We start from the raw sequence: 1,153,433 nt of genomic DNA, 5'->3' as shown, positions 1-1,153,433 counted from the left end.
AATAACAGAACAGAGAGCCCAGAAATAGACCCACATAAATATAGTTACCTGGTTTTTGGCAAAGGAGCAAAGACAATACAATGGAACAAAGTTAGTGTCTTCAACAAATGACACTGGAACAACTGGGCATTCACAGGCAAAAGAGTGAATCTAAACACAATGTGTATATCCTTCAGAAAAATTAACGCAAAATGGATCACAGACCTTAATGTAAAATGCAAAATTATAAAAATTGTAGAAGGTAACATAGAGAAAATCTAGATGACCTTGGGTATGGTAGTGACTTTTTAGATAAAACACCAAAGGAATAATCCATGAGAGAAATAATTGATAAGCTGGACTTCACTAAAATTAAAAACTTCTGGGGTGCCTGAGTGGCTTAGTCTGTTAAGCTTCTGCCTTCTGCTCAGTCCATGATCTTGGGGTCCTGGGATTGAGCCCCATGTCAGGCTCCTTGTTCTTCAGGGAGTCTGCTTGTCCCTCTCCCTCTGCCCCTCCCCCACTCATGGTCTATCTCTCTCACCCACCTTCTCTAGCTCTCAAATAAATAAATAAATAAATAAATAAATAAATAAATAAAATCTTTTTTAAAAAATTAAAAACTTCTGGGGGTACCTGGGTAGCTCAGTCAGTTAAGCATCCAACTCTTGATTTTGGTTCAGGTCATGATCTCAGGGTTCTGGTATAGAGCCCCATGTCAGGCTTCTTTCTCAGCGGGGAGTCTGCTTGGGATTCTCCCTCATCTTCTCCCTCTGCCCTTCCACCCATGCTCTCTCTCTCAAATAAGTAAATAAATAAAAATAAATAAATTAAAAACTTCTGCTCTTGCAATGTTTAAAAGAATGAGAAAAAGCACAGTCTAGGAGAAATTATTTGCAGAAGAATCATCTGATAAAGGACTGTTACCCAAAATATACAAAATCTTTTTAAAAACTCATCAGTAAGAAAGTAAACAACACAATTAAAAAATGGGCCAAAGACTTCAACAGACACTTTACCAATGAAGATATACAGATGACAAGCAGATGGAAAGATGCGCCACATAGTATGTCATCAAGGAAATGAAAATTAAAATAGCATTGAGCTACCTATTAGAATAGCCAAAATCCAGAACACTGACAGCAAATGCTGGTGAGGATACGGAGCAATAGGAACTCCCATTCATTATTGGTGGGAATGCAAAATGACATAGCCACTTTGGAAGACAGTTTGGCAACTTTCCTATAAACTAAACATACTCTTATCATATGATCCAGCAATCATGCTCCTTGGTATTTACTCAGAGAAGTTGAAAACTAATGTCCACACAAAAACCTGCACATAGATGTTCATAGCAGCTTCACTCATAATTGCCAAAACCTGAGAGCAAGCAAAATATCTTTCTGTAGATGAATAGATTAATAAACTGTGGTACATGCAATCGAATATTATTTAGTGCTAAAAAGAAATGAGCTATCAAGCCATGAAAAGACAAAAACGAAGTATAAAGGCATATTGCCAAGTGAAAAAAGTCAATCCAAAAAGACTACGTACTATAGAATTTCAACTATATTTCCAATCTGGAAAACCAAAAACTATGGACACAGTAAAAAGAACATTGGTTGGGAGTGGGGGAGAAGGATGAACAGATGGAGCACAGAGGATTTTTAGAATAGTGAAACTACTCTGTATGATACTATAATGGTGGATACATGCCATTATACAGTTGTCCAAACCATAAAATATTCAACAGCCAGAATGAACTTTAATGTAATCTATGAATTTGGGTGATTGTGATGTGTTACTGTAGGTTCATCACTTGTAACAATTGTACCATTCTGGCAGGGGATGTTGATAATGAGGGAGGCTATGCATGCATGGGGGCAAAAGGTGTATGGGAAATTTTTGTACTTTCCTCTTAAGTTTGCTGTGACCCTTAAACTGATCAAAAAGTAAAGTCTTAGTTATAATTTTTAAAAAGAAAAAATAAAGATATTTCAAAAATTACTTTTTTCACTTTCAACTAACATTTCAAAAAAAATTTTTCTTAACAAATATATTTATAATGACTGCTCTTTAGAGAAGTCAACATTTATATTTTTTTATTTTCTTATTCTTGAAACCTCAAATTATGGAAATGTTGTAGAGTTTATGTGATAGTGGAAAAAAATATACTTTGTACCTGTTTTCAGAAACTCTGTTACATGTGCACATTAATCATTTTGGGATGATTTATAATTCTGCATTCATGCTGGCCAATTTTATTAGTGTTTAGCTTGGCGGAATAGAAGAAAATCTGCTTTCTATTTCACCTCTGTAAAAAGAAGAGTTAGATTTGTGCTAACTTACATAAAGACTGTACATCTGCTTTGCTCCTAATCTCAGGCACTTCCATATTCATCTTTCTTCCACATTCTCCCTCTGCAGCACCCTCTATAAAATCTCTTGGTCTAGGTCTGTTCAAGTTATACCTTCAGATTGTCTTCCAACCTGTTCAGTCTTCAATATCCACAACAGGAACATTTCACCTTCACCATATGGATCTTGTCACGACCATTTCCTGCTTTATTACTTAGTCTTCAGTGATGACTTCAAATAATTTTACTATTGAGACTGCCTATCTGTGTGCTTTCCAACCACTACACTGCCGCCATCAGGCTAACCCCCTGCACAGACCCAAAAGCTGACTTCTTTGGCCAATGACACATTAATGACCCTTTATCACTTTCCAATATGGCCACATTCCTTCAGTCTGCAAAACAAACACCCTTCATCTTGGTAGGTGTTTAGTCCTACACATTCAGAAAGCTTTCTCAACTTCGTCCCCTCCAAAAATATGTCCTCAAACTTTTCAAAATCATCAATAACACATTTGTTTGATTTTGTCTTTCCTATTCACTACTACTCTGGCCTCTCTAAGGGCCAGGTTCACATTCAGTATTCCTAAATTCCTCGTATCTAATAAGGTCCATCAGCCTGAGCACTAAATAACTCTACTCAGATTTACAATATTGATTTGGTCATACTATTTTGAATTTCTTTTTCATGTAGTTACTACCGAGATAGAATTTTAGAGATCTCCTCCTCATTTCCATTGTTCAAAATTCTACCATTTTCTGCTCAGGCTTCTGCTCAGTAGCAAATAATTTGGTGAAAATTCCATCTCTCTGCTATATATTTGCCTACGTACAATGATTCAACCTTGAGACAAATCTGGCTATCCATGCTGTGCACCATTTGTTTAGATTCAGTCCTTTGGTCCCTTTCTTATAGGAAGTTCATGTGAATAATCAAAGATCGGTCTAGCCTCAACTCAAAACGTTATAAGTTATAATAAAATTGCTGGCCAAGTTACTGACTTTAAGTGGTTCAGGCTACTTTAAAACATATGGATGAAGAGTAAAACATCAATCTTCCTCATATTTAGTCTACACCAGAAAAAAGATTGAGATTTTAACCAAGAATTTTTATATTCTTTACAGATATTCCTGTGGCTATAGACACAACTATATATGGAGATTTAAAGTTTCCAATAGCATATTGAATATAAAGCTTTCCTTTTCTTACATTCCTTTATTCCCTATTTCATCTTGCAAAAATCTGGGATAAGAACTTTTGCTCTGTGGCTATCGAAGAAGATGGTTCCTATAGTCTTGTAGAATGGGTAAGAGGGCCACAGATTTTAGTGTATCGATTTAGAGTTTAGACTTTGAAGTCACATATGGGCTAAAGTCCTGATTGTCAATCAACCCTGAGCCCAGGGCAAGTTACTTAGCATCTTTATACTTCAGTTTGCTGATCTGTTAAATAAAGAGAACACTAGTACCTACCTCACAAGGTTTTGTAAGTATTAAATGAGATAATGGGTATAAAGCATGTAACTTGGTGCTTAGATAAACCAATGATTACTAATGCAAATTACTATTATTATCATCACTACCATTATTTTATATGCACTACATATTCAAATCTCAGTGAAGCTCTAAGTAAAACATGATTGGGGTGGGGGGGGGATCAAGGAACTATGAAAACTTGACTATTGCATTGAAAGAAAACCCAACCAAATAAATAACTTATTTCTGCAAAATAAAGAGAGGAAGCTTGATACATCCTCATTAGGTAGGGTGATCATATAATTTATCATTCTAATTGAGACCATTTAGAGAGTGAAGGGGGCACGGTTAGTAATCACTCCAGGACAAAAACATTAACAAAGACCATCCCAGGCTGAATCAGGATTTAGGGTCACCATTTTGTTTTCACACTCTGATTTCCTCTGATTTCTGATATTCTAAGATGAAAGAGACAGAGAAAAAACCCAGCCCTACAGCTTTGGGATTTCTATGCCATAAATCCTCAAAATCCCTAACTATTACAAAAAAAGTTGTTGAAGCCAAAAAAATTAACAAGATACTGCTAAACATCTAGAAACACAAAATGAAATTCAAAATGAAATTGAAAATGAAATTCAAACTTGTGGAAAGGATGCAAATTTTAACATCAAAACCTGGGTCAAGTTCTAGCCCTGCATTTAAATCTGCATGTAACTGTGCAAGTCAAAATCTCTAAGCCTTTGTTTACCCCTCTGCAAGTGGGAAAAATGATAATAATGATAATAATAATAATATCTACCCAATCACTGTTATATACAAACAGTTGCATTATACACTATAAAGCAACAAACAACTTTTAATTGAATTAGTTATCTTGGGAATTTCTTGAAGATTCTATCGATTCTCTTCCTTTGATAAAAGAAGAGAGAAGAACAGGAAGCTTGTTTACTAAATTCAGGAACTATAAGGATAATAACAATGCCAAATTCTCTACCTTGCACTGATGATTGTTGAACGGATCCTAGAACCTCTTAGCTATTTTTTTTTTTTTGAGAGAGAGAGAGAGAGAGTGGGGGGGGAGGGGCAGAAGGAAAGGGAGAGAATCCCAAGCAGACTCCCACGGAGTGTGGAGCTCAACACAGGGCTCAATCCCACAACCCAGAAATCGAGACCTGAGCCAAAACCAAGAGTTAAAGGCCCAACTGACTGAGCCACCCAGGAGTCCCTCTTAGTTATTATTAAAACTTTATGCCTGGGGCGCTTGGGTGGCTCAGTCGTTAAGCATCTGCCTTCGGCTCAGGGCGTGATCCCGGCGTTATGGGATCGAGCTCCACATCAGGCTTCTCCACTGGGAGCCTGCTTCTTCCTCTCCCACTCCCCCTGCTTGTATTCCCTCTCTCACTGGTTGTCTCTCTCTCTCTCTGTCAAATAAATAAATAAAATCTTTGAAAAAAAAAAAACTTTATGCCTTTAACAAAATGTCAAGATTGAGTCAAATATTATGGCCTCGCATTTTGTTTTTAAAAAGCTGGTCTTAAAAATAATTAAACCAATAACAAACCCTGTTATAAGAGGTTAGGTTTTAAGTGGTTAATTCAATCAGAACCTGTGGCTAGGTTACGGAGGACTAGATAAAAGTGTTTCCCGTGCCCCTAATTGTTCCAACTCTGTGGTTTTCAATTCAACCAAGCATTTGAATTATCTGAGTTCTTAAACACCAAAGATGCCTTCCCCAGATAACTAAATCCTAATCTCTGAGGTAGGGGGCCTAGGTTTGGTGTTTCGTGAAATCTTCGGTGATTCTGATAGGCAGCTGGGGTTGGTGCCCTAGTTCAGTGGCCAGATGTGGAAGAGGACACCTCAAGACACCCTTTCACCTGTATACCCTTCAAGGCATTGCTGTTTAATCCCCTCCCCCACCACATACTTTTCTCTAACCCCCAGGCCTTGAATCCCAGAGCCTTAAACTTTTCTTTGTCTTTACTTTTTTACTAATCAAATCCCACTGAAAAGGTCACTGATAAATCCACTCACATCAAAAGGTAACTGTAGATTAATCTCCCTAATGGTGTTTACATTTCAACAATGAACTTAACTTCAAGGTAAAGAAAGAATGCAGTGAGGGTGGGAATAGAGACGTTAGGCCAATATGTCAGGAAGTGATTTTTGAACATTTTATGGAGCTTTGCAGTATTCCAGAAATCATATCAGGGATGTGATACTTCATCTACTTGTGTCTAAACCTGTAAAGTTGATGGGTATTAGTTCATGAATAAAACAGATAGTACAACTCAATAAATATTTCCCAGACAATGTTAGGTGTTTTCACATGGTATCTTCAATCCCATAATCCTGATGGGAAGTTAGGAATTGTTATCCCCATTTTACATAGGAGAAAATGATGCTATCAGTTCAAATGTTGTAGCGACACCAGTAAGTCCCCACAACTGCCCTTGGTAGGAAAAGCCTCTGTGGTGACATGGTAAGCATCACATTCAGGGTCATCCAGGTACACTGGATAATGGATTGGTTCGATATTTGAGAGAAAATATCATCCATCCACCCAGGTAATAGTCATGCCAAACAAGTCAGCTGGAATCTTGGCATATTGATCATTTTTAAAGATAACCCAGTGAGTGGAAAATGAGTGGAAATAATTTGTAAGATGGTAAATGTGTTCTTATTTTTTAAGGCTGATTTAAAGTTTTGTATTTGGACACTTGATACCTGTTACTAAAAAATTAGACTTTAAAATTGAATGTGCCATAAGATGAACCACATTTGGGTGTTAGATGATATTGTAAGATTAATGTGTACACATATGGACAGAAATGGCTAGACAGAATTCTTTTGAGGGAAGAAAGGAGAAAAGGAGACACGAGAAAGGAAGAGGTATGAAAAAAAGATTACCCGTGGAGCAAGAAATATGAAGTTTCTCACATTACACATTCCCTTTATCCCAGATAGATCAAAGATAAGTGTTGAGAAGAGGAAATAACTTGAGTCTTGTTCCTGGTAGGGAAAAAGAGGCCAGACTGCCTCCATGGTAGATTGAGAGACATAGCTTGAGCTGTACAAGGAGAGAGGAAAAAGAAGGTATAGAAAATGAGAATATTTAAGAGGTCAATTTAAATAGATAGGAGCTGAGGGTATGGCAAGTCAACAGAGTTTTGAAATAAGCAGGAAGAACAGTTTCAAATTGTATAAAGATACAGAAAGGCAGCAAAGCTGATGTCATATTGATTTGCCACTGAGGATGAGGTGGTAGCTGCAGCTAGATAGGGAATCACAGAGCAAGTGATGACAGAAATCACAGTGATTTATCACAAAGCAAATGGCCTTAGGAAAGACCAGATGAGAACCAGACATCAGAGAGGATGCTGGAACGAACAAATGGCAGAAGGCCAGGGCAAACATGTATAGTCTGGGTGGCAGTTGAACCTTCGGTGACCACACACGATCTTTCCATGGGGGCAAAACATAAGCCTGATGCTCTCAAAAGTCGATTAAGTTTTTTGTACCAAAGGAAAAAAGCAAACGTTACCCAATAGGCAAACAATGCTGAGAGTTCACTTCCTCTGACTCTATAGTTAAGCCACTCAGGATAACATCACTCTATGGCCAGGCACTGAAGTCAGGAAGTAGTTTATTTTTGCTGAAACTGAAGGGGAAGTTAGAGAGAAAAACAGCTGCGACCTGATCAATTCAAGAAAAGCAGGTACAAATAAAGAGAGCCGGCTCAGATTTGCTGGAAGCTAAATTTTGCGTGTGCTTGTGCGTGCAAACATACACGAGAGAGAGAAACCACAGTATTACTCATCTGTATTTGGTACGAAAGACAAAAACTGAATTTGGAATTAAGGTTTTCTGGGTCAGAGGGCAAAGTTAGCTCTAGGAGTCAATGGGGTCATGAGTGTGAGATCGCTTGAAAAACCCAAGGAAAATAGATCAAATCACTGGTTTCTCCATATAGGAGTAGGTGACTGAGGATGAGGAGGGAGAGAGGCCAGAGTTGGAAGAGGAGGGGGGAAAGTAGGGAAAGGGAGGGCATTTTGAGAAGGAAGGAGGGAATGGGGACAAAAGGAGAAAAAGCTGCTGTTTCAAATCAATACTTTTCAAAGAGGATGTCCTTTCCCCAGGGATACTCCGAGGGAGTCATAGGACCAGAGCTGCAACCTCCCTAACATCTGTTAAGCAAGGGCAGTTTTAGATTTGCAAGAAAACATCTTCTTCTGCATCACCCGCTTCCTTTTTTTTTTTTTGGAAACCATAAGGCCGATTTCCTGCCCACCCTACATTCTGTGCCTTTCCCACCTTCTCCTGAGCACTTTCCTCCCTTCTTCAGTGTCAAGCAAAGCAAAGACCATCACCTGCTTCCCCTCCCAACAGATGAATTATTCTCCCACGCTTTTATTTTGATAGCAAAGTGGTTCAAGCTATGTTTGAGGGCTGTGGAAACCCTCAAAGGGATTACAGAATGAAAAAGTTTTGAGAACCATGCTCTAAATAAAGAATTGGAGACAAAAACCTGTCATAATGAAAAATTAAACTAAACTGCTTCAAATAAAGCAAAAGCAACCAATGCCTTGGTGAGCAAGGAGAGAAATTCATATAACATGGAACTGGCAATGACACAGCTTCCTTCCAATATCTAAGCCTCTTTCTTCCTGGTATGTGTTAAGGACATACAAGAGATCATTTACAGCCATGCTATCATAACATGCAAAGTCAGAAAATAGAAGCCCAAGTACAAGTTTATTTCTAAATTTAAATCTATTGTCAGTAACTTCTACCATAAACAAACCCATGTGAATGAATGGTTCTGGTAACCCATAGTGCAGTCGACTACAAACCCAGGCCTTTCCCTATTGTGAGGTCTTTGAAGTTTGTCTTTTTCAAATAATCAATATAGTATGTTGTTTAAGAGCCCAACGAGGGGTAAAAAAACCCATCGTTATGTATTGGTTATGTGACCTTGGCACAGTTAGTCATTCTCTCCGAGAATTAGTTAATTTGTTTAGTGGATGTAATAATACCCACATCACAGACATGACATGAGGATTAAGATTTAAAAAATAGTTATTTGTGAGTGCTTTCTATATGTTTCAGGTATGATATTAATTATTTTACCTGCATTATCTCATTCACTGTCTACAACTACCCTCTAAATAATTGGATGGATGGATGGATGGATGGATGGATGGATGGATGGATGGATGCATGAATGGATAGAATTATCAGTTCCCACTTTAGAGATGAGAAACTGAGACCTAGGTTAAATAATTTGCACAAGGCCTTATGTTTATTAGAGGGAGACCAGGATTCTGACTCCAAAATCTTTGCTCTGAATTGTCCTATAACTGTATTTTACTGTTACTTGTATCCTACACTTCAAGTCTCTCTTTATTCTTCCCCAATCCTGAAAATCCTACCAGGTGATACTTACCCCTAACCCAAGCACTCAGGATTTTCAGATTCTTTTTCTTTCTCTTCCCAAATTTGTTCTGATTAAAACAACACCTGAAAATCCTTCTTATTCAACCTAGCAACTAATGATGGGACCAAAGCAATGTGCCCAGCACTGGGATAGAAGCTGGAGAGATGGACTAAAACATAGTTCCTACCCTCAAATGATTCACAAGTAATAAATCAGGCCTGAAGAACTGATCCCACCTCTCCAAACCTTCACAGCCCCATGATCCCACTCAGTGAGAAGCAGAATTGACATTCAAAACCAGGCTTTCTGAATCCAAAATCTTCCTCTGTCCCAGCAGCTATACTTCCACTGATGACCATGACTTTCTAGTGTATGTTTCCTTCTAACTGAATGGGATCATGGGCAAATTGATTAACCTCTCTAAGTGTCATTCCTCTGTCTTTGTAAAATGAATGCTATAATACTTTTGTCACATGGTTGTTCCCAAAATTAAGTAAAATGATTATATAAAATACCTAGACACATAAGTAGCCAATAAATGATAGCTGTTATCACTATTATTTGCAGTGTGGAAATCACTAATCAAACTTTTGAAAAGAGATTTAAGATAAACCTGTTACTTTTGTCCTCATTGCAAGGCCTTCTACCTACATGCTTTCTCTTCATTTTTATATCACATTTTTTTTAAAACCCATGATGGGCAACTAACCTCTGTATTCTGATGCTGCCAGAATGTTTTTCTGCTTAGTGGACTTTAATTATTACTGAATTACATTAGGATTCCATGGGATTACTTATTATAGCCACACAGTGCCAAAATGAGTCACCATGATTAAATCTATTAGAATGGCTACCAAGGAAACTATGTATGAATTTCCATCCTGTAAAGTATTCGGTCACATGAAATCAACTTCCAATGAGTAACATGAGTAATATCTCAGGGATTTTATGGCATCATAGATAGTGAATAAGTAGTTTTACATATCAAATAGTGTAGTGACAATATTGATGTAGGTCCTATAAAGTATTTATTTTAAATGATTTAAGGTTAAAATAAAGATATAATATTTTTATATATCTTTAATCATTCAATCCTATCTTTCCACTTCAGGGAAGCATAGAACAAATAACTAAAATTCATTGATGTAACATATGATCATGTAGTACCATATTGTTATCCCTAAGTTATATTTGGTTAAAAATTGCTATTTAGCCTTGTACTCTATGCAGCCAACATAGAGTACCAAATTTACCATGCATTTCTATGAGAAAAGGCACTGAAATAATGAACAAAGTTTTTTTTCCCCTCTTTCTATTATTGAATGGTTTCTTGGAAAGTCACCTTTAAAACGTATAAATGTATTCTACAGGTCTGTTTTAAAGTTAGCATATAAATTAATATTTGCATTGATGGCTTCAGATCTCGGGACTCCGAAAAAAGCAGTAATAAAAATAAAACTAGCATGATGCTGTGTATTGCTTGATTCCGTAAATATGCAAAAAGTATCTTCACATTTCAATAATATTGTAACTGGGTTTGTGCTGATATGATAGCATCATACTTTATTCATGTCGGGTTGGATTCCCTGATTTTTGGTCCCAATTTGCCTCCACTGCACAATGATATGATTTCTCCTGAATCAGAGGAGGGGCTGGGAGCATCTAGAGGTAGAATGAGAGGGATTGGAAGGTATTAAAAACAAACTTCATGGGAAATTAAGATTTATGGGGTTAAATGCTGGTGGAAGCATTCTATAATTTTATTCAATCCAAAAAATGTATAACTTCAATGTACTATATGTAGGAGCTACCATTCTGTGAAGTAGGTCAACATCAGGCAAACCCCTGAGTATTGTGGTTTACTTTTTTTGTGTTCCTGGAGCAGCCCTCCTCCCAAAATTTACAGAACAGCACAAATATAAATTAAAAATTTTCATACTTTCATGACTTCAGTTGGCTCTATGTACCATTTACTCCATTTTTTTCAAATTCACATGTGGATGTTTACCTAGCTGAAGGCACTGAGCTTATTTTGTGTAATTATGAAATATTATTTCTTGAAATGTCATTAATATAATTTGTGTAATGTCACACCTGATTTATATTATTTGTGAATGTGAAGGATATTTTTTACATTGTTTTAAAGGTGTGAAAAACTGAGGTTAAGCTTTCACTGGTGTTAAGTGAGCCAATGGCATCCGAAAGACCAGAAATCTCTCCTTTAATCCCTCCACTTTGTCCCTAACATGGGGAAAGGCTTCAGTCATTTTCAGGTTCCTTCCTTTTCTCTCCAATTCCCATTTGTGAATTGGACACACTTCTATCCTTATCTTTCTTGCACCTTCTGCATTCCCATTAAATTTCAAAGTGGAATACAGTATGGAAACATACTAATAGTCTGGGGGCAGAAGTTATGCTAATGGCGAGTGGATATATTGGGCATGTCGTCATGCCCAGTAATTTCTCTCTCTAGTCTCCCATGTACTTTCTTTCATTCTGCTGAAGCAAATCTCTTTGAGGGAAACCCTAGGCCTCAGGATGAAGAGCCTAAGTTTTCCCATTGGAGAGATTGCCCTAGAGACTCAGAGCCACCCTATTGACCTTTTTCCTTCTCTTTAAAACAAAGGTAATATAGTTATGTGGTTCCTGGGTGGCTCAGTCAGCTAAGTGCCAGGCTTGGTTTGGGCTTAGGTCTTGATCTCAGGATCGTGAGATCAAGCCTGAGGATTGGGCTCACACTCAGTGCGGAGTTTCTTAAGACTCTTTCTTCCTCTCCCTCTGCCCCTTTCCCCTCTCTCTAAAATAAATAAATAAATCCTTAAAAAATGTATACTTATTCACAGCACTCTTACAAGGACTAAATGCACTAAATACCATAGCTAAGCAGCAAAACAGAAACAAACAAACCCCGTCAGCACTCATAGTAAGAACTACGGTGCACTTGTTAATTGCTTCATGGCTGTTATTCTCATCCACACACCAAACCCTCCCCTCACCCCACCTGAGCCACCTGCTCTCCCTCACAGAAATTCTCTCCCCTTACAGGTCTCTCCGTGGCATTGCTCCTTCAACACACTGGGGGCAAATACTATGATGTACAAGGCATCATTTCGAGAACTTCAGGAAATGCAGCTATGTATGGAAACTTTCTCTAAATAGTCAAGAGAGTAAGTCCACCTTTGCCAGGTCTCAGACCATGTGCTCTCTGAGTGTCAGCAAGTCACTTCATTTCCTGAGACTGATTCCACATATTTACATGGATGGTAACACTATCTTTGTTTTAACCTCTTTTCTATTTCATTTGAGTATTACATAAATCAGACTACTTACATTATGAGAATAGATTTTCGAAACTATAATAATTAAGTTATGAAATGTTTGGTATAAATGTAAAAAAGAATCTCAACTGATGAATCTGGGAGAATTTCACCCTTTCTATAGGAATATGCAGTCCATGCTTCTTTAATTTCACCCTTCTATTCAAATTCCAATTCTTACTCTGTACAGGGCTTTTGAAGAACTGACTCTGCCTCACAATGTGGGACAATCTTTCCCTCCTTTTATCACCTCATTAATGTCTAACGAGGTGAAGAGGAAAAAAAGGGCCATGTGTTGGCTTCTAAATTTATTCCATATACATTGTGGAAACAGTGATTTAAAACCAGTATGAAGACGGGCTTGCAACGTAGTTATTTTCTAAACTTCTTTGAAGAATAGGGCTTCTTGGAGTAAAATTTGAGTTTCATCCCTTGTATGTAATTATATTTTCCTTCTTATTTAACCTACGTGTTCAAACGTCAGGCTCCGGTTTGCATCTAAATCCAACCCTGGGCTCAGTCCATGCAGACTGGTTGGATTAGGTAAACTGAAGTCCCATCAAGATAAAGTTGCCCTGAGGGGCACAAAAGGGCATTACAGAGAATCAGGTAAACTGTGAATGGAGTCTTCTGTGTGAAATAAATTAACTATAAAAGGCCCCCAGGTGACTTTTCCTATCTTCCAAGAATTAACAACGTTTCATTGTTATTGAATAAACTTGTGGGATTTTTTTTTTTTAATGACAGAATAAATGTTACATATACACTATATAATTCATTCCATCCTAGCAGGAAATGGCCTTCAATTTTCTCTGGGGAACTGTGCAAACATCTGGATAATCTTGAAATCTTTTAATATGAAAGAGTTGTAATTACCCCCAAACTTACTACTTCCCACATTTATTTCTTCTTTTTCAATGATTAGAAATGTCTTTCTTTCTCAGTGAGGATTTAAAGATTAGTTATGAAGGAATTACTTTGTGATGTGTCTTCCACAAAGGACACAGTTCTCAGTCTCATCCCATGAAAATTCACAGAAAGTTTATTTTTGCCATTTTTCTTCGAGGCAGCCAAATCTCCTAATTTTACAGATGTTCATTTTTTTTTTAATTTGCCAACATAGTTTCTTTTGGTTTTGAATGTTGTGCTAAAATGACTTTCTAATGTAATGAGTAGTATTACATGGTTGCTTATATTTAGCTCTACATTCTCATTCATCACTACCCTATGGAAGAATTTTGACAAGCAATGTACAAATGTGACATGGGTACAAAAGCATATCTCAGAGGTCTGGAATCTCTGGGTGAATGCCATGCTCACTACAGTGCTGCATAACTCTGGAGGAGAATTTCCAGTAAGTTACATGGGGTATGAATCTAGCTTTGACATTTTACTCTGGAATACTTTTTTGCTTCATAGAAAGCAATAGGAGTCCTTTTCTCTCACTTTTTAAATATATTCCTTCTCCTTTTATGTGTTCTTAAGTGTTGGTTCTTTATTCTTTCCTCAACTCTTATTTTTTTTTTTTGTAGTTTTTAGTTGGCAAAATGTTAACTAATCTCAAGTACTTTTCTTTCTTCCACTCCTCTCTTACTATATCTGAGCATTTTTGTTTCGCTTGTTTGTTTTGTCTCTTTATTCTCTTTATTAACAGTACACCTGAGCTATATTATTTCCCTGTGTAGCCTACGTTTGAATTCCTTTACTTTCTTTGTGTTGGTTTTAGTGTTCTCTGTTGAATCATGAGGACCCTGAAAGGAGAGGAAAAGCTGAGTGGTCCAACTGGTTGCTGAGTCACCAAACTTCATTTTGTTAAGAAGGCATTTTTTGAACTTTGACAAGTCTCGTAATCTTTTTGGACCTCAGATTCTTGATCTGAAATAATAAGTTATGTATGCTGTCAATTGGTTCAGTATGGAGTGGTTATTTCTTCTTAAGTATTTGAAGGTGTAATTTGTATTGAATACTTACTAGCTTAGAATAATAAATATTTAATGATCCCTACCACATGCCTGGCACCATGAGGCATGGTGGGGGCAAAAAAAATGAATTGGGATTCGTTCCTCAGGGATTGTTTTGAAAAACAAGCTTATATAGAAGAATAGTTTCAGTAGACCGTGGCAAAGGCTTTATATTACAAGTATCTAACTCTTTACTAGTAATTGTTGTTAAAAATGATTAAAGAAGACAGTTTAGGTGATACAAACAATCTTTATTTAATACATCACAAAAACAGATAGTTTCCATTCAGAGAACCGCAAAATGGGGTGGAAGGCAAAAAGCTCTTACAGGATAAAGAATAAGGAACAAGAAAGAGAAAAGTAGAAAATATCTGATTGGCTGGGCCACATAGTCAACCTTGTTTGGAGTGAGAAGGCCCCAAGTTGGCTTAGTGTTTGGGGGACTGGCTGACTACTTATTGCAGCTCTGATCAAAACGACCATTTCCAGGGACAGAAAAGTCATCTAAGTTTCAGTTTGCTCCTGGGACACCTCCAGGCAGGAATGGCTCCATCTTGGGCGTAGAAAGTGATTTCAATAGCGTTAATTATGTTTTTTATCACTATGTTATTTTTTAAATATTTTCTATTGAAATAATGGTAAACTAGAGAGGAGAAATAAATTTCTGGTATAATCTAGTCTTTCTGGATCCAAGCAGAATTATCCAAACAACATCAAACAAATGTTACCCAATTAATATCAGTCATTATATCCATATCTTAAAAAATTATTCCTTCTGTAATAAATATTCATTTTTGTCTCATTTTAATCTACACATTTCCTGTTTTAAATGCAGAGAAAGGAAGAATTAACATTTATTGAACACTTACCAAGTTCTGAGTATAATACAAAGTGCTTTGAAAGCATTATTTCAATAAACAACCAGAACAACTCTCCAAAGTAGGTTTTGTTAACTCTAAGGATATGGGAAGTCAGACTAAGAGATCAGGTGATTTGCCCAAGGTCACCCACCCAGAAAATGTTAGTCAATAGTCATACCCAGGTTCCCTCACTCCAAAGCCCATGCTATTTCTGCTATACCACATTTCTACCCCAAATGAAAATCACAGAATAGAAGTTCAAATAGCCCTTTAAAGATATATGGGATTCTAGTGGCCTCTGAACCTAACTACCTCATCCTATGGATGAAAAAAATAAGGCCTGGAGAGTTTATTATTTTTTTTAAAGATTTTATTTAATATTTGACAGAGAGAGAGAGCATAAGCAGGGGAGGAGGCAGAGGGAGGAGTAGGTCCCCACTGAGCAAGGAGCCCGATGTGGGGCTCAATCCCAAGACCCCAGGATCATGACCTGAGCCAAAGGCAGATGCTTAACTGGCTGAGCCACCCAGGCAACCAAGGCCTGGAGAGTTTAAATGACCTGCTAGAATTCATTCTGCTACTCTATTGGAGTAGACACCATTTTTTTCTGTAAAATAAGTCCATGTTCTAGAACATTCTAAAAATAAAGGAATAAAAAAATAAAAATAAAAATAAAGAAATGAATTCCCTCCTGCAGAAAATGTTTAAAATAGAAATGTGATGATTAAAAATATTATAGAAGCATTTTTTTATAGGGATGGAAGTTTGGATTTGAAGACCCAAAACTTCCTTCCATCTCTCCAATTCTTTAAAGATATATAATTAAAGACACTTTTCCATTATCTTCTCTCCAATTAAAAATAAATGACTAAGTGGAAATACAGTGCACCAAAATTTGTGGAATGAATCAAAAGCAGTTCTAAGAGGGAGGTTTGTAGCAATAAGTGCCTACCTCAGGAAATGAGAAAAGTCTCACATAACCTAACTTTACACCTCAAGGACTTGAAAAAGAACAAAGCCCATAAAAATTAGTAGAAGAAAGAAAATAACAAAGACTATAGCAGAAATAAATAGAGACTAAAAAGACAATATAGATAAATGAAACTAAGAACTGGTTCTTTGAAAAGTCAGATAAAATTGACAAGATTTTAGCTAGACTTAACAAGAAATAAAAGAGAAGGTGAGAACTCAAATAAAATCAGAAATGGAAAAGATGTTACATCTCCCTGCTTATATTATCCTTCTGTTGTTAAATGCTGTCAACTTTACCCATTAGAACCCTTGGCGTATTAATCATCATTATTTTAAATTCATGCTCTTGTAATTGCAACATCTTTGCCATATCTGAGTCCAGTTCTGATGTCTGCTCTTTCTCTTCCAACTGTGTTTTTTGCCTTTTAGTATATCTTGCAATTTTTTTCTTGATAGCTGGGCATGATATATTGGGTAAAAGAACTGATATAAACAGTTCTTTAGTAATGTAGTGGTAGGGTATAGGTGGAAGGAAATTATTTTCTACTCCTATGATGAGGTCTCAGTCTTTTAGTGAGCCAGTGCTTCTGGACTGTGACGTTCACATGTGTATCTTAATCCCCCCATCTTCTCATTCCCCTTAGGTGGGAAAAGATGGCTAGGCTTGGGTGAGCTGGGTATTTCCCTTCACAAGGAAGGTTAGAGGGGGCTAGAGTTGGATATTTCCTTTCCTTCACATGGAAACTAGAGTCAGCAGGAGTTGAGTATTTCCCTTCTCCCAAGTTAATTAGGCTCTGATTAAACTCCATCAGGTTGGGTTCTCATTAACTAGTTTCTCCTGGGAACAGACCTTTTAAGAAGAACATAATTCTCTGGTATATTTCAAAATGGCTCCTTTCTCTGCTCTCTGCCAGAAGCACAGGGGATTTATCGCCAATATTTACTCTGAGAACCTGGTAGACACATCCAGGAGGTAGAACTCAAGAGCGGACAGGCCTTTCCCTACCACCATGACTGTGTCCCCTTGGGTTTTTAACATTCAGAGTTGTTCACACTGAAATTCCAGCAATTCATCAATTACAGTCCAGGTCTCCCTACCCTGGCACTGGTTCCTGAGAGGTTTCAGCTTGTGAGCTTCTGCACTAGTAAGTTGTAATTCTTTGTATTTGCCTATCAGTCACACCAATTTTGGGGGGCAGCAGTTTGCCTTGTGTTCTCACCTCTCTTAGGGATTCTAAGAAGGATTGTTGAATTATCAGTTTGTTCAGCTTTTTACTTGTTAGGACAGAGTGGTAACTTCCAAGCTTTTCACATGCTGGACCAGAAACTGGAAGTCTCAGATCTTTAATTTTTGATAATTTTGATAACTTTTCATGTTCTAGGTTTTCTCAGAGCTCACTTTGTAGTCTAACCTTACAGCAGAATATAGGGTCAACGCTGAAAGGTAAGGACAATTCTTTCTCAATGTCTCTTTCACTAGTTCTCAGTCTCTCCCTCTCGCCTTCTCCTTCTCCCACTCTCTTTTCCTTCTCCCTCTGAGTCTTCCTTTCCCTCCTCTTTCCTTTATCTCATTCACATACACACACAGAGTTAAAATAGCCAGGGTCTTGTCCTTAGGTAATCCATAATTAAGTTTATTAAAGTAATAGAAAAAAATTGTAAGCATGGCAGTGATATGCCAGGCACTGGGTTTTCCCATATTCTATCCCAATATTCAATTTACTTCTTGTACACAGAGTCCTTTGTTTTGTACAATTAGTTTCTGACCTATTTCCCTTCAAACAAATATCCTTTTAAAATTTAAATATAGAAATAGTGTAAGAAAATATTTATGTACTGTATGGCGACTAACATAATATAATAAAAAATATTATAAAAAATATTTCTTTAATATAAATTGATAAACATCAGTTATTCAATTATTTAGTTATTATTTTAATCTTGTATTGTAAAGTATAAGTTAGTATCAAATTGAATAGATGATTCCAGTGCCATTATATTGATTTTTATCATCAGATTCCAGGATTATGGATGGGAGGAGAGATAGATGTGAAATATTTTCTCTTCAATTTTTAATCAATAAGCAATTGATAATTAGCACAGATAAAGTAAAAAAAATCAGCTTTTACTTGATTAGTTTTATTTTTTAAATGTTTGTTGGATTTCATGCTCACTGTGAATCATTCAAACATAATAGAAGTGTGTTAAATAAAAGCACAATTTCACTCCTTGTATGCCCCTACTCCCCACTGTTCAAGGATACCACTAATAATAGTTTAATTGCCACACTTCTAGGCATTTTTGGTTTTACATACACACACACAGAAACAGGATCATATACATAATATTCTTCAATTTGCTTTTATCCACTCAATGCTACTGAAAAATTTTTATACAACTACATTCAAATCTGTCTCATTTATTTTAATGTTTAGCTAGTATTCCATCTTATAGATGTGCCATAATTTATTTAACCATTCTCTGGTTGATAAACATTTAGTCTGTTTTCAATTTTTCACCATTACAAATAATGTTGCAATAAACATCCTTATATATAAATTATTATGACATGTTTATTTTCACCATTCCCCTAAAAAAATCTGACAAACCCACAATCTCAAACTAAACAAACACTTCATTGTCTATTTCCAAGTTTAAACTGCAGAGTACACAGTTGGGCAATGTCCTACAAGGGAACAAAACACACAGCGTGCACCTTAATACAGTGGGCTACAGATGACTTGAAGACCCTGAAGATCAATGGATCTTAATATGCTCTCAACAAGGAAAGAGCCCATTTAGATACAGGCTGAGATCCACAGTTCATGTTTATAAAGGGAGGGAATAAATGGGAGGAGAAAAATGAATATCTCAAAGGGTAGTGCCTGAAATATCAAACACACCAAAGGGCATCCGAGGTAAGATTCAGGGGGAAAAAAAAGCAGAAAACAAACTCTGACACTTCCCAAGCACTTACAGGAAGCAAAGGTCAAAACTCATATAAGTTTACTGACTTCTTAGGGCTTACGCACCCTCAAAATTGCTGTAGTCATCCCTTGTCATGAGTTTTCAACTACTGCAGTAGACTCTAATAGCAAGTGCCATATACAAAAGTAGCAATGAGAAATGTCCCATTCAAGTTAACACTTTGATCACAGAATACTCGATCTCCTAGCACCACTGCATTTCTGACATATGTTGGAAACTTCACCCCCAACTTTGTTTCCCCTCCCTCCAATGCCATATCTTATTTAATATGACAGTTCAGCTACAATTTTTGAGCAACTGTAATGTGCCCAGTACTATGCTAAGTATCTTTCAGACATTATCTCATCGAACTTTCACAGTGCTATGAAATTAATGCAATTATTAGTTTCATTATGCACAGTCAAAGAGATCAATGCTAATAAGTGGCAGAACCAAGGCTTCAATCCAGGTAGACATGCTCTAAAACCCATGTGTATCACTACAGGATATCATCTATTATTTTCTCAATGTTTAAGGAAGAAATCTTCAGATTGGAGTGATAGAACCCTGTTAATACATAATGGTGTGAGAGTAGAACTATCTTAGTTGATTGTCAGAAACAAAGTATTCGTGAAGAGGCCTTAAAGTCCAAAGTAAAGAGAAGAATTAGCCCTTCAAAATGTGTTTGAGATCTTTCCAAAAGTTCTAAAGGAATACCAAATAAGATTGTTGAATCAAATTTGAAACCTTTGAGAAATCATAGAGAATGAAATAAATACATGATAATAGAAAACAGACAAAGATTTGATATTCAAAGAGGAGAAGGAAGATTTTGAAAATTTCTATCTAGGCATATTTAGCAAAGATGAGCAGAATTCCAGGGCTGATTATCAAAAGCATTTCTTACATGAAAACAAAGCAAAAATCTCTAGACAGATCTACAGGTTTAAAAGGGGAAATTCTTTTTCTTTCTTTTTTTTCTTTCTTTTTCCGTATTTGTTTGTTTGTTTGTGATGGACCAATTTACCTGGACATTGCTGAAGTCCCTACCATTTTGCAGAAAAATCTTTAGTAAAAGCTTTCATGATGGAGGTATACAAGACAGAAAACCACAAGGCCAGTGATACACAGTTTGCTAAAAGTCTAATCATTTCAACCATCAAACTGAAGATTGTTGGTTAATTGTTCAAATATGTCCAAAATTAACATTTCTATTAATAAGTTGTAGTAAATACAGTAGGTAGCAGATTCAGGATTTAAATGTTTAAGCAGGATGTCCTGGCTTAAATCTAGAAAGATATAATTTAATGTAGATAATAAAAGTAAAATATCGGAGACAGTTTATTTCCCCAAGTAACTTTGGATAATACCTCTTAATGACATGATTGAGCATTTCTGATACTATCTGAAAAACAGGACAAACAAAACAAAGTTCTATCATGAAGTTTAATTAAATAGCTAACATTACATTGGGCATGTATAAAGCCTTAAGTAGATAGTACATAAAGATACAGAACAGTTGGGCAATCTCAAGCTGCATGACTCAGTCACCTTACGGCATCCAATATTTCATTTCTTTCCTAGGCTGGTCTTCTCTACTTTTTTTTTTTTTAAAGATTTTATTTATTTATTTGACAGAGATAGAGACAGCCAGCGAGAGAGGGAACACAAGCAGGGGGAGTGGGAGAGGAAGAAGCAGGCTCCCAGAGGAGGAGCCTGACGTGGGGCTCGATCCCATAACGCCGGGATCACGCCCTGAGCCGAAGGCAGACGCTTAACCGCTGTGCCACCCAGGCGCCCCTGGTCTTCTCTACTTTTTAGCTCATACTTCCTTCTTTCTTCATTAACCTACTTCGCTGAAAACCTAGTGTAAATATGGACTTCACTCTCACACAAAATTGCTAGCTGTAATGTTTGGAGCAGACCATGTTCATGTCAACCTAATAGCCATTTTCCCGCTTTTCATGTTATAGGTCCCCAGTTTGCCCTGGGTCCCATTTAACTCAGATAAACTGTGAAGGGCCCATAGTCAATTATAGAGTTTCGTCTTCTTTGTCTGTGATTGGTTTGAGGAAAGGACATGTAATCCAGTTTGGGCCAATAAGACTTGGATACATTGATCCATTCATTCCACAAATATTTGCCCACTACATGGCAGACGCTAGGTCCTGGGGAAATAGTGGACAAAGCAGAAACATCTCTGCCCACATGGGTCTCAGGTTTTAACTGGAGAAGAGACAAAATTAATAGAAAATATTTTTGGGAGAAGATTCTTCACTTTTAATATGTTTTTTAATGCCAAGGGAAGAAATTGTTCTTTATCTTTCTCTGGAATTGATGAATAAGATATGATGCTTAGAGCTTTAGCAGTGTGAAGAGGAGCTAGCCAACCTGGCTAATACAGCAGTGTAGAGAAATGGAAAGAACCACCACTGAGTTGCTAAACTAATCAACCTGGCCACCATAATGTTTAAACCACTTACTTGTATTTGAGTTTCCTATTACATTCTGTTACATTCTAATTCTAGTATATTCTAACTGATATGATATAGTATACAGGTTTGGTTGAAAAGATTTCAGAGAAATCTATCTGATCTCTGCCCATTTTTTACAGGTAAAATTGACTAGGAAATCCATCACCTCCTTGGTAATTGATGACATTAAACAAAACAAAACAAAAATGAATCTATGCTCCATTTTCCTTATACATTGGCCATGGAGGAAGAAAAATATATATAGAATGAAAACACACAGACAACCAGCCCACTAAGATAAGAATATACATCCTTGAAAAATATGCTTCAGTATAGGTCTAGATTGCTGTTGTCCAGCACTGAAGCAGTAGGTATTTATCATCACAGAAAGATTAAGGGTACTTTGAGGCTTTCCTTATCCATGTTCTTGTTGTAACTATGACTTATCCATAATCATAACCAATCTAGCTATGTGATATATACTTAATCTTTCGAAGATGTTTTGGAGATTCTAATTTGAAGTCTTAATTAAAATTATTTAATCATGAGAATATTAGATGAGGGAAAACATTCATTTTTATACAGATAAAGACATGGACAACATAGCTAACAGGTATTTCCAAAAACTGGTGAGAAGGAACTATGTTATTTTCCAAAATGTTGAGCTGAAAAGGCTAAAAGCAGGGATGTGCTTTCTATGATTACAGAGGGAAAAATTCCTTCACAGAGACAGAAAAGGAGTAACTTAATAGATAATTATTGAATATTTGGGCATCTACAGTACTGTGATGTATGTTTATGGGTTCTTTTCACACAAAGGTATAGTCATTATCTTTCAAAAACTTACGTTTCTGCCGATGATAGGAGAGATAAGTCAGTCTCTGTGTATCTATCTATTATCTATCTATCTATCTATCTATCTATCTATCTATCTATCTATATCTATCATCTATCATCTTATCTTTCCTCTCCCTCTCACCCTTCCTTCCTTTCTTTCCTTCCACCCACTCTTTTTTCAGCAAACCATGAGTGCCTTTTATTGAGCAGATATTGTGTGCAGTATGTGAATAAGACAGATAAGACAGAATTTTTGCCCTGAAGAAGCTTACTATACTCCAAGAAAAGAAAAGATACATTTAAAGTTCCATGTATTTGCCTGATGAATGTTATTGGGTAAACAGTGAATGCTACGGAAGTCCAAAGTGCAGAGGGGGAGTCCTATGAGCAGAATTCAGGCGGAGATACATAAGGAAAAATGTGGTTTTTGAATTGGATTTAATGTGATGAGAATATGAAGGGGAAAGGAAGAATGACGAAAGCTGGGGGAAATGTAGAACAGAAGTACTCATGTACAGACATATGTATGATACTCTAATAGCAGTGAATAGCTTGCTTTGTTGAAGATCTGTGTTTCCTGTGGAAGAGTCATAAGAGTTAAGTTTGGAAGAGTAGAGTAGGGTCATGTAATAGAAGACTTTGAAGGGCAGGCTAATTCTTGGTAAAAAGGTATAGGCAATAGGGAGCTTATAATTTAAGCAGGGCAAGAAATATAGAACAGAACCTAAGAAGAATTGTCTGTCACTGCTGTAGGAAACAGAAAACAAAACTTGTTTCCTTACTGGACTGTGATGTTTGAGGTGAAATAAGGTTTCTGAAGAAGAGTAAATAATTGTAGGCCAAAGTACCTGTGATATTGTAATTTAAAACTCTTGGAATTTCCTGTGATGAGAATGATAAAGATGTCTTTTGTTGTATTAATGAAGTGACTTTTAGGAAGCACCCAAGGATGGGCGCTGGTTGCCAGTGAAACCAACCTTGTGATTAGAGGGTTAGAACTTTCAGCCCTGCTTGACCCCCTCCCCCAGAAGAGAGGTCCAATCCCCATGGCCAGTAATTTAATCAATCATGCCTATGTAATGAAGCCTCCATAAAACCCCCAAAGGACAGAGTTTGGAGAGCTTCCGCATTTGTGAACTCATAGAGCCATTGAGAGAGTGATGTGCTGGGAGAGCATGGAAGCTCTGCCCTTTTGTCCACACCTTGGCCTATGCATCTCTTCCATCTGGCAATTCCTGAGTTATATCCTTTTTAAAAAAAAAATTTTTTTTAAAGATTTTATTTATTAATTTGACAGAGAGAGATAGCCAGCGAGAGAGGGAACACAAGCAGGGGGAGTGGGAGGAAGAAGCAGGCCCCTAGCGGAGGAGCCTGATGTGGGGCTTGATCCCAGAACACCGGGATAACTCCCTGAGCCAAAGGCAGACGCTTAAGGACTGCGCAACCCAGGCACCCCCTGAGTTATATCCTTTTATAATAAGCCAGTAATCACAATCTAGTAAGTAAGATGTTTGTTTGAGTTCTGTGAGCCCCTCTAGCTAACTAACCAAACCCAAGGAGGAGGTTATTGAAACCTCTTAAACCTTAGTCAGAAGCACAGGTGACAGCCAGGAGTTACAACTGTGTCTGAAGGTGGGGGACGGGAGCATCTTATGGCACTGAGCTCTTAACCTGTGAGATCTGATGCCATTTCTAGGTAGATTGTATCAGAATTTAGTTAGTTGGAAAAAAACACATATTGCAACTGGAGTCAGATTTGTAGTACCACAATGAAAACAGGAAGAATTAGGTATTTATACAGTTTACAGAATCTGAGATTCCCATAATGGTGAATAGCAATATGAATATTATTAACTGTTGAAGTTTGATTATAGCATGGATAAGAGCAGGAAATAATTTAAGCAACAGAATCACCAATTGCATTATTACTTCAAAAAAGTGAAGTTTTGAATTTCAAAACTATAACCAAAATGTTAGTTTAAAAATACATACTCTAGGGGCGCCTGGGTGGCACAGCGGTTGAGCGTCTGCCTTCGGCTCAGGGCGTGATCCCGGCGATCTGGGATCGAGCCCCACATCAGGCTCTTCTGCTATGAGCCTGCTTCTTCCTCTCCCACTCCCCCTGCTTGTGTTCCCTCTCTCGCTGGCTGTCTCTATCTCTGTCGAATAAATAAATAAAATCTTTAAAAAAAAATACATACTCTAACAGACTCATTACATTAAATTGTTTCAAAATTTATTTTAAATGATAATTTTGATGATAAAAATTCTATTAATGAATTGAGCAATCTCCTAGAAAACCTTTTATTAATCCAGTCACATCCTATAATCACTAGAAAAGCTTGGGAATGTTAATAAGAGAAGGAATGTTTTAACGAAATGGAGTACCCTAACACAAAGCTACCCAGATTGTGCTGCTCAAGAGTCTCAATGAGGAAATGCTAAATATTGTCAAAGGTCTCTCCAAAGCCAAAGCCCCGGGGCATAACACACTCCTCCAAGAATTATGTTCTAAATTAGCTAGTGTTCTCCTCGATCGTTTATTAGAACTTTGTAACCAGAACTTGAAATTAAAAACCATCCATATTACACACTCTGTCAATATTTTATGCATTATATTAAGAAGGAAGAACTGCTACATTTTAAATTTCTTTTTGGCTCTCTGCCTCCAAAAACACCAGTTTGGGAGGTATGACTCAGATTCTCACCTGGCAGGTAAAATACAAAATGTTCTCTTTTCACTCGTAAAGACAAGCCTGGACTCAGGCCAGGAAGAATCTCTCCTGCTAATGTATGGCCATTCATTGATAATATTTTAAACACTGGTCTTTTTATTGAAATAACTAATTAAAAAATTTAGTGAAAATGAGTACTTACATCGGTTAAGCTTACTTAAGTGACTTTCTTCAACTTGGAATCTGATGTGAAAGTTTTCTCAACTGCCAATAATTTTATCTCAAAGGAAAGCTAGAGATAGAAAGCGATGGCATGCTAAAATTTCCAAAGGTAAAAGAGTATACATATTATAGAGGTAAGGAGATTGAGAAGCACTCACAAATGACTATAACAATATTCCTCCAAAGTCTCCTTCCAAAGTGTGTAATTATTACACCCATGCAAATTAATAGAATGATGTTCTTTTTACACCCTGCCATGTTTCCCCTCTAATGTGCTTACATCTGGGTCAAGCAGAGGGATATTCAGGTAGAATTAACAATTAGCAAAGCTTTGATATGATGCAAGTTCAAACCTACAAAATAATCTGCTGTGAAAGGAGGGATGGGAGAGCAGTTTATCTGTTCTCTGATCTGGCCGCTCCACCCCTTGCAAATTGCGCACAAGAATATGTAGTATGCACTGACCCTCCTGTGTTGTTTCTTCTCATTCCTTGTTTCCTTCCGGCATAAATGGGTTTATAGGACCCTTCATTTAATTTTGGAGTGTGATTTCAAGCTCATTCATCATTGTTACCTCTTCATGTGTCAGTGTTAGGCACCACCTAATAAAACTGAATATAGTAACTCAAGGATAGATGTAGCACATATTATAGGACAAAGTAAGACTACAGTCTTACATAGAGAGTATACCAAATATTTTCAATATCCTCTGCTTTTTTTAGAAGTGGTTATGTTGTCATCATGTTGTTTATTGTTTTTTCAAACTCTACAACTACCAGGTCTTAGGGGATTTTTAGGTCCTATGAAATTTAAGGCAAGTTTTAAAAGGAAAAATTTTCAGATAGAAGTTAAGGACATGGAAGACATTTACTTATAGATAGACATGAAATTTAATTCAAATCACTTTTTGTTTTAACATCTTTAAGATCATGACAGATCGCCCTTAAGCTCAAACAAGAGCAGTTCTCAGAGACCTCCACCCAAAAGACTATTGAACAATGTCCATAATGCTATTAAAAAAGGAACTAAGAACAAATGAACCTCCAATCTAGATATCTGCCTGTTGTATTTAATGAGGGGTATCACAATACTCTGTATTGGGAACATGTGAGATGGCTGAAGAGTGAGAGTAAACCAGAGGCATAGCTGTGAAGCTAGGAAGGAAAAAAACAAAATGAAACAAAATTTTCCAAGAACAATAGGCACATATAATCTCTTCAAAAAAGAACCATCGGATAAATAAAAACGTGTATATTTTTTTCAAAAATCAATATTTGACATCTATTTAATCATTTATTTGAGCCCCATCAGAAAAAAAGGTAATACTTATTCCAGCAAACCAATTTAGCTTTTTTACCTTCTTGTAGGCATTATAATTATTCCCTGTACACATTGCCTTTAGTATGTCAAGAAAAAGTCTTTAATATCCTCATTTTAAAAGATCTACATCATTGCTCTTGCTCCCTAGGATGCTGTCATTTTCATATATCCATCATTAAATGAGCACCGTGCCCCCATTTCCTTTTTCATTTTCAAAGGAAGACTGGACTGGGCTTTATTAGCATTTTAAATCTATCTTTCTAAAAGGAAAAAGATACCAAAAATCAACGAAACTTTTCCCTGTGATATTAAAAATCACTAGGTGGTCTTAAATTTCCTGCCTTTATATGCTGCTTTCATGTCAGGAACTGGAGATCTATTTTGAGTTGGCTTTTACCCAAAGAACTTTAGTTGGCTCAAACTTGAACAAGTGCAAACTGTGGTTTCTTTAAAAAAAAAATCTTTTTGTAACACTTCTACCTGACACTTTAAAAAAATTATTCAAATTACTATTCAAAGACACAAAATAAACAAAAGTAGTATGTTGTTTTATTTATACATAAAAAAGGGTTGCGATTGAAAAATTTATTTATAATCACACAAAGTAGCCAAGGTGAATAAACCAAATTGGGAGATTAATTAAATAGATCCTTCAGTTAGAAAAATGATGACCAAAATGGGAAACTAAAAGATCGTTCTATATGGCAGACGAGTTGGTTTCATCTAGTTCACCACAGATAACTTAATGTCAGCTAGCTGTCATACAAATGGGTAGTCCATGACACCAGTAGGCTCTAAGTAAAAATGATGACAGCTTACAAACCCCTTCATTGTCTCTGGAAAAACTCAAAGCACAAATCTTACTAGGTCATTAGCTTCAAGTCTACATGAAGGTTTCTTTTCATTATCATCTACACAAGATTCAAGAACACTGGTACAATTATCTTTCTGATGCAAAACCCTATACTTCATGGAAACCACTCCTACTAATATATACAGACTTTGTTAGACTTGATATGGTGATTTAAATGCTAATTCCCTTTATTTGTATGTGTCACTTATACAAGGGAGTTTTCTACTATCAGATAAAAGAGTATAATAACAAGTCTAACAGTTCATTTGCTCTAAAATTACTGTAGCTTAAGCTGAGTGTGGTTTAACCTATTATGATAAATTTTATTGTTGTTCTTAATAGTCCTCTTTGGGAGCAAGCTAAGAAAACTGTACCTTTTACAATCCTATATTTATAAACAAAAGTCTTTGTTATCAGGTGTTAAATGTATTCCTATCCAAAATAAATAAATAAATAAATAAATAAATAAATAAATAAATAAATAAAATCTGCTTTTGAAAATCTGCCTAACATTAAAATAAAAAAAAAAGAAAATCTGTCTAAAAATAGATCTCCTAAAAGAAAATAATCTACCTATAATCACCTATCTATAGTACATATTCCTACTATATGAATTTTTGTTTAGATTGAAATTCTTGCTTAAAGGATATCTTATCTAAAATTCAATAATAGATAATACTAGATAATGAAAATAGGTACTGAATTTATCCAAACCTGGGTTTGGGTCCCATCTTTTGTCACTTACTAATGCTGTGACTTTAAGAGATTTCAATTAGACTTCAGTTTTATCTTGTGAAAATAAAGATAATAATCTCTTTCTTGGCAGGTTCTTAAGATTACTCTAACACCAATTGCAGGGCTTGGTCATAGGCAGTTTAGCATAACAATTAAGATCACAAAATCTAGAAATAGGCTGCCTGGGTTCAAATCCCAGATGTGCCATTTTTAGGTTGTAACCTTGGACAAGTTATTTGAATTCTCTTTGTTTCTCCTCACCTGAAAAATGGTATTACGGACAGTACCTACCTCATCAGGCTGTTATGAGGATTGCTGAATAATGCATGTTGATCATTAAATTATACACTTGGGATAGTGCCCAGTACAAAATAGAGAATATACAAATATTAGCTGCTACTGTAAAACAATCTAATAAATGATAGCTCTTGTGATGATGAAAAAGAAGAGGGAACCCAGAAGAGGTAGAATGAGAGGAGAAACAGATGGCTTCATTCCAAGGTAGATAATAATGATCCAAAAACATTATCAAGCTTAATTAGTTATTTCATGGCTAATATTTTATTTTTTTAAAAGATTTTATTTTTTTATTTGTCAGAGAGAAAGAGAGAGCACAAGCAGGGGGAGTGGCAGGCAGAGGGAGAAGCAGGCTCCCCTTGGAACAAGGAGCCCATTGTGGGACTTGATCCCAGGGCTCTGGGATCATGACCTGAGCCGAAGGCAGATGCTTACCCGACTGAGCCACCCAGGCATCTCAATGGTTAATATTTTAGATTCCTAAATGGGATGCATACTTTTAACACTACTATCCATGTTTAATAAACCAATGCTCTATCTAGTGCTTTAATTCAGATTTAACTCAAATGTATAAATCAACTTAGATTTTAGTCATTTGTGTTTAAAGTTGGATTGGCTTTTACACAAAATTTAAAAACATCCTGACTCTTCCAAAATTATGAAAGCTGTACTCTTCTTGCATAACCAATAATCCATGAAATCTCAGAAAATGTTATTGACTTTACAAGTGAGATAAGCAAGGTAGTAAGATCTAATGGTTTCAGGAAGACTATGAAATAGCAAAAAGCAAGCTAAATGGGTATTTCTTTAACTGGAAACTTTTTTCTTCCAGTATATCTTTGATAACTATTTCATTCCCAATTGTTTGTTCTCTCTTCCAAAGATTATCCATTAGCTGAAGGTTGGCTTTTTTATTTGTTATCTTGACCTCATCATTTTCATTTCTTTGCATAAAAATATGCATTGGGGGAACTTCTCAATTTCCTCTGCATCCCACTGGTTTGATTTTTCTCAGCATCAATTCTGCATTTATTAGACTCTGGTGTGGATTTTAATTTAGTTGTTACTTTCTAATGACCTGTTTAATACATTATTTCTCTGCAAATGTTTCCAAAAACTGAATACTGCTTTATTCTTTCTTTAAAAATACTATTACTTGAATTCTAAAGAAAAATTTTGTCTTATAGAAGTTTGAGATATGAGAGATAAAAACATCCTATCATTTACCAAACAAATTTGAGCCCCTATTATATGATAGACAATGGGATTTAAAGACAAATGAGATATGTTCCCAACTCCAAGGAGCTTAGAGTAAAGGTGATGATAATGATAATAAAACTAACATATTTAAGGTGCATGTCTAGGTACCAGGCACTACACCACACAGTTTAGATGTGTTATCTAATCTAATCTTCATAATAGTATGAAAGAGGTAACGATATACTGATTTTAGAGTAAAGAAACAAAAGCTAAAAGAGGTCAAGTAACTTGCTCAAAGTTATTTAGACCCAGGACTCCAAAATCTATGTCCATGTCATTTTCTATAATTTGTCCTAGTTTCCTTTCACTAAGGTAAAACCAACACATGGCATAAAAGCAATTGTATTTAAATAAAATAATGGTTCAATGAGACTGGTTATATCTACCATTTGCCAATCAATTTCATTTATTATAGGTTGAACTTGATAACAGAAAAAAAATCAATATTAGATTCAATTATGCATATGTAAATGTATACATATTTATATGTTTACAGATAGATGGTTTAGGAGAAAATATTACGAATTTATTAAAATAATACAAATATACAGCCTAGTTTCTCTGCTGTTCAAACCAGCTTTCCTGAAAAATTCCCTTAATTTTCTTCTATTTCCATTTATGCAGTTCTAGTAGTACTTGCAATTTCTATAGAATTAAGGTCTACAACCTCTAGGGACTCTTATTTTTATAAGTACCACAACCAATGGTTTCCTTTACCAAGGGAACAAAACCAACTTTTAAATTCATTCCCTTGGAGCAAGGGTCTTTCTCTGTAAAAGACCAGATAGCAAATATCTTGGGCTTTGTGAACCATTTGGCCTTTGTGAACTCTGCCACTGTAGTGCAAAAGAAGCCATAGACAGTATGTAAGTAAATGAGCATAATTGCATTCATTTTTTTTTCAAATTTTTATTTAAATTCTTGTTAGTTAACATACAGTATAATATTGGTTTCAGGAGTAGAATTTAGTGATTTATCACTTACATATAACACCCAGTGCTCATCATAACAAGTGTTCTCCTTAATACCCTTTACCCATCTAGCCCATCTCCCATCCATCTCCCTCCATCAACCCTCAGTTCTCTATTTTTCAGAGTCTCTTATGGTTCGTCTCCCTCTATCTCTCTTTTTTTTGCCTTCCCATATGTTCATCTGTTTTGTTTTTTAAATTCCACATATGAGTGTAATCATATGACATTTGTCTTTCTCTGACTGACTTATTTTGCTTAGCTTAGTATACTCTAGCTCATCCATGTCACTGAAAATGGCAAGATTTCATTCTTTTTGATGGCTGAGTAATATTCCTGCGTGTGTGTGTGTGTGTGTGTGTGTGTGTGTGTACGTGTGTGTGCATATTGCATCTTTATCCATTTATCAGTCAATAGACATTTGGGCTCTTTCCATAATTTGGCTATTGTCGATAATGCTGCTATAAACATCAGGGTGCATGTACCCCTTCAAATCTGTATTTTCGTATCCTTTGGGTGAAAAGTGCAATTGCTGGGTCATAGTAGCATGACTGCATTCAAAATGAACTATAATTATGGACACTAACATTTGAAATATTATGTAATTTTTACATGTCAGAACATTCTTCTTTTGATTTTCTCAATCATTTAAAAATATAAAAACCATTTTTAGTTCATGATTTCCTTTTTAGCATTTATCATGTTTATAGATAAATAATTGTTTTTTGTAATTGTTTGAATAATTAGACCATAAGTTCCATGAGGACAGGGATCAGGTCTGTCATTTTTATTAGTCTGTTTTTGTGTTTTCCAGTCCAACTCATGAATTCTGTATTTTGACCCTTTTGTCATTTTGCCCCAATTTGTTTTGAGGAAATTTATTTATTTTTGCCTCATTTAAAAACAACAACAACAACAAACTATTCATTATATTATATTAACCTAAGTACATTAATTCTCCCTTTGTGTTTTTCATCCCCTTGGAACTTCTTTAAGTTACTGCTTTACATCACAAAAATTCTTCATTCCTGGGTATGGAATAAAGATGACCACAGACTCTATAAGAAAGGGAGAGAAGTTTAAGGGCAAAGCCATCAGCACTCATTACTAATGATAAGCATGGGAGCTTCAAATGTCACTGGAAACAAATGCATGAAAGGGAAGCTGTTGGGTGTAAATCTTTACTCTTACAGTCCCCAAGAAGTTTTTGGGAAATACTATCAAAGTTTTACTATACTAAAAAAAGTATTTGTAAGCATTATTAGCCAAAAGCCAATGATTACGTAGTTTAAAGACAAAAATGAACTTAATCCCCTACAACTCCAAAATGGAAAAGACATTGCAAGGGAATGAAAATTTGATAATGGAATTATATGCACCTCCCCCACCCTGAAAAAACAAAAAAACAAAAACGACGGTTGAAGCATCAACAGAAGAAGTGCATGTGCAGGGGCTGAGAGACATGAATATTACGAAATGGACAATCTCACCAAATTAAATGTAATGTTCTGAAATACCCTTTCTCTATCTATTAGCTCTAATTCAGTAACCTTCAAGAAGGAAATAGAACTGCAAGAGAAAACTCCAATTAAGTCTCTGAGCCTAAGGCATATTCAAGCCTTAGTGATCTGACTGGAATGGCTTTATAATTCAAAGGTAATCTGGTGATGTCAATCAGTTCTCTCTCATCATCCTGCATTTTTCCTCCATCAAAAAAAGGAAAGAAAAATGCCTGAATGTGATACAGCTCTAACAAAGAAACATCTAACACAGAGGAAATGCTATTTCCCCTTTGACACACTGTTGTTAACCAACAAAGGGCCAACTGGAGAGGCAGGTGTTTCCTGGGGAATAAGATAGTTCAGTGAGGGCATTCTCAGAGATTTAAACAGGAGGATGACTGAAACTAGAGGCATGTGTTTTTGGTTTTGTTTTGTTTTCTTTCTTTTATTCACTGAAGAGACCCAGAAAGAGTGGTATTCCTTCAAATCTTTCTTGTCCAGCTTTCAATGAAAGTAAAAGGTATCTTGGTTCACTCTTGTTTCCCACAGTCCTTTGGGATGCAGAAATGTGTGTGTAGAGGATCAAACTTTTATGAAGCCACTCTGTGAAGCGTCAGACAGATCTTTGAAAAGATGGAAAGATAACCCTCTTAGCTGAGGTTTTTTGATGAGTATGCTTCATCTCAATCCAGGTTGCAGTCAGTCAAAGATAAGAGTACACCCGGTCTTCTTCAATAGGTAGACTTTGCTTGAGATCAGTTTTCTTGCTGGCAGGGAAATAAGCTACAATCATGGTGTGCTTATGAATATGAATTTGTTTCTATTAAATCACACTTCATTAAGGTATCTCTTTCTGTTTTGCTTTTTAAGTTGCAACTCGGTTTTTCCCATCACACTCTTGGTCCGTGCCTTTCAGCATGGGGATGAAGAGAAAAGGACTATTCCCCTCTGACTGGACAGTGAGCATATGACCCTGCATGTCCACATTAGAGTATCTGGGCCTTCCCAGCATTTTGGTTCCAGCAATCAGGAAGATGCTGCATAGTAGACACAATGCTGGTGAAAAGCTTCATTCTTCTTCCTGATAAACCACTCCCTCCAAGGTTTACTTCCTCCAGGCAAGGCCTGGAAAAACCACACAGCAAGACATTTCTCTCTTTGAAAATGTTTCATTAATCAATCAGACAGGCTTAAAGAGAAACAAATCAATCTAGCGCCCACTCTTTTGGACATTTTTGGATGTTAAAATAGGAACTTTGGCACTGATTTCTGAGTTTTCTGAGTGTTAAAAGATATTTTTTAAATTGTAAGGCTTTATTAACTTTTTCATGTAAATCAGAAAAATGCTTCCTTGTTTTGAACTTTGAAAAGTGGACCAATATGTTTTCTATAACAATGTTACCACGTTCCAAGACATAGATTTAATATCATACAACCTCAACATCCAAGACGAACTGATCTCTTAGAATATAACTATAGTTGACCCTTGAACAGCATGGATGTGAACTGCGCTGGTCCACTTAAACACAATCTTTTTTCAGTAAATATAGTGCAGTACTGTAAATGTATTTTCTGGTCCTTATGACTTCCTTAATAACATTTTCTTTTCTGTAGCCTACTTTATTTTATTTATTTATTTATTTATTTATTTATTTATTTATTTATTTAGATTTTATTCATTTATCTGACAGAGAGAAAGCTCAGGCAGGAGGAGTGGCAGGCAGAGGCAGAGGCAGGCTCCCCGCAGAGAAAAGAGCCTGATGTGGGGCTTGGGCTCAATCCTAGGACCCTGGGATCATGACCTAAGCCGAAGGTAGATGCTTAACTTACTGAGCCACCCAAGGCACCCTGCAGCTTACTTTATTATAAGAAAACAGTATATAATACATATCACATACAAAATATGTGTTAATCAACCATTTATGTTATCAGGCGATTAGTAGTTAAATTTGGGGGGAGTCAAAAGTTATATGCAGATTTTTTACTGCATGGGGTGTCAGCACATTGTTCAAGGGTCAGCTGTATAATAATTGTGGTATTTTCCATAATGACATTAAAAATAAATCCAAACTGATATGGATTTAATTAATCCAGTAGTTGCTGAGATATGAGTTGATGTTTATCTTTACACTATCTCTTGAAAAAGGGCTAACTAAGCAAATTACTATGGCATGGGCAAACCCATAAGGAGACTGCTTACCTAAGTGAATCCTTTTATATACAACTTCTTTAATTGCGACAGATCAGCTGGCTGTTTTGATATATTACTTCCAAATCATTTGTGTTTTTTAGTGTAAAGCTTCCCTTACATAATACTTGGTTAGCACACTATTAGTAATTGTGAGAACTTGAATAATTTAATTTCTTGGGAAAAAGGAATTCAGATGATGATTGTTTGTGATAATTAGAGCCAAAAGACTCAGTTTAAATCCTTGGGCAAGTGCATTTACCGATGCTCGCTTTCATGATCTGAAAAAAATATATAATACTTTTTTTTTATAGTATCACTGTGAGGATTAAACCAGATGAAAATCAAGCATCTGCCAGAGTGCCTAGAAGATGGTAAGTTCCAAATTAATACGTTTTGAATATAAGCACTAACTAAATCAGATTTTCTTTTTTCCAAATATTATAATAACTTAAGGAATTTTGTTCTAACAATATAGAAAATGTCTTTTACTCTCAGCCCTTAAGAGTTCCTTTAGAAATGATTTCTTATTTTAAGATATCCCTTTAAAAAATTCTATAGCGCTCTTTTAAAATATGATTTTTTAATAGAGATGGTTTTTTGTTGTCATTGTTATAAACACTACTTCAAGACTCTTGTGACCATGGGGGTTTCAGAGTGAATACTCTAACTCCATTACCTATGTATTTACAATCCAGAAACAAGAAGCATGCTGCTTTTGGGATTCCTGGGGTGGGAAGAAGAGCAATGAAAAGATGGAAGGGGATTCATTCCAGATGTCCACAAATCCCAAATACTACTCACCACAGCCTTTTTAGAAATGTTTTCTTTAGTTTGAAGTGAATGGCCTTTTCAATTTGAACTATTAAACGTGGGATTCTTGAAAGCCTTGGTTTAACTGAATTAAGAATATTCCTTTCATAGAGGTATACTTCTAACATCTTAATTAATATAATGATAGTTCTTTGGGTAGGAATAGAGAATTTTAATTATTTTAATCACCAAGTGGGGGTTATAAATTTCCAAACCATAGAATAAGGTAAAAAAAGGGGGGGGGGGAGGACATGGAGCACAACATTCTCATTTGTCCGTATGAAAAAACACAGACCTAGAAAAGTTTACCACCTTGTCAGACATCTAATGGAAGTTTCACTTCTAGAATTTATATCTATTGACTAGTCTCTAAAGATTGTTTTAAAAGAACCATGTTTCTTCTATGAGTGTAGTTACTTGAAGACTTAGCTCTTAAGAATAGCTACATGAAAAGTAGGGCTCTGTCCTTTTGTCAAAAGGACACTATTAAAAATTGATTTGGATTCTGGTTTTATACGTGATGGCAGAGGCAAGTGAAACCAAAAAAGTAAAGATTAAATAAATAGTACAAACATAAAACCAGGAAGAAAAAGCCCAGTTTGCATGGACATTTTATTAAGTTTTAAGACAAGTGTTTAAATTTATGAAGAGAAAGTCACCCTTTATGATTAGTCAGGGATGCGGAAAGCAGGGAGTGAATGTGAAGTGCTTGGTGGAAAACATAAAACAATCCCCTTTGCAACCAACCAACAAAACAGCTCAGACTTCTTTTTTTGTTTGCCTGTTTTGGAATATTTTAGCTACCTACTTTCAATTTTGGGATACCTAGCCAATGTCCACATTACAAATTGAGAGTCAGAAATAAAATCTCCTGAGAAAAACAAAATATTTCAAAGAACCTGTACAGGATGCGGCTGGTTGACCAGCATGCACACCAAACCCATAATCTCCCTCAATTTGTTTGTTGGAGTGCTGGAAAGAATTCCATATTCAAGGAAGGCATCTAAGTCCCCTTGGCGTAAGCAATGAAATAACAAAGAAGAGAAGCACTATTTCTGTTTTAATTTTAAAATACAGCTAGGGCACAGCTCAAGAGCTCATTTTGGGAAACCGTAATATATAACTCTAGGATCTTAATATAGATTACCCTTGGGTTGATGTTTGGGGCCTGTTAAATGCTACATTATTATTCATTTTATATGAAATGTCTTCTCATAGTTGCTTCAATAGTCACTAAGCCATTATACCTAATCTTTGATCATTTCCACAAACCTCGCCGAAAATTTTGTCCCAGAAATTCAAGAATCTCTATAAAGCTTCCTTAGATGTGAATCCTTGCCAATTACTTTCTGTTCATGTGGACTGCCAAGAGTAAATTTCATATTAGGTTGCTTTCTAAGATGCTTAATAGTATGTGTGTGTGTGTGTGTGTGTGTGTGTGTGTTTGTATGTATATGTGTGTGTGTGAGAGAGAGAGAGAGAGAAAGAGGGGGGAAGTGGGGCCCTAAGCACAACTAACTGCTGCATAAAATTCCAAGAGACCTACTAGGTTTCCAAATATTCCCATTTCTGAAACCGATTAATACATTTCATAGTCATTATCCTCAAAAAGCAAGGAGATTGACACAGTGAAGTGTTAGGGCTCTAAAAATTATGATCCAAAGTAGCTTTGCAAAAAATGTACTTTTAATAATTCAACCCAAACTCCTGCTATTCATAGATTTCCTCTATTGTGTGAAAAAGTAGCTCTGTCCAGTTGTAAGTTAGTAAGAGCACTGTATAGGCAAATGCAAGGGTCGCAGTCAGTGTGGCCTAAAAGGCAAAAGACAGCCCCAATTTTACACTGCACTTTTTCTTTTCACATCATTCCAGAAAGTAAAATAACCTAAATAATATCAGGATGAACTGAAGAGGCAGAAGGGCTCTTCTGAAATCAAAAGCCACACTTAACCTGAACAGCCTAATACTAAACAATGTGCTATTTGGGACCACCCCCCCCCCCAAAAAAAGTTATCCCACTTTGGCAGAGGAAAGTAGCTAGCATGAATGTCAAATGTGCTGAAATTCTTAAATCAATATTAAAATTCTCCTAGATAGCTCTTTAAAAATCTTTGACTTCTGACATGGAAGCTAAGTTGTTGGAATATGTGCCTGGTTCTCAATGGCTTCTCTTTCTTCACTATCAGAACAATGAGATTCTTTGCCCATATTCAAGTTTGAATATTGACCTTTTGCTACAGGACAGACCAGACTACTCTAAACCAACAGAAGGAGATGAATACATCTCCATCAAGATCTGGTACTGACCAATTTACCTCAAACACTGCGCTTTCCTTGGATCACCTCCTGCCCAACAGAATCAGGCTTAAAATATGCTTTGTACAAAACAGACACCCTTGCCCAAAGCTGGATTTGTAACCAAGAAATAAAACCTCTTCCTTCCAGATAGCAAAGCCAGGCAGCTTAGTTCATGCCATTAATATCTTTCTTATGCAAAGAAAAGTATGAACTCATTAGTAATGAATTACAACATTAACTTCCCTATTTCAATTCCAATTTCAACAGAACTACAATTACCAAGGAATTATCGAAACTAAGAGAGAAAAGGGGAGGTTTAAAATCATCTATAAATATATTATCAAGAGGGCAAAAAGTGAACAAAGGAAAAAATAAACTAAAAGGGGAAACACAAGGAAACATGAAATATGGACTAAAGTATGTAGAAAAATGTATAAAGGAAGAAGTAGGATTCTAACTTGAGCCTGTAGGATCTTTGAAACATTAGTGTTGATCATGGTCTCTATACCTGCAACCTTTCTCTTAAAAAAGAAACAACTCTCAGCCACAGTCAAGTTCTTTAGAAAACCTAAAAACAAACAAACAAACAAAAAGCAAAACAAACAAACAAAAAACCCTAAAGGAGTCTCTCATAGCCCGCTTTTCAAACTTGGAAAGATACTAATTATCTGACTACTCTCCAAGAAGAAAAGACCTATTCATTTTCCCATTTCCTGAACCTAGGAGACCACCTGGCTTAGAGTAGGCTCTATATACTTGCTTGGGAGGTGAACTCAACTAAGCAGTTGGCATGGAGACCAGCTCTTCACCCACAGAGCATAACAGCCTGAGTCCCCATCCAGCCTGGGGGACAGAGGCATGTCGGAGGACAGGTATGCACCACTGTTAGTACCAGGATTGTTAGGGCTAGCTATTGCAACATCGGAAGTATTAGGGCTCACTTGGCTGGTGCCAATAACAATACCAGTGCTTACCAAATATGTTATAAAATAAATATAACTTTACAGGTCTCACAGATTTCTTTGTGTCTGCAACTCTAAACCTGCTCCCAATCCCCAAACTCCAGAAACCAAGTTAGCTCGTCCTCTGGAGATGATAATAGGATTGGGCATCAAGGGTATGCATTTGTGAGTGGGGTAGGAGGGCAGGTGAGAACTCGGGCCTTAATGCATTCCTTGTATATTTTCAATAGAAGCCTGTGTTGGGAGCACAGTTGTGAGAGAACTGTCCTCTGTAAAAGAGGGGTAATGTTTACCTCAAACTACCCTTTTTTTCACTTCCTTGAGATATAACACAGATTGCCTGTAACCATAGCAATCAGTTCAGCTGTGAGCACCCTCATTTATTCAAGTCACAGAGGCAGTATAGGAGAGGAAACACTATTACAAATAGGAACAGTAAGATTTAATTTCAGATGCCACAATATGATTGGTTTGGTATTGGATTCTTGACCATATGAAGCACATTACGTTTTCTGGGCTTCACCTGCTCTCTCCTGATCCTCCAGAGTAATATTAATTTCAATTTCTTCCAGAAATAATGATTAACTTGTTTCCAGGACTATCTTGAGAGTGAAATAAAAATTTGGAAAACCATATTTTCAGCAATGTGCTATGTGCAAGAGAGCTGAGATAAATGGCCGAAGACCATAAAGCAATGTCAGTGCACACTTTTTTTTTTTACACTTTTGATGTGGGTTTTTTCAGGACAGTGTCCAACTTCCCTTGGTTAAGTAATAATGGATGTGCTCCATATTTATTGCTTCTTCTTCCTGTTTTAGTCTCTTTACATCCCTGGAATAATAATAATAAAAATCTTACAGAGGCAGCTCTGCCCTATCTTAGAAGTAGAGTTATAGCAAAAATAGTCTTGATTTTTAAGGTAGTTATTTGTGACTCATTAATTAAACTAAACTTCAGCAATTCCAAGGTTGGTTCATTGCATCCTGGTATTTCCACAGATAAAAATCAATTAATGTATGTCAAAGTTATATAGATATCAAACACTGGGATGAAGAAAGGAAATGACAACATCATTTTGTCATCTAAAGACAAGCTTTGCCACTTTCTCAGCCTTCACTTAGGTGTGGAGCTCCTACCATGTGCGAACCATGTGAGACAGAAAGGTTTGCAGATGGCTACCCCAAATTCTACTACGGATAAAGCAATGAGAAACCTATAAGAATGACACAAAGATCTTAATTTCAAAACCCTTCAGCCTAGAAGGAGAAAACTCAGTGAGAACCATGAGAAAATATTTTATCAAAACAAAGACTTTGGAAATAACCCATTTAATCAGAAAATTATAAAAGTTGCTACTTCTAGCTTAGTGATAATTGAATCAATTTGATTCAATTGTCTAAAATTTTCATTGCAGAATTTGAAGCTTCATAAAGCTATAATTTGAAGACTACTTCATGTCCCTACATCTCCGCTCATTGATCATACTTTTAATTCAGAGACAATTTGAAAATGAGAAATAATTTCTTAAATGTATTGAATGTGTGGTTTTTTTTGTTTGTTTGTTTTTGTTTTTTTAATTTCCTTTCGGCCCTCTTCCTCCCACTAAAACTACTTTTCTCAAATTTCTTGTCCCAGGCTGCAACTGAGCACCAGCCAATCCCAGTTGTGTGGTTTGTAAGGTCTTGGAAGAAAACAGATTCGGGATAATTTTGTCCCATGACCACCTGAAAAGAAGAGAGAGATTTCAGAGTAACAGTTAGAGCCAGCTAAGATTTGTTGTACTCCTAATCATGAGAAACCATCACTATTTTTAAATAATGGTGTGTAGAGGACTGATTGCTATTTCTTAAAGCTGAAATTTACTATTGCAAAACTTTCTTGCTAATACTGGTTATCAACCACTTATCAAAAAATTAATCCCTTTAACTTTCGGTAAACCCAAACCAGCCAGGACTATTACTCACTTGTTAATCCACAAGTGATTTTCCCAGTGTCAAAGAAACTTGTTTTTTCCTACTAGGCATTCCCTGGTGGTAATTATTTTAATGTCCAAGTTTGTATATGCTAACCACTGTTTAATAGCTATTTCTGTAACCTGAATTCTTCCAGGCCCCCTTCCTATGTAAAGTCTTAGTAACATTTCTGTCCAAACTACAGCAGCTCTTTGCTCCCATTTTCATAACTGTTGGGCTGCAGCACTCACTAAACTTATCTTCCAGTTATTTCAAGGTCCATGCCAAGGACATGCATGGTTTCCAGAGCCACAGTCTTTGGAGTACCAGAACCACTGGCAAGTGTCCCCTCCGCACTTCTATCCATGGAGAGTGGAGCAAGACTATATTCTAACAGTATCTCCTGAAGGGATCCCAGCCCACCAGTCCTGAAAGTCAGACACAGATGGCCAGTTGGTGTGTGTGTGTGTGTGTGTGTGTGTGTGTGTGCATGTAAACTATATGTACATATATATAAATACATGTAGGTGTACACATGCACATATACCTTAGGCATATAATAGGCTCATATTATGTATGCCAAGTCCTGTATATAACAAAGCAGTGATTGAGTATGGTAATTTTAAAAATGAATAGCTTCAGATGAAAATATACTCATGGCCAAAATTGTTAATTAGGCTCATTGTTGCCTTTAACCGAGGGCCTGAGTAAGGCCATCATCTATGGTTATGAGCAAATGCTTAAGAATAGTGTAGCTACAAACATTTGCTCCTCTGGATTGACAGACAAAGTCTAGAACAAATTATCTACTAAATGTTCAGAAATAACATTTATGCAAAGAATGAATTCATTTTAACAAATACTTGTAGAATACCTATTACTTATAAAGCACTAAGGACACAAAAGGGATTAAAGCAACAGGTCAGCCCTGAAAGAATATGAAATTTGCACTCAGAGCTGGGTTCAAGCTCTAGTTCTGCCCATTACTAGATCTATGACCTTGAGAATCCTCAAGACCGTTCTCAAGAGGCACGAGTATGACAATGTACATTGAACTCTTGGCCTTCAGCACAGTGTCACACAGATATTTGTTGTGTATTCATTCATAAAAAAACATTTTTTGAGTACCTACTATATGTTAGGATTACCTCAAGTAATAGGGTTACAGCAGTAGATAAGAAAGATATCCTATTTCATCATGCCTGTATTACTGTGGACTCAACCAGGCCAAAGGAAATGTCTTCTGCTCTGTGCCACTCTGAAAGATCTTATACAAATATAAATGTGTACTTTTTGAATTTCAAAAAAGTAGTTTAAATCAAGCTAATATCTTAATCTATGTATCCCCATTTCCTCCCTGCTGGAGAAAAGATGAGTTGGCACCTTCACAATTGATTTAACTGACCTCATCCCTCATGCTGTTCTTTACTCTTTCTCAATTGTTTTTGTTTCTGTTTTTTGAGGTTTTGTTTTGTTTTAGTTTTTGTTTTTTTTTTGTCCTTGCATGTCATTGGTGTTCCCTCCTTCCACACGTGTTTGTATAGACAAATATGAACGCTCAGTTTCTGGGTTTGGGGTGTGTGTGTGTATGTCTATGTATACGAAGGAGGGAGGGAAGGAAGGGAGAGAAGGGGAGGATGAGGAGAGAGCTTGAATATAGGAGGGAGCCTGTGAAAATAATGGTCAAAGTCCATTTTTCCAAAATGTTTATATTCAGAATTATCTATATTCATTTTTTTTCTCATCTTGTGTTCCAGTAGCTCATGTCAATACTTAAATCCCCCTTTTGAAAAATTTTGAGGTAAAAACAGAGCATGAGATGTACCCTCTCAAGAGATTCTTTTTTTTTTTTTAAAGATTTTATTTATTTACTTGACAGTGATAGAGACAGCCAGCGAGAGAGGGAACACAAGCAGGGGGAGTGGGAGAGGAAGAAGCAGGCTCATAGCAGAGGAGCCTGATGTGGGGCTCGATCCCAGAACGCCGGGATCACGCCCTGAGCCGAAGGCAGACGCTTAACGACTGAGCCACCCAGGCGCCCCAAGAGATTCTTTTTTTACAATGGGATTTACAGAAAATTTGTGAAGATGGTAGAGTTCCCATATATCCCACACCCAGTTTCCCTTATTATGAATATCTTATATTCGTATGGCACATTTATTACAATTAGTGAATCAGTATTAATAACCAAAGTCCATACTTCATTCAGATTTTCTCAGTTTTTCGCAAATGTCCTTTTTCTATTCCAGGATCTCATTATATTTTGTTGTCATGTCTCTTTAGACTCTTCTTGGCTGTGATAGTTTCTCGGACTTCCCTTGATTTTGATGATCTTGACATTTTTGAGGGGAACAATGGTCAGGTATTTTGTAGCATGGATTGGAATTTGTCTGAGTTTTTTCTCCTGATTAGGTTGGGGTTTGAGGAGGAAGACAATAGAGATAAAGTATCATTCTCATCACATTATATCTAGGGTACATACTATCAATATGATGTAACTGTTGATGTTAAACCTGGGTGAGATACAATGAGCTCTTTGTTTTTAACAGAAATTTTTACCAAGGATTATATTATTCCCAAAATCACTCGAAAGAGATTGTCAGGCAATCTCAAAATAACCTTTTATTTTCTCCAAAAATTTATTCATTCTTTAATTTTCTCTAGGGAAGTATATTAAATATATATCAGTCAATGCCAGGCACTGGAGATATAGGCATAAATAAGACTTATCCCTACTTTCACGAGTTTGGGTCTAGATTAGTGCAAGAAAGAGACCTATAAAACCATAAATAATGCCTGATCTTACCACTTCTATTCTACATAGTACAGGAAGCCTTTGCCAGAGCAACTAGGAAAAAAAGAAATAAAAGATATCCATATTGGAAAGGAAGAAGTGAAATTATCTCTGTTCACAGATAATATGCTCTTAAAAACCTTAAAGATTTTACCCCCCCAAAAAAACCCTTAGAAATAATAAACAAATTTAGCAAAGTTTCAGGATACAAAATGAACACTCAAAATTCAGTTGTATTCTTTATACTAATAATGAACATTCCCAGGGAAGTAATAAAATAATTTCTTTTACAACAGCATCAAAAAGAATGAAATACTCTGAAATAAACTTAGCCAAGGAGGCAAAAGGCTTGTACACTGAAGACTACAAAGCATTATTGAAAGAAATTAAAGAAGATACACATAAATGGAAAGATATACCTTGTTCATAGATTAGAAAACTTAATACTGTCAAAATGTCAGTACTTTTTTTATCAGTCTGGTAGGGCTACCATAATAAAATATCACAGACTGGGTGACTTAAGCAATGGAAATTAATTTTTTCAGTTCCAGTTCTAGAGACTGGAAGCCCAAGATCAAGGTGTGGGAAAGTTTGGTTTCTCCTGAGGCCTCTCTCCATGCCTTGCAGATGGTCACCTTTTTGCTGTGTCCTCAAACAACGTTTCTTCTCTGCACATGCATTCCTGGGGTCTCTTCTTCTTCTTATAGGGACACTAGTCATACTGGATTAGAGCTCCACCCTTATGACCTCGTTTGTCCTTAATTACCTCCTGAAAGCCCTTACTCCAAATTTGGTAGGGCTTCAATATATGAACTTCGGGGAGACACAATTCTGTCCATTATACTACCCAAAGTGATTTACACGTTCAGCGAAATCCCTAACTAAATGCCGCTGGCATTTCCTGCAGAAATAGAAAAATCCATCTTAAAATTCGTATGCAATCTCATACGCAATCCTCAAATAGCCGAACAATGTTGAAGAAAAATAAAGTTTAAGATTTCACAGGTCTTGATTTAAAAACATATTATAAAGCTACAATAATCAAAGCAGTGTGGTACTGGCATAAAGACAGACATATAAACCAATAGAATAGGATATAAATCTCAGAAATAAACCTTTATATATATGGTCAAATGAACTTTGACAAGGGTGCCAAGGCAACTCAATGGGAAAGGACAGTATCTTCAACAAATTCATTTTCTTGTTTGTTAGGAAATCGGATATCCACATGCCAAAGAGTGAAGTTGAATCCTTACCTTACTCCATATACAAAAAATAACTCAAAATGAATTGAAGACCTAAACATAAGACCTTAAACTATAAAAACTCCTAGAAGAAAACACAGAGAAAAAGCTTCAAGACATAGAATTTTGCAGTGATCTCTGGATGTTTTACCAGCAACACAGACAACACAATAAAAAGTAGACAAATGGGACTGCATCTAAATTAAAACTTCTGTGTACCAAACGATACAATCAACAATAAGAGGAGCCAATCTATTGAATGGGAGAAAATATTTGTAAATCATAAATCTGATAATGAGTTAATATTCAGATCATATAAAGAAATTTTACAAATCAACAACAAAAAAAACCCGATTCAAAAATGGAAAAAGAACTTGAATAGACATTTCTCCAAAGATGATACAAAAATAGTGAACAAGCTATGAGAAGGTTCCCAACATAACTATCAGAGATATGCAAATCAAAGGGACAAAAATCATATTACTCACACTCATTAGGATACCTACAGTTAAAAAGAAAACCAGAAATAACAAGTGTTGGTGAGGATGTGGAGAATCAGAAGACTTGTGCACTGTTGGTAGGAAGGTAAAAAGGTGCAACTTCTATGGAAAACAATATGATGGTTCCTTAAGAACTTGAAAATATAATTACCATATGATTCAGCAATTCATTTCCATGTATATGTCCAAAAGAATGGAAAGCAGGGTCTGGAAAAGGTATTTCTATACCCATGTTCAAGTAGCATTATTCACAATAGCCAAGAGGCAGAAGCAACCCAAGTGTCAGTCAATGAATGAATAGATAAATGAAATGTGATCTATCCATACAATGGTATATTATTCAGCCTTAAAAAGGAAGCAAATCCTGTCATAGGCTACGTCATCAATGAGCCTTGAAGACATTATGCTAAGTAACATAACCAGTCACACACACAAAAACACTGCACGATTCCATTTATATGATGCATTAAAAGTAGTCATGTTCATAGAAACAAAAAGTAGAATGGTGGTGGTGAGTGATGGGAGGAGTGGGAAATGAGCATTGCTTGATGGGTGCAAAATATCAGATTTGCTAGATGAAAATGTCTGAAGATTTGTTGTCCAATAATGTGATTGAACTTAACACTACTAAACAGTATACTTTAAAATGGTTAAAACAGTAAGTTTTATGTTATGTATTATTTGCCACAATTTAAAATTTATATATATAAATATATAAATTTATACACACACATATATGCCTACACATACATATACATATACGTACACATATACATCCAAGGGGTTAAGGGAAACTGTTTAAGGGATAAAAGGAACCTAAAGTAGGCACAGCAATTTTTCAAGAAAAAGAATCTCCTTCCTAGACAAAGTGACTCATGATCTGGTTTGAAGGATAACTAGGATTCTGCCAAGCAGACAAGGAAGGAAGGAGATCCCAGGAAAAGTGGACAGCATGTGCGAAGCAAGTCTGTGTTCATCATAAGTAGTTTGGTTTTAGAGAAGTGGCAGGAAGGAGGATAGAGTAGTGGGCAGAGGCATTGTCAACAGCTTGGCCATTGCTCTTTCAGGCTGCTAGAGTGAAAGTACTGAAAGGCAAAGGCAGGCTTCTGGCAGGCTCCACCCCTAGCACAAGGGTGATCAACTGTACAAGTTGTATCCCGCTCCCCCCTACCCCCCGGCCACCACGGTAGGGAAACAAGACACTGTAACACCACATACATGGCCAAGATCTGTGCTGAAACTCTGGTATGCTCTCTCTCTCTCTCTATCTCTCTCAATCTCACACATATGCTGCTACTCATTTCCTGAGAGCTGCCAGCCCACATAGGTAAGACCAGGTTTGAAGAATGTGTCTCTTTCTATAGCTTGGCAGTGAATGAGGGAACATCAGCTTTGGCTCAGGAATGCAGCAGCCTACTTTACTGTTATCAGAAAGTGTTCTTGTGGTTACACTATTTCTGCTTATCAATGGCCCTTGAGAACACAGAGTCAGCATCCAATGGACCCAGAAAAGCATCTTTGTTAGATGCCTGGAAACTTGCCTGATTTTGGAGGGAAGTGCCATTCCTCAGAAAAGGCCGGTGTTCCCAGCTCATAAGGATACTCTAGCTTAAGAATCTGCCCCATGGATTTCATACCCAGAGAAATGATCCCCTAGTCTCTATGAACGGGAATTGATACTAGAAGGACCTTTTCCTAGGACCCTACTAGCTCTGAATAAGACATAGCTGGGGCCCCTGGTTGAGCTTCCAACTCTTGGTTTTGGCTCAGGTCATGATCTCAGGGTTGTGAGATCAAGCCCCACCACACACACATACCTCCAGCTCTGGGCTCAGTGGGAAGTCTGCTGGAGATTCTCTCTCTCTCCCTCTCTCTCTGCCCTTCTCTCCCACTCTTGCACACTCTCTTTCTCAATAAAATAAATAAATCTTAAAAAAATAGTCAATTAAGCCTGCACATTTTGTTAGAGGATTAAAAATCCATTATATTCTTTATGTTGTCCCTCATCCCAACATATCTCTTTGTCTCCAGATCCTCTGTCTGGCATAAAAGTCCTTTCAGAATCAGGATAGTGCCCCATCTCTAAGCTCATCTCTCATCGTTGACCCCTTGGCATTTGCCACTCCTAAACTACAGACCAGATGTTCAGCAATCAGGCCATGTTCTTGCTCATCACCCTGCCTTTCCACAAACTGGTATCTCTACTTGGATTCCTTTCCTTATAGGATTTTTCTGCCTACCTTGGTCTGGATAACTCCAGATCTGCCTACAACGTATTTTGGAATCCTGAGATGGTTATCCTTCATTCATGCTAGCCTAGCCTCTTAGGCTTCCTATATATGACATACATAATAAGTGTATTGCTATTGTCTACATCTCTCATTTGACTAATAGGATAATCTCTTACTCTGGAAACTTATGGTTTCATTTTGCATGTAGCAGCTTAGCTGTGCTTCTGCATTGCCATGGTACGTAGACCTTCATCCTTAGGCTTAGTACCCTATGATAGCAAGATAATTACCGTACTTTGAGGAATCATGAATCACGTCCTTATTTCAGTGTCTCAAGTAGGAAGGAAGAAGGCACCAGGTAGAAGGAAGCTACTTTTCTTTTTTAATTAGAAAAGGGGGAAAATGCCCCTCAGAACTCCTTTTATGCTTCATTGGCCAGAGCTTGTCATATAGACATCTTTAAAACTTTTTACCCGTGCTTACTTGTCTATTCTGAATAGGACAATGAATGACGCTCCAACCTTATACATGCAAAAGATGGGCTTAGCTTCATAGAACCCCATGCATATAAAGCCTTATTTATACAACATAGATTGGAAACTTTCCTTATGGGCTAATCAGTTGCATTTGATATGTGTTTGGAAGTTTGGCATAAACTTAGTGATAGGTTTGAGGAAAAAAAAAGAGAGAACTACCATAATTATTGTATTCATTAGCCACAGATTTAGAAAATATTTGTTTCAGGCATTTTGTGAGTGATTCTCTTCTTTGAAGATATTTGCTCTCAGATTGCATGTCAAGTCATCTCCACCAAGGACAGAAAGGATATGGTCAGATGTGATTCTTATATATTTCTTTTATCCTTGTCTCTATTGAAATGATATCACCTAACCCTAAGGTAGATCTAGGCTGCTTAACTCAGAAGATTAGGGCACTGGATAAAGATAGCATCATGAGCTAGATATCCTTCAAATCAATGCACACCACTCTCTGATAGCTAAGAGAAACTAATGACACCTGTACTAGCTTATTTCCATTTCCACTATCCTTAACCCATCTGCCATGGATGTTTTGAGAGAAGAACATTTTCGGGGGGCACTTGGGTGGCTCAGTTGGTTAAGCATTTAACTTTGGCTCAGGTCATGATCCTGGAATCCTGGGATCCAGGCCTGCATGGGGCTCTCTGCTCATCAGGGGAGCCTGCTTCTCCCTCTCCCTCTCCCTCTGCCCCTGCTTGTGTGCTCTCTCTCGCTCGCTAGCACTATCTCTCAAATAGATAAATAAAATCTTTATTTTATTTAAAATTTAAAAAGAAATTTAAAGAGAAAGAACATTTTTTGTTCCTTGGGCTAAAAATTTTCACAAGGTTGGATAGGAGTCAAAATTTGAGTGTGCCAGAAGTCAAGGACTGGGAAGTACAGGGCTCTAGGACTTGCTCTCTTGGAAAGAACACAAACACTTGTCTCTAGATTTGCTTCCTCCCTGTATGGTAAAATAGAATCAGGCCCTGTCTTCACTGAAAAATAAATGCCCTCTTCTCTACTCCATTTCCCCTCAGAAGCCAAGTGGGAACCAGAGAAAGGCAGAAGGAAAAAAAGGAGAAAACTTGGATGGTTTCTGGCTTCAGCAAGAGTTTGGAGGTTCCTCGTAAAACCCAGCTTAGATCCCCAAGAAAATGCACAAATCTGTGTGGGCAAAGACACAGATATTAATAAAGCATTCATGTCCGCCAGACATGTTCTTCGATGCATACATATCCCTCAGAGTTCTTTCAGGGCAGTGTGGGAGGCCAAGGACTGGCTTTGGAAGTTCCTAGACCACCTAACTAATTACCGTTTCTTTTTCCACCACTTATGCTCAACTGCCTCCTCCCCCAAGGCCAGGCATTGTGCAATGTACACCCTGGATTATAAAAGGGAAAGGTCACATAGCACTCTGATTTCAAGAAGCCTGTACAGATAATGCAGCAAGAAGAACACAGCTTAGCAACTCACAGATCTGAGCTTGAATCTCAGCACACCTACATTATTCTGTGAATTTAGGTAATTTATTTAGCTTCTCTGAGCCTCAGTGTCCTTACTTAGTAACACTCACTTCAGGAAGTTATTATGAGGATTAAATGTATAAATGATGTAATTAATAGTTTATAAAATGTGCCAGATATCTAATGTATGTTTGACAACTGTTTATCTCCCAAGCGAACATTACTACTGGAAAACTAACACAAAACTCTATTGATGACAGGTCAATAGTAAGATACTCTTATGAAAAGACATTTATTTTGTTACATAAACCACAGGAAAAGGTGTAGACAATGAACTTGTGTTTCTAGGCCAGTTATGTCACCATAATATAAATTAATTGAAACAGAAAAATTAGATTAACGAGTATTTATTATCTTTATTTCAGGATTTTGAAAAGTAGCAGGTTTAGGGGCTGACCATATTTGAAAGACTCTAGAATAGCACAGGATTGATTAAAGGTCTGTCACCACAGATTGGATGTGTTGATTTCGCTTCCCCAAAGGTATCCACATAGCAACTTGGCAGTACATAAATATTCTAAAAATTCTAACAGTTTTTACAGAAAATAATAATTGTACTCTTACCTAAAATGTTGGGTACCATTTTCATTTTAAAGTCTCATAATGCTTTTATAAGCTAATAATTTTGTTCATTCCAATCCTGTCATGGTGAATTTGAAAGAAGGGCACAACAAATAGGTACTTAACTAAAGTAGGTGCTTTCTCTGTTGGTTTTATAAATCCAAACCTATTGATTGAAAGGTTATAATACAGAATTGGGAACTTAAGGAAACTGCTCTCAATGATACTGTAATCACAGCTCATTTTTCGGATCCATCTATTAGAGTTAATTAAGGTCATGCCCCACACTAAAATCTCTCTTGTTTTAAAAAAAGATTTTATTTATTTATTTGACAGAGGTAGAGACAGCCAGCGAGAGGGGGAACACAAGCAGGGGGATTGGGAGAGGAAGAAGCAGGCTCCCAGTAGAAGAGCCTGACGTGGGGCTCGATCCCAGAACGCGGGGATCACGCTCTGAGCCAAAGGCAGACGCTTAACGACTGAGCCACCCAGGCACCCCTAAAATCTCTTGTATCCTGTGCAGCACTTGTCAGAATGCCTTGTATATAGTTGGTGCCCAATGAATGTTTACCATATTGCACTGAGCTGATCATCCATCTTATTCACTAGACTTGTCTTCGAATAACTTATGCTTTTTTCCTTTTTTTTTTCCCAAAAATTAAGTCCACCCACGTAAGAAAAAGGCAGAAGGATGTTGTGGCAAAAATATTATCCTGGAAAACAGATCTTGTTTCTGGTCCTAGCTTTCTGTGACTTTGGACAAATCGCTTGAACTTTCTAGATCAAGTTTCTCTATAATGAGGACGCTAGAGAAGATGAATGTGTCAGACTGTAAGGACCAGGCACACTGACATTCAAAGCAATGTGGGTGGAACTTGTGCAAGATTAGATACTTGCAAAGAGACAGTATAACAATGGTTTTGAATAATTTTGGAATTATTGGGTTAAGTGCTATTATTCCATTAAGTGCTATCATTCCTGTCCCAAAGAAAATAATGCGTAGTTTTTCTGGTATGTTTAGAGGTTTGTTGTTGTTGTTGTTGTTTTGTTTTAAGTCGTATTACTTTAGAGTTATATGCCATATAGGCATTAGGATACAATTCAAGAGAGTAAATGTCAACAAAGTTCTGAAGTTGCTTGGCATTTTATCAATCATTATTTAGAGTTTCGTCTTTTACTTTTTTTCTTAATGTATTTGGCCAGGAACACAGACATTTGTGTGACTTAATGAGAAAGAAATAGAGGAAGTTTAATCTAATGCTCTTTCAACCTTATCCACTCAATGCTTACCTTGTGACAGACCCTGACGATCTTAATGAATTCCCAAGGTTACTAAAGAACTTGGAATATCTTAGATTCCTACCAGGTGATTACAGAGGTTCACACTTTGCCAAGTCATATGCAGTGGCAAAAGTGTAAGTTTACTTTATCTACATTTCATGTCCCACTTGGCATTTTCTATAAATGTTTCTTTAATAGTCACGCAAAGCCCTCAGTAGGTAATTCCCCACCAGAATGGTTGTTAGATAAGTGACCATGTAGCAATGTATATGTCATCTCAGATCCACCTCAGATCCCAAGTTTATATAATACACTCTCCAGCAGCTGGTACATAGTTTTTAAAATGTGGCCATTACATTGTAGGGGGTTTTGTTTTGTTTTGTTTGTTTCTTAACACTGCACATAAGTGCACTTCCCTTCTCCCCTTGTAACGTATGGGATAAATGGAATTCTTAACTCACACAGATCTTACTGTAGACCCAATGAATGGCACGGATCCGACACAAACACCCACACACTTCCCTTGTTACAGATCCGTACTAAAGACCAGAAGTTGGCCATGGCTATGCTGAATATATACTTCTGTTGGATTTCCATGGAATTTGGTTTCATTAGATTGTATGTTAAGTTAAATATGTTTTTAAAAAAGAAAAAGTTTTAATTTTTTGGGTGAGTCTGGGAGGTTTCAGAGGGGGAGCTGAGCTGCCACGTTAATGTCCCAACCCCAGAGAGAAGCTTCTCAAACCACCTCAAAGCAGCCGAGCCCCAGCTTGCTCTGGATCACTGTGGAGCAGAACCAATTTTTAAATGTCTTCATCTGGTCCCTCCTACTTTCATGGTTGCTCTGGGGGTGGTGAGAATCAGGACGCACTGAAAGCTGCTGGGACATCTGACTCTTTATTTTCTTGGCTCTACGAGTCTTAACTCTGCACCAGTCCTCCCAACTACGCAGAATTTCACTTTTAAGAGCAGAGGCAAAAGGAGACACGCAGAGAGGGACAGGAGTGTTCACTGCTATGTAGTGAGAGGGAAGAAGAGGCACAACACATTCCCCACAGCGCCACTGGGGGCTCTGCTAATCAATGCTGCTTCTCCTGTAGTCTCTAAGCTGGACTTCTCCTCCACAACATGATATAAGGAAAAGTGCTCTTAAGAAGAAACTGATTTTAAGTATCCTTACATTTATAAAAATTCTTCTTACTTCTCTCTTGGGTTTCATGGATAGACATGGGGTTTGAAGGTCGGAAGGGCTGTGTGGAGAGAGATAACGGTCTCAAATATCTAGAAATGAGTTACATAATTAGACCAGCTCTTTGTTGCTCCAAAGGAAACACCAACATACATGGCAGAAGTCATGGGGCAAGTTGGCTTCCATATAAGAACTTGCTATCAGTATCCTGAATCACACTGAACTACCAGGAGTAATATCCAGCCTCTGGAGATATTCAGGCAAGTTCTGGATCATCACTTGGTGTAGAAATTATGTAGAAGATTCCATGAGAAGGGAAGTGTGGCATTGAGGAAGAACATTTCTCCCTCCTCTCGCTGCATTCCCATCTCTGCCCATAGAGAAGAGAATATATGTCTGGTTTTCAGCTCCTTCTGCTGCCTTATGGAAGGAGTCCATTCCAATCTGATTGGACGAAAGTTGGCATCTTTGGCACCACATTTAACAGAGGGTAGTGTTGCTGCATCTTGAGAAGAAATGGGCACATCCCGCTTCCTTCATTGCCTTCCTATATCCACTGAAAGCAAGTCTTTCCCACTTGTTCTGTAATTCTTGCTTTACATATCAGAGGGCCAGAGACTTGCTCCCCTTCTCTTGGCACACAGGGAGTCAGGACTACCAGTGGGGTACATAGCCTACAACAGCTTGAAATGAGCCATCAGTGGGTAGGGGACTCTCTTGCTATCTTTTCCCTTTTCTCCTGGCACAGGTAGGTGCAACAGATTAGACTCTGTCATATTGCAGGGATGAGATCCTTGGGATTTAAAATTTCCTTAAGAGGTAGTTAGAAGCCTCATCTAGGCTTCCAGTGTTAAACTGTATTCTCAAATCTTTTAACAAAATCCAATAGTAAGGATGTTTCTGTTTGCCTAACCACTAACCAAGTTAGTTTTTTCTTTTCCACTTAGCTATTATTTTTACATGTACTATCAAACCCTCCCCTAAAAACCCAACCAAACCCACAGGTACAGTGTAACATTACCACAGAGTGGTCTAAGCAGAACATAGGTTTTCCGTAACCATTACTAAAGCAGAAGCAAAATCTTTAAAGTGTATACATTTTTATCCCTAGAAGATAATACAGGCTTTTTCATTGCAAATGGTGAGATAGAATATATGGAAATTTGAGAATCATTGTACTATTTATAATGTCCTTTAGCCCTTGGGCCCTAAGATTCAGTAAAATATGGTATTTTCTACTTAGCCTAACACCCTCTCAATTCAATCATCACCTATTCAATTTAAAAATACAACTAAAATTTCTGCAGATTCACAGTGCTGTTGTTGACTTGATTTTATCTGTTGGTGCCTTCTACCTACTTAACCAATCAATAAGAATTCTTTAGAACCTACTGTAGAAAGTATAAATTCCAAATAATATCCAGGAACAAGCCATCAACACACCAATTACACTCGCTTTGGTAAATACAGCTGTCTGCAGTTGCCATGTGTTACAAATAAACACAAACCAGATACTCTTCATACCTTCTAACAGAAAGTTCTTCCTTACCTGAAGAAAATTGTTCCTATAAAAACCCGTTTCTCAAGTACATTTCTTGTGGTGTGTCTGATACCAGTACAATCAGGAAGTAATGAAAATGTTCCCTGAAAACCCAGTTTTCACTGAGCTTTGCCGGCCAATGAGAATGAAAATTAACTCAAATAAATTTTGCAATGCCAGCCAAACCCCTGAAACTTGTCAGCACTTCACCAGCTAAGTCGGTTATGCTTTTTCAGTAGTACCTTATCCTGAAATGACCTGATGGAAAAGCCAGTGTCAGATGACGCATGACATCAAGTGTTCAATGAGAAATCTGCTGGCATGGTATTCCATTTGACGCCACAAACTCCTTAGCTTTCCACAGTACTCAGTGAGAACTGAGTACCTTTACAATCTCCAGCAGAACATATGTGACTGAAATTTAAATCCTTAGGGAAATAACTCTCAGTGGCATTCACAGATTTGCTTTTGGATTAGAAAATAGTAGATCCCTAATTGAAGTACCTTTTATTTCCCATAAAGAGTATTTTTGACATTAATTTCACTTATACCTGATGGTCAATTTACATTTTATTCTGTTATGGAAGACACACAAAAGGGTCTATATTTGATTCAAAAATAACACTGAAAGTGTTTAACTTTTCTCTTTCTCTCAACAAACAATTAACTCAGTATTTTTACCTGCTCTGACTTTTTAAATGTGATATGTTATAGCACCTTGATTTATTGCTGGGTATATGTAAAGGTTATGTTGGCATTTACATTATAAAGTCATGTTTTTGTGGGTTTGTAAATAAGTCATAAAAAATAATTCTGGCTGAAACTTGGAATGCCAGGTTTCTACCCTGAAACACAAGTTTGTTCCTAGATGTGTTTCACACACACACACACACACACACACACACACGTGTGCGTGTGCACATGCGTGCAGGCACACATAGCACTCAACAACTACTGTCTTGTAAAATGCATTCATTCAATATGCTACTTGATGAAAATAAATTGAAAGAAAGTAAAGGCTATGAGGTGAAATCTAACATAGCTCTCATCTAACTGTAGCCACTTGTATACTAAAATGTATTTTGGTAGATTTGAAACCTAATTTAATAACAAAAGAATTGATTGTCTAATTTTCACATAAAGGACAGAAAGATGAAGTAATACTTCCCCCTAAAATATCTCCTCATTAAGCAGAAACGTTTGCAGCTTTCTTTTACACTGTAGAGTAGATATTCTCTGACTGTCTCTGCTGATGTTATCTAATGTCCTTGAACACATTTATTACAATTCATCATCTACATAGCAACAGGGCCATTCTCATAAACCAGACTGGCGCTGGATCTGGTAAGTCATTAAGCAAACATATTCCTGTGTCATACAAGGCTTTTGGCCCATTGCTACCTGTATAAGGGAAAGAGGATTTCTGATACACAGACTTCTTCCTAAGACACGTCACCTTCAGTTCACATCTTACCGATGCTTTAATTATTTGGCTACTTTCAGATACTGAAACATACTGGAATAAATTTTCTATGATTCTCTTTAAAATTACTTTATTTTTCATCTGTATGGTCATGATATCTATCAACAAATAGAAACAGAATTATTTTCCCTAAGACATAAAAAAATTAAGAATTAGGGGGAAAATCTGAGACAACATAAACACCAGAGTTTTATCGAACTGACAAGCCTGAAAAATCCCTCAATTATCACTTAATCATAGAACTTCACATAACCAAACAGGCCTCACTCAAGAAAGAAAACAAGGAATTGAATGGGAAATAGCTGTTGAAGTGCATGTATTGGATTTAGTTGGTGACGAAAGCTATAGCCCGGAGGGTAAGAGCTATAAGGACTCAGGCGCTAGGTCGCCTGGTTCAAATCCCAACTCAAGCACTTGCACTAGTCACATGACTTTGGACTAGTCACTCAACATCTCTGAGCTTCAGCTTTCTCATCTGGAAAGTGGGTAAATAGTATCTGTGTTGCAGGGAAGTTTTACAGCTTAAATGAATTAATAAATGAGAAATCCTTTCAGTGCCTAGTACATCATAAGTGCTATATAAGTGTTAACTGTGATGATGATGAGGTTAATGATGAGACCAAACTCAGAAGAAAATTTCTGTAGGAAAGAAGTAACATTGCTTTGTATTAAAATCAGATATTATCCCCCAGTCCCAGTTCTTCACATTTAAGAAATTTTAACAAATAGAAATCCTATATACTCAGGAGAAAATGCAGAAGAACAAAGGCAATATTAGCTTACTTGTTACGACTGTAATAAGACTACTTGAAGAAATATACCAAATTGTGCAGGGTTTGACACTGACCCTTGATTAGCTCTACTTAAGAAAATAATGTATCACATGTGTTTTGCATATGAAAATAAGGAAGAACAAATTTGTTTTCACTTCTGATGTTGCTTAAAGGAGTAGATAAAACTAAGATTTTAGGGGTGCCTGGGTGGCTCAGTCGCTTAAACATTCGACTCCTGATTTCGGCTCAGGTCATGGTATCAGGGTCATGAGATTGAGCCCCACATGGGACTCCACGCTGGGTGTGGAGCCTGCTTAAGATTCTCTCTCTCCTTCTCCCTCTGCCCTTTGTCCCCTCCCTAAAACAACAATAACAACAACAGCAACAACAACTAAGATCTTAGCTTTCCTCAAAAATGAGGAGCTGGTTTCATGACAGGGGAAAAGAAAAGAGAAAGACTGAGGTTATTCTATCCCCAGGTTTGAATAGTATCATAGTTAACCCTGGAAAATGGAGACAACTACCCTCCCTTCTCTGGGCATGGAGAAAGCAGGAAGCTGAGACTGCACAGTTCAGTGAATTCAGGATGACTTTGGTGCCATTCAACCTAGAAGCAGGTAGAGGGATTATATATCACCTCTCTCTTTACCCTAATGGTTTGGTCTGGTACCAAAGTCAGGAGGAAGGCAAGATACCAAATAATCCAAGTGAAGAGTTCCTGCTGAATTAAAACCCTTTTCTTTTCACAAGTTGAAGAGTAACATAAAGATACAATTTAACTGATCCCCCTGCATTCTCCGCTGCCAGCAATGGAGCTTCCTGGACACAGAAAGACAAATCTTACCCCACTACCCTCTCATATTTTCCCATCAGTTCAGAGTCCTGTCAATCCAAACGGAACTAGATGCTGTCAGTAACCACCAAAAGAAGTTTTGCTATGACCATTTCAAACAGAACTCCTTCCAGGGAGGAGACCAGTGGTAGATGTTTATCTTACAGAATTACGGCTGTACTATGGGTCACTCCACCTCTAAAACTGAGCCCTGTGTATGTGAGGCCACTTGAGTATACCCCCAAAGTTCAATGAACCATGCTGAACAAAAGCAATGGCAAAAAGAGGCAGCCTGTGTTCTTCTCTGTGCAATTCCTAAGCTTGTTGTGTTAAAAACTAAATCTGTGGTTGTTTTTCTCATTCCAACCCCTTATTCATTTTCACTGCATATTTTAGGGATTAAAGTTTTCAGTTCTCTTCCTTTTCTGCTGTCTTATTAGAGAATAAGAGAATTATGTTTAAAAAATATTAAAATTTAAAAACCCAGTTTGAGGCTAGGATACAGCAATGAAATAAGTTTCTACTCATAGAGAAGAATTAAGATGCTCCACTCCATTTCTTTAAATATCAGAGGCACCTAATGCCTGAGAATCAGCCTTCTCCTTCTTGTTTCTCCAGCTGATGTGAGGTCTGTAATAGCAAGCTCTTCTATTTCATTCCAGCACAAAATGACACCAGTTGGTCAATGTATCCATGAAGCTTTTTCTGGAGAGAATGTTCTATTTAGAGAATGTTCTCTATTTTGAGTTCATTTGACTCTATAATGGTAATATTAGGAGAAGGCAGATGCACTAGAAATTTGGCTCCACTTTAGATGCTCTGACGACCAGCATCAGTATCACTTTTGTGCCTTCTAGGTACAGAGAATCTCGGGTCATGCACCAAAACTTTTAAATCAGAATGTGCATTTAACAAAAACTGAGGTGGATATTAAACCTTGGGAAGCACTGGTTGAAATAGTCAAAAGTTCTACTAAAATACATAACAGGCAGTCTCCTAATGATGGTTTAAGCAACACATCAAGATCATTTTAATGCAATTTAACTCAAAAATTTTTTGATGGCTTCCCCCTTTTTTGTAATATGAGGTTAGTCTATAATAATGGTAATTAGTTTGAAGATGTTTTAATGATTTTGATAGCCACGATATACAATTTCCACTGAATATGTAAACTCAGAATTTTAAGCATTTACTTGCAAATAAATTATAATTAGTTTTGAGCATTATTGATGGAAAAACTGAAATCTGCAGATAATTCTTAATTTGGAAATCTTTCATCCTTCGTCCAAAATTTGTATATACATTACATATTGTTAATAATTGAGGTAAATGTCATGTTATATTGCAAAATTAACTAGTAAATATGAACTTTTAGACAACTTCATTTTAAAAATACTTTTATTTGAGTACAGTTGACACACAATGTTAATTAATTTCAGGTACACAACATAGTTATTCAACATCTCTATAAATTATGCTATGCTCACCTCAAGTAGAGTACCATCTGTCACCATATAATGCTATTACAGTATCATTGTCTATATTCCCTATGCTGTGTCTTCTATTCCCATATTCTATAGCTGGGAGCCTGTATCTCCCACTGCTCTTCACCCATTTTGCCCCTCCCCACACACCCTTCCCTCTGGCAACCATCAGTTTGTTATCTGAATTTATAGGTGTGATTCTGCTTATTCTTTGATTCTCCATTTGTTTTATTTTTTAGATTCCATATATGACTAATGTCATACTGTTTCATATCATTGCTTTTCTCAATCTGACTTATTTGACTTAGCATAATACCCTCTAGGTCTATCCATGTAGTCACAAATGGCACCATCTCATTATTTTTTATAATATAATAATATTTATAATATTCGATTGTATATATAAACCACATCTTTTCCATTCATCTATCAATGAACGCTTAGGTTTTTTCCATATCTTGAATATTGTTAATAATGCTGCAGTAACCATAGGGATGCATGTATCTTTTCAAATTAGTGATTTCATTTTTCAGGGGGGATTGGTACTCAATAGTGGAATTATTGGACCATATGGTATTTCTATTTTCAATTCTTTGAGGAATCTTCATACTGTTTTCTGCTGTGACTGTACCAATTTACATTCCCATCAACAGAGCATAAGAGTTCCTTTTATTCCACATCCTTGCCAACACTTGTTAGTTCTTGTCTTTCTTATTCTGACAGATGTAAGGTGATATCTCATTGTGGTTTTGATTTGCATTTCCCTGATGATTAGTGATGTTGAGCATCTTTTCACGTGTCTGTTGGCCATCTGTATGTCTTCTTTGAAGAAATGTCTTTTCAGGTCCCCTGTCCATTTTTTAATTGGATTGTTTGCTTTCTTTGATGTTGAGTTGTGTAACTTCTTTATAGATTTTGGGTATTAGCCCCCTATCAGATACATCATTTGCAAATACCTTCTCCAGTTACATAGGTTACCTTTTTATTTTGTTGATGGTTTCCTTCCTCATGCAAAAGCTTTTTATTTTGGTGTAGTACCGATAGTTTGCTTTTGCTTTTGTTTCCCTTGCCTTAGGAGACATATCTAGAAAAATGTTGCTATGGCCAATGTCAAAGAAATTATTGCCTTTGGTCTCCTCTAGGATTTTTATGGTTTCCAGTTTCACATTTGTGTCTTTAATCCACTTTGAGTTTATTTTTGTGTATCATATTAGAAAGTGGTATGTTTCATTCTTTTGCATGTAGCTGTCCAGTTTTCCCCGCACCATTTGTTGAAGAGACTGTCTTTTCCTCATTGTATATTATTACATTCTTTGTCATATATTAACTCCCCATATAAGTATGAGTTCGCTTCTGGGTTCTCTGTTCTGTTCCATTGATCTATGTGTCTATTTTTGTGCCAGTACCATACCGTTTTAATTACCATAGCTTTGTAGGATATCTTGAAATCTAGAGTTCTGATACCTCCAGTTTTGTTCTTTCTCAGGATTGCTTTGGCTATTCGAAGTGTTTCATGGTTCCATATAAATTTTAAGATTCTTTGTTCTAGTTCTGAGAAAAAAAAGCTGTTGGTGTTTTGATAGGAGTTGCATTGAATCTGTAGATTGCTTTGGGTAATATGGACATTTTAATAGTATTAATTCTTTTAATCCGTGACATGGAATATCTTTCCATTTGTTTGTGTCATCTTCAGTTTCTTTCATCAGTGTTTCATAGTTTCCACAGTAAGTCTTTCACCTCCTTGGTTATGTGTATTCCTAGGTACTTTATTCTTTCTGGTACAATAGTAAGTGGAATTGTTTCTTCATTTACCTTCCTGCTACTTTGTTATTACTGTATAGAAACGCTACAGGTTTCTGGGTATTAATTTTTTTCCTGAAACTTTACTGAATTCACTATTAGTTTTAGTAGTTTTTTGGTGGAGTCCTTAGAGTTTTCTATGTATCTGCAAATAGTGACAGTTTAATTTCTTTATCAACACGGATTCCTCTTATTTCTTTTTGTTGTCTTATTGCTGTGGCTTAGGCTTCCAGTACCATGTTGAATAAAAGCAATTAGAGTGGGCATCTTTGTCTTGTTCCTGATCTCTAATTAGAGGGAAAGCTCTCAGTTTTTCACCATCGAGTATTGTGTTAACTGTGGGTTTTTCACATACGACCTTTATTATGTTAAGGTGTGTTCCCTCTATACCCACTTTCTTGAGCATTTTAATCATGAATGATTATTCAATTTTGTCAAATATTTTTTTCTGCATTTATTGAGATTATCATATAGTTTTTTTTTAAGATTTTATTTATTTATTTATTTATTTATTTATTTATTTATTTGACAGAGAGAGAGAGACAGCCAGCAAGAGAGGGAATACAAGTAGGGGGAGTGGGAGAGGAAGAAGCAGGCTCCCAGCAGAGGAGCCCGATGTGGGGCTTGATCCCAGGACTCTGGGATCACGCCCTGAGTCGAAGGCAGACACTTAATGACTGAGCCACTCAGGCGCCCCATATCATATAGTTTTTATCCTTTGTTTTGTTGATGTGCTGTATCACATTGACTAATCTGCTAATATTGAACCATCCTTACATCCCCAAAACAAATCACACTTGATTGTGATGAATGATCATTTTAATATATTGTTGAATGTGATTTGCTCATGTTTTGTTGAGGATTTTTTTCATCTATGTTCATCAAGGATATTGACCTATAGTTTTCTTTTTTGTGGTGTCTTTGTCTGATTTTTCATCACAGGGTAATGCTAGTATTGTAGAATATATTTGGAAGCTTACTTTTCTATTCTATTCTCTGGTATAGTTTGAGGAGCATAGGTATTAAGTCTTTTTTAAGTGGTTGATAGAATTCACCTGTGAATCTTTCTGGTCCTGGACTTTTATTTTTGGGTAGTTTCTTTATTATTGATTCATATTCATTACTAGTAATTGGTCTCTTCAGATTTTCTATTTCTTTCTGATTCGGTTTTAGAAGGTTTTATGTTTCTAGGAATTTATCCATTTCTTCTAGGTTGTCCAATTTGTTGGCATAAAATTTTTCACTGTATTCTCATAATCTTTTGTATTTCTGTGGTGTCAGTTGTTACTTCTCTCCCATATCTGATTTAATTCATTTGGGCCCTCTCTCTTTTTTTCCCTTCTTTTTTCCTTGATGAGTCTGGCTAAGAGTTTATGAATTTTATTTTTTCAAAGAATCAGCTCTTGGGTTCACTGATCTTTTCTATTGTTTTTTAGTCTCTATGTCATTTTTTTTTTACTCTGATTTTTATTATTTCCTTCCTTCTGCTCACCTTGAGCTTTATTTGTTCTTCTTTTTCTAATTCCTTTATTTGTAAGGTTAGATTGTTTATTTGAACTTTTTCTTGTTTCTTGAGGTAGTTCTATATTGCTATATATTTCCCTCTTAGAACTGCTTTTGCTGTGTCCCAAAGATTTTGGACCATTGTGTTTTCATTTTCAATTGTCTCCATGTCTTTTTAATTTCTTTTTTGGTATCTTCATTGACCCACGGGTTGTTTAATATCATGTTGTTTAGCATCCACATGTTTGTGTTCTTTCCTATTTTTTTCCTTGTGATTAATTTCTAGTTTCATACCATTTTGGTCAGAAAGGTGCACAGTATAATTTCAGTCTTCTTAAATTTTTCGAGACTTGTTTTATGGCCTAACACATGATCTATTCCGGAGAATGTTCCAAGTGCACTTGGAAAGAGTGTGTATTCTGTTGTTTTGGGATGGAATGTTCTGTATATATTTGTTATATCCATCTGGTCTAATGTGTCATTCAAAGACACTGTTTCCTTATTGATTTTCTGTCCACATGATCTATCCATTGTTGTAAGTGGAGTGTTAAAGTCCCCCACTACTATTGTATTACTGTAAATTTCTCCTTTTGTGTCATTTAACATTTATTTTATGTATTTAGATGCTCCAGTGGTGGGTGCATAGATATTTATATTGTTATATACTCTTGTTGGATTGATCCTTTTATCATTATGTAATGCCTTTCTTTGTCTCTTGTTACAGTCTTTGTTTTAAGTCTATTTTGTCTGATCTAAGTATTGCTGTCCTGGCTATTTTTTCACTTCCATTTGCATGGTGAATGTTTTTCCATCCCTTCACTTTCAGACTGTAGGTATCTTTAGATATGAAGTAAGTCTCTTGTAGGCAGGTTATAGCTCACTTTCTTTGTGATTGATGAGTTTCTGTAGTGTTATGTTTGGCTTTCTTTATTTTTATTTATCTATTATGAGTTTCTGTAGTGTTATGTTTCACTTTCTTTATTTTTTATGTATCTATTATAGGTTTTGGGTTTGGGTTATAAACCATGAGCTTCATGTATAACATCCTAGGTATATAGCAGTCTATATTAAGTTAATGGTTATTTAAGTTCAAACACATTCTAAAAAAAAACCCTTCACTTTTTAAAACTCCCTCCTCCACCTTTTATGTAAATGCTGTCATAATTTGCATTTTTTATTTATAATTTTCTTATGTCTAATTATGGCCTTTTTTTCCACTTAAAGAAGTCCTTTTAACATTTCTCATAAGGCTTTAGTGGTGACAAACACTTTTAAATTTTGTTAGTCTAGGAAACTCTTTATCTCTCCTTCAATTCTGAATGATAACCTTGCTGAGTAGAGTATTTTTGGTTGTAGTTTTTTTTTTTTTCTTTTCTTTCTGTACTTTGAATATTTCATGCCATTTTCTTCTGGCCTGCAGTTTCTGTTGAAAAATCAGCTGATAGCCTTATAGTGTTTTTCTGGTACATAACTTTTTGCTTCTCTCTTGATGCTTTTAAAATTCTCCCTTTATCTTTAACATCTGACATTTTAATTATTATGTGTTGTGGTGTGGAACTCCTTGAGTTTATACTGTTTAAAGCACTCTGTGCTTCTTGAAACTGGATGTCTGTTTCCTTCCCTGAGTTCGGCTATTGTTTCTTCAAATAAGGTTTTTGTCCCTTTCTCTCCTTTTTCTAGGATCCCTATTATATATATGTTTATTCTCTTGATGTCATCCAAGAAATTGCTTAACATATCCTCATTTGTTTTTACTCTTTCCTCTTTTGCTGTTCAGCTTAGGTGCTTTCTGTTACCCTGTCTTCCAGATTGCTGTTTTGTTTTTCTGTATCCGCTAATCTGTTAATTGCCTCTAGTGTATTTTTCATTTCAGTTATTAAATTCTTCAACTCTGGTTGGTTCTTTTTTATATTTTCTATCGCTTTATTGAAAATCTTACTGAGTTCTTTCATCTCTCCAGCTTGGTAAGCATCCTTATGATCATTTTAAAATTCTTTATCAGGCATATTGGTTATCTCCATTCATTTAGTTCTTTTTCTGAGGTTTTTGTCTTGTTATTTCTTTTGGGCTGTGCTAGGTTAGCCGGAGCTGAAGTGGATGTGGGCCAGGGTGGCTTTGAGGCTCTCTGCTCAGAGGGTGCCCTGGCAGGACAGCCGAACCTGAAGTAGGTGCAAGCCAAGTGGTCCCAGGGCTCTATGTACAGAGGACACCAAGGAAGATAGTGAAAGCCAAAATGGGTGTAAGCAGGGGTATCCCAGGGCTCTCTGCACAGAGAGTGCCCTGTGAGGGTGGCAGGAGCTGAGGCAAGGTTCAGGCCAGGATGTCCTGGGGCTCTGTGTAGCAGATGCTCTTTGCAGGACAGCTGAAGCTGAAGTGGATGCAAGCTGGGATGTCTCAAGGTGCTCGAGGCGGGGATGCCCTGGCAGGGCAACTGGAGCTGAGGCAGTGTGCATGCCAGGAAGGTCCTGTGCTCTGTGCACAGAGGGCACCCTGGGAGAATAGCCACAGTGGGTGTAAATTGGGGTGTTGCAGGACTCTCCACACAGAGAGTTTCCTAGAGGAGTGGCTGGAGCCAAGGCAGGGTACAAGCCAGGAGGTCCTGGGGGCACTCCACACAGGCAGCTCCCTGGGAGGACAGCTAAAGCTGAAGTAGGAGCTGGTGTGGTCCCTGGGCTCTCTACACAAAATGTGCCTTGGCAGGACAGTCAAGCTGAAGTGGGTATAAGTGGGGATATTTCAGGGTGCTCAGCACAGGGGGTACTATAGCTGGACACTGGGAGCTGAGGCCAGCATGGTGGGGTGTTCCAGGGTGCTCTGCACAGGGGGTACCCTGGCAGGGTGGCTGTAACTGAAGCTGGCATAGGCCGGGGATTCTCAGGATGCTCTATGCAGGGAGCGTCCTGACAGAGCAGCTAGATCTGAAGCAGGTATCAGCCAGGAGGTACCAGAATGCTCTGTGCCAGGGATACTGTAGCAACCAACTCAAGTCAAAGTGGTATGGGCCTGGAGTGTTCTGGTGTGCTTTGTGCCTGTGTCACCTTGGTACAAAGGCTGGAGCTATAGCAAGTGCTGACCAGGATGTCCTGGTGTGCACCACCCTGTGGTCTCCTTGGTGGGATGCCTGGGGCTGGTGTGGGCCAGGGACCTGGGGCTTACTGAAACAGCAGGCAAGTTAGGGGACCCAGATCCCTCACTGGCCTGCACTTTCAAAGTAGATGGGAGCATAGGCCATGTCCACCAGCCCCTCCCACCCAGAGAGAGCTCCCCCACTGTTTGGCAGAGTTCTAGGGCTGGATCTTTTATAAACTAGCTGCTCTTTTAAACTGGGTTTTTTGTTTTTTGTTTTTTCTTTTTTCTGTGCCCAAGGACAAATGAATCTGTTCCTGGTTCCTCAGTACTATAGCTCCCCACTGCAGTTCACAGTGTTGAAGGTGGGGGTTCCCTTGTTACCCTGTCTCTGTCTCTTTTGCCATTCTCTCTATCTTTTGTTTTGTTGTTCAGAAGCTGTTCAGTCTGCCAGCAGTTCTTCAGGAGGAATTGCTCTATAAATAGGTATAATTTGGTGTGTTCATAGAGGAGGTGAGTTCAGCATCTTCTTATGTCACCATCTTGGACCAGAGCCAATTACATTATTTCTATAAGCCATACACACACACACACACACACACACACGTATATAAAATTTATATTATATACATAATATGTATATGTATGTACATAAATATATATATTTTATACATATAAAATTATATATGTATATGTATAATTTTATAGGTATATAAATTATATACATATAAATTAATATATATAAATAAAATACTATATGGCTTTATTCTATTTTTTTCAAATTTTGATTTTTCACTCATTCAAAAATGTGCTAGGATTGTTCAGGGCATGGGAGATCCGGTAGTCACCAACAGAGACAAGAGCTTTTTCTACTCTACAGGAAGGGAGATAGGCAATTGATAAAAATATCAAAGGTACCATGTATTAGATATTATACATGCTATAAAGACAATGAAACAGGAGGTGGTATGAGGATAGCTGGAGAAGGAGGGGTTTGTGATTTTAAACAAGTGCTCCAGGAAGGCTCCAGGATACAGGTGTCATTTCATCAAAGACTCCAAGGAGATGAGGCCCTGGTCTTGAGGATATCCAAGCAAGGGAACAACAAGTGGGATGGTTTGAGCCAGGAGGGTGTCTGATGTATTCCAGAACCAGTGAGGAGGTCAACAGGGTGGAGTGAGCAAGAACCAGAGTAGGAGTTGACATTAGAGGGATAATGGAGTGACGGGAAAATCAAGTAGAGTCTGATAGGCCATTGGAGTAAGATGGAAAGATATTGGAGTGATATAATCTTATGTTTGAAAAGCATTAGCTTGTCATCTGGCTGAGAGCATGTGTACCTCCAAATAGAGGGACAAGACAACTACAAGGCATACCTTGTCTACCCCCTCTCTCCAACAACATCTTGACCACCACCGCTTCCCAGCCACAGATGCCTTTATTATCATTATTTCTTCTAATCAGTATGCACAGAATTGCAGATTTGGAGTGAACCAAGTCAAGATAATATAATCATCTCATTTTAGAGATTAGCAAACTGGGGCCTAGAAATTGATGTGTTTTGTTCAAGGTTACAAACCAAGTGTATGGCCCAGGCAGAACTGGAAATTTTGTGACTTCTATTCTCATGAAAGGGCTTAGTGTAGAATAGTTGAAAGGCAAGGGCTTTGGCCAGACAACCCAGCATTTTAGCTGGGTCATAGTATAACTCCCTAGCCTTGGAGAAGTTACATAAACTCCCTAAGTATCAGTACACTGAAAGTAAGAGTGTCTACCTATAGGACTGTTGGTGGTTAACTATATGTGAAGGAAAACAATAAAGTGTTTAGCGGTAGTTTGTACTCAAAATAGGGGAGTTTCATCTTCTTTCCCACTATCACAGCATCACTGTGTGAAAGCTACTAGAGGTCAAGCTTGTACAGTTTCAGTCTGCTGTTTAGCCCACTACACAGTGCAGTGCTTATGAACGGTACAATGTTATCAGACAATTCTTACAAAGATTTAAATAGAAAAATCACAATCACAGTTTTAGCTACTTTGCTCATAATCCATTATACCTTTATAAGAAGAGGCAGTTGAGAAAGACAGACACTATTGATTGACTTTATTTGTTAGATTATACTTCTATATGAGAGAATTATGAATTATAATAATTATATAATTATAGTAGCTACCATTGAGTTAACTCCTACTATATGTAAAACACTGTACTAGGTACTTTATACACATATTAAATCATTTATGCTCCCAATAATAGCTTATAGGTAGGTGTAAAATATGCTCATTTGACAGATGGAAAAACTGAGGCCCACAAAGGTGAAATCACCCATGATGCATGTTTACAGCAATAGTACATGGCAAAGGTGGGAATGGAGACCAACTGTGTCATCCACAGAAATCTTTCTCTCAAGAGGCTCCATGAGTATAAGAGTAGCTTTATCAAGCATACATACAAAATAGCTAATAATTTCCACTTATTGAATGCCCAGTGTATCAGGCACTGTATTTTTCAGTTTAATTAACTATCCTATTTAATTTTCACAGAAATGGTTATTATTTTCCCATTTTACAATCAAGGAAACAGGCTCAGCAAAGGATGAATTTGCCAAAAGTCACACTGTTCCATGAAACAAAACCAGGATTTGAACCTCTCTGAAACCAATGCCTGGGTTTGGCTATATAAGAAGTAGGACAAGATCTCTGATAGCCATCTAACCAACTATTCTGCCTATGATAGAGGCTCCAGAGACACCTCAGAGGACAACTGCATCTTCTCGGATATTATTTTCAAATGTTACTTTTATCCCAATTTTCTCAGTAGCCATTTAAAGATCAGGTATTAATGAAGAAATAGCTTCAGCAACATTCCAGAGAATGTTCTTAACATTTTTACAGTGGTGGTAATTTAACAAACTTTAGAGCAAAGAACATTGGTCAGATATTTGTCCATCAGCCCTTCTCACTTTTATTTTCTTTATGGAAAGTTTGAATCTTTATTTGAATATGATACATTATCAGACTCAGCTTAAGTAGTTCCCCAGATTGGATCAGCTCCATCAGGATTCCAGGCTCTGGTCCATGTAGCTAGCCCAAGCTGCCACCATCGTTGCTTCATCTCAGAATCTCATCTCTGCTACCATGGTGGCAGCCACAGTGGTTCTTGGAATCATGTTTAACCTGAGTGGACCTACGAAGGCTCTGACTCCTCCAACATTTCCAGGCTCAAATGATGCACCACACTGTGGTATGTGGAATCTGTTTACTTAGTGATTATAGGGAGCGGTGGGACAAAGTCCAGAAGTATTAATTCCTCATGGGGTGAACTTTAACCAATGAGAAAAGAAAGAAAGGGCGAGTAAAGTCCTTTCCCTTTTCCCTCTAAGATGAGGTCTGTCAAATAGTCGAAGAGCCATTCTGACCTTCCTCCTATTTTGGTAAAGTTTTATTGAAACATAGACATGCTCATCTATTTACTTATTGTCTATGACAACTCTCATGCTATAACAATGGAGTTAAGTAATTGTGAACGAGACCATATGCCCTACATAGTCTAAATATTTATTGTTTGGACTTTTACAGATAAATTCTGTGGACCCCTGCCCTAAAGGGGCAACTCTGATGCAGGGCCTGTTTGGAAAACTGTGTGCAGAACCAAGCAATCAGCTGTATTTCTTGTGAAGCTGTGGCCAGCTTGGTTATATATCCTTTTGTATGTGCGTTCCCTCTTTCCCTGCCTCACTTTCCTTGCCTCAGACCTGCTGCTCTGAGATTCTACCTATCAATAAAACCTGAGCAAGTGAGCTTAGTCACAGACTCCATTTTCTAAAGAACCAGTGATAAAGAGAGGTACAGATCGAAGACCCAGATTCATAAATTTTGTTCTTCTTTGATGTACTGATTCCTTCATAAATTGTGTTAATCCATCAAAAAAGAAAATAATCAGTTTCTAGTTCTTCTGTGTTAGCTTCAAGTAGTTTCACAAAGCCATTATACATGTAAGTTCTCTGGTGAGGATATACTGAAACTTTAGACCAATTTTACTCATATTGTGTATCTTTAGGAGTGGTTTTGCAATCTAGGATTCCTTTTTTTTTTTTAAGGTTTATTTATTTATTCCAGGGGGGGCACAAGTCAGAGGAGGGGTATAGGGAGAGAATCTTCAAGCAGACTCCCCATTGACCGTGGAACCTGAGGCAGGGCTTGATCTCTCGACTCATGAGATCACGACCTGAGTGGAAACCAAGAGTCAGATGCTTAACTGACTGACCACCAGGTGCCCCAGGATTCCTCTTGGCTTTGTGTCATTTTAGTCGGCAGTACACGATTAAGAGTCATTAGTGTTTTCCAAGGTCATATTTAATAAGTATTATGGACAGCAACCTGTATCTATCATGGCTCAATGTCCTCACTTCTCCTTTGTATTTGATTCCCCAGTAACTAACTTTACTCACTATAGTAAGTTTCTCTATTTTTATCTGCTATATTTTTCTGATCAATTGTAAAGATTTAACTTATACGTTCTATTAAACCACAAATAGAACACTCATTTTAAGCCTAAAGAAAAGCATTAGATACTGAGGCTGATAAGAAATGAAGCACATGTTATAGACAGCAGGGGTATGGCCAAGAAGTCTTCAAAAATGCATATTGTGGCTGGTACTGTCTTTCCGCACAATCTGCTTGCTAAGAGTACCCTTTGAGGAAGGAATAGTATGAAAGGTAACATCAACTTGAATTTGATCAAAGTTGTCAGTCTTCATAAAACCAAAGATGAAAGAGAGAAATGCTATAGGCTTACCACAAATTTAGCCTAGATCTTCTGTCCTCCCCTCTCTGCATCTCTGGTTAAGATGATCTAGACCAGATCTAGTCAGAGAATGAGTGACTGACCCTATGAAGAACCATTTGTTGAGCCCCCTTGCATACTGCCAATGTCATCTGGAACTTTCTCAATGAAGTTTGATCTTTAGAGATCATCTTGGAACATAACTGTGGAACGGGAATTGCCTTGATTCCTTCTTCAGGTTTTCCTCCTAGCTCTTAAGCCAAATGAATGATCTGCCATCTAATTGTTGGGAAAACAACTTAACAGCTATGCCACTTTGTTATCAGTTCAATGTTTTTAGTTGTAGATGACCCCAGAAGGAATCATGATCAGACTTTGGAAATCAACACTGAAATGGAATGGTAGTGGTTACACAGAAATCAGGGACTGTACTTCACTTTACAGTGACCGCATTCTTCCCAGCCTTCTCAACTTCTGCCTTTCATGCTTACGGAAATTCATTTGCAAGTTTGGGAAGTGAAACGAAATCCAAACTTCACTGAAATGCTTTAATGCTTTGATTTAGCCATAAAACTTTCTCTTTCAGTTAAAGCCTATTTAAATATCCATAGCAACTCTGCTCTGAGGAGAGAAACTAATTCACAGATCACTGCTTTTGCTTGCATTTAGGTACCAGCCTTGAAGAAGCCATAACATTTTAGTTAATAAATTAAAACATTCCTTTGGTGTTGCTATCAATGCTATACATCTGCTTCAGTTACAAAAGCAAACTAGCAATAATTATTTAAAACATTAGAAAAAATCTGTAAATGTATAATGCATTTGGAACCAAATGTAAGCCCTTAAAATGCCATTAACTTTGTTCTGTGTGATTACAATCCAGTAAAGATCAAATAAGATTTTGCAAAATATATGTATATATATTTACAATTGGCTTTCCTCATGTTTATGTACAGTCTAGAGAAATAAAAACCCATAAAGATCAAGCAAGAAAAATCAAGTGCCTATTTTAATTTTACTATTGTAAAAATTACTTACCATTTTGGTTCTTCAACTTTAGAATCATCTTTTAGGAGTCTACTTTAGGACATGAGCACCCAGACTATTACAGATAAAATATTCTTATGGTTTCCAGGTAGAATTATTTTTATCAAAACATTTCAATAAATATTAATATAATCACAACTATCTTCTTCAAGCTAAACAAAACATACAAAACAAAACAAATAAACAAAAACCCTAGTTACAAATCTTCCTGGACTTCATTGTAAACCCACTTATTTACGTGACTCTAAACCTTTTCCAGGGTATCCAAATCTGTTGTAAGTTTTATAAATAGTACCCTCATTAAAATAAGTATTAAATGTATCAGAGAAAATTTTATTATTCCAATTAAGAACTTACTATTAATTTTTAAATTTCCTAAAGCAACTTGATTGTGATAGCTATAGATATTTATGCAATTAGTAAGAACACTTTATAAAGGATCTTAAAAGACATATCGTTTTACCTGTAACGCTAACTCCTTTTATTTGGAAAAAAAAATGTCCATAGTATTGGGTCACAGCAATCTTTTTTTTTAAATGAAGTGTAGTTAACATACAATATTGTATTAGTTTCAGTTCTCTTTTTAGTTTTTTTGAGGAACCTTCACATTATTTTCCACAGTGGCTACACCATTTTGCATTCCCACCAACAGTGCACAAGGTTTCCGATCTTTCCACATCCTCATCAGTACCCATTATTTCTTGTCTTTTTTGATAATAGCCATTCTGACAGATGTAAGGTGATATCTCACTGTGGTTTTGATTTGCATTTCCCTGATGATTAGTGATGTTGAGCATCTTTTCATGTTCCTGTTGGTCATTCTGTATATTTTCTTTGGAGAAATGTCTATTCAGATCCTCTGCCCATTTTTTAACTGGATTATAGGGCTTTTTGTTTTATATTGAAGTGTGCGAGTTCTTTGAATATTTTGGATATTAACCTCTTATTGGTATATTATTTACAAAAATCTTCTCCCATTCAGTAGGTTGCCTTTTTCTTTTGTTGATGGTTTTATTCACTGTGCAAATGTTGTTTTTAGTTTGATGTAGTCCCATTTATTCATTTTTGCTTTTGTTGCTCTTGTCTCAGGAGACAGATCAAAAACAAAAAAAATTGTTTAAACCAATGTCCAAGAGCTTACTACCTGTTATATTCTAGGAGTTTTATGGTTTCCTGTCTATATTTAGTTTTCTATACATTTTGAATTTTTTTGTATGGTATAAGAAACTTGCTCCCCTGTCAAAGACTAATTGACTGTATATATATAAGTTTATTTCTAAACTGTCTATTCTGTTTCATTGATCTACATGTCTGTTTTTGTGGCAGTTCCATACTGTTTTGATTACTATAGCTTTGTAGTATAGTTTGAAGTCAGGGAATACCATACTTCCTGCTTTCTTCTTCATTCTCAAGATTACTTTGGCTTTTCAGGGTCTTGTAATTCCATAAAATTTTAAGATTTTTCTAGTTCTATGAAAAATGCCATTGGTATTTTGATAGGGATTGCTCTGAATCCATGGATTGCTTTGGGTAGTACAGACATATTAACACTATTCTTCAAATCCAGGAGCACAGTGTATCTTTCCATTTATTTGTGTAGTCTTCAGTTTCTTTCATCAATGCTATATAGTTTTCAGAGAATGGGTCCTTCATCTCCTTGGTTAAATTTACTCCTAGGTATTTTATTTTTTGATGCAATTGTGAGTGGGATTATTTTCTTAATTTCTCTTCCTGATAGTTCATTAGTAGCATATAGAAATGCAATAGATTAATGTGTCCTGTAACTTTATTGAATTCATTATTTCAATAAATTCAATAAATATTTTTTGGTGGAGTCTTTAGGGTTTTCTATATATAGTATCATGTCATCTACAAATAGTAACAGTTTTACTTCTTTTCCAATTTGAATAACTTTTATTTCTTTTTCTTGCCTGATTGCTCTGGCTAGGATATCCAATACTGTGTTGAATAAAAGTGGGCATCCTTGTCTTGTTCTTGATCTTAGAGAAAAGCTTTCAGCTTTTTGCCATTGAGTACGATGTTAGATGTGGGGTTTTCATATATGACCTTTATTAGGTTGAGGTATGTTCCCTCTATATCCACTTTGTCAAGTGTTTTTATCATGATCGGTTGTTGAATTTTGCCAAATGCTTTTTCTACATCTATCGAGATGCTCTTATGATTGTTATCTTTCTTTTTGTTAATGTGGTATATCACATGGATTGATTTGTAGATATTCAACCATTCTTGTATATCTGGATTAAATCCCACTTTATCATGGTGTATGATCCTTTAAATGTATTGTTGAATTTGGTTTGCTAATATTTTGTCGAGTATTTTTGCATCAAGGTTTATCAGGGATATTGGCCAGTAATTCGTGTGTGTGTGTGTGTGTGTGTGTGTGTGTGTGTGTGTCTTTGTCTGGTTTTGGTATTATGTAATTATGACATCATAGAATGAGTTTGGAAGCTTTCTTTCCTGTTCAATTTCTTGGAATAGCTTGAGAGAGATAGGTACGAACTCTTATTTAAATGTTTGTTGGAGGGGCACCTGGGTGGCTCAGTCAGTTAAGTGACTGCCTTCAGCTTGGGTCATGATCCCAGGGTCTTGGGCTCGAGCCCCCCGTTGGGCTATCTATTCAGCAGGAGCCTGCTTCTCCCTCTCCCTGTTGCTCCCCCTGTTTGTACTCTCTTTCTCTCTCTGTCAAATAAAGAAATAAAATCTTTTAAAAAATGTTTGTTGGAATTCACCAGTGAAACTGCCTGGTCCTAAATGTTTATTTGTTGGGAGTTCTAAAATTTCTTCTTCTTTTTTTTTTTTTAAAAAGATTAATTTATTTATTTCAGAGAGAGAGAGTGCATGAGTGGGGGAAAGTGCAGAGGGAATCTCAAGCAGACTCCCCACTGAGCGTGGAGACTAGCACAGGGCTCAGTCTCATGACCCATGAGCTCATAACCTGAGCCGAAATTAAGAGTTGGATGCTTAACCAACTGAGCCACCCAGTTGTCCTGAGAGTTTTCAAGTTTCTGATTCGATTTCATTACTGGTAATTGGTCTGTTCAAATTTTCTGCTTTTTCCTGATTCTTTTTGGAAAATTGTGTTTCTAGGAGTTTATCTATTTCTTCCATGTTGTCCCAGTTGTTTGTTGTAGTCCCTCACTATCCTTTGTATTCTGTGGTATCCAGTATAACTTATCTTCTTTCATTTCTGATTTTATTTATTTGGGCCCTCTCTCTTTTTTTCTTGATGAGACTGGCTAGAAGTTTATTAATTTTATTTATCTTTTGAAAGAACTTTTAGTTTCATTGATTTTTTCTAGTTTTGTTTGTTTCAGTTTATATTCAATTTATTATTTCTTCTATTCACTTTGGGCTTTGTTTGTTCTTTTTCTCATTCCCTTAAGTGTAATATTAGATTGTTCATTTGATATTTTTCTTGCTTCCAGAGGTAGTCCTGTATTGTTATAAACTGCCCTCTTGGAACTGCTTTTTCTGTGTCTCATAAATTTTGGGACATTCTGTTTCTATTTTCATTTGTTTCAAGGTTTTTTTTTTTTTTTTCCTTTGATTTCTTCATTGACCCTATGGTTATTTAGTAGCATGTTTTTAGCCTCCATTATTTGTGGTAATTTTTAGTTTTTTTTTCTTGTAACTAATTCCTAGTTTCATATTTTTGTGGTTGAAAAATATGCTTGACATAATTTCAATTTTCTTAAATTGATTGAGGCTTGTTTTGTGGCCTAACATATGATCAATACTAAAGAATGTTCCATGTGCATTTGAAAAGAATGTATATTCTACTATATTTCAATGAAATGCTCTGTATATGTCTATTAAGTCCATTTGGTTTAATGTATGATTTAAGGTCAATGTTTTTGCTTGTTGACTTTCTGTCCAGATGACTATCCGTTGATGTAAGGGGGGGTGTTAAAGTCCCCTACTATTGTTGTATTATTGTCATTTTCTCCCTTTATGCCTGTTAATATTTACCTGATGTATTAGGTGCCCCTATTTGTTGTGTGCATGGATATGTGCAAGTATTATATCCTCTTGGATTGATTCCTTGATCATTATGTAATCACGTCTTTTTTCTCTTGTTATAGTTTTTGTTTTAAAGACTAATTTCTGTGATATATGTACTGCCAACCCAGTTTTCTTTTGTTTCTATTTGCATGGATAACTTTTTCCATCCTTTAACTTTCAGTCTGTGTGTGTCATTAAATCTGAAGTCAGTCTCTTGTAAGCAGCACATACATTTATCTTTTAATACAGTCATCCTATGCCTTCTGATTAGAACATTTAGTCCATTTACATTTAAAGCAATTATTGGTAGATATGCACTTATTGCCATTTTAATAATTGCTTTCTGGTTGTTTTTGTATTTGTTCTCTGTTCTTTTCTTCTCTCGCTCCCTTCCCTTGTGATTTGTTTACTTTCCTTAGTGTTATGTTTGTATTCCTTTCTGCTTATTTTGTGTGTATCAGTTCACAAAAAAGATGCTGGTTTTTGTTTGTGATGACTATGATGTTCATATATAATACTCTATGTATATAGCAATTGTAAGTTAATGGTCACATAAGTTTGAAAATATTCTAAAGCACTACAATTTTACTCTCCTCCCTCCACATTTTATGTATTTGATGTCATGTATTATCTCTTTTTTATTTTGTGTATCTCTTAACTAATTATTTTAGATATTGTTGACTTTACTGCTTTCATCTTTTAACTTTCATACTAGCTTTATATGTGATTAATTAATTACCTTTACTATATGTTTGCTATTGGTGGGATTTTTTTTTTCATAATTTTCTTATTTCTAGTTTTAGTCTTTTCTGCTCAAAGAAGTCCCTTTAACACATCTTCTAATGGTGGTTTAATGGTGATGGACTCCTTTAACTTTTGTTTGTCTGGGGAAACTGTATCTATCCTTCAATTCTGAATGATAACCTTGCAAGGTAGAGTATTCTTGTTATTGTTGTTTGTTTGTTTGTTTGTTTAATTTCCTTTAAGCACTTTGAATATATCTTCCTACTTTCTTCTGGCCTGCAAAATTTCTGGTAAGGAATCTGCTGATAGCCTTATGCAATTTTTCTTATTTACAACAATTTGTATTTCTCTTAGTGCTTTAAAGATTGCTTCTTTATCTTCAATGTTTAATATTTAATTATTGTGTGTCTTGGTGTGGACCTCTTTGAGTTCATGTTTCCTGGTGTTCTTTATGCTTCTGTGACCTGGTAGTCCCTTTTTTCCCCTAGGTGAGGGAAGTTTTCAGGTATTATTTATTCAAATAATTTTTCTGCTCTCTTCTCTCTCTCTCTCTCTCTCTCTCTCTCTCTCTCTTCTCTTTCTGGGACTCCTAAAATGTGATTTTTAATATGCTTGATGTGTCCCACAGATTCCTTAACCTATCTTCATTTTTTATTCTTTTTTTTCTATTCATTTGGATGATTTCTACTACTCTGTCCTTCAGATTGCTCATCTGTTCTTCTGCTTCCTTAATCTGCTCGATTCCTCCTACTGTATTTTTTATAGCTCTAATTTTTTTGTGTGTGTATTTTCTATCTCTGTTGAAGTTCCCTCTCTGTTCATCCATTATTCTGAGTTTGATGAGCATCATTATGACCATTATTTTGAACTCTGTATCTGGTAGATTGCTTATCTCCATTTTATTTAGTTGTTATTGTTCCCCTCCCCCCCCCCGAGGTTTTGCCTTGTTCTTTCATTTGGAACATAGTCCTCTGTATCTTCATTTTACCTAACTCTGTTGTTGTTTTTTCCTATGTATTACATAGATCAGTTATGGCTCCTGGTCTTGAAGTATTGGCTTTAAAAAGTGTCCTGGGGGACTTTGTACTGCAAACTCTCCCTGGTCACCTAAGCCACTTGCCCCAGAAGCGACCCTTGTGGGAGCTGCATGCACCCTGCTGTTATTTCTGGGTCATGATTGTTGTGGACTTGCTGTTGTGAAGGGCTGTCTCCTTCTATGGCTGTCTGTGAAGTCTGGCCATGAATTTTATGGGAATACTGGTAAGCAGGGCTGGCCCATGGCCTGTCTGACTGAGAGGCTTAGACATGACTGTTGCAGGCACTGGTGTGCAGGTTGGCCCCCAGTGCATCTGGCTGCAGGACCTGGCTGCAATGGCTCTGGGCTCACTTTTGGGCAAGGTAGGCTTCCAGCATGGCTTGCTGTGAGGTCCAGATATCGCTATTATGGATATTTTAATGTGGAGGTCTGGCCCCAGGGCAGGGCTGTAATAGAGAGGTTTCAGTGCCAGCCAAGTGTGCCCATTGAAAGTGGCAGAGCTGGGGAAGCTACTTGGGAAGAGCTCTAATGCTGGCCAATGCAACCTGTTGGGAAGGTTGGGGTAGCAGACGACTTGGGAGAAAATCCTGGTGGGGTAGATGGGTTCAGTGGGGTAAGTCCACAGGAGAGAGCCAGGGTGGGGCAAGTGGTGTTAGCACAGTAGATAGCAAGTGTCATAAATGGCACCTACCAGACCAGCTAGGTAGAAAGGAAGTGACAAAAAAATAATGCCCACTAGTGTTTTTGTCCCCAGAGAACATTCCAACAGATCCCTGCCCCTCCAGCAACCATTGACTAAACTAGTCAATGGTTCCCCTTCAAACGTAACCCAGGTGCCTTTTAAACTGCTGCCTCTGCCCTGGGACTTTGAGCAAGTGAGATTATACACATGTTTTTTAAGAAAGGAGTCTTGGTTTCCTACTGCCTTTCTGCTCTCCCAGACATAAGCCCTATCAGTTTTTAAAGCTAGACACTGGGGGGGGGGGGCTCCTTTTCCCAGTAAAGGTCCCCTAGGCTGTAGAGCTCAAATTAGGGCTCAAGCCTTCATTCCTTAGGGAAAGACACTATGGCTGTAATTTCCCTCCATCTGTGAGTCCTGATCAAACCACATCTCTGCCTCTCCTCCCCATCTCAATATGGCTTTTTCTTTGTGTTCTTAGTTGTGTATGATCTGTTTTGCTAGTCTTCAGTTTGTTCTCAGAGATGTTATATATGTAGCTATAGATTCTCTGTGGGAGAAAGTAAGCTCAGGATCTCTCTACTCTGCCATCTGTGGCAATTTCTAGTATTTTACAATGTTTTATTTCAACTGTGAGAGCTTTTTAAGGAGATCAGATCCCCAAGAATCTCAGAGAAGTGGTCCCACTCTGTTATTTTGCCCTATGCATTAAGATAAGCTGCGTCTTGTCAACATGGTAATTCTGGAGTTCAAGTATTTCATTCTTTAAACCCTATTTCAATAGGCCTAAACTACTGAAGTGTTTCTGCTTAGGCTATAAACTCTGCTTCCTGCAGGGGATAGCAGTGGAACCATGTTCACTCTTCAGCATCATGATATTGTGTTTCAACCTGTGAAGGAACCCTTCTACTTTGAAAATTAGAAAGTCAAGTGTGGTTGGCATATTTGACTAACCATATTTTTTGGCTTGCTGGTCCATGAGAAGGGTGAATTAAGTGTGTATTGCTGCTCTTTTTTCCCTGATCTTTTTCATCAAATAATCCAAGCGGTATCCAATCTGAACTCTTGACCCAGACACCTGAAATTTAAAGGAATCTCTCATTGGTTGTTTAGTTCAGAGTTTCTCATACTTTGTGTAGAAAGAAGCTACATTGAAATATCTGAAGAAAGTGGAAGGCAATAAAGACCCCAGTGATGGGGAGATATTCATGCTCTCCCTCTTCTTAATTGAAATGCTTCTTTTCTTTGCTTAGGTACGTTGAATACCCATCTACCTCCAAAGCCTTGAGAGATTTATCACGATAGGTATATTCAGTTAGGCAACATGGTAGGCTCTCAGCATTCACAGATTTAATATCCATGGTTTCACCAACACTGACTAACCTTGAAGAATTTGAATTGAACATGCTGAAAGCTTACTAACCTCATCATCCACAGCTAACTAAGATCAGTTATTTTTTACTTTTACCATGTACACAGTAAAATTCATGAGGTGATATAAATCTTTGCTCATGAAAAAAATAGACCTTAAACAAGAGGGAATTGCTACTGATAGAGGGAGAAATGAAACAAAATGTGAAACACTCTAAGAAAGTTATGGGTCTTAGAATGTAAAAAGTTTCATGGGGAAAATAATTTGTTATTGTATATTCATAAATTTGAATATTTACAAAGCCTTGAGATGGCTCTCTCTTGAATTTAAAGTCTGTTGTAAATTTAGGTGTTTTTTTTAAAGTAACCATAATATTAAATTACAAGCAAACTACTTGTAAGACCGAAAATTTAAGAAACCAAGCATAACCAATTCAGTCACCAAGTCAGCAAAGAGAATAAGTCACAAAAATAAATGTTTAATGCAAAACCACATAGAGATGGAATATCAATTTAGTCTTCATTCAGCATTGGCTTGATTTTCACTCACCGCAAAGTTTTGGAATCTTGTGTGTTAATACAGGTGAAGAGAACAGATTTTGGGTGTTTTCCATCAAAGAAATCTCATGTACATTTTGATGTATTTTTAGCTACATTTATAGGACTTAAAACCATTTACAAGTGAAAGAAATAGCCAGCATAAAATCATCTCACAATCTGACTCATTTATTTTCTTTGGCTGGAATGGTTACTGAGTGTCTTATATTTTTTGTATACTACCAAAGAGAAACTGTCTCTAGATATAGGTTGTATATGATTATAGCAATGGTATGTCTCAGTTCTGAAAGGTTCTGCAGACAATTACAATGGAAAACAGAGTAGAGAAATTCTTTGGAGAATTGAGAATATTTCATTACTCTCTGGAGTGCAGTCACAGCTGGCCAATATAAACCTTTTTGTGAAGCGGCACCCATCTGGCCTTTATAGACAGGCACTAAACTTCCTATAAGCAGTGTCATCCATCTGGCTTTTATGAATGTATGATGTACTGAGTTCAACTCAGATGATAACATCTGTCTCGATAGATAAGCCAAAGCGATTCTATAAAGATAAATCTACATATCTCTATGAATTACATAATGGAGTGACATGGCTGATAAAAGTAATTGGTGGCACTACTGCTTCATCTCCCCCCGCCACCATCTATAGTTATTTCAGTGTCTTCCCTTAGTCTTCACAAATGCTTCAGAAAATACATATTACTTTATGGTTCTGTGTGTGTGTGTGTGTGTGTGTGTGTGTGTGTATGCTGTGTGTAAATTCAACCTGTATGATTTTTTCACCTGTTCAATGATGGCTTAATTGTGTCTAGCTTTAAAAAATCAAACAAATAAACAAAATAAAATCTTGTAATGAAAGGAGGTTAACTTTCCAAAGCCTATGTTATTTTTCATCAATCTCTCTGTAAATACACAATGTTGAAGAACCTGTTTGGCATGTAGTAGTGAGGTTCCCTTCATTAACTTGTACACTATACATGGTGTCAAGAATCTAAATCTTTTCAATTTATTTTATTTTTTTTTAATTTTATTTATTTATGTGACAGAGAGACAGCCAGAGAGAGAGGGAACACAAGCAGGGGGAGTGGGAGAGGAAGAAGCAGGCTCCCAGTGGAGGAGCCCGATGTGGGACTCGATCCCGGAACGCCGGGATCACGCCCTGAGCCGACTGCACTACCCAGGCGCCCCAATCTTTTCAATTTATATGCCCAAACACCTGAAAAATTTATCAAAGAACATGCTCATTTCCAGAGCAAGAAGCGATTAGTCATATTAAACATTCCAGACATGGAATGAAACAGAACACTTTAGAAATTATAAAGTAAACACACAAGAACAAATTCTTATCACTCCAATAGTTTAATTGCAGGACATCAGAGCTTTCGTTAGATATAATATGCAGTGTTTGTTTTAGTAACTAAACCAAAGGTTTTGCACTTAACAGAACTTCATTGTTACATAAGATTAACCATTTGTTAAAGTACTGAATTGGATTCTTTTATAACCCTCTTGAGTCAGTGTCAAAATAGACTTTCTTGGGTAGCCTTCAGTTTTCCCACATGGAAACACACTGACCCCAAGATACGAAAATGAAGCATTAGTAACAACAAGCAGAAAACACTATCTGATAGACAACAATGCAATGCACCCTTGAGTCCCTGTTCCAAACCTGGAACCAGTGAGAGTTGTTCTGGATGTACTGACATGAATAATATATTGCACTCCCTGATTTTCTTCTCCAGAATACATGTGTGTTGATCACAAAATTCTACTTTTGACTTAGGATACCCAAGCAATTACTTCTTAATACTTTCTACAATCACTTATTTATCTTCTCCCAGCTATTTATTTTACTAAAAGGAGTGTCCCTATCTAGACTATGCTAGGCTATTATACTCTGCTAGCTCTCTCAGAAGCATTTCTTGTAACTAAAATAATGATAAGGAAAGACTTACTTCCTAAAGTTATTCCTTTGGTTACCACTGAGTCAGGGGTAGATATCAACCATATCTAAGGTTTAGAGAACAACAGAAAGAAGAAGGGTCCTGCCCTTCCTCCTGCACAGTCATTGTCTGGGAGAGTCATTGTCACTTGTTTAAGATCCATTTAGGGAAACCGTTGCCTTGCCCCGTTACCCTGGTGTCTTCTAACACCACTGGTGAAGTAGGTGGAGAATCATTTCCCAAGTACATTAAATATTTCTAAATTACTCTAATGGTCTATTAATTCACTTCTACTAAGCAATAATACATGTTGCATAAGTTAAATACACACAAAAACACAAACTCACACATACATACACACACTAACCACAATTTATTTTAAATACTAAATTCTCATTCTGTACAAGTGAAAATATTTTCCAAGCTCAAACCAAAGAATTAAAAAGGAGGATAATATGGTCTACTTTCAGAGGCAAAAAAAAGGGGGAGTATCTCTTCTTATTATCACACAAATTTCTCTGTGATTTTTGGAAAATGAATTAAAATTTCAAAGGAGTCTCATTATCTGTAAAAATCACAATATTTCAGGTAAGATACAATTTTTAATACCTTAAAAAACTGCCATGAAGAGGATATGGATTTTAGTTACACAGTCAAATTAGCTGTGGAAAGAGCTTTGAACTTGGATTCTAGGACTAGGACTTGGGTTCTAAACTTGCTTTTTCAGCTTATGAGTTGACTGACTTTAGTCAAGTTATTTTACCTCTCAAATTTTTACGTAATGGGAATAATAATTATAATACATAATGGTTGTGAAAATTAAATGAAATGATGCATATGAATAAGCCAAGAATAATGGCAGGCACATATCAGATGCTCAGTAAATAGTAGTACCTTTATTCCTTTATCTGGGGTTTTACACTCTTTAGATTGTAAAGGTTGTAAAGCCTTCTAAAAGCAAAGGATAAAAGGCAGTCTAGACCCAATATTTAAAATAGAAGTTAATTTCAAAATATCACAATGGGAACTGAAATTGTCGCAGATTTACTATTATAAAAACAATAATGAGTGTAGAGAAGGAGGACAAAGTGCACTCATTTCAGGTTTGGAAGATTTCAACAAAGGAACCCACCATTTTGTATATTATGACCATAGAGAATAAGGAGCCTCCTTTTTACTTAGTGGTGTAGCTCAAGGTAGGTCTGAATTCCCCAACAATGGAAGGCAGATTTCTCCCCAAAGAAAGAACTATCTCTATACCTTGAATTTTCTGATATGAAATTCTGATAGGAATGCTAGGCTGAGCCTAAACAACAGAATCAACTCATTAATTTATTTCCCAAGTTATCTTTCATCAAACCAAGGTAATTTTCATATTAAGAAGGCCACAGACAAATGATCACTTAGTATACCTAACACTTTGAAAGAGTCGTCTAAAATAAACTGATGAGTTTATTTTGCCAGGCAAGTCCCATAGTTCTTCCATTTTGGAAAAAGAAAGGATGCTGCTGCAGATCAAGTCTCTGTGAAACAGACTCAGAGGACTGAGGTTTGTGTGCAAAAAGTTTACTGGAGAGTATCCTTGGCATTAACACCTATAGGATGGTAAACAAAGTACCACTGGGTAGAGGGAAGGTAAGTCCCACAACATCCTCAGCCAATCTCATGAGGGGCTCTAAAGCTAGGAATGTACACAGCCAACTTGTAGGAAATTGGGAAAAGGAGCCTACCTTTATATCCTTCTTATTAACCATTAGATTCAAGTTCCCCTGGGAAGTAGGTATGACCCAATTATTAAGGAAATAGGAATTTTAGCTTTGTAAGATAAAGCTCATATACTCTGAGCTTTATACTTCCGTACTTCCAGAAACTGGTGGGATAAGAAATTCAGTCCCAGGAAGGGAATCAGGCTGTTTCTGAGACTTTATTTGGCATTCCTCATTATGATTGTTCTTACCCACAGGCATAGACTTCAATCCCAATGTGGAATTTCTTCCTGCTATATTCAATTGTATTTTGTGGGACTGGGGAAATAATCAGTGGGTGGGTCTCTGCACTCCTTGAGTCAAACCTGAGCCAAGACTTTATTATCTATTTCCCATAGCCTCTGTGTCCAATGTTCCTCAAAATGTTTGGGTCTTTCCCTTTCTCGGTGTATGGTTGTTAAATAAGTGTCCATAGGTTCCTTCGCAGAATTGCTAGGGGAATTATGACCATATTCACTTGCCATGATCTTGTTGTGTCCTTCCTTCTGAGGATCTAGTCTCTCTTATTATAAATGTGTTATGGATCAGTAAACTGGCTCAAATCCAGAAAAGGGGTAAGAGATTTTGACATTTTATTGGGATGTTGCCTAGCATATTGACAATTTACTCTAGATTTATTTTAATTGTGTAGATTGAGCAACGTCTTTGCTGGATTCCCATCTAACTTGTCCATAGAGATACCATGTTCTATTAACCATCTCCAGAGCCCTCTGCATCTCAGGTCTTCCAGCTCCCACCCTAGCTTTGCTGCTCATTACAGTAAATATGCCCAACTGGCTTTTGACATTTAATAATTAGCCTTTGTTATTTTGGGATCCTGTCAATCCCTGATACTGTTAAGGCAACTCCTACCATCAACTCTGATCTATGAAGCACAGTCACCATGGAGCTTTTCTGTGATGTTGCTGCCTCTTCCCAAACCTGCTTTAATAAATGGAGTGTCCTCGGGACTTTTTTTTTTTTTTAAAGAGAGAGAGAGAGAGCGTAAGAGTTGGGGAGGGGGTGAGAACAAGAGTGAAAAAGAGAATCTTAAGCAGTCTCCTCACACAGTCCAGACCCCAAAGTAGGGCTTGATCTCACAACACTGAGATCATGACCTGAGCCAAAATTAAGAGTTGGATGCTTAACTGATTGAGCCACTCAGGTGCCTGGAAGATTTTTAAGTAATCTCCACACCCAACATGGGGCTCAAACTCAAAACCCTGAGATCAGAGTCACATGCTATACTGACTAAGCCATCCAGGTGCCCCGCCCCTCTCTTTTTTAAGTCTGGGACTTTCTTTAGAATTAGTTATCAGGGGGGTTTTCCAGCCTTATGTAGTACGTCTACTGCATGAGTCTTTTGATCCCTTCTTCACTGTCACACAGTGTGTGGAATTCCACTTCACTTAATGTGAACCATCATTTTCCTCAAGCTTTTAACAGTGATTTCCAACTGTTTGATAGCATCAACTCTTAAGGTCCTTTAACTTGGGAGAGTTTCCCATACTGATAAATTCTTCTTTGGGCAACTTTTCCCCTGTCTTTGGACAACAAACTGATTACATTTTAGAAAATTGGGGAGCAACCAAGAAACAGGACACTGTGCTATCAGAAAATTCCCCAAAATTAGATGATTATTTATAAAATAGATTAGAATTTTTAAGATAAAACAGTTCTGTAAGCAAAGCATTTATTATTTATGAATCTAATATTATCTCAAGGAGATGGGTGAGATGAAGGAGAAAAAAATATATAATTGCTTTATACTTTTCTTTCTTTGATTTTACTATCTTCAGATATTTTTCTCTTTCTTCCATTTAATAGGACAAGAGAGAGAATCTGGTCCTATAACAGTTTGTAGAGGGAATAACTAATACGTATAACCACTTGGTCAATACCAGTCTGTGGATATCTTTTAGGGTACAATTTCCAAAAGAATCTGCCTCAATAAAATATAAGAAGGAATAGTGGAAAATGTGATTATCTGAATTGAAAAACATGTTCCTGAATTTTCTAAGCATAAAAAAGTGGTCATATTCATAGAGGCAAATCTGCATTGACACTGCCTGAGCGAGTCATTCATAACTGCAATTACTCCTTTAATGCCATCCTGAATATTTCAGCATTTTTTCTCTTGATGCCAGCTGCCTCTACTGCCCCAAAGCACTGCCAATCTTTCCCATATGCTAGAATGTGAATATGGTGACCAAAAGAAAAAAAAAAGTTCCATTTTCTAAAGACCAACAGTATCAAAAATGAGTCCTTCTGAACTTGCTGAGTAAACTAGATAGTTTCTCTTTGAGCAAAGTGACTGCACTTAGCAGCCTAAGCCACTAGAGCTGAATTGACCTCTTGGATACATATTTATTAATGCATATCCAAAGCAAATTAGATTTCCTTTGTCACTTAGATCATGGAGAGGTCCTTTTCTTTCCCTTTAACCTTGAGACAGGTAAACACAGCTGGGGCTGGGGACTTTCTGCATATTGAGAGAAATTTTGAAATATTTGATAAGAACAATATATTCCTGCTCATTACTTGTTTGTTTTTTCTTTTATTTCACTTGATATTTTGAAAAATTTGATCTATGTGCTTTTGGATCATTTATACTTAGACTATTAAAGAATGTTTTATAAGATCTATTTGCCATCCAAAAGCTTTAGAGGTGTTTCTTTCCTCTTCAAGCTCTTTATTAAAACATACACACAAAGGAAATTATGATATGCCAAGTATAAATAAGCACAGACACCAAATGTTTCAAGTGCACTTGGAAATATGACTGTGAATTTAGAGTAAAATTTCATCCTCGGTTTGTGTTAAAGACGTGCTTTCATCCACTCCTGCCCCATCCTTCCAATGGCTTTTTAACATGATTGCTGCTTTTTATCATGGACCCTTTCCAGCTTCGAATGCTCCCCCCATAGATGGTTCCAATTTTGTTTTTTGGGTTGCTACACTCTCTTCCCCAAAGAATGGGGGTTTTCCCCATTTCCCTTAGGTTTCCTTTCTTGCCTTTTCTCTTTTCTTCTTCTATTTTTTTCACATGCTTCCTTTCTTATGACTTAGGTCTTAGAAGAGCTACTCAGACCATTTGGGTTTTGGATCCTAGATTTATAAATGGTTTCAGGAGGAAAGGGAAAGGGAAGCTTCATAAAACTGATGGGACTAGAGTGTAACCTCAGCTCTTAGTGGCAAGACAAAGTACTGCGGCTTCTAGATTCAGCCCTAAAGGTGGGTAAATAGTTGTCTTTGTCCCTTTCCAGAGAAGAAACTTCTTCTGCAGTAGTCTTTCTACTATGTATGTGTCTAAAAGGGGATCCATCCAATTCAATGAACACCCAATTCTACAAAATGCAGCCCAAATTTTACTTTAATTTCTCTTCTCAGGTTGACTATTAATCCTTTGAAAACCTTATCAAGAGCATATCATAAGTATCTCAGTTCAAACCACCACTAACATTCACCTGTACAACCACAGAAGCTTCTTAGCTGTGAGCCCACAGCCTCTCCCTGCTGCTTCCATTCCTCATTCTATTCAGCAGTTAGAGTATGTTTTTCAGAATGCAAGTTTGATCACCTCATTCGCTTCTCCCTCATAAAACATACCAAGTCTTGTAATAGTTCTCAGAATAAAGACCAAGTTCCAGCCCATTCTTGCTTCACTGTGCCATCACCTACACACGATACGGCTGTTCATTCCCCAGTTCCCCGTGCTCCCCACACTTCAGGCCTCTGCACTGTGGCACCCCCTTTGAGTACACTACATTTCCCCACCTGCCACTCTCACTCCTATCTTCTTCCTCCACTCCTTACCCGGTCAGCCCTTACTCATCCTTCAGCTCTCAACGCAGGCATTATTTCCTAAGAGGAATTTTAGTTTCTCTGTTAAATGTTCTTACTGTGCAATATTCCATTACTTCAGAGTTCTTATCTCAGTTTTAATTATACATTCTTGTGATTTAAATCACCATTGCATCACCAGTATAGGGCCTAACACATAAGTCTCACTCAGTAATTATTCATTGGATGAATAAATGACTTCACAGATAACCACTTATTACAACATACCCTCACATACCTTATTTTTCACCAGCTATTATTATCTGTATACTGAACTAGATATGGGGCTATGGATTCTGTAGACTGCATTTTAACTCGTATCTTGATGATGGTCTTTAAATAATGGACACCAATGTTTTCCTTTTGGTCTCATTCACAGCATTGCTAAAATGACATCCAGAAATTAAAACTGTTTCTGTGAGAAAGTGCTTGAGAAGAGGATGAAATGACAAGGTACAGATTGGGAGAAAATATTTACAAACAACATATCTGACAAAGGACTATATCTAGAATATACAAAGTAGTCTCAGAATTCAACAGTAAAAAAAGCGAAAGTCCAGTTAGAAAATGGGCAAAAGACATGAACAGACATTTCCTGAAAATGGTATACAGATGGCAAATAAGCAAAAGTAAAGACCTTCAATATCATTAGCCACTAGAGAAATGCAAATTAATGCCACAAGATATCACCATACACCTATAAAAATAGCTAAAATTAAAAAAAAAGTTGACAAAACTAAATGCTGGCAAAGATATGGAGAAACTGGAAACACAGGATCACTTGTACATGGCTGGTGGGATATAAAAATGGTATGCCACTCTGGAAAACACTTTGGCAGTTTCTATAAAAACTGAGCATGCATCCCAGTACATACAACCCAGTAACTATAAACTACTAGGTTTTTATTCCATCCTTCAGCTCTCAACTCAGGCATTAATTCCTCAGAGAAAATGTAAACTTATGTTCATAAAAGTCCTGTATATAAATGGTCATAGCAACTTTATTTGCTACTAGCCAAAACTAGCATCAGCCCAGGTGTTCTTCAATAAATGAATGGCTAACCAAACTTTTGCACATAATATACTGTGGGATCAACTCAGAAAAGGAAAGGAATGAATTCTTGGTATATAACAATTGACATGAATCCCCAGGAAATTATACTGAGTGAAAAAAAAAAACAAGTCTCAAAAGGTCTTATTTCATTTATATAACATTTTTGGAAGTAACAGAATTTTAGAAGTGGAGGATAGATTAATGGTTGCCAGGAGTTAGGGATGGGGCATGAAGAGGAAAGCGGGAGGTAGGTGTGGTTATAAAAGGCAACAGGAGTCAATATCTTGACTGCGGTGGTTGATAACACAAACTTACACAGGTGACAAAATTGTATAGAACTTATACACACAAGTGCAAATGAAACTGAGGAAATCAATAAGATCAAGTGGATTGTATCAATATTCAAATTTCGATTGTGATATTATACTTTAGTTTTACAAAATGTCAGCCCTGGAGGAAGTTGGGCAAAGTATACAAGAGATATCTCTGTATTATTTCTTACAATTGCATTTATAATTTATCTCCACAAAATTTTCAATTAAAAATTATATCCAGAGGGGCGCCTGGGTGTCTCAGTCAGTTAAGCGTCTGACTCTTGATTTCAGCTCAGGTCATAATCTCAGGGTTGTGGGATCAAGTCTCTTGTTGGGCTCTACACTCAGCAGGGAGTTTTTCTTCTCTCTCTCTCTCCTTCTCCTTCTACTCCTCCCCACGTTCATGTATGCTCTCTCTCTCTCTCTCTAAAATAAATAAATAAATCTTTAAAAAATGATATCTAGAGATTTTTAGCATTTTACTTGTTTCATCAACAGATGAAAAACTCTATACACAATTCACTGGTATGCACTGGAGACCCAGTGAATCCAAGGTAGGACACACCGCCAGCTGTTGTGGAATATATATTTCTTTTTTTTTAAAGATTTTATTTATTTATTTGACAGAGATAGAGACAGCCAGCGAGAGAGGGAACACGAGCAGGGGGAGTGGGAGAGGAAGAAGTAGGCTCACAGCGGAGGAGCCTGATGTGGGGCTCGATCCCATAACGCCGGGATCACGCCCTGAGTTGAAGGCAGACGCTTAACCACTGTGCCACCCAGGCACCCCGGAATATATATTTCTTGTGCAATGATGGAGAGTGAACTGGCTTTCAGAAGCTGGTTTCATGCCTAGTGGTTTGGACTTAAGGGTAGGTGAGAGTGCCCCTAGCACACTCTGGAGCAGGTTTTACAGCTTTGTGACTTCAAATATAGGGAAAAGTCAATCTAGCATTTATGGTGGGGATAGGGCAGGACTTCCAATGTCAAAGAAAATAGTAGCTGGAAGAAAAGCGAATCTGAGGTAAGAATCCTGGAGGTGAGTTGGGTCTCCACAAACCTGTGCAACAGAGGACGTAGGAAGGGAGAATGTGTTGATTTATACTTATGACTAGATGGTAAGGCAGATGGAAATGTCACCTACCCGTATCTCCATTTGAAGGCAAGCTCATCTGCTGCAGATGTGTGTATGTCTGTATATATGTGTGTATGTGGGGGTGTATGTAAATTTATAATTTACATAATAGTAATCTGTATCTGTTTTGGCTTTGCTAACTGTCTTAACATTTTCATAAAGTGGTTGCAGCTGTTGACGTTACAGTTCAGAATTTCCTCCCCTCAATTAAATGCGGGATGGTGGGGCTTAATTATACTACAGGGAGTTTTAATAAGGTATCACCAAAATTATCATGAGATCTCATTAGATTTACCACAAAACTTTGACTATCTGTGATAACACTTTCACAAGCTAGATTCTAGATTAATGCTCAAGGAAATTCTGAGATTTTACCAGATAGTAAATCAGCAATGAAGTAGCCACAGTAAATTACTGGGAAATGATTGATATTTTCTTTCCAGATGTAGTTACATGAAGTGAAATTTAATGGTATGTTTTAAGAGAGGCAAAAATAATGCATGCTGCAAAAAAGCTGAAAACAAGGCTGAGACCATCCAAAATGATGCAGAGAAAACATGCTAATTAGCAACTCTCTAACGATATCTCACTGAAGTGCTCTCTGAAAGCTGCACCTTTTTTTCACAGAGCATCTGTAGCCCTGTGGGTAGAGACTGTCGAAATGAGGTTAAGGAAGTTGGCAATGGGCACACGATGATTATGATGTCATATCCATAAATATTAAATAATAATAATAAAACACTAAAGCAGTAGGATTGATATACACAAAGCCAGGACAGGATTTGATTTCTCAAGAGCCAAATGAGAGCCAGCTGGGAAAAATGCCCAGCCCCAGAGAAAAAGACAATAGTGAAAAGAGTGTACTGTTATACTGAGAGAGGCTTTGCAAGTCACACCATATATTCACAGCAGAAGAATCAGGTCACTTCAGGAAGGAGGCCTGTGATGAACCTCCGAGAACCTAACCTAGGAAATGGATTTAATAACTGTTGCCTGTAACCCTGGTGGATGCTTCAAGCTCTCTCTGTAATGAACCTAGCACGTATCCAGTAGTACATCCTGTCCCAAGGAGCCAAGAGTCCATTACTTAACCTACAGCACATGTTGCATGAAAACCTGCTTTTGTTTTCACCAGGGAACCTCTGCCAACTTCCTTTAATTGACCTGGATTATAGTGCCGACCTTAGAAGAATCTAAGCAGTCCGAAGGCCCATGTTTCTCTTCAAAGATTATCCAAAATTCACAGATAGAAACAGGGTCCAGCTAGATTTATCAAGCATCCAGTTATCACGTTAGACTTGTGGCTTTGTTACATCTTAGACTTTTTTATGGCTCTGATCACATTTCCTTGGCTTGAAACTGCCAATTTCAGGATGATTTTTTCTTCATTTTTTCTTCCCTGTCTTCACACCCATAACTTCATTTGACTGTTTGCTTTGTTTTTCTTCTACAAATCTAACCTGATGTGGATTTATCCACAGACAGGCGGAAGCTTAATAAAATTTGTTTTGTTGGGGTATTATCACTCAGTGACAACTATCATGGTCTTCTGCATTATTTGTACTTTTCTTTTCTAACTCATGCACATGCACACCAGTGCACAGATTTACAAGCTCACAGACGTGGCATACAGTCAGGGGGACACACACACACATGCACACACACAAGAATACATACATTTAGGGTTTCTTCATGAAAGAAGAAATATAATGTTTTTGCTCTTTGACTTGCCACTAATTTAGACATTCACTTTTATAATTTTGGTCCTGGGACTTGTAGCAGTAATAAAATACTGCTATAGAATATTTCTGGAAGCATGATTCCACCATTTTACCCATAGCTAAGGAAATTGTGTTTTTTTCCCCCAGGTCCAGTAGTAATCTTCAGTTTTTGTCAGTCCCCATGATTCTCAGTCTCAGTATCTCAGAGAATTCCAGGTTCTTGTGCGTTAGGGAGCACACAGGGCTTTATCCTAAAAGTAGCTATTGCTCTTATTTATATATTAGCATTAAAGCTCCTTGGATTTTTCCTTTTTATTTTTTTTAAGATGTTATTTATTTATTTGACAGAGAGAGAGACAGGCAGTGAGAGAGAGAACACAACCAGGGGGAGTGGGAGAGGAAGAAGCAGGCTCCTAGCAGAGGAGCCTGATGCGGGGCTCAGTCCCAGAATGCCGGGATCACGCCCTGAGCCAAAGGCAGATGCTTAACGACTGAGCCACCCAGGTGCCCCAGATTTTTCTTTTTGATATTGTTTAAATAGTTGTAGCATGCAAATGGCCAATACCATATGCTTTCTTTAAAGCAGGTATTCATGGGACAAAAATTTAGGAAAAGATGCAGTAAAAGGGAGGTTAGAAAGACCAAAGAGAAACAGTGACAGTTTTGTTGAAAACCAGCCCCATGCTTCATGAGAGTTGAGACACACTGACATTTGGCTTCTAATTTCTCCATCAATTTGGACTGTGTTTTTGTGAAAATGAGATAATGTATGTGAAAGTACCTAGCCAAATTCTCGGGACATGGCAGACACCCAATAAATATAAGTTTTTACTACTATATTAAGCATCTTCTTGTCACAAGTAAAATTTACCCAGTAAAGTTACAGCTCAGTTGAGCCAATAAGGGTGACATACTTGAAGCTGAGAACACACACTTGATATTACCAAAATCCTAAACCTCACTTTCATTCAAGAATATCAAAAATCATTGAATCCAATTCTGAAAAACCTGATAATTCCTATTTCCCATCTCTAACTCTTCCTAAGCTATCATTCCAAATGGAGCCAGGCAAATTTCCAAGTTATTCCATTTTATTTGTCCCATGTTATCTTCCAGTTGAGACTAATTATCATTAAATTAATCCCATATATGATAATCTCTTAATAAGTATAAATTTATAGGGCATCTTAGCAAAGGAAAGTAGCAATTATGCTTACCTGGAAACAAAATTCTATTTTGGAAAATATGTGGGTATTGTTCAGGGTTTGTATATACCATTCATTGGCTACTGACAGGTGCGGTGACAATACTGTGTCTCTGGTGTCATCATTGGTAGAATGGCAATAATCACCCATCTTTGAGAGGTTCTGGGCAGCAACTGTTTGGGATGCTGTTATACAGTGAGCGGCAAATACAATAAAAATGGAACCTAAGACTCTTAACGCCTAGTCCATGCTGATTCATATGCTCTAACAGTTTATTTAACACCTAGAGTATCTGGTAATGCTATAATAAAGTTATTTAGCAATGCCATTGAGAGGTCTTGGATATTTTATTTATTATATTTTTATATTTTTTACATTCTTATTTTTTTATTCCTTATGCTACGTTAGAAATTTTGTCTTGATAAATCAAATCTCTATTCTATTTAATTCTGGTGTATTTTAGGGTCATTCTTTTACGTCTGTCTCTAGATATAGTTGTTTGTATAGATTCAGTAACTGTTATACAAAATTTTAAATACATGTAAAATATATAAAGAACTATAGCCCCAACTCATCATTTTTAAAAATTTTCCAAAAAAATAAATAAGTAAAAATTTTCCACAATGCTTTGAAGGAGGCATTTTTCATTTTTCCATTGATTCATTCAACTTTCAGCCAAACTAGTCTTAAGTGACTCATTATCTAGAGATAATGGGAAAAAGAACTAACCCTGCTAATCACTATGGAAAGAAAAATAAAAATGACATTTCCAAAAACTTACAAAGGTGCACACAAAATCCATGGGAAGTACTTCAGGCACTACCTATGTGGTTTTTTTGTATGGCACCAATTCTGTACATAAAATATACTACATTGGGTAAAACATTTATTTTAAAATTAAGTAAATTGAGTCCCCAATATCTTATACAATGTGTTCAAAAAAATTATATCTGTGGCTAAGAAAAAAAATTCCATCTCTCAGTCCAGACACCCAGCCCCATCCATTATAGGAGGCCTCGTAACTTTTAAGCATCCCCTGGAACATTTAGGTCATAAGATCAGTCTCTGCCTTGTTCACAATGATTTGAAGTCATTAGCAGCTAATGATTATTTGTGTTGAACAAGAGTCCAATCATGCCACAAGCTGTCATAGTTGGTACTAATTAACAGCCTTGGTAGCAGCAGCAAGTTCAGAAATTGAATAATCTTACCAAGTGTCTCATTGGTAGGAAGTTTCCTTTTCCATCCCTCTCCCTGTTCTAGCAAGAAAGCACTGATGTCTGGAAGACTGGTCACTGTGAAGTTTCAATACATCTCCAGTCATTTTTATAAGACAAGGACAAATACAAAAGTATATATAAGAGAAAGAAGAGTCAGGTTGTTGCTCCTAATATTTAAAAGTATGATCAAGGAAATATTATCCAAGAATAATTGAATGCTTGGTTTAATCAAAAGCAGATTAAATATGTCACTGGAAGCACAGCTCCAAAATCAAGTTATTAATAGGTAGTGCAAGCAATAATAATAATGTACATTGATGTTTACAGTAGGGCCATGCCCTGTAGGTGAATCAATAAGTAAAAATGAAAGCCCCTGTATAAATTAGAAGTGCTAACATTTCCATGAATAATAAATAATTGATTCCTATGACTCTATAGAGAAAACAATTTACTTGAAGAATTTTATCTCTTATTCCAATTTATAACTCTTCTTGACATTTTGTTCTGATATTCAAAATCATGTCAGAGCAAATGAGCTATTATAGGAAAAGTTGTATTAATTTTACCCGTTGATATAAGCAAAACATATTGCTTTTGATTTTTATGAATAGGTAATTTTGTTTTTCATAAATACATAATGAACTCTGGGGTTTTTTTCCCCATGAATGGAAAGGGGCTTTTGAATACATAAAATATAGCTACAAGGATGCCAATCTTTTTTTGTTTATATCTGTTCAGCCAACACATTTGAAATGTTCTGAAGCTGATTTTTCTTTTTACATGTAACAAAGTCTGTCACCAGCACAATGTTGACAAGATTCACAACTGACCCATTCTTTATATTACAAGTCTTGAACCTCAACCCAAGCATCAAAAAAAGTTTGTGATTAATATCAGATTTGAAACATTTTTGTAGAAGCAAATTGCATTTAGCAGTAGGAAATATCCTTTCTTGCCCCTGTAATCATACCAGTCTAAAATGAATAGAATAAGAGAGAAACTATTTGTACATTTGTATGATACTATTATTTGTATTATTTTAACATCATTTTAGACCTTTTCTTGGTTCAGTCTTAGAAAGGTCGAAATGGTACTTCCATTGTACTCTATCAGGGTGAGATAATCTTATGCTTATGCATCTATGACATTGAGCTTTTGGGGGAGTGAGGAAAAATGGTATTTTTCAAGAAGTCTTTCTCTATCTGGTTATTCCATTCTTATTCCATTCAATCAAACAAAAAAGGCTTTTTGTAGCAAACTGTTTCAGGATGAAATGTGATTTGGTCATTTAGATAAATTTCCAAAAGTTACATAAGAAATGAGATATAATTATATATTATACAATTATATTAAATATTTGAAACTTGAAATATAATTATATAATTGAAATCAGCTAAGAGAGTAAATCTTAAATGTTCTTATAAAAAAAAAAGGAGTTGTTGAGCATATACCTGGCAGTCAAATGATACACTTATCATAGCCTTACTTTGTTTGGAGTTGAATATTCGTCACTAAGTTTTTGTGATAACTTATTGGTAAAAGTACAGTTTCTCTTATTTCAATACAAGGTAAATACTGAAAGGAGTCAATCCATATTCTCCACTGAAGTTCAATTAGGTGAATAGAGTTTGTTTTTCTCAGTGTATGTATCAAAAAGCATCCTATTAGATAATGACTTCTTAATGACACTACTCACAGGCAGAAAAATAATGTTTGGGAATTTAGGTTTTTGGATCTATGACTTAGCCACTCATCCATTAGGAAAAAAATAAAACTGACATTGAATGCTTTTTGGGTGTCAAGTACTGTGCTTAGTGATGGAAAAGAACAAATGAAAGAACGTAAATGCTCTAGGGAGCTCAGTTCAGAGGAAGAGATGGTAAAATAAACCAGTAATTACCAGTCAGTGGGACTTTCGCTATGATAGAAAGCTAAGTAATATTCAAATGATATTCGCTACAACTAGAGTTTATACTGAAGTGCCTAACATAGGCATTTAATTTTAAGTAGAGCTCAGAAGAAAGTTTATTAGTTCTTAAATATGCTAAAGTGATCTTTTCTAGTTACCTCTTTTATTTCCTCACATAAGTACTGGTGTACATGGCATTCATAGTTATCTGGTGCACAAAGTATTTCTTGGCCAAACTTTATGTCTGCTAAATCCAGTGAAACATCCATTCCCTGGCACATAGTGGGTACCTGGAGAGTATGCAGTTATCCATGAAAGGTATGGCATTGTTTAAAGCTTTAGGCCTCATGAGCACCATAATTCATATAAGCCCTAAGAAAGACTGAATAAACAGAAATATCAGTAAGATCAACCCCATCACAAAATTATGCATAGGATTCACATAGAAACATACACTGTATCTTTCAAACATGGACAGCACCCAATTCACAGAATTGTTTGAAGGATTACAAGGCACCCCGGTGTTGCCTATATGGTTGGTACTGTCTAAGTATTCATTAAGTGAGTGAGTTAATGAACGAATGAATGAGAAAATATATGGAAATCACTGTAAACTTTGAAACATTGTCTGTGCAAGCTATTGCTCTTTTAGATGATGGTTTTTAAGCCTTAATAATTTCTAGATATCTTTTTTCCCCCAACCCTCCTTTAAAAAAAATGTTATCTAATTGCTTTCCTGTACTATCAAAAGAACAGTATTCATCCCCTTCGTGGAAGGTGAGAAACAAATGTCTTTATCTGACAGAAAAGTACTCCATATTTCCATCAGTCTAACAACCAAGTCCATTAACCTAAAACAAAATGATTCTGCCCAGATGTCCCGTGATACTAAAATATGAAATAGAGGAGAACTACATAAGGTACCAGGTTTAGGAAGAAAATTAACAAATTCTTTAGGTTTCAAATTCCAAGGCATATGTTATGGAAGATGAAGTTCAGGGTATGACATAAAATGGACCCTCCTTCATTTCTTGTACATAAATCAGGATTTAACAAATACAGTTATGACTTAGAGATAACTGGCCACTCAAACCCTGAACTCATTTATCATTCAGCTTTTTTCTAACAGCCATGCACTCAAGCATGAAGCCAAATGGGTATGATATTCATAACTGATCTCTGGAAATGCTGAATCCAGACTAAAATCAACCCAGAAGACAACCAGATCAGAATCAAAAGAATCTCCTTCTTGGAAATAGCGCGCTAATTTGAAGCCAGTACTAGTCAGTTAACAAGGACAGTTATCATGAGAGCTTATTTTATCATCTGTAGCTGCTTTTGAGTATTCAAATACAAATGGTCTTATTTTTGTTCTGATTTGGTGGCTAGCTTTATAAATGTGCCAGAGGTTTATTTGACTGGTCATATTATCTAAATGTAAAATAATGGTACAGTCCTGGCAAACACCTTATTAAGTGAAAGATAGATACTCTCACATACGCTTTTGAAGAGAACAAATACCTTTTTCTTCCCTTAGGGATTCTGCCTACGGGTCCCAATTATTTTAAGTATTATACTCCAGCCTTTTTCACAAATGTTACCATTTTACTGGTAAGATATTCCCTTCAGATCTCTGGAGTATAAAAAAATACTCTGAAAATTATAAATTCTTCTGCCTTCACAGAGAAACTGAATCCCTCAGTTACTGATAGCAACAGAAAGTCACTCAGAACTCTTTCTGAGTATCAAAGTTAGAGAGCTTGAAACAAAGAAATAAATAGCATACCTAAAGGCTAAGATAGATCCAAGGGAGCATGGTTCATGGAATCCCACTGAAAATCAGAGAACTCTTTTCAAGCTCAAAGTGCCTAGTCTTGTTCTACTAATTAGTAATAAATAAAACACCTAGAGGCTCCCCAAGCATGAGATGACCGTATCTGATTGGGTTACTCTAAATTAGCATTGATGATGAGTCCTTGCCACTAAAGGACAATGGGGGCTTTTGATTGTATTTTGTTCCATAATTGTATCATTCACTTTCTCATTCATTTAGCAGCATTGGTTAGTATCCTCTGGATACAGTATTTTACTGGGAGCTGTTTTAACATAATAAGGCAATCCATCTTCTCTTGTAAACCCTAAGAGATTAGTGATATGACTATAAGGCTCCCAAAAGCAGGCTTGGCAAATTACCATGATCTTGAGTCAAAGTGAAAGATTTCTTTGGTGTGTCCAACCAATGCAAACTTTTTCTAACTTCAAACAAAAGACATCAAAATTTTAATTACACATGGAAATCATAGCAAATTCTATATTTTATATATTTTATCTAGGCTTTTGGAATTGTTAGCAGATAGTTGTTCTGAACACTATTTGTCAATTTTTATTTCTGTTTCTACCAGTTATTTCCACTTTTAAAATTTGCCACTTATCTCCATTTCTCTGGACTGTTTTTCACAACATATTTGATCAATCTTTTCAAAGAACCATGTTTCCTTTTTATACCTTTTCTATTACTGTTTTTGCTGTTTTTCGTTTGATTGATTTCTTCCCTTAACTATTGTTTCTTTCATTTTTGTAGTGATTTTAACCCATGTACACTTACTGTAATTACTATTATATCAGGTCTTATTTCTGCCATCTTAGTTTATATTTTATTTTATAATAATTTTACTTTACTTTTTCTATTTTATTACTTTCTACTGACTAAACCAAGCGTTCTTCTGCTATTTTAATAGTTATACATCCTATTTTTATTCTTCTGGTGAACACAACTTACATAAAACTCATGAAGTTTTATTCCCCCTACTTCTGCTAAAGTTTATAAATATCTGTGTTTTAGCTATGAACAAGATTAAAATTTCTACAAGCTCACACCTCCCTGTGACCTACCCTTCATACCATACTTCTCCGCTGTCTCTGATAGTATCTAGAATTTTATTTTTAGATCATTATGGCTATACAGTTTTAATAATTTTTTATAGAAATGAACTCATCCTTATTTTCCATATCTTATCACTTCCAGGTTCATTTTTCTTCATTTTAGAGTACACTTTCTAAGGATTCTTTTAAAAAGTGTCCCTATGAGGTGAACAACCTGACACCTTATACGTCTGAGGATATGTTTATTTCATCTTAATATTTAAACAATAGTTTATTTTGCCATAGAATTCTAATATTTAAAATATTTTTCCTTCAAAATATTGCTCAGTTGTCTACTTCTTTCCAATATTCCTGTTAAGAAGTCTAATATCTATGAATTTTATTACTTTAAAAGTAATCTTCTGTGTTTCTCTGGAAACTTACAGAAATTTTTCTTTGTATTTTCTGGTATAAAAGTTCACTATAGTATGTAGGGTTTAATTTTTTTCTCATCTATTCCATTTAGTATTCTCTGTACCCTTTCTATCTGTAGTTTTATGACTTGCTTTATTTCTAGGGAAATAATGGTCATTATATTTCAATGTGACTCCTCACCAATTTGAACTTTTAAATGAGTCCCACTATCAGAAGGTCAAAGACCATGGCCCAGGAAAAAGATAGTTTTACATAAAATTTTAGTATAGAAATGGGGTCTTTGTGCTGCTAACGTACGAAGACAAATGTCACAAGATATGGAGATATCATTAATTTTTCTTCCCTGCAGACAAAGCACTTGCACCTAATGAGGTGTTACTGAACTTGATACTTCTCTGCTTTGAAAACCTTTCTGCCTTTATCAGCACTTCCTTCCAGTGAGATCAGATGTTCCAACAAATCAACCTCAAATGCTGAATTCACTTACATGATGTGACATAAATTATGAACATTGTCTCCTACATTTACATGTAGATATATGAAATCCTTTGTATTCACCAAAACTAACATACTGAAGCTAGGGTATTTCCAAATAATCATATTAGTATAATTAGTCAATTGGAAGAACTGCTGGAAGTAGTAAAAGGGAAATCAAATTACTATTCTATATACAGTTTGTAAAAGTACCAAGAAGTCAGATTCTCTTGTCTTGTTTCAAATAAATTTCATGGTTAAAATAAAATTTAATGGAAATTCTATTTTGGACTTTCTCACATGGAATATCTGGGGTCTTCCATCTCTGTGCAAGCCAAATATTTCACAAATATCAGGACATCAATAAATGATTGCTGAGAAAAACTGAATCTATTAACCTAGTAGATAAATTATTAGAAATTAGAGATTTGGAGATGCTTAACAATATCACCTTTTTTATATATATTCCTTAATTTGCATACATCAAAACATTAGTCTCAGGCCACCACAGGAAATTGTTGGCTATTATGTTGTGGCTTTATGGGTTATCTTCCTTTTGTTCTAAACTGGATAGAAGGAAATACAGTGACAAGTGACCCCCATAAACCTCTGGGTGATAGGATCCAGTGGGCTGGAAGAAGTTGTCTAACCCTGAACATGGTCACATCCAATCCTAAAACCTTTCACTAAGTCTCGGTCCCTCTTTGAACTAAATCCAAATTTTTATACATTTTACATTTTCTTTAAAAACATATAAGTATCTACCATGCAGCAGACACTGTCTGGTATACTAATAATTAAGGACTGGATATAACACCATCAGATGTGAATGTTCAGGGTTACTTGGGGGGAAAAATGTTTATCAGAAAGGCAGCCTACAGTCCAAGTGCAGAGCCGCTCACTGTCAACTGTAGGAAAACTCAAACCCTAATACATTTCTAGGGTCCCCAAGACTCCCAATAGCATGCCGCAGCAGTACTATGGACATCATTTTAATAGATTGATTCTGCCTCAAACAACTCTGAAGGTATTAGACTACAAAAATAATCTCCTAATTTCTTATCAAGTTTGTCTACAAAACTTGAGTGTCTCAACCATAAATGATAAATGGCTCTTAATTCCAAAAATTCATTCTCTGTGGTCTTTCCAAAATGTCTTCTTAGTTTGTTTTTCAAACATATGCTTTGTTTGATAGTAGTTGTCCTACAACCAAAAATAATGGAAAGTCCAGGGTATCATGACCCCTTGATAGTGACCCAATGTATCCAAACACACTGACTGAAAACAGTTACCCAAAATGCCCTCCTGCCTTCTACTATTAAATAGACCCCAAAAGGTTCTTATCTGTTTGTAGTCATTTCCAAGAGAGATAATTTCATCCCCTCCTGTTTCACTTAGCCCACAACAGTAACACCCCTAAATACATAGAAGTCAAGCAATATTACCTCAAGGGCTTCTCAACTTGTGAGGTTTCCCACCACCTATCCACCCTGCCCAACTCCACTAGGGAAAAGAGAACTATCAACAATGGAAAATAAATGCCAAAGATCTTTGGTCTGGCTTCCAGTTTTGCTCTTTCACAAAAGCAGATTAGAGTGAAAAGAGAATCATGGGACATGAAACAGCCTCTTGGAGGGTATGAGGTGACTGATCTATGTAAGCCAGGTGTGACTTTGAGCCAGGTACTAATCGTCCTTGGCCTCAGCTTCCTCATATGTAAAATCAAGGGTTAGAGTATAAGTGATCATTAAGTTCCCTTCCAGTTCTAAAATTCTAGGATTTTAAGTAAAACATTGGTTATCTCTCTTGTAAGATTCCCTGGCTATTAACAGACTCATTTACTAAATGACATTTTAATTTTGGCTCCGAGTGTCAGAAATTTTACATGCTCAACAAATGGTACACTAGCTAAATGCTTTAGGTCTGATCATAAATTGCCAGAAGTCAGTTATAGCCCTGAGTCTGTGATGAGAAGACTGGGGATTTATAATTGAAACAGACAGCAAGGCTTCTGGAGTGCCACTGGGGGAAAGGAGTCTATTCCAAAATGAAACAGGCATTACTGGGTTTCTCAGAAAAATATCCCAAGTCACAGTGGCCAACCTATTAGGAACTCTACTCACTCTTGCCAATTTTTCCAGTGACTGCTTTGTGTTATCTTGGTCTAAAAAATAGGACTGTATTTTCTTTCTTTCTTTTCTTTTTTTTTTTTTTTAACCAAGAGAAAACAAGATGCATTTGGTCACCAAAAGCAACCCTTTCAGAGAGGGCAATTTAGAATGTGGTGGAAAGCAAATGCCTGCCTGTTAAAGCCACAGGTATTCCCTCACTTGCCAGTCTCCGTTATTCCAGAAACAGCTGCTCTGAAGGTTGGCTGAGGTCTTGTTTAGAGAATCAATTAGCCAAAGAAGTTTGGGCCAGTGAAGAATGTCACTCAAGTATAGAAAGATTTGGAAAACACTTCTACTTTTGTGTTTCCTGCAAGAAAACTTATTCTGTTCTGCACTACTAATATACCATGTAACTTAACAAAGAAATGAATCAATCTAAAATGGGTTTCATGGATGACCTTCTTAGCAAAGAAAATGCTGACCAAACCAAAACTTGAGCCTAATGACAAGCAACAGTCCACAGAGTTACAGAAATACATCATGCTCCTCAAGATGGTATTTTTTTAAATTTTATTTTATTTCTACTTCTTTTAAAAGAATGAAATGTTTAAAAGTTCTAATGACAACATAGGTGTTTAATTCACCTAAGTATTTTTTCATGCAGTAGAAATATTATATACATGTATAATACAGGCATTATTCAGAATGTCTCCTTGATAAGGTTAACTCATATAGAAAACATATGTTTAACTATGAGGGAAAGAACATGACTCATTCCAGTTTCAAAATACTTGATTCTACACCTTTATCATCATAATTTTTTATCATCCTCCTCATTTATAGGAAAACAATGAAATATATTTAAATGTGTGTGATATGATTATATTGGCAACTATGTGAAGGAAAGATTGGAGATAGTCGCATATAAGTTACAAATAACGATGGAGAGGTTATTCTAACAATCCAAGGAAAAATCATGAGAGACTGAGTAAAGTTGTTGATAGTAGGAATATGTCATATATGGTGATTACTGATTTTTAAAACAACATTTTATTTCTATGTTGCCTAGCTCCTTTTTTCAATAGGAATAGCTGTCTCTAAATATATTTTATATTACAATAATTATTAAACAAGTTTGGGATTACACTTTTTTTAAAGATTTTATTTATTTTGAGAGAGAGTGTGCGTGTTTGCACAAGAGGGTTAGGGGCAGAGGGAGAGAGAGAGAGAATCTCAAGAAGACTCCCCACTGAGCACAGAGCAGGGGGCTCAAGGTCATGATCCTGAGATCACGACCTGAGGTGAAACCAAGAGTTGGAGCCTTAGCTGACTGAGTCACTCAGGCACCGGGAGGATTACACTTCTTGTGGTAACTAAAGCCATGTCACTGAGGAGATCATCCAAGGAATAAATGTAAGTAGAGAAGACCAGATAAGGGAAAGGAATGGAAAAGAAGAGAAACGAAGAAAGGAAGAAAGGAGGGGAGGGGAGAGAGAAGGGAAGAGGCATGATGGTGTAACAAATAATTGAGCACTTAAAATTCTAGGTGATGGAATATTTATCAGAGGAAAATAAAACATTCCCTGCCTTCTTGGAACTTTTATTCTGTGTCTAAATAAGCAAAATATGTAGTATGTCATGTGTTCATAAGTACTTTGGAGAAAAAGTAAACACAGGAAAATAAGCTAGGGAATGTGGAGGTGGTTGCGATTTCAGACATGATGGAGAAAAAAGGCTCTCTGAGAAGCTCATTTGATGGAAGTGAGGGAGTGATGACCAGGGAAAAGGTGGGCCAGGCAGAAGAAACAGCAAGTGCAGAAATCCTGAGCATGCAGCAAGAAGACAAGCGTGACTAGAGGGAGATAAAAGAGCAGTAAGAAATGAGGTTGCCAGATCATGTTGGCTCTTACAGGCCTATAAGGACTTTGGATTTTGCTCTAAGTATGTCAGAGAGCCAACAGACAGTTTTCAGAGGAATAATGTGATCCAACTAACTTTTTAACACCATCACTCTGGCTGCCATATTGAGAACAGACCATGGGAAGGCAAGAGTGAAGCAGAGAGGCTATCGTCAGGAGACAATTGCAATAATCCAAGTGAAAGAGGACTGCAGCAGGGGAACTGGTGAGATATGGTTACGTTTTGAAAAGATTTTTAAGATGGAGCCACCAGGAATTGCTGAATGGCTTTAAAGTTGACTGTGAGAAGGAGGAGTTGAAGATGAGATTTTGGCCTGAGTCTGAGATGAGGAGGAATATTTGAGCAACAGGCTTTCAGTGTAAGATCAGGGGGAGTTTGGGAGAGGACAGAGGTCTGGTGGACACATTAGATATCCTATTAGGTATCCATTAAGGATGTTGAATGGGCAGCTGGAACTGGGAGTCTTAGAAGAAGCAAGCCTGAGACGACAAATTTGAGAGTTATCATCATACAGAGGGTAACTCAAGCAATGAGACTGAGCTCATGATCTACAGGGAGAATGTAGCCAGAGAAAGAGGCAAGTGAGCTCCAAGCACTCCAACATGAAGGTATCTGATGGATGGCGGGGAATTGGCACAAACCCCCGAGAAGGAGCAGGCAGAGGAGCACCCTGAAGAGCGTGTCCTAGAAGCTAAGCCAAGAACTTCAAAAAGGAGGGAGTGGTCACTTTTGTCAAATGGGAAATCAAGTCATATAAGGCCTGAATGTGTGGCCCCTGAAACTCAGTTTTGGTAGAGTGGATTTGGTGCAGGAGAAAGGTGGGTTAGAGAGGATTTGAGGGAGACTGGAGTAGAGAAATCAGATCCAAGTAGAATGGATAAGCTTTTCAAGGAGTTTTGTTGTAAAGGTTTGTAGCTAAAGGAAGCAATGAGATCAATAATTTAATCGGATTTGTTTATGTCCTTGTCATAGTTCTTTCATGATCTCCTTGTTCTTTTTCTATTATTTCTGTCAATCTTCTGTTTCTCAAGATGAAATAACCAAAATAATGTTCAGCATCCCAAGTGTTGATATATTAAGGCTTTATTTAGATTTGTTCTGCTTATTCTTCCTTTAAAAGATTAGGCAATGGTCAGAAAATCTAAATCTCTTTTGGAGGATAAATAACATTCATCCTTAAAACTGCATAATTTGTTCTAATTTTAATGGGTTAATTCTAAAAACTAAATGGTTATTTTTTTAATCCATATGACAAATACTGATTTTTTAGACACTATGGAGTCAGCACACAGATTTATTGGGAAGATATCTTTTCCTTAAGAAGTCTGTGGTATATTAGCGAAGGCAAGACATGCACCTAAATGATTATGATATAAATACATAAATGTTATCAACGTGGAAATCCCCAAAAGCCAGGTTAATTTGATTTTGTTCTCATCACTACAGTGAGAGCCAGAATGGTCAAGCTATTTAACACTGCTTTCCATTCCCCTGATCCCCTTTCTTCCTTTTTTCACCTCAATAAATCAAATGCCATGAAATTTTTTATAAACTAAGGGATTTGGGGAGTGGTGTATATTTAGATCTGAGTAATGCCCTCCCAAGGGAGGAATAGGATTGAGTGCTCACACTGACCAAGAGAGAGGGGCTGTTGTAACAGGTACCTGGGAGGTTTCTGGCCAGAGGAGACAGGACTTAAGAGAGTGTACACAGGAACTTTGGAGTCCTTTCCTGGCTTCATTTCCCAACCATCCATCTTTCCACAAACCTTTCTGGGTGCAGAAGTCCTATTTTCCACCACTGAAATCGAGTTTTTGTAATACAAGTTCTGAAGTGGTACTGGTTACACCAATAATCTGATGGTATTTATTTAATTTTAAAATGTACATCAAGTTGGAAATTACCGTGAGTTAACTTTCCAGTAAGGAATTGTGGGCTGATTGCATACATGATACCAGGGAATAGCTGCAGAAGACTACAGGAGCTTTATAAAGTCAATACAGTGCTATCAATAATAGATCTTATAAATATCAACAATAAAGATATTTTCATATAGTGTATATCATAGTAAGTCTCTTTTCAGCAAAGAAGCTGATCTATGTATCTTTATGAAAAAGGTGGAGGGCACCTCAGTGAGTTAAGCATCTGTCTTTGGCTCAGGTCATGCCCCCGGAGTCCTGGGATGGCTCCAGGGGTCAGGCGCCCTGCTCAGCAGGGAGTCTGCTTCTCCCTCTACAACCCCCTTCCCGCCCTGGGCTTGTGCCCTTGCTCTCTCTCTCAAATATTTAAATAAAATATTTTTTAAGCTGGAATATTCAGGAAGACCACTATAGTACCACTGGCTTGAAGTTTGAAATGAAACAAATTTCCATTTTACAGAATTAATTATTTTTGCAATTAATTATTAAATAATGTGAGGGCAGAAATCTCCCTACTAAATCCCCTACTCTATGGACTTGGCTTTCCTTATTAACTGGCGTAGATTTTATAATATACACTTAAGAAAACCTCTCTAGTGACTAAGACTTTAAAATAGTAAGAAAAACTCATCATTTGTTCTAAATTTTAGTGGGTCTTAACAAATAGCAACCTCTGAGTAATGAGACTGTCTCTTTGCCTTAGGAACTTACCCCAGGTCTAAAGATAATGGTATCTATCCTCAAATCACATTTACTTACCCACACTAAAGATCTTATGTCTGATTACTAACCTATACATCTAGAAGCCAAGACGCTGGTTACCCTTGAAGTAGGGGAGACATGATGACAAGCACCAAGGTGACTTCTGATATACACATTATGTTTTTTGATTTGGGTGTTGATTCCACAGGTGTGTTCGACTTGATATGTGTTGTTCCTCTCTCTGTGTGTATATGTATGTGTGGATAATGTTTCAATAAACAGTTGAAAACCAACTATATCAGATGCTTAAATTCTGAACATCAGTAGTGTTGTTGCAGTTTAAGTAAAAAGTCTTATGCCAGTGGAATTTGCACTTTGCATTTTATATCAAATTAAGATGAAGAGTCTATCAGTCAGGGTTCTACCTGAGAAGAGACAAAATCAGGGATATATATATATATATATATATATATATAATTTATTTCATTCGTATATATGAATATTTGTATATATTCGTATATGTAAAGAGATTTATTTCAAGGAATTGTCTTATGAAATTGTGGGGTTTGGTTGGTCAGAGTTCAAAATTTGTAGGGAAAACCTGCAGGCTGGAACTCTTAGGTAGAAGCTGGCACTGCAGACCCCACAATGAAAGGGAGAAACCTCTGTTTTGCCTGTAAACCTTTCTAGCAATTGAATGAGGCCTATGCACATTATCAAGGATAGTCTTCCTTACCTAAAGTCAACTGATTGCAGATGTTAACTACTTCTACCAAGTAACTTCAGAGCAGCACCTAGATTAGTATGTGATTGAAAATGTGGGTAATATAGCCTACTCAGTTTGACACATAAAACTATCCGTCGTAATGGGTTATGTGAGGATTATAGGTTCTAGTTAAAACTCCTCATTTGGTCCAGGCTATGTTGTCTCACTGGGAGTTTTGCAAAGAGGACTATATAAAATAACCGGTTACGGATGAGAGGAAACTTTGTATGTGGTGTGCACAAACTCAGTACTTTCTACGCCTCCTTCAGCGCGACCCTTGAGGAAGAAATTCTTCATCCTTATTGTCTTCTCAGAAATGAATTACATTTAGAAAGGCTGAAGAAATCTGTTCATTCGTTTGGAGCGATAATAGCATTCCAACAAGCAAAACGTGTTTTTTTACCAGCTTCGAAATTTGCCAGAATTTATGTGTATGCAAAAAATTAAAGGAGTTTGAATTTTAAAATTTCAAACTTGGCACATGTATTTCTCAAGTGAGGCATGTGGGTTTTGCAAGTTTGCGGGGGTAGGGAGGGGGAGAGCAGGGATTCGTTTGGGAATGAATGTTACCAGTAAGAAAAGAATGGAAGGTTCTGATTAGGTCGTCGGCATTCAGGGATATAGCAATATACTCTTCCTCGTGGTTTTTCGAGATTGATCCCAAGCAATATGAAGGAGAGACATCCTTTGGTACAGCCCCTATCAATGATGCATTCCGTCCCCAAATCCCTGCAATGTCGAGGGTACCATCAAAGAGCCTACTCTTTTCTCTCTCATTGCTTATCAGCTTTATGTTGTGTTAACTATTCTCTGAGCTGATAATAGTAACGAAAGCTTTTAACTACTGAGCAGATAGTGTGTCAGAAACTGTTCAAAACACTTCATGTATTTACTCAAAGAACGCTCTCAACAACTATGAAAAACGTACTCTTATTTTCCCTGTTATTTAATTAGGGAAACTGAGGACAGAGAAGGAAAGTAATGTGTTTCAAGTCACATGGTTACTAAGTAGCCAGCCAAGCCAGATTCAAACTCAAGCAGCTGGACCTCAAAGACTAACTCTGAACCACTACTCTAATCCCCTGGTATCTACAAGAATGAGCTGACACTCAGGCACAAGCCGAAAAGTTGTTATTCTCAAACCCATTCAACTGTTAAAGTATTTTTTTTTTTTACCAGCAGAGTTAAAATAGAATCTCTGTCAGATATTAGCACACCTAAAATTTAAACTTGGCAACGAAACCCATTCAAACTAAGGTGCTGAATGGACACTAGTTAATAATATCTACCAATCAGATGTGGGGCTGACTTGTTTTCAGTTTTGAATGTGTAGCGCTTCATGTGACAAACACAATTTGCAGTGTTTAAGTCTTTCGTTTGGACTTCTGCCTCAGGGGAGCTTACCTAGGATTGCCACTGGGTAAATAATTATCAGTTTCTTTATTCCAAAATACTTTGAGGTAAATAAGTAGGGTTTTTTTTTCTAATCTATTAATTTTTATTGGTTTATAAAAAAAACTGTAGGATAAGATTCAATGAAAGAGAATTCATAACTTGCTTTTGGTAAAATTCCATTTTCTCCAATATTTTGTCTCTAAACCAACAAAAAGAGCAGTGATAATATCTTTTCAGAGGCAAAATTGGTGTGGATTTTTTTCCTCTTAGTAGAACTTTAGACTCTGAAGAAGTATTTTAGTATGCTTATTTAAAGAACAGCTAGATTTACTGCCAAATAGCTCTTCATGAAAGACATATGTAAATACAGCAGAGTAAACGAGATAATTCTATTTCATTTGAAAAACACTTTCTTAATTATGTGAACTTGTTTGAAAGAATATGAAATGCTCTGTATTTAGTTCTGTAAGAAGTTTGGCTGTGATATTTATGATGTAATCATAGCCAGGAGTTGAAAATTATATTAATATTGAATGCAAAACTATTTTCTTTTCTCTCTTCTTGTATTTTTAATAAAGGAAAATGCTAATTAAAAAAGTGATTGCAAAAAATATCCTCTCTGGCACTAAGTACTGCCATTTAGCTTTATTTTATTTGTAATGTGTCAGAATTTACATTTGCAACGTTCTAGTCTCCAAACTATTATGTTTAAAAAAATTGAATTAAATATGTTCTTTTATCAAAGGTATCATTAAAATGCACAAAAGGCTAGTCTTATTTACATCTTAAGGTAGTCCACCAGAACATTTCTGCCCCAATGCAGTTTCCAACAAATATCTAATATTTTGTTTCTCATCATTCCAGATATGAAACTGGCAATATGGAAGCAAGTTCATATCAACTATCTAGTTCAAATCTTAAGACTCTGAAATAATTTGAAAGATGATACTATCTATGAGCCTATGACTAAGTGACTAAGTGCCTTGCCCCAAATCCTACTGTTAATGAGTAAAATCCGTTCAAGGATATTAATTTCCTGCCTTCCAAAGCTAAGCTCTTTCTCACTCCGTTATGCTGCCAACACAGCTCTGATTTAAATACTGATCTCTCTGGTTAATTTCTCTCCTGTCCTTGGCCTTAGCAACAACATACCACAATCCAACTAGTTTAGGCAATACATGCATACTAAACATTCACCTTATATTATCCTTGGAAACATTTTGTTACTGTCATTCCACTAAAGTTAAAGAGATCATTGCCTGTGTAGAAAATTGTATCTATGAAATCACTAATAAAATTCCAAAATTGAATTCATTATCACTCAATAACACAGCCCCAACAAGCCAGTTTATTCCAGTGGATGTCACACTCATTGACCCTGTAACATTAACCAAATGCATGAGAGTCTCCCTGGATTCCTCCCATTCCCTTGCCCTCTATTCCAATCACAAAGTCTTTCATTTTCACTCCAGGATATTACCCTTTTCCTGTCTGGGTGACTGCCATGGCTTCCTATGTGCTCTTCCCATCAAGAGTTTCCTCCTGCTCCAATCAAATTATTGCCAAAGAGATCTTTCTGTCTCACTGTGTTACACAGCAGCTTCGAACATTTCAACACCTCCTTCAAGATAAAGTTAAATCTCACAGGCAGGTATAGGTAGTGAAGCAACTCTGACCTCCTCAGCCTTGTCTCCTTCCACTCTTCTCCACACAGTCCATCATTCAACCTATTTCAGTCCAAGGGCTCTCCTGCCTATTGACCTACACACATGTTCTCTTTCTGAGAACACAGTCCTCACCCTTAGCACAGGAAAATATGTGACATTGCAACAGTAATAGTTTGAATATTCATCAGTGCTCCTATCAGCTTTTTACTAGGATTTAAGAGAATCCCCCCTTCTGCTCACCTCTCTCTCACATTGGTCCTTCTTACTTGTCTTCTATTATCGAACAATTTCAGTAATGTGTAACAATTTTCAGATTGTAAGTGAATGGGCAATGTCACATGGAGATATGATGTCAGAACAAGGAGAGGACAGAGATAGTAAAAACTCTAAGGGCAGTTGGGGGATTGGTTTTAGATACAGTGTATCTAAAAGAAGAAGAAATATATAATGCCTCAAGTTATTCAGGAAAAAAATCATCTTCCACAAACCTGGCAAAAAATGGTAGGAGATTCTTCTCTAGTCCAGTAGAGTTGATGCTACCTGAATTAGCACAGTCTTCCAAAACCAGGTTCATAGTTGTGCACATCATCTGAATACTAGCTTAAGATCTAACAGGAGAGATCTAAACACAACCAGCTAAGCGGTTTAATGACAAACACTGGGCTTGAATTAATCTCTTTTATTCAAGAATGAGTAACTATAAATTAATTAATTAGTTATTATTTATTTATTTATTTATAAAGTAGGCTCCACACCCAATGTGGAGCCCAAAGCAGGGTTTGAACTCATAACCCTCAGATCAAGACCTGAGCTGAGAGCAGGGGTTGGCTTCTTAACCTATTGAGCCAACAGGAACCCCTCAAATGGGTAACTATAAATTTAAATTAATAGGAAATTTGAAAGGGTTCTACATAAGCTAGGAGGAAGAGATACACTCCAAGTACAGAAGATTTAGTTATAAGAAAGTATCGCTTCATGTTATCAGAAATCTCCTGAAATCTTGCAGTCTATTAAATTAAAGAAACAAATGAAATAATGACATTACATAGAAATAAAACTGAGCAAGACTAAAATGCAGAATAGAGAGGAAGTCCAGGGCTAGCTAAGCTTTTAGTTGTATGAAATAATGGAATAATGTGACAAAATTAGCATTTCAATAGAATTAAAATCTATGTTAAATTCAGTATAAAGAGTACAGAAAAATCAAATCAGTGATAAGGTGTACAAACCTGAAGAGATGACATACAATGCAGTGAATTCAAAACAAAAATTCCAAGGAAAAACAATACATTAAAACAGAAGAAAAAGTCAAGGATATAATTGTAGAAAACCTTTTGAAACTGCAGTGTAAACACAGAGTATGTGGGATTGCTGTTACTCTACACACTGCAGGAAATTTTACTGAAAGGGTGCCAATTACTTAAGCTTTCTTGAAGAAAATTTTGCATGACCAAAATGAGAAACAATCTATAGGCAGAAAAAAAGTATGCTAAGTAAAATTTTAAAAAAATAGGAAATTCTCAGATATATACTCAGGGACACAAAATGTCAAAAACGATGGAGTAATGAATCATTGTATATGTATCAAAATAGTTGTTTTACATAAAAAAAAACAAAATGATAATCTAATATACTCAATAAGTCAAATACCAAAGATTGTTCTTTAGGATAAAATAAGCAGTATTCTAGAGCCATCTGAATAATAAATCAAAATTAAGAATTATACTAAAAATTAACATCTCCAGATATTTTTAAGGAAAACCTTATCTCCCTAAAGACCTAACCCCAGCTAAAATGCAAGTTGTATACTAACAACAAAAAGAGAGCTTTAGATACGTATGTATTTGTGTTTATGTTCATGTATGTGTTTGTGTATGAGCTAATAAAGAACATTATTCATGGACTCTTGTCTAATCTGAATCCACTAAGAAGAGAACCCAAACAAAACCTCTAGAATATAGAATATGTTATCTACTAGGTCAAGATAGTGTCTTGAAACCAGTTAAACAATGTTAAAATTAAATAACTGTTGCTAATATAGCTATGGAGATGAATACAAATGTCATAAACATTTAGAATAGGAATATAATGCCAATTCGAAACAACTTTGTAACAGTATTTTAGGAAGAAACCCCAGATTAAATTGTTTCGACAAATTGAGTCATTTGGAAAATAATGTTGTTCAAAAACAATACATTCTCACCAAAGTCAAATTAAGAACTAAATATAATGTTTCAAATGTTTTAAAATCTGCAATAATCAAAACAGTGTAGAGTCACAGAATCAAACCAAATGAGGGAAATAGAAAAAATGCCCACAAATAGGTTAAGTACTAGCATACTTAAGAATTCAGTGTGGGATAAGACAGTGCTTTAAATCAGGGGAGGAAGAACAATTTATTTAATAAGTAAAGCAGGAGGGGCGCCTGGGTGGCACAGCAGTTAGGCATCTGCCTTCGGCTCAGGGCATGATCCCGGCGTTGTGGGATCGAGCCCCACATCAGGCTCCTCCGCTATGAGCCTGCTTCATCCTCTCCCACTCCCCCTGCTTGTGTTCCCTCTCTCGCTGGCTGTCTCTATCTCTGTCGAATAAATAAATAAAATCTTTAAAATAAATAAATAAATAAATAAAGCAGGAAAAAAATGGATCACCCCCCCAAGATATGCCCTTGGATGCATTACAGATTGGACAAAGATTTATATTGAAGTAATGAAACAAAATGTTTTATAAGAAACTCTAGGGGAACAATGACACAAATTTAGTGCAGATAAAGCTTTCTAGGCATGCTATCAATGCATCCAGGCAAAAAAATATTTAGGAAAATATTGATATATTTATCACATATATATTTAAAATATATATATTTCTACTAATTAAAGCCATATTAAAACTGGAGAAAAATACTTTAAACATAAGTGACAAGTAAATGTTTAATATTCTTTATATATATATAAAAAGTTCTTAGAAATCAAGAAGAAGACAAAAACTTCTACGTAAAAAATGGCAAAAATTATTATAAGAAACCTATTAAAATATGTGATTTGTAAATTTAAAAAATAAGGAGATAACACTTTTTACTTAACAGATTGTCAAAGATTGTGTTCATTTATAATATCTCAAGTTAACAAAGTTGTAAAGAAATAAGGTCTTTGTACACTATTGGTAGAATTATAAATTAATCTATCTTTTCTGGGGCAAAGTTTCCTTTAGCCCCTTATGAACATGTACTCCTTTGACCCAGAAATTTCACTATCAGAATTAATCCTAGAATAATCATAAACATGTGAAGGTTATACATCTATAAGCATAATATAAAGTGATCTAACACTTATCCATCAGATATTGTTTGCAACTTTAAATACCTATGCCCTGTAGTAATATTTGCACTTAAGTTGGAATTAAAAATGTTTTAAATATGGCATCCCCTACATGTTATTTGTTAGTCATTGAAAGCTATGCTTATGCAAGTAGCCTTGGAAAGTCTTCAGGAGAATGTGCATGAAGAGAGACAAGGAAACTTCAAATGAATGGGTTTGGCAAATAAGAAAAAAGATGGAGGATTTGTTGAATAAACAGGAAAAAGTAGGCAGCAACAAATCTGGTACTATTTCTCCATCTCTGCGTATTAGAACTGTCCTTTTTTTTCTGTCATCAAGAAGTAGAGAGAATCATGATAAGTTCAGTGTAGTGAGTGTCTCTTGCCCACCCTGGTCTAAAGCCATTTATCCATATCTCCCCCAGAACAAATGACTATGCGAGCATAGTGCTGTTCAGAAAGTTTGAGTCTGTCCAAGAAGAAAACATTCACATTTTTCCATATCAAAACAACACAAAGTAAAAATTTTGAAACATATCTTGTCCACAGGGTCAAGGTATGGTAAAAGTGGCTAGAAATACACTGGATTTTGTATTTGAATGATGCACTTAATGGTCTTCTTTTTTAAGAACCTGGTTGTCAAAAGTACTCATACTGCTCCGTCTCATTCAAATCAGTAAGCACTTTGAGTTGTTACTCTTCCTTGACTGCAAGTTTAGACCTAACAGGAATCATTCATTATTATATTAGACATTAGTCATTCTCCTGAGACTCCTACATCTGAAAAATTCCATATGAGTCTGGATAAGAGATAAGCTGGATTCCCTTTAGAGAAATGGATTGTCTCACCATGCTACAACATTATTCTAGCTCATGGGAAACTAGGAATCAAAGGTGAAATATACCTGGGTGAAATATATATTTTCCAGATAATAGGAGATAAAAAACAAAAACACAGAACCCTAATATTAACTTCTCTAAAAGATGTTTCCAAGGCAACATGGACTCTTTCAAACAAGGTGAATGATAAGGGGCAGTAATTTGTGTCCACTACAAAAGGGCATTATACTAGAATCATTTTAGTTTTAGGAGAGAAAATGTAACTGCTTTTGAATATGCCATCTGAGCATTTATGAGATACATTAAAAGGTACCAATTTCAAGGAAGGTCTTGGAGGAAAAGAAGTCTCTTCAGCTGACCAGACTCTACTAGAAGGAGATTCATTACCTACCCAGGAAATCCAGTGGTTCAATTTGTGGCTAGCTCATAGGAGAATCACAGAAGAAATTCTTAAGATTTGTGGTCAAAGCCATTACTTTTACCTCAATTGTCTCTATTTACAACTAAACATGTGACCATGGGACCTGAAACTTCACATTATGAATTTCATAACCCACTCATCTATAATGTCAAATGTACTCCCAAGTGCTCCATTGTCAAATGGAAATTGATATACAGAACTGGACCTGATAAAGTTCTGAAGGCACAAGTGAGGCTTGATACTACAATTTTATCCCTCTATTCTTGTCTAAGGTATCATGCAAAGTTGCCAATGATCAATTGACTGAAAGAGGGTGGGGTGGGGAATCTTGGATTTCAGAAGGCCCTACACAAAATCAGTCATTCTCAAAATATAACTTTCCACTCATGAAATTCTGGGTGCTGTTGATTTGGTTGTCTCAGTAACCAAAGCAGTAGTGCTTATTATCAGAAGACGCAGCCATGGAATCATTAATTGGTAAATTGACAATACCACCCCCCCAGGCTCTTCAGGCCACTACGTGAACAAACAATAAAGGGGATTATGGTGTTGACTTTTGAGATTGATTCTGTCAAAGGGAATTAGAATTGCTGCTACACAATTAGGAAAGTAAGAAATATTGAAGGTTCTAAAAGAACGTCCTGGGGTGCTTCCTGGTTCTGACTTATTCACTGATGAATTTCATTGGGAGGCCACAGCATTCATGTAGGAAAGATAACCAAAGCCTTAGATTCCCCAAAAATGACAGTTTGGGACACTACATCAGGTAAGGCACCTTGACATTTGAGGCTAAATTGTTTAAAAAGATACATAAAATGAGTAGTAGAAAAGTTGTAATTACCAACATAAGCCTCATGACCATTACAAAGAGAAGACCATTAACAACTTCTTGTGTTTTAGTTTCTCAGGCTTATATATTTCACTTCTCTCTTCTCATTTATCTTTCCTTCCACCATTTTTGTATAACGTGTTGGTACTAAACAGCTTTCCAGTTTGGCTTTTAGGATTACAATGGATTATGAGTAAACTAGAAGAAAAATGGATTTTTTTCAGGATGCAATAATGAACGAAATTTTGTGTGGTTCCCCTTTGGGGAGGAGGTGGATGCATTTTGGACACATGAAGGTTGTTAGTTGCATTAAGTTGTGCACTGTTCTCAGTGAAAAACCCGACCTATCTCCCAAGATAGAAACTAAAATTGCCAAATTCTCAGTTTTCCCTTCCATTTGGAGAGTATGTGCCTACACCAAAGGCTCTACAAGTCACACTCATTACCCCCAGACTAAGAGGCAGTACCAGATAGAAGCAGAGACCAAGAGAATCCTTCACAGTCATGAAACAAGAAGGGTTCTCAGGGCACTTGGGGCAGTGGTGCCAGCAGGACCAGTGAGTGCTGTAGGTGTGGAATTAGCATTTAAGGTTTTGAGATGGCTTCATTTTCCTCATGGGACAATTTCTATAATATTATTTGGATGTTTTCTGCTGCTGTTTATACTCCAAAGAGCTATATAATACATCGTTTCTCCATTTCCTAATATCCTTTTGTTTTGTTTTTCGGGTTTTTTTTTACTTTTTATTTTGAAGTAATTTTGGGTCTGTTACCTTTTAAGAAAATCCCTTTTCCATTTAAATCAGCAAGAAAAGGCTTCTGTGGCTTGCAATTAAGAATCCCAACTATACAGTTTTACAGTTCAACACAGGATTGTTAATTACAAATAATTAGGAATTAATTAAATATCCAAAATTTGGCATTTTATTTATACCACAGAATGCTGGAAATCATTTTAAAATGTTATAGGATAAAATGTAATGGCAGAATAAAGTGTTCATGATATACTGACTAGTAGAGAACATTGCAACCTTGAGTCCTGGGTCACAGGTTTTTATAACTTTATAACTCACATATCTATCTGTTTATCTATCTTCTAATCTATCCTGTGTTCATTATCTCTCACTGTATAACAAATTACTCCAAACTAAGCAGCTTAAAATGATAATCATTTTTATTCTCTCCCAAATTTCTTTGAGTCAGGGATCTGAGACTAGCTCAGCTGGGTGGTTCTGTCTCAGCATCTCTCATGAGGCTGCAGTCAAGCTTTTGGCCAGGACTGCAATCTCTGAAGACTCAACTGGGACTAAAAGATCCGCTTCTAAGCTCAGGAGGATTGCAAGATGCTTTATTTCCTCACCGTGTGGTCCTCCCTGTAGGACTGTTCACAACCTTGCTTCCCCTATAGAGAGTGGGGAGAGAAAGAGGGAGAGATCAAAGGAGACAGAGAGAGAGGAAGGGAGGGAGGGAACTTGAGATAGATGCACAGTCTTTTATAATCTTACATTAGAAGTGATGTTCTACCACTAGAAGGAAGTCACTAAGTCCAGCCCAAATTCAAGGGGAGGGTAATTAAGCTTCTCCTTACTGGAGGAATGTCAAAAGACCTATAGATACATCTCTAAAACTACCAGGTACACATGTATATACAGATACAAACATTTAAATACGTAAAAATATTGCATAATAAATACACCCAGAAAATTACATGGTATAGAATATCATGTATATTATAAAAATTGTTCCGTAATTATTAATGTTTATATGTATGTATGTGTATGCATGTACAAGTACTGCCAGTGCCAACTTCCTGCCTGACAACTTCTGATGAATTACAGCAAGGCTCAAACGTCCCCCAGCAAAGGGGTGTTTTTTTAATTGTGCCTACAGCTGAGTTGCACACATAGACTATAGGAGATGGAGGGAGGATAGTAGGAAGGACAGATCTGGGGCAGAAACTATGGGATCCCTGGAAAAAATCCTAAGGAAGAAAAGGAGCTCAGTAAAGCAAACTGAACTGAGCTCCCAGAAGACAAAAAGTAGTGGTTCTGGACACTGGAGCATGGCAGCTTCTACTGCATCCAGCCGCCAGGTTCTCTGGAGGGATATGGCCTTTCAGGTTCACCCATCCCCATACAGCTGCTACCAGTAGATGAGTGAGCAACAGAAGTGAAATAATTAGCATTCTAATGTGAGGAATGCCCATAAATAACTGGAAAGGGTGGGCATAGGAGAGAGAACTTTGGAGCAGAAGACTGATGTATTCTATAGCTAGTGAGATTTGCATATTCATATTATTATGACTTCATTTCTATCTAAAGGCTGTTTGGTAGGCTCAGACTGAATAAATACCAAAAAGTTAATATTAATTTGACTTTCTTTTTTGCTAATCTGTATCTTCTAACCTTTCTATAGTTAACATGTTTGCTAGTAATAAAAAACAAGTTTTTAAAATACTTCTTCAAATATGAAGACAGATCAAAATATAATAGAAAGTGAAAATAGGGTACAAAACTATATACAGTAGGGATCCCATTCATTTTTATGATGATGTATGATAATGCAAAGTATTAATGAGATTAAATATGTTTATATATGCATATATACACATATACATTGATATAACTATCTCTATATCCATATAGTTATCTATAACTATACAGGGGGAGAAAACCTACCAGGAAACATGCCAAAAGGAAGGTGGTTCTTATCTGTGGAATTACAAATGATGCTGTTGTCTTTTTGGTACTTTTCTGTATTTTCCAAAATTCTTTAATGAGTATACATTACTGTTAATAATCAAAGAGAAAAAAACTAACGTTTTAAACAATTAAAAAGAGAAATAAATTATGACATTTTCATGAGGTGCAATAATATTAATTATTAGTATTTCATTTCTGAAGAAATGTAATGACATGATAAATGCGCATGATATAATCGTCAGTAAAAAAAAAAAGTTGAAAAGCGCAACATAAGGAATATGAAATCAACCCTGTATCTGTATATATATACACACACACACACAGACACACACACACACACGTGTGTGTCTGTGTGTGTGTGTGTATATATATATATAAAAACAGGAATTTGAATAGGACTCTTCCTGTTGTCTTAGAATTTTGGCTGAAGCCCCAAAACTGAGAACAATGAGTTATAAATAACCGCACATTCTAAAGAGAGATGCTAGACACATCCACGGAGGATTCAGTGAAGAGAAAAGAGCTGGTCCAGCAACTATCAACCTCTACCACCACCTCTAACCAACTTAAGTGAAGTTTAAAGTTCAAAAGTGGATTCAAGAGGGCCCTTAAGAGAGAAGAGTAGTCAAACTCACAGAAAGTACAGTGGCATTTTCTCTTCCCTTCAAACCCTCCCTCAAATGCTCCAAAAAGAAACATCCATGAGGAGTAGGGTATCTAGAAGAAAGACTGGCATCACTCATTAGCCCTAAACTGTTGCTGCAAAAGACTGAAATAAAGTGAGAATCTTGACAGAGCTTGATGTATGTCTCTCGTAATTTCAGGACCCTGGAGACTTCTTCTCAATCTGAAAGCAAGCAATGGGCTGGAGTCATCTGAGTTAGCAAAATAAGGACAAAAGATGGTTATAAGGAACATCTTGTGCTTCAACCATGTAGCAAGGTAAGGATGCATAAGATTCTTGAGAGCTAAGTGGTATGATGGATGTGACCCTAAATGAAAACTAGGAGAAAACATGAAAAGCATGTTAAGGAGTCAGAGAAATGTCTGTATGAGGGAGCAGCACAGCACAGAGCTGTGTGTGTGTGTGTGTGTGTGTGTTTGTGCGCGTGCACACACGCGCACGCACTTACATGTGCAAACTGTCCCTAAAGAACTAGAAATCCATCTCATTTGTGTAAATATTTGGACTCTTTCCAAAACAGAGGACATAGCTGACAAATAGTATTAGTCAACAGGGAACTAAAATAGTACTAGTCATCTAAGACTTCTCTTTTCCTCTAATTTCCCGTTCCTTGTGTGAACACTAGGGAATCCAACAGCAGGGTGAGGGTTGATAATATCATGCTCACCTTCCACATTGCAGGTCCTTCAGCCACAGAAAGTCAGAAATAGGCTGAGTGGAAGGGAGAAGCTTTGATTTGGATGAGAAATTAAAGTTGTTTTTTGGGTTTTTTTAAGATTTTATTTATTTATTTATTTGAGGGAGAAGGTGCAGAGGGTGCCCACATGCATGAGTTGGAGGAGGAGTAGGGGAAGGGAGGGGGGAAGGGGGAAAGAATTTCATGCAGGCTTGAGGCTGAGTGCAAAGACCACCTCAGGGCTGTTTCACGCCCCTGAGATCATGACCTGAGTGGAAACTAAGAGTCAGACGCTTAACCAACTGAGCCACCCAGGCTCCCCAGAGAAATTAAAGTTTTGATTTAGATATTACTAGGATTTTAGGACCTGAAAGTGAATCTTATTTTCCAAACAGAAACACACTATAATAATTAAAACTTATACATAAATACATGGTCTAGCAAAAATCTCCTTGCATTCTTTTAATATTTTTTTAACAAAATGGGATGTGTGTGTACACATGTGTATGTGTATTGAGTAATAGATAGATGGACAGTTGACAAATAGGTAGAAAAACAGGTAAAGGTATACAGGCATTGACACATAGATCTCCATACCTTCAAAATAATAATTTGAAAGCAATATGTCAAAACTTTAACAATGGTTCTCTGTAAGAGATAAGAATGCGAGATACCGTTTTTCAGCTATCCTGTCCATCCTTATCTTTTCCTGTATTTTGCATTAACATTATGTATGAATTTTATACACAGAATAAAATGTTATCTAAAAAATTCTGATTGGGGGGCATTGTACTGTTCTATTAAAGTCCACTAGACTGAAAGTGGAAGAAGTGCTTTTGAAAAAGATTGTCAAAAAAAGGATGCCAAATATAATCTGAACCTAAACCATACATTTAACACAGACCAGGAGTATTTTAAATGCTTCCTAATGATTAAATGATCTGTACAGAAGCAGGGATGATTAAACAGCCATCACTCTCAGTAAGAAAAATTGTTTTTGCAAACATAGAATCTGCATCATAAATATTTGCATCTCAATTTATTTAATATTCCCACTTTATTCTGATATTGGCTGACTTGACTTTTAAAGTTGTAGTTCATCCAGTTCCAGAAAAAAAGCTTACATACCACATTCTATCCTCAAATTTACTTTGATCACTCTTGTGCTAATCAACGTATTTAATTACCATACCCACCACCCTTCATGTTTCTGTCCATAGAGATTCCCTTGTTGACCTGCTTTGTGCTGCTTCTGAGAAAAGGCTTTCTCTTTAAGGGGAAAAAAGGGGGGGAAATGTAGTAGAAAGAGCTATAGACTCGAGAGGCAGGAAGTTGCCCTTGATATATCAGAAATGAAATAAGAGCTAAACTGTTTGACCTCTCTTGTTCTCAGTTTCTTTATCTGAGTCCTGTTTCATTCTTTCACACATTATTCCCTTGAAATACTGTATTAAGAGAATTACCCAGACATGCGTTTCTACTTGCTAAGCTTTCAATTGCCTCCATTTTATGGAGGCTGTTCCTTGGTGGACCTCCTTCTTTCTTAGACTTTTAGAGTAAAATTCAGTGCTGCCTTTCTGGCTGTACTTACCACAGGTGCTGGAATTTCCACAGCAGGTTGAAAATTTAGGTCTTCCTGAGTCAGTAGCCTTTTCTCTCTGGTCTTTGTCTGCATTCCATATACTCATCTGTGTCCCAACACATTGTTAGACCCACTGCACCCTGGCAGAGTTCTTCATTGGGGCACAGAAGGGGATGTCAGTTCAAGTTTCACAAATGGAATCAATATGAAGTTGAATCTTTCAGCAGTGACTAGTAGAATTGTAATTGGTACACAAGTTTCATCAGTTTGTTTTCTCCACACATAAAAGAAGAAATCTTTTCCCTCCTGTAATGTCAAATGATTGACCTAAAACATTTTCCTTCAGGGGCGCCTGGGTGGCGCAGTCGTTAAGCGTCTGCCTTCGGCTCAGGGCGTGATCCCAGCGTTCTGGGATCGAGCCCCACATCAGGCTCCTCCGCTAGGAGCCTGCTTCTTCCTCTCCCACTCCCCCTGCTTGTGTTCCCTCTCTCGCTGGCTGTCTATGTCAAATTAATAAATAAAATCTTAAAAAATAAAATAAAATAAAACATTTTCCTTCAGAGGATATAATATTAACTTTTTAAAATTCCTTTACCTCTCTTTCAATGTAAATTAGACACAGTTTTACTGGGGATTATTATTCCCCAATTTAAGTTTGCATTTTCTCTCAGGTGAAAACCTTGACTTCCTGGGACATTAATGGTGTTCAAAAATGAGATCCATCATTCCTATTCATGTGACAAACATTTGCTTCCACCAAGTAGTAAAAGCATGATAGGTATTCCAATGGCTACAAGTAAATCATCGGATTCCTTGAGCAGGGATCATTGAGGTTTCTTATTCCTAACCTGATGAGCACATCACAGGTATTAAGTGAAGAGCATTTGTCCCTTCAGGAGGATCTTCAGAGCTAGCAGAATGTAAAACATTCTAGAGAAAGCTCCTGTACTCATCTTTACCTATTTTTTCTCTTCTAATTTTCAAGCTCTTTAGGATTATCTCAAATGATATAGAAATTCACTATCTTATTCTCGAACTTCACTGTCTGAAAGAATTGTATTTAAAACTAAACAAATGGCATTGTAAGAACCTGTGTATCTATAAAGAGTGAAACGACTGTCCACATAATATAAATACACCTTTTTTGGTAGCAATAACTACCATTTTATACTGCTTTTAACCTGAAAAACTATGTCATGTGTATATTTAATTCCTAATGATCAACCAGGCTTTCCTTTAAAATGGACACTTTAAATGCTGTATGACTTACTCACGATACAAGATACAAGAATAGATACAAGAACATTTGAGCAGGAATAACCCCAAACTAGAAATAAAGATTCTTGGATCTTGATAATCATTTTAAAGTTGCATAGGCTATAATTTTTAAATACATTCAAATAATACAAAAGTATGTAGCTTACAAAGTAAATATTATCTCATGTTCTCTGCTGCCTCTTCCCACTGTCTCTCCCATAGACCCTTCCTGAAAGGGCATCAATGTAAATTTTGTCCATGTTTAGTGTGTGCTTTTATACACAAAATATATATGTGTATGACAAATATATTTTTATTTTTATAAAGAAAATCATTCCATACACATTATTTTGGAAAAAATATCTTTTTTGCTTAAAATATGTCAAATATGTCTCATATGTATTTCCTATTTTTTTAACCGTGGCAGAATATTCATATATAAAGATGATATTTAACCATTTCATTATTGATTTATATTTATGCTTATCTCAATTATTCTTGTTTACAAACTCTGCTTCAGTGAACATCTCAGTACATAAGTCTATACCTAAGTACACAGAAATTGAAATTTGGTTCAAGTGTTGAGCTCATTTTAAAAATTTGATAGATTTCCAAAGGCCCACCAAAGAGATTTAACCAATTTATATTCCCACAACAGTATATTTAGAGTTATCATTTCCCCACAAATTCACCAAAACTGGATATTATCGATCATCAATCCTTTTGCTTTTTTCTAAATTTATATATATATATTCCTTCAAATATATATATATATAAAATTTCACAATTGACTTAATTTTATTTCCTTGATTTTCACAACAGTTAGTATCATTCCAAATGTTTATGCATTTATTTGTGTTTCATATGCTTTTCCCTTCTCTTTATTGGATGATTCATTTCTTATTGACTTATAGATGGTTTTTTATACTCTTTGTTAAACACACATATATACATATTTTTTGTTAAAAGGGGAATTTTTATACATATACACATCTTTTTATTCTAGCCTACTGCTTACCTTTTTGTGTGTTTATTTGTTTTTGTTTTATTTTGGTTTTGTTCACTGGCATAGGGAACCCAAAGTGGCAAGGTGATAGTTGTAGCCCCCGTTAGGTGGAATCCATGGCAGAACAGTTCCCACCCTGGGAGCTAGGATCTCTAATCCAGCAAAAACTAAGATTGTGGGGATGGAAAGATCCGCCTTAGTGAAAGAGAGCATATGTTTTTTGATCTATGCTTACATTTCCTTGCCACTATGTCTTCATGGCCCCATTGCACAGCCCTGGGATGACTCAGTAAGAACCTAAATGACATTCATTGTCTACCTGGTTGTCAAGAGCTTTGTATGAGATTGCTATTCTCTGGTAGGTATTGATACATAATAAAAGATCTGCATGCATCATGTTCATTCCAAATAGTCTATGTATATACATTTCTGCTAAATATCCTTATATCGTGTCTTTGCATGTTCCTTCTAAGTATTATTTGATCATATTATTTCCCACTGCTCAGGAGTCAGTATATATCCTTCCCTCAGGCCACATCTTTTACAACATGGAATGAATAACTAAGTGTATTGCTCTTAACTCTGCCCAATGGGAAGATTTATCTTAAACGCTTTCCTTCAGGGTCAAACTTGAGTGGGGCTTTCATAGATCAGCAGTTTCCTTGCGGCTAGCACCAACATATTCTACCAAACTTTTTTGTGAACCAGGCCCAAGTTCTTTTTCTGTCTGTCAGGGAGTCCCCAAGTGATGGCATAGATATGTGTTGAAAGAAAGTGTCCTACAGAACAGGCAAATGAGCCTAGGCTACCTGTCTATGTAATTTACTCAGGTGTTCTAGACTGACTTCAGTCCAGTCCTGAATGTATCCCTTCCATTATATAATGGTTTGCTGTCAGACCTACCCTGCCTTATGACTTGGTAGGTCTGATAATAGCCCATGATCATCAGCTTTGTTTCACAGTCACTTGTGTTCCAAGTGATAAGGACTAAATTTTATTTGTGACCAGCATCATGCTATTTTTCCAAATAAGGAATTGTTCTCTGCTACAAAAGATAGGGCTTTGCTCCAGAATCCTAAGTAAACCTACTGCTTGCCTTTTAAATTTATCTTTTAACATTCTTGGGTTTTTTGTTTTGTTTTGTTTTATTGGTTTATAATACTCGCATATCTTGATTTTTCTTCCTTTTTATATTCTAGATTTTCTGCCTTGTTTAGGAAGGCATTCCTCAAGTAAACAAGAATGGTGCCTTTATCATATATTAAATTCTTATATATACATGAATCCATTTCAAGGTTATACTAGAGTCCCATTGGTCTTTTCACCTCTTTTTGCATCAGTGGTACTATATATATATATATATATATATTATACAGAAAGTTTTGTATATTATTTCTATAATACTGTATAAATTATATTATATATTGTATAATATAAATAAATATTATAAAAGATAAACTTAATACAATTTATGTATGATTTATATATATATAATTTTTTAATTTATTAAATTGAACAGGATTTCTCATCCAATATGGAGTACTACCAGTTGTAGTGAAAATTTTTGTCTTGTGCTTATCTATAATGTGAACATTTCTAGTATTTTGCCATTAGGTAATTTCTGTGCTTAAGGTCTTTTACAAATACCCTATATTTAGTTAAGGGATTTTCTCTTTATTTCTATCTTTCTAAGAGATTCTTTATTTCTATCTTTCTAAGAGATTTTATTGGGATCTCTGATAAAAATAGGAATTTTTCAGTATCTATTGAGTGATATTCCCCCTCCACTTCTAATTTATTGGAAAAATGAGTCACACTAGTACCTTTCCTAACGTTGACCCATACTTGCAAACTTAAAAAAAAAATTATTTGGTCATGGTGTGTGATGATTTTACACTGCTGTTTCAATTTGCTGTTATTTTATTTAAGACTTTTGCATTTATATCCATAAATGAAACTTCCCTTAGTTATTATTTTTAGGTTATCCTTTTTCTGGAATCAATAGCAGGATTTTGCCATTCTGTAGAATGAGTTGAAAAGCTAACCAATTCTAAGCCCTGGAATGGATAAACTACATAGTAATTATCTGTTCCTGAAAGATTTGGTAAAACCTTTACATTTCCCTTCTTATATCCATAAAATTAATCAGTTGCAGAAATGAGAATCATGTTAATACCTCAGTGGTGTGACAAAAAAAATCAATGTCATAGAAATTGCTCTCATCAATTTATTTTGTTTTCAGTGGGGAAATTTACATACATCAATATAAAGCACAAACAGCTATCATGTTATGTTTCAAAAATGTCTCATGTTGCCAGGACCACCCAATGCATTATGACATGAAGCACAACTGTGACAGCATTTTTTCTGGGATTTTATCCAGTCCATGCAATTATCAACAATATACAGGGAAGGTATTTAACCTGGAGACTTTAAAAGGATAACAAAATAAATTGTAGAATAATGGAACTTGAAACATATACTGAAAACTGTAATATTTACTCTGCATTTAATTTAAGCACATAAAACAGATATTAGTTAGTTTATGCTATTTACCATCCAATCCCACCTAAGGAGTGACAAAAATCATTAATCAGGTGTGATTCAATGTTATATCTTAGATCTCAGATATTTATAAACAAACCCCCTGGCTGCGTAATTTCTGAAATTAACTATTTACTCATTAGGTTAGTTAGGATAATGTTCAGATGTGAATAACAGAAACATAAAATGACAGTGGTTTAAACAAGTCAGAAGTTTATTTGTCTCTCAGATAAGAGTTCAGAGCCAACCGTTACAGAGAGACAGTGAGGCAGCCCTGTTCCACAATGTCCTCAAGGATCCAAACTCCTAACTTTCCACTGTGCCATCCTTTGGGCATGGTCTTCACTCATGGTCTGAGATGGAATTGCAGCCATTACATATATTCTAAGCAACAAGTTAAGGGAAGGGGTTAAGAGGGCTCAATAAGTACATGCCAGTTGTCTCATATCAAAGAGTCCTGGAAGCTGTCACAGGGTATTTCCACTTACAGCCCATTGAATATAATTATATTTCATATTTCATTACAAAGGCAGCTGGCCATTATACTTTATTATTCTAGGAAGCCATGTATTTAGCTAAATACTCTATTGTAACGGGAGAAAAAGGAGATTTTGAGAGAAAACTAACCATTTCTGCCACTACCATTTCACACACACACACACACACACACACACACACACACGTAGTCTTCTTTTGCATTTCCTGATCTCTCTTTCATGAATGTAAGCTCCTGGTGATGAATGCTCCTGCCCAAAGAGTAGAGATAGATCAGTACAAATTAATCAGTGCTGGTGGAGAAAACAGCTTAAAAAGCATGACTTACTGCCAGTGGGTCAGTGTTGTTATACTGATAGATAAAAAATAGAATATTCCTTGAATGGAGAAATTGAACCCTAGTCTTTCAATCAGCCAATATATTCTGGGCACCAGTAACATGATCCTGTTTCGGTGCCACGTGTGTTACATCAAAGTGTTTTAGGCATTATAATAGAGTTAGAAAGGTGACACATACAATAAAATGTTACACACCCTTATAATTATTCATAACAAAGTAAGAGATGTGACAAGTCTCCATACGATTAAGTAATACACTAATAGTATAGATAAGAATGGAGATTTCTGCTTCAGATATTACGGCAGCTAGGAAGTTAGAGGGTCTGATTATCCTTATGAAAACAACTAAATGTACTAGATTAAACACAAAAATATCATATCAAAAGCAGCTATGATATGACAAAATAGTAACTTATTGCAATCAGAAGCATAATGAAAAAAATGAATCCAAAGGGTAAGCAGATGACTAATGCAACTTTTTATTTGGGGGCATTTTCTAAACCTAGAAACTTGAACTTCATTTTCATAGACTCATGGAATAATGGGGATTAAAAATAAAACACCAGGCTAACCCAAGTTAGGAAGTTGATAAGAGACACTTCCCAACTAATAATGTGAGACTCCAGGTAGCCACAAACTTAATGAGAGTGGATCAGAGGTAAGCCCATCCCTCTTTTTCTACCTCCAGGAGGCTACAAGGAAATTTGCCTTGGTATTAAGGAAAGCAAAGAGGATAAACCTTCACTGAAAAGTTGTAATCCAGCCTTTCTATAGATTTGTAGCTCAAATTCATATCACTTGTGTGGACCAAAAAACACCAGAGTATAAATTTACTTTAAGATGGTCCCAGACAGTTCCCTCAGGTACATGACAGAAACAAACAAAAATACTTTCTGGATTTTTAGAGGAATTCATCTTCATCCAGAGACTACACAATTCCCACAAATAATTTCCCAAAGAAAATAAGCAACTAAAAATTAATATTTACAATGTACACACCAAATAAAGGCATTATTAGAACAACAACAATAACAAAAAGCCAAAGCAGAGATTTCAGATATTTGATTCATAAGCCCTTAGTTATAAAATGCCTATTAAAGAAAAGACTTAACATATAAGATATCTGTGGACACTATAAAAATGACCCAGCAGGTATGAGAAAGAATAAAAGAGATACTCTATAAATAAATAAATATATATTCAGATTTATGAATTCTACTGATGTGACTGTGAGCAGATTAAAAACAGCTTTTGAAAAGAAAACTAACCAGAAGATTGATCAGAAGAAACTATCTACAATGCAATACGAAGAAATGAAGAAATGGGGTGAAAAGATTGAGAGTAGAGTTAGCATGCTCACATATTTTTATCAAAGCCCCAGATGGAGGAGAGAGAACAAGGCAGGGACAATATTTGGAAAAACAGTGGCAGAAAATATTCTGGGAATGATAAGAGACATCATCCACAGACTGCAGAAGAAATGTCATATTACAATAAAGCAGCACACCACCAAATACAAAGATATGATGTTAAAAGAAGCCAGAGAACAGTTTTCTCTCAATGGAACAACAGACTGACATCTGACTTTCTAACAGCTTCAATGAAACCAAAAGACAGTGGAATGACACTTTCATTGGGCTGCAAGAAGTGACTATCAGTATAGATTTCTATATATGAAGAAAATATAATTTTTAAAAGGGAGAAATAATAATGTTTTTCTTATAAGCAAAAATTGAGAAAGCTTTCCACTAAGAGATATTCATTAAGAAAATCCTAGGAGATATTCTTCAGGTATATGGAAAGTGATCCCAAATGGAAAGTCTGAGATACAAGCAAGAATATAGAGCAAAGACATTAGTATTTGAGTTGCTCAGTCAGTTAAGCATCTGCCTTTGGCTCAGGTCATGATCCCAGGCTCCCTGCTAAGTTCTTCCTAATCTGCTGCTCCTCCTGCTTATGCTCTCTCACTTTCTCTCTGTCAAATAAATAAATAATATCTTAAAAAAATAAATTAGTTTTGAGTAAATCTAAATGAATTTTGACAGTATTAAACAAAAGATAGTAATGATATGTTGTGGAATAGAATTAAAATATCTAGCAAAATAATACATATCAAGAAGAGAGTAAATGGCATTAAAAATCTTTAAGATTTCTACTATCTAGGAGAAAGGTAAAGGTACTATATGACATTAGACTTTGATGTGTTAAATATTCACATTATAATTTCTAGGGAAACCACTAAAAGAAAAAACATAATATACAACTTCCAAAATAGTAGAAGGGAATACTGGAATAATAAAAAATAATCAACCCTAAAAAGGCAAGAAAGGAGAGGAAAGACAGGACAGTTTGAAATGTTAGCAATTACATTAAATCTAAATGTACCATAGGTTCCAGTTAAAGGACAAACAATTTTAGAATACATTTTTAAAATTAGAATTTGCTTATTAATTATAAGAGATACAACATGAAAAAAATAGAAAAGTTGAAAATGAAAGCATGGGTAAAAATATATCATAAAATACTAATGAAGGCAAAGTTGGTATATTCATCTGTTATCTTCCCAAATATTGCCTCTGCCTCATTCTCTTTCTCCTTTCCCCTAAGAGCTCTGATTTTAAAAATAAATGTAGATATGTATATGATAGCGAAACAAACAAAAGAGAAATATATAGAAGGTTTGAACAAAATGGATAAAAATAGAGGACTCCCCTTTCTACCTATATGCATTTATATTATATCAAATTTAAAAATAAGTGTATCTTTAATTAAAAGAACTGTCACTAACTACTCTAGGACTTACTTTTTCCAAGAAATTTTTAGCTCTCTCCTCTAACAGAGAGCAGAAGAGATGTTATCATTGATGTTTTATAGGTGCAAGAATAAGCTGCAAGACCCCCATGCCAGATGTAAAACACACCTAGCTTCATGAGTGACAGCAATGGCAAAGCCTTGAGGTACACAAGAATTGGGGAGCAGCTCTAAAGGTCTGTGGAGTTTGGACTGGACTCACTAAAGTTAGACCTACAACCAGGCAAATCTCATAAATATGTGTTGACATCCTTGGAAATTTTTGGAAGTCTTTGAGAAAAAGAACTCAAGGAAAGAAACGTCTTGGTTTAAGAAAACATATATTAGGATTCATCAAGGTTTGGCTAAATATGTTAATGAAATAACATCTGTGCTCACCAGCTGGTAGTGTCTTCACCAACTTCCCTAGAATGTATTTGGAGAAATCCCAAATTGTAAAACTTAAAACTATGGAGTGAAATGTGGCTCAGTCTGCTTGAGCAATTCAGGTGAAATATGTTTGATTTCATTTGTAATTGGGATAAATGTTTGCAATAGTAAATTTAATGCATTTCAAGTTTTTTTCCCTTAAAACATATTCCACTTATGTCCTCTCACCTCCAAGCTGGAACAATGAAGCTGGTGTCTGAAAAGCAAAAGCACAGGTTAGGATTCTGCAGGCAGAGTGAGGAACAGGTACTCTACTCTGAGAGGGCAGCAAGGGATGACATAGGAAGGACATTAAGGATAATGTATAATTTCAAGGGCTTCTAACACATGGCCAGCAGGACTAGAAAGAAATAGAGCCACAAATATAAAAACAATAGACTAGCGTTATCATTTTTTAAAAATATTTATTTATTTATTTGGGAGAGGGGGCATGGGGAAGGGGCAGAGGGAGAGAATATCCAAACAAACCCCCACTGAGTGTGGAGCCTGATGCAAGGCTCCGTCCCACGAGCTATGAGATCAGGACCTGAGCTGAATCCAAGAATCGGACACTTAACCGACTGAGCCGCCCAGGCACCCCAAGTGCCATCATTTTTTACCTGGACTTTGTTAAGCCATTAGGCTTTCATCCTAAGAGAACCATTGCAGAAAGTGAGATTCATCCCTACCCCAATTTCAACCAGACCAATGGTCCATTTTTATGGGATTTTATTTACAGTAAGTTTTGCACTGCCTTTTAAATGATTGTTTTAAATTTTAAAACCACTTATAAAAAGTAAATAGGCCCAGGTCATTTTTTAATTGCCCCACTGACCATGGAACCTAAAAAACATTGCATTGAACCCTCAACACCACCATTGTTTAGACCCTAGAAAATGTAATCCCCCACAACTCTGATTTCAGAAAAATGTCAGTGCTCTTACTATGTGCTAGAGCCCTTGCAGATATTTTACATGCATACTTGCAGCCAATACTCATAATAGCCTTTGGGTATTGGTACCATTTTCATACTCAATTTATAGATAATAAAACTCAGGCTAAGAGTGTTTTGAAAATCATCTAAGGTAAAAAAAAATAGTAAATATCAGCCATAAATATGGTCCAGATTCTCTTCCTTCAAAGTTCATGTTCTTAACATATTCACAGTACTTGAAAGCAATTAATAGTTGGTTTATCACACTTGAAGCATCTGGGTTACAGAAAAATTGTATCTATCTTGTCATTTATATCAGATCATGAACATAAATCTCACTGAAAGACGACAATATTGTGGCGCCAAAAAATAAATTGGGTCAAAAAAATAAAAATAAAAATCTTCACCAAAATTTTAGGTTGCTTACTAGCATTACTAGTTTGTGTGGTTTGGTGTTTTTTTTTTTTAATGGAGTCTTATGCAGTGACTATTTTTCCTTTAAATTAGTTTTTTTTTTCTTTTTTAAATTTCCCAAACACTAAAAGAAAGCTAACAATCTGAAAAAGAAAAAAAAAATCAAAAGAATGGAAGAAAGAAAACTGAAGAGAACACCAAATGAAAACTCAGCAGGGAACACGCACAGTGTTTTATTGTTTTCTGAGGGAAAAGGGAGGGTCTTCAAAATGCTAATATTGGTACAGCTTTCTGACTCATCCCTTTATCCCCCACAGCACCTGGCATATTGCTTTGCATATGTACATAATCAATATTTAAATGAATGGATGGATGCATATGAAGCTCCGAGTTCCAAAATTCTCCCCCTCAAATCTAACACCATACATTCACTATTTTTTTAAAACCCAATCACAATGAAATCAAAAACAGGATTTGAGCCTATTAAGGACATAAATTGAAGTTTAACACAACAAATACCACATCCTTATGTGGACATGTAGTTTGCTTTTAAATGCTATTCCTGTTATCCATAACAAACTACCCCGAACTTGGTGGCTTAAAACAACAGTTTTTCATTTTCCTTCGTGGTTCTGTAGGTTGACTCGGTCTAACTCAGGGCTTCTTAGGTGGTATCCAGTAGTCCCTGGGGCTAGAGTCATTTGAGGCCTTAACTGGGCTGGATATCCAAGGTGGCTCATTCTCATGGCTGCCTGTGGATAATGGCCACCACCTGGAGCTCAGCTGGAACTGTCAACCAGAGCTCCTCTACATGGCGTCTCCATATTTCTGGGAGTTCTCCCAACAAGGCAAATTGATTTTGAGAGGAAACATCCCAAGAGATCAACAAAGAAGATATGAAACTTCTTATAACCTAGGCTTGGAGGCTACAGAACATCACTCCTGCTCCATTTTTTTGGTCACAGTAGTCACTTAGGCTAGCCCAGATTCAAGGAGATGGAAATTAGATTCCATCCCTTGATATGAGGAAGAGTTTACAGGTGCAGAGAAGGAAGAAACTGGTGGTGGCCATCATGGAGACTATCCATCACAAATGCCTAAGACAGAATTTTTAAAAGGTTAGATGTGAACTACTTCATCTGGGAGTTGTATTGTATTAAAACTCATTAAGAAGTCCTTTGTGCATAATTATGAACTAAATATTTGCAAGGGGAAAAAGATGTATTTGAGCTGTACACAGCTTTTCCAAAAAAAACATGAAATTTCAAGCCAACTCCATTTATTTAAATAATTCATCAAAATATAGAAGTTTCTATGGTTAATAAAATTTCAAATGAGTATACTTTAGTTACTTCTAAGAAAACGCATGAAACAATGCCATGATTATCTCCTAGTACTAAATTTTGTGTCTTCTGAATGACAATCTTGTACATTATGAAAAGTTAAATAAATTCTTGCCATTTCTCCTGGATCTTAGTGGGAAAAAAAGTAAAGAATGGTTTGCATTGTCCTGGTAATGTATTCAACAATTAACCACAAGGAGAAAAGGGTGACACATTTTTATTGCCCACAATTTGTCACAATCTCTTTGTTTTGCATGTTAATTTAATCTTCATAATACCCAAAAAAGGTAGATATGATTGACTCCATTTTGCAAATAAAGAAACTGAAGTACTTCAAGGTTTAGAACCCTACCCAAGTTAATGGAAGGAATAATGTTAGGGCCCTGAATTTTTTTCTTACACTATCTTGTCTCATGAGGCAAAGTGAATGTGTATGTATTACAAACTCTCCATAAAGAGGTACTTCGGCAATAATATATACCAATATAAAGGAGAAAAAAATTAAAAGTGAAAATGTATTTACACTGTAATTTATACTGGTTCATCATATATGTGAAAAGTAAAAAAGAAATACCTATATTCATATAGAAATTCTAGAAAGATTGCTTCACCTTCAGTGATTTGGGGAATATAGTAATTCAAACTGGTGAGGAAAGACATAAAACAAATTTCTTTATAGGCATATATTTGATGATGTGGTCATTCTATACTTCTATAAAATATACTAAAAGAATATTACAGGTAACATTGTTTTATATTATTTGCCTTTATGACTAAGCCTTGATGTAAACTGGTAAAATAAATAATGCAGTGGATGAATCCGAAGTAAGATTTGCACTTTTTTTTTTAAGTCAAGCAAGGTTTAGAGCAATACCCTCACTTTTCTGGAAAAGAGAAGGATTAAATAAATGTAGAGCTTTCAGCAAAAGCCTAAAACCAAAGAAGACAAAAGCATTAAATCAGAGTCTGAAAGATAGATGTATTGTATTATTTAAATATTAGCACAGATGCACTCTTGAATATGAAACATTAAAATTTAAGTTGTTTATCTCTCAGACAGATTTAATTTAATATCATGCAAGGCAAATAGACCTTTACTTATTCTGGTAAAGTAGTGCTGAATCAATTGTAGCCACTGCCTGTTAAAAGAGAAAAAACACAGCAGTAATTATTTGCATGTATCTGAAGAACAAAGAAGACTTTAAATATTTGTGAACAGTTTTTAATTTCTTGTGATTATAACCTAAAAATATATAGGTCCTTTGGGTCTTTGCTATGATAGACCGATATCTTCCAGAATAGGTAATGATAACTGACTTGGCACTCAAGGTCAAATAATCCTATTTTGTTTCACACAATCTGTCTCAATAGCAATGTTGTGTTTAGTAAATATTTTCTTAATAGTAGGATTATATTTCATGATATCTAATCCATAATCACATTTGCAATGCCTGACATAGATCTCTCTCAGTAGATATCTTGGGAAGAATTGAATGTTTCCTTTTCGTGCCATAGGGGGGCCCACATTAAATCATGTCAAAAGCTTCCTAACAATTTCTGGATGCTTTGTACATTGTACATATCCATATAACCCCTAGGCCATATCAACGTAGGTAATTTATACAAATACTTTGGCTGTTTTGAGTCACTAGATGAATCAAATCCTTCAAAACAAATTAGCTCATTTATAAACAATGCAGCCTTACAGATGATTTTAATATTGCCATTTCCCTTAACAACTTGCCTCTTACTGCAACTATTTATAAGGTTTTTCCTGGACAGTTGGCTTGCAGATAAAATCACAAAGATGTAGAAGAATACCTCCACTTTCTTCCTATGTTTAAAACTAATGCAGCTCTATCTGGTTGTCATGTTTTACGAGCGGTTGGTTTGAGAAACGAGTCTTGTCTTTACCATAAATCTCTTATCTCAGTCTGTGTTCAAGGCTCAGGCCTGCAGCAAAGAATGATGTCTAATGCAGAGTGTCACCATCTCTAAAATTGGCGTCATTTAAAGGTTTGCCCACACCCTCTGTGAGATAAGAGATTGACAGTGTCAAATTCGTAGATAACCATTAAGGTAGTAATCCCCAAACACTACATTTCTAAGCAACCTCTATTAAAGTAGGGCGGCATTTGCTATACTTCAGCCAATCTGCCTAATCAAATGTCCTGCCCCTAACAGTACTCAACAAACAGGTATTTAGGAGGAAGAAACCAAATTTTCTTTAAAAAAAAATCTTAAAAAAAATAATCTAGCATAGGATAAAGCACTACATGGAAATGACTCTCAATCCTAATTCCCACAGACAATAAACCCATATTCAGAAGCATTAAATAATCTTTCTCTTCTATCTCCACTGACCAGGCTACAAGTGCCTAGTGGTGATCATAAAATTTTCCAGCACTTTTGAAAACCCAGACACAATAATTGCCTCAATAAATCTCACTCAAGTCATACAGCTTGCTCTCCAAGAACATTTCTCTTTCTTTTTAAATCCACTTTTGCTTTCTAAAAGATATTCTGAGCTACAGGATGTGGTTTCTCAGGTTAATAGGGTGCCAATCCACTCTTCAGTGTAGCTCATGTCTTCTTCACATGAACCCCAATGTTCACAAATTTTTCTTAAAGGGTATTAATTAGTCAATTCCATATGCTCTTATTCACATTCTGTGAATGGATGCTGGTGACAATGAAAATAATCTCAGAAGAAACTGTGGATAGATACTCTTTGGCTTTGACCTTGGGACTCCACTAAAGTGTTCTAGGTTACAGGTGACTAAAAGTACCTAAAGTTGAAGAGGAACATGTTGCTCAAAATGTTGACTGCCAATTTCAAATATTGAAGAGACATTTAAGATTTCTACTCAGGAGCACCTGGCTGGCTCAGTCAGTTAAGTGTCCAACTCTGGATTTCAGCTCAGGTCATGATCTCAGGGTCCTGGGATCAAGCCCCATGTTGGGCTCCACATTCAGCAGGGAGTCTGCTAGAGATTCTCTCTCTCCCTCTGCCTCTGCCTCCCTCCTCAAATAAATAAATAAATCTTAAAAAAAAAAAAAAAAAAAGATTTCTACTCACAGGGCACCTGGCTGCCTGAGTCAGTGCAGCATACGATTCTCCATCTCAGGGCCCTTTGACACCCCCCCCCCTTTGGGTACAGAGATCACTTTTTTAAAAAAAGATTTTTACTCAAAATGTTTTCCTTTCACTATCTGGTAATATCCCTACCACACTGTACAGAAAGCTTTGTAATGACTGTCTCACCTATCCTAGCGCAATATTCTATTCAAGATATCTATTCAGTTAGTTTTAATTGAGTTTAATCATGGGCATTAACAACATCCTACAGGGAACCCAAATTATTCAAGAAGACGCCTAAAAATTAAACTATTTAATGATAAAACTAAGCAATGTTTAGCACATTTTGTTTTCAAATGCCAGAATAATCTCCTGAAAGTATTTCACTAAACTTTACCATTTATGGATTTTTCAAAGCATTAGTAAAAATAACAGAAAAACTACTGGTGGTGTGGTTTATATGATATTGATGTATTTGTATATTTATTCTATTCATCATTAGGAGATGTTTTAATAGAAATAAGATAGTGACACTGAGTGGGATTAAAATCCCACCTTCTCCACTAACTAGAATATTTACTAGTGTTTATTAAAATAATAATACCTTGTATCAGGGTTATAAGATTAAATGAGAAGTGTATGAAAAGCCCCTAGTAAAATGCCTAGCACATAGTAGATCTCAGTGAATATTTATTGTCCTATACTTAACCAAATGTGAAGATGAAAGAAATATTAGGCAGAGATTCATCATCCCATCGAGGTGATGAGCCCAAGGTTTTAGAGAGCTTGCCCAGTTTTATAAACCAAAAAATTTGCACCATGTGGGATTTTCTAAAAGCATTTTTACCATATAGTAAGATAGAGGTGGGGATACACCCCATTCATTCATCTGGGAGAAATATCTTTAGATTTATATCACTCTGAGAAACATATTAAAATTTCATATTTCTTTCTGAAGTCTTATTCCTAACCAAGTTAGTGAACCTGTCATCTGTATATAAAGACTCACTTTCAAGGAGAATGAAAAATGGTTCTCTTCTATAATCAGGGACTCACCTCTGTATCCTCCCTAGTAACATCAGCCGTTGTGACTCTGGCTCCCTAGCAACCATGTCTTTCTATATCAGACAGCTTTATCTGAAACAATCTTCACTGGAGAAAAGGAAGTAGAAAGAGTCCACATAAAAATAAAAATAAAACATGAAATGTCCATGAGGATAAGTGCAGTCAGCTCTTACTTATGATGCTAAATAATTTTCTTTGTATAATTTTAATAAAAAAATAAAGTTAAAAGCCTATAGATTTGTCAGAGAGCTGAATATGTATGTATTTTATCAGGTGAGAACTTTGTTCCACATGTTACGCTAAAAGAACAGTAATATAAGAAAGAACAGTTCTGTCCAAGCTAGAAAGTTAGAAAAAACAACATACCAAATATTTCATGAGAGTTTTGTGTTACTAAACACAATTTTGATGCACAGTCTGTACTTTGAGTCTTTCTGTCCTGCAGCCTCCGGGCAAGCTAATTTCTATATTGAGTTGGTTCTCAGAGCCAAAGGTCTGACAGAACATAGGAAAGTTTAAGCAAACAGTTCACTTTATTTGAAACGGATTTACTACTGTCATCAGGAACACCATGTCCCTCATGGCCTCATTTTATGGCCCTTGCACCTGATGGGCTGGTTCATGACAAACTCATTCCTCGTCAGTGCCCATTACCTGCCTAAGCCTTCCCCACGGGCCTTCCATGCAACCTCCATGCAGGATCTCACTTTGAATCCAGTATTCTCTCAGCCAAAAGCAGTGATCACAAATAGCCAGACTTCATTTTCTGATCACCAACAGAGTGACTGATGTTCATATCTGAATGAAAAAGATACCCCAAAAAATCATACTTTACAGAAATAATTGATATTCTAAACCAGGAAATATTTCATATGCTTATTAAGCAAATATATCATATGTATCATATATTATGCTTTAAAATCGTATTCCACACAAAAAGATATGATATCTTAGGAAAATATTTTTTAAATAAAAGCAATAAGAATAATAATAATAATGTGTTTACAAATATATAGCATCTTAAACTTTTAAAACTATTATTATCCCCATGTTAAAAACAATGAAACTAAGATTTGTTCAATGTCACATAATAAATTAGTGACAGGACAGAACAATAACCAACTTCCCCTATATATAAGCTCAGGACACTGAGGCAAATTTTGGGTCTCTTTGAATTAGCATAGAGCAGAGCAGAAATCCCTCTTGATGGTGCCTAAGTCTTTCCAGGTCCCAGATCAGTCCCGTGTCAGTTCATGTTCTTTCTTCCCTTTCAGGCCGATGATTTGCTCCCAAATCATAGAAAAAGGAAGAAAGACTATGCTGATTTAAATATTTGGCTTTGTAGATCTACTTGCAAGGGGAGGAGAACAACATAACCATAAGATATATGGAACTAAACAAAATATTTAACTACGGACCCAACAATCTAGACAACGCTTAGTTACTCAACACTTCTTAACTTCTAGGCACTTTTCTAGACACTTGGAAAATAAAAGAAAGAGAACAGACAACAATCTCTTCCCTCATGGAGGATACATTCTAGGAAGAGGTGATGAACAATAATTTATAAATATAATATTAGGGGAATATTAGATCATGATAAATCCAAGGGGATAAAAATAGGGCAAGGTAGGGAGTTTGGGAATACTGGATAGTGGATGGGAGCAGGGTGTTCAGGGTATAGAACAATGGACCATGCACAGTCCCCTCCTCAAGAGAATTTAGTAGAATCTAATGAGGGACAGAGTAACATATTATCTTTTTAAAACTAAATGTTTTTTAATTTACATAATAAAATTGACTATATATTGACATTAAAAAAGAAATGATCTCCCTGTAAGCTGAGTTGAAGACTTTAAAGAAGTGAAGGAGTATGTGGTCATTGCTCTTATTGAAGTCACTTCACCTCCATATAGCTACAGAATCTTTTCCTCTGGTGTCACTTGGAGAACTTCCCTACTCAGATCTCCCTCATCTCCATTTCAGTCTTTGCCCCAAACCAAGTATCTGACAGTCCCACAGCACAAAAACCCTCTCACAACATCTCTAGATTTTAGGCTTCTACGGTATTAGATCCATATAAAATAGCTTATAAAATCAGAATCTGTTGGAGAGTATACACACGCACACACACACACACATATACTGTATATATACGAAGCTGACCCTTGAACAGCACAGGGATTAGGGGCACAGACTCCTGCACAGTCAAAAATCCAAATATAACTTTTGACGACCCCAAAACTTAACTACTGTTAACTAGCCCACTGTTGACCAGAAGCCTAACTGATAACATGAATAGTCAATTAAAACATATTTTGTATGTTATATGTATTACATACTGTATTCTTACAAGAAAGCAAGCTAGAGAAAAGAAAATGTTATTTAAGAAAATCTTAAGGAAGAGAAAATACATTTACAATAGAGTATTGTATTTATTGAAAAAAATCTGTGTGTAAGTGGACCCATGCGGTTCAGACTCATGTTGTTCAAGGATCAACTGTACATACACACACACACACACACATTTATTTCTTAGTATCTTTTCAGTTCCTTAGTATCTTCCTCGTCTACACACATTATTAGAAACTCAGTAAATGTTGATAATCTATTCATTGCCCCTAAGTATGTCTGAAATTCAACTTAACTATTGAGATATTTGGGATAATTTATCCCCATTTCACTTTTCTCCACAGGAAAATGACCAAAATACTTAAGGTGTTTGGAAGAGAATAATTTTAGATTATTTTAAAAACTATTTCTAGGTCCGTTCTTCAATAACCATAAACGAATTTTTAAAAGATAAAAAATTCAATAAGAAGAGAAAATTCCATTGGCTTCATATCTATAGCAGAACTCAATCAGATTACTTATATTTTGTCAAGATTTCTACTTAACATTTTATGATTCATTTAAAACGTCATGTAAATTGTAGAGTATTGCTGAGCCAAGCCAGACTTGATCTGTTAGCATTTTATTATCTCTGACAAACCCTAATTTCGTTTGTTTTCATTTCTGTAGTTTGAACTAATGTAAAAAAAAAATGAATTGCATGTAAACTATGATTAAAAATTTGTTATCAAAGAGTTACTATCATTTTGCTTTAAGCCTGTTTATTGGAGTGTAATCCCATCCTCTTAACTTTCAAGGAAAAGAAGCAAGTATCTCAGTTAATTACTGTTTCATTGCTAGTACCCCAGAGCAAGCACAGTTAAAGTGTTCAATGTTGCAAAGTAATTGGCAAGAACATATAAATTTGCACTAACAACTTAAGCTAATTGGGAAAATGGAAATAAATACAAGAATTCAGTGATTATCTGGCGCTGAGATAAAAAGAGTGGCTGACAGTGAACACAATCCAAGAACACAAGTTCAACTAAACTTGTAACAGTTACGAGACACTTTAATTGGGATTTCAAAGGAAATAATGTGCTCAGATGGCCTGTATTTAATCACTGTGCGCATATACCTGAGAGGAAAGTATCTGTTTCAACAAAGGGCCACCGCAAGTATCAATTTTTTATGTCTTCACTTCCTCTAAAATACACACTAGTAAAACAGAGGAATCTCTTTGTGAATGCAGAAAGATGCCTCAAAACATTATGTGTCACACAAATTGAAAACCTGTCAGTGTTGCATTGAAAAAAAAAAAAGAAAAAAAGAAAGAAAGAAAAAAAACCCACTATGCAACCCATCACCTGAGTGATGTGCATTATAAGAAGATATTGCTACTGAGGTGATAATCAAATGTGCTTATGCCAACCAAAGGGCAAAACACCATAGATCACTGGCATTCCTCAAAATGTTATCACAAATTATTATTATTATTATTGTTTTTTTAGGTTAGTTGCCTCAAGTCATTGAACAGAACACATACTCTCCAGAACACAGGGGTTTTTTGGGGGAGGGGGAGGTGATTTTCTTCCTTGCAAATTTCAGCCACGGCAAATCTTTTTTTTTTTTTTTTTTTTAAGTTGCTGGTTGAAACCTTTGAGGTGGAGTCTAGTAATCAACTGAAACAGATGCTGTGCAGTAAGGGAAGGAGGGTGCAGTGAGGCAGTAAGTGTTTACAGGGTAAACACCACATCAGGGTGGTAGGTACACCCTGCCCATTTGGAGGTAGCTCTGTGGTACCATTGTACATGAGACAAATGGAGCAGAGAATTCACACACACTGCCAATATCTTAACTTTATATCTTCCTTACTTAAATACATGTCAATAATATACTTATCCCAGCTCTCAATTCCATCCCCAAAGCCTTTACTTCTCTCCCCATTCCCAGTGATGTGCTAGAGCTGGCTCATATGAGAGACGATGGTGGCTGTTAAGTCTTCAGGATCTGGTCCCTACTCTGTTTCCAGGCTCATCTTCCATGGCTTACCCACCTCCTCAGTGTTCCCTATGTCCCTGTCACAGCAGGCTGCTCCCATTCCTAGATCCTTCCCATGCTTATGTGACTGCTTTCTTCCAAGAACAACCCTGACTAATAGCTACTCATCCAAGTCCCAGTTCAGCTGCCATCCCCTCCCTGAAGTCCCTCCAGCTTCTACTCATAAGGAATGGTTTGGTTAGGAGAGAGATGCTTGAAAAAGCCAGTGTTGCCACTTACTAGGGATATAACTCCTGTTCATGGGATGACCCCTGTTTTGTCATTTGTAAAATGAGAATAGTAACATGTGTTTATTACTGTCAGCTGCCTTCCAAAGTTATCAGTAAAATTAAAACTTTAACACAGTGCCTGGCACAAAGTAAATATCCATACACTGCTGTGATTATTAATACTACCTGATCTTTTAGAACTCTTTGTCACAGTTCTATAATAGTGTTTATCAGATCATATAATAAATGCTCAGTTGTCAGTTTCCTCAGCTACACATGCTCTGCTCAGCTTTGGGTCTCTAGTGACCAGAAGGAGCCTGACACATAGTATGTGATCAATACAGGTACTTTATTAATGTGTGAACAGTAAAACAACCACCCACTGGTCATATTTAATGCACTTCATAATAGTGTGTTTTAAAATATTCTCGGGGCGCCTGGGTGGCACAGCAGTTAAGCGTCTGCCTTTGGCTCAGGGCATGATCCTGGAGTTCTGGGATCGAGCCCCACGTCAGGCTCTTCCTCTATGAGCCTGCTTCTTCCTCTCCCACTCCCCCTGCTTGTGTTCCCTCTCTCGCTGGCTGTCTCTATCTCTGTCGAATAAATAAATAAAATCTTTAATAAATAAATAAATAAATACATACATACAATATTCTCAGTTGACCCATTCAAATATGGCTCTTTCTTATCATATGGATGAAATGAAAATAGAAGAGTATAGTTCCATAGCACAGTGGTTCAGAAATCAGTGGTGCCCATTACTTCTGGAAGTAGAGGTGAAGGAATTTCCGAGAATAGGAAAGTATAAATACAAAGGTACAAGAGAAGGTACAAGGAAGGTACAAAAGAGGGTCTGTCTTGGGGGAAACTGAGTTTCACTGAATGTTGAGTCCCTCAGCCAGAGCATGTGGTAAAGTGTGCATAGAAGAGGAGGTCACAGTCCAAATTTATAAGCAGAAGGGAACAAAACATCACAGAAGAATCTGCTGATGCAACAAAGAGCATAACTGTCAGTAGAGAGTTGAAGGTAGAAAGCAGCCCAATTGTTTTAAACATTAAAAGAAACAAAGGAAATTATATCATCTATAAAGCAAAATCAAGGCAAGCAGATTTAAAAGGCAACCAAACAAGGGTGCAAAATGTGTAATCAGCACAAAAAATCTTAGTGTATGGATTTAAGAACAGTCTGGGCACAGGTAAGGGAAGAATTAAAGGACAGATGTGAGAAAGAGAATGGCCTAACCCATCCCCAGGATCCCTGAACTCAATGATCATGGCACAAACTCAATACTTAGAAGGCACTTGGATACCCAAGGTACTGAAAGCAAAGTAAATATGTAATAAATTCTTCAGGCAGACTGTTTCTAACACCATGTATTACTATATATTCAGCAGCTACCAAGTTATTTATTTTATCTTGGAAAGAACTATATGAATGATTCTCAATACATTTTCTATGAGACAGTTCTCCATATTTTGCCTAATATTAAAAATAATATATACCACAGTGGTATATAATGATTACAGAAATTATTTCAGAATCAAGGGAGGGTTCATGGTTGAGGCAGAACCTCCCCTCAAAATACCATACACTGAACATAATGTGGAAACTTTGGTCCGCCATACAAGTCATCTCTAACTCTGATTTATAGTTTAAATTATGATTATAGTTTTATAGCTTCATTAATAGTTAAATAATGATTACATGTAAACCTGGCCTTTCCTACTGGAGCAATTTTCAAACATACATGCTAAAAGAAGGATTTTCATTTATCTTTTTAGACAACTAATAAACTTGGGGAGTAATCATGAAGTGGCATCTGTGATTTTCTTCACTAGTAAGCAGGAAGGAAAGTCTGTGGGTAGTCATTCAGTCTTTCCATGTAGGAGGTTGAGATTCCAGACTAATTTCCTGGCTGCAGACCAAAGCTGTGTACACAACCTGTGGATGGTGGTACCAGTTCTCTAACTAAAACATGCTGAGAGTAGCTCCAGGAGTAGCGTACCCTTCAGGAGCAACTTTTTGGGAACATAGAATGAAACAAAATGCCAAAATGGCAAAGATAGACACAGAAAGATCCCATCTCAAAGGTAACAATGAAGGAGGGTCTGATTCCAGTCATTTTCCCACAGATATCAGAAACGCATTTCCTATGAATGTGATGTTAGAACAGACATTTTATATCATCTAACATCAGATGGAAAAGAAAGTACAGGGAAATGCTCTCCAAGACTAAATATGGTGAAATAGTAACAATAATAGCTCCTTGCATTTAGGGAGCATGGTTCCATTTTATCTTCTCTACTTCACTGTGGAGAGGTGGGGCTTCTTAATTGTCATCATTTTACAGAGAAAGCAGCTGAGAAAACTAGTGGTTAAGAGACACGCCTCAAGTTGCCGAATGAACGGACCTAATAGCTTCTTTTCGTCTCACCATTAATGCTGTTGTTTTGAAATAGCCCTTGGTGTTAGGGAGGACTGCAGGCATAGGAAGAAAACACACCTTTGTAAGAATGTTCTCAGCGAGAATCATGATAGTCTCATTCTCTCTGTGTCCAGAACTGCATCACCATCTTTCTACCAGTGTCTGCCATCCATCAAGCTGCTCAACCTTGACCTCTCCTTCTCCCTCTCTTCCAATCTAGCACCAAATCTTAGCAAGCCTACCTCCTAAATGCTTCTCAATACTTCATCCCATCCCCCTGCCACCATCACAGCTAGACCTCCATTATCTCCTGCCTGGATTACAGGTGCCCACCCTGCAGACTTGCCCTCTCCAATCTATTCCTTCCTTTGTGGTGACGATAATTTTTGTAAAACAACATCTGGTCAAGACGGCAGCCTGCCACATCCCCTTCAATTGTTTTTCAATGACCTCGGTGTGATATGTAGTCCAACTTCTGAAATGGCTTAAAAGGTCTTTTTAATCTGGCCCTAGTTTCTATTCAGTCTCATCTTGCATGCCTGCCATTTTATTTCATCCGTCCCACTGTGCCTTCATCCTTCAGAGCCCTGTCCATGCTGTTCCTGCTACCATGAGCACTCTCCGTTTCCTTACCAGCAACCGTCTATTCGCACCTCAAATCTCTTAGCTGTCGTTTTCCCTAGGAAACCTTGTCACAGTGTATGTGCCTGTGTTCCCCACCTGACTGTATATACTGTGAGGGTGGAGTACATGTCTGACTTATTCACTTCTGAAACTCCAGGGTCTTGCAGTGCCCACGAAATATTTTTTCTTTATGTAGTTTTAACTTCTATGAAAATATAAAATAGTTACAAAAACATGTCCAAATTGTAAGTAAAAATCTCAATAAATTTTCACAAATTGAACGTACTCTGTATGCAGCACCCAGATGAAGAAATAGAACATTGCATGCTCACCGGAAGTCCCCCATGGTGCCCCTTCCAGTCCATACATCCCCATGGGTAATGACAATCCTGCTTTCTAATAGCATTGATTAATTTTGTATTTGGTTTTACTTTTCATAAATTATATAGTACATTGCTTTTATGTATGGATTCTTGTTCAACATTATGTTAGATTCATCTACGGTGTTGCATGTGGTTATAGATCATTCATTTTCATTACACTAGTGTCCAATAAATATTTATTAAATGAAGATAATGAAATGATAATCACAAAAATCCAGAAGAGGAAATAAATCTCTACATGTTATGGAATGAAGGAAATGGACCAACTCATCTTCAACCTGAGTATCCTAAAATCACAGGAGATATACCATTTGGTTCAATGTGTCCCACCACTCTCCTCAATCTCATAATAGTAAATTGAAACATCAGCAGCAATGGGACCAATCTCTTTTTCTTTTGGTTTATTTTAAGGTGTGTCACCTCCATAATCAGAATCGCAGAGCCAGGTGCAAAGGGCAGCATTTAAATTATAGGACGATGACTGGAACACAACCTTCCTGGATATTAAAGCCAGCAATACAGACATTAAATACTGAGTGACTTCCTGCTTTTTGTGCTTTACAGTATCCCTTTTCATATGCCAAATGGTCTGTGAATTCCATCTGTCAGGACTTAGGGATGTACAAGACAAGGAAAAATAGCAGCAAATTAGAACGTAATAGAAAGGGGGCAGAACACAGAGACAGAGGGTGGATGTGTGAAAGCATCAGGTGGGTATCTCAGAAGCATTGCCGTGGCTCTTAACTCTGGCTTCAAATGAAAATCACTTGGAGAAAATACTGGTGGTTAGCTCAAACCCAGACCAGTTATTTCAGGATCCCTGTGGGTGGGGTTCTGGCATCAGTACTTTTTCAAAGCTTCCCAGGTGGTTCTCACATGCAACCAGGTTTGAGAACCACTGGTTAAAAACAAGGACCAGAATGAAACAATAAACAGACACACCTGCAGTTGTTCTCAAACTTTATTATGGGGAAAATGTCACCTGGAGAGCTTGTTTAAATTGTAGATTCTCTCAAACCCACTCCACACAACCCCCAGAAGACAGATTCAGTTGGTCTGATGAACTCTAGGAATCCACCTTTGAAACAAGCTCCCAGTGATCCCGAGGCAGGAGAAGTCCTGGGGAAGAAATGGCTGAGGAGAACGAAGGAGCAGAGAGGTGGAGCCGATGATGACTTCCTCGCCTTTCTCCAGAGTGAGTGCACTAAAACTGAGTCCCGAAAGAGGTAAAAGATTTTTTTCTCTAAAATGAAGTTTGGTGTAGGATAACAGAAAATATTGGTACTTATTAAAATTTCGTTTACCTTTAGATTTAGATCTTTCTGAAAGTATTTGAATATTATTGAGTGGGCTCCAGTTATATCTTCACCTTCCCTTACCCAGTAGCAAACCCACCATGCTGGTTTGGAGAGAACATACTATTTGAACAGGAGAGCTGTGTAACCATGAGTGTGCTTTTATATGATGACTATCTGATACTTAAGCATCCTTTAAAATTAAGAAAGCCAGTAGGACAGGACTTGATTTGAATGACCAAATAGGGAGGATGCATTAAATGGACTGTGAAGTTCCTTTCATTATAAGAAATGAAGAATTCAATTCAGGAACATCAGGGATTTTTCCCCTTAACACCTGTTAAATCATCTTTGGTATTAGATCATCTGCTTCTACATTCCAAGAGATTGAAATGTAAAATGTACTACAGAAAGCAACTATGACACAAGATATAGTCAACAAAATTTAAGTGAAGGGTACATCCTTGAGCATGCTCAGGAATTCCCCAGGCCATATCAATCTAGACCTGTGGATGAATCAGATTGCCTACAACTGTGTGACCTTCAGTATGTTGTTTGACCTTTCTGGACCATACTTTCCTTGCTTGTAAAATTAAGCTGCTAATGATAGCTCCATTTACTGAGTTTCTGTGTATTAGCACTTTTGTGTATACCTTTCTTTATACAGTAACTCTATGAGATATTATTATCCCATTGCATAGATTAGGAAATTGAGACTCCAAGAAGTTAGGTAACTAACCAAATGTCAAGCTCCTAAGTGGCAGAACAAGAAACAAGTTTCACTATCCTTGAAGTTCCTAGAGTTTAGGGCCCATGTCTTGCTCACCATTGTACCCCTTGGGTCTAGCACATCTAGTACAGTGCCTGACACAGAGCAGGAGTTCAGTAAACACTTCTTAAGTCAGTGAGTCAAACTAGCTCTAGAACCATGTTCTCTATACCACCAATTATTTTATTATATATGCATTAGTAAGTGGACACTGGTATTACTATCCCAAAACAAATTTTATAACTCAAGATTGGGAACACTTGAAAAGTTCACTATTTTGTTTCAGGGGAGTTGAGAGGAGAATTTGCAGAGCTGTTGGGTGGCAGGTTTCCACAGTAACCAGAGAACAGGCCAGGACAGAGTCTGGTGTACTCCCCACCGTCTTACTTTCATGATGTTTAAGGCCAGTTACCTCAGTTTCTTTATCTGTGAGAGCCAATGTCAATCCAATGATCCCTGTGGTTCATTCAAATGCAAACTTCTATTGCACACACTTTTTTTTATTATTTTAATAAAAAGGCCATCTACCACCCTAATTTTAAATATCCTCCAACATTCACTTACCTAGGGGAAAATCCAACTATCTAATTTGCACAGGACTGTCTGTAAATGGAGTTGACTATTCAGACCTTTTGCATATCGTATTTATTCAAGGATCTGCAGCCTTCTGAGCTCTATCTTTAGTCTGTAGGTATTCTCCTTTTCAGGTGACAAGGAGGGACAAATAAAATATTATATTCAGAGTGAGCAAAATAATTCCATTTCACTCAACACTCCTTGAGTTTTCTTTTACCAAGATCAGCCTGTATAACATTTAGAAAACTATAGAAAACTCTATGCAAATAAGAGCTGTGTTAGATAGATATCATGTTGAGGAAATAGAAAGGACGAATGAGTCAAAAATTATTCTAGATTTAGAATGTTACCTTTAACAGTTATGGTCATGGGGCCATAATTCTTTTTTTTTTTTAAGATTTAAAGACAAAGCGGGGGGCGGGGGGAGGGAGAAAATCTCAACCAAACTGAACATGGAGCATGATGTGGGGCTCTGTCTCACAACCCTGAGACCATGACCTGAGCCAAAACCAAAATCAGATGCCTAACCAACTGAGCAACCAGGCATCCCAGATAATTCTTAGACCAGCCAGATACATAGGAATGTGAATCTGGAGATGCCTACAAACTACCTAGAAGAAGGAGTAGGAAACCAAACTTAGGTCAGAGGTAACTCCTTTGCAATCTGATTTCAAGAGGTGGCAAGTACTTCTCTATCATCTATTCTATTATAGCCTGTTCTTTATAATTCCCCTTCTCTCAGCCTTTTAGTTAATCTGCATTGTATTCCTACTATGAGGGTAATGTGGTGTAGAAAAAAAAGCAATGAAAGGGGATTTAACTTTTTTTGAGAGGGGGACACACATACAAAGTCTCAAGTGCCATAAAATAATGCTGATACTAAAATCTCAGACTTGGGAAACAGACAAATCTGGCTTGTAATTCTAGCTTTCCTAGCTGTGCAAACCCGGGCAAGGCATTTAATGTCTCTGAGTTAGTGTCTTTCCATCTGGAATAAATAAACGATGATGTTGATGATACCTGCTTAATAAACCTGCTATAATGACTGAGATGGTATGTGTAAAAAAGGTTATGGGACTGATTATATATTTGATCTTTTAAAAAATGACAGCTGTATGGGGTGATGAGAGGGGAGGAAGTAATCCATTTTAACTGGTGTTGTGGTATAGACTTCCTAGGTTCTTAACAGATGCAACTGCCCTTGATACCAAAAAGCACTCCTTCCTACTTAAAACTTGGTTTTGCTGATATTACAATAGACTGATTCATTGTTTATGTCTTGTTCTTACTGCAAAGCCCTCTGGTTTTTTGCTGACTCCTCTCCCCATCTCCCTCCCCAGGTTCTAGTCCTGGAGTCCTGACTCTCTTGCCTTGACCTTATTCCCTTTCATGGGTTAACTGCCACATCTGTGCTGCTGACCCCCTCATCTCTATCTTCTGAGCTGAATGTACCTCCAAACTAGAAGTGCAGAGCACACAAATGCCAGATGCAGCAAGACTTATAAGGTGCTCCAGGGAACAAGGTGCTGGGATCAAAAGAGAACTTTTGAGCTCTTCTCGAGCACAGGCCTTTTTTGCTCAGGTCTACTTCACATGTCAGCCCATTCACTGGGCTTAGGGGAGCACTGCCATGGAAATCTTCCCAAAGCACTGCTTTTATTAGGTTTTGTTCCCACTACAAGGTTTCCCTATTACCTTGTATCTCAAATACAGAAGTGCAGGGCCCACTTCTGTGTATTCCGCCATCTCCCCAAAGCTACTCTCACCAGTCCATCTCCTTGCTGACAAATTTGGTAGCATGTTTATTCCAAGATAATAGCACATGTAAAAGTGCCTAGCACCTGGTCAGGCACATAAAAAGTGTTCAAGAACCACTCATATATCAACCCCGACTTGATTGTTAGGGACTACAAGGAGCAGTTTTGTAAGTTGTGTGACCATACATATGCACGTGGGTCAGTTTTTGTCATTTCCCTGTGCAACTCCACATGTTCACTACTTCCTTCCCACAGAGGCCCTGAGAAGGAGCCCTCTTTGCAGGCAAGACTTGGGACTTCACAGTGCAAAAATCTCTAGACACAGCCTACCTTAAGAGCCAGAGGAGAAAACAACTGTAGCTAGGTTGTAGGTCAGGATGTAAGATATTTATAGAGTGTTACATACTGCCTGAATCAAAACTCATGAGGAGAACAAGCAATATTCTAAACAGTGACTTGCTTCTTTCTGTAGAAACAAAGTATGTTTTACTATTGTTCAGTTAAATCTAGGCTTTTTGGTGGGAAGGACAGTGAGATTTATACTTCCCTAAGAATTATACCTTCTCAAATTGCAAATACGAAGACCTAACTGGCTCCAGAGAGGGAGAATTCATCCTTTCACTGATTCAACAAATGTTTATTGAAATCATGCTATAGCCACAGAGCATAGCATAGTCTCCCACCCAAAACTAATTACCTGGAGGTATTCATGAATAAATATATGGTTATTGTGTGATATCTATTGTTTGACCTACCAAACTCTGTTCTGAGCATGTCATTACCTAATTTTCTCTCCTATTATATTGAAATATATTATAATCTGATATTGTAATATAATACTATATTGTTATATAATAGTACCACGTAACATGTTGATGGCAGAGATCATATCTCACTGGTCTGTGTATCCCTGTCAGCACAATGTTGATGCAGAATAGGTTCTTCATGACATTTTATTCATGAAGTGAATGAGAGTATGCAGGCAAGAACACCATTCAGCAAATTGTTGCACTAAATCAAGTGAGATAGGAGGGCTGGAATGGAGGTTATAGCATTGGGAATGAACACAAAAGACATTGCAGAAATAGGTTAGGACCTGGAACATTTTCCAAAATGATCATGAAAAGGCACAATCTTAGGGCGCCTGGGTGGCACAGTCATTAAGCGTCTGCCTTTGGCTTAGGGCGTGATCCCGGCGTTCTGGGATCGAGCCCCACATCAGGCTCCTCTGCTAGGAACCTGCTTCTTCCTCTCCCACTCCCCCCACTTGTGTTCCCTCTCTCACTGGCTGTCTCTCTCTGTCAAATAAATAAATAGAATCTTTAAAAAAAGAAAAGAAAAGAAAAAGCACAATCTTGTTCCTCCTTCCTGAATTACAGGCACCATAGTAAATAATGATTTAGGCTTCCTGGTCTGTGTATCTAACAAAGAAAACATGGATAGGGATAATGTTGTAGCCAGTACAGGAAATCTTTTATTCATTTGCCTTGGGTATGGATGCTTAGGTGCGCACTGCACACACAAGTGTGCACACACACATACACACACACACACACCCATTCTTAAATTCTGGTTTTACTGCCAACTAAGAAACAAAATACGAGAAAAACAGACCAAAAGACAAACAAACAATGGGAGCCAAAAGAAGCAAACGGATAGCAAGTTTCTCAAAGCAAATGAGTCCTTAAGAAATAGTTGCGATTAATAAAACATGCTTACAGACAGTTATAATATAGTCACTGATCTAATCTCTTCACCACCAGAAAAGAAAAAGACTGGATTATCATCAATGGTGGAAAAAATGTTATTAGAATGGCTAATATCCAACACATTGAAAGGCTGACAAGGATGTAGAGCAACAGGAACTCTCATTTATTGCTAGCGAGAATGCAAAATGGCACAGCAACTTTGGAAGACAGTCTGACAGTTTCTTGCAGAACAATACACTCTTACCACATCATCCAGCAATTGCATTCCTTGGTATTTATGCAAATGAGTAAAAATTGTGTGGCCACACAAATGTTTATAGCAGCTTTATTGAAAAGTACCAAAAGTTGAAAACAACCAAGAAGTCCTTCAATATGTGAATGAATATTGGTATATCTATACGAGAGAATATTATTCAGCAATTTGAAAAATTAACTTCAAGCCACAAAAAAAAATATGGAGGAAACTTAAATGCATATTACTAAGTAAAAGAAGCCAATCTGAAAAAGGCTGTATAATTCCAACTATATAACACTCTGACAAGGCAAACTATGAGGACAGTAAAAGACCAGGAGTTGCCAGGAGGAGGGAAGGATAAATAGGTGGGACACAGGAATGTATTTTTAAAGCACTGAGACAGTTCTCTATGATAATACAACTACTACAAATGTGCATTGTGTGTTAGTATATATTTGTCAAAATACATAAAATGTACAACACAAAGAGTGAACGCTAAGCTCTGGACTTTATTTAATAATGTATCACTATTTGCTTATCATCTTTATCAAAGGTACAACATTAAAATAAAATGTTAATAATAAAGGAAACTGTGGGCTGGGTAGACAGGGGATATATAAAAATTCTGCTTAATTTTTCTGTAAACCTAAAACTGTTCTAAAAAATAAAGTCCATTAAATCTTTTTTTAAAAGACAAGCAGAATAAGTTCTATACTATAGCACACTTTGTCCAAACACTACTTTAAACTGTTAGCAAACTATCAATCAAATATTGGTTTCATAGGTGAGGTGTGAGATAAAACCCCAAAGGGAGTGTACACAGTGAGGCCAGCTCAGTGGTTTGCAATAGCAGAAAGAAGCTCCTACCTCTAAGCTGAAAAGACAAAGGGGAAGACACATGACAGCCAGAGGCTGGGGCAGAGAGAAAGCTGGAACCCAGTGGCCCATAGGACGTGAGGTGGCAGAGAAGGCACTGACACTGACATAAGTGATACCTGGGGAAGGAAGACCATGCTTCTCCCTTCCACTCACCCCAGTCTCTTGTAAGTACTGCTTATTAGCTAACCAAGCTATAATGGGAGGTGGGCAATGGGACAGCAGTGACCTGCTGCCCTATAGCACAGACCAGAAGGAGAGAAGGGAGAGGTCTGGAGCACTCTGACCCCAAACTAACATACCATCAGAAAAGAAAAAATAAAAATTATGATAATTGTAATAAAACAAGGATGTTAGCCAAGTGAATTAACCTGGTTTTTAAAATATATTAACCTTGAAAGCATATTACAAAAAGAAGATAGATACAAAATAGATATGACCAAAATTCAAAAAGTAGCAATAGTCATTTACTAGGAAGACTATCGCTTCTGCTCAGTTCCCATGACATTTCTTGTATTATCTGCTCCCCACCAACTCTCAGCCCTAGGAAGGTTAACTTCACTACATGATATCTGAGCCAACCAGATTCTCTCTCCTGGGATAGGGCAACCAGAGAGACTAGCTGAAGCCCTTATATCTATTAAAAGGAGAAGGGAAATGAGGAGGTATCTGATTTTCTAGCTCCCAGTGAAAAATCATGAGATGCAACCCTTCATTCATGCTAGCTTGAATGGGTTTCTATTTTTGCTAATACACACCATCCCTAAGATCATCAGCTATAAAAGTAGTTATTTCAAACTTTCAAATTGAAGTTTTTCCTTTATGATTCCTGTGATATCACATGAAAAGGACATTTTATTATGATTTGGTATTGAACACACCCAAAGAAACTCTCACAGTGCCCATGGTACATATTTGTACTGGATACAGAATAATGGAGATTGGACGTTGGTTGCAATTGAAACAATGAGCTCAGAAGAACATAATGAGGTAATAGTTAAGGTTACCAGCTGTCTCACAATCAACAAAAACATCTTCTAAGCTAGTTATAAGGGAAAATACAGATATAAGGAAGATGTCCAATCTGAAAGAGGAAAAGTAGAAGATATTCAAAGGCAATTAAAAAAAATCAAAGAAGCACTATATCAGTCTTTCTCCATCATACCAGGGCTATTTATAATAAGTATAAATATGTTTAATATGTATAAATATATTATAAACAATTTATAATTAATTCAACAGGAGCTTTCTCCCCACATTTTTCTATTCTACTTTTCTTAAAATATTTTTCTCCTTCATCTACAAAGAAATTCTAGAGTCAAGGTGGAATAACTGAGCCCTCAGCACCTGTCAGTACCAATAGAGAGTTTTCGCACATATACATATGCATATGCATAAAGAAGTGTATGTTCCAGAAATTTAAGCATATTGACTAAAGTCTTAAAAGGGTTTTCATTTTATTTCTTTTGGGAATAGAATATGGCCCTACTTATTTGCATACTTCTATTTAATATTAAATTCTCCATAGCCATAAAATGGCAAACTATATATACATTGCAGCAAGATACATTGTATTTTACTTTTGATAGTTTCTAGAACTATTTAAAACAGTGGATGCACCATTGACAAATCACACATACACACACAGTGGATTCCGCACAATTATTGAAAAGTTCACCATCCATTGCTGTTTGAGTTTGATAAACTGACTAGAATTAATAAGTCACATTAGGAGAAATCCTGTTCTCAATAAGTGGCTCTCTTGCGCAGTGGTTTCCAAATGCGGGTGATCAGAATTCTACCTAATAGGTCTGAAAAGAGCCTGGTTAGGGACTACTGGCTCAGAGTATCTTCTAGCCGTAGGCTAATTAATGACAACCCTGTTAAATCAGGAAGTTCTACAGAATTATCAGAATATATCGAGTGCTACAAAAATAAAGTTTAAACAATAGCTTCATTCTCTTCCTGACTACAAAGATGTTTTAAGTAACTTATCCTTTCTAGAGTGCTGTTTATAAACTAGAAGAGCTTGTACTTAGGTTGACAGACCTAGAGATCATCTGTCTGCTCATTTTATAGGTGAAGGAATAAAGTTCTAGAGACTTTTGAAATGAACAACTGTTTTGAGTATCAAGCTGATCATAATGTACCCTAAAACTTAGCGTCTTCAAATATGTACGAGTCTGTTTTCATCTAAAAGAAGGAATGTTCTTTACATCCAGTGAAAATCAGCCATAGAACCTCCACCTCTTATTAAATTTAAGATCTGTTATGGGATGAGTATACATTAATAGGAAAGATCTCCTTTTTTATCCCCCTGTTATATAGAAAGTTCCTAAAAGAACCCTTGTAAAAGTATTATTCTTTTAAAAACTATATTGCTTTGATCAATCAGATTATACATTTATCACTTTCTTTTTGCAAACAGAAGAAAAACATCCAATTAGAATTGTTCTTTCTGGAAGATCTTAATAGAGAAGTTTTGGAGTTGAAGACTCTTTTTTATACTATCTGGATTGCATTTTTACATAACGCTATTTTTAGAATAGCATAGTATTCTATAGTCTGTCAGGTATTTAAATCATCTTTCAACAGATGTCATTTTAAAAGTCATAATTTTGTATACATTATCTATCTGATCCCCCCTACACAAAAAAAAACCTTTGAAGTAGGATGATATTTTAATCTTCAGATTTGCAGATGAGCAAACTGGAATTTCACAAAGCTAAAGTAACTTAGACCGAGAGACTTTCAGAAACGAATAAATCATCAAAGCCTACATCAGAATCACTTGGGGGAAGGGACAATTAAATTCAGATTCCTAGGCAATGACCCCAACATTTCTGAACCACAATCTTGGGAGCAGAACCCAGGAACCACTGAGATAATCTAATCATTTTAACTGTTTTCTAAATCCTAGGATTCTGCAGGGACAGTTCAGAAGCTGCTATAGGAGTGAAGAGAAAGCTTAATGAGTATCCCAACTCAGCCTTAAGTCTTATAGGTAATAGGGTTCCATTTACAATTTCATTTGAAAGAAAATAGAATGAGTGTTCTGCTGTTTAAAAAGAAAAAAAAAAAGCACCTGCATTTTTCAGATGAAGAACCCAGTCCCATTAAGGTCCAAGGTCAAACAGCTTGTCAGGACAAAACCAGGTTCTGACACTTTGATGCTTGTTCCAGGGTTTTTTCCATTACACCACAGTGAATTTCGCTGCTATAGAGATGTTCCTGGGCCAGAGCCTCTACTATTGCAGAAGAAGATTTACAAGTACCAGATACATTCATATAAATACAAAATTAGTAGTTCAATGGTGCTTTTTTCAAACTGTAATATTATGGTTTCCACATGAACCACTTGGCTAATCAGACAGACTATAGGAACTTAAAAACGGGTAGACTAGGACTTGATGGTTTGAATCCCTGACCTCCACTGCTCCAGAAGGAGCTTGGCCTCCTGTATCTCTCCATTTGTCCTATTTCCCTTGTAGCTCTATGTTTTTGAAAGCACAGAGTGGAGGGGTCAGGACCTTTTCTTCTTAGTCTCCTGCATTCATTTCCTACAGCCTGTTTGTAACAACATGACCCATTAGTTCCAGCTGCACGGTTACAATTACACCAGGGACGAGTACAGTGTTCAGGCCGCTGCTTCCTGGGGCTTCAAATCTAGGCAACTGAAAATAGTTAGCTAGAAGGAGGAAGTCCCAAGGAAATATCTGCTAATAGTCAGTGAATGGAGGAAACTCTGGCTTCAAAGATCATCTGATAAGCCCCACCAAATATTTCTATCTTCGTATATATGCATTGTTCAAATAGAACAAACATTTGACATTTTGAATTTCTTGTTCCTTAAAAAAAAAAAAGCAAAAAAAAAAAAAAAAAAAAGCACACATTGTCTACCCCACCCCAACACCAATGAAACTGTAAATAGAAACTCCTTAGATGTTGTGATGAGTAGCAACTGGGTATTTTGAGATTCATGCAATATGTCTGGATTATATAAAAGCACTGTAATAATATCCACCTAAAAGATTCATAATAAATACATTTGGGAAGTATTTTAGACAGTTGTACACATATATACTGTCACTTTTGACACCTTGGAGAATTCCAGTGAGGTCCCCAATAATTATAATTTATGATGACAAAATGGACATGGTAATGTATATGTATCCTCTTGTCATTCATGGTTAAACATGTACATAAGTAAATATTTGTCCTAGAGACATAATAAACTCTATATGTCCTCCATCAGCCCTTGAAATCTAGCTAGCCATAGCTGGTACTATATGTCCTCACTGGCACCTACCTAAAACCAAGTGCATCAAAGTGGACATCACTGCAACCTGTTGGTGGTTATGTTCTGTTCCCGATGAATAAGGTGGAAATGAACAGTTGCAATGTACAGGGAAGTCAGAGAGATTGCAATAACCTAGTACACACTGAACTCAGGAGGGAGCTGAGGCTTCACATAAATAAAAGAATCTGTTAGAAGGGAGAAAGGAGCCAAAACAGACACCCAGAAAGAAGCTAAGACTGTATGAATGAGATCAAGAAAGAGCAGTTCAGTTCTCAATGAGTTTCCTCTTCTGGTTCCGGACCACATGTGTCCTCCCAATAAGCCTCCATTGCTTGGGTTGTTAGAGCAGTTCTCTGTTCCTTTCAGTTAAAGCAAAAATGCCTAACTAAATATTCAGCAAGAAAAAGGAAATAGCAGAAAATATTTAATTTGTGTTTTATTTCAGAAAGAACCTTTAATTTGAAAACTCCTGACTTTACAGCATTCAAATGATCCACCTAAATACAAGTTTGTGGGTGTGGCTCTGTTATTGTATGTATTTGTGATGTTCTTAAAAGAAAAAATGGTGCTAGCTGATACAAGAAAATTGGGGCTATGTTTATTGGTACTTTCAATTAATACATTAAAAATTAAATGGCCTAACATTTTTAAATTATTCAACTATTTTATGATTTTATTCCAATTAAATGAAGAATTTAATTTAAAGAAAGTTACCAATTCAGCAAGTTGAGAGTTAAACGAAAGCTAAGAAGTTTGTGAGTTTTTACTATTTTTTTCTTCTATAACTTTCTACTAATCTGATGTATCTCAAAAGAGTCTGCCCAAATTTTTCAAAATAAAATTACCTCTGGTCTTCAACCATGCTTTTTTCAAGCATGGATAATTTAAATCTGAAAGAGATTGTTTTAGAAGGCTTTGAACAACCGAAAGGAATGGCTTATAATGAAAATTACTTTCTCCTTCTTACACAGCATTGTATTGTAATATGGAATTCTTACATACTCAAATGCGGCTATTTCCTCATATACTCCTACACAAAATAGACTCTAAATAGGAGCCATTATGGTTCCAGGGACTGAGCACAGGAACAGGAGTCTGCTTCTAACATGTTATATGACCTGGACCATAGTCACCAAATCCACCTAGTTCTATGTTTATTTCTCTGAAAAACATGAAACTAGACTAAATCACTTACCCTTTATGACATTAGAGTGATACTTGCCTTTTTTTCCTGAAATTTTCTGGAAGTTTATTTAGAGATGGAAGTGACATTACATATATTGTGTAGAGTAGCTAAGTTTTGTAATTAATTGCATTCATTTTCTGTAACATGAGCATGTTAGGTGAAACCTACCTGGAGAACCACCAGAAAATGGTCCTTTATTAAGTAAGGACTACTTTACTAAATGATCTCTAAGATCACTTCCTGCACATAAATTTTATGATTCTAATTCCAAATAGACTAGGTGCATTGTTGCTGTCCCTAACAAGTGATACATGAGGTAGACATTAGAGTTTTGATCCACTGAATGTTACAGCAAAGATTTTCCATAGCTGATAAGATGGCAAATAGCATGGCTGATGGCTCTCCCACCTGATCTTAAACCTAGAGAGTTACCAACATACAATATGAATGAGGTGGAGCATAGAGAGTTGGTAATGATAAAACAGAAGTAGTTGTAGATATTCAAGTAGTCATTTAGTTCAGGAAGAAATAGGATACAGAAACTTAAAAATGAATAAGAAAAATAAATTTAGGGGAAGCCCTAGTAGGAGTAATCTCCTAAAGAATAAAATTGAAAGTATAACTGAAGTTTAAAAAAAATGCAATGGATAGGAGACAAGAAAGGAAGTTTAAAAAGAAGCAAACATAGAAAATACAAAATAACATGGAAGAACTTATATTTTAGCAATGACTATAATAAATACAAATTATTTAAATTCACAGATCAAAAGACTTTAGATTGGACTAAAAATATAATGCCCAGTAATGCATCCAATATGGGAGGCATACTCAGCAGGGTGATATGAAAAGGTTGAAATAATAGAATGGTTAGGGGGTGGGGAATGCATCAAATAAAAATGTAAGATATAAACTGAACTTTGTTTCAGCTCCAACATGCAATGTCCTGTCCTCACAAGAACAGAAAGCTGAACAAACAGAAAATCAATGACTTTTCTTGAACAAATGAGAGATCTAAGTTTGCAGGGCAAATTGCTGCCTCAAAATCTAGAGAAAAAGATAAACCCAGAGTGTCAAAGACAAGATCTACTCACCTGGAATTGAAGTTGCTGAGACCTCAAACTAGTTGGACATATGCATGGCAATTCTGATGAATTGTTGGAGTCCCAGTGTATACTAGTTTAAGAATGAAAAAAATATTAGGGCCATATGGTCTTTATCTCCAGGAACCCTACCAGGTTCTTAAGATAAAGACCCAAAAAAGATCCCCTTGTGGCTCTAACTGGGAGAGGAGAAAAGTAATCCTTGGTATGTATGCACAGAGCCTTCTCTATTTAAAATAAAAGCCTACTCTCTAGGAAGAAATACTTTACCAGAGCCTGTGCAATAGTTGTGGGGAGAAGGATGTCTCTCTCATTTCAACCCCCTCTAGTCTTCCTGTCTCACTTAAGGAGAGGGTTGCAGAGCTAAACAAGAAGACATGCTGTGAAGGTCACAAAAGACTCTGGCTTACCAAAAGGCTGAGACTTAACTGGAATATTATAAAACACTCTCTCACTCCCATATCTTATGACCATACCAATCTGGTTCCAGTATGAAAATAAAGCTGAAAGAGCTGCCAGAAACAGACTCTCTCTGAAGGAGAATACTCAAGTAAACCAAAATTAAAGAAAGGAGACAAAAAAAAAAAATCAAGATACTAAAGAGATTCAAAGCCTCTGACACCTATAGCTACAGAATACATTAAACAAATCCCAACTCTTAGCAGATGAGCATACATTCTTAAACTGGAGGCCTACTTTCCTAGGTTTCTATAATTGGTTACAACATGTCTAGCTTCCAACAACAACAACAAAATTATAAGGCATATCAAAAAACAAAATAAAACAAAGCAAAAAAACAGTCCAAAACAAAAAAATAGTCCGAAGAGACAAGCAATTTTTAAAACAAGACTGAGATATGACACAGATTTTGGAATTATCTGAAGAGCATTTAAATTATGTCTAATATGTAAAGGGCTCTAATGGAAAAAGTAAAAAACATACAAGAACAGATGGATAACGCAAATAGAGCAAAAAATCAAAAGTAAATGCTAGAGGTTGGAAACACCATATAACAAATGAAGAATGCTCTTATTGGACCCATCAACAGACTGGACACAGCCAAGGGAAGAATCAGTAAGCTTAAACATATGTCAATAGACACTCTACAAACTGAAATGCAAAAGAATGTGTGTGTGTGTGTGTGTGTGTGTGTGTGTGTGCATGTGTGTGTGTGTGTATTATAAATTTATTTATTTGAGAGAGAGAGCATAGAGGGAAAGGGAAAAGCAGGCTCCCCACTGAGTTTAAACATATGTCAATAGACACTCTACAAACTGAAATGCAAAATACTAATATATATATATAATGTGTGTGTGTGTATGTGTGTGTGTGTATTATAAATTTATTTACTTGAGAGAGAGCATAGAGGGAAAGGGAGAAGCAGGCTCCCCACTGAGCAGGGAGCCCGAAGTGGGGCTTGATCCCAGGACCCTGGGATCATGACCTGAGCCAAAGGCAGACACTTAGCCAACTGAGCCACCCAGGTGCCTCCTAATATATATATTACATATATATACATATATATATATATATATATATATGCCCCCTAATATATATATATATTTAAAAAAAACAGAATATCCAAGAACTTTAGAAAATTTTTGAAAGTTGAATTACAAGAAAGAGAACAAAAACAGAGTACAAGAAATATTTGAAGCAATAATGGCTGAGAACTTTCTAAAATTACTGACAGACACCAAACCATATACCTAAGATACTCAGAAAACACAAAATAAGTACCAAAAAATAAAAATAAAAACATACCTGTACATAGCATATTCAATTACCAAATACCAAAGACAGAAAAAATCTTGAAAGAAGCCAAATTGGAAAAAAAACATGTTGTTTATTGAGCAATAAGGATAAGAATTACAGCAGACTTCTTGCCAGAAATCATGCAAGCAAGAAGAGATTGAAGCAAAGTATTTAAAATGTTGGGGGAAAAAAAAAGTCCACCAATCTAGGATTCTATATTCAGTGAAATTGTCCTTCAGAAGTGAAGGAGAATTTAAGAGTTTTTCAAAGATTGAGGGACTTCATTGCCAGCATAGCTGTCTTGCAAGAAATGTTCAAAAATTTTTTTCAAGCTGGAAGAAGCCTGGATTTATATACATAAAAGTCATCAGGGAAGAAATAAAGGTATGATAAGATATTTTTTATTTTTCTTCTTAATCTGAAAATAACTGTTTAAAGTAATAATAGCAACAATATGTTGAGTGATTACAGCATATATAAAAGTGAAATGGATGATTGCAATGACAAAGGACAACAAAAGGTAAAGAAATACTCTGTTATGAGAAACTTGTATTACACATGGAGCAAAATAATTTTATTTGAAGGTGGATTTACATTTGTTAAAAATGTATATTATAAATTCTAGGCAACCACTAAAAACAATTTTTTAAGTATAATATATAAGCTGAGAGAAGATAAAATGTAACCATATAAAATGCTCAATTAAAACTAGAAAAAAGTCTGACAACAAATATAAAACAGTTACAAACATAGTTTATATTAAATATATCAATAATCACTTTAAATATGCATGGTCAAATTATACCAATTAAACGACAGAGACTATCAGAGTGGAAAAATAAGACCCAACTCTAATGCCTACAAGAAACCCACTTTAAATATAAAAGTAAATTAATAGCAAAGAGAGAAAGAAAATTAATCAAAAGAAAGCTGGAGTAGCTATATAAATTTCAGACAAGGCAGACTTCAAAACAAGGAAACTTATCGGAGATAAAGAACAGAACTATGTAATAGAAAAAAATTAATACTCCAAAAAGACATAACAATCCTAAACATGTATGCGCCTAAACACAAAATGTCAAAGTATGTGAGATAAAGATTGATAGACCTGAAAGGTGAAATAGACAGTGCACAATTATAGCTGGAGAGGTCAACACCTCCCTCTCAATTGATAGATCAAGCAGGCAGAAAATCAATAAAGATATAGTTGACTTGAACAGCACTATCAATCAAGTTGATCTGACATTTATACTTTACTCCATCCAACATCAGAAGATTACACATTCCTCTAAAACTTCCATGAAACACCAAGATAAGCCACATTCTGGCCATAAAATACAACTTAACAAATTTTAAAGAATAGAAATCATATAAGGTACAGTCTCAGTCCACAATGGAATTAAACTAAAAATCAAGGAAAGATAACTGGAAGAACTCAAATATATGGAAATTAAACAACATACTTCAAAATAACACTTGGGGGGCGCCTGGGTGGCACAGTCATTAAGTGTCTGCCTTCGGCTCAGGGTGTGATCCCGGCGTTGTGGGATCGAGCCCCACATCAGGCTCCTCCGCTATGAGCCTGCTTCTTCCTCTCCCACTCCCCCTGCTTGTGTTCCCTCTCTCGCTGGCTGTCTCTATCTCTTCAAATAAATAAAAATAAAATCTTTAAAAAAAATAACACTTGGGTTAAAAAAAAGGAAAACCCTCTCATGAGAAAATTTTAAATATTTCAAACTAAATGAAAATACGAGTTTTATAAAAATGTGTGGAATGCAATAAATGTAGTGCTTAGAGAAAATGTACAGTATTAAAAGCATATTTTTTTAACGAAGAAAGATTTAAAATCAATAACCTAAGCTTTCATCATAGGAAAATAGAGAACATTTAAATTTAAAGCAAACAGAAGAAAAGAAATGATAAAAACTGGAGCAGAATTCTATAAAATTGAAGACAGGAAAACAATGAAGAAAATCAATAAATTCAAAAACTGATTTGTTGAAAAAAATCAATGAAATTAATAAACCTCTGGCCAAGCTAACCAACAAAAGAGAGAAGATACAAATTACCAATATCCAAAATGAAAGAGGGATCATCAGTACTGATCCTATCATCATAGGAAGGATAATAAGGAATACTATAACTCCATGACCATCAATCTGATGATTTAGATGAAATGGACCAATTTCTCCAAAGACACAAATAACCAAAACCCACACAAGAAGAAATAGGTAGCTTGAATAGCCCTGTATATATCAAATACTTTTAATTAATATTTAATCATCTTCCAAAGAAGAAAATACTTGGCCCAGATGATTTCACTGGTGAATTTTACCAAACATTAAGGAAGAAATGATATCAATTCTCCACAATCTTTTCCAGAAGATAAAGGCAGAGGGAATAGTTCCTAATTCATTCTATGAGGCCAGCATTACCCTACTACCAAAACCAGATAGATACATTAAAAGAAAGGCAAACAACAGACCAATACCTTTCATAAACATGGATGCAAAAATCCTTAACAAAATATTACCAAACTGAACCCAAAAAATGTATACAAATATTTACACACCACAAACTGTATTTATTCCAGGTATGCAAGGCTGTTTCCACTTTTAAAAATCAACCAATGTAATCTACTACATCAACAGATTAAAGAAGAACAAGTATATGATCATAACAGAAATCCCACAAATATACTATGATGAAAATTTTCAGCAAGGAAGAATAGAGGAAAATATCCTCGATTTGATAAAGAATATCTCTAAAACACCTACAGCTAACATGACAGTTGATGATGGGAAACTGAATCCTTTCCTCCTGAGGTAAGAAGCAAAGCATGGGTGTTCTCTTTTCCACTCCTTTTCAACATTGTACTAGAACTCTTAGCTAGAGTGATAAAATAAGGGGAAAAAAGCCATATCAACTGGAAATGGAAGAAATAAAACTGTCTCTCTTCACAGATGATGTGATTGTCTATATAGAAAATTCTGAAAATTAGTAAAAAGAAAAATCTGAAATAAGAGAGTACAGCAAAGACACAGGATACATGGTTAATATAAAAAGGGTCTACTGTTTTCCTATATACTACCAATGAACAACTGGGATTTGGGATTTTTAAAATATATTTATAATAGCACCCAACAAATTGAAATACTTAGGTATAAATCTAACAAAATATGTGTAGAAATTGTATATGGAAAATATGGAAAACTACAAAATGCAAACCTACCAATAAAAAGTAATCAAAAAAGACCTTTAAAAAGGCAAGATACTCTGTGTTCATGGATTTGAAGACTCATTATTAAGATTTCATTTCTTCACAATTTGATTTAGTGCAATCCTAATTAATTCTAAATTTATAAGGCAATTCTCAAATTTATAAGGCAAGACAAAAAATGGCAAGTGGTGAGAGATTTCTCACTGTGAGAGTGAGAGGTTACATGTAAGCAAGGGGGCATTCTAGAATGATCATGTGGTAATTCATTAGAACTGAAGACATCCATCTGATCTCATATTTAGCTAAATATATATACAGATGGTAACATACATATGGAACATTTATAGATATATGTGTACATGGTTAGTCTACACATATATTTCCTTGTTCTGTCAGCTGAGAGGGCCAAGAAGCAATGATACCCATTAGCAACAAGAGGGCACGTGATGTGATGAGCACTGTGTGTTATATGCAACTGATGAATTATTGAACTCTACATCTGAAACTAATGATGTACTAAATGTTGGCTAACTGAATTTAAACTTTAAAAAAAATCTAGCACCAAAACTTTGGTTTCTAATACAATTCTCCAGTAAAAAAAAAAAACAAAAAACAAAAAAAACAGAGTTCCTTGAAGACACTCTCCCTTCCCATGTGGTCCTCTGCACTATTCCTTATGATCCACATATATGTGAAACCATACAATAATTGTCTTTCTCTGCTTGACTTATTTTACTTAGCATAATCCCCTCCAGTTCCATCTATGTTGATGCAAATGTTGGGTCCATTCTCTTACACCATAAACAAAGATAAACTCAAAATGGGTGAAAGACCTAAATGTGAGACAGGAATCCATCAAAATCCTAGAGCAGAACATAGGCAGTAATCTCTTCGACACTGGCCACAGTGGCTTCTTTTAAGACGTGTCTCTAAAGGCAAGGGAAACAAAGGCAAAAATGAACTTTTGGGAATTTACCAAGATAAAAAGCTTCTGCACAGCAAAGGAAACAGTCAACAAAACTAAGAGGCAACCCACGGAGTGGGAGAAGCTATTTGCAAATGACATTATGGATAAAGGGCTGGTATCCAAGATCTATAAAGAAATTCTCAAACTCAACACCCAAAAAACAAATAATCCAGTCAATAAATGGGCTTTTTTAAAAAAAACTGCAATGAAAAGATATGTCAAAGATATACAGGAGTTAAACCATATGATAATTATACCATATGCTGGCTAACTGAACATAGAAAAGCAAAAGAAAGAAAAAGTTGCTACAAGGCTCAATCTTAAATGTTTTCACCACACACACACACACACACACACACACACACACACACAAAAGATATATAAGAACTAACTGAAGAGTACCCAATGGTCAATGTTAGACCAATTTTAGTAACAAAGTAGTAATGGATTATAACACACAGTACAAATATCCTTGAGTCCATACAGATGTAAATAAATAGTTGAATAAATAAATGGAGAGAATAGACAAGTCTCCCACACAGAAGAACTCCAAATAATATATGATGATACTCCACACTTAAGGAAGTATAATAACTCTCTACTCCTTAAATGTGGGTTGTGCATGACGACTTTCGTCCAAAGATTATGGTATGGAAAGGGAAAGAGGAAAATAGGAACTTCACAGTGGAGAAACTAATGATCAATCATTATTGATAGGTTATACCCTTGATATGAAGTGATGAGAATGGCACTTTACCTCTATGTCTTCTACTCAAAAAGACATTACTCAAGTCTAATCTTTCAAAACATCAAGCAGATCCCAACTGAGCAACATTCTATATACTATATAACCAGTAATCATCAAAACTGTCAAGGTCATCCAAAATAAGAAAAGTCTAAGAAACTGTCACAACCAAGAAGAGACTAAGGGACATGGTGACTAAATTTGGATGAGATCCTTGATCAGCAAAAGGACATTAGGTAAGAACAGAGGAAATCTGAATGAAGTATTGACTTTCTTTAATAATAATGTATCAATATTGGTTCATTAATTGTGAAAAACATACCATACTAATATAAGATGTTAATGATAGAAGAAACTGTGTGTGGGGGTGTATGGGAACTTTTTTTACTTTCTTCACAATAATTCTATAGATATAAAGCTTTTCTAAAATGAAAAAAAATGTTTTAAAAAGATGTAAGTTGGAATAGCAATTTTAATATCAGACAAAATAAAACTCAATACCAAAAGCAATCATAAAAGACTGGGAGGGGACATTATATGCTGATAACAATATATCAAAGGCATAAATGAAACAAAGAACATAGCTTCATATTATATAAAGCAAAAATTGATAGAACTGACATCTAGAAAAAAAATTAATCAACAACTATAGCTATATATTTTACCAAAACCTCTCAGAAATTCTTGCAGTTAGCCTGAAGAAAGTTAAACAGAGGCAGGGGATATCATAATTAATGAATAACAGAATTAATAATTATAAATAACAATTTAGAATTTTAGTTTAAACTAAATGATGGACTGAAAGAAAAAAGTTATGGTAGCTCAATAGATACCATAAAAGTATTTGATAAAGTTCAACACACTAATATTTTAATCTCATAAACAAAAAATAGAAGTTAACTTTCTTTATTTGGAAAAGACAATACACCAAAAGCCTTCAGCAACTCTCATTTTTTTTTCCCACAAAGTAACTTTAGATACATCCATTTAAACAAGATAAAGATGCTCGCTTTGCCTCTCCTTAGCATGGTATCTCATAACCCTGGCCAATTCAACAAGTAAAGGAAAAGGGGTCGTAAGAAGTGAAGGGAAAAATAGCAAGCTGTCATTATTTACAAATGATATGATATACAACATTAAAATAAACTCTTGATTTCAACAAATGATGCTGAGAAAACTGGATGTCCACATGCACAAGAATAAAGTTGGAATCTTACCTGATAACATATACAAAAATTAATTCAAAATGGATCAAAGACCTAAATGTAAGAGCTAAAACTATAAATACTTTAGAAGTCAACATAGGACAAAAGTTTCAAGAGATTCAATTTGGCAATGATTTCTCCAACATGACACAGGCAACAACAACAACAACAACAACAAAAGACAAAAAAAATAGACAAATTGGACTTCCTGAAAATTTAAGGCTTCTGTGCATCAAAAGATACCATCAACAGATTAAAAGAACAACCTACAGTATGGGAGAAAATATTTGCAATCATATATCTTATAATGGATTAATATCCAGAAAAAGGAGAATTCCTAAAATTCAACAAAAAGAGCAAACAACTCAATTCAAAAACGGGCAAGGGACTTGAATAGACATTTCTCCAAAGAAGATATGCAAATAGGCAATAATCACATGAAAAGATGTTCAACATTACTAATCATTAGCAAAATGCAAATCAAAATCACAATGAGACACCACCTCACACCTGTTAAAATGGCTGCTATTAAAAAAAAAACAAAAAACAGAAAAATGTTGGCAAGGATGTGGAGAAATTAGAACCCCTGTACACTGTTGGTAGGAATGTAAAATCATGCAGCTGCTATGGAAAACAGTATGATGATGTCTCAAAAAATTAAAAATAGAATTAGCATATGATCCAGCAATTCTACTTCTGGGTATATAACCACAAAAATTGAAAACAGAGTCTCAAAGAGACTTTTATACCCATGTTCATAGCAACATTATTCTCAGTAGCCAAGAGATAGAAACAACAAATGTCCATCAATAGATGTATGAATAAAAAATGTGAGAGAGATATATATTTTACATTTTTTATTCATACATATATGTCCCACCATATTCCAACATTTATAAGTTTATATATAAACTTAGTCACAAAAGTCACAAAAGAACAAGTACTATATGTTTCCATTTATATGAGATACCCAAAACAATCAAATCAATAGAGACAGAGAATAGAATGGTGGTTGCCAGGAGTTGGGAGAAGGGGAGGAATAGGAAGTTATTCTTTCATGGGTACAGAGTTTCAGTTTTGCAAGATGAAGAGTTCAAGATGGTGGTGATCATTGTTTAATGATATTTATGATATTTAATAACACTGAACTGTGCACTTAAAAATGGTTGATAGTAAATTTTATATTTATTTTACCACAATAAAAAATTTTAATTATAAAATAAATACAAACAAAATACCACATGAACTAATAATTCAGCGCCATTACAAGATAATGATCAACTTATAAATGTGAAAAATGTTCTTCTATACCTTTAAACAAACTACAAAATAAAATAGAAAATTAGAAAACCTTTATAATAGCAACAAAAACAATGAAGCATTTGGGAATTATCCTAATATAGGACGAAACAGATCTTTACAGAGAAAATGTTGAAACTCTTTAAAGGATAAAAAATGAGGAGAACTAAATAAATATAAAAAACAATGTAACATTATAAAGATATCAAATCTGTAAGGAATTTTTCTTGAATTCAATGCAATGCTAATAAACATACCAGTAGAAATTTTTTAACACTTTACAAACATTCTAATACTACATGGAAGAATAAAGGTTCGTAAATAGTTGTCAATTTTTGTTTTGTATTTGTTTTGCATTTTTATAAATTTTTTACACTATGAAAATATCTTTATTTTTTCTGACTATGTAAATCATATTCACTAAAAAATCATAACTACATATTAAAATGTGAGGAAGTCACCTGGGATTTCACCATCATATGATAACCACATTTAACATTCTAAATATCCATTGTTGCATTCCTTATGCATACATATACATACATAATTTTATGGAGATGAGATCATCGCATACATTCTCTCTTTATCGTGGATATCTTTTCTCCACTTTCATCCCTAATTCCATGTAGCCATGCTAACATTCTATTTTTCTCCATAATCATATATTCTGTACATATACATATATGTGTTCTAACTCATTCTCAGGACTGTAGAATATTACATAGTGTTTGAGCCATAATTCAGTTATATTCATCTCATTAGTACATCTTTACTTCCCATTTTTAGTGAATATATACAGTGCTGCATTAAAGGTCCTTGTGAGTAAAATGTTCATATAGACTTGTACTTTTATGGGAAAGATTTGTACTTACATTTCTGTAATGGAGAGATTTCTGGGAATAGAAGTATTGAATAGAAAAGAATATGTATTTTTAATATCCATAAATATTGCCATATTCCCTTCCCAAAATGCTATATATTTTAACATCCTTACCACTAATATGTATCACATTATTCTTTTCTCTCTGTCTCTGTCCAATGAATATAAAGTTTTATCTCATTGTTTCTTTAATGTGGATTTCTCTTTTTTAAATTTTTGCATCTTTTCATATTAGTTAGCTATTTAAATTTTTTCTTTTCTGAATTACCTATTCATATCTTATGTCCATTTTTAACTGAGTTGTTCATCTCTGAATAATACAGAAATTAATACTTTGAGTTACAAATGTGTTTCTTTCCATTGTTGCCTATTGATCTTTTATGGAATGTTTTGCCATACAAAGGTTTTAAATTTTTATGTAGTCAATTATTTCTATCTCCTATTTTATAGCCTCTAGATTTCCAGTTTTGCTAGGAAGATCTGAATAATGCATCTGTTGTGCATTTATTCTCATAGATTTTTGAAGTTTTTTTTAAAATTATTTCTATGCCCTTTTTCTTCTGGGATTAATTTTTTTATGATCTGGTATATTTTTCTTTCTGAATAGCTAGTTGGCCAGTAGGCCGATTTTGAAAAAAGAAAAAGAGCAGGGACTTAACCTCTCAGATATTAAGGTATGCCACAAGCTATAGTAATTTGAAGTAGTGTGGTATCGGTACAAAAACAAATATTAATGAAACAGAATAGAGAGTTCAAAAGAGGCTAATATTTATATGTGAATTGCTATGTCATAACGTTGACACCAAAAATAAGTGAGAAAAGATGAAAGATGGCTTATTTAGTAGATGGTCTTGAAAAAATTTGTTTACATGCAGAAAGACAAAATGAAAAGCAAAGTTTATTTCAAATGGATTAAGGACTTCAGTGTGAAAGTTAAAATGATAAAGCAAATAGAAAAAAAAAAAAGTAAGGGAATATCTTGGTGCCTAGAAAGCAAAATATACATATACACAAACATATATATATGTGCATGTATATATTTCTATATATGTAAATGTACATAGAAAGTTGGGTATTATCAAGTTTTGAAAAGAATGTAGACAAGTAAGAGCTTTTACGCAGAACTGATAGGAGCGGTAAGTGGTAAGACCTTTCTGGAAAACAGTCTGACTATATGTAGTGAAATTATGAACTTTCATATTTTAACCTTACTAAATTAGGAATATCCCAAAGAAACCCATGCAAGTCCTACCAAAAAACAAAACCAAAACCAAAACAAAACAAAACAACCAACATGTACAAGCAAGAAGTTTGGTACTGCTTTATGTATCACTAGAAAAATAGATAAATAGAAAAATAGTGGGTAGATATAATGGAATGTTACAAAGCAATTGGAAATAATGTACTGGATATACAGGACCCAATATGGATAGTCCTTAAAAATATGATGTTGCATGAAAAGAATTTTAGAAAACAGAATGAGACTAGTAACACAATACCAGTTACAAACAGCTTAAGTGTACATATATAGGGTATATGCACAACCATAGGTCAAAAAATATATATTTTACATATACAAGAACATATATTGAAAGTATTAGATTGGTTGTCCATGGAGTGAAAAGAATGGAGATTAGGGATAAAGTAGAAAATGAAGTAAAACTGAAGAGGCACCTTGCTTAGAAGAATGTGATGGTGTACCATACACTGAGTTGTACAGTTATTCAATTTTGTATTTGAGATCAACAACAAAAACAAAAACAAATGAAAAAGAAAGATAAGTCTAAAAATCCCCTCATTTTTCAACTCTGGAAACTGAGACCCTGAGAGATTAAGGTCCCTGCCCTTGTCATATAGCTAATTAATGTCCATTCCAAGGCAGACCCGGATATACAGACCACTTCGCCCCATTACATCCTTTACATAAGATTTAAGCAATATATATACAACCAGAGCATAAAAGTTGTCAGGAGTCCAATATACTGTAAAATGTACCTACCACATATTTTAAGAAATCAACTTAACTATAGCATAGAGAATCATTTTGAGATAGTAGACGTCTTGGGTTTTGTCAGCCAGCCTCTTTTTCTTTGGAGATTTGCACCTCCCCAGGTCCATATGTTTCTGGTGGGATTGTCAATCCCTGGAACCCCTTCATAATCATCAACACCAGGATGGGTACTTGATCCAAACTAATCCAATTATACCTTCTCCCAAGAAGTTGTATCTTAGAGCACAGGGACTAATTTGGGTGATGGCCCAACCAAAGGAGAGAGAGCCCTGAATTCCTGCTCTTCAGATGGCAGAAGCAGATGTTCTGGTCTTTCTCAAAGTCTGCTGGTTCAGCTCTTTCTTAAATTGTGTGGGCTGCTCAGCTTCCCCCAAAATATTTTTGTTGACTAAATTAGTCTGTGTTGTTTTCTGTTAGCTTGTCTAAAAGTAATATGTTAACTGCAATAAATTTTAAATATTTAATAAACATTTTCATGATGCTCTGGAATTGAATGGGCCATGGAGGGGGGTGATTCGTATGGCCCATGTTTCTTTAAATAGATTTCCAGGAAATTTTTTTTTAAAGATTGTCATTCTGTAGCAAACAGAGAAATTCAAATCCATTCCACTGATGAGTCATTCCAAAAGAGACATTTTAGTATCTTAATGTTTAGAGGCACTTTCAGCATGTTGAGTGTTAGAAGACCTGGAATCACTTGAATATAAACCTCTCTGACATTGTTCTTTCTTTGCTCTCTCCCTTCATTACCACCTCTCCCACCTCCCTCCTCATTGGAAGGAAAATATAAATCACAGTAGACAGCCTGGTGGTGATGTGCAGACAGGGGATACAATATTTATTGGATGACTGTATATTTCCTTGGGTATTTTTTTAAACACAGTTTCATTTTCCACTATCGAATCACTGCCCATGTGGAGTCTGCCATAGAATGAATGAAGTAGTGAATAAACATATTAAGTAAAATGCTGCTATAACTTCACAGAACATTAATCATAACAGCTCAAATACATATGCTGCTTGTGTTCCATGGAACTCCAAATATTTCACATATTATCTCAGTTCACAAGAGCCCCATGAGATAGGTAGATAACCTTTGGTATGCAGCGCCTTTTCCCTGGATGTCTAGAACATTCTGTGCACTCTTTCTCCTTCTTTTTCCTTAAACTTCTGAGGGAGCAAGAAGACAAGGATCAGCGTCTTTGCTTTACAGGAATAAAAACAGATGTTCACGAGAGACAATGATTTGTCTGCTGTCAAACTACAATTTGGCAACAGAAGCAGATGTTATGGGGCTCAAAGATGTCCCATAAAACTCACCACAAGGAAATGAAAAATAATATGCTTAGATCAAAAGGAATAAAAAGTGAGAGAGAACAGAGGAAGAAAGGGATGGTCACCTCAGCCTGGCTTCCCACCATTCTTTCATCAGTGTTCTTGCACCACGGTTTCAGAGTACAGAGGAGCCACTGTCATTCCGAACATAAATTTCACTCCACTGGGAAAGGAAAATGTTGATAAATACAGTGGTCCAAGATCTGGGTGGGGGGTGATGTCTAAGTCCATTTCCATTATTCCACACATTCTTTAGCAATCACATCACTTCTGGATCTCATTTTCCACCATTTAGATTATATATATTTCACATGTAAAGACTTCCTCTAAAATTTGTGATTTCTGACTGGAATTTAGAAAGACAGAATTGGTGGGGATAAACTGGGACAAATTCCTTTCAGCTTGTGGACAATTTCTCTGTGTCAAAATGATCTGATATTGATGACAGATGAACTGAGAAATCAAAATATGTTTTCCTTCACCTTAAATGACAAGAAGTTTGAAGTTAAATGAATTGTCCAGGTATAGTAAACCACTCATATCAAATATCTGGAAGCATTTTCCCTCTACTTCCTCTGCTTCTTTGTAATTGTCTCCATTCTGCCCTATCCCTACATATCTCACTTTGTACCTACTATATTTTTAGCAATAAGGAGGTATGAGTTTGGGTGTTTTTTAAATTAGTTTTGCTAACATTTGAGGGTAAGGGGAAAATAATTATAGAGAATACAAACAAAAAGATAATCTTATTGCTTCAGATAAGTGATTGAACTACCTTCACAAAACAAACTAGAAAAATTCTCTTGGAAGCCAAGATAAGGTCATGTTTCCAGAAGTGAAGCCATTTGACCTCGTTTCCTTTATTTCTCCTCACACTGGATAAGTATAAGAAGAAGGAAGGGTGAGGGAAGGGAAAAATGCCAGATTGTGCAATTGCCCTGAAAGGTAAATCGGTACTGATTTTAGGTTTGTGTGTTTTAACGAAAGGCAGGAGAAGCTGACCATGCCTTCCTGCGATGAAGATGACTGCCAGTCTCCACTATGTTCTCCCTGTTGACTGTGGTTTGTCAATATAATCGTGAAATACTTGAAACCACAAGCGCCCTCAGTTGGAGCAACAAATATTACTTGTTTTCTTAAGATCTTTGTCAAGATATTTTTCTTGCATGAAAATTTGAATTTTTTTTCCAGAGGACAATAGAGCTCAGATATCACTCTTTTTAAACTCTGTTTTTTAAACAACTTCTCTTAATCTTCCAAGCAGTTACTCCAAACCATGAACTAACTTTTGTACCAACTAGCTTCACACACAGTTAATAAAGAGAAGCTAATGATTTAGAGATTTCTGTGAAATGTTTTTGCGCTAGAACACCATATGTATTTATATGGTTTCTTTATCCTTATACCAACAAATATCTTAGCAAGGCAGAGATTTAAAAAAAAAAAAAAAGGAGCTGCCCATAACAAAAGCAAAACAAACTTTGTGTGTATCTGAAAAAACTCCTGAATGAGAAAAATGGGCACTTGTCAAATGTAATATGGAAGTTATTTGGTGAATCACATACCTATTTCTACTACAGAAACACATTATGTGGAATAGTTTGTGCTAGAACCGGAAGGGAGCCTCTCTAAATAAAAATGGAGCAATAAAGAACATTTCCTTCTAGCCAGCTAACGTGTCTCTAAATGCATTTCTACCTGGTTTTGTCTATAGAAAAAAGAGGATGTTTTTAACTTAGCAACCAAGCAACAAATGTACTATAACTAGTTATATAAAACCTTGTTTGTATGGACTTTGGATCAGCAACTGAAACTAGAGAAATTAGACAAATTTGGAAATTGTAATATTTTCAAGGAAATTAGGTTTCGACTATGTAAAGCATATATATGTTGCTCCACCCAGATCTCTTCAGATCCCTTCTACCATTTCTACCACCCCACCTTCATCCCCCACACCTACTTCTTCGGATTCTGATGGCCAAGGTCAGACTCTCCTCAGAGGCCTACTTTGCCTATATAATTAGAAGGAAGTTCCAGAAATGTATTCACCTTTTCCCCTACTCTCCGCAGCCCTTAGCAAATGACTAGCTGATGCTGAACAAGACGGTCCCGGTTTTTGCCTACTGTAAGAAACTCAGAAGTGCACCTAATACTTCAGAGCCACACTTTGGGCTCAGTCTGAGGCCAAGAAAGACATTGCTTGAAATCCTACCTTTGCATGACTTGCCCAACTTCCCAATCCCTTGCCAACTTCTCCGAAAAAGTACCTCCTTAAAAAATCACTTGGCCACAAATCCTTCTCTCTGAGCCTGGTTCTAGAGAAACTAACCCAAGACAGTAGCTCAAACCACTAATTAAACAACACCATCTCCATTTCATACTCATCTATAATTAGTAGTGTGTATGTATATGTAATGTTCAAAAACAGAATTTTCTCTGAATTAGTTTCTATTAATCAACTAGAATTCCATAGTCTGCTAATTACCTTCATAAACCTCTCCTTCAAAGAGAATACAAAAAGAAACATCACACTGTTGAACATGAATATCACGTTGAAAATTAGAAGAGTACAAATTAGCAGAGATTTAAAAATCCTATTTAGATTTATAGCAGTTTTGAAGATTCTTTACTGAAAAAAACTTAAGTCAAATTCCTTTCAAGTGATATATATTTTTAAATGGTCTGTAGTATTTAGGCCCTTGAAAGAAATGTACTACTTTCAAATTAATATAGCAGTGGATCAGCTAATAGGACTTAATTTTGATAGAGGTCAGCTAATAGGACTTAATTTTGATAGAGGATAAACTATGAAAATGTTGGGGAGAAAGTCATGAAAAACAAGGAGCATTTTTTAAAATAAGTAGTAAATGTTTTTTAACTGACTTCCAACTCATTATAATCTTTCTGAATCCAACCTAAACCTTTGCTTCAGAACCTTAATAGCCTTTAGTGGGAAAATCGAATTAACTTTTGAATTTAACTTGCAAAGGTCAAAAGGAACATACTTCTGATGACATAGGAAATTAAATGTGTGCTATTTCATCTTCCATTGTTTAATGCATAATACCTCGTTTATTTGGAAATGATGAGGGAAAAAACCTTTCCATGCAGAATAATGCCTACTTTTTAATTAGGAAAATATGATCATGTTTCTTTTAGATTAATTTTGTGCCCAGTTTTTGAAAACCAGAGAAATGCCCACATCTAATATGGGTTACATATTGAATTGTAAGTGATGCTGTATAGGGCAAAGGTAAACTGAAGAACAGAAACAGCCTGTGTCCCTCAGGTAAATCCATCCATCCATCCATCCATCCATCCATCCATCCATCCATCCATTCCACAAATATTGACTGAGTGCCTAATATATGTCAAACACATATGTGTTCCTGCCCCCAAATGGAACTTAGTCTAGAAATGTTCCTTCTCAGTTCTTTATCCTCTTTGACTTTGCAGTGTTTCACACTGTTGACCAATGTATTCCTCTTAAAATTACCCTCTCTTTGAAGTCTAGAGAGACTCTGAACCTCTGAAATAGTCATCCTTTCTGATTTCCTCTAGTTTCCTGGTCTCCTTCTGTTCCTTTCTTTTGTTCATCACCAAATGTTGATTTTCTCCAAGAGTTAGTTCATCTCTGGCTGTTTTCTTGGCTTCATCTATCCCCTGCAAGCTGATGACACCAGGTAGACATTCCTAATCTAAACTAATCTATACTCTGGTTGCATATTTTCAACTGTCCACCTCACTGCTCCGCTTGGATAACCCAGATACCTCAAACTTAAGGTGACCTCCTTCCACTCACCGAAAAACAAGCAGAGGAGAATTTTCCTTCCCTGTCTTCCTAAGCCCCATAAAATGCTGTATCTTTAATGATAAAACCTAGCTGCCTTAGATCAGGAAACCTCTTGTCCAGACCACTTTAATGTCTTTACCTGGTCTTTTGCTCTCTAATCTCTCTTCCCATCTCTCTGTCAAGTCACAATTCATATAATACCAGTTTTCAGTTTTCAGTTATAGATCAGATTTGAACCACGTTAATCTTCACTTTAAAATCTTTATAGCTGCTTGTAATTACAGCATAAAATCAAAACTTCTAATTATGGTACACAGCGAGCTTCCAATATCATCTCAATCTGCTTTTTTAGATTTATCTCCACCCATCCCTATCATACATTCAGCAGTGCTGGGCTAGTATTGTTTCCTAAAATCACAGACATCATCAAGCCTCTGTTTTCACATGTATAGTTCTCTGTACCTGAAATTCTACCCACACTACTTCAAATCTGATTCATGCATATAACTAAGAACATCTCAAAAATAGATACTGACTTTTATTCATTTTTGTACCATCAGAACATAGCCATGTGCTTGGATTCTCATGGATGTTCAATTTATCTTGGATTTGAAACACTTTACAATGTGATTCTCAGTTTCCTATTCTGTCTCATCTCCAGCCTTTCACCCAATTCAACCAATTTTCTAGTCATATAAACTATTCATCATGACTGAACATATCATGTTCTTTCATGCAGTGGGCTCTTTGTTAAAATCCTATTCATCTTCCAAGAATCAACTCAATCTAGACACTTTAGATGCACATTTTCATTTGTTCTATGAAGTTTTCTCTCTTTTCTCTCCAGACACAGACAGGTAGAATCATTTACCTTCCTTTTCAATAAGTATTCATAATCTAATACTTACCAAGTTAAATTTCATATGTATGTCTTGGTCTCTCCTACTGAATCATGAGATATTTATCTTATTTATACCTCCTGCGCCAAGCATCATGCCAAGTAACCAGTAAACATATAAAGTCTTAAACTGAATTAAATTGAATTGAAAAGTAGACCAGATTACTTGGGATGCAGGATTCTCATAGCACATGGTCCACAATTTTAGCTGACCCTCACAGCCTCAGACCCTCCTTAGATTCTGAGTCATCTTTATAAGGACAACAATAATTACAACAGCTTTGGCCCAACACTTGGTAGGCTCTGGCATTCCATAAAACTGGCAACTACAACCTAAAGTTCTAATGACATGCCCCTAAGACTTGCCCTGAATCCTGTGACTGCCATGGTTCATGGTTCCCTAACATGTAGTCACCCTGGCTGTTCTGTCTGGGAGGTAGCACTTAGGACCCCATTTGCCCAAGGAAAGACAGACAGATCTCATGGAACCACTGATTTTTCATTGTCCTTCCCCCAACAAATACCACCGTATAGAGCCTATTTGTTTTATTTTTTTTAATTCTTAATTTTATTTTATTTAATTTTTATTTTTTTGATGCTCCCCTTCTTTTTTTTTTATAATTTTTATTTTGTTATATTAGTCACCATACGGTACATCCCCATTTTTTGATGCAATGTTCCATGATTCATTATTTGTGTATAGCACCCAGTGTCCATGCGATATGTGCCCTCCTTAATACCCATCACTGGCCTATCCCAATCCCCCACCCCCCTCCCCTCTGAAGCCCTCAGTTTGTTTCGCAGAGTCCACAGTCTCTCATGGTTCATTCCCCCTTCTGTTTACCCTCCCTTCATTCTTCCTTTCCTTCTCCTACCGATCTTCCTATTCCTTATGTTCCATAAATGAGTGAAACCATATGATAATTGTCTTTCTCTGCTTGACTTATTTCACTTAGCATAATCTCCTCCAGTCCCGTCCATGTTGCTGCAAATGTTATGTAAGCTATTTGTTTTAAAACTCAGCCAGGTATGGGAAGACCAGCTTTCTATGGGGGACTTTTTATATGACATAGATGAAATTGGAGGGCACTGAAGTTACTCTGACCCAAAATCTTCCCCAAAAGGGAAAATATCACTCCACCATTTCTTATCTACCTGTTGACATACCCTACCATCTCCATGGAGTATGTTCTTTCATTAGGAAAAGGGGTCATGAGTCTATTAGATAAACTTACTGGACAGCCATGCCATCAGCCAATCAAATAGAAAGAAAGGCATCAGAGTCAAGTTTGAAGGAAAAATAGGCTCTATCTACCTCAGGGTCAGAAAGTGATTGGTAGGAAATCCCTCTGAATAGTTTTGTTACCAGAAGTCTATGTGATGAGGTCAGATCAAGGAACAGAAAGAAATAGCACTTCAAGAGAAAAGCATTTCAGATGTGATACCATCATAGACAAAAGCCATGAAATAGATGAGTGATAGGTAAACTGGGCATATTGTTGTGGCCATTCCATTCCTACATAATACCTTCAAGAATCACAATTATCTTTGTCTTCTGTAATTAATTATTTAGATAAGATCTTGTTTCCAGGGAGGATCTTATGACCCAAAGACACTTTTAGCAAAGTGCAACCAATAAGAAATGAATCCCAACTGTTTAATTTGGCAGAGAACTTACATTTCTAATCTCATTATGTATTCATTCTGTCAGCAAGCATTTATCATACACTGTATGTGTGGCACTGTTCTGGGTGGTGGAGGGGTACAACGGTAAAAAAAAGCAGACAAACATGTTGGTCTTCAGAGAGTTTATATTCTAGTTTTACAATAATTTGAGATTCACATGCAAATAATATACAAGAACTTTCTTTTTATATCTTTTTAAAACAAGAAGTATTTATAAATAAGTAGGATTAAGGATGACATTCAGATAGTTACAATATTATGCATCTTTAAAGAGAAAATATGGATTCTTAGATTGATCAATAAATTGGCCTTTTAAAAAGATGTCAGGCAAATGTGACATGTCCTGTTTTTATTTTGCCTTATAATTTTTGGCTTACATATGTTTGAACCACTTAAAAATATTGTTTGAAGTACAAAGATAAAAGATAAAGTGGATGTAAGAGACATAAGGTGTATACCACTATAAGCAGAACTTTTTCCTGCTGCTCTACAAATTCAGTCTTATATGAACCGAAAGCTGAAACTTGTCTTTGAGTTTGTTTTACAATATATAAGGAATTTTTACCTCACCAGATAGGTTCCAAATATTGACAATTGAACATATATAAGAAGACTTCTCTCACTCTGTTGGGAGTTCTTAATTCAGGAAATACAAACATGATACATAAGTTTCTTCTGAGGCTAGAGGAAATTATCCAACACACAATTAAAGGAAAGAATACAATGCTCCAGGGAAAAGGAAATGTCAAGATGTCAAAATCTCCTTCAAATAGAATCTTACGGACAAAGCCTAGATATGCTGAAGAGATTGAAAGAGGATTTGGGTATGGCTCCAGTTTTTAACAGATATTTTTCTCTGAAGTAGAGAACTCAAGCTTATGAAATAAGTTAGTAGATAATAAAAATTGTAAGTAAAATCAAATCAGTGAAATTTAATCTACATTAGCAATGACATTTAATAAATGTAGCTTAGTTTTGATTCTACTAATCCAGAATTTAAGATAATTGCATGAAGAATAGACTAAAGCTTAACTTTTTTGGTAATTTAGGGTTAAAGAGCTTCTAGGTCAATAGTTCTTAATCTTCAGTGTTCATAGGAATCACTTGGGGGTGTTGTTAAATGCAGGTTCTGATTCAGTAGCTTTAAGATTGGGCCCTGAGATTCTGCATTTCTAGCAAGCTCCCTGTTGATGCTTATGCTAGCGGGGCACAAATATACTTTGAGTTGCAAGGACCTGAGAAAATCAGTATAAACCAGATTGCAGGGGGAATGATAAATAAACGAAAAACACACTTTCACAATATCCTTGGAGGAAAAAAATGATTACTTACAAATGAACCTTTGTTTCATTAAAACAATTGTGGTAGGAGTTCTACTTGGCAACATCTTGTAAACAGCTAATTGGAGTTAATCCACATTGTTAAAAAATGAAAAATAATGATTTCTTTAAAAGTTCTTTACCTTGCCAATTTTTCATTCTAGTTTCATTCATTTATAGTGCCTTCATTTTAGTTAATGAACAACTAAAAGCCAAAGAAAATAATATCATTATCCATCTTTAATTCTCCTTGGGTTCATTTTCCCAACATGAGATCTCCCCCATTTACTTACTTCCTCACTTACTCAGAAAACAGAGAGAGAGAGAGAGAAATGCTGCTAAGAGAAAGTCCTGAAGAGACAAATTAAGAATAGATCCTAAGGTGTGCCTCCCCTATCCCCCGTACTCCCACCCTTGGTAAGATTAAAAAAATAAGATTTTTTAAGACAAATGTTATTGTATAAAACCCAATATAAAAAATAATACACTAAAAGTTCCAAATTGGCATTTTAATGGGCTACTACCATGGCTGTCAACAGCTTAGGTTGTCCAAAAGCCTTTGCTCTACCTTAGTGTCTGCCATATCGCTAAGCTAAGGAAATTAAGAAGTAATGGTGCTTGCACTTTCCTATTTCTAGGAAATGCTAAAGAAACATAGACTCTAGAGGATATCTGCCTTTAGATACCAATGATTATCTGGTTTTCTGTGGCAAATAAATAGCCCCTTCACTACATGAAAACAGAAACCAAGGGCAGAAAGACAGACATGGAGATGCAGTTCAAGGAGTATACAGAAAGATATGTGGTGTGCAACAAGAGAGTGTCCAGAAAAGAAACAAGAGATAGAAAGATGAGGAAAAGGAGAGAAGTGCAGAAATGCATCATTAAAGCAGCAGAAAAGAAAGCACAGAAATAAGGACACTTTGAGAAGGTGGAAGAAAACTAGTTGTAGCTGTATAAGCTGCTTACATTTGTGCATGAAAAAGGAGGGTCCTCAAGCTCCATCGAACATACATAATACCAGTACCATCCAACATGGCAGAAGGATTCCCAAGCTCAAGCATATGATCCAAGTGGAAAGTACTTTCCTATTTCAGAGATGCATGGCTTAAACAATCAAATAATAATTTACTTCCTTGTGTCTTTTTCCATGCTCACTAAGCAAGTTTTCTTTTATGTATAGGGGAAAAAATAAACCAATCTAACAAAAGAAGCAATAACTTGACATTTGTATTTCTCATTATAAATTAATAAATTGGCACCAATGGAAAAAGAAAGAGGTGAGGAGGGGTGGAAAAGGGAGAGAGAGAACCCAGTGCTACACCACAGCTTTTGCTATCCCTCTTGGGAAAAACTAGGACATAGAAACCAGAATCCATCAAACAGAGTTTTGCCTTGGTAGATCCAACTTCATAAAGTGGAAACTAAAATGAATGCTAGATAAGGAGATCAGAAGTCAAAAGAAACCTACTGGCCATTAGAGTTAGAGGAATTTGAATAGGGACAAAAATGGGGAAAAATAGATATCAAAATTGAGAAGGCAAAGAGAATGGTGATTCAAGAATAGAAAACATAACATAAAGCAAGCTGTAAATATGGATGTATTCCAGAACATTCTTTTTATGTGGGTCTCAATGAGATTTGAAGGGCTCAAATGAACCTGAAGGGAAAATCCAGACCTAACACTTAAGGGGTCTTCTATTCCCAGCCTAGGGAATATCAAGACAGGATATGCAGACCTACTTCCAGATGGCAGGTATAGCCGTTTTCTTGCACATGTGGAGGAACTGATCAGTGGGTCCCCAGCCTAATGTAGCTCTCCATCACCCCTGGCTCTAGTCTAAGCCCTAGCTCTGCTGGAAAGAACACAGGGAACCATGTAAAAGTAGATCTGGCAGAAGAGACAACAGCTCTCTGAAGTTGCTTTAATAAGTCACATGTTCTAACGCATGAGACCATTGTTGCATTTAGAAAGGTGGGGTCTGACTCAAATAAAAGAGAGGAAGCATTCAGGGCTATTAAGAGTTTCCTTGAGTCATGCTCTTCTCTGAAATGGACTTTCCAAGAATTATGCTGTGGGTAAGAAAAGAAGGTGCTGCAGTCAGCCTAGGCTTAAGTTGGATAAGTCACACTGCTACTGACTACTCCATTCTCTAGTAAGGGGCATTCTAGACCTACGTTTCTTAAAGAGAGAAAGAAAAAAAATTTAAAAATTACCTTAGCCCTTGGCAAATGAGAACTGGTGAGAGTTCCTGTAAGACACTCGGTGCTTTTTTTTTTTTTCCTCAGCAGTTCTTCCTGGCCAGTAGGAATCCACACCTGAAGCCATCAGTTTCTTCTAACCCTCCACCCTCTCATTAAGATACAATCCTATGCTTTGACTGATCTTTGTACCTCTTGTTAGTGACTAATGTTCTGTGATGAGCTGAAAATATGGGTCCTACTCAGCCCTGAAAGAGACATTCCCTGGAAATGCACTAAAATAAAATACTCATGTAAGCACAATGTTCTTATAAATCTCAGTATTTATGTCTTTAATACTCACCAAGTTATTTTATACCAAAAACAACACTTGATCTTCCTCTACAAGCACAAATGGCAAAGTCAACAATAAGAACCATACAGTGGTCTCAAGAGGAAAATTGCAAAAAGAAATGAGAACTCTGCTCCACAGAGATTTTCCTAAATAGAAGAATGAAAACAAAGAAGTTTTTCTTTAGTTGGCCTTTGCCCGTCTCACTTTGTCTAAGCCCTCTTCCTGTGATACCCACTCCTGCCATACTCCATCCTTCTACCTATATCTTGATTGCCTAGAAAACATGCACACTGCTGGACCAGTTCAATTTGGATAGAACTTCCTCAGGCACTGTCCTGGCTACATCCAGGGCATGGGGTAACAGCAAGATAGAAATCAACATAACTGTCTGGAAACAAAATTCTGATGAAGCAAACTATCCTTGCCTCAACAAAGCTATTCTATGCTGCAGAAATCAGAATCATGTTTACCCTTTGGTGAGCAGTTAGAAATTGTTTCCATGAGTATGTTCGGTTTGTGAAAACCCACTGAGCTATATACTTACTTTTATGTACTTTTCTGCATGTGTAACATATCAAGAAAATGACACAGTGCAAGAGATTGAAGAGGTTCAGAAGAATGCAAAACGTAAACAACATAGCCTGGATATTTTAAGAAAAGTTATTCCCCCCAAAAAAGAAGAATGACATCTAACAGTATTATCAACACAAATCCCTTGTAAATATTTTCACAAATATTTTACAAAATATATTTTCCCTTACTAGGAATTACCTTTTAAAAAGATTCTCCCCAGGCCAACATTGGCTTTCAATGTTATGGGTCTGCAAGATGTATGTAGGAAAGGAGCTGAAGAATATCTCTAGCACTGTCCTGAGAAGAGAACAAGCATTGCTAAACCAGGCATCATGGTTGGAGGTCACTAGTTGATTGGATTATCCAACCAATTCTTGTTCTTGTTCAGATTCCTATAGCAAGTCAGCCACAGAGACAGCAGAACTTAGGTTTATTGCTCTGTTACTAAAGTTCCAATTTTACATATATCTCTGGAATCCCAACCTTTTTTCAGTATGAGGACATTTGCTAATCTAAAAAGGTTTATCAAACTCTCATATAATAGTAACTGTGCAAACAGTGTTTGCAGTAACTTCCCAAGGGGTCATGGTCCCCAGGCTAGGACACAAACTAATCCTCCCACAAAAGTACTTCTACCAAAGCACTGTCTAGCACTGGAACATGCTCCCCCACTGGGGATACCTTTCTCTAGGCCAATCCAATCTGTGGGCAATTGCCTGCTTTATCCATGAATAAGAACATATGCAACTTCTACTCTATGTTAACTATAATCAACGGGGTTGTATTGATGCAATGAACAAAATGTTATTTCTGTCACAATTTTTTTTTATTTTTTAAATTAAGGTATAATTGACATAAAACATATTAGGTTCAGATGTACAACATAATAATGCAATGTTTGTATATATTGGGAAATGGTCACCACAGTAAGTCTAGTTAATATCTATCACCACATATAGTTACAGATTTTTTTCTTCTGATGAGAACTTCTAAGACTTACTCTTAGTAACTTTCAAGTACAATATTAACTTTAGTCATCACTCTGTACATACCACCTCACTCTTGTTAGAATGGCAATTACCAAACAGACAAATGTTGGCAAGGATGTGGGGAAAAAAAGGACCCTCGTGCACAGCTGGTGAGAATGTAAATTGATGTAGTCACTATGGAAAACAGTATGGAGTATCTTCAAAAAAATAAAAATAGAAATACCATACAATCAGGTAATTATACTGCTGGGTATTTACCCTAAGAAGATGAAAACACTAATCCAAAAAGGTATATGCACCCTTATGTTCACTGTAGCATTATTTACAATAGCAAAGGTATTGAAACAACCCATATATTCATCAATAGATGAATGGATAAAGAAGATGTAATACACACACACACACACACACACACACACACACACACACTGGAATATTAGCCATAAAAAAGAATGAGCGCTTGCCATTTGCAACAACATGAATGGATCTAGAGGGTATTATGTTAAGTGAAATAAGTCAGACAGAGAAAAACAAATACTACATGATTTCACTTACATGTGAAATTTAAAAAACAAATGGGTAAACATATGGAAAGAAGAAACAGACCCATAAATACAGAAAAGAAACTGGTGGTTGCCAAAGGGGACGTGGGTAGGGGTATGGGCAAAATGGGCTGAAGGGGAGTGGGAGATACAGGCTTCCAGTTATGGAATAAATAAGTCACAGTGATAAAAGGTACAGCATAGGGAATATAATCAATTGTATTGTATTAACATTCATTGTATGGTGACAGATGATAGCTACATTTCTGGTGAGTATAGCATGATGTATAAACTTGTTCAATCACTATGTTATACACCTGAAACTAATGTAACACTGTGTGTCAGCTCTAAGTCAATTCTTAAAAAATTATGTAAACAACAAAATTAAGTAGCATAGAAAGAAAATGATCAATAAGTCACTTCATGGAAATACTCAAAAAAGAAGAAGCAAAGTATGGTAAATAGAAACAAAAATGATACAACAGAAGTAATTTCAAATATATTGGTACTCATAATAAATAGATCCAGATGGGTTATATTCATTAGTATATAAAATTTAACCAAAAAAAAAATCCATGAACTCAAAAAGATATATTCATGCCCATGTTCAAGTTTTGTAGCATTATTAACAGCCAAGGTATGGAAACAATCCAAGTGTCCAATGATGGATGAATAAATGAAAGAAATTGTGGAGATATATATATATATATATATATATTATTCAACCATAAAAAAGAATGAAAACTTATCATTTGCAAAATTATGGATGGACCTTGAGGACATTTAACTAAGTGAAATAAGTCAGAGGAATAAATACCATACGATCTCAATTGTATGTGGAATCTAAGACAAAACAAAACAGAGCAAGTTCGTCAATACAGAGAACAGATTGGTGGTTGCCAGAGATAGGGGGTTAGGGGGTGGTCAAAATTGGTGAAAAGAGGCAAAAGTTACAGAATGATCTTTTTGTGCATTCTCAGAGAAGTCTTCAAAGAGATTTGTTATAAATTTGAAATCACTTGAACAATCACTATTCTGGCAGTATTTTAACTCAAGAATTTGAGCAGGTGTTATGTATTAGTCTTATCTCCATTGACACTAAACATACTTCATAATACCTGTTGATTTAATGGGATTTGTTAATTCTAAGAATCACAAATCACTAATGGAGAATCACAAATCACTAATGGAGAAAAATTCACACATATTGAAAAGCAATTTTTAAATATTTATAAATACATAAGGTTTCAAAATTCACCATTAATCTGTTTACTAAAATTAAAATCTATTTTTCCCTAACAAATAAAAATTCTTTGTAGCTATTTTACATAATTCATTTTTCTTTTCCTTAATCTTTCTCCTCCAAATGGAAATATTATAGCTTATATATTTCACATAGACATTTCAAATGTGAATTTTCCATTCAGACAAAATCTTGTCCTTCCGTTTTGGGAGAATATCTTGGTGTCTAGTTTATGCCATTATTTGAAAGATACCTAAAACTTTCTGTTGTGTTAATCATCAGTTCCTTGGCAGTCGTGAAAGAAACATTCACGAAAACTTCATGTCCAGCATTTAAATATACCTGAGTTCCTTTTTTCTTCTACTTCATTCTTCTACACTTGACAAGGAGAAAACATCAACTGCTCTCCCAGAGCAACCTTGGAAAAATATATAAGAAATCAACATCAGTTTTAGATCAGTTCTTAAAATGATGCCTACACATAAATTGAAGTCATTCACCATCTAGATGAGGAAAAAGGAAGAAATAAAAATGTCTTATTTCAATTTCTTGAGTTCTCTTTTTTCCCTTCTTCTTCTTCTTTTTTTTTTTTTTTTACTTCAGTCATAACCACACTATTTAGTTAGAAGCACCTCCACCTAATACCCTCACCCGGAATAGAACTTGCCCAGGTAGGAATGATATACTAAAGCCAGACTGGAAAAGCAAGGGGAAAGATGAAATCTGCCATCTTCTATCTTTGAGCAACAGAAAGAGAAGAAAACAGTACCCAGGCAAATTTACAGAACACTTGGGAAAAAAACAAAATGTGGCATTCTATTCACATGAAAAGTTATTTAATGCCTAGTAATCCCCACCCTGAAGCACCGAATTCCTTTTTCTCCAACTACTTTAGTCATCATTCTTTTGGTGCAATAATTATGAATGAAAGTTTCTTCATATTACCAAAAGATGGTTTTTTCCTTTTTTCTGCTAAAGCATATCAGCTAATTCAATTGATGAAAGCAAAATTATGCTTTTGCTTTTTGTCCATGTCACACAGTGGTTGTCAACCAGAGACAGTTTTGTCCCCCAAGGGACATCTGGCAATATCTACAATTATTTTTGATTGTTACAACTTGGGGGTGGAGTGGAGACAGCTACTGGCATGTAGTGGGTGGGGGCCAAGAGCTGCTAAATACCCTCCAATATACAGCGCAGCCCCCTACTGCCCCTAACCACCTCAAAAAAGAATTTTGGGCCACTCTCATTTTTCTGTTCATATATCTACCTAAGGAAAGTGTGGGTTACTTACAGCATACCCTAAGACCCAGATTAGTAAAAATACTTGTAGTAGACATGGAGATTTAATGTCCAAATCACCAAAGGGCCTCTAGTTGCTAGATTTTCAAGGTTTGCCTCAGCAGCAAATACCTTCCTCAGCAAAGCAATGCCCTTCCAGAGGTGGTCCAATGACTGATTACAGCAAGGATATAAAGGCCTGACCATTTCAGGATCCCATGGGACAATTCTGATGGAATAGATAAACTCCAGAGCTCCAGTAGGATGTCTGGCCAGTAATACAGTTCAACTTCTCCCTCTGCCCAGTGCCATTTCCTGCCAAAGATGTTGACCCAGAATATACTTCACTCAATGTATCCTTCACTCCAATCTCTGACTCAGCATCTGCTCCTGGAGACCCCAACCTGGGACAAGATAGAAGACTTCAAGAAAAAGCTTCTGGTGGGAAAAAATATGTTCCCCTATGGCTCCATGTAGAATATACCCAGAAGAGTTTTGTGGAGCCCACAGAACCCTTTGAGAAGAGTGCTAAGGGAAGAAGACAGTGGACACGAGCTCCATCTTAAAGCGTAAAGAACTGTGCTACAATAGCAAGTTGGAAATGTTCCTGAGACATTGAACATGGCTTGTTCAAAAGAAAAAATAAAAATGATGTAATTGTTACAACTCTAAAAACCTTCTGGTCACCAACAAAAGACTTCCTCTGAAGTAAATTGTGAGATTTAAAAACAAAACAATGTGGTATTTTGTCAGTGAAAAAGAAAAGACAGGAGTGAACCAGTAGGAAGAAGCTGAGAATCCCAGCACCCTGAGGTTCTAGGTTGCCCTTCCTTACCTTTCCCCACCCAGACTGAGACATCTCTGGTGACAAATCCACATTATAAGAGGAAAGAGTACAACCAGAGGTCTTTGCTTTGATTGGTGGTAGGTTCAGAAACTCTGGTGGGAATTCAAGTTAACGAGGGTCACAGCCTGGGGCACACCCTTCAGTGCCTTACAAGGGAGTGAAATTATGAACCAACAGGCCATTAACCATGGCTATTTTTAGCAGTGAGTCACCTCAACATAGCAGAACCATAAAAGTTCAAATTTCAGAAGTGATTTTCATCTGTGAGAAATAAAAGCTTAAGTATACTTTTGTCAGGAGAGGGTGGGCTGCAGAAACTATTTAAAAGTTATTTGAAACTAAATGAAGACTTTGCACATGGTGGTATGCAAAGAATAATGTTTTATGGGTCATTATAACTTGTGTTCTTATGGAAACTCATTTCTTAAACACTGTATTTTTCTATATCTTTGGTTTAGCAGATAGGCTTTTATTTTTGACAGATAACTACAGCTTTTACAATGCAGAACACTTCTGAAAATTGTGTTTTAAATGAATCTTCATAAAAATAAGCATAAGCTTTTGTATTTGTCAGTTAGAAAATATTTAATGTCGGTGAGATATTCGGTAAATGAGCAGGTAAAGATGAAAAGAAATATACATGGATGTTTATTAAGCAATGTCAAGCGCGCAAAGCAGAGAAAAGTAGAGACCCTTTGGAATGCTGTTTCTTACACCCATCACCAAAGAAAGTCTTGTAAATAAGCATCAATCCAAGAATCCAAATGTCCAAATGTCTTAAGCAGTTTACAGTCAACACAGCCATAGTTGTAACCATAAACTCAGCATTGTGGGGCTCATGGTCCAATTGGGATGACTTTTTTTGGAACATGACTGACCTTACAGTGTCACAGGTACACAAAGGCAGCCTTGTAGAGACCTGCACCTCTCCAGCCCAGGACAATCAGTGTGGGAGTCCAGTTGGAAAGAAGAGATGTGTGAAGAAGATGGACTGCCATCATAGAACCTAGATCCCACTGGAAAGGGAACAAGCAGAGGAAAAGAGAAGGAAACAAAGAAACTTAATGCTAGAGATAGTGGGGAACCAGGTAGTCATCTTAGAAAGATAACGAAGAGGAAGTTTTCATTAAAGGAATGAAACTGCCAGATATGACAGCCTTTGAAAAAGAAAGTCAGACATTTTCTATCAGGGAGTTTGAAATCCATGGCTATGTCACATGAAATTAGGTCTCTCCCATATAGATATAGATACAGATACATAGATATAGATAGATCTGCATAGATGTTTGCTACCTGAAATCTTACTAAGTTTTCCATGGTTTCTAAGGATGCTCAGTATTTTTTGGGTAAATGACAAAACAAGCAGAGACTGGCCTCTCATTATGAATTTTTACTTTTCTATATTCTGTTCTTGGTGGTAAAAGTAGAAAAGGATTTAGGAGATGCCATGTTAACATTTGCATTAATTCACACTTTCTTTGGAAGTTTAATCCTATCAGTCAGGAAATGCAAAACTTAAGGTTCTTCCATTTATGTAAATGTGCATGCCTTTAATTGGCTGCATTTTTAATTACTAAGGAGCAATTATTATTTTATTGTTCCATTTTTACAAAATAGCATGATCAGTTTCCTTTGTAGCACCTAATTGTCATGTAGCTCATGGATTTTGAGCTCAGACTGGCTACATTACCATTGCTCAATGCAGAATACTGTTTAAAAGAGTGTACATTTTGCACATCCAAAATGACATGCATGCACAATGATTTCACAACTTACAATGCTAAATGAAGTTATAGAGCAATTGGAGAAAGCAGATTGGTAAGCCAGAAATCTAAAGCTTTTATAAATGCATGAATGTAGTCTCCAATTTATCTGCATCCCAGACCTCTCCGTCTTCCACTATTTCCCTCTCCTTTGGGGATCTCAATGATCATTATCATCTCCACCAGAGAATATGCAAGTGAAAACACAAAAGCATGAAATTCAAATCAGTGTGTTGCTTTTTAGTAGACCCTTAGAAAGTTTTGTGGAGAAAAAGTCAAAACTAATAGCTAAACTGAGGTTTGGAGAATATGTTAGATGTTCTTCATTCATGCTCTCCCTCACTTGCACATTAGCACAGATAATTGAAAGTTTTCTTCATGTATCATAGCACACTAAGCAATGCTGTCATTTTAAGTCAAGACCACGGGAAGAGAACAAGATTTTAAATTACTACAGGAGGAACTATTACAGAAGTAAACTAAATTACTTCAAGGAAGCCAAAAGAAGTAGTTACCCGAAGAAGTTATGGAATCTTCCCCTTGAAGATTTTGAAAAGTCAAGTAAACAACTCCTTCAGTGAAGACCTGCTTGGAGACAGAGAAAGCAAACTATTTTGCTAACAACCTATGCTCTATAGTTTTATATTCTCTCGCTTTTAAAATGTGCAAACTATGGAGTATTTGACAAGGGGAAATTAGGCTTGGCTTAACTAATGATACACAATTCAATGACTCTCCAATCTTCCCCAAACTCTGACTACACAAATTGTTGATTGTGTTACCTTTAAAATTCAAAGTATAGTGACCCTAATCTCCCCCTGCACGGAATAGTAATAGTATCTCCCAGGCCCATACACATATACAAATTACAAAGGATTCCCAGGTTGTTTTATTCTGGTTTGTGAAGCAGACACATTCTGTGCAGATCTCCACAACTGGTGATCCCAGAGAGCCTGGCCTCCTGAATTTGGTTCTCTTGGATTCCTTTAACAGTAACTGATAGAACCTGAATACACTGCAGAAATGGCCCTGTCCCCAGAGCCATGCTCACTGTTTGCATGTCTACTATGGAAAAGTTCTGTCCATTAACCTAGAGTTTAGTGGTTCCCCTCCCACAAGGACAAAGGAAATTTAAAAAGAACTTCTTGGGCCCCAAACATTAACTGGTTTTATAGCTCTTAGTGATTTGGTCTTTGAATCTGTAAGAGAATTATTATTCTTACATCATGAAAACTAAGCTTTAAATCAAGTTGCATAAGAAACTTTAGTATCTGCATATTGAGGTGGGAATATTTAGGCTCACCAACTTCCCTCTAGTTCCTTGTTACTTGGCCACATGCTGCATGCTACATGACCGCATGATAAACCATTACCATTAATAACCAGCTTATACATTGAGGGAAATTATGGTGGCCCAATTCAATATTCTTAACTAAACAAACATTCGCTGAATACCCATTGCTAGTGCCTATTTCATGTGAACATGACAAGGTACCTGCTGTGCTTTGCTAGAGGAAATACAAGACACTTGACTATGATTATGCCACTTCAGGGATTAGGAAGGTTTTCTAGAGGAAGTGACATCAAAATCAAGACCTGAAAGAAGATCGGGAAATTATCAGGTAGAAAAAGGAAACAGGTACATTTTGGGGATAGAAAATAGCTTGTGCAAAGGATTATACACACAGAAGACCATGTTGGGCTCAAGGAACATTACATGATTCTGTATAGCAGGGGCAGGAGAGCAGCGAGACATCACTAAAGGGGTGAGCAGGAGCCAGATCATAAAGGATCTTGGATGCCATGCTAAGGAACTGGGACTTCATCTTAAAGGGGCTACAGAAAATCGTGAACTGGTTTTAAATAGGGAGTAACACAATCCAGTTTGTGCTTTAGACAATCATTCTAAAATCAGTTGAGAAGAATGAAGCTGGAGGCCCTCAGAAAAGATAAAACAACATAATGTTGGATTGTAAAAAACAGTATAATTCCCTGAAGCAGGAAGAATTTGAGCTGGTCCTGGGATTGGAAAAAGGCTATAAAGGACTAATAGAACAACATGAGTAAGGTTAAGAAGACAGGAAAATGCAAAGATCGAGTGTATAAAGAGCAGAAATTTAACGACTGGGCCAAAATGGGAGCCTTGAGGACTGTGGTACATGGTGAGGCTACAAGAGTAACTGAGGATGAATCCAGACTTCAGTTTGCACACTGACTGGTTCTATTCTGATAGATATGCAGACCTCCCTGCAGAGTCTTGGCATGATCCAGTTTTAGAATAATTCAAGGAGTGAAGCAAATATTCGTTTGCATGACTGTATTGATCTGTGAGCTTTTCAAAGGTAGAGATCACCTCTCATTCATACGTGAATTTCTAGGACCTTACACCATATACATTTGGCAGGTGCTCAGTAAATATTTACTGGTTGGTTGGTTAGAAGATGATTAGATGAATGGATAGATGGATGAATAAATAGATGAATCATTACACCTCAGGGATAAATGAGCATTGGGTGAAATAATTTATCAGAACAAGTAAAAAACCTAGGAATAAGCAGATAATCTAAGAACCCTATAAAATAGGCAGTGGGAACCCTCATCATGCCCTGTAGGAGCTAAAAGAGAAAATAAACCTTCTTGTCTCTAATAAGTTCTACATCTTGGTCTTCAACACTGTTTTCAGTATTTCTCCCTGAAATCTGCCATGTGAAATACCTATTGAGACACTGTTTCCTTCAAAACTATCTTCCAAAGCTTGAACTTTTACAGCTGTGGGTTCCCATTTTCCCTGAGGAATAGGACGAAGGACATCCCTTCCTTGGGATCATTTGCAAAACCCCAAAGATAGAGATAAAAGCACGGTGTTTTTAGGACAACCATGTATTATTTTTCCCAGAATTCAACACCCCTTCTACACCTAAAATAAAATAAAACTCTTAGAACCAGTTTCTTAATTAGAAAGAATAAGTTGTTTCCTTGATTAATTGCACATAGCAGAAAAAAGACTACGTAGGAGGTAATAATTTATGGTAGCAATTTGAGGTGGTTTTGTCATAAACTTTCCATGGTTTCATATTGTAGATTTTGGAAAACATAGTACTTTGTCAAAAAGGGAGGGGGGTGGAGGAAGTAAAATAAATATTTAAGCCCAGAGAGATCATTCCAACAAATGTTCATTCTTAGATCATCTGTTCTTCATTTCATGATATACATTATAAACAACAGCCTCACTCCAACTCTCACATTGCTGCATACTTTAAAATTCAGCAAATATGTTAGTGCACATATATAATGTATTGTTGTAGTTTGCATTCACAGATAACACTACTAATGGAGTTGTTTGCCATATATATGGATAAGGTTAAAAATCTCAGAGGGAGACTAACAGTCTTGCCACATGGGCAGACACATAGGAGGACTGTCCTATTTTTGTAGCTCTGGAGACCATTTTAGAACAAATCATTTCTTATGACTCTGTCTCTTTGCTCAATGGATTACTGATGTCTTTGCTCTAAAAGAGCTACATGGATTTACTCACTGCCAAGTGGGTCTTTTGGCTGCTGCTATACCCGGAATATCTTAACTATATAGCAAAGCTTTAAATTATATTTCAGGATGTCGAGTTAACATTTCTTCTGGAACCTGCAGTCTCCTGCTTCAGTTTCCCAAACAGCTGCTCAACTTTTTCTGTCTTTTGGTAGGGAAGCAATATGGCGTCAGCGTTAGCAAATACTTGTCCATGATTAAAAGGTTTTGTCTTTGTTTTTTTGTATTTTAAGACTTTTTAAAATTTATTTTTATTTTAGAGCAGCATTACATTCACAGCAAAACTGAGTGGAAAGGACAGAGATTTCCCATATACTTCCTCCCCCCACATATGGATAGCCTCCTCCACTATCAACACCCTCCAACAGAGTGGTATATTTGTTATGACTAATGAATCTAAACTGACATATCATTATTACCCAAAGTCCATGGTTTATATTAAGGTCCACTCTCAGTGTTGTACATTCTGTGGGTTTATTTATTTATTTTTTTATATATAATAATTTTTTATTATGACAAATATATAATGACATGTACCCACCATTATAGCATCAGACCATGGATTAGTTTTACAGTTTACAGAAAATCAAGCAAGGAAAACAAAAATCTACACATACAAAATTGTGTTTCAAAAAGCTAAATTTTATTCAATTTAAAGGACTAAATATTATTCTAAATTCATGTCCTTGCTACTTATTTTTTCAATAAAATATACTTACTTCAAAATAATAATGGCAAAATGGAAATAATAGTACTTACTGCAAGAGATTGTATGAGGATTAAGCAGGATAATCCATGTTGGCACAGTGCCTGGTTAATGGCAAATTATTAAAAAATGCTAAGTATGATCATTATTATTGTTACTATTCACTACTTCTTGTTGGTTTTATTTTTTAATTGCTGTTGCTCTTTTCTAAAGGAAAATATTGCTTTTTAATCACCTAACTTCAAATAAGGAAAAGTTTGGAACAATTATGCTAGATCTTCCTTCTTTGTTTAAAAATACACATAAAAGGGGCGCCTGGGTGGCACAGCGGTTAAGCGTCTGCCTTCGGCTCAGGGCGTGATCCTGGCGTTCTGGGATCGAGCCCCACATCAGGCTCTTCCGCCATGAGCCTGCTTCTTCCTCTCCCACTCCCCCTGCTTGTGTTCCCTCTCTCTCTGGCTGTCTATATCTCTGTCGAATAAATAAATAAAATCTTTAAAAAAAAATAAAAATAAAAATAAATTAAAAAAATAAAAATACACATAAAAAATAAAAATAAACATAAAATAATATCCAAACTTCCAGAAATGACTAGTGGAGATCTGAAGAATACTACTCAAGAAATCTGTGGCCAAGCATTGGCCTTCTGATTACATTGGCTGTGTGACTATAATCACTTAAGCTCTCTGTGGCTGATGTCCTCACTGAATGAGGTTAACGTGAGAATATCTTGGAGTGCCAACATGTTGCGATCAGAGCATTCTTATTAAAATTAAATGCATTTAAAAATAAAGCATTTAGACAATGCCTAGCATACACTGTGTATACACGATGTAAGTGTTAGCTATTACTGTTATTTCTGTTGCAGGTTCCATATGAACAGTCAGTATTTAATGTTTCAATCTTCTGTGATGATAGAGTCAATTCATTCTAGGTGCTACCTCTTGGTGAAAACATTCTATCCATAACTTTTTCAGGGCCCAGGATATTGGATAATAACCATAGTAAATATAAGGCTGAAAGCCATAAAAACATGGAAAACAAACCAGTGGCATATATCACTTTATGGAATGATATATTTCTTATTTTATATAATTTTTCTATGGAATCACATAGTCAACTGTAACAGAACTTTTTATGAAGTACTCATAATTTTTCACTGGTTATACACTGGAATGAACTATCATAACAAGTTCTAGAAACCCCTTCATTGAACACATATATAATTATCTGTCTATGTGGATGTTTAACTTGAGAATCCTCCCAAATTTGTAGCTTTCTTAGATGATAAAAGAACAAGCATACTCATTCCTGCTAAAAGTTTTCATCATGATTATAATAACTTTAATTATCAACAATACTAAATAAGACATTTCCTGCTTAAGATAAATTGCTTCATTCATTATTTATTGATACCCTACTATGTGCTAGGTACTCTATTGGGTGACAGTTTCGCCTTCACACCTCTCAAGTTCATTGGGGAGATAAACAAGTAACCAAAATGTTATAAAACCGGATGTTAAATGAAGGTAGCAGGGACACTTTTAGCTGCTATGTTATCATGGAAGTTGAAGTGTGGACATATCAAAGCAGCCTTGTTGGGGGAGCAACTTCAAAGCTGAGACAGGATAAATAAGCCCTGGAGAGTCAAAGGATAATGCATTGCATGATAATCATCTTCAAAAACAGCTACTCAGCTAGCTCATACTCCACTTCTCTTGCAGATTTCCCTTCTCCTCTAAGTTGCCCAGTGTCCCCATTATGTCCCTAGTTCTGAGTGTCCAGGCAAGACTACATTTGTAGTACACTCTTATTTCTTGTAAAATTTCCATATGCTTTCAGGACAGTAAATACTTAAATACATTTTAAATATCACTTTACAAGGGTGCCTGGGAGGGCTCAGGCAGTTATGCATCTGACTCTTGATTTTTGCTCAGATCATGATCTCAGCATTGTGAGATCAAGGCCCACATTGGGCTCCACACTGGGTGTGGAGCCTGCTTAAGATTTTTTCTCCCTCTGCCTCTCCCCCCTCTTCCTCTCTAAATAAAAAAATATATAGACAGATAGATAGATCAATTTATAAAGAACAATACCAAAGCCCAAGGGGAAATGTCATTTGAAGGCATCAACAAATGACAAGGGGTGCCTGGGTAACTCAGTTGGTTGAGCCTCCGACTCCTGGTTTCAGCTGGGGTCAAGATCTTGGGGTCCTGAGATTGAACCCCGGGTTAGGCTCCACACTCTTTGTGAAGTTTGCTTGGGATTCTTTCCCTCTCCCTTTGCCCCTCCCCCTGCTCACTTTCTCTCTCAATCTTTCTCTCTCTCTCTAAAAAATAAATTTTTTAAAAAAATGGAATGATAATATTATCTCAATAGTAAAGAAAAATCAATCTTTAAAGCAACAAAGTATGCCTTTCACATCTATTAAATTAGCAAAAATAAAAACAGGTATAATTTGAAGAATCAGGGCCATGCATTTCTGGTATTAGAATATATTATTTCCTTCTTTTGGGATAAAAATCTGGCAATACATTGCAAGAGTCATAAAAATGTTCATAACTTTTGACCCAATGACCACATTCCCAGGAATTTAAATTAATGAAATAATTTTCAAAAAACAAAGGGATGTTTTATAGGCAGAATTGATTATGGCAAGAATGCTAATATAATTCTGATTTTAAAAATAAAATGATTCAGCATCCAGAAAATGAGTAAAAATTATGAAATATTATCTAGAAGGAAATCTGAAGCCATTTAGATATAGAAAGATGAAGGTCATAGAGATACCAAAAGAAGTGTCTACAGATAAAATTAAGATAAAAAATATATAGTTATATAACTTAATTTATTAAATAAATAAAAGAGACTTACTAAATAAGTAAAAATACTTATGATGCATCAAGTAAAATAATTATGTGTTCAATTTTGGGTAATTTTTATAAATAAATGCCTGTTTTAAATTCCTTTTTACAAATACATAAGTATACATAATTTGACATAAATACATAACGTACAATGGAAATTTTTGAGCACTCTTAATTTTTCTGTTTTATTTATTTCCCCTAGTCAATATCTCTATCCTCCAAACCTTAGCATCCATTCCACCATGTTATCCATGTTTAAAACTTTAGCATATTGTTCTTTATTTTTTCCTATATTCTTATAACAGAGACATGTGGAAATATACATAGACAATTTTATACAAATATACATGCATATAGAATTTTTCTCATCTTTTAACCAAGCTATAATAAAAGTATATCCATTTCTCTGTATCTTCCATTTCTCACTTAATAGCTTACCAAGTCAATTTATACAGTTCTAATTTACCCTGTTCAGTTGTTGCTTGCTATGGCATAATGTATATGTATCCAAATTTTTGAAACCAGTAGCATACTCTATTTGTACATTAACTTTGTTTCCATTTTTTTCCCTCTACAACAAGGCTTCAGTGAACAACTTTTATAAATACCAATTGAGTACCAGAGCTTTTGTTTCTAAGAGAGATTATCAGATCTGGTATCTTTGTTCAAAAGTATTATGTATTTTGTTTTAATAGATCTTGCCAGATTGCATTCCAAGCTATTGTAATAATTCACATTTCTACCAGAAATGTGTTACCTGTTTTTTAGTTCTTTGGAAGCCTCATATGTGTAAAGTGATGTTTCATGTTACTTTAACATGCAATTGCTTATTGTAAATTTAAGCGTATTTTCCTTTGTTGGCCATTTGGATTAATTTTTCTCAGAATTTCCAGTTTACTTTTTATTTTTACATTAAATTGAGGTACAACATATATATAGTAAGGTATACAAATCTTATGTGTACAGCCGGATGAATTTTTGCATAAGTACATACCTCCCAGATCAAGATACAAAATATTAACATCCTAGAAGTCTTCTTAGTGCCCCTTTGCAAACTTATATGTACTGCTACCTCACTCCATCTCCAAAGGAAGTCATTGCTCTGACTTCTATCTCCTCAGATTAATTTTGATTAGTCTTGAATTTCATGTAAATAGTTCATATAATGAGCTCATTATTGTCAACTTTTGTTACTCAATGTTACATGTGTGAGATTCAATTATATTGTAGAGAATGGAAGTACTTCAGTCTTTTCATTGCTTTTTATATATGAACATTCTACAATTTAAAATTTTGAATCTTTTTACTTTGAGGCTATTAGGAATAGGGCTACTAAAAGTATTATTTCATGTGTCTTTTAGCAGACATATGTAATCATTCCTCTTGGGTATATATGGAACTACTGGGTCGTAGGGTAAGCATATGTTTAGATACTGTAAAATAGTTTTCCAAAGACTTTCTACTAATATACATTCTCACAAAGAATACATGTAAGTTCCAGTTGCCCCATATCTTAGTTCATATGTGGTATTGATTGGCAGTCTTTTTAATTTGGACATTCCGGTGTGAAATGGAATCTTATTTGCTTTTAGCTTCCATTTCCTTGATGAGTAATGATGTTGAGCTTTTTTTCATGCCCTTTTTGGTTTTTATGAAGCCAATTTTATGAAGCGACTATTCAAATCTTTTGTCTACTTTATAATCAGGTTACTTGTATTTTAATTAATAATTTGGAAGGTTCATATATATTCTGGATTCAAGACTTTGTTGTATGTATGTATTACAAATATCTTCTCCAGTGTGTGGCTTCCCTTTCCACTCTTTTAATGGCATCTTTAAAAAACAGAAGTTCTTAATTTTAAAGGAGTTCAACTTGTCAATCTTTTATTTTATAGTTAGTGTTTTTGTATCCTATTTAACAAAATTACACATCTCAAGATAATGAAGATATTCTCCTGCTTTCTTCTAGAAGCTTTATTTTTTGCCACTTATATTTAGATCTTTGACCTTCCTTGAATAAAATTTTTCTAAGGGGTCAGAGTTTAGTTTTCCCATAGATACCTAATTATTCCACCATAATTGGTTGAAAAGACCACCTTTTCCCCCTGAATACAGTGGTACTGTTGTAGGAAATCAGGTGTTCAGATACAAGTAGGATTGTTTCTCAATTCTCTATTCTTTTCAATTAGACAAATCTCTATCCTTAGGTTAATACCATACTGATTACTGTAGCCTTTTAGTAAATCTTAATATCTGGTGGTGTGTAAGTTCTTAAACTGTGTTTTGTTTATTCAAAATTGCCTTGACTATTCCATAGAATATGTAAATTACACACACACATCCCCTGTGGTGATTTTGATTGGGAAAGTGATGAATCTATAGACCAATCTGGGGACAATTGACATCTTAAAAACACTGAGTCCTCCATTCCTTGAAAATGGTATATCATTCCACTTATTTAGATCTCCCTTAATTTCTCTTAACAGTATTTGTAATTTCCAGGGTAGATCTCTTATACATATTTCATGATGCTAACTTATTCCTAGAAATTTTAATGATTTTGGTGCTATTGTAAGTGTTAATTATTTATTATTAGAAATGCATTAGAAATACAAATAATTTTATATAGACACTACATCCAAAGACCTTGCTAAACTCATGTAATACAACAGTTTGTAGATTCTTTTTGATCTTTTACGTATATAATCATGTCCACTGAAGAAAGTAATAGTTTTATTTCTTTCTTTCTGGTATTTACGTTTCAGTTTCTTTCTCTGATTTTATGTCCAGGATATGACCTCCAGGATAACATTAAGTAGAAATAGTGATAGTGGACTTCTGGTTTTCTCCCCAAACTTGGGGTGGAGGGGAAAACGTTCAATATTTAATACCAATTATGAAAATATAATTTTATATATGCTCGTTATCAGGTTAAGGATGATTCATTGTACTCTCAGTTTTCTGAGAGTTCTTATGAATATGGATTGAGATAATCATGTATTTTTTTATCACTTATTCTGTTAATGTGCTGAACTAGATTGATTTTTTTATTGGTTGATTTCATAATGTAAAGATGACCTTGCATTCCTTGGATAAACTTCACTTAGTTATGATTTATTATCCTTTTCACATTTTACCAGATTCAATTTGCTAATCTTATATTTAAGAATTCACATCCATTGTCATAAGAAATTAAAGTCTCTAATTTTCCCTTCTTTTAATGTTATTTTCAGATTTTGGTGTTGGGTTTATGTTGGTCTAGTAAAACAAGAAGTGTTCCCTCTTTCTGGAGTCTCTTAAAGAGTTTATGTTGGATTGGTACATTTTCGTCTTTAAATGTTTGGGAGAATTTGCCAGTGAGGACTTCCCTTCCTGGAGTTTTCTTTGTGGGAAGATCTTGAAGATTCAATTTCTTTAACAGATAAAAATTATTGAGATTTTTCAATAACTTCTCATGTCACTTTTGATAAGTTGTTTTTCAAGATATTTTTCCATTTCATTTTCAATGATAAATTTATCGTTGTAGCATTGTGCAAAATATGCTTTATTATATTTTCAATTTAATTTCATACCTCCTAAATGTATGATGATAAAAACTTTTCATCCCTAATAGTAATTGTTGTTTTCTTTTTCTTTTATTTCTTGTTCAGTCTTGCTAAGTATACAAAATTTTATTGAAATATTCAAAGATGCTACGGGTATTCGTCAGGTTTCTCCAGAGAAACGGACCCAAAAAGAAATACAGTAGTTTCCCCTTATTCATAGGGGATATGTTCCAAGACCCCCAGTGGATGCCTGAAACCATGGATATTACTGATCGATATATATACTGTTTCTTTCTGACATGTGTATGCATACCAATGATAAAGTTAAATTGGACACAGTAAGAGATTAATAAGTAATAATAAAATAGAACAATTACAAGAATATAGTATAATAAAAGCTATAAATGTGGTCTCTCCCTTTCTCTCTCAAAATATCTTATTCTTCTTGTGATGATGTGAGATGATGAAATTGCCTACGTGCTGAGGTGACGTGAGGAGAAGGACAGAGTCATTGTGATACAATGTTAGGCTACTGAAGATATGTCAGAAGGAGGAGCATCTGTTTTCAGGCCGCAGTTGACCATGGGTATTAAGTTTTCCCCTTAAGCACTGCTTTATTTATGTCCTGTAAATTTCAATATGTCATATTTGTATTATTATCAGTTCAAAATATTTCATAATTTCAATCAGGTTTTCCTATTTGACTCAATGAGCTATTTTGAAAGATATTGCTTTGAAAATTGAAATTCAAAATTTTTTGCAGATTTTCTAGCTATGTCTCTCTTCTAGCTTGCTTCCAATCTGGTAGGAGAACATACTCTGTATGCTTTCAGTCCTTTTGATATTTCTTAAGTTTTTTCATGGTTCAGCATAGGTTCTCTTTTGTTAAGTGTTCCATGACCACATGAAAAGTTTGTGTATTCTTTCTTATGTCAACTAGGTCAAATTGACTAATCATGCTGTTCAAATTTGATATGGCCTCATTAATTTTTTGTCTGCTTGTTTTACCTCAGATTCTGATTGTGGATATGTTTATTTTTTCTTCCATTTCTACCAAGTTTTGGTTAATACAACTTGAAACTATGTTACCATCTTCAATTTTAGAACTATGTTTTTCTTCTTTTCAGTATGAAATATGCTACTTGCCTTAAAGTCTATGTTGTCTGATATCAGTAGTGGCCCCCTACCCTAGTGTTTCATGTTATATATTTTTCTATTCTTTAAACTTCCACCTACCAAAGTTCTTATATTTAAAGTTTGTCTTTTGTAAATAGAATACAGTTGAGTCTTATTTTTGTCCAATATAGTCTAATAATCTTTATCCTTTCATTAGAGGTTTTAGACAATTTACAATTCATGCAATTTTTGGTATTGTTTAAGTCTACTATTTTGTTACTTGGTTTCCATTTATCCCATCTGTTCTTCTTTCCTTTATTTCCTCTTTCCTGCTGCCTTCTTTTAGATTAATCAAGTACTTTTAAAAATTCTACTTTATGGAAAAAAAAATTCTACTTTCCCTAATTCACTAGCATTGTAGTAATAATATTTTGAATTTTTTCTTTCAGTAGTTATCCTAGAGATTAAAATATGGATGCTTAACTTATTACAGTCAAACTTAAATTAATATTTTTAGAATTTCACAAGTAGTGTACAAACATTGAAGAAATTTAACAACAGTTACCTCCTTCCATCTTTTTGCTATTGTTATATTTCTAGATGTGCTAAAAACCCCACAAGATGTTATTATAATTTGTTTTAAACAATCAATATTCTTTTATATCTATCGACACATTCACCATTCTAGTACTCTTCATTCTGCTTTGCATTTCTTTGCTTCTATGTGGGATTATTTTTATTCAATTGAATGACTTCACTTACTATATCTTAATGTGTGTTGGCAACAAATATTCTCAGCTTTTCTGTGCCTGAGAACATTTTTATTTTACTTTATTCTTGGGAGTAAACACATTTGATGATGCTATAGTATCTTTTTTCTTTATTCATGACTTTATTTGCTAATATATTTAAAAGGCTTTTTGCATTTATGTTCATGAGAATTATTAATCCATAGCTTTTTTTTTTCTTGTAATGTCTCATCTACTTTTGGTATCAAGATAATGATGGACTCAAAATAAGTTAGGAAGTATTCCCCCCTCATTATTTTCTGAAAGTTTGTAGAGTGTTGATATTTTTTCTTCCTTAAGAATTTGATCAAATTAACCACTGAAATTTCCTATGACTGGATTTCTTTTTGGTGGGGGTGGGGGAAGCAAGGTGTGGGTATGATTCAGTTACACAGTGATTTCAATTTGCTTAATAGATATAAGGAATCAGTTTTTCTATTTTGTTTAGACTACAGTTCATCATAATAATCCCTTATTATTATTTTAATGTCTGTGGACTCTATAGTAATTTTCCTTCTTTTATTGCAGATATTGGTATTTTGTGTCTTTATTTTTTCACTTGCTCCGTCTATCTATAGTTTACTTATTTCGATGATCTTTTCATAGATCTAGTTGTTGGTTTCATTTATTTTCTTTATTGTTTGTTCATTTTCTATTTAACAATTTCTGCACCATTCATTTTTTTTCCAACCTGTATTTTCTCTCCACTGTTGAAATTGTTTCCACTGCCATATTTTCCAATACATTGATCTTTTCTTCTACAGAATTTACACTGCTATTAATCCTATCCAGTAAATTTTTTATTTCAGATATTGTATTTTTCACTTTTAGAAGAATCATTTGTCATTTTTATATCTTCTAGTTTTCTTCTCATTATACTCACATTTCTCTTTAAATTCTATAGCTCTTCTAAAGTCTGTTTCTGTTATTTCCACTATCCCTGTCATTTTCAAATCTGTTTCTATTGATTGATATTTTCCCTTGTTACATTGTCCTGCCTCATCATATCTAGTAATTTTATTGGATACCGAATATTATAAAATTCACACTACTAAATACTCGATCATGTTTTTCTTTCTTTAAAGAGTGCTAGACTTTGTTCTGGACTTGCACTTAAGTTATGAAATTTTTAACATACTTGGTCCCCCAAAGGATTGTCTTTAAACATTCTTAGGACAAACCTATGGTAGTCTTTTTGCTGGAATTAGATTTGTTCTAATGCTGAGGCAAGACTTCTGGATGCCCTGAGAATTCAACAAGATATTCCAGTTTGGCTAGTCAGGACTCAGATGTATGTTGCTCTACTTTAATTTCTTTAAGCATGTTTATTATTTTTCTATTCATGTTGGCATCTGCCTATTTCAGTAGTTCTAATTCACTAGGCATATGATCTAGTTCTCAAGTACTGCTAAGAGGCAGCATTCCCCAAAATTATAAAGCTAAATGATGACTCTTACCATGGACCTTAGAACCCCGCTGAGAAACCTAGAGAAGGCCTCCCTTTTCCTCACTCTCTCAAGCGCAGGACTGGGATGACTCAGACACTTCTCCATTGGACGCCAGGGAGACCAATCATATTCATGATATATAGCCAATATTACCCTTCTCCTATAACCTCCTTGATCCACAACTTTGTAAATCAAGCTATTTTCCAGGGTCGCTCACTTTATGATCTTTATCCCAGTGTCCCTATGCAGAGTCCTAAGTGCTCACTGAGCTCACTGGGGAAAAAAATCCCCTTCATTTGTGTGCTCTACTAATGTTCCCACAAAACCAAGGGCTTCACTGAAGCCAGAAGACTATAGGCCTCAGTAGACGTTTAACTAAGAATATTCAGTTAAATCAAAATTGGACAAGGAAGAAAAGATGACAATGTGCCTATTGCCATTTTCTTGAATCCCCTCTCAATAGTAACTTTTATTTTTAAGACCTTTCTATTTGTCCTTTCCATGTGTTCTTCCTCAGTACTCTTGTCCAAGAGAGAAAAACTAAGTTTGTAAAATAATCCATGTTGCTGGTTAATTTTATCCAATGAAAGCTAGATGCATTTCAATCATGACCTTTTATAAACAGTAACTTAATCTAAAAGCAGGTATCTTTAGGACTTTTAAGTATAATGACAAGCTGGGGAAAAAAACATTTTCTGTGTGATTCCAATTATAATCACTGTAAAAATGGAATTGCTACATTGTAGGATATGAATATATTCAGCTTTACTAAATATTTTACCAATAGCAGTGTATAAAACTGTTGTTACTCCACATCCTCTCCAACACTTGGGATTGCAAGATATTTAGAGTTGTGGAAGTCTGATGGTGTTAAATAGTAATTCATTGTGTCTTTACTTTTCATTATTACTTGGCATTGGGATAAACTCTTACATGAATTGATTATCCATATTATTTATATCATACTAGATTTTTTCCTTACCTATTGGTAAATGGCTTTTGAATATTTGGGCTATGAATCCTGTGCTAAAATACTGCAAATATCTTCTCCAAATCTGTTTGCTGTCTTTTAGATTATAGTTTTCTATGTTAAGTTGTCACATTTATTTTTTTTTTAAGATTTTATTTATTTATTCAATAGAGATAGAGACAGCCAGCGAGAGAGGGAACACAAGCAGGGGGAGTGGGAGAGGAAGAAGCAGGCTCATAGCAGAAGAGCCTGATGTGGGGCTCGATCCCAGATCGCTGGGATCACGCCCTGAGCCGAAGGCAGACGCTTAACCGCTGTGCCACCCAGGCGCCCCAAGTTGTCACATTTATTAATATTTCACTTAAAGTTGATGCCTTTTGTTCTCATATTCTTGTGTTCTTAAGAAGTCTTTTCCTACTTTAAAATCATGAAGTTATTGTCCTATATTTTCTTATAAAATGTTTTTAGTTTTGCTATTCACATTCAAGACATATTCACCTGGAATTTATTTTAGTATGATATGAGATAGGGCTATAATCTAGGGATATAATTATTTTCCTCTTAAGGCAAATCAATCTTTACAGTCCCATTTATTAAATCCTTTCCTCCCTGACTCTCTACCAATTTATACCATATCCTCCAATATGTATCTCTTTCTATTTTATACCAAATGTATCTACTTCTGGACTCTTGTCAATTGTCCATCCCTGAGTTAACCTCAGAGATCAATGCTTTATTGTTAGGGGACACTGAAATTCTTGAGAAGCAAAGTGACCATCTGTCTTTGAACTGAGCTCCAGAATGGCAAAAGCCTGTTGGATACACCTAACCATTAGAAACAAGGTGGGTGTCATTAACATCATGACATCAAGACCAGAGGGGTATTGAGCTTGACACACAGGGATCTCTGATGATGGTGAATAGATCATGATGTCTACAGAGTTGAGATATAAGAATAGCTGACCAAGGTGTTATTTGATTTGTATATTTAAAAAAATGAGATCTGGTAAGGAGAGGGTTGGTGTCAGTACTGTAATGGAAAATCATCACTTCCATCCAGTTTTCAGATCTACATTTATCAACATGATTTGAAGGGAGGATAGATCCCTCTGAAGAATGACCCTGCAATGCTGCCAAGGGTTATATATTATACTAACTATAATATACCTTCTTTCTTGCTTTAAAGAAACCTGAAGTCATATGCCAGGAGAAGGGCCACTAGGGAACAAGTAATACCCAGACCTTCTGAAGAGATACAAAATACTATCACAATCCTCCAGTTGAATGAGAGCTTATGGAAGCCAGGTAATCAATGCAATTATAGCTCAGAATCACCTTATAGTGGGTCCAATAAGTCCTTGAGCCTATTCTCAGGTTCTAAATGTATAATTGATGCAGATATATGTAACGGCTCACATAAGTTGGGGCAAGAGATATTATGGAACGAAGTTCTTGAAATTTGCATCCTAACTAAGGTAAATAATCAGAAGTAAAGTAAATAAATCAGAAGAAATGCCATATCTCATAAAGAATTTCAGAGATATCCACCACCATCAAAGAACTGAAGGATGCAGTGGCAGTGATCAAATCTCTATCAATTCATCTAGGCCTTCATGAACCTAAGATGGATCACAGTAACTAAGGGTGAACCTCTGTAAACTTAACAAGGTCACAGTTACTGTGTATAATAAAATCTCTTTACTGGAGCAGATCAGCACAGCTTCTGGAATTTATTTATGAAACAAAATTTCCATAACTATGAAGGATTAGATGCAGTTTACCTTGTCTTTGCAAGGACAGTAGTTTACTTTCACTGTCCTGCCTTGGAGCTAGTTAACTCTTGCATTCTCTACCATAGTTTATCACTTAATTTGGCAGTAAATAATAGAATATATATATAAAATGTGGTGTACATTTTTTTCATTGATATTACTAACTAGAAATTATACAGTTGATCCTTGAATAATGCAGGGGTGAGGGGCACCAACCCCCAACAGCCACCACCAAAAACTTAACTACTAACAACCTACTGTTTTACTGGAAGTCTCACCAATAACATAAAGTTGATTAACACATATTTTGTATATTATATGTATTATATACTGGATTCTTACAACAAAGTAAGCTGGAGAAAAAATGTTATTAAGAAAATCATAAGGAAAAGAAAAAAACATTACATTATTATACTGTATTTATCGATGCCATTAGTTTATATCATCTGTTAATAAGATGAATTATCTGTCAGTACCTATTTCAATATGTCCTATATGTTACAAAACACCATAGATTGGGGTGCCTGGATGGCTCAGCCAGTTAAGCATCTGCCTTTGGCTCGGTCATGATCTCAGGGTCTTGGGATTGAGTCCCACGTCAGGCTCTTTACTTAGCAGGGAGTCTGCTTCTCCCTCTTCCTCTGCCCCTCCCCACCACTCATGCTCACTCTCTCTCCCTCTCTGTCTCAAATAAATAAATAAAATCTTTAAAAAGATTTTTAAAAACTGTAGATGTTATATATATTACTAATACTTGATATCAAAAATGAAAAGACAATGTGAAAAATTCAGATTTGTTTATAGGTATAATGATTCATGCTTTGATAATGAAGAAACTGCAATAAGATTGCTTTATTGTGGTCTAGCCTATACACTAATTAAAGAATCATTATAATATTTTTATGACATTCAGTTTTGAAGTCATATTTATAATACAGTATTGGAAAAATTGTTACCTTTGGAAAAAAAACTCTGATGATAGGCTGATACACAGTTTCTCCAATTATGAGAAAAGCATACTGTATGGTAATGTAATTCTTTGAAACCAAAGTTATAAAACAGTAAGAAAGCTAACACATCACTAATTTTATATTAAATATCACTCACTTCATGCCTATGTAAAGACAGACTACCTACTTCCATATGAGTCTTACACACAATGTTCTACGGGATGAATACTTAGGCGATGATGATGATAATGACACAAAATTGTCTCATACAGCTCTTGCCACACAGTTACTGGATTTTTACATGAAGATTCTCATACACATACACAACAGATAAGGTTATTAACTATATGGCAGGATGATTATTTACTATTCATTAAGTGGAAGTGCATCATCGTAAAAGTCTTCATCCACGTTGTCTTCACGTTGAGTAGGGTGATGAGGAGGAGGAGGAGTTGGTATTGCTGTCTCAGGGTGGCAGAGGGAGAAGAGGTGGAGGAGGTGGAAGGGGAGGCAGGAGATACATAGTAATTTCTGTCCGACTTTTCTGCTTTTTCATTTCTCTAAAATGTTTCTATGCTGTACCAATCCTTCTTCCACTGTTTGCTTTAGTTTCCGTGTCCATATCACAGAAGGGTCCATGTCCTAAGAAGAAGTCAATAACAGTCTGGAATAATCAGAACCTTTCTGCCAGGTTGTCTAATGTCAGTTTGTTTTCTGGCACTGTTTCTTCTATGTCGTCCTCCTCGTCATCTGGCTCTAGTTCAGAAGCATGCATCTCCATCAATTCGTCTTCTGTTAATTCCTCTGGTGTGGTGTCTATTAGCTCTTGAATTTCTACAAGATCCATATCTTGAAACCCTTCAGTCCCCACCTTTTTTTTTTTTTTTTGCCATATCCACAATCTCTTTCATGATATCCTTGATTGGCTCTGTTGTAAATCCTGTGAAGTCATGCACAACATCTGGACACAGTTTTCTCCAGCAGGAATTTATTGTTTTAGGCTTGATGGCTTTCACAGCTTTTTTCTATAACAATGATGGGATCTTCAATGGTATAGTCCTTCTGGACTTTCGTGATGTTCTATCAAGGTTCTCTTCCATAGTGTGGGCAATCCTTTCCATAAAGTACCATGTGCAAGGAACCTTAAAAGTCCTCATGATCTAAAGGCTGAATTAGAGATGCTGTGTGTGGGAGCGAGTAGACCACTTCAACACTTTTGGTGCTCAGTTCATGGGGTTCTGAGTGGCAGGAGCATTGTCCAATATCAGAGGAACTTTAAAAGGCAGTTCCTTACTGGCAAGACACTTCTTGACTTGAGGGATAAAGCATCAACAGAACCAATCCAGAAAAAGGGTTCTTATTGTCCAGGACTTCCTGTTGTACAACCAAAAGACTGGAAGCTAGTGTTTATCTTTCTGTTTCAAGGCTCAGAGTTCAGCACCTTTGTAGGTAAGGGCAGTCCTGCCGATAAACCCAATTGCATTTGCACAAAATAGTAGAGTTAGCCTATCCTTTCCTGCCTTAAATCCTGGTGCTCATTTCTCTTTCTTACTAATAAATATCCTTTGTGGCGTTTTTGTTTTTTCTGTTTTTTTTTTCCCCAGAATAGGGCACTTTTGTCTGCATGAAAAACCATTCAGGCAGAAATTTTTTCTCCTAAATGACTTTCTTAATGGCACCTGGGAATCATCTGCTGCCTCTTGGTTGGCAGAAGCTACTTCTCCTGTTATCTTGACAATTTTTAAAACCTCTTTCTAAAAGTGTCAAACCATTCTTTGCTGGCATTAAATTCTCCAGCTTTAGATTCTTCACCTTCTTTTTGCTTTAAGTTGATATATAATGACTTTACTTTTTCTCAAATTACATTACAGTGTATAAGTAAGCCTTTCTTACAGCAACCCCACACTTACATAAAAGCTGCATTTTCAATACGAGATTTTAAAAAAGTATTTCACAAAAAGTGCAAGGCTTTCATGCCTATTGGCATAGCTGCAGTGATGGCTTCATGAATTTTCTTCTCTTTTTTTACAATGGTCCTTACACTGGATTCATTTATCTTGAAATGGTGGACAACCACAGTTACAGACTTCAATTTATGGTACATATCAAGCAAGTCAACTTTTTCTTCTAATGTTATGACTTTTCTCTGCCTCTGGGGAGAACTTCTAGCATCACTAGTGGCATTTTGTATGGCTCCCATGGTATTATTCACTGTTTACAGTATTACACTGAACATAGTGAAAAATATGTGAGAAGTGTGAAAGATCACTTTTTACTGCAATACACAATTTATTTGAGACAAACTGTTTACGTGAAGATTATTAATATCACATGGCATTCCAAGCAGATACTTGTAACATTTGGGCTCACCGTAATAGCAACTGGAGGTATCTAGGAAATTATTATGGTAGCATAGCATACAATAGCTATAGTACATTAGCTATGGTATTATATAGTACATATATACATATAGTACATATATACATATAGTACTATATATATATATATACACATACATATATTGTATTACATAGTACAACAGCTAATTTTATGCAGTTCTGATATGGCTTCTTCACATTTCTTTACATTTTTTCTCAACTATGAATGGTGTCATGTATGGTCTATAAGTATTTATATGCATAAGTTTTTATAAATTTTAACTTTTTATAATATATTTATATGTATTTTATGAAAGTAAATGATAAAATAGACTAGTATCCACATATATTTATGCATTCATGACATACCTAACTTTTTCTTAAGTTTTTTTGATATTTCTAGGCCATGCAGCTCATCTGCGAGTTTTTTCAAATTGTCGCAAATATCCAAAATATTTCCAATATATTTATTGAAAAACATTCAATAAGTGAACCTGTGCAGTTCAAACCCATGTTGTGCGAGGGTCAACTGTATTTAATAACAGTGGCTTCCCATTGTATTTCCTAAGTTTTCATGCTTCTACACATGGGTAGTCTAATTGTATCTAGAGCTATGTAATAAATTGGTCAAGTATTCCATTTTTTCCTTCTTCTGCAGATGTTAAACACATGGCATTCAGATGTGAATTTTCCTTTGACATGCAATAATCTTCAAACATTATGATTGCAATGAAAACTTTTTCATGTTTCCATTTCATAAAGTAAGGGCATTATAAAACTCCCCAGCCATTTGAAGCTCTTCTGCACAATGAAATGAGTGAAATGCTGTGGTTTAGAGGTTGCTGGCTGATTTCAACATATAGTTGAAGACATCATTACTACTTTATTCAGGCCACGATATTTTTGTTACTGTAATTTATATTCTTTACAAATATCAGTACTGAAAGATAATGAAAACCTTTTAGCAATGCATTCTTAAACTTCTATATGCCTAATTTCATAATAATAACTCATTTGTTTGAACCCAGAGCTCAAGCTTTCTTTATATCCCTGATGTACCATTTTAATTTCCCATACCTATTTTGTTAACCTGTCAGGAGTTATGAAATAGATAATATAGAAGAGCTGAGCATTAATAATCCATTTTCACAGATGTGCTTCTCTCTACTTCATTAGCAGACTGAATCCCATATAACTTTCTATAGATTTGCCTGAAAAATCTCATTTCAATGAATTAGACACCAAAATTAAGTCTTCCTTAGGAAAAAAAAAAGTGTATTTTCTCCAAGAGGTACTCATCTAGTTATTTCCTATTTTCACATTTATAGGTATAATTTTTCTGACTATCTCAGTAACACCTTTGAATCTGAGGAAATCAGAGTGCTAAGTAATAGAAATAAATCTTTAAAGACATAGGCCAAGACATACGAGCCACACTTGTAAACAGATTGTTTAAGAGGATGACTAGGAAAATACAGAGAACAGATTTCGCCTAATTCAGTTTAAGACTATTGGTAGTTATCCATAACTATTAAGTATAACAAGTGCCTCAGAGAGATGGAAATATTATACCCAGGAAATCAGTGATGTGATGAAATGAGCACACACTTTTTGAAGGTCTGACTCCAGACTTCAATCTATTGCTTGTTAACTGTGTGACCTAGGACAGGTTATTGAGCCTCTGTCTCACCATCTGCAAACTGTGACTAGTAATACCTACCTCAGAGAATTGTGAAAATTAAGTAACGAAACACGCAATATCTAGTACATCATAAGGCCTCACTGAGTGTTAGGGTTTTGTGGGTTTGTTTTTTTTTTTTTTTTTACAAAAATCTATTTTAATAGGAAAAAAGTCCTACAAATAAGAGAGTTAGTCAAGATGGTATCTTAAATCCCCTCAAGTTCTGTTTCTGATTCTACAATTCCAAACAAAGACAGAAGAGTCAAAGAAACAATTCATGCTTGACTCTTCCGTAGATGTTCAAATACCACCCTCCATCCCATCTACTCCATGGTGCTCTCACGTACTGTTGGTTTCAGCTTATGCAGAGCAATTTGACCATGTAGTGTATTCACTAGACCACTGGGACAAGAACAAGTATTCCAGTTACACAGACAGACTTTTCCTGGATTGGAATTACAGTCCCTAAATTCAAACTTAACTCCCAGGATGTATCCCTTTCCAACATGTCTGAGAACACAGACTAATCAAATCCATATATCTCCTACCTTAAGGGAGACTCTGCTAACAACTTTGTAAATACTGCTTTATACAAATCTTAAAAGTCAAGTTTAACAATAAAATTAAATACATACTCATGGGAGATGCTGATGGGAAAAATGATAATGAGATTGCCTCTAGGCCACCTCCTGATGGAAAGTTTTTAATGGTTCTGTCTGGATTTACAATTCTTTTGTTAAAGCCTATTCTGTTTCTCTTATATTGTTTTTGTGGGTTGTTTTTTTTTTTTAAGATGGGGATAAAATAAATCAGGACAGTATAACAATTATGTTGTACAGATTACTTGATATTTCATTGGGTGCCATCTTAGTAATAATAGGATGTATATTTTAAAGAGCATTACTTTTTAGTACCTTATTAGCCTGGTTTGAATTCTAATCCCACCAGTGCTAGTTAAATGACCTTCCACAAAAGCTCACCTTCTCTGAATTTCAGTGTCCTCATTTGCATAAAGATGAAATCACAGGCAATTAATTAAGATAGAATAAAGTGAAAATAGTGTGGTAGGTGGCACAGTGTTAGTTCTTGCTCCCATTACTATATTTCCTCTGTATTATCACCATGAGAATCCAACAATGTTTAATAAAGAATATTCTCTCATCTCCCCTTCATTTATATCTTTTTATAATTTTCTCCTGGTTATTTCCATGCCCCAATACCACTAAAAAGACAGCATCAATGAAAGACAAATAAAGACTAAGAAACTGTTACAAATTAAAGGAACTTAAAGGAACATGACAATTAAATGCAACATGTGATTCTGGATTGCATCCTGAAATATAATGGACGTTAGTGAAATATTTGGTGAAATACAAATTAAATCTGTAACGGTTTTTTTCTTGGTTAATTTCTTGGTTTTGATCATTGCAATGTAGTCAAGGTTAATTTCTTGGTTTTGATCATTGCAATGTAGTTATATAAGATAATGTTCTTGCTTTTAGTAAATACAAACTAAAATATTTAAGACTAAAAAAGTATTGTATGTACAACTTACTCTCAAATGTTTCAGTAATATATGTGTGTATAGGCCTGCGTATAGTCAGTTCTCATTCATGGGTACCATATTTGCAGATTTATTTACTCACTAAAATTTATTTGTAACCACAAAATAATACTAGTGGCACTTTTGCAATCATTCATGGACATGCACCCTGTAATGAAAATTTGAGTCACGCAATGTGCGCTTCCCAGTTGATGCCAAACAGTGTCCTGCCTTCTTGGTTCAACTTTCATAGTGTAAATAAGTGTCCTTTTCACAGTTAATTTAGTGCCATGTGGTTTTTTTTTTCTTCATTTTTGTTTTTTGTTGGTTGTTTACTGTTTAAAATGACCCCGACCGTAGTGTTGAGTTACTGTCTAGTGTTCCTAAGTGCAAGGAGGCTGTGATGTGCCTTACAGAGAAAAGACGTGCTTACATAAGACCCTTCAGGCATGGGTTATAGTGTTGTTGGCCTTGAGTTCAACGTTAATGAATCAACAGTACATGTTTTTAAAAGTGTCTTCAACAGAAACACACATTAAACAAGATTTTGTATTGATCAGTTGAGGGCAATGTGAGCAGAGGTTCATGGGAATCTAATCCCATATTTCCCCCAGGAGCTCAGTATTTGCTAATTCAGTGTTTGCTGTGACTTTATAGAACAAACCTACCACAAATAATGACAATAGAGCAAGAACAGAAATGAGAGTGAATGATAAAGCAAAAGTGAAAAAATGTTCATTTGGGGAATCTGAAGGAAGATTCTACTATTTTTTTTGTACCTTTTCTGTGTAAGTCTGAATTTTTAAATGATGTTAAAAAAAAAAACAAAAAACCTGTACCCTTCATCTAGAACCCTTTTTCAGGGGCAAGAATAATCTAGAGACATTGGAAAAAGGTGAGAGAGGCTAAGCCAAGAGTAGGATGCTGAAGAGAGAGCATCTATTTGCTCAGGCTAGCCATGGCAGCATGATTAGGTAGGAGGGTATAGTCAGAAAAGAGAAGAAGTACAAGAGATGTAGAGCCCTGAATGTGAAAAGAATCATGGAATTCAAATCCACTCAGATTTGCAGGAAATTGGGAAACAGGATTTGAAATGGATTAGAGCAATAACTTCAGGTTTAAAACCTTAAACAATGCAAGGTCTTGGAAATTCTCTTTTATGGGTACTGCTTACATGGCATTGAGTCAGTCTGATAGCTTTAAAAGAAGCAGGTAGGGCCAGATACTTTCTTCCTCTGCATTAATATTCATCTTTTCTCAACATTGTGATTCTTCCAGAGTCATTTGTCAAAACCTCTTTTGGTAAAAAATGAGATAAAAAAAATAATTGATGAACAACAACAAAAACCGTCTGTTCCATCTGAAAAAAAAAATGTTTATTTGTATACTGAAATTGATATATGTGTTTATTCGGTTGTGTGGTTTGGGAGAGGCTTTTAGCTTGTTTGTTTAGAAAATAAGTACAATTAACAACATATCCTGAGCACATTCTTAAGTGTATTTGTTGTGAGAGTGTAACACATGTATAAAAGATTCATAAATCATAAACATACAGCTTAATAACTTTTCACAAAGGGATCAACAGAGAATATTATCAGTATTGCAATGGCTATCCTATTCTTTCCCAGTCATTATGTCCCCCAAGGACACCTCTATCCCATCTTCCATAAATTAGTTTTGCCTATTTTTAAACTTTATATAAATGATATTATACAGTATGTACTCTTTCTTATCTGGTTCCTTTATTTATCATTATCTTTATGAAAATCATTGATATTTTTCTATGTAAAAATTCTTTGTACTTTCTCCTTACTATATAGTATTCCATTGTCTGGAGATACCAGAATTTATTTATGAAGTCTACTGTTGAAGGATATTTGGGTTGTTTCCAGTTTGGGGCTATTATAAATAGTAATACTATGTACATTCACATTTCAGTACACTTCTGTCCATGGGGCTTTTACATAGTTGTAAAATTGTTGGGTGTGTGTATATTTGATATTGAGCTTTAATCTATCAAATAGTTTTCAAAGTTGTTAAACCAGTTATTACCTTCACCAGAAGTATATGAAAACTATCCTGGACAACTTTTTATTATTGCCTTCTATCTTTATTTGATTATATTCAGAGAATACATTCAAAAATGTCTACATTTTGGAAGGTAAATTTTTTTTTGTGACCAAATACATGAAAACAATTTAAAATATTCCAAGGACATAAAAGAAAAATTGTGAAATCTATGTTTGTTTTTACATATACACATTCATAAAATTGAGATCTGAATATCTCTGGAAAGATAGCATATTCCTAGATACAAAGACAATATCATACAAATGTCAGTTTTCCCCGAAACTAATATATAAATTTAATGCATTTCCAAATAAATTACAATATGGAATTTTTATAATGTAGAAATTATATTTTTAGTTTTATGCACAAAACCAATTATGAAAAATTGATAATAACTAAAAATTAAAAATAAAATGGTAAATGGATGCTTGTCCTACTACACAATGCATTAGTCTCAAGTTACCATAATATTAATAGAATATGATAGCACAGGAATAGTCATAGGAGACTATAGAGTCTACAACATTATCCCAATACACACAAATTTTACATATAATAGCAATGGTTTTACAATATATTGGATAAAATGCACTTTTTTCAATGACTATGCATCTAGGAAGATAAAATTATACCCTATTAGATACCATGTGAAACTAAATGACACATGAACCTAAAAACTAAATATAAAAAAAAATTAGTAGAATATTTAAAATCACATTTGTGTAACTTTGAAATGGAAGATGACTTAAGAATATTGTAAAGTTCATGTTTCATTCCGCCTTCTGATTACCTCCCCTTTCTTTATCCCTTTCTTCCAAACATGAGAGACTATGGACTATGAGAAACAAACTGAGGGCCTCAGAGGGGAGGGGGTGGGGGAATGGGATAGACCGGTGATGGGTAGTAAGGAGGGTACATATTGCATGGTGCCCTGGGTGTTATACGCAACTAATGAATCATCAAACTTTACATCGGAAACCGGGGATGTACTGTATGGTGACTGACATAATATAATAAAAAAAATTTAAAAAAAAGAAACAAATGACCAATAAATATATTAAAATATATAAAAAAATAAATCTTTAAAATGAAAAAAAAAGAATATTGTAAAGTTCAGAAGTCATAAAAAAGATTATCAACAGATTTGAGTGCATAAAAATCAAAACTTTCTGTCAAAATTCAAAGATAGACTGAGAGAATATATTTGCAATATATATGATGAAGCCTATAACAAAAGAAAATGATTGAATAAATTGTGTTTTCAAAACTAAATGTTACTCATCTATTAAAACGAATGCATTAGATCTATGTGCATTGACCTGGAAAGCGGCCATGTCTTTTAAGAGGGAAAAAACATGCATTCTGAGAAAATGATGGCAGTAGCACAGCTTTTGGGTATTTCTGAGTTCTTACATAAAAATAGAGTGCCTAGAGAGCAAAAACAAAATATTTATGACAAAATCGGGAACAAGTGAACCCCAAAATACAAACAAGTACAGACAAACCACCAGTAACTATAAGATCTAAATGTTATTGACACTTGTATGAGAGAAAGCAGAGAGAAGCAAGGGTGCACCTGACTGATCTAAGAATAATATAATACAAAAAAGTCACCTTAAACTCGGGGAGGTCAATTCAAGAACAGTAGCTGCATCTAGGAAGGGTTTTGCACCCTATAATAGTATATAAATGCAAAAAGCCATGGTAAGGACTAAAGAGTTTGGGTCGGTCTAGCCCCTGTGAACTCTTGAAACTGAATTTGCAGGGCTCCTTTGTAGTACAGGGCCATAAACTGAGGAAAAATGGATGGGAACAAAATGAAAACTGATCCTACTGGGATAAGAGGGACAAAAAAAAAGAGAAGAGTAAAAAAAATTTCAGCAAAGTGAATAAAGCCAGGAAATCTTAGAAAGCATTATGTCATATTTTTAACACTACACAAAAGCAGAAAAGGAAATTTTGTGAAGGCAGAAGGCTATATGAGCCAGGCTCCTTGTAAAAATTCAGAAGAACTGAAATTATTAATATTAAAATGAGCAATTTAAATTATTGAAATTAAATCCCATTCAAAAATACTACATAAAAAAGAATAAGAACCAGAATGACATCTCTATAAGCAATGAAAACTTGCCAGAAAGATGTATTCAAAAGATAGTAAAATATTGCAAAGTACTGTTTCAAAACAAGCTAAAAGACATTAAAAAATGTACAAAATATGAAAAAACAGTATAATTCAATATTATAAAAATTACAAATTGAGATGAGAGAATTCATGAATTAGAAGATATAGAATCATTTTAGAAATGAAGACTAACCTAGAAGGAAACAGGAGTGGATTAACACAACAAAATTTATCTTTATACTTTTTAAAAGATTTATGTATTTATTTGAGAGAGAGAGAGAGAGCATAAGAGTGGGAGAAGGAGCAGAAGGAGAGGGAGAGAGAGAGTCCTCAAGCAGACTCACCACTGAGCACAGAGCCTGATGCAAGGCTTGAACCCAGGACCGTGAGATCATGACCTGAGCCAAAATCAAGAGTCAGCTGTTTAACTAACTGAGCCACCCAGGCACCCCACAATTATATTTAAATATAAATAATGAAAAAGAGAAAAGATTTTTTAAATCAAAAGGAAATAAGAAAAAGATTTCAGATAGTAACATATAGCAATAAAATAAAAGATCCAATATATGGATAAGAGGAGCCCTAAGAAGGAAAATCAAGATAACTAAAAGATTATAAAAACTTTCCTAAAATAATAATAAAAATTTTTGCAGTTATATATTGAAAGAGCATAATGTATACTTGAGTATATAGACTCAGAGCAACCAAACCAAGACATTCTAGTGAAATTATTAGGCTTATAATAGAAAATTAAAAACCTTTGGTGTTCAAGAGAATAAAAAGCACATGACTTATAAAAGATGTAAAAGTTATTATCAGACTCTTTGTCATCTTATCTTTATGCCAGAAGGAAATAAAGCAATATATTTAATGTAGTCAAGGAAATAAAACATGAGCCAAGTAATTTCTACCCAGTGAAATGGATCTTTAAAATTAAAAAGCACTAACTGTTATCAATAGCCAAGAATTTAGGGACTATTGTTCCCATGAGACCTTCGTAAGAAATCTACTAGAAAAGTAACTTAAACCAACCAAAATGACCAAAGAGACATTTATACAAGGACTGATGGTAAGGAGTAAATATATAAATACATATAGAACTAATTAAAATTAAAACAGATTATAGAATCCCACACGTAGATGTATTATAACTATAAAGAGAAAAAGAGTAAGATAGCATATAAAAAATGTTTTAACTATTTCCAGTAATCATAATTAGTGGTAGTAGTATTAGTATTTTGATAAAACTCATATGTATAGAGTAAAACAAATGAATAATTATGGGATATTTTAATTGTAACATTTCCTATGACTCTGCAGGGTTTTCAGAATGCAAGAAAAAAAAATAACAGTGCAACACAGACCATATTAAGTAAAAACCATGTAATTCTGAATTTTAATTTGAAATATCATTAAAAGCATATGAGGTATTTTTTAGAGTATATGTGTGTGTGTCCTGTCTGTCCACCGAAAAGGTCTAGAAACAATCATCAATCTAATAGCAATAGGGCTTCACAGAAATGAGGTCTTGAAATGCTGTTCCACTATTAAAAACAGAGAGGGATGGTGCTTCCTAGAAACATAACTGATTCTGGTCTGGGAAAGGAGATGAACAAAAAGAGCATGCAATATCTTGATATACCAGATAGCATGAAATGATTAAAAACAGTTAGGATTATTATATATCTACAAGAACCATCTTGAAGAATAGTCCACTATCCAAAGATAGAAATTTTGAACTTCAGTAAGAAGAAGAATTGCACTGTATTAAAGCTCAAAAAATAAGTTTAAATACATGATTTCATAACACTTTCCTTTTCTTGTCTTCATTAGCTAGGACTTAACAGTACAATGCTGAAAAGCAGTGGTGAGAGGGAACATCTTGCCTTATTCCTGATCTTAGTGAGAAAGCTTCAAGTTGCTCACAATTAGCTCTAGGTTTGTTTGTTCGTTCGTTTGTTTGTTTGTTTGTTTTTGCAGATACTCCTTATCAAGTTGAGGAAATTCTCCTCTATTCCTAGATTTGCTGAGAGTTTTTATCATGAGTGAGTATTGGGTTTTGTCAAATGCCTTTTCTGTATCTATCGATATGATTGTGTGATTTTTCTTCTTTACTCTATTGATGGATTACATTAATCAATTTTCAAATATTAAACCAGCCTTGCATCCCTGGGATAAATTCCACTTGGTCATGGCATATAATTCTCTTTATACATGGCTGGATTCAATTTGCTAATATTTTGTTGAGGATTTTTGCATGTGTTCATGAGAGTCATTAGTCTGCAGTTTTCTTTCTTCTCTTGCCCTTGGTTTTGGTATTTGGGCAATGCTGGCCGCAATATTAGGAATTATTCTTCTGCTCTAATCTCTTGGAAGAGATTGTAGAGAATTGGTAAAAATTGTTTTCCTAAATGTCTGGTAGGATTCACTAGTGGACCCATTTGGACCTGGTACTTTCTGTTTTGGAAAGTTATTAGTTATTTATCATAGTTATTTATTTTTAAAAACTAATGAGTCATACCCTGAGGATGACTAGAATCCAATTCGTGATCTTGAAAACTGGGTAAATAAAAAGAAAAATCAAGCATTATTCCTATTGTTCCAATATAAACTTTACCCAGGTAATTAAATAGTAGATGTGGGAATTGGCTCTTTAGTAAATAATGTATTTTGAACAAGTAAAACAATAAATGAAAATGAAAGAATAGAATATCATCATTTTGAGAAAAATTCTTTAGGTAATGACAAATTAATTTCCTAATGGATCAAAAAATAACTATCATAGAAATACGTAACACAAAAAATACAAAAAGCAGGCTGCCTTAAAGTACTGCTGTGTGAACAAAAACTGACATATTCTGGTGAGGAGACAATCCTCAAAGAAGAAGAGTTATATGTACTGGGTTTCTATTGGCATGAATTTATCTAGGAGCCAGATACATTCAGCATAATTTCATTCTTAATAGCCAAAAACAAGAAAAAACTCAAATGTCCATCAACTGGTAAACAGATTTACAAATTGTGGTAATTCCACACAATGGAATACTACTGTCTAATAATAAAGGAGTAAACTACTGATCCACATAGAGGCAGAGGTGAAACTCAAAAGTATTATGCAATGTAAGATAGGACACATACAAAATACTACATAGTGAATGAGTTCATGTATTTAAAGTTTAGAAAAGGCAAAAACTATAGGATAGAAAGATTAGTGATTTTTGGGAGATAGTGGATGGGCACAGGAATTCAACTGCAAAGAGGTATAAAGAACTTTTTGAGTGATGAAAATGTTCAGTTTCATCATTTTTAGTTTCTTGACTATACATATTTATCAAATTCATCAAATATCACATTTAAAATTGGTGAATTTTATTGTATATAAATTATACCACAATAAAACTGATTTAAAAATAGAGGGAAAGCCAGACTTCTCATGCTGAAGAAATTCAAACTACTTATGCATTTGCCAAAGTTCTTGGATGTGGATCTGAGTAAGCCTCTGGACCCACCTGTTAATTTGAAGGAATATAAAAGAGAAATGACTGTGTTAAACTGTACCAACATTATAAAATCAACAAGATCCAAATTATGAAAGCTCTATAGGTCAAATGGCCAGGACTCTTCAATAGATAGTTTTACAGACTTAAGATATATCAAACTGGGGGAGGGGAAGGCAAGCTTGGTCAATAGTGTATAGGGATTCACACTTGGCTAATAAAAACACAAAGCAGCCTTCCAGATTCCAGCCCAGCATGTAAGAAGCTTAGAAGTCACCACTCCATCATAACAAGTAACAAGCTGAACCAATTGGAAAATAAACAATTCTTATATCCATCAGAGAAGTGAGGTCACAGAACAAACTGTTGCCCCCTCCCCCCACCACCACCTATTGGAAAGAAAGAGAAGCAGATACAGAGAATCCAATATCCTGAAGCAGAAACCCATGAGCAGAAATGTCCAGAGGAACCAGTGCTGGGGCAGGAAAATTTAGACTGTAAATGAGAAATTACTGGAGGCTTAGTATGGACAAACCTGAGAGTTAAAAACTCCAAGGGGACCCAGTCACAAATCGGCCTGCACACTTTTGTGAGTTTCACCTCCAAGAGTTCTACAAGGTCCTAACAGTAAATAATAGAAAAGAATCCTCTCTGTGCTTCCATTATGAAGAGGGGAAAGGGAACCATCTTGAAATATGCCATAGTATCTTTTCTTTTTAACAAGGCCTGCACTCAGGAAAAACTATTTTACAAAGCATAATCTGCTAGAGTTTAATCAGAGCCTAGCCAACCTGGGAGAAAGGAAGTACTCAACTCCATCTCCCTCTAGCCACCCTATCCCACCTGAGAGGAGAAAAACAACTGAAGAGCACTGGTGATGTTCACATTTCAGAGGCCTGCTCACCAAAAGGTTGAGACCTAATCACAAGACTATAGAGGTTTTCCTTTCCTCCGGAATTTATTACTACATTCTAAAGTCCTATTAATCATAGTTCTTTTTACTCAGTACATCACATTCATTTTCAACAACAACAACAAAAAATAACAAGGCATACTAAAAGGCAAGAAGCACAGTTTAAGAGACTGAATAAGTATCAGAGCCAGAGTCAGATTGGCAGGAATGTTAAGATTTTCAGACCATTAATTTTTTTAAAACTATGACTAATATGATAAGGGCTTTAATGGGAAAATTAGACAACATACAATAACAAACAGATAATGTAAGCAGAGAGATGGAAATCCTACAAAAAGACTCCTAAAAGAAATGCTAGAATTCAAAAAAGAAAAAAAAAAAAACAGTAATATAAATGAAGAATACCTTTAAGTGGGCTCATTAGTAGACTGGATAGAACTAAGGAAAGAATCTCTGAACTTGAGGATATGACAATATAAACTTCAAAAACTGAAAAGCAAAGAGGAAAAAAAGGTTGAAAAAAGAACACAGAGTGTCCAAGAACTGTGGGACAGCTACAAAATGTGTAACAAATACAAAATGGGGATCCCCCCAAAAAAGAGGAAAGAAGCAATATTTAAAACAGTAATGATTGAAAATTTCTCCACTAAACCACAGATCTGGGAAGCTTGGAGATACGAAGTATGATGAATTCCAAAGCAAAACAAAACAAAAGAAAAACAAAAACAAAAACCCTACACCTAGGCATATCATATGCAAAATAGAGAAAATCAATGATCAAGAAAAATTTTTGAAGGAAGCCAGAGAAAAAAACACATCCTTACAGAGGAGCAAAGGTAAGAATTACACCTGACTTCTCAGAAACCAGGCAAGGAAAAAAAAAAATACAAGGCGGGGGAGTGAAGTGAAATACTTAGTGTTGAGAGAATAAAAAATACCAACCTGGAATTCTGTACCCCGTGAAATTATCCATCAAAAGTAAAATAGAAATAAAGACTTTCTCAAATAAAAGATGAGATAATTTATTGCAAATAGATCTGCCTTGCAAAACAAATGTTAAAAAGAATCTCTTCCAAGAAAAGAAAAATGACATGTCAGAAACTTGGATCTACATAAAGGAAATAAGAGCATTGGAGAAGGAGTAAGTGAAAGGGCATTAGACTGAACTATGGCTTTGTTCATAAAATAGAAAATAGATCAATAGAACAAGATAGAAAGCCTAGAAATAGATCCACATAAATATAGTCAAATGATCTTTGAAAAAGGAACAAAAGCAATACAATGAAGCAAAAATTGTCTTTCAACAAATGGTGCTGGAATGAGTGGACATCCCCATGCAAAAAACAAAACAAAACAAAGCCCCACAAAACCTAAACATAGACCTTACACCCTTCACAAAAATTAATTCAAAATGCATCATAGACCTAAATGGAAAATGCAAAACTATAGAACTCCTACAAAATAATAGAGGAAAAAAACCTATGTGGTCTTGGATACGGAGACACCTTTTAAAATACAACAACAAATGTATGAAAGAAATAATTGAGGGACATAGTCCAAGATGGTGAAGGACTAGGAGACCTTGTTTTCATCTGGTCCCTTGAATTTAGCTAGATAGCTATCAAATCATTCTGAACACCTGCAAACTCAACCAGAGAGCTAAGAAAAGAATAGCTGCAACTCTACAAATAGAAAAGTGACCACTTTCTGCAAAGTAGGAGGTGCAGAGCAGTGAATCTGAGGTGATATATGAAAAGATAAACCTCGGGGTGAGGGAGCCTCCATCAGCCAGCTACCGGAAAGTGATATAGCAGTGGAGCACAAAATCAGAACTTTTAGAAGTCTTCTCCAGCAAGGGACTTCCCTGTCTGTAAGGTGCTCAGGTAACAAAGCAGGGCAGAATACTAGGTGGGACAGTGTGGTCTCAGGATCCCTGGGATCACAGGAAGACCAGGGGTGCCTGAGTATGGCAGAGTTCGCAGGCATCAGAGCAGGTAAGCCACTTGCAATCAACAAGACCAGGAGTAGGCTCTCAGCTCAGGGTTGCCATTTACAATGAACCACTGCAAAATTGGGCAACTGCTCTCTGAGCAGGGGCCCAGAAAGTGGAAAACTGCCGGAAGAGCCCCCTTCTTCTGATGGGAGGAGTGGCATGTGTACATACCACAGGAGTCTGCAGAGTTTAGAGAATCAAAGTAGAGCCACATGTCTGAGATAGAAAAGCTCATCACAGGCTGTGTGAGCATGGAGTGTGGACAGAGACCAAGAGACAGGAGGAACTGACTGCTTTTCTCTGAGGGAGCACTGAGGAGTGGGGCCCTGAGCTCTTGGCTATGGGACTGGAGATCAGGAGGCCACCATTTTCATTCTCATCCTCTAAAGCTGCATGGAAAGCCTTCAGGGAACAAAAGCCATCTAAAGCAATCCGGAGCCCACTTACTTAGTCTGGCCCCCTGGCCAGGGTGGTGCAATTCTTCCCAGGGCAAAGAAACAGGGGAATCAGCACAACAGGCACCTTCCCCAGAAGACCAGCAAGAATATACAGCTAAGAGCAAGTTTACCAATCATACAGAAATGCAAAACTCCAGCGCTAGGGGAAAATAGTGTATAGAATTCATGGGGTTTTTTTCCCCACAATTCTTTAGTCTTTCAATTTTAATTTTTTCTCTTTCCTTTTTCAACCAATTTCTTATTTTACCAACCCTTTTCTTGAAATCTTTTTGAATTTTCATTTTTACAGTTACATCTATCCTTTCATCATATTTAATTTTATTTTTTTACATATGTAAATTTTTCTTTCTTTACAATTTTGGGATCTAGTTTTCTAATAAACAGGACAACATACACACATGATCTAATGTATTGCTCTGTTCTGTTCACCTGTTTGATCATATTCTCTCATTTTTTAAAATTTTTATTTATTTATTTATTTATTTATTTATTTATTTATTTTGGTTTCAGGTCTCTTCTAATTTGTTTAGTGTATATTTCTCTGGGGGTCATTGTTGCCATTTTAGTATTTTGTTCTGTCATTTATCTATTCTTCTCTGGTCAGAATGACAAGACAGAAAAACACACCTCAAAAAAGACAAGAGGAAGTCCTGACTGCAGAGACTTAATCAGTATGGATATAAGTGAGATGTCAGAACTAGAGTTCAGAATAATGATTATAAAGATACTAGCTGGACTTGAAAAAAGCATAGAAGACACAAGAGAATCCCTTTCTGGAGAAATAAAAGAACTAAATCTAACCAAGTCAAAATCAAAAAGGCTATTAATGAGATTCAATCAAAAATAGAGGCTCTAAGTACTAGCATAAATTAGGCAGAAGAGAGAATTAGTGATATAGAAGACAAAAAAATGAAGAACAAAAAAAAAGCTGAAAAAAAGAGAGATAAACAACTACTGGGACACAAGGGGAGAATTTGAGAGATAAGTGATACCATAAAGCAAAACAATATTAGAATAATTGGGATGCCAGAAGAGGAAAGAGAGAAAGGGATGGGGGGCAGAAGGTATATTGGAGCAAATTATAGTAAGAACTTCCCTAATCTGTGGAAGGAAACAGGCATTCAAGTCCAGGAGGGACAGAGAACGCCCCTCAAAATCAATAAAAAAAAGGTCAACACCTCAACATATAATAGTGAAACTTGCAAATCTCACAGACAGAGAAAATCCTGAAAGCACTCAGGACAAGAGGACCATAACCTACAAGGGTAGAAACATCAGACAGGCAGCAGACCTATCCACAGAGACCTGGCAGGCCAGAAAGGACTGGCATGATATATTCAGGGTGTTAAAGAGAAAAATATGCAGCCAAGAATACTTTACCAAGCTAGGATGTCATTCAAAATAGGAGAGATTAAAAGCTTTTGGTACAAACAGAAACTAAAAGAATTTATGATCACTAAAGCAGCCCTACAAGAAATATTAAAAGGGATCACTTAAGCAAAGAGAGGGCCCAAAAGTAACATAGACCAGAAAGGAATACAGACAATAAACAGAAACAGTGAATTTACAGGTAATACAAAGGCACTAAATTCATATATTTCAATAATTACTCTGAATGTAAATGGGTTAAATGCCCCAATCGAAAGATGCAGGGTATCAGATTGGATAAAAAAGCAAGACCCAGGGCACCTGGTGGCTCAGTTGGTTAAGCGACAGACTTCAGCTCAGGTCATAATCCTGGAGTCCCAGGATTATGTCCTGCATTGGGGTTCCACTCAGCTGGAAGTCTGGTTCTCCCTCTGGCCCTCTCCCCTCTCATACTCTCTCTCTCTCTCTTTCTCTTTCTCTCAAATAAATAAATAAAAATCTTTAAAAAATAAATGTTAAAAAAAAAAAAGCAAGACCGATTAATATGCTGTCTACAAGAGACTCATTTTAGACCCAAAGGCACCTCCCGATTGAAAGTGAGGGGGTGGAAAACCATTTATCATGCTAATGGACATCAAACAAAAGCTAGGGTGGCAATCCTTATATCAGACAAATTAGATTTTAAACCAAAGACTGTAAGAAAAGATGAGGAAGGACACTATATCATAATTAAAGAGTCTATCCGACAAGAAGATCTAACAATTGTAAATATTTATGCCCCTAATATGGGAGTGGCCAATTATATAAACCAATTAATAAAAAATTTAAAAAACACATTGATAATAAAACAATAATAGTAGGGAATTTTAATACCCTACTCACTACAATGGACAGATCATCTAAGCAGATCAACAAAGAAACAAGGGCTTTGAATGACACAGTGGACCAGATGGACTTCATAGATGTATTCAGAACATTCTATCCTAAAGCAACCAAATACACATTCTTCTCAAGGGCACATGGAACATTCTCCAGAATAGATGACATATTGGGTCACAAATCAGGTCTCGACTGGTACCAAAAGATTGCGATCATTCCCTGTATATTTTCAGACCACAGGGCTTTGAAACTTGAATTCAATCACAGGAGGAAATTTGGAAGGAACTCAAATACATGGAGGTTAATGAGCATCCTACTAAAGAATGAATGGGCCAACCAGGAAATTAAAGAAGAATTTTAAAAATTCATGGAAACAAATGAAAGTGAAAACACAACTGTTCAAAATCTTTGGGATGCAGCAAAGGCAGTCCTAAGAGGGAAATATATAGCAATACAAGCCTTTCTCAAGAAACAAGGAAGTCTCAAATACACAACCTAACCTTACACCTAATGGAGCTGGAGAAAGAACAGAAAGTAAAGCCTAAACCCAGCAGGAGAAGAGAAATAAAAATTAGAGCAGAAATCAATGAAATCAAAATCAAAAGAACAATAAAACAGATTAACAAAACTAGGAGCTGGTTCTTTGAAAGAATTAATAAGATCAAAAAACCCCTGGCCAGACTTATCACAAAGAAAAGTGAAATGACCCAAATAAATAAAATCACCAATGAAAGAGGGGAGATCACAATCAACACCGAAGAAATACAAACAAGAACATATTATAAGCAACTAAATGCCAACAAATGAGGCAATCTGGAAGAAAGGGATGCATTCCTAGAAATGTATAAACTATCAAAACAGGAAGAAATAGAAAACCTGCACAAACCCATAACCAGCAAGAAAATTGAAGCAGTAATCAAAAATCTCCCAAAAAACAAGAGTCCAGGGCCAGATTTCTTCCCAGGGGAATTCTACCAAACATTTAAAGAAGAATTAATACCTTATTCTTCTGAAGCTGTTTCTAAAAAATAGAAATGGAAGGAAAACTTCCAAACTTATTCTATCAGGCCAGCACTACCTTGAACCCAAAACCATACAAAGACCCTACCAAAAAGGAGAGTTACAGACCAATATCCCTGATGAACATGGATGCAAACATTCTCACCAAGGCACTAGCCAATAGGATCTAACAGTGTATTAAAAGGATTGTTCACCACAACCACATGAGATTTATTCCTGGGATGCAAGGTGGTTCAACACCTGCAAACCAATCAATGTGATACACTACGTTATTAAAAGAAAGGACAAGAACCATATGACCTTCTCAATAGATGCAGAAAAAGCATTTGACAAAGTACAGCATCCTTCTTGATTAAAACTCTTCCCAGTGTAGGATTAGAGGGAACATACCTCAATATGATAAAAGCCATGGACAAAAAACCCACAGCAAATATCATTCTCAATGAGGAAAAACTGAGAGCTTTTCCGCTAAGATCAGGAACACAGCAGGAATGTCCACTATCACCACTGCTGTTCAACACAGTACTAGAAGTCCTAGCCTCAGCAATCAGACAACAAAAAGAAATAAAAGGCATCCAAATAAGCAAAGAAGAATTCAAACTCTCACTCTTCACAGATGACATGATACTTTATGTGGAAAACCCAAAGACTCTGCCCCCAAACTCCTAGAACTCATTATAGGAATTCAGCAAAGTGGCAGGATATAAAATCAATGCACAGAAATCAGTTGCATTTCTATACACTAATAATGAGACAGAAGAAGGTGAAATTAAGGAGTTGATCCCATTTACAATTGCACCCAAAACCATAAGATACCTAGGAATAAACCTAACCAAAGAGGCAAAGTTTCTGTATGCAGAAAACTATAGAACAGTCATGAAAGAAATTGAGGAAGACACAAAGAAATGGAAAAACCTTCCATGCTCATGAATCAGAACAAATATTGTTAAAATGTCTATGCTACCTACAGCAGTATATACATTCAATGCAATCCCCATCAAAATACCATCAACTTTTTTACAGAGCTGGAACAAATAATCCTACAATTTGTGTGGAATCAGAAATGACCCCGAATAGCCAAAGGAATGTTGAAAAAGAAAACCAAAGCTGGGGGCATCACAATGCTGGACTTCAAGCTCTATTACAAAGCTGTGATCATCAAGACAGTATGGTACTGGTACAAAACAGACACATCTATCAATGAAACAGAAGAGAGAACCCAGAAATGGACTCTCAGCTCTATGGTCAACTAATCTTCGATAAAGCAGGAAAGAATATCCAATAGAAAACAAAACAAAAACAAAAACAATCTCTTCAACAAATGGTGTTGGGAAAATTGGACAGCCACATGCAAAAGAATGAAACTGGGCCATTTCCTTACACCATACACAAAAATAAACTCAAAATGGATGAAAGACATAGATATGAAACAGGTATCCATCGAAATCCTAGAGGAGAACATAAGCAGCAACCTTTCCGACCTTTGTTGCAGCAACGTCTTGCTAGTCACGTCTCCAAAAGCAAGGGAAACGAAGGTGAAAATCAACTATTGGGACTTCATCAAAATAAAAAGCTTTTGCACAACAAAGGAAATAGTCAACAAAACCAAAAGACAACTGACAGAATGGGAGAAGGTATTTGCAAATGACTTATCAGATCAAGGGCTACTATCCAAAACCTATAAAGAACATATCAAACTCAACACCCAAAGAACAAATAATCTAGTCAAGAAATGGGCAGAAGACATGAACAGACATTTCTCCAAAGTAGACATACAAATGGTGAACAGAAACATGAAAAAATGCTCCACATCACTTGGCATCAGGGAAATACAAATCAAAACCACAATGAAGTAACACCTCACACTGGTCAGAATGGCAAAAGTTAACAAATCAGGAAATGACAGGTGTTGGCGAGGACGCAGAAAAAGGATAACCCTCTTACACTGTTGGTGGGAATGCAAGCTGGTGAAGCCACTCTGGAAAACAGTATGGAGGTTCCTCAAAAAGTTCAAAATAAAACTACCCTATGACCCAGCAATTGCACTACTAGGGATTTACCCCAAAGATACAAATGTAGTAATCCGAAGGGGCACCTGCACCCCAATATTTATAGCAGCAATGTCCACTATAGGCAAACTATGGAAAGAGCCCAGATGCCCATCAAGAGATGAATGGATAAAGAAGATGTGAGATGCACACACACACACACACACACACACACACACACACACACAATGGAATACTATTCAGCCATTAAAAAAATGAAATCCTGCCATTTGCAATGATGTAGATGGAACTAGAGGGTATTATGCTAAGTGAAATAAGTCAATCAGAGAAAGACAATTATCATACGATCTCATTCATATGTGGAATTTAAGAAACAAAACAGAGGATCATAGGGGAAGAGAGGAAACAATAAAACAAGATGAAATCAGAGAGGGAGACAAACCATAAGAGACTCTTAATCATGGGAAGCAAACAGGGTTGCTGGAGAGGAAGAGGGTGTGGGGATGGGGCAATTGGGTGATGGGCATTAAGGAAGATACATGATGCAACGAGCACTAGGTACTGTATAAGACTGATTAGTCACTGACCTCAACCTCTGAAACTAATAATACATTATATGTTAATTAATTGAATTTAAATTAAAAAATAAAAATTTTTAAAAAATGATTAGTTGGACTTGATTAAAATTTAACACTTCTGCTCTGTAAAAATCATTGTTAAGAGAATGAGGAGACAAGCCACAAACTAGGAGAACATATTTGCAAAAGACACATCAGGTAAAGGACTATTATCTAAAATATACAAGGAACCCTTCAAATTCAACAATAAGAAAATGAACCACCCAATTTTAAAATGTACAAAACATCTCATCAAGGAAGATATACAGATGTCAATAAACATATAAAAAATGTTCAACATTTTATGTCATTAGGGAATTACAAATTAGAATGAGATTCCATTACACCAATTAGAAGGACCCAAATCCAAAACACTAACAATAGCAAATGCTGGTGAGGATATAGAGCAATGGGATGGCATGAATGGATGATGGTACAGCCACTTTGGAAGACAAGTTTGCTGTTTCTTATAAAACTAAACATATCTTAGCATACACAATGTAGAAATTACTCTCCTTGGTAGTTAGTCAAGTGAATTAAAAACTTAGGGCCACACAAATACCTGCACACATATGTTTATAGCAGCTTTATTCATAATTGCCAAAACTTAGGACCAATTAATCATGCCCTTCAGTGGGTGAATGGATAACTAAATTGTAGTATATCCAGACAATAGAATACTATTCAGCACTAAAAAGAAATGGGCTATCAAGTCATGAAAAGTCATGAGGAATCTCACATTTCTAACATATTACTATGTGAAAGAAGCCAATCTGAGAAGATTATATACTATATGATTCCAACTATATGATATGCTGGAAAAGGCAGAACTACAGAGACAGTAAAAAGATGGCTGGTTGCCAGGTATAAAAAGACAGAGGGGAAAGAATAGGCAGAGCACAGAGGAGTTTTAGAGCAGGGAAATGATTCTGTATGACACTATAATGGTGGATACATAGCATTATACATTAGCCCAAACCCATAGAATATTCAACACCAAGAGGGAGCCCAAAAGCAAACTATGGACTTCAGATATAACTAATGTAATATATCACTGTAGCACAGGATGTCAATAGTGAGTTTGTGAGAGTGGAAAAGGGGGCCAGGGGCAGGGGTTATAATGTAACTCCCTTGGACTTTCCACTCAATTTTGATGTAAATCTAAAACTCTTCTAAAAATTGTTTATTAATTTTTAAAATAATATAGATTACTATTTTACTGACACGGAAACATGTTGTGGGCATGTACAAAGAGTGTGTCCAGGATGATCCTAATTTGTTTAATAAAATATGTTCATAAGTAAAACAACAACAACAGCAAAGCAATGTAAGAAAGCGATTAAGAGTGAGAATACTGGTTACTTTGGAAGGGAGAGAAGAACTCTTGTTAGAATGGGCTACACAAAGGGTCTTCTCAGTGGTAGCAAAGTTCTATTTTCTCACCTGCCTTGTGTTTATAAGATATTCGTCTTATATATAGTTCACTAAGCTTGCAGTTCTCCCAGTTGGATTCCAGATATACATTATCAGCTTCACCCCGGAACTTGTTAGAAGTGCACATTTTCAGACCCCGCCCAGGCCTACTGAACCAGAAGCACTTGAGATAGGAAGAGCAATCTGTGTTTTGACAATCTGTCCAAGTTTTCAGATGCATGCTAAAGTTTGAGAATCATTGCACTGAGTCCTACATTTGTTCTTTGTAGTTTGTTGATTCTACATCTTATTTTACAGAAGAAGTTTGAAACATTTTTTTAATTGCAGAATAAAGTGTTTTTTTAGCAATTCGGGGGGAGGAACTTCTGCTATATATGTAGTTACAAGTTTTATATGTTGATATGATAAGAATATGAAAGGATGTACATCAAATTCTTAGCATTGATTAATGCAGGGAAGTGGAGTTAAAAGATAATGTCACTTCTTTAAATTTCTATTGCTGATTTATTAATTTGAGTTGAATGTCACTTTCATAACTTAAAAGAATTATAGATTTAAAAGATTAAAAACACAAAATCTACAACTCTAACTTAAGCATTTTCTAAATTGTGTTTCCTAGAATGCTGGTATCCTACCTGATGTTAATAAGTATTCCAATTAAAATGTGCAGTGGTCAAATAAAGTATAAAGAATATCTTAGAATTTCAAAATACAAATTAGTATTTTAAATAAGAGTTTCTACATGGTTAGCTTTACCCAGTATCTCCCATTAAAAAATAAAACCTATAAATGCTTTCTTTCCCAAATTCCTATTAATATCTAGCAGCCATGGTGTGTTGGAGCCAGCTTGTACAGTGATCCAATTGTGCTCCTCTCTTCCCAGCTCTGCATTCAGACACATTGAGTTGGTTGCTTGAAATCAGCTATAGTGAGAGTATTTACACCATGGAAATCAGCAAACATTACAAATCAAGACTCCACCTACCCCTAGAGCTGGCTGTTAAGCAATTTTCAGCACACCACTCCAGCAGACTCAGCATTTTCTGGAACACAAGAAAATTCTGCTTTACATTATTTTGTTTCGGAATCTGGCAGTCCTCAATAATTTAAAATTTGTTATATTCTTCATTTATAATACCTAAAATCAAATCAAAATTTTATTACTCCTAGCACACTAAAATTTATCCATAAAAAACTTTTAAAACACTAAAAAGAATGTTGGGGAAGAGTAGAAGTTGAGCAAAAGAAGTAGAAAGGTATCTTCTGCGATGTTGCTATACAGGTATAGAAATCTGAGGGTAGAACAAAGCATTTCTAATATCTGCAAAGAAAAAAGAGACAATTTAGAATTTTTATGTTTATGTGATACTGCTTTTCTTAGCTGGTATAAAGTTCTGATTATTTTTTTCTCCAACTGGAAGTACTGCTAATCCCATCCAGTAGAAATAGCTCCAGTTCCCCCCATAGGACAGCATCTGAAAGTAGTTCTAGATTTGTGTATTTTTGACTAAGATGACCACTGTTCTAAAGAACATTGTCACATCCATGTCAAATCAGTAAGCAACTTCCTCAGTCAGACTAGTTTGAAATACGGTTCCCGTAAACACCATCCTAGCTGGCACATACGTCATTCCTTTATCCACTCTCAGCTACTTTTACATGGACTCCTCAGAAATTAAAACTTAGTACACCCACAGAAGAGTGGGACAGGGGCCAGTGGTTGGAGATTTTTGAACAGGTGGTGGCCTGCCAGAGTGTGACAGTAGAGCTCATCTTTATAATGGAAAATTCACATTATTTCTTAACCTCATAACAAAAGAGATGGATATTATATAACCAAAGTTCCCCCTTGCCAAGCCTGGGTTGCTGGCAGCCACCCTCCTTAAACAGAATTAGAACACATCGCACAGATAAACTATGTAGCATGCGTCTATGAAAGCAGAAGTGGGAATCCCAGCAGCAGGAAAACAAACCCCGTTGCCCAGCAACACTGTGGCCATGGGCTGTACAGTAACATCAAGCCCAGCCCTTGAAGCAAGACTCCAATTCCTCATCCATGGAGTCATGCATACCAGAATTACAGGCTCGCATGACATAGGCTTCTGAGTGAAAGAGGAAACTCTGATTGTGAATTGTACCATGGGCTTTCCTCACACACAGTAGTAGAAACTGACCATGAGCTCAAACAGAATTCTCATTGCCACATGACTATTCCAGGGATGATGTCGGGCCATTTACAGATACGTGGTAAATCACAGTGAGAGTAGCTACAAAGTACATTACCGTGTTGATAGAAGCATTTACATCATCATGATATTTATATCATTTAAATATATGACACTACATTATGTTTACATCTAATTCTGGGGAACATTAGATAAACAGTTGAGTTTTTATAATTCAACCCCCTCATAACACACATACCCATTCACAAGGGCACACCGAAACTATGAAGATGAGTGAGTGTTACCAAAAGCCAAGCCCGTTCTAGTCATTTCCTCTACTCTCAAAACATCTCGGACTTATAAAACTCCATTTGTTTTCAGTAATTATTGTGGATGTCTCCATGCTGACAGGTGAACTTCAAACATCTTTTTAGGCTTATGTGAGAAGCATATATCGATCTTATTCATATAATGAGAGCCATGGGAGTTGAAGATCCTCTTAAGGAAGACTTAGGACTTAGCTTCACATCCCTGATCATTATCATTTGCTTCTGAAGTTTAACTCTTTATCTGACTATTAAAAGCATAGCTTTCCACATCCAAATGTCAAAAGAAAGAGGATTTTCTAATCTTGGTGATATTCTGTCCTCATGATAATAGCTACCATGTATGGTGCACTTTTCTCAGGTACTTTATTTACATTATTTTATGTATTCATTACAAGAATCCTATGGCTTAGTTTACAGATAAGAATACTAAAATTCAAAAACCTTGCAGAACTAGCCTAGGGATGCATGGTCAGCAAGAGGTAGAGCTAAGATTTTAACGGTCTTCCTGAAAAGCTGTTGAGTGTTCCCACTTCAATATTCTCCCTCAACATGACACCAAATATTCACTGCTCCTCTTAATTCTTGCTCCTTTGGTTTCTTGATTCAGTAAGACACAGGCACTGTCTTCCAACCATTCTTGTGAAAATCAAGAACAGGAAAATAAGTATCCTAGTTTGTTTATAATCTTATAGGGTATCCCTGCTGGGAATGAACCCAATGAAAAAGGACTGAATTGCCTCCCAGATTCCCTTCCGAGAGTGTAGTTCTGAGGAAGGCAGCCATTGCTGCGTTGTAATCGAGACGAGCTGACTTTTGTGCTGTCTCTGTGAGATGTGCCCTGGCACTCACATTTCCTGGCCCTTAACTTGATGAATGTTGGCACAGCACAGTGGCTATTGCCTGCAGGAACCTTAATGAATGATTGCATTCTGATTGACTTCTAGCCCAGAAAAAATGCTGAATATACTCACTTTCAATACCCAGTGGCTCTTCCATTAATGCCTGGCTGATTTTACATGTGGACCAAAGTCCCTAATAAATGTAGCATTAAACTCAGTCACAAAAGCGCACACCATCAAGTGTGACTTGCGGACTGTACAGAGACATCAAGATAACTGTAGTTACCTACAGGTAACTGTAGGTACTGGAGTACCTACCCTGCAATTTTGCTGTGAATCTTGAAGTGTTATTAAAAAATTGTCTTTAAAAAAATTAGGTATAAATTTACGACTGTAGGTTGATTCTAGGTGCCTCAAAATTGGTAACCAAATGAAATGTAAAACAAAATGAACATGAATTTTTCTTGGTAACTAAGAAAGTTTGTATCATTAATTTTTTATAGTATATCACTCCTAGGAATAAAGTGTTTCTCCATTTTTGTTAGGTGGTTCTACACAATAGCAAGCAATACCATGTGTATCCTAATAAGAAAAACTTAATCCTAATAAAAACTTAAGGGAAGAGGTGTCTGAGTGGTGCAGTCAGTTGGGCATATGACTCTTGCCCAACTCTCAGGTTCTTGGCTCTCAGGTTCAGAGCTGAAGCCCTGCATCCGGCTCCGCACTCAGTGTGGAGTCTGCTTGTCCCTTTCCCTCTGCTTTTTCCCTTGCTCTCTCTCTCTCTTTCTCTCTCATTGAATCTTGTGTAATAAATTTTCTTTGTAATAGTAATTAATATTATTATTTTTCCTTTTCCTTGTATCAAACAAAATTCTTCAAAATTATTATTATAGATAATCTCAAGTATAATATTTAAATGTATGACAAAAACGATTTCCCTAACCATTCTCCTACTAATGGATATTTATTTACAGTGTTTTTCTATCAAAGAATTCTGCAAAATTAATATGCACAAATATAAATTTTTGTGCAATCTGTCTCCACGAGGTGTAAATGCTCTGACAGAGAATATGAGCTTTCTTAAGGCTGTTGAAAGATATGACCAAACTGTTTCTCTAATCAATTGGTATACATTTACACAACCACCAGCCATGAGAGGATCCATGTCAAGAAACACTTGTTAACATTGGCTACTACATTTTCAAAAAACATTTGTTCATTGATAGCTAGAAAAGGGTTTCTCATTTTCATTTTCTTTTCTTTTTTTAAAGATTTTATTTATTATTTGAGAGACTGAGCAAGCAAGAGAGAGAGCAGGAACAGGGGGAGTGGCAGGCAGAGGGAGAGGGAGAAGTAGGCTCCCCGCTGAGCAGGGAGCCTGATGGAAGACTCAATCCCAGGACTCTGAGATCATGACCTGAGCCGAAGGCAGATGCTTAACTGACTGAGTCACCCAGGCACCACTATTTCTTTTATTTCTAATGGTATTAAGTATTAATGTTCTTAATAATTTATTTGTCTAATTGATCTATCATGGTAGTGAAAATCTCTCACAATAATTAAATTTTGCTAAAACTACTTTGAATTTCTAAAAGCTTTCACTTTCTCTATTAGTGATACTATACCATTCCATGCATGAGGATTTTTTAATGTTTTTATCTTTGTTACTAATTTTTACCATGTCTTGATTAATTTATAGCATTTAATGTTTTTGCTTTAAATTCTACCTTATCTAGTACTAATACTGCTTTCTTTTTATTTCAAATGTATAATACAGTATTATTAACTATGTTATACCTTACTATGCTATACCTTACATCCCCGTGACTTACTTATTTTATAATCGAAAGTTTGTTCCTTTTGACCACCTTACCGATTTCATCTACCCCCGGCAACCAACAGTTTTTTTTGTGTCTATTTCAATGTTTTTTTAAGATTCCACATATAAGTGAGATCATATGGTACTTATTTTTCTGTCTTATTTCACTTAGCGCAATGCCCTCAAGATCCATCTATGTTGTGGTGCTTGTGTGTCTCAGTCAGTTAAGTGTCTGATTTCAACTCAGGTCATGATCTCGGGGTCCTGAGATTGATCAGGGAGTCTGCTTCTCCCTCTCCCTCCCTCTGCTCCCCCCTCCCCCTGCTGGTGCTCTCTCTCCCTCTCTCTCTCTCAAATAAATAAATAAAAATCTTTTTTAAAAATCCGTCCATGTTATCACAAATGGCAGAATTTCCTTCTTTTTTATGGTGAATAACATTCCATTGTATATACATACCACATTTTCTTTATCCATTCATCCATTGATGAACACTTAGGTTGCTTCCATATCTTGACGATTGTAAATAATGGTGCAGTACACACAGGTATGCATATATGTTTTCAGATTAGTGTTTTCTTTTCTTCTGGGTAAATATCTAGTAGTGGGATTGCTGGCTCATATGACAGTTCTATTTTTAAGTTTTTATGGAACCTCCATACTCTTTCCCACAGTGGTTGCACCAAATTCCCACCAACACGTACAAGGATTCCCTTTTCTCCACATCCTTGCCAACACTTGTTATTTCTTGTCTTTTTGATAATGCCATTCTAAGTGGTGTAAGGTGATCTCATTGTGGTTTTGATTTGTGTTTGCCTGATGATTAGTGATGTTGAGCATCTTTTCATGTGTCTCTTGGCCATCTGTAGGTCTCCTTTGGAAAAATTTCTACTCGGGTCCTCTGCTCATTTTGTAATCAGCTTGTCTGGTTTTTTGCTATTGAGTTGTATGAGTTCTATATATATTTTAGATATTAATCTCTTATCAGATATATGATTTGCAAATATTTTCTTCCATTAAGTAGGTTGTCTTTTCATTTTGTTGATAGTTTCCCTCACTGTGCAGAATATTTTTAGTTTGGTAGAGCCCCTTGTTTATTTTTGACTTTGTTGACATTGCTTTGGGTGTCAAATCCAAAAAAATCTATGCCCAGATTAATGTTAAGAGGCTTACTTTCTTTGTTTTCTTCTAGGAATTTTATGTTTTCGGGTCTTATGTTCAAGTCTTTAACCCATTTTGAGTTAGTTTTTGTGTATGGTGTAAGATAGTAATCTAGTTTCATTCTTTTGCATGTAGCTGTCCAGTTTTTTCAACACCATTTATTGAAGAGACTGTCCTTTCCCCTTTTTATATTCTTGGCTCTTTTGTTGCAAATAAATTGACCACATATACAGGGGTTTATTTCTGGGCTCTCTATTTTGTTCCATTGATATATGTGTCTGTTTTTATGCATATACCATACTGTTTTGATTATTATAGCTTTGTTGTATATTAACTAATATACATTTATTGGCCTAACTAATACTTGGTCATATTTCTAACAATATGTATTTTCTTTTTGTCCTTTTAAAAATATTTGCTTTCTGATTTTTCTTTATTTATTTTCCCTAAGTAGAGGTTTGGTTGGGGGTTTTGTTTGTTTGGTTGGGGGTTTTGTTTGTTTGGTTGGTTTTGCTGTTAGTTTATTATCTTTGACTTGCAAAGAAAAATATCTATACTTATCCCTTAAGTAATTACCTTACAGTTTTCAAAGACAGTTGTAAAATTATATTAAAGTGACCATGAGAGTTAGGGCAAAGTAATCATTTATTAACTGCCACTGATAGAGAATAAGTTTTGGGCCTTTGCTTTTGAATATTCTCCGATTTCTAGATCTTAATTTAATTTTTCCTGTATTTTTCCTTCTTTAATATATTATACAATAAAAGCCAAATTTTGTGAACTGTGTGGTAATTTAGATATTAGTCTAGTAGTTTTTACCAATGATTTAGACAAGTTACTTTTTTTAAAGTTTTTTATTTATTTAAGTAATCTCTATACCCAACGTGGGGCTCAAAACCATGACCTCCAAGATCAAGAGTCAAATGCTCCTCCCACTGAGCCAGCCAGGCACCCCTAGACTAGTTGCTTTCTGCAGCCACTATTTCCTTTGTCAAAAATTCTGAACTTCGACACTATTTATATTGTCATAACTCAGATTTTTAAATTGTGTGTTTATGATGTCAGGAAAGCATATTTTTAATTCACACATAAAAAGAATGTCTTTCTGTTGATCTCACACGTTGATAACTTCACTGGGATTTTTAAGGACTGCATTAGAATATATGTAGTTAATGTTCTGCTTACATAAAGTTGACCTGTATTATATTTCAATGTATTCTAGCTTTTGGCACTGAGGTCATCCTTTTTGCCATGATGGAGTTTTCCTTTTTCCTGATCATTGCCCTCAATTCATTGTTTCTATATTTCTGTTTATAGAATTCTATATTATATAGGTTAACCTTTTGATGAGTCATCTATGTCTCTCATTTTTCTCCTCTTAAGCTCTTAATTATATGTGATTATATTTATTTTTATTTCATCGATTCAACTTTCATCATTTTGCTTCTACTGATTTCATTTTATCTATTCATTAAACAATTTAATTTCCCATATACATGCAATACTTCCAGAACATAGATTGTTAGATTGTTTTCTTTTTCCATAATGGCCCACACATCCATATTTCATATTCTCTCTCTCTCTCTCTAAACTTCAATGACTTTTTACAAGTCTAATGGTTTTTCTAATTACTCATCCTACAGAGAAGAATCTATTCTTGCTAAGTAGTGGCTTATAATCAAATGGAAGACTGATAGAATTTATATGGGTCTCTGCTTAAAGCTTTTACATCTTTAAAGACCATAGTTTAAGGCAGAAGAAATTACAAAATAAAGGGGAAATTACATTCAAAGTAAATTTATATAGTAGGTTCAGAGATTCATAAGTCTAGAGGAATTGGGGAGGAACTAGAGCCACAGACAATTATAGCAAAGAACTTCATTTCATTATGTGTATGATTGCCCTACTGGAAGAGCAGGATTTGGCATCACCAGATCTCTCAAGGGTTGCAGCTTCTGGTTTCTGAAACATGTCCTATCTCATTCACTTCCAACAACTCACCATTTGTTTTACTTCCCACCTTGCTCACCAGCCACTCCTGTGAGATCTTCCTGTAATTTGCTGAGCACTGAGCTAATCACTGCAAATATGATGGGAGGGAACAGACTTTTCTGACTCTTAAGGGACTGATGGAGGAAACAAGCACAAGACAGTGTGTTTCAACATAATATGACAAGATATGTAATGTGTAAATATTGGGCACTTTCCCAGTTTAGTGAGTGCACATATATCATCAGGTTGTAATATACCACATGTAAATAAAAGTATTTCTGTAGAGCTACTACTTGAACTCACTTTGATTGAATTGATCTTTGAATGTGTTGAGACAATTTATTTGCTGGTTTAGTTTAGTTTTTCTTTTTTTCTTTTTTTTATGTCATTAACCATCAGGTTACTTTGTTCTCAGTAAAATGTAGCCTCTTTTCTCCTAAGACATCTTATGCCAAAATCAGGGTAAGAAACTGTTATTTCCTCATATCTTTATATATTCACATATCTCAAACTTATTCAAACAGTTGCATCTAATGAGGTTGGAAGGCCAGAAACAAAACAATCACTGTGTTGTACTCATGCATTGATTGGTAAAGCAATCTGCACAATGAAACAATCATTATCACCAAACTGTGTCTAAGCTTACACACCATCTTCTTATAGTTTGCATAGACATTATATCACTTTGAACAAATTACTAAGAAAGTTAAACATGAATTTAAAAAGAACTACCTGGTTTTATATATATAATCTCTTCAATATAAAATATATACAAATATACATATATGTTGTATCTAAAATATTATAAATATATAGCTCTAATAGCATCTAGCAATATATATATATATATATATATATATATATATACATACATATATGTGCATATATGTCAGTGTCAGTTTGAAATTGACAGTTTATTGGTGAGAACATGTGTATAAGCATTTCAGGGGAAATCTATTCATTATGAAAACCGTTACCCCTACAGGACGATAAGACAAGCACCAGAAGACAAGTCAGAAAGGAAGAATGAGGATGCAAACTCAAAGCCTTGACAAATCACTGCAATAAGAGATTCTTTTCTCAATTTGCTGATGGTCTGTTTCTCCAGATTAATAGTAATTCGATACCATATGTTTAGTTCAACCCCTACAGCTTTTAGTGCATGCCTCTTTCAGATTCAGGCTGCCAGGTCAGCGGCTTCAGCTGCTTTTGGCAGTGTTTTGATTTTTCACAAGAATTGTTACAGTAACTCTGAATCTGAGCTTCTTAGATAAACTTTGAAGCTAAGTGTTTTTATCTCTTCACTAGGGTATAAGATTGTCAAAGAAGCCAACAGTACTCGACGCATATTTATATTTACTCACAAATACTTATGTGCATGTTTATCTTTACTTACAAATACTTTGAGAGTTTATTGAGAAGTTTGAAAAACTGTCAATCTACTCTGACATTTATGTTTATGTGTCCAAGTTAAACTTTTTAGCATTTTTTTACCAATAATTTTATTTGGATGTTTAGATAGTATTTTGATAAAGGTAGGATCTCAAATGCTTAGAAAAATACTATCCTCTGTACATTTAATCGTAAATTAAAGTCTCTTTATAGAAACGATATTGTTTGCTTTTGGGGAGAATAAGATAATCACATGCAAGTAAGCAAAAGACAAAATATATGAAAAAACCACAGGCCCTAATTTATGAAAAATGTGCCCAACTAATTTTTAATAAGTGAAAGAGTCAATGAAATGGGCAAACAAGTAGACACGTAGAGAAGATTTTTTTAGAGTTTTTTGGAACACATTGGATTTTCTCAATTTAGAGGGAAACATTTTCTGGTCTGTTTAGATTTTTCTAACCATTTTTGTTCCAGGTGAGCAAATATCATTGCATAGCATTCTCTGAAAAGCTTTGGACTTTGTAATTTGACTCTTAGGGTAACGGGGACAAGGAATAGGTATAGACCATGACTTCAATGTTTTCAAGGGAATATTCGCCTCAACTTTTTAAGAGTAAACTGACTCAGGAAGAGAGAAATTCTCTGGGACAGTTTTTGCCAACTCCTGGGGTTGAAAAACACTGCTTGGAGAAGTCTACTTCTTATATTATCTCTAATAATTCATTTAGGGAAAATGACCTTGTTGTGCAACTCTGTTTGGAACTGTTAATTAAGATTAACGAGGATCTTGCTGTTTTGCACCGGCTTGTTTCTTCAATCAAGCTAGTTGAATCTGGACTGGTCTGACGTCCTGCCTGGACAGGGCTGACATTCTGCCAAGGAGCTAGCAATAGGCTGGGGAAGGTTAAAACACTGAGCTGGCAAGTAACAACATTTTGAAAGTTGAATTTGGGGCATGAACAACAGAAAGGAGGCCTGACACCCAGAGGTAAATGTGGCAGAATCTACGTTACCAATGTTGAAGAAAGCCTCTCCTTCTGTATCAGAAATATTTGTACTTTTTTCAATTATCAACTAAAAACCATGCACAGACATTTAGAAAATTCCAGCAATTAGAATTACCACTGAAAAGCATGCAGCTTAAGAAATTCTGAAATTTTCAATGCCAGAGACCTGCATTAAAGATCATCTCTCTATTTGCCTGTTCTACATTTTATTTATTTATTTTTATTTTTAAAGATTTTATTTATGTATTTGAGACAGAGAGAGTAAACAAAAGAGAGAGCACAAGCCAGGGTGTAGGGGAGGCAGAGAGAGAAGCAGACTCCCCACTGAACATGGGGCTCAATCCCAGAACCCCAAGATCATGACCTGAGCTGAAGGCAGACATTTAACCGACTGGGCCACCCAGGTGCCCTGTGCCTGTTCTACATTTTAAAAAATAATAATAATAAAATACATTTGTTTCCTGTAAGTGTCCCAATTTGGGGGAATGTTTCACTTTGGGAACATATTTGAAGAAGTAATGATTTTTTTAACAACTTACTGGATTCCTTCAAGGCTTAAGAATGATATAGAATTTACATTTGGCAGATATGGATGTTTCAGGCACACAGGAGGGAAAGCTAGCAAAGTTAGAGGGGACAATAGCAAAACTCAAATGTCATTTTCTCCTGAGCAGCAGCCACTATTTCCTTCTCCTAGCCAACAGCACAAGATCGTATTATTTTATTGGTATTTATATCATATGTAAACATATGCAATAGAATTGTTCACAATTTTCTAACAATTTAGCAGTCACACTTTAATAAACATGTTTTCCTTTCATTATGTTGCTTACGTTCAGTCCTTCTATGTGATGACTAATAAGTAATAAAATAAGAGGAATAATGTAAAGATGTCAGTTTTCCCAAAAAATATCCTATAGATTCACTAGAATTCCAATCAAAGTCCAGCGGATTGTTTTTTGGGGGAAATTATTAACCTGATTCTAAAATGTATGTGAAAAGGCAAAATAAAATAACATTATAAGAGCAAAAATAATTTAAAAAAAAAACAGAGTTGGAGGAATGACGCTACACTTCCAGATTTTCTATAAAGCTATAGTAATTAGGATAATGTATTGGAGAAACAATAAACATGTAGATCAAGGGAATATAGTAAAAAGTACAGAAACAGACCCATACTAACATGGTCAATTGATGCTCAGTAAAGGTGTAAAAGCTATTCAATCGTAAAAAGATAATCTTTTCAACAAATGGGCTGGAACAATGAGCTACCTTTTTTTTTTTTTTTTAAGTATCTTGATCTATACCTTGTACCTCATATAAAAATTAACTCAGAGTATATCAGATGCCTCCAGTTAAACCTAAAATCATGAAACTTTTAAATGAGAACAAGAGAAAAATCTTTGCTACCTGGCGTAACCAAAGATTTTTAGGCATGACATCAAAAGTACAAACCAGTTTAAAAAACGACAAATTGTCTTATTTTATTTTCCCTTCCCCGTGTTCATCTGTTTTGTTTCTTAAATTCCACATATGAGTGAAATCATATGGTATTTTTCTTTCTCTGACTCATTTATTTCCCTTAGCATAATATCCTCCAGTTTCATCCATGTCATTGCAAATGGCAAGATTTCACTCATTTTGATGGTTGAGTAATATTCCATTGTATATGTATATCACATCTTCTTTATCCATTCATCTGTCGATGGACATCTAGGTTCTTTCCATAGTTTGGCTACTGTGGACATTGCTGCTATAAACATTGGGGTGCTTGTGCCCCTGTGAATCACTATGTTTGTATCCTTTGAATAAATAATTAGTAGTACAACTGCTGGATCGTAGGGTAGCTCTATTTTTAACTTTTTGAGGAACCTCCATACTGTTTTCCAGAGCAGCTGTACCAGTTTGCATTCCCACCAACAGTGTAAGAGGGTTCCTCCTTCCCTACATCCTCACCAACATCTGTTGTTTCCCGACTTGTTAATTTTAGCCACTCTGACTAGTGTAAGGTGTTATCTCAGTGTGATTTTGATTTGTATTTCCCTGATGCCAAGTGATATGGAGCATTTTTTCATGTTTCTGTTGGCCATTTGTATGTCTACTTTGGAGAAACGTCTGTTCATGTCTTCTGCCCATTTCCTGACTGTATTATTTATTCTTTGAGTGTTGAGTTTGATACATTCTTTATAGATTTTGGATAGTAGCCCTTTATCTGATATGTGATTTGCAAATATCTTCTCCCATTCCATAGGTTGCCTATGAAAACAGAGAGGGAGACAAACTATTAAAGACTCTTAACTATAGGAAACAAATTGAGGGCTGCTAGAGGGGAGATGGATGGGGGGATATGGTAACTGGGTAATGGGCATTAAGGAGGGTACTTGATGTGATGAGCACTGGGTGTTACGTGCAACTGATGAATCACTAAATTCTACCTCTGAAACTAATAATACAGTATGTGCTAACTAAATGGAATTCAAAATTTTTTAAAGATTTTGTTTATTTACTTATTTGACACAGAGAGAGAGAGCCAAGCAGAGAGAGTGGCAGGCAGAGGGAGAGGGAGAAGCAGGCTCCCCACTGAGCAGGGCCCAATGTGGGGCTCAATCCCAGGACCCTGGGATCGTGACCTGAACCAAAGGCAATTGCTTAATCCACTGAGCCACCCAGGTGCCCCTGGAATTTAAATTTTTAAAAAAATAAAAATTTTCAAAAATTTAAAAATTTAAAAATGACAAGTTGGACTTCATAAAAATTAAGAACTGCTTTTCAAAAGACACTAATATTAAGAGAATGAAAAGATTAGCCATATAATGAAAGAAAATGTTCACAATATACACATCTGATTTTTTTAAAAAACCTGTAAACATATAATATAGAAAGATCTCTCAAAATTCTATAATAATAATAAAGCAAATAACCCAATAGAATAAATGGACAAAAAATTTGAACAGATATTTCACCTAGGAAGGTTTACAAATACAGTAAATACATGAAAAGATGTTCAGCATCATTTGTAACTAGGGAAATACATTAAAACTACAATGATCTAACACTAAACACCTATTAGGATGGCTAAAAAATATTTTTTTAATATCAAATTCTGGTGAGGAAATGGAGCAATTAACAGTGGGGATGCCAAGTGGTAAAGTCAGCATAAAATGGTTTGACAATTTCTTAAAAAGTTAAACATATTCTGACAAGAAGAGTCAGTAATCTGACTGCTAGGTATTTACCTAAGTGAAATGAAAACCTTTGTTCATACAAAGGCCTGTATGAAAATGCTTATAGCAGCTTCCCTGTAATCACCAAACACTAGGAACAATCCAAATGTCCCTCAACTAGGGAATGAAAAAACGAACTATGGTACAGCCATACAATGGCTCCATAATAGATAGGAATGAACTACTGACACTCGCCACAATTGGACTGCTTCTCAAATGCATAGTTTTAAGTGAAAGAAACCAGACTTAAAAGGCTGCAAATGGTATGATTCCATTTATATGACATCCTTGCAAAGTCAGAACTACAGGGAAACAAAAGAAATCAGTGGTTGCCAGAAGCTAGAAATGGGGAAAGGGGCTTACGGCAAAGGGGGAGTTTTGAGGGTGACAGAACTATTCTATATATTGATTACGGTGGTGATGGGAGTTACAGGGATGTATATATTTGCCAGAACTTGCAGAAATGCTGCACTACAAAGAGCGAATGGGGGGAAAAGTGTGAGGAGAGGTATTTTGAAAAACAGCAAGACGGAAGGCCAAGTTTAGAGCCATTGAGGGAGCATGAAGGACAGTGGAACTAGGTGTGTGGGCCAAAGCCAGGATAAAAATCCTATGTCAGGGAGCACCTGGGTGCCTCAGTCGTTGGGCGTCTGCCTTCAGCTCAGGGCGTGATCCCAGAGTCCTGGGATGGAGTCCCACATCGGGCTCATCCACTGGGAGCCTGCTTCTTCCTCTCCCACTCCCCCTGCTTGTGTTCCTTCTGTCATTGGCTGTCTCTCTCTCTCTCTCTCTCTCTGTCAAATAAATAAATAAATAAATCTAAAAAAAAAAAATCCTATGTCAGCCATTCGTAATCTTTGGCTTTTGATATAGTGTTTCTTGAGCAAGTTATGTAACCTCTCAGCTCCATATCTGCTTCTATGAAATGCAGGCACCTAACACCCACTTCATGGGGAGCTGGATAGCTAAATGAGAAAATGTATATGCTTCATCTTAGCACGGTGTCTTACACATGTGACTCTTCTAAGTAAACAGGAGCTGTAGAAGATGCCTCTGGTGACTAGCGTTACATCCTCCTGGGCCCTCTGTGACTGCAGCCACAGGTGGGGTGGACAGATTTGTGTGCCTCAGACTCTCGATGCATTGGCAGCATCCCATCTCAGGAAGGTGCTTCGGGTCTTTCTGCATTTTGTCCCGGGCCCTGGGAACACTTCTGGGCCAACTGGAAGTGCAGCCCAGGAGTTCAGACCCCTGGAACAATCCTCAACAAATGGCAGACAGCCATTTTTTGTCTTTCAGAAGAAGAACTGTGGAGATTCCAGCAGAATAGAGACCCCTTGCCCACAGCAGGGACCATAATAATGTATCCTCATATTGTCTTCCTCTTCCACATCTCATACTTCTTACTCCCTCTCTCCAGCTTCCTGAGGTCACCTCTCAAGTCAACTGTCTCTCCCACTGCCCCCCTGCAGCTTCTGCTTTCAAGAAATCGTAAATTGGGCGCCTGGCTGGCTCAGTCCTTAAGCATCCGCCTTCAGCTCAGGTCATGATCCCAGTGTCCTGCGATGGAGCCCCACATTCTCTGCTCAGTGGGGAGTCTGCTTCTACCTCTCCCTCTGCCTGCTGCTCCCTTGCTCATGCTCTTTCTCACTCTCTCTCTGTCAAATAAAATTAATTAATCAATTAATTAATTAATTAATTTAAAAAATCCTAAACTGACACACAAGCTATCACCAGAAAGCTGCATTTTTAAATCTGATGCAATGACTTAATGAAATGTCCGTTCCTTATGCTCCCAACCTTATCGTGTCCTCCTCAGCCAGTGCTATTTATGTTGTGATTTGTAACTTGCTGAGTACCTATATCCATGTTCTCCCACTCTGCCATCTCCCCCAGCTGTGGAGCACAGAATTTATACATGCTGTCTGTGGCTTCCTGTCACAGCTTTCTTCCCCTCTGGGCTCCTCCACTCTTTGCTACCCAACAGAAAATCCCTGCTGGAAAACAAGTAGTGCCCCTGTTCTTCCCTCTCCAATCCCCACTCCCTCCCCATCACGGGTCTAGCTCCTCCCCATTCAGGACAACATGACATCATCGAGCTACTCTGTAAAATGGGCTCCTCCAGACAGAGACTTAGCTTCAGGGCTCAAGGAAGCTTTCACTATCCATACGGATCAGAACATGGGGAGAACTGAAGTGGAAACGGCTGAGAGAATAAACACAGAGAGAGCAACATTCTGCCCCATCCCAAGAAATTAATGCTTTGAGGTTCTCCAAACATCTTCTGCTGTTTCATCTACTTCTCACTCCCATTCGTAGTTATTTGGAAAACAGCTTGTAGCTATGTGCAAACGCTACTTATAAAAGAAAATTTAACCCAAGGCTGTGTAGCAAATAAGCCCCATTGTAACAAGATTTAACAAACACAAAAGCCATCTTGAAATATTGTTGTATCCTTTAAAATGAAATTATTATCTATATAGGGCACTCCACATCCGGTTATGATACCAGGCTCTGCTTTAGGTGGTTTTATAGTTTATACCAGTGCTGTCTGATACAACTTGCTGCAGTGCAGAGAGGTTCTTCATCTGCCCTAGCCATTGAGCATTTAAAATGTGGCTGGTGAGACTGAGGCACTGAATTTATAACTTTATTTAATTTTAATTAATTTTAATTTAATAGCCACATTTGCCCACTCTGGAATACTGTATTAAACAGGCCTATAGTTTCATCACCAATTATCACAGAAATTAAACTTCTGTCTCCTAAGAGATTTGTTTTTTGTTGGTTTTTTCTTTCATTATTTGGTTGGGGTTGGCAGAATATGATTTTTCTGGGCAATGCTGTCATTTAAATTTTAATCCCATTGAGTGTAATCATTAGTATATAGAAAAACTTTCATGCTTTTAAATCTATCAAAATTCCAAGAGTCATAAACAAGCCATATTTCCTTTTAAAAAGGTTTGAGAATAGGGGTGCCTGGGTGGCTCTGTTGGTTAAGTGTCTACTCTTGATTTTGGTTCAGGTCATCATCTCAGGTCCTGGGATCCAGTCCCATGTCAGGCTCCACACTCAGCAGGGAGTCTGCTTGGGGATTCTCTCTCTCTCTCCCTCTCCTGAGGCCTCTCCCCCTACTCGTACATGTGTGTTTTCTCCTTCTCTTCCTCTCTTTAAAATAAATAATATATCTTTAAAAAAAATAAAAAAGTTTTAAGAACATAAATAAAAACTAAATGCTTCTTAAACAGGAAGACTTTCCTCAAAAACTAAATATATGGTTTGATAGCAACCTTCACTTACCCTCTGTCTCCCTTAGAAATAGTTTTAAGCAGATGATTAAATAACTCTAAGCCTCTCATACTGTTTTGTTTCTCTAATTTGGTAATATCAAGAATCCCTAACAGTGCCCTGTCCTGATTCTTTATCTATGGCCCATATCATTGTTGGAAGCCTAAAGACGTAAATGGTATTTTTTCTAGACAAATTAGCCTACCTAGAAACTATCAAAATGCAGGCAACTGATAACATCAAGTAACTTGTTGTGATCAATAAAAATATACAGTCTAAATTAAGGTCTTAATCTGCCTGGTTCACTAGCACTGTGCTTGCAGGTGCCAAGCGACTTTGTAATGACAGTGCGCTCATCCGCACGCAGCTCCTTCTCCCCATGTACACTTGCAACATCACATGGTATGGAAGACACCCTCATTCTTGGACCACTCTCCTCCCCCACCTTCCCATAGCTGTGCTATCTTTGTTTCAGTCCTATTCTGTCTGGGTTTTCTTTGGCCTCTACTGTTTGTCAGGTTTTCTCCTCAGCCTCCCACACTTCTCACTCTCTATCTCTGCAGAACAAAATTTGTCCTTCTCTGCAGTCTAGCTCTCAGCCCCAGGATGATGACTCCCTAAACTGAGCCCCTCCCATAAATTTCAGACAATGTTCCACAGCCCTCTGTGCACAGATATCTCAGTGCTACTCCAGCTCTAGAACTCAAGTCATCACCTCCCTCCCATAAACAGGTCCTCAACCTAACAGTCATCTAGACCCAGAAAACTGGTCATCATCGATTCCTCTTTCCTCACCTCTGACAGATGGCAAGTGAATCTTCCTATCATCACCGCTTTAGGTCAGTTCCTAGAGAAACACAGCGTCCTCATTAGGCTCTAATTCCACCTTTCTTCCCTTCAACATAACTTGCACTGTAACCATATATGTCTTCCAAATGTATTGCTTTCAAATCAACCCCTCCCTTATCCAAAAACTTCAGTGGATCCCCATGACTTATGCAGTATTCAATCTAAACCCCTCAGCTTTGCACTCAAGATCCTTATTCTTAACACTGGTCCCCCTTTCTCTACCATAACTTCTTTCCTAATATAAATTCTGTTCTTTCGGACTTCAGTTTCCCAATGCTAAGTTTGTGCCCACAGGGCTTCTCCCCATCTCTTTGCCTAAAAATGCCTTATCTCTTCATGCTATTTACCCAACTCTGGCTCATTTCTGGCCCTAACTCAGTCCACCTTCTCCATGTGACCTTTCAGGGGTTAAGCCTCTTCTGATCTTTAAAAACAAATATTGCCCACATCACTCACTTGTCATTTATTGTTAGTTGACTGTATGGTGTGTGCATCTGTGTGTGAAAGTCAAAATACATGTAAAGGGCTTAGAGTGGTTCCTGTCACATGGTAAGTGTTCAATCACTATTAGCAATTATCAGTATGAGTATTCTTCCTATTACTACTACTAATATTATTGTCATGGAAATGACCTACCTATGTATTCTACAGAGTCTAGCATAGTGTCTTAGAATTAGTATGTGCTCAATAAACATAAATCCTCTAAAGTAATTTTTATGCATGGATGCTTTGCAAAGCAATTCGCAGAAGCATAGAAAGAAGTGAGTGATGGAGGGGGCTTAACTAATTATTATGAGTGTGGAAAATAGATTTTGCATTGAAAATTCTTTTATGAAAGTCTTTATCCAGTCTGTGTATACATCCAAATTGTAATATATTTAGTCTCTTCTCAGAGATAACAGCGCTCCTCCTACCCAGCTGTCATGTCAGGTTGCACTGAGAAAATGCTAATTTACCTTTTTGATATACCATTTGACAATTTCTGGTTTCAGATATCACACGCAAGGTTGCACATCAGTGAATCAAATTTGAATCCATATTGTCAAGTTCATATTTGGAATAAAATTATGTTGCATCTTTCATATAAACTTAAAAGTAAAGTTGTATATCAAACGAGTGTGTGCATGTAACTTGAGTGCAGAAGATAAAAGTAAGGCAAAGGAAGACATTATTATCTTATTGACTATGAAATTACTGAACCAATAGTTGATTTATGGAAGAAGGTTTAAGCAGCTTCGGTTGAACTTTCACAGTGCAACTTCTGGATGCCCATTCCATTAATTCATTAAATAAAAAGAGCATTCTTTTCATTCGAATTATCTTAGCTACACATGTTAAATATGCTAAAAGCTAAACACAAGCAATAATATTCCTGTCATTTTTTTCATCTGCCAACTCCTCAGAAATAATTAAACTATATTGAGAGAAGTAATTCTTCACTCAAAATGATTTTTACCAATGCAAAGGAAGCAGCATGCAATAAAAATTCATATAACCTAGTCATGCAGTACAAAAATAGAGCTAGAAAAGCATTAACAGCAATTTAGTTCAATACAAAGGAGAAAATTGCCTGTGTTTACTTTAATTTCATAGGATAAATATATATTTCAGATTTGCCATATTCTTAAGGAAATTGGAGGATTTTAGAGACTAATTTTATTGTAATGAAAAATATTTGGAGATTTTAAAATTTTTGAATCAAGAATTTCAATTTTGAATTTATTTAAATCGAAGAATATCAACATAATTTCTGAGCTCCAAAGTTAACCATAGCGGCAAAGAGTCACAGATACGAAGAACAGCTTCAAGCAATAAAAGATCCAAATGGGAGTTCTAAGGTGCTATAGTGACAAAAAGGATCACAGTTTTCTGGGTACTGAGAGGGAAAGACTCATTTTAAGAACATCCTCAGTCCCTCATGTTAACTAGGTACATAGATAAGTAGGTAGGGAGATAGACAGACAGATGATAGATGGGTAGATAGGTGGATGATATCTAGGTGGATGGATGGAAACAAAGTTATAATTCATGGGTTCTCTACAATGTGACAGCTTGTACACAAAAGTCATCTTGGTTCACAGATGAACTTTCCCAACCCCTTAATGTTTTGTGTCACTGAGTAACAACAGCTGAACACAATGCAATAACACAGTAACTGGAGCAGACTGCAAACAGACACAGTACTAGACCCAGTGAAACAAGCACTGTCTTGGAAGCACTTGTTGGGAGGTTTTCCTCTTCTTTTGGGCAAAACCCGAAACTTTTCCTCAGCCTGCAACTTATCTCTCTTCCCTTATTTCCATAATTCAGATGCTTCATCCCTCTCTTACATTCACCTCTACCCACTTGCTTTCACCATTTTCCCCCCAAGGGTGAAATCTAAAATGTACTGTAGTTTTATTTTTTAAAGAGTATTGCATGTCTTTTTAACTGAATTAGAGTTAATAATTAGGATTGATATTTTTTGTCATGCACGTTAGAAGTTGTACAGATTTGGAATGACCTGCCCCAATTCTGTTTTCCCATTAAGCTTTGTTATCTTTTAGAGATGATTTTGCCAAACATGAAGTTTTTCAGAAAAGTGTCTGATATGATAGCATAAGAGATGTCTGTATTCTGTTTTAGAATTTCACAATAAAATATTTCATCCTTACCCTAAAACCCATATTGTCTATGTTCAAGTTTTAATTCATCATACCCATTTGTTTCTAAGATCTCTCAAAGGCATTTACAAATTTCCTTTCCTTTTTCCCACAACCTGATCTAGCCCTGGACTGTGGAAAAACCTTCAACATTTATAAGTTATTAATAAATCTGCCTTGATACTGTAAAGCCCTCATCAAAAGGGTGATAATCAAAAATTATTTTTCACAAAAATATTATTTGATATTAATTGGTTAAGTCATTAAAATTTTTTACTCTACCAATAATCCATGATGTGCAATGTTCTACCTATCTAATTACAGCACTGTGACTCATCTCTTCTGTTTCATTGCACAAGACTTCTTTTAAAAGATAAAAGGTTTTTGTTCACCTGTCATCTTTCTTTTCATTGCCTTCTCTTCGTTTCCCATGTTGGCCTCAGTCATGTGGACTTTGGGATGCTAGTCACCTGCCTGCTATCTTTCTGACATATTTTTGCAAGTATTTTTGGCATATCACTGTGCGCCAAGCTTGCCCTTTCTCTCACGTTGGCTACATACTTTAGCGCTTTCCCCCTCAATTGAACTCTTCCATCTGTCTAATAAGCAATTAATTCCCTTGGCAAAAAAAAAAAAAATAGGCATCAGTGGTAGCTTTTAATATATCAGTTTTTAATACATCAAGAGAATGCTTAGGTCCAATACTTGAAGTCATATTTCTTGAGCTCTTTTATTCTTTTATTTTTGGTTTTCTTTAGTTTTTTTCAGAACAATAGTTTTGTGGTTTTGTTTTCAAATGGAAGGAGTAGAATGTAGAAAAATGTGAACTCTAGAGCCTAGCATTTGAGTTCACATCTTTTCCACTATTTACTCACTATGTAGTCAAGTGATTTAAACCCCTTCCCCCTGGACATCAGTTTCCTCATAGAGTTGTGGGTTTATTTAAATGAGCAAGTATGGATGAGGTGCTTATAACATTGCCTGGCACATAGTTAGACTAAATAAGTGTATACTGCTATCACTACGACTATTATCTTCCAATATCACCGCTTTTATGCTATGTTATTCCTTGATGCTCTTATACTATGTATTTGGAGGGATCGAGATATGAAGTATACTTTGGATTTACGTACCAAGATGGGGAAAACCAAAGTTAACATCTTCAAATACACACACACACACACACACACACACACACACACACACACCACATCCCAGACAGGAACATTTTAAAACCTTGTCAGCTACTCTACCACACTGGCCCATGGACTAGGAACTCAGTGATTAGACTCTTGGCAAAGGGGGTTCTCACATCCTTCGAGGGTTCTCCTGAAACAACCATCTAATAATCTGTAATAAGGGAAAATATGTATTTGAACTGTACTCTGTAAGTGGCTGATGTGTGAGAAGTCATTTCATTAAATCATTTATTCACTGAGTAAACAGTAGTTCCCATCCTGTGCCAAACACAACGCAGGTTGCTGAGGGTACAAATATAGACAAAAAAATTCATGGTTCTTATTGTCTCAGTGTTTATAATCTGGTAGAGAAAACACACAATGAAAGCAATATAGCATAAGAGCTGAAAAATGAATAATGCAGTTTCATGAGAGTAGATGGGAAGGGCAGATATACTGAATTTGGGGGTCAGGAAAGACTTCCAGAGGAAAAGCCATCTAAATGGAGACATAAGGGTAAATAGGAATTAGTGAAAGTCTGGGTGAGAAATTTTTGAAGCAAAGAGAATCGTAAGTGTGAAAATTACTGTATCTATTAATGACCTTAAGCACTTAATTGTTCCCACTGTACTCATCTATCCCTCCATTTGATCCAGGGTGGAAGATTTGTCTGCTTAGTGCACTGCTATGCTTCCATCTCCCAGAGAAGTGCATGCGTGGTGATCTACACTAGGAGCTCTGTAAGTATTTGTGGAATGAATGAATAAATTCAGCACAGCTCTGTTATTTCTGCTTTACAGCCTCCAACCAGGAACCATGGTTAGTTCAATGTGATGATTAGACTTGAGGGTCTTCAGCGGTATCATTTATGCATGTCATGTATCTCCTGCACAGCTAATACTACATGACATCCTTGTGTTCATATCAAAATCTATGGCTTACTTTTCAGTGTTATTAAAGGACAAAGAGACAATATTACCCTTGTTAAGAAAAAATGATACTAATATCTCTTATCTTTCCATGAGCCTTATACACTGCCATTAAGATTCGCATACAGATACGAGTGTGGGTGTGTTCAAACGTGTGTACACTAATACTTAGTGCAGTTTCTCAGCTGTCTTTCCATTGCAATCATAGAAAAAATGGAGAAAAGGAAGCTCCAATGTCTTAAATATTGGTCAGAAAAATTTGCATTCAATATGAGTTAAAAATGCAATAATTCCAACTTTAGAGCCAAGATAAAAATTTTGCTAGGATTCCTAAGTGAGTCCTAAAGTCTTTCTGAGGAACTACAATAAAATATTGAAATGAGCACTAGGTGTTACATGCAAACAATGGATCGTGGAAAACTACATCAAAAACTAATGAAGTATTGTGTTGTGAGTAACACAACATAATAAAAATTAAATAAATAAATAAATAAATAAATAAATAAATAAATAAATAAATAAATAAACTATATTGAATTGAAGTAAACCTAACAAACATTTAAGGTGGATGAACTCCATTCTGGGAATCAGTAATTCTGATGCAAGCACAGGGGAAATTGTGAAGCAAACGGTCTACTTTTAGCATCTTTCCATTTTCCCCTTCAGAAACCTTTCCCTTCTCACTGCCCAAGCCAATCCCCAATCCTGTCCCACTTAGGGTTGATGCTCTCAGGCAATACCTCAAGCTCTCCACTTCTCTCTTTATGCTCTTCTCTTTCAAAAGGTCAGCTAGATTAGAGGCTTCACTTCTGTGTTCATGAAAGACGGTCTGACCCAGTAAACAGCACAGAGTTGAAAGCCCAGTTCAATCACCTACACGCTGTGCAGTCCTGAGTAAGTTGCACAAGGTCTCTGAAGCTCTGATTCCTCATCAGGTATGATAGCATGCTTTAAAAAGAAAAAAGGAAAGAAAAGCCCTAGTTGCTATCCCATTGGGAAAATGTAACCAATGATTCCACACCAGAGAGTTAATGATTAAAATACTCAATGCATCCTTCTAGAAATATCCACATGTTCAAAGGACATAAGGCCAAAGGAAGAAAATGCTTACAGGAAATTTTCTGGCATCAGTAAAAGAATAGTAGGGATAAAGACTTTCCCAGAGAACTTTAACCCACACTTCATGGTCAGCTACCTACTCCACCCATTCCAAATGGTATAATGTGGTACACATAGAAGGCGATTAACAAACAGAAACTTCTAGGTAATTAAATGGTTCCAGCCCAATTATGGACTAGGATTAAGACCAGAGCTAAGCATATTTAAAGTGCTTAATTAATTTATAACCGAATGAAATCAACCAATGTCTTATATATTTTAGAGTGCAGTTGCCTTTTGAGTATATTTGTATACTTTCAATAGTGCTAGTACTTTTCATTACTACTACAATGTATTTTTTCATCTCTGGAATCAGGATATTGCTTGCAATTCATTGAAATTCATTAGTCTCTTTCTTCTTTCTTGGTGGTAGATATGTGATGAAATCTTAGATTCACTAAAATGTTAACATATAGAATAATATATAGAATTCCAGACAATGAACACTCAGTAAGTCCTGATTGAAAGTCAAACAGCAAATATGCAGTTTAGTGGATCAGAGTGATCTATTTTACTTTGTGGATATTTAGTCTCTGAGCACCAGTTTTAGGAATATTTTAAAAAGACAACTTTGAATAAGGTACATGTGTAAAAAGGAGTGTGCTTCAAACTGCTTAATGCACAACCTCCACTAGATTAAGACTTCATTCAAGTTTTATAAAGAGTAGACATCCTAGCGGTTTTTGTTTCACATCTTGTTACTTGTAAACAACAATTAAGATAGGTACTTATAGAACTAAAGTGAATTCATCTTATTTTGAGATTTGTTCATACCCCTTAAAAATAATTATATATTCCGTAGGTCATCACAAAACCTGAGTTTGAAAATCTCTACCTCGTATTCATCAATATTTCTGTTAAACTGCCCAAAGTACTATGGTTCCCTGGGGGATATCATAAAAGGAAGAGAAAGAAAGAAAGAAAGAAAGAAAGAAAGAAAGAAAGAAAGAAAGAAAGAAAGAAAGAAAGAAAGAAAGAAAGAAAGAAAGAAAGAAAGAAAGAAAGAAAGAAAAAAGAAAGAAAAAAGAAAAGAGGGGAAGGAAGGAAGGAAGGAAGGAAGGAAGGAAGGAAGGAAGGAGAAGAGGGAGGGAGGGAGGGAGGATAGACAGACCTAAGGAAGGAAGGAAGAAGAGAGAATGAGAGAAAAGGGAGGGGAGGGGAGAGGAGGAAGGAAGGAAGGAAGGAAGGAAGGAAGGAAGGAAGGAAGGAAGGAAGGAGAGAGAAAGGAAGGGAGGAAGGAAGGAAGAGGGAGAGAGAGAGAGGGAGGGAGGAGTGGAGGAAAGAAAGAAGCAAAGAAAGAAAAAGGAAAGAGAAAGAAAGAAAGAAAGAAAGAAAGAAAGAAAGAAGAAAGAAAGAAAGAAAAGGAGAAAGAAAAGGAGGAAGGAAGGAAGGAAGGAAGGAAGGAAGGAAGGAAGGAAGGAAGGAAGGAAGGGGGAGGGAGGAAAGAAAGGAAGGAAATGGAGAAGGAAGTCATGCATTGATAACGTAAGCACAGCAAGATGATATTTAATTTTAGAAATCTTCCATTATTTTGGGTTAATGTAAACATAACCATGTGAGCCCCCCACAGGGCTATAATTAATATTCTTGTATAATGCAATGGTCAGTGTTGACTCTCATGTACTCATATTCTCTAAGAAATTACTTGTTTTTAAACTGAGATTTCTGTATCTGTGAAGACTCAAAAATCCTTATTACCTTGATATGTTTTGGTTTTATATTTTGATTTACCATCTTGGGTGCAGTCATCCACAGATCAGGCCACAATATATTATATAAAAACATATAACATAAAAATTCCAGCCTTACAATCACTATTTTACACATCTGTGCCAAAGACTATAATCAATTGCAGATGCCCTAGTCTATAATATTCTCTGTAGTCACAGAAAATACCACACTAGACAGACCTTTTGTACCATGGATTCTCAAATTTAAAGTTTCTGAGATCTCAGAATGGTACAGTCTAACAAAATCAGCATTGCTTATCACAACATCCAATATATCTCTTGTATTAAACAATTCCTATGTGAAAGAAAAGATTTAGATAAAAACAGCGATAGATCAATGAATCCAAAGAAATTTCAGGAGCAAAATAAAATCCTATAACTATTAAAACAAGCATAGAGTTTTCTTTACTTTTCTCTAAAGCTTGACCATAGACAATAAGCACAAAATTGACAAAAATCAATTGTAGAATGTTACCCTTACAAAAGGCAGTGGAAACAACCCAAATGTCCATCTACTGATGAATGGATAAATATAATATGGTAAACCCACACAGTGCAATAGTATTCAGCAAAAAAAAAAGAAATAAAAGGAATGAAGTAGGATACATGCTACAACATAAATGAACCCTGAAAATATTTTGCTAAGGGAAAGAAGCCAGTCACAAAAGACTGCATATTATATGATCTCATTTAAATGAAATGTCTAAATCCAGAGAGACAGAAAGTAGATGAGTGGTTGCCTAGGGGTGGGGGTAGGTGACAGATGGGGAGTGACTGCTCATGGGTACCAGGTTCCTTTTTGGAGTGATGAAAATGTTCTAAAATTAGATTGTGATGACAGTTGCACAGCTCCACATATACTGAATTGTGCCCTTAAACTGTACACCTTAAGTGGACGAATTGTATGGTGTGTGAATCATACGTGAATAACACAGTTTCAAAAGACAATAGCTCAAAGGCAGAACTTTTTCCCCCTAGTAAATGGCAAAAACTTTCTCCATGGGTAGAGATGGAAATGCCCTGCTGCAAGCACTGAAAAATGAAAATTTACGAAGGAAAAGGGGAGTCTTCAGCAGAAATTTACTACCGAGAGTTTAAGGAGGCAATTACCCAATTCTATTATCTGTGTTTAAACAAATGATTCCAGTAACCAGGAAACAGTTCTTGGGGTCTGAGTAGTGTTGCCAGATAAAATACAGGAAGCTCAGTTAAATTCGAATTCCAGACAATGAACAGATTTTTAGTATAAATGACCCCAAATATTATATAAATATTAAATTAAGTATTATAAAAAGATTACATATCTGGGGACATACTCATAGTAAAATACTATCCATTGTCTGCTTGAAAATCAAATTTATCTGAGTGTCCTGTACTTTTTGTTGTTCTTATTAAATCTGGCAACCTAGGCTGGTAATTTTTTTTAGAATGCTTTCTTACAAAGAGCTCAGAGCAGTTGAAAACAAAACCAGGGTAGGTCTAGATAAGAATGGGAGAAAATTGTTCCAAACCCTATGCCACCCATTCATTTATTCCGTGTTTTGTATGCCCAGTACTAGAGATACTATAGTGAACAAGATGGACTCAGAATGTAGAATCTGACAAAAGAAGACAGAAAAGTGAAAACACAGTAACAATGTAGTACAATTAATGATCAAGGATGACAAGCAGACAGCAAGCAAAGAGGAAAAGTAAGAAGAAATGGGCAAAGGCTCAGAGATGAACAAGAGTATGGCTAGTTCAAAGAAACAAAGAAGTTCCATATGAAAACAAACAAACAAAAATATGGTAAGAGCAGAGTGGGGAAGAGATTATTTTAAAGAGATATAAAGAAGCCACACCATGGAGATTTGTGGGGTTTTTTAATTGATTTTATTTTTTTAAAGCAATTTTAGGTTCACAACAAAACTGAGCACAAAGTACAGAGAGTCCCCATATACCTTATCCTTACACATACATAGCCTCCACCACTATCAACATCCTGCATGAGAGTGGTAAATTTGTTGATGGATGAACCCACATTCACACACAGTTATTACCCAAAGTCCACAGTTTCCATAAGTTTCATTCTTGGTGTTGTACATTATATGGATTTTAACACATGTATAATGACATGTATCCACCACTTTAGTATCATACAGAATAGTTTCACTGCCCTAAAAATCCTCTGTGCTCTACCTATTTATTCTTCCCTCCCCCTTAACCCCTGGCAGCCACCTATCTTTTTTTACTATCTCCATAGTTTTACCTTTTTCGGGATGTTATACAGTTGGGGTCATACAGTATATAGACTTTTCAGATTGCCTTCTTTCACTTAGTGATATGCTAACAGTGTAAACTTTCTTCCATATCTTTTCATGGCTTGATAGCACATTTATTTTGAGTGTTGAATGATGTTCCATTGTCTGAATGTACTCATGAAAGATTTTTAAGTCATCTTAAAAGTATTGACTTTAAACAGGAGATAAACAGGATGATATTGTTTTAAAAAAATCACTTTGGTTCTAAATTAGAGAATAGACTGGAGGGCTATCCATTAGAAGATTATCATGGTAATTAAAAAGAGAAATGATGGTGGCCTGTAATAGTGTGTTAGTGGCTGTGGAGATAAGTAAGCATAATCAAGGCATAACAGGGAGCAGAATCCTAGGACTTGGTGATTGACTGGTTATAGCCATAAAGGAGTAGGGGGACTTATGTCAAAATCCCAGGCTTCTGATTTGGACTGTAGTGTCAGTCATCAAAATGATGAGCACTGAGGAGAAAGGAGAGAGTTGTGGAGAAATACATTGAGATCATTTGGGAGCACACTGAACTTGAATCATCTCCAAGATGTGTATCTGAGCAGTGACTTCTAGTAGATAGTATACAAATGAAGAACTCAGGAAAGAAGTGTAACACACAGATGTAGTTTTGGAAGGCATCATCACAGAAATTGAAACTTAGCTGTGGATGGGCTCGTCCAGTGAGTGCATTTAGAGTGAGAAAAGAAGACAGATCAGAACAGAACCCCAGAGAACATCAATATTTGAAGTATCTGCACAGGAAATGACAGCAGTAAGAGCTGTTCGTGAGAAACTAGGAGTTGATAGTATCACAAAATTAATAGAAGAGAGTTCCAGAAAGTGGGAGCTAATTTAAGGCTTTTACAGACATTAAAAGATTGTGGTATTCTCTCTCCCATAGGGAATTAAAACCTAAATATTTATTTTATATATGTATATTAAATTTAAATTATTATATATTATATATCTGTCCATTCATGAAGCATGAGACCAACACATATGCAGAAATTAAAATAGTTTCTTTCTAAACTTCTAATGGAAGAATTTAGGTAAGTTCATTGAAACTAATTTTCTTCAATTTTTCTTTGATTTTGCAAGAGCCTCAAGCATGTTCTTAGTCTACTTGTTGGATAATCTTATTCTGTTGACAGGGAATGATAGTTAGCGGTATTAAATGTTCAAGACAATAAAATAAAAACTTCAAGATACCCATTAGACTTAGAGACAAAGACATTGATAAAGTTGATAAGTTTAAGTAAAGAGATGGATCAGAATTCAGAATGAAATGAGTTGTACACTAAATAGGAAATAGGTCAGGAGGAGGGAAAGAAGGACAATGAATATGTACAACCCTTTCAAGAAATTTGGCTCTAGAGCAAAAGAGAGGGTTAATGCAAACACTGTACTGGAATGTGAGGTTACAAGGTGGGATAGTCTTGAGTGTGTTCAAATGTTAGTGGGGAAACACTGAGGTCTGGAGAAAAAAGGATTCTAGACAAAGATGCCTGGTCAGGCCTTAGAGAATGGACTCTTACTTTGTGAGAGACAGAAGAAAGACAAGAAAGGGTATAGTTCCTACCAAGTGTATCAGTCTCATGTCAGGAAGTTGAAGGTGTTTTCTCTAATGGCTTTCTTTTCTTATGAAATAGAAGGGAAAATAATAGCCTGAACATAAATGAAAAACTGGAGCAGTCAGTAGTTCAAGGTAAATGGTGGAGAAATGGACTGCTAGGAAGAATGAGGACATTGATTAAGAACCCATTGTATCTGGGAAAGAAAGACAGTGGGATAAAAAGTTAATGATATAACTCTTCTTTTCACCGAGTAGATATTCTTAAAGTAATATGACTCTCTCTATACGCGTGCGTGCACACACACACACACACACACCCCAATGATAGAAATATCTTAACACTACTCTTGAGGTATTATAAAGACGCAAATCAAAAGAACTCCATTTAGAGAAGATAATCTCTCCTTCAAAGCAGAATACACCAAAATGAGAGTCCAGGAAAATCTATTGCCACCACCAAACTTGCTTTTAAATACAGAGAATCAGGTTCAATTTACTAATCATCTACAATTCCATTATCCATGGTTAGATGCAAGAAGCATTGATCTCAATAATCCAAAACAGCAGATATTCCAAAATGATTTGAATTGGTTTTTGAAAAACATAATTATTTACATTAAATTTACATTCCTAATTTGCCTCACTTAGGCAAATATTAAAATTAGTTTAAATTCTCTAGGAAAATACTCAGTGATATCAGAGGTAGAAGAGGATTAGAGTTTAGAGAGAATCCCAACAGAGATTAAGAGTTAGCAACATATAATAAAGAACATGAATCCCCTCAATTGTATTGAGACAAATGTCTAACAGAACTCCTTTTTCAATTATAAAATAACTGATAAATGACTTCTAAACTTTCGGAAGCAGAGCTGTTCCCATTCTCAACCTGATCCCACTCATACCCTCAGCTGAATCTTGACTGAAACTCCATGTGCATTCCTTCTAACACCCAGGCTTACATAAATTACCTCTGAATAATAAATAGTTCTACCATGTGTGTAGGTGGAGATATAGCCAAGGCAGGTGGACAACTCTAGTCTAATTACAGTCCTCACATCCCTCATCCATTCACTCATTCATTCAATCAATTTGTTCAATCTCAGTAATAATTCAAGTACTGAGAACTTACTCTGTGTCAGGGACTGTGTTAACTGTTAACATCACAGAGATCAACAACAGAGATGACCTAAGTATATTGCCAATTAAAAACTATGAGATGTGACTTCTGATAGTTGTGTACTATATATGGGAAAGCAGTGGAGCACACACCTAGGTTTGGTGTTAACTTCTGAATACTCCCCAAGGAAGTGGGCTTTAGAGTTCTTAAAGAATGAGCAAGAGTTAATTATGTGGAGAAGGAAAGAGATCAGGAAGGAAAATAAAGACAGGATCAGCTTGGACAAAAAAGCAAGAGATGTCATAAAGCATCTTTGCAGTTTCCTCAGATGGAGCACAGGGGTCAGAGCATGGAGAGATTTGTATGTCAAGATAAGGAAGTGGATCATATCCTGAAGGTTATGGGGATTTTTTTGATGGAAGCTTTGGAATGACATGATGAAATTCACATTTTAAAGCACTTTTTCTAGAAATTAGGTTTTGAAAACATAATTATTCACATTAAATTTACATTCTTAATTTGCCTCACTTAGGCAAATATTAAAACTAGTTTGGATTGGATTGGAATTCAATGGATTGGAAGCATTTGGGAAAAACTTGAAAGAAGGGAGATGATCTGAGGAGTCTGACTGGGACAAATGCAGTGGAATCGGAAGAGCTGAAATCCAGAAACATTAAAGGGGCAAAAAGAAGGTGATGATGCGCAGGAAGGAAGAACCTCAGCTAATTCTCCAGTCTCTAGTTTGGACATGGAATGAATTTTGGCATTACCACTCACTACGTTAGAGATTGCAGTAGGAGAAAAAGGTTTGGGCAGATACCAATGAGTTCAGATTTGGACATGCTGAGTTTAAAATACCCATGAGCAAAGCCTTCAAGGGATAATCAAGGAGTCAATTAACTAAATAGGTCTGCTACTCCAAAGACAGGTCAAAGCTGAAGATGTAGATTGGGAATCATTATAATATAGGTGATGGTGTGTGGATGAAAGTATAGACCATTGAGAGTGGAACAAAGAAAAAAGCAAGGAAAAAACAGTAGAGACCTATACACATTATACCAACTAAGATTGTGAGTGTCCTACTTAGTGGAGCTAAAAAGGCTTCACCTTAGAGCTAAGGCAGAGGTCAGCTTTTCTTTTTCCTAACCAACTTGCCCTGATTATTCTACTCAAATAATTCTTTAATGTTTCTGTTTTTTCTTGATAAAGTATGTTTCTTAATCTCTACTTACAAGTAAATGTTATTTTTTTAAAAATAGCCCCTGAATTAATATTGGCTCTTTTTTTTTTTTACTTCAAGAACCTGAATCAATCTACAAATAATCTAACATTTACATAATATTATGTTCATTGACATTCATTGATAAAGGAGAGGAAAACTTATTGTAGACCACTCTATGATAGATTACAATTAAATGTTTATAAATTCCTGCCATTTCTATAAAACACCCCTACACAATGTGACTTTTTTGACCCCCCAACATTGGGAGAATCTTTACTCCACTCCTTGAATCTTGGGTTGCTTGGTGGTTTGGGGTTTTTTACTTGGTTTTTTGCTTGGTCAAAAAGCCATCAGCAAACATCAAAGTGGGCAGAAACTTTAAAACGACTTGTACCTTGGAACTTGCACTCTCTTGCATGTGGGAAACTCTCCACCACCATGTGAAGAAGCCCAGGTGGAAACCCCTACTGGAAAATGAGAGACCATGTGGACAAAAATGAGCCATCCTAGCTAAAAGGCTCTAGACTATCTGACCTTCCAGCTGACAGACATGCAAGTGAAATGATCCCAGACCATCCAACTTCAGATGAGCTGCCCACTGCCTACAGAGATGAACAAAGCTGGCTCAGAATTGGAAGGCATCCCAGCTGACCTGAAAAACTGAGCAAATAAAATGATTTATTACTTTCAGTCACAAAATTTTGGGGTGATCTGTCATACAGCAATGGATAACTGACATTACCACCTTCTAGGGATGAATAAGAAAGCATTTAATTTGTTTTAAATGATTTGTAATTTATAATCTCTGATAGAGGAAGAGAATCTCACAGCAGGCAAACATTACTTCTTCAATGACTTTAACCAGAAAAACATATTCCACTTAAGCATGTTGTAGAGTCCATAGACTTATTCTAAATCATGACAATTAAGTATCTTAAATTTTAATCATAGACACATCATCAGGTTTTTATCCAAATAGCACATTGATATTTAACTACTTACCTTTTATTTTATTTTTGTTTAAAATTCAATAGGTATTCTAAAAAACCACTTTGAGAAGGATGTCATGGACATGTCTCAAGAAATCTAGGATGAAGAGATTTCCTAACCAATATTCATATTGCCACAGAACATTGAAAGAATTCTTTTAAAGTGTCCACCTCACAAGATAAACCCAGTTTTCTTAGGATAATTATGGACAAAGTTTACGAATTATTCACCTTTATGTCACCCATAATCCCTCCAGTTTAGGAGGTACCTGATATGTATTTGTTAAGTGAATGAGTGAATGGTTAATAGGCCAATTGCATCGTTTCAGGCTTTATGACATGCAGTTGTTGTACGTCAGGAGGAGTGATTTGACCCATGATATATCTGACTCGATATAATTAATGAGTCACTCATAACAAGGTTCTACTGGTATTGTACTCATAAATGAAACCACACTAATGACTCTGAAAGAATCATCTCAACTAAGAGATCCCTCTACATGATGTTTAATTTACCAGTTTCGACCCAGCATCTATAATAGATTGCACTCTTCTTTTAAAAGAGCAAAATCAGCCAATCTAACTTCCACTTAGCTTACAAGATATGTATATAGTTATAATATATAAAATATATATTTATCTTTATATTTAGAGATACCAGTGCTGGCGATTGCTATCTGAGTGAACAGGTGTGGCTGAAAAAACCTTTGCCTGACCAACTGTTCTTTCCACACTGTACACACATAAAGGCTATTCTATGGATGGCAGCTGTAGCCCTATTTGCAGAGCCTACAGCTATCTGTGACTCCACAATTTAAAATCTTCCTCTGCCCATTACCATTATGCATATATAGCTAGACTTCTAACTGGTGCAAGTAAAGATGCTCTGCCTATTATCACTTGAAATTCCAGGATTACACTGAGTCATATGAAGTTTTACTTCGTGGGATCTTTACAGTTTTTCTTCCACTCACTCTGTGTTTGCTTGCCACTCTCCAGCTTGGCAAACAGCATCTATGTGAGTCTCCTATTGTCATGCATTCTTCACACCTGCCCAGGCTCAAAGCCTCATGCTTCCGTGAGAATTACATACACTAGCTAAGTTTAGGTCTTCCCCGTCTGACTTGCCTACTTAAAGTTAAACATCACTCACATCGGAGGAACTGATGAACCTATTCAAGAAATAATTTATTCATTTACTCAGTGCTTATTTATTGAAGCACCAAGCTGTTTTGAGTGCTGAGAATAAAGCAATAAACAGAGTCACTTCCACAACAGAGCTTTTATCACAGTGATACACTTTGCTCTTCCCACTGCAGAACAGAGATAGCCTCTCTTCTTTAGTTTCACTTAGACAACTATTAACACCTAATAAGTGCTTAATACATGCTGATAAGACGGGTCAGAAAAACTCATTCTGTGCTAGAGTCTGAATTTATATGTATATTCAGATATACATATGTATATATGTACACACATATATGTATACATATGTATATATGTATACCCCTTATCTGCCAGTAAACCTTGGAGAACACTGGACTTCTGATTGATTCCACTTTCCACTCCTGCTTCCTGTTAGTAAACACAAACGCAAGTCTAGCATTCACTTACCTTCTTTCTCAGCCCTATGGTCTCAAGCATCTTAGAAGTTTGTTGGCCAGTTGGTTATTTATTCTCAGACCATATTTTAGGAATCCCCGAAAGAGCTACTGACATATTCCTACTGTAAAAGTTCTTTGACAAATCCTACCTATACCCAACTTCTTGTTTCTTACTCGGTAAAAATTCTCCCCCAGAGAAGGTCTTGGTTACACTACTAAATTTGGATTCAAAAAGGTTAAACATTTTATTACCCAAGTTTCATCTCCCTTTGGACTTTTATAAATGCCATGTTATTTCCCAGCTTTTGCCCTCTATTCAGTCTAGGACAAATTTGGAGTGGGAGGGAAAGAAAGCTCAAAAATGTCTTAATAAACAACAAGTATACTCCTGGATAATTAGGAATAGGGATTGTGTGAATTGCCTTGTATCATGGTCTGGATGGTAGAATGCACATGAATATGTTTTGTTTTGTTTTTTTAAAGATTTATTTATTTACTTATTTGACAGGATAGAGACAGCCAGCGAGAGAGGGAACACAAGCAGGGGGAGTGGGAGAGGAAGAAGCAGACTCGTAGCAGAGGAGCCTGATGTGGGGCTCGATCCCATAACGCTGGGATCACGCCCTGAGCCGAAGGCAGACGCTTAACCACTGTGCCACCCAGGCGCCCCTTGTTTTTTTTTTTTTTTTTTTTTTTATTTAAGTACTCGACTATGATCTCTAGTTCCTCAAGTCTCAAACCATGGAACAATCACAAAACAAGCATTTATTTTACACTTCCTATATTCATAGTAATATGCTAGTTCCTGTGAAAAGGGAAAGACTATTATCCTCCCCCAAGGATCGTAAAATTTTAATGAAGAGAGAAAGTCAAATAATGAGATACACGGCCAACAATAAAATGGCATTTCATACTATTTTAGCAAAATCACAAATATCATTTAAAGGCAAAGTCAGTGGTTAATTGAATGGCACCACGAATTAGCACTAAAGGAATTTAAAGACAAGAAGGTCTTGACCTCCCCAAAGTAGAGCCTAGAAAATTGTTTTCCCAACTTCAAGCTAGAGTATAGGCTCATGACCTGGGCCTTTTCAGTGTACCTCATATGAGACATGAGTTTGGAAGAGGGCAGAGTGAATGAAAGAGTACAGTGTTAAATTGATGTTGCCACAATCTTGTCTCCTGCAACATTCAGAGCCCACAGCAAGTTGCCCAGTGGAGTGGTGCAATACTGCATTTTGGAGACTGTGAGTACAAGGCCATCAGGCTTGACTCTCTGGCCATTACAGAGACTCCATGGTGTAAAATTGATCCTTTTGTAAATTTCTTATTCTGCTTACAATAGTGCAGGTGGATTCTGTTGTTTGCAACTACAAATCTCAACAGAGACCAAACTGGTAAAAGCAAAATACGCTTCTTGAATCAATATTTGTCTAGAAAGAAATATATATGTAAAAATACTAAGTTCAGATCAAGTTTTAGAAAACTAGGGAGAAAAGGAAATGGTAAAAGGATACATAGACAACATGATAAATTTACTATAATAGTGTAATATGCAAAAGGTGCTAATGCATATTTGACAGGAGGGTACATTCATCTGTGCCCAGCTGCACTCTTGTCCTTTCTCTACATTTCTTTGTGCCCTGGGAGGCTGATTTTTGTCCTCTGCATCATTGCTCATCCCACCAGCCCCCACTTCTGGATTTCATTTGGGTTCACTGAGGAGCATCATGAGGCAGGAGTGTGAGATCAGAGAAGGCCATTCTCTTGGCTCCATCCATGCAAGGTCTCATGGACTGAAGCCTACCTTGACCAAAGGGGTGGGTTCTGGTCAGGCAGGCTTATTCTCCCCCACATCCTTTCTTTGATAACTTTTCTTAGCTTTGAAATGCAGGGATAAGAGTAGAACTCCAAAGCCACTAGTTCCAGAGTACTACTTAGGTTTCCTGCAGTCTATCACACCTCTGCAAAGAGTGTCTTTATAAACTTTCTTCCATTTATCCATTTGAGTGTGCCATCACTCTTCTGCTGGAACCCTGACTATTAAAGTAATATATATTATTTGGGGGTACATGTCTTATAAAACTATAAAGACCTGCAGGGAAAAGAGATACACAGCATTCTGAGAAGTGGTTGACCCCAGGGGATGGGAAGAAAGGGAGAGTAATTACAGTGGGGACTGGTAAACAGGGGACACAGAGATAGCAACTATACGGGTAATATATATCATATAAAGGCTTATTCTTAAGCCGGGTCATGGGATCATGAATGTTTTCTATAGCATTCTTTATGATTTTTTATTTTAAAGTCCATAATTTAACAACAACAATTCTTCACTCTCTTAAGGATATCTTTCAGTGAATTAAAGTCTTAAAATTAATATAATTTAACTTATCGTGCTTTTCTTTTACGGTTAGGGCTTTTTATATCCTATTTAAGAAACCTTTGCCAAAATGGCAACACAGGAAATGTTGGCCCCTGTTCCTCCCACAAAGAAAAACAACTGTGTAAGGTGTCCATAAACAAAAACTCACAGAAACAGAGAGTAGGTTGGTGATTACCAGAGGCTGGGTGGGGGTGGAAATGGGAAGATGATGGTCAAAGGGCACAAACTTCCAGTTTTGACATGAATAAGTTCTGAGGATGGAATGTACAGCATGGTGATTATAGTTAATAATACTATATTATATACTTGAAAGTTACTAAGAGTAAATCTTCAATATTCTTACTACAAAAAAAGAAATGATAATCACATGAAGTGAAAAAGGTGTTAGCTTATACTACAGTGGTAATCATGTCATGATATATAAGTGTATCAAATCAGTACCTTGAACTTATACAATGTTATATGCCAATTATATCTCAGTAAAGCTGGGGGGATCTTTGCCTATTTAAGAATATCTTAGTCATTAAAATATGCCTCGTGTTACTTTCTAGAAGCTTTATCAGGTTACCTTTCTCATTTAGGTCTATAGTCTATTTGGAATTTATTTTTTGTATGGTGTTATGCTTTCTATGGTTAACATATTGTGGCATTTTCATGGCTAATAGTGTGTTTAGGATTTTTGCCTCTATATTCATACTGAGATTAGCCTGTTGATCTTTATTTTGTAATGGCTGTTAATTGGCTATTGGTATATTTCTTCCTTAAATATCTGGAGCATTCACTGGGCCTGGATATTTCTTTCCAGAAAGGTCTTAAATTAGAGATTCCATTTCTTGACTAGAACTATTCAAACTTCCTTTTCTTGCATCAATAGTAAGTAGGTAAAGATGAATGTTTACTTTTTTTCCATTTGGATACCCAATCTATCTTGTACCTTATGTTAAAAAGGCTTTTCTTCCCATCTCTGCCACTCTTGCTGCTCCAGGATCAACTTTAATATAAATTATCATATATTTGTGGTAAGTTTTGGACTTTTTATTCTATTCTTCACCATGTATGTATCCTGGCATCAATATCTCACTATTTTATTCTTTTTGTTTTGTTTTGTTTTTTAGTATTCAACAATTTATCAGTTGTGTGTAACACCCAGTGCTCATTACATCATGTGCTCTCCTTAATGCCCATCACCCAATTACCCCATTCCCCCACCCACCTCCCCTCCAGCAACCCTCAGTTTTTTTCCTGTAGTTAAGAGTCTCTCATTTTTGTCTCTGTCTTTGATGACTTCCCATTCAATTTTCCCTCCCTTCCCCTATGATCCTCTGTGCTGTTTCCTATATTCCACATGTGAATGAAACCATACCATAATTGTCTTTCTCTGATTGACTTATTTCATTCAGCATGATACCCTCCAGTTCCATCCAGGTCAATGCAAAGGGTAGATAGTCATCCTTTCTGATGACTGAGTAGTATTCCATTGTATATGTACATACCACATCTTCTTTATCCATTCATCTGTCACCGGACATCTCAGCTCCTTCCACAGTTTGGCTATAGACAACACAAGCAGCAACCTCTTCGACCATGGTCACAGCAACTTGTTGCTAGACATGTCTCTACAGCCAAGGGAAACAAACACAAAAATGAACTATTGGGACTTCATCAAGATAAAAAGCTTCTGCACAGCAAAGGAAATAGTCAACAAAACTAAAAGGCAACCTACAGAATGGAAAAAGATATTTGCAAATGAGTTATCAGATGAAGGGCTAGTATCCAAGATCTGTAAAGAACTTATCAAACTCAACACCCAAAAAACAAATAATCCAGTCAAGAAATGGGCAGGGTCGCCTGGGTGGCACAGCAGTTAAGTGGTTAAGCGTCTGCCTTCGGCTCAGGGCGTGGTCCCGGCGTTATGGGATCGAGCCCCACATCAGGCTCCTCTGCTACGAGCCTGCTTCTTCCTCTCCCACTCCCCCTGCTTGTGTTCCCTCTCTCGCTGGCTGTCTCTATCTCTGTCGAATAAATAAATAAAATCTTTAAAAAAAAAAAAAAGAAACGGGCAAACGACATGAACACACATTTCTCCAAAGAAGACATCCAAATGGCCAACAGACACATGAAAAAATACTCCACATCACTTGGAGTCAGGGAAATACAAATCAAAACCACAATGAGATACCACCTCACACCAGTCAGAATGGCTAAAATTAACAAGACAGGAAACGATAAATGTTGGCAAGGATATGGAGAAGGGGAACCCTCTTGCACTATTGATGGGAATGCGAACTGTTACAGCCACTCTGGAAAACAATATGGAGGTTCCTCAAAAAGGGGAAAATAGAGCTATCCTATGACCCAGCAATTGCACTACTGGGTATTTACCCCAAAAATACAAACACAGTGATCCAAAGGGGCACCTGCACCCCAATGCTCATAGCAGCAATATCCACAATAGACATAATATCTCACTATTTTAATTACTGTGGCTTTATAGTAAGTCTTGATACCTTACGTAATCCTCTGTACTTCTTTTCAGATTATCCTGGCTATTCTTGACCCTTTACATTCTCACATAAATATAAAATCACCTTGTCAGAGTTTCCAGGGCAAAAAAACAAAAAAACCTTTTCTTTTTTTCAACTTTTGATTGAAATTACATTCTACTTGTATTGTATCTACAGACAGATTTGGAAAGAATGACATCTTTACAGTATTGAGTCTTCCAATTAATGAATATAAAAACTCTCTCCATTTATTTCATTCTTTAACTTATCTCAGTGATGTTTATAGTTTTGTGTGGAAGTTTGTTTTCATCTTTGATTTATTCCTGGGTATTTGTTGCTTTTGACGTTATTGTCCAATGCATTGTTTTTTTAATTTTCTTTTTTTTTTGTTTAAGTTTATTTAATTAAGCAATCTCTATCCCCAATGTGGGGCTCAAACTCACAGCTCAGAGATCAAGAGCCACATGCCCTATTAACTATTCAGGCACCCCTGAATTTTATTTTCTAATTATTATTATTTTTTATTTAAATTCATTTAGCCAAGTTATAGTACACCATTAGTTTTTGATATAATGTTCAATGATTCATTATTTGAGTATAACACCCCGTGCTCATCATATCACATGCTCTCTTTAATGCCCATCACCCAGTTACCCCTATTTTCCAATTATTAATTGCTAGTATATAGGAATAAAATTTATTTTTATATTTACCCTATTATGACCAGTTATTTCACTAAATTCAATTAATAATTTCAATAATCCATGTGCACATTCTTTTGAATTTCCTATACCAATAATTATTTTACTATGAATAATGACAATTTGTTTCTTTTTTTCGAGGGTGTATGATTTTTTCTTGCCTTGTTTCACTATCTAGGACCTCTGGTGCAATGTTGAATAGAAGTAGTAATAGCAAATATCTTTGTCTCCTACCTTAATGATATAAATTTAAATATTTCATGACTAAGTATTATGTTTCCTGTAGGATTTTTCCATACATACATAATTTTCAGATTGAGGAATTCCTTTTTCTATACCTACTGTTTTTCAGATTGAAGAATTCCCTTTTATGGTAGGAATTTTTACCATAAACAAGTATTGATGTTTAGAAAATACTTTTACTGCATCTATTGACATAATACTTGACTTTTTTCTCCTTTATTCTGTAAATGTGATTGATTAAATTGACTGTTTTTTGAATGTCAAAAGCATTCTTCATTCCTCCTTCCTGGAATAATCCAACTTGGTTATTTTCTTAGCTTGGGTTCCCTCCCCTGCCCCCACCCCCAAACACACACACACACACACACACACACAGAGAGAGAGAGAGAGAGAGAGAGAGAGAGAGCTGTCCCAGAGACAAAGATTTGGTTGCAAGTAGTTTATTAAAGAGTTCAAGAAACTGATAAGGGAGTGGAGAAGTGAGACAGGGAAGAAAAGGAAGCCAACAAAGGGTGAATTATCAAGTCAGTGGCCATGGTCAGTGACTGGAGCTTAAGCCTACCAAAAAACTCTGGGAAATGGCATAGGCACATGTTTCAGAGTTATCCCACTTGAGAGATGAGGGAACCGGAATATTTATAACCTAACCCCTCTCCACCAATCAATCATTTGTTGAGAACTGCTTCTGGAAAGTGTTAATTCTCTGGTATCTGTGGCCTCCATGCATGTGGTCTAGAGAAGCCCTCAGGCAAGAAATGAATATACTGAAAGGTAACACTGACCTTCCCAAAGGCCAAATCTGCAACACTGGTGACATACCATCCTTTTAACATGTCGTGCGATTCTCTTTGCTAATATTGTGTTTGCGATTTTTGCTTTTTTGTTTATGAGTGACGTTGACCTATTGATCCTCTTTTTGTAATCACCTGATAATTTGTCATTGGTAATATTTCTTCCTTAAATATCTGGAGCATTTGCTGGGTCTGGATATTTTTTTCTGAGAAGACTTTTTAAAAAGGATTTCATTTCCCAAATAGAATTATTCACCTTGTTTTCTTGCATCAGTTTTAATAAGTTATAGGGTTTTTTTAATTTTTTAAAGATTTATTTATTTATTTATTTGAGAGAGAGTGCATGAGCAGGGGGAGGGGCAGAGGGAGAAGCGGACTCCCTGCTGAGTGGGGAGCTGAACATGGGACTCGATCCCAGGACCCTGGGACCATGACCTGAGCTGAAGGCAGACACTTAACTGACTGAGCCGCACAGGTACCCTAATATATTACAGTACTTTGTGGGTTTTTTAAAAATTTTATTTACTTATTTGAAAGAGGGAGAAAGAGAGCACACAAGGAGGGGGAGCAGCAGAGGGAGAGGGAGAACAACAAGGGGCTTGATCCTAGGACCCTGAGATCAGGACCTGGGCTGAAGGCAGACATTTAACCAACTGAGCCACCCAAATGCCCCAATAAGTTATAGTTTTAAAGGTGCTTATTTATTCTGAATTTTCAAATATATTGTCATGAAATTTTATCTATAGTATCCATATTGATGCAAGAGAATACTTTTGTCTCCTTAAAGAGAACACTGGACATCTCTGGGACACCTGGGTGGCTGTCTTTTAAGAGTCTGCCTTTGGCTCAGACCATGATCCCAGGGACCTGAGATCAAGTCCCACATCCTGCTCCTTGCTCAGCAGGGAGCTTGCTTCTCCCTCTTCCTGCTGCTCCCCCTGCTTGTGCTCGCTCTCTCTGACAAATAAATAAAAATCTTAATAAAAGAAAAAAACACTAAACATCTCTGAAATAGGTAACTTCAGGGCCAGCCCAAGATTAAATATTAGACTTATATTTGTGCAACTTAAGAAAGCAAAGATCATGGAACTTTACATCAAAAACTAGAGATGTACTGTATGGTGACTAACATAATATAATAAAAAAATATTATTATAAAATAAAAAAAAAAAAGAAAGCAAAGATCTCCCCCAAAATGACTATCTGCCTCCACAGATAAAAGCTACTAGTAATTTTTCAATGCAATTCACTCACGGGAAACTCAATTAACTTTCACCTCACCTAGGACTATTTACACAAGTTATAAACATCTAAGAAACACCTGGAGACTCAAGAGAGCAACTCTAATACCAAATAAAAGCAAGAGATTTAGATTTTGAGTTAACAAACTAGAAATAGTAGATGAAGCCATAAGAAAGGCTCATATTCCAGAAAAATGTGGAGAGAGAAAAGTGCCAAGTTGGAAGAAGAAGTAAGGTGGAAAGAAACTTACAACAAAAACTAATTAGGAAAGGTGAAAAGTAAGGGGAAGAACCAGAGCGGTGATGTTGGAGATGTCAAAGAAGAAGAATTTCAAGAGTGAAGAGTTGGTAAGCCAAGCCCAAAATGAACAGTGGTTTTAGAGAATAAGGACTAAGGTCATTTGTTTTTGAATGACATCTGAGAAAACAGTAAAGTAGTAAATGTTAGCAATTAGCAATGTGGATAATGCATCATTTCACTGATTTCTAAGAAATGCCCATACTGAATAGCTATGGTGCTCAGTAGTCAAGATTTAAAAATGTTTCCATGCAGAAAAAAAAAAATAAAGGAAAGTTCTATATCATAGCCACCGGTTGAGATGCGAAAAGGATAAAAAGCAATTGAAAGCGAGCCAGGTCTAACACCCAAAGGTCAAGAATATTATAACCAAAATAACAACCCTTTTTTCCTGAAACCTGATATTTAAAGCCCCACAAAGTTTAATATTTTTTAAAAAGCGCTGCTTTTCTTCTGTCCCTTTGTATCACTTAAAGTGTTTCGCCAATCTCTGTAATAGAAGAAAAACATACAGCAATCCTAAGAGGAGTCATCACACTCTGTCATTTTAGCTGTTTACATGAAACAGAGAAGTAATGGGCATGCTGGGAATCTAAGCAGAGTGAACTCTGTTACCCTCACCCTGTCTTTAAGGACAGCCCAAACTTAAGTGATTTCTGGAAATTCTTAAACATGTAGGACCCTCCTAATTCCAGAATCTCAACTAGCACTTAGATTAAGTCTAAAGATTCCAACACTGAAAGTATTGCCCAAACCTGCTCCAAAAAGAAAGATTTTTAAAAGAAGACCCTTACTTTGAAGGGGGAAAAAATTCTACCTCTTGAAAACTTGCAATATCTTCAAAGAAAATCTTTTTTTGTTTTGGTACAAGGAAAGAGCTTGGAACCTGAAAACCCAGGCAAGCCATCTCACCGACAAAGATATTCCTCATGTTTTTGTGGACTAATCTCAGTGATTCAAAGGAGTAATCAAAGTACATGAGCGCAGAGAAGCTAATAATTTATAACAAATCTTCGTTAAACACTTATGAGTTGCAGGAAATACATGAATTTCCACAGGTCCAGTATCCCAGGGTATCTGTTAGCTCTTCCCCACATTCTTTCTCTAGCACAGAGTTTGCCTTTGTCTTCTGCAGTAGAGATGAGTACATCTTCCTAGGACTGATGTTGCAAGTGGAGTGGCAGAGAGAAAAGAAGAGGTGAATCCTCAGGACTCCACTCCTGGGCAGGTTTAGTGATTCCAGGCACCCCCTCCATCACAGATGGAACAGTAGGGATCATTAACTGGTAAGACTGCTTTTTATTGTCTCACTTTAGTCTGCTGAAAAAGGTTTTCTAAAGCTGAATATATGCATTAAAGTGAAATAACGAATAGATAAATTTTCCCTAATACTATGCTTTACTCCTTTCTGAGCAACAAAAACCCACAATCCAGGGCCATGGGAGTTACATTGTCAGTGTTGTAACACCATAGAGTTAGAAGGTACTTTCATAATGTTCTGGCCCAAACCCCTCATTTTACTGATGAAGAAATGGGGGCCCAGAGATGGGTAATTACTTGCCCAAGGCCACACAGTGGCTGGAAGATTAGGATTGAAACTGTACTTATGCTCTACCACACCAAACTTTTCTTGCAACAATAAACAACAGATTGCATTTTCTCTTTTTTTCCATCCTTCCTCCCTTTCTCTCTTTCTCTATTTTCCTTCCTTCCTTCCTTGTTTCGTTCCTTCTTCCTTTTTTTGAATTGAATAAGTATTGAAACCAAAGATTAAAAGTATTGCATTCTTTAACCCACCACACTGTCTACCCCTCCAGGCACCATTAAGAAGCCTTCAACAGTTTCTCTGAACTGAAACTTGTTGTACAGGTTCTCAGCATCGACACAACCTCATTATTTGTTTGGGGTTTTTTTTGTAATTTGAAAATAACTCTTTATGTATTTTATAATTTTTGAACTTTGCAAAACTTGGCTTATCCCTGTATTATCTGTTTTAGTATGGCTTTCCTACATATGGATGGCCAATACAGCCATTAAAGCCATTTCGAATGTATACACTGAAACAGTGAGTGAAATTTTGTGACATAGGTTAACAAAATTTAGCACAGTTTCATGGATCGAGATTTATCATAGCACATTAGATATAATTTTGCCTTGGCCTTTACACTAATGGAATTTTAAAGTTGAAAAACATAAACTTGAACACTAATCTACTTTTATGAGTAGCTGTTACCCAGAAGAGTTAAATGGTGTATATGCCAAGGTCATATAGTTAATTAACAATGGAACCAGCATTAGAACTTTAGTCTACTGGATGGTCTATCAGTTCAATTGTTTATTCCACCATATCACGTTACCTCCCCAAATGCAGCTTACAGATGAACACAACTATTTCCATCTTTCCCAACCTAATGTTCCTAAAATAAATTTGAGTTGTTCTTCAGTAATCATTCTTTTTATTAAGAGGATGTTTTGATTCTGTCTTCCTTTCTTGGATTCCACCTTTCTTTCATCTGTGGGCCTTTGCTGCAGTTGCCCTGCTGAAATGATAAACAAACCTCCAGGTTCTTGTCTGATATCATCAAAGAAGAAAAAAAAGCAGTTCCTTGCACTTATGAAACAGGTTTCCTTCCTGGTTGGCACAGCCATCATTGCTTATGAAAGTAGCTGCATCAAGAAATCTGCTCTATGACTCCTTAAGAATTGGGGCATAGTGAATTTTTGTGTTTCAAACTTTATAGAAGCTGTATAACTTCACTCTCAGCGTTGCCTTTCACCAACACTGTCTTCTCTTGGTCAACTCCGTATGCACCCTCATGACTCCCAGAACATTGAATCAGTCATCAATTTCCACTACTTTTATTTCTGAACTCTCTCCCTTATCCCTCCCTTGGAGAGTGCATTTTCAACAGCAGTTCAACTCTTTGAGACCTAGACGCTTCTACTGATCTCCAAATGTCTCCCTACCACTATAATCTCCTAACCTCAATCCTTTCAAAATGTGTCCATTTTCCTTGAATGTCTTATAGCATAAGACCTTTGATTACTATTAATCACTCCCTTCTTGACACTCTCAATATCTTTGAGTGCAAAACCAACTCCTGTTCCTGGGTCTCCCCCAATCCTCTGACTAATCCTTAGTCTTTTTTGCAGACTCCTCTTCCTCTACTAATCTCTTAAATATGATACCCTCCTCTCTTCTCAATATACAAGCTCTGCTGACCAAATGCATTTACTCAGCCAGCACCTAATTGATCCCTCACAAAGCTATATGTACAGGCCAGATCTCTCTCTCTCACACTTCACAGACAAAAATCTAGAGCCACTCTAGATTCTGTCCAGTACAGGAGCTCTGATATATGAAGTTATTTAAATTCAAATTTAAATTAAGTAAAATTTAATATAATTTAAGATTCAATTTTAAGTTAGCATATTGGACAGCACAAATATAAAAAATTTTCATCAATCCAGAAAGCCCTATTGGACAGTGCTAATCTAGGACTTTACACAAATGATATCAAGAGAAACCCATTTCTACCTTAAAATATCTAAAATGTCTTTTATATGAATGTTTAAACCTTCCCTTCCGTATAAATTTCCTTCCTGTTTCCTCTACAGTAACCTTATTGCTACTGACATAGTTCCTATAAACTTTGCAATAGTCTCCTAGTTGATTTTTCACCCATGTTCCTGCATGTCCTACCCCCCACCAATTCATTTTTGCACAGTGAAACCAAAGATCTCTTTCCAAAATGTAAATCTGGTTGTGTTAATCTCCTAGTAATAAGTTTCAGTGGTTTCCTAGTATCTATATAAGATGACCACATAAGTTATCACCTAAACCCAGACAATTTTGATAATAATAGGGAATGCTATTAATAATTATACTGCTACAATAGGACTAAAATGGACTCTCTGAGGTAAACCGATATGTATTGTCACCCTTTACAGAATCTAAATTTCTTAGCTAATTATGAGCTCTTATATAATCTGACCCTGTCTACCTCTTCAGCTCTGTAGATCTGTCATTCATCAAATGTAATGTCCTGTTACACTTCCATGAATTTTGTTGTTCTGGTCCCTCTAACTAGATCTCTTGCACTCTTCTTGTCATGCCTACTAAATATAGAATTTTAAAATATGTATATAAGTACTACATACTCCATTATTTTTAAATATATGTATTTCCTGCTTATGAAATAATATACAATTCTCAGAGTAATTTGAAAAATATAGAAAAGTTTAAAAAAAAAACAAAAGCATCCACATTCTCACCACTGAGAGACAACCACAGTTAAAATTCCATTGTGTATTTTTTCTCTATCCATGTATACACACACAGTTTTCTTACCAAAATTTAATATTTACTATTTTATAATAGGCTATTTTATGTAATATGTTATTTATTTTCTCACATCACAAGTATTCTTTTATAATATGAGTTTTAGTGACGGGATATTAATTAATTAATTATATGAAGATAACGCAAGTTTAACTAATCTTGTGTTGGATATTGTATGAAATTTATAAAATTTTTAAACAAATACATTTTCACACAACAAAAACAATTCATATTCACCAAAGACTTCTGCAAAGAAAATGCACAAAGAAGAAAAGAGATTTAACACATTCTGTAAAATTACTTGTATGGTGTTTGAAAGATAAGTCTATATGAAAACATATTTTTGAAATTACTATTAATGGAAAAATATGGAAATTCTAGAAATATGGACATGCAAATTTTCAAGAATGCAAATATTATATAAAGGCAGTTTTTCCACAGCTATGAATATTTTTTCTCTTAATAGCTAATACTGCTACTGAGCTTAATACTTATAAACATATACATGTTAAACATGTTTGTGAGAAATACTTAAGATATGTAGCAACATTCCAGGAATTCTACCTATGAACATTAAGGTAGATGTAGCCTTTCTGAAAATTTCCACTACATTTTAATCATAGATGACATAGAGATTCATTTTTTAAAAGTTATGCAAAATTTCTGACCTGGGAATTTTTGAAAATATCATTTATTTCTATGAAAGATGTTGGACTTAACCAAGCGTAATTGAACCTGAATTTGTGATTCTAGGAAACAGAAATATGATTAATATATCACAGATATAGTAACCATTTGCCATTTCAGCAAGTGAAAGGTGGACCTGTGAATATATGAATACCAGAATATGTGCCAAAATGCTACCATAATTTTATTACTTGCTGCTGTTCTGCTAATTTTAAAATGACTTCATTCAATCTGAATTAAACTTAAATATGCCACATCTTGGTACTTGTTTGGTAGGAAAATGTCACAAATTTATTCTAGTGGTCTCTGCACATTGACCTATTACAGAAATGTTTAACCATCTCCTTTCAAAAAAAAAAGATACCAGAATATTTAGAAAAAAAGAATGCCACCAGATAGGATCCCTAGTGACTGAATAATATTAATATGCAATTGGATTTTGGAGGAAGTAGTTCAGAAAACTATAAAAATACCAACAATTCTTGTCGACTCCAACCCCTAAACATACACATAGCATAAGGCTCAGAAGTTGTAGTTGAGAAAACACAACCTCCAGAAGGGCAAAATTTTAGCAAACTCACACCAGCATGTCAATATAGAGCCAAGCAGCACCCATGTCTGCAGAGGAGAAACTAGGAGGCACAGTGGCACTTCGCCATTCTGACCTGGACCTTGAGGAACAGCATATAACTCACCTTTGTAGGTATCTGGGTACATCTGGGAAACGTCAGGGGTAAGAGCATAACCTGCAGGTTACACACACTTGCACAGACTAATTATAGAAATGTAGAAGTGCCAAAAAACACAGCTTGGGTCTTTGGCCAAAGAAGGAAAAAAAGAAAGCTAAGGTGAATGACTCAGACCAAAGCTGAACACACTGCAAGAACACTGGTTATGGGGTACCTGGGGGGCTCAGTCGGTTAGGTATCTGCCTTAGGCTCAGGTCATGATCCCAGGGTCCTGGGATCGAGCCCCGCATCAGGCTCTCTGCTCAGTGGGGAGCGTGCTTCTCACCCTCCCTCTGCCTGCTGCTCTCCTTGCTTGTGCTTTCTCTCTCTCTCTCTCTCTCTCTGTCAAATAAAATAAATAAAATTTAAAAAAAAAGAAGACTGGTTATTTGAGGGGATAGAGCCTCCATATGTATACTAATGAATCAAGGATGGCATGTGCTAATACAGACATGAAAAGAGGTACTGATCCTCCTGTTTAGGAGATGAATGCAAATTAGTTCAGATAAATTTTCCTGCCTTAGTGTTCAGTTTAACTGAGGTCATTACAGATTGCCAATATATAGACCAGAGAAGATCCAAACTAAAGTTTGCTATAGTACGCACCAAGAGTCTCACTGGTTCTGTGGACTCTGGGAAACAAACTGAGGGCTTCAGAGGGGAGGGGGGTGGGGGATTGGGATAGGCTGGTGATGGGTATTAAGGCATGGTGCACTGAGTGTTATACACAAGTAATGAATCATGGAACATTGCATCAAAAAGTGGGGATGTACTGTATGGTGACTAATATAACAAAATAAAAATTATTAAAAAAATAAAAGAGTCTCACTGGTTCTTACACAGCAGCAGAGGTAGGAGCAGGTGATGAGTGATAACAGAGCTGATACCAGTTGGCTGGGCTACTGAGATTAAGCACACAGCTGTCTTGACACCAGTGAACAAGCATCTTCTGAAACTTGCACTTTTCACCCTGAAATGTGTAATTACTCCCTTGACTAGGGCACAATGTTAACCTTTCCTCTACTTCATTTATAAGCATTCTTCTATGCACAATTATCCACACAAATGCATTTTTTTTGCTCCTTAAGCTGTAAATGTTATAGATAAAACAAGTATTTGTATAGATCAAACCATTTTCGTTGGCTTCCAATATAAATTTTGTAGATGAGGTCCACAGGCCCATGAGCTAAGTTGGTGACCCCTGCAGGCAAGTAAAAGATGTCAAGCAATAACAACACTGTGTTGTTGCATAGAGCTTTACATGTTTTAAGTCACTTTCACATATATTACTTTATTTCAGACTCACAGTAACCTAAGAAGTAGGACAGGAGTTATTATCATTTGTGTACCATTGAGTAAACTAATTTGGGTTTAGAGATGTTTCATGTGTTGCTTAAAGGCCCATGACTAGTAACTGTGCAAGTTTTCTAACTCAGAGTTCAGCATTCTTTCCTCTACAATATAAAATAATTGGGTTACTGCCATATCTTTTCAAAACTGCCCTCTCTATATATATGTTTCTAGGTAAATTTCTCCATATAAGTTTCTTAAATATTTTATGCATAGACACTTAGATAAATTTCTGGATATGTTACTTACATATAGATATTTCTAGAAAGGAGAGACCTTGTCTGCCTAATTCTCTAATTCTACCCCTATTCCAACACTAGGAGGAAACAGGAATATAATATTTCCTTTGAAGTCAGGGAGGATTGGGAGGAGGACCCTCTGCTCTGGCTACATGGAGAGAAATGCAGGAGGAACTAACTCTCCGTCCTGGAAATACACACAGCATGAGTCATCCATTTTAACGTAATGACAATAGTCTCTATGCTCTGAAGTTACTTCATATACTTGGAGAAAGTTGGCAGAATAACCTCCAACCTACAAGTCAGGAACTTGGGCTATTGAAAGTTTTATTTAAATGACCTTTCCCTTTAGCAAAGTCTGAGTGTGAGGCTTCCTTCCATTCCTGCAGGCCTCAGGCTATAAGGAAAACAGGGTATTAGAGGAATAAAAATGCCAATAAGAGTTGAGTAAATAATGGAAACGAGAATACTACAATAGATGACGTCCAAAAGACAGTTAAAACGTGAAAAAATCAAGAGTAAGTGAAGGCAAGATTTCTCTCAGGTGATTTGAATTTCTAAATCTTTTAGGAATAATTTTTATTATCTGCAAAATCTTAAATATTTAATTGTATTTGTCAATGCAACATCTGTTGGAGCTTATGCCTTGTTTTATTTGGCACTTTAGTAAGGCACTTTTGCACAATTATGTCAACACCTTGAGCTAGCCTTTGTCAAGAAAGGCAAGCATTTGAAACTTTGTCAGTCAAGCATTTCATTTCTAAAAAATGATCTAAGAGTCAAGAACAATAGACAACTATTCTTGGCTTCATTAGTGCCTGTATTTTGATCTTTTCCTTTTGACACTCTTTCTCAGGCACATCTAGGCAAGTCTAGTTACACTAAGCCCCATTCAAAGGAAACCAAAACTTCCACAATGAAGTTCTCCACTTGACTGGAAGATTTTCACTCTCAGAAAGAGTGGAAATTGAATATGATTATCTTTGACTTTGAGATTAATTTATAATAGGAACAGGTGCATCAAAACCAGATTGGGGTTAGTAATGAATGGGGAGAAAGTGCAGCGACTATTAGATTCAAGATACAACCAAATTTAGCAGGAGTAAGGCAGAGAGGTTGACAGACGAAATCAAGAATAGATTAAATACCACAAATCTCATTAGTCCGTACCTAAGACAGTGAACAGTAGATCCTGTTACTTTTTGAAATGAAAGAAAACACATTGGGGAGGTCCCATAAGTTTTAATTAATTAGTACATATACGTAACTCTTAATTAGTTCACATTTCCCAAAGTAAATACACACTCAGAGATGATGTTTAATTCTCTGCTAATTAATATTAATGTTAGAAATGTTAAGCAAAAAAAAAGTCAATTTCTAGAAATAGTGCGCCTGTGCCTTTCATGCCATCTGTAATTTTTAAGTGGCTTCTTTGCACAAGTGGAAATATTCTTAATTATTTTTAATTCTTGATGTTGTCAGAGACTCTGTCTCTTGAGAAGTGGAGTTAGACTACCTATGGTGAGTCTTCAGATGAATTCAGTGTACACATTTCCGTAGGGAGGGATGACTTTATCACTATCTTTTGAAAAGGTTGAGCACTACTAAGTATTTACCCAAAGGGTACAAAAATACTGATTCGAAGGGACACACATACCCCAATATTTATAACAGCATTACTTAACAATAGCCAAATTATGGAAAAAGCCCAAATGTTCATTGACCGATGAATAGACAAAGAAGTTGTGAGATATGAATATTACTCAGCCATAAAAAGGAATGAAATCTTTTCGTTTGCAACAACGTGGTTAGAGCTAGAGTGTATTATGCTAAGTGAAATAAATCAGTCACAGAAAGACAAATACCACATGATTTCACTCCTATGTGGAATTTAAGAAACAAAACAGGTAAACAGAGGGGGAAAAAAGAGAGAGGCAAACCATAAACTCAACTATAGAGAACGCATTGAGGGTGGCTGGAGGGGAGGTGGGCGGCGTGATAGGTTAAATGGGCGATGGGGATTAAGGAAGGCACTTAACGATGAGCACTGGGTGTCGTATGTAAGGGATGAATCACTAAATTCGACTCCTGAAACTAATTATACTACATGTTAACCAAATGGAATTTAAATAAAAACCTGAAATAAAAATAAATAAGTACAAAAATAAAATAAAAAACAAAAAAGGAAATATCTTTGCTATCTTTAGAGACAAAATGCAAGAATAAAAATGGCTGCATTATATTCTTACTTTCTATAATTATTATTTTTCTTTTTCTTAAAGCATTTGGAGACTTACAATAGCACCTATCAATAAGAACCATTTGTGTTTTTCTCCTTGCTGGAATAGTTAAGTAACAGACTCTTCCACAAGATAGTGAAGCTCCCTGTGGGTAGGGGCCATTTGTTGGTTGTGTTCATCAATGTAAACTTAGTTCTTATCACAGTACCAGGAACATAATGAAAGCTCAACAAATATTTGTAGAATAAATGAGTGAATTATACTCTATATTCAAACTGGCTTAGTGAAAATCAAACATCTCTATACATCTTCAGAATGTATATGATGAAGAAGTGGTATAGGTTTTATAGGTAGACAGGGCTGGGTTCTAATCTAGGCTAATCACGAAATGAACTGAACCTCAGTTTCCCCTTATATAACATGAGACACTCACTTTGCCTGGCTGTAGTATAGATTACAGATATTGCACACGCACACACACACACACACACACACACAGAGTCCAGCAGAATATCTGATATTATATGTTCAATCAATTGAAATTATTTTTACCATTTAATACCTAGATCATCTATTAAAGTAAGTTTAAAATGAAAAGCTTGACCAAAGCCTAGTGCAACCTCTCATAAATGAGAAAAATTTATCTAGAAAGAACAAGTGGCTTGCTGAAGAGTCAAAAATTAGTGCTGTTCAGAGAAATGGGTGTCTTTACCAATTCCTGCTGAAGATTTGAAAGCAGATTTCACTGGATCTGTCCTCTATTTTTAATTGCACATACATTTTGGCACAATTCAGCATATCTTTTCCTAGGCCCCACAAAGCTAAATATATGTGGATAAGTTACTATCTCTTAATATTAATCTTCCTATATTTTTATGGCTTCTCTGTCTTTGAAACAAGGTAATAAACTTAGAAACTTGTGCATGATGAATCAGTTCTCCAAATGACTGCAGCATATACCAATTTAGATTGTCATGAATATTGGTTGAACTAGATTATTTCCATTTTTTTTTCAATGTATCACTTCAACTTTTTAAAGTTTAAGAGTAAAATAGGGGTGCCTGGGTGGCTCAGTCAGTTAAACACCTGACTCTTGATTTAAGCTCAGGTCATGATCACAGGGTCGTGAGATCAAGCCCAAGCAGTTTCCACACTCATTGGGGAGTCTACTTGAGATTCTCTCCCTCTCCGTCTGCCCCTCCCCTCCACATGTGTGACTTGCGTGCTTGCTCCCTCTCTCTCAAATAAATAAATTAATTAAAAAAAAGAGTGAAATAATGCTTGGTAAAATACTCCCTCATCTTATCAAAATACCAGAAAAATTTAGTTTGTGCCTAAGGCAAGGTGTAATACTGTTAGATGACATTTTGCCACTTTACAGAGGCCTCAAATCACACTACTAAATTAAAATTATCCTAATGGCTTGAAAACATCTGCATAAACTTTAAGCTCTTCCACTTCTTAGCTTCCAGCACGGCGGTCTCCTTCTGTGTCTGCTTCTTCCTTCAGAACTGCCTTTTCCACCACCAGCGCATGTCTTACTCCTGCCTCTCTCATCACTGTGTACTGATCCTCCGGGTGTGGTCAGGCGTCTGAACCACCAGCATATTCATCTACAGTCCACTGCAAAGTCCAGCAGTGAAACACTTAGAGCAGTGGGAACACAAGGATTCGGGACAGACTTAGCTTCTTTTTTTTTTTTTCTTAATTACATGTATTTGGAAGTCATTTTTATTTTTTATTTTTTTTTATTTTTTTTATTATATTATGTTAGTCACCATACAGTACATCCCTGGTTTTTTATGTAAAGTTCGATGATTCATTAGTTGTGTATAACACCCAGTGCACCATGCAATATGTGCCCTCCTTACTACCCATCACCAGCCTATCCCATTCTCCCACCCCCCTCCCCTCTGAAGCCCTCAGTTTGTTTCTCAGAGTCCATAGTCTCTCATGCTTCATTCCCCCTTCTGATTACCCCCCCCTTTCTTTATCCCTTTCTTCCCCTACCGATCTTCCTAGTTCTTATGTTCCATAGATGAGAGAAACCATATGATAATTGTCTTTCTCTGCTTGGCTTATTTCACTTAGACTTAGCTTCTTTAACTGAGGTTGCCTCATCTGTGTATTGAGGGTGGCAAAAGCATGGACTATTGCGAGGTTATTCAGAAGCTCCAAGTCTGTAAGAACACTCTGAACACTGTAAGTCCTCCCAAATATTGGTTGCTTTTATTTTTTTTAAGATTTTATTTATTTATTTATTTACTTATTTATTTGTCAGAGAGAGAGAGAGCACAAGCAAGGGGAGCGGCAGACCCAGGGAGAAGCAGGCTTCCCGCTGAGCAAGGAGCCTGATATGGGACTTGATCCCAGGACCCTGGGATCATGACCTGAACCAAAGGCAGATGTCCAACCGACTGAGCTACCCCGGTGTCCCTATTGGGTGCTTTTAGGATTATTACCAAAGGATTATTTCTCCCCCCAGGCTTACTTGTTAGGATAAAGTGGGAGTTGATAACCACTAAACTGACGAGCTACAACATTAGTGAGCTCAAGTAATAGAAGTAAAATGTTCTAGCTTGGCTGTGATACCAAAATATCATACACTGGGTGGCTTGAACAGCAAACATTTATTTCTCACAGTTCTGGAGGCTACAAAGTCCAAGACCAAGGTGCAAGCAGATTTGGTGTCTGGTGAGAGCCCTCTTCCTGGTTTGCAGTTGGCCACTTTCTTGCTGCATCTTCACATGGTGAAGAGAGAGAGAGCTCCGGTCTCTTCCTCTTCTAATAAGGACACTAATCCTACTTTATGGGCTCCACCCTTGTGACCTCACCTAAATTTAATTGCTTCCTAAAAGCCCCACCTCCTAAAACCATCACACTGGGGGTTAGGGTTTCGACATGTGAATTTGGGGGGCACACATCCAGTCCTTACCATAAGGGGTCAAAATACTTTGAAAAATCTGGGACACCACAATGTATGAACAATGCACTGAGCTGGAAGTTAGGTATAGTTTCAATTCAGGTTCTATATCTTGCTCTATAAACTAGGAAAGTCACTTAGCAAATTAGCAATTAATTATGTGTCACGTACCATGTTAGTTATGTAATTCACATACATTATTTCTAATCTTAAAATATTATAGCAAGGTAATTAAAATTATCCTTGCTTTGCAGATGAAGACATGGAGACTCTGAATGGCTCAGTAGCATGTCTAAGATTACAAACATACTCAACAGTAGCCCCAAGATTCAGACCTAGTTCTCTCACTAAAATCCCTTCCTTCCTCACTCTATCATGCTATTACTTTCTTCTTTGGTTGTCTTATCTGTGAGTTGAATGGTCACTCTAAAAGTTTTCTTAGGCCCCATTCAACTCTAAAATGTGATAATTGACTGTAGTGGATGAGTATTTGGACTTCTTAGATGAGCTATTAAAGTAGCTCTAAATAAATCAACCTGTATACCTATGAATAGATTGTAAGTGTACCAAGATGGTAAGACTCTTATCTTTCAGGCTTGTAGGGAGGAGACAGAGGAAGCTGGAACCCCTGGCCCCATCACTGGGAGCACCCTCATCCATTTACTCCAGTGTGCCATGTGACGAAGACAATTTTTGGTGTGTCATGACCAAAAGTGTTTGGGAAGCTCTGCAATAATGAACCACATGACTACATATAACAGGAAAAGTGTCTTGTAGCTTGAAACCATAGAATCGATATAATTCAACTCACGTTGTGAGTCTGGAAATGACTTAGTTTCCCCAGAAAAAAGCCATAGCATGATTTATACATTTTCCAACTTGTATAGATGGAGCAGCAAATACGTTTTGCAAAGGCAGACCCTGATTGAGCCAAGAAAACTAAACACTAATCTTTTGAGCATTCTTATGCAACCATATTTACGTAATAGTTTATTTAAATTAATAGTCTTGCTATGTTTTTAAGCCTTTATTAGTTAAACTAGAACACATGTGCCAAGTTCACCTTCCACTGCTGACCAACATCGTTTGAATTCTGAGATGCAATATGAAATTCTACTTAATTAATTCTAATCTTTTCTTTCCATTGATTCAGTAACTTCTAAAGTACATTGCGTTGTGAAAATATGCAAAGTAGTTACCTAGGATAACCTAGTTGATGTTTAATAGTTTATCAAGCATGTACATCTTTGAAATATTAAGATTAGAGTTCCTGGACAAATTGTAAAGCTGGTACTTCCTCTTGGTTTAGAGGTCAGCTTCTACATTTTATAGCCAGAAATTGACCTTGACCCTCTTCATGAAACAGAACTGTGGAAGTACAGGCTGCTGTGGTTCCTATGATGCCCTTCTTTCCAGGCAGTCTTCCAGGGATAAGAAAGACACTAAGGGACAAGAGAGAAAGATTAAAAAATACAGCATCTTGTGGGCAAAACCTCATCTGTGCAATTAACTAAAGCTGCAACCCCTTAAAGGGACATGTGCCCCCCAAACCAGCTATTCCAAAAAAGCCAGATATTGCAAAGTGACTGCAAATGCACCACACTGCTTCAGTCTAAGACAGGTAAATATGCTCACATTGCATGCAGAAGAAGCCAAAACTCTCCATTACTTCTCTTTTTGGTCCACTGCTAGCCTATAGCTTCGTCTGGGACATTACTTCTTCACACACAAATTTTCAGACTTGTCTTCTTCACGTTGAAAGTTAAGAGGAAGGTGGACTTTTTTCTAATAGACAATAGTAAAATTATTGGTTTCATTTATGAGTCATAGATCACATTCTCTCTTAAATGCAATTCATTATTTAGGGTGTCCTAATATTATTTAACAGCTTAAAGCTGGATGCTGCTATCTCTGTTAAATTTAGAAAAGAAAACCAGTAATTCATGGATATATCTATGGCAAAGTTTCCTTTCATCATCCAAACTCAAATCATGTTGTCTTAAAAATGAGAAAGTTGATTGGGGACCAAAGTTCACTATCCTTTAGAGCTTGTGCAAATTACAAAATGGAAATAAATTAGCTTTCTGTAAATATAAAAATATCTCTAATTTAGTTTATTTTTAAGTATAAATATTTATTTATAAAATATAAAATACGATAGCCTTTTGAATAGGGCCTCCCTCCAGGTGTATAAAAACCTTAATTGAGATTTTCTAGGATAGAACATGAAAGTTACACCCATCAACAGTTCTATAAAATAGAATGTCTAGTAGGGCCTCTTACAAAGATAATACCAAGTCAAACAGCTGACAGAAAAGGCTCAGTAAAAAATAACCACTATGTCACTGGGGTGTTTGCTCGCTTTTGTTTTCTCAGAGAGAAAGAGAAATGTACTGGGGCTCTGGTAAACGCAGAGGTTTGTTTGAAGTGCTCCCCAAATGTGTCATGCTGTATCATGCCTAAAAGCTTTTCAGAGTTGGTTCTCTCTGTCTTGAGCACCCAGCACCTTCTTCTTCTCCTGGCAAATTTAGAACCATCGTTTAAGGTCCAGTTCCAAGGTGTCCACCTCAAGGAAGCCTCTTTAGGTCCTGGTTACGCTGATCCCTGAAATGAGTACTGTTCTATTCTAGTCCTTCTTGTACCATTGCTAGACTTCTCTCCGTGAGCAGAAACCAAGTGAAACTTTGTTTTTGCCGTGAATTTTTGGTAGGATTAAACCTAACAAAACCACCTAGCACAAGATTCTATGTTTTGTCTATACGAAATAAATGCTCTCTGATGTGACTGCTGTTGTTATGATTAGGCTGCAGGTCCCACAGCGTGCACAGGTCAACTCCCGCCAACACGGCCACTTGGGGCTTATGTATGTAGCAGCACACGTAGGTCACTGCCACATCCCCTGGTCACCTGGGTCCTTCTCTCCCTCTCCTGTGTTCTGCTTGTCACAGGGGATACTTAGAGGTAAAGTCACAAATTAATGAAGGAAACGTTATCCTGCATTTGGTTATGCAGACATAGAATCAGGTACTTTTGTTCAATTCTCACTGACTCCTGGGAGAATCCTGTGTTTATCTGGGATCAAAAAATAATGGTTTTCTTTTTGTTTTAATATATGATATATGCTACTAATGTAATGATACATACTAATGTGTGACAAATTATAAATCAAATGATCATATTACCAGGTTGATATATTTAGGGAACTTAGACACTATTAATCTCTGCTAGTATTTGTTCTTAAATAAGGAGGGCACTTTTTTCCTCTTTCTTTTCCTTTTTCTTTTTCTTTTTTTAGTTCTAGGGGTAAAATTTAGCAATTCATCAGTTGCATACAATACCCAGTGTTCATTACATCAAGTGCCCTCCTTAATGCCCGTTACCCAGTTACCCCATCCTACCACCCATTTCCCCTCCAGCAACCCTGTTTGTTCTCTATAGTTTAGTGTATTTTATGGTTTGCCTCCCTCTCAATTTTCATCTTATTTTATTTTTCCTTCCCTTCCCCAATGTCCATTTGTTTTATTTCTTAAATTCCACAGATGAGTTGAATCATATGGTATTTGTCTTTCTCTGACTTATTTTGTTTAGCATAATACCTTCTAGTTCCATCCGTGTCATTGCAAATGGCAAGATTTCATTCTTTTTGATGGCTGAGTAATATTTCATTGTATATATATATATATATACATGCACATACCACATCTTCTTTATCCATTCATCTGTCAGTGGACATCTGAGCGCTTTCTATATTTTGGTTATTGTAGACATTGCTGCTATAAACATCGGGGTGACTGTGCCTCTTGAATCACTGTGTTTGTATCCTGTGGATAAATACCTAGTAGAGCATTTGCTAGGTTGTAGGGTATCTCTATTTTTAACTTTTTGAGGAAACTCCATACTGTTTTCCAGAGCAGCTGTAACAGTTTGCATTCCCATCAACAGGGTAAGAGGGTTCCACTTTGGGAGAATGTTTTTTATATCAAATATTTTTACAAAAAAACAAACAAAAAAAATATGTGAGGTGATGGGATGTGTTAATTAACTCAATTGTGGAAATCCTTTCACAGTGTATATCAAATTTTCATGGGGGAGAGGGAAGCCAACCAAGTAAAAAGTGACCAATTAAGACAGTCTATTTGTTTGTTCTTAATAATATTTAATACCTTAGATATTTGGAAATACCTAGAAATTCAGGAATACCTACATTTGTGTCAGTATATTGACCCAGCTAAAACTTACTCACATATTTTCACTCATATACAGTATATAATTGTAAAGTGATGAAATGAATTTTGCATGTCATATGCAAAATTGAATATTCTACAGCCATATTAGTTGTATGATTTTTCTTTCAGAGTTGCATGCATTAAACCAATCATAAATGCCAGCCACATGTAAAATAGTGTGTTTGAGCATCTGAAGGTTACAATGATATATCCGTGAATTCTAGAAACTTATGGTTTAGCCATATGTATTCCTTATCTTTGTATTTTTCCTGTCCTCTCTCTCTCTTTTTTGACAGTACCTATGAAATTTAACTAACAATTTTAGAGGCCTATAAAAATCATAAGCAGATTGACTCTCAATCTTTAAAGATTTTAAGTGGAATTGTAATGGCAGTGTACAGACAAATATGGGGGTAAGAAAGTAATTTTCATAAGTTAATATCATCTTCCTGGTTAGCTAACAGGTATTGGGCAACTTCACACTGACAAAGGGCAATGCGATGCTAGCATTACCACACTATCTGAGGCAAGTATTTACAGTGGAACTTAATGTGGTGGCACCTTCCCTTGCACCTGCATAAACTCTCTCCTTGTGTTAGTCACTGTGTGGGAAGCATTCCCTTTCTGTGTATTTGCTTGGTGGCATCCAGTAGGTTCTGTAGCCCCTTGAAACACTCTTTTCAGAGACTGAATCATTTTGCCCAGTCAAGTGTAAACCAGTGCCACCCAACAGTAGGATGTCTACTAGGGTACAATATCATAGATTTTCCCTGAGAATAAGGATCAATATGTGAAAGTATTAAATATGGTATATTAGTCTACTGAGACTGCTATAACAAAATACTACAAACTGAGTGGCTTAAACAACAGAAATCTATTGTCTCACAGTTCTGGAGGCTGAAAGTCCAAGATCAGAGTGTCAGCAGGGTTGGCTTCTCCAAGGCCTCTCTTCTGGCTTGTAGATGGCTGCCTTCATGCTGTATCCTCACATGGCTTTCCTCTTTGCACACACTCCTGGTGTCTTTCTCTCTTCTCCTAAGGACATCAGTTCTATCGAAAAGGACTCCACCCTTATGACCTCACTTAATTTGAATTTTCTCTTTAAAGGCTCTGTTTCCAAGTACAGTCACATGGTGGGGGGGGGTTACAGCTTCAACATATGAATTTGGCGGGTGGGCTGGGGGACAGGACAGTGTTCAGTTCAATACATATGAAGAAAACAAAACTTCAAAATCATAAATATAATAATCCCATTAAAAGAAACTTCCCTCAATGTTTCTGAGGATTCTTTCAAGTCCTCTGAGAAAGTAAATTAGGCAAAATATAAAATGCAGCTGTCATAAATTTTAGTTAACATCTCACATTTAAGAAATAGCACACTTGTTATTTTTCTAAATATTTAATCTAATCAACAGGATATAGGAAAATTGATTTTGGTTACTATTCAGGCACTATCACTCCCTTTTGTCCAGGTTCAATGTAGATCTGAAAGTCTTCTGTGGCTGAGAAACCCACTGTTTTCCAGCTCACACTGGTCATTGTCCCTGCTTATTGTCCAAACCACACAGCCCATCTCAGGGCTGAGATGCAGGGTGGGGCTTTGATAAGACGTAGTAAAGAGAAGGGCCATATGCAACCCAATGTTCACAGCAGCAATGTCCACAATAGCTAAATCGTGGAAGGAGCCAAGATGCCCTTCAACAGATGACTGGATTAAGAAGTTGTGGTCCATATATACAATGGAATATTACTCAGCTATCAGAAAGAACGAGTTCTCAACATTTGCTACAACATGGACAGCACTGGAAGAGATATTGCTAAGTGAAATAAGTCAAGCAGAGAAAGACAACTATCATATGATTTCTCTCATCTATGGAACATAAGAACTAGGATGATCAGTAGGGGAAGAAAGGGATAAAGAAAGGGGGGGTAATCAGAAGGGGGAATGAAACATGAGAGACTATGGACTATGAGAAACAAACTGAAGGCCTCAGAGGGGAGGGGGGTGGGGGAATGGGATAGGCCGGTGATGGGTAGTAAGGAGGGCACGTATTGCATGGTGCACTGGGTGTTATACACAACTAATGAATCATCGAGCCTTACATCGGAAACCAGGGATGTACTGTATGGTGACTAACATAATAAAATAAAAAATCATTATTATAAAAAAAAAAAAAGAAAAAAAAAAAAAAAAGACTGGGAGCCTGACACCTGGGGTTCTGCCTCCCGAGAGTAATGAAAGGAAGGGAACAGTGCAGAGATTTCTACTATTCTTTGAGCCTCCAAACTATCCATTTGCCCCCCCCTTCTCAGATTCAGAGAAGACCCTACACCTTCCAGACTAGCCCTTCTAGTTCCCTCATCATTTACCCTTCTACACATACTGTCCCCTTGGCGGGGCTTAGAAATGCATTCCTCTTCTTACATCAGTCTTTTTTTTTCTTACTATTACAAAAAAAATAAAAATAACAAAGGGCCTGAACTGAGCTGTCTTGTAGGCTGGCTTATTCAGTAAAAATGACAGCTAAAGTCTACACAATCCAGGAAAATGAAAAGTTCCACGTGTGTCTCATCATAGCAACTAAGAGGAGAGCATGAATCCTTTCTAAGAGACATGAGAGACATTAGAAACTAAAAAGATAAAGAAGTTCAATGAATTGCATTATAGGCTCTTTAAATGTCTTTTAAATTGTCCATGCTTTACTTTCTTCACCTGCTCTGCATTCTAACTTTGTTGAGCGTCCAAATGAGCCTTCAGTCTCTTTCATGGCAGGACAAAAACTGACACCGAGAGAGAGTTGAAGAGGGAAGAGGAGTGACTTTTGCCACCAACACATTCTTCCCCATTATATATGACTCTGTTGTTCCAATTAGATCCAAAGTGCTGCAAAATTCCTCACATGGGGAAGCCTCAAGAACCCAGTGACCGTTCCAGAGTCAAACAAATTCTATATATGTGCTGTTAAGGAATTGGATTGGCAGAATAAAAATATATGAATTATATGAACAGGGTCGAAAACTTTTTCCAGCTAAAACACCAAGTCAACGTTTGTACTACTTGAATATTTTACTTATTCTTGCTAGCTAGCTCCCAATATTTGAATAAGAGGAACGAGATTAATTTTTATCTTTTTGCTATTATTCAGGATTTCTATACTCAGGATTTTTTTAAATAAAGAGATATTTCACAAAAGTATTTTTTGTAAAGTTAAATAAAATATAAATCAAATGTCATAATTTTAAAAATTTGTCATGTTAAAAGTGTTATCACTAAATTTTTCCATATTGAGCTTCTTTTGTCAAGACTTACTTTGTCATATTTTTTAAAAAGTAAAGGATGAAATAATATAATTTCTGGGATATGCTTCAAAAAAATCCTGAGTTAAAGGAAAAATGAAACAAGATTGGCCATGGAATGTTAATTTTAGGAGCTTCATGATGATTACATGAGGATCCGTCCTATTATTTTCTCTACTTTTGTATATATTTTATTTTTTTAAAAGATTTATTTATTTATTCTAGAGAGAGAGAGAGAGAGGGAGTTAGGGGGGAAGGGCAGAGGGAGAGGGAAGGAATTTCAAGCGGACTCCCTGCTGAGTGTGGAACACCACTTGGGGCTCAATCACACCACCCTGAGTCCACGACCTTAGCCAAAACCAAGTGTTGGAGGTTCAACTGACTGAGCCACCCAGGCCCCTTGTGTATATTGTAAATCTTCTATGACACAAAGTTGAAAATAGCAAGTAAAACTTAAAAATTGAATGTTGTACTCCTTACAAAAAGTAAAGACCAACAGTAAATATGATAGAAAGGTAAATATAACTTTATCAGAGAACATTAGACAAGTGTCAGGGTGATTCAGGAATTGTCAACTTTTTCTCCCGTTAAAGTGTTTGGCGTCCCCAGGGAACCCAATTCTTTTATATTCTGTCACCATTGTGAAAGCTGATGGGTGTGTCAGTCACCTCTGAATGTAGTGCTTTGGGGAATAGCATCGCTGTGTCAGCTAGTGCTTGTGCTGTTTTAATATTCTCTGAGGTCTTGTCAATCAGCAGCTATATTTCTGAGAAGAGTTTAAAACCAAGCACCAGTGGCAACTGTCCTTCCCCTAATAATCTAATAATGGGCTGGAGAAATAGTGAGAGGCAGCAATGGCTGGCTATTCCCCTCCTTTGACCTTAGTTCTGTGGGTCCCACTGACGAACAAATATACTCATTCTAGAATTATCTATTAAGTGGTGTAGGGAGGCTTGCCATGTGTTGCAAGGGATACACAAAAGCATCAACCATTCTCTCTTCCTCCAAAGAGCTTACAACCAAGCTATAGTTGGTACACGTAGGATAGATTAATTTAAAAATGCAAGGCAGTGTAGACTACATGCCCATTGAATAATACAAATTTCAAATACTGTAGCAGTTCAAAGTAAAAAAGGGCCCATACCTGAAGGAGTAAACCGGAAAAGATTTCCTGAGAGGATGGTATTAAAATAGAACTTTCTTCTCCTACCGATCTTCCTACTTCTTATGTTCCGTAAATGAGTGAAACCATATTTAAAAAAAAAGAAAATAGAAAAGAAAATAGAATGGAGGTTTAACCATATCCAAATTCACAGGGAGAGTCAACGACTGAGCTACAGGCACATAATACAGTAGAAAGAGCAGGAGAACTGAGTCAGACAGATCCACCTTCCAACTCCAGCATTGTCTCTGAGCTCTGTTCTTTCATTTGTAAATCGTGCAGAGTTGTTCTAAGAATTTAAAATACTAGCATTAGGGGAAATGCCTGTTGCTGAATGGACCTCCAGTAATTGCTTGTGTGTGTATGTGTGTGTGTGTGTAGGAAGCCACAGGATAAAAATTTGAAAACAAAAATTGTAGCCATATTGTAGAGACCTCAAATATCAGACTAAGGGATTTAGACTATTCCATAGATGTCTGATGGCTTTAAGCAGAGAACGTATTTGGGAAAGATTATTGCAGTAGTTATGCAACCTGGCTGAGGGGGGAGACTTGACCCAGAGAAATTCATTAGAAGGTTAATGTGATGATCTGAGCACAAAGTGTTAAGGGCTAGAATTAGGGTTGTGACCAAAGATGAATTTACTTGAAGCTAACGAAGCTTAATTTTTATTTTTTATTTTTTTACATTAAAAAATAGACTTTTATTAGAGCAATTTTATATTTATAGCAAAATTGAGCAGCAGATCCAGAGATTTCCCATATACGTCTTGTTCCCACACATGCATTGCCCCCACCAGAGTGGCACATTTGTTGCAACCGATGTATTTATCATTGTAGTTTCACACAGAGCAGTTTTACTACCATAAAAAATCCTCTGTGCTCTGTCTACTTATCTTTCCTCTCCCCCCAAAACCCCTGATCTTTTTATTGTCTCCACAGTTTTGCCTTTTCCAGAATGTCATATGCTTGGAATCTTTTTTTATAATAATTTTTTATTACGTTATGTGAGTCATCATACAGTCTATCCTTAGTTTTTGATGTAGTGTTCCATGGACTCTTTTAAGATTGGTTTCGTTCACTTATCAATGAATTTAATGAAGCTTAATTTTTAGCCCCACACTTGCGTGAGCCTCATCTAAGGCCTCAGAAAAGACCCTAGCAATTCCTTCCCATAGTCAAGTGGTTTTGTGAACCTTGCAAAAATGAAATATTAATTGGTTAAGACCATTCACTCTTTCCACCCTGTCTTAGTCACCTTGGGCTGCCATAATAAAATATCAAAGACTGGGTGGTTTAAATAATAAGCACATTTTTTTCTCAGTTCTGGGGGCTGGAAGGAAGTCTGAGATCAGGGTGCCAGCATGGTCGAATTCTGATGAAAGTCCTCTTCCTGGTTTCCATATAGCCATGTGAGGTTCTATGTATTCCCACAGCCTTTCCTCTGTCCTCACGGGGGAAGAGAGAGCGAGCTCTCTTCCTCTTCTTATGAGGACCCCCTCATAGGGTCACTATCTTCATGACCTCATCTAACCCTGATCACCTCTCAAAGACCCTGCCTCCTAGTACCATTCCATCAGTGTATAAGGCTCCAACATACGAACTGTGGAGGCTACCAACATTCAGTCTATAGCACACCTCTACTTTCCTTCTATATCACTTTCCTTTCATTGTGCTCTTGAGAAGCTATGGGCATTATGGGAATGGACTAAGAGGAATTTGAGTTGGAGAGAGATTTAGTTTGGGTTTAGTAAGGTATATTTATGTGCTTTTCATTCACGCCCCTGTATAGTCAAGTTACTACTCTCTTTCCCTGCACAGAAATGGTTTCAGAAAGACTCCTGTGCCACAGTGCCATCTTACCTAGAGTCTGGACATGAAGGTGCAGGGCCACGGTTTGTATTGCAACATAATCTGCGCTCAGACCCACCCCAAAGGTGTGGGTGGTAGAGGAGAAAGGCATTTTGAAATGTATGGAGCCAGAAGCCAAGTCTGTGGAAAATTCTACCAACCATCAGATATGTAAAGTTGGACATGGAAGATTTAGTTCTTATTGATAACTAATCAAAACAGATGTCCTCTCCTATTGGGAATATAGTCAACAATGCAGCATATGCATTATAACTGTTTAACTGTGTTATAAATACACTATACTTTGTTTCTTTTCAAAAGGGAATTGTACAAAATAAAAATTTTCAGAACATTTAGGTTTACATATGTACTTTTAGCCCCACTTCACAGAAAGTCTAAAGCAACTCATTTATGAGAAAAAAATTAACAGTTTTTCGTAGGTTTGAGACTTGTTTATAACTGAGAACAATTTACATGACATTACAATAATTATCTGTGATGCTGAAAGAAACTTTTCTAAACTATTAATAATTTTTTAAATTTTATTCTACTAACCTGGAGAAAGACTGAATTGTCTTTCTAGTCTCTCTAAAAAATTATTACACAAGCTTTAGCTTATAAAGAGATAATCAACAAGTATGCAGCCAAAAAAACATATATCAGAAAAAAAATTTTGGTGAGGTATATGAAACAGTTAATAATTATGTTATTTTTATGGATTTTGTAATGCTTGTGGTATTTATCATTTGTGATTCCTTTTACCAGTCTAAATACAAATTAACTTCCTGTTCTAATTTTGTTTTTATAATGTTTGATGTTTTTTTCTAAAATGGGGGCTTCCTAAACCTGGATCTATCCCCTTATTGTGGCAATGAGAATAAAACAAAAAGGACAGATGCAGACATTAAGGAGGCTCAGAACAGTGAGGTTCAGTGAATCATGTTCATCCTGTAAAAATCACAAAGGGAAAAAGAACTTACTCCCCTCCTAGAGAAGGTCATTTTATTGGCCATAAAAACATTTACCACCCCTCTTTGGGTGCTAGAGTTTCTGGAAGAATGTGCTAATGAAACAGGTTGAAACACTCAAGTCAGTAAAACGTAAACAGAAATTTACCACATGTGTTCAGCGTCCCACTGCCACTACCCATACCACATTCTTTCTCACCTGCAACAAGCTACCAACTCATTTTTCTCTCTTTGACCTTATCACCACCACCCAAAACAATTCTCCAAATTCTGGACAAACTCACCTCTCTAATATGCAAATCAGTTTATATTGCCATCTTATTAAAACCCTATTAATTATAGGAAAATTACCAGTGTTTAACATAGAGATGTTAAAGACATCGGAGGATCCTTTCTTAAGTAATTTCTCCCATCTGTCTATACAGCTTCCATGAGAGCTGCATTATTACACGAACCATAGTTGCTACATCTCTTTGCCTGGGTTTTAAGACTTGGGACTGAGGAAGTCAGTGGTCATGTGTTATGTTATATGTTATGTGACCCTTAGAATCAGAGGTTTCAGCAGAGAGAAGGTAGTTAAACAAAGATGAACCAAGACAAGAGAGTGTTGATGCCTCAAGTGCATTCCAGTTCCTGGTCTCAGATGTCTCTGTAAACTGGTCCTACCCTGATCCTTGGGCTCTATAGATGGTACAGCATATTTATGATAAAAATCACCTCATTTGAGTTGGTCAAGCTATGCTCCAGGCCCTTCCAATCAAAAGTCCTTTAGAATGCAAATGGTTTGCAAAGCCTTTCATGATCTAGGCGCTACTTAACTATCCAAGCTCATCTCTGCCTATTTCCTGCTCATCTCTAATATTCATTTAATACCACAAACGTGTTAGGTCCCTCTCCCCACCAAACCCTTCCTCGCACATGCTCTTGCTCCTGTCTAATCATCTTTCAGATCTCCATGAAGATGTTTCTTTCCTTCCAGAGATCTTTCCTGACTCATGTGCCCCTCACAGCTGTGTCCTCCTGTGAGATGACTTAGCTCACTGTATGTCATTTCCTGTTTATTTTCTTCCACCACTACGTATTTTTCACCACAAACCCCTTCTGCAAAGGTGGGAACCATGCATGACTGTTGTCTTTATCATTCTATTCTCATAGTTTAACACATGACAGGCACATACTAGACTCTCAATATATATTCGTTGAATGAATAAGTAAATTAGCCACCCAGTCAACATGGACAAACTCACAGTAAATTAATAAAGAGTGAGACAAACACCCAAACCCACCCCCATCTCAAAAGTAGAGCAGTACTGGAACCTAGAAACTTCCTGTATATTCTGCTCCATTCCTTTATCTTGTCACCTATAACCCTCAGAGATCACCACTATCCCAAGATTTTCCCTTTTCTCATTGGTTTGCTTTTTCCTTAGGGTCATATCACATATGTAGGTAAACCTAAACAATAAAAATACCCTGCTTATTTTTAACTATTTTGAACTTTATGAAAATGGTAGCATACTGTTAAGTATTCTGCAACTTGCACTTTTAACAACAGTGTTTCTAAGCTTCATCCATGTGAATGTGTGTAGCCATGGTTCACTCATTTTTACTACTATATGATATTGCACCAAATAGAGTTACTATTATTGATCTATCCATTTTGTTCCCATTCTTCCAGCCACCCAATTCTCTAGATCTTGAAAGATTTTATTTTCCAAAGATGGTACATCGATATTCCTCATACCATGTGCCCTTTTACTATATGTCTTTGCCACTATCTCATGAGGAAATGAAGTTTAATTCTCTTCTCCCTGAATCATGGTGGACTTCTGATTGCTTCAACTAATAGAGTATGGCAGAAGTGACACTGCGTGACTTCTGAGACTGGGTCATGGCCCTATGATAATGCAATTTCCACCCTATTTACTAGAGCATTTATACTTGGAGCTCTGAGCTACCATGTAAGAAGTCCAAATACCCTGTAAGGAAGCCCAGCTACATGGAAAGGCCATATGTGGGAATTCCAGTTAGCAGTCCTAGCCTAAAATTGGTGCAAGCCAAGTGCCACACCTAAGAGAAGGACCCTGCCAATGATTCCAGACCCATCCACTGAGTTAACCCTTTGAGTCTTGCCAGTTGAACTCCTGGGCATCCTGGAACAGAAACAAACTAGTCCCATGTGCCCTATTCAAATTCCTAATCCATGAACACAATAAAATGGATGCTATTTTAAAAAACTAAGTTTTGGGATAGTTGTTGTATTATAACTATAGTAACTAGAGCAACCTCTTTAGTAATTGTCCCTCCTCCGGGCCCCATATCTGCCTGGGAAAAATCCTCCCTTTGCCTTCAAGGCTCCTCTAATTCTGGTCAATAAATATATTTTTTTCTGATACCCACGTAGCTCCTTCTTACCAGGTCAATTCATAGTTCTTATTAAGATTTTATAAAAATTATCTGTTAAAGAAATGGTCTTTTCCCATTGTATATCCATTCTTCCTTTATTGAAGATTAATTGACCATAACTTGTGGGTTTATTTCTGGGTTTTCTGTTCTATTCCATTGATCTATGTGTCTATTTTTATGCCAGTACCATAATGTTTTCATTACTACCACTTCGTAATGTAACTTGGAATCTGGAATTCTGATACCTCCAGTTTTGTTTTTCTTTTTCAAGATTGGTTTGGCTATTCAAGGTCTTTTGTGGTTCCATAAAAATTTTAGGATTGTTTGTTCTAGTTCTCTGAAAAATGCTATTAGTAGTTTTCTGGTGGAGTCTTTAGGGTTTTCTGTATACAGTATCATGTCATTTGCAAATAGTGAGTTTTACTTCTTCCTTACCAATTTGGATGCCTTTTATTTCATTATGTTGTCTAATTACTGTGCCTAGGACTTCCAGTACTATGTCGAATAAAAGTGGTGAGAGTGGACATCTTTGTCTTGTTCCTGACCTTAGGGGACAAGACAGTCTCTTCAACAAATGGTGTTGGGAAAACTGGACAACCACATGCAAAAGAATGAAACTGGACCACTTTCTTTCACCAAACACAAAAGTAAAGTCAAAGTGGATTAAAGACCTAAATGTGAGACCTGAAACCATAAAAATCCTAGAAGAGAATACAAGCAGTAAGTTCTCTGACATTGGTCATAACAACATTTTTCTGGATATGTCTCCTGAAGCAAAAGAAATAAAAGCAAAAATAAACTATTGAGACAACATCAAAATAAAATTTTCTGCACAACGAAGGAAACAATCAACAAAACAAAGGATGATCTGTGGAATGGAAGAAGATATTTGCAAATGACATATCCGATAAAGGGTTAGTATCCAAAATATATAAAAAAAACTTTATAAAACCCAACACCAAAAAAACAAATAATCCAATTAAAAATGGGCAGAAAATATGAACAAACATTTTTCCAAAGAAGACATACAGATGGCCAACAAATACATGAAAATTTGCTCAACATTACTCATCATTAGGGAAATGCAAGTCAAAACTACAATGAGCTATCACCTCACACCTGTCAGAATGGCTAAAATCAAAAACACAAGAGACAAGTGTGGGCGAGGATGTGGAGAAAAATCCTCTTACACAGTTGGTGGGAACGCAAACTGGTGCAGCCACTGTGGAAAACAGTATGGAGGTTCCTCAAAAAAATTAAAAATAGAACTGCCTTACAATCCAGTAATCACACTTCTGGGTATTTACCCCAAAAATACAAAACAACACTAATTCAGAGGGCTACATGCACTCCTATGTTTATTGAAACATTATTTACAATAGCCAAACTATGGAGGTAGCCCAAGTGTCCATAGATAGATGAATGGATAAAGCAGATGTGGCATATGTATATAGTGGACTGTTATTCAGCCATAAAAATGAGTGAAATCTTGCCATTTGCAACAACATGGATAGAGCTAAAGCATAATGTGAAGTGAAATAAGTGAGTCAGAAAAAGACAAATACCATATGAGCTCACTCTTATATGGAACTTAAGAAACAAAACAAATGAGCAAAGAAAAAAGAGAGAGGCAAACCAAGAAACAGACTCTTAACTACAGAGAACAAACTGATGGTTACCAGAGCCGAGGTTAGTAAGAGGATGGGTGAAATAGGTGATGGGGATTAAAGAGTGTATTTATTATGATGGAAAAAATAAAATAAAATAAAACTTTAAAAATTATCTGTTGAAACAATTTCTCCCTGTCCCCACCAGTTTCACAGGACTCCCAGCCTCCTGCTCAAGCAGAACCACCTGTCAACCATTTGTCTCTCATTACAACATTCAACTTCTTTAAAGACTTCTTTACATTTGAGTAAATTTGTCTAAACAGTGTTTCTCACAGTGTGGTCCACAGACCATCTGCATCAGAAGCACCTGGGTCCTTATCAAAAATACAGATTCTGGGCTGCACCCCAGACCTCCTGAATTGGGATCTCTAGATGTGTAGCAAGCACTCCAGGTGTGCCTTAAGACATTAAAGTTTAACAATCATGAGTCTCCTGGGAAGAATTTCGTGGGCTGGGGGGATGGGAAGCAGCACTTGGCATAAACTTGAGAAAAGCGATCTGGGAGGACTCAGAAATCCTTTTCTCTTTGCCAACTAAAGTAATTAAAGACCAGTGTTCTACACCTCTAGAACCGGCTTCTTTTCCCAGGCTCTATAAAACAACGACGCCAAAGCTATACAGCAGATGCTCAGCAAATCTCGAACTTAAGGTGGCGAAATAAATGAATAAAGGAAGGAATATAGATCCTATTGTCTACAACTCATTACAAGAGAGCTTCTGATTTTCAGATCATGGTAGGGATTAATGTCGAGGCTGGGGAATATATTTAAAATTTTCAATGATATTTAAAATAAATAATGGCTTTATCTATAAATGCATGGTTAAATATTATGTGACTTACTCTGGAAAATGGTATTTCAACTAATGCTAACAACCCCTCGATGGAAGTTCTCTCTCATTGTGCACCTTCGTGAACATTCTTTCAATTCTGTTTTTCTGTTTCCAAAGTTAGTTGTTTACTGTTTGTATATACCCTGCCTCACTTCACAAAAATTTTTGAGTATTTGTTCCATGTGTACATAGAAACAAATACAAATATTTGTCAAGAATATTTCTGTACTCAAGCCAAATGTTCCCCAATATCAGAGGACCAGAAGCAAGGAGCCATCTTTTCTCCTGTTTATCTAAGGAAATTATAAAATTTCTCTGCTGCTTAACTTGTGATGAGAATATCTAACAGTGTTTGAATTTAGCATTAAGAAATGTGTTCTTAGCTGTATTCATGTGAATGTTGTAAGTTCTTCGTTCTTAACCACTATTTATTGTTTGTGTTCTTGTAAGCCACCTGAAGATCTGTGTGCAAAAGGCAGGAAAACAAGAAAGGAAAGAAATACAAAGAGAGAGAAAGAGAGAAGGAGAGAGGGAGAGGAAAACCTGATGTAGAGAAGAGTGTTCCTAAATAGAGAAATCCATCTCTCTCATGTCATAGAATCTGAATTCTTGAATCTCAGACGTTGTTCGCTAGACTGCTGCATCAGCCTGACACTTGTCTTGCAGTATTTTTTCTTACACTCTGCTTTTTTCCTACAGACTTCATCTAGTAGTTTATAAATTCTTTGAGGACAGAAATGAAATGTTTTTTCACCAGTGAACCTCAAGATTATGGTATTTGCTGCACATCCTTTAAGAATTTCTCTCTTTTAATAAAAAACTAAATAGTTCATCTTGCAAAAATAAGCTGTATGGAAAAACACTGACTACAACAGCAGTGAAAGCTAACATAATACTCAACAATATACAAGTTGCATATATTTTTTCATTTGATTCTCACAGCAATTTTATAATGAAGATGAAATAAGAGATTACTTTTCTCAGGCCTTTTACATGCGCTCTCCCTTCTTCCTGAAACATACTTCGCCCTGATATACGCATGGCTTTCACCCTCACTTCTTTCAAGTTTCACATAAGTATCGCCTATTCAGAAGCCTTCCTTGACTACCCAAACAAAATAGTATCTCACTCCCCAGTAGCACTTTTGCCATCTGAGAAGATGTGGCTTTTGTTTGTCTTCCTTTACTTGAATGTAAGCTCCATGTGGGTGGGTATTAATTTTGTTTGCTACTATTTTCCAGTCCTACAACAATGCCTAGCACATAGTAGATGCTCAATAAATAAGCAAACGAACACATTAGTCCCATTTCATAAATAATGAGCCAGGAACAGCAGGCTAAAGAGATTTGACCAACATGGCACATGTAACGAGTGGAAGATTAGGTTTTGGATCACAGGTATAAATTTCAAGTCCTGCTAAATTTTCAGGATCGCTACAGAGACATCATGCTAACTTGATTGACACTGTTAACTTCAGGGGCATTAATTTCTGCAATAGGGTAAGACCTGGAAACTTCTCTTACAATTTCATGAGTATTATCTGGGGCAAAAAAAAAAAATAAAGCAAGTCACATTTACTAATATTATATAGGATGGTAAGAACACTTCTAAGCTGTGGTGTAGGCAAAGCAATCTCCACCACACTGAGAACTGATATGCATTTCTTGGATGCTAATCTTACATGGTCCCTGAATAAACCCTTTGTGAACCATTCCCAAGTATTATTATCGATAAACAAATAGTTATTTCTGCTATAATAATATCATCTTGAGAGATGAAGCTATTAAGATAAAAAAAAAAAACTCCTGGCTACTTTCAGCAGTGAACCATTTGGTAGCATGACAGGTGTGTGTTACTGCATGAGCCCTGGAGAGGGGCACAGGCTTTGCCAGTGGACCCTATCCCTGCAGTGCTTTAGTCTCAGATTGTAAAGATAGTAGTAAAGAAAACCTTACCTAATTTTAGATAGTACTTTCCCCTGGCTTTTAAGGGTCACTAGTAGACGTCTAATACTAAACACAACTTGATTTAGCTTAACTCACTTAGAAATAGTAAACTCTCCATTGAGTGCCATTCTATCCACAATTAACTAGCACTTTCACACAAATTCTAGAAGTGAGTGCTAAAATTCTAAGAGGACTGACAGCTCATCCATTAAAAACCCTTCATTTTAAAAGTGAAGAAATTTCGGCTATGTTGTCTTATCAGTCATATCCAGCCAGGAAGCAGTGCAGTGAGAACTTGAATCCTCAATGCTCTTTCTACTACACACAGTCAGATCACATTTTGCACAAGATCTGCCATTCCCGAAAAAACTGTTAAATGGATGGATTCTGAAATTAATGTCTTGAAGCATGGTAATATTGCAAAGTAATTTTGAGTGATTTGTAAATCATTATGGGGAATATAGATTAAATGATTTTCATTACGCTTTTAGTGTTGTTTGGGTAGGGGTCTATCTCTGAAAATTATAATGTCAGTAAGGGTTACACATTATAAATATTATTAATGAAGTATTTGGTTAAGCAATAAAATCAAAGTCTTGGCCAGTGGTATAATTGTTTATATGACTATATGATAAAATGTTTATTTTTCTTGAATTACAATGTCGGAAGCCAATAAGGAATCTGAAGGGCAGGAACACTGATATAGAATTACCTCTGCTAATGCTCATTCTATAAGGTAATTCATTCTCACTTTACAAACATATATACTAACCATCTCCCATAAGTCAGTGTGGAAGACATTCACTAGTTGTTCACTAAACCATATCCCCTTTCCTCCTGGACACAGCAAGACCACTGTTTTCTGCCAGCACTGTAGTTAGCAGCAGCCATGTGACTGAGTTCTGGCCACTGGGTGGTCAACCCCAGTGGCATAAGCCACAGAACCCTCCCACACGTGATCCTCCATTTACTTTTCTCATCTTCCAACCAGATGCAGGGGAACTAGTGGAATACTCTGAGTCCCCGGAGAGAGCAGAGCCACAAAATAAAAGGAGCCTGGGTCCCTGAGCCACCATTTGGAGGAGAGAAATAAGTGCTATAGGAATACAACAGAAAGTCTTAGGAAAGGCTTTTCAGAAATCATTGTATCAGAGACGGACATTGGATTAAGGTTTAAATTGGAAGAAAAGAAAGTTAATTCACCTTGGATAGAGGAGGAAGCACAGGCAGAGTTTCAGAAGTGAAAATCTTGAGTTAAGTCTTAGGAAGGTACATTGAAAAGTTGTAAAGCTGTGGAGTGGCATAAACGAAACCTTCCATTAGAAGGTAAACTCTGATGTGGTGTGAAAAACAGCTTGAAAAAGGAAGCAAATATGAGAGGGACCCAAGTTACTAGACCACTGGAAAAATCTAGGCAAGAAAACAATGCAGGGGCTAATCTAGGTTGCATCAGAAGAAACTGTTTAAAAGAGAAAAAAAAGATATAAGAGACCATTCGTAGGAGGCATTCCAAAAGCTTAATGTTCAAGTAGCTGCTAGGAATAAGAAGTTGAAGTAACATTAACTGAGGTAGGGAACACAAGAGAAAGTACAGGTTAGAAGAAAAAGATGATGAATTTGTTTTTAAATATGTTGAATTTGGAGTCCAAATTAGAGGAACTATCCAGTGTGCACTTTGCATTACATATATAGAACTCAGAAAAAAAATTCAAAATTGGAATTATAAATTTGGGAGTTGGCAACATAAAGACGATGGTTAAGCCATGGGAGTGGATGAAATCTGCCAAGAAAAGTGTATAGAGTGAGAAGCGAAGGAAGAAGAGATTTCACAGGATACTTGAAAGAATGGTTAGAGGAGTATAAAAAGCATCAGAAGAGAAGGGTATCATGAAAACCAGGGAAGGACAGACTTTAAGAGTCCCACCCACATAGAAGAGTTCAGACCAGACCCAGCAGGGAAACCAATATGATAACTAGTCATAAGTAGGATTATAGATTCTGGAATTACATCAGGGACTGTGGGCATGTTCCAAAGATTTGCCAAAGAATGCCAATCTGTCATCAGAGGCAAGTGATAAATGCTGGCTGGAAATCAGAGATGGAGCCAGAGGTAAAGCATCAAGTAATGCACAACGAGGAAGGTGGAGAAACAAGACTGAAAAATGGCAAAAAGGTCTGGGATTTTTGCCAGAGCTCCTTATCAAATTTTGGCCAGATGCAGACTGGGTACGGCTAAGCACAAGAGATAGTCAACCATTTCCAGTAATAAGAGGCCTGAAGGATCACTAGGGATTTGCAATTAAGTGTTGAAGCAATTCTGTTAGTTTTGGAAGTAGATGCCACATTGCATTGGAGTGAAGGAGAGGTTCGTGAGTGAAGGCAGTGAGTGAAGATACCTTTCTGAAGATTACTGATGCTAAATGGAATTGTGTGATGGAAGCTTAAGTGGTCAAATTAAGAGACAGCTTGTTTAGGGTGTTTGTGATGCTGAAGGTTAAGAATCTATTGGAGAAGAAGTGGAAGATTGAAAGAGCATATAATTTAAGGAATCAAGGAGGAAGTCAGAGGAGATGAGACCAAAGTACCTATGGAGAAGCTAATTGTGCAAATTATGTCTTGTCTTGCTTGATCTTACCCTTGTCCCTTTTTTAAAAAACACAAGAAAAATATGGATTAAGTGGGGATGAATGGTGAGAAATATTGAGATATTTCATAACTGACAGCCCTTATTTTCTTTGTGAGGCCAGGCTGGGTCATTCAGTGAGAGAGCAGGTAAAAACTTGAGAAGAGAGTCAAGTTTTAGAATGACAGCTACAGAGAAAAAGAGCTCCATCTGAGGAATGTAAAGAATTAGATTTGTACTGAAGACCCAGCTCGGGTAAGGAATCATAAGGAGATAGGATGTTCCCCAGCAGCCATTAAAGCCAAAAGGTCTAAGGACAGGGAAAATAAATAATGAAAACCGACATTTTCCCTTGTGAAAACAAAGGAAAGAAAAGGGGATGAAGAATCCAAAAGTGTTGATGAGTACCTGAAGAAAAGGACTGACCAAGTCCACCTTGAGCTTCTTCAGGGCTGAGGAAATGGCCTGTCATGATTTCCACCACAGGGCCTGACACACAGAAGGCACTTGAGAGATATGGAATGAATGAACGTATGAATAAGCTCATACTTGGCATTCAGGGTGGTCGTGTGGGAGATGAAGCGGGAGGATGTTCATAAACTGAGAGACTAGGAAGGATTGGAGAAGCAGCAGCATGCAATGAGGCTGAAGAACAGGTTTTGTGGGAGAGTTTGGGAAGAGAAAGACTAAAAGTTGTGGGCAGAGAGAGTTGTTTCAAAATTCTAATTTCTAAGGAGGAGTTCCAAGCAAGTAAAAGGTCCAAAGTGTGCCTCTCCGTACATGGGATCGGTAAAGTGGAATGGAGGTAAGTGTCAGTGGGAGAGCAGACTGTGAGAAGTCACTACAGATGGCAGCAGATGCATAAGCCAACTTCCAAAGTCCTTTGAGGATTAAGAAAAAATGACCCAGAGTTAACAGGAACAAGAACATATATATTTCATCAAGATAATATTGGCTTTCCCTATCACCCAACATTCTTATGAGGATCAAATAAAAAGTAATTATACGTGTTCTTGTTGGGAGGTAAGAAATACAAAGAGCCATCACATCCTTCAAAGGAGGAGAGATTGTTAACCGAAAACTACATAAAATTGCCAGGAGAAGTTGCAGGGAGCCAGAATAATGCCAAGTTCTCTTCCAGAAACCAAAATATAGAAGCAACGCCTAGAGTGTTGAAGGGGAAGCAGTGTCACTAGGAGCAAGTCTGGGTTTCAGGAAAAAGAAACAGGAATGGGGTGCCTGGGTGGCTTAATCATTAAGCGTTTGCCTTCAGCTCAGGGCATGATCCCAGGGTCCTGGGATCGAGTCCCGCATCAGGCTCCCTGCTCCACTGGGAACCTGCTTCTTCCTCTCCCACTCCCCCTGCTTGTGTTCCCTCTCTCGCTGGCTGTCTCTCTCTCTGTGTCAAATAAATAAATAAAATCTTAAAAAAAAAAAAAAGAAACAGGAAGAGAAAATCATTTTAGCTACTAATTATGTGCTAAGTTCTGGGAGCTTTATCGATATCATCTTGAATTCCACAGCAGCCATGCAAGGTGGATATTATTCCCTTCAGATCACAGATGAGGAAACAGAGAATGTGGTTGAGTAACTTTCCTAAGACTGCGCAGTTATTAAACAGAGTAGTCAGGATTTGAACCCAACTCAGAAAAAAATGTCATTCCCTTTCCACTCCACGTCATTACATTAAACCAGTGTTTTATAGGGGAAATGAGAATATAAAACATTGGCATGATGCACAATGAACTAGTAGAGAACAGAGGCAAAAGATGAGAAAAAAAAAATGAGCTAGAGGAGATTAGAGTATGAGCAAAGGCAGCTGGCAAGAGGGACCTGCCATTACTGACCAATAGAACTGGGATGTAGAAAGCTGGGAGGTAGACAGGAGGAGAGAAAATAAAACTAACCAGCCTTGAGTTTCAACTGCAACTTTGATATTCAGTGGTTGTGGTGTCTGTATGAAGTCCATTCTCACTAGCTAACTGACTGCCTTTTTTTTTTTTAATTTACATGAACAGTCAAGCAGCCATCTTGCTACTTTAACAAGCACCCTTGAGGAATCAATTAAATATTCCCATCTCAGAGGACTTACATATGTACAGTAACAGCTTGGGTTAATTTACTAATTCATCTCATCAGCCTGCCATATTATTAGCCAATTTCCGTAAATCTTGTTTTAATTCACACATTAAAAAGGCAATGTCTTCCAATTATCCTTCTGCAACATTAGAGAAAACATATATATACATCCTTTTCGATCATCGGTCATAATTTTAATATATTTTATGGAGGACAATTGATTAAATCATGTTCCTGAAGTATTTAGGGTGTTTGAAATTGCTCTTTCAAACATTTTGAGTGTCATTTTTATGATCTTGTTTGTGCCATTTATTTTCTTGACAAATCCTTTCTTTATATATAGCATAGAGATATACATCAGCCAGGTCCCAAATGGCTCATCAAAAATTCTGAGTTAGGGAATTTAGGATACCGAGAACTGTTATTTAGTATAAATGCTGCGCAGGCAGCCTTCACAGCCAGAGATTTTTAGACATGCAAGGAATCTTATGTAACTCAAGTACGACTAGGCTTTCAGGGCAGCTTCTTTTCTTACTTCCAGCCCATGTTAGAGCCCTCAGGAGCACTTAGCTATACTCATCAGTCTGTCTCCCCTGCCTCCCCAACTTGCTCCAGTATTCCAACTCCAAAAGCGTTGGAAGGGTGAATGGGGAAACTCGCAAACCATACAAAAGAAACTTCCCCAAATTCCTCCATTAGACTTACTTTGTCTGGTGACATCTCCTCTCTCTCCTTCCTCTCTTGGCCTCTTGAAAACCCTCTCTATTATCTTTGGCAATTCAGCATTTCTTGACCATCTTTTAAGAAGGCGGAGAAGAATTAATTTTTTTAGTTGCCCTCTCACACACAGAAGTCACTCATTTATGGAACATAAGAAGTAGGAAGATTGGTAGGAGAAGAAAGGGAAGAAGAAAGGGGGGGTAAACAGAAGGGGAAATGAAGCATGAGAGACTATGAACTCTGGGAAACAAACCGAGGGCTTCAGAGGGGAGGGAGGTGGGGGAATGGGATAGGCCAGTGATGGGTATTAAGGAGGGCACGTATTACACGGTGCACTGGGTGTTATACGCAAGTAATGAATCATGGAACTTTACATCAAAAACTAGGGATGTACTGTATGGTGACTAACATAATATAATAAAAAGAAGAAGAAGTCTTATATACCAAAACTCTCATTTTACTATCAGATTGATCAAAACTATTGGCTAAAATAGGTACAAATGACACAGGTAGGAATAAAATCAGGTTCTGCATATACTGTTGCTTTTTTTCACCAATACGTATGTTCAGTAACCTCTGAAGTTCTTTCTAACTTTAAAATTCTATCACTTGTCTGCTCTGTGGTTCATGATTAATTTGGAGATCGATCTACAATGGCCAAAATAAGATCATAATAATGTGAAAGGTTTGGGATAGGGAAGAAGGACTTCATGTCTGTGCTTTGAGAGAATGGCCCTTGACTGATGTGAAGTGCCCAGATACAAGGGAGAATTGATGAGCTTTCATAATATCACATACATATACATGGTTAGCTGTACATAAACTGACTTTATTGTTTGTTTTTTAGTAGGTATGTGGGGCTTCTTTAGTTCATCTGTCTTTGGTTTTCAATGTTAAATTACTTAATATATGAAATATGCCAATTAATCAAGCATGAATACACTTTTTTGGGGATAGTTCTACACAATGTGAGGAATGTAATTGTGATTTATATGGTAAATAATTTTTAAGTTACCGAAAGGCAGTGACTATCCATCTAATTTGTGTACTGCCTTGCAAAATAAACAATGTCGACAGATAGTTTTAAAATGATAGTCCATACAGAGATGTGGCTGGATGGGTTTTTGTCTTTTGGTCCTGAATTTATTGATTTAATTCTTAGGTGTCACATCACTAGTTGAGGACAACAGGGTATTATCAATTTACAATATATTTTTATCAGCTACCTATTTATTTAGCTCATGGCAATTTAGGCTGGACTCAGCTGGGCAGTTTTTCTGACCTCAGCTGGGCTCCTTCATTCCTTGATCAGCTGTAGATCAACTTCAGGTCACATCTGAAGCTTCAGGTCAAGTCTTGGTCTTGGCTGGGTTCCCTCACATGTCTGGGGCCCTCTGTTAGGACAAATGAGCTGATGTAGTTCTGGTCTCAGTGGTCTCTCATCCCCTAGCTATATAGCCAGGGCTTGTTTATCTCATGGAGGAAGAGGTCCCAAGAGAGCAGGGATATGGACTCCGCCTCTTAACTGGGTTTTGTTTTTTATTTTTTAAGATTTTATTTATTTACTTATTTGTCAGAGAGAGAAAGAAAAAGAGACAGCTCAAGCATGGGGAGCAGCAGAGGGAGAAGGAGAAGCAGGCTCCCCGCTGAGCAGGGAGCCCGATGTGGGGCTCGATCCCATTACCCTGGGATCATGACCTGAGCCGAAGGCAGAGGCTCAACAGACTAAGCCACCCAGGCCACACGGCCTCCGACTCTTGATGAACAGATCCGCAAAATCACATGGCTAAGAGCATGGATATAGTAAGTGGGGAGGGGGGCAGTATGAACGATGATACAGGTAGGCTTTTTCTATCAGTGCCCAGCTGAGAGCTTGGCTTCACTAAAAAAGGTGTTTGACTGATAATTAATCTAATCAATGTAAATGACCCTACCACCCTAGGGTTACCATAATTAACCAGGTGAACCAAACTAAGTAAATTCTTCACTCCTATTAAATCTATTTTATAAACACAGACTTGAAATCTTTTTTTAAGATATAAATACTTAACATTTTATTTTTAATTTTTTATTTTTTCATTTAAATTCATTTATCAATAGTTTTTGATATAACGTTCAATGATTCATTAGTTGAGTATATCACCCAGTGCTTATCACATCACCTGCCCTCTTTAATCTTAGAGAAAATGTACACTTCCATTTCCTTAGACTTTGGGTAGTTGGGCATTTCACAATAACATTTGTTGTTTTGTGCTCTTCTGAAGGCAGTTCAGGGAAAGCAGCAGCAGCATTTAATGTGATCTGAGTTTGTCCCTAGAAATTTCTAGGAAGACCACCTCAGAGAGACTCACCCAGCCTCCTCCTGTAAGATGCTCCAGTCATCTAGAGGTTGAAAGAATTAAAGCAGCTTCAAAAACACTTCATTGTACCAGGAAATCGGATCTCTGATTCCTCATTCTCTAGTTTATATCCTAAATGCTGTTTGAAACCAGTGTTTCATTAAGAGCACCATAATAAGTAGTTTATTCAGATTAAGCTTCTGAATTATTTTCTTTCACATTCATAGGATGAGCAAGATAAAACTTGAACTCAATTTTTAAGAATCTATTTCTGTGCCATGCAGTTTTATTCACCCTATTATGGAGATGTTGAGCTCGTGATGCAACAACACAAATGTCTATTTACCTGCTGCTTGAAAATGATACATTGCTCTCGCTTTTCACACAAAAATGTGAAATGTACTTTTCTGAGTAGCTTGTCATATAGCCTTGTCATCTTTGAAATCTCACGCTATGGAGTTTTTTAGCTTATTTGTTTGGCTGGTTGTTTTACATGCTTATTTTTTCAAGTTCAGATTTAGATCTAATGAGGCTGGACTCAACAGCCAAATTTCTTTCCTAGATATTCAGATGTCAGAAGATATGGTGACCTTTATTTGACTTTTTTGGTGGACACTGAATTAGAAATAGGGAATGGGGAGGAGCTGCTTTGCTGGGGTTTTAGTTAGCATCACAGTCGCCCACTTGTCTCAATAATTAAATGCCATCTAATTTAGTATAAGAAGTTTGGCAAACTGGCTGCTTATTTATGAATTTATGAATGTATTACAGTCTTTCACCTTCAATAAAGAGAGCAATAAACTATACTTATTATATAGCTAACCTTTGAGTACTTTTACCGTATTTGAAAATAGTTGCACTATTTTTTTGAAAGTAGTTGTACATACACATCAGATATGTAATATTACACAAGAAAGAAACACTGGAAAATCAAGTAGGAAACAGAACCCACTCTCAAGAATTGAATATTTATGTAAGGAGGTATCTACAATTCAGCTTTCAAAGGATAGTCTAATGTTTCTTATAAGACAGTTTAATTATTCTTATCTGCTTACATACAGTGTATTTTTTTTAAAAAAGCAAGGAATTAATTTCAAAGTAATATTTTTTCAATAAAATGTACCACTTAAAATAAATTTTTAATATAAGAAACACCATTTTCATCATCATAAATTTTTTTAGAAAGAAGAATCTCAGAATCAAAATTAGAATCTTCTAAAAATTGTTACTAATCACAAAATTAAGTGATAAGGGAAATTTTGAGCTCAGCATAACCATTTTCTCTTTTTCAAATTGGGAACCTGGGTCTACTAAGCAGATCACAACCTTCTGGAAGTTGGGAGGCTGGGTGAAACATTGGAGGGAGGAAGAAGGAAGGTGTTAGAGATGGTGATTTAATGTAAGCACTGATAATCCAACTAAAGAAACTAATTACTTCAATTTACAAATAATGAGGTTCACACTTTTAATTCTGTGGAGGACTTTTTATTCTGGCTTCAAGGCAATAGGAATGATTAACTACAGTGATAAAAATAATGCCCACTCCAAATCTCAGCGGCCATTTCTCATAATTTAATTACAACCTCTTATTGACAGGATATTATTTGATATGTGACCTAAAAGTAATTAATATATGTATGATAACATAGTAAATTTTATTCTTTAAAACTAGGTTTTTGTTTTGATGGCATAGCAATTCATATAGAACACAATTTCAAGTCAACATAAAATATGCAGATTTCTATATGCCAGAGATAAGCCAACTAAACAATCACAATGACTTTGAACTCTTCATCCCAAAGATGCACTGGGTGCATTTTTTATAAACTGAAATAATAAATAATAGATTGGGTCTAAAAGTAATTTGTGTTTTTGCTGAGCCATCTACTCCCAAAATATCTGGGTTCTGAGTCTCTAATACATTACACTGTGAATTTTATTCCTACTTCAAACTCTTATGTGTGTAGGTAAAAGCAAAACTTTGGTAGTTTTGTATTTCTTTTAAAGTTTTGTCTTTTCTTCCCGTCAGCTAAAATAGTTCCCCCTTCATTCAGAACACATAAAAAGGAAGAGGAGGAGGTTAGAAATCAGATAACATTCCGTTCCATCCATTCCAGGTTGTCGACCATCTAATTTATTAAAATATGGAGTTTTCATTCAAAAGACATAACTCCTAAACTCTAAATTTTGTAAGGGAAAAAATTTGTAAACGTACAGTCAGCCATCTGCCTTGCCTCCTCATTCTCAGTGGGCCATTTTTTTCAGCCTACAAGTGGTACTATGATTTGCTACATTGATAAGGCAGATAAGCAGGCATTTTATGACTTTGCCAGACTGGGAAACTAGCAAGTATTCTTTCGTTTTCTGATGCCATGACAAAAATATACAGAAATGCTAATCACCCTCATTGTTTGTGCCTAAGATTTAAGTTCTTATACATCATACTTCAGGTAAGAGATTCAGAATAGTATCAAAGAATTAGTGCTCTGTGATTCAGTGAATCCTCGATTCTCTGATCCAATACATAAAATCTAGATACCACTCTAGCCCTCACTCATTGTGTCATCTTAGATATCCTCAAGGCTCTGTCTACACCAACTTGTTTGACAGTGATTAGGTACTTTAATCGTTTTGCTTTCTATGTGCCTACATATTACATTTGCAAGCATGTTGCCATTCTTAGGTGATTAAGAACTGTACGTCCAATACATACTTGTGTTTTCTAGTCTGTATATTCTACGTGTGTGTTGATTGATCTTGCTGTCCATTTAATGTTTTGCTTTTTTTTTTACAAGTCGATTCTATTGAAATTTTATATTATAAAAAGTCTTTTAGTTCTTGAATCCATCATAAATAAGTCCCAGTTCCATTCTTTTTACTTCCAAGTAGACCTGCTGGGTGTGTTTAATTTGGAATGGAAAGAGGAAGATTGCTTAGGGAATAGTTTCCAAAAACGTGTTCCTCTGTCAGATGTTAATAGATGTTATTTTTAGGGTTCCATAGTCAAATGAGTTTGTGAAATGGAAGATTGAAATTAGTTAAGACAGGTTTCTTTATGAAAAAAAATGCTCTGGAAATTTAATATGCTAATGAGCAATTATAATCCCTGAAAGAGTGATAAAGTATGTGGTTTCCTACCTAGTTGACCATAAAACCATGATTTTGGAGAGCCACCAACATGCCTAGTTTTCTGCAGAACATATTTTGTGAAACGCAATCTGGGAAACAAGAGGAAGAGGCTATTAAGTAAATATATATGACAAGAAGAAGAGATCAAAGATGGCAAAAATGACATTTGGAATCAAGAAGTGGTAACAGTTGGGATACCTAGGTTATTATGCTGCAGTGACCAAAAACAAAACAAAACAAAATAATATGTTAGTGATTTAAAACAGATAGTGTTTCTGTCTTGTTTATGCCTAATGTTGATCGCAGGATGGCTGAGTGCACTGCTCCACCTTGTCTTCGTTCAGACATGCAGGCCTACAAAGTTGCAGATCACCATGGCAGTGGGAAGGGAATATGAAGGATCACATGTGGACTAGTGAAAGTTTCTACCTAGGGATGTCTGGGTGGCGCAGTAGATTAAGTGACTAACTCTTGATTTCAGATCAGGTCGTGGGCTCAGAGTCCAGAGATCAAGCTCTGAGTCAGCTCCTCTGCTCCTCACTCAGCACAGAGTCAGCCTGAGATTCTCTCCCTCTGCCCACCCCCCACCCCCACTCAAGCGTGTGCACTCTCTCTCTCTTTCTCTCTCTAAAATAAATAAAATCTTTAAAAAACAAAAAACAAAAAACAGTTCATCCCTGGAAGTGACCTGTACAACTTCTACTTCCATTCCATTTGGCCAAAGCATGTTACATGTCCATACCTAACTCAAAAGACACAGGGAAATATAATGTTATCATACGTCCAGGAGAAGAATTTGTGTGACTATTAGACTACACAGATTCTGAGGAGAGCTGCCTTCCCTGAGATCATGCACCTTCTCATATCCAGTGGGATCACAGGCATGTAAAGGCCAGGGCCATCATCCCAACTCAGGACAATTCTGAGGGGCAATCCTAGTTTCACAGGCTTTCAGAGGGGTTGACTAAGGGCATTGTTAAGACTGTATCATGGCTCAAACTCTCCCTCTGCCCTGTCCTGCTTCCTTCCTGTCCTTTCCTCAAGATGTTGTTCCCAAAGCACTCCCTAAAGAACCTTCTGCTTGATCATCTCTATCTCAGAACCTGCTTTATGGGAACCCCAGCCTACTATAATAGTAGTAGTATGAAATATTGTTTTGTGTGTTTTTAAGCTTTATGTAAATACTACTGTGTAATACACATTCTACAATTTGCCTTTTTCCTTCAAATTATGTTTTTGAGGTTTATTCATGTTGATTCATGCAGCTCTAATTCATTTATTTTTTTTAAAGATTTTATTTATTTATTTGACAGAGAGAGAGACAGCCAGCGAGAGAGGGAACACAAGCAGGGGGAGTGGGAGAGGAAGAAGCAGGCTCATAGCAGAGGAGCCTGATGTGGGGCTCGATCCCATAACGCCGGGATCACGCCCTGAGCCGAAGGCAGATGCTTAACCGCTGTGCCACCCAGGCACCCCTCTAATTCATTTGTTTTAACTGATTTTTGAAAAATACCACAATTTATTCCATTAATGAGAATTTAGGTTTTTCCCATTTTTTTACAATTATAATTTTGCTGAGATTCTTTGTACGTATCTGCCGACTTACATATACAATATATGTAAAAGTATATATACATATATTATGATATATGTATATGTAAATCTCTAATATATATATACCTAAAATAAGAATTGCAAGAATTGCACTCTCAATTTTATTAGATGTTGTATTTCCCTGAATAAATGATCTTTTTTTTCCCCTGGGAATTTCCTATTCATCTCTTTGCACTTTTTTTTGTTGGATTCTTAATTTTTTAAACTGAGCTTTAAATATATATGATACCATTCTTTGTCAGATATATAGTTTGAAATATTTTTTCAAGTCTGTAACTTGCCTTTTAACTTTCTTTATGATGTCTTTTTTTTTTTAATAAGTAAGCCCCAAATTTTAGTGCAGCCAAATTTACTCATCTTTTTTTCCTTTATGGCCTATGCAGAAATTTTCCCTACCCTGAGTCTTAAAATATTCTGTATTTTTCTTGAAGGTATTATGGTTTTTGCTTTCCACATTTGAGCTGTTAAACCAACTGGATTTTATTTTACTTTTGTATATGATGTAGAGATATACTTCTTTTTCATATGGTCAATCAATTGTCCCAGCACTATTTTTTCCAACCTGATATCCCTAATTTATCATGCCACTTCTGTGTATATGTATGCACATATATATGTATGTCCATATGTGTGTTGGACACTCTGTCCTGTTTAATTAGTCTATTTGTCTATTTCTGCACTGACATCATTCTGATTTAATTACTATAGCCTTATAATAACTTTTGGTGTCTGAAAAGTCAAGTTCCTTTTCTTTATTCTTCTTTAAAATTGCCTTGGAACTTTTTATTCCAAGTGAGTTTTAGAATCTACCTGTTAACTTTCACCAAATGAAATTCTCTGTTGGCATTTGATTGGAACTGCATCATATTTTTATACATTAATTTGGAGATAATTGGTATCTTTATGATATTGAACATTTCCATTTATGAAAATGGTGTATCTCTAAAGAGATTCCTTTTTACCATATACATGCTCAAGTCCCACTTTTTCAATATTGTGATGCGCCCAAGGGAGCATGGAAGTGAAGGAGCTGGCTATGCATATGCATTGCTCTCCTGTTTTCTCTTTCTGTATAAATAGATTAAATTTGGCACAAATGTGATTTGAAATAAGTGCAGCACTTTAAGAATGACTGATGCCATACTGAAGGAGCTACAAAGCACCATTTGAAATTATTTGAAAGGCTGAGAAATCTGACAAAGAATAGTTATAAGAGTCAAGAGAGTTATGTAAAGGCCTATACAGGTGATGGAAAAGTAAAAAGACTGGTGTTACCTACTGGGAGTCATAAAGTTTGGCAGACCGATAGTTATTCATTCATTCATTCATTCATTAAACAAATATTCATTGAGTAATCACTATTTCCCAGGCAATGTTCTGGCACTGCGGAAAGAATAGAAAACCAAGTAAAGCCCCTGCTCTTTGTGAATCCAGTTAGGAGAGGGACTTCTTATACACTCAATAGTACTGAGCACCCACTGTATAAAAAATATAAATCATTCTTTCAGTCTTACACGTGCTTATGAGATGATTAAGCATCATTAAATCACTAGAGTAATAATCAGTGCTATGTGACATCGTCCAAACCATAAATGCAATTAAAGTTCTGAGCAGAAAAATACTTAGAGATTGGTTAAGAGACATAATAGATTTCCTGGAGAAACTGTGTTTTGTGCTGGAATTTGAGGACAAGTAGGATTTTATAGGTAGAAAGGAGACTGAGACTGCATAAAAAAGACACTGAGATGAGACTTTTTGTGCCATGTGAGTAGACAGAGAGAAACTCGGCATTCCTGGAAAAGAGATTCATGTTGGGTAAGAGGAGGTGAGTTTGGATAAATCAGATGAGGCCAGATACCAAAGGAGTTTGACCACCAGCAGTGGAGTATAACATAGCTGCAGAGACCAATTACAGACTATCCTTCTATTCTCCTCATCCTTTTCTTCCTCTTCTTATTTTCATACATCAGAGAACTGATGTGATAAAAGCAAAATTATAAAATTTATTAGTCCTACATTAACGTGCAGGAAGCATTGAAAAGTGAAGAGACAAAAGATGGAAACTGTTATCTTGAGCTTGACACAACATGAGAGGCTCTGAGACAGAAGACAGGATGGTCCCTACATCATGAAACTTACAATCAACAGGGGAAGGCAAGGCTAATGTGTCTATGACCAAACTAATAAACACTTATAACCCAGATGTTTGCCCCAGATGTAACCTCTTGCTCTTTGGCTTGAACCCCTGAATCCACACCTGATTACATTTCAAAACTTTTTTCATGCTTTCTGCAAATCCCCAGGGGCTTGTATCTTTTAGGGTCACTCTGTCTATAGCACCTGCATCCATGTGTGTCCTTCTGTTTTCCCTTTAACAGTCTTCACCCAAAACTCTATCCCTTCACCAATTTCCATAAAAATATGCATGCTGTCCAAGCATTTTATCAGTTTATTTTAATTTCCTGAGCAATTGAGGATCATGGGAAATGATCTTATTGGGCTATATACAACTTTCTTCTGCTTCACTGCTTTACTCTCCCCTCCCTCTCGGTCTCCCCCTCTGCTCCTCATTTCTCCTTTTCTGAATTGTTTGCAAGAGCCTCATATTTTCAACTCTTTTTTTTAAGGTAGACCAATGCAGTGCTCCCTGAATCCTCACCCCAAACTCTCATACCCAAAAAATTTAAGTGCCAACAAACAAAAGGGGAGATACCATTTCTTAAAGGTAGTTAAGTTTGTAAGTAATAAACAAACCAAAACATTCTTTTACACAGAAAACCCATAATAGAACAATCTAAGGCAGAAAAATAAATGTGTTTTAGACAGCATGGTAAAAACTGGGAAAATAAGGGCTACAGTAGTTCAGAGAAGGAAAAGATCAATCAAGAAAGGTTTTAATAGAGGAGATAGATCTTGAAGTGGACCCTGAAGAAAGGATAGAATTAGTATTACAGAGAGAGGAGGCAAGAGGTCATTCAAGGTAAGGAAATAACTGTAAGAAAACCACAGAGGAAAGAATGAGCCTGGCATCTGGGAGACGACAGCTCTCAACTGAGAATTTAGAAGCAAGATAAGGCTGACTGGGTGCTGGAAATGCTGGATTGTCAGACTCAAGGGCTTGAACTTAATCCAATAAAAATCAAAAGAAGCTCTAACAGACATGCTTTGAAGGGCAGGGGATAAGTGAAGCTTTGGGGTGGGGTTTGGGGGGTAGATCCTCAGAAATAAGAACTGGGGGTACAAATGTCATCAGAATTCTCTCTGTTTCTGATTTCTGCTTCTTTCTGTAGGTTGGCTTCAATTTCTTCTCCTGAAAATCAGTTTTCTCTACCCAGCGAGTATGGTGATTCAGCAGATTCCTGACTTACCATCCATGGAGAAAAGTCTCTTACCTCTTGCTCCAGCTCCAAAAATCCAAGAGAAGGATTCTATTTGTCTTGGCCTAAATCAAGTGCCCATGCCTAGAATGAGCATTGCAGGCAGGAAGGTAAAGTTTGTGGAAGAAGATGGTAGTTTCTAACGGACCACGTAATAAAGCATGGCCAGATTTGAGAAAGGGAAAAAATAGAAAGTAAAGAAGGGAGATGAAGCATGGATGTCATCATTGTGAGAGAGTTGTGAGTGAGGAAGCTTATGTCTATGATTGGACCCACTGGCAATGTTTATGTAAAGAAAATTGATTTATTTTTCAAGCATTTACTGATAACCTACTATTCTTTTGTGTTTTTTTTTTAAGATTTTATACATTTATTTAAGAGAGAGAGAGAATGAGCAGGGAAGAGGAAAAGGGAGAGGGAGAAGCAGGCTCCCCACTGAGCAGGGAGCCTGATGTGGAGCTTGATCCCAGGACTCCAGGATCATGACCTGAGCCGAAGGCAGATACTTAACTGACTGAGCTACCCAGGTGCCCTGATAACCTACTATTCTTAAGTTGCTATCATATCTCTCTTACTTTTTTCTCATTTTCTTCTAATTTAAGTCATCAGCCAATATGTTGTGTCCTCCTAAGACATCTTAAATTCTTTCTGGAAAAAATAGAAAAAAATTAAAATCAACTGCTTAACAGCTGTTATGAACCAATTATTATGTTAAGACACAGTTCCTGTTTTCAAGGAGCTCTTAGTCTAAAAGTAAAAATACCATGTACGCAAATAGCTCTTATAGCAGATAGAAAATGATAAATGCCACTAAAAAGAATAGATAAAATTCTATGAGTTCAGAGTTTATTTTACTGTAATAAATAGTATTATTGAACCGATATTTGTAAGTATAATAGAATAGATCAAATTAAGGCTCAAAGATAATGGCAATGAAAGACTTTCTATAGTAAGGAATAGCTTGAGACCAGAATCACATGGAAGTAATAAAGAGCAGAATATGTTGAGTAAATAGTTTATACCTCACAGGATGGATCTGATCCTAAAAGGGGAGTGGACCAACAGAAGTGGAACCCTTACCAATCCGTACTCAATCAATGCAAGGTAGCCTTGGGAAGGTGACAAAAAAGACATCTAAAATTTTTTTGTAGAAAAATATATGGGACATTGTGACAGGGTAATATAGAAGCAGCTGAGGAGGGGAAGCAAAAGAGCTAGGTTGTGAGGGTGACAGAATCGGGGAATTAGCAATGTCCTGGGTACACTATGTTACCTAGTAAAGACCATTCTCACAATAAGAAGAGATCACCTCCCATTTCAGGAGGCCCCAGATTCCTAACGCACTGTGAGACATGAAGACAAGTCTCTTTGTCTTCCACACTAATACTTGCCAGAGTTGGTGATGCCCTGTGTGGCCTATGGAACCCACACATTCTAAAACCTCAGAGTGCCACTAATTAATGGTGCCACTGGAAAGTCTTTGCCCTTTAAGATCTACATAAGAATTATTCAAACCCAAAATCTAGTCCCTGTGGGAATCCAAATATTTTTGCCCAATCCATTTTGTGAATACTTACCTCGGTTCCAAGGTGCCATTTCCTCTGAATTAAGTGACCTTTCCATGTGGGCCTTCCTTAGTCCATGTCAGCCCAGCTAGGGAACTCATTCCCTTCTTTGGTAGCCACAAACTAACTGCTTTCACGTGGTGTTGTTGACAATAGACTTTATTAAAGGTTTGGGGGAACGTAAGGGGGTTTATATAACAAAAAACAGGTTTGAATGGGATTTTAGACATATCTGTCTTTTAAAAGCCTTCAGCTGTCCCAAGACTAAGGATTTTTCAGAAGCTACTTCAGCTCGTATTGTGCTCAGTCTTGCACTATGTAGAAAGCTCCTTCTATCCCATCCCACATTTCTATTTTACTTCTTCCATTCAGAATTTACTCCCAAGATTTTCACACTCTTTCTACTGTTTATACAGAGCGGAATTTCTCAATCAAGGGTGATTTGCTCCCTTGGGGTGATTTGGCAATGTCTGGAGACATTTTTGATTTTCACAACTTGGGGGCATGTTTACCACGGCACCTAGTGAGAGGAGACTGGGGATGCTGCTAAACATCCTGCATTCACAGGATAGCCCCCACAACAAAGAACTGGTCAACCCAAAATGTCAATAGAGCCAATGTTGAGAGAACATGACATGGAGTAAGTCTGTTCTCTTCAGCCTCCATACTCTCAGACTCCATGTCTTTCGATCTTATGTCCATAACCTATGAGGTGGTTCTCTCCAACAAACTGAAAGAGACTGTTATGGCCCACAGAGCAACAGAGACCCTGAAATGTCTTCTAACACAAGCTGCCCTTCTTAGAAAAATTTGTGGTTTTGAATAGAAATTTTCCTTAATACGTGGAGAATAAAGTTCTTATCCATACTCAACTCTACTTACTCTGCCAGAAAGAGAAAGAGAGAAAGAGAAGAATGTAAATAGTGTGGGTGATTCTGTTCCACGTTCCACTAGAGCATATGCCCCGAGAAGCGCAGGATGGGAGATGCGAATTTGATGTTCCTTCAGTTGGTCTCAGTTCCTGAATTGCTCTCATAGAATGAGCATCTTACCATGCTGAGTGTGATTCAAGTGTTTTAAGATACGTTTTCTTTTCTTTCTTTCCTTTTTTTTTTTTTTTTTGTACAACATGGCCCCTAAATGCAAGCCAACTACTTCATCAGGTGTTTAGCTGAGAAAACAGCAATCTGTTCCAATGCTGGAGGAAAAACTGGCTGAGTTGGATGCTATATCAGCCTGAAATGTGCACAAAAATGGCCATGTAAATTATGCCTTAAGAGATTTTTTTCCTAGGGTATTTCTGACTTGGTAATGATTTTTCACCTTGCTCACTGACTTAAGAATCAAACTCTATGTAAAATGCAACTCCACATTAGAGGAGAGGTGGTGGGAAGTAGAAGTCTTGGGATAGAGCTTTAAGGGAAATTAGAGGTTGGGATGGTGAAAAAAAAGAGAGAAAAGAAAAGAAGAGATGGTGAATGAAGATCAGAAAGCAAAAGAGATGGAGAGAGCACATAGCTACTCCATCAATTCTCAGGCACATCTATTTGGTAATTGAAAGGAAGTTTACAGATGTTATAAAAGGAAGCTGTGCCACAGAGAGCTTAGTTTGTTGTAATATTGATCATTTAAAGACATTACTGTGGAATGTAGGATCAAGGTCTGTAAACTAATGTAATGCCTACTGAATTGTTAACTCTTTTCTTGTATGCCTAATGTACAATATTGTCATATTTATCATTTAATTTAATAAGTTATGTGTTAGCTTGTTTTTTAATTTAAAAAGCTGGCAAGTATATGTCATAAATTCTAAACAATTTGTTTAAATATTAAACAAGTAACAAGGCAGCTCTTGCAGGTGTGCCTTTGAAATCTGTGTTTATATTGTGTGTGCAAATGGCTTTTTTGTGTGTGTAAACAGTGAGGTTGAAAAATAGGTGGTCACTCCTTATCTCTGTTTTTGCTGGTACACATTCTGCAAGTTGAAATGGAGGCTACTCTTCTGATTGTTAAGATGAGATGGGGAAAAGGAAAATTAACTCATAAATATTGCATGGGTCAAAAATTTTATGTGAGGTGTGGAAAGATAAATTCTATAGTAATCATTTCAGAAATTCACATTTTAATTAAATACAATATTTTCCAAATTGTGCTATAGTGCATGGATAGGCTTTCTAAGTTGGGAACTTTCTGAATAATGCACAAAATAAAGGGAAAATTGTTCTCTACTAAGTACTATTTTCAACACATAAAATTTTGTAATGATTTTCTTTTATTTGGGCACAAATTAAGGATATGGATACTTTCTCCAGACCAAATTACTACCTTTTATTTTCAAGATTTTAGTCCAGTGCTGCTGTAAAGTACAATTTATGAAAAACAGTTTAAAAGGGAGAATTACAGAAATTAAATACTGGATTGGAAATACTGGAATATTGGAAAAGGTATAGGGATGGAAGATAGTTACCTAATAGGTTTTAGTTGACTTACCCAATAACACTATTAGAAAGGAAGTATTATTTGGATTCCAGAAGAGGAACAGATTAAAATTAAAGTTATAAATGTTTAAGACAAAATTCAAATCTGGTTCTGGGGATTCTATAGTCTATATCCTTTTTGCTACAGTATTCTGCTACCTAAACTACATAATGAATTCAGTAATACTGAATATAGGAAACATCCTAGTATAAATACATTCTAACTTCACTATAATACTCACTATAGACTTATATTCTGTCCTATCTAAATTAATCAGCTCGATGAACCCAAGTTTCATGGAGCGCATACAATAAAGATTTGTCACTCACATCACAGTCCAATGCAGTTCAAGCAACTCTCCTGGTAGATTTCCTCTAAGAAGTGACTCAGGGATTCAATCTCCTTCCATACTATGATACTGCCATCCTAAATTTGAGACCTCCCAGGCATTCACAGTAAGGGAAGTGAGAAGTTAGACAATCACTGAAGAGGTCTTATGACCAGTGGAGCACATCATTGCCACCACAATACCAGGATGTAAACACAGTCATATGGACCTAACCTAAATGCAAGGGAAGCCAAGATATATAGCCTTTCTGTGTGCTTGGGGGAAAAAAGAGAGAGAGAGAGAGAGAGAATGAGTGAGACAGATCAAATCTGGAGAACCCATAGCATTATCTCTTCTACACTATTTAAGGAAATTTACTTCTTCATGTAGCAAAAAGACCCTATGAATATTATGTAAATGTCGAGGTCAAGTTTATGTCATGGAACACTAGGTTACCACATGAGGAGTGGAACTGTGCCAGGAGAGTTGCATGTTTTGTGACGGGAGGCTTGAGATATCAGAAGAAAGTCTACCTGAATGTTAATGGGAGGAAGCCAGGCAGACTGCCCTGAATATCAAATGACCCCAGTAAGGAAAATACAAAAAAGGGAGAAGTGATCCAATCAGATCAGATGTCAAGCGCATGGAGAGCAGGAAAGAATATGGGTAGAGTAATGGGTAGGAGCAAATGGTTTAGGATTAACGGTATGAAAAATATCATAGTTAATGTTGTTTACTATATGTAAGTCAGTTCACAGGTTGTTAATCCCCATAACAACCTTATGAGGTAAGTTGTAGTATCTCATTTGATAGGCCCAGAGTCACACAGCTTTCAGAGGCAAAGCTAGGATCTAAACCCAAGCTCCAGGGTCTATGCTTTAACCTTTATTATACTTTATTGCCACTCTAAAAGACAAACGCTGCTGAATTTCCTCTTTTAAATGATACTTAGTTTATGACAGAGGCAACTTTTCAAAGGAAAATGTAAAAGGCTGGATGTCAAAGTTCCAATGTACTTTATCACCCACTGATTCATCAGGCTATATTGGCCTTTCCTCCTGATCTCATTTCCTCTTTGCAAAGTAACTATTTAAAAGGCTAAACAAACTGATAGATACCTTATCCATCACTCTGCTTACGGACCCCTGACTTTGCCATTTCAGATCAGAGGAAATGCTACTTCTAAATTTTTCCAGAGTAGGAAGGTCACAACTTCCTTTGTAATCTGTCTCAACTTTTCATACTCTGTAAATAGAGTAGATATATAGCATCTGGAATGTATGGGAAACTAGAATTCTTCACCAAATTCCAGGAAGGCCAGTAAATTCTGAATAGCATATGAATCAAAACTAGCAAAATGTATGCTTCCTGCAGACTCTCTACACTACTATCTCAAAGATGGGTTGACAAATCAAACTGGGTGTTGTCTCTTTTTTTCTCCATTGTATCTGTCCTATATGCAGAGTTTTTGCAGATGGAAGAAGAAACTACTACTTTTTCTTAAGAATCTCCTTCCTTGGCCCATTGTTGTCTGATCACCTAAAGGAAATTTTGGATAGACCCTGAAAGCAGGGGCAATGTTGTGAATATTTAATGACCTGTAGCGCAGCACTGACCAATCAGGCATGCATATCAGCCAATCAGCAGTGTCACAGGCTGTAAGGTAAGCGAGAAGTCCAGTTGTCCTAGTACTGACCAACTGAACATCAGGCCTGCCCTTAGCCTTGTGCTGTGGTGTTCTGGTATGCTAAAGGAGATTGTAATCTCCTGCATATTTCCCCTGTGCTAACATACACACTGAGGGCCACATCCTAGCTCTCTCTTTCTGTGTCAGGTGCAGGTTAAAATCTGAGCTTTTTTGGCTTCCTATAGAATAGTAGTACTTGCATTTCAAACACTGCTGATTTATCTCAAATAGCTGAAATTCTTGTTATATTTCAATGATTTTTTTTTTTTTTTTGAGACTGGTCTGTATTGGATAAGGTTCTTCTCATTAAAAAAAAAAAAAGCATTAATTGAAGCTAGCTTGTTCTGTAAACTTACCATGTGGCTTAGTGAAAGATTAGCTCATCTTCACTAGAATATTTAGGTACCACTGATTCCACTATCTAGGTGTGCTTTAAAAGATGGCTCCTTTGATTATGAGAGTGTAAATCCCAATCCCAGCATCTACATCTTGGTCCCTGACCTCACCCACCCTTCCACCCACCATTGCTTATACCCTCAGCTATAACTTTAGATCTTTGTGCCACAGTTTAAGTCTGTCTCATTTTCTTCTCTGTTCAGTGGTATTGGTCATCATGTGACAAAGACCACTGATTGTCCCCTGTACTTAATTCTCCCATTCTTCCTTTTAGCAGTAGAACTCCAGCTTTAGGAGGACATATGGCCAGTCAACCTCTCTTGAAAATTGCTCTGGCTAATGGGATGTAAGCAGAAGTGATGTGTACAAACTACTTGGTCAAAACTTTTGTATCTTAATAGAAAACAGTGGATATGATGCTGGTGACACAGCTTCCACCATACAGATGAGGACAACACTCTATGGAATGGGTCTGTTGGGGAGAAAAAAATTTTCTTTACCCTCCAAGTTTCCCCTGGCTAGCCTAAGAGTTAAATTGACATGAGACAGATTAACAGGAGAAAAATCAAACAAAAGTTTAATAAAATGTATCCCTCCTGTATACATGGGAGAGACTTAGGAAAACTAATTCTCCAAAATGGCCAGAGCCATTTACAGTGGTAAAGAGTTCCAGATAAAGACAAAAGATGTTGGGGGTGAAGAGTCAGTTATGGGAGGTTTCCAGGAAAAGCACAGTAAAGAAGGGTAATGTTGTTATGTGGATTTAAATCCATGCTTTCTCCATTGATAACAGTTTCTGGAGAATTTAGAGTTATCTTGGTGTAGCCAGGGAGACACTTTTACAAATGGAGATTCCCCTTATACATGTAAATGTCTCCTACAAAAGGGTAACTTCTGTTTGGTTTTCAGAGCTTCTCTTATATCCACAGCTTCTTAAAAATAACCATCTTAAAATAATAAATATGCTAAATAGGCATATTTTGGGGTAGTAAAATTTGCTCCCCTAAAGCGGTTCCTGAAGACCTCATGTAGCAAAACCACCTATCTACCCTGAACAAAGTTCATTTTTCTTGACTCTATGTGAGATAGAATTAAACTTCTTTCCTATTTGAGCCACCCATTTTGGGGTATCTTTGTATAGGAGCTTCATCTGTACCTGACTAATACATCAGAATATAAAAGAACTATTTAAAGATTATTTCTAGCTTAAAAGGCAACATATTGCCAAGTAAAATGAGCTGAATAGTGGTTAAACTCACCGAATTCCTAAACCCTTTGCTGTGGTCTGAATGTTTGTATCCTCCAAAATTTATATGTTGAAACCCTAATCCCCAAGGTGTTGATATTAGGAAATGGACCTTTGGGAAGTGATTAGGTTATAAGTGCAGAGCCTTCATGAATGGGAGTACTGCCCTTATAAAAGAGGTACCCTGACATCTTCCATCATGTGAGGGTAAAACAAGAAGCCTGTGACCCAGAAGAGGGTCCTCACTTGTCCATTTTAGCACTCTGATCTTGGGTTTCCAGGCTCCAGAACTGTGAGATATAAATTTCTGCTGTTTATAAACTACACAGTCTGTAGTATTTTGTTATAGAAACCAAATAAACCAAGATACCTGTCCAATTTGGATTGAACACTTTTCTCTAGGATTAGAGTAAAAATATTTAGCAATGCATACAACATAGGCCAACCAATCAGAATAGTTCTGTTAATGACTTAAATGAAAAAGCAGTGATTTCATTGAGAAAAAGGTGACTGAAATTAAATGGGCTAAGAAAAAAATGATTAGAAAGTGACCCAATAAGCAGTAGCGTTGAAATGAACTGAATTTCAATTGCTCTGTTCCAAGGATCAATAGTCTCCTAGGTGGGCAGTTCTCATTGCCCTGAAGTCATCTTCATTCTTGAAGATCTCAGAGAGAATAGTTTGACTTTTAAATCCCTTCCCTCAACTGAAACCATGAGCTGGGATTATCTACCAACCCCACTTTGAGTGTTATTTGCATATATTAAGAACTAATTCCCTCTTAAACTCTTGCGCAGAGAGTGCAATACCCGGAATTTATAACAGTGGGACTGAAACTCCCAGGTGATGAAAGCCTACCCCTCATGCTTTTTGGCTCCCTCCCTCTCCAACTGCAGCCCCTATCAGAAAATAGGAATGTATTACTCCCATGCAGGTTTTTATACTTCTGCAGCAAATATGACAAAATGTTCCCACCTCATAATATAAACGTGGTGACTACCTTGGAGCCTGTGATTTTTTTTTGGTATGCTTGAAATATTTTATGAAACATTTATAAACTTATAAAATATGTTATGCTTTATAACATTATAATTAAATATTAATATAGCAACATTAAAAAGAAGTGGTCAAAAACTCTAAGTGATTTTTACAGTAGCAAAAAATAAAATGAACTCAATGGGTTACCTAATGTGTTATGAATAGTTTTGTATGATGTCACTATCTACCAGGTTAAGGAAATCTAATCACTCTAATGTTTTCATGTGTATCTTACTTTCAAAAACTGCTAACAACATTGGCTTTTCTTTCTTAATTTTTTCCACAAGCTATGAATGACATAATGCTCCAATTGCAGTCTACTGCTAACTGTAACACCAAGTTTCCTTACAAGTACATATTCTATTCTCCCCTTTTTATCTTGCTCATTCCCTGTCAAGTTTAATTTAAGTAACACTAGGAATGTAGCATTATTTTATTTCTGTTGGCTTTACTTGATTGTTCTTTAGGTTCATCTCTATAAATACAGGAATTTCATCTATCTTGACGGAATTTTACTTTTCAACTTCTTAAGGAAGGAAAATCCTGCAATGACAAGATCACTTCTTAACAAAGTAATGAAGTTATTATAGGTATAAACGGTAGGCCTGGGTTCCTGAGGAAAATATTAGACATTTCCTCCTATGGTAATTGGTTAAAAACTAGGAATGACAACTACAGCTTTGTCAAAGCCTTATCATAGCAATTGATCTAATGTTACCTTCTGATAGGATGAAAGCTGAAAAAGAAATCAATTAAAATCTAACTCAAGAGTAATGGACACATCTTTGTGATATACTCAGGATAGAGAGAGAAAAGTGATCTGGACTTGACTACAGTGAACTGTGTGCAAAGGTAATTAAAGGAATTGGGTTATCAATTCTCATCTCCCCCAAATAAACCAAAGTTAGTTATTGTCTTAAGATAATACAATAATAAACTAATAGGTACTTCAAGAGCCTGAAAATGATAAAGTACTTCCCGAATACTGATTCAGGGGAGGAATCCAGAGGTCCAGAAAAATTAACATACAGTCCAAGGGGTGTGTATTGAAAGAGAAGGCCCTCAACAGCAACTTGCCAGTCTCATCATTACAATAATTATGTGATTATGAAGGCCACCCCCTACCCTTACTCCTTTTTATCACTACCTGACACTTCCTATCTTCTGTCCCCTACTTCCTGTTTCTCATCGCCACCCCAGCAGCAGCTGCCAGCAATAACTTAAGCTCCTCAAAATGAGCAACCTGGGGCCAATTGTTTCATTTACTGTACTCTAGGGCAGTGGTTCTCAAAGAGTAATTTCTAGATCATCATCAGCAGCAGCAGCAACCTGGGAACTTATTAGAAATACAAATTATTAGGCCCCACCCCATACCGAATGAGAAACTCTGGGGGTGGGGCCTAGTAATCTCTTTTAGCATGCTTTTCAGGTAATTCTGTTGCATGCTAAAATTTGAGAATCTCTATTTCAGGAAAGAGAATTCTTAGAAGTCTGAAATGCTTGAGGACCTCAGGTGAATCACTGCTTCTCAAGGGACCTTGAAAATCCTGATCTTTAATCTTCCAAAGAATCAATCTTGATTTTCTATGACAAACCTCCAGAGGCAGATATTTAGCATTTTTGAGAGCATTTACTAGATCCAAGTGCTATGTTAAGTACATATCCTGTTATGGTATCAATAACCTCATTTTACAAATAAGGAAACCTAAATTTAGAAAGATTAAGTAATTTGCTCTGGGTCATAAGGTTAGTAGGTGATGAAGCCAGAATTCTAAGCCATGTAAGCTTGCTCTACAGTACTGCTTGATTTGCTGGTTCTGTGAAAAGTGGTAGTGAAATGTAGCTCTAGGCTAAAAATTTTTGCTTGTTTTTTTCATTTGAGCAGATTGAACCTTGACTCTTATACCTTGGGCTTTTTGAATTATCTGCAGAAGTTAGTGTTTGTTTAAATTTCTCAGTGAGTGCACTCACTGTGATTAATAATCTTGATTTAGCTACTGAGTCCATAGTTTGTTAATGTACTAGTAGTAGTATTTTAGTATTATAATCTCATGGTGCCATGGAAATAACTTAGAGTGAATAAAAAGATATGTACATATGTTACTGCATTTTGTTCCTTGGAAGTTTTTATTGAATTACAACAATAATATATATATTTTTTACAAATAAAGATAATTTAAAAACATCATATTTTCAGAAAAAACTTCATGTGATACTCAAATTGGAAATAAAAGCAGCAATTTATAAATGAATGGGGGAGTAGTATATGTTGAAATGATATAATTTTCCTGGAATTTTTTCTTTTTTGAGATATATAATTATGATAAAAAAAACATGATTTTGTATTATATCAAACAACAGATTGAAAGTCATATTCATAGATATATTAGAAAAATCTCAAAACTTTAGGTGCTTATTTGGTCCTTTATACAAAAAAGCAGTCTATGCTGTTATTGTACAGAGGCTCATCAGTCTACTTAACTTCTACGTAGAGGACATGGTTCTACTAAATTCATGGCAAAGACCATTAAAAAGCTTTTTTTAAAAGTAATGAACTAGTTTAAATGGAAATATGTCTACTTGTTTTGATAAAATATTAAAGTCTAGCTATAATTAGCACTAAGCTCTTCAAAATAGATTGTGGTTTAAATACTAATAATTGATGTGGTATATACCTTCCATATAAAAAGTGTTTATATGTGTTTCATTTTTACACATGGACATTTAATGTCCAAAATTTATGCACCAAGAAAACCATATAATACTCTGTGAGAAACTGTCAACCCCAAAAGATTTGCATCTGGCAGGAGTTGGTGCTGGGAAAGAGGAAAGGATAACTAATCATGGTTTTTACTAAAGGTGCATATGTCTGTTGAAAAAAAGTCTTACCAAGCAATTAAAAATGCTTCATATTGAACAAGCTAATAGATAAGTGCCCCCAAAAGGGTTAGAAAAAACAAATGCAATATAATAAAAATATCATTTGACATAAGAATGCATTAATTCCCTCACTGTGCCAGCTAGATGAAGTGGGAAATACTCAGCTGCCTTTGTTGGGAGGAACTCAAAACTTGGATTAGGTCCTCCAAATGAGTAGATGACCTCTGAATAATATGATTCAGTAGTCTGCTTTAATAATATACCATTACTCCTACTTGCCTTGAAACAAAAAATCACTCAATTTGGGGAGACTACGGGTGAAAGGCAAATTTGACACTTGCAGAGATTTAGTTTTCGTTTACTTTGTGATGCATTACCCATAGCAAATTTACCTCTATCTTTAGGAATAAAGATGACATCCGCCATGAGGCTTCTTACATTTTTCTATTTCCAGTGTCATATATCTGACATATGAAAACCTCCCTTTATAAACTCTAATGTTAGGGAAAATATTTTATTCATTTTGGGTGCCCATATGGCTATTCTTGACCTACTTGCAAATATATAACAAGATACGCTGCACATTCTCTTATTCTGACATTTCTATTTCTGACATTGAACACACCTTTTAAGAATAAAATAATCTTTATTATGTGTACCTAGGCATCAGAAAATTAAATTTAAAAATCCACATGGCCTCATTTTATATGGATACCTTATAGCCTACCCTTGAAGTATTATTAACATTTAATATCACAAAAAATATCTTTTTAATTGTGATTTTCATAGCTAAACATTGAAAGCATGAAGCATTTTGTTTCTTTGCAGTCATCTTTGTTAGAATAAAAAAATCGTGTTGATCAAAATGTTGTCTTAGTTGTTACTGACAGCTGTTAAAATGCTGCTAAAAATATAGCGCCAACTACTGAAAAGCTAACTGCTCCTGTGAAGTCCTAATGAGAAATTCTAAATGAGTTTTTCATCAAGTTCAACAGAGACTCTTATGTTCCTCGCACCTGACCCACTGGATTGTTTCACTTTTCTGTGGTTGTTATTGCACAGAATATCAGAGAAACAGCCCCAGTGCATAGTCCTAACGTGCAAACAAACCATGAATTTATTTATGTAAGATTAGCACAGTTATTTAAAGGTGATGAATTTCCTGTACTAAACCAAGAAAAAGAGGAGAGAACAAGACAAGAAATTGAAAATATCTTTATTTTTATTAAAATATACTGCTCTAAGTTCTTCTCCCCCTTTTCAACTACTGTACATTATTTCTAAATTTAGAACATCAGTGTAGGCACAGTGAAATCTGATTTGCTTCTAATAATATGGCATACTAATTGTGATGCATGTGCTGTTGGGTGCGCTGTCATCTCAAAATCTGGCCATAGAAATATATTAGGTTTATGTATTTTTATTTAAAATGACTACAAATGAAATTAAGGTAGCTAGATGAATAAATAGTTAGGAAAACAGATACAGAAATGAATGAATAACCAAAGCTAATAAAAATATTCCAAGTAATCTAGAAAATTGAGTTTGGTCTATTTTGGATATTAACAAAAACCCTGATATGTTTTGTCTTTATCTTCTGGTCCACAATTTCTTATTTGCTTGCGATGTTTATAAACTGTAACATGTGTGTTTTGCAATAAACAAAGAAAAAGTTCTATCTTATATTATTCCCCTATTTATCTTCTCTCTCCAATACCCCCTTCCTCTCTCATTCTGACTCTCTCTGTCTTTCTCAACTCTTTCCAACAGCTGGTAAGAGACAGCGAAGGGAAAAAAAAGAAAAGAAAGCCTAGCTTTTTAGAAAGAAAAAAATGCCAGCATGGCTAGGCTTATTAATGAAGTTAACTATGACCAAATGCTTAGCCTTTAACTTTTAAAAATTATTGAATACAATTAAATTATATGATAACTAATGGTCTTCACTTTCTTGTCAGTAAGTAAAGATAAAAAGGAGAGGTATTTCATACATTTCAAAATAAATTCGAAAAGATTTTTTGGGAGGTGGGTAATGATTTCATGGCTTAAACAACTCTATGCTTTTTTTCTTCCCCCAGAGTCAGCTGTTTGAAGAAATGGGATTAGCATCGGGGAACCAAGGGGTGGCTCTGCCAAAGCTAAAATAAAGAGCCAGGGAGAATTTTTTCCAACACAAACTTAGATGATATTAGGCTTTGTATCTGAAGTTATATAATAGAGGATGTGATGTCACACATGTAAATTGCAAACGCTGAGTCTTGCATTTTATGGTGGCAAACCTCAGGGAGTTTGACACTAATGGGATGAGGAACGGTGGTGTCCTAAGGTACAGCGACTGTGAATGGAGGGTGATCTATTGTCAGAAGGGAGATAACTATTGCTGCTGCTTAAAGATTTAAGACTATTTGGCAGCTGTAAATTGTCTCTATTTGGAGATGAAGTTCCTTTTCTGTTCTTTTCCTTTCTTAATTTCAATTAAAAAAAACACATTTTCATCCTTCTGCAAAGAGAAAATATGCTTATCTAAAAGGATGAAAAGAACAAACTTTGAAGAGACAGCTTAAAAAACAAGCAAGTAATGACACTTGTAGGCAGACACGTTTTGAAGGTGATAGGGCTCTTTATTAACAAGCATTGGCACAAAGAATAAATATTCCAAACAATTAGAAAACCCTGCATCCCCATCTTTGATGGATTCTCTCAGGGGCATCACTTGCGGGGTGATTCCAAGCAAAACAAGTGTCACCTTCTCTTCAGATGAGGGAGCCACAGATATTATCCTGGAGCTGTTCTCCCTTAGGGTGGAACAGGACCACCTCTCATCTTACAGACAGCACAACAAAATAAAGAGAAGAGGGAAACTTAATTGTTCAAATGTTTGGGCAAATAGCTAAATACTTAGATATTCCCAAAGATTTGCCTATTAATAATTGCAAGATCCCCGGACAGTCCCCTTACAAAGGATAAGAGAAACTGCTATATATGGGCATGTGTTCCCACCCCTCAACTATTTTGGTGTGAAAAAGTTTCAAAAGAACACTTATATACACTTAAAAACTCAATCTTGGTCTTATAATACCAAATGGTTTTTAAGTCAGGGAAGATAAAAATTTGAGAATGGACAAGAAAAAACACAGGAAGAAATCTTGTAAATTTCTAAAATGTTGCACTTATAATAACCTACTTTACTCCATAGTCTGATCCTTGACAAGTTGTCTGTAATGGAAATTATTGATTAAAATCATGGTAGAGTATTTAGGTAGAGAATGTTTATAGTAAATCATTTTTTAAAGGGGGAAAGAATAATCGGTACCTAATTTACTAATTTTGTAAACAGAATTTACATCATATGGATTGCCTTAAATAAGAGTTTTCTCTAACACTTCATTATAAAACATTTCAAGCTTACAAAAAAGTTGAAAGAATTTTACAGCAAACACCTGTATACCCACCCACCTAGATTCTACCATTAATATTGTACTTCAACATACACATGCTTCATCACATATCTATCAGTCCTTCTGTGTATTTGATCAACCTACCCATGTCAATCCATCTTATTTCTGATGCATTTCAAGATTCAGTTTTTGCAGTCAGGACACTTGTAATTAATTATTAATATGTTCATTTTGAAAATATATTATTTATTATTTTCTTGATTTCGCTTAAAACAATACCTTACGAACTTCACATTCCCTACAAATAAGGGAACTGAGGCAAAAGGTTGTCTAATTAGAGGCCAAAATGCCACCTTCAGCCATCTAAGAACTGAGTAGTGCCAGTGCTGTGTGGGTGAGGGACGCAAAGGGAAGCTCGATATTCGGACAGTGGGAATGTGGTTGACGAAAGGCAGTGATTGTTTTAACAGGGCAGCTCCGAGTTTAACACGGTTTTGTGTGGGAAGAGATTAGCAACTTTCACAGCTATTTAGGAAGAAAGGGGAAAGAACCCTGAAAAGGGCGGGGGGGGGGCGCGAGTAGGTTAGGATGATGGTCAATAGATGCTGTAGGAAAAGAAGTGCTAAACTGGGAAAGGGATGTGGAGGGGTCAGTTCGCGGGGTTTAAAAAACTGATTCTTAAAGGACAAGCAGGGAAGCCTGTAAGGGGTAGTGACTCTATCCCCCCCCCCCCACAAAATTTTCCACCAAGGGTTAGTGTAACAGTGCGGTGGAAGAGTCCGAGGCGGAATGTATACCTCACACACGTGAGTGAGCGTGAACCCGCGACACACACACACACACACACACACACACACACACACACACACACACACACACACGTATCCCCTGATGGGGTTGATCTGTTTGGCAGAGAGTGGCGGACGTGGGACTTCGGGGAGGCTCCGGAGCCCGGAGGCGGCAGACGGCTCCGCAGGGCAGAGGGAGCGGGAGAATCCCGGGGTCACAGCTTCATCTTCTGCCCCTCGCCGTGCGCCCGCCTTCGCGGCTCGGTCGCCCCCCTTTCACTTTCGCGTCTGCGTAGGTGTCTGCCCCGGCTGGCGCGAGGGCGCGCGGGGCGGCGCGGGGGCGCGCAGCGCTCGCCGAGCAGAGGGGGGAGGGGTCCTGGCGCTGGGCCCCTTCCTCAGCTTGCTCCGCCGAAGCACCGCCGCCCGCATCTCAGCCGCTGTCAGAGCTAGGGGACTGGTTGCGGCCGCCGCTCCTCACCAATCTCCCCACACGCCCCCACGCGCAGCCACCGGTCCTTCCTCGGCCCCCCCCCGTGGGGGTGGGGCAAAGGCGCCGCAAGCCGGAGAGAAGGGGAGAGGAGCAGCCTCACTGGGTGGGCGGCGAGGGAGCAGGAAAAGAAACTTTTCACTCCCGCCCCCCGCGCGTGGTCCCCAGCCCGTGCTGCCCTCCGCGGGTGGGGACTGCACCTGAGGCCGGGGCGCGAGCTCAGGCCCTGACTTTGGGAGGACGTGGGAAGTGGTGGAGGGAGGGTTACGTTCATTGGGGGTGCTGTTTTCCCTCGGCCTCCTTGCTGCCGGGGGCCAGGGTGAGAGGGCAACCAGCCACTGGCGCCCCCATCCCGATTTCCCACCAGCTGGTGGCTGGACGCTTTGCAGCCTCCTCCCGCGGCTGAGGGTGTGACCCGGGGAGGGGGCCGCGGCGCCGCGGGCTCCCCCTGCGGCCACCCCCTCACATACACACAGACACACACGCTCCGCCGCCCGAGCTGTCACCGGCCACCCCAGGCCCGAAGAGGGGGCGCGGAGAGCCGCGCTGCGGGGCTCAGGCGCGGAATTATCCCGCCGTACTCCCCGGCTTCCAGGGCCGCCGCCGTCAACGCCCGGGAGACCAGCAGCCCCGGGAGAGGGGCCCGCTTGAGGCCGGGCCGCCGCTGCTGGGGGCGGGCGGGCGCCCGCGTCCCCTTCTGCGCGATTTGGCGCCGCCGCCTCGCCTCCTCCTGCGGGGTAACAACACTACTGGTCTATTGCTCTACCCACCGTCAGTAGGGCGACTGCCGGGATTATCATCCTCTCCATCCTTACCGCCGATCTGCTAATATTGGACTTGCTGGTGGCGGCGGCAGCGGCGGCGGCGGCGGGAGTCTCGCTGCCCTCACCCCTACCCCACCCCACCCCCCGCCCCGCGCCCCAGCTTCCCCACCATGTCCTAGAAAAGGTGAGTGCAGCGACAGTCACTTTGCGCTGACAGCGGCGGGAGGGGGCCCGGGGAGTGCAGAGGCGGCCCTGGGGAAGGCAGGGTCCGCGTAGAGGGCGCGGGTGGGCGAACCGAGGTGGGCTGTGGGCATGAGACCAGGTGCCCGCCGGGTCGCCTCCGGGCAGGGGTGCTGGGCGGCAGGCGAGCGATCGCGGCGGCTGTTCCTGCAAAATCTAACCTAGATTTTGCAAGAAGCTGAGATCCAGGGCAAGACCGGCCCTCCGTAAAGGAGGTAAAAACTTAGTAAAAGAGACACGTCCATTCCTTTAATAATGAATAAATTGTCAACGCTGTCTGAGCCGCCGCCTCCTCGCCTGCCCGGGCGCTAGCTAGGTCCGGGACTCCCCTCGCTCCTGCCTGCCGCCCGCGCTCGGCCCGGGTGCGATCGATGCCAGATTGCTCGCCTGGCCCCGAGAGCGCGCGTGACGGCGGGCCCCGCGGGAAAGTTGGGACACTTGGCGGGGACTCCCGGCTGCGGGGTCCCGGGGGCCGCTCCGCGCAGGGGACTGCTGAGCACCGGAGTCGGCCCCGCCGCCAGGGAGTTCCCTACCTGGAGCGACGGCGAATTCGAGTCTCCTTGGGTTCGGGGTCTGGAATCCCGAAGCTTAATTACTGTAAAGAGAGGAGGGGCCTTTGGGCACAGACAGGGTGAACCCCCCCGCCCTCTGACTTTGGCGGGTGCGAGGCAAGGGTGAGACGGGAGGCTGCACAGCTGCCACCATCGGGCTGCGGGTCGCCAAGGGCCGGGGGACCAGATTTAGGTGTGTACGTCACTGGTGCTGACTCCGGGCCAGCCGGGCGCCCAAAACGGAGCCTCAGACGCGGAGCCTCAAAGTCCTTAGAAATCAAAGTTAAGAAGCCCTTCCTTTTGCTTAGTAACTACAGCGTTCGGGTGGGCGAGAGGAGAGTCGAGGTGGGGGCGGTTGGAGGGAAACCGAAATTTCTTCTTGTAGACACCCGATCCTTAGAAAACACTTTGATTCCTTTCCTGTGTGTTTCTCCCAATTATGTGCACCCTCACCCACCCATTATAAAGAAGTGAATATCCTCGATGGTAAGCTTTCAAATTGAGCTAGTGGAAAAATCCAATACTAAACTAATAAATGCACCAACAAAATCATAAAGGAGAGCGGCAGCTCTTGACCCTGGCACTTTTTTTTTTTTTTTTTTTTTGATGGGGAGGGAGAGAGAGAGAGAGAGAGAGAGAGAGAGGCTGCGTTTAAAGGGCTTTGGCTGCACTGAAAATCACCCGCTTTTCCTGCACGGTTAAAACAAGGAAATTCAAATCGAGTGGGAACGTGATCCTCTTGCTCGCTGGCAGCGACGCTGCGGCTGCTCTGCTGAGAGGTAACTCGCAAGACCGAGGAAAGGGGCGGGGAGAGGAACCTCGGGGGTCGGGTAAAGCCCACTAGGAGTCCTCCCTTGCGCGCGGACGCTGTGGGCGGTGCCTGGGCCAGGGCTGCCGCTCACCTGGCGCTGCAGGTGGAGAGCATGAGGGAACAACACCTTGACTGGATCTCGGAAAACCCGACTTCTTCCGCGTCACCACACTTTTCACATCTTTCCAGATAGCCTGAGGTCGGCCAGGAGGAGAGTCAGGTGGGCGCGAGCAAGTTTGGGGCAGTCGAGCGAGAGGGGCGGGGGGCAGCGTGTGGATGGTGCCAAGAGCCCAGTGTCGTAGCTGCTGCCCGGCACCCCAAACACCCGCCGTGGCTGCGGCTTTAAGGGAGCTGCCGAGTCTAGGCTGTGTCGCAGCAACTTTGTATCAGTCATGTCGCCCTCCTGGTGACTGACAGCCGGGATTGTCCAATGAGAAGCCCGCCTGACCTGTGCAGCGTGGAGCCTTGCTTCCCTCCGGGCCAATAGAAAGGGCTCAGGGGGGCGGGATAGCAACCTGAACTTTATCTGGACATGTGACCACCCCGGCCCTGGAGCTGGCCCACTCCCCCTCCGGGCTTTCGCCCGCCCTCTCTCCCTCTCTCCCGTCCCACTTCGCCCGCCCTGGCCCTGGCCCTGGCCCTGCCCCCTCCTCTCCGCCCCTCAGCGCCCGGGGTGTCATTGGACCGGGGAGACGCAAGCCAACTTCAGGCTGCTCAGAGGAAGCCCGTGCAGTCACCTGGGTGCAAGAGCGTTGCTGCCTCGGGCTCTCTCGCTGCAGGGAGAGCGGCACTCGCTGGCCTGGATGTGGTTGGATTTAGGGGGGCTCCGCAGCAGGGGTGTCGTGGCGTTGGCGAGCGCTGCAACAGGTAGACGCCGAGAGACGGACCCCGGCCGAGGCAGGTGTGTAGGGGTGCGCCGCGGGGCGCCGCTTGCCGGACTCGGCTTGCGGCCGCGGCGCGGGAGCGTGCACTTTGCAGGGAGAAGTGGCTGCGTAATCCGGAGGCACAGTCAGTATGGTGCTGTGTGCTTGTTGTTTTGTTTTGGTTTTCCACTTTTTACCCCCTTTGGCCGCCAGAGGACTATTTTGGGAAAGTTTGGCCACTTTGGATAAATGCCCTCTAACGAGCAGCTTTCAACCGCCTTTGGCAGTGGGAGGTCTACCTCCCTTCCCTTTCCCCAAGGATGAATTTCGGATCGTTTTCCTTCTACAATTTTTAAAGGACGTTTGAATAATATTTCTTTCCTCTATCAATTGCGGAAGCACCCAAATCTTAGCTGGAGGTGTAGCGGATAAGGGCAGTTGAAGGAGATACAGATCCTGATGTAGCCTGTAAGGAGAGGACTCTGGAAATGCGTGCATTTCCCGTTCCCTAGTATTTCTAAAACTCTTGAGAGAGGCTAATGCTTTCTGTGGCATCTGTTGGAAATCCAACTGATTTCCACAAGCAGGGGAGAAAGGATGAAGCTTCTTTTGGTGTCATCCGTACCCTACTATACTGAACTTAGGTGCGTGGCTTTTCCTACTGAATTTTAAAAGACTAGATTTAAATTATAATGGTTAATGGCACCGTCAGTTTTGACTGTTTATTATAACCTAGAAGTTAGAAGAAGTTTTGTTTGATAGCAGACATGTTTTTGAAAGCGGTGAATTTCTAATGCACTTAAATTGGCCATTTCTATATGTGCTGTTATTGATGGTATTTACATAGTAATGATAACAGCATTCTCCATCTGTGAAGTTCTGTGAAGTTTTAATTTTATGTTTGAGTTCATGGCACACTATCATTGAAATGCCTGAGGATAGAAGTTTTAGAAAAAATAAAGGGGAGCTTTTTTCTTTAAGGGAGACATAGTTTGGCTTGGGGATTTTGGAAAGATCAGGTGGCTCAGTGAATTAGGTGAGTGAATAGAAATCAGGTGTGCTCAGTTCTAACTGGTTCTCCTGCTCTTAGGTGACCTTGGGCAGGTTTCTATCATTTACCTCATGTATAAAAGAGGAGAACATAATAATAGTTCTGTAGTAGGTATGACAGAGAAATAGTTACATACAGCAAACTTTCACAGCGATGCAACCAGTGAAAATTGTGAAATTCTTAAGGTTCTGTCTTTAAGATGCCTTATGACAGTGAAATAACTATAGAAAATGATACGTTTTAAATGGGACTGTGTTTTGGGGGATATTAAAAGTGAAAGTGTTTTCAGACAAAATACAAATTCATAAGAATCTTTGTTAATATTCCTGAAAAAAAAACAAACCTATTTCCTTATGGAAAAGCGCAATTTTACACAGACTGTAAAACATCAAATTTTAAAGTCAGGTTTTTCCTTTGCAAAAATAGTGTTTAAGAGCATTTGAATGGCTTAAGGTAGAACTTTTGTCAGCAGTCTTCCTTACTTTTGTGAAATTTCCTTTATGTTTTGAGGAGGCCATTTGCATGAAAATTAAAGGGTCGTAATGGTTTTTGTCTTTGTCCCAAGAGAGCCTCTGTTATAGTTTCTGCTGTAAGGGAGACAAGTCTGATTTAATATAAGCTAGATATGTATACATGAAGTGTCTGCTTCATCATATATTTTAGTAACAAAAACTTTTCCTTTATCCTCTGGGTATTAAGTTCTATAAGGAGTATAATCAACAACTAGTATTTTCAGTATTTATTAGTAAGTTCAGGTTAACTGAAATTCTACCCAAGCCGTGGTTATTATGCCACTTACAGAAAGACAACCTAGGAAATAAATGCCTAACCTAATCTATTTGTTTACAGAGAAGACTGATTAAAATAATGGGAACTCAGCGTAAAATATTTTAATGCTCCTAAGTTTTTAAAAACTCTGATCTTTAAAAATGTTTGCAGTGGAAGCCTTGCGGATGCTAGATGTCCTCTATTCTTTTGTGCCTGACAGTTGCCAACCTTTATTTTCTTTGTTGAGAAGTGCGTTTAAAGTTGGTAGATGAAGACAATACCTTACACAGAACTAATTTAGATTTCAGCAAAGCCTTTTGCAAATTCTTTAATGATAGCCCTATCAATAACGTGGTGAAATGCAGGCTGTTTTGTGTTATTGTTAAGAGTTAAAGGCTAGCCAAACAGGACTTGGAAAGTTGTGATCAGCTGCATGATGATAGTGATAAGGTGCTTCCTTGTAGAGTACTTTAAGATTGTACTTGCCTACTATCTCCCATGTAGATTCTCTTAGAATCTTCATGTAGCCTCACGAGTCTGAGATTTGGCTCCTGCTTTAGGGCAGAGTGATGAAAGGCATCCCTTAGAATATTAGTAGGTGCTGTGGAAAAAGGGGGCAGTGGCCAAGTTATTTAGAGGACGCTGGAATAAAAAGGAAACAGGTTTCTGCACTGTAAAACTTCTCAGAAGTTTAGCATGCAGATTTACACTGTGAAACTTCACAAAAGCAGTAAGTGATCATCCTTTCCAAGAGAACGTTTGGAGGATGGATTTTTGGAGAAGGATCTGGAGTTAGGGATTCTCCTTTCAGACTGTTGCTTAGGGTAGGGGGTGGGGATTGGAGATGAGAAAGGAAACTGTAGGTGGAAGGTGGGGAGGCTGGAGACTTTGGAGGCCTTTGGCAAGGGGCCCTAGGCAAGGGTGACTTGCAGGCATTAGGGCAGAGGGTGGTGCAGTTCACCGAGACAGGGAATGTGGGTTTATGGACAGGGTTCAGGGCGGCAGGTGGGGGAGGTGATACACAGATGTTCAGAAACAGAAGAAGTTTTGAACATGAATAGCCATGTTTCTTGTGGTGTTTAGTGAATTTGAACCTAAAACATCTGTATCTTAGATGCACATCTATTCAAGTTTGGTATGGGGAGCACAGAATATTCTTTGGTAGAAGAGGCAGCACAGAATACTCATATTTTGCAACCTATGGTTACAGCTAAATGGTTTTTCAGTAAAGTAGGAAAAAAGGTCACTATTAGTAGTTTAAGTCCTATATATATACATATGTTTGTGTGTGTGTGTGTATGTTTGTATATGTATTTCAACTTGTCTTTTATCCACACTAAATTTTTTGGCTGGAATTACCAGATAAACACCTCAACTGTTGTAATTTGATTTATTTGCCCATGTTTTGTGATTGACTTTTGATTAGGAATTTATAGAATAATCTTTAAATAAAAAGTTACATACTAGATTTTAGTGTTCACAAATTGGGTATTGATTATATTATAAGAGGTAACATTTTTTTTATTTGTACTGGGCTATCTGCTTGGGATGCAGTGGTGAAATTGATAAAGTTCCTGCCTCCTGCGAACTTAAAATGTAGTGTAGAATACAGAGAAGTAAGAGGTAATTACAATACTTAGACAATTTAGGCATTACCTGTCATTATAGAGCCTTGTGATATCTATTGCCAGTTTATTTAGTAGAGCCATTCTATTATTTTTCTGTGTTAATTAATATAAGTTCTGTAGCAGAAGGACTTCCTATTCTCTTTTCCTGAGGGGAAGCTAGGGAGGATGGGGGTAGTGAGTGGCCAAGGGGGAAAAGGATGAGAGGCCTAAAGTAATATTGGTGCACAGAACTACAGAAACTGCGTCAGACTCTTATTTGGGTCATGGATTGTTGACACACATGAAAGGATTTGAAAAATGCATACATAATGATTTTAGCAGTTTTGTATATGAAAATGTACAAATGAAATTTTTACTAAGAATGAGTTAATATTCTTTAAGATATGTTTCTTTGTAGAGTGGTGGTTCTCAAAGCAGGGGGCATTTGGCAATGTCTGGAGACATTTTTGGTTGTCATAGCTGGATATTGGGAGTGCTACTTGCATTTAGTGGGTAGGTGTCAGGGATATTGCTAAACACCTTACAATGCATGGACAGACCTTCACCACAAAGAACTATCAAGCCCAAAATGTCAGTAGTGCCAAGGTTGAGATACCTTGGTGTAGAGAGAGACCTGGAATCAAATTCCAGCTCTGCCACACAGCTATATGGCCTGTGCCTCCGTTTCCCCAGTGTATCATTTGGATAATACTTTAATCAATCTTATAGGTTTATTAGGGTAAATAAGAGGCTTATGATGTGGCATCGAATTATATACTGCATAGGATTATGTAAATATAACCTATTATAATTATTTGTCTCTGAAATAAATTTATATAGAGAGCCAGTAGATATGATTATATATCTAAGAAAACCTGTGGGCCCCCTGAGGATGAGGACTGTGCCTGTTTTGTTTATCACTATAGATTCAATGACTGGTTGTAGGCTCAGGATGTAGCACGCACTTGGTAAATATTTGTTGAATGAATGAACACATAAATTGTCAGGACTCATCTCAAACTTCCTCCATTTACTGTTGAAAATAAAACTGTCTCTGCCGGAAGTCTTTATAGCAGAGGTACCACTACATAAGGATGTGTGTCAGAGTCCCTGCCAGCACTGAAATACGGAGAATGTAGTGCTGACATTCCCGAGTTGTCCTGCTGCCTCTCTATGGAGCTATGGACCATGTTAATTAATCAGGAGACATGAATCTTTACTTTTCAGAACTGACATTACGTTATTTGCATCACTAATCCATTTTAAGAATATCTTATTTTTTAAAAAAATAATTCTTAAATTATTTTTTCTGTGATAATTCACTTGATAACTTTAATTTCATATTGAGAAATGGTAACATTGATTGCATTTTCGTATGGTTTTTAATAAAGCCATGTATTAGATATGGAAAGCAGCTTCTGTATGCTTGAAAGACTCCAAGGTTTTTGGAGTTAGAAGATTTAGATTTAAACCCAACTTCATCACTTATCACGTCTTTGACCTTGGGCAAGTCACCCACATCACTAAGCCCTTCCTTTCCTCCTTGTCTGCCTCATCGGTCCCCAGGATTACTCTGAATATTAAATAAGTTAACGTTTATAGATATTCTTTGTAAATCTAAAGGCTGTATTATAGCATACATGTTGCTTTTATTTAGATGAAAAATAATTTCGTGTGATTGCTGCTTATAGTCTAGCTTCTGGACAAGTTATAGTCGGTACTGTTATAATAGCACCTAAAAAGGTAACAATTTTAATATAATGAGAAGTATTGCTTATAAAAGTAGAATATGTGCATATAGCTTAGTAAATGGAATTTTAGAATGTCTTCTAGAGCAATATTCTATAAATGACTCTAATTCAATTTTTTAATATAAATTTATTTGTTAGCTATGGAGACCAAAGGCTACCACAGTCTCCCTGAAGGTCTAGATATGGAAAGACGGTGGGGTCAAGTTTCTCAGGCTGTGGAACATTCTTCCCTGGGACCTACAGAGAGGACCGATGAGAATAACTACATGGAGATTGTCAACGTAAGCTGTGTTTCCGGTGCTATTCCAAACAACAGTACTCAAGGAAGCAGCAAAGAAAAACACGAACTACTCCCTTGCCTTCAGCAAGACAATAATCGGTCTGGGATTTTAACATCTGATATTAAAACTGAGCTGGAGTCGAAGGAGCTTTCAGCAACTGTAGCTGAGTCCATGGGTTTATACATGGATTCCGTAAGAGATGCTGACTACACCTATGATCAGCAGAACCAACAAGGAAGCATGAGTCCAGCAAAGATTTATCAAAATGTTGAACAGCTGGTAAAGTTTTACAAAGAAAATGGCCATCATCCTTCCACTCTAGGTGGTGTGAACAGGCCCTTGAGATCCTTCATGTCTGACTCTGGGAGCTCTGTGAATGGTGGGGTCATGCGTGCCATTGTTAAAAGCCCTATCATGTGTCATGAGAAGAGCCCATCTGTTTGCAGCCCTCTGAACATGACGTCTTCAGTCTGCAGCCCTGCTGGAATCAGCTCTGTGTCCTCTACCTCTGCCAGCTTTGGCAGTTTCACAGTGCATAGCCCTATCACCCAGGGGACTCCTTTGACATGCTCCCCTAATGTTGAAAATCGAGGCTCCAGGTCGCACAGCCCAGCACATGCCAGCAATGTGGGCTCTCCTCTCTCAAGTCCATTAAGTAGCATGAAATCCCCAATATCCAGCCCTCCGAGTCATTGCAGCGTAAAATCTCCGGTCTCCAGTCCTAATAATGTCACTCTGCGATCCTCTGTGTCTAGCCCTGCAAACATCAACAACTCCAGGTGCTCTGTTTCCAGCCCTTCCAACACGAATAACAGATCCACGCTCTCCAGTCCAACTGCTAGTACTGTGGGATCTATCTGTAGCCCTGTGAACAATGCCTTCAGCTACACTGCTTCTGGCACCCCTGCTGGATCCAGTGCAGCCCGGGATGTGGTTCCTAGTCCAGACACACAGGAGAAAGGTGCTCAAGAGATCCCCTTTCCAAAGAGCGAGGAAGTAGAGAATGCCATCTCCAATGGTGTGACTGGCCAGCTTAACATTGTCCAGTACATAAAACCGGAGCCAGATGGAGCTTTTAGCAGCTCATGTCTGGGAGGAAATAGCAAAATAAATTCTGATTCCCCATTCTCAGTACCAATAAAACAAGAATCAACCAAGCATTCATGTTCAGGCACCTCTTTTAAAGGGAATCCAACGGTAAACCCATTTCCATTTATGGATGGCTCATATTTTTCCTTTATGGATGATAAAGACTATTATTCTCTATCAGGAATTTTAGGACCACCTGTGCCCGGCTTCGATGGTAACTGTGAAGGCAGCGGATTCCCCATGGGTATTAAACAGGAACCGGATGATGGGAGCTATTACCCAGAGGCCAGCATCCCTTCATCTGCTATTGTTGGTGTGAATTCAGGTGGACAGTCCTTTCACTACAGGATTGGTGCTCAAGGTACAATATCTTTATCACGATCAGCTAGAGACCAATCTTTCCAACACCTGACTTCCTTTCCTCCCGTTAATACATTAGTGGAGTCATGGAAATCACATGGTGACCTGTCATCTAGAAGAAGTGATGGATATCCAGTTCTAGAATACATTCCAGAAAATGTAACAAGGTAAGTTGGTTTTTTTCTCCTTTTTTGAAAATCATGGCTTTATAAAATGTTGAAAAAGTTAGTATTTACAATTGATAAATTTAAACACGTTTCAGTTTACTGTTTTATTTTTGTTTTCAGCATGGTCACGTAGTGCCCCCTCTTTCCTTGTCGGTATAGTGTTACTGCTTTTTTGAAGTAGAGAAACAAAAAATTCTGAAAATCTTTTAGAAAATATTTGTGTTGATTGTGAAGGAGTGTATATGGGCATCCCCTCCCCCTTTCCACATTGCCTGTTGTAGGTATTTGGGAAAAGTTTGTTTTCTACTGCCTGTTACTATACTTACTGTAGCAGACTAGTGCTAGATTACTTTTTTCTCTAGCTGTACACTGGTTCACTAGAATTGTTTTAAATTTGTTTCTTTGTGGTCTTAGTCCTTTTCTTAGCTTTTTTTTTAATCACTTCATTGGTTGTGAAATATGAAATTGAACCCCAAATCTGTTACCCACAAGCTCTGCACCCTCTTTGTCCTTTTCTGTAGGTTAATTGTATGTAAGTCATGGTTTTCAATACAAATAAATCATTTCCTTAACTGTTGAGGGCTTTTAAAGACTCAGCACATCTGAAATTACTAAGTGGACAGTCTTTCTTTCTTACTTATATTGGAAGTGAAATATGTCACTGCAGTTTTGAGTTGGTACAACTATTAAGATCTTCAAGAAGACATACTTACTGTAAAATATCTCTCTTGACTTTCCTTTTTGCAGATAGCATATTGTATATATTTAGAAAAAACAAGGAAGAGGTTTTTGATATGACTAAAGGGTGGTTCTAAGTTATACAATGAATATTGCATTGGACTTTGCTTCAGTGCTGTTTTTATTACATGGTTGTGATAAATGATCCCTTTATTGAACATATAAAGAATAGATGTCCTAGATATAGTTCATTCCTTTGGCATTTAGGAATATGTGGATTTTTTCCTTAAAAACTTATGTTGTGGGAAATATGTTCATCCCATTAACAATATAGAGTTTACATGTATTTCTGTATCTTTCTCCTTCTATTCTAAATTTTCTTAGGAGCCAAAAGCTAAAACTTTAATTCGTGCATTCTTTTCCTTGTCATCGATTCAAGCCTCACTCCTCTTGCCTTTATGGAAGCAAACATTCCATTAAAGGATACATTATTATAGTCCTCGATAGCATGAACGATCATATTCTGATACTACCTCTGTCTCTTAAATTCTGAACCCTAATGCAAGATAGCCTAAGATAGCATTGCTTTCATCAGAAACAAACTCAGCATGTGGTCTCTTGCTAGTGCTTTGTTTTACTTTTAGAGAAGGAGATTTTGCACATGATGTCGATATTTTTGTAAGTGATTTTTGTAAGTGATGTTTTTAGTGAGTAAGAGGGAGTACAGCCTGGTAGTTATGAGTGTGGCTGCCCTGGCTGAAATCCCAGCCCTGCTACTTCATTGCTTTGTGTCCCTGTGCATATCCCTTCACCTCTGGGCTTTTAGTTTTCTCATCTGGAGGAAAAAGAAAAAAAAAAAAGAAAGAAGAATTCAATAGTACCCATCTTAAAGGTAGTCAAGATAATTGAGTTAATTTTGCATACCATCTGGTATGCAATAGGTATTATATACATTTTAGCTATTACTGTTAACATTTGATTAGTTTGCAGAATCTTTAGTTTTCATATCCTTTTGTTTTCATTATACAAAATTACAAAATGGTTTAAAGAAATATTTTATATGTAGTTGAAATTAATATTTGTTAATAATTCTTACTAAATTCTACTCTATTATTTTTTATGGTTAGGCATGTGTCATACACTTGCCACTACATACTTATTTGCTTATTTTATAGTTTTGAAGGCTATTGCTTTGGGTAGTGATATTTCTGGTAGCAATAGTAGAGATATAGTAGATAAAATCGTTAGTTCTCTGCTTTGTTCTGTTCTGCAGTCTATTTCTACTACTGAAATTGTAGGTTTTACACTCAATTCCTGAAGACCCTCCCGATGTTCTAGCGACCCATAGCGTTAAACATATTAATATGAATCAGTGACCTTGAGCGTACTCTGCGTTTGTGGGCACTGGAGGTGTTGTTCAGTGTCTCTTCTAGAGTATTCCAAAATTCTTTACATACGTGTTAATATAGTCAGAGGGGGTTCATTTTGTTTACGTACATGTTGGTATTATGCTAGTAGTATAAGTTTTCCAAAAACTTTAATTGTTAAGCTTTAATGTTATGAAGTCTCTTACAGCTTACTGATTCTTGACAGCTTTTTCTGGTGAGTATTATCCAAACCTATTTGTTTTGATCATTCTCAGAATAAAGGCTCAAGAATCAGAAGGTATTTAGATATTTTTCTAGATTTCAGTCCATATGTTATAATATTTAATTTAACCTTATCCATGCTTCATCACTGGTCTCTTTTTTAGTCTTTTGAATCAAAATCCAGCCTTTTGGTCTATATCTTAATGTGGGATGATGATACCCCATTCTGGGGGATGTGCAGTAAATTAAAGAATTACAGGTTGTGGAGGATCAAGGCAGTGTGTGGCTGTTCCTAGGTTTCGTAATAACCTTTGTCTTTAGATTGAACTCTAAACTGTTTTCTAGTAGGTCTCAGAGTGTTGTTTGGGATTCCTGAGACCCTCTTAAGGAGATTCGTGAAGTGAAAGATCATGCATTGGTAAATGATCCATTCAAAATGGAGGATAGACCGGTGGCTTTTAATGTAATAGTGTATGAAAAGTTCACTAATATGGTTTCAGATCCACATTGCAACTAACCGTTAAGAAATTACTCACAGGCAGTTTTCAATGTAGTATCAAAGAATCACATCTGCAGTTATCTCTAATGACCATTAAAATGCTCGTCCTTTTTCCAACAACATATCCGTGTGAAGCCAGATTTTTTTCACACTTGAACCAAAACCTATCACCACACATTGAATGCAGAAGTAGATATGAAAATACAGCTGTCTTCTATTAAGTGAGACAATAGACTTGCAAAAATGTAAAACAGAGCCACTCTCCTCACTCAAGTTTTTTGTTTTGGGAAACAGGTTTTTTTCCCCCCATAAACATATGCTTTTGTTAACATGTAATGACTTCTTAGTTTTAAATGATTTAAAATGAATATTAGTTTTAATTTCTAATACGGTAAATACCATTAGATCTAACTTACACGAACAAAAGCTTTTTGGTATCCTCGTTACATTTTAAGAGTGGAAAGATGTCCTAAGACCCAAAAGCTGAGAATTGCTGGTTTCTTTTATGCTGTACACCCATTAGAGGTTAATGAAAAAAGAAGTTATTATTTTATTTGTGTTAGCCTCACTGAATATTATGCTGATGAAGGAGTACTCTATTCAAATAAGAAAAATGAATCTCATCTAGTTAATTTTTCAATCTGATAGAAGTGAGTAATGGCTGTGAAGTGTGTGTTGTCCTCATCTCCGTCTGTGGGCATCCTGTGAGAGCAGTGACGAAAGCCATCTGTCTGTTAATCATTTCTAGTGAGTGGATTGCCTGGCCACCAAAGTGTAAAGTAAATTATGACAGAAGCTGAATGTAAAGCTTTGAGGATGGACACTGGACCTGGTTGTGTCATGTAGATTGGAGTTTCCCTGTCAGCTAGGACACAAACAAAACTGTGACCTTGGTGAGTCACAGCTTCTCTGGGCCTCAGTTTCTTCATAAAAAGTGACCGTGTTGAACTCCATGCTCTTCAGGGTCTGCCAGCAAAACTATTAAATGGCTGTGAAGTTTCCTTGGAGTTCTGTCTGTTAAAAATCAAAATAGATTATCCTTTAACATTTTTGCTTATCTTGTTTCGAGTATTTTTGAATCACAGGCGTAGCTCTGTAGTTTCCAAGGTGTTCTGGATAGAAAAATGTCATTGTCATTTATCATTAAAAGCAAGTAGGGGTGAGTTATTTTACTTTGAAAAGCAGAGGTTGTTGTTCTTGTTGTTGTTTTTAATCAGGTCTTTTATAAAATTTGATACGACGAATTTCTCATTCTTTTAATTTACACTCTTTTGAAAGCAGTGTTTTTCTGTTGACACAACATTGATGTTTATGGCGATGGTCATAGTCACTTTGATAGCATCATAACACAGCACTAACATTGACTTAGACCTTTGAATATAAAGTTCACTGTTTCAAAGGGCATATTCTGGTAGGCTTCAAGACAGGTAATCAGGTGTTTATCTTAATCTGTGCTGTATTTTTTTCCATGATAGAAGGAAACAGTTTAGTAAATAACCTACAGTTGTTTTTTATTTTTCAATTGTCCCTAGAGTTTTTTAAAACTCACCTTCTGTAATAAAGCAAAATCTTCAGAATTCAAGGAGTTACAAAAGTTACCCAGTCTCTTAGCAAACTTTCTGAGTAAACCATTGAAATCTAAATCTCTCTGTGTAATGCAAAGTATGAAAGAATGATTGGGGGGGGGGGCGTAGAATTGGATGGATTATTGGTGCTTACTATAATAAATCATTAAGAATTACTGAGGTCATTTGGAAGTGAAAACATGGAACTTTCTTTATCTTATTATTTGTCTCACAATATTTTGATTTTGAAATTGCTAGTGTACCTAGAATCTCTCCCGGTTAGTATTCTAAATAATATTTTTAGAAATGATTTCACAGTGAGACTTACTTCTCCTGATGATTCATTCACTTCCATTCATTTATGGTATTTCTGGTGAGAGTAGTGATAATTTTATTGAAAAAAACCCTTAGTGTTTTTTAACGAATAAATCAGTATGTACAGCGCACTCTGATAAATTTTGCTTTTAACATTGCCAGTGTCCTAGGTTTATGGGTACGTCCACCTTTTATCATCTAAAGTATTAGTATACTTAGAACTGTTTACTTTATACTTAAAAAATGGAGATAAAAGCCCTGGTTTCAGTTAAATAAACTCAAATTATTCAACTTCAGGCTGTTTGCCTGTACAACAGTGTTGTGCTAAAACTAGGACGTGGAGGTGTAGCATTTATGGATTTGATGCCTTTTGTACTATTGAAATTCTGGATGTGTCTGACCTTTTCTATACTTGCAATGTTTAGAGTAATACCAGATGTTATGTTGATCACAAGTAATTTAGGAGTAACACTTCACTTCCCCTAATGTGTTGATGTCATCAATTTTTTCCTCCAAAATAATATTTTTTTCCAAGCTTTCAACTATTGCTTTAGTTTCATGCTACTCATCTGATAAAATTTCAGCTCTCCTGCCAAATAATGTATCATTTTCTTTCATTTACTAAATTCAAATCAAGAGAAAAGTATTTGCTTCATTATTAAATTTAAATATAGCCATTAAACTGTATATTTTTGTGGACTGCATTCCAAAGTTTATTAGTGAAAACCCAGGAAATATAAGTATGGTAAATGTATAGGTCTTAATCTTAAATTTTAGAATTTCTAGTTTTAAACTTGTCAAGTATAGGCTTTGTTTACAGTTTTAAGAGTTTTATTTTGTTCTTTATATAGTAAACTAATGATGAAGTTAAAATGTAATTACATATAAGCACCTGTTACTTAATTGATGCCTGGAAACCTCTGGATTTATGATTGTCAGTGGTAAGGCCTAGGCCAAAATTTCTTTGTAGAAAAGAGGTAGAAATTCCTTATATTTATGCAAGAAATAGAAAAGCCTAGTAAAAGGAAGGAAAGAGAACAAACACAAAGTAATTTGAATACTTAAAAATTCCCTAGGGAGAGAGAGTGAGCTAATAACTGGTGATCTGAATTCATAACTGTGGCTGTGATTTAATTTTATTAATGAGGATGCCTTCATTGGTATGTATCCTCACCTTATAGATTAGGAGTTGTTGAGACATAAAAATTATAGTCTAAAATAAAATGAAATAAGGTTTATAATGGGCAAAGTCAACTTTGGGTATTCTGACAGTATAAGATTATCTAGGCAAGTTTTGGAAAATAGAGAGGTGGGAGGGATAGTGTCAGAATTGATATTATCCTTAGTCTTAAAATTTTTGCAGGGAGTAGGAGTGGTCATTTCCTGATGGAGGGAGTTACATGAGCAAAACTTAGAGATCTGCAGAAAACACTGAATGTTGTCAGGCTGTATGGCTGACTGTGACACACAGGGAACTGGGGGGAAGAAAGCCTGGAAGAGGTTAGTTAGTTGAAACTAGAAATGAGTGGAACTTAAAAGGCACACTAAGAAATTTGTACTTAATTTGGTAGGTAATGAGGAACTATTGAAATGTTGGAGCAGGGAAGTGGCATGAGCTGAAGTGCACTTTGGAAAAACTTTAATTAGGCAGTGGTTGTGGGGTGGAGCCTTGTCAAGAAGTTATTGCAACAGTACAGGGGGATGGGACCGTGACTCTCTGTCCAGAGTAATGAAAAAAAAAAGGGGACAGATGTGAGATATTACAGAAGCAGCCCTTGAAGGAGTTGATTTTTGTATAAATTATTTTTTATTTTTGAGATAATCACAAACTTAAACAAAATTAAGTCCAGTATGAAGAATTATAAAGAAGGACATTCTCTCACATAGCCACAATACAACCCTCAAAATCAAGAAATTAACATTAAGTTACTTGCTTTAGACCCATCTTGTTTTTTTTGTTATTGTTTTGTTTTGTTTTTGTTTTTTTGTTTTTTTTTTGCCCCAGTCCTGGGGTCAGCTATTTTTCCAAGGATTGTCCCCATTCCCACAGATACTCTCCTGCCTATGCTTGGGGCCTAACTCCTGTTCTGGGTCACAGGGCCTCATTCCCCCAACAGATGCCCTCCTTATTCCACTCCAGCACAGACTCCCCCTGCTGGGCTGTCCTCTCCCTGCTTGGGTTCTGGTACTCTGCACTAGACCTTGTGTACACATGAATCCTCCTCCCCACCCAGCGCTGGGCATCAGAGCTACCCTGGGGCTTGGTGGCCCACTATGGGCCATGGCAGCTGTCCACACCCTACCCTCTACTGTGGATCTCTACTTTGCTATGTCTTGCCTAATGGTTTTAGGACTGGAGTGTGAAGGAAGAGAAAGGAGAGCACTTGAAACTTCTGTAGAAATGGAGGGAGGGTCAAGTATGTGGAAAATGAGGGAAAACTCAACATGTAAGTTTGACTGTCATGGATAATGGTGCGCAATAAGAGAAATGGAGAGGTCAAGAAGAATAATAGCCTTGGAGAAGAAGTGATGATTTATCTTGGACACACGAGTTCTCAGTCCCAGACTGCCTCTGACTGGGAGAGTTCTCTCCATAGGTGGAAATGTTGATCTGGAGGTGTAGGAGGCCTGTTCCTAGAAGTGGCGGTTGAGGGGGTCAGTGTGGGTGCTGTTGCCCATGGAGAGAATGTATATATGACTCAAATATAGTTTAAAGTGCATTCTGCTAGGAATTTGGAGGAACAGAACCCCATTTAGGACATGAGCAACACATCCTAATAAAGGAGACAGGGAGTTGTTTAGAGAATCAAGATAGTGCCGACTCATGGATGCCAAGGGGAAGAATCATGTAGTCTTAGATTTTCCAAATTAGAAGGCTCTAAGGCTATCTATGAATCCAGCTCTGAAACTAAGGTCCAGAGAGATTACATGCCTTTTCCAGGATCATACAAAGCAGTTGGAAACAGAGCTGGGAGTAGATCCTACCCTTTTGTCTATTACATTATCCTTTCCTTCGGTAGGAGGTTGTGGTTCAAAACCTGATGATGGGGTGAGGAGGACCGGAAATTGGACAGAATAGTTGGTTCTGGTGATTTTTCAAGAAGGAATTCTGTGGAGTGGTGGGAATGGGAATGACTGTGATTAGCTAAGGAGCTTATAAGTTAGCAAAGTTAGCAAGGAAGAGGAGAGACTTGGGGGATGTGGGCACAGTGTTTACCCTTGGGAGGCATCTGTTCAGTGGTAAAGAGAAAGGGTGTTAGAGGAGATTGTAGCACAAAAGTGCTGCAAGATCAGAGTAAGGGTTGTGTTGGACAGGCGAGCTGTGAAGAGGTGACGGAGGAGACTGGGCCCTGATTGAGCTACAAGGTGTAAGTAAGAAGGAGGGCAAATGATTGATGGGGGCAGTGTCCTGGGACGCTGAGAATAAAAGGGAGACTGCAGTTAGCCACGGGGTCAGATATTTAACTGCCCCGTTGAACCAATGTGTGTAAGCAGTTACTGGCAGCCAGCGTCACTGTTTCTGCAGATACGGAAACTGAGGCCCAGAAGGTCTACGTGATTTGCCTAAGGCACATAGCAAAGGTAAATGAAGAAACAAATACTTGAGATAGAGAAGAAAACTGAATGTCCTAACAAAAAAAATAGACAGATGGATCTTTTAAAAACATAAATCAGATTATGTGGCTGATGTAAAGCCCTCTGGCTGCTTCTCATTGCAAGCAGCATAAAGTAAACTAATCCAGGGCCTGAAAAGCACTGAAATATCAGACCTCTGACTACTTTATTTAGTATCTGTTTTTTTCCCTTGCTCAGTCCCCACACTGACCTTTCTGTGGCTCAGATCAACCAAGCCCCCTTCCCTCTGGGGGCCTCTATACTTAGTATTCTCCCAGCCAAGAAGGCTCTGCCTCCAGAATTTGGTTGCCTGTCCCTTCTTATCACTTGGCATTAGCTCAGATGTCACCCTCTCAAAGAGACCTTCCCTGACATCCTGTTTAAAGTGGTGCCACCCCCCCAACCTTCTAACAAAACATCACCCGCTTTTGTTGTCTTCATAGTGCATACCTATCAGAAGTTACCTGTTTACTTGGCTTCCTCCAGTTAGAATGCAAACTTCCTGAGAGCAGGGCCCTTAGCTGTCCTGTTTACTAGTACATTTGCCATACCCAAAACAGTGCCAGGTGCATTGTTGGTGTTCAGTAAATCCCCACGGAACGAACGAATGAATTGGTTATCAGAGGAACTTGTGGTAGGCATATATCTAGAATGACTAGTTAAGTGTTGGTGGTTGTGGAAGACTAGTACAGTTATTGTCAAATAACCAAGTTCTGTGGAGGTTAATAAAAAATTGTGGTGACCTGCATCAGCATATTTTTAAGGATTTTCACAAAAATAATCAACAGACGCTCTTGTTTTTTCTAATCTCAACATAGTAAGGTAGTTGGTAATGATGTAGTACAAGCTATATGGTGACATAGTCTTTATTTTGAGGTCATTTATTTATGTTTAATTTGCAAACAGTAAAATTCACCCTTTTTGGTGTGCAATTCTGGAAATTTGCCAAGTGTATAGTCCTATAACTGCCACACATTCAAGATAAGAATAGTTGTGTCACCCAGTAAAATTCCCTTGTGTTGTTCCTTCTCAGTCAGCCCCTCTCTTCATTCCCAAACCCTAGCGACCATTTATACGTCCCCCATTTTTGTAGAATTGTTTTTTCTAGGTTGTCATATAAATGGAATTACACTTCTTACAGCCTTTTGATTCCGGCTTCTGTTACTTAGCATAACACGCTTGACATTCATCCCCGTCATTGCATGTATTATTAGTTTCTTTTTAGTGCTGAGTAGTATTCCATTTATGGCTATACCACAGTTTGTTCATCCATTCACCTGTTGGGTTGTTTCCGGTTTTTGCTGTTACAAATAAAGCTGCTCTAAATATTGACATACACATCTCTGTGTGGACATGTGCTTTATTTTCCTTCGGTAAATACCTGTAGGTGGAATGGCTAGGTCATATGGTAGGTGTAGGTTTAATTTTTAAGAAACTGTCCAGCTGTTTTCCGAAGTGGTTGTACCGTTTTACAATTCCACCAGCAGTGTGTGAGAGGTCGGATTCCATTACATCCTTGCCCACACTTGAGAGAGTCCATCTTTTTTAGACATTATGATAGGTGTGTAGTGATAACTCATTGTCATTTAAATTGGCATTTCTCTAACTCCTGAATGATACTGAACATTTTGTTCATGTGCTTCCTTGCCATCATAGGCCTCCTTCTCATGCCTGTTAACTCTTTTGCCCATTTTTACCGGGTTGCTTTCTTCTTGAGTTCTGTTATCAGTGGATATTAATGTAAACTTTTTGACAGAAGACCTAGAACCAAGAGAAAGGTAGCTATTTAAATTTCTGGGTTAACGGGGGAAAATAATAGATAGTTTTCAAATTATTTAGTACCTACTGTGTTCTTAATGTGGGTGAACAAACCACATGTCTTCCTTATCTTTCCCTCTAACTGGGGAGATGACTCACATGAGTTTTATACAGCTTTTTTTTTTTTTTTTTTGGTTCTGTAATTATGTGTTTGATTGCATGATGCAAATAAGAACTGTTTCCAAAGATTAGAAAAGAAAGAGTTCTATGTGGGCTGGAATAGCCAAGGAAAGCTTCATAAAGTAGGTGAAGATTGGTGGTATTTGGTGGGGAGTAGAGATATCTCAGAGGAATAAGCAACAGCACAGGCCAGGTGTTTGGACAGAGGACAAATGAAGCCTGCTTGGATGTTTTAGTGGTATTTAGAGAAAACTAGATTATAGAAGTCTGTGAGTGCCAAAAAGAAGTGCTTGACACTTTTAATGTAGCATTATTAAACATTCTTGTAACCTGGGAGTGACATAAAAGGGTAGAAGGGTAAATATGGTAAGGGAGATAAGAAATAGTGACTGAAACAAGTAAAAGCAATTGAAAGGCTATCATATTGGTAATTGAGGCTGAGAGGATATGTGCCTGATTTGCGGAATGGTGGGCAAGGGATGAAGTTAGAGTTTGAAGGAAGAAATAATTGAATGCCAGATTATCGGACCCAAAGCCTGTTGTTCCTTTCCACTATACCACTGAGCCATATGTGCTAACAGCCCCACAAAAAGTAGATTGCCACAGGGTATAAGGGATAAAAATAGTAATAAGGAGAAAATTTGAGCGTAGTTATGACTCTAAGAGAAAAGGAGTGAAATAATTTTATTTGGATGAAGGAAAACCTGATAATTTTGATCCCAAAATAGGGTACTTTTTATTAGGCTAGGGAAAAAAAAAAATACCCCTGGGAAATAGAAACAGGAAGAGCTGACTCCTGGTTTGACAAAGTTGGAAAGCAAAAGATGATGTAAATGAATCAGAAGTGTTGGCATATGGAATTGAGACATGCGCACACGTTTATAAATGAGCAGAATCCTATCTTCTTTGGAGGGCCATTTCTTCTGTCCTCAAGTAACTGGTGTTTGAATTAACAGTGCTGTTTCCAAAACTGGAAATGTGCTCATTTTCTTCCATCACGTGTTACAGTTTGTATTTACTTAATAAATATTTTTCTGATAAGTTTGAGAAGAGATTCCAAGTGCAAAGTTTGGGAGTGTAGAGATTTTAAATGGGAGCAGATATTCTTTAACTTACTCCAATTTAGATTCTCCCTGTACTTTTGAAATGGAAATTATGTTCAGAGCAGCTTTTGTTCTCGAAAAGGAATATATGGTCCCACAATACAAAGTATTTTTTTTTCTCTGTTTCTTCATCATTTTCAGACCCAACCGAGGCAAATGTATATGGGAGGTATTCCTTTGAGACTTCTGGAAGCATTTGAGTTTTCTGTATGTGGCAGAAATACGATAATTTTGTTGACATATACTCTGTATTTTGGACTTGGTTGCTATGATTCAGGTGAAAACAGCACCCCCCCCCCCCCCCCGCATAATGTTTTTTAGCAAACTGAAAAAACTGACAGATGGGTACAGTAGGGGAAGGAGAGGTTATAAGCACGGTAACCTTTCCTAATGAAAATCTAGAGCTGAGAACTCTTATATAACTTCTGTACCACTCTGTGGGAGGGTCTTAGGTGTCTTTTAGCAGGTACCCCTTACTTTTAAGCTAACATTCATTTAAAAAGCTAAAGATTTGCTATAACAGAGTATAACTGCGTGAACTGTGCATTTGTTGAAGGGTGAATTTGTTGCCAGTACCTGAGAATGGAAGAAATAAAAACCAAAAATCTAACTGTGAACATGGGCTAGCCTCTATGATTTCATAACAAGGATGAAATATGCTTTTTTTTTTTTAAATTGTAGCTCTTGCCAATTTGCTGTGGCAGAAATAATCAAATCTAGTATTATGAGGGTTTTAAGGAAAATAGACCTAAAACAAGTTTTAAAAAATCAGTGTTGTTTTAACGGGGAAAATGACTAAATTTCTATAACTGCATCGAAGTCTGTACAGTCTGTCCCCTCCACGTATGTAACTGATACTGTGCATGCTAACCTGAGTTATTCAGGGCTTTTAATCAATGAACAATGATCAATGTTCGTCATACTATTTTTAGCACTGATGCTTCAGTTGCTTGGCTTTAAAAGAGGGTGCTCCTCCCTGGTCGTTAGCTCAGGAGAGGGAAGAGAGAAAGACCATTACAAGACAGAAGAAAGGGAGATCTTTCAAAGAGGAATAATGCACTGCCACCTACAAATAACTTATACCAATTCTATTTATTGAACTCCCTGGGATCTGTAACAAACAGCAGTGCAAATTAAAGGCACTTAACCCAAAAAAGTTTTGGAGATGGATGGTGGTGATGGTTGCACAACAGTGTGGATGTAGTTAGTGCCACCGAACTATATACTTAAAAACAGTGAAAATAATACATTTTATGTGTGTATATTTTATAGCAAATAAAGTAACACTCTATCTTGACAAAAACGGGGGTGCCTTGCATTGATGGAAGATACTGAGGTGTACTATAAGTCCACTGTGTGAGCCCCTGAGATCAGAGACTAAGCAGGGACCATGTCATACTTAGCTTTGACTCTTCTGCACTGTCTAGTAAGTACAGTGTCATATGAACTTATGTCATATGTACTGAACACATGTACTGTGTTCAGTACTGATTTTTCATTCAACAAGCATTATTATTAAGCTCTTGATTCTGTCAAAGCACAATCCTGGGTGTGTGATCAGAGCAAAAATGAGAATTTCTCATCCTTTAGGACACCCAGTCAAGATACATCCAAAATCCCATTACAAAGTAGATTGTGGTAGGTGTTTTTTTTTGGAGGTACCAAATACTCTTTGGAGAACACGGGGAGAGGATACTTAGAAATTAAATACTAATTTCATTTATAAAATTATATGATGGTCATAAGTGAATTTAATGTAATTGGTCAGAAGTCTTGGTTTGTAAATGGCACAGGAAACCATCTCCTACTAGCTTAAGTAAAACGGAATCTCTTGGCTCACAAAATGGGAGAAGTTCAAGGGGTAAACCTCAGGCTTGGCTAGATCCCAGGTTTCAGATGGTGGTGTCATAAGTTTCTTTGTCTCTCCATCTATTGCAACTTTTCTCTTTTCATTCAACTTTGTTTTTGGAAGCTATGGCCAGCTTCACTCCGGGCTTGCATTTTCATTAGTTTTTGATCCTGGCGAAAGGATCAGCCCTTTTCTTGATGAATTAGGATTGGCTTGGCTTGGGTCTTACAACTAGCGTGGAGTAGAGATAGTATGGGTGTGTACATGTGTGTATGGCAGGGGAGGGGGGTGCTTGGCTGCACCCAGCCCAGTGGGGTAACACAGGAAGATGGTTCTTTAGTGTCTTAGGCAAACAAACACTGTACTCTATGTCGGTGATTTCAAAACCGATCATATAGTCAATTATTAATTATCCTTTAATTAGAAGCGTTAACCACTTTGGTGACTCTCTAAGTATTTTCATTAATAAGACTTTACTATTATTGAGGTAAACTATATAGCAGTATTGAGAACTTGTGGAGAACAGAAAATTGGTGGTTGGAAAGACCAAGGTGACTTTTTTTTAGAGGGAGATACCTGATAGTCTCTTTCGTGGAGTACATTTACAGATGCTTTAATGATGAGAAAATTTAGGAGTAACCAGAATGTGTTCCAAGAGCAGTACACTGCAGGTTCTGTCTCATTCTCTGATACATAGGGAAAATCAGCATTAATAGTACTCTGAAAGGCTTATTGAATTGACCCCATTAATAAATACGGCCCTAGACCGTCCAGAACTGGTTATCATTGCCTACTTAAGAGCACCTAAGACGTCTCCATTATATATTATTTTCTTTGGCCTGTTGATGAGAGTCTCTGCCGTTCTTGGAGGAAATGATGTTTTCTTAGCGTGGGAGGATTACTAACAAAAATGAACTTATACCTAAGTTCAAATACATGCATATTTACACACATAACTTTGCATATGGCTTCAGAAGATTCACAGACCAGTTTATGAATCCCTAGGCTCCAGGTTAAGAACCACTTATCTTGGTCATTGTTAAAGTATAATTATAGAACAACAGAAAAAGGAGCATAGTGATCAACTACCAAGAGAACATTTATAGTCAAAAATGCAATTAGAATTGTTTGTTCTACAGTAGTGCTAGGTTACATGGTCGGTCACCACATCTCCTAACATGTGGTCAATATTTATGCAAGATGGCTATTTGGGCAAAAGAATCCCATGCTGAGAGGCCCATATAAACAGGCCAGCAATATCAGTTGATCTGATTAGTTGATATCTGATAAGTTGAAAAAGATAAGGAGCAATAGGCTTGCAGATATTGTAGGTACAGATAGTGTCATTTAGGAAGGGTATAATCGAAACTCAGAGTGGTCTTGGTAAACTGGAGAAAATATACAAAATGAATATGGAGGAGAATGATGGCAGATAGTGAGGCCAACTTTGGGATTACACATCTGCTTGCTTATTGTATGTCCTTAGGCAAGTTACGTAACCTCTCTCTCAATGAGTTTCTGTCTTTAAAATAGTGACAATAATAGTCCTTACCCTTATGGCTGTTGGGAAATTTATCTGAGGTAATCCATGTAAATAAAGTGCTGGCATATAGTGATGGCTCAGTGAAAATAAAATCTTAGTTCTTATTATTGTTGATTTTTATTATTAATTTTGATTGGAATTGATACAGAGGAATAGGAACACGTAAGAGCTACATGGGTAAATAATTGCTCATAAGAAAGTATGACCTAAGAGATTCCATCGTGAGAAGAATTAGCAATGTAGATTTAATAGATTCAACCACAAAACTAACATTATTTTAGAGAGAGGAAATCCTTCCAATTCTTTGTGCCCTCATGAGATCCTTAATTGAGAACTCTATTCTTTTCTGAATTCCAAAAATAGAGATGATTATGAAGATAGTTTAGACAGGGGATTCTCAACTCTTTTTTAGAGCAATACAAATGAAGATTAATGTTCACATATATCACATACTCAATGGCAGAGTTGATTTAAAAGCCTTGTGTGAGTATGTGTGTGTGGGCAGTAGAGCAGATAGCACCATGAGCTTTTTGTTTTTGTGCTATTCATAAAAAATCAATACTCGGCATAAAAATATTATTCACTGAGAATTCCTTATTGGCTGTTGCATAGGTAATATAGGCTGCATGATAATATACAGTAATGGTTTTAACTTCCACCTCTTCTGCCAGTGAAAACATGAAAATGCAGACAAGTAAGTGGCTTCATTAGGAGAAGAATCATGAACCTGTTTTGTGTTTCTGTTTTGAAAGTAATTTATGAACATCAGGATCATTATTATTATTAACAGATTACTTGGCACACAGCTCACAGCTGATCATGCCCTATTATATAGTACTCCAATTTAGAGGACAGCCTGAGACATCAGTAAAAATGTCCAGACCCTTCCTCCTCCTCCACACAGTTAAAATCACTAAGTATAATAGTGCTATTCAAATATAAGAACTGTTAAGCTCATGATACCAAATATATAGTTGCTCTTTCTTTGAGACAACAGAATAAAACAAGAAGCCCTGTTAGGGATTTAGGCCAGCTATGAAAATATGCTGACTTTATATTGAACATTGGGCTAGAATTATTGTTCAGGGAAGGCCTGTGACAACTCTTACTCTGTGGGTTTTTAAAGGTGAGAATGGTTTTCATGTTTGAGATGTTTTTGATGTGGCTGTAACCAGAATAGAAGTGTCTTGGATTTTGCCTCTTCTCAGATTGAGTAATTCTGTTGTAATAAGTCAGCATATGTTGCTGTCTGGCCTAAAAACTACATAAGGATAAAAAACATATTATGTAAAACCATCTATAGTATCAAATCTTTACAGTTCCACTCTGCTTAAGATTTAATGCCAGCACCATACACCAGATAATTTCCAGATGGATTAAAGAGAATCTCAGTCAAGGAAAACATTTAGTTGAATGTGTATCTGACTCCAGATAGAGAAGTGCTTTGTAAGACTACAGCAGAGGAAGAAAGTACATACACATAAACCCAAAATCTTGACTGGGCAAAAATTCTAGATGCCTATATGCCAAATAAAATTAAAATAAAGATGGGAAATGGTGATTAGATTAACTGTATTAAGAGCTAGTACAAATCAATGAGAAGGCCATGAAGACTTCCCGGAAGGGTGGGGGAAAAAAAAAACAGGCAAAGAACATGGATAGACAGCTCCTAGAAAAGCAAATACAGATGGAGTGTATGAACTTCTAAATTGTTTAGTCATTCTAGTAAATAGAGACAAATAAAAGCAACAGTTAGATAGCATTTTTCATCTATCAGATTTTCAGAGAGAACAACTGACGGATGGATGGATGCCACTGTGGAAAGATGCCAATGAGGAGTATAAATAGAGACAAGTAATTTGACAGCATATACCATCAGAAGTAGTGTAATATGATTTTGGAGCATGAACTCCCCAGCCAGATGGATCTGAGCTTTACCACTTATTGGCTGTGTGACCTTGGGCAAGTTACTTAACCTCTCTGTGTCTCAGTTTTCTCAACTGTAAAATGGAGACAATGATAGAATTTACCAACTATTATAAGGGCTCATTGAATTAGTATATGTGAACTGCTTAGAAAAGTACTTGGCCTGTAGTAATCCCTACATGAGTATATTTTCTTTCTTAGTATTGTCATCATTGCCTGTATGTACCTCAAAAGGTCCAGTTTCTAGGACTGTATCATAAAGAAATTATTATACATGTGGACAGAGATTCATGTATAATGGTGTTCATTTTAGCATAACTTACAAAATTTTAGAGAGCTTTTTTTAATGGATTGATACATTTATTTTGAATATTACTGTGTAATATATGCAGTCATTTCTATAGAGAAGATCTGATAGCATGGGAAATCATTGAAATCTAATATTTTTCATTTAACATTATATATGTAACTATATTTGCAGAATTTGGTAGTATTTGTGTGTATTTTGTTCTCAGTGGAAATGAATGTGTGTATTTCATTCTCAATGGAATGGAAATTGCCTTAAAATCATTAGTGGTTATCTCCGAGTAATAGGATTACTGCTTTGCTAATTTTTCTTTCTTGTATTTACCAAAGTTTTTACAATGAGAATGTATTATGTCTACAATATATTATTAAAAGAGCACCAGATATGATTTCATTTGGGAATATAGTGAATGTCTCACAGAAGAACAGGATCATCTTTGCCTCCAGGTGGCACTACCATTTTCACAGAGAAGTAAAGAATTCTGGTCTGATGGGCATTTTGTTTACTTAGGATCTGTGCTTGAAGGTTATGTTTGCCTTGTTTTCCAGACCTGGTCTAGAAGACCTGCATGGGTATAGAGGAAGGACTATGTAGGCCTTGCCCTCGCCTCTCAGAATGTTACTTTGCCTCTTGCAGGTTCTGCCTGCTTCTAGATTCTTTAAGGTTGTAGGACCATTTGTTGTAGTTATCTATTAAAACTACTGGAGAGTAAATTAAATTGTTATGTTTATAATTATCTGAATAAGCATGATGAATAAAGCAAGGTTTTCATAATTTAGTTTATTTCCTAAACTAATAAAGGAACTTAAGAGCTATTTGGGCAGAATAAAAATATTGCATACAAAAAAATCCATTATCCTCACATTTATTTCTCCTCTACCTTAATGATCTTTCCTCTTGTTCCATCATGGGGGTCCCTGTTTTATCAGGCCTGAAATATGACCTTTTCAATTTCTGTGAATGTGTAAGAATGGTTCTTTCAGGTACTGAGATTAGATCCACAGTCCTGATTTTTTTTAAACTTTTTTTTTTAAGTTGCACTGTTCTCACATAATGATCCTTTAACTCAATGATATGAAGAGAAGTTAAATGTGGATAAACAGGAAGAGTTTTATTATTTGATATTGAGTGAATCACTGGAAACTTTGCAAGCCTCATAGATTTTTTTGTGTGTGTGGGCTAATGAGTTGCCAGATATTTTGGACTGGTTTTTCTGCGCAATATGAAATTCTTATTATTAAAAAAAAAACCCTAATATTGTTAATAATGTTATGGTTTGGAATCGGTCTGCTGACTAGATATTGTATTCATTGAGAATGTGATGACCATGGAAATTGTCTTGTCTAGATTTATATTTTTAATTATTCTGTTGTTATTGATAAGTAATATTTTGTAGTAAAAAATTTTTCATTAAGCGAATTAAGGGAAAATAATTTATACATTTTTTTCAGAAGTTCTCGTGTTTAACATCAGTATATATGACGAATTATCTCCCAAAAGACCTTAATATATGGAAGTTTGACCTATTGGTAATAATTTTATTGGGTGTATTTCTCAAAAGTGGCATGAATCTCATAATAGAATTACTTAAGGTAGATGACAATCAAGGTAGATTACCGTTATTTTCCAGAAAGCTGAATCAGTTGAACCAAACAGGCTAAATCATCTAGACGGGGGTTAGGAATTTTCACTTGATGCTTTATTTGTCCCTTTCGTTATTATTTTTAAAATTAAATTGCCAAAGGCGATAATAATATCCATATTTTGCCACCCAGAGTTAACACATGTTAATTCGTCATTTGTTTCAGATCTTTATTTAAACTTGAGACCAAATATTACGGATGAATTTCAAGTCCTGTTTGAATCCCTTCTCTGCCTTTCCCTTCTTCTTGTCTAGGTAGGGCAAAGTCAAGAATGTCATGTGTATTCCCTGCCCATGTTTTTATCCTGCATATGTATATATATATATATATATATATGTATATGCACATATTTAAAAATTTTACAGAAATGAAATCTTACCCTTGCAAAACATCAAGCAATTTTGAGCTCTATGTGTGCTGCATTTAGATCTAGTTCATTCCGCTTTAATTGCTTTATAGAATTTTGTTGCTTATCTGGTTCCCTACTAGTGGGCATTGAGGTTGTTTCCAATTTTATTGCTAATAAAAATAGTGCTGCAAAGACCAATTTTATAAATGTCTCCTGATACACGTGAGCAGAGATTTCTCTAGAATATAAAATTAGAAATAGAATTTCTGGGTAATGGAGAATGTATATATCTTAAATTTTACAAGCTTTGCATGGTGTGGGGCAGTGTATTTGTACTGATTTACATTGTCAAAAGCATGTGTAAGTTACTGGTTTCCTCAGGTCCTTGCTGACACTTTGTATTATGAGTAGGAAATAGTGTCTCATATGTAGTTTAAATGTGAATCTCCTCATTACTAGTGAAGTTAGACATATTTTCATAGGTTTATCAGACTGGGTTTCTCCTTCTGTAAATTGCTATTCATATCCTGTTTACCCAGATTTCTTTTGGCTTGTGTTCTATTTATTGATTTATAAAAACAATCCATACATTAAACCTTTGGTTATTTGAGCTGAAAATACGATCTCCCAATCTGTGGCCTGTCCTTTAACCTTGTTATGGTATTTTTTTTAATAATTCAAATTTTATGTAAAATTTCAAATTCTTACATTAGGTTTCTGCTTTATATGCTTTGCCCAAGAATTCCTTCCTTACCTTATATTCATAAAGATATTTTCCAATATATGCTTTCATAGGATTTTTAAGTCTAAACACTTTCATGTACTAATTGGTAAAGAATTTCATTTTCAGAGATGAGGTAACCCTAGGAAATGATGCACTGCCCTTACGATCCTCAAAAGTGATCTTCCCAGCAATAGGGATAATTTTCTATGATATTTAAGGAGCAAAGTACCCAAACCAGTTAGACACTGACTTACCAAAAGTGACTGCTACATAGCTGACGAGAAGCTTGCAATAGACACTAGATAAAACACAGAAGTCAGGGTTGTTTATTTCTTATTTGGTTTTGAGGTTCAAATATTTGTGAAAATAATATGCTGGCATGAGAAGATAAAAGACAGGAAACTTCTCATTTTGATGATCCCAGTTATTCAGAGTAGAGCTAGATTATTATCTTAAACTTATTTGGAAATAAATATAAGGCCCCACACACTGGAAAAAGCTCAAATGACATAAAATTTTGTTCTGTACTCTCAACAGAATTTGCCACCTGAAGTGTGATAGAAGCACTCGGTGGTCCTTTGGGGATGGTCCCTGGATAGCACATTAATATTCACAAGTGGTGTCGTCTGGGTCAGAGAGGGAAGCTCCAACACAGATTAAAAGATAAAAATTGCACATTTTTAGAAACTGTAAGTAAGAAAAAGAATGTTCATAAGACTGGAAAGTGCTGGCAGTTGAGTTTTTGAAGCTACAGTTGGTGTTGCCATTATAAGGCTCTCAGACAAACCCTATTTTTTCTTCCTAAGAAAGGAAGGAACATTTTTTTTACCCTTTCTCTACTTCTCTCACTTCTGCCTCTCTTCAATTTAAATTACCAATAGGCACTGCCTGCATTTTATCATTGAAAGGCTAAATCTGAATCCCAAAACTGTGACTACTTAGCCAAGAAACTAGTTACAATTCCAGCTTGATCTTTTTTTATTTCACTTACGTATTCTAACACAATTTCAGTCTTCTGAAATTTAACTAATTTAAATTATACTTTTAGGAATGTCAGTCCCTAGAAAATAAGTTATTAAGTATAAAGGATTCATTGCTTTCTTAAGGGTAAGCAGGCATCACTACTCCCACCCCTCCCTGCAAAGAAGAAAGTAACCTATTGGTGGATATACAGGCAGTCGTTTGCAGCAGTGGTCAAGCCTGGCTTTAGGGCTGCCCGTGCGCCAGCCTTAGCTGCTGTGTGCTTTCCAAGCATTAGCCTTTGTGGCGACTGTAGGAGACAGGTGTGCTAACCCCTGCTTTGCTGATAAGGAAACGAATGCTTTTAAGTGGCTGAGTAACTTGTAGCTTTCACAGTTTGTAAATGCTAGAACCGGGCTTAAAACCCAGCTCTGACAGACTCTAAAAACCATTTTCTTATGAATACTGTCATCTTAATTAAAATGAGCTGTGGTTTTGTAATTTTATGACTTTGTGCCTTGGCATGAGTGGATTTTTATATTCCTGAGTAGAAGAGTCGTGGGGCTCCTCTGTCTTGCTATGTACCTGCAGGGGAGGTAAGGTGAGAGAAAAGAGAATATTTTAGCAACACTGAAGACTAAAGTTTGCTTGCCTAGTGGTGAATGTTAGAGCTTGTCCTGGATATATATGCAGATGGTCCCCTGCATAAGTGTCCTGTGATGTGACATTTGTCTGAAGACAACATAAAGTAGGACCACACTGTCCAGAATGTTTGAGGATGGGTCTCAGTAACACTATGTTGAGTTGGGTGGGGGGGGGGGGGAGAAAAAAAAAAGAAGCTGGTTGTAGTACAATATAGATCATGTGTTGCCGTTCATATAAAAATTTAAAAGCACATAGAATATGTCCCTTTATTATTTATATATGTGTGTATAATGGAAGTAGAAAAATATGGAATAAAGCTATCAACCAAACTTGCTTCCTATTTTCTGTATTTGAATTTTTTTTACTCAACTAACCACCACAACAGAAAGTGGTCATAAGCCAGGAAGATTTGCTGCTAATTACTGTGCTTCCAAACAAAAATATTTTGGAACCTAGAACTAAATAGTTTAATTCTTTGTTTGGGCCATTGAAAAGAGAAGAATCCTGATGCAACCAGCCAAAAGGAGCTCTTCTTGCCAAAAATAAAAATACGTAGTTGGAATATAGCGAGGAACCGCAGTGTTAGGACCCCCAAACTGTGTGAGTTAACACTGAATTGAGAGTTGGGTTCTCTGAGGCTGCTTTGCTTGCTTGGGTTTGATTTGCGTCTTTGGCGGCTGTGTGTGTTCTGTGTATCTGTGAACTCACAGCCATCTCTAAAGCACGCCTTGTCACGACTCGTGGCCAAATGGTGTGTGACTCTGTTGTGCTCGGTGGGCACGTAAATGATAGAAGTACCACCTCAGTTATTATAGAGAGAAATCTGAATGGCCAGTCTGCAAGTACTCACTGCTTGGAGTTACTTTTTTCTCCTTACAGTCCACGATGTTCCAGGAAACCCACAGACAGGGAAGAAAAATAATTTCTTTGCGAGACCCTGCTTCTTTGAAATATAGTGGAAGGTCCCATGTTGGCAGATCACAATACACGAACTTGTATTTTAATTTTATTTCTGTATCTTAAACTTTGATTTAAGCTTCTGCAATTAAACTAAAATGTGGTGTTAACCGTTCCCTGAATTAAGTCTCTATAAATTTGAAGCCCATAAACTCTGTTATTGCGCAATTAAAGGGGAATATGCTATGAACTGGGGATTTGAGAGAAGCTGATTTGTTATCTTTTGGAGGATGATCTGGTTTCTTGGAGACTTCTCTGTCCATTGCCTCATTTTAAGAGTGGACTTTTCTTTAAAACTTTATTTATTTATTTATTTAATATTTCATTTATTTATTCGACAGAGATAGAGACAGCCAGCGAGAGAGGGAACACAAGCAGGGGGAGTGGGAGAGGAAGAAGCAGGCTCATAGCAGAGGAGCCTGATGTGGGGCTCGATCCCATAACGCTAGGATCACGCCCTGAGCCAAAGGCAGACGCTTAACCACTGTGCCACCCAGGCGCCCCTAAAACTTTATTAATAGATAATTTAGGCACGGTTTCATTTATCAGAAGTACAGATGACCTGAGTTGGAATAGTATGGGCAAGAAGCAGCAGCTGGTTTGAGATGAGCTTAGTTCAGAAAGCCATTTAGTTACTACTTATTATTTCATAATAACAGGAAATTTACACATATGTAAGATTATTAGCATACTTTCTAAAACTTGAGACATATTTTTGAATGACAGTCTATAAATTGAGAAATGAATGACTATAGGTTCTTTAAAGAGCTTTCTTCTATGTTAAAAATGAGATAGCCCTTTACAAGTACCTGAATTTCAATGTGACTTTTACTTAATTTTTTTTTTCTAAGAAAGCATTGTGTATAATGGTATTTTTTGGAATTTATGTGGATGTTTTTAAATATAAGATAGTTTAAAGGACTTCAGAAACCTATGACATTTAGCCTCATAATATCCAAGAATGATAGGGACATTCTTAAGCCCTCTGTTATGTATGGGGGGATTTTTAGTAAAGAGAAAGTATGTTTTATTAAAGAGAAAGTATGTTTCCCCTAAAGTCCTGAGGAAAAGCACTGGTAAAAACAGAATTTAGGGGATGTGAGGGTGGGAGAAATGAATGTAGGGGGTCAAAAGGTAGAAAATTCCTATTGTAAAATAAATAAGTCCTGGGGATAGAATACACAGCATGATGACTATAGTAAATGATACTGTATTGCATATTCGAAAGTTGCTAAGAGAGTAGATCTTAAAAGTTCTCATTACAGGAAAAAATTTGTAACTATGTAAGATCATGGATATTAGCTAGACTTACTGTGATGATCATTTCACAGTGTACACAAATATGGAATCATTATGTTGTATACCTGAAACAAATATGATGTATGTCAATTATACCTCAATTAAAAAAACAGCATTTAGGGGACACCTGGGTGGCTCAGTTGCTTAAGCATCCGACTACTGGTTTTGACTCAGGTCATGATCTCAGGGTCAAGAGACGGAGCCCCAGGTCAGGCTCCCTGCTCAGTGGGGACTCAGCTTGGGAGTCTTTACTGTTCCCTCTCCTTACCCCCTGCTTCTTGCCCCCCCACACCCACACTCACACTCTTTCTTTCTTTAAAATAAGTAGATAAATAAGTAAAATCTTTAAAAAGAACACCCAGCATTTAGGACTAAGTAAATTACTTCCCTTGGGACATTTTACCATGAATTTATGTGTAAGATGTGATAGTTAAGAAGACCACCTAGATAATATTTTTACATGACGTTTAAATAGAAATGTGGTTACATTTCAATTTTAATGTTTTCAATTTTCAACATCTTATTAAATATTGTTCTCAATTTACAAAATAGCAACCTAGAAGGTGACTTCTTGACTTAATTAAGGATGATTTCATAGGTAATTCTTTGGAAAAGAAAAAGTATACTTATTATAACTAGAGAAAAGTTCCCTCACAAATGATGAAGTCTAGGTTTACAGGTTTTTTTTTTTTTTTAAGATTTTATTTATTTATTTGAGAGAGACAGAGGGGGAGAGCCCAGAGGGAGAGTGAGAGGCAGATTCCCCCCTGAGCAGGGAGCCTGATGTGGGACTTGATCCCAGGACCCTGAGATCATGACCTGAGCCGAAGGCAGATGCTTAACCAACTGAGCCACCCAGGTGCCCCTAGGTTTACAAGTTTTGACAAAAACAAAATTGTGTTAATAAAGATATAGCCTAAGTCTGGTGGATAAATACTTGGGAGTGTATAGACCTCCCTCAAGGTGGCAACTCATGGGTTTCTGAAATCAGATTCTGAATAGTTCATGGCTCATGATAAGGACAAACACAAGGAATTTTTGTATAGAAAGAAGAGAAAATATAGTTAATAATTATATGAAAAGATGTTTTACCCCACTTAATATCAAATAAATATAAATTAAGACGATAAGAATCTATTGCTTTCCATATTGACAAAATTTTAAAAGTAAGATTTATTTTTTTTTTTAATGAGAGATACACGTGTGCTTCTAACAAGAGCACAAATGAGGGACCTTCTCTGGAGGACAGTTTGGCAGTATGTTAGTAGCCTTTCCTTTACCCTTTGACCCAGTATCTCTGCTTCTAGGAAACTAACCTGAGGGAATAAGGAGAAATGTGGACATTGACAAAGATTCATCACAGTGTTAGCAGGACCTAGAAAGTGACAACTAATAGGTGGATTATGCAACAAAGTTTGGTATAGTTCTATTATTTGGGGCTTTATAGCTATAAATATTTTAAATATTTTCTAAATTTCAAGACATAGGAAAATACTGAGTGAAAAAGCAGCGCATAAAGCTTTTTCAGCATGAGCTTTTCATATATCCATATATGCAAAAATATACATTCTTATACTCCTAGATGAAATAGTTTCGGAGATGAAATATGCTAATTTATTTCTCTGGGTGATCTCTATCTCTGGGTGATAGTCTGATATTAGAACTGATTTCATTTTTTTCAACACTTTTTGTTCTGTTTCTTAAAATTAATCTATTGTTTTTATAAACAGAAAATTAAATAGTTAAAGCAGCTGCCCTTTTATAAGCAAAGATACAACGTAACATTTAAAAAAAGTATTACCCTTTTGAATTATCAAGTTTTTATGGGTGATTTGATTATTTCAACTGAGTATAATTACTGAATTTGATGTTGTGGAGTAAAAGAAATATGGGGTGCCTGGGTAGCTCAGTCAGTTAAGGTTCTGCTTTCGGCTCGGGTCATGATCTCAGGGTCTTGGGATCCAGCCCCACATCGGGGAGTCCGCTTCTCCCTCTCCCTCTGCCCCTCGCCCCTGCTCATGCTCTTTCTTTCTCTCTCTCTTTCCCTCTCTCTCAAATGAAATCTTTTTTTAACAAAAAAGAAATATGGTATGATCTCTGCCTTCCAGAAGTAGAAAACTTAGTGGGAGAGGCAAGATAAAACTCTACTAAAAGCCCTACAAATAAATTCTCTGAGGTTTCAGAAACTGCTACAGTTACATTAAAATGGAGGATGGAAATCTAGTTTTTGTCCTTATAACTACCAGATAACTGGCAGTGATTAGTAGGATTAATAATTTGGATTATTTACTCTAATTCATTAAGGCCTGGTTTGGTCCATCTGTGCCATGTCACTCCTTGCCCCCCGCCTTTTCCCCATTTAGACTAAAACTTAAAAAAACATTTACTTGCAGGTGTTGGGTCCCTGCTAGTTCATATGTGACAGGTAATAAAGGAACCTTTTAATTTTTTAGCTAAGGATATTAATTTGGCCACATGTTGGGTTGCCTCCTGCTATCACACAATAGCAGAAGGAGGGCGGTGGGAGGGAGGATTCTCAAGGTTTTTGTTTTTGTTTTTTTAATCTAAAAATTGTTGCTTTTTAATTTCCAGAAAGGTATTACTGAAGGCCCGTCACCAGGTTATTGGAATTCTCATTACATCAATTTGCTAATATGAATTATTTAGAAGAAAATACTCTAATATTAGTGTTAACATTCTAGATTGAACACTCTTCCAGTAGCGTATAGCGATGGGGCAAAGATATTGATCTTTTATCAAAATAAGTGTGGCATTTTATATTACTACAGTAATAATAAAGTAGTTAAAAGAGCTGCTAACTAATGTAGAGATGGAATGGCGAACTAACTTTTTTAGAAGAATGTGTTCCTAATGAAGTGGGACCTCGGATAGATTTGAATGATTTACATTCATTTAGATTCATTATGTGCATATGCTTGCAAATCATATTCTAGAACTATGAAAAAAGGTATTGGCATACTTGGAAGTCTAGTGAAATCTTGTCTGTCAGTAGTAATTTATGCAGACTTTAACACTGTTTTCTTTGAAGAGTTAAGCTGTTTAATGAATGGATCAATACAATTTCACAAAAGTAAACCACTCAATCAAAACTAATTATATGTTTGGGAGGCATGATAAAATCATTTTAATATGGGGAATTATGTCACAAGAGATACATTTTTAGGACCATGCTATCAACTCTGATTTTAAGACTTTCTTTAGTTGAAGGAAACATAATCAAGTGAATTCTACATGTAACAGAGTTTTTGTTGTTCACAGGCCATATTTGTCTAGTGTTGCTATCTTTATCTTCCTAACAGATAACTATGACTTTGATTACTGTGTAGTGGCAGGAATTGAAATTGCATTGGTTTGCATTTGTATTCTGGTTCTGGTTAACTGTCATTATTGTGCCCTCCGGAAAGTCATTGCTTTTTGTAAGCCTCAGTTTCTCCATCTGTGATATCTTTTTAACTCATTGGGAATTTGTGAAGATCCAATAATACACACAAAGCGCTTACCACAGTGCTTGGCACTTATGTAAAATGTTAGCTCTAGACCAGTGGTTGCCATTATTTAATTATATACATATAATCAAATATATTTAATTAAATTAATTAAATATATTTATTTATTAACAGCTTGGTATTACATTTTCTTAGACTAAAACCTGCAACTTAAGTTCACATCTCCCTGAGACAGTCAACTGTCAGATTCTAACACTATTTTGTGTTTTGTAGATCACACAGCCTGATGTTCAAGGAATCGGGGGGGGGGCATGTTTTCTTAACACTTACTCTGTATAATGATGAGTTGTCCTAGTTTAACATTCTTAAGGTTCAGTATTTGAAAAATCCTTAATGTCAATATTTAGGAGCTTATCAGTCGAGATCCTTAGTTCACCTTCGTTCTTACTGTGCTGAATTTCTTCCAGGTTTTCCAGCAGTGTACTACTCTCATCTGTGGGCAGTTTTCTGTACCCAGGGAGGTTCTCTCTGCATACGTGGTAACCACCACAACTGCCTTGTCCCACCTGTGTGTCCTGCCTGTTAGTACTGCAGGGTTTCGCTTAAACGTTTCTCCGTCGAGAAGGCATTCCAAACTCTGTGACCTTAAATTCTCCTTCTAGATATTCTTATGGCTCTTCATACTTCTCTACTAAATATATACATTATAAGTGTTGTAATTATTAGTACCACTACTCTTTTATCATTTTTTATTATTTAACTGTCCTCCCTTCTAGATTGCATGCCCCAGTAGGACAGGGCTGTATCTCTCTTGCTCACTGTTCTTACAGAGGTTAGCATTTGAAAGTTGGAAAGCTGAAGAGTTGGCAAATAGTGTCAAGGCCAGGGAGAGCTGCCGTTGGGGGGAGGGTGTGCGGCTTGGCTTCTGTTGGACAGCTGTTACGTGTGCAGGTGTGAACACGGGTGTCCTGCTGCCTGCCCTTTGAGTATCTAGCAGAAACTTCCCTTTAGAGACCTCTAACTTCCCAGTAGAGACCTTGTATTTGTGAAATTCTTTATAAATCTAAGGATCTCTCCATTTTTATCATTATAGAGTGTTCAAACTTTGCTAGAAAGAGGCTGATTCCTCTTCTTGTAGGTGAAACCCAGTTATGACTAGTTTAGGAACTGGTCAACATTTTGTTGTGATGGAATTTTGTTAAACTTAGTAACTCCCAAAAGTAAAATCCTTTCCCTGGGAGAAGTGAATGAAGTCTTTGCACCTGTACTGTGAATGTTATCTGTGAAAAGAGGTGATGTGGTTCTGAGGGTTGACAGGTATTAATTTCAGTCTATTCCCCCTTTCCTGTCCCAGGTTAGGATACTGGCAAAGTATCCCAGAAAGGGGTGTGTGTGTGTGTGTGTGTGCATGCACACACATGTGTGGGCACATGCACACACATGTCCTGCACATGTATGTTGGTGAAAGATTGCAAGATATTTTCAGTCTTGAGAATTGGAGAGAGAAGGATGATGGCTACACATGATGATCTTCATACAGACTTCTGGTGAGAGTAGTGTCTCTTTCTGTACAGAGGCATGTTGCATGTCAGATTGTCATTGCCATTGTTTGTTATTTCCATGTACTAAATTTTCTTTAAGCAAAATAAGTCCATTCTGGATTTTGAACATTATACGATCGGAAGAAACTTCTAAAACATTACTATCTTATTAGAAATTAATCTTCAAGAATATAACATATTTGAAATTTAATAGTCCACTGACCTTGTATGCTGAAATAATTTGGTAAAAAACCCAGCACATGAATTTGGAGCCATTTAATTTCTCACATGCATTTTAGTTTATAGGCTTAGGGAATTCTGCTGAATGTATGCTCTTATTTCTGGTTATTTTAAGTCAGTTAAATTTGATTATGATTTTTTCCTTCAGGTAACATTCTGAGAAGCAAATATTACAAATAAATTGTGAATGTAAGTGAAAAACATTACATAGACTTTCATCATTACTGAAAGTATGCCCCTAAGTACATTGCTCCATTTTTATTTTGTTTTCTTATGCTTTGATATTATGTTTTAAAATCATTTTATCACTTTCCTTCCAAAAAAATTCATCAAGATCCATGTATATTAGTTTGAATTTGAATTTCTAGATGAGATGGTAGATCATAAGTGTTCAAAATGATTCCTTGAAATTAACAGAACATTATGCTAGCATCATACTTATGCTTATGGCAGGAGGCTCAAAATATTTTCTGTTGGCATTTTTGTGTGCAGATACTTGTCTCCCCACCATCAAACAGACAGAAATGAAACAAAGGCTCTGAGAGACTTGAAATTATCTTTGGCCAAAGCCAAAGTTTTGACTATTAAATATTAGTATACTTCATTTAACAAATGTGTTCTTACTCCTCTTTTGTAAGTTTAAGTTTTATATGTCACATTTGAAGTTTATTTAGAAGAAAGTTAATTTTAAGTGAATCCTATTCTAAAGAAAAATACCTAATGTAAATAATCAGTGAATCATTTCTGTCTTGAAATGTTAATTTTTATAAACTAGAGTTTTCAGTTCACGCAGGTGTACCTGGCTTTAAGCCTGATTTATAAAATGAAGATAAACTGGACGTGAATGTATACTCTACATAACAGTTCCAAGTGGAAAGCATCAGAAGCACATGTTTTTGAAATCCAATATATTTGAGTTTAAAATTTGACCCAGCTCCCTGAGCCTGAGTAAAATATGTAATTGTTTCACTCTTGGAGTCCCATACAAAAAATGGAGGTGATACTTACCAGAAAGAGTAGACAGGTAAAGTTTGTAGTAGAATGTGAAAAATTTATATATTGAACAAATTACCATTGGCCTCCTCTCAGTGGATAAACCATTCCCCAGGTACATTTAAAATAGAAAGTATATAAAACAGAACATGAAGTTTTTTTGGCATTTAAAAAGATTTCAGAAAATATACCTTCACTTAAAATGTAAGCTAGTTATCGGAGGAAGTATAAAAAGTGCTCATCATTGGTAGAATCTTGAACTTCTACACTGGTACTTATTTTCCACTCTGTATTATTTAGAACACTTAAATTTGCAAATTACTGTGATCAAATCTAGTGTAGTAAAAAGTTTGTCTTATTTTATAGCCTCATTTTTCAATCAGTATCTGGCTCTGTATAAACATATATATTTTCTGAAGCATGAAAGTAATTTGTAAAGAATATTCTGAAATCAGATTGGGTAACATATAGAGAGGGCAGGCATTGAAATCTGCTAGAAGTAGATATTTTCCTTTCAGTCATTAGAAAACAGAGCATCTCCCTAAATTTGTTTTCCTTTGGGCTTGATCACCTTTTTTCAGCACTTGACTACTTCTTAATGGAAGATTTCCTTTTGAAGCCAGGGGGATTTCCTCTGTAGTAAAGATATTGTTACCCAGTAAATGGAAAGCAAGACCGTAACAGAGTATAAAAATTAAGGACTGGTAGAATAGAGAACACTCTTTTTCCTTTTCAGCGTCCAGTATATGATTGGGATCTCAACTAGTGGTTTATTGAAACATACAATTGAAGCTTTATAGTACTATGAGAAGGGAAATGTGTGAATTTCATACCAAACATTTTTTTATTTTTGTGATTTCAGTTTTGTGAATGAAACTATTTGGATAATACTCACTTTTCATTTAGATTACTCCGGTATTTTTAAAAATTATTTTAACTTCTTTTCTCAGAATGCAGATTTGAAACGTATGTGCACTTCTTTAAAAGTATGTGGTATATACATATATACATACAAATACATATTTTAATATGGGATAATACAAAATTATATAGAGTAAAAGTTTCCCTGTTGCTTAGCACCACCAAAAACACCACCATCACAAGACCAAAAACCCACCATCAAAACTAGAGAAGCCACTATTTGGTGGCTTTCAGAAGTTTTTTGATATGTTTGCAAATTACTGTTTGTCGGCAACTTGCCATTTTTAATTTAATAATACATCTTGGGCTTATTTTCATGTCAGTCAGGAAAGCCTTTTAAGCTTGTTTTGTTTTCCATGGCATGTATATGTTTCAATCTTAAAACTTTTAAAAAATAAATGTGAGGCATGTATTTTTTTCATAAAATATTTGTTGAATGCCAATCATTTACCACATAGGTACTAGGGATATTGAAATGAAGATGTAGCTCCCTGACCCCAAGGACTTACATAGTGATTTTTATTGTTTCTGTGTGCAAAAATAATATAAAATCGAAAATACTTTCTAACTGCAAATTTAGCAAGTCTTACTAAAGAGGAGTCCAGTGAGTCTAGGGTCTTTACATCCGTCTCTGAGATGCTTTGCTCTCAGATATATCATGTGAATTTTATGTCTCCCATACAGCCTGAAACTCAGTAAATACCAGCTTATTGATTTGAATATGACAATATCTTAGCCAGATAATTTCACATTCATAGATCACCTGCTACAATGCAAATATGGTTTCTGATGTTTCTTTTAGTAAATGTTAGTTGCCTTTGTTATTAAGAGCTTCATCCTGATTAGCTCCATCTCTTCCTCCTCCTCCTGTCCCCGTTATTCCTAGTTCAGAATAATTACTGAAGCGTAATTTAATCTGGCAGTTTATTGTTAAGAATTCAAAGCCCAGAAGGTAATTGTTGTGTCTGTCTACGTTCATGAGGCTTATTACTGTACATATAATACTGACCACTCCACTGGTCTAAGATTAGGAGAAGAAAGGGAAGAATGAAGGGGGGGTAAACAGAAGGGGGAATGAACATGAGAAACTATGGACTCTGGGAAACAAACTGAGGGCTTCAGAGGGGAGGGGGGGTGGGGGATTGGGATAGGCCAGTGATTGGTATTAAGGAGGGCACGTATTGCATGGTGCACTGGGTGTTATACGCAAGTAATGAATCATGGAACATTACATCAAAAACTAGGGATGTACTGTATGGTGACTAACATAACATAATAAAAATTTATTATAAAAAAAAATCTGCACATGGCCTGATACCAGTGTCCCGTTTTGGAACCTACAGGCAAGATACTTCCATACTTAAAAAATACTGTGTTAGGTATTAAAAAAATAAGTGAATAATAAGATGATAAATTATGGCATGACATTTAGTGGAATATTATGTTGCCATTTTCACATAATCATGAAGCTCATGAGAGTATGGAGAATGCACTATAATGTAAAAGCAGAATAATCTAGGTATTCTGAGTATAAGTAGGCATTACCAAGACATTTACACAAAGGCCAGGGACAAGAGTGGGCAGGCAGTTTTAGAGACTGAAAGTGTTTCTGAATGGATGACAGAGCATACAGTTTGAGCTGGGCACAGAGACAAGAAGTGAGGCTGGAGGGATGACCAGGAGGTGGTTTCTAGAGTCTTGTCTGTGCCACCCTAAGTATGCATTTATTATCCTTTGCTAAAATGTTCCTCCTTTATGGAAATGTCTTCTTTCAGATGGTGGCTCAGCAGTAAACCTCTTCAAGATAGGCCTTCCCCAGACATACTCTCTGTAGTCCTCACCACCCCCACCACACATGCATGCACGCGGGCTCGCGCACGCGCGCGCACACACACACACACACACTCTCTCTCCCATCACTGTGACTCTTTCTTTCTCAGCTTACTACAGTGTAATTATTGTGAATTTATTAAGTTCTTGTCTACCTACTAGAATGTAAACTCCACGAGGGAAGAGAGTATCTGTTATATTTACAGATTTATGGTTCTTACATATGGGATATTTCAGTAAATATTTTTGGATGAATGACTCAGGAGTTTGAACCCTCTCCCCAGCACCATTCCTCGCTAACTGTATGAGCCATGGGTGAATTATTTAACTTCTTGAGTCTGGTCTTCTCATTTATGAATTTGGAATGCTTATACCTTAGGTTCTTATCTCAGATTGCATAATGTAGTTAAGAATGTAACAATACATTTTGGTAGCATATCGGAGATTGGTCACTATATATCTCCTGAACAGTGATTATCTAAGTGGTCCAGGCTGTATAATTCTCAGGCTGTAAGCCAGGATAAGAGCTCAGGACTATGTCTCCAAAAACTTTCCTTTTTTCATTGCCCAGGGCTGTCAGAAATGGGATCATAATGAAAACCCATGGCTCCCCAGGGTCAGGAGAGGGGCTTTCCTGCCCCTCGGGGATCCAGGGCCCAGGCTGGTGGTCAGGCAGCCAGTCAGGGACTGAGGGTTAAAAGGGGAAGATGGTCCTCACTGGAATTTCCCACTCTGGGACTCTGGAGGGATGTTCAGTGAAAGCAGCCGCTTTGTAACTTGGTATATGATTGATGAAGTAAAATGCCGAAGTAGCTGTTCAAACTATAAATCTCTGCGAGGTTCATGTGGCAAATTTTGATACTGGAACTTCTAGAGACCATTTGTGTGTGGTAGTTTATACTTAATGCTTAAACCTCCAAATTCTTCAAAAAGAAAAGTTCTTAGATTTCTAACAGGGAAGAAATGAGCACAACATCAACTTCTGTAAATTGAATTGTCCTTTATAAACAGAAGTAGGAGTTGGGGAGAACCCTGTTCTCCTTTGTAATGTGATGTTGTAAGAAAAAGTTTAGAAAGTTAATGAAAAGATTAGGAGTTGTTTTGAAATTATTCAGAGTTTATTAAAGTATATTAAGTTTTCAGCTAATGAAGAGGAAATTTTACTTTATGGAATACATTCAAACGAGCTATTGTATGATTTCTAAATGAATTAAAAATATTCTTTAGTGCCTGCAGTGTTTTCTAAGGAGGCAGTTTGATGGGAACCTGTTTCCAGGGATTTAAACATTTTTCTCCCTATTTTATCATTTAGGTAGAAAAAAATATCAATTCATGGTATGGAAGTTTTGCTTCTTTCTTATAATTTAATGAAACTCTTTCTACTGACTTACTCTGTTAACTATGGAAGGAAAATAATTTCTTTCTTTTGCAATTAAAAAAATTCAAGCTAAGCTTCAGTTATTTTTCTAGTCTTTGTTAGTGAGAAGTGCTTCAGTTATACAACATTGAGGGTAATTTAGATGTATACAGAATGGTTGGATATAAATTTTTCTCAAATTGCCTTGAACTTTTAATGGATAAAATGAAGAAACTTTGCCCCAGGGAAAACATAACTATTTCAAGTTTTATTACTCATAAGTACTAACATATGAATTTTTAGTCTCTGTTTATATATGTAATTTATTTTATGTTCTGCTTTATATTTATAGGATGTATCGTGAAATATTGCATATGATATGTTCAGTACAACTTTGGCGTTGGGATTGTTCCAGAGCTGAGAGTTTGCTTAAAATTCAAGACTGTTTTGTTTTAGACATTTGGAATAGAAGTCTGTCTAAAATAAATTGCCCGTTTTCCTGTCTTAAATAGATTGTACTGAGCAAAAACCTTTCCTTGATGAATGATCAAACTAGGGTTTATTTTAAGCTCCTTCAGAGCTTAGTGGCTTTTGTAAGCATAGTAGAATTCCGTATCCCTACCCTAGTATGACGACCATTTCCACCTACTTGTAAGTCCACTGAGGGCAAGATTAACATTTTTTATCCCTGGCACCTCACAGGGCACATGGTCAATTATTTTAGTTGAACGAATGAAACCATTGTGCCAAGCTATGATGCCCTTAATACCAACTGATATTTTTAGTGTACTTTGCCATCAAAATAAATGACCTCAGACTGCTGTCGCTGCTTCCTGCTTTGGGGCTATAATCTTGTCTAGCTTGTAGAGCTCATCCTAAATACCTTATGCCCTTTGTCATGAGTCTGGAAAATTTAATTGAGTATGGTTCAATATTATGTACAGTGAGAGCAAATCAGCTCTAAGTAAGAGCCTGACTGCCTATAACGGTACAGGAGTGCTTTTGGCACATGGATTCTGGGTCATCTGTTTTAATTACAGAGGTCTGCGTTTCTTAATTTTTCTGCCGTTTGGTTCAGTTCTTTTCTTTTGAGAAATGGATCTGGGAGAGTTGGGATAATCCTTATGACATGGTTGTGATTCCACAACTCCTTGTGGCCCTGCTCCCCACATTGTGGGGGCTTGTATTGGACGCCAGGTTTCCAAACCTCATGAAGTGAGGCTCACCTGGCGGCTTACCTCACTGCAGCTTCGCCTTCTCCACCCCTAATGTGGTGGAGGAGAATCTGTGCCTATCCCAGACGAGTTAGGGGTATATCCCCAACCACTAGCACCAAGAATGCAATTTCTTTGAAGTCTTACATTGGAGAATTCATGCCAATTTAGAATCTATGTGTAGTATATTTCTATTTTCATGTAAAACAATATTTTGAATAACTAATAGAAAAACATGTCTACACACACACACACACACACAAGCATGTCTAAGTATGTATTCTAAGTTTATATTCTGTTTCTTCTCAAGTACTACCTCTCCCCCCCACCCCCAGTCACACTGGTTATCTATAACTTTGAAAACTTTGAGCATGAGAGACAATTTTATTTCCAGCCCACCAGATTCTGGACTCTGTTTTCCCCTACATTCTGCTTGCAAACTGGAAAGCTCCTTTGTTAGCTCTTCTTACCCCCGCCCCCCCACCATGCCTTTATCATAGGCAGCTTAAGGAAACAAATTGTATTTTCTTTCTAGGATCTTCTTAGCCACATCAGCAAGTTCATTAGATACATTTTCTATCTTCCAAGTTATCACGGACAAAAATGCTATCGGTTATTTCACCACAACAGGCTGCTGTTCCTCCTATCTTTAATCACTGCTTTAAAATTTTCCCTGCTTCTGTCTACCATTTACTCCCCAAAACTGATGCCACATGTTTCAGGTTTTTATTAATTTTATGATGGCAGCACTTAACTTTCAGTATAATTTCTGTAGCCGTTCTCAATCTCTGCTTAATCCCCCTCCCCAAGCTTGGCAGCGAAAGCAGTAACTCTCTATTTGAACATGATTCTGCGTTTTGGGTGGGCTGAGCTGGGTCCGCTCAGGCAGCTGTGATCATCTGATGGCTCGAGGGCCGGGGGCTGGAGAGTTTCAAGCGTTCTCTTCACTCCTGCACTGGGGCCTTGGTGCTACATGCTGGGCAGGCCCTTGGCTCCACGTAGGCTTCCATTGTTCAGGGACCTACCGCACACCTGCTTCCATGGCAGCAGGGTCTTCAGAGGGGAAAAGCTGCAAGGCCCCTGGTGGCCCCGGCTCCAGAACACACAGTCTCACTTCTGTGTTGCTCAAAATAAGTCACAAGGCCAACTAGACTCAAGGGGCAGGGAAATAGACCCCACCGCTTGATGGAAAGGGCTGCAGAATACCACGGCCATGTTTTTTCAGAACTGCCTCCCTGGTATTGTATGCCCTTCAGAGTATTCCAGTTGAGAAGCAAAAATTATTCAATACTGTTGATCTTTTAAACTAAGGATCAAAAACTACTAAGGCCTCCGTGTGATCAGTGGCATGTTTAAACATTTAAAACTGAAGAGATTTTACACTTAACTGAATCCAAATTTCTTCTTCTTTTTAACAAAATGGAAGCCCTGGTATACGGGGCTTGCATCCACAAGTCCCCAAGGAGCTGGAGGTATGGAGACTGCCCCTTCAGGTCCGGGGGTGTTTTTTTTCTCATTTGTTACAGGCCCTGCCACTGCCCATTCACTAGTTCCCATTACCGACCCAGCTCCCAAAGCCTTTGAACTTGTGACGGCTCATCATCAACCAGGGCTGTGTGTCAGAACCACCTGTGAAGCTTTTAAAGCCACAAGCCCCAGGGCGCTAACCAAGACCCTTTGAATAGGAAGCAGAGCCTGGCACCTGCATCGCCCCACAGCTTCACAGGCGGTTCCACATACCCATCATTTAGAGCCACTGGCCCAAGATAAGGTTCCCACATATCTGAATAATATTGAATAATTGAGAAATGACTGTACTTTGAATTTACTTATTTCTCTACTTTAAAAAAATGTCACATGCTTTCACATTTATTTAATTTTTCTTCCTAAGTTCTCTATGAAGAGAGTATGTGATGAAATAAGATAGGGAAATTAATTTGTGAATTGCGGTGGAGTTTAATTTCAGTTCCTGAAACTCTACTTTCTCCATATTTAAAAAAAAATCAGCATTTATTACAGCTTTAGGGATTTTCCACTTATAGGAAATTCAAATAGAAGCAATAAATTTTAGTAGTGATCCTTTTATTAGCACTTGAATCTCTACCTATTGAGAGATGTCTTTATAAAGATGGTAGAGGCTTGTGAACATCAACAGCTCTGATTACCTGTAGAAGCTAACCATGGAGATGGTACCATTTACCTTGAAATTAAGGTAAAGCCTTAAATTATTAAAAGGGACGTGGAAGCACACAAAATGTACCTTCTTCTTCTCTGTGTCTCAAAAAGCAGCTTCTTTTACAGTATTTTATTTTAGTAAAGCACTTTTACTTTACAATAATAAAGTCTTAGCTTTTTTTAGATATGGTCAGTGCTTATTTGAGATTGTTTAAAACAAAACAAACAAAACCATGTTCTAAAGTCAGGCTTCATTTTCCTTGTTCTGCTTTCCCAATTTTGTTAGTTCAGTCTTCTCTATCTGTATAGCACAGATTCACAGAATCAAAGCATTGGTGCTGGGCTCGATCTGGGGACACCATCAGACATGGCTGCCCTCAGTGAGCACAAGGGTGGGGTGGGCGCGGGGGGGGGGTGGTGGTGAGGGGGAATAGTTGTAATCTCCTAAGAGAGCACTCCTGCGGCTACATTGGAAGTCTGCGGGAAATACATAGTTTAAATCTTGCTTTGGCAAATACTTCAGAAGCTCACTAGTTCCTTAGAGTGAATTCAGTGAAGTCTCAACCTTAAGAGGGGTAAGCACGTTATTGTCTTTCCTGTTTCAGACTTTTATTCGTAGAAAATCTGAACTGATAACCTAGAAGGAATTATGAAGTGGTTTCTTTAAAACCTCTGCCAAGGTTTGTCTCTTTTGATTCAAGTCTCTCCATTCATATTTGGTAAATGCATCTTATTTGGAAAATTATTCACTTTCTTGAGGTACATAAGCTGCTTATACTTCCCTGAAGGATTTCTACTATTTTATTAATTGTGATGGTTTATTACGTAAAAAAAAAAAATTCTCACATGGTCTCTAGTAAAAGAGACATTTGCCCTTTTGCTTAAGTAGTATTCATATTCCTTACTAGTATTCGGTTTGTCAACATCCTGCTACATTTGGACCAGGGCTATGGAATTCTCTCATCCCTTTGGGGAGAAGTTTCTGCTTTATTTGCACCAACAATTCAGTGGATGGACAAGGTTAAAATAAATATAATCAAGGCCAAAGACAATATTTGTATGAATTATACAGTACACTATTTAAAGATTTTCTAAAATTAAGAAAACCTTGATTTTTTTCCTCACATATTACAGTTCACTTTAAATATATAACTCCCCAATTGTGAATCAGAGTAAGAAGTAGAACAGAAAACCATTTGTGTTAGCTGTTTCATGCATTGTTTCATGTTGTGGTTTTGTGAAAAAGATTTTATAAGCCTTGGGATCTAATAAGAGGCTGAGGCCCTGTTTGGTTTATAAATATGTGTGAGATATTTTTTAGGTCTTCAGAAATAAAAGCAGAGAATCATTTCCTTATGTTATCAATTCCTCCATGGGAAAGCATATTAAAATGTAGAGAATATAATAGTATATAATTTAGCAACATAATATATAATGTGGGTTGAGAGACAATTACAGTGTTTTATTTCCCTATATTTTCCATTTTAACTGAATGCATTTTAGCAACAATTGGTTTCTGGCTGTAACATTATTTTAGCTGTTTCATAAAGCTTTATAGCAAATTACTGTGGTGTACCAGATAAAATAAATTCCTGACTTCACTCTTAAAAGTCATATTATGAGCAGGCATAATTTTTTACTTTTATAGGTAAGCACGTATTTTGTAACAATTTGTGCGTGTGTGTGCTGCCAAAATCTTTAAGATTGTTGTTCCTAACATTATTTTAGTGGTTTCCTCTGTATTTAAGGTTTTGTTTTATGCAACAAATCAAGCATCTTTTTTATTTGGTTCATAGTAAGCTGATATATACAGCACTGACTTCTGGGGTCACACATCACCAAGTAAACAGCATCTACTTGAATAAGACCTTGTTGTGTTTTCCATTCACACAGTGCCCGCAGTGTGCTGTCTCCGCAGACAATCCTACCTTGTCCTCTTTTCAGGTGATTCTGGCGCTTGTCTTTGACCCTTCTGCGTACACTTCCTGCCACTGTCTCCAATTCTTACTACAGCCTGATGCTTCTTACCTAACCCCGCATCCCATTTGGTCATGTTTTCATCTGAGAAGGTTGTAATTCCACTCCAAGGTTGTTTGTTTGTTTGTTTGTTTTTCGTATAGAAAAGACAAGAAAATAATTGAACATACTAATAAACATCGATGCATTTGTCTCTGATTTAATTGTCAACATTTGATTTGTTAACATTACTGCCAACCTCCCCATCGCCTCTTTTTTTTAAAGGAATGTGTCATTGAAGGGTTCCTAATTACATTTCCTTTACTCCTTTCCCAGATATGACCACTCTGGTGTGCCCCTTTCTAGTACATGTGTTCTACTTTTACCTCATCCCTGTTAATCCAGAAACAGTGTGAACTATTGCATTATACATTCTTAAATTTGCCAATGTAAAAAGTAATGATTTTGAAAATTGAGGCATAGTGTTTACAAGTGAATTTTTTAAAGACTTTTCTTAGAGTAGTTTTAGGTTCACAGCAAAATTAAAGGGAAGGGACAGAGACTTCCTTGTACATGCATAATCTCACCTATTATCAGCATCATTCACCAGAATGGTAATTTGTTTAGCAAGGATGAACCTACATTGACATGTCATTATCACTCAGAGTCCATAGTCTACACTAGGGTTCACTCTTGCTGTTACACATTCTAAGAGTTTGCACAAATGTATAATAGCATGTATCTATCATTATAGTATCATTCAGAGCATTTCACTGCCCCCAACATTTTCCCTGCTCTGCCTGTTCATCCTTCCTCACTCCTATCAGCCCCTGGCAACCACTGGTCTTTTCATTGTCTCCATATTTTGCTTTTTCCAGAGCGTCATATAATTAGAATCATACAGTATACAGCCTTTTCAAGATTGTCTTCTCTCCCTCATTAATGTGCATTTAAGGCTCCTCCATACCTTTTCGTGGCTTGATAGCTCATTTCTTCTAGCACAGAATAATAATCTGATGTCCCAGTGTACCACAGTTTATCTGTTCACCTACTGAAAGACATCTTGGTTGCTTCCAAGTTTTGGCAGTTATGAATAAAGCTGCTGTAAACATCTGTGTGCAGGTTTTTGTGTAGATACAAGTTTTGAGTTCATTTAAGTAAATACTAAAGAGCATGATTGCATGCTAAGAGTGTGCTTAGTTTTGTAAGGAACTGCCAAACTGTCTTCCAAAGTGGCTGCACCATTTTGCATTCCCACTGGCAGTGAATGAGAGTTCCCATTGCTCCATATCCTCACTGGCATTTAGTATTGTCAGCATTCTGGATTTTGAGCATTCTAATATGTGTGTCATGGTATCTTGAGGTTTTAACTTGCATTTCCCTGATGGCATAAGATGCGCAAGTGAAACTTTTTCAATAATATTATTCTTTACAATTTAAATTTCTTAATTCATTTTTAATATGAAGTAGTAGTTTGTGAATCTAGGCTTTTGCCCTAGCAATATCCTTTATCCTTTTAGTATTTTTGTCCTCAATGTTTTGTTATAGTTAATAACCGACAAAATGCCTCTGTATATTTAAATGAGATAATACACATGTAAGACTTGATTATCTCGGTATAGTTATTATGAAATGCATACAAGATGCAGGATCTATCTCTATCAGTCCGAAGAAAGTATTTTTTTTGGTATAGTTTGGATTTTTTTAAATTCTTACCTACATAGATTATCTTATTAAAAGTTAAACCGGCACCCTCTCTAAATGAGGACTTTTTCCTGTAAGTAGAAAGAGAACAAAGCCTCATATTTTATAAAAGTAATACTAGAATATAAACAAGGAGAGAAAAGAGCACAGGACAAGAAGACTTCTAAAACTACAAATCTATCTATTTTTAAAATACGCTGTAAAGAGGAAGGATGGGGACATTTACCAAGTTAGTAAACAGTACATTTACATTTGGAACTTACCTGTTACATCCTGCAGCTGAATCACCTTTTATCTGCATACTGCAGGATCATGGCAGAGCACCTGCCGTCCTCTTCATATACACATAGACCAAAATCTCTCTGCAATGAGCCCCTTTTTTCACCTGGAGCTTGGTTCTTTCTGCAAGATGTGGCCAGGCCCCTCAGTGCAAGTTAAAATGCTTCAAAGACCTGGAGGTATGGCTGAGACAGGCTTTTCTCCAGTTTTAGGAAGAGCCATGTATAATGCTTTGGTAAATGAAAGTGGAAATCTTAGCTAGAGAGACCTTGAGGTTGAATGCTGAATCAATTGAGGTATAACATATGTCTTTAGAATACTGACATGTAGCACGATGTAATTATGCTCTAGTGGCCAGGCAAAGCCTTCTCTTGTAAACCAGCATGCTGTAGGGTGGCCTGCAGAGGCAGTGTCTGTGACTGAACGTGCCTCTTTCCAATCCGCTTGCCACGGATGTGCGCCCCCCCAGGTCCCCTGCCTGAGGTTGGCTGATCTGCCGGGGAGTCAGAGAGACTCCTCTTTCTTGTCTGGGTCTACGGCCCCGTGACTCAAGAGTGCCTTTCAGTTCACAGCCTTCCCTACTAGTTCTTCCCCTTATTACACCTTTATTAGTATGTGGGCAAAACGGTGGCTAAATGATAAGCGTTTTTCAGAAATGGGTTTGTTTAGGGGACACCTGGGTGGCTTAGTAGGTTAAGCACCCAACTCTTGATTTTGGCTCAGGTCATGATCTTGGGGTCGTGAGATCAAGCCCCACGTAGGGCTCCAGGTTCAGTGCTGAGTCTGCTTGTCCCTCTCCCTCTGCCTCTCTTCCCGCTTGCATACTCGCTCGCTCACTCTCAAATCTTAAAAAAAAAAAAAAAAAAAAAGAAATGCGTTTGTTTAGTTCCAAATAAATGACTGTTTAATGTTTTCCTATTTATATCTAAGCATTTTATCATTTTCTGTCTGGTTTTATATGTTGAAATTGGTGTTGATGGATGATAGATTTTTATGTGAAGTCGTGATGTGATATAAATATACTTTTTGAAGAGTAAAATTTGTGAATTTAAAATTTAGAAGAGGTTCATGCAGCCTCACAATACTTTGTTTTGTTCTAATGTATTGGACTTTTTATTTACTTGCCTAATATTTAGAGAAAAAGTAAAGAAAGCTACTGTAGCATATAAATTATTTTCTGAAGCCATTTTCTCATTTCAGCTTATTAGAATTTGCAGATGAGACAAGAATAAAAATGAGTGGGTCTGGCAGAGGTAGTAGCCGTTCAGAATTCTTGGGTGGTCTCGGGAATGAATCTGGACATAGAAACTGAAATGACTTATCAGAAATGCAGTGTACGTGGCAGGATTTTCAGTAGTGTGTTCGTACGCTGGCTGTTTCTGCCTGCAAAGTATTTGATAGGAAATGGGTAACCATTTACCTAGAGGTTCTTTGTACCACCTGTATAATACTGCTTGCTCTAAATTTCAGAATTAAGACATTGAGACATCAGCTATTTAGAATAAAAACACATTCTTGTGAGGAGGAGGAATTCATATAGGAGATGTTGCTGTCACTATTAAATTCTTAGAATTTACCACAAATTATTGATACAATTTACATCAACTTTTCTTGGGATACAATCATTTTTAACACTTCATACATCAGATGAGTATGTTTTTGACAGTGGGACATATTGATACCTCTTCCAAGCGCCATCTCCTCACCCCCACCCGCCAGCAATGTTGTCACATGTTAGTCCAAATAAATTAGCATTCAGTCAGTGGTTGGACTAAACATGCTACCATTAAAAAAAAAAAAAACTGAAGTATACAGTTAAAAATATACAATTGTGATTTTCTTGTTCTTGTTCATGGTGACATCCATTGACACCTGATACATGAATCAGCAATAATTTCAGCTGTATATAACAGAAAACTCAAGCCACAGCGGCTTAATCAAATGGGTCTTTTTTTTTTTTTTTCTCTAGAGGAAGGCAGTGTGAGGCAGGTAGGTAGCTTCACAACTTCATCAGATCTGAGGATCTCTCTGACGTTCTGTTTGGCCTTCCTTTTGGTTGTCCAGCTTTTCCTCATGCTTGCTGCCTCATGATGACAATGTGGCTGCTGGACCTCCAGGATCTTCCTAGGAGCAAAGAAGATGAAAGGCAAAAAGCAAAAGGCACAAACCAGTCAAATCTGTTCCCATTTAGGGAGCTTTCCTGGGAGCTCTGAGTGGTGCCTTCTGCTTGTATCTCCTTGGCCAGAGTTAAGTCTCTCTGCCATCTGAAGCTGAACCAGAGATCGGGATGTAGGGTTTGTTAGCTGGGAACTGCTGCTGTGTGCAAAACGGGTTGTGTCACTAAGAATAAAGGGAGGTAAACTGGAGTAGGTAAGTGGAAGGATCTGCCACACCTGTGTGCAGAGATTTCCGTGACGGAGACCCAAAACAAAGCCTAGGAAAATGGCAGATATGAGAAAAGTACTTTTTTTTTTTTTTAAATCATCGATTTAGGAACTAGGCAAAGCTCTAAGGAATAATAGAGTAAAAAGAAGTTAGCGTTCTGTAGTACTTCCTTTTGAAATTGACCCTAGGGAGTTCTCGAATTACAGCAATTGGTAGTGCAATAGAAATGCTACAGATCTGGTGTTAGGGGACCCACAGGTCTGGCCCTGAATCTGCTGGTGTCTGACTTTGTTATGCTCAACAAATCACTGCATTCTTCTTGGCATAAGGGTTTCCTCCCTTCACCTCTAAAATGAGGGAGTTCAGCTAGTCACTGTGATCCCTCTAAGATAAAAGACGTTTTGATTATCTGGGTCTTTTGCTTACAATTTACTCAGTTTGACTCCCAATCTAGCTCTTTTACATCACCACAGGTGAAGTTAAGTATATAGTATATAATATATATATATATATAGAGAGAGAGAGAGAGAGAGAGAGAGAGAGAGAGTTTTGGTGGTCATTTTTATGAAAAATTGCCATCAGGTTACTTGTTAAAGCTTTAATTTGTATGGAAAGCTAAGGTATGCTGTTTTTGAGACTTACCTGTGGCTGGGACCTGTGACCACACATGCAAATGGCCCTGTTAATTTTGGTGTAAATAGGATTTTTTTTTTTTACTCTCATGTTCAGAGCTGTAGAGAGAAGGGAGGGAATGCCTCCATTTCATGTGAGTAAGGGAAGCTTCTTCCCAGATGTGCAGGCTTGGTGGTTTCAGGCTTGCGGACACCCCCAGCATTCCTCCGTTTGTGTTGGCATTGCAGTGCAGAGCTGCTCCCGCGCTCCTCCACACCCTTGTCTGTTCCTCCAGCAGAAGGCACCTGGTGGTGCACCCGTGCATCTGAAATAGACAGTTAAGCCAGTGCCAGGAGCTCTCTCCTTAGGGGTGGCACGTGCCAGAACACAGCACAGGAAGCGGCGGCCTCACTGATGGGAAGCCACACAGAAGTTTTTGGGAGGTGCCCTAGCAACGCTTGCTTCAGTCAGCCCTTCAGGCTGCAGGCGGTCCTGGCCACTGAGACCACCGCCGGAGTATGTAGAATGCAGGTGGAATTGGCGGTGGGGGAGGGTGAGCAGTTGAGGTGCAGAAGAGGAACCCTGTGGAAAGGCTTGTCAGAGGTTTACAAGATTTAGGATGATGAAATAGTATGTCTCTCTGTCTTTTCTCTTTTCCTCTCTGTCCCTTCCTCCCTCTTTTCCACTCTGTATCTTTCTGGCTTTAATTTAGTATTTTATCCTAAACAAATATATCTTTGTGTTCAGTTGAAAATAGTGGATAGAAATTTGGGTTCTTAAGGCATTTGCCCTTGAATAAGGGGGAAAAAGAAAAGGATTTCAGATAGAAATCTGAGCAACCTGAGGTTTCTGTATGGAATATAAGAAGAGTTGCAATGAATAATTAAACAAGTTATAGCTAATAAAATATACAGCACATTGCTTCAAACTAAAACATTCTAACTCTGCCTTAGGGATGAATGCTTTTCATTATTTTTTAATTGTTGCCAGGGTTGACCTTGAAGGTCTTTTCTGGCAGATAATTTGTTATGGTAAGAATGAGATCACTAAGCATTTTAGCACAAGCCGCATGATGCATAGAGTTTCTTCCTATTATATAATGGTGATGTGATAAGTCTGTTTTCCTGGGAATTTGTCCCTTCATTTAGGTGGTAGCTTCTTTCTCAGCTCCTGCCTTTGGCAGCCTCAGTGTTGCTGCTGGATAGGAGGATCTGTGGGGTTATGATGCAGACTCCTGAATCCATGTCATATTCATACGTACGTGTTGGCTAACCTCTGAAGGCCCCTAAACACCAGAGGAATGTGCCTCCATTTTGATAAAATGCCCACGGGAGGATCTAGGATCTCTTTTCTGCCCTCAGGAAAGTCGTGTCCAGGGAGATCATGCTTCTCAGATTTTGCCCTGGTGGCCTTTGTCACTATTTGGTCTTCCTCCGTCATTATTACAGGACCTGTAATTGCAGACTGGTTACCAATATGCCTAGTTACTGGTGTTCTTAGGACTGATTTCAAAAAGAAACCGTAAAAGACAACGAAATGTTTCATTAAATTAATTTGCAGTTCTCCATTTATATTTTATCTTATGAAGAACAGATAATAGAATGTTATGGCTACAAAATTGTTAAAAGCATAGGAAAAATCTGTAGTTTTCACCAAAGAGAATAGGAAAACTTGTTCTACACAATTGGGGAATTAAATTTAGCAAATAGTTTCTTGTTTGTTTAGAGTGTGTACTGAATTTTGGACTTGAATAATAAGTTCGAAACCACATGGTGCGGATGTGCATAATATTAGTAGGTTCTGTGCATACAATCTGAATTTTAAAAAAACTCATTCAGTTGATTGGACCATATGGTATATACCTTTTTTTCTCTGTCAGTAACATTTAGAAAAAAATACATTAGTACTACAATTCTCATGATATTTTCTTACAAGGAAAATCCAGTGTACTTTTACTTATTTATTTTTTAGTTAATTTTCTTTTTTCTTTTCTTTTTTTTTTCTTTTTTTTTTTTTTTAGAGAAAGAGAGTGCAAGTGGTGGTGAGGGAGGAGGGGCAGAGGGACACAATCTAAGCAGACTGTGCTGAGCACAGATCCCAACGTGGGGCGCGATCTCACAACCTTGAGATCATGACCTGGGCCAAAATCAAGAATAGAACACTCAACTGAATGAGCCACTCACGTGCTCCAAGTGTGCTTTTAAATATATATAAAGATTTACAACATATATGAAACTTACGTGTAAGAATGAGAAATAAAATTATTACCAAGTATTCACATGTCAATTTAAGACGTTTTAGCTTCTATTATTACATGTAGAAGATATTTGTTTTTACATTTTTAATATTTTTGGTAATAGAAAACATGAATTATCATACATGATCCTTTGAATTCTATTTTGAATATGGTAAAACAATAGATACCAAGTGTAGTCTACATGAAATGTTTTTCCTTTCCAGAAATTGCCAGTGAATCTTGGTTCATAAAAAAATAACAAAAACTCCTATCATTTTACTGAGCATCTATTTCCTTATTGCTGTCATTCAACTTTAAAAGGTGCTTATTCATAGACCCTGTGAAGTCAAACTGTCCTTGGCTTATGGTATTAAAGTTGTAAACTTAGGCCCTTTGCACTGGTGATGTTAGTTCACATTTTGCTATGGCAAATCCCTAGTCAAACAGCCGTTGTTTAACATTTATAAAACTTCATAAAATTGTGGCAAAGCTGTCATGTTTAATTTTGGATACGTTCAAAATTTAGAAAACCCATAATTGTTAACCAAAGGCGAAAGTATGAAATGATTCTAAAAGACACAAAGATCTACTGGAGTTTCTAGGCTACTACAAACTGGAGTATACGAAAATTATAACTAAGTTGTATTGATTTACATGAAGTTAACATGCCTATTACTACAGTAGATTTATCTCCGATCTCTGTCCTTATTGCCTAAAGCTTGGTTTTTCTCAGCTCAGAAAAGAAATTCTAGAAAATTGTTCAGAATTACTGCTTTAGTTTCTATTATTATAACCACTTTTATACAATATAATGAAATATACAGCATGGCAATATTTTATGCTACCCTATAAGTTCTTATATATTAAAATAATCAGGTTGTGAATATTTTAACTCGTTGCAGCTTATTTTTGAGAATATTCTGAGTATGTTTACTTATTGTCTAATTTATATGTAGTCTTATTTACATTTTGGGTAAACGGACGGTGGTTACAAACTGGATTTGAAAATACTGTCTCTCAGTAAATTGAGACTTTAACCATTCACATTTTTAAAAGAGTATGAGTAGGGAGCAGGGTTTTTTTTGTTGGAGAGAGGGGGGTAATATTGTTTCACTGCTTTATGTGCATTCCTACTTTATAAGATCTTATCCGTTTTCTTCTTTTAACATTACTTAGAGTGACTTTTACTCTTTTTTCCACAGTAGATCTTTTGGTTGGCAGGAGGAAGTCAGTTACCTGTAAACAGGTTATATTGTAAAAACTCTACTAAATTGACTGTTGCCATCCATAGCATATTTTAAAAAGAGATGATGTTACAAATTAGGAAAAAAAAAATACCCAGACTGGCTTATTTAATGTATACTGTCCTGGAAATTACAGACATGATTTTTATATGCTGTAAATGCATAATGATTGCATCTGTATAATATATATTTTATGCCTTTCATGTACTCTTCACTGATTGAGCTGCTCAAGGCATTGAGGCTGGGTGGCTTTTGGGGTTGGACAGATCTGTCTTTTGATCTTGGCCTGCGTATTGGTTGGTTCATGAGCTTGGGCAAACCACTTAAGCCCTGAGTTTGTTTGCTCTATGCAGGGGGCACAAGAGTAGGGTCTTCTGTGAAGATTTAAAGTAATAACGTAGAAGTGAAGCAACTGTTACATCATAATTGCTTGATTAATATTAGATATTTAGTTCATGGACCATCTTATTTTTATCCTTAGCACTTAGGTCAGAGTCCAGTTAGGAGGAGGTAGAATAGGTAATAACTAACTCATTTAGAGATCCCAGAAAGGATTGCAACTGCTTTTGTGCCTTGTAATTTGAAGATTGTTCTCTTTGACTTGACTCATACCTTCATAAAGGTTTATGTGGACAGGGATGTGACCGTCTACACAGTCAGCCAAACTAGAAACCTGGGCGTCATCTTTGATCCTTCAGAATCAAGCTTCTTTTACCTACCTGTGGATTTAATCGCCCCCACTGACAGTTGGTATAGCTGTTGGTGGAAGGAACAGCCAGGGCCGGCATTCTGTCACATACAGAGCTGCTGTTGGATCTGGGTAGATTGCAATGGTGAGGGGAAGAAGACTGGAGAGGGGGCAATTCCAGACAGGGGGACTTGCATAAACAAATGTTTAGGGTTGAAAGTAGAAAGCATAGTGGGAAGGGGTGTAGTGGTTAGACCAGAATATCCAGAACACACACACAAAATGTTCATGGAACTCATTGGGTTTGGTACTTTCAGTGGAAAACATCATGGTGTCATTTACTAAATGATAATGTGGGCATTTCCCGAATGAGTTAAAAAGTGATCGTAACCGGAATGAGTTAACTGTTGCTATCAGCCGTACTTTGAGCTTTCGGTTCCTTGTTTTATGTTTTTTAAAAATAGGAACATTTTGATTGAATTTTCCATGTTTTAAACATAAGTTTCCCTACTAACTTTTGTTGTACAAAGGTCTTATATGTCGTGAGTGTGGGCAGTAATATATTTTGTCATACGACAAAATATACTTTCTAGAACTTAGTAATGAAATGTTTCTGAATATAATTTAAATTAATATTTTATCTTGGTCTAGCAAATGGAAAGGTCACGGAAGTAAACTTTAAAGCAATTTAGGAACTTTAACAAGCGATGAAACTTGCAGTGATTATTTAGAATCATTACATTTTTCTAGAGAAATAATAAATGGCATTTGAACAACTGGGCTAGCTCACCTACCGCCATTTAGTACTTTGCTAGAAGATACTGAACTGCTTTTCACAAACTTCATACTTACCCACACTTTCCTTTGATCAACCATTTTCGCTAAAGGACAAAGTGTTTGTATTATGAGTATATAAATATAAAATCTTATGTCAGTGTATATAATTTTTAAAGATGTACTTCTTTATTATCTTCCAATAGCTTTTTCATTTGCAAAATAAGTATTCACTGGTTGTAAGTCTCCTTAATGAGGTCTAATGTAAAAATTATATAAGGTTTGAAAAATTATTCATCATTATGATAGCATTTGTTAGATCAATCTAAACTATATGGAAAGCTGTTATTGTGAAAGTCTGTGTACTAAAAAAGATGCTCAACATTGTTAGTAATTAGGGAAATGCAAATCAAGACAATAGTGAGATACCACTTATGCCTACCAAGATGTCTATAATCAGACAAATACCAAGTGTTGGTGACGATATGGTGAAATTGGAACTCTCGTGCATTGCTGGTAGGAGTGTAAGATGGTACAACTGCTTTGGAAAGTAGTCTGGCAATTTCTCAAAAGGTTAACGTAGAATTACCATATGACCCAGAACCTCCGAGAGAACTGAAAAATATGTACATATGAAAACTTGTACATGAATGTTCACAGAAGCATTATTTTATAATAGCCAAAAAAGTCAACCTAAATGCCCATCAACTGATGAATGGGTAATCAAAATGTGGTATAGCTATACAGTGGAATATTATTGAGCCAAAAAAGAAATGAGCTGCTACATGCTACAACATACATGAAACTTCAAAGCATTATGCCAAATGAAAGAGGCCAAGACACAAAAAATCATGTTGTCTGATTCCATTCATTTGAAGTGTCCAGTGTAGGTAGATTTACAGACCTAGAACATAGATTAATGTTTGTTAGGGGCTGGAGACAGGAGGGAATGGGGTGGGACTGCTAATGGGTACAGTTTCTTTTGGAGTGGATAAAAATATCCTGGAATTAGAAGTGATGGTTGCAAAATTTGGTGAATGTATTAAAAAATCACTGAAGCACATTTTTAGAAAACATGCATTGTGTGGTATATGAATTATATTTCAATAAAAAAAGGGAAAAAAGACTACGTGTGTAGTGCCACTGGCATTATATTTACCTGAAATTACTACATTTTTAAAAGATAGTCTAACTTTCCTGTATGCCTTTTTGAGAAACATAAAAAGTCATTTAAATCTGTTTTTGTGAACTTTTTCAAGTAATTCTTAATTTTAGTTTTCCAACTTAGGTGAAAGTAGAGTATTAGTTGGTATTAAAGAATATTTATACTGAAATATGGACTTAATAAGGGAGCATCTATGAGGAAGAACAAGGTTTGAGGCCAGATTTGAGGTCATCCTGCTTCCTAATATCCTTAAGTTGTTGAAGTAGATTTTCAAATTATTCTCTGAACCTTTCACTCATCTCATCTTTCTTTTTATCACTGGAATCATTAGAAAATCAAAGTTGCTTATTTAGTAAATAATATGGGAGAATACCATAAAATTTTTCTTTTATTTCAAAATTGGCCCATTACCTCTTATCAACTCTTGTTTCTGAATAGAAGCTTAACTAGTTCTTATAAAGTGATGGTTTCTGAGACTCCTTTGAAAATCGCACTTAGCAGCTGTCCTGGTGCCCTCTCGGTGCTTCTCCCACATCTCCTTTCTCAAAGCGGAGACAGCCTGGCTTGTCAGCTGTGGGTCTTTGGGAGGGAGGGTGAACTTGCTACACACACGTGGCTGCTAGCTGTGTGTTCTGCCCCGCCCGCCCTTTTGTGCACCACTGTTTGAATCCTTCCCTCTCTTCCTCATGGGGAGGTGGGGAGGACGTAGGTCCCTGCCCAGATTCATTGATGAATTCCTAACCACTTCTATTTGGGAATTTCTGTCATAAAGAATACTTGGCTTACATCCTTAAAATGGATTTTTAAATAAGAATTATTTTAAAATAACATGCATACTCTGAAAGAGGTATCTACATTATCTATAGAGTTAAATTTAGATACATGATTGAATTGAGATAAATATTAATTCTTAGTGCTTTTTTCTTTTATTTTATTAGCTGCTTAATCTCTCTAGTATTGTTTCCAGCTTTTAATTTTCATGTAATATACTGTGAATCCTTTTGTAGCTTACTTTGTTCATCTTTTTTTTTTCTGACACAGGTTGATTCAGTGAATTTATTTTCATTGCTGCATAATATTCTATTATAGTGAACACAGTTTGTTGCCTTTTGATGAAAATTTTTATAATTTTTCTTTATTTCAGAGCATAGCACACTGAATACTTTGTCTCCTTGTGCAAATGTACCACAGCACAACAATTTTTCTGAGTATATTCCTGTAAATGAAATTGATAGGGCATGGAGTATGCATATCTTTATTTTTTTTTCCCTAGTTGTTTCCAAGTTCTACAGTTTATAGTCCTACCAGCAGTGTATGAGACCCTTGTTTCGCACTCTTGCCAACACTGTTAATGAGTTAAAAGTTTTGGTGCTCTGAAAGCTATGAATAGTTTTCTTACTGTTGCCTTTCAATTACTTTTTTCTTTCAAAGGAGCCCTGAAGCACCCAGATTGGAGGGAAATTGCATCTTTCTAGCCTTTCTCATTATTTCTCCTCTAACCACCTCCGTGGCCAGTTGGGAGGACCCAGCAGTTATACTCACAGTAGAACATTGGAGGAGTACCTCTGGTTGTCAGTCTGTACTTTCCCCCACAGATCTGGCGTGTCTTAGCTCCCAAGTCCTGCAAGGCTGTGAGGTGGCACTAGATGCCATGCCTCCATGGGCTGAATTTGCACCGCATACCCATTCTTCTCTCCTGCTGTCTCTTGCGCCCTGGGAGGCTCTACAGCCTGTATCCCAGAGGCGTTCTCTCCTCCATTTTTCCCACAAGGAAGGAAACAAAACAAAACAATGGAAACCAGAAAAATAAAATCTCAGTAAACTACCCTGCTGTAGAAGCATCTCGGTGATTCTTCTGCTTAGCACCCAGACTCTCAGGAGAAGCCTCTTCCAGGCGACAACAGTTTACAAACTCTCTTCAAATGTCCGATGTCCAGCTGTTATCATAATGGTTAACATTTAGGGCACTACCTTTTCTCTCAACATCATTCTCACCTTTCTCTTGCTTTTCTTATCCCTTATTCATCTACTCTTTCCGTACCTTTTCTTCTTTGAAATTCTTTCTAGCTGCTGCTGTTCCTTCTGACCCAGAGCCAGCTCCTTTTCTCATTTTGTGGACAGCATCTGTGTTTAAATGAAACTGTCTTCATTTTCCCCCCACCTTTGAGAAGAGCTTCACAGTAGTTGAGAATACTTACGTATTCCATCAGAAACCCCAACCGTTGCTGGTCACTGTGGCTAAAGTGCTTTTTGTGATGTTCCCAGGCTACTTATCCTTCTCCCATGCAGGCACGGGCTCCAAATTCGCATTTCCAAAGACCTCCCATGACTTCTTACCCAAAATTTTATAGTCTTCTTCCTGCCCCACCAACTCATATCCCCTCATGCCTTCATTATTTTTTATCTTTAGCAAACTTCACTGTCTAATAGTTTGTGTATTATACGTGTATAACTTTCTTTTGTCTTCCTTCCCCGCTAGAACAAAATGTCAATGAGAAAACTGAAAGTTAAATCAGAAGTGTGTTGTCCTTGGTGTCTGTTTAGAATTAAAAAAAAAATGTTTTGACCTTAGCAAATATGTAAACCCAGGTATATATAACAAAACAGAAATTTCAGCATACTTAAATTTGAATTTATACTATATTTGGGCAAAGTTTCAAGGGAAGTATAACTTTGAGGGAAAAGAATTTTTGTTGATTTTAATACTGTGGTCATAAAATTGTACCTTTAAATTTTTATTTATTTCTGGAAATAGACTAGGAATGTACTGTATTAAAATAGTAATTGAGTCCCTAACTTAATTTTCCCAGTGTTATTCACTCCAGTTATTTGCTAAAAATTTCTAATAACATAATGGAAGGAATATATATTAAATCTCACCAAGAAAATTGTAGTTCGGGCTCTTTTTCAGGTTTAGCTATTCTCGGAAGATAGAATTACCTATATTGTTAAACATCATGTGCTTTTAAGCTTTTGAAATTTTAAAGTTCAAGCTAAATGAATAGATAAGTTGCATTTTTAAAAGTAAAAGAAATGATTATTTAAAGTTTAAGCTAAAACTCTTAGAGCAGTAAGCTTTCTCTTGCCCTTTATAGACTGATCACATTTTGAGAGTCCTTGAGGAGAGAGAGCTGCAGAAAGCAAAGGGTCTGTTGCATGTGGGGCTGCATTCCTACTCTGTACAATATTTGAAGCACACAAAACCAGCAGCACTACACTGAGTCCTTTGTTCTTCCTGTCGGGCAAAACTCTAGATAGCTTACTGTAAATATGGCCGACCGCCAAGCTGTGGCGCAGATTCTTTTTTTTAAATACTGTAAACTGGCACAGGCTCAAGAATTACAGTTCTTCCTTTTATTTGCCTTCTCCTTCCATACTGAAGAGTTTCCTCTATCGTAAGATAGAAAAACAGTTGTTGTGGTCGGGGGAAAAAGTGCCCCAACGGTCCATTTTTTTTTTTCTCCCTGACTCCTAGCCTTGGGTAGATTTCTGCTGAAATAAGCAGAATAACTTTATTACTTTTAATGTTTAAAAGGACAATGTCCTTTCATGGTGATGAAAAGAACTTGAGAAGTATGAACGGAGTTGAATTCAGAACACTTAATTCTGTGTGACTTTAAAAATTAATTCTGCATTGGTGTTTTCCTACTTTTCTTTGTTATCATGGTTTTACTTCCTGTTGTCCTAGAATATTTTTGGTTTCAGATTCTAGTTTTAATGTGCCTGCTTTACTTCTGACATTACCAAGTTGCCTTCCCCTTGTGTTGGAATTTGTGCGGCTGCCCCTGAATTGAAAAGAGGTAGAGGGAAATGAAGGGTGTGGAGTTCTGCCTTTCAACTACGGGGTGTGTCCCTTTTGAAACTTTTTAAATGCGAGAAAAGGCTTGGAAGTGTTGTATTTTTGAAAGGATTATTTGCTCATGATATTAAAATAGAGATGCCAGAAAGAAGTAGATACTTTTTTGATAGAAACATCTTGTCAACATTTTTAAGTTTTGCAGTTTTATTGACTAATCTTGCACATGGAAACTTCTAGACCCAAGTAGAAATGAAACGTATATTGTATTTGTCCAAAAATCAAGCTAAGATCGAATGTACTCCTCTTCCCTACTTCCCTAACATTAAAATTATTTTATACGATAGACCCGTGTCAACATACTTACTTTTTCATTTAGCTCATTAATCTCTGTTTCTTATAAAAAGACAACTTCACTAGGATCTAATTAGGGAATTTTTGTCTTGTTTTCAGATGCAGTTAAAGGTAGAGGATGTTATGTTTAGAGGCAGATAGATTTTGTGACAGTCTTTGAAGGATATGTGAAAAATCTAAGAAAGCATAGATGATTAACAAAAGAAGGGGAGTCTGCTTCTACAGAGATGCTCTGTCAGTTACTGTGATGAATTTTCTTTATATCCTCATATTTTAAATTTTTTGAGGGGTAATTTTCATTGAACTGGTTGAAAATAATTTTGAAAGTTGGGCAAAATCGGGGTGCTTGCGTAGCACAGTTGGTTAAATGTCCGACTTGTGATTTTGGCTTAGGTGGTGATTTCAGGGTTGTGAGATTGGGCCCCATTATGGGCTCCATGCTCAGCGGGGAGTCTGGTTGAGTTTTTCTCTCTCCCTCTGCCTGTGCCTCTCTCCCTGCTCGCACATGTGCCTGTGTGTGCTCTCTCTCAAATAAAAAAATCTTTAAAAAAAAAAGTTGGGCAAAATATATTGGCTACTTTTGCCTCCGTTTCCTCATAAAATTTAGGTTGTTAAAGTAAGGCCCAAGAATCCATAAGGTTCTTTTAGGCACATATGTAATATATAGTTCTTACTTTCAGTGTTTCTCTAGAAATATGGTATGTAATTCCACCAGGATAATGGAAAAGCAGTTAGGTTGAGCATTAGGAGACCAGCTTCTCATCTTGGCCTTCATTTCATAATAATATGACCTTGAGGCTCTTGACTTATTCTGGGCCCAGTTTCCTCATCTGTAAAATGGTGAATAGTAGAGTGAGTTGATCTTAGAGGTTCCTTTCAGCGAGAAGAATCTAGACAAAATTCTGTGGTTATTTTGCCTTCGTTATAGATAAGAATTTAATGAATAGTGAGAACACGATCTGTAATATAGAGACTATTTCATTTACATTTATAGAATGTAGGTATGTATAATTTTGCAATGTTGTATAATTTGAAGAAATTTTTACCCCTTTAATTCTCACTTGATTCCTTTTTTATTTATGGTAAGCACTTATCATCTGATGTCATTTATAGGGAGACTGTGAGTAAAAATGGCTTACAGATTCGGGCATTTGTAATTTTGAAGAGCTCCAGTGCAGATAAAACCTTCCAGGGAGGGAATTCCATTTCCTAGCTTGAGAGGCAGCTGCCGAGCACCATGCTGCAAGAACTCTGAGCCCCAGGCCCTGGGTTTCAATCCTGGTTCTATTACCCAAAAGTTTTGATCTCTGATATAATTCATTATAATGCTCTGTTTCCTTGTTTCTAAAATGAGGATAATTTATGGCATTTCACAGATCTATCTTTAATTTCAGTTTCAACATCTTAAAAAACATCATCTTTCAGTTCAAGTTGGCAGACCTTTTGTTGGGTATCTAAAGTACTGCGCTGAGGGAAAGGGTGTGTACACACACATGGATAACGAGAATGGAAGGCATAATATGGAAAGTGAATTGTAAAACAGGGAATGAGAGTAAAATAATATAGGTGGAACAGTGGATTTCAACGGGTGATATTGTGTAAGACTGTATAAGGAGGGAGATTTGAGCTGGGCTTGAAAGGTGGGTAGGATTTCACCAGTGGGAGAAGAAGGAAGAAAGAGCCAGGAGGGGCTTCCAGGCAGGATGAAGAGAGCCATTAGGGTTGGAGGGCTTGACGCATTGATGGAACCTGGTTTCCCTTGGAAAGAAAAATAAGTGACTTTAGAAAGAAATCAAAGTATAGCATTGGTTTGTATAGTAAGAAATAATGTTTAATCCCATTACATATTGGAAACTTACATGAAGTGCTGGTTTATCCTAATGTCTTATCAAAAACATCTACCTTCTTTAGATGCTTTTTTCAGATCATATAACAAGTATACATATATAATCAGATATTGCTGAAAAATCTTTCCATTACAAGTGGCATATAAATTCCTTTAGTAGTAGAAGAGTGTTGTACTCCATAGTTTTGAATTTTTGAACAACTTAAGAGCAAAGATTCTTTAAAGAGATTAAACTGTCTGAAGCATACTCAGAAATCAGTGGAAGGATTGGCATATTTAATCTTGGTTATTATCCCTTAAAATCATGTTATAACGGAGTAACTTTTCTCTGGAATTGATCCAGTAAGTATCTGCGTTTAAGTGTTAATAACTTGGAAAAATAAAGAAGCTATTGACTTTTTCCTTTCATATACCTTTCATTTGGCAACAAACTATTTGAAATACTGTTTCATGATAGATTATTTAAAATAAGGTGGAGTGAATAAGACTGCTTATAGGCACATTGTATTTCTGGTTGCCAATAGGAAATGTTTTTCTCAAACCTCGAGTCAAATATATTCTTCCATGTAAAGAAAGCTTCTCTACTGTTTGGCGTCTGTTCAGCTTTCGGGTATGACGAGATTATCAGTCACGTCACCTGCAGGGATCTGAATGGAATCACTGAGAGGCAGTGGTTAATAGTAGGGCTTTTGTTTTCAGAAAATACTAGTAGCACAATATAAATGAGAGGAAATATAGCATATTTTTAAAACAGGTGATCATGGTATAGTATCTAGAAGTCTATTTCTGCCATCGTCATTAGTTCAGTAGGAGATTTTCAGGAAGTGAGCTAGCTTTCTGCTTCGGTTTATTTACCCACAGAACACTTTCTAAGGTGGGGTGTGATATTTAATGTTATGTTTTATCAGAGAATACATCTTAATTTGAATACTCTTTATATGTTAAAACATGCAAGTGTATCTTACTTCTACTTTTAGATCTGTTCTACTAAAATTATGACCATGAGCTTTTTGTACATGAGCAATATACATCCCTTGTTACTTCTTTTCTGACTAAGGGGCCAACAGCAGTTGGTATAAGGTAGTAACAGATGTTTGCAGAATGAATAAATGAAAAGTTAAGGGCCTAGAAATAATCATTTCTATGAGAAAAAGTTGAAAAGTTGAGTTTCTCCATCTTGTCCTTTCAATATGGTGCTGTGTGGGTGCTCTCACTCACCAGCTTATGATCATAGGTAATGACCTCATTTAATGCATCTAATCTTTAGATCCTCCCATTTGGATAATCTCTATCATAGCAGTACCTATCTCAGGTTAATGAGCATTGATAATGTTCTGTTTTAGCAAAATTTTAGATAACCCTCCTAAGTTCTTGGTGCTTTTGAATGTCTTCCTTCATTATTTTTCCTCCTCTGATGAATTAGAAAGTGTTTTGAAAGAGACTGCTTATGCACAAGGTTATTAGGTATGAATTTTTTTATTTTCTTTAGGGTGGGGTATGCCTGTTTAATTCTGTGGTGTAGCATTGTCTCTGGGGGCCCGTTTTGTCTCTGAATATTTATAGAATTGTAAATTTATAAAGTCATCAAGCCAAGGGGTTCTTGGGCATTTATCTACTTCCCTCCCAGACAGGTCCAGAGATGTTTTTACCAGCTATGCTGTCTTAGCCCATGATTATAAGAATTAAAAGTAATAAAGAGAACTTAATGTTCATAACTTATTCTCTGGATAAACGGCTATTGGTAAGACTGATTCTTCTGCTTTTTACTTTAAACCAGACTGAGCGAGTGCCTTCTTTTTCCAAATATCTAAATTTCAGCACCCCTTTCCATTCATCTGTTTCAAAATTTCATATAAATTGCATAGTTAGGGAAAATCCTATCTAAACCTCTTGATTTTGATAACATTCCATGTGATAGCATTCCATTCCAAGTATTTATCCAAAATAATAAACATGTTTCTTTTATGTGCAGATATACTGACACAAAAATACAGTATTTGAAAAAAAAGGTAGTAAGGCTAATTGTATGATTCTTCTAACCATACCACTATCATGATTACATTCACAAGAAAGACTTTAGCAAAATAAATTGAATAGCAACATTTTCATTGCTTAGTGAAGTGTTGTTGTTTTTTTTAACTTTTGAATTATTTTAATTGGTTTGTAGTGAGGTTCTTCCAGATGTTGATCCATAGGAAAATAGGTATTCAGTAGGCAGAAAGATTGCCCTCCAAACTCTTGGGTTGGTTTTTGTGCCTTAGCCTATCCAACCAGGTCAGTCATGGGGTTCATGGGGCCCAAGGTGAAGGTTTCCTTCCAGAAGAAGCAGGAACTCTGCTTTGTTCTGTAGTCAGATCACATGGCTCACTCTGGCCAGTTGTCTTGCACCTGTCACTGGCCATCTAACCGCACGGGACAAATCTTACATCCATCACCCCTGCTAGGAAAATACTTCAAAGTGCATGCCTCCCGGTACATGGGCTGGCCTCATCATCTTGGTATACAAGAAAGCATATTATTACTGACTTAGAAAGTTAGTGCTTCTAAGAAGGTGGTGCTTGGTTCTTACTCCTTAGTGCCCATTAATTGTGTCTGATTTTGTGTGGTTCTGTGCAGTGTATAAAAAGGCTGAGACTGCCAGGATAGCTAACCATGAGCTCAGAGGCAGGTCTTGCTGCTTTTTGCAACGTAGCTCATCTTTACTGTTTTTTCTTCTATGGAATTAGTTACGTTTGTTTTGTCTTGTTCTCTTCATTAAGAGCCTGTCAAGGGGGTGGGTAGGTATCACTGGATTAAGGATTTATATAACGACATCAGAGGGGGCAGAATCCATTTGCTATACAGAAACAGTAGATTATGCTTTAAAATTCAGAGAAACCATGAAGGATTTAAGAGAAATGGTGAGCATGATGATTATACGCAAAGTGCCGAAGAAGTATTTAAATGTCAGTTTTCAGATCTGTTATCAGTTAAGTTCTGTCAGTTTATTTTTTTAATCCAACTCAAATTTTTCGTGTTTCAAGTGAAGTGTATGTCTCTGCTAATGCTGCCATTTGGGGCATTTAAATTTCTGTGGGCAAATGCCGTAGTCATAAAATGTGGGGGGGAGTGCAAATGAGAAGGGGCTTATATACATGTCACTGTGGAATTGTATTCTCATATATTTTTAATTCATGTTATGGGCATCTTAAACAAAATTTCTAAAGAGCTCCTCATTTTATTCATCGATAGCAAACATTTCAGACTACATAAAATCACTAACACCATGCCATGTATGAAATCACAATTTAGATACTTGCCCTTGTAATTCATTCTATTAAGGGAAATGATTTTTCCTTTGCTAACAGGTAATTGCCAAGTGTGACCCGCCCCACTGCTTGCAAAGAATTCTAAAGGGCAGACTTCATTTTTACAGAATGTAGTTAATAGCAACAAGCTGTAGAGGGTTAGAACCAGAAAAGAGCTGAATGCAACAAGTTTAAAAAAGGCCAAGAAGGAAAGTTAGCAAGTACCAGGGAAAATATCCCCAGTATGGTGTAAACAAGCTCGTTCTCCACAGAGCTGCGTCTTTTGGGAAATCGTGCAAAGTGGAGCAGAGACTTAGGAATTGAGATTGCTTATGAATTGAGCCCCACTCTCTGGGGTCTCTCTGTGGATATCTCCTAAATATCTCTTTGTGCCTTTTATATTGTCCTATCTTTTCTTTCACTCATTCTCTCCTTTGCAGTGCTAGTTTAGATACCAGTCCAGTCTTTAGATCCCTTTCTGCTGCCTCTCTCACCCACATTTAGAAATCAGTGAATCACTATGTACTGATAGAATGTGTAGGATGCTTCTTGTGCTCAGTGTAACTAGGACCAGAGAAGGATTAAATACATGATTGTGTATGTTAAAGTACCCTGTCATTTTATTAACAAAATACCACTGTTGGCTATTTATTATCATGAATAGTAACGATATAAAATAATAATAGCGGAGACCAGAGTGAGGAATTTAGTGGGGAGCGCATTTAAAGTGCCACTGCACAGCTCAGAATTCTGTTTCCTTCTCTTGCTTCTCTTCTTTGAGGAGGTACTAATTCAACTGAAACACATTCTTCATATTGGGACATATCCGACCGAAGAAGTGAGTGCCTGTTGTTAGAGCTCTTCCTCCTCCCACAGGAAGTGACTTGTAGGTGAACCTGGAAGTACAGGGCTCAGAGGCCAGAGACCCTGCAAGAGTTGGAGCGGGTGCAGCACTGTCTGAGGAAGTGAAAGAGAGGAGGACAGGTGACTGGCGTTGTATGGGGAGAGGTGGACCCCCTACCCCAGCAAGGACATCATGATGCTGATCTGAGGGGGGATGGGGGAGTCAGACGGACACTGAGGTGGAATCAGTGGTGAATGATTGGTGAGTGAGGCTTTGGGGAGGAAGGAGAGTTCAGGGTGATGCCAGGGAACTGGTGTGGGCATCTTGGTAGATCTGGTAGAGGAAATACAGCAGGAGGGCAAGTCTGTGGCGGAAGGTTGAGTGTTGCTTTGGTGTATCTCTCTGGGTGGAAGCATACTGAGTAATTTGCAGAGGTTTCTGTTTTTGTTTTTTAAGAGATGCACTTCTGCTTTTCAGTATGTTGGCATGGAACTTAAAAACAGATTTTTAGTGCTTTTTTTAAAAAAGTTCTTCCTCAAAGACTGTTCTAGTTCTCTCTTCACTGTCACTAAAGTAATGCTGAACATAAATCCTTCATGATGTGAATAATGAAAAATTTGTGTAGTTCTCTAAACTTAGGAGGTATATTACATTTGCCTTTGTGACTTTATGGATATTAGGTTGGGATTGTGGTTAAGCTAATGAACTGAAGAACTCAAGTTGATGGTCTCATCATTCAATCCAGCAGCTTGTCTTGAATTTCAGGCTAATATCTATGTTTATACATGATTGCTTAGCTAGAATTCTTTTGGTACGTTAACATTTTTCATATTAAACCCAAGCTGAATTTTAATAGACATTTTTTCAGTTTATTTGAGAGTATCTTTAAACTTTTTAATATTTTATACCTTCCATTTAAATGATGGCATTGTTGATTGAACATTATGGTAGTATTTATGTAATATGGTACAGACCAAGAGAACAGTTGTACTATATAGGCATACCTTGTGTTTATTGCACTTTCCTTTATTGTGCTTCACAGATGAGTCGTGGAGGGTTTGTTGTTTCATTTTGTTTTGTTTTTACAAATTGAAGGTTTGTGGCAACCCTGCATTGAACAAATCTATTGGCACCATTTTCCCAACAGCATTTGCTCATTTCATTTTTTGGTGTCACATTTTGGTAACTCTTGCAATATTTCAGACTTTTTCATTGTTATATTTGTTATGGTGACTGTGATCAGTGATCTTTGATTTTACTATTGTAATTGTACTGGGGTGCCATGAACCGTACCCATATAAGATGGTGAACTTAAATGGTAAATGTTGTATTTCTTCTGCCTGCTCTACTGATTGGCCGTTCCCCCATTTCCCCCATTCCTTGGGCCTCCCTAATCCCTGAGACACAACAATATTGAAATTAGGCCAATTAATAACCCTACAGTGGCCTGTAAGTGTTCAAGTGAAAGGAAAGATGGCACATCTCTCACTTTAAATCAAAAGCTAGAAATGATTAAGCTTAGTGAGGAAGACATGTCAAAAGCCGGCACAGGCTGAAAACGAGTCCTCTTTTGCCAAAAGTTGGTCAAGTTGTGAGTGCAAGGGAAGAGTTCTTGAAGGAGATGAAAAGTGCTACTCCAGTGAACATATGAATGATAAGAGAGTGAAACAGCCTTTTTGCTGATACGGAGAAAGTCTGAGTGGTCCGGATAGAAGATAAAACTACCCACAACATTCCCTTAAGCCAAAGCCTAATCCAGAGCAAGGCCCTAACTCTCTTCAATTCTATAAGGAGTGAGAGGTGAAGAAGCTCCAGAAGAAAAGTTGGAAGCCAGCAGAGGTTGGTCCATGAGGTTTAAGGAAAGAAGCCGTCTCCGTCACATAAAGGTATAAGGTGAAGAAGCAGGTACTGTTATATAAGCTGCAGCAAGTTATCCAGAAGAGATTGCTCAGGTAATTCACGAAAGTGGCTACACTGAACAGATTTTTCATTGTAGATGAAACAGCCTTCTATTGAAAGAAGATGCTGTCTCAGACTTTCATAGCTGAAGAGAAGTCAGTGCTGGCTTCAAGGCTTCAAAGAGCAGGCTGACTCTCTTGTTAGGGGCTAATGCAGCTAATGATTTTTGGTTAAAGCCAGTGTTCATCTACCAGTCCAAAAATCCTAGGGCCCTTATAATTATGCTAAATCTATTCTGCCTGTGCTCTATAAATGTAACAACAAAGCCTAGATTATAGCACATCAGTTTACAACCTGGTTTACTGAATATTTTAAGCCTAACGTTGAGACCTGCTCAGAAAAAAATATTTCCTTCAAAATATGACTACTTCTCATTGACAGTGTACCTGGTCACCCAAGGGCCCTGATGGAGATGGACAATGAGGTGAATGTTGTTGTCATGCCTGCTGACACAGCATCCATTCTGCAGCCCATGCATCAAGGAGTCATTTTGACTTTCAAGTCTTATTATTTAAGAAATACATTTTGTAAGGCTGTAGCTGCCATAGGTAGTGATTCCTCTGATGGATCTGGGCAACATAAATTAAAAATTTTCTGGAAAGTATTTACCATTCTAGATGCCATTACGAACATTCACTATTCATGGGATTAATAGGAGTTTGAAAGAAGTTGATTCCAGCGCCCATGGGTGACCTAGAGGGATTCAAGGTAGAGGTAACTACAGATGGGGTGGGAATAGCAAGAGAACCAGAATTAGAAGTGGAGCCTGAAGGTGGGACTGAATTGCTGCGATCTCATGACAAGACTGATGAAGAGTTGCTTCTGCTGGATGAGCAAGGAAAATGGTTTTTTGAGATAGAATCTACTACTGTGAAGATTATTGAAATGACAGCAAAGCATTTAGAATGTTCCATAAACTTAGTTGATAAAGCAACAGCAGAGTTTGAGAGGACTGACTCCAATTTCGAAAGAAGTTCTCCTGTGGGTAAAATGCTATCAAACAGCATCACAAGCTCCTAAGAAATCTTTTGTGAAAGGAAGAGTCGTTGATGTGGTAGCTTCACTGTTGTCTAAAAAGAAAGAAATCACCACAGCCACCCCAATCTTCAGCAGCCTCCACCTTCATCAGTCAGCAGCCATCAACATGAAGCCATCAGCAAGACCTTCCACCAGCAAAAAGATTACGACTCACTGAAAGCTCAGATATATAGTTCACATTTTTTTAGCAAGAAAACATTTTTAAATTAAGGTGTGTGCCTTGTTTTTTTTAGACATACGGCTTTTGCACATTTAATAGACTAGAGTATGAACATAACTTTTATGTGCCATGGGAAATCAAAAAATTCATTTGACTTGCTTTATTGTGATATTCGCTTATTATGATGGTCTGAAACCAAATCCACAGTATCACTGAGGTAGGTCTGTATCGAAAGTTTATGTCTAATATTGGGTTGCTCTCCAACGTTTGCACTCACTGAAACTACCTTCTGATTTTTCAGCAACTTTTCAGATGTAGTGAAGCACACAACCTCACGACAGCACCATTTTATTGTATATATGTTTTGAACACCGACTCCCAAATGTGGGGATACTGGAACCTTTTTTGCAGTTTTAAGTGATGTGAACTCTTTTTAAAATGGGTCGCCCCTGAGGTGACAAAATTCAACACTGATTTCATAGAGTGTAGCGTACTTCATTCTGAACTTTATAAGGGCTGTGTTTTACTTACGAATAGATTGTAAAGTGTTAGCATATCCCCAAAGAAAATAAATCACCATACTTAAAACCTGAGAGTGAAGTATTTTTCTTGTAGAATGGTGTTATTGAAATCACATTGCCAGTGTAATTGTACATCTAGCTATTGTTAATAAAATTTAAACATAGCTAATAGAAGGTCATTTTTCACTGATGATTTGCTATTCTAGAAAATTCCTTTCTATTATAGCTCTTGTAGAGGTGTTTTTTTTTTCTTTTTTGTAATTTTAGCTTTTGATATTCAGAATGGAATGTAATCACTCAGGATTTAAGTATGTGGGAAGAAGGGGAAATCAGAATTTTTTTGATGATTTGATAGGGTCTTTGCTTCATATGTGAGAAGGCTTGTGAACTGATGAGGAAGAATAGAGACATTGACTTAGTGTGAGTTTGTCAGTTTAGATTTTTCTAAATTACTATTTGTGTCTTGAAATTTATAACTGAATTTGAGAGCGAGTAACTTTTTCTCTTCTAGTATATCTTCTAGAATATTGCTATGTTTAAAAAAAAACAAGTGTATAAAAACAACTGAAATTACTTCAAAAATTCCTGAACACTCAGTCATGTAATTGGCAAAAGTCTTCCTAAATCTCCTTCAGTATGCGGTGTGCAGAGTAGGCATGTGTGCCAGTTACAGTACAGGAAGGTCAACCTTATCTTTAGGAGGAGAAAGAACTGCATTAAATTGCTCCTTACGGATTTTCTGGGAACCTTCTGATACCAAGTATTTTATCCAGTTGTCTCCACAAATACACTTGTCAAACTATGTTTGTAGTTCTTCAGAAACTATGGTCTTTAGATATACAAAGAATAAACTTGGGGCTACTTTGAGGTCTCCCTACATGGGGTACTTTGGTGTTAATTAGAGCTGTACAGGTATGACTGAAGTCAGGGAGCAAGCAACAAGTATACTGAACTCTCTGGAAGGGCACAAACAGTGGGAGAGAGCACTCTGGGTTGGGGGGACGGCTTACAAAAAGGGGTGGAAGCAAATGTTCCCTACTTATGTTTTTTAACATCCTTGTATGTGATTACACCTGCTGTGTCATCATTTCCTTTGATTTGGAAGCCAAAGTATGTTTATCCAACATATATTTTCAGCAGATCAGGTTTTTAAGAACTCCATATTTCCTGAAATCTTAGAGATTTATCTTAAGATTTAGAATATTAACATTGGTGAAGGTTGGGAAATAATAGCTTTGAATTTCTGAAACAGAATTTTCTGGCTTTGTTTTGGTTTGATTTTTAGATTCTGACATATTAAGGATAACTTTTTGTCATATATTGAAACACTTTATAATTTCTGTGGCTATCTTATGAATTGGTGAACTTTGTTGTGAGAGTTGAAGGAGACCCACCTGGGGTCAGTGGCCAGAATTTCCAGGAATTCGTGGGCCTGGATGGGGAAAAGAATTACTCTTTTATTTTCACTAGTATCTAACTGAAATTTGGCCTCTCTCTTATTTATGAATATAGACAATCAACCCTAGTAGTATTGGCAGCCTGTGACTTTGCCACTGATAGAAATCACAGATATTTTCATCCTACATTATAGTTGTTACAGATATCTCAAAATATTGAAGCTCATCACTACTTTAAAATTATTTATTAGACCCACAGTTAGAACTTGTTATTTAATGCATTAATAAAGCAGTACATTATTATAGCGCATGTTAAATATTATGATAACTGTCAATCTGATGATTTTCTATGTAATCTAGTAACACACTTAAAAAAACATCATTATGACAAGGGGTCCGTAGACTTCATCAGACTGCCAGAAGTATCCATGGCATAAAAAGGGGTCCCTGGGCAGGGGAACTGAGCAAATGTGTCCTTTAGAGCTGGTTTTACCAGTACCTCACTGTGTGATGTGGGGCAGTTAGGTCACGTGGCACATAAAATGATAACACCCACTGACTTGGGAAATTAATTGTAAAGATAAGACAAGGGAAATAGTTTTGAAAAACTCTAGTATTACGCATACGGAATATGTTATTAAAAGTAGTTTTGTGTTCCTAAGAACACAGCGTATATTAATAAATGTTAATAGTATAAGTGGGGCATCTAGAGCTAATATAAATTGTGCTTTCCTTCTCCAGTTTCAGTGTGGCTCGGTGTCATTACACTTCACAATGAACTGCCCCGGGAACGTGCCAATTTCAATATAGCTCCAAAACACTGCATAGAAGAAAAGAGGATTACTTTCCCCTAAATATTTCTTTTAAAATTGATTCCTGTATTCTCCAATCCTCTAATCCAAACTGATGGGCTTCAGTGCTCCCCAAAGCAATATGTCAGTCAGGCAAAGCTCGGGAGAAAAGCACATGTTTCGTTTCCAGCAAACCAACGTGTAGCAGCGTGGTGAAGCTCCTCTATTTAATATAATCAATCAAGAAATACATAGGAGGAGGGAAGAACAGAGATACCGAGTATTGTATTTGATGTTTTATAAAAGTTTTGTTTTTATGACAACCTTATGTAGGTCATAAATATTATGCAATTTAACAGATGAGTACATTGAAATGGGTATCAATTTATTAACTGGTCACGTTACTCAGAAGTTATAAAACTTGGATTCATATTCAAGACTAATTGTAAAGCCATATGATTGAATTAAAATATAATTACTGAGTAAAATTAATTAGGAATTAATTTTGAAATGTGTAATCTCTTCTTAGAGTTTTTATTTCTAGCGCATCATTCATTTTTTATCAACGCTTGAGATTGAATACACAGTTTTGGCAGGAGAGTATTTTTACCCCTTTGAAATTATAGATGAGACTTGGTATAGAGATACATGAAAAGTCAACTTTCATTTTAAAAATCCTATCCCCTAATGCCTGTGACTTGGATACATAAACACATTCTGAAGGTCTATTAAGTGAACGAGTGACTGAAAAATGCAAGGAAGGCATGTTCTGATGGGTCAAATTCTGACTAGAAGGAAACGGAAGGTTGACTTGGGATATCTGAAATGGCCATTCTTTTCAGAGAACACTAAGAACAGTGAAGAAGAGATCACTAAATGCAAGAAAAGAGAAATTATGAGGGAAAAAATGTAGTGAGAAAAATAAGTTTTCATTTTTAAGTACTTCTGTAGTCACCAAGAATTTTGACATCTGTCACATCACATATAGTCCTCATTCACAGGAATTCTGAGGTACCTGGGGCAGATGTCCTCTCCATCTTACAGATTGGGCCCAGGAAGATGAAGTAACTCTTTCACCTTTACAGATGAGACTCAGAGCAGGATCTTTGGATTCAACGTCAGGGCACCTTTTGGGTGGGAGAGAGACGATGGAGAAAATGGAAAGCTGCAGAAAGAAAGATAGAAAAATGTAGGGAACAGAAGCAGCATGAGAGCCTTCAGCACTGTGCTTAAATTAAGTACATTCCTCAGAGACCCTGCCCCGCCTCCCTCACGCCCTACCCAACTCTGCCAAATCTCCTTTTCCTGTGGTAGGGTTCACTCTCTTATGCTCCACAGAAGTTATTACAATTGGTAATTATTTATTTGCATAATTTTTTTGTTAAATGGCTCTTTCTTCCTCAAGCCTCTAGATTGTAAATTCCATTGCAATGGGCACTATGCCCATTTCTTCCCTGCTTTAGTCTCACAGCATAATGCCTGGTACTCTGTAGCTTTTGAGCAGGTGAAAGCAGGAATGATTTTATACTATTCTACACATGGATGAAAATAATAGGCCAGTATAGAGATAGATTCCAAGAAACTTTTTTTTTTGAAGATTTTATTTATTTATTTGACAGAGAGAGGCACTGAGAGAGGGAACACAAGCAGGGGGAGTGGGAGAGGGAGAAGCAGGCTTCCCACTAAGCAGGGAGCCTGATGTGGGGCTCAATCCCAGAACACTGGGATCATGATCTGAGCTGAAGGCAGATGCTTAACAACTGAGCCACCCAGGCGCCCCTCCAAGAAGCTTTTAATAAAAGGGAATAGTGCAGACAGCTTACAGTCTTGGAGAATGCTTATTTTAAATATTAATCTAGTTGTGTGGTCATGTCCCTCAATTTTTGGTTCTGAAAATACGGTCACCTATACCTCAGTAACCATTAAAGTTGTAACCATTACACCATTATCATTAACCTTGTAAAGTAACCTTACAAAGTATGCCTTGTAAGGATGGAAGGAGAAGGAAAGGCCCTGAAGATAGTGAGTAGGTGTTTATTCTACCTCCACAATCTGTCTTTTGTAGGTGGTGTTAAGACAAAATTAGCAGTCGAAGACATGGTGGACCAGGGAGATTTACCTTGCCCAAGATTCAGATGATAAGGTGTCAGAGCTCAGATTACAGCCAGAGCCCATAATTTCCCATTAATTACATCATGTTTGAGGAGGGTGGAAAAGGACAATGTCAGAAGCATCTCCAGCATCGCTTGCAGGGCCCCTGCTGGCGCTTTCCAGTGTGGTTCTCTCATTCTTTGGCTCGTGCCATCGGTAGTTACAGCTTACCTGCAAAGTTCTGTATAATAACTGGTGTTCACAATAATTACTGTGTCATTGGAAGAATGTAAATTATATTACATGTAAGAGAGAAAAGAATATCATAGTCTAGAGATTTTTATTCAAAGTGATTAAAGGTTTAACACTTTAATTTTGTTGTTGAGAATTCTCATGTATAAATTGATCCATTGATGTATAGTTTGTGGCTGGAGTCACACACTCCAGACTTGGAACCCTGGACATCATGAGTCAAAAATATAATTGCACATTGCTATTTCTTGCCAAACCATATTTAATATTGTGTTATAAAGGATTTCAGCATTATATAATTAAGGTGAAAACTTACATGAAATCTCCTATTAAAATACCTGGCACATAGCACTTAGAGTTTTTTTTTTTTTAATTCTTTTTTTATAAACCTAGTCAAATTACTATGTGACTTGGAATGTTCCAGAATCTGAGAAATCATGTTTCTAGCAGCAATTCAATAGCATGGTTCTGTTTATAACCCAAACACATCCTAAATCTAAATAGGGATGATTAATCTTTAGTTAATATGTCAGATGCTTGTAAGTTTTTTTTTTTTTAGGGAAAAGTGGGTTTGTTAGTGAAGAAAATGTAATTCTAATTATAATACAGTTTCGTAATGCTTTTGGCTGAGTTTGTTGCCTTTTCTATGAGTACCTTAGCTTCATAGTAAGACCTTTTAATACCCATAGCACAGAGAAGAAATTAATGAGCATAGTTACTGCAGTTACATAGAGTATGGATCTTGGCCTACGTTACTATGATCTAGTTTCAGTTGAGACTTGTTTTTGGTTTTGCTTCAATAGGAAGCACACACTATTAATTGGAGAAAGAACATATTCACGGTATACTTATGTGTATGTACATATAAATTAATAGTGTTAATTATATAATTTTATTTTTATGAAGTTCTTCTCTACAGTGCTTAATGCTAAATAAGCAAAATGATAATGAAGTGTGAAGCAAGGGGAGCTGAAAACATGCCTTTGCTACGCTAAGATTTTGCTAAATGATTTAATGGTATCTCTTCTATATGTTTATGTTTGAACAGGCTAGCTTGAAAATTCCTTTTCTTCCCAGCTACTATCGCCAAGAACTTCCTTCTACTTCATTTTTCTACCTTTGCTTCTTTCTTAGAAGTGAACAGAGCACATCCAGGGACCCTGCCTTAGCATGTATGTCAGTTCCTTATTCATCCCCACTGGCCTCATTCTCTCATCCTGGATACTCACCTGTCTCCAGCCCACATAAGCAGTTGCACAGCATAATCTAATTGTGTGTAAAGATAGAGCTCCCCCATACATGATATTGCCATTTTTAAAGTTTATAAAGCCTTAATTTGGGGGCTTCTATGGGCTGCTTGAAGTTATACCTGAAATTGGTATATATATACACATATAAAAGAGATGTGGGTGTATAGCTGTTTCTCAAAGGGGGTTGGGACACCAAAAATATGGGGGGGAAATGGGAGCAAACTCTTAGATTTCCACCATTATCACTATATCCTCTCTGTCAACTAAACTCTGATTTGTAAACAGCAGTGAAAGATACAGTGGTGGCTGATTTATTTTGGCATATGCAAAATTTATTGGTACTCATTTGTTTCTCCTATAAGTTTTATATATATAGCTACATCTGCCGATGGTAGTGGTGAAAACAAAGGTAACTGGAATCCCTTTGCTTCAGGGAGCTACAGATCCTACGTATAACCCAAGTAGATGTGAGAAGTAACTTCTGTTGAGAACCTGTAAGAACCATGTGGTCCAGTAAATTCTAAAAATTGTATCCAGATTATAAGGTGTTCAAAGTATTACGTTTTTTTATAGCTATAGTGAAGGCAGGGCAGGGAGAACTAAACACATTTCACCTAATGTGTTTAGTTATGATCTTTTTGTATGATATCCAAGTTGAACGGTCCAGAAAAGAAAAATGAATAAAGAGAGAGAACTGTATAAGGAAGTTGGACCAAAATTACAGATTAACAAAAGCAGTTCATCTATCAATTCTAGCATGAATTCTTCCTTTAAACAGCTCTTTTCTGGCATGATGATCCAAAGAAAAGATGCTTGAAAAATTAGGCATCTTTTATGACCTAGCAAGTGAATTACATATGTAGCACTTTGGAATATTATTTTGCATGTTGTTGTTTTTGTGAATTGTGGTTTAGCTTGTTTTATATTATCATATTTGTGTTTTTGTGGATACTTTCCCTTTTTAAGGATCAAACTTGTCTTATGGAAATACTATTATTGGTATGCTATTACTGTGATTTAAGGAAATTGCCAATTAAATATCAGCTTATTAGCCAAGTACTCTAATGGGTCACTATAATCAAAGATATGAGTATCTTGAAATGGAATCTTTTTTTTTTTCTTGAGATTCTAAGACCTACTACTTTTAGAACCTCAGCGATTAAGCAGTTTCATATAATTTAAATTTAGCAAACAAAGAACTGAGGCATGGCATTTTAATAAGGGGTTTACCTTGTATTAGGAACACATAGTTGAATAAATATAGCCCTTTTAAAAGAGGACACTTTTAGTGCATTTTCATAATTTAAAGATATTTGTGGTTTTCTCATAATAATACTCTATAAATTGAGAAGTAAAAATCTCTACTCTCAGAGTGTTTATCCCTTTTTTGACCTGTTCCTCATCCTTCTAGCCTATGTCATACTTTTAATTTTAACATGCCAGGAACTAAAGTGGCTTACACTTCTCTTACATTTTTTAAAATGATAATTGGAAAGAAGATATAATGGGATTGATAAACAGAGAAAAAGCAATACAATAGAGTACAAATCAGCAGAAATCATTAATGTTAAATAATGAGCCTTTGATAGAGATTCCTTTGCATTTAACACGAAAGCTTGTTATGTTAATATTTTCCCAGATTCTTCTAGGAATAAATTTAAAATCTGTAGATATCACAGAAATGTTTTATATTTGGAGCAATATGTGTGTACATTATATTTGCTTTACCTTGATAAAGTTATGATTTGGGAGAGACTTCCATGTTATAGCTACCTGGTGAAAAGATACTTATAGTCTAGTCATTTAAAAGTACATGAATTTATGTTGGGAAATACACCTTAGAATACAGTCCTCTAACTACAGAGGATGATGATATTTTTGACATTTAAAAGCATAGGTCCTGTTTCCATAGATGAATGGGCTTGTATTGTATCAACACTCACGCTTTCAATACAGAAATGAATGGATCCTAATTTTAAGAATTTATAAGTGAAGATTTGGTCAGATTCTTTCTTTCTTCTTTGTTTTTTTAGAATTTTATTTATTTCAGGGAGAGAGAGTGTGAGAGAGCATGAGCAGGGAGAAGAGGGGCAGAGGGACGGGGAGAGGAAGAAACAGACTCCCTGCTGATCAGGGAGCCGGATGCGGGACTTGATCCCAGGACCCTGGGATCATGACCTGAGCAGAAGGCAGATGCTTAACCAACTGAGCCACCCAGGTGCCCAGATTATTTGTTTCTTTGGTGTTGAGTTGTATGAGTTTTTTAAATATATTTTGGATATTAATCTCATTGGATATATCATTTACAAATATCTTCTTCCATTCTGTAGTTTGCCCTTTCATTTTGTTGATGGTTTATTTCATTGTGCAAAAGCTTTTTAGTTTGTAGTCCTAATTGTCTATTTTTCCTTTTGTTTTTCTGGTGTGAGGAGGTCTATCCAGAAAAATGTTCCTAAGATCAATGTTCAAGAGATTACTGCCTTTGTTTTCTTTTAAGGAGTCTTAGAGTTTCAGGTCTTACATTTAGGTCTTTAATCCGTTTTGAGATTTTGTTTTGTTTTGTTTTGGTTTTGGTACCATATAAGAAAATGGTCTAATTTCATTATTTCTCACATAGCTGTCCAGTTTTCCCAACACCATTTACTAAAAAGACTTGTCTTTTCCCCCATTATATGTTCTTGCCTCCATTGTCATAGATTGTCCAGAGGTGGGTTTACTTCTGGGCTCTCTATTGTGTTTCATTGATCTATGTGTCTGTTTTAATTAATATAGCTTTGTAGTATATCTTGAAATGCTGATTATGATAACTCCAGCTTTATTCTTCTTTCTCAATATTGCTTTGACTATTCAGGGTCTTCTATGATTCTATATAAATTTTAGGATTATTTTTCTAGCTCTGTGAAAAATAACCATTGGTATTTTGATAGTGATTTCCTTCAATCTGTAGATTGCTTTGGGTAGTATAGACATTAAGACAATATTAATTTTTCTAGTCCACGAGCATAGAATGTCTTTCCATTTGTTTGTGTCATCTTCAATTTCCTTCAACAGTGTCCTATGGTTTTTATTTAGAGTATATGTCTTTTACTTCCTTGGTGAAATTTATCCTTGCATATTTTATTCTTTTTGGTGCAATTGTAAATGGGGTTATTTGGTTAACTTGTGTATCTCCTACTTCATTATTAGTATATGGAAATGCAACATATTGCTGTCTATTAATTTTGTATTCTGCAACTTTATTGAATATACAATTTTTCAAAGAAGATATACAGACGGCCAACAGACACATGAAAAGATGCTCAGAATCATTAATCATTAGGGAAATGCAGATCAAAACCATGAGATAACTCCTGACATCAGCCAAAACGACTACTATCAAAAAGACAAGAAAAAAACAAGTGTTGACAAGGATGTGGAGAAAAAGAAACTCTCATACACTGTTGATGGGAATTTAAATTGATGCAGCCACTATGGAAAACAATATGCATGTTCCTCAAAAAACTGAAATTAGAAATACCATATGATCCAGTAATTCCACTGCTGGGTATTAACCCAAAGAAAATGAAAACACCAATTTGAAAAGATATATGCACCCCTGTGTTTATTTGCAGCATTATTTACAATAGCCAAGATACAGAAGCAGTCTAAATGTCCATTGATAGATGAATGGTTAGAGAAATTGTGGTGTATATATATATAGAATGAAATATTACTCAGCCATAAAAAAGAATGAGATCTTGCCATTTGCAACAACATGGGTGGACCTAAAGGGTATTTTGCGAAATGAAATAAGTCAGACAGAGAAAGTCAAATACCATATGATTTTACTTATATGTGAATCTAAAAAACAAATGAACAAACAAACAGAAACAGACTCATAAATACAGAGAACAAACTGGTAGTTGCCAGAGGGGAGGGTGGAGGGGTGTGAGTGAAATAGATAAAGAGGATTCAGAGGTATAAACTTCTAGTTATGAAGTAAATAAGTCATGAGATGAAAAGTATGTGGTAGAGGTTATAGTCAGTAATAATGTAATAACTTTGTATGGTGACAGATGGTGATTACACTTATCTTGGTGAGCATTGAGTAACGTATAGAATTGTCGAATCATGTGCTATACAACTGAAACTAATATAACATTGTCAACTGTAATAAAAAAAAAAGATTCGACCAGAGTTATAAAATTATGACCAGAAAGCTGTAGGAAAGCGAATTTTTTATTTTGGTAACAAGACTTTATTTTTACATACAAATACTTGTGCTCCTGTGACAATGTTTTTGTAAATGAGTCTGTTCTTGGGACATGTGCCATAAGGTTACATTAAGAAGTGGTCTTTTTGTTTGTGAAATAATGTCATAGGGGTCTTAAGTATCCCTTTAGCAAATTCCAGGTTACAGTGTAGCTTTAACATTAAGCTCCCAATAATTAACATGTAGAAAATTGTGGCTCAATAAAGTACAGCCTGGATATACAGCCTTTATGGGGGCTATGAAAAAATATTCCTTTTAATTCTGAATATGTATTTCACAGATGTCTTTCCTTAAATGAGAATTTACTGTTTGTACATATTCATATCATTTTCTCTAAAATTACAGTGTACATATATACATAGGTACACACATTTTAATGGAATTGGCAAAACCATTTATCCATTTACAATAGATTTTCATTTTCATCAGTATTTTAAGTACTATAAATGCACTTTTCTCAAATATACAGAGAGCATGCTTTCATTATTACAGCAACAATAGCTTTTGTTTAATAAGTATAACATAAAGTGCTTTTAATAGGTCCCTTTTCATTGAATTGAATAATGATAATTTTATCTGTATATTTGAAATATACACATGAACATTATGGAGTTTTCACTTTCAAGATCTTGATTCATAGCAGCACTCAGAAAACACTAGGTGCTTGTTGGGTCCTATTGCTAAGAATGTTACGCAAATGGCTCATTTAATGCACACTCTAACCCAGTGTGATGGGTTGTAGCCCTGCTCCCATTTTAAAACAAGGAAATACAGAAAGTTTAAGTAATTTGGCTTGGATCAGGTAGCAGGACAAGAATTTGATCTCCAAAACCGAAGCTTTACCTTTCCTTCTCAGATTTCTGACAAGAAACCTTTTTATTCAAAGTGTTATTCTTAACTTTGTGTTGAGCTTTATTAGTAGGTAAGGACCTTCCTGTCATCACTGTGGGCCTCCAGCCTTTAGATCAGCTTGTACATTTGTTGCTTACCAGCAGTGTACTAACAGTAAACACCGGAGGGAGCACCCCTCCGTGTCCTCTGGTAGGGGAAGCACTTCAGGATGCTGCCTGTGGGGTTGTGCTGCCAGTGTGGTCCTGGGGTGCCTTGGAAGTGCTGCCCCAGAGGGGGCGCCACCTGTGAAAGTCAGGAGAGTTCTCTTCTGGCTGTTACACCAACATTGAAGTTAGTTATTACTCTGGAAAGGAACTGGAGTGGGAGTAGAGTAGGGTGTTTGGAGGAAAAGATAGAAGATGCAAAGACCAGGAGAGAGAAACCCTGTGATAAATGTAGGGCCTGTAAGCATGCTGGTCCTTTTTGTCTAAGATACTTTTCTTGGAAGCATTCTACTCATAAAGTAGAAAACCTAAGGTGACATGTATTTCTAATCTCTGGCACACCTCACTTCCCCCAGGAGGTATGCGGACTTCACCGTGAGAAATTTGGTATAGATATCCTACTGATAAATTGTGGAGGGGGTGTGAGCAGCAAGAGGAGCCTTTCCTATATGTAGAACATTTACATCAGGCAGTTTCTGACAATAAGAACAACTCAAACTTTTGATTATTTAAATGGGCGGTTTAATTTTGCTCAATTCCATTAGAAACTGTTATTTTATTGTTTCTCCATTGAAATAATTTAGTGATACTATGTGATAGAGGTATTTACTTTTAAAAAAAATAACATAAGCTTGGCAAAAAAAAAATCGAATCCCTTCTTAATTTCCATTGTTAATTTGGAGCATAATGTTTTTATTCTCATTTCATGTCTTTTCCCAGTTACAAGATCAATCTGATAATTAATAACTGGGTATGATACAGTTTTATAATATTTTTTATAAAAAGAAATTCATGAACTGTGCTCTTTTGGAGATATTTTATGTACCAGTAACATAGAAAAAAAATCTGTATTTTATTATAATTATTAGTATTATATCATTGTTTTGTAGCTGGATCTTTTATTTTAAGATACCTTGCACAGGCTTGAAAAAAAAACGCCTTTATAGTTGTTTATCCTACAGAGTACTGTAATTTATTTTATAGTACACGTCTTCAGAAAATGTATTTTCCTTTTTCTTGATTCAGTTATTTTTCTTCTTTAGGGTGAGTGGATATTTGCAAGGTTGTGTAGGTTTAAAATAATTTTTACACATCCAGATATATAATTTAGGACTTGTGATTTGTGTAATAATTTTTAAGCTGTATTATATTTTTAAGGGGTGGTGAATGAAAAATCCCATTAGGTGGGACCCATTTCATATACAGTGAAACATCACTAGGATATGGTTCCTTATTTACAGTACATGGGTTGACTTAGGGTGAAACTCTGTCCTATAAAACAATAAAACCTTGATAAAACATGTGAAGTCAGTAAGAAGAGTGAGACTAGATCCTCTTCTCCTCTAACAGGGAGTTGTTTCAAGTAGCAGTGATGGTCTCTTCATATAGGAAAACAACCATAGGAACATTATACATTTTTCTAAAAAGTGTAATTTTCCACTTTTTAAAACACATTCATTTTGTAGAAAACTTGGAAATCCAGGTTTTATTTCCACTCTTCTTTGCCTGGGTATCCATATATTTTAAAAAATAAAAGTGGTATAATTTTGTGCAACCTGTCTTTTTTCAACTACTTGCATTTACCATATCTCACGGAAACTTTCCAGTGTTGTTATATATAATGAATAGTTATGGATATATATAGAAAATTTATATATAATTTTTCTGTTTGTGTATATAAACAATCCTCTCTTATTAGACAAGCTGTTTCTTGTTGTCGTTTTGACAAACTACAAATTTAGCTTTGACTCTGGGACTTTTATAATTCAAAAATTAAAATGAATTTGTGTTAATGAAAATATACTGGTACTTCAATTGTATATTAGGGTACTGGAATTAATCTCACCAGTGTTTTTACTGTATGCTGCCTTATATTTTTTAGAATAAAGCAGGATATAGGTAAATTTACAATATGGTATCTGGATTAATCATATTTTAGGGACATGTTGAGATTGAGTCTACCTATTTAGGCAAAAATATAAGCTCCTTCTAGTTTTGTAAAAACTGATACATTACCCTAAAGTGTGTACTTCACTTTTTTTCTGTCTGTAATCTATGCAAACAGTTTTGAGGATTTTTTTTTTTAAATATTAAGACCTGCTTTGTTACCACTTGTGCTCCCGTTAATGTTTATTCATTCAGTGTTTGACTTTTCCTTTACATTACTTCAGAAAATGTGTTAAGTAACGTGATAGCTACCCTACGTTTTTAAACCGTGTTATATAACAATCTTTGTTTTTCAGGGGTTTTCTTTGTGATTTAGCATTCCTACTATTTACATATCTATACTTTAAAAAATCAAAACAAACTGGTTGTTCAGCATTTCCAAAACATTGAGTAAGATATCATTTTAAAAATATGAAGACACTATAGTTTACTTTTACTGGGTTTCATTGTGGAAGAAGCTTGTTGCTGACTGATTTTAGGACTAAGATTAATAGAGATCCATGACCACAATTTCTCATCCTTTTCTAGTGACATGTTGATGCCAGTAGGAGAAAATACATGGTATGATATTAGGCAGGGCCTTTCAATTCCATCTGAACAGCAGCCCATAGTGAATCACCCTATAGTTTGTACCCCTGGCTGGAGAGAATCTCCAAAGATGCCAACCAGCATTTTGGCAAATGAACAAGGATATATACTATCGTAGTTCTATGTAGAGTTAAGATTTATTATTTTAATTAACCCAGAAAACAAATGCTCTTGAGTGGCCTCAAAAATAAAGTATAAAGTAACACCCCATAAGTATCACTCCACCAGTTACTTTCTCTCAGAATGACTTCCAAATACTGAGAGAGAAATCCAAAAAAATATTTTCAGTTGTCTCTTTGCTGGAAAATGAGTAGGACACTATTCTTCCAGAACTAATGTTGTAAAATCCATCCTCATAGTTTAAGGAGGCTTCCAAAGGAGCAGATCTCCTTCCTCCAGCAAGTCAGGAAGATTGAGTAACCCATATTTCCACTGGTTATTTAAGAATTCCAAAATTCATTTCTTCGTTAGCCACAGATTACCCACCATTTCAGTGTCCTGAATTTCGGTACTTAATCTCAGCCAAGGCTTTAAAAAGAGAATGGAACCTGACATAGATACAGACAACACTTTGGTGGTTACCAGAGGTGCGAGGGGAAGAGGTGAAGGTGTGCAGTGGGCAAAATGGGTGAAGGTGGTCAAAAGGTACAAATGTCCAACTATAAGATTAATTAAGGTCCAGGGGACGGGGTGTACAACATGATGACTATAGTTAAATAATACTGTATCGTGTAATTTGAAAGTTGCTAAGAGAGTAGATCTTAAAAGTTCTCATCACAAGAAAGAAAATTATGACTGTGTGAGGCTATGGATATAATTAAACTTATTCTGGTAATCATTTTGCAGTATATACATAGATCAGATCATTCTGGTGTACACTTAAAACTGATACAGTGTATTTGGCAATGATATCTAAAGAAAAGAAAAAGAAAAAGAAAAGAATGGAGACTAAATTTTGAGAATGCGTCCCCTGAGGCAGTAATGTTACCTGCAGTATCTATTGTCACCTTTTACCTAAACAGTTATTGCTCTTTTATGACTGAGGAAACCTAGACTCAGTTGATCACTGTGAGTCAGTTTATTTACTCTTTTATTCACTCATTTAGTCAACAAGCACTTGCTGATCACCTGCCAACTGCCTGGGGAGATGCTGGGGATACAGAGTGACCAAGAGGCTGTCCCTGCCCTCAGGTGGTTGATAGCCTCACCAAGGCCGCCTAGCAATGGGGCCCCCTGCAGGGCTCTGGCCACTACTCCACTGCCGAGAAGGGTAGAGGGCAGGGCATCCCCTGAAAGGTGAAGTACCAAATGTTTCTGACCAGCGAGAAGAAAGAGGCAAATTTACATATTGGAAAAGACAAGTTAGCCTAGAACATGAAATGGATGTTAAAACAGAAGACTCCGATTTCCTGTGCAAAACCTTTTAGGTGTTACCTGAGAACATTGAAACAGAAAAACACGAGCCTGGTAAAGATTTTATTTTTATAATTTTTTAATTGAATACTACTATAGCACATGAGATACTTCAGCACATCAGAGATGTATACAATGTAGTTTCTTTCAGGATGGAAAAAAGGACTAAAAGATGAAAAAGAACAGTAGAAGGATAGAACAATATTTTTATACCAAGTTTATGGCTATTAATTTAATTCATCTCAGTAAACATTTATTAAACTCATAAAACTTGGTAGTTTCTCGCCCTTGAGTTCACAGCCATTTTAAGACAGGTGAGTGATGGGCGCCAGCCACTAAATGCCCTGTATCCTCTGCTAAGGGGATTAGAGTGTTTCTGTAGGTGATGGGAATCTTGAAGGCTTTTAAGCAGAGGAGAGGCAGTTTTAAATTTGTGTTTTAGATATTCTGCTGTGGTAGCAATGTAAAAGAAATTTTGGAGGGGATCAGTTAGGAGACTAATCTATTAGTCTGAGAAAATAGCATGGCCTGAATGAGGGTATAATTTGGAAAATTGAGTTTAAGAATTAAACAGCCTTTTAGAGATATTCCTAAACCTTTGAGCTTCTTCCCTTAATGTATTCGGGCCAGTTATTTGAAAAGTTAAAGAGTATGTAGTTGGTTTTTTTCTGTCTGGTCTGTCCAAATGTATAGCAACTAAATGTCTTATTCATATGTTATGATATAAACATAGAGTTTCTATTCCACCACGTGAAATTTCTTGGAAATTCTTGTATTCAGCAATGGAAGGTCAGAGTACAGATGATTTCAAAAGGGTCAGCGGGCAAGGGCACTAACTTTGGAGTCAAACAGGCCTTCTGTGCTTTGTAATTGTGTTTCTTGGGCAATTTAATCTCTCGAAGCCTCAGTATTCTCATCTATAAAATGAGCATTATGCCCAATTCCATGGCCTGTAGAGTTAGTGAGGATCAAGGAAATAAGGAACATAACACATCTAGCACAATACTAGCTCACATTCTAAGCAATAAGTAAATGTTTCTTGTTTTTATTTATAATAAAGTACTTGTCTTTCAGGAAAGAAAGTGATCTTGTAACTTGGGGCTGCTTGGTTTATTTTGCCTCTTGTATAATGGGACCCTTGTTTGCATATTTCCTCAATTTTATGTTTATATATCTGTTCTTCTTCCTCCAGATATTTTCCCTCAGCCTCATAACATTACATTGGGAGCAGTATACTGTAGTGTTATTTGATACCAACAATATACACCATAAACCTTTCTGGGGACTCAAAGAAATTTAGCAAATAATGGAAAATGGTCTAATGGGAAATGGAAGCCATGAAATTAACTGGGATATTGCATGCCATACATGAACATCGACAACAAAAAATCAAATGTGTTGTAAACACTAAGGAAAGTGGTCATTATGAACTCCTTTTCCAAGCAACCAACAGAGCCTTCATAGAAGGGAGTCATTTCTCATTAAACAGGTTTGTTTAGCTCTAGACCAGGACGTATCTCTATCTCTGCAGGCATTTGTGATCTCTTTTTACAGGAACCCTATGGCGCTACACTAAAGAAGATGATAAACATTCATCATACACCTTCCTTCTCCGAGTACAATTTCTGTTATTTTAGGCTTGTGTTCTAGCTGACCTTAACATTTTCAACAAGCAAAATCATGAGGGGTCCCCGGAAAGTTGCTATATTTCAGACTCAAGTTATAGTACGAGAGAGACATAATGAAACCAGAAAAAAAAAATGTAGAGAAAGCCAAATAAAATGATGAGCAACAAAGAGGACCTTTGTGAGGGAGAACACTTTAATACCAGAAATATGAAGGATGATTTTGCATAGTATGTAATGGAATTTTCTATACCAAAAGGTGACACCTTGTAAAACCATTGTTTTATCCGTGTCAGGTTCCTAGTTAATAGTAAGGAAGCCTCTAGGCTTTTGGAAGTTGTTTGCACTTCTGTGTAACAATTGGGTAAATTAATTTGGTATATGTTCGGCTATTTCATTCTCTTTCTAGTTATTTTCCTTGTGCTTGGTATTATTCCTTTGAATGCAGCAAAAATAGAGTAACAAGTTAATCCTAAGGCTTGAAAATGGTTGAAAAGTCAGAAGGAAGAAAGCAGAAAAGACATTCTAGTCCTTAAAATAGACATAACAAAATCTCTGTGCTAAAATCCATGCCCTTTTGATAAGGTCGGTAAACAAGTATCAGGTTTCTTGGATTATCATATATTAGCAGCAAATTAGGGGATAAGAACAAACATATTGAAAGTGGTAAGGTAGGACATAAAAACCCATACAAACACTTAGCACAGCAATTAGGGAGCTCTCTGTCACCCAGGCAAACGACCCTATAAACCTCATTACCTCCCCAATGGCATCACTGCCTTTACAACCAAGTACAAAAATTAGAGTTTATAATGATGACCCTGGGAAGTTACTGTTACATTTGTTCTGCCATATACGAGATGGCAGACAAGGATAAAAGATTTTTCTTTGAATGGTAAAGTTTGAGCCTGAACATGAATAAATTTTTCATTCATTTAACTAATATTTTATGAGTACCTCATATGCTCCAAGTGTTTCTCTAGATGCTGAGGATGTAAAAACATACAATCCCTGCCTTCACGGAGTGTCGAGAACAGTAGATGAATCAGACATAAATCACAGAGTGTAAGTTACCACCGTGATAGGTGCTGCTCTGGGAGGACAGAGCCTGTTGCAACATCAAGTGTATGGCTTGATACAGCTGGCGGAGGAATGTAAATTAAAGCCCGGCCAGGTGATTAGATTTACGTAGGCAGAGTGTGGCTCCAGGACTGGCTGCTGGGTCTTGAGTTTTTTCATCTATAAAATAGGCCTAACGAGTGACCTAACACATGAGTTAATTGTGAACAGCATGTAAGTAAAAGGTGTAACGGGCCGGATGACGCCATTTCTGGCGACCATAAGCCTTATAAACTGCTGCTATGATGGCTTTTACTTGTTGTTATTGCTATGAAACTATTTTTGTGCCACACGTTGTGAACTCACTGGAGGCACACAGTAGGTCTCAGGAAATAATGTGTTGAATAAATGCTTTGGGAAAGTTAAATAGGAAAAAAATGTGCACATTTTTTGCACTAAAAGCACATGGGTGCTTTTAGTGAGGCCACCGTGTCTCAGCAGCACTGGTTTTATTGAGGATGGAATGAAGAATTATGTAGATACTAACAGTAGATACATATAATTTTAGAATTTGAAAAATTTTGGAGATCATCAGTGATTATATAGTGGTGAGCAAGGATGACTCAGTTGCGGGAATATGTGAATCATGGGGCAAAACGAGATGTAATTTGAAAACAGTGGAGGGTTTTTTTCCTTCTTTGATTTGTTTTCGGTCATATCAGGGATTTCAAATAATACTGAAGGAGCATTTCGGGGGTGGTGCTGAGAAGTATGGGTTAATAAAAGGTGCAAAACTTTGATTTAAAATAATATGCCATTTGGAAGTCAGTACAATAAGAATTTGGAAATTTATAGTAAAATCTACATAACTTCAGGAAATTTTAATTATAATACAATTATGCTTTTTTAATAAGTTAATATTTTAGTAACCCCATTTATTCTTTGGTGTTCTAGTTTAAAAATGCTTTTCAGTCCTTACTTTCTTACCCAGCAGAATTTGACCCTGTTGTCCGCTCTCTGCTGATCAGAGCCTGTGCTTGTCTTTCTTCTGTTGTACCACGTCATCCGGCTCTATCAGTTTATCCCATGTTTTCAGCAGCGCCCCCGTCACTCTCATCCTACATGTGTTGAATCCTGCTGCTTCACTAGAGACCAAGCTCTCATTAATGGTCTTCTTTACTCTTCTAAACTTCAGTCACTGTCTATACCAGTGCCACCCAAAGAAATAGAATGTGAGTCATAATGCAAAACTCCCATGTAACTCTGAATTTTTTAGTGGAGCCTCGTTATAAAAGTAAAAAGAAACAGAAGATGGTGATCATGTCATAATGTATGTAAATCTTGAATCACTATTGAAATTAATATGCCTGAAACTAATATAATATTGTATGTCAACTATACTTTAAAAAAAGGAATCCATTTTAATATCATTTCAACTGATATATCAAAAATATCAATTCAATATATAATCAATATAAAAACTATCAACGAGATCCTACATTTCATTTTCAAATAGATTTTTTTGAAATCTAGGATGTATTTTTTTATATAGCACATCTTGTTTTGGTCTAGCCACATCCCAGGTGCTCCATAGACACATGTGGTTAGTGGCTGCCGTATTGGACCTTGAAAGTCTGCTCACAAAAACCAAATCCTTCTTGTTAACCCTCAACTTTCTTAGGGCCCTAGACCCGTTATCTATTTACCCAGGAAGCACCTCAGACTTAGCCTATCTAAAACAAAGCATATCATCTTCCCTTCGTACCTCCAGTCTGCTCTGCCTCCAGTGTTCACAGCCCGTGAAGATACCTTCATCTATCCTCTACTTGGTAGATGCTAGAATTCTGTGCATTTTCATTGACTGCTCACCCTCACCTCCAATGTTAGCATATGTAACAACCGGATATCTTTGAATCACCATCATCATTGGCATTTCCTTGGGCCATATTACCATTCTTTCCTATTGTGGGCTATGGGTAATAGCTTCCCCATTGGTAGTCCTATCTCCATTCTTGCCATCACACAGTGTTAACCACATTTCCTGAGCCATTCCAAGTGTCCCTCCACAGTTTAAGATCTTCCAGTAGTTCCCATTGTTCTCGTGATAAAATCTACACATGGCTAATTGTGTTCGTTAAGGTCATTTCCCTACCTTCCTTTGCAGGCTTCACCCTTCTGTGCCTTAGTTGCAGCCATCCTGGCTTTCCTTCACTTCTCACTCACACTTTGCCAAGCCTGGAGCATTCTACCTTCTCCTCTTGTGCAGCTAAGTTCAGTTCGTCCTTGTGGTGGTTTTAGTAAAGTCTCTCACTGCCTCCTACCTGGGTTTCTCTCTTGACCTTACCCATGGCACTCATCATGTTTGTAAATCTTTGTATTTCATCTTCCCTACTGGACCCTAAGCTCCAGGAAGGCAGGAACTGGGTCTGCTATGCTCTGCTATGCATGTAGTGTAGTAGGGTACCTGGCATTTAGTGATCATTTCGTGAATATTAGGAAAGATGAACAAATGAACAAATCCAGAAGAACCCAGTGACATGGTCCCCAAATTTAATTAACCTTTATCTGGTACTTGAATTACCTTTGGAACATCCCAACTTCTGCTTGAATACTAGTGATCTCACTAGGAAGTCACACTAACTAGATGGGCATTTCTTCTTGGAACAAGTCATTATTAAAAAGCTATTTCATTGTATGGAGGAAGAATTTGTCTTATGTAAGAAAGTGGTTTGTGATCTTTCAAGCAATATGCTTTCCCACCCGCCCAAAAAACCCCATAAGATAAAGGTTGTATTATCCCAAATATTCTGTTTTGATTGAGTGTTATTTTTGAGTTTGGTTAATAGTTGCATCATGAATTTCATTTTCTTTTCAAAAACAATAGTGTGTGTATATATATGTGCATATATATATTAGCATATATGTGTGTATATATATATTAGCATATATGTGTGTATATATATATTAGTCTTGTCAATTAGTGTCTACAATGAAGAGAAATAAAACACATGTGAATTCATTTTCTGTCTTGTTTACATGGGTCTGCAAGTGTCTGCGTTCATATGCACGTGTGTGTGTATGTATTGTCTGTTTCTCTCTGGAAAAAAAGAAGTGATCTTTCTAACTATAAAGCATCCAGTGTTTTCCATTAGGTCTCATTTGTTACACATTTCTGCTTTTAAATTACTTCTGAACCACAGAGTCTGGCAGGCCTCATTGGAAGGCATTTGAGGATAACTACTCTATCTGGAATCCGGCCATTTACAGTATTTGAAAGCAAAGAACAAAGCAAAGCAAATTGAGATTATTTCACTGAATGTTTAAAGTTTTGGAAAGAACAATTAAAATTAAAAAGAAATCCTTCATTGGTGCATGCTTTGAAAATACCAAGTTTTCTCAATCTTTAATTTTGTGCATCTGAAAACCAACTTGAATTTATCTGTCTTTAATCCTTTGCTAATCAACAGAAAGTAAACTGGCAGAATTGCTAATCCTATATGGCCTTGGAATAATGTTACAAGGAGCCAGATAGTTTAATGGGTTAAGTATTCTTTCCACTCTTAGAGTGAGATTCAGATCCAGCAGAGAAGCAAATCTTGATCATGTGTATTATCCCGGTTCTTCCTCAAGAGAATTCAGATTTCATCATCTAGTTTTAGAATTTCTAAACCTCTTAATTATATTAAGCATGTTGAGCAATAGTAGCAGCATTGACCTCAGACTAATAACAGAGAAGCAGTGGAAAAATCTTGGAGGTAGACAGACATGGACTCAGAGCCTGGCTGGCCATGTTCTGTTGTCCAGCTCCTGCTCGGAGCCGCTAATGCTCACTGAATGCTGACGAGGTGCCAAGCACGGCACTAGGTGCTTTAGGTTTGTTCTATTATCGAGGACACAGTGGTATCTCCATTTTATAAATTACAGAGGTTGAGTAACTTGCCAAGTTGACGTAGCTCCCAGTGAAGTTTGATCTTCAATCCTGGTATCTGGCTGTAAAGCCCATGCTTTTTCCAGCCACACTGCCTCCATATTGTTCAGATTTCTTGAGTTATTAGCATTGATGTTACTTGAAATTCCACTATTGCACTATATTACATATAATTCAAATAACATTCTAATCCAACTGAGTATAAAGAATACATTTGCGTATTTTTAGGAAGTTTAAAAACTCTAGTTATTAGTATTTGTGAAGATGTAAACCTGCAAGTAGTCCTTTGTATTACTTTAAGAAGGAAATTGGATGGAAGTTTCTTACCTTGTTGAGGTAAAGTCAGTCCCAGAAGAAAGAGTAAAGGCTTTAGAACTGTTCTTTGTGAAGTTTTCAATAAAACCTGGGTCTGTCATCCTTTCCCTGGATGTTGGCATTCAGCAATTAATTTAAAGCTATATCAGGAATTGTCAACAACTTTAGTCCTGCTTATCATTCGTGCAGCTCAGCCAACAGGAAGGCAAACGGCCTTGTAATTTTTGTAGCTGAACCAGGTTCCACTCTGTGTCCTGCTCAGATTTAACCCTCAAATTTGACTGTCCCAACCTCAGAAGGAGAAGACTTGTCCTTAATTATTACATTTTTCTTTTCCCTTTGCTATTTTGTTGGACCATGTGTACGTGTTCGCGGGTTGTCACTCAGTGACTTTTGCCCCCTAATTGACTTTCACTTTCATCATCTACCTTCGAAGTGCTTCATTGGGGGAATTGTATTTCTCATTTATAGGAAGTTTTAGTTCTAGTTTCTAAAAGCTTAGGTTGGAATTGTCTACAGACACACTGAGAAAACTGGGCTTCATACCATCCCAACTCCACCCCAAACCCTGAGGATTAAAAATAATAAGCCTAGCAAAATTCTGAGGACCAAAAACATGCAAGGCAGGGCAGGTGTCAGTGGCGAGAAGGCGGCCAGTACCCTTACCTCTCTAACATGGGAGTTCCGGTAGGTCAAAATTTAGGGATGTCCCCCCGCTGCCTCTCTGCTTGAGTCAGTGAGCTGCAGAGACTCGGAGTTCGGGCTGAAGGGTTTACACTTCTTTATTGCTTAGCAGTTCTTGTTCAATGACACAGAAACTGATAAAGGTAAAATAATTGACCCTGAGATAAAATGACTGAGGGAACTGAAGGAAAGTGGTGGGGGTAAGTTACCCATGGCGGTAAGGGGTAGTGGAGTGCCATCGGTTTTGCCTCAGAGTCCTCTAGTGGATAAATGTCTTTGTTTTGCAGCTTCCAGAATTTGGGCTGCTTCATGGTCTTTCCTAGGTTCGACTGGGGAAAGAGCTGTGATATTTGATTTAATAATTACCCTGGAGTCAGATGAACTCCTTTCTGTGTCCGACTACCATATTAATCTCCAAAATGGTTTCTATTTTTCTTTCCAGGAATGGGCTGAAAATCTGCGCTTGTCTTTAGTAAACTAAAGAAAGATTATTTTATATCTGAAGTAGTTGCATTAGTGATGGATTCATTCCAGGTGCTTTGAAGTTTCTCCTAGCCTGTAAGAGATGCCAATTAACCTTATAACTGAAGTAATTTATAGTAAAAATACAGACGAAATGACTGAAATCATATTTCTGTGAAAGTCCTGTTATTCTCTTAGAAATAGTGAGATTTAGAAATAAGATAAGGTTTTTCACAGTTCTTTAATGCTACAGCATGATAATTGTATGTGTTAATAATAAAGGCATAGCAGGGGATTAGAAGTTTTAGTCACTGCTAATAGCAGTTTAAAAAAATCCCACAGCAGGTTCAGATATGTGGGAAAGGATTATAGTGAAAGCACAGCTTAGCTCATAAGGGGCTTATCATGGATCAGCAAACCAGTGCCTCATCAGATGTGAAATACAGGTGTAGTCTCAGAGTTGTTTTATTTTGTGCCATTTGATACCTATCACGATGCATGGACGGAGCACCCTCCTGCAGAACTTTCTGCTGGGCTTTTCACTGTTCAATATCTTGCTAGTTGATGCTTTGAGGTAGCCATGACATTAAAGAAATGAGGTGATGGATCTCCTCTTAAGGCTTTCGCTTTTCTCACTTTTTCAGCGGTGTTTTCTCTGTTTCACTGACAATTCTGGTCTTTCTTAATTTGACCTACACTCTTTATTGCTGTTGATGGCTCCTTGCATACATCACAAAGCTTGACTCTGGAAAGAGTTTTATTTGGTGTGTACCATAGTCTTGTCCTGGTGCCTCTAAAAGCCAGACTTAGCGTCATTCTAAGTGATAAAAGAAATGCAGCTTTCCTCACCTTAATGTTTAACTTATTTGGAGTAAAGTAAAAACAACAAAAATTTTAAAATGAAGCAGAACTCAGTGTAACATTGAGTTAGTGAAGACGTAGAAATAACTTACTTAAAAAGTCACCTACACTTACTTAAAATTTTCAGTAGCTCTTGTTTTCTCTAGGCTTGGGAATTGTGTATCTTAGGGAAATAAATAACTACAACCTAATAACAGCAAAAATGTACAGCATCAGTTCTTAAATGCTAACTGGCAAGAAGGTCCGCAGAACAAACCAGGCATATCTGATTGCTATAATACATTGTGTGCATTGAGCTGAAGGTTAATTGCTGCTTCTTACTTCCTTGACACTGTTAGCTAAGCGGGAAAGGATAGCACCTCCTATTTTCATCAGAATGGGCCATCAGCAGTGGCAGAGTCTGTACTAAAATCTAGTCCATCTGCGCAAACGTTTTTGATCAGTTACTGGCTAAGCTACATTTGAGTGATTGCTATTGGAGCAAACTTATTTTTGATCAGTTCATTGATAGCTAATGTCCTTAAACATCAGAGTTTGGTTTTTTGTAACTTGTTATCTGTAGTCACAGTTCTGATTTAAAGCAAAACCAAACTAAACCCTTATCTCTACCATGAGGAACTCTTAAATGTTCAAGTCTGATTTTCTGGATAGCTTGAGTGTTTAACCCCTTACTGAAGAGGCGTGGACTGGTTTCAGAGATGGAAGGCACTTCAGAGATGTAGACTAACCTTCAAGGAAACATGAGCTCTTAAAATAATTCTTGTCAAGTATTCGTGGTGGCCCAGGGCCCTGCACATAATAGATTTCCTATGAATGTTTGTTGAATTAAACAGATCTCTCTCTGAAATGTAATGCTGACCAATTATGTATCTTTGTCTTGAGAACACAGACCGTGATCGTGTGTGTGTGTGTGTGTGTGTGTGTGTGTGTGTTATATTAGTTATAGTAGTAAACTATTGTGCGAATAGAAAAACCACCAAGTCCTTTTAATAAGGTCCCTTGCAAGACTCTGAGCTCCTTGAGTCCTTTTGGGCAACATGACCCTTCCCCCAAAGATCTCAGGCTCTGACGTTTGACTGCTTGTAGCTGTCACCCTCTGAGTTGAGTCTTCCAGTCATTTCCATTTGTACCCTAAAATCCCTCATTATCCATGGGACTGTCTTCAGCAACCCTACTCCCTCCAGCAGACTGATTATAAAACATGTAAAACAAGAGTAAGAAAGTTAGAAGGAGGCACCAGAGATTTCCATGCAAATCCAGTACATGAATTTGTGACAACGGTGTTTTCTGCTCAGAAGCTGTTTTGCTTGTGGGTTGGCTTTTGACTACATGTGGGTGGGCAGCATTTAGGGGTATCTCGATTACAGATATATGAGTTTGACTCTAATGTTCAGGTATTTTTTCAACTTAAAAATAAGTAGCTATATTAAAATGGATGTGTGTATATATAATGCAATTCTTAAATTTAAAAAAAATGTTTTTTCGATTTCAAACATTCCAAAGGGGATGTTACTGAGAATGTTTTAGGTGATTGGGAACATTTACGTCATAGGTCACAAACTGGCATCTGTGCCAGATTTGGCCCTGTGCTGTGTTTGGTTTGGCCCCTACATTTTTGTTTTGTTTTGTTTTTAATTAAATTAGTCCCTGACTCTTAAAATGGAGTTCTTTCTGGTTCTTTATTGGGGGGAGGGGAGAGACCAGACTGTCCGGCACGACTGGATTGAAATCTGCCTTGTCCGGAGCAGCTGCCTTCTTTCGGTGGGACACATCTCTAGGTCACAGAACTTGCCGCTGTTCCCTGTCGCTCCTTCCTGCTGAGACCAAGGGTTGGTTACCCTTCACATCAGGCTGACCATGCCCACCCTGGCAGCTTTCCTCCTTTATTTTATCTGCTTACCTCCTGTAAACCATTTGAGTTTTGACCCCTGACTTTTCATGAATAAACTAATCCTAGATAAATCACTGGAAGCTTTTCACCACAAGCAAAGGTAAATGTACCAATAAGATTCCCCCATCTCCACTATTTAAAAGTAAAAACATTTTAATTGTGCCTCTTTTAAAAAATACTGTTTTAAAAATCACATTACATTTAGCTCTTAGATGTCCTGTTTTTTGAATATTTGTCTGAATTTAATACTTATGGTATATCAGATGCCTTAATTTATGGAGCGTTGGATCTCCTTAATTTGTTATTTAACATTTTTTGGTAACTGGGTATTGAATACTATAGTCCAGCAAAGAGAAATGAGTTTATAACTGAGTACATTTTCTTCTAAGGTAGTTATTAATACTGTAAGAAACAACGGGGGTTTCTAAAGGAAGAGTGACATTATAGCTTTGCTGTTCCGCTTAGTGAAGGGAAGCCTTCTTTTTTGAGACCAAGTCCTGTTCCTAAAAGTAATAATCACAGTAGTGTCCTATATTTGTGTTCATTTTGCACCTGTGTACTTTACATATAGTATTTAATCTTCACAGTGTCTTAGTGAGGCCAGTTCTTATATTATCCCAATGCTACAGATGGGGGAAAAAATGAGGGATGTAAAGTTTAGAAAATGTATAGCTGGTCACAAATCTGGTGAGAAATCTAAGATACAAATCCAGGTTTTCTATCTTTATAAGCACTAACCACCATGCTGTTTCCCAAAATTAAAAGGAGAAACAGCCCTCCCTCAAAAAAACAAAGAACAGAAAATGAATTCCCATTTTTTATTTTGAAATCATTGCATTGTAAGTGTGTTAATGAAGATACTGATTTTCTTTGCCTGAAATGTTAGCTTATTGGGTAATATGCCATATATTTCTCCTTTTCTGAAGGGGCATTTCAAATATTGATTTTCTTTTCAGTTGTTAAAAAACCATCAAACTTCAATATTTACCCAGTACTGAAACCAAAGATTTCTAGACCAAATTAAATCCTTTATAAAAACAAATAAATTATTATGTTCTGACTTGTAAGCAGTAGCAAATCCTAATTCTTAAATATACTTGAGAGTTCAAATAATCCTACTAGGAAAAGACCTTTTCCTCCTAATGTTCCTAGTTTGTGGTATATCTGCTTAAAATCTGTTAAGCCTACCACTGTAACTTCTGCATCAACAAGAATTATCATGAAAGTCAACAATCATAAAAATAATCAACAGAAGGCTCCATGAACCCCAAATGGACTTAACATAGGTTTGAAATGAAAGAATGTTTTAGTCACATGTGTTTACTTTGAATTGTTTTTCCATTTTAACAGTACCAAAACCATATTATAGGAAAAAGAAAAACAAAATTCCCTCCTCCCATGCCCCCGCAAAAGAGGAAGCAGGAGCTATGGGCATTTTGAGTATTTCCTTACAGGCGTTTTTCCTATATGCTTTAAAACAACAACATATATGTGCCATCATACTTTTGTATATTTTTGTGCTCTGCCTTTTTTCCATAACAGTACAGATTTCTTGGCATAATTTTAATGTTCTCATAGCAATCTAATGGCTAAATAATACATATAATTCTTATTCCACAAACTAGGGTACGCAAGAGCCTTGTACTTTTTTTCTTTCTAGATCTAAGAGGCTGCTCTGACAGGCTGGGGAAAGGGACATTCAGTTTCTCAACTGAAGCTTTCTCTTCCCACGGTCAGGCAAAGGTCCCGTAGTGTGTGTGTGTGTGGGGGGGCTACATAGCACTAGGGAGGCCCCCCAGTTATGAGTTCTTGTGCCCTCACCACTAATAGCTCGTTTTCAAGCCAGAATGATCCTGCAGTATTTGATGGATGTATACCTTCGCTACCCTGTGGAGCATAGGAATCCTGTGAGGTCTGTGGCCTCTGGATCTCTGCAGAAACCCACCAAATAACCCTTTATCCCAGCAGGCCACCCACTCCCCTAGGCCTGCCTTAGTCCAGGCTTGGATAGGTCTCCCTTATGCTGCCAGCATCTCACAGGTCTCGAAGGCATGCTTCTCTCTTCCATTCCCACCCACAGAACACTTGGTCTAATCTCAGACTTCCAGAAATGTGAGGAAATCAGATTGTCTGTAAGCACTATCTGCCTCTGGCCATCTGAGACCCCATCACCAGAGGCAACCAAGGGGAATACAGTGCTGACCACTTGGGGAGAGCTGGTAGAGGAAGGGACACAAAACAGAAATCCATAACGTCGTATGTTATTCAGCCCTAGTTGCGTAGGATTACCCTGGTTATGCCGTAGTTGGCTAACCATCTCCCTTTCTCAGACAGTTGTTCACTACATTTTCGGTGTTATAAATAACACTGCAGTGAACATTTTTATGCATAAACTTTTTTCTCTGTTTATGGTTTCCTTAGGGGGAATTTTCTAAAGTAACATTACTGGTTATGAAGTTGTTGTTTTTTTTTAATGACTTCTTAGACACTATATAGCCAAAATGCTTGCCAACACTGAAAATAAAAACTGAGTAAGACCATTGTGAGGGGTACAGATGTGTACTGAGTAGAGCAAGTTTTCAAAGTCATTCCCCTTTTCGTTTCAAGTTTTCCTAAAATGGTGAGTATTGGAGCATTCCTGATGCTTGCTTTTAATAAATTTTTTCCAGTTTCACCAAACTCACTGACTGAGCACAGTGAGGTACTTGAGACGAGCCGGTGTGTTCAGTGGATAATTCAGTGGCAGCTGTTGTGTTCAGGCTGAATACTAGCTCTTCTGTGGATGACCACTCCTTTGGTTTTGCCTGTTTTAGATATGGCCCCATCTGTGCTTATCTCTACACATTTTCCTCTAGTCATTACCACTGAGAGCTCTTAGATAGCTTGACATTATTAGTTATTTGTGATCAAATGCTTTGTAAGTTAACATGTTTCACAGACATGTATAAATAAATACAAATAAAAATCAATACTAAATGGAACAATCGTTAACTGCTTACTTTCAGCCAGCTATAATGGGGAAAAATCAGAATGACCTTAGTCTCTCACCACTTGTTAATGGGTTGAGTTGTGCCCTGCCAAAATTCATATGTTGAAGTATTAACCCCTCACTACCTCGAATGTGACCTTATTTGGAAATAGTCATCATAGATGTCATTAGTTAATATGAATTCCTATTGGCGTGGGTGGGCCCCTACACCAATAGGACTGGCGTCCTTAAAAATGGGGAAATTGGGACATGGACACAAGCGTACGAAGAGAATGCCATGTGGACATGGAGGCAGATCAGAATGATAGAGCAGGAGCCAAGGATTGTCAGGGATTGCCAGTAAACCACCAGAAGCTAGGCCAGAGAGCCGGAGCCCTCTCTCTTTCTCAACAGTATTTGACTCTCAGAGGAGCCAACCCTGACAACAACCTTGGTCTTGGACTTCTGGCCTCCAGAACTATGAGACAATACATTTCTGTTATTTAAGCCACCAGTTCATGGTACTTTGTTATGGCATTTTCAGTAAACCAATACATCAGTTCAAGGAAGTTTTACAGTAATGTGTTTGATAACCAAGGGTGCTTTTTCTTCCCCTTTTAGGTTGGTTGTGCCTTTCTTTTGTCATCTAGAACAAATTATGACCACATAGTGCCAAAGTTTCTGCTATGTGCTATTCCCCAGTTATGTTCATTCTGTTACTATCCTTGAAGGCTACTTTATGCAATTTTTTATGTGCCTTGTGCTTTCCCTAAATCAAAAAACCTCTTATTTTAGCCATAGGTGTTTCTAGTATTCTTCATAAGTTTCTGATGGCATGTATGACCTCTGTGATCTGGTCAGTTAGGGCATTTCATGACTTCTGGTTGTTGCAAATCCACCGTATTGTTCGGTGTGTTCTCCCTTGTTTCAGTATCACATTTCTGTTTTTTCATTATCAAGGCATATTCTCAGTTGAAAAATTAATTTAAAATTATTTTGATTTTTGAAGCATACAGTAAAAAACAGAAACAAAGCATTGTTTTTTATCTAGTTTTTGTAAATTCAGTTTTAAAGAAAGTTAGCTGTGTGGGCATCTTAGGGGACTGGCCCTGAAATCACTAATTCTAGCTTTCTGATTCCTTTGGACTGGGACTGGTCCAGTGGGGCAGGTCCTGGCGCTGGGCATGTTCTTGCCACAAAAACGTTTTCTGTCTCACTTTGAAACAGCTTTCACTCTAATATTGCCTTGCTAGTCCCGATTTTATTTATATCAGCTGGGTGGGTTTTTTTTAAAGTTTGTATTTAAGTTCTAGTTAGTTAACATATAGTGTAATATCGGTTTCAGGAGTAGAATTTAGTGATTCATGAGTTACATATAACACCCAGTGCTCATCACAAGTGCTCTCCTTAATACCCATCACCCATTTAGCCCATCCCCCTGCCTACCTCCCCTCCAGCAACCCTCTGGGTTTAGGTTTAGCTATACACACACACAAAAATAGTGGTTTAAATAAGATTTCCCTCTCATGTAAAAGAACCTAGGAGGTGGCTGGGGCTATTGGTGGCTCCTAGGCTCAGAGACTCGTGGAAATTTAGAGTCCTCCTCTGAACAGGAAGTCGTCAAAGAGGGAGAAAAACCATGAGAGACTCTTAACTCTAGGAAGCAAATAAAGGGTTGCTGGAGGGGAGGTGGGTGGGGAGATGGGGCAACTAGGTGATGGGCCTTAAGGAGGCCATGTGATGCGATGAGCACTGGCTGTTATACGCAACTGATAAATTATTGAACACTATCTCTGAAACTAATGATGTAATATGTTGGGTAATTGAATTTAAGTTAAAAAATTAGGGTCCTCCCAACTTTCATTCTCCTATCACTAGGAAGATTTTGAGACTTTCTGGAAGTTCCCAGCGATAGTTCCTCTCATGTCTCATTAGCTACAACTTAGGCACATGGTCCCATCCAGCTGTAAAAGAGACTTGGAAGTGTCCTTTGGGTGGGCAGCAGTGTATGCAGTTTAAAATCAGAGTTATTTTACTATTAATTATCCATCAGTGATACAGAAATGCCAAATTTTCTGCCTGTTCTCAGCATATGATGGTTTTTTTTTACTCTGAAAGGTTTTTTTTGAAATGAAATATACACAAAATTAGTACATTTGGAAAAGTAAATTTCTATAAATTTTACTTGTACTGTTATGTCCAAAAACAAGACAAAACAAACCAAAAAAAAAACAAAAACAAAAACAAAAAAAAAATCCACACACAAAAACAGTCCTTTGGGAAAGAACAAAACCTCTTTCCAAAATTGAATAGAATTGATACCCCATGAAGACGTATCTCCATATCCCATGGCTAATATTCCACTGTACTGAGTGCCCTTTGGGATACCAGTATCCCAGGGTAAGAAGAAAGGCGTTCAGGTAAGATGGCAACATTATCCTTGTCTTGCTGTTGATATGGGACGTTTTGACTTGGATATTTTGCCATAGATATTACCATACCAAGGATAGTTGGATAGCTATTTTAATACAGGGCATTTGATACAAAACAAAACAAGCAACTGTGTTGCAGATAACCACTGTAACCAATTTTGGTGTATAGTCTTCCAAATTTGATAAATGGGAGGGGTATGTATATTCATACATGTATCACCTAAGTATTAAGAAAAAAGACATTCACAGTGGAATTCTGCCTCAGAGATTATAATGGTTTAAATATTAGAGCATAGTTTTGAATGGTTTCCTAAAAGATTGAATCAGTTTACTTTACTAGTGGCAAGGGGGATTATTAAGTATTGTACTCTTGGGCAAAAAGTGGTTATTTTTATTTGCAGTTTTTTCTTGCCATAATTATTGACTTACATAGACTTTTTTAAGATGTTCCTTCTTTCCTTCCCGCCTTTTTTCGTTTATTTCTTCTCTTTCCTCTTTTTTTTCTTCAGAGTTTGAAAGATAATTCACATACCATACAATTTCCCTATTTAAGGTCCATAATTCAGTGGTTTTCTATATGTTCACCAGTGTGTGTAATCATCACTAGCCCATTTCTTTCTTGTAGTTTTTTTTTTTTTTTTAATTTTGGATTTCTTGTTCGACCTGGTTTGAAAGAGCTTGGAATTTATTCATCATAATTCGTCACACTTATATCATTTTCAGGTTTGTAAATTGTCAGTACTTTTAAGTGCTTTTTTCTAAAGTAATAATAGCGATCATCCTTTATGATTTCTGGTTTTAGTGACAGACTTAGAAAGTTCTTTCCAACCCAAAGTTCATAGGACAGTGCTCCTAAATTTTCTTCTGGTATTCTTAGAAAGCATCGAGCTTTCTTATCTTTACCACGTAACGTGCAAAGCCAGTATTCGTACCCAGCTCTCTAGCCTCGTGCAGTAGAGCTCTGAGGAGGAATGCATGAGCCCCAAGGTGAGAGTTGACAGCTGCACTTACTATTTAGTAATAAAAGAATATGTTTTCTATCCGATAGGGTCAGCAAAGATGGTATTTTATATGTGACAAGGTCAGGTGTCCTCTGCAAGATGTCATGTTTCATTTTCTCACACCCTTTGTTCACCTGGACACAGGGTATCAGAACACATTGGCCTTGTGCTCTCTCGTAGCACCCCTGCTGCTCTTATCCTAGGAAGCTACTTATCCTCTTTTGTTTTTAAAGTCAAAGGGGGTGTCTTTATATATTTATGAAAAAGGCAGTTTTTCGGAGGATTTAAAGAAGTTTTGTGTAAGTGTGGAAGAAAAACTTACGTTTAAGTTGTTACTTAGAAACGTTGTAGAAACGTCATTATATAACTTTCATCCTGGAAATACTTTTAATATGTAAAAGTTTCTAATTATCATGTATTTATTTTTTGAATCAGGAGAGTTACCTTGGTCCTTAATGTAATATTTCCACTTGAAAGGCGCTGTCGCCTCCGTGCTGCCCCTTACGTTGATGCGTGTAGTCCGCTGAGGGGACTTTCCCAAACCCTGATTCGACTGATTCTTTTCATGTTTGGGGCAGTCTTTTCTCACAGTCATTTTAGCTTTTTTCTTAACCCATCTCTTTTGTCATTAAGGAAATTCTAAAGACTTCTAGATACAACTTATGCAAGTAGCAGAATGACCTTTTTTTTTTTTTTTTCTTTTGCACCTGTGGAGAAACCTAATGAATGCCAAAGGTTAGGGTTAGAGCTACTTTCTATTGACCAATTTTGGAGAATAGATCTATCTCATTTATATACCATGAGTGAACTTTTGAATATAAAGTGAGACAGGAGAAGAGATGTGTTGGTATTTTGCATGAATAGGCACATATGCCTAAAACTTGAAGTTTTGTTTCTTTTTTTTTTTTTTAAAGACTAGTAGCTTTTTCTTCGGTCTTTATTTGCCAAAATTAGAGAAAGAAAAATATTATTAACAATATATAAAAATTTCATATGCAATAAAAAAATTATACTTTCGTGTCTAAGTTGGGCTCCCTCTGCTTGTGACATGCAGGGCAGTGTTTTCTGAGATGCCGTGAGATTGGAGGCAATGGAAGAGTGCAAGGGAAGCTCTGTGAAACACTGGGTTATAAGTCCATGATGGAGAACTTGTTATTCCATCGGGACTTTGGATGGGCCAGTTGTGGATCTAGGCTGTATTTCATTATGTTCATGAGCTGAAGACTCATAAATTTTGAAACCATAACTGTCTAGTTTGTAAATGCCTATTGAGAATGAATCGGATCTTATGCATATTGTGGGGTTTCACTAGGATTAATTAGCTAATATTTGCCGAGTTTTAAGAAGATAAAAAGCACATGTAGGTGCTAGGAGGCATATTAAGTTTTTCCACTTAATGCCAAAATATTTTTTAGATACTGAAAAATTAACCTTAGCAATTCAAAGTTCAGTTTTCAACTCAATCATCCATTTTTTAAAAACTTGCCCTCCAGTTAGTATTGCAGAAATGTTTGCATGGTTGAAATATGGTCTCCCTGGCTAGTGAGAAATAGGTAAGAGATGATCAGTGACCAAGCATGTAAAGGTAGGAGGTGATCACAGAATGAAAAGCCATCAATCACCACCTTGTGACTTAGGTATCAGGTTAGACTAATGAGTTAAAACTTAAGATTAAAGTCAATTAACAGATTAAAATTCAGGAAGAATCACTAGGTATTTTAAATTAATATTTAATCCTTAAATTTTAACTTAATTTTAATCTTCTCTTTGTTAGTTGAAAGAATTGCCAACTTTAGACTTGGTCAGAATTCAAATCCAGTCTTCTCCACCTTGGGGAAGATACTTAAACTTTTTCAACCACAGCTTCCTTGCTTGTAAGATAAAGAAGTTTTTATAATTTTCCAGGACTTGCTTGAGGCTGGCGTATGTCAATCTGCCAGTGCGCTACTTAGTACTTCATAGATGCTCAGCCAACAGGAGTTATCTTTCTACCTCCTTCTTTTTATTTTACTTAAAAGATTACCATCTTACCAAGAAATGCCTTCCACAATTAGTATTATGGAAGGAAGGGACGTGAAGTGGTAGAAGAAGGAACCAGAAAGTGTAGTCTCTGTAAGCATGTAAATGAAGGGAATCCTAATAGGTCCTTAGGATAAAGGCAGTTCTAATCCATGCATGTTGTGTGGGCCATGGGGCTGGGGTTCCTCCAGTGCACATAGTCTCTCATTTCCTCATTTTTGTGCCTGGTCACCAGGTCCCCTGAAGGTGTTTGCATTTTTGACCCCTGATAGACCTTCATCACATCATCATGTTTTCTAATCTTTTATCAGTTTAAAGGTTTTACATTTCTGTATGGACAGAGGATGAAAGGGGAGAACATAAAAACTAGTTGTATCATCAAACAGTCTGGCGGAAGTGTGGTTGGAGATTGGCTGAGACTGTATGCTGAAGTTCGATTTGCAATAGAACTCTTTTGGTATTAGAAAATCCAGGGTTATCATTTGTACTCCACCATTTATTGGCTGTGAGGCCTCGGATAAATTCTCCGAGCTAGCACAGTGCCTGGTTCATTGGCGGTAGTTAACCTTTGTTAGTTTCTTCCCTTTGTCAGTTGAGAATTAGAATATAGTTCTGTATTAATGATGCCCTCTCTACTCTTCACACTAATGGATACAAATTTAAAAATCTGGATTGGCTGGGTGGATAATTCTTAAAAACCGAGGACAGGTAGCTTGGTTGCTATTACTGGGGAGAAGACTTTTTCTTTTGGAGGGGGGTGAATGGGATCTACTCCTATTCCCTTTACACCACCCGAAGTTGTCATCATTTCTGTTTCTTTGGCAGAGGAGACAAAAGGATGTACTTAAAAGGCAGGGCTTTGGCTCTGTGTCTTTTTTTCCGTGGGAGGATGTTATGTGTCCGTCTTGCAAGAAGTAGAATTTGTAGGGTATTCAGGTGGTGAGCAGGTCTGTCTTGTGCCACAAGAATGAGTGCTACTCTTTCTCTTAAGTGTATCTTTCTCCCTGTGCTGATTCTTTTGCCTTCAACTTCTCCTCTCCTTCTGCAGTGGGAAGTAGAATATTCCATGTGTAGCTCCTCAATGCCACTGCCCTGTGCTGGCTTTGGTTGCTATAGGCAGAAGGGGAAGTAAAATAATTCACTCCTCCTGCAGCTGCTGCCACCTCTCTCCCATCTGACTGACTCTAGTCACTTCTATAGCAAACGCAGCCCTGGCTAAAAGTGGCAGAGCCCTGGCAGGAAGCCAGCGTCGAAATAAATACCCATAGCGATTGGGGCCCACTGTTGCCTCTGGAAAAAGACAAGCTGGGGCATAATATTAAGGCAAGAAAGGAAAACTGCAAAGACGAAAATCCCCTCACAAGAAGGAAGAGGCTTTAGGGGCTGGAGCTGGGAAAACACTTGGCCATTAACATGTTGGCTCACATGCTTCTGCCTGGCTCAGCTACGTAGCTCTGCACGCAGGTGAGAGTGTCTATGTGAGAGGAAGCCTGTGAAGGAAACGGAGAGAACAGAGCGAAGGCTAGCAAGTTGTCTGTGCTGAGAGAGGAGACCATTTCCATAAGACTAATAGACAAATGTTTGGACTCCTGTCATAGAGCACACTCAAGCTGCCCCTTGTCCAGTCCGATCCATTCCTATGCCTTGCTTTTTCTACACCCCTTGGTGCAGTCATCATCGGGAGGGTGTCACAGAAGGCACTTTGGGAGCTCCAGTGCCCTGGAGTTATCAGCTAATTACGGACTACGGGGAACAACAGGTCCGGAAACCATCAGTATAGCGTGTTTGGAGGTGCTCCAGACTATAGACAGATTTTTGCCACAATAATAGCCCCCAGGGTCCCACAGTACTCTAAGGGAGCACTGCAGTGAGTTTGCAAGGTGCATGGGAATGTCCGTGATTAGGGTGATTTCTGGTTTTTGTTTTTGTTTTATTTTGTTTTAGATTGGGACTCTACAAGGTTGAATTTCAGTTTAAAGATTCACATATCCTCAACTAGGTTAGCTACATATCCTTAATTTTAAATGTACTTTTTCTCTCTCTCCTACTTTTTGAATGTCTAGAAATTGAGATGTTTCTTTCAATCAGTAAGAACATGTAACATAGACTCCTTTCTGCATCAATCAGTGCTCATCATAAACCATCAGTCATGACTAAGAAATGAGGAAATTAGATATTTTTATTTATATTCCTGTTGAACTGCACTGATTGTTGAAGATTAATGCCCTGGCCCAACTGACATCTTCTAGTTTAATTTTAATTTCTTCCCAATAATGGAGCTGCTTCTTATGTAGACCTGAAAATATAGAACTGAATTATCAGACAAAAATAATTCTTATTCAATTCTGGACTTATCTTAGTATATCTGTAAAGAAGTAATTAAAGTAATGTTTTAGATCCATTTAAGTTATGCTTTATAAATATAATGTTTTTTAGTGCTATTTTATTACTGAGGTTTATTTTGTTTTTGTATTAATTTACAAAAGCGGATGTCCTTTTTTAGTATTGAAATATTTAAAATATTTATATTTGGTTTAAGCTTCAGACAATGGGATCTCTCACCACCGGCTCAGGCTCCCTTGAAAGGTGAGCATTGTTGTTAGTGGTGAAGCATCACTGTCACAGGGGTTACCTTTTGTCAGTCCTCGCTCTAAATGTATTGTTTAAATCTGTTTGTTCCATAAACAGTTGGGGTCAAAATCCTTCCAGCCCTGAAGAAAAACAAAAAGACCCGAGACTCTCAAGTCTTTGAGAGATTGACAGCTTGCATACTAGAACAATAGACATAATGGGTAAAACTAAAACCCTTTCCTGGACCAACTCTAGCTGTGTGTAACCTTCTCTTCTTTAAAGAACTCTCTCATCTTGGTATAGTAATGCTGGAAAACTTGAAGTTTATAAAGGTACTTTGAAAAAGATACATTTTAGAAACGAAACATCTGTAGTTCTTATGACAGCCTGGGTCCAGTGATCTTGCCTCTACCTAGTTGAAGTTCACATCTGGAGTGAACTGTTAGGTAGAAATCAAGTGTATTTTCGAGGCTCAAATGTACTTGCCCACAAACTTGTTAACAGTGCTGTGATTTACTGAACAAAATAAAACCAAACTAAAATCTTGACTCTTAAAACTAAAACAGAATCTTGATAAATGCAGCCAAACTGGTATGCGAATATACATGTATCTCCTGGTTACAGACAAAATGAAACAAGATCTTAGATACCATATACTACTGTAAGGATTCACCTGTGAATATATTAAAGGATAATCAATCATTTGCTCTAATTATTATGGGTGGGGGAAGTATTTGGTTTTGTTGACACAGCCGTTGGGGGGAAACTTCCTTTACCATTTGCTAGCAGCTTGCTTACTTAACAGTGGTAGTAAAAGCCTGGGTTGTCTCTCCCAGGTGAATAAATTATCCCTTCTTTAAATCTGTTCTGATCTTTCCCTTTTCATGCTTAGCACACTCAATAGATGACAATCACGTGTGTGAAAAATCCCCATCTGCTGCTGTCATGAGCGAATACCCAGATTTCATGCAGTTACTGTACTTTACATGGAATGACTTCCTGCTTCCCGTGAGGCCAGTCATCTCTTTCTCGTTGATCTGTAGCACACCTGCGTGTTGGGACATTTCTGTTGTTAGAGGAGGCAAACAATAGGCACAATGTACTAGAGATTTAAAAAAGAAGTTAAAACACGCATATACACAGAGGCTGCTTTGCAACTTTAGTTACTCGGTCTGCTTATTTTTCTCCTACCTCCTGTAACTTTAGTGCATTGTAATGTATAGGGAAGACATCATTTTATGGATAAAGATTCCAAGACCCAAGATGTCTTGCTCAAGGTTACAAAGCTATTTGGTAGCAGAACTGAGTGATTTTTGTATGATGACGTTTTGGATTCATTACTGTACCCCCTCCCCATATATACATACATACTCCTATATTCCTTGCTTAGGCACAAGCAGCAGACCTTGTGATGCTTGTATCGGAGAATTATCCTGGTAAATTTGTGCTTAAATGAATGGTTTTGTAATCTGGAGATGGCCCTGCCATATTGTACTGATCTTCTTTCTCATGCCCATGTAATATTTGAAGTTACCATTTGGCTTCTCTCTTTGGCTTCTGATATTTTGCATGTCTTTCATTTGCTGGCCTGCGGCAATTAAAAAGTAACAAAAGACTTGCACGGTAGTTGTGAAGGCAGGTGGGATGATTCTTTATCCAGTTAAAGATAGCTGACCCTTCTCAGAGTTACACTCTTTTCTCTGGCTGGTACTGGAGCGTATAGGCAGGTAATGAGCTGATAGTAGGTGCTGGTCTCACCAGCTGGTTGTCATTCTGCACTGAGATTTAGATTTGTTCTTGTCAGAGCGGTGTAGACTTTGGAAGTGAGTAATTTGTGGAATGGAATTTAAAATTCAGACATTTTAAATTGTATAAGGTTTAGAAAAACCTTGGGATTGAAGACTTTTTAAAAAATGAGATAGGTGTCAGTTTTATTTGTTTTTCTTACAGATCCATCAGGTTTTATTTTTTTACCATAACTCCTCTCCTTCATTTGTACATATACTTAAAAAATGCCTGAATGATTTATGATCTATCTCTCAAGGAAAATTAAAACTAAATATCCTTCTCTTTGAGATCATTTTTTGGCATCTTCAAATCCCCGTACTTCCTCTCTACATCTTCATTATAACCATGTCAGTTGTATTTTCTTTAGGTAGCTTCTAATCTTTTTATGACTTGTTCAAAATAGGTACAAAGCAACCTGGTTTACTTATATTTCATTGGGTGATGGCAGTTATGAAGAAACTGATAAAATGATAATGCCTTCATTTTTTTTTTTAAAGATTTATTTATTTATTTATTTGACAGAGAGAGACAGCCAGCGAGAGAGGGAATACAAGCAGGGGGAGTGGGAGAGGAAGAAGCAGGCTCATAGCGGAAGAGCCTGATGTGGGACTCGATCCCGTAACGCCAGGATCACGCCCTGAGCCGAAGGCAGACGCTTAACCGCTGTGCCACCCAGGCGCCCCCTATAATGCCTTCATTTTTGTAACTGGAAAATTTTAAAATACTCTTTTTGCCATTCAAGTAACTATCTCTTATGAGACTCTTAAAGATATAGATTGAATTTCTAGTGCCTTAAGTCAATAAATTCCTAAACAATAATAGGACTATGATTTCCCCTTAAAAATACTAATAAAGAACATTTAATTTTTAAGTGGAATACTGTAACCCATAATGCATGTTTTTCTAGAATGTAAAGCATAAATATGTAGTATCAAATTGGAGTCATAGCCATAAATCAAAAATCCATATAACTAAGCATAATTTTGGCTAATTATAAAAATTTCTGGGCACCTAGGTGGCTCAGTAGGTTAAGCATCTGCCTTCAGCTGAGGTCATGATCTCAGGGTCCTGGGATCAAGTCCGCATCAGACTCCCTGCTTAGCGGACCCTTCCTCCCTCTTTCTCTCTCTCTGTCAAATAATTAAATAAAATCTTTATAAAAATGTCCTTCTCGAAGCAAATTGAAAAGAGAATTTCACAAATACCTATTGATTATTTCTCATAATTCTAAGTGACACTTTTTATGTTCAATTATACCAATTCCTTTATCCCCTCCCTTTTGTAAATGTATAAGATAATACTTTCCCCTAATGTTCCATGAGAATTGGTACTTGTAGTAAGTCAGTGCCTTACAGAAATTTGTGTACAGCAAATTAAAACTACATTTACATGGGTTGTGGCTTCCCAGAAAGTAAATAATCGAATTTTCCCCCTTGAGGGATTAAAAATAACATATGTTCACTATAAATATATAAATATATTTTATTTTAAATTATTATGCATAGTAACTATATACAACTAAATAGTGAACAAATTAATATTCTCAACCACACTAAAGACAATCACTATGAATATTTTACATGTTCCCTCCTAATCTTTTCTGTGTGTGTGTGTTCATCTGTACTACTTCACATATATTGAATGCAAATGGGATCATGTCTTACAAGTGTTTTTTGTTTTTTTCAGTTAGCATATCATAAGCATTTTTAATATGGAAAATAATTTTAGTCATTGAAAAAGCTTACAGCCTATATCATGTATCATATGTTTACATTTTCTTTTTTTGACCATTCAGGTTTGTGTGTTTTCCCCATAAGTCCTGTAATGTGCATATTTGTACTTAAATCTTCATCTAAATTCTGACACTGCAAGGTGAATTCCAAAAAGGAGGATTATAAGGTTAAAGAGTAGGAATTTTTAAAAGTGTAGGTCATAAAACTTTTCCTAAATGTAGTAAAACTTACCGTCAGCATTAGTTTTCAGTCCTATGAAAGCAAAATAACCTTAAAAGCTACATCAAAAAAGATTTTCAGAAGGTATTGTAGGACCTTACAATCTGAGAGCATCATTGTAAAGCAACATGACGTGTTGGTTGGGTAGACAGTAAGGGGTTCAGAGTTTTCCAGAAGAGTTTATTTTTATCTTGCTCAAGTTGTATTTAGGTGTTGGATAGTCGGGACTAACAGCTAAGCATGGTAGCTTGGAGGTGACACTGCAGATCACTTTGCATGACAAGTGGGCTCCGGCCCAGTTCAAACCACCAAGAGTGGTTGTGGTTTGCCATGGAATGAATGTCAGAGGAACGAAAAGCTGGGGACAGCCAACCCTGGAAGACCCTAGTGGACTTCGGGAATAATTGGCAGATCAAAGTGACTGAATCGTGAGCCATGATGTAGGAGGAAATCAAGTGCTGGCCCTAACTATTCTGGTCCCATGACATACTGCAAAAGCTGTTTTTTAAAAATAAATTCTCATAGCAACCTTGATACTGTCAAAACATTGGTTATTTAAAACTTCTGTTTGCCTGAATTATAGATAATCAAGAGTTTTCAATGTTAAAAGTACATAATTGTCATTTGTTTGCAGAATGCTGTTTTCAGTGTTAGAATTTTACATAATAGAGATTTTACATCATTTTCATTGTATAAAACACTCAAATTGTTTACCATGTTAATTAAAGATTCTGTGTAATTATTGAATATATGTTTTCTTAGTTATGATAACATTATGGTAATTTATTTTGATAGCAGAAATAGTTTATTCCTGAAACCAATACTACACTATATGCTAACTAGAATTTAAATTAAAACTTGGGAGGAAAAAATAAATAAATAGCATAGCATTTGCCCATTGTTTTTACAGATAAGTTGTAAAGGAAGGCTTTGGATTTTTTCTTTTAAAATCTTCTGGATTTAATTAGTTTTCACCTCAGAACCCATGTAGTTATTAAGATACTTTCACAATGAATTATCCTTTTTAGGAAATTATAAAACTATTTGTAAATGATTATTAGTAACCTTAGATTGTGTTTAAAATATGGACATGCAGATAGTTTTATAGTGTTTCATTAAAATACTGTATGGAATGTAGGCCTTTAGGTACTCAATTTTCATTACTGTGTAAATTGTAAATATAAACATAAAATGTAATTTTACACGAACTTCACCATTAATGGGGGAAAGATCTATAAAACTATGTTTATAGTAAACTCGCAACATCTTTTCCACAACTGAGACCAAATAAAGCTCTTAAATGTAAGAAGATCTCGTATTTTAAACATGGTTCTAGATCTGAAAGAATGATAATATTTTTCACAGAACTAAAAAAAATGGCCAAGTTTAATACTGTGCTAAAAATAGTGTACTTGCGTCTGACACTGGTGATTTCTGGTGAAGTGTGGAAAGGTGGAGGCTTCATCTCCCTCATGTCACACTTGCTCTTCCCTTTCATTTCCACCTCAAGCTATGTGATCATATTACTTTTGAAGATCTCCTCCCCCCCCCCCCCCCCCCGCGCCCACAGTCCTTTTGTTATTTCTTTTCATGGAATCCATTTTTAGTGGCTCTAGAGTTTGTGATTCCTTAGTTAGGTTTGGAACTGCAGTATCATGCACTTGCTCGTGCAATAAAATACACCTCTTTCAGATAGAAGTCAGAATATTTGCGGCTTCTATAAGTGAGACCCTTCCATTACCTGCTTTCCTCCTAGAAAAAGTGTAAGGCACAGGTATATTAGCCATTTCCGTACAGCCTGCAAGTGTGTGCTAGCAAGAAAGGCTTGCTGTAGGATTTGAGGATCTTAGTTGTTACTGTTGAGCTTAGCAAGAAAATTACTTCACCTGGGGGTGCCTTTGCCCTCTTTGAAAGACAGAATACATGCAGGAAAGGTAGGCTAGGCTGCAGGACGTAAGGTCAAAGCATATATTATTTAGTCATCAGAAAAGGTGAATACCTACCGTTTACATCGACATGGATGGAATTGGAGGGCATTATGCTAAGTGAAAGAAGTCAGTCAGAGAAACACAATTATCATATGGTTTCACTCATAGGTAGAACATAAAGAATAGTGCAGAGGACCACAGGGGGAGGGAGGGAACACTGAATGGGAAAAAATCAGAGAAGGAGACAAACCATATGAGACTCTTGACTCCGGGAAACAAACTGAGGGTTGCAGAAAGGGAGGTGAATGAAGAACATTTGAAAACGCTGCAGAGTACTATGGAAAGAGCAGAGAATTCAGAGCCAAAACCTGGGGCGCATTTTCCCACCTGACTGACTGTGGAGGCTTGGGTAAGCCACCGAAGTTCAGTTTTCTGTCACTTTTAAAATGGGGACAATGACGCATACCTTGCAGATTTGTCCTCGGATTTAAAGGGATTTTAGCATTTTGCTAAATTTATGATAACAATGTTTTATTCATTCTTTTTAGTTTACAAAATGTAAATTGAAAGATTCTTCAGTCAATACAAGATCTAGTAGAAATCATACCAAAGTGTATTATTGTTATCTATCAGCTAAGTTTTCTCACAAATATGACGCATAAGGTGGCTTAAAAATATTTTATACCTCAGAATTTACAGTGAGTGAAGTGGACTTGTTATAAATTTGAAGTTTTTCAGGACTTAAGTATGTTAAAAAGTGATCATGTTTTATGGTGGTTTTTTTTTTAATGGATTGTAATAAATCTGCGTACTCCTCACAAGATAAACGTTATTGGACTGCGGCCCAAGGACTTTCTAAAGACTGTAACGTTCCTTTCTCTGGTAAATTATCCATCATGTTTTATCTTATTTTGGTATGGCTTATTCCTTGCAGTTGGTAATAAAAGAGAGTCCTGGGTCATTTAAACAAGTAATTAAGAGGACCATTTACTATTTCTTGCCTTTGAAAAGTGTTAATTTTATTTGTTGTGGGTTAATGATGCATTTATTGTCTATGCTTACAGCTTCTAGTAGTTCAAAGGTGAATCATTCCAACAGTAAAAAAAAAAAATTCTGTAACATTTAATTGCATTACAGATCTTTAACTAAAGACATACACTTTTTTAAAAAAACTTTTATAAATTTGCTGAAATGCAGTACTAAATGAAGCTCTGAGGCAAGAATGTATTAATTTAAAGGTACGATTATTTGGTGAAATGCCAGCTACAGCTAAGTTGAATCATCATTTCATGAGATGTTTATTTGAATTAATGTGACATTATTTAGTAGCGTACTATATAAAACTGTATGTGACTTGTCAGATGAGACTACATTATAGTTTTGCAGTTTCTTTCTTCTCATTATACTTTTGCAGGTGACTTTCAGAGAAGTGTATTCTCTCCTCCCTTCAGTGTTTTAGTGCCCACCACGTGCCGGGCACTGCACGAGATGCGTAGCTACGGTCTAGTCGAGTCCGTGCTGTGCTGCTCATGGTAACTGTTCCATGCCTGGCTCTTCGTCTGGGAGGAAAGGCCCTGGCTTTTAGTGTCTGCGGCTTTTTGTAGTGTAAATACTGCCGCCCCTACTGATTTCAGTCTACAAATGTGATGTTACTGAATGAGAAGGTGGGGGAAAGGTGCTACATAGTATACGGTTACAGTATTTCCTGCCCCTAGAGCGAATGTAAATACCTAAAGAACATAGAGTACAATAGGAAACAATGTTTGGGGTATTTATTACCCTTTTAACATAATTAATTGTAAGTTTATAGGAAGTGATTTTTAATAATAGCTGTAGTTTAATGACTAATTTGCAGAATTCCTGAAAATGTAAACATTGGCCTGCTTTTTTTTTTTTTTTTTAAAGATTTTATTTATTTATTTGACAGAGAGAGACAGCCAGCGAGAGAGGGAACACAGCAGGGGAGTGGGAGAGGAAGAAGCAGGCTCCCAGTGGAGAAGCCTGATGTGGGGCTCAATCCCAGAACTCTGGGATCACGGCCTGAGCCGAAGGCAGACGCTTAACGACTGCACCACCCAGGCTCCCCAACATTGGCTTTTGTGAGCCAATAGAAGCTATCTCTAGTGCAGTGATAGGGGACAAACAAAAGTTAAAAAAGAAAACATGAAAAAAACATGTGACCAAAAGCTAAAGGAAAACGGGGAAGGAGGAATTGCTGTGTATGTGTACAGGTGCATGTAACTGTGCTGTTTTAGAACGGCTGGTCAGTAGAGGCCTCTCTGAGAAGTGGACACTTGAGAAACCTGAACCTACCTTCTGAAGGAGGTAAAGGAGACAATGATGAAACCTCTGCGGGGGGTGGGGGGGCGCCTGGCCCCTCCCCACGCTCATGCACACGTTCTCTATATCCCAAATAAATAAATCTTAAAAAAAAAAAAAAAGAAAGAAAGAAGGAAAGAAAGAAAAGAAAAGAAATGAAACGAAACGAAACCTCAGGGGAAAGGCATTCCAGGCAGAGTGACTGACTAGCAGATGTGAAAGCCCCAGGCAGGAGTGATGTGACAGGTTCCAGAATCCTCAAGGAGGCCAGCATGGCTGGTACAAACTAAGGAGAGGGTGGGGGTAAGAGGGAGTGGGGTCAGCGATGACTGGAGTCTTATCGTGTAGGCCCTTGTAGACCAGTGCTAGGAGCTAAGCAGTTCCCCGCTTCACGTAGGAAGCTCTTGGGAATTTTTGAACACACCAGTGACCTGTGCTTCACATGCCACAGATGACTCTGACTGCCCTATGATTCTAGGGGACAAGGGCACAGGTATGGAAACCCGTCAGGACACAATTGCAGTAATGCATTTGATGGTCACTTGGGTCATGGCAGTAATGCTGGAGGGGGTGAGGCGTGACCAAACGCTTCTAGTTTGCTGGTAGAGGTGATGGGGTTCGCCAGCATGAGGCATGGGAGAGAAAGGGTGACTCCAAAGCTTGTGCCTGAGCAGCTGGAGAAATGGAGTTCTCATTAACTGAGATTGGGGAGACCACTGCAGACGTGGTGGGAGAAGTAAGTTTGTTTGCATACTATGCTACATTCCAGGTGACCATGAGACGTAGATATGCTGGGTGGGCATTCGGGTGTAGGAATCTGGGCAGGGATTTGGGTTGGAGATACAAACTTGAGAGTCATCAGAATAGAGGTGGACGAAGTAGAGAAAGAGAAAAGGTCAAGAACTATCCAACTCAGTGGGAAGATAAGGATGAGCTGGTGAAGGAGCCCGAGCAAGATGGCCTGGGTGTTAGAAGGGGAACGAAGAGCGCGTAGTGTCTGGAAAACAAGTGAGGTGCATGTTTCAAGGAGAGAGTGATCTAGTATGTCCGATGCTGCAGGTTAGAGGTAAAATAAGCTGAGAACTGAGACTTGTCCTTTGGACTTAGAATGTGAAGGTCCTTTTTGACTGTGGTGAGAGTGCTTCTCCTCGGGTTGACCACGTCCAGAGACTGGGTTCCCTGGGGATATGGGAGGACAGAAGTTGGGGATGGGGAGCATGGGGCATTTTCTCCATAGCTTTGCTGTGAAGGACGACAGAGAAGCTGGTGAGAGCTGGCTGGGAAATGGAGTCAAAGTGTTTTTTTGTTTCTCTAAAATAATAATAATAATAATGGACTTTGCTAGATTTTTTTTTCTTTTAAAGTATCTTCAAATGCCCTTTTCCTCTGATGCGGAGTTTAGCTTTACACTAACTCTTCTCCCATAAAGAAGCTTATTTAAAGCAGTTTCCTTTTATTTAGCAGGACCCACTGCACGTAGAAAGCATGTGTGTTGTCATCTTTTGTCAGTTTATTTTTCTCTTTGGGGAAGAGGCTTGTTCTAAGCGTTTCTCAGCTAAGTTGGGCCTCCACCCCAAAGCAGTGCTGCCACCATCCCTAGGTCCTTATGCATAGTAAATAAATATGAGTTTCGTAAGCAAAGATCCAGCCATGGTTGGTTGGCGCTCTGTCTAGAAGGGCATTCATAAGGTGTCGGTTCGTGGTGATTGTGATATAAAGGGTGTTGTATTAGTTGGGCTGTGTCATGCACACATTTGTCAAATGTTGTCTGCCAATGTTATTTCATCCCCATGTGGATCTGTAAGGTAATATTTCAGGCAATTATGTTGAAAATTATCAAGTACAATAGAAATACAATACAGAATAACTGATTAATTCCTTAACTCACCATTTTATTTTCACCTACTAGTACACAGCACAGTTTAATTGCAATAGTAAGTTACACCTGAAATCAAAACTGATTGCTCTGAGAGAGAATTCAACAGAGAAAACCATCTTAAATAGGAAAATTCCTTCAAAGGTGGTTGCCATTTCTCTTTGCCCAGCTTTATCTTTTTGCATTTTTTACCTACTGTAATGTATCATAGTAACTATTTTAGTATTTGAATGTAGCTTGGTTTATTTTTAGTGAGGTAGAAATAGAAAAAAAAATTAAATTCCAAAACCCTAACCTGTCAGAAAAAATATTTATGTTAAAGGGAAAACCTTTCCTCTTATACTGTGTCAGGATATTAAGATATAAATTAAGGAAATAACCTTAAGTGTTATTTATAAAGCTGTTCCATTTAATCCATTAATTCTATTAAAAGGGACACGTAGTTGTAAACAAGCATGATCTCTTAATTATGAGCTTATCCACTACAGAATTCCTTTTATCATTTCATTTGCCCCATAAGGCATATGTGCTATAATCTATTTTTAATGTTTTGCAGCATATTTATAGGGTGAAATTATGCATTTAAATCTATGGTATGTGTTTGGAAACCATCTGTTAGAACTTATTGGAAAATAGAACCTTCCTTCATTAATGTGCTCCCTTATTTGGGGAACTTAAATATTTAATATTATTCTTCCTAGTTCACAGCTTTAAAGAATGAGACACATTATTGAAAATTAGTTTTATTTGTTCCCTCTGGGGGATCCAAACGTTACTACTTTGTGTTCTCTCATATTTTAGAATTGTAAAGTGTGTCCAGTTAGTAGTAATTTAAACTTCAGGATGTGTTTGAGGAACATTCGTGATAATAGACTTGTCCTCACGTACAGGAATGAGGAGTCTATTTGTTTGAAATTTTACTTGGGCAGTTGGAGAAGGTGAAGTCTAGGATGGATTGAAAATGAGAGTCCTGTATTTCAAGGAAGGTTAGTAGAGTAGTAAAGCATGCATAATAATTCATGACCTATCATCAGTTTGTAGGTAATGGCTTTAAGAAAGTTGTCCTACTTCTCTCTTTTTACCCCTTGACAAATGAATGAGCATTATCACATTTGTTCTGTCTCTTCTCAGTTTTTCTTATTATCTAAGACATTGTACCTTTTTAAAAACGTATATTAAACCCTTCCCCCCACGTTGTAGGAAGTGGCTTTCAATATTAAAATAAACACACTCCCTCAAGGGTTGCAGGTGCAAATACCTCATTGCCTTCCGGTGAAAGATAAAGAGTGAGCAGCGAAGAGGCTGTCCAGGTACGAGAACCGGAAAACGGTCAGAAGAAGGAAAGACAGACACAGAGAGCACTGTGGATTCCAAAGTCGTGTTGGCACTGTTTTTTCAAGCTCATATTTAAATTTTTATAAGCGAGAATGCATGTATGGAAATGCTCAAAGAAAGTGAGAAAATACACCTGGGTTGACAAGTCTTCGGTGTACAACTTAAAGTCAAATTATATTTTGAGTTTACTAAAATCAAGAACCTTGTATCCCAGACTTTTCCATTTAACAGTCACTCCGTTTCCTCTTTGATAAGTATTCATCCTGTATTTCTTCTGAACTTTCAAGTATGATTTATTAATAAAGAAAGGAAGGTAAATTTTAGAACTTCACTTTACTCGCACCATAGCATAAAACAACCACATTGTCAAACAACAACAAAACCGTGAACATCTTAAGAAAGAGATGGTTGGGGTTTAACTTCCACAATAGAATTTAGAGAATTCTCTTTTTCAGTAAGCTTCATCTCAGAATTGTGTTTCCCCATGGATTTGGAAATACAAACATGTTCTTTAGCTTTTCTTTTTTTCTTTATTCTAAACTACCACCACCACCACAACAAAAGAAAAACCAAAAAAGTAAGGAATATACAGAAAACTAAAGGGAAGTAACCAGGATTTGGTCTTGATACAGTGAGTAGGAGGTTGACAGGCTGACATCATTCCTGGTCCTTCCCCAGCAATTATTTGTATAAATAAGTCCTTTGAGGTGAATTACCTTACTGTTTACTTCATTAAAAATGCCAGTTTCATCATTTATTAAGCTGTTCCTTTAAAACCTGCAGATCTTAAGCATGGGGTCATGGCCCTCTGTTTCTGTATGATGTCGATTTTAATGCAATCTATTTAAAAGTATTTAGTGAATAATTGTAACAGACTCTAGAATAGAAGGCAAGGGGCATATACTTCATAATAAATTTTTTGTTTAAAATTGCTAATGCATATCATCAGTGATGGGATACTCCGATATTATGTGTCTCCTGATATGACACAATAAAAAGTAAACAGTGTCACCTATAGTATTCTTGCCCAAACAGTCTATTGTAGGTCTAAATATGAGAAAATAAGACAAATTTAGAATGTAGACCCCATTAGAAAAGTCTATTCTTAAAAAAAAAAAAAAAGAAAAAAATTTTCCAGATGTAATGAGTAGACCTAGATTGGATCCTTATGAAAACAAAGTATAAAAGACATTTTGGGGACAGCTAGGATGATTTTAATGTTGACTGTATGTTAGCTATTATTGAATGAATGCTAGTTTTCTTACGTGTGATAATGGAATTATGTTTATGTAGGAAAATAGTCTTACTCTTAGGGAATATATATTGATGATAGATGGTGCAAGATTGTATGATGTCTACATGTATTTTTGTATGTTGCAAAAGAAACAAAAAAAACTACATATATTAGGGCTTTCCACAGAAATACCAATAGAATGGATCTATATCTGTATCAATATTTATATCTCTCTCTGTGTCTGTTGAGAGATTTATTTTAAGGAACCGGCTGTTGAAATTATGGGAGTTGTCAAGTCCAAAATCAACAGGGTGGGCCATCAGGCTGGAGACCCAGGGAGGACTTGATGTTACAATTTAAGTCTCGAGGCTTTCTGCTGTCACAATTCCCTCTTGCTTGGGGGAGGTCAGTCTCATTATATTTGGGCTTTCAGCTGACTGGATGAGGCCCATCCACATTATAGAGGGCATTGACTTTACTTAAAATCCCCCAAATTTTCATCAAAAAATCCCCTCACAGAAACATCCAGAGTAAAGTTTGACCAAATATCTGGGTACCATGGCCCTGTCAAGTTGACAATAAAATCAACTAGCATATTATTTCTATCCTATGCATGCATATATAAAGAGAGAAAATAAATGTGGAGACATTTTAATGGTTGGTTAATCTAGGTAAAGAGGATACCTGTGTTTACACATTATTCAGCTCTTCCGTAGGTTTGAACATCTTCAGACTAAAAGATTGGGGAGAGCAGAGACAAAAGATGAGTTGTTTGTGATTCCCACACATTTCTTTGTGATCTAGGCCTTCTGATACCTATGCCATCTTGTACCTCCAGTTACAACTTTGGCTGAAAGAAGTTAAAGTGCGCTGGGTGTCCATCTTATTTTCAACGAAAGAGGTCATCATCTTTCGCTAAGCCCCAGCATGTCACCAAGAGTCACTTCAGAGACGTAGGACAGAAGAAAGGGCGTTTTATTTCAACCCAGGAAAAGTCTGCACATCGAAACCCCTTTGATTCTACCTCTTGCTTCCTTGGGCAGTTACTTATTTCCCCTTTTTAAGAAAATGTAGGAAGGATGGCATATGACAGTGCATGATAGGCAGCAGCAGAATAGTTCGGTGTGGGAAAACATGCCTTAAGCTGTCACGTGCTATGCAGAAAATACAAGGCGGTGGTAGGGTGCATGCTGTTGGCCAGATGGCTGTCATGGACTGTTTCATTTTAAAGTAGGATCAGCTCTTGTCCTTTCATTAGTCTGTCCTCAGAATCCCTTCCATGGCACTCTAGCTCCTGCAAGTCTTTCCTTTCTGAGAACTCTGGAAGCAGCTGCTTATTTGGCTCCGTATGTAAAATAAAAGCAACTTGAATAGCCCGGGACACAAACTGAGTATATAAATTCTCTGAATTTTATAAAATATTCATATTCCTGAGAGAATGTTCACCTGTTTTAATATTAGTAACATTTCTTTAATTCTGCATCCCCAAATTGAGTTAACTGCCTGCAAGCCCCAACATTTTCCTAGCTCTAAGTCATACATTTTCACTCATCCACAGAGTGCTGCTTTGCTCAATCAATCAGAGAAGCTTTTATGCACACAGCCCTTTTATGCACACAGTTCTATAATGAAGATTATAGAACAAAACTTGAGAAAAAAAATTAAGCAAGAATCCAAATTAATTAGATGGAAAATGAGCAGTTTCATACTTCTCCTTTCAATGTGTCTACACCAGAATTTTAAAATATTCCAGTGACACCAAAAATGCTTTGTACTTTTTTCATTATTTTGTAAATGAAGAAATTTTAATTTTATTTCATTGACCACTCAAGAACTGCAAGAAATGTTAAATTACACATGAAACTAAATACATATTGTTTATTCGTTAAGGATAAATTCTAAATATGAAAGCCTTAGGTTATGGGAGACATAGCATATATGCAATGGTATTTGTAATTTCTCTGCAACAGAATAACTGGAATTTCTGTGCTTGTTGTTGAACTCTGATCAGCCTACCTGCTGACCAGCAGTGCATGAGAGACTAACAAGGAGTAGGAGTTCTGCAGAAAGTACTCTTCAATGTTTGCTATCTTTTCTAAGACCTCCACATAAGTCATTTGATCAGCATGTCCTGAATCAGTGTCTCAGTTGGGCATTACTGATTTTTAAATTAGCTGTGCCTTTGCTGGTAAAGAGGAAACTTAAATTAGCAAGTAGTTTATTCTTCTTTGTTTCTAGCTCCTTATTTCAGTCAAAAAACAAAATCTATATATTGTAAAAATAACAATCAAGATACACACTTGCCATCACCCCCACCATTCCCTTTCCTGGCTCTCTCCCAGAGGCAATCACTGTTCTGGGTTTTGTTTTGCTTTCTTTTGGTTTACACAGGTGAGTTGTGTGTGTTCTAGAACTTCACATAGATGGAATCATGTTGTATATTATTCATGCGCTTAATGTTTTTCAGATTTATTCGTGGTGTTACAAACTTCTTTTTTTATTGCTGCATAGTGTGCCATTGTCAGAATATACCAATTTATCTGTTCTATTGATAGACACCTAGGCCTTTTTTCGGTTTTTGGCCATTAAGAATAAAGCTTCTACGCGTGTTCCTTCTTTCCATGGACATGTTTTTATTTTCTTGGGGAACTATCTAGGAAGGGAATTGTTGGGTCATAGAGGAGCTGTGTGTTTAGTCTCTACTAAAAGCAGACAGTTTTCTACAATAGATACATTTTCTACTTCCAACAATATGTGAGGGTTTTTGCCTTTACCTCCTCACCACTGTTTTCTGTTATCTGTGTTTTTAATTTTAGCTATTCTGATGGATGTATAATGTGTAACTTTTTAATATATAGGCAAATTTTCAGAATTCTAAGGTTAATTTGAATGCCATGAATTATTCTAAGTTATGCTTACATCTTTTAATTAGAAAATGTGGACTCTTTTCAGAATCACACAGATATTTTTGTCAATCGGTTTGAATTGAGAAATTTAACAATTTAAGATAATAGATAATGATTAAGGATAAGGTAGACGATAATGAAAGCTAACTAGGCAATTACAAGCATTCATCACATTTAATGTGAAAACTTATGTTTTTAAAAGGTTGGCTTGTTCACTGGCTAAGTCATTTATTCATTGATTCACTCATTCAGAAACACTTTTTTATTGAAATTGTCTAACAGTGCTGTCCACTAGAATTTTCTATGTTGATAGACACATTCTGTGCTATTCAGTATGACTAGCCACTAACAACATATGGCTGTTGAGCGCTTGAAACGTGGCTAGTGCTACTGAACAATGGATTTTTGCAGTTTTTCATAATTATGCCTTGTGGCTACTATGTTGGAGAGTACATAGATAAATACATTCCGGTGTTGTCTGGTCTTGTATTTCTATCGTAAAATAGAGAAAATGTCTGTCTCCTTTATATACAAGTCTGGCTGTAATCATTGTCTTTAATCCACTTAAATTTTTGATATTTGGAATTTTATTTCATATTTTTACTACCTTTTAGTTGAAGTTTTTTTGAGGTAATTTTAGATATTATGCAGTTACAGGACTTAATAAAGATCCTGTGTGCCCTTTACCCAGTTTCCCCCATTGGTAACATTTTGGAAAACTGTAGTCCAATATCACAGCCAGAACACTGATACAGATACAGATACAAAATCAGTATGTGAAGTCACATTTTCTGAATACTTGACCTATCGCTTAGATTTAGAGTAATAGCCACTTATAAAAAAATGTGTTCTACTGGTCAGTTGTTTCTATGCACAAAATGAGATGGGCACCTGATTCAGACCCCCTTCCATAAATGGTGTTAGAAACATTCTCATCTGTTCCATTTATATTATAGACACATGTGCTTTTTTAATTGGTTAGGTCATTACTGAGCAGATTGAAGTCAGAAAGACAATGAATCATTTAAAAAAATCCCGTTTTCTTAAGAATAAAGTCATTTGGTTTCAATGATTATGTGATTATGAAAGGTATAATGTCTTGGTGTGAAGAAAGAAAACAAATAAAAGATTCTAATTAGACAGCATTCTATTTTACTACTGAACATAATGGGAGAAAATAAAATATTACTTGTTTCTGTTTTTTTTTTTCCAGTCTAGAATCTTTTATAGGAATAAAAGGCATTCGTAAGGAATACTGTGAATCCTGCTTTTTTTGGGTCGATTCCCAGAAATGTGGTAACATTGTAAGTGATGCTGGAGCACAGTTAAGTCAGTTCACAGTAAAAATATTACTGTTGTCCTTCAAAATAATCTTTTAAAATAATCAATGTAAGTAAATAGGAATTTTGATAATTGATTTTGATAAAGGATGCGAGTCCAGTAAGATATTTTGTGACCTTCCTAATAAGCTCTTTCTAGATCTGCCAAGTCCCGTCTTATGACCCAACTACATTCTTTTTCTCTTTTACTTCCTCTCTCAGCTTATATTAAGGGTCTTTCTGTTGCAAGCAAAGTTATTAACTTGAACAAAATTATTCTGTGTTTTCTGTGCTTGCTGTATTTCTGGATGAAATGGATTGGTTCTGAAGTAACAATGGAACTTTTCTGGCTCCTGTCAGGCTGCAGTTTGTGTGTCCTGAGTTGTATGGAGATGAAAGGCAGGACAGCATCAGCTGCCACTGTTAAACCCCCATCGGGATGCATCTGTTGGTGCTTCATGCACATGCCTCTGCTGGGAGATACGGCGACTATTTCTTGTCTTTGTTGAGCTTAGGTTCTAAGAGAGGAGGCTAGACACATGTCAGGTGAATTCGTTGTTATTGCCAACAGTGAGGGTATAAGAAAGACCCCTTCCATCTTGGGGTGTGGAGAGGCGGCCATTTGGGCATGGTCTTAGAGGGTCAGCAGGACTTGTGGTAAGCAAAGATGGTGAGAGAAGGCATTCCACTTGGCAGAGATGATGTGGATAATGGGTCATAGACCACAAATGTCTGTGTATTTAGTCTTCAGAGTAGAGGGTACATACAGGGAGTTCGCATGGAGATAGAAGGGAAGTAGGTGCTACAGCTGAAGCCTTATTATGATGGCTCCCAGTCAGGGCTGTGGCTTTTGGATTTTTGGGGGGATAGTGCTTATTGTCATATTTAAATGTAGTTGTCAGTACCTTCAGTTTTCTTAATTTCTCTACAGAATTTTTCTTCAAAATTTTCCTTCTCTTATTTTATCAGTGTATCTTTTTTTTTTACCTTTTTAAAAAAAATTTTTAAATGATTTTTTATTATATTATGTTAGTCACCATACAGTACATCCCCGGTTTCCGATATAAAGTTTGATGATTCATTAGTTGCGTATAACACCCAGTGCACCATGCAATACGTGCCCTCCTTACTACCCATCACTGGTCTGTCCCATTCCCCCACCCCCTCCCCTCTGAGGCCCTCAGTTTGTTTTCCATAGTCCATAGTCTCTCATGCTTCATTCCCCCTTCTGATTACCCCCCCTTTCTTTATCCCTTTCTTCCCCTACCGATCTTCCTAGTTCTTATGTTCCATAGATGAGAGAAAAGGGAAGGTTTTGGTCCAAGCACACTCAACGTGGTTGTTGGCAGGATTCAGTGCTTTGCTGGCCTTTGAACTGGGGGGCCTCAGTTTTTACTGCTATTCTGAGGCCACGTGGGGCTTTCCATAGAGCAGTTTGCTTGCAACATGACAGCTCACTTTATCAGAGCAAGAAATCTAGAAAGAAAAGACTGAGAGAAGGGAGGGAGTCTGGAAGTCTCAGTCTTATACGAAAGTCCAAAGTGACCTCTCATCGTGTTTGGTATATTCCATTGTTAGAATTGAGTCTCAAGGTCCAGCCTAGTGCTCAAGGGGAGAGGATTATAAAGGGTTGAATTCCGGGAAGTGGGGCTCATCTTAGAGGCTGCCCACACTACCTCTGCTTATACAGTCTTTGTAAGTATGTACTTGCCATGAAGCTTATCTGTATAACAGAAAAGTATCAGAGCATGGGTGGAGACTCCTCATGCAGTGATGATTATATGTAATTTGTAAACCATCTCTTTTCTTTATGGTGGCTAGTGAGTCATTTTGATATTTTTTTAAATGCTGTAATAGGATTATATAACTTTTAAAGTACAAAACAAACAACCTGTATATAGTTTTAACTTGTGCAACTGAAGGAAGTTTGAGGCATGTTAAGGCCGATGAATGTCAGTAGGCATTGAGTATGTAAAAACCTTATTTATTTGACAGAGAGAGAGAGAGAGAGCGCGCGCGCACAAGCAGGGGGAACAGCAGAGGGAGAGGGAGAAGCAGGCTCTCCACTGAGCAGGGATCATGACCTGAGCTGAAGGCAGACACTTAATTGACTGAGCCACCCAGGCGTCCCTAAAAACTTTTTTTAATGAAGAATATCCAAAGTATTGAAAGGCAAGAGAAGCATATAATGCAAACTGATCACTGAGGTTTAACAGTTGTTGACTTTCATATTTATATTGTCTTTTTGGGGGCTGTAGTATTTAAAGTGTAATTATAGACATCATGGTTTTTCATCTCTAAATATTTCAGTACTCTTCTCTTAAAAAAGGTATATTTTGCCACATAACATACTATCATAGTAATACATACTAAAATTAATTATTGTATACCGAGTTCATATTTAAATTTCCCTTGATTGTCTCAAAAATGCCTATTGATGGTTGACTTGTTCAACCCAAGATCCTATCAAGAATCATATATCCCACTTGATTTTTATGTCTTGTAAGTTTCTTTTCGTATGCTTGATTTCCTACCCCACCCTCCTTTCTTTTTCCTGTAGATCAAGCTTGTTAAAGAATGGGACATATTTTAAGTTGGTGCTTTTTTCTTTTCCCCAAACATTCCTTTAGCACTAAAGTTATTTATTCACACCAAAATCTTGTACTGGAAGCCTAGTATGTTAGGTAGAAGGCATCAGACAGATAAAATAGAGATATCTGTTCTGATTTAGGCAGGGCTGAGAGACCTGTCTCCCCAAGCCACGCCTGTCCCAACTCCCAGTCACTTTCCTGGCTGAACCCATGTGTTTGGCACAATTTGAAGCTACTGTTTTATATTGTAGATGACTGAGACTGAAAGAGTAGAAAGGGGAAAAAAGGAGCAAAGTGAACAAGAGAAAAAAAGTGCAGTAGCTGGGCAGGATGCAAATCTTAAAAACCTTTTGTATGCCAGAGCACCTGGCTGCTGCCCAGGAGCCATGCGCTGAGTGGAGGGGTGAGGACAAGTCAGCGGAGTGGCTATTCATTGGCATTTATGCCACAAGCCAACCTCTTCCTGATTATCCTAGTAGAATGATAGCTCCACGCGGCCAGGGCCTAGGACAATGCCTGGCACTTACACATGCTCAATTAATATTGGCTGAATAAATATAAATATGAATGGATAATGAATGAACTAGCATTTACAGATCAGCTATTTTATATGTTACGCTCTGTGCTGTTCACATAATTTGTAAGGTATTTATGTACTAATAGATCCTTATGAGGTAGGTTATTACTGACACCATCTTACATATAAATGAGCTACAGAGAAGCTTGAATTTGCCTAAAATTATTCAGACCAAGGTCCGGCAAACTCTAAAATACATATTACTGGCTTTAGTGGAACTAGAAATAGCCATGAGAGCTGAATTTTAATTTCAGCTTTTCTACATGCTATTTACAGACCGTACTGCTTCATTTTATGGAAATCATTTTGGTTTTCTGTTCTCCAGTCCCCTTTATGAAAAATGTTGGTAATTAGATATGTTTTCATGGATCACTTACGAAGGTAAATTTGATGTAAGGAAGCAAAAGTGTGTTGGAAAAACCTCAGGCTTAAGCTCAATACCCCAAGGTATTATCTACTATCTACTGTAATGTTTAGCGTGTAGTTGGCTATCTTTAATTTTCTGTCTGACATTAATAACTTTTGAATGATAGTTTATACATGTCATTTTGCACATGCTATGTTTTTGTAGGACTTTGTAACCAAAACCGTTGCATACTTTTCCAGAAGGTTCTGTGTATAACTAATATTTACAATACACACCCAAGGAGTTGTGTGGAATATTTTATACTAGAGCTTAGTTGAATATAATAGTGAACCTAAATGAAAATAATATGGTACCTGATTATTTTATCACACATTTTTCTTTTAATGGTATTTGCCTTAATAGAATTTGAATTTTTTAAGCATAGTAATTTTATAGGAAAACTTTGACAGTTTACGTTGGCAATTCCAAGTCAGCCCACTCATTGTGTTCACTAAAGTGTTCTTCCAAAAATAAATGAGTAGGCTGGCATTGTGTTTTAAACATCAAGCTAATTTTGGTTAATTACATAAATCTAAAAGCCATGGGCAAGGCAGCAATTCAGTCTTACTAGATGATGATCAGTGAAATTGTAAGACAGCTTGCTGAATGATGCCCATCAAGCTAATAACCTGAATGCATTGTGTCCAAAAGGACAGTGCCTGGCAGAGCATCAGATAGGAAGCCTTCCCAGTGCTTTAATAAGGGGCTTGTGAAAGCTTGCAAAAGAGGGTACAAAGTTAGAAACAGTAGTAATGGCTCTGATCAGAATTCAAAAACATCAGAGAAAAAAATGGTTACCACGCATAGCTAATAATTCTCTGTTAAATAATGGAAAGCTGGGTTGAGCAGCCTCATGGGCCACCCCTTACTTGCTCCTTATCGCTAGTTTTTGTTTAAATAGAATGAGAGTGCCGCATTATGTGGGGCTTTCATTTAAATTAGTTGAAATTAGCATTCTGCCACAAGCAAGCAGGAAATACAGATGCAGAATAAGAATGTGGTGCGGGCAGGAGAGTTTAGAGCACTGACTCCCTAACCACTTCCCCACTTAGAGAAGAATCATGACTCCCTTTGTACATGATTGTAAAGTAATAATGGACAGAAGTTACATTAGGAGATTTTTGCTGTAACTGAGTTCAGTTGGTGGATTTATGTTGCTATCTGTTAAATAAGCTGAATTTCTTGAAATGCTTCTGCAACTGGGCATAGATTTCTTTAACCCTGTCTCCCGTCTCATGGCTTGAAAAAAAGGCTGTGTACAACTCTTGAGGAAACATTTTTGCACTTGACAGTTGCATGATTTCCTTATCTTGGTTGAACAATCTGTGGTTGTTTCTTGGGTTTATTCAGGGAGGAGGTTCATCCCTCCTTCATCCACATTCCACTGGATGAGCCAAGAATGACTATTCAGGCTATTATTTTATTTCATAAAATAACAAATTTGAACTTTCTTTTTTCGGTGACCATATGGTCATTGTGAAGATCCATGCCATTATTTGTAGAAGTGAATCACAGAGAATTTCTGTCGCTCTGGAATCCAAATGGTTGATCACATATAATCAGATTATTTTCCCTCAGCTCTGTACAACCTGATTTTTAGTGACCTATACATTCAAGAGCAGTTGAATGAAAGTACCCCCAGAAGACAACAGAGACACTTAAAAGCCATTCATAGCAGCCGAGTCTTTTAAAGTGATTGCTGGTTTGCTGTGTTGCTATTATCAACTGGCTTTAACATATTATAATCTTAACAGTTTAGCATTCCCACCCCCCAGAATTGTATTTCTGTTTATTGTGGTCTTTTATAGATTTTGAACTGCTGACAGAAATTTAAATAACAGAATTCTTTGTGCCACACATCTAGACTTGTCCTGCAGTGTCACTTCAGATGAGGCAAAATTCCTCCAGTTATTCTTATTTAACACCCTGCTTCCCAGCTCCCCTGGTCATATGGTAATCAGAAAACAAATGATGCGTAAAATTTCTTTTGTTTTTAATCATCTTTTTAAACACACATTGTAAAATCATTCTTTGAATAAAACTAACATGTTAATATTTTCCTCTGGAATAGATTCTGTGAAAAAATTAATGTATTTTATAACATAGTGCACTTTAAATAGATTGATAGAAATTATACAAGAAGCCATCACACTTTTTAAGGTAACAGTGTGTTTGACTTGTCCTGTCTCCACATGCAAGGGACAGAGAAGCAGCTGCAATATTTGCCCATGGCGGGAGGAGAGTTTTAATTTCAAAAGATGAAGTATGTATGCTTCCTCTCCTGCCTTTTCTATAAACCAGGCTTGTTGTTTCTCTTATTGGTACCGCTGGACTCTGCACAACTTCACCCTCATTCTTCAGAAGAGTTGGTTTTTCTTTGTCTTCCATAATGCAAGATTAGAAGACCCTGAGCATTTTTTAATATATTCATTCCATGATAAAGGCTGTGACAGAGGGAAATCACTTCTTTCTTGCAGAAAACATTCTGGGCCTTGGTCTCTTCTGACATCCTCAGTTCTTTTTTCGGCACAATGAATTCCCATGACAATTCGAGAGTAGGACTGTCAGAGCTGCTATAGCTCACATCAAGGGAGCTGGGCTCTGGAAATGAACCACATGTTGTATAATCCTGAGAACTAGAAAGGGAATTGGCTTCTGAGTCCTACTAACCCAAGTTCAAGTCCACCTCTGCCAGGTACCTGCTCTGTAACCAGAGGGTAGTTCTATTTCGCTTTTCCTGGGCCTGAGTTTCTCATCTATGAAATGAGAACAATAACCGATAGCAGGAGGACTTGTTTGTAGAATTAAATAGAAGAATGCATGTAAAGCCTCTGACCCCTCACTGCTTTTGGGTTCAGCACATGTTAAATTTCCTTCTTCCTGCCCTTGAAGGTCAGAAGGTTTGGACAGTGGCCTGGGATTACAGTGCTGTGGGCCAGTGTGCCATCTGATGGCAGAAGGCACTAACTGGAGCTCTGCATGCCGGTATAAAGTAAAGCTTGTCTCACAAGATAGGAAGTCATGGATCCTTTCATCTTCCTTGCTGGTCAGAAGGCTGTACTAGTAAGTATTCTTGACTGTAAGATAGACTAGCAGGAATCCTTACAGTAAACCATCTGAATGTATTTATTCACTTACCTGATTTGTTGCAAAAAAAAACAACTCTGTGATTCCTCTAGGTAAAAGTAAATATCACTGAATCAGTACCTAGACTTGGTTCTGCCTTGACCTATCTATGAAAACTCAGACACGTTCATTGGTCCTTTGGTTCATTTATTCATGCTTTTATGTCTGCAAGTGTGTATCGAGTATTAAATTATGTCACATCTTTTGCTGGGGACTCAAAGATTAGAAGGCCAGTCTCTACTCTCAAGGAGTTGATGGACTTCTGGGGGATGCAAATGTATGCAAAGAGTAGCCCAGAGGAGTAAATACTAGTAGACGTATATCCACAGGAGCCCTCCTCCGTGCTCCTTTAGTGCCCAGGCTCTTCACTACTGCATTGTCCCATTCTTCTGTACAGGCTTCTCACTCACATGGTAAAAGGTCAATAAAGTATTTCCTAAAGTGAATTTAATTGGTATGGAAGCATCTTGGAAGTAGTAATTACTCCCATGGGTAGAGCTGGGCTGGTAACTGTCCTCTTCCTCAGTTGTCTCCTATGTGACTCAAAAGGGTTCATGTCCTTTTGAATTTCTTGCGTTACTACTGTTAAAGATTAAATAATGATTTACCAGAAATTGATGTAATCAAATATGAATTAAGGAACTAAGTCATTTGTTGTCGAAGCAGCAGTTATGAATTAACTAAGAATTGAATTAGCAGTTGTTTTTTATTGTATAGATTGCCTAATTTTTAGCATTTTTCTTGCTGTATTCTGGAAATGGAGAGAAAAATTTTGAGTGCCTTCTGCCAACTGCATTACAGAAAGAGGAAGATAGGAACTGAATATAAAACTGTAAATGCAATTCAACTGAAAAACAGCAGTCTTCTGAATTTGAGGTAGTTAATACTTAAATTTCTTGATAGTCTTTTAAGATTCTTAAGACACTGTTCAGAAGCAACCACAATGGGAAAAACACTGAGAGTTATTGTGGTCAGTGTCACTCTTGGTTTCTCTTATCAATGGGTTCTTTACGAAAATATCCCTTAGGATGAAGGAAACGCTATTTATAAACCCTAAGCGTTATATGCCTGGTATCATTTATTTAAAAATTAAATGTTCTTTTGAGGGGCGCCTGGGTGGCTCAGTCGTTAAGCGTCTGCCTTCGGCTCAGGGCGTGATCCCGGAGTCCTGGGATCAAGCCCCACATCAGGCTCCTCTGCTAGGAGCCTGCTTCTTCCTCTCCCACTCCCCCTGCCTGTGTTCCCTCTCTCACTGGCTATCTTTCTGTCAAATAAATAAATAAAATCTTTAAAAAAAAATTAAATGTTCATTTGAAAAAAGACTCATCAATTTTGCAGTGTTATAATTTCTATAGAAGTGAGACTGTGACCTATGGTGCTTATATTTTTCTAATCCTTTCGGTTGTATAATGGGTAAAACTGGTTTACCTGACCATAGTCTTAAGCAAAGTTATTTAATTTTTAATTGCTGAAAGTTATCTCCTTCCTTCACATGTTGCTTATCTTTAAAATGTCCCAATTATTCTTTTTAATGTTTACTTCAAGTGCTAAATGTTTTTACTTGTAGCACATAGGACATTTAAAGGAATTTTTCCTTGTAGTTGGCTAGGTATTGTGGGTTTATTCCCTCAACTATGTGTTTCCTTCCTTTTCCTTGTAACCTCATCTCTCACTTCTTTGTTTTTTTCTCTTCCTCAGATTCCCTACAAAGTCCCTCAGCTCTTGCCTTTCTAGGCCATCCCCTTTGTTTCTGTTCTCAGTCTTGTCAGTCCTTTTCCTATACTGTTGTGTTCCACCTGTGTCCATCTTGTATCCATTCCTCGCTTCTCTTTTTACCTACCCCTGTCTTTCCTGGACTTTTATTTTCCCTCCCTCATTACCACCCTTGAATTCCTTAGACTACTCTTGCCAAATGAGTTTTAGGCAGTTTCCTGGTATTTCTTCCCTTTGGGTATCTTCACCCACACATGTACATACTGAGTTTAATTCGGCACTTTCTTCTTTGTGTCCTTGCTCCTTCCCAGAAAGGACTTTGTCACCCTCCTCTCTACATTCTACTGACTTGCTCAGTGAGTGTTTGTGGAAGAAGTAGCCTACTTGACATTTTTGCTTTTATCCCTACTGCACATACTCTTACACTGTAAGATATCTTAGGCTTGCCTGCAGTATTTATCTTGAGCAAATTTCCTTTTAATTGTGCTGTTACAGAAAGTAGTTCTATTTTTAATTGTTGTCCGAGCCTGCCATATTGTAAACAAATAATCTGTGGGACGCCTGGGTGATTCATTTGGTTTAGTGGCTGACTCTTGGTTTTGGCTCAGGTCATGATCTCAGGATTATGAGATGGAGCCCCACATCAGGCTCCGTGCTGGGCCTAGAGCCTGTTTAAGATCCTCTGTCGCCCTCTCCCTCTGTCCCTCCCACCCACCCCCCCGCCCCCTGTACCGTGGCTCACATGCCTGCTCTCTCTCTCTCTCAAAAAAAAAAAAAAAAAAAAAGTAATAATAATCTAAAAGAGATATTCAGAAAAGTTAATGAAAACTTTTAGGTGTTAAAATGTTCCCTATACTTCAAGGCCCATCTTAAGTTTTACTGCCTCTAAAATGAACTAATCTCTTCCTATTTTATTCTCATGTTACCATTTTTCTCTATATATTATAGCATTAGTAAATATTATATATGGCTATCTCTACATATATTTGTGCTTCCCTGTTAGTTCCTTGAAAGGACTGGAATCATCTTTATATTCCTAAAGCATTTAGCGTGATGCCCCACATAGCATAGATACTTGTTGCATGTTTGTTATACTGAATTGAGAGGTGAAAAGAATATAAAAAATGAAAATCCCAAGAATGTTGATACTGAACACATCTCTTCATAAGGCATAAGAAACAATGAAACCGAGGGCAAAGAGTGGGGCTTAGAGTGAGAAAATACAGGTATAGGACATATCTCTGAAAACACTTATTTTTAAAGCCTTAAAATATGTAATGAGTATTTGAATGTTTTGCAGTTAAACTTTCATAACTGTGAAAGAGAAAATGTCAGTAAAAATATTTGTAATGACTGAAAGCATGTAAGTGTACATAAAGTGCTCATTTTTTTAATTAAGAAAGGACACAGAATAATTACAATAATATGTAAAACTGTAGAATGTGCTTAATTATGTTTGAATGAATTGAAACTTTTGTTTCAATTAAATATAATTTACTACAGTTCAAATAGTTATTCCTGCATTTGCATATAACCACAGGCACTAGTTTTATGGTGGAAAATAAAAAATGCCACCTTTCATCTTTCACACCCTTCTTTCTCATGGGGCTAACTGGCTACTGTCACAGACTGTTGCCTTTCATTTTGGGACTGTAATTAAATGGGGATAAAAGAGAAAACAGAGGGGAGGTCAAAGCCACTACAGCTTGATTTTAGAGACTGGGGAACAAGAGAGAATGAAGTATCAGTGGGAGATGAAGGGAGTGACAGGTTCACAGTAGAATTCTCAAGGAAATGGTTCAAGCAGGTGCCTGCAGCTCTGACCCAGGGAGCATAGGTGGCCTGGGACTCAGATAGTTTCTCCTTCTGCTCATTGTTTCTTCCAGCTACCCTTCACCTCTTCTCTCAAACACGTTTTAAAAATCAAAAATTAGCATAAAAGGGGAATTACATTATGAACATACGAATCTGTTTCTTTTACCTTAATATGAGTTTACCGGAGGAAATATCATATACATATACATGCTCTAAAACAGAATTAATTTGATGACTTGGTATACAAGGCTTTTGGGCCCAGTTTATCCGAAAGCCTTATCCCATTCTTGTTACAGGAATACCTCAGTGATACCGTGCAGGTTGGGTTCCAGACCACCGCGATAAAGCGAGTATTGCAATAAAGCAAGTCAAATGAATTTTTGGTTTCCCAGTGCATATGAAAGTTAGGTTTACACTATACTTCAGTCTATTAAGTATCCAATAGCATTATGTTTAAAAAAAAAAAGTACATACCTTAATCAAAAAATACTTTCTTGGTAAGAAAAAAAATGCTAACCATCGTCTGAGCTTTCAGTGAGTCATGATCTTTTTGCTGGAGGAAGGTCTTGCTGCCATGCTGATGCCTGCTGATTGTTCAGGGTAGTGGCTGCTGAAAGTTGGGGTGGCTCTGGCAGTTTCTTAAAACGAGACGTGAAATTTGCCACACTTAACTGACTTTTCACAAATTTCTTGGGAGCATGCAATGCTGTTTGATGTCCTTTTACTCACAGTAGAACTTCATTCAGAATTGGAGTCCGTCCTCTCAAACCCTGCTGCTGCTTTATCAACTAAGTTTATGGAATATTCTAAATCCTTTGTTGTCATTTCAATAATCTTCACAGCAGTAGATTTCATCTAAAAAACCATTTTCATTGCTCATCTATCAGAAGCAATTCCTCATCTGTTAGTTTTATCATGAGATTGAAGAAATTCAGTCCCAGCTTCAGGCTCCACTTCTAATTCTAGTTCTCGCCATTTCCACCACATCTGCGGTTACTTCCGCCACTAAAGTCTTGAGCCTTCAATTTGTAAGAAGCGCAATATCTGCAAAGCGCAATAAAGCAGAGCGCACTAATGTAAGGTATGCCTGTATTTCGAAGTACATTAGGGTTTTCTTTGCTATAATTGACATCCTTTTTGGTATTACTCGTAACTTTCTTTCCATGTTAACTCTTAAGTGAACAGGTAACTGTATTTATAAACTGAAAAATTGCCAAACAGGTTATTTTTATTTCTCCAGGGACTAGGATCATGTTAACTCTGATAGTAGTTAGTAAAAAGTGCACTTCAGAAAAATTGTGAGGCTATATTATGCCTTAAAATCTCTTTGAACAGTTGTTGGAAACTAGATTTATTCTCCAATAGGAACTTGGTAGAATTCTGTTAAAGGATAAGTTTATCTACTGTTATTAAGTTTTTATTTTTCCTGATGTAAACAGATTATTTTAAGGTAAAAATAAGATATTTTTATCACTTTGAAGCCAGCTAAAATTACTGCTTTACAAAGCGTGGTAAAGAGTGAATGCAATGCTTGATTTGATTCAAGTTAAATTCTTAGTTCGTCCTACGTCAAGGATAATAGGTGCATATTATATACAAATTTGTCAACATATGCATTGCTTTTCTGAAAAGACTCTGAACCCTTCTGGTTAATAGAGCTGAAAGACTTAGGGCTTAGCTTTGCTCATATTGTATTTTTGAATTGTTAGTCATGAATTTTTAGAGTTTATTTTCTCTTTATATAAACCTTGCATAAAATGCGTATTTTTGATAGTTACAGCACTTCCAATAACAGGAAGAAAAGGAATTAAAGATTATGCTCATTTAATGTTCTGTTTTCCACCAAATTTGTATGATTTAATCACTTATTATTTCGCTTTAGAATAAAAATTTCTGAAAATTTTCTTCAGTACGTTAGGGTGAGAGTTAGCTATTTCCCAAGCAAGAAATCATTCTTGAATTTTGTGTTCCCTTTGGCAGTTCTTGGGCTCAAAATTCAAGATTGGTTTCTTAAACTGGAATGTTTAAAAAAAATGAGTAGTTCTTATTTTAGTTAAAGAATACATACTTTGTCTCTTTAAGTAGCAGTGTGAGGTGAGATATAGTAGTCTACATATGTTATGTACGTGTGTATACATGTATTTTAAGTCTAAAAATTCAGTGCATTTCTTACCAAAGTTTCTTAAGGAATTATTTCCCTGACAAAGTCGTAAGAAAAAATGGGCTTTTTTTGAGAGGTGAAAGGTTTGAGATGTAAGTAGGGAGAACCAGGCATTATACAAAACTTTAAAAAATATGTTGTTATATTTATGGTTATCAGTTCATATTTAGTCTTCCGAAGTTATTTGTAATCAGACTAGGGTCCTCTGAAAATCTTAAACATCATTTAGCAAATCTGAATGCAAGCTGTCTTCAACTTAAAAAATAAGTTGTATTTCAAAACTTGATTCTGTAACTACTGTGAAACATTTCCTGAAAGATAGTTTCTTGACTAAATAATGTTATTCATAGCAGGGTTCCATCTCTGAATGCTAAGGGTCTGTTTTCCTTTCCTTTTAGAAAACACACTCTGGCTCCCAGGAAGGTAATTCATATGGAGACCAAAATTGTGGGCTTTCCTTTCATGAGGTCCCGTCGGTGTAGATCTATCTGTCTCCTGCCTTCCCAAGTCTTGGCCTTGGCAGTCGGGTGCCAATGACTGGTGTAGCTGCTGCCACAGAGCTAGCAGGATTTCTGGCATGCGTGCTGGGGTGGGGTAGAGGTAATGGGAGCAGCCTTCCGGAGGTGTGGATTATTTTAAATTCGGGCACCATTTGTAAAACTTTTATTTCCTGTTATTCACTTGAACTTCACAGCACAAATAAAAGAACACATATAATTTTGATTAGATTAATTTGTTAGAGATTTGGATACTGTATTATAATATTTAAAATCATGTACTTCATAATGCCTGTGAGGATGACCCACAGCCATGAGGATTCCAAGGCATATTATTTTCTATACAGTGATGATTCATATCGTTTTAATAGTTTTTAAGTGTCCTCTTTGAGGGTACTCATTATCTTGCTTAATATTACAAAGTAACAGACTTGAATTTTTTTTAGAGCTGAAATTTAAGCTTTTATTAGAATATCACATTTTGCAGATTTTATGCTAATATTTATTTTAAAAAAATTAGGTGATGCTGATCTTCAAGTAGCTACCATAGATTTGGTTCCCCTAAAAGGGTTGACTTTTAACATATATTACAGAAGACATCATCTATGATATTTTGATTCCTTTTGTAAACTGAAACTTTGCTTCTAAAGATAAACTGAGACAAATACTATTATATGGTATTATCAAGTCACTGAACACACAGTAGGTTGAGTCTCAACCACACTTGAAATAGTATGCAAACAAATGTAATTAATTATTTTAACTAGAGTAAAAGACAGCTGTCAGTACTCTGGAAACTACTTACATGAAAGAGAAATTTATCCCTAGATTATGGTATTAGTGTTATAAATTCAGTAGTGTAAAAGAAAAATAGTTAAAATAGTTGCCTTCCCTTATACCTCTGTGAAGTATTACCCCCAAGTTTCTCTTGAACAAACAGTAGGAAGTTGTGGTACACTTTTAAGAATGATTGAGATGTGTTTCTCAGGAGCAGCTGATTACTATCACTGATAGTGGGAAAGGGAGGGTGCCCATACTCATCTGTTCTCATCCACTTGATAAAGACACCTTAATGGCACTGTTGTTACTAGACTGTAGACCTTTATCTAGTTTTCGGTACAGCTTGCTGGGACTCTGCCTGTCATTAGGAAGAAGAAATCCCTGTCCCAATAATACTACCATTATTCCTTTAACTCTTACACAAGCTCTTTTAACTTTGTGCAACTGAGTCATAAGAGTAAACTCCTCTGTCTTTGGTCTTTCGTTACTATGTTCTGGGTCTACTTCAAGATCTCTAAAATGCACGCAAGACCCACTACCTCAGACTCGTATTTAAAAACACTCCAAAATCCACAGTTAAATATATCTAAATTAATCAGAACCTGTACTTACTAATTTGTATGCAGAATTCAGGTAGTTAATAGGGAATCGTCAGCATAAGAGCACCTCGCTCCTGTGGCACCCCTGCCCTGTGCATGCTCCCCCCACCTCCCATTCTAAGAAATATACTCAGCTCAAACATATGAAGGCTGCCTTAAAATGTTCACAGTGACATGAAAGAAGTTGCTGTGGCCGATGTCGATCATGGAACACTACATCAAAAACTAATGATGTACTATGTGGTGACTAACATAACGTAATGAAAAATTTAAAAAAAATGTTCACAGTGAGGATCCTAAGGCTCTGAGGTGAAAATTTTCCATTAGATTCACTATATCCTGTATATTTGAGAATGATTTTAACGCAAGTTTTAAGGGAAAAGGATTTATGAGTAATATTCAAGTAGTATCACAAAATATCATAGAACAAATTATCCCATTTTTATTACAATCACATTTTATATTAATCATAGTTTATATGCATATTTGAGTAAATCTATGTTGGAATATTTTTCCCTACTTCAGGAATTACAAATTGAATTAGAAATTTGTTCAGACTTGTTTGGTATCTGTTGACTCCTGGAAACTCCATATTTTCTTCCTATTGTGTGAACGACATATGGCAATATCAGTTATTTTCATTGTATCTCATATTTTTAAATGATTTATAGAAGATTAGCTTTATACTTTATTAAAAAGTAGAATTCCTCGTCAACTCTTTTATTTAAATTTTGAAAATAAAAGTAAACAAAACTTTCTAGCTTAATTTTAGAGCTCAGCAAATTATTTTCCAACCCTGCAAGGGTACAGTAGAAAATTCCTTCTCCTACCCTAACAAATCCTTCCCTTCCTTTAATTTCTCACACTTGTCTTTATCTAATGATCTTTCCAGTTAGCATGGCTGCAATTATTCGAACTAGTAAATAGTCTTCTCTGCTCAGAAGATAAACCATGAACTTAGATGCATACTTCAGAGTCATAGCCCCTCTGTTGCAAATTTATTTCTACCATTATTTTCCCGTTTCTTTCTTGGAAATGCCTGCCATTTTTAGGCAACTTTTCTGACTAAGCTTGTATATATCCACCTTTCTAGGACTCCGATAAATTGCCGTTTGTCTCCTTGAACACCATCTGTTCTCAACAGCAGTTCCCTTAAAACACTTACCATATTCGGAAAGTTTATGCTGCTTCCAGCTACCTAGTTTTTTTGAAAGGTTTATTTTTCTCCCTTTCCTTTCTCACCTGCATTAGCTTTACTTTTTTTTTCCCATGAACTGGCTTTCTGTTATCTGTATTGAACATGCTGGCCGGTTTTTCTCTGCATGTTTTGGAGACTGGGCTGAACAACAACGAAAGCCTAGGGTAAAGGTTCATTGTCCCTAGACAAGCCAGGGGGACTCCCTGGGTGAGAAGAGCTTCCAGGTTTATCTGCCCCCAGCACTGTCATCTATGTCCATCCCTCAGTGACCCGGCCTAGGCCAGCTACCTGTCTCTTGCTCTGGAGCTCGACCCTGTGCCTCTGCCTAGATGGCCATGATTCTGTTACCTGGTTTCCAAGGGCCTCCCTGACCTGAAACCTTTCCTTTATAACTTTGGGCATCCCTGTGCTTCCTGGCCCCAGCTGGTTGCCCAGCGTTTTCCCAGTGTGCCTTCTCTGCCTCTCATTCTTCTCTTTTGGCTTCCTGACCACTTTCCTGTCTCAGCCTCTTCTCAGGTGTCCACGTTGGTTCTCACAAGTTGCCTCCTTTCCCTCTCGCTCAGTGTGTTGGGATCACAGCACCTCCAAGGCTGACTCCCTTTCTTTTCTGGGACTTCAAAAATTATCAGTTTGGATAAGTTTTACTAAATTAAGAGGTGAGGGGAAAGGCCAAGATGCCATCTGATTCCTGAACATTATTTTACTGTATTAAAAAAATTACACTGCTGACCATATTCTTTAAAGCATGGTGAAATTTGCCTATATAGAAGTACATGTAGGTACACACATTTGCATTATGTTCCATGTGTGTGGAAATATTTTATATTAATCTCTCTCTGCTGGAGAGTGCATATAGTATACGCACCCTCTCAAACACTAGAAAGAGAATATTGGTGTAGATTTCAAACTTATGTTGCAGGGGCACCTGGGTGGCTCAGTCGGTTAAGTGTCTGCCTTTGGCTCAGATCATGGCCCCTGGGGCCCTGGGATGATGGAGCCCTGCGTCAGGCTCCCTGCTTAGGGGGGAGTCTGCTTCTCCCTCTTCCTCTGCCCCCCGCCTTGTGCTCTCTTGCTCTCTCTCTCCCTCTCTCTCTCTCAAATAAATAAGATCTTTATAAAAATATTTATATTGCAAGCAAGTGTTGATCTTACAGATTTAATAGAGGATATATGCAGTGTCCTTGAAATCAAGTCAGGACATCTAGCAGTCCTACTTCTGAGACACTGAAATTAAACGTAGGAAATTTAGTACATTGTATTTTAGGTATTGCCATATAATGAAATAGAGAAAGGCCAGTCTCCCTCATATCTTTGGTGGTAGGCTATCAGGTTGGTGTCAGCTGACCTGTTTCTCATCTGGCAGCAGTATAAGGCAGGAAGACATTTTTGAAGGAAGGTGGATCTGAGTGACTTCTGTACCACTTCGTGCCTTGTCAGTTACAACTGAAGGAACGCCCTTCCTTCTTCACCTTCTTCACCATCTTTCATCGCTGTTTACAGGTACACTGAAGGCTTTTTTTCCCCACAAACTCCATTGGAACTACTTCTGACCACTAAACAATGTCCTGTTTGCTTTGATATCTATGCCATTTGCCTTGTTTTAAAAACCTTTTTCATCTCTTCTCAGATCTTTTCCAAAAGGAAAACCCTAACTTAAAAAACTTTTAAGAAAAGCTTCTGTCTTTGCTTTTAAGAACATCAGGGAAATTTCGACGTTAACAATTGTCTTTAATAAGTACAGATCTTTGCACCCTTGGAAGATAAATAAATTGAGTATGAAAGCCAGTGGTAAATACGAGTACCTTTCCATTTGAAGGACTACCACATCTCCCTGAGAGCAAGGAAAGACTGGCGTGTTTACTTAAATAATGCCATGGGTATTTACACACACACACCCAGGACTTAGCAACAGAAGTATGTACCTGAATCCTGTTTAGGGTTCAGTACTCTTGGGAGTCTTTTTTTGAATCTCTGTGATTCCCATCTCATTTGTAAGAAATAGAAGTCACATGGAGTTGACGGAATCTAGAACTGTCATTTAGTTTTTCTTGCCTTGAGAAAGGGCTATTTTAAGCAGACTTGATATATTTTTTAAGGGAGGAAAATAATATGAAACTACTTCAGAAGTTAATATATAGATATTAATATCTCTTTATTTTCCAGTAGAGATTTGTCTGCACCACTGAGCCCTCCACCTCCATTCTGGCACTAGAATAGGACCTCCAAATATCAGAGATTTTAATGTATTTTGTTAGCTGATATGTGTCAAAGGCGGAACAGTACCTAGCATATGCTAGGTGCATAGTAGTGGAGTTGAATAGATGAAAAGAGGGTCAAACAGTTGGTCATAGCACACAACTATAGGCTTGGAGAGATACATGAAGGTAACTATCCCTATCCTTAGGACCAATAGCACCAGAGATAGGGTGAGGAAGGAGGTACAAGTGAGCCCAGCTAGAACCGTAGGCTCTAATTAGTTCTTCCTTTTCCCACTCCCATCTACTGGCCCTTTTAATTTAAATTAAATATTTAAATAATTTTAATGTCTGCTCAAATAAGGACCAAATATACCCATGTCTGTGATTTTAGTGGTAGCTTTTTTTCTCAAAGCCAAAATATGTATGAGAGTGGAGTTGGGGCAAGAGGAAGGGGGACAGAGATGGGAAGAGAAAGAGGTAGAAAAAAGGTGGAAGAGGCAGAGTTATTTGGGTTGGGTTTTTTTTTTTTTTTCCTCGATTTTTCCTTAAATGTAGGGTAGGGTGCAAGATACCTGGGAAAAATGGTAGCGAATGAAATAAATGCAGCATTTTTATGTACCCTCGTGTTGGCTACATAGAATGGCAGTAATTCCACAGCTGTGTGTTAGCACGTATGCACGCAAACAATCTTAGCTAACCAAAGAACAGCCTTCCTGCAACCTTAGGCTTCAATTATTTTTAGAGGGAGGAAATCAAAGAAACAGCCCCAAACTTCAAACCCTAAGAAAAACAAAGACCCAAAGAAAGTACTCAGGATTCTGTCATTGTTCTGTTCATGCCAAGTCAGGAAATGAGCATACAGTTTGGTTTATTAAAGTTATTTAAAAAAAAACTAGCATTTTCACTTAGTAAAAGTAATAAAATTGATCAGAAAAAATGAAGAAAAGCATATAACAGCAGATTTTTAAATCTTAGCCAAAATTGGTGGAGTGAAGAACGTGGTAACGGAAGGGAACTTAGCAGTCTGGGGATAGGGATCACCAATATTCAACTTCACCCCAGTACTTCAGTGTGTTACCTAGAAGGCCTAGGGTCCCCATACTTTAAGTAGAGTGCTGTTACCCACGTAATAGTAAATGATCGTTTTATTGAGTTTGAACTGCTATCCTATGGTTTTATCATTAAAGCCAGAGGCCAAAAACACATCCCATGGAACCATAAAATTCCTGATTATTTTAGGTCAAAAACAGTTGAAAAACAGCTATTTCTTATGGCTGAATCCTACAAATTGTGCTTGAGTGGGAGAATTTTTAAAAGGGAGGTAGTTCTCTGAGGAATATGGGCAACTGTTGGAGTAGAACAGCATTGATTCGTCAGTCCTGAAGGGCCCGGGGTGAGGTAGAAAAGGTGTCTCTGAATTTCTCTGCAGACTCAGTCAGCTAAACCTTCCCACCAGTGCCCTATGGCTGTTCCCACCTAAAGCCTCTGCTACTTTCCTTTTTTTTTTCTTTTAAAACTTTATTTATTTATTTGACGGAGAAAGAGCGAGAGTGAGAGAGACAGCACAAGCGCGGGGTGGGGTGCAGGGGAAGAGGGAGAAGCAGACTCCCCGCTGAGCAGGGAGCCCAGTGTGGGGCTCCATCCCAGGACCCCGGGATCACGATCTGAGCCGGAGGCAGCCGCTTAACCGACTGAGCCACCCAGGTGCCCCGTCTCTGCTATTTTCTTCCCAGAAAATCCTTAACGAAAAATACCTGAAGGGCAGCAAATGGTAACACTGCAGAAGATTTTTGCATGTGTGCATGTGCTCCCCTTTATTTTCAGAGCTTACTGGTGAGGCTGGCCTGTCCTCTGAGTAGCCGTTTGCAGTGCTGACCAAATCATTCTTTTTGCTGCCTGTCAACAGGATCCAGGTGCAAGTGACACTGCATTTCAGCACAATAAGGGCAGGGTTGCTCTTTTTGTGTGTGTGATTATACTGTAGGCTTCCATAAAGAAAACCCCTGACGACTAGAAAAGTTCATTAGTGTTTTGGAAAGGGATATATATATATATATATATATATATATATTTTTTTTTTTTTTACATGTTATAAGCTAATGTGTAAATAAAAAACTTTTTTTCTTTTTTTTCCTCCCTCTGGTAGAGTCCTTATACCTTTACTGAAAGGTCATCTCAGAGTATTAAGCTGACCTGAAAGCAATAGTGTTATTTCAAAATTACAGAACGAACCCTAAGAAAGTATGTTTATTACTTGGGAACTTTTTTTGCAATTTTTTCTCTCTAGTGATTCCTCATTGATTATTAAAAAACTGAAATGTTAAAGAATGAATTTATTTAATTCCATTAATGATAACCATTCTTTCCGACTTTGATGTCATATTAAGGTGCTGATTTTAATATTTTCAGGGGTGCTAACCCTGCTCAAAGTCAGATATTGAGTAGATTGGAAGTAAATATGGTAGGATGTCATGTCAGCAAAAGTACTGTCACATGGTCATTAATTTGTAGATTTTTTGAGTGAGCTTCTGTAAACCTATCACATGTACATTCATGAAATAATGAAGGGTATCCCTTTCTCCTATGTGAAAAAACACAGTATAAGGCAGGTGAAATAGAAGATTGTGAGTTCATACAAAAGCCCCTCTAACCTCATGTTCGAGTCTTGCATAGCAGCAGTGAGAGTGGAATTGAGGTGGTGAATCAGAAGGTAATACCAGTGGCGAGGAAAATGATTATTTCTAGAATGTAAGAAAAACCACTCAGGGAAAAAGCAATTTGGAGCTTTGACTCATTAGTTAAATTTATAGAAAGAAGCTGTATTCTACTGCACAGAAAGGCCATGATCAAGCATGTTTTACATCAACTTTTTGAAAATGTGGTAAACAGAACACACTTTGATCAGTCATTTCTAAATAACTCGGGTTCAAGGTCCATAGCTAGGTTCTGCACCCATTAGTGCTCAGTGTCTCGTGCCATCTGTATCAGCATCTAAGTCTGCATGTTAACATAAGGATAGTTAACATTCAGGGGGAAAAGTTCAATCATGTGTACTATACATAGTACATTTCAAAAGCAGTTACTGTAATTAAAAACACTCAAGCAAGCATCTAGTAGTAATCTCCTTAAAACACGCTTTATCCACTCAAGCAAGCATTTAGAGGTAATCTCCTTAAAACATACTTTATAAAGTACTGACCCACAGATGATGTGATAAGTTTATTATTTCTTTCCAGAGGATTCTAGATATCTAACTTCCAATGCATATAAATACACTCACATATGCCAGTGATCACAGAGGCAAAATAAAATGTGGAGGCATCTTTTTTAGCACATGTATTTGGTCATTGTCTTAGCAACCAGTGATTGACATATACATGCTCAGTAAATGTTTCTGGAGATAATTTGATCTTAGGTCTTTTAGAGACTCTGCATACACTCAAGTGTATTATACTACCGGGTATAGTTTTATGACAAGGGTGATGTCCCTGAATTTGGAAACTCCTTAATAGAAAGATGTGGAATGCTTTTCACTTCAGTGTGGCTTATATATATGCATTCTATGAGTGCATAAAAATGACCATCACTAAGGTCAGTGGTGTCAACCATGACAACATCCCAGTGGTCAACCTTAAGGCTTGTTCTCTTGGTGACATTTGACACTGTTGACCTTCCATTGAAGCACACTCCTCCATTCGAATCTAAGTCTGCGTTTTCTTGCCTTCCTGCCTCTTTGGGGGTTTTTTTCCCCCATCAGGTTTGTTTGTTGAGTTTGTCTTTTCCTGCCTAACCAGAAATGTTCATTTTCTATAGATTTCCATTTGTGACCTTTTCTCTCCTCATTTCATCTTCTCCCTGGGTGAATTCATTCATTGTTCTGTGAATAAAATCTAGAGTCCTTGCTCTCTAAGCATAACCTATCTTGGGAGGACCTGGTGGCAAAGTCAGTTAAGCACCTGCCTTCAGCTCAGGTCATGATCCACGCTTACTTTTGTTAAATGTGGTTTTTGTGCTTGTACTATCTAATGGTTCTTACTTTTCTTCCAGATCATCAGATCTTTTTGCTTTCATTGTATTGTACACATTAAAAATAAAGTCACTTTTATTATGACCTTTAATATGGTAGATTTTTGTACCCACCTCCATTTTCCATGCCACATTTTCGGTTGTCTACCAGATATTTCAACTCAATGTCCTATAATCATCTCTACTTTATCTAGTGTTAGAGACCCTCCATGATTTGGGCCATTTTTCATGCTTATCTCTAGAACGTGTTCCTTGAGTTTGGATCCCAGTGCATTTTGCCATTTCTGGACTTTTTTCTTGGTGCAGCTCATTTTTGAATTTGAATTTATTTTTAAGCCATAGTTGACTCTTATCATGTAGCGACTTTAATATTTACCAATCTCCAGGTCTTATCTACTCTACTCGATTTTAAACTTACTGAGAGTAGAAGCCATTTGTTATCTTGGTATTCTCAGAAGGACTTTCACATAGCTTGTATTTAGTAAAACTCATATGATTAAAATGATTCATTAATAATACAGTGGCCTATAATTACATTTGACTGCTTTCTTTGTTTTGTTAGAAAGTACATTTTAATCTAGATTTAAATATTTTTGCCTATTTTCCAAAAATAGGTTTTGCAAATTTTGATCAAATGCTAATTTGTCTAGCCGTAGTTTAAGGAGAAAAAGTTACTCAAATGCCCTCTTAACATAGATCCTTATTTTTAAAATGAAATTCTACACATAGTAGTCTGGGCATCAGTTTGCTGTGATCCAAAATATTTCTACCTTTCTTTTCTTTTAGATCTATGTCAAGATATTTTTCTGGTATGTTGAAGCTGTGCTTTCTTGATTTTTATTTTAAGTCTTTTATGGGCAAATTTCCTTCATTCGAATGAACTTTAGAGTGTAGAAAATACATATCTCATTAAACAAAGCCACTCTAATATTATTAATGGTATAAGCTATTATGAAAACAAACAAAAAAGTCAATTGGAAAAGACTGATCAGCCATAGCTGTGCTTTAAATTTTCATTTTCCAAGCTAATTATATCCTTGAATTTTCTGTGTTGGGTAACTTTATAACCTTCACACGAGATTATAAGATATGATACCAGTTTTTTTTTAAATTCCTATCTGTGGCACATCATGAATTGTGACTTAGGAGGATGAACCCTATTTACCCCCCCAAAATTAATGATTCATTTATCATCAAAGATAACACCATAAAGAAAAATATACTGCAAGAATAACTCCCAAATATTCCTCCAGATAATGAAGAAAGTAGAATGAGATACCCCAGATTAAATAAGGTGATTCAAAATATATGTTTATCAAAGCAAGAAGAAATTGTTTGTTTGGGTTTTTTTTTTTTTTTTTGCATATTTTATGGGTAGGTGAAAATAGGATTTTAGTAAACCAGTTGTTAAAGGTTGATATATGCTCTTAAAAGGTTTTTGTTTTTTTTTTTTGAGTGTTCTCTAGAAACTTACGTTTCTTAGATTCAGTGTTCTTTGCATAAAAATATATTTGAATCTCTGGTTGTTTATTCTAATGATCTAATGTGGCAGTTCCCAACTTGCACATCACAGACATGAGAGGAACTAGAATGCTTACAAGAAATACTTAAATTCATATGCACACAAAACGCTGTGTGCAGTAAATACACAATATGGCTATTGTAGTACCACTATTATATAGTATATTTTAAAAAACCTTTTCTTCTGCTGCTTACCAATGTTATACCTGCTTATATAAGTTAAAAGCAGTACAGAAAAATGTAATAGAGAAAAGCGGCATTATCTGTAGTTTGACTACTATGGCCATCACTGTTAAGGATAATGATCCTGCAGTAACACTGATTAATTATCACCAGAATTTAAATAACACTGAAGATGTGTCACTGTTCTTAGAGCTCCTACATATATGGAGTAATATAAGGTAGAAGCTTTGTTTTACTACTTTATGGCTGAGGAAACTGGCCCAGAAAGCTTAGGTAAACCTGATATAGAGCACCCCCATTTTTCCTATGAGTAAACTACCATTTAATTAATTGTTATTATATTATTTACAAAAAGAGAATATAACATACCAATACCTACCTCTGTGGGATCCAAAACAAACTCTCCCTACCCCGCCCACCCTGTCTTCATCCCTATCTTATATATTAATAGCACTGCCATCCAATTATTCTCAAATCTGTCAGTGCTATCAACTTTAAAGAAAAAAAAAAAGAGTCCTCTCTTAGTGTCTTTACTGCTTTAAGCTTAATCTGTAGAAGCCATTATCCTGCCCTGACCGGGGCATTACTGGAGTCTCCTTTGCTGTCCTCCCTGATTCCAAAACCACCTACTCCTCCAGTCCGTTCTCCACGCAACAGTCATCAGGTCGTGTCAATCAGGTCGTGTTCCCCTCTTGCTCAAAACACGTCAATATTCGCATCACTCCTGATGACATTCAGAATAGTGTTCTGACTCCTTACCATAGCCTTTGAGTCCTTCTCTGCCCTCTCTTTGGGCCTTACATCCCATATTCCATCTCCCCTTCCTCCTTGTTGCCTGCACTTTAGCCACAATGCCCTCCTTTCTGTCGCTGGAACATTTCACATTCATTCCTGTCTCAGGGACTTTGCACTTATTTCTCCCTTTATTTGGCAGCTTCCCGTAGCTGGCTACGTTGTCATTCCAATGTCCCCAAAGATAATCTTCTCAGGCTACCTTTCTAAAGAATCCTATGTGCCACCACCCCATCCAGTCTCAGTCTGTCATTTCTTAATAGCACTTATCCCTCTCTGCAGTTGTTCGCTTACTTCTGTATTGTCTCTCTTTTTGCAGTAGAAACTCCACAGCAACAGGAACCTTCTCTCTATTCATCACAGTGGTGCCTACAGTAGGCCTTCAGTGAATTGCTTAATTACTGAGTGATTTAAACACACCAGCATGTTCAGATACAAGGATGCTTATTGAAGTATTGTTTGTACATTCCTCAAATTCTCACCCTGCTCTGGATAGCTGACTGAATGCTAGAGTTAATTACACATGGAAAAGATCTTTTTAGCAGCTGGTGGTGACGGTGGAAACATATATCTGATTACGTGACAGTACAAAAGATAGGTTTCTTTAATTCATATTGAGTGAGTTTAAGAAACGAGACAGTATTTTCATATGAAGCAATTTCAGTTCACTGAACAGTGGATTAGCCATTACTGTGTTGTTCTGTAATTGTTATAAAGTTTCTGAGAGCTGGTACATTAGTTTCTCAGTGAGCTGCTTTCTCCAGTCATGTTTTTTTGTTTTGTTTTGTTTTGTTCTGTTCTGTTTTGCTTAGTTTGCCAGTCATGTTTTGATCACTAAAAATCATTTTTCTCACATAGCTTCTTACTGCTTCTTCCTAAACATCCCACCATCTCAGGGAATGTTTTTGATGATTGGCTAGTGTATCCCCTTCCAAATGTCACCAAAACTAGCATGCATCTTGAACCTTTGATTAATGTCTTCAATCTCTTCACTGGGTCATGAGGATTATTATTTTTGGTACTAAAAATAGCTTCCTCTTGTATTTCCCTAAAAGAGACACTGTCTTTACAAACGGAAATATAATGTTCATAGATTTCTGCTTTATAATATTTTAACATTTGAATGAAATCCTATGAACTAACTCCCTTTGTTGCTTATAAACTTCTTTTTGTGGACAATGTTTCTTTGATTACTAAGACCAAAAATTATCAGTTTGGGTTGTTTTTTCCTAACTTGTCAATGCTAAAATTGTCTTTAGGGGGTAGCGTACCATTTTAATGCGTACATTTATAAAGGAATTTTAACCAAAATCAGCAGAGATGCAATCATGTAGATGTAAGAGAGTTTTAAGTGCCATGTGATTAGCTGTTCTAGAAAGAATACTTGTTCCATGGAGATGTTTTTATGCTTGATCTAGATCAAATGATGGTTATTTGTGGCGTATAATACATTGTCTTTAATTTGAGCTTGAAATTTGATTTGTATAAAACTTGATCAGGACAGGCTGTCCCATTTATCTTTTGTATCCACCTTTGTCTTAAAAGAATATCTTGAAAAGAATCTTAGAGATTTCCTATTTAGCCTTGTTATGATGAGAATTATGGTCCAAAGAAGAGAGGTGGTTTTACTAAGGTTTGGCCAGGAAATGGCTGAGCTGGAACTGGAGTCTGAGCCTCTGTTCCTGCCTTTGCCCCTGAATATCTGGCCCTACTGTCTGGACCTCGTATCCTATGCAGATGCCTAGTAAATAGACTATACTATAAAGTTGAATTCTAACATACAGAATCACTTAAGTAAGCTTTGTATTTTGATAACACTCGTGTCAAAGAAGTGAGTTCAAGGTCTGCCTATCTGTCCTTCCCTTCCTGCTTTCTTTTTTCCCCTTTTCCTTCTCTACCCTCCCCCTTCTAAAAGGTACTGATGTATTGCTTAAAACTACATATATAACTTCCCAACATGTGCCATATTTCAGGCTCAAAGATATCCGCATGATAAAGTGTCAGTGGAGACTGGTATTTTCCTGACCCATCCACTCTTTGCGGCCTGTCTTCTGTGTTAATAATCCATATGTTTGTGAGACAGCTGGCTGAGCTTTTGAGAGTAATCTGTGTCCCTGGATGTTTTCTCCCCTCTCTTTTTCTCTGTGCAAAGTTAAATGAACCGCATGGGAATTGAACCTGTAACCTTGGCCTCATTAATTTGCCTTCTGTATGATCGCGTTTTGGAAATTTATGTTCTACTGTAATGAGATTAGGAGTGCGATTTCATTCATTCAATAAATAGTAGCACCCCCGCACTAATGGCACCAGAGAGCACAGAGATGCACAGGACAAGGTTTTTGCCCTAAGGGATTAGGATAAGTGCACAAGTCACTAATGTAAGGCGGAAGTGAGGACTGCTGAAAGAGGGGGTGGGGGCAGCCAAGTGCTGGAGTGACTCAGGAGGAGGGCGAGGGGTGCTTGCAGCTGGGAGAACACCGAAGCCCTGGAAGGATAGATGCATTGCCAAGAGTGAGAGCAGGGGAGAGGAAGCTGGGTTGTGCAGGTGGGCACACAGCAGGGGTGTCCTCATGTGGCTGGGATGAGGCTGGGCACATGTGCGGGCCTGCAGGGAAGGTTGGGAGGGGAAAGAAGACTTAGCTGTCCTACCGAGGTCATCATTCGTGGGCGGGGGGAAGCAATGGAAGTCATACAGTCAGAACTCTTAAACAGGAAAATGATTTCTCAGCTACTGGAGGAGGTGTTGGAGGGAGGAGAGGCTGGTGTCAGGGAGGAACCCTTCAAAAGTAAGTGACAGGGGCCTGGTACCATGTTCACCGCAGCCGGTGAGGCCGAAGAGCTGACCTGGTAACTGTTAGATTTGACAGTTAGGGAGGAGTCCAGGGTTTCACCCTGAGAGGTTCGCAGATGGCAGGACCCTTCCAGAAGCTCGTAGAATGCAGAGACAGAGCTGTTATGTAAAGGAAGTGAAAACAGGCAGTTGGACATGGGGGAGCGGTTGGAGCCAGATACGGAGATTTGGGAAGTCAGTCACCAAGAGAGCTACTGGAGCTGGGAGAGTGATGAGATCATTAAGGGATAAAGTACAGAAATAAGGGGGGGAAAAAAAGGTGGCCAAGGGTCGAGGTCCAAAGAAAAGCTACATTGCTGATCTAGAAACTGAGGAGTCTGAAAAACAGAGGCGGCGTGTGAAGGAGGGCCGGCTCGGTGCAGTGCGGCAGAGACCCGGGAGGCAGAGGGCTGCGAGCGGCGTGCAGCGGCACATCGGCTCTGGTGTCGCTGAAACGTGGTAGTGAACAAGAGGGAAAAATCACTCAGGTTTGCTTTAATTTTATAATTAAAGAAAATTGTTTTAATTTGGATTCACAATGTGTCTTTTTAATGCTAGACTTTCTTTCAACTTCTCTTAATTTGGTTCCATGCAGGCTTTTCCCTCTCAAGACAGTTAAAAACAAATCTCATTCCTTTATATAAGGAATGTAGTAGGACTTCAGAATTGACGCTGTGCTGGGTTTTTTGATACCTGTCGTGGCGGTGCCAGTTATTCGAAATTACTCATTTATTCAAGTGCTGACTGGGGATCTGCTCTGCACCGGCTACTGTTATAGGCACTAGGGACACAATGGTAGATAGCAGAAGAAAATCCCGGCTCCTCTTGAGTTTACTTTCTTATGTGGATGTGGAAGACAATAAACAGTACAGAAGTAAAGTGGACAATGCATTAGACGGTGATATGGTCTAGGAAGAAAAGGAAAGCAGAAAGGGGCTAGAGGGTCCTGAAGAAGGGGATATTTTCATAGCATAGTCAGAGAAGGCCTGACTGAGAAGGTAACATTTGGATGAAGCCCTGAAGGAGGGGAAGGAGGGGACTCTGTAGATATGTAGGTGAAGAGGGGACAGCAAGCACAAAGGCCCTGAGGTGGGAGCACACATGGTGGGCTTGGGGGCTGGTGGGGAGACCAGTGTTGCTGAAGGTGTAGGCAAGCAAGGCAGGTTAGAGAAGTCTGGGAGGCCGGATTCTGGCCCTACGGTCACATGGGTAACTGTGACTTTTTCTTTGAGTGGGAGGGAAAGCCCCTGGATGGTTTTGAGCAAAGGAGTGAATAAGGATCATTGTGGATACAGGGGAAGGAAGGGGGCAAGGACAAACAGGAAGATCAGCTAGAAGGCTTTTGTAAATCCCAGGGAAGAGGTGTTGATGGCTTGGGCTAGTTATTCCAGAGGAGATGTGGGAAGTGAGCACAATCTGGATGTATTCTGAAGGCAAAGTGAAGAGAATTTAACAGATTGGGGGAAAAGTAAACAGAGATGAGTCCAAGTGGCTGTATTCGTTTGCCAGGGCTGCAGCAACAAAGGACCACAAACCAGGTGACTTAAACAGCAGAAATGTATTGTCTCAGGGGTCTGAAGGCCCCAAGTCCGAGATTAACATATCAGCAGGGTTGCTCCGTTCTGAAGGCTTGAGCAAGAATCTGTTCCATATCAGTCTCCTAGCTTCTGGTGATTTTCTGGCAATCTTTGGTGTTATTTGGCTTGTAAAAGCATCACTGCCTTTATCTTCACATGGCATTCTCCTTGTGTGTGTGTGTGTCTGTGTCCTAATTTCCACTTTTTAGTAAGAACACCAGTCATATTGGAAAAGGGGCCCACCCTACTCCAGAATGCTCTCATCTTAACTAATTGTATCGGCTATGACCCTAGTCCCGAGAAAAGGTCACACTCTGAGGTCTTAGGGGCTAGGACTTCAACACAGGAATTTTGGAAATGACAGAGTTCAGCCCAAACAGTTGCCATTAACTGAAATGACGCAGTCTGTCTGTAGGAGGAGCGGGAAAAAGATCAGCAACTTTATGGACGTGTTAAGTTTGAGGTGCACCTCAGACACTCAAATGGACACGTCAGGCAGTCGGATAAATGGGTCAGAAATTCCAGGAAGGTGTCTGGGCTGGAGAAAACATTTGGAAGTCCTGGACATAGAGATCACAGAGAAAGTGAATATGGATAGAAGAGAGTTACAAAGACTGAAGTCAAGAGATTATTAAATTTGAGGACCAAGATCAAGGCTCTCAAAACACATGAAATACAAGTCCCACAGATGCTAGTAGTTGTGAAAAAGCAGTTACGGGATGCCTGGGTGGCGCAGTCGTTGAGCGTCTGCCTTTGGCTCAGGGCGTGATCCCGGCGTTCTGGGATCGAGCCCCACGTCGGGCTTCTCCACTGGGAGCCTGCTTCTTCCTCTCCCACTCCCCATGCTTGTGTTCCCTCTCTCGCTGGCTGTCTCTCTCTGTCAAATAAATAAATAAAATCTTAAAAAAAAAAAAAGAAAAAGCAGTTACATGTTAATGATGATTGTAAGTTACATTCTAATTGTTTAGGAAGTCAAGGTATTTCCCTGTAAAGTGTGAGAGAGTCAGACAGAGCATGGATTGAGTTTCACTGGCCAATATGCTCAAGAAGTTACTGGTGCTGAAATGGAATGTTTTGAAGGCCATAAAGAAGTCAAAGGACACTAATAAAAATAATAAAGAGCACTTCTCTCAGAAGGAGAAACAACTTTGGGGAACATTGTTTCAGTCCTTGATTTAAGAAGTCGTTTTCCTAGTCAGTCATGCTGCAGTGCTCCAGCAGCTGAATATTTTGTTCCTTCTCCTGCTTTTGGTGAGAGCATAGTTAATAGTTCAAACCTTTTTTTTTTTTAATTACCAGGTCAGAATTATTATTACATTTTAGCTAATTGGGAAAACAGAAGAAGCATCACTGTAATATAACCATTCTAGCCTTTTACTATGTTTTCTGTGAGTCTTTTCCACACATTCCTGCTGCTGCACATGGAGACATGTCGTGACAGCAAGGTGATGGTGGTGACATACAAGAAGTCTGCTCAGTTCTTTGAACATGTCCAGCTGGCATTTCTCCGAGTCATTGCACTTTCTGCTTCCCCTGCCCCTTTTCTTGGTCCGGCTCTCAACCAGTGGTGCTTCCACATTCAGTTTAATAGTCACCTTTCGGGAAGTGTTTCCTGACTGGCATTTGCCCCCAGCCTTCCCAGCCTGTGCCACCATACTACCTGGCACCATAGCGCTCACCATAATAGTTCATGTCCCCACTAACTGAAGGACAGAGACTGGGTTGGGGTATTTATTTCCTCAGTACCTTGCAAGGACCTGCAGGTAGGTATTCAATAAATGTATGAGGACTAGGAATAAGTAACATCGCCTTCTGCCTGCTCAGAACATGTCTGTTGCTGAACTGGGATTCCTTCAAACTGTTTCGTTTAAGCTGTGCCATTAACTAGCAGTGTAATTAATGTATATCACAATATATATAGAAGATCCCCTTTAAAAGCATTCATCTAGATTTTTGTTTAAAGGGTTAAATTTGTCCCTAAAAACTGATGCCCAGAACCCTTCAGTTTCTTACTAGAAAGATACATGAGATATTTACTATATATGGCTTTTTTTTTTTAAGTATTGAGTATGTCCCTTCAGATTAGTAAGCAAAATGTAGTGATTTAAACATACCTAAATAAGATGTAACATGAAAAAAATGCAGAAACTTGAAGGGATAAAATTGCTGGCAGTAGAGGCAAGAATTTTTAAATTTTAATTAGTGGATTGTTTTGGAAATGGGAGAGTTTTTTATCTGGCGTAACTGAGATACATAACCTGAGTCTGGGTGAAGAGAGTAAAGTATTGTAATAGTTCTGTGAAACCAAAAGTACTTCCCTGATGACTCAGCTCAAGATTCTTCTCTTCCCTGCCCACCTAGAATACAAATAATATTTTCTGGTCAACTTTCTCAAAAATAGGGGCCGGAGCCACCTGGGTGGCTCAGTCAGTTAGGTATCTGCCTTCGGTTCTGGTCATGATCCCAGGGTCCTGGGATTGAACCCCACATTGGGCTTTCTGCTCAGCGGGGAGCCTGCTTCTCCCTCTGCCCCTTCCCCTGCTTGTGCCCTCTCTCTCTCTCTGTCAAATAAATAAATAAAATCTTTTTAAAATTACAATAATAATTGTCAGTTCTCCCAAACCTTAAAAAAATGGGAAAAAAGAAGCATATACGTGATTATTATTTATTGGTACCAAGAAAAGGCTTCGCTTTGCTATACAGAATTCTGAATAGCATTCCTCCATTGATAGGGTTTTACCTTCATTTTCTAAGTCGCGTACGTGACCATTAAATACTGAATTCATTTATGAAACCATGAGTATTGATAAATTTTGAGCTAAGCTATACAGCATATCAAACGTGCTCCTACAGTGTATTTATTTAAATCTTGATTTCTCTCCTCAGCTCTACTTTACGAAGTGTTTCTACTGGATCTTCAAGACCTTCCAAAATATGTTTGGTGTGTGGGGATGAGGCTTCAGGATGTCATTATGGGGTAGTAACCTGTGGCAGCTGCAAAGTGTTCTTCAAAAGAGCAGTGGAAGGTAAATGTTCATGTGCGTGTTCCTTTTCACAGTTCCTTTCCTAGGGTGTAGTTTACTTGCATAGTTAACGCTAAATCATTATTGGGAAATAATTCAAAAATGTCTTTGAGGCAGTCTGTCCGTGATAAATAGAAATAATGTCTTACCTAAAAACCACCTGAAGATTTTCCACTGAGCACTGTTTAATGGGCAAGATTTGACATGGGGAACTGCGATCAATCAAAAAGAAGTTTTTGTTTTTGTTTGTTTTTCAGTTAGCCTTAGAAAAATAATTCTCCATAAACTTAATTTGCATGATGTGCAAAGCATTTTTACTAGGTACGCATAGAATGCATCATATCTTTTCTGTGTTTCCGCATAAAATATATGTGTTCGTGGCAAAGTAAAACATTAATATCAGAATCGTGTCTGTAATTTGAGTTCCATACAGAATAATTCCATTTAGCAGCTGCTTCATATTCCAGGTCCCTGCTAATGTCCTGCCTTTGTTCTAACTGAAGGTTTTCCAAACCAGGAAGTTAAATTAGACATCTGACTGTAGTTCTCTAGGTGTATTTAGGCTAGCTTTTGCTTCTGTCCACGTAATTGTACTTCCTCAGGAGAAGTAGTCTTTTAGTTTGTTTTTGCCCCCCCTGCATCCTCACTTATAAGCAATGAATTAACATCAGACTTAGTCCAGATGGTTTTATTAATGTTGACGACATGACTGGTGAAAGTGTAGAATTTTTGCTATAAACAGCAGCGTTACCAGTGTAATTGACAGCGATTTCACCAGGGAGTTCCACATTAAGACTCCTGTAGATTTAGTTCTCAGGACAGTTTTCGAGAGATGGATCAGTGCTTCAGAGACCTAGGGGTAAAGTACTTGAATGCTTCATCTGTTTTGCTGGTGACCACGAGGAAATGTTTTGGATGCAAAAACTGACCAAGTAGTTATTTCTGAGCTTCTGGGATTGATTTCATGTTCTTTAATTAATTTTACGTGATTTTACATTATTTACACTATTAATTATTTAATAGTCCCCAAACCCGGCATTGAATTGGTAATAGGAATTCTGTATTTCTTTAGCAGAATATGGGCTCTTGGTTACAGGTGACAGAAAATTCAACACAAACTGTCTTAAGCACTAGTGGAAATTCATTGGTTCACATAACTCTAAAGCCCTATTGTAGGCTTGGCTTCAGACAGGCCATGGTCTTAAGCCAGGTGGTTAGAACTCAGTCCCATCCTCCCCCCTCCTTGACTTTGCCCTGGCTCTACTCTTGTCCAGGCTCTCTCATGGTGATGAGACAGCCACCAGGACCTCATGAAAAAGAGGTTCTCTGTTCCCAACTGTTCTTATAAAAGTCCCCAGTTAAATCTCCTAAGACTGCACCTGGCTCCCATGTTCCCTCTGAACCAGTGCAGTGATCTGACAGGCTCCTTCTAGCTGGAGTTGGCCAACCTAATCTATCTAGACCAAGAGTGGGGAAGAGTATTTCCCATAGGAAAAAATGGATCCTGTTACCAGGAGACTGATTCCTGGAAAATAAATGTGTACGATACTGAAATCAATTTATTTTTTCAGACTTTCCTCCCCTGTCACTCCCTTTTCTCTTTCCTTAACTCGATGATTGGCTCAGTAGAAGATAAATAGGTAAAACTGCCTCTGTCCTAATGCCACTCTATACCTTCCAATGTAAGGACTCCCTCCTGAACAAAGTAAGGCGATATGTAAAAATAAAGCAGTGTGGAAAAGGGTGTTTGGAGAGGGACCCTCTGTGTGGCCTGCATCTGGGTCAGCTTTCATTTCAGGACCCAGGTTGAGGCTGGTTATGGCACCTGCACTTCTCTGCTTCTGAAGCAAAAGGTTTTCCCAAAGGTTTTGCTTAATTTTTGTTTTAAATCATTTCTATGGAAGTAACTGAGGAAAGAAGTGTTTTTGTAACTAAGGTATAAATAAATAAGGAAAAGCCCTACATCTTTTTCTTTCATTGGAAAGCTAATCAATACTGGATAATGAAACCCTTTTAAGACTTCTGTTAGTACAGTTTAGTCCCTATTTTGGGGGGTGGGGGAATTACGATTTTAAAGCTCACCTGAATGAAACAAGGCTATAAATTTTGATTGTAAACTTCATGAGAGTGAGAACTTGTTTTTATTTTGTATTTGTATTTCTTTACTGTTTTATCCTGTGTGAGAGAGAGAATATATGAGAAATTAGATTATCTTCGTATCAGAACTTTTTGATTTAATAAATTGTTTTTATAATACTTTATATAGTTTGAGGCACTAGTTATCAAATTATGGTATATAGATTTTTTTATTCCTCTTTTACATATGAAGACAATTGGGATCAGACCCAGTCTACTAATCTATTCAAAATCATAAGGCCAAAAACTCAGACCCGTATTAAAGTCTTAGGACTCCACACTAGACCCAACCTAACAACTCATGACTCTAAATCTCACGATCTAGTTCATTTTCTATAATTCTCAAGTTCATGGAAATCCTACCCTGTATGTCATTCGTTCATGCCTGCCTGGTGATAATGAAGGGAGTGATGTAAGCATTGAGAAGACCCAATATGTAAGGGTGATTGCGGATGTCTGTTCATACACATATGCGAACGTGTATGTGTTTTTAAATTTGCATATTTACTAAGTTTGTTTTCTGGCTTTCCCTGATAACCTGAAGCTCATCCTTAGATTACAAAAGCAGAGAATTCCAAGCAGCAGTGGATAGAGGGATCTGGGATGAGGGGAGTTAGTGAAGCTGAAGAGAGCTAACCACACCAAAGACAGAGCAAACCGGAAGTGACCACTAGAGTGGAGACAAGAGGAAAAATGTAGCAATCTGAGCTCAAGTTTACTGGTTTAAGGCTTTATGCCCCAAGGCACTCTACTCTAAAGGTTGGTTATAATAGTGTAGTGATAACTATGTAGGGAGACTGAAAATCATTTTGTAAGAGTATAAATTATTAAATTATGTTCTTTGTATTCTGTTTAATGGGATGTATATATGTGCTTATTTTTTCATCTTAAACATTTAATATAAAAATCCTTAGAAGTTTCATCCAGAACACCTTATTTTGTAATAATGTCAGTTAAGGGCCATATTATTGTACCTTACAAATGGAAGTTTATAATTTTGTTTTTAAATTTGAATTGCTTATTTGCCTTGAAGGTTTGTCAGGACCTTTCTGTCTTAAAAAGAAAAAGAATAAGCATTTATACATTTATTTTTTTTAAGTAGGGTTTTCCCTTGGGTAGAAACCGGACTGGTTTGAGGGTCAAAAGATTTAGTTTTAATTTCTGGCTCTGCGATTCGCTAAGTGTGACATTAAGGCAAGTTATTTAATTTGCCTGGGCCTCCATTTCTTTATATCTAAATAGGAAAAGTAGTATTGCCCTACCTACTAAGAAAAATTAAATGAAAACAAAGTATTTTTGCCAATTTTATAAGTCAAAGTACATCAAAATATTAGATCTTTATTTTAATATTAGATTCCCTAGGATCAAATGCTGTAATTCTCTGCTTAATGTCTTTGCAGACAGATATGTAAATGGTACAATAACGTGGCACTGTTAGGTTTTTGTCTTTTCTTCATTAGATCTTTATTTTTCCGTCACATGTTATTTTTCTTCATAGAGCTGCCCTCGGAGGTTGTAAGATCCTCCTAGACTAGCAGTTCTCAAAAGTTCTCAAAGGGCATGTGGGGGAAATGGGGATAACGGAGGGTCTGCCAAAATTTTCTGGAGAAGCCGTCCCTCGTGTTCCAATGTGGCCTGGACTGTTGAGATTTACCCTCGTAATGACCCTCTGTCACTGATGGGGGCGGTCTCACGTTTGGAAGTTGCATAGTAAAGAAAATATGAAGAGCCATCAACTGAACTTTGAGCTCCTCTGTTAGATAGATGTCTTTAGGGGAGGACAGAGCTTTCTCTCTAGAACCTAGCAAGACTCTGGATGTTTGGTAGCCCCCAAATACATGTTTGAAGGTACACATGAATGTGGACATGGGGCATGAGAGCAGCTGAGGCTAAATGACTTCCCGCCAAATCAGTAAATTAGCAATGAAACTGGCCCGAGAATTTATGCAGGTCTTTGGCCTCCTAATCCGCAACTTCTAATTCTAGTCTGAGTTTTTACTATCCCAGTCTTTCCAACTGTAAATTGCCATTAGTTTCATCTCATGTATTTTATTTTGTGATCCCTCGATGAAGAGAACTGACTACATTCAGTACACTATTTTATAACCTAATTTCCTCTTTGGATACTCAGTATACAAGCAGTGTCTGGTAGACACAGCTACCACAAACCACTGAAGAGTTACAAGGTTGTAGAAAAAAAAAGAGAGAGAGAGAGAGAGAGTTCATTATTATGTAATGTCAACTGGATTTATATTTTTATAAGCAGACCTGTTAGGCTAAGGAGTCCATATTTTGATAAGGTCGGCTAACTCATATGATGTTAGTTTCCATACTCAGACATTTCCTTTTAAGTAAGAGACTTACAAATATATTTCCTGAAATGAAATCATTTTAAGAGATATAATTGTACATTAATCAAAGGTTTCCTCAAATATGCAGAATTTAAGGTAACTAAGCCTGTGAACATGTGCCTCAGTCCTTTCAAATATAGTTCACAGCATATAGGTTAAAAAATCTTTAAATTTATAGATTATTCTTTGGGGGAAACTGTTCTTAAAGAAATGTGATGGTTGGTTAATAGTTAATTTCTTTTGCTTTTCTGAAATTAATGATTAAACTGAACAGGTCCAGAGGAAAATGTGTCTCACGGTGTCATACCCACATTTGCTCTATCAATCCTATATGAGCAAGTGGGAGATGTAGGGGAATGGGGGATGGGCAGAATACAATTGTGCCCAAAATAGGGAGCTTGAATTTAGTGGACACAAACTAATTAGAATGGTACTATATCATAATTACAACATAGTCATTCCATTATAACGTAATATAAAATTAAGGAAAGATAATGCAAGGAAATAATGTATATTTATTAGATGTCTTCAGTTCACGACATGATATAGCCCTCAGTGTCCCCATGAGCCTACAGGAGGCTGAAGAATATCAAAGTCCGGTGTCACTCTTATAGACCTGCTGAGTCAGAACAGGAAACCAAGGACTATTCTGGCTTACAGTTTTCTCATAAAATTCTTTAAAGATTATTTCTTTCCTTTACCACATATTAGGAACCAAGTAACCTGGTTCTTTCTAATTACTTATTTTAAGAGCTTAAATAAATGCCTACCCAGTGGATCACATCTATGGTTTTTATGAATACTCCTTTCCTCCTTATATGAACATAAGGCTTTAGTGTTAATTGCAAATGTTTGCCTAGATTTTTTATATCCCTTCAGTTAGTTGCTATGGGAACATGCAAAGCCATGACATTTAGGCCAGCTTGGAAGGTCAGGGAAGGCTTCTTAAAGAATTGACCCCCAAACTGAATCTTGAAAGATGAGAATTGGCAGTGGTGAGGAGGGATGAGGATAGGCTGGCTGCACAGGGCACCAGAAGCAATTTCACATTAGCGACTTCGAAAATTTGAGGTGTGAGGTAATAGAAGGTGAAGCTAAATGTGCAGGTTGGGTCCAGGTCTTAGACCACAAGGAGGGGCCTGAACTTATCCGTGGGCAAAACAGAACCTGTGATGTTTTCATGCAGCAGAATGGCAAGCTCAGTTTTGCATTAAAATCTGACTTCAGGGAGGTGTGCTTATTTAAATAGGGACAGTTCTGATGACCGTTTTAAATCATTTTGGTAAGAGATGTCCAGGGAAAGAACTAGACCATCAGTGTTAGGCATTGAGAGGAGGGGTAGTTAACAAGACTATCTGGGAAGGAACATTGGCAGTTCTATATTGAAGGTAAAGAAGCAAAGATCTAGGATGATTCCCCAGGCTCATTTGCTGATATTAGGAACATTAGAGAGGGAGTAGCTTTGGGGGCATGGGAGGAAAGGTTCATTAACTCGGCAAACATTTATTTAATATCTACTAAATGCCAGACACCATTCTAGGCATACCTAGGGACATCTTGAATGTAAATCAAGTGAACAAAGATCCCTGCCCTGGTGGAGTGTACATTCTAGTGAGGGGTGATGGAGAGATTAGACATAATAAAAGAGCCATTTATTAGCATATGGAAAAAAGGGGGCCCATTGCCAGGATAAAGAAGACTGGAATGAGGTTCAATTTAGGACGAGTTTGAAATGTCTGTAGGACATTCAGGTATGCCTAACAGAAAGTTGGATGTGAGATTCTGAAGCTTGGGGAATGAGAATGAGGCAAGATTGAAAACAAAGATTTTGGAATCATTATCCATGAAAATAGATGCATTTGCCCAAAACGTGGGTAGACAAAGAATGTGCCATGGTTAAAACCTTAGAGAACATAAATCTGGGACATCGAGTGTGTGTGTGTGTGTACGCATTATGCATGTGTGAATAATTTTTCTCTCTTCTCCAAGTTGCACGCGGAAAGTCTTAGTTAACTTGGTCTCTTGTTATTCCAAGTTTAGCTAGACTCAAGACATTGCATATATGGACTTTTCAATCCCAGTTTTTGTTTTTAGTCATCATTAAGCCTTAATTATTACTGAATCTTAGTCCAGGACCCACAACTAAACATGCTTTAAAGGAGATTTGATTTGCTGACCAGTGCAGAGATAATGCCAAACATATAGCAGGTCCTCAAGCAACATTTGTTGATTGATTGTTCATTAACTATTTATATATGGGATTCACCCTTGTTTCTGTCACTGCTTCTCTGAAGTAGAAAATATGTTGAAGTGATTTATTAGAAAATGATTTGAAGTAGGGACAGGTGAGCCAAGAGTAAGTTAGCATTATCCAAGGAGAACTTCTTGTAGCTTAGAATTTTAAATTAAGGTGCACTTCACTTAGCAAATTTGTAAAGTATAAATTAGAAGCCCAGTAATTTTCAAATGCTTTTGTGTTTGTTTGTTACCCACCCCATTCCAAAAAAAATATCCAAAGAAACTGACAATTTTACATAAGTCAAAATGAAATTTAAAATTAGTGAAATGAAAAATAGGATAAAGGGAAGATGAGAGCAAGAAAGAGAAAAATAGAGCCAGGATGATATAGAGAATATATGCCCTGAAATTTTTGTAGAGACTGGTCACTCACTCCTTTGGCTATTGTCTTTCCAGTAGCCAACCCAAAGACAACAGCGAGTCACCTGACCTATGATGTTCTTTTTTTTTTTTTTAAGATTTTATTTATTTATGTGACAGAGAGACAGCCAGCGAGAGAGGGAACACAGCAGGGGAGTGGGAGAGGAAGAAGCAGGCTCCCAGCAGAGGAGCCCAATGTGGGACTCGATCCCAGAACGCAGGGATCACGCCCTGAACCAAAGGCAGATGCTTAAGGACTGCACTACCCAGGCGCCCCATGACCTATGATGTTCTTAAAGACTAGTGTAGAGGGGCGCCTGGGTGGCTCAGTTTTTAAGCGTCTGCCTTCGGCTCAGGGCGTGATCCCAGAGTCCTGGGATCGAGCCCTGCATCGGGCTCCCTGCTCCACTGGGAGCCTGCTTCTTCCTCTCCCACTCCCCCTGCTTGTGTTCCCTCTCTCGCTGGCTGTTTCTCTCTCTGCCAAATAAATAAATAAAATCTTAAAAAAAAAAACAACAACTAGAGGATTGCGTGTTGATAAGATTTTCATGAGCCTTGGTTTTAATGTGTCTGTTCCTTCCATGCGAATTGTAATCTGAAATTTTAAAAGTAACTCTTTTTGCTGTTAGTGGAATAGTTGGGTTTATCTTAAGGAGCAGTGCTTTAAAAAGTGCTTTGTTCTGTCAACCACCTGCTCCTGTAACAATAGCTACCATTTATTGAGCAGTTACTAGATGCTAGACACTTTGTCCAGTCCTCTGTGTTTCATCTCACGTACTCCTCATGACAGCCTTCTTACATCTGAAAGTTTTGTGAGTTTTGAAAGGTAATATCTTTAAACTCCCTACGCAGTTGTTGCTATAAGGAAAACACTATTTTTTAACATGCCTTTATGCTATGATCCTTCAACTCTTGAAATTAATAGCAATAAGAGTAAATATTTGAGTACTTATTTTGTGCTCATAATGCTAAGAACTTACTTGCATATTCTCATTTTAATCCTCCTAATGATCCTATGAAGTAGGTATGATTATTATCCTTATGTTAGAGATCAGTCATCTGAGGCATGCAAGACGTGAGTAGTCCAAGATCCCTCAGACTGAAGGAAGTGGGATTTGAACTCAGGAAGCCCAGGCATCCTGACTCTGTGTACTTAACACGTAAGCTATACTGCCTCTCACAGAGTTACAAAGATCCCGACTATTTTTACCCACCAAAAAGTAGGGCAACATCTCTGGCTTCAGAACACTTATGAAGAGCACATTATAATTTAACAGTTATCTCGCTATACTCTAAATAATTAACTCCTAGCCATTCCGAGTTGAAATTCTAATTTGAATTTCTGTTGCCCTAATGGGAAAGAAATTGGGTAGTCTCTATTTTTTCTTAAGGAATGACCCTCCATATTTTTAAAAAATTACCATTACCATCCTGAAGTACCTCTTTAACATCTCGATATTAATCTAAAGCTTTATTTAAAATTTTTATCTTCCTGTGTTTCATTTCCTGTGTGTGATAAAAATTAGATGTAGCCTATCAGGTTCAGAGAACCATTGGGAGAGTGGCCTCCCTCACCCAAAGCTGAAAGCTACTAACTCCTCAGCTCTTTGCTGTCTGCTGTATGCCTTGTGGATCAGAAACGGACCCACCAGCCATAGGACACATAGCTACTTTCACAGAAATTGCACTTGTGGTGTAAGTAGGATCATAGAACTTACATGATTTCATACTTTGACACCGAAAATGAAAACTGCTAAACTGACTGCTGTCGAATGCCAAAATAGGGTCCTGGAAGGATGGGGAGGATGCGGAGGCATTTAGGCATTGCGGAGGAGAGGGTGGGGGAGGAATGGGAAGGTGCAGCCTGAACCTGAGCCCGCTTGCTTGAGCAGGCCCAGTGCGGTGAGAGCCTGGCCAGTGCAGGTCTGTGCCCAGATGTGGAGTTGGCAACTGATCAAAGACACTAGGGCCAGCTTATGTAAGGCCCTCGGATCGGAATGAGGAATCGCAGCCCTTCTCTTAAATACATCAGGTATTTTTATAAAGTTCTTTACAGTGGAAAAAATCAACACTAGTGGCTTAGGCAGTTTTGTCTCTTGGTGTGGAACAGTGAATGGCTCGTGGCAGGTGCCACCTAGAGGAGGAGATGACGACTGAGATGGGCTTGTAGCTGGTGGAGAGTAGAAAGGACCTAACTGGGGATGGCATTGGTGCCTCTGAGTGGAAGGCCTGACTTGAGAGGTGAGAGAGAAGAGTTGGACGGACCCAATGGTGGATTTGTTGGGGAGAAGGAGGTCTCTGACAGAGACTGAGGAAGGAAACACTAAGACTAGAGAGGATGGAAAGTGGAGTTTAGAACCGGTGAGGCTGTGGCAGTCAGTTCTCCAAAAGGGAGAAAGCAGTCCAGGTAAAGAGGAAAGGAAAAGCAGAGACAAGATTCTGAATAAGTTCACTTTCTACCTGGAAATAGTTTCTTGAACACTGTAAAATAAACTGTGTAGTTAAGTATTAAACATTTTGGCAGATGGGCTTAGTTTTAGGCAGTAGATGTCAGTGGCCGTCCTGGCTGTTTGGTGCAGTACGTGGGAAGCTACACAATGAAATTAAAAGCCTGGCGAAGGTGTCAGGCCCGCAGCACTGATGGAACAGGCCTGCTGGCGGTAGTGATCATTGGGGGCACTTGGGCTGTTGTTACTTCTCCTATTAGAGGTACCAAATGATGATTTCAGCAGCTTATGACCCCATAGGGAGCCACAACATGAAGCTATTTATGTTTGAGAAGGCAGAAAAATTCTGTAGCAAATAAAAAGATGCCAGTGTTTCAAGTCCCTAAAATTTTTCCTGTAATGTTTTGCTCTTTAAGGACCGACATATCTAGTGTAGTGATTTTTTTTTCTTTTAACCTTATTCGTGGGTATCTGTGTTCACTACCCATCCTGACATTTTAGGTAGGAAATGGAGAGAGGCTGATAATGATGTTTCTAGATAAGCAGATACGTGTAGCACATGCACGCTCCAGAGCTCTGCCCCACTTCACTCGATCACCCCGTGATGGCTGCTCTGGGGCTAAGGAGCAGGGGAGCCTCGAATGTCAGCAAGACATTTATTATTATAAACGCTCTGTGCACATGCGCACATTCTCTTGCACTCCCACACCTCCCTCCAGCATCGCAGACCAAATCCACGCCTAGAGAAGAGCAGACTGACACCGAGGAATGAGCTCACAACTCTCATAAGCAACGTAGATGGTTTCCATTTTGCCCTCAGGTTGGCCCTGTTTGGAGCTCTTTCACAGATGCTGGCTCTTGGAATTTGTTGACTATAAGGTTACATTTACAAAAGCATCACCTTCCTGGATGTGCTGTGTTGCTAATTAACAGTGAACCTTTTATACCTCACAGAGCAAAGAACAATCCCTAAGGAACAGTGAGAAATATATTTTCTCTTTACAGGTAGAAGATCAAAGGCTCCGTTAAATTGCTGGCATTTGACAGCCTAATACATCGTTACAAAAATGTTTTGTTTACTTTTCTGATGGTAAAACACGAAATAAAGCGAATGAAACAACAAATTAGAGGATCTAAATCTAGAAGGGCATCATAATTGTCAACAAGAACCGTAGAGTCACTTATAGCAAATTAGCTGAGGAGTAGATGGGGTGAGGTTCTTAGGAAGTTTAGCATACATTTCAAATTACATATATCACTGTACGATAGCTCAGGCTCAGTAAATTATATTCTTTTATTTCAGTGGAATCAAAACTATGTAATTTGAAAACTAAAAGGCAGATACGTCCTCCTCCTCCTCTTCCCTCCTGATCCCTTCTTATATTTTATTTTCTTCTCCAATTCGGGAGGAAGAACCAGGGCTTGAGTTTCCAGATTCATACCACCCTCTTATAAGCCATGCTGATCACTTACTAATTTTTTAGTGAAAGGCTACTTGGATATTATCCAATGGTTTGCACACTTACTGTGAGAATCCTCCAGTAAAAAAAACTGTATAAGAAAACATTACCAAAATAGGCTTTAAAGCCCTTTTTGGGAGCACCTGGGTAGCTCAGTCGGTTAAGCAACTGCCTTCGACTCAGGTCACGATCCCGGGATCCTGGGGTCTAGCCCCTCGTCGTCAGGCCCTGCTCAGTGAGGAGTCTGCTTCTCCCTCTCTGATCTCTCTCCCTCTTGCACTTTCTCAAATAAATAAAATCTTTAAAAAAATAATAAAGTCCTTTTTATGTAGAATGATGGTAGAGTAGAAAGAGAATTGGCCTTGGGTCAGACAACGTGGACGTCAGTACATAGTCCTGCTCACACTGATGCTTTGAGCAAATAATTGAATGTCTGTTTCCTCTTCTAGAAACAAGAGAAATTAAATCTTGAAGTATCAGCCCTACCCATCCCTCAGACTTAGGATGATATAAACTAGTATATGTGTGTTTAAACTGCTTTAAAAACAATAATGACTTGCTTTACAAGCACTACAGTTAAAAAAGAACTTTCCCCGTCTTAGGAAGTAATTTAATCAATATACATTGGTTCTCAATACAGTGTGGAATATTTAAACTGTAGCTGTTTTATGTACATGTTAAATATTTGGTTTGAAGGAAAAACCAGTAAAACTTAAAGCAACCAATACTTTAGGCAAGACTTGGAGTCTTGACCTCTTTGTCACTCGTTGAGGCAGATGTGTATTGTTTGTGGGTATTGTGCCAAAAGGCCACGGTGAGGAAACCTTCGTATTTAAGGTAGGGGTTTAAATTTAATCCACCTGAATACAGAATCAGACAAAGAACAGAGACCATTTTCACACTCTTTCAACATCTTAACCATTTGCAAGATCACAGCTGCTTTTTACTGTCTTTTTAAAAAATTAACTGTACCAAGATTTCTAAAACATACTGCATTCTCTTACCCTCCCACTCTTGTTGAACAACTTAATTGGAAAACCAGTGCAGAATTAGTCTAGGTTGATTATTTTTCACGTGGTCCACACCATAGCATTTTCCCAGTCGGACTGGGCTCAGCAATTTGATACTGCTAGCATTACATAAGTACTAATTGTTTTGTTTTGTTTTGTTTTTCATTATCTAATATGAACTAGAGTTGCATTCAAAAAAAGAATTGGAGTGGAGTACTGATAGCCATGAATTAGAAATCCTTAAAAAATTGCTGCTTTTAAAGAAGAATAGATGAAGAAGTTGTTCCAGAAATGCCATTATTAAATGATATTAGACCAAAAAAAAAAAAATTCCTTCAAACAACCTTCCCTCTCAATTTTTAAAATCAAATGTGGTTCTGACACATCTGATTAGGATTTAGATTTACTTGAGGAGCTTTAGTTGCTCTCATTGGTGATACTTAAAATTCAAAATGTTTATGTTACATCTCCCAAATATTGAAATAGCTGACCTTTGCCTAATTAATTTAACCAGCGTCTCAAAGAACAGAGCTGTACTAGTGAGTAAGGACAGATCTCCCTGAGACATGGAGGGCCAGATCCAGAAGCTGGAGAGCAGGCAATGGGAGGACAAGTAAAGAAGCAGGGACGCCACAGGACCAGGACCAGTTAGGGGTAAAGCAGTCATTGAAAATGGAAAGGAAAACGCCCCACGTGTGCCGCAGTGTAGAACCACACAGCAGCCCAGGGGCCTTCACGCAGTTCAGCGAACTGCCCAGCGCTTACTGTGCACTCGGCCCTGGGAGCGTGCTGCGGCTGTTCCAGGTAGCAAAAAGGCACCAGGATCCCAGACACCACCCCTTACTTCCTTCTAAGCAGTGTGCTTTTTTTTCCCCCCAAAATACATCTAGTGTATTTTGGAAATTACCTATAAAGCAAAATAATCATATTGAGCCTTAGGAATTAACTTTGTCTTTTCTAGTGAAACAGTAAAAATTCTGTAAAAATCAAAGAAACCAGGAAAGATTTCTTAAAAAAAAAAAAAAAGATTCTCACTGTTGAACTTCCTTTACTAAACAGAAAATTGCAGTTTTCAAGTCCTCGTAGCTACTTATGAGACTGAGTAAGTTGTCATTTATAGTCCTGACCCACAGGGAGGGGATGAGAACAAAAGAAATTATTTTAGTATCAAAAATTAACCTCTCCTGAGACATTAACACCTCTCTTGTAAAAACAAATGAGAAAATTAAAGCAATTTTTAAATTATTTTTAAAAATCAAGCGAATTATCTCTCCTGTAGTCAGGGGAGCAAGTCAGAAGTATAACATAAAATATGGGTTTTCATTTTTGTGGGTAAATGGAGTAGGCTTTCCTGTTTTGTCTTTACCATAACTTACCATTACAGAAGTAATAACTGAGCTTTTCCTCTTTCTTTTCTTTCCCTTTCTTTCTTTCTTTCTTTCTTTCTTTCTTTCTTTCTTTCTTTCTTTCTTTCTTTCTTTCTTTCTTTCTTTACTATCCAATGTGACTTGATACTATAATTTAAAAAGGAATATCAGGGTACCTGTGTGGCTCAGTTGGTTAAGCGTCTGCCTTTGGCTCAGGTCATGATCCTCGGGTTCTGGGATTGAGTCCCGCATTGGTCTCCCTGCTCAGCGGGGTGTCTGGTTCTCCCTCTGCCTCTCCCCCCTTCTCTTATCTCTCACGCTCGCTCTCTCAAATAAATAAAATCTTAAAAAAAAAGGAATAGTAATTTTAAAAGAGTATTAATAGGCATTAATAAAAATCATTGTTTTTAAAGAGGATAGATTAATTCTAGAAATACCATTATTAAATGATTTTAGATCTAGAAGTACTGCAACTTTCCCTTAAAATTTTTAAAATTAAATGTACTCCACAGGAATGCCTGGGTGTCTCAGTTGGTTAAGCGTCTGCCTTTGGCTCAGGTCATGATCCCAGGGTCCTGGGATCGAGTCCCACATCAGGCTCCCTGCTCAGTGGGGAGTCTGCTTCTCCCTCTGCTGCTTCCCCTGCTGGCGCACATTCTCTCTCTCTCTCTCTCTCTCTCTCTCTCTCTCTCACACACAAATAAATAAATAAAATCTTTAAAAAATATAAGTGAAAAAAATGTTCTCAACATACCTGATTACGGTTTTTTGGAGAACCTCAATTGTTGACTACAAGAATATTATTTCAGATAGTTGTGACTATGGTACTTTAAATAAAGAATTTTTTTAAATCAATCCTGTATGAAATATTTTTTTCAGTTACTGAAATATGTTTAAGATTTAAGTTGAAACATTAGCAAGCATCTTTCACTGTGTAGTTTTTCCTTTAATAATTGCATTATGACATCATTGTACTATGCATTATAGGTGATTTGTTTAGAAATGGAAAAACCATTTCCAAAGGGAACACTGTTGTGTAGAGAGTTGTGTACCTGTGATGCGTTATGCTGCCTACTATAGACTAGTCTCTCTCTCTCTTTCTCTCTCTCTCTCTTTTTTTTTTTTAGAGAGAGAGAGCACGTGAGCAGGGGGTGGGGCAGAGGGAGAGGGAGAGTTTCAAGCAGGTACCCCGCCCAACAGGGCGCTTGATATCACGAACCTGAGATCATTATCTGAGCCAAAATCAGGAGTCAGACACTCAATTTACTAAGCCACCCAAGCGCCCCTCGACCAGTCTCTTTTAAAATAGGAAGAGCCTCTGCTCTCTTTCATATATTCTAACAAGGGGACACCAAACATTTTCTTATATTCAGGTTTCTAGAACACATCGCATGTACCCACTCATTCATGTTAAAGGGCTAATTAAGAATCCATCCATCGGAAATCAATGCCAGGCAATGATTTATTTTATAGTACACAGGTAAATCAGGATAAATATTCAGTTTAGGATATATAATAAAGTACTTTTGCTATCATATGAAAAATATGTCATAATTCCATTTACTTAAAATTTCCATCTAAGTATATTCAGATTCAGTCTAATAAAGCTCAGTGTTTATTTTTGGTTTGTTTTAGTTTTTATTGTGGTAACATTATATATTACATATAAATACATACATGTAAATTTTACATCTTACCATTTTAAATGTATAGGTCAGCGGTGTTAAATACATTCATGTCACTGTGCAGTCACCACCATCCATCTCCATAACTCTTTCCATCTTGTAAAACTGAAACTCTATACATATTAAATAAGAACTCCCCACTCTCCCCTTCCCCTGGCCCTTGGCAACCACCATTACACTTTCTGTCTTTATATGTTTTGTTTTTTTAACAAGTGCTTTTTCTTAATTTTAATCATAATTGAAACTAGATGATAAGATCTCATTTTCCGCATTCAGCTGAGATGTGCCATATTCTTACACCATAGTAACCTTTGGAGCTTGTGTTCAGATTCTAGTGTGACTGTACAGGCTGTTCATCGCTGCAAACATTCATTAAGTGCCATGATGAGCAAGGCACTGAAATGGAGATTCCGTGGTCTTATTGCTGTACGGTTTTTGTAGGAATTAAGTGTGTCATTTGTCCATAGTCGCACAGCGAAGGTCAGAGGCAGGAATAGAAGCAGGTCTTTGTGACACGAAGCTCTCTTTTGTTTGGTTTTACCATGTTGCATCACTGGGGCAAGGGAAGATCACGTAGTACCTCCTTCGGCATGGTATGTTGGCCGTTGGAGATGATGTATGCCGATTTCCTGGCATGTTGCAGTCGTTAAACAGATAACAGCTGTTCACAGTGCCTCTGTGACTCGCCAGACTGGACATACAGCACAGATCATGCAAAACTCCCCGAGTGGTTACTTGGTGCAATAGAATATAAAACGTCAGGGGAACGATAATTTTGTATATAAGATTCTAACTCCCCCCCCACCACCACGTACTAAATATAAAACGTGTATTTGAAACCAGTGAGGGGCTTCCTTGAATTCCGATGAGAATAAATACCATTGAAATCAGATGCAGACCTAGGGTAAGCAGCTTTCTCAATTGTTAAAATAGCTCTGCTCTATTATCAAATAGGGTAATGGATGACATTAAAAGCTATAATACCATTTAATACTATTTTGTAGAAGAGATTCACTGCATGATATTAGGTATGGGCACAGATCAAAAGTCCTAAACTGTAATTTTTCTAGAAAGAGTAATTTAAATTCTAACTTGAAACAAAATTTTACTAAAATTTTGCCCACGTAGGCCTAATGTGGTAGTAATCTTAAAAAAAAAAAAAATCTAGAAGAGAAGAAAAAGCAATAATGGATTTAAAAAATATGTATATGTATATTAGCCAGTTTCTCTCCTTTCAAGACCAAGTCTACAGAAACCAAAATGTGCTAGCAGCTTAAGTGGAGATGCTGCAGGCTTGCTCCTAGGAAGAAATACACAGCAGAGCTCACTTCAGGATCTTCACGTCCCGTTGTGATGATAAGAGCTTTGTGTTTGCGTGCGTCTTCATACTAGTAAACACTTGCAGCTGAGCGACTTAGGCTCACACAGCTTATCAGTGACAAAGCTTGGACTCAGTCTGAACCGGACCCAAGCCGTACATTGTCCTGACAAAGGCGCTAACCCTTGCAGTCTGGCTTATTGGAGGAAAGTGGAGAGAGGGCATGCCCTTGGTTAAAAATTTTAACCAGGAGTTGGTTTACAGTGTCCAAAACTATCTTTTTTTTAACCTCTGGTGGTTTTCCCTGGGAATACCTGGTTGCCCACCTCTCTCTTCCCAGAACCTGTGGCTGACCCTCTAGAAGCAAGTACATACATTAGATGAAGAAAGTACTGTTCACTAAGGATGGCTGTTGTGTGCATGGCCTTTTAAACCAAGGAAGTCAATAAATGTCTCCGGCTCGGACCGTAGGCTCCATCTGTCAAGCTGGTAATTTGGTCAGTAGTTAACTGCCAGTTCCACCTATACAGGTGGCTGACCTTGTTGGTACATATTAGCCAGAACTTACTGTAACTCGTAAATGACTGTCCCTCAAACCTACCCATTTTAATAACTTTGCATAGTGCCAGTTGTAAATGAGCTAACTACAGGAAACTTTTCTGCCACAGAAATTACAGCAGCAATCATACAGCACTTTTCTTCAATAAACTGGTCTCAAAGTCATACTTGGCACATTGTTAAAATCAGCGGATGATTTGCTTTCCAAGACTTCCAAATGCCCTACACCTTCGTAAGACATTGGAATGGCTTCGTGTTTTCAATCTGCGAATATGTCATTTAGATTTTCTTTGACATATTTAGGGCAGAGGGAGCTAGTCAGAGCACTGTTGAGAGCCGTTGAAGTGTACCCCATTTAAAGGAGGCTCGCTATAAGGAAGTCTGTTGAAATGAAAATGCAAAACATGAGTCTTCCCACGGCGTATCTTATTCCTGTGTACCAGGAGGTGCCGTGCAACCCTTGGAAATCCAGGAAAGCAGGTCTGGTCTTAAACAGAACTCAGAACAGAAACTCAGAGGATACTGGAAATCCTTTTTGAAATGAATCATTGGGGCAGTTAAATGAAAGAAAATTAGCTTTTTTTCTCTGAGTTGTTTTTCATAATAGTAATAAGCTTATTAGTGATACTTGAGATCCTATTTATCATGGGACTATCTTTCCCAGAGTTTAAAAAAAAAATGCCTTTATAGCCAAGTACCTATCTTATTTAAAGTGGAAAAAAAAAATCTAGAGAGATCCTTCTACCTAAAATGGTAACCTTCTTGCAACCAATTAATGCTCCTACTTTTGTTAGAATCATCTTGATAGTGTTTCCTTTACGCCTTAACTTTATCTCACTGAGTAGATGCAAAAGTTTTGATTTGCAGTATGTTTTGGGAAATTAAATGTTTAAGGCTTAATGTGATTCATTCATATGCCTCAGCTTCTTATACGTAAGAGCTAGTTCTCTTTATTTTGTAATAGACTTTTAAACTTTGAATGCTAGGGGATAGTTGATCTACTGATAAAATTGCATCAATTGACCAGCTTTTTAATAAATAGTCTTTTCCCCTGCTTATATAAGAAAATGTTTTCTGTGAAATTTTAGAAAACAAGAATGAAGACCGAATAAATATCTGTCCTTTGAGCATAGCAGGGAATTATATGAGAGCCAGTTGGTGTTGTGATGTTTGCTTTACTTGTCCAGTAAATGCAGGGCCCACAGGAATACAAAAATATATGTGCTATGGGTTCTTCCCACATGGAGAGAGAATGCTTCCAAGAAGATTTTTCCTGTATACGTCGTTATATTTATTACATCTGATAGGTTTCCAGACTAAAATTTCTGAGTCATCTGAGGATTTTGATTTTAGAAGTTGTTGCCAGATTGCTTTCCAAAGATTGCAGTAATTTACATTTTGACCAGTAGTATATTTCCAGCCTCACGTGCAATGGTTATTACCATGATTTTTACTTTATGCTAGTTTGATAGGTATCTGTATCATTGTGACCTTTTAAAAAACTGTGGGAAAATATACCTAACATAAAATTTACCTTCTTAACTGTTGCCCAGTACACCTGAGTGATATTAAGTGCATTCACAGTGTCATGCAGCCGTCACCGCCATCTTCCTCCATTCATTCCCCAGCTGAAGCTCAGTACCCATGAAACCGTGACTCACCTTGCCCCCCTCTCCCCTGCCCCTGGTAGCCTCTACCCTTCTTTCTGTTTCTATGGATTTGACTACTGTAGGTGCCTCATGTACGTGAGTCAGGGGTTTGTCTATTTGTGAGTAGCTTTTTGCCACTTAGCATGATGTCGATGAAAAGATACTTTTTGTGATGAAACAGAACTCCCCAAGAAAGGCTTTGCCCTAATTGTTACTGATAAAAATCTGTATTTAAATGACGTTCATTTATTCCTGGAGTCCTGAAAAATTTGAACATCTCCTGGGTGCCAAATGCTGTTCTAGGCACGACCATATGGTTTAGTGTGGAAGACCGGCAATTTGCAAATATCCAAATAGGTAAAATAAAGGGGGGAGTGAAGAATTCTCAGAGTATCTGGGATGCAGGGAAATGGTTATGTTAGACAGTGTGGTCTCTCAAAGCTCCCTGGAGAGGTAAATGGGACTTGAAGTTTGAAGCAGAAATAAGATCCCTAACTGTGCCCTGGGCACAGTGCAGAGGTCCCAGGGCAGGAGGGAGACTAGAATGAAAGAGGAATAGGCAGTGGCCCATGTGGCTGGAAAGTGGGCAAGAGGGAGATGAAATGAGGGGAGTGGTAGAGTGAGGGCACAGAGGTAAGACCGGATCATGTAGGACCTCAAAGGCACTTGGAAGCAAGACATGGAATGGTTATCACCCTTCACAGTTCCAGAGAAGTACATCATTTCATCCTTAACAGTAAGTCCAGGAGGAAGTGAGAGAAATTACAAAAAGACATAACACTTAGCATCTAGAATTTTTTCCCACTTTATTTTTACTTTTTTTTTTTGAATTTTTCTCCATTTTATAGGTGAAGTAAAGGAAGCCTAACACTTGGCTCCCAGTGGTTGCAGGAAAGAAGAGCCAGATACATACCTTTGTCCCTAGACCTTTAGTCTTTAAAAACCATTTTAAGATAGGATTGACATGTAAAAAGCTGTACGCAGACCTTTCGTCCTAAATAATAGAAGTGAATGGAAAAGGTGTTTTGGAAAACAGAGCTTAACAGATTTTACATCCGGAATAGCTCTGCTCCTATAAGCGGGAGTTGTAGATTTCACTTAGGTCGGCCACCTGTGCCGAATCACTGCACCCCTGAGCCATCCTCCGTCACTCTGCATTTCTTCCACTGCCCCTGGGCAGTTTGTCATGCTGTCTCCTGGCAGTGAGAGCCTCCCCTTAATCCTAGGCTAGTTACTTCTACCGTGAGAAAAATATCTCTATATTCTGGTGGACTTACTGTTTGTAGCAGATGGAAGGTTTAGTAAAATACTCGGAACCTGCACTGTCCAATATGGTAGACAGCAGCCGCGTGTGGTTTTCGAACACTCGGAATGTGGCTCGTCCTGAGATGTGTTGTAAATGTAAAATACATACCAGATTTTGAAAACTTAGTATGAAAAGAATATGAAATACCTTTCATAATTTTTATACTGACTATATATTGAATTAATATTTTGGTGAAATTGGGTTAAATAAAAGGACTAAAATTAATTTCAACTGTTTATTTATTTATTTTTTTAAAGATTTTATTTATTTATTCGACAGAGATAGAGACAGCCAGCGAGAGAGGGAACACAAGCAGGGGGAGTGGGAGAGGAAGAAGCAGGCTCCTAGCGGAGGAGCCTGATGTGGGGCTCGATCCCATAATGCTGGGATCACGCCCTGAGCCGAAGGCAGACGCTTAACCGCTGTGCCACCCAGGCGCCCCTCACCTGTTTATTTTTACTTTTTAATATGGCCACCAGGAAATTTCTAATATTGACCTCAGTGCCCTTCTCTTTTAACCGTTGTTTGCCTCCTCCTCCCTCACACACATGCACGCACGAAGGACCTCATGCAGTGCTCTGACCATCAGACTGCCCTGCGTGTACTAACTAAACACTGTCCTGGTGAGAGGAGAGGAGAACAACACCAGATCTCACGTACAGTATCTCTGGAGCTTCTAGGAAAAAAAAGAAAACACACTTGAATATCTGTCCACAGAACTTTGAAAGGTCCCACATTCTCCCAGACAATGGAGAATCTTTTCTTATACTTCAGTTTTTACCTGTTTTATCTCCAATATATATATAATAAATTATATATATAATATATAATAAATTATATATATAATATATAATAAATTATATATATAATACATAATAAATTATATATATAATATATAATAAATTATATATAATACATAATAAATTATATATATAATATATAATAAATTATATATAATATTAATATTATTATATTTATATATAATATATATTATATATAATATATGTAATATTTATTTATATGAAAACCTGATAAAATGTCTTTGGATAAACTGTGGGCCCCATGCAGCTTCTGACAGCCAGGTATATGAGACTTCTTAGCGGGTGTTAAGAACTGTGCCTTCCGGTGCTTGTGACAACTAGCCAGGTGAATGTCCTCTGCATCTTCGTAGCTGTCCTAGTACTTGTCACAGATTAGGAACTTGGAGAGCACGGAAGACTCTCCGCATTCCCCCTTCCGTGTGGCGTACCTCTCAGTCGTCTAAACCAGAGGCAGACTCGGATACCCCCAGAGGGTAAGCAGCCGGGGAAAGAGGAGGATGGGACCCAGGGCTGCACTGCAGACCCCGTGCCTGGCGTAAGGCCTGCAGGTACCACATGTCATGAGCCATGTTGACAAAACTCATCTTGCCACCTGCAAGCCTGGCCTTCATCGAAAGATGCGCGACAGGTAGCACTGTTGCAGAGACACCACTTTGAATCCGCGTGGGGCGAGGGTGGCGCTGGGGAGCACGTGACAGAGAGCAAGTGAGTCCACCCGGCATTTCCTGTTCTCCTTGGCTTTGCTTTTCAAGGTTCCTCAGCATTCTGTATGAGCTCTGAGAGCTGCCTACCTCTCTAGCTTTCTCACTTTCCGCTCATGCCTCAGAATCTGTTCTCCAGCTGCACTTAGCTTGTGAACATGTCCGTCCCTCCCATGTCTCTGTCTGGCTGCCCGTCCCACCCATGGGCTTTGCACAGGCAGTTCCCTGTTGGATCGCTCCTTCCTCCTCCCTCTCTCCGCACTGAGCCAGCCATCTCCCCCTAGAGCTTCAGGTCTCATCTTAGGGTGGCTTCCTCCGGGAAGGTGCCCCGTGACACCTGAGCTTGCCCCACCACAGGTCTTAACAAGCTCTATTAAAATGGCCTGTGTATGTCTTCCCACTGGACTGCTAAGAGCAGGGACCGTGCCTCGTTTAGTCTTTTACTCCTGCAAGTAACAGGGTACCTAGTAAATGGTAGGGGAATGAATGAATGAACTGTAAACCCGGATTGCCAGAGCCTCCTCAATGTCACAGGTAGTTGTGGAATGTCTGTCTCATATCAGATCTTGGGAAATACAATATTTAAAATTTTAACTATAGGAGAAAATGGAAGATTATCCTCTTTTGAATTGGGTCTCTGCAGTGCACTGTAATTCAACACTTAATGATGGTCTTTTGATGCAATTTATATCTATTACTATTTTTAAATTGTTCTCACACTTTTGATAGCTTACTTCAGTTCCTTTTCTGTGTTGGTTTCTCTGACCTCTCCTTTGTCTGCCAAAATGACTCTTTGTTAAGGGTGTTAGTCATAGTGATTTGCTCAAATTTCTCACATTCTTACAGATGACATTAAGAAACTCAAGTCATGTTTGACATACAGGAACAATCCAATGGTAAAATTCAGCTGAGGGAAAACATTGTTTTGGCTTTAGGAAACCGATATCTGAGATAAATTTGAATGTCATTTATTTCCGTGTGACTGCTTAGTCTTTCCTGTTAAGGGACTTCTCAAGTGGCTACGTGTTACCTCAGCTCTCTTCTAGATTCAGTTCCTGAACGTGGCCATGCCTGAAAATAGAGACTTTTGCAAATAGCAGTTTGTAATTTTAAATAAAAATACATTGGGGCGCCTGGGTGGCTCAGTCATTAAGTGTCTGCCTTCGGCTCAGGGCGTGATCCTGGCATTCTGGGATCGAGCCCCACATCAGGCTCCTCCACTGGGAGCCTGCTTCTTCCTCTCCCATTCCCCCTGCTTGTGTTCCCTGTATCTGGCTGTCTCCCTCTCTCTGTCAGATAAACAAATAAAATCTTTAAAAAAAATACAAAATAGTATGAGCAGATATTGTAGTGATTGATTAGGTAAAAGGAAGAATATTTGATGGTATCCTCAGATGGTTTGCTCCAAATACCAGTAGATGGGCACCTGGATGGCTCAGATGGTTGAGCCACCGACTCTTGATTTCAGTTCGAGTCGTGACCTTGGGGTGGTGGGATGGAGCCCCTCGTCGGGCTCCACGCTCAGTGTATGGAGTCTGCTTGAGATCTTCTTGTGTAAATGGCACAGGCTGTCAGAACCCATATTGAAGCTGGTATCATCTTAATATCAGAGTGTTTAAATGAACGATGCTAATAGTTTCAGAAGTTCATTCAGAAATAGTTTTGTCATGTATTTTGCTTATTTCTTGAGAGGAAAACTCACATTGTTATTATTCACCCACTATAACCATTTTAGCTTCACAAAAGAAGCATATCACTCTATTCGACTCTGTATCCTGTTTCAGCTTTATGCATTATATTCCTGACTTGATTTCTTAATGCCATGTATTTTATTCTGTAATTTAATTTTTAAATGTAAATCATTTTGACTTCTGCATAAAAAGCAACAAGAAAAAAATCCCCATTTCATTTTTGGGCAGTGCTCCAACTTATAAAGTTATTGAAGTGCTGCAGAATGTAAATTCATTTAGTCGGACTAATAAGTTCATAAAATTGTGCCACACTTCATTATAATCTCTTTACCAGAGGAGAAAATCCTTTTGGTTTATAAATTCCAGCTGTTTTTAATTTTTTAGTTTGATTTGGGTTTTAACGTTCATAGACATAAATGCTGCTGAGAATGTTAATTATGGCATTTTCAGTGTGAGGAGACCTTAAAAGAAATTGAAATGCTACTCAAATTCTAGGACTATCCAAATGATATAAATAGTTGTGGGGAGCACCACCAGAGTCATTCTTCTTCTGTTTTGGATTTCTAATTTAAGTGCACACTCTGAGTCTCAAAATTGTCATTGGTATTTTACAGTGTTAGTGGTTTTGGCAATATATTTCTGAAACAATTAAATGATCCAGTTGGGAAATGAAAGTGTCTTCCCTAGAATTGGATGTTGTTTTCAAACTTTTACAATTGGGTGAAAAAACAAATTTCTATAATTGGGTGATTTTCATAATTCTCATTTGATAAATTGTAATGTTTTACTATACTCAGTATTGTTCTTTCACGTCCATAGTTCATTGCCGTATATTATAAATATAAAGATAAGGATGTTAATGGTATAAAGATAAAATATCAGAGTCAAGGGATGAGATTTAAAAAGAAATCCCTTTTAGCCTCTCCTGCACTGGTGGCTACAGCTTTCCAAAGAAGTTTGAGAATAACTGTTGTAGAGACTTCACTATAGACCCCAAAGAATTGAGAATTGTCGCTAAGTCCCATTGATCTTAAATGTTTTTGCATTGACTTATAACTAGAGTGATCATGTGACCCAGCTTGCCTGTGATAGTTTCGGCTTATGCCTGTTATCCTGGTACAGTTTTTAATAGCACCTCCTTTCACACCCATAAGTGTTTGGATAATAAACCGGTTACTCTGTGTTTGATGCATGATTAATTGTGACCATGAGTGCCCGGATATATGCAACACTTCCCCAGAAGCTTTGATTTTTTCTAAGTACTCCAAACAGTGAAATTTGAGCATTATGACTGATTATAAAATCATATATATTTATTTTATTTATGGTATCTATAAACCTTCAAACAAAAGTTTTCTAAGCTTTCTTTTTTTAAAGTAAGGGATATCAGTTGCAAATTGTATATAGTAATGGCATGTGTCCAAATGAATTATTCTACTATTAAGTTATCTTTTCACCCATATGAAAAGCCTATAAGATTTCATTAGAAAAAAAAATCCATTATTCTTTTCCAGTTGAGACTGGAAATTTGAAAATGAAAGCACACATGCCAATTCCTAGAGGTGCCACTGAAGTAACAGCGAGGATTTATATAGAAACAAATACCGGGAGCCATTGTTAGCTGGATGATAACTTACCTCAAGCCTCTAAGGCCTGGCTAGAGGTGATGGTGGAGTAGCAACGAAATTGGTTTACCTGATAGTACAGTGCTGTGCAGGCCTAGTTTAGTGTATTCATTTTTTTTTCATTTCCTGAGAAGTGGGAGAGATAAATTATATTCTGCTCTTCCCATGGGGACCCGGAATGGGGGGTGGGAACCGTCCCCGGGGCTGCCCTGAACCAGCCGTAGAAACACAGAAGAGCCAATTCAGATCTGCAGTTTGCCCGCTGCCGCTGGCGTGGCAGTCTGCCAATGGAGACGTTATATGGAAGGCGGGGCGGGGGGGGTGTGTGTTTCATAACTTGGCAAGGAGAAAATATGTCAAGATAGAGGGAGAAAAGATGGCTTTAGTCTCAAAATCTAGTTGCTGATAAATGCTGGTTTATTATTTTTTTAAGGATTACTGATATTTCAAGGAGAAAAATAGGCATGTTTCTAAAGCATAACTAAGCTGTTCATGATAACCACTGTTTAAGTAGAACTTTGTTTCCCAACAGCAAAAAATTAAAAATACTCCCAACTGAACAAAAAAAAAAAATTCTCCTGGCTTAAAATTAAATCATTGTTCTGATGGTTATACAATGGAATAAACTATCTAAAAATCAATAAACTGTGCACATACTGTGGGTGAATTATATGAATGTAAATTATATTTCAGTAAAGCAGTTGCAATTTAAAAAAAATAAAATCCTATTTCAGAGTGGTTTTGTTTTATCCTTAAACTAAAAAAGAAAACCAACTGAACCCTTGTACTTTTAATTCCTTATATTTTAAAATAAATGCTTTTTACTTTATTATGGAGAATTTTACATTAAAAATACAAAAAAAATTGTGTAATAAACCCTCATGTATTCATCACCCAGGTTCAACAATGATCAGTATATTCCCCTGTATGCCTTATTAGGTTATTTTCAAGCATGTCCATCCTCCATAAATTCTTTAATTTGCATCTTTAAGAGATAAGTCCTTTTAAAAAAAAGTAACTAAAATTGCCACTTAAAAGTGTTAAATGTAATTATTACTAAAAGAAAAATCAGAAATTTTCTTTAGTATCATACTACAAATATCTTTTTTATAATTGCTCAAATCAGAAATGAAGCAAGCTCCATAGAGCTTAATGTCCTAAATAACATATAAATAGGATCTTGGGGGCTAGGAGTTGTAATTTTAAATGTGATTTATTAACCATACCAAAGGTCTTGTAAATATTTTCATGATATCATAAAACAGCAGATGTGGTTTAGCCCAAATATCCTGTGAAAATATTTTCATGCGGAGCAAATCTTTCTAGTTTGTTTTAAAAGTCATTGATGATTATGTCACCTTTCCAAAATCTAAGGTGGAAAGCTGTACACATTGCTACAGTGTATTCAGTAGGCAGAAACTTTAAGACCTTGACTGTACATGACAGAAACCAAACTTGCACGTAGAGATTGCTTTTTAGGGATTGCTTGTGGGTGACGGTCAACCTCATAATTATTCAGTAAGTATGGGCCATTTATTTCAAGTGATTTATAGGTAGGTTATTTTGTCCTCACAATGAATATATGGATATTTGTTGGTAGTTGTGGCAAGCCTTATTTACATTTTGCTTTTTAGAGCAAAGGAGCTGAATTTTTAAAGTTTCAATTGTGCAAAATCATGAATTGTTTATCTGGACCTAGAATCTAGCTCTTTACTTGCAGTAGAGATTATGTCTTCTGGAACATGGTACTTCCAGTTGTCACATTAGAGCACTGTGCTTCTAACAGAATACTATTTGAGATGATTAATTTGTCATAGGAATTGGAATACTCACCACCGGGTGAAAATTACCTTGACAAATAGGGTCTAAGACATCCTTTAGATGGTACCAAGAACAAAAATCCATCTTACTTGTTAGGCCGTGTGACTACCATGCACATTTATGAATTTCACATCTTAGAATTCATTTCTTTAAGATTTTATTTACTTATCTGACAGAGAGAGAGAGAGAGAACACACACACAGTGGAAGTGGCAGGTAGAGGGAGAGAGAGAAGCAGGCTCACCGCTGAGCAAGGAGCCTGATGTGGGTCTCAATCCCAGGACCCTGGGATCATGACCTGAGCCGAAGGCAGACGCTTAACTGACTGAGCCACCCAGGCGCCCTTTAGAATTCATTTTGAGTTTATATTACAAGAGTTTATTTTCAGTAACTGATACTTAAATTTTGAAAATTTGCTGAGCACATCTTTCTCATTCTCTAGCTGTTGCTAAACTTCGGTGTGATACTAGGAAACCACATGGTCTGCTGAATTCAGGATTGAGACTTAAAGCATAATTACATTCTCCCATCTTTCATGTGGAACTTGAACTGTGCTTACTCTTACCTCCTCCTCGTACATGCTTAGAACGGAGCATCAAGCTTAAATGCAGTTTAGGAAGAAATTAGCTAAGGCAAAGGTATTGGATGCTAAGTAGGATATTCTGTCACTTAGGATGCTTTTGGCTGCAATTAATTTTCAGAAATCCAATGCACATGGACTTCAACAATAGAACTATTGCTGGCTCACATATTGCAAATCCAGAGGGAAAGCAGGTGTCAGAATTGGCTAATGCAGGAAAGTAACAATATCAAGATCCAGGTTCTTTTCTTCTCTCTGTTCTCTCCTCTCAGTGCCTATTTTACTCCAAGACTGGCTTCCAGAAGTGACTAGAGCTATGCTTTCTCATTTATGCACAGGAAAAGAGAGAGAATTCTCATTAAAAAAAAATGAGAGAGCTTTGTCTCTCCAGACGTCCTCAGCAAACCTTTGGCCTTATAGTTACGTGCTGACTTGTGAGCAGTTGTTGACAGGGAGATTGGTGTTACCCCATAGGATTAAGAATTTCCCTTGGGCTGAGATTGGGCTTAGTGCCCTTGAAGTAGATAAAGTCTGTGGGAAGAGGTAGAAAGGGGGCATATTCCGAGTTCTTCGGGGAAGCGGGCGGCAGCCGAGCTACAATCAGGCCCACTACAATTTTAAGCAGCTCATGAGAAAGTAAACTTTCTTCTGACTTTCACCTGGCATCTTTGGCCAGAGGTCGCCTTGGGGAAGTTCATTGTGGTATCTCTTTTCTTTGCTGTGGCAGGTCTTAGAGCTGGGAGACCTGAGTGTCACAGGAGTTTGTGTGACCTGTCGTGACAGGCATCTGTGAGCTGCGACACCATTACTCTGCAGCCATATCTCATCCCTGTCTGCCAGGAAAGCCACAGCCAGATAGCATTGGTTTCTTTAGAGTCGGGCCCTAGAGACCCTTTCCGGTCCCAGAATTGGCCATGTACACTGGTCTCACTTGCTTTGGTCTGCTTTCAGCAAAAAGCTAAGAGAGAGCTTCTCACCCTGTACCTGGTCTCTTTGCTCAGTAGTCTTTCCTCGTGGCATATGGACCAAGTGTGTCTCTGAGTCCTTCCATCTCTTACCATAATTGTTCTTCTCGTCAATGCCTCCTGGCTCCTTTATCCACATGATACAGAAGTTTGGACGAGGTGCTTGCCTTTCTGGCCTGCCAGCAGTCTGGCTGCAGTGAAAAGATACTTTCTGTTTCTCTGATGCTGTTATAATAAGCTTGAATACGAGGTTGCCTAAACTGTATATTTACAGTTTACGTATGTGAGCTATTTTTAAAAATAAGCATTCAAATTTCAGTAACTCTTAAAACTTTTTAAAGCCTTTTTCTGCCTTACGGTCTTTTATCAAAAGTTTTAACTTCATCAACATTTTAAACTCTGTTCATCAAATGATACCATGAAGAAAATGCAGAAGGAAGTACAGAATGAAGAAAATATTTATAAGATACATCTTACACATCTGACAAATGGCTTATTTACGTAATTTACATATAATAGGTATAGATAGCTTTTAAAAAACACAGATCACCCAATAAAAAATGCAAAAACCACTGTAGGTTTGTTTATTATTACAGAATTTTGGAAACAACCTAAATACCCATACATAGAGTAATTAAATCAATGATGGGTACATCCATCCAATGGAGTACAGTACAGCTTTGTGAAAGAATGAGAAAATCTCAGAATTGATATGGAGGACATTTTATTAAGTGGAAAAAGCAGAGTACACTCTATAATGCTACTGTTAATTTGAGACAGGTGAAAATATAATATCTAATATACATATATATATATATGCCTATGCATATTTATATTTATTTTGTACAAGAAGGATAAATCAGAAACTAATGAGATTGGTTGTAAGTAAGGAATGAATCCTGTGGGATTGGATTGAAATAGGAAATAGCAATATCAACTCATGATTCTTAATAGGTGTATAGATACATAGATACAGAAATAGGTTTATGTGTGTGTGTGTGTGTGTTCTTGCTCTGTCTCCTGATAATGCACAGAAGCAGTGATATCTAGTAGCAGTAAGCACACCTAACATCTAGATCTTGATTTCTAGTGAATACCATTGTCCAACAAAAAGGTCAGGTTATTTGGAGAAATGGTCCCATTCACTTCTGGGGCAGGGAACATATACGATGATACTGGAACATCTTACGGCACCAGAAAATAAGGTGGTCTTCAAGAAATAAATGATGGGGGCATGTCAGAAATGCAGAAGAGCCCCGCTGAAGGAGCTCCCAATAGCCAATCTGGGACAGCTTAAACAATAAAATAAATGGATGATAGTCATGGTTTATAACCCATCATATAGATTAAACATCTGTAATTCCATATACAAAAAATATATAAATGAGGGAAAAGGAATAATTCTTCCTTATAGTACAATTCCATTCATAAATATAGAAGAAATGAGGGAAATAGAAAACCAGTACTTGACCAACACCACGGTAAAAATTATTACAAGTGAGAATGATTAATGGATGCTAAATTAGTGAGTGAAAGCAGAAGAATTGGGATATTTCCCTTGTCTCAAAGGATGTCTCCACAAGATATTTATTGATAACAAAGAGAAAAATAACAGCACTCTAGGGAAGTAACCTGTGAGAAACCAAGTGGTCAAAGTTAATAAAGCCAGTAACGAGAAATGTCAACATCATGTACCACCTGGTGTGATGCCCTGAGAAGGGTACAACATTGCTTTTTTTATTTTCTTGCCAAAAGTGCCTAACCTGAAGTTAAACATAGGACAGTATCAGACAATTCAAACTAAGAAAAATTCTACAAAATAACTGGCCAGTACTCTTCAAAAGTGTCAAGGTCATGAACAGCAAAAGCTGAGTGAGTGTCACAGATTGGAGGAAGGAAACTGAGTGGACATGACAACTAAATGCAGTGTGGAATCCTGGATTGGATCCCGAAGAAAAGGACGTTAGTGGGATAGTTGGTGAATAGAAGGACGGTCTGTGGATGAATTAACAGCACTGTAGCATAATTCAGTGGTCATTATACTAGGCTTATGTGAGATGCCAACATTTGGAGAAGCTGAGTGAAGAACATACAGGAATTCTTGGGAATTTTTTTCAGCTATTTTCTAATTCTGAAATTATTTCAAAATAAAAAGTGAAAAATGTTAGCAGAAAGACTTGAACACACTTCCCAAAAGATGCTGGGCAATAAGCACATTGAAAAGATGTTAAGAACATTAGTAGTCAGAAAGAATACAAGTTGCGAATTAAAACTGCAGTGAGACTATTTTACATCTACACAATTTGATGATAAAGATGGACATCACCAAATAGCAGCGAGGCACTCTTAGAATTTGCTGGTGTGAGTATAAAATGATGCAGCCACCTTGAAAAACAATTGCACAGTTTTCTCTAAAGTTTGTATGTGCCCTCTGCCTATCTAATATGTACCTATCCTCCAACCCAGAAGTTCTATTTCCTGGTATTCATCCATAAAGATAAAAACATATATCCACACAAATATGTGTACGTGAATATTAATAGCATCTGTATTCATAACATAAACTACGTATATTTGTACAACAGGATAATACTGAGCAATGAAAGAATGAACTAGTGATATATACAACATGGATGAGTCTTGGTCAATGTTGAACAGAAGAAGTTAGAGACAAAAGAGAGCTGCCTGTGCAGTTCCATTCGTATGAAATTCAAGAAAGGCAAAAAACCAAGGTGTAGAGATTGAAATCAGAGTAGTGATTGCCCAGTGGTATGTGGGGATTGGCTGGAAGGGGGATGATGGGAATTGTCTGTATCTGGATTTGGTGGGTGTGTGTATTTATCCAGACATACTGAATTAGACAATAAATCTTTTCTCATTTAAATGCTAGGCCCAGAATGGAGCAGACTTCCTGGCATTGAACAAGCTCTTAGTAGAATTTCGAAGGATTTATAACTTTAGCAAGAATGGCATGTGTGAAACTGGAACCTTAAGTTAATATTTATATATATAAAGCTTTCAGTAACAGTCTGGGGTAGATGCCTTCAGGATATTTTACAATATATTATTTTTTTCAATGTATTATTTTTTAGTAGATATATCTTAGGAAAGCATATTTATATTTCACCTAAGTTTCATTAATATATTTTGTACTATGGATTGCAGACCTCTGAAAATATCTACTCTTACTTTGGTAAACTTCTGTATAAAGCTGGGACATTTATTAGTAAGTCATAAACATCTTTTCTGAAAGGGAGAAAATGACCCAGTGAGTAATAGAGTTAGAATGCCAGATGCTTGAGTGAAGCTTAAGTCAGAGTGTAAAAATACTGGAATTATAATCTTCTGGATGAGTCTGCCATGAAATACCTTGCATTTATTTCCTCAGAACACTGGTTTTTGTTAATGAAAATGTTTTTCAAGTGTTTTTTAGTGACTTTTTTGGAACTGTGTAAATCTGTTAGTGGTATAGAACTGATACTGAAATTTTCTTCTCAAGAGAGCTCTAATTTATTTCAAAGTTAGTCAAGTTTTAATATTCACAAATTATGTGTAATTCATTAGGAAATGATGGAAATGAATAATTTCTAAATGAATATTTGTGTCAGTTTCAGAAGAGAAAAAACTTAAACTTCAAATTCATAAAATTATGTATAAACTTTTGAAAACAAAGTTTTAGAGATAAGGGAATTTATGTTTTTATATCTGTCTTTCAAGGCATTATTTTATGCTGTTTCATAATGAATTGTATTGGCAAACATGAACTCATATTACCTGATACAAGGTAACTTTTCTAGAAACTCACACAGCATTTTTTAGATTCTGGTTTTACTGATCATTCAGCAGAAGGTTTCTATCAGGTGTCAAACCTCACCAGAACTCTGGATTTGGTGACAGGATTCTCTAGAATCTTGTGTCATTGGGGGTGGGGGTTGAGGAGAGTCCAGTTAGAAGAGAAAAATAATCAGTGTTTCATCAGCAATATACATTCTTGTGGCTTCTAGTGGGCTCAATGAAGATTTAAGGTTCCAGTTTTCTAGGTGATATCCTTATTTAAGTTATAGTTTTCAATACTTAATTCCTAGTAACACATCCCTCTTTGTTCATCAGTTTCTCCTTGCTTCAGCAGAAAGAGGAAATACTTGATTAAAATGGAAACAAGAGGTGGAATCTCAATGCTAGTAGTTTTTTCCTGAAGGTAGTTTCCCTGAAATAAGAGGGAAAATGAACTATTTTGTTTGAGTCAGGCCCCCTCACTGTATCTCTTACTCCTCGTAACAATCCTGTTAGAAATCATCATTACTGTTTTTAAGTAAGGATATGGAAGTTGTTACTTCCATAAGCTTCAGAGTTTTAAAACAAATGGCCGAGTTGGGATTCTAACCCATTTTGTTCACCTCCAAAGCCCAAACATTTTCCCACATGTCACATAATCTCTTGAAATTTAGAATCTGTTGAAATTCATAAAAAGCAAAAAACTTTGGCATGATCGCCAGCTATGGAATGGGCTCACTGTGTACAGGACTCACCGTAGGCTTGAGAGTCTCATTTTCCATTGTTTCTGTAATCCACAGTGTAATGCTACCTCACTGTTTGCAAGTTAGAAACATTTGGCATGTTTATGTGACAAACATTTATTCACTGTTTGAGCTTTACCATGAGTGCTGAAGAGGTGTAAGAGATAAAATCATTGTGCTTTGAATGTCATTCTAATACATTCCATTTTGATGTGTGTGTGTGTGTGTGTGTGTGTGTGTGTGTGTGTGTAGTCTTTTATAAAATCCTTAGACTAAAATTCAGTATGTCCCCTAATCATAAAATTCTTGACTATGCAGCTCATTAGATTTAGTGCAAGATAACCTCCTTCTTCCTAAGTTTAGGCAGTTCCATGTTGTCTCTGATAGTTCACTCTTTTTCCTCCATGGTTTTTTGTTTTGTTTTGTTCTTTATTTATTTATTTATTTATTTTTTTTGTGGTTGTTGGTTTTTTTTGTCCTTTCTTTCTCTCATTCACATTCTTCCCACCTAACTTGAGATTCTTGACTCTCTGGTCTTTTCCTTTCTTGGCTTAACCCTTTGGTATATTCAGTCAACATATGTTTGTGAACATCTCCCAAATCAACAAATTCAGCTTCAATTCTCAGTCATGTTTTATCTGTTCGTTTGTCTGTAGGATCTGTCTATGCATAGATTTTGTAGATGCCTAAGACATAACAGGATGAAAATTTAACTTCCCAGCCTCCCATAAACTTGGCAGTTCTTTCCAACTTCTGCGTTACTATTAATGATAACACCATTATTATTTCGCACTAAGGTTTATAACCCTAAAGTCATTTGGATTTATCTCTTACCTTTGTTCCTTACGTAAAATCAGTCTCTAGCTCTTATTAACTCTTCCTTCAAAGTACATCTGCCTTCCCTACTCCTGTTTAATCAGGTATTGATTTTCTGTCAATTGGCAGACTCTTTCCTATCCCTAAACTAACCATACTACTGCTCAGCTGGTATTTCTCCAGTGCTTATTTCTTTGTGCCTGTCTTTAATAAGAGCTTATCATAGCTCAGTAACAGTCTGACTTTGCTCTTAAATCAGATTCTACCTTAATCAACTACCAAATATTTATTGATAGCCTGCCAGGCACTGTGGAGAATACACAGATTTGTATAACACAAGTCCATGTGCTCAAGCAGTTTATGGTCTAGTTAGAGAATTAAAACATATGTGTGAAAACAACACTAACAATACATGGTAGTGCTTAATGAGGACCAAGTGAGTGCTTCCTTATGGGTCTTAAGCTGAATCTTGGAGAACACTAAGAGTTACAGAAGAAGGGGGTAGGAGTGTGTTTGAGGCTGGGGAGAAAGAATGAGTGGAGATTTGAAGGAGACGTAGGATATATTTGGAGCTTAATGCACAGCTCTGAAATATTGTTGGGGGGCCTGGGGAGCTCAGTCAGTTAAGTGGCTAACCCTTGGTTTCGGCTCAAGTCATGATCTCAGGGTCATTAGTTTGAACCCCGAGTTGGGCTCCGTGCACAGCACAGAGTCTACTTGTCCCTCTCCCACCCGTGCTGCCTGTCACCTGCTTATTTGTGCTCTCGCTCTCTCGCGTGCGCAAATAAATAATAAAATCTTTTTAAAAAAATAAAAATAAATATTGCTGAAGGGTAGTGCCAGTATAGGGCAGAGTGGATAAATAAGGTTGAAAAGAGGGGAGAAAACCAGAATACCTTTTACTTCTCTATTTAATTTCTAGCCTCTTTTTAATATTCTTCCTAATATATTTCTAAAGAATTCTAGTTCACAGTTTCCTTTTACCCAATTGCCTATATTATCTTTACCACACATTTTTACCCTTGATACCTTTCTCCTTCCTTTCCTACACATTTATGTATTAGATCCTGTCACATTCAATCTATGCTGTGAAGTCCCAAGGGCAGAAAATGTTACCTGAAACGTCTTTGTATTCCCATAGCATCTAAGAAGCTGGTGGGCACGCAGTACATGATCAATAAAAACTTATTTTACTCAAATTGCAGTAAACTAAGTAGCAAACTTCTACCTTCTCTGCTCCTTCCTAGTGAACATTTCACATGGCAAGCTATAAAGTTATCTGGATTAAATAAGGAGTCTTAATCAAACAGAGTGTATAACCTGTATTTTAAATTATGTCCCTCTTATTATGTTCCATTAATTTCCTAAATGCTACCATTTGTAATAAAGTCTACTGAAAATTTTCAGTTGTTGAGTGGTAGAGTCGCTGTTGAAAAAAATATGAATTTGTCCAGCTTTTCCTTAGTAGTATTGAATAACCAGGGTGAATTTCTTTCAGGCAAACATTGTCGTATAAAGTGGGCTTTGGGCTCATCTACTAAATTAACAGGCTTTTCTGTACTTAGCACCTGGCCCCCTAAGAAATCAGAATCTATTGAGGAATTTTAATTGTTTACACCTCCTTATTCCTATAATTGCAAATAATGGAAAATTTATCATTTAAGATGGTATTTTATGACACTTCCTAAGGTATGTTCTAATTCCAATGATGTTTCATTTAATTTTTAGATAATATAATGATGGTGTTCCATAGATTAAACAGACAAAAGCATCAGTGAGTTTTGGTATCAATGAGTTTTCTTTTGTATCAATAACATCATAATAATAGCTAAGGCTTACTGATTGCTTACTCAACTAGTGGTCGAGTAAGCAATGATTGATTGGCAGACACAGCTCTTTATCGATTATAGTAATTCATTAAATACACATACATATACATACACCAATCTGTTATTATAATTATTCCATATTAGAATATTAAGATTATAGTACTATTTCTGAGCTGACTTGGAAATGTAATAAAGATATGTTTTACTTTTGATTTAAATCTTCTAGTTATGGGAGGTTTTGTTCATTTCTAATCTCAATAAATAGAAAAATGAAGAGTAAACTTTAATCCATTTGTTTTGAAGACTATCTAACTTACTCAATTATTTCCTCTTCCAGTTTCTATCATCCATTTTCTTTTTCATTTGTAGTATTTCATGACATATTATGACTAGTAATTAAACAGATCGTCCCCTTCAAACTGCAGGATGCCTGAGAATATATTACAGTGATTGAGAAAGAATTCCTCTATGAATTGTACATCTTCTTCATCTGACTTTTTAGTGTGAGGACTCTGGAAATCTTGTTTGAGATTTAGCACATGTATTCCAAAGAAAATGATTGGTAGGTTTACATAATAGTAAAGACTTACAATTTACCTTTCAAACCCTCAGCCGCTCTGTTCTGACAAGTGTCCCAGGAGGTAGATGGTCAGCTTACCATTGCAATAACATCATCCCAGAGGCCATCTGTTTTAGACTTATATAATGCATAGAGTTTAACCGGGTTCAACAATAATCTCATCAGAAATTTGGTCTCAACTTCAGGTACTCTTTGCACATATTTTCTTATTTGCTAGCATCTTTATTTCACTCTTCAGCATGTGATGGCAAAGGCCAAAGCCTTCAAAAATGTTTGTTGGATCTGAAGTGAAGAAGCAGATGTTAAAAACCTGGGATTAATCAGAGTCCACTCTGTATATCCTTTTACATCAACACAGTGCTGTCTCCCCATGCTCCGCCGTCCCTTCCACCCCAGTCCAGATGAGGAGCAGAGATCCCTGCCACCAAGCCCTGCCCAGGAGTGCACTCAACCTCTCCATGGTTGAGCCACTTTCTTGTTTGTTGCTCCTCGAGCTGGCTTCCACGAGGAAGTTTTCCTTTGATTCTAGATTTTGTTTGCTGGACTCTGGCATGTGAAAATGTTTTCTGGTGACCTCTATAATCACAAGTCAGTCCAGTATTTTCTTAACTTATGGGTTCTCTACCTCAGTGGTTCTCAAGACTTTGGTTGCAGGATTCCTTGACACGCTTAAAAACATTGAAGATCCCAAAAACCTTTTGTTTATGTGAGTTACATCTATCTCTATTTTTTATGTTAGAAATTAGAAGAGACATTCAAAATTATTAATTTCTTTAAGAATAACAATAAACCCATTACGTATTAACATAAATTACATACTTTTATGAAAAATAACCATTTTCTGGAAAAATAAACAGAAGAATGGCACTGGTGTATATTTTTGCAAATCTCTTTAATATCTTGTTTAATGGAAGACAGCTGGATTCTCATGTTGTTTTGTTTGAGGTATATGAAGAAAATCTGGCTTTACACAGTTAAATAGTTGAAAAAGGGGAAGAGTATTTTAAGAGACTTCAGATAATTGTGGATACTTCTAGTCTCTGGAAAACTCCATTGTATACTCATGAAAGAATAAGACTGAAAAGGGCAAAGACTGTCTTGGTATCATTATGACAATAATTTTGACCTCTTGGACTCTCTAAAACAGTCCTAGAAACCCTGCTTTACAGTTTGAGATCCCCTGTTCTAGCTCATTGAGTGAAAGTTTAGAGTTCCACGTAAAGTTAAACACTAGTTGGGCACATGTATCCAGAATATATAAAGGGCTCCTAGAACCCAATAATAAGATGACAGACAACTCTTTTAAAAATGAACAAAAAAATTTGAATAGAGATACACCAAAAAAGATACAAGAGTAGCTAACGATTCCATGAAAATATGCTTAGCACCATTAATCATTAAGGAAATGAAAGTTAAAGCCATAAGAGATTCCACTTCAAACTCACTAGAATGCCTATAATAAAAATATAAAATAAAACAGAAAATATTAAGCGTTAGGATATGGGAAAATTCAGAATCCTCACACATTGGTAATGGACATGTAAAATGATATAGTTTGAAAAGCAATTTGGCAGTTTCTTAAAAAATTAAACTCACCAGGGCGCCTGGGTGGCTCAGTCAGTTAAGTGTCTGACTCTTGATTTTGGCTCAGGTCATGATCTCAGAGTCCTGGGATCAAGCCCAGCACTGGGCTCCGTGCTCAGTGGGGAGTCTGCTTAAGATTCTCTCTCTTTCCCTCCACCCCTCCCCCTGCTCACATGCTCACTCGCTCTCTGTCTCTCAAATAAATAAATCTTTGTAAAAGAGAATTAAACTTAAAACCCAGAAATTCCACTCCTAGGTATCTAAACAAGAAAAATGAAAATACATGGCCACCCAAAGATTTATAAACGTCCACATGAATATTATTCGGTATAACAATAATGCAGAAACCAAATGATGTCAATCATTTGGTGAAGGAATAAACAATGTGGTATATCCACAAAATGGAAAATTCTTCAGCGATAAAGAGGAACTGACTACTAGTACGTGCCACAACATGGATGAGCCTCAGAAGCATCGTGCCGAGTAGAACACCCCAGAAGCAAAATATTACATATTATTTTTCCATTTATATGAAATGTCCAGTAAGGCAAATCTGAAGAGACAGAAAACAGGTTAATGGTTGATCAGGGTGAAGAAGAGGAGCAGTGTCTGCATGTGAGCATAATACATCTTTTGGGGAGTGATGGGAATGTTCTAAAACTGGACTGTGATGATAATTACACAAGTATGTGAAATAACTAATAATCACTGAGTTGTACTCTTATGATGGGTGAGAAAATATATATTTCTATGTTTTAAAAAATGCATACCTGAAAAATAAGAGAAACCCACCAAAATATTAACCAAAGCAAAACAAGAAAACCATGAGACTAATATTGAACTCTTGTTGAGAGAGAATGGGTGGCTGTATCCTGGAGCCATTTAGATCCCTTAGAACATAGCACTTCCTAGGGTTCTGCACCATTCTGCATCATTTGTATAATGGACTAGCCAACCATTACACATTTTACCTCTTTGGGGCACACTCTCAAAGTATTATTTTGTTTCTGCCATTCTCTTTTTTATACATATCTTCAGTGGTTTCCATGCATTCTTATTACTAAGACCTTCTCTTATTTTCATTAAAGTAATACTTATCATTATAACTATAACATTTACACTTGTTTTTGTACTTAAGCTTGTAGCAAATTCATAGTCTTAACATACTCCCGACACTGGCACCAAGTGTCTTTAAAAAGTTAAGATCAAATGTTTGTAACTTTTTCTTTTGTACTGCTCTGCTATAGTTACAGGGTACCCCTTGAAAAATTAAAACAAGACTGTAACACTATTTATCTGACTGCGTAAACCTCCCAGCAAGTAAAAGGCATGTAGCTGCAGTAGATATGCCCTGGTTTGAGGAGGTTTTCATTGTCCTTTATATTCAAAGCTGCCATTGTTGAATTTTCCTATCAGTGTTCATTACAAGGGCTACCGTTCATTACCTGTACATTCTGTCTGCCCATTTAGATACACAGTTCTTCTCCATATCTGTCTTCTCTGTTTATAGCTCCAAGCTTCTTGAGGACTTGATAAGCAGCAAGCACTCCATCCCAGTGAAAGAGTGAAAACCTATAGAGTAGCCTGGGTCACAGAGCCCTGACCTACATGTGGTGTCAGAGGCAAGTAGATAATAGGAAAGAAAGGTTGGCTAGTGTCAGGAGACAGTGGCAAGTTTATCAGCATGGGTCATCAAAAAGAGAAGCTGGAAGGAGGCAGAAACTCCGTTTGCAAGGGTGAAGTCACAGTACGAGAATGGGTCTGCCCCAGGAGGACATCAGTAGGGACAGTCTGTTCCATATAATCTGTTGCACTAATGACCTCTGACAAGGAGAAATTCAGGAAGACATGACTGGTCCTGTCCCCAGGTTGAAAATTTCTGAGGTGTAAAGGTTGGACCCTCAGGACCATGCCATATTTATGCTGTCAGTGTCCGAGGAGCATTCCATTATTTTTGTTCTAAGGTGGAAGCACATTCCCTGGGCAGATTGCTGCCGTTGGGTTAAATCTAGCAAGGGTGATCACAGGAGCTTCCTAGGGTGAGTTTTTCTCTGGCAGAGACTTAATTACTTCCCAGAGCTATAAGGGAAGATTCTGACCACTGGGAACCCATTGCAGTTATGCACATAAATGCTTTGCCCCAAATCAGGTTGGCTTATCTATGCTTATCCTGTTTAAATGTATTTAAAGTTCTTATATGATTCGTATTGCCTTTTCTAGCTGTCTTGCCACTTTTTGCTCTTGATATGGTTTAGGCATGCAGCTTTAGTTCAACTTTGGCTCATCCTCAGTTCTGTGGCAGTAGTTTTGAGCAAATATGGCTTTGGTAATAAGACTCTGGGCACCATCTGGGACTTAGCTTCTTGTGAGCCTGATCTGTAATTTGATGCTTTTAAAGAATTTGCCTGTGATTATGAGCATGAGCTAAGTAACAGGTCCAAATAGCAGAGTGGTATATGTAAGCTCTTTATTAGGAGGACCGTGTCTATAGTCTTTGTTCCCACAAAAGGTCTAGGCATATAGTAGGTCCTCATTATACTCCAGAACTAGTGGGAAACTTTTTTTTTTTTTTTTTACATCCAGATGCCTGGATCCCATGTCCAGCGATTCTGATTTGGTAAACGGAGGTAGGGGGTGGATCTGGGTATCTGTATTTTTGAAGTCTCCAGTAAGGTTCTGATGCCTAGCCAGGGTTGAGAACCACTATGTGTATATGTTGCCCTCAGCATGGAGCCCACAGTCTGTGTGCTTGGGTTCAAATCCTGGCTTCTCATTTCCTGTCTGTATACACTTAGACAAGCCTCAGCATTCTCATATGTAAAATGGAGATAAAAAGAGTATTTCTAGTGTTGCTGTCCCAGTTAAGTCGATTATGGTAATTGACCAGGAAATACTGTTTCCTCTTGTTTGACTATTTGTCTGGATCAGGGGCCAGATCTAGCCCACTGTTTTTGTATGGTCTTTGAGCTAAGAATGGATGGGAAAATCAAAAGGAAAATAATAGTTCATGATACATTAAAAAAAAAACACATGAAATTTATATTTCAGTGTCCACAAATAAAATTTTATTGGAATACAGCCATACTCATTCATTTACATATCTTCTGTGGTTGCATTCACACGACAATGGCGTAGTTGAGTAGTTGTAACAGAAACTATATGTCCCACAAAGCCTAAAATATTTACAGTTTGGCCCATCTACAGAAAGTTTGTTTACCCTGGCTCTGGATAGATCCTTGCAGTGCTCAGAGCTTGGCAGGGTAATCATACCTTTCTCTCAAGTCGGACAGAGAATGAGAAGACCTTTTTTGCCTTGATGCCCAGTGTTACTCATCAGGATATTCGAAAGAAGCATAAATTCAATAGCTATTTTAATCCTGATGCTACAAATGCGTATTTTTGGTCACGTGTGGCATCACTGTAATTCGAGTTAATAAATGACCTCCACTTTCGCCATATTGTTTATCCCCAGCATTTGCTTCCTCACAAGGAAGGCCTGGATCGGCTTCTGTAAGCTTGCTGAGCACAGTCTCCACCAGCACACAGCAGTTCGTGGATAAACGCCTCAAGGGCATTTAATAACATTTGCAGCTTAGTGAACTGGAATGGTTTTCCAGAGAACTGAGAGTCGATTTGAATGTTTTTCCCAATACTCTGAAACACCAGAGGCGTATAGCAGTGAATCCCAAGGACATAAGGGTAACGAAAATCAGGGACATGCCTCCATTCTCGATGCTCTGTTTTTCTTCTCATACCCTGAACGGGTTTATATGATCTGTCCTGATGCCAGTTTCCGGGATTTGTTGTGAATTCTTAGACATCAAAATACAAATGCAAATACAGAAGCGCAGATTTCTCCCTAGCACCGCTGTGTTTGCTCCTCGCTCCCAGCCCCATCCGGTTATTGAAGGCGGCGTGCAGCCCCGGCCCCCACACCTGGGTGCTCTTGTCCCCTTGAGGGTCTTCCACTGATTTCCCCCGGATTGAAATCCAGCTTGCCGAGGTGTTTCATTTGGCCTGTGCCATTTTTCTTTTTGAATTTGTGAATTAGTTGCCAGCACTTCGAAGTCGGGAGGTTTCACATAAAGTCTGGACGCCCAGCTTCTCTTGAAGCTGTGGAGGATCTGGCATCGCAGCCCCCGCCTGCGTTCCCCGTGCCAGCATTTGGCAAGCCCCGCGGAGCAGCTGTAGCAGCTGCTCTTGCCTTGAGCCAGGGCCTGCGGTCTCCTGCTGCTGCACACAGCGCGGTATCTGGCCGCCCCAGCCCCAGCCCCATTACAACCTCCGGCCTCGCTCTTCCTACATGGGGCTCAGGTAGCTCCTGGGGAGAACCCCTCCTCTTCCCTGCGTCCTTAGTTACAGGCGATTTTCAGCTGTCCCCCCGAAATGCTAAATGGTCACAAAGCCAAATGCATTCATGTTGACCTAGCCTGTGATTTGGGAAATCTTTCTGTTTTGTCTTATTTTGTTTCTAGGGTTGAAAAACAACTCAAATTATAGAAAGTGGGCACATGGCTATTATATTACTCTGTAGTTTTCTGTGTGTGTGTGTGTGTGTGTGTGTGTGTGTGTGTGTGTTGTTTAAAGCAGAGCAAAGTAACAGCCCAGACAGGATGGTGGACTGAAAACCAGGGGATCTTCCTTGGTTCAGGGCTCAACTGTATAATCCATATTAAAAACGAAGCTGCTTACATACCAATCCTGTTAAGCACTATACTTTACACCCATGTATGGTATTTTTTTCCCCTGTCCTTTACAATCATCCAGCCGATCACACAGATTCTTAAAGATTTTATTTATTTATTTGACAGAGACAGCCAGAGAGAGAGGGAACACAAGCAGGGGGAGTGGGAGAGGAAGAAGCAGGCTCCTAGCGGAGGAGCCTGATGTGGGGCTCGATCCCAGAACGCCGGGATCACGCCCTGAGCCAAAGGCAGACGCTTAACGACTACGCCACCCAGGCGCTCCGATCACACAGATTCTATTTTTACAGATGTACAGATGAAAAAACTGACCCCTAAGAAGTGAAGTAACCTGCCTCCCACTCATACAACTAGTGACTAGATGAGTTTGATTTCAAACCCGGCCCTTGTGATTTAAAGTCTAGCATCTCTCTTTTATCTCCGTGACCTTGGTTAACCCCTGGGTGGGAATGAACTCTTTTCTTCCAGTTCTAAAATTATATGATTTTCTAAAATACACAAAAGACTGTTGTCCTCGGTAAGAAACCAAATTCACAATGCAATCACCGAAGGTCGTGCCCAGTGTTCACACTTCCAGAAGCGTTCGTACCATTTCCCCTGCCTTTGTAGAGTTCAAGCCAGAACAAGAGGGCTGTATCAGTTGAAAAGTACTCCACAGACAGCCACGGTGACTGTGGCTTCATGGCGTATTCATTGTATGGTTTTGCTGGATGAAACAGAATCAGATTACAAAGATCTCATTTGCAAAAGTTCTAAGGAACTTTGCATGCCCTATTGAAGAAGATTTTATTTTAACTTTAATCAGAATTCAATTTAAATAATTTAGAGTGTTTTTAGGCAGAGTGGCTGTCTGAGATGTAATGTCTTCGTTTCTGAAGCGATTAGATTGTATTGACTTAAAGGTTGAGTACATGTGAAAGACCGTATCCTTTGGAAATGCTGCCTAATAATACTCAGCTTTAATTTCATACGAGATGCACATAGTTCAGAATACTATAAATATTAAAGCAGAAAACTGATTCTTTAGTAAGTTATCATGTAACTCCAAAACTACATAAGCATTCTGTCAGTTTCGGGTGTCAGTCTCTCACCTTTTGTTTGACATTTCTTGGGCTTTTAGAATCATGTCTATTGATCTCTGTTTTTCCTTGGGTTTGGTGATAAGATTATCTTTACTAATATTTTTGCTATCTTTATTATACTGATTTTAAAATTAATTCCATGACTTCATTGAATTTGACCATACTGCATTCCACTGATTTGAGCCCGTGTGGAGGGCCCTGAGTGTGCTGTGGGACCATGTTATGGCAGCTGTATGGCCCCATGTGTGCAGGTGTGGGCCCATGGGAAAGAAAGCATCAGTGTCCTTCCCTCTTTCTTCTCAGTGAGGAGAAATTGCATTTCTCTTTAGAGATCCAGATAAAGATGACCTCTTCATCAAGCCTCTCTAATACCACTGGCTATCTCTCCTCCTTCCTTCCTTAATTTCTTCCTCCTCTGTGATCTCATAACACTTTTCCCGCCAGATTTATTGAGGTATAATTGACAAATAAAATTATAATGCACCTGAAATATACGATGTGATGATTTGACGTACATATACCTTGTGAAAGAATTCCCACCATTGAATTAAAAAACAAATACATTACCTCATATATTTATCTTTTTTTTTTTCTTTTTGGTGAGAACACTTAAGTTCTGTTCTCTTAGCAAATTTCATTTATACAGTAGGGTATTATCACCTTTGGTCACCGTATTATATATTAGATCTTCAGACCTTATTCATCTTTATAACTGAAAGTTTGTGCCCTTTTATCAGTTCCACCCAATTTTCCCACCTCCTAGCTCTGGCAATGACCATTCTATTCTCTTTCTATGGGTTTGTTTTTGTTTTGTTTTGTTTTGTTTTGTTTTGTTTTGAAGATTCCACTATAAGTGATACCATACAGTATTCGTATTTCTCTGTCTGGCTTACTTTACTTAGCACAATTTCCAACAGTCTCATCCATGTTGTAGCAAGGAGACATTTTTAAGGATGAATCATATTACATTGTGTGTGTGTCTGTGTGTCTGTGTATCACGTTTTCTTTATCCATTCATCCATCAGCAGTCACTTAGGTTGTTTCTGTACTTGGTTCATGAATAATGCTGCAATGAACATGGAAGTATAGATAACTCTTGGAGATAATGATGTTAATTGCTTTGGATATATACCCAGAAATGGGATTGTTAGATCACGTGGTAGTTTTGTTTTTAATCTCTTGAAGAACTGTTTTCCATAGTGGCTTGTACCAGTTTACAATCCCGCCAACAGTGCGCAAGGGTTTCGTTTTTTCCACATCCTCACCAACACTTGTTATTTCTTGTCATTTTAGTAACAGCCATCCTAACAGGCTTGCTCATAACACTTTTTGTACCCGTAAGTAGCTCTGTATGTAGTTCTGTGAACAACTTTGTAAGCTTCTTTTCTTATACCTGTCGTATGTCAATAAACACAATGCCTGTCACACAGTAGGTGATTATAAAGGGACAAAAGCTGAAACCGTGTAATTAGAAAACACTTTTGTTTTATCACAAATCATTTTGTATCATAAGATTAAACTTCGGTTAAATGAGAATCTGTTATGGAAAATCTTGTTGCGGACCACCAAAAATCTCCAAAATGTACTGTTTAAATATTCATTTCATTCAAATGAACTTCTCATTCACTTTCAAATATTTTCTCGGCCCCCTGTGTATATTTGTTTTATTATATGGTGATACAGTAACTATTGACTCCTTTGGTGCAAGCCTTTAAATGTTAACTCCTACGGCTCTGCCAGCAAGGGCACTGAGAAGTTTGGGAGGAAACTGCCATTAGCACAGGGCTGGTGCACCAGCAGAGAAGACAGAGCCTCCCTGCCCGGGGGCGGGCGGGGGGGGGAGGGCAGCCTGATGCTAAACCAGAGGACTGCGCTCTTTACTTCCGAGAATGGTATAAATGCATAGTTCACACTTACCATGTGCTACGCACCATGGGGCTCTATTGATACGTAAGACATGCTCCCTCCCTTGAAAGTATTCTGACATAGATATGAAGAAATGGCTCACAAACACCCACCCTTCACACAGGGAAGAGAGCAGTACTTGCCAGGGAGAACTAAGAACCTCATGAAATGGGAGTCATTTTAATAGTGTATAGTATTCTTACAAATCTTAATTAAAATAATGCAGCACTGTGGGGCCCAGCTCATAATAGCTCTTAGCTAAGGTAAGCTAGATCCCTGAGGTTCAAATAAAGCATGAGGGTGTTTAGAGAGAGAAGATGTATGTGTCCAAGGTCAGTTAAGTCTGCAGAGAATATTGAGATATAGTCAAGACCTTACTTAGTTAGACATTGTGTAGAAAGGATGTGAACGTGTTCTGACCTTAGTCTCTAAAAAGGGAGAAAGAATAGGCTGGAGATAATGTCCAAAGCCCCCATGACATAAGAATTTACACAAATTCTGTTAACTGATGGTTGATTATTTTTATGGGTAAGAAAATTTAAGTTCCCCAGAGGATTAAATCAGTCCAGCTATATATGCCTTGCGGGTATCTGATGAATGCCATCCACCTTATTCTGACAGATGGAATTCAGAGCTGGGAAAAACGAGGCTATTTTTGGCCTACAAGCTGCATTATGTTTATCACCATCCTGCTTCATACAGGCATACTATCTCACGTTACTTGATCTTAGGTGTTAACCACAGTACCTCTTTCTTTAATACTTTTCCAGGGAAGCCATAGTTTCTCAATTATATTAATCTCTGATTTTTCTTTGACTTACAATATGACTTCTAGACTTTTCCCCAACATGTTTTATCAATTTTATGATTGCAACATAAAGATAAATACATAAACTAGGACCCTCCTTAAAAACTTGTAGGGGTGAGCGTGGAAATGGGAGGGGGCTCTGAAACTTATATTTCTTCATTTTTTTAATCCTGGAACACCTAGTGAAAAATTCTAGATTTTTTTTTCTTTACATAACACAGCTTCAAGATTGTAATGTGATTGCTTTTTAACTCTCAGCAGAGTTACAGTTCTTTAAGATGTAGATATGGATAGATACCTGTACATATATATACAGGGTCTTACAATTTTGTTTGTTTCTCTCCTGGAGTACTTTCTTTAGAACTATTTTCAGAAAAAGTAATTTCTGTTATCTTTGCCTTTCTCATCAGGCCATAGTGACTACTTTTGAATTCTTTTAACTAATTTGCAATTCTAAGACTCTTGTGTGGGATAAGGACAGTGATCACAGCTCCCTCTCCTGTCTTTAGCAATTTGCTCTCAGTTTGGCTTTGCCAATTACACTGTGTATTTACGTAGGCCACAGGGTAAGGCTACATTGCCCTATTTACTGCCTGCTCATTCTAATGACTTTGTATCTTTCCCTCAATCATTCCTCTTTTCAGGACCATAGAAACAAAAAGAGCCACAAAGACAGAGGAGACAATCCCATCTTTACATTTTACAGTTAAGAAAAGGGATTTAGGAAGGCTATACCTTGACCGGATGACCAGCCAATTAGGGATTTATAAAGCTTACTGAGGAACTTATATATAAAATTATTTATATTAAAGTAATAATTTATTGGCACTTGTGGCAAGAAAAGGCTTAAAAAGCATATTATGATTGCTTTGCTTTTGCTGTCTCAGGATTTCTTCATTCTCCCGGCATGGTATTGTACCTACAACAAACTTAGGACAAGTAGGAATAAAGTCGAGAGTCGAGAGGGCACAGCCATTCCCAGCCACAGTCCAGGCATATGGTTGGGATGAGGCCTCAGGGATCACGTAGCAGATGACAGGGCATAAGAATAAGAATCCAGGTAGACAGTTGGTATGTTGGAGATTTACCCATGGTTCATGGAGCTTAAACCATGTGGTAGATTATAGGGACAAACGGTAGGGACAGCTAAGGACACACCAGCAATGTCAGACAGGTATCTGGGAAAGCAACTTAGATGGGGGACCAAGACCAAGGCCCAACCCTGCCTCAAAGTCCAGTTCTTTTTCTGTCTTTAGGAGTGTACATAAGGAACACTAGCAAGTAGGGAAGCAAATTACCTTGTTCTAGTGCAGTGGGCTTGGGTCTAGACCCCACAGGAGAGGATGTAAGAAACTCAGGCGTCACACCAAAGCAGGCCTCTCTCTGCCCACTTTCATTCTCTGTTAACAAAAAGGGGTTATCCTCTAGAAGCTTCCCCTTCAAGGAGAAGAGGACACTGCACAGAAGGAGTTGCTGACTTACGACCTGGGGTCCAGGAGGGAAATTTAGGCCTGGGAAGCTCTTACGCAGTGAGAGAACTTAATGCGGCAGTGTAGCTCTGAGCAAACACGGGAGGCCAGCATCATGAATGGGGAGTAGGAGCAGGGAAGGGCTGGAATGTTCTGTGAATTTCTAGCCTGAAGCAGTATCAACCCCGGACCTGTGGCTAGATGAAGCCTGAAGAAGGGAGACATGGAAGAGCAGGAGAAGGCCCAGACCAATAAGGGCTGGGAGCAACCATCCCAGGCCTAATTAGATTGTCCAAATGAGCTAAAAATCAGCTGGCCATTTTCCAGTTACATAGGCCACTAAAGTGAATGTGTCTCTCTGATTTAAAAGTGACTAACATAATATAATAAAAAATCATTATTAATAAAAAAAAAAAAAAAAAACTTTACCCCAACACAACTTGCAAAACACATATTTTCGGCAGTAAAAATTTTAAAAAGTGAAATAAAAAATATACAGAATATACACAGAAATGCATTAATCTTATAATTAACAATAAAAAAAAAAAATAAAAGTGACTACGATGATGGTTAGGCAATCAATTTGTGAATCTCTATACTTTCTTAATGATCTAGTAGCACAAGTTTTATGTGTTCCTCATGACAGACTCTTGCTTTTCCAGGGAGGAGAGAAAGCACAGTACAGTTGCAAATAAGCAACCTTATTTCTCTATGTGTCTCACCTCTTCTGTAAAAAAGAATTGGTCACAAGAATTAGGGAGAGAAAATATATCTTTGTAGAATAAGTAATGGTGGGGTAAACAAGAAAGGCCTGGTGTGTGAAACCAGACCTGCTCACTAACATGGGACAATTACTAGAGCAAGGACACTTATGCTGCAAGAAAAAGGGTTCAGAAGGCAGAGCACAGAAGCCCCTGTGGTCTGGGCAGGGCATCACAAGCACAAGAGGAGCCAGGTGGGCTCTCGAGAAACAAGTGTCAGAGCCTCAGTCTTAGAGCTAGACTTCAGAGGGAGCCAGGGTGTTAGGAACTTTGTCCTGTAAGAATTGGGGGTGCTACTCTGCAAGCTACAGAACATGGGACACAGGGGAATGAGGCATAAGCCCAGTTAACAGTAAATGAACCCAGAATACAAGCATAATTAGAGATCACATTAGACTTAATGCAGAGACCCCAGGTTTAGAATAGAGGGACTCGTTCCTTCCTGCTCAAAGTCAAGATTGGCCTGGACAGGGCTGCTATAAGGAAGAGATACTATTACTCTCCCCATTTTGTAGGTAAGGATATGAAGGCTTCGTGGGGCTGACTAACCAGCTCTCACAGTCAGGGTGTGGTGAAAGGAAGTGGGAGCCAGACAACCGGCTCCAGGAACAGTGCTCCACTCCCAAACTCAATCTCAAGGGTATGACCTTGAGGGAGAAGATTTGTGGAGCACCAGTTGTGTTCCAGTCATGGCGCTAGGCCTTTTAAACATACTATTGCATTTATTCTTTATAATCCCTCATGAGATAAGTTTGGTTACTCTAAGTTTATGGACGAGAAAATATATTCCAAGGCTTTCTTGGCATTACATAGCTAATAAGTGATAGAGTCTGGATATAATCCACATGTGTCTGACCCGAAACCCATCACCACATTATGAACTACGTTAGGAACTTTCCTTGTTCTGAGTTTCAGCTATAAATAAGGACTAGGCTATTTTCTAGAAGGGAAGATCTTTGATTTTAAGCAATTTAGTCAAATGATCTAATGTACAGGGTTAAAATGTGTAAGTACAAAGCTTTCTTAGAAAGCAAGACTGAGATATCGTGCATATCAAGATTTCAGGACTGCCACTGAGTGACTCGCCAGGCGAGCCTGAGCTTAATCAGATCTGGGTTCAAATCCTGACATCACTGGCCATGAGAAGCACCATGGACAGCTGCTTAACTTATTTTCTTGTCCAGAACACGAGGATAATATTACCTATAAACATTGAATATGATGAGAATATAACGTTTCCAGTCTGGTAGCTTAGAGCGTCATAGCTACTCACCAAATGTTAGTCCTCTGCCTTTCCAGCTCATGCTGTCTGTCGTCTTCTCATGCTGGTTCCACACACTTATGATCTGCTCTCTCATCCACCCCTGCCCTTCTCCTTCTCAGCCAACAGCTTGTCTTATTTCACAGGACAGTTTCCCACAGTTGCTCCCCCCGTCTCCTCTGATTGTAATCTTCATCTCCGAGTGGTAAAATAATCTTACACTAAGTCCTAATGTATGCACAAGAATTTTGGTTCAAACATCCTAAAATTTGTGGGTAATTTCTATTGGGAATAATTGGATAAAGGGGAACTTCCCAATTTAGAATGCTAGAAAAAGAAAATATCTACTCTGCTTTGGCAAGGTAAGAAGGTAACTCAAAGGCCAGCATTTCTACTGTGCGCATACACATTATCTGCTTCTTTGAGACCATGATGAGACCCAGGAGGCAGAAGTCAACAACTTTGGGCTATAAAATCAGAAAGGTGTGGAATATTTGTGTGGAGGACCAGAAAGAAATAACTTAGGATGGTTTCAACTGTTCTCACTTGGATAATGAGTGGATGTTAAAGCAATTAAGATATAGAAAAACACATTTGGGGCTAGGGAGTAACAGAGATGAGGATGACTAATTGGAAATTAGATCTCCTAACCACCCTCTTAAAGAATCATGTGAATTCTGAGCTTAACCAATCCCTTTGCCATTATTCTGGATATTTCCTGCTGAGCTGCCCCTGTGAACTTCCTAAAACACAAATTAGACCTGACTGGCTTCCCCATTGCCTAAAGATCTGTAGCCAGCCTACGTGGCATGGTGTGGCAAATCCTCACAGTCTTCTTTTTACTGCCTCCACATATGCTCCCTATGCTCCAGCCACACCAAGCTCTCCCATCCTTGTATATAATACCCTTTGACAGCATCCACTTTTTAATATGTTGTTTCTCTAGTTAGAAAACTTCTCTCCCTGTCCATCCAACGAACAGTCCTCAAGAAGCTGGCCCAGTGTTGTTTTTCCTAGGAGGCCTTTTCTGACTTCTGAAACAGCAGTCCTTCCTCTCTTATGTTCTTCTAGCCCTCTGCCCACATGCCGTTCTTGCTCCAGCGTTCGATTTGCTTCTGACCCTGTCTCCCACACTGAACCATGTATGAGTCCCTCAAGGACAGGGATTTTGCCTTTTTTATCTCTCAGCCCCCGTGCCGATCACAATAACTGGCAAGTAATCGCCACCCAATAATTATTTGTTGAGTTAATTAGTAAAATAACAAGTAGACATATTGAATTAATAGTGCCTAACTCAACAAACAGAACGTATTCACTATGCTTAAAAAACATGTGTCCTAGAAAACCTTTGGAATGCTACAAAGACATTGATAATAGTGGATGCCTCTGGGGAAGGAAACTGGGTGGCCAGAGGATAGTGGAGACAGAACCTTTATGTCGTATGAGCCGTAATAATGCTTCAATTCTGTACCATGCACATGCCGTTATATCATTATATACCCAAATTTGTCTAGTGTGTGTGAGCAAAACAACCTCATATCAAAAAGTTTCATAATTTCTTTTCTAGCAAAAATTTTGATTGTCAGTGTGAGTTTATGATACAATCATTCTCTGTTACCAAGACAACTCTCATCTGGGTTTCATTTGGGTTTAGAGCTAGAAGGGTGATTAGGAACCAGGCTATGCCTCAGATGGCAAATAAGGACCCACTGAGCTGTGTTGAGACCTTCAAATCTTAACAAATAGTTTGAGGCCAGGGAGGTTGAACAAGACCCCTTCCTTCTCTCTGCCAGACCTCATTTCTACTTTTAAGATCTTGGTGGAATTTGCTGGTTGGGCAGAAGTGAATGACATCTCATCATTAAGAACCCACCACACAGGATTCAGTTCTGCAAGACTGTGAATATGTTTGCTTCAGGTTCTGGGGTTTACAGGTGCATTTGGACCAGGAAAAGGTGGTGGATAAGCAGTATGTTAAGTTTGCCATCGTATGTAACACCATTTGAGGCTTAGACTTGTACAGAGGCCTAAATTCATGCCATTTCCCAAATGTCAGTTAGAGTAGCTAATATTTTAGTATACAAGTTATCCCTATATGGTAGCCTAAGTGTCTTTTGATGCAAAGATTCTCTTTCTGTTCCATTTTACCACCTGGGTGTAAATATCTTAAGGATACTTCTAGTATGTATGGAGCCATAGAAACAGTGAATGCTGTAATGAAGAGCACCAAGTACCAATCCCAGCTAAGCTAGACACGTGATTTAACCTCTCTGTGTGTCTTCATTGACAAAATGCAGAACATATGACCAGTCTCCTAGGATTCATTCCCACATCCCATAGGATTTTTAAATTAAGGATTAAATTAGATGATTGGTAAAGCACCTGTCACGTAATAGGAATTCAACAAATGTTGATTCCCTGCCCAGTGCCCTGAATAACTTATTTAAAAGAAAGTTTATCTAGATAACAGATGTTTTTGAATAGTGAAGTACAACTATGTTAAATTCCTACTACCGAATATGTGTAGGACGTAAGTCACTCCTGAAAAAATGTTCCTTGTTCCTCGTCAATAACATACTTGTCTTTTCTTATTGCACATCATAATACACTTCTCTCAAGGTTAAAACCTTACTGCACTTGGCTTGTGTCACATATTTTCTCTGATTATCCTTCCCCAAAATATACAGAGTGCCTAAAATTTAAGTCACGATAATTAGAAGTTATATACGTATTTTTTTAAATGAAAACCTAACACCTTTCACACCAAGAAGAATGTTTATCTGGGAATTTAGTGCTTACCCACATGGGAAGAACTCTTAAAACACCGCAGGGAAAAAAATAAGTCCAATCTGACTTCAAAATTAAAATCTTAGATTCCTCAAAACATAACTTCAGAAGATTGTGTGTAAAGGTGGCAGAGGCAACCTATACTTATTTCTCAAGTGAGCCGCCCCACCCCCGCCCGGCCCCTGGCATTTTAAAGCATGTTAATCCAGGCTCACTCATAAACCCCAGCAGCAGGGGATCATTGTTCATTGGTTTATTATGGGCAGACCAGACTGGTTTAAACTGAGCAGAAGAAGTTAATTATCAAATGTTTTAGCTGGCTCTAACAATGAATAACCAGTTCTTGTCGGACCCCGTCTTGTTCACTGTACAACATTTTAAGATGGGGGCAGGGGGGATGGGAAATCACCCATCAGAATCTGCAATGAGGGAATTTGCTGGGACCGCCCTAATCTGTTTCCCAGGTTGTTCAAACCAGTTCAAGAGCAGTTAAACAAGGTTATGTAAGTGACATGTGATGTAGCCCAAAATAGTGACTGCAAACACAGGCTGCTGTTGCTGGGCAGTTGTCAACTGCTTTAAAAAAAAAAAAAAAAATCCTCCAGCAGGGTAACAAATGGACCTTTAAAAAATGAGAAAGAAATTTAAGCAAAAAGTTAATTCTAAAAGGGATTTGGTAAAATTGCCTTTCTGAAAATTAATGCCTTTTTCAGAAAAAGGGAAACTACATTATACATAAAGTCTGGATCTTCTAGAGTATCCATCAGGGGTAGTGAAGGTAAAGAGGACTCAAAAAGTTTGGTTTTCTGCTAAAGCACAAAGTTCCCAGGTTTTAGTAACAGCAACAACAAAACCATCAGATTCGTTAATGGCTTTGGGCATATAACAAATTATTTAGCGATGTATCTTAAAGATAGTGATAAATATTAAACTATGTGATTCATTTCTGCCCCCTTTTAGTTAAACTCTCTTGTAGTTTCAAGGCGTGAAAAAGAAAATTGCATTTCACATAGTGTGGTAAGCGCGAAAATAAAATTTTAAAGGAAAATGAGCTCCTTTGGTGAAATCTCTGATAGATTTTTTTTTTTAAGATTTTATTTATTTATTTGACAGAGATAGAGACAGCCAGCGAGAGAGGGAACACAAGCAGGGGGAGTGGGAGAGGAAGAAGCAGGCTCATAGCAGAGGAGCCTGATGTGGGGCTCGATCCCACAATGCCAGGATCACGCCCTGAGCCGAAGGCAGACGCCCAACCGCTGTGCCACCTAGGCGCCCCTGATAGATTGTTTTTTAAAAGGAAAATGAAAACAATCACAGAAGAGGATCTAAAAATATGTCTTAACTGTCAAGAGGTTTGCACCCTGACATTTGGATTCTCCTATGACCATATATTCTCTGGGTTCCCTGCCTTTTAACATGTGGCAGATCTGGGGAGTCAGGAATTGGGGAGCAAGATTCCATGGAGGTAGGTGGAGAAGGACCATAAGATCTTTGTCCCAGGATGCACATTGGGCAAACCCACCTGCTATCGCATCCCTATTATGGAGATCTGAGTCTCAGAGACGCTGGTATGGGTTTCTGTCTGTATCGCTAAGAAACCTATCAACTAGCACCACGTCTCCCTACCTGGATGGTGAACAAATTAAGAAATAAAGCAGTAGCTGGTCGTGGATAAAATATCAACTTTTAGCGGGGGGGTGGTAAATAAGTTGAAGGATGTGGCTTTGTGGTAAGAGCAAAAAAGGGGGAGACTGCTATCTGAGCCCCAGCGTTCGATACCAGTGCAGACAATCCTGGAGTATGACAGGCCTCCTCAAGACCAGAGGCTGCCCTTGCTCCCTGAGGGACTTCTCCCCTAAGAGGAAGATGCTGAGGCCAACAAGTCAGATTGATCCTTCTCAGGCTTACTAATCACGGCAGAGTGAGTAAAGGAGATAGAGACGGCAGAGTGAGTAAAGGAGATAGAGACCTGAAGTGTGGTGTCCGTGGAGCTATCTCCCCCGGAAGAAAATATCAACAGGGCTCAGAGGGATCGAAGTGTTCCCTTCTGGAGGCCCAACCTGAGGCCCCGGGCACAGCTTCTTTAGGGGGTTGGGAAAGGGTCTGGTTGCTGGGGCAGGGGCAGATGTCAGGTTTGGTGTGTCCTTACTTTCTTCAGTCAGTCCCCCATTTGTAAAGGGCTGTGCTCCCAAAGTGTCATGATAAGTCGGTTTTTTAGATGTACGACTTGGGGCATTCTGTTCAGTCTAGACTCACTTTCATCCCCTGTCCCATTAAATGCCTGCTATTCAGATTGAGTTCAACTACCTCCTTCTTTGTGCATCTTTTAACAAAGATTCAGAAAGGTATTTGTAGGTGTTCAGCATGTTACTAGGGCTTCTAGAACCTGGTTCTTTCCATGTCTAATTTTACCTGAGAACTCCAGTATTTGATTTGGAATCAGCCATGCTTATGGCCTGGCTCCCATGGAAGAATAAGAGAGGGTAGTGGATTTTTCCAGATGTAGTTAGAGGAGCAGGACATTGCTGCGGAATTGAAGGGGGTGTGTGTATCCCTAGATATCACTGAATATGAAAGTAGTTGAGGCAGAGTGAAGCAGAAATCGGACTCCTTCCTAAGGTCAAAGCAAAGAAGTAACAGGAAGATGTACCACTGGTGTGGCCACAGCCCTACGACTGACCATGAGCCCGGGTCAGACAGGCAGGGGATGCTCGCCACACCCTGCGCTACCCATCTGCAGCTTTAGGATGTCTCTAAGGATGGTTTGTAATTCCAGACCAACCTATATGCTTGTCCCTGTGAACAGAGATACAAATACGCCAAGTGACCATTCTTCTGAATTTTTCCAGTTTGTTAAAATAAGCCACCAGATACGATGTCTGTCATACAGGTCATAATAGCAATCAAATGACAATAAAAGCACCATAAATAAAACACCAGTAGAAAAAACAGTCCAGTGTTACAGTATCAAATGCCTCTGATCCCAGCTTTGCTTACTTCTCCTGAAATAGCACTAAGTTTTGCTGAGCATGTCTTTGAGCTCTGCCTGTCAGCCTGCCTCCCCTCTTTGTGCCCCAATGGCTCAGTGTCACTTTGAATAAGATATGTAAGAGTTTGAACTTGGAAGTTTAGAGAGTGAAGAGCGCTAGAAGGCCTTTAATCAGAAGGATGAAATGATCAGATTTGTGATTCCAAAGGATCACTGCGCAGCTCTCTGTATGGTGGAGGCGCACGGCTCTGAATGGTGCTCAGAGGATCCCTAGGTTTGCAGCACAGTGCCTTCTGGGTCACTAGCAGGTGCAAAATAGGGAGCAGCACCAGGGAGGGTATCCCCTCATGGCCATTTCAACCAGGGTAGCTCTTCACTTTGTGTTCTTAGATACTGAGAGCTATGTTAGAGTTCATTTCTTTCAGACAGCTTTCAAATTAATGTTTAATAATCATTTGATTTAGAAGTAGGGACATGGGGGCGCCTGGGTGGCTCAGTCATTAAGCATCTGCCTTCGGCTCAGGGCCTGATCCCAGGGTCCTGGGATCGAGTCCCGCATCAGGCTTCCTGCTCTGCTGGGAGCCTACTTCTTCCTCTCCCACTCCTCCTGCTTGTGTTCCCCCTCTTGCTGGCTGTCTCTCTCTGTCAAATAAATAAATAAAATAAATAAAATCTTCAAAAAAAAAAAAGAAGTAGGGACATGGTAGAGGCAGGGTAGTCTAGTTACAATAATAATAATATGCAATAATATATGATAACAGCAATAATATCATGATAACAACTACCATTCACTGGATCCTTACTGGCTGCCGGGGATTATTCTAAGTACTTTATATGGTGTATTCATCTTCCCGATGACTCATGAGATAGGCACTTTGATAATTCCTATTTAACAAATGAGGAAACTGATGTACAAAAAGGTTAAGTAACTTGTCTCAGGTCACACAGATAGTAAGCAAGGATTCAAACTCTGTAATGCAGAAATTTAACCAAGAGAGGCTAAAATCCGGGGAGAAAGTACTGACAGACATAGATAGGATTCAAGAGAAACTCAGGGCCGAGAATCATCAGGATCTCATAGCCAATTGAATATAGAGGATTGCAGGAGTTTGTGGGGAGGTAGGTGGGGTGTAAATCAAGCATGACCCTGGAGCTTCTGGTTCTAATAACTGGCTATAGCTTTAAGGGTAGGGAAATATAAGAGACCGGAAGAGGGCTGCCTGTGGGGTGGGCACATTACACTTGATTTGTGAGCATGGAGGATCTGATGTGTCCGAGACCTTCAGGTGGGGACGCCCACTGAGTTACGTGGATGAGTGCATCTAAAACCTGGAAGAGAGGGCTCAGGAGCCCTCATGCTGTTGACAGCTCCCTGGATGTCGTCCGGTCACCAGAACATGTGGATATAGCTTGTTCCTTCTCTATACCCCTGTCTTCCTGGGCCTCAACTGACCAGACCAGTTGCTCACCACACATTTAACTGTGTTTCTGCTGTTCCCTGCCCCCGTCCTTTGCCTGGGATGCTTGTGTGCCTGTCCTCTCCATCTTTCAAGTCCACAGCATTCTTCGAGGCTTACCTCAGATGCTTGCTTTCTGCACAAAGCCTTCCTCATCCCTCTCTCCCCAGTATAATCACTTCCTTCTTTAAAGTCATACAACATCGATCCCACATGATTTATCTTAGTCATTTAAGTTTCCCCAGCCATGTCCAACTTTTAGAAAGTTTGTGGAGGGAATGGACCATGTTTTGCTTTTAAAATGTGTGCCTACTTACTTTTAAGAGTTTTGATATTAAGTAACACTAGAAAACAGGTAGAGCATATGAGGAGCAATTTTACAAGGAAGTTGTAACTTTCCAGAGTCTTACATCACTCTTTTGGTCTTGGGCCCTTGTCTAGAATTCTTAGCTGAGCTGCAGACAGATCCGAGCAGGAGCAGGGCCACCTGTCTAGGAAGCCATGGAGCGTGCCGGCCAGACAGGAGGGCCCCAGGCACCCAGAGGAAAGAGCATCGGTCCTGCCCTCAGAGGGAGAAGACACCTGGTCCACAAAATAAGATCAGAATACCCTTAAAAGGAAGTAGAGTCCCAGCTTTCTGTCCTGTGTTTACCCTAAGGATATCGTTCCCCACTCTCACACGCTTGCCAGCTTGTTGAAAAAGTTAAGGTTTGAAGATGAGATCAGAGCCGAATGATATCCATCTCATCTCAAGTGGGCTCTTTTCATCTACAGGTGTTCCTTACTCAGTGGTGATAGTCTCTTCCCACAGGAAGTTCCTCACTGACATATTTAATTAAGAGTTGGCTATGTTTGTTCTTTGGATTTTCTCATTCTACTTTTTTTTTTTTTTTCAGACCGAGCTAACCAAAAAAAAAAGGGCAACATCACTATCACCATTTTTTTTTTTTTTTTAGTTCTTACCTCGGGCCTGGCTTTGTGCTTCTTGTTTTATATATACTAATTTGAATCCATCTGACAACCTACAAAGCAGGTGTTACTATGTCCGTTTTATAGATCAGGAAGCTGAGGCTCAGAACAAGTCAAGTAACTTGGCCAAGCATCTCACAGCTCCCTATTGACTGAGGGAGGGCTGGGACCCAGGTGCGTCTGGCGACAAAGCTGTGCCCTTCCCACTGTATCTCCTCCCCGCTGCCTTCCATGCTTCCACTCTTTCCATTCTAGCATTATTGATGCTTTAAGGCAAGACCCATATGTCATCCAATCTGTATTTTCTCATTTGGGACCAGCCCAAGTACAACAAAAACTTGGTTCTTGATTTCAAAGTAATTGAAAATTTTAAAAGACAATTTTTCTTGAGTTCAGTAACTTTTAAAACAATGTTGTTAATTTTTAGGCACTTTCTGAATTATTTTCCAGTTAGAAGCAATACCATAGTTGAGAACAATAGGGAAACTGTTGATTTGTTTTTTAAATCTTTGAACTCAGCTTTTTTAAAGTCCATGGGCATTTTCCGTTTGATCTGAGTACTTCTGGTTTGTCTGTAAGTCCGTGAATTTATATTACGTATGTACTAACTAAGCTTCCCAGTACCCCATCCAGATTTACTCTAACCTTGGTGGCTTTCTGTTTTCTAGAATGACTGCCTTTTCCTCAAAAAGCTGCCACTTCCTCAGGCAGGAGGTACATTAAGCTAGTACGCACAGATGGATGAGTGACTAAAGTTCCCTGAGCCCTACTGAACAGATTTCGTTCTTAAAACAAGATGCTCTTACATGCAAGGGGCTCTGTCATGGCTACCTAACCAACTTCAGTGGAGCACGATGTGAGCCGCATGGGGAAATTACTTGGGACCTAGGACACCAGGAAGGCACTGTCATCCTCTGTGGGATTCTGACCCTGGTTTAAGCTTTGCCTTTCACAGAACTCTCTGCTGCTTCCTAGTGAATCCTGAGAGCTCTTTTTTCCATTGTTGTGTGTGTGTAGGAGAGTCTGAAAGGTATGATGCTGGAGATAAGCAGGAAAGATTTGTATGCATGGATCTTTTGTGAAAGTCAGCTACCTAGGAGTCAGTAGGCCTTCCGTGAACATTCATTACTGTAGGTTTGTCTATATACAACGTACTGTAGGAACATTTAAGTTCTGAATGTTGTACGTGATTGAATTTATCAGTATGTTTATATTCATCCCTTCATTCTTTTATTCAGTAGCAACTGAGGGCCAGGAAGTATGATGTTTGTGCTGTATCGTTCTTCGGAGTGCCTAATAGAGTGTCATAGATGGATGTTCAGCAATTTTGTACAAAAGTTTTAATTTAAAGAAATATTTTGGAATTTTCAAAGCATAGCCTGTTTACTTTAAGCTTTTATTTCCCTCCGTGTTGTGGAAATGAACATTTTTTTCTTTGGACTATCTATTACAGTGCTTGTTATGAACTAGCCAGATGGAACTTTCTCTAAATTTTTATGAAGAAAAATAATTATAATCTATTTGAAAATTGTGAGACATTTGCATTTCCCCTATAAGTTTTTAATTTACTTAGTGTCTTTTTTTTTTTCGATACAAATTCTTGAATACATGTGCGTATTAGTGTACTACCATTGATAAAATAAGCTGGGGGTTTGGGGACTTGGGGTGGTCACTGGACTACATTCTTTATTAAAATAGTCCATAGGTGCTTATTTTCTTTTAAAAGGAAATGTATTGCACACTAGTAGCTTCTCATTAACATTTAGAAAAGTTCAGTTATTTATGGAAAGAGCTCTCAGTGTTTTCTATTAAAATTAATTTGTTCAAAAAAAAAGCAATTATGTAAATCTTCTAATACTTTGAGAAGAACTAATATAAAGACTGAATTTTATGTTCTCATTTACCCTTCATGGAGGTAGTCTTCAGAGAGGTTCCCCATATATTTCCAGCTCTTTGCCTTCTGGGCACAAGGTAGGATTCCAGTTCCTGCCTTCCTTGTGGTTGAGTGGGATCATTGGACTAGATCTGAGCAATGAATAGTGAATTGTCCTTTCTGGGCTGGAGCATTAGATTTCCAGCCTCTGTGCCATGAGACTCACAGTATTCACTATGGCGGCTGCTCCATCAGTCTAGGGCCCAAGGGGAGACAGTCAGAGGACATGGAACAGAATTCCCAGCCTATCTGCTGTTGCCTAATTAATTAGGCTTTACAAAGAACCACCTTTTGGCTTTGTTGATTTTTCTCTATTGCTTGTATTTTTTCTTTGTTATTGATTTCTACACTGTATTTCATTCCTTCTATTTGCTTCAGGATTAGTTTCTATTTTTTTTTTCTAGCATCTTAAGGTAGAATCCTAGATCATCAATTTTAAACCTTTCTTTTTTCTAATACAACTATATAAAGCTAAAAATTCTTTTGTAAGTACTGCTTTAGCTGGATCCAACAAATTTTGATATGTTGAGTTTTCATTATCATTCAGTTTGAAATATTCAGTATTTCTATTTTGATCTCTTTTTTGACCCATAAATTATTTAGATGGGTGTTGCTTAATTTTCCAGTATGTGTGGCTTTTTTAGCTATTTTGTTATTGACTTCTAATTTAGTTCCTTTGTGATGAGAAAACATACTGTGCATGATTTTAATCCTTTTAGAATTTGACACTTGTTTTATAGCTCAAGATATGCTCTATCTCAGTGAATGTTCCATGAGCACTTGAACATGTGTACTGTGTAATTGTGTGACCTAAACATTAATTGGGTCAAGGTGTTTGATAATATTGTTCAAATCTTCTATATCTTTACTGTTTCTCTAGATAGATGGTGATTGTTCTGAGAAATTGTTCTGAGAGAAGGGTTCTTAAATTTCCAACTGTGATTTTGGATTTATCTTTTTTCCTTTTAGTTCTGTCGATAGTTGCTTGATATATTTTGAAGCTCTGCTATGAGATGCAGTTTATATTTAGGTTGTTATCTGTTAATTTAATCATCATAAAATGACATTGTTTCTTTGGTGATACTCTTTGTCTTGAAGTCTACTTTGTCTGATTTTAATATAGCTGCATCAGCTTTCTTATATTACATTTTACATTGTATATATTTTCCCATTTTTTAACCTTCAACCTGTCGTGAGTATGTATTTAAAATGCACCTTAACACGTGTATCAGTCTTTTTATCCAGTCCACCATCTTTGACTTCTAATCAAAGTGTTTAGACCATTTACATTTAATGTAATTATTGCTATATTAGATTTATATCTGTTACTTTGGTGTTTGTTTTCCTTTTGTTCCCTCTGTTATTTGTTCCCTTGTTTTTCCTTCTCCGTATTTTTTTAGGTTAAGTACATTTTAGTATGCCATTTTATATCTCTGCTGTCTCTTGAGCTACACTTCTTAGTGGTATTATTCTAGTGGCTGCTTCAGGTAGTCTCTCAAACATTAATGTGCATCAGAATCACCTGAAGGGTTATATAAAACACATTTTTCTAGGTCCCACTCTAGAGTTCCTGAGTTAGTAGGTCTGGAGTCGGACCTGTAAATTTAAATTTCTGATGAGTTCTTAATGTGGTGTTGATATTGCTTGTCCAGGGACAATACTTTGAGAACCATTGCTCTAGGGATAAGAGGATGTACTCTTGACTTATCACTGTCTACCTTGAATTAATTTCTAGTATACTGTTTTACATATAATGTAAGAAGCTTACAGCAGTAAATTTTCATTTATATCCCTTCTTCTTTTTGCTATGTTCTCAGATATTTCACTCATACATATTTTATAAATCCCATAATACATTTTTATTCTTTTTTTCTTTAAACAATCATTTGACTTTTAAATAATTTTTAGAAAGAGAGAAAATTTCTTTTACATTTTACCATCTATCATTTCCAGTTCTTGCCTTTCTTTTCAGTACATCCAGATTTCTATCTGCTATCATTTTCCTTCAGCAAAGAGAACTTCCTTTTTCATATCTTATAATGTGATTCTACTAGCAACAAATTCCCTTAGCTTTAGTTTATCCAAAAATGTCTTTATTTAACCTTCATTTTTGAGAGGTATTTTCATTGGTTATTCTGGGTTGATGGTCTTTAAAGATATTATATGTTGTCTTCTGGCCTCAATTGCTTTGATATGAAATCAGGTATTACTCTTTTCCTTGTTCCCTTTTGTGTAACGTAATTTTTTTGGCTCTGGCTGCTTATAATTATTTTTATATTTCTTTTTCAGCAAACTATATTGTGCTATAGTGCTTTTCTTTGTATTTATCTTTTAAAGGGGGCATTTGCTAAGCTTTCTAGATTTTCAAGTCGGTGCTTTAATCAAATTTATAAATTTTCACATAGTTTTCTGACCTATTTTCTCTCTCTTTCTGGGATTCCAACTGCACACATATTAAATTACTTAATGCTATCCTGCAGGCTGTTAGTGCCTTGTTCATTTATACTGTAATTTTTTTTCTTTGTTCTTTAGTTTGGATGATTTCTACTTATATTTATTTAATTTCAATAACCCATTTTTGTTTAGTGCCCAATATATTGTTAATTCTAACCAATAAATATTTTATTTTAGATACTATATTTTTTAGTTCCTGAATGTCCATTTGGTTTTGTTTATTTTGTTTTTATAGTTTCCAAACCTCTTCTGATAGTCTATATTGCTTAACTCATATTAATCATATTTTTTTAGACAGTCTAATATATCAGTTTTTAAATCCTTATCTATTAATTCCAACCTCTGGATCTGTTTCTACTGATTAATTTTTCTATTGACTTTGGTTCATATTTTTCTGTTTTTAAATATTTCTAATGGTTATTATTGTATTATAGAATTCTTGGAGAATCCAGATTCTGTTATATTTCTCCAAAGAGTATTGAGTTTTGTTCTAGTAGTCAGTTACATTTCTGATAGATCTTGAAATTGTCAAGCCTTTGCTTTAAACTTTTATAAGATAGGTCTATTTTAGTTGTGCCTTTAACCTTAGGGTAAACACCTCAGTCCTAGTATTACAATGGAAAGCCTGAGGTATTTAATGAGTCCTTCTGATTTAGGGGGATTCAAACTTTTTGTGATGGGCAGCAGCTGAAATAATCTGCTCAGCCCTTTCAACTTTAAATTGTTTCACCCCCGGACTCTTTGAAGTTTCATGTTCAGTTTAGGGGTCAACCAAGAATTTGAGGGGAGTTAATACGTACATTTTATCTACTTCCATCCCCCTATGACACCCTTCTTTCCAGAATATCTTTCTTCAATTTCTAGCTGCCCTAACAGTCCCTAAATCTGTTCTCTGCCTTCTGAAGCTAGTAAGATTGAGCATTTGGCTTGGTTTCTATCTACCCTGCACTGGGTAGAATACAGGTCCTCAAGGAAAGAGCTGTTCAAAGGTGAATCTTGTCTATGGTGATTCTCTTTTTTTTTTTTCAGGAGTCCATTTCCTTCCAGGTTCTGCCTGCTTTTGGTTGCTCCCCAATGCCTTCAAATATTTCTCTCCTTTTGTGGACAGTTTATAATTGTTATCTGTAGGAGGCTTATCTGATTCAAGCTGTTCTGCCACTACCAGAACGGGAATTCTCCCCATAACGGACATGTAATTTGAATGAGAAATCTTTGTTTCCTTTATCACCAAGATTCTTTTTAACCACGGGATTATTCCTGTTGCTATATAGTCTGACAAATATACAGCTACTAATTTGCATAGGGACCATCTTTGAGAACTTTCAAGTGGACTGTTAATAGTGTCCCCTATTTCCATTCTGTCTACTTAGTGTATCACCTTCAGATTAATGTTTCTAAAACACAGCTCTGAACTCAACATATTGCAAGCAAGCATCTTCAGTGATACCCCATCACCTGCTGAATAAAATCTGAGTTCCTTAACTTATCATCCAAGGCCTCCACTGTCTGGTCCCCAGCATTCTGGTTGTCTGCCCTATGTTAGCATTATAGAAAATTGTTTACCTGAAAATGCCTGCAATGTGACTTACTCAGGATTGGCAGTCTTAGTAGTAGAAGAGCACAGTGTTTAAATAAGACATGATTAAAGTTTTTTAGATCTTCCAGATGCATTCTCTTGTTTTCATTGTGGGTTTTGTTGTTGTTACTTTGATGTTTTAATATAGATTGAGGGATGGGACATACATACTTGTGTAAGGTGCAATTTAAATCTTTAATGTTTGTACAACTAAAAATATAAATGATGGGAAATTGTCTGAAAACTCTCAGGCCATTCCTGCAGTAATCCCTTACAATGCTCCCATCCTATTTTTGGAAGATGAATTGGTGGCAGTGACCACACTGGTTGGTAGAAACCAGGTACACAATTTCAAATATTGCTGCAGGAAGGAAATTATCCTGTAGCTATTATAGTAACATGGATTTTTAAGGTGTGTTCATTTTTTTAAATCCTTATGGAAATATGCCAGCTTTTGGAAGTTTCTGTTTTTGAATACCGAAGAAGAAAATCTTCTAGTGTATACGGAAGGCACTGGTCATTTCTTATGCATTCTCATATGCCTGCAATCTAAGAGACTTAGTCACATTTTACTGCACGTTCACAGAAGTGGAAAAGAAACTTAGATTACCCCCAACCACTTATGCAAATGCTTGACAGCCTTGCACACGTAGTAGGTTCCCAATGAATACTTACTGAAAAAAAAAACAATTAAAATCACTTAGTTTTCTCTTTGGACTTTAAAGTTTGTTCAATTCAGTGTGAGTTATAGATAAATCTATGGTTTTGTGTTCAATTTTGCACCATGCAAAAGGCACATAATGCTCATTGCCAGTGGAAATACTGACTGATAAGGTAGAGTGTCCTCATTCAAATAATGTTCCTTTGCTTCTTGGTTCCAGAGAGCACTTTTAGCATCCTGTTGGACTACCAGTAAATTATACTGCAAATTGATGTTTAAAAAAGACTGTGGCCTTCAGGCACCCTGTTACTGTCAGCCTTCCTGAATTCTTCCAATTCCACCATTTGGGGAATCCACATTACTAGAGCTAGCATGAGTTTTTTCTTGTGAGCAATTAGCAGCAATAATAATCGCCTTCTAGATTATAGGGTTTTGTAGGACTTAAATAAGATAGTACTATAATAGGGCTTTTAAAATTTTATTTTTAAAATGGTAACAAATGACTTAAGATACCGTGCAGCATTATGAAATGTTGTTATATGAATCAGTTATGGCCTTTACCATGGGTATTGATTGCCTTTGTGTAATTATCTATACCTACTTATATTCACTAAGAGCCTCCAATTTTTTAAAAAGTCATTAGATTATTATAAGTTTTCATTTCTTTACTTTGATAGATTTCCCTATTCTAGTACTGTTTACTGTTATTATTACTAAGATTTACCATAATGTTACTGAGAATGTGCTCTAGATTAAATTATTTCAATTACATTAAGCAACACATATTATTTTTATTGAGTATTTACTGTAATTTACCTAGTAAGTCTCAACCAAGGGAGCATGATAGTCCTAAGCTGAAGGGAGTGCTTTAGAGCCTGTTCACTGCTTTATAGCAATCAGTGAAACTCCCTCTCTCCTTTGTCTGCATGTTTTCAATGACCCATGACTCAGTCCTCGGACCTCTTCTCTTTCCAGTCTGTGCTCACTCTCCATATGATCTCATCCAGTCTCATGGCTTAAAATAATGACTACAAGCTGATTACGCCTCCACCCCAGACCTCTTCCTGACTCCAGACCTGTGTATCTAACTGCCGGCTTGGCATATCTACGTAGATACTTCTCAAACATCTCAAACTTAACATGTCCAAAACTGAATTGGCATAGTTTCCCATAAACCATGTGCTCCTACTGTCTTCCCTGTTTCAATTTATGGCAGTTTGATTTTTCTTAAGGGTTCAACTCAAGAATCTTAATGCCTCTAACTCCCCTTTTCTCTTCTGGTCTATCAGCAAATAGTAGCAGTTCTACCTTTATAATGCATCTAAACTCTGACCACTTCTCACCACTGTCACTGCTACCGCGCTGGCCTGACCTGCCATCATCTCTCCCCTGGATTGTAGTGATAGCCTCCTACCCCTGGTCTTCCTGCGTCTTCATCCGTTGAGTCAGTTATCAACATAGTAGCCAAAGTGATCGTGCTAAATGTAAATCACATCAAGTCATTGCTCTGCTTAAAGCTTCCCATTGCACTCAAAGTAAAAGTCCAAGTCTTAAATAATATCTTTACTATGGCCCGGTATAATCTGACTCACATTAACTCTTTTTCCTTGTCTCTTACTTCCCACTCATTCTTTCTGTTCTTTCATACTTGGCTGTTCCTTAAACATGCCAGGTATCCTCCCCAACCCTTCCCCTACCTCATTTGCTTTTCCCTCTGTGTAGTGTATTTTCTCCCCAAGATGTCCACACAGTGCCTTCATTTCCTTCAGATCTTTATTTAAAGCATCTTTGAGTAAGGCCTTCCATACTCTTTTTAAAATGTCAACATCATCCCAAACCTCTACCATGCTATATGCCCCTTCCCTAGCACTTACGACCATCCAAAATCTGTGTATTTTACCTAATTACCTTGACTGTTGATGGTCTCCTCCCAGTTGAATAAAAGTTAATGATAGCAGGGACTTTTGACTGTCTCTTTCATTGCTGTATCGACAGTGCCTGGTACCTAGTGGATGTTCTGTAAATCTTTGCTATAAATAAATGAATAATAGAGCTAGGCTACAATTTCACATTTTGCCAGTAGATGCCTCTCTCTCGGCATATTCCCACATCTGAATATTTTAAGTTGCTGTATGAAATAATTAAACATTTACAATTGTATAATTTGTAAGTCTTCCCACTGAAATCACCTGTGTGTAAATGGTGAGCAGGCATAGCAGCTTAAATAACTGCATGAGAGCCTTCGAACAATTCACTCTGTTGCTGCCGTGATGTCTAAATGAAAATTGCACCATTGCCTGAGAGAGCTTGGGCAGCTACCAAAAATTTCAGTGCAGGGGAGCATGACTCTACATATATGAAAGTCAGTTGGAAATAAACACTGTATTAATCTTATCTGTAATCTAAAATCTCACCTGTGTTAAACTGACTATTCCTGTGCCTATATTATTTGTAAATCTTATTTCTCTTCTATTTTTTTGAAGAAAAAATTTCAGGGCAGGAGAGATGAAGTTTCATATTCTGATTATACTTATTAGTACTTTATATTAGTGTAGTCTTTATTTTAACAATTGTTTTTTATTATTCAGGGCAACACAACTATTTATGTGCTGGAAGAAATGATTGTATCATTGATAAAATTCGACGGAAGAATTGTCCTGCCTGCAGACTTCAGAAATGTCTTCAAGCTGGAATGAATTTAGGAGGTAAGTTTTGTGTTTTTAGTTCAGTAAAAATTGTTAATATGTATATAACCCTACTAAGCTCTATATATTCCCAAAATTTAAGATGAAGCTAACATGAAGCAAAGATTTCTAAAAAATCTAATAAGCTTGTGCTAAATCATTTTAGTATTTCTTTTTTAAGTAGGAGTTTAAAAGAAGTATGTTATACGGCTATGGTCCCAGTGACATTTTCAACCCTGAGTTTGCTAAGGTTTCAAGAACTCAGAACATAGCCAAAACCAAAACAAAAATGAATGACTTTTTATATAAAGCCATAGCTAACAGTTTTTATTACAGTGTCTGTTTAGAAATAAACCATATATGTGATAACATTAACCAGATAGGAATACATTCTAACTCTAAGAATAAATGTAACAAAGGAAGACCTCTATGAAAAACTGAAAAATGTCACAGTAGCCCACTGAAAGACGGGGTTGAGGGGAGATGGGCTGGGTGGTGGTGGTGGTGGTGGTGGTGGTTAAAAGACTTGAACCAAACACAAAAGTGTACAATGTCCATGGATGGGAAGATTCAGCATGCTAAATGTATCAATTTTCCCTGAATTAATTTATAAATATAACACAATCCTAACAAAATTACCAATTGATGATTCTAAGTTCCTAAAGAAGAGCCAGCAAAATTCTGGAAAAGATAAATAATAAGGTCAACTACCTCTACCAGATAGTAAAACATGATAGAACCACAGTAATTAGAATATCTGTTTATTGATTGTAAGACCAACAGAAATACAAGAAATAAATAAAAATAATATGAGAACTTTGTATGTAATAAAGTTGTCATTCCAGATCAGTGGTAAAAAGATAGATTATTCAACAGAAATTATTGTGACAACTGGGAAGCCATCTGGAAAACAAGAAAATTGAATCCAAACTCATACTACCCACCCAAATAAATTGCAGTCTTTCAAAGTTTTAAACTTGGAAATAAAACCACAGAAGTACTAAAAGAAAACATGGATTTTTTTTTAATTCTCTCCAAGTGAAGAAGACCTTATTTTTAAGTATAAAACTCAGAAGATATGAAAGAAAAGAATTGAGGAAATCAACACTATTTACAAATCTGATATTACTGCAAAGGCAAATAATAAATAAGCTGGGGAGCAGTACTTGCAACTGATAGACAACAGGTTTATTTCTTGCATAAAAAGCTTCTATAATTCCTTAAGAAAAAGAAACTTATAAAAATGAGATTGAGAGGTGCCTGGGTGTCTCAGTTGGTTAAGCATCCAGCTCTTGATTTCAGCTCAGGTCATGATCTCTGTGTGGTGAGATTGAACCCTGCGTCAGGCTCTGTGCTGGGCAAGGAGTCTGCTTAAGATTCTTTCTCTTCCTCCCCCACTTTCTCCCCTCTCTCTCTCTCTCTCTCCTCCTCTCTAAAAAGAAACAGTGAGATTGAGCAAAACAAGAATATGAACAGAACATTTATAGACAAAAGAAATACAGTTGGTTCTTGAAACACATGAAAAGATTCTCAATCTAATCATAAGAGAAATGCAAATTAAAAATATGAGATAAAATTTTTATAAATTGCAAAAATAAAACATTTTTAGGATATATTGTTTGATGATAGAGAAATAAAATAAAATTCAATGGTGATTTCATGCATTTTAGGTGGAAATATAAGGTGATACAACCCCTCCAGAGAGTGATTTAGTTATTTCAATAAAATGGTAAAGGGCACATACACCTTGACTTAATGATTCCTAAGTATATTTTTGCAATGTGAGAAATGATACATTCATAAGATAGTCATCATAACATTGTTGACCATCAGAAATACATTAAATTTTCATGTGTTCAGGATTCGTTAAATAAATTACAGATACTCTTCAGACAATGAAGGAAGCTCTAAATGGATTGAGCTCCAAAATACTGTTTAGTGAAAAAAATCAGGTTGCAAAATAGGATGCTTTGTCTACTACAAGTGATTTAACTGTTTTAGAAAAAGAATATATATTGTATAGAACATTTCTGGAATAGTTTACCAGAAACTAGTAATGCTGGTCATCTCAGTAAAAAGGACTGGGTAGCTGGGAGACAAGGATAGGAAGGAGAATTATTGTCACTGTATTCTCTTCCGTACCTTTGAATTTTGTATTGTGTTTAATGCATGCATTGCATATACATATTATCTCTTTAAAAGAAATAAAGTAATTTGATAAAGAAATGAGACTTCATCCTTTGCTTTGATCAATGCTACTGGCTGGCTAGTCAGGAGTGGGGAGTAAACATGGCGGCACACAGAGCAGAGTGACTCTTAGAAATCAAGAGGAGTATATGGGCTGTGGCCAGTTGAAACTGCTCATGTCAGTGTGTGGCCGGAAAATGTTACATAACAGCTCAGCCAAAGAGGCTCATGCTGGTTAAGAGAATGGACTCTGGAGCCAGACTGCCTGGGTGGGAACCCTTGTCCTGCCACTTTCTGACCTCGTAACCTCAGGCAAGTTACCACCTTTCTGTGCCATGTTTCCTTATCTTCAACTTGCAGTAATCAACCTGCTTACCTCATAGGCCGTGATGAGGATTGAATGAGTCAGTGTGCAGTGAAAAGAAAGTGATCACTCAGTGCGTGTCAGTGGTTTGGTGGGTGGTGGCAGTGCTCATTGTGATTTCCATAGCGCTTTCACACATGATCTGAAAGACATTATTGCCCCATGTTTTGCTGATGGTGAACCTTAGCCCAGAGAAGCTAAGTGACTTGCCCAAAGATACCACAGCCAGTGAAATGATGAAGCTAGGTCTTATAGCCCTAGACTCTTGGTCTGGTGTTTCTAGTCTACCACCCTGTTCCCTTGTTCAGTTATCTGAATCAGTGCAAATGTGGCACAAAGATCACCTCCATAAGCATGTGAGCGCAAATCAGGAGAAGTTAATCCTTTAAAATCTAAATGGCACAAGGGTACAGCCATTGGTTATAAAATAAACTCTAAATCAATTTTGTAAAATCCCAAATCTGAACTTAAATACACATACACACTACTGAGGTATCTTTTAAAGTGTCTGTATGTATATTTTATGTAACTTTATAAATATTATTAAACTGTAATACATAAATATTACTATAAGTGTTATATAATTATACTCTATAAAATATAAGTACTATTGGTTATTATAAAATAACAAAATAACCATATTTATAATTCCTACCTCATAGGGTCTTGTTAAGGATTAACCAAGCCCGTACATAGCCTTTAAAACAGGGTTTCTCAACATCTGCACTGTTGACATTTTGGGTAGTTTGTATGTCAGCATCCCCGGCCTCCACCTACTAAATGCCGACCAGCAACCCCTTCTCTCCAGGTTGTGACAACCAAAAATGTTTCCAGACTTTGCTAAATATACCCTGAGTGGCATTAAGACCCACTGGTTTAGCTCTAATAGTAAATAATTGTAAGCACTATTCAGTGTGGTATTTTCTGCTAGGATATAAATTCCATCAGGGGAAGAATTTTTGTCTGTTTGTTCATTGCTTTTTTCCCCAGTGACTAGAACAGTGCCTGGCATTAAGTAGGTGTTCAGTAGCTATTTGTTGAATGAATGAATGACTAACTGGCATTTTTGAGGGCTTCTGTGTTCTAAGCATTTTGCTAGGCCTTTATATGTGTCATCCTTTTTAAACCTCACATTACAATATGTGATGCATACTATTAAATCTGTCCATTTTGGCAGTGAGTTCACAGGGGCACAGAGAGGTTAAAGAAGAAGGCCACAGAGCCAGGACTGGCAGGGCCAGAGCTCACATCTCATCCCTGGCCCCAAAGCCCGTGTCGAGCATCACTCTGTGGTACGACATAGGTCCGCTATTTGTAGATTGGCTTTTTTAAAATAGTCCAGATTGTCTATTAATGGCAGCCGCGGCAGCCTGCTTTTTCATCTGTGTCTGTAATGACCTGTAAGTGAGGTTTGGCGCAGGACCGGACATAGAATTCACATAGTTTGTCGTTGGTTTCTGTATATGTGACATAGGTTGTGTGGGTTTTGGTAAAACATTTTACTAGAGAGAAAGCATACTGTGAATCTTGAGGTCATTGAAAGTACTGAATCAAAACCGAGCCGAGTGGTAATTAATATTTATGAAAATACTGTTTTCTTTAGGTTCAAGTTATAACTTAACCACTTCTGGTTCATAGATTAAATCCTTAACTTTTACTGATTATCCAGTTGCAGTGACATGCATTCTAATTTTTTTCTTTTTCCTTTGTAATTTATTTTGAAGCCTTGCTTTTGCTTTCAATGTGGGCAAGAAGAAATGCAAGCAATTTTATTATATTCAAAGAAGATAACATGAATTTTAACCTTTTAATGTGAAGCAGTTTTATAAATTAAAAATGTGAGTTAAATTAAAGCCTATATCTATACATGTCCCAATCTCAGCCATTTTCTTCACAGAGCAGGGCTGTCCAGTTTCTTTTGATCCACTCTTCTTCCCTGCTGCCTCTCTTGGGGCATAAGGCAGCTGCCAGCCCAGTATAATATTTGGAAGGCATTTGCTGTTGGTGAGTGATCATGACTCTGAGAACAAAATTAGCCTTCCCGTTCTAAAGGCTTCAGGAATCCAAAATACTTTAGACTAACTTTTTTCCTATCTTATCAGCTGGTTAGCATGTAATTCCAACTGTTGTCCCCATGCCGGTCTCTACCTTAGAAAGTGGGAGGAAGGAAGAAGAGCAAGTAGATTTTTAGTTCTCAAAACTGAAAGCCACAAAATGTGCCTCTTCCTTTTTCTCTGGATCCACTCCCTCCTTCCTACCACAAGTACTATTCCTTTTCTTTAAAATCCTGCTGAGCTTTAGGCTGCATGCAAAGGAAAATATAGCAGAAGATGTGAGAATGTCAACAGAGAAATTGAAAGGAAAATAACAGCTTTCCTGGCCCCAAGCTGGGCCTGCCACTCTTGCTATAGCCCCTATCAGTACATCTAAAAAAGTTGTGGTTCCATATGCATGAGAATTTACTGCTTTGCATAGCTTTCTCCAAAGGAATTAATCACTTTTCCATGCCAGTGTTCTGAAGAGGATGATCTGTACATGTCTTTTAGAGCTTCTCCTAAAATAGATAAAACAGCATTAAAGCCAGGTGGCCCTCAGACCAAGAATGGGGGGGAGGTGGTATTTCCCATTGACTGCACTCTGGCCATAGAATATAGAGGGGATCTTCAAGATTTTTCTATTCCAGTTCTCCCCTTTACAGATGAGGAACTTGGAATCCAACAGTGTATCATTAGAGACTTAAAAAATGCAATGTAAGGATTTAATTCCATCGTCTTTCCTCTTTTCCAAAGCACACCCCCCCCCATTTCATTTCTCATTAACTAGGCTAAGTCCGCTTTCACATTCCTTTAGTGAAGACTCTAAAATATTAAAATCTTGCTTCCTGTAGCTTTAGAAATGTAGACTTTACAAACCACAGGATAGTCCTAATTTGGGTTCCCCTGTACTTCCAGTGCTTATCTGCAGCTTTCTTTGATGCCAGCCATCACTTTCACTCAGTTCAGTAGGAGCCTTCCTTTAAAGGGTGACCCTATCACACAGGTCTGCCTTCTCCTCTTGGAATGGACCGTGTCCCGTGCGAAGAGAGAAGGATGTCAGGCACAGGAAGCAGGAACAACAGTAGACATCACGGTTGCTCTCTGGAGACAGAGACAAGACAGCTCGGTAAAAAAGGAACAAAACATAAAGCTAATGGTAGCAGCGTACAGAGACAGATAACTCTTGTATAGGACTGATGAGAATGGAACCAAAGAGAGGAAAATCTGTAAATTAAAATTCATCCACATAATGCAGTATTAATCAGCCAATAAAATTATGGCCATGAAAATTCATAGCAACACAAACTTTCTAAAAAAAGTAATAATGAAAAATTAGTATGCAAAATTATTTAGGTTACTTATTCTGTGATTACAGCTATATAGGAAAAGACTTGCAGGAGTCAAGAGATGAGGGGGAAATCATAGAGTACCAAAAATGGTTGGGTCCCTGAGGTATGGGCATAGGCAAAGTTTTTCTTTTCCCTTTTCTAGTTTTTTTTAATAATATGAAGCATGTTTTATGGATAAAACTTAAAATAGAGTTTACAGTTTTGAACTAAAAAGAAGGGAAACATAAAAATAATACTGCTATGGAGCAGAAGAGGTAGAGAATTTAGACAGACAGATAACCAAAGGAGTTGTCCCTGGACAGGAAGGAGGAAAAAGGGGGAGGGAGGTTAGTGACCTCAGTAACTCAATCTCCTGCTGTGAAATGCTTTAAAAATCAAAATGGAGAAGTGAGAGAAAAACAAAAGACCCAGAGATGGGAGAATGACAATCATAACTGATGCACCAAACCCAAGGAGAGGGATCTTTTTGCTTGAGGAAAATTGGCTTTACCTGCCGGCAACTTGCTGCAACTAGTTTGCGTGGTCACCTGCAAAACTCACACGCACTGTGGGTCTGGTGAGAGAAATTACAGGATCAGCGCCAGTGAAGAGTAGGTTTAATATCTGAAATCTAATAAGAAAAACAATTTTTATATCTTTAAGGGTCTCCCGAGGCAGGATATGCAGTAGTCTGTGGAAGTTTAGAAAGCCCAAGTGTACTGAGTTTTATGAAGAAATACCATTCCTCAGATTTTTTTTTTTTCTTTCCAATTCCTCTTGCTTGTAAACAATAAGAATTTCAGTGGGACTGTTGAACAGTAAACTGAAGGGGAAAATAACACATTTTTATAAATCAGTGAAAGTATGGTTTGTTGGAAGGTATAAGTTAAGCCATATTAATTGTCTTAGTAATATAACTTGAATTAAACAACTGGTATTTTAACCCTGCAAAATTTCATGGAGGAAAGTTCAGGGTTGGTCCCAAAGCAGGCAGAATTTAAAGATTTACTCTATTTCTTCAATTCCAAGGCATTTTCTTCTTTCAAATTTTAGCTATTATGATTATGTAATTTACGATGAGTACGTGCATTTAATTTTTATTAGTTTTCTTCAAAACTCTATTTACTCTATTTCTTCAATTCCAAGGCGTTTTCTTCTTTCAAATTTTAGCTATTATGATTATATAATTTACGATCAGTATGTGCATTTAATTTTTATTAGTTTTCTTCAAAACTCTTACTTATATTGGGGTCTTATTTTGTGACTGATGACATTTTAGAACAGAAGCGGTAAAGGGATTCAATTCAAAGGTTCATCCATCCCAAGAATACACACATTTGTAGGCACATACTTTGGCCTTGGTGAGCTCACTAAAGTAGGCTGCTTCCCTTGGGTCTTTTTAAGTATATAACCCAGAGATGTTGGAAAAATTCTGCTTGGTATGCAGAGGCCCATTGTTACATCCATGTTTCCTTTAACTTTTTCATTTGCAGTCTTTCCTGGTAGGTTGTCATCCCTTCTTACTTAATGGGCAGGAGAGCTTAGCCTTTCTGACCTCGTGGGGCCAGGATAGCTTGTCATTGGCCCCAGTGATCTCCAGAGACCTGGTGTCCGACCTGGCCCTTTCTCCTCCTGAGCAGCGCCTCACATGGACAGCCCGTCTTTTGGCTGGACTACAGCAGCCTTCCAGTCCCACACACTCACTGATGTTTTGTGTAATACACGGTTGTTTTCTAACTCTTTGGTAAACCATGGGGAGTTTTTGTTTTGTATTTGTTTTGTTCATGGGGCTTCACATTGTTACACTCTTCAAAGTTACCTCAGGTGATCACGTCCTATTTTAAGAAAATTGATGGTTTCACAATTAGTCTTTGGGAAATACTGGTATGTTATTTAGGACACATCAGGTCTTCAATTTCTAGAACTTTCTCTTTGATTTTTTTTTCCCCTCTTGTTGTGGCTTCTTTTCAAGCAAGAAGTTCTCTTCTCCCTTGCTTGCTGTTTTTGTTTACTCATGGTTTTCACTACACTTGTCTCTACATACTGCCTTCTCTGTCTCTCAGCTTCATTGTCACCTGAGTGCCCTGTATTCAGCTTCCCAAAAGAGGGTCTGGGCTAATTGGTTGGTCACTATCCAAATGGAGCTTCTGGCTGAGTGGAGTTCTCCAGAGGATATAGACAAATGGCTGTGTTTGCCCCTGCTGCCCCTACATTACCCAGGCTGGTGTGGCAGGTTATAGACCCCTGGGACACAAAGCTTGATGATTTTTACAAGAAACATTTTGATCCCACTTTTCAGAAAGGAATTGGAAATGTAGATAGCAAGCAGAGTGTAACAGATTCAATACAAACTCGAAACAATTACAATCGTCTGTTAATTGTAGAGCATCCCTTAAATCATAGTAATTTTTGCAGCATCCTAATTTTTACTCACATGTTATAAATTATCTGTATATTTAGAAGTAAAAAAGCGTTTGTTTTTAGTGAGCAAATTGACAGAGGAAAATAATAACTTTTCATGCTTCTTGGAACACAACTACTAAGGCTTTATTTTGGAGTTCAAGGCTTTTTGACATAGCTACTTTGAAAATATGCAAGCCAAACACACACACACACACACACACACACACACAAACATGAGTAAAGCAAATCTTAATTTTTAAAAAAATCAATTAATTTGTAAGGTGGACATTCCCTTGTAGGAATCTCTCTACACTCAAATTGTTCTCTGTCCCTAAATGCCAGGCTCTAGGAGAGAGGATGAGCTCTGGGGTTAGGGAAAGGTAGGGAATGAGGACTAAGGAAATATTAGAGAAGATGAAACCACTTAAAACCAAGCATCATATGTTTACCGTACTCAGTCAACTTAGAAAGGGGTGATCAGTCTTTCTTGGTAAAGTCCCCACCTGTTCTCTAGGATTCATTTTACTGTCTACCTCAAACACTGGTTTCACAAAGTTAAAATTATTAAATTTATTTACTTTCAATTAACAAGTATGTCCACTAAGACATATAACTTAATCTTTTTCCATTTGAAAACCTAGAGACTAATGGTCATCTGCTTGTTGTCTTTCTGAATAAATATCTTCTCCCCGTTCTCACAGTAAAATGTTATGAGTGGGAAGATGAGGAGGGGAAGCTATTTATGTTACAATAAAATCCTCTGTCCTCACCTCTGGAACTTACAGAAAACCATCCAGCTAACTTGCCAGCAGTTCTTCAGCCTTTGGTAGTAATATGTATGATATTTAATATCATTAGAATCTTTTAAGATGATGATTTTTCTGGGGCAGATAATATGCCTTTTAAAGGCTAACCCAATTCTAACAGATATTTAAAATATTTTTATTGATTTATTGAATTATAAAATACATACTTGCTACAGTGATTAATAAAGGAAAATAATAGTTCTCTGTATTACATTGAGAGAATAAAGATGGAAGAAGAGTCAAGACGTTTGCTGAGCACTTTATTTACTGATTAAAAAATAATGATTTACATTTTGACAGAGAGGCTCTTTAAAAGCTGAACTAGCAGAGCCAATAAAAATGGTTTCTTCAGAATGTGCTGCTTCATTATTTTGAAAAGATATATCAACAACGATATAAAGACAACTGCTGAGTTAGGTCATAAAAATAAACTCCAAAATGTAATTGTCCTACATTCCTCTCTCAGTATTTTGTACAGTATTTGTTTTGAGAGGATACTAATGTGAAATATGTTTAAATAGTCATAAAGATAAGCAGTTACTGTTACCATATAATTATTTTTTATATTAAGATTAATCTTATTTGTATAGGAGGGGATCATACTATTTAAAAAGTGCATCTCTCCTGAATCTATTCATTGATTTGTACAGCAAGTATCTATCACAGGCCTCTGAAATTCCCGCTATCCCACGTGATGTTGCCGGCGTAGCATGAGAAGGCAGGCACTGGCCTTGCTTTCAAAGACCTGATCTTTAAGAATGAAGAAATTTATTATGGACCAGATAAGCATTAAAAATTGCAGCAAGGCACTTAAGAGAACCATTAGTGGTGATGGTGGCACAAATCTCTAGAGTTCTTTGTCTTCGTCTTAGAGTGGTATCCACAACTTCTTGATTTGTATTTATTGATCAAGGTGGTGGCCCCTCAGGCTGGCGTCCCACGACTCTGTCCCTTGATATTTGGTTGGTTCACCCTGGTTACTTCCTTTGTGCATTGATCCCACCAAATGGCCTTATGGCGTCTTCCCGTACTTGTGTGGGTTGTTGTCTGGAAGGAGCAGCTCTGCATCCTGAAGAAGGACCACACAGCTCCTTCCCAAATGCACACCACCCCATTCCAACTTCAGCATCTCTCTTCACTTGATGTTGCTCCCTGAGCTTAAACTATGAGATTAGGCTCTTCACATTCTTGCCAAAAAATTAAACTGACTTTGCTATGAAGATTTCTGGGCATCTTAGAGGATTTTAAGTCATTTCTAGTCTGAGGGCAACTGAGGCAGCTCTGGCTAGTCTCCTGGGAACACATGCCATGCCTCTTTCTCTTGTAGCTCTTGTAACAGATGAGAGGAAAGGTCTGTAGAGAAAGGCTGGGACTTCGGGAGCCACTTTCTAGCAGCCAACTTTCTGTCCACTGCCTTCAGCTCCTGAACCACCCGAGCATGTTACTGATTCCCCAGAAACTTCAGACCTGACCTTCAACTGCCAGAGAAGCCAGGAGACAAACTGTTATGAGGAATTTTTGTTAATGTTCTTAGTTGTTGAAGATTTCTTTCCACACACAGTTTTTTAAATCTAGAAATAGTCAAACCATGCCATTTTTTTTTTTTAAGATTTTATTTATTTGTCTGAGGGAGAGAGTGTGTGAGCTGGAGGGAGAGAGAGAGAGAATCTGAAGCAGACTCTGTGCAGAGTGTGGAGCCTAACGTGGAGCTTGATCCCACAACTGGAAGAACCTCAAGATCATGACCTGAGCCAAAACCAAGAGTTGGCCTCTAACCTACTGAGCCACCCAGGCGCCTCTAACCATTCTTGATTCTAAAATTTGAGTAGTTCACCAGTGAAAACTCCGTTTTATCTTTATTATTTGGCAGTTCATGAAAATTACTTAGAAACATTTGCATATGTTAATTAGCTCACCTTTTTTTGGTGGGGGGGTTGGAGGGTCAGAGGGAAAAGGAGAGAGAAAATCTTAAGCAGGCTCCATGCTCACCATGGAGCCTGACTTGGGGCTGGATCTCACAACCCTGAGATCATGACCTGAGCCCAAATCAAGTCGGACACTTAGGTGCCCCAGCTCGCTTTTTTTTTTTAAATTTTAAAGCAAAAATGTAAATCCTATAGAATAAAAACACCTTTCCATTCTGTATATATTCATATTTTTAGATAAGCTAAGTTGAGTCAGGTTCAAAATTTTAAGCCAAATTCAAAAGATAATGCAGAAGAAAGATAGGAAGCCCAGGAAGACTCTGCAATGAAGGGATACTCACCCATGCTCTGCTCCCAGAGGCTCACACAGTAAATCTTAAGGAACATGAGCATCTTTACTTTTAAAAATTATGCATTGTGCGTCAGTTCACTAGAACTGAGAACACTGTTCTAGGGGTTACTAGAACGTTGGCAGCAGTTTTCTTAGGATAAGAAAACCTTTTCATTATTATTTTTTTTAAGCACCTTAGTTTTAATTTTTTTTCTATTTAGTGTTACTTTTATTTTTCTCAAGTAAATCACTAAGCATTTAGAAAATATTTCTTTATCAGAAGTCCCCTAAAAATGATATTTTAAGTTAATGTATTTGTATTTTCCTTGTGAACCCTAACACAGCCTTACAGAGGGCCATGTTAGCTTTTAGTCCACTGACTTTACTGGTTTGTGCTTTTCAAAGCAATAACTTTATAAGTTATACACTTAAATGCTACAAATATTGGGGGCAGAGTGTTCAAAACGTAGAGATGAAGGCAGGTTTCTTATCCTGAGAGAGGACAAGTCCGAAACTGGCCTTATAGTTCTCTTCTGGGGAGCCATGAGTGGAGAAGGGGATGAGAAGGCAGAGAATAATCTCAGGAAGAAAGATGAGGGGAAAAAGAGTGGAAAGGATTGTGATTTGTTGTAAGAGAGGAAACCGATCTAGAAATGCCATCCTGGGTGTCACGTCACTTTTGTTTGCTCCCACCTCAGACCCTGGGCATGTGTAGACATTTGCACCCCTGAGGACAGCCAGGAGGAGCGCAAAGGGAGTAGGGTTCCATGTTCCCCCACACACAGAGTGCCCCCGCCGTGGTGTTCCTCTCTCCAGTGTGTCGTCACGGGGTCTGAAGATGTTTGTGTGTATGGTGTCTTCCAGGCCCTCAAGTGGGTCTGTTCCCCACAGTGTTCTTCAGCGTAAAGGACCTCCTGACCCACTTCTCCATGCTTGCTCGATAGAGATGGTTTGGGTCACATCATTAAACTTTTCCAGATAATGGTGGTGACACATTGTTGGCTTTCCAGTTGTTTCATGGTTGAACAAAAATCCTTATCAGGCTTTAAATATATAAGAGATTTGATTAAAATACCCTGGAGTCGAAAACAGATTCAAAATAAAACTTAAAAGACTTAGTTGTATTTGATTTATTTACTCTAAGGTTCACTAAGTGCCCTGTTCCCAGCAGGCTTTCCTATCCAATAGGTTATTTTTTTTTCCAAAATGTTTGACTCATTTTCTTCTTTAATAAACAAAATCTGAAGGCTCCCCTTAGGTTATTTGAAATAAAATAAATGGGATCCTGTGACTGACCATAAAGCCGTGAACACAATGCAGGTTTGTCTTCAGCTCGCGCACACCCCTTTCACCTCCACCTGCTCACCTGGCCCCTGGGAAGGGTCTGCACCAACTCCTGGGCACCGGCCAGAAGGACTGGTCCTGCCGGCCACTCCGGTGTGCCCTCCACACAGTCAGTGACCTCCCCGGCCCGCAGCTCCCTCCTCATCAGTACTGTGCGGGAGTTCCTGCCTAGTCAGCCTCACTGGTGGAGTGACATTGCCCTTTTGTCAGGCCCAGCAACGGCCTGTCATTTGCAGCAGACAGGCGGGCCGAGGGGGCCACCTGTGTTCCTACACGTATGAGTCTCCTCTCGGTGCTGCAACAAAGTACCACAAGATCAGAACAACACACATCTGTCATCTGACAGAGGTCGGAAATCCGAAAGGAGCCTCCCTGAGCTAAAATAGTCAAGGTGTCCGCAGGCTGTGAGCCTTTAGAGGCTCAAAGAGAAGATGCATTTCCTTGCCTTTTCCGGCTTCCGGAGGCTGCCCACATCCTTTGGCCCATGATGCCCTTCCGTCTTCAGAGCCAGATTAAATGCATCTCCCTTATCTTCACATAATTCAATCTGCAGAGTCCCTTTTGCCCTGGAAGGTAACGCATTCTCAGGTTCTGGGGATTAGGATGTAAACATCTTTGGAGGACCATTATTTTACCATCATGCTACTAACAACCTATATCCAATAAAACATGGTTGCCACGCTGGGATTTCTGGATGGCTTTCTGATTTTGGCCCTCTGCAGACTCACCCAGCTCATCCCCCTCTCTCCTTACCTCCCGACTCCACCCCTCCTTTCCCTAAAGCCACTCTGATTTCTTGTTCACAACCTTCTCTCTGCACCTTTGCACTCACAGTTCCAAAGTGGCCTACACATTCCTCCCCTAGGCTAATAAGTCTCTCTTACCCGCTCCACACCTCCTTCAGAAAACTCCTCACCTCCGCATTGAGTGTACTGCTCACAGATCAGGCTTTTACACAGTGGGAAGAACTTCCATTCCTTTTTAGACAGTTCCAGGATATTATGTATGTATGTATTTTATTAAGACTTCTTGTATAAAGCTTTTTATGACTTCCTTAGATGAAGTTAATTAGTACCTCCTCTGTACTTCCAAAGCCTCTGTTGGAGCACTTATCAGATTTTACTACAATTATTTGTTTATAGGTATTTCTTGCCAAATTGTCTTTGAATTTCTCAGGAACAGAACTGTCCCTTTGTCTTTGTATCTAGAGCACTTAGAACAAGTCAGTGTTTAATAAATGCCTATGGAATAAATGAGTGAGTGGAGGAGCATGCAGTTAAACCTTGCACAAATATAACTAAGCTGACCTTAGCAAAAAATTATAAGTTTGGTTAGACAGTTATTTAAGGCACAGTATTCTCATTTTGAAACCAGTCCCATAACAAAGATTCCAAGGATGATATTTTAAGAAAGTTCTACTATAAATATTATTGTTTCCATCCCCTTACCAGGAAGGTGCAGTTTCCAACATATGATAAGTCTTCATCGTAATGTTGACTTATATAGTATAATCTGGCAACTTCTTAAATGATAATATGTTGCAAAAAAGCTTTTGTGTATCTCTTCTTTCATTGACGGGGAATTTTATGTGATGTTTGAATTTCTTAATTTTGCTTATCTAACCACAATTTTTGTCACCAGCGTGGAAGAATGGCATTTTGGGGTAGCTGTTAAGGTGGAAATTCTAGCCCTGGTCTGATGATTGGTAGTGAAGCTCAAGTTCAAGGTCAAGAGAGGCTTGTTTGAGTTGGCCTAGAGTGAAAGGCCTGGAGAAATGGGCCTCCCAAATAAATGTAAAAAGACAGGGATACGAGGTAATGCAAAGAAAAGAAAATACAGGAGGGCGGCGAACCCGAGACGAGTAGGTTAAGGTGAAGGTTTGGTGGAGCAGCTTAGTGGGACCCTAAATCCCGAGGATCATTAACTACATCAGTGGAATCCATGGTCTCCAGAACAGTTTTAACCTAAGGTCCAAGTCAGGCATATGTGCTGACTGCAGGTGAGAGAAGAACCTGTCTTCACAAGAACTTCTCCAAGATTGACAGAAACACTCAGCCCATGTTTGGGCGGCCCATTGAGTGAAGCAGAAATAAGCAATGCTGTGTCCACGACCATAAGCGTGAAGGTAGCGTTCGGGTCCCATTTCTGGCAAATAGAGAAGCCTGCCGGCCGAAGGAGAATGTTATCAGGGAGGATCTGTAAGGCCTTCATCCATGAGAAAATGTGAACCCACCTAACTGAACAGTGTAAAGCTACGCTCATGACTGAAGCAGCCCGTGCAGGTTATACGTGGAAATTCCTTTACGTCGTAGTCATGTTTAATTGTACACTTAATTTGGCTGCGCGCAGGGCTACCATTCATGGGATGGGGAAAAGGTGCAACTTCTGAAGATGAGAAACAGGCTATAAACCTAGGGGTGTGGACCATTTTACCTCCAGGTGGTGTCCGCAGGAAGCTGACCATGAGGAGCAGTGCCAGCAATACAGCTGAGGGAAGATTATGTTTTGTTTCATTGCAGGAACAAATATTCTTTTAATGGATGGTTAGTAAGGAAGCCTATTGTATAAAGCCCAGCTTGAATTTTAATGTGAGAATGTTGAAGTCAGTCAGTCATTACTCATTTTTTTTTATGAGTGTAATAACATACAGGATATGCACTTGTCAGTCAGTACACACACCCTTTGGGCGTGGTAGGGTACTTGGACATGGCTTTTGAATTGTAAACCCGATTCTGTGATTACACGAAGCTGCAGGAACTTCTCTAGTGTGCTGGGTGTGTGTGCCCATGTTGCTGGTAAATTATGTTTGCAGTGTAGCTCAGATTATAAGATTTGGATTTCTAGAAGACTAAACGTGAATTTTAAGCATATGGATAGGTCCTAATCTTTTACAAGGCTAGGGATGCACAGGGAATTTTGTATAGAATTCACCTATCTCTAAAGCAAGGGGAAAACCTCCAGTGCTCCCTCTGAGGGGAGTGGCCAGCTCTCAGCTCAGGCATTTGTTGCCATGGGGGAAAATAGGCAGATCTTCCCAGAATTTAAGATTTCTTTTTGAGATATCAGAATTATAAAATTTCTTGTGAAATATGCCAAATTCTGAAAGATGAAAATAAAGTTTTTAAGTTTTACTAGCTCACTTTCCCGTTTATGACATCTATGATCAAGGAAACTAACTTTAGGAGCATAATAAATTAGTATGCTGCTTATTTCAGTTCTCATTTGATTGTTTTTTATATAGTCTAAGAATTTAATTATCTTTCTAGCTTACTGTTCCTGTTTTTATCAACTTCAGTAGTGTAAACCAGTGGTTCTCAATCAGGGGCAACTGTATCCCCGGGGGATATTTGGAAAAGTCTGGAATATTTTTGCTTGTCACAACTTGGAGTGGGAGGATGCTGCTGGCATTTAGGGAGTGAAGGCCAGAGATGTGCTAAACAGTCTACATTGCACAGGACAGAACCCAACGACAAAGAATCATCTGGCCTAAAATGTCAATAGTGATAAGATTATGAGAAACCTTGGTATAGACCGTGTTTTTATTTCTGTGTCTCGCTCCTTCTGTTCCGTCCTTTTTTTTAAAGAGCCTTTTCCTAGGTCCTCTCTGTTTCTCCTCCTTTCTGTAATCTCACTCAGAACCTTTAGGTTGGTGGTTCTCAATTTCAAAATGCAGGGAAAAAAGTCACGTGGGAGTTCCTAAAAAATGAAGACCCTCAGCCCCCACTTACAGATATTCTGACCTGTAGCTCTGGGGTGGGCCAGGATTCTGCATCTTGAAAAGCCCCTAAGTGATCCTAAGGAAGCCCATGCATAGACCACAGCTAGAGTGGTAGGGTAGTCTTTGTTTTCGTAATATCTGCTTTTCTTCACTTGTTTAGATCCATTGTTAGTTGAACTTCTCAATTATATTGTTACTTTTATTAAGCCTTTAAAATATACATAGCTTTTAATAATCATTTATACTTCGGGAAGTAAAATGTATTTATGGACAAGTCATCCAAGTAGCTGGATAATATATCTTATAGAGTTTTTTCCCAAAATTTCTGGTCTCTTTTCCCTACTTGTTTTGTAATATACCGTATGTCTTCTCACTGGTTGATAGCGGTTCCCTGAAAATACAAGATTAAAAACTTGTTTTTTAAATGTATGAGCCAAGTCAAAAAAAAAAAAAAAAAGCATGGACTATAACAACTGAAAATATTGGAAATAATCTATGTAAGTGATTCCTTAACCAAACTGATGCATGTGAAATGTTACAAAAAAAATTAACTCCCTGGAGATCATAGTTCATGCCGTGTACTTGTTCCATGGAGGCGGAAAGGTGAGGGCAGTTGTAGGTACATAAGACCTATTTCTCCAAATGCTGCCTGTCACTTAGGAAAACTGCATGTTTATGCAGGTACCTGCCTTCAGGGCTTCGGCTCACGTCTGGCGCTCTATGTATTATAATGGTTGAGTACAAATCATGGGGCTTTGATAGGTCTACAGAAGTTATTCAGTGTCTTGAAATTTATCATTAGAATGATACATGACAATTATTGGGTCATTAATAAGGCATATCCTCTGGGATGTCATTACCAAAACAGATGTCCTTCTACACAGATAAGACAACTTACAATCATGCAAACAATGTTGGTCTGCTAACCAGCTTGCCACCCAAGAGTCATGAGTAGCTTTGTTATCCAACTTTGATCACTTTCTCATGACAATCCTGAAGAAACTATTTTTAAGAAAGCCATAATTCTATTTGGATGGCTTCGTGTTCATGCCAAATTAGCAGGTATTAAAGTAGTTACTGGATGGCCTGAGGAGAGGTCTTTAGCTTCTCCCTCATAATTTTCATCAAATGCCTTCCAACCTACTATAAATAAATACAGATAAATGTCTCACTAAGCAAATGTGTTTTCACAGGTTTCTCTAAGCCCCTCCTCTATAAAAATTCTGATGCTGACACCACTAACAGGCCCCTGAACTTGAAATGATGAGACTGGGTGTATATGTCACCTTAACCAGCTGGAATCTCAACAAATTCATCTTTCTGGAACTTTATTTCCTCTGATTTAAAACGAGATTAAACTGTTTTGTGATGTCCCTTCTAGTTCTAGAAGACTATGATTCTGTTAGAGTGCCCACACTTTGGATATCAAATGTTGAATTGGTGAGGGTCATTTGGGGCAGGAGAAGATCACAGCTTTTCCCTGCATCCCTACCCTTTCCCCAAGAATGGGTCAGTGTTAAGGGCAGAACCATTTCCCGTCATTGCACCCACAAAAAGGAAACCACGGTGCTGTGCCTAACTCAGTGATACTAATTGGGTCCTAAGATTAGGGATATAGAGTACCTCTTTCCTGGATTCTATCTCTAGACAGAATAGGTTCTTCTGTGAGGTTAAAGAGGTAAAAAACTTATTTTTGGCTTTTCCCTTTTTCATCTCTCATTAGACTCTCTCAAGGTTAGAAGTGGCAAGGCTGCCTGCCCTCCACTACTGTACTTGGCTTGCTGCTTCTTGGAGGACACCTGACCTGCCTTTGTGATCATACGAAGGCTGGGTTGAGCCTTGGCTCTAGCTGTTTTCTGGATAGACCAGCCTAGCTCACTGGGGTTTGGGATGAAACCTAACATACTCTCTGTTTCCCTCAACAGCTTTGTTAGAGAATGGTGATGTAGTCATCACATTAAGAAATGTGACCAGTTATAGAATGTCGGCAAAGCATTCATTCATTTATTTGTACTTTTTCCTCTTTGTTCAGTAAGCACTTACTTAACATCTGTGTGCTTTGATAAGTTCTAAGCATGAGAATACATAGGTCAAACAAATAGAGTATATCATTATGTTGGGCATGTCTCATGATCTTTATTCTCTATGATCGTATCTGTAAAGGGAGAATAGTTGAATCTAAAAAAGAATTTCAAATCCTAACGCTAGGCCCAAAGAAATTACCATGAAAGGTTACAAATTCTCTAATGGGAAGGTTATAGACTTGTATCATCCCCTATTCAGTTATGGAAGTAAAAAATTATTATGGGCACTAAAAATGGTGTTTTACATGGTATGTGACTTAGAACCACATTGTCCATTGGAAAATCATAGCGCAAAATTGGCCTCAACCCAAATCAGCAACGAAGAACTGACTCTTCGCCAAGACTTCTGCTCTGGGGTTGACAGCCATGGGCCACCCTGTGACACTAGAAGAGGCTCATTTTAACACCAGCAAAGCCATCAGTGCCATTTATCATCAAAGGCGCCATCCATTCTTCAGAGCTACGTAGAGGGGTGTTAAAAATCACAACATGCTAGCAGACTATGTTTTAAACAAAGGGAAACCTATCTTTGGAATAGAAGCAGAATACTAATGGAAAAATGGCCGGCAATTTGTGAGAAGAAACCGTGTCTGTTTTTGTTTAATCTCCTTACTGTAAATGTGACATTACTTTAAAAATTACTAACAGTGACATAAATCTGAATTACAGCCTGAAAGAAAAACTTTCAGAATGGCCCAATTATCCTTCCTGAACTACTTAAAGAGTCTCCAAAAGACCTCCTCAGGGCAGCTCATCTTCCAGCTTTGATGGAGAAGGGTTGGCTTGTTTTCATCTAAATCTATGGTTCAATCTTCTGTGTGAAGGAAAAATCGATTATAAGGAATCACGTTAAAAGGGATTTAACGTTTACTTCTCCTGAAAGTTTCCTTTTATGGGTTACCATCATATTTATTAAGAACTTTCTTGAGCTCTTTCTGCCCACGGGTCTTGTCCCTGTGCTTTAATAAAACCACCTTTTTGCTCCGGGGTGGGAGGGGGAAGAACTTCCTTAAATTCTTTCTTGGACCTTTTTTTTTTTTTTTTTTAAATGCAGCTAAGTGATATAAATTTGAAGACTACTTTTGAAACTTAAATGGAAAGCATATTCTTTTAAAGATGGTTTTGTCCGCCTGCTGTGATGAATTAGGTTTTGAGAGAGCCACCAGAGTTCTGGAATTTACACTGTGGCAGAATACCAGATGAAAAAAATAGCAGTTCGTCTTCTACACAGAGCTGAGAGGTCAGGCTTGTGCGTCCGCCCCCACCCTGGCATGGCTCTGCTCACCGCCAGGCAGCAAAGAAGGCTCCTGCTCAGCAGTGACCCGGGACCTGCCAACACAAGACATCATCAGAGTGCCTCAGAATGTCTTAGCGCTAACCCTGTGTGCAGAGAAAAGCTGGAATGAAAATACGAGAAGCAAACGCAAGAGAATCACTTATTCAAAAAAGACCATTTGGTTTGGCTCAGCTTTATCTGGGAGTTTCCAGACCAATTCAGCCTGTATCCTGAAGAGATCCCAGACTAGAAAAATAATTTTTTTTCAAGTACATGCATCATTGGCTACTATTAATTCTTAATTTAGACTTATTCTGATAATGTCAGTGGAATAAAATGTAGAGTAATATTTATTTAAAATGCATGAAAGCTACAAACATTGACATTTGTTTTCTCTTTCCTCAGGCCTATTTAATTCCCCCCCCCCAACTTGATGGCATCGTGTTAACTCATTAACATGTTTACTCATCCTTTTTTTCTATTAGTGTTAGCTTCTAATGTGAAGATTTTTTAAAATTTTGCTTGGCTTCTTTGTCTTGCTTTTTTTTTTTTTTTTAAGATTTTATTTATTTATTTATTTGACAGAGACAGCCAGCGAGAGAGGGAACACAGGCAGGGGGAGTGGGAGAGGAAGAAGCAGGCTCCTAGCAGAGGAGCTTGATGTGGGGCTCCATCCCAGGACCCCGGGATCACACCCTGAGCCGAAGGCAGACGCTTAACGACTGCACCACCCAGGCGCCCCTGTCTTGCATTTTTTAAATGTTAAGATACTAGAGGGATAGTACGCAAAAATGCAGAATGTTTTCTGCATTGTGCCAATTGTGAAAAATACAAGTTTGTATCAATTCATGGGATGTTATCTAGTTCACCAATTCTTCTTCTTGCTAAGAAGTTTTAATAATTTTTAATCATTCAATTATAATCTCCACATTGGTAGTCTCAACCAAAACCTTGTCAGTTTACTTTTCATGTAAGTAATGTAAAGCATTACTTATAATTTTATTAAAATTGAGATGATTTTATATAAAATATGCTGTTAAGTAATAGTCCTTAAAAATAATTAAAACTATAATGATGTGGCTCTAAGTAATTATTTTACAGAAAGAATATTGAGCTAAGGATAAAATATTTTGAAGAAAACTCATCTTGGAGATAAAACTATCCTCCTACTCTTCATATTTTTCCATTCCACTCCATAGTTTTTATTTCTTAGATACATGAATAGTAGTCATAAAAAAAATCTGAAATTGAATTTAGGCAACTTTCCGCGTTGCATTAGAATTCTCAAATACTTGGGAGTCGTAGGGTCACTGGGTGCAGTGAAAGGGACTGAGATGAAGAAGCCATTGCAGTAAAGTAGGAGCAAATGCTAAGAGGGAGAAACAGAGCAAGTGAAACATGCCTGGAAAGTGATGTGCAGACGTTAAAGCGTTATGCTATAAATGTTCTCTTAGAGCTTATTTACAGAATCTTTTGCTGAAAATGTAAAGAAAAATGCCATTAACCTAGGGTAAATCACCTAATATATCTATTGGGTAAACCTTTGTTTATATATTTATAAATATAAATAAATAAGTAAATGCGTGTGTGTATGTAATGCTGCTTAAGGTAGATCGCACTTAGCCGGCTTGCTGGTTTGGGGGGCTATGCATGGGGCCCTTTCTGTTGGTTTTCTGCCTGGGATGTGTCCTAGCATCTGAGCAGTTCTTTTTGGCCTGAGCCAATGGAGGATCCTGCTGGGGCGCAGGAAGGCACAGTAAATTAAGCTGGGCACTGTAGTCTGTTTCCAGGTCACTGCCTTCTGCCTCTTTCTCATACCTTGTTCACCCTTTGACCTTGTTAGAACAGTAATGTTTCTTCATAACACATTCTTAATGAGACTATTTACCTTGCATACCCAATGAGATCATGCTTCGTGTAATAAATTCTGTGCTCGAACATACGCCAAGAAGGCAACCCTTGCAGCTGTTAAAGAATTAACTTTTTAACTGAGGGAGGGACCTTTCACTTGGCAGCCACAGCTAGCATGGCACTGTTTTTCTTATTTTAAGTATCTCATAAAGCAAGGTGGAGGTTTTCTTCCTTTTTTCCCTTTTTGCTTGTTTTGTTTTGTGTCCACAGATATATTGATCTTGAGCATAGCGTAGTTATTCCTAAAGACTGTGAATTTACAGAGCAGATAAATAATATGTACTTTTTTCAAGAATGTTCATCTGATTTCAAAGATCTATTTGTCCAAAGAACTCAACTCTCAGTTGCAGCAAAGCTTAGGAAATTTATTTTTGATCAGAAGTAGTTCTTCCCCCCCTCCCCCAGTGAATACTATTTTTTATACAGACCAGTTTGAATTCTGCATCTTTTGGTACCTCCTTCCATCAGAATTGGTGCCCTCACCTGAGCAAAAGCATAAAGCCTGGGACACCTGCTACAGCCACAGCCCCTGAGTATACCAAAGTTGACCATTCTGCCCAGGGAATGAGGAGAGAGAATATCTTGTGAATCAGAACAGGTCATAATATGCCTCCTACTGAAAAGACTAATCTCTTCAATAGAGGGGACCTGATGGTAACCTTGCTGAACTCATAAAAGTCATTGGAGGGCCAAGCCCTTTTTCATCCCCCTTTGACCTCCTGATTTGATGTCACCTGCACACGTAATGGGGCTTCTCTCCTCTGTTTTTCCATTGTCATTACAATAGCTCACCGCCTACTCCCTCTACCACAGTCCCGTCGGTACCATCCTTGTGACCCTGTTGAAACCACTGTACCCATCTGAGTGATGGTGATGACAGACAGTGGTACCCACCTCACAAGGCACTTCTGAGGATTCAATGAGATACTTTTACAAGATGCCATCCTAGCCCTTAACATACAGATTCTCAATGAATGGCAGCTCTTTACTATCATTATTTCCCTACTAATAAAATCAGTGTAAGGTAGTCCCAGCCTGGCCAGACCTAGAAGACCTGCTGTGTCATCTTTGAAATTCTGGCCCAAGATGGAACCTCTCTGCACACAGCCTCATTGTACACACATTCCTGAGTCTGGCATTAAAAGAATAAAGGGAGGAAAGAAAATGTTGCTAAGTAAAGAGGAAAACATAGTAGATATATATAACTACAGAAACTATAATGCCATTAAAACAATATTAATCATCTGTCTAGCCCCAGAAGTACCTTGTGGGCAGATGCTCGCTTTGCACCTTTCTGACCTCCTGTCTCCAGCAGGGGAAGTATCAGAATATGTCATTGGTGGTTATCTTCCAGAACCTTGTTACTATCTCTGCGAAATTAGTAAACCCCTATTCTAGCTGCTTCGGATTCCTTTGAGTCTCTCTGAGGAGATTTGGCTTCTGGTCTGGAGGACTCTCCTCTTAGAGGAGTCAGTGGTGCTTAACTTTGGGTGGATCCCTACACAGGAAGGTGGCCTGGTCCACGTGGGTCTTCAGTGTAATCTGAATCACACCAGAAGCAAACCAGAGCATGGTGGGAATTAATGCAGAGGGATGCAGGAAAATGTGACCTCCCACAGAAAGATAAAACAGCTTCTCCCTCCCATCGTCTGACTCTCCAAGTATCTTGTCAGTACTGCTGATCCCACACTTACAGCCTGTTTTACAAACCTAATTACTTTCTTGTGTATTGATCCAGCTTCCTTCCCCAAGATTCTACTCTCTTGCCCAGGCTCAGATCTTGTTATTCAACATCGCACTGCTCACAAAACCAAGACACGTTCTACACAGTGGGTAGATAGTGGTTATTGGCCAAGTAGTGAAGTAACATGTTCTCCAATAGCAACGAAACTATATTTATTATAGATGTGAAGATATCTATGGATATTCGTACACACATTACAATATAATATATGGAGATCCACTAATTTGGAACATCTTTTTTCGCCAGGTTTATTGAGGTTATGATTAACAAATAAAAGAGTATATATATTAAACGTGTACTCTGTGATACTGTGATATAAATATACCTGTTGTAATGATTACCACAAGCTACTATATCCGTCACCTCATACAGTTACCATTGTGTGTGTGTGTGTGTGTGTGTGTGTGTGTGTGTGTGTGTGTGTTTGTACGTGTGGAATGTCTTTTAAAGTGGTCAGAAGTTGGGTTTGAGTTTGCCTTGGCATGTTTTCTGTGTTACTAACATCAGTAATGCCTGTTAATTTATTAAATTATGTACATTAATGTGAGAATGTTTAGAGATACTTTTTAAAACACCTTGTTTTCAAGTTCTTTAACTACTGAAGGTGTATTTACAAACAATTGAAATGCCACTTTTTTATTATCAATTGAGAAGCTAATCGTTTGTTCATAAAGCAGGGTACCCATGGGTGTTCACCCCAGCTCCAGGAGTGCATATGGCCTTGTGAACAATAGATGCTCTTTTTCCTGTTAGTACCAATGAGAGAGGTTTTGCTGTGAAACCAATTAAGCCTGTAGAAAAATGACATTCCTTCCTTTGGTTTTACAGCACAGAAATACTTGGTTGTCCCCCCAGCTCTCTGAGTATGCCTTCTCTGGAAGTAGAAAGGCAAAAGAGAAGTCATTCAAATAAAGAGGATGAGGAGGATAGGAAAACATGAGCAAGGCAAGGCTGGCAAAAGAAGTGGGCTATTAAAAGAAGGATTATGGAGTGGGTACTGTAACCGTCCTGTGGGTTCAAACCAGGAGTCATATTTGGCCTGTAAGCAGAAAACACAGGTTTTCATATAACCTGAGGCTATCCTCTCTAATATTTACTACGAAGACCTGAAATTTCAAGACACGGGATGAAGCATTTCTAAAATTACAGATTTCTCACTTTAAATTTTTCCAGTGAAACGTTGTGATTGAAAAAAATCCCGTACCAGTCTTTTATTCTACTCCAGAAGAAGAACAAGAACAAGAATAAGAAAGCTGTCCTAATTACCCATTTCTAGGACTAAAATATCTTTAATTGAACATACTTGAGAAAAATCACAATGAAAGTACTAGGAGAACCTTGTTTACCCCCTCATTTTACTATGAGATGCAAGAATGATAGAATTCCTAGCCAGCCATCATTCTACCCCACCAGTAGTTTGTCATAAAGGTATTTTACAGGTCCCATCAGCCTCAGAAGAGAGAGTAAACCAAAAAAATAAGTCTTGCCATGCTACGTTTAAGGCCTTTGTGAATCACGAGGTCTCATTGGGAATTTTTCACACTTTTTAGAAGGTCCGGCTAGATGATCTCTGCTTGCTTCTGCATATTGGTCAGGATAGGAAGCAGGGCCTCCCCGTTGCACAGCTCCTGGGGGAACAATTCACGGAGATCTATAGAGTTCTGTCTCCCAGCAGTGCCAGGAAAAAGTGGCTGCCAAGATGCTGTTCGTAATTAAGGACTTGGCAGCTGAGGGCAGCCAGTAAGCACATACTAGTTACTGTAACGTCCAGGTAGAACAAGTGAAACTCCTTTAGGTTTAAGCGGCACTGGGACATGTTTACAGTCACATTAATGCACCCCACACACACTGTGCATGTGCGCCCTCCCACCCACAGCTGTCGCTGGCACTTAAGGAATGAAGTGTGGCTCTGGCCACCTGGGAGCATGCGTTCCCAAGCCCAATGCCCATTATCTCCATGTTAATTTAGTAAGGTGGTTGGTAGGCAGTGTTAAGACCCCAAATTTATGTTCACTGATGCTTTGGATAATGGAAACATGCTTTATTAAGGATCTCTGGCAAAAGATTTTCCTGTGTAATTAGCAAACATCTTAATTATACACTTAGATTTGAAGCTCGTACTAATCTTAAAGTATATAATTGATGCATATTAGATAAAGAGAAAAGGGTTAGAAGGGAAGCCGCATAGCATAGCTCCATTAATGGAGTATAATAATTTATTAAAGTTTATTAAAATTTGAATTTGAAATAAATTCAACATTTATTGAGTACCCATAAGCATCATGGAAAGGATGTTATAGGAACACATAAGACACTATTACCAACTTTTACGAGCTTTCATTTTAGAATACAGCATGTATTAGAAGAGCAGCATAAAATTTTCAAGCGTTTTAGAAAGGCTACTTTGAGTAATAAAAGTGTAATTAATTATGTAACTCCCCGTGCTTTTAGAGAAGATATTGGATGAATACACAGGGCTGCAGAATGTGCACACTGAAAATATTACCTTGAGCTATTTAAATAAATACAAATTATTACTCAATTCCAAGTGTGTCCCACATATATTCATAAAAATCACAGGGTAAAGTTAAATGTAACTTAAAAATCTAAACAGAATGTTGATAATCTGCTCAATAGGTTATGCTACAGGACATAGCCTTGTGGATAAGTGCTGGAGAAAACGTTAAGCTTTCTTCTTCGTGATATTTCATGGCATTGACCTTAAATCAGCCATGAGAATAAACATAGCATTATAGACCTAAGGCCTAAAACAAATATGAATTTTATAATTAATTTGCAAGCAAATATCACTTTTAATAAAAGTTGAAAATATAACCCTTAGCTATTTCTAGTCAATCAAATTATAGTTATCATCAGATGTCGTCTTACGAATGAGGACATTTTAATGAACTGGAATATTTTAAATATTTGCAAAATTATGGAAAGAATGGAAGTACCATTGAAATATTATTTCAGGTGTTAGTAATAATTTTCAACATGTTTTTACTTTCCTTACTCAGTTAGCCCTCTGTTAGATAGGAGAGGGAAGCCCTATCATTTCCATTTTTCAGATTAATCAGTTGAGGCTTAGAGACAATTTTAGGTGACATAGGCAGTTCCAAGTGTCTGATTCCCCAAATAATATATGCTTTTGATGAGGCACTTGGCTGACTTCTTTTCTTGGTGGCTTCTCACCCATCCATTCCTCAGAAGCATCTGAGTTCCCCACTGTAAGCTCAGCACTCCCAGGCAGGACTCATTCACAGCTTCCCATTAGCGTATGTGTATATGATACATTTGCTTCTCATTGAAACACTTCCGAAAAAAATCAGATTTTTCTGCCACGAATCTTTTATTGAAGGAGGTAGTCTATAAAGAAATGAAATGATTTGAAAAGGCTTTTAAAGTTGTTCTGCTAATTTTAAACTCCTTAAAGATAGGAATTATATCTTTTAAGCCCAGTTCCAATATTTAATGGATGTGTGGCAGGTAGATGTATTGTTGGCTAGTAGCTTGTCTTGTATCTAAATTGGTAGGTGTTTCCGTGATGAATGTGGTAAATATTATTGGCCACAATTGTAATCATGAATGGTTGTTTTTTAAATCTGAAGTTAATTAGTGTGGCATATTTCTACTCTATGTTAAATTTGTATTCTAGAAGTCCCTTACATGTTAGAACTAAGTAGAAGGTGGCTGGTCCTTCAAGAATTTTGAAATAAACTGTTCAGTAAAATTGGAAACCTTGCATTTGCAAATAAGTTATCACCACAGCTCAAAGTTCAGGTTTTATCCTTTTTATCCATTCAGTCATCCATCCATCTTCCCAGTTATCTCTCTGTCTCCCCATCTACCCCATGTACCTGCCACCCACCCTCCAGTCCTCCCATCTGCCTTCCAGTCTCCCTTCTACCTCCTCAGTCTTTCATTTCTCATTGTCTATTTCAAGAGCCTTGAAGGAAATGAGAAAGAAAAATAGTTGATAGTAAACTTGATATTGACCCTTTGGTTAAATGACCACATTATATTTATTGTCCAAAATGTGGCACTTCTAAGAGTAGACAAGGCACTACTGGTAATCATGCTGGGAAAACCAGTATAAACCAGGACTGTTCTGGGCAAATCCAAACATAAGGTCACTCATACATAATATGTTCTCCAAAAAATTTAAAGTGTGATTCCATTATAGTATTATTATATTTTTTTAGTTCTAGATTATATGATTTGTGAATTGTTTATATTAAAAATATAGAATGACACAGATTTTTAAAGATTTTATTTGTGTGTATTGGTCTAACTTAAACCTGATTTTTTGTAGCATTAATTCCAGTACATGTAGTAGTTAACTCTCTAATTTGAAATCATCTAAATCATATTTAATTTATTCTCTTTTGTTGCCTTGCTTTGGGGTTGATTGTGCTCCCATTAATTCAGTGGAAATCTACAAATCACTGTCTCCAGGTATTGCATTTACCGAGGTGCCAGAGGGGCTGTAAATGAGGAGGGACACCCAATCTTTGTGTTTCGGCGGTTCACAGTATAGCTGGGAATATAGGGTTAGCAGCATTTACACCAAATAACTATGCATAAGCCAGCGATTGCACACGGACCAGAACAGGAAGAGTAAGTGGTAGAGAAGCACCACGAAGAACTAGTAAAGGGGCCAGAGAGAGCTAATTAGAGGGAGCCAAGACAGCACTAAAATAATAAGACCCATTCTGGCACTTGTTGGCAACTTGTTGGTGGGTAATAGTGGGAATTACCGGCTTCTGTAAGATAAACTGAGGCATATATAACTTATTAGCATATGAAGTAATTTTTCCTTCCTCTGAACTGCCATCTCTATCATGTGTTCATTGGCTGTGTGATCTTAGATTTTTTTAACCCTCTGGTCTGTTTCCTCATTATAAAATAAGAATCTTAATAATACCTACTCATAAAATTGTTAAAATGGTTAATTGTTATGAAATAGTTAGGACTGTGCCTGGTATTAGAAAAATACTGAAAAGGGACTATTTCTGTTAGTACAGCAAGACCTCTTTCGAAGAAAAGTAATCAATTTAAGTCCGTATTTAATTGTAACTTACCTCATGTAATGTATCCCAAACATAATCTAAACTTACCCTTATTGTTTATAATTTTTTACAGCTCGAAAGTCAAAGAAGTTGGGCAAGTTAAAAGGTATTCACGAGGAACAGTCACAGCAGCAGCAACCCCCGCCCCCACCCCCGCCCCCCCAGAGCCCCGAGGAAGGGACGACGTACATCGCTCCCGCGAAAGAGCCCTCAGTCAACACAGCGCTGGTTCCTCAGCTCTCCACAATCTCACGAGCACTCACGCCTTCCCCTGTTATGATCCTTGAAAACATCGAGCCTGAGATTGTGTATGCCGGCTATGACAACTCAAAACCAGATACGGCCGAAAACCTACTCTCCACTCTAAACCGCTTAGCAGGCAAACAGATGATCCAAGTCGTGAAGTGGGCAAAGGTACTTCCAGGTAGGACTGCCTCCCCTGCCACGGTCTGCGTCCTGCACTAGACAAGTCAGGGCAACACACGTCGCCATCTCCAACAGTGCAGTTGGAGTTAGCTTCCCGTTAAATCCTCCTACCGGATTTTTTCATCAATATCTCATTAATTGGGTGCGTAGGGAAACTCCCTTCATGTGCTCATTTCTCCTGAGATGTTAGGGCTACGGGTTCTATTGTTAATAGACATTTCTTGTGTTGATGATTGAAAGGGGACATTTCAGACCCCAAATATTCACAAGGTAAAATACATTCTGTTTGTGAGAGCGTAAGCTGAGGCCATGAGCAGCAGCGTGTAACCAGGGCCAATCTGAGCACAGACGAGGAAACCAAGACCTATCAAGTAGTTGTATGAGACCCAGAAAGACTGTTCTGAAAATCTCGTCTTACCTCCAGCACCCTTCAAATTGTCCTTGCAATTCCTACTTTAGTCATTTTTTGTGCTCTAGAGTTTTATTAATAAGGCCCCTGTTAATCTACAGAAATATCACTTAGAATGTTTATCCCGTTGTCCCAGTTCACTAATCAGAGCAGTTTCTTGGATCCCCTGTGGTCAGACAGGGCCTAAAGGAAAAGATCGGGGAAGCTCTGATGGTTGTTTCTTTGAAGGCGGGCTTCTCCAGTGAAACTGTACAAATGGAAGATTACTGTGATGCCCCTGGGGATTCAGGAGATGAGAAAAGGAACAAAAGAAGGGCTAATTCAGGCCCAGATGGGAAGACTGTGGGAGAGGGCAGGACAGTTGCCAAGGATGCTCATTCTGCTTCACAACTTTGTTGGAGTCCGGTACTACCCCAGAAGAAAGGAAACAAGGAATAATACTTTTTCAACCACCCCAAATTCATGAAAATTAAAATCTTCCAGCATTGTAGCAGATATGCAGGAATTGACCATTCTTAAAATATTCTTTATTTTAATGTTACGTTAACGTAGAATGAAGCAAGTTGTACAGGTTAATATAAATTCTTTCAGTCTAACCAAGGGTGTTAGACTGTTATCCACAGTGAAACTCCCTGAACTCCCTGTTTTATTTGTCCTGGCAGTTCACCCTCATTGAAAATTTATGGTGGATTTAGAATGAGATGTTGAACAGGGCCATGCCGACAGTGGGTGCTCCTTAAATGACTGTTGAACTAATTTGAGTCTGTTAGAGACAGGTGACTGTTTGGGGTTGCCCTAAGAAGCTTCTTCCTGGAATGTACTTAAATGCTAAGTGTATTTCTGTGATTAATTGTTCTGTTCTTCAGGATTTAGAAACTTGCCTCTTGAGGACCAAATTACCCTAATCCAGTATTCTTGGATGTGTCTATCATCATTTGCCTTGAGCTGGAGATCGTACAAACATACAAACAGCCAATTTCTCTATTTTGCGCCAGACCTAGTCTTTAATGAGTAAGTACCTATTAATTAGCCTTCATAAAATAAACTGCAGAGTTATTTGTTATGCTTTTTTTTTATGATTTCTATACATAATTCATATGTATATTTGTGAAAGAATCCACTGACACTAGCATTTTTAAGAGGAAAAAATCCTATCATTTAAGAATTTAAAAATTACTTTTTGCAGAACTACCATGCACATGTCTGAGTATATATAAATCAGTATATATAGATCTCATATAATAGTATGTGGGAATTGTCCCAAAAGAAAGATGATCCAGTTGGCTCTAAAAACTTGACTGGTACAAAGCCACGATTAATAGAAAACAGTCTCTTTTGGTATCTCCTCCAGTTGAGAAGACTATCTAATTTCTAGGAAATGTGAATGTATGAAGTGCCAGTTTTTGCACGCATTCATAGAGTGGTTCTATTGTTAACAGTATACAGCTGCTCAGTGTGTTTTCATGACACTCATAATTACCCTTCTTTGCAATCATAAAAAAAGCCAAAATGTTTCTCTGTAGTGAAACGTCTTTAGTTTTATGATGCATTTTAAAAGATCAAAAGAATTGTAAGCGATTTCTTTGGCCGAGAATTCCTTCCTATGTGAAGTTTACATTTCAATACCGTTTGCATTCCACATTAGCGCATTTCGTGTATGTTTGTTTCCAGCCATGTTTCTTTGTCATTGTTGGGTCAAGAAACACCTAATATAAAAAAGGAACATTTGAATTATGATAGTAACCACAGCCATACTCTAACAGATGGCTCTCTCTAGATATGAAAATAGGGGTTTTCAGTAAGGAAACAAGCAGATAAGAAATAGATTGGTGATAAAAGAAAGAAAAGCAATGCAAGAGATTAGAAGTGGACACATAGTGCCAAGAAACCTAAACGGTACCATAGCAATTTCCCTACAAAGTCCAGTTCACTCCAATGTGGTATGCCACAAAGACTGTTTTATTCCAATATAAATTAGGAACATCAGTTGTTGATTCTCAAGGTGACCCTTCTTTTGGCCATTAGTCAGAAAGAATAATTCTACTGCATAATTTTTCACCAAAAGCATGAAGCGAGGCCAAACAACTGACATGCACATTTTCATTTACTTGTTTTCCTCATTAATCAGCTGATATTATTAAATAGTAAGCCTGTTTTCAAATATGGTCTGTAAACCAAAAGAAAAACATGTTCCTTGTTTTAAAAGTGTGGGTAAACAAGAATCTCTACTCCATGCCATCCAGCGTGTCTCCACTTGATTTTAACAGATTTCAGTGATCCGTTCCATCTTATTGAGTACATGTATTAATTTTTTTCCCACAAAATACATATAACATAAAAATTTTCCATGGGAGCCATTTTTAACAGTTCAGTGGCATTAGTTACGTTCACAGTGCTGTGCAACCGTCCCCACCTTCCATCTCCAGGACTTCTTCATCGTCCCAGACAGACACTTTGAACCCCTTAAATGAGAACTCCACAGTCTCCCCCCTGCCCCCAAACACCTGATAACCTCTAGTCCATGGCTTTGCCTATTTAGGTAATTCACACAAGTAGGGTCACACGATATGTAGCCTTTTGTGTCTGGCTTATTTCACGGAAGCATAATGTTTTCAAGTCTCATCCGTATTGTACCATGTATCAGAATTTCATTTTATGGCCGAATGATATTCCAATGTATGTACATAGGATCGATCCTCGTTGTTTGCAGATTCTGCATCTGTGAATTGACCTTCTGGCTACGTTTATTTGTAGCCCTAGAGTCAGTACTCACAGCACTTCCACAGTCCTTCGCAGACGCGCCCAGAGCAGCAATAAATTTGCCTCTCCCGGCATGTACGTTTCAGCTGAGACTCTCTGCCTTTCTGTTTCGGTTCTCATACTGTGAACAAGTGGCCTTTTCATGGTCTATTTACTACCACGTTTTTTGCATTTTTGTGCTTTTTGTTGGTGATTTCACTGTTCAGAATGACCTCTAAGCAGAGTGCTGAAGTGCTATCTAGTGTTCCTAAAGCAAGATGTGCCTTAGGGGAAAAAATATAGGTCTTAGATAAGCTTCTTGCGGGCATGAGTTATAGTGCTGTTGGCTTTAAGTTCAATGCTAATGAATCAGCTATATATCTGTTAATAAGGTGCCCTTAAACAGAAATACACATAGAGCAGGATTACGCATAGATCCGTTGATGAAAGTGACCCGTGGCTCTCGAGAACCTAACCCTGTATTTCCCTTGGGGGAACAGTTCAGTATTCACTGATTCAGTGTTTGCTGCAACTTTATAAAATGTAACTACCTTATTTATTTTTACCAAGTAAAGAGCATTGACCACATTTTGTTTACTCATTCATCTGTCAGTAGACCCTTGGGTTGTTTACCACCTGTGGCTAATGTAAGTAACATTGCTGCAAATAGTTGTACATCAGTATCTGTCCCTGCTTTCATTTCTTTTTGGTATATATCTAGGAGTGGAAACTCTGGACCATGTTGCAATTCTACGTTAAACTTTTGAGGAGCCACCATACTGTCTTCCCCAGCAGTTATACTATTTTACATTCCCACCAGCAGTGTAACAACAGTTACAAGAGTTCCGATTTCACCACACCCTTGCGAACATTTATTTTCTGTTTTGGGCTTTTTTTTTTTTTTAAAGATTTATTTATTTGAGAAAGAGAGAGGAAGAGAGATGGGGGAGGGGCAGAGGGAGAGGGAGAGAGAGAATCTCAAGCAGACTCCCTGCTGAGCACAGAGCCAGACACGGGGCTCTATCCCAGCATCCTGAGATCTTGACCTGAGCCAAAATCAAGAGTTGGACGCTTAACCAGCTGAGCAACCCAGGTGCCCCTGGGTGGTTTGGGTTTTGGGGGGTTTTTGAAGGGGTTTTTTGGGGGGGGGTTTTGGGGGGTTTTTTTTTTGTTTTTTTGTTTTGTTTTTTTAATAGCTATCCTGGTAGGTATAAAATGTTTGGGGATGGGATTTTCTTTTATTTTGAAAAATATTTGATATATAACATTTTGTAAATTTGAGGTGTCCATGTTGATTTGAGACATTTATATATTGATTGTAATATGATTGCCATTTTAGCAGATACTGAGCACTTCTGTCAAGTCCCATAATTGTCATTTCTTTCTTTTGGTAAAAGTAATTAAAACCTAGTCCATTAGCAAGGTTGCAGATTATAATACAGTATTTTATACATTCACTTATACTGCACATTAAGTCTGCAGAACTTACTTGTCTACTAGTTGCTAGTTTGTACCTTTAAAACAACATCTCTCCTATCCCCCTGCTTTCACCCCCGGTAACCACTATTGTACTCTTTGTTTTTACAAGTTAGCCTTTTTTAGATTTCATGTATAAGTGATATATAGCATTGTCTTTCTCTGTCTGACTTAACTCTTAGGAGTTGTGAAGTCCTATCTCATTTGGTTTTGATTTGCATTTCCCTAATGACTAATGATGTCAGGCCTCTGTTCATGAGCTTATTGGCTGTTTGTAGATCTTCTTTGGAGAACTGTCTGTTCAAGTCCTTTGGTCATTTGTAATTGGATTGTCTTTTTGTTCTTGAGTTGTAGGAGTTCTTTATATACTCTGGATATTAAACCCTTATCAGAGATGTGATTTGTATATTTTTCCCATTCTGTGTGTTGTCTCTTTGCTCTTGATAGTATCCTTTGAGGCATTTAAAATTAGAGTTTTTAACTTTAATGAAGTACAGTTTATTTTTCTTTTGTTGCCTATGTCTCTGTGTGCTCCATTAGTTTTTAATTGTATGCATTTATCCAAGTATATAGGTTCCCAAAAAAGTACAAAAGTGTAAGAATCCTTTTTAACAAATGAGATTTTGGGGAAAGCAGCTAATATATGAAGCCTAAATTAACGTAATTGAAAGGTTTGGGAAATAAATAAGAAACCAAAAATAGAAAAGGGCATATACACTTTGTGTACATTTGCCTATTGTAAAAAATACTAATAGAGATAAAATGGAAACACAAAAATGGCTTTCTAATGTTATAAATAGTTAAATGTTATGATATTATATAATTATTAGAATGAAAATTTTGTCTCTGTTCTTAAAACTTTGACCTTAACCCCACCCTAGAGTTCTATAGGTTTCTCTCAACTAGAAAGCATAGGGCAGGGCTATGTTTTTCAACATTGAGAAAGGGGAGAACCTACTTCAGAAAACATTTGGAAATCACATAAAACCTTTTGATCAAATCACTCCAACAACAAGAGCTTGATCAGTAGCTCTATCACAGGATGCTATCATAGACCCTGTAATTTTAGGGAAACAATTAAGTTAGAGAGGATGGCCTGCTTCATCCTGCATTTATTGAAGGAGTATTTGCTAACTGTTGTCAATGTTCTGAACAGTGCTTTTAGAATAGGAAGAAGAATGTATATATAGTACCTGCTCATGGAACATACGGTCTGATCGGGGAGACAGATATTGATCAGAGAATCCTAAAATTATGATTTTAAGTATTGAAAGGGAAAGCACTTTGGGGGCAGTTAACGGGAGGTATTGATCTAGTCAGGAAAGCTTCCCTGGTATTGACTAAACTAGTATCAGCCAGGTGGAGGGAGTACAGGAGGAGGGACGTTGATTGAGGCTGAGGGACCAGCATGTGCAAACCCAGCAGCAGGAAGGAACTCCATGCAGAGCTGTGTAGTGATGGGACACGGAGAGAAATGCAAAGATGTTGAAAGGCGAAATCGCCAGGAATTGCTGGAGGTCAGATTCAGGTAGAGAAAGGGGAGGGGAGGAAGAAATGGGTGTCTAGGATGACTTCCAGGCCTCTGCCTTAAGTGCTAGGTAGGATTTGGTGTCACTGCCTGGGAAAAGGGAGCAAGGGTAGAGGACGAGAGTTTGGAAGGGAGAGTGTGAGCCCAGTTTTAAACATAAGATTGAATTGCCTTTCAAATATTATTCAAGGAAAGATATTAAATAAGCAGTTATTATACACACCTGAAGCTTAGAGAGAGGTCCCAGCCGAAGATACAAACTTTGGACTCATTTTAGAGGCAGTAAAGGACCTAGTGTGTGCTAGGTCACAGATCCTAAGGAAAGAGAGGGCTTCCAGAAAGAAAGTATGGCTACCAGTGTTAAACGCCATGTGAGTCCAGTGAGCAGTGAACCGGAAAGCTGGAAGCACACCTCCCTCCTTGCCTGTCAACAGCTTACAGTCTTGTCTGCTGAACATGGCCCTATACTTTCCCTCAGCCAGTACCTGGACTTGCAGACCATTCCGCCAGATGAAGGAAGGAGTTGGCATTTTGTGCAAGGAAGTAACATACGCCCTTCAGCCGAGGGTCTGATCAGCTCTCATGGGATCCTCCCTTGCTCTCGCATTAAACCTGCACTGGCTCAGGCCACCTCTCACCTGCGTCGACAGCTCACTCCTAGGTGTCTGTATCCCTACTTTGTCTCCCTGGTACCTCCTCATTGAAACCACGAGTTCTGTCATCATTAGTTTTTAATTTCCACCACCTGGCATGGTGTCCAAGGCAAAGTAGGAACTCTATCGATATTTGCCGAATAAATGAATTATTGAACAAATGAACCAATCTATTAATTAGTCTATAAGACGCTTTCTAAGCTATCATTGCTACTTATGAGGATGACGTTTATGATAAAGAAGTGTGATAGGGGATGCAGTGTTCATGCCAGAAGCTTTGCTATATTTAAAACCGTGAACAAAACTTTAATAGTTAATCCTTTGTGTTTGCCTTCTCCTGTGAATCAGATCTGAAAGTTCCCAAAGAGCTTATCCTTACGCTGTGTACTGGCTTTATTGGAGTTGGAGGAAAGGTGGGGAGCAGGGAATAATTAAGGAAAACAGTCTTTCCCATATTTTTTTATTAAACATTGGGGTGAAGATATGAGTTAATACTTTAAATTAGCATAGAACTTTTCTTATTATAAATGCGAAACTTTTCAAATATGTATTAAATGATTAATTATTCAATTGTACCTTGAAACAGCTTATCATATATTGCTACAGATCGCTGCAAGTATTCAAATTTCTTATCAATTCAGTACACATATTAAAACTCCCATTTAAGCCTGTAATGAAATTTCTTCCAATTTTTTTTTTTTTAAATTTCTGAAAGGCAGACGCAGTGTTACCACTCTCTTTGAAGTCTTGGCCAGTATTTTAGAATTAAAAGTATATTTAAAAGCATGTTTATATTGTCTCAAGTGGTAGCCCAACAAAATGGTTTTTGAATGATCTTTCACTGCCTTTGTGGTTCCTGAACCTTTATTTTGTTTATTTATTTGGTTGGGCGACAGTAGGAGCAAGAGTTTAAGTCTTGGTGCCACTTTCTGAGCCCCTCAGAGTGAGCGCTGAGTGTGTTTGCCCCGGGACTCGAACTCCTTAACCTCAGCTCTGTAGTGGCGGAGGGTGTACCCCTCCCCCCGGCATTGGCTGTGTGATGGCAACACCAGGAGGGAAGTAGACTCAGTATCAGTCATTTCCTGTTTCATGGAGTGCGTCTGTCCCTGTTGTATCCCCAGTGGCACTCACTGTGTTGCCATGGTCCAGTTGTCCTTAGTGAGGGGCTGTCCCCAGGCCACAGTGCCCATAAGGACCCTCTGCACCTAAGGTCCCAAAGCTCTGGTAGGCCTGGCTCATCCTCAGGCTGTGTATTCCAAGGCCGTGTCACTGTTGTGCCGGCTGGGATCAGGGTGTGCCCATGAAGGCCAGGAGTGGATGGAGTTAGAACATGGCAGGCCTCACCCACCCCTCCCAAGGCAGCATGGTTGCTATTCCTGAGGTGACATCTGTGCCTGGACCCTCGTTCCAGCAGGGTGAGAGCCAATGATGGGTGGGGGACAGGAGTTCTGATGAGAGGAGCCACGGAAATAGGATGAGCCTGGGTCAGCTTCCCCTTCACTGGCTTCATTTACTTTTCCTCCTCTATCCCCAGAGGCTCTTCCCCTCTTCTCTTCCCTTTCTGTGGCTTTCAAACAGGATTTCTTACTTCCCCTGTGCTCACTGGGACACTGTTCTGTGTAGTTTCCAATATCTGACCTCCACCCTTTCCCTCTCCCTTTCCTCCTGCTCCTTCTGCTCCCCCCCTTCCTTCCTCTTTCTCCATCTCTTTCTGTCTCTCTCTCTGTCTTACACACACACACACACACACACACACACACACACAACACACACACACACACACACACACACACACACACACACACCTCTACCCCTACCTCCTGTCTTCTGAGATTTCTTCTGTTTTTTTTCTTCTGGGTCAGTATGAAAAGATAAACTGAAGGAACAAAAGTCCCCCTTCTGTGCCTTATCTTTCCACTGGACCCTATGGAAACCCAGGCCCTGTTCTACCAGCTAGAGGGCCAAGGACTGTGGCAGAATGGTGCGGCCATTTTGTGTGTTGGACAGGAGCCACAGCTCCCCCTTTAGAGGGCGCACGTGCTGCCCTTCTCCCAGTGGTTCCCACCACCCCCTGCTGTTTGCACCTGGCTCTTTTCACTCATGCCCAGCCCCTGTACACTATTGAGATTGACACTCCTGAACAAAAAAACAATGTCACAAATTAGAAGATGGTCAATCCTTGCCTGCAAGTGGCAGAAACATTGCAGAATGGGATTACCTTCCTGTTGCACAAAGATAAGGTGTGGAGGACATCTTGCCACCTGAAGGAGACAAGGCAGAGGGAACTGTAGGCAAAGGTGCAATGAAACCTGAGGATATTTTATAAGCTACAAATGAGAAATAGGCATTCAGTCATATATGGAAGCAAAGGAAGGGTAGGTGCAGAACAAGAGGTATTTCTTCCCTTCTTTTTTCTCCCAATTTGGAAACAGTATTTCTTTCCCTTAGTCAGCTAGCATAGTGATAAGCAGTAGAGTCAGAATAAAAAGTTACTTCTAGACATTTCCAGCAGTGGAGAGGAGGGAAGTTCTTAAATGGGCAGCTTGACGGTGGATGCTGCTTCTGGGTTACTGCTCACATTAAGGAAAGTTCTTGAAATGAACATGCAGGAGTCAGGGATTGCCCTTTCCTGAGAAAGGCGAGAACACTGAAGAGTATTAAGACTAGACCTGTAGATAGACCTTCTAACTCATTCCTCGACCCATCTTCTTTTTCACCAAACCCTGCCTTCTCATTTTGGACTGTTCTTGGGAGAAGGAAGTAAGTGATATTTATTCAGTCCATTCATCCGACAAATATTTCTTGAGCAACTTCAGTATACCAAGCCCTGTTGTAGGCACTGGGAATACATCAGGAAGAAGATGGAGTTCACGCTCTGGTGGTGGGTGGGTATCGGGATAGCAGAAGTGGGGGTCGCAAGGTGAAGAAGTCCTGCCTGCTGTGTCTCCAAGGACTGTAACTCAGGGAACCAAGCTTCATCCTTGTGTACAACCACCAAAAAGTGGTATTTAAAATAATAAGGTGAAGTTTGGATTCTCTCAGAAGATTTATGAGCGCCCTTGGTTAGCCACATTGACCTCCTCATGGTGCCTTGAATGATCTAAGCTCATCCTGTTCTCTGACCCTTTCCACCTGCTATTTGTTCTGGGCAGGAGGATGGTCCTTTCTTACCTTCTTGTCTCAGCTGGAAATATGCCTTATTCAGGAGCCTGACCACCAGATCTTGAGAGACCCATCTGCTCAGTCCCTCCCCATTGTAGCACGTTTACTTTCTTTGTAGTAGGTCTCCTGCTGCCATAACGTAGACTCAGAGAGGGCAGGAAACTGGCCTGTCTGGTTTATCTTTGTATACCCAGCACCTAGAATACTATCTGGCATTAGTAAGTGCTTGATGAACTAATTAATTTTAAAATGCTATTTTCAGCATTTTTTCCCGCTGCTTCTCTGCATAAACTCTCTGCAAGCTAAATTAACCTTTCTCTTCCCTTAGTTCTTTCTTTCCACTGCTGTGCCTTTGCTCCTAAATTTTCCTTTTCCCTCCCGCTCACTCAACCCAAAGGACACCTCCTCTCTGGTGACGTCTGTTACCTTCAAAATCAAGAGGGACTTTTTGCCCCAAATCTCTTTTTTCTATATCAATTATTTGCTGCTTTTTGTGTTTTATATACGTTTTCACTCCAGATATACTGTAAACTTCTAGAGCACAGGAAGCATACCTGAAAAAAATTTTCCTTAATGTTTAGCAAAATGCTTTTTACATATTGGCACTCAGTGGCTTTTTTTTTTTTTTTTTTTTTTTTGGTCTGTTAATGAGTTTTCTTTCTAGTACAAGGGTCAGATGCAAGATTCTGATATGGGTTTATTCTACAATGCTTTTGGGGCATAGCATGTGAACTTAATGAAAAAGATTCATTTTTTGTAGGGTTCTTTCAAATTTTACTTCAGGAACATTGCTATATGTTAATATTTCTGGCATGTTGCTTCTTGTCATGCACTCGAGAAGTTTCCTAAGTAGTTAATGAAGCTGGGTAATTGCCAGTATAGTATGAAATTAAAACAAAAGTGGGGCTGTAAATGGAACGCACTGTTTAAGCTCCATAGAACTACAGAGGTTGCACAGAGTAGTCTTTTTTGGGAGGGGGTTTGGGGGGTTGGGTTTTGGGGATTTTTCTGGGTTTTTTGTTGTCGTTTTGTTTTTTATAACCAGTCTCCTGTTGAAAACACTGGCCTTTTTTTTTTTTTTTAAGATTTATTTATTTATTTGAGAGAGAGAGAGAACCTGAGCAGGGGGAAGGGCAAAGGGAGAGGGAGAGAGAATCTATAAGACTCAGCACTGAGTGTGGAGCCCCACACAGGGCTCGATCTCACAACCCTGAGATCATGAGCTGAGCCCAAATCGAAAGTCAGATGCTTAACCAACTGAGCCACGCAGCCACCACGAGACTGCACCAAGCAGTAATGATGCAAGAAATATGTCCAAGCTTTACTCTGACTAACTAGAGGGAGCTATTTTTTATTTTGAATAAAAGTCAAAACCAGTTTAAGGTCACATGTTATCTGTAAAAGGTTTAGTGTGGCTAATATTAGCATGTTGCTTTGTATTTCAATTAACATGCCCAAAGACTTTGACTCTTGAGCCAAAAATACTCTTCCTTTCAATACAAAATAAAATCACTGGAATGAATTTCTTTTTTTTTTTTTTTGAAAAATTGATAAACAGAGAAAAATTAATTTTGGTGCAGTGATTACATGGTAAGATTGGGGCAGGTGGTGAGGAATGGATTAGTTACAAAACTGAGGAGAGCGCGAGGCTTCCCCCCCCTTGACAGAGATCATCATAGGTAGTGTCTCTGATCACCCCCCTCTAGACTGAAGGAAGAGAACACACTCGAATGTGTCTTGATACATAGTGTTCGGTGAACTTACATCTCTGCACACTTCTAGAACCAAAACCTCATGATTATCCATTTTTATTGTATCATACAGGAGAGATGATTTGGGTTTTAATCCTCCATTTCCACCCATGAAACCTGAGCAAGTGAATAGAGTTGTGTATTTGGAGGGCTCTGAAGAGGGTAATTTTTGAGAGGGGGCCTTCTGGCATCAATACTTTTCTGAAAGAAACAAGTAGAGAAAGGAAAGAAAAAAAAGGGGGGGGCCATATTTGGTGACCTTCAGCCTACTTATTAAAGCTCATCTGTGGGGTGCCTGGATAGCTCAGTTGGTCAAGCATCCGACCTCAGGTCATGATCTCAGGGTCCTGGGATTGAGCCCCATGTCGGGCTCTGCAGAGTCTGCTTAAGATTCTCTCTCTCCCTGGGGCGCCTGGGTGGTGCAGTCATTAAGCGTCTGCCTTTGGCTCAGGGTGTGATCCTGGCGTTCTGGGATCAAGCCCACATCAGACTCCTCCACTGGGAGCCTGCTTCTTCCTCTCCCACTCCCCTGCTGTGTTCTCTCTCTCTCTGGCTATCTCTCTCTCTGTGTCGAATGAATAAATAAAATCTTTAAAAAAAAAAAAAAAAAGATTCTCTCTATGCCTCTCTCCTCCTTCAACCCCTGCACGTGCGTGCACAACTCTCACTCTCTCTCAAAATAAATAAATAAATCTAAAAAAAAAAAAAATCTCATCTGTGTATCTGCAGTAGGAGTACTGCCCCAGCCAGGGTCCTTATTTACAGATGTGGCAACCTTTGTCTAACGGCCTCTCACCTGTGCTCATGCACCTTGAAATAACCACTGCCTCAACAGAATCAATGGAATCCATAGTTTATAAACTCCTAATTTCTGTTTTGCTGCAGGTGTGATATCACTCTCTGTCTTAGTCAGCTGGGGCTGCTAATACAAAATACCACGGGCTGGGTGGCTCGCACGGCAGACATCCATTCCTCACGGTTCTGGAGGCGGAAGGTCTGAGATCAAGGTGCCTGTATGGCTGTGTTCCTTGAGGGCCCCCTTCCTGGCTTACAGACAGCTGCCTTCTCACTGTGTCCTCATATGGGGAAGAGAAAAAGCTCTGGTGTCTCTATTTCTTCTTCGTTCTTTAATCCCACCATGGGGGCTGTACTCATCTCAACGTATTTACTCCCAGAAGCCTCACCTCCTGCTGTTATTACCTTGGGGGTTAGGATTTCAACAGAGGAATTTGGGGGAACACAGCATTCAGTCTGTATCATCTCCACTTACATGGATAATAGGGTACAATCAGATGGTTTAGAGGGGGTTGTGAAGGATGATGAGCAGGTGCTTTTAGAGCTTTTGTTTACATAAGTTATATCTATTCATATTTACCCATCTTAGAAATTAAAACAAATTTTTAGAATATGGTTTTATCATTCACTTTAAAATAGCAAATACATATTATATAAATAACATAAACAGCATAGCATAAATATTTTATGGAAAATAGCTTTTTTAACAAAAGAAAAGTATTAAAAGAATGGCAGTCTTATGCTTTTTTGTGAATCCTTTCAATCTGACGTAGATGAAGACAGTTGCATTCCCTTGTCTGCTGCTCATACTCAGTGGCTTCGTATTCTCCTGGGCTTAGGGGAAGCCTCACTTGTGGTCTGGATCTCTGTTTGCTCATTCAGGAAAGACTTTATCTCTCCTCCATGTCGGACAGTGACACCTGACCAGAACGTGGTCCTCATGCTTTAAGGGCTCTCAGTCTAGTAGCAGAATACTTATGGAGCCTACTGTGTGCATTTTCTGTACTTGATGCTTTTATATGAACTGTCTTGTTTAGAGACAGTCATATTTTCAGGCAGATACTATTATCACTGCTTTATAAATAATTCAGCCGCCTCAGACAGAGAGAGGTTCAGTAGGGCTATCCAAGATCACGTAGTCGCTGAGAGGTGGATCTCAGGTTTGAGCCCAGCATTTCCCTGGAAGTTCATACTATTCTCCTTATGCCGTATGTCTCCACACATCTACAGAGTAATGGAAATGGAAGGGTCTTCAGGGTCCCTTCCAACCTCCTATTGTTTATGATTCTGCTTTACCACAAGATAACTTATAGCTATGAGAACTTGTGACTAAAATGAGGCCAGTTAAAAGGGAGGACAGTATTATAAGGGAATATGCTAATTGCTTCCCCTAACGTGAAATTTATGTCATTCTATTGTTTAGCTCAAAAAAATTATGACCAATGGCTAGCGTTTCACGGGTCATTAATAAATATTGAGAATATTTACAATGTGCAAAGCACCATGGCGACTATTGTAAGGAACCCAAAAATTTTCGTCCTCCAGAATTCTGTCGTGTGGTTGGTGAGTTAAGACCCAGACACAAGAGTAGTGGCCCAACAGGGTGAAGTCCACATGACAAGCGTGACGAATAAGTTTTATTGAAGATGGGGGCCCCAGGAGTTTAGAGAGAAGGTGATTCCCCTGGGCTGAAGTGACCAAAGAAAGCCGCCTGGCAGAATTATCTGGCTTTGGAACTTGTGTTAGCCTCCAAAGAAGGGTGGGCACAGTGAACACAGTGCTCTGCGGTCCAGGCGTGAGGCGTTGTACCTTGAGCAGGAAAGGGGATGAGCCTCTGAAATTCAGAGTTGAAGTTACCGAACTGTGCGTCGGACATGAAGAAATGCGGGCTCACACTTCAGAATGGACGGGGCTGTTTCTTTCCCGCGCTCCTTTTCTTGCTAGTTTTGTTTTCCCTAACCTCCTTTCCGCCATAACTGACACTTATTTTTTCTTTCTTGTCCCAGCCTTCCACTTCTGCTTGACCCTTTCTCCTTCCCTCCATTCTCTGGCTTTCTCTTTTCCTTTTTCTCCTCTATCCTCTTCCCCCTGTGATTCTACAGCCCTTCACTATCTCTCATTTACCAAATAAAAATGTTACGTCCCATTGTCAGCTTAGCTTTTAAACTGAGACATAATTGACATGTAACATTGTATTAGTTGCAGGTATACAACATGATGATTCCATATTTGCACATATTGCAAAATGATTGCCACAGTAAGTCTAGTTAACATCTGTCATCGTAGTTACAAAATCTTATTCTTGTGATGAGAATTTTTAAGACCTACTTTCTGAGCAACTTTCAGATATGCAGTACAGTGTTATTAACCAGTCACCGAGCGGTACGCTGTTGTCTTAGTTTTGAAATTAGGTGTCTTAAGGCTGTCGTACACCTTTGCAGGGGGAAGAAAAACATAAACACAAAAAGTTGCTTTTTCTGCTTCATATGACCTTTGTGCTCTTTTCTTTGGGGTGGTAACCCGAAGTGGGAAACTTTTTCACTCACAGTCCACCAGTCTTGGTCTTGGTGTTAAAATCATTGAAATTCTGTTTCAGAAGTTACTCAGAGTAGTGATTTTGCTTTTCTGATTTTTATTATATTTTATATCTTTCCTGACTGTTATTCTTCATACTCGTTGCAGAAAAATACTGGTGTCAACTGGCTGCCCAACCCCCAGCTCTTTGTGCCGAGCAGTGCAGTGAGGGAGGGGCTTGAATCACACTCTTACTGGGGCTCAGTGAGACCCAGTGCCTGGCTGGGGACGGAGGTCCCGCCTGCTCAAGACATCACAGGGAGCTAACATTTTTTTTCAATATTTTATTTTATTTTATTTTATTTTATTTTATTTTATTTTATTTTATTTTATTTTATTTTATTTTATTTCATTTGAGAGAGAGCATGAGCTGGAGGAGGAACAGAGGTGAGGGACAAGCAGACTCCACGCTGAGCACAGAGCCAGACAGACACAGGGATCAATTCTAAGAGCCCTAGATCATGACCTGAGCCGAAATCAAACGTCAGACCCTTAACCGACTGAGCCACCCAGGCGCCCAGGAGCTAACACTTCGCAGCATTGGCCTTCAACTCTGCATTGCTTCTAGTGGATGAAAACAGAAACCCAAAGAATCATTTGTTTGTCATTAAAGACCATATGGCCATTCTGTTTCGATTAGAGAACGTTCAGAAGGTCACAGAATTTCCAAGCAGAAGAGATGGTTAGGAGCATCAGCCATGCTCCTCAGCTGTAGGGACTAGCGATTTTCTACACGGGGCTAAAGAAGATGAGAGGTATCGGGGCTGTGCTTTGAATAAGCATGTGCAGCATGTGTGTGACTGGTGATGCTTTACGGGAAACAGAGGTCACTGCTGGTGTAGACCTGGTAGTGTTCTACTTACCTCACCCAGTCATGAATGATGCAGTTGTTCATCGTGTCTGGAACAAAATCTGCTTTGTGACAGATGTTCAGAATACTAAGGAAGGACACGTGGCTCATCTCTAATAGACTGAGTTGAACATCATCTTGTTTTTATTATTATTTAGGCCGATGATTTGTCAGCTTTTAGAAGGATTCACACAAACAAAATAAACTACCTTTCGTCCAAAACGATGGCACCTGAAAATGTTTTCTAGGACCCAGTTCGATTAATGAATGGAATAGTGTCTGTGATCACAGTCTCCGGAGGTTTAGCTATTTTCTTCTTCCAAAGCAAGACACTGCAGGTAGAAGAAGGAGTCTGTGATCCTGTAAAAGGAGCACAGCGGCTTCCTGCCTTTCATATCTCCACCCTAACTCATGCACACACTGGGAAAGTCACCTCTGCAAGTGTGAGCCGCGCTCTGCTGTCGCCTTGGAGGCATAACTGCACACCTGGGCTTTATCAGAGTAGATGTCCTTCCTTATAACCCGTGCCAGGGCTGTTGCTGGAGTAATGTGCCTTTTGCTTCACGAAGAATATGACTCCATAAGTTGCAATTTAATACAGATCTTTTATTGTATTAGGAAAAGTGATTTGCTGTCACCCTTTACGCACACAATGGTCTAGCCGCACTCCCAAATTCAGCAATTAACTTTGTTCACATTCTCGAAATTCAGTAGTTATCAGGTAGGAATCTTACCTTTTTATGGCTCCTTTTTTACAAGTGAGGAAACTGTGGTCGTTTATTGAAATTAAGCAGTATCTTTAAGTATATACCCAAAATGTCCCTGTTTGAAGCGATAATAGCTCACTGAAGGTTTTCTCTCTTCTTTTGAAACAGCTGTGGTCTGCATAGCATTAAACCTGCAGAAAGTTAGTATTAAAGTCTACATCCTACAAAAATGAGGCTTTGGTAATTTTTTAAAAATTCTTTCACCAGAGAATATTGGTTTTTGTATCCTTTCTATGTGTAGAAGCAATTCAGGTGTTAAGTCTTAGCGTGGTTTGGATTTTATTAAGTGCTCATAATGTTCTAAGCATGCTGTTGGGTATTTTAACCTTAATATAGCAGTTAAGAGGAAATTTTCACAGTGGGTTATGACTTTATGTTTTCTTTTCTCTACCAGAAGTATGTGTCCTTGTATCAAAAGAAATTATGTTAACTATATAAGTATTTAAAAATCTAAGGTACAAAAGACTATTTTTTTTTTTTTACAAAAAACTGTATCTAAAATATATGGTTAAAAGAATTTTTTTCATGATTTGTAGGACTGTCAGTGGTAAATTATGGTTGCCATGTAACCACGCCCCTTCTAAATTTTTGGATTGTCAAATACTGTTTTGATCTGCGTAACATCTAAAGTCCATGGCAGGGACACCTGGGTGGCTCAGTCGTTAAGTGTCTGCTTTCAGCCCAGGGCGTGATCCTGGCTTTCTGGGATCGAGCCCAGCATCGGGCTCCCTGCTCCGCTGGGAGCCTGCTTCTTCCTTTCCCACTCCCCCTGCTCGTGTTCCCTCTCTCGCTGGCTGTTTCTTTGTCAAAGAAGTAAATAAAATCTTTAAAAATAAAAATAAAAGTCCATGGCAATTGTGATGCTAGGTCCAAGGGCACTTTGACGAAAACATGTCCCTTTTGGAACATCAGTTAAGGTGACAAAATTCTGAATTACCTCTTTACTCTTACTAGAGTTGACCATGTAAAATTACTAGAGAATCGATGAATGTCATGGAGACTGTTGGGATCCCAGTAGAGCAACCACAGACAACATTGTCCAGCCATTCCTAGACCAGAGTGGCTGAGTTCCGCCCTGGCTGTAAATCAGTGATGTAAATGCTGTAACACACTTCAGAACCGCAGCTAGCGTAAGGGGCCTTTGGCAGATAGATCTTGTTTGTCAGTGAAGGAAAAATCTGGTAAGATTATGAAAAAAAGTATATACCATAAACTGGAATAATTTGAATGTGCAAATTGAGGTCATTTTTATTCTAATTAAGGTTTTAAAAAAAACTGTTTCTGCCTGTTATTTTTTAGAAAAATAACAAGCCTAAGACAGGGACCATCTGTTATACTGACCACTTCACAAGATGTTACATTTATTCAGATATAATGATGTGATTTGCAGTATCAGATGTAAGGCCTGGTCTTTCAGATCGGCTGTGATTGTGCGTGCACCAAACCACTCAAGTGATTTTACTCTGTGTTGTAAGATTGACCCTGCTGCTGTATGCATTCCAACGATGCAGTACACACGCACGTTCCTAGGAGCAGTTTATGGAAGTAGTAGCGTGGGAGCAAACATGTTTTTGAAGGGTCTTCCCGAGAAGCCAGGGACTTCAAGGAGTCCAGCCCTGAATGAGCTTTGCTGTGTTTTGTTTATATATATTTTAATTGGTTTTATTTTTTTAAGATTTTATTTTTAAGTCATCTCCACACCCAACGTGGGGCTCAAACTCAGAGCCCTGAGATCAAGAGTCGCACGCTCCACTGACTGAGCCAGCCAATATATGCCCCAATATATGTATATTTGAAGAGCAACTCAAGGTCTGTGAAATCCATTGGATTTACCTGTTCTCAGTGGCTACCGGGTATTTATTTAGCACTGGTGTAATTTGGGACCTGTGCACATACAAAAATCAACCGTAAGTGACTAACCTTCAAAGTAATAAGAGTTGCCTATTGTTTAATCCATGGGCTAATGAGAAATGTTTCAGAAGTTTATTTTTGTAGTTCTTTACTAAATAAAGTGATGTTTTCCACTCCTAAAAGGCATGTAGGTGACCACAGTACAGTTTAAGGCAATATTGCTAAAGGATCTTCAGTTTAAAAATGCCACTGTACCTTTCATAGGCTCCCGTAGGTGGAAATGCTGGGAACCTTTTGTGCTTTGGCATTTATAAAATCAGCCAATGTGAAAGGATTATGTTTATTAAATGTGAATTCTTAGAAAGAGAAAAGAGTGGTAAAGGTAGTTCTATTTTCCCTTCTCCCTTAGGGTACCAAAATTACAACAGACAGGCCTTTTAGGAAGTGTTTCTGTGACTGACTTTGTGAAATTATGGTTTATTAAAGAATTTTTTACTCTTCCTGCTTTTAAAGAGCATTTAGCACAGCCTGCAGTAAAAGCACATACAGTAAGAGTAAAAATCCATCAAGACACAAAAAGGCAAAAAGCAAGTAGTAAAAACAGAGAAGAAAAGAGATTTTATATATTAAAAAGAAGAAGAATGACTGAACAGCCTGAACTCTAAGAGAAGTTACTTAATTAAACATAAATCCTAGTCTCTTAATCTCTTATCAGAGTATATATAGCAGGTAGGATCATGGGTTGCAGAGATTCTTCTTTGTTTCTAATTAAATTTTTTTTTCAATTGTGATAAAATACCCGTAACATAAAATTTACCCACTTAACCATTTCGGCCGCGCAGTTCAGTAGCGCTAACTACATTCACAGCGCTGTGTAAATAAGTGCTTATCCCCGCCCCCCTCCCCCAGCCCCCGGGAGTAGCCATTCTGCTTTCTGTCTCTAGGGCTTTCCCTGCTCCAGGTACCTCATGTAAGTGGAATCATACAGCATTTGACTTTTTGTGACTGGCTTATTTACTTAACAATATCATTCTGTCCATTTGTGTTGGAGCATGTGTCAGAATATCCTTTTTAAGGCTAAGTAAGAGTCCATTAGATGTCTGTACCACATTTTGTTTATCCAGTCATCTTTCAAAGGACACTTGGATTGCTTCCACACTTTGGATATTGTGAATAATGCTGCTGTGAACATATATGTACAAATGTCTCTCCGAGACCCTGCTTTAAGTATTTGCAAAGACGCTTTTAAGAAGTTAGCTTGCATTCTCCCTTAGAAGCCACAGTGTAAGGAGTCACAGTAGGTGTTCAGGTTAATACTTAGAGCTCCTGAGTTCTGCAGATACCCATAGTTTGGAATGGTTTGTAGTTTGGGCTTATCAAATATTTACTTCTAACAGAATAGAACATAAATACGATTCCAGGATTCCATTTAGTTTGGGTCAGCAATTTCCCAAATCAACTGCTTCCAGATGGACCTCCAGATAACCAAGCTTTTCAAATACTTTTTTAATAGTGACAAAGCTTTTCAAATACTTTTTTAATAGTGTCTTGGTAAGCCAGTACTTGAATACCAAAACAGAAGTGTTCCTTGTGACAGCCATTGACCCATTGGTTCTAAGGACAATCTCCATAAAGTAGCGCAACACTGGTAACATAATAACGGCAAGATGGCATGGGTCCTATAGATACAAAAGTTGTTCAGTTCTTTAGCTAAATTAAAAGCAGGCAATTAGCATACAAATCATTTAAGTTGTGAATATCCTGGGCCGCCTGGGGGGTTTAGTCAGTTAAGCTTCCAATTCTTGATTTTGGCTCAGGTCATGATCTCAGGCTTGTGAGATGGAGCCTCACCTTCAGCGGGGAGTCTGCTTGAGATTCCCTCTCTCCCTCTGCCTCTTCCCCTCCCCCTGCTCGCTTGCTCTCTCTCTCACACTCTTTCTCTCTCTCTTCCCCAAATAAATAAAATCTTTAACAAAAAATAAATTATGAACATCCTTACTACTCTGATTATAATGGGGCTTTTTCTAATTCCCACTGTTACCATGAAAGTGAACTCCATTTTCAACCCCAAACTCTCTCAAAAGCCAGAAAAAATATATTTTCCAACTCTTCAATTATTCACTTTTGTTCCAAGTTAATCAGGTTTGGAGATATTAGATTATTTTAATATTTTAAAACTATTTCCAAATGACCATATGATTGCAGTTTAGTGTAATGGGTGTTCTGAGAGAGAACCAGATGAAGTTATAGCTATGCATAAAATTGGTTTCTTAGTTTGAGAAAATGACAAGTTTGCAAAACTATTGAAATATTTCTTTTTTCTTTTTTTTTTTCCAAAGTGTTTTTTAAAAAATATTTTAGGACTATCATTCTTGTAGATTTTATCCCAAGGCCTTTGGAATCAGAACTGGGTCTCTGTGCCCATTTTGGTTGTTGTATTTATTTATCCAAAAATAGAGTTCATTCTGTTCCTGCAAATGAGACGTTTAGAAATGGATGACATGTGCCCGCTGTGCAGAATGCTGTCAGTTATTCAGGTCTGATGTTCACTTTAATACAGGGGTATTTCCTACTTCAGTAATCTCCTACTGCCTTTACATTAGTTCAGCGTTCAGGGATAACTTTTGCATTGACTTCTATTTTGTAGAAGCATTATACAAATTTCATCTTTTTCCCAGTCGTTCATGTATTTTTACATTATTCTACTGGAAATGAGGTAAGATTATAAAATGAATAAAAGCATATAGAAAAGAGTATTTCTGTGAAGTAATATTGCAAAATTAATACCAGTATCGTGCCAAAAAGATTGTCCTTGTTTCAACTTCTATGGATGTACATTTCCGTGCATTTAATCTAATTGTGCAAAAATGATGTGATGTAAAATGTGTTTTTAAGATGGCCTATTTTCTTGAGAGTTCAAGCTATATTGAGTACCCAGTGCTCTTCATTTAGAGAACTCAATTTCAGGCAGTGGAAACAGCGGTGGAGTTTGAAAACACAAAATCTCACCACGTAATGGGGAGCAAAGGATAAACAAATGAGTGCATGTAATAACAAAACATATGAGGTACCAAACATCTCTTCATAATTGGAAAGAGGGGCCCTGGAGAAAATGGCTAAAAAGCAGTGGGCTGCTGGCCAGCATGGAGAGAGAAGATGACATGAGGTGCAAAGCGGAGAACCTGGGATTGGCTCCTGGCTGCATCGTGTACCTTCATTTCCTTATTGTGAACATGAGGGTAATTCTTCACAAGGCACTGTGAGAATTAGCAAGACTAAATTTAGTGTTGGTGGGTGGTAGGCACTGCATAAGTGATCGCTGTGAAGACCACGGAGGTTACTCAGGGAATAAGACCCCAAGAAAGAGGTAAGGAGATGCTGTTGGTACCGAAGGAGCAAAACAAGCTTCCTTTAGGCTTGTTGTCACACACTCACGTTCTCATCGGTCTTCAAGTAGAGTCTGAGGTCTGTAAGTCACCTTTAACCTGTGTGTGGATGTTTTGTCAACACATCTGAGAACACATACACTTTGACACGGAGGTGCTTAGTCCTCACGTTCTACTCCAGGCAAGTTCCTTCCACTTCCCTGAAAATCTGCTCCCTCTCTTGGTTTTTCTCCTGCCTTACCCGACCTATAGAAATAATAGCAACAATACAATATTGTTTTCCTGTAAAGTCATCTTAAGAATTTGAATATTCCTTGCTTTGTTTTAACCAAAATGATCATTGGTCTCTCAAGAAGAATTTTATTTTCTTTATTATACCGAAAAAAAAAAAGCTAGTAGTACTTTATAATTTAAGAATTTGCATATAATTGGTCTCTACATTTCTGCAAGGTTGGAATTATTATTAGTATCCCAGTTTGACCTGCAGTTAGTCTGGGTCTCAGAAGTGGCATGATCGCAGACTCCCAAAGCCAACACCCCGAAGGGCAGATGGGCTGCACATCTGCAGACCCCGCTGGGGTGAAGCCAAGGGTGCTGTCTCCTGTACTGTCTCCAGCACCAGGTGGCCTTAGGGACCAAATGCATAGCAGTCCACTCATTACCTTGTCTAGCATCAAATGCACGTTGTGCTGTATTCCATGGATATCTTGATTTGTAATCCACTCCACCCGATTTTACAACCTAAATCTCTCCTTTTGTTGAGAAAGTTTTGAAGAACTTCACAAATTCCATATCTGTTTTATTAGACATTTGATCTTACTTTGTGTAAATGTTCAGTATTCTCTTGCTCTAATCATCATCATATGCAAATTGTCATTTTGTTGTCTTCACTTTTTTCTTCTCTCTCATTCATTCATGAAATATTTATTGAGCAAAGATTGATACATGACACTTGGCTATCATATTCTACTTGACATTCAAAAAGATTAGCCAGACATGGATCCTGCCTTTAAGAAGCTTGTAGTTAGCAATCAAAATGGTGGAACTGAACTGAGCCTTTTTTTTTCTCTAAGCACATAGAAATTCTGCATTTAAAAAAGAAAGTCTTAAATATATAGGCAAGCTTTAAAAGATTTAAAAAAAAAAATGCAGGTGCAAGAAGAGGGAATTCACAGCCAGAGTGGTTTAACTTGGAACTAAAGCTATAGTTGGCCCACAGACTAGTGGATGTAGATAAATGCCTTCGGGGTGCATATTAGAACACAAACAGGAACAGCAGACAAGAATGTCGACTCCTCCAGCAAGGCTAGGGCCTGAAATGGAGCCTCTTGCATAAAGCAATGGCTCTCAACGATTTCACTGTCTCCTAACAAGGACAGTAAAACTCAACATGCCAGCCAGCCCAGGGACATGGCAGGGAAGCTGAAAGAAATAAGAAACACAAGCCTGTATCACATCAAATGTGGAATCTAAATTTAAACTACACAAGTCTTGCAAAAAGCATTTTAGCTAAGAAATTAGCATAAAAACTGGTCCAAAACAAGTGAAATGCTTATACCCCCAACAGTTATAAATGCTGAAACTTCCGGTAGAGTCCCTTCCACAGGGCAGTGCCCCTTGGATTCACCCAGGCCAAAACAGTACATGGTAGGTATGCATATTAGCATCCCGAAAAGGTGAACAAACAAAAAAATCTGAAAGAAACTATGAGATATAATGCTAAAAGTATTCAGAGATATAATAGGTAAAGATATAATTTAGAGAAAGAAGATATAATTGCCAGAAATAAGTACCTTATGGAAGATAGCAGAGATGTCTGAGAAAGAACTAAATAGAATATTTCTAGTCACCTAGACATGAAAAAATACTGTCATTAAAACACTGTAGACATTAAACATATTAGAAACAGAAAAATGTGTAGCTTGAAAATAGATCTGAGAAAATCACCTAGAATACAGTCCAGAGAGAGAAAAAGAAATATGAAAGGAAGGTTGATGTGGAAGACACAGTGAAGAAGGTCCAACGCACTGCTAATAGGAGTTCAAAAAGAAAAAGTAACAAGGGTGGGATAGAGTGATACTTGAAGAAACAATGTCTAGGACATCTTAGAACTGAAGAAATACCTTCACCTTCAAAGCAAATAGGGATATTGAGTCCTGAGCAGGAGAAATAAAGATTACTCTGCACTCAGGTAACTTCACTGCAGACATCAAGTAAACAGGGAATTTGGGATAAGCTACCAAAGAGAAAATGCAGGTTATCTGTAAAGAATGACAACTAGACTAACAAGAAATTTCTGCAAAAGCAGCTCTTAAGGCCCAACTATAGTGGAGTACTATCCTCAAAATACTGAGGGCAATTACCTGTCAAGCTGGAAATCTATTAACTTCATAAAGAAGGTGAAATAAAGAGATTTTCAAACAAATCAAGACTGAAAGACTTGACCCTTTAATGACTGACCACTGTTGACTTATGAAAAAATATTCCTTAATATGTAGGAAACCAAACCCCAAAGTATGGAGTAAAGTACAAGAAACAGTGGTGATCAAAGAAACCCATTAGTAATGAGACAAATGAGGGCCTGTGGGTGTGAGGAGAGAAGGGCTGATTTCAGGGGTGAGGTGAAAGCAGGTATAATTTAAGTTCTCAAGAGCTGTAACAAGGAGAACTGGAAACAGTAGAGCAAAGACATTTTACTTTGTTTGTTTGTTTGTTTGTTTGTTGCTCGTGGAAAAGCTACTGATCAACTTTTGACTTTTAAGTATGCAAATTCAGAACTTGATAATTATTTAAAGAGTAAAAATAAAATGTGTACTTTCTAAATCCAGTCCTGGAGCAGAGGGGGATTTTTTTAAAAGCTGGATCAACCCAGTAAAAGGAAGGAAAGTGGAAACAGAGAAGGAAAAGAGGAGAGAAAGTTAAAATGGTAGGGAAAAAATCCAAAACCATCAGTAATCATGATAAAGGAGAACAGATTAAACTGAGTTGTTAAAATACACACACTGAGATTTTTTAAATTCAGTTTTTTGCTGCTTATATAAGAGATGTGAAATAAAATTATTTGGGACATTTGAAAATAAGGGATTAAAAAAAAAAGGGCATACCAGGCAAATTCTAAAGAAAGAGCAGAAGAAAGTAAAAGGAAGGAAGGAAGAGAGAAAGGAAGAAACAAAATTATCAGACAAAATTTTTAAAGCAAAAAAATACTATGATTAAAGATGTTGTTACTTAGTGATAGAAGAGGAGGAGCTAACAATAAAATGGGTAAAGATATGAAGGAAACAAATCACCAGAGAAGAAACCCAAAGGGTCAGAAAACATTTGAAAAATGTTCAGCCTACTGGTGTTAATGGAAACGCAAATAAAAGCACCAATGGGGCTATCTTTTCAGCCCCTATCAGCTGGCAACAAACTTGGTGGGGGTGTGGAATAAAAGGAAAATCTTCTCTCTGACTGGCTGGAATGAAAGCAGCAGATGTGCACCGATGTGTGACTCAGCGATTCTGCTTTCATTCTGTATCCAGATTAATGCCCGAGGATGTTCCTTGGGCATCATTCGTAATAGCGATAAAGAGGAAACAATCCAAGTCACCACCGGTAGTGGAATGGATAAGTAAATCGTGATGTAGTCAAACAGATGAAACTTGCATCAGTGAAAATGAATTACCTTACAGTTACCTGTATTAAAATGGATACATCTCAGAATTATAACATTGAATAAAAATAAGTTGCAGAAGGATGTGCATATCTAATTTCAAATGTACATAAAACAAAGCAGGTACTGTATGCTGTTTTTACAGATACATGCATGTGGTAGTAAAATACATACGTCTGAGAGGAAAGGTAGTCCCCCGAAGTGGGCGGGTCCCTTCTTGAATGAAGATGAATGGGAAGCGGGAGGAAGAGAGAGCAGGGCCTAACTCTGCCATGTTTAATTTTTAAAGATTTGAAGTAAATATGACAAAAATATTAGCATTTATTTACATTGTTTGTTCTGGATGGCAGATGCATAGGCTCCTGCTATTATTCTGTGTTGTGTATGTTTCAAACATTTTCATAATTAAAAATATCTTCCAGAGTATGGGAGACAAAAGGCATACAATAATAATGCAGAGAAAATGTTCTGTGTTCCATTATGGGTTCTATACAGGTGGCTTTCAGAGTTGGGATGAAAGGGGTTCCTGCCAATGAGGGGAACGCAAGAATTCATGCTGGGAGAGGTGTCGCAGTGTTGCTGTCCTACAGACTCCCACCTGCTATCCAGCACCTTTGGGAATATATCAGCCATCATGACCTCTTTCTCTGTTTCTTTGGCCTTTATCAAGTCTGTTCCCATTTTTCACCAATAGCCTCTTTTTTCACTTACTAGATTCTGGTCATCATAAAGCAATAGTTACCAGGACCTCCCAAAAGACTTATTACTTTGAGAAGGAAAATCTTAAAAACTAATTGATGCTTTCCTCATGGAAAGAGACAATGATGACTTCTGTTGTTATATAATGTAGATTTTTATGGAAACATTTGGGTGCACTTGGGGGGCTCAGTCAGTTGAGCATCAGACTCTTGGTTTTGGCTCAGGTTGTGATTTCATGGGCCGTGGGATCGAGCCCTGGATTGGGCTCTGCGCTCAGTGGGGAATCTGCTTGAAGATTCTCTCCCTCTGCCCCCCCCCCCACCTCTCTCTCAAATAAATCTTGAAAAAAAAAAAAAGACATTTATACTTGGTGGAGGGAGGGGATTGGTTGATTGACCAAGTGGAACTATGCATATATTGCCCCAAATTCCTGACATAGGAAATGTAGGGGTTCAGAGCTGACAGCCAAGAAAGAATTCTTGAGACATCTGGTGCAAAAAGGTGGTTTTATTAAAGCATGGGGGCAGGACCTGTAGGCAGAATGAGCTGCCCTGGGGTCATGAGAAGTGGCCGATTATGTACTTTCAAGTTCGGAGGGGGTTAGGGTAGTGTAAGTCTCTAAGGAATTTAGGAAGCAAGGTTTCCAGGACCTTGAGGGGGCTAGCTATTGTTAGGAAAAGGTCATTTATTACTGTCTAATATAACCTTAGTCATGAGACCCTTCAGATGTGTATCAGTGGCCATATGCTCGGAGGATGATTGCCAACATATATCTTGGGATAGGTAGTGATAAAGGAAGTTCCCAAAGGAATTTTTATATATTAAGTAGACTTACAGGATCCTGGGGGATTAGGATAATGTTAAGCTAAGATTACCTTTTACCCTTAGCAAAGTATTAACATCAAGGCAGCTGAGTTCCTAGAGGAAGGTCCCTCTACCTGTTTCAAGAACTTGTCAATGGGCTATAAGTACTTAGGAAATTTAATTTTTTCTTTTGGCTTTGTTTCCCACACTGCTTCTTCCCTTTATCAGAAAGATTCTATTCAAGGTTCTCACATTTCAAAATTTTGTTCAATTTCCTTTTTAAATGTGCTGCTTCAAATAATAACAGTCATGTTTCATGACCTGTGTAAGGGAGGTCCGTGTGGAAATAAGATTGGCCGTCACTGTCCTGTGTTCACAGCATCTAGTACAGTTTGTCAAAATAGTTCAGTGCTTGGTATCTCCAGCGGAAAAGGAGCAGAAGTTTGTGGGCTTCCCCCCGCATCATTACTCTTGACACAAAGTGAAATAATGGCACACTTTGGAAAGGTTTGGTTTCTGTGCTTCTGACACATTGTCGCAGGGTACTGGGAAATGGCATGGCAGTGTCGGTCTAGAAGCAGTTTAGCCATCAGTGTGAAAGGCCTCTAACTTGTGTTTGGATACATACCTGCTCCATGTTGAAGCCAAAGGGAAACTCTGACGCAGATCTCTTATTAAGCTGCCTTGGGCCACAGTCTGGGCTTGATAACGAAAATTGTATTCTCAGAACTTTTTTTTTTTTTTTTTTCATTTCCTTTGCAGAGAGAAGATGCATCAGTCTGCCATGTACGAACTATGCCAGGGGATGCACCAGATCAGCCTTCAGTTCGTTCGCCTGCAGCTCACCTTTGAAGAATACACCATAATGAAAGTCCTGCTGCTGCTAAGCACAAGTACGTTGATGTCCACTTGTGCACGTTTTCTACATTGTCAGATAATCTGACCTCTAAGGAGATTAGCTTATTCTCAGTGTCAGGTAGTTGGTATAAAAAAAAAAAAAAAACTCAAGGAGGTGAGAGAAGGTCTTTGGTGAACTAAGATACTTGGAGAGTATGAGGCTTTGGGTGAAGAAAGCATATTTCTTCCTCCATCCGACCACTAAGTATTTACCAGGTGTCTGTTATATGGGTGGTAGGATTAGGCAATTCGGCTACCTCAAGGGTGCAGGAGGTGCAGTTTCTGCCCTCAGCGAGTTTTACTATAAGATAAAGTCAGAGATACTTTAAATACATTGTAGAAAGGGATTATCCAATCGTGAGAGCAGATAAAGAGCATCACAGTGGCTGAGAAAAGGGAGGAGCGTATTTAGTTCTGGGGGTCAGGGAGGGATTCATGGTGAAGCTGCATCTTGGCGAGTTTTGCAAGGGTTATGAATTGGATATGAGGTCTGAGATGGCATTCCCATCAGGGTACGATGTGAGGGAGTGTGGAAATGTAGGAAAGCATAATCCAGGCATTTAAGAACTTAGTTCTGGGAGAGGTATTTTGCCCATTCATTTTTAGATTTTTTTTCTTCTTCCTGTATTCATTTAATTTTTCAAGGTGCATAAGGTGACATTGGGTTGAAGAGGAGTGGGGAATAAGGTGGGGATGAAGGTTGGACCAGGATATTCAGTGTCTCTTGAAGACACCTGACCTTCATTGGCTGGGCAGAGGAGTGCAGCACCTCGGGCTTTGAGCAGTGGGGTGACAAGACCCAAGCTGTATTTTGTGCCTTTATGAAAATGTATCTGGTAATAGGCTGGATGAAAGGGGAAAGAGAGGGGGAGGTGGAGAGACGAAGACAGAGAAATTAGCCAGATTAGAAGCACAGAGACCTGCTGTGAGGCTGCTGAAATAATGGCCTGAATGATGGCGATAGGTGGCATGGTGGACCGGAGTAGGTGCATTCAAGGAACATGGCTGAAGTGGCAACGGACTAGAAGGGGAAACAAAATGGTATGGGTCAGAAGTGACACAGGTTTTACGCACAGAAAAATGGCTAGGATGGCAGTGATACCGTTGAGGAGGAATATGTTAATGTTGAGATTTGGAGAAGATTTGGTGGGGGTGTTATAAAATGAGTTCTATTTCAGATGGGTTAATTTTCAGATGTATCCTAATAGGCCAAAAGATGGGGAGAATTTGGGACTAGCACTCAGAAGACAGGTTTGGGTATTGAGAAATAAACATGAAATTAGCCTCATAGAAAATTGTCATCTAAACTAAAATGGTGAGTGAGGTTGCCGAGGTACAGAAAGAAGAGGAACGGTCCAGCTGAGGTACATGAAAAGAGGATGGCAGGGCGGAAGAGGCAGCAATGGGACTGGACTGTCAGAGAGGCAGAGAAACTGGGAGCCAAGAACTGGTTATGACTAACAGCAGAGCTTTCACAGAGAAAGCTGAGAGCACAGAGAGGCCTACGAGAGTTGACCATTAGGCCTCAGGCAGGTGCCCAACGGCCAGGGACTTGCAGATTGATGGGAAGCTTTTTTAGGCTTCTGGAACCAAGTATGAGAGTAGAGAAGTTGATGACATAAGGTGCCATAGAGACAAGACAGGACAGGATTAGCCTTGGCAAGGATGTTGAGCACTTCTTCCTTGGACAACAGCACAGACATTTTCAAACTGAGGGGAGAGAATCTGAGAAAGTTCACATCAGATCAGAGGAAGACAAGCATGATGGCAGGAGGCAGCATGGAGAAGAAATCTCTAAGCCAAGTGCTATGGCCATGAGGAAACTGGGAAATGTTCTGGGTGCCAGGGAAGCCAGGGCGAGAGGCATCAAAGGAGGAGAGATTGTTGAGTGACCACCTGGAAGCGGAAGACCACCCAGTGCATGCCCAGCCCTCCCCGCGGCTCATGAATCAGGGGCATGGCAGAAAGGGGCAGTTTTCAGTAGAGTCATTTGGGAGAAAGTGGCATCACTCGCCAAGATAATGAGGATAGGAGGGGTCAGAAGAGATGTTATTTCCCCCAGAGAGGGACTGGGTCTGAGGCAGTGTTAGCCAGAATCAAGTAGTGACAAGAGCAGGAGGCGGCGATGCCGTAGCGACTCTGGATAAGCGGCTGCTTCCCTGTGTGTGCAGCTCCCGGCTTTTGAAGCGTTTGTCATACATCATCTAATTTAATGCTTAACCCTGTGAGATTGATCAACCCGTGCTCAAGCTAAGGAAAAGGAGGCACGCAAGTGTTTTTGTTCAGGATCCTCTGTACGTTAGAACTGAAAGCCTTGGCTTTGCATTGCACATCCAGCGTCGTTCCTCTCTCCCCAGAGCCGGGAGCCCAGGGCGGAAAGGCAGGCTGGCAGCACGTGACCGCAGCAGGGGGGCGTGGAGTGGCACGTGACCGCAGCAGGGGGCGTGGAGTGGTTAGCAGGCCGGACCAGACTCCAGCCAAGGGGGCAAAGCGGCAGCCCCTGTCGGGAGGTGGGGCCCCGCACCTCACAGCTGTGTTTTGTTTGGCCAGCACAGGTATTTTAGGTTGCTCTTGGACTTTTGTCTTGTTTTATTTTCATTGAATTCGATTGCCCAGGGCAGGGCACGTTCTCTCCAGTTTGCCACAGGCCCTGCCATTCCTCACTAATTACACTCAGGCAATCTCCTGTAGGGTCGTGTGAGCAGCCCCTCATCTGCAGGGTCGCCGGACCAGGCTCTTTCTCCCTGCTCTTCCTTGAGGTTTCTGACGTCCCCGATTCATCCTTTCTGGAATATAACTTTGGAAATCGAATCTTTAAATTCAGCGACAGTGATTTTATTCCCCTTTCCAAGCTATGTCGTTAACCGTTACTGGCTTGAAAAATGTTGAAAGTATAGGTCTAGGTGTAGACAGATCAGATGGGTGATAGAATTTAAATGAAAAATGCATGTGACACTAATTCTTTATACATTTTGACTACTCCATCTTAATTGGTGTCTTATCCTTTTAGACCATTTAATCAGTCAGCCTATAATCAATCCTGATATCATTTTGAAGCTACCCGAATTAATTTATTAGCTTCCAAGTAGCTCAGTATATTCAATTCTGATTTTTGTAGTTGGAGGAAAAGCAAAATAAAAAGGCAGGAAAACATACGTAAAGAATTGTATGAATCATAGAACTATAGGCTTTAGTAAGCTTATTTTGCTAATCTGTGATAGAATGTGTTAGAATTTTTCTTCTTCCGTAGGATGTTAATTGCACACCTGATGTCCAGTGTATCAAGAAAGTTTTTTAGCAATGACATTGAGACAATCTTATGTTCTTAATGCTTATGGAGGAAAACAGACGAACCTCTACCCCAGTTGTCTCTTTGCTCTTCTCCAGCCCATAGATTTTGGATGGTTTCCAGCAGCCCTGCTGCATTTAATAAGTAAATTCAGAAAATCTGGGCAAACCTCCAAAATTTGAGGTTTTGCTTAAGTTCTCTTTATTTGTGGGTTTGTTTCAACTTCTAAAAAATCTGGCTGGGAAATTGGTACGATATATTTCAGTTACAGCAATAATATATAAGTAATATTTGACACAAATCGTTTGTAATCTTGAGAATTTCTGATACAGAACTATCTATAAGAAGGTCTTTGCTTAATCTTAGCAGATATGCCAAATAGTAGTGAAATATAGTAGTGAAACTCCATTTTAATTTTAGGTAATTTGTTAATGTTTGGGATGATCTCCATAAATATTTGTATTGTAAAGTAAAAGGTTTACTCCATAATATTTTATAACTCAAAAAATCGTTAACCTGTGTATAGGCACTATTTGCAAAGTATTTGCAAACTTGCCGTTTCTTTCAGAAACTTAACATTAAAATTTTGGTAGAAAGTAGATCTGTAGTTTTACTGTTAACATCCTGGGTATTACTGTCCTTCATATTTTTTATACTTTTAAAACAAGACTTTATTTTTAAAGAAAATAAACTATTTGTTATATAATGGATGGAATTTAACTTTTAATGTGAACGTCAAATACTTGAAACCACAGCTAATATTGTGGCAGTCTCAGGAATGCATGCAGTTGCTATTAGGGGTTTATTCCCCCCCACACACACAAAAATAGACTTAGATAAGCCACAGATCAAAAGCCTCAAAAATTAAACTCGAGGAGACTATTAACATAAGATGTGAATGTAATTTGTAAGATAATTTTTATACAGGGCAACAGGGTTTAACTTGGAAACAGCAGTATTCCCAGCTTCCAGGGTTCTCATAATAGTTAAAAATGTACTTAGCCATTCTAAAGGGCTGATGACCTGAGTAAATTATTATTTATCCCATTTATGACAAATTAGCAAACATGCTGTATAATTAAGAAGTGAAAGTAAAAGCAGTTTCAAACTCAGAACGTTAATTTCAAAAGATGAATTTTCTTTAGGTCTCCATCTCCTAAAAATAAAGTTCTTAAATGATTTTGTTTTTCAGAGTTAAAGCATACACATAACTATTTATTGGTTATAGCAGAAGAAAGCAGACACGTAGGTAGATTTTCAGAGGGGATACTTTAGTTTATACTCTGCTCTGTACCTCCTTCCAGAACTATTTCCAGCATGGGAGCGCCTTTCCTCCGTAAGGGCTTTCACATGTATCCTGGGACAAAACATCTCCTTTCAGCAGGTCACAGAGATACTTGATATGCTTCCAAGCCCTGAATCCTAAAATATTGTTTCTAAGTGAGATTTTTTTTTTAATTTAAAATTAAAAGCCAGCCACTACATAAAACATGATCCTATTTTTTTACTTTCTCAAAGAAGAAGGAGAACATTGTTTATTCTCTTTGAAAGTTACAGATTTTGCCTTACATGCAGAGCCACTGTGGTGTTACTCCTTTGCACACACAAACCAGTGCACAGACCCACCTCCTGGTTGCCTGGGAGGCCACATGACAGGGCCCCACTGGTCATGTGATCCTGGCACAAAGAAGACGCAAAGTGCTTCTCAGCATGCCTGTCCTACCCCACCCCATAGATGGCCAGTCTCCCCAAGTCTTTGATATTTGAATTTGAATATAGAGGTGTCACTTTCTAATTCTAGCCGCAGCTTAGATTGTCTGTGACTCCTCCAGTTGTCCTGGAAAATCAAAGTATATTTTCCTTCCTCTGAAGTACTAGCAAGTTAGGATTCATAAAACACTTCGATGACAGGCCACAAGGCAATATAGCATTGTGATTAAGAGGCAGGCTTTGGAAATAGACCTAGGTTTCTACCCCTTCTCTGGGGGGGTAGAAACACAATAAACACAATAAACACAGTGTCCTTGGGCAGGATTAAATCTCCCATCTTCAGTTTTGTTATCTATAAAATGAGAATAATGATTATTTCATAAAACTGAGGTCAAGCTCAAGTTAATATATGCAAGATGTATATTAACATACACCCAATAAATAGCAGTTAGTATTCTTTTGTATATAGATGTGAACCAGAATTTACCAATAGATAACTGCCATATTTGTTCATGAATGCAATTAATTGAGATTCAGTATCAATCTTAGAGTGTGAGCCTAAAAACCTCAAAATATTCTAGGCCATTTAACTGCTACAATGTCAAAGTTGCTTTCCATCCTGGGGCTTTACATGTCTGTATTCCTTAAACACAGTTCCAAAGGATGGCCTCAAGAGCCAGGCTGCATTTGAAGAAATGAGGACAAATTACATCAAAGAACTGAGGAAGATGGTAACTAAGTGTCCCAACAATTCTGGGCAGAGCTGGCAAAGGTTCTACCAACTGACCAAGCTTCTGGACTCCATGCATGACGTAAGTAGAGCCTCTTGGTGCCTGTTAAATGAGGGATCAACAATCACACACTGTTGACCCAACAAAACTGGAGAGGTGAGGAAGAGTTCTCAGGTCTTCGGGAAAAATAGGAATAAATTATCCAGTGGGAGGCAGCAACAGTTGAGAACTGATTAGGAAGGAAATTTTCTTCTGATCACCTTGGAAACAAACCCCGTGTAAAGTAAAGGGTGTGGCTGTCTTCCATTCTGAGCAGGATGAGAGCGGCGTGGACCATCATAGCGAAACCCCCGTGTCCTAAGCCAGGGAAGGCCCTCACATTTGCTACAGGTGTCAGATCAAGTTTCACATTTCTGCTTGCAATTTAGGAAATGTTTGGTTAATCAAAATGTTTGCTTTCACATTGCATAAATAGTGTCCATCTTCTACAACTGTTAATCTAATAACCCAATCTTTCCAAAACATTGTTAGTGGTCCGGGGCCAACTTGGATCATCTCAGTCTTTGCCAAATTTTGAATCCTATGTCCGTTCTTCACAGGAGTCACCTTTCTTCTCTTATGTAAATAGAGAAAGTAAATTCTGAGCTTGTTTTTAAATTAATCAATTATAGATGTAGCCAAGGTGTTAGCAGTTTCTGCAAATATAGATTTGGAGAACTTGCTTTGTTACGTCATTTGAAATATGCTTCCTTTTTTTTTTTTTCCACTTTGTGAGCAGTTTTCTGTAGCTCTGGCTCAAAGAGAAAGTTGTACACAGTCGTGCTGATTTCGTTTTTTATGTTTGTGAAGCTTTCATATTTTCTTTTGAAAAATTTATTGCCCAAGTTCAGCCCATATGATTTGTGTAAGATATCCTTTTTCAGATATTTCTCTGTTGTTCAGAAAAATGTTGCCAGGCTCCACGGCTAGTATTATACTAGTATTTCTATTGAAATCATGAGTCATCCTTTAAGATTTTGTTTATGCCAGTGGAATGTGATGATGTCTCTGTGGTTTGATAGATAAGGAATGTCGCTCGCCAGTGTTTTACACTGAACACTCGGTACATATCACATTGATTATGCTTTCTCTCAACTTTTCATTTGGTCTTAAGTCAAATTCCCACAAGGTGAATTCAGTGATAATTTGGCTAATTATCAGTGGCCTAAAGAGCATGGTTTAATGGAAAATCGTAGGACTAAGGGATGATGGCAAATGCAGCTTTAGAGAGATCACAACTCACTTTGCTTTCCACAACTCACACAGAGAACAAAAGAAGCTAGAGCCGGGAGCGCAGGTCACCTATAGAGAACAGGCAGCAGATCCACTTTCTTCTGTTAGCTTTGTGGAAAGCCCTTTATAGTGGACTCAGAATGGGTTCTTGATGAATTCTCTTATTTGTTCAAACGTATGAACAGGCTCAAGTGCAAAATCAGAATTAGTATGTGATTGTCATCACCTCAACATATGATACTAGATGATACACTTTGAGGCAATTTGCATGTAATGAGACTGATAACAGAAATTAAAACTTGTTTTTCCACAGCCTCACAGCATCTCTGTGCCTTAAGCAGAGTGGCACTGGGGGAACACTCAGGAGTCTATACCGGTGGTCCGTGTGTCAGACTGTCCTCACCCAGCTGGTTTTTTAGTGCTATGCTTGCACAAGATTGAAACTCAATGAATCCTTGACCCAAAGGTCATAAATGATGATATTTTGCAAAATTCCCCAGGGCAAATCCGTGTCTTCTTAGTATTTTTTTTATCAAGGTATAATTGCTACACAGTAAGCTAATCATTCTTAAAGCATACCTTTGGGAACTTTTTCACACTCCGGTGACTATCATTACCATCAAGATAGTAGACATGTTTATGACCCCCAGAATTTTCTTGTCCCCTCTTTTAACATTTCCTGCTACCTCCTGCTCCCCAGTTGCTTTCTGGCAATATAGATCTGTTAACATATTCCAGCATCTCATATACATGGAATCATGCAGTATGTAGGTTTTTTGGTCTAGCTTTTCTTCACTTTGCATAATTATTTTGGGATTCATCATTAGTTCATCAATACATGTATCACTTTGTATCACATTCATCAGTGCTTGTATCACTAGTTCATCCCTGCCCTTTGCTGAGTAGCATCCCACCATACGGATAGTCCACACTTTGGTAGTCCAGTCACCTGTTGATGGACATTTGGGTTGTTTCCAGGTTAGGGACTAATACAGATAAAGCTGCCGTAAAATCCGTTTATATAAGTCATCGTATACGGAGATTGCTCGCTTTTCCGTGGGTGAATAGGTAGCTAGCAGTGGAAAGCCTGGGTCACATGGTAGGTGTGTTTTCCTTTTTTACTAAACTGCCAAACTCTTTTCCAAAGTGGTTGTCCAGTTGTACTTTCCCTTGAGAAGTGTGTGTGAGTTCAGACTCTTTCTAGTTTTAACCATTCTAATAGCGATGCGCTGGTGTCTCAGTGTGGTTTGCATTTGCATCTCCCTAACGATCAATGATCTTTTTGTGTGCTTATTTGCCATCTTTAGGTCATCGTCTGTGAAGTAACTCTTCAGCTGTTTCACTCATCTTAAAAGTTGGATCATCTGATTGTTGAATTTTAAAACATCTTCAAATAGTCTAGATACAGATCCTTTATCAGATTTATGATTTGCAAGTATTTCATCCCACTCTGTGGCTTATCTTCATTTTCTTAACAATGTCTTTTGAAGAGCAGTAGTTTTCAATTTTTTATAAAGTCCAACTGATTTTTTCTTTTATGAATCCTGTTTTTAGTGTTGTAACCAAGAAAATCCTGCCCAAGCCAATGTCACAAAGTTTTTTTTCCTGTTTTCTTCTAGAGGTCACTATCCTTCATTGAACCTTTTTTTTTAATATATATTTTGGTTTTTGAGAGCATTTTTGGTTTTTCCTTGTGGAAGGGTAAATCCAGTCCACCTTACTCCATCCGCCATGGCTGGAAGGAGAACGAACATTCTTTGGGGAATCACTGCAGTCATTTTAATTCTGAAACCCTTGTTTTAAATTATCAAAAATGTTTGCACTTAGAAGTAGCCTAACAGAAGCATCTTGAATGCTCTATTTATATTCCTATTCCAGACAGAACATTGAAAAATGCATTGTAAGTCTAGAGGGACCTTTCTAACATTCACGCTTACTCAGACTTGAGACTGCCTACAGCTTTTTCATTAGAGTAAATTAGTGAATCAACATTTGTGGAATTTTCTTCCAGGGAACAAAGAGCTAACAATGACTGGCTCTGTACTTAAGCCTAGTTTTGGTCACCCTGTGGAAAAAGAGCATTTGTGCCTAAGGTTCACACAAATACGAACCGTCTGAGTCAAATCAAAGCTCTGCTTAAATAGCGTGCATGGTATGCCACCCCTCCGGACACATGTCCATAGATCTCAGGACGTGGATTTCTTCCACATGGTGCACACATGTGTTGGCAGAATGGTGCCAAGGTGTGTGAGCGGAACATTCTCTGAAAAATAGGTTGGCCAGTTAAGTATTTGAATCGGTCAGCAACTTTAATGAATCATCATCCCCCTGAACATCAATCTTTCCCCAAAGAATGTTTCAAAGAAAGCAGCTGTGGTCAGGCTGCTAGGAATGGATGTATTTTTGCATTGTAAATGTTTGGGTATTATATGCAAGGCATATAGATTTCTTATTCTTTTAGAGAAAATTGATAATTAATAGTTATTCTCTAGCTATTGCTAAGACAGGCAACTAATTTTCCACATGTAAGAAGCACATTTCTTTTTTTTTTTTTTAAGATTTTATTTGTTTATTTGAGATAGAGCAAGAGCAAGAAAGAGTGCGTGAGCATGAGCAGGGGGAGGGGCAGAGGGAGAAACAGGCTCTCCACTAAGCAGGGAGCCCAGCACAGGGCTCGATCCCAGGACCCTGGGCATCGAAGGTAGATGTTCAACCAACTGAGCCACCCAGGCGTCCCAAGAAGCATATTTCTAATGAAGTTATTGGTAACGCCTGTTCATTCATAGAGATCAAGAACTGTATTACGATCATTGTGTAGAACCGTTAGTACATGTTAAATGATGATATTAATAGTACTTTTTAGAGGCAGAAATTGCGCTTTTCAAGGTCATACTATTATAACCTTCTTTATTTCAGTATACACACTAGCCAAAATGTACGTCGTGCATAGCACTATTGACAAGGTTACAAAAGATACTTTAGATTCTAGACAGGTGGCTAGAGAACAGTGCTCAGCAGAAGGGAATCAGGTGCCAAAACTGGCTGCCAGAGCAGTAGAACCTTTGAGAACACACGGGTCTCTTTCTTCCGTCTGCCACTGAGCCCCCACCGTGTTCTAGGACCAAAGGTGCAAGTGTGCATAGAATACCTGTCCTTTGGAATCCCATTTGTTTGATCCAGGAAGATGTTCGTCTCATGCAGCAAATGCTTTAATATCTGAAAGTGCAAGGCAGTCCGTGTACGCGGGAGAAGCAACCTGAAGCTTCACCTCCAGGAGGTTGCAGTCCGCTCAGGGGCCCCAGACAGCACTGTACAGGCAGTGTGCTTGGGAGTTCTGACGAGGTGAGCATGCCGTGAGTTGTAGGCTCACTGATGTCCATTCGGAGTTGATAGAAAGCCTGATTGAAAAGGCATGGGGGCCAGCTGTGCTGAGCAGGGTTCCTGGAGGGCTTCCAGGAGGGATTCAGAGAATCTTTATTTAATAGAAGAGACAGAGGCCCAGAGAGTGACTCTCCAGGACCCATACGTAGTCGGTGGCAGCTGAACCGTCTTGACTCACTGTCCCATGCTCCTGACACCACTGTCACCATGAGGGAGAACTTCAGGCTAATAGCAGCTGTTCAGTTTTAGGCTGGTCTGCATCTTTGCAGGTCAGAAAACTAGCGTCTAGGAACATTAAAAACAGCCGCACTGCTCTCCAGCTCTCCAGACTCATTTGGATCTTCCCTGGCATCTTCTGGAATGCGTTGTTTTTGTGAGGCACGGGGTTACGTCTTGAAGGCAGTGAACCTGGCGTCGTATTAAAATGTCATGCTTGTTTAGCAGTTCCCAAAACAAAATGTTAGGTCGGCCTCAGCGTAAGCTGAGCAGGCTTTGGTGTGGAGGCTTTTGTCTCTGCGTCTGATCATTAAGCCCAGGTAAGAAACTACCCATTGCCTGGGCAGGCACTGGTGTGTCCCTTAGATGCTGTTCTCTGCGTGACAAAAGGAAACACTCTGAGGGTCACGTTGCTAAAGAATTGCTTTCTGTGGGTCCAGAGGGAATGCTCGACAACTGAAGTGGCTCTTCTCTCAGAGCCAAGGTCTCCCTTCCACGGGGGGCGGGGAGCAGAACATCTGGTGGTACAGTAAATGCTCCGTGTGCGCACTGGGGAGACTTCATTCTCTACGTGAAGAGGGCGTTAAGTTTCAGTGACACGATCACCAACAAAAGAGATATTGCTGCAAGCAGTCGAGACTATTAGCAAATTATTTTGAGATTCTCATTGCTCATTTAATTAGTGGGTGCTTTTGCATCCGGGCTGTGGTAGTGGTAATTTCCATCGTGATTACACTATAGGTGGTTTTGAGATCGACGCAAACCTATTTTCAGCCTTTCTCACCGCACACTGAAGAACGCAAGGCACAAGTGTGGCTCAGTCCACCATTTGGGCAGCGCGCTTTCTTTCACATTTGATTCTGGTGTATGTCTTCCCAGTCAGCTTCTCCTCAGGAAACGTTCTGAGACCAAAATAGGAGCCCACCGCAGAAACGTAACCCCAGGGGATGGCCTGTGGTGCTGTACCACCATTTCTCGCAGTAAACTTGGGCACTTCACTTAAAGTTTCCACCCCTGGTGTCTTCAGCTATAAAATGGGAATGATGTCCATCTTACAGGGAGTTTTTAGGAGTGAATGAAATAACACGGGTCCTGAGTGAGGCATCTGCCAGAGAGCAGGCAACAAACACCCCTCCACATCCCCTTTTCCCAGACTGTGTTAGAGTTTCCCCAAAACCGTGTCTCCACACCACCAAAAAACTTCCATCAGGCAGTTTTCATTTACTTTTAAATACAGAGACACCCAAACCCTTGAGGCATAGCGTGGACCTTCAAGGAAATAACAGGCTACAGTTGGCAAGATAGGCAATAAGGACCATTCCACAGAGGAGGGCAGGAAGCACGTCAGTCCTGAAGCATTTCCACGGTCCCTCAGGTCCCGGGGCACACCACGTCAGCTAGACATTTACCAGGGGAGATCGGGATTGTTAGAAACGTGTTGGGGTGTGCTGTGCCACTTTCTAATTTGCTGGAAGGATTAAAGGTGTCTGATGGTGGAATGATGGCAGATTGCTGTGAGGTGCCCATCAGGAAGATTGATGCTGGCGAACTATCAACCCTTGCCTTAGGCATTATCAGCACGCTGCGAGCAATGAATAAAGGCTGGCCACGCTGCTTCAGCAAGAGGAGGGAAATTTCCCTTTCTTCTCGTTGCTCATGTGACAAGAAAATGACATTATTTGATTATTTGTAATACAGTACTGGTGGTAGCACACCTACGTGTGTGCGTGTATTTGTGTTAAGAGAGATCAAGTTCAAAGCCACATTCTATTTCACTGAGCAAAACAGCTATTTAATATAGTTGTTAGCAGTGTTATACTGCCTTCTTCCCTGACAAGACCATGACTAAGAAAGATTCTAAATAAAGGAAGAGATGTTTATTCTAGAAACAGCTAGTGAGCAAAGCCTTATCTTCCAAGGCACCAGTGGAGGGGAGGACACAAATTATGCAAAGACCCTCTCCTTTGGAAAAAGAAATCTTCAAAGTTAAAGATTTCAAATTAAATGAATAATTGACATGGCAGATCTCATTCTTTGACTAGTTGATGAAACCAGTGCAACAGTTATTAATGGTCTGCAGCATCTGTTTCTGCTTTTCTATATAGACTGGCATTTGCCTTTACAGATTTCTAATTTCAAGGGTATAGCATGGTTCAGAATGCATTGCCCTGGGTGAATTGTGCCAATGAGTACTTATTTTCATTTAGACCATTTTTGTGTTTATGTAGTTGAAAAAAATGCATCAGATTTTTAAAAAATAGGAATGGGGGGAAATGGAAAAAAAAAAGAATGTTCTAGTATTTTGATATTGTGGATAAATAGGGAGTTCATGACTTTGGGTGTGGTTTGGAAAGGTTTAGGATTGGCCATGAAGCCCTGATAGAATATGTAACTCCCCACAGATATGAAGGATGTCCTTACCTGTTGTTCTTCTTTGTTCTCATGTGAATTAAGGGCAGCATCAGTCAGTGGTCAGGATTGTGACTCGCAAAGCTCCCCTACGGTTTGTAATCCACTCATATTGTGAGAGGCAGCAGAAGAGTTGAATTACTGTCTTCCTAAACCTGTTGGAAAGAGGATCTGAAAAACCAGGATACCATGTAAGAGAAGATATCTTTCAGTGCCTCCTAAATAGGCATATAGGAATGGGACATCCCTATGTCAGTTACATTTCCTGTTGACCGTCTCCATGGGGGTGTGCAGAGGAAGTGCTGCTGAGTGGCTCTGCTTCTGGGACCTGAGCTCCTGGCAGAGTAGGCCCATAAAACAGCAGCCTCCACCAGGCCAGGTACTGTGTTGGTGCTGAGGATACAACAGAAGCAAAGGAGACTGGTTCCTTGACCTCAGAGTGCAGTCTGATGGGGAATATAGACAAACAAGCTGGGGACTAAAATCCAGCGTGCCAGGTGCTCAATATGGGCTATAAGGCCCATAGGTGGTGTACCTGGAAGAGGAAGAGGCAGGGTGGAAGTGGCCCATGGCATGAGGTGAGGGAAGTGATTGCTAAGCTGAGCCCCAAAGGCAAAGTAGGAATTTGCCAGACAGATGGAGGAAAGCTGTCCCAAGCCAAAGGAGTTAATATCCCAAGAGATTGAAAGCATGGTAATTTTGAGAAATGGAGAATTTCATTGCGTCCAAGGGCGCTGGGGAGGAACGGAGAGAAATGAGAATGGAGACGATAAAGGGATCTGTGAACCACCACAAGGGAGCCATTGAGGGATTTTGAGCACATCTGTGGAGAATCTAGACCTGCTCTGTGCAGTACAGTAACCATTAGCCACACGCAGCTGTTTACATGGAAGTTAACTAAAATTAAGTGAAATTTTAAGTTGAGTTCTTCGATCATAGTAGCCACATTTCAAGTGCTCAGTGACTACATGTAGCTAGTTGCCACCATTTGGGGCAATGCAGAAAGTCTGACAATTGTCCAGTATTGGACAGTGCTGACCTAGAGAATCTATTAGGGGAGGAGCAAGAGAATCAAAGGACCCGTTGGGGTGCAGGTGTGGTAATCCAGGTAAGAGATGGGGGCATTAAGTCAGCGCTAGGGGAAAGGGGGACTGAGGAGATATTCATATGGTGGAATGGATAGCTCTTGGTGTGATGAATATGACATGGAGATTGAGAGAGGAGGGAGGAGGTCGAAGATGACCCTGGGATTTAGACATGGATGGCTGGATGGGCTGGAACAAGGGGAAGAGCTTTGAGAGGGGATATGATGAGCAGGTTTTGGGATATTCTGATCTGAGGTATCCTTAGAACAACCAGGAGAAATGTCAGGTAGATACTGGGCTCTGTTGAGAAGAAGATGAGGAACATGGAATGCTGATGCAGATGGCGGTGGGGGAGGGGGGGCGGGAGGTGGCGTCATGAAGCCTGGGGTCAGATGGGACTGCCCAGGCACTGGTGTGGAGGGAGAAATGAAATGGCCAGTGGATTCCAAACAGGAAGATTCCAGAGAGGCTACAAGAGAGCAGCTGCTGAACTGAAAAAAATTTTTTTAATTTAAAAAAGAAAAAGGAAGCAAAAAGAGGGATATAGGGGACAAGCCAGAAAAGAATGTGTCCTCCACTGTGCAAATGAGGGGTCAGAGGGGCAGAAGCTGCAGAAAGGTCAGTCAGCAAACAGTCTGAAAACTTTAATAGCCATAGAAACAGGAGGGTTATTGTGAAAAATCGCTGACTGATTCACCTTGTGTTAATGTTCAGTAGTTTCCAATAACTGTATCAGAAGCCACAGAGCAAACTGGGACAAGATTTTTTTTTTTTAAAGAACATTCAAGGTGTTTTCCAATAAAGCTCTTAGAAAAATTGTTTTAATAAATAGAAGCATGAATCTTTCTGTCATGTGAGGGCATGTATATAAATGAGTATTTTATATGTGGATGAAGGAACATGTGGTTTTTGTGTTTGAGTATAACTAAGAAATCACAGTGGCTTAGCAAACTCTTTGTGAATAACCCCAAAACACACTATTACAGAACCCAATCCAGTCACACATAAGTAATTTTAAATTAGTGAAAGCTTTATTATATACTCTATACGTATATATGTATTCCAACACTAAACACATGTGTACGTACTGCATACATCTATCGGTCTAGATAGAGATGGGGATGGAAGGTGGGCGTCAAAGGCAAGCCATGGTGCGTCAGGGCTGATCTTGCATTTCAAGTCACGATTTTATCAATAATACTGGTCCTGAGTCCTTTCTCACCCATCACGTTCATATGAAACCTTAATGATAATGACAGTTAATTTCCACATGCAGCCTAGAACTTTATCGCCTTCACTCATTCGTGGTTGGTCATGGTTTTCTGTGGCTGACTTAATGGCAAATCTGGGTTACTTCCTTACCTCTTTGGAAAAGGTTGATTTAAAACGTTGAATATTTTCTGTGGCTAATGTTCAGACTGTGACAGTGCTTACCAACCGCTGGTCAGTAGCTACGTCACGTTCCGAGATGCAGTTGTATTAGATTTTAGAGAAATGAGGAAAAAACTTCCACATAGGAGTTTGTGATTCCTTTTCATTTAATTGCGGTAAAATACACAAACATAAAAGTTGCCACTTGTAACTGTACAGTTCACTAGTGTTAAGTACAGTCACGTTGTCCTACAATCTCCAGAACTTCTTCAGCTTGTAAAACCGAAATTCTATATATACTATTAAACAACTCCTCGTTCCTTCTCCCCCAGCCCTGGCAACCACCCTTCTGCTTTGTGTCTCTGAATTTGACTACTCAAGGTGCCTCAAATATATGGACTCACATAGAGTTTGTCTTTTCGTGACTGATGGATTTCACTTAGCATATTATCCTCCAGGTTCATCCATGCTGGAGCATGTGTCAGAATGTCCTTCCATTTTAAGGCTGAGTAATACCCCGTTGTATGTGTTTACCACACTGTGTATCCGTTCATCTGTTGACAGACACTTGAGTTGCCTCCACCTTTTGGCTATTGTAAATAATGCTACATGATCATGAGTTTGCAGATCTCTCTTCAGGATCCTACTTTGAATTCTTTGGGTGTGTTTTTAGAAGTAGAATTGCTAGATCATATGATAATTCTATGTGTAATTTATTGAGGAACCCCCAAACTATTTTTCACAGTTTTTTACATTCCCACCAAGAGAGCACAAGGGTTCCAGTTTTTCTACAACCACACCTGCACTTGTTACTTGCTGTTATTGAGGTTTTGTTTGTTTTGTTTTGGATAATGGTCATTCTAACTGGTGGTATATTGAGGGTGGTATATTGTGGTTTTGATTTGCATTTCCCTAATGATCAGTGATATTGAGCTTCTTTCATGCATTTATTGGTCATTTGTATTTCTTCCTGGGAGAATTGTCCATTTAAGTCCTTTGCCCATTTTTTTAAAAAGATTTGTTCATTTATTTTAGAGAGAGAGAGAGAGAGAAAGACTGCGAGTTGGGGGAGAGAGCAGAGGGAGAGGAAGAGAAAGAATCCCAAACAGACTCCCCAATAAGTGCAGAGCCCTGACTCAGGGCTCAATCCCATGACCCTGAGATCATGACCTGAGCTGAAGTCAAGATTCGGACACTCAACTGATTGATTGAGCCACCCAGGCGCCCCCCCCTTTGCCCATTTTTTAACCAGTTTTTTTCTCGTAGTTGTTGAGTTGTGCAAGTTCTTTATATATTTTGGATATTAGCCCCCTATCAGATATATGACTTGTAAGTATTTTCTCTCATTCCATGGGTTTCGTTTGTTTGTTTTGGCGTCAGAATCTTTCCCTTATGAACTTATAATGATAACAGACAGTAGTTTGTTTCTTTTAATCCTTAACTGGAAAAATTAAAAGTTGTGTCTGATCCTAATTTATTTAAAGAAAAGGGGGGAAGGCGTATTTTCTTATAATAGCTACTCCTTTGCATTCATTAATTAACATTTTAAACGTTACATACCCACAGAGCATGTGCCACTGTTCACAGTTAGTTTTGAAAGAATGCTGGGGGGAAACCAGGAACGTGCCTTGTTTGGGGAGGTAGACAAGAACCGTGCATTCTGTAAGACTTATGATGCTATAAGATGAGCTTTCTGAAAAAACAAAAACGAAAACAAAATATCAGGTAGAAAGAACCACTGAGGGTCCCGGAAGCCATGCTCATGGAAGATCACATCAAAATCTAACAGACACGTAGAAAGCTTTTCTTAATCTAAAATATATCTAGGGAAGATTTTGGAAAACTATCTCATTGTCTAACACCTGTGTCAATAAAAACCCCCTCTTATGCAGCCTAAATCCCTCTTCTTACAATATAAAATAACTATATAATACCTGGGATTTACCTAGTGCCTTTCTTTCTTAAGTCCTGTCATTAAATCCTCCTAATAATTCCATGAGGCAAGGATGAGTAAATACTACTGTTTACACTTAATCACCTCATCTTAATTCCTTTCTCTCTAAAAAGGGAATAAAAATATTTACTCTTTTTTTTTTTTTACCTTTGTACAGAGAAAAAAATTAAAACAGAGACTGATTAAGTACACCTTCCCAGGTTCTTAAGTGAAGCATTTCCAGAAGGCAGGGGCACGGGAGGAAAGGAAGCACGTGTGAGACACGTCAGCGCAGAGCCAGCCCTGCACCTGGTTAGCTCTGTTGCCCCTGGTAGGTTAGGGTTCTTCAGGGGCCCACACATAGAAGGGTCCCAGTCTTGGCTTCAGGCTTTGCTCTCACCATCTTGAAATCTGTAGCAAACTTTGAACAAGGAGCCCCCCAACTAATGTCGCCTGTCCTGGGCACAGTGTCCCCATCTAAGATGGTGTTGGGCAGAGGCACGATGATGAGTGTGGAGAGCATTTTGCAGCTTGCAGTGCACAAGCAGACGCATCTTTGAAAGGAGGCAGCGGAGGATATGAAGGCAGAAAACTAAGTGAAGCAGGGTAGGAGAATTGAAGGAAATAAGAGACTCATCCATACACAGAAAAGGAGCCTTGAACAGCTCAGGCCTAACTTGACACAAAAAGAAAGAGTGGAGAAATTTCAGAAGGGAGAGAGACGTCATTAAGCCGTAGAAAAGAGGAATGTTCTATCAGGGCTGTTTTAGACTAGGGCAGATCATTTTAAATGACTGAGATTTGCAAAGACCCAGAAAATGCTGGTTGATCAATTTTGTTTATCAAGGTCATGGTTAAAGGAACTAGAAAGTGACTATGGTTTCACACACAGTTGTTCTCATAATTTGCAGATTCTGTATTTAGAAATTCTCCTACTGGCTAAGATGTATTTGTAACCCCAGAATCAATATGGCCCTTTTGTAGTCATTCGCATACGTGCACCAAGCAGTAAAAATGCGTGTGTTCCCAGCTAAGGTCAAACAAGGTGATGTTCTGCCTTCTTGTTCCAGCTCTCATATACAAGTGTCCTTTTCAGGATCTGTTTAGTGACACAGTGTTTGCATTTTTGTTGGTGATTCTGCTGTTCACAGTGGTCCCCAAATTTAGTGCTCATGCACTGTCTCATGTTCCCAAGCAGAAAGAAGGCTATGATGTGCGTTATGGAGAAGATAATTGTGTGCAGTAAACTTCATTCAGGCATGAGTTACAGTGCTGTTGGCCATGAGTTCAATGTTAAAGAATCAGCAACATACATTAAAGAAGACGTCTCGAAACAGAAACACATAAGGCAAGGTTGTGTATTGATTGCTGACAGTGTGACCAGCAATTCATGGAAACCTAACCCTGTATTTTCGCTAGGAACAAGGGTTCAGTATCTGCTAATTCTGTTCTCCATGACATAATAGAATGGGACTACCGTGCATAATGACAACTGTAAATATATGTAGCCTACAGGGACTCTAGGCTCAAAGGGAAATGACTCCTGAAAGAACAGCCAGAAATGGAAGACAAGGGTGCTAGTTGTTCTCCATTCGAATGACAAATTCTGAAGCCTTTACACTAGATGATGACGCACAAGGATTCTTTGGAAAGCGTTTCCGAAAGGCTCAGAGAATCTGTATCATATTTAGAAAGCCAGTTCTAGCTACCAACCATATCACTTAGTTCACAGACTTTTTTTCCCCCACATTTCAATATTTCTGAAATCAGGGGACATCTTATACTTGATTTATATATTTTAACAACCAACCAAAACCTGTTCTCCCATAAACTGTTACTAAATCCCTGGCATGCCTTCCAGTCCAGGGCCGGCAAGCTTTTTCTGTAAAGGGCCAGATGGTAAATACTGTAAGCGTTGTGAGCCCCACAGTCTTGCTGCAACTACCTGGCTCTGCCATTGTGGCAGGAGAACAGCCATAGATAGTATGTAAGGGAATAAGCCTGGCTGTGTTCTAGTAAAAATAGGGAAATTGCTATTTATATAATTTTCGCATGTCACGAAATACTCTTCTTTTGATTTTTTTCAATTTTTTCAAAGTATAAAAAAACAAATGAAAAAACATAAAAACAGTTATTAGTCCAGATTTGGCCTGTAGGCCATAGTTTGCCAACCCTGATCCATTCAATGGAACAGGGGAATAGATGAGACCCCTTGGTCTCAGGTGTCCTTAGTTGGGTCAAAAGAGGCTGCCCCCGCCCAGCGGGGTCTGCCCCTTGTTGCTTAGCATTCCTTTTCCTTCAGAAATTGAAGTAATGATTTTAACTGCTTAATGTTGAGTTAACCTGATATTAAAGTTGGTAACTTACCACCGTGAGTTGGTTTAGATTTTTACATTGCTCAGTGCAGTACCTTGGCAAGAAGGATCTAGGAAATATTGAAAACAAAATTAAGAAAAGTTCATACTTCTATATACAGTAACATGCCAGTGCGTTTCAAACACAACACTTCCCTTAGACTCCCTTTGTTCGGCAATGTTCTAATTATCCCTTTATCTTTAAGCTCTACTTTCTGTTTCCATTGTGTCATTTTTCTTTGTGTTTTTCACATGTACAATAGACCTTATTCACAAGAAGGCGGAGCCGCGATCCACAACGAGGCTTGTAACACAAGGAAACTTAAACAGGCTGGAAATTAAATAAATTTAAGTACAAAAAAACTTGGAAGGAAATTGAACCCATCTTGCATAGCACAGCATCCAAACAACATATTTGGAAGATTTAATATTCATCACTGACCAGAGATCAAGGATTACTAGTGAATTTAATATAAAAATGGTAATGAAGACAAATTAAAAAGTAGCCTCAGATAACAGAGTTTCAGAAATGCTCTTCGTTTTTCATAAGATGTGGAGGAGCTTCTACTTCCCACCTCAGAAGCCAGCCCCTTCCTCCTGGGCACCGGGTCAGGTGCAGAATGCCCACACCGGCACCAGCCAACACTCTGGAACTATCCCTGTGAGGCCACATGGGACAACCCTGCCTCTCTCACTTCTTCAGGCAGACCTCTCTGGAGGCAAAGCCAGAGGTGCCCATCCTGGCCTGGAGCCCCGGCTTTGGCCATCCTCGTGGCAAGGGGCTCCCCTTACCTAGAATTTGCAGGCAGAGCTAACATGAGAGCAAGCAGCCCCACTGAGCCTTGTCTCGTGCTTCAGGGACACACATGAATTAGTGCATTAGATCCCCAGGACTGACTTACTGGTTGCAATTTTGTAGCCTCAGACATCTCCTCTATTCTCCCATCCTCTGGTAACCACCATTCAGTTCTCTGTTTTATGAGTTGGGCTTGTTTTGTTTTTGTTGTTGTAGTTCTCTGTTCCTTTTTTCCTCTCTTGCTCTCTTCCCTTGTGATCGATGACTTCCCTTAGTGTTAAGTTTATATTCCTTTCTCTTTATTTGTGCGTATCTATTATAGGTTTGTGGTTACTGTGAGGTTCACGTATAACATCCCAATTATACAGTCTGTTAGGCTGGTGGTTGCTTTAGTTTGAACACACTCTAAAAGCACTACATTTTACTCCTCCCCGCCATATTTTATGTATCAGATGTCATATTTTACATTTTTTTTATCTCGTGAATCCCTTAATTGAATTTTTCAATATAATTGATTTACTACTTTTTTCTTTAAACCTTCATACTAGCTTTATAAGTGATTGATCTATTATTACTATATGTTTGCTTTTACCAATGAAATTTTTTCCTTTCATAATTTTCTTCTACTTACAGCCTTTCCTTTTCTGCTTTAAGATGTCCCTTTAACATCGGTTTAGTGGTGAAGAACTTCTTTAACTTTTGTTTTTCTGAGCAACTCTTTTTTACTTCATCAACTCTGAATGATAATCTTGCTGGCTATAGTACTTTTGGTATTTTCCTTTCAGTACTTCGAATGTATCAGGCCACTTCTTTCTGACCTGTAAAGTTTCTGCTACAAAATCTGCTGATGGCCTTATAGGGTTTCCTTGGTATGTCACTAGTTGCCTTTCTCTTGTTCCTTTCAAGATTCCCTCTTTTAACTTTTGCTATTTTTTTAAAGATTTATTTATTTATTAGAGAGAGAGAGCACGTGCAAGCCCAGAGGTAGTGAGAATCCTCAAGCAGATTCCCCACTGAGCACAGAACCCAACACGAAGCTTGATCTTAGGACCTAGAGATTATGACCTGAGCTGAAATCAAAAGTCAGATGCTCAACAAACTGAGCCACCAGGTGCCCCACTTTTTGCCATATTAATTATGTATCTTGGTGTGGGCTTCTTTGAGTTCATCTTATTTGGTGCTGTTTGTGCTTATTTGGTGCTGTTCGTGCTTCCTAGACCTGGATATCTGTTTCCTTCTCCAGATTAGGGAAGTTCTCAACTATTATTTCTTCAAATAAGCTTTCTGCCCCCTTCTCTCTCTTTCTTCCTTCTGGAATCTCTATAATGCTAATGTTAGTATGCTTGATGTTGTTCCAGAGGTCCCGTAACCTATCCTTTTTTTTTTTTTCCTGTTCAACTTGGGTGTTCTCCATTACCCTGTCTTCCAGATGCTGATCTGTTCTTCTGATCTGCTGTTGATTCCCTCTAGTGTATTTTTCATTTAAGTCATCGTATTCTTCAACTCTGGTTGGTTGGTTGGTTGGTTGTTTTTTGGGTTTTTTTTTTTTTTTTAATATTCTATCTGTGAAGTTCTCACTAAGTTCATTCACTCTTGCTTCAAGCCCGGTGAGCATCTTTATGACCATTACTTTGAACTGTTTATCAGGTAGATTGGTTATCTGTTTCATTTAGTTCTTTTTTTGAAGTTTAGTTTTATTCTTTAGTTTGGGGCATATTCCTCTGTCTCATTTTGTTTGACTTTCTGTGTTATTAGGTGAAACAGCTACCTCCAGTCTTGAAGGATTGGCCTTGAATAGGAATGTCCCCTGTGTAGACCATGTATGCCTGGCATCTTAGGCTGACTGGCTGGAGCTGGAGCTGGCACAGGCTGGCAGGTCCCAGGGTGCTCTGAGGGTGCCCTGGCAGGGTGGCTGGAGCTAAAGTAGGCATACATAGGCTGGGGGTGTCCCCGGCTGCTTTGGGCCTGGGCCATCTTGGCGAGACAGCTGGAGCTGTAGTCAGTGCAGGCCGGGGGATCCTGGGGTGCTCCACACCAGAGACATGCTAGCAGGATGGCTGGAGCTGAAGTGGGTATGAGCCAGGATCCTCTGCACAGGGAGCACCCTGGAGGGATAGCTGGCGATGAGGTGAGTGCTTGATGCCAGGGCTGGCACTGGACAACTGGGATGTGGATGAAGTGGACATGGACCCGGAGGTCCCAGGTTGCTCCATGCCAGGGTCACCCTGGTGGATGGCTTGAGCTGGGGTGGGCATGGACCAGGGTATTTTGGACAGGGGACACCCTGGCAGGGTGCCAGACCTACCCTGGTGGGATGGCTGGAGCCGAAGCAGATGTAGGCCACAGGTTTCCTAGTGTGTGCCATTCTGGGGCAGCCTTGATGGAGTGGCTAGAGCTGGTGTGGGCTAGAGGCTCAGGGCTTGATGAGGCAGCAGGCTGGCTAGAGCACCTACTCCCTGTTCCTAGCTGTGCTGTCAGGTGGAGAGGCTCTTGCCAGCACCATTGACCCAAGAGAGAGTTACAGAAATTCCCTCACCATTTGGCAAACACTCAAGGTTAGTAAATGGGTTTTCTTCACTTGCATTCTAGTTGCCCTTTAAACTGATGGTATTTTGCTGTGCCCCAGGTCAGGTGAATCTGTACGTGGCCCATCTGTGATTTCCCTCCCTACTGCAGGTTACCACATTGAGGGTGGGGTTCCCATTACTACCATGTCTCCATCTCTCCTGCCATTCTCTGTGTGGCCCTCCAGTGCTTTATTGTGCAAAAGCTGCTCAATCAGCCAGTTCTTCAGGAGGAATTGCTCTATATGCAGATGTAGACTTTGGTGTGTCCATGAGAGGAGGTGAATTCAGGATCTTCCTAAGTTGCCATCAAGTTTGGCTTTTTTAGATTCTACATAATATGGCATTTGTCTTTCTCTGTCTGCCTTGTTTCACTTAGCATAAGCCCTTATAGGCCATCTATGTTATTACCAATGGCAAGATCTCCTTTTTCATGGCTGAATAATATCCCTCTGTCTGTGTGTATATATACACCACACACACACACACACACACACACACACACACACATCTAGATAGATAGATAGATAGATAGATAGATAGATAGATAGATAGATCACACATCTTCTATATCTGTCCATCCATTGACAGACAGAGGTTGTTTCGATATCTTAGCTATTGTGAAAAATGCTGCAATGCACATGGGAGTGCAGATCTGTCTTCCATATCCTATTTTCATTTCCTTTGGATTATATACCCAGGAGTAGAGTTGTTGGATCATATGGAAGCTACATTTTTAATGTTATGAGGCACCTCTATACTATTTACCATAGTGGCTGAACAGCTTCGCATTCCCACCAACAGGTACAAGTGGTCCCTTTTCTTCATAGCCTCGCCAACACTTGTTATCTCTTGCCTTCTTGATGACAGCCATCTCACAGGTGTGTGGTGTTATTTCATCGTGGTTTGGATTTGCATATTCCTGATATTCAGTGATGCTGAGCATCTTTTCATATCCCTGTTGACCATTTGGATGTCTTCTTTGGAAAAATGTCTGTTAGTTCCTCTGCTCATGTTTTTTTGTGTGTTTTTAGCTTTTGTTTTTAGTTTTGTTTTAATTGGGTTGGTTTTTGTTATTGAGATGGATGAGTTCTTTATATTTTGGATAGTAACCCCTTCTGTGGTATATGGTTTGTAAATATTTTCCTCCCATTCTGTAGGTCGCCTTTTCTCTTTTTTCAGTTCTTTCCTTTGCTATGCAGAAACCTTTCAGGTTTATGTAGTCCCACTTGTTGAATTTTGCTTTTGTTGTTTGTGCATCGCCAAGACTAACGTCAGGGAGCTTCTTTCCTATGTTTTTTTCCTAGGACTTTTATGGTATCAGGTTGTATGTTTACGTCTTCAATCCATTTCAAGTTAACTTTTGTGTATGGTGTAGGATAGTGGTCCAGTTTTCTCAACACCATTTATTATAGAGACCATCCTTTCCCTATTGAGTGTCCTTGGCTTCCTTTCCAAATATTAGTTGACTGTTAATGTTGGGGTTTACTTCTGAGCTCCCTGTTCCATTGTTCTGTGTCTATTTTTATAACAGCCATATATTTAAATTTCTGTGTAGTTCTGTAGTATAGTTTGAAATCATGAAGTATAACACTTCCAAATTTCTTCTTTCTCATGATTGTTTTGGCTATTCAAAGTCTTATGGATTCATACAAATTTTGGGATTTTTTTAAAGTTTGAAAAATGCCGTTAAGATTTTGATAGCAATTGTGTTGAATCTAGAAATGGCTTTGAGTAGTAAGGACATTTTAATAATGTTGAGTCTTCTGATCCACGGACACAGGATATCTTTCCATTTGTATCTTCTTCAGTTACTTTCATCAATGTCTTACAGTTTTCATTGTACAGATCTTTCATTTCCTTGGTTAAATTTAGTCCTAATTATTTTATTGTTTGAATGCTATCATGAATAGGAAAGTTTTATTTTTTTCAAATGTTTTTTGTTAGTGTGTAGAAATGCAACTAATTTCTATACGTTGATTTTATCTCCTGCAACTTTACTGAAATCATTTATTTGGTTTGTGGTTGAGTCTTTAGGGTTTTCTCTATACAAGATCATATCATCTGCAAATAACAATTTTACTTCTTTCCTCGGATTTGGATGCCTTTTATTTATTTGTCTGTCCTAACTGCTATAGCCAGGACTTTCAGTACTATGTTGAATAAGAGAGGACATTGTCGTCTTATTCCTCATCTTATAGGAAAAGCTTTCAGTTTTTCATTCTTGAATGTGTTAGCTGTGGGTTTATCATATGTGGCCTTTATTGTGTTGAGGTGTATTCCTTATATAACCAATTTGTTGAGGGTTTTATCATGAAAGTGTGTTGTATTTTGTCAAATGCTTATTCTGCAGCTAGTTAAATGGTCATGATTTTTATTTTCCTATTAATGTAGTATATCATCTATTGACGCGTATATTGAACTATCCTTGCATTCCTAGAATAAATCCCACTTGGTCATGGTGTTCAATCCTTTTAATGCATTGCTGAATTAAGCTTGCTTTAATTTTGTTGAGAATTTTGTATCTGTATGCATTAGGGATATTAGTCTATAGTTTTCTTGTAGTGTCCTTATCGGGCTTTGGTATCAGGGTAATGCTCTCATAAAATGAGTTTAGAAGTGTTCCTTCTTCAGTTTGGGAAGAGCTTGAGAAGGGTTGAGACATGTTGACATTAATTCTTTAAATGTCTGGCAGAATTCATCAGTGAAGACATTTGGTCCTGGAGTTTTCAGTGTTTGGAGCTTTTCAATTACTGATTAAAGCACCTTATGTAATATTGGTCTATTAATATTTTCTGTTTCTTTCTCATGCATTCCTGGCAGGTTGTAGGTTTCCAAGAATTTATCATTTCTTCCAGATTATCCAATTTGCTAGTATATAATTTTTTCATAGTAGTTTTTTATGATCCTTTGTATTTCCATAGTATCACTTGTAACGTCACCTCTTCCATTTCTGATTTTATTTATTTGAGTCCTCTTTTTGTCCTTTTAGTCTAGCTAGAGGTTTGTTGATTTTATATTTTTGAAAAACCAGCTGTTAGTGTCACTGGTTTTTTTTTCTATTATTTTTCTGGTCTCTATTTCACTTATTTCCATGCTAATCTTTGTTATTTATTTCCTCTTGCTGACTTCGGGCTTAGTTTGTTCTTCTTTTTCTAGAAAAAGAAGATATAAAGTGAGATTGTTTGAGATCCCTTTATTTTAATATATGCATTTATTACTATAAACTTCCCTCTCAGAACTGCTTTAGCAGCATCCCATAGGTTTTGGTACATTGTGTTTTGTTTTCATTTGTTTTGAAATATTTTATTTCCTTCTTTGACCCATTGGTTGTTCAAGAGTATGTTATTTATTTTTCATGTACTTGTAGCTTTTCACATATTTTAGCTTTCCTCTTGTTGTTCTGGTTTCATACCATCATAGAAAGAATACTTGGTATGATTTCAGTCATCTTAAATTCACAAGACTTGACTGTGTTCTGTCGCGTGGCTATCCTGAAGAATGTTCCATGTGCATGTGAGAAAAATGTGTATTCTTCTGTTGGATGGAATATTCTACAAATCTTTGTTAGATCCATTCGGCCTAATGTATGGCTCAAGCCCAATGTTTACTTGTTGGTTTTCTGTCTGGATGATCTATCTATTACTGAAATTGGAGTATTAGAACTCCCCTGCTATTACTGTATTGTTGTCTGTTTCTTCCTTCATTATTTAGGTGTTCCAATATTGGGTGTGTATGTGCATATGATTGTTATATCTTCTTGATGAATTGACCCCTTTATCATTATATATTGACATTCGTCTCTTGTTACCATTTTGGCTTCAAGTCTGTTTTGTCTAATGTAAGTATAGCTACCCTTACTTTCTTTTGATTTTTCACTGGCATGGAATATCTTTTTCTGTCTCTTCACTGTGTGCTTATGTGTGTCCTTAAAGCCAAAGTGAATCTCTTGTAGGCAGCATATAATTGTGTCATTTTCTATTCATCCAGCCATTATGCCTTCTGATTGGTTAATTCAATCCATTTACATTTAGAATTCTTATTGCTATGTAAGATCTTATAATGCCATCTTACTGTTTTCTAATTATTTGGTATTTGCATAGTCTCCTTCTATTTCTGCCTAACTTGGTATAAATTAATGATTATCTATAGTAGTATGCTCTGCTTCCCCCTTTTCTATCTGTTGTGCATCTACTCTAGGTTTTTGCTTTGTGGTTACTATGAGGCGTACATAATACATCTCATAGATAAAACAGGCCATTTTAAGCTAACAGCAACTTAACTTCAGTTGTCTATAAATGCTTCACCCTTTACTCCCCCTTGTATAGTTCTAATGTCATTATTTACCTCCTTTTATCTTGTATATTTATATAACATAAAATTATAGTAGCTATAGTTAAATTATAGTAGCTCTAATTATTTTTAGTACTTTTTTCCTTTGACATTTATACTGTACTGTAACATACCATCTGAAGTCTATTTACCTTTACCAGTGTTTATACTTTTGTGTATTTTCATGTTGATAATTAGTATGAGTTTATTTTAGCCTGAAGAACTTTCAGCATTTCTTACAAAGCAGGTTTAGTGGTGAAGAACTCCTTCAGCTTTTGTTTGTCTAGGAAAGTCTTTATTTCCCCTTCATATCTGAAGGATAACTATGCTGGATATAGTACTGTTGGCTGACAATTTTTTTCTTTCAATACCATGAATATGTCATTCCCTTCTCATCTGGCCAGTAGTGTTTCTATTGAGAAATCTTCTGACAGCCTAATGGTGGTTCCTTTGTAGGTTACAATATTTTTCCCCTGGATACTTTTAGAATTCTTTAATCTTTAATTTTTTTTATAGTTTTCATTATAATGTGTCTTGGAGAAGGTCTTTTTGCATTGAGATAATAGGGTGATCTTCTATAGCTCCGTGAACTTAGATGTCCAGTTCTCTCTGCACATTTGGGAACTTCTCAGCTATTATTTCTTTAAATAAACTTTCTGTCCCCTTCTCCTCTTTTTTCTTTTTGGAATCATAATTATTCTAATATATGTTCTTTTGATGAAATCCCATAGATTAGATCATGTAGGCTTTCTTCACAGTTTTGCATTCCTTTGTCTTTGTTCTCCTCTAACTTGGTTATTTCAAAATTCTATCTTCTGACTCACTTATTCTGTCTTCCATTTGCCCTACTCTGTTACATTTTTCATTTCATTTATTGATTTCTTCAGCTCCAGAGTTTCTGCTTGGTTCCTTTTTATGATTTCTGTCTCTTTGGTAATATCTCATCTTGAACATTGTGTGTGTGTGTGTGTGTGTGTGTGTGTGTGTGTGTGTGAGAGAGAGAGAGAGAGAGAGAGAGAGAGAGATTTCAACTATCTTTAGAGTTTTCTGGTAGCTCATTGAGTTTCTTCAACACCGATTTTGAATTTTTTATCCAAAACCCCTTGCCTTTGAGCTCTGTTATTGGAGAATTATTATTTTTTGGTAATGACATGTTTCCTTGATTTTTCCTGTTCTTTGTAGTTTTGCATTGCTGCTTTCACATTTGAAGTAGCAGCCACCTCCTTAAATCTTTGATTGTTGCTTTCAAGTTGGGTATTTGGTTCATTAGTGCTATTTCCATCTAGGGTTTTCTCTGCCTTTGTATGGGTACACCTGTCCCACTCTTCTTGCTCCCTCTTGTGGCAAAATTCTTAAGCTTTTACATCTTTGGTTCCTAAAACTCACCAGGCTGGCTATTTGGAAACCTTTCTTTTATTTTCCAGAAGACGGTGCTATAGCCAAGATTGTGGTTTCTCCCTTGTCCACAGACTCTGGCCTGTTTTTTGAGCACACTCCTAAGGTGCTTGCTCCTGCCACCACACTTGGGAGTGTGCACAAGTAGCCACCCGTAAGAGTGGAGGGAGGTATAGCCCTCGGGGCATTCGAGTTGCCCACAGGCCCCATGGGAGGATCTTCAGGTGTAGTACTCCCAGGGGCTCATGAGTGGACTTCCCTCTGAGCACAGTCAGCAGGCCCTGGGTCCCTTTAATGTCCTTTGGTACTCTTATCTCCTCGTTCCTCCCAGTCATGTAGATCCTACCTAAGTACTGTAGGTGCTGCTGGAGAGAAACAGGTTTCTCCAGCAGCATTCCACACCACGGGGGTAGCTGGACACTCACTCACTGCTCTTCTTTTCCTCTATGAGAGAGATCACTGCCACCTGCTAGTTCAGCCCAGTGCAGTGTTGCTTTGGTGGGGGGTGAGAACAGCATTGGCAAAGTTCTTTTTACCATCTCTGCTGTGTCCAGACTTGTTTCTTGCTCCATTAGCATGCTGGAATCTCTCTTTGTAAGGGCTAAGCTTCGGCAGTTTCTCTGTTGTCTGTGGGTATCAGTCCAGGTCAGCACTCTTTAGGTTTTTTCCTGACTATGGCAAGAGAGGTTGGGGCAGGGTTACTGCCCCACTGGTTCCACAGCTGTGCCCATAACCAGATGCACAGGTGAGCCAGACTCCTCCTGGGTTCCCTGGCATGTGGTGCCAGATCCTGCAGCTCCCACAAAGGCACTTTTGTTCATGGGTAGATGACTAATTCTTCATTGAAAAAGAGGGACAAAAAGGAGGAATGCCTTCCACCACTGTGTGCTGATGTCACCCCTTAATGTTATCTTCTGGATCCTCTCTCTCTTTGTCACATCTAGAGCCTTCAGGACCACTCCCAAATGTAGCCAGTAGGCAGGCCCACCAAGAGTACTCAGCAGAGTAGTGGCATTGTGGGGCTTGGGTTTTCAAAGGGAATCCACAAGTAAATAGTAGTATAACTATATTGTTAAAGGTTATATTGTCTTCTGGGTATAGAAGCTAATGCTACTAAATTTGGGTTGCTGTTGCTACTCTTGTACCCTGTTACCATCATGTTTCACTGAGGCATCACCAGCCAGAGAGAAACAGCCCTGCATGGCCACAGGGTGCCCACCTGTGCTTGTGCAGCTGTCTTCTATGCTGACTTGTGCTAGGTGGAGCTTGGGGTTTGGAATGAAGGCCAGACTCCTTATACAGTCACTGAGCAGCATTTTCCAATATTCACAAAGCTGTTGCAGGAATACCTGGAGTAAACGGTTGCTGGCCATTTCTATTAGTGTCACAGCATTTAGAGTTGAAGCTGTGTATCTTTTGCAGGTAACTCTGTTAACATAGCTGGCTAAAATTCTTTAACATCCCCTCTTCCCCGGGCTCATTTCAGGCTAAAAGTTTGATCCTAATTGGGGGGAATGTTCTGGAGTCAGCAGATAACTTACAAGAAATGAACATGCTGTTGAAAATATGTGGGACCCTATTTCAGAGAGGCTGTTATCACTCAAGTGTTCCCGTCACCACCTAGTGACTGTGTGACCTTAGAACAGGGTGCCAGATCCTCCCTGCGTGGTGCCCTGAGAGGCCATTCATTGCTTGTGGTAGGAGCGGCCATGCCAGTGGCGATGACTTGGTGGGGGACAGGGCACTCCTGGAGCCTGACGGCTCATGTTTGGTGCAAATAAAGTGCCATCAGTTGCCTTGAGACCTTGCCAGGCTCCTCTGCCACCCTGATCACTGTGGCCCTTCAGGTGGGAGAAATCATGCCGGGCATCTAGCTAAACTTCTGTGATCCAACAGATAGATTTTGTGCAGAAAGAAGAGTCAGTGCACAGGACTTTCTCTGATTCCTAATAATGTGAGATTCATTTCTGATTACAGTGAGGGTTCTTGCCTCTCCCTCTAGCCTGGTGTTTACCAGGAAAGGCTGGTGGGGATCAATATTAAGGCGTCCGGTCTTTTGTCTCACTGCAGTTAACGCACTCGTGCTGATAGGCCAACAGGGCGGTAGAGCCCCCATCTCTTTAGCTGTGACTCCCCCCCCCCACCTCTAACCCCAGTGAGCAGTGAGTGGGGTTCATAGCACCCATGGCGTGGCATATGTGTGAAGTCACATTATAAAACCCAGCATAAACGAGTTGCCCAGAATCACAGGGCAAGATGAAAGGGGGCAGCTTTGAGTACTAATGAAAGAGTTTAGCTTTATGTATTGAGTTCTGCATTATCTGCTTAGTGCCACTAAAATGAAGATACCCATCTAAATTACCCAGTTTTTGTTTTGCTTCATTGATTAAAACTGGCGACACACTGCCCTAAAGAAACACTGTTGAAATAAGTTAATGCTGAGTACTTAAGAGTTTGGACAAGTCAGAGAAACAGGAGCAAGACCCCAGCAACAGGAGCTCTGGTCCCTGTAGCCCTCAGCCCTTCACCCAGGCTGCATGAAGTCATGGGAAGGTGGCCTCTCCTGGATGCTGTGGGGCTGAGTAGGTGGGTGGCTCCTGCCTCCCGGGTGCTTGCAGGCTGCTTAGGGACCTACAAATGGGAAAAGTTACAGCAAGAAGAGATGCAAACCACCGGAAAAAAGAGAAGGTGGTGCCCCCTGGCTCCATTGCTAATTTACAACTTAGACAAAAGGTGGCATCTGTGAGTTGGGTGCAGAGGAAGGTTCCTTCAGGCTGGGGCTCCAGGTAGGCTGGGGCAGGGGTGACTGTAGGGAGTGGGGGGTCCAGGAAACAAGCAGAAGCAGCCAGTGCTCACCTCATTGGAAAAGAGTGACACCTCTGAGAAATCGTGCCAGGTGAATAGCCCAGGGAACTGCTGAATTCTCTCTGAAGGGCGAGCCATCCAGGCAGAGCTGTGCCTAAATAATATCATTTTAAAGGTGGCTTTGGAGAAGGTCTGCCCCCCCCCCCGCCCCCACGGTGCACCAGAATGCTAGCAGGCCGTGGTGAACTGTGCTCTGGCTTCATAGTCGGAATAGTGGTTTGGGGTTCAGACTGGAAACTGTTCGTTAGAGATACGCAGCCACCACCCAGCGCCGCCTTCCAAGCGATGACTGGCCTGCCCCACCCCCACCAATACGCTCTACTGGGACAGTGCACGGTGTCTGGGGAGGGCACAGGCACGGTACTTGTTTGTACCCTTGTTGCCTGGCTCCTCTGGGGTCGGGCAGGGGCCCCACCTGCCGTCTTCCTCGGTGCGCACCCCTGGACTGCACCCGGGTGACACCTTAGGGGATGCCTGAGTATGTGAGCAGCACGACCGTTAGACGCTTCACGGTGACACGGCAGTTTGGCTCGTGAACCGGTGTCCATTCTGACTGCTCAACATCCCTGCCCACCTAGTTGTTCAGTATGTGACCCTTGCTCCACTGCCAGAGCCTGGTCCCCGCTTCCTCATGCCCTGAACACCTGCAGCTTCGCCCTTCCTGTGTCTCATGTTTTCTGACCTGGGTGGTGCCCTCGTGCGGCAGCAGCCCACCTCAGACATGTGCGAAGGGCCAGCAGTCTGTGCGTCCTGTCCCGAAGGCCCTGAGCCCCTGGCTACAGCAAGGCGAGGCCGGTGAGGGCAGTGCAAGGGTCCTCGGCGGGCAGAACCTGCAGCCTGGACCAGAGTGGCCCCTATTCTCCCTGCCCAGTGACCAGGGCTACCTGGCTTTGGTTCTCCCAAATAATCCTTCGCCTCACCAGCCACGGGGTTGAGGCCTGCAGAGGTTTTCAGCCTTGTCCCAGGGAAGGGTGGGCCAGGCAGACACCTGAAGCAGCCAGCACTTTCTGGTAGCTGCTTGAGGGCCCCCTGGGCTCCCAGCCTGTCGGCATCTTGTCCACCTCAACAGGAGTGAGCCCTTTCCTGAGAGTGGTTGGTGGTGATGGAGTCCCTCATCCCCAGGTGTTCACAGGGCCAAATGTCCGGTCCCAGGCTGCCAGGCCTACCATACATGCCCCAGGAAAGCCCTCGTCCCTCTGCAGCCAGCCAAGGCATTTACTGTAAACAGAAGCCCAGGGTGTCTGCTCATGACCGGAAAGGAACTGCTTTCTCAGTCTGTGGAACATGGAGCAGAGGTGGGTGTGAGACGCCAGCCCCAGGTTAATATGCATGTTAGTGAGTAGAGTCTGGGACACCTGAACTCAGCCAACCTGTCAGGGAACACAGCTGAGCCCTTGGCTCTGGTTTCTCTCCTCAGCCCTCCTCGGTGACGCTCATGGAGGTGTTAAAGGTTGGTGCAGAGGCCATGAGCAGGCCTGGGACCTGTCCCCACGAACAGGCTCCCACTGGTGCTCCTGTGTGTGCCACCTCTTGCTCAAGACCTGCTTTACTCTGCTCCTTCTCTCTCCTCACGTGCATGAACTGGCATGTTTACAAACATAAACCCTAAGTGGCCCTGGCCCTGCCGGGTAACTTGTGTCAGACGTCAGCTGGTCAGGTGACAGGTGCCGCTCTGAACCCACTGAGTGACCCCACACGTGCCCCGACAGCTGTACAGCTTCGCTCCATCTCCTTCAGCTCGTTAAGCCAGAGCCACCTCGTCGCTCTGACCACCCTTCTGAAAATAGCAGCTCCTCTGTCCCTGTCCCTTCTTGTGCTGTCGGCACCTGTGTTCATTGCTTCCTCTCAGTAGAGCAGAACGTAGGTACCCTGAGAACAAGGCTTTGTTGGGTTTGTCATGGTTTCCCAGCTCCTGGCCCAGAGCAGGTGCTCCAGAATTGGGTGGATAGACACGGAGGATGAGTTGTGAATAAGGACCTCGCCCTCCCTCAGCGCCCTGCAGCCCAAGCACAGGGAGCCTTCATCTCTGGACATGAACTAGGGCCAACCCCACAGAAGTACAAGATGTGGCAGCCAGGCAGAGTGGGGGTTGACGTTGCCTAGAAACCGAGATGTACCCCTCAGGTTAAAATTTTATTGAAGTATAGTCGACACACAATATTAACATTAGTTTCAGGTGTGCAGCATAGTGACTCAGCAGGTCTACAGCTCCCATCTGTCACCATACGGTGCTGTCTGTGCTGCACCTTTCGTCCCCGTGACTTCGTCCCGTAGCTGGAAGCCTGTATCCCACCCCTCTTCATTTTGCCCATCTCTCCACCTCCCTCCCCTCTGGCAGCCATTCGTTGTCTGTATTTATGGTTCTGTTTCTGCTCTTTGTTTCTTCATTTGTTTTGTTTTTTAGATTCCACATAGGAGTGAAGTCAGAATGGTAGTTGTCTTTCTCTGACTGGCTTATTTCACTTAGCATAATACTCTCTGGGTCCATCCATGTTGTTGCAAATGGCCAGTTCTTAGTCCTTTTTTTGTGGCTGATATTCCATTGTGTGTGTACACACACCCCACATCTTCTTTATCCATTCATCAGTCAGTGGACACTTGGGTTGCTTCCGTATCTTGGCTGTTATAAATAAATAATGCCGCAAAAAACATAGGGGTGAATATATCTTTTTGACTTAGTGCTTTCATTTGGGGGAGGTAAATACCCAGTAATGGAAGTACTAGATCATATGGCATTTCTATTTTTAAACTTTTTTGACGAACCTCCATACTGTTTTCCACAGTGGCTGCTCCAGCTTGCGTTCCCACCAGCAGTGCGGGAGGGTTCTTTTTTCGAATCCTCACCACTTGTTATTTCTTGTCTTTTAGATTCTAGCCATTCTGTTCTGACAGGTGTGAGGTGGTAGCTCATTGTGGTTTTGGTTTGCATGTCCCTGATGATGAGTGATGTTGAGCATCTTCTCACGTGTCTGTTGGCCATCTGGATATCTTCTTTGAAGAAATGTTTATTCAGGCCTTATGCCCCTTTTTAAATTGGGTTATTTGGTTTTGGGGGGGTGTTGTCAGAGTTCTTTATATATTTTGGATATTACGCCATTATCCAATCTATCATTTGCAAATATTCAACAGGTTGTCTTTTAGTTTTGTTGATAGTTTCCTTCTCTGTGTGAAAGCTCTTTGTTTTGATGTAGTCCCCAAAGTCTATTTTTGCTTTGTTTCCCTTGCCTTAGGAGACATAGCTAAAAAAATGTTGTGAAGGCCAGTGTCAAGGAGATTACTGCCTGTGTCTTCTAGGAGTTTTCAGGTCCTACATTTAGGTCTTAAATCCATTTTGAGTTCATTTTTGTGTATAGAAGAAGGTGGTCCAGTTTTCCCAGCACCACTTATTGAACAGACTGTGGTTCCCTGTTATTCTTGCCTCCTTTTTACAGGGTAATTGACCATATTAGCATGGTTTATTTCTGGGCTCTTTATTCCATTGAGCTATGTGTCTGTTTTTGTGCCAGTAGCATACTGTTTTGATTATTAAAGCTTTGTAGTATATCTTGAAATTCAAAATTGTGATGCCCCCAGCTTTGTTCTTTTTCAGGATTGCTTTGGCTACTTGGGGTCTTTTGTGGTTCCACACAAATTTTAGGATTATTATAGCTCTGTGAAAAATGCCATTGGTATTTTGATAGGGATTGCATTAAATCTATAGCTGGCTTTGGGTCGTATAGACATTTGAACAGTATTTGTCCTTCTGATCCATGAGCGTGGAATGTCTTCCCGTTTGTTTGTGCCGTCTTCACTTGTTTTATCAGTGTTTTATCGTTTTCAGAAGATAGGCTTTCCACCTCCTTGGTTGATTCGATTCCTAGGTACTTTATTTTTTTTTTGGTATAATTTTATATGGAGGTTCACTTTTTTTTTTTTAAGATTTTTATTTGTCAGAGAGAGAGAGCACAAGCCAGGGGAGCAGCAGGCAGATGGAGAAGCAGGCTCCTGCTGAGCAAGGAGCCCAATGCGGGACTCAATCCCAGGGTCCTGGGATCATAACCTGAGCTGAAGGCCTCCGCTTAAGCAACTGAGCCACCCAGGCATCCCGGAGGTTAACAATTTTTAAAAGGAAAAACCATCCTCTTCTACAGCCCTGCAGGTACCCCACACCGAGGGCCCTTGGGGACAAGGAGGGGGAGAGATCAGAGTGAACTTAAACTTGGTTCTGTGTGCCCGCAGCTGGTGCGTAGACCTCTGCTGTCGCCCACTGAAAGGTGTGCCCTGAAGTCGAAACTACCAACTTATTTGTGGCACCACATCCAGAGGGTGGGGCCCAGCATGGCTTTTAGCTTTCACGGCCACTAGCCGTGAAATTTAAAAAAAAAAAAATTAAATTTGCTTTCTCCATCAATTCTAAGAACCTCTCTCCTGGAAAGGTGTGACACAAAATTCTCCTGTCCCTCAATTTATAGAAGGGGAGCCCCAAGAACACCAAATTACACAAAGACAACCCAGAGCAGACTTTGCAAACTGTGTCCCGTAGAGAAAAAATGATGTTTTATGTTTGAAGGAGTTTGGGACCCCTCGGGAAGATGAAATCAGAGGGGTTTTACCAGCAATAGTTCTCCACATCTTGATTGAGAACTGGCATCCTCCGTCCCGGTCACTCATCCAGTCCTCCTGAACAACCCTGTGAGGCAGATAGACCCCTAACAGATGCAGAAACAGACTCAGCATTCACAAGGCAAGCTCGGAAGTGCGAACGTGCCCAGAGTGGACAGTGGCTTGTGCTGTTTTCCAGCTTGTTTGGCCCCAACGTTCTGTGTGTGAAGAACACTTCTTAAAGTTCTCAATCCTTGAAACCTCCTTAGGGAAACGTCCCTCTTCAGCCTGTGGGCTCACACAGGCACAAACAGAAGCACCAGCTATTTTTCCTTATGACATTTTTTTGATTTCTGGTTTGTTGTTAAAGGCCTTTACCTAATGCAGTTATTTACTGTCCTTAAGGTTGCTAATTAAGTTAAAAAAAAAAAAACTCTGAGGGAAAGTTACAGATGTATTTTCACCAGAATCATTTTAAGACTAGAGTGATTTTATGGTATGTATATTGTCTCCTTTAATACAGTGAGAAATGACCAAAACTCATTTTTCCTACAGCGGGGTGTGCAATTAATGGTATACTGCATTCCTGGATGGGTTTTTTTAACTTACAGAATTGGGAGTGGTTCAGGTCCCAGGAGGATGGAAAATGTCCTTGGGCCACCAAGCAGTCCGAGAGGTTGTCCCTGCTGCTTGCACTCTCTCTCTCCGTCAGGCTGAAACAGAAAGTGGTTGAGAATGGATAAGAAGTACACACACACACTGGAATATTATTCAGCCGTGAGAAATATGGAAGTCCCGCCATTGGTGATAACATGGATGGAACTTGAGGGCAGTATGCTAAGTGAAGTCAGGGAAAGATTATAATCCATTACAGTATCACTCATACATGAAATCTAAAAAAGCCCAAGCTCACAGAAACAGAGTAGAATGGTGGTAACTAGGAGATGGGGGAAATGAGGAGATGCTGGTCAAAGGACCCAAACTTCCAATGCTGAGAGCATAAGTTCTTTGAATGGAATGTACAGCATGGTAATTATAGTTACTACTGTATTTTGTACTTGAAAGTTGCTGAGTAGACCTTAAATAGCCTCACCACAGAAAAAGAAATGGGAATTATATATTGCAAAATGATTAACACCTTTATTATGTCGCATAAGTGTCAAATCAACCCATTGGACACCTTAATCTTACACAATGTTACGTATCAATTATACCTTAATAGAGCTCATGGTGGCCACAGTTCAGGGTGAGAAGCTGAAGGAGGGAAGGTGGCAGGGCCCACCCGGAACTAGAGGCAGTAGGACACATGACAGCAAAGGTTTGGCGTCCTGCCCCCCACTGTCCTGGGCCTCTGCCAGGCAGGCCCTGAGCCAGCCCCTGCCTCTCCCCCCGCCAGTCCACCTGAGAGCCTGGGGCAGGCCCATCGCCAGTGCCCAGAGACCGAATTCACACATTTACGAGAATTTGGTGAGAGCAATTCAGCGCCCCAGCCACTCCGAACTCTGACCCCGTTGCCGCCGGTAGAGTCAGTATTCGATAGTTACTCAGCTCTTGGCCGAATCTGTTTTGCATGAAAGGCACCTCCATGACAAGTGATGTGAGCACCCTTCCTCCCCCAAACAGACGACTTAGCCAGATCCGGCAGCGTCCCAGACGTGCTTCCCTGCTCGGATTTCGGAAGGCTGCTCGAGCTCACGCCAGAGTTAGGACACGGCAGGGTGCAGGGACGGAAAGGAGGCCTCAATGTCATGTCCCTGTCTGTGTTGCAGCTGGTGAGCGACTTGCTGGAATTCTGCTTCTACACCTTCCGAGAGTCGCAGGCGCTGAAAGTGGAGTTCCCCGCAATGCTGGTGGAGATCATCAGCGACCAGCTGCCAAAGGTGGAGTCCGGCAACGCCAAGCCCCTTTACTTTCACAGGAAGTGACGGACGACGTCTCACCAGGAGAGCTTTGCCTTAAGTTTCCCCATGCTGTTCTACACCCACGAAGGACCCAAGAAATCCGATTTTTAACATGTGATGGTTGATTCCTACTTGTTCACCAGTTTCTCAAGTTTAAAATCACGTCAAGGGTTTGGAGCCGGGAAAGCAGCGTGACATGGATTTGGCAAGACCTGAGCAGTCGGAAGGACTCTTCCCTCTCCGAGCCCCAGCGCTTAGAAACACGTTCCTGTTCCTCTGGATGAAAAGCCATATCTAGTCAATAACTCTCTGATTTTGATATTTTAACAGATGGAAGTTTTAACTATGCCATGTAGTTTCTGGTATCGTTCGCTTGTTTTAAAAGGGTTCAAGGACTAACGAACTTTTTACAGCTTACCCTTGGTTGCACATAAAACGTATAGTCAATATGGGGCATTAATATTCTTTTGTTATTTAAAAAACACAAAAAAAGAAAAAATATATCCAGATTCCTGTTGTGTAGTAACAGAGCACGTGGAGGGGAACAGCAGCCCCTCGGGGTTCCTGTCCGCCCACGGTCTTCTGCATCACTGGTATACACCCCTTAGCGTCCATTTATTATTTAATTAGAACGGATAAGATGTTAAACAAATGCCTTGGTTTCAATTTCTAGTATCTATTGTGTTGGCTTTACAAATGATTTTTTGCAGTCTTTTGCTGTGCTGTACATTACTGTATGTATAAATTGTGAAGGACCTGAACTAAGGTGTAAGGAACTTTTGTAAATGAGACACATACAAAAACAAAAAAAAAAAAAAAAAAAAAACTTTAATGGTTGATAGGATGAAGGGGAAAGTATTTTTGAAAGAATTCTATTTTGCTGGAGACTATTTAAGTACTATCTTTGTCTAAACAAGGTAAAAATTTTTTTTGTAAAGTGAAATGTTCTGCATGCATAATGAACCGTTTACAGTGTATTTAAGAAAGGGAAAGCTGTGCCTTTTTTAGCTTCATATCTGATTTACCATTTTACAGTCTCTGTTGTAAATAACCACACTTAAACCTCTTTGGTTGTCTTTAAGCCTTTCTACTTTTTCTGTACTTTTGTTTTGTCTTTGGTCTCCCGCTGGGGGTGTTCGTGGGATTCGAGCACGTTCTCCGGCTTCTGCTCCATCCTGCGTCCCGTTGGGGAGCGATGTGCTGTGGTGTCTGCAGCTCCTCAGAGGTGTCATTTGACAACACAGATGTGAGCGAAGGTCCTGGGAGGGCTGCAGCTCTAGGGGAGCGGCCTCTTCTGCGTTCCTTGTGAAGCGGAGTCCGCGCCAGGAGCGCGGGGCTGGGAATGCGATGGCCCAGAGAGCACAGTCTCATCCCGTTTTAGAAAATCGCGTTCTCTCTTTTGGGAAGGCAATGCCAGGCGCACTCTACATCTGTAGAAGGTGCCATGTTCACTTCTGATCTCAGAAAGGGTCTTGCACTCCCGGAACTGGTCATGGGGACACGTAGGCTGTTGCAGGACGCACTGGGAAGATGCATTTCGGCACGGTTCAGTCAGAATGGCGTGGAGACCGCACGATAATTAGAGGGTTTTTAGATTTTTAAAAGGTAGGTTTTAAAAATTTTATACATAAACAAACAGTTTTGGGAAAAAAAAATTACAGATCATATAAGCAAGACAGTGGCACTAAAATTTTTAATTCATTAATCTGTTTGGCACTGATGCAATTTATGGCTTTTCTCTTGCCCCAAATCACAAACCTATCTATCTTTGGGGAAACTTAACAATATGATTGCACTAAATAAACGACTTTGACTAGAGGCCAAATTAATCTTTTAAAAGTGATGATAGTCATCAGGTACTCAGTGAAATCGCAGTATTTTCCAGAACCTAAAAGCTGTCGCTGGAAAGCGCAAGGCCAGGAGAAGGCAGCGCTGGGATCCACACTTTTCTCCAGGGTTCACCATGCAGGCAACATTACCTTGTCTTTCAGAAGACACCTGCCTTATGCAAGGGGGAACCTGTGAAAGCTGCATTCAGAGGGAGGAGTTTTTCTTACATAATTTGCAGTTTCAGTAATTTAATTTATAGGCAGATCTTTAAATACAGTCAACTTACATGCACAGCAATATGAAAGCCACACTTGGAAGGTGATAAATACACAGCATGCAGACTGGGAGTTTCTAGAAAAGAACTGGCTTACAAGAGCAGCTTTTAGCTCAGACTTACGTTTTATGAAATTGGAATTTCAGTGTAACCAGGTTTGGGATGGAGACAGTCTGCATCAGCTTTTTATATTAACAAAGTTACTGGCTCTTTATGTGTCTCCAGGTAACTTTGCTTGATTAAACAGCAAAGCCATATTCTAAATTCACTGTTGAATGCCTGTCCCAGTCCAAATTGTCTGTCTGCTCTTATTTTTGTACCATATTGCTCTTAAAAATCTTGGTTTGGTACAATTCATATTTCACCAAAACTTCTTCATATAATTAAAAAACACTAAATTAGTTTAAAATGAAGCAATTTATATCTTTATGCAAAAACATATGTCTGTCTTTGCAAAGGACTGTAAGCAGATTACAATAAATCCTTTACTTTAATCACCTGTTGTTCTGGAAACATTTCATTTGGCTGTCTGCAGGAACACCCGGACTTTGTGGCCCTCTACCTCTTGAGAGCATGCGCTTCTGCCTACATCCAAGACAGAGCTACTAACATTTCCCCCTGCGTTCGAGCCCCCTTTAGCCACATGTTAATTATACTCTTTTGGGACTAATTTGATGCCTTGTTTCTTACTGCTAATAATATGCGGGTCGCTAAAACAACCTGTAACAGTTTCACAAGAACTGCCCGCCACACAGCTGCTGAACGCTGTGTGCACATTGCCTCCTTTCTCTCTACAGCCACAGGGAAGCTTAATCGTTTGTCAGGCTTTGAGACTGACCTGAGTAGACCAGATGCCCCTTCTGACTCCAGAGTTCTTCCTCCACACAGTCCTCTCTTGCTCCTTCACCCTGGGTCCTCTTGGGCCAACGAGAGACTCCGCTCCCCACTGGCTCTAATGCTTCTCACACTCTGCTCCCTTGATTTCATTCACTAATATGGACCACGGGAGAGCAAGAAATAATTATCAGCTCATCTTAAAACTAGAAAACATGTGAAGATAAACTCAAGTACATTTTTAATGTGTTATTTAACTGGTGATCATTCAAACTATTTGTTTCCAGAAAGAGAAGACCAGTTGAGCATTAAACAAATTCAGCTTCATTTTAACATAATAGAAAGATTTCTGGAACACAGCATGGCCATGTTTTAAACTTTAGAGTTGGGTGCACAAATTTGTTTATAAAACATCTATAAATGCAGTTAATTTTTTCTCATAGTTTATGGAATTTGACCTATTAAGGGGCAAGGCTTTTCGCCGAGAGCCCCTAGCTTTAAATAAAAGCCATCTTAGGCTGTGAGCCCTCTGAGACTGGCAGGAGGCCACACCGTTGTGCACCCTTAAAGTGCATGTCCTTTCTGACTAGAGCAGACTCATTCTTGGGACAAGGGTGACTCTAAGAATTTCTAGAAGTGCTCTCAGACGCAAAAAATCCAGCTGCACATTGAGGAATCATTAGCTAAGAACGAAGTCTCTGCCAGGGAGACAGCCAGCCACTGTACGCCAGAGCAGTAGAAATTATGCATAGCGATGCATATATAATTAGGGGTTTGTTTGCTTCTGTATGTTGAATGCCCCTCAATGTTAAAGTCAGCGCTAACATACTTTTTATAAACTGCAAGTGTACACAGACTAAAATGACTTGATTACGAGTATCTCTGGCACTTTAATTTCAAGTCATCCAATTGTTAGTGCAGCCGTTTTCTTGGAAATCAAACAGTGGCTTCCCAAACAACACTGGAGAAGAGAAGACTAGAATATGATCAGAATGGTCAGCGTGGTCCAAGGATGGGGCGCCTGGGTGGCTCAGTCATCAAGCGTCTGCCTTTGGCTCAGGGCGTGATCCTGGCGTTCTGGGATCGAGCCCCACATCGGGCTCCTCCACTGGGAGCCTGCTTCTTCCTCTCCCACTCCCCCCGCTTGTGTTCCCTCTCTCGTTGGCTGTCTCTCTCTCTCTGTCAAATAAATAAATAAATAATTAAAAAAAAGAAAGACTATATCCCCAAAGCAAAAGGGAACTAACTGCAGGGCAGAGTAGCAGGTAGTTAGCTGCAAAGTACCCCAAAATGTAGTGTTTTACCAACCACCTTCTATTATTTCTCCTGAGTTTTTGAATCAGCTTGGAGAGTCCTGCTGGTCTGGACCAGGCTTGGCTGAGTCAGCCCTAATCGTGCATCTGCAGTTGAGCAGTCAACTGGTCTGGGATGGGTTTGCTTCGTGTGGCTTCTCATCCTCCAGCGGCCTGGCCTGGGCATATTTTCACGGTAAAGGCAAGGCAAGGCTCTAGTAAGAAGGACAGTAGAAAGCTACAACACTTTTCAAGCCTCTGATTGCATCAAGTTTGCTCCTGTTCCATTGGCCAAAGCAGGTTACAAGGTCAAGCCGAGAGTCGGCATAGGAGGGATCCACAAAAAGGACATGGATTCGGAGAGGGGTGAAATTTGGGCTCATTAAATCAATACCACTAGCAATTACTCTGATGCCTTCTCATAGAATTTATGGTGCCAGGACAGCAGTTTCCAGGTTATCATGGTCTGAAAAACCCATTTCTTTGGCTCTTCATGCCCTGGGCCAGCCTGGTCCAGAGAGGTCACAGCTGCTGCGAACACTGGCTGAGCTGTGTTGGACTGTGCACCTCCTGCTTTCTGAGTTGTTCTGTCTACAGTGTTTTCTCATTCGCTAAATCCTCCAAGGAAGGAGAAATCGCGACACCAGCACATGGCACTGAGCTGCCTAAATGAATCGTGTTAACTGCCCAAGTCCAAAGTGTGGATCTCTTGTTGGGCAAAATGCAGAAGTCTGCTTTCCAATCAAGCTGATCTTCTGATAGCAAGGAATTCTCCAAGGTATTCCTCAAACCCGTAGACTGAGACACTTTTTGCAGACATGAACATTAGAGGATATGTCAGGTTACCCAAGTGCGGTAGCAATAAATTACTGCCCAGGCCAGTGAGGGGAAAAGAGTGCTGACAAGCTTCTGAGAAGACATTTGCAGAGTGACTCGCTCCTGGAATAACATCTTTGGACAAGAGGAAGCAAGGGAAGTTGTGTGGCTTCAAAAAGTCATGGGAAACATCTGGCTGAGAAGAGGAGTCACCAAGACTGGCTTGGAGAGATTGGAGGGGAAACATAAGGTGAGAAGGGGCCCAGCACTGAGGTGACTAGGGAACAAAGACAAGGCCAAGACGACAGAGGCAGAGTATGGCCTTGGGAAGACAGGGAAAGGCTGGACAATGTAGAGGGAAAGACCATGAACTGGCCTTTGGAAAAGGACCTGGAGAAAGGCAGCAGGTGACCAGGAGAGGAGAAGGGGGCCAGAGACTAATTCCCACCACCAGGGTACCCTGCCAGCTGCCTTCTCCCATCTCCACTTACCAAACTCTGTTTCTGGCTGCACACCCTTCAGGCACTTAACGTCACCATTGGTCACACCATCCCAGTGGGGTCGGCAGTGCTCTCTCAGAAGCAGAAAGATGTCAAGTTCACTTGCCCAAGATCTCCAAGGCATAACATAGTGAAAAAAGTTTCAAAATAGGTTGTTTTTAACTCAAAACTCATACATGGGGAGCCACTGTATTAGTCCTCTAGGAATGCTGTATAAGGTACCATGGCTGCAAGTCTGAGATCAAGGTACTGGCAGGGTTGGTTCCTTCTGAGGGCTGTGAGGGAAGGATCTGTTCCAGACATCCCTTCTTGACTCATGGATGGCTGTCTTCTCCCTGTGTGTCTCTTCACATTGTCTTCCCTCTCTGTGCATCTGTCTCTGTGTCCAAATTTCCCCTTTTTATAAGGACACTAGTCATATCGGATTAGGGCCCATTTGTACTGAACTCATCTTAACTAATTACACCTGTAACGATCCTATTTCCAAATGAGGTCACATTCTGAGGTACGGAGGGTTAGGTTTTCAGCGTACAAATTTGGGAAGGGGAGTACAAATCAACCCAAAACCACCATTGTCCCCCACTGGCTGGCCCCCAGAGGCAAGATGGTACAGCAGAAAGAACATATGATTAGCTGACCGAACCTGAGCAAGGCTCTTTGTCCTTGAGGGCCTCCATTTTCCCATCTATAAAATGGGATCAATTCTCCTGGCTCATTCAGTCACTGTATGGGAAGAATGAGTTAAACATCCGTTGCAGGCACAGATAATCCACTGCTTCCCCCCGCCCCCCGCCCATGCCCCCAACTACAGATGTTTCTTCTACTACAAAGGAAAGGGGGGGAAAACCCCACAAGCTCTTTGGCTCTAATCTCAAACAGCATCTTCCTTACAGGCACGGAGGTCTCCGGAACAGGCCCTTGGAGGATGCAATCAGATGCAAGCCCCATAGACAGTCCCGTGGCAAGCAGAAACACAAAATCTGAGGGTCCGCTTTTGCCCAAAGCTCCCTCGTGACTCTCAATGAACACAGGCTGGAGCCCCAGTTCGAATGAGGTGGGCTGAGAGGCCAGAGCCCTGCAGATGCCCAGGGGACTGGCCACACCCATGCAGCAGAAACGCAGAAACAAGGACACCCTATTTCTCATCTGGGGAAATGAAAAGATGATCGGCCAGTGTAAGCGAACCCCTCACGATCCCGTTACTAAGTATACTCTGGGCCAGACCCCGAGGAAAGCCCCTACCTGGAGCCTACAGCATGCCTGGCCACACCGGTCCCATCGGCAGAGGCAAACAGCCCTGGCTGCACCCTGGCGCTCCTCCCTGGCTCGCCCCAGGAGGCACCTGCAGAGCCCTCGCGCCCAGCACGTCCTGAGGCTTCGTGACCACCGCACTGGCACCCTACGGAATACAAATGGCCCTGACACCAAAGGTGCAAGTGACAGTCACAGTGGTAACGATACAGGGGACAGCAGGTCCCACTAACGAAACACATACTATATCCTGGGCATACCACTTGGGTTACATCATTTCAAGCCACACCTCTGCCTGTCATTTTCTTTTTAGGAGGCAGAAACAGAATCACAGAGTCAATTTAATGGACCCCAAATCACACAGGTAGTCAGACTTAGTAGCAATTTCCTTGACCAAATAAGGGGTGGTAAACACACTTCGGGAGCTGACAGCCGTTGGGTGGGGAGCAGCAGGTTAGGGTGCGCCTCGCCATTCAGGATGGAAACCTCCCATAAGCAAGCCAGGCAGTCAGGTCCTGGTGCCGGGGGGCTTACTGGTAATGCCCCAAGGGGAGATAGCCATTAGGAACACTGCCAGGAGATCCCTCCCAGCACTATACGAAGCCCGCTCTGAGTGCCCGGACGTTTGATTGTCCTGCAGAGGGCTTTCTTACCGTGGGACACATCAGTAAGTCCTTCTCATAAACCAAGTTCCCTTTCCCCATCCCTAAGCAGCAGGCATGAGCAGGAAGTGATAACTCAGAAAACAGGACCCCGGGGCTGGCCGTGGTCGTGTGGCCCTGGGCTCCTCGGCAGTCCCAGTCCTCTCCCCTGGGCCCACAGGTCAGGATTCTAAATTAGATCGCACTCAGACTGTCTTTATTTTTATGTAAAACATGGATACTTTCCAACAAGCCCATTCCCCTCTATACCCATCACCCCAAACTTGACAGCCTATGTGGTCCATGTGGGTGACTTCAAACCTGATAACCTGCAAGCTCTTGAATCAGCTCATCTGGAGAAGAGGCGGAGACACGTCCTTCCTGTGGCCGATTCTTGGGAGCAAAGTCTGACAGGCTGAGGAGCCTCCCTCCTGCGGGAAGAGAGACCTGCCAGGCCTCCCAGCAGGCCCTGTAGTGGGGCAGCTTCAGAATCGGGAGGCTCCGAAAAACGAGTTCCACACTCGAAGGACTCCAGATCAGGGGACAAAGGAGAAGCTGTCTGAGTCTGTGCCTGGGAAGAAGGAGGAAGCATCCCAGTGCCCCCTGCCTCCCGAGTGGGGGTGCCCTAATGGGCAGGGTCATGGCTGAGGCTCCTCCAGGAATGGTCTGGATGCCTGACCGGCCGCCCCGTTGCCCGGCTTAATGCAGATGGAGAGATTAGTGCTGAGGCCTGGAAAACAGAAGGAATATGGAGTGGGGTGGGGTAGGGACGGAGTTGTCCAGTGAAGCGAGTCAGGAGGGCGGGCCTCCATGGAACTGACACGGCTCTCGCACAAACCACTGGGGGGCACAGCCCCAGCCCCACTCCCGCTCAGGAGTTGCACACGCCAGGGCGGAAGGCCTGTTCAGGGGGCTGGAGGCGGCCCTCCAGGATTTCACACATCAGAGAAGGCTGCTGCCCTTAGGAACACAGCCTGCTGTGAATAAGCAAGGCTCCTTGTTAATAAATTCTACCTGTGGGCGTGTGCCAGCATCAGAGGAAAATGAATTTCTATGCACTGGGTGCCAAATCATAAAACATTACAGAGGGAATGAATTCCACGATCTCTTTCCCACATTATGACACACAAATCAAATAGTAAATTACATTTTATTTCATTTACAGAGACCTTGGGGCAAAAAGGTGGTGTTTGGGAAACAGCACACAGGTGAGAAGCACCAACGAGAAGCCTGTTATAAATACGCCAGTGTGCTCGAAGTAGAGTGAATGTGGGGCCCGGGGTGGCCGTCTGGAAAGGAGCATCTCTCTGCTGCCCTGTGGGTTTGGACCCATCCACCGCCTGCCAGCAGCAGCCCCCTCCACACCACACCAACCACAGCCAAGAGCACATGCTGCAAACACCACCATGAGTAAGTACAGTTCCCTTTAAAATCTCAGCAGCAGGTGTGCAAGGAGCTGCCCGGTGGAGCCATCACCCGTGGGGGCGAGGGGTGCGGGGGTGGGGAGAGGCTGGACAGGCAGAGGGCTGGGTAATTAAAAACTCACAGTCCAAAGTCCCGAGGCTTGACAAGTGAAAAGTCCATCCTGTTAACCCTGACACTCTTCTCCCACTCCACAGAGCGACGCAGCTCCACGCGGTCCGTCCTCTGCCCCCACCTCTAGCGGTACGTCCCCCTCCCTGCCCCTGGAGTGCCCATCGGTGATCTGCAGTTCCTGTGTCCAGGTGGCTGTGGGTTCTGCCCCGGAAGAAGAAGGCAGGTTCCCAGGTGCCAAGGTCCACGTGGGGCCTCCCCGGCCGGCACTATAGCAGCTTGACGTAATTCTGTGGAATCAGCCCCCTCTTGCCATTCAGGGTCCCTTCTAGCCAGCCAGGTTCCCTCGAGGTTTGCACTGAAAAGTAAGAGAAATCATTTTTTACCAAAACGCCCCCAAGTACTTGCTTCCTGTGGAATTCACTGCACCTCTGTGTATCTTAAAGGCTCAACCCGAAGAGAAGGAGGCCCCTGTCTGGGCTGTCTGGTTACAAACCCATGCATGCGATATTTATAGAATCTGCCCCGCGGCCACTACGCCCCCATCACTCCTCTTGCAGCAGCCCCCTAACCAGTCCCGCCGCTGCTTGTCTGGCTCCTTCCAATCCACCACGTGCAAAGTCGCTCAGTGAACTCTCTCGAACACAGAGCTGATCACATTCCCCCACTTAAAGGCTGGCAGGTACAGGAACAGACCCAAGCTTCTACTGGTCGGGTGCACGGACAAGTCCCCAGCTTCCCCTCCTACTCCCCACCAGCGCAGTGCCTTCCACCTCAAGTGCCTCTCCCCGCACCTCTTCACCTGGTGGTCTTCCTCTCAGAGACCTCTAAATGCCCTGTCCTCTGGGGAGACTCCCTCGACCAGCCTCAGCACTTCCCAGGCCTCACAGACATCATCTGGGCACCTGTCTGCCACACAGGATGGGGTGCTCCTGAGGGCAGGGCCTAGAACGCACACACCTGGGCGCAGTGCCTGGCAAACCGCAGGTATCCAGAAATATCCATGACAGATACAGAAGAGAATGACTGCAGGCTGGAAAGCAAAGGGCACAGGGTCCAAGCGCTTGGCACCAGGGTTTGGAAGTAAAATACAGAAGCATTTAATAACCCCCAACGGTGGGCAAGCCGCCACTCAGGCCTCGACCATGGCCAGGAGCGAAGTGGCAGCTGCGTGCAGAGGGGGGGAGGGTGGCGCAGACCCACCCGGAGCCGGCGGCGGAGCCGTGCAGCTGGGATACCCGCCCCCCTGCAGAAGAACAGCTACTGTGTATCCGAAACCGGTACACACGGACATGTGCCCGCCACACAAAAGCTTCACGAAACAATACTTCCCTCACTGTGCGCCATGCACTCTAGATTCTCTTCGGAAATGCTGACTGCAGGTCAGCAAATGGAGCTCATCACCCACTCGCGGGCGGCAGCCCACAGTGTGACCTCCACGCACCGCTCCCTCAGCTCGGATGCTCCTCTCCCCACCTGAGCCTGCAGAGAGCCCTGAGCCGTCCCTCCCTCCGAGACGTCCTAGCGCTCCAGACTAGGTGAGGGCCCCCAGTTATACACCATACATGCTGTGTGTGTGTGTGTGCGCACGCACGTGCGTGAGAGAGAGAGGTTGACTGTGACTCTCCCTCTTCTAGTCTGGGTTCTAACATGACACAGGGACCCTGCACCCCCAGCACTGTGCCCGGCACATGAGGATTTGTTTAAAGAACGAATAAACGAATAAACAAGGTACGTGCTTTCTAGGTGGTCCGACAGCCAGTCACCCTCTTTGCTCTCTCACTGATTTCTATCCCAAAACTGGTCCTCAGAGCAGGATGTTTAAAGGCTCTCACTTATTCCAGAACCCCCAAGCTGATGATGTCACCAGAACAGCCGCTGTCAGGGGAGGGGAATGGATTCCATGGGAAAGGCTCCCGGGGGTTGTGCAACTTGGGGGCCTCCATGGAAAGGGGCCCCAGGCTCAGGACAGACAGCCTGGAAGGGAGACTCCCAGCTGACGGGTGCCAGCCAGGTGCACTTGGGGAACTACTGAACCCCCGGGGCCCCACCCAGACTCCTCCCCTGCAAGATGGGGTTACCAGCACTTAGCCTGTAGGACTGCTACAAGGAGTCCATAAAATAGTTTATGGAAGAACACCTTGGAGGTGCTCATTGTCTCTTCTCCCATACACCACAAACGCCCACTCCCACGCAGAGTAGGTATTAATAGACGCGGGCTGAACCAAAGACAAAGAAAGGTAGTTTCCCATAAAGCTGGGGGTGAAGGAGGCCTGAATGTGGGCAACCAGGCGAGGTCGGGAATCCTGCACCAATCCTCTCACAGACCAGGGGGCTTCTCCACACCTCATCTGCTTCTTCTGCAGCCCCCATCTCCCCAAAGAGCAGGAGAGAAAGGTCACCAACATAGAGAGGGGACTGAGGAAACTTGCAGGATCCAAGAGGTTGGAAGTGGCCAAGGGGTGGGAATGGGATGGAGGAGTGCAAAGCACCTACAGCTGGGCCTCCCCAGGCACAGGGAAGGTGGCTCAGAGATTACAGAGGAGGCCTGGGAGGGTCTCACCACCTCTGTGAAGACCCAGCCCCTCCTTCGAGCATGAAAACCCTAAATACCCATCCTAGGCTCCTCGCTGTACTTGGCTGATCAAACCGCTTCCTCCAATGGCAGTGCGACAGTTTCATGTGTCAACTTGGTGAGGCCACGGTATCTACATTTTACTCCAGATTTTAGATGTAATGAACAGGGAAATCAGTAGACTCCGAGTAAAGCAGATCACTGTCCAGGATGTGGGTGGGCCTCGCCTAATAAGTTGAAGGCCTTAATGGACCAAAGACTGGGGTCCCTCAAAGAGGAGGGAACCCTGCCCTTGGACTGCCTTTGGACACACACTGCAAGTACTCCCTGGGTCTCCAGCCCGCTGGCCTCCCTGCAGATTGTGCGTCCCCACGACCGCATGAGCCAATAGCTATCTATGGAAAGTGATTGACTCATTCACACACTCACATCCCATGTGTCTCTTTCTCTGCAGAACCCTAATGCAGGCAGTTTCGGAAATAAGAGCCTCATTTTGGGGGAAGATTCTGACTCCAAGAGGCAGTGAGTATAGGAGAAATGAGGTCCTGGCTGGAACCCCGGCTCCTTCATGACTGGGCAACCCTGTATGATTTACTTCATCTCCCCTGACCTCCACACTCCTCATTTCGAAAAGAGGGGAAGCAATAACTCATTTGAAGTTGCTGCAGTGACTAGAATGAGACAATTTACATGAAGTGTGGTGCCAGGCATACACCACGTCCATGCCCTGTGCAATGCAGGGACATAAACGTGTACGGGTCTCCATGTTTATCATCTCCCTGGTGCCTATCCCTGCGGACCGTACCTTACCTGTCAGTCTCAGCCCAGAGCCTGGCTCTCCATCCGCCACGGAGCCCCTGCCTGCCTCATGCTGGGAGAAGGCCAGGGCATGCCGCAAGACAGCTGTGATGAACAGCGTGTCTGTGTCCTCCCAGGATTCATACACTGAAACCCCAACCCCGGTGGGATGGGATTAGGACGTGGGGTCTTTGGGAGATAATGAGAGTTGGATGAGGTCATGAGGGTGGGTCCCATGTGGGGATTAGTGTCCTTGTAAGAAGAGACAGGAAAGTGATGACTTCTCTTCTCCCAGTGCCCCTCCTGCTCCCCCGACCACGTAAGGAAACTGGGAAGAGAGCTCCCACCAGACCCTGAACATGCTGAGGCCCCTCGGAATGCCCAGCCTCCAGAACTGTGGGACATACATTTCTGCTGCTTAAGCCCCCCAGTCTATGGTGTCTGTTACAGTAGCCTGAACGAAGACAATGGGTATGGGGCCAGGGACCCCCGCTAGCACTGAAGAGCAGTAAATACCTTCCTCAAACGTTCCCAAAGGGAGTGCGCATGGGAATGGAATGGGGTAAGTGAACTATATAGTTTCCCCAAATTCCCTGACACTGGGCTGCCACCAGCCACAATCCCCTGTGGGGGACAGTCAGGAGCTCCACTACCCATACCGAGAGGCTCCTTAGAGACTCCCATGCCACAGAAACACAGCATGGCCATCACTCAGCAAGCGCTGGGGGTGCTAACCATGTGCCAGGGCCGAGAAGGGCCCAAGCCACACACCCTGTCCTCCCCTGACCCTGGGCGAGTCACACAGCCTGAAGAACCCAGTCAGTATGTGATGACAATTATGCCAATGCTCCCTCGTACAGCTGTTTTTACTGTTAAAAGGTACCATTTTAATCGCTTGGAAGCATGCAATTCAGGGGCATTAAAAATAGTCACAATGTTGTGTCACCACCAGCACTATCTCCATCCCCAGAGCTTTTACACCTTCCCAAACTGAAACCCACTGTCCCTTAAACACGAACTCCCCATCCCCCCTGGGCTCCTGGGACCCTCCATACTACTTTCTGTCTCTATGACTTTGCCTATTACAGGTATTCCATGTAAGTGGAATTAGACACAATTTGGCCTTTTGTGACTGGCTTATTTCCCTTAACATAATGCCTTCAAGGTTCACCCACGTTGGAGCAGTCTCAGAATTCCATTCCTTTTATGGCTGAATATTCCATTATACGTATATCTGCTCATCCGTCAGTGAACATTCGGGTGCTTCCCCCTTTGGCTACTGTGAAAATGCAGCTGTGAACACGGGTGTCAAACACCTGTTTAAGTCCCTGCTTTCAAGTCTTCTGTGTATCTATGCAGAAGGGGGACCATGGGACTGGATGGTAACTCTGTGATTCGTTTGTCTGAGGAACGTCCATACCGTCTTCCCGCAGCCACGTGCCCCACCTTACATTCCCACCTGCGACGCGCAACGGCTCCGCTCCTCCACATCCCCGCCGATGCTTGTTCGCGTGTGTGTTTCTGATGACACTCATCCTACTGGGTACGAGGCAGAATCTCACTGTGGTTTTCCCACGCCCTCCTCATTTACTGTCCCGTAACACCAGGGGCACGGAAGCCAGGGACAAGAACAATTTACAAGAGCTTCCTCCAGAACAGAATATGGACTCAGTTCTGGTTTGGGGGGGGTAGCATAATAAAAACAATATATATGACAAATATTTATTATGAAGCATCATCATAATACAGTGAATACCAGGAAGCCACCAGCGCCTGACTGATCTGGAGGCCTCGTCCTCGGTTTGTTCCTCCGCTACCCCCTCACCTAATGACCCCCACCACTTCAAGGTGATCAGTAGCTTGAATGTCATATTTCTCATCCTCTTACCCCAGCTATGGCTAAAACACAGTTTCGTCACACATGTACAGAACTCAAAATAATAAGCTATTTATTTTGCTTATTTCAGCTTAGCCAGAACCCCATTATATAGAGCACTCACTTTGTTTTTTGTTTTGTTTTTTTTTTACTTAACATGTAAGGATTCCCAAAGGTACAACTGTTAGAGTACAGGAGAACAACTGTTGGGTTGTGGTGTCTGTACAGAATCAACCTGCCAAGATAATGCTAAATTGTTTTTCAAGGAATATTCTTTATATATTTGAGATCTTTAAAATGAATCCAGGAGTTTTAAAAGATTAATCTAGGCCACACCTGCTCCCCAAAGCATTGGCTCAATCACATACCTACACGGAGATGAACAAAGTCTAGGAAGCACTGCAGAGAGATGGCCATCTCCCAGGAAGCCTCCCACCAGAGGAGCCCCGCCGGTCCTGCCTGGCAGCCAATGAGGGACACCACTCCCCACTCTGATGGGAGGGTCTGCCAGCTGAAAGAGAGCAGGACTGACTGGTCACCAGGCAAACGTGTTTCTGGAGTTCCCCAGGCCCAGAGAGAAGGTCCACATGGCAGTCACAGGAATACAGACTGCCCTGAGACTTTACACACATCACCTCCCTGGGGGACACGGGAGGCGTTTCCCCTGAACAACGGCTCAGCATTCATGTGTATGCGATACAGACCAATCCTCAGCCTAGAACTGAAACTCCTAACGTACGTCCAGGTCCACATGGTAAGAGCAAAAGAGCAAGGAACAGCTATCAAGCTGCTTCATTACCAAAGATCCCTTTCTCTCCCACACTCTGCTTTAGGGTTTCTCACTGTTGTATATATTACAAACCACATAACTACTGACGACGCGGCCCAGGGGCCACTTTGACCTGGATTTTGTCTTTACCAAAGGCCACTGAAAGCCATAAACCAATTTCCTTTGTTGCCCATAGGAGGTACAAAAAGGGATTATACTGCAAGGGCATTTATGATAGCTGCTCAGGCTCCAGGGGACAAGTGAACACTGGAAAAAGGCCTCGGACGTTGCAGAGGCCAAAGTATTGCTGGTGTGCAGAAAGGAGGTGGTCCTGGCCACATACCCGTGGCCGGCGCTGTCACAGTGCCTCCCACCCCGCGGAGCTCCGCCTCCTCCACGGAAGCTGAGGGCGGGCGAGCTGCCCATTGGTCCTACTGTGTGTCAGTCCTCAGAAGGGAAGACCCCAAACCATTCAAGGTAGAGCTTCACTGCACACCCTAAGCAAGCACAAGAGTTTCAACGAACTATACATTTTCTGCCAAGAGATCAATTATGCACAGGAATGAAGGCGCAAAGCAAAAAGAATAAATCCCGTTGAAGGCCCTTTGACTTTCTGTACCCTCTAAGAACCAGCCCTAGGACACAGCGAGGGTCACGGTGTAGGTTCTGAATGCATTCCGCGGCGTCCGCGAGCTTCTCTGTGCCGCCACCAGAGGGTCACAGGGAGCACGCGCAAGACAAGGCGCTCGCAGAAAATAAGACCCTCACATACCCGTGCAGGAGAAGGCGGCAGGCAACACATCGACAAGGCATGTGCGGAGCAGCTGGCCTTGAGGGACAGACTGAGGAACAGCTCAGCCGGGGACCCAGACGGAGCTGGACAGCTGCACTCAGCACTACAGAGCGCCGAGGCTGAGGGAGGCGTGCCTTAGCTCAACACGGAGCCGGTCCACACACGGCACACCACAGTGCGCCAAGCGTGGCTCCCTGCTCGGCAACGTCCTCCACACACGTCTGTGCTGTTCTCAAAGCCCCACCTACACCCGTGGCCCAAAATGCTGCCCTGACACCGCATCACTCTTGTAGACATTCTTGAAGATTAGGATGGAGAATCTGATCCATAGAGAACTTAAAGAACTTGTCCAAAGGCACAGGGCAAGTAGAAAAGCCAACCTGATCTTAAGCATAATAACTGCAGGGTTGACAATCCATAGCTACCTGCTCTCATCACTCTCCTCTTCCTAAACACAGTGAGATACTGGGTGGGTGTGGGTGTGGGTGTGGGTGGGTGTGGGTGTGGGTGTGTGGGTGTGTAACTCCTGCAAATCATTTAGGGACTTCAGAGGTAGAGAAGCCCAGTCTCTCATGTCTGACATCTGTCAGCCTTTCCCCTGTTATCCATGCTGGCAGAAACCGGATTTGGCTGAGGTCCTAACCCTCATTCATGTGTCCGTGCACCCGGAGGAGGTGTCCCTGCGCCCAGCGTGGTTCAGATCGCCCTAAGTCCTGGCCAGTGATGGGTTTAGGGTGAGCATCTGACTTGGTTCTGACCATTGAGACATGAGGGCAGGTAAACTAAGAAAGTAGTTCTGGAAAAGTTTTCTCATTCTTAAGAAAAACAACACAAGGATGAGGCACCCCTTCTGCGAGCGTTGAGTGTAGCTATGATGCCCGGACTGGCAGCCATCTTGTCCCCACTGGGGAAGCCAGCCAGAGGCCCCTGTCCACAAGCTGTGAATGGTTCAGCAGAGACCAGCTACTGTGATTTTGATGATATCTCTGAGAATGTGAATTAACCAAGCTTTCCAGACTTAATCACCATATGAGCTAATCCATTTTCATGACTGATAGCTAAGTTGTATCAGTTTCTGTTACTTGCAGTGAAAGGCATCCTAATAGATACGCCTGCTACCAAGGTAAATATCTCACGAACAATACAGCCTAAGGGATGTCAGAAGCTCCCAAGCAGTTCTAATCACCACACGATGTAAAAATTCACCATCATTTCTCAAATGGGTGGGTTTCAACACCACCGTCTCAGTGTCCCGTCCTGCCATGTGGTGTCCAACGTGTGAAGGGCCTGGAGTAGGGCAGATATTTTACCACACTCTCTTGGCAAAATCACATGCATGTGTGTTATGGTGATAGAGGGATGATCTTGCTTCTACTCCAAGAACAAAATTTCTCCATAAAGTGTAATTCTGTCATATGTGGGTTTCCGGTGGGAGTGTTGTTTGTTTTCTGACACTATCAAGAGTCCCTGGCTCTCAAGAGTATACATCACACACAGAGAGAAATCTATTCTAAATGAGGCAACTTGTGGGGCGCCTGGGTGGTTCAGTCAGTTATGGGTCTGACGCTTAATTTCGCTCTTGATTTTGGCTCAGGTCATGATCTCAGAGTCGTGAGATCGAGCCCCACATCAAGCTCCACACTGGACATGGAGTCTGCTTAAGATTCTCCCTCTCCCTCTCCCTCTGTCCCTCCCCCCTCCCTAAATAAATAAATAGGCAAATTGCTTTCTAAAAAACAATCACCAGCAAACACTGCATTACTGACAAGATACCACTAGGTGTTGTGTTGATATATTCCATATATTCCAAACATTCTGGCTAACCGACCATTCCATTCCAAGCCTCTAAGATCCTCGCTGCCTCCCCAGAACTCTTTTGGGCAGCTCCACCCACATGCATCACTGTTTCCACAGCAACCAGTGAATTTCATAATGAGCAAGACTGTTAAGAAAGAAATCAGGAGGGGGGAGAAAAGAGACAAACAATGAACCAAAGGAGAAATCTGTGAAATATTAAGCTGGGCAGAGCTCCTAAATGCTTGTGTGTGAATATTAAAGACTCAGATAAAATCCACGCCCTTGCTTCAATACACAAAGTCAATACCCTGATCCAGAGATTCACATACTATTCAAATGAGCAAAAATCACGTAAACCATAAGAATGGCAAGGGAACTATAAACCAAAATTTTTTGACAAGAGGTCTCTTCTGCAACTCAGATTTGGCAAACCTGACGCATTTAGGAGGCTTGGCTAGGGACTCTGGGAGAGGAAAACAAAGGATGCAAATTAGAAGTATTTCTTAATTCCAAGTGGCACTAGCTTCCTTACATCAGGAGAAAGATGTCCTGAACGAAGATTCATAAGAGCTCAAAGGGCTGGACAATCATCAAGATGAAAGCAGAAGTGGAATTCTGTAGCCCCCACCCCCACCCCATTGCCCCGGTGTTCAGTTCCTGGCAGCCAACTGGGCCAGCTCTCTCCTGTCCGAAGGGTCAAGGGATGGACGTGTGCCTGATAACCCGACAACCAGTGACTGCTTACTCTGGGTTGTAGACATTCTGAGGGGGACAGAATATATGTTACTACAGAGCTCCCACTAACACTTACCATCCTCGAAAATTGCTCCTATTTCAAAAGACAATTCTGAGCTGTGTTCTGCTTCACACGGATACACTGCCCGAGCCTTCCGATTGACAACGCTGAGAAGGGAAGGGGAAAGACACAAATTAAAACAGGAGAAACTGGGAGGGGGAAACAGCACCTCTCCCCAACCCCGCCCCTCCCCAAATCTCATTTACATATTGCCAGTGGGACAACTGCTTCCAAAATACCCAAACCAACCAAATAGAAGCGAAGTGAACATCAGGCGCATCCACAGCACTTGATTTTCAAGTAAATGATGGGTTTCAAATTCAAATCTTTCTTCGGGGAGCTTCTCTGAGATGCTTTCACTGAACCTCATCACCTACTTCTCCTCTCTGCCTGGAGGGATGCCCTTTCCAATCGCTCAGCATTATCGGAGCCACGGGGTATGTTCGCTCCTAAGCGCTGTGCTTATCTATTAGGAAAAGCACCAGTATCTTGAGACAGAAGGCAAGGCAGCGAAGGGCAGAGGCACACGCTTGGGAGTGACTTGGGCAGTGTGCATCGGACATCCGTCTGTCCACACGGACAGTCTGCTTCCACACCACTCTGGAAGGAGTTTGTTGTTCTGAGTTGGGTCTTCTCTATTTGACCCCCTCATGCCTGCCTCCAAAAGGCATTTCAAGGCTCAGCTTCTCGCCACTTGTCAAAATGCCCTCTGTGCCCTTCTGGGGAAAGACCACACCAGGGGAGGAGGGAGACCATGGTGTCAGCCAGACGCACACAGGAAGTGTCCCATCTCACTGGCGTGGGGGAAGCCAGTGAAGACAGGAAGAGCTTCAGCCCACCACCCAGGACGAAGGGCCTGCCAGGCCAGCACCTCTGGCTTCTGCACAAGGGGCCCATTAAATGGCCATGTTAATTCCTGTTCCCAGGGCCCTGTTCACTTCCCTTTAAAAAAAAAAAAAAAAAAGCATGTGCTTTATATTCATGTCTAAGTTCTTCCAAAATAAGTGATTTCATCAATGCACAACAAGCACCCAAAAAACAAAGTAGGACAGTAGGTTCAAGCAGCTCCCACAGAAGGTCGATTTCCCCTGAGGATGTAGTTGCTCTTGAACTGAGGCCCAGTCCAAGACAGGTGGTCAGTGCTGTCCACGAGGCCCAGGAGGCTGGGAGAACTCCAGCCAGCCTCCTTCATGCAGGGAACACAAGAAGCTGCTCACGGTGATCAAGCCTGTGCGCTGGCCCTGTCTTCGACGACATTTTCCACACCCCGTACCTTTCCGGCGGCTTGTCCACTATGGCGGCAGGCAGAGAGAGGGGGGAAGGTGGTGGCTTGGGTGAAGGAGGTGTGACAGCTGGGCTGCAGCTCGGTGTGCTCGGGGATTGGGTGTTAAGCCACTGGACCATGGGCGATCGCATCTGGTAGGGGCTGCGGGCGGAAGTTTGAAGGACAGGATTAATAGTCTAAAGGCCACAGAACACCAAATACGTGATACCCCATTCCTAAATGGCTAAGACGATAGCTTCCTCATCTCCCCCGATGACTAGAACAGGACAGAGTTCTCACTGGTCTGTAGCCCCAAGAACCACAATCCAAAGGAGAGCTGCCTTGTACTTCTCCAGGTTCGTGGGGAAGATCAAGTCTTGTCCAGCGTGGCACCGTATCAGTTCACTAATCAGGACACTAGAATCCAATTGCCAGGACAAGTTACTTGGACTTCTGAGGTGCTCATGTTCTCTGCTTACAAGGAAAGTGTCAGAATCTATAGTCAAACTCATGACCTATCGCTCCAAAAACTCAACACATGGCCTTTCACATGTTTAAAGCCCTTTCATCTGGTCATATACACAGGGCAACTCAGAAAAAAACACAGCTAAGAATCAAGATTCCTCTAGAGCAGACCAAAGACAGCATTTGAGAAACACGTGAACAGCAAAAATCTTTGGGGATCTTAATGTTCCCCAATATTTGCAAATAAAAAAAAGAAAGCTAATGTAAAAAGGTCAGTGAACAGAGGAGCCTGCAAACATGAAAGAGAATGCAATAAATAGGTGTTGATCTGAATTAAATTATTCTTGAATTATCTCCAAACCTGGAGGCTTGTGACTATGGTAAACGAAGCTTACTTTAAAAGCACAGTGATGAAAGGTGCTCGTTGCAATTAGGTTTTCAACACGCATGCATTCAATGGCTGCTACACCCAGATGCTCTTCACCTCAAATTCACCCTCTTCAGCTAAAACCAGCTGCCAGGAGCAGCTTCCTTATCTTCCACACTCCTGAGTATTACCTTTGCTTCTTTCCTCTGTAGCAGAACATCAAATTCTGTCCATTTTTACTTCCAGTAGCTCCCATGCTGTTCCCTTCTCTATCTTCTCATCACATTGCTTCATGCCTGTCTCAGCACTGTGGTCTCCTGGCTCAGTCCCCAGTCCAATTCCTCCAACTCGAGTGGCTCAATCAGCCACCCACAGCCACCTGAGACCCAGTCTCCCCCATCTGCCTCCCCAAGAACGAGTGCGCTCCCCAACCTGCCCTCTGCCTGCTTCCCTGATGGTCCCACACTCTGCCTCAGGTCTCTCCTCACCTCTCAGGCTCCCCGACCCCTCTGCCAGCCCCAATCTGTCCCTTACTTGGCTCAGCTCCAGGCCTGCCTCCCCGAACGCTTCTCCTTTGGTCTAAGTTATAGATCTCTGAAGGCCCAGCCCAGTAAGAAACAGGAGGGCAGGCTGGCAGGAGTTGTTCTGTGATGGTTTCAGAGATTCCTCTTGCCTTTGGGGTAAAATCAGGTCTTTAACTCCTTCTGTAGACCTCACAAAGCCAGGCAGAGTGCTAGGCACGTGAAGTCTTCCACGAACATCCGAACAACCATTCTACCACTGAAACTGGGTTTTACAAATCAAGTACAGGAAATATCGCATTACTGACTTGACAGATATTTAGTACACCAGAAGGTCTCCTATCCTTTGATCAGAAAAGGGGAGAGGGGCTCCCATTTTAAAAAACACTATTTTTTGAACAATTTATTTACAATCCCCCAATCCAGCCAATTCATGTGGAAGTCATAAAACCTATTTCATACCAAGCAAAGAAACCTATAAATCTCAAATGATCTGCATGGCCAGCAGCAAAAGTCACTCAATGGCTTATCAGAAAATGAACCTTAAGTGGTGTCTCAGTAATCAGGAAGGGAGAGGAAGGGGTGAGTGAAGCTCTGACGGAGAATTTAAGACTGCGCTTAGCCAAACAATTGCCATTTCGTCTCCCAGCAATTACTCAAGGTGCTTGGAGGGTGGTGGCCGCGGCAGATGAGATGTTTGACCACACCCCCGTCAACTCTTTCAGGTCATAAATAGCCTCGTGATTAAATGATGGCCATCCATCTGCAGAGAGGGAGGACAGCTAGAGGATGAAGATAAAGTAACAGTGGTGCCTATATTTATAAGGCTCTTTAAAAATAAAGATCATAAATTTTATAAGCTATTATCTACTTAATCCTCACATCTTCTTTTTAAAGCTGCTTGCTTTTTTTGTAAAGGAAAAACACTCCTTTTGGAAAGTGAAAGAACTGTTGGCATAGCAGGCGCTATAGGTCTAACCCTATCCCCTAGCTCGGCCTTGTCCACCCTGTCCCAAAACAGGGCCTCAGGCTCAGCAATCCTTGTTCAGGGTCAAGTTCTCAACACCAGCCGTTTTCGCTCTTCTTTGTTTTCTCTGACCTTTTTGATGTCCTTCAATATATAGATGTGCCATGTGATCCAGCACTCACCGGTTTCCCCACATAACCATCCAGACTTCCCACTGAGACTTAGGTTTGTGTGTTCAATCGCCTGGGTCTCCCCCACAGTATCCCAGAAGCCTGAGCCGGTTACTTCTCTGTATTTCAGAATCCCACACGGACACAAACTTTGCGAAGCTGGATATTCAAAAGAGGGAGCAAAACCCAAGTCTGGAAGCAGCCTCTGTGGGGAGGAGGCATCAGAAGTCATGTGGCGAATTGGAAGACCTATGAAAGAGGAGACCTACGTGGCAAAACAAAATCTGAAAAACAAACAGAACAGCTGCTGGGTTGGATACAAGAAACTTTTCACAGGCTTCTCCACTGGGAAAGGGCGAGGAGGAGGCAAGAAGTGGGTAAGTAAATAGAAAGTCCTAAACTGAGTTCTCACCTCAGCCAACAGAGGTCCGATAACGACATGTTTCATAGGTGTCTCCCACAAGCAAACTGCCTGGATTTTTTTTTTTTTGAGGGTCAGAAATTGTAAGCATAAGCTTCTTTACATAAACTACCTCCTTCTTTACAGAATTTGGTGGGGTCGTTGGATTGTTTTGGGTGGTTTTTTGCAATGAAGATCAGAATTTTTTTTTAACTACAGTTGACCCCTGAACAATGTGAGAATTAGGGGCACTGACCCCCATGCGGTCAAACATCCACCTTTAACTTCTCACTCCCCCAAAAACTTAACCCTCGCTAATTGCCTTCTGTTGACCTTTGGAAGCCTTATCGATAACTGTCAATTCACCTATATTTGGGATGTTACATCTGCATCAGATACTGTATCCTTACATAAAGTAAGCTACAGAAAAGATGTTTTTAAGAAAATCATTATGAAGAGAAAAGACACTTATGCTACTATACTGCACTGAAAAACTCCACCTCAAAGTGGACCTGTGCAGTTCAAACCTGAGTGTTTGAGGGCCAACTCCATTTAAGGCTTCAAATATACTACTTATATTTTCCCCAAAAGCAGCAGAGGAAATTATTATTGCTGATACTCTCTTTCTTGTCTCTGATTAAAAACACTGGGCATTTTGGCAATGGCAGCCCCCAGCAAAGGTCTCACAGTTTTTCTCAGCCTGAGCCCTAGGACAGATTTAAGCCCTAAGGCATCCACGTACATAAAATTCACATCTCTCCTATATATCTAGACTGATTCCAGCTACCCATGTGGTGGGAGACAATTCTTGATGGGCTTCTCATGTTCTGCGCATCTACTGAGCAGAGGCATTGGTGGCCTTTGTCCTAGACTATCTTTCCAAGGATGTCTGCATAGCAAACAGCCTGGGGAGATAGAGACTGGGTCTCCCCCTGGAGAAAAAAGCAGGCTTTACTGTCCTTCATAAAAGATCTGGTTTTCCTAAGCTCTGGATTCCTCTCTACAACACTTCGCGTGCAGGTATCAGCCAGCCCAGCGGGCATTACCCTGTGGGAACTAGGAGTCAGGGAACAGAAACTTTGACTACTACAGCTCCTGCCATGATTAGTCGTCTTTTGACCAGGAGTCCCGCATCTTCTACCAGTATCCGTGACACCACAAGAGGCAAATCTGGTGGCTTGTAAGCAGAATAAGATTTCAGACTTCAAAGTTCTTGACATTAACATCTTTGGGAGAATTGAGAAAATACTCAGGCCTTTTTTTTTTTTTTTTTTTTTTTTTTTTTTTGCTGTGGTTCAGAGGAGAATCCTGGTTAAAAAAAAAAAAAAGTCTTTGGGTAAAAAAACCCAAAAATGATGGATAATCTAAGAATAAAAAGTTTATGACCTGCTAAAACATAATGAACTATTTTCAGTGTCCTTCCCTTCCACTTCCCAAATTTAAGCATCAAAAACATTTACACCCTTCTTCCTGCTGCCCCTTTACGAATTTTTGATGAGCAGGACTGGCAGCATCACAAACCACCAATTTTATTTAATGATGAGCTGCAACCAGTTACAACAAAGTGCCTAAGCGCCACATAGTTCCTGAAAGCCAGCTTGTGGTTTGCAAAAATGGAGGCAGAAGTCGACTCTTCCTGAAAAGCTCAGAAACCACATTTACCAAAACAGAAATAAATTAAAGGGAAGTACACTAATATGTTTGTTTGCTATCTTCCCAGTTTCACACACTGACCTGAAAGAACCTGCTTCTGAATGGACCCCTCTCCGTTTTTAGTGCAGAAGAGCCAGTATCACCACCTTCCTTTGAGGAGAAATGTTTCCTTCTCAAAGAAAAGGCATAAATGGCAACAAGAGGTTTTCACTAGAAACACATAAAGATTTCATACTGCTAACTCAGAAACTCACTCTTGAAAATACTTACACTGAAAGCCTATCTGGCTATTCCTAAGGCGAGAGAGAAGTCTCCCGCGCTCCGGTGGGGCGGGTGGAGTGTTGGGAGCATAAGTGGGGAGTTGACTGTGCATTTTTGAAAGTGCCGAGAGACTTCTATAAAAAAATAATAATAAAAAATGTACACTCTTGCTTTGGAGTCTGTATTTCAGGGAAAGAACCTGTAGCTTTCGTGGTGAGCAGGAATAAACCCTCAGACACATAAAATTATGACAGTAGCTGTGTATGTATATACTTTACAGTTTATATTTATAAAATGTAACATATCGGCAATATATGCTGCTTCCGATTCAAACTGTGACCCAATCTTTTCCAATACCAGGCTCTACGCTCCATGCATATTAAAAACTTTTTGGCAGCAGAAGAGCACAAGCATTTCAGCAATGGGGGAGGGGAGTGAGGGCCTTGACTTAAAATTTGACAACAGCTGCACCAGTCACTAGAGAACTTCTGCATCTAGTGAACATTTCTTGCATAACATCGACGGGTCAGGCTTTGGGCAGTGCTGGCAACACAAGTGCCTGATTCTAGGCTCTTTCAGCAATGAGCATAATTTAAAATATCCAAAGGACACAGAAAAGGGAGAACACATATCAAGGAAAGAAATGATTGCTTATATGAAGTGATTAAATCCCCCCACCAAGATATTTGACTCTGATTATATGATGTCAGAATCACATCAGAAGTTTGCGTTGGAATGAAAGATTTTAAAACCTCATTTGCAAGGTCTCTGAGCAGAAGCTAACACATTAGTGAAATGATCTTTCATTCCAGCCTGGGAAACGTACAGCATAAGTCTAGAACAGCTGTCCTGGGCAAAAGTGTTTGAAAATGTTAATAAAGACAGAAGGAAATATTGTAGATCTGTATATTATGGGAAATCTCTGTTCAAATAAATGCCACAGTTATTCCTTAAGTGCCAGAGAGGGAGAATTCCACCGCTAGCACACTGTCGCTTCCAAATGAGCATACTGAGGGGGACAGCAGTGGCAGTAAGCAAACGCCTATGACAAGAGAGTCGCCATCATCCAGGGTTGGGCGAGGAGGTCTTCATTGCCCACTAGGAGACCTGGACATGGACTCATCATTTACGGTCCGAGAACTACCTGTCAGGCCCCATGCTAGGCCCTGGAGACACCCAGGGGACTAGGACATCTGCTGTCCATGAGTGCCCAGTCAAGTGAGCAGAGAATGACAGGCTGATAATCATAACACAGTGTGATGACTGCCACGTAGAGAGTTGCCCAGGGTCCTTTGGGAGAATGATCACGTGGGCCCTGAGGCGGCTTTCTGGACGAGGCGGTGAATGCCCTGAGCTGGTGCCGCCTGTGTCAGTAGCGTCGTCGCCCCTCCACACCCTGGCCCCTGCGAGGCGCGGCCGCCGCCCCAGCACTGTGCTAGACAGAGCCCGCACACGCCGACGCACTTAGCGCCAGCCATGCTACCATTTCACAGCCTGCGAGAAGAGCAGCTCGGGGCTGGAAGGGATGCAGTCGAGGTCATGCGGGTGCTCAAGCCCGTTCTGCCTAGCCTGCAGAGAGCTCACAGCCTCACATCCTGCTGGGGGGCTGGCAGAGAAGACAAGCAGAAGAGCGGAGAGGGACAGGAGTCAGACCCACTCAGGGGGCAGGACCATGAGCTAAAGGCAAAGGGAGGGCTACTGAAGGACAGTAATCCCACGGATTACAAGTGCAGGAAGCGCCACCGTTCCGAAGAGCGACCTGGCTTCCCAAGCCGGCTCTGGCTGGTCTCCCCATGTTTTTTTTTGTTTGTTTTGTTTTTTGTTTTTGTAAGCACAGAGGATACTTCTCACTAGCTAGAGGCTGTGGCAAGGAGCAAGAGAATGACCTCAGACTGTCCGCTGGAGACTGGAGCCCCGTGGCATTGTTAGCCTTGGCTGAGGGTCACCCACAACGGAAACCTGGGTAAGTATAAACTCTCTAGTCTCAGTTTCCTTAATGAAAATGAAAGGCATCATTAACAGGCGACGTGGCTGTCTGGCTTCAGTGGAGTGCTAGGTGTGACTCCGCAGTGACGGGCGCTCGCTGAACACGCGATAAATGAAGCCCCTGGTACTTTGGAGTCAGAGGTCACCTCTGCTTTCCAGGGTTATGTCACCATGAACAAATCATTTTCTTTACCCAAAGACAACACATACACTATATCAAGGAGAAAAAACTGGAGATATTAAGTGGATGTCACGATCTAAAAAAGAAAAAAAAGTCGCTAAGTGCCGTGAATGCCATATGGTACCCTAGAATGGAGACTGGAAGAAAAGGGCAGGAGTGGATGAACTAGCGAAATCCCAGTCAAGTCTCTGGTTAACAGTACTGTACCAACGTGAATTTCTAATTTTAATAAAACTACCATGATTCTGGGTAAGATACTAACAGCAGGGAAGCTGGATGAAGGGTTTAGAGGAACCCTTTGTAGTGTCTTCGTAGTTTTTCTGTAAATCTACAACTATTTCAAATAAAAATTTTATTTTAAACAATAGGTTTAAAAAAAAACAGCTGCATATAAACTCTTTATTCACTAGAAAACTGAAGACCTTTTGAAATCAGGATCACACCACTAAAGACATCCAAAAGCTACAAGGAAACCTTTTGCTTGGTTCAATGACAAGAAAAGATTCATAAGGATTATGTTTAAAAATCACCTACACAGCCCATCTTAAGGCAATTAACCCCTCACTTGTTGAAACTGGGGTTTTAAAAAAGGTGTTTTTTCCAAAAAGATTTGTTTTATTTATAGATGAGATTGAGGTCAGCAAACTTGGTCTGGAAAGGGCCAGACAGTAAACACTTCAGTGTTTGCCTGCCATACAGCTGATCCTCCCCTCTGCATCACCGCTGCGCCAGAGCAGTCACAGACACAACGTCCGTGATGGGGTGGCTGTGTGCCAATAAAACTTTATGTATAAAAACAGGCAGAAGTGGGCCACAGAGCACTGACACTGGCACTAGATGGACCAGACGAGAATCCATTTTGGAGTGGAGAGCTGGGGGAGACGACAATGATGGCAAACTCCCCTGGGCCCCCGCCCCCCATCTGCACTGGCTTTGTGGCATGGGGCCCCCACTGTGTGCCAGAAGCCCATCTGCAAATGCCCAGGGCTCACCTGGGCTGCTCATGAGTGGAAGGGCTCACCAGCGGCTCCTGAGCACCTCCCATGCATGGGGGAGACAACAATATATCAGGCCAGCACATGAAAGCAATAACGCGATCGCCCTTGCGAAAAAAGCCTTTTGCAAGAGGGGTGTGAGCCAGGAGAGGAGAAAGAGCCCCACAGCTCAGACAAAGCCTTTCATGTTGGACCCAGCCACCATGAATACACAGTCCTCGCCTCCCGCCGTGAGACACTGAGGCTCCTGGGGGGTTCCCTCCTTAAGGAGAAAGGACGCCACCACCTAGTCATCCTACAGATTACGAAGTTCACTCCACAGGTGATCCTTTTCTTGGGTTTTGCTATAAAAGAATTGTCTTAGAATTACATCTCTGACCCGTCTTTCACTCAAAGAGTGTTCCCTGAATCCCATTTTCTTCCTTCCAGATGATCATTGGAATCAGGTAAGAGGGCTGAACTTGAGCTTGCTAGCTGAACAGAAAAGGAACTGAAGCTTCATTTCAGAAAATGATGGGGCATTAGAGGTCTCAGCATTGAAGTCTTGCAGGATAACTGACAGAATGTTTCTACCAGCTCAATTCTTATGTGGAAAACAGCTGCCACCCGGTGTGAGGCCTGAACATATAACACAGGGCCTACCAAGCGCAGCTCAAAAGAGATACAGCATTACTCTGCTGAGAAAAATCCTCAGTTACTTACCAAGCTGGCTTTATGAGTCACCTGTTCTAACAGGTGAACTATGCATATTGCTCAGAGTGGCCTGGTCCCAGTGGGTACCGCATGCCTTGGTCGTGCAATATCCAAAGGCCCTATTCTCAGAGGGTTCTACAAAGGAGGTTCCTACACAGAGAGGCAAGGAGAGGAGCGCCAAGCTGAATCCTCCTGGACCAGCCTCTAAGGATTCCCCAGGACCAGAGAGGTTATTTCCGGAGCTATACAGTAAGGAGATTACGGAACTGATGAACCAGGAAGTCAGGTCAACTTAACGAATATTAAATTAGGTTCTCAGAGGGAAGCAATTCAGAGAGGTGGCCACCTGGAGCTCCTAGGGGAGCAGTGACTGGGTTTTATTAGATGTGATACCTTGAAACATTACAATCCAGAGGGGCAGATGTTGTGATTCCCCTTTTGCAGACAATCTTACTAAGCCCTGGTTTGTTTAAATAATTTATATAAGGCCTCCAAGGTTTTAAGAAGCAGAAGGTGGGTATAAAGCCAAGCCTATCTGACTCTGCAATCAATGCTTTACTGGTGTAAATGATCTTCCACGTTACAAAGAACGCAGGAGGTCCTTGCCTTCATTTTGATATTAAGATACCACCAACCAATCCATGCACAGCAAATGATAAATTGTAACAACAAAAACCAATGCAACATAATAATAACGAGAAGACATAATTGGTTCTTTGAGTTAAGTGGGAGAAAAGCGACGACAAAATTCTGACGTGTGTCTTAATTTTAGAAAGTCAACTTTTCATTACGGGGCTTTAAAGTTACGTGAACAATCAACGTTCTGAACTGAAAATAAAACCTTTGAATTTTAGAACCTGTAGTTACAGCACAAAGGAAGATGTGAATCAGGCCATGTGCGAATCAAGTACACAATACGAATACCAAAAATGCCCTAGGAAGACACACGGGAAGTGTATGGAAGGCTGTGAGGACGGTAAGCAGCCAGTACAGTATAATTTCCATACAGAATTGGACAGAAAATTCAAGGAAATTGGCAGGACAAAAACTGTACCCAAAACAAAGGAATGTGAGTAGACATTTATGGTCAATGGCCAAGTATGCGGGCCCTGTGATTAGCTTCAAGCCCTCTACTGAAGCTAAAGAGAGATGACCAGATATCACATTACTCATAAAAAAAATTATGAATGCTGCTCTACGGCAAATTTTCAAATTTCTAAGCCTCTCAGCTCTGTTGTTGGGAAGGGAAGCCCTCCTCCCCAAAATCTCAGCTAAAGGTGTTGAATGATGAATATGCAGCAACCAGATTCAAGTGTTTATCACCCACAGATAATTATAAACCAAAGCCATAGGACCTAATGTAAGTGCAGCGCTCCCTCTTCAAAACAAGGGCAGTGAGGGGCGGGCAGCCACTGTGATCTCACTGGGTTTCAGATTTGAGGGAAACCTGCACTTCAAACAATGCTCTCATATGCACCTCGAAAATTTCAATCCTTGCAATACAGTTAAGTCCAAGGACACCATGATCACTGGGCAGACAGATCAGGAACAAACTCCACCTCTGTCCCTTATGAGTCTTGAGGCTTGGGGCAATTTCCTACCCTCTGTGTGCTTTGGTTTCCCGATCTTTAAAAATGAAGCTATATCTACCCCACTGGGTTCATGTAGGGACTAAGATGAAATATGTTATAAAGTGGCTAAAACAAAGTCTGGTGGCCCCGATAATTCATGCCCCATTGCTCTCCTGAGAAATGTAAGAAGATAAGCATCTAATCAAGGTTTCTTCCCAGACTAGCCACCAGCCACTGATGAAGCAATAGCTTCTACTGCCCATAAGTCCCCAATGCCCCCCAAAAAGTCCAGAAAGGATCCATCCTCTGAGCATAATTTAAAAGGCTGCTTTGGGCTCATAGCCAAGGTACATGCCCCGCTTGCTCACTGGCCTTTTTCTTCCTCCACTTGAGCTATCTTAGACTTCAGTCTTTCTGAAGCCACCTGGGCACTTTGCTGAGCACTTAGGTATGGGGGCTGGGGGCTGGGGGCTGGGACTGGCTTCCAACACACTTTTCACAGTAGCCGACACCAGAAAAGACATCCTTCCATATGAAGGTACTAGCTCCACTAGAGACCTCAATCCATGTAACCCACCGTAGTCTGTAACCAAAGCCAGCCTACAGGTAAGCAGACAAAAGTGCTACACTTATTAGGATACAATCTCCCCACTAGCCACTAAACATGCTGAAAATTCACTGTTCTCCTGATCTCTTGTTAAATTTATGTAGCTTTCCTCCCCTTGCTACAAAAGCATTATGTGTTCATTTGAGTCAAGTTAGCAAAAGAAAGAAAAGAAAGGAAAAGAAAAGAAAAAAAAAAAAGAAAAGAAAAGAAAAAAGAAAAGAAAAGAAGAAAAAAAGAAATAAAGGAAGCAAAAAAGAAAAAAGAAAAGCAGATGGGGGGCAGAGAACTTTTAAGAGATAAATTCCCTATTTTCTCTTTAAATAATAATCATAACAAGAGAGGGGGGAAAATATAACATGCCAATTTCTAGGGTGAACTGGCTGCCCCTGGCCAAGAAGTGTTGGGAGCAGTAAAATCAAGAGGAAGCCTCCCTGATGGGGTGGAAAAGACGCAGAAAGGAAATGAGATGAAGGGAGGCGGTGAAGACAAAGCTTCCCTACGACTGCTATCTTCTAATTTCTAGGTGTGTGCCAAATTTCACAGAAATTTGTTAAAAACTGTTCAAGAGGATTCATTTTCTGAACTTCAGACAAATCACTCATGGCTTGTTGTGGTATACTAAGTCACAAATCAAACTTAAAGGGCTCCCAGCAAAATGTGTTCATCAACTTTTCCTAAAAAGCAATCATGGAACCAACAGTCAAGTAATTTAAAATGCCAAATAGTTGTCTATGGGCAACCTCAAACTGTTTGCACAATTTAAAGGAAGCAAGTTATTTCATTGACAAGCACACAAATGGTTCCCAGTGAGCACACACGGCGACTACGGGTGGCATGCCACACAAGGCTGTAAATGAGAGTGGGAGTCTGCTGTCTAATGATGGCAAGCAGCTAGCATCCCATCCGGGTAGGCATGAATCTCTTGAACAAAAGATTGGGCAGCTCTGGGCAGCAACTGGGAAAGATGGGTCAGGACTTGCTGAGTATTCAGGACAAACTAAGCCAAGCTTCTCATTAGATGGGACAAAAGGGTCTACTGTCCTGGCCCACCAGAGCACAGGGTGAGTCGTACCTTGGGATACCAACATTCCCAGCTACACAGAGATATTCCACGGTGCTGCCATCTTGGAGGGGGGGATGTGCTGGCAGGAAAGGGGGTGGCCCTTTTCATTTGAAATCTATAGGGGAAGCAGATAGCAATGGCGGGTATTTCTTAAAAGAGATTTTCTTTTGTGGCAGGGAACCTAAAAGGATTACTTGTCAAGAACGTGCTCCATCATTTACAATTGAAGAAAATCTGTTTAGAGAAAACTACTTTATTGGAAAAAAAAAATGACTTTGGAACATCTGAAATACCTTGACCTATGATGTAATGTCCTCCAAGGAGACTGAGCTAGCAATTCTTCACTGGCAATGAAGTCACCCGTCACCTTACTGAGTGTACAGGTAAGTAATAGCTCCGGATTGATTGACTGCAATGAATAATACCCACAAGTCATAAACATCAGCAGAAACCCAAGAAGTCCAATTCTGCCGTATTGTTTTCTACCTGTCAGAGGCTACAGCTGTATTTACACACTGCCTCCATCTGAATCTCGGCTGCTGGAGGTTTTCTTCTGCAAATTTGCTTTCCAGTGGCTAGGGTCATGACATTTCTGTACGGCAGAGCTACTGGGGTCCTATGTGATCCACATACATTTGTCCATGATTCAGGACATGAGATAAGGCAAGTGTAAGTTTTGGAATGAAGAATCACTACACTGGATTAAAACCAGGCAGCCCAGGCACTGCCTCCTTTTTTAAAGCCCTAGGTAGAGTTTTAATGACCCCACAGCAATTTTTGTTTCATTAAAAGGAATTTTAATCAGTATTTACACAGAGCCTACTATATTCAATACTGTACAGCCTATGTGCAGAGATCATGGATTTAAAAAAAAAGAAAGAAAAGAAACAAGAACACCACACAATAAAAACCACATTTACAAATGCTAAGGAAACAAAGAAAAATGCTATAAAGAGAATATGGTGAGATTAATTCTGTGACATTCCTGGAGGAAGACTCGTTAATCTTTATAAGGAAGAAGGAAGATGGACCAGAAACAAAGCACAGTTGCTTAACAGACATTCAATGATCTATAGAAAGAAATGAGATTTCCAAGAGGAAAGCATTTTTATAAATACATAATATTTTATTTCCCATTTTAAGAACTACGTCATGATCACTGAAAAGTTCAAAGAGTGATAAAACCCAATTTCTATCATCAATAATTTTATAATCTATCTTGGAGTGAGGGAAAGACAGTGGTATGGACAGAATGTTTGTGTCCCTCCAAAATTTATATGTTGAAACCCTACCCCCTCCCATGTGATGCTATTAGGAAGTAGGGTCTTTGGAAAGTAATTAGGATTCAATGATGTCATGAGAGTAGAATCCTCACGAATGGAATTAGGTGTCCTTCTAAGAGTCACAAAGCCAGCACTCTCCAAATCAGAAGCAGGCTCTCACCAGAACCCGGCATGAGGACACCCTAATCTTGGAAATCTAACCTCCAGAACTGTGGGAAATAAATTTCTGTCATTTATATGCCACTCAAAGTATTTTTGTTATCACAGCCTGAGTGGACTAAAATACACAGGTAGGCAGACAGGCAGATAGAGACTTAGATATGAATATACAGATACACATACACATACACCGCTTAAATATCAACTAACACTAAAAGGTAAATATTAACTGATACTAGTAGGCAATATTTTACCCATGTCCAGCATTGGGTATAGACAGAAAGATATTGAGAATCTTCCTGTAGACTACAGCACTAGACCAAGCTCCCTGGAAGTGGAAACTAAATTAGACCCTAAAGATAGGTCAGATTGCCTTGAGCAAAGAAAGGGGGAAATAGTTCAGGCAGAATGAATCAAAGTATGGGGGAGCCACCCAGGGGGACTTCAAGACAGCAAACACACCATCCCAGAAGAGTTTAAAAAAAGAAAAAAAAGGCAAGAAGAGATATCACTTATCCTAACTACACTCCTCAGAGAAGCGATTTACAATCCACACATGCCTGGAACCAGGGGCATGACAGGGGCAGGTGTCTGTATCACCTGGCATTCTGTTAGAAATGCACACTTGGAGGCCACCCCTCGAGCCTCGGGTCACTCCAGGGTCGGGCCCAGCAGTGCAGGCTTCGCAAGCCCTCCCCGTGATCTTGGCGAGTGCTCAAGCTTGAGACACACTCCTCACTTCATGATAAACGGACTGAAATATGCTTACAAGTAAACCCTTCAAAAGATACACAAGAAACACTCTACATAATTAAGAGAAAAAACATGCATTTTATTCATTGCACAGGCAAAAAAACCCACAAATTCCTGAAGTAGGAGAAAGTCTACATTATAAGACAAATCTCCTTTCCAGACTTGCTTCAACTACTTATTTTCTCCTCTCCCTTTTTGGCCTCTCAGTGTTGGAGTGCTTTCCATGACATTTTAAAATTTGTATGAATAGGAAGCTGGGGAATTCACTCCTCGTTTGATTTACGACCAAAAATATCAAGCCCTTCATGTTTCAGGCATGAACGTGCTACGAATTGAGCATTGGCCATATCATGGCTCATAATGTCACTTTCCTACAGAACCACTCTGGAAGAGGTAGGATTAACTAAACTGCTCTCCACTATGATACACGTTTACTGAAAGAACTAATTAGAAGTAATTAGAAATCTGGTTTTTGCTTAAACATTTGTACACACACGTGCCCACACGCACCCATGCAAATTCTACCCCCAGAGTGCCCAGGATTAGAGTCTAGGTTCCTATGTAATTACTGTCACTGGTGCTTGGAGTACTAAAGTGAAAAGAAAATTTTTAATCTGGAAAAAGAGTAATAAAAATGACAAACATGTTTGAGTAATATGCAATTTAAGTCCACAATACACAGTCTCTGGCATATAAATATACATATATTACAATCGTGGGGAAAAGATCTCATCTGGTGAATGTTTCCATATTTTGAGTTTCACCTGAAGTTTCAGTTAGATTTTCAGTCTTTAGGTCACCCCCAAATTTTAGCATACCAAAATTCTCCTAGTCTCTTTTAATACTTAATTAAGTTCATAATGATTTCATGTGAATCCAGCAGTAACTATAAAAAGCCAAGTAATGTGAAGGACACTTTCCAATTCCATTTAAAGTCCCAAGAATGCCCAGCTAGGGTCAGATGACATCATTATCTATGACTTACTTTAGGCAAGTTAGATTTTTTAAAAAAAAATTTTTAACTTTGAAGACAAGACACCCAAATACTCTCAGGCTGAATTATAAATGTATTTTTGGATGTAATTTGATTGACTAATCAAGTAATGGCATGTAATTATTAGTAGGGTTCTTTTATTTCTTGCTCTCTGAGCATTTGTTTGAAATTTGATGCTCTTTTGATGTCCCAAACCACCGCCAATCTGCATTTACTCCACAGCTTGGTCAGCGCAGAAAGACAAACCATGTAGTCAGACCAGGTCCATATTGTTTGTGTTAGTATTATTTGTCCTGATATACCTGAGCTGAGCGGCACATGCCTGTCACTAAACCAAACTGAGAAGATAAAATCAGATATTTCATCCATCAATTGTCAAGTATGCAGAGTGTTATGGAGAAGAGAGAGAACACTAGCATAAAGCTCTTGAAAATTCAAACAACTAAAATACCATTCTACAGAGAGTTTTGAGTCTGTGGATCACAGTGCATGCATTCTTCTCCATCTAGAAGTTTGCATTACCACTGAGAAAACATCCTGAGTATCGGAGTAGGACCGTAACAAATTTCCTTCATGCAACCAAAACTGCCACAAATTAAACTCAAAACAGATTTGAAATAGCACCCATCCACATTTCCACACTAGGAACACGGAGATGCTTTCAAGGAAGGCCTTTCTTATGGACCATCCTCCCTTAAGCAGTCCCACTGATTAGAGAACAGAGGTCCTTAGACCTAACACTTTAGTACCCACTTGCCATGTGGACTTCAAAATGAAGGACATGGCCCTCCTTTCCGCAGCACCAAACAAAAGCACAGCTACTTACACAGGAGATGCCCAGTCCCCAAAGCTGCCCCCATCTGCGAGCAGGTGGTTTTTGTCTGGTCCGGGAGGCCCGTGGACGGCTGCAGTCGTGGGGGATGGAGAGGAAAGTGAATCTAGATTACTGGTAGGGGTGTCCTCCTTAGGAAGGTTAGCACTGTCACCTAGGGAGGAAAAAAATAGCATGAACTTCCAAACGCATACTCAAAAGGAAAAAAAAACACACACAACTTCACTAATAATTATATGGCATCATTTGATTACTCAAATCAAATTAAATCCAAAATTACACTTATAATTCACCCTGAGATTATTTGGGTGTCCTCTCTTTAAAGCTTTTGTTTTTGTTTTGAACCAAAGATGCTTAAACTAAATCACAGATAATACACGGCGAGGAGTGTTTTCTCCACAAGTAAACACAATAATCAAAATCAGATCCAATGGAAGATGAGACCTTAATGGAGGCCACAATGACTTCCTAATCTCTAAGGAGCCCAGTTATAAAGCAGTGATAACTCCAAGAACAATTCAGAGCAGTACCCCAGCCCCAATGTGGCCAACCTCTCCCTTTCTAGTCACCTGATGCTTCTTTAAGACATTGCCAGTCACCACTTAGTGTGTAATAAATTCAACAAGTCTAAAGGGATCTTGTCTTCTGAGCTGGTGTCTTGGATTACAACTTAATAGTCCAATTTATTAAAATCCCAGGCATAGAGAAACTTCCATTTCCCTGGGAACATCAGGGAGGATGTTATAGAAGAATCAGGCCCCTGCAGTGACTGCAGGGAGGACTTTAAACCAAAACTGAGAAGCATTTTTTAAATGGATTACATGATTTATTCATTCGCAGAGGGCCATTTTATGGGATACGTTTAGTGTCATTTGTACATATTATGGGCTGGGATGAAAAAACGTAAAAGAGAGCTCACGAGAGCAGCTGTTTTCCTCAACTGGTCTCCTTATCTTCCTGGTACTCCCACCTATCATAATGTCCCGGAACAGCACCCACCAGAGCTGGGACCCTTCGGCCACATTCACAGTCCCCGTTAAAATATGAACTGCTCAGGCACTTCTATCCAGAGGCACTGATTTGGCCTTGATTTTACAGATGATGGGTCACAATAGATCAAGAAACTGCCACAGAAGAAGATACTGATTAAACCTTCATTTTTCCTTAGTCCCCTCATCCCAGGTCCTAGAAAGAGAGTATGTATGAACACCAGGAATAGCAAGGAACTTGCTCTCAGAAAACCATCTCAGATGGATTTCAATTCTGCTAATAATGAAGCACAAGAGAAATTCTGGGCTCTGATTTAAGCTAGATCCCAAGATGCTAACCTTGAGAATTGATTGTATGAGATAACTCTTATTTAACTCTGACCCAGCTTACAACTCAGGCTAAGAGAGAGAATCTTAGAAATGGAGATCTAGAAAAGTTGAATTCAGGAAAGTAGGAGTTACAGATGGTGGTGATGGCTGGAAAAAAGAGGAACTACCAGGATGATCGTGGGCAGAAGATTCTGGTAAAGGAGAGTTTTCTGAGCTTTTTCTTTCCTTAAGTGTGTTGTCGTAGGGGAAGGTGAGAGATAAGTTGGAACAAGAGATAAATGCAACCTCTGAGACCTGATCTCAGTGTCCCTGTAAAGCCTTGCTCAGTGCCCATTTGCAAAGGTGCAGTCTAATACTGTATGATTCCTCTCTCGGTGAAGTCACTCTTTCCACAGCCCTTCACCACGAAAGTGTTTAGCTATGTGGAGTAACTCAGCCCCAAATACATGGGCCAGCATTCAGGCAAATAAACCGTAACCCACTGATATGTCGGTATGATTTCCTTTTGATTGATTTTCATTCTGGGCTACAGTCCACTTTGAAACTAAGGCTATTTCTCCTCCTGTGTCTGGATAGTTCAAATCCATCCAGTTCTATTCTGTGAATATGCCCAAGAACAAGGGGCTGGAGCTCCAGCTTCCCCGGAACTCCTGAACACGTACCTTTACAAAAGCTGCCAAATCGGGGCTTGGCTAGAAGTAGCAAAATACGATCAGCTCTGAAGCAGAAAAGGATCAGCTCAACAGTGAGTCAGACGCAGGCAGCTTCCTGGCTTCGGGAGGCTGGATCCCGGCCCTCTGCTCTCTGGGCCTCATGCCCTGTCTCTAGGGCAGGGCATGACACAGCAAATGAGAGTCTGGGACTAGTTATTCCCTGACTCATTCCTACAAGGAGAAGCCTTTCAATGAGAAGCAACTTTGGGGAAGTGGAAAGCAAGGGTCTAATGTTACTTCCAAAAGATGCCTGAAATGTTTTTACAAGCAGATACACTAGGTCATCCACAAAGCCTCAAATCCTTTTCCCCAGCAGAGTGACACAGCACAAACGGTCATTCAACATATTAAATCACATTCTATTACGAGAATTTCTCTCTCCCACCCTGCCAAACAGTAGCAATCGGAACCCTCGAGTGAAAAGAATATTGGTAGAAGGGAACATGTTTACACAAACTGATCAAGTGAAGAGATACCTCACCCTACTTTCTGTGCACACAGATTTCCTTTCTCCTTCACGGTTCCAGAATGAGCTTATCTACTTGAGAATCACTGAATTCGAGGAAACGGGCACAGAACTTCTCAGGCACATAAACATTAAATACTTACAACCATTTCTGAGACTTTAGTTCGCCCGAATCAAACTAGGACTTTTTAACTAGTATGAACATAATAAAACTTTTCCCAAAAAACCTCTATGTCCAAATGATTTCTGGACTAAAGATTTTAAAGCCTATGAAACTGGTTTGTACTTGAGAATTAAAGTCAGATACTCTCATCGTTTCTCACCTTCCTTTTCTTTTGAGCGTCACACAGCCTCTTCCCATAGGTGCTACCCTTTAACAGGCACCTACAGACAGACAAATCACCTGTGAGTAACACGGCTGTGCCGGTAAGTGAGCAGAAATGGTGCTGCAGGACTTTCATTATGAACAGACTCCCAGAGAAGAAACTCACTAGAAATAGAACTACCACCACCTAGAAGAGAAAATGATTTCTTCACAGCACCCAGCTTAATTCCCACCTTCTCCACAAAGCACTTGCCAGCTGCCTGTTCTGCCTCTTCCCTCCTTTCTCACAACGAGCAGCAAGCAAGTTTGCATTCACTATCATCTAATGGTTTCATGACCTGGTTTTAATTCCCCATTTCCATTACGCATTTTTTGAGGGTTGAGACCAGGCCTCAGTCTCGGTAATCCTTAGAGAACATAATGCAGGGCCAGGCAAACCAGGAATCTTCAGGAAATACTGTGGACTCACTGCCACATGAAATATTATGAGTATGGAAAGCCAGCGCCTCTAGGAACTAAGGAGGAGAAAAAAAAATCTATAAGCCTCAAAGTATTGTTAGGAAATATGCACACAGCTTTAGATTATCATCCTCTCCCCTTTCAAAACAAATATCTTTCCCCCTCTTTACTCAATAAGCAAGCCTTTACTGAGCCTCTACTTACGTACGAGGCACTTCACGGCTGCTCAGTTATAAAGGTGAAGAATCAGTCCCTAGCCCGAAGGTGGTCACATTAGAGTGCCGAGGACAGTAAGCTAAAGACAAACACAGCAGAAGCTAGTGTCAGCCATACTACGATTGGATCAAGCAGCTTTGCGATCCAGAGAAAGAAGTTTCCAAACCTGCCAGTGGTGGAGGGAGAAAGACGTGGGAGTCAGGCAACAGGAAAAGGAAGAAATTACTGCCAGACTTGCAAGGAAAGAACCCCTGATAAAGCAAATATCATGGCTGAAAGCATAGAAACAAGAGAGAAAATGTGGCAGTTTCCAGAGCCATGGAGAGTTCGATTTGGCTGGAGAATAAGGGCAAAGGTAGAAAGTAAGAGGATGAAGTGGGGTGATATATAAAACGTTAAGGTACCTGACTTTGTTCCATAGGCATTGGGAAGTTATTGCAGGGGTGAAGAGAGAATGGATTCAAGATATATTCAGTAGTACAGTCACTAGAACTCTGTGAATAAAGGTGAAGGGTGAGAGAGGAACCTAAGATAACCCTTAGGCTTAGGCAAGGAGGTGAATGGTAGAATTATTGATTGAAATAGGGAATAAAAAGCAAAGAACAAATTGGGTGTGGGAGATAAGACCAGTTGTAGATAGCTTCGGCTACAGGTGTCAATAAAAAATTCAGGTGAAAATACCCAGACGAGAGCTGGTTCTACAACCCCTGAGCTCTTCAGGAAAGAGCTCAGGGACAGCTGTTTTGAGTTGAGTGTCATTCGGTAGAACTGAAGTCACGGCACTGGACGGAGGACACAAAGGAAATGATGTGGAAATGTAAGAGAACCTTGGAGAAGCCCCAGAAGCAAGGAGCCGGCTTCTCCCTAAAACAAGATTATTGGTAGTGGTGATGGTGGTGTTTCATAACAACTGGGCAAAAATCATGCAAGAGGACATGCCTTTCATGATGGCTACCACATTTCACTATTTAGTCTGATTTTTTTTTATGACCCTGAGGACATGAACAGTGTTTTATTTTCACGATAGACTTAAACTTCAAAGACTGGCAGAAAATCAGAGCAAGAAGAGGAAACAAGAACTTGATAGTTCTACCATATCTAACAATGCAGAGGACCGTCATCTCTTCAATTTTAATAGATGGATAGACTTTCATGCTAGTAGTTGACCTTTCTTGTTCTGATGATGACAAACAATTCTCCCTACTCATCTCTGATCATTTCATGTAAGTAGAAGTGCTTCTGCACTGTTGGAGGGAACAAGGCTTTGAGGGTTCCCTTCCATTTCATTCATTTCCTTCTTGTCTTCCTCTCAAATATACTTCCTCACTGTTAAGAAGTCAGAGATAGTTCCCTTTGAATCTCTTACCTGCTGTTTTCCATGTTAGCCTAAAATGTGTGCATCCATCAAGGAACCACAGAAGTTTTAGGTTATTCCTCAGAAATGAATTATCTCCACAGCAACAAGAATATTCTATATTTTTCTTTCTTAAACATCCTGGTTTATATATTAGCGGAAGGAAGGAAGAAAAGGAAAGGGGGACAGAAAAAAGGAAAGAAAAAAGCATAGAAAGAAAAGATCCAGGGGCGCCTGAGTGACTCAGTTGGTTAAGCGGCTGCCTTTGGCTCAGGTCATGATCCCAGGGTCCTGGGATCGAGTCCCACGTCAGGCTCCCTGCTCAGCAGGTAGTCTGCTTCTCTTTCCCTCTGCTCCCCTGCCCCCAGCTCATGTTCTCTCTCTCTCTCTCTCTCTCTCTCTCTCTCTCTCCCTCTCAAATAAATAAATAAAATAGGAAGGAAGGAAAGGAGGGAGGGAGGGAAGGAGGGAGGGAAGAAGAAAAGGTCCAGTATACTAAATGAACTTCATTCTAGTGAGCCTGACAGTTGTGCATCTGGGTTCACTGGAAGGCAACTGCAGACCACTCCTGCAGTTCCACCGACACACATATGCCTCCTGTCAGGCCGGGAAAATCCTAGGCACTTCTAAATATCAAACAGTTCATCACTAGGCGCAAAGAAGCATTTACTGAGAACAAAGTAACTACACTGACAACACCACGGTAACACTTCTACAATAAACACTGGTCAGGAAATTTCCACTCTAGAGGGCAAGGAAATTTTAAGTGGAAACCCACCCTACCCTCCCACATATGCTGCCACCACCAACAACAACAAAATGATAATATTTTAAAAATAAATAAAAAGATATAACTGCACTCCAGATTTTGTTAAACCTATCTGTGAAACAGGGAACACAGTGTCAGAGGCCAGAGGGAAAATAAACCAAAGGACTACTGGCTCCAGGACCCATGGAAACCAACAGAACCAGACAGACATTTAAATCCTGTGGTGTCCCAAGTACAACACGCCTGTAATCCACCAGGCATGAGGCAGGGGGCTAGAACCAGGCTCTCCATATGGAACTGGGGGCTGGGAGAGGCTCTCCACACTAAATAGAAGCCCAAAATCTATGACTGAGTTCTCCACTTGCCTGGGAAACTAGATTTGACATGCCTACCCCTCCCACCTCCAGGATGTGATTTATGAGCAGGAATAATAAGACCTGGTTCTGAACCAAACACTTAGGTTGAGGCAAGAGCCAGAGAGGGAGTAGAAAAGAGAAGGAGAATGAGGTTCCAAGTCATCAAAACCATGAGAACACACACAAAATCCTTCTTTATGACAGAATTATACAATTTCTAGAACACAAAACTAAGATAGCAAACTCAACAAATATAAAAATTCAGATATTTAGAGCTTTGTAATATAGAATGAAAGTGAAATTGCCAACATCAAGGTCCCAAAAGAAGAAATAAATTGAGAAGAAGGGATACTTAAAGAAACAACAACTAATTCCTCAAAATTAAAGGAACTTCAGAGACTTCAATCCAAAGAACTCAGAGTGCAAAACAGGGGAATAGAGGAAATACTGCACAATGGAAAGACATTTCATGCTCATGGATTGGAAGATCATGTTAAAATGTCTATACTTGGAGAGGAGTTAAGATGGCGGAGGAGTTCACCGTTTTCAGCCGGTCCCCCGAGTCGAGCTGGATAGGTACCAGACCAGCCTAAATAACCACGGAACCAGCCTGAGACGCAGGAAGACGCATCTGGATCTCTACAAATGAACATCTCCAGCGCTGAGTATTGAGGTACGAAGCGGGGAGCCGTGAAACCGTGCACAGATATCGGAAGATAAATGGAAGGGGGAGGGAGCCGCCGCGTTTGGGTGCCGGGAAGCGGCAGCCACCTGCACGGGGGAGCGGGCGGACTCGCGGTCGAACCCGCAAAACAGCAGACTGAGACCGTGAGCCGGGTGCACGCGCCACCAGGCATCTCGCGGAACACCGGAATCCCGGTGCGCTCACTGGATCCAGACTGAGACCGGGAGCTCCCGGAGCGTGCGCAGGGCGGCTGGCGGCGTTAGAAATACAAAGGACAGAGACGCGCCGGCCCTGGAAGTGAGGGCTGGGACGCTGGGTGTGGGGCGCACATCCCGGGACGCTGCAGGGTTGAGCAGCACCAACAGTAACAGAGTTAAAGTGGCCAGAACATCAGTGGAGAACGGGCCGCAATCCCTCTGTTCTGTGACAGAGGCTGAAATTCCGCCGCTTCTGCTATGACTCTCAGAAGAGGCACAGCAAACCGCCAGGGAAAGCTGCCAGAGAACAAAAGCCTGGAAGTACCGGCTCAGAGAGTGCCCATCCCCATCCCCCCTCGCAGGGGACGCAGAGACTCTACCCAAACATGGCTGCCTGAGTATCGGCGCAGCAGGCCCCTCCCCCAGAACACAGAAGGCAGGCTGAAAAATCAAGAAGCCCACAACCCGGGCGCCTGGGTGGCACAGTCACTGAGCGCCTGTCTTCGGCTTAGGGCATGATCCCGGCGTTCCAGAAAGGAGTCCCTCTCCTCCGCTGGGAGCCTGCTTCTTCCTCTCCCACTCCCCTGCTTCTGTTCCCTCTCTCGCTGGTTGGCTGCCACATAAATAAATAAATAAAATCTTTAAAGAAGAAGCCCACATCCCTAAGATCCCTATAAAACAAGGGGCACAGCCTGGGACCCAGTCAATAATTCGGGCTCTGGACAACCCCTCAACCTCTCCTCATCAGAATGACAAGAAGGAGAAGCCCCCCCCCCCAGCAAAGAAAAGACAGTGAGTCCGTGGCCTCTGCCACAGAAATAATGGATATGGATGTAACCAAAGTATCAGAAATGAAATTCAGAGTAACAATGGTCAAAATGATGAGTAGAATTGAAAAAACTATTAACGAAAAGGTTACTAAGAATATAGAATCCCTAAGGACAGAAATGAGAGCGAATCTGACAGAAATTAAAAATTCTATGAGCCAAACGCAGGCAAAACTAGAGGCTCTGGTGGCCAGGGTCACAGAAGCAGAGGAACGGGTTAGTGAATTGGAGGATGGGTTAATAGAGGAAAAAATGAAAATAGAAGATGGTCTTAAAAAAATCCACGCCCAGGAATGTAGGTTACGGGAGATTACTGACTCAATGAAACGATCCAATGTCAGAATCATCGGCATCCCCGAGGAGGTGGAGAAAAACAGAGGTCTAGAAGAGATATTTGAACAAATTGTAGCTGAAAACTTCCCTAATCTAGCGAGGGAAACAAACATTCGTGTCCAAGAGGCAGAGAGGACCCCTCCCAAGCTCAACCATGACAAACCTACGCCACGTAACGTCATAGTGCATTTCGCAAATATTAGATCCAAGGATACAATATTGAAAGTGGCCAGGGCAAAGAAATTTCTCATGTACCAAGACAAAGGCATCAGAATTACGTCAGACCTGTCTACACAGACCCGAATGAGAGAAAGGGTTCGGGGAGCATATTTAAAGCTCTTTCAGAGAAAAACATGCAGCCAAGGATCCTTTATCCAGCAAGGCTGTCATTCAGAATTGATGGAGAAATAAAGACATTTCAGAATCGCCAGTCACTAACCAATTTCATAACCACAAACCAGCCCTACAGGAGATATTATGGGGCTCTATAAAAGTAAAAAGGCCCCAACAGTGATACAGAACAGAAAGTCACAGCCAATACAAACAAAGACTTTACTGGCAACATGGCATCATCAAAATCATATCTCTCAGTACTCAGTCTTAATGTGAATGGCTTAAATTCTCCCATAAACGCCACAGGGTTGCAGATTGGATAAAAAGAAATGACCCATCCATTTGCTGTCTACAAGAGACTCATTTCGAACCCAAAGATGCATTCAGACTGAGAGTAAGGGGATGGAGTACCATCTTTCACGCAAATGGACCTCAAAAGAAAGCTGGGCTAGCAATTCTCATATCAGATAAATTGGATTTTAAACTACAGACTATAGTTAGAGATGCAGAAGGGCACTATATTATTCTTAAAGGAAGTATTCAACAAGTGGATATGACAATTATAAATATATATGCCCCCAACAGGGGAGCAGCAAGATACACAAGCCAACTCTTAACCAGAATAAAGAGACATATAAATAAAAATACATTAATAGTAGGGGACCTCAACACTCCACTATCAGAAATAGACAGAACACCCTGGCAAAAACTAAGCAAAGAATCAAAGGCTTTGAATGCCATACTCGACGAGTTGGACCTCTTAGATATATATAGAACACTACACCCCAGAACCAAAGAATACTCATTCTATTCTAATGCCCATGGAACATTCTCAAGAATAGACCATGTTCTGGGACACAAAACAGGTCTCAACTGATACCAAAATATTGAAATTATCCCCTGCATATTCTCAGACCGCAACGCTCTGAAATTGGAACTCAACCACAAGGAAAAATTTGGAAGAAACTCAAACACTTGGAGACTAAGAACCATCCTGCTCAGGAATGACTCGATAAACCAGGAAATCAAAAATCACATCAAACAATTTATGGAGACCAATGAGAATGAAAATACAACAGTCCAAAACCTATGGGATACTGCAAAGGCAGTCCTAAGGGGGAAATACATAGCCATCCAAGCCTCACTCAAAAGAATAGAAAAATCTAAAATGCAGTTTTTATATTCTCACCTCAAGAAGCTGGAACAGCAACAGAGGGACAGGCCTAATCCACGCACGAGGAAGCAGTTGACCAAAATTAGAGCTGAAATCAATCAAGCAGAAACCAGAAGTACAGTAGAGCAGATCAACAGGACTAGAAGCTGGTTCTTGGAGAGAATCAATAAAATTGACAGACCACTGGCAAGACTTATCCAAAAGAAAAGAGAAGGGACCCAGATTATTAAAATTATGAATGAAAAAGGAGAGGTCACGACGAGCACCATTGAAATTGGAAGGATTATTAGAAATTTTAATCAACAGCTATATGCCAATAAACTAAGCAATCTGGAAGAGATGGAATCCTTCCTGGAAACCTATAAACTACCAAGATTGAAACCGGAAGAAATTGATTCCTTAAACAGGCCAATTAATTATGAAGAAATTGAGTCAGTGATAACCTTCCAAATAACAAAACTCCAGGCCCGGACGGTTTTCCTGGGGAATTCTACCAAACATTCAAAGAAGAAATAATACCTATTCTCCTAAAAGCTATTTCAAAAAATAGAAACAGAAGGAAAGCTACCAAACTCATTCTATGAGGCCAATATTACCTTGATCCCCAAACCAGGCAAAGACCCCATCAAAAAGGAGAATTACAGACCGATTTCCCTAATGAATATGGACGCCAAAATCCTCAACAAGATACTTGCTAATAGAATCCAACAGTACATTAAAAGGATTATCCATCGCGATCAAGTGGGATTCATACCTGGGATGCAAGCGTGGTTCAATATTCGCAAATCAATCAGCGTGATACATCATATCAACAAGAAAAGACTCAGGAACCATATGATCCTCTCAATCGATGCCGAAAAAGCATTTGACAAAATACAGCATCCTTTCCTGATTAAAACCCTTCAGAGTGTAGGAATAGAAGGTACATTTCTCAATCTCATAAAAGCCATCTACGAAAAGCCTACTGCAAATATTATTCTCAATGGGGAAAAGCTGGAAGCCTTTCCCTTAAGATCAGGAACTCGACAAGGATGCCCACTCTCGCCACTATTATTCAACATAGTACTAGAAGTCCTTGCAACAGCAATCAGACGACAAAAAGGGATCAAAGGTATTCAAATTGGCAAAGAAGAAGTCAAAATGTCTCTCTTCGCAGATGACATGATACTCTATATGGAAAACCCAAAAGAAGCCACTCCCAAACTATTAGAAGTTATAGAGCAATTCAGTAACGTGGCGGGATACAAAATCAATGCTCAGAAATCAGTTGCATTTCTATACACGAATAACGAGACCGAAGAAAGAGAAATTAGGGAATCCATCCCATTTACAATAGCACCAAAAACCACACGTTACCTTGGAATTAACTTAACCAGAGACGTAAAGGACCTATATTCTAGAAACTATAAATCACTCTTGAAAGACACTGAGGAAGACATAAAAAGATGGAAAGATATTCCATGCTCATGGATCGGAAGAATTAACATAGTTAAAATGTCCATGCTACCCAGAGCAATCTACACTTTCAATGCCATCCCGATCAAAATACCAGCGACACTTTTCAAAGAGCTGGAACAAATAGTCCTTAAATTTGTATGGAAACAGAAAAGGCCCCGAATCTCCAAGGAACTGTTGAAAAGGAAAAACAAAGCTGGGGGCATCACAATGCCGGATTTCGAGCTGTACTACAAAGCTGTGATCACAAAGACAGCATGGTACTGGCACAAAAACAGACACATAGACCAATGGAACAGAATAGAGAGTCCAGAAATGGACCCTCGGCTCTTTGGGCAACTAATATTTGATAAAGCAGGAAAAAACATCCGGTGGGAAAAAGACAGTCTCTTCAATAAATGGTGCTGGGAAAATTGGACAGCTACATGCAAGAGAATGAAACTTGACCACTATCTCACACCATACACAAAAATAAACTCCAAATGGATGAAAGACCTCGATGTGAGACAGGAATCCATCAAAATTCTAGAGGAGAACATAGGCAGCAACCTCTACGACATCGGCCAAAGCAACCTTTTTCATGACACATCCCCAAAGGCAAGAGAAACAAAAGATAAAATGAATTTATGGGACTTCATCAAGATTAAAAGTTTCTGCACAGCCAAGGAAACAGTCAGAAAAACTAAGAGGCAGCCCACGGAATGGGAGAATATATTTGCAAATGACACTACAGATAAAGGACTGGTATCCAAGATCTACAAAGAACTTCTCAAACTCAATACATGAGAAACAAATAAATCAAAAAATGGGCAGAAGATATGAACAGACACTTTTCCAATGAAGACATACAAATGGCTAACAGACACATGAAAAAATGTTCAAAATCATTAGCCATCAAGGAAATTCAAATCAAAACCACACTGAGATACCACCTTACGCCAGTTAGAATGGCAAAAATAGACAAGGCAAGAGACAACAATTGTTGGAGAGGATGTGGAGAAAGGGGATCCCTCCTACATTGTTGGTGGGAATGCAAGTTGGTACAGCCACTCTGGAAAACAGTGTGGAGGTCCCTTAAAAAGTTAAAAATTGAGCTACCCTATGATCCAGCCATTGCACTACTGGGTGTTTACCCCAAAGATACAGACGTAGTGAAGAGAAGGGCCATATGCACCCCAATGTTCATAGCAGCAATGTCCACAATAGCTAAATCGTGGAAGGAGCCGTGATGCCCTTCAACAGATGACTGGATTAAGAAGTTGTGGTCCATATATACAATGGAATATTACTCAGCTATCAGAAAGAACGAGTTCTCAACATTTGCTACAACATGGACGGCACTGGAGGAGATAATGCTAAGTGAAATAAGTCAAGCAGAGAAAGACAACTATCATATGATTTCTCTCATCTCTGGAACATAAGAACTAGGAGGATCGGTAGGGGAAGAAAGGGATAAAGAAAGGGGGGGTAATCAGAAGGGGGAATGAAACATGAGAGACTATGGACTAGGAGAAACAAACTGAGGACCTCAGAGGGGAGGGAGGTGGGGGAATGGGATAGACCGGTGATGGGTAGTAAGGAGGGCACGTATTGCATGGTGCACTGGGTGTTATACACAACTAACGAATCATCGAGCCTTACATCGGAAACCAGGGATGTACTGTATGGTGACTAACATAATATAATAAAAAATCATTAAAAAAAAAAATGTCTATACTTATCCAAACCAATCCACAGATTCAATGCAATCCCTATCAAAATACCAACAGCATTTTTCACAGAACTAGAACAAACAATCCTAAAATTTGTATGGAACCACAAAAGACCCAGAATAGACAAAGGAATCTTGAAAAAAAAAAAGCAGACCCAGAATAGACAAAGGAATCTTGAAAAAGAAAAGCAAAGCTGGAGGCATCACAATTCCAGACTTCAAGTTATATGACAAAGCTATAATAATCAAAAAGTATGGCCCTGGCACAGAAATATGCACACATATCAATGGAATAATATAGAAAGCCCAGAAATAAACCCACGATTATATGTCCAACTAATCTTTGACAAAGCAGGAAAGAATATCCAAAGTGCAAAAGATAGTCTTTTCAACAAATTGTACTGGAAAAATTGGATAGCAACATGCAAGAGAAAGAAACTGGACCACTTTCTTATACCATACACAAAAATAAATTCAAAATGGATTAAAGACCTAAATGCGAGACCTGAAAACATAACAATCCTATACGAAAACACAGGCAGTAACTGTTTTGACATTGGCCAAAGCAACTTTTTTCTAAATATGTCTCCTGAGGCAAGGAAAACAAAAGCAAATATAAACTATTGGGACTATATCAAATAAAAACTTTCTGCACAGTGAAGGAAACAATAAACAAAACTAAAAGGCATCCTGTGGCATGGGAGCAGATATTTCAAATGACACATCCAATAACGGGTTAGTATCCAATATATATAAAGAACTTATAAAATTCAACACCCAAAAAACAAACAGTCCAATTAAAAAATAACCAGAAAACATGAAACAGACATTTCTCCAAAGAAGACAACCAGATGGCCAACAGACACAAAAAAAGATGTTCATCATCATTACCATCAGGGAAATGCAAATCAAAAGTACAAGGAGACATCCCCTCACACCTATCAGGATGGCTAAAATCAACAACACAAAAAACAACAGGTGTTAGTGAGGATGTGGAGAAAGTGGAACCCTCCTGCACTGTTGTTGGGAATGCAAACTGGTGCAGCCATGGTGGAAAACAGTATGGAGTTTCCTCAAAAAATTAAAAATAGACTACCTTATGATCCAGTAATCACACTACTGGATATTTACTCAAAGAATACAAGAACACTAATTCAAAGGGATACACGCACCCTCATGTTTATAGTAATATTATCTACAATAGCCAAGATATGGAAGCAGCCCAAGTGTCCGTCAACTACTGAATGGATAAAGAGGTTATATATATATCACCCACAAAAAAGAATAAAATCTTGCCATTTGCAACAACATGGATAGAGCTAGAGGGTATAAGACTAAGCAAAAAAGAACAGTCAGAAAAAGACAAATACCATATGATTTCAGTCATATGTGGAATTTAAGAAACAAAACAAATGAGCAAAGGTTAAAAAAAAAAGGGTGGGTGGAGACAAACCAAGAAACAGACTCTTAACTATAGGGAACAAACTGATGGCTACCAGACTTGGGGAGATGGGTGAAATAGGTGATGGGGATTAAGGACTGCACTTGTTGCAACAAGCACCAGGTGACGTATGGAATTATTGAGTCACTATATTGTACACCTGAAAGTAATATAACACTGTATGGTAACTGAAATTAAAAAATTTAAAAATAATGAGAGAGAGAGAGAGAGAGAGAGAGAGAGAGAGAAAGAAAGAAAGAAAGAAAGAAAGAAAGAAAGAAAGAGAAAGAAAGAATATTGCATATAAAATACATTTATTGCAAAATTTGAGAATATCAAATACAAGAAAAAAACATAATGCTTCCTGATAGAGCAGATCATACAAAAAAAAAGAACCAGACTAACATCAGAGTTCTCAACAGCAACTCTGCACAATAATGAAGTAATATTTTTAAAATATTAAAGAATTTTGAGCAAAGAATTATATATTCAAAACGCCAAACTGCCATTCAAATGTGAGACCATAATAAACATATTATTAGACATAAAAATACAGAAGGTTTGCCACACAAAGAACTACACTGATAACACTCTTAAAGAAAATAGTCAAGTGTTTAAATAAAAGAAGTAATACAGGATGTTCAACAAACTTGGTAATGTCTATTGTTACCTTCTAAAAACTCAAGGACAAAAGGTAAAAGCATAATGAAAATGATCCAGAACCAAAATTCTGGAAAATATCAACACAGTGGGGGAGGGGAGCCCAGAGGCAGAGGAGAGTGCATTAATTTATTTGTCTTATTAGGGGTGGAGAGACAAACATATAATTAAGCTTAAGAAATCAAGAGATAAATGAGATTATACATCCCAAAATAAGAGCAATCACCTAAGGAACAAAAACAATATTGGAAACAAGAGAACGTTTTGTTTTTTTTTTTAAAAGAAATCACGCAAGAAAAAACACATCAAAGTTTATTAAATGAACATTATAAAATGACATAAGTCCTAACATAATGGTAAATACGATAACATAAATGGATTAAACTGAACAGTTAAAAGGCAGTGACTTTCAAAATGTATTTTTTTAAATCCAACAATATGTTGACTACAAAAAAAAGCCTAAAAAAAGGCTGAAAGTAAAAAACAACATGTAGTAGGAAAATACTAAGATAATGATCTTAACAAAATGAGAGACAAAGAGAGTCATTTCATACTGATAAAGGGACAAGATGATCTAACAAAAAGATAAGCACCTAATGATACACCCTCAAGTAACGAGAGGAACTGAAAGGAAAAACAGAAAAATCAACAATCGGAGATTTTAACACACTCCTCTCAGATACTATTAGGCAGGCCAAAAAAAAAAAAGAGAGAGAGAGAGATCCGTAGTCAACAATACAAAGGTGACCTATTTCACACACACATTTTGCAATAAATGGGATACATATTCTTTTAAAACACACAGAACAACAACAACAAAGCAGAAACAGACCCATAAATACAGAGAACAAACTGATGGCTGCCAGAAGGGAGCAGGTAAGAGGATGGGAACAATGGGTGAAGGGGAGTGGGGGGTTCAGGCTTCCGGTTATGGAATGAATAAGTCACAGGGATGAAGGGTACAGCATGGAAAATCCAGTCAATGATATTGTAATAACATTGTATGGTGACAGCTGGTAGCTACACCTGTGCTGAGCACAGCATAATGCAGAGACCTGTCGAATTACTAAATTGTACAACCGAAACTAACGTAACATTTTGTGTCATGACACTTTAACAACAACAACAAAAAAAAAACACAATATTTTTGAAGATTAAGGTCTTAAATACCAAAGATTGACTATTATACATACTGTCTTCTCAGATCAAAATTGCGAACTATTTATAACTTCATAAACAAAAGTACAGATTTTACAATTTCCATATGCTGGTAAACTAAATACGGTTAAAAAGAAAATCATAATGGAAATTTTAAAAGATTTAGAATTCAATGATAAAAAAACATTTCATATCAAAATTTGTGAAACACAGCAAAAAAAAAAAACCAAAGCGAACTTTATAGCTCTAAAATATTTATTAGAGAACAAAAAAGGTTCAGAACATTTTTGTGCCATATTTAAATAGACAATTTTCCAAAATACTGATAGTCAAATGAGAGTCATCGTGGCTATTTAAATGATCACATTAAATTTAGTTAGGGTAAACTCTCAATAAAACTAGAATTTACTGAAATACATTTGATGTATTTTTTTTATTTTAGTGCATGACTCAAGGGGAATTACTTGTATATTATAATTAATAAACACAAGCTATACCGTAAGGTATAAAGTTAATATTCTTAACTATTATTGTTAATATTTATTGTCATTAAGGCTTTCTGGGGGAAAAAAAGTCTCCAAAATCACAGTGGAAATCCATGAGAAAATGTGATTTGACAAATAAAAACTCACCCTGAAGTATGGAGAGATAGGTCTCAAGACTAAACACGATCTATTACACTTTTGAAGCGTGATTGCAACCAACATTAGGTGGGCTCCTTCAGCAGTGGGGGGGGGTGAACAAAAGCTGCTGTGCAGTTAATCCCCTCCCCTTGTGCCTGGGTCCATCTGCCTGTCATTCTGTATTCTCCATCTTTTAAAACAGGGCTGTCCAATAATATAACCACTACGGTCTTGCTGAGAGTATTTTGACTTCCTCGCGCCACTAGCGTGTCTTCTCTACTGATGCTGTACCCAAGGAAGACTCACGCACCAAACAATTAGGCTTAATGACCGAAGCCGAGGAGGGCTAACAGGTGGGAAAGAGAGAAAGGGTACCCACTATGAGATGGACAACAGCTTTGGGAATGCAGCTGATGGGACGACGCTGAAAGTGGGAGGGAATTATGAAATGCTGCAGTAGGAAGAGAGTTTCATTTGTTTGTTTTGCTAACTTATATAAGCCTGTTCAAAACACAACCTTTGAACGAAGCAGGAAATACTCATGCTGCCCTGGTTTCCACCACGTGACAGATATTATGACATCAATAAAATCTCTTTTGAGCCATAGCTCTCTTTCCTCCTAATGTTACCCAGGACGTAACATGTACTGAAAAGGAGAGGGGTGCCCCGTATCAAATACAGTACTCCTAAACTCATTTCCTATAGTTTCTGACATCATCTCTACTGTGCTAAAATAAAGTCCGAGTCACTGTGTTGTACCATGTCAAAAACCAGACAAGAAATACGGAAGCGACGTGTATAAACAAAGCTAAGCATGCTCAGGAGCTGGTGAGAAGCTTCAGATACACGAAACAGTAGGAAGAACATATTTTTCCACTGATTTCCATAAAGATGGGAAGGGGACCAACAATGGAATTTTAAGGCAACCAGAGATCAGAGAATTCATTAAGGATCCAGTGCACGGGAAGAGCAGCACGCATTAGGCAGGGCTGTTTCCCGAAATGTGTTTAAAACAGGTTCAAACTCTGCTACTTCACTTGTGAGAAATGAGACATCCTAGAATTGTCATACTGGATCGGAAAAATAACCCATCTAGCACAGAATTCTACTTTTAACAAGGACATCCAGGGACAATCCAGTTTCTATCCAAGTCTTGGATGTACGTCCTAATTCCTACTTGCTTTCAGACCACTGGGTGAAATTACTGCAGACAGTGAAACATTCATGAGCTCCACCTCTGAGTAAGGAGCATGCCTTCCAGGACAGCCTACCACTCGAGGCTGCTCCAAAGGCAGGATTATGGTTTCATCCAGTGTTTTGTTTTTGCATCTCTTGTCCTTAGCACTAGCATTCCCATAATTACTGACTTACAGGCATGAGGGTGGCCACATACCCAAATTGCCCATGAGACTGAGGAAAACGGGAAAAGGCCCCACGCAAACAAGAAAACAGCCTGTGTTACCTAGGTGGTTTGCCTAACATTGCTTTCATCCAAGTAGCCCATTCTTTGGTTGCTGAAGAAAAGTACACAGGCTTGTTTCTTCACAGTCTACTCAGATGGCCGGCTGGGTCAGAACTTCACAGATTTCTACGACCTTCTCTAACTGGAAGCTGTGGTGTGCAAACAGAAGGACTGATGCACAGCAGAGCAGTCTGGGAGCAGCATGGCTGGCAAGGGTCATGGTCAGATTCAACACCCAATTAACACCTAACAAGCCAAAGAAAACCTGGCACTCCCTTCACATCTTCCCATATGCCAGTCTACAGCACCCAAAACAGCCAAAGACCTGAGATAATTTGCTTTATGAAACACTATCAATAGTGCCATTAAACAGGCAAGATCTATAGAAAGAAAAAGTCTAAAGCAAGACAAAAATTAAAGTTGATATATTTTTCAGGCCAGATATTTATTCTTATCCTCTCCTCAAAACTTTGGCCAGAAGAATTACATCATAGTATGGTACACATTAGCTTTCCTCAACTGGGACACACACACACACACACGCACACACACACACACACACACACGAGTTCCTCTCTTAAACTGATTAAAATAACCAAGATAGGTTAGGAAACTCAAAGTTTGACTTTAAAATTGAACTTAAAAATTCCTCATGCAATTGATTGGATATCTCTTGTTCAAAAAGCAAATCCAATCCTACCATTCAAAGGGAATTCTTCTTAACTGTCCATAGAGTAGTAGGTGGTAAATGATTACCGTTAGAAAACAGTCTAGATTTCTTTGATCAGGAAATCTTCCCTAAGTCTTACATTAGGGAAAAAAGGGGAGGAGGCATAAGAAAGTAACCCTGCCAAATGCCCATTAAGGAAAGAAAGCTAATTGTGTTTCTCAGCAGTGGGAGGTGCACTGAGACAGGTTATAACTGCCAAGTGCAAGGAAAGGTTCCTGAAGTCCCACTTACCCAATTCTCAGTTCTGCTACAAGTTAAAGCACTGTCATGCTGGGTGGGGGGCAAGATGTCCCAGTTCCTCTCGTTTCACTGTGCCCTCATCCAGCAAGACAAACGATAATGGAAACCTTAATGAAGCTAAATAACATGCAGATTAATGACAGTTAGTGGCTAAATGAAAATAATTCACTTGGGTAACACAATTTCTTTATCTGAAATCGTGTCTAGGAAAGGTTATCTCAGTAGAAGAGCCTCCTACTCCCAATCCCAAAAGCACAACTAAACAAAACTACATATAGCTATGGATCTGCCAGAACACTTGTAAAGGAGGGAGAAGGGAATTCCCGGACTGCAAATTAATGCATCACATTAAGGCATAAAAAGATGTAATGAAGTTGCCATAAAATTATTAAGCAAATTTTATTTTCTATTGCCCAAAGATTTAAAAACTTAAGTATGATGCTTGCCCCCCAAAATCTACTACACAGCCTGGATATACCAACCATGTATGCTAGGAGAAGGACGAGGGAATGGGTTGTGTTAATATCATATGACATAAAACATAAAACCCCATTATAACGTTATAGCAGCAGCTAATAGGCATTAGGTTACAACTCCAGGAACCACCTCTACTACTTGCAAAGGTCGATGGAAGTCTGTGGCAATTCAATTATAAAGTGAATAAGACCGGTTCAGTTGCAATGTCAATAGAAGTCAAAGCAAATTGCTTTACTCTGTAAAGCAGAGAGCATTTTTACACCATCATCACAGTCCTGAAGTATTATTTACAGACTCAGATTTCTGCCTACATAAACAAACAAAAAATATAACAACCATGTACTATTATCCTTAGGAACCAAAAAGTAATCAGATACTGAATCAAACTGTCTTCCATAAACTTCTGAGGAAGGCTGACACTTTGACAGCTCAGGAAATTTAGATCACTGCTCAGAACACAAACTTCAATCCAGCTGAGACAATGAGGGCTGCTGGACTCCTAGCTATTTACCTGTCCTCCTCCTCTGCCATTCTTCTCACCTGAGGAGTGTTAATTATCATCACATGCTGGACTAAGACACTAGAAACCAATATGTCTAGGTATCACGCTTGACAAAAATAAAAGATGGAGTTACACTTTCTTTGAAAGTGTACCTTGTTTGAAAATATATTTGAAGCCCTCTAACTTCATACATCAGGCACTCAAAAAAATAAGCTAAAACTTGAGTATTTACAAAATATTGGGTGGTTTACAACTATCAACTCATCTGTTCTTGGCCAAAAAACCATGTGAAATTTTATTGCCCCAAACTCATGAGGCTTTGAGGAGAATTTGCCATGATCATAAAAGACAGAAAGAGCACAAGGATTTAAACCCAGATTACTTTAAATCCAAACTTGACCACAAACAATTCTACCAGTCAATAAAACTCTTTGCTACCTAAGTCTTTCCAGTGATAGTGATCCCCAAAATGCTTGGACAGTGTGGCTCAGAAAGTGGCCCAGGTAAGGTGAAAAATAGATTCAATCAAACAGGAAACCACTGACCAGCAAGAGCTATCCATTCTCAATGTGGCACCAATGAAGTCTGTCCAAGCCCACTCACGCCAGAAGGGCTGCAGACCCTTCTTACTAGGGATCTGCTTCATTCTCTCTACCTCGAATCTTAAAAGTACACCCAGCACACCAAATTTGGTACACCAAATACCAAGCACAGCTTGCGTCAGTGTTAAGCTGAAACTTTGGTTAACTTAAATACTTATATATTTACTTGGCATGTGTGTATTCATTTGTGTTTATATGTACATGTATATATAACATTGTGTATAAAAATAATATGTACATGTGTATAACAAATGATACTTGTGTATAACAAATAATACTTGTGTATAATATGTATGTGTAACAAGTAACAATATAGGAAAAAAGAACATAGATATGTATAAAGAAGAAAATCATGACTCTCACCCCCTTAAGTATAACCACTGTCATAACTGATTCATATTCTTTCAGATTTATTTCTGTGCTTCTACATTTCTTTACATAGTTTTTCCTTTAGAAGTGAGATTATTCTGAAAATTCTGTTTATAGCTTGCTTTATTCACTCAAAAGCATACCATGTATATTATCTCTGTGGAAACATTTTTGTTATCATTGGAAGACTAAAGTCTGTGTGTGGTTACTAAGAGGCTTGCATTATCCACTTGGGTTGGGCTCTGGAACACAAGGTCCTCTTAGGAGTACATCTGTATAAGAGAACACATAGAATACTATACAGCAGTGAAAAAACGGGAGGGAGAGCTCTTTGTAGCAACATGAAAAGCAACAATGAGTATAGTATAAATTTTTTTTAATTAGGTACAACTGGCTGTCGGGCGCATAAGGAGGTAAGAATCTATATTCATATTTGCTTATAAACAAAGAATTCTGGAAGGATGAACGAGAAACCACAAGTTAAACCCTGGGAAACCGCTGTTCTTCAATCACTTTTGACGTGCACGAACAGCAGTTTCAAATGGTACAGCCCTTCCCACGACAGTGGTTAGCAACCCGATTTGGATCTCAACTCCGAAATGATTTAAGAAACTACAGGTTGAACTACATGAAATTTCTGATGGCTTTTGTATTTTTGACCTACTAAATGAAAAAAAATTTTTTTGAAATTGCCAATATTAGATAACTTTTGATCTAAAAGATGCGACTTTCATATGGCTCCAGCCACGACCATCAGTGATTGCAGGTCCACTGCACAGACGGGTCAGGGTGTGGGAACCGAGCTGACAGGATGGAATGGGGACTTTTCACTACATCATTCTACACTTTTTGGAGTTTCCAACCAGGGAACATATTATCTACTTAAAAAAAAATTTTTTTTTTAATAAAAGGAAGAAAGAGAAGGGGAAAAAATATTAGCAAAATCCAGTATATTCAGGCAGCATCACACTCTGATTGCATTCCCTTCTCACATCTCTGACAACCTGCTGAAAGATCAGGTACCGGAGAAATCTGCATTACAGCTAACGTAAGATCAGGTATTTGTCCATTTAGGTAAATGGTTGCATAAACCACAATAAAACAAATATATCACTGAAATAAAATGAGAGTTTTTCCCTCCCCCTTCTCCATAAAAATGAGCACCCCCTTTTTTCTTCGAGAGCCCATTTCTTTCCTTTTTTGAGGGAGAGAGAACATGAGCAAGAAAGGGGGAGGGACAGAGGGAGAGAGAGAATCTTAAGCAGGCTCCACACCCAGCACAGAGCCCGACGCAGGGCCTGATCTCACAACCTGGAGCGGAAATCAAAAGTCAAATACTTAACCAACTGAACTACCCAGGTGCACCCCCCCCCAACACCCTTTTCTCTCTTTTTTGGGGGGGCGGGGAGAGTCGATTTCTGCCACTGTGTCCCAGATTTAAAACCATACACATCTCTGGCTCTTTCTTCTCCTTCATCAAAACCATTACTCTGAATCCAGTATAAGAAAACCAGGCACTTTTTTTAAATGGAAAAACTAAGAATCATTCCTAAAGTTAAAAAAGAATAAATTGACATACTGTTTGAAATGCACCGAGTATCTCTGAAAAGACTCTGAGGCAAACAGGCCATGTGTGTTGACTCAGGGAAAGAGAAGCTCTCGCTGCTGCACTTGTGCTCAGCACCCCAGCTAGGTGGAAAGGGGCCAGACCTTGGGATCACACGGCTTGGGTTCAGCCCTGGCTTTGCACTGGCCAGCTGTGAGGCTTCGGTGCCTTACTGACCCCTGGGCCTCAGTTTCCTGAACCATAAAATGTGATGTCTAGTTCTGAAGTCAAGCCACTCTCAGCTAGTTATGAGGGGCATCTATTATCAGACATTGCTAAAAACAGTGTCTGGCGTACAGTATGGCATATGTAACTGCTCACCACTATCATCCTCCAAATTCTGTACCTTGTTCTTGCATTAACTATTAAAATGTTAAAGAAAAAGAATGCACCTTGAAAAATACCTAAGATAATCAACAAAGACTTAAATAAGCACTATTCTCTTCTGACCTGAAGAGAAAAATAAAATTATATCCACAATCGCATTTGGGGCTCAAAAAGTCATGCTGCTGATTTGAGAGCAAATATTAGCATATGCAAAAGGCCAGCCCGAGAATTCATTTTAATAGGCCTGAGGATTTTTTTTTCATCCAAGGGTAACATTGTACTCCTTCCAGATATTGTGCAGAGGGTAAGCAGCCATGCCATGGCAAGCGGAAGGAGCCCTCAGAAGAATCCAAGGTGCAGAGCTGCTACCCAGAGTTCACAAAAGGCAACTAGAGATGACAAGTTTACAGGAATGTTCTCCACTGTTGATTCGATCTCACATTCTTTGTTTTTCCTCAACAGCTGGTAAGGATTCAGGAAGTAAAACTGAGCTGTCACAGGTTTGTTTTGTTATATTAATTGCAGGCAACACCCTGACTTCGTGGTAACTTTTATCATGGTCCAAAAGAGTTTTCTGAGTAATAGAAGTTACAGGGAATTGGCCACATAGAGATAATACCTTCCCCCCTTCAGGATTTCTGCTCATTTTCCTGGCTATCAAAGAAAACGTTTCAAATCACTCATTCTTGACAGCCTTAAAAATTCTATTTCATTCAGGATAAACAATACTTTGGTTGGTTTGAAAAGATGTTTCTTAGACAGCCCGGCTACCTCCTACGCCGTAGGAGTTTCAAAAGGGGCTATAAAGAGAATGACAGCTGCTTGAATTCAGAACTAGAAATTAAAATAAAAGCTATTAGAAGTGAAGAAAAAACCCACACCACGGGGAGACAGCTTTAAAGAATTTTTCTCTCTTCTATAAATTCTAGTTACCTGCCATGAACTTATTTTCACCACAGAAACAGCTATGTATTTTTTTAAGGCATTAAATAAGCTTTTTCCCTCCAGAGAAAAGGGGAAATGTTCATCCCACACAGAAGCATAGTTAAGATTATATAGGAAGTCATATAAGAAGTTGCTGTGTACTTTGTCACCAGCATTAGGGGGGCTGAGCTTCTGGGAGGCTTCTGGGGAGACGCCAATGCAGGGGAAGCAGCTCGCATGATTTATGGGCACACCACAACTCAATTACAGCCCTGAAATTTCTGGCTGCCTTTTCCAACCCATTGATCTCATCATTGTAGAAGTGAGTTAAGAAATAATCTGTCTACATGTACTGTCACTGATTCAAGCCTGGTCTTAGATTTAACTTCACAATACAGTAATTCCATGTCAGGGAATCATAACATTGCTCTGGAGAGATGGCAAGAGGCCTGGCACTCAGGAAGTTATTATCTAGAGCCCATCCATGAAGTGTCATGCCAAAAAAATGATAAGAATCGAGAGAAGATTGCCAAGCTTGAGCCAAAGATCTGTTAGTGCTCAGTTACTTAGTTTGGTTATAATTCGCTGTCAAGCTGATCAGATAGGTCTACAAGAAAACATCAAAAGCTGTAGAATGTCACCGAAAATTCACATCAATAATGGTTTTACGGTGGTTCTTCTTACATTTTGGGCAGGACAGCGCAGTTACAAGTTACTTACAAAAGCATGTTTTCATGAAGGCAATTTCCAAAGATGGTCTCTTGGGAACTGAGATTAGAGAGGCCACAGCTGCCATGACTGTCCGCTATCCACCCTTGACATCTACCGAAACGAGCGTCTGTTAGTATAGTGCTTGCCTCCCATCCTTCACCCTCCCAGCCTGTGAGTGAATGGGGATATATGTCTGTGAGGTAAAGTAAGGGGGGGAAATGAGCTCTCTATTGTTCACGGTTATGAGACTATTCTAAGAAGACATAACACAGTATTACGTAGTATTTTTTCTTAAAATATTCAGAAAATTTTAATATTTTCTTAATATTGACTTTCCATAGGCAATATGGAAACTGACTTTCCATATACACTATTCATACCAATACCTTTTACACTATTTTTACCAAACCTATTTTCCAAAGCAGTTACATACAGCAACACGTAATGAAGATGCTAACAAAATGCGATATTTCCTTCCTCTTGATGGAAAGGTGGTCTAAATATTTTTAAAAAGACCCTCGAGGCAAAAACTAAGACATAACTGCTATCATACATTTATCTATGAGCCTAAAACGTGGCTGAAGACCTCGTTTTGATTACCTGCCTCCATACTCCACATCGAGTTAGTCAAGAAGTCCCCTCAACGTGCTTGAACACCTCTCCCAGATCATATTCCATCCCCAGTGCTGGTTCAAGACCACATCAACCTGAGCCTAAACTACTTAACCAGCCTTTGCCACGGGCCTTCCTGATTCCTACAGACAGATTAAGTCCCATTCAACTTCCTTTAACATTATTTTCCATGCTACAACTCTTCTCCCTTGCTGAAAAACAGTAACTTCTCTTATCATTCTAAATACCAGGAACATTTTTTTGGCTTTAATAATAATACTGAACAGCAGAAGCTAGTATTTGAGTGTTTACTATATGCCAGACACTATATTAAGTATATGAACCACCTAAAACCTTCTCAACCATCCTCAGTAGTAGATATTATTTAACTCCCATTTTGTAGGTAATAAAACAGATTTAGAGAGGGTAAACTATTTGCCCACCAGAAGAGTCAGAATACGAATTCCTCAGCCCAGACTTCTAACCACCTGTTCATTCCTTAGGCTGACCTTACCAGGGCTGGCAGCATCTCATCAGGTCCGCCCGTCACTACCCCTCATCCCTGGCCCCTTGTCATCAAGCTAGCCTCTTTACCCCCGGTCTTGTTTTTGCTCAGCGCTGCTGCCATGCCTTCATTCAAGCTAGTCTCCTCATTTGAAATCTTTCCCCTTCCAACTACCAAAATGGCTCCGCTCAACGAAACCAGGAAACCTTCCCTATCTCCTGCAGCCCTGGAGTTCCCTTCCCAAGGGCCCTCACAGCCAATAGCCCAGCACTGGGCACTTACTGCTGTGCGATTTCATTATTTCACTACGTAGTGACAGAAGGAGAATAGAATATCAACTCCTTGAAACAGAAACCCCGTGTGACATGATGCAGAGTTTATAAAAGCTCTTCAATAAATACGCAGTTGGGAGCACCTGGGTGGCTCAGAGGGTTAAGTGTCTGCCTTTAGCTCAGGTCATGATCCCAGCGCCTTGGGATCAAGCCCCACATTGGGCTCCCTGCTCAGCAGGGGGGCCTGCTTCTCCCACTCTGCCTCTCCCCTCCACTCGTGCATGCGCTCTCTCAAATACATAAAATCTTAAAAAAAATAGATATGCAGTATAATTCTGATTTTAGTATCAGCATGAGAAAAATTACTAATAAATGATAGAGGCAGAAAAACTCCAAACTGCCAGGAGCATTCCATATTTTAGGATTAAAAATCTACATTTCAAAAGACCTTACAGCAGCCTACTTTTTAGTTCTATTCTCTTGCTTATGCCTCATTATTCAACAAGATTTTTTTTTGACATACCTAAGGTGGCTCATTTATCTCATCAGCATTATTCTCACTGAGAGGGGACATTTAAATGTTAGGCAATCATTTAAAAAAATCTAACTTGGTACCATTTGGGCTGAAAGGACATCTATATACAACTTATTTGTCCTCCAATTTTAGAGACTGAGCCATGTCACAGTATGTTCTTCCTTAGAACAGAAGGGAAATGTTCATGCTTCACTGTTTATCTATCTCCCTTTCAACAGTTACATTTTCACTTTTTGCTTATAAGGCTCTGCATCCTTGTCACACTGTAGGACTACAATAACACATGTTCAACAAAATGTGCTGCAGTTAGCACATCCGGGATCCAAGTGTGAAAGTGCCAACCCAACGATACCCAAGTAAGACCTACTCTATAATATTAAATCTTACCAACTGGCTTGCAAGATGATTCTGTTTTCAACTCGCCATAAATCATATTTTTTAAGTTGCCTAAACAAATAAACTGCTATATCATGTACAAAAGAAGATGGGCACAGCATACCTAACTACCCAAGACGATACAAATAAAAACTTGTCCTGTGAATGCCTAGTTCTGTTTAGAATTAGAACTAGCATAAAGAAAGAGAGAGCTTAGTCAAGATTTGGATGACAATCATCTTCTCTCCCAATCCCCAAACCTTCAAAATTTTTCTTTTGCCTTGAATGAAAATAACAAAGAATATATCTCATATAGCCTCATGAACCTTCCTTGTATTTGGGAGAATTACGACAAAGACAACAGTCTTGGGGCACCAGGGTGGCTCAGTCAGTCAAGCATCCAACTCTTGATTTCAGCTCAGGTCATGATCTCAGGATTGTGAGATGGAGTCCCGAGTCGGCTCCGTGATCACCAGGGAGTCTGCTTGGGAGTCTCTCTCTCTCTCCCTTCTGCCCCTCCTCTCTCTCTCATTGTCAAGAAAGAAAGAAAGAAAAGAAAGAAAAGAAAAGAAAAGAAAAGAAAAGAAAAGAAAAGAAAAGAAAAGAAAAGAAAAGAAAAGAAAAGGAAAGGAAAGGAAAGGAAAGGAAAGGAAAGGAAAAGAAAAGAAAAGAAAAGAAAAGAAAAGAAAAGAAAAGAAAAAAGGAAGGAAGGAAGGAAGGAAGGAAGGAAGGAAGGAAGGAAGGAAGGAAGGAAGGAAGGAAAAAGACAGTGTCTCTTTATATAAGAGGTAGTAAGGAAATAAATATGGAGCGGACAGGAGAAAAGGAACGTATGTTATACACTGAACTTGTTTGGAGTTACTTTATTACTAATTCTTAGAAAATAAAAACACAGAAAGATAATTGGAGAATGAACATAGACCTCTGATTTTTAGTTTTCCTTTTAGCACCTTCCAGCCTACCTCATATTTTGCTATTTCACAACAGACTTAGCCAAATCTACTCAACTTTGAAGTTCATGAGTTTATTAAATGCTATATGAAAATGAACAATATAGCTTCTACAAAATAAAGAATTTTAGTAAAGATTTAATAGCTGCTCTATTTAAAGAAATCTAGCCAGAAATTATACCCATTTCAGTTCATATTAATCAACAAGGATCCTTAAGCAACTAACTGGAATTTTAAAGTCTTTGCAAATAATAAGTTTAATATCATTGAATCGTATATTACAAAGAAAAATAACGAGCATTGTATATACAGTATGGCTAGATGTGCCAAAGCCAATTAAAGTCTTTAACAAAGTAAAGATACTAGGCATCTTTAATTAAACTGGTCATCTCTCAATTGGGATGGGGGTGGGGTTGAACATATCATAATAAAAGTCATGTCTAACAGCAGAGGGTTTCGCTCTCATTTGACACCCACTTGGTTTCTCTGCTTCTAGGCCTATCCTACTTCAGCTCATATAACAGGCTTGCTGACTCTTCACTAATAATGACTTTTGTTCTGCCTGGTGTTAAATTTAAGCCACTTCTGACAGTTTTCCAGGGCTGGCTATTTGGTACATCACAAAGTTTCATACCCTACTCAATGTAGAAGAAGAAATAACATACTACAAACCACCTAACTCAAATACCAAACCCTAGGGATGAAGAAAATCTCCAGTTATCTAGTCTAGTCCCTTGAATCTTGGCAGATAATCTACCCAAATTTAAACAAAAACTATTTGCCCTGGGTTTCATTAAGTGAAGTTTAATTTATACTACAGTGCATAAATGGGAGAGAGGGCATATTTGCAATTAAATATTCTATCAGACTCATGTAACTTATAAAATTAGGAAAAAATAATCCACTAAAGTTGGCTATAATGCATACCTTAACCAAACCTAGAGAAACATAGCAAATTACTACTACTACTGATAAGAACAAACACAAAAAAGATGAGATTTTTTGAAGCCTCTGAGTTGAAAATTACAGAACTTAGGCTGCTGCAAAAAGAAAAAACATTTATGTCTTAATGACAAGAATACATGTTTTTTTTTTTTCCTGGAAGGGGGTAGAGTTTTCAATATGCTAAGTGATATTCAGTAACACAGTTTTTTAGTAACCTGCCCCTATATGCTTCCTTTCAAAAGCTTTTCTCTTCATTTATCTCCCACTCACTTTTTTTTTTTTTTTTTTTTTTTTTTTTTGGAAAATGCAATATGTAGACCCTACCTTGTTCTCTCTGAAGCAATCCTTTTTCAGAAACTTGAGTTTCACTAAAGCTTAGCTATAAATAATGGGGGGTGGGGGATAAATAATAGTTTTTAATTGCTTTATCTTATGACCTGTAAGATAAAATAAAATCACTCTACAACAAAAGCAAGAATTTTCCTGATTCTGACAACTTGCAACACCAACAAGAAATTCCAAGGCTGCAATCAAGAAAGATTATAACATAAAGTTATAAAATACAAAATGTAGAATAAAACATCATATACATAATGAACATAAAAACAGACTAAAGGTATTGAATATTTCAAAATCTTTTTTCCCTTATAATCAAATAATTATTATATGACCTAAAAACTGGGAAAGCTATGATTAAATACCATCTTGCACATTCCCATAAAAGATGTGCCAAACACCACTTCAGCAACTTCTTACCCATTAATAATCACTTAGCAACCCAATGATCAAAAGACCAGTCTACCATGTATACATGATTGGATATTGTGACTTAATTCCTTTAAATACCAAAAAAGTAGATGTGATTCTAAGACTAACAGTCCCTCTTTGGTCATTTCCTTGATGAAACATAGCCAATTCAGTTTTGCTCAAGGGCCAATGAGCCAGTGCAGATATTATTCCGTATCTCCTTGACTTCTTTTTCTCTTCTACTTCCCAACATTAGCCTCTTTCACAATTTATTAACACTTGCACCAGAGGACAAGTGAGATGCAAGAAAAGGTGCAATTCAAGCCAGTCAGTTTTACTCCTTATTAGCAACTCTGTTGAGAGAGTGAAGGTGAGAAGAAAAGAGAACAAAAAAGTTAGGTGGGATCAGAAGTTGAAACTGATGCCGAAAAGGAAGCTCCGAAATTATAGGTTGATTTTAATGATTCATGCTCTTCCTCTGGAAAATAAGGATCTGACTGCAAAACTAATAGCTGTACCATGTGATGCGTGTCTCAAACAACGTAAAAGAATACCAGCACCACCAGCACGCCTTCGCCCCCTGTGTCATTACAGGAAGCGCTCTGAGTCCTCCTGCAGAGACTCCCGAGTCAGTTGTCGCTTGCATGGATCTCCGCATATTAACTACCTGGACATTTGACTGCACAGCTCTTTATGATGAAGGTACTATCTTTGTTTCGGTCTGCATTCCCTTCCTCCCTGACAATCACCTCATACTTCCCAACCAATATAACTTCGGTAGCTTGAAAGGATAATAAATGAAAGTTAAAAAGAAAAAAAAAAAAAAAGGATGAGAAGAAGAAGAAGAAGAATGATGATGAACTTCAAGTTCAGGAAATGTCCTCAACAGGTGTGAAGTCCCACAACATAAGAGTCCCCATTTTGGACATGCCTCCTAAAATTGGAGGTTCTGAGACCAGGACTGTTTTCCTCTGCACACCAATAACCACATGACTACAAACTGGCAATCGGTGACTTCTAGAGGGCACAGTCTTGTTGTGTAGAGATCAATGTTTAAAATTCAAATTCCCAAGCTCTCTTTAAACAACGAGGCAATCTGGCAATGCTGAGACAATGTGACTGCGAATAACTAGAACGCGGCAGCCGGGATGGGACGCGCGCGAGAACTTCCATTTGCCAGAGTCCCACCGCAGCTTACTTCGCTCAGCCTGGCCCCCGAAGCCAGGTCACTCTGCCACCCCTGCTAGATGAGGGGACGCCGGCCTCACAAGAAAGTCAGAAAAATGGGCCACATAAGATGCAGAAGCCCCAAACTCTAGTGCAACAAAAGGCCATGCCTCTAATCTAGATGCATTTAATGTGAGACTATCAGCTCCTCTCAAAAGATCTGCTTTAATTTTAGTTCCCCTTCCATTTGTCTCAGAGTTATATAACCTCACAGGAGGTCACACAAGCCTCCCAAAAAAGAAATTTAAGCTGTCTTTTAAAAATAAAAAAAGAAGCATGCATAACAAATACAAACACAAACCTGAAACTTGCATTCTCTCTCTGACAAGAAAGCTTTACCCTCCTGGTTAATCTCAAAAATTATCATCTTAAGGGGACAAAGGAATTAAAGCACAAAGGAAGGAAAACCATGCCCTTCCCTGGGGACATACGATATGCCATACTCTCCACATGCTGTCAAGCAGAAAAATACAATTAACATCTTACCATCTTCCAGCTCAAGACAAAGATTATATACAGCCACGGGTCTCTTAGTCCTCTGGCCTTGTCTCTTCGATTGCCTTGGTGGAGCATTTGGGGGGGATGTTGACAGGGAGACTGGCTCCGGGAATGTGGCATCAGGCAGGGTCCTAAAAATCTGCCATCAAGGCATAAAGGACATTAATCATTTCCCATGAACAGAAACCTGTGTGTTGCAATAGTAAACCAGTATCAAACAACATTTGATTTGGAGCTCATCCCAAACATGCTGGAGCCGAAAACCCATTTCTTCAAATTTCAGGTACAGGTCCTAAGCCGTTCGTTTATTTTTTTAACAGAAGATTTCAAAATAAAATTTCCCATTAAAATTAAGTAAAAGCAACATCCAATCATTACATTTCAAAATAAATTTATCCCCAGACTAGATATGTATAATTATCTTTACCAGGTGTAGACAATACCCCAGCTATTCATCCACAAAGAAAGTAGCCAGGATAAAACATTAAAAGTAAATATCCCATTAAATTTCATACAGGGTTATATTTATGCCAAATGCTGGTCTCAATTTTTTTTTCAAACTACATAAACAGAAACATATGACTGCAAATATTTTTTACACATTTAAAAATAGCCTATGCTTAGGAAATTACCTTTCAGATTCCTATGTACATTTTTCATAAAATGCTTTATAGATTTTATCAGTTAATACCTTCCAACTTCTTTTAATAATTTCCCTTCCATTTATGAAACCTAGATTATTAGCACCTTGATTATTTTACAGTGTCACTCATAGATCAGCAATAATAACATTAATTAAAATGTGCTGCTTCTTTGCTTAGCAATTTTTTTCTTTTGAGAAAAGCAATCTGTACTGTAAAGGGAAGCATATCATGCAGAGGTGATTTATAATAGACCTTCCAAGACCTGGGTTCAGAAGCTTCCTGTCCCCAACAACAATGCAGACCCTTCAGTCTTCAATGAAGTCATAAAATACAATATTTAGACACATCAACCTAATAGACACTGCATCTCCAAGAGGGCTGATGTTCCCCGACTGAAGGCAGGAAACAGGAAGAAAGCTAGCTAGCATTAAACAAAACATAAATATAGAACTCACAATAAAAGGCACTGTGGGAAAACCCCACTGCTGCAAGGAAATGAGTATTTATGCATTTAAATAAAAGCAGGCGTGTGACCTGGGTATACAAGTGAGGGTATCACATATGCGTATCACATTTAACAGCTAAAGCCATGTCAGAGTTATAATCGCAGAGTCTAAAAGTTCTCACCTAAAAACTATTATATACCAATAAAAATAGACAATTTCAATGGAGCCTTTGCTTTATAGTACCATACTGCCCCCTCATGTGTAAATGGAATACAAAATGATTTCAATTACTCTGGACAAATATTTGCTAGCTAAAATGTAATTTAGTGCTCCAACTGGTAACCTGCTAACACCATATTTCCACAGCCGCTGTGTTCCAATCGGGCACTCTGGCAAATAGCAAACTACTTATCTGCCTTAAAAAAAATCCTCTGCTGTCTAAACTACTGTCCACAGCTGGATTCATTACCATCTGTCACTGTACAAATTAAAAAGGTTGTGGGATAGTGGGAACAGGAGAGAGGTTAGGCTGAGAAACGTATGACAATGTGAAGGAGAGGAGAAAAGATGGGAAAACGTACTTCTACTGCTAGAAAACAGCACATGTGTATGGCCAACTTTTGGAATAGCTTCTTGATTTACCTATGTTTGATCTTTACAAATATGGGAAATACCTCTGGGACAGTACTGGAATAGGATACCAAACAATACACAGAGCCAATACATCCAAAGCCTAAATAAACAATGTCAAAGTTACATCCCCGGAACTGATGCTGGATAGCTGATAACCTTCTGAAAAGACCTTCCTCCAAGATTCACACCAACGTGAGTAAGAGGATGAGTAGGAGTGTGGAGACAGCTCAAGTCCAGAGTCAAACTCTAAGCAAGACAGGACCTGGGAGTGTGACTCCAATGCTCTTGGGGGACTGATCTGAGACATCCCAGGGCTGAGCCACCAGAAGCCTCTGGAATACTTACGACAATGTTTAGTTTACATCAGAGTATCTGAGAGATTATTATTCAGCCATAAAAAGATAAGGAAATCTTGCCATATGTGACAACATGGATGGACATGAGAGCATTATGCTAACCGAAATCAGACAAAGAAACACAAATCCTTTATGATCTCACTTATAGGAGGAATCTTAAAAAACAAAAACAAAAACAAAAAACCCTAACTCCTAGAAATAGAACAGATTAGTGGTTGCCAGAGGCAGGAGGGTGGGGATGGGGGGAAATGGATGAAGGTGGTCAAAGGGTACCAACTTCACACTTCTTCCGGTTTTAAGATAAAGTTCTGGGGTTGGAATGCACAGCATGGTGACTATAGTTAACACTACTGTATCGCATATTTGAAAGTTGCTAAGAAAGTAAACCTTTAAAGTTCTCATTACAAGAAACAAAAATGTTTTAAGTATGTGAGGTGATGGGAGTTAACCAAACTTACTGTCATAATCATTTCACAATACATACATAGATCAAATCATTATACTGTACACCCTAAACTAATACAAACATTTTATATCAATTATATCTGAATAAAACCGGGGAGAGATTCTCTCAGGAATGGGGACTGAGCTTCAGGCTTGTTGTTTTCCTTTGATTTGCATTTTAAAGCTTCCGGGTGATTCTTCTGTGTAGCCAAGGCTGAGAGATACCCATTCAGACAATCATTATTTTGCACTCTGTACTTTTGCTGGATAGACCAGAGTCAAAATCAAAACACCAGAAAAATTATTTCAGAAAACTGACGCTGAACATACACAATCAATTCCTTGGAATTTCCCAAGTCCTAATTAGAGTAAAATATTCCAGATTCTAAATATCAACCACTCCCTCAATAAACTCCACGTTGTATTAACATTTCAAAGAGTTAACCTATCATCTGAATGAGGGGGCACCAAAGCCCGTTTGCTAACTTGAGAAGGCTCTATCCTAGCTTTTAAGTCTTCTCAACTATGGAAGTTTAGACATACTCCTTCAAGCAGGGTACCTCATTTTCTCATCTGTACAGCAACTAGATCTCATGTTATTACAGGGATTAAATGAGAAAATGTTTATAAAGTGTTTAGTACAGCAATTGGCCCACTGTAACCAGAAATAAACGGGAGCCACTGATACTTGAAATACGATCACATACAGTAAACAGTGATAATAAAAATGGATTTAGACCCTCACTACTCAGCTCAACCACTGTTTTGAGAGGGCACCAATTTCTTAAGGTTTTGAATATTCCTCCAATTCACTGTTTGGTTATTCTAAACACTATGATTCTAAAATGTTTATGGAAAAAGCCCATCAAGCAATGGGCAAAGGGAAGAAACAAATAGAGCCCCTTATTGAAATTCCCAAGTCGGCTAGAATCACAACATTATTTTGTGTGCACTGCAGCACTAAAATCTGAGATGTAAATCACTTCCTTTTTCATTGAATACATTTAACATTTCAAAAACACCTACTAGGTAGTAGGCTTTAATATTCTCACAACTTTTGAGGGAAGCATTGTTCCCCACATTTTAAAATGATAAAAGCTCAAAGATTAAACAATGAATCCAAGTCTCCAGTTTGAAAATGATAGAGTTGGTATCTCCACCCTCAGCTCTGATTCCAAAGACCCTGTTGCCAGTTTGAAAAACAAAATTTCATTCTAGGGGGAAAAAAATCACCAACTATACTGTTCTATATCTGTTTAAAAAGAATAAAACTGGAGATTATATAATCTCAGATTATGTATACAAGAGAATATCTACCTAAAACTCACCATCACTGAGCTATGCCTTCCAAACGTTTCAAGACCCCATTACCTTTCATATGCATCTATCTTGTTTGCCAAGGCACTAGCCTCAAGCACTCACTCTTTTTCTTGTTTGTTTTTTAAGCTACAAAGCTATGCTTTCATGGTTCTCTTCGAAACACCAGAAATAACTTTTTAAAAATATTCTTTTTAAAAAGCAGGAGAGGAAGAAACAGTAAACTGTTTATACTTGAAAAGTTTTGACCTGTTTTCTGGCCATCTGATTCTAGAAGTTACAATTTTGCTTGTCTTGTTCTGTGTGGCCAAGATGCGTGTCACCTTTAACACTGACTTCCCGATTCTAGAACCACTGTAGGGATGCAAATTCCTTTACTGCCCAGGTCTCTTTCCAAAATCTTTGGACTCTCCAAACTTCCCCAGCACCACGCTTCCTTCACTGTAGGGCAGATGATCTCATCTGAAACAATACTAAAAGATCAAGTCTACTCAAAACAGTATTTTCAGGATAGAAAGTTTCTTCACTGCACCTACGTATTTTACAACAAAGAAAAACTCAAACCAGACAATCCAATGACAAAAAACAAAACTCGGCATGTAGGCATGTCAGGTAAGTAAGCGCATATTCAGGTCTCCTGAGTGTCAGCACAAACACAAGTCTGGCACCACCTCTCAGTCACAGATTCCTCAGACTCAACAAACTGCACATTTATGCCCATGGGACTCAGCCACACAGATAAATACCTCCCCAAGTCCTTCCTGCTCTGCGACCAGGGGCCACATATGGAAATGATTGGGCTGTGTCTGCTAGAAATGCTTTGTAGATAACAGGAAATAAAAATGGTCTCTGAAAATTTTGCTTTAATGCCTGACTCAAACCTGCAGCGTTTGATTCAACTAAATTAACTAGTAATATGGTTAAAGGAAATTAAGGGGGATGAGATAATTCTTTTTTTTTTTTTTAAGCATGTTTCTACAGAAGAATTCACTGGTCTTTACTGCAATAGGAAGATTGTTAATACCTGTGCGTATTTCTATCATCTTCAATAATAATAGTCACAACTATTGGGTAGTTGAAATATATGCCTGACATATTCCTATGACCAAGTGCTTGACCTACAAAGGTTTGAACCCAGATTTCCTGACTCCAGTCCGGATGTGTTAGTCACTATGCTGCCCTGTCTCCAGTATTATGCAGCACATTAAGCCCCATCCACACTATGTCATCTTTCATGATGGCATATCTCACCTAACTATTCTACCCTTAAACAGAGAGAGGGATAGCCAGAAGGTGGTTGGAAATCAATGCCTACTCCCTTTAGTAAACATTCAACGTACACAGAGGGACCGAAAAAAAATTCTAATCTTCTTTCCACAATATTGAACTACGGAATGGCCCAGATATCGCTTTCAGCTTCAGAGTCTATATTGTATTTAGACAAACATTCATCACCTTAAGATTGTATGACTCTAAGCTGGCACCAAGGTAGCATGAACCTTCCATCTACAACATAACTTCGGAAGTCAGCTACTGTGTGAGCAGTACACAGAGAACTCTGAAAACTTTCCAGCTGTCTGTCCTTGAATTGGCTCGACCCCAGGACTAAATACAGGTCTTTTACAGAAAATGTAACCAGAATCAACAATAGGGGCTGACAGTGAAATACCAGTTGGGTTTAGACTTGACGCTGGAAATATTCTAAGGCTTCACGTTTGTTCTGGTTCATTAGAACTCAGAATCTCAGAGCTGAAAAGTATCCTACTTATCTCACAGTGGAACAAACAGACATGCCTGTGGTTAAAGATTTGCTCGTTATTTATACCACTAGTTAGTGGTAAACTCAAGCTCTAGTTCCAGACAAGGGCCTCAACGCCAACTGCTATTTCCCATCTTCCTGGCTCTGGTCCTTTCTTTCCAACAGACTGCTCTTTATGCATGTAGTTCCTCATCAGGGGAGATTCTGTTTAATAGCTGCAGTTCCTCCACGTGCTTTCATATGCGTTATCTGATGCAACCCTCAACACGGGGATCTGTGGGACTTACGCTGGACCATGTTACAGGGTTTGGTTCAGAGTCCCACAACTACCCATCAGCATGAGGCCCCTTCCACTGTGTCACAGAAGACAGGGGGAGGGCAAACATTCCCAGTCCCAGCCTATTGATCCTACAAGCCTGGGCTTTCACTGTGGCCCTGACTTATTGTGAGCTTTTTGAAAAACAACTTCAATGTTTGTTTACAACAATCACCCCAAAAAAAGAAAAGAAAAGAAAGAAAAGAAGAGAAAAAAAAAGAAAAGAAAAAAAGTGTACTTTTTGGAATTTACCAAATTGCTACAGTTCCTGTTTTTCTTTCTTTCCAAGTTTTTAGCCTTAATTTCTAGAGACATTTTCAGACCCCTTCCCAAGTCCTAATAGGGTATATACACCACATTGATTTCTGTAGCACTCCATGCGCTAGAGTAATACATAGTTGACTTTGGATTTTTTACTTCAAGATTTTGGTAAATAACAACTTCTATCTACCAGACTTTATATAATGAAACATCCCCCAGAAGTACCTACCCTAAACTGTGGGTACTTTCAGTGGCATTAACTGTGCATGCAACATCAGTGCCCTGGTTTTTCTAGTGTTCAACAAGGACTGACAGAGGTAATAATAACAATAATTAATAACTCTGATATATTGGGAACTAAATGGCATTAAGAAAATGTTTATAGGCTTCCTAAATAACTTTCTTCCCAATCAATTCATAAGAGAGACTTCTCCTGATTAAACCAAAGCTACACTGCTCTTACACTCATGGTGTGAACATATATTCCCAGTTATAAATGTTGTTTTCTGGTTTGCAAACCTTTAAAAACACTCCAGGTGCAGTTTTATCAATTTGCACCTGCAAACATTTGGGAAACGCAAGCATACACCTTCCAAAGTCAGAAGAATACACTTTCCCAAACACAGCTGTAACTTTGATTTTCTAAACCCAAATGCTGACAAATATTCTTCACTAAATAAAAACCCAATAAATAAAAAGGTTTTCATTTCGAAATAAAAGCCTAGAATAACAGTAAGGAAACAGAAGTACTCTATATCAACAATGAAGCATACTCCATACATAATATTCCTTTTTTTTTTTTCTTTTACTCTTCCTTCTCCAATTTTGGTGTACCACTTCCCCCAAAATTTTTTGAGGTTTTTTTTCACCCTTTATCTTTGCAGGACTCAATGCTCCCTCAGAAATCACTTGGTTCTAACAGCAACACAGAGGATCAGAACACTTGGAAGCCCACCATTTGCAATCCCCGAAGGCCTGGGGAACCACAAGATGAAGCCTCCCCAATCCAGCACTAGTTCTGGCCATGACAAAAAGCAGGCCCCTGATTCAATGATACCTGTGACACTTTAAACTGAATACAAGTAAACACACTCATCATTTTATGACATTTTCAAGGTGAATGACATTTTTCTTTTGGAATACAAGCCATGACCCCGTCATCTGAGTAGGCCAGAATGACCATTTCCCTAGAAAGAAAAAATAAGCCACAGACCTATTAATTCTCTAAAAGAAAATGTGTGAATTTTAATCACAGTGAAGAAAACATCTCCTGAAGGCATGTATATGATTATATTTATCAGAATTATCTGAAATCTTTTTCAAGTATGTACGCCCCCAGGCACGGTCTATATATTTAAGAGATAGTGCAACAGACTTTTCTTTCCCCCCTCCATTTTTTACTTTCATAAAAATAAAATGCCTAAAGCAACACCATGTTTTGAAGGTGGTCAATGGTGGTCCTTTATGAGAAGTTGCATGGTAGGGGCAGGGGACGTTTACCAGTCTTCATATTAAATCAGTGGTTTTAAAATTTATAGGCACAGTTTGGTTTCATTTTTTTATTGGTTTTTTTTTTGTTTTTTTTTTTTTTTGCTTCAAATTAGAGTTGATCCTTGAATAATGTGGGGGTTGGGGTGCTGACCTCCCCTCCCCCAAGCAATCAAAAATCCACATACAACTTTTCACTTTCCAAAACCTTAACTCCTAATAGCCTACAATTGACCAGAAAAAACTTTTTTTCTATATCCGAAACACCAGAAAACGACCCAAAGACTGGCAGAGCAGACTCTCCACAGCTAAATGTAGAAAAGATGCCACACTGAAGAGGGTAGGAAGGGCAAAGACAGTGTCAGGAAACAAATGGACCTGCAGGACTGTCTGCAGGAGGAAGGGACACAGTGGGCAGGGAGAGGGGAGAGGACCAGACCCCATACCAGATACCTCAGGCACAGGGAACACACACTGGAAGAGGAATCCCCATAACATTTGGCTTTGAAGGGGCCTGGCTTCACAATTTCTTACAATTGGTGTGGCTTAGCACCTGGAACTTTAAAAATCAGTGGGCCTGGCTTTGGGAGCTAAAGGGAGAGAGGAAACTGAGTTCCCATCATTAAACAGCACAACAAACAGCCCTGCTGAGATATAGCATACAAGCAGCAATTCAAAAAACACTAAGGGTTTACAGGAAGGAGATTTATTTACTGATATCAGAGCACAGGCTGGAGGGGGCAGGAATCTTTGGGAGACTTCTCCAAGACAAAAAGAGCTAATGACACCATTTACCCACCCTGCTTCCGAGCCTAGATATACGGACACCTGAGGGAACCAGCACAGGGCCAACATTCTCCACCTAGCTTGTTAAAAGCACCCCTGCCCCATCACACTTCTGTGGATATGCTCCCCACAACCCACCCAGACTTGGCAGGAATTTTCCCAAACTGCTGCAGGTCCTCTCCCATGGTGCACTGGTGTGGACCTTGCTGTCACAATGCACCCTGCCCCCTCCAATAAACCCTTAGCCACAGCCCATCCAAAGTGGTGCCAAAAGCTTGGCACTGCGCAAGCAGCCCTGACAGTGGCCAGCACCACTGCAAAGTGACTCCTATCACATGGAGAAGGGATGATAACTAGATACATCATTCTACCTGCAGTCCCAGGAGTGGGCTAGGGGCAAATATTAGGTCTGACTGCAGAACATATCCACTAAAAAAAGTTTCACAGGGGAAAACTCAGGGAAAGCACCCTGCAGTTCAGTGCTACTGTTCCTCTGGAAGATGCATAGTCTAACTCAACTCAAGCACAAGGTGGCCCCAGACTTGCCCACTAACAACACAGGGACCAAACCCTGCCCACAACAGGCAAAGAGAGCCATGGCACATGACTGGCTTGAACAAAGCCAGATCAGCCACAACAGCAGCATGCAAGTAACACACATAGGAGATTCCCATGAAGTGCCAGGTCCTGGTGAACAGGTGACATTGCACTGCAGGACACTTATAGGACCTCTCATTCATAAGCCATTACTTTCAAGAGCAGGAGACATAGCTGACTTGCCCAACACATGGAAACTAACACAGAGAGTTAGACAAAATGAGGAGACAAAGGAATATGTCCCAAATAAAAGAGGAAAATCACAGCAAGAGACCTAAGCAAAAGGGAGATAATATGCCTGATAGAGAATTTAAAACAATGGTAATAAAGATACTCACTGGACTTGAGAAAAGAGTAGAGGACATCAGTGAAATCCTCAACAAAGAGACGGAAAACATAAAAGAACCAATCAGAGATGAATAATTCAATAGCTGAAATTAAAAATACATTAGAGAGAATAAATAGTAGACTAGAGAAAGCAGAAGAATGGATCAGTGACCTGGGAGACAGGGTAATGGAAAGCAATCCAGCTGAACAGGAGAGAGAAAAAATAATAAAAATGAAAACAGTCAAGGGAACTCAGCAATACCATCAAGGAAATAGCATTCATATAGTAGAGATCCCAGGAAGAAAAGAAAGAGAAATGGGGACAGAAAATTTTGTGAAGAAATAACAGCTGAAAACTTCCCAAATGTGGGGAAGGAAACAGAAATCTAGATCCAGGAGGCACAGAGAGCTCCCAACAAAATCAACCCAAGGAGGTCTACACCAAGACACACAGCAATTAAAATGGCAAAAAATACTGATAAAGAGAGAATTTTAAAAGCAGCAAAGGAAAAGAAAACAGTTACATATTCAGGAAACTCAATCCCAGGCTATCAGCTGATTTTTCAACAGAAACTTTACAGATCTGAAGATAGTTGCATAATATATTCAAAGTGCTAAAAGGAAAATCCTGCAACAAGAATATTCTATCCAGCTAGGCTACCACTCAGAATAGAAGGAGAGAGCAGTTTCCCAAACAAACAAAAGTTAAAGGAATTTATGACCACTAAACCAGGCCTTACAAAAAATGTTAAAGGGGACTCAGAATGGAAAGAAAACACCATAAGTAGGAGCAAGAAAGGTAGGATGCACAAAAGCAGTAAAATTATATTTGTAAAAATAAATCAAGGCTGGGGCCCCTGGGTAGCTCAGTCAGTTGAGCATCCAACTCTTGATTTTGGCTCAGGTCATGATCTCGGGGTCGTGGGACTGAGCCCCACGTTGGGCTCCATACTCAGCAGCAAGTCTGTTTCTTTCCCTCTCCCTCTGCCCTCCCCCCACACGTGTGCTCATGCTATCTCTCTCTCTCTCTCTCTCTCTCTCTCTAATAAATGGGTGAATCTTTAGAAAAAAATAAAATAAAAATTAGTAAATGTAAATGTTGAAATTAGAAAATATAAAGTATGACACTATATACCTAAAACATGGGAGGAAGAAGAGTAAAGAATGGGTTCAAACTTAAGTGACCATGAACTTAATATAGACCACTACATGCAGAAGACGTTATACACAAACCTAATGGTAACCACAAATCAAAAACTAGTAATATGCAAAAAATAAAGACAAAGAAATCCAAGTATATCACTAAAGAAAACCAATAAGCTATGAGAGAAGAGACAAGAGAACAAAGTAACAGAAAAGAACTACAAAAACAACCATAAAACAAGTAACAAAATGGTAATAAATAAATACCTATCAATAGTTACTTTGAATGTAAATGGACTAAATGCTCCAATCAAAAAACAAAGAGTGATAGAATAAATAAAAAAGCAAGACCCATCTATACACAGCCCCCAACAGACTCATTTCAGACCTAAAGACACAAGCCGGTTGAAAGTGAAGGCATGGAAAAGCAGTTGTCATGGAAATGGAGGTGAAAAGAAAGCCGGGGTAGCAATACTTATATCAGACAAAATGGACTTTAAAGAAATACTGTAACAAGAGACAAAAAAGGATATTACATAATCATAAAGGGAACAATCCAATAAGATATAACAATGGGAGCACCCAAATACATTAAGCACCTAATAACAAACATAAAGGAAATAATCCATAGTAATACAATAGTAGCAGGGGTCTTTAACACCCCAATTACATCAATGCATAGATAGATCATGTAGATAGAAAATCAACAAGGAAACAGTAGCTATGAATGACACATTGGACCATATGGATCTAATGGATATATTCAGAATATTCAATCCTAAAACAGCAAAATACATATTCTTTTCAAGTGCACATGGAACATTCTACAAAACATTACATATTAGGCCACAAAACAAGTCTCAACAAATTCACAAAGACTGAAGTCATACTATGTATCCTTTCTGACCAAAATGCTATGAAACTAGAGATCAACCACAAGAAAAAATCTGGAAAAAAGCAAATACATGAAGGTGAAATAACAGGCTACTAAACAATGAATAAGTCAACCAAGAAATCAAAGAGGAAATAAAAAATTACGTGGAGACAAATGAAAATAAAAAAAGCAGTCCAAAATCTTTGGGATGCAGCAAAAGCCATTCTAAGAGGGAAGTTTATAACAATACAGGCCTACCTCAAGAAGCAAGCAAAATTACAACGAACCAACCAAATGTTATACCTAAAGGAGCTAGAAAAAGAATAACAAAACCCCAAACCAGCAGTAGGAAGGAAGTAATAAATATTAAAGCAAAAATAAACAAAACAGAAACTTAAAAAAAAAAAAAGATAAATCAATGAAACCAGGAGCTGATTCTTTGAAAAAATCAACAAAATTGATAAACCTTTAGCCAGATTCAGAGAGAGAAAGAGAGACAGACAATAAAAAAAAAAAAAAAAAACAGAAATAACTGACGCCACAGAAATACAAAGGATTATAAGACAGTATTATGAAAAATTACATGCCAACAAATTGGACAACCCAGAAGTGGATAAATTCCTAGAAACATACCTCCCAAAACAAAATCAGAAAGAAGAATATTTGAACAGAATGACAACCAGCAATGAAACAGAATCAGTAATCAAAAAACTTCCAACAAACAAAAGTCCAGAACCACACAGTTTCACAGTTGACTCTTACCACACATTTAAAGAAAAGTTAATACTTACTGTTCTCAAACTATTCCAAAAAATAGGAAAGGAAAGAAAGCTTCCAAATTCTTTCTGAGGCCAGGATTATCATGATACCAAAACCAGATAAAGGCACTACCAAAAAAAGAGAACTACAAGCGAGTATCTCTGGTGAACATAGATGCAAAAATTCTCAACAAAATATTAGTAAACCGATCTAACTATACATTTAAAAAATCATTCACCATGATCAAGTGGGATTTATGTCTAGGATGCAAGGGTGGTTCAATATTCACAAGTCAATAAACATGATACATCACATCAACAAGAGAAAGGATAAAAACCATATTATCATTTCCACAGATGCAGGAAAAGCATTAACAAGTACTATATCCCTCCATGATAAAAACCCTCAAAAAATTAGGTTTAGAGGGAACATACCTCAGTATAATAAAGGCCATATATGAAAAACTCACAACTAACATCATCCACAGTGGCAAAAACTGAGAGCTTTTCCCCCTAAGATCAGGAACAAGACAAGGATATCCACCCTCACCAGTTTTATTCAACACAGTACTGGAAATCCTAGCCATACCAATCAGAGAAGAAAAAGAAATAAAACGCATCCAAATTCGTTAAGAAAGAAGTAAAATTTTCACTATTTGCAGATGATGTGATACTATATGTAAAAAGCCCGAAAGATTCCACCAAAAAACTACTAGAACTGATAAATGAATTCAGAATAGTCACAGGATACAAAATCAATATCCAGAAATTCACTGCATTTCTATACACTAATAACGAAGCAGCAAAAAGAGAAATTAAAAAAAAAAAAAAGTCCCACTTCTAATTGCACCAAAAATAATAAAATACCCAGGAATAAACTCAACCAAGGAGCTGAAACTTGCACTCCAAAAACAATAAAACACTGATGTAAGAAATTGAAGATAACACAAATGGAAAGATATCCATGCTTATGGATAGAAAAGACAAATATTGTTAAAATGTCTATACTACCCAAAGCAAACTACACACTTAATACAACCCGCCTAAAAATATCAACAGCATTTTTCACAGAACTAGAATGAGTAATCCTAAAATTTGTATGGAACCACAAAAGATTCCAAACAGCCAAAGCAATCTTGACAAAGAAGAACAAAACTGGAAGTATGGCAATCCCAGGTATCAAGATATACTACAACGCAGTAGTAATCAAAACATTATTATACTGGCACAAAACTAGGCACATAAATCAGTGGAACAGATAGAGAGCCCAGAAATAAACCCACATTTATATGATCAATTAATGTATGACAAAGAAGACAAGACTATGCAATGGGAAAAAGACCACCTCCTCAACAAACAGTGCTGGGGAAAACCGCACAATCACAATCAAAAGAATGAAATTGGACCACTTTCTTACACCACATGCAAAAACAAACTCAAAATAAATTGAAGATCCAAATGTGAGAAGTGAAAACATAAAAATCCTAGAAGAGAGCAGAGGGACTAATTTCTCTGACATAGGCCATAGCAATAGTTTTCTACAAACATATCCTGAGGCAAGGGAAACAAAAGCAAATATTTACTATTGGGACTATAACAAAATAAAAAGCTTCTGTACAGCAAAGGAAATAATCAACAAAACTGAAAGACAACCTACGAAATGGGAGAAGATATTTGCAAATGACATATATGATAAAGGGTTAGTATCCAAAATACATAAAGAACGTATACAACTCAACACACACAAACACAAAAATATTCCAATTAAAAATGGGCAGAAAATATGAACAGACATTTCTCCAAAGAAGAAATCCAGATAGCCAACAGGTACATGAAATGATGCTCAACATCACTAACTATTGGGGAAATGCCCACCAGAACTGCAATGAGATATAACCTCACACCTCTCAGAATAGCTAAAACCGAAAAAAACACAAAAAACAACAAGCGTTAACGAGGATGTGGAGAAAAAGGAACCTTAGTGCATTGGTGGGAATGCAAACTTGTGCGGCCACTGTGGAAAACAGTAAGGAGGTTCATCAAAAGATTAAAAATAGAGCTGCCATAAGAGCCAGTAATTCCATTACTGGGTATTTACCCAAAGAACACAAAAACACTACTTTGAAGAAATATTTGCTCCCCTGGCGCACCTGGGTGGCTAAGTCAGTTAAGCTTCTGCCTTCAGCTCAGGTCATGATCTCGGGGTCCTGGGACCTAGACCTGCATGGAGCTCCCTACTCAGTCCGTCTGACTCTGCTCCCCACTCATGTTCACTCTCTCTCACTCTCTCTCTCTCTCAAATACATAAGTCTTAAAAAAATTTTTAAAAATTAAAACATACATACACACACACACACACACACACACACACACACGCATGCACCCCTATCTTTACCGCAGCTTTACAGTAGCCAAATTATGGAAGCTGCCCAAGTGTCCATTGATAGATGAATGGATAAGGAAGACATAGTTTATATATACAAAGTGGAATATTAATCAGCCATAAAGAAGAATGGATGGATCTAGAGGGTATAATAAGTGAAATAAGTCAGAGAAAGACAAATACTATGATTTCACTCATGTGCAGAATTTAAGAAACCGAACAAATGAACAAAGAAAAAAATAGACAAACCAAAAAACAGATTATTAACTACAGAGAACAAACTGGTGGTTGCCAGAGGGCAGGTGGGTGGGGGATGTAAAAACAGATGATGGGGATTAAACAGTACACCTGCCATGATGAGCACTGAGTAACATATAGGATTGTTGAATCACTATATTGTACACCTGAAACTAATACAACACTGTATTAACTATACTAGAATTAAAATTTTAAAATTAAAAAATTAAAAAACATCTGGTTTATACTGTTCAATAGTATCAGTATCATGAAGGACAAAGACTGAGGAATTATTCTAAATTAAAGGACATTAAAGAGACATGCCAATTATTAAAACACAGTTCATTATACAGGACTGGACCCCGAATATGGGTAAATTTTTCTATAAAACATATCATGTGGGGCACCTGGCTGGCTCAGCCAGTGGAGCATGCAACTCTTGATCTGAGGGCCATGAGTTCAAGCTCCATGTTGGGCAAAGAGATTACTTTAAGAAAAAAAAAAGGATCATGTAAAAATTAATGAAGTATAATATGGACTATTCAGAACAGTGCTTCTTAAATACTCATACACATACAAATCAGGGGTCTTGTTAAAATGCAGATTCTGATTCAGCAGGCCTGGAATGGGGCCCCAACTTCCCAATTCTAACAAATTCCCAGTGAGTATCAATGTGTTGGGTCTGTGGGTCACATTTTGTGTTGCAATACACTAAATAACAATATAGTGTCAGTGTCAAACTTCCTGAATTTGTTCTTGGTTTTGGAAGACACATGCTGCAGTATTTAGAAATGAAGGGGGTCATGAAGAAATGGAACTTCATCTCAAATGGTTCAAAAACAATAAGAATAATAATGTAATAACTTCTATAGGATACACGAAATACAAATGTTTAGTTCATTATGTTTCAGCCTTTCTGTGGGTCTGAAATTTTTCAAAAGAAAGGGTATTATGTAAATTAATATCAACAACTCTACAACATTGCTATTTTGATTTCGATGATACGGATGAGGAAATAGATGCCCTAAGAGATCAAATAAGTTGTGTACAATCATATTACTAGTAAAGGGCCACAAGGTCATAAAGTAATAATACTCCTTGCTATTAAATACACTATGATCTTGGGAAAGTAACAACCTGTCTAGGCCTCAGTTTCCTGATCAGCCGAAACAGTTGCACCAGACCAGATGATGTCTAGCATCACAAACACCATGCTCTTCCCGTAAGTCAATGTACCCTGCAATCACTACAGCCCTCACACACTTCATCTGGCCAGGTCTTTATTCTCCCACTACTTTCATGGCAGAAAGAAAGAGCAAAGACAAACATACCTTAAAAAGTATCCATATGACCAACACTAAATCACAGAGATCAAGGATGTTTTGAATTAGTTAACCATATAAAATGTAATTTCAAAAATTAAAAAAGATCAGGAGTTAAGCCACATATTCTCTCCAAGGAATAGCACTGTCCCTTATCTGGATACCAGACTTAGGTTTCATGACAGCAAACATCAAAATGGTCTGTGTAAAGTAATGCATTCTTCCATCATTTGAGGTCCTGAAAGGAAAGCCTTCTCAAAGGGCCAAAGACATTTTCAAAAATTTAATCTTAACTCTGAAACAACAACAACAACAACAACAAAAGGTACCCATGAATGAAGGAAAGGAATTGAAGCAGAGGAAATACTTCAACAAATGGAGATCCCAAACTGGACTCAGATTTCTTACTAAAGGAATGGTGATCACTTGGAAGAGCAGAAAAGGATAACCAGAAACTACCACAGGTTAACAAGGAACCTACCAATCAATTTCTTTTCAGTCTGGGAAATAGCAATGCTCTATACACCTAGATCCTAACAACATGATATATGATATCCTCGCATATATAAATGAAGAAATGTACCCTCGTCAGAAGTTCTTAAAATTTGGTGGAGAGAGTCCATGATGGCGGAGTAGGAGACCTTAGTTCTGTTTAGTCCCAGGAATTCAGCTAGATAGCTATCAAATCATTCTGAACACCAGTGAACTAAACCGGAGATCTAAGAAAATAATTGCTGCAATTGCATTTCCAAATAGCAAAGCAATCACTTTCTGAAAGAATGACAAGATAGAAAAACTCACCTCAAAAAAGAGAAAAAGAGGCAGTACTAACTGCCAGGGACCTACCTAATCAGTATGGATATAAGTAAGATGTCGGAACTGGATTTCAGAATAACGATTATAAAGATACTAGCTGGGCTTGAAAAAGGCATGGAAGACACTAGAGAATCCCTTTCTGGAGAAATAAAAGAATTAAAATCCAAAAAAGTCAAAATCAAGAAGCTATTAGTGAGATTAAATAAAAAATGGAGGCTCTAACTGCTAGGATAAAAGAGACAGAAGAGAGAATTAGTGATACAGAAGATAAAATGATGAAGAATAAAGAAGCTGAGAAAAAGAGAGAGAAACAACTACTGGATCATGAAGGGAGAATCCGAGAGATAAGTGATACCATAAAGCAAAATAATATTAGAAAAATTGGAATCCCAGAAAGAGGGGGGCAGAAGCTATACTGGAACAAATTATAGGAGAGAACTTCCCTAATCCGGGAAAGAAAACAGGCATTCAAGTCCAGGAGGCACAGAGAACCCCTTTCAATATCAATAAAAACAGGTCAATACCCTGACGTATAATAGTGAAACTTGCGAATCTCAGAGACAAACAGAAAATCCTGACAGCAGCTCAGGACAAAAGTTCCATAACCCACAAGGGTAGAAACATTAGACTGGCAGAAGACCTATCCATAGAGACTTGGCAGGCCAGAAAGGACTGGCAAGATATATTTAGAGTGCTAAATGAGAAAAATACGCAGCCAAGAATACTTTATCCAGCAAGGCTGAATAAAAGAAGGGATAAAAAGCTTCCAGAAAAAACACAAACTAAAAGAATTTGTGACCACTAAACCAATCCTGCAAGCAATATTAAAGGGGATCCTTTAAGCAAAGACAGAGCCCAAAAGTAACACAGACCAGAAAGGAACAGAGACAATATACAGAAACAGTGACTTTATAGGTAATACAATGGCACTAAATTCATATCTTTCAATAGTTACTCTGAATGTAAATGGGCTAAATGCCCCAATCAAAAGACACAGAGTATCGGATTGAATAAAAAAAGCAAGACCCATCGATATGCTGTCTTCAAGAGACTCATTTTAGACCCAAAGACACCTCCAGATTGAAAGTGAGGGGGTGGGAAATGATGTATCATACTAATGAACATCAAAAGAAAGCTGAGGTAGCAATCCTTATATCAGACAAATTAGATTTTAAACCAAAGACTGCAGTAAGAGATGAGGAAGGACACTGTATCATAATTAAAGTGGCTATCCAACAAGAAGATCTAACAACTGTAAATACTTATGCCCCTAACATGGGAGCAGCCAATTATATAAACCAATTAATAACAAAATTAAACACAGTGATAATAATACAATAATCATAGGGATGGTAACACCCCACTCACTGCAATGGTCAGATCACCTAAGCAGAACATCAACAAGAAAATAAGGGCTTTGAATGACACTGAACCAGATGGACTTCACATATATATTCAGGGATTCCATCCTACGGCAACAGAATACACATTCTTCTTGAGGGCACATGGAACATTCTCCCGAATAGATCACAAACTGGGTCACAAATCCAGTTTCAACCAGTACCAAAAGACTGGGATCATTCCCTGCATATTTTCAGACCACAGTGCTTGAAACTGGAACTCAATCCCGGGAGGAAATTTGGAAAGAACTCAAATACATGGAGGTTAAAGAACATCCTACTAAAGAATGAATGGGTCAACCAGGAAATTAAAGAAGAATTTTTAAAAATTCTTGGAAACAAATGAAAATGAAAACACAACTGTTCAAAACCTTTGGGATGCAGCAAAGACTGCCCTAAAAGGGGGGTATATAGCAATACAAGCCTTTCTCAAGAAGCAAGAAAGGTCTCAAATACAAAACCTAACCTAACACCTAAAGGAGCTGGAGAAAGAACAGCAAATACACCCAAAACCCAGCAGGAGAAGAGAATTAATAAAGATTAGAGCAGAAATCAATGAAATCGAAACCAAAAGAACAGTAGAACAGATCAACAAAACTAGGAGCTGGTTCTTTGAAAGAATTAATAAGATTGATAAACCCCTGGCCAGACTTATCAAAAAGAAAAGAGAAAGGATCCAAATAAATAAAATCAAGAATGAAAGAGGAGAGGTCACAACCAACACCAAAGAAATACAAACAATTACAAGAACATATTATGAGCAACTAAATACCAACAAAGTAGACAACCTGGAAGAAATGCATGCATTCCTAGAGCCATATAAACTACCAAAACTGAACCAGAAAGAAATAGAAAACCTGAACAGAGCCATAACCAGCAAGGAAATTGAAGCAGTAATCAAAAATCTCTCAACAAACAAGAGGCCAGAGCTGAACGGCTTCCCAGGGGAATTCTACCAAACACTTAAAGAAGAATTAATACCTATTCTTCTGAAGCTGTTTCAAAAAATAGAAATGGAGGGAAAACTTCTAAACTCGTTCTATGAGGCTAGCATTACCTTCATCCCAAACCCAGACAAAGACCTCATCAAAAAGGAGAATTACAGACCAATATCCCTGATGCAAAATTCCCACTAAGATACTAGCCAGCAGGGGCCAACAGTATATTAAAAGGATTATTCACCACGACCGAGTGGAACTTATTCTTCGGCTGCCAGGGTGGTTCAAAATCCACCAGCCAATCAATGTTATACACTACATTCATAAAAGAAAGGACAAGAACCATATGATCCTCTCAACTGATGCAGAAAAAACATTTGACAAAGTATAGCATCCTTTCTTGATTAAAACTCTTCCCAGTGTAGGGATAGAGGGAACATACCTCAATATCATAAAAGCCATATACAAAAAGCCCATAGCAAATATCATTTTCAGGAACATGACAGGGATGTCCACTATCACCACTGTTGTTCAAAATAGTACTAGAAGTCCTAGCCTCAGCAATCAGACAACAGAAAGAAATAAAAGGTATCTGAATCAGCAAAGAAGAAGTCAAACTTTCACTCTTCGTAGATGACATGATACATGATACATGTGGAAAACCCAAAAGACTCCACCCCAAAATTGCTGGAACTCGTATAGGAATTCAGTAAAGTGGCATGATATAAAAACAGCGCACAGAAATCAGTTGCATTTCTATATACCAACGAGACAGAAAAAAGAGAAATTAAGAAGTCATTCCCATTTACAATTGCACCCAAAACCATTAAGATACCTAGGAATAAATTTAACCAAAGAGGCAAATGTTCTGTATGCAGAAAACTATAGAACACTCATGAATGAAATTGAGGAAAACACAAAGAAATGGAAAAAATGTTCCATGCTCATGGATTGGAATAACAAATATTGTTAAAATGCTTATGCTACCTAGAGCAAGCTATACATTCAATGCAATCCCTATCAAAAAAAAAAAATCAACTTTTTTCACAGCACTGGAACAAATAATCCTATCACAATGCCAGACTTCACACTACATTATAAAGCTGTATTCATCAAGACAGTATGGTACTGGTGCAAAATAGACACATAGATCAATGGAACAGAATAGAGAACACAGAAATGGACTCTCAACTCTATGGTCAACTAATCTTTGACAAAGCAGGAAAGAATATCCAGTGGAAAAAAGACAGTCTCTTCAACAAATGGTGTTGGGAAAATTGGACAGCCACATGCAGAAGAATGAAACTGGACCATTTCCTTTTATCATACACAAAAACAGACTCAAAATGGATTAAAGAACTAAATGTGATACAGGCATCCATCAAAATCCTAGAGAAGAATGCAGGCAGCAACCTCTTCGACCTCGGCCACAGCAACTTCTTGCTAGACCCTTCTCCAAAGGCAATGGAAACAAAGGCAAAAATGAACTATTGGGACTTCATCAAGATAAAAAAATTTTACACAGCAAAGGAAACAGTCGACAAAACCAAAAGACAACCTACGGAATGGGAGAAGATATTTGCAAATGTCTTATCAGATAAAGGGATAGTATCCCAATTATATAAAGAACTTATCAACTTCAACACCCAAAGAACAAATAATCCAATTAAGAAATGGGCAGAAGACGAACAGACATGTCTCCAAAGAAGACATACAAATGGCCAACAGACACATGAAAAAGTGCTTAACATCACTCAGCATCAGGGAAATACAAATCAAAAATACAATGAGATACCACCTCACACCAGTCAGAATGGCTAAAATTAACCATTCAGGAAGTGACGGATGTTGGCGAAGATGTGGAGAAAGGGCAACTCTCTTACACTGTTGGTAGGAATGCAAGCTGGTGCAGCCACTCTGGAAAACAGTATGAAGGTTCCTCAAAAAGCTGAAAAGAGAGCTGCCCTATGACCCAGCAATTGCACTAGTAGGTATTTACCCCAAAGATACAAATTTAGTGATCCAAAGTGGTGCCTGCACCCCAATGTTTATAGCAGCAATGTCCACAATAGCCAAACTATGGAAAGAGCCCAGATGTCCATAGACAGATGAATGGATAAAGAAGATGTGGTGTGTGTGTGTGTGTGTGTGTGTGTACACACAGGAAGATTACTCAGCCACCAAAAAAATGAAATCTTGCCATTTGCAATGACATGGATGGAACTAGAGGGTGTTATGCTAAATGAGGTAAGTCAATCAGAGAAAGACAATTATTGGATGATCTCACTCATATGTGCAATTTAAGAAACAAAATAGAGGATCATAGGGGAAGGGAGGGAGGAATAAAACTATGAAATCAGAGAGGCAGACAAACCATAAGAGACTCTTAAACATAGGAAACAAACTGAGGGTTGCTGGAGCGGAGGGGGGTAGAGGGATGCGGTAACTGGGTGATGGATATTAAGAAGGGCATGTGATGTAATGAGCACTGGGTATTATATAAGACTGATGAATCACTTAACTCTATCTGTGAAACTAATAATATACTATGTGTTAATTAATTGAATTTAAATAAAATTTAAAAATAAGTTCTTAAAATTCATCATCTCAGGACATCTTTATACTAGTTAAAATTATTAGGATCCCAAAGAACAGTATGGATGTTTGTGTGGATTATGTCCACTGACATTCTTAGTGATAGAAATAAAAACCAAAATTTAAAAAAATGCTTAAGTGCAAATTAGTTGATTTAAAATAATAAATCCATTACATATCAACATGTTTTATGAAAGAATAATGGTTTTCCAAAACAAAAATAATTTACTGAGAGAAATGGTATTGTTTTCCATTTTGAAAAATGGAAAACATCTCTTCAATGTCAGATTTAAAAATGGAAAAAATCTCGTCAATGTCAGATTTAAAAGAAAGCAGCTGGATTCTTGTATCTGCTTCTGCATTCAATCTGTTTCCATATTGTGATGTCATATCACCTCTGGAAAACTCCTCTCTACCATTGTAAAATAAGGAGTAGGTCAGGTAATTATCATAAAAATAGCTATGACCTTGGAGACCCCTGAAAGGGTCTCAGGGAACCCCCATTCGCACTTTAAGAATCCCTGTCTTGGGTGCTAATTAACCTGATTAACAAAATTCAAAATATCATATTCACCAGATACTGATCAGGAGAACTACATTAATATGGACAAAGACTTCTCAACCTCAGCATCCTTGACATTTTGCATCTGATCACTCTTCTTGGGGATGCCATCCTGTGCATGCTTAGCAACATCTCTGGCCTCTACCCACTAGATACCCATAGCAGCCCCACTCAGTTCTAACAATCAAAAATGTTTCCACACATTGCCAAATGTCCCCTGGGGACTGAGCTCCACCACTATACATCTAAAGAAATGTTTCTAGTGTTATGCCTCAGAGCTCAATATTTGTTAGCAATGGCTTGGTCTTCATAGACAGAGCACACAAAACTGGAGAGATACTAAACAATTTCCGGAGCAAGAAGTGTGCCCAAGCAGCTTTCAGCAGGTTGGAAACAAACAGACAAGCAATACAGGGTTCAAAAGAAGAAACTACCGGGGCAGTACTGGAACCTGTGTAAAAAGCAGCCACACAAGAGCAGTATGAGAACATATGCCTCAGCCACAGCCGTGAGAAGTCAATGTGGCCAGGGTGAGGTCACCATATGTCGTGACCGGCAAGCTGAGGACATCTCAAACAGGATTAACAGACAGAGAGTACACCTAGAACAAGGAAGATGCTAATCCCAACTGCATTCCTTATTGACTGGACCACACTAGAGCAATTTCAATGCAATTCTGACAGTATCTACCCAGACATGGCATCAGATCCTACAGGTTAAGGGCTCAGTCCCACGAGACTGCCTCCCCCACCCCCTGCTTCGGAAGCCAATTTTAAGACCAGGTTTTTACCTGGGCTTCTGACTGGCTATAAATCAGAGGTTCACATGATCCATTCCTTGGGTTTAATTAATTTGCTAGAGCAGTTCATAGAACTCAGGAAACCTGTTTACTCACTAGATTACCAGTTTATTACAAAGGATATTAAAGGATATAAATCAACAGCCAATGAAGAGACACATAGGGTGAGGTGCCAAATGACGGAATTCTGTTATCATGGAGTCGGATCCGGTGCCATGACAGGTAGGAAGCTTTTGGCTCCCCAAACTAGAAGCTCTCCAAAACCCTCTGCTTTGGGGTCCATTATGAAGGCTTCAGGACTTTGGCATCATTGATTAAATCACTAGCCACTAGTGACTGAGTCAACCTCCAGCCTCTCTCTTCAACCCCCAAATCAGGGGGTAGGGCTGAAAGTTTCAATCCTCTATTCACTGTTGGTTCCTCTGGCAAAGAGCCTCCATCCTTAGGTGCTTTCCAAAAGTCACCTCATTTACACAAGCCCAGTTGTGGTAGAGAAAGATTTTCAGGAATAATAAGACTCCCATTTCACCTGAAGTGATTCAGGAACTGAGGACAAGAGACCAAATACAACAAAGATGTTCCCATGGTTCCTACAGCTCAGGAAATTCCAAGAGTTCTGTGAACTGGGAGCCAGGAACTATGGATGAAGACCAAATATATATTACTTGCTATAAACCACAGCATAATGTGACTAGGAAGGGGGGAAATTCAAAACCAAGTGATGCAACTTACCAATCATCTGATTCTAAAAACACTATTGTGTGAAAGAGGGATTCATCATGTTTTTGGCCCAGAGATTAAAACCAGGGCCATATGCACCCCAATGTTCATAGCAGCATTGTCCACAATAGCTAAATTGTGGAAGGAGCCGAGATGCCCTTCAACAGATGACTGGATTAAGAAGATGTGATCCATATATACAATGGAATATTACTCAGCCATCAGAAAGAATGATTACCCAACATTTGCAGCAACATGGACGGGACTGGAGGAGATTATGCTAAGTGAAATAAGTCAAGCAGAGAAAAACAATTATCATATGGTTTCACTCATTTATGGAACATAAGAAATAGCAGGAAGATCAGTAGGAGAAGGAAGGGAAGAATGAAGGGGGGGTAAACAGAGGGGGAATGAATCATGAGAGACTATGGACTCCGGGAAACAAACTGAGGGCTTCAGAGGGGAGGGAGGTGGGGGACTGGGATAGGCCAGTGATGGGTATTAAGGAGGGGACATATTGCATGGTGCACTGGGTGTTATACGCAAATAATGAATCATGGAACATTACATCAAAAACTAAGGATATACTGTATGGTGACTAACATAACATAATAAAAAATTGTTATAAAAAAAAAACCAGGGCTAATGGGTTAAGAATCGAAGAAGGCATACATCAACTGAATGTATGGGGAAAAACCCTTCTGAACTAATGAAGCTACACAACTGTTGGGCAGTTAATTTGGGAGATGAGGAGTTCCATGTCACCAAGGCTTTGCAAAGTCTTACAAAGGTAAGACTAGGAGCATTCCAAACAGGCTCCAACACTGCATGCGGGCAGGGCTTAAATAGTTGACCCATGAATCTATGAACGAGAAAATATCTGCTCCGCCCCAAAAGAAAATAGTCTCACTCGCCAAGCTATTTGACCCAAGTGACAGACTCCTCAATATAGAAACAAGCCTGTTAAGCTGACCTGTCACCCTTTTCTGCAAGACAGGGTAACCTTTCCCCACCCCCTGATAAATCCACACTGTACCATGCTGAGACCTGAGCTCCCTTATTTCCTGCAGCAGTCGGCCATGCTCTCAGTTCTCATTACGTCCCAGATGCATAGTTAACATGACACAGGGTGGCCCTGACTGTTAACGGAGTAATCTCATCTTACCATTCCTTCTATTCCGGTTTTCCCTTTGCAATGGAAGAACATGTCAGATATCAATACACGAAAAAGCTCTGTGAACTGTTACCATTTCGTAAATGCACTCATTACAGATAAAGTTATCCTTATTTGGCTCCTGAAATAGTGATCTTTTTATAGTTCCACAGCCATGGATAGAGAGATGTTCATCAAAGAGCATGATGATGAACCCCCTTGGAGCTTCCTAAGAGCCACAGCACTTAAAGGCATTTTAACCTTATTTTCTTATATCCTCCTATGCAAAAATATGTAAGCAAAACAGAACAACAACAACAAACATACAGGTACTGTAGTAGTAGTACTGAGCACTGCTCCAAAAGAGACCTGAGAGTCCACTGATAAGTCTGTGTGTTGGGGAAGGATGGTGGGGGGAGGGCAGGGTAGGTGGAAATTTTAGGCAGCTGGCGAAAACTGGCTAAAGCTCTAAAACTGCTGTCAATTTGGAGAGAATCAGATGAGAAGTTAACTAATCACCTGCAGATCCTGCACTATATTTTCATTTTTAGAATTATTATTGTATGAAAATATGCAGATAACATGTTGCTCTTTAAATACATCAACTTTAAAAATAATCCCTTTTCTACCTAAAAGAACATTCTTCCAGAAGTCAATAAGGACACAGAATTCACTAAGCCAAAATTCATTTTCAGTGAAATGGTGGGACATTCCTTTTGTTGATTGCTACAAAGCTATGGAGTCTCAAACCACCACCATTCTATTACACTCAGAATTTTCTAGCTCAGGTGTTTGGGCATGGCACAGCAGGAATGATCAGCCTCAGCCAAAGTCAAGTCAAATGGCTGGAGATGGCTGGGACAGTGGCTGGGGTCATAGATCTGAAACCTCAGTGTTGGCTCTCAGCTGGGTTCCTCAGTTTTGCCTGCTAGACTGTGGGGTGACCAAGCTGGTTTTCCACACATCTGATGCCTGGGATGAGAAGACTGGAAAAACCGAAGCTGGCTGCGCATCTCTCTTCCTCTGTCCTATGCAGCCTCCCTACATGGAGGGCACTGGCTTCCTTGCAGCCTGGCATCCTCAGGGTAGCTAGACTTCTCCACAGCAGCCAACTTTCCCCAAAAGAAGAACTCCAAGAGGAAGGGAATGGAAGCAGTCAGCTCTTCAAGCTACAGTTAAGATTAACTTCTGCCACAGTCAACGACCAAAGCAACCCCATGGTCCACCAAGATCTAAGGGAAGGAGACAGATTCTCTTATCTCTATGGAAGGAGTGTAAGAGAATTTGAGGCCATCTTTATGTAATCTGCCACCAAGAGACACATTTATTTCATTTCTTCATCTGATATCCTGTACAACCAGATGATAGTTTGGTATGAGCAAAATAACCATTCCCCAAGTGACTTCCCAGTGTAAGCACTCCACAATAAACGTGCTCGAGAGATCAGACACACAAATATTTCTCTCGCCACTGCTTCAAGTTTTTGTCATCTAAGGACAAGACAGCCCCACAAGGGCTTCATTCATCAGAAAGGAAGGACATGGAAGAATGTAAGGAGCTCAAACTCAAAGAAGAATCAGACTCACTGTTAAGTTTCTTCAAACTGAAGCCTGATCTCTCAGCAATTTCCAGTTTCAGCCAATAGATGAGTCGAATTGACAGATATTTTTACACTCTGAGATACAGAACAAGAGTGTTTGTTCTGTAACGTAAATTTAAGTATGTAATAGGTGGCTTTAAGTCAAAGAAGGAAACTATAAATGGGCCATAATCTCCCTCTCTTAATAACACTGTTAAGGAGGGTACTGACACACCGAATACCAGAAAAATACTGAGTCCCCTCCTCCACCCCTCCAAGGTAATCATTGCCAATAGCTTCTTTGATTTCTTCTCATAAAATATTAAAACTTGCCTATGCACAGGCCTGCATGTGTGCACACACACACACATAATTTCTAGGTACATATTTTAAAACACAAAAAATCATAATAGAGATATCAATTTTTAATTATTCAACAACTAACTGAATGCTCACTATGTAACACACAATGTTCCGAACATTGGAAATAAATAAGTGCAAAGGCCCTGAGGGAGAAATGTGCCTGGCATGTTCCAGGAATGCCAAAGAGGTCAGGAGGATCGCAGTCATGAGGGTATGAAAGAAAAGCTGGGTCAGTAAGTAGCATGAGATTTTTCTAAATTTAATTCAGAGTGAGACAGTGCACGCCAGTATTTTAGATAACATTCAGTTTCAGTGTGTTCATTCACTATTGCTGTATAACAAATTAACCACAAACTCAGAGCCTGAAAACACCACATTTACTATTTGTGTTCTCTGATTCTTGATGTATATAAGAAAGCTATCATCTCTCTCTCGGTTTCCAAGTGTCAGGAGTCCAGGCACATCTTAACTGGGTCCTCTCCTCAGGTCCTCGACTCACAAGGCTGTAATCAAAGTATCGTCCAGCCAGCATTACAGAGGGCCGACTGGGGATAAATCTGCTTCTCTGCTCATTTGGGTTGTTGGCAGAATTCATTTCCTTGCAGCCACAAGACTGAGGGTTCTGACTTTTTGATGAGCATGGTCTGGAGGCCCCCCCAGTTCCCTCTTGTGATCCCCTCTGAAGGCAGTTCCCAACACGGCCATCTGCTTCTTCCAGGCTAGTGAGAACCTCTCTCTCCAGTCTGCTCCCACGGAGTCTTCTATAATAAAACCATTATGGATAGAACATCCCATCACCTCAGATTCTACTGGTGAGAATCAAGCCACAGGTCCCACAGGCCTCCAAGGGTCTAGACCACTGGGCTACCTTAGTGCGTGTTCACCACACGTGCGATCAGTGCTCACGAGTCTACTTCATTCTTGTTAACGGGCTGCTGAGCATTTCTCCTTATGGCCATCCCATTATTTATTTAACCCTCTTCCCTGCCACTGAAGGCTGTTTCTGATTTCCGCACTGAGAGGTACGGGGGATGCGCGGTAGCAGTGAATATGCTCTCCATTTTTGTAGAATCTTGACGCTTATCTGTGGAGTACTTTGTAACGGAGAGATGGCTTCAAGGCAGAAGGGCATTCTAAGCCGTGCTTGGACACTGCAAACCATCACAGAAAGTCTGCTCCAGCTAACACACACTCATTCCCTCCTCCCGGAGACTCCCCTCAGCTCTCGGTGGAACTTTCCAGCTTTCTTCAAATAGGTGTTCTGCATCTCTTCATTTAGGCTCACACACCAATGATTTATCTCTTCTTGATTTAGGTTTACATTCAGGCAATTCATCTTTTCAGATAACATTGATAATAGGGCCTGCTCTCCTACCATATTTTCTGATGCCTTGCGGTATTATAAGGAAGCTATCGATTTTGGTAATTACTCTTAACCCTTCATCCCAGTGAATCATTTAGTGTATGTATGAGACCTTCAATCTGCTCTCTGGGGCTATCTATATGTACAATCACATCTGTAAATAATGCAAACTTTCCCCTTCCAGTTTTCAAACCACCTCGTATTGCTTTCTCACTTTTCTTGTCTAATAATTTTAGGACAATAGGTAATTAGTAACAGTGAACCAAGTCACAATTTCAACATTCTAAGCATTTCAATAATTAAACAATACGAATTTAAGGATTAAAATACATATTTTTACTCATTGTAAGGAAGTAGCCACAATTTCTGCTTTACTAAATTATTTCCCTAGAATTATGTAGATTTTGTCACATGCTTTTAGGCACCATGCTGAAAGATTTTCTCCTTTGACTTAGTAATATGATATATTATATTAATGTATTTCCTAATAGTGAACCACCCTTGTATTTTAGGGTTGAAGTCAACTTAGATTGAAATATTACACTGTTAAAGTACTGCTATTATTTGCTGATGTATTATTTAACGTCTCTGCACAATATGCTTAAGTAAAATTGATCTACAACTTTATCTCTGACAGGCTTCGGCATTGGTGCCCTACCAGCGTCATAAAAAGAATTTGAAACTCTCCTCTATTATGGTGTGGACCAGTTTAAACATGAACAGATTAAATGGTTTCTTCCAAGTTTAAAATTCACCTGTGAAAGTATCTCTGCCTGGTGCTTTTGGGGGGGATGGCAGCTCTTTTAAAGTTTTCTATTTCTTTATTAGTTCACTAATTTTATTCTGATTTTCAAAATTCTGTGCACTGTGTATCTATGGTTATTTCCACATTTGTTTCTATTTATATATGTGAGCCTTCTCTCCCACCCGTTTTTTTTTTGACTAGCTCAGCCAAGAAAATCTGTTTTACTTTATGCTCCCCAACTCCACCAAAAACGCAAGAGGTTTTATTAAAAAAAAACTTTTTTCTTTCCTAATTAATTTCATCTTTTATATCTCTTAATTTCTTCAAATTTGGGAGGTGGGTGGAAGTGTAACTTATTTCATTCTTATCCATTTCCCTCAACATAATTTCTGCACGATTCATTAGGTTTTGATACTCTTGTTTTCACAATATTTTTCTAGGTATTCTCCAATTTTTTTATTTCTATTTTAATCCATGAATCATGAAAGTTTTTAAATTTCCAGATGACCAGGGACTTTTTTTTTTTTTTTTGCTTCTAATTTCCAGATTTAGAGTATTATGGATCAGGAAAAAAAAAAAATGGTCTGTGTTATTTATTTCTGCCTTTTGAAATTTGGGATTTTTCTTTGTGGCCAGAAATAGATACTCAAAACCTATAAACACTGCTTTATTGTCTTCTCAGTTGCTTAGGAAAATATGAGGCAACCAGATGTATCTTCCTAACGGATTTAATATTTTTCCTCAAAATCTAATAACTGGATCACAGTTTGTCCCTATATGGGTAATTCTGAAGAACTTAAAAGTCAGGTTTCCTGGAATGCAGTGAACATTTTGATCAGATTATGGTCTCACTTTGATTCAGGAAAAAAGTTTTCATCTGTTTTATCATTAAGATGATTTCTGTCCCATGCGCTTGGTTCTGTATCACTGTGCTGACTTGCAACAGGTCACTTTTGCCCTCTGTGTCTGTTTCTTTGACTTCTTTTACCTGTCTCTCTCCTTCTGCTGACTGTGACTGTTCCATCAATGAGGGTAATTTAATTTTTTATTCCATTCCTTTTGATATGTTTTAATGTGTTCATTTGTTTTAAAATACTGTACGTGTGTCAGTTTTCTTAGCTCAGCAAGTACCTTTAAAAGAAAAATCTTCCTTAATCCTTTTATTTTTTCAACTCCCATTTCATTAAATATTTAATTCTTCCACAGAGACCAATTTTAGTAAGTTCCTCTCTTCTCTTCCTTAGATCAGTATTTCTTCCAGAACAGATTCTTCCTCTACAGTTTACGTTTTCTCCCCTCCTGCGGCAATATACTCATAGAGACCCCACAGTGGATATTTTTGGTTGGCTGCTTTCCATTCTACTTGTGTTCTAAATGGGCAGCTTTGTCAACACTTTATTCACACCACTACACCACGGGTGACATGTCCTTGAATCTCTTCCCATGTTGTGGGGGTCTGTTTTCTTCTTCCACACACCACAGTTTTGCCTGCCCGGCGTTTTGTAGCTGGAGAATGGTGTGTTCATCTGCTTGGGCTGCCACAACAGAACCCCACAGACTGGGTGGCTCGAACAAAAATCTATTTTCTCAGAGACTGGGGATCCAAGATCAAGGTGCCAGCAGAGTCTGCTGCTCCTGAGGCCTCTTTCTTGGGCTTGTAGATGGCTGCCTTCTCGCTGTGCCCTCACATGGCCTTTCCTCTGTGTATACACATCCCTGTGTCTTTTCCCCTTCTCTTAAGGACAGCAGTCCTGTTGGATAGGGGCCACATCCTTATGACCTCATTTAATCTTAGTTCCCTTTTTTAAAGACCGCCCCCATCTCCAAAATGCCCCTCCACTGGGGCTTAGGGCTTCAACAATTTGAGAGGATACAAAAGGTCCATAACCTATGGGGATTGGGGGGGGGGCACCAAGGATGCAGCCAGATCTGCACGCAACCTGGTCCTTCACCTCATCTCTGGTTTTGCCAAAATGCCTGTGTCTTTGTTCAGTCCCCCTGCCTGGGCTGTCCACAATTCCAGCAGAGGCCCCGGCCCTTCAGCCCACGCCAGGAGTCTCTATCCTCGGTGGCCGCTATCACCACTTTCTATCATTCTCCAGGCAGAAGATGGACCAGGTAAGAGACATGACTTCTAGACGCTCACATCACAAGCTATCAGGGTGGGAAATGGCATTCCTCTTTCTACTCTTAGGGGTCATTTTTCTCATCTTCTTCTCTTACAGAAGCTCTGTTTCTTTCTTCTTCTTCTTTTTTTTTTTTTTTTTTAAGTTTTGATTCTGAGGTTTTCCTTCTGACTTTGTTTATCACTGGAGATCACTGCCCCTGGAATGTCTGAGAGAGGGAGTCCGTGATGTATCACACCCCACCTGTTCTCCTTTCCCTGGCAGGAGAGCAGGGTGGTCGGGAGGAGCTTCTACCTTTGTGGAAGTTGTAAGTCTTCCCCAAGGCTGACCAAACCACCCACTACACCTCCCTCTAAAAAGGGATTTTGAGGATTATATATGCATCTGTTCCATATCGCATCTGTGGAAGGTTGAGTTAGGAGTAAAACAGATACGATGCATGCCAATTTTTAAAAACATCATTTGCTAGTCTCTAGCCTTTTCCTCCATTTGACTGATACCAAGGTGTTATTCTTTTTTCCTTTTAACCTATTTTTGGTTTATACTGTAAGATTTTGAGATCTCAGTTTGCTATCTTAAATCCTGTGTTTGAGATATCTGTTTTAGATAAGAAACTGACAATAAATACTACTGGTAAACACATAAGTAAAAGGTAACGTGCCATTACACGTGGAAACCCGTAACTTGCTAAACTTCACTAGTTCCCTCACGTCCATATTGTGCCAATGGGCCGCATGTTTTTATTAAGTTATTTCAATATCACCCAAGTTTATTTCACCAAAGCAGGGATTCCTGAGGTTTCTTACAGACTTCAGTATTAGTGTATATCCTCAAATCATAAATGGCATATATGCATTTGTATTTTTTCTTTTTAGAAAATGAGATTGTTATCTTTCATCGAATTGTCAAAGAATTATGAAACATAAAAACTGGTTAGGAATCACTGACCTACAGTAATGAGCAGGAAAGCCGCCAAGAATGGAAAACAATGGAGAATTGGAGACCATTTACAAGAGTTTGGATTCATCCAAATAATAAAGTCAGGTGAAAGAGTTTTCTTTTAAGTTACATGGAATTTGGAGAAAGCACAGAGGACTTCCAAAAAAGTTTAACCACAGGTGTTTGTGACCCTGACATTTCAGGTAACACTGTCCTACAGAAATTGTGGAATAAAAGGAGTAGACACAAAAAACAATTATCATTCCAAGGACCCTTCCACATCAATCCATCAGTAAGTACAGCTTACTCTGAGCTTATTAGCACATTAAGCACAAATGACCTGATTCCTTCATTAAATTTTGAAAATGATGACTAATCCTCTTAGTGGTCATGTCCCACATTTCCATCTAAACAGAAGTGACATTCTAGAGAAATCAAGGGTTTAAAGGCTTTCCTGGAGAAAGAATGTCTCCACTTCCACTTATTGCTGAGTTAGGGAAAGAGAAACAATTACCTTAAAAAAGGCATAGCCTATAAATAAATTCAATTCTCAATACACAAAACAAGCAAAGTTGATTCAGCGACAGATTAAAGAGAACAGGAGGCAGATACTGGGAATCATATACTCAAGATTATGATCCAGATTTTGTGTGAGTTTCCGATGTACACTGTTTCTTTATAGGAATATATACAGCACTGCTATCATTTACAAAGGATTATAAATCTTCCTCAAAACCTATTAGTCCAACGACTTTAGAGGTTTGGTTTGGCACAATCTACAGTCTGCAGCCCATGTGCACTTTGGTAATTAAGAATAAGTAATAATGATGACAAACAACACACCAGCTGTGCAATGATTAATAAGAACTGTCTTGTACACACAACCAGGCACTGGCATGTGTGGCTCAAGCAACTATATAAAGCTCGTGACTTTATGAAATCAAATACAGAGCTTTCCTTTCTTACTCCTACACATTCCAACAGAGACACACGTAAGCACTTTTGTACAATTTAAACTTGGAGCTATCCGTGTAGTAATATTGACTGAAACACTATGCATCATTTAAGCTTAAAAAGAAAAAAATATGGTCTTGTTTTTCTTGGTACAGTAGAAAGACCACAAAGAATTTTCTAACTGTGTGGCTTAACTGTCTGAAATCCTTTTTGGAACGAGGCAGACTGTCAATGAATAAAGCAAGTTGTGTGACCTTGGGTACGTTAATTTCAACTCTCCAAGCTTCCGTTTCTTGCATTAGTCTGTAAACTGCAGAGAAAACAATACTATCTAAAAGAAAACAAACAAACGCACAACTAATACTACCTACACTCTCAGGGTTGGCTGGTTGATTCGTGGGTCGTATGAACAAGAGCTGGCCAGTGGCTGGGACATCAGGGGTTCAAGAAGGCCTTAGTGCCGACCCTCTGCCCTACACAGACTAAATGCTTAGGAAAAGGAATTTTGAATTTTATAATTATGTCCATTAGATCTCCTGTAGGCCTAGCTCAGCGCTGTGAATGGAATGGGTAAATACCTTCCGAAGAAACAAATGAGTTGATTCACAAAGGAATGCCAAGTATAGTAAATCTTCAAAGTATAGAAATGATCTTAATCTGGCTTTGGACAAAGAAAGCTACTGGCTTCTTGTAGGTCCAAACTCCAAACACAATCCTCAGGCCAGGTTACTAGATCTCTACCACTATGTCAGCGTCTGTTACACACTGGACTTCCAGAAAACAAGATCTGCTTTTTTTTTTTTTCCTTTTCTTTTCTTAATCTCTTGTGCCTGTCCATGCAGTACAAGGCATGAAGGAGCAGCTTAATAGATGTTTCATGAATGAACTGGTAAGTGCATGAAAGAAATGATGCCAACACCAAATATCAGATCATTTAATTTCTATCATGAATAATTTGAGATATAGATACAAGTAAAAAATAATATAATAAATTCCTATGTGCACATCACCTAACTACGTCAATCATTAACTGATGGCCAGGTTAATTCATCAATATCCCTAGATTATTTTGAAGCAGATTCTAGACTTGGTACAGATGTTTAAGAAGCTTTATGTAATTAGATTTTACTTAAAGTAAATTCTAGACTAGTCTAGTAGACTCTAGAATTCTAGACACTTGTATCTCTACAGTAACAAGAAACACACAATACTACGTAACAATCAACAGAAGTCATCGCTATTTGGTCAAGAGAGGAGCTGTGACATAAACAAAAGGAAATCAAACCCTTCCCCTAAATCACTACGGGTTAGACGGTACTGGTAGTAAAAAAAAAAAAAAAAAAAAAAAAAAGAGAGAGAGAGAGAGACAGACAATAATTCTACAAATATCTGCATGAGAAAAAATAATGACTTGGGAGGAGGAACATGGTGTTAATTTGGATGAAAAGCTCACCTAACAAATCCTCATCAAAGGCTATAGATTTTTTTAACCTTTTTAATAAAAAGATTCTTTAGAGAAAAATCCAGAAGATTAAATAGAGGAGGGTGCAGATCTGAGGAGGGTCAGTGTCAGCCAGACACTACAAAGCCCAGGCCAAGGTGAAGAGGGGGGTTTTGACCAGATGCCAAGGAGGGAGGGCAGGACAGACATGGCAGCACCTTGATCCTTGAGGAAATGTGGGGCCCCCAACGGCAGCACTCGATAGAGCTGAAGGGTGAGAACAAAAATAAAGCTGACAAAACTGATTCCTGCCCTTTGGGGTCATTCTCAAGGAGAAATCAACCAACTGGAAAGTTAAAACAAGGAGGGCTTTTAAAGGACTTTTCATCCTGTGCCAAATTAGTCCAGCAACATAAGGCTGCATGGCTTGAAATTTACTTGACCCGCACTGACCACAATCGTGTTGATTCCCATGCTCCTCAATAAAGTTAATCCTGTACTTCCTAATAGGGCTGACAACACATATTTCCCCAACAGCACGGAGAAGACACTCCCAAAGCAAAAGAGAAAAGGCTCTAAAACCCAAAGACAGAGAACATCCTCGCAGGAGAAACAGTAACTCACGGTCACCCCTGCCCTTAAGCTCCTCACCCAGCAGTTAGAAGATGCCCAGTGTGTAGAAGAGAATAAACAAAGCAGGCCTGAGGTGGGCATCCCTAGAAAGGCCTGCTTGCAAAGGTGGCCCTTGGTTGGTGTCTGGGAACTAGGCTGGTAAACAGTTCTTGAAACGGATAGAAAACATTCCCTTTAAAGTTAGGATGGCCCACCATGCCTAACTGTCTGTACATGCATGTGCGTATGTGGGGGTTACATGGAACACCTGCTTTCCGTCTGTGAGTCTGAAATTCTGGTATATGGTGGGCGAAGGATGCCTATGTGAGTACCTCCCAATAGGCACTGGTCTCCAACGGGCTTCCCCCAACAGAAGTATCAAATACACATTGCAGCATTTTCAGTGTCAGGGGAAGAGTCTGCTGTGTGTGACCTCTCCGGGGAGGGGAGAGCGTAAGCAAAACTACACGTGGATTCTTCCAGATTCCACTCGGGTTGTCGTCATTTTCTCTGTGTGTCCTTACTACACTGCTGTGATAAATCTAGCTGTACATACAACTTCACGGTAAGTCCCATGAACCCCCTTCAAGCACAGCACCAAACATGGGGGTGGTCTTGAAGACCCCAGACACAGCCAGGAAAGCAGGCTCTACACTTACTGGGAAGACTTCTATTTGGAGGATACTACGTAGTGGCCTGCTCCATCAAGTAGACATTTTATCTACTCTTTTAGTTACGGTGGAAATTAGAGAACTTGTGGAAGCCTAGCAGAAATAGAACTGTCATGCCCCACTGTGCATGAGCTGAAACCGTCAACCCTTAATTTAGCCATTTTCCAGCTACCATTCATTAGTCAAAACATTTAGTTAGGTAGGACACTAGTGTTGGCCATGCTAAAGATGCAGGAGCTGAAATACTAGCGCACGGTCAGCTCTCAGTTATCACTCAGTGCAGCAGTGGTGTTTCCCAACGGTGTGTAATTCAGGGCAATTCAGAGGAATTCAAAGGAGACAACAAGGCTGCACTATGAAAACCTGGTGAGGACAGAGGTGCCTTCTTCAGCCTGTCCCAGGTCAGTTTCCTTCTGCTTCCCACTTAGGCAGAAGAGGTCTGAAGATCAGCACATCTCAAAATAATGGGAAATGGCTGCCTTTCATTATTTAAGGACAATGCCTTTCAGTGTGGGCTCATTCTTTCCATGGCAAACTGAGCCATCGGGATTTTAATATAGGGTTTCCTTGGTGGCTGGCCCGGGTAAGGAACAGAAACAACGAAGTGCCACTGATGAAATAAAGTGTGAATCTGAGATGAGTGACATCCTTATCCGCTCCCCTCCCAGCTTCTGAGCAGAAACATGGAAAATAAGTCACCAGCAAAAGACAGGAAAGGCTGAGCCTGAAGACACATTCCAGGCCCTAATTTCTCAGAGATATATGGCAGCTCTTGGTTTCCCCATGGTTCTAGGTTCTTTTTTTTTTTTTTTTAAGATTTTTTATTTATTTATTTGACAGAGAGAGAGAGACAGCCAACGAGAGAGGGAACACAAGCAGGGGGAGTGGGAGAGGAAGAAGCAGTCTCCTAGCGGAGGAGCCCGATGTGGGGCTCGATCCCAGGACTCCGGGATCACGCCCTGAGCCGAAGGCAGACGCTTAACAACTGAGCCACCCAGGTGCCCCCCCATGGTTCTAGGTTCTTGACCTGAAATTCCTAAAATTGCACCTACATTTCTTCTGTGTATATATAATAATACTATTTTCTGGGAACAGGACCCAAAGCTTTCATTAAATTTTCAAACTGGGTCCTAGTGTAATAAAACTTCAAAACTATTGCTCTAGACAGAAGAAGAGTATGCCAGATGCAAGAGTAGATGTAAAAATGCTAAATGACTGAGTGGCAGACCAGAGGCCCAACCTGCCGGGAGATGTGCAGGAATGCAGCAGGGGATGAAATGGGTTTATTAGGTTGGAGACCTACAGCTGGGAACGCAATTACCTAGGAGAAAAAAGAAATTATGTTAGATTTGAAAGAAAAGTCACTTTTGGTACAAATACTGGTCTGAGAAAACTGAAGAAGAAAGTTAAAGAAGTTCTAGTTAAATCATGGGAATAGAGCAACAGGTTCAGACTTGGGTAACCTCAAAATGCCAGGTTCCACCTAAAACCCTGTTGACCAGACCCACTTGACCTGTTTCCATAAGGACTGGGCCTAAGTAGCAGCCAGCCTCAAGGACATGCTGGAGCTCCTGATGGCACTGAAATATAAACGAAGTTAAATCAAAGTCGATGAATAAATTGTGTATCCGTAAACTTATCGAATTGCAGGTACAGTGGGTTGTGAATCTTCTCACACTGTCCAAAGATGATTTAGTTGCAATCAAAACAGTACTAAACTGACAGAAGTAAAAAGGGATTTGTTAAAAAGAATCAGCAGGAAGTAGAAAGAGCTGGAACTCTAGACTGCTCTGAATTAATAACCTGAGGGCATCAAAAGTCACCCAACAACTCTCCATTTCTCACCTCTGCACCCTCTTTTAATGAGATTCCCCATCCTTCCCAGAGCCCTGCCTTCTCCTCTGGGCACCTGACCCACCACCAGGGTTGCTTCTTCAGCCTCGAGCCCAGGGGCAATCTCAGAGTAACTGGCTGAGTTTTTCCCTCCCCCAATTCCAAATCTCTAGAGGAGAGAACCTGACTCAGCCCAGACTCCAGTGAGACTCCTCTCCAGCATCTAGCCAGCTCTGGCAGTACAGATGAGGGGGACCAGAGAGAGGTAAAAGGGTAAGAGATGGAGGTCAGAGTCCAGAAAAATACCCTTCTCCAAGCCCTGCTTTATCTACATAGTAGCAGGTCATCTTTCCAGGAAAAGAAAGAAAAACAAAAAACAAAAACTTCCCTCTTGCAAGCATCCTAGTCTGATGCAAGCGGCCATATTATCATCGCGTAGGCTTCAACAGCATACATACTTCATGAATATAAACTTCTATTGGTAATTCTAAAGTTTTAGCTAAAAGCATGTAGCCTATTCTCAATACTCTCACTTAAAGTTGAGAAAAATCAGTTCTTTACATATTATTGAAGTGATACTTCATGTTTACATTTTCCCACTTACGCTGTTTGGTGTACTTTTGGATTTCTGAAAATTTATTTGAGACACTGAAACATTCTATTTTTAGTGATTTCGTTCAATCTACATATACTCTGGATCTGCTGTTTCTAAGGGTCAGAACGTAGTTGTGCAGTCTATTAGACAGGGACCCCACAGACAGAGCCTTCCATTTAAAGCCACTTAGAAGGGACGGAGCAGCAGTATAGTCTAGGGTTTAGCGGTCCCACCTACAGAACCAGACAGTCCTGGGTTCAAATCCCAGCACTGCCGTTTACCAGCTGTGTGACCTTGGGCAAATTTTTACCCTAACCTTCTTCACTTGTAAAATGAGGATGGTGATATCTACCTCACTGAGCTGTTGAGTGGGGCATTAGATGAGATTATGATGTAAAATACTTAACAGAATGAGCATTTAATAAATACTGGGCTATTATTGTATATTAATTATCCTGATGGTGATGACCACAAGGAGAGAGAGGATGAGCAGAAGTTCTTCGCTAGAGTTTCCGGCAAAAGCTAGCTGGGAGGCCTGACACAACCTGCTGACCCCAAAGAAAGGGCATCTCAGAAGCGGGCTGCCTGTCACACATGACACAGCAAATGGAGGGCGATCTGAGGGGAGGGGGAGGGCCAGTTGAGAGGAGTTGGCCTTCCTGCCATTGCCTGCTGGGTACAATGATCACATAAACCCCTTGGTTCTCCCAAAATACAAACAAGTCAGCACTAAAAAGAAATAAGCTCTCAGACGATGGAAAGACACGGAAGAACCTTAAATGCATCTTACCAAGTGAAAGCAGTCAGTCTGAAGGGCTACCTACCATATGATTCCAACTACAAGGCATTCTGGAAAAAGCAAAACTATGGAGAGAGTAAAAAGATCAGTGAGTGGTAGGCCCAGGACGTGGGGGAGGGGGGGAGCAGGCAAGGAAAGAGATGAACAGGCAGAACATGGGATTTTTAGGACTGTGAAACTATGCTGCTATTGTAATGATGAATATATGTTATAACACGTTTGGCCAAACCCATAGAAAGTACACCACCAAGAGGGAACCAAAGAAACTCTGGACCTGGGACTACGATGACGTGTCAGTGTAGGTTCCTCAACTGTACCAAATGTACCACTCTGGTGGTAGGCTCTGCTTGTTGGGGGGGAGGGGAGGGGATATATGGGAAATCTCTGCAATTCCCTCTCAATTTTGTTGTAATCTAACACTGCTTAAAAAAAAAAAAAAGAAAAAAGAAATCTTTTAAAAAACACAAATAAGTCATTAAAGTTGTTTAATATAAAACTGTATATTTATACACACGTTATCTGACAGTGACAGGGTAAGGTTAAGGGATAGGCTTTGGAGACAGACTGGGTTCACATCCCAGCTTGGCCACTTTCTGGGACTACGAGCTCGAGCAAGTGACTGAGCCTCCCCGAGCCTCATGTTCCTCATTTGTGCAACAGCAGTGAGCTGAGTATCCATGTGGATCAGCTCACTCCTCTCTGCAACTACTATGCTGAAGAGGTACTTGCGCTCTTTCTGTTTTGCAGAGGAGGAAACTGACGAGAGTCAACGGGGTGGCCAGATCACACAGAAGTCACATAACTTGCGGGAGCTGGGACGGCAACGCGAGGGATTTCCCTTTAGCGCTCACTGTGCTACACTACATGACCTTATCTGTAAGTATTTCCATAAAATGTCAGAAGGAGCTAAGCCTAGCGCCCAACACATAATCATCCCTGTCAATATTAGCTATTTAATTATTACTGTTCTCAATTTTATGTTGAGAGATGTGGAAGAGATAGCTCCGAAAGCTGGGGTTTTTTTAATTTTATAAAAGAAAAATAAAAATGGGCCCATCCGTGCAAAGAGTCAAGCCCATAAACACCCCACACTATCCTGTCCCCTAAGGAAGGGCATCTGATGGTATCTTCTCCATTGCTCACCACCCCACCCCCTCACTCCCGGATTCTTATTCTCCCTTCCAAGAACTCTTGGTGCTGCTCATAAAAAAGAAATGAACAAAAGGATCATATTCCTCAACATCCTTAGTTCTGCAAATACTAATTGAGTGCCAAGTTCCAAGCCCGGAGCTCTGCTCTGAGGACGTGTCTTCGCAGCTCTGCATCTCCAGAGACCTTGGCAGGGAATTTCTGAGTGGGCGAGACCTCCTAGGCCTGCTCACTTTCTCCAACTCCTCAATCCTCATCTCCAACATGAACACATTCTCATTATGAAAAATATTATGAAGTTCCTCCTTCTATTGAATCAAAAACTCACCTCCTAGCAAGTTCCGCTCACTTGTACTGACTATGCTTTCTTAGATAATAAAGAATAAATCTACCCCCCCCTTCTGTATTGCAGCTCTTAGATTTTCTTGAGACAGCCCCAGTGCTTTGTCTATCCTGGACACTAAAATGCTGCAGGATGAAAGAACCCTGTCTCTCAAATTTTCTCTTATCAAACCACGTTAAATACGATGGGAAAATGCTACCTACCCCCTCCAGAGCCACACTACGACACAGAGAAAGGACTTCCTGTAGCATAGCTAAATGAAGAACTGGGAAGACAATGTCATTATTATTTTCTGACTCTCCTTTGAGGAAGGAGAAAGGCAGACAGAAAGTTTTCTGTGGTTTTTAAAGCTCCTTTTTAAACACTCCAGAGAATGCATTCCCTGTTAGCGGGGCGGCGGGGGGGACCTAACAGTAAAGTAAGTCTCCATGGCTATGCCAAAGATGCCAACATTCAAGAAAACTGGAAGAGGGGGAAAAGCCACGCCCCTGCAATTTGTCAACTATTCTTGCCATGGGGTTTTGACCTTTACACTGAACTGTCACTACTCAGGCAAACATAAAGCTTTTAGAAACTTCTAGTTTTATCAATGTTGCCATTGCTTCAGAAATTTATTTTTCTCACATGAAAACTGGTGCTGCCTAGCAACCCAGTGCCAGCAAAGCTAAATCAAGAAGCATTTTAGGCTGCATTTTTTTAAGAAAAGAGATTTCTTGTTCCCACTGAATGACAGACACGCTCTAAGGCTACAGGCTCCTTGCACCTCAAGGAAAATGGTTTCTGTACTGCTCACTGGGGCCTCTTTTATAGTCAGGGATGACGGAGATCAACCTGCAGAAGACGGCTAGGATGTGCCTTCTCTCTGCAGCTACAGGAGTGGAGGAGCGGCTGCCCCAAACCAAACCCAGTCCACATGTGGCTGCTGCCAGACCGCAGGTTGGGACTGACCACTGAGCCTGGGGGCAGGGACACATTCTTCTAGCTTTTGGCAAAGACAGGAGTGTAGGTCAGAAAGTTGGTTCCCAAGGTCAACAAGAGGAAAGCAATGTGCCATTTGATACTCTTCACGTGTGTGAACATTCTGATTGTGTTGCACGCCTGAGAGGAAACATGTATGCCCTTCTCACCTCGACTTTTCTGTGACTGGAGGGACACTGGCGTTTCAAGGATTCTGCAACATATGTTACAGGGAGGTTTACTGAAGAAGCCTCAGAACAGGATATAAAACCAGCCCTTTCCACAAAGCATGAGCATCACAAACGGCCTCCATTTCTCACCAGGAAAAACGAGACCCAGACTGCGAGTATACCCGTTTCAAAGACAACACTGTTTCTTTCAACAAAGTTTTTAGAATCCTTGTCACAGAAAAGTTTTATGTAAATAAAATGTGATTATCTCTCGGCATCCTGTGGCCCACAGAAACTATGGTACATAAAGGCTAACACTAGAAAACAACGTCATGACCCACTGACCATCACAGACTCCGTGACCATCAAGGCGAACTGAAGCACCACACAAAGCTGAGAGAAAGCAGAGCACCACATCTGGCAGATCACACTGAAAATCCGATTATAATCCTTAACGACATAAATATACAGGCATGCCTCAAAGATATTGTGGGTTTGGTTCCAAACCACTGCAACGAAGCGAGTATTGTAATAAAGCGAGTCCAATGAATTTTCTGGTTTCCCAGTGCACAGAAGAGCTATGTGTACACTGCACTGTAGGCTATTAAGTGTGTAGTTGCATTATGTCTAAAAAAACAATGGACATATCATTAAAAAATACTTTATTGCTAAAAAATGCTAACCATTACCTGAGCTTTCAGCAAGTTGTACTCACTGATCACAGATCACCATCACAAATATAATCATGAAAATTTTGAAATATTGCAAGAATGACCAAAAGGTGAAATGTGACAGAGACACAAAGTAAAATGGCGCCGACAGGCTTGCTCCATGCACAGTGGCCACAAACCTCGGATTTGTAAGGAACACAGTATCTGCGAAGGGCAATAAACAAGGCGTGCCTACAATCTGGATTAAAATTATATATATTATGTAAAATGATTTGGGTGAGAGTAACATTATATATCTTACTTCACATGAATTGCCAATTTAAGTATTAACATGAAATAAGACAGATAATAAAAGAAAACCACACTAACATTAATGTTTTCTTTGATGATTCTCAAAGGCTCTTCATAATCTTCAAGGGCCCTCAGGGACGTGGGGAGAAACTAGGAGAGGGTCACATTATAAACACAAATTTGTTTTATGACACACTACAAATGTATAAAATAGCAGAATAGGCTCCATTTCAACAAACTCCATTAACTCCCAGGAGGGTTCTTTCCATACCTCTTTAAGTTCCTCTAAAGAGACCCCCAACCCCAGAAATTAGCTAACAGAAAACTAGAATTGAAGCTGACTGGCAAACTGTATACATATCAGGTGCTAGCAGTCCTACCCTACTCTTTCCCTCCCCTGTTCCATCTGCTCTGCCTTTTCCACCCCTGTGCTCTCCCATGCCGGAAAAACACAACGTAGATCTGTAATGGGTTATCACCCAGCCCAAACACCCACTCACTGAGGTCGACTTCAGCCCTTCCTCTCAACAGACATCTCACTCTTGGAGTCAACACTCGTGCTCCCCCACAGTGCAGCATCCGCATCATGACATGGTCCCCTGACCACCCTAACGCTGAAACGTGCCTGGGTTTCTTCTGGCCCCTGTTGTTTTATCACCAGTAGAAAAATCTTGGTGTTTCTCAAGATTACTGCTCTTAACCTTCTCCTAGTGATGAGAAGCAAAGTTTTGGGGGTCAAACAACCCTTAGTTCAAACCCAAGCCTTGCCACTCACCAGCGGGGTGCCCATAAACAAGCTACCCTCTCACCCTTCAGTTCTCTCCCATAGTGTAAAGGGACAATACATGTAATAAGAATTCTATATATACAGGGATACTTTTACATATGTATGCAATAGGCACTTTGTATCTTTTACTTCATGTATCGATTTTAGGTATCTATATCTATTATATCTATTTTAAGTATCTATTATATCTATTTTAAATACCTATGCCCATTATATCTATTTGAAGTACCTACTATCTATTTTACATACACACACGTAAACACTAGGGTTACCCCATGTAGTAGACCAGAGGTGTACAGCACAGTGAGCACGCTCTCCTATGCCAACCTCATGCCTTTTTATCCTACCTTCTACTTCCTACCACTAAATTCTCTCACAAATTTGAGCCCCACTTCTCCAACTGTTTGTTAGACACCCAGACAGCTAAAATTCAGCACGTTAAAAACTGAACTCTTACCCCAAACTCATTTTTTTCCATCTTTTTATTAATGACCCCAACATTCTCCCAGGTCTGGGTCATCATTTGTGACCTACTGACCATCATGCAGAACACATTCCCCTGAGATGGCCCACTGATCCGGTCCCTGGACTGTGTCCACTGCGCCTTGGGAGATGATGCCTGCTACCCTTGAACTCCCATTCTCACTACCATGTCCTCAGCTGGTCTGTTTTTCTTCTACTTTCTACTTGGTAACCTGCTGCCAGATTAAACTTCCCGAAGCAGTTTACCTAAAAACCATGAGAGGCCCTGGCACCCATAAAATGAAGCCCAAAAGTCCGAGGGGGGCATTCCCAACCTCCCTACACCTGGCCCAAATCTTTCTCCAATCACATCTCATGCCCCTTGCCACTGTTCCAACAGAAGCTGCATTCCCAGAACGCACAGCTACTCTCGGTGCTTCTCTGATTACACGATTTCCCCATACCTGAAACGTCCTCTCAAAACATCTCCACCTGTTCAAGCTCCATCCTAAAACCTATTCAAACCACCTAGTCAGGAAACGTTCCAGATCCCTCACAGTCGGACATAAACTCCCCCTCTAAAGTCTCAGCAGTTTTCTCTGCATCGCTCCGACAGCTCTATTCTCCACCGCATCCGGCAGTTACTGATGGACAGACCTTTCCCCTGCCCCACTCACTGTCTGCTCTTCCCCCAAGTCTCACATCATGTCTGACTCCAAGCAGGCGCTCACCACAAACATACTGCATTAATCCATAACAAGGATACTTTGTCAAGAACAAAACTCATGGGGCACGTGGGTGGCTCAGTTGGTTAAGCGTCTGCCTTTGGCTCAGGTCATGATCCTAGGGTCCTGGGATCGAGCTCCACATTGGTCTCCCTGCTCAGTGGGGAGTCTGCTTCTCCCTCTCCCTCTGCCTCACACTCTTCCCCCCCCCCCATGCTTGGGCTCTCTCTTTTTCTCTCTCTCAAATAAATAAGTAAAATCTTTAAGAAAAAACACTTATGTAAAACTCATAAATTATAAGGCACAATCCCAATTTGAAAATCTGTGGGGATTTCACAGTACCTTTTTCCACCTGGGAAATGCAATTTTCTGGTTTGCATGGGAAGAAAGACCTTGATAATATTTTTGGCCCGTAAACACTTCTTTTAAAATAACATCTTAATGTATTGTGTGGGAATAAGGCCAAAACATGTGGATTAGGTTTCCTATAGAGTACATATGGGTTTTATGAAAACAGCAAAGAGGCTAGGATAAAATGTGATCTCTGAGACAGATTAAGTTCGGTCTTTTTCTAACTCTAAAATTAATCTAGAGCTTTCTTGCTTTAATTATATGCTGAAAGTTTCCTCTTTTGCTTTAGTGATGTCCCTGGTCAGAGTCAACATTTTTCACATTCCTAGGATGAAAAAATAAGTGAGGAAAAGAAAAGGACTTCCTTCTACTGTCACTTTCCCCTCTGCCGGTTCTCCCTCATAGACACTACCTAGGCCTCTTCATTCCCTCTCTCACTGCCCCTGCTGTTTGCCCCCCATCTACGATAACTCTTCCCTCCCCCAAAAGACTCTTCTTTTTAACCCTTCTATCCTCCTTCCCCTCTCTTTCTCATTTTGTTCTCGAACATTTACTAAGAGGAACCATATCCCTCCCTCACCACATTCAAGTCAAACACAAGATCTTTGGGTGGTAAACACGGATCAGTTGCCAAGGAAACCTCAGGCTCCTATGGGTACATGCATCTATGTGAAGTTTTTCTGCACAACCACCCTCGTCCGTGGAAATATCCTTCCTCACAGCAGAGCCTAGCCTCTGAAGTAAAGTCCAGCTGCGCAGGGACAAAGAGCTGGGAGTGAAAGCGGACAAGGATGAAATTGGAGAGAAAAGAAGAGGAAATGGGGAAATTAAGTTCTCAGAAATATGAACTAATCCAAGCTAACAGCTCCCCACCCCAAGCAACCCTGTGCTTCCAAACCGAAACCCACTCACGCAGTGAAGCATCTGAAACTCAGTGTCCCACCTGCCCTCTTCTTGATAGCAAAGTCAGTGCCTGGATTCACATGGGGGTGCATTTGCAGCATTATCCAGCGTGGCCACAGAAAGGCAGAGGGGAAAAGTGAAAGCCCTCTCCTCAGCTCCATGGAGCCTGATCTGAGAGTGGGTCCAGTTTCATCTGCCATCAGTATTACAGTTGGCTCATCAGTGCCACTTGGAAATTCCTGTAAGGTTTAACAGGGTGAAAGCAGCACTATCTACTTCCCAAGGAGAAAAACGTGAACTTATCTTCTCAGCTTCAAATAAGAAAACAGGAAGCTGCAGCATTCAAAGGAGATCCTTTTATCTGAGAGCAAGACCCAGAGCCAGTATTTTCACAAATAAACTGCATAAAAGCTCCCTAATTGGACTTAATCTAATGATAGCTATACCACTAAACATTGTTTCAAAGCTTGTGGGCCTAATTATTTCTTTTTCTTTCTAAAGATTTTTTTATTTATTTGAGAAAGAGACAGTGCGAGTGAGCAGGGGAGAGGCAGAGGACAGACAATCTCAAGCAGATTCCACGCTGAGCGCAGAGCCCGATGTGGGACTCAATCCCACGACCCAGAGGTCATGACCTGAGCTGAAACCAAAGGCTGGACACTCAACCAACTGTGCCACCCAGGGGTCCTTAATTATTTCTTTTTCTAAAAATGATTAGTAGCCATCTTTCCTTAAAGCTGTCCGGATAGCTTAGGGCACCACTTGCTACCTAAAAACCAAACCAAAAAACCCCCAAACTTCTTATACCCATCCACAAGCTGCTTTTACTATACTGGGCAGGAAGATCTCTGGCCAGCTTTCACATTTAACTCTTCAGTGGGAACCAGTATTCACACAAGCTAGAATTGCTCCAGCAAACAGCAAATGCAACAGGCTCTTGCTGTGCTTTGCTCATAGAGACTACACCTGTGTCCCTCTTTCCCACTCCTCTAGCCCCTTTAAAATTTATTGAGTTCATTAATTCATCCAATAAATATTAACTTAACACCTAATACGTACCAGTTATTATTCTAAGTGTAAAAAACGATCTCTGCCCTCAAGGATCTGGCAGGGAGAAACGGAGAACTACGACAATAAATAAACTTTACAGCACGTTAGACAGAGATAAATGCTATGGGATACAAGTCCCAAAATGGGTCTCCACTCCCCAGACTGAGCTGCTTTCCATCAGGGGCTGTAATGTTCGTCTTCGTAGCCTAGCACCTCATACATGCCTGGCATGTAGTGCAATCTCAGTTGAAAACAAACAAACAAACAAACAAACTACAACAAACCTTTAATAAACAAATGAGTAACCAAGCACTTAAACAATTTTCAAATTCCCTATCTTAAGAGAAGTGAGGAAAATTATTAGCAAGGTCGTGATGATAATGAGAAAAAACTACATAAAAGTTCTGCAAAGAATCTATCATATTTTGCAAACTCCTGTAGTCCCCTGATTATCGAGAAACAAGTAAAAAGACGTGTCACAGATGAATGACAGTATTCATTTTAAACAAGAGATTCTTAACCTGGGGTTCCCAGATTCTGGGATGCATGTGAATCCCCTGGAAATGTCAGCACAATTTGGGAGATAAGAGGGACTATATATGTGTTTTTCTAGGAAGAATGTGACACAGATTGGCAAAAATATTTTCCCTGTGTTACAGAAACAGAATTTGAGAAATCCAAGGATAGGACTGAAGGCTGCAAAGAATTTAAACAGTCCAGTGTTACCTTGCAGATAGTCCTTCGCATCTGGATGGAATGCTTCTTCCTTAAACCAGTGAGATAACAGAAAACCGGGTAAACTTCAGATTTACGGAAACCCATCAGAAGACAGAAGTTCAGTGGGAACTTCTCAGAACCACACTCATCATCACAATGATAATAAAATCATTTAACGGTGGTGGGGAATCTTAGAGGCTAGTTTCACGTGGTGATAAAGCCAAAAACAGGAATTCCCTCAAGGAAAAAACAGAGAGAGTTTACCTTTTCATGGTTTTCAATTAAAATTTCCACCACGATGTTCTGAAACTTCAAATCCATGATGGCAGCAACAGTTTCTTCCTGTGGCCTCATCAGAGTTGGTCCAAACACCACTCCTAGATTTGCTACCGTCATGAGGTTCTGCTTGGAGTGATTTGAAACACTGAGAAGGAAGAGCGAGGGAAAGTCTGGTTAAAAGAGAGGCAATAGCTGGGGAAAGTACAATCTTCTGCAACTCTGTGTTTCCTTAAAAACAAGGAGTCAAGACACTCAACTGTCCTCAAAGTCTGCTTCTGAAATAACAAGATCTGACAAGATTCTAGGGGATGAGGCCCCTGCTGACCTTCCTACTATTCCTCTCGTTCTCGATGCTCTGCTCTAACCACAATGACTTTCTTAATAATTCCCTGTTTATGCTAGGCTTGTGCCCCTCGAAGACCTTCTTTTACCATTCCCCCCTACTTAGAACATCACCCCTTTCCCCAGACTATTATACCCTTGGCTTCCAGTAATGACCAGATTGTATGGCACCTTTGTAAGAATTGGCGTCACAGAAATTGGTCAGAGCGCCTGCATTCACCCCTTTGGCCCAATTCATTGTGCAATGAGCAACCTAAACAACTGTCCTCAGAAGCCCTGACGCTTAATTCAGGTCTCAATTCAAAGCCTCATCCTCAAGATACCTTCCATAATAACGCTCTTTACAGTCCCACATCCAATATATATTCTCTATCCCCTCATTCTCTTTTTTTAACCACTTACCACCTAAAATTATTTTGTATTTTTATTTGTAATCTGTTTATGATCTTTTCCTTCTTAGAAGGGACTTCATGAAAGTAGGGAACTCGTCTGTCCTATTCAGCTATGTATCCACTAGCACCTAAAAAAGGCATTCGATAAATGTGTGTCGACTAAATGAACAAATGGCTATACTAGTAGTAGGACACTTGGCAGGTTATAAGATCCTCTGGCCTTCAGTTTCTTTTTATATAAAATAAAAGCATAATAAAATAAATAAGATAATACAATAAAATTAAAGACATTCTAAAACAGCATTCCTCAGCTTCCTCTTACCTCTAAATTTCTATAATTACAGTGATCTAAGAGTCATTTGTATTTGAAGAAAGGGCTAATTTCTCCACTAAATGATTAGATTTTGCTTGCTTTTTAAAGAAGGAATAAAAAGACTAGAATGGATCCTATGAAATAACTACTTATTACTGGATTAAACTAACTTAAAGGCCATGTTCAAACTTAGAGTTAGGTAGGTGTGAAACCAGGCTAAATTCGCTAACAGACTTATAATCACATTTCCAGAATCTGTGTACAGGGAAGTGTATAATATTCTCTTCTTTTACTTCCAATCAAACCCCAAGTCGCTGGCAGTGATGTTAAGCAAATAATTATATGACTTCACGAAAGCATCATATTTCAATGCTCTTGTCCAAAACATACACAGTGAGTCAACTGTCCAGCCTGTCTTTCCAGGCGTGGTCCCTGGTATTGTGTAGACAGCCCCACTTCCAACTGTTACGAATCCAAGAACCCCACATGGCACCCGGAGTGAAACAAAGGAAGGTAGGAAGAAAAGGGGGCTTACTTTGTTAAGTGTTTCACCAAAATGTCCAACATTTCTTTATTTTTCTCTGGCAGTTTGTGTACCAAGAAATGGATAGCATTAACACGAGATTCTGGGCTTCCACTTTCTTTAAGAAAAGAAAAAAGAAAAAAATAGTTAGATTGCTCAGAATCAAATACAGTCCCAGAAATCAATCATGACAACAGCTCATCTGTTCAACATCTTTCAACAGAGAATTTAAATGTATTTTGCCACCTTTCCCCAAAAGGGGGGAGCCTATCTTTTGCCCTATTCTTAGTCTTCTGTGCCTCAACAAGGAGATAATGTCAGTGTGAACGCAATGAGTGCCTTTCCCTAGGGTGATATTTAAGAACAGAGGGCTACGACAGCTTCTCCTTCTCGTACTCTACACTTCAAGTCTGCTCATCCCTCGGAGAAGTCGAGTCACTGGGTCACTGCCCCACAGTGGAATGCAAATAAAATAGGGGCAGATAGGTTCTTCCCTCTTAGGGTTCAGTTTTATCCCCTAAAAAGATACACTGAGGTTCTAACCCCCTACTGTCTCAGAACATGACTGTTTTAAAACATACGTGGGATTTGTTTTAAACAGGTATGGTAAGACATGCAGACATGGAAATGACTGAGTTGAAGGAAGAGTCTTATACTCACACTCCCTGGAAACAGCAGGCGAGGTGTGCCAGGGTCAGCCGAGAGCCAGAGGGAAGAAGGGAAAACTGTGGGCAACAGGCTTTACCATGTTTTCCATGAGAAGGAAGAGGCGAAGCAGAGTAAACAGACTCAGGATTGGTTGGTTTGAATTATTTTAGCAGGCTCTGGAGCACGGGGGCTGTGCCCAGACATCTGGTACCTGGCCCTGAGGTGATTAGGGCAGGAGAATATTGACTTGGAGTGTAAGAGCCCAAAAGACAGAGTCAAGGAGAGAAAACGGGCTCTGGATTGGTTGGCATATGGAAAGCACGCTCAGTTTACTATCTCAAGGAATTGGTTAGCCCCAGGAAGGGCGTTCTCCCCAGGATCAGTAAAGCCCCAGATGTCAAAACACCAGAATAAAAAGACATGCTTAACATAATGACCTTATTTGGGAATAAGGTCATTGCAGAAGCCATCAGTTGGATCATACTGGAGTAGGGTGGTCCTTTAATCTAGTATGTCTGGTGCCCTTATAAGAAAACAAAGACACAAAGGGAAGATGGCCATATGAAGATAGACACAGGGGAGAATATCATGTGACAATGGAGGCAGAGATTGGAGTGATGTATGTACAAACCAAGAAATGCCAAGGATGGCTGGGAACCACCACATGCTGGAAGAGGTAAGGAAAGAGCCTTCCCTGGAGCCTCTACAGGTAGGCCTTGCTAACCTACACCTTGATCTTGGACTTCTATTCTCTAGAATTGTGAGTGAATGAAAGAACGAACGAACGAATGAATGAATGAATTTACTTATTTATTTACTTATTTACTTACTGACTGATTGATCTATTTAAGCTCTTCAGCATCCCTGGGGAACTAACACACTCACTTTTCCTTAGACTTTGGAATGAATTATCCATGAGTCTTACTAGCAACGCGCCCAAATTCCCTTTATCATGTTCTTGACAGAAAATATCAAACAAATCAATAAAATGCTTATTATTAAGAACTCTACTAGAATTTTCAGGAGTGTCAAGCAACTGATGGCAATTCAGTGATCAGTTGAGGCAGCAGAAAGAACGGTCCAGGCTGCTTGGAGGCTCACAGACAGCTGGCAGGAAAAGCTGAGGAAAGGTTTCACATAAGGGACGGCATTTGAGTTGAGTCTTGAAGAACAGGGAAGAATTTAAAGAAAGGCAGAACTGAGGAGTAAGGGGCACACTCCAGATTCTGCAAACAGTATAAGAAAATGCAGTCTACGTAGAGAGAGCACGTTAAGGTAATGGAAGAAAGTAAGAGGCCAAACTCTGGTTTGTAAAAGCTAATTTGAAGAATCTGTCTTTACTGTTGGCTTCTAAATCAGTCACTCTAAGTAAGGCTGGGAAGAAATATGAAAGGAGTCAAATTTGGGGAAGATATACCTGACATTTTTTGGAGGATGGATTAGAACGGGGAAAAAAGCCAATCAGGAGGGAAATGCTATTTGGGCAAAAAGTAATGAGGCAGGAAGAGGGGGTGGTGGTAGAATTACAAGTAGAGCCGGCAGGTAGGCATTAGAATTGCTCCTTCCAACTGACAACAAGAGCAAGATAGCTACTATTGGAGGTTTCTGGGCCTCAGTTCCTCATCTGCAAAATGAAGTTAACAGCACTATCTGAAAAGGCCATTATGAGATTCAGTGAGGTAACACCTGCAAAGTGTCAAGTGCCAGTGGTGGGCACATACAGGTTTTCCATCACTGTTAGCCATCATCTCCATTGTTGTTTGCATTACTCTTACTATGTGAGAGCTCCTATGGAAGGCGTAGAATTGACAGGATCTAGCTGCAGACTGGCCATGGATCAGAAGGAAGAAGGCAAAGATGACCAATGTTTCATGCCTGGGTTATGTGGTAGTATGGTCAGTCCCTCTGACAGACAGGAGCAGAGGAGAAAATGCTAGTTTGAGGGGGAAAATGATGGTGGCAGTGATGGAGGAAGGGATGTTCAAGAGGCAGATATCTAGCAGGGATCTAGGAATGGTAGGAGGCATTAGAGATGAAGGTAGCAATGTTCTCCAGAGGCAGGGGACCTCCAGCACATGGCCAAGGCTGCCCGACTACTTCAGAAAGCTAACAGAGCATCCTGTGGGGAAAAGAGCTGCATCAGGGTGCAGGGGAGAAGCCAACTGGGGGTCAAACGAAGCACAGGAGGAGGAAGAGGAGGGAGGACCAGGAGGTTCAATGTCATCAGAAAGTCAAGCGAGAAAAAACATGCAAGGCCTGAGGAGCCCAGTGGTATCAAGAGTTAATGAGGGACGAGGAAGAGCAAGACTGGGAGGCGGGCCTGGACACCCACCACCAAGTTTGCCAGCCAGGAGTCCCTCTTTAGTCGTACAAGGAGGTTAAAAAGTGGCTAGAAGGGACAGAGAGAGTGGGATTTCAGATCACTGGTTCAAAAATCAAGAAATGGAAGGAAAGGGGGAAGAGAGATAAAGCAGATCAAGAAAGGCGAATTTGTGCTTATTGAAATATAATTGACATATAACACTATATTAGTTTCAGGTGTACAACACGATTCAATGTGTATATATTGCTAGATGATCGCCACAATATATCTAGTTAACATCCAATTAACGCTCTCTCTCTCAAATAAATAAATAAAATCTTTAAAAAAAAGAACTGCCAAGATGTATTCTCTTAGCAACTTTCAAATACACAATACTACTTTATTAACTATAGTCACCATGCTGGACATTCCACTCTCATGACTTTTTTATAACTGGAAGTTTGTTCCTTCCAACTCCTTTCACCCGTTTTGCCCATTTGCCCACTCCCCAGCCCTAGCAACCACCACTCTGTTCTCTGTATCTATCAGCTTGCTTGTTGTTGTTTGTCTTTTCTAAGGTTCCACATGGAAGTGAGATAATATGGTTTTGCCTTTGTCTGATTTAGGGAATCTGTTTCCTCAAAATGATGATGGTTTTACTTTTTCCTTATTGTAAAAACTAGATATCTGCTCTGTTAAAATTTTAGAAAATGTAGATTAAACAACTCAGTAAAAGCAATCACTAATACTTTGAAATACATAAAGTTGAGAAAGAACATACCATCAGACTATGAAGAACGACAAATCAATCTGAAAAGAAAGAGACAACCCACAAGAAAAACAGGCAAAAGACTGGAGGAGGAACTTCAGGAAAGAGACTAGCCATATGACCAGTAAACATATGAAAAAGTGCTAAACCTCGTTATTTATTACGGTAATGAAATTAAAACCACAATGAGCTACTACCACTCACCCATCAGAATGGCTTTAAATGAACACAGTACTCAGTTCTAGCAAGGATACGAAGTAACCGTAACTGTTCGACTCTAACGACGTGGGAATAATTAAACGGCACAATCACTTCGAAGAACTCTTTGGCAGTACCTACCGAAGTTGAACACACACATTCCAACCCACAACCCAAAAACTCTACTCAAAAGCAAGAGAAATGCACATAAACGTTCACTAAAAGACACATATTAGAATGTTCACAGCAGTAGCACTCTTGATAATCCCCAAAGTGAAACCACTCCAGTCTCCTCGACAGAACAGATAAATGCATTGTGGTGTGTTTGTACAATGGAATCCTATAGCACGAGGAGAGAGAATGAACTGCTGATTCACTGAGCATAGAGGAATGTCACGAGATGAGCAAAAGAAGCTGAATGCAAACGAAGATATTCTGGATGATTCCATTTAGATACAATGCAAATGCAGCAACCCCAACCTCTGGACCTATGGTGTCAGAAGTCAGGGGAGTGCTTGTATGTCACAGGGCCCGTGTGGGTGTGAGAAAGCGTTTCTGGACTCTGACAATGTCTTATTTCTTGATCCAGGGCTGAATACATGGCTATCTTACTATGTGAAAAATTCATTAATCCGTATACTTATTATTCGTGTACATTTCTATTATGTTTCAACAAAAAGTTCACTTACATTAAGCCACCCATAATAAATCTCACCCTAACTGAGGCTGGTAAAATTTAGGTTTAATCTTTTTAGAACTTTGCTTCCTTTTTTCATAATGAAATGTGTGAATAGCCTATTTCATTTAATATACCTTGGACATCTCTCCATGTCATTAAAAATAGCACCACCCATCAACTCTCTGAACATGAGTTGCTTCCAGTGATTGTACAGGTAGCTCTGTTCTTTTTTTTTTTTTTTTTTTTTAAGATTTTATTTATTTATTCAACAGAAATAGAGACAGCCAGCGAGAGAGGGAACACAAGCAGGGGGAGTGGGAGAGGAAGAAGCAGGCTCCTAGCAGAGGACACTGATGTGGGGCTCAATCCCATAACGCCGGGATCACGCCCTGAGCCGAAGGCAGACGCTTAACCGCTGTGCCACCCAGGCGCCCCAGGTAGCTCTGTTCTAAAAGGGATGTTTCAGAGTGAGGAATGAGATTTCACAACACAGGGCAGAGCTGTCGCTAAAGACAAAGGAAGCAAAAAGCCTAAGAAATGAAAAGGCATCTGATAAAGCAGAATACAAATAATCAAATCCTATCACATAGTAAAAAGTCTTAGATACAGGGATGCTTGGCTGTCTCAGTCAGTAAAGCGTCTGCCTTCGGCTCAGGTCATGATCCCAGGGTCCTGGGATCGAGCCCCACATTGGACTCCCTGCTCTGTGGGAAGTCTGCTTCTCCCTCTCCCTCTGCCTGCCACTCTGCCTACTTGTGCTCTCTCTCTAATAAATAAATAAAGTCTTAAAAAAAAAAAAACACCTCTTAGAAACAAACTAAATTTGTCACTGAAAACAAAAGTACAACTATGTAAAGAGTTAGTAAGGAATATCACTCAGCCATAAAAACAGATGAGATCCTGCCATTCGCAACAACATGGATAGACCTAAAGGAGATCAGTCAATTAGAGAAAAATACCATACGATTTCACTTAAATGTGCAATCTAAGAAACAAAAACAAATGAACAAACAAAAAATGCTTAAACAGACTCATAAACACAGAGAACAAACAGGTTGTTGTGGGGGGGGTGCTGGGCAAAATGGGTGAAGGGGAGTGGAAGGTACAGGCTTCCAGTTACAGAATGAATAAGTGAGGGGGACGAAAGGTACAGCAAAGGGCATGTAGTCAATGATATGGTGACAGACAGCAGCTACACTTGTGATGAATATAGCATAACAAATAGACTTGTCAAATCACTGTTGTATATTTGAAACTAATGTAACACTGTGTGTCAATACTTCAAATACAATACTTCAAAAAAACACAAATTAGGTGGCAAATTATAATCAAGTTTTCTTTTTTAAAGATTTTATTTATTTATTCGACAGAGATAGAGACAGCCAGCGAGAGAGGGAACACAAGCAGGGGGAGTGGGAGAGGAAGAAGCAGGCTCATAGCAGAGGAGCCTGATGTGGGGCTCGATCCCAGAACGCCAGGATCACGCCCTGAGCCGAAGGCAGATGCTTAACCACTGTACCACCCAGGCGCCCCTATAATCAAGTTTTTGTCTGGAGTTAAAACCAAGATAATACCTTACTAAATCAAAGCTGGAGAAAAATGAAAAATTTTTTAAAAATAACATATTCAATTCACAGCTTTAACTTTAAAAAAAAAAACTAAAGTAGGGGAAAATTTGAAGTCAGGACTCTGAAAAATAATTTTTAAAAAAAATTCCTAAGGAATAAAAGGATAACTGCCTATGATAAGAATTTCATACATTCAAAAACTGAAAATTTTATATAATTTTGCACTAAAAAGCTACTTCTAATTCATGTTGTCTACCTTGTCATTAATAATCATTTCTCTCCAAAGAAAATCTAATTTTAAGATTTAGGGATTTATTACTTACTCAGAATCTAGAGAAATCATTTCCCACTCTCTAAGGTTAAGGTTCTTCATTTCTAAAAATAGTAGAACTGGTTCTGAAAACTAGAATAACAGCCTTCCACTTCCTTCAAGTGCCCCTCCCACACCCATCTTCATTTGAAATCACACATTTTTCTCAAGCCTGCTTTTTTCCTCTTTCAAAAAGAAGAATATTTTTGGAAGTAAGGCACTTTTTTTTTAAAGTTTATTTATTTATTTTAGGGGGTGGGGGCGTGGGGCAGAGGAAGAGAGAGAATTTCCAGCAGACTCTCCACTGAGCAGGGAGCCCCAATCAGGGCTTGATCCCAGGACCCTGAGATCATGAACTGAGCTGAAATCAAATCAAGAGTCTGATGCTTAACCGACTGAGCCACCCAGGCGCCCCTGGAAGTACAGCTTTTAAAGTAAAACTACTTTTTTCTTCATTTTGTTTTATGTTGAGATTAATCAAAAATCTCTACTAAATGGGAATTGCCATGTGGGTGCCACATAATAATAACTTTAAGGTCCTCAAAAAAAGTTTTCTAATTGATAAATTACATAACTAGATAAATTATCCTCAGTGGCTTATGTTATATGCATTTCATTATATTTTAATTTATATAAATTATATAATGAAAAGCATAACATTTTTAAAATCTAGGATACTGAATTAATCATAACACCAAATTCCTAACATATGTCAGGGAATTAGGAGTTTACTGTAACAGGAAAAGCATTTTTAATTGTGAAACTAGAAATCAGCATCCACAACACTTAATGTCTATGTGCTTATGATACTGTGCCAACTAACAGAGACTGAAAAAGATAGGACCATAGCTTACTGAAGCTTATCAAAGATACCCAGGCAGATAAATATTAAATTATTTCCATACTTAAATGTCATAAGTCAATAGTACTGTAATTTTAAGAAAGCATTAGAGGTAAACATCCAAACACTTCCCAAGTTTCGTCACTCAACAGACATCAAATATTCGAATTCTTCTGTGGGTGACCCTATCCACTGGGAAATAAATATATTCAGCTAAAATAGCTCAATGTCATTAGGCATTCAATTCCTTTAATGTCCATGTTTCGAAGTCCTTCCCAACTAAGATCACATGATTTTCCTGTTTCCCATGCAGGTGTACCAACCAGGGATAGAATATTCCAGCTGGGCAAATATCAGTGCCCTGGATCCTCTAATCATTATATTTTTCATCATAAATGACTTAAGAGCTTTGTGATTATGATTCTGCTTGCCAGGTAACTTGACTACAGAAAGAAAACACACAGAACATAGCAAGACAAGTGTTCTCGTCCAGGGGGAAAATATTTTTGTATGATGCCATATTAGGTGTCCAGGCTTTGGTGGTCATTCTCAAGCTAAGCTTAACATGAGTCCAATCCTGAGTGGATCCAATTTTTATCAATATGATATATCAAGAACTCTGAGCTTGACATCAAGGAAATTCAAATCAAAACCACACTGAGATACCACCTTACGCCAATTAGAATGGCAAAAATAGACAAGGCAAGAAACAACAATTGTTGGAGAGGATGTGGAGAAAGGGGATCCCTCCTACATTGTTGGTGGGAATGCAAGTTGGTACAGCCACTCTGGAAAACAGTGTGGAGGTCCCTTAAAAAGTTAAAAATTGAGCTACCCTATGATCCAGCCATTGCACTACTGGGTATTTACCCCAAAGATATAGACGTAGTGAAGAGAAGGGCCATATGCACCCCAATGCTCATAGCAGCAATGTCCACAATAGCTAAATCGTGGAAGGAGCCGAGATGCCCTTCAACAGATGACTGGATTAAGAAGTTGTGGTCCACGGGGCGCCTGGGTAGCGCAGTCGTTAAAGCGTCTGCCTTCGGCTCAGGGCGTGATCCCGGCGTTCCGGGATCGAGTCCCACATCGGGCTCCTCTGCTGGGAGCCTGCTTCTTCCTCTCTCACTCGCTTGCTGTGTTCCCTCTCTCGCTGGCTGTCTCTCTGTCACATAAATAAATAAAATCTTAAAAAAAAAAAAAAAAAAAAAGAAGTTGTGGTCCATATATACAATGGAATATTACTCAGCTATCAGAAAGAACGAGTTCTCAACATTTGCTACAACATGGACAGCACTGGAGGAGATAATGCTAAGTGAAATAAGTCAAGCAGAGAAAGACAACTATTATATGATTTCTCTCATCTATGGAACATAAGAACTAGGATGATCAGTAGGGGAAGAAAGGGATAAAGAAAGGAGGGGGTAATCAGAAGGGGGAATGAAACATGAGAGACTATGGACTATGAGAAACAAACTGAGGACTTCAGAGGGGAGGGGGGTGGGGGAATGGGATAGACCGGTGATGGGTAGTAAGGAGGGCACGTATTGCATGGTGCACTGGGTGTTATACACAACTAATGAATCATCGAGCCTTACATCGGAAACCGGGGATGTACTGTATGGTGACTAACATAATATAATAAAAAATCATTAAAAAAAAAAAAAAAAAAAGAACTCTGAGCTTGAAAGGCTAAGACACAGACCATGGACTACAACATTCTCAGAGATAATGAACACCACATAAAAACATTCAGGTAGACACCTAATAGCCTTCCCTAGATGGGAACCAACTTTTGCATTCCTACATAGACCAAGTAAACTGTGTTTTCATCTTATGACTTTTTATATTAAAAGCTCATTATATTTTCTCACAAGATGGATGGTATGAAGTAATAAGAAATCTATATTGGGCTCTGCTTCTGGTTCCTGACATAGAGCTCCTAAAAGTCTTGTCATTAGGAGTGCTCAAAGAATCTTCTGTTCTACTATTTAGTCTCTGATCCCAGTTCCTGACACAAAGCTCCAAAACCTCCATAATTTTTTAAGTGATAGGAGTGTCTGATGCCAAGCTCCTAAGTCCCTTGGAATTTCCTGGGTGATAAGATCATCTTTTATTCTAATGAGGTGACTTTTGGTGGGCTCCCAGATGGGGGCGGGTCACCAGAAAGACCAAGCCATAATTAGAAGTTCAGAATTTTCAGTCCTACCTTCCATTCTCCAGAGAGGGAGAGGCTGGAAATGGAGTTCATAATCCATCATGTCTACATAATAACACCTCCACACAAACAGTAGAGTCTGGTGAACTTCAGAGTGGGTGAACGTATCTACATGGCCAGAGGGTGGCATACCCCAACTCCACAGGGACAGAAGCTTCTGTACTCAGGACACTTCTGGACCTCACCTTATGTATCCCTTCATCTGGCTCTTCATCCGTATCCTCTGTCCTATCCTTTATTAAATAATAAGCTGGCAAATACAATTTTGTGTTTCCCCAAGTTCTGTGAGCCCTTTATCATGCCTAAGGTGGGGGTTGTGAAACCCTGATTTCGAGGCAGTTAGTCAGAAGTCCTGCAGACAACCTGGGACTCACAACTGTTGTCTGAAGTGGGGGCAGTCTTGTGGGATTGAGCCCTTGTCCTGAGGGACCTGACCCGAACTCCAGGTAGAAAGAATCAGAACTGCATCGAATTGTAGGACGCTCTGCTGGTGTCACAGAATTGGCTGGAGTGGGGAAAAAGCCCACACAGTTGGTTACTAGAGGTGTCAGAAGTGAAGTACTGTGTGTGTGAGTAAAGGAGAAACAAAGGAATGGTTTTCCATACAGAGGGACTCTAGTTCCTTTCGGCAATTTTAGTTAACTCTCTCAGCTGAGAGGGTTTAGTTATCTCTCTTAATTTTTTCTATTAAAAAAAATTAATTTCCCAATGCATTCAACACTGTACAGTATTTTTCAAGAATGAAGAACAAAAAATGTCTGTCTTGTGGTGACAAAAAAGAAATAAAATTCATATTTGTATCAGGCACTCCAGAAATTAACCCACGGTCTCTCAACAGAAACAATGGGGAAGAAACCGAGGAGAGAAAATAAAGGGACCCAGGAGAAACCTCCAGAACTCTCAGCAGGGAGGGCAAACGAGACCATCTCCACAGCCCAGAACAGATGGAAACCACCACACATGGCTGGAAGGAATCAAAAATTAGTTTCCGTGCTGGTGTGAGAGGCAGTAACAAAGACTGGCGATGCTTGATAATTTTAGCAGTCAGCTCTGCTAACAGACACTTTCGCACAACAAGGTCATCTGTGCCGTTGTTAATGGAAAATGATAGCCTGACCGCAATCCCAATTTTCCAACAATATTCAAAAGGGGAGACTAATTTTGGCCACCTGACTTCTGTAACTGTTTTTATGTAATACTTGCAAGTCCATGTGCAAAAGATTAGAGAATTTGTTCCCACACTCTTTCCTGAGAGAGGCACAGTGAGGACCGAGAAGGGTACTCAGAGAAACTCAAATAAAAAAATTAAAGTCCACACTGGGAATACTGGATACACCCGTTCAACACACGCACTTTTTCTCATTAAAGAAGGTAACTACAGGTCCCGTTCCAACCGCAACTCCACTTGGGTGCAAATACATGCCAACAATTACAGTAGCTATAGTATTTCTTTGGAACAGGCCTGTTATTCAAATCATTGCGGAGACTTTATTACAGCATCCCCAGAATGTCGGGAGGCCAAACACAAGGCACCGGCCTAGTAGGCAATATTACCGTTAGTATTTATGCGATCTCTTCTGCCACATTGCTCAAGGACGGCCTCAACAAACTCTTTAAGCTCCTTTCCTACTGCCACAGACTCCACTACCACTCGCAAGTTCCTACCTCCTCTTACGAAGCCTCCATCTGGTAAAACACATTGACATTAGAATTTCAAACACACCAGGCTTCAGTTTAAAGGCGTGATAATCCTAATGACATTAACTTGCGGTAATTTAAAACCTTACTCCATAATCACTTTATCTTTCTCCCATTCTCAAAGGATTCTAGATTAAAACTGGCACTCTTCTGCTTTTTCCAGTCTCTGAGGCGAACATGAAACAATTGTCCTCCAACTAGAGTTTAATTTCTCTTTCCCCTGTTTGCCAAAAATGCCACAGGGAAGGAGTCAAAACAACTAAGCGTTTGCTTGAGTTTTTGCCAAGAAAACTTTCCCCCACTTCCTTGATCACACAAATTCTCTTAAAAAAAAAAAAAAAATCCCTCTTCCACACGAAAACAGAAGTGAGTGGAACCATATTTTTGCCTTTTCCGAAGGCCTATTTTACAGGTACAGGCTAGTTGGGCCTACACATTGCTTCTCTCTGTAACACACCAGAAACCTTTATACTGGCTGCAGCAAAGACCTCACAAGAAGATAACATTTAAAGCAATGTTCGGGCAGCAGTAACACAGGACCCAAAGGGATTGCTCTAAATTTTTCAACAGATTAAACTATGGAATACATCCAAGGGGGAAGGAAAAAAAAAAAAAAGGAAATGAAAATACAATTATAGCTACTGTCAGTGCACCTGTGAAAACCAATCCTGCAGGTTTAGCCAATGGCGCTAGGGTTTTGAATTTTAAATAAAGATCCCTATAATCTGGCAAGTGACTTCACATGTCTCAACCTTCATCTCCTTAACTATTAAATACCTCACACCAATGTATTTCAGACGACTCTGATGATTAAACACCATGTGTCAACACAAAAACTGAGGTGTATGAATAATAGAGAGAAAACAAGACAACTCCAAATAAGTATGACTCACGAAAAATTTAATCACAAATTAAAATTCTACCAACTATAGGCCTTTTTTATTTAACATTTTATCACATATAATTCACTCTCTATCAGATACTGTGTGGGCTTCTGGCATTATCTCACATTACTCCTTCTGCCTGTAATTTCCATCTAAATATCTTTCTATGTGAAGCCATTTCCAACCTGCTAATCTCTCCAAATCTGCTAATCTTCCCCAACCTTCTGCAAGTTAAATACTTTTCTGTTACCAAACCGTTTTGCTCATACCATTATTCTACATTTTATGGGATAATGGGAGGTGTGTGCGCCCCAATACTTGCTGGAGAATGGACTCCTGAGGGCAGAAATCCTTTCACAGCTCCACATACCCAGTGTCTACCAATGATTAGCACACAGTAGGCAATAAATAAATGTGAATGAATGAATGAATGAATATATTAATAGTCCTTCTTTTTCACCCTCTAAAAGAGGGACGAGACCAAACATCTCCTAAAGTGATTTCTATTTTTAACATAGATTACAAGAACATTAAGTGACATTTTTTTCATGTGGAAATTTTAGTTTAAACACACTGTCAACCACTACACCTCTACATAATACTTACTGGCTGGAACAATGAAATCTCCATGTAACTCATAGGTCATAAGAGGCTCTGGAAGACTCCTGTATGAAAAGGACAGCCGAGAATTAACCAAACACATCCAAACAGGCCACTGTTATTTGTGTTCATCTTTTATAAAAGGCTACAAATATGATGTGCATTTCTCAGTTAATGTGTAAAACTTTCCCTATGAAATTTTTTTACATATCAAAAAGATATATAAATCAAATGGATTACTTTAGTAACTACTATCTGTACCAGGCACTACCCAAAGCTTAAGCAACCACAAATCCCTATCAGATCTAATCACATAATATTTCACATTTAATCTTGGAAAATACCTTTACAAACATCTGAGTTTATATATAAAATTTCTTTCCACATACTAACTTATTTAAAGTCAAACATTCTATCCAACCAAATATAAGCATCTAGTTTTGAAAATCATGTCTAGGATATTAATTGAAGATGCCACAAAAAAACACTGAAAACTTTAAACAAAGATCATATCCTCTCCTCTTACAAATCTCTATTACAGAAATATGATATCCATTTTTGGCTTACGCCTATGAAACAATAAAAGAGATATGAAATAAAATTGATAACAATGCAAAAAATGCCCACATAATTTTAATCTTCTACCAAGCAGATTACACAAATGGTAGTGTATTTTATCCTGCGGTCAACAGAATGCTACAGTTCAGTGAATTTTTATACCTATCTTAAATTTTAAAAGACCAGATCTCTGGACTCTGTAAAAACACTTAAAGAATACTTAGACAAGTATCAATTTGCACAGTCTTCCTGGAGGGCAATCTGGCAAGATATTAACAATCTTGAAGAGGTTTAAATCGTGGAACTCAGAAATTCCTCTTCAAATGCTCAAGGAAAAAAAAAAATCAAAGACACACACACACACACAAAAATTTAAGACATATACGAAAGCCAAGAAAAAAAATGCATGGATAAAGGAGTTCATTTCATATTGCTAAAGAGGACAATTAATCAACAAGACATAACAATCCTAAATGTTACTGTGTCTAAGAATAATAGGAGTTTCAAAACACATGAAACAAATATCGATGGAACTATAAGAAGAAACAGACAAATCCACACCTATGTCTGGAAATTTAAATACTTCCCCATTTGAATAACTGATAGAACAAGCAGACAAATCAGTTACGATACAGAAGATTTGAATAAAGTTATCAACCAATTTTACCTAATTGATATGTCTCTCACCTAAATGATACCCCAATAAAAGGAGCAGAAAATACATTCTTTCCCAGTGCACATGGAACATTTATCAAGATAAACTATATTTTAGGCCATCAAACAAATCTCAATAAGTTTAAAAGGGTTTAATTTATACCAGCCCATTTCTCTGATTACAATAAAAACTGAATTAAAAATCAGCAACAGAAAGATATCTGGAAAACCCCAAAGAAAGAGAAACTAGAAAGTATTTTGAACAAAATGAAAATGAAACACAGCATATCAGAATTTAAGGGATGTTATTAGTAAAGCAGTATTTATGGGTAAATTTATATCATTCAACACCTATCTAAGAAGACGGGTCTTAAACCAATGACTTCACTTTCCATCTTGAAGAGTCAGAAAAAAAAAAAAAAGAATAAATTAAACACCAAATACACAAAGGAACATAAATAAAATCAACAAGAATCAAATTCAACAAGATAAATAAAAGGATAATACATCATGACCAAGTTGGGTCTATCACAAAAATGTGGTTTTGCCTTAATAGTAAAACAAAATGAATGCAATTCACCACACTAACAACTAAAATAGAAAAACTGTATGATCATCCCAATAGACAATTCCGGGGAGAAAAGATAGCTTTTCCCATAAAAGGTATTAGAATAACTGGGCATTCATATTCAAAAGCAAACTTGGATCCATATCTCATATCTCACATAAAAATGAACTCGAAACAGATCAGAGACCTAAGAGTATAACCTAAAACTATAAAACTCCTAGAAGAAAATATAAAAGAAAACCTTTGTGACTTTGGATTAGGCAAAGATTTCTTGATACATCACCAAAAGTACAGTTCAAAAAAAGTCAAAGCTGATAAACTGGAACGTCATCAAAATTGATGCTCTTTGAAAGACATTATTAAGAGAAGGAAAAGACAAGTGACAGACTGAAGAAAACATTTGTAAAGCACATATCTGAGGAAGGACTTGTATCCAAAATACATTCAAAAATTATCAAAATATAATAAGGAAACAAATAGCTCAGTTTGTTTAATTGCGTGAAAGACACAGACATTTCACCCAAGAAGATACATAGATAGCAAATATGCACTTAGAAAAGTTTAAGATTATCGGTCATTATGGAAGCGAAAATTCACAGCACATGAGATATCACTATACACCTGTTAGAATAGCTAAAATGAAGAAGACTGACCATATCAAGAGTTGACAAGGATGTAGAGGAAATGGAACTCTTGCACATTTAGGGTGAGAATGCAAAAAATATATATAACCACTTTGGAAAAAAAAAAAAGTGCATCAGTTTCCCAAAATGTTAAACATACATCCAATATGCAATGTTGATAGACACTCTACTCCTAGGCTTGACCCAAGAGAAATATAAGCCTGTTCACTCAAAGATGTGCAGAAAGGACTTTGGTAGCTTTATTTGTAACAGCCAGAAGCTACAAACAACCCAAATATCCAACAAGAGGTGAATGGATTTTAAAAAAATCTGTGGTGAAGGGGCGCCTGGGGGCTCGGTCGGTTAAGCGTCCAACTCTTGATTTCGGCTCAGGTCATGATCTCAGGGTCATGAGATCAAGCTCCACATCAGGCTCCACGCTCAGTGGGGAGTCTGCTTGAGATTCTCTCTCTCCATCTCTCTCTCTGCCCCTTCCCCCTACTCACGTGTACTCTCTCTCTCAAATAAATAAATAAAATTTAAAAAAAAATCTGTGGTCTATCCGTACAGTGGAACACTGGTTAGCAACAAGAAGGGATGAACTACTGGTACAGGCCACAACACAAATGAACCTCTAATTACGCTAAATGAAAGAACCCAGATTTTTTTTTAAGACAGATTTTTATTCCATTTATTTGAAATTATAAGAAATGCAAATTAAAGCACAGTGACAGAAAGCAGACCAGTGGTTGCCTAGGAAAGAGGGAGTAAAAAGGGAAGGGTGGGAGAGAGGATTCCCAAGGGGCATGAGGAAACTTTAGGTGGTAGCGGCTAGGTTCACTGTCTTGATCACGGTGACTGCTTTACAGGTGTATGCACATGTCACACTTGCCACGATGTACGCTATAAAATATATATTGTTTATTACAGGGCAATTTCACTTCAACAAAGCTATTTAAAAAACAAAACAGATGCAAAACTATAAGTCATGTTCCCTACACAACTTAGGATACTACAGTACACGTACACACACACACACACACACACACACACACACACGACAACCATAGGCACATCAACTAAAACGTAAAGCCCTAGTGAAGAAAAGCTGTTCCTTATTTCCTCTCTCCCTCCCCTTCATCTCCTACGCTCTCATTTAAAGAAGAAAAATAAAATCAATTATACCACAGCCTAAATAAAAAGAAGTAAACCTTCAGGGTTTTTTGTTTCAAAATATGTGAAAAATGGCAAGGAAGGAAAATGATGACTTGGTAAGGAAGGAAAATGATGAATTGGCACAGAAGGAAAGCTAAACAGTTCTGAAAAGAAAACTGGGGGGAAGGGGGTGGAAGAGAACACTTAGAAAAACCATAGAGAGCATTTCTGTCCCAATAAAAATGAATTTGCATCGAAATACCTTCTATGAGCTACTTCTACCATTGCCATGTGTCTGCTAGTCAATACAGCATAAATAATAAGTATTAAATATTGTTGATGGTAGGGAAGCAGTAATAAACATGACAAGTTCCCCATACAAAATGTATTATACCGAGTCACTGTGTCTCTCAACTTGCCATTCAACATGTTTCGATCTACCCCTCTTTGCTACCCCTTCGGATCTGCCTATGAATATAAATCATAATATTTATCTAAGCTGGCATTTTCTTCCCGAAAAGTTCCATTCAATTTCCAGACTTTAAAAGTTTCCTCCAGGTCAAATCAGTTTACGAGAAACCTTACAAAATAGCTCATTTATCCCTTCGCTATGGGAAACCACTGTAATGAACATGTTAGCTGGAAATCAAAATTATGGTCTGAATAGATAGGTAATCAATCAGGGAGCTGGTATTCAGCCCTCTAAAACACTGAAGTAAAGAATTTTTGCCTCAAATCAGTAGAAGCAAAAGGAAGATGCCATACATGTATCTGCTGCACATCTTTCTCTTAGTGTTTTAGGGGTTTGGCTACTTCCCTTCTTACACCTCCAACCAACCAACCAATAAGATGGCTGGGTTATTTGCAGTGAGAAGAATTCAAGAGCAACAGCTTTTTTGGTGAGAAAAGCTATATTCAACTTTGTGCTATGGTACCCTAGGTGACAAAGCTGGGATTCCAACCCACGCAGGCTGGCTCCATCCATGCTCTTGACCACCACACCATATTACCTCTTATACTGAAAGAAATGCACAGGCTCAGGCCATAACCAGAGAGCCATTTGGTGCCTCACCAGAGAAAGTATTACTTAAATCCTAATTACTGCATTTTTAGTTGCTAAAAATAACACAGGGGAAAGAACAGCAACCTAACGTTCAAAATCTCCCAAGGCATCTGCCATTTTATGATAATCACTTTATCACATTCAGGCAGACTGTGTATATTGTTAGGAGTGAAGTTATATAATAATAGCATCTCATAATGTTGTTCTGTAGGCAATGTTTGCTTAAAAGCAGAATTCAAAAGGATAAAGCAACGTAATGAGAGAAAAAGGCAGAAAAAGCAACATAAGACCAGGAGTGAGAAGGGACTAGCTTCAGAAAGTATCAAGAACCAAAAAGAAATTTTATGTACATTACTCAGTAAAGAGATCCTTTACGTTTACTAAACTACTTACCCCACCAGGAAAAAAAAGGACCATGTGGAACAGGGTAAAAAATTTTTAAAAATAAATAAAATAAAAGCAAAAAAACTCATGTAATTTATTACAAAACACCTGGATTTTTGCCTTTAGTTTCCCACCAATAACTGAGTCGCCTTGGTCAATCCCTTTAACTGTACTAGCCATGAATTTACCAAAGAGTAAAATGGGTTTAAAGCTACCTCCTAGAGTGGCAGTACCCTTTGCTCGTCAAGTTAACATATGCAGTTCATTGTATTCTTATCTCCCTCGCCCATTCTGTCCTTCATCCATCTAGCACAGGCTTTCTCAATCTCAGCATTACTAACATTCTGTACATTTGGGGGCAATGGTGGGCTGTGTCCTGCACCGCGGGATGTTTAGCAACCCATCACTGGCCTCCACCCATTACATGCCAGTAGCATGTCCTTTCCAGCAATCGTGACAACCAACAGTATTTCCAGACACGGCCAAGTATCTGCTGGGGGATGCAAAATTTCCCCAGTCGAAAAGCCCCATATCCTGGTGACAGGTACAGCTCTAGGTGCTGGAGATACTGCAAAGAACAAGACACACAGGATGCCGATCTTCAGGAAGCTGACATTCTAATCCCCACGTGGGAGCCAAGGAGATTCATTTTGTCTGTAATTCTCATCCAAACCAGTTAGTCACTACCAGTGGCAGATAGGGAGACATTAACCCATAGATTTAGCATTAATTTTATCCCTTTATCAACTAGGGACAATAATGTACTTCACAGTTAAAGAAAAAAAAATTTAAACAGTGGTTCAAACTATCTTGTTTAAATAAAATACTCAAAAGTAGGTAATACACATCTAAACCCATTGATAAATTTTAATCTCATTAAAAAGTGGGACAACCAGGGGCACCAGGGTGGTGCAGGCAGTTGGGATGTCCAACTCTTGATTTCGGCTCAGGTCATGATCTCGGGGTTGTAAGGCTGAGCCCCACGTCAGGCTCCATGTTCAGCGGGGAGTCTGCTTGAGATTCTCCCTCTGCCCCTCCCCATGCTTGTGCTCTCTCTTGCTCTCTCCCTCTCTAAAATAAATAAATAAATCTTGGGGAAAAAAAGAAAAGAAACGAAAAAGTGGAACAAGCAGGTAACAGGCCTCCTGATATGTTACAGGAAGAATATAATACCACTATGATGTATTCATGGAATAAATCAATTTTTCAAAAACCTAATCTGAATCTAATGAATTCTATAGATTTAACTATTTACAGGAAATCTGACAGCTAGAGAAACATGTTAAATGACACCATGACACAATCTGCCATATCTAAAATACAGAAAATTCTACTTAAAAATAACCCACGTTGGGACCTGGGGAGCATGGTCGGTTGAGCATCAGACTCTTGGTTTCAGCTCAGGTCATGATCTCAGGATTGTGAGTTCAAGCCCCACATTGGGCTCTGTGCTCAGTGCAGAGTCTGCTTAAGATTCTCTCTCTCTCTCCCCTCCTCTGCCCCACCCTTCACACCCCCCCAGCTATCTCTCTCTCTAAAATAAATAAATAAATCCTTAAAAAAATAAGAATAAAAAATAAAAATGACCCAGGTTCATAAAGAAACAAACGAAAATGCTGAGGGAGAAGAAAGTGGTGCAGAGGCAGGGGACTGTGCAGATTAAAAGTGACTTAAAACATATCAGTCAATTGAAATGTGTTGACATTATTTAAACTCTGTAGGAATTTAAATAAATAGGAAAAAAATCAGTAAAAATCAAACATGGACTCAGTACTGATGATATTAATATTGTTGGGTATGATAATTGTATTCTTTTTGTCTTTCTACATTGTTTTTAAGTCTTTACCTTTTTATAGACATATACTTAAGTATTTATGGGTACAGCAATATGTTGTTTTAGAAAATCATTCAAATAATACCCAAAAGAAGTAGCAGGTAGGAGGACTTAAGAAACAAGAAGGGTAGGATGATGATAACTGCGGACACAGGGTAATGGGGCCATGAGGATTCAGTACACTAACATCTCTGGTTTTACAGACTTGGAATTTTTCAAATAGACGAATTGCAAAAAATATAAAATATATAATAGTTCATTTCATGTGCTCATTCGAACCCAAATTATCCCTGGAACACAATCCTATATGTTGGTGACCAAGAACCGATCCTGGGGGAACACCGTCATTTGTGTGCCATACAAAAATCAAAGTCCTCCAGAGTACCACAGCATAGGAATTACGGTCGTGATCTTTTTTCCATTCTTTTACTCACTTCTTTTTTCCCCTCTCGTGGTATTTTCTTCATCTAATCTCAAGCTTTTCATCATTAAATTCCTTTATTTTTCATAAAAAGGGTAATGACCCATAGAGATGCTAAGCCCTAGTCTAACTCTGGTCCTAAATATCTTCTATAATAAATGCAAGACTTAAATTTATCTTAAAATCTCAAGTGAACTTCTTTGCAAATAGCTTTATATTTATGTGTTACCATTAATAAGCCTCTAGGTTCAACAGTTTAAATTTAAACTAAAAAAATCTTCATTTTCGCCTAAAAGATTCAATGAATTCAATATATAGCCTTCCTCCTGTTTCATAGCACTTAATCCCTAAAACTCACATCTACAATAGACATCTATTTCAAAAACCGAATCTATTCCAATTGTGTTGCAACTTACCTAACAACTGACATGCAGCTACTACTTGTCACACTTCTGAAGGCACAGATCCCTCATAAATGTCCCCCTTTTTCATAAGGTTTAACTCAACAACTGAGATTTCCGGGCAGAGTCGGCATCTGCCGTGTGTTGGATGCCCAAGAGCACATGCCTTCCTTCTGTCACTGAGAGGAGCTTACCTCAAGTACTGTTTTAGGGCGCTTGTTATTGTCTTCACTTCCCAATCTATGGAATTCTCCAGGTCCACCTCATTGCATGTTTTTACATCTAGTGAGCAAACAAGAAAAGAGTAATTAAAACCCAGAACATTCAACGGCCCCTTTGACTTGCTCACAAAGCTTCCATTTTTAAATGGCCAAAACACAAATAATTTTGGGATTTCTTATAAAAACATACACAGTTTCCTCTAGTATAAGCTGTGTTCTATTATTACACATTCCTATGCAACTTCAGAAGATCTGTAATGGAGATCAAAGGAGCAGGGTAAGATGGGGCTGGGGGGAGGGAAGACCTAGACACAGTAGGGCATTGCAATATTCACAGCCCAAAGCATAAACAGTCATGATGACTGCGATGCTGATAGTTATTACTATTATTAAAGACACTACTCAGTAGCCATGGCTTAGAGCGTGTGGCATTTGCAGTGTCTACATATTTTACTGTGTCTCAGGTGGCATTACCGTCATCACACTGTGTTATGACAAGGGAAACAGCACCGTTAATGGCAAAATGGCAACACATCCATGGGAAGAAAGGACAGTAAGCCTGGCCCCACACTTCTAAGATCTGTACTCAACATATTACCCTTCTGAAGATTAATGCATGATCAACCAAAATAGCATATGGTGATACACACATTTAAACTCAACTTTCACATCATCACAATTTATACACTCATCTAAGGACTATTTATTGGAAGCCTCTGTGCAACACTTCTGACATTCATTCTAAATAAAACGAGTTTTCTTTGTCCTAAAAGTGTTAATGACGTGTTTCTTCCAAACGCCCTTTCAGATAGCTAATAAACTTGGTGGGAAAAGATGTGTGGCTTAAACGAACAAACGGGAGGGGAAGGGAAGTAGTAAATTCTGAAAAGGAAAAAGTGAGTCTTGGTGGAAATAAAAGGAAAGGATGGTATGAAAGGGAAAAGCCAGCACTCTGGGTAGGGTAGTACCTTTAATCCTTCTCAGGCTGGGCTGCTGTACCCGGCTGCCGGCTCGGCACCGGGAAGGAGGGCACCGTGTTATCACAAACCTGGGCTTAAATCCCCACCACCACCCTAAGCAGCTGCACCACCCGAACCAAGTCAGTGCCAAGCCGGACTGAACTTCGGGTTTCGTCTGCACCATGAGATCAAGTGAACGCTCTCACAGAACTCTGAAGAGCAGCAAAGCAAATCAGGAATGTGTACAAATTCCCATAAATTGTTTCAATGAGTAGGCAATTACCACAGCTGAGTCACTACAAGTGTAAGCATTCAGAGGTGGTTCCTACTCAAAGGGAGGGGGCAGCAAATGGGTTACGATGAATGATACTACACAATCAATAGAAACTCACCTGGTTTTCTATACTCCCATCATCCAAAGGAAAAAAAAAATTAGACATTCCTGGAAGAGATTTTATTTCTCCCTCACTCCAGAATGATGTTTCAACTAAGACCCAAGCAAAGGAGTCGGTTCAGACTCCCCCCCCCCCAACTCTGCCCCCCGCCCACACTGTATTTGTCTAGATAGGAGAGGAAACAGCTTGTTAGTATTTCCTCTTGAAAGGCACTAAAGAGAAAAGCCTGTCAGAACGGGACCATGGCATTCGGTCAGGCATGCCACTAAAAAATCTTTGGGCTTGGGCATGAGGAAGGATAGATGGCAACTCAATATTACTCTCAAACTTCCTGACAATAAAGTAAAACAGGAAGTGATGGTTCTTCCACAGCCGTAACATCATACATATGAAGTCCATTACTCAAAAGTCTGGAGACTTTTTAAAGCACTTCAACCGTTCTTGATTACAGCAACTGACAGCAACATGCAATAAACTACAACAATGGCAATTGATACTGATTACATTTTGATCAGTTCCTACAATTCAGAACTCATTTGTTACCGAGCTTGTCAGACAAGCCACAGATACATTCAAGAAATCAAATTAAGCACCCTGATTAAAGGTGCAATCCTTTATAACGAGGACTAAATAATTCTGTTCTAAAGGCTTTGCCAACCAATTACTTCAGTAACTGAATATTCTCTCTCTCATTAAATCAATTATTTAAATCTCATTTTAACATACAAGTCAGATAACATTTTCAATCAACTCGCTACCGGCAAATCAGCAGTTTAAAATCAGGAGGCTTCCAAAGGAAATCTTTTATTTTCACCTTTCCATCAAATAATCAGTCTATATTTTGAGAATAATATTCTTTCTACGGAAAAATAAGTCATCCTTTGAATTCATGCAATAAAAAGTAGCTGTCATATCAGAAGCTCATGACTACATAGCACCTACGGTACTAATCCTCTATTACATTTTCACTGTTTTCGAATAACTCAGTCGTCCCTAGCAGCTCTGTACAATCAGAAGACCCACTGGGACCAGGTAAATTTGCTAAGAACTTATTTGGGATTCACACTTAAAAATGCATTTGAGTGTCCAATCAGAATATATGTCCTACAGTAAACAAGGAAGGAATTTTGCTTCCTTTCTGACCAAGGGACAACACCCTTATGGATTAGTTAAAACTCTAAACTAACAAGCACAGATGCAAATAGTTGACTTTTTATTGGAGCTAATGTTTCATAATTATGTAACCAGTGTTCTTTTTTCTGAAACCGGAAATTTTCAGCCCCACCTAAATACAAAATGCTGACACCCTTCTGAATATTGACTTGGGCCCCGCTTGAAAGTACTTGATGGAGCATGCTGATTGAATGAATTTTGAGAATATACTTTATAATCCAAAATCCGAATTTTTCACCTACATTACTTTTTCCCCCCAATCTATATAAAAAAGCTGTCCTACAAATAAACAGGGTAATATTTTTTAAAGTAAAACTTCTAAATTAGTTTTATTTCTTGTTTTCTGTGCTTGTGTCTAAAAATAAAATCACCCATCCTGCTTTGCAAGTTAAATTTGGAAATAACCACCAAATTCACCAACACACATAGGCTACCGTCACATTTTTCTCACAATTTCCCCACCCCGTTCTGATGTTTTCATTCTTCAGTGGGGAGGTGGGAAGAATACAATTCTAACCCATCTTAGTTCTAACCTACCAATAACTATTGTATTTAATCTGTTATATTCTCACCTCATTTACTAAAAATCCATGACTCACCCAAAGACACCTCATCTGATATTTCTCCCTTCCCTCCCAAGTGCTCCAAGTTTCTATTTAAACAAACAAACAACTTTTACAAAACTACATCTATGCATGCCCTCTGTTAAAGCAAAAGGGAAAGGAAAGAAAAACACCTGAAAAGGGAATGAAGACAATTGCTCACTTGGGTTTTTTTTTTTTTTTTTTTCCGAAACTTAAGAAGCTTGGTGCAAGAAAAGCTAGCAGACCTCTACCTTCTGCTCCCAGAATGGAAGACAACTAACAAGACAAACAACTCCCATCGCCATGACCTGACCTGGAGGAGTAGAGATGACAGGTCTATTTAGAGGACTTTGTATGGTCAACTGTCATTAGTATTTCTTGTTGGCAGAGGAGAACAGAGAAGAACAGGGTGGAGGAAAAAGGGGGGTGGGGGGGCAGAGAGAAGATGGGGGGGGAAGAAGAATGGAGAGAAACATTTTTTATTTTAATCTTAAATACGAGGGGTGAAAACACACCAAAAAATGAGATGGGTGAAGAGAACATCCAAGATACTGAGCATGCATTCTTTCTTTAGAAATTATCACATTTACACAAGTGTACTTAAATACTTAAAACATTTCAACCCATATACAAATACGTTACATAAAAATGGCAATAGAAAAAAACCCAAGTAAGTAAGTAGCTCTCAATTACTAAAGAAATCAAGTAAATGGAAGTTCTTGCAAAAAATATTAAATGCCTTGGAATTTTTCCTCAGATACTAAAAAATTAGATTATTTCTCATCTCTACAAAGAAAAGCATTACATACAAATTGTACTTTGAAAAGTTCAAATTTGAAATGAACATTATCTAGAGAAATGGTAACTTAAAAAAAAATTACTGTCTAATACTACAATGGGCAAAATCATCAGCACTAACTCCTCTAGAAGGAGGAATCATGGATTAAGAGCAAAGCTAAAAATCTGTCAGACTCATCCAATTTTTTTTTCTCTGTAAGATATAGAACCCTAGAATAACATACGGAAGTGAGAAAAGATGGAAACAAAGAATGTCCAGGGGATAGGGTATATACAAATACACAGAGAGTCTAAAATTCTTTTTTTTTTTTTTTGGAAGGGGTATAAATTATTTGTTTTGAACACTTAGTAAATCAGGATGGATGGAAAAAGATATCTTTTTTTTAATATTAAGAGACATCTTAAGGGAATTTTAAATTAGGATACTGTGAATAAATCTATTCTGTTAAGAGCTTAGGTTTGAGTTGGTAACAAAGTAACAAGAAATTGGTATTAGTCCTAATAAAAATCCAAAGTTTGTGATTAGCAATCTTAAATTCATAGTAGGAATTATTTATGGATTAAGTAAAATAATTTCTACTGTGTAGCAGCCACCTCCTTTAATAAGGAAATAACAAGTCAGTATCTTTCCCTCATCAATTCTTCAACTTCCTGAAGAAATACTTCTTGGGAAAACACAGCATTTCCTTTGTTAGCAACTGAAGTCAGGTTGTATCACGCTTGTATCCCTGACTTCTCTGCTCTGAGTCTCATGGAAAGTGAAAACCATTTTCCAGGTCATGAATTTTTGAGGGTTTAGGTATTTTAAAACACCTTGCCAGTTCGGGATTATCTTGAGACATTTCCCATGAGCAGAGGAAACTACCACCTTAGTTCAGGGATGCAGATCAAGTGGGATTTCATGAGATTAAGAACAACTTTTGAGACAGCTTAACACTTCAGCGTGACCACAAAGACACCCTTGTTTGAACTTCCCTTGAACGTGAACAAGAAGATAATAAAAATAATGTTAGGATCCTTAGGACCAATTTACTGCCAAAGTGTGCCTTTCAGCCAAAATATCCCCTTCTGATACCAACAGAGTCTTCCAATTCTAATCATTATTACACCATCTTGGAAATGAGAGAAGTGTTTCTAATTTTAAAATTAACTAAAAGCAGATGTTGTAGTCCCATTAAACTCTTCCAGCTGCTACTGAACCACTGGCAACCTGCGTCTATTTAATTTGGAGACCACTAATGGTAAAAAGGAAAATCTGACTGCCAAAATTGCACACCCAAGTTAAACCAGAGAGGCAGAAAATGAAAACAGCTCATGAAAGCGAATGTATTCTAAGACAGCTGTCCAACTGAGGACGGGCAATTTTTCCTGCGGTTAATAGCTTAAAAAAGGTTATTGCTTATTAAATCCTTAATTCAAATACAGCCAAACAAGCAATCCGATCTGCAACATGTCAGTTGATTTTATTCATCTTGGTTTATGCTCCCAAAAACTGAGTCCTTCCTACAATGCTTTAAGATGCAGACAGGTTTAAATGCATTGACAGCATACCTGAGGGCATAGTTAATATTGATTAATTAAAGTGAGATATCAAGTTAATTAATATTTAGCAAGGTCAAAATGACAGATTGGTTTGACATGCAGGCCCTCCAGCCTGATGAGTTATCATCACTCCTCAAGAGGCAGCCTGCTTTGGGGTGGGGAGAGAAGTGGGGCGCCTTACAGGTGGCGCTGAACTGACAGCAGCGTGTAATGTAAAAGCGCTTTGTCATTCACGTAATGTCTGGGGTAATGAAATGAATTCGCTTTCTGGCTTCCTCTAGTCTGCGATGCCAAAGAACACTGTGTTATCAGCACAGATGGAGCATGCATGGTTCTGGAGAAGAGCCTGGTGCAAACTACAAACAAGCCACTGTGAATACCAATGAATCCCAGAGAATCAGATCCTTGCTGTCAAGTGACAGTTTTGGAAGCAACATAAAAATGAGTGAGTCCCAGTGGTCTTGTCCAACCAAATGTACTGTCAAGACTCTGGACAGGGAATTTGGAAGCCATGCAAATCGCAGAGGCCTGGCTGCTACTTTCCTGTGAGAAGCAAGTGCAAGAAGACATTCACCCATGAGCCTGCATTCCTTTTCCACCCCCCCCCCACCCCCCATTTCTTAGTCAGTAAAGACAGTGGATAATCTGTGCTGAGGCAAACACTAATCTACTTCTCCGCATCAGCTATCTCCGCTCAGGAGAAAGCTCATCTAGACAGAAGAACAGAATGGATTCACAAGTATGCTGTACGTTACTATGGAATATTAAGTGGTGAAGACAATGAACATCAACAAACAATGCATGGAAAATGATTAGAAAAGAGGCATACCCATCAACATACTCAGAAGTCTCTGGACCTTTGAACTCACCCCCACAACTCTGTACAATCCTTGGTCATTTATACCTATGAGAAGAGACAGAGTGTTAGCAAAATACAAGACTGTCATATTTTAAAAGCTGGCAACCAACAATTGTATTCAGAATCTTTGCTAACTCACATTAGCAGCATTCCTGTTGACTATAAAAATAACGTTCGACAAAAGCAAGTGTTTACCAACTTGTTTTAGCAGCTTGGTATTCATGAGCTATGGTTGGAAAATAATCTCATAAAAACAATGTTCCATGTGGACAAAATGTAATGAGTCAATGTTAATGAAAGAAGTTCCTTAAGTAGTACTCATGTGTACCAATGCATTCTGTAAAGATGCACTGTAACTTTCATGTTTGTTATGTTTACTTATTCTCGATGTTTTTCTTGAAAAGTTTTAGCTTTTTAAAAATAACATGGTGTTAATTGGTACACAGAAAGAAATCATTATTTGGATGGTTCTTTAAGACCATGGAAATGCATTCAAAATGAAGGCAGAACTGTTTCTGTTTGGAAGAGCTGTTATATGCTCTGTCCAGGGTTGAGCTCTGAAACTTCCAAGGAACATTACTACAAAGTATACAACAAAACGAACCAAATCACACCATTCTCTCTCTGCGGAGCCAGGAAAACAAAAATCTCTTTGCACCACAGACAAGTAAAGGCAAGAAAATGTACTGTCGAACATAATTTACTGTATTGAATACATGGCATGTTTGGATTCTGATTTGAATAAACCAACTTGTAAAAGGGCATTTTTCAGGCAATCAGGAAATTCTGAGTGACGTTAAGATTAGGTCAGAAAACGTCCCCCATGGGGTGCCTGGGTGGCACAGCAGTTAAGCGTCTGCCTTCGGCTCGGCGTGATCCCAGCGTTACGGGATCGAGCCCCACATCAGGCTCCTCCGCTAGGAGCCTGCTTCTTCCTCTCCCACTCCCCCTGCTTGTGTTCCCTCTCTCGCTGGCTGTCTCTATCTCTGTCAAATAAATAAATAAAATCTTTAAAAAAAAAAAAAGAAAACGTCCCCCTATTTTTTCAAGATACATGCCAAAAAGAGTGAAAGGAACCTATCTGAGATTTGCTTTAAGAGCAAAGGAGGGATAAATGAAGCAATTTTAGTAAAATCTTTATAATTGTTGAGCCTGAGTAATAGGAATACAAGAGTTCACTGTACCACCCTATCTACTGTTTTTATGCTTGAAACCTTTCATAATAAAATAATGGCTTTCAAAAAAACAGGACTTATATTTATTTCTCAAAAGAGTTACAGCTTGCTGCCTGTGCTTCTGGTCTGCACTACCAATGTTAAAGCTAACAAGAACACAACTGGCTGAAAGGAAGATGATGCCTCTAATCCTCCAAGTTTCCAAAACAAAACACCACCAAAAAGGCCATGGAATTTGCCCAAGGGGGCTTACTCTCTTTTTTGCCTCCCTGCATGGGTGATGAATAGAATACCAGACAGATTCTGAAGGGCTAGATTCTGGTCAAGGCTCAGTCACTCCTGAGCTCTGAAACCTTGGGCAAGACGAGATCGGATCTCGATGAGGTATCTGAGATCAAGGATAGCATCTTGTACCTTGTGTTACGGAGAGTGGATATTGAGACGATATTAACACATGTACTGTCAATTCTAACACACCGCACACACAAAACCTCTCATTATTCCTTGCAAAAAACAAGTCTTCATTTTCCTTTTCTCTATTTTGCCTTTCATTTATTTCTCCTTAATCATTTTGTAAGCTTCTCAAATGTCCTACTTGTCCATCTATGATATGCAAAATTTTGCATCCTCCCAAAACCCATAACCCTCACTCCCTCAGAACTTGACTTTGGAAATAAAGTATTTAAAAGAGGTAATTAAGTTAAAATTAGGTCAGTAGGGTAGACCCTATACCAACATGACCAATGTTCTTATAAGGAGTTGGGACACACACATACAGAGGGAAGACGATGTGAAGACACAGGAAGAAGACCGTCACCCACAAACCAAGGAGAGGGGCACTCGGAAGAAACCAACCCTGCTGACACATGGACCTCAGATTTCTAGCTCCAACAATTCTGAGAAAGTAAATTTCTATTGTTTAAGCCACCCAGTCTGTGGTACTTCACTATGGTAGTCCAAGCAAATACACACACCTTCTCTCTCAATTATCTCCAAAGAGCTCAAAGGACCAGAGGAGCAAAGGCTAGCCTTTCAGTCTACATATGTCTGTTCTAAAGAGGCTTTGAATGCTAGAGAATCAAAGCAGCAGAGAGGCATCTTCCTGATGGGGAAGCTCACAGACTCCAAGAGAGAGAGAGAGAGAAATTCAGGTCAGCCCTGCCGGAGTTGATAAAAAGGAAATTGTCAAGAAACACAAAAATCAGAGTTTGAGCCTGCTACAAGAGAAAAGACTGGGCCTCATTCCTTCCTTCTCCTAGAGGCCAGAAGGCCATGTCCGGAGAGTTTAAAATACCAGAGGATTTTTTTCCTCAATACACCTCTATTTAAGAAACCTAAAATAGTTTGACTTTAGTGCCAGAAGCCAAAAGAGCAAGTCATATTCTGCAGTCAAACAAACGTGTGTCTTTGAGAAGGGCCTGAAATACATAGAGAAATGAAATAAGAATGTTACCTCAGTAATAATCATCACTCTGTGCTGGTAATTACTATCAGATAATTGATCAAGTTCAAATTCATCAACCTGAGAGAAGCTGAGTTAATTGCTAATGCATAATGAAAGGTGCAAGGGGGAATTGATGCTACTCAACTCAGTTTCCATTTTTTTAAGATGAAATTTAAATAAACCTCATATAAAAGCAGCTTGGAAACAGCACATAAAACACATACACACACACACAAGTCATGTAGGATTTTGTTTCTTGTTACAATGTCCTTAAAAGCAAACAGGAACATACTTTATATCTATGAACATACACATGTCCTATAAAAGACAACAAATAAATATATTTGAAGAATATAAACCAATCAATATGCCAAGTCCCATGAGTGGGTTTATCACTGTCTCTCCGGCTTCTCTTCCACATTTTCCCCTTTCAGCCAAAGGAGTCACTATTTCTAATCACCAAGTATTAGAATTTTGAATTTTTCTTCAACTTCCTGTCACTTTCTAAATTCAATAGTTGCACAATTTCTTCAAACTTCAGACTAACCTCTGCTCCATCACCACAGTTTTGAATTTTATACACACACATTTCTTAAGGCATCCTTGCAGGGAAGCACACATAACCATAATTCATTCTGAACAGCATCATTTTTTTCATTTTTCAAACCACTTTGATTATCTAAGTTCTCTTCCATCCCCATTTAAGAGTAAGCCATCAGATCCAGTCTAGATTCCATAACAAGTAGGTAGGGCATAAATACATAAATATCCACAATAGGGCCTACCTCACCTACCCTGGAGTATTCACCTTTAGCAGAGCAGACCTCGAACTATCATCGCAAATAACCAAATTCGTCCCCTCCTGAGGTAGAGGCCCCATCTGACAGAAATGTTCTTCCCCTTCTCTTCACAAATTACTCATCTGTCAAGTATTTATTCATCAAATATGTGCCAGGTTCTGTTCTAGCTGCCCAAGATTCAACAGTGAGCAAAATGAAGTCCCATCTGGACCTTCGAAACCAGATTAAAATCCCACCTTTTCTACCACCAGCCCACAGTGATACTCCCTTTCCCTGAACGTGACTCATAATTAATTCCTCTTAACTCTTGATTACATTTTAAAACAAGCCCACAATCTCTTATTTGCAATTCCCAAAAGCAAAATCTGAATGCTTGACCTGACGTAAGATTATTTATGTCTGTATTTTTCTCCCACTAAGTGTGAATATTCCTAATTAACCATGTTAAAGGTAATTTCCACACACAACCTATCTGGAGATGTAATATACTGTCTGCATTACTTTTCTAGAACACATCCAGCCTCATGATTTTCAAACCTGTGTTCCACCTTCTCTTCCCAAATACACACAGACATGGAAAGATCCTAGGTCAATCTTGGTTTTTGCTTTTAATAGCTTTCATGGTGCCTTGCATAGAATAGTTGAGTACAGAAGAGGCAATGGCCAGGGTGATCTGACTTGAAATTAACTTGGAACTACAGATATAAAATTGGACTTGGTCCAAAACAGACATTACAATTAAGAACTAAAAACTTAAGATATCCAAGTTATTACAATCTTTTCAGGATATTGACATTCCCTGATGTCATTACTACAAGACTTTCTAACTTTTAACAAAAATTTGTCATCTGATCAAAGTGTTATAGACCCAAAGATTTTTTTCTCTTTTAATAAATAAGAGTGTTTCTGATCAGTAGTAAAGAAAGGGTAAGTGCTCTCCATTACCGTGACAAGCAGCTGCTGACAGCTGTCCCTGGGCAAAGTGGACAAGGTGAAATCAAATGTGTCTTCCTTCCCACCACCTGTCTCCTCCAATCTCACACAGTCCTGTCATTGAGCACTAGCCACATCTTTCTTGAGGAGAAAGTCAAAAAGTGGAAATGAGTCAGGTTTCGTCATCATCTCTGCTCAACAGCTTCCCTCTCAGAACCCAGATGATGCTGCCAGAACCAGTCTATTCTACTCCATAAAACACCTGCACAGAACTACCCAACCCCAGTGGGCACTCAGAGGCCCTGGTAGGTGGGCTGGAGAAGCAAAAAAATAAGACGCTCTTGGAAAATAAAAGAATTAGACACAAAAGGAAAAGAAAGCCAAAGAGGGTGGATAAGTTCAGTTGAACAACAGAGGTGGGGGAAAAGGCTGGAGTGGCTGCAACTGGCAAATAAATGTATTGAGTAAGAAGAAAACAGGAAGTGGCAATTAGAGTAAAGGAAGCAGAAGAGAGAAGACAGGTCATTAAAACACACACACACACACACAGAGGAAAGGTCAACACAGAACAGAATGAAAGGAAGGAGAAATTGGAGATAAATGAGAAGATAACAGACTAGAAATTACATAACATTTAAATTCTTATTTAATAAAATACTGTGTACTTACTATATTTTAAGCACTGAGATAGAATAAAGTGAAGTCAGGGTAAAATTTAAAAGAGAATTAAAATAAGAGAGAGAGCAACTTGGGACCAATGCAGCCATAAAGTCTTGTTTTTCCTTTTCTTTCTGGCTTCAGGAGTAGATTCCATACCTGATAACTCAGGATTCTTAATAACTTGCATGATCTTCAGCACATGGTATATATTTAACAAACGAATTGGATAAATTAATGGATAAACTGAATAAATGATTAATAAGTTGATGACTGATTTGTAAAGTGATAAGGACAGAAAATAAAAAGGGACAGAAAAGGTTGTTAGTAGAAAAGACAGATATAACAGTATAAAAGAATAAGACTCAAAGTGGAACTTAAATACTTTTGATGGTAACAGGCACAAAATTATTAAAATCATACACGTTTTCCAGGTGTATGATTCTACAGAAATAAATGACCATATGTTATGGGTCTATCAACCAACATTCATTCATTTCTCATCTAGTAACCAGCAGAGTGCTTGGCATGGAATGAGGTAATTGATCAATATTTGTGGAAGGGCCGAATCATTCATTTGCACTTGCGCAAGCTGACAACAGGGGTGAAAGGCCATTAATATTCAGGTTCACATTCACAGAATTTACATCAAAAGTCTGCCACATGTCATCATTAATAAGGCATACACGCACACACACACGCACGCATGCATAAATACACAGGTCCCCCAGCACTGCAAAGATTTTTTTCCCCTTTGGGCTATGTAATGAACAAACATACAATTTTATGCATATATAAATATTAATCACAGTTGCATGTTTTATAATTATACATTATAAATGTTAACTAACCTCGAGAGACTCTTGAAAATAAAAGGAAAAAAGCACTACAGGTAAAATGATGAGGAAAAACTTGTGAGGAAATGACCGAGCAACAAAGCTAAGAATGATATGCTTTAAAGGTGACTCCAAAAATAGCAATGATGAGGCTCATGAATATTGCTTCAGGTCAGCAGTAAATTACAAAAATTTGATAATGTGTCCCTTATATCTATTTTTAACTAATCCCCAAAAACACTCCATTTACATGTCTGCAAATCCAATAAGCACTTTCCAGGCTATCCACTGAACTGGGTTACATAAAAATAAACAGCTTCATATACAAAGATTTCCTTCCAAGATACCGGACAATTCATAATACCTTAAGGTTCTGTCAAAAACACACATTTATATTGAATTATTTTTAAGTATAAGCAGGCAGAACCAAGAATCATTCGCTCTAGCCCATCAAAGGGATATAACATTCAACATCATAAATTTAATAAACTAGATTTATAGAATTCTAAAACTTTGGAAGAAGAATGCATTGTTTTTAACACTTCTAATGAATTAAATAGTACAAAAAGGGTAAGAAACAAATTTTAAGCCCTGCAAGAGAATTTTAACTACAGCTGATAGTAACATTTTAATCTTTCTAGATCTTGGTTCCCTCACTTAAAAAAAAAAAAAAAAAAAGCATAACCAGGTTACTGATATCCTGGAAACTTCCAACTCTACCACTACCCTGTTGTACAACCTAGCAAGTTGCTCCATCTCTCTGTGTCTCAGTTTCTTTACCTGAAAAATGAGGTTAATGGTGGCATGGGGTTGTCACGAAAATTAGAGGAGACAACATGTGTAAAGCATGTGCATGGGCCTCACATACCAAGCACTCATTAAAAGCTTTAGTTGAGCATAAAATTCAAAATCAGAATCAAAATCAGTATCGACACAGCTAGGTACAAGACACGACACACACACAAGTTGCCCTACCTGAGGCGTGCAGTCTATAGCCTACCTTTATACGATAAAGCACATGTTGAGAAGAGAGTCAAAGTGTATTCAATATGAATGGCTCATGGAAAATGTGAAATTCCTGTTCACTGATCACATTTGGAATTTCTCCCCTAGTTGATGATTATTTGGGCAGCAGACAGAAAAACATTACAGACAGCTACTATCTGCCAGAAACTACTCGGCAGTTTCCTTCCTCTGAAGTCTTGGTTTCACTTTCAGTTGGCCTCCACGTACTCTTTTCAGATAAATCCACTTCTGCACTATGATGAATAGCCTCCCACCAGCAGGAACTTTGAAGAAAGGTCTCACGATTTCATTCACATGGTCTTCCCACACCCAAACCAACCTAGGACTGAGCTCGGAAACCCGACAGCCTGGGGCGTGAGGGCAGCTGTGCCCACTGAGGCTGGCTGTCACATCCACTTCCGTTACTACATCCCATCCCAGCGGAAGCGATGAGTATAGACAAAATACAAGGCAAATATCCAATTCTGGGTCTAAGTCAATATCTTTGGAAGCACTGATCACTTCAGGACTCTTCAGACACATCTAGGCTGGACTCTAAGACTCATCTTTTCCAAATCCAAGTCTCATGTACAAAGGGTATTTGGTTTATTAGCTGCTACCTTGGTATTAGGGTCAGAACAGAATATATATTCCTAGCATTCCACGTGGCCAGCCTCATTCCCAGTTTCTAGCCCACATGAGAAAGCATTTTTGCTTCGGACAACCCCTAGACTTGCTGCTGTTCCTTGCACAAACACCCAAACCAGTGGACAGGGCGCCTCCAGCAGGGCTGGTGAGAAACTACAAACTAACGGGAAGTTTCCTCTTTCATTAGTAACACTTGGAGTCCCAAGTATTACTCCCCAGAGGTCTGATGTCCTCTGACAGATCTGACAGATCTAGCTATGACTCATTCAATGTGCCCTTCCATCTTTCCTCACAGTGTAAACCCTGGGGAAAGGAGTATCTCACAGTCCTGGGCCTCCCAGCAGCATTCAGCAACCCTATTAACACTAAGCTGAATTGTCAACCAACTCTTCCTCTCACCTTACTCTACTGCCACGGGACAATTCTGACTTCCAGTCAGGAGATGAAGATCCAAATTCTGGCTCTGCCACTTTCTAGTTGTGTGAACTGTGGCAGGTTTACCCTCAACCTGTTCCAAGCCTCCGATCCCTCATACGCACCTGAGCCTAACAAACAAGATCAATCTTCTCAACCACCCACTGAGTTTTGTAGGGATGGGTGAGCTAGAGTACATGACATACTTGGAAACCATAAAATGCCATTCATTATTAGGTTTTAAATATTGTCAGGTGCAGATTCCACGCTGATACTACGTCTTCCACTAAGAGACTTTCCATGGTGCTGCAGAGATTCTCAGCAAAGGGGATAAATCTCTCTTGGGCTGATGGTGCCCCTTCAGAGGCCCATGCTGGAGCTGCTATGGAAAGAAGAAGGCATGACTTTAGAATGGCTTCATCTCAAATCTGGATGAGCACTTTGGACACTGACACTTAAATCTCCCTGCTCCCCTTTTCTGCTATCTACAGTTTCAAAATTCCTCCATTTAAAAATTTGTCTAGGGGCACCTAGGTGGCTCAGTCGGTGAAGCGTCTGCCTCCCACTCAGGTCATGATCCCAGGGTCCTGGGATCAAGCCCCGCAACTGGGCTCCCTCCTTAGCAGAGAGCCTGCTTCTCCCTCTTCCTCTGCTGCCCCCACCCCACTTGTGCTCTCTCACTCTCTGTCAAATAAATAAAATCTTTAAAAAATAAATAAAAAATAAAAATGTGTCTGTATTCTTTCGTTTATCTCCAGCATCCTTAGGAAATCAGCCTACAGAGTCTCCATCTCCTCATGGTCATGGATGTTGAGAGCACCGACATTAAAAACTCAGCCTTGGGTTTGAGTTGTAGTCTAATGCTTTCTGGCTGAGGCTTACACAAGTCAAATCACATCTCCTGGCTTCAGATGCTCATGTAAAATGGAGAGACACGGTCTTATAGGGTTCTTGTAATAAGTACAACCTGTCCGGCCTGGCTATTCTCTAGCTTCTTGCTTCCCAACTCTTAACCCAGTGGTTTTTTTCTTGGTCTTCCTCCTGCCTAAACTTACTAGAGCAGGTGACATAGGTATGACTTTCTCTTCCTTGGAATTGCCCCTCTTCCAGATTCCTTTACACCACACTGCCTTGGGTTCCTCTCCGACCCATGACTGTGCTATGTCTCCCTAATTATTCTTTTTCCCCATATTCTCGAACACAAAGATCCCCAAAGATTCTGCCCTTTGCCCCATTATCTTCTTCCCTCACCATCCATCTGACATGACTTTCTGACACTCAAAACTTCACCCCTCTGAAAATCATGCCCACCTTCTTCTCTTTGTTGCCTTCATCTTATTTCTGACAGAAATGTCACAGGCACCTTGAATTCCTATGAGAAACCAATCCCAATCCCCATGTTCCTCCCAAACCTCTTGCTCCTCCTGCATTCTCTGTCTTGGCTAAAGAAGTCTTCATCTACCTTGGCTGGAAAGCTTATAGTTTACCTTCCCTTCTCCCCGTCTTCTACAGCCAACATGTCATCAGATTCTGTTTTTCTGCCAAGTGTCTCGTCCTATCCATCCCTTCTTTCCATTGCCGACACCCTAGTTTAAACTTCCATCAACTCCTGTGTGGATTATTTCTAAAATCCAACCAGCCATCCTGCCTGCCATCCCGTCCATCCCACCCGGCTCCCGTTAAATCTACTTCCTCCCATTAAAAGACGTGAACACATGCCTGCTCAAATCTGTCAACGTCTCACCATTGCCTATAGAACCGAGGCAAACGTGCAGCACAGCACCTGGGATCTGCCACACTCTGGCCTCGACTGCTCACAGAGCATCTTGTCACATCATACCCATCCACCCCCTCTGCCAGCAACACCCCAAGACGGATGGATGAACACCATCTGTTCCACTATCTCTCTCGGGAGCAAAGAACATGTTTGCCTGCAGCTTTGGAAAATAGAGATAGTGTCTCCATCTAGAACAAAGGGCAGGCATGCTCGCTGGCCATAATAAAAGACTCAAGCTTCCTAAGTTCAGAGTTTTTTTCTCTTATAATATGACCCACTATGTGTGCAGATCTCACCTGACCCTCTCTGCAGTGCCCTTGGGAATCAGACGCCGACACAAAATTTAATACTCTGGCTACTGAGAGTAATAAACTGTCCTTCATCTCTGATCTAGGAGTCTTGAGTCTTCTACTAGCATCCATGAAACTGCAAAATAACTTGTTCACATGAAAGCATAAAATCAGGTCCTTCACTGCCTTGAAACTAGATTGAAGCTAATCTTTAAGAAAAGGAACCATATCTCCACCATTTTTTCTTCCAGTATCTTTCCTACAGGAAACACCGAAAAGGAACGGACTAAAGCCCATCTAACACACGCATGCCCAGGAATACGTAAGTATTAAATGCGCTGGAGTGGACGGGACAGCTACATAAAAGTACATTTCATTTTCAGCCTCACTCATACAGCTCAAACTTACGTGGTCACAGAATTTTACTTACGTAAATCAGAAAAGAAACTCAAACTCAAGGCAGAAGTTGGCTGTTGTTTTTTGCAGGACTCCTTTTCCTCCCTTCTCTACAGAGAACAGAACATCAGGAAAGGCCGAAAGGTGTCTCGCTGCTGCCATCTGTCTCTCCACCTCAGAGCAGCTACGACATCAGGGACTAAACCAATTTGGGGCAACTCTGGGCAATCTCTTTTTTAGGGGAGGGGGAGCCTGAGGTAATCTAAAAGCCATAGTTTTCTTCCTGAGGCTCCTTCCTTTCCTCACTGCCTCCCAGCCACTTTCTTGCTCAAGGGTCCACAAGACACTGAGGAACAGAAGATTGAAAGCCAAAGCGGTTACTGTTACTGCCTCGTTACAAGCGTCACATCAAATTACTAAAGCGAACTCAAGTGATTTCCTTCCCTATGTAAATTACTATTAAATAAATAAACTAAACGAAGTTACTCAGTGCTCCCAGAGCCTTGAATCAATAATGGAATTACTTAATCATGATTGGCTTCAATTCGCAGACGTATCTCTAAATACGTGACTCACATTGACTGAACACTCCATGTGAGCCAACGTCCCAAGCGTTCTTTTTTTCATTCTCACAACCTGCCCGCAAAGGAGATGGCACCATTATCCCAGGTGACACGTGATAAAACCAGGTCACGGGGAGTCAAGTAACAAACTCGCCATGGTTGCAGAGCTAGTAAGTGCTGGAAGAGATTCGAATCAAGACTGACCTTTGAGCTGATGCCCTTCACCATTACGCGATAAAAGTGTCGAGGGAGCCTTGCAATAAAATGCCATGGACCTCATCAGAATCTGAGCCAAACACAGAGAACCTAGCACGCCTACTCTGTAGCAAGACGGTTTAACCATTTTTCCCTATTAACTTTACACAGACACTCATTTGGAAACTAATAGCTTTGGAAGCTTATTTGTTCTTAAAACAAATAAGATTACTAATTAAGAAAATGAATAATCCTGACTCGCCTGAATTTAGTATTTCAGTTTTGCATTTGCATTTCTGCAGACACCACAAGACTCTCTGGCTCCCTCCCACATAAGACTGTCCTCTGTTATCCACCCACTCCCATCTCACACCCATTATGATGAAAAAAGAGACAGTGAGCGAGAAACTCAAGTTTACTTGCTGTAAATTTTCTGGGGACAGCTGTTCTTTATTTTCTTCATTTTGCATATAATTTGCCCTTGGCAATTTAAGATTAATGTGCAATCATGGTAAAAAGTGTTGCAAGTTCAACTTTAGGCATCTTCCCTCCCACAAAGACTAATACTGAAGCTATACAGCCTCACCTTCTACCAGGCCCATTCTCGAGACCCCATACAACTCCAGAGGTGCTCCGGAAGTGGAAGAATCCTCAAGCCAACTTCAAAAAGATTTTCCAAAAACCTAAAACCCAGCTTTTCAAAGACACAGAAATTTACTTTTACATACAACAAATCAAAGACTGACACATCTTAGATGTGGCTTCCTCCTTCTCTCCCATGAATTCACAGCTTGGTACAGGGCTGAACCAGATAACTGACAGCTTGCCCAGACCGACACGTTAATGCCATACTCTAGAAATTATTCGCATATGGAAGTTTTTTTTAAGAGAAACTTCATAAACAAAAGTAGCATACAAATTTAGTTTTAAATCATGATGACTATTTAAAAAACAGCAACCCGAGGAAGTTTTTAAGCAAGCGTCTTACTCTGTTTTACTGTATTTTATAATGCATGCACCTGAAAAACTAGATGGCATCCAGTTCCAGAGAAAGTCAACATCCTGGTTGTGGGAGTTGGTCCTTTTATAGGAACGGGAGTAATTTACTTAAGGAAGTAGTGTAATTACTCTCCAAGCTCTGAAACCATAAAATGCTTCAACATGTAACATAACGTATCTTTCTATGTCTAAACTATTACCCGTAATTCTGAAAGATGCTGACATAAATTCAAAAAGGAATGAAAACCAATCCTACATATGTTATTCAAAAGCACTAATTCCAACCACATACAGAAGAAAAAGTCCTTCCAATAATTTCACAAATTGCTGAAACACTTAATTTTCCGATGTGGCATGTTAGTCAAATCTCTGAATACTCAAGCAAAACACAATTGCTTACTGAGTTCTCTGTATGTAGACAGACTCTATGTGAGATGAGAAGAGGCAAGCAAAGGATAAATAAGACATTTTCTTCACTCCAAGGAAACCATAAAGTTCCAGAAACAAAATAAACAGATCAAATATAATTAACAATATCAGACAATATAACTGCCAAATGAAGAATTTTCATAAGGAAAGCTCTTCAAGGGAGAATGGAAAAAGGAAGTTTAAAAACACATTTAATGAATATCTACTATGTACAAAAATTAGTTCTAATCCTCACAAACGTGGGTGCGGGTAGACAGTGTGAATGAACTTCCTAGTCACATTCTTCTGAAGACTAAGGGTCTGAAGGGTTTAGAATCTTTCCAAAATGCCTACCTTTCTGCATCATTTTGGAGTGTAAACCTGACCACTCTTCACAGCCGACAGAGAGGTGCGCCTTCTGCAGAGTAATCCAAGTGCCTCTCTTCCTCCAGTCTCTTGCCAGTGACCCCCCACGTCCCAGATGCATCATGCTCTGTCAAACATCAACACTTCGACCCCACCCTTTTCCTCTCCCAAAATCCTTCCTGACACTCTACACTTGTGCACCTGGCCAATTCCTCCTCATCTTTCAGAATGCAGTTTACGTGCTGAGTCCCCAGGGAAGCCCTGATTCACAGGCTGGGTGCGGGGGGCAGGGGCAGGGCAAATGAGCCCATCATATTCTCCATCATCAGACAGGAGATGAATGAGCCCATCATGTTCTCCTTCATCAGACAGCCAGAGAGGTGGTGACTGCACGGTTTTCAGCCTAGACACAATGGAAGAAAGGTTGTATAAAACTGCTTGAGAATAACGAAGTGTTTTCCCACAAATGAACAAACTACTACAGGGCACCAGACACAAGGCATCATATGGACTAGCAGGTAAAGAAGCTGGAGGTGAAGCCCAGAATCCGTGAACAACAGGCGCCATGAACACTTCGGAATTTGCCTTGGATTCACCTACAACGTGTTGGAAATCTGAAATGCCCTTGGCTTCTGAGACTTGGCCACTTTGAGCCATTTTCTTATTTCTTCCCTCAACTGCACTTTTTAGGATGGAGGTTCTACCCTCCATCTGCTAGATTCACACTCATCATCCCCAAAGCTACACGGATCCATGACCAGGGCCCTCATAAACTCTACTTTCTCAGAAAACCATCATGGCTTCTTCTACCTCCTAAAAGCAGAAGATGAGAAAATTCTTGTCTCCCCTTGACTATTCTTATTGGAACTCACATTGTCCACAGCAGAAGCCCAGCTACCAGTGATTATGAGTCAACAGAACTGATGGAGCCCAGGAATCTGCATTTTCAAGAAGCACCCTTGGTGATCTAGATGGCAACCAGTCTGCCGTGGACCCTTAAGTTTCCTGGATAGCCTTTGTTTTCCAAACTAAAATCTGAAGGTGAAATTCCTTGCAGAACTCCGACCCTGTATGTATGACCAACTGCTAAATGCGACTACTGCTTCATCTGCTAAGTCACGCGGATGCATCCATGCTATTTGACCGCACTGACTAATCGCCCTCCCTGAATCAGCTACCTGCCCTGCCGGATCCTCCAACCGAGGCAGAATTCTGGGACTCCTCTGCACTCAGTCGTCCCACATGTGGCTAGTTTTCATATTTATCTTTCTAAGCCTCCTACTCTGCTATCCACCACCCTCTAGGACTTACCCAGTTCCTTCACAATTAAATGCAAATGCTTGAGTACCTGCTTTCATACTGTTTCTTTATGCTTCCTTTCCAATCAAATTTGCCTTGTTCCTGTCACACTCTGTCTCCACATCTTTGCAGAGGTGTCTCTAAATGCCAAACTATACCTTCCTATCCTTTAAATCTAAGGAAACCTATTCCTAAACATAGTTCTCAATCAACATCAAGTACACTGCAATCTATCAACACGCAAATTCTCTGAATTCTTGCAAACATATAACACTTTTATTACATGATAGATTTACATTACAGATCTGTCTGTTTACTATTAATGTATCCAGCATTATATGTAACTAACCTTTAATATGTGTCCCAAAGGACTAGAAAAAAAGCTATGTACACACTGTGACTGCTCGATAAATAAATACTGGTTAGCTGACTGGCTTCACGTCAGAACTAGGATTTAACTGTGATAGGCAACCTGTTACTGAGGGAAGGTAAAGAACACTGCGCTATTTTTTCAGAACTTTTCTGTTTTGTTTGTTTGTTTGGGTTTAGGTTGGGTTATTTTTTTAAAAAAAGTTAAAGGAAAAGCTCCCCACATAGAAAGGATACTATAACCATAAAGATAATAACTGTACACCCTATTTCTCCAACACACAAACCTCCCTTCCATTAGAACAATGGTTCCCAAACTTTGCTACATAGTAGAATCACCTGGAGAACATTTTTTTTTTAAATCCCACTTCCCAGTTCACAACAGATAGCAATGAAGTCAGACTGACTTGGGAGTTGGGGGAGGGGGGGAAGAGTCAGGTAGGATTTTTTGAGGATCCCAGATTATTCCAATGTGCAGCAATATTTGGGAATCATGGCTTTAGGAAGGCCTTCAGCTTGGTATACAATAAGCAATAATTTCCTAGCAGTAGTCAGTTTGCCTGAATCCATTAAGAGCCGGTACACAGCATTTACAAATATTTGGTAAATGGCTGAAAGATCAGTTAATCTGACTCCCACATACCCCCTAACTTCATGAGCAAACAGCTCTATGGAAATGATGAGTATGATTTGCTAACTGATGCTGATATTGTAGTGAAACGGGCTTCTTCTTACCCAAAAGCAGAGTTAACTGCTAAATAATCCCACTCAGGTCAAGATGCTAGCATCTATATACCTCAACATATACTGTACATGTTAACATAGATTATATATTATATTAGTGTCATATATTGGTATCTTATATTAGTATCATATATTAGTGTCACATATATATTAGTGTCATATATATCATCTTAGTGTAATACGTATTATATATGTTGTCAAAGATATGTCAGTACACTAAAAATGTCACCTCTTCTTAGGATACTGAGGACCACAATAAATTTTAGACATTTGTCTGATGCTTTCCAAATATTTCAGTGATGTCACAAATAAGGTTGATAGTAATAAAAATGCCAAGAGTCATTTTTAGAAGAACATATTAGGGGAAAAGGCACATTAATGGTTTTAATCCAAACACATGAAATGGTAGTTTTCAGACAATGATAGTCACATCTAAAACACTAAAAGCAGTGATTAGAAATAATTTTTCAGTCAGATTTCATTAAATGTCCCTGGTCTTTAGGCATGTAGATCCACAAAATACACGGTTGTCATTCATGCTATTCACCAAATATTTCCACCTCTGTGTGCTCCTGGTAGGGCTGTTCAACCTAGACTCTTTGGGGTCGAGTGCGGCCATGAGGCTTCTAGTGACCAATTAGCTGTAAGCAAATGTAACTCGCTTCAAACCAGACCATTCTAGTTGCTGGTCCAAAGCCCTCCAGAACTGTTTCCCCCTGGCACCGCAACCAGAAACCTTTAATTTGGTTGGTTTGCAAAGGCAACCAGGAACCTCTAAGCCAAGGTATTGGTGATGCGCAAAGCCCTCCTACCAAAGCTTGAGTGAGAAATAAGTTTTGTTGTTTTAAGCCACAGGGACTTGTGCGTTTCCTGTGACAGGACACCAAGAGCTGCTTTATCTTGGTGAAAAAAAGAAGTAGGCAACCATACCTGTAGCATAAAAAAAAAAAAATCAACAGCCATGATAGCTGATTTGGAGGAAATCATTAAGAGCAATATTACTTGGAGGAACTTAAAAATTTAGGATAAAAGCCTCAGAGATTCTACAGTGTTTCTCATTTTTCATAATATAATCTGACCATTGATTCTTTTAACACTGCTATTAGTCTAGCATTCCATTAAAAGCAAAAGGCTTCATTCAGTAATGGAAGACCTTTAAGAATAAAAGACTTGAAAAAATATATATATGCTTTTTGTTATCTTTAAATGAGAAAAATCTAACTTAAATTATGTAGACTTGGGGCACCTGGGTGGCTCAGTCAGTTAAGCTTCTAACTTCAGCTCAGGTCACAATCTCAGGGCCCTGGGATCCAGCCCTGAATTGGGCTCTGTGCTCAGCAGGAAGTCTGTCCCTCTGCCCCACCCTGTGCTTGTGTGCGCGCGCGCTCTCGTTCTCTCTCTCTCTCTCTCAAATAAATAAAATCTTTGAAAAAATTGTGTAGATTCATTCTTCTGTTAAAAACATCCAGTAATATATTTATAATAAAAACACATTCAATACATGCAGATTCTAGCACATATATTCCAATCAATGTATATAACACTTCATAAAGCTACACATACCAATCAGAAAGCATTCTAGATAGATTTTAATCTGTTCAGGCAGAAGCAAGTATGTATAAAACATATCCTTTGGGGAAAGAACATAATTTATCAAAATAATAAGCACACAAGTGATACAATTAAGGCGCCTCACTTCAGGAGCTCAGGAGAAACAGAAATATGAATGATGAAGTGAGAGATATGAAAATCACAGTATTTTTTCTAAATTTTGGAAATGTGTGAAGCACTTAGAAAATGAAGAAATTTATCAGCTCAACTTGAGGGCAGGCTGAAATGAAGGAAAACCTGTTCCAGGCCAAATTGCCACTGGAAGAAAGCACAGAAGAAAAGGCTTTCTGTGACTTGAGTTTTTACTATCAATGGGCAAATCCCCAAGTCATAAACCGGCTGGTATTCTTCCGTCATCTGACCCCCTCGTTTCAGACCTGGCAGGCACCTGGCTCCACAACAAAGACCTTGTTTTGACAGAAAGTATGAACGCAATGCTTCATCCACAAAGTCATCCAAAGCAGGACTGGGGTATGCAATCTATGAGGGTGAATTAAAGATCCATTTATTCATACTCCACTAGGTCTCTAAACAAAGAGAAACTCGACCTCCAGAAGGAGCCTGTTTTGTAATGTTCAATATTTCGTTTCTCTGAAGTCTGCTGCCATGGCTGCAAAGTGCAAGGGCCCTGTTATTTTAGGGACTATAAAGAGAAAGCTTTCGGTCAGGGGAGGGATTAGCTTTCCTTAAATTTAAAATGGAAACAATCCAAATATTTATCAATAGGTAAACGAATAAATAGATCACGGTAGATCCATGTAATGAAATCATGCCTAGCAATAAAAAGAAATGAGCCAGGGATACACCCAACGAGATGAATCTCAAAAGCATTATGCTACATAAAGAAGCCAGACTCAAAAGACTATACTTCATGATTCCATTTATATGAAATGCTTTTTTAAAAAAAAGAAAGAACTAAAGTGATAGAAAGCAGCTCAGTAGTTGCCAAAGGCCAAGGAAGGAGTGGGGATTGACGGCAAAGGGGCACAAAGGAATGCGGGGAGGAAAGCTAGGAATCTTCTATGATTGTTATTTCTATGTTATGGCAGTTACACAACAGTACACTTGTCAAAACTCACCAGTTTCTACAAAGTCAGTGAATTCTTTTTATGTAAATGACACCTCAATGGAACTGACTTTTTAAAGGGAGGCCAACAAGAAAGACAATGGAAGGTGACAATATCTCAATAGTGAGCAAAAAGTGATTCAGATTCGCTGTCCAACACCGCTGAGTCTTCAAATGCTTCTCATTCCAGCTCTGACTTCAAGTCTCAATGGGGGTGGGGGGTAGAAGTAGAAATATAGATGTAAACAGGAAAATCCCACCTTGTCATCATAAATGAACAACTCAATCTCCGACACCCAGAATGTACATTTTGCGTTGACGCATTCCATTCTACAACACTTAACCATGCAACAGTCATCTTAAATGACTCTTAGATTTTACATACCTATAGCCTTTCATGATAAAATGATTCAGTCATGTTACCTCGTGTTTCAACTGCACTGATACATTTTCTGAGAATTGTGAATCCCATCTTATCCAACTGTGCACCTAAAAGAAATACAGTTATAAAATATTAAGGGCACAATGAATAATTTACGTTTCTCTTCTTTACAAAAATAGAAAAAATTATTTAAATCCAGTTTAATTTTTATTTCACTATTAAAAGAAAGCTAAAGGCCATGTGTTCCCTGTTTAAATAATGTAAATGAGAATTTCATATATTTAGAGAAGCACTTACTGGAATATTAGGACATCTATTACCAATAATTTATAAATTTATAATATAAAATAATTTTTATATTAATAAATATAACTTATCTTAAACAGTGGAAAAGAACATGATACAAATCTTTAGGGGGAATCTATCTAAAGATGATTAAGATATACTTTGCCAAAATTCCACCACCACCTCAGGACTTTTTTTTTTTTCTTTTAAGTTATAAATGAGTGAAGTAAATTACTTGACAGAGAAATAACACATTTTTTTTTAACTTAAAGAGAAAAGTTTTTAGGGGCACCTGGACGGCTCAGTTGGTGAAGTGGCTACTTTGGGCTCAGGTCAAGATCTCAGGGTCCTAGGGTGGAGCCCTGTGAGGGAGCCTGCTTCTACCTCTGCCCCTCCCTACCCCCCCTAATGCCCCCTGCTCGTGCTCTCTCTCCCTTAAATAAACAAGATCTTCAACAAAAAAATTTTAAACACTTCTAAAAGTATTATTTGGGGGAAAAAAAGTATTATTCGGGCCATGAGCTTGAAAAAGAACTTCACATTTCATACCATGCTCTAAGTGTTTAATATTTTATTATTTTCATAATGAATTTAAAACAAATGATTCATGTAACAGAAATGATTATTTCAAAAATGTCCTCTTTTTTTCTAAGGCTGGCACATTAGGCTGACACATTTGAGTGTCCTAATAAAAGATGATTCTTGTTTCAAAAATGAAATCAGGGGAAGTGAATACTTGAGTCTGTATTTAGAATGAGGGAACACTAATATTAACACCTGTCTCTCAGAGGGGACAGCATGAAAAATCCATGAATATAAACTGCGCAGGTTTAATGCTAAGCTGGAAGAGAACTTTACGGAGGAAAATCGGGCAGTGGTTTACTGTTTAAGGATCCACTATTCACCACATTTTATAAAATGTTTAGCAAAACTATTTTTCAAAAAAGTGGCATGCTTTATTTCTCTATAAAAAATAAGAACATAAAGGAAGGGGAGAAGGAGAAAAGGAGTGGGAGGAGGAAAGAGGAGAAAGACAGAAAGGAAGGGAGGAGGAGGAGGGAGGGATGGGAAGAGGGTAAGAAGGCACTTCAAGTAGGTTTACAACTGGCGATTTTCAATGGCAGGCTAGAGATGTCTTTTACTCAAGCACTGGCTCAAATGAAACACACATCATGATAATTTTGAATCGTGTGTTAGAGAACATAAAATTTCCAAACTATACACATTTGATAAATGTAGCCTTAATTTCTCCAAAGATATCAAAAGTAAATTTACAAAGAATCCAACAATTCTGATCACATTTTTGCTTTAGCTCAGTAAAAATCAAGATTACAGAGCTAGGCTGTATGTTCCTCAAGTCCATACAATGCATGTGAAGATCGATGTCTTAGAACATCTGAATATGTTTGATTGTTGTTATTTTCTTTTTTTTTTTTTTAAGATTTTATTTATCTATTTGACAGAGAGAGAGACAGCCAGCGAGAGAGGGAACACAAGCAGGGGGAGTGGGAGAGGAAGAAGCAGGCTCTCAGCAGAGGAGCCCGATGTGGGGCTCGATCCCAGGACCCTGGGATCATGCCCTGAGCCGAAGGCAGACGCTTAACGACTGAGCCACCCAGGCGCCCCATGATTGTTGTTATTTTCTAAAGTGCAGTGATTCGCTACTCATATAGTCCATACTTAGACTTCAAGGATATAAAAAAAATATATATCAAGGGCCGGGGTAAGGGGGTTGCAAACGGGGGACCTGATAAACAGCTCTTACCCACAGGAGTTTACAATTTAGGAAACTGAAAGACCCCTCCCTGAAACTCTTACGTGTTTATTTATGGCTATGAGATTAATATTAAAGTAAGTTGTGGAGGAAGCATTTTGGGTTTTGTAGAGAAAGTAATTATAGAGAAAGACAAAAAAAAAAAAAAAAAAAAAAAACTCAGAGATGGAAAAGATCAGTGAGAATGACAGCAGCCCAGGAAAATCTGGGTTGGTGCCCAGTGGGTAAAAGAAAATATATATATTATTTGGAGGACTAGCTTAGAGAGGGTCCAGAGCACCCAGCAACGATTTGACATCGTAATGAAAACAACCTAACTCATGAAGAAGGTAACAAACAGTCCTTTTTATGAATTAACACTTACTTCCTTCTGGTCTTGGGATGATGGCTCTATTAAAACTATGTAACAGCTAGTAAAAGAGAAAAAGGGAAAACAATATTTTTAACACATCAATATAAAGGATTCAAGTAGGCATGCCTAGGACTGTGCAAAAAAATACATTGATATTGGTTAATTATATACTAATTATTCAAGTACTAAGATAAGTAACAATAAGGGGCATCTCTGAGTCTACTTTGTCTCTGACAGATAGGTATGCCACAGCAGCAAAAATAACATGAAGGAGCTATGATTCTTAAGGAATTCATCATAAATTTGAAATGCTCGGCCTTATAAGTATAGAATGACAAAGAAATTGCTGCATTCTAAGCAATAAGATGCTCATTTTTTTCACCACTATTTCTAAAATCTGGTATTTACTTAAGAAAGAGAGAATTCCTACTCATAATTTAAATAACTACATCTGAAATAGCTAGGTGATAATTCCAGGACTTCAGCATCGACCCATTATTTGCAAGGCATATACAGCACCTGAGAAAAAATATGCAACCTTAAGTGTCCTCACATAAATACATAGCTAAATATTTTCTTTCTGAAGATTTGCCTTGGTGTATGTCAAATTAATTACTTGGTTCTTTGTTGTAAAGGAGTGGTTATATATGTCTTCAAGGTTACAATGCCCTTGACAACAGATTTCTTTCTCAAAGACTTAGTCATGTGATCTTTTTGCTACGCAACTCCCTTTCCAAAGCACTTCTTGAATCTCAGGGTAGAGAAGTCCTAGTTACTGCATTGCGTTTACTAGAGAGGATTAGTATAATGTGTTTTGGATCTCAGTAACCATAAATATTGTAAATACTCTTGATTTCCAGCTAAAAATTTCAAGGGCAAATTAAGAATAGACAGAAATAAAATTATGGAGGCTAAATGTAGGTCAAACACAATAAAATAATACACAAATCTGATTACTACTTTTTTGTTTTCCCAAGCATGATACACTCTCCTTATAGCATCTATTTTTAACACGTACACTTTGGGTTTTCATTTTTCAAACACTGAATCAGGACTGTCAGACACACCGTGGCCCAGCTCTCCGGCCCCCATATTACACTTCCACCGACCTGCTCTCTATGACCATCAGATAACATTACCTTTCGCCAGTTTTACAACTCTATTCTGACACCTCTCCTTCTACTCTATATGACCCCTCTTTCACTTGGAAGCCACTCTCTTTCCCTTTTTTTTTAAACCCTGCTAAGATGACAAATGCTTTCCAGCTAAGCCCACCTGGTACCTGCACTGGCAGCTTACTGAGAGTCGCAATACTTTCGGCAGAGTTTATTTAAATCGGTTCTATGGTGTTTTCTATAATTATCCTAAGTCCCCAGTTCAATACGTGATCTGCCAAATTCCCAATTCCTGAAGCCACCAGTCCACTGAAATGAAAGCAGTGCCTGAATTGAGTCGCAAACAGACTGAGTCCATGAGCCTCTGGATCTATACAGCTACCTTTAACTGACTCCTCACACCCATCATCCAGGCCCATTCACTAGGGCTACCTGATATTGCATACCATAACCCATTAGCCTGAACCATAAGCTGTTAAATCAAGCAAAATGACTACAGCAGGCGCTTATCATACTGCCTGCACTGCCTCATATTTACTGTTCCATCTCCACTGAGATCAGAATGAACTGCAAGCATCTACGATGCTCCTCACCCGAGGAACTGACAGGTAGGAAAGGGAAAAACTGAGCATTTCGATGACTTCCTCAAGCAGAGCAAAGCTGAGTGGCAAAGTCAAGAAAAATCAAAAATAAAAACTAAGGACACACGGGTCTTCTGGGTGCAGCTGCTACCTCCGGCCGAATTACTAGGAATGTGGAACGCCTCCAAGAGGAACCGAAACGCCAATGTCAGCAGGGAACTTTTTTTAAACACTATAAAGCAAAAATCACATAAAAAGGAATACGAGTCACACTGAAGGATGTGAACTACAGCTCAACCAGTGAGGATTCTTACAGCTTCTTTTCCACCCAGAGCTTCCAACCACTGCTTCCGTTCCTCTTCGGAGAACGCCTGCATGGTCAGAGCAGCGCCAGGCCTGGAAGACACCAGGAATGCAGCAGGTGAGCCCTAGGCTGGTAAAACAAACCTGCTTTTCCACTTTCCAATGTTTTACTGTGGGGAGGAAGTGGGGGTTGATTTTTCATTGGGACAAAAAACACATAACATACAATGTACCATCTTAACCACCTTTAACTGAAAAGTGCGGCTGTGTTGAGGATGTTCACATTATCAGGCAACCAATCCCCAGAACGCTTCATCTTGTAAATTAAAATTCTGTACCCGCGATTCATCCCCCCCTCCCCGTTCCCTTCCTGCCCAGCCCCAGACACCCTCCCCTCCTACCTTCTGTCTCTATGAATTGGATTACTCCTAGGTAACTCTTATAAGTGGAATCAGGTCATTTTTTTTTTCTTTTTGTAACTTGCTTGTTTCACTTGTCATAATATCCTCCATTTTCGTCCATGTTGTACCATGTGTCAGAATTTTCTTTCTTTTTAAGGCTGAATAATATTCCATTGTGCATATGCACTGCATTTTGCTTATCCACTCGTTTGTCCATGGACACCTGGGTTGCTTCTACTGTTTGGCTACTCTAAACAATGCTGTTATTAACACAGGTGTACAAATGTCTCAACACCTGGCTTTCAATTCTTTGAGGGATCGAGCCAGAAGTGGAATTACTGCATAATAAGAAATAACACATTTGGTCTCTGACCCCATTTCCTGGCATAAAGTTCCTAATACCCTTGGAATCTCCAAAATAAATGTCATTTTATATACTAATGAAATAATAGGGCTGGTAGCTCCTGGACAGCCTCAGGATGGGCGCTAGTTGCCAGGGGAAATGTGAGACTAGGAGATTGGACCTCTCCGCCACACACACACCCCCACGCCCTTTCCAGGAGAAGGGACTGGAGACTGAGTTCAATCGCCAATGGCCAATGAGTCAATCAATCATTCCTAAGCACTGAAGATTTTATAAAATACCCTAGGTATCAGGGAGCTTTCAGGTTGGTGAAAATGGAGGCATTAGGAGGGTAGCATGTCCAGAGAGGACATGGAGGCTCCAAGCCACTTCCCCTATACCTTGCCCTCTGTATCTCCTCACTGGCTATTCATTTATTTCAATTAAAATAGCCTTTGTCATAAATTGGTAACAGTAAGTAAACAGTGTCCCTGAGTTGTATAAGCTGTTCTAGCAAATTATCAAACCCAACGAGAAGATCATGGGAACCCCCAATTTGTAGCCAAAAGCACAGGTGACAACCTGAACTTGCGACTGGCGTCTGAGGTGGTGGGGGCAGTCTCTTGGGAGTCAGCCCTTAATCTGAAGTGTCTTCACTAACTTGAGGTAGTGACAAAATCCAGTTAAATTGTAGAACACTAGGTCTCTGCAGAGAATTGGAGACTTGCTGGTTATGGAAAAACCCACATATTTGGAGTACAGAAGTACTGTGTGAGCAGGGAGAAATAATTTTGCCACCCACTGGGTCAATGGTAATTCTATTTTTAATTTTTCCAGGAACTGCCACACCTTTTCCACAGGAGCTGCGTGCTGTGCATTCCCACCGACGGTGCACAAGGCTTCGATTTCTCCACAGCCGCACCAATACTTGTTATATTATTCTTTTTTTTTTTTTTAAGCAGCCATCTTAATGGGTGTGAGGTGCTCGTGATGACTAAATTTTTATTTATAAAAGAGATACATGCTTCTTGTTACCCAGGCACGGACAGAGTGTAAAACCAGAAAATCATTTTCATCCCATCCCAATTCTATGTTAAGAAGGCAAACTGTTCACCATTTGGTGTTTCCTTCATATTTTCTTAGAGCCCTGTGTTGGTTCTCTGGGCCAAATAATCTTTCTCAGTTCAGTTTATTCAGACACTTGGAGATTCAGCTAGAAAAACTCTTTATACCAGGAAGAAATAACTAGGTAGAAAAGCCATTAATGATGCCTCTTCACCCAGGGGCGGTTTCTCAAATGAAACAAATTTTGAATATTTGATTCAAATACTATAAATTAGTATTCGAAAAGAACTTTTCTGGCAAAGAATTAAAAGGCAAAACACAGAAAACTAGAAATGAAAGTAGATGGTTGAAACAAAGAGTAAATATTAATTCCTGTTGGATACGGAATATACTTTTTAAAGTTATCACTCCTGCGGTAGTATTTCAACTCATTTTTAACTAATGGATAATCTTTTTCAAGTAAAGCAAGCAGTAATAATCAACTATAATCCAATAATCACTGCAATTTTTCTAAAGTACCGTAAAGTAAAAAGTCCTCCAAAAGCAATGAGCCAAATGTGAGTAAGTAGTGCTCCCAACACTCACGCACACAGGCATTATGCTTTCTCCCCACGAGACCCTTATAAAGCACAAGAGAAGTTGTTGGCTTAAGGTTCACTACAAAGTAACTATGGCTACAATTGATAGGCTCTTGCCTACAACCGTTTTCTCCATACTGAAATTTGTAGAGGGTAAAAAAAAAAAAAAAGAAAAAGAAAAAGAAAATCACCAATAATCCCCACCCCTAAACAGCAAAATGACTCTTAACTGTCTACCCGACACTTTTTTGTCTCGGTTCCACTTTTCCATCACCTTGGCACCACACAGTACAGACCCAAGGTCCCACCTCCTCCCGCTCTACTACACACAGCATCTTTTTGGAGCAAGAATCAAGGCAAGATGCCCAGACAACCAGTCTGTTTCAAGAAGTTCCTTGACTGGGACGTGAAGATTTTGGCCCTTATTCTTAGTAACCCACACTGGGCTCAAGGGAGTTAATTAAAATTGTGAGGGAAAACTTCAGATGGCAGGAATGTTTTTCTTTACATTCTTTAAGTGATAAAATAATATTTACATATGGGGGTCTCACGTCTGCAAGAATGCTCCATTCTTGTCAAGAAGGAAAAATATCTAGACACCTCTCTAAAACATAGATGTATTCAAACAGTTAGTATGTAATTAAATAACAAAAGTATAAAACGCAAAATAAGATGTGGTAGCAAATACATAATAGAAAGCTGACAGCTTTGGGGCGCCTGGGGGGCTCAGTCGGTTAAGCATCTGCGGTCTGCTCAGGTCATGATCTCAGGGCCCACGGATGGAGCCTCTCAGGGTCCTGGAATCAAGACCCACATCGGGCTCCCTGCTCTGTGCAGAGCCTGCTTTCCCCCTCCCTCTGCCTGCCACTCCCCTTGCTTGCGCTCTCTCTGTCAAATAAATAAATAAAATCTTAGAAAGGGAGGGAGGGAGGGAAGGAGGGGAAAATGAACACCAGAAATGGCAAAATGTGCATAGAAAATGGACCAAAGGCCAAACAAGTCAACTGCTATCACAGGAAGACAAATCAAGCTTACATTCAGTTCAATAAACACGGAGGGAGTGCTTACTATGCTTTAGATCCTATGCCAAGGGGCCGGGAATTATTTATTGAATACCATATCATGGGCTAGGCACTGAGCTGGGTATCCCACCCACAAAGGGCTTATTGTCTACCAAGAGAAAGAAGAAGGTAAAAAAAATACTACAAATAATCTATTAATTACAATTGTATGGAGTCCTACAAAAAGCCAGCTACCTAGGAGAAAAAGAGTGTGTAAAAACAACATCGTAAGATGTATGCCCAAATACAAAAGCATTCAACTTCGACTATGTTCAATTGTTGTCAAGAAGACTTGACTGTGGCTAATTTGGCTGCTAGTCTCAGAGGAAATTTCCGCATTCAAGGTGCTATGGGGAGTTAAGAAAGAGAAAGATCCTACCTAGCCCTAAATGTTAGGCTTCCTTGGGAAAGGGCCATTTAACCTAAGGCCTTAAGGATACATGGGCCGTGTCAGGGCACCAGGGCCAGGGTTATCCCCTAAGCCAAGAAGGCACACGGAAGAAAAGGAGCACACCTTGCAGGAGCTGGACCAGCCTCATCCACTGTCCTCCCACCCAGTTGGAGAGGAACACAATGCAAAGCTACAGAAGCAGCCTGGGGGTCCGGTCGCAAAGGGCTCCTTGGCTGTGCAAAGGCTTTGATTTATCCTAAATGTCACTGAAGGTTTTTAGTAGGGGAATAACACAATTAAAGTTGTTCATGAACACGGCTGCTGGGTGGAAATGGACTGAAGACAGACAAGAAGGCTGCAGAGACCTGTTAGCAGAATGAGGGGATGCAACGGAAGGGCACAAATAAAGGAAAAAATGCAGGAACTTGGAAATAGGAGGTTGCTTCTCCATGCTACAGGCAACAACAGAAAATCAACAGTGAAGGACAGGTCATTTACAATGTTCCATCAATAACTAGTAAAGGGATTCCATGAAAGCCAAAAACAATTGCAGCAAATAAGGACTTAATACTCTTACGCTCAAAAAATCAGACACCGAGCCTAATGAGATTTCTGTGCTTTCTAGTTCCCTTTTTTGTTTCCCCCTTAGGTTCTCCATGGATACGTGAGGGGAAATAATATTTACCACATGCAGATGGTTGGATATTCATATAGAGCGGCACATGGAGATGTTGGATAAGAGAAACAATGACTGGTTCTCGTAACTTGAAACACAAGAAAAAAGTGTTGAATGATGAAGAGTCTAAAGAATTATGAACTAGAATTACAGATAGCACAGTGCGGGGGTGGGGGGGGGGGACAACTGTCAGGCTTCCGATGAAATAGCCAGAGTACTTCTGGATAAAACCTCAATGGGGCATAAAACCTGAAGTATTATTATATGCCTGTCTCCGAGCACAATGACTCAGACTTGAGCCACCTAGCCCTTTATGGAATACAGCAGAGAACAAATTAGCTTATTGAAACATGAGAGATTAAATAGAAATGTATCACCTACAAGGAAAGGATTCTATTTCTGTTTGCATTTTGACAAATAATAGCTTGGTAAATCAAAACAACTCCCCCTTTGAAAATTAATTCATCACAGTACACATTTTCAGAACATGTCACACTTGTAACATTACAGACAGGGATCGGTCACTAATATTACATAAAGCTGGGTTCCTATCCTATCACAGAGACGACAGAGATGGCTCACATTCATCCCCCATTTGCTCAGCCTCCACCTCGAAAACATTAGTACAGGAAAAGTAAAAAAAACACTGAATTAAGACATGTTTTAAATATTTTTAATTTCTCAAGTTTCTTTTTTTAATAATCAATTGCTAGGAAATCATTTTGCAAACACGAGACCTCAGGAAGCACTGGACACATTTTAAACTACAGTATTAACAGCATCACACTGTTAAACCAAACCATAAAATTCTTTAGTTTTTGAAACAAAGACATGTTTTACTCGTGAAACTGACTGCATATATAAAATGACATAGTGGATATATGGATAGCAAAGAACAGAAAATTTTATAGTGTTCACAGTTACATCTTCTTCATTCCATGGAGAAGCTATGGTAACATTAGTGACTCCATTGGAGCTGGAACTAGAATTGACAAAGTTCTAATTTTTTGTACTTGGAGCCCATACTGCTACCATGCACTATGTTGGTCCACGGAGGACACAACATTCTCTTCTTCAACTGAAAATTCATTTCAACCAAACTAACATCTGAGTACCTAATACGTGCCAGGCATTGTGCTAAGCTCTGAGTAATTTGCCATGCACAGTAAGCAAAACTAATTCTTAGCAAATACAAAGGCAACAGTATGAGCTTCATAAGGAAAAAACAGCCGGGGAAAAGAGAGCAAATGGCCCACATAGTCTATCTTTCTTTTGTTAAAACCATAACTGTTGTCTGTAGAGCACAAGGTAAAGAATTGAAATCTGAAGGAAAATACTTAGGTTAAGCAAGTTTTTGTTCTTAACTCAGCAATTCATCTTTTTTCCTTCACTCCTTAAGAAATATGCACTATTATGCCCTATTAAGCACTCCCAAGGCCCACACATGAGAAGCGGTCTAGAGAGCTACTATCTGTATTCTACATTTGACCACGTATCTATTAATTCTCTTTCAACTGCATTTTTTATAGTTCAATCAAAGCGTGTGGAAGACACGTGTTTTCCTTATATCCTACACGATAGATCAATGAGCCTGTAAATTAAGAAAATATAAAAAACAGAAACATTCACGAGACATTTATGAGATGCCAATTAATGAGATATTGAAAACAGAGAAGTTAAGAGAAAAAACTAAGAAGCAGCTAACAAAACTTAGAATGGTTAACAATTAGGAATATGCTAATGTTTTTCTAAGAGGAATGTTGAAAAGGAAAAGGAAAAAAAACAAACAAGGATGCTGTCAGTCCAGCACTAAATTTTACTATGAGAAGGGGAAAGTGCCAAAGCCAAACCAAACACATTCTAAAGTTATAGAAACGTAGCTGTCATGATCAGTTTTTCACATAAGGATTCCTGGGGGAAAAAATTTAAATACAAACCTATGAATCTATGATCAGAAATGACCAAAGCAAGGTGCGTGATTTTATGAAGGGTAAAGACTTTAAAATAGCTTCTTTCTTCTGTCCACCAAAAAAAAAAAAAAAAAATCTTTCAAATAGAGCAAGTAAGCAATGATATAGGCAGAAGTATGATTATTTCCTCTAATAAAAGTGAATTCAAACCATTAATCATTAGAGAACTGCTACTTCAGAACGCAGGATGTTGTGAGGAAACAGCCCTACCCTAACAACAGCGGCACGGAGAACCTATGAAGTCATAGTGTTTGAATAAAGACTGGAGAACTGAAGATGCAAAAACAAAACCAACCAAACCAAAAACCCCAATGAAGTAAAATGCAGACAGCAACAAGCCCTTTCTTAAAGAGAAAACAAACACACATGTCCACACCGCTACTCTGATCCTTTGAGAAGGAGCAGGACAAAGAGGAAGACATGAGAGAGCAGGACAACAGTAGAACTGAAGTTTTAAAGGCAGAGTGTGGGTGGGTGTGATGGTTTCAAATCCCTACAAAACGGAGACACAAGAGAGTCTGAACCCCATCCTCCAACTCCCTCCCATAGGACTTCACCAAGTGCTCAGGAGGAAAAGTGAGAGCAGGGCTGAGACCTCCACCCCCACCCCCTGAGGTGTGCGTGCTAAGTTTGAGGAGCAGAGCAGGAGAACCTCCAGAGGAGGTTCTGATGGTGTTCTCAAATCACATGGACCCTTGATAAATGGAATATAAATAACAACAATATAGATTCTCAGTTCAACTGCCAACTAAAGGGACAGCCCTACACATTAGCAGCCCCACGGAAGAAAGGGCATACCCTTTCCCAGGCATAAATATTACTTACTTTCTTTCCACTGCTCTCTTACAATATCTGGCTTTCAACCAAAAAATTATAAGGCATGCAAAGAAGAAAATGTAACCCAACATAAAGAGATAAAGCGGTTAGGAGAACCAGACTCAGAAACAGCCCAGATATTAGAGGAAGAAAAAAATCAGAACCTATGAACAACTATATGTATGTTAAAGGATCCAGTATAAAAAGTGGCCAACATGCATCAACTGATGGGAATTTCAGCAAAGAAATTAAAACTATTAAAAAGACACAAATGGAAATGCAAGAAATGGAAAATAAAAGAACAGTGATGAAGAATTCAGGAGGGCACCTTTCATATGCAAACCAACCAATCCGGAGTCTGCATCTGCAACCATCTCCTTTATCTAACTTTCACTCAGGGAGGCACCATTTGCTCTAAGTTACCCCAGGAAAACCACCCCTAGTGGAAAGAGCCCACCAGTATTATTCAAACTAGGCAATGCTAAATTGCTTCCCCTTCTCTGCCTTGCCTTTTCTGTGGAAACCCTAATAAAAATTGGCCTAGGATTTTCTCTCACTCCTTCCTTACTCCTGACCAAAACTGGCATTCCCCCATGTGGTCCTATGAGGCCTGGCCTGACCTCTTCTCTTGGAAATTCTAATTACTAAACGGTCTTCCCGTGCCATTAGTCTGTCCACGTCATAGCTCAGTCACTTCCATAAATTAAAATCCTGCAGGTACAACCAAAACAAATGCCAAATGGTCAGAGATAATATAACTGGAATCCCAGAAAATGAAGAAAGAGAAAATGGGGCAGAAGAAGAATTTGAAGAAATAATGACTTAGATTTTCTAAACCTGCTATGAAATATCAACCCACATATCCAAGAACTTCAATGAACCCAAAGCAAGATAAAACAAAGAAAGCCACACCTATGCACATCATTTAAAAAAAAAAAAAAAATTCTTAAGGGGAGCAAAAGAAAAAGATGACATACAGGGTAATAATAAGAAAAATGGATGACTTATCAAGATTAAAAAAAAAAAAAAGGAGGCCTAAAGAAAATATAAAGATTTCTTTGAAGTGCTATGGGGGGGGGGAGCTATTAATCTGGAAATCTACATCTATCAAAAATGAAGGCAAAATAAAGACATTTTCAGACAGATGAAACATGAAAGAATTCTTTCCAGCAGACTTGCATTACATGAGATGCTCAGATTAAATTAGCCTAAGGAATTTAAGGGAAATGGCATAAGACAGAAACTCAGTTCTGCAGGAAAAAATGAAGAAAATCAAAATGGATAAATATGATATTTAAAAAAAAAAGACAAGAAAACCCATAAATAAAACATCAAATTTCTTTAAAAGATTACTAATTATTGATTTCATAAAGTAAAAATAGTAATGTATATTGGGTTCATAGTGTACATAGAATTAAAAATTTATATACATAACTAAAAATAGAAAATGGAATACTAAAACACTCAATTCACTAAAAAGAAAGCAAAGTACGAGCAGAAGAACAAAGAACAAATAAGACAAACAGAAAACAAAACCAAGGGGCGCCTAGGTGGCTCAACTGATTAAGTGTCTGACTTTAGATCTCAGCTCAGATCCTGATCCCGGATCTTGTGAGTTTAAGCCCGACGTTGGGCTCCGCACTGGTTGTGAGCATACTTTAAAACACACACACGCACACACACACACACACACACACACAAAACACAGAAAAACCACAAGACGGTAGACTTAAACCCATACAAATCAGTAATTATATTATACATAAATTAACTGAAACCTTGACTAAAAAGCAAAGACTAAGTGGCTAGATTCTTTAAAATCAGGACTCAATAATATGCTATTTATAAAAAACAAAGTTTAAACATAAAGGCACACAGGTAAAAGGAAAAAGATAAAAAAATATATGCCAAGTAAACTCTGAGCATAAGTAAGTTAGTGTGGCTACATTATTATCAAACAAGGTAGATTTCAAAATAAAGATTATTTGCAGGAACAGATATTTCATAATGATAAAAGGGTCTTTTTTTTTTTTTTTTAAGAGAGAGAGAGAGCATGAGCCTGAAGGAGAGGCAGAGGGAGAAGCAGACTCCCCACTGAGTGGGAGCCCAACACGGGGCTCAATCCCAGGCCCCTGGGATCATGACCTGAGCCTAGGGCAGACGCTTAACTGACTGAGCTACCCAGGTACCCCAATAAAAGAGTCATTTCATCAACAAAACCTAACAATCATAAAAACGCATACACACACACACACACACACACACACACAAATCTCAAATATTCAATACATGAAACAAAAATTGGCAAAATTAAAGAGGAATAGGCAATAGATTTTAACATCCTTAATTTAGTAACTTACAGAATATTAAAAATCAAAACAATATAGAGGAGTCAAGCAACGCTATCATTAACTCGATCAAATTGACATTTAGAGAACACTACACCCAACAACAGCAGAAAGCTCATTGTTCTCAAGTGCACATGGAATATTTACTAAATAGACCACATTTGGGGCAGTGAAACAAGTCTAATAAACTTACAAGTACTGATAAAATAGAGTATGTTCTCTGACCAAAAGAGTATGAAAGAAAAACAGAAAATAATAATTTAAAAAATAGAAAAATAATAATAGTACACATAGAAAAACCCCCAATCATTTGGAACTTCTAAAACGTATTTCCAAATAATACCTGGGTTAAAATTCAACACATGTCCTAATCACATATAAAAAAATAAAAATTAAAAAATTTTTAAAAAAAGATATTTGCAACTGAATTACAATGAAAACACTATACATAAAAATTTGTAGGATGAAAAAAATTGTAGATGCAAACTAAAGCAGTCCTTATAAGGAAAATTATATGTTTAAATGTCTATATTCAGGGGCACCTGGGTGGCTCAATTGGTTAAGTGTCCAACTCTTGGTTTCAGCTCTGGTCATAATCTCAGGGTTGTGAGATTGAGCCCCACATGGGGGCTCCTGCTGAGCGGGAAGCCTGCCTAAGATTCTCTCTCTCCCTCTTCCTCTGCCCCTCCCCCCAGCATGCGCGCTTTCAAAAAAGAAGTCTACATTCAAAAGTAAAAAAAAAAAAAAAAAAAAAAGTAAAATGGAGAATCAATACTTCTATTTAAGTAATTAAAAAAAATTAAATCTAGGAGGAGGAGTTAAGATGGCGGAGGAGTAGGAGACACCGTTTTCAGCCGGTCCTCCGAGTCGAGCTGGGTAGGTACCAGACGAGCCTAAACAACCACGGAACCAGCCTGAGACGCAGGAAGACGCATCTGGATCTCTACAAATGAACGTCTCCAGCGCTGAGTATTGAGGTACGAAGCGGGGAGCCATGAAACTGTGCACAGATATCGGAAGATAAACGGAAGGGGGAGGGAGCCGCCGCGTTCGGGCGCCGGGAAGCGGTAACCACTTGCACGGGGGAGCGGGCGGGGCTCGAGGTCGGCACCCGCAAAACAGCAGACTGAGACCGTGAGCCGGGTGCGCGCGCGCCACCAGGCATCTCGCGGAACCCCGGAATCCTGGTGCGCTCACTGGATCCAGACTGAGACCGGGAGATCCGGGAGCGGGCGGGGCGGTGGGCGGCTGGCGGCATTAGAAACACAAAGGACAGAGACGCGCCGGCCCTGGAAGTGAGGGCTGGGACGCCGGGTGTGGGGCGCACATCCCCGACGCTGCAGGGTTGAGCAGCACCAACAGAAACAGAGTTAAAGTGGCCAGAACATCAGTGGAGAACGGGCCGCAATCCCTCTGTTCTGTGACAGAGGCTGAAATTCGGCCGGTTCTGCTATGACTCTCAGAAGAGGCACAGCAAACCGCCAGGGAAAGCCGCCAGAGAACAAAAGCCTGGAAATACCGGCTCAGGGAGTGCCCATCCCCATCCCCCCTCGCAGGGGACGCCGAGACTCTACCCAAACAGGGTTGCCTGAGTATCGGCGCGGCAGGCCCCTCCCCCAGAACACAGAAGGCAGGCTGAAAAATCAAGAAGCCCACAACCCGGGCGCCTGGGTGGCGCAGTCATTGAGCGCCTGCCTTCGGCTTAGGGCGTGATCCCGGCGTTCCGGAAAGGAGTCCCTCATCGGGCTCCTCCGCTGGGAGCCTGCTTCTTCCTCTCCCACTCCCCTGCTTCTGTTCCCTCTCTCGCTGGTTGGCTGCCACATAAATAAATAAATAAAATCTTTAAAGAAGAAGCCCACATCCCTAAGATCCCTATAAAACAAGGGGCACGGCCTGGGACCCAGTCAATAATTTGGGCTCTAGAAACCCCGCAACCTCTCTTCATCAGAATGACAAGAAGGAGAAGCCCCCCCCAGCAAAGAAAAGACAGTGATTCTGTGGCCTCTGCCACAGAAATAATGGATATGGATGTAACCAAATTATCAGAAATGGAATTCAGAGTAACGATGGTCAAAATGATGAGTAGAATTGAAAAAACTATTAACGAAAAGGTTACTGAGAATATAGAATCCCTAAGGACAGAAATGAGAGCGAATCCGACAGAAATTAAAAATTCTATGAGCCAAATGCAGGCAAAACTAGAGGCTCTGACGGCCAGGGTCGCAGAAGCAGAGGAACGGGTTAGTGAATTGGAGGATGGGTTAATAGAGGAAAAAATGAAAATAGAAGATGGTCTTAAAAAAATCCACGCCCACGAATGTAGGTTACGGGAGATTACTGACTCAATGAAACGATCCAATGTTAGAAACATCGGCATCCCCGAGGGGGTGGAGAAAAACAGAGGTCTAGAAGAGATATTTGGACAAATTGTAGCTGAAAACTTCCCTAATCTAGCAAGGGAAACAAACATTCGTGTCCAAGAGGCAGAGAGGACCCCTCCCAAGCTCAACCATGACAAACCTACGCCACGTCACGTCATAGTGCATTTCGCAAATATTAGATGCAAGGATACAGTATTGAAAGCGGCCAGGGCAAAGAAATTTCTCACGTACCAAGGCAAAAGCATCAGAATTACGTCAGACCTGTCTACACAGACCTGGAATGAGAGAAAGGGTTGGGGGAGCATATTTAAAGCTCTTTCAGAGAAAAACATGCAGCCAAGGATCCTTTATCCAGCAAGGCTGTCATTCAGAATTGATGGAGAAATAAAGACATTTCAGAATCGCCAGTCACTAACCAATTTCGTAACCACGAAACCAGCCCTACAGGAGATATTACGGGGGGTTCTATAAAAGTAAAAAGGCCCCAAGAGTGATACAGAACAGAAAGTCACAGCCAATACAAACAAAGACTTTACTGGCAACATGGCAACATTAAAATCATATCTCTCAGTAATCAGTCTTAATGTAAATGGTTTGAACCATCCCATAAAACGCCACAGGGTTGCAGATTGGATAAAAAGAAATGACCCATCCATTTGCTGTCTACAAGAGACTCATTTCGAACCCAAAGATGCATTCAGACTGAGAGTAAGGGGATGGAGTACCATCTTTCACGCAAATGGACCTCAAAAGAAAGCTGGGGTAGCAATTCTCATATCAGATAAATTGGATTTTAAACTACAGACTATAGTTAGAGATGCAGAAGGGCACTATATTATTCTTAAGGGAAGTATTCAACAAGTGGATATGACAATTATAAATATATATGCCCCCAACAGGGGAGCAGCAAGATACACAAGCCAACTCTTAACCAGAATAAAGAGACATATAAATAAAAATACATTAATAGTAGGGGACCTCAACACTCCACTATCAGAAATAGACAGAACACCCTGGCAAAAACTAAGCAAAGAATCAAAGGCTTTGAATGCCATACTCGACGAGTTGGACCTCATAGATATATATAGAACACTACACCCCAGAACCAAAGAATACTCATTCTATTCTAATGCCCATGGAACATTCTCAAGAATAGACCATGTTCTGGGACACAAAACAGGTCTCAACCGATACCAAAAGATTGAAATTATTCCCTGCATATTCTCAGACCACAACACTCTGAAATTGGAACTCAACCACAAGGAAAAATTTGGAAGAAACTCAAACACTTGGAGACTAAGAACCATCCTGCTCAGGAATGACTCGATAAACCAGGAAATCAAAAATCAAATTAAACAATTTATGGAGACCAATGAGAATGAAAATACAACAGTCCAAAACCTATGGGATACTGCAAAGGCAGTCCTAAGGGGGAAATACATAGCCATCCAAGCCTCACTCAAAAGAATAGAAAAATCTAAAATGCAGTTTTTATATTCTCACCTCAAGAAGCTGGAACAGCAACAGAGGGACAGGCCTAATCCACGCACGAGGAAGCAGTTGACCAAAATTAGAGCTGAAATCAATCAAGCAGAAACCAGAAGTACAGTAGAGCAGATCAACAGGACTAGAAGCTGGTTCTTGGAGAGAATCAATAAAATTGACAGACCCCTGGCAAGACTTATCCAAAAGAAAAGAGAAAGGACCCAGATTATTAAAATTATGAATGAAAAAGGAGAGGTCACGACGAGCACCATTGAAATTGGAAGGATTATTAGAAATTTTTATCAGCAGCTATATGCCAATAAACTAAGCAATCTGGAAGAGATGGAATCCTTCCTGGAAACCTATAAACTACCAAGATTGAAACCGGAAGAAATTGATTCCTTAAAAAGGCCAATTAATTATGAAGAAATTGAGTCAGTGATAAACAACCTTCCAAATAACAAAACTCCAGGCCCAGACGGTTTTCCTGGGGAATTCTACCAAACATTCAAAGAAGAAATAATACCTATTCTCCTAAAGCTATTTCAAAAAATAGAAACAGAAGGAAAGCTACCAAACTCATTTTATGAGGCCAATATTACCTTGATCCCCAAACCAGGCAAAGACCCCATCAAAAAGGAGAATTACAGACCGATTTCCCTAATGAATATGGACGCCAAAATCCTCAACAAGATACTTGCTAATAGAATCCAACAGTACATTAAAAGGATTATCCATCACGATCAAGTGGGATTCATACCTGGGATGCAAGCGTGGTTCAATATTCGCAAATCAATCAGCGTGATACATCATATCAACAAGAAAAGACTCAGGAACCATATGATCCTCTCAATCGATGCCGAAAAAGCATTTGACAAAATACAGCATCCTTTCCTGATTAAAACCCTTCAGAGTGTAGGAATAGAAGGTACATTTCTCAATCTCATAAAAGCCATCTACGAAAAGCCTACTGCAAATATTATTCTCAATGGGAAAAGCTGGAAGCCTTTCCCTTAAGATCAGGAACTCGACAAGGATGCCCACTCTCGCCACTATTATTCAACATAGTACTAGAAGTCCTTGCAACAGCAATCAGACGACAAAAAGGGATCAAAGGTATTCAAATTGGCAAAGAAGAAGTCAAAATGTCTCTCTTCGCAGATGACATGATACTCTATATGGAAAACCCAAAAGAAGCCACTCCCAAACTATTAGAAGTTATAGAGCAATTCAGTAATGTGGCAGGATACAAAATAAATGCTCAGAAATCAGTTGCATTTCTATACACAAATAACGAGACCGAAGAAAGAGAAATTAGGGAATCCATCCCATTTACAATAGCACCAAAAACCATACGTTACCTTGGAATTAACTTAACCAGAGACGTAAAGGACCTATATTCTAGAAACTATAAATTACTCTTAAAAGACATTGAGGAAGACATAAAAAGATGGAAAGATATTCCATGCTCATGGATCGGAAGAATTAACATAGTTAAAATGTCCATGCTACCCAGAGCAATCTACACTTTCAATGCTATCCCGATCAAAATACCAAGGACATTTTTCAAAGAACTGGAACAAACAGTCCTTAAATTTGTATGGAAACAGAAAAGGCCCCGAATCTCCAAGGAACTGTTGAAAAGGAAAAACAAAGCTGGGGGCATCACAATGCCAGATTTCGAGCTGTACTACAAAGCTGTGATCACAAAGACAGCATGGTACTGGCACAAAAACAGACACATAGACCAATGGAACAGAATAGAGAGTCCAGAAATGGACCCTCGGCTCTTTGGGCAACTAATATTTGATAAAGCAGGAAAAAACATCCGGTGGGAAAAAGACAGTCTCTTCAATAAATGGTGCTGGGAAAATTGGACAGCTACATGCAAAAGAATGAAACTTGACCACTATCTCACACCATACACAAAAATAAACTCCAAATGGATGAAAGACCTCGATGTGAGACAGGAATCCATCAAAATTCTAGAGGAGAACATAGGCAACAACCTCTACGACATCGGCCAAAGCAACCTTTTTCATGACACATCCCCAAAGGCAAGAGAAACAAAAGATAAAATGAATTTATGGGACTTCATCAAGATTAAAAGTTTCTGCACATCCAAGGAAACAGTCAGAAAAACTAAGAGGCAGCCCACGGAATGGGAGAATATATTTGCAAATGACACTACAGATAAAGGACTGGTATCCAAGATCTACAAAGAACTTCTCAAACTCAATACACGAGAAACAAATAAACAAATCAAAAAATGGGCAGAAGATATGAACAGACACTTTTCCAATGAAGACATACAAATGGCTAACAAACACATGAAAAAATGTTCAAAATCATTAGCCATCAAGGAAATTCAAATCAAAACCACACTGAGATACCACCTTACGCCAGTTAGAATGGCAAAAATAGACAAGGCAAGAAACAACAATTGTTGGAGAGGATGTGGAGAAAGGGGATCCCTCCTACATTGTTGGTGGGAAAGCAAGTTGGTACAGCCACTCTGGAAAACAGTGTGGAGGTCCCTTAAAAAGTTAAAAATTGAGCTACCCTATGATCCAGCCATTGCACTACTGGGTATTTACCCCAAAGATACAGACGTAGTGAAGAGAAGGGCCATATGCACCCCAATGTTCATAGCAGCAATGTCCACAATAGCTAAATTGTGGAAGGAGCCGAGATGCCCTTCAACAGATGACTGGATTAAGAACTTGTGGTCCATATATACAATGGAATATTACTCAGCTATCAGAAAGAACGAGTTCTCAACATTTGCTACAACATGGACAACACTGGAGGAGATAATGCTAAGTGAAATAAGTCAAGCAGAGAAAGACAACTATCATATGATTTCTCTCATCTATGGAACATAAGAACTAGGATGATCGCTAGGGGAAGAAAGGGATAAAGAAAGGGGGGGTAATCAGAAGGGGGAATGAAACATGAGAGACTATGGACTATGAGAAACAAACTGAGGACTTCAGAGGGGAGGGGGGTGGGGGAATAGGATAGACCGGTGATGGGTAGTAAGGAGGGCACGTATTGCATGGTGCACTGGGTGTTATACACAACTAATGAATCATCGAGCCTTACATCGGAAACCGGGGATGTACTGTATGGTGACTAACATAATATAATAAAAAATCATTTAAAAAAAAAAAATTAAATCTAAAGTAAAATGAAATAATAAAAAATAATAGCAGAAACCAATGAAATATAAAATGGACAATATCGGTTATCTGAAAAAAAAAAACCTAACAAAACTGATAAAGCTCTAGGCTAGACATCACAAAAAAAATGAAACAAAAATTCCCCAGGGATAATGAATGAAGTATCACTACAGATCCTACAGATATGAAGCAGTAAGAAATGGATATTATGAAGAAAGGTATGCTAAAAGAGACAACAGCTTAAAAGAAATAAATTCTTTGAAAACCCAATTTATGAAAACTAAAGAGAAAAATCTGAGTATCTCTTTACTCACTAAATTTTATCTTTAATTTTTAAATTGCCCACAAAGAAAATGCTGACCAAGAAGATGTCACAGGTGAGTTCTCTGAAACACTTAAGGGAAAAATAATACCAGTATTACACAGACATTTCTGAATAACAAAGGAGAATGGAAAACTTCCCAACTCTTTTCTGAAGTCACCATAACCCTAATATCAAAATCAGACAAAGACATAAGAAAAAAAGAACATAACACACAATTTCTCACATGAACATAATTTAAGTATCCTTAATCAAATATTAGCAAAATGAATAGAACAACAGATAAAGAGGTTAATACACCATGACCAGGTAAAGTTAACTCAGGAATGCAATGTTAGTTTAACTTAGAAAATTCAATGCAATTTAATGATCATTTTGATAACACTGTCAAAGTCAATATCTATTCATCATTAAAACTGGAAATAGACAAAAGCTTCCTAAACATTTCAAAGGCATCTACAAACAATCTTCAGCTAACATCATACTTTACAGTGAAATAATAAATGCTTTTCCCCTAAGATTGGGAATAAGGTAAGATTTCCAATATCGCCACTACTATTTAACATTTTATTAGACATCTTGGCACTGCAATAAGACAGGTAAAGAAATAAAAGACATACAGATTCAATCTGAAAGAAAGCTGTTTTTATTCACACATGATACCACTGTATCATAAGGAAATTTTAAGAATAAGTCAACTCAGCAATATCGTAGGACACAAAACCAAGTGCATTTCTATATATTAACAGTACATTGGAAAATGAAATGTAAAACATAACACCTTTAAAAATAACATTTAGAAACATAAAATACTTAGAGAAATTTAACGAAAGATGTCCATAAGCCCTATATTGAACACTATAAAACATTACTGAAAAATTAAAGACTAAATAAATGGTAATTACTCAGGAAGTATTAAAACCCTATATTAATGATATTGAACTGTAGGCTTCTGTAGAAATAAACTGATCGTAAAATTTATGTGGAAATGTAAAGGATCTACAATAGCCAACCAATTCTGAAAAAGAACAGAGGAATCACATCTGGCTTCAAGACTTACTATACAGCTATAACAATAATGACGATGTAAAACCAGCAAAAGGACAAACAGATCAATGGAACAGAACAGGGAACCTAGAAATAGACCTACACACACAGTCAAATAATTTATGACAAATATGCCAAAACAGTTCAGTGGCAGGAAAGTCCTTTTCAATGAATGATGCTAGAAATACTAGATACCTACGTAAGAAAAAATAAATAACACTCCCTCTCTACACATCACATCATACACCCTCCCACCACCCCACTCCCCAAAATCTTCACAGGTCACAAACTAATTATAAAACTTTTATAAGAAAACATGGGAAAATATCTTCACAACACTGGGATAAAGATTTCTTAGAGCAAAGAGCTCTATCAATAAAATTTTTAAAAACTGATAAATTCAGGGGCGCCTGGGTGGCTCAGTCAGTTGAGTCTCTGACTCTCGGTTTCAGCTCAGGTCATGATCTCACAGTGGTGAGATCAAGCCCAGAGTCAGGCTCCACATTCAGCACCGAGTCTGCTTCAGATTCTCTCTCCCTCTCCCTCCCCATCAGTCCCTACCCCCACTCGTGGTGCGCTCTCTAAAATAAATAAAATCTTTAAAAATAATTGATAAATTCAACTTTATCAAATTTAGGATGCTCTTCTCATCAAAAAATACTGTGAAGAAAATAAGTAGGCAAGCCACAGATTAAATATTCACAACTAATATATCTGTTGCAGGATTTGTCTCCAGAATACTTAAAATGATTCCTACAATCCAATAACAAAAAGACCAACAAATTTTTTAAATGAGCAAAAGATTTGAACAGACACTTCACAATAGAAGAAATAGAAATGGCTGAAAAGCACATGAAAAATTATTCAACATCACTAACCATAATTAGCTAAAAAGAAAAAGACTGCCATAGTCAAAGGCTTGTAAGGGGGTAGAGCAGCTGGAACTCTCAGATATTGCTGGTAGGAGGATAAAACTACTCTAGAAAACTGTCAATTTCATAAAAAACCAAATATACATAAATATATATGTACACACACATCAGCAATCCCACCCCAAGGTAATTGTCCAAGAGAAATGAAAATGTGTCCACAAAAACCCTTCTACACAATTGTTCATTACAATTTTATTCACAGAAGCTAAGAAGTGCTCTATGATCCACATTCCAATGTCCTTCAGCATGCATTTCAGGAATAAATTCATATTAATATCAATTTAGATTTCCATTTAAATACTGGAACCAATATAAAACGTTTCTTTCAACAATTATCATACAATTTCACTCGTATTTTGAATTTAAGAAACAAAACAGAGTAGCATAGAGGAAGGGAAGGAAAAATAAAACAAGAAGAAATCAGAGAAGGAGAAAAACCGTAAGAGACTCTTAACCACAGGAAACAAACTGAGGGTTGCTGGAGGGGAGGTGGATGGAGGGATGGGGTAACTGAGTGAGGGGCATTAAGGAGAGAGCATGTGATGTAATGAGCACTGGGTGTTAAATGCAACTGATGAATCACCAAATTCTACCCCTGAAACTATTAATACACTATATGTTAATTGATTGAATTTAAATTAAATAAAATTTAAAAAATAAAATGTGTCTTTTAGTATGCAACTATCAACTACCATCTTTCAGGCAAAATCTTACAGACTGTGAAAAACACAGAAGTTTATATACAAGAAATGCTATCTCTAATTCTACGTAATCCACTTTCTACCAGTTCTACCTAAATTCTTTTAAAATGACTTCCTTTCCTGTCTCTCTACGCTGGAATCTAAGAATTCTTGAAGGATGCATCAGCCCTGACAGATCCCTCCCCTTTATTCATCCTCTGAACTATAACCAATTAAGCTGTTATATTTTTTTAATTGAAAGATACATCCCATAAATATATTCACGTAAGAAAACAGAACAATTGCATTCAATTCCACAAATGTGTTGGAGTTGTTGTCTTCTCAAACGCTTTCAAGCAGGGCTTTTCCCCCAGCCACACTAGGGATATACTGAACCAGATGACAGGTGGCTGGCAGAGGGCTGTCTCGGGCTGGTCATGCAGCATGAGGGCTGGCCTCCAGGCACTAGATGTTAGCAGTGACCATCACAATGTCTCCAGACACAATCCACTCACGGTTGAGAACGGGACTTAAAGGATTATCTCTATGTTTTCTCAAGACTTCCTAGGATTCCTTCTGCCTTGGGCAACCCTTCCTCTGAGTTTCCAAACAGTTACCCAATCTTCAAGATCCAATTTAACAATCAATTTTTCTAGCAAGCTTTCCCAGCCCACCCCACTTCTGTTGCTCCACAGATCTCAAGCACCTCAGACCTCAGAAAACACTCTTAGTCTGTGAGATCTCTCAAGGTCAGGCCTTTTAGTTTCTCGTTCTTGCATCCTTCGTGCCAAACAAAGTCAATGATTGTTTAGGTGCCTGAATGACATGCTCTATCAAATACTTAGAAATCCTACCACCGCTTATGTGCTACAGACACATTATTATTCAGCCCAACTGCATGGGCTTCTGGAAGCAACATGTTCTTAATTCACTTTTCAAGGGCCAGACAAGACGGTACCATGCACGTAACTGCTACATAAAGTCTGGTGTATACTTAATACTTAAGCAATTGCCTCCACCCACTGTCATCATGAAAACATAAATGAGTGAATTATAAAAGTAAGAAGTATCTTGCCATCCTTCAAGACTAATATACTAGGAATTGGGCAAAATCAAACCAAACAGAATATCTGAAATGTCAGATTAATGAGAGCAAAATGGGAAGCATTTTCTTTAAGCAGTGCCTGAATGTGATGTGTGGGAGAACCTCACACAATGGTAATTATTTATCAAGCAAATGTGTGGGGGTCACAGCACAATGAGGCATGTGATAAGCATGCGAAGAAAGCTAAAAGCACATTATATAACAAAATTGTTGGGGCAGGAGGAAGGAGATGGTGTTTCGTCCTTTAGAGAAGAAAGCTGCATCTTCTGACACGCTACAGCTTGCCAGGGAGAAACTAACCCACAAAACCCTCTTTTCCCACCTGAAATGAGTGACGTGATCATTTCACAGCCCATGCTATCTGGCTTGTGGCTGGCATGAAGTACTGAATGCTTATATCATTTTTAAAGCCTATTTTACTTATGGTCCTTATTTGCAGCTGTGTTTTTTTAAGCCTTATTGAAATAATTCACACTATCAAATTTACCTAGAATATACAATTCAACAGCTTTTAATATATTCAAAGAATTGTATAACTATCACCAAAATCAATTTTAGAACATTTTCATCACCTCCCCAAAATACTCCATACCCATTAGCAGTTAGCGTCCATTTCCCTCAAAACTCCCAGTCTTAGACAGCCACTAATCTACTCTCTGCCTGTAACGATCTGCCCGTCCTGGATGTTTCATATAAATATAATCATGCCATATGTAGTCTCTTGTGACTCACTTATTTCCCTAAGCATGTGGTCTCCAAGGTTCATCCACAGCATAGCACATGTTAGTTCTTCATTTCTTTATATTGCCAAATCATCTTTCATTGTATGAATATAGCACATTTTATCTACCCATTCATCAGCTGATAGACATTTCAGTTGTTTCCACATTTTGGCTATTATGAATTACACTGTGATGGACACACACATGCAAGACTTTTTATGCAGACATTCGTTTTCACTTCTCTTGCATGTATAATTAGAAGAAGAATTTCTGGATCACATGATAAAAAAAAGTTAAGCATAAAGTTAAGATTTTATTTTTAAGTAATCTCTACACCCAATATGGGGCTCAAACTCACAACCCTGAGATCAAGAGGCGCATACTCCACTGACTGAGCCAGCCAGGCACCCCTGTGCTTAACTTTTTGAAGAACTACCAAACTGCTTCCCAAAACAGCTATACCCTTTTAAATGTCTACCATCAGTGTATGAGAAAGTTCCAATTTCTCCACATCCTCACCAATACTAGTTATTTTCTGATTTTTTAATTATAGCCATCCTAGTGGGTGTAAAGTGGTATCTCATTCTGTTTTTTTAAATATATATTTCTTTTATTTATTTTTTAAGTAGGCTCCATGCCCAACATGGGGCTTGAACCCATGACCCCGAGATCAGGAGTCACATCCTCTACCAAGTGAACCAGACAGGCACCCTTCATTGCAGTTTTGATTTCCCCAATGGCTAACACTGTTAAGCATCTTTTCTTTTCTTTTTTTGTTTTTTAAGATTTATTTATTCGACACACAGAGAAAGAAAGCACAAGCAGGCGGAGCAGAAAAGGGAGAAGCAGGCTCCCCGCTGAGCAGGGAGCCCGATGCAGGGCTCGATCTCAGAACCCTGGGATCATGACCAGAGCCGACACTTAACCAACTGAGCCACACAGGCACCCTTAAGCATCTCTTCATGTATTTATCAGCCACGTGTATAATTTCTTTGAAAAAATGTCTAATTCAAATATTTTACCCGTTTTTAATTGGGCTACTTGTCTTTTTATTATTGAGTTATAAGAGTTATTTATATATTCTGGATACAAGTCCCTTATCAGATATATCATTTGCAAGTATTTTCTCCCATTCTGTGGGCTGTCTTTTCACTTTTTGGATGGTATTCTCAGCACATGTGTTCCTAAATGTTCTTAGCTGAAATAGTCAAAGTAAACTTCTGGCGAGTTGAGAGGAGGAAAAATGAAGCACAGATCCATTTAACATTGATAATCAAAGTAGTAATGGCTAGTTGGGCCCCCACCACCAACCATTCTCTCTTTCACTGTCAGTGACAGATTCCCCCAGAATCAGAAAAGCACATGGATGCCTAGAAACAAAAGATAGCAATTTCCCTGCCTCAGCATTTTCCCAGCCTCCCTTGCAACTAGGTTTAACCACAGAACTCCATTCACATTGTTATGTGATCAGAAGTGCTATGTTCAACCTCTAGAAAGTGTTCCTACAATAAGAGATAGTGCTGTAGAAGTGGGATCAGGCATCTTGGACCTAAGGTGAACCAGAAGGCAAACCGTACACAAGGAGGAACAAGATCTGGCACCAAGAACCATGATACCCACCCTGATCTGACCTCCTCTAAGCTCTCCCAAACGAGAACAAATACACTTTTGCACGATTTAAGCCATCTCATTTTGAGTTTTTCTGTTACATGCAATCAAACCTGATCTCAACTCATGCAACAATTAAGTGAAAGGCCTTGATTTATATCTACATAAAGCAAATGCAAGTCCAGGCTCCATTCTGCAGTTTATGAAGCATTGCCTGTTGTCACAATGTTACCTGTTTTTCCAACCCAAGGAATAAAAAAAAAAAAAAAAGCAAAAATTGATACCAGGAAAGAAGACAAAATATGTTTATGTTAAGCATATGCAATCAACTGTGAAATTACTATATGAAGGTACCCAATAGGAATTCTCTAAAAATCCATCAGAAATCCATTTACAATACCCGCCTGCTCCATAATGGGTTAAGTTTATTTCCTTTAAGCAAAACAAAGAACAAAAAACAAAAACAAAAAACCACTGGCGCTCACAGCACTGCAGTGTGGTACAGAAGAAAAGGACAGCTGACTGACAGTTGCTTGACTGAATCTAATCCCAGTTCTGTCACTTTTAAGCAACAATTCACCTTCATTTAATTCAGTACAAATTTGGTGAATGCCCACCATATATAAAGCATCGTATTTGGTATTGCAGTACCAAGTAATGCTAAAACAGGGTTTCTACCCTCGTGGAATTCATAATCTAATAGACAAGGAACAAATTACTTAAAATTCCCAGTAGTCTTTACTTGGCCAGGAATTGGAGAAATAGACAAGAGAAGAGCCTACACCTCATTCAAACTCTTCACTAAATAAGCTTTTTGTTGGGTTTTTTTTCTGTTTTTTTAATAATAATTTTTTATTATGTTATGTTAGTCACCATACAGTACATCCCTAGTTTTTGAAACTCCAGAATCAGGGGAGTGACCTCAAAGTACACTCACCCTCCCTTCAAATTTTGTTCCAAAAATGAGAGGCCAATAGCAACATACTGATGGGGGGGCGGGGGCAAGGGGCTGGTAGCAGGGACCTAACACCCCCATAGACACTATCCTTTGATAACATCAAGCCTGAATAGATTTCTCCCTGCTTAGAAATGAAGAAATAAGCAAAGACAAGAGAAGTCAATAATTTAACTCAAAAGTAACATAATCCTAGAGACTCAAGGAGACACATACATGAAGAAAGTTATTTCCCAAGTTAACCAAAAAGCTTCAGAGAAAGACTCATGATGAACATGTATTATTTTTGAAAAAATATTTCTATGATATTAGTATTTACATAAGATTGAATAGACTTATATACAATGTTAGATCCTATAAAGGGACTGTTTTTGTTCCAAGAATTCTGGGAAAATTTACAAAACAAACAATATGTCCCACCTCTGCACTGTTCAAAATGCATCACAGAAGCAATACTGAGAATACTGAGTAGGCAGCCAGATAAGAACCTGAAATTCAGGGAAAGGATCAGGGTAGAGACAATAAATGTCAGAGTTACCAACATAAGGATGGCACTTAAAGCCATGAGGCTGGACAAGACCATAAGGGTGAGGATGAGAAGAAGAATCCTAAGATGAACGTCAGAGAACTCCAAAATCAAGAGATCTAGGAAATAAGAAGCTGTAAATGAGTCTAAGAATTGAAAAGCCAGTGGGGTGGGAGAAAACGAACAGTCAAGTATGATGTTCTAGAGGAAGTGAAGCAAGTAGGTCATGAAGGAGAGTTTGGCCATATCAGATGCTGCTGCCAGCAAAGAAGAGGAAGGACAGGACAGCTGACCACTGGATGTAGTACATGGAGATCGTGACAGCTGGACAAACACAACCGCAGTGGAGATGAGACACAAAGGGCAGACTGGAGAGGGCGCAAAAGAGAATAGGAGGAAGAAAATAAAAGATCTTAATATAAGCTTATAAAATAAGCTTTCGAAGAAGTTCTGTTGTTTATTAGAGGGGAGAAATGGGCAGAAGACAAAAGGGAAGACTGGTCAAGACAGGGGTCTTTCACTGGTGATAGTGGTGGCATTTTTTTCAAGATGGATGAAAAAAGAGTGTTGATGAGAATAATCCAGTAGAAAGGGCAACCCTCAGGTTAACAAGAAAGAAGACTGCTTGAGTGATATTGTGGAGTAGCAGGGACAGGATGAGAGACAAGGGAACAGAGAGGCTCAGGAACACAGCTCACACAGAGACAGAGGAGGGGCAGGGTGTCTGGGCACAGCGATGGAGTAGGTATTTACGGCTGTGGATGATCTCTTCTTTCACAACAAAACAGGACACAAAATTACCAGGAAAGAGGCAGTGTCAGAGGCTTAGAAATATATAAAATATTCATCAACCAGGAGAATGAAGGAACTAGAAATGTAACACAATTAGTGGTTAAAATCAACGGCTCATTTCAGGCTGGTGGTCATGAATCTGATGTGATCCTGGGGAACATGGTTAAATATGTCTCTTTAGGAAGAGAGAAGGCAGAGGTGACCCTCACTTAAGTCAGGGTTGTACCAGCAAGTCTAATAAAGGAAGAGAAAGACAATAGAGCATATTCAAAAGACTGACTATAATGATTGACTATGAAATTAAAACCAGGTGAGGAAGGAAGTGAGGGTGTAAGAAACTGAGTAACAATAGGCTCAACTGATTAGAGAGACGCTAGGGATACTTACCAGGAAAAAAGCAGGGAAGGACAGAAGGTGGTGTCAGAAAGAGAAAGGCTCGCGGCTGAGATTCTAGAGCGGTTGCCTGTCCTTGTAATGACAAGACCTAAGCAATGACTGGGAGAGGGAATGGCTGAGGTAGGCTAAAGGACAAGATGACCAAAGGACAGGAGTTCCAGGAGTCAAGAAGCAAAGTGCTAAAAAGGATCATCTCAAACAGTACTGAAATCACCAAGAATTATAAAAGGAGTAGAATTGGAGATAAACCGTGTAAGGAGCTAAAGATTCTAAAAGTAGCTCAAAACACAGAAAAAAAGAAAAATACAGACTGCAGAGTGATTCACTTTGAGGATGAAACCATGTGAACAGACAGAGGAAGGGACGGAGGGAGGGAGGGAAGGCCAGCCAGCCATAGAAATAACACTTAAAAAGCAATAGCTGAAAATGGAGAGGTCCAAGAAATTTGGGGCAACGAGCACAATTCAGTCTTGGAGGTCAAATGCTGCCAAAGCTGCCAAGTGCTACACCCAATTTCCCACCGGGTTTCTTACTGAATGACTCTAACTCAACATGACCACAGTTGAATTCATCATCCTCCATCCTTGCGCCTCCTTGGTTTTCCAGCTTAATAAAAGGCACTAGCTAGTTGCTGAAGCCAGAAACCTTCCCCTCCTTCACTCTATACTCTAACATCCAATATGTCTCTAAATTTAGCTCTAAACATCTCCGTCAAATGGATCCCTTAGCTTCCATTCCCACTGCTACCCACACTACTCCAGGGCCCTTTCATTTATCATTGCCACCTGCAGACCTTCTCTACTCTGCCAGAGTGAGTTCTGAAAAAGATGAATGTATCACCCACTACTAAGTAAAGACATTTAATGGATTAAGCTAAAAAACATCAATGTCAGGCCCTTGCCACCATCTCAAGTCTCTTCTCCTCCTCTTTCTGGCTTCTCCAGTGTTGCTGGTGTCGCTGGGGACCTCAGAGGGGCCACATCCTCCCTTGACTCCAGGCCTTCACATGAGCCATTCACTCCACTGGAATAGGAGTCTCAATCACAGCTGACTCCAAATAATCCATCAGTCATCAGCTAGATGTCAGACCTTCCGCATGCCTTTCTTCAACCATTTATCTAGACTAGATTAATGGTCCCCCTACCACAATTTCCCAGAAAGCAGTTCTGGGTGTCAGCAGAAGTAAATGAGAGATGTCTACAAGAAGAAGGAAGCTGAAAAAGTAGGGTTCCAGGCCCTTACCCTACTTTAATAAGGGAACTCTCTTTGTTTGTTGTTCCATATATACATAAATGTAAAATTTCATTTGAAAACAGGGTCTCCCTATAAAGCAGTTTAAAAACCACTAGAACAGATCACCTCTAAAGTCTCCCCCCTGTTCTCAGAATCTATAGGTGTTATCCTATATAGACGAAAATAACTCCACAGTAATCCCTGGTCAATCTCTGTGAGGGGTGGAAAGTGGTTACCACCATAATAAGGATCACCGTTGACCAACTGCATTTGGTATCATCAAGTCTGACAGAAAATATGGAGTTAGGAGAAACAATATACACTGTATTAGGACAATATATGAAAGCACTAGAAGTATCCTGCTTTCAAAGCAAATCAGATTAATCCCATTAAACACATTTTCTAGTAGACATCACTGCTGACACACCTTTGTCAGTTATTTAGGGAATGTCCCAATTACACGGTAATACTCAGACTTACAGTGTAGTGACTGAGAGGCAGAATGGGCTCTAGAGGCAGAATGCAGGAGTTCAAATCTCAGCCCTCCCACTTACCAACTCCATGCCCTTGGGAGAATCACCCAAGCTCTCTATGGCCCAGATTCCCATCATAAAATGGGAAGGATGATACCTGCCTGTTAGGACTGTGGTGAGGATTCAATGAGATAAAGCACAGAAGAATTGAGAGCACTTAGCACGGTCTGGCACTTAGGACTCAGTAAATGCCCACTACGGGTAGATACCCACAGATGCTTAAATTGTACTACACAGCCTGAATGTCTTAAGGTCTCTGAACTAGTCCCTACTGGCCTGAAATTTAACCTCTTCCACCATGACATTCTCTTTCATTTTTTTCCAGTCTTAGCAAAATGCGTGTGAAACTACCTTTCCCACGGTAGTGCCAACTTTATCATGGCGCCTAGTGGCACACTTTTATGTATGTGGGCTTCGGTTCATTCATTGGAAAGTAAAGCATAGCTCCTCCTTCTCTGCATCCACCCCAGAGACTTGGTTACATCATCCGAGGGAAGAGGAAGCATTCGTTATTTTTGTACTCGCGGGTCCTGACCTGAAATGAACTTTTGTTACAGAAATCTCATATTGTAAACTTTTGTTATACAACTATGAAACAGCCTTATCTAAAGACCAGTGTGGCCGAAACCAGGACTGGCAAGAAAACACCATACTGTCAAACATTACAAAAGAAATATTCCATGAGTACCAAGATTTTCCTTAGTACGACAGGACGACACAGAAATAAATAAATGCCAGAGAAGTAGTAATATTATCGGAGGAACGTTTTTCTTTCTTTTTTTTTTTTTTTTACTTCCTCCTCTCTGGCAGAGATTCTTTTATAATAACTGCAAGTCATACGATAAGGGAAAAGATAAGCAGTCTTTAAATCAACGGTTTGCCTGTGGGCCTCCATCACATACAGAACACGTGCACCGAAAATTCCCACACACAAAAATGCATATTACTCTGTATTCACAGCCCGCCATCTCTTGTCAGCGTTGTCACCTACTTCCTCACTGTCATTCATTATTCTTTCAGTGCCACAATTAGGCTTGGATCAACAATGAAATGCTCCAAGGTAATTTTTTAATTACTGGTTAGAAGAGCTCCGAACTCCAGCCAAGATCAAGCTCTCACTCCACAGCTAAACACAGAGACAAAGACTAAATGGGTCAAAATGAATACAAAGCCTGGAAATGTAACAAGATCACATTCTTTCAGGCCAAGGAAATCTCACTTTCAATCCACCTCCATTTTTAAATCATTTTTTATAGCACTCTTTCATTAAGTGCAATAATTCTAATAACTTACCGGTCAGCAGCTTCGACATCAAAACAAAATCTTCTGTCAATGGAGTCAGTATGCCTCTTGGTACATTCTTTCAAGAAGAACACCTCTCCATCCCCCTGCAAATAATCATTTTAAACATTCTCAAAAACTACAGTATAAACACAGACACACTAAACAACCCTATACTGGGGAGGGGGGGGGGTGCCCCAAGGTTCAAGATTTTAAGTCCCTTTATTCTATTCTCTTTCAAACAAGTTTGTTTAAACACTATTTGTAATCTTTTTAAGATTTTATTTATTGATTTGAGAGAGAGAGAGAAATCGAGAGAAAGAGAGAGAGAGCACGAGCAGGGGGGAGGGGTAGAGGGAGAAGCAGACTCCCCGCTGAGCAGGGAGCCTGACATGAGGCTGGATCCCAGGACCCGGAGATCATGACCTGAGCCAAAGGCAGACACTTAACCGAATGAGCCACCAGGCATCCCTATTTATAATCGGAATCATCTTTGTCATCTTCTTTTCCTTAAGGTTTTCTAGATCTTGCTTTGATTACAGTAACACTAAATCAGACCTCATGAACACTGATTTTAAAAGGCAGACTAACAACACAGTTTCCACATGCCAGAATATTTGTTATTCTCTTACTGCACTCTTTTTAAAAGAATAATTTGTTTTTTAATTCATACTATGTTACACCATATGAAACTGTCAATATGTGACCACTTTTGACCTATAAAAACTTCAATTCCATATGAATCTACCTAAAACATATCTATCAAAGGGCCCTAGAGCAGCTATTGTGATCATAGAAAGTTAGAGCCACTTAATCAATGTGGGTTTTGTTTCTGGAGTGGATCACACTGAATTCATATTTACTTAATTTGTTTTAATATGGTACTATTTTACCTCACTAAACCATCCAAGGGAGACAGAAGCAATGCCGGAACACATGTTCTGAGTTAAGAACTATAAGACCTCCAAGTACCTACTTCTAGAATATTCTGACATCTTCTAAAATAGGAGAATCTCCAAGTAATATTAAACAAACACTCAAATATGCCAATATTAAAAATGTCACAGTCATTATATTCTGAAGTGCATTTTTTATTATGTGGCAGTTAAACAGACATCGTTAAGCAGACATGTCTTAGCATTTGAATTAGTCCTGACAGAAACCTCACACTCACACCTCATGCTCAACCTTAACCCCATCAGCCTTTAAGAGTGATATCCTCACTTCCTCTTCTTCTCCATGGCTCTGATTTTCCATGTGTACTTCATGGTTACAAAACTATGTCCGTATTATAAGCTGCTTTAAATATTGTTCAGGAAGATGCAAAGTATATGTAAATAGAAGTGAACTTGGGTCAATTCTGTATTCACCTAACCAAAATCATGTCCAGCTACCCAGTGAGCAATGACTTCCCCTTCTTTTTTTTTTTTTAATGTGTTACCAATTATGTTCGATATTGGTGGAAGAGCTTTGCCTCCAGACTATTGATTACTGCTATGAGCTGCAGTTTGTATTTAAAACCCAAATAACAATCATCTTTCCTACAAGGCAATTTCTGAGGTCTTCTTGCCATGACGTTTTGTTTTGCTATTTATTTCTGTGACGAGTAGTTAGCTAACTGGGAACTGCCGAAGTGAGAACTTTGTAAGTCTCAATGGAAAAAATAAAATTCATTACAGACTACCTATGGTAGAATGTTTTCAGGCTGTAAATACATGTGCGCACATCAGATCTTTATAAATACCGACCTGACAGAACACTGAGTTGTGAAAGCTTGTTGTAGGCGTTCACTTTATCCTCCAATAACAGTGACATAAAGGGATTCTAGCTCTGACCATAAAAACCCATACGTACAATTCAAAAACCACAAGAACTGTTGTTTACTGACCTACTTTATTTAGAAACAAAAGAAAACAAAGATTTTAATCTTAAAACCAAAATATAATGTATTTATCATTAGCAAATATAAACACCATTAAAATGTCAGCCTCGGGCTCCTGGATGGCTCAGTCAGTTAAGTGTCTGCCTTTGGCTCAGGTCATGATCCCGGAGTCCTGGGATCGAGTCCCGTGTCAGGCTCCCTGCTCAGCAGGGAGTCTGCTTCTCCCTCTCTCTCTGCCCTTCCCCCTTCTCATGTTCTCTCTCTCTCTCTTAAATAAAGTCTTTCCAAAAATTAAAAAAATAAATTAAATGTCAGCCTCAAAAATGACCTCTCACATAGGATACATAATATATAACCAAACACTTACAAGTTTTCCCCCGGATCTGTGCTCAAATGGGATTATGTTGAACTTCTTGGCTGCTTTCCGATACATGCAGTAGTGTTTGACCCAACTGGAACCAAATGGAGCAGGCCCTTCAACAAGAAATAGAACTTTATATTTCTCCTCATAAATAAGCAGATACACAGAGTTTCAAACATATTACTAAAGAGGAAAAACCCAATAAACAGCACCCAATACAGCTCAAGGAAACAAACCAGCAACACCGTTGATACCAATTTAAAAAAAAAAAAGGTAGGGAAAGTAAGAAAGCTCGGAGACATCATTTGAGAGAAGATTCAGTATTTTTCAGCAATGAAGCAATGAGCTGAAGACATATTCTTTAAACAGTTTGCCAGACTGGACTGTTAATCTCACACCTAAAAGTCTCTTCACTGTGAGCTATATATTTTGTTTATTTCCAAGTATTAAGAGCTCACAAGGGTCTCAAGAATTCCATTCAATGTATGTGATGGTTTTGGATTCAGTTCTGGCCTCTCAAAATACTGCAATCATGGAATCACAATGCTGAGAAAAAGCATGTAGTTCAGCATCTACAAGTGTTAAGCCCGCTACAGCACCTTGGTAGAAAGCTGCCCTTACTAATGACGATAAAGCTAAGCTTTAAAATGAAAAAATGAAAAGTGAAGAATAGAGAGGTGAGCTATTCACATATGACCAGAACATTCTCGGAACCTCTTTTTACCTCTTGTAAAGTCAGTATTATCACCACCAGAGCTCTTGGAAGACAGTGGTCTATGTCAGGAGTACCTAGCAATCTAGACTTTCACATGCCAGTAAAAGTCCAATCATAAGAAAAGTTAGTCCCAACAGAAGTTGACAATTTTGTCTTTTACCAAGATGTGTTTTTTTTTTTCAAAAAAAGTAACATCTTTTATCACCATCACTTCACCTGCAAACAAACCTTTTATACCTAAAAATCAAGAAGGACAAGCTTAGGAGGGAGAAAAGAACTCATTCCAAAGGAATCCACTGAGCTTTAAAAAAAAAAAAGGTGCTCACATTGTCTTGGGGGCAGTTGGGAATGAAAGGTGTTACTAGACCACAATAAATCTCACCTCAGACTATCAGGAGTGCAAAGACCAGAATTCAGGGACCACTACTGCATGTGTTACGAATTGCTAGCATTTGTATCTTATTCTATGGTTCAAAATATATTGTGCAGATATTTCACTCAATACTAAGAAAAAACTTTGAGGGGGGGGATGGTGCATTATTATCTAATTAAAAAAAAAAAAAAAAAAAACTGAGGCTTAGGCCATATGCCCAAGAAATGACAAAGCCTAACCACAAATTGGAGTCTCTGGTCCCAAATACCAAGGTCTTCCCACTCATTAAGCCACCATCCTTTCCTGACTCCCATCTGACCCGAGCATGTAGGCTTTTCACAGCTGTCCATGCCCCAGGTAATATCCTAGAGAGCATGACACAGACTGTCAATTCCAGGATTCAGGACCTGTGTAATCTAGGGGACATTGATTCTCTCCATTTTCTCAGTGGTGCTTCCATTTTCTCAATGGCAAATGGATTAATAATAGTACATACACTTCCTAGGGTTTTTTAATGGCTTAAATGAGACAAGGTATATAAAAAGCTTAGTTAGCCCAGGGTCTGGCATGCAAGTAACAAGAGGAGACTTCTGCCACTACTGGTTTTGTTCTGTTTTTCCAACTAGTCTCAGCCCAATTCTTCTCAAAGACAGTAAGTTGAGCAACAGTTATGAATCTAAAAACTAAAGTTTCCTGTGATTTTCACTTGGGCATATAATACAAAAATCCTATGCTTCTTATGTCTCTGCCCTGTGTGTTAATTCAGTTATTTCAAATTCAACGAACAAACTGAGATTAAAAGGCTAAAACATCAGAAAAATTCAAAGTTCTGCTCACCATGTAACTCCTCTTCGTGAGATATGAAGACTGTGGTAGGCCAGATTGAATTAGGACAAATGGAAAAAGAACCACTCTGCCAACTGCATATGCATGACCTTCACTTTGAAGCACAGATATCCCACAGCTATTCCCCGACTACTCTCTCCTACTCACGCGGTCAGTTTGCAAGTCCTGTAAATCAGCCACACTCATGAAAATTGTGAAGTGCGCTGACTACAGTCAAAGGTGGGCAGACAGGAAAACAGCAAACACAGAAACATTTTCACATTCTCCTCCTTTCTACTAAATAGTACTCAGGTTCCACAAGGAAGTAAAGTTTAAGAGCTGAACAGTTAAAATAAGACCAAACTCTGAGAAAGTTTGAAAGAATTTTTTGGTGCCTTAATTTTCAAAATAAGGACACTCCATGCACCGCATATTCACTGAGAGCAACAACACTGAAAATTCGGTGAGATAAGTTAGCATGCCATCTAGGAGTATTTTTTATAGCCATCTGCAATCACCCTGATAATTTTAGCAAGAACCAATGATCTCAGATTGGTGTGGAAAGAAATGATGTGAAGGCATAGGAGGAATATGTCCCTGCTGACTTTAACATGGAGAAGGAGGGCTGCGGGAGGGGGAGGGTGTGCACATGTGTATGAATGTGCATATGCGTGTGCGTAGGTGATAAGGACGGCGAGGGAAGAAGGGAAAGGGGGAAAAATGCCTCGCCTCGCTTTCAGCCTTATACCAAGTTCTGGCATCCTCGTAAGCAAGTTTTAACCAAGTGTGATGCAGAATTCCAGGGAGCATCTGGAAAGTAGGGTGCTCCTTGAGTTCCTAATCTCACTGTCCCCTCCCTAGAGCAGGAACGTGTTTTCCCCCACGATACAAAATATACCTTCTAGGACAGGAGGGGGCAAAGGCAGTGGTAGGAATAATTATTCCAAAAATAGAGTAATTACAGTAAGAGTGTTAAAACAACCTTTTATTAGTCATTCATCACTGCTGGAGGTCTCTTACTTTTTTCCTGTACATACAAGTAGCCCTCTGCTGTGAACTGACTTGCTCGTTTGTGGTCCTTGGGATTCTGTCTGATTTTGTTCATAAGCTCTTCCACTTCTGACCTTGTTCCTTCAAAACGATTCCGTGTCTGAAATAGATAAAAAAAACCACATATAAGTTTTAAGCTCTCATAGGAGTTTTTTCATGTACCTTTTTAAGTCTCTGGATAACTATAATTAAATTTGTAGGATTTTTCTATAAACTTTTTGAAATATACACATCCTTTCCAGTGTGTCTCTTTGTAAAGATTACTGTTCAGAAAAAATTAGTGGTAAAATAGCTAATAGAGGAGTCTAAGCTAACGGAGGTTATTTACTCTCAAAGCTTTCGAACACCAAGAATGCTTGTGTTATTCAACATAAAACTTCGTACCTCCACATCCCACAGTATTAGTACGTCTTAGATTTTTTTTAAAAAGTAGGTCATAAAATATCTGGGAAGTCTTTCCTTTGCACAATCAACCTGACTCACTATTATTATACCAGCAGTATTAGGTACTCAGAACCTAAAAAACTTAATAAATTTTCTCTGCCAACTAAAAAATATCAGGTCATTTTTTGCAGGTCATGGCAATTGCACTTGAAATGACATTTCTTCTCAGATAAAGGAGAGGGGGGGAAAGAATCTCATGTACAAGTAATGTCTTTGATATCTGAAGAGACAAATCACATTTCTGAAACCCAGGAGACTTGGCATGCCAATATCTCTGTCAAGCGGACACACCGGAAACGTATATGCAAGGTGAAGGGACGAAATTACCAAGGCAAGCATGATGACTCAGCACCACCAAGTTCCTGGACATTTCTTTTTATCCACACTCTAAAATAATTGTATTAACACCAAAAAACTGCTGATGTGAAATTGTGGAGAAGCGGAGATAAAAAAAAAAAAAAAAAATTATTGAAATCCCTCCCCTCTCTTCCCTACAATGAAAGGGGTTACCAAGGATCCTAGAACAGAAAAATGGTAGAATGGTACACATTTTTTAGAGGAATGGGAGTCTGATAAATGTGGATTGCAAAGGGAAAAACTTATCTGCAGAAGTTTATTTTAAACACAAGCTGAGAGTTTAAAAAAAAAAAATGTATGTACTAGAACAAAACGCAGGACTGCGAGGAGGGTGGGACTCATTCGTTAATGGCCAGTCCCCTCTTGCCTTCCTGTTTCTTGTGCCTCCAGGATTTCTTGTCCCCATTTTAATACGATTATACCCTTATTTTATTTATTTGCCTCCTTTATCACTTTGCTTAGATTCCTCCTGGCCCTCACTTCTTTCCGAATGTGTGTCTGTACGTGTATAATATTTATACATATAAATATTTCAGAGATATTGTGGATTCGGTTCCAGGCCACTGCAGTAAAGTGAATATTGCAATTAAGCAAGTCAAATGAATTTTGGGGTTTCCTAACGTATATAAAAGTTATGTGTACACTATACTGTAATCTTTTGAGAACACAATAGAATTATGTCTTAAAAATGTATATACCTTAAGTAAAAAAATACTACATTGCTAAAAAAAAAAAATGCTAACCATCATCTGTGCTTTCAGTCATAATCATTTTCCTGGTGGAGGGTCTTGCTTTGACGTTGACGACTGCTGACTGATCAGGGTGGTGGCTGCTGAAGGCTGGGGTGGCTGTGGCAATGTCTTGAAATAGGACAACAATGATATTTGGTAGCATTTTACCCACAAGAGAACTTCCTTCCAAGTCGGACTCAACCCTCTCAAACCCTGCTGTTTTATCAACCAAATTTATGGAACATTCTAAACTCTTTGTTGTCATTTTAACAAATCCTCACAGCATCTTCACCAGGAGTCGTTTCCACCTCAAGAAACCGTTTTCTTTGTTCATGCATGAAAAGCAACTCTCTGTGCAAGATTTACCATGAGATGCAGCAGTTCAGTCCCAGCTTCAGGCTCCACTTCTAATTCTGGCTCTCTTGCTCTTCCCACCACATCTGCGGTTACTTCCTCCACTGAAGTCTCGAACCCCTCAAAGTCATCCTTGAGAGTTGGGATCAGCTTCTTTCAATCTCCTACTTGTGTTGACATTTCGGCCTCTTCCCACGTGTCACTAATGTTCTTAGTGGCATCTACCTCTCCACAGAGGGCTTAGAATACTTCGTAAATCATGCTGTTCATAAACGCGCTGTCATCCAGACTTTGTTGTTCCGTTCATAGAGCACAGGTAGAGTACATTTAATCTAATTCTTAAGGACTCCAAGATTTTCAGAATGGTAAATGGGCACTAGCTTCCACTGAAAGTCACCAGCTGCACTGGCCTCTAACAAGAGAGTCAGCCTGTCCTTTGAAGCTTTGAAGCCAGACATTATCTACACTGAAAATCTGCTGTGTAGTGAGGCCACCTTCATGAATGAAGCTGGACTTTCTGGACCACTTGCTGCAGCTTCTCCATCAGCACTTGCTGCTTTACCTCTCGCTCTTCTGTTATGGAGACGGCTTCTTCCTTAAAACCCATGAACCAACTTCTGCCAGCTTCCGACTTTTCTTCTTCAGCTTCCTCACCTCTCTCAGCCTTCACAGGACTGAGGAAGATTAGGGTTTTGCTCTGGGTTGGACGTTGGCCTAAAGGGAATGTTGTGGCTGGTTTGATCTTCTAACCAGACCAAACTCTCTCCGTATCCGCAATAGGACTGTTTCCCTTCCTTAGCACTCGTGTGTTCACTGGAGTAGCACTTTTCATCTCCTTCAAGAACTTTTCCTTTGTACTCACAACTTGGCTAACTGTTTGGTGCAAAAGGCCTAGGTTTCAGCCTGTCTGGGCTTTCGACATGTCTTCCTCTCTAAGCTTAATCATTTCTAGCTTTTGATTTAAAGTGTGACTCTTCCTTTCACTTGAACACTTGAAGCCATTATAGGGTTATTCACTGGCCGATCTCAGTATTGTTGTGTCTCAGAGAATAGGGAGGCCTGAGCAGAGGGAGAAAGATGGGGATGCGGGCCAGCTGGTCAGTGGAGCGGTCAGAACACACACAGCACTCATCGATTACGTTCACTATCGTATATGGGCCTAGTTTGTGGCACTCCAAAACAATTATGACAGAAACATCAAAGATCATGGATCGTGATCACAAATGTAACAATAATGAAAAAGCTTGAAATATCATGAGAATTACCAAACTGTGAGACTGAGACACAGAGGTAAGCAACTGCTTCTGTAAAAATAACACCAACAGACTCGTGTGACACAGATTGCCATAAACCTTCAATTTGTAAAAAACACAGTATCTGTGAAGCTTAAAAAAACAGAGCACAATAGAGCGAGCTATGCCTGCACACACACACACACACACACACACACACACAGATATGTGCATGCTGTGTGTGTACAGATGCCAGCATACACACCCAGGAGCACACACCTGCACACACACACATATTCCTATTAATCTCATGCATTGCACCCAACACTCTCATTAGTCATATTAATGCTCAAATTGTCCTGGGACTGGACCAGCAGGGACCCCTTCTAGCTGAATCTTGTATCTTTTGACGTGCCCCCTCTATTGAGTAATCCCTTACTTTCTTGTCCCAAAAGGAGTCCTGGGTTCATCTTATACTTTCTCTGTCCCAGTCCTAGAATCAACGATTTCCCCTACAGAAGCCCTTGTCCTTAGTGAAGTATTAAGAAACCAAAATCTGGGCACAGTGTGTCACAGTTGAAGGGATGTCACTGCTCCTGGGTGTTCTTGGCAGAAACAAAAACTACACGGATGTGTATACATGTACACATATGTATGTGTTTTAACACACATACACTTCTATGCCTCTCTATATTCAAAAACTTATATGTTCATACCAGTAAATATAATCCCAATCCAATACTTCCAGTTTCTTTCTAGCCTATCACTTCCCAGTTTTGAAGATTGATTTATTTATGTTAGAGAGAGAGAGAGCTCACGCATGTGCACAAACACATGTAAGCGGGAGGTGGGGCAGAGGAAGAGCAAGACTCTCAAGCAGACTCCCTGCTCAGCGGGGAGCCCGACAAAGGTCTGATCTAATGACCCTGAGATCATGACCTGAGCAGAAATCAAGAGTCGGTAGCCTAACCAACCGACCCCCCCAGGCACCCCTTCCTCCCCGATTTTGTATATTTCTTTTCAGAGAGTGAGAAATCTATCTCCCATTATTCTCAATCTATTTACTTATTTGTTCAATTAACACATCTGCTCAATGTAACCGATCTCCCAAATACTCCAGCCACCTCTTCTGCAGGCTGCCTCTATACCCTCCCCCCCTCCATCACCCCCACTTTTCCTGCTGCAGACCCCTCCATGGAGTACCACCTACCGTCACTGTCCTACTTCCTCAGATGCTAGGACTCTGCACTGGGAAGGGAGGGGAAGGATTTTACCATTTAAGGTAAATTATGAATAGAAATGAAAATTACACTTTAAAATTTGAACATAAATAATAGAATGGCTAGAGCCTAGCAATGTCCAATTCTAAATCCCAGGTGTATATATATTAAGATATCATCACATGATAATCATGTTAGACTGGAAAGGCTACAGTACGTGACCACTAGTGTTGACACCGTGGCTGCCACTACTGAAAACACTTTTTGGTGCGTTAATCCTCCAAATAACCTCTGAGATAGTCTGGAACTATCCACTGTCAGTAAAAAGGAAAAGGAAATTCCTTTCCTTGAATGCCTTCCTAAATAAATTTCCAAATAAAGCAGTCTTCAGTTATGCCGCATAAATTAAATACGTTATCACCTCACCTATTTGGGGGGAGGCTTCAATCTGGGGACTAAGCTGGAATTCAGTCTACAAACCTGGTGGGTCAGGCTTAGCATAGGTTCACTCCCATGTTAAGGAAAAAAGGAGATGAGCAAGAGAAAGAGCTTTTCACAGTGTTATACCCAGAAACAAAGCTTTAAAGGCAGAGGGAAAAGGCTGATTCCAAGTACAGATAGCCATTTTAAGTTTTCCCATCCGGGCCCCATGACCTCATTCAGAGAGGAAAGGAAGGCAAAGTATAATTAAAAATATGAAAAAGGTTTCATGAAATAGCTGTAAAACATGAGCGGGGGCCCCATGCAGCCCTGCTTTAGTAACCTTGCAAAATAACAGGAAAGGGGGAAGGCCCTACACACACACACACACACACACACACACACACACACACACCCTCACTGCCATCCCCATACTGCCCTCAAGTGCGCCATGCAGAGCGAGGTGGCAGAAAAAGGAATGGCAGTCAACAGACCCCAGGTGAACAGGTGATAAGAGTCCAAATCCCATATAAAACACTTTCCATGGGGATGAGGGAAATATGGTTTAGAAGTGGTGAGAGGTGGAGGTGACAGAGATTTACCATCAGGTCCTAAATCTGAGTTCCTACAATTAAAGGGACTCCCGTGTTACCCCCAAGCTGCTAAGGTCTGGGCAAGCAGATGGCCATATTAAGACGTTCCCCAGCTCCTATATTTGCAGACCCCAGACACACCATGAGTGACCCACTTATATCCCAGCACAGAATCTGAAACCAACCACCAAGGTCCCTTGGAGTGAGTCTGCCCAAATTCCAATGCTGGCCCTGACCTGAAAGCAGCAGGACAGCAGAAAGTTCCTGTCCTCATTGTCCTCATCTGTAAAATAGGAATAACGAAATCTACACCACAGGACTTCTGCGAAGACGAAATGTGCATAGTCCAAATAAAGCACTCGGGTAATAGCTGGTACGTGATAATAAAATAAATGTAAATGACATTACTACTACGACTACTATTACCAAAAGTCACAGTTATTCCCTGTCAAAGGATAAAGGAAAATCTTCAATAACTAACAGTTTATTGTTTTAAACTTGACAAGAAGAGAAAGTATGTTTTTAAAATTTTTTTCAGAATATAAAAACTAATCCACAACATTATAAAACAGAAAGAGGGAAGGGGCACAAACAGACCTGTCTTGGGGGCATAAAGAAAAGTTTTAAAAGCAATTAAAAGTGACCATAAAACGATCCCTCAAAAATAAGCACTTTCATATTTTTACACAATCACTTCCAATCCCTTTTCTTTAAAAAACATAGTTTATTGTTTCAGTGTTCTACTTTTCTCACAACGCTGTAACAAAAATTTTGGGCATATTCTTAAAATCTTAACTATTCTTAGGATCTTCTGGGGATTCTTCATGAATTCTAAGATTTCTCACATTACATTTCCTTCTAGGAAGAATTCTATTCTAGTTTCTCTTTCCCCACATTCCTCTGGGGATAAAGAACAAAAGTTTAAATTTAGTTTTTTAAAAATATCCTTCAATTTTGATGCAATTTATATTTTTCTTGAAAATCTATTTTCTAAAGCCATCTTGCTCTGTTTTGCTTTCCATGTATTACTCCGGATTATGGAAAGTGGGTGAAGAATAAATTGCTTTCAAAAAAACAAAAGAGGTGTTACCCTTTTTACAACAGAAAAGGTGAAACCAGATGGGGAAAAATAGGTTGTTTTCATTTTTAAGTCACTTTTGCCTTTTACTGATTATAAAATGATCTTGCTGGATTTTTTTTACTACGAATACTTTAAAAAGCTGACCAAAATTATCCACAGCATTGTAGTGCACAGATAGTTAACGTTTTAATATGTGGGTCTACTTCCTTAAATACATAAGGAAACATCGCATAAAAAAAGGACACATAACTGGGATTTCTGTAATTTGTGGTTTTATATTACCAGCATTTTCCCTTTATTACGTGAAAGGCTGGCATCATCAGGGAATGAGAGAAATGGCCAAGAAAGGAGCAAAGTACAGCAACATTCGGCTGCAGCAGGTACCACAGAATGAGCGGCATGTGTTTCAAAGGTGCTGGCCTTTCTGAAGGGAAAAGCATTAGCTAAGAGCAAACCCAAACAGCAAAGACACCTCGATCAGGTGTTCTCCACACTGCAGGTGAGGAGGAAAGAAGGGGCTCTGCGTGAAGGAGCTGCAGGAGCAGCTTCAGGAACAGAACAAAACGAAGAGACGAATATGGAGAAAAGAGGTTTTAGGGCAATTCACTGATGACAATCCTTGTGTTCCAGAGGATACAGAAAAATTTTCCAGCCAACCATTCTTTGCCCATTTCTCTATGGGAAATGACTGTTGTTACCAAATGTGTAAGTTAACGTCTGAACGTAGTAAGGATATTAACCAAGTTATTTTGTGAACCATTTTAAGGGATAGCTTGTTTTTAGGTTTTGCTTTTAATGCTTTGGACAGAGCATTGCTCATTTACACTGAAATATTTAATCTCTCGAAATCACTTTGGCGTATAAAAGGCAATTACATCCCTTTTAGCACACAGGCGTGTTACAAAAGTACTTCCACCCACAAGCACGCTGTGCAGGGATAGTTTCATGGGAGCTTCTGGGAGATGCAGACGTTCCCCAGCCCTCACCCCAGACACCAAGGCACAGCCAGCTCTGTGGGCACATAGCCTGTGCAACCACATAGGACCTTGGGCTCAGAAGGTCACGTGCTTGATTTAATGCTCTGCTATCACAGTCTTGAAATTCTTCATTTTTAAGTAAGGGCCCTGCCGTCCCGTTCTACACTGGCCCCACAAATTATGGAACCAGTTCTGCCTGAAGGTTCTCATCCAGGCCAGCCCTGCACTTGACAGATGACATCCAGACAGAAGAAGTAAATTTCCACAAGTTATATAGCCAGTTGGTAGAGGAAAAAATCAAGAGTATAATTAATCTTCTAACCTAACTACATAGTGTTCTTTTTACCAACCTGTGTTCTGCTGTCTGCAAACGTATTCTGAAAAATCACAGCAGCGTTAGACTATTCTACTACCCACAGAGAGAGTTTTAAAATTAGAACTAATCAACACATACATACGTGCTTTGATATTGTTTAGAATTCTGTTACATATGGTCACTGATAGTGGGGGGCATGAGTGGGGGTGGTTACTTTTTAGTTATTTAACCCAGCTCGACATTCAAATAATCTACAAATACACCTGAACTACAAAAAGAGAGAGAGAGAGAGAGAGAGAGAGAGAGAGGGAGAGATTTCATTATCTCATTCCCAAATGTAGGGAACTATATGAAAAACTTAGGAACAAAATCTACACAAAAACCATTCCTCCTCAATCTCTATGACGATATCAAATTCAAAGCCAGGCAGCAAACAGCACAGAGTCCCATCCCTCATACGTCTTTCAGTATGAGCTAGAATGCGCTTGTCCCAAAACTCACTCACTTTTCTAATGAGGCCGAAAATTATACTAAACATAACCTGAAAACAATTTCAATGAGGACACTTCCAAAGTCAACGTAAGTGTTGAGAGGAAAAACACCCAGCACCTTCTGATCAAAGTCATCTATGTCCCACTGTTTGATAAAGCTCTCCTAAATCTCTTTATCCAAGACCTCTTTGAAAGCATACATTTTCCAGGAAAATAATATAGACCAACCGTAACTGTGAATTCAATACATTAGCGAATATGCATAAACACAGGGAAGAAATCCCTCTTGAGCCATAAGCCTAGCTGCAATTAAAAATCAAGTAAGATACACAGGTAATAGAAATTGAGATCATTACACCTAAAGTAGAGTGTTCTTTTGTGTGTTCCCTACAAGAAAGACTGAAAGTTAGGTAACAAAGTTTGTCCTTGCAACTATCCCTACAAAGGGCAATATGATGACAGTTAACACTGCTGTAGGACATATTTTAAAAGTTATTAAGAGAATAGATCCTAAAAGTTCCCATCACAAAAAAAAAAAAATCTGTAACTATATGAAGTGATAGACATCAACTAAACTTATTGTGGTAATCATTTTGCTATATGTATGTCAAGTCAATATGCTATACGACTGAAACTTATACAGTACTGTATGTCAATTACATCTCAATAAAACAGGAAAAAATAATAAAAATAAATTCTGGGACTCCTGATTCAAAACATATACCTAGTGACTTCTGAAAGTAAGACAAGAAAAATACATTCTTAAAACAAATTCCTTATCTTAAAAAAAAAAAAAAAAAAAAAAAAAAAAAAAGAGCCGCCAGGTGGCAGAATTCCTCCTGAGCCTCGTCTAATTGAAGAGCAGTTTGTTACACTGAGAACTGACCAGAAGGTGGCAACATAGCCTCAGTTTCTCAACATCAAGCGCTCAGCCTGGTCTTAGTTTAAGGCTTTTCATATAACAAAAGGAAAATACACATCTCAAGCATCCTCTTATATCAGAAAGCTTTCACTTCCTTACATTCTGAATGTTGATCTGAAGTTCCATTTTGTAGTGATTGAAGTCTTTGGCAAGTTCATGGCCCTGATGATAGAAAGTAAACATTCCCTGAAAAAATGACAGCATCTAAGACAAAGGGAAAAAGATGACATTAGCACAAACAAAAACTCAGTGTGGGGGGGGAAAAAGAATAAAAACAGCCACATATTGCCCCCCATCCCACTGTGATTCTACTGCAGTAAAATAATTAAAAGAAGTCACTGTATTCAACTAAATCTAACTACATACTAGTTACTAATTTGTCCTTTTACAAAATGAAAGGTTTGTGATTTTTCCTTAAATATCAGAGCCTTGAGATAGCTTTGAGAGTATAGTGTACTGGAGAAATGCAGTTCTACATCACTCATCTGTTCTTTTTAGTCGAGAGAATCTCTATATTCATTTATAATTGAAATCTTATCACCATAGGTCAATAGAATCTATAATGAAAGTGAAATCACAGGATCGAAGAGCTAAAGGCTCTCTCCAATGGCGTCCAGTGCAGTGCAACTTCTCTTGTGTCTATGGACCTTCGGTGACTGCGGCAAAGACGGGTAGAGACAGGGTGGTAATTAAGCTCTGAGTTCTGACCTACCCTCACCTGCCCCTCTTGATTAAAGGGCACCCGCTTCTGCCCAACATGTGAGTGAATTTAAAGTGAGTAAAAGTGATTTGGGGTAGGAATTAGGGAAATCCTGAAATTCATTTTCTTCATAATGTCACACAGCACAATGGTTAGGAATCTGGGACTCTAATGTCAAGTGGCCAGCAGGGGTCAATCTCCAACTTCAGCTATGTTATGAGACCTTGGACAAATTACTGAAACTTTCCGTACTTCTATTTCCTTGTGTGCTTAGTGGGATCGTAAAAATACCTCCTATGGAGTGTGTAGAATAAACATGAGCACGGTGAAGTATAACAACGATGACTTGAACAATGAGCACTGTAAATGCTCAATAAATCCAGGTCATTATTAGTATTTCACATAAAAGAAAGCTTTATGGAGATGAATTTTTCTCTAATTGCTTAAATTAGGTTAATTCTAGGGGTGCCTGGGTGGCTCGGTCGGTGAAGCATCTGCATTCGGCTCAGGTCATGATCCCAGAGTTCTGGGATCAAGCCCCACACAGGGCTCCTTGCTCGGTGGGGAGCCTGCTTCTCCCTTTCCTCCTCGCTTAGTGCTCTCTCTCCTATCTCCGTTGCTATCACTGTCTCTCTCAAATAAATAAATAATATCTTCAACAAATAAAGTTAATTCTATTACTCTAACTAGACCACTGCTTCCATGAATGCCAATTTTAAATTAATCATTACTTGGTTATTTTTTTGTTTCTCAAAATCACACATAGAATGGATAACTGTGTGGGGGATGTAAATTCTATCTCAGTAAAGCTGCTTTTTTTAAAAATCACATGCAAAAACACCTACATTAAAGATAATCTTGAGAATCGTGAATTCCAGTGTTTCTTGGTTTTTTTCACTAAAACCCACAGTATGAATTACCCTTTACATACATTCATATGTGTCCATATACATTATATATATGCATATATATATAAAGAACTTATATGCATATAAGAACTTATATGCATATATATATATAAAGAACTGAAGCTATTAGAATACATCTAATAGAAGCACAAACACAAATCACATGTCTGTAAACAGGTCTGAAGAATGGCCACAGTAACTCACAAAATAGTTTCAAGTGCTCCACATGCTGGTTCTTCAGTTGCCATAAGCATTAAGTTGTGTTAGAAATAATTTATCATCAATCGATAATTGTTCAAAGTACCAAAATTTGGATTGGTGTACTTGCTTCAGAACAAACTCAAGCAGAGTGAAGATTATCCATCAACACCAGCACGGTCTCTCCCATCCTAACATTTCTCTCACAGGGCTCTTCTTTAAAGGGTGGGCCTACAATAGGGTGGCAGAAATTGCCGAGTCCTTGAGAAATAATATTCCCTACATGTTGCTATGCCAATAAGGCTGAGAACCACTGATTTGTAGGTGATTCCTTGACTTCATGGTGATGTGTCCACCCTTTATAATTTATGATCCTTGTGCTATAGTCAACAGTCGTGTATGCACAATGGCCCCCAGCAATGGTAAATTCAATCCAGGAAGAAAAACACTTCTATTATATCACAAAAATCTAATAGCAGAACCACCTTCTATGATACTTACAGGTTCCACAAACTCAAACTTCTTTCTTTCCTGGATTTCCTGAAGCTTGCATACATATTCCAGAGACAGTTCATAAAAGTGCTGCCGGTTCTGCTCCACTTGGATATCTGCCTATGTGAAAGCAATAGAGGCTGGTTAAATCCGAGATGGTGAGGAGTGAAACTCTTGACCAGAGGTTGGCAACGCTACAAACCCCATGACAAATATGGCCCCCAGCCCGTTTTTCTACATAAAGTTGTACTGGAACATAGTCACGGCTACTGGTTGATGTATCTTCCATGGCCACTTTCCTGCTGCAGCAGCCAAATGAGCAGTTGCAACAGGGACCTTTCTGTCTACAAAAACATAAAAACATAATTTTTATCACCTGACTCTGCAGAAAAAGTATGCCAACCCCTGCACTTTACGATGAGACTGACCCCAATGACTGAACATCAAACAGTAGAGCTCTTCATGAAAAACTCACCCCTACCCCAATTGACACCCAAGGCTGAACCATACACATACAATCAAAATCACATAAGCATTATTTCTGTTGACAAATCCTCTAAGAATGCAGTTGGCCTGGGAAATCTAGTCACCTCGGGACTCACGACTGAAGGCAGCAGGTGAGGAAGTGGCAGCAAGGGTACCATCTCAAACACCATATGATCCAGTAATTCCACTTCTGGGTATTAACCCAAAGGAAATAAGAAACACCCCTATGTTTACTGCAGCCTTATTTACAATAGCCAAGACAGGAATCAGCCCAAGTGTCCACTGAGAGATGAATGGATAAAGATGTGGTACAGATGCATACAATGGAATATTACTTGGCCATAAAAAGAATGAGATGGGGGGGTCATTGGCAACAATGGGGGGGGTCACTGGCAACAATGTGGATGGACTTAGAGGCTGTTATGCTCAGTGAAGTCAGACAGAAAAAGGCAAATACCACAAGATTTCACCTATATGTAGCATCTAAAAAAAACAAAAAAGCAAAAACAGACCCATTAAAACAGAGAACTGATGGTTGCCAGAGGGGAGGGTGTGGTGGGATGGGCAAAATGTGTGACGGGGAGAGGAGGTATAGGCTTCTGGTTATGGAATAAATAAGTCACGGGGATGAAAAGTCAGCCTAGGGAATATAGTCAACAGCACTGTAACAGCGTTGTATGGTGACAGATGGGAGCCACTACACCTGCGGGGAGCACAGCATAACGCACAGGGTCGTCAAATCACTGCGCTGTACCGGAAAGTAACGTAACACTGTGTGTCAACTATACTTCAGTTAAAGAAAAAAGAAAAGAACCTGATTCTCAAAAGGTAGGCCAGGGCGTGAAGCCCATCTATAGGTAATCATGCTGTTAGGCCCTAAAAATGTGTCATCGTCTGGGAGTAAACAGGCACCAGATGGTCAGGAGACTGTTCCAAGGGGGGGAAAAGGTTCTAGCTTATCTTGTCTAACTAGAAGGGAACTGGGGGAGAAGCAGGGTTGCATGGCGGAACAGCAGAGCAAGAGCTGTCATCCTAGAAACCATTCTTACAAGGCATCAATCATATATTTCCTAATTTGGCCAACTTTACTTTTATAAGTATTTATCCAGACATTTCTCCAAAGAAGATATATAAATGGCAATAAGCACCTGGAACAATGCTCAAAATCACTAATCGTTATGGAAATAAAAGACACCACCTCACACCTATCAAAAAAAAATTTATTAAAATAAAATTTTAAAAAAACAGAAAACAAACGTTGCTGAGGATGTGAAGAAATTGGAACCCTGTGCACTGTTGGTGGGAATGTAAACTGATGCAGCTGCTAGGAAAAAACAGCATTGTGGTTCTCCAAAAAATTTAAAAGCAGAATTATCACATGATACAGTAATTCCATTTCTGGGTATATACTCCTAAAAACTGAAAACAGGGACTCAAAAAGATTTACGTAACCATGTTCACAGCCGCATTATTTACAATAGCTAAAAGGCAGCAGGAACCAAAGTGCCCACTGACAGGTAAATGGATAAACAAAATGTGATATATACATATATAGATAATGGTAACATTATACAGCCTCAGAAAGGAAGGAAATTCAGACACATGCTATAACATGGATGAAGCTATTATGCTAAATGGAATAAGCAAGTCACAAAAGGACAAATACTGTAGGATTCCACTTGTATAAGGTACCTAGAACAAATTCAGAGACAGAAAACAGAAGGGCGGTTATCAGGAGCGGGGGGTAGACAGCTGGGGAAGTAGTTTTCAACGGATACAGTTTCAGTGTTTGGAGATGAAAAGAGTTCTGATACGGAATCCAGTGGTGGTTACGCAACAATGTGAATGTGCTACGCGAGGAATAAAGCACAAAGCTTCTGAACCCCTCGGAAAGTCCTGAGTGTGGTGAGTACCTTTTCCATCTACATAAAGAGCCCCTCTGGAGCCCACCTGAGTTTATGCTATTGAGGTGACTTAGGGTGGGGCCAGAAGGACAAAGTGATAGGAGGGCTGGACCTTTCAGTCCTGTCCACTGACCTCTGGCAATGGGTGGAGGGAGGGGCACTCCAGAGGAAAGTCTGTAAAAACTCTGGAACGTCCACGTGGCTGGACACATGTGAGTGCCTGGAGAGTGACACACCCCAGCTCCATGCGGACAGAAGTTTCTGTGCTTGGGACCCTTCCAGACCCCACCCTGTGTGACTATTCATCTCTATCTTTTATATTAGTCTTTATGATGAATTAGTAAATATAAGTAAGTGTTTTAGCTCAATTGGGTGAGCCACTCTTAGCAAATGAATCAGACTGGAGGAGGGGGACATGGGAACATCTAATTTATAGCCAGTAGGTCAGAAGCACAGGTAGTAACCTTGATTTGCAACTGGCATCTGAAGAACGGACAATCTTGTGCGACGGAGCCCTTAACCTGTTGGGGCTGATGCGGTCTCCAGGCAGACTGTGAGACTGAGTTAACTGCTAGATGGTGTGGGAAAACACACATTCAAACTGTACTTTTTACCGTACCAAGCAAAAGTGACTTTTTAAACAAATTTCTATTTGATCATCATCTAACTTCTGGCCACTCCTGTTCAAAATATGTATCATGAGAATTGACCAATCTCAAAGTTATTCAAAAGATCTACTTCTCTAGTCATATGTACTGAAATGTAATCATTTGACTACTCAAACAAAAATATACTTCAAAAATTAACAGAAATAGATTTTTCTCAAATATCTGATACTTGTTCTAGTGCAAATATTAATTAGAATTTAGGGACGTGTTGGGGCGCCTGGGTGGCACAGTCGTTAAGCGTCTGCCTTCGGCTCAGGGCATGATCCCGACATTCTGGGATCGAGCCCCACGTCAGGCTCTTCTGCTGGGAGCCTGCTTCTTCCTCTCCCACTCCCCCTGCTTGTGTTCCCTCTCTCGCTGGCTGTCTCTCTCTGTCAAATAAATAAATAAAATCTTTAAAAAAAAAAAAAAGAATTTAGGGATGTGGCTGGAAGTAGAAGCCATTGTGCCCAGTAAATGGAGAGCTACAGGTCATTACCAAATAGCCAGCCTGCTCTCTGCAACAACTGTCTCCTGTTAACGTTCATCTGAAACAAGGAGAAAGAATGATACAAGTTTCTAAGCCTTTGTTCAGTACCACTCTCAGCAACATTTATAAACCTCTCTAGTACCTCAACTCAGTTCACTGCAGGTTAGCAACACATGAGCCAGTGCCAAAATCAATGAAGATCCAAACCTAACCTTTTCCTTTTAAAGAGCATCCCCCCTTTTAAGACCTTCACACTTGCAATAGAAAGCTGTTTCAAGTGGGAGTGTGTATGTTTGTAAAGAGCAAAGAGCAAGATAAGACAGAATATACAATTTAAATGAAACTAAAATTCATCTCGAGGGTCTCTTCAAATTTCTGATCTGGAGTTTAATTATCTTTGGGAATGATGAAATTAACAAAGCCCCAGCTCACTGTGCAAACACCTTCACACTTGTTCATTAAGTATTTATTAAGTGCCTACTCCCTGACTAGCAGTGTTTTAGGTGCAAAGGATAGAGTACTGAAAAAAGCAGTGTTGTTGTCTTCAAGGAGCTTACATGCCAGTGCAAGGAGTCATGTGACAACCAAATATACAGTATACAGTACATCACATGTGTGTAAGAGTATGAAAAAAACCAAAGCAGCATAAGGGGGTACTTTCAATAAGATGGTCGGGGACTTCTCTAGTAAGGGGGACTCCGAGTGGAGAGTATTTGAGAATATGTGGAGGAGTAAGTCATGTGGGTCTGGGCTGGAAATGTACTAGGAAGTGAGGACAACCAAAGCAAAGGCCCTAAGCATGGAGCCTGAAGCCCACGTGGGTATAAGGACAGGAGGGTGGGCCCTGGGCCTCTGGAGACAGTTATTAGGGAGGATCTGGGGAAGAGAAGCAACATAAAGGCTCACTCTGCTTGCTGTATAGAATATAAACCGTAGGGACATTGGTGGAAGCAGGGAGACCAAGTAAGAGGCCTTTACAGGAATCCGCGTGAGAGATGCCGGCGGCATGGGCCAAGGTGCTGGTGGTAGGAGTCAGAGGTGGCCATAGCCTGAGAATACTCCGAAGCTAAGGAAGACATATGCTGACAAACTAGGTGCGGCGTAGCAGAGGAAGGGCCAAGGATGGCCATAAAGATTTTGCCTGAGCAACAGCTCGAACGAGATACGTAATCAGAGAGTGAAGTAAAGATGGAAATTACTTGCAGCATGAAAAATCCCTTCAGAATACCCAAAAAGACAGAGAAGGGGAGAAGGCAGGTAGAAAGCTGCTGGCATAAGGAGAGCCAATAAAACAACAGCTGTCATTTCAAAATGGAGAGAGGGGAGGAGATGACGGAGTGTATGTAACAACTGTATGGTTTTCTACATAATATGGAACCCTTAAGGAGAAAAAGGAGCCCTACCTACCTCCGTTATTATAGTGAGGATTAAGTGGTATAAAAGCTCCCTTCCTTTTATTTTTCTTTTAAAGATTATTTATTTATTTGAGAGAGAGTGTGAGGGAGAGAGTGTGTACATGAGTGTGGGGGAGGGGCAGAGGGGAGAGAGAGGGAGAAGCAAACTCCCTGCTGAGCAGAGAGCCTGACATGGGGCTCAATCTCAGGACCCCAGGATCATGCCCTGAGCCAAAGGCAGACGCTTAACCAACTGAGCCACCCAGGTGCCTCTCCCTTCTCTTTTATAAACTGTCAAACGCCTTCCAAATGTCAAAGTTATTAAAGAGGAGAAAGTAAATGGGACATGAGGGGAATGTCAAAACAACCTCCCATACATAAAAGGTGTGCACCCATATACCTAGCATTTAAATATACTGGAGCCAATGTTGTTAGTGTCATTTTGATGATACTTCAATAAGTGTATATTATAGTGGTATATTATGCCTCGATTCCTTCTGTGTTTAAAAATAAACAAATGAGAAAAATATCACACTTTTGTGGGATGAGTCAAGATCCCAACAGCTGCAAAACAGCATTATTTTTAATGAAAACATATGTTCCAAATTGCAAACCATTGAGTTTCCACTCAAGTGTGTGAGTGAGAAAACACAAGTGCCAGGGAATTTACAAAAGAGAAAGACAGACAAAATGAGAGATAAGATATAAATTCCTTTCTCCTTAACTCACAGCTCCCTCCAAAAAAAAAAAAAAAGAGTCTATTAACACAAGTAAAACAAGATGCTCTCCTTCCAATGAAGCTAAACCTTCTGAATCTTCAGCGTTAAATAAGATTAATGCTGCCTTCACAAAACACAAGCAAATGGTAGATGAGCTTATCAAATTCAATGTGTTTCTTCAAAAAATCTTAAAAGCCGATTAATGAATCTATTCCTGAAAATAATAGATCTGTTCTTCAGTAATGCCGGATAAAATTGTTCCTGTGAAAATATACTCAGAACTAAAAATGTTAATACTATGAATCTATACTGAATTAATCACTGTAAGACATATTCATTATTTTGTGCCTTGTTCCACAAGAATCCTTTTCTTAATTCATGCCGATGTGTTCATTTTTTTTCATCCCTAATTAATCCTAGATGAAAAGTTTACCAAAGAAAAGCACATTTTAAAAAGAAAAGGTATGTACTGCTTATTGAATTTTAGAAACAAACAGAAAAGTAAAAACAATACCTCTTGTAAATGTGAGTCTTTCTTTTTGGCTGATAAATTCAAATGTTTATCAATTAGACTATAGTTCTTTTCTGTCTCTTTGTCAAACTTCTTTTTTTCTTCCTACAAGTCAGAAAACACAGACAACTATGATTAAACAGGGGGAAAATGCATATATACAGTTTATCTACTGAACAGCTCAAAATAAGATTAGTATCTAAAAATAAATAAAGTACCAACGAGTGTGATGAAGTTATCTGAAAAATCTATCTGTACCCAGGCCACAGCTTTTCTTAATCATCAAAACAGTGTTAGGACTGAAGAGTCACATATCTTTTCTCTTTTTCCTTTAATAGGCTTTTTTACAGAGCATGGTATTTTTCAATAATTATAGTGTTTAGAAGTAATGCCATGTCACTTGTCCCTCATTGAAAGAAATAATAAAAAGAAGAACACAGGTTTAAAACAGCAAACTTGTGCAGATTTTGGCAAAGAAATGGGATTCTTTTAAAACTGAGTAAATTTTGGTCTAGATTAAAAAAATAATCATCACCACAATTGGGGAAACAAAACAACTTGGGAAAGATTTTCCTTAATTGTCCAGTGTGACTTTAACAATAAGACCCTCTGATCAGAAACGTCACCTCCTTTCCCAAACCTTCCCAGTGATTTCTATAACACCATTCAGAATATGTATCAATAGGTCAACAGGGCCTAAAGGAACACCGACATCCTCACACTGAGACTCTTTGCTGAGCGTTACAAACATTTCTCCGGTATTGCCTAGAACTAGCATTCACTTTTCTTTTGCTATAGAAGCTTCTTGAGAAAACAAGTATACTAATTGTTAAATACAGAGAAGACAGACTATCTCCCCTAACACTGCCTGCCAGTTTAACTGGGTTTTTAATAAACATTTCTGAGCACCAATGAGAGCACACTGTGTCCTCATCCCGTCAAAATGTTTCCGTTAACTTCAAATTCTCCCTAACTCTCCAAGGGCTCCGGGAAAGGAACATTTTCTTCCCTATTTTCCAACTTCTATTTTCTAAAGCAAAAATAACCTTTTCTGATATGATCTTTTTCCGTGTAGGCAAAGAATTCAACTGAACAAAGCATGAAAAGTCTACTTCTTCACATTTATCATTACTTTTTCACAACAAGGGACTACAAACTGCTGTGTGGGGACCTAGGACAGAGCCCCTGTGGCTCATCTAAAGACCCCGAACTCCTCCCACACTGAGGGAGGACAGTCAGGCTCCGGAACAGACACTTCTTCCCATTTTCTATTCCAACTTTAATTACAACCTAGCTGCACAACTTAGGGGGGAAAAATGTAACAACACAGAACCTAACTTCTCTTACTAAAAAGATCAGGGATTTTTTTTTTTTTAAATAGCTCATTCTTTGATCCAATCCTAAAGTGCTATGATCTCGTGGTTCACCTACGTGTGACAAAAGTCACACTTTTTTTGAAACAGAAGCACTTTTTCTTTATGCTCTTAATTTACAACTATTAAAAAAAAAGTTTAAGGCATTAATAGATGGTCACTATCTTTTCCGCTTTTTATTACTACACTCTTCATCAGCTATTCTGGTGACTAACAAATAAATAACGTAAAACAAACAGATGGCCACCGTTTCAAAATCTCCACTATTTTAAAAAGTTGATATGGTGGAATGCACACTGGGTTAGGTGTGAGAAGACAGGTCCTGGGCCGGGCCACTTTCTACCGTGACTGCAGCAGCATAACAACCCTCTCGGGGCAACCACTTCTCAGGTTGAAACAAAACAGGAAGAGAAGTCCTGCCAGTGCTTCACCACGAGAGGACTGCAAAGCGGGATCGGCTAGTAAAAAACGTTCGCTGTCCTTGCAGATTCATCTTGACCAGGAATACCGAAAATATTTTTACTCATTTGATTTCATGTGAATCAGAGAATGGGACAAAGGAAGCGGTGATGCTAAAATCAGCAGTCAAAACACCCAGCACACTCAGCAGTTGTGGGGTTTGTAAGTTAACACGTGGGTAAAGTTGAGAATGAAAGAAAGCGGGGGTACCGAAGGCTTTGTGAAGAAGGAATTCAGCCAAGAAACAACATTCCGCCCACCAACAGAGTGGAAACGCATTCGTTCACACATGGTATGGCATTATACAAATGCGGTTTTGTTGTTAAACCTGAGGACTTCAATAATTATTTCTTCTTGCATTTGTTCTCAATGCCGTTATAGAATGGTATTGTTTCTTGGTGCTCACATGGCCTTTGTGCTGAAATCATGTGAATTTTAAAAGGGACTATGTTCAAGTAGCATCTGATAAAGAATAGCGTTTTTTCTTCAACACTGCTATACCGGGTAGACATACGTATACGTGTGTTGAGTGAGATATACATATAGAGAGAGACAGAGGGAGACAGAGAGAGAGAGTACCTTATGACAAAAGGTTATATGACAGATCAAATTAAATACAATGAAAATTTCTTTTATAAAACAGCAGTACAAATTCAAGGAAGTCTGAGCCAGGTACAATGAGTGAAGCAAGACAGAACTCACTAAGGAGGGGTGGGGCAATGGAAAACCAGATCAGTCCATATCTATTCTAGAGGGGAAGGCGGCCATATCATGGCTCCAGCAGATTTTTACCATGTGGGAATATAGGCTAGTATATAAACCATGTCCTCTGACTTTTCTGGAACAGCTGAAAAATCCAAAGATTTTTAAATGGTGGCAATAGTTGCTTGGTTTTTTTGTTTTGGGTTTTTTTTCCACATTTCCACATGAGTAAGCCAAGCAAAATTATGTTTACAGATTAAATATGACTCACTGAAAGTCAGTTTATAATCTGTTACAAAACCACCCATGCCCCTCCCCCTCAAAAAAGTAAAGAACAGCTATTGTTTAACCAAATAAGCACACCAAATAAGATGTCTGCTGTATTAATGGTAAAAGAAATTCAGAAACCTAAGAAAAAAAATTTAAGGAATCAGGTCTTTTGAATATGTTAGAAGTAAACATATATATATATATGTATATATATATATATATATATATATATATATATATACATATATATATATTATATACGTATTACATATACTTATATATATATTTTAAGATTTTATCATAAATATTGGGTAAAAAATATTCAGTTAATGGCGTTGATATAATTAGTTAAGAACTTGGAAACGGAGAACCACATCTCATATCAAAATTAATTCCAGATGGATTGAAAGAGTCACAAGTAAAAAATGAAGCCATAAAAAAGAACAGTTTCATCAGATCTCAGAACAGAGGCATACTTTTTGAGCAAAAAAGAAACGGGAGAAACCATAAGAACTTCTAGATATTTAAAAAAAAAAAAAAAAAAACACCCCACAATAAACAAGCTGAAAGGCCAGCAACAAAGCAGGGAGAAGAGGCAATTAATATATAAGAAAGAAGCAAATATTCTTAATGCATAAAACATTCTTAAGATTTAAGCAATTTTTTGTTAAAATCACATATTAATATTTCCATTGAAAAATGAATAAGGAACATATAAAGAACTCACAAAAGCTTGTGAATTGTCCACACTTCTTTAGGGTACTAGAATTTTTTTGTTTTGTTTTAGATGAAGGGGGGGCAGTTTTTAAAATTCCCGGATGATCTTTTTAAAACGTTTTGGTTATTTTACAAATTTCCTAGGATGAGAAAATGAAAAGGCTTATTTTACAACTATAAACATTAAATAACAGGCATGACTAGTCTGGAGAACTAGATACTTTCTTAGAGATTCCAACTCTTCCTCCCTTAAATAAGCGGATGGGAGGAATACCATACATTCAAGAAACGAGATTCATCCACAGGTAATATACTCAGCAGGATACCTTCCCAAATGCAACCCTGCTATTCAAGCCAACCAGAGTTTTACCAGCCCTATTCTCCTCCTCTGGTCTACCGACCTCCTACACATCCTAGTGAAATGCCACCTCTTCCAGGAAGCACCCCACCACCACCACTCAGGAGTGTAAAAACAGCACCCTCCCTTAACTCCTGCACTAAGTGTCACCTATCCCACATGACACTTCATTTGCCTGATCCAACTCCACTGTCCCCCTTTCTGTAAAGTCCCGTCAGCCTATCCAAAGAAATGAGAATTCAGCTTTTCTCCCCACAGAATCTAGCAACTGACTCCACACCCAGGAGACATCCATCAGAGGACAAGAGAAGGAGGAAGCCTGGCTGCAGAGGTACCAACAACGACAAAGTTGAAGGGCACCCTGGGGTGACGTGCAGTCGCTCCAGAGTCCCCTACCCATCGCCTTAGCACTACTTGGCCAGAAGGGTCCCAAGCCACAGCACCGTGGCATGTTATCTCTGAAGCTCGCATGCAGAGAGTGGACAAAAACCTGACCGATTCTTGTCTGGCAAGAGGATGCAGCACAAGCCGTAAATGGGATAATAAAATAAATTGCAACTATGTATACCAGGCCCTACTCCAGACACCGGAAATAGACGATCACGTTCATGTCAACCTCACAAAAACCTTCTGAGGCAGGGGTCATTCGTCTCATTTTAAAGATCAGGAAATTGACAGCTAGAGGTTGTAAGTAACTTGCCCTGAATCACACAGCTAGCTAAAAGGGGGCAGAAATGGGATTCAAACAAGAAGGAATCAGGTCTTCCTGAGAGACTTGCCTGGTACTCCAAAGGTCATAGGGCATGTTCCAGAGCACCTATGCCTTCCCCAATTATAGCACTTTTTGGTGTGTTTTTATTGCTTTTTTATTTGACATCTCCCCTCCAGAGTTGTTGATTTCTTGAAGGTTTTAATTCACAGTTGTACCCCAGGGCCTCTTGTCCTATGACAGGCACTGGGAAGTGTTTTACAACTAAAATGAAAGAAATGTAATGAAATATAAATCAACATTTTTTCTGCTTTATCATACATAATTTGAGAAATTACTTAGATTTGCTTTTTACCCATATTTTGCAGTCTTTACAGAATCTTGGGAAATCAACTTTTATCAAATATTTAGTCATTAGATAAAGTTTTAGAATTATATAAAAGACATTCGGTGTGAGGATCAGTGAATGGCTGAGGAAATTAGAATATATGAAATGAACATCCTTTTCAACCCTTCGGGTTAAATTTTTTATTCCATGGAATAAAATGGTAATTGACTCTTTCCAAACAAGCATTTGAATAGGCTCTATTATCAATATAGTTTAATTGCATCTCTTGGATATTTGCATGCTGCCCCTTGCTTGAAGCCACGTTCTCATTACTGGATTGTTCAAATATCTAAAAGAGCAATTTTAAATTCTCCCACTGTAAGTCTAAGCAAGCTGGGATATTTCTTGGAGATTTTACACAACCAACTAGGCTCCTATGTTGTCCAGTACCTGTACTAGTCTCCTGGGGCTACTTTGACATTTAATGGGCAGTGGCTATGGATAAAGGGTTATGCAGATGCTGGGAAGAAGTGACAAGCCCTAGGGAAGGGGAAAGAGCTGCAGAGGAAGTAGAAGCTGAGCCAGGCCCTGAAGGGAATGCTGACTAGTCACCTCATGTGACACAGCACAGAAGGACCGGTGTCCTGCAACGGGAAATGGAATTCTTCCAACAAACAGGAGAAGCTGGTAAGCATGGAAGAAAATCAGCAGAACCTCTAAGAACAGAGGAATAAGCCCAAACCAAACAGGACAGAAGAAGAACAAATCCAAAGAGAAGCAAACAGTAGAAAAGAATACCTTGGGGCTTTTAAAAAATCCAACTTGCAAAAACCACCCAGCAGTTTGGATCACATGAAAACCACAATTTAAACACATCACTGGGATTCTAGAAACTGGAGAAAACAAGACTAAAAGAAACGAAAAGAGCTCTAGTTGAAAAGGCAGACAGCAGGACACACCAGGTGGGGAAGAAGAGAAAGAGAAGATGAACATTCTGACAAGGATATTTTAAGCATTCTGCTCTGGTCAACTTTTAAAGGCTTTTTTAGTTTTATTCCCCCACATAAAAACAGCTTTATTCTGTTTAAAAAAAAAAAAGACCTTTAACCTAAGAGAATAAAGTTATTTTTTAAGTATCCCAATTAACCAGTGAAACAAAAATACATTTGTCAAAACACGATTAAATATTTAGGAAACAGAGATGTAGAAAATCAAGTAACCAGATCAAACCCTCCCCAGGTTCTTCTAGAATCATCAGAATAGGTTATTTACCAGATACCTTATATATTGAGACAGAGTAGGAGGCTAGTAGAAAATAAGGAAAGCACTGCCTTTTCTCTGACACACTGAACAATCTAATGAAAGAGACAGGTGTTTATGTCGCACTATATCACCTAGAAAATCACCTTTCTCTACTCTTCATTATAACATACAAAACTGTCAGCAAAAAAAAGGCTTCTCCCTGTGACCCACAAGGACCGGCCTCCTTGAAACCTATCAATGATATGACAGCCAATACACATTCTGTAGAGAACAAGAACATGAGATAAATCCTTCGTAAACTTAAAGCCAGGAGAACAATGAAGGAATTTAAAAAAAAAAAAAATGAGACTTCAGGATGGAATTTGGCCACTAAACTCAAGGCATAGACTAAAACTACTAAAATCACTTGTTCTTTTAATATGGCATCTATCCTGCAAGGTGCTTATAGGATATACTCTGAGCAAGTACAACATCAGAAATGGGGAAAGTTTCAGAGGGAGGAGTTGTCCAATTTATATAATTCCAGTAGGGAGCTGCCTGGATGGCTCAGCATGGTCTCGGAGGGTCATGAGTTCAAGCCCCACGTTGGGCATGGAGCCTACTTAAAAAACAAACAAACAGTAGGGTGGATGGCAAATACAAAGAAAATATATTAATTAAGGCATACTCATTTTCCATTTCCATAATATATCCTCATTCACCACCACCCTCTACCAATTAAAATAAGAAAAATAAGAAATGGACACTGTTTGCACTCCATACCTGCCAATGAGGGTAAAAAAAAGAAAGAACCAAGATGTTCAAGCTTTGAAACAGATTCATAAACTACAGAGTAGAGCAGTCAGATTCCCAAATCTCTCATTTTACAGATATGGAACTAAAACCATTTACTTGCCCAAGGTCACAGGTGCGCAAGCAGACCTCCAGTGAATTGCTGCAAAGCCAGAAGACACAGTCAGCCTCATGCAGCTCAGCAAACAATTCCAGAAAGAGGACCTGGAGGGTACCCCCTCGAACCTCTCTCAAAACATAGCCCTTCATTAAAAATGGGAAAATACTATGCCAAAAGGAAATGTCTAATATTTTAACAAGTCACTTGAAGGAGAACTCATTCTATAAATAGCAACTAAAAGGCTGGCACTCTTTGGGCCCAACTGTATAGCTATAGCCCTTGAAGCCAAAATGTTTATTTGTACAGAAGGATTTTAATATTTTGTTTAGGAAGATAAGGGGGGAAAAGCATCACATCCCCAAGCCAAATATGAAAACTCTCTTCTCTACCTAAAGTTGGTGGTGTTCTCTTCTGGGCCAAGCCAAAAACAGTCAACACACAAATGTTACTTTTTGTCCCTCAAGTGAATACATAAGATTCAGGAAAGGTTGGTGGAAATTATTTCTCTCGGATAATTTCAAAGCTCCGTTCACAACCTTTAGAAGTTTTTAAATATATCCCAGGCTCCCTGGGGTCAAGTCACCATATTATTCCCAGGAATCCTGGCGAACTCCCAGAGCCTTGAGTGCATCTCTGAACCCCCGACACCTCACAATACTGGCAAACAGAAAGCTCAATAAATTTGTGTTCAATTGAAGGAAATCACGTCCCGACAACCCAATATTCTCTTCCAAGCTTCAACGGCATCATGGTGTAGCAGCGTTCCTAATGGTTCCTCATCTTAACCGCTCACAGACTGCTACACGCCTCCCTGAAACGGAGGCAAACGCGGACGTAACTGCGCTCCCTACAGAGCTAGGACGCTTCTGCGCCGCGTCAACGTGCGGTTTGGTTAAGCATGTTTTCAAAACTCGATATGGGAAGGTGTCGCCAGAGATGACTAGAGGTTTTACGATCGTGCCCAGGTGTTTTTGTTTTGTTTACAATTTCATATCGCCCAAAGGGGGAAAAGCGCACTGAGAACATGAAACAACAGATGGTTTACTCCAGCATCTCCTTGAAAGCTGCCAAATGCAGATAAAGCGCACGCGGACGCAGCAGCGGCACCGCCATCTTGCGTTTACAGGTGCACTCCAATGAGACACAAACCTTCACGGCTCCAAGTTGTTCTTTTCTGAATTTTTCCAAGGGCTTAATCAGGGTTTCAGTTACACTTAATGCCTAGAGAACAAGAATGATAACAAAAGAACACAGCGTTAGGTTCCCCAAAAGGAAAAAAAAAAAAAAAGTATTTCATTTCCCTCTTCCACCCCACCCAGAAATAAAATGAACAACATATTTTAACTACCTTATCTCGCCCTGCCAATGCAACCATTAAATCACTTCTAAATTTATTAACACGCTAGATCTCCATAAATATTTTCAGGGAAGAGAAGGTGGGGCAAAGTGCCAAGGAAATGTACAGCCCCAACACAGCTCTTTCTTCAGGGACATAGCAAGAGGGTTGTCTTTAAACAACAAAGGGGTCTATCACATTCATTAACAGAACACTTCTGTTTGAGGTTTTTTTTCCCTCCCCCTCCTCAGAAATTTACAAGTCAATTACATTCCTTTATTAGTTATCAGACTACATTATGTAAAGGGCTAGTTTGTGGCTACAAGTTTAAACACACTCAGTCTTACTGAAAATTCCTCCTGAGGATTTAAGGTGTATCAGCAAAGCAGAGTCACTGGAGCTCACAACAAAGTAAATATTGGGCGTGCTGGCAAACAGTTACAGAAGGGGAAGGTCAACCTGATAGGAGCCACACACACACTCCAACCACAACCGCACTCATTCTTATATTGACTGGTTTTCATTGTAAGACAGAATATACAACAAACAATTCTGAAAATACAAACAAAAGGGAACAATTACCCAAGGAAAACGCATTTGACGATATGCAAGTGGGTAGTGGTTTTCTCACCATGTATTTCCAAGGAGATCACAAATATCCAAGATAGAAAAGGAAAGCTTAAAATACTTTACAACAATGTGCCATTCCTTTATTTACTTAAAAAAAAAAAAAAAAAAAAGCCCCTAGAAATCCAAGCTTTAAATTACAGAAAGAATAAGTGACTTAGAAAAGGAAAGGATTCTGGGGTGCCTGGGTGGCTCAAGTTAAGCATCTGCCTTTGGCTCAGGTCATGATCTCAGGGTCCTAAGACTGAGCCTCACATTGGGCTCCCTGCTCAGTGGGAAATCTGCTTCTCTCTCTCCCTCTGCCCCTCATTCCCCTCGTGCTCTCTTGTTCTCTCTCAAATAAATAAATCTTCAAAAGCTTTTTCTAAAAAAAAGGGGGGGGAAAGATTCTGAATATAACCAAAGGCTCCTTTGCAATGTTCCATTAAGTAAGGATTTCTCCCAAAGAGACCATTCATACTGTGAGATAGGGAATCCTCAAAAAAGTGACTATGCCACCCTGAGATGCTCAGAAGTTGAACTCTCTTCCTTGGGCCAGAAACTAGGTTCTACTCACACCCACCCTGACAATTTCTCACTTAGGTATCAAGGAGCTGGGGCAACAGGGAACTAAAAGAATTAAGAGCAACAACTAGCCAAGGGAAAGGGATCCTTTTCAAAACACGTTAATTTTATACTCTCTACATGGTTGACCATGTGACCTACAACAATGGCAAACCAGAAAATCCTTTGTGCTAAAGAATACAGCAGGGACAAAGCACACGCCAGGAATCCCAACCACCCAGAGCAATATGGAACACCTCGAGCAGATAGGAGAGGGTCTGCCATATATTTTTAAAGTGACCCAACTCACAGACAACATCTCAAAATAATTTAAGGCACACTTCTATGAGCGCCAGTGTTGCTTCCTAGTTTCCACATCGTGTTCCTGCATAAACCTACATATAAACACACACACACACACACACACACATATATATATATATATACACACATCCTCCATGGTGGCTGGCCCACTCCAGAAAGAACTCAGCCCCGCATCACATGCTGGGAACACAGGGGCTGGGAACTGCTCAAGTTCATAGAAGATAAGAGCATTCAAAATCATGTAAGTATGAGCCCAAAAATACCAGACGGGGACATCCCCATTCCAAGCAGCCATCGCAATAAACCTGTATTTCATGAAACAAGTACTTGCTGAGCATTCAGCCCCAGGTGCTGGAGACACAACGATGAACAAAATTCACACAGTCCCTGCCCTCCAAGAACTTACTGTCTAGCGCAGGAGACACAAGAAGCACACATGAACACATAAGTAGATGTGTAACTGCAAATTCTAGTAACCCCTTCATATGGAGAAAAGTAGGGCTAAGGTGAGGAATTTATTAAAGGATTTATAAAGAAAAAACAACTCAGGAGAGCTCTATCAAAGAAAAGACAATCAAGCTCAGATCTGAAAAATGAGAAGGAATTATGGATGCAGAGAGTAAGGGAAATGGTTTTCAGCCTGAAGCCATCAGAGGCAAAAAGGCTTAAGGTGAGGAATTTGTGTATTACAGTAAATAGCAAAAGGCCAGTGTGGCTGGGGGCATAAAGAACAAAGAAGTGGATGGAAAGAGAAAAGCGAAGGCAAGGGACCAGAACATTCAGGGCCCTATGGGCCCAGGGAAAGAGTTCTTTTATTCGGGGCATGATGAAAGCCACTGGAAGGTGTTAAGCAGGGCACTAATACAATGATTATTTAGATCTTTTAAAGATTACTCTGGCTTCTCTGAGAAAAAGAGATTAGAGGTGAGGAAAACTGGAAGGAGAAAGACTTGCTAGGAGGCAGCTAGAATGGAACATGCAAGAAAGGATGGGGGTTGAAATAAGGTCGTGACCATAAAAATTGAGAGGAGACCGTTTTCAGAGATATTTGCAGGTAGAATCAAAGTAGCTGGTGATAGACAGAATGTGGAAAAGGGAGGCATTTCCAGGATCACCCCCAGATTTCTGCAATGAGCAACTGTATAAGCAAGAATACTATTTACTGAAACAGGAAAATTTTGAGGAAAAGCAGCTGGAAGCAAGCACTAAGGGATTATGTTAAATCTGAGATTCTAGGAGACACCCCAAGGTAATAAAACATCTAAATGCCCATGTGAAGAACCCAGAAAAGATGGTTCAAAATCTCGAATGTGGGAGGAGATGAGATGCTGCCCACACATGGGTGTTGCCCTGCCACGGAAGTAGGGTTCCTTCCCTCCCTTGTAACAGGAAGAAGTACACAAGTATCAATACAAACGAGCATGCAGATTTCATGAAGAGAGGCTGGGGGACCGGCTACCTGATGGTTCTTTCTTCCATGAAGTACAAGGCAAGGTCACTTATAAGAGAGTTTGGGCAAGAAAAAGTTTGAAAGGAGAGGAGAATGAAGGGAAGAATCATCACAAACAGTGAGCAGGGCACTTCCTAAAGAAACATGAACATTCCTAGGCAGGCCTGCAGGCCGCTTACGATAAGTGAACAGGAGTTTGTGAAGACACCCATCTGGCCCGTGGTGAGATTTTTCTCTAGTGACGTAGGAAGTAGGTGAGCAGTGAGGTTCATCCCGGGTAAGAGCATTTCCAGGAGATGTAACTGTATCAGCATCACACCACACAGGCAAGCTGCCCGGAGGAGGAAGCTGAGTGGGTAGAGAAGACTTCCGGAAGGGGATAAAACAGACCTGAGCCCGAAGCAGGGCATCGGAGTTCTTCAGGCAAAGAATAAGAGTAAAGAGGAGGGGGAAACAGCAATCTCAGGGTACAGAACCACAAGCAATTCTGTTGTCGCTAACGCAGCTGAAACAGCCAAAAATAAGCAGAGGAGGCTGAAGAGATCCAATGGGTTCCATCAGCCACCAGAGTGGGACATAGGAAATGCCCTATAAACGCTAGATACAGGCATTAGTAACACGCACGTATGAAGGCCTTTTATTTTTTTTAAAGATTTTATTTATTTATTTGACAGAGAGAGAGACAGCCAGCGAGAGAGGGAACACAAGCAGGGGGAGTCGGGGAGGAAGAAGCAGGCTCTCAGCGGAGGAGCCTGATGCAGGGCTCAATCCCAGGACACACCCTGAGCTGAAGGCAGACACTTAATGACTGAGCCACCCAAACGCCCCTGAAGGCCTTTTAAAATTCGAGCCCTAAAACTCCAGACTGTGGAGTAAACATTGTCCTTTACAAAAGAACCAGGCCACAAAGATTACACATGAGCACTTTCAGGTCATTAAGTGTGTCCTTCACTTGGAGAATTTGATGCAATATCTTTCTGACCCCCAAGGTCTAACACTAGTGTAGGACAAGAATACGAGGGATTTCTGCCTGTTTGCAGGTTAACAAGGAAATTTCCAGAACAAGGAAAGGAGTTCTGACACCACCATACCCGATTTTTTCATAAAATTTTAAGATTTTATTTAAAAAATATCATTTTTTTCTTTTAAAAATCTGGTTATGTAACTTCTGAACTGAACCTTAAGCATTCTATTCAAGAACTAAATAACAGCGGCGACTAAATGCTTCAGTAAGGCAATGTTGGTTGAGCAATGAGGATTGTTTTCTTCTTTTTCTCAAAATAGACTGGAGACTCCATGGAATCTCTCAGTTCCTTTTATAAATTTCACAGAAGTATTATATAATATTTGTTAGTAATGAGTGTTACTAAAATGTTCTAACGCCAAAACATGATTCTTCCCCAGTGAAAAATGAATACCAAATCAAGGACTGCCCCTAAAACCCTAAAGGAAATTTCTGGTGATAACAGTACCCCAATTTGAAAGAGACAGTTGAAGTAATATGGGCAAAAGCTTTCAAGTATTAGTATGTTAGAAATCAATCAGGTAGCTTAAAGAGAAAAAGAAAAAGCAAATATAGACTGTGATTTTAGAATCCACATGTAAGATTATATAACCATATATTTCCCCAAACACTTCAACAAGCCACAAAAAGAAGTCATAAAAAGCCTTGACTAATGAGGCTTGGAAAGGGTTTCGGATAGTCTTGCTTAGAGACAGAATGCATCTACGTGAACCTAAAACGTGTTCATTTACCAGTTGCTTTCACCTCAGGGCAACAGTCAGACAACTTTTTCTATAAAAGGCTGGGCTGCAACTACTCAGCTCTGCCATTTGCACAAACGCAGCTGTAAACAGTATATCAGTGAATGAGCACAGCTAGATTCCAGCAAAATTGTATTTACAAACACAGGAGGCGAGGTGGGCTTGGGCCACAGCTGGCTGAACCCTGCCTGAGAGAATTACCTCAAGTATCATGGCCAATGATACTTACTCTTAATCAATTGTATATATATTTTTTAAATATACATTTACCATATTTACAGGGGACCAAAATTTGGAAGGAAAGATTGAATGTTGGATGAGAGAATCCCAGCTCAAGCAGCTGTCCAGCTGAAAAGAGGGATTCAAAAGTGATGCTGTAGAATTTGGCTGGGATAAGCAATCCAGCGGGTTTCAACACTGAAAGGCAACTGTTCGAGTGTAAAACTATCTTGACAACAATTTATGTGAATTTAGTAGCAGGCTTTAATAAGGGCTTTAGTCCCTAAAAATGAGTTAACTGAAAGTTCAGCATGAGTCAAAGGAGTCATAAGTTGCCCTAAAAAAGAATGAACACATACACTGGCTGTGTTCAAACCAGACAAGGCAATCATTCAACTGTGTCCCAGAAGATCAGAACCTATCTCGATAGTATGGGTACTGCGCTTTAAGAGAGACATTTTCTAACTGGAGCGAAGCAGGAATGTGCCCAGAATACTAAAACAGTTTAGGGGGAATAAGAAAACCAGAGGTGTTCTATGGAATTGGGGAGGAAGAGAATATTCAGAGGGAACATGAAAGCTCTCCATAAATATTAAAATAGATGCTGGAAGAGAGAAGAAAAAATCATTAGAGAAGACAAAACCAGATCTAATGGGGAGAAGCTATAGCACAGATTTTTGGGTTCGCTATCGAGAGGAGCTCAGGAAGACCTTCATGGAGCAGGCAAAGTATGACCTCTAGCTCTTTTCACATCAACAAGTACAATCTAGATGGCTGATATCCACGGACACTCTACCACAGAGGCCTGTGCTGAGGGACAGCTGGCCTGGGAGACCTCTGGGGTCTTATCCAGCGCGAGGATTCTGCGTGAGTTGGAAGAAACAGAAATACAAGTTACATTTCAATGTTGAATGGTCAATCCCAGAATCCATTAAAACTTCACAATTCAAAATAAAAGAACAAGATTATTTTATAACAGCCTGGGGGATTAATAGTTTTCCAACTCGTCAAGTCTGAAATCCCTTTTATTAAGTTTGTGGAGGTGAGAACGTACATGTCTAAAAAGAAAAGAGAAGGTAGGGTGGTCTCTCTGCCTGTCTCCACGGCTCAAGCAGTCGCTGGGAAATCTGTTGACAACGGACAGCTGACAATCAGACTCTACTTTGGAGAGGAGCCTCTGCTGCTGCTTTAAGTTTCCCCATTTGAGGATCGAAGACTAAGTTGTGATATTCTAAATCTAAAGAAAATGGGGCTGGGGGCTAGAAACCCGTATTCAGTAGAAAGGCAAAACTACATCCTGGAAGATCTTCAATAACAACTATTTCAAGTCTCAGTCCAGATAAAACAGCGAATAAGTCCATGTAAGTACTAAACCATGCCTTTCTAAGCACTCAGTAATAACAAGGATAGACTGAGTCTAATGAAACAGAAGGAATTATGTCTGTTCCCCATGGCCCTTGTTATTTTAAGCCTGGATTCCAAGTGTTCTTGACCCCAGAGGAATGCATAATGAGAGCAAAGGAGAATTTCCACTATTTTCTCCCATGACCTTCTAGATACTTCCCATTTCATTAGACTAAAGGGAAAACTCTACTTTCCAACTCTAACATCAAGAATAAAAGCAAAGAAACCATGCATCAAAGACATGTTTCTTACTTTTTTCTTGAAACAGAACCTCAAGAAAGGGTGCCAAGGAACTATTATATATATCTGAACATTAGAAGTATTTTTCCCAAAATTGTCTCTCAGAAAAAAAGCGGGGGGGGGGGGGGGGGGGACTTAACCATACATAAGAATTCTTACAGTTCCCTTAAGGAGTAGGCTTTCCATCATTTTGACCAACAAAGAACCATTTGAGGAATCTTAGCCTGAAAGGGCCCCAATCCCACCTACTTTCAGATGCTACAGATCATAAAGAACTCTGGGTTACAAAAACAAGAGGAAGCTAAGAAATTTAAGAGATGTAGTTATTCTGGAGAAAACCTCAAATTACAAGTGTTTGGTGCTTTTGTAAAGATCACTTTAAAAGAAACGAGGTGAGTGATTGAGTCATGAAAATACATCTGTATTATAAAATCTATAAAAGAGACTGTCCAAATGTGCTGCAAATGAGTACCTGTAGCTTAAGATAAATGTCCAATGAAAGCATCAGAAAGAGATTTTGAAAGGCGACATATCTCAAAGAACTCAGACAAATGTGGCCATGAAATACTCTGGAGAGCTGTGCTGAAAAATTCAGAGTATGTCAGTGATAAACACACTAACATAAAAGGGGTCAAGACTTGGAATAACTTTTTTTATGAAATAAGTGGGGGGGAAATTCTAAAGTATACATCAATAATTTGATTTTACACAATAAAACTCTTAGATACAGGGGCACTTGGGTGGCTCAGTTGGTTAAGCATCTGCCTTCAGCTCAGGTCATGATTCCAGGGTCCTGGGATCGAGTCCCACGTCTGGCTCCCTACTCCTCCCTCTGCCGACCCCCACCCCCCCACCTGCTCATGCTCTCGCTCTCTCTCTGACAAATAAATAAAATCTTTTCGAAAAATTTGATTTTAAAATATAGCCACATATTTAATCAACTACATGAAGGTAGTCACGTGATTATCTAGTAGACATGCATATGCATACCTACAAGTGTGTCCATTCAAGCCATCCCAACACATTTTTGTTTAATCTTCTCATAAGAGAATAGTATTGCATACAATCAGGCATAAACATTACAGGTAGTGCGTATCTGCCCTTTGTGATACACAACACTTAAAACACCTTCCTATGTTTGAGAATTCTCCTACCAAATGAGGCACAGCCCACCTTCCACTATAAAAGCTGGAAATGAGAGACACTGGTTTTCCCCAGCCACCTTGTAGTGAGGCCGAGAGACCTGGCCAGAGTTCCACTAATGAGATGTTCCCATCCCAGACTTGGATTTGAAAGCTAGTACCTCAAGGAACGAGTGACCAGAGATTCTGGTGGGTGGTAGCACGTTTCCAGAAGGAGCAGTTACACAACCACCAGCAGGGGCAGCAGTGCTGCTGGGCATGCTGTGTTGTGTACACCCTGCAGCAAGGCTGCTGACTGTCTTCTCCAAGACCAGCTCTGCGAGTGCAACTCTGGGCATCATTCCTGGTTCCCAGAACCAAAGAAAGATACTGCAAGCTACCAAGTATTCTTTCTTTTTTTTTTTTTTTAAGATTTTATTTATTTATTCATGAGAGACACAGAGAGGCAGAGGGAGAAGCAGGCTCCCCCACGGAGCAAGGAGCCTGATGCAGGACTCGATCCCAGGACCCTGGGATCATGACCTGAACTAAAGGCAGACACTTAACCAACTGAGCCACCCAGGCACCCTACCAAGTATTCTTTAAATAAATTCCCTTTCTGTTCAGAAGACTTAGACCTTGCAACTGAGAATCTAGACTAACACAGCATTTACACTGTTTTTAAACTGCAGAACTTTGAACATTCTTGTCAAAATGCAATACTACCCATCTCAATTCTTAAACAAATTTTTGCTCCTGATTAAACCAGACCACTTTTGATGAATTAGATTATTCCCCATTCACACTCATCCTTTGCGATTTCTCTTTTTCTCCACCTAGCCAGTCTCTCCTTGGACTGGGCCTTCTCCCAACAACCTAGACTTGGGTCCTAATAGGAAAACTAAAATGCACAACAAAGCCCTCCCATTTTTTTAATAGCTAAAATAATAAGAGAAAGAAGTCAAAAGACTCTGATACTGAGAAGAAATGCCAACATTTAATTGGTCATGCTAACAGAACTCTGCCACAGTGACAAGTAAGAGGCCAACATTCTCTCATTTGGGCTTGGTCCTAACCAGTTTTGGTTTTAGACCAGAGAAAAAACAATTCTCTTTTGTTACCTGAATATTATCAACTTTAAAAAAGGAATAATGTTTGCTCTACCTTCTTAACACAGTTAAATTAAAAAAAGGGCGGGGGGGGGGGGAGGGAATGCCACACTAGAAGCAATTTTAACTTCCAAATAAATCCCTGGATGTTATTTTATTTGTGAGCACAGCTCAAGCTAAGTTAATCCTTCTGGTGGAAAAAATTAATGTAAAAGCAAAATTAAATTTTAGAGCAGTGATAGCTCCAACTTACCAGCTCAAAACTGGTGAGAATCTGAACAACCCATATGCAAAGTTCTAACTGGGACATACATACAGAGGTGCTGTAAATTAATTCTATAGAGTTTAAACCTGAAAATTAAGAGCCAATTAATATGAAATAGTTTCTTGAATGTCTGATTCTTTTAGGCCACAGCAGTCCCATTTAACAGGCTAGAAATTATAATTAGTAAAATACACATGCTAATTTCACCAGATCAGTCAGCATACTTTTGCTTTCCTCTGAAAGTCCAAGAATAAAAAGTTCCCAATGAGAGTTTCTGTCAACTTTCAATCCTAAACTCTGAAAAGAGCCTAATAAAACCAGAGGACTTGAGCTGACAGTTTCTTCTCTCTGGCTTAATTCCCTGAATATTTGGCCATAATCTGGCTCTCAAAAAAAAAAAAAAAAGTTAAGCCACTGAATCACAAAAGTTTAAGCTTCCCTTCATGTCTCTTTTCTACAAATACCTTAGCGTTTTTTTAAGGGAAAAAAAAAAAAGGAAGCTTGCATCAATTCTGAAGGCCACTTGTTAAAGGTAGCAATTTTACTCCAATTATTTAAATCAAATAGACTCTACCAGTAAAGATTTTTTTATTATTATTCTTAGGAAAAACTGAGACTCTTCAAACAAAGATTGGGTATATTAGGGATAAGTTAACCTAATAAGGACATTAAATAAAAGATTTAACCTTGATCTTCTTTCCCTCTGTGCATAAGGGACAATAAGGACCTAGATTCTTTTTTTTTTTTTTAAATGACTACCCAGGCAGAACATTATGAGAAGAAATAAAACCCTGCAAAAGGGAGGGAAAGAGGAGCCTCACAGAACGCTGCAAAAAGTATCATGAGAGAATCTGAAATTTTATTTTTTAGCTTTAAATAAGAGGACATTTTAATTTCTGAAGTGAATGGTGTAAGTCAGTGGCATAGCTACTAATGGAACCTCATAAATCAGGCAATAAATGGTTGGATCGAGAAAACAGGAGAGAGACAGGGTGGGGGGGGTATTCAGAAAAGAATACCTACACCTTTGGTCAATGGCAAAGAGACTACTCTCCAGCCCTTCTGTGCCTGGGCTATCTGAGTGGCCAGGAGAGAAAAGGAGGGTGTGGGGCAGAAAGGCTCTCATTCTCCACAATGCGGCCAGCTGCTGAGCACCTCGTCCTGACAAGGACCTAACTCCTCACTGCACCCTCAGGTGCTAGAACACTGTCCAGCTCCTAGCAGGCATTCAAAAATACTTATTTTATGAAGTAGGATTCTCCTACAAATTTAGATAATGTAAAGAATAGAGTTTCTATATAAATTCAACATTCCCTGCTGCTGGTGACAATAGTAACCATGAATACCTATGCTGAGGCTCCCATATACATTATCTTCATTCAAAACAGTCTGTTTCTGTATTACACCAGGTCCTCTAAGAAGCAGACACCATGACAAGATTGGAAATGCCAGAAATGTATTAGGGGAAACATCTGTGAGAGGACATGGGGAGGCAACCGGGGAGGCAAGAAGAGCTGTCAGACAGTGATGCAGGTCTGACCCCATGGGAAGGAGACAGGGAGGGAGGGAAGGAAGGTTGGAAGGTTGGGGGGACACATGTTAGACTGCAGGGCAGTTCTAGGGAAAGTTCAGAAAGGCCATCAGGGATTCCTTGAGCTAAGGTTGCGTGTCAGCGGACTCCAGAGTCCCCAGGAATAAGCTGCTTTAGTACCCCTGTTGTCTCGGTCACTGGCTGGGTGCAGCCTGTGGGAGGCATGGCCTTCACTCTAATGCAGTGATGGAACCATATAGCAACTGGGCCCAATGGTCCATTCCATTCCCTGCGGTGGGAGATCTGAGAGGTGCCTGTCTGCCCCTGCCTCCAAAGTCCATATTCTTCCCGCTACACTATCATGGCCACTGGTATACCCCTGGGCCTCTAGTAATCCCCACCACCACTGAAGTTCTGTATTTCATTCGATCAAACACACCACTAATAAGACACTCCAGGGGTGCCTGGGTAGCTCAGTTGGTTAAGCATCTGATTTTTGATTTCAGCTCAAGTCATGATCTCAGGGTCGTGAAATCGAGCCCCATGTCAGGCTCTGTGCTGGGCGTGGAGTCCGCTTACGATTCTCTCTCGCCTTCTCCCTCTGCACCTCCCCCCACTCATACACACTTTCTCTCTCTCTCAAAAAAAAAAAAAAAGAAGAAGAAGAAGATGACAAAGATGATGACACTCCATCCTTTTATATACTATTATGGAAAAAAATACTAATGAAATCTTGATTAAAACTTAATACTGAGAACTTTTACATTTATTGAAAAAGCTCTTTGACAGATTTTTATCATGTATCCCTCTTGTGCATATATAAAAAAACAAATAACAAAATATATTTATTTCTAAAACTTCTTCAGAGTCTAGTTCTTCTGAATCACTTTTCATCTCAGGCATCAACATCAGGTTTTGCCCACACATTTTTTTCTCTGTGTCATCAAAAATATTGGAGGTGCATTATATTTCTTTAAGAGGTGCTCCACTATGGTGCCCAGGATCTTCTTCCAAGGTGAAGGCACCCAGTCTTTAGGTATTCACCGAAGCTGGCACTTCTTTGACCTAACTAGAAGGCCTCAATGGCAGGTTTTCAAACATACACCAGGATTCATATTTCTTCCTTAAGTGGTCAAGTGGTTTGTTGATTGAAATGTTGGGGGGGCTACACATGTCCAAACAGGCCAGGAGAAATAACAACAAAATTCACATTTCTTCAAGACTGCCGCCTTGTAGATGGCAGCGATAAGGAGACATTTCCAATTCACCCGTGTTCAAAGGTGGAGGAAAGGTTGGTAAATCTTACAAGGAGCTAAAGGCAAAGAATAATGTCCTTAGGCTACCAGGAGATAGGAGATTTTCTTTTCATCACTGTCACCAACTTATTTTGTGAAGTAATGTGGATCAAATCACTCCACCTCACTGAGTTCCAGTTTCCCTTTTTTTCTTTCGGTAATTGAAAAGGTTAAAAGTTTCCCTAAGTTCTCTCTCAGCTCTTTGTTTTAGGAGCCAAGGCCATACCATGGAGTACTTCATAACTGGATCTGACAAAAATGTTTTTCTTATGAAATTGTAAATTCAGCTGAACTTAATTCCCACTAATGGAACCACTCCTCTACATAAGACTATGAAATGAGTGGGCCAGTCACATTCTGGTGTCTGTTGTTAGTGTGCATGTGTGGGGTGGGGGTAGGTGGAGGGGGAGTCCGTGTGTCCTCTTTGCTCTTTCATGTCAGTAGTAACTGGTTTATCAGAAGAGCTGATTCCTCAGAGGCAGAGAACAAGCCCAAGGACATGAAATATAGGAAACATAAGTTTCAATAGGGAAGTAGGATCTGATGATGACAAGTCTTCAAGACCACAGATGACTATGAGTCACCAAGAGAGGCCACTGAGTCATGAGCAAGGCCTTCCATGGAAAGGGGTCCACCAAGGAGCTCAGTCCTCTTGCCTAAAACATCCTCACTCATTTTAGAATTGTAATTTGAGTTAGTCCAGACTGTAGCCTCTATAGGATTCTAGGTCAGTAAAAAAATCCAACTTGCAAAAGCTATCTTCCTAGGGAACAGGTTTCACAATGACATCTGCATCTGACTGAATTACAGTGAGTTTATGGGGGGGGGGAGATTTATATGGAGGAAAAAAATGATGTTGTCAAATTGTAAGGGTCAGTTCCAAGGAGAAAAATTCTTCATAAAGTTAGGTCATTGACAACTTTTAAACTAAACTGAGAAATGTTTCCACAAATAAGTTCAAGATGGATTTTTGATTTTTTTCCCCATCTGAATACGCTTTCCAACAGAACTTCACACAAAAAAAGTCACTTTAACTATAAAAGAATTGATTAAAACAGGTTTGATATACCACATACAATATAATATTTACAATAAGATGAAACTAAAGGCACAATCTTTCCAAGGGCATATGATGCCTTAGGTACTTACCACATTACAAGAACTCATACGTAATGCTGAACACAAATTAAGTAACACAAAAATCCTAACAGCAGAAACCTGTTCTATGAAAATAAACTAGATATAGTCCAAAATCCTTTGGAAATGACACATGAAAGCTTAGGTTTTTAAAGTCTATTTTAACCTCCTGGTAAACAGAAAGTCATCAAAAAGCAATTTACAGTGTTTCCAACTTTCAGACAGCTCTAGCTCCAACATTAGGAATACCAGTGGAGATTTCACTGGCACCCTAGGCCAGTGGTTCCAATTTAAGCATGCTTCACAATAACCTGGAGGGCTTATTAAAACACACACCGATGCGGGGCTCCTGGGTGGCTCAGTCATTAGGCGTCTGCCTTTGGCTCAGGTCATGGTCCCAGCGTTCTGGGATCAAGCCCTGCATTGAGCCCCAAGCCCTGCATTGGGCTCCCTGCTCGGCAGGAAGCCTGCTTCTCCCTCTCCCACTCCCCCTGCTTGTTCCCTCTCTCGCTGACTCTCTGTCAAATAAATAAAATCTTTTAAAGCGCACACACACACACACACACACCCCGATGGGCCGCACCCCAGAGTTCCTGATACAGTAGGTCTAGGGTGGGGCCCAAGAGTTAGCATTTCTAGCATGTTCCCAGGTGATGCTGATGCTGCTGGACCAGAGACCAAGCCTTGTAAGCCACTGCCCTACAGTGTACCAAAGAAAGAACAGCATGAAAATTTCTCCCAAAAAGCGAAAGATATTTAGTTCATTTTAAGCAACATATGTCATTTTAACAATATCGTGAAATATTTTTGAAAGAAAAAAAATAGGAAGTTTGGAGCAAAAATCTGTATCAAAAACCCCAAAAGAGGGGCGCCTGGGTGGCACAGTCGTTAAGCGTCTGCCTTCGGCTCAGGGCGTGATCCCAGCGTTCTGGGATCGAGACCCACATCAGGCTTCTCTGCTGGGAGCCTGCTTCTTCCTCTCCCACTCCCCCTGCTTGTGTTCCCTCTCTCGCTGGCTGTCTGTCAAATAAATAAAATCTTTAAAAAAAAAAAAACAAACAAACCCAAAAGATACAGAAATCACTTAAGTACATCATTCTGTAAGATACTTGAAACAATGAAAGAACAATGAGAAAGGAGTGAAGCAAATAGGCAAGTGTTGAGGAAACACACCACTGCGTCTTGCCTAGAACCACCTGACCGATTAACAAAAGCCTTTGGTACCAAAAAGCCCAGTGCCTTCTTTATGGGGGCATAATCACCCAGAAAGTATTCCCTACCCTACTGTTTTCACAAGAGTGAAATCTGTGGTGTTGAAAAACATGGGAGAGAAAAAAGAAAAGAAGGAGGAGGTCTCAAAAGCCCAAAGAGTGTGTAAGAGAACTGATTAAAATAGATTTGCTATACCAAAAAATATACCATAAAAACAAGATGAAACTAAAGACACAATCTTCCCAGTGGCATGTAATGCCTTAGACACTGACCACATTTCAAGAACTCATAAGTAACGCTAAAGACAAATGAAGTAACACCAAAACGCCTAATGGCAAATAGGGTCATCTTGCTCAAGTAGGAAAAGGGAAGCAGCTGGTGCGCAAGACACTGCTGGCACTTCACTGTGCTTGGCAGCCCAGCAGGCCCCCAGCCCCCTCTGGATGAGAGGCAAGGGCCTTTTGTGCACCATCTGGCAAGCTCCACCTTCTCTCTCCAGGCACCCCTCTTCCCTGAAGATCTCCTCAACCCCCGGGCCTTACACAACTGTCCTGATTTTCCATAATGCTCAGAAACTGAGCAGTCATGTTCAGGAAAAGCACAGAAACAAAAAAGTTATGATCAAAGAACACATGTAGAGAAGTAAATACACTATGAAGGGCTTTTAGAAGAACATCATAAACGCGGCAGCACTATTTTAAAAGTCCCTAAATTCTTGGACAGCTGCCCACCTCAGATAAGTACTCCATGTCCCGCCACGCCAGAGAGAACATCTCCAGAATTCTGGCCGTGAAAGCTCACGCAGTACTTTCCTTGGAGAACATGCACAGAAGTGAGCTCAGCAATTCTGGCCACAAACAGTACCCAGCTCCCCAACTCGAGTTACTCACTTTCACACTCAAGGCTAGCAAAATTATCAGTAAAAACTACTCACTTGAAAACATGACCCTGAAAAAGTCAGTATTGGCCTTTTGAAGGGCATGACACATCCATTCACAGAAATTGGACTTTCACACAGGGACTGGGGGAAAACACTCTGACTTCCAGATTGGCCTTCTTTCCAGTTCCCTCGCCCCAAAAAACCGGCTCTAATAGCCACAGAGCCCGACACTGGTGGGAAATATGCAAACAGATCCCTCCTTCCCAAATTCTATCAGCTTTCCCTGCAGGGAAGAAACTAGTGCTTCACTTCTACCTTTTCTTACTTCGATAACTCTGATTCACCAGTCAACTCAGGTCTGAAATTATGTCTCCAACACACCTTCCCCGGAGTCCCCCATAACTCTGTTACCATGAAGCATGCTTTGGGTAGTCTCTCCCAATGGACAGCTAACTATGTGAAGGTAGGAACCATGCCTTTGTCTTTAAAGCACTTGGCACAGCGTTTGGCATGTAGAGACATACACAGTATTTGTTGAACTATTTATATCTAAGCCTGTTGAGGGATACAGATCAGTTGTGTGTTTGCAAACCAAACACACACACCTAGTGGCTCAAAACCAACAAAGAAGAACTTGTTCCTTATTGTTGAGCTTCCAATCTGATGACTTTATTCCTAAAGCCAAGCATCCTATTCAACATTTATTTAAGAAATGGAAAGCTTTTTTAAAAAGCTTTTTGACATTGGTCCTTGCCTTCTAAAACAGACTAGATTTAAAATATTTTTTCACAGTTTAATGACTCAGTCTTAATTATGAATATGTAATTACTATGGTATAACATCATTTAATTTAGGACTTCTGAAAACACTAATTGTTTTTGTTTTTAAAGTAGGCTCCACGCCCAGCATGGAACCCAGGGTGGGGCCTGAACTCAGGACCTGAGACCAAGACCTGAGCTGACCTCAAGAGTCCAACACTTAACTGAGCCACCTAGGCGTCCCTCATTGCTTTTAAAGATTAAGCGACCACTAAGATTGTGTTAAATTCTTGGAACCAATTTTAGAATATTTCTACCTCTATTTTACAGCTGTCATTTTGCATTCCTTTTTTAATATGGGGCTCTGTACCACTGATGTATAAAACTTTTTAACATGTGTTTGATGTATGTTTTTCATTATGTCACAAAAAGATGGCAATGAAGTACTCTAATACCAATAACCGTAGTACTCTTTTTTTTTTTTTAAGTAGCCTCCACACCCAGCATGGAACCCAAGGTGGGGCTGAACTCACGGCCTGAGACCAAGACCTGAGCTGAGATCAAGGGTCAGACACCTAACTGACTGAGCCACCCAGGCGCCCTAACGTGTAATAATTTTAAGAAAACAAGAGTTTATAAAAGTTCCCACAATGCACTGGCTCCCATTTTAGCTACTTAAAGACCTTCCTCATCTCCTTGTCCTGTGCTGGGGAGGTGTGAACCTGTTAAACTGGACAAAGACCCTCCTCTGGTATCTCTGCTCCACAAACTCCAGCTCAGATACAACTTCTTCCACAAAGTCCTTCCTGACAAGCACAGGCTTAGCTGCTCCCCACTTCATGCAACCCCACCTACACCGGTGTTATCACACTTAGAATAGTTTTTTTTTTTTTTTTTTAAGATTTATTTAAGGAAAGAATTAAAAAATAAAATAAAAATTTTAAAGATTATTTTAAGAGAGAGAATGGGAGGGAGTGGCAAAGGGGGAGGGAGAGAGAGTCTTAAGCAGACTCCACCCTGAGTGCAGAGCCTGATGCAGGACCCTGAGATCACCATCTGAGCAGAAACCAAGAGTCGTTGGATGCTTAACTGACTGAGCCACCCAGGTGCCCCTTAGTAGAATAGATTTTAATTCACTTTTTACCAGCTCTTCTTCAGGGCCACGCTGAGCGCTTCTTGACAGAGTATCTTTTCTTATTCAAAAGTTTAAGGCTAGTGTCTAATAAAGCATCAAAGTTTTCTTTACTGAGTGTTCAAAGCTATTTAAAACAAAAGTAGCCATTATTCTATGCAATTTCCATGGTTAAAAAAAGTGACCCCTGATCATCAAGGTTAGACAGAAACACCAAAAAGAACATCAATATGGGTTAAATACCAAACTTTTTTGCTTTTATTATTTTGTTATTATAACTTATAACTCAGGAAGTAGTACTATTTTAAAGGTCTTACAAAATGAATAGAAAAGTATCAGGAATTCTTACCAAGGGAAAAAAGGAGGAAGAAAAAACCTACAGATTAAAAGAGACTTAGAAACTTATCAATCAGGGGGCATCTGGGTGGCTCAGTCGGTTAAATGTCTGCCTGTCACAATCCCAGGGTCCTGGGATCAAGCTCCGCGATGGGCTCCCAGCTCAGTGGGGAGTCTGCTTCTCCTTCTGCCCTCCCTCTCCTTCTGTCTCTCTCTCAAATAAATACAATCTTGAAAGAAAGAAAGAGAGAGAGAGAGAGAGAGAGAGAGAGAGAGGGAGGGAGGGAGGGAGGGAGGGAGGGAGGGAGGAAAGTTTATCAATCAAATGCAGTATGTTTGGATGCAGATTCAAACAGACCAATTGTTATGGGGGATGTAAATGAAGATGAGAAAAACCTGAATACAGCCTAATTCTCTGTAATATTAAGAAATTGACTGCTTGTCTTTAAGTGTGTCGAGGATACTACGGAGTTACCTTTTAGAGCTCTGTAGTAGGGTATTTATGGATGAAATGGTATGATAATGGGCTTTCAGTCAAACTAATTGGGGCAGGGAGTGAGAAGTATAGGAGAAACAAGATTAGTTGTATAGCAACCAATGGAAGCTAGATATTGAGTACGCGTAGTTTAATTATATTTTTCTCTCTGCTTTTCGTACATGATCAGAATTTTCCAAACTAAAAAGCTTAAAAAAAAAAAAATTAGGCGTCCTTTTAATTCTATGGTTGGTCATAGCTGCTCCCTCCCACCCCCACCCCAAACTGCTTTCTGGCTTTGACCAGTTTCCTGCTATGCAGCAAAAGTTGCTGTTCCTCCAAATGGGTGGTAACATACTGCCCCATCCCTCCCTGAGGTTCATGACCTTACACAGACAACATCCTATTTCTACTTCTACCCTGTACTGGAAACCCAGCCCCACCACCCTCACCCTATCTAAAAGACCCTATCAACCCCCTCACAGCTGAAGATTAAGTCAGGATGCCAGCTAACCATAGCTCTGAGAACCATGCTATCTCCATCAGACAGCGTGGAGCTAAGACCACGTTCATTTTTTGACCTAGTCAACTCACCCCAAGGACCATGAGAAGAAAACAGAACATCAAGACAGGAAGTAGTCACAGAGTATTTCAGTGGAGCTCAAACCCGGCACCACTCTGCCCAGAACCTTCTTCCCCTAAACGCCAGGACGCCTCACACATTTCTTGGCAGTAAAGTCCTCCCTTCACCACCCTAGACAAAGTAGCACCCCGCCCCACTCTCTGACTCCGGCTACTAACCCTGCTTTATTTCATTTTGTAGGACTTACCACAGCCTGACCTATATTATATGTTAATTTATCACCCCTCCTTCCCAGAACGCAACTTCCATGAGGGACCTTGCTCCATTTGCCTCTGTGTGCTCAGATGCTAAACCATACCTGGGACATACAAGATCAAATATGTATTTGCCAAATGCTGGGGAGCCCAGAAGTACAACTAAATATCAAGGAGGGCTGAGAACAAAAAAGTTGGTACTATGCACATAAACTAAGAACACACCCACACCCACTTTGTGTCATAGACAGGTCATGTCACAGCACTATTTTCATCCACTATCACATTTAGACTTTCCTAAACTGCTGAAAAATCAGTGACCCGGAATTACACAAATAATCACTGAATATGTCAGTCTGTGCCAGAAAAACCTAACGGGACCACAGTACCTTCACCTGCCCTCTACAATATTTACAATATATACAAATAATCTCGGGAAAGAAGGTACAGTGCCAATTATCTTGGGGCTTTTAGAGACGATATATCCCTGTCACTTTTAAATAAAAAAATCAGTGCTCTCCCACTATTTCTTCCTCGACTGCAACTCTACCAGACAGAAATCCCACCACCGCCACCATCCAAGAGATTAATGAAGTGACATCTAGGAAGCTGGCCAAAATGGTGGGTGGTTCAGCTGCCTGCTTCTGGCCCTACCTCTCGGCTGCCTTATGATCTTGGGCAAGGTACTATCCCTCAGTTTCCTCAACAGCAAAACAGGGGGCAATAAGAGAATCTACCTCACAGGGCTGACTTGAAGATTAGATGAAATATTAGGTTAACAGCTTAAACCAGTACCAGTCACAGAGTGAAGGCCAACTATCTTAGCTATCACATTCAGTATTATTATTACAATCACATCTAAGCCTACTTGTACACTGATACTTTAACATAATTCTAGCTAGTTCTCATTCTCAAGGACAGAGAAAAATAGTTGGTCATTTTTTTAAAGTCTATAAAAACCGGTGTGAATAGATAGTACACAATAATCTGGGGGCAAATCTACTGTAAATCTTGATTGGATGAATGAAGAACAGACATTAGGAGGGACGCCTTTAAGAAAGGTGAGAAAATATGATTCAATACCCTTGAAATCCATCGCTGAGTGTTTGTTAAGCAAAATTATCCCCTCACTGCACTCAGCACGTTATCAGGTGTGTGGAGAGCAGCTATTATGATTACTGCTGGGATCACAAATCTCAAGGAAGAGCGGGATCTCAAGGAAGAGCGGGATCCTTCAGGCCCAAATTCTCTCCCTTCACACAACCTAAAAATCTACCAAAGTATGAGTCAGGCGCTCACATTCCTCTGAGGTCCCTCTGCCTCTACATAAGCTTTTCTGCCTTTATCTTCTGGGTACATTAATGTTCTGCCTGAGACTCAATTTAAATGAAAGTGCTCCAATGGTAACAAAACATCTAGAAAGCACTGTTATAGTCCAACCCACTATTTTATGGATAAAGAAACAGGGTCTTGATCTAGAGGTCCGGCAACTTGTCTAAGATCTTACTGCAGTCAGCACCACTGTGAAACTAGAAATCCAGGTTCCTGAAACCTCATCCAGGGCTCTTTCCACTACTAAGCGTTAACTTCATCTGCAGCTAAACGCATCAAAACTTCCACCAGAGGGGCGCCTGGATGGCTCAGTCAGTTCAGCATCTGACTCTTGATTTCTGCTCAGGTCATGATCTCAGGGTCCTAGGACTGAGCCCCGCATCATCATCGTCGGGCTCCGCACTCTGTGGGGAGTCTGTTTCCCCCTCTGCCCCTCCCCCTGTTCTCTCTCAAATAAATAAAATCTTAAAAAAAAAAAAAAAGAAAGAAAAAGCTTCTACCAGAACCAGCTTCTAAGCCCAGATTTTCCCTGCTTAAAGTTGAATTTACTAATTTACATCCCACAACTCACCATAATTTCTCTCTGTTCTTCCAGATTCTTCAAAAAATTAGAAAATTCGCGCAAGGAAGCATCTACAAAGAGAAAGTTATGATTATTTGGTGGCCAAAGCAAAGGAAGGCAAACCATAAACCTCACCTTTACGTACCTATGCAGCGTTCGTCATCAGTCTCTGCATCACCGATAAACTCAAATTTAAAGTCTCTGAGTGAATGCGCAAACTTCCGCTGGGCTGCTGAAAGACCTAGAAAAAAAAAAAAACTTAATGGTTACCTGGGGCTTTGTTGTAAGTCCAGGTTTAGAAGAAATGCATTCCTCCTAAGGTCGCTAGAGCTGTAGAGCTCTCCACCCAATCTATGATGAGGCACAACCCAACTCCTTTGCCACAGGGCCCATTGCCCTCAACTTGGCACGCTCTGGAATGCTTCTGTCTTTGTTTCTATACTCTGGCACAGAACAGGTGCTGAAGAAATGTTTACTCCCTCCCCCATCCTCTTCTTCCTCAGAGATGTGACTGCTCCACATTGTTCCCATTTCCCAAAGCTCTTCCCCTGTTTCTGCTCACTCAGGTCAGAACTTGCCCAATTCAAAAGTTCACACTATGATTAGGAACACACACACCTGATGGTTTCTCCCAGGGCTGGATGAGAACTGGCTGGAGGCCAAGGTTTCAAATATAAAAGTATCAAAGCTCAAAGTCAGCCAGTCAGATGCCCTTAACTGACTAGCAAACTCCAGCTAGAGAAACCCAGAAGAATCAAAGAGTTTTCATAGAAGACAGCAGCATGGAGGTAACTAAAGGCCAAGCTTAAATGGTAGAAAGAATTTATTCTGCAAAAGACCTATAGATTTTTTTTTAACTGGGGCTTAATAGAAAATAGTAAAAAACGACACTGCAGTTTCATTTACCATAGCCAAGATATGGAAGAGCCTTAACGTCCATCAATAGATGAGTGGATAAAGGAGGAGTGGTTTACATACACAGTGGAATACTACTCACCCATAAAAAAGGAATGAAATCTTGTCATTTACGATAACACACAGGGAACTAGAGGGCATTATGTTAAGTGAAATAAGTCAGAGAAAGACAAATACCACACTATTACATTTCTCTGTAGAATCTAAAAGAAAAAAAAAAACAAATCAAACCAAAAGCAAAACAGAAAAAGACTCAGATATAGAGAACAAACTGACAGTTGTCCAAAGGGAGGGGGGTGGGGGGTACGGATGAAACAGTGAAGGGAACTGAGAGGTGCAATCTTCCAATTATAAAATAAATAAGACACAGGGGTGTAAAGTATAGCATGAGGAATATAGTCAATAATATCGTAATAACTTTGTATGGTGACAGATGGTAACTAGACTTTTTGTGGCAATCATAATGCAATAAATATTGAATCACTATGTTGATCCTAATACAATTATTCTTCAATTTAAAAATTAATAAAGAGAAGTACATACAAATATAGAAAGGGAAAAAACTCAGTAATGGAAAACCCTACTTCTAAAATAGGGTAACATTTATTTTATGGGCCATAGACCATGCTAGGAGATTTTTTTTTATCTCATTCAATACTCCTATATAAAATAAAGATTATCTTCATTTTACAATGGGGTGCTCAAGCTCAGAGATGTTAAATAATTTACACAAAGTTGCACAGTTACTACAACAAAGTCCTGACTCTATTCCGGCACTATCTGCACAAAGCCACACCCTGGCCAGGATACAATCCTGCCACTGGTCTAAAGGACTTTCTAAGAAGCTGCTCAACTGACTCCTATACTCCTTACACTTCCTGTCTCAGTACCATGAATACCAACAGATTGTGCTGAAGTTTCATGCCAAGCAAACTGAAAAGTTGAAAACAGTAAAATGCAATCCATAACTGCTGGTCAGAGTACTCACAGAAACAATAAGTATCAACAAGAAAGGGAAGCCGACAATGTAGAAAACTGAGCGCTGTTTTTAATGAGATAGTAGGAGCAATTTTATTTTACTCATGGACTAAACAAAGAACGAAAGCAAAAGATTCTTATTTTTACATTAGAAAATGCTACTTGATTTTTTTTTTCATTAAGTACAAAGGTTGCCCAATGACCTCCTGGACCTCCTTCAGCTACTGTTATGGTTTGGTTTTGTTTAATTTTTTTTCTTAAAGGAATATATATATATATATATATATATATATATATATATGTATATGTATATATATATATATATTTTTTTTTTTTTTTTTAAGATTTTATTCATTTATTTGTCAGAGAGAGAGCACAGGCAGGGGGAGCAGCAGGCAGAGCAGGCTCCCCGCCGAGCAAAGAGACCGATGCGGGACTCAATCCCAGAACCCTGGGATCATGACCTGAGCCAAAGGCAGATGCTCAACCAACTGAACCACCCAGGTGTCCCAGAGGACTATATTTTTTAGAACAATTTTACATTCCCAGCAAAAATGGGCAAAAGGCACAAAGACCCCCTGCCCACACACATGTATAACCTCCCCCATTATCAGCATCCCCCCGCTATCATGGTTTCTGAAACTTCATTCTTCCTCTATCTAATTCATGTTCAGTTGGCTCTTCTCAAATCCTTTTTCTTTCATTAAAATAAAGAAGAGATTGAAAGACATAAATGTGAAAGGCTAAATCACAACACTTTTAGAGGATAATATAGGATTGTAATTTCTTACCCTTGGCGTATGGAACAAAAGCACACACCATAATGTAAACTGTGATGGACTACAAGCATGGCGACAATTCTCCACCCCTCCTTGTAGGCACCTCTTTTTTTGATGCGACTCTGCAGCTCCTCCAGCAACTGGGGAAGTCTTTCTTCCCACCCCTTGAATCTAGGCCGGGCTTAAAGGTCACAGGATGTAATGAAAGTGACAATGTGCTAATCGAGAGCCTCCGTCTCACGAAACTTTGTATACCTCGGCTCCACTCTCTTGGAACCCTCTGCCTTCCATGTGAACAAGCCCAAGCCAGCTTGCTGGTTGGTCAAAGACTTGGGGCCCAGTCCCCCCACTTACTGCCCCATCGGACAGATGGCCAACCCGCAGAAGCAGAGCTTTCCTGCCCTCTACTCAGGAGCTAACCCAGACAAGCCACATTCAGACTGAAATAAACGGCTGCTGTTTAAGTCACTCGGTTTGGGGATGATTTGTTACAAAGCAATAGATAAATTAATATAGAAAGATGAATGGAATTTGACCGGGTTAAACTTTAAAAATTTTTAGGACATAAGAAGGGTGAAGATAAGCACATACCCAGGAGGCATAAATCACAGCTATAAATCAACGAGGCAGAAATTCCAATAAAAAACTGAACAAAACATTTGAACAGGCCCTTCACAGAAGGAACTGAAAGAAATCTAAATGGCTCATAACCACACGAAAAAGGTGCTCAAACTCATTAGTGGCAATAAGTGAAGATGAAAATCTCAACATACCTCAATACATTCACCAGACTGGCAAAAATTAGTCTGGCAAGCCCAGGTGTTAGTGCAATTCTGTATGTGCAGCAATAGAAATCTTCATATACTGCTGGTTAAGAGTAAAAATTGGGATACTTACTTTTTAAGTACTTTGGCATTTTCTAGTAAATTTGATGATCTCCTACAACCCAGAAATTGTCCAAGTAAATTCCCAAGATAAACTCTTAACACATACACCCTTGTAGATTTATACTAGAAAATCCATAACAGAACAATCATAGCCAAACACTGAAAAAAACAAATACCAATCAACAATAGAACTGAAAATTATATTACATGTATGCACCATAGGGTAGGAATAACTATAAATTCACATGTTGACACAGATGCATCTCACAACTTGGACAGAAAGAAGCAAGACACGCACCAAAAATACACACGGTATGGTTCTCACATATCAAGTTCAAAACAAGTTACACTACATTTTGGATTGCATACACAGGTCACGAAATTATAGAAAAGCAAGTGAATCGTTACCTCGAAAGTCACACAGTGTTTAGCACTGAGGGGCCGACGAGAGCAAGGCAGAGGGAAAATGACAAAGGGATTAAAGTATTTTAGTTCATAACCTAATGGTGAGTCTGTAGATATTTGCTTCATGGTTCTTGTTTACAGTATACATTAGTTTTTGGGGCGCCTGGGTGGCGCAGTCGTTAAGTGTCTGCCTTCGGCTCAGGGCGTGATCCCAGCGTTCTAGGATCGAGCCCCGCATCAGGCTCCTCTGCTGGAAGCCTGCTTCTTCCTCTCCCAATTCCCCTGCTTGTTTTCCCTCTCTCGCTGGCTGTCTTTGTCAAATAAATAAATAAAATCTTTAAATATACATATATATACATACACATATATATACACACACACACACATTAGTTTTGTATACCTCCGTATTTTTGCCATAATTTCACAACTAAAAAATAAAATTTTTTAAACCATAGAAGAGTAAAACCTAGCTATTTAGACCATTCCAAAGTAATTTAGTTTCTATTGTGATCCAAACAAACATCTAATTTTTCTCTAAGGTTTAGCCACACGGGCGTGCTCTTGGTCACACATGCCAAACTCATTCCAGTCTGACACCCTTAAGCCCCCTGCTCCCTCCACCTGAAACACTCCTTCCCCACCCCCGCTGGGCTGGCTCCTTCTTAATCCTAATGGCTCAGCCCATACAGTCCTCCTCCCTACCACCCTCTCCAAAACGGGGTCCCCTGCAGCCCTAACTCCCTCTCTATCTTATTGCCACTTTATTTTCCTTCATAGCACTGACCACCTGAAACTACCTTATTTGGTCAAAACTTACTCAGGCTCATCTATTTTCCCACTTGACAGTATCATGTCATGTCCCTGAGGCAACAACTGACAGTCTTATGCTTCACTATACCCCCGAAACAGGGAACACAATGGGATTTCCCTTCTGCATTTCATGCCCCTATTTCCAGATATTACTAGTGTGTGGGTTTATCATTTTGAATAACTTTGTTATTCCATTTTGTTAATGTTTGCTTTGTTGCTTCTCAACAGGGGCGTGTAAACACTGGCATAAATTATACTTTTCCCCTCCGGAGCGGTTTCCTGTGGTATTTTAGGCAAATCACCAGGCCAAAATATACTTTAAAGACCATGTTTCAGAGCACCTGGGTGGCTCAGTTGATTAAGGGTTTGCCTTCAGCTCAGGTCATGATCCCAGGGTCGTGGGATCAAATCCTGCATCAGGCTCCCTGATCAGCAGGGAAGCCTACTTCTCCCTCTGCCTGTTGTCCCCCTGCTTGTGCTCTCTCTCTCTGACAAATAAAATCTTAAAAAATAAAATAAATAAAGACCATGTTTCCTATGGCCAGGGCAGGATGCTCTCTAGAAAGTTAAAACTTAAAGGCATCAGTTTTTTAACATTTCATAATACCTAATTTCATTTTAGTTTAAAATATTTGTAACAGCAGATTAAATTTGGGTTCATTTGCACAGCCAATAGGATATATTTCTTCCTATGTAAATAGCATGCTTTTCTCTCTTAATAAGTGCTAAGTATTATAGACACATTAATACTTTATTTTAGAACAAATCATTTTTCCTTTCTGTTGACTTCCTTCTGGTGTTATTAGAGTTCATTATACAAAATTTTTACTGTTTAAAAATTTGACCACACCAAACTCCTTTCAAGAATCACACATTTATCACATTTCTATCATTTCACTCATTTTAAATTTATTTTATTCTCCCATGTAGTTTATACTTTCAAAACTACCGTCTCCCTTTTCAAACGTAACATAACAATCATAAGACAGTTCACCATATTTAGTACAGGCCATCAAACAAGCACAAAGATGCTCTGTGCAAAGGATAATGTTTCCTCTTTCCAATATCACTGCACATGAATCTCAACCAGTCTTTAGTTCTCAAGTTACAAAAGCTGGCAACATTCCTCTACTGGGGGGAGGACGGTGAGGGTCCCCTGGATGGGAATACCGTTATTGAGTGCCTACTCTATCTATGCTAACTGACTTACAAATACTACTTCATTTACTCCTATAATCAGCCAGGAGGGTAGGCACTGGTGTCACCTTATTTTATAAATGGGTTAAGTTCAGAGACTTAAGATCAAGACTTGATCAAGGGCACAGACCTCTTCAGACTGTTAGTAATAAGTCCTGGAGGCAAAGGATCAACTGTCTAGTCTCTCAAGCTTCTACCAATGTCCTTTCCATTACATCATTCTGACTTTCAGAAGATAGAGCATTATTCCCTTGCCAGGATCTCACCCAGTTATCCAAACGGCTCTAGTGAAGATTTCTAACTAAAGGGAAAATTCACATCCATGTGGCTCCATGCCCCCACCCTCTCCTGCCAACCAACTCCTGACCACTGCGAATGAAGTCCCGTCAAGGTGCATCCAAAATAGCACAGCTCACGTAAAAGAATTCATGTGATTTGCACTCTTTCACTTGCCCCTTCAGAGTCACCCAGACTAGAGTTTGTCGGTCTTCAATCCGCAGACAAATGGGAGACAGCACGGGCAAGAGAACCCCTCCCAGGGTTAAGAGCTGTGTGAGAGATGAGGAGTTCCGTTGGAGACCTGGTGGGTTTGAGAAGTACGGCACCACGTGGAGAGATGCAACCACCGTTTAAACCCAGGTTCGGAGAGCCCCCAGACACTGGCCCAAATCGCCACAGCTCACCCTGGCTGATTTTATGGGTGAGGAATTTTTTCTTGCGGAATACCCACCCATTAACAGTTTTCAGTTAGGACCATGAACTGAGTCACACACAGGCACTTGGAAGGAGGTGAACGGAAAGCCTCTCTATTCAGGTTGCTCTAGTTTTCCTGCGCTTCGGCTCTGGTGATAAGGCTGTGACTACTGTCTCCAGCAACTTCCCACACCGTCAAGCAAAGCACCAACAGGGCCGCTTGAGGAAACGTGGCATGTTCTATACTTCTGGGCTTGAGAAGAAGAACGAAACGGCAAATAAACATGTCTTTCTTACTCATTAAATTTGAAATACACGACTCTGCACACACCATACTGGATTCTAAAGCCCTTTTTCAAATAGGCCGATTGCACTTAGATGTTCACATTCCTTTGCATGTAGAGACCCAAGTAACTAGTTTATCAAATATGCAAGTGTTCTGCCAAGGGAAGCTCTACCACCCATTCTGCACATCAAAACAGGTACCAAAATTCTTCAACGTTTTATTTAGAGGAACAGGGTACAGACTCTAAGAACTTAATATCTTTCATGCCAGATTCATGCCAAGGAAATAATGCCAATGCTAATCCAACTTAACTTGGCTACAAAACAAAATTCCTCTAGGCCTGAAAACTGGCTTCATGTTCTCCTTCATGTTTTCCAGATTCACACAACTGGCAGCGGCACTATATACAAGAACAGCATTACAGCCCCTCTGTACGAGTCAAAGAAAAAAGTAAATAACTCACTTTGTAGATTTTTTAAATGACGCAAACATCTCATGAGCCCAAAATGCATTACTGGGCCAGTCGAGGCCTGAAGGCCAAATCACAGGCTGTTCTAGGAACACCTCGAGGGCCAGCCCCGTCTCTGGAACTGTTGCATGAAGGCATTCCTGGCCCTCACTCTCCAATTCCAGCCCAACTGGAGTGTGTGTATAGTTAAGGTCTTCTTAATCATAGAAAAAGCAGCTTCTAAAGTCACTAGAATATTCTAGACCTGAATTGACAGATCTAAGGGGTAGAGGAAAATAAGATGAGTCCACAAAGACGCATATGCCTCCAGAACAAACGCATAAATCCGGGGTACAAGACCCAAGATGCAATATGGCACATAACAGACAACCGGATTCTGTTAACCAAAATAATTATGAACAACACTTAAGAAGTGAGTGATGTGAGCCCTGCAGAGAATCCCATAGGCACGTCCACACTGGAGACCACCACGCAACCTTCACTACACCTTATTCCAAACTTCAACTGTCCCGTACACATTCAGCAAATGTAAGGAGGCTACACAGGCTAGGTTCTGTGTACAGAGAGAATTCCTGTCACTACAGGCTATCAGATGAGCAGGGCACTCTGGCAATCACCTCGCCTACCAGCTTTCAAACTGTCTTTGGTCACAAATTCAGTTGTTTGAAGAAAATCTTATTTACATTGAGAACAGAAAAATTAGCAGACAAGTATTCGTTTTTCTACTGCTGCTGTTAACTAATTGCCACAAATTTAGTGGCTTAAAACAACACAAATTTATTCTTACAGTTCTAGACGTCAGAAGGCCAAAGTCAGTCCCACTGGGATGCATTTCTTCTGGTGGCTCCAGGAGAAAATCCATTTCTTTGCCTTCTCCAGGTTCTGGAGGATGCCCAAATTCCTTAGCTCAGAGCCCCCGGCCCCCAATCACATCACTCTGACCTCCACTTCCATCACTCATCTTCTCTGATGTATGACTCTTAAGGACTACCATGATTACAATATGCCCACCATCCTAACCCAGGATAATCCCGCCACCTCAAGGCCTTTAACTTAATGCCATCTCCAAAGTCCCTTTTGCCAAGTAAAATAATATATTCACAGGTTCCAGGAAGAGAAAGGGATCTCTTTGGAGGGCCATTATTCTGCCAACCATACCTTGTAATGTCAGGTATTCTCCTAACCACTTTACATTTATTGATTGCTTTAAGTTTCCCAACCACTCTAAGAGACAGGTTATTATTATTATGCCCACTTTACAGAAAAGAAAACCAAGTCACACAGAGGTTCAGCAACTTGGCCGAGATTATACAACCAGTAAGTAATAGAACCAAGAGATAATCGAAGCTGCTCAAGTGGAGGCAAGATAAAGATCCTGTTCAACTGGTCCCCATCTCCCACAAAGGGCTCCCTGATAAGAGTGCACCCTACAGAAAACCCAATCTGAAAATCACTGACAGAGTCTCTCACCATCACGATACAGTTGGGAAATGAAAGCACAACTTTGAACAACTAGTTCAATTTCACACACCTAGTTCAAGGAGAACACTACCTAGGGGCGCCTGGGTGGCTCAGTCGTTAAGCGTCTGCCTTCAGCTCAGGGCGTGATCCTGGAGTTCTGGGATCGAGCCCCACGTCAGGCTCTTCCCATGGGAGCCTGCTTCTTCCTCTCCCACTCCCCATGCTTGTGTTCCCTCTCTCGCTGGCTATCTCTCTTTCAAATAAATAAATAAAATCTTAAAAAAAAAAAAAAAAAAAGGAGAACACTACCTAGAATCCAAGTTGCAGTATAGAATCCTAGTTTTAGTATAACCTACTGGTGCACCTGTTAGGGAGGAATACTTGGTCCAACAGTTGAACAGTATGCCCCAGAGAAAGGCTGCAAAGGTGGAGTGCATGCGCGCACACATGGGGAAGGGGATCAAGGTGAAATGCTTAAGTATGAAAAAGAATATTGAGGCCAACACACTCCCAAAGCTCCACCTTCTCTAATTATAATTCACAGAAAATAAGAAGAGCTGAGGGGCTGACAGACATTATAATGACAGGGCTGCATGCTGATGTTTGGATCGCTTGACATTTCCGGGAAGTACCTAAATCTGAGTATCAAAAACTGATGGTCCCATAAACATTTATTTGGCACCCCTTTCGCTACAATTTCAATCTGAATCTCTCAAACCTCCAGTTACCAGTGGCCCTCCCACTCCCTACATTTTTCTACTCATCTCCCTCACATATGTAAAATATCTGCATGGCCCCTGGAGGCATTGGGGTTCCCAGTCCGGCCTAAATTAGAGAACTCGAGCATCACCTTGGAGACAATCCAGACTAATGGTCCTATTTTACAGATGAGGAACTGAAGGCACAGAATACTAGAGGCAGCGTGGTTTATGAAAACGAGACAGGCAGAGCTGGCTTGAAGTACTGGCTCTGCTATATCCCACGTGTGGCTCTGGGCAAGACACACAGTATGTATCAGATTTCCCATCTACAAACTGAAAATACCCAGAATGTCCCATCCTACTAACATGTGACCTCTCATTTTCCCTTCTAGAGCAATACGCTTGAGCCAGAGCCTTTGCTTCTGACACTGGGAGATTTTGTGGCACGTAACCCTCCCCAAACTTCACCAGGGCTAAAGTAATAGGGATAGACGGCTGACCCAAGAATAGTCCCCACAGGCCAGCCAGAGACACAAACACATGGAATGTGTATATACAGAACAAAAGAAATGAAGTAAAGGCCACAAAATGTTAAACAATTGGTGGGTCTACGAAAGGATACATGGATGTTCTTTAGTCTATCCTTGCAACTCTTGTGGTAGATAGTCATAAAATAAAATAATTAGCACAAAAGAATAAAATGATCACAATGTATTAAAATGAAAGAAACAAGGACACCCACACATCCCTGAATCAATGAACCATTTTGTTGTCCTTCATCCCGTCCACCCTCATCTCATTCCTATCTATACTTCCAGGAACCGCAGCGGCCCGGATTCCAGTGTTCCTTTCTCAGCATCTCATTTCTCATTCCACACATCCACATTCGACTCATGTTGTGTATTCATCCAAATATTTTCCAGGCAGTGTTCTAGACACAGAGGATACACAACAAACAAATCACAGCAACTGGGGTGAGAGTGGGTGACAGGCCAAGGCGGGGTGGGGGAGTAGAAAGGGAGCAGAGAAGACAGATAATAAAACGTAAATTACGTGGTATGTTGGGAGCAGGTAAGTGCCATGGAGAAAAATGAAGAAAGGTGAGGGAAATGGGAATGCCTGGGGAAAGGCTGGACAGATATGAGTGGATGGTATAAAAAGATAGCACCAGACCAAAGACTTGAATGATGCAAGGAACAAGCCACAGAGATAACTGCCTTTCCAGACAGAGGGGACTGTCACAGACCTGCTGCAGGACAGCAAAAGGCTGGTATGACTAAGGGAGGGACAGAAAAAGTAATTGGCAAGAAGGGCAAAGATAAGGGGGGACAGTTCAGAAAGGACTTGAGCTTCTGAGTAAAATGGGGTGCTTCTGGAAGGTTCTGAGCAGATAAGGGTCATGACTGAACATTTAGCAGCATCACTCTGGCTGCTGTGCTGAGAATAGACTGAAGGTAGACAAGAGGGGCAGCAGGAAAACGAGTTAGGAGGCTACTGCCCTGATCCAGGCTAGAGATTACAGTACCTCTTTAAAGGATTTCTGGAAACTGTGCCAAAAACTGATAATACTCCGGGATCTCAACCTAGTACGTTGAGGGGTCTACATGCAAAAACTTTCGCAAAGATAGCAATCACCTTTGAAACTTCTTGGCTTCAAAGACAAGAAAGCCTGCTTTGTAAGTGTTTAAGATTAGTAAAGTGTTCTTGTTCCCCTGTGTTATGGGTTCCATTCTGCCCCTTCCCCAATTCACATATTAGAGTCCTAACCCTCAGGATCTCAGAAGGGAACCTTATTTGGAGAAAGAGTCTTGATTACAGGTGTAATCAAGATAAACCCAGATCATTAGGGTAGGCTCCCATCCAATATGACTGGTGTCCTTATAAAAAGGGGAAATTTGGACACAGAGACACATACAGAGGGAAGACAAGGTGGAGAGACAGAGGAAGATGGCCATCTATAAGCTAAAGAGAGTGTTCCAGGCCACTGTGAGGGAAGCCTCTCACAAGCCCCAGAAAGAACCAGCCCTGTGGATACCTCAGTTCTGGACTTCCAGGCTTCAGGGCAGGGAGACAATATATTTCCGTTACGTAGGCCACCCCGTCTGGCAGCCCCAGCAGCCCAATATCAGGATTTTTTCTTCTCTTTTTATAAAAATAAGGCAACCTTGGGGTTAAAAGTAATATAGGCATAAGAACACTATTGGTAAGCATTGTTCTTACAGATCAGGGATTTAAGCTCCGTAGCAAAACAGTATTATTCAAACATTTTGGTGACTGAATATAGTAAGCCGGCAAACAAAGTGGTTTCCAAAATGTCCTAAGAAAGGGGAGACAAAAAGAAAAACAAAACCACATACAGGGGATAATGTCAAGACAAGCTACCGTGTTAACCACAGTATATGCTTAAGGCCCAAAGTAAATAGGAGTAGGGCCTGAGGTGTCAGGTGTTTATCTGGCTCATGAATGTGGGCTTTCCTGCTCTCCTGCCTTTGGAGCATCACCGTGTTACAGCACAAAAGAGAAACTCAGTTGCCAGCCAAAAAGCTAACTGTTACTATGTAACTCTCATTCCTCTCAAATGCTTTCATCATTTATTTCCTTTAAAATAACTTCTTTTTTTAAGTAAAACAAGACTTACTGTAAGGGGGAGCTGAAACCTCTTCTTTTGTGTCCCAAGATAAACCAGGATCACAAGAGCTAAAAGCAATGTCCCAAGAAATGCCCCAGGACTTGCATCATTCACTCAGCGCAGCCCATCGTGTCACCCAAACACCAAGATGTAATGGCTGCCCTAGAGAGTCCGTGACCCCCATCAGAGAGAGATCACCATGACATCACATGCCACATATACACTGACGGGTCCAGATTACACACTCCACAAGAGTTCCATGGAAGACAAACTCCAAAAAAATGTGAAAGTCATCACAAAAGCACAGCATGGAATGGGCGGCTTGAACAGGGTCCAAAAAAGTGAGTTAAATTTATATCACTGTAAACCACAGAGGAGACACTCCAGGCAGTAGGAACAAAAGGAGGGGAATCCTCCAGATGGGAATGAGAAAAGACTATCTCTACTGCACAATCTATATAAGTGAGGGCCTTTTGAATACAAGAAATAAAGACTCAAATCATGAGAATGCAATAGCAAAGAACCCAGAAGAGGAAAGTAACAACGTGCCCTGACAGAGCTCGCAGCAGAGCCTGCCGTGGGATCTCCGCTCTGGACCGCTGCCATTAACACAGCCTGGCTTCTGTTTACTTTTTTTTCTCTCTCTCTCTCTCACTTTCAACTGCTCTGTTTTCTATTTCATATCAATTCTTGCTGTCGGAACCGCTGCCATGTCCCTGACCGGTGGGGCCCTTTCACTGTCCTTACATTAGTGGATGGTACTCTTTGAAGTGGAGCTCTTAACTGTTTTTCCCTTATTTCCCAAATTAAGATACTCAAGAGAATCAAACAGGTCTGGCTCATTATTGTTCCCCAGAAGTAGCTGTCTAGTGTCCCACCCCAAGCAAGTCAGCCAGTTCAGGGAGAAGAGAGGAGGGAGGTCATGTGGTCCTCAAAGAACTTTCTCAGCAGTGGCTATGAGCAAAGCCATTTTTCCTTATAGAAGCTGTGAAGTAGTTAGCAAATGCCAAGAGTGACAACTTGGGTACAAAGCCAAAGAGGACAAAATACATCCTTTAAAGGTCAAAATTATTTCTGAAGACTTTACTATCTTAACCATAAAATTCCACAAAATGCCCCAAAAGGCAGAAACCAGTTCATCTGAAAAACTGCAGTCGGCAAGGCAGGAGTCGATGAGATGGGCCATTTTAACATAAGGACATAAGGACATGTTCGACATAAAGCAGTTTTAACACTCCTAATGGACTAGAAAATGGGTTCAAATCCAGTGCTTCCAAACAGTTTAAATGTGTGCAACAACCATCTAATAGTTATGTAGCCCCTCTGACGTGTTGGTCGCTCCAAGGAAGTACTTTGCCTGTATTAGTTCATTTAATCCTCACTATGCCCAGTTAGGTACGCTTTTTTCCACTGTATTTTAGAGACAAGCACCAGAAGACACAAACGGGTCACACTGAGTTAGATGGTGGAGCAAAGATTTGAACCCTGGAGCCAGCTTTCCATCTAAATGGTCACAATATGCCGCCTCCCCACAGGGAAAACTGAGCAGACCACAGATGGGCCACAAGATCCTTTCCTTATGATGCCCTTATAAAACGTATGTAGATATCAAAATGTCTTGATTTTGTGGGAGCGTTAGAGGAGAGGTCAAGAACCTTTTTTCGGGGCGCCTGGGTGGCACAGCGGTTAAGTGTCTGCCGTCGGCTCAGGGCGTGATCCCGGTGTTGTGGGATCGAGCCCCACATCGGGCTCCTCTGCTGTGAGCCTGCTTCTTCCTCTCCCACTCCCCCTGCTTGTGTTCCCTCTCTCGCTGGCTGTCTCTATCTCTGTCAAATAAATAAATAAAATCTTTAAAAAAAAATTTAATAAAAAAAAAAAGAACCTTTTTTCAAGGTTGTATGGGCATCTGCAAACACTGTGTGGAGGAAAAGCTGGCCTTTGCACCTGTGGTCACAGGCGTGGACCACGGGAGCTCACCAGGGGACCTGCACCATTACTAGGAGGTGAGCGGCTTTGGCCTCTTTGGGCTCTAAAAGTCAGACTCTGACCTCAATAGAGGCATGAACATCGAGGAGCTCTGGGACCAGTGGGGAGGCAAGGGCTGGCAGATCCTGGACAGGGACCTGCAAGCAGGGCTGAAAGTGGAGCTGCTCCGACTACAGAATTTCTAGCAACAGCGCTGCAAGCGGGCAACGTGGGGCACAGGCAGCTGGAAAGATTCCCACACAGAAGGACCTCAAAGACAAGGTGATCCCTCCCAGCCCCTGGCCGCAGCCCTGTGGTGGTAGCTGCAGGCTGGGCCCTGAGCCTGGTACCAGGGACTCATCACAGGGCACAGCCACCACCTGTGCCTGGCCCACCCAGGCCACCGCCCCCTTCATGCCCCTCCCCGGAGAGGCAACCTTCATAGCTGGTTGGAGCCCAGGCTTGGTCTACATACTCTGTGCAATGATTTCTGTGAAATTTTGCCATAGTGATGACATTGTTCTCAGGATTTCCAAGAGTTCTTTTATTCAGAATGAAATGAAATTTTTTTTAGTTCTGGGGGGGAAAAAAAAAAAAGGTTTTGTGGATAGACCCCAGGAAAGGAAAGTTGGCCACGAAGAAGAGCAGGATAAGAAATCTATGCAGAGGAACCCACAGCCAACTGGAAGAAGGAAAGAGCAACTGGAAAAGTAGCTCTTAGAAAACAAGTACCAGCCGGGTAGTCAGGTCTGTGAGGTCTGCTTCTTGGTTTCATGCCCTTAGGGCAAGGTCAACATACGCCAGGACCCCAAAGAGAAGGAGCCACACAATCCAAGCCTCCTAGGGCAGACGGACACAAGTCTGGGCCTCCCGAAAACTAGCCATGTTCAAAGAGGAAAGAGGTGTTATAAATAAATAAGACACATGGGCAACTTGCAAATTCACCGAAAGCATGAGAAAAGTATAGAAGCGCACATCTAACAGTTGGAAAGTCCTCCCACCCCATCTAAACCAATGATTCTTTTTATGTTCTAATTTTCTGTATTTTCAAAATATTCCTCATTTAGCATAAATTACTTTCAGAATCAGGGAAAAAATAAGTTAAAGCCAAAACAAAACAAAAGAATGGATGATACCTGACCATCAGGATAGACTGAAGTACAAAACAATGTGGCCGTGATGCTGAATTTTATGTGTGAACTTGACTGGGCCACACGATGCCTGGATGTCACATGAAATATTATTCCTAGGTGTGGCTGGGAGGTGTTTCCAGAAGACACTAGCATTTCAGTTGGTAGACTGGGCAAAGCAGATGGCTCTCCCCAATGTGGATTTATATCATCCAACCACCAATAAACACACATTAAAAAAAAAAAATTCAAATTTGCTAGCCATGAAAGAAAATTTAAATAGCTTTTCACCTGATGGCCAATACGATTTTAGTGAAATTCAGTTTTTGCAAGCATATGGGTACATAACCTTTCCTGTATGGTAGGGGAGAAGAAAATGAAAAATCTGCAACTGCTGCTTACTGTTTCTCCTCTTTCTCCCCCTAAAACAGGGAAGAATGCAAACAACCTGCTGCGGCAGCTGACCCGTTTCTTTTATATTCATTAAAAAAAGATAATATGTGTGCAACATTTCCAGAGAAAATGCTCAGATAGCCAGCACGACTACTGTCAACAGCTGAGGTCCCAACCTCTGAAAATTGGACATATTTTACAAAGTAAGGTTAGTTTTCCCTCAGAAAAGCCTCATCACAAAGCCCCCTGGCCTGTAACATAGCACAATGATTGCGATCACGGGTTCTGGACCATGTCACACGGACTGGGGCTCACACACTAGTGTTCCCAGGGACCAGCTGGGTGGCTCTGAGCAGGTGACAACCCTTCCAAGCTCCAGTTTCTTCAACAACTTGGGAAGAATACTGGGTTTTATATAACAAATTGTCATAAAGGAAAATAATGAGTCAAAAGATTACTAAGTTATCCTGTCCGGGTGACAGATGGTGGAACCAGTTTTTTGTTTTGTTTTGGGTTGTTTTGTTTTAAAGGGAAGTCAAGAGAGGAAGCCAAGGTAAGGTGAGGAAACAAATGCATTTTAGGTATTTCACAAAGTAGCAGATGAACTAAACAGAAATTCTGAAAACAGCTGAAGATAAAGGTCAAGGCCAGAGATTCTCGTTGTTAATTATGTGCAGAGAGGTAACTGCAGTGAATTTTCCTTGTTAGAAGGAAAAAGTAGAGAAAATCTGGAGCAGAAAATAAGGAAGAGAACCATGAAGGGACACTTGCGATGGAGAAAGGGGGAGGCAGAAGAAGACAAGACAGAGAAAAGACCGAGCCGAAATGAGGTACGAGGGGTGTGCGGAATCAGAGAGGACACAAAATTGACAATGCTCAAAAGTGCCACATGTTTTGCAAGGCTGGGGATTTGGCAAGAAGTAAGTCTCTGACAAATCGTCCTGATTCCTCCCTTTCACTCCCTACACATCCAGCTCCACATCCAAAATATCCCGTGGATCTGCTCACTTTCTCTGTGTCCACTGTTAGCACATGTAACCCTGTTAACACAGCCCTCACTGGTCACTCCGCTGCCACTCATTCGCCTTCGGCCCAATTCCTTCACAGCAGCAAAAGCTAACTGAAAATATAAATGAAATTTTCTTACTCCCCGGCTTAAGTCTGCAATATCATTCTGTTGTATTTAGGATAAAACCCAAAGGTCTAAAATACCCTGACTGATTTAGTCTCTGCTCAGCCATCCAGCCTCCTTTGTCCCCCAGTTCTCCCCTGCCTTGGGGTCTTCAAACATGACCTGCCTTCTGTCTGGAATGCTCCTCTCCTACCTCTTCCAAAACTCAAATGCACCCTACATTTGAACCCCCCAGGACTCCTCCAAGCTCAGGGGGACTCACCTCTGCCTGTGTTTGTAACCTGGCTCCACAGTTATCAGACATACCTATAGACAGCAGACGCATGTGGCCGTACTATATGCAATCCACGGTTCCTGATTTCAAATGGTTTTTATTCCAAATCAGTACGTAATGGAAGAGGAAACACTAAAATGTATAAGAAATTCTAAAAATTAAATTAAATGTATAATACTCAGCTATATATTGATTGAAGATCTACATGCCCCTAAAGCCTATTTTCCAGTTAAGTTTTTTATTACTATCACTCTAAATTTAATTACATTATTGATTCACCCTTCCCCAACCAAAACTACACACACACACAGCAAAAGATGCGTAAAGACCTACATGAGCACTTCTAGCCCATTATAACATCCAGGCTCCAGTTCAAAGAACACTTAGCAAGAGATCAGCTAACATCCTTTATTCACCAAGCTATGTTACAGAAAGTAAATTTGTCACAGGACAGTCAGCACAGAGGGAAAGAAAAAGTTGAATTAGAGATGGAAAGCTTCCAAAAGGAAATATGGATTTCATTTTCCACAAACTGATAAAGCAAAGACATAATTATTAAAAATTTAAGTAACCTAGAAACCCAAGGATCAAATCTATAAGTTACAAACTTGACTGATAAATGCCTTCCAATCAAGCCTAAATTCTACCTTAGCACTGAACCATGACTTCATAATTCCTGGAGGAAGGTTACAGGTACATGGGAGTTCATTACTCCATGTGCCCAGCTTTTTTCAAACTTAATTTTTTTTTGTACTTTCTCATCTTTAATCTTTATTGCCTTGATTGCAAGTATTTCTATGGTGTAAATTGCCATTAATGGACTTTTATTTTCTCTACTCCAACTAGTTTGATACATAATTTTGTTTTAAATATTTTTCCCTATTACTTGTGTGACCTCTTCTTTGGATTATGATTTTGAATTTTGTACCTTAAGTAGTCAAATTTTTCCCATTATTTTGAAGAAGTATCTTCCATCATTTGCACACTTAAAAAGCACCCACCCTCTTACATCCCTGAATATTTTAGAAGAAAATTAAACTGAGTATTTCCAATTGTCCTAAATTTTATTTTTTTAAAAACTTAATTTTGGCATCTTTGAGCTATTCTGTTTCTTTTTCTCTCTTTCTGTACCGCATTTGAAATCACGGTCTCATGTCATACTTTTTACTTAATACAACCAATTATCCCTATTATTTTTCTTTTTTAGAACTTCATCATTTCAGAATTATTCCTAAAAGCAATAAGCATCTACTATTGTGCTGGGTGTGTTATATAAAGTTTACCCCTCATCCTTAGAATCATACTACAAAGGTAAATATTATGTCTTCATTTTACGGACACAGGGGGGTTGGGAAACAGAGAAGTAAAATAGGTCACACAGCAAAACCAGAAGTAAGCCCAGGTCACTCTGATTCCCAACTCATGACCTCTTCATTCCTAAGCTCTGTCCAGTAGAATTACTTGCTCGCACACTAAGCTGCACTGGGCTACGGGGGTTTAACTGACATACCAAATTAGTGGAGCACTCACCTTTCAAATCTACCAGAGGCTTGGAAACCTGAGAGCTACATGGCTAAGAACTAGATGGCAAAGAAAGCTTTGTGGTGCACACAGGCAATGCTACTGAACGGTTCATCATCACAGGGTCCTGAGATAAGGAATTTGGATAAAATATAAATTAACTGAGCACACCCGTTTAGTTTGGCTGACACTATTTTACAGCAAGACTTTTTTTTTTTTAATATTTTATTTATTTATTTATTTGACAGAGAGAGAGAGACCACAGGCAGGGGGAGTGGGAGCGGCAGGCAGAGGAGAAGCAGAGTCCCCACTGAGCAGGGAACATGACGCGGGGCTTGATCGCAGGACCCCAGGATCATAACCTGAACCGAAGACAGATGCTTAACCAACTGAGCCACCCAGGCACCCCTACAGCAAAACTTCTTGATAAAGGAAGTCAACTTATAGTAACCATCAGTGTGTAGACTAGCATAGGTCTACCGGCTTCACTCTTGAATAGAACTGACCTACAGCAACATTTTTCAAAGTACCCAGAGCAGCACTTTTCAGTGCACCATCTGTGATTTAGTGGGTGATAAAATCAGTACATTGAGCCATACTAGCATTTTTTAATAGCAGAGAAAGAAAAGAGAATCCTCTGATACAGAGAATTGAAGACAGGTAGGGGCATTACTATAATCTGGTACAAAAACACTTTGGAACAAAACTGGTTAATTCCTATAAGATAAATATAAATAAAGGACTTACTGGGTGGAAGTATAAATTTTATAAGTGAATATACATTTTATTATAATAAAGACCTCACTGAAAATACTGTATATGTACAACATGTGTAGGCTTCTTTGAAGTGTGCTGAGTTGGACTGGGAGATCTCCTGGATTAGCACTCTGTATTAGCATAAGATTTACCAGGCTTGTTATCCACTCTCTATAAGCAATGCCATCTAAGGAAGACCATTAATTCTAACTTCCAGATTACTCTTTTGCTTTGGTTTTCTAAGAACTCACTTTTTTCTTTTTTTTTAATGAGATATTACCTGAGTGGAGGAGGGCAGAGAGAGACAATCTCAAGCAGACTCTACGCTCAGTGGATCGCAATCCCACAACCCCAAGATCATGACCCAAGATGAAATCAAGAGTCAGATGCCCAACCAACTGAGCCACCCAGATGCCCTCTAAGAACTAGCTTTTTAAAAAATGAAGAGAAGCTGATAAATGGAGTTGAGAAATACCCAACTTTTATATATCACATTCATACCTCCATACAGCACAAGAGAAGCCCCAAACTACAGAAACTAAGTACTCGGAGAGATCCCTGAGAAGAAAAAACAGATTCCCAGAGATGATACAGAGACGGCAACACAGTATGGTGATTTATGAGCTTCCAATCCTCGTGGCCAGCTGGCCATACACTGACTGTCCAGGCTCCTGCGGGCATCTAAGTCTGGATCCTGACACACATGGCTTCTAACATGGGTAATGGCTCTATAAGACAGACACTGTGCTTCCCACTCTACAAATGAGGGAACAGACACACAGAAAGGTAAGTGAAGACTCAAGTTCAGAGATGTCCCCTTTCCACACATGATATTATACAGAGCATACAAAACAGTTATTTTTTTTTATAAGCTGGCTTTTATGTTTTTATTTTTCAGGCTTTTTCTCTTCTTTTCTTTTTTTTTAAGAAATAACATTTCCAGCATGAGTAAGAAAGCTTGGGGGCACTATGTTTAGTTTGGACTACATTTTAAAGGGATGCTGGCAAAACTGAACATCCAAGAAAAGTTATCAGGATGATGAGGATTCTAAAAACCCTACCAACTAAGACAAAATTTTGGGAATTTTGAGGCACATTAATTAGACCAGTTCTTAGATTCACCCTACTTGGTCCTGACAGACTCAGCTGAAAGCCAAACTAGGAAGAAGCTAAAGGGAGCAGATTTGGTTTAAAGTAAAGCAGAACTTGCTAACTGTAATACAGTGGGCCATCTCACTGGGCAGGCCATTATGAGACATCACCACTGCTTGTATGGTAGGGACAGCCTGCTGAGGGTGGGACTTCAGAGCAGTGATCCAAAAAAGTCCTAGCCCATGCGAACATTTTTTTTATTCTAAGCCAATCAACAGCTGGTTAATTACTGGCACTAATACTTTCTTACCTTTATAGCACATAGCACAAGTACATATAATGGATTAATTAAGACAGGTTTGAAAATTTGACCATCAGACTGTATGGGATTTTTATGAAACTCCAAGGGATCCCTGGGTGGCTCAGTTAGTTAAGCATCTGCCTTTGGCTCAGGTCATGATCTCAGGGTCCTAGGATCAAGTCCCACGTCGGGCTCCCTGCTCAGCCGGGAGCCTGCTTCTCCCTCTGCCTGCCACTCCCCCCAGCTCACGCTCTCTCTCTCTCTTCTTCTGACAAATAAATAAATAAAATCTTAAAAAAAAAAGAAGAAAGAAAAGAAACTTGACTCTATTTTCTAAGCAGCTGATTTTAGGATACAGATTGCCTATGCTAAAGTTTTACCATGAGTGATGGGAAAAGTTCTCCAAAGCCCAATGTTAAATTCCTCTTTTTAGCGCAGAGATTCTACTTTCCAGAAAGACTACATAAGTAGAGAAGAGGGAAAAAACAAAGCAGAAAGAGAGAAACTTAGTACACAAGGGGCGGGGGGGGAGGGGGAAGGCAGTGACACCTCTTCCTCAGGCCCCTTTGGTCAGTCCTCATAACCCAAATGACATTAAAAAGAGCCAGTATTTAGTCCTCCTCCTTGTACCTCGTTCTTGCTATGCCTCAGGAAGGTCCCAGGGGAAGAAGTAAATGCTTCCCATCTCAGATCTCCAAAGAGTTTTGGCATCAGTTCAGTTGTGACCCTATTTTCTGTAAAACCCTGGAGACTTCAAAAAAATTATAAACAACCGAACAGTTAACATCTGGGTGTCTCCATTTCTCCAATTCTGTGATACAGGAAAAAGTTTCATGGGGAAATACTGTGAGAAATAGCTACAGTCTGTGGAGTACACAAAGATTATCTGATAAAAAGCCACCGAGAATACTAAGCTAGGACATTGATTTGTCTGGGTAGTGCCACTAATCTTAATTATATTTTTACTGTCTTTGAAGTAGAATATGAATGGTGATGATAATAAGTGATAGAACTTTTTTTTAAGAAGGATCATTTTATAAGGTCATTTGGATATTTTATAGCAAAAACATAATGTATGTTATTTTAGACTTTATCAAAAGTTTTCAGTATTAAAATGGGGACAAATATACTGCATGTCATTCAATCTCAGTCAATATAATTTAAAACTGATTCTTTTACTCTTGTATTCTGACAGGTTTTTCATTTGGGTTATTATTTCTTCAGTGTGCTAATGCTATAAAGCCCAGAACACTACTGCATTGCAAGGTTCCATTGTCTTCCCTTCTAGATAACTCTCTCAGTTTGCTACAATAAAACAAATACTGGATTCCTCACCAGCAGCCTAGTTCTAGTCTGAATTCTGCAATTAAGTAGCAGTGGGAGCCGTAGACCAGTCACTTAACCTGACTGGGTCTCAAGTTTCCTTACCTTATAAAGTAAGAGAGTGCAATGACATGATTTACTAAAGGTAGAAATAAATGTTAAACTTAACATTTTTAATTGCTTTTAAAAAATCCAACATTTAAGAATGAATGACAAGAGACAAGATAGCATAGACTCATTTCTCCCTGCTCCTTTCTACTAAGCACTATAAATCCTGGAAATAATGAAAGAGACAACCAAAGAACTCTGAAAACTGGTAAGAAAAAAGCAAACCAGTCTGTAACAGTATATTTCTCATCTGAAACCATGGAAACTGAAGGAAATAGATTTTTCAAGTGCTGAAAGAACCGTCAACTGCAAATTCTATATCCAGCAAAAGTATCCTTCAGAAATGAATGAAATGAATCCTCAGAAAAGTATCCTTCAGAACAAAGGGAGCTAAAAGAATATGTGACTAACAGACCTACCTTTAAAGCAAAAATGACTATTAAATAAGGAATTATGTATTTCACCAGAGAAGATTCACAGTTGTCTATGAGAAACCTCTAACTCCAGAGTTTATAATCTAACTAGGGAGAGATGATATATATGCAATAAAAATACAAATAATAATAGCAAGTGTTGTGTTAAGTGCCACAGCCAAGGGCTAACAAAGATGGTTTAGAGGAAGGTGCCAATATTTTGGGCTGCCATCATCAAAGACAATTTCACAAACAATGCATGACTTGCACTGGCCCTTGAATAATCAGTACATTTAAATAGAGCTATTGAAAGGGCATGTCCATCATGAAAATCATGCATGCAAAACTGAAAAGATGTGAAGGGAGAAGGTGTATTTAAGGGACAGTGCAGGCAGGACCTATTCATCTGAGAGGTAATAAGCATCTGACCAGGGGACAAAAAAGGATCAAGCACAATTCCTGGCCCTCAGTCTAACAGGAGAAATGCAGAGGAAATGAGAGGACTGTAATTGAATGTAGAAATACAAGAGGATGAACTGGACAGACTTCAGGGAACCCAGCGGATGGTACCACTAATTCTTCCTGGGAAAGGTAGGGGAGGTTTCACAGGGTTGGTGACAGCTGAGCTGGATCTTAACATATGTATCAGCAAAGGGGAAGGTACACGGGGCCATGAAAATGACATAAAGAATCCCAGACATGCTCTAACATACAGTGGCATGGGGGCAGTGGATGGATGAGAAGGACTTAAGGCAGACTGAGGTCAAGGGTAAGGACCCAGGCCAAGAAGCTGGATTTCCATCATAAGGATAATAAGGAGTCATGGAAGAATTTTAAGCAGAGCAGTAAAACCCTGTACAGAATCAAAGGAAAATAAAAGGGATGAGAGGAAGGAAGGCCAGTTCATTTCATTCTGGTTCGACAAAAATGTGAACCTATTATGTGCCATAGGTCAGATGCTTAAAGCAGACAGATTCCCATGCCTATTCTTGCAAATCAAGGGGGTACCAATGTGAGGATGGAAAGGAAGAGGAAACAGAGCCATTGCAGAGCTAGAATCAACAGGACTAGGACAAAAAAGCTGTGTGATGTCCTGGAAAAGACAAGAGTAAGGTTTTTAAATTAGAAAGGGTAGAAAGAAATAAGGAAACAGAAAGGAGAAGTAGCATTTGGATGGGAGATTGAGTAGGGATTTAGGCGCTTTCCTTAAGATTCAGTGCTGGTGTCAGATCTTCCCAGAGGACCCTCCCAGCAGCCTCCCCATTGTGTTCAAAACACACCAACAAACAAAAAATAGCTCACAGCTATGTGGATACATTTTACCACAGTGCATTATACTTAGATATGTATCTATGTCTCCCACTAGATTCCTCAAGGGCAGGGATTATTATATTCATCTTTGTATCTCTATTGCATGACACTTAGTAGGGTTTTAACAAATGTTCAATGAATGGAGAAAATCTAAGAAACTTCATGCTATAACAAAATCATCACAAACTTACTTTCTAACGCATTCCTAAATCACTCTTCTTCTACTATCAGAACAGGAAAATAACACTTTAAACAAACAACTCTAGGTATCCTAGTTCTGTTTAAAGAGCCAAAGAAAATTAATCCATATTCCCCAAAAGCATAAATCATAACATTATAAAGGTCAATCAAAAGAAGACAATCTGAGGCTCCAGCAGATCTTCATTGGTCACCTCACATTTAGTGAGTACCTACCACCTGCTAGGTATCCTGGTGAAGAACACACAGCTCCTCCCTTCCAGACATTCACACTCTGCAAGCTCCCTTGGTGAACCGCTGCACTAGAGAAGGTTTCTTGAAGAATGGTTCATGAAGTCCTCTGAAGGACTAATCCACACAAAACTTGCTGCAGAACACATCAGCAGGCCCAAGGGAGAGCTGTCCTTCAGGCAAAGGGATGGAATTTTGGACTACAGCAGAATAGACAGTTTTCAAGGGGCAAAAAGGAGTAGGAAGAAGAAGGCATAAATATGGCCAGAGGAAAAAGCAAGGACACTGCACATTCTTACAAGGCACTTTCAAAAGGCAAGTAGACCACATAAAAACTATAAAAGTCACCCTTGACTAGCAGCTGCTATCTTAGCCACAGGAGAAATTAATGTTCATTAGCTGCTGTACTTACATGGAACTGATTACTGTCAATGGCAAAGTATCTGGAAACTTAGAAACACACTTTAAATATTTAAAGTGATTTTTTTTATTTTATGGTAAAGTATAAATGATAACCTGTCATAACCCAAATATCCATCAGAAGGGGACTGGTAAATTAATTGTTTATAATTGCTATAAGTACATGACAGGACACCACAGGAACATTAAAAATCATGTTTTGTAAAAACACTTAGTGGCACTATAGTATGTTCATTACTAGTTGCATGGTGCTGGGTTCCTCTGAACTCTCAGCCTCAGTTTCTTCATCTATAAAATGGGGATAATGGAATACTAGACAAGAACAGGAATAAACAATCCACAACTATACACATATTATATGAATCTGTTTCCAGAAAATACAGAAACAGGAAAAGAAACATTGCTTCTGGAAGTCAAGGGGGCAAAAGGGGGACTTCCAGAATGTCTGTAATGTTCAGTTTGTTCTTGCTGTGGGTGCTGGTTACACAGGCATATACAATTCACGAAAGTCCATCCAGTTGTACACATATGAAAGTATGCTTCTTTATATATACATACTAAATTTCAATAAAGAGTTTTAAGAATGAGGATAATTATAGGTTCCTCTTCATAGGGATGATGCGAGAATTAAAATTATGTTGTAGAGATTAACTGCACATAATATGTTTGCCACCTAATACATGGGTGATCACACAATAAATATTAGGTTCTCTTGTAATCCTCCCAATACTGACCACATGAGAAACTCTATTAAATGTTCACCAAATGAATAAACGCCTTCGGTGAAATGAATCAGTGCCAACCTCTACAATCCCAAAACTACTTTGAAAATTTACTAAAGTACTGACTTTGCACTTTCCACCATAACTATTTCTGTTCAAGCCTGTCACTCCCCTACACTTACAACTCCCTAAGAACAAAGCTCATGGTGGTCTTCACAACACACAGAACAGCACAGATGCTCATAAATGTCCACTGATTCTGTGATTTGCAGAAGGTTCTAATCCAAGAATGATTTGAAAATTGTGGAAAACTTTAACTGCAAAACAATATCTCTTCTAAGTTTTATTTTTTAGTGTGTTGAAAACCTACCTTGTAGATGAACTTTACATTCTATTAAAAATGCCCGTGTGTTTCTACTTTCCACTCGTTCATTCATTCCAAAAATACACTGACGTGCAAAGGTGCATAGGATCACGTATGTGGCCACGTGCCAAGAAGCCTACTACTGCAGCAGAAGGCAAATAACACAGATTTGTTTCTGTAAGGCATCTCGGCAGAGGAGCTTCATCAACTCTGGACTGGTTTTTAAGCTCATTTCTTGACTTGGTAACTCCTGGAAAATTTGGGTAGTATACATTTGAACCCTAAGAAGTAAGGAAACACCTGTGCTTTCTAATTTTAAGACAGGATCAGAGCACTTTTATCCTGTACCCAGAGCCCAGACTGGACAAACTTCTTTCTATTTCTGTGCTGGGCAGACTTTTTCTGATCTACTCCTTCACCAAGGGTGCAGGCATTGGAGGGTCCTGGCTAACCAGATATAAGATCGCAGGTCCAACTTTTTCAAGGCTTCATTCTCTCTCCCCATGTTGGTGTTAAGACCCCTGTTTTTGACCCTGTGGAAAGCTCAACTCCTAGTGTACAGTCCAGGAATTACGTCTTCTCTTCATCGTCCAACTCTGGGAAGTTTCCATACTTTCTTTTTATAATCACAGCTTTGCATTTAAAAGTATATTTGTTGTATTTTCCCCAACATCACTAAGTATTTTGTACACTGAAACTTCTACTCCGTATTTTTAATACACTTTTGACCAGGTGTCCCAGGATTCCCACAGATAACACTCAGTTGAAAAGGAGCTCACAATCCAAAACTCAAAAGCACATAGGGGGAAAAAAAAAAAACGACCGTGGACAAAACAGAGTAGACATTACAGAAGAGCAGGGATGAAACCCACTATGAAATTTAAATAACAGACCTATGAGATACACTGTAAATATAAGATGGTTACAGGAATAAAAGAGAGATGTTGCAAACGGACCTAAGCCCACTTGGTGATTCAACAAATGTCAGGTTCTTTTCATAAACACTGAGAGCCTCTAACAGGAAGGCAGGCTTATGTGTTCCTCCTGCACCCCTTTCATACCAGCAGGCATATTACAAGGAAACCAGATTTTACTACCCAATCCCACCAAACCAACAACTGTTTACTGATGAGAATCACAGACACAGAAGAGCCACAAACTGTACAGAAGCTCTAGAGCCACCAGACCCACTGCCCGTGGGAATATCAATGGTACAACTGAGGGGAAATGGCATTAGCTAACACAGTTAGACATCGGAATACCTAATCAAGCATTTTCAGTCCCATGTCATACTCAAGAGACCATCTTGATCATGGCCAGCAAGATTCACGTATACGAACACTTCTATAAGAATGGTCCATAATCACAAAAAATTGAAAGAAATCCAAATGCCTACTCAAAGGTGAAAGAGTAGAAAAATAACACAGGGGAATGTTATACGGCAGTGAAAATGAACAGACCAAAGTCAGTGCAAAACTTGGATAAATCAGGCTAATAATGGGGGACTGAGAAAAGCAAGGCCCAGAAGGAAGACCACATACAGAACCAGATGACAAGGAATGACGTTCAGAACAGTATGTGTGGGGGGAGGAGGCAGAGGGTTGGAAGGCGGAGAAGCAGGGGCAGATGTAAGTTGTTGGCAGTGTTTCAGACCTTCATGAGTTCTCAGGTAGACATATTAAAAATATGAATAAAGAAGAGAGTCATGAAAACCAAATGGTGATAGTGTGTCATGAATTAAGGATTATGATCGATCCACTTCTCTGCACCAGAGTCCCACTGCCACCACCAGGAAAGAAGTGGGGCTATACGATGAATAGGCAATTCACAGAAGCAACAGCCCAAAAGGCCAACAGATCTGTGAGAAGATATTCAGCCTCACTGCAATCAGGGAAATGCAGCACTAAAGCTAGAAACGATAACATATCACTTTACACCCAACAGATGGGCAAAAACTCAAACGTTTGATAGGACCAAGTACTGGAGAAGATGCAGATCAATGAGATCAATGATACATTGTAGGGGGAATGCAAAGTGTCTACTGTGCAAAGCAAGGTGGCACTATCTAGTAAAGCTGGAGATAAGCCTAGGGTTGAAGACACTCACATTCTATAACCCAGCAATTACATGCTTATGTCCCCAGAGAAACTCACATATGTGCAGGACAGATACAAGAATGTCCACAGCAGTGCTATTTACAATAATGAAAATCTGGAAACATTCCAAAAATATCTGACAAGAGAATAGACTAATAATGTAGAATAATCATCAATGGAATACTATACATATCAGTTTTTTACGAAGAACTAGTGCTATGTTTCAAGGGGAAGAAATCTCAAATAACTTGGCCGTTTTTTCTCTCAAGGTACAGGAGAACATATAATTTGCTATTTTTTTAAGTTTTTAAAATGACATATATTCTATTGCTCATAAACTCATACACACATAATAAAAGTACAAAAACATAGACAGCAATGATATACCCCAAATTCAAGACAGTAGTTACTTCTAGAAAGGGAAAGAGAGACACAGGACAGGGAGGGGTGTATAGGAATCTTCAATTCCCAGTGATGTTTATTTCTCATATCAAAAAAAAAAAAAATGACATGTTTCCTTCAAATACTAAGATCTGATAAAGCCAGGTGTGAGTACTTACATATTTATTATATTATCTATATGTTATGTATTTTTACTGTACTTCATATAAAAGGTACACAGGACAAGACTAAAATCTGAAAAAATGTATTTGAAAGAAGACTGGAGGAAAGTAACTGTATGCCACTTTAATACTGGCTACCAAATGGCTCAAATAAGATGAATAGCTTTATTTTATGATTCCTTTGGCCCAGAACCCAGCACAGGGCCCAACTCAAAAGTTGCTCAAATAAACATTTGCAGGATAAACTGGACAAGTAGGTAGAAAAAAGTCCAATTATTAACCTAGCCATCTCTGTATATTTTCAAAAACAATCACATCTCTGAATATTTGTGAGCATGAACGGTAACTACGGATACACTGTATTGCCTCTTAAATTGAAAACATACTTTCTACCAGATAGCCAGCTTATTTTAAAAACCAGCATCACCATGTGTAACGGACTGAATATTTGTGTCTCCTTAAAATTCATATGTTGAAGCCCAAACCCCCCAGTGTGACGGTGTTTGGAGGTGGGTTCTTTGGGAGGTAACTAGGTTTAGAGGCATTTATGAGGGTGGAGCCCCAGGATGGGATCAGTGCCCTTATAAGATGGGGGAGACCAGAGCTCTCCCCCCTACACTACGTCAGGACACAGCGAAAAGGTGTACGCACCAGGAAGAAGGCTCACACCAGGAACAAACCTGCTGGCACCTTGATCTTGGACTTTCCAGCCTCCAGAACTATGAGAAATACATGCCTGTTGTTTAAGCCACCCAGTCTATGGTATTTTGTTAAGGCAGCCCGCGGTGACTAAGACACTAGGATTAAAAACAAAACAAAAAACCTTTCTGCTCATTAAGAACACACCTTCTTAATTGCTAATAGAAAGCACCTGCTGTGAACCGACACAAAGCCCTGCCAAGGAGAGGGGATGAGACTTGCACCGTATCATTTGGATCTTGTCTCCCTGGACCAACAGGAATGCTCTGATTTTAAATGACTTCCACTGGAAAGCCCAAACTAGGAAGGTCTGAGGTCTGACACAGCTGTGTGACACTGCCAGGCCAGTTGATCTCTCATAAGCGGACAACTGTACCTAAAACATGAGACTGCTCCTAGGGACCAAAGGCTCTTCGGCTTCAGAATTCAGTGTCATGCTAATTAGGCATTTCTGTACCTCTCACTTAAAATATGTGGACCCTGGGGCCCCATGGACTCAGCCCACTTACACAGGAATATACAACTTGACAAAATATTGCTTAGATTGTAATTATGCCTGGCTGAATTTAAGATTATAGTTAAACTGACTTCCACAAGATCTAAAGGAAAGCAGATAATGCTTCTAAAAAGAGCCTCTTTCCCAGTCTCCCTCCCAAAGGCAGTTGGAGCAGCCACGAGGGGAGGCCACTCTCCACTTGCCATCAGTTTTTGTGGATGTCCTGGGTGCAGTGAAAAAGACACTGGCTGAGGCCAGCTGCCACTGCTGTCACAAAAACCGAGTGGATTTATGGTGCCAGCATCACATTTATGGTTACTTAATAAATATCCCTGACATTCTAACTTAGACCTACTTTTATTCCATTTGAGTGGCTTTCTAGATGTTTTCAGCTTATCCACAATGAAGCATGAATATGCTCCCAAACATACAAAATTATCTAGCTCTCCTGATGTCACAGGAATCTACCAAAGCCCTTAGAATCGGAGTTCTCTACAAATACTTTACACTATTTTCCCCATTTTTACCAACAAGAAACACCTAGCATAGACATCATTTATTGATAATGCAGACGACTACTGCTGCTCAAATCATACTCGTAGAACACTCCCAAACGTGTAAGTTGGCAGAAGTGATGTGAAGGGTGCTACCCTTCCCAGCCCCATGTGCTGATGCCCCCATCCTGGTTCTCACCCCCAAGCTTATAGAAGTATAGACAAAGGGAAGCACTTTCAATTTTTCCTTCATACTTTCACTTGATTTCAGAAGTACCTCTTTTAAAGGAAAAAAAAAAAGCTATTATGGTGTCAATATGGGGTCCCGGGGGTGTGTTTGGTTTGTGGATATGGGGGGGAAGGAGGTCTAGACAGGAAGAGCTGATAAACTCTGAAGTAAATTCTCATGATTTTTTTTTTTTTTTAAAGATTTTATTTATTTGACAGAGAGAGACAGCCAGTGAGAGAGGGAACACAAGCAGGGGGAGTGGGAGAGGGAGAAGCAGGCTCCCAGCGGAGGAGGCCTGATGTGGGGCTCGATCCCAGAACACCGGGATCACGCCCTGAGCCGAAGGCAGACGCTTAACGACTGAGCCACCCAGGCACCCCTCATGATTTTTTTTTTTATATCTGGGAACTATTTAGATTTTAAGACAAACTTAGCCCTGATTTTGCCCTAGGCCCTCACTCCTGAACCTGTCCAAGGCACCCACTTCACACCCTCCATGCCCCCCTCACTTGTGTTCTAAATCGCAGGCCTTCTCACCCCTACAGACCTGACGCTCCACATGAACTCCAGCCACACTGCTGCTGTGCCTCCACGGGTACCATGACTTCTGCTAAGGTTACCCCATTGGTATTTGTGGTATCAGGAGACCACAGTTACGGTTGTTACTTGATATGCTGTGCACACAAGTTGATAGGGACTCAGTGAGTGGTCAGTGGTCACGGGACCAGGTGGCTCAGGTCAAGTGACCAAAGGACAATAAGGCAATGGTCATGAGGAACGAGCCATTGCAGCATGAACGCAGCAGGGTAGTGCTTCGCCCTGGGGGCAAAGTGCCTGCAAGGAGACCACAATGAGGTTTTTCTCCACCTAATCCCATCCGACACACTGCCGCTAAATCAGTCTTCCCAATTCCAAAAGCTTCTCCTGCTCAGAATCCTTCCAGTTCACCCACTGCCTAACAAACACAACCCAAAATTCCTTGGCTGATATTCGCAGCCTTCCAGAGTCTGGCAAGAACACAGCCTCGCTGTCCTGCCTGCCCCACCCCCTGCCATCACTCCTCTGCAGACAAGAGAATGATTCATTTTTACCTTCACCAGCTCTATCTTCCCCCTCTGCCCAAGTTTTGCCTGTACTGATTTCTAAATTAACCATATCCATCCCCCATCCACTCTGTTTAAACCCTGCTTTACTCATTCAAATACCGAGCCCCCACTGGGCCAAGTGCATCTCAAATGCCATTTAACAAAAGAAAAAATTCAGTACTACTTCTACCAGGAAATCACACCCAATCCTCCAGTTTCCCTTCTGTCTTCTGAAGGCTTACAGCACCTCACATGTGTTGCAGCCCTGATCTTCTAGCTTCCATCTTGTTATTGGCTGGCGAGATAAAAGTAGTGAGGAAGAGACTTTCTTCAGCATAAGGACAGAGCATTCCAGGCCCCTTCAGAATGGGGAAGGCAGTGCTTCAAGAACAAAGGAGTGACTTATAATGTATCGCATGCTGCCAAAGAGTTAAGACATTAAAAAATGCCTCCACTACACTGAGTCAAAAGGGATCAGAGGCGTGACCTTGGTAAGGACAACTGTCCCTAGACAGAAAAGACTACAATGGTTTGAGCCACAAAAGAGTGGGAGGTAAGGAAATGGAGACTGAAGACAGATTCATGTTTGTACCCACTTTATCTCCATCCATATCCCCAAATAACTTTAACAGGTCTTATGTGTCAAAGACAGCAATTATTGTTGAATAAATGAAATCAGACACAAAAACTAATCGGTGCCATTCAGTATACATGATCTGCCTTCTATCTACCAATAATTTATTTTAAGCTGCCATTTTATCCTCAGTTATTCTTTGACATAGGACAAGTTTTCTCTTCCCACACTGTACATCAAAATGCTGTGTGGATTTTTGGGGGGGGGGTCTCTTTTGCTCCTACAGATTAGAAAGTATTTAGGTTAAGGGAATGAAGGGGAAAGAAGAAAATACTTCCTACAAATTTTGAGTCACTAGTTTTCCCTGCCATCAGTAGGAACTGGACTTCCATAACATTGGATCCCTCTGTAGGGTCCTACACTCCCCATTCCCAGGGAATTACGTAGGGGGTCACACAACTACAATGCTGGGATTGCCAGATCAACAAAACAAATACATTTAATGACACTGCCTGGTAACATCAATGCAAAATCAGTTATTTGATATGATACAGCTGCTTAAGGGAGGCTTGCAAGCTCCACAGCTGCCTTATCATAAGGCAGCTCCACTGACAACCCACTTGCAGGTTCCATTTAAAACTTGCACAGCTCCTTAGCCTAGGGTCTCCTTCTGTCTGTCTTTAACCAAAAAAGCAACCTTGCACATGGAAAGCTAAGAAACCAAGAGCTTGTAAATGACCCACCTCAGAAAAATTCTTGTCCATAAACATGAACACACCCACCTCAGTTTTCCTAAAATCGGAAACAAATTTATCTCGTAAAAGGCATTCACAGGTTCAGTCTTTCACTACGAACTTGGGATATAAGAAACACTTATTCAGTGATAAATTATGAAAATAGGGAGTGGCTAGCATACCTAAAGGATTAGGAAAATGAGTGTCATTTAAGAGTCATTTACAAGCCAAGCTTTTATAGTTATTTTTAAAGCCACTGTAATATTAAAATCTCAGAGAGGACTACCTTCCCTAAATGAAATGATTGCTGAAAATCCACAAGAATTGGCCAAAGTTATGGCTAGTGATGACAAAGGGAAAACTCTCTTCAACAGACTTAGCACTGCATTTTAAGAATAAAGAGCTCATAGCTGAGTAAAATCCCATTGTATATATGGACCAACATAATATAATAAAAAAAATTTAAAAAAAAAAAAAAGAGTACAGGAGGGGTTCAATGTACTTTCCTGTCTATGCTTTTACATGTTTGAAATTTTCTTTAATAAAAAGATTTTTTTTAATCTTAAAAAAAAAAAAGAATAAAGAGCTCAGATATGACAATTTGGCTGGGGGAAGGGAGATTGCCTAGATGACTTTCTTGAAAGCATAAACTGCATGTTTTGTCTGTCCTGTTTACCATGCACATTACATCCATTTCAGGGTCGTCCAAGGAATTCAAGGAGAGGCCTTAGATAACAGAAGCCCTATATCTACAATACTCACATTCTAAAAGTTAAAAGCTATTAATCTGAAGTTCCTAACACAGCTTCCCCTGATGCCTCGCACTGTCGAGTCACCTTCCAAAAGCAACTAGGAACCTGAATCACTGAATGTTAAGTCTGGGGCCAGAGAATAAAGAGAGGCAAAGGGGGCACTGGATCACAGACACAGCAAAAGATACGGAACACCACAGGCCACCATGAGAAAACTGGGAGATCTCAGAAAGCAGAACTCCAGCACTGTGATTTTATTTTGAGGTTTAGTCAACCTTCCAAATGCATAAACTCTCATGCTTCAATCTTAAGTATAAAGCATAAATGCTATAGGAGCTAAACAAGTCAATGTTCAAGATTATTCTTTCCTTTTAGCTTTCGTATTATCTGAACGTCATGCTCCTAATAACATTTTTATTTCCCTGTTAGAACATAATCACCCATAGACTTCAGCATTGACTATAGTCTATCATTTAAAATACCAGGAAATCGAGGTGCCTGGGTGGCTCAGCTGCTTAAGCGTCTGCTGTCGGCTCAGGTCATGATCCAGGGGTCTTGGGATCGAGCCCCGCATTGGGCTCCCTGCTCCACAGGGAGCTGCTTCTCCCTCCTCCTGCACTCTCTCGTGCTCTCTCTCTCAAATAAATAAAATCTTAAAAAAAAAAAAAAAATCAGGAAATCTTCTCTGGGTTTCTGAATCTTTAAAGACCAGTTGAACTGGAAACAACTGAGGAATGCCCTCTAACCAGGAAGTCCTTACACATACATTAACTTTCCAGAAGTTTCTTCTTTCCTGTTTGCAAACTGGTCTGGCCCCTCTGAGCAAGTTGTAACATAGTCAGTAATGGGCACCTCAGACACAGGGCTGGCATGCGGCATTCAGACACCGGCAATGACTGAGCCAATTACCACACAGGCTTTACAACAAAGCACCTTCACTTCATTTGACCCACTGATCTACACACACAGTTCTCTCTCAAAGCTGATTTCTCAGCTCTAATTCTTGCTGAGGTAAGGAAGTCTTTTTTTTTTTTTTTCTCTCTCTTTTTTGCTGACAACCATTCCACAAAGTAGTATTCTATAACTAGTAGCTGACTGGTCGGTCAGCTGCAAAGCTGACTCACAATAGAATGACCCACTCCTGAAAATGTACTAGTTTCATGCTGGTGATAAAATGCATAAGCCACGTGAAAAATGCCAGGGGCACTCCAATATGTTCTACAACTGTCATCACAGACATAAAGAATCATGTTCCTCGAGAAAACTACAAATAGCTAACCGCACCCAATATTTGATCTTTCAACCATATTGTGCGAATTATCAATAAAAACAGTAAGGATTTTCATGGTCAAATATTTCTGTGTCCACACCCCACACACCCACCACAGTTAAATTCAGTAAACCCAGGCTCGATGAGACATTCTCTCTACAGCAACGTGAAACATGTTGCATTAGCAATAAAAGTGTATTCTTTATTCAAGTGTTGCTTCACTGTATTGCACCTTTGTTGTCCAAGGTCAGAAGAGAAATACTAAGTGGTAAAAACTACTTAATACCTTAAAAAAAAAAAAATCACTTATTTCACAGTACTTCCAAATCAGAGCAACTCAACTATCAGAGAATCTCCATTTAGAAATTCAGATTTAAAATAAATGCTTACAATTTGGCAATACGTACCAAGAACTATACAGTCTGACCCAGTTATTCCATTTCTAAGAATTTGACTTTTATGAAAGTCCTGAGACATACACAATGATTTGTTTATTTTGTTATCATTACTGATAGTAAACAGCTGGAAAGGAATTGACATTAGTAACATTATGCAATTAATGAAATTGTGGTACATTTATGAGCTGAAACACAACTACCCGTAAATAACATTTTCAGTACAATATCTATTATACCAAAATACTCCTAATATTAAAGGGACTGTTATCTTTTTTTTTTTTTTTTTTTTTAAGGAGAACAAACAAGTCAAAGTATGAAAAAGTTTACAGCCTTGGCAAGGAGCTACTTAAGTTATAAAAGCAGTTCCCAGTTTTTTTTTTTTTTTTAATATGTGCATGTAACCTGAATATCTCCAATATCTAGGGTGACCCCACCTCTGGGCTTGCCAGGTCCGGGCCTAATGTAAATATTAACAGTACCCAGTTTGGTCAACAAGCTAAATGGTCACCACACCTATACTCCAATGGTTTCCAGGTCCCAGGTAAGGTCGCTAACAGTCATTCCCTAAGTCCTACTGCCAAGTGCCAGACCTGAGCCTTTTCTCTTTCTTTTCCCTCTCTCTGAAGTTCCCAAAGGTGAGTGGCGGAGGAGACAGGGCCTATCTCCACACAAAAGTCAGGCTGCTCTCTATGCCTCTGCCTCTCTAGGCTCCCTTGGCCCACACCACCGTCACTGGCCCTATCTCAGAGGAGGACACTTCAGCAACATGCCCATAGGTATCTGCTCGCCCAGCTGCGCCTTAAGTTCTGTCACGAGCTGCACTCATTGTCATCTGCAATGCCCCACTCCATGGCTGCTGCCCTGCTGGGGTCACCCACAGGATGAGGCTGACCTGTCACTGACCTCAAATGTTTCCTTCTCTCTCTGCATGATAGGCAAGTAACTTCCCCTCCTCCAGTCCCTCTCTGTGGATTGGGGGGGAATCCCACAACAGAGCTGTGTGGTCGCTGCTATGACACAGTTAATTCAGTCTGTTTTTCCCAGCCTTCTTCCAAAGGCCCTTAAAGGTTCAGGAGGACAGAGCCAAAAGAAATTGAGATGAGCACGGTATTATCTCATCAGAAATACAAATGTTGCTCTCGTCACCTCAGGCCCTACTTGCCCGACTCCTTCCTCATCAACATTGGCATTTTGTTTCATTCTCAGGGGAGCTGCTGTCATTCCCAGTCATCTGGCCTCACCCAAAATGTGGGGAGGGAGGGGTAACCAAACATGAAAGAGGGGACGTAGGAGAAGATCTGTCACTCAACTCCACACACTGTCATACTGAGCCTCCGCTCTGACCCAGACAAACCCACCTCTACCACTGAATATACACACAGCCACGCGAAGACTCAGTGAAATAAATGAAAATGTTAAGGACATAATTTATGGGTAGTTCACAGTTGAGTCCTACTTCCCATTATATATTTATGCTTCTTTCTTTTTTTTTTTTTTTTTTTTTTTTTTAGGTAATATCTACACCCAACATGGGGCTTGAACTCACAACCCCAAGATCAAGAGTCACATGTACTACCAACTGAGCCAGCCAGCTGTCCCTTTTTCCATATTTTCTATAATGAGTATGTATTACTTTAAAAAATGAGGTGGGGGGATGAAATATAAACCAATTCATGGGTGTTCATAATGATCAAAAGATTATAATAAGTTACAGAAAATTGGGAGATACACCACAACCCAATATAATTAACGTTATATTGCTAAAAAAACAGAAGTGACTGATAACAATATCATTTCACTTAGGACTACAAGGATGTAAGGGTCTAGAGAAAATTACAGAGAGATGGCTAAGAGATTTTCAAACAATATTCTCCCATTTAAACTTGAGGATAAGAGGAAATTATTTTGAGAGACAGGTGACCACATATATAGACTCACAAAAAGCATAGACATTAAAGAAAAAAAACAACTGGAAAGCATGGAAAATTATGCAGACCCTTCACTTTGAAAACAGGATAGACAACAACCTTCTTGGAAGAAAAGATAAACAATTTAAACTCAGTTTAAAAATAGCTGAGAAGTTTCCCCAAAAGCAGACACCACTCTGATTTCCCCTTTATGGCAACGTGATCACTACTCCCCAGGCTCCGGAGCTGAAGGAAATGTTGGGTCACCTTTGTATTCTTCCTCTTTCTTACCTTCCAGATTTTTCTCTAAAACCCACTCCTAAAGTAACTCATCCCCTAGACACTGCACAACCCTCCAGCTTGTCTCACCATCTCTGGCCACTTCCCTCCCTGCTACCCAATAAACTGGGAAAGGAGATGCCAATGATACTATCCCAATAAAATTCTCCCATGGCTTCTCACTACCCACGATCAAGTGCCAGCTCCTTAGGCCAGCACTCCAGACCTCAGCAGCACTGCTGCTTTGCACCCCCTCAGAACAGAGCCCGCATGGGAACAGTGATCCCTGCAGCTGGCTGGCAGGACTGCCCCAGCCACCACCTCTGCTTCAGTAGAACTCTGCCTGCAGCACTGCACCTGCTCCCCTACAGCCTCGGTTCTCAAGGGCAGCCCCGGGACCAGCAGCATCAACATCACCTGCGAACCTGTTCGAAATGCAAATTATAGGGACCTACTGCAGACCTACTAAAACAGGAACTTCAGGGATGGGGCCCAACAGGTGAGTGATGAAGTAAAATTGAGAACCACTGCCCCAGAGAAGCCCTCTAAAGCCACCATCCCCAGATTATGTCTGTACTTTCCTCTTCTGCCCCTCAGTCAGAGGACAGCCTCCTCCCCACCATCCAACTCCTGGCCACCCTTCAAAGCACAGACCAACTCCCTCTTCCACCATAAAATCTTTCCAGATCACTCTAATGCATTCTTGCCTTTTGAATGCCAACAGAACTTATGGTCTCTACCACTTTAAAAAAAAAAAAAAAAAAAAGAATGGTAACATCTGCCATATGACAGACAACACCAATTTTTCTCTATCTCAAAGTTTAAGAAATTTAAAAAAAAAAAATCTTGTCTAAGCCAGACTCAGAGACTAGGGATCCATCAATTTCAAATCATTTTGTTCTTCCCGGTGCGTGCGTGCGTGCGTGTGTATGTATGTATGTGTGTGTGTATTTTTTTTTTAAGATTTTATTTATTTATTTGACAGACAGCCAGTGAGAGAGGGAACACAAGTAGGTGGAGCAGGAGAGGAAGAAACAGGCTCCCAGCAGGGCAGGAAGCCCGATGCGGGGCTCGATCCCAGGACCCCGGGATCACACCCTGAGCCGAAGGCAGACACTTAACGACTGAGCCACCCAGGCGCTCCTTTCCGGTGCCAATATTAACAGACATTTCTAAGAGGATCTTCCCTTTGCAAACCTATGTAGTGTTTAATCTCACTTATATCTCCACCTAAGTAGCAAGCAACTTGAGGGCAGGAAGCAGGACCAACTTCAATTCTCACATTATCTAGTTTAATGCCATACACAGATTGTGATGAAAGGTAACCACACACTGGCTGGGCTTACAAACTCCTTTCTAGCTTTAGGGCTCCAACTTCTCAAAACATCTCCCCACATACAGGAAACAGAATCTAGATTTTAGAAAGTTAGGTCATTAAAAACACATTTATGGTACAACAAGGGCCCCGGTGTATAACCTCATGGGTGTTACTTGAGGTAATAAAAAGCAGGGTACACTCCCGCACTTCATATCACTATTTAGAGACACAAATTGTCCCTACCAGAGGTATAGTAAAGACACAGTCAGAAATGACAAACACATGAATCACCCTGGGAGCCCCGTATGATTCACAGATCTGCCTGACAGAATGGTTACATCTCCAAGCCTTGGGTTCAACATGAGGCCAAGTCTGAAAAACACACCCTAAGCAGACAATTCTATCCGGCCACACAGACCTTCATTCAACAGGCACAGCAAGGAGACCAAATTTCTTAATGGTAAACAGAGAGAGATATGTAGTTGAAACTCAGATCTGGCACACCCATTTTAAAACAGCTTAACGTGAATACATACTCAAGTCCAAATGAAGAAAACTGATCGTGTCAACTACCAGCATCTCACAGTACTTTCCACTGCCAGGTCAAGCCCAGCCAGAGTTTTTCTGGACTAGTCAGTGACGAATATAGCCAAACATGTACCCTCAAAGCCTCCATGTGACTGCAGGCCACTAGGGAAGAGGGCAGACATGCTGTCCCCTAGCACAGAACCTATCCTAAAGCCTTCACCATGCCCTGGCAAAGTCCCCAACACTCTAGCAGGATCAGAATGAACCACAGTATGTCATCTGAGCCTCACAGCAGCTAAGAGAACAGTCTATGCCCCACTGCAAGTCCCAGTGTGTGAGCTTCTGATGCTGCCCTGTGAGCAGGGCAGCTGCCAACTATCAAACCTTTACCTCAACAGCGGCCACAGGACTCCCAGTCAACTTGGATTAAGCAACAGTGCCCAAGGAAGCCAAAGGGTCTGCAGACTTTCTTCTTCACAAATGTATCAAAAGTTCTAGAACAATAATTCTAGCCTGCTTGCTGTCTGTGGAGGAACCACAGGTGGTGTCTGAGGGGAGAAATATGCTTCACTTTGAACCAGAACAACCAGTATAACTCATAACATATGCAAAAGGACAACTTTCTCATCAGTAGGTTGTATGTGTTGCCCACCGGTAGGTCTACAGAAGGTCTAGGTACCAGCCAACAAACTGTCATGCAGAGACTAAGAATTTAGAAGGAACTAGATTGTGTAATACCACGTCTTGGAATTCATCAAAAAGTTATAGTCAGGAAAACTGCAGAAGCAAACTTTTGAGTTCCCGGATTCGAATCTGAATTTCAGTACCAACGTGTTCAACATACTTGACGTGTCTGTGCCTCAGGTTCCTAGCGTGCAAAATAGAGGTGCTGTCACGGCGAGGAGCGCGTGACTTATTATTCCCATCTGAGGACAATAGCTGGCGCACAGCAAGCACTCTGCCATCAGCAGATGCCACTATGCTGGTGTGCTGCTGCACGTTGCTTTTTGACTCCATAACCCTGAGCAAGAAGAATGAGAACCTCCATGCTCCAGAGGAGAAAAGTGAGGTTCAGTGGGAGGTACTTATTTGTAATAATACAGTGAGCGACAGAGCAGAATTCAAACCCAGGTCAGCCTGACTGCAAAGCCTGAGCTCTTTCCATATTCCCACGGCCTTCTGAGTGAACCAAAAAAAAGACAAAGGTCAAGGGTGCCAACAATAATTACCATTCTCTGTCTGACCAGGCCTTGTGACAATGTGCCAATTGGGCACATGTGACAATAAGGTTTAGGCCAGGACCTTGATGCAACTGGGAGAAAAAGCCTTCACCATCACTGGCCTTCGGGCCAGCCGCTGAGACAACAGGCTCTGCTTTCCTCCCACCTGCACAGCTTGGCACTTGCCAGGAGGCCACCTCCATCCGCCGGAGACAAAGGGGGAGCAGCAAAAAGCAGAGACCCCCTTAAAGCCCCCTCTATTTCTACAGGACTCCAGACTGGCCAGGAGGCGGGAGGCAAGCTTGCCACCTGGATTCCACAGGTGAGGATGTGGGAGGCAGGTAAGGACCGTCGAGAGAGAAAGGGCTACAGCATAGTATCAGCAAGGAGAAGGCACAGAGCAAATGCTGCTTACATCAGCTCTGAGTCCCACGGAGCTCAGTAAACACCAAAATGTTTATCTTATCTCTGCCTCTTCAAGCCCAAGGGAAAAAAAATTAAATACACACAGGAGCCCAAGTAAAAGCATTATGTGAAGGTTATACAATGTCCCACAACACACAGGCAGCGGGCTCTCTAACTCCCGGGTGGTCACCATTCCACAAAATAGAGTCACAGGAAATAAAGAGGGTTTAAAGGTTAAAAAAAAAAAAAAAATTAAGTATGTACAGAATGGAGAACACTAACGAGAAAAAGAGATAAGGAAAACTTTGATCTCAAAATCACCCTTCTAACCCTCACCTAAAGACATACTTCAAACCCCACAGACACAAGCCCAGGTCACACGCACCACCTACACTCTTACACACAAACCAAACCTGTCAAACAACACCGAATACCTGCAGAAACAAATTCTTCCATGAATACTCCAAGAATAAGAGTTCATGCTTACCTAGCCTGGGGACTGTAGAGTTTAGCTGGAGAACTGGGGACAAATTAGGTCAGGAATGGACAACAACACGTCTGGGTATCAACACGGTCTCCTCAGAGTCATGTATGGGTTTTTAATATGTGCTAAGATAATAGTAGCGGTCAACACTTAAGGCTGGCCCGGTGCCAGGCACTAGCCTAAATGCCTTACATATGTTAATGCATTTCATTCTCACAACACCCCTATGAATACTATTATCATGCCCGTTTTATAGCCGAGGAAACTGGGGCTCAGAGACATCGGTAACTTGCCCAAGATCGCATAGCTTGAAGGGCAGGATGAGGTGTGTCCCCCTCAGGCAATCAGGTTCTCACATCTGCACGTCTAACCCGATGTGCGGCTTCACAGATGTCTTCAAAACATATTTCAGGCTATGCTCTGGAGTTGGTCAAGGACTAAATGGCTGAGAAAAGGACGTAACCCTTTAAATGAGCTTCAAGGAGCTCTAAAACGTGTCTGCTTCAGAGCTGTCCACTTTCCTACCTGTGTTGATTCATATTCTGAAGACCTGAGGTGAAGAACCAAGGACCCTCTTTCCCTCTCTACCCCGTAGGGATTGCCTATCGTTCCATGTTGATTTACGGCTTGTTTTACAGAGAGTGCATGCTTTTTAACAGACTGTTTTAAGCTTCACCCGTGAACCACTGATTTTTCAAGCCTTACTTATGACATCATGGCAACCCTGAAGACCACATCCTAGAAAACATTACAATGTCAGTTTATGTCATAACTCAGAATGTAACATTCAAGCCCACATATGGATTGGGGTTGATTCCTAACACAAACTCTAAAACATAACACTGCTTTTCAAGTTGTCACTAGGCAGCTGGAGTACTAAAATATGAAGCTTTCCACTGCCCCTCTTTGTTACACCAACTAACATTCCAAGGCATGTTTATACTAGCCAGCCCAAAGCCACTTTCCATTCAATAAATATAATTTATCTTCCCGAGTGCTGTATGGGATACGGCAAAATTCAAACCTTGTGGCACACTGAGTGGAATTATGATAAAGCTATGTAAAGTGTTTGAATGAAAAAATGATGCCTTGAACACACGTATAAACATTCATGAAAATAAGGTCACGCTAACCCACAGTAAAGCAGCATCTTTTTGGAAGGGAAGCATATTATTTTAAATATTTTCAGAGAATCCTATCTCGACAACATATTTTAACTGCTTCTTAATATAAAGAAAAATGCCCCTGCCAAAAAGAAAACTAAAATGTCCCTTCCAAAAAGAAAACTAAAAGTAAGTGCAGAAGACATTTATTCAGATACTTTGTACTTCAAGTGTTCTTTTTACCACTTAACTCCAGAATGTAGGACTTCTGTCAAAAACCTCTCCTCGTGAATTCCAAAAGAGTTCCACCTAACCGCCTGTATGGATTGCATTTGGAATTCTAATCAGTTCCGCCCACCCAATGACTCAAACTGAAATATTAAGATATGAACAGCTGCACTCATCCACCACACCAAGAATAGCTTTCAGGAAACCAAGCTCCAGCTGGAAAACGACACTTAGTAAACCTTCTCAACTTGAGAGAACACTGGGGAGAAACTTCTCAACAGTTAAGAATGAAAGGGCCTGTAAAAGATTTGTAAATAACACTTATAAAATACATAGTGTCTCCTGAAAGTTAACAAGTGAAATGATTTTGTGACCAATTATACCCTAGAATTTTAAACTCTAGTGCATTTACCTGTAATTCAATTCTGGATGATACGCACTGGCTAATGCCTTGTCAGACGCGATCCTTCAAGAGAATGTTCTCAGAGGAACTACCGCTCATTCACCATGAGGCACAGGCCACATGGTACCAGTCTGAACAAAAACAGTAAGTCATTCCAAGCCTGTGCTCATTTTCCTTTCACATTACTTCCTCACTCATCTATCCCACCCCGCCTTCAACCTCTGGTCTGTGTATTGGAATGTGGTTGCAGTGGAGAGAGGATATTGATAAGAGAAGGGGAGAAGATGGGGAAGAACAGTCTAAGTTACATAAACCATGACATTTGAAAAGTGTCAAATGGCAGAAACACACTATTGCCAGGTGGAAACACTGAAAGAATCAAGGGAGAGAGGAAGTCAAAGGTGCCTGCTGTCTTGGGAGAAGCCTGACATTCCTGCCAACTGGAAGCAAAGTCCTGTGACCTTAAAAGTGGAGATGATGTCCTGATGGACGGGGAGAAGAAGCAGAGAGAACTTCCCAGAAGAGAACACAAGCAGCTTTGAAGCAAATCACTCATTTGGCTGCATGAATGGAGGGTAAAGAAGATGAGAAGCCTCTGCAAAGAGACACCCAGATATTCACAGCACAATTCCACCACCAACGTTTACTTTTACACTTGGCTAGAACATAAAGGACACAAGATTCTATCCCACCCCTAGCACGGACTAGGTTAACACTGAGTATGTGCTAAGCTCGTACTCATGCCAGGCCTTTGCATATATTATTTCTTTTAATCCTCACAACAACACGACAATATGTGTGCATATATTATGTCCACTGCTCTTATGGGCTGCTGAATCGTGTCCCCCAAAATTCATACGTTGATGTCTTAATTCCCAGTACCTCAGAATGTGATTGTATTTGGTTAGAGACAGGGTCTTTTAAAAATAATTCAGTTAAAATGAGGTCAGTAGGGTGGGCCCCAATCCAATATGACTGGCGTCTTTATAAGAGAAGATTAGGACAGAGAGACATGCACAAAGGAAGACCATGTGAAAACACAGGGAGAAGGCAGCCATCGAAGCCAGGAAAAGAGGAGACACATCAGAAGAAACCATGAAGATACCTTGATCTCGGACTTCTAGTCTCCAGACTTGTGAGAAAATAAATGTATGTGGTTTCAGCCACCCAATCCGTGATAACTTTGCTACAGCAACCCTAGCAAATTAACATAACTGCTATAACAGAAAAAGACACTGAAGCTCAGAGAGGCTGACTTGCTCCAGGTCACATAGCTAGTATGTGGCATAGTTAGAATTTGAATCTAGGTCAAAATGCAAACTACTCCCTACAGGTTGAATACATAGCCTGGCACAAAGTAAGCGCTTAATAAATACTGACCAGTCTTTATTTACACCAAGTGACTATAAACTGGAATGTGGGATCCACAGATAAAGCCATATTATAACGTGATGAGGGCTGTTAATTCCTAAGCGCTATGACAGACAAACACTCCTGTATCAGCGATTCAATGGACAGGGAGCAGAAGCAGAACTGCGGTAAGTGCCCCAATTACATGACTGATGAAGTAGCACAGGTGAGACCTGATAATGACCTGGCCCAAAGAAGTGGTGACAAGGCTAGGGAGGAGGAGCTGGTCTGCGAACGCACACCACATCTCTGTGACCAAAGGGGACAGCTTCATCACACCCCTTTCCACCTGCTTCCTTGGGCCCTTCTGTTGTTATCTGGAATATGTGCATAAACATTAGGATGACTTTCAATACCCCTCTTTTTAATCATTCTTGGTCCAAAGCTATTCCAAGGTTAGAGAAGGTAGAAGTCACTTCAGGCTCGTCTCTGAAACTCCACAACACATTTCTTAATTCCAGCTGCTGGTTTTTAAACTAGGGTAGCAAAGAAAAACAGATTTCCTGATAGCATCCTACAGTTTCTTATGTGAAATGATCAGGAAATGGAGCACTCAACCAACAGAAAAAAAAAAAAAATCACAAGTAGATTCTCAATTTTCAAACAATTCGAAGACAATAAGTATGTGATATTAAAGCGATATTGAATGTCAGCTTTGATGACTCAAGAGGATTTCGTGGATCCTCAGGGTAATCATTACAAGTATTAATCATCGCTGTAGAAAGAACCTCTTAATATATGGAAACTCCATGGTAGCAGAATGGTAGCGAATAGGGAATTTGCGATGTACATAAAGAAAAGCACTGTGACTCTTATTTGAAATAAAGTTCTGATGTATGGCTTATTTTTAATGTCCATACTATGAAGAAAACAACACAGAACAGGGACATATAAGAACCTAGATGCCTATAAAATCAACACATTTTCTAATTAGGGATTTACCTGAAGTTTAAAATTATGGACCAGAATAGATAACTTTCATTTTTCCCTCCTTCCTCAAGAATATTTACTAACATCCCTAAAGACCAAAACTACTCTACTATACATGGTGAGAAAATGCCTCATCACTGAAACAGATTGGTGCTATCTGAAGCATAGGGATATGGTATCACCACTGTGTAATTCATCCCCTCCTCATTTTTAAGTAGTTGAGTATTTAAATCAGAATTTTTAAAAACAGCAAAGTTGATGTCAAACTCTTGCAATTTCTAGAGTTTATATCATTCATTTCTACTTAGTGGCTGGCAAAAATACGTTTTTGAAAAAAAAATGGAAATTTTGGCAGAGAAGATTTTTAGAATGAACAATTTTATTATGAGATATTCTAAAGTCTCTCATTTCTGGGAAAATTAAGTAAAATTCACTAAATCCAAAACATCAATGACTTTTTCTTAACTAAGGAGACAGCTGTGATAGGAATAAGGAATTGGCAAGTAAGTCACTAACAAATCTATACACTGACATTAAGAGTGGATTCTTTAGGATTATTTGGCAGTAGGTTTACAATGTTTCCAGACACTCAAAACCACTTCTATGTTCTTACCAGGAAGTGTTTCACAATATAATAAAGCAATATAAGTACTACCGTGCTCAGGTCCATGATTCATTTAGCCTGAGATCAGGCTAGCAATAGTAGGTGGCAATAATGGGGGTGGGGGTGCACAGGAGAGAAAGCCCAGAGAGGAAAAAGATGCCACCCAGAGGAAAATTACATTGGTGGGAAAGCAATTCCCACCAAAATTATGAGCCTTTCAAGGGCAGGAGCCAAAACCTAACCATTCCTGAATATTCGGCAGCTAGGGTACTGGCCAATTACAGATCTTTATTCAGTGTCTGATATATGATCTAAATCAATTAAATACTTGAAAATCATCCTGAAATAATCAATAAACTATTAAGAATAATCCACAGTCTCTCATGGTTCATTCCCCCTTCTGTTTACCCCCCCTTCATTCTTCCCTTCCTTCTCCTACCAATCTCCCTGCTATTCCTTATGTTCCATAAATGAGTGAAACCATATAATTGTCTTTCTCTGCTTGACTTATTTCACTTAGCATAATCTCCTCCAGTCCCATCCATGTTGCTGCAAATGTTGTGTAATCGTTCTTTCTGATGGCTGAGTAATATTCCATTGTATATATGGACCACATCTTCTTAATCCAGTTGTCTGTCGAAGGGTAGACCAGTGACGGGTATTAAGGAGGGCACATATTGCATGGTGCACTGGGTGTTATACGCAAATAATGAATCATGGAACATTACATCAAAAACTAAGGATATACTGTATGGTGACTAACATAATAAAAAATTATTATAAAAAAAGAAAAAGAATCCATTAAATATAGTATAATTTTCATGCCTTAAGACTTATATCAGGGGTTGGGGGGGTGGTTACTCCCTAGTATACTCATATATAATATCTTTCATAATTCTATAATCTTTTACCTTTGCTCCTTCATACATAAGACACTCTAATTTATCTGTCCTGTTATTTAAGAGCCATTCCCTTGACCATTTAAATACAGTATTCACTGATTCTCCACCCCTATCAGTTATTATTTTCAAATTTGCAATTTATGCTGGGGAAAGGACTTCAGTTGAACAAAAGGCACGGGTTAGCAGAAGAAAACTGTGAAAGTTTTCTGTTTTATTTTCAACATGATTCTTAATAATCTCTTCAGAAATTGTCTTTTTATAAGAGCAAATATGGCCATTCTTTTTGTTTAAAGATTTTATTTACTGAGAGAGAGAAAGCACACACAAGCGGGGGGAGAGGGAGAGAGAATCTCAAGCAGACTCCCCACTGAGCACTGAGCCCGACTCAGGGCTTGCTCTCACAACCCTGAGATCATGACCTGAGCCAAAATCAAGAGTCGGACGTTTAATCGACTGAGCCACCCAGGCACCCCGCAAATATGGCCATTTTTAAAAGGTACTGTCTAGGCAGTCATCTCAGAATGCCTTTCAAAATTCTGACCCTAGATCTGCAGGGAGACTAAGTTCACACTCAGAGTGCTGACATAATTGTTTCCACATGGGTTTTTCTAAAAAAGCAAATTCTGCAGCTCACGCACATTAAGACTTCACTTATATTTCATGCAGCCAACTTTGATGACAGTAAGTGAAATTAGTATTTCGCAATACTTATCTTTGAGAAGTTAAAGAGTGTTTTGAGAAGAGAAGTGCTGGTTAAATAAACTTGAGAATCAATGGGTTTAAGCAAAGCCAAACAGGTTTCTTTACTGCCAGACTTCCTTTAATATAATCACATGCGTAGTGTGTCTCCAAGACAGGACAGAACATGTCATGTGTTACAGAAGGATTTTGTCTTCTGAGACTGTTTTCATGCAAATAGCATTGCCCAGAAAACACACTGGGGATTGCTGGATTAAATCCTATCTTGTGTTTTACTACAGGAGACCTAACAACAATAGACAAAGCCAATACTCTGCACTCCCTTAGGAGTGCAAATGGATGTGGCACATTGAAATACATATATATATACATACACACATGCCCCTGTTCCAAAGTGTACTTAACTACAGCATTATCACATGGAAATACTTTGGTTGTGGCTTATGCAAACTTCATTCAAAAACATTGCTAAACAGATGCTGAATTACACATCATGAAGTGTTGTGGCTAATGATTAAAAGAACAGAAAATGTCATGAACACCTGTATTTCTCCACTCCCCCAAAATGTACATGACATCAGAGTTATTCCATAGTCTATTCTAAGTGTTAACTTGGAGTCTGTGAATACCAACAGGGATTATAAACTGACTTTACAGCATTTAAGAGCCCTAAATTATAAGTAAGATTATATGTATCTGTGCATTTTTGTGGAAAGAGAGCTCTTGCTTGTACTCAATGTTCAAAGGTTTCTGTGGCCCAAAATGTATTTTTAAAATACTCCCAATGAACAGTCTTCCAGCATTATTCTGGTAATATCTCCAACACAAAACAATTGTATTTGTCAAATCAAGATCATCAAAAACACTGCAAGTTGTCCTGATTGAAACATTTCCAGTAAGTCCTGACGATGTTATTAGAATCTGTGCACAAACAAAAGTCACAGTTGCCATCTTTCTCCCTAGTCCAATGGGCTCGTGTCTGGTGAGTCTGCAGAAATTATATAAATGTGTTACCAATAAAGCATTCTAGCATGTTATTTAAAAATAACCTACAGGTCCTCAGCATAATGGACATATAAAAGGCTCCTAACGGGCGCCTGGGTGGCTCAGATGGTTAAGCGTCTGCCTTTGGCTCAGGTCATGATCCTGGGGTCCTGGGATCAAGCCCTGCATCGGGCCCCCTGCTCAGTAGGGAGTCTGCTTCTCCCTCTCCCTCTGCCTCCCCCCTGCTCTTGCTCTCTCTCTGTTTCAAATGAATAAATAAAATCTTTAAAAATAAAAAAATAAAAATAAAAGGCTCCTAACAAATGTTTGTTGGATTATTTCAAATTTAGGGGTTTTTTAGCTCATGTCACTATTTTATTACTGCAGGCGGCCAATGGCAAAGGAAACAGGGCTTCCCAAGTCACTTCTCATACAACAATCATTTTCTATAGTGTTAAGGATGCCTATCCTCTATTTCCTGCTTACTGACCTAGCTTGCTCAGGACTAGCTTAGGCCAGGCTCTCCAAACTCAAGTCTCTCCAAGCCTAAAAATGCAAAACATAAGCTCCATAAAGTGGTATACAGCAGTCCCTCTACCTTCCAACCTCACCTCTCATTACTCCCTCACCAAAACCAACCCTGTTAATGCCCCAAATATACCTTCTACCTGCCCACCCTTTGTTCTTCTGAGTCCTAGACGTTACTCAGACCCTTGCTCACGTCCCATTTACATGAAATCTGTCCAACCCCATTCAGTGCCCAGTGATCTTCTAATCTAATAATCTATACCAACATAGTCTTTCTCAAATGATAGCCCAAGATACTGCTTCATACTCCAGAGAATTTGAGTGGAGACCAGAAAACTACATTTTTTTCTTTTTTTTTAAGATTTCATTTGAGAGAGAGAGCATGAGCATGATGGGGGGGGGGACAAAAGGAGAGGGAGAAGCAGACTCACTGCTGAGCAGGGAGCCCGAGGCGGGGCTTGATTCCAGGACCCTGGGATCATGACCTGAGCCGAAGGCAGACGCTTAACCGACTGAGCCACCCAGGAGCCCCAAGAAGCTACATTTTTAAAGAGCACCCTAGGTGAGTCTGACTCCTACTGAAGTTCACTAAGCACTCCATATGTAAGGCTTAGTTCACATCCATACCAGTTATTCTCAACCCCAGCTGCACATGTGAATCACCTGAGGAGCTCTCAAAAATACCAATGCCCAGCCTTCATCCCAACGCAAGCAGAATAAGATCACTCAAACATTTGTGAAGGCACCAGCATTTTCAAAAGGTTCTCATTTGATTCCAGTGCATAATGAAAATGGAGAAACACTGTTTTAGAACATCTTGCAATGAATCTTATGCATACTTATTATGGGTCTTTTGTTTTTATAGTGTATCATTAGTTGATTTACACATTCTTATTTTACTCTATTTGTGTCCTGTCACAGTTTATATCTTATCTCAAGTGTTAAAATCTGTTATCATTCATAATTCCCAGCAAATAGGGCAGAGGGTAGGTGAGGCGCAATAACCTTTGATTAGTGACAATCTGTCCTACCCCAGTCCACTTGGTCATGAGAAAATATACCATTTATTTGTTTGGCTATCTCACCAAACTCATCAACGCTCATTTTCCTTTTCCTATGCCCCTTCCAGACCATCATTCTGCATCTGCTTCAACTAGTCCCTATAAAGTACATCAGTGCTGGGGGGAATGATGTATACATCTATCAAATCACACTGTGTACTTCAAATATCTTACAATTTTGTCAATTATACCTCAGTAAGCTCCAAGAAAAAAATACCATTGTTAAAGACTGTAACCTGGCAGGAGATAATATATTAATTGATATCATATTCATATTTCAAAAGGAATAAGTTTCTGATGGTGGAGAATCTGCAGTTTGTTGGTCTAGGCGTGAGCGTGAAAACCAGAGTCAAGAGAAAGAAGGCAACATACTGCTGCTGCTCAGAACAGCTAAAGTAAACGGTCATTCAATTCAACTCATCTAGCCTTTTTGTCCTGCTTTGGTCCTAGGGAAGCCTTCTTAAAATCACCTTGAAAGCTGCCTAGCACCCATCAGCACAAAACCATAAGAAGAGTCCAGTACTGCTTAACCAGCCCACATATTACGAAGGGACAGATCTTCCAATTCAGACTGCTTATTTGGTTGCAGAAATCCATGTAAAGGCCTGATGTGATGGCTAGGTCCCCGATAAAAGCCTTCCTTCCACTCATGAAAGACTTCTGCTGCTCCTCTGGAGAGGAGAGGGAACAGATCCAAACCCCAAGTTTTTGGTCAGAGAGGAACCACTACATATGGCAGCAGACTCCTGTGGTCTGAATTCCATGCTGTGGCCACACCCACCCAAAACGTGCCAAAGCAGCCCCTACAGACACAAAACACTCAGGAGGCAGACTTGCAGCCTGTGAGGAAATCACTGTTACAAGGGGGAAGCCCTGGAGAAGGCTTCAACTGTTTCAAACCATTTTAACTCCAGGCGGCTGTAAAGACAGTTACATCACCTTATCAAATAAACTGCCTCTCAGAAATTATCGCCCAGAAACATCTCCTTTCCAGTTCTCAGATGAGGGCCTTCACTTCCCACCCAGGCTTTCGTCCCCATCCACAATGCCCAGGGCTCCCATCTCCCAGCCCTGAGCCCCACCCACCCAGCCCCGCACAGCAGCAGGGCACACCGATCACCCCCAGAAGAGAGTAACACAATCCCCCCTCAACTGGGACCTCGGGAAACCAGTCACAAATGAGAAAAATCTTTCCTTCGCCTAGTTCTGTACTACCAACTAATTTAACTAGCCCTCAGATAATCGAGTCAGCAAATTAGTAGATCTTTTTCTTACACTATTTGTTTGCCTTTTTAAGTTATTCATCATGAAAGGTACAGAAGAACAGGGAACTTCCAGGGGGGAAAATTTGCGGAAAATTGGGAAGTCTCAAAAGGAATCCAGTCTGGAAAAAAAAGAGAGAGAGAGAGAGACGGGGGGGGGGGGGGGGAGATAATACAACTGGGTAGGGAAGGAAGGACAGCCGTCCAAAACAAGAGGGACAATGGGAGGAGTCAAAATGAGCAAAGGCTGAAATCAGCAACAAAGAACCTCTGGGTTTCTCTGGCCCACTGCATCCCTCAGAAGGCCAAGCATGGACCAGGGGGACAAACAGACAAACCCTTTATGTTGAAGGACTAGCCCAAGCCTCGAGTGAGCTGGATTCTACCCCTGATCCTACCAAGTAGAAAGTTTGTGAATCTGGACAAGCTACGAAGCTCCCCTCATCTCCATACTGTCATCTCTAAAATTTCTGTGCCAACAGGTACTAGGACCGGATATAATTACCTCGTCCTCTGGTTCTTGTGAAAAGTAGGGAGCGAAGACCATCACACTGGTAGCGGGAAGCTCAACAAATGCATTCAGCCAATATCTCAATACCTACTACAGACTGGATATTCTGAGTCAGACAAAGGACACTGCCACAAAGCTTACATTCCGAGAAAAGCAGACATTAAGACAGGTGCACACAAATATAAAAGGTATCAGGTGATAAGGGCGGTAGTGTCTCATAGGCAGGTAGGGGGAGCAAGGAGGAGGAAGGGTCCCAAACAAAACAGTGTGGTCAGAAACACCTCACCTAGAAACGTGCTCAAGCGTAGAAGCATGTTACACATTATCAGCCACAAAAAAAACCATAGCCCACAGGGTCCAGGGCTTCATTTCGGGGTGACAAAATGTTCTAAAACTGACTATGGAGGTGGCTACACCTATATGCGAACATATGAAAAGCCACCGAATTATACACTGTAAATGGGTGACTCATCTGGTGTATAGATTAGATCTCAGTAAAGTGGTTAAAAAATACCAAATAAAAAGTATTAGCCACAGCTTGATGCACACGTAACTGCACCACATTCTTTATAGAGTGAGACGGAAAATGCCCCTCCCCATAAAGAAAGGATTACCAAATGCAAACCAAGCTAGGGCGCACGTACTAGTTATGCGCATAACTAATTGTGCCTGCCCCTCAATCAGCCCCCCCCTCCTCTTCCAGGCCCTGGTGAGGTGGCAAGCTCGGACAAACCTGTTCTGCATCACAGGGTACAGCTGGCTGGACAGGGGCAGGCACCAGATCCAAGAGCAGACAACCGACAGGTGGGTTAGTGACCTCCCAAGAGCTGAGCCAGACAACCTCTCCCCAAACAAGGGCAGTCGTAATTAGCTGGGCCGACCAGATTCTCTTAGGAAGCTGACTGAAGAATATGGAAATCAGCCAGATGCACAGTAGAGGACAGGGAGGCTGCCGGCACATTTAGAGAAGCAGCCCACGAGGAAGCCAAAATTGGAAGGACGCAGAAACTGTGAACGAACAAAACCTGTGGGTGCTACACGGATGGAAGCGGGTAAAGAGACATCAGGACGATGGACACAGAGCAGCCTAGACTGCGAAGACCAGCTGGGTCACGAGGCCTTTAGCTCAAACTGGATGGTCCTGTGCTCCCAGTGGACTTTCTGGTTCCGGTCTCTAATGCTCTCCTAGAGCTCCACGTGGAAACATTATCTCTGATTTCGCTTTTTCAGCAAATCTTAGAAGCCATGGAGTCCTGCTAACTTTCCTTTGGCACACTCTCTCCCTCCAACTGCTCCGCCTCCAACCTGGACCACAGCCCCTGTCCTCAAAGTGAGCAGGACAGCCCTCCACAGGCTTCTCTGGCCCCAGGCTCTCCCTGCTCCACAAAGGAGTACCTAATTATTTTCCCTTTAAACAGCCTATCTCCATATTTCCTACTCCCAAACCACAACGACTCCCCAGTTCTGTTTTAGGGCAGAACTTATTTCCACACTCATCCTTCCGATAGGCCCTAATATTTCCCACTATATTCTAAATAACCTTGGGTATTCAAGCTGTTCCCCTTTCCAGAAATTTCTATCCCTCCAATCAGCCCATCTTCAGCCAATTCTACCTGCTATGTGGAGCCTTTTTCATTATACCATGTATCCATGAAGGCCCCTCTTCTTAAAATCTGGTGAGAAAACACAACACTTAATTCCACAGAACCTTTGTCTCATGTTTTTTTATTTCCTTATCTGGACTGTAAATTCTAATAAGACAACACATATTTTTGCAGCTCTCTCTCTTGTTCACTAACAAGAGTAACAACAGAGTTCACATTAACAGTGCTCAGTGAAGACTTGTTGATTAGCTGAGGTTAAGTGGATCCTATTAAGATCCTAAACTGTTTTTGGCAGGTCCAGAAATTGTCTCGTTCAACAGCCATTCCAATCTTCTCTTCCCTCACCTTCCTCTACAATGAAGGCTGGACCATAAACAATGCTTTCCCAGACCTCCTGCACTGAGGGGAGGCCATGTGAAAACTGAGGCCAATGGGATATAAGCAGAAGCTGATGGAAGATTCCTGGGAAAGGCTTTGACACAGACTTCTCCTCCTTACTACTTCTTCCTCTCCCTGTTGCCCTAGAAAGAGGGTGTAATGGCTGGGCCACATTGCAACCATGAGGAAAAGGCCAAGAAATCTGAAGAACTCTCAGCCTTGACAACCACTCAGCAACCACCTACTATTGACTTACTATGGGGGGGGGGGGCATTACCAACTCGGTCAAGACCTGCCTACTGTTGCATGCAACCAGTTGTGACTGACGCATTGCTCCTCAAGACGCAAGTAGGATAAATACAGCAAAGTAAACCAAAGGCAAAATACACAGCAAACAGCCACAGAGGCTGACTCATAGCGTACTATGCACATCCCTACCTTCTTTAGTGATAGTTTAGCTTCTAAAAGAGACAAACAGAAAAGTATCACCCACACTATATAAGGGCAAGAGAAGGACAAGAGGGCAGTATCTACTGACTGTGTTTATAAGACCAAAAGTAAAGCTACTCCTTAAAATATCTCAGCAGCTTGCCAATGATGGTAACATTTTCAAAAAGAGCCATCTTTTTTTTTTTTTTTTTTTTTTGATAACATAGCACTGATAGCCCCCTATAGCTAGGGTCCCTTCCTATTTACAGGGATTACATGGGATGGAATGCCTTACAATTTTCTAGAAGAAATTAGATGAGAAGTGATGCTGTGAACACGATGTCCAGACTAAGTTTCGCAAGAACTGGTTATGTAAGAAAATATTTTAACAAGGAAAAATATGACAGTCTGTTCTTAAAATAACAAGTACTTCTAATATCACAGTTTTGGTTTTGCTTAAATAATATGTTGGCTTGTATTTTATCATTACTGTTCGGGATTTTATTTTTTTTAAGTTTTTCTTTTAATTACCCAGTACTCATCACGACAAGTGCACTCATTCCTTAATCCCCATCATCTATTTCCTCCATCCCCCCTACCCATCTCTGTCCTGGTAACCATCAGTTTGTTCTCTATAATTAAGAGTCTGTCTCTTGGTTTGTCTCTTTCTTTTCCCTTTGCTTGTTTCATTTCTTAAGTTCCACATATGAGTTAAATCATATGTTATCTGTCTTCCTCTGACTTATTTCACTTAGCATAATGCTCTCTAGTTCCAATCATGTCATTGCAAATGGCAAGATTTCATTCTTTTTTATGGCTAATATTCCATTGCATATATATACCACATCTTTTTTATACATTCATCTATCGATGGATACTTTGGCTGCTTTCATAGTTTGGTTATTGTAAATAATGCTATCAACATCGGGGTACATATATCCCTTTTTGTATTTTTTGGTAAATACCAAGTGGTGCCTATTGCTGGGTGGTAGGCTAGTTCTATTTTTAACTTTTTGAGGAAGCTCCATTCTGTTTTCCAGACTGGCTACACCAGTTTGCATTCCCACCAGCAATGCAAGAGGGTTCGCTCTTCTCCACAGCCTTGCAACACTTGTTTCTTGTGTTTTTGATTTCAGCCATCCTGACGGGTGTGAGATGGTATCTCATCGTGGTTTTGATTTGCATTTCCCTGACCATCAATAATGTTGAGCATCTTTTCATGTGTCTGTTGGCCATCCGGATGTCTTCTTTGGAGAAATGTCTTCACTTCTTCTGCACATTTTTTAAACTGGATTATTTTATTTTAGGTGTTGATTTTATAAGTTCTTTATATATTTTGGATACTGTTTATCAGATATGTCATTTTAAATATCTTCTCCCACTCAGTAGGATGCCTTTTAGTTTTGTGGGTGATTTCCTTTGCTGTGTAAAAACCTTGTATTTTGATGTAGTCCCAACAGTTTATTTTTGCTTTTATTTACCTAGCATCAGGGCATATATCTAGAAAAAAAGGTGCTACAACTGACATCGGAGAAATTACTGCCTGTGCTTTCTTCTAGAATTTTTATGGTTTCAGGTCTCATGTTTAGGTCTTTAAACCATTTTGATTTTACTTTTGTATATGGTGTAAGAAAGTGGTCCAGTTTCATTCTTTTGCATGTTGTTGTCCAATTTTCCCAACACCATTTAAGAGATTCTTTTCCCATGGGATATTCTTTAAAATATATATATATATATATATATATATATATATATATATATATATTTATTTATTTATTCATTTGGGAGAGAGCACGAGCAGGGGGAGGAGCAAGGGGAAAAGGACAAGAGGATTCCACGCTAAGCACAGAGCCCGATGCAGGGCAGGGCTCCATCTCACAATCCTAAGATCATGACCTGAGCTGAAATCAAGAGTCAGATGCTTAACCAACTGGGCCACCCAAGCGTCCCTCCCATTGGATATTTCTTCCTGCTTTGTCAAAGATTAATTGACCACTAATTGTGGGACTGCTTGGGAATTTTTTAAAGCGATCATTTTGAAAGGATTTTAATATTTCTTCGAGAACCTTGTTCTATTATAAATTGAATAAAAGAATGTACAACTTAACTGTGCAGCAAAATTGCTATTTGTCTTTTTTCCTGTTACTTTTCATTATATGAAACAAATTAAACACTAATACCCTATCTTTACTCCTGTGTAACAATGAAATTCACCCATACTGTTCACCTCTATGTGGAAACAGACTAAAACAGCAACAACAAAAAGTTGTATACAACTTTCAGCACATTAAACAGAAAACAATCTTTAAGAAGTGACAATAGAAAGTCAACCAAAAGAAATACACTTCTGACCATAACTACCCTGAGCTTTCTCTGCATCCGGACGCAGTTTGGGGCCCTCAGAAGAATTGGCATGCTATCCCCAACTGTGTCCGTACTCCCCTTAGGCCAGTCTTCACGCTCCAAACATTTATCGTCTAAAGCCAAAACAGCTTTCTAAACAGAATGTAGCAGCTTTCACCTCCTGATCACTGTGATTTTCCTGTTTTCATAAGATACAAAGTACTCAGTGGGAATTTGCAGCGGAGCTGGGATAGCAATACAGTACAAAGTTACAAAAGAGACTTCTGCCTGACATCAGTATCTTGGGGACAGGACAGGAGTGAAAGGCCCTGGATTCTCCCATTCTTATCTGTGTCTTTACTGGTGTCACCTAACCTCTCCAGAATTCAAGGACTTCCAACATCGCAGGAGCCAGACAGGCATTTACTCAAGCAAATATTAATCCAAAACCTAAGACCCAGGCACTGTTCTAGGCACGAGTGGAGGGCTGCAGGGCAATACCACCCTCAAGGGACGAGAGTCTACTGGAATCTAGAAAGTGAGCAAGGTGAGGGGCAAAGCTTTTAGGAATGTTCAGTCTTTATTAGGACCCGGAGTAGCAGATGAATGGAAACCCCAACCACAAAACAATGTCACATCTTTATTCAATTCATTAATTTCTCTACTTCAATTTTAAATGAAGCATCAGAAGGAAGGGCTTTCACTCATGTAAATTAAATTTTTAAGGCTCAAAATCTGCTCACTCTCATCTACATCTAAATTTTTGACATATATGACATAAGCATCATGAAAATAGTTTCAAAAGGCAAAAAAAATCCTTTAAATGACTTCCAGATTTACTTATTCATTAATACTGCAAATAAAAAAAATTACTACCATGTAAACCAACACTATAAATGAACTTCAAGAAAACAACAGATAGGACAAAGCAGATATCTAAAGGGGCCACTCAGAACATGTTTCCTCTTCTATAGAATCCAAGGGGCGAGCATTCCTTCCAGCTCTGTGGCAGGTATTAGAAGACCAGGACTTTAATTCTAGCTTTTTTATTTTTATTTTTTTAGGATTTTATTTATTTATTTGACAGATCCTGAGAGAGGGAACACAAGCACAGGGAGCTGGGCACGGAGAAGCAGGCCACCCAGCTGAGCAGGGAGCCTGACACAGGGCTCGATCCCCGGACCTTGGGATCATGACCCAAGCCAAAGGCAGACAACCCAACGACTGAGCCACCCAGGCACCCCTAATTCTAGCTTTCTATATGGAAATTGAAATTCACTAAACTCAAGATTAGAAAGCTCCAAAATATTTTCAAATTAACTACAATGTCTTTCTAATACTATGACTCTAGACAAAATTCTTCAACTTCTGGGTAGCAAGTTCCTCACAGATGAACCAGGAGAAAATCTATTTCAGAGTAAATACATTCAAAATACATCACCAAAAAGGATGAAACTGCATCCGGAAAGAAAAGAAATGGCCATTGCTTGTGAAGAAAATAAGACGGCAATACAATTTGGGGCACGAAATAGCAACAAATTTAAGCAAGCGCCCAAACTGGCATTAACAGTAAAGCATCCATTTCACAAAACAAAGTATTTCTTTCCCTTTAAGGGAAGAACTCCTACAGGCCTATCATGATAAGACAGGGAAGCTGAAAATGGCAACAGTACCAGGCTGTCAGTACACATCAAACCCACACATCCTTTGGATCATTAACCATAACATTACTTTTTAAATTCTCCTTTGGTTAAAAAGCCAACAACAGTAAGCTTTTTCACTTTTTGTAATACAAGTAGAAAAGTATGGCCGCTATCCCAGAACATCTGAAAATGACCTCCTTTCCCATGACTTTTAATAGCTTACAGGAAGTTTCTATCACCTTCAAGGAAAAATTTTTTTTTAAAGATTTTATTTATTTATTTGACAGAGAGACACAGCCAGCGAGAGAGGGAACACAAGCAGGGGGAGTGGGAGAAGAAGAAGCAGGCTCCCAGCAGAGGAGCCTGATGTGGGGCTCGATCCCAGAATGCTGGGATCATGCCCTGAGCTGAAGGGAGACACTTAACAACTGCGCCACCCAGGCACCTCCAAGGAAATTTTTTTAATTTCCTAAAGTGTGCTTTGCCAACATAACCGCCTGCCCCCCCATGTCTTTACACAAGATAATACTGTTAATAAGACTCATGAAAGACTGTATCAATGGTAATAACGCATGTTGTGAAAACTACAGGCTTCACAGAGAGCGTGTAACTGGCAGAGGTCACACAGCTTTCTGGGTAAGTGCCCTTGGGCAAGTAACTCAACCTATCTAAACCCAGGTTCCTAAGTTGCAAAATAGTATTTGCTATAAGAATGAGCACCAAATAAGACTGTGAGCGGTACACGCTAATTCATGTGAAAGGCTTACATACTTATATATCAAGTGCTAAAAAATAAAAATAAATAAAAACCTACTATTTGCTACTACAACAACCATCATTATCATTACTTAATAAACTTACAAATATGTTTTAGTACATCTCAGATATTGTTTTCTAACAGCTCAACTGACAAGCAAATTATGAAGCAAATTAAAACAAAATTTAATATCGCCAACTTAAAACAATAATCACCTACTCACTGCTGTTTTAAATTGAAGATATCTTATGTGCACCTTCATTTAAACAAATCCAACAGACAAAAATGGATATTCACAAACACATACCAAAAATAGGTTGGGAGATGGCTATTCATTTTAGAGGAATCATCAATGATCCCTCTTAAATAATAAACACAGTTTAGTGACATCTAAATTATGATTAAATTATACACACACATATAATGGAAGCCCAGAGAGCTCCTTGTGTATTAATTCCACTCCAACTTTCCTTCCTCGTGTAAACTCCAAGTTTTCGTACACATTCATTAAACACATCACCAGCTGGCACGCATCACTCTAAAGTGCCCTCCAACACCTTCCAAAGGCCACGTGCTCACTGGTGCAGGAGCTCCCGCCATGGAACCCACTCCCTCCAGTTCCTTTCTATTTTGTTCTCGCCGCATACATTAAGCTGAGGAAGTACTTTTACTCAAAACTACACATTCAGCTTTAAAGCTTTTGAAATGAAACCTTCAAAGCCACAAAACATAAAGGTCTTTACAAAGTTGCCTCTTTGTTCTCTGGACAAAGAAGCACTTTTTAAACCCTTCTGTTGCATGATTGTCAAGATAAATCAGTACTGCAGACACTCGGGTAGATCCTGCCAAAAGGCAGAGAACCATCTTAAAGCAAACAAAAAACTGTTAACTGTGGTTAAGTGATACATCCGGTTTCTGGATGTAGGACTGCAGCCATATAAGCCTTTTAGACAATATCAGTTAAGACACAGCAGTCAATTCTCAAAGATTTCAGAGTTCACATCATAAGTTTAATTCAACCATCCCAATTCCCCTAGACGAGCAATGAAAAGAAAACAGTCCAAATAGGTCACTTACCTACTTTCAAATCTTTGCTTTCAATACAATCGAGCATACACAATAAAATGGAGACAAGGGAAATATTTCTAGAGACTACCATGCAATTCAGAAGAAAGTAAACTTATCTGGACAACTTTTCCAGATGCTTACGGGATTATCTCAATTAATTTCAAACTTAAAATTAAGGCTGGAATATACACAAACAGAAAGAAAAAACACCTGCTCTAATTTCTGTTCAAGAAAAGTTTTCTTTCCTTAAAAGGAAAAAAGAATGCAAGGAAAAAAGAATGCTCAATCCATTGTGTGAGATGAATTATATACTAACATCAGTTTTTCTGGCAATACTTTATTTCTCCAAAACTAAACAGAAGCACTGTATCAGTGTGAGAAATTTAAATTAAGCCAGCAAATCACTATTTAATTTTTAAAGTATTTTCTTGGACTATCACAAACTAAAATATTATAAATATTAGCTATGTTGCTCTAAGCTTTTTCCACAGTGATCAAAAAAAGTGTCATAGTCACCCGGTACTTGAGAGGTTAAATACAGGAAGGCACTGACACTAACTACCTCACTGTATCAACAACCCTAACCTTGTATCCCGGCAAGTTGCACTTCATTTCTCTCTCTCATCTCTCCTGCCCTTCTCAATTTTGGTTAAAAGGAATCAACCAAGCAATGGGAAAAATAGAGGGAAAACTTATTCTTTTTTTTTTTTTAATCATATATTTTTTTAAGATTGTATTTACTTATTTGTCAGAGAGAGAGAGAGAACTTGTACACGCAGGGGTAGCAGCAGGCAGGAGAGGGAGAAGCAGGCTCCCTGCTGAGCAGGATCCCAGGACCCTGCAATCACTACCTGAGCACAAATAAGAGTCAGACGCCTAACCACCTGAGCCACCCAGGTGCCCCAAGGGCAAACTTATTCTTACTATATTCTCACAGTCCTCATTTGCTCCATGAAGCCCCTAGGCCCAGATCAAAACAGGTCTAAAAGTCACTTTCAAAAATGTAAGTTCTCTTACAAATTAGCCATCTGCTTCTTTTCCTGCATTCTACAAATCCCTTTGCTATGAAACTTGGCATTCTGGTAAAGCAATTACTTGTCGCCTGCTTCTCCGCCCCGGTGGCAGGCACATGATTCAGCTGGCCCAAGGATACCATCTGCCATGCTCAGCGGCTGGTCCAGGCTGGGCAAGTGACCCAGGACTGACAAGGCCTTTAGGGAAGGCAACCACATGCCCAGGTTTTCCCCGGGACAATCCCAGTTTATCCCTGTTGTTCTGGCATAATTTTACTCTCAAAAGTATCTTGATAGAGGCGATATGGTCTCCCTACCTCTAAGGCAGCTTCTCAGCCTCAGCGCAATTAACTTTAAGCTGGACCATTCTTTGTTGTAGGAGGGCTGTCCTGCACACTGCAGGACATGCAGCCGCACAGCATCACTGGCCTCTAGCCACTAGATGCCAGTAGAACCTCCCAATGAGGACAGCCAAACACATCTCCGGGGGGTCAAATTCATTCATTTGAGAACAAGTCCTCTAAGGAAAGGGAGTCACTGTTCTCTGGAATTCCCAGAGCAATAAGATGCAAGCCTTAAGCTATCACCACCATGCAAGAGTGCCCATCTGAGGGTCAAGCCAACTGAGGGAAATGCCCGAGATACAAAGAGTGACCTGATGACACTGTTGGAACCCCTGGAGTCAGGTGTACTTAAAGCAAGCCCCACTCCTCAGACTTCATTCATGTGAGCCCAGAAATCTCTTTTTTGTTTCTACTAGTTTTATTTGGATTTCTCCCACTTGCAACTGAAAGAAATGAATGAGGATACACAGTATGTTTTATGTCAAAAATTTGAGCTGTCAAGAAAGAAAAAGGGTTCATGGGGCGCTTGGATGGCTCAGTCAGTTAAGCATCTGACTTCAGCTCAGATCATGGTCTCAGGGTCCAGGGCTCTGAGACTCAGCGGGGACTCTGCTTGTTCCTTTCCCTCTTCCTCTGCCCCTCCCCTGAACATGTTCGAGCTCTCTAATAAATAAAATGGAAAGGAAGGAAGGAAGGAAGGAAGGAAGGAAGGAAGGAAGGAAGGAAGGCAGACCCAGATTAATTCTAAACCCTATCCTATGCTTTCCAGAAAAAGAGACCACTAACTAGCTCTAGGGACACAAGCAGTGAACTTCTACACTAAAGTCTTAGAGTCCCTCCCTTTGAAGAGCCTGAGAGTCTCCACACCTCACCTCCAGGCACAAAGTGTCTACACTCAGTGCACCCAGAGCTAAAGAAAGAGGGGTGCCGTCTGCACACCACTGCATCTGAAGAGTTATAGTCATCATAAACATTTCTTTCTTCTAGAAATCGTTTCTTAAACTTCTTAGAACCTAAACAGATAGCTAGAAAAGAAGACAAAAAGATCTTTTTAGATCGCTGATAATTACTACATTTTAAACTCTTACAGGTTCTATTCATCCTCCTCTCTTGGACAGAAAGGCAAAAATCTAAAGTCCTAGAGTCTCTTCCCAGATGTTGCCAGAGGCATTTTCTTCTCCATAGGCATCCAAAAAGAACCAGCATGATCCCACGGAGATAAAACAGAAAAATCAGCAGTGTCACTCCGTGAAAAAGAAAAAGGTGTTTTCATTTAATACTTTAAAAAAAAAAAAAAGTTTAAAGACCGTTTGAATATTCAACTTTAAGTGTCAGCAGAGTAAAAGTCTGGAATTGAGGCATTTGTTAATGTCTTGATGACTGCTTATCCAGACATTCTATTCCTACCTTTTCTCCCCACCCACCTTCCATTACCTAGTCTCAGTTTAACACCTAGAGTCTATCCACGCCCCCATTTTAAACAGACTGTGAAACGAAAGTCTTATAAGTCATGTATTATTTATTAACCAGAAAAAGAATGTGGTGGGGGAGAAATTAAAACACAATTAACTACTAGAAACTATCTCGCCATGTACCTCACAGAGAAAAGAAATCTACTGGTAGTAATTTCCTCAAAGTCCTGACACAAATCAACAAATTTATCTGAGTCTGCACCCATCTTTTCCCCCCCTTCCAGTTTTGAAGGAGACAAAGGGTGTGTCCTACCTTCACCTGGACTCTGAATCCCATCTTCTATGTTCAGAAGTACTCTGCACTCTGGAATAGGCCCCAGATCTTCAGTCTCCTCCTCTGTTGGATATCGTCATCAGCATGTTCAAATCTCACCCATTAACCAATAGTTTGGGAGAGCTATCTATACCACAGGCTCATTTATTTCCTTTATACCCTCCCCCTCAACCCTCTGCAGTCAGGGTCTCATCCCTGCTGTGGCATAAACTAATCTCCCAGTTATTACCAATGTCGCTGTCCTTTTTTTTTTTTCCAGTATAATATACAGTGTTACATTAGTTTCAGGTGTAAAATATAGTGATTCAACACTTCCACACATTACTCAGTGTTCTTCAGGACAATTGTACTCTTCATCTCCAGCCCCCCATCCCCCATCCCTCCTACTTACCTCCCCTCTGGTAATCATCAGTTTGTTCTCTGTGGTTAAGAGTCCTCTTGTTCGACCAATGACACTGTGTTAATGCAATGTCCCTGTACTGCTGGTACTGGTTCTCTTTGTAACATGACCTGGTCTCCTCTCTCCTCCTTTCTCCGTGACCTGTGCAACCCTCACCAGATTTTCCAACTCCTCCTTCCCCCCCACCCCATAGTTACTACTCTCAAATCTCCTTCTCAAGCTCTTCTTCTATCCACCCTTTAAAAGTTGTATTCCCAGGGCATCTGGGTGGCTCAGTGAGTTAAGTGCCTGCCTTCCTCCCAGGTCATGACCCCAGGGTCCTAGGATCAAGACCCACATCAGGCTCCCTGCTCAGCAGAAAACCTGCCTCTCCCTCTCCCTCTGTCTCTCCCCCTCAGCTTGTGCTCTTTCTCGCTCGCTCTTTCTTTCTCTAGCTTACTCTCTCTCTCAAATCAATAAAATCTTTTAAAAAAATAAATTAAAAAAAAAAAAAGAAAAGTTGTATTCCTCAGGATCTGCCCAGCCTCCCTGTCTTCTCCCTTTACATTCCTCCTCCGGGCAGGTTTGCTGCTGTTACACGGTGTCATTTCCTATCCATATGCTGGGTCTCCAGAATCTTTACCTCCAGCTTTATTCTGTGTTCCTGAAATGCATACTTATAAAAGAAGCAAACTACCAAATGTGTCCACTGGATAGCTGAGAGCACCTCAGTCTCAACATATCTAATCCAAAAACGTCTCCTCTCTCCCACAAAACCTGTTTCTCTAGCTGGACAGCCTCTGTGGATAGCACCCAACTGCCCAGGGCAGGAACTGAGGAATCACCCTAGGTGCCTCCTTCCTCAACCCCCGCACCCAGTCACCCACCACAGCCTGCAGCCTCTGTATCCAGACTCCTCCTCGAGAATCTGCCTCTTCTAATACCAAAGTCTCTGGTCTAGATGAGTGACCTCCCATCCTCCAGGTCCCCTTTCCTCAAATTCGCTCTCACAGCCACTGCTGGCTGGAGAAACTGTTCTAAAATGCAATTCCAGTGAGGCCAATCGACAGCTGGAAATGTTTCCATCCCTTTCTACTGTGCTTCAAATGAAGTGTGAAGTCCTTACGGGGCTTCACCAGGCCCTTCCCAACCCTGCACCCTGCCCACTCTGCAGCCCCATTGTTCGCACTCCCCGTGGCTAGCTCCGGGCCACTCCCAATCTACCAGAGCTGTTCCTCTATCTGGGCAGCACACGAGCTCTCTGGCCTCTCTGGCCTCCAGCCCTCTTGCATGCATTTGACTGTGTTTAAAGAATCCTTCTTCCCTACCCTCAGCATGGAAAGCTCCTAGCCTTCCCTGTGGCCTCAGCTTAGAAGTTACTACTGTCTTGAAGTCTTCTTTGACTCCCTAGTTAGTCCTGCCATAACTAGGGCCATAGCATCCCAATCTTACTCAACAAAGTGCATGACAATAATTAATCTTCCCTCTCCCCCACTAGAACTCTGACTTCTGCACAGATACACAGGGTCTCTGTTCACTGTTAAACCTCCAGCAACTTGCCCACAATAGGTGGAGTTTAATGACTTGGGATGACACTTCATCCCCCCTGTCATAAATGAGGGTATTACAGTGATGACTGTGAACAGATTTTTGATTCTTTTTCTATGCTTAGCAAACACATTCAGGGGTCATTATGAATCAGGTTTATAAGGACTTTGGAAATAATCAACTAATTTAATTCTGGCAACATTTAGGGAGATAAAACTATCCACACTCTACAGAAGAGGAAATCAAGGCACGAAGGAGTTAAACAAGTTGCCCAGGGTCACAGAGTAAAACTGACATCAAAGACCACGCTCTTCAATACGTTTGCTGTGCTGCCTCTGACCTGCATTTCACAAAAGAAAAACAAAACTACCCGTCACAGTGACAGAAGTCCTATCTGCCAGATTCTCCAATAAAAGTCATGACATGTCAATGACACTCCACTCCCTTGTGCTTCTTTGGCTTTGTCCCAGAAACTTTCAAGCAAAGAGCTTCAGTAATACGCTGGACTTCAACACGCTACTACAGCTGGCCTCTTGTATTTAATAAATGCAAGGCCTATATTCAGCCCTGTGCTTCAAAACACGGATAGCCTGAAAGAGAAAGGAACATGTATTCACAGACTATTTCTACTCTCTCTACTGGTAAAGCCACAACCGTGTCCAAGTTCAACCAAAGGAAGTCAGAATGGTGCTCTTTTGATGACAGTGAGGATGACAGTACCTACCGGGGACCAGACACAGTTCTGAGATCCTTGACTATGGAACATTAGGATTACATAATACCACCCCATTAGATAGAGTTCCTACTCTCTCCATTTTACTAATAACGAATCAGTAAGTGAGATGGAACGCCTGGGTAGCTCAATTGGTTAAGCATCTGCCTTTGGCTCAGGTCATGATTCCAGGGTCCTGGACCCAGTCCTGCATGGGGCTCCTGCTGCTCCCCCTGCTTGTGTGCATGCACTCTCTCTGACAATAAGTAAAATCTTAAAAAGAGAGAGAGAGAGAGAGAGAGAGAAAGTGAGGCACTGAGGGTTTAAATAATTTGCCCAAACTCTGATTTTTATCTCTCACTGTAAAAACATTCATCTTTTTAGAGAGTATCAAACATCTTGTATTCAGATCTGAAGTAACATTACTCTGGCCAAATGAATTTCCTCCAGCCACACACCTCACCATGACTCGCTCCCAGACGGTAGCGGAACACACACCTTGGCACCAAGGGCAGACGGTGCCCATGGGTGAACGAGTCAACAAGGAAGGAGAAATCACACTCACCACTGAAATATTAAGTGGCACAGGATTAACATCTTCCTCAGGAAACACAGGGAGGAAATTCTAGTTCAACCAGGGAGGCAATTCTAGTTCAACCAGAGAGGCAGACCTCCAGCAGCAGCAACAGGGGTGGGATACTTGGGGAGCTTGGGACTTACAGATGCCTGCCCTTAGAATGTAAAGTGTCAAGGGTTTGTCAGCGTGCATGTGTTTGTTTGTTTAAAAGAGAAGGATGTCAAGGCTCCCTGATTACAAAAGCATCCCCTTGGCAAGTCTATAAATTATGTTCCTATATTAGGATAATCAAATAAAGCAGGCTGTGGTTCCTGTTTGCTTGGAAGCCTATCGCAAAACACCAACCAATCCCTGTCTAAAAATCACATTCATCTGACCTAACCAGACTGACAGTTACCACAGTTCTTAATGCACACTGTGTTGATGAATATAAATACCATTTTATCTCTAGATACCAATATCAGAAGTCTAGTTTCAAGGAAGTGAAAGGCTTTAAATTTTGTCTGTTCATGACTCAGACCAGTGACTGAAACTTAAACTAGTTTGCTGATTATCCACACTAAGCTGATAATTTATCAAAAAAATTTTACTAAAAGACTTCAAAATTCATGGGTACATTATTTACAGATTGTTGTCAAAGCTACTGTTTTAAAGTTTATAAAATTAATTACAATAAGGCTTTCATGCTGCATAAATTCTCTAGTAAGTTGTTTGGCAATCAAAAAATGCATGATTACAGGATACATCATAGAACATCTTATGCGTTTATGTAACATCTACAAAACATCAATTAACAAAGACTTTTTAAACATGACTTGGAGGAAAAAGGGGTTGAAGTAAATGAAATAGAGATACATGTAGCCACATGGATAAATTTCACACACATAAAGTTGAGGGGGGAAAAAGAAGGTGCACATATAGTATGAGAACCATTATATAAAGTCTATAAACATGCTAGCTATTATCTAGGAATTTGTACAGATATACTAAAATGTCTCAAAATAATAAACACCAGATTTGAGGTAGTTGCTACTGTTTGGGGAGGACAGGTTGCTACTGGGGAGAGGAAGACAGTAAGCTTTTTTTCTAAACCAAGATGCAAACACAGAAATGTTTATTATCAGATTCTTTACACACATACACACACACACACACAGCATAGTTTTAATGAATTAAGAACAGGGCTATTTCCATATGCTTCTCCACTAACATTTACAACCACTTATATCTTAATGAAAGAACATATTACTTGAAAGACAATTTATACACAGTGTGCTTTCAATGAGTTAAGAACACAGCTATTCCTATATGCTTCTGCACATGTTTACAAAAACTTGCATCTTAATGAAACAAGATGTTAGATGAAGGACACAATATATACACTGTAGTTATTATGAGATTCTCTGTATCTTTTTATATTTCTAAACTATCTCATAATTTTGGTAAGCAAAAAAGCCTAATGCCAAAACATAAGAACAAAATGAAAATGTATTCTACTAAAGGGTGGGACAAGGAATGAGAAGTAAAGAAAGGATGGGAGAGTGGAGATTAAGAGACCGAGACTAAGGGGAAGGAATGATACTGTTTTAAGTAGAGATCTGAATCTTATTGATTCTAAATCAACCAATCTCTGAATGTCTATACTTATCATACAAGCTAGCAGCCAGTTTTATTTACAATAGTCACCCTAGGAGGCCTTATATTTTCAGTCGTGGTCCTCTGCCAAGCTAATAGAGTCTCCCAACTAGATCATGAAATGAACACACATTCCAGATAACCAAGATTTATCATAATAACTTCCCTTAACACAACACCACAGTTACACCCCCTTATGGAGACAGCTAATGATTGCGGTTAAGGGTTTCTGAGTTAGACAGAAGTGGGTTCACATTCCAGCTTCTCCACTGACAAATTGTGTGATTTGAATACGCTTTCACACTGTACCTATTCACTGCCCTATACAGTCAGCAGTCACTTAAAGCACAATTTATGGTAACCTAGCAGACTACCCAGCATTTTTACATCCTTCACAATTCTTGCTTATGACCCCAAAATAAACAAAACCATAAGGTGATAAGCAGTTATTGGAGTCACAGACTCCAAACAGCTTCTGTGGGAATTTGTTGAGGGGACTTTGAGGATTCTTTCATAGAGTATAGGATTTCCTAGCAGGTCTTAGGTATAGCCCTCTTCGAGAGGTCTCTGACTGCCTTTTCTCACTGTGAATTTCCCACAGCAGACACAAGCACTGTCCATTAGTTGTTAGTGTTTCCTGCAGATTAAACACTAATGTTAGTATCCTCTAAAAGTATCACTGTAATTTTTAAATATCTGAAGGCTCCAGTCATTGATGTTATCATCTCAGTACCTTGAACACAGCTCTGTCACCTTCAACCCCTCCTTATCAGTCCTCTAGACAGAGGCCCACTGCTGACTGCTTGAGCCCTAGCTGCAGACGGTTGGCTAGATCTAAATAAGCAGCCTTACTGGAACCTTCTACTTCATCTTCAAATTTCTGTGAATTGGAAATAAATTCTGGAGAACAGTTTCCCAAGATACCATTCAGCTTTGATTCATCGACTTATTTTTAAGATTCTTCAGTATCTTGCACTACATTCAAACCTTGGAAGCCTTCCCAGAGTTTGTCAAATTTGTCTCTCTTCTTGGTCCCTGCTAATGAGGATATGAACCAATATACTCTTAGGGGTAATAAGTGTCAAAAGGTTACATACTAGTCACTGGGCCAGAGCAGCCATTTTTCAGACAAGAAAAGAACCTTGATATTAAAACACGTACCTGCAATTTAGATCATAAGTGTTAACATTTCACGTTTGAATGCTGCTTCTAAATGCTTTACATGTATTAACTAATTTAATCCAACTAGCAACCCTATACAGTGGATAGCATTATAATCTCCATTTTATAGGCAACAACACAGAGAAAAGCTAAGCAACTTGACCAGGGTCCTACTGCCAGTGAGTGGGTGAGCTAGACAGACCAGTACCCTCAACCTATGCTCTTAGTTTTCTATCCTGTACTGGAGCATCAGCTACTTCAAAATTAAAACAAAAATGCCCTCCTGTCTTCCCCTCTTCCAAAAATCAACAATGCTCCCTGGTCCCCAACAAAAAAACTAAGCAGAAAGGAGGTGGTCAGAGGAACCCCAACAGATGGGAGGACAGGGAAAAGGCAATGTGTCAGTAGGACATGGGAAACACCGGATGACTGACCCATAAAACATCCTAAATGCACACGGCTGGCCAGTGGAGAGCTCTAAAGAGAACTATTCTATAGAGGCACCTGGATGGCTCAGTCAGTTAGGCGTTTGCCTTCAGCTCAGGTCATGATCTCGGGTCCTGGAATCAAGCCCCGCATCACGTTGCCTGCTCAGTGGGGAGTCTACTTCTCCCTCTCCCTCCGCTTCTCCCCCTGCTTGTACTCTCCCCCGCCCCCATCAAATAAATAATTTAAAAAAAGAAAAAAAAGAAAAAGAAACTATTCTATATGGAGTCAAGGACCACCTATAGTGAGTAAAGCATTTGAAGCTTCAAAGCCTGTCTGGGTCCACATCCTAGCTCCAGTCTGATAGTTTTTCTACAACATGTCTACATTCATACTGGAGACTTGCCCACTGTACTAAAAACCCAAGTGAGAGTTGAAGGCTTATCCCAGGCGATGCCCTGAATTGTTGGTGATCCATGGTGATTTCTTTGGGACAAAAAATACATGCGAGTGTTCTTTTCCATTCAGGGAAACATTATATTTGTAATTTATCAACTTTTTAAGTAACATTTTATTTCTATACCTCCCTAAATTCCACTCAATAGCAGTATTAGCATGAAATTTACAAAGATACTACTCCATCAAAATTGGGGTGTGAAGTAGCAAAAAACACAATTCAAACTGGCTTAGGTAATTTAACAATATATCCAGAGCTGGGCTTTTGACATAGAACAATCTGTGGCTCCCACAATGACGTCAAAAACCCAGATACTGTTACCTCTGTGCTCCACAGGCCTCACCTTGGCTCCACTCAACTGTCCCAAGATGGTAGTAGCAGCTCCAGGCAACACAATCAGATATCACAGAAAAGTAAAGAACCTTTTTTTTTTTTTTTAAGATTCATTTACTTGAGAGAGAGAGCGAGCACGAGTGGGAGAGGGAGAGAGAATCTCAAGCTGACTCCGAGCTAAGCACGGAGCCCAACAGGGGGCTTGATCCCACAACCCTGAGATCATGACCTGAGCTGAAACCAAGAGTCGACGCTCAACTGACTAAGCCACCCAGGCGCCCCAAGGACCCTTTTTATGAGCCTCCTCACACAAAAGGAAATCTTTTCCAAAGTCTCCAGCAGCCTTCCTATCCTGTCTCACTAGCAAAAACTGAGATATATCCTCATTCTTAAACCAGTTACCGGCCCAGAAAATAAGTTCACCATAACTGGGTTAGAGTTCTGGGACTCTTAACCCTGACCGCATGGTTTTATAATCAGCCAGGTGATTCTAAAGATCAGCTGGGCTTGAAAACTGAATTACCCCTAATCACCTTTCCCTGTGTCTCCTAAGAAAAGGTTTCGATACCTGAACAAAATTTGGATAGCCAGAGAAAAATAATGCTGGCTGGGCAAACAATAGAGCCTTCACAACCACTTTACATGTATGATTGCAAAATACTTTCACACTATTTTATTCAATCCTCAGACTGGACTTTCTGCAATAGCTACATTTTACAAATTAGGAAACTGAGGCTCAAGTTTACAATGTGAAATTCTTTTCAGTCTTCCAAACTTCTGTATGTTTCAATGTAATAGCAACTTGGGAAATTTCTCCCAAAAGGGATTATCGCACAAACCATTTCTCTGAAATATTATCAAAAAGAAAGCAAAAAGGAACTTTTATGTTGTCCTGAAGAAAGCAAACAAAAATCAAGGAAATATTAAAGGAAAAAGCATAGCAAATATTAAAATAGCAAGGCCTAAAAAAAAAAGTCCTAAAACCAAGACTCAGGAGGCTCCAATTCTAGTCCCGGCTGCCACTAACACCCTTCTCCATGTCTGTGCTAAGAGCAGGCTCACTTATGAGGAGCTCTCCAGATTAATACACACCAAGAAAGCTAGACAATCTAAGCTTACTAAAGAGCATTTTATATAACTATATAAGTGCTTAATAACTGTAAGGACTATTTGTTTAAAAAAAATTTTTTTTCCTCTAAAACAGAACACATTCTCTCAAGATTGCCTAATGTAAAATTTGTGAGAAAAGTATATATGGCTTATTTCTGTTCCTGGCAAATATGCTAAACATTTCTATGAATCATAAGCATCTGAAACTATACAGACAGCACATGAAAGGCTCACAAAAGGAAATTCTGTATTAAAAGAGGACACTGGTTATTCTAGGAAAGGCGTGAAAAGAAAAAGGACTAAAAAAATCCATTTAAACAAAGACTCCATTGAATTGAGTGAATGATCTCCAAATGTACAACGTAAGTCAATGATCCCAGACTTCTCTCTGGAGCTCCCGCCTACCCCCACTGTTATGTCCAAATCCACCCTACACACAGATGTCAAATCCTGTCTCGAAATCAACTCTTTCCCATTATGTCAGCCTTCTGCTGACAAACCTCAGTGATTCTCCACAGGATAAAGTCAACATTCCTAACCTTGCTTTTATGACCCTCCATAATCTGAAACTGACCTCTCCCTTCATCCCATTCCTAACTGGTCTCCTCATGGCCCTCAAACACTGTGGTGTTCAGGTTTCTTTTCAGCTGTTCTCAAACTCACAAGTTCTACAAGGTTCTATTCCTTACTTAAAACAAGTTCCCAAACTGCCAGTCACATGTCTTCATTCTAACCTGCAACAAACTCTTGTTTCTGGCAAAGTTAGAATACTTGCTCATCACTAAATTTTTAGACTTTTATTTGTTTTTTGAACATTTATTTATGGGGCACCTGGGTGGCTCAGGTCATGATCTCAGGGTTCTGGGATCAAGCCCCAAGTCAGGCTCCCTACCCAGCAGGAAGTGTGCTTCTCCCTCTCCCTCTGCTGCTCCCCTTACTTGTGCTCTCTCTCTCCATCAAATAAATACATAAAACCTTAAAAAAAAAAAAAAAGATTTGAGAGAGAGAGAAAGAGCATGCACACGCAGGGGCAGGGAGGAGAGGGAGATAATCTCCAGCAGACTGTGCTGAGAGCAGAGCCCAACACGGGGCTCAATCCCAGGACCCTGAGACCATGACTGAGCCAAAACCAAGAGTCAATCACTTAACCAACTAAGCCACCCAGGTGCCCCTTAACCTTTTAATATGTGTATGTCTGTCTATCCTTTGTTTCTTCAAGAATTTGGTACAATGCTACAGGAGTCCAAACACATTCCCTAGATTGGACTGAATTCAACTATAGGACAATAAATTTAAGGACAAGGGCTTCTGCCTTATTACCTCTTTGTATCTCAATCCCAATATTTAATGAATCATAGATGCTAAATATTTGCTGATTGCTGCATCACTGAACTCAGCAGTAAGCCTTCAAGTCCCACAGAGCCACCTCCAATTTCTTTAAATATTTATGGAATATTCAAAGCATCAAGACATCAAAACTACATAAAGCCAACAAGTATTTAGTGCATGCAGGAGGCATCTTACAGGGCAATTAAAAACAAAAATCACTTAAACTCACAATTCTGAAAATGCACCAAATGCCATTTATGCACAACGGAGTATAAGACATCTGAAAATATAATCAGTCTGACCTAGTTGATTGCTATTCTTTCTGCAGCTCCTTCCCCCACCTTACGTCCTTCCTCGACTTCTAGACTCGCAGATGTTATACAGAAAGGCTCAACTGGTTAGGCGAACGACTGACCTACACTCCAATTGCCAAACACTGCAGGACCTTACCAGTGCCTCTAAGAAGTAGGACAAGAGAAACTGCACACAAAATAATTAAGTGACCTGTTCGGCTGTTGTGTGGCCGGGCCCTAACCAACAGGAGAGGTGAATTAAACACAGGTGTCCTGACTTAAGTCAGGTGCTTGTAGTCTTTGATAGGAATAAACTAGAACTAAACTTTGAGGAGCAAGCTGGGCAAACTCAGGGTTTTCCTAACTTGGCCTAAAGCATGTGAGCTAAAGCTGTGTTTTTGCTGCCTTCTGGGAAAGACTTTAAGTTAATCAACCATAATGAGAAAAAAGATACTTCTGGGTTGCTCTCTTAATTACAATTATAAATTATGTTTCTTATGGTAAAAGACAAGAATCAAAAGGAGTAAGATGCCAGTTGACAAATTCAAGAAAGTCTACATTCTGGGGAGGAAGGCTGACAGCTGGCCCCCAGATGCACCAGCTGCTGCTGGAACACCAGGCATGTGTCCTGTTGGCAGAAGAGCTAACATGCAGTCACATAAATAGCTTTCTACCAGTGGCCAAACTGGCTTTGCCATCTGCCTCTCCCCATACCAAAGCCTCCCTTCTCATCATCCTAGCTCCAGAGGGAGCTGCTACAGCCAGTAAGAGAGAAGGTATACTAACCCCCGCCACTGACACTGGTTAACACCAAGCTACAGGAAGAAGTCCTCTCCCTCACGTTCTCATGCATACACACACACTGCCTTTCTCACTCCTGCCTACATATTTATAACCCCTCCCTACTCCCCTCCCAACATACATACCTAATGCCAAGGCACTGGACACCCATCAACCAAATAAGCCCACTAGTCACACGTCCCAAAGTGATTCCCTGTCCTCATTTTGCAACACCAACAAGGTCACAGAACCAAAAGGAACCTTGGACATCATCCAGAGGAGTGACTTGCTTCCAAAATTACAGGGATGGCTCACTACATTCTTCCCATTAAAATTTATTTCAACTCATTCATTAAATGAATATTTACTCTTCCAGGCACTGTGCTGGGTTCTTGAGAGTTTGTTCATTATGTTTTAATCTTCTTTAATGCAAAATGGTGGTAGTGGGGGAACAGTGATATGGGGTATTTTTTCCCAGAGGGGATGTCTACAAACAAGTGTACAAGGGACTAACTCCCAAAGCTGAGAATTACTTAACTGAGAAACCAGAAAAGCGATAAAGAACCTAACAACACAGACTTGTGAGGCTGGATACTGCCCTGTCCCTTGTCTGATATCTTCTTTAGAAGAAAAGAGGACACTCACAGGCATCCTCAGAAGGGCTATGGGCTACAGGTGTGGTCAGGCCACCCAGCTCCTCACTGGAGCTGATGCCGCCCCATACCCAGCAGCATCACCAACTCGGTGTTTCAGCCAGAATTTTAGCCCTTCTCCCTCCTAGAAAGACTCTTCTCAGATACAGATATATCTACAGAGATCTATTTCTCCGGTGGCCACTTCCTAGTTTTTCAAAAAGCAGAAAAGAACCAGGGAGGAAGGCATCAAGCCTGCCGTGGGTGGAATTCCCTAGTTGCAGGCAACGCGGGCTCTGGCCAAAGGGTAGGCTGTCTGCTCACCCTTACAAGCCCCAATCTTTGAACCCTCCCAGCGCAGGAGGGAAAGAATGTGCGGAAAGCAGCACAATGCCAGGTGGACTTTCTGGTTTAGCACAGCGAAGGACCCGGGACCAGACTATCCGAAAAGATCAGAAAATGACACGGTAAGGGTGTAGTTTAAGGGACTTTTGAAAAGTCAGCACACTGCAGGTTTTCAAAGAATCCCCAGGAAAGTCCTCTGGAAAGGTCAAGAGGCCAAACTAGTGAAACTGAGCTTAGGGTGCAATCCCACCTGACCTCGGGCGGGCGGGGCAGGGAACGCAGGCACCGAGGGGCTCCCGGCTGCGCGCTCCCACGCACGGCTCCGGGCTCTGGCCGCTGCTAGAGGGCTAGAGGAGGGAAAGGGGACTCGCCACCCGCTGCCTGGAGAGCCGGGCAGGAGTGAGCCCGGGGCCTCCCGGTCCCCAATCTCCTGTTCCGCAGGAGGCTGACCCGGGGCACGCGACTGTCTCGCTCCCGCAGAGGCTCCTCCCGGCCTCGCGGCGCCGCAGCCTGCCTGCGCCCAGGTCCCCGCTTACTTTTGGTCGCTGCGATGAGGTTCTTCCCGTCCTTGATGAGCTCTTTTATGAACTTGTTGGTCCTCTCCAGCTCCGCTTCGTGGGCGCGGATCCTCTCCCTGAACCACGGGCTGTCCAGGTAGCAGTCGCTGAACTCCAGGGGCTGCAGCCCCATGACTGCCTCGGTCCGCCGCCCGCCCGCAGCGCACTACAGCCGGAGCCGGGCTTCGGGGCCGCGGCCAGGTGCGGGGCGCGCGGGCAGGAAGTCCCGGAGAGGTTCGCAGCCCCGGGCGAGCGCAGCACCGACGTGTCCCTCGGAACTGAGGCCGGCGGCCGAGGCGAGCGAGAACCGCGGCGCCCCAATCCCGGCAGCCCCCGCCGATCCCCGCGCGCCCGCGGCCCCGCCCCGCCCCCGCGCCGCGGACCCTACCCGAGGCGCGAGCAGCCCCGCCCCGGGCGCCTCCCCGGCCCGCCCCGCGTCCCCCCCACCCCCGCTCGCCCCTTTCTTGATCCTCCGCCTCCCTTCTTCCTCCCTCCCTTCCCTTCTCTTCCTTTCCCCAGCAGCCTCTCCCTCCTCTTCCCCACGCGCAGTTGCCCCTCCTCTTCCTTCCGAGCCTTACTCGGTCTAGAATTTCGTCCCGCGGCTCTCCTCCACCCCCCGGGCGCGTGTCCCTCCCCTTTCTTGGGCTCGCCTTCTTGGGGTGACTCAAAGTCGGCTCCGCGAGGCCGGGAACTCGACCAGGACGGGGAAGGGGCGTCTTAATAACAGCCTCTAATCCCCTCAGCTGGGAGACAGCGCTCAGATGTCTTCACTCATTGATCTTTATCCTGGGAGCGACCCCGAGCTGCGAAAGTTCTCGCACGCCGGGCTCGCTTTTCCTTATTCCCGTTTCTCATCTCAAGTAAAATGCGTGTTCAATCTCCACTTTAATTGAAAGCTTTACACGAGCAGGGAGAGCTTGGGGGACGACAGCTCCTATTACACTCTTCGGTGATTCCACACTGAACAATTTGGAGGGAGGGAGAGGGTGGATAAACCACTGAAGAGTTGTCTCTGTTGTATTCAGATTAAATCTGTTTGGGTAGGTGGAGATGATCTTTATTGTTCTAAAAATAACCACTGGAAAACAAATCCCAGGTTTCACGAGGTGGAGGTGACGATCAAATGGGAATTTATGTCAGCACACATGGAAAAGTATTCTGTGTATTCTGAAACAGAACTCAAATGTGTTTCCAAAAAAGTTAAGACTTTTAAGTAATTGAGATTTATACCTAAAAGAAATCAGTTGTTCATTATAGTAACTTTTTATAATGGCAACTAACAATTTATTAAGCAATTACGTGCCAAGCACACACCATCTTTTACAAGCTCTCAACATATGTTTACATATACAGGTTTATTAAAGATGTTCATATCCTCCAAGAAACTTCAAACTGATTTTTTAAAACTGAGTTCAGACTCAGCTCTGGGTAATTAAGAATCTGTTTGGACAGCATGTTGTTGGAGTGTAACCCTCAAGAGCAAGTTAAATAAGCCTCCTACTCAATGAGCTCTTTTGTTACAAAATAGCACCGAGTGCGGCAGACCCACAGAAAAAAAACAGATAAACGTTATTGCTTTAATGTCCATCCTCTAGAGAGTTCAAAATGTTTTGCAAATAACTTTTAGGCATTGAAAGCTTTAGTTCCTACTAAAATCAGCAGGGGTCTGGATTCTACACAGAATAGGTAAATAAAGGGGGAAAGACACAAGAATAGAAGGGATGTAAACAGTGAGGACCTGGCAAAACAGACAAACTGACTCAATCCTCTGGACAAAACCCTAAACTTATCCTCATAAAGAGGGGCTGCTGACACTCCTCAATGTGTTAAACATAAAATTAACATGTGAGCCAGCAACTCTACTTCCTGGGTATATACCCAAGAGAAATGAAATCCTATGTCTGCACAAATACTCGTTCACAGTAGCATTGTTCATAAGAGCCAAAAAGTGGAATCAACCCTAATGTCCAACAACTGATGAATGGAGGGATAAAGAAAATGTGTGTATCCATAGAGCAGAATATTAATCTAATGGAATATTAATATTAATAGAAAAAAATTTAGTGCTGATGCATGCCTCAACACAATGAACTTTGAAAACATGCTAAATGAAAGAAGCCAGGCACAAAAGATCACATGTATTATTCAATTCATTTGAAATGTCCAGAACAAGGAAATCTATAGAGACAGAAAGTAGATTAGTTGTTGCCAGAGGCTGGATGGTGACATGGGTGCAGAGTAAGGGTTTCTTTTGGGGATGATGACAATAATTTAAACCTAGATTTTGGTAATGATTGCACAACTCTGTAACTATACTGAAAATCATTAAATTGTACACTTTAAATGGATGAATTTTTTTGGTATGTGAAATACCTCAATCACTAAGTTAAGAAAGCAGGGGGGGCGGGGGGGGGTGTTCCAGAAGTGCCTCTCTTTCCTTACTACTTTCTACTCCCAGCCACAAAAACTCTGGTTCATTCAGTGTGGCCAGTTGTTTTTTAGATATTTAGATATTTGGAGTAAAATAAGTTGTTTAAAACAATTTTACAGCATCACAAAAACATTGTTACTTCTGTCTTTACACACACATACACCCCCCAAAAGAGTGTTAAAGAGCAGGTGAATGTGAATCTTAATTCAATACTGAATAGGTCTACTGTGATCACCGAGAGTGGAAGGCTCTAAGTGGTTTAGTTTTATTCAATTACATTTTGTACGGTGCCTACAAGAGATGATCAGTAATTGTGGAATGAATGAGAAGTATGGCCAAGTGAAGGGAAACCTTATGGTACAATGGGAAGATAGAAACTGCTCAGTAGTTGTTACCAGCTTGGCAAAGGTAAATTTTCTCTAAATCTCAGGCTTGCCATCCATGGCACAGAGATGATGACTTTGCAACTGCAAGTTGGTTGAGAAGATTTAATAAAATTGTTTTTGTAAAGTACCTGCTAAAGTTATAATACTGATGATCAGGAGAAGGAGAAGGTTGGGAGGGTAGGCTGAAAAGAGGGAGGAGAAAGAGGAGATGACGATTACATTCCATCAATATGGGAAAAATGGGGGAAGGGGGGCAGGGGAATCTATTCTCCTAAAATCACGTAAGACAGAATGCAAGGAAAGTGATCACAAAAGCAGATACTACTGGGTTCCTAGGTCTCATCTTTGTTCATTAATTCATTCATTCTTCCCACAAATACTTGTTAATTTCTATATGTATTATGTACCATGCTAGGTGCTGGTGATACAGCAGTATACAAAACAGACAGTGTCTGTCCTCACTGTGCTTTCGTTCTCTGGAGGGAAAATGACACAGTAAGTACCCCCCCCCCAAAAAAAACCTACATAACACATAAATATATATCTAATTTAAAATGAAAGTGCCATACACTTAAAGAGTCTATGAGAGATTATAATTGAGGGCCTGATAAAAATGGAGAGTGGGGTCAGGAAGATTTAATGAGAAATGTCACTTAATCAGTGACCAGAAGAATCAGTAGGAATTAACCATTAAATAGAGGGCTTTGAGAGCAAAGTAGTCCAGGCAGGGAACCAGCCTGCGCAAGCGTCTGGAATGGTAAAGTCTGATATATTCAAGAGACAAAAGAGGTCAGGTGGCTGAAGCATAGTCAGTGAGAGAAACTGTCTCAAGACAACACAGGGTCGTGAAGAGGGGCCAGAGGCCAGATTGCACAGAGCCTCATAGGCCATACTTAGTATTTTGGATTGTATTGTAATGCTATTGGGAGCCTTTGAAGAGGTTTCTGCATGATGGTGATGTGATCTGGTTTGTGTTTTCTCTCTAGCTGCTGTGTGGAGAATGGGAGTCCAGAGGGACAGCTTTTGGAGTGGTCTGGCCAAGAAATGATATGGCTTTACCCTCTAAGTAACAATGGGGACAGAAATAGATCAGAATATATTGTAGAGGAAGATTCTGGGAGTTGACAATGGCCTAGATATTAGAAATGAGGAGGGTGTCAAAGATGGCCCCCAGGCTCTTGTCATGATAAGTAAGGTGGGTGGATATGAACTTTACTGAACATTCACTGAAAGGAAAACAGGGGATAAGAAGTCCATGTGGTGGTGGTAATTAATGATGACTGGGATGGGGAAGATCAGTTTCAGTATCAGACTCATTAAGTTTTAGATGCCTGGGAGATATTCAAGTATGTATGTCAGGTAAGCATTCTTATGCTTTGCTGAATGCTTGGATTAGTTAAGGATTTGAAACAACGCATATTGGTCAGGTTCCAGTCTAGATAAAATAGAGGTTAATACAGATGAAACCTCCCCTTTATGTAGGTTCTGCTATATACAATTTTGTCCTTCTCTGATGAGTAACAATATTGCCACATATAAAGTCAAATATGGATTCTACTCAATCTTTGGATATGTTTCAGGCTGAGTCAATTTAGAATTAGGTTCAGACACATTGTAACAGAAAATCCAAAATATCAATAGTTTAAACCATAAGAAGTTTATTTCTCTCTCATGTAAAAGAAGTCCAGAAGTAAATAGTCTAACATTGCACAGTCCCCAGGGAAGCATTGGGTTCCATCCTCAGTTTCACCTCATAATACAAGGTGACTCCTAGAGCTCTCTCTGTGAAGGAGGGGGGGAAAGGATAAAAGCGACCCCCCTCCCACAGCTGAGTCAGCACTTTGTTCAGCCTTCCTTCAGGTCTTAGACATTTTTGCTATTTATTTCATTAGCCAGAACTTAGTCACATGGCCACACTTCACTGCAAGGGAAAATGGAAAATGTAGTCTTTTATCCAAGTACACAGCCACCTAAATGAAACCTGAAATTTTTTACAAAGAGAAAAAAGACAATAGATTTTGAGCAGGAACCTAGCAATCTCTGCTGCCGGCTGACACCTTTACCAGCGAGGCCTGTAAATTATAGCTATTGCAAAACATAAATGAAATAAAGAGAGGAAATGCAAGATAAATCTTTGAGTGTCTTCCAAATTGTATCAGGCTGCTTTTGTCACAAGAATTAAGGGGGGAAATGCCAGAACAATGTAAACAAGAAATTATTGGACCATATCACTAAAATCCTCCCTGGAGAGGTAAGACAGGCTTCTGTAGATTTATCACCATTCCAGCTTCACTTTTCTGTGATTTGTTCAGCTTTGCACCAGCCGAGTATTGACTTTAGCCTCTTGGAAGCTTCCTTTCTGAGAATCGAATGGCTTCATCCTTTCCAGATTTACCTATAAACAATGTCACTTCCTGCACTAGAAAGATGCTCTCCTATCACTTTAATCAGGGCAGCAGAACAGTTTACGAGACTGCCATGCCCTATCTCAGTTAAACCTGGAGGCTTCTCCCTCAAGTGATAACTGAGGCAGGGGTGGGGGTAATGCCAAGTAGCTTAGGCCACCCAGGGGTTACTCTTTGAGCTGGGGGTGACCAGTGCAGGTAGGCATCATGCAGTCCACTGAGGGCAGAAATAAAACGAAAAGGCAGAGGAAGGGCAAATTCCCGCTCTCTTTTTGAGTTGGGATGTCCATCTTCTCTTACCCTCAGACATTGGTGCTCCTTGTTTTCCTGCCTTCAGACATGGGCTGGGACTTACACCACTGGCTGTCCTGGTTCTTCAGCTTGCAAATGGAAGATCGTGGGACTTCTTGGTATCGTATATATACATCCTTTGAGCTAAAGGTGGATTAACCCACCAAGATATGAGGATGCCATATAATAAGTTTGTGAACTAGGAATCTATAAAATATAATGGTGAAAGTTGTACAACAATGTGAGTATACTTAACCCCACTAACCTGTACACTTAAAATGGCTAAAATGGTAGATTTTATGTTATGTGTAATTTACCACAATAAAAATAATATATATATTTATAACCACAATAAAAACATATCTTTTTATATAGCCCATTGGTTGGTTCTGTTTCTCTGGAGAACCCTGATCAATATACTCTGTATCTCCTAGGAGTGTAGTGGGTACATGTGTGTGCTGTGGAGAAACTATTACTCATGCCTCTAATGTTGATAGAGTACCCACTATATGCCAGGGAGGACCCTAGAACTAGGAATACAACAATAAACAAAACAAGCACTTTTGTGAAGGGAACAATTCATTCCCTCATGGATTAATAGTCTCCAGTCAGAGAGAAAGGACATATCAAATAATTACAACTATAAATATTAAATGAAATCACTGATAAGTGCTAGGAAAGAGCTGTACATGACGCTATATAAAACAGGAATTTGACCTGTACTGAGATGTTAGTGAGGAATTAACAAGCAAGCTGAGATCTTAAGGATGAGGAGTTCATGGGTACAAGTAAGTGGATATTATCTAGAGAGGGGAGAAACATGCCCAACAAAACCTTGGTCAGACAGCTAGTACAAGAAACTGAAAAAGGCCATGTGGCTGGAGCACCGTGGGCTGAGATACAACCCCTGGAAAGGGAGCGAGTGCCCATCCATCTGCATCTGCACCAGGCGTAGCTCTTTTCCTCCAGATCACTGAGCATGGGTTTCAGAACCCCCTAGCGTTTCCTCGCTGCCTTTAGGGGATGCTCACCTTTTCTAGCACCTTGAGACATAACTTGGAAAAATTTAGACCCCAAGAAAGTACTAGAACTATTCCACTTAAGATAGTCAGCAAATATTGGGGCCCTTGGGTGGCTCAGTCAGTTAAAGCATCTGACTTCCGCTCAAGTCATGATCTCAGGGTCCTGGGATTCAGCCCTGTGTTGGGCTCCCTGCTCAGTGGGGAGCTTGCTTCTCCATCTGCCTATGCCCTCCCCCACTGGCTCTCTCTATCTCTCTCACACACACAAATAAGTAAAATCGTTAAAAAAAAAAAGATGGTTAGCAAATATTAAGTACCTGGAATGAGCAAGGCACTGTGCAAAGTGCTGCAAGAAATACCAAGATGAGACAATTCCTAATCTCAAGGCATCTACAATCTGGTGTACTATAGCCATGGGGAATAAGTGACATAGGAATAATTATAAAACAAAGCACACTGCTGCTTTCGAAGAAATCTAGGACTCTTCTCACATTTGGAGTTAGAAGAACCTGGCTGAGGAAGATGTGGGTCAAGGCACACAACCAGTACCTTCCTTGGGTGGAGTGCACATCAGTGAAATCACTGCTTTTCCTGCCCCCAGGTTTGGAGAGACTTGGCATGGAGAAGAGAGAGCTGGATATAGCCTATTAGAAGCAGGCACTCCCCACTGCCCACAGATCCCTCCGGCAAATGCTGCCTTCTTTTCTATAACAAGTGAATCAGTTGACCAAAGCAGAGACCTTGCACTTCATTTCATCCAGATAGCAATGGATATTTAAAAAACATTAGTAGAAGGAAAGAGGAGAGCTCTAAAGAGTATGCCTTTCCTGGGACCGCAAATGCCCCTGAAATGACCCAGAGAGAGGTTTCACAGGGTGACCTTCAACCGGGCAATTATCCAGTCACTGGAAAGCCAATCTACAATGACTAGAGGCATACTTTCAGAGTCCATCAGCACATCAGTAAAATAGAAAATGAAAAAAGTGTAAATACTCGTATGTTATCTTTTGACCTGATAATTCCAGGCCTGATAATTTGTCCTAAGAAAATAATTTTTTTTAAATGTATGTGCTTAGGGCTATTTGTTGCAGGAAAGAAAACAAAAGGAAGCAATCTAACAACTGGAAAATAGTAAAATAAATCAGCCACATATCAGCTCCACAGATTCATGAGTACATGGGCTTCGATGCCATTAGAATAATCACTTTTTTTGCGCCTAGTGGTGGATACTGGCATTTTTGGATGCTTGGCCTCCCTTTCCACTTGCCAAAAGCACCCTGATTTTCACCTGGGTAATTATTTTCCCACATAGCATGGAGTCTTGGTAAAAATTCATGTGCCTGTCTCACACTAGGGAATCCAAGGAGATCTCTGGAGGTTCCTTCTGCTAATCCTTTCTCTCAGACCTGCGCATTGCCAAGGGCGGGGCACGTGCCCTAAGCTCAGCCAACCAGATTCTTTTTCCCAGGACTTTGACTCTGAAGCATGGTAAAGCACTGACAGAAGAAACAAAGTTCATCTGTTCCAGCCAAGAGCGTCAAAAAAGACCTGCTGCCTGGCAGTCTATCTGACGTCCTGTTCCAAGGCTGGCATGCCGAGCTGTCGTCCTTTCACAATTTTCCCCTGGATGTGCCATTTTGAAATAGTTTTTTTACTATAAATGACTGCATTGAAGAGATTATTTATTTATTTATTTATTTATCTATCTATTTATGTATTTCTTTAATTTTTATGTAGGCTCCACACCCAGCACAGAACCCAAAGGAGGGCTTAAACTCATGACCCTGAGATCAAGACCTGTGCCAAAATCAAGAGTCAGACACTTAACGGACTGAGCTGCTCAGGCGCCCCAACATTGAAGAGATTTTTAAAATTAAGCCAAGATGGGTTCCTGGATCTCTACCTTGTATTCGATCTTCTGCCAAGGTCTCCTCTAGTAGTGCATGAGACACATATACGGTGAATAGAGTTCTTACTTTGACAAGTAAGATATCTGAAAGGTGACTAAGGATAACCTATTTCTCTTTTTTTGACCTTTCCAGAAGCAATGTAACCAACACACCTTCAAGAAGGGCACTTAGGAGTCTAATGAAGTTCCCTGGGATAGGATTGGGTAGGGACAGTTACAGTTACTCCCTCCAGTAGTTTACACTGCTACTCGCTGGCTGTTTGATATATCAGCCAATTTTAGAATGGCCCATGCAGTAACCTGCAAGATGAATGAAGTTGCCGGGTCATCAGGGTCAGTGTGATTCATAAAAACTTTCAGGTTAAGTATAAGATATAAAAGAAAATGAGGGCTTACTAGAGCTGCCACAGAGAATATAGAGAGAAGTCTGAACTCATGGCTATAGTACATAACTAAATACTTTACTATTTGGTAACTTTTCCTGTACAAAAAAACAAAACAAAACAAAACAAAACTTTGGGCAGGAATGAGCTAAGAGAGAGTGCATGTCTAATGAAAAATTAAGTACTGATTTCTCATTTCTCAAAAAGTTGCTAAAGAACTTGTCAAGTGTTTGCCAATATTTATCATCCTCCATGGGGCACAGTAACACAGACCGCCCAATGCAACTAAAAAGTTCAGCATCAACTTCAAAAGTTAGAACTTACTAAGAAAACTGGGCCCAAAGATGACACTCTAACACGTTAGCAACAATAGAGTGTTTATATATTACTCTGTCACATGTGACTTTTCACTTAGATCAAATTACTACTCTTCTAAATTGTTTTCATTGATTCCAGGATTTCTTGTGAAACAAGAAACATTAATGTGCGGGCTTCACGAATAGGAAAAAAATGCAAATAATTAAATGAAGCCAACTTTGTATCAGTAAGGATACAAAGGAAGATGTAGAACTTCTAGTGCTCTCCTCTCTCTTAGGTAACATGGGAGGAATGTACTTGTCACCCTCCACCATGTTATTAGTTGTAACCAAGTTCTTAGAAGTGGCACGTGCCATTTCCAGGGTGAAACATTTGATTGCTGCCTCCAGGCTCCACGGCACTTTCTTGCCCTGCCTCTGTAACCATGCAAACCATGAAGCGATTATATGATTGGGTCTCCATTAGCCTCAACCTCTGAAAGACTGAGAAACAAGTATCCTCGCTGACTGGCATAGAATACGTAAATTGAGGGAGAAGTAAATTCTTGTTGTGTAAGCCACAAGATTTTGGAGTTGTTACCATGGTACAGCCTGTCCTAATACAGAAGAATTCTAAGATATTAGGAAGGGGTAAGAGGATAGTTGAAGGGATTGAATAACATACAGCCAGACAATGGCAATATGTTTAAATACTTTTTAAAAGATTTTATTTGTCAGAGAGGGAGAGAGAGAGAGCAACTGAGCAAGCTGGGGGAGAAGCAGGCAGAGGGAGAAACAGGCTTCCTGCTGCACAAGGAGCCCAATGCGGGACTCGATCCCAAGACCCGGGGATCATGACCTGAGCTGAACGCAGGCACTTAACCGACTGAGCCATTCAGGCGTCCCTTTAATATTTATTTTTAAATTTTTGTTTAATGGGTACAGAGTTTCTGTCTGGGATGATAAAAAAGTTCTGGAAGTAGTGGTGATGGTTGTACATTATGAGTATACTTAATGCTACTGAATTGTATACTTAAAAGTGGTTAAGATGGTAAATTGTATGTTATGTATATTTTACCACAATAAAAAAAATCACTAATATAAAGTTTTTCTATAAAAATCTTCCAGTAAATACAAGGGTTGGAAAAATAGTCATTCATGTATGGTTGTTGAAAATATAGATAGGTACTTCTTTCTGCAGGCAATTTTGGTAGTGCTTATTAAAAGGCCATTCTAAAAAAAAGAAATATGATGCCATTGATTCATTTATTCCCCTTCTGGGAATTTGATCTAAAACTTAAAAAATAGTAATTTATAAAGTTTTACATTAAATGATCTTAACCCTAGCATGGTTTTTAAAAGCCAAAAATGTGAAATAGTCTGAACTTGACCATAGTGGACTGGCTAAGCAATTTAGGGTATATTCATACAATTGAGAACTATGTAGCTATCTAAAATTATAGTAAAGTAGTATATTTAATGAGAAATATTAAAGAAATGCTCCAATATAATGTTAAATGAAAAAGATACAAAGATTAGATCTTAAGTTGAGTAATAAGTTCTTAGATGTAACGTTAGCTTGACAGCAAATTCTTAATGAATCTATGCTGACTTTCTGTTTCTAAAATTGTTTTCTAAGATTGTTAACTGTGGTTACATGATTACAACTACAAGTTTTCTAAATATCTCAGGATACAATTTATCTGGGCATAAACACAAACTCATTAAAATAACTCTATTAACTAAATTGTTTTTTACCTTCCTTGCATTTATGTTTCCTCCTACCATTATTCTTACCCTTTTCATTTGAATGTAGTTATTGAGAGAAGAATGGAGAAAAAGAGGCTTTGGTTAGTTCTGCTTTCTCTGTTATCTTTTAAACATTACATCATCTTTCCCCAGAGTCTTTATGTTTTTGTTCTTTCTATGAACATGACCTTAAAAGGGCCCTCCCCCCAACCGCTTCCCCCCCTTTTAAAAATATTTTTCACATCTCTGAATTCATTCTGGATTCTGCTTTTCCCAGTATTGTTATTCAAGGGTCATGCTGCTCCCTAGGATTTATGTAAATGTACACATCTTTCCATCATTTCATATTTTGGGCTCAGTAAAGGAATACCTCTGCAGTCACTCTTGGCCTTTTAAGATATCTCTTTTATTCTTCCCTATGGGGATTATTTAAGACAATAATCTTCAACCTGAGTTATAGGAAACCCCAAAAGTATGTGAATACTTTTCAAGAAGCACTGTTGGCAGGGAACATCTTATTTCCAGATCCTCAACTTCTTTTTGTCCTTTTTCCTAAAACTGAACTATCTGAAAAAGCATTTTGCAAGTTCTCCTACCCACCTCCCCTTTCACAGTGACCATTCTTTCAAGGAAGAGAAGGTAGAAAAGCATAGTGCAAGTTCATTCATCGGCAACCTTGTCCCAAGATGTAAAAATCTCCAGGGTACCAAGGGGACAATTGGAAATATTTTTTTTCTGGAAGTCTTCTGTAATGATTAACCCATCATAGTGAATTTGTCTTTCCCTGTCTTATGCACACTTCTGTTAAATGTGAAGTACGCCCTTAGAAACCATCCCACTGAGATATTCTGAATATGGTCTAGAGTGAGATGGTAGGTAGAAGTGATGACACTCCCAACCTTAAATATGATTAAAGAATACATGGTTCTTGAGGAAGAGACTCATGAAAGCAAATAAACACAAGGTCTTTAAGAAACATTGAACACTAAAAATGGCTCTCCTTTATCTCCTTTTTGAAAATAAGCTTTTTTCTTTTTTCAGTCTCTCCTCAATATTCTTTTTTTTAAAAAAAGATTTATTTATTTGAGAGAGAGAGGGAGAGAAAGCACATGCACTTACGTGCAAGAGTGAGCAGGGACAGAAGGAGAGAATCTTCATGCACACTTCCCACTGAGTGCAGAGCTAAACCTGGAGCTCAACCTCACGACCCTGAGATTATGACCTGAGATCATGACCTAAGCTGAAATCAAGAGCAGGACACTCAACTGACAGCCACCTAAGCACCCCTTCAATATTCTTTTCTAGAATGTGTTGTCAGCTGAAAAGAAAAGCACCTTTGAACAGATTAGTCATGCTGATTCATTAAAGTATAACTGGACTGCATAACTATTAAGATTTTTGAGACATGATGGACAAAGCCTATGCAGAAAAAGTTTATGTGATATATTTCAAAACAAGTTTGCATTATTCAAAAAGGGAGTTAAAGCTTATTCCATCAATTCATATCATGAAATAGTTATTACCAAATCAATCTTTCTGTGCCTCAGATTCCTCCTCTGTAAAATGGGGTTAATAATTGTACCCCTTCACTGAGTTGCTTTGGAGACTAAATGAGTCAACCCTATGCAAAGCACATAGAAAAGTGCCTGGTGCATAGTTAGTGCTCTTCAGGTAAGAACGCCCTCCTCCCCAGTCTTGACTCATCTTCTCTTTGTCTGTACTCACTCTCTTGGTGATCTCACCCCATCACCTGGCTTCAAATATCATCTATATGCCAAGGATTCCCATATTTATACTTCCAATACCTGCTCACTCCCGAACTGCAGACTCATATACTTAACAGCTTACTGCACATCTCTATTTGGATACCTAATAGACATCTCACTCTCACTCTCTCCTAGCTGAACTCTGTTCCTCCTCTCCCCCAACCTGCTCCACCTACAGCATTTCCCCTGCTACTTGATGTCAACGCCACCCTTCCAAATGCTCAGCCCTCCAAAACTTGGAGTAAATCTTCACTCCTTTCTTTCTCTCATACTCTGTATCCAATCTGCCTTCCTGGAGAAAAAAAAAAAAAAAAAGATCTATCCAGAATCTGACCACCATTCACTACTTCTATTGCCTCCTGCTACAAGCTACTCTGATCCATATCCTGGATTACTTCTATGGACTCCTAATTAGGTTTCTTGTATATATTCATACATTCAAGCATGTAAATATTTATTTTTTAGAAGACTATAAAAATATGCATCAAACTGTTGGCAGTGGCTATCTTAGGGTGGTGATTATTTAAAATATTTGCCCTTTGATCCAATAGTATTACTTTTGGGAATTTATCTGTAGGAAACAACAATTAGATGGGGTGCCTGGGTGGCTCAGCCATTAAGTGTCTGCCTTCGGCTCAGGTCATGATCCCAGGGTTCTGGGATCGAGCCCTGCATCGGGCTCCCTGCTCAGTGGGAAGCCTGCTTCTCCCTCTCCCACTCCCCCTACTTGTGTTCCCTCTCTTGCTGTCTCTCTCTGTCAAATAAATAAATAAAATCTTAAAAAAAAAAAGAGGAAACAACAATTAGAATGTGCCACAGATTTAAATTCAAGGATTCTAGTTTAAGTTCAAGGATTCTAGTTACAACAATATTTACAATAGGTACGAATCAGAAATAGCCTAAAAAAAAGAAAAAGAAAAAGAAAACAGAAATAGCTGAGGTGTCTAACAATAGGAAAGTAGTTTAATAAATTATGTTATAGCTAGATGATAGATTATCTTATATGATTGAAAGTATTTTTTCAAAAAATTAATAACACGCCATCAGAGAAAAAAATTATGAAATAGCAAGTATACTATGAGATTAACTTTGCAAACTGAAAAGCATACACGAAGAGAAGAAAAGGCAGGAAGGATATATACTAAAATACTACTAGCCGTCACCACATAGGAAACACACATAGGGAGCCATGACCTAGAGCTGAACGGTTGTGAAAAAGCCACTGCTTCTCCGTTAGCAAACCTGCTTGGAATTCACAAACTCAGAACAAATGTGCAAATTCTAATCAACACTTCCTGCAATGTTGTGCAGTGTCAGCTTAAGCAACAATCTCTTTTATAGGCTGCAAATGCACTCATAGAACATCACATGAATAAAAAGATATTTTAACTCTGAATTTGTTATAACAGAAATGATTCTTACATAGCATACTTAGCAAATAGAAAAAAAATCCCCTAATGCTTTTAGGAATTTAGGCCTTTTAAGTCTTGGCCAGATTAGGATGGGTTAACCTATTTTTTGCAATGGCTGATAAGAGTTTCCCAAGAGCTTCTTATCAGTTTTTAACCTGCTAGAAAAAGTAGTTACAAGAGCAAGAAATAAGTTGCTTTGGCATGCTCAGTGACTAATACCCAGTTTTTAACTCATAGTTTCTCTTGGTTTTCAAAGGTTGAGCTTAAAAGTTAGTTCTCAGAATTTTATGTTTCATGTGTTTCTTGTTACTTACAGAATGAAGTGATCAAAAGAAGAAAAGAAATTCTAAATTCACAACCGTCTCTCCTATTCCAGCCTCAGTCACTATCTTTACCAGAGAGAACATTAAAAGGATTAAGAAGGCTAAGAAGTCTTCTCTTGATTCTTTACTTAACTAAAGCATAGATACCATTAGAACTACCAACCTATTTTCTCCAAAAAGTAAAACAAACCAACAAATAAAAAACAGAATTCAAAGCTCCTGAGCAACAGAATAAACCACAAGGCTATCCAAATGACCTGAAAGCCAAGCCTGCAGATTTTTTTTCATGAATCGAGTAATCACATTCAACCACAAAAAGTGTCAGGTTTGTAATAAAATAGACTAACTTCAGCACATTTCTTTGTCTTATCACTTAAACATAAGGCTGCCCCTAAAAACCCCACATATTTAATAATGAGAACATGAAATTTTACAAGACTTTGTTGCAAAACTACAAGTGTATTAGAATACTGCCGCTTTGCTCTTTTGGAACATAAAACACAATTTACCAAACAATAGGCCCCACGAAAGACGGGAAGATCTGATTATGTGCTTATGAGAGCTTAAGACTCTTTTTCTCTCTCTCTCTTTTTTTTTTTCTCAGACTATTTTGGTATTCTTTGACAACAAGCTGAAATTCTCCTTTTTTCTGGAGAGAGAGAGAAAGGCCAAATTTACTAATGAAAACTTGCACTTCTTACCAGTATCAAAACCAGGAAATCAACTCTAGGTTTACTTGGAATGAGTGTGGGCAATAAGGTAAGAAAGCCCACTTTGGTCATCTCCACTGGCAGGCTGAGTCTGTACACCGACTATGTCTACCAAATTTAAAATCTGAATGTTAATGACATCTAAATTTAAAAACCTCTACAAGGTGTGAACCCTTGTTGTTTTCTTAGTGACAGTTTAATATTATTTATTTTTCTTATTTTTAAATTCTATTTTCTTTTTACTGAAGTATAGTTGACACACAATATTACATAAGTTTCAGGTGTACAGTATATTGATTCCACACCCCTATATGCTCACCATGAGTGTAGCTACCATCTGTTACCATACAAGGCTATTACAATACCACTGAGACCATATCCCCTATGCTGTACTTTTCATCCCCATGGCTTACTCATTCCATAACTGGAAACCTGTACCTCTAAATCCCTCATTTTGTGCATCTTCCTACTCTTCTCCCTTCTGGCAACAGCCAATTTGTCCCTGTATTTGTGGGTCTATTTCTGCTTTGCTTGTTCATTTGTTTTGTTTCTTAGATTCCACATGTGATGAAATCACATGGTATTTGTCTTTCTCTGTCTGACTTATTTTACTTAGCATCATACCCTCTAGATCCATCCATGTTGTTGTGAATGGCAAGATTTCACACTTTCTTTTAGATTTATCTATTTATTTTTGAGAGAGAGAGAGGGAGGGAGAGAGAGAGAGAGCATGAGGGGGAGGGGCAGAGAAACTCAAACAGACTCCGCGCTGAGCGCAGAGCCCAACATAAGCTTGCTTGATCACATGACCCTGAAATCACAACCTGAGCTGAAACCAAGAGACAGATGCTCAACCAACTGTGCCACTCAAGCACCCCAAGATGTCACTCTTTCTTATGACTAATATTCCATTGTGTGTATATACCACCTCTTCTTTATCCATTCAACTACCGATGGACACTTGGGTTGCTTCCGTATCTTGGCTCTTGTAAATAATGCTGCAATAAACAGAGGGATGTATATTTCTTCTCAAGTTAGTGTTTGTTCCTTCAGGTAAGTACCCAGTAGTGGAATTACTGGATCATACGGTGTTTCTGTTTTTAATAGTTGAGCAACCTCCATACTGTTTTCTACAGTGGTTCCACCAATTTACATTCCCACCAACAGTGCACTCAAGTTCCCTTCTTCCCACATCTTCATCAACACTGTTATTTTTTTCTCTTTTTGATACTAACCATTCTGAGAGGTATAAGGTGATATCTCACTAGGGGTTTTTTCCTGCATTTACCTAATGATTACTGATGTTGAGCATCTTTTCATATACCTGGTAGCCATCTATATGTCTTCTTTGGAAAAAGTCTATTTAGGTCCACAGCCCATTTTTTTTTTTAAAGATTTTATTTATTTATTTGAGACAGAATGAGAGAGCACATGAGCAGGGGGAAGGGGCAAAGGGAGAGGGGGAAGCAGACTCCCCACTGATCAGGGAGCCCAATACAATGCTCAATTCCGGGACACTGAGATCATGACCTGAGCCAAAGGCAGATGCTTAATTGACTGAGCCACCCAGGTGCCCCCCTCCACCCATTTTTTAATTAGATTGATTTTGGAGTTTTTGTTTTGTTTTGTTTTGGTGCTGAGCTATAGAAGTTCTTTATATATTTTGGATATTAACCCCTTATTGGGCATATCATTTGTGAATATCTTCTGTCATTCAGTAGGTTGCCTTTTCATTTTGTTGATGGTTTCCTTACTCTGCAAAAGCTTTTTATTTTGGTGTAGTCCCAATAGTTTTTTGTTATTGTTATTGTTGTTTTTGCTTTTGTTTCCCTTGCCTAAAGAGACATCTAGAAGAATGTTACTAAGTCAAAGAGATTCCTATCTATGCTTTCTTCTAGGAATTGTATGGCTTCAGATCACACATTTAGGTATTTAATCCATTTTGTGTTTATTTTTGTGTATAAGAAAGTGGTCCAGTTTCATTCTTTTGCATGTAGTTGACCAGTTTTCTCAGCACTGTTCTTTAAAGTGACTGTCTTTTCCCTCATATTATATCCTTCTTCCTTTGTCATAGATTAAATGACCATATAAGCATGTGTCTATTTCTAGGCTTTCTATTCTGTTCTGTTGATCTATGTGTCTGTTTTTGTGCCAATACCACACTGCTTTGATTATTATAGTTTTGTAGTGTATCTTGAAATCTGAGATTGCGATACCTCCAGCTTTGCTCTTCTTTCTCAAGATTGCTTTGGCTATTCAAAGCAAGATTCAAAGCTTTGGTCTTTTGTGGTTCCATACAAATTTAAGGATTCTTTGTTCTAATTCTGTGAAAAATGCAGTTGGTATTTGATTAAGGAATGCACTGAATCTGTAGATTGCATGTGGTAGTGTGGTCATTTTAATAATATTAATTATTATAATCCATGAGCATGGCATGTCTTTCCATTTGTTTATGTCATCTTCAATTTCTTTCATCAATATACAGTGTTATATTAGTTTCCAGTGTAAAATATAGTGATTGAGCAATTCCATACATCACCCAGTGCTCATCACAAGTGGACTCCTTTAATCCCCTATCACCTATTTCACCCATTCTCCTACCAACCTCCCCCTGGTAACCATTAGTTTGTTCTCAACAGTTAAGAGTCTGTTTCTTGGCTTCTCTCTCTCCCTCTCTTTTTTTTCCCTTTGTCTATTTGTTTTGTTTCTTAAACTCCACATATGAATCAAATCATATGGTATTTGTCTTTCTTTGACTGACTTATTAGCATTATACCCTCTAGGTCCATCCATGTTGTTGCAAATGGCAAGATTTCATTCTTTTTTGTGGCTAAATAATATTCCATTGCACATATGCCCTATCTTCTTTATCCATTCATCTACCAATGAACACCTGGGCTACTTCCATAAATTGGCTATTATAAATAATGCTGTCATAAACATAGGGGTGCATGTATCCCTTTGAATGAACGTTTTTGTATTCTTTGGGTAAATACCAAGCGGCATGATTAGTGGATTATAGGGTTGTTCTATTTTTAACTTTTTGGTGAACCTCCACACTGTTTTACAGAGTGGCTGCAGCAGCGTGCATTCCCACCAACAGTGCAAGAGGGTTCCTTTTTCTCCACGTCCTTGTCAACACTTACACCTATTGTTTCTTGTGGTCTTCTTTTTAGCCATTCTGACAGGTGTGCAGTGATATTTCACTGTAGTTTTGATTTGCATTTCCCTGATGATCACTGATGTTGAGCATCTTTTCATGTGTCTGTTGGCCATCTGATTGTCTTCTTTGGAGAAATCTCTGTTCATTTCTTCTGCCCATTTTTTAAATTGGATTATTTGTTTTTTGGGTGTTGAGTTTTAGAAGTTCTTTATATATTTTGGATATTAAGCCTTTATCAGATATGTCACATTTAAATATCTTCTCCCATTCCTTAGGTTGCCTTTTAGTTTTGTTGATTGTTTCCTTCATTGTGTAGAAGCTTTTTATTTTGATGTAGTCCCAATAGTTTATTCTTGCTTTTATTTCCCTTTCCTCAGGAGATATATCCAGAAAAAAAATGTTGCTACAGCCAATATGAGAGACTTGACTGCCTGTGCTCTCTTCTAGGATTTTTATGGTTTCAGGTCAACATTTAGGTCTTTAGCAATTCTTTTTTTTAAGTAGGATCCATGCCCAGTGTGGGGCCCAAAACAGGGCATGGGGCTTGAATTCACAACCCTGAGATCAAGACCTGAGTTGATATCAAGAGTAAGACCTAGGTGCCCCTGTCTTTAATACATTTTGAATTTATTTTTGTGTATGGTGCAAAAAAGTGGTCCTGTTTCATTCTTTTGCATGTAGTTTACCAGTTTTTCTCAACAACATTTGTTAAAGAGACTGTCTTTTCCCACTGGGTATCCTTTCCTGCTTTGTCAAAGATTAATTGACCATATAATTATGGGTTTATTTCTGGGTTTTCTATTCTGTTCCATTGATTTATGTGTCTTTTTGTACCAGTAGCATACTGTTTTGATTCCTACAGCTTTGTAATATAACTTGAAGTCTGGAATTGTGATGCCTCCAGCTTTGCTTTTCTTTTTCAAAATTGCTTTGGCAATTTGGGGTCTTTTGTGATTCCATATAAATTTTAGAATTAAAAAAAATAAACTCTTTTAATTACACATTTGTTACTCTTGTCATCTCTGGGGTGAAAACCCCCATCCTCACCCCCAATCCCAGCTACATGAGTGCGATCTGATATCATGGTCCAGCTGTCAGTGAAGAGGGGAAGGCAGGTGCAGGGCTGGCCTGTGAATTTGCACCAGTCTGCCCCCATCTTTTTAGAGCAGGGAGCTCAGACTGTGGTGGTACTTGCACTGTTTCAGGGCCTCACTGAAGTCCTCACACAGGGACAGCTCACTCTGAGTTGTGGAGCAGTTCAGGAACTGCTTGATCTCATAGGCACAGGGCCCCATCTGCAGGGTTGGGGGGGGCAGAGTGGGTGGGGGTCTCCTGGGGGGCAGGCTGGCAAGGCTCTGAGCTCACCCCACTGAAGGCTCTGGTCAGGGCACTACCCGCAGTTGGTTGGCCATCTGCCCCATCAGGGTTTTTTACAGTTTTTTTTTTCCTGTAATTAATTTCTAGTTTTATGCCATTGTGGTTGGAAAAGATGCTTGATATGATTTCAATTATTTTAGGTTGATTAAGACTTACTTTGTGGCCCAACATGTCATCTATCTTGGAGAATGTTCCATGTGCATTTGAAAAAAATGCATATTCTGTTTTTTTTAATGGAGTGTTCTGTGTATAACTGCTAAGTCCATCTGGTCTAATGTGTTGTTCAAAGATACCATTTCCTTATTTGATTTTCTCCCTGGATGATCTATCCAGTGATGTAATGGGGTGTTAAAGTCCCCTATTATTATTGTATTAATGTTGGTTTCTCCCTTATGTCTGTTAATATTTACGTTATGTATTTAGGTGCTCCTATGTTGGGTGCATAGATATTTACAAGTGTTATATCTTGTACTCTTGTTGAATTGATCCCTTTATCATTATGTAATGCCTTTTTGTGCCTTGTTAGTCTTTGTTTCAAAGTCTATTTTGAGTGACAGTTAATTTTAGAACTACAGTTTGTACAAAAGAGGGTAAATATTCCACTGACTAAAAAAGGGACAGATTCCAGCTGAAGTATCTCATCCATTGATAATCAGCAAAATCAACCAATCTTCAGCTTCCTCTATATAGTTAGGGGTCACTTCAGCGGTATTTCCAATCACAGAGAAGTAAAAGGAGCACTTGTTTGTCAATAGTCATCAAAGCCACACAAATAATAAAACCTAAACAAACTGAACAGCTGATCTTTGGCATCTCGGTACCTTCTGCAAATTTAAAGGGCTTAAGCAAAGAGGGTGTAAAGATTCATTACTGTATTGAGGATGAATTTCCTGCATTCTTTAGGTCTTTATTACTGCACTTAGTTCCTAAGCCTCTTTTCATTTAAGAGCCTAAAACCTGACCTTCTATGTAAACTTTGCAATTTACAGATTTAAATTCAGTCAATCCAGGAGTTTGCCCCTCTCTCTCCTTTTCTAGGGATTTGTATGTTGTACTAAACTCAGAGTCACCCGGTCCAGGATCTGCTGGGATAGGTAGTCACCTCTAGCCTTTGGTTATCAGCTCCTTTCCCTCTTGCCCCACATCTGCATCCTCATCCTGACCACAAGGCCCCTCTCATTCTGCCATCCCACTCAAGCCACTTATGTGCAGCTTTGGGGAACTCAGGAAACAACTGTTGAATGCTCAGTATGCTGTAGGGTGGGTAGGCATGTCTCAGTCACTCTGCCTCACCTGTGTGGTGAGCAGGGACCCTCTCAATGAGGCCTGCTGGAAGCAAGGTGAAGATCCTCTCTGCTTTAAAGTCCTTCCTGTCTTCCTCCAGGACATTTCCTGTCCTCTCAGCTGACTCAGAAGAATGAATGGCGGGCACAATCCTTTCTTAGGTACCTACCAGCATCTAAATTACAGCAACATGCCCTCAGATTCTCTTCTCCTTCTAGCAGGTTGAACGTTTTTTTCTTCTGGTAGACAACTTCATACCTCGTAACTCTTGCTTATGGTGTAAACAATCTGCCCTGAGTTCTCCAACCTCTAACTGATCTAAAACTAAAAAAAATCCCATGTTTCCTCTTTTGAGAAACCCTCCACTATAATAAGCCTACCGTTTCAGCTTTGATTTTAAAATTCCATTCAGATTTTCTCTGCAGAAAGTTTTGTAGAAATTGACCGTATAATGTCGGAGAAAAATAAGTCACTCACTTGAAAACTAAATACCATCACTACCACCACCACCAAAAACCCCATTCGGAAACAGTTGTCTTGTTTGTTCTTAGCTATGTTTACCCTCATCTTGGAACCATGAATGCAATTGATTCAGGGGGTGAAGGCGGAGGACTAGTGGTGGGGCAGGAGAGCCAAAAAGCCTGTGAAGAAGAGAAACATCTCCAAATTGTGTCCCACCACATCCATCAGGAAGTGTGTTTATTAGTAAATATGTGATACATGGTAATCAGGGCAATCAGGGGTGATGCAAGCCCTCTAGTGGGCACTTGAAAACGTGCAGGACATTATCTGTTGTCACAGTGACTTGGAATTCACTGGCATTTGGTGGGTGGAGGGCAGGGATGGTAAACAGCCTGCAAAATGCAGGACTGTTCATACAAAATGCCAATAGCTCCCTGCTGGCAAATACCAAAGACATTCTTCTCTGTTGAGGCTTTTTCAGTCCCTGGCCTAATCCATGTTACTATCCAGTATAGCTCCAAGGCCCTCCTATTTTAGGGATCAGGCCCCCACTGCTTACTTCTCAGAGCCTGAATCTTTTCCTCTTCGCAGTTTCAAGGGGCTAGCCTGACTTCCCATGTAGTCTTTGCATGTCTCCAGCCTGAGCTGTTTGGGGGAGGAGCAAGGTACTCAACCAGGAGGTATTACTTAAGTGTCCTATCCTTTAACTCCAGGTTTCTCTTCTGTCCTCAAGTACCTAAGGAGTGGTTTAAGGATTTGACTCTGACCTGATTGGCCCCTTTTCAAAGCAGAAGTACACAACCATTTTCTTGCCTCCCATTGTTCTTATCATTTCTATATGCAAGAAAAATTGTGAAAGATCTGTATTTTAGTCCTGTCACTTACTCTAAGACTTTGGGCTAGTCATTGAGCCTCCCAGGCAGCTGAATTTTCTCGTTTGCAAAAATGAAGGAATTGGGCTACATGATCTCTGAAAGCATTTAAGCTCTGTGCTTCTGTGGGAAAAAAAATAGCATTTATTCTGATTCTGGCACATTTCATATTCTTCCTTCACATACATCCTTTAGTCTTTTGCTCATAATTTAGTAGTCAATGGGATCTTTACAAAAGGAAATGGTAATAGTGAAATTAGATTTTCAGGCCATTTTGTGGCACGTGTTGGTTAATTATTGAGCTACATGTAGTAAAAAGAACAACCTAAATTATTTTTCTGTTTTCTATAAAGAATTAATCTCCCATTTATCCTTGTTTTATTAATACATTTAGGAAATATTTGTTAATCACCTATTGTGTGCCAGGCACTCTTCTAGAAAGAACAGTGTTGAAAATATAAAGTGAACAAAAGAAGGGTGCCTTGGTGGCTTAGTAGCTAAGCATCTGCCTTTGGCTCAGGTCATGATCCCAGGGTCCTGGTATAGAGCCCCACACAGAGTTCCCTGCTCAGCGGGACACCTGCTTCTCCCTCTCCCACTCCCCCTGCTTGTGTTCCCTCTCTGGCTGTCTCTCTCTCTGTGTTAAATAAATAAATAAAATCTTAAAAAAAAATAAAAAATAAAAAAAAGTGAACAAAAGAAACTTACTAGGTGGGAGGTGATATCTTATGGTAGTTTTAATTTGCATTTCCCTAAGGATTAGTGATGCTGAGCATTTTTTGATATGCTTATTGGCCATTTGTATATCTTCTTTGAAGAAATGTCTCTTCAAGTTCTTTGGATCAAGCCCCACATCAGACTACCTGCTCAGTGGGGAGTCTGCTTCTCCCTTTGCCCCTCCCCCCATGCGTGCTTTCTCTCACTCTTTCTCAAAGAAATAAAATCTTTTTTAAAAAAGTGTCTGTTATATGTGAAGGATATTTACGGACTAATTTTAAGGCTTGTGGTGAAAGGGCAGAAATCTGTACAAACTTTCTCTAGGAACAGAAGTGCTGGAAGGCACCATTTTTATAACTCTTCTTCAGCTAGCTGGCCAGTCACTGGTGGGAGCCAATTCTGACACTGTCCATCTACCTTGAGAAGACCACTCACCCTGACCTGGTCTTCTCCTGTGAACCAGTCCCATACAACCCACCCACTCTGGCAGGTTCCCCTCCAAAGCAGCTCCCACCATGCCACACAAGGCAGACAGCTTTGGTCAGGACCGGTGTCCACCAAAAGCAACTAGCCCCTGCCACATTCAGCAACCAGTCCTGACCAGGACCAATGCCCCTCCAAAGCACTACCTGCCCTGGGTTGGGGAAGCAGACACACCCACCAGCACAAATGCAGCAGCTACAGCCAAGCCTCTCAGCCAGTCATACCAGGAGCCAGCCCTGCTCACCAGTGCACCCACAGTAGTCACAACTGGTCATTGCAGTCAACCGGGCTGGGGGGCAGCCCTGCCCACCACTGTGCCCACAGTATTCATGGCCCAGTCACAATAGGAGGGTGCACAGAGCCCACACAGGGACCATCCCTGGAGTGCTGGGTTCTGGTGACCTGGGAGATTGGGCTATTGGGCACCACAGAATGCCTTCTACAGAAGGTCACTCCTTTCAAGACCAGGAAACATTGCTGACCTATCTAATACACAGAAAAAGCACAGAGAGTCAGACAAAGTGAGGAGTGAAAGGAATATGTTCCAAATGAAAGAACAAGAAAAAGACTCAGAAAAACAACTAAATAAAATGGAGATAAGCAATTTATCTGATAAAGAGTTCAAAGTAATGGTCATAAAAATGCTCACTGGACTTGACAGTGGATGAACTCAGATTTTCAACAAAGAGAAAATATGAAAAAGAAACAATCAGAGCTGAATAATACAATAACTGAAATGAAAAATACACTAGAGAAAATCAACAGCAGATTAGAGAATGCAGAAGAATGGATCAGCAATCTGGAAAACAGAGCAGTGGAATCACCCAAGCTGAAGAGCAAAACTAATTAAAAAAGAATTTTAAAAGTAGGGTAGGTTGGGGCACCTGGGTGGCTCAGTTGGTTAAGCGTCTGCCTTTGTCTCAGGTCATGATCCCTGGGTCCTGGGATCAAACCCCATGTTGGGCTCCCTGCTCAGTGATGACTCTGCTTCTCCCTTTGCCTCCTCCCACTCATGCTTGTGCTCTCTCTCTCAAATACATACATACATACATACATACATACATACATACATAAAATATTTTTAAAAAGGTAGGGTAGGTTAAGGAACCTTTGGGACAATATAAATCACAATAACATTTGTCTTATAGGGGTAGAAAACCCTAAAGACTCCAACAAAAAACTATTAGAAGTAATAAATGAATTCAGCAAAGTTGTAGAACACAAAATTAATATACGAAATTGGTTGTGTTTCTGTACACTAACAAAATAGAAGAAAAAGGAATTTAAAAAATAATTCCACTTGCAATTACATCAAAAAGGATAAAATACCTGGCAATACATTTAACCAAAGAGGTAAAAGATCTGTACTCTGCAAACTATAAGATAATGATGAACAAAACTGAAGACAATAAAAATAAATGGAAAGATATACATGCTCATGGATTTCAATGATTAATATTGTTAAAATGGCCATACTACCACACGCAATCTACAGATTCAGTGTAGTCCTTAATCAAATACCAACAGCATTTTTCACAGAACTAGAATAAAGAATCCTAAAATTTGTAGGGAATCACAAAAGACCAAAGCTTTGAATCTTGCTTTGAATAGCCAAAGCAATCTTGAGAAAGAAGAGCAAAGCTGGAGGTATCACAATCTCAGATTTCAAGATACACTGCAAAACTATAATAATCAAAACAGTGTGATATTGGCACAAAAACAGACACATAGATCAACAGAACAGAATAGAAAGCCTAGAGATAAACCCATGCTTATATGGTCAATTAATCTATGACAAAGGAGGCAAGAATATAATATGGAGGAAAAAACAGTCTCTTCAATGAACAGTGCTGGGAAAAATGGACAGCTGCATGCAAAAGAATGAAACTGGACCACTTTCTTATGCACACACAAAAGTAAATTCAAAATTCATTAAATACCTAAATGTATGATCTGAAGCCATACAACTGTAGAGAAAACATAGGCACTAATTTCTTTGACATCAGCCTTAGCAATATTTTCTTGGATCTTCAGGCAAGGGAAACAGAAGCAAAAATAAACTATTGAGACTACACCAAAAATAAAAAGCTTTTGCAAAGTGAAGGAAACCATCAAAAACAGAAAAAGGCAACCGAATGAATGGAAGAAGATATTCACAAACGATATACCTGATAAGGGGTTAATATCCAAAATACATAACGAACTTCTACAACTCAACACCAAAAACCCCCACAACGATCTAATTAAAAAATGAGCTGAGGACCTGAATAGACTTTTTCCAAAGAAGTCATACAGATTGCCAACAGATCCTTGAAAAGATGGTCAACATTACTAACCATCAGGGAAATTCAAATCAAAATACCATGAGGTATCACCATCTGTCAGAATGGCCAGTATCAAGAAGAGGAAAAAATAACTTTTGGCGAGGATGTGGAAAAAAGGGAACCCTCGTGCACTGTTGGTGGGAATGTAAATTGGTGCAACAACTATGAAAAACAGTATGGAGGTCCCTCAAAATATTAAAAATAAAAATACTGTATGATCTAGTAATTCCACTTTTGAGTGTTAACCCAAGGAAAATGAAAACACTAACTTGAGAAGATATAGGCACCCCTATATTTATTGCAGCATTATTTACGATAGCGAAGATATGGAAGCAAGACAAGTATTCACTGAAAGATGAATGGGTAAAGAAGAGATCATGTACACACACACACACACACACACACACATGCGCACACACACACACATGCACACACAGTGGAATATTAGCCATAAAAAAGAGTGAAATCTTGCCATTCGCAACACATGGAAGGACATAGAGAGTAACTGCTAGTTGAAATAAGTCAGAGAAAGACAAATACTGTGTGATTTCACTTATATGTGGAATCTAAAAACAAAACAAATGAATGAACAAAGAAACAAAGAAACAGAAGCAAATTCATGAATACAGAGAACAAACTAGTGATTGCCAGAGGGGAAGACAGTGGGGGGGGGGGATGGGTGAAATAGGTGAAGAGGATTAAGAGGTACAAAATTCCAGTTATAAAATAAGTAAATCATGGAGATAAAAAGTACAGCATAGGGAATAAAGTCAATAATATTATAATAACTTTTTATGGTGACAGATGGTACAACTATACTTAGAATGTGAAGACTTTGTAATGTATATAATTGTCAAATCGCTATGTTGTACATCTGAAACTAATACTACACGTCAACTACAAATTTTTAAAAATGTTTAAAAAACCATGAGAATTGAAAAATAGAGGCTTATATTTTCTCTAATTTTTCACGTTAGTTTCTTCTCTAGAAATTGTAACCCCTGCCAGGTTATTTTTCTCCCTTACGTCACTTAAAAAATTGAGATATGCTTCACGTAACATAAAATTCACCATTTTATTTTATTTTTTAAAGATTTATTTTTGAAAGATTTCTTTATTTTGAGAGAGAGAGAGAGAGAGCACAAGCAAGAGGGGCAGAGGGAGAGGGAGAGAATCTCAAGCAAAACCTGTGCTGAGCACAGAGCCAGACACAGGGCTCGATCTCATGACCCTGAGATCACGAGTTGAGCCAAAACCAAGAGTTCAATGCTTAACTGACTGTGTCACCCAGGCGCCCCAAGATTTATTACAGAGAGAGGGAGAGAGAGAGTTGGGAGGGACAGAGGAAGATAATATTCAAGCAGACTTCCCACTGAGCATGGAGTCTGATGTGGGGCTTGATCCCACAACCCACAAGATCATGACCTAAGCCAAAACCAAGAGTCAGATGCTTAACTGACTGAGCCACCCAGGCATCCCAAAATTCACTATTTTAAAGTATACACTTATATATGGTTTTTAGTATTTTCACTATGTCGTGCAACCATCATCACAATCTAATTTCAGAACATTTTCATCACCCCAAAAAGAAACCCTATTCCCACTAGCAGTTATTCTACTATTTGGCCATCCCTACCCCAGCCCCAGGAACTACTAATCTACTTTTTGTCTCTATTGCCTATTTTGGACATTTCATGTGAATGGAATCATACAATATGAGGAATTTTGTTACTGTCTTCTTTCACGTTGTATGTGTTTTTAAAATACATCCATGTAGTAGCATGTGTTAGTATTTCATTCCTTTTTCTGGCTGAATAATATTCCATTGTATGGCTATACTACATCTTATTGATTCATTCATCAGCTGAATTACATACAGTTTATTTCCATTTTTTGCCTATTTTAAATAATGTCATTGTGAAAATTCATGTACAAGTTCTACTGTGAACATGTTTCCTTCTCTCAGATATGTACCTAAGAGTGGAATTGTTGGGTCATACAGTAATTCTCTGTTTAACATTTTGAAGAACTTTCAAATGGTTTTCCAAAGAGGCCACAGAATTTTGTATTCCTTCCAGAAAGATTTGACAGATCCAATTTCTCCATATCCTCACCAACACCTGTTACTGCTTTTCTAAAAATTTTAATTCCATATACAGTGTTATATTAGTTTCAGGTGTACAAAATAGTGATTGAACAGTTCTATATAGTGTCCATCAAGGTAAGTGTGGTCAGTCCCCTTCACTCATCTCCCACCACTTTAATAATCATCTCTTTGTTCTCTATAATTAAGAGTCTGGTTTTTGGTTGGTCTCTTTTTTTCTTTGTTTGTTTTGTTTCCTAAACTCCGTATGAGTGAAATCATATAGTAATTGTATTTCTCTGACTTATTTTGCTTAGAATCATACTCTCTAGATCCATCCATGTTGTTGCAAATGACAAGATTTTGTTCTTTTTTTATGGCTGGATAATATTTCATTGTATATATACAACACATCTTCTTTATCCATTTATTTGTCAATGGATATTTGGGCTGCTTCCATAGTTTAGTTATTGTAAATAATACTGCAATAAACATAAGGGTGTATATATTCCTTTGAATGACTGTTTTTGTATTCTTTGGGTAAATACCCAGTAGTTCATTTTCTGGATCATAGGGTAGTTTCATTTTTAATTTTGAGTTTGCTACTGTTTTTTTGGTTATAGCCATCCTAGTGTGTACAAAGTGGTATCTCATTATGGTTTTGATTTGCATCTCCCTGATGACAAATGATGTTGAACATCTTTTCTTATGCTTATTGGTCATTTGTGTATCTTCTTTGGATAAATAACTGTTTAGATCTTTTGCCTATTTTTAAATTAGGTTATTTGTCTTTCTTAGTTGAGTTTTAAGAGTCCCTTACATATTCTGAATATTAGATCCTTATCCAATATATGACTTAAAATTTTTTCTCCCATTCTTGATAGTGTCCTTTGACACACAATAATTTTCAACTTTGATGAAGTCCAATTTATCTATTTTTTTGGGTCTTTTGCTTTTGGTATCATCTTTGAAAAACTATTACCTGCCCAGATGGACTCAGTAGTAAATTCTATCACTTAAGGAAAAAATTATAGCAATTCTCTACAATCTCTTTCAAAGGACAGAAGCAGAGAGAATACTTAACACATTCTAAGATGTCAGCAATACCTTAATACTAAAACCAGACAAAGATATCACAAGAAAAGAAAACTACAGGCTAAAATCTCTCATGAACATAGATATAAAAATCTTCAATGAAATATTAGCAAATCAAATTCAACAATGTATAAAAAATTATATGCCACAACTAAGTGAAATTTACTCCAGGTATGCAAGGCTGATTCAACCTTTTAAAATCAATTAATGTAATCTATCATGTCAACAGGCTAAGAAGAAAAATCATATGATCACATCACAGATACAGCATTTGACAAAATCCAACATTTCATTCATGACAAAAATTCTCAGCAAACAAAAATTCTAGCAAAAAAAGTAAAGGGGAATATCTTCAACTTGATTAAGAAATCTACAAAACATCTAGGCTAATGTCATATTTAATGGTGAAAAACTAGAAGCTTTCCTGCTACCAGGAACAAGGCAAAGATGTCCCCTCTCTCACTACTCCTTTTCAACCTTGTAATGAAAGGCTTAGCTAATGCAATAAGACAAGAAAAGGAAATAAAAGGTATACATATCAAGAAGGAAGAAATAAAACCATCTTTGTCCACAGATGATATGATTACTTATGTAGAAAATCAGAAAGAATTGACAAAAACAGCTTCTGGAATGAAACGGCAATTATAGCAAAGCTATGGGATACAATGTTAATATATAGAAGTAAATCACCTTTCATATAACAACAATGAACAAGTAGAATTTGAAATTAAAAACATTACCATTTACATCAGCACCACCCCAAAATGAAATAATTAGGTATAAATCCAAGAAAATGTGTACAAGATCTATTTGAAGAAAATTATGAATCTCTGGTGAAAGAAATTTAAAAACTAAATAAATGGGCAGACATTACATATTTATGGATAGGAAGACTCAATATTATCAAGATGTCAGTTCTTCACAACTTGATGTATAGATTCAATGCAATCCCAATAAAAATCCTAGTGATATATTTTGAGGGTACCAACAAGCTGATTATAAAGTTTATTTAGAGAGCTAAGAGACTCAGAATAGCCAATACAATATTAAAGGAGAAAACAACAGTCAAAAGACTGACATTATCTGACATCAAGACTTGCTATAAAACTGCAGTAATCAACACAGTGTGGTATTGGCAAAATAACAATTAGATCAATGGAACAGTTTAGAGAACTCCAAATTAGACCCAAATCAATACAGTCAACTGATCTTTGCTAAAAGAGCAAAAACAATACAGTGGAGCAAAGACAGACTTTTCAGCAGATGGTGCTGTAACAACTGGATGTTCACATGTAAAAAAAAAAATCTAGACACAGACTTTAAACCCTCCACAAAAATAAACTAAAAATAGATCACAGATTTAGGTATAAAATGCAAAACTATAAAACCCTAGAAGATAACATAGGATTAACACGACATGACCTTGTGAATGGTGATGACTTTTTAGGTAGAATGTTAAAGACACAATCCATGAAAAAAAGAATTGTTAAATTGGATTTTGTCAAATTTAAAAACTTTTATGTGAAGGACACTATCAAGAGAATGAGAAGAGAAGCCACACAATGGGAGGAAATATTTGCAAAAGGCGTATCTGAGAAAGGACAGTTATCCAAAATATACAAATAATACTTACAACTCAACAATAAGAAAACTAATGACCTGATTTTTAAAAATGGGCAAAAGATATGAACAGACACTTCACTAAAAAAGATATACCAGAAGTCAAATAAGTATATGGAAAGATGCTCCTCATATGTCAACAGGAAATTTCAAATTAAAACAACAATAAAATATCACTACACACTTATTAAAACAGCTGAATCCAAAATGCTTCAGTACCAAATGCTGGTGAAGATGTGGAGCAATGGAAACTTTCATTCGTTGCTGCAGAGAGTTTGAAATAGTATATTCACTTCGGAAGACTAGAGGCTGCTTAAAAACTAAACATAGTCTTTTAATTTAATTTAATTTATTTATTTGACAGAGAGACAGAGTGCACACAAGCAGGGGGAGCAGCAGAGGGAGAGGGAGAAGCAGGCTCTCTACTGAGCAGGGAGCCTGATGTAGGGCCTGATACCAGGACCCTGGAATCAGACCTGAGCTGAAGGCAGATGCTTAACCAACTGAGCCATCCAGGTGCCCCACTGCCTTTTTTTTTTTTTTTTAAGATTTATTTATTTGAGAGAGAGAGAGAAAAAGAGAGTGTGCATGAGCAAGGGGAGGGGCAGAGGGAGAGGGAGAAAATCTCAAGCAGACTACCCACCAATTGCAGAGTCCAATGCCGGGCTCAATCCCAGGACCTTGAGATCATGACCTGAGCTGAAACCAAGAGTCAGCCACTTAACCAACTGAGCCACCCAGGTGCCCCCAAAACATAGTCTTAACATACAATCTAGCATCATGCTCCTTGGTATTTATCCAAAGGAGTTGAAAACCTATGTTGGAATGCCTGGCTGGCTCAGTCATTTAAGCATTTGATTCTTGATTTTAGCTCAGATCATGATCTCAGGGTCATGGGATCAAGCCCTGCATCAGGCTCCCTGCTCAGTGGGGCGTCTGCTTGGGATTCTCTCTCTCCCTCTCCCTCTGTCCCTCCCCACAACTTTCTCTCTTTCTCTAAAATAAATCTATATAAAAAAAAGAAGAAAACCTATTTTCACACAAAAATTTGCATTCAAATGTTTATATCAGCATTATTCATAATTTCCAAAATTTGGAAGCAACCAAGATTTCCTTTAGTAGGTGAAGAGATAAATAAACGGTGGTACATCCAGAAAATGGAATATTATTCAGTGATAAAAAGAAATGAGTTATCAATCCATGAAAAGATATAGAGGGGGGTGCCTGGATGGCTCAATCGTGTCTGCCTTTGGCTCAGGTCATGATCCCAGGGTCCTGGGATTGAGCCCCGCATCAGGCTCCCTGCTTAGTGGGAAGCCTGCTTCTCTCTCGCCCACTCCCCCTGCTTGTGTTCCTTCTCTTGCTGTGTCTCTCTCTCAAATAAATAAATAAAATCTTTAAAAAAATATATAGAGGAAACTTTGATACATATTAGTAAGTAGAAGAATCTGAAATGCCTACATACTATACAATTTCAACTATATGACATTCTGGAAAAGGCAAAACTATGGAGACAGTAAAAAGAGGAGTGGTTACCATGGGTTAGAGGGGGAAGAAAAGATGAATAGGCAGAGCACAGAAAATTTTTAGGGCAGTGAAGCTATTCTGTATATTATAATGAAGGTACATGTCATTATACATTTATCAAAAGTCATAGAATGTACAATAATGGAGTGAACCTTAATGTAAATACAGACTTTGGGTGATAATGATTATATTTACTCTCCATTCCCTGGGATTATTACTATACTGCTTATAGTAATTGTTACTGTTTGTTTAGTGACTTTTTTTTTAAGATGTTATTTTTAAGTAATCTCTACACCCAACATGAAGCCACAACCCCGAGATCACGACTTACATGCTTTACTGACTGAGCTAGCCAGGCGCCCCTGTTTAGTGACTTTCCTTGAACTAATTCTGCAGTCTGTTCTTTATTGTATGTAGCCCCTGAAGTATCTGTTATAGTAGCTTAGTGATCAGCTAATGATTGGTCAGAGATTTCCTTAAATACCTGGAACCAAAAAATGTCCCAGTCTTTGCAGACAGCCTGTGTATGTTTGTTGTGGCATGCTTTCAATATTCACCAGACACTTTACAACTCTGCCTTATTCCTTCACTTCCTTCTTTCTTAGAGCCTCAAAGTCAGCCAGGGGTAAGAATTTAGGGCTTGCCTGGGTCTTTCCTAAGCATGCACACCATCCTGAGTATGAGTTTGGCCTTCTAGATTTTTAGGACCTTTGTAAGCCCTTACAGGACACTCATAGCCCAGCCTGTCTGATTAGTCTATTGTTTACCCCAGCTATTATCTATTATAGCAGGCACAGCAAACCAAGACGTTATACTGTAAATGTTTTCAACAAATGCCCTGTGGGAAGGAGCTTTAGCACTAGGCTAGTTTGGAGTTAGGCAAAATAAAGACAAGCCTTTGAGCCAATATTCCAGGGAGCCACCAGACATGGTTAGAAGAAATATAGTTGACCCTCGAACAACATGGGGTTAGGGTGGTGAGCCCCCTTATTAACCCACTGTGCAGTTGAAAATCCAGTTGTAACTTTTGGTTCCCCAAAAACTTTACTAATAGCCTACTGTTGACCAGAAACCTTACCAATAACATAAACAATCAACCCATACTTTGTATATATTATATACTGTATTTTTACAACAAAGTAAGCAAGAGAAAAGAAAATACTAAGATAATCATAATGAAAATACATTTACAGTTCTGTGTTTATTGAAAAAAGTCTGTATGTAAGTGGACCCATGTAGTTCAAACCCATACTATTCAAGGGTCAACTGCAATTAATTACAATTCTTCGCTTATGAAGTATGATTTGTTCCCTCTGGTATCAGGAATGCAGGATGTTACTTTCACAGCTACCAGTGATCTGAGGAGCAGGTGATGGGGCTGGCACCAGTTAAAACACAGTACATTTTATTGTTCATATTGAAAATCAGCCCTTTTTCCTGAATAAGTATTTGACAGTTTGTTCCAGGCCTTTGGCTAATTTTTAAAGTCACAAAAAAGTTGATTCTGACAATTTTTTGTTTTTTCATTTGCCCATTTTTCATTTGCTTTTATGCAGGGGGTGAAATCTGGAGTGTGTTATACTCTGCTATTTTCACTGATATCACCTCAGGTTGTTCTTAACACTGATAGTCTAGGGCTAAAACTACTGTAGGTAACTAATACATCTTTTAGATCTTTATTGAGATAGAAATGATTAGGAAGTTGAATTTTGTGTCCAGAAGTCAGTTCTTTATAGAAATTCTATCTTTAAGGAGAGGAGTTAAGATGGCGGAGGAGTAGGAGACACCGTTTTCAGCCGGTCCCCCGAGTCGAGCTGGATAGGTATCAGACCAGCCTCAACAACCACGGAACCAGCCTGAGACGCAGGAAGACGCATCTGGATCTCTACAAATGAACATCTCCAGCGCTGAGTATTGAGGTACGAAGCGGGGAGCCATGAAACTGTACATAGATCTCGGAAGATAAACGGAAGGGGGAGGGAGCTGCCGTGTTCGGGCGCCGGGAAGCGGTAGCCACTTGCACGGGAGAGTGGGCGGGGCTCGCGGACGGCACCCGCAAAACAGCAGACTGAGACCGTGAGCCGGGTGCGCGCGCCACCAGGCATCTCGCGGAACACCGGAATCCCGGTGCGCTCACTGGATCCAGACTGAGACCAGGAGATCCGGGAGCGCGCGAGGGGCGGCTGGCGGCTGGCGGCTGGCGGCATTAGAAACACAAAGGACAGAGACGCGCCGGCCCTGGAAGTGAGGGCTGGGACGCCGGGTGTGGGGCGCACATCCCCGACGCTGCAGGGTTGAGCAGCACCAACAGAAACAGAGTTAAAGTGGCCAGAACATTAGTAGAGAACGGGCCGCAATCCCTCTGTTCTGTGACAGAGGCTGAAATTTGCCGCTGCTGCTCTGACTCTCAGAAGAGGCACAGCAAACCGCCAGGGAAAGCCGCCAGAGAACAAAAGCCTGGAAATACCGGCTTAGAGAGTGCCCATCCCCAACCCCACTCGCAGGGGACGCCGAGACTCTACCCAAACATGGCTGCCTGAGTATCGGCGCGGCAGGCCCCTCCCCCAGAAGGCAGGCTGAAAAATCAAGAAGCCCACAACCCGGGCGCCTGGGTGGCGCAGTCATTGAGCGCCTGCCTTCGGCTTAGAGCGTGATCCCGGCGTTCGGCGTTCCGGAAAGGAGTCCCTCATCGGGCTCCTCCACTGGGAGCCTGCTTCTTCCTCTCCCACTCCCCTGCTTCTGTTCCCTCTCTCGCTGGTTGGCTGCCACATAAATAAATAAATAAAATCTTTAAAGAAGAAGCCCACATCCCTAAGATCCCTATAAAACAAGGGGCACGGCCTGGGACCCAGTCAATAATTTGGGCTCTGGAAACCCTGCAACCTCTCTTCATCAGAATGACAAGAAGGAGAAGCCCCCCCCAGCAAAGAAAAGACAGTGATTCTGTGGCCTCTGCCACAGAAATAATGGATATGGATGTAACCAAATTATCAGAAATGGAATTCAGAGTAACGATGGTCAAAATGATGAGTAGAATTGAAAAAACTATTAACGAAAAGGTTACTGAGAATATAGAATCCCTAAGGACAGAAATGAGAGCGAATCTGACAGAAATTAAAAATTCTATGAGCCAAATGCAGGCAAAACTAGAGGCTCTGACGGCCAGGGTCGCAGAAGCAGAGGAACGGGTTAGTGAATTGGAGGATGGGTTAATAGAGGAAAAAATGAAAATAGAAGATGGTCTTAAAAAAATCCACGCCCACGAATGTAGGTTACGGGAGATTACTGACTCAATGAAACGATCCAATGTTAGAATCATCGGCATCCCCGAGGGGGTGGAGAAAAACAGAGGTCTAGAAGAGATATTTGAACAAATTGTAGCTGAAAACTTCCCTAATCTAGCAAGGGAAACAAACATTCGTGTCCAAGAGGCAGAGAGGACCCCTCCCAAGCTCAACCATGACAAACCTACGCCACGTCACGTCATAGTGCATTTCGCAAATATTAGATGTAAGGATACAGTATTGAAAGCGGCCAGGGCAAAGAAATTTCTCACGTACCAAGGCAAAAGCATCAGAATTACGTCAGACCTGTCTACACAGACCTGGAATGAGAGAAAGGGTTGGGGGAGCATATTTAAAGCTCTTTCAGAGAAAAACATGCAGCCAAGGATCCTTTATCCAGCAAGGCTGTCATTCAGAATTGATGGAGAAATAAAGACATTTCAGAATCGCCAGTAGTCACTAACCAATTTTGTAACCACGAAACCAGCCCTACAGGAGATATTACGGGGGGTTCTATAAAAGTAAAAAGGCCCCAAGAGTGATACAGAACAGAAAGTCACAGCCAATACAAACAAAGACTTTACTGGCAACATGGCAACATTAAAATCATATCTCTCAGTAATCAGTCTTAATGTAAATGGTTTGAACCATCCCATAAAACGTCACAGGGTTGCAGATTGGATAAAAAGAAATGACCCATCCATTTGCTGTCTACAAGAGACTCATTTCAAACCCAAAGATGCATTCAGACTGAGAGTAAGGGGATGGAGTACCATCTTTCACGCAAATGGACCTCAAAAGAAAGCTGGGGTAGCAATTCTCATATCAGATAAATTGGATTTTAAACTACAGACTATAGTTAGAGATGCAGAAGGGCACTATACTATTCTTAAGGGAAGTATTCAACAAATGGATATGACAATTATAAATATATATGCCCCCAACAGGGGAGCAGCAAGATACACAAGCCAACTCTTAACCAGAATAAAGAGACATATAAATAAAAATACATTAATAGTAGGGGACCTCAACACTCCACTATCAGAAATAGACAGAACACCCTGGCAAAAACTAAGCAAAGAATCAAAGGCTTTGAATGCCATACTCGACGAGTTGGACCTCATAGATATATATAGAACACTACACCCCAGAACCAAAGAATACTCATTCTATTCTAATGCCCATGGAACATTCTCAAGAATAGACCATGTTCTGGGACACAAAACAGGTCTCAACCGATACCAAAAGATTGAAATTATCCCCTGCATATTCTCAGACCACAACACTCTGAAATTGGAACTCAACCACAAGGAAAAATTTGGAAGAAACTCAAACACTTGGAGACTAAGAACCATCCTGCTCAGGAATGACTCGATAAACCAGGAAATCAAAAATCAAATTAAACAATTTATGGAGACCAATGAGAATGAAAATACAACAGTCCAAAACCTATGGGATACTGCAAAGGCAGTCCTAAGGGGGAAATACATAGCCATCCAAGCCTCACTCAAAAGAATAGAAAAATCTAAAATGCAGTTTTTATATTCTCACCTCAAGAAGCTGGAACAGCAACAGAGGGACAGGCCTAATCCACGCACGAGGAAGCAGTTGACCAAAATTAGAGCTGAAATCAATCAAGCAGAAACCAGAAGTACAGTAGAGCAGATCAACAGGACTAGAAGCTGGTTCTTGGAGAGAATCAATAAAATTGACAGACCACTGGCAAGACTTATCCAAAAGAAAAGAGAAAGGACCCAGATTATTAAAATTATGAATGAAAAAGGAGAGGTCACGACAAGCACCATTGAAATTGGAAGGATTATTAGAAATTTTTATCAGCAGCTATATGCCAATAAACTAAGCAATCTGGAAGAGATGGAATCCTTCCTGGAAACCTATAAACTACCAAGATTGAAACCGGAAGAAATAGATTCCTTAAACAGGCCAATTAATTATGAAGAAATTGAGTCAGTGATAAACAACCTTCCAAATAACAAAACTCCAGGCCCGGATGGTTTTCCTGGGGAATTCTACCAAACATTCAAAGAAGAAATAATACCTATTCTCCTAAAGCTATTTCAAAAAATAGAAACAGAAGGAAAGCTACCAAACTCATTCTATGAGGCCAATATTACCTTGATCCCCAAACCAGGCAAAGACCCCATCAAAAAGGAGAATTACAGACCGATTTCCCTAATGAATATGGACGCCAAAATCCTCAACAAGATACTTGCTAATAGAATCCAACAGTACATTAAAAGGATTATCCATCACGATCAAGTGGGATTCATACCTGGGATGCAAGCGTGGTTCAATATTCGCAAATCAATCAGCGTGATACATCATATCAACAAGAAAAGACTCAGGAACCATATGATCCTCTCAATCGATGCCGAAAAAGCATTTGACAAAATACAGCATCCTTTCCTGATTAAAACCCTTCAGAGTGTAGGAATAGAAGGTACATTTCTCAATCTCATAAAAGCCATCTATGAAAAGCCTACTGCAAATATTATTCTCAATGGGGAAAAGCTGGAAGCCTTTCCCTTAAGATCAGGAACTCGACAAGGATGCCCACTCTCGCCACTATTATTCAACATAGTACTAGAAGTCCTTGCAACAGCAATCAGACGACAAAAAGGGATCAAAGGTATTCAAATTGGCAAAGAAGCAGTCAAAATGTCTCTCTTTGCAGATGACATGATACTCTATATGGAAAACCCAAAAGAAGCCACTCCCAAACTATTAGAAGTTATAGAGCAATTCAGTAACGTGGCAGGATACAAAATAAATGCTCAGAAATCAGTTGCATTTCTATACACGAATAACGAGACCGAAGAAAGAGAAATTAGGGAATCCATCCCATTTACAATAGCACCAAAAACCATACGTTACCTTGGAATTAACTTAACCAGAGACGTAAAGGACCTATATTCTAGAAACTATAAATTACTCTTAAAAGACATTGAGGAAGACATAAAAAGATGGAAAGATATTCCATGCTCATGGATCGGAAGAATTAACATAGTTAAAATGTCCATGCTACCCAGAGCAATCTACACTTTCAATGCTATCCCGATCAAAATACCAAGGACATTTTTCAAAGAACTGGAACAAACAGTCCTTAAATTTGTATGGAAACAGAAAAGGCCCCGAATCTCCAAGGAACTGTTGAAAAGGAAAAACAAAGCTGGGGGCATCACAATGCTGGATTTCGAGCTGTACTACAAAGCTATGATCACAAAGACAGCATGGTACTGGCACAAAAACAGACACATAGACCAATGGAACAGAATAGAGAGCCCAGAAATGGACCCTCGGCTCTTTGGGCAACTAATATTTGATAAAGCAGGAAAAAACATCCGGTGGGAAAAAGACAGTCTCTTCAATAAATGGTGCTGGGAAAATTGGACAGCTACATGCAAGAGAATGAAACTTGACCACTATCTCACACCATACACAAAAATAAACTCCAAATGGATGAAAGACCTCGATGTGAGACAGGAATCCATCAAAATTCTAGAGGAGAACATAGGCAACAACCTCTACGACATCGGCCAAAGCAACCTTTTTCATGACACATCCCCAAAGGCAAGAGAAACAAAAGATAAAATGAATTTATGGGACTTCATCAAGATTAAAAGTTTCTGCACATCCAAGGAAACAGTCAGAAAAACTAAGAGGCAGCCCACGGAATGGGAGAATATATTTGCAAATGACACTACAGATAAAGGACTGGTATCCAAGATCTACAAAGAACTTCTCAAACTCAATCCACGAGAAACAAATAAACAAATCAAAAAATGGGCAGAAGATATGAACAGACACTTTTCCAATGAAGACATACAAATGGCTAACAGACACATGAAAAAATGTTCAAAATCATTAGCCATCAAGGAAATTCAAATCAAAACCACACTGAGATACCACCTTACGCCAGTTAGAGTGGCAAAAATAGACAAGGCAAGAAACAACAATTGTTGGAGAGGATGTGGAGAAAGGGGATCCCTCCTACATTGTTGGTGGGAATGCAAGTTGGTACAGCCACTCTGGAAAACAGTGTGGAGGTCCCTTAAAAAGTTAAAAATTGAGCTACCCTATGATCCAGCCATTGCACTACTGGGTATTTACCCCAAAGATACAGACGTAGTGAAGAGAAGGGCCATATGCACCCCAATGTTCATAGCAGCAATGTCCACAATAGCTAAATTGTGGAAGGAGCCGAGATGCCCTTCAACAGATGACTGGATTAAGAAGTTGTGGTCCATATATACAATGGAATATTACTCAGCTATCAGAAAGAACGAGTTCTCAACATTTGCTACAACATGGACAGCACTGGAGGAGATAATGCTAAGTGAAATAAGTCAAGCAGAGAAAGACAACTATCATATGATTTCTCTCATCTATGGAACATAAGAACTAGGATGATCGGTAGGGGAAGAAAGGGATAAAGAAGGGGGGGTTAATCAGAAGGGGGAATGAAACATGAGAGACTATGGACTATGAGAAACAAACTGAGGACTTCAGAGGGGAGGGGGGTGGGGGAATGGGATAGACCGGTGATGGGTAGTAAGGAGGGCACGTATTGCATGGTGCACTGGGTGTTATACACAACTAATGAATCATCGAGCCTTACATCGGAAACCGGGGATGTACTGTATGGTGACTAACATAATATAATAAAAAATCATTTAAAAAATAAAATAAAATAAAATAAAAATAAATAAATAAATAAATAAAAACAAAAAAAAAAAGAAAAAAAAAAAGAAATTCTATCTTTAAACATCTTGAAAAATCCAAGTTTATGATGGTTGTTCAGTTAAGTAGATGCCCAAAATTAGGTTGTGCACCTGCTCTAGGCAAGGTCAGACCCAGATAAGTTTTACCTCTAATACGATCCTCAACTTTTCACAGAATCCAAGTAATAGCTGAACAACCAAACCATAGGAAGAGCAGAAATGTCATAACTTCCTTCCTGTCCTTGTTTGACTTTACTCTGTATGCCAGCTCTGTTCCTTACCACTGCAGCCTGGTTTTCTCCATATGCTGAGGAATGTGGTCACTGATAACTCCCATGTACTACTGGAGTGCTCACTTGAGCAGCACACATACAATTTGGCTACTGGAGAGTCTTTCTCTCTCTCTCAATTCTTGTTAGAAAATTGAAGAGCTCTGTTTGAGTTATATGCTCAACCCTGAAGAAATCAATTATGGCCAAAAAATCAGGAACATATAAGAACATGGGAATTTTCCCACAAGAGCCATGGAGTTTAAGCTAACAGAGGGATAGTGTGGCAAATTGTATTATTGACTTATTTGTTCTTCCCTTCCCATGTACATGTGACTTGAAGTGTCCCTTCCTTGTGAAGAGTATATATCCCCTACCCATCAAGGCTGAGCTCAGTCATATGACATGCTTTAGCCAATGGAGTGAAAGGCCATGGCATACAACATCCTTGTGTAGAAGCTTTAAGAGGCATCATGATTTTTGGGTTGCCTGGCTGGCTTAGTCAGAAAGGCATACGATTCTTGATCTTGAGGTTGTGAGTCTGAGCCCCACCTTAGATGTGGAGATTACTTATTTACACACACACACACATACATACATACATACATACATACATACATACATACAGTTAAAATAAAAGGCATCATGATTTTTCTAACAGGCTTCCCCCACCATGAGAATGGCAAGTCTCACATCAGGACCTACTTCTTCAACCTGGAATCCAGGATAAGACAAGACATGGTGCACAGTAGACAACTTCCCAAAGCCTGAAATACCATTGTAGGCAACTTGTAGTCTGTATGTAATATAAGCAAGAAAGTACTTTGTTTTGTAAGCCAGTGAACTCTCAGAGTTGTTTGTTATGTAGCATAACCCAGTGAAAGTTGGCAAGTATAAGCAGGTCCCAGGAAAAGAGAGGGGAGATGCTGGCTGATGCAATATTAAATTACTTAAGCATTAAATTACTTAATGCATTCACTATAGGCTTCCCTGGAGAAATACCAATGAATTCTAACTTTCCAACTCTCACTTTTTTTTTAAGTTTTTTTTAAATTAAGATATAATGTATTATTTGTTTCAGGGGTACAGTTCTGTGATTCATCAGTCTTACACAATACACAGCACTCACTACAACACATACCCTCCCCAAAGTCCATCACCCAGCCACCCCATCCCCCCATCTCCCTCCACTCCAGCAACCCTCAGTTTGTTTCCTGAGATTAAGAGTCTCTTATGGTGTTTTGTCTTGTGTTATTTTTTGCCTCTCTTCCCCTATGATCCTCTGCCTTGTTTCTCAAATTCCACATATCAGTGAGATCATATGATAATTGTCTTTCTCTGACTGACTTATTTTGCTTAGCATAATATCCTCTAGTTCCAATCACATCATTGCAAATGGCAAGATTTCATTTTTATGATGGCTGAGTAGTATTCCATTGTATATATATACCACATCTTCTTTATCCATTCATCCATCAATGGACATCTGGGCTCTTTCCATAGTTTGGCTATTGTGGACATTGCTGCTATAAACACTGGGGTGCAGGTGTCCCTTCAGATTACTACATTTGTATCTTTGGGGTGAATACCCAATAGTGCAATTGCTGGGTCATAGGGTAGCTCTATTTTCAACTTTTAGAGGAAACTCCATACTGTTTTCCAGTCCAAATCTCACTTTCAATAAGCCACAAAAAAATCCTCAAAAATATGAGTCATAATGCAGCTTCCTCCTACTATCTGAAGGTAGAATGTTCCTATGAAACCTCTGTAAGCTAAAATGGCATGAACTGAAAAGTGTCCCCCACTTTCTAAAAGTTTGCATTTCATCACTTTGCTTTTACCAAAGTCCCTACATTAATACCTGTTTTCACTAACCAAAAGAAATCTGAAGAGGACTTTACATCTATATACTGAGAAAAATATAACATTTATATTGCTTATATTTATCTATTCTATATGCTCTTACCCTGATTGGATTTGGGAGAGACCCTGGTCCTACTGGAAACTCATTTATAAAGCTTTCCTTAGAACACGCATTTTTACAAAATGATCCATCTTACCCGGGATTTTACTTTCCTCCACTACTAATTTCAGAGGATTCTCCCGGAGGCTTTGCTGTTCTCTCTTCATTCTACATTTTGGTTTGAGCATTTCCACCCTCTGCATACTTTCCCTGGAGGATAATAACCATTTACACAACTTCAACCTACCAATATCATTAAAACTTCCAAATATATTTCTAGACCAAATCTTGCTTGTGAGCTTGTGAGCTTGCTTCTTACCCTCTCACTGGACATCTTCACTTGATATCCCATTGATATCTCAAACATGGCCATTTAACTCATTGTCTTTCTCCTCAAATCTTTGTTGTTGTTGTCGTTGCTGTTGCCTGTACTGTACTGTCTATTCTGGTTAGCAGTACCACCATGTCCCTAGCTGCTCATGCTAAAAGTTTCAGCACCACCTTAACGTTCTCCCCTTTCCTTACGTCCTTGGTACTCCTATAACGTAATTGTTTCAAGTGCTATAGATTCTGTTCTCTACACACCTTCCGAGTCTTCTTTTCTCTGATCTTCCTGCTACTGCCTTTAGCTTAGTTCAGCACACATTTCATTTTAAGTTCCAGTCACTATTCTGAATGCTGGAGATAAGGAATGAATAAAGGCATACTTCCTAAGGCCTAGAACTCACTTTTTAGTCAGGAAGACAAACATATCATTTCACTTACATAACTGGGTAAATGCTAAGATAGAGCTATAGACAGGGAATTATGAGAAATCAAAGAAAGAATGCTCCTCCTAAACTAGCAACTTCTGGAAGGAAGAATCTTGAACTGAGTAAGGGTGATACAGGGCAACAGAGCAAACTAAGATGTAAAACATCATAGGGAGAAAGAACTGCCTTAGCAAAGATGCATGAATGGTGGTAGTGAAGAAGGAGATGTTAAAGATTGAGGTTAGAAAGGTTAAGTGGAAACCAAATCATGTAGCTGGACTTAATTAAGGAACTTGGACTTAATCTTGTAAGACTGCAGTTTAAAACTGGGATAAACAAAGCCCCTCAGAGTTCGATGAATGGTGGGGGGAAGGGGGCAGAAGGCCAACTGTGCTTTATGGCTTTGGTTCTGATACCTACTTCAATCAGAGCAGCTCAGCTAACTTTCACACCATCGCTTGCAAATACTTCCCTTACCTAAAGGTGTTGGGTGCTTATCAAAACCATACAAATAAAGAGCTTAGAGAAGATACCTTTGGCTTGGAAAGCATGAGGACTGAACAGTTTAAAAACTCTGCTCTGAAGACAAAGCACAGGATGAGACATTGTTATTATTTCTGCATGGTTTTATGGCTTTTTCATGGTTCACATCCAATTAGTACTCTGCACAAAAAATAGGTCACAGGAATCTACTGTGAACACTTGCTTTCCATCAAGTTCAAAGAACCTTCAAAGGGCTTGTTATCACAGCTTAAGATCTATCCTTTATGGTCTATTTTACCATGAAAAACACTGTTTTTGGTCCCTTTCCTTAACTCAACTATGGGAGAAAACCAAATTAAGCACTTATCGTTCAGCTCTGAGACAGATGTCCATGTCCATCTATTTGGGAGGCAGTAGGAGGAGGAGGAAGGACTTGTCTTCTTACCCCCATTAAAGTTCTCTAGATCCAAGCACTGTGTTAAGACTTACATGACTGGCCAAAGACAGTCACTGGCTCCTCTTGGGTGGAAGCCTTGCTCCTCTGAGAACAACTAGAGTTCTCCTCTAGGGAAAGCTGGAGTAATAACAGCAACAATTCATACTTAATTGAGGGCTTCATATGTTTCAGGCACTTTAAGTGTGTTAACTCATTTAATTCTTACAACAAAGCTCAGATGTGTGTTCCTCATTTTATGGATGAGGAAATTCAGGTACAGAGGTTAGGGAATTTAACTTATTCAATATATCTAGATGGTAAGTGGCAGGGCTAGAATTTAAACCCAGATGGTCTGGCTCCAGTATTTGATCTCACAATCACTGAGCTATAGTGTGTTTTTAAGTGGGTCTTAAGGAGAGTCCTTTAGGGCAGAGGATGTGAAAGGCCAATCCCAAAAAGCATAGCCTATGACCAGGGCTTAGATTTTTAAAAGTCAATTTGTCTCATCTCTACCCTTGAAAGGACAACCTGCACCTTGATGGTCCAATTCCTCCAAGGCTGCTACAAAAGAAATTGAGGCGGTGTCCTTATCTGTTCCTTTACCTCCAAGGGTCAATCTTAAGTGGCTCAACTATTTTATTTTGCCCAGGGTGGACAATATAACTAAACATTCTTATGGCTTTTTGTCTCTAAGGACACCAGATGATCTTCAATTCATTTACTCAGATAATACATTCTAAACCAAACCACATCATTGTGTAAACCTACACATTCAACTTGACCCTTTCCTAAGGAAAGACGATTCTTTTTTAATTAGGATTTAGGAAATTTTCGACATGAACATCTAAGAAGAAAAGTTTGTAAAACACAGCTATGGGTTTTGGGGAACCATTGAATGGGAAATTTGTATTTTAGATCATTCTAGCTACAGCATGAGAGATGAATTTAAGGAGTGCGTAACTGAAGGCTGGATGATGAAAAGGTCTTTATGACAGGGTGAAAGATTAAAAGAACATGAACACAGAGAATGGTAATAAGCATTGAGAGGAGTAGGCAGATTAAAAAAAATTTAGTGACCACGAAGAGTCATAACTTGGTAAATTCTGATGGTTACTTTCCTTTTGCCCTACTGAACCATTTTCCACCTGTCTTCACTCTGTTCTGTGCTCTAGAGGGTGTGACTCTATAGGCTGTATCATCCAAGCTCCCTTACTGGCTGGCATCTTACTGAGGGCCAGTGGGTAGTGGGAGATGAGGACTGCAGGTGAAAAAGGTCAGGGAATTCTCTTCTACTTACAGTACATGTCCATTTCCGTGGCCCCGCTTCCACAGCTACAGCTCTTTCTTGAATTATTAGAGAAGATACCTCAGGACAGGGGATGGTAATCTCTTCCAGCTATTGCTGTTCTGTGGGTATCTAACAAACTGCGTAGTCCCTTAACTTCCTCCACCTCTATAAAATGTCCTTTGGTTAAGCTCTCTAGAATTAAGCCCTTTGAATCTTTTTCCTGCAGAGACCTAACAAGTCATGACTGATGGGGAATAGGGAGAAGAGTACAGACAACTGAGGTGACTCCAGGGTATAGATTCTTTGCTCCTTAATGGATTTTAGCATTTTCCTGAATGCTCTGTGAGGACATGCTCTGTTCAAACTACTTGGTGTCTGTCCCAGTACCAACACCTTGGTAGGCATCTCCAGCATGGGCTTCAGGCAGGTTCTCCAGAACCAAGCATGGTGCTTGGTGCATAGTAGCACTCAATAAGTGAATCTTCTATTACCTTGTCTCTGAAACTCTGAAACTCTTGTCACATTATTACAGGTCCTTGTACACACAGATCCTGAATTTAGCACTGATCTAGCTATTATTAGAGTTTTATACTTAACTTTTGAGTTCTAGATTTTGAAATGCACACAGAACAATAGAAAGGGGCTATTATAAAACAACAACAAAATAATCGTAACTGTACTAAAATAAAAAAGATTGAAGAAACTGGGAAAATTAAGCACTGGGAATGTATCAATGCAAACTTCAGTGCCCAAGCAGTTGGTTGATGGTGGTAGTGTTTTGCTGATCCAGTTATAATTTTTTTTCTCCAACAAGTAATTCAATATGATGAACATTCTATTCTTCATCGCATAGCAATCGTTTCAAAAGAATTTAGTTTAGAGAATCTTCACAGTTCTTTCAAGCCATAAACAAATTATATTTCTACTTCCTACATTGTCCTTATACTTTATACTACAATACCTTAAATAATTCAAATATATCAGATATAAGAGAAGCCTGCACGATACTCCCCATCCCTACCATGCACTTTAGACTCACTCAGAGAGCTTTTTAAAAGTATTCATATCTAGGGGTGCCTGGGTGGCTCAGTCGGTTGAGCATCTGCATTTGGCTCAGGTCAGGAACCCAGGGTACTGGGATTAAGCCCCACATAGGGCTTCCTGCTGTGGGGGGGAGCCTACTTCTTCCTCTCCCTCTGCCTGCTACTCCCCCTGCTTGTGCACTTTCTATCTGTGTCAAATAAATAAATAAATAAAATCTTAAAAAAAAAAAAAAGTACTCATGTCCTGACCCGCTCCCCGCCCCCCAGGCCAATTAAATCAGTATCTCCAGGTACCAGGGCTAGGTGATCCTAAAATGCACAGAGTTTAGAAGAGGTTCCAAACCACAAAAGAAAACAAACTAAATCACACAAAAAGGTACAAATCTCCACAGAAGATATAAACACAAGATACTTGTGCCCAGCAAGCTATTTATCCCTTGTTAATGAACTTCCTGTGAGCCTTTTTATTTTTTTTTCACTGTTAACCTTCAACTTTTGCACATTGGAAAGCTGATTGAGAGCCTTGCAGTTGGTTTTGCTTCCTTGTTTGGTACGTGTGGTTTGTTGACAAGCGGCCCAGAACGTGGTAAAAGACAACCTCAATTAAACCTGCCTCTGAGTCAGCAGTGGTTTTCTAATCAGTGGGAATTTTCTTGGAACCCTAAAAGATGGTGAAGTAGAACACGTAAGTGAAGAAATCAAATAGACTCTCAAAGGTAATTAAAGATTATAGTTTTGGTTGTGAGGTGGGAATAGGAAAAAGGCAATTGTGAACAAAGGAGAGATGCCTTCCATATTTTTAAAGAAAACTTTAAGGATCAAGAAGTAAAATCTACATTATGCATTTGTTTTGCAACATGCTTTTGGGTTCTCTGTAATGGAATATAATACTCTTTCAAAAAGGACTGAAAAAGAATTACAATAAATACAGTTAACCTTCAATAAATATGAACAATCTGAGTAATTTTTAGTTAGGAATGAGGTAACAAAGGAAAATAGTAGTCAAAATATATTTTTTATTCCATTTTGTTAAGGTAACCAGATATTCCATGTTATTTGTATCAGTTCTATTTTTTTCAAATGCCTTACTTTATGTAGTGTCCAAGCTATGAACCACAAAGAAATGCAAGTCACTTGTGCTTTCTCTATGAAAACTAATCATATTTTAACTCAGTGAGACTTAATAGTTCACAAAGGTACCTGAAGTATTTCACGAATGGCAGGAAGCATCCCTTGTAGTTTTTTAGCAGTAGTCACTAACCGCAGGATGATGCTGTAGATGATGAAACAAGGCAATTTGGCTCCTTTCATTTCTTCTCTGCCTTCTCTCCACTTCCTGCCAAGTCCCTCCTTCATCTCTTAGCCTATATTGGTAATATACGTCCACAGTAAACTTCATGCGGTCTAGGTGTTTGAGGGATGTAGGTTATCTCAATAAAGCAACAGATAAAAATAACAAAACAAAATAAAACAGGACAAAAGAAACCTTGCCCCTGTGGAATGGGAAAGGATGCCCTGGACTACAAGATAAACTGTGAAGTGAAGTAATTCAGCTGAAGCGGGGACTCACAGAGGTGACTAGAATGCTGAAGTCTAAATGATTCCCCATTAACCCAAATCTCTGCAGATAAAGTTTGGGAGGTCTCCCTCTGCTTTATGAAGGGAGATTCCAGCCAATTACTTTAGACTCTTAAATGATATGAGTTGTACACATTTCTGATCAAATGCTTGAAGGTGTTAGTGACCTAATTTTTATTTTAATAATACAGGTAAGTTTTAAATAACTCTAGATAATAGTAACAATGCCTAGCATTAAATATATCTTATATATAAAATGCTTTCATACATCTCATTATCTCACTTAGTTTTACTAATCTTTTGTCCAAAGTAGGAATGATAGCTTTGTTAAGCCTTTTTACAAATAATTCTTTTTGGAAAAGTAATTGGATGGGCAGAAAAGGTCAAGTTTGGACTAGAACTCATTTTTTTTTTTTTTTTTAAAGTTCAGTGGCCTTTTCGTGTTCTACTACATCCTGCAAGGACTAGCATTTCAGTCTTGTTAGGAAAATATATAGTTATATCCTAAATTGTTCAGTACAAAAAGTAGCAATTCAGAAGGGGAGAGAAATAAGGACCTCAATGGTTGGGAAAATCTACAAAACCTGGTAATGGGGAATGTATTTTCCGTTAAAGTTAAAAAAAAAAACCACAAAAAACAAAAAACTTTTGAGTCCTTACTTTGAGCTAGACTCTGCTAGGGGCAAAGGCTACAAAAATGGTTAAGAATAGTTACTGCCTTTGAGGAACTTTCTGACTAGGACAGCAGGTTACAATCTAGTGACCTGGACCCGGAAGAACTGATTAGGATTTACTTTGGAGGTTCTCAGAGGAAGAGTGGTTCAGATAATCAGATCATCAGAGAAGGCAGAGACTTGGAGGAGCCCCCAACGTTTGTTAGTTTGATATGCAAATGTTCTATTTGTTTTTTGTTAAGTAAGCTACTCACCACTTACATGTTTGAAAATGAGGACAAAAATTACTGTTTTCAAGTGTAATTCCTACGCTCCCCCCTTTAAAGTTTTGAATCCATCTCTTAGGGGCCATACTTGAAGGAAGAAAAACTTTTTCTATGTATTAATATAACCACTATATATTGGTGATACATCGAACAGTGAAATAAACCCTAAACTCGTTTTAAAATAAGTTAGGCTACTTGGGTTTGAGCCACGTCTCTGCCACCAACCGGTTTTGTGATATTGGGCAAGTAACTTCCCAGGGTGTCCACTTTTCCGTCCTTAAGATTGTGATTTAAAGGCCCACCTCATGGATTTTGTGAGGGCGATTTAAAATTACGCCTGTGAAAGCATTTGCTCTACCACATCTGAGGTACGTTTGTTATCTCGGGGTTCTTTTTCGTGTCGCCAGTTTGGATCTGATCAATCAGGATCCAAAGGTCTTAAGCATCACCACAAACGCCTGACCTTCTCTCCTCATTGCCACCCAGGTCCCTCACGGTCGTACAGCTTCGCGCTGACTGGGTCTGCATTGTGAGGTCTTGCAGTCGAAGTCACACACTCCTGACCGCCAGGAAAGAGAGACAGAAAAGTTCGGTGTCAGCGCGTGGACGGGTGGGAGCAGGAGGAGGAGAGGAAGGCGAGCGTAGAAGAAACCGTCAGAGAAGGTGCCCTTCACGCACGCGCACCGGCCGCCCTGCGCCTCCCTTCCTACGGGATGGGGCGGACGGCGACGTGCCCACGTCGGGCGCACTGACGCTCGCTTGGCGTGCGCCGCCGGCCGGTGTCGGTAGTTACCAGCTTGGGAGTTGCGGTCTGCGGAGCCCGCCTGACAAGGAGGAGGCGGGGCTTCTGTCTGGGAGAGGTGGGCGCGCACGCACGCTGCAGAGGGGTAACTTTCCTGTACCGGCCCTCGTGGTTTTTTAAAGTCACTTGGAAGTGTGGCCATCGGGACAGTTTTGTCGTTCCGTTTAGCAGAACGTTTTCCCTTTGGTTATACAAGCGCAGGTTTCAGGGCGGTGGCTCTGTCATGCCGAACTCGCAGCCCAGGCCCCGTCGGGGTGCCCGGAGTGGCGCCGGGGCAGCCGGGCGGGAAGAGCTGGTGTCGCGGTCCTTGCAGAGCGCAGAGCACTGCCTGGGCGCCCAGGACTTCGGCACCGCCTATGCCCACTACCTCCTCGTACTCAGCCTGGCACCGGAGCTGAAAGACGACGTGAAGGTGAGGAGGAGGTCCCTTATTTCACTTGCTAGCAGATCCTGTGTTCTTCACGTAAAATAAACTGGGGGAAGTGGGTGGCTGAGATGAGTGGCTAGTGGTTGCCATTAATATTTACTGCTCATCCTTGACTTCTCTTTTGTTCGCCCCACAATCAGCCCATCAGAAAATCCTGTCGGCTCCATCTTTGAAATATATCGCGAATCTTACCACTTCGCTCACCACCTTCTCCTTTCCTACCATGGTTAAAACTTCAATCATCTGTTGGCTGTTGCAGTAGGCTCATAACTTAGGCTTTCTCCTGTAGCCTGTCTGAACACAGCCTGTGTGAGCATTTCATACCAAGTCAAACGATGTCACTTCTCTTTTTCAAAACTTCCATCTTAACTATAAATGCTTGCGTTTGCAAAGTATTCCAAATGAGGCCGCAGGTGATCCTATCCCTCCTCCGGTGTCTAATTGTAGCAAGTCCCTGCCTCAGGACCTTTGCCCTTGTCCCAGCTGTATGCAGAAGGAATGTTACAGCTATCTGCAGTTGAATGCAGTTTGGAAGTAGCCTAAAGTAATCATTTGATGATGCGTTCTTTAAGCTTCAGCTACTGGATTGTTGTGGTTATTCTGTTTAAATGCTGTAAATTTTTTCAAGTTATTTTAGAATCTAAATTAAATGATTTCACTTAATTTTGCATTCACTTTTCAGCCTCAAGCTACTTGCTTTACTTCACCCAGGGTTTCTCAACATTAGCGTTACTGACTTTTTGGATGGAATGATTCTTTGTTTTGGAGTGCTGGCCTGTGCATTGTGGAATGTTTAGCAGCATTGTTGATCTCCTCTACCTGCTAGATGTCAGTAACATCTAGATGTTTGTGGTAAACATAAATTTAGTGTAAATTTCAGGAGAAGCTGGCCCCAAGGAGAAGGTGGTGCTATGTTGAGATACAGTTTGCTCTTACAGGTAGGCAGCAGTAGAATAATGGATCAACCCAAGTGTGGTCTTTAATTCTTTGTTCCTTAGGTTCCCCCTTTGTAAAACAGTGACAGTACCTTTTATATACATGTTTAGCGTACATCAAAAGTATATATAAAGCATGTATTTGAATGCCTCGTGTTCAGTAGGATTCAGAAACTACTTCTGTTTCCTACAGACCAAAGTCCATATTTCTTCGTGCGGGCCTTAGCAAAAGATCTCTTTAGTCTTATTTACTACTACTCACTCTATTCCCAATGTCCACACTTCAGCCACACCAAGCTAGTTTCCTATAGATTCCCTGACCCAGTTCATATCATCTGTGCTTCCCCCCTCACCGATACGGTAGAATCGTCTTCTGTATCCTTTTCTCTCTAGTAAACTCCATCAAAATTCAGTTACAAGTATCAACTCTTCTGTAGAAATCTGTGAAGATGATGTAAAATGTGTTCATGATAAAACTGGAATGACTAAAGCCTTCCCTCTTTCTAGTCTTCTAGTGTGGAGAATGGCTGGAGGGAGGTGAGATTGGAGCTAGGGACAGTGGGAATGCTGTTACTGTGGTCCAGCAAGTATTACAAGGGCCAGACTACGTTGTAACAGTGCGGATGAAGAGACGGGGACAGATGTTGAGATAGAATTGGCTGGGTTTGAAACTAATGGCATTGGAGTTAAGGTAGCATTGTAAGATGACTTAGTGGTTTGAGGTTGGGTGGTACCTTAACCTTATATCCTGTGTGAGAGGAATATAATAGGTTCACTTTAGAGCATTTTGAATTTTTTCAAAGTTATATGTTAAACTTCTCCCAACAAGTCTTCTGTGAGAATAGGAACAGGATCTATGTTGTTCATTGCTGTGTTTTAGGTCCAGTTCTTTGCATACTGATTGTTCAAGAAGTACTTGAATTGAGCTGAATTTGAGATGAATGAGGGTGCAGTTCCTTGTTGAGATGACTGATGGGAAGTTGTGTCTGGGAGTCAGGTTCAGAAGAGGAGAGGGTCTTGATTGGAGATGTAGTGTAGCATCATCCATCAGTGCATGGGTGATAGTTAATGCGTCGGAGATGGATAAGAAAGGAGAAGGCGGCCAAAAACAATTCCTAAAACATAGGAGCACACAAAAGAGAGGTAGGTGGAGAATGTGATATGGTAGCTAAGAATAGAGTTTAGAGTGGTCAAACTCTACTTCTGGATGTTATTGCCACATAGGTGGTAAAATTCATTTATGCATTTATTTAGCAAACTGTCTACTAAAGCTAAATAAAGTTTAAGGTGATCAGTTAATAATAGTTAAGTTCTGTTCTCTGTGGAATCACCAAACATTGTTGTATGTTCTTCATTTATGTTATTGATTAAATTACTGTTTTCTCTTTCACATAGGAAACTTTTCAGTATACACTGTTCAGATGGGCTGAAGAGCTTGATGCTCTCAGTCGAACACAAGACTTACTTGGCTGTTATGAGCAAGCTTTGGAACTATTTCCTGATGATGAAGTGATTTGCAATAGTATGGGGGAGCATCTCTTCAGGTTTGTGGTGATTTCAGTATTTCTTGTTAAGAATTATTCTGTATCAGGCTTGATCAGGGATAAATCACACAGTAATTTGAAAAGGAAAGTTTAATGTAAAGAATTATTAACTGTGACTGGGGATTAGTGTAATGGAGGATCGGCTAGTAAGAAGTAAAAACTCAAAAGAATATAAGAATAGCAAATATAAAATGTAATAACAGATTAATTTTAATATTATATTGTATACTACATAATAGCCACTGCCCCTAGGGCTGATATAGAGTATCTAAGGAAGAGTTCCCCTCACTGGGCTAAAATCCAGACCTTGCTGGAGAGGATACAGGTGTGGGTTGCAGGATGGCAGTGTAAGTCACTGTGGTACCTTGCCAGAGTGCTTGTGAATCTGTTCTCTGGATCTGGCTGGAAACTTGCCATTGGAAATTCTGTCCATTCTCTGTAGAAACTATATAATTAGGGAAACATGAAAACCCCCAATTTTTGTTTTGGATTTGTTTTAATAAATTTGTTTTCTCTTCTTTGTACAAAGTAGAAGGAGACTTCTTATTTAAGAAACACCATGATAATGTCCTATTCTATATAGTGAGATCATTTTACATGTTCAGCAGTTGTCCTCTAGTATTATTGCTTTGTTCATCTAGTCATATTAAGTTTTATTCAATGGAAAGTTCTGTATAAGAAGTACCTTTATCAAAATGTATTAGTTTCAGTGATGTAACTGTATAGAGTTTAATAGTCTTAATCAGCATGGCCTGGGGGAGTGAAATAAGTACTCCTTTAAGAGACAAATATTTCATAGTTTCTAATTGTAGAGTATGATAATAACCGTGAAAATGACGCAGGTTGTCAACTGAGGCTTGTTTGCTCGCACTAACAGCTAACTTGATCCTGATACACAGATTCCATCTCTATTAATTAGCAACTACTTGCCCTTAAATGAAATTTAATTTTAAAAGATTTTTAAAGACTTGTCACATTAGTTAAAAATCCGCATTTTAATTTCAAAATTTTCTTTAGTTCTTCAGTCCATATAAGGGAAGTTAGTCTATAGGATTCAGTTATACTTCCAGATAATAAGGCAAGTAATGATTGTAACATTCTAGAACTTACGTTTAGGGATAACCTCAATTCAACAGAAAATTGGAGTGCTACACACTTTTGACAGGTTGTAACTTGGTGACCTATTGTTGTAAGATACTAGTCTGAGCAGTTACCAGTTACTGAGACAAAAAAAATGCTTGTTTACTTCAGGAGATGTAATTATGAAAAATTTCTAATTTAGACATTGAGAATTCAGAACTCGTGATGGTGTGAATGTGGCTTTTGCTATACAGTTTGTCTTTGTTCCCAACAACAGTGGTTCTTAGCCTTTGTCCTCTCTACTTTCCTCATCAAAAATGGTAGGTCACTCACTTCCCAATAAAAGAATCACTACTCTAGGAGAAAAAGATTTCCAGAGTAAACGATAGCGTCCCTTCCTTCCTTCCTTTTATTTGTGCAATACAATTTGTGTCTGGAAAAATCTCAACTTTACAGCCTTGTCCAGTACTCCAATAGAATCAGATTTAAACAAAACCTATTTAAGTTGCTAAGTGGGAAGGTAATTTTTTTTCCCAGTTAAAAGAAGAAAGGTGGTTTTATAGTTTGTTGATACTGACACACATGTTGAGTCCATCAATATGAGATAAACTTTAATTGAGTGGACCATATATCTTTCAGGTTATCATGACGGTTAAGAAAACTGAATGATATATTAAGAATCAGGGAAGCACAGACCCCAGGAAATTATTAGGGGCAGGTTTGGCATTGATTCAGCAGATTATTGATATTTAAACATTTTAAAATATCCATTGCTAGGTTTGTCTCACCAACTATGATTATATAAAATGTGTTTTATATTGTGTTATGTGCAGTGTCACCTGCAGAATTAGAATAAGATAACCCTGTCTTCACTTAAAAATAATAGATACTAACCTTAAACATTTTTATTTTAACCTAAAACATGAGTGCCTATCATTTGGCATAGGACCATTACCTTTTGTTAGAGTGTAGTTCCCTGTTGGAGTTCCAGAATGTCTTTTTTTTTTTTCTTTTTTTTTTTTTACGTAAACCATACCTAGAATGAATAGTCTGATTTGGTTTCTTTAAAATTGACAGAATGCTTAAAGGTTCTTGTGAAGAAGTATGAGTGTAAAAAGGTTTTACTAGCTCATGTCTCTTCAACTTGTGGACCACACACTGGGGCAGGTCCACAAATGATCAGTCAATGACAGATAAGTATAGAAATTGAGAGTAAGCGTTTAGAAATGTATATAGCAGTTTGACATTGCTTAAATCCAAGCATGTGATCAGGGAACTCACTTGTGGAGGAGAATGTGGACCAGTTTGGGTGCTACTGAAATCTGATGTGTGAGTTGCATACTAATCACATGTAGTAGAACTGTATTGTTCTACAAATATTTAGATATTTTAGAAAGGGTCTGAGATGAGTTCTTTGCCACAGAAAGTTTAAGAAGCACTGTTCCAGATAGTTCGGTAGTTTTCCCGCCTTTTATTGTTGATTTGCTCACATCTAATTCAGTAGCAATTTTTGGGTGACTTGCCTTTTGATTTTTTCCAAAGCATTTAGCTTACAATGGCTCTCTGCAGTTATATTTATTTGGTTTTTATAATATTTAATTTAAAATGTGTAATTATAATAACAAGTACAACTGATATAAACTGGTCTGGCAGCAAACACAACTGACTCTTGATAATTCACTCAGTTGCTGAAAGAAAAGGTGTACAGGCACACCACAGAGAAGCCTACTAGCTTTAGGCATTAATATGTTTTACACAGGAATGATTTTTAGAAAGCACTGGTTTTCTAGTGAGTTGGTTAAATGCAGGATGACTCTTGAGAGCTTCTACTATGCTTTACTATAATAGTAGCTTATAGTCAGTCTCCTAGAATGCATAAATACAGTAAGGGTTCAGAAAGGAAAAAAATGATCAAGGATTGTAATCCTCACAAAAGGCTTCTCAGAGGTGATGGTTCTTGGGTTGAGTAGGATTTGGGGTGCTGGAGATAGTGATTCTCAGGCCTGTTGAGTGGCATGAACAAAGGCACAGTAATTGATACCATAATAATTGAATATTTTGTCTGTCATTTTTTACTGTAGAATGGGCTTTAGAGATGAAGCAGCTGGGTATTTTCATAAAGCAGTGAAACTAAACCCTGATTTCAGTGATGCAAAGGAGAATTTTTATCGTGTTGCCAACTGGTTGGTGGAACGCTGGCACTTTATCATGCTTAATGACACCAAAAGGAATACAGTTTATAATGCAGCAATCCAAAATGCAGTTTGTTTGGGGTCCAAGAGTGTTTTGGACATTGGAGCAGGAACTGGAATACTGAGGTTTGTTGTAATTGTGTTTTAATTATATACATATATATACTAAGGTAAATTAAAGCTTTTTACCAAATACGGAAAATTTAACAGTGGAATTTAAAAATAGAGTTTAATTTATTTCTCATAATCTTATGATTATTCATGCAACTACCATTATTGTATTTTTCACTGTAACTTTAATTCAGCAAGAACTGGACGTAACTACTAAGAATTTGTGGTTACTGTTGAAATTTTGAATAATGCCTTTTAAGAGTACTTTTTGTATTAACAGTCTGGTTGAATCTAGTTGTCTAAGTTAAAGCCTGTCAACATTTTTCATGCCAACTGTGTCTTCTTAAAAACATGAATGTCATGATTTATTGTATGATTTGTTTCTTGGTAAGAATACTGGTTCATTTTTTTATGTGGAATGAATAATGGTTGTGTTAAAGAATAAAAGGAAAACCCCATGTCTAAGCATCATAATTCCACTAAAATTTGAAAAACTACAGTGGATTATTTTTTCTTGATGGAGCACTTTTTCCCTTGCAGCATGTTTGCTAAAAAAGCTGGAGCACATTCGGTATATGCTTGCGAGTTATCCAAGACCATGTATGAACTTGCCTGTGATGTAGTGGCAGCAAACAAGATGGAAGCAGGAATCAAACTCTTACATATGAAGTCACTTGACATTGAAATTCCTAAACACATTCCTGAAAGGTACTATATAATGTTTATATAATATAATTTTAGTTTTTATAATTTTTCTAAAAATTAAAATACTCATGTTTAGAGCTTCTAGCCCAAATAAAAATGCTAAAACCCTTATATTGTAAAGATAGGAATATAGGATCATTTAGCATAAGGTGGATTTTCATAATAGGGTCATATCCTTGATAAAAATTTCTTAGAGATCTTGAGAAAAACTTGTGCTAAGAGATATACAATAAACTTGACTTTTAGCAAGTTACTTTACTTTTGTTAATTTCAGTATCCTGGTTGTGAAAACAGATACAACCTCCTGTGTGGTCACTACTTAAAAATTGTAGTTAAAAATAATACATGAGTAAATCAGGCTTGATGGACTTGTCATATTTTGTGTTATCCTTGGCGAAAATGAAAGCTGTCCAAGTATTTTGGCCTGGGTTCTTCACATACTTTGAATATTATCTCATAAGTTTTGGCTTTTTAGTATATCATCTCGCTTTAATCTATATCCCAAGGGTGATGGAATTTTAGAGCTAGAATGGATTTACAAATCCTCTGGTCCAGCACTATCATTTTAGAGACAGTTTCTTAATGTAGCACTTTCTTTACTACCTCTCCTGGGTGGTCTGTCTTCTCATCTGCCTTAAATTCAGTTTAGATTGAAAGAGGACTTTTATACTCTGTTGTCATCTGGACTGTCTTACATTGATTTTCATGAAAGAAGTCTTATTAGATTGTTGAGGCAGAGAGACACATTTTATAGAAATAAACAGTGTCCTCAACTATTGTAATCTCAGGATGCCATTACAAAATACCACAGACTACGTGGCTTAAACAACAAACATTTATTTTCTTCCAGTTCTGGAAGCTAGAAGTCCATGATCAAGGGTGCTGACAAATTTGGTTTCTGGTGAGAGCGCTCTTCCTAGCTTGCAGACAGCTACATTCCTGCCCTTTCCTCTGTGCAGGCGAGGAGAAAGAGAGATCAAGAGAGATCGCCTGTGTCTTTTCCACTTTTATAAGGATACCAGCCTTTTCACATTCGGGCCCCAACTTTATGACCTCATTTAACTTTAATTACCTCCTAAAGACCCTAGCTCCAAATGTAATCACTTTGGGGGTTAGGGCTTCAGCTTACGAATTTTGGTGGTACACAATTTGATCCATGGTATGAATCAGTTACTTTAATTTAACCTTCATTTCTTTCACACATAGTGTTATTGAAGGACCTACGGGTTTTGAATTAGGAGGTAGGGATTCCAATACTAACTCTGTTTTTAATTAATTTTGACCTTGGGCAAATCTAGAGATATCAAGATGTCGGACTAGATGATTGAGATACCTTCCACATTCTAAATGTATGCAACCATAAATATTGGAAATTTTGTGTATTTATGTAGTATATATAGCACTGTGGGGAGATACCAAAGTTGTTTCTGTCCTCCAGGCATCTACAATCTAGAGAGGAAGATAAGGAATATTCATGAAACTTTTCTTTATCTTCTAATTACATAAATAAATGATAATGGCAATAAGTGCTAAAGAAGTTCAGAGGAGGGAGATATTATTTTGATATGTCTTTGGGTGAAATTTCCTAGAAAGAATGGTCAGAAGATCACAGCTCCGTGGACTAAGCCTTTGTGAAAACTCACAGGTAGTAGGTAAAGCAAGAGAAACAACTGGAGAGCTACAATGAGTGTGTAAGAGGTAACCATGGATAATGAAGGAGAGAGGATTTTGAGAGGGAGTTCTTCTCAGGTACATTACATGTTATTTGTAGATTAAGGAAAATAAGAACTGAGAAAGGTTATTCATCTTAAGTAGGGGAGTTAAATTTATGATAGAGAATGTGTTTTTATAGAGCGTTGGAGATCGAAACCCATTTACTCAGCATTAAGGAGGGGACTGGTAAAGCAAATGGGTATGTGAAGCACTCTTATGGATTTAGGCAGCGAAACAATAGCCTGAGGAGGCCCTAGGGTCATATGAAGATTGTGTGTCTTCCTGCCCCCGGAGGGGCCAGTGGAGAACAGAGGAGCCTGTGGAACAGTAGAGTCAAGTTCCTTCAGATTTGAGGGTAGATATTAAAAAAGTGAAATTCATTAGAAAATTTTATATGTGGACTGTTTCTATAATATACTTTTCCTTTGTTCTCTCAACTTTAACATCTTTACTTAAATAGTATGATATTTTACTTACATATATCTTTAAAAAATCATTCTATAGAGTGTCCCTAGTTGTAACAGAAACTGTCGATGCAGGTTTATTTGGAGAAGGAATTGTGGAGAGTTTAATTCATGCATGGGAGCATTTACTTTTGCAGCCAAAGGTAAGCAGCATGAAAACACTTAAATTTGATTAAGAATTCATTATTTCAGCAGGTATTTATTGAGCCCCTTGTGTACTTGCAAAGCAGTATGAAATACATCCTCCTCTCAAGGTACATACTATGTAGTTGGAAAGAAATCTGTGCAAAAAATCATTCAATCATGTAATGTAATGTATACTTGTGTACCCCCATGGGGTATATAGGCAAAAAAACTCCAGGAAGGAATTCATAGTAATTGAGGTTACATTGTGGGACAGATATTGTGGAATTCTTGAGTAGGATTGAGAAAGGGAAGTACTTTTAGTCTCAATAGCTCTCACTGCTTGGATTTTGGCAAACTATCAAAGGGGGTGTAGTGATAACTGGCTTGGTATGGTTTTAAGGTACCAATTGATTGGACAAGACTAACTCTTAAAATTGCCAAATTGTGTTTTGCAATGAAATCCTCTAATGTGGCCCATAAATTGTAGATTTGGTTTTTATAATATGTAATGTGAATGAAAGTCTAACATGTCATAAGAATTTACTGTTTACAGAAAATGATTTGAATTTAAAATACCTATAATTAAAGGCTGAAAAGAAGAGCAGTTTTTCAAGTAGGTAATAAGGATTTTGGCTTCTTAGTTAGAGTCATACCCAACAGTTTTTTGTTGTATACAGATTTATAGCTACCCTCTTCTTCCTATTTGTTCTGTTGAAAAAAAAATGTGTACACACACATACACACACACACACACACACACACACATAGCAATGAAAGTGAAGTAAACTTTTTAAAAAATAAAATTAGTATTAACATGGCATCACATTCATTGTTTTTCATTTTTTTATTTACTATGTTTTATTCAAGTATAATGAACACAGTGTTTTTAGGTATACAACATACTGATTCAGCAATTCTGTACATTACTCAGTGTTCATTATGATACGTGTACTCTGAATCCCCATCTCCTATTTCAGCCATCCCCCCCACCTCCCTTCTGGCAATCACCAGTTTGTTCTCTGTATTTAAGTGTTTTTTTGTTTATCTCTTTGTTGTTGCTCTTCATTTGTTTCTTAAATTCCACGTATGAATGAAATCATATGATATTTATCTTTCTCAGAGTTATTTCACTTAGCATTATACCCTCTAGATCCATCCATGTTGTTTGCTAATAGCAAGATTTCATTCTCTTTTATGGCTGAGTAATATTAAAGCTTTTTTATTGAGGTACGATTGACATATATTAGTTTCAGGTGTAGAATGTAATGATTCAAAATTAGTATATATTGTGAAATGATCGCCACAATAAGTCTAGTTAACAAAAGAAACTTTTCAGTTGCTTTTTTTTTAAGATTTATTTTTAAGCAATCTCTACACCTAATGTGGGGCTAGAACTTAAAACCCTGAGATCAAGAGTTGCATGCTTTACCTCCTGAGCCAGCCAGGCACCCCCGAAAAGAAACTTTTTTAAATTTTTTAATATTTTTTTTTAAAACAAGATTTTATTTTATTTTAGAGAGAGAGGGGAAGTGGCAGGGGGCAGTGGCAGAGGGAGAAGAAGAGAGAGAATTTCAAACAGACTCTGAGCTCAGCACTGAGCTCATTGCAGGGCTTTATCTCATGACCCTGAGATCATGACCTGAGCAGAAACCAAGAGTCGGACACTTAACCAACTGAGCCACCCAGGCACCCCAAAAGAAACTTTTTAAATATTTTATTTATTTAATAACTTAATTTGAGAGACAGGGAGAACACGTGCGAGTGGGGGGAGGGGCAGAGGGAGAAGGAGAGAATCTCGTGGAGTCTGATACAGTCAGTCTCATGACCCTGAGATCATGATCTGAGCTAAAACCAAGAGTCAGACACTTAACCCACTGAACCACCCAGATGCCCTCCCAAAAAAACTTTTTAAAGAAAAAAATACCTTAACTTGTTCATCCTTACCTGTTGCTTTTAAAGTTTTTTTCTTATTAATTTTCTGTCTCATAATCATGCACACATTTTTACATACATGTAATTGAATATAATTTTTATTGTTATATTTTAGAACAGAGGTGAAAATGGTAATTGTGAAAAGTATGGGAAAGTTATACCAGCAAGTGCTGTGATATTTGGGATGGCAGTAGAATGTGCAGAGATAAGAAGACATCATAGGTAAGTGATTATTTAAATAGTAAATTTTAGAAAACAATAATTTTAAAGACTAAACTATACTTGAATGTTTATTTAGTATTTATTTGGATGAGAATTTGTAGTTTTGTGGCCTTTAAATTCATGATGTTTATTCCAGTCTTAATTCCCTTTTTGCCTTTTTCTTACTTTCTTTTAAAGTGGAGCTCTGGGGATGCCTGGGTGGCTCAGTTGATTAAGCATCTGCCTTCAGCTCAGGTCATGGGATTGAGTTCCACATTGGGCTCTGTGCTTAGCATGGAGCCTGCTTCTCCCTCTGCCTGTGCTCCCCCTGCTTGTGCGCATGCTCTCTCTCTCTCAAAAAAATAAATAAAATCTTAAAAAATAAAGTGGAACTCTAGAATGAAAACCAGCTTTCAGTTTTTTAGTGGAAAATCAATTTTGATACAATTTAGTATTTTTTTTTATTTATGATAGATTAAAGAGGCCCCCTTCAATAACTTAATGATAGTAAAGGTAACATAAATATTTTAAGACATAGTGATGTATAAAAGAAGAAAATAAAAATTATCCTAAACTCCTCACCATTAGATAGCTACTGTTCATCTTTGTTGTATACTCTTCCTTACTTTTCTATGCATGTTACAGGGTGATAAGTAAAAATATTTAGTTATTGGTAGGGCATAGGGCACCAGCCAGACAGTGGCCCTAATTAATAGATTGGCTGAATTAGTGTGCTGGTTGAGTGTCAGCTCTGTGTAAGTAAATGTGTGTGTGTATAAATTTAATTTTGTTTCAAAAGTATCAGTAAATATATTTGCTTTTTCTTTGTGAGCCTCTTCGTGTTAATAGATATGCTTCATGATTTTTTAAAACCAATTTCTTTTTTTTTTTTTTTTTTAAAGGTTTTATTTTTATTTATTTGACAGAGATAGAGACAGCCAGCGAGAGAGGGAACACAAGCAGGGGGAGTGGGAGAGGAAGAAGCAGGCTCATAGTGGAGGAGCCTGACGTGGGGCTCGATCCCGTAATGCCGGGATCACGCCCTGAGCCGAAGGCAGACGCTTTAACCGCTGTGCCACCCAGGCGCCCCTAAAACCAATTTCTTATAGTTCTCAGAGTTGAGAATTTTTAGGTTGCTTCTACTGTTCTGCATTTAAGAACAAGAATAAATACCTTCGTACTTAGGTCTGTGTGGACTTGTCTTTATTATTTTCTTGGAATAAATTTCTTAATAAAGAATTGAGTTAACTAATATCTTAAAAAAAAAAAAAAGAATTGAGTTAAAAGGTACGTACATTTTTCATTCATGGAGACAAATTGCTGAATTGCCCACCAGAAAAGCTAGGTTGTCTCTTGCTGGGATTTCTTGCTATAACACAATGTTAGATTCTTTGCCATTAACAGTTTCTCTTTATATTTTATGGGTAAGTCACTAAAATTGTTTGCCTAAGCAAAAAAGAAATTGACTGGTATCCATTTTGAAAAAGGATCCCTTTATCATTGATTCATTTATATAGCAAATAAGGGCCTGACTATACAACAGAAGCACCAGAGCAGCTTTTGTTTAAAAAAAAAAAAAAAAAAAGCCATACATTTTGCTGGAGTAGGTCTGGGTCAGTGAGGCCTGGTATTTATTTTTCACGAAGCTCAGCAGTGTGGGTTGAGGATGATGAAGAAGGGTACTGAATAATATAGAGATGAGTGCTACTGTTTTATCTGGTAGAAACAATTTTTTTAAAGATTTTATTTATTCACCTGAGAGAGAAAGAGAGCTAGAGCGTTCATGGCGGCCGGGGGCGGGGGTGGGGGGTGGGGGTGGAGGGGTGGGGGGATGGGGAGAGGCAGAGGAAGAGGAAAGAGAATCCCAAGCAGACTGCACACTGAGGGCAGAGCCCAACGTGGGGCTTGATCCCACAGCCCTAAGATAATGACCTGAGCTGAAATCAAGAGTTGAATGTTCAACCAACTGAGGCACCTGGTGCCCCTGGTTGAAACAATTTTTTTTTCTAAGATTTTATTCATTTATTTGAGAGAAAGAGCAGGAGCTGTGAGAGAGGAAGAAGCAGACTCCCTGCTGAGCAGGGAGCCCAACGCAGGGCTTGATCCCAAGACCCTAGGATCAGGACCCCAGCCCAAGGCAGTCCCTTAACCGACTAAGCCATCCAGGTGCCCCTGGTAGAAACAATTTTAACTATTATAAAAATTACTGTTTGGGGGCACCTGGGTGGCACAGCGGTTAAGCGTCTGCCTGCTTATTCAGATAAACATAAGATTCAACTAATTAGGCTCCAAACAGTAATTATTTTTTTAAATATTTTATTTATTCATTCGACAGAGATAGAGACAGCCAGCGAGAGAGGGAACACAAGCAGGGGGAGTGGGAGAGGAAGAAGCAGGCTCATAGCGGATGAGCCTGATGTGGGGCTCGATCCCATAATGCCGGGATCACGCCCTGAGCCGAAGGCAGACGCTTAACCGCTGTGCCACCCAGGCGCCCCATGAATAAGCAAATGTTTTAAGAATAGTCAAGAAAAGTGAGAAATTTTGCCTTATTAGATATAAAATTCTAGAAATAAAAAATACAGATGCAGAAATAGAAAAATAGATCAGTGGAACACAATAAATACAGATATAGACCTTGGAATTTATAGGGATTTAATAATGATACAGATGTGGTTTTTCAGATCAGCAGAGAAAGGATGAATGGAGATAGAGATGACATTTTTTATTTGGGGGAAAACATTAGATTCTTACTTTAATTCAAGATGAATTAAATATCTAAGTGTAGAAAATCCATCGAGTGATGACGGCTTTCCAAAGGAAAACACAGGATAGAGTCTAGAAGTTATAAAAGATTGACAAATTTGACCACATTAAAAAATTTTTAATATACTGGTGGAAGATAGTATAAATAAAGGTAAAAGACAGTTGACAGACTGAGATAAAAATTTGTAACTTTTACAACAAAGTATTAATAAACTTAAAATTGTTAATCAGAAAGAAATTAATCCAATAGTAGAACATTTTTTGAATATTTATATTAGTAAGCATTAAAAATGATAATATCCTATTTTCTCACAGGTGTGGTGAAAACTTATACACTGTTAGTACAACATTTTAATAGCTCAATTCGTCATTGTCTAACAAAACTAAAGATCTGTGTAGTCCTTGACCTAGTAGTTCCATTTCTGGTAATCTATCCTGATAAATGTACTTAGACCTGTGTGCAGCGATACATGTACAAGGATACTTACTGTAATGCTGTAATTGGAGGAAAAAAACTATCTGAAGGCTTATTAATAGGAAAATATTTCAATAATTTTTGATAAAACATTTACCTCGTGCAGTACTGTGTAAGTGTCAAAAAGAATTATTTAAGGTACATGTACTGACATGGAAAGAAGTTCATGATATACTATTAAGTGAAAAAAACAAGGTGTAATCCTAGGAGCAGTGAGCATACCTGGCACTTAGGTCTTGGTTTCTAAATTCCATTTCTCGCCAAAAGGAACTATAGCTCCTTGGAGAAATGGCTGCTTCCAGGACTAGGGTAGGACAGATCCAAGATGACTCTGAAACATTTTGCGTCAGAAATTAAGGAGGTACTCCAAAAAAAATTATAGACCGTTAAAGGACATAGACGCATGCTTGGAAGGATCTCACACTGGCCAAATCTGAGACAAATTAAGCACCAAATACATACATACATAAGGGCATTTATAAATCAAAACCCATCGAGTAAAATAAGAATCCATGAGTTCCTACTTACGATAAATAGCTTAATAAATTCATAAATGGGGACAAAAAGACAGTTCTTTCTAGCAATAGAATGTTGACTAATAACAAAACAAATGTTGGAGAATTATTGTTTGCAATCCCCATGTAAAGATGGGAGCAAAAATTATGGATGTATCAAATCAATGAGAAATTTAATGAAGGTCGGGATATTTATAAGTTTAAAAGTATCTTTTCACAAATTACCTATTACAAAAGGAAAAATGTTAATTACACGGGGAAGAAACCACATAGCATCTTATCCAAGTGATCAAAATTAGCATCACCAGTAAGATTCCTCCAAATCTCATACTTTGAGGATATATGCTTATGTAATATTACACCCAAAATGTATATAACATATATGTAATTGTGAAAAAACCTCACGCAAACTTACATTGGGGGCCACTCTATAAAATAACTGGCCTATCATGAGAGACAAAGCAAGGATGAGGAACTGTTAAGGATTAAAGGAGATTAAAAAAAAGTTCAATTGAAATCATGATCCTGTATCAGGGAGAAAAGACCATAGGACATTTTGATTTGTTAATTCAGTTGACAAATATAGGCTATGGACTGAAGAGTAGATAATACTGAAATTGATAACTGTATTGTGGTTAAGAAATTATCCTCATTTGTAATAAAGATGCACTAAAGTAGTTATTAAGGGGTAAATAGGCATGGTGAATGCAACCTACTCTCAAATGATTCCAAAAAAAGAATAGATATGGAGAGAGAGAATATGATAAAGCAAATGTGGCAAAATTTAAAATGTGATGTTATTTAAAAATGTTATTTAAAAAAATTTAAAATGTTATTTAAAAATGTGATGAATCTGGATAAAGGATGTGTAGAGTTCTTTAGATTATCCTGGAAATCTTTCTAAAAATTTGAAATCATTTTCAAAATAGAGCAAAGGAAAATATATATAATATATCTGAACAATATACGTACATATTACTACATAAAGGAAAAGGTATTGAAAGGATCAGACTTTTAACAGTGAAAAAATGGGGATAAGGAGTACTGTGAAGGTGGGCTTCCACTATTTACTATTTTGTTTAGAGTTTTGATAAGTTTATATTCATGTATTTTATAAGAAAAGGAAGTTGTCATATCCTTTTTTTGTTTCTGTAACTTGTCACTTTTGAGTTATGAAAATCATTAATCGAACACCTGGGTGGTTCAGTCAGTTAAGCGTCTGCCTTCCTCTCAGGTCATGATCCCAGGGTCCTGTAGTCGAGTCCCACATCAGGCTCCTGGCTCAGTGGGGAGTCTGCTTCTCCCTCTCCCTCTGCCCCTCCCCTGGCTTGTGCGCGTGCTCTCTCTCTTTTTCTCTCTCTCACTCTGTCTCTCAAATAAATAAAAAAAATATTTAAAAAGAAAATCATTAATCATTCCATTTGTTGATTTCATTTTTTTGAGTGTATAATAAAATAATTTCTAGAAGTAGACCATTCCAACTTCTAAAACACTATAAGGAGAGAGATTAATGAATGCCTCTATGATGAGATAAGATTGGAGCTTTTCTTTTCTTTTTTCTTTTCTAGATTTTATTTATTTATTGGAGAGAGAGAGCACAAGCAGGGGGAACAGCAGGCAGAGAGAGAGGGAGAAGCAGGCTCCCCGCTGAGCAGAGAGCCTGATGCGGGGCTCCATCCCAGGACCCTGGGATCATGACCTGAGCCGAAGGCAGATGCTTAGCTGAGCCACTCAGGCACCCATGGAGTATTTATTTTTCATAAAATGGTGTTGCTAAAATGTTCATGAAGTGTTTTTTTTTTTTTCAATATAAATTTTTATTGACATCAGAACACTGTTATAGCAAGTGCATAAACCATAAATTTATGGTTTGATGAGTTTTCATGAAGTTAATACACTTATGTAATCTTTGATCAGATCAAGGTCCAGAACATTACCATCACCCCAGAAAGTACCCAGAAAGAAACCCCTTCCAGTTATGGGTACCCTGTCCCCCGTAAAAGTAGCCACTATCCTGACTTCTAACACCATGGATTATTTTGCCTGTTTTGAATTTCATACAAGTGGGATCATACAGAATAGGGTTTTTTTGTGCCTGGCCTCTTTTCAACATCCATGTTCGCTGGTGTGTAGTTTGCTCATTCTCATTGATGTACAGTATACCAGTAGATGACTATACCAATACATTTGCCTTTACTGATGATGGATATTTAGGTTATGTCCAGTTCTTTGGTTATTGGAAATAGTACATCTGTAAACATTCTTGAGTATTCTTTTGGTGATTGTGTGTATGGATTTTTGTTGGCTATATTCCCAGAAGTAGAAAAGCCAAATACCTTGAGGTTCCTATATTAAGACTGAATCTAGAATGGTTATGTTCAGCTTGAGTAGGTACTGTGAAAAAGTCTTCCAAAGTGGTCTTATTAATTTTATACTCCTGCCAATAGTGTATGAGACAGTATCATCACCAGCACTTGGTATTGACTATTTCATTTTCCCAGTTCTGGTGGTTGTATAGGTGTTAACTTCATTTCCCTGGTGACTAATGAAGCTGAGCAATTTTTTGTATGCTTATTGGCCATTTGAATATGCCCTTTTGTGAAGTGTCTTGTTTGTCTTTTGCCCATTTTTTTTAATTTGTAGAAATTTAAAAATGTATTTTGGATATGAGCCCTTTTTTGAATAGATATATTATAAATTCCTTCTAGTCAGTGTGCCTTTGTACTTTCTTAAAGCTGAGTATCTTTTGATGAAAAGAGTTTTTAATTTTAATATGACCTATTTGTCATTTGTTTTCCTTTATTGTTAGTGATTGTGTATGTAATTGTGTTTAAACCTCTGTCAGTGAAGTTTTATTTCATTTTTATGTTTATTTTTTCTGGACTCAATATTAGATGTGTTACTTGATTCTAAAAAAAAAAAAAAAACCAGAGAAACCATCTTTTTCCCTTCCCCTCCTCATTTTCCCTCCTACCAGGGTGGGTACTAAGGATGTTGCTGGGATCTGTTTACCAGCAAACGTGAAATTTCAGAGTCCAGCTTGTTCTTCTGTAGATACTGAAGAGACAATTGAACCATATACAACTGAAAAGATGAGTCGAGTTCCTGGGGGATATTTGGCTTTGACAGAGTGCTTTGAAATTATGACAGTAGATTTCAACAATCTTCAGGTAAAAAAAAGTTCAGTTACAGTTTTTGAGCATTAAATTTCAGGCATTGTTTAGAGTAATACATAGGATAGTCTTATTTTATGAATTTTCATGGGATTCTACCTACTGTATATAAGGAAAATGATTAAATGGTAATCAGTATTTTCTCCTGAAATTATGTACTTACTTTAAATACATAGGGAAAAAAAATCCCTAAGGTTTGTTGGAATGTGTAATGTGCCAGGTGCTTTCACATGTGTTCTTTAGATTGCTTTTACAACAGTGCTGCAATTATAATTATAGTTAAAATTATCTTTGTGCTAAATTATGCAAGTGTGAATGCAAGAGTTATAACCTAGAGCTTTCTGACTTTCTGAATGTCATGCTACCATTTCAAGTTAACAGTATTCCTTGAAATGAACAGTAATCCAGATCTCTAGATTGTATCTGTAGTAGGGTGATCTCCCAAATCAGTTTGCCCAGAAGTGAGAGGTCCCCAAGACATAGGACTTTCAGTTTTAGACTAGGACAGTCTTGGGCAAACCAGGACAGGTTGGTTGTCCTGTGTATCATCTGTGTGTGTTTTATTGGTGGGTGGTGGGTGGATGTGCTGCATAGAGAAAGTGCCCAAGGAAATTGAGAAAGAGTCCTTCTCTGAAGATCTTTAAGGTTAGATGAGATGTGCCTGGGGACAGAAGACTTTGTACGGGTCATTTTAGCCTATGATCTTTATAATTTAATAAATTTAATATAATTTAATCCCGTATTAATTGTTACTAGGTTCTTCTTGAGGTGGTTTGGAACTACTTTAACACTTTGACATTACTTACTGAGGCTGAGCTTCAAGAGCATTTCATTTCTGATATAACAGTACAGTAGGGAACAACACAGTTATCGTTGCTAAATACCCCAAAGCCATCTCTTATTTTGAGCTTTTCTTATGTTAATTTTTCTTTGTCACAGTTAAAAAAAAAAACCCACCTTAGCAAGGCTTTAAGTTGGAAGTAATATTTGCTTGTTTAACACTTTCAAGTAATCAAGAACAGAAAAGAGAAAGCGTATGTCTGCCTTTTTAAAATCTAGGTCCTACTTTCCCCAGATCACCAATTTGAAGTACGTCTTTTCAGACTTGCTTTTCTGTTATTCTACACACACACACACACACACTTTTTAAAAAACAAAATCCCCGTTTGCCGCTCGCTGCCTTCATTCAACAATACATCATGGACTTCTTTCTACATCAGTATTATGTATCTGCCTCATTGTTTTTAATAGTTGCACGGTATTCCACTATGATAGATGGGAGCTTCTCATTCAGTATGCCTTAAATGGCTATAGGTGTGTTAAGATACTGACTTTCCTAAGGGTGCTGGGCAGATCTGAGAATTTACAGAAATAGAAAGTGATGTGATATTGGGGCATGTATATATTAAACACATAAAATGTTTTCATTCCTTTTACATTTTTGTCAGGAATTAAAAAGTCTTGCAACTAAAAAACCTGGTAAAATTGGTATTCCTGTTATTAAAGAAGGCATATTAGATGCTATTGTGGTTTGGTTTGTACTCCAGCTCGATGATGAACACAGTTTATCCACAAGTCCCAGTGAGGAAACATGTTGGGAACAGGCTGTCTACCCCGTACATAACCTTGCAGGTATATCTTATCTAATTGTTTGTTTGTTTGTTTGTTTGTTTTAATCTTGTTACTTTAATCCTCTAAGCATTTGAATTAGTGGAAAAAAATTTACTTTGAATATGAAGTTTCCAGCCAAGGGAGATTGGTTAAATTTTTCAGAACTTACTTTTTTTTTTGAAAAAGATTTTATAGAGAGAGAGCATGTGAGCATGAACAGGGTCAAGGGCAGAGGGGGCAGAGGGAAAAAGAAGTAGGCTCCCCACTGAGCAGGGAGCCCATGCGGGGCTCCATCCAGGACTTTAGTTGGGGTCATGACCCGAGCGGAAGGCAGACGCTTGATGGGCTCAGCCACCCAGGCGCCCCAGAACTTAACTTTTTTAAAAAGTAGTTTTAAATAACTAATATATGTAGTTAAGAAGAGAAAGTAAAACATAATTGCTGCATACTACCCAAAAATATCTATCATTGGGTCACCTGGGTGGCTCAGTTGGGTGAGTGTCCGACTCTTGATTTCGGCTGGGGTTGTGATCTCGGGTCCTGAGATTGAGCCCTGTGTAGGGCTCTGTGCTCAGCGGGTAGTCCACTTGGGATTCTCTCCCTCTGCCCCTCCCCTTGCTTGCATGCATGCTCTGTCAAATAAATAAATAAAGCTTTAAAAAATATCATTTCTTTAGCCCTGATTACTCTAATTATCCATAGATAAGAGAAATGCTAGTCCATTTTTTATAGAACAGTGGAAAAGTACTAGTGTAGGAGTTCTTGCTGCTTATAGAATCTGTGGAGCCCCAGGTCATAAAAGTGCACACACACATATAAAACAAAGTTTTGCAGTTTTAGAGGGTTTATAAATTCATGGACTCAGTGTTCATCATAATTATATTCTTAATCCCCTTCCCCTATTTCATCCATCCGTCCACCCCCCTCCCCTTTGGTAACCACCAGTTTGTTCTCTATAGTTGAGTCTGTTTTTTGCTTTGTCTCTTTCTTTGTTCATTTATTTTGCTGCTTAAATTCCACATATGAATGTAATATGGTATTTGTCTTTCTCTGACTGACTTCTTTCACTTAGCATTATACTCTCTAGATAGATGCATATTGTTGCAAGTGGCAAGATTTCATTCTTTTTTATGGCTAATACTCTATTATATCTATACACCATACCTTTAAAAAAATTTTTTTTAAGTTCCTGTTAGTTAACATACAGTGTAATAATAGTTTCAGGTGCATAATATAGTGATTCAACACTTCATACATCACCTGGTGCTCATCACAAGTGCACTCCTTAATCTTCATTACCTGTTTAACTCATCCCCCCCCCCCCCACCCCTCCCTTCTGTACCACATCTTTATCCATTCATCTGTCAGTGGACACTTGGGCTGCTTTTACACCTTGGCTATTGTAAATAATGCTGCTGTGAATGTAGAGGTACATGTATCCCTTTGAATTAGTGTTTTCATATTCTTTGGGTAAATACCCAGTAGTGGAATTACTGGGTCATACGGTAATTGTGTTTTTAATTTATTGAGGAACTTCCATATTATTTTCCACAGAATTCCCATTGACAGTGCACAGGGGTTCCTTTTTCTCTACGTTGTCGCCAACACTTATTGTTTCTTGTGTTTTGATTTTAGCCATTCTGACAGGTGTGAGGTGGTATCTCATTGTGGTTTTGATTTGCATTTCCCTGATGTGAGTGATGTTGAGCATCTTTTCATGTGTTATTTTTGTTTGTTTATTCTAACTCTCTTATAGTTACTTAGACATACGGGCTTTTTTTTTTTTAATTCTTTTTAGGGAAACGGCATTTTAAGTGTGTAAACACAAGAATAACCTTATTTTCAACTGGTTCTTAAGCTGATAAGAAGGAATTGTGATTATACATTTACATTTTAAAGTTTTACTGAGTTTGAAAGTTCATGGATAAGAACTTGATATAGTCTTTATTACAGGACTTGGTCCTTCCTTATATTGTCAAATTCCTAAAAATGCAAGTGTCTAAATACTTATAGTTAGAAATATTACTGCTAAGATTCTATTAAATGCTGCCTTGTTCTTTTGGAAATTTCTCTTAGGGAAAAGAATGCCCATTTAAGCTTAGGTGAGGGTTTGGTATTGACCTCTTTCATTTATCTTTGTTATTGTTGGCTTCATTACTGAAGATTTGGAGTCCCCTGTAGCCCCTCCCCCATCCCCTAATATGGAGATGATGATACCTAGTGATTGCACTAAAAGCACTATAGTGCTAATAGTTGGGGTCCAGTAATGGAGCTCTTGAATCTCTCTATTACACCATGAGTAAATTGTCTTCAAACTTAAGTTTTTGGCTAAGAAAGCTAGAGGGATTTTTCCTGTTTTTTGTAGGAAATGAATAAATTAATTCACTTAATTCTATTAAATCAATAGATGTAATCTTCCCTGTAGTAATTTCAAAATGGGGGGATGGTGGAAGTGTTTGTACGATCCTCAGACTTATAAATATATTCACCAATTACAATTTTTTTCTTTCTTACTATTTTACGGAGACTACTGGATAAAACCTGGCGACCATGTGATGATGGAAGTGTCTTGTCAAGATTGTTATTTAAGAATCCAGAATATCAGTGTTTTTGGTTTGGAACATGAAGTGGATGCTAGAAAAAATTTTACCAAGGATAAAGACTTGCTCTCTTTAGGAAGTGAGGCTGAACTCTGTAGTGCCCTGGCTAACCTTCAGACCGGTAAACCAGATGCTGTGGAACAGACGTGTATATTGGAATCCACAGAAATTGCTTTGCTTAATAACAACCTCTATCACGAAGGCTTTAAAATGGCAATGAGAAAAGTGTTGTCTTCATTGACACCAGAGAAACTGTGTCAGGCCATGGACACTCAGTGTGAGAATGAGATGAGCTGCGGAAGTGAAGAGAGTAATTCTGAAGAAAGCATCCTGGAACCTTTCTACGTGTTAGATGTGTCTGAAGGCTTCTCTGTTCTGCCCATAATTGCTGGCACACTTGGGCAGGTTAAACCTTACAGTTCTGTGGAGAAAGACCAGCATCGTACCACTCTGGACCTCATATCTGAAGCCAATCACTTTCCTAAAGAAACACTTGAGTTTTGGTTGAGACATGTGGAAGATGAATCTGCTGTGTTGCAAAGGCCAAAATCAGACAAGTTGTGGAGTATAATTATATTGGATGTCATTGAGCCATCTGGGCTCATTCAGCAGGAGATAATGGAAAAAGCAGCAATATCCAGGTAAAACACAAAATACAACTTTTGGTTTTTGAGCTTAATTCATGTAAATTCTTTTAGTTCTTTAATGGCATAACTGTACAAATGAGTCACGATCATGTGTGTTCCTTAAACATTGCTTTTCAGGATGTGTGACTTTATCCCTTTCTCTTTGTGTGCATGTCATCACTCATTTTTTTTCATCTAAAGGAATGCCTTCTCTGTAGGTGTGAAGAAGAGAGCCTGCTTTGGGATTGGACTGCCTCTATATAATACAGAGAACTAAGTAGAGATTTATAAGAAGAGAGAAGATATTCGGAGTAAATAAAGAAAAAGCAAATCTCATCTTTTTGATTGAAGAAATACCTTTAATGGGGCACCTGGGTGGCTCAGTCAGTTAAGTGTCTGACTCTTAGAAAAATGTCTCTTCAAGTTCTTTGCCAAGTTTTTGAGTCAGATTTTTTTTTTTTTGAGTTTTAGAAATTCTCTATGTATCTATTAATCCCTTACCAGATAATTGACAAATATTTTCTCCCATTCTGTGGGTTGGTTGCCTTTTTACGTTATTGATATTATCTTTTGATATGCAGAAATTTAAATTTTTGATACAGTCCCACTTTGTTTTTTGTTTGTTTTACTTTTGTTGCCTGTTTTTGGTGTCATTTCCAAGAAATCATTGTCAGATGTTATGGCCTAGAGCTATTCTCTTATGTTTTTTTTAAGAGGGCTTAGGTCTTACATTTTGGTCTTTGATCCATTTTGATTTAATTTTTGTATGTGGCATACAGTTAGGGCCCAGCTTCAGTCTTTTGAATATGGATATCCAGTTTTCCCAATAACTGTTAGTAGAAAAGACATCCATTCCTCATTGAATGGTTTTGACACCCTTGGCAAAAATCGTTTCACCATATACGTCGAGGTTTATTTCTGAGGTCTTCAGTTGTATTTCATTGATGTACATATCTGGTCTTTATGCCATTACCATCCTATTTTGATTATTGTAGCTTTATAATAAATGTTTTGTTTTTTTTTTAAAGATTTTATTTATTCGACAGAGATAGAGACAGCCAGCGAGAGAGGGAACACAAGCAGGGGGAGTGGGAGAGGAAGCAGCAGGCTCCCAGCAGAGGAGCCTGATGTGGGGCTTGATCCCACAACACCGGCATCACGCCCTGAGCCGAAGGCAGACGCTTAACCGCTGTGCCACCCAGGCGCCCCTATAATAAATGTTTTTAAGCAACTAATTCTTTTTTGTTGTTGTGGTAAAAAACAACATTAAATTTATCATCTTAACCATTTTTTAAAATTATTTATTTATTTTATTATTCAACAGAGAGAGCAAGGTGGGGAGGGAGAGGGAGAAGCAGACTCCCCTCTGAGCAGGGAACCAGAGGCAGGGGGCTCAATCCTAGAACCCTGGATCATGAGCTGAGTCAAAGACAGGTGCTTAACTGACTGAGCCACCCTGGCATTCCTCATCTTAACCATTTTTAAGCATACAATTTAGTAGTACTAAGGTGTATTCACATTGCTTACAACAGATTGCTAGAACTTTTTCGTCTTGCTAAACTAAAATTTTATGACCACAATACACTAATTCCCCTTGCCCCCAAGCCCTTGGCAACCACCTTTCCAAATTCTGTTTCTATTATTTTGAGTACTTTAGATACTTCATATGTAGAATGATATGGTATTTGTCTTATGTGACTGATATTTTTCACTTACCATAATGCCCTTGAGGTTCATCCATGTTGTAACATGTAACAGTATTTCCTTGTTTTTTAAACTGCATAATATTCCACTGTATAAATATTCTAGTTTCATTAGCCATTCATCTGTTGGTGGACATTTGAGTTATTTTACCTTCTAGCTGCTGTGAATAATGCTGTAGTGAAAATGAGTGTGCATACATCTCTCAGATTCTGCGTTTGGTTTTTTGGTATGTGTCTGGGGGTGTGATTGAGTCATATGGTAATTCTGACGAAGTACTGCAGCTTCCTTGGTGCTATGGCCAGTCATGGTACTAGAGCTCACCCTAATGTCTGCGTCTGGCACTGCACACTCTCTGCTCCCTAATTAAGCCAAGTGATCTCTTTTATCTATCAGAGGTCCCCAACCTGGCTCCTGTTTTTTTGTCACTGCTTAGGTTCATGCAAGAGAGAAACCAGTCCCTTGGGCAGCCCCCCTCCCCCCCCCGCCAAAAGTTAGAATGTTGGATGTACGTTCCATTCTTCTCTTTTTCTTCCCCACAGGAAGCTGGGAATTGGGAGTTCTCTCTTGATTGTACTTACTGTGTTGTGTGTGCCTGGGGAAGGGACTATGGCAAATAAATGCGATACATTTTCCTACCATCTTCCATGGAGTTCTTTCTGGCTGTGCACTGGCCTGGGGTACAGGAACCTCTTAACTGGTTTCTGGATATCTCACAGAAACAGTTTAGTCTGTGTGTTTTTGTTAAGTAAGTGTCTGGGGAGAGGTGAGTTGAAGACTTCCTATTCACCATTTTGCTTATATGGTCATTTTCCCTGTACTTTGTAGTTAAGTTTTGAAACTGGGAAGTGTAAAACCTCCAACTTTGTTGTTGTTGTTGTTTTTTCAAGATTGTTTTGGCTATTCTGGATCCCTTGAAATTCCATATGAATTTTAGGATGGGGATTTTTCTATTTGGGTAAAAAATGCTGTTGGGATTTGATAGAGATTGCATTAAATCTGTATTGCTCACTTTGGGTAGTATTTACATTTTAACAATATTTTCTTCCAGTCCATGAATGTGGGATGTCTTTCTTATTTGTGACTTTTTAAAAAAGATTTATTTATTTATGTGAGAGAGAGAGTGCATGCATGTACAGGAGCATGGTGGGGGGTGGGGGGTGCAGAGAGACGCCCCACTGAGCAGGTAGCCTGACACAGACTCCATCCCAGGACCTTAGGATCATGACCTTAGCTGAAGGCAGATGCTTAACCATGGCTGAGCCATGTAGTTGCCCCTATTTGTGTCTTTCCAGAAATGTTTGTAGTTTTCAGTTTACAAGTCTTTAACCTGCTTGGTTAAGTTTATTTCCAAGTATTTTATTATTTTTGATGCTTTTGTAAGTGGGATTGTTTTCTTAATTTCCTTTTTGGACTGCTCATGTTAATTATAGAAATACAACTAATTTGTGTGTGTTGATTTTATATCCTGTAACTTTGCTGAATTTATTAGTTGTAACATTTTTGTGTGGAATCTTTAGGGGCTTCTAAATATATGATGATGTCTGTGAACAGAGATAATTTTACTTCTTCATTTCTAGTTTTGATGCCTTCTATTTTTCTTGCCTGATTGCTTCATTTAGGACTTCCAGTGACTATGTTGAATGGAGGCAGTGAAAGTGGGTGTCCTTGTCTTGTTTATGATCTTAGTGGAAAAGCTTTCAGTCAGTCACATTTTATTTAAATGGAACCTTTAGAGGATTTTTAAAAAGCATTTTTGGTTATAAAAACAGTTTAGCAGACAATGTGTTCTATGTGAAGGATTAGTTATATAATAGTGGGAAACAATTTATGTAAAGCTATCAACTCTTCCCCATTTTCTTAGTAGGGAGAGGAGTCCTATTGGCTTTTTGAGTGGGACAGGTTTTTTTGTTTTGTTTTGGTTTTTGGTTTTTTGGGTTTTTTTAAATTTTTTTGTTTTTTGGGGTTTTTTTGTTTTACATTTTTTATATAGGATTGTCCCATGGATTGTACACTGTTTGACATCTCTGGGCACTAAGTGCTAGTAGCTCCTGTAATCATTGTTTAAACCGGTATTCTTTTCCTCCCCTCCAAATACCTCCTGAGTAACAGTGGGGAACCAGTGGTTCTTTCCTTTAGCCCAAGCTGTTGTACAGCCTCCTTACCTGGGTGGGTAGGCTTGTCTTAATTCTGGGGACAGAGGTATGCAGATATTCTCACACAGGCCTCCTATTTTTATCTTTAGCCTCTAACAGAGGGGGGTCTTATGACTGGTGAAAGAGGGTGAAATTAGTGATGGGGAGAATAGATTATATCTGGGATAAGGGCATCTCTGTCACTGGAACTCCTCCTGGCAACCCCCCCACCCCATCACCACCAAAGGCAAGGGAAAACAAGTCATTTCACCACCTTAAGTGTTTAGTTTCTAATTACTTTTGTAGTTGTTGTTTTAAAACGTTTAGTCATACTAAATTAAAATACAGGAGAAAGTTTAAAAGGTTGGTACTTTTTAAAAAAAAAAATCGAAACCCATTTAAAAACATCTTGTGTTGGGTCACAAGGAAACTGAAGAATTTCTTCTCTTTAGAATTTTTGCCATTTATGGTTAGACTTTTGAGTTGGAACATATTTTTTCACTCCTAAAGGCACAGGTGGTTCGGAAGTATTATTTGGCTTTGCAGAGGATTCCATTGAGGAGTCTGGCAGCTCCAGTGGCATAAGTGACAACAAAACGATGACAGTAAAGCTAAGCAGAGTTTCAAGGTGTTTACTGTTTTATCTAAACATAACTGAGAAGCATTCCTGTTAGTGACAGTAATATTGAGTTAAGGGTTTGTACAAGATTTTAGATTGAAAGAGTAGGACCCTGGCCTCTTAAAATAATTTATATATACTGAGTTTGTGTAGTATTTATCTCTGGCATGGTCATTAGTACTTGATTCAGCCTTTTCTGACTTTTTAAGGTTCAGCAGATAAAATTTTGATATTTTGTTTAGTCTAATTTTCTGAAATGATTTGATGTATTGCCCTCCCTTCCTCTTTCTCATAGATTTTTTATGGTTAGAAGGTTGACTTTTAACCTATGTGCTTTTTCAGCTTGCAAATTTCATAGTATAGTACCCTCTTGTGGTTATTTGGGGGTGGAGGGAATTAGTCAAGCAGCATAAAGCTCTGTGGCTAGTCTGTCATTTGAGATCTTGTGCTCTTGAAAGAAAAATTAGATCTGGTTCCATTTAAGCGGATCACAGATAACTTCAGAAAAATTTAGTAACATGAATTTCCAGAATTAAACCTGATCCATTTAAAAAAACAGGTTTCTCCAGTTTTTTGGAAGATAAATTTTTATCTGATTTGCTAAAGACATAGATAGGAATTTTATTAAGACCTGTGTAATTTTACTAATTGTGGAGATTAATTTCTAGTAGAATTTACCTAAAATACCAAAAGTTATTAGGAAGGCAGTAACGAAAATAAGGAAAGCATTGGGGTCAGGGTGGAGTCCTTTTTTAGGTTGATCTCTAATATATAGGACTTATTACACTATAAGTGATCATGTACTTGTTACTGAAGAGAGTTTATCCTGGTTTAGGGTCATGACTCGTCTCAATCAGTCTAATGCCATTGTATTTAGGAATCACCTCTAACTTTCCTTGCTGATTCTGTTCTTCAAATGACCTGGTTATGACACGGCTTCTGATTAGCTAGCTAATCTTTAGGCAGAGCTGTTACAAGAACAGTCTGTTTCCTTATTGCAAACTTTTCCATCAGCTTTTTATTTTGAAATATTTCAAAATTTCAAGCTTAAGAAAAATTGCAGGAATAAAGACTGTTTTGTCTTTATAACCTTCGCTCTTACTTTAACATTTAGTGTGTATCTCCTTAGTAAGAACAAAGGCTTCCCCCCCCTACATATCACAATAAAATCACTCAGGAAGCTTAGCATTGATAAAATACCATTATTTAATATATAGCCTATATTAAAACTTCATCTGCTGTCCCACTAATATCCTATATTCCTTTTTCTCTCCCCAATCTAGGTTCTAATCAAGGGTCCTGCATTGCATTTATTATTTTTTTTACATTTTTTAATTTTTTAAAGATTTTATTTGTTTATTTGACAGAGAGAGAGAGCCAGAGAGTACAAGCAGAGGGAATGGCAGAGGCAGAGGGAGAAGCAGGCTCCCCACTGAGGAGGGAGCCCAATGTGGGGCTCGATCCCAGGACCCTGGGATCATGACCTGAGCCGAAGGCAGACGCTTAACCATCTGAGCCACCCAGGCGTCCATCTGCATTTCATTTAGTTGTCATGTCTTGCTATAGTTTGTCATTATGGTTTTCGATACAGTATTTTTAAATGGTTGAGAGAATCAGTTTAGTAAAAGCCAGAAGAATTAATGATTTGAAACTAAGAGCAGAAGTGCTAAAGAGGTTTTGAGAAATGGGTGTTTTATAGTTCGTTAAGATTTTAATGACCTATTCAGGGAAACTACATAGCATAAAATTTTAGTAACTTGTAGGCAGTATTTTTTTAGATACACACAAATGTCTTGGCAAAACCAAACCTTAGCCTTGTGTTATTATAAATAGATCCTTAGTAACTCTATGTATTTAAGAGGAAAAATTTACTATGAAAGATATGTATGATAATATGAAGTCCATTTGTCTATAAATAGCCTGTCTTAGAAGTTCAGGTAGAAACCAGCTTAGAATATTCAGTAAAAATGAGGGCTTTAATGTGTGATTGTAAATGTGGCAAATGGAAATAATGACTTAATTTTAAAGTCCTTTAGAGTATCCTCCAACTCTGCTTCATTGTGAGTGGGTGAGTGAGTGGGTGACCCACTCACCCCCTCATGCTTCTCAAAGTTGAGGTGTGAGGAAATAAGACTGTAGGTGGACATGGAAACTGCCTTGGCTTAAGAGCCCTAAATTTCACATAGGAACTAATACCTTCCATGGGTGTAGCAATAGTAACACTTGGTTACAAGACAGACCACACTCTGGGAAGCCCAAAGATGATATAGCTTCCCATTAGGTGCTTATAGTTTGTTCATAGTTCTGTCAGTCTAGGTGCACTCTACCTATTAAGAGGCAATTAAAAAAAATCTTTATCCTAAGCAGTGTTGCTGATCACACTAAGAGAGCTCACATTCCCCCTTTATGGGATTTCCAGGGAAACAAAAGGTGAAGAACCCAAGATCAGTTGTAGGAGGAGAATGGGTTTTGTTAACTCTTTACTCACACTCTTCCTCACATTCTTTATTAGAACGTTTGGATTTTTAATTACAATTTTTTCTTTCAGTGTTTAACTTTTTATTTTGAAGTAATTTCAGGCTTACAGAGAAGTTAAAGAATACTACAAAGAACTTTTAATAACAACAACAAAGAACTTTTAACTTATACCTTATTTACAGATGCACAAATTGTTAATATTTTGTCACATTTGCTTTATTATTCTCTCGGAACTATTTAGAGTATGTTCCAGATATCATGTTCTTTTACCCCTAAATACTTTGGTGTATATTTCTAAGAACAGGGATATTCATGTACATGACCATCATACAGTTGTCAAAATCAGGAAGGATGGCCACAATAACCTATATCTAGTGTACAGTCTTACTCAGATTTCACCATTTGTTGCAATAATATCCTTTATAGCTTTTTTTGTTTCTGGTTCAGAATCCAGTTGAGGATCACATATTGCATGTCTCTTTAGTCTCCTTAATTCTGGAACAGTTCCTAAGTTTTTCATGACATTAACAGTTTTGAAGAGTGTAGGCCATTTATTTTGTAGAATGTTCCTCGTGTTTTATTTTGTTTTTAATTAGATTTGGATTATCCAATTTAGAGAGGAATCTTACCGAAGTTTTGTCACATTGGGAGGCACGTAGTGTTACTTTATTCCATTATTTTGATGTTAATTTAGATCAGTTGGTTTAACTTGTATCCACCAGGTTTTTCATCAATTGCTCTTTCCCTTTGTAATGAGTACGTCATTGTGATGGGGGGGCAATACTTTGAGACTTTGTAATATCTTTTTCCTAATAAAACTTTCACTCACTAGTTTTTATATCCATTGATGACTCTTCCTAAATGTGAAGACATATCCATTTAGCCAACTGGTTATTTTTCTCTTTCATGGATCAGCAGCCATTTTGACTTGTTGGGAATTTATTTCCAGTGGTTTTACCATTCAGCTACCAGCCAATAATCTAAAGTCTGTCAGATTATGTACAATTTGTAGCTTACCGATTCATTACAATTTAGTTATTGGTATTTATAAAACATAGGGAATCAAGATGCTTTTTAAAACATTTTTCCTTCTCTAGGTGTTTGCTACAATCTGGAGGCAAGATCTTTCCTCAGTATGTGCTGATGTTTGGGTTGCTTGTGGAATCACAGACACTGGTAGAAGAGAGTGCTGTTCAAGGAACGGAACGCACTCTTGGATTAAATATAGCACCTTTTATTAATCAATTTCAGGTAAGTGTTTAGAAGTTCGGCCAGGTGGCTGTTAGCCATCATCTACGTTATCTTTCTTTGTAGTTTTATCGAGTCACTGTGTTTAGCTTCATTAGGATGGTAATCAGTTTCCTAGAGCAAAGGAATTTATGAGTGAAAATCAACCTAGGGATTAGAATAGCCAAGGAATTCTGTTGTTCTTACTGACAAAAGTCTATAGATATTCCTCTGAACTATTGTTACAAGTGAAAAATAAGATCCTAGGTTTAGTCTTAGGGAAAAGGGTGCTTGTCTAAAACAGAAGCAGCCAGAAAAAAGGCCTGCATTCTAAACTTGAACCCTTAATTACATTGAAACCGCAGGCTAGCAGGTGATAGGCATAAGCAGTTAATGTCTAGACAGACTGCAGGCGCCTAGGAACCTGGAGCTCAAGGCAAAGGGGTTAGTTGTTATTTGGGAAACAAGAACTCAAGATTTAGTGCTGGCAAAGGCATTAGCAGCAGAATACAAATTTGTGAGTTAAGATTGTGTGAGTGGATGAAGTGTCTAAGGAAAGAGGTTGGGGGTTGAAGACAGAGGTAGGAAGTACGTGGAATACTGACGTGTAAGCCAAAGCAGAATTTGGGGAAGTAGGATTTGGGTACAGATTTAAAGAAGTGATATCTAAAAACTTTTCTCTAACGGCTATACATAGTAAGCCTTTGAATTTATGAATAGTACTTGCTCAACAAATAGAAGTTTGTTGAGAAAATGCTTTTTTTCCAGGGCTGGCTGAGATTTCAGAGTTTGTTTAATCTTAGATTTTTGGAGTGTTTAATAAGAATACACTTATGAGAAGACAGAAGTTTAGGGGCACCTGGCTGTTTCAGTTGGAGGAGTGTGTGACTTAATCTTAGAGTCTACATGTTGGGTATAGAGATTACTAAAAAAATAAATAAACTTTAAAAAAAAAAGACGAAGACAGAAGTTTTAGTTGTTTGTGTGGTTCAGAAATACCACCATCTCTGTTCTGGCTTATTCCCTCTTGATCTTGGCATCAACAATTCTTTGATTCCATCAGAATCTATGATATTTTGATCCTGCCATGTTTTCACTGTATTTCCTGTTTTATATTCTCCCTTCCTTAATAGTTTGTATTCCGTGGTCCATATACTTTTCATATATCCTTTCACTTCAGTTTTCCACTGGCCTGGGAAAACCCTTCCTTCGTTAAATCCAGCTCTCTGCCTTCTCTACACCAGTACTCATACAGCTGAATATTCAGACTTTGGTCTCACATCAGCTTGTGACTACTCATCCCAACAGGCAACTTTTGCCTGGTAGTTTTGCATTTCCTGGTCCACTTACCCATTTTCTTAGAAGATATTGTCTCCTATCTATCATAATATGATAATTAGCTATTACACAGACAACTGAGTGAACCAATGAAACAAAATGAGAAGTTGTAAAACAAAACAAAACAAACTATACAGTAGTCCTCCCTTATCTATGGGGAATACTTTCCAAGACCCACAATGAAAACCACCGATAGTACTGAACCTAATACTGTTTTTTCTAAACATACCTATGATAAAGTTTAGTTTATAAATTAGGTAGAGTAAGAGATAACAATAACTAAAAATAGAGTAATTATAATGTACTGTAATAAAACTTTGGCGGGTGTGGTCTTTCAGAGGAGCTTATTGTATTCACCCTTCTTGTGATGGGGTGAGATGATAAAATGCCTACCTAATGAGATTATGTGAGGGGACTGATAAGGCATTAGGTCGCTTTGACTTGACAGTTTGTCAGGAGGAGGACCCTCTGCTTCCGGACCTTGGTTGACTGCTGGTAACCGAAACCATGCAAAGTGAAATCACAGATAAAGGGGACTACTGTACAGAAAACAACAAATTTATTCATTCAACAAATGTCTACCATATATGTGCTACTTTAGGTTTTCAGAATATAGCTGTGAATCTAAGAGATAAGTTCCTGTGCTCATGGAGCTAGGATTCAAACTGACTAACGAGATAGATAATAAGCAAGTAAGAAGATTAGAATGATGATGGTTAGAAGTGCTGTGAACATAAAACAGATTAAGAGGGAATGGGGTTATGTGATATACTATTTTATATAGGTGATGACTAAGGAAAAGATTCATGGGTAAGTGATATTTAAGCAGGGAACTGAAGAAATAAGGAAGCAAACCATAAACAAGTCAAAGGATCAAAAGTGCAATGGCGTGAAGCAAGAGCATGACTGGAGTGTTCAGAAACAGGTCAGATGAAAGATGCGTTCAACAAAGTATTAGGAGCCAGATCTTGTACAGCCTTTTGGTCATATGAAGACTTTTACTTTGAAAGGGATGGAAGATACTAGGAGGGTATTGAGCAGAGGAATGGCACGGTGTATCTTGTTGGTTTGATTACTGTGATTGCTATGTTATAAGTAAACCACTTGTGAGAGCAGGCAAAGGCATTACTGCAATAATCCAGGGGAGAGGTGGTAGTGACTTAGAGTGGTAGCAGTGTGGAGGTGGTGCAAAGTGTTCCGACTGTAGAGACACTGAAGCTAGGTTGTGGTATATTGGATGTGGGGTACGAGAGCCCCTGGAAGGATAGTTACCATCTCCTGAAAGGGGGAAATAGCAGGAGGATCAGATTGTGTTTATGTGTTCACGGGATCATTGAACAGTAGGATAAGAATTCAGGGAAAGATTGAGGCTAAAGATAAAATTTGGTACTTAAATTTGGTAGATGATATTTAAAGCCTGAGTGAAATCACCATGGGGGTATATAGAAAGCACTGCACTCTAGAGAATTCATGAAATGATGAGCTCTAGATGGGAAATGTAAAAATTAGCACAGATACCAGGAGTGGCCAGGAGGCTCAGTTGAGAAACAGGAGTGAGGACAGACTATGAGGGATTAGAGGGCATGTGAGGAGAGGTAACAGGAATCTAGGGTAGCTTCTGGTGACTGATTTAAAGGAGGATAAAGGGCATAATGAGTCCTGGAAATGGCATGGAACTGCTGTGTTGTTATGGCAGGGAAGGTTGGGTGCCTTCAGGGATGCCCAGCGAGGGGTTGATGGATCCGTGTCCACTGTTTCACTATGCACAGTTGCTCTCTAGTATTTCATTTAAAGGAAAGAGGGCACTTTCAAAACAAGTTTCCTTTTTATTTCAAACGAAGAGGCTAAAAGTTACTAGTAGGAACGTTCCATTGATATTAAAATTGATGGAACACATTATAGTGGTGGCTCTCAACCCTGACTGAACTTTCAGAACTACTGATACGTGGATCCCAACTCCAGATCCATCTGGGTGTGGCCTGAGCAGTTGGGGCTTTTAAAAAGCTCTTTAGGTGATTTTAAGTTGAAGCCAAAGTTGAGAACCATTGCTTTCTAGAAATGAACTTTATTTTCCAAATGAAATCCACTATTAATTATTTGGTTGAATTTGGCATATTTTCTCAAACAATATAATAATTAATATCGTACCATTTTTATTAGTTCATCTTTCATACATAAGCACATCCCAGCTTTAAAATTTTTGGAGCTGTTTGGCTTAAGTAAAAATTTAATCTGTGTTCATCCAGAAAAAGAATCTGTAGATATTGAAACCATAGCAAATTATTTAACCTGCCTAAACCTTGGTTTTTTCATCCTTATAAAACTGGAATCATGAAAGTGCTAATGCCTTAAGGCTGATAAGGGAATTAGATGAGGTATTAGATGTAAAAAGCATTGTATCATACTGATGGAGGTACGAAGTAAGCACTCGAGGGTACTTGGCCACAAAAAGAACTGAGTAAAGTGAAAATTTTGTACTTTTTCTAGGTACCTATACGTGTGTTTTTGGATCTGTCCTCATTGCCCTGTATACCTTTAAGCAAGCCAGTGGAACTCTTAAGACTAGATTTAATGACTCCATATTTGAACACCTCTAACAGAGAAGTAAAGGTAATACAAAATGATTGTTCTTGTCATATTTAGAATTATCTTAAGCTAGGTTAATACTTGATGTACATGAAACAGTATTAGCCACTTTCTTTGATGATTTAAATGTTACGTTTTTTTCTAAACAATATCTAAAAATGAGCTTGGGTAAATCCTAGTGAATACCATAGATTGGTATTAATTTGAATTGGGCGATTAAATCTTTATAAAATTTGGAGCTAAAATTGACTTAAAAAGACAGACTTACTTATCCAAGCCTACTCTATTTACTCTGATGAAATTTTCATGATTTCTTAATTTTCATAGGTACACATTTGTAAATCTGGACAAGTGACTGCCATTCCCTTTTGGTATCATATGTATCTTGATGACGAGATTAGGTTGGATACTTCAAGTGAAGCCTCCCACTGGAAACAAGCTGCAGTTGTTCTAGATAATCCCATCCAGGTGGAAATGGGAGAGGAATTAGTACTCAGTGTCCAGCACCACAAAAGCAATGTCAGCATCACAGTGAAGCGATGAAGAGCAGTTTTCTAGTGAAAAATTATCCAGGTAGAGCAGCAAGTACACAATTCCAGTCTGAATTAGTAGTGGAATTGTAATCACAAAATGAGGGTATAAAGATTTAATTCCTTGTAATGGTCAAATATTTTTTAAAATTGATTAATAAAGTATATTTAAAAGATCTTAAAGAGGAGCATTATTACAAAGATATTGCTGCAAACTTCCTTTCTCTAAAAGGCTGTCATTAATTTTTCAAATTAGGAAAGTTTGTTTTTATTGCCTGGTTGTACTTACACTGGTTTCAATTTTGCTGAATACTTCAGTCTATACTCTAAAGCTATAAAGATAAGGGATTTGGGTCCCATCTTCATTGTCCTGTGCCAGTAAATAAAGCAAAACTTAACTTTTTAGGCACCTTGGCTTTTTTTAAATCCAAATTTCTTAATTGGGATACATCAGAAAGTTGGCTTCCGCTAAAGACTGAGGGTTATGGTTACCTGTAAATTCCAAAGTTGCTTCTTTTGAATACTCACTATACTTCTGAAACTCCTTGGGCTCTGTGTTTTGAGAATGCAAACTTGAATTCAGAATTTAAGCTATAAGCTAAATATAAGAGAGTAAAAGTTAGGGATGAAGTAAAATCTGTAGGAGGCAGCATTTTTTCCTTTGGTCTACTTTGCAAAGAAAATTAAACTGGTAAATTCAAGAAAGAGCTAAACCTAAACCAGTATTTTTTAAAGTTTGATCTGGATGCACAGTAAGAAATACATAATAATTGGCTCAATTTTTAAAGACTTGCAACAGGGAGATGAATAAGGATGATTACCGTGCCTTGAACATACTGTGTGCTCTTTGTAAGTAAGCCACAAAGAAAATAAGATGCACCTTCTCTCTACATTGCCTATTCCCATTGCCTCTAGTATTATACTACCCAGCTTTACTTTCAATAGAAATGTTTATAAATAGTGGACAGAATAAAGACTAACTGCTGTGAACCAGTACATAAATGTCAATGTGTGCGTGCATAAATATATGAAGCAAAGATTCTGAGAAAATATTTATTCTTGCTATTTGTAACCTCCTACTCTGGCACTTTCTAGATTTTCAGTATATAATGTTAAACATGACCCAGTGGGTTGTGATTAGCAATTAGAGAAACTCCATCCTAAGTAATAAATGTTTCCAAAATAGCACCTACATGTCTTCTGACTGTGGTTTAATGAATAATTAAAGACTACTCAGCCTAGCTTTATGTTTGCTGACACCCTTAATAGCACTGAGGAAAAGTAGACTCCATTTCTATCACAAGTTTCTTTCTTATTCTCCCAGTCTTCTATCCAGTTTATTCTTTTCATTTGAAAGTCATGGATAATCTGTTAATCTATTAGCAGTGTTGCAAGTAGGATTTTTAGATACTAGTTGTTTTAAAGATTAATATCAGGTCCTAGCTGTTTCTCCTAAAAGGAATAGAAGATACAGGTATCTTTCATTGTAGGTATGTTTAAGGTATGTAAAAGTATTTTTGACCTTTAACCTTTTTGGACTTAACTTCTTTTTTACCGTTCCTTTAATCAAGAACTTTTTCTAAAAACATTAAGGGTTTAAGTTTAAAGAATGAGAGACAAAAAATTGCAGAAAATAAATGATAAATTCTTATTTATTGAAAGACATCCAGTTGAGAAATAGAGAAATAATTGTTAGGCATATATGGCACATGATTATGATTAAGTTCCACTAATTCATATTTCCAAATTACGCTTTCTGCTAAATCCAGAGCATTATAGTCATGCAGCAGTGGTAGGAAGCATTGATTTTTTTTTTTTTTTTAATGTCCATCCTCTTGATAAAGCAATGTAACATCAGGAACATTTAGTAGAGTCATTTTCTACCATTTGAGTATGTGATACTCTAATGTTAAGAAATCAAGTCTAAGTCTAGGATATTTAGACTGATTATCTGTGATATAACAAAACTCAGTCAGTTATATAAATCCAGTAGTTGTACCTGGCTTTCACCTTGTGTTGAAATTTTCCATCATTTATGGCTTGTCCCAAGCACAAAATCCTGAGCAATGGGATACCAGGTAATGAAGTAACATGGTAGCAGGAGCAGTTTGCTTTTGCATACTGTTCAGGAGGCCACAGATTTATCTATAAGTTCTTTTTTCTCTTCTGTAGTATCATTACATATTTCATCAGATATATTAGCTGTAGTAGGGGTAGTCTGGGGAGTCACAGTGTGTCCAAACCCTTGGTAGTGACCCATGGGTGAAGGTGGTACAGAAGAGGCAACAGAAATTGCATCTTGTGATGATGAGGACAACAAGCTTGTATGTTCATTTTGATCTTGATCCTCAGGAAAAAACTTTTTCCTAGGATGTCCCATGACAGTCCTTCCTTTAAAGTAATAGAAAGGTTTCCAAGTTAGCCAAAAGTTATTTTTACCACTATAAACTTACCATGTGAGTGACCCCTCCCGTCTCTCAATTTGAAGAGTCTTATTGGTACTGCTTTAAACAGTCTTCTCATCTTTTAAACAGCTACTAAATTGCTCTAATAGGAGAACTACAATGACCTATTTGGATGAATGAAATGGCTGGTACTTACCAACATGCCTTACTTGTTCAGAAATGTCATCCCTAATATCTGAAACATCCCACATGGCGAGAAAGGAATCAAAGCATGAGCCCTCTTCTGCTTCTTGGACATATGGTTTATATGAGAAAGTGTAGTGATGAGCAATAGCAGCAAGGAACATCTCAATACAGATGATAAAGTCCTACAATAATAAAAACAAAAATAGCAGCCATCTTTGAGCTTAAATCTAGTTTTGTAGATAAAGGAAAAGCACTTTCTTCAAAAAATATTTCAGTATCAACAGCTGTTTTATCCCCCATAAGGTTACATTTTTTCATTTTCCAAAATAATTATTTTTGACCTCTTAAAAAAAGGACAAAATAGCAAAAATTTAAATCTATTTTATACTACCTCAGTCAAGTGTGTTTTAGCAAAGTACAATGCATTCTCAATCCACTGCCCAAAGACTAAGAAGAGAAAAGAACAAAGAGAAAATGACTAGGAAAAACAAATTCTAGGTTCTTCTCCTGGCTCTACCACAAATTAGTGATAATGACTAGGCTCTCTAGGGTTCCCCCATTTCCTCATCTGTAAAGTGAGGATAATAGTACCTCACAGCCTGCATGTTGTCAGGTTTAGGAGATAATATGTAAAATGGGTAAACAGTAAAGTTTTATTAAATTCATAGCACTAACCTGGAGTCCTGTAGCCACAGCTTCTACAGTTTGCCATTCCCATGTATGCTTTTCAGAAATAACGCCAACTTTTACCAACAAAGCAATAACTACTGCTTGCCTATATGTTAGGAAAAGGTAAACGCCATATCTATATCAAGCATAAAATGAGCAGTTGTTTTAAAAATAGGCCATTTTAAAAAGTTAAGCCCCAGTACAACTTGTGGACTACTACTACTACCACCACCCCCACCCCCACCCCCACCCTGTCTTCACAGCATATTCCCAAAGACACTGTATAAGTATACTAAATATATTTATTTGCTTTACAAATTTGTTCTTCTAGTACGGTTTCATCATATGAATTTTGATTATGCTTTCTTATACACATGGAACTTCAAAACTTGGTTTACATGTCTTTCTTTGTTTTGAAAGTGTATACAAGTAATTAAATTTTAAGTTCTTCCTATACACAATGCCCACAACCATGAATAATAGGCATTTAAGATAAAGGACAGGCACTTAAGTGTTATTTACACATGTATTAATTAATTATTCAGATTATTTTTTAAAACATTTTGAAACCAGTCTTGTTGGAAGTGCTGGAACTAGACATAAACTCAGAAGGCACAGGACTCCCAAGATGGGAGTCATATTGAACATTTCAAGCACATCCGTGGCTATGACCCTAGGTTAAGTTTAAACAGCTAATAATGAGAGAGACAGGTTTATATAGTTCTGTATATAAGAATTTTACTTCAGTGTTGCTTGTAATGATGAAAGAATTAGGAGCAACCTAAATGTCAAGAGGAGAGTAGTTAAAAAGTTAGATCCACAGAACAGAATACTTAGTAAAAACAAAAAACAAAAAAAACACCAAACGATAAGAAAATTATATCCTCACTTTACTAACAAAGAACTATATCCACAACATACTGAATGTATCATTGAGTTCTGCAAGTTTTTATGGTATGAAACTCTTTCTGTGGCATTTTATATGTGACGTTATCTGTACCACAATGTTACTCATTCTTTCTGGGTGGTAGGATTTCAAGGATTATTCTTTTTCCCCTTTTTGTATTTGTATACTGTTAAATTTGGTGTATTTGTTTCTAGGTCCCCTATCACCCACCTCTTACTAAATTGGGACCATGTACAGTTTTGCCTTCTGCTTTAAAAAATATATTTTACTAAGTAAATGAACATTACCTCACACTATTAAATATTCTTATTATGCTTATCTTCCAAACTGCAGACTATTCTTTTAAATGAAAGGACCATCATATATTTTTTAATGATTCCTCTAGTGCTGAGACAGTTATGTTGTCTCAAGTTATTTTCTTCTTATAACTGTTACGGTGAACATCTGATTATTTCCTTATGAAAAACCAAGAAGGGCTAAACAGATGAACTTTTTAAAAGGTAAGTAGAGGCATATTAATTCATTTTCTATATTAGAAGTCTTTTGAAAATCCTCCCTAATCAACAGTTTTATTGCCCTGTAGAAATTGAGAGCATTTACATTTAAGAGAAAGTAACACTTACCAAAAAGAGACAAAAACCACCAGTTTTACACAGAGAAATTTGCCAACAGGTTGGATTGGACTCAGTTCTTCCTTCAGTACTTTATAAAATAGGAGCAGACAATACATGGCAAACTAGAAACAAAATTAACAACAGTTAAACTTCTTCAATAAGAATAACTAAATATGGTAACAGAAATAATATAGTTATAAACCAGAGAGAACTGGTACAGAGTAATGTTTTAGGCAAAATCTTCTAGGCTTTCTATTCTGTTACTTTTATTTTTATTATTATTTTTTTAAGATTTTTATTTATTTGACAGAGAAAGAAGAGAAGCAGGGGGAGGGGGAGAGGGAGAAGCAGGCTCCCTCTGAGCAGGGAGCCAGACATGGGACTCGATCCCAGGACCCCAAGATCATGACCTGAGCCGAAGGCAGATCCTTAACCGACTGAGCCACCCAGGCACCTCTATTCTGTTACTTTTAGATTAATAATGAGCTTGCAGAGTTTACTATGGATGAAAATATAGGATATGAAATTTCTCAGAAGAGATGCATAATGTCTTCCCTGAAAATGGTTTTCAGTATTCACTTATGGGGGGCCATAAAGAAAACAATGAACAAATGACTGTCATGAATGGAAGAAAAGGCCCTCATTCAGCCCAAATAAAAATATATCTATCTGCTTATTAGACAACACAGTAAGTACTATTTGAATAAAATTATGACCATGAAATATGAAAGTAAGGAATCAGGGAAACAATTTTTTCTTGAGAGCAGTATGTTAATCCAGCTCAATTTACTTTTTTAAAATAAGTGTTCAAGACTTAACTTATTTTTAGAAATCAGTTCTAACAACCTAGTGTATTGTACATAGAAATAAACATTTCCCTAAAAGTTTAGTTTTTCCCATTAAAATTATATAAAATGTTCATTTAAAATATTTTAGAATTTGAAAGCAATAAAGAAAAATACAAAGTCGTCCATAATCCCATTATCTAACCATTCCCTTCTACACATAAGGTGCTTTTTAACAGGTATCATCAACTAAATATAAAATTTTGTTGCCCGACTTTTACCCCACTTAAAGTGTGTTACTTTTTCTTTTCTTTTTTTTTTTTTTTTTAAGATTTTATTTATTTATTCGACAGAGATAGAGACAGCCAGCGAGAGAGGGAACACAAGCAGGGGGAGTGGGAGAGGAAGAAGCAGGCTCATACTGGAAGAGCCTGATGTGGGGCTCGATCCCATCACGCCGGGATCACGCCCTGTGCCGAAGGCAGATGCTTAACCGCTGTGCCACCCAGGCACCCCTAAAGTGTGTTACTTTTTCATATGTTTCATGAGGATTATTATTTTTTAAAAGATTTTATTTGAGAGAGAGAGCAAGTGAGAGCATACGGGGTGAGGGGCAGAGGGAGAGGGAGGGAGAGAATTTTAAGCTGACTCCCCACTGAGTGCTCAATCCCATGACCCTGACATCACAACCTGAGCCGAAACCAAGAGTCGGACGCTTAACCGACTGTGCCACCTAGGCATCCTCATAAGGATTATTTTTTAATAAGTGCTTAATATTTTGGCCAGTGGAAGAACCATAGTACATTTAAACAGTCCCTATCACTGGGCTTTGCAAGGTTTCCAGACTTTTGCTATTACAAATGATAGGCTGTGTACACAAAAATATTCAAACCAAAAATACGACCATTTTTTGAAGCTACATTCCCAGAAATGGAATTACCGGTTCCAAAGAATATGAACGTATGCGAAAGCTTTCAATGCACAGGCATATAATTATTATAAACATCAAATATCACATATGCATGCCACTGCACCTACTATTTTGTTGAAAACATTACCTGAAGATTTTAAATAAAGTGCATGTTCTTAGGCCAAAAGGATCAGACATTTATTTATTTATTTGAGAGACAGCACAAAGGGGGGGAGGGGAAGGACAGAGGGAGAGGGAGAAGCAAGCCCCCCACTGAGCAGAGAACCCAACACAGGGCTCGATCCTATGAGCTGAAGGCAGATGCTTAACTGACTGAGCCACCCAGGCGCTCCAGTTATTTTTTAGAGCATTTCAGTTTCTAGAACCTCATTTTTTTTTAAACTTGGCATTCACAATTTTCCTTTATTTCAAATATTTGAGAGAATTTTATTCTCCCATTTTTATTCAAACCTGGTACTGGGGCGCCTGGGTGGCTCAGTTGGTTAAGCGTCTGCCTTCGGCTCAGGTCATAATCCCAGTGTCCTGGGATCAACCCCTTACATCAGGCTTCCTGCTCAGTGGACAGCCTGCTTCTCCCTCTCCTGCTGCTGCTCCCCCTGCCTGTACGTGCACGCGCTCTCTCTCTCTCTCTAATAAATAAATAAAAACTAAAAAAAAAAAAAAAAAAAAACCCAAACCTGGTACTATCATATACCAATTAGACATTTTTTTTTTTTTAGACACAGACATTGTCTCTTATTGAGTATGCCTACGTTATGTGTTTTTTAAGGAAAGCATTGTCCTTTTATTTATGATATCCACACAACTATGTAATGACTACCAGGACCAAATGAACAAACAAGAACAACCAGGTCAAGGTAAAAGTCACCAGATAATTTACAAAGATACTATATCTTTATGTATGTATAAAGACATGCTAAAGTTTCTTCAAGTTCTTTCCTATAAATTGAATTTCAAAATTAAAAAATAACAAACTTTTTCCCAAAGAAACCTCTAAGAAAATTTAGAGTCATACATACTAATTTAATACAATTAAAATTAATACTTACCAATTGTGACATGTTGTTTATTATAACCAAGTAAGTCCAAGCATTTGAAAAGCTAAAGTTCCCTTCATCATATATACCAAGCAGCTCACAGATTCTTAAAAATGGTAAAAATGAGATTTATGGTTAACTAAATCAAAATATATTTTAAAACACAGCACTGACAGCAATACTTAAATTTAGAAGTTAGTTATTTAAAAGACCCTATAGATAATCACTTGATTTTTGGTCACAGAGGTGGTTTAAAATTAAAGCATTTTTCTAGTAATGCTACCATATGATTATTCCCCAACTTAAATCCAAAATAAGACACATACATTGAATCAGAAGAAGTAATTACTAGATTAAAAAAAAATATGTTGCCTAATTTTGAAAAGCCTGTTGTTACAGGCATATAATGCAAGTCTATAAATACAACTATAATTTTTTCCCCAAACTATCTTGGGAGGTAAATTTTATGAACACCCAGATCTAAGAATTAACTTATATGATTCCTGCCCCTCCCCCAGTTTCCTTTAAACTGCTGACAAATAAAGCATACCTTCAAAATAAATTAGCTTTAATTCTAAGGTAAATGTTACTAAAGAATTGCTAGCTCAAAGGTAGAATAAAGAATGCTCCTTTTACCTTTCTTCCCATTCTTCTCTGAATATGTGCAATATTAATTATGATTCCCAGATAAAACACGCAACCTACCCACTTTATCTGATATTCTTAAATTTTTACGGAGTAGTTTTACCAGATAGCTTAATGATATACCATTTTACCTCGTCTCCTAAGCCTCGACAGAATTCTTACAAAAGAAAAATGATTCATCCTTGGAATACGGTACTCATGTTCTAAGTTAACGATATAGAAAATAAAACCATATACAGAACCTAAGGTAGCATACTTTAACTTGATGTAACATGTTTTTGTAAAGCTGTGTGAACATTAATATTAGGGGAAAAAATTTTTTTTAAATGTTTTCCAGAAAGCTGTAGGGAATGTTATTTAGAAGAATTCTGTGGTGATTCTTTGCTTATAAATGGTCACCTTATTTTAACATAGTAGGATTTCTATATACAATTTTTTTTTTTTTTACAACAGACTAGATATATATCCTAAACCGGTAAATTAATGCTCTTTGTATATCTATTCAGTTCTAGCTGAAGTCAGAGCACAAGGATTTTAAAAAATGATAACATAAATTCTTTGTACTTACAAAGCAACAATGGTGGTGAATGGTCTGACCACAGTATACTGCAATACACCCAGTTTGCACCTGAACAGCAATACTCTGCCAAAGGAAAAAAAACAAAAACAAAACTTAGCATTTCAACTACTCCTTTAAATAATACATATTTCCTCCAAAGCCCCCCGAATTAAAATCATTTTCACAAATGATGCCATATTTATATTTAATTCTTTTAATTTAATCATTCTAAATGGCAACTGGGGAAGAATGTGGATGGTAGCAAACACTTTATTTATTTTTAAAAGATTTTATTTATTTATGTGAAAGAGACAGCCAGCCAGTGAGAGAGAGAACACAAGCAGGGGGAGTGGGAGAGGAAGAAGCAGGCTCCTAGCAGAGGCGCCTGATGTGGGGCTCGATCCCAGGACTCCGGGATCACGCCCTGAGCTGAAGGCAGACGCTTAACGACTGCGCCACCCAGGAGCCCCAAACAAACACTGTTTAAATGCTGTTTTTTAAATTACTTGATAGTTACATCCTCTGAAAGATTTCCCTTTCTGTGTTCAGTCTCCAATTCTTGATTACTACAGCACAGAAAGAACAAAAGTGTGTCCCTGTATGTTTCTGGAACAAAGACTGAGTAACAAATGAACTGTGTGCATGTATATGTGAAAGCATATTCAGAAAGTATTATTTACATTTAAGGTTCAGTTTCAAGTTTGGAATTTAAATATCATTTCAGAGATTATCACTGATTAGATATAATGAAAGGATAAAGATCCTGCATGAACAATTTTTATCCTATTGCTGGGCTCACTCAACATAGGTGAAAATTCACAAGGAGTAACAAAAACAAAACAAAGTCCCAAAACAAAAAAGGCTCTCTACCTGACAACCTTGTGCTAACCTTCTTAAAAGACCAAGTTGCTCTGAGAGCAAATGCTTTATTTAGCACTACTATCAGGAGAACTGATTATCAGTGTTATGTATTATGAATCCCCTAATTTTAAGAATTACATCTAGGGGCACCCGGGTGGCTCAATTGGTTAAGTGGCTGACTCTTGATTTTGGCTCAGGTCATGATCTCAGGGTCCTGGGATCCAACGCCTTATCAGGCTCTGCAGTCAGCAGGGAGTGTGCTTGAGGATTCTCCCTCTCCCTCTGTGCCTCTCCCCGCTTGCTCTCTCTCTCAAATTAAGAAATAAATCTTTAAAAAAAAGAATTCCATCTAAACTGAGAAGATTGAGAATCTGGCATACAAGCCTTGAGGTGTTGTGTTAATAGGACTGAATAAAGAAACTGTTGGGGTTCTATGTGCTGAGAGCCTTCTCCCTGTTGAGGTGGTTCACTCCCACTTATAGCTAAGTGTGCCCCCTGTGGGGGCCTACGGGGTGCACTTGGGCTTGTTCCAAGACCTCTTGAGAATCCCTTGGCTATACTTGCTGTGTTTCCTGCCCCATACTCTTTATAAACGGAGTAAAATTAATTAGCAACCTTTGAAAGCTGTAGACAATTAATGAACTGGAAGATGTATTTGAAGAAATTGCCCAGAATGTAGCAAAGGCTGAGACAAAGAAACAAATGTGAAAGAGAGTTATAACCAAAGAACTGAACAGAATCAGAAGATCTAACATATATTCATAGTTACAGAAGACAGTGGACGAAAGGCAAAATCAGAAGAGATTATGGCTAGGAACATTTCAGAACTGATGAAAGATATGAATCTATAGGTTGAGACACCCTGTAAATTAAGCAGGACTAAAACAGAAACAAAACCACCTAAATACTTCATAGTCAATCTGCAAAACATCAAAGATGGGGGTCTATAATGGAATAACAAATTGACAAGAAAAGCTTAACAGTAATAATTGAAGCCAGAATTAAGTAGAATAAAATCTTCAAAATGCTTGGAGAAAATTTCTGTAAACATAGAATTACATCCAGCAAAATTGTCTTTCAAGAATGAGGGCAAAATAAAGATAGTTTTGGATAAGTATATCTGAGAAAATTTGCCACTGATGGACTGACATTAAAGGGGACTTTTAAGGGCCAGACTTTAGAAAGAAGGAAATGATTCCACAGAGGGCTGGAATGCAAGGAGTGTGGAACAAGTAAACTGTTGTTTTTTTTTTTTTTCCAAAGATTTTATTTATTTGTCAGAGAGAGAAAGCAGGGGGAGCAGTAGGCAGAGGGAGAAGCAGGCTCCCTGTTGTGCAAGGAACCCGTTACAGAACTCGATCCCAGGACCCTGGAATCATGAGGTGGGCCAAAAGCAGACACCTAACCAACTGAGTCATCCAGGTGTTCCAGCAAATAAATTGTTAATATTTGTAGTTAAATCTACAAAAAAATCTATCTGAAAAAATGTCTAATTTTTAAGATAGATTTTTAAGTAGCCAACAGTAAATTTTAGACTCTTAGTAGTCATGATAACACCAGAAACTGTAACTTTCAAACCAGTAGTAAAAACTGGAATAAGAAAAAAAAAAAAAGAGTAAGAAAATGAAAACAGCAACAATAACAAAGTAATTAACTACCAATGGAATCTCAAGTAGCACCTGCAATCAGGTTGATACAGCTGCAGTAAAATACATATTTTCATTAATACGTAAAATAGTCAAAGATTATACCCCATTTTGCCACCATATGAGCTGTGAAAAAGCTTTTGGTTTTCAAGTTTTAAAAAGTATTTTATAATCACAAACCTATAATATACTAATATTTGTTACACGTGGGTGTTATAAAACAGATTTTTCTTTTTACATTTGTTTGTATTCCTCTAATATTTGGAAAACTTTAAAATTGTTTATTAAAATCTTTATTAAAATGTGGATTCCTGAACTGGATCCAAGAACAGAAAAAGGACATTAGTGGAAGAACTTGGGAAATCTGAAGAATCTGCACTTAAAAGTCTTATATCAATGTTATTTTTTTTTTAGATGTATTTATTTTAGAGAAAGAGTACATGTGCAATTGGGTGGAGGGGCAAAGGGAGAGGAGAGGAAGAGAATCTCAAGCAGACTGAGCGTGGAGCCCAAGACGGGGCTTAATCTCACGACCCCGAGATCATGACCTAAGCTGAAATCAAGAGTCTGATGCTTCACTGACAGACACTCAAGCACCCCACCAATGTTATTTCTTAGTTTTGATAAATGTACCACGATTACGTAAGGTGTTAAATATTAGGGGAAACTGGGTGAAGGGTGTATTAGAATCTGTCTTGTCTTTGCAAGTAGCCAAAATCAACAGAAATACAGAAAAGTTGAATAACACATAAGACTGACTCCATGGATATAAATATAACATTCTCTTCAAGCATACAGGGAATCTTTATAAAAACTGATCATGTACTAAAGGACACGAAACAAATCTTAACCAATTCCAAAGACTGTCTCAGAGTATATTCTCTGACTGCAATGAAAAGAAATAAAATGAAAATCTACCCCCAACTCCAAAGTGTTTGGAAATTTAAAAATATTCCAGAATAACTCCAGTAAAGAAAAAAATCCCAACAGGAATTTAAAAACATTACATGGAATGATAATGAAAAAACAAAATACAAAACCTGGGATTTATGTGGTGATGGGATAGTAACTAGACTTACTGTGGTGAACATTTTGCAATACATATAAATATTGAAGAATTATATTGTACAACTGAAATTAATATAATGTATGTCAATTACATTTCAATTAAAAAAAAAAACCCAAAAACTGGGATTCAGTGAATGTAGAACTTGAAGGGAAATGTATAGTTTTCAATGCAGTATTAAAAAAGAAGGGGGTGGCTGGCTGGCTGGCTGAGTCGGAAGACCATGTGACTTGATCTCAGGGTTAAATTCAAGCCCCACATTAGGTGAAGATTACTTAAAAAAAAGAAAGAGGACAGGCTGTGTAAATTAGTGAGCTAAGACTCTAACTAAAGTTAGGAAAAGATAGTAAACCAAAAGAAATGGGAAAAAGGAAGTAAAATAGGGCAGAAATTAATGATAGAGAAAACCAATATATTACACAGAGAATCAACAAAGCGAAAAATCAGTTCTTTTTAAAAGAATTTTATTATTTTTATTTTTTTAAAGATTTTATTTGAGAGAGGGAGCGAGCAGAGTGAGAGAGAGCACAAGTGGGGGAAGGGGCAGAGGAAGAAGCAGACTCCCTGCTGAGCAGGGAGCCTGATTTAGGGCTCAATCCCAAGACCCTGAGATCATGACCTGAGCCACCCGGTGCCCCCAAAAATCAGTTCTTGACCAAAAATCAGTTCTTGAAAGGACTAGTAAAAACAGGCAAACTTCTAACAAGATTGTTCAAGGGAAAAAAAAGATACTAATAGCATTAGAAATGGAAAAGGAGTCATAACAACAGATCCAGAAGGGATTGAGAAGATATAAATGTATGCCCATAAAGATTTATTTATCTGAGAGAGTGTGTGTATGGTGTGTGCATGAGCAAGGGTGGGGGGAGCAGGGAGGAAGAGAGAATCCCAAGCAGACTCCCTGCTGAGCTTGGAGCCCAACTTGGGGCTCCATCTCAGGACCCTGAGATCATGACCTTAGCCGAAATCGAGCAGGACACTTACCTGACTGAGCCACCCAGGTGCTCCTGCCTATACATTTTAAAACTTTGTTTATTCTGCCTAATTCCTAAAAATTACATTAAAAAAAAAATGATTTCAGAAACAACAGGAAGCCTAAATAGTTCTATACCTGTCCTTCCACAAAGTCCAGGTCTAATCTTTCATGTTATAGTTACAACTCTTTCTGTGACACACAAATAAAAGGTGATAATGCCTATTCAGGGAGTGTGACTTGGATATGAAAATCAGACAGGAATAATGTAAAAAAGGAAAATTATAATCTAATCTTACTCATAAACATAGATGTAAAAATTCTGAACAAAATATTAGTGAACCAGGGGCGCCTGGGTGGCACAGCAGTTAAGCGTCTGCCTTCGGCTCAGGGCGTGATCCTGGAGTTATGGGATCGAGCCCCACATCAGGATCCTCTGCTGTGAGCCTGCTTCTTCCTCTCCCACTCCCCCTGCTTGTGTTCCCTCTCTCGCTGGCTGTCTCTATCTCTGTCGAATAAATAAATAAAATCTTTAAAAAAAAAAAAATATTAGCGAACCAAATCTTGCGATGGAGAAAAGCAGATGATACATCTTTTTTTTTTTTTAAGATTATTTATTTATTCATTTATTTGACAGAGAGAGACATTGAGAGAGGGAACACAAGCAAGGGGAGTGGGAGAGGGAGAAGCAGGCTTCCCGCCAAGTAGGGAGCCTGATGTGAAAAAGCCCAATGTGAGCTGTGAAAAAGCTTTTGGTTTTCAAGATTTTTTAAAAAGTATTTTATAATCACAAACCTATAATATATTAATATTTGTTAAATGTGGATGTTATAAAACAGATTTTTCTGTTTACATTTGTTCGTATTCCTCTAATATTTGGAAAACTTTAAAATTATGGATCATGACCTGAGCTCAAGGCAAACACTTAACGGCTGAGCCACCCAGGCGCCCCCAGATGATACATCTTAATCACTTTGAATTTATCGTCGAAATGCAGGGGGATTTAACATTAGAAAAGCTATTAATCTAATTCACTAAATTAACAGGCTAAAGGCAAAAACCAACCACCTCAACAGATACAGAAAAAGCATTTGATGAAATTTAATCATTTACTCGTGATTAAAAATTCAAACAAGCTAGGAGTAAGAGCTCATTTAACTTGATAAAGGATGCCTACAAAACACCTTTAGAAAAATAAAATTCAACTACATTTTATAAGAATTCCCTTTAAAATCAGGAATAATGCAAGAATATCTAGAGATACTCACCAGCACAGTGAGAACAAAGAGAAATGTATATAATAACCTGGAAAGCAAAGAGATCCTTCACTTGAAGAGGACTATCCTCACAGAGAACTTACAAAGATCTACAGACTAAGAAAACCTAACAGGACTTTTGGATATAAGACCAATATGGCAAAACCAATTGCCTTTCCACACACTGAAAGCAATTAAAATGATTTTTAAAATATATGTTATTTATAATAGCAACAAAATACATTTATAAAATCAATAAAGATACACAAGACTTTATTTGAGAAAAATGTACTTTACTGAAAGGTAAATGAAGAGCTAAATAAGCAGAAAGCTAGACCATATTCACAGGTAAGACTCAAAAAATCATAAAGATGTCAGTAAAGACGGAGTTCAATTACAATAAAAAAATCCCAACAGGTTTTTCAAGCAACTTGACAAACTGTTTCTAAAGTTTATATGTAAGAGCAAAGATCCAAAAATAGCCAAGATAATAGGGTCAGGGCACTTGCCCCTCACTTCAAAGCTTATTAATAACCTGTAGTAGTTAATGTATGGAATTGGTCCAGTAATAAAAAAGTTAACCAATAAAACAGAAAAAGAAAAACCAAACCCAAAACAAAAAGCCACAAACAGACCCACACGTGCTGAAACTTCACATGTGACAGAGATGGCAAGATCAGGGAGGTAGAAGGGAAAGAATTAGCTAGGACAATTAGCTAATGGAATAAAATGAAGTTGCATTCCTACCTCACACAACATATACACAAAACATCCAATGTTTATACATCTTAATGAGAAAATTTTGAAATCTTTAGAAGAAAAGCACAGGACAATGTTTTTATAATCCTGTAATTGGAATAATTTTTTGAACAAAACAAAAAGTATTGACTATAAAATAAGATAAATTCAACTATATTAAAATCAAATTCAAAACTTCCATTTATCGAAAGATTTAATAAAGGTGACAAAGCATACCAAAAACCGGAAAAGATATTTTCAATACACACTAAACAAAGAATTAGTATCTGAATATATAAAGATCCCTTATAAAGCCATGACACAGACAACCCATTAAAAAATGAGAAACAGAAACAAACATTCCTCAGGAAAGATAACACAAATGGTTACTAAACATATAAAAAGTTGCTCAACCTCATTACTAATCAGGGAAATCCAAATTAAGACCACAGCAATATACCACTTTATATCCTCCTGACAGGCAAACATAAAGAAGTCTGGGTAATTCCGAATGTAGGGGAGGCTATAGTGCAATTGGAAGTGTTTTATACTGTCGGTGGGAAAGGAATATGGTACTGCCACTTCAGAAAACAATTTACCACTAACAAAGCTGAACAAAACCTAAAGACCTAACATGCCACTACAAGGTATTTACCCTAGAGCAATTTTTTTCAAACTGTCAAATTTAACTTGGTAGTCCGTGACCTGAATTTTAAAAACAAGAGAAAAGAAGGAAATATATAATAAGGATCAGTACCATTTCACGGAAACATTTGTTTCACCAGTATACTAAACTAGTATGTAAACTGTTTCCTCTCCTCTCCTGAACATAGACAAAACTTAAGGTTTATTGAAAGAAAAACTCATTGTGCTTCACTGTTTATGTTACAGCAAGAGGATAAAAAGCAGACTTAGTTTTTTAAATCAATTAACAACTGCAAAATGGCCATGGTATTTACATCTTATAACCAAAGGACTATACTGAATTATCCTAAACAGCAATAGCCTGATTAAGTATCAGATTTGTAATACCAGTTACCTACTGGAGGAAGACTGGTAACCTACAATGTATTTATACACAAGAGGCATTTTATTATTACTAAAACCATACTTCCAAACTGCATAACTTTGGTAAAAATGTTTTTTCAAAGGAAAGAATACCTCAGTTATAACTATGGATGCACTGCTGACATTATTCTGGCAGCAGCTGTCAGAATTCAAGAGTCTCAGGAAAAAATGAAACCAACACAAAGAGATTTAACAAGGATAAATATAATGGTGTAGTTAGGAACAAATCAATTGCACAAGCATAGAATACGGGGATTTTGATCAGTAGCATCATTTGAAAAAGGTTTGGGGTTTTAGTGGACCACTAGCTAATTGTGATGAGCCATTCTGAAGATACAGCTAGAGCGCCTCATTTTAGGTTCTATAGTATTAGGAGAAGAGTCCTAATCAAAGCCAAGCCATCATCATCATTATATTTACTGGAACACTGAAATCTCTTCCATCCTTCTCCACTTGCAATTAAGTCTACAAAGAGCACAGTAATCTCTGAAAATGAAATTTGGGCACTAGTCCTCTATTCAACATCCTATAATGGCTTTTGATTTGACAAAGACTCTCTCCTGACCAAACTTTAGACAGGACTCCTCTGAGTTGTCTTTTCAACTAGGCACCATTCTTAGGCCCTGTCTTTGGACTAAGTCAGACTAAGCAAGAATACTGCTAAGTCATCTGCCTACCCTTGATACCTGATTACCCTTGATATTTGATAAGCTCCTCATCCCCCAGTCTTGATGTGTAAGTGCTTGGTCTGCCCTTAGGAAGAATTCTATTATGCCATTTAGAGAGAATCCCCCTCCCCTTGATGTCTCCTCTTAGTAATTTTCCATCCAGTGATCACCTCAATCTGCTCATTAGCTACAAATCTGTCGATATTGTATCTGTTGCTGAGACAATATCTCCTCCCCATCCCAACTTACAATAGTTTTCCCTTACTATTCCTCTTTCATAGTCTCCTGTTCCTTTTCCTTCATAGTATTTCTGATTGAAGTAACCCTGTATTTGTGTCTTCATTTAATTCCAAACGTCTGAACAAAAATGTAGGTTCCATGAGTTCTACATCTGTTATATGCACTAGGATATATCCATATACTGGCACACACTCAGTGCTCAATACATATCAAGTGTGTTAATAAACACTTTAAGAGCTTATTATCTAAAAAGCTAGGTAGCTCCCTGTCATTGCAAGTGTGTAGAGACATTTTCAGTCCCAATGTTGTACAAATGGTTCTATGTTGCATGGTAGGCAACATAGGTATCCCTAGGTTGTATATCTACACTGATTACTATAACTCCAAATCATTCCAGTTATCTTGACCTGCAACTTTCATCTTATTCCCCATTACCAGTGATCAAGTCCTACGAGTTCTTCAGTTGCAGTCTCTTTCCTTTCTATTCCAATTTCATCCCTCTTTTCAGCTTATCTCACAAATGGACTACTATAATAACCTCCAAATTTATTTCCCCATCTCTGGAATCTGCCTCCCCCTAATGCATTCCGTATAGTATTGCAAAATTAATCTTTCTAAAATGGTATCTTCAAACGTTTCCTTGCTGAAAAATACCCAATGGCTCATTCATATAAAAAGTACAATCTTAGCTTCAACTGAAATTTTCAGTCTTTATTTTCCTTTATTGTCCTCTATGGATATATAATAAGGCCAACAGCCCATTATATAACACTATTTCTCCCATTTCATATCATATGCTGTTTCTCCACCTAGACTATCTTCTCCCTGGATCTTACACCTGATTTTGTCATTAACTAGCTATGTAATCTTGAGTAAGTTCATCTCTGTAGATCCTGGGTCTTGATAGTAAAAGGATGTTGATAAAATGGTTTATAAAGTTTTTTCCCTGCAATTTTCTATTTAGGATAAATGATGTACAAGAGAGTACTCTGTATGTGTAGATTATAAAAATGTGTTTTCTTACTCTTTAAACTTGACTGTGAACTACTTGAGGGTAGGAACTCTTCTTAAACTTTCTGTCCTGCTCATAGTACTTAACACACTGCTTTGCAGACACCTGACTGATACTTAAAAATTCTGTCTAAATACATAAAAAGATTAAAACCAAACATACTTACTCTCCCATAGTCCATGGTGGACAGCAACATAAAGGAGGGAAATGTTTCTGCTGATCTTTGGCTTCAAGGATTAATACCAGATTTGGATACCGGTTAGTTAGATAATTGGTAAGGAATCCCATAAAGTTGTAAATGACATAAGCTTCATAACATTCTCTGCAGGTATCCACATATATTGCAATGCTGGGATATTTCAAAGCTATCCACTGTGAAAAAACATAGATGTTAAAAATAGTTGCAGCTAAGATAAAACGAACTGCCATTCCAATTCATGGTAATCATAATTTTTAAACTTGAGATGTTTTGTCACATATTTACATCAAACTTTCTAAAATTTATGACAGCTACCAGATAATTTTTGAAATGAATTTTTAAAATCAATAAACATTTTGGATACTGGTAAAAACATTCATGCTGGGGGGTAAGTAGTGAATATGAAGAAAGAAGCTAAATTACTTTGTTATTGGGTTCTTAAATATAATCTGAAATTTTTCTTGAGATCATAGAAAATGCAATTAAAGACATTTCCTTTATATTTAACCAAATCAAAGCAGTCATCTGTGACAACTGCATGTTAGAATCCATCAGGTAAGGGTTTTTCCCCCCCAAATAAAAGATTTAATAAACAAAAAGGATGATAATATAATTTTAAATATTACATTCTTTAAAGGACTAAGAACTAGTACTTGGAAATTTTAAAAGATTAAGCAAAGAAAATAGCTATAGGTTTTTAAAAATTTAAAACACCCGTCATACTTCATCTTTTTATTAACATTAAAAACAAGTGAATCTATTCACTTTTCTTATTAATCTGACTCCTTATTGCCAAATAATAAACTTTCATTACCTTAAGCACTCTGTAAATATTGTTGTGTCATCAAGGAAGTTCTTAGCTAATGAGATAAAATGAAACATACTTACACTATCTAAACTGTATATGGGTACCATCCAAAGAATCCTAGTTGGAAAGCAAAGCATAAATTAAAAACATTTTATATCATATTTACGAAATAAGTGAACATAACATTAGAAGAATTAAAATTTATTAAGATTTACCTTATTATTGGTTTCTGTAGTTCTGGTTGTGTATAATGTACTAAATGTTGCAATATCACCCAGAGCGATATAGGTATAGTTAAGAGCAAAAAGATTCCAGCAATAAACCAAGCCTTGGTGTGTATTCCAACCTTAAAAAAAAAATGAACATATTAAAATAAATCCTGATATTAAAACTAAAAAGCTAAACAAAATATTTTTATTTCTTAAATTTATATTTATTTGATTTTTAAGGAGGCCCAACATTTTCCAAATATCTAGTGGCTATTTTTTTTCTTTTTCAAAAAATAGCCTACTTTTGCTTTTGCAGAGGGAGAGGGAGAATTTTTCCTTATGGGGCCGAGCATTTTTCTTTGTGAGGCCTTTTGTAATAGCACTGTATACCTTAAGAATATTAACATCAGATCATTTCTCCTCAGCTTGTTGTCTGTTATATTTGATTATTATTGTGTTCGGGGATGTATAGAAGTTTTTAAATTTTCCCCAAGTCAAGTCTAAAAATCTTTTTTTTTTTTTCATTTTATTTTTTTGAGAGAGAGAGAGAGAACACACGCCTGTGCAGGGGGGAGGTGTGTGGGGGGGAGAGAGAGAGAGAGAGAATCACAGGCAGGCTCCATGATCAGGGCAGAGCCCAACACAGAACTTGATCTCCTGACCCTGAGACTACGACCTGAGCTGAAACTAAGAATCAGACACTTAACCAACTGAGCCACCTAGGTGCCCGCAAAAATCTTTTATGGTCTACTCCTTTGCTTTTATGTTTGGAGAGTTAAAATCCTACCTACATTTTCTGTGACCTTTATTGTTACCCAACATATTAACAGAACATGCTCTGAGTGTTGTCCAATACTCTGCTAAGTGTTTTACATGCATTATGTCTTTTAACCCTCCCGCTTGATAAGCACTGCCACAACTACTGTCCAAGCAAACTGTGTTAATACATGCTACTCCTCTCATATACAATATCAACTCAGGATATTACATTTTAAAAAGCTCTAATTTCTTTTTTTTGGTCAGTATCTGATCAATATTTTATCCTCTAAAACTCAATTTCTAAAAATATACTTTGAACTACTCATCTTTTTTTTTTTTTAAGATTTTATTTATTTAACAGAGAGAGACAGAGCATGAGCGAGGGGGAGGAGCAGTGGGAAGAGGGAGGAGCAGACTCCATGCTGAGCAGGGAGCCGGTTGCAGGGCTGGATCCCAAAGACCCTGGGATCATGACCTGAGCTGAAGGGAGACACTTAGCCAACTGAGCCACCCAGGCACCCCTCAACTAACTCATCTTAAGGTAAAGTTGAAGTAATTCACTCACTTCCTGGAAAACAACAACAACAACAAAATTTCTGTTCTGTGGGGCCCTACAGAATGAATTTTATATTAATTTATGAATTCACTCTTCAAGGCAGGAGTACAAGTTAATGCTAACTTTCTCAAGGAAAAAAGTAGGCATTTAATTTTGGTACTTTTGAGGTCTGAACAGTTAATTAAAAGAGCTGAAGTCCACAACTTCTAGTTTTACTGTTTTGAACAAGATATTTTTTTTCAACAGGGGTATAAAAAACAAAAGTATAGAGAACAAATGTATTTTTTACAACAAAGAACTTCTACACTAAACAATATGGAAAACTTGAAATGCAAATACAGTTAGCCCTTGAATAATTTGGGAGTTAGCACCTCCAACTCCTGCACAGTTGAAAATCTGTTTATAATTTTTGCCTCCCCCAAAACTACTAATAGCCTACTGTTGACCATAAGCCTTACCAATTACATAAATAGTCCTTTAACACATATTTTGTAGATTACATGTATTATATACTGTTTTCTTACAATAAAGCAAGTAAGCTGGAGAAAAGGAAATGCTATTAAAAATCATAAGAGAAAATACATTTACAGTACTACACTGTATTTATCAACAAATATCTGTGTATAAGTGGACCTGCAGTAGTTCACACTCATGCTGTTCAAGGGTCAACAACACAAGAAGTCCTGCTGAATGCTGGAGATTAATCAAAACAGTAAGTGGAAAGCAAGTATATGGAGGTGAAGATTCTAAAAGGAATGTCCGAGCAATCATTTTCTAGGGATTTTTGCTTGGCTCAATTTCATTTAAAATTGAGTACAGGTGGTCCCAGACTTACCTGGTTCAACTTGCAATTTCTTGACTTTACGATGGTGCAAAAGTGATATGCATTCAGTAGAAACTGTACTTCGATTTTCATCCTGTCCTGAGTTTTTCGCTGTATGGTATGATACTCTGCCCCTGATGTGGGGCAGGGGCAGGGAGCTGTAGCTCCCAGTCAGCCATGGGATCACGAGGGTAAACAATCTGTACACTCACAACTTCCTGTACGTGTGATGGGGTTATACCCCCATACATCCATAAACCCTCGTGGTTGAAATGCCCTAAGCTGAAACTGCATTTAATGCACTTAGCCTGCCAAACATTATAGCTTAGCCTCGCCTACCTTAAACATGCTCAGAACCCTTATATTAGCCTACAGTTGGGCAAAATCATCTAACACACAGCCTACCTTATAATAAAGTGTTCAGGATCTCGTATCTCAAGTAATTTAATGAACACTATACTGAAAGTGAAAAACAGAATGGCTATATGGGTTTAAATGTATCGGTTGTTTACCCTGATGACTGCCTGACTGACTGAAAGCTACAGCTTGCTGCCAGGGCCCAGCATCATGAGAAGAACATTATACTACACAGCACTAACCCAGGAAAAGATCAATATTCAGAATATGAAGTGTGGTCTCTACTGAATGTATACTGCTTTCACACCGTTGTAAAGTCAAAAAATCGTAAGTCAAACCATCATAGTTGAGGACCTTCTGTACCCACACAGCCATTCTGTTTCTTACTTTCAGTACATATCCAATAAATTACATGAGATACTCAATACTTTATTACAAAATAGGCTGGGTTACCTGATTTTGCCCAACTGTAAACTAATGTAAATGTTCTGAGCATATTTAACGTGGCTAGGCTAAGCTATGATGTTTGGCGGGTTAAGTGCATTAAATGCATTTTTACAGACAATATTTTCCACTTATGATGGGTTTATCAGGACATAACTCCATTGTAAGTCAAGGAAGAGCTGTATTCATTTTAATGATGACCTAAAATAACGACAGCAGGATACCGTAGATCATCTCTCTTATAAGGCGATAATTAAGAACAGTACTATCAAGTAATATTAATGCCCACATTTGTTTTTAGAATTGCCTTAGTGCCAACTTGGTGGTAGACTTAAGAAAAAAATGATGTGCTTGTGACTAATAAAGGCCAAGCATCCTCAATGTGCTATAAAAAAGAAAGTTACTTCCAAATGATCATAAAACAAGTGACTAGAGAACTGAGTCATTTCAGTAGAGTGAAGCCAAATTAAAAAAAAAAATCTTACATCACAGAGTCAGTACCATTTTTACATTGCAGGTGGTAGTTTCAGAAACACATCATCTGTCCACATTAATGCCATTAATTTGAATCATTGGTTTTATAGTTGTTTTGACTTCTGAGCTACCTAAAAGAGCTATATGCATTAGAAATTTTATCTGTTTTGTGTGCGCAGCACATATATTTAAGAAATATAATAAAATAAGTAAATGTCAGGTATCTGTAGAAATTAATACAATTATTACCTTTATTTTAATTTACATTTATTTCTAAATAAATTATTCACACTTGAGACACACTGATATGAGGATATCAGTAACATTATTAGACTTATTGTCCATAAGCAGGGTTGTTTTGATTCACAAAACAAGGAGCAGATAAGTAGCATAGATTTTTTTTTTTTTCCTAAGGCAACTTGAAGATAGTAGAGAGGAAAGAAAAAACCATTAAGGACAAACATCCAGGAATGAGTTAAGTGAACCTGAGCCAAATGCTTTCAGAGCAGAGAGGAGAGTGCAATAAGAGAGTGCTCTCTGGGTCCGATCCTCAGGATAAGACAGGAGCACTTACATGAAGAGTACTCCTTAGGGGTAGGGTAAAATGACCGCGGAGTAGTGTGCCAGTATGTGTGCATTTAACTGACTGGACTTCCATTACACATGCTCAGCCAAGCAAGAGACAGAAGTAGTTTATGTAGAGCAGATGGTTATCTTGCTATCCAATAATTAAGTATATGCCCCACCATGGGCATGGGATGAGCTCTATGAACTTCTTGTTTTCTACAATCTCAGTTCCCACTGACTTCTCACAATGTAAGCACAGGGATTCTAGTGTTTAAAAGACAAATGTGGGGCGCCTGGGTGGCACAGCGGTTAAGCGTCTGCCTTCGGCTCAGGGCGTGATCCCGGCGTTATGGGATCGAGCCCCACATCAGGCTCCTCCGCTATGAGCCTGCTTCTTCCTCTCCCACTCTCCCTGCTTGTGTTCCCTCTCTCGCTGGCTGTCTCTATCTCTGTCAAATAAATAAATAAAATCTTTAAAAAAAAAAAAAAAAAAAAAAAAAAAAAAAAAATAAAAGACAAATGTTTTTCATGCTCAAGCAGGTGTATGTGACTCTGCCTTAGGTGCTCAACTGAGAACCTAATTCCAACTAAGATGTTATTCCACAAGAAAAAGAATTGCTGCTCCAAAGCAACAGTGAAATTTTAAAAACAACAGTGATAATTATGGCTTACTGAACACCTACTAAATGGCAGGCCCCATGTTAAGCATTTTAGGTACATAAACACATTTAGTGAATAATGATGAAGAGAATGATATATTGCATATAATGCACTTAGCACAATGTCATGTTAGCCACTATCTCTGTTTCAGTTTTCACATCTACACAATGAGGACAATTCCCATGTTCAAGGGTTTTAAGAAGATTAAATAAAATTATACGTAAATCCTGGGGACATGCTCTAGTTACTGTATGTAACCTTAAAAACAAAACATAACGAGAGAGAAAAAAAAAAACCTTCTCTAACCCACACTCCTATCTACAATGCCATTCATTTCTATGGCCCATTTGAGTCAAAATACTCAAAACAAAAATAAACAAAAAACTTGTCTTCATATCCTGATACCACTTCCTTGCCTCACATTCATTCTTCCAACAGCTCCCTCTAGTTTCCAGCCCTTTCAACTCCACTGAAACCATTACTAGGATCACCAATTACCCTCCTATCTTATGAAAACCAACAGACGTCTCAGTAGCACTGGACACTGTTCACTATTTAGTTCCTGAAACACTCTCCTGTTCTGGCCTCCATCACCACTCTTTTTGGCATTCCGTTTCCTCACTAGCTGATGCTTCTTTTTTGTTAAGTTCCTATTCCTCTAGCAGATTTCTAAATGTTGGTGCCAGGTCCTCAGCCTTTATAATCTCATTCATCCTGATGGCTTTATTTTTTTTCCCAAAGATTTATTTATTTATTTGACGGAGAGAGAGTGCGCAAGGGCACAAGCAGGGGAAGTGGGAAAGGAAGCCTGACTCGGGGCTCTACCCCAGGACTCCAGGATCAGGACCTGAGTCCAAGGCAGGCACTTGACTGACTGAGCCATCCAGGCGCCAACCACCACCTCTGTTCTGACAACTCTCATATTAGTATCTGCAGCTCAAACCTTTCTGAGCTCTAGACTTGCCTATCCAACTGTGTATCTGACATGCCCATCTGATGGTCTCTCATACACCTCAAACTAAATGTCCAAAGCAGAACTCAATTTCTGTCAAACCTGTCCCCACCAATTTTCCACTTCACTAACTGGCATCACCATTTACCCTGTTGTTCAAGATAAAAACCTCAGTTGTTCTTGATTTCTTTTTCTCTCATTGCCTCTCCTCCCCAACCCAACCTACTGTCAAAAGTCTTGTTTCTTCACTGCCAATGATACTTAAAATTCAGTTTTCCATCTCTATTTCTGCTATCCTGATTTGGGCCATAAGTCACTGTAACTCAGGCACCGATGACCTCTTAACTACCATAAAGAGCTTTCCAACGTCCCTTTACTTCCACTTAATTTTCCATAGCTGGTTGTGGTCTTTCGAAGATGCCCACTTGTCCATTTCTTAGATCTTTTTTAGTTTCTTCCACAGCATTTTGTACAATTTTATTTTATTGATTTGGGTTTTTTTTTTTTTTTTTTTTTGGTTGTACTGGTCTCCACCACTAAGTTCCATGCAGCTGGGTGCCAGGTTTTTAGCTCTCACCATATAGAACACAAGCCTGATTTATCACTGGGATGAAGGAAAGCTTGCAATTTTTAAACAGGGTAGCTGGGTGACATTTGAATAAAGACCTGAAGGACGTAAGGGAATAAGAATACCATCTGGGGTAAGAGCATACCACGAAGGGGGAACATTTAATGCAAAGGCCCTAAGGAGGTCACCTACCCCACATGTTTGAGCAAAGTCACTGTGGTAGAAGCCCAGAATTGGGGAAAGTCAGACGTGGATGAGACAGGGGTGGTGTCAGATTATGTTGGGCCATAACAGCCATAGTTAGGAATATCGCTGTCAATCTGGGACACTGAGTGATTGGAAAATTTAGAGAAGAGGCACATAATGTAACTTACGTTTTAATCAGATACTTTGGCTGGTGAATTGAGAATAGTCCAGACAAGACATGAAGAGAATTTGGTTCAGGGTGTTTGCAGTAGAGATGGCAGATTAAATGTTCCTTAAAATCTGGCACTTAAAAACTACAGTTAACAACTAAGAGAAATCTTGAACTAGGTTGATATTATACATAGTAGCCTTAAAAGGAGTTACTATACCACACTCCAAAAAAATACTCCCAAGTAAAAGATACCTATTTGTATTAAGATGTCTATATTTGAATTGTGGTAGGCAAATTATGAGAATAACCTAAATATCTAACAAATGGGGAATATCTAATGTAGTGGAATATTATATTAGCATTAAAAATAACTACATAGGTTATGCCAATATGGGAAAGTCAACAAAATATAATTTCGTGAACATAAAGAAAACAAATATATATTAAACTGCATTTTGTTTAATTATGTAAGAACCACTTCAATAAAAAGCCTAAAATAGCCACCACGGTCTTGCCATTGCTCTTGTAAAATAGGTGTTGCTAAATAAAAGTACTTTCTGGTATTTATTGACTTAGAATTTAAAATTCATTATACAATTTTTATAAAGTACCCATCTAAGTTGAGTATTTACCTTGGGGTTTTCCAGTTTGTAGTACTTTACTGATGTCACAATAAGAATATGACATAAAAAAATATACAAGGGACTTTTTGCAAAATCTTTGTGAGTTAAGAGTTAATTCGTAAGTAAAAACAGACTACAAAGTTAAACCAACTAGAAACCTTTAATTCAGGAAGCTTGTTAAATGCTAATAAAATTCAATACGTAGTTTTCAGGTAGTTTATTTGATCTAGTTAAGTCCAATGTCTGAACAGATCAGATTTCAGGAATTACCTTACTTTTTGGTAATTGATGAATACTTGCAATAGTGCTCTTCTAAGCAGCAACTTAATATATTCTAACTATTTTCTCTACCTGGTCTTCCTTCCACCTGCAGCATGCTTTGAAAAACCGTGAACAAGAAACCAGACAGGTTTATCAACTACGACTGGGGTCATTTACATATTTTCAGGATATCAAGTCTGGGGCATCTGGGGTAAAAAATGGGCAACCTTAGATGGACAGGACGGTAGAAGAAAGGGTAGAAGCCGATGGTGAAGGACCCTCTTACCTCCAGCTTCTGTAATTCCCACACGCATAGAGGAACCGCAACCACTATGGACACCAGGTAGATGACCACCGCTAAAGGTCGAATCCACTGTCTCCAGTTCCTCCAGGTACAAGTGCAAGGCATGTTTCCGCATAAATCAGCTCCAAGTAGCAAGGAAAAAGAGCTCGAAGGAGATTGTAATGGGGAGCCCTGTTCTTTGGCTGTTTTGTCAACTCGCATACTACAGAGAAACAGCTGTTGGGCGACTTTACCAGCAGCTCGAGCCGCCTCCTCGGCCCGCGCTGTGCTTTCTGCTGCTGCTACCGCAACTGCGGCCGCTCAGGGTGCTACCAGGGAGTAGTGCGGGCAGCATCCTTTCTTCCCTGCCCCGCATCTACCCAGTTCTTCCGCGGTGGAATCCCCGGGCGGAGCCGCTGCCCTCACCTGGGTATCGCCCAGAGCTCCGCCTGCACCATGGCCTCGAGGACAGCGGCGCCGACCAGGACCGACTTCTAAACACCCTGCACACAGTTCGGTTCTGCCCCGCAGCTGCCTGCCCACTTGCTCCTTTCTTGGGCGGTCGAGCTTCCTCCCTCCCGTGCCTGCAGGCGTCTCTTGGCCCTATTCTGCAGGCAGATAAGAGGCGAGGACTCAAACCCGCCGGCCCCAGGATTTCCTCACTCACTCCCGCGGGACATCCCCCACAGCGGAACCCAAGGCCAACCCAGGACTTCCGCTTCCGCCCCCGCTGTTTGAGGGTGCTGATTCGTCTATAGCGCCAACCTGGGCCCACCCCATCCGCCTCACTTTACACTCTCTGATTGGTCATTTTCAGGGGGCGGGGCTGTGGAGAGGCGTAGCGAGGTGAGAAGGTTGGGAAGAGAGGAGATAGGCAGGAGTTGTTGGAATTGGTAGTGGGCTCCCGATGGCCCGTTAGCAGGATTCTGGAAGCTGTTAAGAATTGTTTGAAAAGACTCGAGGAATACCTACTACATTCTTCTGCTCACTGTATTCCAGAATTAAGAAAGCCTGGGTAAGACCTTAGAACTGAGCCTTTTATCTGCACAAAGATCTCCGGTTCTCTGGGAGTGGATAGGGGAGCCAGACGGAGTAAGTCAGTGAAGAATGGGAAACGTCCTCTTCGTTTTCTAGCAGTTGTTAGAGTCTAGGGGAGGGCTACTTAGTTATTTCCGGATCCTGCAGAACACTCTAAAGGTAGCTTAATTTTAGAAGCAACTGCAAATAATGAATATCCTTTCCGCATTTAGAACTTGTTTTAGAAACTCTCATACCCTTAAGTTTCAAAAGGTTTTGACATCCCAACTGACAGACTTTTTATGTGCTTACAGGTCTTAGCTAAACCTATAGAACAAATGGAAAATAAGATAAAGCCTTTCAAAATCGATAAGGCAAACAAATTTCTAACTTCTCAATTAGATATACAAAAATGTTCTATATTGTAATTCTCATTTTCTGAGGGGCAGGCATTGTACTAAATTCTTTACCTACATTATGTCAGTTGATCTGTACAAAAATCCAGAAAGGTAGGCAGTTTTCTATGTTAAACATGAGAAAACAGGTTCAAGTGGTGATGTAATTTGCTTTTGCTCATTGAGCTAGTTAGTGGTAGAGCCAAATTCTACCCTTGGTCTCTTGACTCCAAAGGCACTGTAAGCATTTGACCCATCAGCAGCACCTGCCCCCTGAGAATTTCTGACTAATTTAATGACTATGTGGACAAGAAGACCTCAGTATTGAGTGCACCTAGCTTAGAATTCTCCCAGAGGCCCTGAGGGAGTGTTATCTTCCCCAGTGTCATCTGTCCTAGCCAAAATCTGGAGCTGGATTTCTGCACCCATCTATCAGATTCTTAACATCTTCATTTTCCAACCTGGCCTCTTTTAATACAAACTGCTTTCTTAAAGGGAAATAGGCCTTTTGTTAGTTTTTGTAATCTACAAAATTAAAATAGTTGTTTATTTCCTGGTCATTAAATTAATACCTATTCCATTGTTAAATTTCAGAAAATAGAAGAATAAAGAAAAGTAACCCTTTCTGTGCAACCAAGTATAACCACTACTTATTTTTGGCACACAGTATAGCTTCCTTGGATATACCGCACACGCATATTTTCTCTGCTTTCAGCCATAGTCATTGCCACCTTTAATAGTCTTCCTCATTCCTGCTCATGGGCAAACTTTTTCCAACCAATATATGAAACCTTTTGTGATTTCTTCTACTGTATCCTTATAGCATTCATGTTGTATTATAATTACCTATTTGTATGTCTTTTAGACCGAGTTCCTAGGAGCAAGCTAAAGTTCTAGAACTATTAGAACAAAGCAAGAGATGGAAGAGACCGGAATGTCAAATGCACAAGTGGTTTCACACACAGTTTGTTCATCTATGGTGAAGTTTCTGCAGCTCAGCGGAGAAATGAGAAAAAATATATATAGTGAGTTTTCATTTAGTCAAACTTACTCTTAAGGATTGTGCTTTATTTTGAAATTGTCCATTCTATTACATTTATATGATGACAGTTATAGAGCAGTAGTTGTTTTCTAAATATTTTTCCTTGGAAAATAAATGTTGCTAGCTTTATTTGCTCCCATTTGGTTTATTTTATTTCTGAAATTTTTCTTGGTTCATGAAATCCTAAAATCTAACAATCACTAAGATAGAGAATGGCCACCAATGTCAGCAATCATAATGCTGGCGTGATCCTCATCTACTTGCTTCATTTGCTGTAATAGTCTCTGTATTCATTCTGGATATGAGTTAGCCTTAGTCCGAGGATGGGTCTGAGCTTGATGGTGTTCAGATAATAAGAAATGGTTGTAACTGGCAGATGGTACTAGGGCCAAAAGTAAGATACTAGTCATTCTTAATGCAGTTTATATAGATAAAATGAAGTTTCTGTCCGTTACTGTATTATATGAAAATATGTAGATGAAATTTTGCCATCCATGGAGGATATGTTTGGGTTAGTCTGACAAAATAGTAAGTTAATAAAATTCACTTTGAGGGACCCTGGGAGGTGGGCACTGTTAACCCTTTGGCATATATTTCTATCTCTCTCTAGAAATATGTCCATGGTGGTTTTAAAACATGGTACAACTTATTTGATATCCTTCCCATAAAAAGATACCTTGTGCCCCCTGCTTAAATCTGGATGGGCTTATGATTGATTTATACAACAGAATATAGTGAAAGTGATCATAATCAGTATATGTGACGTCAGAGGCTAGGTCATAAAAGGCCATGCAACTGCATCTTGTGTATTGAAACACTTGGTTTTGGAACTCTCAGCCATCATGTAAGAAGTCTGACTACTTGAGTCTGGTGTGCTGTGAAAAGCCCAGAATAATACGAGACCCCTTGAAGTACTCTCATTGGCAATCACAGCTGAACCCACCACACCAGTTAGCCCAGGTACCAGTTATGTGAATGGTGAAGCAGATTCCATCTCTCAGCCATTTGAGCCACCCGTCAGCCTTTTCAGTCTTGTTGAGCTGAGGCCATAGACTTGTGGACCAGAAGCGAGCCATTCCTGTTCTGTCTTGTCCTAATTCCTGACCTGAAGAATTCATGGCCTTAAAAGAATTGGAAAACAAGACACAGACTGGGAGAAATATTTGCAAAAAATACATCTGATAAAGGACTGTTATCCAAGATGTATAAAGAACTTTTAAAACTCAACAATAAGAAAATAAAAGCTCATTAAAAACAATGGGCCAAACACCTTAATAAACCTCACCGAAGAAGATAATACAGATGTCATATGAATATATGCAAAGATGCTCTATATCATATCCTCAGGGAAATGCGAAGTAAAACAAAATGACTTACCACCACACACCTATTAGAATGGCCAAAATCCAGTACACTGATAACACCAAAGACTGGTGAAGATGTGGAGCAGAAGGATTCTCATACAATGTTAATGGGAATGCAAAATGGTACAGCTACTTTGGAAGATAGTTTGTAAGTTTCTTATAAAATGAAACATACTCTTCCCGTGTGATCCAGCAATTGCACTTGTTACTATTTACCTAAAGGAGGTGAAATTTTATGTCCGTACAGAAACCTGCACATTGATGTTATCTTTACTCATAGTTGCCAAAACTTAGAAGCAACCAAGATGTCCTTCAGTAGATAAATGGATTAATAAACAGTGGTACATTCAGACAATGGAATATTATTCAGCAGTAAAAAGAATTGAGCTATCAAGCTATGAAAAGACATGGAGGAAACTTAAATGAATACTACTAGGTGAAAGAAGTAATCTGAAAAGGCTACACACTGTGATTCCAACTATACATCATTCTGGAAAAGACAAAACTTTGGAGACAGTAAAAAAGATCAGTGGTTGCCAGATGGGGACAAGGGAGAGATGAGTAGGCAGGATATAGAGGATTTTTAGGGCAACAGAAATATTCTGTATATTATAATGATGAATGTATGTCACAGTGCTTTTGTCCAAATCCATAGAATGTACAACACCAAGAATGAACCCTAAGGTAAACAGTAGACTTTGGGTGATTTTGATGTGTCAGTGTAGATTCATCCTTGGTAAAAAATGTACCCTTCTAGTAAACAATACTGATAATGGGAGAGGCTGTGCATGTGGGGGGATAGTGGGTATATAGGAATTCTCTGTGCCTTTTGCTCAGTTTTGTTGTAAATCTGAAACTGCTCTGAGAAAAAATAAAGTCTTAAAAAGAAGCATAATGAAAATGATTGTTTTACTTCTTGTTTAGGGTTGTTTGTTATGCAACTGTGCCAGGGAATAGATAATTGGAACCATGTCCATTGTCTCTGTACTTACATACACTCCACCTATTTGAAAAAGGCTTCTTGCTTCAGGTGATTTTTTTTGCCTAGAGCTGACTTTAAGCTTAGAAAAGATGTCTAGGGTTTTCTTTTTTAGGAATATGTTGCCTTCAGAGTCTGAGATTGTGTTAACCAATGAAAGAGTTAAGTGAGTGTTAGATTTAAAGGTTGCAAATGCAGGGAAGGGATGTGAGTAGGTCTTTCCATAATGCTAGATTTCTGTCATGTGTCATTTTTTTCTCCTCCCCCAAAGTGGGAGGGAAAATAGCCTACTGTGTACCAAATGAATGGGGAAGAAAATAAAAGTGGAAACTTTAAAATCTGAACTTTGCCCGTTAAGTGTCAGCTTTACCTATCACATTGTTCAGGTTACATTTTAAGCTTCATTGAAGACACCATGGTTTATTCATTTCTACCTCCTCTACATCTGTAATAGGTAAAGCTGTACATACGTCTATGTATTACCAGATTTCTACATACATGTCTGTATGTCTTTATATACATTTTGACCTCATTTTAGACTTCTCTCAAGTATTTTTTGGTTGCCCTTACAAGTTTTGGTGGATGTAACAAATATATGAAATATGAAAATCTGTTTAACATGTTCATGTTAAAAGAAAAATGAATTAAAATGACTTGGAAAAAATTTTCAAATATTTCATGTCATTTTGTTCATTTTGTTTGTGGATCTTAGGATTCAGAGCAACCTATGGCCTGCCACCCAGTTGTGGTCTGCAGTCTGTTTCTGTGTGGCTTATGAGCTAAGAGCTATTTTTACATCTTTTTTTACTGTAGTAAAATAACATACTATAAAAGTTACCATTTAACCATTTTTAAGTGTACAGTTCAGTGGCATTAAGTACATTCATATTGTTGTGAAACTGCCAGTACCAAATCCATATGTGGTTTTTTTCATTGTCCCAAACTGAAACTTTGTATCTATTTGACACCAACTCCCCATTTTCCTTTCCCCCAGGTCCTGGTAGTCACTATCCTACTTTCTGTCTCTATGAATTTGTTCTAGGTACTTCATGTAAGTGGAGACATACACTATTTGTCCTTTTCACATCTGGCGTATTTCACTTAGCATAATGTTTTTAAGGTCCATTCATGTTGTAGCAGGTATCAGAACTTTCTTTTTTAAGGCTGACTAGTATGCTGTTGTATGTATATACCACATGTTCTTTGTCCATTCACCTGTCAATGGGCATTTGGGTTTCTGCCTTTTGCCTGTTGTGAATATTGCTGCTGCGAACATTGGTGTATGTACTTTGACCTTTTGACCCTGTCCACAGAGCCCTCCTTTCTATCCCCTAATGGCGTCTAGTGCCACTGTGTACACAGGTTACAAGGGGAAATGGAGAACTGTTAGTTCAGTAGGTATAGAGTTTCAGCTTTTCAAGATGTAATGAGATCTGGAGATTGGTTGACAACAGTGTGAATATACCAACTGCTTTCAATTGGCTCTTACATTTCTAGAGTTGTTAAAAAAGATTAAAAAGCATTTAAAAATACTATCTGGCCTTCTACAGAAAAAGTTTGCCAACCCTTAATTTAAAGTAACTTTTAAAACTTCTATAATGGGCTATTATTGCTGAATGAATTTCAACATAAAGTTCATTCATTTCTTCACTAGAGAAGTATTTAAATTTTAGTAGACTTTCTCATAGTAAATATTTGGGGAACTCTAGTTAATTTAGTCCCCAAACCAACATTGAAAAAATCATGGTTTTGTTTTTGTTATTAAGTAAGAGTAAGGTTCACGGGTTTACAAGCAAGATTCATTGATTTTAAAGAGATCCTGCAGTAAATTCAGGGTAATAGGGCACAAAGGTTCCTTTTTTTAGAGCAGGATAGAGTGAAAAAAGGCCCCACTAGGTATAACTAGGAATATAGAGGTTGGAGGCACTGTCCTTTTTACTTTTGCTCTACTTTTCTGATGCTACTCTGGGCAAGCTGTCTTTCGAACCCTAGTATGTCCTTAAGAAAGAGATTCCCAAACTTTCTCATTTGACAGCACCATTGGAATCTCTAATTTTTTCATGGTGTCCTTGAGCCTAAGAAATACTTAATAGTTCCATTTATTAAGTAATTAGGTCCAAACAACCTAATCATAGACATTCTTATAATGTTTCGCGGCTGTTTCTGTGTTTCTCTCAAAAATTTAAAATGTCCCATGGAGCCTTGTGAGTTCACTCCAATGTCCTATGCCCCCGAGCACACAATTTGGGAATTGCAGTCCTAGGGTCTTCTACCTGTGTTTCTGACTTGGATTTGATTTTGTCCTTACCCTTGCTTCTTGTTTTAACCCAATTACTATTTCCCACATTTCCAGGGTTTGCCTAACAATTTCTGATGGCTCTCTCTGCTTACAGATTTAATTTTTACATTCTTGATTCAGGTTTCTTCCTTCATTAGCTTTTATATTGGTTTTTCTTTATAAAGTCTTTGTGTTATACTACTGAAATAAATACTTAAATGAGTAGAACATTTACCCTCATCTTCAAAATTGTGTTAGGGGAATTACTAGATTAATGACTGTAAGGCTCTTTAGTTTCCTCACAAGAAAGGTGATAAAGTATCTTAAGCCACCTGATAATCCTTAGTAGTATATGTTGGCCTTTGTCACTGAAGTGAAGAAGATGCTGTGAATGGTATAAACAACTTGCATGGTAAATAATAAATTACCTTTACTATAAATTATTACTCACTAGATGAACTTTCCAGTAGCTCTGTCTGGTAGGGAAGTTGTTTTTTCTTTTTCTTTTTCTTTTTTTGCCTTCTTATCTCCATGGATGTTTCAGGCTGACTTAAGTGACACTTCTGAAATACCAAGTTACAGGTTAAAAGAAATTTGAAAAACCTTAATAACATTATTAGGTAATAGATTCAAAACTAGATAATTCAGATTTGGGAGAAAAGGTATTTCTGGTTAGGAAAAAGATTCTGTGCATTATAAAAATGTGAGAAAGGAAAAATGTTTTTATACTGAAACAAATTATTTTAGGATTTAAACAAAGGTCATTATGTCATTCATCTGTACATTAGATGCTAGACTATGGTGATCACCCATAGAAAGAAGGCTTTGACTTACATGAGGTAAGGAGAATTCATGGGAGGATTTTGGTCTACTGTGGAGGAATGGTTTTCTTCTTCAAATATGAGGAGAGCTCTCTATAATTTCAGGCTGTGAATTGCACTTGTGTAAACTCATGTAAAGTACATGTCCTATGTACTTTTACACAGGTAGGAGATGGGGGTAGGGTAAGTATTAATACCTCTCCTGTGCTATAGAACCAGTATTCTGTACATGCGTAGCTCTGCATGGAATCCCACCAGGCTTGGGCCAGTCTAATCAATGCTTTTATTTAGATGTCATCTTTACTATGTAGAGGTAGAACTAGAATTTTTTGCTGCTCTTGTGTAAGTCTTAGGATTTCTGCTTTCCAGTTTTCTTATTTGGGAAGGGAGAACAAAAAAGAATAGCAGTGTCTTTGTTTCTCCCTCCCTGCTTGATACTCTCCCTAGAACTCTTTCTAAGTCAGGGTATAAGAATCAGGTGGTTGTCCCAGAACCAATCTTTTTCACCTCCCCCTAATCTCAGGGAGCTCCAAAGGGTTTGAGAAATGTACTTTCTAGATAGACTTCATAGTGTTTTATAATCAGTGTCCCCAGGAAAGAAGACTCAATGGCAAAAGTACCTTGTTTGATATATTTTCTATTGCTGCCATAACAAACACAAATGTAGTGGCTTAAATAATATATATTATCTCACAGTTCTAGAGGCCTGGACCTCAAAGAGCTAAAGCCCAGGAGTTGGCTGGGTAACATTCCTTTCTGGAGGCTCTAGGGAAAATGTCTTTCCTTGCTCATTCACATCATTGGCAGAATTCAGGTCCTTGAAGTTACAGAACTAAAGTTCCTGTCCTTGCTGGCTGTCAGCTGAGGGCTGTCCACAGCTTCTAGAGGATGTCCACATCCTTGCTTTGTGGTCTTTTTCCTCTACTTTCAAAGCCAGCAACAGTACGTTGAGTTCCTTTCAAGAGTCCCCTCTTTTTTCTTCATCTTGTACTTCTATTTTTTAACGTTTTCATTTATTTATTTATTTATTTATTTATTTATTTATTTATTTATTTATTTATTTATTTGAGAGAGAGAGTGTGCACGAGCTGGGGGTAGAGGCAGAGGGGGAGGGACAAGCAGACTCCCACTGAGCAGGGAGCCTGATGTAGTGCTTGATCCCAGGACCCTGGGATCATGACCTGAGCCGATGGCAGACACTTAACCAACTGAGCCACCCAGGTGCCCCCATCTTATACTCCTAAAGATCCTTGTGATTAGATTGGTGCCACCCAGCTAATTTAAAATAATCTCAAGATCCTTGATGACGTTTGCAAAATCTGTTTTGCCATGCAAGGTAACGTATTCACAGGTTCTGGAAGTAGGAGGACATGAACATCTTTGGGGCCCATTATTCTGCATACCACACTTGGTGATGTTCATAAAGGACCTGATATTGGAACAGTCTTCAGCTTTCAGCCAGTCCTCAGCTGTCAGTTTCGTACATTGTATATTGATATCTACAGTTTCCTTTGCTATGCTGAATTCAGACTTTCTTACATCCACCAGTTAGTATTTGAGGATAATTCTTTCATAGTATAGAACTATATAGAATAAGGGGATGGAAATAAAGGAGATACAGAGATGAGGGAAAGTTTTCTCTTCCAAAAATGACAGAAAACAACAATGATTTGAGCATGTTTAAGTGCTGATGGGAGGGAGCCAGTAGAGGAGGAAAGGGAAGCATGGCAGACTGAAGGTAATTCTCCCACATGTATCTGTTCTTCCCTTCTGCCACAGTAAAAGACTTGTGGTTCGGCACAAGGCCACCTACCTAGAAAGTACATTTCTCAAACCCTTTGGAGCTCAAGTTCTGAATAGTGATTAGGTTCCTCTAGTGATGCATTCTCTGATGTGTAGAAGGCAGAATGAGGTGTCCAGCACAGCTTGGTCTCCTAGCAGCATTCTAGAGTTCATAGTGAAGAAACTGGAGGCAGTGGCAGCCTCTGGATTTGATTCTCTAAACCCTGTCATTGGCCACCAGCTCTGCTACCACCTAATTATGCCCTCTGGGAAAGCCTAGAGACCACTTCTTTTAGCAAGCATTGGGTAAGGGAGCAAGAGGGCATCTCTCCAAGGCGCTCTCGACATCCAGAGAAGACGGTGAGAAATGTCACAGAAGCTGCACTTCTAGATTACAGTGGGAAAATGGAATTTCAGAGGGGAAGAAGCTAGGCCGTAGGTCCTCACAAAGACATGTTTGGTGTGGTTAGTACAATGAATCCACAGAGAATAGTAATAGGGGTGTTCTGGAATAAACAACGTACACAGCTCTGCTTTACATAGAAGGAATACTTTGAGGTCAGCTGGGAAGAAACTAACTAGATCACTGTTTGGATTCATGATTTCTTACCAGGTTCCCAGAAGTAAGCCAGTGTATAGACCTGAAGTCCCTCAACAGAGGTGGGGACTACATGCCTCTGAAAAAGAACCCTATAGGACAGCTATAGGGGTATACAGTGAATTTCCTCCACAGAGTGGAGAAGAGCTTTCTGCAGAGTGACCTGCAGCTATTTACCCATGGGACTGTGCACTGAGGAAAGGGAAATACCCAGAACATCTGGGAGCTATGACATACTGACTCTAATTTTACACTGATCCCCAGAAACCCTGAACTCTACAAAAGTCCACCAAAGTTGGTGCTTATGTACGTCAGGTTTTACATAAAGTCTTGACCCAAATTCAGCTAACAGTGGGTCTAGTGGAATTGCAGATCCACACTGTGCTGATTATTACAATTGCAGGATATATGGTGAGAATGTACACACAATATACGTGGCAACAAAGTACCGTTCTGGTTCCCTGTCCTTCAGAGTGAGGGCTGTTATGAAAGGAAAAACTAGAGTCTCTGGAACTCATCCCACACAATACACCAATAGTAATTGGGAAGCAGTACTTCGGAAGGGATTGGAGAAATTACCACTGCCATAAAAACCTCGAGAGAAGCAGGGATAGTGATTCCTATTATATCTGCATAAAATATTTCTATGTGATCAGAGCAACAGCTTGAAGGGCCTTGGAAAATGATTGATTATTGCAGATCTGATCAGACTGTGATGTTCCTTGTGGGTGTAGTTTTAGGTGTATATTGACTGGAACAGGTCATCACCCTAGCACCTGCCCTGCGACCAATGACCTGGCAAATGCATTCTTTTACAACCAGTCAGGAGCAGTTTGCATTTATATAGCAGAGCCAAAGCTATACCTTTTACTGCATTTTATGAAACATCACATTTTTTTTACATTGATTATTTTGCAATGTTAATTGAACCTAGTGAGCGGAGTAGAAACTGTGTATGCTGGAGGGTGGGAGATAAACTAATAGTTTAGGGCCCTACCACCTTGATGAAGTTTTAAGGGGTTCAGTGATTTGGGGCATATTTTAGGAAATCCCTTCTACAGAGAGACAAGTGGCAGTACCTTGCACCAACCACCTCAAAGAAAGAGGCACAGTGTATGATGAAGCTTTCTGGATTTTGGTGACAACCTATACCACATTTGGGCATGCTGTACCAGCCCATTCGTGAGATAAGCCATCAGCTGCCAGTTTTAAGTGGGTCCTGGAACAAGAACGAGTTCTGCAGCAGGTCCAGGCTGATAAGCAGGCTGACGTACCTGTTGGGCCTTATGGGCTTAGCAGATCTAATGGCCTTGTAAGTGTGCCCAGCAGCAGAGATGCTGTTGGAGACTTTGGCAAGCCCTAGATTTCTGAGGAAGTTCAAGCTATAACTGTTCTTTTGAAAAGCAGTTTTTGAGGTGCCTAGGTGGCTTAGTCAGTTAAGTGTCTGCCTTTGGCTCAGGTCATGATCTCGGAGTCGTGGGATCGAGCCCCACATCAGGATCCCTGCTCAGTGGGGAGCCTGCTTCTCCCTCCACAACCCCCCTTCCCACACTCACGCTCTTTCTTACTCTGCTCTCTCTCAAATGAATAAATAAAATCTTAAAAAAAAAAAAAAAAGGCAAGGGGTCAAGACCAGAGGGCAAAGAGAGCGGCAGCACTGGGGTTGTGAGGAATGGCTGATTATACACTTGGGAGTTGGGGGAGATCAGGACAAAGGGAGGTGTCCAAAAGGATTTTCATATGCTAAAGAAGGCCCTCAGGATACTGGAGGCCTTACTATTGTCAAGCTAAGGTTGCCTTTCCCTCCAGCAAACCATTAAGACAGTTGGGAGTTTCCTGGAGGAATGTCACACATATCCCTATGGTTAGGGGGGTGGGTAGGTTTCAGGGTGTCAGCTTGTGCTTTGTCCTCAGCTTGCCTTCTGCTCCCTCATCACTGACATGGTGACAGCAGCTAGACCCCAAGATCTGACTTTTCCTGCTCACCTGCTTGTACCACTGACCTTTATCCCATGTTTTTCCTTAAGCATTTTTTTCCAGCTTATCTCTTCACTCAGACTAAAGACCAAGATGCATAGCGTTTCTTGATAGAAACCAAAACTAGCCCTCAAGCAATGATGACTGCCTGAGATGCATAGCATTTCCTGATAGAAACCAAAACTACGCCTCAAGCAATGATGACTGTCTAGACAAGGTTCCACCCAGGTGGGCCCACCCAGACCATCCGGATCAGTTTTTCTTTATCTTTTAAAAAATTTTTTTAAAATTTACATTCAATTTAATCAACATATACTGTACTATTAGTTTCAGAGGTAGAACTCAGTGATTCATCAGTTGCATACACTACCTGGTGCTCATTACTTCAAGTGTCCTCCTTAGTACCCGTCACCCAGTTACCCCATCCCCCCCACCTGTCCTCCAGCAACCCTCAATTTGCTACAGTTAAAGAGTCTCTTATGGTTTGCCTCCCTCTCCATTTTCCTCTTATTTTGTTTTTCCTTCCCTCTCCCTATGTTCATGTTTTGTTTCTTAAATTCCACATATGAGTGAAATCATATGGCTTATTTTGCTTAGCATAATACCCTCTAGTTCCATCCACATCATTGCAAATGGCAGGATTTCATTTTTTGATGGCCGAGTAATATTCCAGTGTATGTGTGTGTGTGTGTGTGTGTGTGTGTGTGTGTGTGTGTGTGTGTATATGTATATATATATATACATACATACATACAGATATGGGAAACAAAGGCAGAAGGAAGTGTGGATAAAAGTAAATGTCCTTATAACCTATAGCCCATTGACAAATACTTGCAGCAGGCAGAGTATAAACTTTCCTCCAGGAAGCTCCAAACTGTCCTAATGTTTAAGCCTTGCTAGAGGGAAAAACAGCCTTAGTTTGACAACAGCAAAGCCTCTGATATCCTGTGAGTCTCCTTTAACATAAAGAAAATCCTTTTGGAACTTCCCTTTGTCTTTCCTTCCCCCAACCCCAAAGCATATCATTAGTTGCCCCTCACTATCCGTGGACAGCAGCTCTTTCTGCCCATCGGTCCTGTCCCCGTGCTTTAATAAAATCACCTTTTTTGCACCAAAGATGTCTCAAGAATTCTTTCTTGGCGGTCGGCCCAGACATCACCAACATTGAAAAACTACATCATATACCATATCTTCTTTATCCATTCATCTGTTGATGGACTTCTGGGTTCTTTCAATATTTTGGCAATTGCAGACATTGTTCCTATAAACATTGGTGTGCATGTGCCCCTTTGAATCACTGTTTGTATCTTTTGGATAAATAACCAGTAGTACAATTGCTGGGTCGTAGGGCAGTTCTATTTTTAACTTTTTGAGGAACCTCCATACTATTTCCAGAGTGGCTGCACCAGTTTGCATTCCCACCAACAGTGCAAGAGGGTTCCCCTTTCTCTGCATTCTCACCGATATCTGTTGTTTCCTGAGTGTTACTTTTAGCTGTTCTGAACACAACAGGAATGTCCACTCTCACCACTGTTGTTCAACATAGTACTGGAATTCCTAGCCTCAGCAATCAGACAACAAAAAGAAATAAAAAGCCCCCAAATCTGCAAAGAAGAGTTCAACCTTTCATTTTTCACAGATGACATAATATTCTAAGAGTTCAACCTTTCATTTTTCACAGATGACATAAAGACTCCAGAAAAAAAATGATACAGGACTGATACAGGAATTCAGCAAAGTGGCAGGATATAAAACCAACACACGGGGGGCCTGGGTGGCTCAGGTCATGATCCTGGGGTCCTGGGATTAAGCCCCACATCGGGCTCCCCACTCAGCAGGGAGTCTGCTTCTCCTTTGCCCTCTGCCTCTCCCCACCATTCATGTTCTTTCTTGCTCACATTCTCTCTCTCAGATAAATAAAATCCTTTAAAAAATTTGTTAAGTATAAAAAATCAGTGCACAGATTTCTATACATTAACAATGAGGCAGAAGATCAAGAGAAATCAAGGAATTGATCCCATTTACAATTGCACCAAAACCCATAAGATACCAAGGAATAAACCTAACCAAAGAGGTAGGGATCTGTACCCTGAAAACTATAAAACACTTGTGAAAGAAATTGAGGAAGACACAAAGAAATGGAAAAACATTCCATGTTCATGGATTGGAAGAACAAATATTGTTAAAATGCCTATGCTACCCAAAGCGATCTACACATTCAATGCAATCCCTATCAAAATACCATCAACATTTTTCACAGAACTGGAATAGACAATCCTAAAATTTGTATGGAACCAGAAAAGAGCCCAAATAGCCAAAGGAATGTTGAAAAAGAAAACCAAAGCTGGAGGCATCACAATTCTGGACTTCAAGCTCTATTACAAAGCTATAATCATCAAGACAGTATGGTACTAGTGAGAAAACAGACACATAGATTAAAGGAACAGAATAGAGAACCCAGAAATGGACCTTCAACTCTATAGTCAACTGATCTTTCACAAAGCAGGAAAGAATATCCAATGAAAAAAAGTCTCTCCAACAAATGGTACTGGGAAAATTGGACAGCCACATGCAGAAGAATGAAACTGGATCACTTTCTTACACCATACACAAAAATAAACTCAAAATGGATGAAAGACCTAAATGAGACAGGAATCCATCAAAATCCTAGAGGAGAATGCAGGCACCTCTTCGACGTCGGCCACAACAACTTCTTGCTAGATGTGTCCCCAAAGGCAGGAGAAACAAAAGCAAAAATGAACCATTAAGACTTCATCAAGATAAAAAATTTTTGCATAGCAGAGGAAACGGTCAACAAAGCCAGAAGACAACCAACAGAATGGGAGAAGATATTTGCGTCTTATCAGATAAAGTGCTAATATCCAAAATCTATAAAGAACTTACCAAACTCAACACCCAAAAAACAAAAAATCCAATCAAGAAATGGGCAGAAGACATGAATAGACATTTCTCCAAAGAAGACATTCAAATGGCCAGCAGACACATGAAAAAATTCTCCACATCACTTGGCATCAGGCCAGTTTTAACTTAACCCCGACTCACACCTGCACAGATGGACCATGGAGTAACCATGGAGTGACCAACAGTTACCTTTCCCTCATTATAATACTAAAATCTGTGCCCAAGGAGGAGCACAAGCCTTCACATAACATACATTGTATATATAGGCATGTTTCCATAAGGCACATGCCCCACCCTATGTCCACCTCTATGATGACAAGGCTCCCCTATCTAAATATTCATCCTAACCCTAGATAAAAGGAACCCATTTACCCTTACTTGAGGAGTCATGGCTTTGGAAGTTATTCCTCATGATGTTCTTATTTGCTGCAAATAAAGTTTGCTTTGTTCCACCTGCTGCAGTTTCTATCTGTGACTCACCAAGGAGTGAATTCAAGTAAGTTCAGTTACCGTGGGTGTCCTTGGACTGTTAAGAACTGTGAAGGGTATGAGATTTTTACCCTTTTTGCAAACTAACAGATTAGCCTGCCATAGTTTCATAAATGCCTATAGAAGATATGAGACATCTCGGTCAGAGACAAAGGACTTTTCTACTCATAGCACAGCAGGCAGTGTGAGCTTCATGTCTGTATTGGTTCCTTTGCCTTCCAAGTTCCATGGGTTAGGTGAAAAGGTCCCAGTACATGCTGCGAATGTAGTGGGTTTGCATCAGAGCTGAGAAACTCCAAATTTAGAAAACCCCAATCTTTTAGAATGACCTGCAGGTGAACCTGCCCCCTTTGCCGTGGAGGTAGAACTCATCCTTATTATCTTGGTCAGGAAACAAATGTGCTCTTTGCCCTAGAAGGAGATATTATCTTTACATTACAAGGCTGTTTGCCATATAAATCCTTGAAAAGATGTAGCAGCCACTGGCCGAGAGCTTAGGCTAAGGATATAATAGGAAAACAGGTTTGTGACCTTGCGGGCTTTAGCGTAAACGTCAGAGCACAGCGGCCGGAAAGGCCGGCTTGCCAGGCGGCCAGGAATGCCAGGCTTACACACAGTAGTTGGGAACGCCCAGCTTGCTCAGTGAGCTCAGTGCAGAACGCTGCCCCAACCGAAACGTGATTGCTCTTGACAATAGTCCGCAGGGTCCATAGAAACATGTTTAAGATAGGCCTCACTTGCTGCACGTAACATCATCTAATCCCGTGACCTTCCCCGTGATGTACTACTATTCACTAGGATGTAATACGGATCATTCCTTTGATTGTCTTTGATTGTTTATTGCCAATAAATACGCAAGGTTGCAGCTGTTCGGGGCGATTGCAGTCTTGGCAGTGGCATGCCTGGTGGTCGTCCCCTGCACCCACACTCTCTTTCACAAGCTAACCTGTCTGTGCCTCGTCCTTCTCCTGAATCAATGCCGCGGCGCTGCGGGCGGTGTCGCGGCAAAAAGATAGTTCAGAGCAAAAGCTGATAGAAAGCAAGCAGAAATGTTATGAATGAATTTGTCCCCTAATAAAGATTAAACTAGATAACCAGACCTACTTGATTTGTATCACCAAAATTATACATCTGGTGAATAGAGGACTGACTTGAGTCAACCTGACAGAATTACTTGCTTTCCTTTCCCAAGACAGCTGTTAGGCGTAGAGCTCTTTTAATAAAGGGAAGGCCACATACCCTTGAGGAATGTCTGAGATAATACAGAAGGTGCATTCCATGATCTTGTCTCAGGTTTATCAGGAAAGCATGCAACAGGTTAAGGGAAACAGCCACACCTTTTGTTATTATCAGACAATTTTGGACGAATTGCCGAATACTTATAATGATTACTGGTCATATGATTCAGTCAAGGTTCTAGCTGGTCATATGATTCAACCAAGGTCACACATGGTCAAACAGGTTGGTGTTTTGAGGAGAGTTTAACAGAGGGATTGTTTACAAAAGTTTGGACAAGGACTATGGAAACCACTAGGGGCGGTGCAGTAACAGGGCAAAGAGGAGGAAGTCGTTGCAGGGATCTGAAGACAGACTGCGTGCAATAGGTCATCTAGAAAGAGCCATGACCTTCTGTGGAGGGATGACCTCATCAACAGGAGCTGAAACAATGCTCAACCTCACTCTCCTCCCTTTCTCTGATCTTCTTTCATGCCCTCTGTTGGCCAAACTGGAAGCCAGAGGACAAGGAAGCCTCTTGATATAGTCCAAACAAACCAGCCTCCCAGGGCACAGAACACAGCAGAGAAGGGCAGAGGATGGATTTGGAATGACAAATGGAAGAAATCCAACCCAGCATAATGAAACAGTATTAAAAACAATACTTAAGCTTAAAATATTCTGACTCTCCAGTGCTTCCATTGCTGGCTAACTTTTTTATTATGAGAGGGAATGAGCTGGAAATTAGATGTTTGGGACATAAATCTGCCTAAATTTATATGATAACCAGTATTGTTTATTTTTATTCCATACTTGTATAAATATGAATGATTTACATCATTTTACTTGCTAGTGTCCTTCTGAAACTGGCTGATACTTCCCCATCTTCACTCCTATTTTACCCACAGAAAGTATGATCTGTTATGATTTTTGAATATGCCCTCATTTTCATGTGACCACTGAACTGGCCCGCTGCAGATTTGACCCAATTATTTCAGCCATTTTCATGTTTGATTCTCATTACTATGGGGTGAATGAACTGTGTGGCCATCTATACTGATTATGAAGGGGCTTGTGGTGATGGGATTAGAGGTGCTGCAGCCTGGTCATTCTGCACAGGAGCATTCTTCTCAAGAATCAGTCTAAAAAAATCAGCAGAAGAGAAGATGCTGAGCCTTTCAAATTCTTTTCCATTTGACTTTTCAGCTACACTGTCACCAGCACTTTTTAAGCTAATACAGTAGGACAGGTTTCCTGAAATAAGTGCCCTGCATCTTTGGAAAGAGCAAATGGGGGACAATATCCAGATCTGAAGTTTACAGCCACACTGAACTGACCATACTAGTTAACCTCAGGGAGCCCTGAATTGCACAATGTATATTTTCTGAAAGAGGTGAAGCAAGGCAGTGAGAGCAAATTTTGAAACTGAAGACTAGTAAAATTTTATGCAAAAGTATACCAAAGTGAATCTCGGTGGTCTAGTTTTCTTTTTACTTATATTTAATCCTTAAAATTTCTAATAATGAACTATTATCATATATCACATTAGCTGTACTATTGTCATCTTCATTCATGGCCATAAAAATTTCAGCTTTAAAAGGCGACTGTGGTTTCTTAATCAGATTATTTTAAATTTGGGACATTGTGTGTGTGTCTGCGTGTGTGTGTGTGTGTGTGTGTGTACAGTTACAAATTCTTAGATCTAGTAGGGTTTTATTTTTGTGTATTTTTCCCCAAAGTTGGTTTATAAAGCTAGGCACTTTCTTATTGCAGAAGCCTATTGATATGAACTAATATTTCTATTTCTATTTGTAACATTTATTTATTATAAACATTATATATTATATATGTAATATATAATGAATATTATAAATAATGTAATGATAATGTCTTATGTATTTTATATTTAAATTAGTTGTATTATATGTAAATTTACATAATACATATTATATGTGATTATATATTATATACATACATATTATAATAATATATATTGTGGAGGCCACATAATCCAATTTACTGCTGATTTAAAGAAAAAGATTTTCCTAGTCTTAACTAACAACTCTTTCTTCAAGAAGAGGTTAGGAACGTTACAACTCATCTCTTTGCCGCTATTTTCATCACTTTTTTCTTTTTCTTTTGCTTAACAGGAACCCATTACTCATGCTTTTCAAGCTTTTCCATCACCTTTAATAGTGGAGAAGAGTGAACATGTCCTTCCCAGGGGTCTGAAATAGAACCTGAAGGTACTACAAGGTAGAAATTTCTTTAATTTCATGTTTTTTAGAAGTTTTTATTTAAATTCCAGTTAGTTAACAGGCAGTATAATACTAGTTTTAGGTGTACAGTACAGTGATTCCCACACCTCCATGCATCACCCAGTGCTCATCAGGACAAGTGCCCTTCTTAATCCCCATCACCTATTTCACCCATCCCCCCTCCAACCTCCCCTCTAGCAACCATCAGTTTGTTCTCTATAGTTAAGAGTCTGTTCCTTGGTTTGCCTCTCTTTAATTCCCCCATTGCTTGTTTATTTTGTTTCTTAAATTCCACATATGAGTAACATCATATGGTATTTGTCTTTCTCTGATTGACTTACTTTGCTTAGAATAATACTCTCTAGGTCATTGCAAAGGCTAGATTTCATTTTTTTAAATCTCATTTCATGTTTTCTTTGAAGAATTTTTTGAAACTTTGCCATCTAGTTATATATACACACATATATAATGTAGAAAATTGAAACAAATATATCTGCATATATTTAATTTAAATTAATGTATCAGTAAATCTGGTAAAATTGTTGCCATATATTTCTTGTGGCTTTGAATATACCCCAAGACATTGCCACTTATTTTATGGACCAAATTTGAGATGCCGGGCATGCAGATTTCCTAAATATCTTTCAGCCAACAAGTATTTACCTATTATTATTTGGCACTAAGCACTTGAGTTAACTGTGGGGAATGTGGCATCCTGATTTCTGTCTCTGTACCTTCACCTGTGTGGGCCCCTTGTTTAGAATGCCCAACCCCCTTTCTTCTCACCTGTTCAAGTCCTGTCTGTGGGTGTATCTCCCAACCCACCTCATTCTGATTTCCTACAGTTCTGAGAAGAACTATTTCTCTCTTGGATAGGGACAGCAACCTTCCCTCAGGCACCTAGCAATAAGTTGGCTGAATGGGGGGATATAAATTTCAAGGCGTCTTCTTAAAACTAGTGCTGATATGTACATTAACATCCCAGCAAAGGGTGTTTCTTATACCAGCTAAGCTGAATTTCCCGAATTAGTTGAGTAATTCCTGCCCCTTTCATCGCTCCGGTAAATATGCAAGGGGGCACAGGGTCTATGTCTCTTTCCTGAAGCACAACCATGGTGTGGCTGCCTGTGTTCCTCATAAGCAGTTGGATGGTACGAACTTGGGGGTACTGGGTGCATCCAGTTTTCCTTGTGCCGTTTCTTTGATCCTACTCTGTGTGATACCATCCCGGTTGTCCTCAACAGGGGCTATTTAGGCATTTATTCTTACAAAGACTTATCTTATTATTTAAATGTTTTCTGTGTCTTTGTAGACAGTGACCAGGCTGTCTTCTACTTTATTTAAAAAGGGATCTAGGGGCACCTGGGTGGCACAGTCGGTTAAACGTCTGACTCTTGGTTTCGGCTCAGGTCATGATCTCAGGGTTGTGAGTTCAAGCCCCATTGGCTCCGTGCTCAGTACAGAGTCTGTGGAGATTCTCTCTCCCTCCCACTCATGCTTGCTTTCTCCCTTTCTCTCTAAAATGAAACAAAGCAATCTTAAAAAAATAAAAATATATAAAGGTAGATCTAGCACAGTTCTCAGCGGGAAGACACTCTCAACAAGTGCCTGGTGAGTGGGAGAGTGAAGAGTACACATTTCAGTTGTACTATTTTGATAGTGGAATAATGTCTCTTATGATTCTCTCATACCTCTTATCCAGCGTGTATGCTATTGCTCATTTACTCTTACATGCATTAAGTATGATGCTCAACTCAATAAGATTGAATGAATGAGAGAATGAATAAGTTAATGAATGAACGAATTATAGGAATAAGTGTTAAAGTTCAGGCTTTCAATTCCTGTATCCCCAATGATACCTTTCCTTCCTCCATTTCTTTCTTTCTTTCTTTCTTTCTTTCTTTCTTTCTTTCTTTCTTTCTTTCTTTCTTTCTTTCTCTCTCTCTCTTTCTCTCTCTCTCTTTCTCTTCCTCTTTCTTTCTCTTTCTCTTTCTCTTTCTCTTTCTCTTTCTCTTTCTCTTTCTCTTTCTCTTTCTCTTTCTCTTTCTCTTTCTTTTTTTGTAGGCTCCATGCCCAGTATGGAGCTCAAGGGGGAGCTCAAGACCTGAGATGAGATCAGGAGTTGGCTGCTAAACTGACTGAGCCACATGTGCCCCTTTCCATGATACGTTTTCTGACTGTTCCAGGTCTCAGTGTTATTCCCTATTCTGTATCATTCATTAGTGGTTAAAAGAGGCTACCATAAATGGTTGGTTATATTCCATGTTTGTATTCTATACACTCAACTAAATTTAAAAGGCTAGGACTTTTAGGTTTTTAATCCATTTTGAGTTTATTTTTGTGTATGGTGTAAGAAAGTGGTTCAGTTTCATTCTCTTGCATGTTATTGTCCAATTTTCCCAACACCATTTTTTTTCCCCATTTGGTATTCTTTTTTTTTTTAAATAATAGCATGCTCAATGTATATTAGTTGCTATTGATAATGAAATTCTGGAAGTAAAAGAAACAATGAACTTCCAAGCTATTGTTCCATTTTGCTTTGACCTTTCTTTGTGGTAGAAGGTTCTTGAGTCTGAAGTAGTATCAGTAGCAATTTATATGATTGTATCAAGTGTGGATTTTATTTTAATTATGCTGAACTAAATGAACCTGAGAGTAAACACAGCTTTTTTCTTGCTACAAGTAAGAAATTAAAAGTTGCTTTTATCATATTTACCGTGGTGGATGATCAAGAGTACAGGGGCTGTATGGAATAGAAAAAAGAGCTCTGTACCAGGAGTCAGAGTTTTCTCCAGATGTGTATTTTAGGCCACCATTTTGTGTCTCTGCTACTTGTGAAATGGGAAAGGAGGTAGTACGATATGGCATAGTGGTTTTTAAGAACTTAAAAAAAATGGTAAGTTTTGTTGAAATGCAATCTTAGGGGAAAACCATCACATAATGACATTCAGATAAAGCTGCTGGGGCCCCTTGAAACACTAGAAGCCACTGGTATAGTACAAAGAGTACTCTTTGGAGCCAGACCAATCTTACTACTTCTGCGCTTTGAGATCTTCGGTAAGATATCATCTCTCTAAGCCTCAATTTCCTTAACTGTAAAATGGAAATAAGAAAGAAAACAACCTAAGAGGGTTGACATAAGCATGAAATGAGATAATACATGCAAAGCTCTTAGCATAGAGCCTGTTATATTATAAGTACTTTCCCATGCAGTGGACATTTCTGAGCTGCTTTGTTCGAAATACTTTACTTCCCTCTGACAACTGCTCCTTCCTTCCCCATCTACATGTTACAGCAGGAGCAGTGATATTATAACATGACCCAGTCTGCTGGCCAATGAGTCCTTCCTCAGCATGTCTTGGACTAGGCACCAAGAGATAGAGCTGGCATTTGAGGAAGTGTAAGAAATAAAATTCAGGAGGGGCACCTGGGTAGCTCAGTCAGTTAAGTGTCTGCCTTTGGCTCAGATCATGATCTCAGGGTCCTGGGATCAAGCCTTGTGTCGGGCTCCCTGCTCAGTGAAGAGTCTGCTTGTCCCTCTCCCTCTGCCTCTCCCTGCCTTGCTTGTGCACATGCGCATACTCTCTCCCTCTCTCTCTCTCTCTCAAATAAATAAAATCTTAAAACAAACAAACAAACAAACTTGGGTGTTGTCAGCAGTTAGTACAGGTTTCCTGCAGGGGAGCAAGTCAGTCTGTGGAGAGGCAGATAAAGAAGTAGGTAAGTGGAGGGGCGCCTCGGTGGCGCAGTCGTTAAGAGTGCCTTCAGCTCAGGGCGTGATCCCAGTGTTCTGGGATCGAGTCCCACATCAGGCTCCTCTGCTGGGAACCTGCTTCTTCCTCTCCCACTCCCCCTGCTTGTGTTCCCTCTCTCACTGGCCGTCTCTCTCTCTCTCTGTCAAATAAATAAATAAAATCTTTAAAAAAAAAAAAAAGGAGTAGGTAAGTGGAGACCAACAAGAGAGGCAAGACACCGAGAGAGGTGATGGTGCTGGAGTTTTTGTTTTTGAGGATTTCTTTTTTTTTTTTTTTTTAAAGATTTTATTTATTTATTTGACAGAGATAGAGACAGCCAGTGAGAGAGGGAACACAAGCAGGGGGAGTGGGAGAGGAAGAAGCAGGCTCATAGCAGAGGAGCCTGATGTGGGGCTCGATCCCGGAACTCCAGGATCACGCCCTGAGCCGAAGGCAGACGCTTTAACTGCTGTGCCACCCAGGCGCCCCGTTTTTGAGGATTTCTGAGACCTAATCTCATTCTGGTCCTCAGTTCTTTGAGGAATCCTAGGATCAATAAATTCCTCCTTTTCTAAGCTAGTGTGCTGGATGTTGCTATGACTTCTTGTTAAGCTGGGAATTACATTTCCCAGAATCCTCTTCTGTGCACAGGTCTGAGTTAGAGTTGGCCAGCGAGGAACTTCCAAGAGATTTGGAAGGTTGAAGATAAGCCAAGACCATTATTTTCAGAAGAGCATCCTGGTCAGATAGACAGACATAGAGGCACCCTGGGTCCTAGCTTACTCTGGCCCTCCTCTGCACTGTCCAGTTTCCAACTGCTGGCCCTTCTCATCCAAAGCAGGCAGAGTTCTTTCCCATCCCCTTATGCAGAAACTTGGCTTCAGGCCCACAGAGGGAACATCTTCCCCCTTCATAATCCCACTGAAGCAGCTGCATATAGTTGCCTCATAGATTTCCCTGCAAGCTCCAACTTACCCACTCACGCCAGGGCTTTTTGAGAACGATTTAGTGACTCTCTCTCAAATCCTTTGACCTTCATTTCCTCAGCTACTCCCATATTTGTGTGTGGTCTATTTCCTATAATAAATCTCTTATTCCCATAATACTCTAGTGGCTCTGCTTCTCTGATTGAAGCCTGATTGCTACAGCCAGTTTGTTTTTCTTTCACTTGTATACAAACCAAAAGGAGATCGATCGATCGATCGATCGATCTATCTATGTATATTTTAGATTTTTCACATTTCTTAAACAAAAAAAAACCCCTCCACAGAATAAAGAGAAATATCAAGGTAACACTTTAAAAAATACATAGTTTTTGGAGCAAAACATTCATAAATATTCTCACATTATTCTTTTTTATACATAAACAATGGGTTGATGATAACTCATGGTGATTTCATTAAAATTGCCCAATATGCCCTGAACCTCTTGAATCAAACTGAGGAAAATTGATGTGACTTTTGCCTCTTCCAGAGATGTAGGTAATAACGCCTTGAGGAAGGTACATTAGGAGGACACCAGTGTTGCAGGAATTTTCTGCCTTTAGTGCCCGCAGTTCTTCATCCCTCAGCTTCGAAGAATGAAGAGGTAGACCAGGCAGAGTGGTGGGCAGCAAAGCAAAGTTTATTGAGCGATAGTACAAGCTCCCAGAGAAGGAGGGGGGCCCAAGAGGGTTGCCCCTGAGGTTTCTAAGTTTAGGGGTTTTTATGAGCTCTTTTGCAGAACTATCTTGAGCAATCAGGGGTGTGCTGAGTTGTGCCAATCAGGGCTTTGATCATGTATCTGTCTACCCATGAAGTTAATGTCAACGTGCTGATGGTCTTTTTTGCTGACATCTGGGGGCTTAGGTCTTAACTGCCCCTTGTCTGTGATAGGGACAAATGCCTTGTGGTTAATTGTCTTATTTTAGGATATTTTGCAGAAGCCATTTCTTCAAAGGCTGCAAAACAGAATGCTAGTGTGGTCCTGTCTAAGCTGCAAAACAGGATGTTAGTGCTATTTTATCTTAGCTGTCCCAATGCCATACCCTCTTCTTGGGGACCCTGACCCTGACTATCCAACTAACTCCTAACACTAGGGCCTGGGGCAAAGAGGATATGCCTTAAACATGGAATTAGTGACAGTGACTTCTCCTTCATCACTATGGATTCAACCAGAAAAGCAGAAACACTAGGATACACCCACACACACCCACACACACACACATTTGTTACAGAGATTTGAACTTATGCAATGGTGGGAGCTAGTTAAATAATTTTTGTAAGGCTGTTTGTCTTTGTGTCCGAGGCTCCAGCTCAAAGTTCCAATCTCCTTAAGCCTTTAGATACTTCCTCCACAGTATACCGGGAAAGTTCTTCAGGCAGAGGGAGACTAACCTCTTTAAGCACAGTTGGAAGAGCTGCTTCTCTTGGCAGTGAAGGCTCCACAGAATTTGGTGTTCCAGCTACCCAGCTTCATTGGAAACTGCCCCTATGTCTCCATTTCAGTTTTCCAAGGTCCTAGTCATTTAGGGCTTGTTAAGATATCCCGTCTAAGGCGAAGGACAAGTTGTGGCACGTGGCCTGTGTCAGTTTTCTATTGTGGGGTAAGGAATTACCAGAAAGTGGCTTACACTAATCCACATTGATTATCTCATACTTTTGATAAGTCAGATGGCTGGATTCTCTGCTCAGGTATTCACTGGGCTGAAATCAAGGTGTCGGCTAGCAGTTGTTACCTGCACTGGGCCTTTAGCTGCCGTCCTCTTTTTGGAAGCTTTTCTGGATATCCTCCCTTGTTAGTGGCCACATGTGGGAGAGTGTGCTGCTAGAACTTTTAGAAGTTCTTCAAAGTAAATGCAAATATTAGGTGTGGGGGACAGAGAGTTGAGAGGAGGAGTAACACACCTGGGTGGCCAATGAAGGAATTTCAATAAAATGATCTCTAAGATGATGCCTGTTGGCACAGGCAGGACACATTTTAATAACAAGCTAGTAAAATTAATTATATAAAAACTTTTTTTGATAGCAATTAATTGAAGTCTAATTTCTTTTTCTCAAAGCAAAAAGAGAATTTGTAGATGTAGTCGGAAAGTTCAGAAGTTCAGGAACTTCAGATATGGCTGGATCCAGGGGTTCAAATGATTTTGCTGAGACTCTTCTCTCATCTCTACTAGCTCTTTCCCAGCCCTCCTCTCATCCTTTGATCTTTAACCCTTAATTTATAACCCCTAACTCCTACTGTGGACCTTAATTGTAGCACAAAGAAGTATTTCTTGTTATTTCTTAATAACAGTTACAATTAACGATTGGCTTGGCTCCAGCCACCTGCCTGTTCCTGAATCTGTGCTGTGAAGGGGGTACAAGGTGGTCTAATTGGCCAGGTCTGGGCTATGTGTTTATTTTTGTAGCTGGGCTAGGGGTGGGGGAGTTGGTGGAAGGCTTGGAGTAGGATGAGGGGTGGCTCAGGCCCACCCAGGCTGTAAGGAATGGGACCTCGACAGGAAAGATGAATGCTGTTACCAGGTGAATTGGGGGGCTGGGCGATATTGGGCAAGCAGAAGGAACAATGTCCTCTACGGTTAGCAGTTGACTGATTGTGGTATTTAGTGTGTACGCAAGGTCATGTGTGGGATAGGGAGGGTAGAGAAGAAATAAATGCCTTACCCATGGGTTTGATTTACTTTTGTCTAGCTGGGGACAGAGTTATAATTCCTGATCATTCAGAAAATCTTAAAAGTATAATTTTTAGAGAAATGATAATGCCCTGAGGGAGTTATTTTGTTCATCTTTTTTTTTTTTTTAAAGATTTTATTTATTTATTTGACAGAGAGAGAGACAGCCAGCAAGAGAGGGAACACAAGCAGGGGGAGTGAGAGAGGAAGAAGCAGGCTCCTAGCAGAGGAGCCTGATGTGGGGCTCAATCCCAGAATGCCGGGATCACGCCCTGAGCCAAAGGCAGACGCTTAACGACTGCACCACCCAGGCGCCCCTATTTTGTTCATCTTCTTATACCCAACTTCACAGTATCTTGTTCATGGTGCCATTTCCCCCATTACCCTGGTGCAGTAAAGGAATTTTCTTTATCCTTTTTTCTCCCTGACACTTCAGGGAGGGTCTGCAATAGGGCCTTGTCCCCTATACCCTCTCCTTAGGTCATCTGTCTACAGTCACAGCACACCTGCCCAGTCTTGCTTCTGCCCTATGCTCACCCACCCCAGGACACTCTCCCTGCCCTTCCTCTCACAGCTGAATCTGACATGTTTGCTAAGACTCAGCCCAGGTCCAACGTCCCATGTGAAGATCTCCCTATTATTCACCCTTATCTATCTTTGGACTCACATAGGACTTCCTCTCTGAGCTGTTATACACTTCTACCTACTGTCTTGTGTTTGTAGTTATCTTTTCATATATAGACGTTCTGTGTTCTCAGCTCACTTTTAAGCAAAGGAAAAGACATTTGCCGTAGCTATGTGACTTCAGAAAATCTCTCTGAGCATCCATTTCCCCATTGGACAAGAGGCAGCTACGATGTAGAGTAGTGGAAAGGATTAACCGAGATACTGTGAAGGAACTCTCCCAGGGCCTGGTACTGGATAGGAGTGTGATGATTAGTACTTGAGGCAGTGCTGAGTGAAGGAAAGAAGCCCCATCACTCTCATTCCCCATGCTCTTCAGCATCTGGTATGCTCCCCAAAGCTTTCATCTGAAAATGAAGATTTAGTTCAATAAGCATTTTTAGGTTGAGTTCCCTCAGAGGCAGATGCTGAGACAAAGATGTAAATATGAAGGTTTATTTGGGAGATGACTCCAGGAAGTGCAGAAGGGGCGTGGGAAGGAGAGGTAGGGAAGGGAGGGAAGCCAGTGCAGGGTGTGAGGGGGTATTAATGGGCAGCTGGGGCTCCAACCCACTAGGAACCTCTGGGAGACCTTGTAGCACATGCTCAGAATTATCTCCCAGTGAGAGACGGAGAGAGGAAGCTGGTGTCTTTATCCCTTAAACTATATCCGGCCCTGATTGCTGACTGCTGGCACCAACTTAATTTCCCTACACTTCTGGCCTGTTTCTACCCATGGTTGAGTTTCTGCGGTGGAGAGAGCTCTGAGGCAGAGAAATCCAGAGAACTCCAGGGTAGGGTTGCCAGATTTAGCGAATAAAAATACAGTATGCCCAGTTAAATTTGAATTTCAGATAAACAACTAAGAATGTTTTAGTGTGTGTGATGGGCTGACTTATGTCCCCCCTCAAATTTATATGTTGAAGCCCTCGCCCTCAGTACCTCAGATTGTGTTTGGAGATAGACCCTTTAAACAGACAATTAAGAGAGAATGAGGTCATTAGGGTGGGCCCTAATCTAATATGATTGGAGTCTTATAAGAAGAGGTGATTAGGACACAGATAGGTGTAGAGGGAAGACCGTGTGAGAAGTGGACATCTACAAGTGAGAAAATGGACATCTACAAGCCAAGAAGACAGGATTCAGAAGAGACCAATTTTCCTGACACTTTGGTCTTGGACTTCTAGCCTTCAGAACTGCGAGACAATAAATCTCTGTTGGTTAAGTGCCCTAGTCTATAGTACTTTGTTATGACAGCCCCACTAAAGGAATACAGTGTATGTTACAATATTGCATGGGACATACTTATACTAAATAATTGTTGCTTATTTGAAATTCAAATTTAGTTGAGTGTTCTACATTTTATCTGGCAACCCTAACTCAGGGGCTTGTTTAAGGAAGAACAGAGCACAATGTCTGCATTTATTGAACATCTACCATGTGTTTAAAGTGGCATTTACTGTGGAAATACAGAATTAATGAATAAGTCTCCAGACTTTGCTTACCTCTCAGTGTTACAATTAGGCTTGAATGAAGAATGTATATGAAATTGCTTTGAGGGGCGCCTGGGTGGCACAGCGGTTAAGCGCCTGCCTTCGGCTCAGGGCGTGATCCCGGCGTTATGGGATCGAGCCCCACATCAGGCTCCTCCTCTATGAGCCTGCTTCTTCCTCTCCCACTCCCCCTGCTTGTGTTCCCTCTCTCGCTGGCTGTCTCTATCTCTGTCAAATAAATAAATAAAATCTTAAAAAAAAAAAAAGAAATTGCTTTGAAGATTATAAAGTGCTACACAAACAAATAATACAAAATAAATCATTTTTTACTTAGTTCCTAACACTCCCAGAAGAGTGTCTGGTACATAATAGCTGCTCAACAAATATTTGTTAAATCAAATGGAGTTACTATTATAGGCAATCAATCAATGTTTGTTTATTTGCTGATTAATGTCATAAGACTCAGGCAAAGCTGTTTTAATACCTTCCCAGAACCTAGCCATGCTTATTTTTGGAGACTCGCCTCACATCAGACCATTGATATTAAAATGAATACCTCATCTAATAATCCATGGGAATATATATAAATGGGATTAAGAAGATGTGGTCCATATATACAATGAAATATTACTCAGCCATCAAAAAGAACGATTTCTCAACATTTGCAGCGACATGGATGGGACTGGAGGAGATAATGCTAAAAGAAATAAGTCAAGCAGAGAAAGACAATTATCATGGTTTCACTCATTTATGGAATATAAGAAGTAGGAAGATCGGTAGGAGAAGAAAGGGAAGAAGAAAGAGGGGGTAAACGGAAGAGGGAATGAACCATGAGAGACTGTGGACTCTGGGAAACAGAGGGCTTTAGAGGGGGGGGGAATGGGATAGGCCAGTGATGGGTATTAAGGAGGGCATGTATTGCATGGTGCACTGGGTGTTATATGCAAGTAATGAATCATGGAACTTTATACCAAAAACTTGGGATGTACTGTATGGTGACTAACATAATATAACAAAAAATTATTATAAAAATGTAAATAAGTGTATTTTCTGAAAGCACTTTTTGAATTTAAGAATTTTTTATAATTTAGTTTTTGAAAAGATTTGTCTACAGGTAACTCTCTTAAAATTAGCCTGATTTCTTAATTTGAGGAGTGAGGGGCACGTGAACTTGACTGAAAAAAAAATTATTTTCATTAACTTCAAACTGAAATTTGGCTTTTTCTTTAATTATGAATCTATGTCACATCTCATATTAATATAACAATATCTCTCTTACCAATAGAAGTCACAGATACATTAATTTATTATAGTAATAGATATTTCAAAATACCATTTATGTCAATATAGTGGTTATTAAATCTGCTACTAATGCTAATCTCATTATTTAATGGATTAATCAATTAGCACATGTATTACCAGTTAGTTTTTAAAAAGTATTTGAAAATATTTTAAATAGTTGGTTTCCTTTGTAATGTATTTAAGAAGATTATTTTGGGAAGGTTTCCAGAAGCTTCACTAGACTTCCAAAGGGATCTATAGCATAAAAACTATAGAGATCCTATTAGTACCTCATGGATAAAACAGCTCAGGTGTGAGGCTCAGGTGTCTCTGGCCTTATACTGCTGCTTTGTTCTTTTCTGGAAAATAGGAGGCACTTCTCAGGCTCAGAAGAATATAATTGCATGCAGGTGCAAGAGAAAAGTCAAAGTATGTCTAAACTTTACTGGAAAAATTACCAAATGGAGAGTCGAAGGATTGGATCTAATACAGGTTACCTTTACTGTCCTGCAACACATGCATTTGTTCACTGAGTCAACCAACATTTGAGGGCCTACTATGTGCCAGAGCCTGAGCATGGGCTTTGGAGAAGGGTTTGGTCCCTTCCGGTCACTCGTCAGCTGAGTGAACTTGAACAAGTTATTCCATATGTCTAAGCCTTAGTGTCATACTCTGTAAGAGGGAGATACTGATCATTAATCTGATAGGGTTGTTGAAAGGATTAGGTAAGAGAATGGGTGTGAAGTCCTAAAAACACATAATAAATGATTATAGTTACTATGAATCACCATTTTGTCCACAAAGTCTTGCATCAATGGTATTGTTAGCTGTGAAAGAAAAACATATAAAATTGTCTTTACTTTTAGGGGAAACAATTACAAAAAAATACATTTCCCTTTTAAGAGTGGAAATGAGCCTGGGGTATGTGGGTGGCTCAGTAAGTTAAATGTCTGTCTTTGGCTCAGGTCATGATCCCGCAGCCGGCTCCCTGCTCAGCGGGGATGTGCTTCTCCCTCTCCTGCCTACCATTCCACCTGCTTGTGCTCTCCCTCTCTCTCTCTCAAATACATAAATAAAATCTTAAAAAAAAAAAAAGAATGGAAATGAGTCTGATTGACTAGGTTCTTGTTGGCTAAAATTTGACAGCTACGGAAAAATCTTATGACAAGTGCCATCTTTTCTTTTTGGTCTTTTAATGGTGCTTATTGTACATGTGGCACAAAGCAGAAAAGAATTCTCCCAGGGCTGATAAAATATTTAGTTTACTTTATCACCTATTAAAGGTATTTTTGCCCCTTAAATGCTTTTGCTTTTGAAACATTGTTCAGATAGTTGGAAAAGTCATAAGAAGGGAGATTATGATAATATCTAGATGCTCAAGTTTTATCAGTGTGTCTCAATGACTCATCAGTAACCTTGCTAAAACCATTCTTAAGGTCTATTATTTTAGAAACTATAAGGAGATCTATTCATAATCATGATTTAAGAGAGCCACTCTACAGTTCTTTTTCCTGATACTTTATTTTCTGAAAGCTTAAACACTAGGCTTTCTTTTATTTTGGTGTGTAATTTTGGTCATTCACATGCATAAACCGTTGTAAAAACAGTAATCACCACCAGGTTGCGCTGTAGTTCCACAGTGGAAAAAACAGGCTAGGGTCTGTGAAGAATTCTCACAGGTCTTAGCTAGCCATATTATTTCTGGTTTTTGAAGCCCGGGGTGGTGGCGGTGGCCGGAAAGGGGCGGGGCACACATATTTAAAAGGAAAAAAAAGACTTTGCTGAAAATAAAGAATTTTAAATTCACTATAATTTAGAAATTGATGTTCAGCAAAAAAGGTTTTCTCTGAGATCATGGTCGTAGTTAACTTCTAGAAAAAATTGCACCAACCCAGTCCTGTTAGTTAAAACTATTTTGTTGATGGAAAAATACATTTTAAAACTCTGTCAAAATTTTTGTTTTCTATATTCTCTAGTTGTTGATGGATAGGACTATATTTTGAGGTATTATGATGAGGTATATTTTATTTAAAATTATATCAGTATCTTTGATATAAATCAGGCTTTAGAAAATATATGAACATTTCAATTTGAAAGCAACTTTTTTTCTGGAATAAAGCTCTTTTTTTTCTTTTCTGCTCTTGTTTTTCCCAAATGTCAATATTTATGAGTCAGGGGTTGTGGGAAATGTTACCTAGGGCTAACAAGGGGCCAGAGTTTGCCCTCTTCTATCCCAGGGGAGTTGAGTATGAGTGCCAGAGGGCAGTGTTTGGCTGGAAGGACCCAATCCCTTCTTTCTCTGTACCCTGTGGTCTGCCCTTTGAAGTGAAAGAAAATTCTGTACTCAGCTCAGCTTCATAAGACATCAATTTAAGATGAGCAATGCATACAAGTTTCTGTATATCCTTTTAGCATAGAAACAGACACAAACTTACAGAAAACAAACCAAAAAAGCTGGAATTATGCAATTTATTTTGAACTTTTGAGAGCTCCTCAGATAACATATTCACAAGTCTAAATTCCTGGATAAGATAATTTTTTTGGCCACATCACTGTCAAAACATCAGTCACTTCAGGTTTAACCCCTTTTAGGATTTGAGTGGTGTTAGTTTGGGTGATGAACGGAAAAACAGAAGACAATGAGAATGAAACCCTGCAGAAAAAAGGTAAGAATCTCACAAAATATTAGTAAATTATGGAGCCTATATTTATTTTGAAAATGGATTGCTATCCATTAGGATAACGAAAAAAAATTCATTACTCAAACCAGGTGCTTTATTTTAGTTTGTTTCCTTTCAAACTGTCAGTCAGTAGGGGCTCAACAAGAAAATAAAAGGTAAAAATGAACAAGCTTCACTAGGCAGAATAAACTAGGAAGTAATTGGAAAATCGAGGCCATCAACAACAACAACAACAAATCAGAAACACCCTTAAAAACAAAAAAGTCACCAGTTAAATATGTCTCTAAAGTCAAATGAAATGCCCTGATGTTGATTCTCAATTTCCTCTTAGGTTTTATTTGAAGGATCTCCTCTTTATCCTTTTCCTAAATTAAATCTTTAAACCATTACCTCCATAGATGATTAAGGCTGCAAGGGTTTTTTTTAACTCAGGATCATGATTTTTTTCCTTCACTTTATTCACTTCAACAATTCTTTATTTAGCTTGCTTTATTTTTATATGTCCCACCCAAACACTTAACCAGTTCAAGCACTTAACTGGTTTCCAAAGCCTCCTTGTATAAATAACAGGATAAAACTTCATCAAACATTTTATTTTCCCAGATCAGGAGGTAATTGCACTATTTCATTTTGCGGAAAAGTACAACAAAAGAATTATTGAGATTAATGAAAAAAAGTTAAGGGGAATGATAACATCAGTTTTTTGGGGGGAGAAAAAAACCATATGAGTGTGACCTTTGACTTTTTTCTCTGCCCCTGGTCAGCTTCTTCTGAGTGCGTTTCTCCCACTTGCCAGTGGTATGCCAGCATTCTGCTGTTTAAATTCCCTAAGCCTCAGTTTCTTCATCTATAAATGGGGCTAAAAATATTTACTTCAGAGATGTGGAGAGGATGAAATCAGTAATATGTTCAGTTCTTGTGTACAATAGGTCCCCAGCGTGCAAGAATTTCCTTCTCCCTTTCATCAACAGGAATACAAAAATAAAACACAGATTTACCTATGTTATTTATCTCTACATGGGTGAAATACAAAACTTGTTTAAATTAATTTGTTCAGCGCCTAATGTTCTAGTACATGCTATTCTTGCAACCCAGCTATAAACATGCTTAATGAAATTAGCTTTGGAGGGATGTCTGGGTGGCTCAGTCAGTTAAGCGTCTGCCTCTGGCTCAGGTCGTAATCTTAGGGTCGTGGGATCGAGCCCTGAGTCAGGCTCTGCACTCAGTGTGGAGTCTGCTTGGGAGTCTCTTCCCTCCCTCTGCCCCTCTCTGCCCCCCCACTCAAACAGGCACATGCTGTCTCTCTCTCTCTCTCAAAAAAAAAAAAAAAAAAAGAAAAGAAAATTAAAAAAATAAAGTGCTAGGGATACCTGGGTGGCTCAGTCGGTTAAGTGTCTGCCTTCAGTTCAGGTCATGGTCCCAGGGTCCTGGGATCAAGTCCCATATCCGGTTCCTTGCTCAGTGGGGAGGCTGCTTCTCCCTCTGCCTTCCTCTCCCCCTGCTTGTGCTTTCTCTCTCTCTGACAAATAAATAAATACAACCTCTTTTTAAAAAAGAAATTAGCTTTGGAAGCAAGACTTTGAAACCAGAAGTATAAATTCTAAAGAGCAGAGTTAATTTTTTAATATTTTGTTAATATTCATTTGTACATTGAATATACTTTTATCTGTTGTGCATAGCATATACGTTCACTTCCAGATTGTATAGCCATATGAACATTTTGTTTTGGAAGACATCATGAAAGCAGAGTTCTATGAAGTTATTTCAGGTTTTGCCCTCCAGTTCACTCCAAAGATCGAACTGTTAAATTAAATTATATCCTGGAGTAAGCTGAAAAACACCCAACTCCCATATTTAATCACCAATAACATGGGGTTTCTGTGAAAATCAAATAGGATAGCCATTTTTCTTAAAAAAAAAACAACACAAAACAAAACCTTCCATGGGGTGCCTGGGTGGCTCAGTTGGTTAAGTGTCTGACTTCTGGGTCAGGTCATGATCTCGGGGTCCTGGGATCAAACCCTGCCTATCTGGCTCCATGCTCAGCAGGGAGTCTGCTTCTCCCTCTCCCTCTTCCTCTGCCCCTCCCCTACTTGTGTTCTTTCTGTCTCTCTCTCAAATAAGTAAATAAAATCTTAAAAAAAAAACAACAACAAAAACCCAAACCCTCCATGTATTCACATGAAAGTCCTCCTTTTCAGAGGAGTGGCTTTGGAGATCTAGACACTTTTTTCAACCATACTGCTGTTGTTCTAAGTGTTTCAGAAATTTTTTTGGAATTGCCATTGAAAATAATTAAGGAATCATATTAAAGAAAAAGCTAGTCTTCTTATATTTTAGTCACTTCTTATTTAGACAAAAGCAGTTTTATCCAGTTAATTACCATCTGCTTTACTGAGTGATTTGGTTGTTTCTGAAAATGAAGCTTATACCGATGAGAAACATATGTCTTTAACCTTTGGGAACATTTGAAGCAATTCCCTCAGTGTGTGAAGGAAGGCAGTTCCTAACTGGAGTTCCAAAATCATTTTGAGCAATAGCAATATCCTTGGCATGTTGCTACCTATTTAAGGGAGACACCATTTATTTGTATGGATAAATTCAGGTGTATTTGTTAAAATCCAGTGACTTCGCCTTGTAGGCATGTCTTCTGAATATAAATACCTATGCTGTTGAATAGGGATCCTTTTGGACTGACGGACCCCACAAAAAGAGAAATGGTGTTATTTAAAAAAGAATTGTGAATTTTTAACCAGAGTCCACTGTGTTCAGTTACAGACCTCAGAAACTTCCAAAAAGAAGGAGAAAAATATAGAGGCTTTTGTGCGCAGACCAGGCCTATGGTCTTCCTTTCATCCTCACATGGAATTGTTTATGGAGTTACCAAAGCTTGTGTATATGATTAAATCTAAGCTAGTCATCATGGAATAAAATTATAAAGACTACGTGGTCCATATTTTGAAACAGAAGCAGGAAAACAACATGAACTCATTTGAGGATGAATCTAGACTTTGATCTTGGCAAAAACATAAATAGTAACAGGATAGAAATAAAGACTAAAAATATTTGCAACCTATTTGCATTTGGTTATTAATAAAAAGAGATGCTGAGTAAAAAGGAAGAGCTGAGAAAGTAAAGCTTTCTGCTTAGGTACGTTTGTTAGACCAAAGAAAGCTGTGGGAGCTTGTAGCACATAAAATCCGTGGCACAGCCTAAAACCCTCAAGTGGGGCCTCCAGGGCTCCAGTGTTTCAGAAAGACTCCTGCGGCCTGAGCCCTGCTGGCATGCCATTCTCAGACCCTTTAGACTGGGGGGCTGCCAAACTGCTCGTTTCCCATAAAACTTAGCAGACTTGTAGTCTGGGCTGGCCATCTGCACAGCACATTCCCAGTAAAGCTATGTATCCTTTCACATTACCCACATTGTAGAAACCAGTATCCAAGCAAACCTGGGATCCTTTGATAATTCAGTAGCTGTGCTGTGTGAAATGTGAAGGCAGTATCTTTGACTCACATTTGATTAGGAATGTTCTTTTTCTGGAAATGATTTTTTGGAATTGAAATGGTGTCCATTTCTTTTTCCTATAAATACTGTCTTTTTAAATAAAGCCCATGAATAATTCACTTTGCTGCCAGAGATGTGCTTGCTTTTATTTTCATCAAGACCTAAAGTGTCAGGGGACAAACATCCTCATGTCCCTCAGGGCTGTATGACCTTATGACTCCCATGGTTTTGCCAGGTCACTTGCAGGGAAGGAAGGCCTCTCTGATGGGGGAAATGGACTCTCTGAAGTGTCCTCACACCCTCCATCCTGGCCTGATGATAGGTTGTGTTTGGCTGCCTCAAACCTCTATGGCAAGAAAAGAATAACATAAAGTGGAATGTCTGGGGAGAGATGGATCACAGATAAGTTCCCCAAGTTTTGGTAAAATGAAATAGTTAAATAGAAAGTTGGTGTAATCTTTTTAAAAAAGATTTTTATTTATTTAAAAGAGAAAGTGGTAGCAAGAGAGATCACAGGGGGAGAGGGAGAAGCAGGCTCCCCACTGAGCAGGGAGCCCGATGCAGGACTCGATCCCAGGACCCTGAGATCATGACCTGAACCAAAGGCAGACACTTAACCAACTGAGCCACCAAGGAGCCCCAGAAGCTGGTGTAATTTTAAAGATTCCCCAAAATATTTATAGCACAAAATATATTCTACTTTCCATTTTCACCTTCTAACATTCTTTAGCTAAGTGAAGGAAGCCAGAAGGTCACATAGTATATGATTCCATTTATATGAAATACCCAGAATAGGAAAATGCATAGAGACAGAAAGCAGATTAGTGGTTACCAGGGGCTGGGGAGCAGGGAATGGGTATGGGATTTCCTTTTGAGGTGTTGCTAAAGTTCTGGAAATAGATAGTGGTGATGGCTGTGCGATATTGTTAAGGTACTTAATCTTGCTAAATTATTCATTTTAAGATGGTTAAAATGATAAATTTTATGTTATATGTATTTTACCACAATACAACAGAAATTTTTTTCTTAAGTACAAGTTAAATGGAATAGGCAGAATAATCGTTAAGTCATTTGCACTCATGATTATCTTTGTAGTAATTTTTAGGGCAATCAAGCAGTCTCTTAGGCTCTGATTATTGGACCAGATCAGAAAATTGTGATAAACAGGTGAAGCTAGGGTAAAACATGTGAGGAACAGATGAGAAATCAGGTCAAGGTAGATTGACTTGGTGTGATGCTTAATTTTATATGTCAGCTTGACCTGGCTCCGAGGTGCCCAGATATTTGGTTAAACATTCTATTTGAGTATGTCTGTGAGGATGTTTCTGAATGAGGTTAACATTTGAATCAGTAGACTAAGTAAAGCAGATTGTCCGCCCCAGTATGAGTGGGCCTCACCCAATCTGTCAAAAGGCCTGAATAGAATAAAAGGCTGAGAAAGAAAGAATTTTCTCTGCCTGACTTTTAGCTGGCACATCAGTCTTCTCCAGCCTTTGGACTTGGACTCAGAGTGAAACATATGTTTGGTTCTCTTGGGTCTCCCAACTTGCCAAATACAGATCTTGAGACGTCTCAGTCTCCATAACTGTGTAAGCCAATTCCTTATAACCAATCAATCTCTCTCTCTCTGTGTCATTCATATATATATGAATATATGAAGTGGGGGTGCTATTGTAACAAATACCTAAAAATGTGGAAGATGCTTTGGAACTGGGTAATGGGTAAAGGCTGGGAGAGTTTTGAGGTGCATGCTAGAAATATGGACATTAAGGGCGATTCTGGGAAGTCTCAGATGGAAATGAGGAACATCTTATTAGAAAATGGAGGGAAGGTGATCCTTGTTATGAAGTGGCAAAGAATTTGTGTTCTGGTGTTTTGTGGAGGGTATAACTTGTGAGTGATGAAATTAGGTATTTAGCTGAGGAGATTTCTAAGAAGGTGTTGAAGGAGTGGCTTCTCCCCTGACTGAGGAATGAGAGAACAGAGAGGTGAGAGAAGGGTAAAATGAGAGAAGACACAGATGAATTTCAGAAGGAATTATTATGCAAAAAGGAACCAGAACTTGAATATTTGGAAAATTCTCACCTGTCCATATTGCAAAAAATGACAAAGCATGTTCTGAAAAGAATACCAAGGGAATGAATATACTATCACTTGATAAAAGTTATGGGATTATAGAAGAAACCCTGCCAATTTGAACTGAACAGTTAGAGAGGGGACAAAATGAAGAAAGGGTGCCAGACTTCTTGGATTCTGTAAGATAAGACCATAGACCTATTTGGCTGTGAATGTGTGCTATTCGTCAAGGAAAGGGAAGAATGACCGGGAAGGAGATCCCGAGATCATGAGGACTACCACACTCATCAGGGGTGCAGAGGCAAGACTGTCTCTTTCTCAGTTTCAAAGGGTAGGGCTTTCTCTCTTGTTTCTTTGTGCCAGAAAGATCCCATCCATGCCTCAGGAGTAGAGCTGCCTTTTGGAACCTTAGGAGCCCCCCCCCCCCCCAAACATTGAGGTGCAACTCCTGTCTGGCAAAGCGTTGGAAGTGGGACTGCTGTCGCAGTGGGTTCTGAAGGCAGGGCATCAAACCAAAGAGGTTTTTTTAAGTCTTAAGATCTGATGGAATTTGCCTTGCTAGGCTTTAGATAGGACCACCACTCTTTCCCTCTTTCCTGTTTCTCCCTCTTGGAACAGGACTGTTTGTCCTATGCCTGTCCCACCGTTGCACTTTGCAAGCACATGACTTGTCTGGTTTCATAGGTTCACGGCTGGAAAGGAATTTTGCCTCAGGATGAATGTCTCTCAAGTTTTACCCATATCTGATTTAGATGATATTTAAATGAGACTTTGGACCTTAGACTTTAGAAGTTGATGCTAGAATGAGTTAAGACTCATGGGGCCGTTGGGATGGAATGAATGTGTTTTGCTTGCAAAAAGGACATGACTTTTGAGGGGCCAGGCGTGGAATGTTATGGACTAAATATTTGTGTCCCCCTCCCCCTCAATTCATATGTTGAAGCCTTCACCTCCAGTGTGATGGTATTTGGAGTTGTGGCCATTGCAAGGTATGTAGATTAAATGAAGTCATGAGGGTGGGGACTTTATGATGGAATTAGTGCCCTGAGAAAAAGGAGGAGATTTCTTGCTCTCTCTGAGCCCAGAGGAAAGGCCACGTGAAGATGCAGCCCCATGGCACCTGTCTGCTGCTGAAGGAGAGGAGCTCTTACCACTCACTGATCCTGCCAGCAACTTGGTTTTAGTTCCCAGGCTCCAGCCTGTGACAATAAATTCCCACTGAGCACCCAGTCTATGACATTTTGTTATGGCAGCTTGAGCTGACTAAGATGCGTGGTGTGTCTCAGTAGGAAAGGGACAAAACAAGAATGAAGGTGTGTGCGAGTTTGGAGCACATTGAAGGCAAACCTGCTTTCTTGAGTCTGTTCTGGGCTGGTCGTGCCTTGGAACAGGAGATTTTAGATTCAAGCAACCATGTGAGTTTATCAAAGTGGCAGTCCCTCTTTCCAAGCCTGTCCTCATCATAAGTTTACCAGCATGGGAGCCATGCCCTCCCCGGTGCTAGTCATTAAACAAGGCGGCTGAAGCATCACCTGTCCAGATTATCCCCAGGAGACCAAAATCAATCAGGTGAATATGTGCTTGAAATTCTCTGACAGAGATGATCATGTTCTTCCACCCAAATTCCCGGTGGTTAATGCACCACGAGGTATCTGGAGTCATTGCAACTACGCTTGTTTACTTTACTGCTGATCGCTCCCTGCGTTCTTGCTGCTGGGAGGTGAGGTGTGGGCGAGAAAGATGACCAGTCACGTGTTTGCATGGAGAAAAACAAAACTCCCCACTGCACACCTATTTTCAGCAAATATTTAGGGTCAAAGGACTACTTGGTATTTGTCTCTGGGGAAATGCTATTGGTTTGAATGAGTACCCCGAAGGGGACATTTCAGAAGTAACATTTTATAGAATTATAAACTAACCAGGTGGCAAATCTGACAGAGATTTCCTTTTGTGAGCTCCCTGGTGGTACAGGCAGCAGCGTGGCCCTCGTAGTCCAGCCCTTGCCTTGTCTTCCTGGTCTTGCCTCCTCTTCATCCTCTCCCCTCCCCCCTCCCTGCCCCTACGGGGGGCCCCCTTGCTGCAGCCACATTGAACGACAGGGGTCCTTTGAAGAGTCTGTACTTTGCACATGGATATCCTTGGCCTGGAAGTTCTTCTTGCTTTTCTGTTTGGCACAATCCCTTCAACCTCCAAACACCCTGTGACATTTTACGAGCTCTAAGAAAGCTCAGAAATCACATCACACTGGCCTGCAATGACTGCTGGAAACAACTCTTCGGAGAATCTAATTTGGCTTTCTTCCTGGATCTTTTCTTTAGATCCATTTGAATTCTTAATGGAACTTGGTAGAAAAACGCCCATTAAAGCATTTTGTAAGATCAGATTCCCTGCGGATGGCTGACCTCAAGGACACTGGCTTGGTTGTGTAAAGCACAGGGAGAGAATCCGGAACGTCCGAGTTCTGGCATAGCACGCCTGAGCCGTTGTCTATGGAAGCTACAAAGGGAGCTTCAGAATGTGCATTCTCCTGACCCAGCCAGGGAAGCCTGAGTACGGTTCAGGCAAGGGGAATGGAGAAGAAAAAAGAAAGCCCATCGCTTGTGCTATTATTATCTACCTCTGAACAGTGAGATCAAAGTGGTTTGTTTGTTCAACTCATTTGTTTTTCAGTGAAACACTTGTTTGTTTTGTTTTGAGGTAGTTCCTTTGGAAGGATTAAGGGCAAAGCAGAGGGAAATTACTTGTTTCTTCCATGTAATCTGCTAATAACTATAAGTTTGTTATTGTCTTTTGGTTCCCACAAGAGGTTTGTATTCGTGTGTGTGTGTGTGTGTGTGTGTGTGTGTGTGTTTATTGAGATGTGGGGAGACAGGGAGCTGAATATCGAGGAACTGAACCTTGAGAAAGTAAGAGAAGGAAAATAGGGCATGCTATGGCAGAAAGTGAAATAAGGGGAAATAAATACAGCGGTGTCTGGGAAAAGAGATGAGAAACTCACGAAAGACAGTGGGGAGAAAACTAAGGCATGTAACACAGTCAGTCATGAGAAGTCAGAGCTGAGTTGGATCTTTTTTTTTTTTTTTTTAAGATTTTATTTATTTATTTGTCGGTGGTAGGGAGAGTGAGAGAGAGCACACAAGCAGGGCGAGTGGCAGGCAGAGGGAGAAGCAGTCTCCCCACCGAGGAAGGAGCCCAATGTGGGACTTAATCCCAGGACCTCAGGATCACAACCTGAGCCCAAGGCAGACACCCAAGGGACTGAGCCACCCAGGTGTCCCAGAGCTGAATTGGATCTTAAAGAATACTGAATTCATCCTCGTTATTTCAAAGATGAGGGAACTGAAGTCGGGAGGCTATGTGAATTAACAAGTTGGTTAAGGTGAGAGCTAAGGCCAGCACTGGGGGCTCCTGTCTTTTTGAAGTATGTGGCTGCATGTGGTGGATGGAGGTCAGGAGGAGAGAGTCTGAGCCAAAGACAGGACAATGATGTGATTTTCCTATTCCATATTGTTAAAGAATAATATTTTCAAGTGGCAAAATCATGCCTCTGATACAAATATAAAATGAACATGCATCATGGATTTTATTTAACTTACTAATTGTTAAGGAAAACAGTAAGATGTTACTGGTTGAAAAACTCCAACGTGACTTACATTCATATGTATAGACAGCTAAAGCATATGGAAATGATTTAACAAGTAAATATGACACGGTGTAGATTTTAACCCATTAATTACTGAGGGAGTGTGAGAGAACGTGTAACTGGTTGAAAGGTGAATTTAAAGTACCACCCAATTATATAGGAAAGTGGGAATGCATTCTATCGAACACAACTAATTTGCACTTGTATGTAGAAGAATCATTTGTATTACTTTCAGCTTTCTACAAATTACTGAGTTTTAAAATAGCTCAAAAAGGATAAAAGGCGGAGATAGCCAGGAAGGGTATGTTAAAGAGGACACTCAGTAATCTTTTTTTCCTTTCCAAAGTCTTGCACAGTTTTTCCCTACAGGAGTACCTCACTGGAGCTGAAGGAGACATTCCCTCACCTCTTTTGGCTTGCAACATTGGTAGCAGTGCTGAAATCAGCCTGAGAAAATGGGAGGAATCAAGGAATACAACCAAGGTCCTGCTGTAGGCACCTCTGGTCAGTGTGCTCCTCCTCCTACTGCCTCTGCCACCAGCATTGCTAGATGCCCCAGACGGCCACCTGACCCTGTCCTTGTGGACTACACCCTCAAGGTTCAAAGTCTAGGGCAGAGGCATTGAGTTGACCCAGGTTCCATGCTCTCACTCCAGCTGCTATGGGCTAGGGAGAAGTACTGTGTGGTCATTTGGTTTTACTATGGCAAGCCAAGATTCACACAATGGGGATTTCCCTCCAAGGAGGAAGGATATGTGATATGTTGGGTAGTTAAAAAAAAAAAAAAAGACAAATATTTACTGAAAATACTATACTAGGGATACACAAAACAACTGGAGAGCCTTGAAGCTTTTTCTGGAAAAACAACGTAATGAAGTGGAAAGAGTAAAGACTTTAGACCCAGATGGATATACATATGTCAATGCTAGGCTCCATCATTTACTAGCTGAGTTGTGGGAAAATTACAAAGCACTCTAAGCCCCAGTTATCTCATTTATACCACCATTACTGTCTATCTCATTCAAGACTGCATGATCTGGCTCATTGTTATTTTTATGACCTTATCTTCCACTTCTCTTTCCTCGCTAAAAACTCAGTCCCAGCCCCACTGGTTTTCTTGTTGTTCTTGGAGTATACAAACATCCATCTGCCTTAGGCCATTTGCACTTACTGAGTCCCATGCCTGAAAAATGTCCCCCATATGACTTGTTCCCTCACTTCCTTCATTCAGCTCTATTCTCAAGTGTTACCTCAGCTTTGGTAATGTCTTCTCTGACAACCCTACCAACAACGATAACCCCTTTCCACCTGGTACTACCTCTCCCTCCTCCCTGCTTTATTTTTCTCTACCACTTTTGTTACTTGCCTATCTTCCTTCTCCAAACTATAAGATCCATGAGAGCAGGAAATCAAGTCTGTTTTTACAGAGCTGTATCCCTAGAACCCTGAACAATGTCTGGCACATTTAAAGTGCTCGATAATATCTGTTGGATGAATAAATGTTGCAAAGTGTCTGGAATATAGTAGGAACCAAATAAATGCTGGTTATTGCTATTTTTATCAGACTCTTCTTTCTCTTCCCATTTTCTGGCCAATCACCACCAGCCTGACTTAATTTCCTGAAGAACTTCTGATCCAGTAATAACATTTTATCAGTCCAGGAACTTAATTTCCTTATTTCTCAGATGATCAACATAAGACAACCAGAATATTACAGTATTCATTTTAGCAATGACTTTTGGGAGTTCATGTTCATTCTAATCCTTTGTTCTTTAATGTATATGAACTACGGCGGTGGTACTAAATGGTTTATATTGACAGCTGGGCAAAAGCTCGTAAAGTTTCCTTGAAAGTGTATTTTGAGGTACATGAGAAACACAACATGAGAACATTAGGAAAGGTCACTGTATTAGGATTCTCCAGAAAAACAGAACCAATAGGATATTCATTTATTCATTGAGTAGTTTATTTATTATAGGGAATTAACTCACATGATTACCCAAGATCTGTAGGGTAAATTGACAAGCTGGAGGCCCAGGAAAGCCAGTAGTTTAGTTCTAGTTTGAATCTGTAGGCCAGAGAACCAGGAGATTCATTGGTATGGTTCTAATCTGAAGGCTAGTAGGTTAGAGACACAGGAAAGTTAATATTGCAGTTTGGGTCCAACTGTAGGAAAAAAAAATTGATATCCCAGGTTGAAGACTGTCAGGCAGGAATTCTTCTCTTACTTGGGTGAGGGTCAGCATTTTTGTTCTATTCAGGCCTTCAACTGATTAGATGAAGCCCACCCAGTACTAAGGAGGGCAATCTGTTTCATTCAAGTCTAATGATTTAAATGTTAATCTCACCTAAAACACCCTCACTGAAACACCCAGAATAATGTTTAAACAAATAGCTAGGCGCCCTGTGGCCTAGTCAAGTTGACATGTAAAATTAACCATAGTCACTCTATCTTTTGTGTCTGTCATTTAATTCTTTAGTGTTGTGGTATAGCTGTTACAAAGAAACAGTGGGTGGCAACATCTTGAGTGAAAACAGATGTAGATCAGCAACCTTGTATAGGTAAACCCCATTTAGTGTATATGTGAGGCTCTTAATGTTGAAATCACACAGAGGGACCATTAACAAAATAAAAGTAAGATTGTAAGAAGTTCCTGGGGACCTGCATTCTAGCTATTAACTAGAGAGCTGATCTTTCACAATTGATTTAACTATTTGAGATTTGCTTTCTTCTTCTGAAAGTGAGGGGGTTGGACTAGATGATTTTTAAAAGTCACATCCAGCTCCAACATCTTGGGTTCTTGATGAATGAACTCCAAGGGAAGCCCTGTGTGCTGACTGGCAGTGTTACATACAGGGACACATCTCTGAAGTTATGTATGCAGTATCATCTATGTTTGCAACTGCATGACAAAAATAATTTGGCCTGGCCTTTATTTGTTCTCCATTAGCTGAAAGTAAACAAAGTTTATTCTGGGAAACATCAGATCTTCATGAATTTCCTCATTCCAAGTCTCTTCTTGCCCAGGGTACCCTGCCCCCACATGTATTCCAAAATGACTTCCCATCTCACCTGATTACACTTTGATTAAAACTTATTTATGCTGCAACATTACCTCAGCCAGACTTTGGGAACTAAATCTTGTTATTTCTATTTCTGAAGTGAAGATTTAGCCCTGGTTAAAAGAAATGCCGGCGTTAGCAAACTGATGAGAAAATGTGGAGCTCTGTAGTCCCCAGAAATTACATTTGATTTAACTCAGTGGATCATGAAGACTTGAATACCAATTTTGCTTTGCAGAGTGAGAAAAAGGAAGGTCAGAAGGACTAGGGCACTGCTTTCCCTCTACTATCCCCAACCCCACAGTGAAGAAGGGGGTGAGGAGCCAGCTCACGCCAGATTGCTAGTGTGAGAGTACCAGAGGGCCACCAGGAGGCCCCAGGAAATAGGACATAGGCCTGGGGGGACACAGAGAGAACTTCTCTCTGCCTCTTTCATTTATATATGTATGCATGTATGTACACATGTATGTATTTAAAAGATTTTTATGGGGTGCCTGGGTGGCGCAGTCGTTAAGTGTCTGCCTTCGGCTCAGGGAGTGATCCCAGCGTTCTGGGATCAGGCCCCACATCATGCTCCTCTGCTGGGAGCCTGCTTCTTCCTCTCTCACTCCCCTTGCTTATGTTCCCTCTCTCGCTGGCTGTCTCTGTCAAGTAAATAAATAAAATCTTTAAAAAAAAAAAGATTTGTATTTATTTGAGAGAGAGACAGTGAGCAGGGGGGAGGAGCAGAGGGAGAGGGAGAGGCAGGCTCCCCATGGAGCAGGGAGCCCGACTCTGGGCTCAATCCCAGGATCCTGAGATCATGACCTGAGCCACCAGGAGCCTCTTTTAACCCACTCTGTCCTCCTCTGCCTCTCCCCAAGGTCCTCAGATAGGTTTTAACACAATCCTATTCCTTTAGTTTGAGTTTCAGATGGCAACTTTTCTTAATTTTTTTTTTTTAAGAATAAGTGTCTTTCTTAAAGAATAAGTGTCTGTTTTAAAGATCTGTGGAACTTATATAATTTTAAACTGTTGCTGCATAGTTGGATCATTGGAATGTATTGCTTTTATCAGGGAAGAGATTTTTGCCCCCTATATAGAAAGTCACTCTTACCAAATCCCCTGAAAGGGAGCCAGCTTGCTAAAAGGAGTCAGAGTTCGAAAACAAAGTATTGAATTTATTGAAAAGTTTAAAAATTGGCTGGAAAATTTGCATAGCAAATTGACATTGGTTGTCTCTGGTATTTTAATTTTTATCTGCATTTCTCTTTTTCCCCTCCATAATAAGCAGATGTTGTTTTTGTAAACAGGAAAAAAGAGTACTAAAAATTTACAAAACAAAGTATTTTATTTTAAGTGAACACACATTACAATGAAACCTTTGGGGAAGAAATCAAGAACAAGTTTACATTTGAGAAGATATTGCACATTCATTTGCTGCTGCCCAAGAATTATGAGAAATTTTGACCCCTCGAATAAAGCTTATCTTACCTCAGTGTTGAATAAGAGATTTTCTTATCATATTTAGATTATTAATTTTATTACTTTTGTTGCTTTATGTAAGTTCTTAGAAAGTGAATATTATATTAAATGGGACTTAGTTTGCAAATTATTTTCCTCACTGGAAAAGACCCAGTTTCCTTAAATAATAAGGTAATTACCAGGAAAAATCAGAATATTATTCCCTGCATTACTGTGACATAATCTTCCTTACTTGGGCTCATTTATTACAGAATTGTCTAGGTGCCCAGGATTTCTGATGATTGCAGAAGTTATGCCAAATTTCTGACGTTATTGATAACAACAGTGACATGACTATAACAACAGTAACGTGTGCTAAGTATTTTATAGTTTACAGAACACTTGTATACAGATTCTCAAATGATCCACAATATCTTATATCCAGATAAGGAAACTGATTCTGAATGGTCAAGAGGCCAGCCCAGTGTCAGCAATGCATGATGTACTAAAAAAAGATTGTGCACTTTAGAATTAGACAGACTTGGATTCAAAACCAAGGACAGTCATGTGCTAACTGGCAACAGTCCATTTATCCACTCCAACCCATTTTCTTTCTCTTTCCTTAGGGCGTCTTGAGATACTGACTATAAAGTGTCCACAGTAGACTGTGGTTCAGCCACATAGTAGGTTCTCAGTAAATGCTCATTCTCTTCTCTCCGTCTTTTTACAAACTGCATCCTGGGTTCAGGGCATCATTTGGGAAATGATAACTACAAACCCCCCCCCCCCCCCATGCCCCAGGAATCCCTAGCCAAGCTGTTGGGGGTGGGATAAGGAATAATTTTTATTCAGAGAGCCATGAGCAGGAACTGTAAGAGGAGGGGTTTCTGAAGGTTTCTTCATCCAGACCCTTGTGAGCTGTGAGAAAAGGAGAACTTTTGAAATCAATGAGAGGAGTTTTGAATCTGGGGAGCTGAATATGTGGATGGGAAAAACTTGCATTTTTCTTTTCATGCACTTCCAACTGACAATTAGCCTTTTCTTCAATTATGAATATGGGCAACACGTCTGACCTTATAACCAACAGAAATCACCGATATTTTCACATCATATTACGATTATTGAAAGGTCTCTCAAAATATCATCTACACTTATCACTCCTTTGAAATTATGATAGTTGTTCAACCTGCCTCTAGATCTTATTATTTAATGTGTTAATACAAAAGACACATATTGCCCTATTGCAAATTTGTTTTTAAAAAAATATTCTGATAATTGTATTTTTGGGGGGTGGAGGGATGATAATGTAATTTTTTTGTATTTTAATGTAATTGATATTCATATAATTCTATGTATTTTATTTTATTATTTATTTTTCCTTTTTTTTTGGGAAGAGAGAATTGATCCCTAAACTGTAATTCCATCTCTAGCTGATGTTTACTGTCATATGTATGATGGGCATATGTGGGTGCACACATACACGCAGGCATGTTTATGGTAGCTTTTCTATTTTTCCTAGGAATATATTCTATGCTTTTAAAAATGCATTTAAGAATATTATTCACTAGACTTTCAGAAGGGTCTATGAATCAAAAAGATGAAGAGCCCCTGCTCTGGCTTGAATGTTTGTGTGACCTCCAAATTCATAGGGGGGAGCCCTAGCCCCCAGTGTGATGGTATTTGGAGGTGAGGCCTTTGGGAGGTAATTAGGTTTAGATGAGGCCTTGAGGGTGGAGCCACCATGATAAATTGGTGTCTTTTCAAGAGGAGGAAGACAGCCCTCTCTCTCTCTGTCTCTGCCAGGTGGGGACACACAAAAAGGTGACTGTTGGCAAGCCAGGAAGCAACTCGCACCAGACACTGAGTCTGTGGGCACCTTGATCTTGGACTTCCCAGCCTCCAGAGCTGTGAGTAATAGATGTCTGTTGTTTTAGCCACCCAGGCTCTGGTGTTTAGTAATGGTAGCCCAAGCTGACCAAGTCCCTCTATGAGAAGAGCCTTGCACTGAGAATTAGTCAAAAAGGTAGAATTGGTGGCAGATAGTCAACTGAGCAAAATAATCTTTATTCAGGTCTTTCAAGAAATTATAATACTGCTTAGCAACATTTTGATATCAGAGTAGTTTCCACCTACCACTTTGCCCTATATCAGACTAAGCTAGTTCTAAGATATTAGAATTAATAGTTTATGGATACCTGGGTAGCTCAGTCAGTTAAGTATCTGCCTTCGGCTCAGGTCATGGTCCCAGGGTCCTGGGATCGAGTCCCGTGTCGGGCTCCCTGCTCAGTGGCAAGTCTGCTTCTCCTTCTGCCTGATAGTCTCTTTGCTTGTGCTGTCTGTCTTTCTCTGACAAATAAATAAATAAAATCTTTAATAAAAAAGAATTAATAGATTAAACTACTAAACTATTTAAGTCAAAAATTAAAGTATTTTCTTGGGAACATGACTCTAGAAAAATTTAGAAGACCCATTGACTCACACACCCTGGCTTTTTGACAGATAATTCCCCCCTTTGGCAAAGACTTTAAAGACACATCAAATGGCTTAGTGTCTCACTTTATAAAAAAATTTAAATTCAATTAGGCAACAGATAGTACATCATTAGTTTCAGATGTAGTGTTCAATAATTTATCAGTTGCATATAACGCCCAGTGCCCATCACATCACGTGCCCTCCTTAATGCCCATCACCCAATTACCCCTTCCCCTGGTCTCACTTTTTGTAATGTTTTGTGTGTTTGTGGGTAGGGATGGCTCTTTCTTCAAATGTCACTTTATTTATTTTTTCTCCACATATAAACAGTTCTCTTTGGAGAGATCAAAAGATATAAATTATTACTGATTTATTTATATTGAATGCTTTTATTTGGCCTTGTGTGCGTGCTGAGTGCTCACAGAAGGTATTAGATTAATGAGTCTGGAGCCTAAAGTCTTCTGTTTATCCACTTATTTGGCAAACAGATCTCAAAGTTGTTCAGTGTAAACTTGCTTGCACTTTGTAGCTAATTGCCTCAAACTTGACCCAGGAAACTCTAGAGTCCTCCATGAGTCCATCATAGGGCCATAAAATAGTAGCTACCACTCTAAATCCTTGTATAAGGAGGTCCTTTCTTCCTCTTCCCTTCATCCTTTTACCCTCTCCGCTGGTATTACCAGGAGGCCACAGACTGGTATTTTGTGACTTTTCTTTTTCAACCAAAAACATAAGGTGTCTCTTCTTAGCCCTTTCTAAATTTACCTTGTTCTTCTCTTTACCTCTTCTCTTAGCCCTTATGTATTTATTTTGTTGTTAGTGGCACTTATCAGTTGCTTCCTGAACTAAACAGAGAAGTGGATAAGTGGATTTCCAGTCGCATTCTGTGAAGCTCCTTTCTGCATAATCCGATCCAGGAGGGTGATACCCTGGTCCTGCCAGCTCCACTTCTGTCAGAGCAGCTGTTTTCCATTATATTTGTCTGAACACTCCCAGTAAAAACTTTTTTGAACAAAGGGTCCTATGGGCAAAGGAGTTTAGGAGGCACTGAACTAGAGAATGCTCTTAGCATGGTTTACCACTAGACTTTGGCTCTAGCACGTGCAAGGGGAAGACTTTGATTGTCCAGTTATCCAATGATGCAAACCATGAGAAGTGTGTAATTATAGCTACTCTGTAGGCCCCCGAAGCCACAAATCTAAGTGGCCAAAAGGACAGAGCTATGTGGTTAGTTATTTGTCTTTGGAGACTACACTGGGTTGAATAGTGTCCTCCCAAAAATTCATGTCCACCAGGAATCTCAGAGTGTTACCTTATTTGGAAATAATGTTTTTGCAGATGTAATCAAGTTAAGAGGAAACCATACTGGATTAGATTGGGCTGTAATCCAAGAGCTGTTGTTCTTATAAGCAGAGGGAAATTTGGACATAGATACATAGACATACAAAGGGAAGACACCATGTGAAGACAGAGGCAGAGAATGAAGTGATGTATCTACAAACCAATGTATTGCCAAGTACTTTCTTTTTTTTTTTTTTTTAAGATTTTATTTATTTATTCGACAGAGATAGAGACAGCCAGCGAGAGAGGGAACACAAGCAGGGGGAGTGGGAGAGGAAGAAGCAGGCTCCCAGTGGAGGAGCCCGATGTGGGGCTCGATCCCATAACGCCGGGATCACGCCCTGAGCCGAAGGCAGACGCTCAACCGCTGTGCCACCCAGGCGCCCCTGCCAAGTACTTTCTGCAACCAGCAGAAGCTAAGAGAGAAGCATGGGGTGGTTCCTCCTTCAGAGGCCCCAGAAGGAAACAACCTTACCAGCATCTTGATTTTGGACTTGTAGTGTCTAGATAATTGTTTGTAGTTTTAAGCCCTCCAGTTTGTGGTATTTTGTTACAGCGGCTGTAGGAAACAAATACAGAGTCTTTAACAATTTCTTCCTAGTTCCTTGGTCCTCTCCATAATACCGTTCTACTCCCTCCATGCAGTCCCTTCCCTGCCCTCCATGGGGATCTCTTCTAGGTTGTTCAAGCTTTGGGCTGACTCTATCAGTTTCCTCTCCAAGGGGTCTTGCATTTGAGTGAAGGTCATTTCCAGCATCCCTAAGCTGTTGGACAGGTCCCTTGTTTAGTCACAAAAGGATTTCTGGTGCCTTTCTGAAAATGCCTGCTAGACGTGGGCACCTACTTCCACCCCTTTATAAGGCTGGTTCTGGTAGTGAAAAAGCCCTGAATAAGGAACCAGGGGATTGAGTTTGAAAAAACGTGTGCTTTTAAGGCATTTCTTAAGTTTGATAGAAGTAAGTATTAAGAGGGAAAAAAATTAACACTCTTGGGAACAACCCTCAAATAATAACGAAGTGGGAGCTGGCAGATATTCCAGCTTCCTATTCTTTGGAAGAATAATTCTGGATGCATTTACATGATTCCAATCCATAATGGGATTGAGCCCTAATTGCCCACCAGTTAAAAATTTACCCTTATTTGACTTTCCCCCCTTTCTCTCTCCCATTCCTTTACTCTGCTTCCTGAGATCATTTCCCAAGGAAACATGCACTCAAGTCTGCATCTAAGATGGAGAGTATGAAGGTATTTCTAGAACATAGACAATCACCCTGGGATTGCTTATTAGGGCTAAATCACTTAACAACAAGGTAACAATGAAACCTTATTGCTAGTGATGGTAGCATTACAGTAATTAAGAGTCTCTGAGAAAGTCTCTGCTAGGCCAATGGGAAGCCCAAGGCAAAGATTGCCCAGTAGAGTCCCATAACAGCCAGGAAAGGACAGGCTTCTAGAATGTGACTGTAGTAGAAACTGAATGCCTGACAATGAGGGTATCAAATAACTATGTTATTAAAACTGCCTATCATGAACTTTGTCATGAGTTGGAGCCCCCAAATCATAATGTTGGAAAGAAAGTTGCAATATTGTATGATAATATAGTACATCTGGGAGCTAATCAGAGGGCATAAATTTATAGGGATAGGTAGCCCTGCCCTCCATGTTACCTACTTCTCTTGTACCATACCTTTCCTTCAGCTCAACCCATAGCTTTTTGAGGAGTTCCCTGTGACCAACCAAAACAGGAGAAGACCATCCAGCCTGGTTCATGGACGGGTTGGCTCAATATGCTGGTGATATCTGAAAATGGACTGCTTCTACGCTATGGTCCCTCCTTGGAGTATACCCTACAAGGCAGTAATGAGATGAAATCCTTCCAGTGGGTAGAGCTTTCAGCAGTACACTTCTGTTATTTTTGTATGACAGAAATGGTCTGAGCATTGGCAAATATTTTGGCTTGTTGGTTAGAGGCCTGAACAGAGCAAGACTAGAAGACTGAAATCTAAATCTTTAACTAGTAGGCAATAAGGCAGTTAGTAAAGATCTGGGGAAAGAGTGAGGCAGATGGAACTATGAGCGTGGGCACAAAAATATGCTCAACAGTATCTTCTAGGAAGCATCCAGGACAGAGGAGTTACTTGGCAATAGAATGGCCAAATGTATCTGGTGGATGTTAGCCAGCCTCTGTCAGTGCTTATGCAATGGACCCAAGAATGGAGTAGCCATATGTTTCAATGATTTACTGCAATGTAACAAACCATACCAAAAGTTAGGGGCTTAAAACAATGATTCTTTTGTTTTGTTTTTAAATTTCTCATGGTTCTGTGGATTGCAAAGGTAGTTCTTCTGCATTACTTGATTCTTCTTCTTCTTCTTTTATTACGTGAATCTGATTGAGTAGGGCTATTGGCTAGGGAGACTTGGAGCTCCCCCATAAAGCCCCTCTTCTTATTAGCTTGGGTTTCCTTATAACATGATGGTCTCAGAGTAGTCAGACACTTTACATGGTAGCTGGCTTCTAAGAGGTAGCATTCCAAGAGTACGAAAACAGAAGCTACTGGCTTCTTGCTGCTAGTAAGTCATCCCAAAACGTAGTGGCTCTAAACAAAAATGATTTATTATTTCTTATCATTCTCTGGGTCAGGAATTTGGGCCAGGCTGGGATGGAATCTTCTGCTCTACTCGGGTTAGCCACTCATTTAGCTGTACTCAGCTAGGGGCTGTTCTGATTTTGTAGGTCCAAGAAGCCTTTACTCAAATATTTGGCACCTCAGCACTTCAGCGCTTCTCTGTGTGGCCTCTATTTTAGTTCAGACTCAGGCTCATCATTCATTTATCTAGCCCAAGCTTTTGTACAGCAGAATATGGGTTTATATTCTCTGCCCACTATGCCTCTGCTATTATGAGTGTCTTATTGCCTACTATACTTGACTTCCTAACATGGATCCTCTGTGTAATATTGCCTTGGACCAAGTGACCCATTTTGGGGGCAAAGGATGTTTGACCATGGGCTCATGACCACAAGATCCATGAGTACTACAATATGCCATATCACTTGGAAACAATAGCTTGGTAAGATGTTGGAATGGCCTATTAAAGTCTCAGATACAATGAGAGCTGGAGACAACATCCTGTGGGCTTGGGGCTCTGTCCCCCAACTCTGAGATGCCCAAAGCCAGGTTCTTCAGAGGGTTTCCAGCAGGACCAGACCCATGTTACCTACAGATGTAACCAGCTCAAAATAGACCATCTGTTGCTTTTTCTTTCTTCTCTCTCTTAATCTTCCATTTCCTTTACTGTTTCTTCGAGTCACCTCACAAATAATCTACCTACCTGAGTGTGTGTCCCAGACTCTGTTTTAGAGGGAAACCCTATGCAGACACTTCTTAGGACACACTACTTTTTGCTGTTATGAAAAAAGAAAACCCTGGAAATTCACATCTTTAGCATGCAGCTTGGTTTTCAGATTATTTTTGGGGTAGATTTCCAGAATTGGATTTGTTGGATCAAAAGGTGTGGGTTGCGTTTAAGGCTCCTGTCTGTCCATTGAAAACAGTGTATCTACTTGTATTATTTCTAGAAAAAAATATAACATTGTTACATCTCATTTTCCTGGCCTATTTTCAATTCTGTAAGTTTCAAGAAAACTTTTGTGAAAACAAGAAAATTTGTCTCAAAAGTCATGAAGTGTAGTAGTCATGAGTGACTTGAAACAATGGTTCTCACATGATGTTTCATTAGTAAAGTCCACTTCTCCTGAATTGATAGAATATAGCTAGAAACAGCCAAATGCTAGACACACAAAAGAAAATTTACAGAAAAAACTATGTTAATGTACAAGGAAGTCTTAGGACTCTGATTCTGATAAGTCATTTTAATAAAATCACAATAGGTTCTAGAGAGGCAAATGAAAGTCTCTTCTCACTGAAAGGCTTTACCAGGTAATAACGTATCAGTTAAATCTCTGTTTTGATGGGGGTGGAGCTTGTGAAGATGTACGTATAGAAAGCAAAAATAGTAAGCTAAAATCAGAAAATTCCTTCCCCCTCCCTCAGATTTATAGTGTTCATTCATCTTTCTGTATATAAATCACATCCTTTGGCTGAAGAAAATAGGACTTTAAAAATAGTTGACTTTTCTGGTAAAGTGATGTTCCTTTGTATAATGGGAAACTCCCACCAACTTCGAAGCCTGACAACTTAATTGATACGAATGGTTATTTTTAAAATGAATTCATATAGGAAATAATGTGAAATTTTTAAAAGAGAAGTGCACAAGTGCACCCAGAAATGTAGCATTTTAGTGTTTCTAAACATAGCTCTGGTTCTACTGGTTAATACGTAACCTCTGGTGCTACTAAGGTTAATAAATTATATGGATGGTTTTAAAATCAGTTCATCACTGATATATTTCTGCTTATTTGTCATTAAAATATACCAGGTTTTGTTTCAAATAGACATTTGCTTCCTCTTCTTCTCAAAGTTCCAAAATAATAGAAAATATATTTTACAAAAGGATATAACCAAAAAAGTCACTGGAAAGTGAGGTAAAGTACCATGAGCAGACCAGAAGATCTGGGGAATTCCTGATTGGTAGAAAGCAAAAGTTGTTGAATTGGTGGAAAGAGCAGAACAGTAGAAACACAGAACAAAGATAATAACAAGGAGTTTAAGGGTATTTATTGGTAGAACTTGGAGAAATTCCCAAAGGCGAGTCAGAGCTGTCTTCATAAGCATGGGACCCATATAGTGGCATAGTGCCCTATGCTTAGAAGTGACCTCTACTTGATTTAAAGCTCTATCATTGTCTTGAAATTCTTAATAATTTTTAAACAAGGGACCGTGCATTTTCATTTTGCGCCAAGGCCTGCAAATTATACGCTAGGTCCTAATTGCTAGTACTATTTTTCCACAACCTAAATTGGGGCTGTGGGAGCAGTTGCTTTACCCTTAGGCCCAAGTTAATAACTGTTTTTAGCCAACAATAGGCTTGCACAAGGCTCCTAGAGATTACTCATGCCTGAGAAAAAAGTAGCACAGAATTTAAAGTAACTCTAGACTTCTAACACAAAACAAAATTAAGAAGAAGAAGAGGAAGGGAAAAGGAGGAGAGATGGAGGAAAAGGGTTCCGGGGTAAAATACACAAGAAAAGTCCTTCACAATTTGATATTTGGAAGAGTTCTTGGCTAATCATCCGTATTGGCTGCCTGGAAACACAACTCTGTCCACTTATCTACTGTCAGTTATCAAGGGAGAGACCACTGGGGAAATGGGCCTACACAATTGGACAGAAAACCTGTCTCATCTCCTTGTGTTAACATATCATCCATCATTGATGGATATGAATAGATAACAGCTCATCAGACACAGGAGGAAAGCAAAACATGTGAAATGCAAGATTAAAGTTGAAATGATAATTGATTCTGGAGAAAATATAATTCAGGGAACAGAAGAGAATTTTTAAAAATTCTAAGTACTATCCCCAGAGATATTTAAGAAAATATTGCATCCATCAAACAAAACCAGGCTGCCATAAAAGGAGAAAGCAGAGTTGAAGAGAGAATACACAGAAATTAAAAACGGAATGGCAAAATTAAAAAAACTGTACGGACTAGCTGAATTACAAAATTGATGGGGAAAAAGATCGAGTTGATAATCTAAAAGATAAAATGCGTTCATCAGAATTAAGAGCTGAAGAGAAAAAGAGAGAGATGGTGTCTTGCTTCCTTAAATAAAATTTAAAAAACAATAATTAACTCATTTCTGTGAATTTAAGACTCAACAGAATTCCAAGTAAGAAAACAAACAAAACAAAAGCAAATGAGAAAACAACATTCTAATCTGTTTTGTTCACAGCTGTATCACTTGTACTTTTGTATTACTTGTTCGGGAAAATTTTGTTAAATGAATAAACAGATGAAAATATCTCATGCAGCCTCGAAATTCTAAAGAAAAGGAGAAAAATCTCACATATGACCAGAGAGAAAAGAAGACTAGCTTCCTTAAATGAATAAACATTTGACTGTTAGTAGATGTCTCTTCAACAACTGTGGGTACTGATGACACAAGCAATAGCAGCCACATTTTGAGGGAAAAGAATTTGTACCTAGAATTCATTACAAGCAGAATTATCATTCTGGTATGAAGGAAAAACAGACATTTCCAGTACATGCAAAAGAAAGACATCTTCTTCCATCTGAAAAAATTACCCAAGGATATTCACTAGGAAAAAAAAAAAAAAGAAAACTTAAGAGGAACATACGGAATCCAGAAACAGTAAAGTCAGGAGTTCAATGTAAAGCAATTATAGGATGACAGTTCCATAGAGGCTTAGAAAGAATAGTTCCCAATGGAGAGGAAGACAGAGGCTCTGTAAGGCATATCTTTAAAAGAAAATTATATCCATAACTTGTGTGGTTAAAAATGCAGGGCATCTTAATGTTATGAAAGCATATTGCTCTTCAGTTGTCAAATAGTAAAAGGAAGACAATTAGAAGGTAAGAAGCTTTATGCCATACATGGTCCAGATAGAGACTGAAGCAAGTTCATCCCTTCTTCTGGCTTATCAGGCACATCTAGATAGTTCTTCATGCTCCCATCTTGGTTGGAAATGAGGTTTTCTCATTGTGTTACTGTCATCCCACAAAGTATTAAAGTCTCCAGAGGTTGACGAGCATTACTGCAACCTGGATACTCATGATGATTAGTGGTGAATGCAATTCTTGGATGAAAACTGAGTGACAGCTTGGGTTGAATCACATTCAGCTCCGTTCTTTTATTGAAGTGAAAGGGTCTTCCGCCCCCCCCCCCCCGCCTGCCTTTTTGAATATTGTCCTGTTCTTCCTCACCTTTCTGTTTGGTCCCTTTCCTTTTTTTTCACCCTCCTCCCCATCCCAATCTCATCTAGTTTCTGGGAGTAGAAACACCACAAACACACATCTGAATCTTTATAACTGGATGGCGGCTTCAGTGTTTACTCCTTGAGGATTACAATTTTTACAGTGGCTTCCAAAGTGGGTAACTCATTTCTGTTATAACAAGATGTAGAATGAAAATTTTCTTATTGGCTCAGAATTTTGCTTAAACTCTCAAAGCAGAGGAAAATGGTTAAGAATCTCCACATTCTAAAGAGAGGTATTAGGGGTATTGTCATTTGCTGAGGATTTGCCTAGCGGTAGTGAGATGGGTACAGTAATCATTACCCCAGCAGTCTATGTAAGAGAAGGCTTCCTGTGGGAGAGTACAGATGTCTGTGATGACCCATGGGAATTTCCTCTCCCATAATCAAGACTAGAACCTAGCATCTTTGACTGATGCTCTCAACTATGAGATCAGCTCCATGGGATCGGAGCAGTTCGGTGCGAGAGATCTTGGGAGAACTTGCCTGTGCTTTCTGGAGTTTGAGATTATGGATGACTCCAGAGACGGGTACTCATTTCTTACAATGAGAATTTTGAAGACCAGAAGATGCTGGCTGATGTTTTCTATAGAAGCAGAGAGCAGCAGTGGGAGCAAGCTACACTTCCATCATTCAGAGGACAAAAGTACCTGAGTTATTGTGGGCCATGTGAATGCTGTGGAGGTCGCCAGGCTCCAGTCATCTTGAAGGAACTGCCTGCAGGACTGGGGAGGCATCAAAAGAAAGAAGCTACAGGGTATGATGCCAAAGGGGAGAGTTGAGGAAGGGTGGTGCTGTGATGTCAGCTGAAGGGTGAATTAAATCAGGAAATGGTACAGTTTGGGGATCCTCGTAGTTTTGTGTATGGTTTTTGCTTATTCATTCTCCCTTTGAGCACCTGCCACAACAGAGGGTATGGGCAGCTAGTGTTGCCCAAAGAACAACCACCAATATGGTCTAGGCAAGAATTCCTTTGCTCCTTTCTCGTCTAATACTTCCTTTTCCTTCCCTTGCCCCTGGACCATCCAGCAGCAGGAAGAGAGAAGTGAAAGAGCAAGATCATTCTGCCTTTCTCCACTGCTGCCCTGGGCTGGGCCAGGCCTGAACAGGAGCAAGGGGGAAAGCTTTAAGATGGCTGAGAGGTGAAAATTTTGGTTGAAACTGGAGTAATCTTTCAACGTCTGAAAACAAAGCTTTTCTAATACAAGTGGCTGGAAAGCCATGAGATCTGTTTGAGATATTGGTTAAACTATGAAGAGGGCAAATCTGATGAAACATTCTTTTAGAATGTAAGTTTTATTATTATTATTAAAATATGGCAAGGCAAACAGATCAGGAGATGATTGCCAATGAAAAGATAGTTTGTTATACTTAGAGACCCCAAGAAGAGGGGCCCTGCAGTACCATGGGGGGCAGAGAAGGACAGAGTCCATCAGGAGACAGAGGAGGGGGGAAAATGTGGGCAGAGCCTCTACTGTGGTGTCTGTGGGAAGGGAGAGGAATGACAAGTAGGTTCAGAATTGGCTAGTTTTAATAATTTCTTTAATTTTTTCAGTTTTATTGAGATATAATTGACACATAACATTGTGTAAGTTTAAGGTGTAAAATGTGATGATTTGATACACTTGCATATTTTGAAATGATTACCACAACAGAGTTAAATAATACTTCCCAAGCCTCACGTAATTACATTTCTTTTCTTGTGGTAAGAGCCTTTAAGATCTACTCTCTCAGCAAATTTCAAGTATATAATACAGCATTGTTAACTATAGTCACCATTCTGTACACTAGATCCCCAGAACTTATTCATCTTATAACTGGAAGTTTGTTTGACATCACCCTAAAACCTCAGCCTTCAGCCCCTGGTAACCGCCATTCTGCTCTCTGTTTCTGTAAGTCTGATGTTTTTAGATTGTACATGTGAGTGAGACCGTATAGTACTTACCTTCCTCTGTCTGAGATATTTCACTTTGCACAATGTCTTCTAGGTTCGTCCTTGTCACAAATGGCAGGATTTTCTTCTTCCTCAGGGCTGGATAATAAGCCATTGTGTATATCCACTGCATGTTCTTAATCCACTGGTCTGTTAATAGACACTTAGGTTCTTTCCATTTTTTGGCTTTTGTGAATATGGGAGTGCAGCTATCTCCACAAGATCCTGGTTTCATTTCTTTTGGGTCTATTCCCAGAAGTGGGATTGCTGGGTCATGTGGGATTTCTATTTGTACTGTTTTGAGGAACCTGCATACTAGTTTTCATAGTGACTGTACCAAATTACATTCCCACCAACAATGCACATCCTTCATCTCTTGCCTTTCTTCTGATAGCCATTCTAACAGCCGTGAGGTAGTATCTCATTGTGGGTATCTTGTTTCTGTGATGATTAGTGATGTTAAGCATCTTTTCAGGTACCTGTTGGCCATTTGTATGCCTTCTCTGGAAAAGTGTCTATTCGGGTCCTCCCATTTTTAATAGGACTATTTAGTTTTTGGCTATTGAGTTGTAGGAGTTCCTTATATATTTTGGGTATTAACCCCTTAAAAGATATATGACTTGGAAATATGTTTTCCAATTCCATAGATTGCATTTTCATTTTGTCAATCATTTCTTTTGCTGTAAGAAGCTTTGTAGTTTGGTCTAGTCCCACTTGTTTGTTTTTGCTTTTGTTGCTTGTGCTTTCAGAGTCAGATCCAAAAAGTTATTGCCAAGATCAGTGTCAAGGACATTTTTCCCAATTTTTTTCTTGTAGGAATTTTATGGTTTCAGGTGTTATGTTTAAGTCTTTATTCCATTTCAAGTTAATTTTTGTGAGTGATGCAAGATTGGGGTTCAATTCTCATTTTTTTGCATGTGATTAACCAGTTTTTCCAACACCGTTTATTGAAGGGAGTATCCTTTTGTCAATGAGCACACTTGGCTCCCTTGTCAAATAATAGTTGACCATATATGTAAGGATTTATTTCTGTGTTCTCTATTCTGTTCAATTTGTCTATATGTTCATTTTTATACTAGTACCATCCTGTTTTAATTACTATAGCTTTGTGATAGACTTTGAAATGAGAAAGCGTGATGCCTCCAGCTTTGTTCGTCTTTTCAGGTTGTTTTGGCTATTTGGGGTCTTTTGTGGTTCCATATAAATTTAAAAATTTTTGTTCTATTTCTGTGAAAAATACCACTGAAATTTTGATAGGGATCATATTGAATCTAGAGATGGCTTTGGGGCATATGGACATTTTAACAATATTAATTCTTCTAATCCATGAACGTAAGATATTTTTCCATTAATTTGTGCTTCATTAATTTCTCTCATCAAAGTCTTACAGTTTTCAGTGTATAGATCTTTCACCTCGGTTAAATTTATTCCCAAGTTTTTTTTTTTTTTTTTTTTTTGGTGCTATTGTGAATGGAACTGTTTTCTTTATTTCTTTTTCAGATATTTCATTGTAAGTATATAGAAACACAACTGATTTCTA

General features: G+C 38.8%; 5 protein-coding genes and 2 long non-coding RNA genes across 19 annotated transcripts; 4 read left to right on the top strand and 3 right to left on the bottom strand.

The window, feature by feature from the left end:
- The first annotated feature begins 336,902 nt into the window (after nt 1-336,902).
- NR3C2 (nuclear receptor subfamily 3 group C member 2) lies at nt 336,903-660,669 on the top strand. Of its 6 annotated transcripts, none has more exons than XM_087866499.1 (9): nt 336,903-337,392; nt 344,989-346,747; nt 495,823-495,974; nt 562,837-562,953; nt 591,535-591,885; nt 593,163-593,307; nt 619,749-619,879; nt 625,537-625,694; nt 657,937-660,669. In XM_087866499.1, the coding sequence occupies exons 2-9, from the start codon at nt 344,991-344,993 to the stop codon at nt 658,090-658,092; spliced, it is 2,967 nt and encodes a 988-aa protein (XP_087722625.1). In that variant the 5' UTR covers nt 336,903-337,392; nt 344,989-344,990; the 3' UTR covers nt 658,093-660,669. The 6 variants fall into 6 exon arrangements, with proteins under 6 accessions (XP_087722625.1, XP_087722626.1, XP_087722624.1 ...); XM_087866500.1 differs by lacking the exon at nt 336,903-337,392 and adding an exon at nt 338,652-338,778; XM_087866498.1 differs by lacking the exon at nt 336,903-337,392 and adding an exon at nt 338,853-339,030.
- Nucleotides 624,061-667,179, bottom strand: LOC123793229 (uncharacterized). 4 transcript variants are annotated; one of them, XR_015726500.1, is made up of 8 exons: nt 667,053-667,179; nt 665,828-666,236; nt 663,606-665,013; nt 661,011-661,162; nt 656,777-656,880; nt 639,648-639,705; nt 632,904-637,040; nt 624,061-632,135 (listed from the first exon to the last, which is right to left on the bottom strand). It is a non-coding gene; the product is annotated as an uncharacterized LOC123793229 (long non-coding RNA). The 4 variants fall into 4 exon arrangements; XR_015726502.1 differs by having other exon boundaries at nt 624,061-631,509; XR_015726501.1 differs by having other exon boundaries at nt 624,061-633,062; nt 636,908-637,040.
- ARHGAP10 (Rho GTPase activating protein 10) lies at nt 667,178-980,615 on the bottom strand. 2 transcript variants are annotated; one of them, XM_045798867.2, is made up of 23 exons: nt 980,212-980,613; nt 904,759-904,854; nt 904,623-904,684; nt 883,874-883,945; nt 875,657-875,758; nt 869,512-869,622; nt 867,304-867,408; nt 858,037-858,166; nt 855,110-855,216; nt 852,873-852,967; nt 824,043-824,124; nt 822,045-822,090; nt 819,663-819,728; nt 801,215-801,289; nt 794,908-794,995; nt 787,059-787,117; nt 774,350-774,455; nt 772,753-772,912; nt 724,807-724,957; nt 693,623-693,782; nt 677,717-677,869; nt 676,459-676,550; nt 667,178-667,397 (listed from the first exon to the last, which is right to left on the bottom strand). In XM_045798867.2, exons 1-23 carry the CDS (start codon nt 980,363-980,365, stop codon nt 667,309-667,311), a joined length of 2,361 nt encoding a protein of 786 aa, XP_045654823.1. In that variant the 5' UTR covers nt 980,366-980,613; the 3' UTR covers nt 667,178-667,308. The 2 variants fall into 2 exon arrangements, with proteins under 2 accessions (XP_045654823.1, XP_087722628.1); XM_087866502.1 differs by lacking the exon at nt 801,215-801,289 and having other exon boundaries at nt 980,212-980,615.
- LOC148109076 (uncharacterized) lies at nt 979,685-993,461 on the top strand. 2 transcript variants are annotated; one of them, XR_015726503.1, is made up of 3 exons: nt 979,685-979,797; nt 983,465-983,544; nt 988,505-993,461. It is a non-coding gene; the product is annotated as an uncharacterized LOC148109076 (long non-coding RNA). The 2 variants fall into 2 exon arrangements; XR_015726504.1 differs by lacking the exon at nt 988,505-993,461 and adding an exon at nt 985,761-988,472.
- A 36,395-nt stretch (nt 993,462-1,029,856) lies between these two features.
- On the top strand, nt 1,029,857-1,069,079 carry PRMT9 (protein arginine methyltransferase 9). 2 transcript variants are annotated; one of them, XM_045798869.2, is made up of 12 exons: nt 1,029,857-1,030,314; nt 1,032,660-1,032,808; nt 1,035,970-1,036,206; nt 1,036,732-1,036,899; nt 1,039,114-1,039,216; nt 1,041,247-1,041,353; nt 1,048,066-1,048,258; nt 1,049,710-1,049,893; nt 1,052,399-1,053,113; nt 1,061,129-1,061,282; nt 1,065,084-1,065,206; nt 1,065,510-1,069,079. In XM_045798869.2, exons 1-12 carry the CDS (start codon nt 1,030,126-1,030,128, stop codon nt 1,065,723-1,065,725), a joined length of 2,538 nt encoding a protein of 845 aa, XP_045654825.2. In that variant the 5' UTR covers nt 1,029,857-1,030,125; the 3' UTR covers nt 1,065,726-1,069,079. The 2 variants fall into 2 exon arrangements, with proteins under 2 accessions (XP_045654825.2, XP_045654826.2); XM_045798870.2 differs by lacking the exons at nt 1,029,857-1,030,314; nt 1,032,660-1,032,808; nt 1,035,970-1,036,206; nt 1,039,114-1,039,216 and having other exon boundaries at nt 1,036,765-1,036,899.
- Nucleotides 1,067,337-1,093,101, bottom strand: TMEM184C (transmembrane protein 184C). The gene is made up of 10 exons (XM_045798871.2): nt 1,092,883-1,093,101; nt 1,085,201-1,085,331; nt 1,085,066-1,085,102; nt 1,084,145-1,084,350; nt 1,074,460-1,074,534; nt 1,073,259-1,073,352; nt 1,070,503-1,070,615; nt 1,068,979-1,069,078; nt 1,068,314-1,068,485; nt 1,067,337-1,068,103 (listed from the first exon to the last, which is right to left on the bottom strand). The coding sequence occupies exons 1-10, from the start codon at nt 1,093,099-1,093,101 to the stop codon at nt 1,067,838-1,067,840; spliced, it is 1,413 nt and encodes a 470-aa protein (XP_045654827.1). The 3' UTR covers nt 1,067,337-1,067,837.
- Nucleotides 1,093,062-1,141,140, top strand: LOC123793232 (uncharacterized). 2 transcript variants are annotated; one of them, XM_087866496.1, is made up of 4 exons: nt 1,093,062-1,093,894; nt 1,095,157-1,095,316; nt 1,111,909-1,112,014; nt 1,141,053-1,141,140. In XM_087866496.1, the coding sequence occupies exon 1, from the start codon at nt 1,093,062-1,093,064 to the stop codon at nt 1,093,635-1,093,637; it is 576 nt and encodes a 191-aa protein (XP_087722622.1). In that variant the 3' UTR covers nt 1,093,638-1,093,894; nt 1,095,157-1,095,316; nt 1,111,909-1,112,014; nt 1,141,053-1,141,140. The 2 variants fall into 2 exon arrangements, with proteins under 2 accessions (XP_087722622.1, XP_087722621.1); XM_087866495.1 differs by lacking the exons at nt 1,111,909-1,112,014; nt 1,141,053-1,141,140 and having other exon boundaries at nt 1,095,157-1,098,287.
- Nucleotides 1,141,141-1,153,433: the final 12,293 nt, after the last annotated feature.

The sequence above is a fragment of the Ursus americanus genome, chromosome 13 (assembly GCF_024610735.1).
Source record: "Ursus americanus isolate L20-20 chromosome 13, mUrsAme1.1.p, whole genome shotgun sequence".
Classification (NCBI taxonomy): Eukaryota; Metazoa; Chordata; class Mammalia; order Carnivora; family Ursidae; genus Ursus; species Ursus americanus.
The sequence above is the reverse complement of the archived record's forward strand: the minus strand, read 5'-3'. Positions and strand labels throughout refer to the sequence as shown.

Bases quoted from the DNA above. Each gene is read 5' to 3' on its own strand.
- PRMT9 (XM_045798869.2), top strand. From the start codon at position 1,030,126: ATGCCGAACTCGCAGCCCAGGCCCCGTCGGGGTGCCCGGAGTGGCGCC. The intron at 1,048,259-1,049,709 runs GTAAAAAAAAGT...CATTTTTGTCAG, and splicing joins TAGATTTCAACAATCTTCAG to GAATTAAAAAGTCTTGCAAC. The intron at 1,053,114-1,061,128 runs GTAAAACACAAA...TTCCTTCTCTAG, and splicing joins GAAAAAGCAGCAATATCCAG to GTGTTTGCTACAATCTGGAG.
- LOC123793232 (XM_087866496.1), top strand. From the start codon at position 1,093,062: ATGGGGAGCCCTGTTCTTTGGCTGTTTTGTCAACTCGCATACTACAGA.
- NR3C2 (XM_087866499.1), top strand. From the start codon at position 344,991: ATGGAGACCAAAGGCTACCACAGTCTCCCTGAAGGTCTAGATATGGAA. The intron at 346,748-495,822 runs GTAAGTTGGTTT...TTCTCTCCTCAG, and splicing joins ATTCCAGAAAATGTAACAAG to CTCTACTTTACGAAGTGTTT. The intron at 495,975-562,836 runs GTGCGTGTTCCT...TTTATTATTCAG, and splicing joins AGTGGAAGGTAAATGTTCAT to GGCAACACAACTATTTATGT.
- TMEM184C (XM_045798871.2), bottom strand. From the start codon at position 1,093,101: ATGCGAGTTGACAAAACAGCCAAAGAACAGGGCTCCCCATTACAATCT. The intron at 1,085,332-1,092,882 runs GTAAGAGGGTCC...TTTTTTTTTAAG, and splicing joins GGGAATTACAGAAGCTGGAG to GTTGGAATACACACCAAGGC. The intron at 1,084,351-1,085,065 runs GTAAGTATGTTT...GTTTTTTCACAG, and splicing joins CCATATACAGTTTAGATAGT to TGGATAGCTTTGAAATATCC.
- ARHGAP10 (XM_045798867.2), bottom strand. From the start codon at position 980,365: ATGGGGCTGCAGCCCCTGGAGTTCAGCGACTGCTACCTGGACAGCCCG. The intron at 855,217-858,036 runs GTAAGAGACCTC...TTCTTGTTGAAG, and splicing joins CTTGTATGTACAGGAAAAAA to GGCCTGCTCCATTTGGTTCC. The intron at 824,125-852,872 runs GTAAGTTATTAG...GGTGTCTTCCAG, and splicing joins GATGTCGAAGCTGCTGACCG to GCCTGGCGCTGCTCTGACCA.